At 38.2% G+C, this 952,801-nt stretch overlaps 23 protein-coding genes, 6 long non-coding RNA genes and 3 other non-coding genes across 49 annotated transcripts; 17 read left to right on the top strand and 15 right to left on the bottom strand.

The window, feature by feature from the left end:
* The first annotated feature begins 3,030 nt into the window (after positions 1-3,030).
* On the top strand, positions 3,031-138,272 carry LOC121738185 (MAM domain-containing glycosylphosphatidylinositol anchor protein 2-like). Of its 2 annotated transcripts, XM_042130080.1 has the most exons (14): positions 3,031-3,138; positions 17,958-18,110; positions 126,460-126,576; positions 127,673-127,783; positions 128,894-129,002; positions 129,681-129,817; positions 130,217-130,332; positions 132,411-132,558; positions 133,023-133,113; positions 134,764-134,899; positions 135,096-135,251; positions 136,600-136,765; positions 137,549-137,581; positions 138,016-138,272. In XM_042130080.1, exons 2-14 carry the CDS (start codon positions 18,050-18,052, stop codon positions 138,093-138,095), a joined length of 1,461 nt encoding a protein of 486 aa, XP_041986014.1. In that variant the 5' UTR covers positions 3,031-3,138; positions 17,958-18,049; the 3' UTR covers positions 138,096-138,272. The 2 variants fall into 2 exon arrangements, with proteins under 2 accessions (XP_041986014.1, XP_041986015.1); XM_042130081.1 differs by lacking the exon at positions 137,549-137,581.
* A 5,360-nt stretch (positions 138,273-143,632) lies between these two features.
* LOC121738155 (putative nuclease HARBI1) lies at positions 143,633-146,710 on the top strand. Of its 4 annotated transcripts, none has more exons than XM_042130044.1 (6): positions 143,633-143,959; positions 144,049-144,283; positions 144,415-144,611; positions 144,689-144,821; positions 145,406-145,538; positions 145,620-146,152. In XM_042130044.1, exons 2-6 carry the CDS (start codon positions 144,050-144,052, stop codon positions 145,958-145,960), a joined length of 1,038 nt encoding a protein of 345 aa, XP_041985978.1. In that variant the 5' UTR covers positions 143,633-143,959; position 144,049; the 3' UTR covers positions 145,961-146,152. The 4 variants fall into 4 exon arrangements, with proteins under 4 accessions (XP_041985978.1, XP_041985977.1, XP_041985976.1 ...); XM_042130043.1 differs by having other exon boundaries at positions 143,633-143,971; XM_042130042.1 differs by having other exon boundaries at positions 143,633-143,971; positions 144,037-144,283.
* A 10,909-nt stretch (positions 146,711-157,619) lies between these two features.
* On the top strand, positions 157,620-185,227 carry LOC121738063 (GTP cyclohydrolase 1). 3 transcript variants are annotated; one of them, XM_042129882.1, is made up of 7 exons: positions 166,776-166,807; positions 177,244-177,509; positions 179,613-179,720; positions 180,099-180,200; positions 183,456-183,621; positions 184,002-184,118; positions 184,324-185,227. In XM_042129882.1, exons 2-7 carry the CDS (start codon positions 177,257-177,259, stop codon positions 184,451-184,453), a joined length of 876 nt encoding a protein of 291 aa, XP_041985816.1. In that variant the 5' UTR covers positions 166,776-166,807; positions 177,244-177,256; the 3' UTR covers positions 184,454-185,227. The 3 variants fall into 3 exon arrangements, with proteins under 3 accessions (XP_041985817.1, XP_041985816.1, XP_041985819.1); XM_042129883.1 differs by lacking the exons at positions 166,776-166,807; positions 177,244-177,509 and adding an exon at positions 157,620-157,856; XM_042129885.1 differs by lacking the exons at positions 166,776-166,807; positions 177,244-177,509 and adding an exon at positions 178,723-178,781.
* Positions 185,228-186,657: 1,430 nt separating this feature from the next.
* Positions 186,658-188,002, bottom strand: LOC121738242. The gene is made up of 2 exons (XM_042130192.1): positions 187,997-188,002; positions 186,658-187,248 (listed from the first exon to the last, which is right to left on the bottom strand). The coding sequence occupies exons 1-2, from the start codon at positions 188,000-188,002 to the stop codon at positions 186,658-186,660; spliced, it is 597 nt and encodes a 198-aa protein (XP_041986126.1).
* A 287-nt stretch (positions 188,003-188,289) lies between these two features.
* On the top strand, positions 188,290-190,475 carry LOC121738152. The gene is made up of 2 exons (XM_042130039.1): positions 188,290-188,330; positions 189,399-190,475. The coding sequence occupies exons 1-2, from the start codon at positions 188,295-188,297 to the stop codon at positions 190,362-190,364; spliced, it is 1,002 nt and encodes a 333-aa protein (XP_041985973.1). The 5' UTR covers positions 188,290-188,294; the 3' UTR covers positions 190,365-190,475.
* A 6,722-nt stretch (positions 190,476-197,197) lies between these two features.
* Positions 197,198-202,200, top strand: LOC121738092. The gene is made up of 2 exons (XM_042129929.1): positions 197,198-197,320; positions 201,148-202,200. The coding sequence occupies exon 2, from the start codon at positions 201,156-201,158 to the stop codon at positions 202,161-202,163; it is 1,008 nt and encodes a 335-aa protein (XP_041985863.1). The 5' UTR covers positions 197,198-197,320; positions 201,148-201,155; the 3' UTR covers positions 202,164-202,200.
* A 10,664-nt stretch (positions 202,201-212,864) lies between these two features.
* On the top strand, positions 212,865-218,137 carry LOC121738150. The gene is made up of 3 exons (XM_042130036.1): positions 212,865-212,991; positions 216,461-216,846; positions 217,679-218,137. The coding sequence occupies exons 1-3, from the start codon at positions 212,988-212,990 to the stop codon at positions 218,114-218,116; spliced, it is 828 nt and encodes a 275-aa protein (XP_041985970.1). The 5' UTR covers positions 212,865-212,987; the 3' UTR covers positions 218,117-218,137.
* A 704-nt stretch (positions 218,138-218,841) lies between these two features.
* On the top strand, positions 218,842-220,194 carry LOC121738149. The gene is made up of 2 exons (XM_042130035.1): positions 218,842-218,892; positions 219,276-220,194. Exon 2 carries the CDS (start codon positions 219,294-219,296, stop codon positions 220,161-220,163), a length of 870 nt encoding a protein of 289 aa, XP_041985969.1. The 5' UTR covers positions 218,842-218,892; positions 219,276-219,293; the 3' UTR covers positions 220,164-220,194.
* Positions 220,195-220,910: 716 nt separating this feature from the next.
* Positions 220,911-220,982, bottom strand: Trnap-agg. Its single transcript has one exon. It is a non-coding gene; the product is annotated as a tRNA-Pro (tRNA).
* Positions 220,983-239,464: 18,482 nt separating this feature from the next.
* LOC121738241 lies at positions 239,465-244,486 on the top strand. The gene is made up of 2 exons (XM_042130191.1): positions 239,465-240,892; positions 244,277-244,486. Exons 1-2 carry the CDS (start codon positions 239,465-239,467, stop codon positions 244,481-244,483), a joined length of 1,635 nt encoding a protein of 544 aa, XP_041986125.1. The 3' UTR covers positions 244,484-244,486.
* Positions 244,487-250,769: 6,283 nt separating this feature from the next.
* On the bottom strand, positions 250,770-266,908 carry LOC121738095 (F-box only protein 28). Of its 4 annotated transcripts, none has more exons than XM_042129932.1 (9): positions 266,600-266,908; positions 264,977-265,104; positions 264,576-264,696; positions 263,024-263,237; positions 262,270-262,385; positions 260,992-261,079; positions 260,801-260,872; positions 253,478-253,591; positions 250,770-251,144 (listed from the first exon to the last, which is right to left on the bottom strand). In XM_042129932.1, the coding sequence occupies exons 1-9, from the start codon at positions 266,681-266,683 to the stop codon at positions 250,942-250,944; spliced, it is 1,140 nt and encodes a 379-aa protein (XP_041985866.1). In that variant the 5' UTR covers positions 266,684-266,908; the 3' UTR covers positions 250,770-250,941. The 4 variants fall into 4 exon arrangements, with proteins under 4 accessions (XP_041985866.1, XP_041985867.1, XP_041985868.1 ...); XM_042129933.1 differs by having other exon boundaries at positions 253,478-253,588; XM_042129934.1 differs by having other exon boundaries at positions 250,771-251,144; positions 263,036-263,237.
* A 1,758-nt stretch (positions 266,909-268,666) lies between these two features.
* Positions 268,667-273,945, bottom strand: LOC121738088 (zinc finger protein 26-like). 2 transcript variants are annotated; one of them, XM_042129924.1, is made up of 3 exons: positions 273,816-273,945; positions 273,075-273,518; positions 268,667-270,691 (listed from the first exon to the last, which is right to left on the bottom strand). In XM_042129924.1, the coding sequence occupies exons 2-3, from the start codon at positions 273,402-273,404 to the stop codon at positions 268,727-268,729; spliced, it is 2,295 nt and encodes a 764-aa protein (XP_041985858.1). In that variant the 5' UTR covers positions 273,405-273,518; positions 273,816-273,945; the 3' UTR covers positions 268,667-268,726. The 2 variants fall into 2 exon arrangements, with proteins under 2 accessions (XP_041985858.1, XP_041985859.1); XM_042129925.1 differs by having other exon boundaries at positions 273,075-273,412; positions 273,812-273,821.
* Positions 273,946-275,802: 1,857 nt separating this feature from the next.
* LOC121738022 (adrenodoxin-like protein 1, mitochondrial) lies at positions 275,803-279,057 on the top strand. The gene is made up of 5 exons (XM_042129829.1): positions 275,803-275,995; positions 276,189-276,240; positions 276,513-276,619; positions 277,550-277,690; positions 278,892-279,057. The coding sequence occupies exons 1-5, from the start codon at positions 275,890-275,892 to the stop codon at positions 278,993-278,995; spliced, it is 510 nt and encodes a 169-aa protein (XP_041985763.1). The 5' UTR covers positions 275,803-275,889; the 3' UTR covers positions 278,996-279,057.
* Positions 279,058-280,136: 1,079 nt separating this feature from the next.
* On the top strand, positions 280,137-725,799 carry LOC121738135 (heterogeneous nuclear ribonucleoprotein L). Of its 3 annotated transcripts, none has more exons than XM_042130015.1 (16): positions 280,137-280,334; positions 407,042-407,155; positions 643,999-644,084; positions 667,709-667,805; positions 676,410-676,461; positions 701,615-701,698; positions 714,086-714,181; positions 716,690-716,763; positions 717,338-717,430; positions 717,735-717,845; positions 718,338-718,459; positions 719,611-719,761; positions 720,105-720,223; positions 721,181-721,269; positions 721,617-721,782; positions 725,078-725,799. In XM_042130015.1, exons 1-16 carry the CDS (start codon positions 280,269-280,271, stop codon positions 725,079-725,081), a joined length of 1,524 nt encoding a protein of 507 aa, XP_041985949.1. In that variant the 5' UTR covers positions 280,137-280,268; the 3' UTR covers positions 725,082-725,799. The 3 variants fall into 3 exon arrangements, with proteins under 3 accessions (XP_041985949.1, XP_041985948.1, XP_041985950.1); XM_042130014.1 differs by having other exon boundaries at positions 714,053-714,181; XM_042130016.1 differs by lacking the exon at positions 714,086-714,181.
* On the bottom strand, positions 398,412-403,287 carry LOC121738140. The gene is made up of 3 exons (XR_006037244.1): positions 403,275-403,287; positions 400,719-400,723; positions 398,412-398,500 (listed from the first exon to the last, which is right to left on the bottom strand). It is a non-coding gene; the product is annotated as an uncharacterized LOC121738140 (long non-coding RNA).
* LOC121738138 lies at positions 493,256-507,781 on the top strand. The gene is made up of 3 exons (XR_006037242.1): positions 493,256-493,268; positions 498,237-498,242; positions 507,628-507,781. It is a non-coding gene; the product is annotated as an uncharacterized LOC121738138 (long non-coding RNA).
* On the top strand, positions 517,848-535,775 carry LOC121738141. The gene is made up of 3 exons (XR_006037245.1): positions 517,848-517,926; positions 523,714-523,717; positions 535,765-535,775. It is a non-coding gene; the product is annotated as an uncharacterized LOC121738141 (long non-coding RNA).
* Positions 657,110-677,070, bottom strand: LOC121738139. The gene is made up of 3 exons (XR_006037243.1): positions 676,972-677,070; positions 668,094-668,099; positions 657,110-657,120 (listed from the first exon to the last, which is right to left on the bottom strand). It is a non-coding gene; the product is annotated as an uncharacterized LOC121738139 (long non-coding RNA).
* LOC121738137 lies at positions 703,487-723,350 on the bottom strand. The gene is made up of 3 exons (XR_006037241.1): positions 723,296-723,350; positions 713,871-713,873; positions 703,487-703,501 (listed from the first exon to the last, which is right to left on the bottom strand). It is a non-coding gene; the product is annotated as an uncharacterized LOC121738137 (long non-coding RNA).
* A 2,448-nt stretch (positions 725,800-728,247) lies between the features above and the next one.
* LOC121738010 (zinc finger protein 665-like) lies at positions 728,248-759,965 on the top strand. Its single transcript, XM_042129805.1, has 25 exons — positions 728,248-728,398; positions 730,455-730,512; positions 730,901-730,973; positions 731,393-731,535; positions 732,014-732,296; positions 732,918-733,116; positions 735,832-735,963; positions 736,091-736,216; positions 738,721-738,807; positions 740,423-740,514; positions 742,748-742,814; positions 744,185-744,313; positions 746,032-746,113; positions 747,711-747,834; positions 748,194-748,311; positions 748,955-749,092; positions 749,796-749,934; positions 750,366-750,507; positions 752,340-752,480; positions 753,715-753,771; positions 754,126-754,164; positions 756,908-756,959; positions 757,442-757,492; positions 757,830-757,906; positions 759,671-759,965. The coding sequence occupies exons 2-25, from the start codon at positions 730,505-730,507 to the stop codon at positions 759,779-759,781; spliced, it is 2,610 nt and encodes an 869-aa protein (XP_041985739.1). The 5' UTR covers positions 728,248-728,398; positions 730,455-730,504; the 3' UTR covers positions 759,782-759,965.
* Positions 759,966-763,679: 3,714 nt separating this feature from the next.
* On the bottom strand, positions 763,680-786,617 carry LOC121738011 (damage-control phosphatase ARMT1-like). Of its 3 annotated transcripts, none has more exons than XM_042129806.1 (16): positions 785,753-785,979; positions 783,205-783,310; positions 782,881-782,999; positions 781,942-782,040; positions 779,721-779,877; positions 777,963-778,079; positions 777,218-777,295; positions 775,814-775,895; positions 773,637-773,722; positions 771,825-771,886; positions 770,942-771,000; positions 770,139-770,233; positions 769,230-769,398; positions 768,721-768,847; positions 767,836-767,925; positions 763,680-763,963 (listed from the first exon to the last, which is right to left on the bottom strand). In XM_042129806.1, coding segments are annotated over exons 1-16 (1,605 nt in total). In that variant the 5' UTR covers positions 785,911-785,979; the 3' UTR covers positions 763,680-763,962. The 3 variants fall into 3 exon arrangements, with proteins under 3 accessions (XP_041985740.1, XP_041985742.1, XP_041985741.1); XM_042129808.1 differs by lacking the exon at positions 785,753-785,979 and adding an exon at positions 786,438-786,611 and having other exon boundaries at positions 763,682-763,963; XM_042129807.1 differs by lacking the exon at positions 785,753-785,979 and adding an exon at positions 786,442-786,617 and having other exon boundaries at positions 763,683-763,963.
* Positions 784,509-784,581, bottom strand: Trnak-uuu. Its single transcript has one exon. It is a non-coding gene; the product is annotated as a tRNA-Lys (tRNA).
* Positions 786,618-792,292: 5,675 nt separating the features above from the next.
* LOC121738240 lies at positions 792,293-794,243 on the bottom strand. The gene is made up of 4 exons (XM_042130190.1): positions 794,226-794,243; positions 794,082-794,155; positions 792,663-793,404; positions 792,293-792,422 (listed from the first exon to the last, which is right to left on the bottom strand). The coding sequence occupies exons 2-4, from the start codon at positions 794,149-794,151 to the stop codon at positions 792,293-792,295; spliced, it is 942 nt and encodes a 313-aa protein (XP_041986124.1). The 5' UTR covers positions 794,152-794,155; positions 794,226-794,243.
* A 9,571-nt stretch (positions 794,244-803,814) lies between these two features.
* LOC121738076 (cuticle protein 19-like) lies at positions 803,815-818,564 on the top strand. The gene is made up of 7 exons (XM_042129907.1): positions 803,815-803,910; positions 806,387-806,409; positions 810,132-810,231; positions 810,962-811,053; positions 816,565-816,700; positions 817,494-817,580; positions 818,296-818,564. The coding sequence occupies exons 2-7, from the start codon at positions 806,395-806,397 to the stop codon at positions 818,388-818,390; spliced, it is 525 nt and encodes a 174-aa protein (XP_041985841.1). The 5' UTR covers positions 803,815-803,910; positions 806,387-806,394; the 3' UTR covers positions 818,391-818,564.
* Trnak-uuu lies at positions 809,349-809,421 on the top strand. The gene has a single exon. It is a non-coding gene; the product is annotated as a tRNA-Lys (tRNA).
* On the bottom strand, positions 811,271-812,237 carry LOC121738073. The gene has a single exon (XM_042129905.1). The coding sequence runs from the start codon at positions 812,143-812,145 to the stop codon at positions 811,306-811,308; it is 840 nt and encodes a 279-aa protein (XP_041985839.1). The 5' UTR covers positions 812,146-812,237; the 3' UTR covers positions 811,271-811,305.
* Positions 813,228-814,648, bottom strand: LOC121738075 (ommochrome-binding protein-like). Its single transcript, XM_042129906.1, has 2 exons — positions 814,600-814,648; positions 813,228-814,216 (listed from the first exon to the last, which is right to left on the bottom strand). Exons 1-2 carry the CDS (start codon positions 814,609-814,611, stop codon positions 813,407-813,409), a joined length of 822 nt encoding a protein of 273 aa, XP_041985840.1. The 5' UTR covers positions 814,612-814,648; the 3' UTR covers positions 813,228-813,406.
* A 369-nt stretch (positions 818,565-818,933) lies between the features above and the next one.
* On the bottom strand, positions 818,934-821,245 carry LOC121738006. Its single transcript, XM_042129800.1, has 2 exons — positions 821,146-821,245; positions 818,934-819,769 (listed from the first exon to the last, which is right to left on the bottom strand). Exon 2 carries the CDS (start codon positions 819,764-819,766, stop codon positions 818,954-818,956), a length of 813 nt encoding a protein of 270 aa, XP_041985734.1. The 5' UTR covers positions 819,767-819,769; positions 821,146-821,245; the 3' UTR covers positions 818,934-818,953.
* A 2,774-nt stretch (positions 821,246-824,019) lies between these two features.
* On the top strand, positions 824,020-852,175 carry LOC121738071. 3 transcript variants are annotated; one of them, XM_042129902.1, is made up of 14 exons: positions 824,020-824,154; positions 824,884-825,026; positions 833,880-833,894; positions 835,957-836,110; positions 837,028-837,221; positions 844,382-844,582; positions 846,016-846,165; positions 846,744-846,951; positions 847,908-848,080; positions 848,866-849,118; positions 849,502-849,653; positions 850,043-850,202; positions 850,763-850,866; positions 851,920-852,175. In XM_042129902.1, the coding sequence occupies exons 2-14, from the start codon at positions 824,884-824,886 to the stop codon at positions 851,993-851,995; spliced, it is 1,983 nt and encodes a 660-aa protein (XP_041985836.1). In that variant the 5' UTR covers positions 824,020-824,154; the 3' UTR covers positions 851,996-852,175. The 3 variants fall into 3 exon arrangements, with proteins under 3 accessions (XP_041985836.1, XP_041985835.1, XP_041985837.1); XM_042129901.1 differs by having other exon boundaries at positions 824,020-824,189; XM_042129903.1 differs by lacking the exon at positions 833,880-833,894 and having other exon boundaries at positions 824,020-824,189.
* A 7,902-nt stretch (positions 852,176-860,077) lies between these two features.
* On the bottom strand, positions 860,078-865,958 carry LOC121738072 (pro-resilin-like). The gene is made up of 7 exons (XM_042129904.1): positions 865,931-865,958; positions 865,186-865,244; positions 864,348-864,440; positions 861,864-862,108; positions 861,198-861,313; positions 860,604-860,738; positions 860,078-860,259 (listed from the first exon to the last, which is right to left on the bottom strand). Exons 1-7 carry the CDS (start codon positions 865,934-865,936, stop codon positions 860,128-860,130), a joined length of 786 nt encoding a protein of 261 aa, XP_041985838.1. The 5' UTR covers positions 865,937-865,958; the 3' UTR covers positions 860,078-860,127.
* Positions 865,959-880,403: 14,445 nt separating this feature from the next.
* Positions 880,404-952,579, bottom strand: LOC121738052 (neural/ectodermal development factor IMP-L2-like). Of its 2 annotated transcripts, none has more exons than XM_042129869.1 (7): positions 952,416-952,579; positions 888,687-888,828; positions 887,261-887,409; positions 882,936-883,092; positions 882,233-882,426; positions 881,706-881,828; positions 880,404-881,163 (listed from the first exon to the last, which is right to left on the bottom strand). In XM_042129869.1, the coding sequence occupies exons 2-7, from the start codon at positions 888,805-888,807 to the stop codon at positions 881,143-881,145; spliced, it is 765 nt and encodes a 254-aa protein (XP_041985803.1). In that variant the 5' UTR covers positions 888,808-888,828; positions 952,416-952,579; the 3' UTR covers positions 880,404-881,142. The 2 variants fall into 2 exon arrangements, with proteins under 2 accessions (XP_041985803.1, XP_041985804.1); XM_042129870.1 differs by lacking the exon at positions 952,416-952,579 and adding an exon at positions 891,669-891,766.
* LOC121738053 lies at positions 910,706-912,158 on the top strand. Its single transcript, XR_006037223.1, has 4 exons — positions 910,706-910,853; positions 910,937-910,986; positions 911,094-911,195; positions 911,276-912,158. It is a non-coding gene; the product is annotated as an uncharacterized LOC121738053 (long non-coding RNA).
* Positions 952,580-952,801: the final 222 nt, after the last annotated feature.

The following is a 952,801-nucleotide window of genomic DNA, read 5'->3' as shown; positions in this document are numbered from 1 at the left end:
CCCCCTTATTTCATTAAAAAAAAAAAAAAATATTCTATAGATCTATAATATTATCTAAGTATATATATACATATTATAAAACAAAGTCGCTTTTTAGGGTTCCGTAGCCAATTGACAAAAAACGGAACCCTTATACGTCCGTCCGTCCGTCCGTCCGTCCGTCCGTCCGTCCGTCCGTCCGTCCGTCCGTCCGTCCGTCCGTCTGTCTGTCTGTCTGTCCGTCCGTCCGTCCGTGTCCGTCCGTCCGTCCGTCTTTCAGTGTTAGATAGCCCTTTTATCGAGGAAGGTGAAGAAAAAATGGGGAAAATTATTTAAAAGGGCTAACTTGAACGCGCTAATCACATGAACTACTGGTCCGATTTGTAAAATTATTTCAGTGTTAGGCGCAGCGCAGACGACAGACTATCCGTGACGCACTTTTTAGGCTGTGGAAAATGGAAATAGAACGTATGCAATTATATGCAGTAACGCACACGTCTGCGCTGCGCGTCGTGTGCGTTACTGCATACATATTTAAATTAAATTGAATAGGTTCTATTTCCACGGACTAAAAAGTGCGTCACGGATAGTCTGTCGTCTGCGCTGCGCCTAACACTGAAATAATTTTACAAATCGGACCTTTTCGGATAGAGATTAGCTACATAGACCGACGGACAGACAGGCAAACGTAACAAGGTTGGTATGGTTGGAAAATAATCGGCCAAGTGCGAGTCGGACTCGCGCACGTAGGGTTTCGTACCATTATAGAGCAAAATTAGGCCAAAAATTGTGTTTTTGTATAGGAATTTATTATTTTTTTATTTTATTTTAATATTATTATTAAATATTAAAGTACACATATAATTAAGGACTTTGAGAAAATTCAAGTACCTACCTGTTGTCATTATTGTTAATTGTTATAGTAGAGCAAAAAAGGCGATATGAGACTTGAGAGCCCACCTTAAAATATATTAATTTTATTTTGTTTTTAGTCTTTGTTGTTATAGCGGCAACAGAAATACATAATCTGTGAAAATTTCATTTCTCTAGCTATTACCGTTCTTGAGTTACAGCCTGGAGACGGACAGACGGACAGACAGACATCGAAGTCTCAGTAATAGGGTCCCGTTTTACCCTTTGAATACGGAACCCTAAAAATGTGTGATTTCCGCAGGACGAATTTCTGCTATTTCGGTCTCAGTCAGGGCCCTCGCTTCCATATGTGCAATGTGTGCAATGCACACGGGCGCCATCCTCTAGGGGCGCCAAATGACCATCTTTAGGGGCGCCAAAACCAAGGACCCAAAAAATTTCCCTTAAGGGGCGCCAAAATATTTTTTTTGCACACAGGCGCCAGTAGCCCTTATGGGTGCCCTGGTCTCAGTAATAGGGTCCCGTTTAACCCTTTGGGTACGGAATCCTAAAAATGTGTGGTTCCCGCAGGACGAATTTCTGCTATTTCATTATTCGCACTTCCCAGCCTTACGAAAGAGTACAAAAAGGTTCTAAATAATCTTGCAGTGCAATTTGTTGAAAACACCTACATTCCTTGATTAGAGCATTTTGATCTGTATTGTCATTAGTTAAGGTTGAGTTTTCTAAGGCACAGGTGTGAAGCTTTAAGCTCTAGTTGTACGTATGTGTGCGTTCGGCGAATTTACGCCAGTGTGATAGTGAAGGGACAGTGTGTTGTCGAGATTTTTTAAGTAAAAAGTTGTCGATATTTTAGTGTCGTCGTACACTTGTGTTCCTTTAGATTGAGAAAAAAAATGTCGACAGTTGACCGGGCGGCGGGCGGCGTAGGAAAGGAAGTATTATTTCTTGCTACCCCTTAGCGAAAATGGGTACCTGCTGAAGTAAAAACGAAATAGCAGGTCAAGCAATTTTGTAAACCCCGAGAATAAGGGGGCTGTTATAATTTTGACGTGTCTGTCTGTCTGCAGGTGTGTGCGTGTGTATGTCTCTGTCCATGCATCGTCTTTTTTTGTTTTTCGTTGGGGGAATACTTTTACGCATCCTCGGGGCCTGGGGGCTGGGGAGGACCCCCAGCAGCACAGTGTTTGTGTGCGCGCGACTAGACGTACATGCGAATTATAATTGCATAAGTTGATAAAAATGCTTTACTATAGCTTTACCGCGGCAGTCCACGAGTGCCATACGTATTTTGTTTTTAACATACTATTACCTACCTATTTTAATTTTTTACCCACAAAAGTGCACAACGGAGCTAAAGAAACTTAATTTCAATAAATTTACGATTTTAATACTTAGGTAGTACTGATACTTTTAAACGTAATAAATACATTACTACGTTTAAAAATAATAAATACATTATACTTAAGTTGTTTATCATGACTGTTTAATTAGCACTTAAAAATTACACCACGTAATGTTTACTACTGAATACTGATAATATTGTAATCAAACATATACTTCGTTACGATTCATTTAAATCTAAATGCCTCTTAAATTGGTAACATTATTGCCATTTGTCACCCATATTTAATTTTCTTACCCTTCTAAATATATTTGGTCAGATTATGATAATGTACCAAAATACTTAAATGAATAATAAGTTTTATATATAAGTTTTATACGTGGGAGAGCCATGCTTCGGCACGAATGGGCCGGCTCGACCGGATAAATACCACGTTCTCACAGAAAACCGGCGTGAAACAGCGCTTGCGCTGTGTTTCGCCGAGTGAGTGAGTTTAGCGGAGGCCCAATCCCCTAACCCCTACCCTATTCCCTTCCTACCCTCAACTATTCCCTTCCCTTCCCTTCCCTACCCTCCCCTATTACCCTATTCCCTCTTAAAAGGCCGGCAACGCACTTGCAGCTCTTCTGATGCTGCGAGTGTCCATGGGCGACGGAAGTTGCTTTCCATCAGGTGACCCGTTTGCTCGTTTGCCCCCTTATTTCATAAAAAAAAAAGAATACTGAAATTAGTTATCAATATTAATTTGCAGTAAATACTAATACAGCTTAATTTTGGTCTATCGATAGATTTTATCGATACAACTACCGTCGTTTCCCCTCACTAAATGCACACAGTAACGTACTGTAAGCTATGCGCTCAGAAATAAGCGGCGAACATTCGAAACTCAAAAGTATTCTCAGTTGATTTGTAATCGCGACAGAGACTACGCGTCCACGCCGGTACGTGAAGTTTTTTCGAATTGTGTTCCATTTTTTAATTTTATTTTTTTATTGTGCTCTATTTTAGTGTTGTGAATATATCGATGTTGTGTGTTTTTTTATTGGTTTCAAATGCGAATTATGCGGTAAGATGGCAAAATGCGTGTACCAAAATAAATTCAGATAAAGTACGTCTTGCGTATTTTATAGGTGCATGAGGAGGCTGTATTTTCAGTTTTATGACTTCTTCGTGTTATAGATTGTGGCCAGTTTAGTGTTATGGAGAATTTATGAAGGAATAAAAAACTTATATTTTTGGTTAATAATTTATTTTTTTTGCCCTATGAACAAAATGAATATAAAAAAAAAAAATGAACCTAACGAAATACCTAAAAATAATAATTTATACAATCAATAGGTATATAAGGTATATCTAATAGGAGAATTGAACATAGATTTTAAATGGTTTTTTATAATATTATATTGGCACAAAATAAAATTATACTGTCGGCACCCGGTTTAATCATATTACTTAATTAGTTAGTAGTAGAGGTGCCTACAAATACCTAGTTTTTCTTTAATTAGTTTTTTTTTCATTTCCCATTTTTTTTACTTAATTTGAAACATAAGATTTTATTCTATTTTTTAAATTAAAAATATATTACGAAATGTAAATGTGGGTTAATATATTATGACCTACAGAATTGAGGTACGTAAAGATAAGCGCATAGATACATAGAGATATATGATATCTAGTAGATAATATGATTAGATATAGGGGGGAAAATTTGCTGAATACGATTGTATGTTTAGAATATGCCAAAAATGCTGGACGAGATTTTTGCTTATGAATATTTTAAACTGTTTTTTAGGGTTTCGAAGGGTTCCCAAAGAGACTTCGATGTCTGTCTGTCCGTCTGTCTGTCTACAGGCTGTATCTCAAGAACCGCTATAGCTAGAGTTCTGAAATTTTCACATATTGTGTATATCTGTTGCCGATATAACAACAATTACTAAAAACAAAATAAAATTAATATTTAAAGGGAGGTCCCATACAACAAACGTGATTTTTTTGGCCTTTTTTGTTCGATATGAATAATAGCAACAGGTAGGCACTTTGATATTTTCACAAAGGCCTTAATTATATGTCTACTTCAATATTTAAGAATAATTTTACTTAAAATAAAAAAATAAGGGGGGCTCCCATACAAAAACACAATTTCTCACACTTTCACAATCTATAACAGTACGGAACCGTTCGTGCGCGAGTCCGGCTCGCACTTGGTCGTTTTTTTATACATGATATTTATTTTTTACGCATCTATCATCATCATCAATCATCAATCTATATTAGAAACTATTTCGTACTTAGGAAAAAATGTTATCTTTTAATTTTAATAGTACTTAATAACTTTTTAGTTATTACCCGGCACTTAAAATATCTCTTTTCAAAAATTTCAACAATAAGAAGACAACAGACAGACACACTTTCGCGTTTTAGTTTTAGTTTGAGTCTGATGATAATGCTAGAATAGGAATCTGGATCATGAATATTGTACACCAGTAAACAGTCTAAGCAATTGTTATTCTGAATGGCTAATGCATTTCTCAGGTAAAATATACCAATAGCATAAGGTTGTTTAAAAAAAGTACAAAATAGTAGCGCTGAAAATTAAGAAATATAATATGAAAAAATACGCGTTGTATTTTCAATCTTGAATAGGAATGAAACTTTGAAAGAAATATCGTTTAAATGTTAATTTATGAATAATAAAATTAATATTACTATAATTTATATTATGATAAAATATCATAAAAATAAGTACTTAACAGATTTTTTTAAATTTATTAAGTATAAAAAAAAATCGACAGCCAAAAAGTGACGATACTTCCAATCAAATGCAATTGTTATTGCCATTGGCATCTTAAAAAAATATACCGCACCACCTCAAAAAAAAAGTTGATCGTTAATGTGTCATCCATTTTTTGTGAAGAATATTTCTTTTATTATTATAAAGGGTGGCGCTTAGTAACTTATTACATTCATACAGGAAACTACACGCATTAGGTTACATTAAGCTCATTTAAAAATTACGATAGTGGTCTTTTTGACGCCTGTTTTAAGAATAGAGGGAAAAAAAGTTTTTTTTTTTATGATTCCCAATTAATACCTCGCTCGTACCAAAAACAACGATATCGCCTTTTTTTTACTTACTTACTTATAAAATTTTTAATGGAATATCAAACTTTAAAAAAAATACTTGTTATTTTACACAAATAAAAAGAAAGTGTAAAATCTGGAAGTATAAAAAAAATCTGGAAGTAAGTATTTGGTGTCGCTGAAACGGAATATCAAATATGACTCGGGGGAAAAATTATGCAAATGCTATGATAATATGATGCTAATACGCAATTGTTTATTACGCATATTGCTATTTAGCCTTGGCATTCAATTATTATTTATTATACAACCAGAAATAACAATAGGTTATTGACATATTAGCGGAGTGGCGCCAATTTGAAATTTAGAATCTTTTTTTGTTATTTGAAAGTATTTTTTTACGATACACATTAATTATTTACTAGATGACGCTTGGTTGCGCTGAAAATCGTTTATCATAACCGTACCGTACATTTTTAAGGACAAAAAGTATTGTATATCCTTTCTGGGGTCTCAAAATACCTATCCTAAAATTCTCGTGTCAGTGTTTCTGTGCGAACGCCTCCAAAACAGCTCAACCGATTTTAATGAAATTTTGTATGTACATTCGTTAGGCTTGAGAATAGGTCTCTATCTACTTTTTATATTGATACTAGAAATAATTTATATGGCAATACGTTTGCCGGGTTAGCTAGTCTTTCTATATAAATATGTTCAACGGCTTAGGCATAAAGAGGATACATGCAGACAAACACACTTTTGCAATTATAATATTATTATCTACTTATTAGTCATGAAATATTTTTTTTATTACAAATCAAAATTTTACGAACGAAAATCAACAAGTCACTTAAAATGGAATTTTTTGATTGACAAGTGTATATTTTCTTAGTGTGGCCATGAACTTATGGCCTTTTAAATATTAATGTACCTTGACCAGTACCAAATGCGTTTCACACTCGCACCACCCACGAAGAAAACACAAAGAATAAAAATACACATTCACATTATGGTACACAATGCATCTCTTTCTATTTATATCCTTCTCTTTTCTACATGATTAGGCAGTTCTATACATACGAGTAAAATTCATTTACAATTACAATAGGGCTGCTGCATGTAGGTACCTATCGATAAAATTAAATCGATAAGTGAAAAGTTAAGTATTCTTTATATAGCCAAGCGTTTTACAAATTTATATGCAGATGTATAAAATGCGAAAATAAGAGTTAATGAAATCTACTTATTTATATTACAGCTAACAGCGTATACGAGTAAGTGATAAAATTGGCAATAAAAATTGAAAACTCGGTCATTGTCATTAACGTTCGTTGACATTGTTGGAGTTACACAATTTTAAAATAAATAATACCTTATAATATTATTATTATGAAGATTTTAATTTGATGATAAATTGTTAATTGTGTGTGTTATAATTTATAACACACATAATTAACAATTTAAAATTAATAAGCATTAATATCATAGTAATGTGTATAATTATCTTATTATTCTAATCGCAGAAAAATAACGTAATTTATTATTAGTACCTGGATGACGGAGCTTTGCTCGGTAAGTATAGCAAACAAAAAAAAAAAAAAGATTATTCACCGATTACACAAGCTCAGCAGACACGATTAAATGACGATGACATAGGTATTTGTAGTGTCGAACTCTCGCATTTTATCGATAACTACAGCCCATCACTACTAACCCTATGAAATCATGGTCCTTTTGCCAGTGATTTATTTTAACACCTTTATCTTCTTTGTTTTCAACCCCTCATGTTTGCTAAATGTCTATTTATTTTCAAGGTTAGGGTGTAATTTTTATCCCACGACGTCAGCTGTGAAATTTGATGATTATGAAATATTATAATCAATGTCGCGCTGGTTAGGGTTAAACGGAAGCATCAAACCTGTTTATCCTACTGACACTGCGCTTTTTCCGGCTTCAAATTGGCCTTTTACAAAATATGATTACAGTGTGGTTACAATAGGTCTACCAAAATCTGATGGCAAAAAGTGTGAAAATAAATTGACTCTAGCAATACCGGGGTAAGAGGAATAGAACATTTTGATCCATTTTTTCCTTATGCGGCTTATTCTGTGTGTGAAACATGCAAATATAAAAATTTATCCAATATTTCCTTGATTATAATCGACCTATAATTTCGAGTAGGTGTATCAAATTTTTTACTTTCTAGAAGGAGTTTATTAAGTGAAAGAAACAATGGTTTGTACTCCAGCAGGGCTAGCATAACAACAGTAGACATGGGAAAGAATTGGGAAAGAATCGACGTACTGACAGATTTTATCGACAAAATGGCAGATTTTCATTGTCTGTCTCTTTGTCTTGTCTAACTGTCACTTTGTCTATTCTTCCGTAAAAAGAAACAGTTTCTATGGTGACCATGCTACGCCTGCAGGAGCGTCTGCAGAAGCAAGTAGTTAAGGCACTCCCCCTACGGAGATGCCGTAATTTACCGTTTTTAGAGTCTTATTAACTCATAATTTGAAAGCTACAAAATTATAATAAAAGTACAGCAATAAACATTCCTTTCTGCGTTATTAATTTCCTATTTTTGTTTATTATACTCATGATATAAGCTTCCAAAGTAATACCAATTTATTTAAATTCAAGCATACATTCAGTATCTCCCTAGTATTTACAAATTACGTTTATTTGAAACACACTCCAGTAGATCGACAATTTCACTATCATATTTGCCGTTAGAATTTTGTTTAGGTCAATTTGGACTAAGATAATTAAAAAAAAAGGATTTTGGTGCGATCTCGGCAACGCGGCAAATGTATGGTCAAGGTCGTTTGCTCAGCGGATGGCCTAGAATTTCATTATGGAAAATTACTACGGAACCCTAAAAATATCTACTAATTGTAGAGCTCAATATTTCCCAGGCATTATCTACAACACACTGCAATATTATCATGTTTTATTGCGTTTATCTATTACGATTTACAGTATTGCAACATAAAATATTATGTAAATACAATATCATAAACTATATAACTAGCTGACCTGGCAAATGTTGTTTTGCCATATAAATTACTAGCTGTTGCACGCGACTTCGTCCGTGTGGACTTCAGTTTATAGCGCGCGATGTCAACAAAATTGGAGTCAAAAGCTTTTATAAAAAACCCTGGTACCCCTTAAATCAAAACACCCAAAAACAGCTGTGCAGTGTGCACATGATATTAATTTTTTTTAATTATTAAACTTTATTTATGCCAAATTTTAAAGCTTATTTAGCCCCCCAATTACACAACTTTACCCATAAACTATTTATCATTGATAGGTTTAAGGTTACGTCACTGCACAGATAAAATACTGAGTTATATAATAATAATGTAAAATAGAAATAACAATCGAAATAACCGCAACTCGAGTGTCAGATGATACCACCTCTTATAGAAAGACGTTAGAGCAAGCGTCAGCGCGATGTAGGAGACGCACGGCGCCATCTATTATGATTTTTTGGAACTAACTTATTTTAAACAAATTTATGCATTTTCACCCCCCTACAACCCCTTCGTCCAGTTAAATCTGAAAAAAAAAAGCTTTAGACTATCTGTGTACAAAATTTCATTACAATCGGTTTAGTAGTTTTGGCGTGAAAGCGAGACAGACAGACAGAGACTTTCACATTTATAATATTAGTATAGATTTCTAGTATCAACACAAAAAGTAGATAAAAACTTATTCTCAGGCTTAACGAATGTACATACGTACAAAATTGCATAAAAATCGGTAGAGCCGTTTTGGAGGAGTTCGCTCACAAACACTGTGACACGAGAATTTTATATATTATTATAGTCTATAGAAGATTGCATCCAAACTTGTCTTTCGCGTGGGAACCCTACATTTTTAACCGACTCCCAAAAAGAAGGAGGTTTCTCAATTCGACCGTATATAATAATTATTATGTTACTTTCCGGGATAAAAAGTATCAGGATACAAAATTTCAGCAAAATCTGTATAGCGGCTCGACCTCAAGGAAATAAACTACATGAAAGTTGCTATAGAAGAATTGGGTTATTGATGAAGAATATGCCTGTCTGTCTGTATGTCTTGCACAAAAACGGTACTTTAGCTCATGTTTTTAGGTCCCAGTGCCTTAAGATAAACACTAAAGAACTGTACAGTCGTTGGCAAAAGTATTTTAAAATTAAAACTTTTTTAAGGCGAGAATTACAGATAATAAAGAATTGCGACAGGTTTTTAATGCTAATAATATGATACATGCAAAAGTGTGTCTGTCCATCTGTCTAGTAATGCTAAGCCGATAAAGATGGGTGTGGAATATGGATATATTATTTATGGACCGGGAAAGGATATTGGATGGTTTTAATAACGTCAGAACGCCCGGTTAATGTGAGGTTAACTGAGTTTCAGCCCACTGAAGTTGAAAACTACAAACAATACAGCTAATAAATAATAACTTATTACTTTACCCTCTTCCAAAAAATAGGTTCCTTGTTGGATGTGGATATTTTTTAAGGATGGAATATTTAAACCTTTTCGCTCCAACTGTACAGTTTACAAAACAATTATTGTACAAATACGGCTTATTGTGTCATTGATCGATGCGCGAATCAAATTCGCAGCGACGACTTTATAGTTAGGGGAGGGGAAGGTGCTAATTGTGTAGTCACTCGAGCGTCATGGAGACCTAGTAGGTTTTTACATTAGGTAAAAGCCGTAAAACTGATAAAAAATAATAAGATCGTTTTTTATTTTAGCGGTGGGTTCAGAAACTTCAGCCATTTTAAAGTTTTGAAAAAGAAAATATATTCAGAGAATTGCTTATTTAGGTAAATTATAAATATATTTTAGACAACAAGGACTAAATAATTTAGTTTAGTGCAAAATAAAATATCTGCGAAGCTTAGTTAGGAAAATATGAAGCTTTATTTTTTTATATTATAGACAAGCTTAATCTGACACGCTCGAGCTTGTCCCGAAATCCCCTCTTCCCCTCCCCAACTATTATAAGTTTTTATTATTATTATTAAGTTTTGAAGACATCTTTCTATATGTTTTGTATTTCTACAAAATTCCAAATAAAACATTAAGAGCTATATTATGATTTATGAATGCCAAAGTATGTCTGTCGATGAATACTTCTTAACTCCAAGATCACTGAAGCGACTTTCATTTGGTGTCTCTACACCAAAGTGACATTTAGAGTTTAGACCAAAGGAGAAATGAAATCGTAGTTTCATTTTATGCTAGTAAAAATAAGATTTCTGTGTAATCTCTCGTACAATGACAGAACTCACTAGGTGCCACCGGTTCGGTAACTAGCCCCACAAATACTAGCATAAGAAACTCGCTGAAAGTAGTATTCGAACCTGAAAAAAAAACGCTGCGTTTTTCTTACCATTATCGACCACAGTCTTAAACGCATTGTTCCCAAATTGTTAAAAAGGCCATCTTCTTTTTGAAACTTTTTAATCGGGACTTAACGCGACTTATTTAAGTAGTAATGCGATTAAAAAGTTTCATTATAATGCAACGCGAAACTTTAAATGTCATCTTCTTTTTGCTAGAATTCTTCTTAAACCAGTCAGCAGGTGTAGATTGTAGGAAGTCCGGGTGTTTTTGTTATTCTCTTTATTCTTTATTTGGGGGCACGGTAGTGTTGTTGCCAAAATGGGGTCAACGAGTAAACGTCCTTACAAATATCTGTCTGTTACCCCTTCACGCTTAAACCGCTGAACTAATTTGATGGGTATGATACTTTAAGGGAAAGGACATAGGATACTTTTCATGAGTGCAACCCGTTGTAATTTCCGGTCTATTAGATTGCTGATCATATTAATAGTAATTATTAAGCTCGATTTACATGCGTCCGCTCGAATGCGCGGTTTGGCGGCTACACCACGAGATCACAAGCAATATAGTCAGGGATCCCTAGTACATTTTTTTTAATAATTACTATCAAGCTAATTTTTTGTGAGTAGCTTTATTTTGATAAGACTAAAAAGTAAAAACAAAAAAAATAGAAAGCGTATAGCCTTCCTCGATAAATGGGCTATCTAATACTGAAAGATTTTGTGAAATAGGACCAGTAGTTCCTGAGATTAGCACGTTCAAAAAATTGTTTGAAAAACAAACTAACAAACTCTTCCGCTCTATAATATTAGTATAGATAACCTATCAATATAAACAAAGGATATAGGCGGACAGCCCATAGACGGCCCCAAATTATAATAATAATAAAAAAAAAAAAAACCTATTGACATACAAAAAATCTGCTGGTTAGGGTTCCGTTTAGGGGTACTGTAATCAACAAAACAAAACAAAAATCAGATAAAAATTTTGTTCGTCTTATTTAAAATGAAGCTACTCACAAAAATTTGCTTTATAGTAATAAAAAAATGTTCTAGGGCTCCCTGACTAATTCACGGTTGTCTGGAAGAAACCGCTTTTAGCGGTAAGACCGCCTGTTTGTACAGATTCCTATATTGTTTCATTTTCAATTGTAATTTGTAGTTTAGCTTGTACAAATAAAGAATTTTCTATCTATCTATACTAACGATTTATTTAAATAGCGGTGCGGTCGTGCTGTCTTAATACAATTGCTTGTGATCTCGCGGTGTAGCCGCCAAACCGCGCGTTCAGGCGGACGCATATAAACCCAGCCTTATAGTGACCACTGACCGATCACTATTGACTATTGCTATTGCGAAAGTATGAAGTAACTCTAACAATCAATACAAATATGAGATAAATATGTTGACATCATAGATAAGACGTGTATTTCATAACCGCTACTTATAAAGTAGGTACTAGATGACGCCCGCAACTCCGCTGCGCCGAAATTCGTTTATCATGGAAACCGTACATTTTCCCGGCATAAAATGTATCCTGTGTCCTTTCCCGGGACTAAAAGTATCTCTATATAAAATTACAGCAAAATCGGTTCAGCAATTTGATCGTGAAAAGGTAAAAGGCAGACAGACACACCTTTACTTTTATAATATTAGTAAGATGGTGTAAAGCGAGAAACAGATTAGCACGTTGGGGTCGTCCAAAAATTACGCAAGGCATACACGACAAAATTCCCCGAATCATGTATCAGAAAAAAATTACAGCATAATTTTAATTTTTACAATTTACAGTAGGATCGGCTTACACTTAAATCTTATGTCTTAGGAAAAATCAGAAATTTTTTGACGCATAACTTTTACAGTAGGATTAGCTTAGGGGGCGTCCACAAATTACGTGAGGTGCTTTTTCAGATTTTCTGACCCCCCCCCCCCTGGTGAGATTTCGTGAGATTTTATTTAACCCCCTCCCCCCAATCTCACGTGAGATTTTTCAAAATATGGGTTTCTTACATAAACGCGTTGGATTGTTTGACAGTCAGTAGATGTACATATAACTAACGTGACCATTAATTTTTTTGTCTGAGCGGGACATCGGCGGAATAATACATAGAATAAAAAAAAGTCAGCCAAAAGTAGGACTCGCGCACGAACGACACGAAGCAAGCCCTAGTAAATATATTCAATAACCTGAACATTTTGTGGTAATCTTTTTTGTAACAATGAGAAAAAAATACGTGAGATTTGCCGAGACCCCCCCTCTCCCCAACGTAAGATAAGATGAGATTTGACCCCCCCCCCCACTGCACGTATACATATGGTTTCCGAGTTCCGATGCTACTACCAAATCACAGTAAAGATAAAGTACATAAATCTGGCTTATCTGTCCTACTAACCTCTTACACAACGAAAGCATTGTAAGTTTGTAACAGTCATAAGTCATAACTTAGGACGCCATCTTGGAAATTACAGAGTCTCCGCGTTCCATTTGATGTTAAAAACGATCAAAACGCTCAAAATAGGAGGCATTTTGAGCGTTTTGACCGTTTTAACTTCAAATGGAACGTGGGGAGTATGTATAACATAGAGCAGCCATGGCACCATGCATGCACCAGCAGTATTTCCGGACTAATACGACCTCCAGAACTTCAAGAAGAGAGTTTATTCTCTTTTTACTTAATAATACATGATCTCGTCTTGGCAGAAATTTACATGATTTTGGTGTCATGAAAAGTTATTACAGATTTTAATAAATCTATTTTGGCACGATGTTACGGCCTATATTCGAGAATTAGTTGAAACCAAGGATAGCTAGCAAGGTTGCAACATCTGTTACTGTTATTCTATTGACTATTCTTCTACTCTGGCAAAGTTTATAAAATACTAGACGATCCGCACGGCTTCGCCCGCGTAAATTAGATATTTCACAGACAAATTAGTTCACAAAAAATAGCTTATGATCCTTCACGTGGTCTTATTCTTATTTGTGCCAAATAACTGAAAAATTGCTCCAGTAGTTCGTGAGATTAGCCCTTTCAAATATTTTCTCCCGTTTTTTTACACATTTTCCTCTATTTCTTCGCCGCTATTAGTCTTACCGTGTTAAGATTTAGCCTATATCTTTCCTCGATAAATGGGCTATCTAACACTGAAAGATTTTTTCAAATCGGACCAGTAGTTTCTGAGATTTGCGCGTTCAAACAAACAAACTGACTCACTCTTCCGCTTTATAATAATACGAGCATTTGCCCGCGGCTTCGCTCGCGTTAAAAAGTATTATTATAAACAAACTTTCATCCCCTATTTTAACCCCTTGGAGGTAGAATTGATCAGAATCCTTTCTTAGCGGATGCCTACGTCATAACATCTACCTGCATGCCAAATTTCAGCCCGATCGGTCCAGTGGTTTGGGTTGTGCGTTGATAGATCACCATGTCAGTCAGTCACCTTTGAGTTTTATATATATATAGACGAGCTTTTCCCGCGGCTTCGCTAGCGTTAAGAAGTATTATTATATACAAACTTTCATCCCCTATTTTAACCCCTTGGGGTTGGAATTTATCAAATCCTTTCTTAGCGGATGCCTACGTCATAACACCTACCTGCATGCCAAATTTCAGCCCGATCGGTCCAGTGGTTTGGGCTGTGCGTTGATAGATCACCATGTCAGTCAGTCAACTTTGAGTTTTATATAATATATAGATTAGTATAGATAGTAAGTATAGATAATAATTAAAAAAAGTGTAATTGACAGCCCTAGATCAAGTAGCAATAAATTAATTTAGCATCAGCCCTGCCCAGCCGCTCCTACTATTGATTAGTGGAATTGGGAGAAATAATTGAGGAAATTATTCGTATAGCTTCAGGCGTCACTCAAGGTTCTTCAGTATCGCTTCCATGTTTCTATTCTTCTTCCGTTAGACGTTCGGCGCACAAAGGTAAAGCGTTTTTTATCAACTTATGCAATTATTATAATTGGCATACGTCTAGTCGCACACAAACATCGTGCCGAAATGTAGCAACATCGCACCGACACACCTAGAACTGAAGTCTGCCGAACTGAAACGACGTTAGACGAATGTTGGTGTTTTTCGTAACGGCATTTCTTGATTCGGTCGCCGCGCTCAAAGCTATAACAATAGCTTAAGAGGAGTCCACACCGCCCTTTTTTCCATACAAACGTTGTCCCCTGTTTCCTCCCTGGATAATGCTAGTAGAGTTATAATTTTTTTCCTGAATATCTACGGCCACTAATACGATGTCCCTATGTTTTCTTTTTTTTCATAATTTAATTATTAAATAAGATATGAACGTTCTAAAACCCAAAAAAATGGCCAGATTTTCCGCTGTGTTCAAACGTCCAGAAAACAGATTTGGCTAGATTATACAAAAAAAGCAAAACATAGGAACACAGCTCAAGCCTTTTTTTAATCTTTAATGAAAAAAGTACTTAAATCGGTTAAGTTTTGGAGAAGGAATCAGGGGACAACGAATCGTTGATTTTCTGGATTTTCTGCAGTTGTCTCTATCGCGTTCTTTATAGGCTTGAGGTAAGGGAGACAGCTATAGATATTACACGTGATTTTTTTTCATTTCTCTAGCCCCTGGTGTATCCTCTTAAGCCCGGCCGCACATTGGCCGCAAATTTCTGATCAGAAACAGTTGAACGTCCGCGCTGTCTCTTACATTTTGTACTGAGCCGAGTGAGCTCGAACTCGCCGGAAGGATATTTCGGATAGTGTGCGGGGTGGCGGTCCGGCGAAATTCAACTGTTTCTGATCAGAATTCGGACAATGTGCGGCCGGGCTAAACCTCTATCTTACAATGCTCTACTAAGTAGCTATTACAAAATCGATTATTTATCAAACCTTAAGATTTGACCTCAGACTACTATAATTAAGTATGACCCAAGACCCACATTAACGATCATTAAGATTGCTGTGTCATAGAGATAAGGCACACTCTTATACCGTCTCAAGTCTACGGTTCCTCAAAAGACATAAAGTACTTGGTTAAGGTTTAATCAAAATGTTCCGTAGGACTCATCCTTTCTTTAATTTTATTACCAATTTGGTAATGAAATTAAAGTAAGGATGAGTCCTTATGAACGTTGAGCATAAAGATTAAACGCGTAAGGGTCAATTTAGACCCCAACGAGACGCGTAGATATGCATTTATAAATTTGTATTGAAGTGGCAGTTTTGCATGACGTCTCACCGCTCACGCAGTTGAAGTCTGTCAAATCCATACAAATTTAGAAATGCATTTACGCGTCGTGTTGCGGTCTGAAATCTGAATTGACCCTAAAATATGTATCAAGGATAATATAATAGAATAGAATAGAATAGAAATTAGAATACGTTTATTTTTTCCAACACACAACATATACAGAATAGAAAATAAAAAGTAAAAAGGACTTAAGCTATGTACAATTATAATTATAGGTATATGTTATGTGATGTCAAAAATTGGCCCCAGCTCAGCTATACGCAGCAAGCAAGCCTGCTGCACTGGTATTCTGCAGGGGCCAAAGAGTGACTTCACAACATAACATGCAGGGATAAACAATAAATAATTATGACTACAACATAAATAATATATAAAATAAATAATAATATAATAAAACTTCCTTACGATTAAAAATATATTATAAACAACAAATAAAATATTATAATATTATAAGATTTGGTCTTTATCTTGCACGTTGGATATGTTACATTCTAGACTACGACAGTAAGATTTTCTACAGTCTTAGCTATGTAAATGTCTTTATTATTAAGAGTTAGATCTTTTAAAGACTTTTCCGGGACTCAATACCAAGTTTCATCCAAATCGGTTTAGCGGCTTAACCCGATCATCAAACGGAAGGAAGGGCTAAGACAATAAATTAGTTATTTTTAACCCCCCCATCCTTTACGGCTTCCTGGATCAATAAAGATAACATTTTGTTTGATTATAATAGGTGCTTTGAAATTTAGGAGCATTAGTGAAGGTTTACGGCAAAATGACAATGATTTTAAAGTAAGGATGAGCTGTAACGAACATTTATAATTACTAATATTTTGCGAAAGTTTTTGTAGGTCTGTCTGTCAAATTGATTTTATTTCAATATTTTATAGAATAATGCCATCCTTACTATTCTTAACAATAATTTAAATGAGAAAGTTTGTCTGTGTTTCTGTCAATAGGCTTTCTGTCTTTATCCTAAGCGGCTGAACCGAAAAAAATAAACCTGAAGTTTGGTATGGAGTTACTTGGAGAGACGGGAAAAGTCAAAGAATAGTGTCTGTTGCGGAAAATTTGGCACGATGCAGTTGCAGGCGATAGTCTAGACTCTAGTGTAATATTATACTGAGGAGCTGTAGGTATGTACTATCAGAGAAGTTGATTCCTAGGCAGATTGCGGACCTAAGTAATTAACATCCGACCGATCACAATTCACAGCTTGTTTGAATTGACATAAGCCGACCACATGACGTAGGTCCGTCAACTGCCTAGGAATCAATTTCCTCGGGTATAGTTTAATAGTAATTATATGCCAAATAAAAAACCATCTATGCCAAGCCCTCAGTATTCCAATGTCAATCATTAGGCAAGTGACATTGACCAACGAACCATAGGAACCTTGGGCAGGCAAATTAGACCATTACTTGCAGGCATTTTGTACCTTATGTCCATTGGTTTAAGGTTGATGATATTATGATAATACCATGATATTCTAAGAATTAAATAGCATAATAATTAATAACTAAGGTTTCTGAAGCAATATGACCATAAATTCGTTAATCTTCTGGGAAGCATACATTTTCCCTGGAGTCACGTGTTCACGTGACTTTATAATTTTTTACCCATAAAAAATACTTAAACAAAAAAGATAAAAAAAAAACAAAAAAATGAACATCAAAAATTCTAATAAAGAACAAAAAATCTCGATATAAATGTTGTAATCTTGTTATTTGTAATTAGTAATTACATATCTATGTAATATACTGTAGTTTATACGTTCAAAGTACGATATACGACCATAGATAATAGAGCATTTTAAAATCGGACGATGTTACTCTGATTTATTGATTCCTTTTAACGGCCAGTTTTACTTTAATTTATTACCGTAATTGTAAGTTTCAGAAGTTATTTTAAGTTTATTATTAATTAGTCATCGTTAAAATATCATTTTTTACCGTTTAAAGGGTTCTCAAATTGATATTCATTTACGCAATGCCGCCAAATTCGCATTCGAAACAAGTTGTAGGTACGCAATTAAAGGTATTTTATAATTCGAAATAAATATTTTTGTAATTTCTTTTAATTTAATGTTTTTTTTTCAGATAAAGTGCCTGAGTGATGTGCCTTTTGTGAAGTTAAGTGGATTATAGTCCAAGTTTACCGATTGTGTTTATTCAAGTGTTACAAGATCAAGATGGAGTTAAGGTTATGTTTGGTGCTGGCGTTAGCGATCGGGTGCTTCGTTAAATGTTCAGGTATTTATTTTATTTTGTTACCGTAAAAACCATAAAATCTTTAGACATAGGACCTGCCTTTAGGATGCCAGTTAAAAATAGAAGAGTTAGAGCTTTCAAGATAGCCAAGATAAGCAGACCTTCTATCTAATGCCTAAATATTTGGATTTGAATTAAAAAAAAACATGTTTTTTTTTAATTCAAATCAAAATATTGCTTAAAGCAAACATAATTTCACAATGTACCGTTAGTTGCTTTCATAAAGGTCGTTTGAAAAGTGATACTTTAGCAAACAATGGCTTTGAGATAAGGCAGAATTTATGGCTTATTAATCTTGTACAGTATCAGAATTCAGTAGTTCTATTTTGCAGTACCCTTGCTATATTTTGTCTCACTCGCACGCGTTAGATTTGACGCGTGTGCGAATGCGATGGTTCGTAGACGCTCAGCTACTACAGATTTTTGATAAGGACCAAGTTTTATCAAAATCGATTGGTCTGTTTTGGGGTGAATAGGAATGGGCAGGTGGCACTAGCAAGGAATAAGAGAAGCTGTAATATAAGATAAAAAGTTTTGCAATAGCTTAAAAGTGTACGGAATTCATGTCTAAATTTTGTTATATTATGTTCACATAAAGGATATTTTAGAAGTACTTACGCATGCGTACACTCCATTGATAGTAAGGATTAAAACATCACACCTACACATTGCCCTACAAATCCTCTTTTATCTATGGTATTAGTAGATTACAAGCGCGCTGTCATGGCTACCTGTCAAAGTGACAGCTGCCGTCAGTTTTTTGCCGCGTTCTAAAATTGATTTAAGAACCGTTAAGAATGAACATAGTTATTTTGAAAGTAATGAGTTTGGTTACCCCTTTTTAAATTCGTTTTATGGTGATGAGTATTGAGTGGTAATAAATTAGATCATAATAGAGTAATAAGAAATTAGATTGAAGACGTTTAAAAAGAGAACAGCAACATGCATCCTTGTTTTTTTTTCATAAAATATCTAACCAAAGACATTAACATTGAATTTTGTGCACGCTTTCTCAATGAACAGAGGCAAGTTGAGACAAGTAGACGCGGATTCATTAAGACTAATCAAGTAATCAATCCTGCAGACTTATTAGACTAATGACTGAAAATGCGTAATCGTTGACTAGATGAAGACAGATGTTATAGCTAAGCCCCAGTTGTAACTGTAATATACTAGTAAGGCTTGGCTGTTTCCTTATTTCAGATCGAGTACGGTGGGTTTTCCTCATCCAACCCATCCCTCCTCAACCCATCTTATCACCAAAATCGTGGGGCATGGTTCTAAACTTTAGCCCAGATCGAAACAAAATTTTCGCATCACCTCCACGACGGTAGCGAAACGGCGAAGCCATACATACATACGTATTTACTGATATTGTAGAATTTGTTAAAGTTAGGGTCGGTAGAGGTAGGCAGTGTAGATTCAGAAGCCTGACTCTACAATATGAGATCTGATGTCTTTTTTTACAGGACAAACCTTTTATAGTCGTCTTGGCAACATTTTATATGAAATGTTTTTGGTGGGATCAAATTCGAAAACTAAATTAAACATTTACGTTACTACACACGATTGTATTAACTCATAAAAATTCTATTATTGTATTTGCCGCGCCATTGTTCGTGTTTTCATTCATTCATCAGTCATCACTCATCACTCATTCACTTGTCACCATTCATTACGAATAGAAAGTCAAATCGTACCGCCCTTTTAGGTTTTGGACAGCCATTCAAAATGGAACCAATTAGAATGCCAAAATATTTTACGAAATCGAATATACGACAGAATGTAGATGGAGTTTAAATGTTAGTTATTGTTTGCAGGGTAATTAAATTTTGCATCAACAATAGTAATCATATTATGCAGTTCAGTCAGTGACATTTTTTTTTATTGGAAAAAACTGCTATATCTTGCGAGGCTCTGGTTTTTATTACGTCTATTGTCATCGACACAATTTAAAAAGTAAACATTTTTTTAATACAAGTTGACGCGTGGTTTTCGAATATCGAACGAATGTTTTTTTAATCTGCCAGTGACAGATAAAAAATGTCGAACAGCCGCCTAATTAATAGAGGCGTTTGACCTGGGTGTGACTATTGATCGATGCGTCTGCTAATTCCTAAAATAACAGGGGCCATAACAACAACATTGAACGATAACGAAGTTTACGAATAACGTTAACTTAGCGACATGTTAGCGACATAATGTTGTTATTTTATTGGATGTTGGCCGTAGCCCGAAACTTTATCGTTTTTACGTAGACCATAAAATTAATATACCTAGCGGAATAGAGCAACAATCTCGAGCTGTCAAACGAAACCGAAATTGGTTTACATATGTGTGAAAAATATGTGTACGTATACACTTACACAAGCATGATTGAACATGATTTCTATGAGATTAAATTGTCAACGTGCGGCACGTGCCGACTGGACGTCAAAAAAAGTGTGCTGCTGTCATGTATCACACGTCTCTTTTTACCACGCAGTGTTACTGATAGTGACATCTCTCTTGCTCAGGCCTTTGTTTCTCTATTCCGCTAGGTATATTAACTTTATGGTAGAGACATTCACATCAGCATTCATGATGACTCTCCATCTTTTATAGATCTTGGTATAACCTTCCACAAGACGATTTTTAAAATACTTTTCCATTTATATTTTTAGGTCAACGACGATTCAGTCTTTTCAATTCATTGAATATGCTAACATCTTCATAACTTATCAGCGTCATTCAACTCACTCTTCACTTCACCAAAGAGACCTAAAATCTATTATATTTTGCGGATATTAAAGTTTTGTGCGGCTAATAATACAATATGTCACAAAACGAAGTGATAACACTTTAGGGTGTGTATGAGTACCGTGTTTAAACTTCACTGTAAAAGTAGCAGCGCTGAAAGAGCCAATTTTTTCACTTTTGTGATGGAAAACTCGTGACGCTGGGGCGCTTGTCCATACAAATCACAAAAAATAATTTAGGGTAGGTTGCACCAACTTACTTTAACTATAACTGTAACTTTAACTATAACTACAATGCAAAATTTCAAATCTTTGGTTAAAGTCAATAATGGCCGCCATATTTAACGATAATCATAGAGCTCGACAAGGCTTTAAATGAACGTGGCGAAAAAAGGAACTAGCGCTGTCATGAGCCGCGTTCCAGAAGACGTTAATTTTGACCAAAACGGTCAAAACGTCCCCTTCTGCCGTTCCCTTTGGCGACCGCGGTCGTTTTGATCGCGGCTATGACGTCATCATTTTCGCTCAAAACTACCCTCGACGAAGATGGGTCAAAGTGGGCATTCTAGTTTTTTTTTAATTTTAACGTAACTATATCGCGAAAGCCATGTTCGGAAAGTTTTCAGGAGAGAGTAGAGACAAAAAAACTTCATATTATTTAATTACAAATAATATTTTAATTGAAATATATATTAATTTATATAACATTATAAAATATTTGGTTGGAAAATAAATTGTTTTAAATGAAAAGTCAAAATATGATTTCTCATAAAATAAAATAGGTAAATACTAATTTTCATCTCTACTGTACCTGTTGACCTAGCATTACCCGGTATTGTTACCTAACGTTTATGTGACAATAGTCAATATGCAAAGCAGGGATGTTGCGGAACCCGATTTTTTCACATCCGCGGATGCGAATGTGGATGCGGATTTCTAGATGTTCACATCCGCGGATGCGGATGCGGATGTTCAAAACTCCCTATCCTACATAAATATAGTTTACAAAATGAAAAAGTATTATTTTAATTTTTTTTTATTTTTCCCTAGAATATTTTTTTTGATTAATATCAAGCTAATTTTTTGTGAGTAGCTTCATTTTGAAACCCATTTTGAATAGAACAATCCATATTTTAGGTTCATCAAATCGAAATATTAAATCATATTTATCTCTGTTAGCTACCACTTTCGCAGAGGAAATTGTTTTTCGTTTTATCAAAAAAAAAAAAAAATGTTCTAGGGAGCGCCTTTACTATAATAATACTTTTGTATGTAAATGAAAATTACATTAATTAAGTATGTAATTTTCATTTAAAAATTATAGTAAATGAAAATTATTGGATTAACCTCTACTACTTTTTTGTTAGTTACACGAAGTTATAAATAGGAGCATAAAGCATCTATAATATATACGCAAGCGAAAAACTTTGTATCCCTTTTGACGAAAAATGCGGAAACGTAGGTGAATGAAATTTTGCACAGTTATAGCTTATATGGTGAAGGAGTGCATCGAGTAATATTATTTTGAACTTATGCTTTTATCATAAAATTTTTTAACAAATAAAACATTACACACACTACAATACGCACACTCAAGAAGATGTCAGATTTTTGAGTGACAAACCTATACATGCGAATTATACTCTTTTATTTATGGTTGAAGTCTGTTGACAACAAGTTGACAAATTAAAAACGGAGTATAGTTTTTTTTATTGAATCTTAGATACTATTTTGATTTTATTAGACAATGCTTTAAACACGGCCAGTCTGAGATCAGCTGAGTCCTAGAGACAAGAGTTCTAAAAATATGATAGTCAATATTTTTTTACAAAATATAGGTAGTAGTCCTAATGTCGTTGAAACTAAGGTCGAATTTCGACCATTGGGCGATCTCTAGTTATACTTAAATTATTAAATAGTAATAATGACGCTTTTTATTAAGTATGAAGCACAAACAAAAACGTAATGATTAATTTACACAAGACAATTAATGCACCACAATAAACGAGTCGGATCCTGTGACCGTTTTTAGGGTTCCGTAATCCACAAGGGACCCTAATATTTTCGGTCTATCTGTCCGTCTGTCTGTTATCTGTGTCTCTGCGGTTTCGCTCAGAGAATAGCCTATAAAGCCGAATTTCGGCATGAATGTCGACATCGTTTATGTGACATATAAACGATGTCGATAAAATGGTATATAAAACCTTTTAAAAATTTATGGGACCTCCCTTACACAGCAAGCGGGGATAAGTCTTTTTATTTCGCGTCAACTCCACCGTATGTGTAGGTGTCGTTCGATAGTGTTTTTAAAAATATTATGAGTATTCCAAGATCATTTTCCGATTTAGGGATCCATTTGTGAAATACGCAAAGTTTTAAAGTGGAAGAAATCGTTAGTGTCCAGTGTCTCCCCCTTCTACCAGCTATTAGCTAAACGGTTGATTCTGAAAAATATGTAGAAAAATTCACGGGAGTAGGAAATATAGTAAACTTAAAAAAAAAAATATATCACGGCTAAGAAGACTTCATAAGTTATTGAGAAGCACAAAGAAATTTTTCGTTCAAATTCCTTTGAATGTACCTGAGATGATGTTGTTAGTAGTGTAAAACATGTTATAATTGTACATTCATTAACGATATAAAACTTATCAAAAACTGGCGGTACTACGGAACCCGTGCGTGGCCGATACGCACTTGGCCGGCTTTTTCATTATGATTACATAAGTAAAAAAAGTAATACTAAAAACGAAACAAATATATTATTATTAAGTATGTATTTTATTTGTAAAATAAATGTATTATAAACAATTATGTACTTTTATTTACGAGTTTAAGAAAAAGATCGTAATATCCAAGTTCTGTTAAATGTATATACTTAACTATAAAAAAAATATTATATGTTCTTTTTTTAAACTTTTCTCAAAACGCTCCATTATCCGTTCCACTTGGGTTTGTATCACTGACGCTCACATGCTAGTGGAACGTTTTTAACGTCATCTAGAACGCGGGGATGATGTCATCATAGAAAAACGTCATTTTTGACAGTTCTCCTTTACCAGCAGCGCCCCCGCCCACGTTCATTTAGACCCTTGTCGGACCAGCAACAGACATCTGTCAAATTCTGTGGTCAAAGTTAAGGTTAAAGTTAAGTTAGCCTTAACTATAACCATAACTTTAACTATAACCACGCCTCTGGTGCAACCCACCCTTAGTCTTTCAGCGCTGCTACTTTCACATTGAACTCTCTACAAGGAACACATACACACCCTAAACTATTATCACTTTGTTTTGTTACATTCTGTATACAAAATACATATATTATCTAAGTATAAATGCGAAAGTGTGTCCGTATGTTACCTCCTCACGTTTATACCACTGAACCAATTTTGATGAAATTTGGTATGGAGATAGTTTGAGAGTCCCGGGAAAGGACATAGGAAAGAAACCTAAAAATCTATTCTATTTTGGCGAGCGATATTATAAAGTTTTGCACTGCCTATAACTTATAGTACAGGCCAGGGATTCCCAAACTTATTTTGTCGACTGCCCATTTTGAGAACAAATTATGTTTTAGCGCCCCCATTGTTTCAATTTAAAATGCATCCAGATTAAATAAATCACCCCCCAAGCCTCTACACGACGCCCCCAATTTTTTCTGATATAGACCTTCAGCGCCCACAAGGGGGCGTTATCACCCACTTTGGGAAAGGCTGGTATAGGCCATAGCTACACCCAAATTCACGAAGCGATTACATATAAAATCCCAATATAAATTCATATTAAGCGATTGCGTAACATAATGGGAGCAATCTCGCCAGATTTGAACACAATACTCGTTCAACGCTAATCTGGCCACTGAACGAATGATTTAACATATCGTTCCTGAGATAACGTTAACTGAACAATGATCGATAATACAAGTTAGAATTTCTTAATGCAAATTAGGAAAGCCAGTCCTACGTAAAGTGGGAAAAAGGTAAGAAAAAATTGAGTTCGTTCATGGCATAAATAGTGCTGAGTGAGCTGACTGGGTAGTGGGTAGTGACCGAACGATTTAAAATATCATTCGTCGATTGGATTAATATTATATTCCTTCATTGGGTTTATAGGACTAAAGGTGGCTTTCAGATCTTTGCCGCGAGCGACCGAGACCGACGAAAATTCAAACGAAATGCCACTTTATGACATAGGCTATAGGTTTCATTTTACTCTACCACTAACTTTTACGCCGACGCCAGCGGCAGCGTGGGTCGCCACGAAAATGTCAGTAGAAAATGATACCTATATTCTATATCGTAAAGTAGCATTTTATTTGAATATTTACCGGTCGCGGTCGCTCGCGGCGAAGATCCGAAAGCCACCTTAATTAGATTCATCCGAAATTGACACGTCATATTCGAAATTATTTTTTAGATACCAAATGACCGAATGAAAAATTATGTTCGTTCTCGAAATTCCTTAGTTACTTTTTGACATACTTACATAAATGATAAATATGATGTTCATTCGTTTTAAGTTCAAGTTTGCGAATAAATTAGATGAAAATTCCAAATATACTATTTTGTTTATGCTCCATCACTATGATTACATTGATTACACAATTTATTCATAAAGTGATAATATGATATACAATATTTGCATATAAATGTTCGTAAACCGGTTTGACTGGTATATGAACTCTGTTGCCAACGCCGAGTAAAGAAAAATGTTCATAAACTGATCCAACTCAATCTAAAAACTTAAGAGCTCATATGACCCTAGCTTGACTACATACTTTAACCTAGATCTCAAAATCTGTAAGGTCTAGAAAACTGATTTTTTGACACAAGTAACTTCAGTTCATAAAGATTAAATGCTCAAGACGAAAACACGATTACTCAAAAAATGCTCGATAGTTTCTTTTTTACAAAAAACCTTGTTTTAGACACATTTTTGCTTGGATCTTCGAAGTTTGCTGTCTTTTCTTTAATATTTTTTAATATCTAAAAAGGTATTGATAAAACCTAAATTTGCTCAAAACACTTTTTTCATAATCATTATAGTTCGTCTTTTATTCAAGTAAAACTAACTCGGCGATGATTCCGCGCCGTCCTTTTTCACCTGGCATATGAAAGACGGGCGTGAGTGTGAAGAGAGAAGGACGATGTTTGATTTTTAGAGTCAGGTGAGCTCTTAAATAAGTACCATTATGATTCTAAAAATTAAATACATACTGTAATTATACTCGTATAGCATCGGGAAACTTTTTTTTTTTTATGTGGGAGAGCCATGCTTCCCATTCCCTTCCCTACGCTCCCCTATTACCCTATCGCTCTTAAAAGGCCGGCAACACACCTGCAGCTCTTCTGATGCTGCGAGTGTCCATAGACGACGGAAGTTGCTTTCCATCAGGTGACCCGTTTGCTCGTTTGCCCGTTTGCTCGTTAGTCGACAATTTAATGTCATAGAAATCATGTTCAATCATGCTTGTGTAAGTGTATACGTAAAAATATTTTTCACACAGATGAAAACTAATTTCGGTTTCGTTTGACAGCTCGAGATTGTTGCTCTATTCCGCTAGGTATATTAACTTTATGGCTGTTACCGTAGCCAAAGTCCCTTTCGTTAAAAACGATGACGTAATTCTTTATCAAAATGTATGGGATTTGACATTATAGTCTTCGCGAGCGAAATGTCATTTAGCGATGACTTATGTCAAACCGCATAAATTTTGGTAACGAATTTCGTCATCGTTTTTAACGAAAGATACTTTGGCTAGGGCCTTTTCGTTAATCGTTTTCACTTGCAGGAGCCTCTTCAAGATGATGATGATGATGATCATGTTATACACATATGTCACAAAGATTCTGGGTCAAAATCCGATAGCACAATTCGCAAGGGACTGGCAAAAAGTGACCCAGAACTGTCAAGTCACAAAACAGATTTTTTGATGACTTCATTGTAAATGATAAGATTTGACTGATAAGACTGAAGTAAAATCTTAAGGTTTGTTATCTGTGGTATTTCACTGCTTACTGCGTCCACTCATATTATCTGAAGTGAACATTTCTTTAGTGGCGTTCTGCGGGGCTAAAATGGTCGCTTTGGAGAATCATATTATGAATCATAATATAATTCATTTTTAAAAAAATCTCAAAATTGACTCTCTGTTTGCAATTCAGACGTCTAAATTTTGTACTAATTTGACATTTGTGAGTTTGACAGTTTTGACAATTCATTTTGTGAATGCCTTCGCGTGCTATTTGCGCGTGCGCAGTACACTAGAGCACTATTCCTTTACTCTCATAACCCAGTGGGACGGAAGACCGACACGACCGGCGAGAGATCAGGCGCAGGACCGACTTTTTACATGCCCATCCGACGCATGGATCATCTTACTTGTCAGACAATCAGGTGATCAGCCTGCATTGTCCTAACCAAACTTGGAATTAACACGTTTCCAACGCAGGAATCGAAGCCACGACCTCCGAGTCAAGAGCCGCACTCTATACCACTAGACCACGGAGGCGTTGAAATGCTATAATGTCGTCTATTGTCTAACCATACTTAATATTATAAATGCGAAAGTGTGTCTGTCTGTTACCTCTTCACGCCCAAACCGCAGAACCGATTTTACTGAAATTTGGTATGGAGATACTTTGAGTTCCGGAAAAATGTACGGTTTACGCGCGATCTAGTTCTGTATATTTATTCTGTGTTGATATGGCATAGGATGTAAAATAAATTGGTCGTCCTCGTTATTGAATCCAAATCTTCAGAATACGAAATAAGCCAAGCCACACTATTGTTCGTGATTCCTTTGTTCACGGCCTAGGTGTGTCCAAGGATTGTTCAAGGTCAGCATAGATTTGGTAGAAATATCTAATGTGTGTATTATAGAGGACTGCTATTGAAACAACTACACAGGTTTTTTAAGTATCTTTTATCGCGGGCTTCGAGCGCGGCGAATCAAGAAATTCCGTAACGAAAAAACCTAACACTTGTCTAAAGACGTATGCGTGTAGAGTAGCTGCTAACTGCAATAGCCTTACCGCGGCAGTCCCCGAGTGCAACACGTATTTTTATAGTGCCCAAGTTACTCTATGTCCCTTTGCTCTCATTAAGTGGGACTGACGACTGATGCTATTGACGAGAGATCAGATGCAGGGCCAACTTTTACACGCTCATAATGATTCGGTCATTTAAGTACAATAAGGTGTTCTGCCTGCGTTACCTTAACCAATCTTGAAAGCAACAACATCTTCCATCTATCCATATTGCATTATTATAGATGTCCCAAAGCGGGATTGAACCAACTATTTTTAAGACCAATCTCGACCATTAGATGACGAGTTTGTTGTAAAAAAACCAACCTAAGTAAGCCTCTATTGACATAATCTCGTAGATAAAATTTTTATCTTTTATCGCGTCATCATAGTTTTGTTTCTAGGTACCAAAAGTAATAGACAAACAAGATTAGAGAAATTTATAAAACAATAAACTTACTCATGTCTCTTATTCATTAGTTACACATGATTAAATTGTTTATAGCAGCTGTTTCATATTATTTTTCATAGTTATTCACCATAGCAAATATTTTTTATTACTTTAAACTACTCTTTACAATAAACAATAAAACATAGGGACCCAAAATACCCCCCTGGGGCACTCCAAAATACTGTATTTTTGCTTAAATTCCTATAAATTTTTCAATATCACACAAATATTTATTTTGGCATACTATTAACTTAGAGCAGTTATGAATAAGATCGTATTTATTTGAATAATTAGGTTATGCTCATAATAAATGAGGTTGTTTAATGCAATCGCAAGCCTCAGCATGTTCCGTTTTCTAACCTGTTCTATGATCATAATAAACTTATTAGCTGCTAACTATCTTGTCACCCGTAACCGATCTGTGGTAATCACTAGGAAATGGATCTTTATTATCATCATCAACATCAGCTCATATATTTTTAGATGTCTTACATCTCATTACCGAGAAACAAAATCAAGATTTTCTCTAACTTCCTGACCCTTTGAAATTCGTGGGACCATTTCGCAAAACTCGTTTGATCGCATCTCTAATATTGTCATGTTGTCTACTCGGCGTTAATATAATATCTATAGACGCTTTACCACGTCAGTCTGGCCCCATGCTAGGTACCTGAAGGACTTGTGTTACGGGTACCAGACAACGGAAATATATTATTTAATACTTTTATACTATACATATATTTCAAATTTTTATTATATGATACACATAATTATTTAATATACATATCCTGACCCAGGAACTTTGATAACTTTTTGTTCCTTCGGCGGGATTCAAACCCGCGACCCCTGGCTTGAGCTACCAACAGCCCACCAACTGAGCCACAGAGGTCATTAATGTATCAATTCGAATGATTTTTCCGGTACTCAAAGTATCTCCATTACATACAAAATTGCATTAAAATCGGTTTAGCGGTATAGACGTGAAGAGGTTGAGGACAGACAGACAGACAAACAAACACACATTCGCATTTTGATTAGTACGTAATATATTCTTTCCCATCACTTCCCATGATTTCATCAACGATGTCCTATCAGCACCATTCCCATAATTTCTATAAGATCCATTCCCTAAATCCTTTTTTACTTCTTTTAAATTTCCTTTATCACCACCTTTTACTTACTGCTAATCTATATTACGTTAAACGCGGAAGAGGCTGTTATCATTAACTACATCCAACTTCATAATAATGATAAGAAAACCCCTACTAAGCGTACTCGATCGTGTCAGGTGACTTCGAGTTCGTTTCGATTAGCATGTGTAATGATTTAAAATTATTCTTATTGTATTTCATTATTTATTTATTTATTTATTAACACTTTATGCAAATTTACAAAGGCGGGCTTAATGCCTTGTGGCATTCTCTACCAACCAACCTTAGGGTGATACTGAGAATGTATAATACAGGCGCATTCGTGGTAATGAGACACAAAGGATTAACGATAAAATAAATAAAATTATTCAATAAATAATTTTTATTTACGCAGATTTATAAAAGGGAAAATCTTAGAATTAAGTATATTATGTTTGTTATTAATTATTATAATCGGGTTAAGATTGCTACCACTCTTAAATACGACTTTTTCTCTCTTATCCTTCTTGTGTTGCAACTTGCAGTCGCTACATAATTTTCTAGTGGCCACTGAAACACCGTAGTAAAACAACATAATCCAATCGAGTTTGCGCTCGTTTGATACGTCTTGATGAGTAATTTCCAGTAATAAAAAGTAGTTTTTAAAAAAGTTCTCTCATTATAATAATAATAGCTCCCACACCGGTTTCGGTGACGGTGGCCGGTTTCATTGAAACCAGGCCAGCTATGCAGGAGTAATTTTATAGGGCCCAAGTGTGTGCGCAGTACACAAGAGCACTCGCTAATCCTTTACTCTCATAACCCAGTGGGACGGAAGACCGACACGACCGGCGAGAGATCAGGCGCAGGACTGACTTCTTAAATCTTACATGCCCATCCGACGCATGGATCATCTTACTTGTCAGACAATCAGGTGATCAGCCTGTAATCTCCTAACCAAACTTGGAAATAACATGTTTCCAACGCGGGAATCGAACCCACGACCTCCGAGTCAAGAGCCGCGCTCTATACCACGGAAGCTCTCATTACTTATTGTTTATCGAGTCATTCGTCATAAGGAGTACAGTTTTCCTGTAGTAATGGCTTGTTTTCGAAAGTTATTTATTAGTTGTTATCGAGTTTGCGTGGTAGGGGTGCCGAATTGATGTCACATTTTTGTGAGAGTTGCGACATAGATAGCGTGTGTTTGTCCAGGACTTATCTCCCAGATGTTTGCTTAACACACTAATGAGAAGAAAGCACACTCTTACTCCTTACCATGTTTTTGGAGATTTGTCCGATTTTTGGGAAAATTTTCTGTTTCAAGAGTTTTGAATTACCTGCAAGGGCTATTCATATTTCTTACTATAGAGTATAGACTATATTAGAGGTTCCTAAATAGTAAAAACGGGACACTATCATTTTCTGTCTAACCTTCCGTTCGTCTGTTCGTCTATCACCACTTCTCAGCTTGTATCTGAAGAACCGTAATAGTTAGACATTTATTAGTTCCACAATATATGAATTTTGTTGTTGACATTAAATCTTAAGAGTTTTAAAAATACCTCAATATTTTATTACTTTTCATCTGTTTCAGGTAAAATTTCTTATCTCGAGGGCACAACATTCTATGTAATGTGTAAGTACTTTTGTAAATATGCCGGGCACTTCAATAGTGCTGGTACAATTGAAAAACGTTGACGAAAGGATCAGGGGGGGTGAGCCAAAATATTTTCGTTTTCGCTTCGTTATAGAATCACCGATGAAAATGTATGAAATTGACAATACCCTAGTCGAACATCGACTTCATTATTATCGAACGCTTTAAATTCCATACATTTTGATTGTTGATTCTACAATGAAGCTATAAAGAAAACGTCTTAGCTAAGGGCTTAGGCATAGTGCGTATTATATAGCCCGGTAGCGTCTCGTCTCTTCTCGGTGTGACTGACCCTAAGTGGCAAACAGTTTGTTCAAATAACTTGTGCTTAAAGCATGACGCCCTCAGTATGAAATTCTAAATATAATCCAAGGTTACTCCTTAGTCTGTACTATGTGGCTTATGGTAATCGATTCCACGAGTATATGAAATCCATCCGTACTTCTAATTCATCTATACTTCTAATACGTATATAAAATTCTCGTGTCACAATGTTTGTGCGCGAACTCCTCCAAAACGGCTCAATCGATTTTAATGATTTTTTTTTACGTATATTCGCTAGGCCTGAGAATAGGTTTTTATCTACTTTGTACATTGATACTAGAAATAATATTAGCTTTCCCGTCTCTCAATAGTCAATACCAATCCATATAATCTTAATTGGTTCAGCCGTTTAAGCATTTGTAGTAACAGACTGACAACAGACAGACAGACACATTTTCGCAGGATAGAAAAAGAAATCCATACATGACGTAAGATAATCCGAGCGAAATTGGGTTATTCACTCATTACGTTAGTTTGTTTTGGCTTTCGTATGTTTGAAGAAAGCAAATTGTATATTTAGGAGTGCGTCATAAAGTGGCCTTCAAGAAGTGTGCGATTCTGTACAGAGCTAGCCGACATATTGTTTTCTTTATCGCTTCTTTATAGAATCGCTGAAGAAATTTATGTTATTTACAATAAGCATTCGTTAAGTCATGTCGATTCCATACATTTTGATCGGCGATTATGATTAAAATAAAGAAAACGTGTTGGCTAAAGGCTCAGTTTCGATATAATTCAGCAGTCTCGCAAAATAAGGCTATAGATACCTATTACAAAAGGTACATTTTTTTTAAATTTAGAATTTTGAAACTTGTAATGACGTAGGGTCAATTCAAGCCGCAACGCGACGCGAAGATGCATTTCTAAAGTACTAAATTGCCAGATTTTAATTGTGTCAGACGTCTTGCAAATCTGTCAGATCCATAAAAATTTAGAAATATATCTAAACGCCGCGTTGCGGTCTGAATTGACCCTAAGGCCGGTATAAAATATAGTCAGTACTCAAGATGCATCTCGGTCTCAAGACACGGTTCAGGCTCTGTGATTGGTTGGCTGTCAAAATTTGGACCAATCATAGCGCCGAACCGCGTCTTGAGACTGGGTCGCATCTTAAGTACTGACTATTTATACCGGCCTTAGTGTGAAGCCAAACGAGCTTTGTGAGTCGTGACTCGTGAGTCGCAGAAATTCGGTCGTGAATTTTTTTTTCATACTAATCATGAGTCATGACTCATGACTCACAAAATTACGCTCGTGTAAATGAAGTAGGAATTTTCTATGAAACTGAATGCAGCAGAATTTCTGCCAGCCGAAATTCTGCGACTCACAACTCACAAAATTACGCTTGTTTGGCTTCACCCTTAAAGGAGAAAACTTCTTGGTACAAGGCACAGTAGTTAGTAAAGAAAACGCTAGGAGTTAGGACTCAAGGTTACATATTATTTTTACCGCCACATTTTTAACGATTGTCGATTACTCATTTTGACGTTTGTTTTAACCATGGACGAATGTTTTAACTTTGCAGCTGTGCCGTCTATATTGAGATTTAATGCCATATTTAAACATGATTTGCAACGCTTGGCTCCCCTAAAAACAACGGGTTGTACATTGGAAAGACGAAACAGCAGAAGCAGGTAAAAATTCCGCCGCTTTATTATTTATTCTTGTTTACTCTCTCCGTCTTACGAATTTTCGATCAGGGACACGTTTGATGAGAGTCAACATTTTGTACCTATCCCAATACTCGTAACGTTGAATTAAGAAATTTTAAAACTACCCCCAATAGTCAATACAATATCAAACTTTGAACAACCCTCTTTTGTGTCGGAAGAAATAACTTCCTCCCTTTTGGAAGCCGGTTAAAAATATAATATATAAATAGACAAATAGAAAATAAATAGCCCTGATAATGTTAGGGGGACGAAATAATAATAAAAAAAAAGCCGGTTAAAAAGGTTACAACGCCGCAAAACCCGAAAATCTCCCACTGTTCATTCCAGTTTTGCCCAGCGATCTTAAAATCATGAACCACCTATATAAACTAATCAACACATGCGGTTGCCATTGTTTATATAAAGGGGAACATTTATTTACAATTGACGTTGAGAGCAGTGGGTTTTATTGTTTTCAAGAATATTCCTGCCAAAGCAAAAGCATGGTGTTTTTGTTCATGGGAAAATTCTTTGCCTGTCTCCTTACTTAGTATGTTTTAAGCTGAGAACTCCGCCGGAACCCTACGTTTTCCCGAAATAAAGTTAGCCTGTGTCTTTCAGCATGGCCTTCTCTACATCTGTGTCAAATTACATACAAAATCGTCCAGTAGCTTGTGAGATTAGTGCGTTCAAATAATTTCCCCGGTTTTTACCACATTTTCCTCTGATTTTTGTTCTTATTGGTCGCAGCGTGATAGCTAAAAGCTTCTTCGATAAATGGAGTATCTAACACAAAAATAATTTTTCAATTCGAACTAGCTATTCCCGAGTTGAATGCGTTCAAACTTCAAACTCTTCAGATTAGAATCTGCAGTTTGGGCGTGTACAGGTAACAGACTGACAGACAGACACACAGACAGACACACTTTCGCATTTTTAATATTAGTATGGTTAGATTTTAGTCCGCTTTTCTGTGAGACCGTAGTGCACGCCTAAATTCCAATGACTTTGCTGACTCATTCTCGAAGCATGTCGTTCGCATGTCATGTCGGACGGTCAGCAAAAGAAGTGAAGAATAAATGAATGAATGAACGAACGAATGAATGAAAGAATGAATGAATGAGTGATTTAATGTCAAATTAATGTCCATTTGACGCTTCTAATTGCTATTTGATAGCTTCCGAACTTGATTAAAGCTGTATTTATGTAGGATTATAATACAAGAATAATAAGTTATATTTTATCTTTCGATCTTTGTCTGTCATATGCATTTTCCAATGTGCTAGACTGAGACAATATAACTGTATTATTCGCTGTGGTAATATTTTAGTAGCAAGAGGTTTTTTGCTGACTTTACCCAATTTCTTCGAAGCTGGTTTCAATTTCGGCTAACGGTTGAATTATAATTATAACTTTGCTTGTAAGTAATATAAGAATTTAAATTATATAATTAAGAGTAAAGAAAACCGCCTAATGCTCTGAAGGCTTATTATATTTTTTTTTTCTTTTGCCTTCATAGCATTAGCTTATAAGCTTTATTGAAACACTAGATGATGCCAGCAACTGATGAGCCAAATTCGTTTATTGGGATGAAACCGTACATTTTTCCGGGATAAAAATCCTGTGTCCTTTCCCGGGACCCAAAGTATCTGCATACCAAATTTCAGCAAAATCGGTTCAGCGGTTTGGGCGTGAAGAGGTAACAGACAGACACACTTTCGCTTTTATAATAATACTAGCTGTTGCCCGCGACTTCGTCCGCGTGGACTTCAGTTTATAGCGCGCGGTGTCAACAAAATTGGTGTCCAATTAATTTTCCAGTTAAAAAGTAGCCTATGTCCTTTCTCAGGCTTTAGACTATCTGTGTACAAAATTTCATTACAATCGGTTCAGTAGTTTTGGCGTGAAAGCGAGACAGACAGACAGACAGAGATACTTTCGCATTTATAATGTTAGTATAGATCAGTATGGATTGGGGTTAATATCCTCTTTTACGTATCACTTCAAGCTTAACGCGAATAAAATATAATCCCATCAAAAACCTTTCATGTAAAATGTTGCCAAGACGACCACGTAAGGTTTGCTCTGTGAAAAAGATTTCAGATCTCATGTAGAGCCAAGCTTCTGAATCTACACGGTCTAACTCTACCGACCCTAACTTCAATAAATTCTATGTATACCAGTAAATATACAGTACGGTATGGCTCGGCTGTTCCGTTACTAACTTCAGATCAGAAACTAAATATTCGCATCACCTCCGCGACGGTAGCGAAACGGCGAAGCCTCAAGCTATACATAATATTTACTGGTATGTAGAATTTGTTTAAGTTAGAGTCAGTAGAGATAGGCCGTGTAGATTAAGAAGCTTGGCTCTACATTAGATGTCATATATTTTTCACAGAGTAATCCCTATTTATGTCGTCTCGGCAACATTTTACAAGAAATGTTTTTGGTGGGATATTTAGTTTCTGATCTGAAGTAAGTAACGAAATAGCCAAGCCAGTCGTGCCCCCAGATCTTGACATAGTTTAAATGTTATGTCAGTAATCATAATAGAGGAAATTTGGCGTATGTCCTAGCTTTCTAGGAAAATGTTACTGTTTGGCGTAACTCCAAATAGAATATAATATTGTATAGTGTAAGACGTGCGACGAGTTTGGAACTGCAGTAGTGCCTCGTCTTAAAGTTTTTACTATAGCTAGAGTTCTGAAGTTTTCTCTGATGAAAAATTATATAATAGGCTTTTCTTTGCAATCTGACAGATAATAATAGATTTTATCGTAATATAGGCTCTTTCACAAACAACGATTGATTTTGATATTAAGAAACACAGACAATATTTATCGCTGAAAAATGTTCCCACGGTTGTTTTAGCATAAAGACTAATTGTAATTAAAACATATAATTTTATGTTTTTATTTCAGTATAACATATGATGACACCTTTTTTTTATGAAATAGGAACTATTGGTACATTTTTTTTTATGAAATAAGGGGGCAAACGAGCAAACGGGTCACCTGATGGAAAGCAACATCCGTCGCCCATTTACACTCGCAGCATCAGAAGAGCTGCAAGTGCGTAGCCGGCCTTTTCAGAGGGAATAGGGTAATAGGGGAGGGTAGGGAAGGGAAGGGAATAGGGAAAGGTAGGGAAGGGAAGAGAATAGGGGAGGGCAGGGAAGGGAATAGGGTTGGGGATTGGGCCTCCGGTAAACTCATTCACTCGGTGAAACACAGCGCAAGCGCTGTTTCACGCCGGTTTTCTGTGAGAAGTGAGAACGTGGTATTTCTCCGGTCGAGCCGGCCCATTCGTGCCGAAGCGTGGCTCTCCCACGTATCCGTAATCTTTTAATTTTGTTTGCTATTAAGCCATGACAAAGATTTCTATGAAAGCTATGTTTACATTTACTCATATTACATACTATGTCGGCTTAAACATTCTTTCCCAGATACTATATGTATATCTAAACTAACAACCATACAAATAAAAGCGAAAGTATATTTTGTCTGTGTGTCGGTTGGTTACCACTTCATCGTTTCTTACCTACCCGCTGAACCGATTTTGCTGAAAGTTTGTATGGATATGTCGAGTCCCGGGAAAGAACAAAGGATTTTTTAACGGAAAAATGTACACTTTTTTAGGTTACACAATTTTTTTACTCGCGTCAGGACTAAAGGCCGGGACACATAAATACGATACGACGTCGTGTCGTAACTCGTACCACGATGCGTTCATCGTGAGTTTCTACGACGCGCGTTACGATGTCGCGACGTAGTTTTTTACGATGCTCGTCGTAGATTCCCACGATGCCGCATCGTGGTACGACACGACGTCGTATCGTGTTTATGTGTCCCGGCGTGGTCCCGGCCCTTAGGTCACGGGATTGACATAACGCAACCAAATAACGTAGGTCCGGCTTGCCTATGAATTAACTTCTCTGATACATAAATTAACACAGGCAATAATTCATATTTAACCATATTTGGTAATGCGGGTGGTTAAGAAAGGAAACAAAATGGCTGCTCGAACTCTACTTTAAGGCGACGCGACGCCTTGATAATTTAGCTGTAGCGATATCATTTATCTCAGCAATGACTAAAGCTAAGAAATTAACGTTCATTGTCAGTATTCATCATGTCTTTGTCATCGAATTACCCATAGCATAACGCGATTGGTAAATTTTAATAACACAGAATAATCAATCAAAAAGACCTCTGTAAAAAAGGGCTTCTAATTTTGCCAACAGAGGAGAGTGATTTAAGCTTCCAAAATTTGTACATAGATTGGTTCAAGCATACACTTTAATTTGCCCATAGCTTATATGGGCAAATTAAAGTGTATACGCGATAAAAACCATTTTGTCGCTTACGCCCTTTTCATTTTTTGCTGTTCCATTTCTTGTTTTCTATGAGAGGCCGGCCCGTCCTCTCATAGAAAACAAACAATCTAAAACGTATCCAACACGGTTTTTTAATTTAACTAGGCGTCACCTTAAGCCACATGAGAAAGAGCCACTGTACCGATTTTGCTGAAATTTGGTATGGAGATACTTTAAGTAGACGTGGGAGAACCATGCTTCGGCACGAATGGGCCGGCTCGACCGGAGAAATACCACGTTCTCACAAATAACCGGCGTCAAAAGCGCTTGCGCTGTGTTTCGTCGAGTGAGTGAGTTTACCGGAGGCCCAATCCCCTACACTATTCGATTCCCTACCCTTCCCTATTCCCATCCCTACCCATCCCCCCTATTACCTTATTCCCTCTTAAAAGGCCGGCAACGCACCTGCTGCAGATCTTCTGATGCTGCGAGTGTCCATGGGCGACGGAAGTTGCTTTCCATCAGGTGACCCGTTTGCTCGTTTGCCCCCTTATTTTGTAAAAAAAGTCCCTAGGATAAGTACTTTTTATCCCGGAAAAATGTACGGTTCCTGTGCGATAAACGAATTTTGGCGTAACGGAGTTGCGGGCGACATCTAGGACTAGTTCCGATATGACGTGTGCAACATCTCGGATTCTGTTCGGATTATTTACTGCATTAAGTGCTAGTAACGCCCTCTGCTCCTTTGAGTAGGTACCTAATATTCCCTATTCCTTGACACATTTTGGAAAGAGACCGGACATATCGCCATCTCTGTCTAACGCGTGGGAAAGGTTGTTACGCATTTGTTTATATAAAGTGGCATACTCGTCTTATTGGGTGCTAGGGAATGAATTAACCAAGAGCGTGGAACATCAAATGCATTGACAGGAATTTGAGTTTCGAACTATGGTATGACATTTTGTTTTTTTTAATCGAAGCAAAGTTCATAGGAAGTGACATTTTTTAAGCAAAGATCAAAGGTTTTTAGGTCTTATTTACAATGTTTTGTTATGTTTTAATTTATGAATGAATTGTCAGTTTTCGGTTTTGTCATTCATAAACATTGCGACAGCACATCGTAACTTGCGAAGGCTGTGTCGTCACTATTGCGTAGCATTCTTCGGCTCTTTAATCCTCACTGATATTATTAATGCGAAAGTGTGTCTGTACGTTACCTCTTTACGCTTAAACGGCTGAAACGATTTAGATGAAATTTGGTATGGAGATACCACATTACGATATTTTTGTTGCTGAAAATGCAGGCCCACCACCCGGCGGGCGTTAATATTCGCAAACTTGTACTTATTTGCGTAATTTTGAGTATTTTCTGGAAAATTCTATTGTAATCAAAGTAATTTCCTCCTAAACGTGTCATTTATTTAAGTTTGATGTTTTTTTAACCGTGGGAACACTTGACACCATAACCTCAAAATTTCACAACCACTTAGCGAACATGCTGGCGTTTAAAATGTTGTTTCTGATGACTAATGTAGCTTCAAACGAGTAATTATTAATTTATGGTTAAGCGTAAACGTTTAAAATGGTATATAAATATTTTTAAAGAAATTGGAAACTTTAACTAGTGCCGGGTTAAAGCAAAAAAAAGTCAAAATTATGACATACATTTTTAAAGAGTTTTAAAAAGTTAATACTTACGTCAAAATGTAGATCTACTTGAAGGCAGAAACTTACAGTGCGGATTCTTAAAAAAATGCATCCTATTGTCTATGGTCTTTGGCTGAATGATGTAAGTTCATTGCATCTACCTGGGAGACATCAGACAAGTCTAGTGCGTTCTATATTTAAATGTTCTAAATTTAAATTCTGTTCGCACTATGCGTAATACATTTTGCCAATGAAGATGGTTTGAAGATATTAAAGAGAAGGAGCGGGGCTAAAATGGTGACATTTAGCAATTCCTCTCAATCAATTCAGCAAATGAATTGTCAAAACTGTCAAACAGACGAATGTCAAATTAGTACGAAACTGGACATGAATTGCAAGCAGAGTGACCATTTTGCGATTTAAAAAAAGAATCATATTATAATTCATAATATTATTATGATACTCCAAAGCGACCATTTTAGCCCCGCTGATAGAGTATTTGTTGCGTAAAAATGTACGGTGTCAATGCGATCATAGTGTCATGGCAATGACAAATCCCATACAACGTTTTATGAATGTCCTTTGCAATTAGTCTAGGTCAGGTCGCACCTCTTAAGAGGTTAAGTAGAGTACAATGTTAAAGGATATTGTGGAATATAATTAGACGAAAATTACACATGGTAAGGTCCATTATAGAGCATAACTGGTGAGACGTGATCAATACTTAAGGAGAGTACTCGGTACTCGATTCTCATTATAATTATGTAATAAAATTATGTACTTAATTTCTGACCAAATTTCCCTTTAAATAAATGAATCATGGACAGTTAGTAAATATACGTTAGTAACTATACGTGGGAGAGCCATGCTTCGGCACGAATGGGCCGTCTCGACCGGATAAATACCACGTTCTCACAGAAAACCGGTGTGAAACAGCGCTTGCGCTGTGTTTCGCCGAGTGAGTGAGTTTACCGGAGGCCCAATCCCCTAACCCCTACCCTATTACCTTCCCTACCAAGGGCGTCGCCAAGGGGGGGCAGGGAGGGGCAGCTGCCCCCCCTAGAGATTCTAAAAAAGTTGCCAAATATAATGTTGCCTAATATTAAAATCTGGCGTAGAGAATGAGAAAAGTATGAACAATTGTAGTAGGTAAAGTCAACTTGCCCCCCCTTGCGCCATCGGCTGGCGACGCCCTTGTTCCCTACCCTCAACTATTCCCTTCCCTTCCCTACCCTCCTCTATTACCCTATTCTCTCTTAAAAGGCCGGCAACGCACTTGCAGCTCTTCTGATGCTGCGAGTGTCCATGGGCGACGGAAGTTGCTTTCCATCAGGTGACCCGTCTGCTCGTTTGCCCCCTTATTTCATAAAAAAAAAAAAATACTATGCGGCCGCGCGTGCTACCCCTTCCGCGCGCGGTGTCCGCGGCGTTGGGTAAATAATTATTTAACTTTAAGCTACACATTTTACTCAGTGGACAGTGATCAATTGATTTTTTTTTCAACTTATTTAATAGCCAAATATCAAGTCCTCGAGTATTGAACATGTCTCCAGTCAGCACCAGTCATGCTGTAGAGTAAGAGCCTACGACGGCCAGACCTTCCTCAGTTTCGTAAAGCTGAAAATTTACCTGTTTGTGCAGCCTCTGCAGAGGTAAGAACGACGAGTAACTATCGAGTTTTGGTCGCGGTTACTTTAGGAGTATCCAGTTCTGAAGGTCTACCTGACCTTCGAGAAAGGTACATTCTTCGCGGTAAGTGGAGGAATCTCGTCTTCCAGTGCCGGACATTTTTGGAGTCTCGGAATTTTGGAATCTCGGAATCAGCTTCAACGATTTTCATGAAATTTAGCATAAAGGGGGTTTCGGGGGCGATAAATCGATCTAGCTAGGAATCATTTTTATAAAATGTCATTTTATTCGTGTTTTAACGAATACCGCGCAAAGCTCGGTCAAATATCTAGTACTTTAATAAAATTTAAGGGTGTCTGGTAATAACTAGATGACGCCTGCAACTCCGTTGCGCAAATATTCGTTTATTGCGCGGGAACTGTATTTTTTTTTTAATGAAATAAGGGGGCAAACGAGCAAACGGGTCACCTGATGGAAAGCAACTTCCGTCGCCCATGGACACTCGCAGCATCAGAAGAGCTGCAAGTGCGCCGCCGACCTTTTAAGAGGAAATAGGGTAATAGGGGAGGGTAGGGAAGGGAAGGGAAGGGAATAGTTGAGGGTAGGGAAGGGAATAGGGTAGGGGTTAGGGGATTGGGCCTCCGGTAAACTCACTCACTCGGCGAAACACAGCGCAAGCGCTGTTTCACGCCGGTTTTCTGTGAGAACGTGGTATTTATCCGGGCGAGCCGGCCCATTCGTGCCGAAGCATGGCTCTCCCACGTATAAATTTTTCCGGGATACAGAGTATCCAATGTCCTTTCCTGGGATTCAAGTTTCTCTATACCAAATTTCACCAAAATCTGTTCAGCGGCTTGGACTTGGAGTCACTCTTCCTGAAGATATTTATAAAAATAATTTGATAGGCTCTATTTTGAAGGAGGAATCAGAGGACTACGTTACCATAGTAAAAGGAGGGGAAGTAAGTTATCTTCATACAAAGACACCGCGCGCGGCTTGTATGTGTGCGCCATAGTATCAATGCGTCGCCACGTACGGCACACAACAAAATCTCGGCCAGTAGTATAAGGCTGGTACCGCCGAGATTTTGTTGTGTGCCGTACGTGGCGAATAGGGGAGGGACGAGAGGGGAATAGGGTAGGGGATTGGGCCTCCGGTAAACTCACTCACTCGACGAAACACAGCGCAAGTGCTGTTTCACGCCGGTTTTCTGTGAGAACGTGGTATTTCTCCGGTCGAGCCGGCCCATTCGTGCCGAAGCATGGCTCTCCCACGTATTCCCACATATCCCATTGTACAACTTGTACATTCTTGTAGGGAGAGTAAATTAAACACAGAATACCGTTATATCACTCAACACTACCACTCTGGCTCGTCAGCTACGAGAAGAAGAAGAGAACAGAGAACACTAATACTCCAACCGGAAGAAGAGAATGTCGAATGTCATCGAGATTCTCTTCTCCGCGAAGAGCGAACATCCCTTTACATCAACCCCACCACAGCTAGTGGGCATGTCTGACTTTATTTATCAATACACTACAGCAATGGTTTCTTCGTTTTATTTCTACTGCACCCGTGTTCCCTCATTCTCCCGATATCAAACTATTATAAGTGTCAAAACTCAGAAGTGCGTATCGATTTTCTATCTCATTAATATTAGTGGATGGTCCGACCCCCATACGATGTAATCAATTGAAGCAATGATAGGGGTATCGAATAACCGAAAAACAGTTGAAAATATCCTGTAGACAGCGGTTCTCAAACATAATTGTTGGCAGAATCTTAGCATCTTAATTAAAGAGGAGTCCACACCGCCGTTTTTCCATGCAAACCCCTGTTTCCTCCCTGGATAATGCCGGTAGAGTTTTGATTTTTTTTTCTGAATGTCTATGGCCACTAATAGCATGTCCCTATGTTTTCTTTTTTTTTTCATAATTTTATTATTAAAAAAGATAACAACGTCCAAAAACCCAAAAAAATGGCCAGATTTTCCTCTGTGTTCAAACACCCAGAAAACGAAACTGGCTAAAATATACAAAAAAATAAATAAAACATAGGAACACAGCTCAAGCCTTGCTTTAATTCTTAATGAAAAAAGTACTTAAATCGGTTACGACATGTGTTTGACAGTTCTCCTTTCCCAGCAGCGCTCCCATTAATGTCACCCCCGTTCAAATAAAGCCTTGTCGAACTGTACTACAGTTTGACAAGGCTTTAAATGAATGTGTCAATGATGTCAATAGGCGCTGCTGGTAAAGGAGAACTGTCAAACATATTATGTCAAAAATGACGTTTTTGTATGATAGAAGCGTTTAGTTCCTTTTCTCGCCACGTTCATATAATGCCTTGTCGGACTGTATGTCCTTTCCCGTCGCTCAAAGTATCTTTATACCAGCGTAGCCAGATGTCCCGATTTTGGCGGGCCGACCCGATTTTTTCCCGTGCCGCTTTTCGGGGATAACTCGAACGTACGTGCAGCGTGCCGACTGCTGAGAAAGAAAGGTGCGTAATGAAGATAAGAGTGGGGGAGGTAGAGGGGTGGATTTACTTTGGCTACTTTAGCTATCTTAATTGTCACGTAAACGTTATTTTAAATCAAATAAAAAGATAAAAATTTCATTTTTTTTTCATTTTATACTTTTTTTTACTTTGTCCCGCTTTTGACTGAAGAATCCCGCTTTTTCGCTCAAAAAGTTCCAGAGTCCCGACTTGGCACAAATAAAATCTGGCAACGCTGCTTAATACCCAATATCATCTCAATGGGTTTCGTCGTTTGTGCGTTAAGAAGTTCCAAACAAACAAACCAACACTTTCACACAATATTAGTAAGGAATTAATAATGTTAGTCAATTTATAGTACCTCCCCAATTTACTCGTAGTGACCACATGTTATCTTATTAATTCAAAGTCAATTCATCGCGCTAGCGGCTAGGGTCTAACTTTTAAGGGTGGAAAATTCACAAAATACGGTAAAGGGGCCTTCTATGGTAGTTTAGGGCTCGAAGGACCATATTGTTTTATAAGGGTGCATTTAACCAAATGGCTGGTCAAAAAAAATGGGTCAATTTATATTGTATTTTATGTATTTCAATAAGTTTGGGAAGTCTTCTAAGTAGTCGTGAATTGATGCACACCCTTATCTTATTTTATGGTAAAATGCGCCAAAAACCCAAAAACATGTTTTTTTAATTTGTCCCGGTCGGCACAGGCAAAAGGAGCGTTGCCCATACAGCCATTTCTATGATTCTCTATTAAATGAATGATAGTGAAGGCCGAAGCCAATTATTTTATATTAACCATCTGAAATAGAGTTTTCATCAGGCCAAAGCCAATTCTTTGATACCAATAATATAAAATAAGTTTTTACATCAGCCATTTCTCATGTACCCAAAAACAATTTAGACGTTCTGTTTTAAATTTTTAAAGCGCGTTCTTCTTTGTCCTCTTTTTCTTGGCTGCACGGATTTTTTGCCAATTGCAAATCCATTGTGCCGCAATTCATTTATCACACAGGAATCGTACATTTTTCCGCAACAAAACTAGCCTATGTCCTTTTCCGTATCTCAAAGTATCTCCATAGTGAATTTCATTTGAAATCGGTTCAGCCGTTTAAGCGTGAAAAGGTTACATATACAGACATACATTTTTATTATTAGTAAGGATTAACTTGGCAAGTTATGAAGAAATGACAGAATGACTTATTATTAATTCCGAGTATTGCAATTGGCAATATTTTGGGCATGCCGGCATATCAAGGGGGCCAAAATTAGATTCAATCTGCGATGCAAAAACAACCATAATCTTATTGCCATAAGGTTAAAGATTGATACGCAAATTCTTTTTAAAAATTATTTCATGAGCGTTGGAACTTCATCCCTATGCGAAGAAACATTAGGTTGAAATTTTATCGTCCTAGTTTTAGAACAAGCCGAATTGTAAGTAGTCTTTATTTACTATAACATAAGGTCGAAAATGGGGTGGTCGCATCGTGTAATTAATTTAAGGAAATTAGTAGTTTAGGCCACGCGACCAAATTATATGGGTGCGGAAACTTCTTGTTTTCGCAATCCGCCGTGAAGTATGTTTTTACCCGATTACGAAGGCAAAAGGAAGAGTAATGATTTTTGTGTGTCTGTCTGTTACATATTAAAGTCTCTGGTCTGTTCTAAAACTATTCTGACGTTTCATTTTCTCTTTCGTTTCGTCTGGTTTCGTTCCAATATGAAAACTAAATACGCGTCAAAAGGAACACGATCGGACGGTATTCAAATTGTATTCTAATTTCAAATTCGAAAAAGGAAGAGTTTACGCGTCTATTTTATGCCTTCTCACGTACGTTTGTGGACATTTAAATTTAAAAAGTTGGAATGTCATTTATGTTTTATCTTTTTTATGCGTACTGCACCTGACTAAGATGAATGATTGTGATGCCTTGGAATGTTTTCCTGATCGAAAAATGATGATGAGGCACAGCAATAAATGTTAAATAGTGTTTTAATGGTGGTAATGAGTAATACGGAACAGTTTATGTGCTAATGTAGTTACAACAACTCTCTAACTTGTTAACTTTGAAAGTTTCGGCAGTCTTTGGTTTTTAACCGCTTCAAAACTGGAAAACGGTTAAATGTTGTACATGTAATATTTATGGTAAAATGTTTGTTTCAGGTACGTACCAAATTGGGTTTTGGTCTTATCACGCAGACCTTTGTATTTTAATACTATCGCAAGAAAAAAATAAGTAACAGCACGATAATTAAATAATTTCAATATTATGTAAGTATCTTTGAACACAAAGCTGTAAATAATTTTTATTGGTCGCAAAAATCCATCCGTAAAATTCGCCTTTTAGTAATTAATACCACAGTCCATAAGATTTTTATACGTGGGAGAGCCATGCTTCGGCACGAATGGGCCGGCTCGACCGGATAAATACCACGTTCTCACAGAAAACCGGCGTGAAACAGCGCTTGCGCTGTGTTTCGCCGAGTGAGTGAGTTTACCGGAGGCCCAATCCCCTAACCCCTACCCTATTCCCTTCCCTACCCTCAACTATTCCCTTCCCTTCCCTTACCTACCCTCCCCTATTACCCTATTCCCTCTTAAAAGGCCGGCAACGCACTTGCAGCTCTTCTGATGCTGCGAGTGTCCATGGGCGACGGAAGTTGCTTTCCATCAGGTGACCCGTTTGCTCGTTTGCCCCCTTATTTCATAAAAAAAAAAAAGATTTCCAACATAATGATAATAATATTATTATGTATAGTAGAGGAGAGGAGGGTGCTATTTTTGTAGTCACTCGAGCGTCATGGAGACTTAGTAGGTTTTGTACATTAGATAAAAGTGACTAAAAAATAATAAGAGCGTTTTTTATTTTAGCGGTGGGTTCAGAAACTGCAGCCATTTTAAAGTTTTGAAAAAGAAAATCTATTCAGAAAATTGCTTATTTAAGTCAGTTATAAATATATTTTAGACAGCAAGGACTAAATCATTTAGTTTAGTGCAAAATAAAATATCTGAGAAGCTTAGTTAGGAAAATATGAAGCTTTACTTTTTTATATTTTAAAATGTACCTACAGGCTTACCAAACCTTTGTATCGTCAGTGCTTTATATGGAAGCTTCTTTGGGGTATACTAAACATCCAGTATCTTAATCTGACAGATCCGATGACATTTCAATGTTAAATATATTTTTTAACCCACCATAATATGAGAAATCTGATTTCTATACCATGATAACTAGACACATGTCGGAAGCCTATACAAGCTTAATCTGACACGCTCGTGCTACTTCCGAAATCCCCGCTTCCCCTCCCCAACTATTATGAATGTCAGATAACTAGATCCATTGCATCACGAAAAAAACAATATTTTGTTTTCGAAATTTAAAACTGCTAGAACATGACGCGCTTTGGAATGTCATAAATTATGACTTCCGGTCATTTCAAAAGAACAAGAAGAAACACTTTTTGGTTGAACCATTGTAGGTACATTTCTTAACATTACAGGTACCATTCAAGAGTGGTACAGGGTACTTCAGAACTGTTAAGAATATATTATGCTATTCACTGATTGTTTTGTTACTATTCATGAAGAAAGAGAGAAATAAAGACAACTATGTATTTCTTTCACTTCATCATCAATGTAAATACGTAAACTTAGAGCTTTTTGAGTTCCGTTTCAATAAATCGCTCTAAGTGCTAAGATTATACTCAAGACCATTCTTGGGATGTTGTTTACCGTACGTTAGTCTTAACTCTTAAGTGTAGTGTAATTAACTTAGTGCGAACCTATTTATAAACGAAATTTTGTTCTCAAATGTTATCAACATGATATCGTTGGTTATCAATACTTAAGGGGCCGGGTGCCATCAAATTCTCATATATACGTAATACCAAAATCATTTTCTCATACGAAAATATTTAACATGTTTGAGTTATTTTTCAGCTTAAAATAGTAATTACCTAGGTTCCTGCGCAAAAATTTACTACATAATATTTAAACACTAAAAAATATACTAAAAAACTAAAAAATATATAAATAAATAGTATATATAAAATATATAAATTAATAGGCTTCAGACAAGTGTGAGTCTAAAATAGCAACAAATATAAATATCTATGGTTGTATCAACCCATGTATCAACCATATGGTTATTTATATGGCCTTTATAAAATGCATTTTATCAATTTTATCCGCGCACCGCGCCCTATCTATTTCATATGTAAATCTCCATTTAAAACGACCGCAAAAGCGTATAATATATGGTAATTCTATATTTATTATCTTATATTAGTTGTGTCGTTTTTTTTAAATTAATTCAGCGTTAAATTATTATGATTAGATTACAGTTCGATCTATGTTCACAGTTGTCAAAATGTTGTAAAGATTATTGCATAATATTCTATGGCCGGTATTCATAAACCGCTCTTACTGTCTTAAGATGGTCTTTAATAATTAATATTAGATTAAATTTTTTTACTGTTTTCCTGACAGATGAATTTGAATTATTTTTCTGATCGTGGTGTATAGTAATAATACCAATGGTGATAACTGAAAACTGAAAAGTATACGAAAAGAAATTTAAGCTAGACGCCATTTTTAAATAAAATTCAATAATGTCCAATTAAGAAATTTAATACCACTCCTCAGGGGCGTATATATAGCTTTCATAAGGGGGGGGGGGGGGGGGCCGGGGGGGGGGGGTCCCCTAACGTAAAAAAGCGGCCAAGTGCGAGTGGGAATGCCCATGAAGGGTTCCGCAGCAGCAAATAGGCAACGTGTTTAGGAAATCAATTTTTTTTTACATTTACATGTACCACACCGATTTTAATCGGCGAGGTACATATTATATTATTGTCGAAATTGGACAAGTAAGATGGATAGTAATGGGGAAGGTCCGGACCCCCAGGACACCCCCCTTATATACGCCCATGCCACTCCTGATTTCAAAACTTTAATAAGACGTCTCAGAAGTCTGGGGTTGAAAAACCATAGACCGGAAATGTTTTTTTACAAAAATTGCGTGACTTGAGTAAGTAATCTTAAGCGGCTTTTAGGAAAGATAGTTTTGTTGCAATTTTATTACGCTTTTATGCTCCAAGCCATAACCTAAGCCATTAGTGGTATCCAAAACACTAGCTATACGTGGAATAAGGAATTGTGATTCTCATACCGTACGTGTTTAGGATGTCAACATCGTTTTTTTATGAAATAAGGAGGCAAACGTTTTACGTGGGAGAGCCATGCTTCGGCACAAATGGGCCGGCTCGACCGGAGAAATACCACGTTCTCACAGAAAACCGTCGTGAAACAGCGCTTGCGCTGTGTTTCGCCGAGTGAGTGAGTTTACCGGAGGCCCAATCCCCTTCTTTACCCTCCCCTATTTCCTTTCCTTCCCATCCATACCCTCCTCTATTATCCTATTCCCTCTTAAAAGGCCGGCAACGCACCTGCAGCTCTTCTGATGCTGCGAGTGTTCATGGACGACGGTAGTTGCTTTCCATCAGGTGACCGGTTTGCTCGTTTGTCCCCGTATTTCATAAAAAAAAACGAGCAAACTTTCTATCAGATGACTCGTTTGCTCGTTTGCCCCCTTATTTCATTTAAAAAAAAAAACGGGTCACCTGATGAAAAGCAACTTCCGTCGCACACTCGCAGCATCAGAAGAGCTGAGGGTGCGTTGCCGGCCTTTTAAGAGGGAATAGGGTAATAGGGGACGGTAAGGATGGGAAGAGAAGGGAATAGGGGAGGGTAGGGAAGGGAAGACGGTAGGGGATTAACTCCGGTAAACTCACTCACTCGGCGAAACACAGCGCAAGCGCTTTTTCACGCCGGTTTTCTGTGAGCCCGTGATATTTCTCCGGTCGAGCCGGCCCATTCGTGCCGAAGCGTGGCTCTCCCACGTCATATTGCTATACTGTGCCCACGTATAAATCGTAGTGTCATCCTTTTTTTCTTGAATTGATTTGAAAGGGATGACACTAAGATGTTGCCACTTTCTGATTTCTTCACTTTTTTGACAGACTATACATGCACCGGCCCTTCTTTCTCCTCAACCTACTTGAGAGACCTAAAATTTCTTACGCTTTCTATTTTTGCCAAGCAATCTTAAAGGGCTGACACTACGATATTGCCACTTTTTAATATCTTCACTTTTTTGACGGACTATAATTAATATATTTATTATTATATAAGTGTGAAAATGTGTATGTCTCTCTGTTACCTCTACAAGCTTAAACCGCTGAACCGATTGAGATGAATCAGTATTAAGATACCTTAAAGCTGCGCGTCCACTGCATCGGAATCGGAGCGTACGGAGCGTCGTCATTTACGAAATGCCGATGGGGTGCGTCCACTGCATTCGGATTCCGCATCGGCAATTTAGTTATTAATGTATATATGAAATGTGTGCGTTAACGCTTTGAAGGTTGGATTTGCTATGTTAAGTTTTGATACTTTGTTTCGATGCGCTTTGACTCTGCACTAAAGATATAAATTGACCCATAGACGCGGCTGCGGATGACGTCATCGGCATAAATTCCGGTCTCAGGCGCAGAAATGCCGATCCAGTGCACGCGCAGCTTAAAAGGGCGACTAACCCCAAAAATCAAACATCGTCCTTCTCTCTTCACACTCACGGTGAAAAAGAACGACGCGGATTCATCGCCAAATTAGTTTTTTCTCAATAACTCGATCAATAATCAACATTTTAAAAATCCGCTAGGTCGATCTCTCAATGATAGAATTTTATACAATGTGTTAAAATATTAACTTAGTTCAATGCACGGTTATCGCAATAAATGAAAAATTCGTGAAAATTAGATGCATCTTTGCGATTTTTTTCTATCGAGAAAATTTTAAAATATTATCGTGTTTTTGCTCAGATTGAATTCTCGGAAATATAATGTACACAATTCGGGGCTTATGTTCAAGTATAATGTTAGAACTATAAGTAGTTATTATATAAGACCTGTATAGTATATATGTACAACATTCTGGCAATAAAGACAATTGATTTGATTTGATAAAAATGAATTATAAAATCGATACTTTAGGGGATAATTTTCATCGGCAAAACGTAAAGTTTCACGGGATTTCTTATTTACGCAGAGCCGCGTGGCTTGTCTCATGACTAGCAGTCGCACCACCCAGATGTATGCAGCTGCGTTTACAGCTCATAATCGTCAATATTTTCCTCCCATATCGCTTAGTGTGAATCTAAGTACTGGCCTACTTTCTCCTATTACTATAGGGTCAACACACTTGCAGTGTTAGCCAGGGACAGTCCTGAATTCCGGATATACAGGACTACCTCTTAAGTAACCGTTTGACATTATTAATCTTAATAACAATTTAGTAATAATAATAATAATATATAATAATAATATCTATGGACGCTTCACACCACGTCAGTCTGGCCCTGTGGTAAGTACCTGAAGGACTTGTGTTACAGGTACCAGACAACGGAAATATATTTAATACTTTTATACTATACATATATTTAAGATTTTTATTATATGATACACATATTTAATACACATCCATGACCCAGGAACTTTGAAAACTTTTTGTTCCGTCGGCGGGACTCGAACCCGCGACCCCCGGCTTGAGCTACCAACGCGCTTACCACTGAGCCACAGAGGTCGTCATCTGTTACTTAAGTACGGTATTTAAATACAATCTATCATTTAAAATCCCAATAATGATCTTAAGCATTATCTTAGCGGTAAGAGTGGTATATTAATATTGGCCTTATTAAACAAGTAACATACCGTAAACCACTGAACTGATTTTGTTGAAATTTGGTATGGACTATGGAGATACTTTGAGTCCCGGGAAAGGACATAATTATTATACTATTTATCTCGGAAAAATCTACGGTTCCCGCGCGATAAAACGGAGTCGTGGCCGTTATTTTGTTTTCAAATTTTAATATTAGTATGGACATAAGAAATCATAGACAATAATTTTCCCGTTCTATCCTGAATAAAGCTGTAGCATTGTCACCCTCGGTAACCATGACAACGGACCGCGTCCTATTGGCGCCTCTACCCCCCGAAGATGCAATAGAGGGCTTATACAAATGTTAAAGGCCATGAAGAACTATATTATGTATAAATTGTTTCTCTAAGATCAAAGATTAAAAAAATCGGTACATACTTAAACTTAAAAAAAAAATTAACGGTAACCGTACATTTTTCAGCAACGCCAACTATACCATGTTCGTTGCGCCGAAATTTGTTTATCGCACGAGAACCGTACATTTTACGGGATAAAAAGTATCGTTTGTCCTTACGGTCAGACACATAGATAGACACACTTCGCATTTATAATATTAGTATGGAAGTAAGGAGGTAACGATGACTATTATTCTTTAACCTTCCCAGCCCTTTTAATTCTGTCCTAAATAGTTCAATCAGCTTAAGTAGACATTTTTCACTAGAATGACTTTATTTACATATTTTACTTTTCACCCCAACAGATGGCGTTAATGAACAACAATTAAAAAACACGCAATATAACTAATTGTCATCGTTAAAACATCATTTAATGATAAATTGGCTGTGAAAAGTAATGATTGTTTTAAACGGTGTCTCTGATAAGAATAAGGATTATCCCAAAGTGACTTTTAATGGCACGTCTTGAATATACTATTAAAGTGCTACAAAGCTTTAAATAAACGTGGACGGGGTGCTGCTGGTAAAGGAGAACTGTCAAAAACATGTCGAAAATGGCGGCTTTGTATGATGGCAGCGTTAGTTCCTTTTTTCGCCACGTTCGTTTAAAGCCTTGTCGAGCTGTAAGTAAAATGATATTTAGATGACATTGACATTTTACAAGATGGCGGCATTCCTGTTTTAATGTCAAAATCCTCGTAGAGCTATAAAATGCTTCAAATTGATACCTGCTACAGTCTACAGCTCGCCAAAAACGAGTAGACACAGAAAATAATTTCATAAAATAAAAAGTCTTATTAAATCTTATTAAATCAAATAATATTTTAAGTGTATTAACGTTGCCTGTGGCGAAAAACCATTAGCCAAATAAGTTCAGCGTCTACACTTTCGAATTTGCGTACACATTATTCTTGTCTATGGTTTAACCATCGACAATACAGAAGCCAAGTCCCGTTGGGGTCGTGAGCCTATCTGATATCGATAGGTTAAGCGGACAATCTGGTAGTAAATTTGAGACTAGATTTAGCTTAGGATATACTGGATATTGAGTGGAATAAAGTAAAAGAGGCAGTTTCTAAACCAACAAAACATGGCGCTAATTAATAGTACTTTGCGCTATTTGTATACAGGAAAAATGTTAGATTTGATCTAAATAATTTTTAAGATTTTTGGATGATCCGACAATATAACTAGATGACGCCCGCAACTCTGTTGCGTCAAAATTCGTTTATTGCGCGAGAACCGTACATTTTTCCGGGATCAAAACTATCCTATGTCCTTTCTCGGGACTCAATGTATCTCCACGCCAAATTTCAGCAAAATCGGTTCAGCGGTTCGAGCGTAAAGAGGTAGCAGACAAACAGACAGACAGACAGACACACTTTCGCATTTATAATATTAGTATGGATTCACAAAGTTCTTGTTGTATGGGTTGAAACTTCCACTTTAATAGTGCCTGCAGAAGTACAAACGCAGGCGTACATTTTCGGTCTACGGTTGAAATAGAGGGGTAAAGTGGGGGTAAATTTATCTCCTCCCTTACTATACTTCCTCTGTGTTTGAAACGTTTGATCAGGTCCACGTGACCTGACCAAACATTTATGAGCACGTGCTCTGACACTAAATGTAAAATTTTTACCTATCAAAAAAGGGCAAAATGTCTCTATTATAGGTCTACCAGAATCTCATGGCTTTGGATGGGAGATTTTCAAAAAACATCCTTAATCATTGGATATTTTTACAAAGCATGTATCAGTCGCTATAAGAAAAAAAAAGTATCAAACGTTTTGCTCCAATTTCTCGAGTATTGGTAGCGTCAATTACTTTTACTATTTTTGCCGTCAGATTCTGGTAGACCTATACTTCAAAATATCACCAAATGATACTTTAAATTATCATCAATAAGACAAAAGTTCATCTTGTATCTTGCCAGTAGCGACGAATGATTTAGTATACCCTTAAAAATTCCACAATAAAAATATCTTCACAAGTCAGCGTAGGTGTTTTTCTATGCCGCCCGCGGCGCATGCTATTCCTTTTATGTTTATTCTTTTATTTTTATGCCTTTTTATTACCATGACCCTTGTTTTATGATATCCTTTTATTTTTATTGATTGTAATTTATTAATGGTATCGTAGCTTATCGTAGTTTTGCGTAGAAAGCTTGTAGACTGTAGAGTTTAGATTGAGCTCATACGTACATATTTGTTTGTTATTTCATACCTATTTTTTTTTGTATTAATATTTCTACAAAATATTATCGATTTTTTGCTGTATTCTAAATGCATATTAATATTGTTTATTATTTTTACCGACATTGATCTAGCGACCCATGCCGTCGCGAATCAATAAATTCCGTAACGAAAAAACCTAACACTAGTCTAACGTCGTTTCAGTTCGGCAGACTTCAGCACGGTGTTTGTGTGCGTGCGACTAGATGTTTGCGTGTAGACTAGATGCTTTGCAATAGCTTTACCGCGGCATTCCCCGATTGCCTCACGATTTTTTTTTGAATTGTTGTCGGTAGCGGTAGCTAGCTGCAAAGATCGGAACCTTAACGTTTCTATTATCAAGTTTGACCTTTAAGCCTCCAAGCATTGTTCCAAATGTCTCCGTCTTGTATTTGTGTCAAGCGACTCGGTAATCTTCGACGTTTCATAACAATGAGTTAAAAGATATTTCAGTTATCTCCCATACAGTTACTTTAACTACCGCTGCTGACACACAAACACACACAGCCCATTGCGTTTCATCATTTAATCCTGGCACACAAATACTAGATGTTTTAAAGTTCTCATTATCTATTGGCAAACAAGAGTGCGTTTTAAATGAGGGCGCTTTTCTTTTATTATAGGCAACCGTACTCAACTCTACGTACGACACAATATAAGTACAGTCACAATAAACATAACTACCAGTAGTTCGACTGCAAAGAAACGGACAGGTTTCTGTCAAATTCGTCGGGTTTCACTAGGATTATGAACGGATTGTGCCTCGCGCTGGCTGATATAATTTATTTTTAAATATTTAAAATAAAGATTTCAAAATTGGATTCTGACAATTTAAATCGCATGTGCCAAAACACAAACAACAATACGACCAAAGAGGAACACGTCCAGCGAATATGTCATAGACCATAGTTTTAAATTCGTAGGTAACAAGTTAACAACCCTAGCGACGATTTTCGTTATAATACGTCAAATTTAAAAATTTCAACATCAGTTCTAAGTCGGCATATTCTATAATTCTGTCTACTCTGGTACAGTGCTCCCAGAGTGATAATTCTCATAGACATTTTCATAATTTTTCGGCAACGATTGTATTTCCCAAGCGTCGGAAGACGTCGCTGCAAGCGCTGTTTTAAACTTAACGTTAAGAAAAGGTGTTTTCGTGATTACGATAATTAGCGAAGATTTCCATGCGCATTATTAATTTGGGAGTACTGTACTAGAGTTGACAAGTAATTTAAAGTTGCCATAAATGAAAACGTTCAGTTTCAGCTGTCACCGCACCAGACTCTTTTTTCCAATCTGTAATTCACTGCATTTTCTACGCAGCTGACATTTTAATCGGTACCACTATGACCGTTGACCGCTAACTAGCCCTTGATTAAATTCAGATGATGAATTACTTTAATTGTTTTATGTTATACAATTTTAACATTTAAACAATAATGATTCTCTGCAATTTCTACGTGAATGGAAATAGGTAATTTAATGAGTTGAAACTTGAAGCAGCTTACGGATGAACAAGTTTCGAGGAACGCAGGGAATAGTTATAAATCACGAAAACCCATAGTCATTTAGTTGAGTACGTTCGATAAAATCGACTTCTTAATTTGCTACTGAAGTTCAACCAACAAACAATTTTCAACTCTGCCATTTAGTTATTTAAGTTGTGATTCCTCTGGAGTCCTCTCGGAAGTGTGAAAGTGCTTATACCTCTTTGTTTCCTTCGTGACGATAAAATCGACGTCAAGTTCGCCCATTGTTGTAATCCGTTAGCACAAAGAAACCGCAGTTTTTGTGTGTTTTTTGTTACAAATTCTCCATTTTGTACCTGAGCAAAGGTGTTCCACAGGGCGCTGTTTTGGGTCCGCTGTTTTACACTCTATATACAAGTGGTAGAGTTGATGGTTCATTGATGCGGTGGTATACATTTGGCATATTTTAAATCTTTATATTGGCGCCGACCAAAATTACCTTTTAGACAGGAATGTTATGATAACAGTTAGATACGAATAAACCTCTTGATTTAAGAGACCACCGATAAATATATTTTGTAACTAGTTAGATGTCTCACGCGATTTTGTATCCACAAAATAAAAATAACCACCTAAATAAACAAACAAATCTTTTCTCTATATACATATTTGTTTTAAAAGCCGAGTCGTAAATCAACGAAATATGTAATAAAGTTAGTAATGAATTATGAATGTTAATTGTAATTTTTCGTTAAAATATTTTATTATGTTCCTGTAATTTAAAATCAAATCATTCAAACGGAACATAATATGCAGTTCAAAACACACTTTTGCCGATGGTCAAGATTCCAACTGATATGGCTATTTGTAATTTTTTGGACTATTGTAAGGCCTTTGACCAAATGAAACATAATGCGATTCGCAGAATTGAAGCAAATCTAACAATGAGGTAAAGGTGGGCTTGCAAATCTGCCATATGCCACGGCCCACGATGGCAACCATGAGTTTGAAAAATTTTGGACAAAACTTTTTTATTTTAGGGTGAAGCCAAACGAGCGTAATTTGTGAGTTGCGAGTCGCAGAATTTCGGCTGGCAGAAATTCTGCTGCATCAGATTCATACAAAAGTCTGTTTGATTCACACGAGCGTAATTTTGTGAGTCATGATTTGTATGAAAAGATATTTACGCGGCAGAAATTCTGCGACTCACGAGTCACAAAATTACGCTCGTTTGTCTTACCCTTAGACAAAATATAAGTGATTTATAAAGACTATGAAGTTAATTAGCGTGGTTTTAGATTATATTTTGTCTCTAGGTAAAGTAGTTCAAGATCTATGCTAATATAAAAAAATAAGTATGGCTGTATGTCAGTACCTTTTTACGCCCAAACCGCTGAACCGATTTTGCTGAAATTTGGTATAGAGTCCCAAGAAAGGACATAAAATATTTTTTGTTGTTAATTTTCTATAGGTAGAGTGGTACAAGATAGTTTTATAAATTGGATTAAATTATTAAGAAAAAAGTTTCCAAAAATCACCAATATAATACATAAATAAAGAATATGTACAAGAAATTTTCTTGCTAAGTATACTTTTTAACTGAAAAGAATTCGTAGTATTTGTATTCGAAAATGTATTTCTACACGCCTTGAACCTGAATTGAGATGTAAAGCAGCTCGAACAAAGGAGTTCATTGAACCATGCGGTAAAAATATTGGTTTTGTAATAGTAAGTGTAGCATTGTAAAGCTTCGGCCAACGAGTCGACGGAATGCCTCATGGCAAGCGATTACGAGAATCTAAAATTAAATATGCGAATATGTATGTCAGACTGAGTGTCTCTTCACGCTTAAACAGATAAACCGATTCTGATGAGATTATGTATGGAGATACTTTGAGTCCCGGGAAAGGACATAGGATACTTATTATCTCGGTAAAATGTATAAACGATTGTCGGTGCGACCCGGCGAACTTCGTATCCCTTTGTTCCTGACATTAACCTTCCCTGGATTTCCACAAATATTTTAAGACCAAAATTAGCCAAATCGGTTCAGCCAGTTCTCCAGTTTTACTTAAAAAAATGAACATTCATCTCAATTTATAGAGAGCTTAAAAAAAGTAAAACAGAGGTCAATGATGGTTAGTTAATATTTCTCGCCAGTTTTCTAAGAGCCCGCGATAGACAGTGAATGCGGAAGCATCCGACATTCCTACTACATTATTATGTAACATCTATATTTAGTTGGGCAAATGCTTTTAACATATATCATGGACTATATTTGTTTGCCCCAATTTTTTGTTCGTACTCACTAGTTAATGGTTCTCAAAGCTCTTTTATCTGGGTTTTGCGCAATTTTTAATGCCAATCTGTATACTCAGTAACGTCACGCTTAAGAGCCGCTGATGAAAGTATTTTTTGTATGTTCGCTCATATCTTTTGAAATACTCAATCGATTTTGATGTGGCTTCAATTATTTTACGGGATGATTCATGGCAAATATTGTATTAGGAGGTATGAAGTTGTGACAATTTCACTTTCCTTTGCTATTACTTTGATTCAACATTTCTTAGGATTGTTACCTGTGTACTTTACATTTTAGAAATTCTCCCGAAAAATTCAAAATGTTGGTCACCCTAACAAGATGGCGTAGGCAGGTGATGGACACGCGTCACTCACAATAGGGGATAAATAATAATTATTTTCATGCTTCGTAGTTTGATGATATTATTTTAGTTCATTAAAACAATTTTGATGGGCAGTTGATTAGATCCGTACTAATATAATAAATGCAGAAGTGCCTGTCTCTCTATCTGTTTGTACGTCTCTCTATCTGTCTGTCTGTCACCTTTTCACGAACCGATTTTGCTGAAATTTGGTATGGAGATTCTTTGAGTCCCGGGAAAGGACATATGATAATTTTTATTCGGGAAAAATGTACGGTTCCCGCGCGATAAACTAATTTTGGTGAAATGGAGTTGTGGGCGTCATCTAGTAATATAAATTAAAAATTTGCAACAAATATTGTGTGAATATGATTTTTTATTCATAGAGAATGCATTATATAAAATTCTTCAGAATTCAAAAATAATTGAATTAATAAAGGTGACCCCTATAAACATTAGTTAAAATAAAATACCGTACCCAAAATTAAATTTAATGTTAAATAAAGGTTATTTACATAATTTGAGCAACAAAATAAAATATTTTGGTCGTAAAATGTATGTAATTAGAAGATAAAATTTAAACATTAAAATATAATTAGATAATAAATTGAATTATACCTTGAATTATTTAATTTTTAAACCATTTGCACCAACTATCTTTTGCACCTTAAAATTGCCTTGATATAAATATCCGATAATAGAACTTAGTTAGTAGTTACCTACAGGATAAATATTGAATAGTCCCATGTCTTTTGTGAGACTCAAAGTATAGTAAATTTCATCAAAAGGACATCAGGCATTCTGGTCTAAAAATAAATAAATTCGGCCAGAACTAAGAATATTTCCAATAGCTAGGTTATTTATAATTAAAATAAAAAATGTTTTATTTCTGAGTTTGAATCAATTTTTTTCAGGATGTCTACCTGATGCCTACCACCATAACTATACATACCTTAAACTAATTGTATGAATTTAACACTGTTACTATACGTCATTTAGTAGTTATTTAGGTTTTCGTACGTAGGTAACTCATAAAAATAATATATAATACCTGATATAAAAAAATGCAGCTACAGGGTTAAGTCCACATATTTTTTTAAGTTCTTAATATGGCCTAGTTATTTTAAATAATCCTAGGTCTGGCCGCGCAGTTTTTTTTAGACCAACATTGTATGGAAATTACCTCATGTCCTTTGTTCAGCGGTTTGGGTGTAAAGACATAATAGACGTATGTCTATTATGTCTTTTGCATTAATAATATTAGTATGGATATATTATATGTTACATACTATGAGATATTATGAAACTGCATAGTTAACTAGTTAGTCACAAAAGGGTTTCCTATTGTACAATCAAAAGAATAATAGTATGCAAAATATTGGTCCCCTGCGTACGCCTGATTGGTCTTTCCACTGGTATTTTGTGAAGCGTTGGACCATTTGGTAACGATATTATTATTGATAATGAGACCGAATTGCTGGACCCAGGACCACCGGAGCGTGAGGACAGTTGTGTAGAGAAGTGGTTACAGAAATAAGAAATATTTGAAAAAAAGTTTTGGTTAGATCAGCGATTACTCTGCTTTTACAGTTATTTTTTTATATTTGTCGTGCACTTTCTTAATTTTTATTTTCTCTACAAATTTATTTATTAGTCATAATATACCCGCAGTTATTTTTTTATCCGACCTGCTTTAATACTTTGATGGATTATCATCGCTTTCAACATCTTTACTAAGTTATTTTCTTGCTCTAAATATTATATTGATTAAATCTTTAACCCTTCTTAAAACATAAACATTATTTTTGCCAGTACAATCTTGGACTTGTAACTCTTTGGGACCTTACAAATATTATTTTTTCTATCAATACATAATACCATGTCCTGCGGGGCTAAAATATGTAGTTACATTTAGCAATTCCTCTCAATCAATTCAGCAAATGAATTGTCAAAACTGTCAAACTGACAAATGTCAAACTATAGTTAGTGCGTTTTATGATGATATGCGTGACACATTTTAATTGACAATAGTAGGGAAGTTACCTAATAAAAATTTATCGATAATTTAAAAATATCGAATCACTTCGTAAAGGAATTGCAATCGAAATTATCGATTTCGTACTGACATTTCAGTGGTGCCGGCGATTTAAGATGGCCGCCCTTTTTTATCGATTTGATTTCGATTCAACAGAGTCAATCTCTATTGACATAAGTTCCGTTTCATGCATCTGAAATTTTTCAAATGTTTTCGTAACAATAATTTTTCACAGTTAATATTTATAATTTTATATTAATAAGTTAGCATTTAGCAACTTTCGTTTTTATTCATTTACAATTATTATAGGAAACATTTGTTTTTGTAGATGGAATATAATTTATTACATTTAGATTTTTTTTGTTTTCTTGTAAAAAAAAACCCGTAGCAAGGAATATGAAATCTGTCACCCATATCATCTTAAAACGCACAAACTATAGTACGAATTACTACAGATCGACAAGGCTTTTTATGAACGTGAGCGGGGGCAAGCACGTAAAGTTCTCCTTTTTTCGCCACATCTATAAAGCCTTGGCGATCTGTAGACATGAATTGCAAGCAGAGTGGCCATTTTGCTATTTTAAGAATCATATTATTATGATTCTACAAAGCGACCATTTTAGCCCCGCTGTTTTAAAATCTTTAGAACTACCACTTTTCATCACAAATGTACCCAATCACTGGGAAGGTGTGTCCTCATTATTTTTATTTTTCCACGCACGATACCACAAAAAGGATTCTGACGTGCGCACGGTTTGATAAATTTGACAGTTCCATCACGAACGCGCTGACATCTTCCGTCTCCCTCTAACGACACGTCATGCAAGCTTTACATGCTGTTAAAATGCAAGCTTTACATGCTGTTAAAAAAAAAGCAGAGATACACTAGATGCCGGCTTCGGTGCACCAAAATTCGTTTATTGCTCGAAAACCGTTCATTTTACGGGATAAAAAGTATCCTATCTCCTTTACCGGGACTCAAAGTATCTCCATACTAAATTAAAAAAAAAGTTTGGGCGTGAAGAGGTAACAGAAGGACAGACAGACACACTAACACACTTTCGCATTTTTAATATTAGTATGGATTAAGGTGTCTTATTATCTGTAGTAACTATTAAGGTTGGGTTGCACCAGAGGCGTGGTTAAATTTAAAGTTATGGTTAAAGATTGTTAAAGTTATGGTTATAGTTAAGGCTAATTTAACTTTAACCTTAACTTTGACCACAGAAGACGTTGCTGGTCCGACAAGGCTTTATGAGAACGTGGGCGGGGGCGCTGCTAGTAAAGGAGAACTGACAAAAATGGCGTTTTTGTATGATGACAGCGTTAGTTCCTTTTTTTGCCACGTGCATTTAAAGCCCTGTCGAGCTCTATGGTTATGGTTAAATATGGCGCCTTAATGGCGTCCATTTTTAACTTTAACCAAAGATTTGACATTTTGCATTGTAGTTAAAGTTACAGTTACAGTTATAGTTAAAGTGTTATAGTTAAAGTAAGTTGGTGCAACCCATCCTTATTAATCTGTGGCTTTTCATTTCATTCATTTCATCATCGTTTCATGTGAAACATGTATCTAAATTGAATTTGCAGATGCAAAAAACCCTAAAATTCCAAGAACTCCAGGTAGGCGTCCTGTCACCGTTTTTATCCAAGATCGATCATTAATATGCAAAAAACTTTCGCCAGAGAAATCATGGGCCGACCGGTTGAATTCGCGAAGGGCCATAGCTCATAAAATGCATTTCACCGACTTGGCTGGTATAAATAGTCAGTACTTAAGATGCGACCCGGTCTCAAGACGCGGTTCGGCTCTGTGATTGGTCCAAATTTTGACAGCCAACCAATCACAGAGCCGAGATGCATCTTGAGTCTAAAAGATGGTGGTTATATTTTGTCGGGAAATATTGCTCATCGTCATAAATTATGGTATAAGCTAAAATTTTCTTTGGTGTAATTTTAGTGTAAAACACACACTTCCGAGACATTAAAAAAATACTAGATGACTCGGCAAACGCTGTTTTGCCATATAAATTATTTCGAGTATTGACACTATAAAAAGTAGAGAAAAACCTATTCTGAGGCCTAACGAATGTAAATACAAAATTTCATTAAAATCGGTTGAGCCATTTCGGAGGAGTGCACTAATACTGTGACACGAGAATTTTATATATTAGAGTTTTTGTTGATTATCCCCATGAGCTTCAATTGCATCAAATTTTATTTCTTACAAATTGGTTCCCCAATTTTTGCTTCGGGTAAAAATGTGATTCTAAAATTCTCATCACGACTTGCAATTCGTAATTCCAAATTGGAATTCCAAACCCACTTCCTTCCTCAAACGCATATTTAATTATTTATTCGTGTTTCTTATCACCGAAATTATTTGATTATTAAAACCCTTTCTACGAATTCGTTGGTTGCTATTTAAAAGTTGATTTGTGTAATAACCCAAGAGCCAGTGACAACCAGGCTAACGTCATTTTATAAAGGCTGAAGTTTTCCCGTATATTTATGACACCTTTATAAGACAGACACTCTTAAAGTTTAGATTTTATTAGACACTGGCCTGACCACCTCAAAGTCTAATAAAATCAGTTGTTTCCCACTGGAAACAACTGTCAAAAATATCCGGCGATGGAAGACGATATAACTACCTACAGTTATACCGAATAAAATAAGATAAAAGATTAAGCTTTACACTTCATCGAAGGTCATGTAGACCTTCAGAACTGGATACCTCCTGAAGTAACCGCGACTGAAACTTCATAGTTGCTTATCGTTCTTACCTCTACAGGGGTCATATACAGAAAAACTTTCAGCTTCTATCTGGCTGTCCCTGGCTCTTAGGTTATACGTTTGACTTTGATGCAATCAAGCTAAGTAAGATTATTCAAATTTAATATCAGGTCAGGAATCAGGATTGAGTCATGCAAGGCCTGATGCAATTTCACAGGCAAATGATCATTCCAATATGATTAACTACCATCTTATAATCCTTTAAATCCGTATTTTATTCGCTGTGATGTTACAAACTGAAACAAACCTTGCGTCAGTGCTCCAGAGTTTAATTTTCAACAACTCAAACGTTCGAATGTGGAAATCTAAATTTCATCTCTAATACAATGTATAAGAATTTATTTTCAGTTGAATCTTTAAGCCTAGAGCTTTGCGCTGAAATGTTATTGATTAGTGTACTAAATAATTTATGTTTCCTTAGTTGGTTTTCTTCGATGTATTTACTTTCTATCTCTTTCTTTTCTTTGATTCGGACGTGAACAAGCATTAAATAGTTCATGAGATCAAATGTTTCTAAAACTACAACCTTGGAATTACTTAACGTTTAAATTCTTTTACACTTTATACAATAATCCCCTTAAAAATTAAAATACTAACACAGCAAATAACTACCAGATCTGCTTGTTTATATCTAGCATATTGCAAAAGTCACATCACAGATAAAGTCAGCGGATCTTCAACAGTAAATTTCTTGATGACTAAGAGTGGAAATCTTATAAAAGCACCTACAACATATCCGGTGTATGCGATACTTCCTATTAAGTGCAACAAACGCTCGTTTGCCTCTTAAGATGCCAGTACCACGTGCGTTCTAAAAATAAATATAATTACAGCTCCTGATCGATCTAACGAAGCATAAAATTAAAATAACCTCTGACCAAGTGGCTGTACGTCTGTCCGTCACAATATACTATGTTATAATACATCCTCCCAACGTCTATCATTAATTTAACCGTATGATCATCCCAATAATTAATCTTACATGCATTAAAATAGATACGAGTTATGACTGATCTGATATAGATAGATATTTTGAGATGAAAAAATTGGATGAGTCTTAAACGTGGGAGAGCCATGCTTCGGCACGAACGGGCCGGCTCGACCGGAGAAATACCACGTCCTCACAGAAAACCGGCGTGAAACAGTGATTGCGCCGTGTTTCGCCGAGTGAGTGAGTTTACCGAAGGCCCAATCCCCTACCCTATTTCCTTCCCTACCCTCCCCTATTCCCTTCCCTTCCTTACCCTCCCCTATTACCCTATTACCTCTTAAAAGGCCGGCAACGCACGCGCAGCTCTTCTGATGCTGCGAGTGTCCATGGGCGACGGAAGTTGCTTTCCATCAGGTGACCCGTTTGCTCGTTTGCCCCCTTATTTCTATTGAAAAAAAAAACCTTTGAAAAGTCTAGACACGTGACCATTCGTAAGATGTGGAAGTGTGAACCGCCGGCGTGGCGTAGGAAAGAAAGCAATATACCTTTCCACTTATAATATGTATGCCTGTATCTACTGATTTATTGGGACAAGGACATAGCTCAGATATTTTATAGTGTGGCTATACCGTAGTAATCGGCGGGCCAAAACTATACATTATAAATCTACAGTCTATACGTCCATTACTAATAATAAATCTCGTATAGATCCAGTGGATATCAATATGAATTCACAGAACGATATATTAGAAATAAATCATTGCTTTGAACTAAAATCTGTGAGTGAATGTAATGAAAGGTTGAAATTTGGTTTGATGAAAGGAAACGTGTTGATCGAAATCATTACTGCAATGTTTACTTTTATATACTTGCAATTTTAAAAAACGACACTTTAAAACATAGTAATTTTATAATATACGAAAGGAAATGTACCAAGACTTGACCCTGGTGGCACACCGGACGTTTAATATGATTTATATACCGCTATTGTAACGAGCAAAAGCATTTTGGCAAGCAACGCAGCTCAGTTTCAGCGCGAATCAATTATCTTGAGCATAAAATGCATGTTGCAATTTTTGGCATAGTTTCATATTACGTGGCACACTATATCGAATGCTTTCCAGTGTTCGCTATAATGTGTCATTACTCATTCCTAATTCTGGTACTGTAATGTTTTGGGACTAACAAGTAAACTTTGTATTTTATTGTAAATAGTTGTAATGATTTATTGTTTGCTGGATTTGTTACATCACTGCTTACAATAAATAAAATAACTAAAATTACACAGTAGTTGGTATGAGTCACTTCTTTTCAAAATACCCGCTTTAATTCATTTTTTACTTTTCTCGATAATGCATTTAAATGTTAAATTGATAGCATTATAGTCGCCCATAATGAATTACGATTATTGTAAATGAAAATTTAGTGCTGGTGTCTGTACACGGGTGGCGGGACTTTTTGTCATAAGAAACACACTCGCGTAAAAGTTAATTAAAATATATTGAAAGAAACACATTAAAACACTAAATTATGACAATAAAACAAAATTGTAAATATGAAACTAATGAAATTAAATATAAAATATGCGAAAACAAGTTAGCGCGCGGAGCTCGGAAAATTCTCTTCATCTTCTTTTCTATTTTTATTTGAATTTTAAAATTCCGCGGCAAACTCCTTCTTCCCCTTTTTATACTTTATTAACAAAATCTAGCAAGTACTTTGGCATTGAGGCTGTACGCCGTTGCCTCAATGCAATACTTATGTACTATTATTATTTGCTATACGATTAGTTTTAGAAAATTATACCAATCGTAAATAATAAATATCGTAAAAAATCAAAAAGTGTTGACAATCAAATTCACGTCCACATAAGTATACAGATCGTACTTAACTCTGTATCAGTTTCTAACATCAATATATCTTCTGATTAGAATTTTGAATGTCTTTATTTACATCCTAAAACATACCTACTTAAGTCAATCGCTTCATTGAACATGCACCAATTCCTGTCCATCTTTTCAACATGTACCACCCAAAATTTCGATTGAAACGTCTTTCCTTTCGTAATCACGTGTAAATTCAAATTTTAGAAACTCTTATTCAAGATTTGAATGTCTTCTTCGAGTTTGAGATTTTTAAGAGCCTCTTTTCTAGGAAAGTTTTATTCAATGTACCAAAATATCACATAATATTATTGCTGTCTTTTTTTTTTACAATGTAGTAATTTGTTTACAATGTAGTAATTTGTGGGAGACTTGGAGCCCAAACTAAGCCGAAGCCTGTATATTGGTGCCCCAGGCCCCTCCTAACAAATATTTTAACTTATTTTAACAATTTAGTGTAGGTATTTTACTTATTTTAACAATTTAATGTATTTTTAACATGTCTGATTTCTTACTTCATTGCCACTGCTCGGCATGAATGAGCTAGCTTCAGGAAATACCACGACTTTACAAAATACTGGCGTACCTAAATTTTTATGGTTAGATAAGGTTTTGGAGACTTCGGCACTAAGCGGTCAGCTTCCGGAATAAGTCTACAGTTTCTTCAATCGGCTCGAGTTTTCCAAGATATAGATGCACTTGTGACTTCCAAGTTCCAGGCTAATCGCTGCAATCAGGCCATCTGTCTGCTCGTTGCCATAAAAAAACTCCTACGTGCTCAGGGCATAATTCCTGAGGGCTAACATCAAAGGGTTTGCCGCGATGCTATCGGTTTCAAAGAACGTAGGCGGCCAGTTCGGGATTTGCCTCTGATTGTGCTTTATTGCGATGGAATAAGTTCCATTTTACGCTAACTCTGGTCTACAGTACATTGACTTTTAGTTTTGACTGTTCTAAAAGTGGCTATTCTTATTGTGATCGATTGTGTACAACGCATAGGAACTATCGAAAAATGTAGTGTGCCCATGGGATATGTACTAGCTAGCCGCTTATAAAAGGAAGGTCATATCCATACTAATATTTTAATATTAGTATGGATATGACCTTATAAGTGCGAAAGTGTGTCTGCCAGTCTGTTACCTTTTCACGATTAAACCACTGCACCGATTTTGCTGAAATTTTTATGGATATACTTTGAATCCCGGAAAAGGACATAGGATACTTTTTATACCGGAAAAATGTACGGTTCCCGCGCGATAAACGAAATTAGTAAATAATAATTAATAATTAATAATTGACACAATTTGATAAGTACTGTCATTCTAAGGGTCAGACCTAGTTGTCGGTGTGACAAAGGTGATGTTTCGCTGCACAGCCGTGGTGCGAATTACGAGCGGAAGCGGTGAAAATAATGTATAAAAGCTGAGCATTGACAACTTCAAAACAGATAAGAAATAAAGAAGTCGGGTAAAGAAAATAAAACAAAAAAAAAATCCAGGAATTTCCAGCTGTTGTCTTTACGGATTTATTTTGTAAAATATTGTACAGCACAAATTTTTTTCGCATTTTTTTTCGTGCCCTTTTAAGCACCTGCAATCAAACTACATATTTAACTTTGAAACCCCTCTTTCACAATTATTCAACTTCGACTGGATAAATCATTGCTGTAACTCGAAAGTTACAGCAATGTTCTCCGTCGTATCGCTTCCGCCTAGCGTAAGCGTTTTCAAACCGCGTTCTCTTATGAATTGCGCGGATTATAAAAATACATTACATCATTGTACACAGATAGCGAGGGTTATCAAGGAGATAGCTTTTCCCCCGGCTGTTTCTGTGACCAATTTTACTGACCCTATTCTTATATTAGCATTTAAGATTTTATATACTCGTCCCGAAGAAACTATTGCACTCCGGAAGTGCCGGAGAGAAAATTTTACAGGTGTAGTAGAAAACTAGGATTTTACTTCCTCTCCTGATTCTCGCCAGTGGTCTACTTCCCTCCTTTTTTGAAGAATTTTTTAAACTCCTATGAAAAAGTGAACAGCACTGCTAAGGAAAGTTTTTCTTAAAAATATTTCTCCTTAAGCAGATGGATTTCCTTATCATTAAGGCGACGCCTTGATAATTTGGCCGTAGCGATATCGATTTTTCTCAGCAATGACTGAAGCTAAGAAATTAAAGTTCATTGTCAGTATTCATCATGTCTTTGTCTTTGAATTACCCAAAGCATAACACGATTGGTCAACTTTTATAACACAGAATAATCAATCAAAAAGACCTCTGTAAAAAAAGGGATTCCTATTTTACCAACAGAGGAGAGTGATTTAAGCTTCCAAAATTTGTACATAGATTGGTTCAAGCATACACTTTAATTTGCCCATAGCTTATATGAAATGTATTTATTGTTTTTAAATTACGCGACAAAAACCATTTTGTCGCTTACACCCTTTCCATTTTTTTGCTGTTCTATTGCTAAAACGTATCCAACACGGTTTTTTACTTTAACGCGGCGTTACCTTAAAAGGATACAAGTAGACCTGTAAATCTAGAAGTTTGAAAGGATGTTTCTTAAAATATGTACGGTTCCTACGCAACATAAGAGTCTATTAAAGTAAAATTACTATGATTGTACCTTGTAATACGGCAATAAGTAAAAACCTTTTTTGGAAGTCGGTTAAAGTTAAGTGCAGTTTAATAAGCCCTTATGAAGCCCTTAGGGTTAACAGAGCAGAGACCCCACCCACGCTATGCTGGACCGATTTCGATAAAATCATTCCGAGTAAACCATTGTGAGTTTAACGTAAACAAATGACTGTTATTTTAACTACGATTTTAACCGAAAACCGGAAACATTACGCAATTGTGTATCACCTGAATGAAGTGGGGTGACGATGATTTTGGTGGTTTTTTAGGACAATCCTACAAATTTTTTTCTAGAGAATGAGTAATTTAAATATTTTTGGGACAATATCTTGTAAAAAATTGTATACATGTTATAAATTGTAAACATAAAAAAGTGTAATAAGTTAAATCAATTTTACAAATAATAAAATCTTCGTGTTTTTGTTTGATTTCAGATACTTTTTTAAATATTTTAGTTTGTAGATTTTTTAGAACGTGAACTGTTATAAAAATTCTAGTGTACTTTTGTCGAATGAAGAAATAAATTTAATTAAGAAAGTCTACTACAAAAATGTTATAAATCCATATTTTTTCACGCAATTAATGTCCAAGTAAACGATAAGGTCCACATAAAAAGTGTCCTATAAAATTTAAATTTATGGTGACAATATATCCTAAAATTCGTAATGTGTCCACATTTAATGGACAGTTAGTTACGGACAATGGCGCGTTGGTGCATAAATATTGTCTATGGTGACATCAAACTATTTTCTAAAATGACCCTTATGCTACTGACTTTTAAGTTCCTGTCAGAGGTACTACACGGTTAATTGTGAACAAACAATTTCACTTTAATAGTAATGTTGTTAAAAATTCATTCGTTCTTTCCGACTTGGAAATTGATAAAATTGAGCTTTTTCATTTGAGTTTCTAACTGAATGCGAAATTTTATGAAAAGGTTTCGTTTGATAAAAAAAAAAGTTGGAAATCAAGGAAAGGTAGGAATACCTTATTAGAAACTTGATGTCTGAAAATCGCTTACTGCGCTAGAACCGTACATCTTTGTGGGATAATAACTATCATACAGTGTAGTTTCCCGAAAGTTGAAGAATTCCATACCAAAGTTTTAAATCGGTTCAGTGTTTTGAGTTAGACAGAGTAACAGACAGAAACACATGCATTTATAATGGCTAAACTGCCGAAATATGCACGGTAAATGGCCGAAATATGCACAAAATATGCATAATCAAAAGTCAGTTATCATAAAAAAAAATATTTTTTAAGAGTTGGATGGTGGTGCCCATAATGAATGCTCCAATTCTCATCATTCATTATACAGTACCAACTACCAATAATCTTCTACCAACATTTTCCAATTGTAATCTTAGTGCCCATGGAAGTCCATTACCTACTTTATTCAATTTTTTTCTGATGTTGTCAGTCACAAATTTCTAGTCATTAAATAGGGATGGGGCCACGTCATATTTGGAGTATTTTGATCTATATTTATGTAGGATAGCTACTTCGGAGACTATGAGAGCATAATGTGACCGAAATAGGCACTATCGTCTATCAACGAAAAATTGCCAAAATATGCACTTTCGCTTAAAAAGTGCCATTATATGCATTGGCATATGCAAATATTCAAATGCATATAATCCGATGTCTAATAATGGCGTATAATGTTAGGACGAATTTGTAGTATGTTGACGATCGTGATTTTATTGCAACTATAACTTTAATCTTGATAGATCTTTTAGACTTTCAATGTTTGTAGATCGTCTAAACACAGATGCTCTATTTACTTCTTGCACTAGATAAGGATGAAAAGTAAAATAAATAATTGTTGAATAATAGTTTAACTTGCTCTAATTCTCATTTTTCGCCAAACAGTTGTTTCTATTATGTAACAATCTTTGGAGTCTAATTAGGTTAGTTGTTTAGTGCGCAATAAATATATTTTTTTGTTTTTCAAAAATTTTTGTTCACCACCTTTTCTGCTTGGAAAGAAACAATTATATAGCCTTTTTCGCACCTAAGAAAGAGACAAAGATTTTAACCAGTTGTTGAATTTTGTAAATACATTTAGAGGAGAAAATGTAGCTAGTTGTTATCTTTACAAAATACAAAAATCTTTATTCACGAACTTAAAATACAATATAATAACAGTGTTTGAGACCCCCTTTTAAGTAAAGTTACCTGTGTCAGGGGAATCTCGCTCTGCCGAAAACAATAAATTTGGGAAGTAAGTACCGTATATTAAGTGAGGCTAGTAATTATTACAAAGAGAAATTTAGAGTTTACTCATGGACGTATAAAAGTTTACTATTTTTATTTTTTTATTTTTATTTATTTATTATAATTACTAATATCTTAAAAGCTATTCGGAAAGCGAGCGCGTATGTACTTCTGTCGGTGAAATGTGGGTGTGAGTGTTGTGTGTATGTGTATTGTGTGTATGTGTGTTGTGTGTATGTGTGTTGTGGGTGTCTGTGTTGTGTGTGACGATGTTCGGTATAATATGTGGATGTAAATAATTTTACGAGACCGCACAATTTTTTTTAACACCGAACAAAACTCGGTCTACCAGGCAATGTTTGTTGAATGGAGCTCTAGAAATGAAATATTAGCTCCCACACCGGTTTCGGTGACGGTGGCCGGTTTCATTGAAACCATGCCAGCTACGCATGAGTAATTTTATAGTGCCCAAGTGTGTGCGCAGTAAACAAGAGCACTCTCTATTCCTTTACTCTCATAACCCAGTGGGACGGACGACCGACACGACTGGCGAGAGATCAGGCGCAGGACCGACTTTTTACATGCCCATCCGACGCATGGATCATCTTATTTGTCAGACAATCAGGTGATCAGCCTGCATTGTCCTAACCAAACTTGGAACTAACATGTTTCCAACGCGGGAATCGAACCCACGACCTCCGAGTCAAGAGCCGCGCTCTATACCACTAGACCACGGAGGCGTTATAGAAATGATAATATAATTTATGGAACTATATAAATTATCATTTGGGAAAGAGTTTATTATTTACTAGATGGCGCCCGCAACTCCGCTACGCCGAAATTCGTTTATCGCGCGGGAACCGTACATTTTTTCGGGATAAAAAGTATCCTATTCCTTTTCTCGGGACTTCAGGGAAAATCGATTCAGCAGTTTGAACGTGGAGAGGTAATAGACAGACACACTTTCGCATTTATAATATTAGTATTTAGTATGGATAGCGGTTCATCATAAAATGCGGTTAAAACCGCAATTTAATTCAATATCAATTCGACGGTGAAGCGATTTGAACGAGGTCAATGAACTGTACGGTGACCATGACTGATCCGATTGCGGATAAGTCTCATTCGTTCTAAAATCTAATGAATGAATTAAATCAGATTTTTAGGGTACGTACCCAAAGGGGAAAAATGGTACCCTATTACTGAGACTGCGTGTTCTTGCGCGAACCCGACTCGCACTTAGCCGATTTTTAATTTAAATAAATATGTTGTATGAACTAATTGTTCTTTTCTTATATTTCAGGTAAGTACTAGTGAAGAGAAATCATGGATTTTTACTCCACCGTAAAGTACTCGAACGGGTAAGCCGATTTTGATAGCGTCGTTTGATTTGTATAAGCCTTACGATGCAATTTGCAAATGTCAAAAAAAATAATGTAAAAATCAAAATAGTCGATTTTGAAGTCGGTGCCAGTTTCAAAAGTTTCAAATATTCTGTCAGAGAACTGAAGATTCAGCTATATCTGGTACCGACTCGAAAATTATGAAGATTGACTATTGAGTACAGAAATAGTTGAGGTTTAGCCGAATTCGGAAAAAAGCACTTTTAGATAGGAACAATTATAAAAATACTTTTTAGTTCATAATAAAATGATGTTTTTAGTGTTTTTACCTTAGAAGTCGGTTTTAACTTTTTGTTAAAAATAATTCAGTCAAAAATACCGTTTTGGATGGTGACATTTCAATGTCTATGTATGTCCCACAGATCGGCCTGCAATCATTCCGACCAGAAAGATCGGCCTTAACATCATATTGCTTCTTATAATTGCTCCTTCATAACCTACTTAAAACATGATAAGAGAGGAAATGACCCTGTTCTATCGATTCATTCATTCGTTCACTCATTCTCAAAATGCATTATTATCAGTCACAAAGAATGTATTGTAAATTGTAATATAACTTATTGTCTTCAGATATCCTATAACGAGAAAGTTTGTCTGTCTGTGTTTCTGTCCGTCTGTCCTATTCACGAGTTTGGTTTCCGATAAGAAGTTTTTCCGTGGAAACATGTGTATTAACCCAGGATACCAAATTTCATCAAAATCACTTTAGCCATTTGGACATGATTCATGAAGAAGTAACAAACATTAATACACTCACCGCATTTATACATATAATACGAGTAGTAAAGTATTATTATATACAAACTTTCATCCCGTATTTTAACCCCTTGGAGGTGGAATTGATCAAAATCCTTTCTTAGCGGATGCCTACGTCATATCATATACCTGCATGCCAAATTTCAGCCCGATCGGTCCAGTGGTTTGGGCTGTGCGTTGATAGATCACCATGTCAATCAATCACCTTTGAGTTTTATATATTACGAACTTTTGCCCGCGGCTTCGCTCGCGTTAAGAAGTATTATTATATACAAACTTTCATCCCCTATTTGAACCCCTTGGGGTTGGAATTTATCAAAATCCTTTCTTAGCGGATGCCTACGTCATATCATCTACCTGCATGCCAAATTTCAGCCCGATCGGTCCAGTGGTATGGGCTGTGCGTTGATAGATCACCATTCACCATGTCAGTCAGTCACCTTTGAGTTTTATATATATAGACGAGCTTTTGCCCGCGGCTTCGCTCGCGTTAAGAAGTTTTATTACATACAAACTTTCATCCCCTATTTGAACCCCTTGTGGTTGGAATTTATCAAAATCCTTTCTTAGCGGATGCCTACGTCATAACATCTACCTGCATGCTAAATTTCAGCCCGATCCGTCTAGTGGTTTGGGCTGTGCGTTGATAGATCACTATGTCAATCAGTCAGTCACCTTTGAGTTTTATATATATAGATAGAAGATAGATTATTATGATTTATGACAAGTGTTCCGAGGGACTCATCCTTGTTTATAAACATTTTTCCTACAACTACTATTAAAAATATGATATGATTGTTATGAGTAATGACGCAACATACATACACATCTATTTCAGGAGCCATCTGGCTGGCCCCATTTCGATTGTGTTACTTCATGGGTATTTCGGTTGTCGCTTGCGATGGTACATGTTATTATTTGTAACAAGATGACGCCCTCAATAGGGACGATGACAAGGTCAAAGATTAGCGAATTTTTTTAATAAAATAAAGAAATCACGGTAAAAAATAAGTGTTCCCAAAATTTCAGCTTGATAACATTTGTATTTTTTTGATATGCGCCTTCAAAGTTGGATATTCAAGTCGAATTTTTTTTCAAATAAATTTCTTAATATTTGTATACAATTCGATAACATATGCAATTAAAAGCAACTTTTGTTATGAAACCACTTTCATAAACGCAATATTTAATATACCTGTCGAACAACGTTGTCTCCCGATGCGTACAAACTACGAAAGACTGACGTCATACTTTCGTAGCACTTTGTATGGAGCGTTTCGGGCAGGTTTTTTTATGAGATATTTGAATTGTCATATCTTGGTGAATTTTTAAGCTATCAGAGTCATTCTTTCAACGGTGTTTCTATTTTTTAAGTGTCTTTCAATTACCGATAAGAAAAAAAAAATAGTCATCATGCCTATTCTTTTTCATCTTAACTAATTTATCGCGCGGGAACCGTACATTTTTCGGTTCTGTAGGTACCTCTTCATGCAAAACCGTTATCCGATTTTGCTGACATGAAGGTTTGGTATGAAACTTCGAGTCCCGGGAAAGGACATAGGATACTTTTATCCCGGAAAATGTACGGTTCCCGCGCGATAAACGTATTTTAGCGTTATCTGTACGTATCTACTTACTTCTTCTTCTTTTAAAAATGGCCGCCTCGGTGAGTTGCCAATGTCAGAGTGGCTTAAAGGACTTTGCTCTATGTAGCGAAGGTCTGGTGAAGTAACAAGACGTGTACGGTTAAAAAACACTTACAAACTTTGTAATTTGTATGACACTGACACATGAGTCATGACTGATGCTGACATTTTTTTTTCTTCTTCTTTTTTAATGTACTTATTTCATACAGTAATGCCTTTAAATAATTCTTAATAATTTAATGAAATGGAATCATAGACTTATTTATAATGGAATATGTATAATGTAATGAGATAACATTTAAATTTATTATTTTTTATAATTAATGTCATAAAATTTTAAATTATTTTGCACGCCACTTATAGGCAGAATGTTGGATCCATTTAAATAATATTGTAAGACCTTTTTGTACCACATTTATGCAATAAATCATTATCAAATCATTATCAAATCTATATCTATACTAATATTATAAAGCGGAAGAGTTTGTTAGTTTGTTTGTTTAAACGCGCTAATCTCAATAACTACTGGTCCGATTTGAAAAAATCTTTCAGTGTTAGATAGCTCATTTATTGAGGAAGGCTAAAGGCTATATTTTATCACGCTAAGACTAATAGGAGAATGTGGAGAAAACGGGGGAAATTATTTGAAAGGGCCTATCTCGCGAACTACTAGAGCAATTTTTATGTTATTTGGCACAATGGCACAGAAGAAGTAGACCACGTGAAGGATCATAGGCTATCGATTTTAATCATTTTTTCAGTGGCTATATATTTTATACCCGTGCGACGCCGGGGCTTTTTATATATTTAAGTACGAACTTTCAATCCTTATAAAGTGGCCTCTAATAAGTGATCGAAGCCTCTATAAGACTATGGTAGGCTTTGAGCTGAGTGCCGACCCATTCGTCCCGAAGCTACATAATAAGTTCCAGGTTTGAATGACAAGATCGACCGTAGATACATATTGTATCAGGGTGATTTGAATACAATAATTGTATGTGCGATGTTTCATACTAAATCCCATACATGATTGTAATATTGAGTAGTTTGGATTTGGTGATGATATTGCTGATGAATTGATGAATGAATGGTTTAAGAGTGAAAATACGTGTGGCACGCGGGGACTGCCGCGGTAAAGCTATTACATAGCATGTTTTATCAACTTATGCAGTTATAATTCGCATACGTCTAGTCGCACGCACACAAACACCGTGCCGATGCACGGCTGCAAGCGTCGGCTTTTCGCCTAGTGAGTGAGTTTACCGGAGGCCCAATCCCATACCCTTTTCCCTTCCCTACCCTCACCTATTTCCTTCCCTACCCTCCCCTATTCCCTTCCCTACCCCTATTACCTTCTTAAAAGGCCGGCAACGCACCTGCAGCTCTTCTGATGCTGCGAGTGTCCATGGGCGACGGAAGTTGCTTTCCATCAGGTGACCCGTTTGCTCGTTGCCCCCTTATTTCATTAAAAAAAAACCCTTAACGGAAAAACTATCACGCCCATTGATTTGGGCTTTAACATGGTATTTTTTATTTATATGTAGTTGTGTTATCATCAGTCAGTCAAGGTGTGACGACGCGAGCCCTCACAAAGCTCGGCTTTTAGCTAATGTACTGAAACCCCGATTTGGTGAAACTCTCGGCCGATTAAAAGTCTGTAGTTTTTTTTTATTTTTATGAAATAAGGGGGCAAACGAGCAAACGGGTCACCTGATGGAAAGCAACTTCCGTCGCCCATGGACACTCGCAGCATCAGAAGAGCTGCAGGTGCGTTGCCGGCCTTTTAAGAGGGAATAGGGTAATAGGGGAGGGTCGGGATGGGAAGGGAAGCGAATAGGGGAGGGTAGGGAAGGGACTAGGGTAAGGGATTGGGCCTCCGGTAAACTCACTCACTCGGCGAAACGTAGCGCAAGCGCTGTTTCACGCCGATTTTCTGTGAGAACGTGGTATTTCTCCGGTCGAGCCGGCCCATTCGTGCCGAAGCATGGCTCTCCCACGTATAGAAATAGTGTACTGAAACCCCGATTTGGTGAAACTATCGGCCGATTTAAAGTCTGCAGTCTGCGGGGGCTGTAAGGATGAAAAGAGAAACGGCCATATTTGATGAATAGGAGAAAGTGCTGATCCAAAAGAATAAGATCTATAAATAAGATATCAGTCACTGGCTCTAGGACTTATAAGAACTCATCTTATAAGGTAGCTACATTTTTTACTATCTTTAGTGATGTGACAAGCAATATCGATAGAATGACAATATTATGTATTCTAAATCTAGATAATATTTTTTAAATATTATTGACAGATTTATACAATCCATATTTAATATTATAAATGATAAAGTGTGTCTGTCTGTATGTCTGTTACCCCTTCACGTCTAAACGACTGAACCACTTTGCTGAAATTTAGTCTGAAAATTCTTTAAAATAGCATTAAAGTACTAAGGATATTTTTTATACCACAAAACGAACGGTTCTGTAAGTAATTATAAGAATTTAAGACAAATTGTTCAAATAATTCACAAGAAAAGATAAATTCTTAAGACGTTTTTGGACATTAACTCTTTAATGGTACGCATTAAACAGTTAACAAAATTACCTGAAATTGCCAGAGTCGTGTACCAATTATTTAACTGTGTAACAACTTTTTTATGTTGTGGCGTGGCTTACTTTATCAGAAGATTCTTTCCTTCAATCCTGCACCTTGGTTCTTTGTAGGTCCTGACTTTCGTCAGGGCTGTTTCAAGTTTGATGTGTCTGCTATGTGTTCCTAAACTCCCTCGATATTTACAGATCATAATATTTAATAATCCATACTAATTATATGTGCGAAAGTGTGTCTGTCTATCTGTCTGTCACCTCTTCACGCTTAACCGATTTTGCTGAAATCTGGTATGGAGATACTTTGATCCCGGGAAAGGACATTGTCCCGAAAGAATGTACGGTTCCTGCACGATAAACGAATTTTGGCGCAACGGATTTGCAGGCGTCATCTGGTTTGTGTAATTAATTTAAAATATATTAAAAGCCAGTTATGACATGAATTTTTCGTTTTGTTTTTAAATAACCTTCCATTGTTTATCATAATACTAAACAGTTTACGTGTTTTCATTGTAAATTGTTTACGTTTCTTGTACGTTATGAAACATTAAGATAAATTGTGAGATATGTTGTAATTATAGTTCGCTGGTAAATAATTGAAAAATAACAGTTTTTTAGCTTAGCTACTGATTTACCGCTGGGCCGAATTTTATCCATACTAATGATGTAAATTAGAAAGTGTGTCTGTCTGTCTGTAACCTCTTCACGCTTAAACCGCTAAAGCGATTTTACTGAAATTTGCTATTAAGATACTTTGTGTCCCGGGAAAGGACATAGGATATCCTATTTAGTATATACTATTTAACCTGGAAAATGTACGGTTCCCGCGCGATTAACTAATTTCAATGGAACGGAGTCGCGAGCGTCATTTAGTTATTTTAATACTACATGACTTTTAAACCATTCAAAAAGTGCATTAAAGAGTTTTTATCGAATTATCGATATCGATATCTCGTTTGTCCCATCACTATAACCCACAGAGCGAACCAGTCAACTCCATAAGGCGGCATTGTCAATGAAAGTTGTACTTCCCCCAGTTTTTTTGCACAATTAAGCTCTCTATGTTAATTGTTTGTCCTTTTGTGGATGGGAATGAAAATTGTGTTGAGAAAAGTATTCTGACTCAGGTACTTTAGTTGCATTAAATGAAATTGAAAATCAGGACTCATTATGCTTGACTTGATAACGCCTGCCACTCCGTTGAGTCGAAATTCGTGCGGGAACCGTACATTTTTCCGGGATGAAAATCATCAAAATTGGTTCAGCGGTTTGGGCGTGAAGTACAATGTATTTTATTGGTCTATGAGACTATGACCTATGTACAAAGACATTAGATAGACACACTTTCGCATTTATAGTATGTGCGGATGAAAATTTAGGTAGTTTTAAACAACTTAAGACCCTAACGTCTTACCAATTTTCGACCAGGTCACATGTCCTGACACGAACATTTTTTCCTATCCCAAAGAAGTGTTTTCACTCCAAATACTTTGTAATTTGTATATCAAAATGTTTTTTTGTTTGTATGTTTTCTGCGAGGCTTTTCCGGCCTATTTAATTTGGTCGGATGTTATAAATTCTTGACCTACTCGCATGAAACAGTCATTATGGCACGAGTTGTAACTTAACACTGCCAGATGCCAGAACAGAAAGCGTCTGTGTTCACGCCCATGCCTATGTTGCGGTCGATTTATGTCATGATTTAAAAAAGGATTAAACGTCAAAAATTTAGCATTGACAAGGTATTCACTATTATGAAACTTTTTAATCGGGACTTAACGCGACTTATTTAAGTAGTAATGCTACTACGAGTAAATACTTTTTCTCGACGTTTCGGCCGTTGCAACACACAAGTATGTACTCGTAGTAGCATTACTACTTAAATAAGTCGCGTTAAGTCCCGATTAAAAAGTTTCATTATAATGCAACGCGAAAGTTTAAAATGTTATTCACTATTCTTACACCAAATTAAATGGAATTAAATTATTTGTCCTAAATGAGGTCTTTAGCTCTTCGCTAGAGTAATTTTGACTGTGTTGTCAATTTGTATTTGATATTTTATCACAACTTACAGTCTCTAGTATGAAACCTTGATTACCCTCCAACGCTCTAGTACTTAAGTAAAATTTTCGTGATTCGGTTACTAAACAAGTGGCCCTTTTGACATACTTACCAAGTACTTACGTCACTAAGTTACTCAATACCCAGGGATTTAAGATTAGAAGATACACTTGACATTGCGACTATCCTCTCGACGTGATGGACTCAAGTGTGTTGACTCGTGCCTGACTAATAGCTCTCTCAATAAAAAAAATTGTCTATGACACGCTCCATATTCGAAATTCGCCCGCGCTTTCAAAATTCTAATGTGACTTTTCATTGTTCTCTCTTCTTTTATAAATTGCGTGTAAGCTTTTGCTATTGCTATTCTCGCTATATTTTTCATGAAACTACCACTAACCAAGTCTCAGTAACGGAATTATTGCCGTACATAAATCTAAATTCGTATAAACAGACCACTGTTACAACACTGTAACCCGGTCATACGGTTTTTACATTTATTTTCGGGCCTAAATCATTGTTCGTTATTTTAACCTACATAAGCTCTTTGACTTTACTGTTTAAAAAATCAACACGTCATTTTGACATTTGCATTACTCTTATGGCATTCTAGACATTAGACGTTAGATTTTTTTATTTAAAACACATTGCTTGCGTTACTAATTTGAAAATTAGAAAGGAGTATTTTAGTTTACACATTTAAATCTAAATTGTAATGTTTTTGATGACATTGACATTATTGCATAATCGGAATCAAAAGTTTACATTACAACAATTTTATCGCGATATTTTTGTCCGGATTCCAACTTTTTTTCTTGTTTTTATAGCGCTATAATTTAGGTTTATCAAATGTTTATAGTTTACAAACATTTCAGTTATTTGTGTTGGCTGAATATCGTCTTTTGATCCCGAAATATCCATTCAAATGCAGATACTGATCTAGTCGTGGCTGCCAGAGTATACATTGAGTTGGGTTTTAGTATTTTTTTACAGGCAAATGTCCACATTCAACTTCTGTGTACAGTTTATCAACAAAAAAAAAACGTCATAAACAAAAATGTTTTCAATGTCTTAATTTTTTTTTAATAACAAAATAAAGTTAATTTTATTAACTCGTTACGGTGTTAGCGAAAAAGTTTCTGTAACTTTTTTTTTTCTTCAGTTCTATTTTCATACCTGTAACCCGTCAATCGAACAAGACGGCCGCCTAACCGATTTTTTTTCAAAATGACGGCTATAAACATAATCCGTTTTTCATTTAGTCCATAGCCATACGTGAATTTAACGAGAGTTTAATTATAGAATGATGTAATAGACAGGACAGTGTGTTTTGGCGCAGTGCCAACGCGGACGTCTGTCTGTTCACTGCCGAAATAGAATTATTTTTTATATGTGGGTTTAATTGACGGGTATGTTTATCCGTGTTGCGGAAAAAGGATAAATTGCATTTATCTTTAAGGATTGAATGAAGTCTTAGATTTTTCTCTTGCTTTTACAACCCTTTTTGCCAAAAAAAAAATATGCGACTCTACCTATTTTCTATCTAGGGCTATGTTGTTGGCTTTTCCTGTTCTGAGTTGGCTGCTGTATTTTTTTTCAATTTAGCAACAGCAATTTCAATTCCAATATCGAATCATCATTCGAACTTTGAACACCAATGATATAGTTATAAAAGATTGAGCTTTACAAGGAGAGGTTTAGGTTGCACTGATTACTTATTTTAGCTTTTAGCAATGATTACTTAGCTGCACTTACTCGTATAATAAAGGCTAAGCGCTCACCTGAAATATGACAGTATTCGACAGTCAGTCTTGAACTCTTGACTCTTGACTTTGTTAGACACATTTTAGGAAGGGTTTTGAAGATACGAGGCAGTTTCTTATATAAAATGTTTTTGTTTTGAGCACGATAGTTTACCCAATAATCAGTCTAAGTCTGTTTTCTTTCTGTCTGTGTGTTTTCGTTCTGTTGTTGGTAAGCGGTGAACGTTATTAAATATTAATTTAGATTTTTCGTCGGCTCACAAATATAGATTTTGAACATCTTAACTATTTTAATAAGTCATTCAATTCATCTCAATGAGTTCTTGATTATGAAAAATCCTTGACGCAATGACACAATTTAAAAAATAATAAAAGGATGATTCAATACTTATGTCATCATCGTCATTATTATGGTAAGAAAATATTTTATCAAAAAGGTCATCTTGGTTACTGGTTAGTGGTTACTTCCTAGTTATAATAGAGTACGTAGTAAGTATTACAATTTAATAAGCGATTTTAAGATGGAACACTTTCAAGATGTCCTTTCCAGGGACTTAAAATATCTACATTCCGAATTTCCCCAAAAACGGTCCAACGGCTTAGGCTGAAGAAGTTGCAGACAGACACACTTCCTCATATACAGGTTGTAACAAAACTAAGTGATAATACTTTAGGGTATGTACGTGTTCCTTATAGAGAGTTCACTGTGAAAGTAGCAGTACTGGAAGACCTTTTTTTTTCAATTTTATATGGGGAAACTCGTGACGCCACTGCGGGGCGCTTGCCCATACAAAAGTGAAAAAAAATTTTGGTCTTTCAGCGTTGCTACTTTCACAGTGAAGTGTGAACTCTCTACAAGGAACACATACAATATACATACCCTAAAGTATTATCACTTACTTTTGTCACACTCTGTATAATATTATTGTGGATTTACGAATGAAGAAGTATCCCCTGAAAAAAACTCATTACAAACTCAACGTAACTTTTCAATTAATCTTCAGCGGAAACTATAAAAAACAGGAAGCTCAATTCAGGTACATTACACCAGTTTAACGAGACCTCGACACACTAACAGTTACTAGGAATTGGCGGGTCAGCGTCGTTGGCAACGTTTTTAGGTTTTTAGGTGAGCTAGAATTGGGACGGGAGTTACTCATTGATAATTTTAAGGTTAATTACATTGTTTTTTTTTATACCGTACGAGGAAAGATATTTTCATTCGTCTTATTTTAAAATGTAGTAGGTATATTCTTGCTTTAATGCTTAAAAAAACATGTAAATAGAAGACACCGCAACTCCGTACGTCAAAATTGGTTTATCGCGTGAGAACCGTATATTTTCCGGGATAAAAAGTATCCTATGTCCTTTCACGGGACTCAAAGTATCTCCACACCAAATCACAGCAAAATCGGTTCTGCCGTTTGGGCGTGAAAAGGTAAAAGACAGACAGACACTTTCGCAATTATAATAATATTATTATAGTATGGATATTCAAAGAAATCCCTAAAAATACTTGCCTGAAAGTAACCGCGCCAAAAAAAGTAAGGAGAACCGCGCCAATTCTTCTCCTACTTTTTCGTAACAGTTATATTTTAAACTTGTCTATGGTATCACATTCGTATATGGAACTCTCACCTGATACTCCAGGGCCCAGACACACATCGCTTACAAAATAGTCGGCCTACTTCAAAATTCGAACGATGATCTCATGTCGTCGCGACGTCACAGGAAGCGTCACGTCACAGAACTCAAGGACAAGAAAGCACATGTTTAATTACTGTGCCATTAATTTGTGTTTTATGTTTGAATGATCATAAATAACTCTGAGCAACGTTTTTCTGGGATTGTTAAAACGTTTCGATTTAGTTAGAAAAGCGGTAATTTTTTTTTTATATATTATGTTAACTGGTTACTTTCAGCTTTGTCAAGCAGTGTCATCGTGTAAATATCGATCTAACTCTGCATTCCATTTACGTAGTAAAAGCGCTATTTTCATAATTTTCAACCATTTGTTACAATTTACAATATTCCTGTCAGTACATTTTTTAAATAAAAACAACATTCACAAATCATTTTCGTTTTCGCAATTTTTATCGGTTAATTTTTTTTTGAACCGAAAATAAAATTTCGTTTCCCTTATTCTATTATCTATGGTCTTTGCTCAGTCCATACATTTTATATCCATGGTAATTCCATTTGTCTATATATATTTGAATTCTTCTATAATAATCTATGGTATTTTGCTTAGTCCATTTATTTTATATCCATGGTCATTCCATATTTGAATTCGTAGAAAAATATTCGATTAGGTATTTCGTTTTGAACTTCGCAACCTCATTTCGGTTGTTTGTATTCAGTACAAGGAAAATGTCTCTGAATGGTTTCTTGAATATTAAGCATATTAAATTATACAAACACATTTAAATATTGTTAAACACATAAACATATTGTTTGTTCTGATAGGAAAGTTGTCTTTCGAATTCTTGAAAAAATATTCACAGCCGAACATTTAACCTCACACTTTTTGGAAGTCGGTTAAAAATCGGGTTGCACTCCGGGAGTCTAGCAGCGGGCTTAGCGTGGTCACCATAGAAGCAGTTTCTTAGGGAAGAATCAACAAGGTGATAGACAAAGAAAATCCGCCATTTTGTCACTTAAATCTGTCAGTATGTCCATTTTTTCCCATTTCTACTGTTGTTATGCTAAGCCTGCTGGACTCAGGAGTAAAAAGTAAACAGCTGAAAAAAGAGATAAGTATTATTTAATACTTACTACTATTACTTACGAATTTCGATTTGGTCACGTGTTCTGACGTGAGTTTAAGCGCTGCTAGTTCTACAGTGAACTCTATACAGGGGACTCATACGTGCTCTTAAGTATTATTATTTTGTGACACCCTGTAGAAGTATTTTAATACTTCAGCAGCTACTTATTTCAACTTAATGAATTACCAATTAAGGAAACCTCGAATTTTAAATTGTTCAAACGTGGCGTTTATAGTTTTCAGTTGCTGTGATCTGTGATTGTGAATAGTAAGCTGTCATTAAGTAAGGATAGGACATTACGTGCGTAAAAACGTCACCAAAACAAGTGCCCCAAAATAGCACGAGACAAGAGATTATAAGGAGTGTCTTTTCTAAGGACTCATTTTACTCATTTGTTTATTTTTTCAAAATACCAAAAACCTTATCGGTACCCGACTGCTCCAGAAGGAGGGTTATGTTTATATAATGTTTTAGTATTTTTCTAAAGAGTTTATGGAAAAACTTTTTTTATTCCAGTAACTTGGCACAAGGTATAGACTGACAAGGCTTTAAATGAACGTAGGCAGGGGCGCTACCGGCAAAGGAGAACTCGCTACGTTCATTTAAAGCCTTGTCGGTCTATGTGGGTATTTTGTGCCACAGACATTTTTAAAGTGACGTATTATATCATCACGTGAGTTCGAAATTGAAATCTAGCGATTTTTTTTTTTCAGTCAGCAGCTGCGTATGGCAATAACTTTCAAGGCCATATTGAGTCACTGTGTAATTTAGCTAGGAGCTACAAACGCCCACCTATATTGATCTTTCGCACGCTATTATCCCAGTGTTTGCGAAATCAAATATTATGTGTCACTTTTTGTTAGACGTGTCATGTTACGAAATGACAGATGACACAATGTCGGCTTCTGTTAATTAATTAGCAACTTTATTACTTAAGTTTTTTGACAGATTTTGTTGAGATTGACTACATTTGCATATGTGACAGTACACATGCAAATGTAGTAAATTGTTGTTGAAATATCTGAAAAATGTGTTTCTTTTGATTAGTACTATAAAGGTACACATTTATGTTTAGTCTGTTGATCTGTCGTTGGAATTATACTTACTTTGAATCCCAATAAAGGACAAGACATATTTTTTTTTCAAGGAAAAATCGTGTGCAATAAATCGGCGCTATGAAGATGCGTATGACATCTAGCTAGTAGTAATATTTTAATGTTCCAAATTCGAATTGTGAAAGGTATTAACACCTTAAATAGTCCTTCCCACATTTCTGCGCGTAGGCATTTACAAATTCAACTAAGATCCACTATGCTTGAGCACAGAATACTAAACGCAACTTAAAATTCAATCCACGTTGTCTATATAAATAATAGTATAGATTCGGACTTGGATTGTGACTCTCTACGTTTAAATAGATGGCGCCAATTTTTTTCAAAATGGCCGCTGTTAAAAACTCATAGAGAATAGAGTAAAGACCATGGAGTATAGTACACTATAGAGTAGGTATAGACATTAATAATCTGTGATAGGAGAAAACAATAAATGTATTACCACTTACTAAATAATCAGGGTATCTCAAAAACTTTCAAAAATGTCAAAAACTCTACGAGTTTGAAATTTTTGGAAACTCTTCGCATGTTTTTATGCAAGTCCTATGTATTTTTTGAGCTAGAAGGGATAGAAAATGGAATTTCAAGTCGAACGGGACGAACTGTTAAGTGTTGAGTTTTATTGATTTCGCCTTATATGGAAATAAACAGGATGTATAGTATTACTAAGAGATCAATAGAATATTCACATCACGTCCAACAAATTACCAGATTAGTGATACTATGTGAGACAAAAAAATTATATGAGTTGAGGCAAGGTTAAAGTGCTTGTTAAAATATATTTAAGTGGCTCTAGTGATTTTGATTGGCTAACAGAAAACATTTTGATGCAATTTGAAAAGATTAACTTCTCAAAAAACCCTAAAAACGTAAATGTCAAAAAACTTTCTTAAACTGCGGACCACCAAACTTATAAAAGAAACTAGATGGTACGACAATTATTCTTTTGCGCCAAAATTCGGTTATTTCGCGCCGTACATTTTGCCTGGATAATAAGTATCCAAAAATCAAAATCGATTTGGTAGTTTGGGCGTGAAGAGGTAGCAGACAGACAGACACACTTTTCAAGTAATGTTGGTTGTTGATTGATAATGATGATGACGATGATGATTCTGCCACTGAGTCATTTAAAGCGTAATGATTAGTTCCGCATCGCTATAAATTACAATGATAGAATAAATTATTAATTTATAGCTATCGGTCACCATCTTTGTCACACCTATCGAGCACCTATCCATAATTGTACTGATGTCTCTTTCACAGACGTGAAAGTTAATACGATTATTAAATCCTATCCTATTATCCTATTCCTATTAATATTATAAAGGCGAAAGTTTGTATGGATGTATAGATGTTTGTTACTCTTTCACGCAAAAACTACTGAACGGATTTTAATGAAACTTTACAATAATATAGCTTTATGTTTGCTTGAACGCGTTAATCTCGGGAACTGCAGGTCCGATTTAAAAACTTATTTCAGTGTTAGATAGCTCATTTATCGAGTAAGAAATAGGCTAAGACTAATACGACCGAAGAAACTCAGGAAAATGTGGGAAAAACAGGGGAAATATTAGAAATTACGAACTACTGGAGCAATTAGTTATACGTGGGAGAGCATGCTTCGGCACGAATGGGCCGGCTCGACCGGAGAAATACCACATTCTCATAGAAAACTGGCGTGAAACAGCGCCTGCGCTGTGTTTCGCCGAGTGAGTGAGTTTACCGGAGGCCCAATCCCCTAACCTATTCCCTTCCCTAACCTCCCCTATTCCCTTCCCTTCCCTACCCTCAGGTGACCAGTTTGCTCGTTTGCCCCCTTATTTCATAAAAAATAATAAAAAAAATTATGGCAATATTTGGCACAGATATAGAATAGACCAAGTGAAGGGAGTAGGGACATAAGAGCTATTTTTTATGGGAAAATGTACGGTTACCGTAAAATTCCTAATTTACGCGGGCGAAGCCGCGCGGGACATCTAGTTATTGACTAAGCTTATTCCATATCCATACTAATATCACAGAATACATACTAGTACAATAATATTATAAAAGCGACAGTGTTTCTGTCTGTCTGTTAGCTCATCACGACTAAACCACTGAAGCGATTTTGCTGAAATTTGGTATTGGAGATACATAGGATACTTTTAATCTCGAAAAAAAGTACGTTTCCGGTTTCCCGCACGAAAAACGAATTTTGGTGCTTAGGAGTTTTGGGCGTCACGCGTCATCTAGTATTCTAATATTCTTTAAATTTTGACTTTTTTTTAATTCTACCCTTTTTAGCCTTAAAAATACGTTAGTAAATCGATTCCCTCTAAAATAACGAACAAAAATTCTAGAAACCAATCGTCCCATCTGTAAAGTCAATTACTTTAATTGAACTGACAGAAAGAAATGGCTTCCCTTCGATTGACAGCTTGAGATTTCCCGCCTTTTTCGAAAATCTCCTCACAGCAAAATACACTTTAATGCCTTTCTTTAAGGTTCAAATTTTAATTTAGGATTTTTAACGTCTAAAATAACATTCTAAATTTGAAATCAAAGTAAATTCTAATTATAAATTGTGATGTGTTAGCTGTGTGAAATAATAACTGTAGTAAGGACAGGCCATCTCGACCCGACAATATTAAAATTAAAAGATCACTCGAAAAAAAATCTCGTAGCCAAAGAAGCTTGCTTTACTGGGTCATACGAACGAAAAACGTAATTGATTAATCAGATAATAAGTGCCGTTATAAAAGTGACTATATTATTATACCAAGATTGTCAACATTTGCTGCTATGCCTATAGATAAAGTAGTATTAGAAAATAATGATGTTACTTATGTTTTTACAATATAAATTAACTTTTTACACGTATTAGGCCTCATATTTTTATTAGAAACTTGATCGCAGTCTCCATCAAGTGTGTCACTTTTTTCTGCAGTTTTTTTCACTCGCCAAAGCCGCTAAGTAGTTTTTATGTGACGTATCAGTAGGATAAAGTTTCTTCAGGGAGTCCAGGGATAGAAATATTATACAAATTAAGCCTGATTAGATACAAGTACTAAGTAGTCAGTTTTTTATAATAATTGTAAAATCGTTTAAAATTCCAAACCAAATCATTGAACGATTAAAAAGAAACTATAATAAGATGATGTCGATGCATCTGTATCATTCCATCAATCAAAACCAATTAATTCGTTCAATCTTTCATCAATGTTCTTCGAAGTAATGAAAAAGTAATGAATGATTACATTTGAGACATTGCAACAAGATAATCAATTATTATAAGTAGCTTTATAATTTGGTTTTCTATTTCAACTCCTTTGTTAGGGGTCTAATTTTGAAAAAAACTTTCTTAGTGGTCACCTTGATTTTTTTTCCTCTTTTTAATATTAAATAAAGTAAAGCTTCAAAAATACAAAATCTTCAAGATGATCGATTGAGTACAAAATTAAAGCAATACAAACATAACTTGCAATTTATCCATATCCACACTTCCATAATATTATTATAAATGCGAAAATGTGTCTCTCTGTAGATTCTAAAGTCTAGACTCTAGATCAAAACCTTAACTCTTATCATAAAAATTAACAATTTTATACGTGGGAGAGCCATGCTTCGGCACGAATGAGCCGGCTCGACCGGAGAAATACCACGTTCTCACAGAAAACCGGCGTGAAACAGCGCTTGCGCTGTGTTTCGCCGAGTGAGTGAGTTTACCGGAGGCCCAATCCCCTACCCTATTCCCTTCCCTACCCTCCCCTATTCCCTTCCCTTCCCTACCATCCCCTATTACCCTATTCCCTCTTAAAAGGCCGGCAACGCACCTGCAGCTTTTCTGAAGCTGCGAGTGTCCATGGGCGACGGAAGTTGCTTTCCATCAGGTGACCCGTTTGCTCGTTTGCCCCCTTATTTCTTTTAAAAAAAAAAAAAAAAAAAAAAACAATGAAGACTACGGATATGTAGCGTTTTCAAAGATTAGTAATTTCACCCTAGTAGGGCTTCAGTATCATCTCTAGAACAATGTGTCATTACTATTACTACTTACTGCTTAATAGTACTATCATACTCATCTTATTTGGTAAGATGACAAATTAATAGAAGTCGTTTGTCATATAATAGACCTTGACTTGGTATTGAGTCAAATATGAAATCGTAAGGACAGGCTCTACGCTACTGGTTAATGTGTCCATATTGAGAATTTTGGGGCCATTGTGACTTTTCTTCTTTCATGTTCAGTTTCTGTGTAACGTACTGAGCTTAGATTATAATATTATTTTAAACGATTTACATTATTATTTTATCAAAATTATAATATCAACGGGAACGGAACTGTATGAGAGTAATTAGAAACCATATTATTACATATTTTTGCAATCTTAAATCCTTTCCTGGATTTTTTTTTAAATTCCAAGGTTTATTAGGATTGATTCGGGGATCAAAACATGACATACAAGATGACCACCACAACTCCGTTGTGTCAAAATTCGTTTATTGCACTGGAACCGTACATTTTTCACAACAAAAACTCATATATCCTTTTCCGGGACACCAAGTATCTGCATGTGTATCGTTTTAGCAGTTTAAGCTTGAAGAGGTAACAGACAGAAACATTTTCGCATTTATTATGTTGGTATGGATGGACTGTAGGAGCTTATCCTTACTTTCGAAATATGTGCTAAAATCACACGACGTAACTCAAGGCTAGCACGTATAGCAAACAATTTGATTGCTTACTCAATAGGATTAATATTAGTAATGTTTGTCAAACGCCTTCGTAAATTCGACTATTAGAAGTTGATGAATGAAGATATTATATGCGATTAAGATATTGTGAAGTTAACTAATAAGTACTTAATTAATATTATTTGGGTACAATTTTCCCAATTAAAAATCGGCCAAGTGCGAGTCGGACTCGCGCACGAAGGGTTCCGTATCGATAAAAGCAAGCAAATCGATAAGAGCAAAAATGGGCTAAAAATGTTTTTTTTTTAATATGGGAGCGCCCCTTATTTTTACTAATTATTATTATTAAATATTAAAGTACACATTTAACAAAAGAATGTGTGAAAAATTCAAGTCCCTACCTCTTGCCATTATTGATATAGAGCGAAAAAGGCCGAAAAAATCACGTTTGTTGTATGGGATCCCCCCTTAAATATTAATTTTATTTTGTTTTCAGTATTTGTTGTTATAGCGGCAACAGATATACACAATCTGTGAAAATTTCAGAAGTGTAGCTATAGCGGTTCTTGAGATACAGTCTGGAGACAGACAGATATACGTGGGAGAGCCATGCTTCGGCACGAATGGGCCGGCTCGACCGGAGAAATACCACGTTCTCACAGAAAACCGGCGTGAAACAGCGCTTGCGCTGTGTTTCGCCGAGTGAGTGAGTTTACCGGAGGCCCAATCCCCTACCCTATTCCCTTCCCTACCCTCTCCCCTATTTCCTTCCCTTCCCTTCTCTACTCTCCCCTATTCCCTTTCCTTCCTTACCCTCCCCTATTACCCTGTTCCCTCTTAAAAGGCTGGCAACGCACTTGCTCTCTTCCATGGGCGACGGAAGTTGCTTTCCATCAGGTGACCCGTTTGCTCGTTTGCCCCCTTATTTTATAAAAAAAAAAGACGGACAGACAACGAAGTCTCAGTAATAGGGTCCCGCTTTTACCCTTTGGGTACGGAACCCTAAAAAAACTCCTCCTGCAACTCCGTTGCGCTAAAATTACCGTACCGTAACCGTACGTTTTTCCGGAACAAAATATGTATCATAATATTATGTCCTTTCCCGGGACTCAAAGTATCTACATACCAAATTACACAAAAACCGGTTCAGCGGTTTGATAGTGAAGAGGTTACAGATAGTCAGACAGAAACATTTTCGAATTAATAATATTACTAGTAAAGATAATATTATTAAATTGGCTAGTTTCCTCTGAGCTTGAAGCGGGAGGTATGTCAAAAGTTCAAAACAAAGTGTCCACAAGTAAAGTTCCCTAATTTTTTTTAAGAAGGGTCTTAGGAATTTTACGTTAGCATTATAATAATACTAGCTGTCCCGGCAAACGTTTCTTTGCCATATAAAGTACTAGCTGTTGCCCGCGACTTCGTCCGCGTGGACTTCAGTTTATAGTACTTTATAGCGCGCGATGTCAACAAAATTGGTGTCAAAAGCTTTTATAAAAAAACCCTGGTACCCCTTAAATCAATACAGCTGTGCAGTGTGCACACAATAAGTATTTCATTTTTTTATATTAAACTTTATATTTTATGCCAAATTTTAAAGCTTATTTAGCCCTCCGATTACACAACTTTACCCATAAACTATTTATCATTGATAGATTTAAGGTTACGTCACTGCACAGATAAAGTACTGAGTTATTTAATACCGTAGAATAGATATAACAATCGAAACTTAAATGTAAGATGATACCACGTCTTATAGGAAGACTTTTGAGCAAGCGTCAGCGCGATGTAGAAGACGCACGGCGCCATCTATTATGAATTGTTGGAACTAACTTAATTTGAACAAATTTACGCATTTTCACCCCCTTACAACCCTTTTTTCCAGTAAAAAAGTAGCCTATGTCCTTTCTCAGGCTTTAGACTATCTGTATACAAAATTTCATTACCATCGTTTCGGTAGTTTTGGCGTTTGGCGTGAAAGCGAGACTGACAGACAGACAGACAGACAGAGATACTTTTGGCGTTTGGCGTGAAAGCGAGACTGACAGACAGACAGACAGACAGACAAAGATACTTTCGCATTTATAATATTAGTATAGATTATGTGCACACTGCACAGCTCTTTTTGGGTATTTTGATTAATTAAGGGCCGCGCTACACCGGAATGGCAGCGGCGAGGCGAGCACTTTCAGCGCTGCCATTCCGGTGTAACGCGGCCCTAAGAGGGGTACCACTTACCAGGGTTTTAAAAAGTTTTTAAATTTGACACAAATTTTGTTGACACCGCGCGCTATAAACTAAAGTCCACGCGGACGAAGTCGCGGGCAACAGCTAGTTAGTTAATATTAACGTGTATAACAATCGAAAGAATCGTAAAACCTACCTCAACATGGTACCACCTCTTATAGAAATACGCATGAGCAAGCAATAGCGCGATCTAGGGGACTCTTGGCGCCATCTGTTTTGAGTTTTTTGGAACTAAGTTAATTTAACCAAATTTACGCATTTTCACCCCCTTACAACCCCTTTTTCCAGTTAAAAAGTAGCCTATGTCCTTTCTCAAGCTTTAGACTATCTGTGTACAAAATTTCATTACAATCGGTTCAGTAGTTTTGGCGCTGTTGTTTTTGAATTTGATGTCTAAGTTGGTAGGTGAGTTATTAGTTAATAACGTGTATAACAATCGAAAGAATCGAAAAATCTAGTTCAATATGGTACCACCTCTTATAGAAATACGTATGAGCAAGCAATAGCGCGATCTAGGGGACTCATGGCGCCATCTGTTTTAAGTTTTTGGAACTAAGTTAATTTGACCAAATTTACGCATTTTCACCCCCTTACAACCCCTTTTTCCAGTTAAAAAGTAGCCTATGTCGTTTCTCAGGCTTTAGACTATCTGTGTACAAAATTTCATTACTATCGGTTCAGTAGTTTTGGCGTGAAAGCGAGACAGACAGACAGACAGACAGAGATACTTTCGCATTTATAATATTAGTATAGATAATATTCTAACGTATTTAAAACTATAAACAAAAACATACTAACTAATAAGTATGATTAGTTCTATGTTACAATAAAGTAAAAAATAAAACGCCATCTGTTGATTCGTATTAGAACTAAAATGTTCATTCCATCGATATATTTCTGGATTTTTTATAATATTATACATAAAATATGTTTAAGATTTTTGAAATTTTATTTTAATACACATCCAAGACCCAGGAAAATTGAAAACTTTTTGTTCCGCCTGCGGGACTCGAACCCAGGACCCCCGGGATGAGCGCTGGCCACGCGCAATGCGAATTCATTTTCATCGAAATTTTCATGGAAATAAGATATTTTCCCACATCAAAATGTAGCCTATGTCCTTTCTCAGACTCTAGAATAACTGTATACAAAATTTCATTGCAATCGGTTCAGTAGTTTTGGCGTGAAAGCAAGACAGACAGACAGACAGACAGACAGACAGAGATACTTTCGCATTTATAATATTAGTATGGATTAAACATCATATTCTAACGTATTAAAAACTATAAACAAAAACATACTAACTAATAAGTATGATTAGTTCTATGTTGCAATAAAGTAAAAAATAAAACGCCATCTGTTGAATCGTATTAGAACTAAAATGTTCATTCCATCGATATATTTCTGGATTTTTTATAATATTATACATAAAATATGTTTAAGATTTTTGAAATTTTATTTTAATACACATCCAAGACCCAGGAAAATTGAAAACTTTTTGTTCCGCCTGCGGGACTCGAACCCAGGACCCCCGGGATGAGCGCTGGCCACGCGCAATGCGAATTCATTTTCATCGAAATTTTCATGGAAATAAGATATTTTCCCACATCAAAATGTAGCCTATGTCCTTTCTCAGACTCTAGAATAACTGTATACAAAATTTCATTGCAATCGGTTCAGTAGTTTTGGCGTGAAAGCAAGACAGACAGACAGACAGACAGACAGACAGAGATACTTTCGCATTTATAATATTAGTATGGATTAAACATCATATTCTAACGTATTAAAAACTATAAACAAAAACATACTAACTAATAAGTATGATTAGTTCTATGTTGCAATAAAGTAAAAAATAAAACGCCATCTGTTGAATCGTATTAGAACTAAAATGTTCATTCCATCGATATATTTCTGGATTTTTTATAATATTATACATAAAATATGTTTAAGATTTTTGAAATTTTATTTTAATACACATCCAAGACCCAGGAAAATTGAAAACTTTTTGTTCCGCCTGCGGGACTCGAACCCAGGACCCCCGGGATGAGCGCTGGCCACGCGCAATGCGAATTCATTTTCATCGAAATTTTCATGGAAATAAGATATTTTCCCACATCAAAATGTAGCCTATGTCCTTTCTCAGACTCTAGAATAACTGTATACAAAATTTCATTGCAATCGGTTCAGTAGTTTTGGCGTGAAAGCAAGACAGACAGACAGACAGACAGACAGACAGACAGACAGAGATACTTTCGCATTTATAATATTAGTATGGATTTCGCCCGTATTATTTTATTGAAGTGACTAAATAAGTATGTCACCATGGCAACGTCCATCGCTATCCCGTCGCACAAACAATGGTCGCCGTCAGTCTCGAGTTGTAATAATTTACTATTATTTATTCAACAAATGCACTTATCAATATAAAAAGTACCCAGTAGCCGATCTCTCAGACCCTCTGAATATGCATATAAAATTTGGTTAAAATCAGTAAAGCCGTTTCGGAGGAGTACGCGGCCTAACATTGTGACACGAGAATTTTATATAATATATAAAATTCTCGTGTCACAATGTTGTATGGTGGTATGACAACATAATCTTATATTATAAGATTATGTTGTCATACCATATTATCTTTTACTGAACGCCTCCGAGGTCGTGGGTTCAATTCTCGCGTTGGAAACATGTTATTTCCAAGTTCGGTTAGGACAATGCAGGCTGATCACCTGATTGTCTGACAAATGATCAATACGTCGGATGGGCATGTAAAAAGTCGGTCCTTCGCCTGATCTCTCGCCGGTCGTGTCGGTCTTCCGTCCCACTGGGTAATGAGAGTACAGAAATAGATAGAGAGTGCTCTTGTGTACTGCGCACACACTTGGGCACTATAAAATTACTCCTGCGTAGCTGGCCTGATTTCAATGAAACCGGCCACCGTCACCGAAACCGGTGTGGGAGCTATTAATTTTTATATATTTTACTTGTAACTTGTATTAAGATTATTCTGTCATAGCCTACTTTAGAGAGTCATAGTCTAGTTTCAGATTAATCTAGGGTTCAAGTTGAAAACCCTGCCCTAAAACCTAGATAGCCTTATAAAGACACTACAATAATCCCTACATAGGAATGCTAAATTAAGACCTTTATTGGCATTACTGAATATGTATTTATGTGATTTCTTCGACACGTTCTAAATTTAAACTTGACAGATTTATCTTTGACAGAACAAGAGGTCAGGAACGTTTGCCATAAATATCGCAACATTAATGAAATCAGAATAGGTCAAGCATTTTAATTATTTATTTTTCATGAAAAATCATTTTGAGGGTCCTTCCTGTTTCACACCACAAATTTTTCATACCGCGGTATGAAACAGCGAAGTACTGTATTGAATAGCCTGTTTCATACCGGCGTCCGAAATAGCGAAGACCTTTTTTGAATTAGTCGATTCGTACCGCAGCGCAGTTTTTAGTACAGTCAAGCTCAAAATATCTATACATATTATATAAATTATAAAATAATAAATTATTAAATTTTATTTTATTATTTATTACATATTATTATTTTATTTGATTATTTAAATAAAATAAATTCATCTCAGAGAAACCAAATACATATTGGGCAATTTATTGATTGTATACGAAAAAACTCTAAGTATTATTGTGCTTTATTAAAAAAAACCTGATGACGTAAAAAATTCAAAAAGATCAACACATTCAATTAAAATGAATCAATCAAGAATATGAAACGCAAAAGCAAACGGGTCACCAGATGGCAACTTTAAGCAACTTCCGTCGCCCATGGACACTCGCAACATCAGAAGAGCTGCAGCTGCGTTGCCATCCTTTTAAGAGAGAATAGGGTAATAGGGCAGGGAAGAGTAGGGAAGAGAAAAGGGTTGAGGATTGGGCGATGGGCCTCCGGTAAACTCACTCACTTGGCGAAATACAGCGCAAGCGCTGTTTCACTCCGGTTTTCTGTGAGCCCGTGGTATTTCTCCGATCGAGCCCACCCATTCGTGCCGAAGCATGGCTCTCCCACGTCACAACCATACACAAATTAAAAAAAAACTAGCGGTACTACGGAACTCTACCTACATTGCGCGTGGCCCGACACGCACTTGGCCGGTTTTTTTATTTGTATTTTCTAAACTATCTATTTTCATCAAAAAAATCAATGCACACTATGAGGGCACTTTTGAGATTGACAGCTGCCGGACCATAAGTACATTTATACACTTTTTGATAATTTAAAATTAATTAAATAGTGTTAGGTTAATTTTAAAGTTCTATGTGTAATCAAGCTGTGATTCTATTGTTAGAAGTCTGAGAGTATATAATATATTTTTTGGTTTTGAAAGAAACGACATTTCTTTATATAAAATATTTTTTTATTTCTTCTTGTAACCACTTTTCTATACGCCAGTATTAATAAGTGATTAGACTAAAAATATTTAATAAAATTCATGGTACGAATCCACCCATAAGAATTCGTCGTTTCATACCACTCCAAGCACCGCGGTACGAAACAGGCAATTCAAAAACAGTAAGTACTTCGCTGTTTCATACCGCGGTATGAAAAATAAGTGGTATGAAACGGGAAGGACCCCATTTTGAATGGATAGAAAATAAATGTCGGGTATTAAATATTCGCTCTATAATGTCAAACGGACTGCGCCTAACAGGGATAGTTGAGGTGAGAACACTTTTTGGCCCTATCTATAAGCGATTTGGAATATTAGAAAAAAAAAATTAAAAAGTAGTCAATAACGATACAAATACGACATCAATGTAAAGAAACAACTGCCTTAAAATCAACAAATAACAATGAAGCAATAAAACAGTTAAAAAAGTATTTAACTCTAATCTAATAAAATAAATTGTCGCCTCACGCCATCCATAGACAATTAACATAAGGTGAATGACCCTTAAAAACAATATGGCGGAAAGAAGTTACCAAGTGTGTGGCGTTAAACATGTCCTTGGTAGGTATGAATGAAATTTATCATTACATGTGGGCCGCATTCACGGTTCATAGTTATTTTTCTTCAAATTTACATATTACTAGATGTCCCGCGCGGCTTCGCCCGCGTAAATTAGAAATTTTACAGAATCCGTAGGTACATTTTCCCATAAAAAATATTTCCCCCGTTTTTCCCACATTTTCCTGAGTTTCTTCTGTCGTATTAGTCTTAGAGTAATAATATAATATAACCTTCTCGATAAATGATGAGTCTTACTCGATAAATGATCTATCTAACACTGAGATAAGTTTTTAAATCGGACCTGTAGTTTCTGAGATTGACGCGTTCAAGCAAACATACTCTTCAGGTTTATAATATTAGGTAGATATAGATTTTTTTTAATTATCGCTTGACAAACTCGAGTCTCGATCTAAAAGACTATGAAATGGTATAATATGGTAGTGATGATGATGATGATGATGATGAAGAATGTAATTTGCATAGTAGCATATGCTTTCTGTTCTTAAAACAACGCCGAAACTCCCAAACTTGTATCTATAAAGAATCAGGAATTCTCTCAGCACCTTCCGAACCACGGTATACCAGGTATATCTCGGTGCAAAATCTTACTTGTTGGTAGCATATGCTTAGAATACTTCTCACGAAACCGAAGTCACCATATGTTTCCCTATAAGTTTTGAGGAGTTCCCTCGATTACTTATGGATCCTTCATCAGATCACCACTTTTCTGAATATAATACCAAATTGGGATGATACCCTATATACCAAAAGAAAAATTTTGAAAATCGGTTAACAAACGGCGGAGTAATCGTTGAATATAAGAAAACGAACATAACACCTCCCCCATTTTGAAAGTCGGTTAAAATTGTAGCCTATGTGTTATTTATTTAATATTTTAATCAGCACATGAATTGAATAACAAATTTTTTTTCAAATTAATCGTAGCACCATCTGTCAGGACAAACTAAAATTGAAATAGAATAATATTGAATGCGATGATAGCGCCGTCCGCCGGATCTAATGTAAAACATTCCAAAATCAACAACTCCTTATAAATAAGAAATTAATTGAAAAAACATTTTCTAGTAGACCAAACTGTAAATCTAAACCATTCTCGAATCTCCACGAACACACACAAAAAATTTCATCAAAATTGGTCCAGTCGTTTAGGAGGAGTTCAGTCACATACACACGCACACAAGAAATATATATATTAAGATAAAGTTAACTGTTCCTTATTACGTGGGAGTAAAGGTCCTTTTAGAGGTCTGAATGGCCGGTAGAGCATTAATCCATTGTCGTGAATCTATAAATTAAAAAATAAAACGTTCCATTTTTGAATCGCTGTCACATTGAAAAATACGTTCCGTTTTCAAATAGCAGCACATACTTTCTAATATTTTACGATGTATTATTTAAGGCATCTAAAGCTCTAGAATTTGAATACAATTGGACTTATTTCATAAGGATTTCAATGTTCCTTGCGACCTAAATCTACTAATAAGTATATTTTACAGTTAGAGAAAACGCGTCGGATGTGTAATATCTGAAATCTAGGTAAAAAGTGGGCAGATGGTTCCTAAAAATTAAGCACTTTCATAGATTATAGAATTTCTACTAGATTTGGCGCGAAATCATAATATTCCTGAATAATTATTTTTTTTAATTTCAAAACGAATGCCAGAAAGAAGCTTTCTATTGGTGACAATTTTAAATCGGTTCAGTATATCTTATGACTACCCCCTACAACGTCACAAAGACACAAACCTCTTTATATAAGGTAAAGGTATAGAATATGTACTTTATTGACTTAGTAACTGTATCATCACGCTTTCCTAGCCTTAAAGAGTTATAAAAAAACGCCTCTATTACCAAACCCTTTCAACTTGCCGAAGTAATTGGAGTATGACAAAAGAATCTATTAACCTATTTCTGACACGTTGTATTAGGCATCGATGCATCGATCTAGATTCAGCAACTTTTTTCTGTGCGAATATTTTGACATTTTTGACAATTCAAAAAGATGTTTATTATTTAGGTCTTGAAATGTAGTTGTAAAATAGATATAAATACTGTTTTTCCTTGGCTAATGTACACAAACAAAATATTAAATACCTGAAAAATTTTACTTAGTAATGCAACAATCTATGGTCTGTATCAAAATCTTGGACAATAACCTCCATCTTCTTAAAAGTCCGTTAAACTGTCTTGTCCTTAAACTATCGAGAAAGTTTTAAAACAAAAAATATTCGAATCACTTTGACAATTATAGATAGCCTTTACCCACGTGATTTATATAGCTTACCTTTTATATAGTTTTGGCAGCAAGCCATATTACGTATTTAGACGTAGACCAGATTTCTAGTTTATAAAGATTTATTTGCTTTCAAACTTCGGTAGTCATCAAACTCAATGTAGAAATTTTTCTTACATCTTCCCCTCTATTGCAATTATAACTTTGATTTCCGTAGAACTTGCATTTAAAATTATTAAGATGTTATAAATATTTGTCTCTGAAATAATTAGAGTAAAATAAACATTTTTGTCAACAATACGAATATAATAATTTATTTATCTATCTTATAATACAGCAATGGCGCTATAAAAGAGTTCGAAACTCAAATTATTAGAGTACCTTTGACAGTCATTTCAAGATGGAGGCTTTCATTGTCTATGGTTCGTAAATTTAAGGGCGAGCCTTCACGAGTTGTTAATTATGTTATCTGCCTTAATTTAGATATCACGATTCACGACCAAACATGTAACATATTCTTATATTAATTGTGCTACGTTAAATCGTAGAGAATCGTTAGTCTATGTAGAAAATTATTATTCAGTGTAAGCATGCAAGCAATTATTGAGTGGTTGTCTGCCAAATACTTACTAATATTATAAATGCGAATATAGAATAAAGTCTGTCTGTCTGTTACCTCTTTACGCTAAAACCGCTAAATAAATTTTGATGAAATGACCACAAGACGGACGACTATAGGCTGATATGATGATGATGATGATGACCACAAGATAGACTATAATTTTAAAAGCGGAAAAAATATATTAGACAGTTTCCCCGGGTTATATCCATACTAATATTATAAATGCAAAAGTGTGTCTATCTGTCTGTCTGTTACCTCTTCACGCCTAAACCGCTGAATTTAAGCTTTTGCTTGGTATAGAGATAACTTTGAGTCTCGGGTACGGTTCCCGCGTGATAAGTGAATTTTGGCGCAAAGGAGTTGCGGATGTCATCTGATGAGTCATACATATTAAAAAGAGTCGCAAACTCTGTCTTCTTTTTTATGAAATAAGGGGTAAACGAGCAAACGGGTCACCTGATGGAAAGCAACTTCCGTCGCCCGTGGACACTCGCAGCATCAGAAGAGCTGCAGGTGCGTTGCCAGCCTTTTCATAGGTAATAGGGGAGGGTACGGAAGGGAATAGGGTAGGGGATTGGGCCTCCGGTAAACTCACTCACTCGGCGAAACACAGCGCAAGCGCTGTTTCACGCCGGTTTTCTGTGAGAACCTGCTATTTCTCCGGTCGAGCCGGCCCATTCGTGCCATTTCCCATCAAAAAGAGATTATCATAATATTATTCAACTTTTAAACCGAAAAAAGGAGGTCTATGTTAAGTTGTATCTTTTTTCTTGAAATATTCAAAATGTCAAGTGCAACGGAGCAACCTGTTCTGTGGTTACTCACTGTCATGGGCAATAAAAGTTTTTTCAAAGATCTGGGCTTCGTAAAATGTGGTGGATGCTGTTTTGACCTCCAAAACCACAGTTTCCGTCGTTATTCGTCAGTTATTCTTATTACATACTCAACCGACTTCCAAAAAGGAGGTTATGTTATGTTCGACTGTATATTGTTTTAGTATAGCACTAGATGACGCCCGTTTATCGAGCTAAAACCAAACGTTTTCGCAAAAAACCTATCCTGTATTCTTTCTTACCTTTTAAAGTTTCTCCGCACCAAATTTTATCTAAATCGGTTCAGTCGTTTATACTTGAAGAGGTTACAGACAGACAGACACACAGACACTTTCACATTTACAATATTAGTATTTAGTAAAGATACTTATTATATGTAAGCTGTAGTCCACTTATAATGAGTCTTGACCATCCAGAAAGTGCCAAAAGAAATTTCCACTTCAAAGCTTGAAATTCGAAAATCAAATGCACCAATTCTCAGCCAGTTAGTCACTTCTCACTCCCCATCAACACGGCACAAACTACTTGACATGACATAGTCACTTTTTATTCACACAAATCGTAAGAGTTCATTTATTCCACATTAAAGCCCGTATGGTCTTAAATTTATCAATTGAAAGTTTTTTGACCTGCATCGTTTTAATCGGTTCAATCAAATAAAAATGATTTATCAAGCAACACTGCGTATTCGATATCAATGTCACGAAAAAAAAGTATAAACGTCAGATGCAGCGGGTCAAATTCCATAGACAATTGTTTTTTTTTTGTTTTAATCGTGACACTTGCATTTGGAGTGCGTTCTAAAATATCTTTTATTTAATCAAGAGTAATTTTACCGACGATTTATAAGAGAATCCAATATGTGAAACTTCTTCCAATTGATAATATTGCAGTAATCTTTCCCATGATGACTTTAATGAGCATAATCACAACGATTATTAGTATAGCACTTACGTCTGTGAGTTGTTACTTGTGACCAATCACTTGTCCCCATAAAAAAGTCCAGATGTCAATTTTGAAAAAAGATTTTTATATCTTTCTTAAACATTGTAAAACTAAATAATTAACTACAGTCTGTCAAAAAAGTCATGAATTTAAAAAGTGGCAACATCGTAGTGTCATCCCTTTCAAATCAATCTAAGAAAAAAGGGTGTTGCCACTTTTTAATTTCATGACTTTTTTGACAGACTGTACGGTACTACTTTTATCAGTAAGTACCAAGAATTTGGTCCAAAAACAAAGCAAAGAATTTTCACAACAAAATTCCTGGCATCTAAAGATAGTAAATAAAAAAGTAAACAGCAGTTGTTTTGTAATTTCGAGGTTATATCTGTTGGCGGGAATTCTATTTCGACGCCATCTTGGGTCATTGACCCGTTTGGCGCGCGTTTATAGAACGAGTTTGCATTTCACTATAAAATGTATATCATAATATTATATTGGTACGTAAATCCATACTTACTTCTTAGTAAGCAATACGACAAAGTTATATGACCTAGTTATGTTGGCAGTGGTCAGTGCAAAAGTTAAAAGGTGCATTGACGGAACATTAACGTCAAAGTCATATTCTCTATCAAAATGGGCGGCCCTATTTTTTCGGCCATTGTTTGCTCTGTCTATAAACGTCAAATGCTAAAAATTCATGGTAAAATGTAATCCGACCAATCGATTATTGTGGCAAAATCATTATGCTTCTATCTTCGTAGTCGAGTAACAAATTACCTTAGTTGAGTTTTTTCAACTACATTTCCATCAAAATAAAGTTACCAAAACTTTCGTGATATCAGGTACAAAGAAACGTAATAAAATCCTTTATCACATGATAACAAAAGAAAAAGAGTAACTTACAGCTTTATAAGCTTTCTGTCTCGCTTTAGAATGGGTATTATGTATGTGTGAAAGAGATAGAAAACTGTGTTCATTCACAGCGCTGCATTCTAAAGTGATGTGCTTTTATGTTGTTATCGATGAAATTATGTATATCGATATTTCATTAAAATTAAATGTTGAAAGAAATTATGAAATTTTCGATATCGATATTTTCATAACAGTAATAATAATAATGTTTATGACATATTATTGTATCATTACATAATATTATTGCTGTTTAAATTAAATACATAACTTGAAATAACACCAAAGAATGTCATGTTTTATTTATGAAATGTAAGATATTTATTATTTACCCACGATACGGTTCACGGTGAGCGTAAAATTACTTGTTAAATAATTCAACAATAACATTATTTGTACAATAAGTAATAACTAATAACAAATTAATCAGTCTGACATCATTCTATTTGGTTCTTCTTTAATAAGAAAGTGTAGGCAGCATGATAATAATTTGATACAGGATTTACCCATTGGTCTTTAATATTTCAAGGATCTTTCCTTTATCAGGTTACCTGGGTACTTTGCTAAGCATTCGAAAATTAGGATGAAAAAGTTCGAAAATAAAATGTCACTTTATGGCATCTCAACTCTCAAGTCATAAAGACTTGTGACGTTAATTTCAATCGTCAAAACTATCCTTATTATGTGCATCATGAGTAAGAAGCCTGTTTCACGTCCTTAAAAAAATCATAATTTGTGACACCAAATTATCGCATAAAACCAATGTTTTGAAAATAACGATATTTTATTTTATCGACATGACCATCACTACAGTGAAACCGGTTTTCAGCTGAATTGGTGCAGTTTTTGCTCAGTCTAGATTCATTCAAGACCTAAAACACCTAGTTCTTTGTTTTAACCCCAGGGTTTTTGCTCATTTAAGATCTTATAAATCTTACAAGACGTGTTTTTGAGCGTGACGGAAATGAAAATATTGCCATCTTGCAATGTGTCTCTCGGGAGACAGTTCTTTTGAATGACAACTTTGTAAGATGGCGTTTGTTATACATAGGCTTTTATTAGGTTAGAACTTAGGTTAGACTGTATTTTGTTTCCTTTCATGGGACTCTGTGTCTTCATACCTTTTATCAAACCCGTCCAGCGGTTTTGCCGTCTAGTTAGAGGTAACCGAGAGACATTATAAAGTTTAGACTTGAGAATGATAATAATAATAGATCATGTTTTCTTGATTCTAACCTTATTATAACTATAGACATAAAGTTCAAAAGGGGTTGGCATCTCAAACCTCAAGTATTTCTCTACAACATACACATACGTTACATATAAAATCTGTCCGTCTGTCACGTACCAGATTACCGAGATAATATTACAGGCTCGACTTAACAACGCTACGATGTATAAGAACTAGATCCTTACTAATAATATAATAACCTCCTTTTTTAAATCGGTTAAAATTAGGGATTGCAATCCGGAAAACCGGATCCGGAAATTTGCCGGATCCGGCGTCATTTTTTGGGTATCGGATCCGGTCCCAATATACCGGATCCGGTGTTAGCGATTTGTGGCAATAGTTAATAGAATCAGGCATTACTTTGCGGAAATCCATAGCTTAAAATTTTGTATATTAATATTTTAGCAAAATTCCGCGAAATAAACATCAACCGGTAAGTAAATGTAAGTGAGTGTATGCCGTGCTGCGCATGAATATGCGTACACTCACTCATGTTTGCTAAAAATAATAATATACTTTAATTTGTGGCAAACTGATATGGTTATTGCATGAATAACTTACGTTAAATGCGTTACCCCTGGATAAGCTTTTTCTCACTTTTTTAGGGTTCTGTAGTGAATGAACCGTTATAGTTTCGGTCTGTCTGTCCGTCTGTCTGTCCGCGGTTTTGCTCAGAGACTATATATAGGATCTACATTGGGATGAATATACATATTAATGACTAGCTGTTGCCCGCGACTTCGTCCGCGTGGACTTCAGTTTATAGCGCGCGGTGTCAATAAAATTGGTGTCAAAAGCTTTTTCGAAACCCTGGTAGTATATACTACCAGGGTTTCGAAAAAACCTATATAGTATATATAGTAATATAGTATATATAGTTTAAAGTATATATAGTATAGTATAATAGTATATAGTATAATAGTATATAGTATATAGTATAGATTAACGTGTATAACAATCGAAAGAATCGTAAAACCTACCTCAACATGGTACCACCTCTTATAGAAATACGCATGAGCAAGCAATAGCGCGATCTAGGGGTTTCTTGGCGCCATCTGTTTTGAGTTTTTTGGAACTAAGTTAATTTAACCAAATTTACGCATTTTCACCCCCTTACAACCCCTTTTTCCAGTTAAAAAGTAGCCTATGTCCTTTCTCAAGCTTTAGACTATCTGTGTACAAAATTTCATTACAATCGGTTCAGTAGTTTTGGCGCTGTTGTTTTTGAATTTGATGTCTAAGTTGGTAGGTGAGTTATTAGTTAATAACGTGTATAACAATCGAAAGAATCGAAAAATCTAATTCCATATGGTACCACCTCTTATAGAAATACGCATGAGCAAGCAATAGCGCGATCTAGGGGACTCTTGGCGCCATCTGTTTTAAGTTTTTGGAACTAAGTTAATTTGACCAAATTTACGCATTTTCACCCCCTTACAACCCCTTTTTCCAGTTAAAAAGTAGCCTATGTCCTTTCTCAGGCTTTAGACTATCTGTGTACAAAATTTCATTACTATCGGTTCAGTAGTTTTGGCGTGAATGCGAGACAGACAGACAGACAGACAGAGATACATTTGCATTTATAATATTAGTATAGATTCCAACAAAATTGTATATCAAAACTTTTTTTTTTTTTATGGTACCTCCCATGCACATGAAGCGGGGATGATTTTTTTTCGCGTCCACCCCACCGTGCGGGGTGTTCGTTGGATAGGTTTCAAAAAATATTACGAGTATTCTTAGATAATTTTCCGATTCAGTTATCCATTTGTGTAATATAAAGTTTTAAAGTGGAAAAAATCGTTAGAGTCTAGTGTCGTCGTCCCCCCCTCTACCAGCTAAACGGTTGCTTCTAGAAATGTGAAAAAATCACGGGAGTAGGAAATGTGCTGAATTTAAAAGGAAAATTGTCACGGCTAAGAAGACTTTAAAGTTATTGAGTAATAGTCGATCAACTAAAAAAATGTATTCGACGAAGTATAAAGGAACTTTTCGTTCAAATTCCTTTGAACGTGACTGAGATGATGTTGTTAGTAGTGTAAAATACGTCATAAATGTATATTCATTGACTATACAAAAATTATCAAAAACTAGCGGTACTACGGAACCGTATCAGCTCTATTAGAAGTTATTTGCTAAGTGACGCTTTTAAATGATGAGCAACAAATGGATGTATATCGTTAAATATCAACTCACCATTGACAACAGCTACGTATGGTGGTGGGGAGGGTGCAATTAACCTGCTCATTCTTCTAGGCTAGGCCGACTAGGTTGCGATAATGCCGTAATGTGCTTGAGCACATACGGACATTTAAAATATTATTCCATGCTCTACAGTTTTTAAAGAGTGGTTATCTCGCTTTGAAAATATTGCATTAATCAGCTACAACTTACAAGTGATGCATATATGCCTTGTTTTTGAATTAGAAAACAAAAATACGATCATTTTCAGTTTTTAGTTCAATTTCGTCAATTTATACAATCCGGCCGGATCCGGCTGGATTGACAGTAATCCGGTCAAAACCGGTCCGGATTGAAAATGACACCGGATTGCAATCCCTAGTTAAAATACTAGATGACGCCCGCAACTCCGTTGCTCCAAAATTCGTGTATCGCGTGGGAACCGTACATTTTTCCGGGATAAAAAATATCCTTTGTCCTTTCCCGGGACTCAAAGTATCTTCATAATAAAGAGCATAATCGGTTCAACGGTTTGGCCGTTATTAGATAACACACAGACAGACAAACACACATTCGGATTTGTGATATTAACACAGAATACATATTAGTACAAAAAAAAAATATCCACAGCCGAATATATAACCTCCTCGTTTTTTGGAAGTCGGTTAAAAATATATAAGTATGGATGTGAAATTGTGTCTGTCTGTCTGTTACCTCTTTACGGCCAAACCGCAAAAAAATTTGGGACACGTACTTTACATAGGATATTTTTTTTTCCCAGACCAAAATTCCCGCGATAAACGAATACCTTTAATCTTTTTGACTTTGGAGTTACAGGCATCAACAGATGGTATTTTAATATTATTTTCTTCTATGTTTGAATGCTATAATGCCACAAACAGACACATCACACAGATCAATTTTATTGCACCTCTCTTTTTTTGTGGGGGCCTAAAATGTTTTTATTTAACACGCGTACAGGACAACATCTGTTGGGTCCGCTAGTTTTATCTAGTATTAAACATCAATGTATTTATTTAATAACATAGTGACGTAGACATGTGCTATACAGGGTGGAGTCGAGGTGCGGTGCACGAGATGACGTGGTTCTTTTGTTTATTATACTGGTTTAAATGACTAAATATGTAAATGACTAAAATATCGTGTAGCACTCGAGGACTGCCGCGGTAAAGCTGTTGCGTATCATTTTTTAACAACTTATGCAATTATAATTCGCATACGTTTAGTCGCACGCTCACTAACACCGTGTCAGTCTGGCAACGTGTGGCAAAAGTTGGGAGTGTTAGGTATATTTTCGTTACGGAATTTCTTGATTCGGTTGCCGCGCTCGAAGCCCTTGATAAAAGCTATGCGATAGCATAAAAATTACATGAAACCCAAATTTATTTTCCAGTAATGAGTGAATACTGCGATATGACCATAAAGTTAATATACCTAGCGGAATAGAGCAACAATCTCGAGCTGTCAAACGTAACCAAAATTGGTTTTCGTCTGTGTGAAAAATATGTGTACGTATACACTTACACAAGCATGATTGAACATGATTTCTATGAGATTAAATTGTCAACGTGCGGCACGTACTAGTCGGGACTGGACGTCAAAAAAAGAGTGCTGCTGTCATGTATCACACGTCTCTTTTTACCACGCAGTGTTACTGATAGTGACATCTCTCTTGCTCAGGCCTTTGTTTCTCTATTCCGCTAGGTATATTAACTTTATGGATATGACAGACCCATATTAGACAGACACGTCACACTTATAACACGCCTCTTTTTGTCGGGGATTAAATTACCACTTTGGGAGTAACATAGACAGTTTTGACAGAAATTCCTCGACAGTAACTTCTATCAGAGTAGACAGAACTAAGTTTTTTTTTTTTATATACAAGAATTGCTCGTTTAAAGATATAATAATATGGCATGTTTTATGAAACAGATCATGAAATGTAAGCAAATTCTGAATCAGTGTTTCTTTTATTATTCGTAGGTTTCAGCCATAGTTTCAGCAATGTAATTTATTGCTTTAACTAATTAAAGTTATTCTTTTGTTTACAGGTAATTTAACAACGAAAAGAGATAAGTTTTGTCAAAGAAAGGTTTACAAGGAAGTATTCCACCAAAAAAATATTATGTTGCCAAGATGACCATTTTTTTATGAAATAAGGGGGCAAACGAGCAAACGGGTCACCTGATGGAAAGCAACCTCCGTCGCCCATGGACACTCGCAGCATCAGAAGAGCTGCAGGTGCGTTGCCGGCTTTTTAAGAGGGAATAAGGTAATAGGGGAGGGTAGGGAATTGGGCCTCCGGTAAACTCACTCACTCGGCGAAACATAGCGCAAGCGCTGTTTCACGCCGGTTTTCTGTGAGGTATTTCTCCGGTCGAGCCGGCCCATTCGTGCCGAAGCATGGCTCTCCCACGTTTGAACATACATACTTAATATAAGCTTTGCCCTGTGAAAAAGATATCAGCCGGGCTAAAATGGTCACATTTAGCAATTCCTCCCAATCAATTCAGCAAATGAATTATCAAAACTGTCAAACTGACGAAAGTCAAATTGGTACGAATTACGTAAGACATGAATTGGAAGCAGAGTGACCGTTTTGCAATAAAAAAAATAATCATAATATTATGATTCTCCAAAGCGACCATTTTAGCCCCGCAGATCTGTAAGAGCCAAGCTTCTCAAATTTGTGATACCCAGTCAAGCAGACTTCATCTCGTTTGTCGATCACCACCTCTTGTGGTTGGGATAATCTGGTATTGTCATGTTATCATGTATGACGCACGTATGACTCACTCAATTGGTGATACTTACCGCGACGTGACGTAAGGGATAAGCGGTAGCGGTTTTAAATAATAGGGTATGGTCTAAACTCTAGAATCTAGATATTGCCCCCAAAGTTCCTTTATCGCGTGGTAACTGTACATTTTTTGGATAAAATCTTATGACTAAATATGACTTTGGTACTACGGTGACTAAACTTAGTCAGACTGTACCGTAGTAACCATTTAGTCATGAGATTTTATCCAAAAAATGTACAGTTACCACGCGATAAAGGAACTTTGGGGCAATATCTAGATTCTAGAGTTTAGACTTTAGACAAGCTAGAAATTCCTTCATCCTCATTGGAATTGTAAATGTTTGGGCTATTGCATATCTTTTATTGCTTTGAGCGCGGCGACCGGATCAAGAAATTCCGTAACGAAAATAACCTAACACCCCTCCACCCCGACTAGGTGCTCGTGTGCGTGCGACTAGACGTTATATGTATACAAATTATAATTTCATAAGTTGATAAAAATGTTTTTTCAGATTTGTTATGGTTTTCATTTTTCGCTAAGTTAATTTGATGGGCTTCATCGGTTCATTTCCATCTAGCTTCTGAAGTGCCTGATAGACGTACGAACTTAAAGTACGCGGGTTTTAAGTTCGCGAATTTACTCGGCTCGCGTCGGTGACACACGAGAATCGCTCACACTGGATTACCATGCCCCCAGGCTCGCGGCTCTTTGCTGACACACATGAGATTAAGGTCGTCGAGCCATAAGTCCGCGTACTCACTCGCACGTCTGTCACCCCCTTGACGTCATCTTTATTAATGCTTCCGCTACATTCCCTCACTTGGGCACCAGCCACACCATATAAACTGTCACGCAGTACATTCAAAGTTAAATACTCGATGAAAGTGCGAGACGCGCTGTAATGAACCAGAGCCCCTAGCCAAGACGTTTTCTATATCGCCTCTTTGTAGAATCGCAATGGAATTGACCAGGAATTGACATAGGACGAACGTCAACTTTATATTATCGAACGCTTAAGCCAATTCCATACATTTTGATCGGTGACTCTATTTAAAAAAATAAAGAAAACGTCTTGGCTGAAGGGCCTACAGCAATGTAGCACTCTAAAGTCTTAAAGGGGCATCCATAATTTGACGGTGAACTTTCTTCTCGAACTACTAGACCGATTTTGATGTTATTTGGCACAGACGTAGAGTAGGCCACGGGGGCATATGGCTGCTATTTTACGAGAAAATGCACGGTTCCCGCAAATGCTTTCTTTACCCAGGGCTTCGCAGAGCACACTTTGAGAGTATCTGATCGTCATTACTACATGACCTAAAGTATTTAATGAAGGAAGAAGTATTAACAATGTAAAGTGACTCCATTAGTAGCCTATGTGAATAGAATATTTAGTAGCTCAGAATACCTCCATGGTCTAGTACTCTCTAATCGTTGGTTCGATTCCCGCGTTGAAACAGCCTTATTTAAGCAGATCTTGAGACGCGATTTGATATTTTTGTGTGTGAGCAGCTTACGTCCTTTTCTGGGACATCACGGGTCCCAGGGAAGGACGTGAAATTTTTATTGCGACAAAATGCACGGTTACTTAGGGCTTGCGGATGAAAAAAGTTGTTGGCAGTTAAAAACTTAAGAAATTGGCTTTGATTTTAATAGAAGTGTGATAATCTGAATTTTTGTGTCTCATCTCACGTCTTACACTATAGACCACTTTACTGCACACATGTTAGACAATATTTAGGTCAAAGCTACAGTTTATTTTTTCATCTGCATTCTAAAACCGTCTTTAAAACATTCAAGATGCTGTCATCACCGTATGTCCCGAAGAGTCGTGCATTTTGCAACTATTTTAGCAAGGTGTTTAACCGACCGGTCACCTGATGGAAAGTAACTTCCGTCACCCATGGACACTCGCAGCATCAGAAGAGCTGCAAGTGCGTTGCCGGCTTTTTAAGAGGGAATAGGGTAATAGGGGAGGCTAGGGAAGGGAAGGGAATAGGGGAGGGTAGGGAAAGGAATAGGGTAGGGGATTGGGCCTCCGGTAAACTCACTCACTCGGCGAAACACAGCGCAAGCGCTGTTTCACGCCGGCTTTCTGTGAGAACGTGGTATTTCTCCGGTCGAGCCGGCCCATTCGCGCCGAAGCATGGCTCTCCCCATGGTTTCAAGTATAACGGTGTTTACACTAACATCTTGTATAATTACATATCACAAGCTTTTTGTCACGATGCAATGCTACGCCCTTTTTTTATAATAGAATATCATAGAGGCATTCTTTTGCTTTATAAAGTTCTCTAAAATCACAAATATTATGCTTGTAATTTAGACGGCCTAGAATAATACTATTATCAAATTGATTAAAATCCTTAACGGCTAGACCGATTTCGACGAAATTTTCGTCTGAGTTAACGTGACTTCGAGAAATCTATACGTGTGTATGTACCATCGAGGAAATTGATTCCTAGGCAGTTGACGGACCTACGTCATGTGGTCGGTGTATGTCAATTCAATGCTAGCTGTGATCGGTCGGATGGGTTTGACTTAACGTGACCAAATTACTTAGGTCCGCCATCTGCATAGGAATCAACTTCTCTGCTAGTACATAACAATCTGTCGGGTCTACTGTATTTATACTGCACTACTAGATAAGAATCTTGACAAGCGCTGTGGAGATAGGCTACTATTTATAGCCTATGTCCAGGGCAGATAGTCACGACTCTATAGGCGTGAGCTGCATTTCTATTGTGATTCTGATGTGTCCTGTGGCGGGATTTGGGCAAAATAAGACTTTGACATAACGGCGTCCTTACTCCGGTGCGTTAATATTCGTTTATCGTACGGGATCCGTACATTTTCCGGGATAAAAATTATCATAATATCATGTACTTTCTCAGGAATCAGGAGTTCAGGACGTGGGTCAAATCGGTTTAGCGGTTAAAGCGTAAAATGGTGACAGACAGTCAGACACATCAATTATGATAATATCAGGGATTATTTTTCCGACCCAAATATCGACCAATAGAATTGCACCATTCGACGTCACGTGGTACAACCTACATGGTATTATACTGATTATTTTTCCGACCCAAATATCGACCAATAGAATTGCACCATTCGACGTCACGTGGTACAACCTACATGGTATTATACTGACAATTTTTTGAAAATTTTCTCTGGTAGTTGCTATACTTATATAAAAGACAAACACGTCAAACTGACAGGTTGAATTCAATTGTGTCTCATGGTGCAATTATATTGGCCGACATTTGGGACGGAAAAATAATCCCCCGAATACCACACGAGCTTCAAAATTATCTGGCATTTCCCTCAAGGTTCCCTGCAAACAAATAAAGTCGTCAAGTTTTTCATAAAAAATCACTCGCGCTTCGCGCTCGTGATTTTTTAACCTGAAAAACTTGAATCCTTCATTTGTTTGCAACGAACCTATCGGGAAATATCCGATAATTTTGAAGCTCTTGTGGTATTATAAGTGATAATTTTACTAAGAACTTTAATAGGGTGAGCGGGGTGAGCCCTAAGTAAGCTACGCTAGTGATGCTATCTTCAGCAATAAGACGTAACCTGATCGGAAATTCGTAAGATAGATCGCCGACGCGTAAAGAAGAGGAAGTAGAATCAATCTACCAAGTACCAAGTAAAAATTCTGCTCCAGCTTCTTTGAAAAACAACGAAAATGCTTCTGGTGTAGTTTTATCACTAATACGAGCATTCTCGGAGTAATATACCTTTAAGTTTTTTTGGAACGAAGTTCCTTATGGCGCGTTCGGTAAAGGAGGCTAGACAGAACGATATTTGACCTCGACACTCTTTTTTTAATAAGGCGACAGAGCAAACGGTCACCTGATCGGAAGCAACTACCGTCGCCCGTGGACACTCGCAACATCAGAAGAGCTGCAGGTGCGTTGCAGGCCTTACGCTATCTTCTTGAAGGTTCACAGTTCGTATTGGTCCGGAAATACTACTAGTTCTTTCCAGAGTTTGCCGTTCCAATCGTGCCGAAGCACATGTAGATTTACCATTTCTGTGTGACGTAAGTCAGTCAACAAGGGAAAGAGGTCACAGTGTCAGATTGTGTTTGAGCGCTAATGAAAAACCAACAACTCTCGTTTCCGGAAAAACCCAGATGGCACTCGCGTATCCCCCGGTGCTGCACATACATACTAATCTATATCTATATCTATATATATAAAACTCAAAGGTGACTGACTGATTGACATAGTGATCTATCAACGCACAGCCCAAACCACTGGACGGATCGGGCTGAAATTTGGCATGCAGGTAGATGTTATAACATAGGCATCCGCTAAGAAAAGATTTTGATAAATTCTAACCCCAAGGGGTTCAAAAAGGGGATAAAAGTTTATATATGTTACGCTCAAAGACCGAAATCGTACAATGAGCGAAAAAAAGGCTCACAACGCGTTGTGGTCACAGTGAAACAGCCACGACGTGAATTTCGCGTCGTTGCTCTAATGAACACGGCCACGACGCGTTCTGGCAATCACAAAAAGACCATACCGCGAAATTCGTGTCGTGGCTGATATGCTATTCGTTTTTCTTGATTTGTTCTTGATTGATTAATCGTCCATAGGTATGGAAGATTATATTTAATTTACCACGCGTACTACAAAATATTTTTTCTTTTACTAAATCACTGCATAACTTGTTTATCATTATTATTTGAAAATATCCATAGTTCCATAATATCCGTGCTAATATTATTACTGTCTATCTGTCTGGCGCATCGTGTTATTGTTTGTTGATTTTTTTTAACGTCTCACATTTCACAACGCGTTGTGAGCCATTTTTTCGCTCATTGAGCGATTTCGGTCTTTGAGCGTAACATAATATATAATAATACTTCTTAAAGCGAGCGAAGCCGCGGGCAAAAGCTCGTAATATTATAAATGCGAAAGTGTGCCTGTCTGCTTGTCTGTCTGTCTCTTACCCCTTCACGCTTTAAAGTTTTACCGCTGAACCGATTCACGGCCAAACCGTTAAAACTATTTTGCTGAAATTATGCTTTGAGACCTGAGAAAAGAAATATATTGCTTTTCTTTTTTTTTTATGAAATAAAGGGGCAAACGAGCAAACGGGTCACCTGATGGAAAGCAACTTCCGTCGCCCATGGACACTCGCAGCATCAGATGAGCTACAGGTGGGTTGCCGGCCTTTTAAGAGGGAATAGGGTAATAGGGGAGGGTATGGATGGGAAGGGAAGGGAATGGAATAGGGGAGGGTAGGGAAGGGAATAGGGTAGGGGAATTGGGGCCCCCGGTAAACTCACTCGGCGAAACACAGCGCAAGCGCTGTTTCACGCCGGTTTTCTGTGAGAACGTGGTATTTCTCCGGTCAAGCCGGCCCATTCGTGCCGAAGCATGGCTCTCCCATGTATAAATTCATAATTTTATTCCGGAAAAATGTACGGTTCTAGTAATATTATAAATGCGAAAGTATCTATCCGTTTGTTATTTTTAGTATCAAAATGCTTAAGCCGCTGAACAGATTTAGATAAAATTCAATATAGAGACACTTTTGAGCTTTGGGAAGTTTCATTTATAGTTTTAGTAGCGGAAGAACGCACGGTTCTCGATTTTTAAACTAATTTAAACGAAAGATGCTGTAAACTCTAGTCTAATGCTATCACGTTAATACAAGAGTGGAATAGCAATATTTTTGGACTGAAAGAGACAAATAGCGATATGTCAACGAGTTCTACGTGTTCCACGACCGTTCTTTAGTTCGTTACGCTTTTTATGCCCCCATTATACTTTTAACCTACCCCTAGCATAAAATTTATGGTTGCTCGTAAAGCATATAGGTTAGCCATAAAAGCAGTGTTTTTCTTGTAAATGAAGACGCTAAAACCATTGAACGGTGTGCGCACCTGAAACTGATCTACCTTTGCTGGTGAATCTGGGTGCATACAGAATTACAGAACCTATTTTATTTTTTTTACGGGCAAAAGGCCCACCACACATTCCCACCACAGCAACTCCTGTGTCGCCACGATCAACAGTGGTAACCAACCACGAAAACCCTCCAGAATTACAGAACCTCCTTTTTTTGGAAGTCAGTTAAAATATACCAGCAGACTTAGCATGGTACGGAAGAATAGACGAAGTGACAGTTAGACAAAGGAAAACCGCCTTTTCCAATCTGTCAGTATGTCCATTCTTTCCCATTTCTAATTTTGTTATGCTAAGCCTGCAGAAGACCTTCATAAGAAGTAATTTCACCGTAAAAAGTGCACTTAATTACCATAAACTGACCTAAATGAGTCACCACTCACCGGGTCACGTCTCTAGTGGGAGCGGGGGCTTTAATTTATGGCAAAACTGACACTATTGTTTTATAGCTGTAACGTCACTATCCTAGAAAATTTACAGAATTAGAAACGGCAAACGTTCTTTTGTCATATAAAGTATTTCTAGTATCAACTATCATATTGTATATATATTGATAGTAGACTTATAAGTAATTGTTAGAAAAGTAGATAAAAACCTATTCTCGTTTCTCAGGCCTAACGAACGTACATACAAAATTTCATTAAAATCGGTTAGCCGTTTTGGAGGAGTTAGCGCACACATGGGCGTACCCAGGTTCTGGGCCAGGGGGGGGGGGGGGCAAATTACCCAGGTTCTGGTGCCAGGGGGGAGGCAAATTACCCAGGTTCTTGGGGGGCAAATCAGATTTTTCATAAGCTAGGTGTTTATAAAGAATAAAAAATTAATATTTTTCATTATAACTTATAATTACTAACATATTTACTAGATAATATGTTAGTAATTCCCCCCCCCCTGCCCCCCTCTCGGTACGCCCATGAGCGCACAAACACTGTGACACGAGAATTTTATATAGTATTATAAGACAAGGCTCTTTTGAGACGAGGCTAAAACTAGATGAAGCCCGCAACTCCGTTGCGCCAAAAATCATTTTTCCCGCAGGAACCGTACATTTTCCGAGATAAAACGTAACCTATGTCCTTTCCAAAGTATCTCCATATCAAATTTCAGCAAAATCGGTTCAGCGGCTTGAGCTTGACGCGGAAACAGACAGACAAACTTTAGCATAATATTAGTATGGTTAAACTAAACATGTTAAAAGGCCGACCAGTAGCTAACAAAAGAATTTGGAAGGCGTTAAAAACCGACCTATAAAATGCCCTAACTAATAAATACCTTTTGATCGTAAAATGAGCATAAAATAGGGAACAAAGCCGTCTAAATAAGCCATGTGTTTTTGTTGGAGAGAGCTAGTTCGAAAGAGTTAAGTTTAGTTTGAGATGGTCTTAGCTTTAGGAGGTACCTTTTTTTTTTTTTTTTTTTTTTTTTTCCGGAGGGGGAAATGCATTACGCATACCACCCAGGCGCAGGGGGCGACCCGAGTGGTTATGTGGGACTCCCGTAGCTAATGAGACCACGGTATACCCACTAAAACCCCCCCCCATCTTCCGCCACGCCGCGTATTGACGGGGCCACAGGAACGATACACACATCTGCGACCCCGCCAGCGGCCCGAAGACTCCACGATGGGCGCACAACACGTGCGCCCTCCTCCTCGGCCCCCACCAAGGCTGTAGCAGACGCCCCCCGAGTCTGCTACTTGGAGGCCATGTGGCAGATCAGGTCTGTGGCTCTGCCACCGACCACACCTCGGCCGCAGAGGATAGGGCAAGCGGCGCACCGTAATACCTACTTGCCTCTTCCTCTGCGGCCCCACCTCGGTGCGCATCCGCAGCGGACTCCTCCAGTCCGCTGGGAGCGCCCTCCTCGGGCCAGGCGGCGACACCGGCCGGCCCTGGTTGCCTCTTTGCTTCACCGCGGTTGTCCAAGCCGCGGTTACTAAGCCCCACCGCCACGACAAGGCGTGCAACCATCGGGGGGTTTAGGAGGTACCTAGGTTTCCAATCTTTGCCGCTAGCGACCCCGACCAACAAAAAATTACAGTACATAGAGATCATCATCTATACCAATATAATAAAATGCAAGAGTTTGTTTGTTTGTTTGTTTGAACGCGCTAATCTCAGGAACTACTGGTCCGATTTGAAAAATTCATTCAGTACTAGATAGCCTACTTATCGAGAAAGGCTATAGGCTATATTTTATCACGGTAAGACTTAATAGGAGCGAAGAAATAGAAGAAAATGTGGAAAAAACGGGGGAAACTATTTAAAAGGGCTTATTTGAACGTACTGGAGCAATTTTTATGTTATTTGGCACACATGAAGAATAGACCACGTGAAAGGACATAGGTTTCTTTTTTGCGGAAGAATGTCCATGTATATCATTTATGGCAAAACAACGTTAGCTGGGACAGCTAGTATAAGATAATTTTATCCACAGGCAGAGCAAGCAACCAAAAAACTAAGATGATTAATTCAGTTTTTATAAAGCGGCCTTCATCTTTCCTCGCGAATTTAATTTCATCCTAATATCTATGTCAAGATTAAATAAACATTTTCAGTTATAATAACAGGATCCACCTGGAATTTATTTTCATAAGAATTGGCTTGAAGCTGCGATTCAACATTTTGATATAGGCAGCGCAAAACTTTAAGAACTTTTGCTTAAAACTAGAAGAATGAGGGTTTGAAATTTATTTGCCACTAGGTGCCGCTGTGTAGACCTAGGGTCTATCGTGTCAAATACAAATAGGCATATAATTATCGTGACACATGACAGCTATGTTATTGTGACCAGCGTTGCCAGATTTTTTTGTGCGAAGTCGGGACTTTGGAACTTGCCCGTGTTTCATATGCCAGGTGAAAAAGGACGACGCGGATTCATCGCCTGGAAATTAATTGTTTCTCAATAACTCGATAAATATACAACATTTTAAAAATCTGCTAAATCGGTTTTTCAATGATAGAATTTTATAGAATGTGTTAAAATATTAACTTAGTTCAACGGTTATGGCAATAAATGAAAAATTCGTGAAAATTAGATGCATCTTTGAGATTTTTTTCTATCGAGAAAATTTTATAAATTGATCTAGCTAGGAATCATTTTTAGAAAATGTCATTTAATTCGTGTTTTATCGAGTACCGAGTATAGCTCGGTCAAATAGCTAGTGTAGTATGAAGTATCTAATTTAAAAAAATAAAATAATTCGGGGCTTATTTTCAAGTATAAAAATGAATTATAAAATCGAAAATTTTGGGTTAGTCGCCACTCGCCCCCTTATGGTGTGTATGAGAACCCTGTATAGAGTTCACCGAAAGTAGCAATAATAATAATAATAATAATATCTATGGACGCTTCACACCACGTCAGTCTGGCCCCGTGCTAAGTACCTAAAGGACTTGTGTTACAGGTACCAGACAACGGAAATATATTTAATACTTTTAACTATACATATATTTAAGATTTTTATTATATCATACACATATTTAATACACATCCAGACCCGGGAACATTGAAAACTTTTTGTTCCGTCGGCGGGATTCGAACCCGCGACCTCCGGCTTAAGCTACCAACGCGCTCTCCACTGAGCCACTCTGGTGTCACACTGAGGTCGTCAAGCAGCGCTTGAACATACAAAATATCGCAAATAAAAGTTCTTTCAGCGGTACTATTTTCACAGTGAATTCTATACACCCTATTATTGTCGCATTGTCTTGTTCCACTCTGCATATCTGTGTCAAATTCCAACCAAAATCGATCCAGTAGTTTCAGAAAATAATATTTTAAAAGCGTACTCAAAATAAATCAAATTCTTAAACGGTACTCGAGAAATAATTTAAATACGATCATTGTACTTACAATTAGTAAAAATAAACCTGAAAAAATCACTGTAAAATGTGTCTTAGCGCCATGTGATAGGATTTAAAATTAAATATCAGTTGTTTGAAGTGGGCCACCCTTTGGTTCAATGAATCATAAGCAGCTGTATAAATAGGTAAAGCAACGATTGACGGGATAATTTTATGATGGGTGACCGTACTATGGTGAAATTACAACCTGATTATAAAATGAAGACACCATCGGAGTGCCGGCAGAAGTGAGCTAAACAGGCAGTATCAGTAGTGCTAGCACGGCGACCAGCGGAAATGCGAAAGTATGGACAAACTGTGGAAATAAACTTAAGGTGCCGTTCTGATCTTTTTTCGTTCCGAAAAATTCAATTAAAATGCCACTTTACGACCCACTATAGTATATGTCATAATGTAGGATATTATTTGAATTTTTAGAACTATAGTCTGTCATAAAGTGACTTTTTAATTGAATTATTCGGAACTAAAAAAGATCGGAACGGCACCTTAAGTTTATCTCCACAGTTTGTGACTATAGTCTGTCATAAAGTGGCATTTTAATTGAATTTTTCGTAACGAAAAAAGATCGGAACGGCACCTTAGCTTTATTTCCACAGTTTGTCCATACTTTCGCATTTCCGCTGGTCGCCGTGCTAGCACTACAGGCATTTTAATCCAGTCTTGAGTAGACAAAGAAGGGATTTTTTTTTTACCCAATACCAAAAAGTGCTGAAAACGCCTCTAAAAGTTTCCACTTTACTAAAATTTAAAGACAGGGTTTTTAAAATAATTACAAAAGGGGATCAAAATTTGTATAACAGGAATACCTGTATTATAACTTATAAGTTATAATCTCCAACTTTCGGTCAACATGAAGTCTCTACTATTTAAGTAATGAATAACAACGTTATTAGTTAATTAATTGACCTAGTTTTTGTCATAAATAGCGCTTTTCGTGTTAATGGTAGCCATCTTGACAAATTACTAATTTCTTAAAGCAATTCCGTTGTTTTGGACTAGGGATGTGCGTAGTATCGATATTTTTGAGTCTTTTTTTTTTTTTTGTTGATTTTTTTTTCTGTGATTATACCTAATTCATATTTTGTTATAAACATGAATTGAAAAATGAATTGTTATAATGTATAATGTATTGTAAATTGTAATGTTTTAATTATATTTTCTTATTATTTGATAGATTCTATATTTTGTATTATTTTTTATTTATTTGACGAATTATTTGCTTCGATTTATTAGGTTATTATTGACGTATACAGGGTGTAACAAAAATAAGTGATAATACTTTAGGGTGTGTACGTGTTCCTTATAGAGAGTTCACTGTGAAAGTAGCAGCGCTGAAAGGCCAATTTTTTTTTTACTTTTGTATGGGGAAACTCGTGACAAGTGAAAAAAAAATCGTATTTCAGCGCTGCCACTTTCACAGCGAACTCTCTACAAGGAACACGACACACCCTAAAATATTATCACTTATTTTTGTTACACACTGTATAATATTTTAATTTGAAATAATAACTGAATTGATGTTGATGACATAAAAGTAAGGTAACAAATAAGTTTCACACACCATGTTTTTAACATTGTATTTATGAAATGTATGCGTTACGAATTACGATGCAGTGGGCATAACTCCTCCTAAGCTACACAGATTTTGTTGCAATTTTATGTGCTGCATAGATTTAACACTTTCGAGGACAGAACGACATTATACGTCATAGTTCGAAATTTTGATACGCCACAACGTACGATGACGTCCAAAAAACATGTGTATTTTACGGCAGAACGTTCATTTCCGATTAACATTCAAGTTAAAATCCCATTGAATGTATCTTTTGTCACAACATGTAAAATTCCCGAAGCTTTACTGTCACGGAGAGTAAGTTTTAAACGTGTTAAAGTTTTAAACGATGACGTGATAAAACGGTTGTGTCATGATGTGTATAAAACAATATATTTTAATTTAATTTATTTATTTAAATCAGGCATCTTGGCCCATATTATAAATACCTTATAGACTAACATACATACAATTATACTAAAAACTAACACTAACACTAAAACACTAAACACGTATTGTCTGCGACGTGGGGCGCGACGTGTTCGGAAGTCGTCCTCGGAACCTCCTGTAGACGACTCCAATCGGCCAGAACTCCTCCTTCTCGAAGGTCGGTAGATGGTGCGTCGGGACTCTCACCACAAAGGAGCTAAAATTCACTTTGTGGCGGGACTCCAAGCGCTCGACCCTCAAGACGTTTGAGACGACATTTTAATGGGACGCTACGTACTCATACGTCGTATAATTTGTATTGTGTCATTTGTCATACAGTCTCAAGTTATAACGTCCTTGAAAGTGTTAAGAGGATACACCAGGGGCTAGAGAAATGAAAAAAAAGTACGTGTAATATCTATAGCTGTCTCCCTTACCTCAAACCTATACCGCAGAAAGCGATAGAGACAACTGCAGAAAATCCAGAAAATCAACGATTCGTTGTCCCCTGATTCCTTCTCCAAAATTTAACCGATTTGAGTACTTTTTTCATTAAAGATTAAAAAAAGGCTTGAGCTGTGTTCCTATGTTTTGCTTTTTTTGTATAATCTAGCCAAATCTGTTTTCTGGACGTTTGAACACAGCGGAAAATCTGGCCATTTTTTTGGGTTTTTGAACGTTCATATCTTATTTAATAATTAAATTATGAAAAAAAAAGAAAACATAGGGACATTGTATTAGTAGCCGTAGATATTCAGGAAAAAAATTATAACTCTACTAGCATTATCCAGGGAGGAAACAGGGGACAACGTTTGTATGGAAAAAAGGGCGGTGTGGACTGTGGACTCCTCATAACGCGGTTGCATTATGCTGAAACGCGCCTTTCAAATTATCTGAGATCGGTGTGACATAAAAGCCTCCATGTGATGAATTCTGAAGTTATAACAGTAGGCTATTAATTATATTCCCACATCGTAAATGGCAAAGCAACATTTGCTAGTTTTATATATTTTCTTAGAAATTGCACCGAGTAAATGCAGTTTATTTTCTGTGATGTGGCAATAACGATAAGAATTCCGTAACTGCGTGAGTCAATACAATAAATACCTTGTAAACACATTGTATAATTACTATGACATTGATGCATCGACCTCTGACATGACATCAGACCATAGTATGTTCTTGTAAGATTAATAAATCCATACTAATATTATAAATGCGAAAGTATCTCTGTCTGTCTGTCTGTCTGTCTGTCTGTCTGTCTTGCTTTCACGCCAAAACTACTGAACCGATTGCAATGAAATTTTGTATACAGTTATTCTAGAGTCTGAGAAAGGACATAGGCTACATTTTGATGTGGGAAAATATCTTATTTCCATGAAAATATCGATGAAAATGAATTCGCATTGCGCGTGGCCAGCGCTCATCCCGGGGGTCCTGGGTTCGAGTCCCGCAGGCGGAACAAAAAGTTTTCAATGTTCCTGGGTCTTGGATGTGTATTAAAATAAAATTTCAAAAATCTTAAACATATTTTATGTATAATATTATAAAAAATCCAGAAATATATCGATGCAATGAACATTTTAGTTCTAATACGATTCAACAGATGGCGTTTTATTTTTTACTTTATTGTAACACTAGCTGTTGCCCGCGACTTCGTCCACGTGGACTTTAGTTTATAGCGCGCGGTGTCAACAAAATGTGTGTCAAATTTAAAAACTTTTTAAAACCCTGGTAAGTGGTACCCCTCTTAGGGCCGCGCTACACCGGAATGGCAGCGCTGAAAGTGCTCGCCTCGCCGCTGCCATTCCGGTGTAGCGCGGCCCTTAATTAATCAAAATACCCAAAAACAGCTGTGTAGTGTGCACATAATCTATACTAACATTATAAATGCGAAAGTATCTCTGTCTGTCTGTCTGTCTGTCAGTCTCGCTTTCACGCCAAACGCCAAAACTACCGAACCGATTGTAATGAAATTTTGTATACAGATAGTCTAAAGCCTGAGAAAGGACATAGGCTACTTTTTTACTGAAAAAAAGGGTTGTAAGTGGGTGAAAATGCGTAAATTTGTTCAAATTAAGTTAGTTCCAAAAATTCATAATAGATGGCGCCGTGCGTCTTCTACATCGCGCTGACGCTTGCTCAAAAGTCTTTCTATAAGAGGTGGTATCATCTTCCATCTAAGTTTCGATTTTTTTCGATTGTTGATCTATTCTACGGTAGGTATTAAATAACTCAGTACTTTATCTGTGCAGTGACGTAACCTTAAACCTATCAATGATAAATAGTTTATGGGTAAAGTTGTGTAATTGGGGGGCTAAATAAGCTTTAAAATTTGGCATAAAATATAAAGTTTAATATAAAAAAAATTAAATACTTATTGTGTGCACACTGCACAGCTGTATTGATTTAAGGGGTACCAGGGTATTTTTATAAAAGCTTTTGACACTTATTTGTTGACATCGCGCGCTATAAACTGAAGTCCACGCGGACGAAGTCGCGGGCAACAGCTAGTTCTAAGTATTCTAAGTAGTCGCGAACATTATATTATGAACACTATTATAATATGTTGCCCGTAAATTCGTTTATCATTGTACATCGTTCATTTTTCGGGACTAAAACTATTACAAAATATGTTTTTCCTTTTTCGGACTGAAAGTATCTCTTTCTTCATACTAAATTATAATCTCATAATCGCTTCAGGTTTTAATAGGCGCTTTAAGTGTGTAGCTAAAACGGATAGACAGATATAGACGGACATACATTCGCATTCTGACTTATATTAAGTATTTTCGAATTTCAAACAAAGCATTTTTAAACATCGAACAAAACTATTTAACATTTTCGAATTACAATTTTACATTTTCTAAACTGTATTTTCAGATTTAGAATAAATTTTCGAAATCCAAACAAACATTTTTAAACTGCATTTTCGAAATTCGAATAAAACTTTTTTATAAACTGCATTTTCGAAATTCGAACGCCAGCTTTTTAAGCGTGCAGACGATGACCCAGTCGGGTTTAATTGACGTTAATAGAAGTGCCCCGTTTCTGTCAAATTGTTTCTACTTCCTTAATGTTCGCATCACGCATCTGTGCGGCGTGCTTATAGTGGTTGAGGTCATTACCATCGACTTAGAATAGTTGACGCTGCCCAGTAAATACTGGGCAGCTTTTCTTTCCTTTCCCACTTTCCCATGAAATCATCGGTAACCGTACATTTTCCGGCAAAAGATAGCTTCTTTTCCGGGACTCAAAGTTTCAAAGTATCTTTAATAAAAATTTAGAAAAATAATTAATTACAACTACATGACGCCCGCAACTCTGTTGCGCCAAAATTCGTTTATCGCGCGGGAACCGTACATTTTTCCGGGAAATAGTCTATTTTGTCCTTTTCCGGGACTTTGAGTCTCGGGAAAGGACAAAGACACATTTTAAAACTGCATTTTCGTACCAAATCTTCATACCAATTTTTTTCAAAATCGGTTCGGTGGTTTAAGCGTGAAAAGATCTACAACAGACAGACACACATTTGCATTTATATTGGTTTCGTTTATATATTTCTTAGATTCTGACCTGTCTGTCATCGTTTATGTCCTTGTTGCTTTAACAATTTCACATGTAAATCATTCCGAAAATTCCATCCACTCTCATCAGTATTCCATCCATCCACCGACACGCAGTCTTCCCTGTCCATACATGCTTCCTGTTCGTACATACATACAAATTGACGCACAGACACACCGATGCTTTCCCGATGGGTGTGAGATGAATGTGCAATCGGTTAAGGCTTGTTTGAACATTTTTGAGACCTTAAATAGCTAGATTTTATACTAAGCTATATTTAAGCTAGCTTACTCTACAAGTGTAACTTAACTAAACTAAACTTAACTAGTCTATAATATGGACCATATCGAGAAAGTAGCAGTGCCGAAAGAGCATTTTTTTGTGATTTGTATGGGCAAGCACCTCAGCGTCATGAATTTTTCCATATAAAAGTTTAAAAAAGTTGCTCTTTCAGGTTGTTAATTTCAGAATTCAGAGTCAAGTCTATACAATCACTTAGTTTTGTTATACCCTGTTTATGAGATAAAAAAAAATTATAACTTTGGAAATGGTCTTGGTTCTTCTAAGAGGTATCTTGTTGTTCAGTAAAAAAAACATTTTTTATAATTAGTCAAGAAGGTTTAAAACCTTCTTGACTAATTATAAATATAGCTGCAGGTTTTTTTCATAAAATAGATTGAAAACGAGCTATGTTCACTGATGAATAGAGAGACCGTACCGCCATTGTGATAGAAATAGTAAACAACAGAAAAACATAACAAAGTATAATTATTATGCCAAGCGTCCTTTTCATTTGTTTTGTTTCAATTAATATTAATTGCCTTAATTATTACAACTTTAATGTGACACCTAAAACTTCTCTGATGCATTGTAGTGTGACAATTCTGTCACGCGATACAAAGTTTTTATGGCACTGTTTAAGCCTCAATGATGTCATTTCTAACGGATAAGTGACTCATCTATCGACAATCGTGGCACGTCTCTAAACTATTTAATGATTTATCGATAGTGTCACTAGTTTTGTTTATGCATTTTAATTTAATTGAAAGTATTTATTTATCGATATAGGATTGCGGACAGCGGATCACTAGTGTATTTCTTGTCATCATTTTTTTTAATTGTCTTCTTCTTCTTTTTGAAAATTGGCTCCGCGGTAAAGCTCTGAATGAAAAAAAAAATAAACTACAATTTTGAAAAATTGTAGTTTCAATTTTTGTGTTTAAGTTATGTGTCCCCTATACTATAAAGTTCACTGTGAGAGTAGCAGCGCTGAAAGAGCAAATTTTTTGTGTGATTTGTAAGGGCAAGTGACCCCACGTCATGAACTTTTCTCTTTCAGCTCTGCTACTTTCACAGTGAACTCTATACATACAGGGGACCCATACACGCCCTAAAGTATTAACACTTAGTTTTGTTACACCCTGTAGTTTTGCGTTTCTATCAGACGTCTATTTGACGTGGGAGAGCCATGCTTTGGCACGAATGGGCCGGCTCGACCGGAGAAATACCACGTTCTCACAGAAAACCGGCGTGAAACAGCGCTTGCGCTGTGTTTCGCCGAGTGAGTGAGTTTACCGGAGGCCCAATTCCCTACCCTATTCCCTTCCCTACCCTCCCCTATTCCCTTCCCTTCCCTACCCTCCCCTTTTACCCTCTTCCCTCTTAAAAGGCCGGCAACGCACCCGCAGCTCTTCTGATGCTGCGAGTGTCCATGGGCGACGGAAGTTGCTTTCCATCAGGTGACCCGTTTGCTCGTTTGCCCCCTTATTTCATAAAAAAGAAAGACTGCATAATAAATTATGTAAGCTGTAAATTGTTGAAATTTGTTTCCCAGGGAAGGCTCTATGTTAGACCAAGGCACTGCTGGGTGGTAGGGTCATTACGTCCATTATATTCCAAATATGAAACAACATCTTCATCCGAGTTTAACTTTGGTTTTAACAAGGCTTATTACGTGGTAGATAAATCTGTAGTGTGGTCCAAGTGATGACAGAAGCGATTTTACTACGAGAGGTAGCTAATAGCGATTTTGTTTTGACAACTTGATGTTGCCCTTAACTTTATTTCGCTGTAATTCGTTGGTCGCACAGAAACCGTACATTTTCCGGGATAGAATGTGTCGTGGCCATTAATGGGACTCAAAGAATTTCAACAGCTTTCATCAAATCAATTTAGTCGTTATATGTAAAGAGGTTTTTTGCAGAAATTATAAAAGAATGAATTATAAAAATGTACTTGCATGCTGTGACCAATTGTAATTAGTTATTGCATGAAGCGTGTATTTTTAATGTCTAAAACCTAATGTTGTAATTAGTGCAAAATTGTTTTTAGTCCTAAATAAATAAATAAAATAAGAAACAGAAAGAAAAATTACCCACTGTGTAATAAATTAATAATATACGTGTACAACAATAAACATTTTATTATTAAAACGCCTTTGTTTCAGTCACAAAGGTACATTTACTAGAGAATTACTCAAAACCGCTACCGCTTCTAACCTATCCCATACATTACTCATGTTTGTCCAAGTGGCATTATGTTCTATATATGGACATATGATTTGTATGTCCCGTATAAGGACATAAGTGATTATGTTCCATTATACACGCTAAAAGCTTAACTTTGAGGTAGGTGATACAGGTAGGAAAAATGCCGGTTGAATGGAATACTGCATTGTGATTTGTGGCTTATATTTTAAATCTTTATTAATTTAATTAATTATTTTAAATTCTCCCATGCATTCTAAGAGAGTGCTGAGTGATACTTCGACGCGAATGAGCTGGCTCTATCAAATAAATACCAACATACTCGTACACAAATGGGGGTCATGATTTTAAGGACCGTAACTGTCATTATTATTAGTATTGTTACGTATGTTTTTAGGCATGGCTAATTGCTCAACATGAAGTGATCCGTTTGCTCGTTTTATGCGAAAGGGTAATAAACTGATCAAGCACTTATAGTAGGACACCACACAGAATATTTCCCCCGAAACATATAAAATACTAATACCTCTCAAGTTTTAAAATTTATCTAATAATAATAATCTGTTTGTCCACAGAAGCGCGACACTCCGTAGCCCGGCGGTCCAATGACGTCAACTACGTCGATGATGAGGCTGGTGATGACTTGCTGGCTGACGCGGCGAGCGATGATGACACACAGAACGACGCTGAAGGTAATGATGATGATGGTGATGATAATAGTGATGATGAAAATGATGATGATGATGGTAACGCTAGAGTAAAAGGTACAGCGGTGAATGATAAACGAGTAGGTACCTGTAACGGACAAGTAATACTAGGAATCGCAGCATTGCACAAATATCATTGTTTTAAATGTTGTTTAAGTTAAGTTCAATAAATTATTTGTTTAATATGTTTTACTTGGTGAATAAATAGATGAATGAGTAAAAATCTGAGTGTTTGATGATCAAGCATAGAATGGTGGTGGTGATTATCTCAATCATACAGAAAAACTAGAGTAAAGGAACAACAGATGATAATTAATGATCAAATAAATTGTAATGAAGATGTATACAGGGTTACAGGAAAAGTCGATGTAGATCCATTAAGGGCGTGTAGTCGGCATCGTTTCTAACTGATTTGGCTATGAAACACCCTATCCTAAACCTAACCGTTTTCGAGATATTCGACTTTAATTTTTTTTCATAAATTTGCCGAATTTTTAGATATTTGATTGTATACTATAAAATTCAGAAGTCAAAATTGTATAACTTTTTGCTTTTTTTAACTAGGACAAGATGCCTTATGACTTCAATAACCAAAATTGTAAGTAAATTAACTTAACGGATCGTACTAAGACATTGAAAGTTAAAAAAAGAAATATTTATTTTTTAAGTTTATTTTTCTTTGAAGGATATCCAAAAAAAAAAATTATGGAAGATGTTCTGCAGGTCTACTTTAAAATATCTACTTAATCTCGAAAACGGTTAGGTTTAGGATAGGGTGTTTCATAGTCAAATCAGTTAGAAACGATGCAAACTACACGCCCTTAACGGATCTACATCGACTTTTCCTGTAACCCTGTATAAAACAGATTTCTATAATATCCTTTCTTAGTCTTATGCAAATATTTATATAAAAAACAGTCTTAAAGGTAACGTAGTTTCAACTTTCAAGTAAACTTACAATACTAAAAGCCAGTCCTAAACATATCTTAAACAAAGAACTTCACAATAACTTTTTTTTTCTCATTTCTCTTCTGCCTTTTTCATGACAACTCTTCTTATTCTCTTCTAACTTTCCTTCCAGGAGGCGATGAAGAGGAAGAGGTGGAAGATGCCATCATCATCACCCAGTCCACCAACTACAGCGTCGACCTCGGCAGTAATGTGAGATTGGCTTGCCAGGTGTCACCTTCAGGTAATGTATTAACTTTAAATTATAAATGCGAAATAGAGATAGACAGAGAGGCAGACAGAAGGACAGACAGACAGATAGATAGACCGACAGGCAGACAGACTGACAGACGGATGGACGGACGGCCAGACAACGAAGTCTTGTAAAAGTGTATGTTTGTTACCTCTTCACGCCCAAACTGCTAAACCGATTTTGGTGAAATTTGGTGTGGAGTTACTTTTAGTCCCATAGGACATAGGATACTGTTATCCCGGAAAAATGTACGGTTCTCGAATAGTTTTATAATTTTAAGTTGGGACTGCGCCAATTTTAATAAAATGCATCAAAAGATTTTGGTCCGTTGCTTTAAAGAATTTAACACGGCTTTGATGGATTACAATAATATCACATGTCTCAACAATAAATCATTGATTAATGAATAATTCTTAATGCATTCAGTGATTAATTCTATTACGTAATAGTGACAACATATCCGGTGGCGCCAAAACCGTGTTTCCGCCTAACGGTAGACATCTCGTCGGTTCGATATTTGAATTTTGTATTTGGAATTATATGATGCTTGTTTTGTTTGTCGGTCATTTGGGTTCCGTATCCAAAAGGTAAAAACGGGACGCTACTACTAAGATTTGCTGTCTGTCCGTCTGCCTATCTGTTTGTCTACTGGCTGTATCTCAAGAACCGCGGTAGCTTGCATTCTGAACTTTTCACAGATTGAGTATTTCTGTTGCCTGTATACCAAAAAGTACTAACAAATAACTCTAAACTCATCTATTTACTATGCTAAAGTCTGAAGAATATATATATACTATCTATACTAATATTATAAATGCGAAAGTGTGTCTGTCTGTGACCTCTTCACGTCCAAACCGCTGAACCAATTTTACTGAAATTTGGTATGAATATACTCTGAGTCCCGGGAAAGGACATAGGATACTCTTTACCCTGGAAAAATGTACGGTTCCGGCGCGAAAAATGAATTTTGGCGCAACGGCGTACCGGGCGTCATCGAGTGTCATAAATATACGTTGGATTTAAGTTCTAAATGTAGCCTATATAATCTATGTCTCATATTTAACCTAGGATTTAAGTTCTTAATTTAGCCTATGTCCACAGTCGGAGTGGTGGTGCAGTGGAGACGAGGAACTGTAAAATACTTCCTCGGCACCATGAAACCCACGGAGCAGCTGCTGCAGACTTATGGGATAGACGAGAGATTCTCCATGTGAGTATACCAGAAAATAGAGTAGAAAGAGTTTGAGAATCTGATGGTGTTGGATGAATGGTTGTGGGACTGAAGCGAATGAACAGAAGCTAAATTATTATTGCACAGTTCTTTGGGTTTTTGAATCGAGTTTATCTAAGCAACAAGGTAACCCTAAAAATGATTAACGACGAAAATAACAAAACAATTGAGATCTGCAAATAATGCAATCTTCTCTTTTATACAAGGTGTTTATTTGAAACAGGTAAAAAAATTTGCTTTTCCACAGTAAAAAGCCATTATTTTTATCGCAAATTTCCCAGTCGCAAAACAAAAGATGTTCAGAATGACCCCCTGAGTCACTCCTTTTCGGCTTATTATACTTTGTTTGTAAAGTGCCCGTGCGAGTTTCTTACGCCGGTTCTTTTCGCCGTGTTAGTTCCCGAACCGGTGGTAGGCATCATGTAGACTTTCAGAGAACATTTGCAAACATTTATTCTGAATTAAAAAAAATGAGTTTGAGTATGAGTTTTGAAACATCCTGTATAGCTTACGCAATAATATTATGTAAACGAATTAAATCAATTCAATATCTTGACAAAAAGCTTCTAGAAATTAAAATAAATCTCGAATCTCACATATATACCTCAGGAAAATCTAAAGTAATCCGAGTCTCATCCACATTTCCTTCAATTCCAGTGCCCCCAACTCCACGGACCTCCTCATCAGGGACGTACAGCCTGACGACAGCGGGGTATACTCCTGCGAGATCCTTCAAGAGAACCTGCCGTCCATCCACCATAGGGTCGCCGTTTTGGAATCACCGAGGATCAGAGGTGAGGATCATCCAAGTAAAGAGGTTCTTGGGAACTTTAACTCTGCAACGTGATCAGACATCTGAGTGAGTGAGATAAAAAGGCCTATAAAGACAGAGATCAGAGATGTATTATCTTAGTCGGAATGTCTTTGCAAAAGCGAGAAGCCTTTTCAGATCCCCGTTCGTGGAAAATACCACTTAAGAGGGTCGAATCCAGTAAGGCTATAAAATAAGTTTATTTAGTAAGCGTTTATTACAACAATAATTCAAATTGGTGGGTGCTATATCCCATAATTAGTATACAATCAAAATATTCTTAGCATCTAGAAACTTTGTGCAAGTAATTCTTGTACACTTAAAATGTATCCAAACTTACTATATATTCCAGAATTAAAATTTATCCACCTTCCTATTCCAGAGTTCATAGCCACCGACAACGGACGCGTGACAGAAGGAGCGGATCTGGTGCTGACCTGCGACGTTACTGGCTCCCCACCGCCGAAGATCGTCTGGTCTAGAGATGGACCGAACGGCGTAAGTTCACGAGTTTGTTACTAGATGGCATTGTTTTGGTTTTGCAATCGCGCTGTACTAATTTTTGGTCTTGATAATTTATAGGTTAGAAATACTATAATATTATGTTCAGTAAGTAATAATAATAATAAACATATATTCACCAAACATTCACATCACACTACACTTAAATACACATAATTATTACACAGATACAAGGTACAAAAAAAAAAACAAAACCAGGGAAACTAAAAAAAAAGACAAAAATAATAACAACATAAAAGACTTACTATTAAATATGGACCAGGTACCCTGATGTAACTGTCTGTGCCTATTAATTAATTTCTTCGATGGTATAAGTACAGGCATAAATAGTTAAACTACTACGGATAGGTGACCTATCGATAAGTCAATCACTAAGAGGAAGTACCGTACTGTCTAGATAGCGTTTACGCAAGTCTGGACCTAGGGCATTTAACCGATTCGTGGCCACTGCCGCGCCCAGCGCGTCATTTAAAAAGATTCAGTGAGGCCGATGACGCGCCAGGCGCGGCATACAAGGATTGTTAAAAAAACACGTTAAAACTAATTGATTATACTGTAATTACAATTTCTTCGTCTAAATGTGCATAAAACACAACCAGTGGCCAATGCCGCACGTGGGGCGTCATCGTTTAGCAGGGCTGATTACGCTTATGGCGTGTCATCGAACAAACTGCTTGGCCTGTGGTAAGAATTCGTGAAAATGAAGGTGGCAACGAATCGGTTAACTAGACCTAGCAAAGACTTACTACAAGAGTAAAATTATTATTATATTTTTTTTACTAAAATTCAACTTCGAAACGCCATCTATCGGTAAGTGTTAAGACTAACAATTATTTAATAATGTCACAATCGCGATAATAAAAAATTTTTGTACCATTGAGGAAATTGATTCCTAGGCAGACCAACGTCATTTGGTCGGAACTCGAATCATGTCAATTCAATGTTAATTATTGTGATCCATCGGCTGGGTTTGACGCGACTAAACTACGTAGGTCCCCCATCTGCCTACGAATCAGCTTCTCTAAAAGTACTCAGTAACATTACTTAATTATTTTTTATTAATTAATATTTATTTTGAACAGCCTATCATAATTATTATAATATTATAATTATTATTTCCTGCCTTCCTATGTTACGCTTATTTTCTTGCTCAAAAGTAGGTCATTTTGCGGCATCCTTTCCTTTGAATGAAAACATACATCAATGAATTAATATTTATATTTAGAATGAATGAATGACGTACGCGATAATGGACTCACACGATGAAATTGACCTGTAGACCTTCTGACCTATAAAATACGGTTCAATATTGTGTGCGGATATTTTCTAATTAAATTGTTTATTACGTGCCATTGGCAATGTCATTTTGACGTTTCAACGACAAGTTCATATCGTGTCTATAATTATTGAATTATATTATTTAGTATTTACATAGTCTGTGTACAACTAGCTCATATTTTTGAAACGTTCTGAAGTGACAAAAGTATTTAATATATTAACATTTTTCTAATTCAAAAGTTTTAATGCAGTATTAAGTAATTTTTCAAACGTATTGCACTAAAATAGGGTCTATAAACCATTTTAAATTACCCTACTGAAATATTTTTAGTTTAAAATATTATCATATAATTAAACGCCATATATCGCCAAATCCTCGCAACTAACTAGCACCATCTATCGTTTAAATCCCGAAGCAAATGAACGCCATCTATCGTAAAACCTTAACAACTAAGCCAACTATCATCAAACCTCCCCAACAATTACTCTATCCATCTGTTCTAAGCTATTGACAGGCTTTGACAGACTACGGCACGGTGTTTGTGTGCATGCGACGCACAATGTGTTGATAAGAAATGCAACAGCTTTACCGCAGCAGTCCCCTAGTTCCACACGTATTTTTTATCACAATCAACGCCATCTATGCCAAATATTCGCAACCAAGTTGCACCATCAATCTTTAAATCCCGAAGCAAACCAGCACCTCCACAACAAATACTCCATCCATCTATTTTTCTTTCGCCAGTGCAATCATCTGTCTCTTTCTCGCGTTACAGAACGAGCGTCTGCACGAGAGAGACGGCGAGTTTTTCAACAACAGCGTCCTCATCAGGAATGTGAATCGCCAGCACACCGGAAAATACTACTGCTACGCTTTCAACCCGATCGGCTCGAATCAGGCCGAAGTTAATGTGCATGTTAAAGGTGAGAACCATACTAATAAAGGGTATAAATATCTGTATGTTTGTTTTTGAAGAGCGGGATTTATGAATAAACACAACGTTATGTCGTAATAAAAGACTTTATTATCTGTATAGCACATAGTGAAAATATTTTAGGAGCGGTCGGGGGTATCTCATATCCTTTGTGACTAGTGCCATTGGATATGTCACTACTCCTTAAGCCAGAGAACCGCTTTTGATGAAATTTTGAATGGAAGTAGGTTAAACTACTCCATCATTAACAGTCATTGCATTATGGGGACTTATCACGTCTAACACTGAATTGACATCACCCAACCATAATATAATGTCGTTATAATGTATTATGTCGGCTTATTATCTTAGATGGTACTAAAAATACCAATGATAGGATTTTCCTTAGTATAAAATCTTAAAGTACCATTATTAACATGTTTTACCATAGTCATCCTTATATTGTAATTCCAGGCAAGCCCCGCGTCCACGTGCACCGGACTGTGGTGAACTCCGCCGTCAACGTCGAGGCGGTGCTGCAGTGCGCCGTGCACGATGATTCTGAGTGAGCATACCATCAAATAATAATACATTACATAATTTCGTGGCGTATCCAAACTCTACGGATGTCGTCTTCAAATATGGGTGTCTTTTTGAATATGAGTTTGTATTCATACTTGAAAACGATACCCATATTGAAAGACGACATCCATTTAAAGATGACATCGATTTATTGTCAGCGTGTTTATCTGGATGTTATTTTAATTATTTATTAGTATTAGCCCCGATTTCACCAACGACTGTTAAAGTTAACGCCGGAATTACTATGACCTCTTTCGATTTTCATATGAATGAAAGAGAAGACATAACATTTTAACAAGCTGTTAACACTAACAGACGTTGGTGAAATTGGGGCTTAATATATTACTTATTAGTACACCATAAGTATAGACATAGCTGGGCAGCGTTAATCAAATAGTTAACTTCGTTAATCGTTAATCCGTTAAAAAAAAGTTAGCTTCGTTAAACGTTAAAGCGTTGCATTTCGGACGAATTAACGCAAGTTAACGTTAATCGTTAATCCGTTAATATGTGTAATCTGGCCTTGTTATGATTTATATCATTGCGTGAGTGTATATACGAAAACTTTTGGTTTAGGTTCTGGAATTTAGCAGGTTAGTGACAAATACTTTTATAATTATTGTATTCTACCTAACTAAATTACACTGATCTCTTCTTTCTCAACATGCAAATGATTTATAATAACAAAAAACAAACCACTCTTCATTCTATAAGCACCGGTGCTGAGTAATGAAATGATAAAATGAAACAAATCTCTTCTCACTCGCAAGCTCCTGAAAATGTATCTAGTATTGTTAGGGAGATCGCAGACGACGATCACACAAAAAGTGTGTCGTCTGCGATCTTTCTTATTGTTTCACTCTCTGTTGCCGTGCCGCGGCGCCGCGCTGCCCGCCCGCCCGGCACTTGTCGTTTCATACTGTCTGAACCTTTTCGGGCCGCACCGCAGTGCCTTGCGAGTTGCGGTAAATAGTAGGAATTGGATTAACGATTAACGGACTTCTACATATTAACGGAAGTTAACGAGTCCGTTAATATTTTTAAAAGTTAACTTAAAAGTTAATCCGTTAATCAAAATGTTAACTTCGTTAATTAACGGATTAACGAGTATTAGCCCAGCTATGAGTATAGAGAGGTCATAGAGAGATAGTAAGTAGGCAAGGCAGACTTTACGTGGGAGGGCCATGCTTCGGCACGAATGGGCCGGCTTGACCGGATAAATATCACGGGCTCACAGAAAACCGGCGCGAAACAGCGCTTGCGCTGTGTTTCGCCGAGTGAGTGAGTTTACCGGAGGCCCAATCCCCTACGCGTTTCCCTTCCCTACCCTCCCATATTTTCTTCCCTACCCTCCCCTACCCTCCCCTATTACCCTATTCCTTCTTAAAAGGCCGACAACGCACCTCCAGCTCTTCTGATGCCGCGAGAGCCGCGATGGAAGTTGCTTTCCATCAGGTGACCCGTTAGGTCGTTTGCCCCCTTATTTCATAAAAAAAAGGCAAGATAAGTGCCGGATAGGCTGTCCACAACTTACCTGAGAGATAGAGCATTTAATACTTTAAAGACAGTACGTGACATATATTCCAAAACTTTTATGCCATTTTGGGTAACAAATTGTAACTTATCATTACAGTGTCCGAATCCGCTGGTACAAGGATGGCCAGCTGGTCTCCAACACCGGCGCCTACGCCGTGGTCTCTGCGGGATCGCGCTCCAATCTCACTGTGATACCGGAGAGCGATGCGCACTTCGGCACTTACACTTGCGAGGTGAGATTTTTTGTAGTGCCCGAGTGTGTGCGCAATACACAACTTTCTTCTTTTATAAAATGAACGAGCGAGCGACGTGTATCTCTGGATTAGCTTACCTAATACTTAACAAATTTTAAGCGACGCTTTTTGGTTGCTCCAAAGCAAGAATCAACCTCAAAACCACAATCTTTAATACTCGACATAATATTTTCAGGCGGAGAATGACCTTGGCAAGCACAACCGTTCCATCGACCTGGTTCAGTCTCCTGTCGTCGAGAACCTTGATGCCGATGGCCCCAAGCTGTCCTGGACGATCCACTCCCACCAGCCGCTGCGCCAGATCGAGATACAGCTGAGACAAGCTGGCGGGGTGAGTACAGAGAGAGTAACTGTTGCATGGTAGAAATATGGATAACAAACAAGAGACAAGGGAATATGACTTGAGTTATAAAGAGGGTTTGATTTAAAAAAAAGTAATAATTCTAGTTAGCTAGAGGTGATAGAAAGAGATAACAATACATTTTGGATAATGTATATTATATGTTAGAAAGAATCTTAGTAAATTTACAACCAAAAGTGACAGTCACGGAAGAAACACTAGAAATAAGTATAAACTAGAAATAGCGGTGATCAGACTTAGTATATATATATATATATATATATATATATATATATATATATATATATATATATATATATATATATATATATATATATATATATATATATATATATATATATATATATATATATATATTATATATATAATTGGAATCTCGGAATCGGCTCCAACGATTTTCATGAAATTTAGGGGGTTTCAGGGGCGATAAATCGATCTAGCTAGGAATCATTTTTAGAAAATGTCATTTTATTCGAGTTTTATTGAACACCGAGCAAAGCTCGGTTAAACAGCTAGTATAATTTTAAGTTACAACATTGTAAACCTTATTTTAAAAGATTAATTTTTTCTCACTTTTTTTGCTAAAAAAGTGGGCCCCGTGCGAGTTTCTTACGCCGGTTCTTCTCGCCGGGCTAGTTCCCGAACCGGTGGTAGGCATCATGTAGACTTTCAGAGCATATTTGGAAAAATTTATTCTGAATAAAAAAGTTTGAGTTTGAGTTTGAATAGCGATAGTGGTAGGGTAGAGGGAGATAGCAATAGTTGTAGAGAGGATTTGAGCTGATGGCCCCAAGCTGTCCTGGACGATCCACTCCCGCCAGGACACAGCTTAGACAAGCTGGAGGGGTGAGTACAGAGAGATAGAGAGAGTTACTGGCGCATCCAAGCCACATGTTTCTTTCCACCAGGGAAGGGACTATGTTAGATGTCTTGTATAACAAGTAAATAGTAATATTCGTAAAGAAATGTAACTCGAGCTAAAAAGAGGCGTCGCTATAAAAATAAAAAGAAATAAGTCTAGTTATACATGTAATGTGAAAGTTACTAATAGAGGTGAGATAAGAAGAAATACAAAAGCGCAAGTGGGAGGATAGAGGGAGATAGAAATTATGTTAGAGAACCTCGTAACGCACGACATAATAATATATCGCGTGACAAATCATTATATTCATAAGGGAATATGCATTCCGCACGGCTTACAAATAGCAAAATGTCGTCACAACTTTTGGTCATAATTTTTTCCGTCTAGCCTCCTTTCGCAACGCGCGATAAGGAACTTCGTTTCAATAATAATAAACATACGTCCCATTAATTTCAGGAGGGAGAATGGCGCACGATCACCGTGCCGCTGCCCGAGGAGCGTCGTCACGTGTACAACCAGGTCTATCTTCTAGAAGACGTCGAGAGCGGGAAATACGAGGCCACCGTCAGAGTGCAGAACGATAAGAGCTGGAGCCATAGTGACAGCGCGCTATTCGATATCGGTGAGTGGTGGTGATGATGATGAAAGGAAGTTGGAGGTCGTAGATCGCTTTCGCACTGATTATGATGGTGATAGTAATGATAATGATGTTGCTGATGATGATGATAGTAATGATGATGATGTTGATGATCATGATGATATTAAATATAATGATGATGGGAATTACGAGGTCGTCGATCGATTTCCCACTGATGATGATGATAGTAAAGATGATGATGATGGAGACGACGATGAGAAGTATGTGGTCGTAAATCGCTTTTACACTGATGATGTTGATGGTGATGATAATGATAGTAAGGGTCAAATTAGACCGTAACACGACGCGTAGATGCATTTCTTTGTAATTACTGAATAATTGACAGATTTGCATGACGTCTAACGCAATTGAATTCTGTCCAATCCATACAAATTTAGAAATGGCAACTCACAAAGGAGCCATAAATAAAAAAGAAGAAGAAATGCATCTACGCGTCGCATTGCGGTCTGAATTGGCCCTATGTCTGACACATTGTCGATTCGAGGATTGGTCAAAACAATAGACTACACCCTATTAACTTTTTTAGCTTTTTTACTTTAAATTTCGATTATTACAACAATCATGATTTCTTTTTTTTATTTATTTTTTTATTCATATTCTTTCATTATTTCAGTTATCATAGTCTAAAAATTCACGTAACTGTTTGCTCCATAAATTAATGGAATGTTTTTATTTTATTTTTGACACTCGTGTTACTTTTTTTTAACCATTTTAATTTTTTTTCTTTTCTTTTCTTTTCATTTGTAGAAGTTCAACCGGAGTTAATCCAGCATGCTTCAGGTGAGATTTGTTTGTTACGCCAACGCATAACACATTTTTTACTTACATTACTTACATTTTTTTTACTTTTAACTGTAGTGTACACAAAATATCATCTATTTTGTTTTGTTTTGTAGTTTCTTTTATGTCCTTTCTTATTTAAACTCCAATTTTGCCAACGATTACTAGTATTAAAATACCATTCCTTTTTTATTGAAACGAAAATTCAAGAACGCGAAATTGTCACCAAAAATGTTAGCAGTAAAAATATATATTATTTAATATTTTAGTACGCAAGTTATTAAAACAGGCGTAAGAATTATAGTAAAGTAACACAACTTAAAGTCGCTGCTATAAAATATGTGAAATGTAATTTGTAAGACTTATAAATTATAATACCTATTAAATTAAAATGTTTTTTTCTTTTTTTTACACGTTTATTTTTCTTTTTTCAGTGTACCGAGGCGGCTCCGACTCCTTACGACCAACGATGCTCGCGCTCACCACTCTCATATATCTCCTCGTTCGAATGTAAACTCCGTAGCTCTATTTATTTATTTAGAAAACAAGTATTCGTGCTATAAGACCGCTTAAACAGAAATAGTTTAATTAGAAAAGAGCTTTGGCGAAAATCTGGCTTTTCACTTCGGCAGAAGAAACATGCATAAAAAAGTAAAAAAAAAAAATAATTATCCAGAAATTTTCAAATTTTTAAAAATGGAAAAAACTGCCAGTTTTTTTGCCAAGTCAGAGGCTGTTTAAAATAAGTACAATCCCAATTTTAGTTGGACGCTGAGCTACTTAATTTGGCATCTTAAATTATTCTTAACATTTTTTTTAAACTCGAAACTTAATCGGTAACTTTTATTTTATGTAAATATTATTTTATAATACCGTCGACTAATAGGTAAATAAATTGATAAACGCATTTAAACGCTTATTGATTTATTTAAATTTATTTTAAGTTTTTTAATGTACTAAAATTATAGGTATTACCAAAGTGTAAGTAAGTTAATATAAGTGTTGCTATTGGCTAATAATGCTTAAAACTTTCAGTTTAATTGAAATCATTTTTTTTTAATTTTCTATATTTTTTTCGAATTTTCCTTTTTTGTTACCAATACGAGTAATTTGACATTTTAAAGTATTTTAATGTACCATTTAAATAGATATAATAAATAATGTGCCTATAGTAAATCAATAGTTCCAAAAGGTGCTGTACCTTTAATATAATATTAGTTTAGTCAAATATCGTTGTGCTGTCATAATGAATTATTCGAAAAAAAGTACAAATTTCGTTTCGACTTAAAATTGTATTTAAATATAACGTTATTCGATCTAGAATATTAATTTATTACTTTTATATTTGCATTTAAATTTCGAAATAAACTGGAATTATTGGAGTATTTTTTTCAAAACAATTCCAGTTCAATTCGAAATTATTCGAAAACCTATTCCATTTTGTTCTGATGGTTCAACGATTCGATGTACCAGCTAGTCTTATTCTAACAGCTTGAATATCCCAGTAACATGCTTATTTAGTTAATAAATAGACATAGTTAACGCTATAGTAGGCCTGTATTCTCAAACGACTATATAGAATAAATTAATAATAATTTAACAATTATTATTCTTCAGAAACGGATTTTTCAAATTGAAAGTACAATTTTTTGAAATAATTGTAAGCAATTATTTACTTCGAAATGAAATATGATTATGATTAAACATGTAATTAGCTTACGCTTGTAGTATTATGTATTTTTATGGCGCAAAATATGTGTAATCATAGATTTTGAGAAATTCGGAAATCATTTCCAATAAAGAAGGTTTGTTATGTGACCATTTTCGTTAATTGTTCGAAATAAATTGGAAAATTTTAATTGCTTATTCGAAATTTTGAAGAATTATTATTTAAAAATCGTGTTGAATAGTCTGTGCTGCGATATTATATCGACGAATTATTCCAAAATATTTCGAATAATTTACTGTCTGGATGTAATCGATTTTCTTTATTTAAATATTCAAAATATTTTTTTGTATTAAAATTTCATAAAAAATTAAGAAGTGTAAACGCAGAATTTGAAGAAAATAATTTAAAAAAAAACGATGTAGGGCCAATATTTATGTAAAATGGATTTTCTGTGCCTTCTCCGTATGGACGGAAGGTGATATTTTTGTCGTAAATAAAAATGATTAATGTTTGTAAATAATTATACTCGAATAATTTGTTTTATTTCATCCCACTCTATAAACTGTTACAATATTAAAAAAGAGGATCGACTACCGGACCCATCTCCATACAAAAAGCCATAAGGTTTTGCTACCCCTAAAACTTATCCGATTTCAACGATTTTTCACTATGTTATTGCCTCTAGTGAAAACTATGCTTCTACGTTTTTATTTTATCAACATTTTTGTTAGTTTGAAAGTTACGAGCGTCTGAAATCTAGGTTTTTAGGCTCAAATCTTTCTCATTTTAAATGGTTTGTATTTGAAAAACAACACATTTTGCTAATCTACCCTGGAGATACCTGCGGGGCTAAAACGGTCGCTTTGAAGAATCATGATATGAATCATAATATTATGATTCATTTTCCTAAAATCGCAAAACGCAACTCTGCTTGCAATTCATTTCTGTATTTTTGTACTGATTTGACATTTGTTAGTTTGACAGTTTTGACAATTCATTTCCTGAATTGGTTGAGAGGAATTGCTAAATGTGACCATTGCTGCACCGCTGGTCCAGGGAATCTACTTTCTTCTGGAGAGTCAAATCAAATCAAATCATCTTTATATTTTCGGGCATCAGAGACCCATATAAAAATACCTTTAATCTAACATACATATTAATTAATAACTAGACGTTCCGCGTGGCTTCGCCCGCGTAAATTAGATATTTCACAGACAAATTAGTCCACAAAAATAGCCTATGATGCTTCACGTGCTCTACTACTTATCTGTGCCAAATAACAGAAAAATTGCTCTAGTAGTTCGTGAGATAAGCCCTTTCAAATAATTTCCCCCGTTTTTTCCACCTTTTCCTCTATTTCTTCGCTCCTTAATAGGAGCGAAAAAATAAAGGAAAAGGTGGAAAAAACGGGTTAAGTGACTAAAGCGCTTATCCCACTTATCTAGCTAGGATAAGTGGAATAAGCGCTTTAGACATTTGTCGTAGCTTGATAAAATATAGCCTGTAGCCTTCCTTGATACATGGGCTATGTAATACTGAAAGAATTTTTCAAATCGGACCAGTAGTTCCTGAGATTAGCGCGTTCAAATAAGCCCTTTCAAATAATTTCCCCCCGTTTTTTCCACATTTTCCTCTATTTCTTCGCTCCTATTAGTCTTAGCATGATAAAATATAGCCTATAGCCTTCCTCGATAAATGGTAGTTCCTGAGATTAGCGCGTTCAAACAAACAAACTCTTCCGCTTTATAAAATTAGTAAAGATATAATAAATACCTTGAAAGTTACATACGTATTTTATATTATATACTTATAAACTAACACTGTCACTTGTTGCCGGCGACGTGACTCGACGCTTCGTTCCGGAGTCTCAGCCGGAACCTCCGGTAGACCACATCCATCGGCCAGAACTCCGGTGCCTCGGTACTCTCACCACAAAGGAGCTAAAGTTAACCTTGTGGCGAGACTGCAGACGCTTGACCACAGAAATAAATCAAGATAGAACGGCGACGCGCGTGCGTCGCTAAGGAATCGCTCGTGTCAATTTTGGCTTTGCTTTTAGTTAGAACAAAATATAACTTACCCGTGGAAAGAAATACCTCCTTTTGACCGATTCACTTTCTTACTTCTGTTTTTACAATTAGACACTGCACAATAAGGCGTTTTTGCACAACCGCTCCGGTGTAATCAAGTCGAGACGTGGGCGCTGACTGAATGAACGTTAAACGAATCTTGCACACTTGTGCAAGATTGAAACACGCGTACTCCACCCGCTTAGCCGTTCTCTCGACCCTCAGGCGCAGTGTCGTCTTCTTCTGGATGTAGTCCACGACTAATCGTGAGCATCGTGACACATGGATACAGACAGACAAACTAACTTATTAGTATGGATTGCACAACATTTACGTTATGAAATATTAATTAAATAATGATTTGATAGTCGGGTCAGAGATACCAGCTATCTAACGCCTGACCTCCGATACTTCGCCTAAGGGGTTTGAATTAGATATAAAAAAACACGTGAACCCGAAACGTGAAAATAAAATGATAATGGGTTTGAGACTTCTCAAAACATTTTAAAAAAAGTTACTATGTACCCCGCGTTCCATTTGATGTTAAAAATGATCATAACGCTCAAAATAGGAGGCATTTTGGGCGTTTTGATCGTTTTTAACATCTTACATCAAGCGTTTCGATCATTTTTAACATCAAATGGAATGCGGGGGCAGTGTAGCTTCCTGTGAAAATCCACCGCGGCCGCACATGTGTCTATCGTACGAAGCTTCGTGCTATGAGACGATATCATTGGACGATACACGCAGATCGTCCAATGGTATCGTTTTAAGCACGCAGGTGCGGCCGCAACATAACGAAGTTTGATGTCAAAATGAAAACTTTATGACCATAAAGTTAATATACCTATTAACTTTATGTTTATGACAGACTTTAGTCCTAAGAATTCAAATAATATCCTACTTTATTACAAAAATACTATAGTCTGTCATAAAGTGGCATTTTAATTGAATTTTTTGTTGGTCGCGATTAGCCGCGGTAAAGATCAGAACGGACCTTAAGTTTATGTCCACAGTTTGTCCATACTTTCGCATTTCTACTGGTGGCCGTGCTAGCTCGGCTGGACGATACACGCAGATCGTATACATTTTTGATTTTTAACATCTAACTTCGTTGTCTGTTATGTCAAAAACGCCTAAATTTTTAACATCTAACTTTGCTATCGAAACTAAAGAATACATTTTGGCTATGCGACCCAGAGTCTATCTGTAACCTCATCATGCTAAAATCAGTAAATCAAAAATTATATTTGGTATACCTACTGTGAATTCTGGGATAGAATATAGAACAGTTTTTAAATGTGTAAATATGAACGGTTCCCATGGGCCACGTGACAAACAAACTTCGATGCAAATTAAATAATTATAAAAAATAATAAAACATATTATGTCCCATACGATCTTAAAGATACTATAATAATATGTAATTATGTATATAGTTTATAGGTCTACCAGAATCTGATGGCAAATTTTGAAGGCAAATTTTCAAAAAATATCCTTGATCATTTTATACATTTTTATATTTGCATGTTTAACACACATATTAAGCCGCTATAAGGAAAAAAGGATCAAGATGTTTTATTCCAATTACCCCGGCATTGGTAGACTCAATTGAATTTCTCACTTTTTGCCATCAGATTCTGGTAGACCTATAAATGCCTATAATACATACTTTTTTTCTGTTATCCTAACTTGGAAACAACATTTTTTGCAACGTGGGAATAGAATCCACGACCTCCGAGTCAAGAGCCACCCTCTAAACCATGAGGAAGGATAATATTATAGTCTACTACTGTTTACTAAGAATGATGATCCATGCGTGGGATGGGCAAGTAAAAAGTCGGTTCAGTGGCTGATTTCTCAACAGTAATCTGTCTCACTGGCTTAAGAGAGTTAGTTCCTATTTCACCAACGATTAATTGTTAAAGTTGTAATGCTCGAATTAGTATTATATTTTAACAACCTATTAACACTACAAGATGTTGGTGAAATTCTACTAAGAAACCGTTTTGAGACCAAACAATCGGAGAATGCCGCGTCCTGCTCTAACAACGTCATTTCACGTCTGTTAGAATAGGACGAGGCATTCTCGTACGATTGTTTGAATCTCAAAAGTCAAAACGGTTTCGTGGTACAGCCCCTGGATAAACCACGTTTCAATGAAACCGGCCACCGTCACCGAAACGGGTGTGTTTACTTCCTTCCTAAGTCCATTTCGAATGTTTACACGCGGAATTGGCGAAGTTCTTCGACCTCTCGACCATTGCCAATTGCGAAAGTTATGTAACAACTAACAAGGTTTTGCATTCTGCAGGCTTACTATCAACGCATAATACGATTTATTTTAGGACCTAAACTGAATGGCATTTGATATTTCGTACCATCAACTTCGTTTTACGAACCAATTTAGGTCGACACCTAAACTAAGCCGCATTTGAATATCATTCGTTCTTTTTCTAAGTAAATTCGTACCATCACCTTACTCTAACTGACGTTCCAGCCTAAACAAAATCGCTCAACTGTCAAAACTTGCGATTCAAAACAAGTTAGTAATTTTGATGCTGATTTTGATTCTTTTGTTGTTAGTTTTAATTTTTACTTGTTTAAAGTGAAAAAAGCAGTGAATTTAAGTGTCGCGAGATTGGTCGCGAGGTAAAAACATGAATTGGTATCAAATAGCATTGATTTCGATAGTTCTACTAAAAGTTAAAGTGCAGTTTTATTCGTAGGATGTGTGACGAGGAATTGATACTTTTCGAGTTCTTGGAAGCCGATAGTGAGGAAAACTCTATGAGGAGAAGGAGACTCGACGCTCGAGCACAATTCGACCCATTCGATTTGGAAGATAATGAATTTATAAAACGTTATCGTCTTTCCAAAGAATTGGTAGTCGGATTGTGCGACGAGATAAGACCGGCGATGAAAGCGCCAAGGAGGTCCACAGATATATCTGTAGAAACAAAGGTAAGGCCAATATGCAATATGCAAAACCTATGTCACACAATTAGTTGCTTTAAATGTGTCCTATTTCTCACTTTGATACGTAAGAACTTGGTAAGTATCTATAAAGCAGTAAGTACTATTATTTTTTTTAGGTTTTAACAGCGTTATCATTCTACGCAACTGGCTCCTACCAAAGACCCGTAGGAGATATAAGTGCGCACTCAATGGCACAACAGACAGTTTCTTCAGTGATTGCTCAAGTGACTGCGTGTATAGACTCTGTTGAAATGCGAAAAAAATACATCACTTTCCCAAAGAGCAATGACGAAAGAAATGAAATTAGAGTAAGGTAAGTAAATAAATAGACATTTTATGAAATAAGTCGTAATTTTCATTTTATAGTAACATACTTATTTAATTTTTCAGGTTTTATCACAAATTTGGCATACCAGGTGTTGTGGGATGCATTGACTGCACACAAATTGCAATAGTCAGGCCGAATAGAAATGAGGAGCGTTATTTTTGTAGAAAACACTATCATTCCCTTAATGTCCAACTTGTAAGTAATACCATAATATCCTAATATTTTCTTTCTTAATATAATAAAATAACAGGAACATACTTTCTAATTAATCTCACATCAACTTATGTTTTATATTCTAAAAATTATCACACCTAGTCTAGTTTCAACTTAAAAAGAAAACAAACAAGAAACCATCTTAAGATATTGATAGTTCACTTAGATCTATAATAATACTTTGTATAATAAAACTTTAAATAATTTCAGACCGATTAGTCAAATTATCAATTAAAAAACAATTTCTTAATTTTCTAATCTTACACAGGCACATAGGAACAAAAAATCAACAATATCTATAACTCAAAACTGTATAAAAAACTGCTTTTCCCTACTAGCTTTCCACCTCAAATTTCATAAAGAACCTGAAGAAAAATATGTTATTCTTCCTTGGATATCAAAATACATATCAACTTAAAATTTCATCAAAATCGGTTCGTCCGTTCTGGCGTTAAAACACAGCATACAATTTAACACACATTTACTTTAGTATTAGTTTGTGAGTGTCGTAGAGTCTGTTAATCTAATAAAAACCTTTTAATTTAGTATTTTTCTTTGAATTGCAGATTTGTGATGCAGATATGCAAATTATAAGTGTGGACGCTAGTTTCGGTGGAGCTACACACGATTCTTTCATTTGGAATGACCACCCTATAAAACAACATCTTGAGAATTTACAAGAATCAACTTGGTTGCTAGGTAAGTGAGAAATATAAATCATGAAACAATTTATTCATTGGTGACATTTGATAGATATGTAATATGTATTATTATTTTCAGGTGATTCTGGATATCCCCTAAGGAAATATTTAATGACCCCGATTGTCAATGCTATCCCGAACACACCTGAAAGCCATTACACAGACATGCATGTTCGGGCTAGGAATGTCATCGAGAGAACTATTGGTCTCCTAAAAGCACGCTTTCGCTGCCTTCTCGTGCATAGAGTTCTCCATTACAAGCCACGGGTTGCTGCGTCTATTGTAAATGCTTGTGTTATATTACACAACATTTGTAATAGAGCCAATCTTCCTGCACCACAATTAAGTAGTAGGGAAATAATGGAGGAATCACAGATGCAATTAGGTGTTGCATTTGAAGATGCAACCAAATACCAGTAGTAATAACCAGGCACTTCAACAAGGAGTTGCTACAAGGAACCAGTTAATTCTTCGGTTGTGGGAAGCTCGCCGTTCCTGAAATATAAAATTATAATTTATTTTTACATATAGTTTTTATTTAGGTATATTTATATTGTTTTAGTTTTTAAATGAATTATAGAGTGGAAAGACCCTGATTATTTTTTCTACTACTTATTTTTACACTATATACTTATTACACTATACTATAAACAATATTAAATATTACCGTGATCGCAAAACTTCTTTTATTTCTCTGAGCTCCTGAACCAATTGCTCCAGCAAAGTGCTTCTACGCTCCTCCATTTCAGCTCGTCTATTTGACATTTGCACAAGCAAACGCCGAGCTGCTTGCTGCGTCATAGGTGGCTCCGCAGGCACCCTCCGGCGGCGGGGGGAGAAGATTCTCCGCGGCGGGTGGGTGGTGCGCTCGCGGCGCGCGGTGGGCGACCTGCGCGGAGGAGTCTGCGGCGCGCCCGCCGAGGGCGACTCCTCGGCCTGCGCTGCACCCGTTGCGTGTGCTGTACCTTCAGGACCGGGAGCATCATTTGGTGGAGGCATTATTGTGCTGGATGGTCCTGGCACAGGTTCTGGCATTAAAATGCTCTGAGACACCTCAGAACTTTCTACAGCCTGTGTAATTATTATCAAGGGTGTCTCACTCATCTCAGCATCAGTTATTCCAACTTCAGTGACCTGAAAGTATTTTTTTTAAATAAATAGATCAACAACAATAAAATCTAAGTTTTTCATCTGATAAGTATATTGGTACCTTCACTAACACAACTATTTTATTTAATAATTATTAAATAATAAATAACTATAACTACACAAACAAGTTGGATATAAGTAGTTGTAATATTTGTTGCCACTTGTCACACATTTTCTGTTGTGGTGCACACAAAAGTTGTAAATGAAAATAATAAACAAATAAAGGTAATTATACCTCTTCAAATGGCTCCACTCTTGCTCCTGGTACACCTTGACCAAAGTCTTCTCCCAACAAGTTTAAAAATTTTTTTTCTATTTCATTCATTTCCCTGACTTGGGATGGGCCACCTCCGGTCCGCTGCTGGGAAACCCTCAGCGCTGCTGTCATTTTTTTTAATTTTGATTTGTAATCATTCCAATACTGAAAATTAAGCATAAAATTAGCATCATAATTCATTATTTGTATACCATAATAATAAATTAATAACAATATCACTTTTACAGAATACTTGAATGTTGTCCTCTTTGGAATAGTTCAAATTCTTATGCTATGATTACACTTTATGTTTGACTTATAAAGTAGGTAATTTAAATACTGTATGTATGTATGACTATGTACCGTCGAGGAAATTGATTCCTAGGTAGTTGACGGACCTAAGTAATCTTGTCGGCTTATGTCAATTCAATGATCGTCGGATGAGTTTGACTTAACGCGACCAAATTACTTAGGTCCGCCATCTGCCTAGGAATCAACTTCTCTGATAGTACATACATATTATATACTTACATATTACATAGGTACCTATAGGCTATAGGTACTCAGTAAAATACTTACTTTGCACCATCCTTTCCAGTCCTTTATGGCTCCATCTCCATGAGAATTTAAAGTTTGCGTAATTTCCTCCCACATTCTCTTAGAGAATTCCCTAGCTTGAGCAGTTTTATTGAAACCTGTGGCAATATGCCTATTTCTATTTAGGAATTCCCACAACTGCTCAAGCTGGGCGTATGTGACCCTGCGACGCGAAGGAATTCCACTGTAAAAAAAAAACACTTTAACCACTTGAAAACACCCAGTCGGTATGCAGTCCCGGCTTGAAAAAGTTTAGATAAGAACTATACTGTTTATGCGTTTGTATTAAACACATGAAATCGCATTTTATGAATAACTAAATATATTTTAATAACTTACCTCATTATTATTTCAATCTTTTACACAAACAATCACAACTTATATACTTAATGTAGTATTCTCACTATTCTATTTGTTTACAATATTTCGAAGTCGCCGCCACCAATTCTACGCTACACTCACGTCCAGGGTTGCCAGGTCATTTTCAAATAAATACCGAACAAACAAAAATTAATTTTATTTTGTTTTTAGGATTTGTTGTTGTAGTGGCAACAGATATACACAATCTGTGAAAATTTAGAAGTCTAGCTATATAATAGCGGTTCTTGAGATACAGCTTGGAGACAGACAGACGGACAAACAACGAAGTCTTAGTAATACCCCTAGGTTCCCGTTTTTACCCTTTGGGTCCGTACCCATGGAATGGAACCCTAAAAAAGAGTTATAATAATAAGAAATAAAATAATAATTATTAACTTATAATACAAAAATACCGAACCGTTCGGTAGAATACCGAACACCTGGCAACCCCGCTCCCGTCACGAATTGTCACACAACACCCGTTCAAAAACTTGATAAAATTTTGTGTCCGGTACAAGAACTATAAATAAAATATTTTTTTTTATAATATGTAAGTATATCATTAGAAAATTTGTGTCACTTTATAACTAGAATTTATAAAATAATACCAACTGTATACAATATTATGAAAACGATACAAAGTTTTAGAACGCGGCATTCGAATCAAGAGAAACAGCCTATTCATTATTCTCGTTGTCTCTTTCCCACTTCGACCTTGGGATTGCGGATCAGAGACAAAATGTGTTTTTTTCAACGATTTCGTTCGTTCTTTTCGGCTCCGTAACGTTTCAATTGAGGCGCGGTTTTAATAAGGTGATGGTACGAATGTTAGCGATTTTGTTTAGGAACCCAAATTAAACTGCTCTGAATTTGAGTCGTCTTTTAAAAGTTGATAGTAGGCCTGCAGAGCGTGACCGAGCTTTATCTAGCTAATTACATCATTTCTACTATGTATTTGTTTATAAATAGCTAATATATCAGTTTGAATTGAATATTTTACTTCTATAACATGGAGTTATTTAAAAGAATCATTTGTGTAGACAATAAAAGGAAATGACGCTAAAATGGATCCTTGGGGAACACCATTCTTTATTTAAGCCGCGCAATAAATCTTGATTTTTTTTTTAATATTTAGGGTATATTTTAGAATTTTGGTATGAAGATAGTAGGATCAGTGTAGACAGAGTAGTTATGTCTATTGTGGTAGGAGTCCCGGGAAAATACATAGGATACTTTTTATCCGGGAAAAATATACGGAATACGGACTATACTATGATACGAATGTATAAATTTGAGCGCGGAGTTGCTAATAATCGCGATTGTAAACTAAACAGGGTGTAACAAAACTAAGTGAAGATACTTTAGGATGTGCATGTGTCTTATGAGAGTTCAATTCACAAAAAAGCCCATACAAATCACAAAAAAGGTATTTTTTTGTGATTTGTATGGGCAAACGCCTCAGCGTCTTGAATTTTCCCATACAAAAATAAAGATGCTGTTTCAGCGCTGCCACTTTTACTATGAACTATACAATACAGGGGACTCGTACACACCCTTAAGTATTATCACTTAGTTTTGATCATAAAGTTAACATACCTAGCGGAATAGAGAAACAAAGGCCTAAGCAAGAGAGATGTCACTATCAGTAACACTGCGTGGTAAAAAGAGACGTGTGACACATGACAGCAGCACTTTTTTTTTGACGTCCAGTCGGCACGTGCCGCACGTTGACAATTTAATCTCATAGAAATCATGTTCAATCATGCTTGTGTAAGTGTATAAGTGTACACATATTTATACACACAGATGAAACCAATTTCGGTTTCGTTTGCCAGCTCGAGATTGTTGCTCTATTCCGCTAGGTATATTTAAACTTTATGGTTTTGATACACCCTGTAGGTACGCTTCAGATAAAACTTACACATGAAATTATTAAAATATAAAAAAAAAACATTGTCAAATGTTATCATCTAACAAGTGAACTGCGACCAGCAAAAATCGTGATACTGATAGCGTATCAAATTAAAAACAAATGCTAATCATTTCTTAAGTAATTAAAAAATATATAGAAAATAAAACTTGAGAGGTGTCAAGACACCCGGTTGGAACGATTTGGGACTTACGACCTTTGCTTTCGTGCGGAAACCGTTGTTTAACTTGTTACGCGATATTGTTCACTATTAGCTGCAGCGCAAAGTACAATCCTCGCGGGCATGATTCATAGAATCATTATATCACGATTGGGGCTATCGTGCTTTGATATTTTTGGCAGCAGGATCTTAATTTGTCTAGCCCCAAACTTCGTTCCAATATATTTATGAACAAACTTTTTTATCTTTTACATTTTTTCTACCATGATCAATATAATCAAACGCTTTGCTATGATCAAATATTTTTTGGCTTTGTTCTCGAATTTTCGGTTCAAATCCCGCGTTATAATTGACAATAACTTTGAACAAGAAACCAATGCTCTATCTGTCGACAATACTATAATTGTTTCCATGTTTTGTTAGGACAACGCAGGATAGAGTCGAGTCACTCGCGAGACAGTGTCCTGAGAGTGTTGCCAGATGGTCTCGGCGCCGTACCCCTGAACTAATTTGATTTCCCCCTAGAAATCCCCTAGATTACTTTTTCTTTTAATCTATATTCGACGGATCGGGCTGAAATTTGGCATGCAGGTAGATGTTATGACGTAGGCATCCGCTTAGAAAGGATTTTGATAAATTCCAACCCCAAGGGGTTAATAGGGTTAATATAAATAGGGGATGAAAGTTTGTATATAATAATACGTTAAGAAGTACGCGAGCGAAGCCGGGGGCAAAAGCTCGTATTCAATAAAAATATATTACTGAACTTTATTACAGCTCGACAAGGCTTTATATGAACGTGGCGAGAAAAGGAACTAACGCTTCTATCATACAAAAACGTCATTTTTGACAGTTCTCCTTTACCAGCAGCGCCCATTGACATCATTGACATATTCATATAAAGCCTTGTCGAACTGTATTCATCTTTTCAACATCTCGAATCTCGACCTCGATTAGTTGTTGTGGCGCTCAAGTAAGTAATTTAAAGATGGTAAAAAAAAATTAGGAACGTGATATTTGGCATAAAAACTGTATTTGTGTATTTTGAATTTCCCCTAAAAATCCCCTAAATATTTTTGCCCCCTAACTTGGTCGAAAACCCCCTAAATCTAGGGGGAAATCCCCTGATCTGGCAACACACTCCTCCGCCGCGCACGTGATGGAGCACAAAGGGACAGTTCCCAAACGAGCAGTCTCCCTTCGCTCTTTCGGTGTTGCGTACTTGCTTGTTACGGTTTTTTTATGAAATAAGGGAGCAAACGAGCAAACGGGTCACCTGATGAAGCAACTTCCGTTGCCCATAGACACATCATCATATCAGCAGCATCAGAAGAGCTGCAGGTGCGTTGCCGGCCTTTTAAGAGGGAATAGGGTAATAGGGGAGGATAGGGAAGGGAATTGGGCCTCCGGTAAACCCACTCACTCGGCGAAACACAGCGCAAGCGCTGTTTCACGCCGGTTTTCTGTGACAACGTGGTATTTCTCCGGTTGAGCCGGCCCATTTTCTCAGATTGTATATTATTGTTGCCTTACACAGAGTGTATATTATTGTTGCTGCTATAACAACTACTAAAATAAAATAAATATTTAAGGGAGGCATACTCGACTCGCACTGGGCCGATTTTTAGTCTTTAAAGCCTTCCTGGAGGTTTTCTGTAGCCTTGGTGAGTAAAATGGTAAAAAATCCAGCTGACCCGTTCGTGCCGACCGCCCTCACGTCTGAATTCCCTTTGTGTTACAAGTCCATCGGCGGCGACGCCAAGTCAATTTCAATGTCACCGTCTCCGATCACGGCCACCTGTTATATAACTAAGCTGAGGTCGCAAAAAGTTCTTTGGCTCAGGGTTCCGTAAACAAACAGTGAATGAACAAATGTTATCCTTATCCTTACTAATAATCATCATCTTCATCATCATTAGCCTATTGCCGTCCACTGCTGAACGTAGGCCTCCCCCAATGAGCTCCAACCATCCCGATCTTGGGCAGCCCTCATCCATCCGCTGCCACCATCCATCTGCTATCCACCGTGCTGCGGGACGTCCTACACTACGTTTGCCTAAGCTTGATCTCCACTCTAACACTTATCTGCTCCATCTACCGTCTTCCCGTCTGCAGACATGACCAGCCCACTTCCACTTCAGCGTGCTAATTCTATGAGCAATATCGGTGACTTTAGTTCTCTGGCGAATGATCATATTAGGAATTTTGTCTACCAGAGATATACTCCCAACATAGCTCTTTCCATAGCACTAATAATATGCTAATATTATTATAAATGTCACAGTGTATATTGTCAGCTACCGCCCGATCCTTAAACGACAGAATCAATTAAGATATAGATCTACCAGAATCTGATGGCAAAAAGTGAGAAAATAAATTGACTCTAGCAATACCAGGGTAATAAAAATAAAACATTTTGATCCTCTTTTTCCCTTGTAGCGGCTTATTCTGTGTGTGAAACATTCAAATATAAAAAATTATCCAATGATCAAGGATATTTTTTGAAAATCTGCCATCAAAATTTGCCATCAGATCCTGGTAGACCTGTAGGTGTTGAGATACTTTGAGAGACGCGGAAAGGATTCAGGATATAAGGGTATGTCCCTGTGTTCCTCCCCGTTTCTCAAAGCATCTTCGGTAATGGGCTTAATTGCATAAAAATGAAGGATTAAAGGGGTTCTTACAGTAATAAGTCATCCATACTTCTAAATTGAATATTATAAATACGAAAGAGTGTCTACCTATCTGTGGCGAAACACAGCGCAAGCGCTGTTTAACGTCGGTTCTCTGTGAACCCGTGCTATTTCTCCGGTCGAGCCGGCCCATCTTACCGAATCATGGCTCTCCAACTTATTTAATAAAAGTTCTCTTTATGACTCGTTTTAAAATTGTGTGACAATTCTAGGTTGTCATGCGTACGGAAACAAATTTTAATTCGTAAGTTCGCTCTTGTCTGGGTGTCCTTACCTCGCTTAGGGGTCAAAGTCAAGTTACTTTTTGTAACAATAATAACGCTACTGACATAACCGACATTGTTATACTTAGGCTATAATTGGCCATTTACATTATTCCAATCCAGTGATCAAATCCAGTTCTTTTTTTGCAAAATTGCGTTCCAGTGCATTTCAGTACCCGTTTACATTCCAGTCCAGAGCTGGATTGGATCACTGTGTTGGAATATGTGAGCTGGCCTTTAAGTCTTTGGAATGGATATCTTATGCTAAGTAATAATAATAATTAATAATAGCTCCCACACCGGTTTCGGTGACGGTGGCCGGTTTCATTGAAACTAGGCCAGCTACGCAGGAGTAATTTTATAGTGCCCAAGTGTGTGCGCAGTACACAAGAGCACTCTCTATTCCTTTACTCTCACAACCCAGTGGGACGGAAGACCGACACGACCGGCGAGAGATCACTCTCCGACTTTTTACATGCCCATCCGACGCATGGATCATCTTACTTGTCAGACAATCAGGTGATCAGCCTGCATTGTCCTAACCAAACTTGGCAATAACATGTTTCCAACGCGGGAATCGAACCCACGACCTCCGAGTCAAGAGCCGCGCTCTATACCACTAGACCACGTATGCTAAGTACTCAAATATATAGGTACGGCTTTGCTCGATCGAGCAATAACGTCGAGCAAAACCCGCGCCTCGGGATTTTGTCCACACATTCAGGCTTCAGCATTGCTCGATAGTTTTATTCTAAATCAATTTATTTAATTCCATCGAGCCGGCTCGATGCGAGCCTTCGAGCGGCTCGATGCGAGCCTTCGAGCTGTCAGTTTTGCGGTCCACACAGTAATTATTACTCAATTTGGAGTAAAACTATTGAGCAGAACCGCAGAGGTATGGTTGAATTTTTTAAGAATGGATGAATCTTTTAAGCCTGATGCTCCTGCTCTTTCGTTTTCATTTCCCTCGGCACTTCCTGAATCCTCCAGGATCCAGATCAAATATAAATCTTCTTGATTACCTACCACGGGGATTTCTTACCACGGGGCCAGACTGACATGGTGTTGAGCGTGAATTGTTATTATCTCATCAGGTCATGGCGTTGACAAAGACCTAATTTTCATCACAATCTGTCAGCCGCACGCAATCATCGTTTTCCTGTGTAGTTCTTAGAACCGATAGACTATCCATTGGTCTTGCCGCTTGCGGTCGAAATACTCAGGTTTGTCACTATTCATTTCCTTGGTTTTTTACGCACGTCAAAACTGAGTGTATGTTTTGGAAAAGGGGCATTAATTTGTAGCTTTTATATTGGTACTAGATTTGTATACTAGGTTTGTCGCACAGAAAACGTACATTTTTCGGAGATAAAAAGGACCCAACCCAAAGTATCTTCATACCAAATTTTAGTGTATTTAAAATCTGAGTGTATTTTTTTTTTTTTTGACATAAGGGGGCAAACGAGCAAACGGGTCACCTGATGGAAAGCAACTTCCGTCGCCCATGGACACTCGCAGCATCACAGGAGCTGCATATGTGTTGCCGGCCTTTTAAGAGGGAATAGGGAGGGGTAGGGAAGGGAAGGGAATAGGGGAGGGTAGGGAATAGGGTAGGGGATTGGGCCTCCGGTAAACTCACTCACTCGGCGAAACACAGCGCAAGCGCTGTTTCACGCCGGTTTTCTGTGAGCCCGTGGTATTTCTCCGGCCGAGCCGGCCCATTCGTGCCGAAGCATGGCTCTCCCACGTATATTATGCCACGTATGTTATGGAATAGGGAACATTGCTTTTATATTGGTAGGTACTAGTCACTAGATTTGTCTACTAGGTTTGTCGTGCGGATGCTGCGGTCGTATATCACGTGTTTCCCGTAGTCCCACCTTCAGGAGCAGGAACACCGTTGGGGTTTCAGTGGGTAGTCCCGGATACTACGTCCGCCCCGGGGAGTCCCACATACCTCGGTGGTCCTCCCCAGGCCCCGGGGAAGCGTAAATACATTCCCCCAACGATTAAAAAAAAAAGGTTGGTCGTGCGGAAACCGTACATTTTTCAGGGATAAAAAGGACCCAAAGCATCTTCTGCTATATATACGATAATGAAGTTATAAAATCATATGACACTGAAAGTGCTCGCCTCGCCGCTGCCATTCCGGTGTGGCGCGGCCCATAGCCGATTATTACGAACCCGCTCACGCTTCGTCTCGGGGGCTGCTGCGACGACGCACCGCTCCGTGTGAACACCTTGGATATATTTTGTATGTAAAACAACGCAATGGCAACGCTGTGTCGACGCAACGCTGACGCAAAGCGCTGTGTGGGCTGGCTCTTAGTTTTAGCATCGCATTTACTCATCGCACCAAAAAGTCGCAGTTCATCATAATCTGTCTAAATATTCCGTTACTGAATTTAGGACATTTTCCGTAAAGATAATATTTGTTTTAATTAAAATTATTATCATTATATAAACATTATTGTGATAAACGCTAAGCTTTCTTCGGTAGTTCGTTGACCTCTTGATATATTTTTTTGACTAGATGACGCCCGCAACTTCTGTGCGCCAAAATTTGTTTATCGCGCGGGAACCGTACATTTTTTCCGGGAGCACAAGTAGCCTATGTCCTTTCCCGGGATCCATACCAAAATTTATCAAAATCGGTTCAGCGGTTTGGGCGTGAAGAGGTAAGAGACAGACGCACAATCGCATTCATATAGACTTCAGTTCATAGCGCTCGATGGTTCCCCTTTCCGATGAGTGATTCTAATGAAGAAATTACAAGACGCGAAAAACATTTGTGATGTTTATGGACCTAATGGACCTAAACTATGATACTTGAGAGTAGCGCAAATTTGGTTTCAATCCCGTTTATACGTGGGAGAGCCATGCTTCGGCACGAATGGGCCGGCTCGACCGGACAAATACCACGTTCTCACAGAAAACCGGCGTGAAACTGCGCTTGCGCTGTGTTTCGCCGAGTGAGTGAGTTTACCGGAGGCCCAATCCCCTACCCTATTCCCTTTCCTACCCTCCCCTATTCCCTTCCCTTCCCTACCCTCCCCTATTCCCTCATAAAAGGCCGGCAACGCACATGCAGCTCTCTGATGCTGCGAGTGTCCATGGGCGACGGGAGTTGCTTTCCATCAGGTGACCCGTTTGCTCGTTTGCCCCCGTAATTTCATAAAAAAAAAAACGGAAATTTCGATATCAAAGATGCACGTCGCTCTGGTCCCTCTGTTACGGACAAAACTGATGCCATTTTTGAAAAAGTGGAGCAAGATCGGCATATTAGTAGTTACGATGTAGCTGAAGAACTGGGGATTGACCACGAAACTGGGAGACCTGACCTTGCACCTTGCACCTTCCACCTGTTTCGGTCGCTGCAGAATTCCTTAGGCAGTGTCAGGTTCACATCACAAGAGGACTGCCAAAACCACTTGTCGCAGTTTTTTCATCAGAAGCCCCAAAATTTCTATAGCAATGGGATCATGTCCCTACCAACAATATTGGCAAAAAGTTATCGAAAACTTTATAAAAAAAACCTTTTGAATCTATCTATATATATAAAACTCAAAGGTGACTGACTGACTGATTGACATAGTGATCTATCAACGCACAGCCCAAACCACTGGACGGATCAGGCTGAAATTTGGCATGCAGATAGATGTTATGACGTAGGCATCCGCTAAGAAAGGATTTTGATAAATTTCAACCCCAAGGGGTTCAAATAGGGGATGAAAGTTTGTATATAATAAAACTTCTTAGCGCGAGCGAAGCCGCGGGCAAAAGCTCGTTTTTATATAAAATGCGAAGAAACTTTTTCCCAGACCTAATTATATATTATTGCAAAGTTTCCATGTCAGAATTACATAAATAAAATTGGTGTCGAATTTCAAAGCTTCGTAAAACCTTTGAACCCCCCACATTACTTCTCCCTTAAAATCAAAATACCCAAAAACCGCATTATAAATTATATTAGACAAAATAATTTAATTAACGTACATAGTTCTTTCTGAATCTTCTTATCTTCTTTAATTCTGAGTTCTGACATGGTTCTTTCCATAGACTTATTTATATACTGTCGTATAAGTTTATGGTTCTTTCTAAAAAAACTTTAATTTTAAAAATTATTAACTAATGCGTCCACAGGTTGTGGATTTTTTGGGACATGGATTGTGGCAGTTTTTTTTTCAATTTTGCAATTTGATGAAACTGCAGTTGTTATTATTTCGACTGCTAGCCATATTAATATAATAAATGCAATAGTGTGTTTGTCTGTTACCTCTTCACGCTCAAGCCACTGAACTGACTTTCATAAGCCCCGTGACATAAAATGGTTTTTAACCCGGAAAATTGTAACTTTTCCTAAATAATCAATTAATTTCACGTAATGTTATTATGGGGAACATATTATAACATATTCGTTATAATTATATAATATTACAGGTCAAAGTCTTTCACGTTTTGAACATAAGTGTAGATAACCCCACCAAAAACTCGTGACCTACCCCAAAACCTTAGGCTGCCACGGCCTATGCAGTATTGTTTGAAAGCAGATTCGTTTCTAACGGTTTCAGTAAATAATAATACTCTGTGTCTTATTATAATTGCACAACATTAAATCATTAAAAAATATTTTATATAAATCAATGAGCGACCAAACGCGGGACATTTGAAATTGGAACGCGAGCGGCGCAGCTCGTCCCAATAATTGAAAAAAAATTACGCTCACCTTGACCGAGCCTTTCCCGCTCTATTTGTCGCCATTGCCAAGTGTCAAAGTGACGTACGCGCTAATCAGACGTATTTTTTTAAATTAATTTCGAAAAATGAAGGAGTTAGCCGTTGCGTCCAGCCAGTGCATGGAGAAGAATGGAGCTGTCATCGTGAAAAAATCTGGGAAATCAGACAATGGTGAGTTTTTTTTTTTTTAACTTTAGCCGTAGTTTTTGGTGTCATTCAATGATATTCAAAAGTGGTGTCATTATTTTAAGTTTTTGCTCTCAAAATGGAATCTTAAACTAGAAAAAACTATTTTACAGACCATAGTTTTCGAACGAAGAAGACATAATATTGTACGATTAATTAGTTTTGGTAGAAATTAGATGTCGACTTGCGAGTTGCGACTCCTCTGTTGTTGCTTGTCTATAAGCAAAGGAGACTGTTGTCCATCTTTTGCTCTTTTCCTCCTAACTTTAATAAAAAAATATTTGCGCACAATATTTAAAAAAAAAAACTTGATAGAAAAAATATATTTTTTAATATCTCTCGTACTTGATATACATTTTTTTTGTATACAAAAAAACTAATTGCTACTATTATATAAAATGACTGTTAAAACTGAACAAAAAAATATAACAGAACATGAAAATTAACATTAAAACTAAATAAAGATAATATTTTTTCCTGAAGGGATACAATTGTACTTCCTGTATGCAAATTTTTTGATAAGGTTTCTTATTATTATGCCTAAAACTACGCCTAAAATGAAGTAAATAATACATTTAATTGCTAGCAAGAGATTAGACAAAATATTAGCAAGGTTATCAAAGTTCGTGTGCTATATTATGTTCTAATTCAAATCAGTTATTTACATTGTAATTGTTATGTTTTAAACAATAGAGCATGATCAAGATGTGATGATAGCATGCCAAGATAATACGCTACCGTGTTCTAAGCTCAAGAATGCTATTGCTTGGAAGACAAATTCTTTAACACATTAGAAAAATTACATGTTAGATAAAGACAGCGGACTTTGAATTATTATACGTCGCGTAAATATTTCTGTTAGTGAGACGGTAAATACCTACCTTATATAAATTTGCAAATGACGTAAACGTACTGAAAATTTTTCAGCAGCATCACAAAATATGAATCATAGGATGACGATGAAGAATCCAAACATTAATGATGAAAGATTTCAATGTGATCAAATAGCTAACTGAGCACGAACATAATATTGTTGCTGACTTAGCTATGTTTATAACAATAATAGATAAGGATTAAAATGTGTTTTTTTCTGTTAAAACCGCTGAAACTATTTCGAATGGCATGGAAATATTTTGAGTCCTGCTTAGTTTTTGTTCCGGAAATAAATAAAAATTAGTTTTAAACTTTGTTAGTCTCGCTAAAACTCAAGAACTGCTGCACCGTTGTGGCAAATTTGAGTCTTGACTCTTGGAATATTCGTGAAAATTTAGGGAAAGATTATATGAGGAGGAAAGAGTGTTTAGTCTCTGGAGATACGAAGTTCACCGGGACCGGCGGATCATCTAGTCAGCAATAAAGTGTGGGACGGATGACCAACATGACTGGCAAGAGATCAGGCGCAGGACGCATGGATCATCTTGTCAGACAATCAGAAGATATATATTAGCCTGCCAATCCTCCTCCAGCATTTTTTTAGCAACCCACAACCTCAAGAAGCTCTGATTTGTATATAGATCGTATAGGCCACTGCCTAGGGAGGCAGCAGCGTACATATGAGGCCGGCAGATTTCATACATGGGCCCGCGGAAACGAAGTGGCTTACACTGTGCCTACACTCATAAAAAATATAAATTCGGCACTGTCTCAAAAACAAAAACCATGATGAAACCTCTGGAACACAGAGAGTATACGTGGGAGAGCCATGCTTCGGCACGAATGGGCCGGCTCGACCGGAGAAATACCACGTTCTCACAGAAAACCGGCGTGAAACAGCGTTTGCGCTGTGTTTCGCCGAGCGAGTGAGTTTACCGGAGGTCCAATCACCTACCCTATTCCTTTCCCTACCCTCCCCTATTCCCTTCCCTTCCCTTAACTACCCTCCCCTATTACCCTATTCCTTCTTAAAAGGCCGGCAACGCACTTGCAGCTCTTCTGATGCTGCGAGTGTCCATGGGCGACGGAAGTTGCTTTCCATTAGGTGACCCGTTTGCTCGTTTGCCCTAGCCCCCTTATTTCATAAAAAGAAAAGATTATCATAATGGTAAATATGATAATAGTGATGTTGATGGTGATGTTGATATTGATGATAGTGATAATGATGATGATGTTGCTGGTGATAATAGTGATAATGATGATGTAAGAAGGCGCTAGGTTCTGGACAGTTACTCCAGCATGGTCTGATAACCACAAGGTTGTTAATCATTGAAATACAATTATTGTTGGTGACCACGAGTTATGGTGTGAGACAAAAAAATCCAAAAAAAAACACGTCTTTTTTTTATTCATCGGTTAAACTCATGTTACAGTGATTTGAGAAGAGAAAAAAATGTTTGAAGTAAAACCATGACATTGTACTCCGAGAGTGCAAGAAAATGTGGTCATAAAACAGCAACATTTTTGACACTCAGTAGAAAGAGAGAGAGATATCCTTTTTTTTGCCACATCGGCAAATTATTTCCTATGTCACATGTCCTGAAGCGAGCTTTTTAATTTTTTGCTCGTTCTTAAAAAGTACACAAGGCTGCTAAAAAAAATTTCTATTCAAAACCTTTATCAAATTAATTTATAAGAATCATGAAGTCGTCATAATAATAATTAATTGTACGTCATCTTTACTCAATAGCCAATATCTGGTACAAAAGAAAAAAAAACAGGACTAGTCCGGAATTTCCAAAAATTGTTGTCACACTTCTATCAGTGATTATTTCATATTAATTATGATGACTAACGACTTGAGCGCTTAGCCTTGACTATGGCAACACTAGTAGCGGGTTCATATCCCGAATACGTAAAGGCTGAGCCTATTTGGATGTAACTTAGCACGTTACAATAAAAATTATATTGGTGCCAAAATATTATGTGTGGAAACCGTACATTTTTCCGGGATAAAAAGTATCCTATGTCCTTACCCGGGACTCACAGTATCTCCATACCAAATTTCAGCGAATTTTTTTTTTTATGAAATAAGGGGGCAAACGAGCAAACGGGTCACCTGATGGAAAGCAACTTCCGTCGCCCATGGACACCCGCAGCATCAGAAGAGCTGCATGTGCGTTGCCGGCCTTTTAAGAGGGAATAGGGCAATAGGGGAGGGTAGGGAAGGGAAGGGAATAGGGGAGGGTAGGAAAGGGAATAGGGTAGGGTATTGGGCCTCCGGTAAACTCACTCACTCGGCGAAACACAGCGCAAGCGCTGTTTCACGCCGGTTTTCTGTGAGAACGTGGTATTTATCCGGTCGAGCCGGCCCATTCGTGCCGAAGCATGGCTCTCCCACGTATAAATCGGTTCAGCGATTTGGGCGTGAAGAGGTAACAAACAGACAGACACAATTTCGCATTTAATAATATTAGGTATGGATACTTTTGTAGAAGATAATAATAATAATAATACTCCCCACACCGGTTTCGGTGACGGTGGCCGGTTTCATTGAAACCAGGCGAGATACGCAGGAGTAGTTTTATAGTGCCCAAGTGTGTGCGCAGTACACAAGAGCACTCCCTATTCCTTTACTCTCATCACCCAGTGGGACGGAAGACCGACACGACCGGCGAGAGATCAGGCGCAGGGCCGACTTTTTACATGCCCATCCGACGCATGGATCATCTTACTTGTCAGACAATCAGGTGATCAGCCTGCATTGTCCTAACCAAACTTGGAAATAGCATGTTTCCAACGCGTGAATCGAACCCACGACCTCTGAGTCGAGAGCCACGCTCTTAACCAGTAGAACCATGACCCAGGAACATTGCAAACTATTTTTGTTCCGTCAACAGGATTCGAACCCTCGACAGCGCTCAACCACTAAGCCACAGAGGTCGTTAGATATCGGCAAAGCTTAAGAGTTAAGCCTGCGGTTACAAAAGGCTCTGAAATTCCATCCTTATGGGATAATGGCATAGCATGGGATAGCTTTCAGCTATGTAAACACTAAATAGGATTAAAGTCCACTCCAGTCTAGTCTAGGGGTTCCCAAAGTGTGTGAACAGGTCGCAAAAATAACTAAAATAACTAACGGTCGGTCCGGCTCGAAGGACCAATCATCAAAATGTTTAATTCCAAACTAAAGACAAAATTCAAAAGATAAAAAACCACGTGTTAATTCAAACCGAATACCGATATATTCTCATAATAATTTCCAATTCATTTACAACATCAAATGTCAAAATAATATAGTAGCCCAGCACCCGTAGCATGGCTACAGTAGAAATACGAAAGTATAGACAAACAGCGGAGATAAACTGAAGGTGCCGTTCCGATCTTTACCGCGGCTAGCCGCGATCGATAAAAAATCAAATATAATAAAATCAAATGACATAGACTATAGTCCTAAAAATTCAAATAGAATCCTACTTTATGACGTAGACTATAGTTTATGTCACAAAGTGGCTTTTTAATTGAATTTTTGTCGATCGCGGCTAGCCGATCGCACGGCACCTTCAGTTTATCTCCGCTGCTTGTCTATACTTTTGTAGCCATGCTACGGGTGCATGGGTAATGGGTACCGTACCCAAAGTAAAGTAAAGATACGAATCAAATGACAAAGTAATATGACAGTCCAGAACGATGACCCCCGTAGCACCGTTGCGCCAAAACTCGTTTATCACAAGGAAACCGTACATTACCGTAATCAAATTTCATTAAAATCGGTTCAGTGGTTTATGCATCAAGAGGTAACAGAAAGACAGAGATTCCTGCAGAAAATTGTATATATTCTTGACATAAAACTAACAATTAAGTTAGCTGGTTCTGACTGAGAAGTCTTGCATATCTTGGGAGCTTGCTAAAATCGATATTCAAATTCAAATTCTTTATTGAGCATACAATAATATACAATAGTATAAAAGCTAGGTAGCGTACATCACGTCGTCTAATCCCATGCTAAGTAAAAACTTGTGTTATGGCAATCAGACAACAGATGCACGCCGAACAATTATATCCTAATATATATTATTTACACATTCACACACACAATCACACTACACTTTATCACGTAAAGTCTCTTTCGGCGACGTGATGCGCGCTTCGTTCGGGAGCCTCCCCCGGAACCTCCGGTAAACTACACCGGCGCGGCGGGCCAGAACTCCTCCACCTCGAAGATGGATAAAACTTGAGTCGGCACTCTCACCATAAAGGAACTGAAATTCACTTTGTGGCGAGAGTGCAGACGCTCCACCCTCAAGGTGTAGGTGGTCTTCTCGCGGATGTAGTTTACGACGTCTTCGACCGTCATGGACCAGTGCAGGCGCGACACGTAGAGCGGCACCTCGCTCCGCAGGCGCAGCTCGGGCACATAAGGTGCGGTGCCGCGGTGGTTGCGGACGGTGGGCTTCCTCTTCTAAAATATTATATAATAATAATTAATAATAATTATAATGACGTAACTCCAAAATTCCCTATGGGGGATGTAGGTATACAATGTGTCCCGACACCGGTCCTCATCCTTTAATGTCGTGATGTATGACATACTCGTAACATTTCGTCGACAAATTGGCTCTCAATTATTTTCTCTCTCTCACGGTTGTAAACTGGCAGCACAATAGACATAACTACATCATTCTGTCTACTCTGCTGGCAGCCATTTTAGTTTTTCACGGGCTTTCACACTAATCTTACCAATACTTCTCATGTAAATATCCTATGAAGATAAAAAAGATCTTATTTAATAGATTTAATAGCTAAACTTATGAACTACGCTTACACAGGCAATACGTTATGAATTTCGTGGAATTGAACATAGAAAAACCATAATTTAAGAAAAAAATGTTGTGTATTTTGTAATTAAGGCTTTTTGTGAAAAATATAGCGCATTGAACTGCCTCTTTTTCATTTTAAAAAGATAGAGGAGGTTTTCATCTTATATAAATTCCTTTACTTCTATGCTCTAAGTCAGACAGTATTGGTCAGATTAGTATGAGAACCATTGAAACAATTTTTTTTCCAAAGGTAGAGAAAAATTTTTGAGAGCCAATTTGACAATAATTAAAGATAAAAAATGCTATGCAATAGCTTTACCGCGGCAGGCCCCGAGTGCCACACGAATTTTTTTTTACTTTTTTTAAAGTTTTCCTGTGTCATTATTTAGCATGTCGAGTCATCTTCCCAGTGTTTTCCTGCTCATGTATTTTCAGGTAAGTATATCATTAACTCTGGGATTCCCAACCATTGGAATGTTTGTGTCGGTAATTCCCCAGTGCACTAATCCATTTCCTAAAGCAAGGTTATGCCCGCCTTCTAACCAGCCAGTATACAAGAATAAAGCTAGTTGAGTTCACACAAGATACTTGCCAAAGCTGTAAAAAAATTGAAAAACTAATCTTGCAAATGTTGTAATGTAAAACTGTGACATTAGCGTTTTTTTTTTCGAATAAATTTTTAGACCTTTGTTATATAAAAAAAATCACCTGAGAGCGCCTCGCCATACGTAAGTTTATTTCTGTGACGTGCCTGATATTTTTATGCGGCAATCTCAATTGTTTTTGTTGCATAATTATTTTTTTTATGCAATGTTTATACTTTTTTTTCGAAAATTTGAAATTTCATACAGTCCTGAATCATGCCTATGAAAGTTTCTGAGATTAAAACGTCAGTTAATATGACAATTGACAACTTCTACCTTGGTTGGGAAATCCTCCTTTGCAGCCAGCACTCACATTCCCACTAAATCTTTAGGGATTATTATTATTTATTATTAGTTACTACGAATAATAACCATCTTATTGTTGCGAAGTAGACAATGAGTTATCTTATATATATATATATATATATATATAAGTTGATATTACGTATATATATATATATATATATATATACGTAATATCAACTCCGGGGTGGAAATATATATATATATATAAAATTCTCGTGTCACAATGTTAGGCCGCGTACTCCTCCGAAACGGCTTTACTGATTTTAACCAAATTTTATATGCATATTCAGTGGGTCTGAGAATCGGCTACTGGGGGTACTTTTTATATTGATAAGTGCATTTATTGAATAAATAATAGTAAATTATTACAACTCGAGAGTCGAGACTGACGGTGACCATTGTTTGTGCGACGGGTTAGCGATGGACGTTGCCATGGTGACATACTTATTTAGTCACTTCAATAAAATAATGCGGCCGAAATACTTTATAATATGGTAAAGAAACGTTTGCCGGGACAGCTAGTAATTAATATAATATTTCTACCTTACACATTTATTGTATTAAATAATATTATGCAACATAACTCATAAATCGTAACATAAGGCTCACGATTTCGTAAAATTTTATATTGCACCCATAAAATTTCACAATTTACACAAATTTTTGTTAAAAATTTTTGAAAATTGCTCAGCGTCCAATTATTTGACAGATTAAAAATGCATTTTTTTATATTTTAAGTACGCAAGACCTTTTTTGTTTATTAAAAAAAAGATTAATATATACTAACTTAAATAAAAAAATTAAAAAAATATTAGAATGCTGGCTTCAGGATGGACTTAAAAATCCTTTCTTGCAGGAATTAGGTATCATGTAATGTGCATGTAATTTCTCTGATGATAGCACTTTCCATCAGGCTAACTTCTTATGGCGGCTCTCGACATAGGCGAACGAGTTGGCCAACGCGTCTGCAGACGCGTTGGCCCAATGTGTAGAACGGGCGTTCGCGCGTTGGCCAACGTCTAAATACCTACGGCCAACGCGCGAACGCCCGTTCTACACATTGGGCCAACGCGTCTGCAGACGCGTTGGCCAACGCGTTCGCCTATGTCGAGAGCCGCCATAATGTTTCCGGTTAATAACGTTTTCCGAGGGAAAAACCTTTTCTAATTTAAGTATATTGTACAACGTAAAGCCCGCACTTGGCAACGATTAAATTTTTTTGTTCAAATTGTATTTTTAAAATCTCTTTGATAATAATTATTCTTATATATTTGAAATAAGGATAATTATATTATTGGTCTTTTGCTACTATTAAATGCAATTTGACTAAGAACCTGTTTCACCACTTTCTGATAAGTGACGAATAGGCTATCCACCAAGTAACTTGACAGATCAAGTATGCAGAATCTGTCAAAAAAGTTCTGAATAGCCTATTCGCCACTTTATCAGAAAGTGGTGAAACAGGCCCTAAGAATCCGAATCCGGGTACGAATCGTTAAAAAGCTTATATATTTTGACAGGTTTGACAGCTAAATCAAAATGGGATTTATAAGTGTCATGGCGCTTTCGTCGCCTTATGTAAATCCCATAGATATTATCTAACTTCGTTGTCGAGGCCGTCGAATGCAACTTGACTAAGTGCATGACTACTGTGCAGTGTGCACACCGGTTTCGTTCGAACCAGTTCTGTCATTGTTAGTGACCTCATATCCTTTCACGATTAAAAAAAAATTTAGATTTTAACTATTTTTTTACTATTTTTTTTTATTTAAACATACTTACTAGAAAAATGTTCATGACTAAAATTTAAAGTTTCACTATTTAGAACTTTTTATTTCTTTCAATTTTTAATTTTTGTTTTGATTTTTTTGAATTGGTAACGATTAATCATAATTGATCGCAATGGAAATTTTAATAAATAATATTAATAAAAACTATAATACATAATATTTTAATAATAAAACTGGGTCGTGAGTAAAACACCGTATTTTTATGCATTATTCATGCATTCGACGCTACATTTGACGTATAGTTTTATTCCATTTTTAAGTGACGTATAAAGTCAATCTTTTCTCAAAAATTCAAAAAAAAATGTGACGTCAAAAATAAGCAATATTGAGAATTCGAAAATGGAATCCTTCGTTTGAAAAACCCGCGAACCGTATGACGTAGGCCGTTCTATTGATTTTCCAGTTTTCGCGCGCATACAAAAGACATCTGTTGCTCGTACCAAGACCAGTCAGCCATACGAAGTCCTACAGTCAACGTGCTTTTTTTTAAATTGTGCTTAAACGTAAGTGATATTTTCCGTGCGGATTGCAATAAAAAATAGTGAGTAAGGAAGTGATTTGGAACCTTGGAGTCGAAGGGACAAAGTTTTTGTTAACATTTTTGTCAGATGTCAAATTAAAAAAAAATTGCGCGCCATTTATTTCTTTAGGAGCTACATGTTCCATTTAAAAAGTCATCAATGGGTTTTATATTTTAATGAATTGAAAATATAGGGCATTTTTTATTTATAAATTATACACAATTAATGTTTTAAAAATAAACTTTTAAAGTATATCACAGGAATTTATATCTAAATTGAGTTAAAGCCAAACTAATAAATTATACCAATTTGGAAACTCATGCCCAAGATAACAATAAACATTAAACATCAATGAAACATCAGAAAATCTGGCGCCCAAATTATAAACATCATACGTCCTTACTAAGTGTCAAAAATTGGCAAAAAATATGTTTTTTCAAATGCACAAAAGTATTTCAATTTTTTTTCTGTCAAAAACATGGGATAAGAGGAAAATTTGGATCCTTGTAACAATTTAATTATTATATGCTATGAATCTGTACTAATAATACAAAAAGGTAAAGTTTGTCAGTTTGTTATGTTTCTGGGGTTAATATCTGGATCTTCACCAATAGAAATCCTAGCTTTCTGTCATAGGTTCAGAAAAAAAATAATTATAACCGGCCAAGTGCGTGTCGGGCCACGCGCAATGTAGGGTTCCGTAGTAACGATAATTTTTTTGTATGGTCAATGAATGTACATATTTTGTAACGTCTTTTACACTACTCACAACATCATCTCAGTTACGTTCAAAGGAATTTAAACGAAAAGTTCCTTTATACTTACTTTGCCGAATACTTTTTTTTAGTTTATCGACTATTATTTAAAAACTTATGAAGTCTTCTTAGCCATGTCCTTTTAAATTCAGCATATTTCCTTCTCCCGTGAATTTTTTCACATTTCCAGAAGCAACCATTTAAGTGTTTAAATTTTTTTTTAGTTGATAGACTTATTACTCAAAAACTTATGAAGTCTTCTTAGCCATGATAGTTTTCCTTTTAAATTCAGCATAATTATTTCCTTCTCCCGTGATTTTTTTTCACATTTCCAGAAGCAACCGTTTGTGTGGTAGAAGGGACTGGACTCTAACCCAATTTAAAACTTCATAAACCCCTTTTCCATTCATGGAAGTCCAGTGAAGATTATGAGGAAATGATACGAAGTTTACCAGGTCATCTATGTAGTCTATCATATAAGTATTTACTATGACGCCCGGAATTACGTTGCTAAAAAAATTTTATCGCGCGAGAGCCGTACATTTTTTTCGGGATTAAAGTATCCTATGTCCTTTCAATGGACTTTACCAAATTTCACCAAAATCGGTTTAGCGGTTTGGGCGTGAAGAGGTGACGGACAGACAGACACAGTTTCGCATGGATGACGCCCGCAACTCCTTTGCGCCAAAATTTATTTATCTCGCGGGAACCGTACAGTTTTTCGAGATAAAAAGTATTCTTTGTAAAGGACAAAGGGAAATCCGGGACTCAAAGTATCTATAAATAAGCGCCTCCGTGGTCCAGTGGTTAAGAGCGTGGCTCTTGACTCTCAGGTCGTGGGTTCGATTCCCGCGTTGGAAACATGTTATTTCCAAGTTTGGTTAGGACAATGCAGGCTGATCATCTGATTGTCTGACAAGTAAGATGATCCATGCGTCGGATGGGCATGTAAAAAGTCGGTCCAGCGCCTGATCTCTCGCCAGTCGTGTCGGTCTTCCGTCCCACTGGGTTAGGAGAGTAAGGGAATAGAGAGTGCTCTTGTGTACTGCGCACACACTTGGGCATTATAAAATTACTCCTGCGTAACTGGCCTGGTTTCAATGAAACCGGCCACCGTCACCGAAACCAGTGTGACAGTTATTATTATTATACCAAATTCCAGCAACATCGTTTCAGTGGTTTGGGCGTGAAGTGGTAATAGAAAGACCGACAGAGAGACAGACAGATAGACACATTTCCGCATTAATAATATTAGAACGGATTAGTAATTAGTAGAGACCGGATTATATGCAACATAAAAAGCATGTTATATGCATGAAAAATGCTTGAAATATACACGAATTTTGGCAGAATATGCAAAATTATATGACAATATGCAAATTCAAAATCTGCATACAATTAATAAATTGACCGTACAGTAACATTATAATATTATGACATTAAAATTATTCAAAATTTTTGTAAAGGTAAGCAATCAAAAAATTTTTCTTCTGGGGGGTGAGCCAAAATCTTTTCGTTATCGCTTCGTTATAAAATCGCCGATGAAAGTGTATGGAATTGACATAAGCGTTCGTTGACGTTCGACTCGTCTTATGTCAATTGCATACAATATATTGATCGGCGATTCTGTAACGAAGCGAAAACGAAAAAGTTTCGGCTAAATACCCAGTAGTAAGATTGTGTCGACGATAATTTAGATTTTTTTTTGTAAATAGAAAAGGTTCGCTCCACATTCACCGAGGAAACTAAGCAGAATTTGAAATTGGGTGCTATTACAGTTTCTGGAAAAAGTTCTGCCGCTTAATTTGTGGTTAGCGAGCGCGACTTTCTTCTGTCTCTTTCGTTTTATTATCGTAACTGTCAAAACGTTTATGCGTGGGAGAGCCATGCTTCGGCACGAATAGGCCGGCTTGACCGGAGAAATACCACGGTCTCACAGAAAACCGGCGTGCAACAGCGCTTACGCTGTGTTTCGCCGAGTGAGCGAGTTTACCGGAGGCCCAATCCCCTACCCTATTCCCTTCCCTACCCTCCCCTATTCCCTTCCCTTCCCATCCCTACCCTCCGCTATTACCCTATTCCCTCTTAAAAGGCCGGCAACGCACCTGCAGCTCTTCTGATGCTGCGAGTGTCCATGGGCGACGGAAGTTGCTTTCCATCAAGTGACCTGTTTGCTCCTTTGCCCCCTTATTTCATAAAAAATATAATCACAGCATTCGAAATGCAGTAAAAAGTCACAACCATTAGTCGATAGCCCGTAACGATTATGTTTCGTAACTGTTTTGTCGCATTAGTGAAAAATGTTGTAAATGTACCGATAATATGCATAATGCATTATAACTAGATCTTAGGTAAAATATGCTTTTACTGCTGAGAATGGCTAAAATATGCAAATACATAATTATGCAAGTATGCAAATGCATATAAATCCGGTCTCTAGTAATTAGTATACCATGTTCTGCCTTCAGAGTTCAGACTTACGTAGGGGATTCCTTCACAGCGTCATAATAATTATTATTGTGTGTATACAGTGACTAAGCTATCCCTTATTACTAATAGCAAGCTATTAACCTACTCATTAATAGTAATAGTTATTTGAATGTCGTAGTAATTAATACGTCAAAAATCTTTAGAAAAACTGATAGACTTGTAGGCTTTTACTAATATTCGTGATGCAACTTTTTTTTTTATTTATGACAAAAAATACAGTACTTAAGTAATAAAAAAAGACATAATTTAAAAAAACTTACTTTAAGAGTCCGGGTGCCATCGCAATTTTCATATAAACGTAATATATCATTTCCCATACGAGAATATTTACCATATTTGAGTTATTATTCAGCTTAAGATAATAATTACCTAGGTTCCTGTACAAAGATTCACTGCAAAATATTTACATACCAAAAAATATGAACGATTACAATTTAGTACGTAAATATTGTTATCGTTCATATTTTTTGTATTTGGTATGAACCCCCCCGGGTTGAGTGGGCACGACCCACCCTAGGAAAGTCACATGATTATTGGGCTTCACTAGCCATTGCATCTGGAAGCCCTCTCACATAGAAAATGTATTAAAATAAGTAAGCAGTTGGTGCAAAAAATTCATAGAATTCTCGAAAAGTGACTTTTGAGTGAAAATGGTTTGAGCACTTTACGTTGTTTAAAAGATTTCGTGGATATTCCATTTTTTTCGCTTTTACCAGAAAATATGTGGTCAAACGAGCAGGCTAGTCACAAAACTTACTTAGTTTTTTTGTGAAGAGCCTGGTGATATGAATTTTGGATCATAAACAAGATCATATTTCTAAATCAGGCTTATAACATTATTTATAGCAAATAAAATATATTAGCACCGCAATTTTTGAACTATCACCTATAAAACATCAATTTATTGGACACTTAACAACAATTTGCATAAAATTTGAATATTTTAACACATAATAAATAAAAGTGATACCATATTTTATGATATTTAGTATAACAACAGCATTTTTAAATAAGATTTTAAGAAATATTTCATATTTTGAATTTGCGAAGATTATGTATTACCGCTATTTTAACTGGCTTTTTCTCGCGGTTTTGTTTTTATTGTTTTTATTATTTATTTAACCTCCAAGGTGAAATTTTTAAAATATTTTAAATACACAGATAACGTGACTTTCTATTGGTATTTTTTAAAATCAGTTCAGTCCATCGAGAGATCCTTAAAAGATGACAAATTCAAATTTCTGTTTTTTTTTTTTTATTTGGTATTGGTTTTTTGCTATTGTTCAATTATCGGGTTTTTTTTTATATTAAAAAAAGGTGGCAAGTGACTATTAATATTTTAGGGCTACAAAATTTAGTGTGCAGCACTGTACCCAAAATTGACACTTTTAGTGTTAAATTAGTATTCAATTTAAATAAATAAGGATACAGTTGCATAAAAAATAAAAATACTCGTTTGTGTTATTTGGGATATGTTAAAACGAGTTTGACTTTTGATATACAAATACCTGTTTCTTAGCGCCACTTTAGGAACTCACTAAATCGTTTTATTCCACAAATCAAAGTTTGAATTATTTAATTACTGAAAATTTACTTGAACATAAAGAAGTTAAAAAATATTGTAAAAAAAAAAATTTCACAATTTTTTTATTACTCCACGTGCATTTTTATTTTATGTAATGAGTATAATGTTTTTTCACAAATAAGTATATTTTTCATTTCTCCCAAAAAAAAAAATTTTTACATTTTTTTATTACTCCACGTGCATTTTTCTTTTATGTAATGAGTAAAATTATTGTTTCATACAGCGTAGGGCTCGTAAAAGGCGTATAACTATTCTTGCCCTTTTCCTCTAGACAATTTTAAACGTGTACAGAATATTTTAATTTGCGTAAGTGGTAAAAGTGACACACATTTTTTAATAACTTTCTTTTTGTTGGATGTTCTAATACTTTAAAATCCTTCAATATCTGATTAGTGATTTCTGATTATCAAAATATAATATCTTTAAAATTGTATATTTTTAAATAATTTTAAGCGAATTTTGACTACAGAAAAAAATCTACATGGTCAAAATTGCTTTTAATTATAATTACTTAGGTATTTTAAAATTTTTTAAATCTATTGTTTTTTATTTGATTACTATAACGTGTCAAAAAGAATTATAACTTACATACATACTTGACAAACGTTACCATCTTTATGCAATCGGTTAATGATAATAATCAAACTATGTACCTACTAGAGATCTAAGTACTTAGGTAGTCACTTTAGACATGCAATAATGGCAGTATGATTAGTAATTACAACTATAAGGACAAAAACTAGTCATTAATCAAATGTTGCCAAGGTAACATGCAGATGCATAGTAGGTACATAGTCATATAGCAAAAATAAATACTCTTTCAATGAAAGATGCATAAAAAATAGAAAAAAATCTTATAAATTGCTGTCGTAACTATTTTGAAATTGGAACAACTTTTTTTTAAATTGCAATGAATATATTTATATTAGATTTACGTTTATTTGTGGTTTCAAAATAAAAGCATATTGTGTATAATATTGAAATGTTCTATTGTTTTAGGCCGTAAAAGTATTTTTTTTGTTACGTAAATAGCAAAAAGTAATGACGATCGTATTACGTCGTAGATATTATAACCACACCATTTACATCAATAACATTCTATTGTTCGAGCTACGAGGGAAATGTCACGTAACAGAAAATTTGTTTTGGCAATTAAAATATCCTGGATGAGAATCATAATAATTGACAGATGTACTTATACCAGAATCTGACTAATAACTTTTTATTAATTATAAAACAAAGTACTTACTAAAAGGGTAATTTAATTCAGACAGCTGTTTACATGGAGATAATTTATTGTTGACGATGTTATACGAAACTAGCTGTACCGGCAAAACAATGCCATAAAATTATTTTCCCTGTTTTCCTGTTTTTCTCTTGAAGTTTTTTCAGATTTTTTTTCCATAGACCTCACGGAGCCCGAGACCTTTCCAACGAATGTAAAACCGTGAAAATCGGTTCGTGCGTTCTGGTCAGTTATAGCGTCAGGAAGGTCTCTGAATAGGGTAGGCGTAACTTAGTCCAATTCAACCCCGCCAAGACACAAGTCTGCGCGTTCACCACTAAAAAGTCACTAATGCTCGTTTATCCTCGTTTCGAGGGCACATCTTTAACCATCTCCCCTAGCATTGAGATACTTGGCGTCAACATATCGAGCGAAGTCCAGTTCCGATATCATCTTGAGGGTAAGGCCAAATTAGCCTCGAAGAAGCTTGGTGTTCTTAACAGAGCGAGAACTGTCTCGCCATTCTTCAGTCCGCACCAACGCCTACAACTCTACAAGGCGCAGGTTCGGCCTCATATGGAATATTGTTCTCATCTCTGGGAAGGGGCGCCAAAATACCAACTGCTCCCTCTGGATCGTATCCAACGAAGGGCCGCTCGAATTGTTGACTGCCATAGTGTTTCAAACAGCTTGGACCCCCTGGAATTACGCCGAGATGTAGCTTCACTCTGCATCCTCTATCGGTTGTATCACGGAGAGTGCTCTGAGGAATTGTTCGGAATCATACCACCTGCAACTTTTCGCTATCGTCCCACGCGAAAAACATACCATCCTCATCACCTTGATGAGTGGCAGTCTTCCACAGTGCGTTTTTCGCGTAACTTTCTGCCGCGCACTGTAAAACTCTGGAATGAACTGACACCAGCAGTATTTTTGGACCGATACGACCTGCAAACCTTCAAGAAAAGAGCGTATTCCCTCTTAAAAGGCCGGCAACGCACCTGCAGCTCTTCTGATGTTGCAAGTGTCCATGGGCGACGGTAGTTGCTTACCATCAGGTGACCCGTTTGCTCGTTTGCCCCCTTATTTAATTTAAAAAAAGGAAGGAAAACCCGACTTATTTTTATATACTAGATTAAGAAAATAATATTCAGTTACTTATACAATAAGTTGCACTTTTAACCTACAATATAATCTACTAAAAGAACTTATTTTCATAAAATAAAATTACACTAATTTTGTGAACTCTCACATGGACGTCAATTTAGACCAAGACAAAAGGACAGACACATTTTCGCATATTATATTAGTATGGATACAAAATCATGAATATCCTTACACAGTCGGTCAAAAACAAGGTTTAGAGTTAGTGAATGTGAGAGGTTATATCGAAGGTCGCTCTAAACTAAACGGACTCCGTTCATGTTTGACCGTGGTGCTCAATTAAATATAGAACAAGAGGTAAGTATTAAACAAAATAAAAAAAAAAACATAAATCTGCATTTTTTTTATTAAAAGCAATGCATCATTGTTATAATGCAAAGAACCTGTCAATTTTAAAAATTGTTATTTAAAAAAATAAACTTTTTTTTAAAGCTTCGGAATTTTTTGTCTTAATAAAAAAAAAAATGTTGTAACTTACTACATGTAAATTACATATTAAAGGTGTCACTTCTAAGATTGGTTACTTATTAACAATATGCATGTCCAAGTTATTAATTCTAATATTTACTTGGTCAAGGTTGTCAAGTGTAGATGTGATATAACTAGATAAAGTCAACCATCCTGGATATCATATCCATACTAATAATATGAATGGGAAAGTGTGTCTGTCCACGGGCGTATATATAGCTATATATATAGCTATTTAAGGGGGGGGGGGGTCCCTAACGTGAAATAGCGGCCAAGTGCGAGTTGGAATCGCCCATCAAGGGTTCGTACTCGAAATTGGACAAGTAAGATGGATAGTAATGGTGGGGGTCCGGATCCCCAGGACACCCCCCTTATACTATACGCCCATGTGTCTGTCTATCTGGAAATAACTCTTCGCGCCCAAATCGTTAAAATGATTTTGCTGTTTGGTATGAAGATACATTGAGTCCCGGGAAAGCATATAGGATACTTTTTGTCCCGGAAAAATGTACGGTTAAAAGAGTTTTGGCGCAACGGAGTTGCAGATATCATGGTATGGATTATAACTTATAAGTTAACTAGATGATGCCCGCAACTCCGTTGCACCAAAATTTGTTTATCGCGCTGGAACCGTACATTTTTCCGGGATAAAAAGTATCCTATGTCCATTTCCAGGACTCAGAGTATCTCCATGCCAAATTTCAGCAAAATCGGTTCAGCGGTTTGAGCGTGAAGAGGTAACAGACAGACATACAGACAGACAGACACACTTTCGCATTTATAATATTAGTATGGAAGTATGGATTGTTTGCGGATCTACAATGATGCATCGATGTAGATCGTTTTATAGATCATTATCCAGCTTGCCCATAAATGGAAATATACAGACCTGAATTGTTTAAGATAAATGCTAGGAGAATTTAAGGTGACTGGCCAGTGGCCTTCTAGTCTAGCTTTATAATTATTATTGTTCCTTATATTTCTGAACTTATAGGATACTCCATAGATGACGCCCGCAACTCCGTTGCGCCAAAATTCGTTTATATTTTATGTGCTCTAAGATTCTGTTACAAAATAATACAGCCCTTGAAGCTAATAAAGGCGTGTTAAAAAGTTAGATCAACAATAATGGTGATGATGATGATTATGAATGTAGATTCCAAAAAAAGGAAAAAGTTTATACTTAGAAACCCACTCAAGTGATATAACCCCCCTATAATATTATCAATCAATAAATGATAATATTAATTAGGGCAAAGATAATAATTAATTTAGTTAATTGTAATCTATTAAGTTTAATAGTGTCTTATACATTGTCGCAAAGACGGCACTACTGAAGACGTCAATACTTAACGAAGACCTAAGTACTAATCTTAGTTTATAGTTTAAAATTGTACTACGAATATTTAAGGCTATTTTACGAGCCTATAGCAAGTCGTTGGTATTTTAAGACTTTCAAAAATGAGAAGGTTATAATAAATTATAGTATTATTATATATTTTGTCTGTCTATACAGGGTGTAACAGAAATAAGTGATAATACTTTAGGGTGTAAATAATGTAATTTTTTTTTCACTTTTGTATGGGGAACCTCGTGACGCTCGGGCCCTTGCCCATACAAAAGTGAAAAAAAAAAAAGTGTCTTTCAGCGCTGCTACTTTCACAGTGAACTCTCTACAAGCAACACGTACACACCCTAAAGTATTATCACTTATTTTTGTTACACACTGTATTTTTTAAAATATTACATCAATTATTTCCAATCTTTGCTATGTTATACAAAATACCCCTTTTGTTATTTTCCATGTAAGCCTATCAGGAAAACAAAAAAATAATACTAATCATTTTACCCATTTAACCCCTCCTAAGAATCCATAAATATCATCTAAAAAAACCCACCCTGGAAAAATCTGTAAACAATTTTCAAGTATCTTTTACATTGTATGCTATCCATGGAGGATTCCTTGAGCCTTCAAAAGTTTGTTACCCCCTGCAATGACCATAGGTCATAACGTGTATAGGGCTGCTACAAAATTATAGATTTTCAATTTAAGCTATATTTAAGGAATTTCTAAAATTTAAGCTATATTTAAGGAATTTCTAGAAATAATATATTGTGAAGTTGAAAAGACCTCATGGTCTTTATGGTTATGGTCATGGTGAAACCTTGAAACGCACGTATGAACGCACAGTCTGAAATTCCGTAAAAATTGGCTCCGCAGCGAAGGTGTTGAAAATAGGGATGTTTTATTTTTTGTGGGGGGTTCTCTAGTATTTTATAAAGATTTTTTCTTTCTTTGAGATCAAAGTTTTATTTTATTAAGAAAATTGGGGTGGAAGAGTCATTGATGATATTAATTAGGATTTTTGTAAAAATTCATATTAAATAAATAGAATCTGTGTTAGTAGTTGGAACATGACTTGAAAAATACTGAATAACACATAATAATAATGCGCAAAGACTATTTATTAAATTTTGACATCTGACAATATCGATATAAAATTATCGAATTTGCAAAAATTAAGAAAAAATTTTTTCAAATTAATTCCAAGTTTTCATAACCCTTACACGCAATTTAGGGTTATCGTTTGACAAGTAATTATATACAATGTACACGATAACACGGCATATAAACGACAAATTGCCTCATTATACGTCAACATCGCAATCCGCACACAAGTAAATTACAATTAAATATCAAAAAACTTTTTTAACAATAAAAAAATTTTAGAATCTATGACAAAATGGCTGCCGTGAATGGAAAAGACGAGCAACCGATCCCACCATCTTCCCTAATCCGTCGCGTCAGTTCACGCTCGATTCGAAATTCGATTTCCGAGGACAAAGAAAATGGCGACGTTTGCGCGGGAAAGGGTTCCTTCGTCAGCAAATACAAGAAGACACCAGAGGCACTAAAGAGTTTTAACATGAATGACATGGAAAGTGAACTAGAAGTGCCCGGAACTCCGATGACACCAAGAACCTCCACAACACCTGGTTTGTATTTGCAGCAAGTTTTTCGATAAAAAAATTTTAATTTTTTTAAATATGATTTTTTTGTGTTATTTCTCTAGTATTGAGCTGTACTCTAATAAATGGAATTTCATTTAGTCTTTCTAGACTCTGTCTAAATTATTGCAAATTATTCGTCGAAATATTTTGAAACATCACGCCATCTCTTTCGTTAATTCTTAAAACGAAAGAGAACCTGATATTTTATCCACGATTAAGTTTAATCCGTTAGTGAACCTGTGTGAAACTGTGTGATACTAACCTTTCTATCATTTAGGACTTGTGGTCTCAGATAACATAATAACTAACAAATATATTATAATTGCAATGCGATTAATTACTATTATTATAAGCAGAACATCTTCATGTACAGCTCTATAATAGTTCTATAATTTTAAGTTAATTTATTTTGCTTAAGCGAAAATAATTTACACAAAAGTTTTTAATAACGCATGATAGTCAAAATCCTTATTACTTATTGCTTAAAATGATTACTATCACACCACTAAAATCCATCAATTTGTATGGCTTCGTACATAGATTCTCCTCATTGTCAGGCAACGGTCAGGTCTAAGGTCCACCTGTGTCACCGTCAGCAAGTCTGGCTGGTATGCCTTCAACATATTATTATCTTTCTTCGTGGGGAACAAATATTTCTCGTATAGGCATGCTGGTCTCGTGATATATTTTACTCAATACGACAATGTTTCCTATTTGACCTGGAAGCGGCTTAGATTACATTCTCAGGCGCCTTAACCTGTAATGTCAATAATTTCTTATCATGTTTACTCTATTCTGAATTATCTTTCCGCATTTACAATGTATTTTTGTAATAATATGTACATTACGGCTTTGTACCTTTCACTTGTTACTGAGCAAAAGTAAAGGGGAAGAATAATTATTATTTTCAGTAAAATAATTAGTTTTTACTGAAAATAATAATTATTCTTCCTCTATTTTAAATTAAGTGAAATATATTTTACATATTATATTTCATGTTTATTGATAACTCATGATAAGGAGTATTACAAAATAATAAAAAAATGAATTGAAGGCTTCATCTTTTCCAAGAGCCGATACTAATTTAACCCCCCCGAAAAAAAACTGAAATCAGGGGGGTTCTCAAAATTTTCATTCTATCAACTTTAAATATACTTTCCAGTCAAACCAAAAAGCAAATTTTCGCCAAAGTAAAAATAAAATAAAGTAAGTAAGTGCCCGGAACTCCGATGACACCAAGAACCTCCACAACACCTGGTTTGTATTTGCAGCAAGTTTTTCGATAAAAAAATTTTAATTTTTTTAAATATGATTTTTTTGTGTTATTTCTCTAGTATTGAGCTGTACTCTAATAAATGGAATTTCATTTAGTCTTTCTAGACTCTGTCTAAATTATTGCAAATTATTCGTCGAAATATTTTGAAACATCACGCCATCTCTTTCGTTAATTCTTAAAACGAAAGAGAACCTGATATTTTATCCACGATTAAGTTTAATCCGTTAGTGAACCTGTGTGAAACTGTGTGATACTAACCTTTCTATCATTTAGGACTTGTGGTCTCAGATAACATAATAACTAACAAATATATTATAATTGCACTTCTAGTAGTAAGTAATAAAATAAGTAATATTTGGTCACAATTTAAATAAATAACGGTATTTAGAACTTGTAACTTTAGAAAATGTTACATCAGAAAATCGCCAAGTCATGGTGATATTAGAGAAAAGATATTTATTACAGATCATTCACATTTAGAAAACAGTTTGTTTTACTACTCATGTAGTAGATAGGTGGTAAATAAATATTTACGGATTATAAAAATAATACAACTGTACAGTTTTTGGGATAATGTGTTTTAAATGCTTTTTTCCGGACTCAAATTATTATCTTTATTCTATTTTTTTTATTCGTAGAGTGGTTAAACTTTAACCGTTATTAAAGTGTCATCCGACTTTTTAATTTCCATTTTGAGAGCAAAAACCACTTGTGTAAAAATATTTTGTTTATTACCATTTGTATCACCAATAAGCATATTATATACCAATATATCTAGAATTAGTAATATTACAATCTTACGGTATTTCCAGGTCACGAGAAGTGCACATTCCACCATGACCTGGAGTTGGACCACCGGCCGCCGACCCGCGAGGCGCTGCTTCCCGACATGGCCAACTCCTACAGACTGCTGCTTACAGGTAAGGTTCCCAAATTTTAGATTGGTTCCTAGAATTCAGATTGGTTCCCAAAATTTTGATTACACCCAGGAATTTAGATTGGTACATAGATTTAAATTGATTCCTAGAATTTAGATTAGTTCCCAAAATTCAGATTGGTCCTAAAATTTAGATTGGTTCCTAAAATTCAGATTGGTTCCTAAAGCCTGTATCAGTAATTTCCGCTCTTATCACTAAGATTATTTTCAAGATGAGTCCTTTGTTCAGGCAGAGTATGGATAAATATGCATTGTTTATTTAATTGCAAATCTTTTTATTGGCAATCAGCCAAAAAGTAAACAAAAACTGTTTGGTTCGCTATTTTTGGAGGAAATTTCTTATTTGTTCCTTACTTTTCAGGTCTGGGTGAGGATCCAGAGAGGCAAGGTCTCCTGAAGACACCAGAGAGAGCAGCCAAAGCAATGCTGTTCTTTACAAAGGGATACGACCAAAGCTTAGAAGGTATGGTGACATTTATGTTGGACAGACAGTTCGTAATTTTCTCTCAAAAACTTCAGAATTCCTAATTTGACATCTATATATATAAAACTCAAAGGTGATTGACTGACATGGTGATCTATCAACGCACAGCCCAAACCACTGGACCGATCGGGCTGAAATTTTGCATACAGGGAGATATTATGCCGTAGGCATCCGCTAAGAAAGGATTCTGATCAATTCCACCTCCAAGGGGTTAAAATAGGGGATAAAAGTTTGTGTATAATAATACTTCTCATCGCGAGCGAAGCCGCGGGCAAAAGCTCGTTCTTAAAATATAACAACACTAGATGGCGTCCAAAAATCATTTATTGCACGGACAAATAGAAGAAACGTTCCTATGTCCTTTCCCGGTATATATTATGAGAATACTTTGAGTATCCTCATACCCAGCAAAATTAGTTCAGCGGTTTGGGCGTTAAGACTACAACACACAGATTTTTTTTTTAATGAAATAAGGGGGCAAACGAGCAAACGGGTCACCTGATGGAAAGCAACTTCCGTCGCCCATGGACACTCGCAGCATCAGAAGAGCTGCATGTGCGTTGCCGGCCTTTTAAGAGGGAATAGGGTAATAGGGGAGGGTAGGGAAGGGAATAGGGGAGGGTAGGAAAGGGAATAGGGTAGGGGATTGGGCCTCCGGTAAACTCACTCACTCGGCGAAACACAGCGCAAGCGCTGTTTCACGCCGGTTTTCTGTGAGAACGTGGTATTTATCCGGTCGAGCCGGCCCATTCGTGCCGAAGCATGGCTCCCCCACGTATGAATCCATTGTAGACGAACTTCAACCCCGTTAAGTTTCAATCTTTGGATACATTTAATAAAATAAAATAAATTTTATTACACATTCTCTGAGCCTAAGATTTGAATACTATAAAAATAGTCCTTAATTAATATGTTAACCCTAATGTCCTAAAATAATTGTTAAATAAGCCGACTTACGGCCATTCCCAATATTTGATCTATCTCTGGTTTTGCCCTACTAGAGATAGGAATAGCTCAGATTAGACATTAGAGACATATATTTTATGTCAATTGTGAGCTATTCCTATCTCTAGTAGGGCAAAAACAGAGATAGATCAAATATTGGGAACGGCCGTTAATCTTCAGAATGTAAGGCTTATAAAATAAATAAGATTAAAAAAAAAAAGACCTGTTGCCAGACCAAGCATATTTTTATTGGACTTTCGACCTTATGGCTAGGTGCAGGCAGCAGGACTTTGTCGTCCATAAAACATAAGATTTAAGAGGATTATGTCTGTTATTTTTCTAATGCACTATATCTTTGCGAGCGTCCTCATGAAAAATTCATGAGGATAATATTGTGATATAGTGTTTGTTTTGAAAGTGAATTATCGCATTTCATTTTAGAATGACGTCTTTTCTAAAGCAAGCTTACTATCATCATCTTATTTAAAACATTTCCTTGGAGCTCTCTGAAGATAAAAGCGTATTTTTGTCATCTAAGAAATTTCTTCCTTTTAACGATTAGAAAAAGTGACAGATTGACATAGGCCGTGTTCGTCGGCGTAATTTTTAGCGCATTCGCTGCAAAACCTAGTTATTGCGCATGTCCAAATCATGTCATGCCATGGCAACGACAACTGTTTACGACTTGACATTTAACCCAATTGCAATTTGTTGCAATGAACAAACCAGTGGGAGAGCCATGCTTCGGCACGAATGGGCTGGCTCGACCGGAAAAATACCACGCTCTCACAGAAAACCGGCGTGAAACAGCGCTTGCGCTGTGTTTCACCGAGTGAGTGAGTTTACCGGAGGCCCAATCCCCTACCCTATTCCCTTCCCTACCTTCCCCTATTCCCTTCCCTTCCCTCCCCTGTTACCCTATTCCCTCTTAAAAGGCCGGCAACGCACCTGCATCTCTTCTGATGCTACGAGTGTCCATGGGTGACGGAAGTTGCTTTCCATCAGGTGACCCGTTTCCTCGTTTGCCCTCTTATTTCATAAAAAAAAACAATTAAATTTTTAAAATTTTCCAAGTAATCCATATCCATATTTTCCAAAATAAAATAATCAAACACTATCATACTGTTAAATAAATTATTTGTTCGGCTGTTAGACAATTTTTGGTTATATGTATTTATGTTTAGCTTTTATTATTTTAATCATGTATAAACAATTAAGACGTTGTTTACGACTTGACCAGCAACTTGTTATGGCGTTGCCATGACATCTTTTGGACATGCGCAATAAAAGGTTTGTCCAAAAATACGCCGACGAACACGGCCATACATAGGCCGTGTTCGTCGGCGTAATTTTTAGCGCATTCGCTGCAAAACCTAGTTATTGCGCATGTCCAAATCATGTCATGCCATGGCAACGACAACTGTTTACGACTTGACATTTAACCCAATTGCAATTTGTTGGTGGCGTTGCAATGAACAAACCAGTGGGAGAGCCATGCTTCGGCACGAATGGGCCGGCTCGACCGGAGAAATACCACGCTCTCACAGAAAACCGGCGTGAAACAGCGCTTGCGCTGTGTTTCACCGAGTGAGTGAGTTTACCGGAGGCCCAATCCCCTACCCTATTCCCTTCCCTACCTTCCCCTATTCCCTTCCCTTCCCATCCCTACCGTCCCCTGTTACCCTATTCCCTCTTAAAAGCCGGCAACGCACCAGCATCTCTTCTGATGCTACGAGTGTCCATGGGTGACGGAAGTTGCTTTCCATCAGGTGACCCGTTTGCCCTCTTATTTCATAAAAAAAAAACAATTAAATTTTTAAATTTTTCCAAGTGATCCATATCCATATTTTCCAAAATAAAATAATCAAACACTATCATAGTGTTAAATAAATTACTTGTGCGGCTGTTAGACAATTTAGGCTTATGTATTTATGTTTAGCTTTTATTATTTTAATCATGTATAAACAATTAAGACGTTGTTTACGACTTGACCAGCAACTTGTTATGGCGTTGCCATGACATCTTTTGGACATGCGCAATAAAAGGTTTGTCCAAAAATACGCCGACGAACACGGCCATAGTCTTTTTCAAAGCGTCAAAACGCGATGATATTTTATATGTATGATTTAATATAAATCATCGCGTTTCCACTTTCTTTCATTTTATTTTGCGTCTTATCTTCTTTTATTTTAATTAAGCCAGCTTTCATTACATTTACGCCCTTTTCATTTGTGCCTTCTTTTACATTTTCAAGTTCTTTTATTTAATTTCTATCTTCTTTCATTCCAGAGGTCCTCAACAACGCTATCTTCGATGAAGACACAGACGAGATGGTGGTGGTGAAAGACATTGAGATGTTCTCCATGTGCGAGCACCATCTGGTGCCATTCTACGGAAAGGTGTCCATCGGATACCTGCCGCAGGGCAAGATCTTGGGTCTGAGCAAGCTGGCCAGGTGAGATTTTTGGTCACTTGGTATTTTCGTTTGCTGGGCTGAGTAAGTTGGTCATGCAACTTGTGAGCTTGTTGGTCAATTATTTGTTATCTAGTTTGCTGGGCTCAGAGAGCTAAGTGACCAAGTGTCACTTAGTTATTATGTTTACTGGCCTGAATAAGAACGCCATGTTGAGGTGTTTGGCCACATAAGTTTTTGGAAATTTGGCCAGCTTCTTTAGATATCTGCCGCAGGACAAGATCTGTAACAAATTTTGGTTTTTGCCAGAGGATGGTCGTTGGTAAAAGCTTCCGTAGTAGCATACTCACTCACTTTTAAGCATATTCACTATTCAGTTCAGGTGAGATTTTTTCGGCCTTTTCATGATTATTAATTTTCAGAATCGTCGAGATCTACTCCCGAAGGCTTCAAGTACAGGAGCGCCTGACCAAACAGATTGCGTTGGCTGTCACCCAGGCGGTCAGACCCGCCGGTGTGGCGGTCGTCATTGAGGGAGTGTAAGTAGAATTGTATAATATTAATAACTCCCACACCGGTTTCGGTGATGGTGACCGGTTTCATTGAAACCAGGCCAGTTACGCAGGAGTAATTTTACAGTGCCCAAGTGTGTGCGCAGTACACAAGCGGGGCCAGACTGACGTGGTGTGAAGCGTCCATAGATATTATTGTTATTATAATTAACCACCAACTCTTCTCCAACAGACACATGTGCATGGTTATGCGTGGAGTTCAGAAGATCAACAGCAAGACCGTCACATCCACCATGCTCGGAGTCTTCCGCGATGATCCCAAGACCAGGGAGGAGTTTCTGAACCTCGTCCACTCAAAGTGAGGCCATTTTGAGGTCGCTTGTCAGTTTTACGGGTCATTTTCGGTTGGTCACTTATAATTTTCGGTTGGTCAGTTTTGATTTTTGGTTGGTCAGTTTTGACGTTTGATTTAAATGTAGTTTTTAATGGATCACTTCTTCAATAAAATCATCAATAAGATGGCTAATGAATTGTATGAAATTGTGATCCCTAAGCCTAATTTTCCAACTGTAGGACACAAATTTTGAAAAAAAATCTGTAATAGTACCTTATAATTATAATCCAAAACGATTATAATCCTTATATCTGAATAATCCAAAACGAAGAATTTAAAATGACCTATAAAACTGACTTTAAAGTTGTAAATAAGAAAAGGTTTTATTTAATACAGCCTTATGACAAATTAGTTTTAGTTTTTAGTTTTAGTTAGTTAAGAGAATGCAAATTTTTGATTATTTTTTGATGAACATTTTAAAAATTTTTGGTTAATTTTTGATGTAGATTTTTTTGTTAAAAAAAATGTGATTTTGTGCGATATGCAGCATAAATTTAAAGCGCTATATTTTATTGTATGTTTGTTTGGGAAAATTGATAGATATTATTGCCCAATCATCAATTTTCTCAAAATTTTGTGGACCAAAAGTAAAAATCTCGGGCTGTTATGGCTGACGTTCGACATTTTTGCTCACTTTTTTGACACATTTGTTTATTTTCTCTCGAAAACTCCATGACGTTGCCTTAATGTAAAGGATTTTTATAATATATTGTACATTATTTTAATAAAGTTTTTTTAAGTTATCACATTTGTTTTTTTTTTACACTTTCTACTCTGTATCAGAAAAAAATTATTAAAGGCAAATCAAATTTCGTCAAGTCCAAACTACGCCATAACCCGACCAAATGACGTAGATCTGCCATCTGCCTATGCATCAATTTCTCAGATCTCAATTAAATACTGGAACCTTAGAAAAAAAAACTTTTTGACTCTTATGGTTTCTTGCCTTTGACGTTTAACTAAATTGCTGCTTGCTTTTTGCTTTCGTAAACGTTTTATATGAAACATAACAAATACTAAATATTATGCAAACATTTTTTGATGATATTCCGATTTTCGACTACTGAAACTTTTTAAAAAACAATGTAAACCAGTTCGAGTAAAATTGGCACTAAGCTATTGCTTAAAATAATGAAGCAAGTGCATTTTTTGTATGATGTTAATGATAGTAAGTTTTAAAAAATACACAAACGAGAAATAAACGAAATTACTAAACCAGGGGTTTCCAATTTTATCAGCCTATGGCACACTTTCAAGTTTAGTATTCTGTTGCGATATCCTAAAAAATATCCCCTTGAAATCCTAGCTTCATATTTTGCATTAGGGGAATCCCCCCCACCCCACCCCTTAATCTAGGTACACTTTGGGGACCCCTGCTCTAAATTGTACCTATTTCAGGAGCAAGACGGATGTACTACACGACATCATAGCGACCGGACCAAGGTGCTGCAAGTCCCATCTATGAGAGAACAACTTCGGAGGAAGAAAAAATTGAGACACATGAATAAGACAAATATGACCAAAAAAATGTTTATAGTGCTAGTTTCCTAATTTTAAACAGAAATATACTTTTGTATAAAGAAGCTAATTTCATTAAGTTTATTCATCTATTTTCCATTAAATATCCATAAAAAGTTTATCAGAACAGCAAAAGCCAGCAAAAGGACAGTCAAGCCGCTTAGAAAAAATATTGCTATTCTTATATTAAAGGCACTATAGAATTATGATAAATAAAAATTCTACTTTCAAATTTTTTCATTCATATTTGAAAAATCACCTAACCGCACGCCACACTTCAAACTTCACACCTAAAAGTAGGTTTATAATTTTGCTATAACAGGCGAACTGGTTAAAATGATGAGAATTTTCGGACTCCACGCCGTTAATATCTAAACCAATGTACGCCTAGTTTATAAAATTTAGAGCACTTGTTGCACATGTTCATGACATACGGGTACGACACCGCGACCGCAACTCCACCAGCGGTCGTCTGCCTGGTGGTCGGCAGACCCCTCTTCGGAGGGGCGATTACTCGCCCCCCAGGCTGAACAGAGGCCCCAGTGCGGGCTTGTCTAGGCCATTCCTCTCCTTTTGTCGCGATGCGCGGGAGCACGTTGCGCATCACGACTCTCGCGGGGGCTCGGTGCAATGGGTGACGGCTTCCCCTTGCCGTCACCCTGAGGTCACGCCGTTGTGGGCGCGACGTCTCCGCCTGGGCCGTCTTCTAGAGTCGAGCGCCTCCCTTTCTCTCGTGCGCTCGGCCTCTTCCTTGGCAGTCATCACCTCCTCTGCGAAGTGTTCGACCGCCCTCCACTCCTCCTCACCGCACAGCATCGAGCGGATCAGTGCTGGCAGTGAGATGTCATTGCCAATGACAGCCCTGAGGGCCGTCCGTTGTCCACTCCAGGAGGGACAGGCCGTCAGGGTATGCTCAGCCGTGTCCCTATCCGCGTCGCAGTGATGGCAGCTTGTTGTTTCCTCTCTTCCAACGATCTCGCAAAGGTACCGACCGAAGCATCCGTGCCCGGTCAGTACCTGTGTCAGTCGGAAGGAGAGGGCGCCGGTCTCTCTGCTGATCCAGTCCCTTAGCACTGGGCGGATGGCCAGTACTAGGTTGACACTCGCTTGCGGCTCTTGCAGCCGTTCCTCCCATAAGTCTATGACACGCTCTCGTGCATTGTCCCTCCACCGACGTACGGCGTCTGGTAAGAGGTTGCTGCCCCCCGCGCGAAATGCTGCCCCCCGCGCGAAATGAGTTATGACCTACGAATAATAAAAACTAAGGAAAAGTAACTCCGTCAAAAACATGCTCCACAATACTTGTCAAAAAAGTGTACCTTAGGTACACATTTCAATACATTTGCAATATTTAGGTGACCTTGAGGCTTGAGCGGTACTAGACTGACGTTACATGACAGATCAAATCTTATAGGTATCTAATCTAATATCTTGATCTAATAAGGTATTCATAATATTTTTTATGTGATTTCAAAATTGTGTACAGCGTCTACTCTTTTTTGATAAGCGCCTATATTTTAGGTTAGGTTAAAAAAAATTGCATCTCCAAAAAACTGTCTAAAAATATTAAAAGCAAAAAACACTTTAAACGCCTTTTCTTTCAAATAGCTTTTTTACTTTATGTAAGTTTGCCTTTCCAGTGACGATAATGATAATGTTTTAACTATACAATGCTCAACTAAAATAACATTTAATACAAAACCACACATACTGTATTGATAGACAACTTTTTGCAGTTTTTTTTTTTATTTCAGTAGAAAAAAAATTTGAAAGTGCTAGTAAAAAAGTTAATTGAAACAAGTTTTGACTGACCTTGTATAAGAATATTCACTTTGATCTAAGTACTGACTAAAATCCTTACAAATAGACTAATTTGTGTTTAAGTTTGTTACGCTTTTACAGGATTAATAATAAAAAAATCACGAAATTAAAATTTTTATATAAAAAAAATACAAATATCATAGTAAAAACAATATTTTAAAAACGCGCTAACCGCCATGAAAGGATTTTTCAAAATTTCACCCAAAGTTGTAAAATAAGGAATCAACCATTTGTTTCGGAGTCCTGATTCACATGAGCAAAGCCGTGGTGATAAGGTAAGTAATGTTATATTACATCATCAAAGTTTCGTTAAATAATCCTTAAGTTGCCACAAAATGTATGGTTCTCAGGTAATAAACATATTTCTTAGCAAACGAAGTTGCGTGCCATTTTTATTACTATCAAAATAGTAAAATAAGTTTTGGTTTCACCCTGTATATTCTCTATCAACAATAATTATAAGGTCGTGGATGTTTTGTTGGTCGTCACTAGCGGATCAATCGTCGGTATGTTCAGATGTTTTTTTTTTAATTTTTGACATAAAAAATCTACAAAAATAATAAAAAATATTTTTTATATTACTTATTATTTTTGTAGGTTTCATCTCTAATCTTCTTTTTTTCTTTTGGTACGTGTAACGTGTTGAAAGCATTTATATTTTATAATATTTACACTTCGACTAACAACGTTTAAATATTATTATTATCAAGGGGTTTAAATGCTGTTGCTTGTTGCTTTATGAACATTAAGATCCGAAGAGTAACATAAAATTGACTGCTTTCCAACAAACAAGGTTAAAAGTAGCCATTTTTAATAGGTAGCCGCAATTTCAAATTAGATTGATATTAATGTTTACCATTTCAATCTGACAAATACCTTATCGTTGTGCCCTCTTGACTTTATGTTAATTACTTACTTTATTTACTTAGATAAATATAATTTTAACATACATTTGTATTTCACTAATCTAAAACTTCAGAGAAATTAATTTCGCAAAATTTCCACGAAGCTATAAAAAATACAACAGGTAAAAATTTACAACCGATCTCTCTCCTTCTCTCTCAACTCTCCTTTTTTTGAAGTTGGTTAAAAATAATTTCATACAACATAAAGTAATAAAATCCCGCTTAAATTCGAGAACGGCTGAATTTATTTAATTCTTATGTGAACAGTCCAGTGAAGGTTTAGGAGGGACGTGCTACGAAGTTCACCTTTTTTTTTATGAAATAAGGGGCAAACGAGCAAACGGGTCACCTGATGGAAAGCAACTTCCGTCGCCCATGGACACACGCAGCATCAGAAGAGCTGCAAGTGCGTTGCCGGCCTTTTAAGAGGGAATAGGGTAATTTTGGAGGGTAGGGAAGGGAAGGGAATAGTTGAGGGTAGGGAAGGGAATAGGGTAGGGGTTAGGGGATTGGGCCTCCGGTAAACTCACTTACTCGGTGAAACACAGCGCAAGCGCTGTTTCACGCCGGTTTTCTGTGAGAACGTGGTATTTATCCGGTCGAGCCGGCCCATTCGTGCCGAAGTATGGCTCTCCCACCTGGTCATCTACTTTATTTTTTTATTTACAGAAAATGAAGGTGCTCGCAATAATACTATTCGTTGGCTGCGTTGCCGCCAATCCGATTGCGGACGATGACAAGAAACCTATTGTGATTGACGAGAGATTCTACCCAAAAGAATGGGAGGTCTACAAAAGTGACCATGATATAGTCAGCATCCTCGTACCATTAAACTCCATCAATTTTGAGGAAGATACACCGGATGAGAAGGAAAGCAATGTCGTTATGTTCTTTTCTGAAGCTGACATTGTAGATGGCAAACGAGTGGACAAAGGCGTATATGTATTCCAAAATAAGGTGGCAACAAAGGTTTTAGATAATGGCAGAGATATGGCTGCTTCGGGAGATGACAGCAGACTAGTATTCATAGCCGCCAGCGATGGACTTTACGTGTACAAAGAGGAAACAAAAACCGCTGAAAAATACGGCACAATCAATGATGATATCATCGGTTTAGCTAAAGATAAATCTGGTGATGTTATCTACATTCTAACAGCCAATAAGGAAGTGTACAAAGTAACTGACGACGGTAAAGCTAAAGAAAAAATTTTAGACAAAGCGGATCAAATCGTTCTGGATTATGAAAGTAATCTTTATTATACTAGCGATAATAAAGTATATGTCCTTAAAGGTAACGATAAGAAAGAAATAAATATACCACAGGGTGCTGTTACCTTGATTAAGCCACCATACGTGCTGGACGAAGGTGTACCTTGTGTGGTAGACGATAAAGCCTACATCGTGTACCCTAATGGTACCAGCGAAGTGTACGGAGTGGAATTCAAGCCAAACTTTAAGCCAACAGCTTATGCTATGGAAGCTGCCTTATTACAATATCATGCTCACGACAAAGCTATTTACGAATATAATTTGGTTAAAGTCATTGAAGAAAACATAGTCAGTTTGGACAGTGTGTTTGGCGATAAGAAAAGTGAGCTGCGCTCTATAGCTACAAGCAAAAAAACTTTCAACTGAATTGCTAAAAATAATCTAGATAGCGGTTTCACAGTAAGACAGGACTTTACTAAAGAAGATCACATTTTCATTGCAAGAGTATTATGAAATTAAAATGTTATCTGATTGAAAGTATGTCTTATTCCTACCTTGTTAAATTACCTGTTTAATCATTAAAAATTGCAGACACATACAACTAAATAACATAAAATCTACAACACAATTTTGATAATTTTTAAAATTTAAAAAAATAACCGAATTTCTACGTAACAAAGTTGTGGGAATTAACTGGCAGTTATACACTTACAAAAAAGTAGTAACACTTGGTGTATGTGTCACTTAAATTATTATTGAGTTCACCGTGAAAGTGGCAGCGCTGAAAGATTTGCTTGGGTTAGCGTCATGAATTTTCCCATAAATAATGGGGATTGTCCATTTTTTTTTAATTTTGCTCATTACAAAAACATTTCGAGGAATAAGGTCAGTGATCGTTTTTCTGTATATAAACGAAAAAAATACCCATTACTTATATTTTTGAACAAATATGTTTAACCTTTGTTTGACCTTCAATTAGCAATAAATTCGACCAACATTACGTTTCGAACTTTAGATAAGCTTCTCATATCAGCTTTCAAATAATGAGAACTTGCATTTGACGGACCAGTCATTATAAATAAGATTGAAAGGAAAAAAACATACTGCAGAGGTCAATTATTGGCCGCCGATGATGACGTCAGAGCAAAACTTTAAAAATTTATTGAGAAAAAAATAGCCAATGAATTTCAAAATTATTTAATTTATATTCTTAAAATACCCTATTTTAGCGAAAAAAAATATAAAAAGTACATGTGATTTTTTTTGGACAATGCCCATTAAAACAAATACGTGTGACACTCGGGGACTGCCGCGGTAAAGCTATTGCCTATTGCATAGCATTCTTATGCAAATATATCGCATACGTCTAGTCGCACGCACACAAACACCGTGCCGAAGTCTGGCAACGCCGCTGTGCCGGTCGGAGTGGGGAGTATTAGGAAAATCGTAACGAATTTCTATATAAGGTCGCTGCGCTCAAAGCCCGCGATAAAAGCTATGCAATAGCTTAAAAACCGGCCAAGTGCGAGTTGGACTCGCCCATGAAGGGTTCCGCAGCAACAATAAGGTTTATTTTTTATGAAATTAAAAGGTTTTTGATTTATTTTTATGTTTCAGTTGATTTAATGAAAGTTAATTTAAGGTTTACCATTTATGATTTATAAAAAAAAAACTACTGTCTAGATCTGGTTCAAACCAATTTTCGTTGGTAGTTTTTATAGTAATGTATATCATATATATTTTTTAGACTTATCATGCCCTTACTTTAGAAGTTAGAGAGGGGGGGACACATATTTTAGCATTTTGGAAGAATCTCTCTCGCAAACTATTCAGGTTAGAAAAAAATTATGTTAGAAACTTCAATTTACGATTTTTGAAGACCTATCCATAGATATCCCACACTATGGTTAGATGAAAAAAAAAATTTGTTGGTTTAAGGTTTACCATTTCTGACGTATAAAAAAAAACTACTTGCTAGATCTCGTTCAAACTAATTTTCGTTGGTAGTTTTTATAGTAATGTACTCCATATATTTTTTTTAGACTTATCATGCCCCTAATTTAGAAATTAGAGGGGGGACACACATTTTACCACTTTGGAAGAGTCTCTCTTGCAAACTATTCAGGTTAGAAAAAAATGATATTAGAAACCTCAATATGATTTTTGAAGACCTATCCATAGATACCCCACACGCATAGCTTAGACGATTTTTTTTTTTTTGTTTCAGTTGTAAAATTTTTAATAATTATTCCATTTTTGTATCAAAATCTTAATGCGGTTCACAGAATACATCTACTTACCAAGTTTCAATAGCTCTTATAGTTTCGGAGAAAAGTGGCTGTGACATACGGACGGACAGACAGACAGACAGACAGACATGACAAATCTATAAGGGTTCCGTTTTTTTGCCATTTGGCTACGGAACCCTAAAAAGTTAATCTTCCGCTACTAATTACACATGAATTCATACACATTAGACTCCCTATGCATAATGAGTTTGTTTTGTCACAACTTTTGACTGAGGCATTACATAATCATGCTATACCGAAATATCTAATTCGAATAACCTCTGTCCTAAGATACGTGTAGCAGAGAACAGTATTTTCCAAAGAAATTTTTATCTGAGGTGTCACCCCAACTTACTTTAAAGTAGAATCAACACAACGATAGTAAACCAGGGACGGATTTAAAATTAAAATATGCCGTAGTGGTCTACGGCATATTTTAATTTTCTTCTTACGGCATATTTTAATTTTCTTCTTTTGCTTCTTACAGAATAAACGGCACTGGTGTGCCGTTTATTCTGTAAGAAGCCTTAGGGTCCATTCAGACAGCAACGCGACGAGGCGAGGCGCAGTGCGGCATAAAGTATGGATTTGACAGATTTAAATTGCGTCAAGACGTCTTGCAAATCTGTCAAATCCATATAAATTTAGAAATACATCTACACGTCGCGTTGCTGTCTGAATCAACCCTTACGGCTTACCCCCTTACTAATAAACGCTGTATAGGCTTTGAATAGTTATACAGTGTTTTGTCTTCTTCAATCCAATTAAAAATGTCACTTGTGTGACAGGAACAAAACACAGTATAACTATTCAAAGCTTATACAACGTTTATTAGTAAGGGGGTTAGTCTTTACTAGATGATGTCCACAACTCTGTTGCGCTAAAATCAGCTTATTAGCGCGGGAGCCGTCATTTTCTCCGGGACAAAAGTACGTAATACGTGGGAGAGCCATGCTTCGGCACGAATGGGCCGGCTCGACCGGAGAAGTACCACGTTCTCACAGAAAACCGGCGTGAAACAGCGCTTGCGCTGTGTTTCGCCGAGTGAGTGAGTTTACCGGAGGTTCCCTTCCCATCCCTACCCTCCCCTATTACCCTATTCCCTCTTAAAAGGCCGGCAACGCACCTGCAGCTCTTCTGATGCTGCGAGTGTCCATGGGCGACGGAAGTTGCTTTCCATCAGGTGACCCGTTTGCTCGTTTGCCCCCTTCTTTCATAAAAAAAATCCTATGTCCTTTTCCGAGACTCTAAGTATCTCCATGCCAAACTGCAGTAAAATCGGTTTAGCGGTTTGGGCGTGAAGAGGTAAGAGACAGACAGACGGATAAACAGACCGACAGGCACACTTTCGCATTTATAATATTAGTATGGATGCTTCACGTGATTAAGCAGAGAAATAACCTGTATACAAGTTGTCAGGCTTAACACCGTTAATCGTTATCCTAAAATAAAATAAAATTTTAGTTTGCTAATTATTAATAAGTAACCAAAATATTATATCTAAGATGCTGTTATGTACCTACTGTTTTAGGTTAGTAATAGACTGTACTTAGATAACTTTTATATTATGTTAATGTCACCAATGCCTTCAAGAGTTGTTTTATTATAAACTTATATACTTACTTATTTTTTAAAGTAGCTTTAAATACAATAATATGTTGTCACATTATGATTAGTAAGGATTTTTATAATTTTTATGTTTTTAAGTAAAAGTAAGGTGTCCATTGAAAATCAGCGTTGCGGATCCGTTCGCAACATTGCTGAATGGGAACCAATTTGGTATTACATAGGATAGTATTAGTAGTTAAGAATTATTTTTGTAAGATGCTAAATACCAAATAAATTTATTTTTCTTTCTTTCTTTCTTTCAAAAAGCATCAAATAAACCCGTCAAAATAAAGACGGACTTTTCGAGTTGCCAGCATTGTTCTCATAGAAAAAGTTGCTCATTTTGATGGGCTCATTTGATAACGGTGTTAAACCTAACACCCTGTATAATGCTTGGATTGCACTCCAATAAGTGCCAGTACAAGTGAAATCGAAACAGCATCAGCAGCAGACATTTTCGCGTTACGGTAGAAAATGAGAGAGACATAGCTTTATTGCGATGGTGTTCTACTCATCCTCCATTTTTTGGATGAAAAAACTTGAGAGGTGTCAAGGGACACCCGGATGGAACGAAGTTGCTTTCTATGAGAGAGTGTGAGACAGACAGAGAAACACGCGCCGCACGGCTTACAACTATAGCAAACAGAGTCGTTACAATTTTTGTTTTAAATTTTCTCCGTCTAGCCCCCTTTCGCAATGCGCGATAAGGAACTTCGTTCCAAAAAAATGTTATGCTCGCGTGGTGAGTGGTGACCACATCAACCATGACCGCCGTCTACGAGAGGAAATAATATCCATCGCGTACTACCTACACTTACTGTAGGAAAATTTATACCTGCCACTGCCGCTTCGTTTTTACTTCTACCGGCACTCCTGAGCCCCTAGCCAGGACGTTTTCTTTATCGCTTCTTAATAGAATCGCCGATCAAAATGTATGAAATTGACTTTAGTCGAGTCGAACGTCAACTTTATAATATCTATTTACCATGAGTATAATAATAGTTATCACTAAGCGTTTGCTATACGTTTAATGATAAGTGATAACTATTCTGAGTGAGCGCTTACTTAGAATTCATATATCCTTATGTCTTGTAGCTTATTGTAAGTCATATTATTATGTTGTGTTTGTCATGATTTGATGCTTCGTATGTTAGATTTAAGTGTAATTTATTACTAATACACTAGTGGAAACTTTTAAGGCGACGCCTTGATAACGCGGCGTCACCTTAAGAGGATACACCAGGGGCTAGAGAAATGACAAAAAAGTACGTGTAATATCTATAGCTGTCTCCCTTACCTCAAGCCTATACCGCAGAACGCGATAGAGACAACAGCTGCAGAAAATCAACCATTCGTTGTCCCCTGATTCCTTCTCCAAAACTTAACCGATTTAAATACTTTTTTCATTAAAGATTAAAGAAAGGCCTGAGCTGTGAACATAGGAATGTTTTTATTTTTTGTATAATCCAGCCAAATCAGTTTTCTGGATGTTTGAACGCAGCGGAAAATCTGGCCATTTTTTTGTGTTTTTGAACGTTCATGTGTTATTTAATAATTATAAATTATAAAAAAAAGAAAACATAGGGACATTGTATTAGTGGCCGTAGATATTCAGAAAAAAAAATATAACTCTACTAGCATTATCCAGGGAGGAAACAGGGGACAACGTTTGTATGGAAAAAAGGGTGGTGTGGACTCCTCTTAAAAGGTATATCGCTGTGTAACGTGTATCTCACTGTTGTCTTAAAAATATGCTGTAAGTTTTCCTAAGAAAATAAAATAAATAAATAAAATAAAATATTATAGAACACTTATTAAATCAAAAGGTTTTTGATTATTTTTATATTGCAGTTTAATTTATGAAAGACATAGGTTTACCATTTATGATTTATAAAAAAAACTACTTGCTAGACCAATTTTCGTTGGTAGAAATAGTAATGTATGTGCATTATAATGCTTATCACCCCTACTTTAGAAGTTACTTTGGAGGGGGGGGACACATTTTATCACTTCTTCAGTCTTCAGTCTCTCTCGCAAACTTCAGGTAAAAAAAAAATATTATATTTATTTCACTTTTTATTGTACACAAGAAAAATACATAAGGATAGAGTTAACACAAAAAGACGACACAGAGGAACTGCTTATTTTTAAAAGGAATCTCTTACAGCAGCCCTACGAAGAGATACAATGTAAAAGACAGCAGATAGTTATTAACTAATTAAACTAAATCTTATATCGTTAAACGAGCAATTCTTGTATTGTAATATATATATATATATATATATATATATATATATATATATATATATATATATATATATATATATATATATATATATATATATATATATATATCGTCAAATAGCTAGTTAACTATAAAATATACAACTAAGTACTTATCAGTCAGTTTTAGTATAAATCAGACTTATAATTTATACTAAAACTATGACTGACTGATTGACATGTGATCTATCAACGCACAGCCCAAACCACTGGACGGATCGGGCTGAAATTTGGCATGCGGGTAGATGTTATGGCGTAAGCATCCGCTAAGAAAAGGTTTTGATAAATTCCAACCCCAAGAGGTTCAAATAAATGAAAGTTTGTATATAATAATACTTCTTAACGCGAGCGAAGCCGCGGGCAAAAGCTCGTATATATATAAAACGCCTCCGTGGTCTAGTGGTTAGAGCGTCGCTCTCGACTCTGGAGGTCGTGGGTTCGAATCCCGCGTTGGAAACATGTTATTTCCAAGTTTGGTTAGGACAGTGCAGGCTGATCACCTGATTGTCTGACAAGTAAGATGATCCATGCGTCGGATGGGCATGTAAATAGTCGGTCCTGCGCCTGATCTCTCGCCAGTCGTGTCGGTCTTCCGTCCCACTGGGTTATGAGAGTAAAGGAATAGAGAGTGCTCTTGTGTACTGCGCACACACTTGGGCACTATAAAAATTACTCCTGCGTACCTGGTCAGGTTTCAATGAAACCGGCCACCGTCACCGAAACCGGTGTGGGGAGTATTATTATTATATATAAAATAAATTTATTAGAAACCTCAATATAATTTTTGAAGATCTATCCATATAATATATGGATAGATCTTCACACGCATAGATTACATGATTTTTTTTGTTTCAGTTCAGTTTTGTATCAAAATCTTAATGCAGTTCACATACTACATCTACTTACCAAGTTTCAATAGTGTAGCTCTGATAGTTTCGGAGAAAAGTGGCTGTGACATACGGACAGACAGACAGACAAACAGACAGACAGACAGACTTGACGAATCTATAAGGGTTCCGATTTTTGCCATTTGGCTACGCTACCCTAAAAAGCGATAAAGAGAAAGTCTTGGCTAGAGGCTCTGGTCAGATTATATCGCCAATAATATTTTAGCTGAATGCGGCCCTGTGACTAAGACAGAGGTTGTGATAAAACCTTATATTTTGAGTCTACATAATCATTTGAACTCTGGGGACCAAGCCGGTAAGTTGCCTTAAAATCTTAGTACTTTTTAAATTATTCTTATTAAAATTTATTAAAAATTCTTCAGTTTTATTTGTTAAAAAAATATTTTAGAGTTATATTTACCTTTTGCTATTAATAAACAAAAGTATTTGCTATTAATAAATAGCAAAAGGTAAAAAACCATCCCCCTAATCTTTTGATAAACAAAAAATGTAAGTCGCGGTCACAATTATAACATTATGATTTTTAAAGCCCGATTAAAAAAAAACAATATTTTGAAGTTTTACCTTTTTAATTGAATCAATTTGAAAAAGTACATCGTCAAAATTGTGACCATTGCCATCGAGTGCATTTTAAAAAGTTGAGTCACTTCGTTGTTTGAGTTTAGAAATGTAATTTATTTCAATTCACAACATTTCAAAATTTTCTTAGATTATCTTCCCGCTATAGTTCTCATCATTCGTTTGACAATCATCATCAATATCAACACCACCTTAACCTTTATTATTTCTAAGATCTAAATCAGTAACCTTGACAGCTTTGCCAATTATTAGATAAAGTTTTTTTTGCATTTGCTACATTCCAGTCTAGTGTCTTCATACAGCAAACTTATAGTCCAAAATTTGACAGTTTTGTAAATCAAATAATGCTTGCGATGTCTAATGTCAAATTTCATACAATTTTGATTTCTAGCTTCGCTTTTAAAACTACAATGCCATTTGACTAGGTACTGAAGCTATCTCCTATCTCTTCGTAGTTACAACTTCCACATAATTTCAAATATGTACAAACGTGGGAAAGCCATGCTTCGGCACAAATGGGCCGGCTCGACCGGATAAATACCACGTTCTCAGAGAAAACCGGCGTGAAACAGCGCTTGCGCTGTGTTTCGCCGAGTGAGTGAGTTTACCGGAGGACTCTTAAAAGGCCGGCAACGCACTTGCAGCTCTTCTGATGCTGCGAGTGGGTCCATGGGCAACGGAAGTTGCTTTCCATTTGCTCGTTTGCCCCCTTATTTCACTAAAAAAAAAAAAAAAAAACTAGTGAGCAAAACGATGCAGTATCTCGTGACTAACGGTCACACTCAAAGACATAATGATAATTAAACTTTAATTTAATGAAGACTTTGACGGATAATGTATGGGGCTAATGTCAAATTAATCACAGTTAAGTAATTGATATTTGAGTGCAGCAGGTACTGTGTTATGTATTGTCAGCTTAGGTTGCGTTGCACCAACTAACTTTGTCTAATGTCAAATCTTTGGTTAAAGTCAAAAATGGACGCCATATTTAACCATAACCTTGAGCTCGACAAGGCTTTGAATGAACGTGGCGAAAAAAGGAACGAACGCTGTCATCATACAAAAACGCCATTTTTCTCCTTTACCAGCAGCGCCCCAGCCCACGTTCACTTTTTATTGTACACCTTGTCGGACCAGCTGTCATCTGTCAAATTTTGTGGTCAAAGTTAAGGTTAACGTTAAAGTTAGCCTTAACTATAACCATAACTTTGACCATAACGTTTACTTTAACCACGCCTCTGGTGCAACCCAGGGTGGGTTAGGTTAGTGAATATAGTTAATGCACAATGTTTTGCTTTGATATTATCTACTTGACCTCTGCGAGTTGATGTGATAATGTCATGAGATCATCACATGATATATTTGTTTTTATTTATAACCAGCGGGGCTAAAATGGTCGCTTTGGAGAATCATGATATGAATCATGTTATGTTTCATTTTTCTAGAATCGCAAAATGCAACTCTGCTTACAATTCATTTCTGTATTTTTGTACTGATTTGACATTTGTCAGTTTGACAGTTTTGACAATTCATTTGCTGAATTTATTGAGAGGAATTGCTAAATGTGACCATTTTAGCCCCGCTGAACTCGACTACAGTACCTTGGTATTCAAACAGAAATTAGGCGAAATGAGGAATCAAAATCATAAGGGTTTTCATATGGTAACTTATAGACGCCTTAAGGCGAGGATAAACCCCAATTTGCTATTCCGCGACTTCCGGTTTACCTAGTTCCAATATAATAACGAAGTTTTAAAAAATATGAGGTATAAAGCACAATATTTAAAATACCTTAAACCATAAACATTTTAATAAAACTTAATACTTTGGCTGTAATTAATTTACAAAGTCACCTCCGATAAAAATCTATTTCATCGAAATATAAGTATTAACTAGGATAATTATACATTTTATTTGAATAAATTGTTAGTAAATCTATATTAAAAATTCTTTAACCGAACAATTTTGTTTCTTAATGTTTACTTCCAAAGATATTTTAAAAAAACATGAAAAATAGAGAAGATCCGCTCGAGTGACTACAGTTTTATGCTAAGCTAAAATGAATTTTGGTCTTTGGTTGTGTGCATAGTTATCGTTTTGGATTGAGATTAATCCCCGCCTTAAGTTAAACCTGAATCCAGGGCCCGATCTAAGGGGGGGCGAGCTAGGCATTTGCCCAGAGCGGCAAAAATGAGGGGCGGCGATATTGACTTATTCCTATCTTCCAACCTAGCCATCCACCACTTAACTTTGAGATAAATACCAGCTAACCTACCTTAAGTTTGCTTATTTTACTTAAATATTCCTTTCATTTTCCCCCAACGAATATGTTTTCTGTATATGTAAAGGGCGGCGAAAATGATCTTTGCCTGGAGCGGCTAAATGGCTAGATCGGGTCCTGCCTGAATCCACTTTATAACCGACTTCCAAAAAACGAGGAGGTTATATGTGCGGCTGTGGATATTTTTTTTATTTTATTTCTAACTTTGCTTTCGAAACCATAGAATACAATTGGTCAAATCTAAGGTGTAAGAAATTCACCCTTAATTTTTAGTGACCATCCATCCAAAAGTTCAAAATGTCTATAATTACAATAATTTTCATTGGCTGCTTTCACATTATTAATACTGTTGTTAATGAAATCTTATTACTTTTATTAAAATGACGCCTGATCAATTTTATGAGCAAATAAAATATGAACCATTGCCTTTAACATTCGATTAAATGATAACTATATTAATTAGACTTGTTTAAATAGTCAAGGTATAAGTAATAGGAATAGTACGGGAGTCCTAGAACATTTTTTTTATTACTATCAAGCAAATTTTTTGTGAGTAACTTAATTTTGATAAGACGAACAACATTTTTTTGCGAAAAATCTCAAAAGTGGTAGCTAACAGAAATAGAAAAGATTTCATACTTGGAATAATTGATGGTCCTAAAATATGGACAGTTTTATTTGTAGGACAATGTAACTCTTAAAATATAATATGACTATTATCTATCAATATACTTACAAAAAATCTGCTCGTTAGGGTTCCGTTATAGGGTTCTGTAATCAACAAAACTTGGTTGACTAGAATTAAATGTTTTCTTTAATATTAACAACAAAAGTCTAAGTAATTAAAACATTGTTACAAGAGATAATAATGATAATAACCTATATATACAGGGTGTAACAAAAATAAGTGATAATACGTCTTTAGGCTGTGTACGTGTTCCTTGCAGAGAGTTTACTGTGAAAGTAGCAGCGCTGAAAGACCAAAATTTTTTTTCACTTTTGTATGGGGAATCTCTGCAGGGCACTGTATAATAAGAATAATATAGTATTATGACAGAGACGAAAATATATAATAGGTTTTTCCTTATGAAGGATTGAAATAAGCTTTCGAGGAAAAGACAATAATATTTATTTAGTATCCTAACTTTATAATATTATTGTTTATTAGATAACCAAATCAATTAGGTAAATCACAACATAACAAAACAATTTTTGCAAAATCCAAGTTTAAATAACCTATTATACAAAACAATTTGTTGCAGAATTCAAGATGAAGGCTTTCCTACTCTTACTAGTCGTCGGTCTGGCTGCAGCGGCTCCAACAAGCAAGGAGGATGAGGACATCGTCATCGACGAAGAATTCTACCCTTCAGAGTGGGTCAAATACACCTCCGAACATGACATCGTAAGCCTCTTGGTTCCCATCAACTCTCTCAACTTCGATGAAAACGACTCCTCCGAATCCAACTCCAAGGAGGAAGATGTAGACGTCGTCCTATTCTTCAGCGAAGCTGACATCATTGACGGCAAAAAAGACTACAAAGGTGTTTCAGTGATTAAGAAGAATAAGGTGACCAAGCTTCTGGAGAACGGCAGAGACATGGCCGCTTCCGGAGACGACAGCAAGCTAGTCTTCATCGGAGCCAGCGACGGCATCTACGTCTACAAAGATGAAAAGACCGCCGTAGAAAAGTACGGTTCCATCAACGACGATATTTACGGTATCGCCAAGGAAAAGGACGGTGATATCATGTACATCCTCACAGCAAACAAGGAGGTCTTCAAAGTAAGCGACAACGGAAACAAGAAGGAGAAACTCGAAGGCGTCAAGGCGGAACAGATGGTGCTGGACTACTCCAACAACCTCTACTTCTCTGACAGCGACAAGCAAGTCTACGTTCGCACCAGCGAAGGCATCAAGAAGATTGAGGGTCTGCCAGCCAACCCCAAATTCATCCAACTCCTGCGACCCGCCTTCGTTATGGACGATATGGTTCCCGTCGTCGTCGACGAGACTTCTTACTTGGCCTACTCTAACGGAACCAGTGAGACCGGTGATATCACCTTCAAGAAACCAAAGTACAGACCAACCGCGTACTCGATGGAGGCAGCCATTATTCAGTACTATGCCATAGATAAACACATCTACGAGTACAACATGCTAGCGATCCTCCTGGGAACTATGTTGGAAGAGATCAAGAACTTCCTTGGCAACCAGAAAAGCACCATTGAGGAGATCAGCTCGAGCCGCAAAGCCAGCGTAAGGAAATACGTCTAAATTACAAGCTTTAATATAATACACGTTTTATAACCTACTGTTTGTTTCTCTCTCCCTCTTATTGACATTCGATGAACAGGGTGCTGCTTCCTGAAATGCCCACCCTTATAATGGCGGGGGTGGGGAGGTTTATATGAGACTTTCACCAATACCAATAGGACATAAGAGTTTACATTTTTTTTCTTCGCCATTTCGCTACCGTCACGCGCGTGGAGGTGATCTGAAGTTAGTAACGAAACAGCCGAGCCATACATGATACTGCAAAATTTTGCTCTTTCAGCACTGCTACACAGTGAACTGTGAGAACATTATCACTTAGTTTTGTTACACCTTGTAGATCTGGCGTAGGGATTACCAAAAACTATTATGATCTAGATTTTAGTACATTCGGTTTTCAATTATGCAGCGAGTAATATCACCTCATGACCTATATGTTATTCTATAAAAATAATACAGATAATAGAAAGTACGAGCATACCTTATCACACAATATGATAACCTACACCTCTTGCACTTGTGACATAGTGTGTTTACAATATCAAATTTCCTTTGTATAAATTACTGGATGAAAACTTAAACTCGATAAATTATAAACTTAGGTAAATGGTCTAGCTATTAAGCCTAATTGACATTTAGAAACAGTTGAGCCCTAAGCATAATCCTTGCGGGACACCACTTTTAAAATAAAGTTCCTTTTGCGTTGCGAAAGGGGGCTAGACGGAAAAAATTAAGACCAAAAGTTGTGACGACACTTTTTGATATAGTTGTAAGCCGTGCGGCGTGCGCGTATTTCGTTTCCCTGTCTGTCTCTCTCTCTCTCATTCTCTGTCTCTCATAGAAAGCAAGCCAGTTATTTGCATTTCTTCGATCCATCCGGGTGTCCCATGACATCTCTCAAGCTTTTCAATTATTATCTTTGGGATTTTTCAATAATCATAATATTGTTACGGTACATGGTATACGGACACGTGGTGCCATCTAGCGACAAACCAGCGAAACTTACCGAGGGAGCACAGGCAACATAAATCCCCTACTCAATACTAGATGGCATGAGGTGCGCAAGTACATACTCGAACCTTCTAGAAAGGTTCAATGTTTGTTTACGTGTTTACCGTTTATTTGTTTGCGTGTTTACGTGTTTTAATTTAGACCTTATGACTGAGTCCATAAGGTCTAAATTAAATTGCCAAAAAATTCAACTTACTGCACTTATCGTAAGGACGGCAGTTTTATTGTGGTACATGCTCGAGCCTCCTAGAAAGTTCCCACGGTTGTTTACTTGTTTACGTGAATCGGGAACTTTCTGGAATTCGTCTCGCCATATAAAAAGCCGCAGGCAGGCCCAGCGAGTCAGTTCAATCTGAGCGATCTTCGAGGCGACAACAAGTGATCAATAGTGAGTGAACTAGTGAAACCTGCGACTTGGCTACGACCTAGGACAGTGATAGTGCTTAGTGATTGGACCTAGTGATTAGTGTTTGGACTTAGTGCTAAGTGTTGTGACCTAGTGTTTAGTGCAGTGTTAATAAAGTCTTCAAGAGAGTCACCAGGTCTTTCTCTCCAAATCCTCGAACCCTAGCACGTAACAACTGGTGTCAGAAGTGCGATTTGGAGATGCCATTGACTCCGGAGAGGACTTCAAGGGGAGTGTCAGGACAAGGGCGCAGCGAGGTGCTGCCCCACCCACTTTGGGTGAAGCCACGCCCACTGGCTCCGCCCACCGGGACACGCCCACTAGCCACGCCCCTCAGGCTCCGCCCACTTTGGTCACGCCCACTGGCCCCGCCCACCGGGACCCGCCCACTGGCCACGCCCCTCAGGCTCCGCCCACTGGCTCCGCCCACCAGGTCACGCCCACTCAGGCCACGCCCACTGGCCCCACCCATCGGGGCCCGCCTGCTCAAGCCCCGACCACTGGCTCTACCCACCTTGACTCGCCCGTAGCTTCTGCGGCCCCTCAAGTGGCACTTCAATTAGAAAGCCTAATTGGATTAATTCAGGCTTTGCAAGAGTCACAAGACCGCAAGCTCGGCGCATTGCAGGAGTCACAAGACCGCAAGCTCGGCGCTTTGCAAGATTCTCAAAGAGCTGAAATTCAGGCAATTATGGAATCACAAGACCGCAAGCTCGGCGCTTTGCAAGATTCTCAAAGAGCTGAAATTCAGGCAATTATGGAATCACAAGACCGCAAGCTCGGCGCTTTGCAAGATTCTCAAAGAGCTGAAATTCAGGCAGTTATGGAATCACAAGACCGCAAGTTCGGCGCTTTACAAGAGTCACAAGACCGCAAGCTCGGCGCCTTGCAAGAGTTTCAAAAGGCTGAAATCAGAGCGATTCGAGAATCACAAGAGCAACAAAAAGACCTTCAAGAAAAAGCGCTTGGAGCTATAAAGGATGTTAGTGACACGGTGACAAAGCTTCGTAAAGATGTCGACGTAATGGACGAACGCGTTACCGGGTTGGGAGTGGATGTGGAAAATGTGAAAACCGGCCTCACTGAACTACAGAAAAAAGTAGTGCGCCTGGAAACCACAGGAGTCGCGACGTGTAGTGGAAATTCTGGAGTGGCACATGGGCCAAGAGTAAAAGTGCCACCATACGACGGCACTACTTCTTGGAATGCTTATCGTCAGAAATTCCAGACTGTTGCTTCTGCCAACGGATGGAATGATGAACAATGCCTGACCGCTCTCACAGTTGCGCTCAGAGGGCAAGCTTTGTCGGTCCTAGAAGCGCATACAGGAAATGGGTTTAAAGACCTGATGGAGGCACTTGAATCCAGATACGGGGAGCGACACCTGGAGCACGTGTTCCGTGCCCAACTGCGTGACAGAGTCCAACGCCCAGGAGAAGGACTACAACAATGGGCGTTGGAAATAGAAAAACTGGTCAAGAAGGCACACCCAGGAGCCGATTCCAAGATGATCGACACGAACATTGTGCAAGCATTTGTCGACGGAATCAGGGACCTAGAGGTCAGAGCTGCAGTGAGGCTACGTCACCACACCTCGCTAAAAGAAGCATTGGCGCATGCTTTGGAGGTCGAGGCAATTCGCCGTGACATACGACAGACCCATAAGGTCCACGAGGTCTCTGAGGAAGTTAAGGAGGTCAAGGCTCCCGCAAAGAGAAGTTTTGGAGCCATGTGCTACAAGTGCGGTGAAAGGGGCCATCTTCAGCTCAACTGCCCGCAGAAGGAGACCCAGATGGCAAGGATGAAAAGGCTCGAGGAACAAGTAGAGGAGCTGAAGAAGCAAGGAGCTTCATCCCCTGTCCGGGATCAGGGAAACGAATAAAAGCCAGGACTAAGGGGCGAGTACTGGCTGACGCGGAGGAAGCCCCGATAACTGTTATCTCCCAAGCATGCAGCGGGACCAGTCTTGTGATTCAGGGGACTATTAACAGGACGGATTGCAAAATGACTCTAGACACAGGAGCCTCTAGAACGATAGTGAACCCAAATCTGGTAAAAACCGCAAGAAGACACGAGAGGAGAATTAACTGTCGGCTCCTTACTGCCTCCGGTCAGCCAATACCCGTCCTGGGAGAAATGTCAGTTACGATTAATGTAGGGGGATCCTCATACCCTCATGACGTTATCGTGGCTGAGATTATGGATGATTGCATCTTGGGTTTGGATTTCATGAAGAAGCACAACTGCAGAATTAATGTCGCTGACGGAGTTTTCAAGTGTGGCGAAGAAGAAATTTTCATCCTTGGAGGCGCCTGCGGGAAAGTTGAATGTGTAAAGAAAGTCATAATACCTGGACGAGCGGAAGCTAGAGTGCTGGTGAAACTACCGCCAGCTGGAAAGAAGAAGTTAAATAGATGCGTGTTGATCGAAGACACACCTACCAAGACATCAGCGCAAAAACTGATGACGGCGAGAACCCTTGTTAGTGGAAGCAGTAACACTGTGGTCAGGGTTTTGAATCTTGGTGATCGCGAGATCTGCTTGAACAAAGGTGACGTCATTGGAAAGTGCGAGGAAGTTGTCTGGATGAGAAAGTGTAGTTCGATCACAGGCTCAGACTCAGCAAACACCAGCAACTATGGAATAGTGACTGAGCTACTCGATGACTGCAAGAGTAATCTGACTTATTCGCAGAGCATGAAAGCTAAGAAGTTTTTACAACGCCACGCGAATATCTTCTCCAGTCAGGAAGGCGACCTTGGAAGAACGTCGATGGTTCAGCACAGGATAGATACCGGAAGCGAGAACCCAATTCGTCAACGAGCAAGACGGATACCCATTGCAAAGGAAAAAGAAGTTGAAGGCCTTTTGGAGGACATAAGAAGGCATAAGATTATTGAACCGTCTGCGAGTCCGTGGTGCTCACCGGTTGTATTAGTGAAGAAGAAAGATGGCAGCACAAGATTTTGTGTGGACTACAGACGTCTCAATGATGTCACCAAGAAGGACAGTTATCCATTACCTCGAATCGACGACACTCTGGATACCTTGAGTGGCATGAAATGGTTCTCGACCCTGGACCTGAAATCTGGATACTGGCAGGTGGAAATTCATCCAAAAGACAAAGAGAAGACAGCTTTTCCCACCGGTAAAGGTTTATGGCAGTTTAACGTCATGCCCTTTGGATTGTGCAACGCACCTGCCACATTTGAGCGACTCATGGAGTGTGTACTGGCAGGCCTAGTTGGAGAGGCTTGCTTAGTCTACTTAGATGACGTCATCATTGTTGGCCGTGAATTCGAGGACCATTTGCGAAACTTAGAACGAGTTTTCGCCAAAATAGAGGGGGCCAAGTTAAAGTTGAATCCGAAAAAGTGTCGTTTATTCAGGAGTAAGGTCAACTATCTCGGCCACGTTATCTCCAGTGATGGAATCCAGACGGACCCGGAGAAACTGGAAGCAGTTCAAAATTGGCCAACACCTAAGAACAAAACCGAAGTGCGGGCATTTCTCGGCCTATGCTCCTACTACAGGCGTTTTGTTAAGGGATTCTCAGAGTTAGCCAAGCCATTGCATCGGCTGACAGAGGATAAACGACAGTTTATTTGGGACGAGACTTCTGAAGATTCTTTTCAGAAACTGAAGAAACATCTCTGTGAAACACCAATCCTGGGCTATCCACAACCTGAAGGTCAGTTTATAGTCGACACGGACGCAAGCAACATGGCCATTGGAGGGGTGTTATCTCAAAAACAGGGTGAAAGGGAAGTTGTAATTGCATATTTCAGCAAATCTTTATCTAAGCCAGAGAGAAACTACTGTGTGACAAGAAGAGAACTCTTGGCTGTCGTAAAGATGCTACAACATTTCAGCAAGTATCTCATTGGCAGACAGTTTTTACTGCGAACTGATCACGCAGCGTTGAAGTGGCTACTACAGTTCAAGAACCCAGAAGGTCAAGTAGCTCGATGGATTGAACAGCTCCAGGAGTATGACTTCAAGACCGAACACCGCAGCGGAAAGTCGCATGGGAATGCCGACGCACTCTCACGAAGGCCGTGTTCAGAAGACTGCAAACATTGTGTTAAGCAGGAATCTAATGAAGTAACATTAAAGTTAACGAAAACAAGTCCTTTGGGTCCATGGGAGAATGATGATGAATGATGAGAGAGGCTCAAGAAAGAGATGACGACCTTCGACACATCATCACATGGAAGAAACGGGGTGACGTAAAGCCAATCTGGAGTGAGGTTGCACCCACTGGCGCTGTCACTAAGGCGTACTGGGCGCAATGGGACAGTCTGATTCTTCAAAACGGAATACTTTACCGGAAATGGGAGAAGACTAACGGCAGAGAGTTCCATCTTCAGATAGTTGTCCCAAGAACGAGAGTACCGGATGTTCTCCGTGAAATACACGATGGCGTATCAGGAGGTCATCTAGGTGTTAAGAGGACGTTAACAAAAGTGCGAGAACGATTCTACTGGTTGCATTGTCGAGATGATGTGCAGGATTGGTGCCGCAAATGCACTACTTGCGCTGCAGTGAAGGGACCACAGACCAGGAGCCGTGGGAACCTGCGGTTGTATAACGTTGGCGCACCATGGGAACGAATTGCAGTTGACGTAGCTGGGCCATTTCCCGTGACGGAATCGGGAAACGAGTATTTTATGGTCGTCATGGATTACTTCACCAAATGGCCCGAAGTGTTCGCCATACCAAACCAAGAAGCTACAACAGTCGCTTCTAAATTAGTCGAAGAAGTGATATCTCGGTTTGGTGTGCCTCTAAAAATCCATTCTGATCAGGGCAGGAATTTCGAATCGCAGGTCTTCCAGGAAGTGTGCAGAATTTTGGGAATGCATAAAACGAGGACCACCGCGTACCATCCACAGTCTGATGGAATGGTTAAGAGATTTAACCAGACCCTTGAGAGGCATTTGGCGAAATTGGTAGATGACAAACAAAAGGACTGGGACAAGTATATACCGCTCTTCCTTCTGTCGTACCGTACCGCCGAGCATGAAAGCATAAAAGCTACCCCGGCGTATGTCAATTACGGTAGAGAACTGCGAGTACCAGTAGACCTCTTGACAGGAGGGTCACCGGAGGAACCGAAGACCGTACAAGAATTTAAGGGAAAAGATGCGCTATATACACGCCATGGTTCGGGAAAATGGGTTACAGTCAAGTGAGAACATGAAGACCAGATACGATCGGAAATCGAACACGAGCGGCTTCGAAGAAGGGTCACTGGTGTGGCTGCATAACCCAACTCGCCGAAAAGGCAAATCTCCAAAGTTGCAGACCAAGTGGGACGGCCCATACAAAGTGGTTACCCGATTGAATGATGTGACTTACAGGATTCAAAAGCAACCAAGAGGGATATTCAAAGTGGTACACATAGACCGTCTGGCGCGTTACCATGGCAGTAACAATGATGCTCGGGACGAGCATCTCTAAGAGGGGAGTAGTGTTACGGTACATGGTATACGGACACGTGGTGCCATCTAGCGACAAACCAGCGAAACTTACCGAGGGAGCACAGGCAACATAAATCAGGGGATTTATGATTTATGTTGCCTGTGCTACTTATGAGTAGGGACTCAATACTAGATGGCATGAGGTGCGCAAGTACATACTCGAACCTTCTAGAAAGGTCTAATGTTTGTTTACGTGTTTACCGTTTATTTGTTTGCGTGTTTACGTGTTTTAATTTAGACCTTATGACTGAGTTCATAAGGTCTAAATTAAATTTGCCAAAAAATTCAACTTACTGCACTTATCGTAAGGACGGCAGTTTTATTGTGGTACATGCTCGAGCCTCCTAGAAAGTTCCCACGGTTGTTTACTTGTTTACGTGAATCAGGAACTTTCTGGAATTCGTCTCGCCATATAAAAAGCCGCAGGCAGGTCCGGCGAGTCAGTTCAATCTGAGCGATCTTCGAGGCGACAACAAGTGATCAATAGTGAGTGAACCAGTGAAACCTGCGACTTGGCTACGACCTAGGACAGTGATAGTGCTTAGTGATTGGACCTAGTGATTAGTGTTTGGACTTAGTGCTAAGTGTTGTGACCTAGTGTTTAGTGCAGTGTTAATAAAGTCTTCAAGAGAGTCACCAGGTCTTTCTCTCCAAATCCTCGAACCCTAGCACGTAACAATATTTCTTTCTTGTCAATCGTATAACATACATTAAATTGAAGTGGCTTCTTGGGAAGCCCTCTTAACCTAATAGTTCCTTGAATATTTACGTAAAATATTTTGTTTTGCAGGAAATGAAGATAGCGATATTATTGTTGAGTCTAGCTGGTCTTGCGCAAGACACAGCTAAACACAATGTGATTAATAGATGAGGAGTACTTTCCTGATGAATTAGTAGTTCACAAGTCAGAATATGATATTGTCAGGTTGCTTTCCATTGAACTCACACAAGAAGCCAGATAGCAAAGAAATCGTAGGAATAGCACCAGTCGCGTATATATTTTTTGTAGAAGCCGACATATTACGACGTAACGACAAGCGAGAGTACCATGGACATTTTGAAGACGGATAAGCCAAAGAAGCTTCTAGATAATGGCAAAGATATGGCTACTCCTAGTGACAGAAACCATCTTGTTTACTTAGCTGCAAACGATGGTTTCTACGCATACTACGAAACGACAGGTAAAGTAGAAAAATACGGTAATACCAATGATGATATAGTAAATATAGAAAAAGAAACAGTCGGAAAAATAATATATATCCTAACATTTATTATTTTTCCGACTGTTTCTGTCTGTCACAGACAATGGGAATACCAAACAAATAATCAAAGATACAGTTGATGCCGATCAAATTGTTACCGATTACGAAAACAATATTTACTTTAATAAAGGTAAAGAAGTGTATGTACGTACTAAAGATGGTATCAAGGAAGTAACTGGTCTTCCAAAGAATATATCAACTCCTATGATTGAGAGGCCTACTATTAAAATATCCAATGTAATCCTCTGCCTTATTAACAATGAAATGTATCCAATCAAAGTAGACGAATCTCGCGAAGCGAATAATATTAAATTCAAAGAAAACTTTGAGCCTACAGCACTGACCGCAGAAGCAAGAATCATATTTGGCTCGACAGAAAAAGATATACGAATATAGGTTAGTATAGTCAAAGGCAATCAGATAGAAGGAATAAACGATCTTATATCAAGTGACTTGAAAGATGCCATTGAAGCAGCTATAAAACTTGGCAATTAAAAAGCTTTAGATAAGGGCCGCCCTTATCTAAAGCTTTTAATTCCATTAATCACGTGCTATTGAAAATATTTTCTTAATTTATAAGATCTCCCTCCATCTGTATAATGCTATCTTAGAAGTGGCACTTAAGAAACAGCTGTTAAACCTTCAAATCTTTTTAAAGTCATCCAAGTGACACAATATATTTGCATATATGCAAATGCATATGATTTTTATGGCGTAAATATCTTTTCATTGGAAAACCATATTAATATAATTTCAATGTGAAAATAAACTTAAATTATCAATAGTTACTTGCTTTTGATTCTGCATATTTCGGCATTGATTTCGGCCATTTTACGTTCATATCCATTTCATATCTCATGCCTACTTAAAAACTTTGAAAACAGTTATTTCTAGATATTCGATTATATGTATGCATTTACTTATGTTACTTATGTAAATGTATTTGCATATGTACGGTCTACATAATTCTTTCAATGGCCGTTAAAAATTAAAATTATTAAATCTTGTATTAACTTCATTTATATTTATTTGGACAAAACATACGATGTAACATGTCGCATCGATTATCATTAATTCTTTTTCTAACATTATGAACATTGTAATAATAGTTTCACCATCTGTTGTGGCTCACGCGATCTTGTTACTATTATTAATTGAATGTCGGGCTTACATTATTCCAATCCAGTAATCCAATCCAGCGCTGGATTGCTACTGGAAATTGGAATAATGTAAACGAGCACTAGAATGAACTGTAATGCAATAATTTGCATTCAGCAATAATTTGCTTTCAGTGCTTTCCAGTGTCCGTTGACATTATTCCAGTAATAATCCACTGGATTGGATTACTGGATTGGAATAATGTAAGCCCGAAATTCAATTACTTATTAATCGTAACAAGATCGCGTGAGCCATTGTATGTCGGCCATAAATGACATAATTCGTCGCGCAAATCTTAGATCGTTTGCCAAATCGAATTGAAATGTGAAATCCCCCTTATGGCTTCCCCCTTTTGGACTCTCCCTTTAGGACTTCCCTTTTGAACTCCCCGTTTTGGATTTCCTCTTTTCAACTCTACATTTTGGAACCCCGTCCCTTTTGACATCCTCCTTTTGGCTTCGCCCTTTTGGACTTCACCTTTTAGACTCTCTATTTTGGACTCCACCTTTTTGGATTCCTTGAAGTTTGAGATCTCAAATTACTATTCCGATTTTGATGTTTCACATCTGCCGCGCTTCAGTATGTACTATTTCCTAGTAAGTCTGTCTTATCTAATGTATTGAGTAACGCACGAAACCACTCAGCCGTAGAATAGTTGTGTGTGTCCATTGTTTATACTTCTTTATTCTTTTTAAGCAATTGCTGTACTATTATCTATTCTGTGCTATTGCTTAGCTAGCGGGTTTTGAGCGCGGCGACCGCATCAAGAAATTCCGTAACGAAAATAAACTAACACCCCCACTCCGACCAGCACAGCGGTGCGTTACCGTGCTTCGTCTAACGTCGTTTCAGTTCTGCAGACTTTGGCACGATGCTAGTGTCGTGAGTCTAGATGTATATGCGAATTATAATTGCATAAGTTAATCAAGAATGCTATGCAGTAGCCGCGGCACTCTCCGAGTGCCACACGTTTTTTTTTTAAATTAACAAAATTCTGTGCGAGCAATTTTCACATAGCTCCTAGACTAGAAAGATCAATGACCGCTGGTGCCAACTGCCACCTTAAATTATGTTGACTATAATTGGTCGCTGTTAAGCATTAGTGTCCTAACCCACAATTTTTTTGTTGTTAAATTTTGAATGCAGTCTTGTTCTAAATCATCTAAATAACATAACTGCATTCATAACTCAATACGTAATTTTTGTGTGGGTTAGTACACGAATGCTTAACAGCGTCCAATTATAGCGCTCCAAATTTTCTCCGTCCAGTGAGATTTTGGTTAATTTTGGACGAAAACATCAATATTTGTACGTACAATGGACATACTCTTATTATAAAATACTTCCTTACAAATGCGATATATACAAGTTATTACCCTGTTCGCACGCACAAGTAGAACACACGGACAGACAAACACATGTTATATATACGTGAAATTAAATAGGACTGATAAGAAGAGAATTATCACATAGTTATGTTTGTGAGTTTGTTGTGAGCGAGCATAAAATGGGTATGTTTTATTCCTTTTTGTGTCTGAGAGAATATTTTGCATGCATTTACAACTGGGGCGTTCATAAATTACGTCAGGTATTTAGGAGGAAAATCTCACGTTGTAGAGTTTTCGGGTCGCTAATAGTTTGGATTGTTTTAGAAGTAAAGACATAAAAAAACATCTATAATAATAATAATAATAATAATAATTCTTTATTTGCACATTAAAACATAGCTCAATACAAATATTATAAAAATAAAGGACTTGCGCAAATTGGCGGTCTTACCGCTGCTAGCGGTTTCTTCCAGACAATACTAATATTATAAATGCTAAAGTGTATGTCTGTTTGTCTCTCTGTCTGTTAGGCGGCGTCCACAAATTACGTGAGGTGTTTTTTTGAATTTTTTGACACCCCCACCCCCCCTGGTGAGATTTCGTAAGATTTTATTCAATCCCCCCCCCCCACAAATCTCACGTGAGATTTTTCAAAATGTGGGTTTCTTAACGTAAACGGTAAACGTTTGTTTGACAGTCAGTAGATTTTCTTTCGAACGAATTTGTGAATGATATTAATCGTATAACGATTACGATTAAATCTTAAGCATACGTACAATCTGGATGAAATGGACTAAAATAGTATTATTTTGTTGAGAAAAAAATTACGTGAGATTTGACTCGACCCCCTCCCCTCCCCCTCCCCCCTGAACACCTCACGTAATTTGTGGACGCCCCCTTACCTCTTCACGCCAAAACGGCTGAACCGATGTTGCGGAAATTTGGCATAAATATACTTTGATTCCCGAAACATAGGATATTTTATCCCGGAAAAATGTACGGTTCCTGCTTCAGCAGCTTAATTAATTTAATAAGTTAATAACAACACACACAGTACACTTCTCGTTTGTAACATTCGTATAGATTTTTTTGATGTTCCATATTTAACCGACATTTTTTTTTTATATAAAGTAAGGGGGCAAACGAGCTAACGGGTCACCTGATGGAAAGCAACTTCCGTCGCCCATGGATACTCGCAGCATCAGAAGAGCTGCAAGTGCGTTGCCGGCCTTATAAGAGGGAATGGGGTAGGGAAAGAAAGGGGCAAGCGCTGTTTCACGCCGGTTTTCTGTGAGAACGTGGTATTTCTCCAGTTAAGCCGGCCCATTCGTGCCGAAGCATGGCTCTCCCACATATACGTGACTTTTAAGAAATGCAGTTTTACTTTAACTTTTTAATTAGTATGGTAATGTTCAAGTGGATTGTATTAATTTAACAAACATACATACAAACTTTTACATAATATTCATAAGTGAAAAAATTATTACATTACATATTATACCAATACAATTTCCTATATTTCACATTTTCCTTATTGGTACTTCCTGGTTTTGTGGATTAAATAATCCATACAGCATACTAATATTATAAATGCGAAAGTGTGTCTGTCTGATACTTCTTCAGGCCTAAAACCAATTTTGCTGAAAGGTAAAGAGACACTTCGAGTCCAAAGGATATAGGATACTTTCTATCCTGGAAAAATGTACGGTTCCCGCGTTATAAACGAGCTTTTTGGAGAGGCAGGACCATCATAGACACTAAACGAAAAGTACATTTTACGTTATTAATACTATTATATGTACTTTTCCAATACTTGAGTATCAAATTTCAAAAAATAATCAGCCAAGTGCGAGTCGGAATCGCGCACGAAGGGCTCCGTACCATTATAGAGCAAAATTAGGGCAAAATTTGTGTTTTTTTGTATGGGAGCCCCTCTTAATTTTTTATTTAATATTAATAATATTATTAAATATTAAATTACACATAAAATAAAAGAATGTGTGAAAAATTCAAGTGCTTACCTCTTGCCATTATTGATATACTTAGAGCAAAAAAGGCCAAAAAAATAAAGTTTGTTGTATGGGAGTAAATACAGTGTGTAACAAAAATAAGTTTAGGGTGTGTACATGTTCCTTGTAGAGAGTTCACTGTGAAAGTAGCAGCTCTGAAAGACGAAAAATTTTTTTCACTTTTGTATGGGCAAGGGCCCGAGCGTCACGAGTTTCCCCATATAAAAGTGAAAAAAATTTTTGGTCTTTCAGCGCTGCTACTTTCACACTGAACTCTCCACAATTAACACGTACACACCCTAAAATATTATCACTTGTTTTTGTTACACCCTGTATAAATTTTATTTTGCTTTTAGTATTTGTTGTTATAGCGGCAACAGATATACATAATCTGTGAAAATTTTAACTCTCTAGCTATTACCGTTCTTGAGTTACAGCCTGGAGACATACAGACAGACAGACGGACAGACAACGAAGTCTTAGTAATAGGGTCCCGTTTTTACCAATGGACACGGAACCCTAAAAAAGACGGACAGACAACAAATCTTAGTAACAGGGTCTCGTTTTTACGCTTTGGGCACGGAACCCTAAAAAAGCCGGACAGACAACGAAGTCTTAGTAATTGGATACCGTTTTTACGATATGGGTACGGAACCCTAAAAGACACTTTCGCATTTATAATATTAGGTTGGATGCATTATCTGTATCCTGTGTTATGTTTGGACTGATTACAAAATAGCACGGAAAAATATATCAACATATTATCGCTACTACCATAGTTACTGCCTTATCAAAGTCGTGGGTTATGCGGGGCTAAAAATATGGTCACATTTAGCAATTCCTCTCAATCAATTCAGCAAATGAATTGTCAAAACTGTCAACCTGACAAATGTCAAATCAGTACAAAAATACAGAAATGAATTGCAAGCAGAGTTGCATTTTGCGATTTCAGAAAAATGAATCATAATATTATGATTCATAATATTATGATTCATAATGTCATGATTCTTCAATGCGACCATTTTAATTTTTAGCCCCGCTGGCCCAAACAAACACTAGTTACATTGTCTCAACGGCGTTCGATTCATTTTTATCTTAATATAAACAAGAACATCAATACATTGTGCTATTGTTTTTTTTTATGAAATAAGAGGGCAAATGAGCAAACGAGTCACCTGATGGAAAGCAACTTCCGTCGCCCGTGGACACTCGCAGCATCAGAAGAGCTGCTGCGTTGCCGGCCTTTTAAGAGGGAACAGGGTAATAGGGGAGGGTAGGAAAAGGAAGGGGAGGGAAGGGAATAGGGGAGGGTAGGGAAGGGTATCCCCTTCTTCTTAAGGGTAGGAGATTGGGCCTCCGGTAAACTCACTCACTCAGCGAAACACAGCGCAAGCGCTGTTTCACGCCGGTTTTCTGTGAGCCCGTGGTATTTCTCCGGTCGAGCCGACCCGTTCGTGCCAAAGCATGGCTTTCTCACGTTAAAAGGGGAGGAGGGGAATCAGGTCTTGATTTTACAGTAATATTTAAACTAGTTGTATTATTGTCACACATACTGATTTAGATCATATTGAATCAGAAGAAAGTAAAACAGAAGATAAAGAAACAGTTGGTACAATATTTTAAAATATTGCTCTTATTTTCAGAAGTCAAGATGTTGCTACTACTCGTCATCATCACCGCCGTATACGCCGAAAACTGCTCCTACATCTTCGACAAAGCCAATTACCACAAGCATGAGATACTAAAAGCGGACGGACTACCAACGAATCTGGTCTACAACCCCAACACGAAAGATCTACACTTCACCCTAATAGACATAGAGACACTGCAGAACGACAATGTACAGACTAAAATGGATCAATATGTTCTGAGTGAGGGTGTGGCTATCAAAATTGATGAAATCAATGGCCAAGCCGCTGCAGTTGATGTGAAAAATGATAAAGTGTATATAGCAAGTGATAAAGGACTTTATACGTTAGAAGGAAATGAAACTAAGCTGATCGGTCTAAATGATGAGGATATTGTACAGGTGAATATAATTAATGTTATTAAAAAGTTTAAAGTATATTACATATGTGAGTAAAAAGTTATAATAGAATAATTAAATTATTAATTAAAATTATGGTAGCCAATAGAAGGTTGTAAGCATATACCATAAGCATAATAGGAGAAAGAAATCGATTTCAAAAAAGCCTTTGGTACCTGTCTCGTTATGGTCGATTTACACGGGTGACTAACGGGTCGATCCGCCGCACGGCGAAAATCGACCGTGTAAATGGCAATTCGACTACGCCGCATGCGGCTAAAGTCGCAAGCCCCAAAATCGTGCGGCCAATGGCCGCATGCGGCTGGTGACTAAAATCGACCGTGCGTTTGCTCAGTCGCAAGCGATCGCTTGCTGCGAATACTACTGTTGACTGGTGACTTGCCGGGTGACTAAAATCGACCCGTTAGTCACCCGTGTAAATGGGGTGGCGATTCGACTTGGACAGGCGATTCGACTGGTGACTTATCGGGTGACTAAAATCGACCCGTTAGTCATCCGTGTAAATGGGGTGGCGATTTGACTTGGACAGGCGATTCGACTGGTGACTTACCGGGTGACTAAAATCGACCCGTTAGTCACCTGTGTCGTTTTGCAATGCTAAGCAAGATATAGATCAGAATAATCTTAACATTTACTCTATGCATGGCATTAGCATTGATCATTTCTTTTTGCGTACAAGTTAGGAGTTAGGACCAAACTTTTTATTGAGAGTTTGTCAGGGGTCAGCTCTATCTCCACTATGATTTGATACTTATGCAGTTGATGTGAAGTTTTTTTTTCAAAATAATTGACAATTTATTTTTTTACGTTACAGGTATTCAAGCCGGCAAACAGTGATGAGATCTACACAGTCCTATTTCCTGACAGTGAAGTATACGCTGTGGATCTAAAAACGTTCGACAGGAGACGAATTGAAAACATACCCTGTGCATTCATCGTCATTGTAGATGAAGACGGTAACATATTCTACGAGTGTGACTCCAAATACGTCAAAATGCTCCTCAGAGGCTTCCAGGAAGCAATAGAATTTGTTGGCATACCCAAAAACTCGGCTAGAGCACTTGCTCTTGATGACAAAAACCGAGTAATTTTGGCCGCAAACGACGGAGTGTATTGGCTAAAAGCAGACTCTATAATACCTAAGAAGCTAATGGATTTAGACTTTGTGCCATCCGGTATCGCTGTAGGAGATAATAAGATCTTCCTGTCAACGAGCGGTCATATTTATGAGTTCAGTAGTGATGATTGTTAAATAAAGATTGTACAACCTAAATGTCTGTTTCTTGTTGATCAATATTTTTATGCTCTCAGCAAAGAATACAAAACAAGGCTTTTTGGCGTGGTCAAAATCAGAACTAACACTGCCATAATATTGCAAAATTACACTAACTGAGAGGCAGTTGTTTCACAATTTACTTACCGGTGTCATCGTAACGCTGGACTCTGAAGTCATTGTCTACTACATTTCATTCAGGCCGCCATGACTGCATCATCCAATCTATATACAAGTCACAACAATTTAATACAAATAATCATTCCAGTTTATGTTTATAAAAGCAAACACTTCTTCATATTTTGATACAGAGTGCTTAAATAATGTCTGAGACAATTTTAAAATGTAAAACTAAACATTATATGGTAGTTATTAACAACTGTAAATCATAACAGTTAATTTTTGTTAACCTTACAAATACTATGTCTATCCGTTACCATTTCACACTTAAACTGCTAAACCAATTTTGGACAGGAAAGTTTTGTGATCCGAAAAAAAGTAAGGCTTCCAAGTTCCATGCGATAAAAGTAAAAGAATTTCTGCGTTTATAACGTTGCGATAGATATTATTATCTTTTTAAAATCATATCATGTAGAACACCCTATATTATCTTGTATTTATAAATTATAACAACTATTTTAAATGGAACAATAAGAAGCATTGTCTTATAAAACACTCCCCATACTAGAATAAGTTTCATTACAGAATACAATACCAATGTGACACTCTTTCATCGATATAAGTATTTATCAAAGGTAAGAATAAATTCATGAAAAGAGCAAATGATTCGACCGATGGTTAACGATTCAATAAGAGCAAGTGTGTTGCCGACTTCCATACTAATATTGTATCTGTGAGTGTGTCTGTCTGTTGCTTTCTCACGCCCAAACCACTGAACCGATTTTGCTGAAATTTGGTTGAAAAAGTACGGTTGCTGCGCTATAAACGAATTTTGGTTAAATGGACTTACGGGCGTCTTCTAGTTGAAAATACTTCACGAATCTTTGATGCCCTTTCCCCGACTATAAAAGTCACGCTGGTTTTGCGTGAGACCGTGGTATAATTCAGCTAAATACACCCTATCAAAATTATAATTACTTAGTAATAAATGCTTGATAAGAATTTATTTATTTTTCAGAAATTAATAGCAATAGACATGCTGATTATTGCTGTAATATTTTTCTCAGTAGTCGAAGCAATGGACAAATGTGACAGAGTTCAGATAGACAATTCATACTACAAACGACAGCTAATATCCATAGTAGATGGAACCCCAAGTAACATAGCCGTGGATTCGAGCACTGGAAATATATATTTCATCCTAAATAAGCGTAACTATACCAAAGGGGTATTCGTAATAAGGCATGGTGCTTTAGGAGCTAAGAAACTACATATCTACGAAGATAACACGCCACAATGTATAGCTATAGATGATAGAAATGATAAAGCCTACATTGGAACTAATTCTGGTATTCTCACTTATGATTTCGCCACAGAAATGATGTCCCAAAGACCTATAGGTGATGATGATATAAGAAGTATATTTATCGATAAACATACAAACAATATGTATATAACTATTGGATCAAACCATGAAGTATATAAGTTTTTGAATGAAAGCGCCGCTGTTAAGCAATTCGATAAGGTACCGAAAGCGTACAACTTCGTTTTAGATGGAAGAGGCAATGTATTCTATGAACATGTAGATGGAAGAATTTACTTCTATAACAGTGACTATTTTGAAGCCATACAATATAAAGGATTTAGCAAAGAATTAAAATATATCATCAGAATTGATAATGAAGATAAAGCGATGGTTACGGTTAAGGAATATCTGTTTAAATTACTCAGTAAATGCATTTTGCCAGTAAAAATAGCAGATTTGGAGTTCAAAATCACAGGCTTGGCTTTTGACTCGAAGAATGATATAATAGTTGGAACCAAAGGGAAGATATACAGGTTCAAACTCATAGATCAGAATGAACCTTGTCACGCAGAAGACTTTTACATGGCTAACTTAAAATAATTAATGGATCAGTAGCGCGTAGCTATTTTAATGAAAAATTAGGTCACATTTTTATAAGCCTAACTCATAAATCAAAATTATTGTTCAAGAAATTTTAACTTTTCGGCTCTAATAGTTTGGCTTGTACCTCTCAAGTAAATCGGTCGTATTTCTTATTTCAATTTTGTGGATTTAATAAAAATATTATAATTATGATCTATGCAAATTTTTATTAAATTATTTTGTTTTTAATTATAACAAAAAAAGACATAAATACAAAAGCGCCATCTATTGGGCGATTCGTAGTGTGTGATTTGAACAATAGATGGCGCTTTCTTATATTTCCTAAGCATGCGAAGTAATGCATTAGTAAAATAAAAAATAATGTTTTGTTACCAATATTATTTAAATTTATAACTAATAATATTAAATAGTAAACACTGATAATATTATATTAATATGTAATGTCCGTAATAAATTACAAAATATGTTCCCCACTTTGTATACGTTAGGAAGTCCCGTAAAAAACCGTACCTTATGGCGTCCTTAAAAACCTATCCTATGCAGCTATTTCCCCATACTCTGTGTTGAATTTATTATGAAGAGAATTGGGTCGAAGTTACATTTTTCCTTCAAATATTACTTATTGTAGGAAATAAATAAATTATTTTTTATTTTTTTATGATTTTATTCAAAATTTTGTTAGATAATAATAATAATCATAATGAAGATGAAAGAAAAAGTACCAAAAAAATTAAAAAAGCATTTGGGCTCGTCCGGGATTTGAACCCGGGACCTCTCGCACCCTAAGCGAAAATCATACCCCTAGACCAACGAGCCATTGAGTGATTCGTCGAAATTATCAAACAAAACCTTTTACGAATTGAATGCTGCAAGTTTTGGCCATAGACTAATAAAATTTCTTTATGGTTTTGACTAATCCTTGCCTTTGACTCTGTCTGTGCTAAAACGATAAATGCGAAAGTGTGTCTGTCTGTCATCTCATCACGTAAGCTAAGTCGAATTTGATGTGGTATGCAAATTCATAATTTGAAATGTGAAAAAGTTCACGGGAGTAGGAAATATGCTGAATTTAAAAGGAAAACTATCACGACTAAGAAGACTTCATAAGTTATTGAGTAATAGTCGATCAACTAAAAAAATGTATTCGTAGAAGTACCTACAAAAAAACTTTTCGTTCAAAATCCTTTGATCGTAACTGAGATGATGTTTAGTAGTGTAAACACGTTATAAATGTGCTGCATTCATTGACCATAAAAAAAATATCAAAAACTAGCGGTACTACGGAAACGGAACCCTATATATAGCGCGTCGTACGACACGTGGGAGAGCCATGCTTCGGCACGAATTGGCCGGCTCGATCGGATAAATACCACGTTCTCACAGAAAACCGGCGTGAAACAGCGCTTGCGCTGTGTTTCGCCGAGTGAGTGAGTTTACCGGAGGCCCAATCCCCTAACCCCTACCCTATTCCCTTCCCTACCCTATTCCCTTCCCTACCCTCAACTATTCCCTTCCCTACCCTCCCGTATTACCCTATTCCCTCTTAAAAGGCCGGCAACGCACTTGCAGCTCTTCTGATGCTGCGAGTGTCCATGGGCGATGGAAGTTGCTTTCCATCAGGTGACCCGTTTGCTCGTTTGCCCCCTTATTTTATAAAAAAAAAAACACGCACTTGGCCGGTTTTTAAACCTCTTCATAGTTCCATAATATTATCATACCAATATGACTGTAAGTTGGAACAAACTTTTTATGATCAATTCAGAATTATTTTCATACACACTGTATGAATAATAATAATATTCTAAAAAAGAGCCTTGAAATTTTAACAAAAAGAGCCATGATAGAGGCAAAATCACAGATTAATAAATTTGAACTTTTACAGTTTATTACTCAAATTAAAGATTTAAGTGTTCAGTAGGTTTAACGTAATCTAGTAGGTCAGTGCCACAGTATAATAGAGTACGCCATATTTAATCATATTCTATACTTATAGTACAGAGCTGAAAAGTTTGTCTGTTTGTTTAACGTGCTAATCTCAGGAACTATTGGTTCTAATTGAAATGTTCTCTCTGTGTTGGATAGTCTATATTGTAGGCTTTAGGCTATATTTAAAAACATCATGCATAATATGTCGCAGGCAGATTGTACAATCGTTTTACATTACGGCTAGCTGTTTTAAAAAAAATGGCCGTTTTATACAATTCGCCTGCGACACATACACCGTATCTTAGAAGGAAGAATCAGAGGAAAATGTGGAAAAAAACGGGAAAAATTATTTGCGCGCGCTATTAATCTAACGAACAACTGAAGCGATTTTTAGAACGAAGTTCCTTATCGCGCGTTCGGCATAAAGTTATGCACTCAAACTTATAACACCCCTCTTTTTGGTCGGGGGTTAAAAATGGGGTTTCATCTCGCCTTAAGGCGCTGTAGTTGTTGCAACTACGTAAAATGGGTTTTTTAAAACACGTGTATTATTATTATTATATTATTATTATTTTCTATTATCAAGGCACGCGGCGAGCGCGTAACAGCCACTGTACAAGGCGCGCTGATATGAATGTTATTTTAATATCCTTAACGTCGATATTCGTACTGACACTACAGACATCGACCTGCTAATTTTTGGGACTACTCAGGGCCGGCCTTAACCGAAAGCAGCCAGACACAATTTTGCGTTTATGTGTGTTCCGGATACGAATTTAGATGTTCCAAATTAGATTAGATTTAATTAGTTCGCACGACAACAAAACACTTATTTCCAAACAAAGGTTTATAATAGAAACCGGTCAAGTGCAAGTTGGATTATAGCACGATGGGTTTTTGTACCTACCTATACAGTGTGTAACAAAAATAAGTGATAATACTTTAGGATGTGTACGTGTTCCTTGTAGAGAGAGAGAAAGTAGCAGCGCTGAAAGACCAACATTTTTTTCACTTTGTATGGGGAAACTCGTGACACTCGGGCGCTTGCCTATACAAAAGTGAAAAAAAAATTCGTCTTTCAGCGCTGCTACTTTCACAGTGAAGTCTCTACAAAGAACACGTACACACCCTTATTTTGTGTCCACTAGTGACTAGATGAGGCCCGCAACTCCTTTGCGCCAAAATTAGTTAATCGCGCGGGAATCGTACATTTTTTTGGGATAAAAAGTATCCTATGTCCTTTTCCAGCACCCGTAGCATGGCTACATTAGAAATACGAAAGTATAGACAAACAGCGGATATAAACTGAAGGTGCCGTTCGGACCGCGGCTAGCCGCGATCGACAAAATATTAATATAATGCCACTTTATGACATAGACTATAGTCCTAAAAATTCAAATAAAATCCTACTTTATGACGTAGATATAATAGAGAGATAAACTATAAAGTTTATCTCCGCTGTTTGTCTCTACTTTCGTATTTCTACTGTAGCCATGCTACGGGTGCAGGGCTCAAAGTATCTCCATACCCATCAAAATCGGTTCAGCGGTTTGGGCGTGAAGAGATAACAGACAGACACACTTTCGCATTTATAATATTAGTATGGATTTAAGCCATTTTTGAGTCGAATCGATCTCTAAAGTGGTTAAAAAAACCGGCCAAGTGCGTATCGGGCCACGCGCAATATAGGGTTCCGTAGTACCGCTAGTTTTTTTGATAATTTCTGTATGGTCAATGAATTTACATTTATAACGTGTTTGAACAACATCATCTCAGTTACGAAGGAATTAGAACAAAATGTTCCTTTATACTTTTTTTTTTTAGTTGATCGACTATTACTCAATAACCTATTTAAAGTCTTCTTAGCCGTGATAGTTTTCCTTTTAAATTCAGCATAATATTTCCTATTGCCGTGAATTTTTGCGCATTTCCAGAAGCCGTTTAGCTGGTAGAAGGGCTCTAACGATTTTTTCCACTTCATTTTTTTTAATGAAATAAGGAGGCAAACGAGCAAACGGGTCACCTGATGGAAAGCAACTTCCGTCGCCCATGGGCACACGCAGCTTCAGAAGAGCTGCAGGTGCGTTGCCGGCCTTTAAAAGGGAATAGGGTAATAGGGTAGGGATGGGAAGGGAAGGGAATAGGGGAGGGTAGGGCAGGGAATATGGTAGGATATTGGGCCTCCGGTAAACTCACTCACTCGGCGAAACACAGCGCAAGCACTGTTTCACGCCGGTTTTCTGTGAGAACGTGGTATTTCTCCGGTCGAGCCGGCCCATTCGTGCCGAAGCATGGCTCTCCCACGATACCTATCCCTAAATCGGTAAATGATCTATCAATACTCGTAATATTTTAAAAAAACCTATTCTACGAGATACCACACGGTGGGTGGGCGCGAAAAAAAATCATCCCCGCTTGATGTGTAGGGGAGGTAGCAAAAAAAAAATAAGATTTTATACCATTTTGTCGGCATCATTAATCGGTTCATGCGAATTACAGCTTTGTAGGCCTTATAGTCTCTAAGCAAAACCTCGGTCAGACAGACGGATGGACAGACCGAAACGTCCCTTATTGACTAAGGAACCCTAAAAAGCCTTCCAGCATTGCTACTATATTAAGCGAGTAAGAAACTTAAAATATTTCCTGCACGTGATAGAGGTTTCTGTGGAACCCTCCAATTTTTTTAAGAATAAGAATGGATTTATTTTTAGTTTTTTAGCATCACACAATACATCATAATATTATAAGTATACAGTTCGACTATAATATTATAATATTATATTTTTCGTTTCCTGGCACGCTCTTGGGTGCGGAGTGCGGGCCACTAACCGGCATTTTAGATTCGACGATAATATTGTTAAGTTAACATTTAGTATGCATTGCTTCTTTTAAGTGATATGAAGCTATAAAGTACCAAAGTAAACGCGCAATGTATTATACGTAAATTCGTACCCACTCCACGCATAAAACATAAAAACTATTCTACCACCTTGAAAGCGACAGTGCACTACAGACTTGTGTTTGGCGCGCAAGCTCATTCCATTTTCAAATTTGACAGATATTTTTTTACGTACAAGTGATTGATGCAAATGATTGTGCTAATTTCGGATTTGTAAAAATGTAAGTTTATAATTTTTTTGGAACTTAATTAAAGTTAGTTAATTAAACTGTGTTTAAAATAAATTAAAAACTGTATCTACCTCAAAAGCCCTTTACATCGGTTTGAAAAATTAATTAAGTACCTACTATCTATTTCAATAAAATTAATTTTAATTATTTTTATGACAAAACAAAATATCTCTAAAGAAAAAAATACGGAAATAATAATTATTATTATAGACTTTAGCTTCGCAATACATCCAGTATTTAAGCTTTTCGATCATTTGGTAATAAGCTATAGAATATAGATTAAGTTGTGCAATTTTTTTTATTATGAATATGATGCCAAGTTGCAAAAGCCATGCTAGAAATAGACCTTGTTGATAACGACTTCCTAATAACTTTTCGCAAGCTTGATTGATTATAAACATTCTAATAGTTTTCTTCTGAGATTAGGGGGCGTCCACATATTACGTTAGGCCTTACGGGAGGGGAACAAATGTAAAAAAATCTCACTCGCGGAAGGGGGATAAAAAAAGTATCGCGTCATTAATGAACGAGCCTTATCAACATTAACCGCGTTTGTTAAGCCGGTTAATTGTTATTGACATTCCTAAAAAAGTTAAACTTGGCAATAAAACTCTTCTTTCTGAATATTATTAATGTCTTATGAAAATACAACGGTTATTACATGAAATTTCTCCTCCTTTTAAAACTTCTCGATTTTTGCAGACGATGATCCATATTTTGCTCCTTGTAAAATGTGTTTACGCTGGTATTCTGTCCGTGGTATTTATCGAGACTTCGTATTCATAAAAAAAACTTAATTTATCTAGCAAATAAATGTTCGGCAAACCTTTGACTTCAAATCACGGCCAAGGCGGCGAGGCCGTATTACGCCGAACATGATTATGACCTAATTTAAATGACTTAAAGCTGAAAGTGGTCGAAGCCGAATCCAAAGAAGGCCGAAGCCGGCACTAAAAGCACAGGCGGCAGGACCAGATTGTGTTGGTGTAATGCAAAATCCCGCCTACCTTGACACACTAGAACGCCATATTATAACTTGAAGCTTGGAGCTTTATATTGAGGTAACCGTGCATTTTGCTTAAAAACAAGGTAAAGTTGAGCAGTAATACCTTAGCCGTTAATAATTAGATATCATGGGCGTGCCCAGGTTCTGGCCCAGGGGGGGGGCAAATTCGCAGGCAATGCAGATTTTATTTATGCTACAATGATATTCTATGTTACTAATAAGCTAGGTGTTATATAAAGAATAAAATATTAAATTATAATAAATATTTATTTCTTTAACCAGGTATACATTGTCTATTTTAAAAATAATTTTCAAGGGTCTTCGACAAATCGATTTATTACGTCTTCCAGGTGAAAGAATCGCTCATATCTTTTATAAGTTTTCTATGAAAGTACTAGATTTTCGATAAGAGTACCTACTGTACTAGATAATATATTTAGTAGGGATATCAACATGATCCAGGGGGAGGCAGCTGCCCCACCCTGGGTACGCCCATTACTATTATAGTCGTCTTTTTATTGTAGCGTAGCTCGTAATTAGTTTATAGCGCGGTTACCATAGTTTTTGTCGCGATAAAAAATATATTATGACCTTTCCCGGGACTTTAATAATATCCATACCAATTTCCATCAAAATCGTTTCAGTGGTTTCGACAAAGCACACACACTTTTGCGTATTGCAAAACGCTATTCATCTATGAATCCCGAATAACAATGGAGTACCCTAAAAATTGGTTGTTTTGGGGCCATTCACGTCACGTCGGGGTCATCAATGTGGGATATGCGTGGTGGCCACAAAGGAAGATCTTCCGACCGAGCGAAGTGTTATGCTCGGTCAGGCCGAAGCCCGCGTGATGCATTTCAGCTGTCGTATATATACCGACACATTTAGAAAACTTCGATAGCGCGATGCAGGAATGTTAGGCGAATTGCAGTGGGTACCGCCACAATATTATGGAGTGGAGACATTTGACATTTGGAGATGATAATGATGGTGGTGATGACAGAAGCGGACAAGGATCCAGCTGCGCATCACGAAAGTTGTGCTCCTTGAACAAGTGACCTACAGAAAGTTGCATCGCAGGCTATAGATGTTCCTATACACTATACAGGGTGTAACAAAACTAAGTGATAATACTTTAGGGTGTGTACTGTGCATGTGTTTTTGACGTGGGAGAGCCATGCTTCGGCACGAATGGGCCGGCTCGACCGGGGAAATACCACGTCCTCACAGAAAACCGGCGTGAAACAGCGCTTGCGCTGTGTTTCGCCGAGTGAGTGAGTTTACCGGAGGCCCAATCCCCTATCCTATTCCCTTCCCTACCCCCCCCTTATTCCGTTCCTTTTCCATCCTTACCTTCCCCTATTACCCTATTCCCTCTTAAAAGGCCGGCAACGCACCTGCAGCTCTTCTGATGCTGCGAGTGTCCATGGGCGACGGAAGTTGCTTTCCATCAGGTGACCCGTTTGCTCGTTTGCCCCCTTATCTCATTAAAAAAAAAATGTGTCCCTTGATCTAGTTCACCGTGAAAGTAGCAGCGCTGAAAGAGCAATTTTTTTTCACTTTTGTACGGTTAAACTCGTGACGCCGCGCTGGGGCGCTTGCCCATACAAATCACAAAAATTTTGTTCTTTAAGCGCTGCTACTTTCATAGTGACATATTTCATTAGTTCTTTTTCACCTTATACAGTGTGTAACTTTTGTATGGGCAAGGGCCCGAGCGTCACGAGTTTCCCCATACAAAAGTGAAAAAAAATTTGGTCTTTCAGTGCTGCTACTTTCACAGTGAACTCTCTACAAGGAACACGTACACACCCTGAAGTATTCTTATTTTTATTACACACTTTTCCTATAATATAACTATGTAGAGTACTAGATAACGCCCGCTAGTCGCAACCAGGGCCGGACCGTGAGCTTACGGGGCCCTGGGCTGAATCTACTTAGGGCCACAACATTTTAATTGTATAATAAACCTTGATCGTAGGATTCTCAGGAATACCAAAAAAAATTAATAAAATTATGAATTCTTTCGCATTATGGCTGCGTTCCAGAAGACGTTAATTTTGACCAAAACGCTCAAAACGTCCCCTTCTGCCGTTCCATTTGACGACCGCGGTCGTGTTGATCGCGGCTATGACGTCACTCATGACGTCATCATTTTCGCTCTAAACGACCCTCGATGAAGATGGGTCAATGTGGTCGTTCTAGTTTTTTTTTAAATTTTAACGTAACTATATCGCGAAAGCCATGTTCGGAAAGTTTTCACGACAGAGTAGAGACAAAAAACTTTATATTATTTCATTACAAATAATATTTTAATTGAAATATGTATATTAAATGAAATAACATTTTATGAAATATTTTGATTGGAAAATAAATTGTTTTAAATGAAAGGTCAAATGATTTCTTATAAAATATAATACTAATTTTCATCTCTCCTATACCTGTTGACCTCGTACTTGACTAAGCATTACGCGGTATTGTTACCTAACGTTTATAATATGTGACAATAGTCAATATTCAACGTATGTGGTTTTGTTATTAAAATATGATTCAATGTGAAAACTCAAATACATATACTTAAGTAATAAAAGTTTAACTATATTAAAATATTAAAAAATGTAATACTAAAAACGAAACAAATATAATATTATGTATTTTATTTGTAAAATAAATGTAACTATAAACAATTACTTTTATTTACGACTTGAAGAAAAGGATCGTAATATCCAAGTTCGGTTCAATGTACCTATGTATAAAAAAAAATTATAGTTCTTTTTTTAAACTTTTCTCAAAACGCTCAAAACGATCCATAATCCGTTCCACTTGGGTTTGTATCACTGACGCTCACATGCTAGTGGAACGGGAAAAACTACAGTCTTGAGCGTTAGCGTTTCAACGTCATCTGGAACGTAGGGAATATCGTCTATTTTTGACTTGACTTAGCTGGGGGACGGTGGCCCATGAACTCATAGGGCCCTGGGCTTGACCCAAATAGCCATATGGCCCATATGGTAGATCCGGCCCTGCCCACAACTCCGTTGCATCGAAATTCGTTCTGAGAACTGTTTTAGACAAAAAACTATCCGGGAGTGCCGGTAAAAGAGGAAAGGAAAGGTACTTACAAAGATAAGGGGGATATTATATACCTCTAGAATACCGCACCGGCGATCTACTTATCATCCATCTTACCAATTTTCAACCAAGTCACGTTCTGACGCGATTTAAACATTTGACCTATCCCAAAAAATTGTACTATGCTGCTAATGAAGTTTTCACTTCAGTAGGCCACTAACTTTTTGCGGAAATTCGAAAATGGAAATAAATCGTTCCAAATTGAAACCGGAACGGTTACGTCACGTGCGTGTCATGTCAACCGGTAACGTTCGATATTTAAATTCGAATATCGAACAAGAAAGTGGCACGGTTTAAATTTGCGACGTCATTCGAACACATAATAAGTATTTATGTAATTTAAGTACTTCATACTTAACTTTAAACCGATTTTCATAAAAGGAGATTACAAATAAATCTAACTAATGCACGCTTTCTTGTTTAGTTTTTTGACAGAAGTTTATTTATTCAAAAAGCGATTAAATTCATACTGATATTATAAATGCGAAAGTTTGTCTGTCTGTCTGTTACCTCCTCACGCTCAAACTGCTGAACCGATTTGCATCGGTGGCCGCGCTCAAAGCCCGCAACAAAAGCATGCAGTAGCTTAAAAATTATAAACAAACATATTTTTTAAATAAGTAATACATTTGAAATATTTCACGCAATTTAAAAAGAGTCTCGCGGTATTGCACCAAGGGGGAATGGGCCAGGGGGTCAAAACACAAAAACACCTCACGTAACTTATGGACGCCCCTACGTTTAGTATGAAATGAAGTGAAGCTTTAATAAGATGTAGTTTTTCAAAATTAACATTTTATTATTTAAACAGCGAATAACAAATAACAATACAAAATCCTCTTGTCTGTCTATGGCATAATATTGGAAACGTCACATCTCAGACTATATGGGCCTATATTATAGGTACACGGTGTAACAAAACTAAGTGATAATTCTTTAGAGTTTAGGGTGTGTACGTGTTCCTTGTTGAGAGTTTAGTGTGAAAGTAGCAGCGCTGAAAGACAAAAAAAACTTTTGTATGGGCAAGGGCCCGAGTGTCACGAGTTTCCCCGTACAAAAGTGAAGTCTTTCAACGCTGCTACTTTCACAGTGAACTCCCTACAAGGAACACGTACACACCCTAAAGTGTGATCTCATAGTTTTGTTACACCCTGTATACCAGCAGGCTTTACAACATTAGAAACGGGAAAGAATGGACATACTGACAGATTTTAATTTTTAGTGACAAAAAATGGCGGATTACCTTTGTCTTACTGTCACTTTGTCTACCGTAGAGTCCGTAGAAAGAAACCGCTTCTATGGTCGCCATGCTAAGCCTTAATATCATTATTAGTAACAGGGTATAAGATTTAATAACATTTTGTTAACAATACTTAAACTAATTAAATTAACAATTACATAATTTGGTCGTGATGTATTCTACATTGTTAATTTATTTCAAGGCTACATTGTAAAGGAACTTCAGACTGAATGCGGTTTCTTCTTATAAGTTTACAAAAAAATGTGGCTTTATTATAATGAAATGAAATGAAATAGTTTATTAAATCAAGTTACATAATAATAACGTTGGAGAGCCATGCTTCGGCACGAATGGGCCGGCTCGACCGGAGAAATACCACGTTCTCACAGAAAACCGGCGTGAAACAGCGCTTGCGCTGTGTTTCGCCGAGTGAGTGAGTTTACCGGAGGCCCAATTCCCTTCCTTATCCTCCCCTATTCCCTTCCCTTCCCATCCCTACCCTCCCCTATTACCCTATTCTCTCTTAAAAGGCCGGCAACGCACCTGCAGCTCTTCTGATGCTGCGAGTGTCCATGGGCGACGGAAGTTGCTTTCTATCAGGTGACCTGTTTGCTCGTTTGCCCCCTTCTTTCATAAATGAATTTGATTTTTAAATTTTATGAATAATTATCTTATATATAAAATTCTCGTGTCACAGTGTTTGTGAATTGTGCGCGAAGTCCTCCAAAATGGCTCAACCGATTTTAATGTTTGTATGAACCATCGAGGAAATTGATTCCTAGGCAGCTGACAGACCAACTTCATTTGATCGGATCATGTCAATTCAATGTTAGTTGTGATCTATTGTGGCTGGGTTTGACGTAACGCGACCAAACTACATAGGTCCTCCATCTGCCTAGAATCAACTTCTCTGATAGTTAGGCCTGTGAATAGGTTTTTATCTACTTTTTATATTGATTCTAGAAATAATTTATATGGCAAAACAACGTTTGCCCGGTCCACTAGTTATCTATACATACTTAATTTATGAAATATGCGAAATTGAAAGTTAGAAAGCATTGTCCTCGTGAAACGAATCCCTAGAGCTAAGAGTATGAATGTCTAGGTTATAACTACTTAGTAATTCTAGGTGTGAAGCTACATTATTAATATTACTATTACGCCTCCGTGGTCTAGTGGTACAGAGCGCGGCTCTTGACTTGGAGGTCGTGGGTTCGATTCCCGCGTTGGAAACATGTTATTTCCAAGTTTGGTTAGGACAATACAGGCTGATCACCTGATTGTCTGACAAGTAAGATGATCCATGCGTCGGATGGGCATGTAAAAAGTCGGTCCTGCGCCTGATCTCTCGCCAGTCGTGTCGGTCTGCCGTCCCACAGGGTTATGAGAGTAAAGGAATAGAGAGTGCTCTTGTGTACTGCGCACACACTTGGGCACTATAAATTACTCCTGCGTAGCTGGCCTGGTTTCAATGAAACCGGCCACCGTCACCGAAATCGGTGTGGGAGCTATTATTATTATTAATATTACTATTTTAAAGTTTGATAAAATCTATAAAATAATAATGGCCTCTGATGCCTGAATTAAATGATTTGATTTGATTTGATTTGATTTGAATAAATATAATGTAAAAGCTGTGAAAAAAATCATTTGTTCTATAAATTTCATGACAATTTTTTCAAGACTTTCATGAGGAAATATTTTTTCACACAATTTTACAGTTTCTTTTTTTTTATGAAAAAAATACGTGATATATTTGCTACGACTCCCCCACCCCACCACCCTAAGTGAGATTTGAAGATTATGCTTCACAGCCCCCCCCCCCCCCCCTCGCCTCCCTCGATGGCGCCCGCAACTGCGTTGCGCCAAAATTCGTTTGTCGTTCAGGAACTGTAAACTTTCCGGGATAAAAAGTATGCTATCCAGAAAAGGTATATTTTAGTCCCAGGACTCAAGGTTTAGCAAAATTTAGCAAAAGTCGGTTCAGCGGTTTAAGATATGACAGAGGCGAAAGTATTACTAATAGTAAGTAAGTTTTAGATCCCACTAGGTGTGCCTCGCGATGTTACCCGCGGTTTAAGTGATGTATAATAAAATACTATGAAAAGTATCAATAATAGGGTCAAAACGCGACGATACATGGTTCTATAATGGTTTATGGTAGTGAATAGTTATGATGATGATGATGATAAATGTATTTGCATGGTAGCATATATTTTCTTTTCTTAAAACAACGTCGTAACTCCCAAACTTGTATTAAATAAAGAGTCAGGAATTCTCTCAGCACCTTCCGAACCATGGTATAGCTTGGTGCAAAATCTTACTTGTTGGTAGTATGCTTAGAATATTGCTCACGAAACCGAAGTTACCACATGTTTTTTTTTTTTTTTTATGAAATATGGGGGCAAACGAGCAAACGGGTCACCTGATGGAAAGCAACTTCCGTCGCCTATGGACACTCGCAGCATTAGAAGAGCTGCAGGTGCGTTGCCGGCCTTTCACGAGGGAATAGGGTAATAGGGGAGGGTAGGGATGGGAAGGGAAGGGAAAAGGGGAGGATCGGGAAAGGAATTGGGCCTCCGGTAGACTCACTCACTCGGCGAAACACAGCGCAATCGCTGTTTCACGCCGGTTTTCTGTGAGAACGTGGTATTTATCCGGTCGAGCCGGCCCATTCGTGCCGAAGCATGGCTCTCCCACGTTTGAAATACATATAAATTTTGAGGAGTTCCCTCGATTACCTACTTATTGATCCCTTCATCAGGTGACCACTTGTATGAATATGGTACCAAATTGGGATAATAACCTATACACCAAAAGATTTTTTTTAATAGGTTCACAAACGGCGGAGTAATCGTTGAACATAAAAAAACGAACTTAAAACCTCCTGTATTCCGAAAGTCGGTTAAAGTTGTAGCCTATGAGTTATTCTGATGTATAAACTATTTCATTGTAAAGTTTCATTAAAATCCGTTCAGTAGATTTGCGTGAAAAGTAACAAACATCCATACATTCATACATACATCATAATACATCCAAACTTTCGCTTTCATAGTATTATTAAGAATTAGGATTAGGATTCATAGATCATTTTCCGATTTAAATTCATTTAGTTTCAAAGCGGAAAAAATCATTAGAGTCCAGAACCCTTCTACCAGCTAAACCGTTTCTGGAAATGTGAAAAAATTCACGGGAGTAGAAAATATGCTGAATTTAAAAGGAAAATTCTCACGGCTAAGAAGACTTCATAAGTTATTGAGTAATAGTCGATCAACTAAAAAAAATATTCGCTGAAGTAGTTAATAGAGGAACTTCTCGTTCAAATTTCTTTGAACGTAACTGAAATGATGTTGTTGGTAGTGTAAAACACGTTATAAATGTACATTCATAACGTCAGTAGTATAAAAACTGTATTAAATATATTTCCGTTGTCTGGTACCTGTAACACAAGTCCTTCAGGTACTTAGCATGGGGCCAGACTGACGTGGTGTGAAGCGTCCATAGATATTATTATTATTATTCATTGACCATACAAAAATTATCAAAAACTAGCGGTACTACGGAACCCTATATTGCGCGTGGCCCGACACGCACTTGGCCGGTTATTTTTACTAATTACATTTCTTGAACTCTTAAGAACGCAAGTCTATACTGTCCAGACTTTACTATTCTCAGTTCTTATTCAACTAATTCATGTAACTGAATCCCACGAACCCGCGTAAACCGTACAAAAACCCACTTTCAATGCTCTTTGTGAGTCGTTCCCATAATATTGTTCATATCGTTACGTTAGCTAAAGATCTTCACACTGAGCGCGATTGTTGCATTTTGTTGTGATTCTTCTTTAATTAATTTAAAAACAGTTCTCAGTTGGACATAAAGATATAATTATTATTGTTAATATTATTATTTTTAACTATCAATTTAAATCCATAACTTTCATCTAAATTGGTTAAGCGGTTTTGGTGTCACGTAAATGACTGATGATCTTTTTTACCTATCAACTCCCAAGCGGTCGAACTCGACCGCGTAAACAATAGATTTCTAAGAATCCGCGATCTTAGGATTAAAATTGATAGTTATTAATTATTATAAGTATGGAATACAAATTTAAACAAAGCTAAACATTGAACAATCATTTACATAGAAAGAGGGGGAAAATAACTTCCTTCCCTACTCCCCACGTCGCGTCGTATTCCTCCGTCTTACGAATTTTCACGTGTCCTGATGCGAACTTACAAACAAAAGTGCACAACGCCGCTAAGATAGTTTCCACTTCAAAAACCGCCGCGTAGCCGCATGAAGTATGAAAGTACATTATACACGTCATGTGAATGCTCAAACCTTCGATTTAATTAAAGATTAACAATTCAATACCTCGTGTCTAAACACATAGGCCGAAGTTACGCGGCGTAAATTACGCATGATTACGTCAACGCAAACATTAACATTATAAAGGCGAAAGTTTGTGAGTTTGTATGTTTGTTACATCTTCACGTCTAAAATTTGGTATAGAGTTAGTTTACATACTTTTTACTCATAGGGAATATCACAATTTATTTTCCCTAAAAGCCGCGTTTAAAACCGCGGGGCACAGCTAGTAATACATAATTTGTTAAAATTTGAATTGTCTAGCTATCGCGGTTCTTAAGATACAGCCTTGACAGACGTACAGACAACGAATTCTTAGTAATAGAGTCCCGTTCCTTTGTGTGCCCTAAAAAAATTTCATCGAAATAGGTCAAACCCCCAGTTTCTTCTATACGTGTCGCAGTGTTTACATTTCATTGATGGTATCCATTTTAGTGATCCAGAGCATGACGACCATCAAACTACGTTACATAAGCACATAATGTAAACGCCACATTAAGTAGGTAATTGCGTTAAGCACGAGTAGTGGCAGCAAATAAAATAGCGTTAACAGAAATATAATTTGTGAACATTTCAACTGTTTAGAATCTCTGAGAGATAAATTTAAAGAAATTGGTATTCTAACTGTTGCTTCTCAATACATTTTGGATAATATAATATATGTTAGAAAAAATATAAGTAAATTTAAAGCTAAAAGTGACATTCATTGTAGGAACACCAGAAATAAGCACAAGCTGGATTTGCCGGTGATCAGACTTAGTAAAGTCAGTAAATATTTTAAAGGTCAATGTATACGCCTTTACAACAAAATCCCAGAAAACGTTCAAAATCTTTCCATTAATAAATTTAAAAAAGGAGTTAAAGAACGTTTGTGTGCCAAAGCCAATAAGGTCAATGATTTCATAAACGATGGCACACCTTGGGAGTAGGATGGCTTCTTGCAAGGCTACTTCTTCATTATTATAGGACTTACAATTATGTATGTGGATATTGTTTATAATATTTAATTACAAAATTGTAAACTTTATTTTAAAAGATTAATTTTTTTCTCACTTTTTTTGGTAAAAAGGTGGGCCCCGTGCGAGTTTCTTACGCCGGTTCTTCTCGCCGGTTTAGTTCCCGAACCGGTGGTAGGCATCATGTAGGACTTTCTGAAAACATTTATTTTAAATTTATTCAGAAATAAAACAATTTTGATTTTGATTTTTGATTTTGTTTAGCTATTGCGTGTCAGACAGGAAAACGGGCAAACGGGTGGACGGACGGACAGCCCTACTAGACAAGTGGCAAGCGATTATCGTAAACGCCAACAGAATGTATGCGATTTGACATAAGTCATCGCTTCGCTAGCGAATACTAATGTCAAATCACATTTTGTTGGCGTTTATCATAATCGCTTGCCACTTGTCTCTAGGCCCAGACAAACGGACTCCCTAAAAGGCCCAGCGCACCTGCATCTTTTCCGATGTTGCGAGTATCCACGGTTGACGGTCGTTGCTTTCCATCAGCTGGCGTAGCATGGCGTTCAAGATTTGTTTCCAATCTTCGTAGAAAGGATATAACTATATTTTCTTGGACAGAAGTTCTCGTTTTAAGGGGGCAGCAGTGGCGATGGAAGTAAAAACGAAACAGCAGCATTTTTTAAAGCCCCACATAATATTAAGAACCGCTAGTACTTTTGTTTAATCTTAACTTTTGTCTACTGACAAAGGTTATAAATTTTTTCTTTCGTTTTAGCGCTCTCGTTGTCTAGAATGCATCCGCGCCATCTTTAATGCTACGTTTCCATGCTTGCCAAAGCTTGGCAAGCATCCACAAGGCACAAGCGTCCATCTCGCTTGGCATTTTTTGCTATCTGTACCGGAAGTCCTAACCTGTGTTTGCATTGAGGCAATAAACGGACAAACGGACAGTTTAACATATGTATATGTATACAGTGAAAGTGGATATATTCCACATGTATTGGGCATTCGTTAAACGTTTAAGATTAACGCACTCGCAACTCCCTTTTGTAGTTAAGGCACGTTCACAAATTACGCAATTTAGAGGTTTACCCGAATGCTATGTTTTTTAATAAGTATTTTATTTTTTGCTAAATCTCTCATGAAATTAGGCAATCCCTTCATCTATCAGAACTGTCCTGTGGCTTTTCCCAGGACTCAATATATCTAAAATGTTTCATCAAAATTCAACGGTTTAAGTTTGAAGAGATAACAAACACACTTTACATACTAATAAAAATATCCTTACTAGTATTTTAAATGCGAAAGTGTGTATGTCTGTCTGTTTCATATTCACGCTTAATCCGCTCTACCTATATGGATGATATTTTGCATGTTGATAGTAGTTACTTTGGGTCCTAGGAAAGGATATACAGGGTGTAACAAAAATAAGTGATAATAATTAAGGGTGTGTACGTGTTCCTTGTAGAGAGTTCACTGTGAAGGTAGCAGCGCTGAAAGAACAACATTTTTTTTCACTTTTGTATGGGGAAACTCGTGACGCTCGGGCCCTTGCCAATACAAAAGTGAAAAAAAGATTTCGTCTTTCAGAGCTGCTACTTTCACAGTGAACTCTCTACAAGGAACACGTACACACCCTAAAGTATTATCACTTATTTTTGTTACATACTGTATAATTTTCAATCCAGGAAAAATATTACGGTTCCAGCGCGATAATTGACGCCCGCGACTTTGTTTATTTATCGCTCAGGAACCGTACATTTTCGTTCAACAAAAACTATCCTACGTCTATTTCTCCGCATACAAAATTTCATCTAAAACGGTTCAAACTTCAATTATAGGTGGCAACAGACAGACAGACACACTTTAAAATGTAGATTAGTACGGATCTAAAGTATACTAATAACATTGATGATATACCATTAGTATCATCCACAGGTATCATCTAATATTATAAATGTGAAAATGTTTTTGTCTGTCTACGCCCAATCTCTTCACGCCCAAACCCTTTAACAGATTTTGCTGAAATTTAGTATGGAGATACTTTGAGTCCCGGGAACGGACCAAGGATTTTTATCCCGGAAAAACCCACGGTTCCGGCACCATAAACAGTCAACTTTGGCGCAACGGCGTTGTGGGCACCATCTAGATTCTAGTCCATACTCCATGGTAAACACTAATACTATTTAAATGTGAAAGTATGTCTGTCTATCTGTTACCGCTTCACGCCCAAACCGCTTAACCGATTTTGCTGTAAAAGGATAATTTAAATACTTGAATAAGTATCATATTCATATAATTACCAGTGTTAAGAGGTCAATAGTTTAACTAGCAGTCTTCTTAAGTAACTGTTACATAAGCCCGCGCACATTATACATTATAATATTTTAGACGTAAATGAGCCGTAACGAAAATCCGCTACGTGTGAGTCGGACGACGTAGTTTCGTATAATTAATTGGGTAGATAGACACTTTGTAAAATTTGTGAATATTTCTAGTGAAAAAGGGGAAAACATTTTTTGTGGGATTCTAGAATCGTAATGTTTTAAAAGAAGTTGTTCCACAGTAAGTTCTAACAATTCATCTAATTAATGTTTCTCCAGTCGTTAATTTCAATTAATTAATACTAGCTATTTGACTGAGCTTTGCTCAGTATTCGATGAAAATGACATTTTCTTAAAATCACTCCTAGCTAGATCGATTTATCGCCCCCGAAACCCCCTATATACTAAATTTCATGAAAATCATTGGAGCCGATTCCGAGATTCCAATTATATACAAGAATTGCTCGTTTAAAGATATAAGATAATTTTAAATTCTGTGAAAATTTATTCATACTTCAGTTTCACTCTTGTTAGCCTTACGCCTTTAGTTAAAATTAACCCTGAGTTAAATTTTATGTTATTTCTGTCGTTCCTTCCACTTTAATATGAAAGACATGATAATATTTTAATTTAAAATCAGATAAGCGTAAGTGGACCTAAGTGGCCATTTACTGTCTATAGTGTGCGCGGGCGCTGACATAATACCTGCTAAGTGAAAGTCACGCTGTTTTATGCCGGCTCACGTGCGATTATGTTCTTGGTCAATATCCGTTTAGCTTACACCATGTGACGTCACGTTGTGTCAGCTTTAATGACATGACATCCCCGGAAACTATGAGACTATACACCAAATTCCATACTTTTGACATTAAAATTAATAGGGAAAATATAGTCGGAGCAGAGGGCGTTACTAGCACATACAGTAAATTATCTGACCAAAATCCGACATGTTGCGCACGTCATATCAGAATATTGACAGAAACGTTGTCAGACGAACAAAACTTTTTGTTTACTGTCTATGCTGGTGCTGCTCCTGCAGCCTATTACAGTATCTTATATTAAATCCTTTTGAAAAAATAATAATTCGGAATGATAAATTATGAATTGAATAGCTATATAAATTACTTTGACAACTTAGAATGTAAAACATCAGGAAATGATAACACTTTGAATCTAACCATACTTTTTTTTCTTTTCAGATCATAATGTTATCCATTTTACTTCTGACTCTTCTCACACCGAACCTCTCATCATCAGCAAAGAACCAGGCCAGTCCAGTATACGAAGTAGTTAACGAGCAGGCCAGGAGTGATGACAGAATCAGAATATCCAGCAACTCTGGTCTACCATACGGCAACCCGTTGGCTGGAAACCAAAATGCCAGACTCCATTTCAACAACCAACAAGCCATGTTCAATGCTGAAAGGATGAGACAGCTTGCAGCCCAATTACAGAGACAATCTAGAGGACCTAAGCTAATAGACAGTTATATGCAAGCGTACCACGAGTCCCAGGATAACCATCAACTGGCCTTAGAACAGCAACAAGCTAATATTCAGAAAGATAAAGTAAAAAACAGAGAAGAATATATACGAGTGAATCCACAAAGAGAAACAAAAGACAGGGATGAGTATGTCAGAGAGTATACACGTAAAACTGAAAATCCTCAAAGTACTTATGGATTAAAAACAAGAACAGAATCCAGGAAGACTCAAAGAACTGAACCGATCAGAGAAAGCGCCAGAAAGACACAAAGAAGTGAAGTTAGAGAACTATCAAGAAGAACTCGACCCGAAATGATGAGGATAACAAAAGCAGACGCCAAAGACGTGAGATACAGAAACCATAGATCGTACGGTTCCGTTGATTATTACCAACAGTATTTAGAACCTCAGAGGTACAAAACCGTATATCTATCTCCTGGGCCAACTTACGATCAGGGAGTGACAATCAAGCCTAATGGTAATCTCGGCGTTGCTCAAGAAACTAAAACAAAATTGCTGACAGAAGCGATACCTAGTGAAATAAAATATGTTTATCCCAAGCAGTATCACCAAATGCAAGATTATAAATCGATACAGGAGATCCAGGCAAACAGTCTGCTGAAAAATCAGGAAATACCAGACTATTCTCTATCTGACACAAATGAAGCGCCTTTAGATTACTACTTCTATTTAAAAGATCCAACACAATTATTACCACAGAATTACGATCAGTATAGATATGCTCAACTAGCGAATACTTATCACACTACACCTTTACCTGCCACAGATTACAAACCTATAACAGAAGATGTTGATGATATTGAAGATCCAAATGCCAAAAACCCTCAAGCGTTTACACCACTACCTCCGTCGATTCCAACTGTACCTACAAAAGATGTATCAGTAAAAGTTGTGCCTAGTCTATCTACGATACCAGTAAACTATAAACCACAAGAACAAACACACATCTATACATTCGATGAAGGTATTAAGCAAGAGGAGACGCCAGTAGCACAAGCCGTACATTATTATCAACCGTATTACGAAGATAGAGAAGAGAAGAAGAAATATTTACACACTAACGTAGATAGCACGGGGGTACAGCATTTAACAGAAGACGGAAGTGTTTCAGCATATGGAAATGATGATGTAAGTAAAAATAGCACTAGTAGAATTAAGAGATCCAATTTAGACACTGAACCTTTTTCCGTGGGAGATAGTTCTACAGAAAAAGATGATAAAACTGATATCCCTGATGAAATTGAAGACAAATCCACTTTAGAACCATCCGAACTTCCTACTCCTGAACCCCTTATAAGACTTAAGAAAAGAAGGAACCATAGATATAGAACAAGTCCTATCATCGACAATGATGATGACGAACTTTATATACCAGTAAGAGTTAAAAACCACGAACTGGAGTCATTTGATGAAGACTATAATGACTACGACGATACAGATTATTCCGCCACTAACATAAAACCGATTATAAACGTAGATACCACTTATGTTTCTCCAAAAAGGAGTCAAGTAATATATAGTCCACCCGCTGCATCTTACGGGTACCCTATAAATTATCCAATACAAAAATTGCCTTCAAATCTCCACATGTTAAACTCTTTATCAAGTCTACACGATGTTTTAGAACCGGTGTACATAATATCAGAATCTCAACTGAAAGAACTCATGGGAAGAAATTTAAATATAGAACATTTAGATGTGTACCAACTGTCTAAACCAAATAAGGTTAAAATCCCTGCACATATTCCTAGACGATACAAAAAAAGAAACTCCCAAAAGTACAGGAATTTTAAGATTAAAAATAAATTACATAAGCTAGGTAAACTACTTAATTAGGTATCGTTGTTTCTAAAACTTAATATGCTTATTTATTTACTAATTTGCACTAATATTTTTTTAGGTTAAATGTGTCTTCACAAAAATTAAGTCAGTTTAATAAAAAAATATTTTAGCAGTAAGGTGAAGTAACCATGATTTATTTAAAAGTTGGGTGTTTAAATAAACTTTGACAGTTCTATTTTCCAACAAATCATGGTTAGGTTAGAAGAAGATAGACGTGTTTTCGGGATAGTTAAGGCTGTTCTTATTATAAGAATGCTATGTAACTAAGAATATTTAGCACATCCTTTGGTTTCTTCTTTCATCTTATATCCATCTTTATTCCTTCCCATTTTCTTTTATTTATTTTTTGTCTATAAGATAAGAGAATAAATTATTATTAGTTCTAGAATAGAATAAATAATCATATTATTATATTATCGTGTATTTTTAATTTTTTTTTCTTATCAGGATACAAACTTTAAAAAATATATATTTTTTAATTATATTTTTTTTGTATTGTGACACTATTCACTTCATAAAATATTATTATGGTTTCTTTATGAGTTTTATCATTATTACTTAATTTGTCTAATAGTTAACCCTTATCTACTTTGACTGCTCTAAAATTCAAAACAGACAAAAGAAAAATATGCACTTCAAATAAGTATATTTTTTAATGTATGAATAAAAAAAATATATTTTTAGGAGTAAAAAATGAAAAAATAGGATTCAAAAAATATTTTTAGGATTCAAAAATAAAAAAAATTGCAATAAGATTTTTTATTATCCAATAAATAATAATACTATTTGTGGGTTAATTAAAAACCTTTGCCTTAATAACTAGAATTAAATATACATAATAATTATTATTTGTGGGTTAATTAAAAACCTTTGCCTTAATAACTAGAATTAAATATACAATGTGTCCCGACACTGGTGTCCGACCCTAAAGGCCAATTTGTCGATAAAATATAGGGCATATTTTATCGACAAATTGGCTATAAATTTTTTTCTGTAACTTTTGAAAAAAAAACTGGTTCTCATAGTTATCTGACCAATACTTCATAATAGTTATTTAGTTAAAAGCGTTATAACTTCTAAACTATCTGACTTAGAGCATATAAAAAGGAATTTGAAGAAACGCTTCTCTATCTTTTTATTAAAATAAAAATATCCAGTTTAATGCGTTAGATTTTTCACAAAAAGCCATTTATTAAAAAATACGTTTTTTTTTCCAAAAATTTGGTTTTTCTATATTTAATTCCACGAAATTTATAACATATTCCTGTGCCTGTGTAAGCGAAGGTACTTGTACTATTATCTATTCGGTGTAGTGTCCACAAGTTTAGCTATCAAATGAGATCTTTTTTATTTTCATAGGATATTTACATAAGAAGTATTCCTTAGTGTGAAAGCCCGAGAAAAACTAAAATGACTGCCATTTTACAACCGTGAGAGAAAGATACAATTTGGGAGCCAATTTGTCGATAAAATATGCTATGCATATGACATTTAAGGATCGGCCACCGGTGTCTGGACACATTATACATAAAATATTATATTAATTAAAATTTCACACATACTTACATAAAAATATAACACACAACTGTTAAAAATAAAACGAGGAAAAATTATTAAAATATGTTACAATTATGAAATTAAAAAGTTCAAGTATGTTAAAAAGTGACTTGTAAAAAAGTTTACTGTAAGTATTAGGTTCTATAGTAATTATCTAAAGCTCTTCTTTAAAATAAAATTCTAAATAAGTAAGAGAATTACTACTTTATTTATTACCAGGTTTTGCACTGTATAAAAAATCATTTATTAAAAAAAACTATAATTATTTCTTCTCTACGAAGACTGGAAACATATTATAATCGTCAAACGTCATGCTAAGCAGGCTGACATACAAACTTTGATCAGTACAAAATCTACCGAATTCCAATACATTTTTGATTGACAGCAGAGAGCCTGTTACGTTGCTGCAAGAAACAAGATCACCTTGCCGTATAAAAAAAAACTTTCTTGCTGATTTCGAAATTTCTTAACCTTTGGCACTGAGACAACGTGGTAGCTTTTCTATTGGTGTAAGAATTTTTAAAATCGGTTCAGTCATCGTACTAACGCCACAAACATAAACACTTAAGAATCCGGGTACATAAACACTTAAGAATCCGGGTGCCATCGCAATTCTCATACTTACAAACGTAATTTACTTACCAAGATAATTTCCCATACGAGAATATTTTACGTATATTTACCAAAAAATATGAACGATTACAATAATTTAGTAAGTATGTAAATATTGTAATCTATATATATAAAAATGGATTTTCAATTGTGTTAGTAACGCTAAAACTCGAAAACGGCTGAACGGATTGGGCTAATTTTAGTTTTAAAATATTCGTAGAAGTCCAGGGAAGGTTTTAAAGTGACACGAAGTTCACTGGGACAGCTAGTCGTTTATATTTTTGGTATGTACATATTTTGCAGTGAATCTTTGTACAGGAACCTAGGTAATTATTATCTTAAGCTGAATAATAACTCAAATATGGTAAATATTATCGTTTGGGAAATTATGTTGGTATTACGTTTGTATGAGAACTGCGATGGAACCCGGACTCTTAATATGAATTTATCCCACCTTCTATTTATTTCATGTACCGATTTTAATGAAACTTTACATTGCAGCTCCACTACGCAGCGAACTACGAATTCGGCTACCGAGTCCACGACGAGGAGGCTGGGAACTACTTCGGTCATGCCGAAGCCAAGAAAGGTGACAGCACTGATGGTCACTACCATGTCCTGCTGCCTGATGGTAGGATGCAGAGCGTCAAATACCATGCTGGACCAAGTGGATTCCATGCTGATATAAGCTATGATCATATACAGTGAGACAAAAAATAGAGTGAGAAAACAATAATTATTATGATATACAGCAAGGAAGAAAATTAGAGTGAGATACCAATATAAGTAGTTAATGTAAATAAAGGCTATCTAGATGTGACCTTTTTGGCCCAACTGTGCCAATTTGGGCCCTTATAATGAACTTCAATCAGCGCCTTTATTTTGACGTTTAAACTTTTTAGAACAAAATAATTTGAAAAGTTCAAATGTCGAAATGAAGACAACGGATCAATAATATAATTATTGAAGTTTAAAGGACTCTATATTTTTATTATTCAGTTGCTAAAATTCGCATTAGGCATAAGTGGAACTTAATGTTATTACTGAATGTGACAGGCTTTAAAAAACATAATTTTTTTAATGTGTTTGTTTAAAAATAGTTTAGGGATATTATACCAGAGTTTTGATGTAATTTATAAATTACTTAAATCTTATAAATTATACTTAAATAAATTAATTATTATAATGATGTAAATAAAACCACAAGTATAATTATATTTATTTACAGAACACACAATAGTAGGAACATAATGAAAATAAAATATTTTTGTAGATTTTAAACAGTAATTTCTTCAGTCACAAAGTACACTTCACAGCACTTATTATGCAAAAAAAAGTTTTACTTTTTTTTATTTTTTTTAAGCACAACAATACGCGCCTAATCCAAAATTCAAAATGGCGCTTTGACATGTGACAGCTTATTATAAAGCATATTTTCCCGCCATGTAAAGAGAAAACGTTAGAAAGTGTACATTTTATTATTTGGTGCGATGTGTCTTACGCAATGCCTAATTATATTTGTTAAACTATAATATTATATTATGGTTATTAAGTACATTTTAATGAATGTGAAACATGTTTTGAGTTGTTCGCACTTTATTAATGTTGATTAAATTACATATTTAAATGGTTGAGTAAAACCTTTTTAGAGCGAGAAGAATTTTTCTTCTTGATAAAAAACTTTTTTCAATTGGCGAGTTTTTGCTAGTCAGTGAAAAGTATTTTTTTTCCTTCCTACTTATTTATTATTTATACGAACTTAATACTCGTTTAAAATCTGCATATTACTTAAATTATAAGGGGTAGATTTTCTTTTTAATAATTTACTGTTTCTTTGGGAAAAAGGGTTTAATAAACAAATATTTTGCTCTATTTCTTAACACCTTTTGAAATTTGATGCTTTTGGGATTGTGCAATCTAAAATCAGTGCAATAAATATTTCGAATTATTTAACAAGAAATTAATTTTAATTTAAGTTACATAATGTAATATTTGTAATTATTGTAAAGCTTTTTGTAGGAATAATTTTAAGAGTTTTTGTTATTAAAAATCAACATAAAATTTGCTTCTTTCATTTCTTTCCTCTGCCAAATGTCATTAAAGATTTGTCCTACATCTACAGAGGTCTAAAAATTTGATAAACAGACTTACAAAAGATTACAATAATGTGGTCACGCGCCAAAACATACTAACGCTGTCGCATGATCCTTTATTCGAAGTCATCCAGGTTATAGGATATCCCTGTATAATATGAATAATTATTATGAAGGTTTTTAGTAAGAGCCATAGAATGTCCCAGAAATACGAAGAAATAAGAATGAACTTTAACTATATAGGTACTCAAATTAAAATTAATAGTACATTAATTCGAGTTTACCTTTTATACGTGGGAGAGCCATGCTTCGGCACGAATGGGCCGGCTCGACCGGAGAAATACCACGTTCTCACAGAAAACCGACGTGAAACAGCGCTTACGCTGTGTTTCGCCGAGTGAGTGAGTTTACCGGAGGCCCAATCCCCTATCCTATTCCCTTCCCTACCCTCCCCTATTCCCTTCCCTTCCCATCCCTACCCTCCCCTATTACCTTATTCCCTCTTAAAAGGCCGGCAACGCACCTGCAGCTCTTCTGATGCTGCGAGTGTCCGTGGGCGACGGAAGTTGCTTTCCATCAGGTGACCCGTTTGCTCGTTTGCCCCCTTATTTCATAAAAAAAAAACCTACGGCCGAACTTGGATCAGATCAGATCGGCCGTATAGTTACTCGCAATGTTAAACAACGCCGTTGTGTGCCGTAGTAAGCCTAAAGGAGTTACGAGTATAGTTACTTTATCTAGCTATGACTCCCACAACTCCGTTGCTCCAAAATGCGTTTATCGCGCGGGAACCGTACACTTTTCCGGGATGAAATCCTATGTCCTTTCCCGGCACTCAAAGTATCTCCATGCCAAATTCCATCAAAATCGGTTCAGCGGTTTGGTCGTGAAGAGGTAACAGACAGACACACTTTTTCATTTATAATACTAGAATGGATAATAATTTATATCTCTTGGGCACCTACTAACTTTCTTTTATTTTTTTGAATATTTTTTTTTCACAAAAGCAAAGAATACACGCATTTTTCCCTAGCTTTCCCCGAATCGGAATTTTGAGGTCGCAAGATAAATAAAGCGCCATCTTATGATACTGAGAGTTTCAGAGACAAGGTTCTGTCAAAGGGAAAATAAGAATGATCTAAATTTTCGACGACCTCTGTGGCTCAGTTGGTGGGCTGTTAGTAGCTAAAGCCGGGGGTCGCGGGTTCGAATCCCGCGGATGGAACAAAAAGTTTTCAAAAAGTTCCTGGGTCATGGATGTGTATTAAATAGGTGTATCATATAATAAAAATCTTAAATATTTGTATAGTATAAAAGTATTAAATATATTTCCTTTCCTTATAGGGGCCCGAACTCCGAACCCCAGGACCCCCCCCCCCCCCTCCCCCTCCAAACTTGCTGAAGTTTAAACTACCCGAAGATTCGTTAATATTATTATTTGCATTGATCGGAACTTCGGAAGTGGGAGAACGGGGTTCCTTATCGCGCGTTGCGAAAGGGGGCTAAACCGTAAACGGAAAATATCTCCATAGCTTTTGTGGCGTGGACGGAAGACCGACACGACCGGCGAGAGATCAGGCGCAGGACCGACTTTTTACATGCCCATCCGACGCATGGATCATATTAGTTGTCAGGCAATCAGGTGATCAGCCTGCATTGTCCTAACCAAACTTGGAAATAACATGTTTCAAACGTGGGAATCGAACCCACGACCTCCGAGTCAAGAGCCACGCTCTTAACCACTGGATCACGGAGGCGTTTAGTTAAGTTAGACAGTTTTCGTAAGTTTAAAGACTAAGTTACAATGACAGTAAAACGAACACAACAAATCTAAGTATTTTATTATAAAAGAGTATTAACAATAATACTTAACTTTCTTTTAGCTGAAATTGATATATTATTATACTAAGTATATGAAATACACGTTTTTACATAATATTTTTTGTCAGTTAGCGAGCTATATACGCTGAGTTGTGTATGGGTGCAATTAAACATTCCGGCCAAATTTCGATATATTGATGCTTGTTAAAAATAAAAATACACGTATTTTTTCTTTTATAATCACACAGTATATAAATGTTGAGAAAGCATCCGAAAGTTATCCTAAAAAAACACCACATTTACTGGACACTACGCGTCGCCCGCGCGTGCCTCTCCCCCGCGACACCCCCGCTCATACCCACCGGCGCGAAGTGACCGTTCTGCAACTATTTAAGTGGGATAAAATATGTTATTGTAAAAAAATAACACCCTATTTTTTGGTTAAATGAACTCTCTTAAGAGGGCGACTAACCCCAAAAATCAAACATCGTCCTTCTCTCTTCACACTCACGCCCGTCTTTCATATGCCAGATGAAAAAGAACGACGCGGATTCATCGCCAAATTAGTTTTTTCTCAATAACTCGATAAATATACAACATTTTAAAAATCCGCTAGGTCGATCTCTCAATGATAGAATTTTATACAATTTGTTAAAATATTAACTTAGTTCAATGCACGGTTATATATGAAAAATTCGTGAAAATTAGATGCATCTTTGTGATATTTTTCTATCGAGAAAATTTTAAGATATCGTGTTTTTGCTCAGATCGAATTCTCGGAAATATAATGTTGTATCTAATTTTAGAAAATGAAACAATTCGGGGCTTATTTTCAAGTATAAAAATGAATTATAAAATCAACCATTTAGGGTTAGTCGCCCCCTTAATGATACCTAAGCCCTAAAAAAATTTGGCCGGTAGGTTTAACTGCACCCCGTATAGATCGCGCAAAACTTAAAGATTGCTGAGAAGATAATATTAAATATTTAAAATAATACACAAGTTACATGTTTCTTCTTTTTAAACGACTTAAAAAACTGATTGCACTCTTTAATAAGAAAATTACTGAACTTTTTCAATCATGGCTTGGAGTCAAATAAAATCAGTTTATTTTAATATTATTTGATACTATGTATTTACAAAATAAATCAAGGCTAAGTCTATTATATCTGAAAGAATGAAAAAGAAAAACATCACACTCTCTTACAGAGAAAGATTTAACTATTACAAATCTGTAATCTAATTAATGAAGATCTTAAACTATAGTCTGTCAAGAAAGTGAAGAAATTAAAAAGTGGCAACATCGTAGTGTCATCCCTTTCAAATCAATCTAAGAAAAAAGGGATGACACTACGATGTTGCCACTTTTTAATTTCTTCACTTTTTTGACAGGCTACAAGCTCCATTTTCGGTCAAACGGTACATCAAAAAGTAAACATCAAATATGTCTCTTGATTGTGGTCGTTAATGAAATAACATAGGAAGACTTTTTCATGAACTAATAACTTATATATACTAATTATTTTCTAAAGAATTACTGATCTAAGTTAGAATATTTTCAAAAATGAATATTTCTCACTTCACACAAAATTAAGCTAATTTTTAGCATCTATCTTTTACTATTAAAGTAATTTAATCGCAAAAATTGGATTAAATATTACAATTTTTTATCATTTACATTATTTTTTAACTGTATGTATATTTCATACACACTATACAAAATTTAGAATATTTTATCTCTTTTGCACAAATATTCTGTCACTACACTAGTCAATCTTAAGCACTTTTAATCTCTCTCTTTCTTGCATGCTGCTGTCTCTCTCTACCATACTATCTCTCTCCAAATTCAATTCAATCTTCATTTACGATAAATATTATTATCAAATTTTACTTATAATAAGAACTTTTGCTAACTCACCTAGCTCTTTAACCAACTTTTACAAAAGAAGATTATATATTAATGTGAATTGACCCCCGGGTCAATTCACATTGCGACGATGCGAAACGATACGATGCATTTATTTTTAAATAAAATTGGGAGGGGTGCATGTCTGTCAACTCCACGTGTATCTATTTTAACCGACTTCTCATAAATGAGGATATTTTTCAATTTGACCCTATATATTATGTTCTATGACCGTGTGGAGGTACCACAGACATAGATCAAGATAGATACCGCATGTTCCTCTATTTGTATGAAAACGAGCGTGCCACTTTTTTCCTACCTACTGTGACGTACCGATAATAAGAAACGTGTCCATTATCTAAGGTAACGTTTCTATTCGCATTTCTACAGCTCAAAACGTTTGGGAACGCGATATGGCACGCGAAGTACATACACATGCGGCATCGATCTAGATCTATGTCTGTGGGCGGTACCCACAATTCGCCTAACAATCCTGCATCGCGCTATCGAAGTTTCGTAGAACGGCAAGATATATACAACGTCTGAAATGACGTCAGTGGGCTTCGGCCTGACCGAGCATGCTATCACACTCGGTCGGAAGATGTTCCTTTTCAGCCGCCACTCACATCGCTAAAACCGTATAATAAGGTCTTAAGGTAATTTTTTTTTATTTTATTTATTTATTTATTTCTTTTAATCTTATAATATACATAACAGTTACACACTTCCTGCAAAACTGCTTATGCAGTTTGACTGCAAGTTACAGTCTCTTTAATGTTTAAATATCTAAATAATTATATTATAATGTTAATAAAATTGTTTCTGCTACATATATATGAATTAAGTAGGTACTTGTGCAAAACTAAAGCGTCCCCAACAAAAACTCCCTCAACATTATTTTAAATTTACACAAATTAGATTCCAGTCTAATGTTTTCAGGTAAGCTATTTAGTAAGTACAAAATAAAATTGTATTTTGAATGGCTTATTAAAAATGCATCGCATCAACTTTTCCCGAAGCAATGTAAACTGACCCTTACAACTGGTTACTTACATACCTGAAGTGGCAGTATAATAAATTTCAAACACATTCACTGTCTCTTTCACACATTTTGCATCTCTTTCCAAGACTTAGCCGGCCTCAGACAATCAATTGTATTGTGCAATACAACGCTTCAATTTTATTAAACAGTTTATTTGACAATTAGATTGAAGGCCCGCGGTGTTCAATATCAACCCTGGACAGTCAATGATATTACGCAATACATGGTATTGCGCAATAAGATTGCTCGTCTAGGGCCGGCTTAAACACTAATTTCCCATCTCTTTCTCACTATATCCTCTATCTCATTCCCTCTTCATTTTCTTGGCTTCCACTTCTTCATCACCAGGGTTAGTTCTCTTTTTGGAGATGTTACTCAGGTATCTGATCTCGTCCGTGGTACATCTCATTTTGGAGAGTGTCTTCCGAGGAGTGGACGTGGATGGCTCATCGTCGGAGAGGGATGGCAACTTGATTAGAGGTTTTCGCGGTTTGATGTTTGGTAGTGCTGAAAAAAAGGTAATAATTTTTATTGAAAAAATTATTAGTTGTAGGAGGTACTATAGTTTGTGTGTTTTAAGATGATATGCGTGACACATTATAATTGACAATAGTAGGGAAGTTACCTAACAAACATTAATCGATAATTTAAAAATATCGAATAATATCGACTAGTGAGTGACCCCCCCAAAATTTCAGGCTGCGACCGCGCCTGCTTCAAAGTTGGATATTCTAGTCGGATTTTTTTTCAATATTTTTTTTTAATATTTGTATACAATTCGATAACTTATGCAATTAAAAGCAACTTTTGTTATGAAACCACTTTCATAAACGCAATATTTAATATACCTGTCGAACAAAGTTGTCTCCCGATGCGTACAAACTACGAAAGACTGACGTCATACTTTCGTAGCACTTTGTATAGAGCGTTTCGGGCAGGTCTTTTTTATGAGATATTTGAATTGTCATATCTTGGTGAATTTTTAAGCTCTATTTTTTAAGTGTCTTTCAATTACCGATAAGAAAAGAAAATAGTCATCATGCCTATTATCGATTTCGTACTGAGATTTCAGTGGTGCCGGCGATTTAAGATGGCCGCCCTTTTTTATCGATTTGATTTCGAATCAACAGTGTCAATCTCTATTGAAATAGCTTCCGTTTCATGCATCTGACATTTTTGAAATGTTTTTGTAACAATAATTTTATACTCCTATTTCGCAGTTAATAATATCTATACTAATATTATAAAGCGGAAGAGTTTGTTAGTTTGTTTGTTTGAACGCGCTAATCTCAGGAACTACTGGTCCGATTTAAAAAATTCTTTCAGTGTTAGATAGTCCATTTATCGAGGAAGGCTATAGGCTATATTTTATCACGCTAAGACTAATAGGAGCGAAGAAATAGAGGAAAATGTGGAAAAAACGGGGGAAATTTATTTGAAAGGGCTTATTTGAACGCGCCTATCTCAGGAACTACTGGTTCGATTTGAAAAATTCTTTCAATGTTAAATAGCCCAGTTAGTGAGAAAGGCTATAAACTATATTTTATCACGCTAAGACTAATGGGAGCGAAGAAATAGTGGAAAATGTGGAAAAAACGGGGGAAATTATTTGTAAGGGCTTATTTGAACGCGCTAATCTCAGGAACTACTATCCGACTTGAAAAATTCTTGCAGTGTTAGATAGCCCATTTATTGAGGAAGGCTATAAGCTTTATTTTATAACGCTAAGACTAATAGGAACGAAGAAATAGAGGAAAATGTGGAAAAAACGGGGGAATTATTTGAAAGGGCTTATCTCACGAACTACTAGAGCATTTTTTCTGTTATTTGGGTAAGATAAGCAGTAGACCACGTGGTTTTTTGTGTACTAATTAGTCTGTGAAATATCTAATTGACGCGGGTGAAGCTGCGCGGAACGTCTAGTAATTTTATATTAATAAGTTAGCATTTAGCAACTTTTCATTTTTATTCATTTACAATTAAAGGAAACATTTGTTTTTGTAGATGAAATATAATTTATTACATTTTGATTTTTTTTTTGTTTTCTTGTAAAAAAAATCCGTAGCAAGGAATATGAGAACTGTCACCCATATCATCTTAAAACGCACAAACTATAGGTAGCACCTCCATCGTGGGTATCGCAGACACAATAGATTTTCAATTGTTATGCGGCAGCCGGCTGCCGCTTGGGGATTGATGAGTTATTTACTTTCGTAAATGTTACGTTTAAGCAGCTGAATCGATTTTAATAAAATTTGATATTATAAACTTTACATTTCGGGAAACAATAGTTTTTTTTTTTGGATAAAAGTTTGTTCAAAATCTACAAAAAATTCTTGGTAAATTAGGGAAATTTCATATACCCAGTACCCTAGGGGGTATATTCAATATTGTCTGTTGAAGTTATTTAATCAGCATATTATTATAACTTTTTATAATACTACGTTAACATCTTTAATCTTTTCAATTTCTGCTATCTTTCACTTTTCCAATATACCAGACAAGGCCAAGCAAAAACCTTAAATTATTTGCTGTGCTTATTTGCTGTGTAAGGGTGGATTGCACCGTGGGTGGCGTTTTTGTATTATGACAGCGTTAGTTCCTTCTTTCGCCACGTTCATTTAAACCTTGTCGAGCTCTATAGTTATGGTTAAATATGGCGTCCATTTTTGACTTTAACCAAAGATTTGACATTTTGCATTGTAATTAAAGTTACAGTTATAGTTAAAGTAAGTTGGTGCAACCCACCCAAAATATTTAACTAGTAAAAAGGATAATATTATGTATTATGGACTCATCACTCAATTACATAAGCATCCAAAACGTCACTTCATACTCACATTTGCTGTTCCTTTTAGAAGTCCCAATCGGCAGCACTGACAGGTCTAACTTGATTTGACTGCCAAAATGTCGTAAGGGCTGACCACTGCTGCCATCATTGCTAGCGGCAGCTGCTGACATATTAAATATATAAATTACAAGTGCAAGATGCGCGGGTTCCAGAGGGATGGTCGTAGAGTACATGACAGACATTTTGGTAAGTAATTGGCTGATCACTGCTGCCGTCAGTGCTAGCGGCAGCTGAAGACCACCGGTTTCGGTGATGGTGGCCGGTTTCATTGAAACTAGGCCAGTTACACAGGAGAAATTTTATAGTGCCCAAGTGTGTGCGCAGTACACAAGAGCACTCTCTATTCCTTTTAATCTCATAGCCCAGTGGGACGGAAGGACCCATCCGACGCATGGATCATTGTCCTTGACTTGTCAGACCATCAGGTGATCAGCCTGCATTGTCCTAACCAAACTTGGAAATAACATGTTTCCAACGCGGGAATCGAATCCACGACCTCCGAGTCAAGAGCCACGCTCTAAACCACTGGACCACAGAGGCGTTACATATAATATTATGATGGCTGAGTGACTGTGTATCTAAAGAGTACTTTTTACTTTCACTCAGCCACAGTCCTCACTTACTCCTATAACCATAGTAAAAGGAGGGGAAGTAAGTTATCTTCATACAAAGGCACCGCTCGCGGCTTGTACTCGTATGTGTGCGCCATAGTATCAGTGCGTCGCCACGTACGGCACACAACAAAATCTCGGCCAGTTTTATAAGGCTGGTACCGCCGAGATTTTGTTCTATCATTTTACTTTACACGACTTATAGCAAGTACGCTATTCAATTTTTTATTTTTAAATTCAGCCAAGAACTTGGCTAGTAGGACGATAACTGCTTCTGTTGAGCAGTTTGGTCATAATGATATGACATCTAATGACAGCTTGGACTATGTTCCAAATAAAAATAATTTAAATTAGACTATAAGACAACAGAGGATGTCTCTAGCACTGTAGATCTAATTCAAAATAGTAAACTTAGTTCACTTACGCTGGTGCATCAAAATATACAAGGAATGTCAAATAAGGAACAAGAAATTAATTTATTTTTAAATAACAATAATGTAGATATTTTATGTATTACTGAACATTGGTTCAAGAAAAATGAAATAATGTTAAATTATAGTATGCACCAGCTGGCAAGTTCTTTCTGCAGAGAAAAAGCCATAAGAGGTGGTTCACTCAATACTAATTAACAAGAATTTAAAATATAAAGAACTTAAGGACTTAGTGAGCCTCTCTACAGAACGAACAGCTGAAATAGCCTGCGTAGAGGTGGGAAACTTTATTATTATATGTGTATACAGGCCTCCACTAGGATTATATGATATATTTGAAAAGGACATGGAGATTTTATTAACAAAAATAAGTGCATCTAACAAACACATTTTACTTTGTGGTGATTTTAATATAAATATTTTAGACAATAATTCAACCACTGTTAGATTCACTTCTTTGTTAAGATCATATAATTTGACAAATTTGTTTTATGAACCCACAAGGATCAGTGGCAACTCTGCTACATGCATTGATAATATTTTTACCAATATAGACTCCTTAAAGAAAGAAGTCTTAAACATACTAAGCTCTGATCACTTTGGACAACGAGCTATTTTCCCCATGAACAAGAATTTCAAAAAAGTATGTAAAAACAAAAGTACTTGTATTCCAATTAATGATAAACGTATTGAGAAGTTTAGGGGTGAAATTATATCTAAGATTGGAAATTTAGAATATCATAGTAGTCCAGATATGACATTTGGTAATCTTTTCAAATTAATTTAAAAAAAAACCATTTTGATACTACCTTCACCTCTAAGACAGTTGGAAAAAACAATAAGAGTAAATTTAGTGAATGGGCTACACCAGGTATTATGAAAAGCAGATTAAAACTGTATGACCTTTATAATTAAAGAACTATAAATCAAAGTGAACACTTTATAAACTATGTAAGATTATATTCAAAAATATTTAAGCAAGTCTGCAGGGCTGCCAAATCTATTCACATTAGAAATAAAATTAAGAATTCAAAAAATAAAGACAACGTGGCAAATAATAGCAAGTGAAACTGGAAGAGTCGCCAGTCACAACTCAGATTTTAAATTACATATAGATAACAAAAATATAACTTCCGACAATGATGTTGCGACTGCTTTTGAGAAATTTTTCGCTGACATTCCAGTTTCAATTACAAGTAACCTAAAGGACTCTCCTGATGATGCTATATTGTTACTTAAAGAAAATGTAAATGAATGTGATATCGACTTCAGATTTAAAGAAGTAGGTCCTGAAGACATTTTAAAAACTTTCAATTTACTAAATATTAAGAACACTACTGATTTGTGGGGCCTATCAATGAAAGTTATTAAATCTATAATCGATGTTATCGCGCCCTACTTAGCGACTATATTTAATGATTGTATAAAAAGTGGCGTATTTCCTGATCTAATGAAACACAGTAAAGTTTTACCTCTTTTTAAATCTGGTAGTAAGTTGGACCCATCTAATTTCCGACCTATATCTATTTTACCGACATTGAGTAAAATTTATGAAAAGATAATACTGAATCAATTACTAACGCACTTTAATATAAATAATATTTTACATAATAAACAATTTGGATTTACAAAGGGACGGTCTACTACAGACGCAGGCGTTGAATTGATCAGTAGTATTTTTAATGCCTGGGAGACGTCGCAGGATGCTCTAGAAGTTTTTTGCGATCTCTCAAAGGCCTTTGATTGCGTGCAACACAAAACATTGGTCAGGAAACTCTGTCACTATGGCATAAAAGGCACAGCACTCGCCCTCCTAAAATCATACTTGTCAAATAGAACTCAGAGGGTTGAGATAAATGGTAAAAAATCTGCTGGTGCAAAAATTGAAATGGGGGTCCCACAGGGGTCTATATTAGGACCCTTCATTCTTAATTAGAGATAAACATGGGATAGTATTATTTGCTGATGATACATCTCTTACATTCAATATCAAACGGCATAATGCGTGTTATGACGAAGTAAATAATGCTCTCTCAAAGATTGTACATTGGTTTAGTGTTAATAATCTTTTACTTAATAGTAAAAAAACAAAATATATTAAATTCAAATTGCCCAATGTAAGGCAAACGGAAACCAATGTGCTTTTAAATGGTGATGTTATGGAGCTAGTGGATACAGCTGTATTTTTAGGTATTACACTAGACTCCAAGCTTCAGTGGGGCCCTCATATTGCTGGGTTGGCCGACAGACTCAGTTCAGCAGCATATGCAGTAAGTAAGATTAGACAATTTTCAGATCAGCACGTCTAGTGTATTTTAGTTACTTTCATAGTATTATGACTAGTCATTCGAAGTGTTGTCATTGCGGCCCGTGCGAGCCAGAAAAAAAAATATTGCGCGTCAGTCAACTGTCAAACTAACGTCAAGTGTCAACAAACTAGCTTCAAATGAGGTCCAAGCAAAGTCGTGTTCGTGTGTTGATTATTACTTTTCTGTGTGATTTTGCTCAGTTTTCTTCGCTTGCTAGATATTATAGTAATAAATAAAATGTAAGTGATACATTACTATAAATATTTTGTAACTAAGCATCAAGTATTAAACGCAGCTATGGACCTAGTTGCCGTGCCGTGTTGCTATGATGCCGTGTCCAAGGGATTCATTTTTATATGTATATTGTAATTTGTAGGTATAGACAGTACATAAGTAAGTGATAAGTGATAATATTATACTTAAAACCTCTTACTTTTTTCAGGGACAAGAACATTCCATTCATATTAAAACACTTCTTCAAAGACATTATAAATGAACCTGGAAGTGATGTAAATGTATCTGGAACTTGCAAAAAGTGTTCGAAAACACTGAAAGGAAGTTTGAATTCTACATCCAACTTTTTGAACCATTTAAAAGTAAGTAAAACTTAAAGTTTTAATTGAATTTTATTTTGTTAAACAAATAATTCGATTTCAAAACTGATTATCTTATGAAATAATTTAATCGCAGATATTCTATTTTTTAACCTATTTATTATACTTTTGCAGAGAAAAGGACATGCTGATGTATTAGCAGAGTATGAAAAACTCAAAGTCCAAAATAACAGGAAGAGAAAAGATGTTGGTGATGCTGGTGAGGGATGCAGTTCATCTAAAATATTGAAGCAATCCACTCTTCCAGCCATGTTACCAAAGTCAGTTCATTTCGACAAGTTACTTGTGAATTTTTTAGTGGATACCATGTCACCTATATCAATTGTAGAAAATGAATCCTTCAAGGCTCTAATTGAAGGTGCACAGCAATTAAGTGTTCCACCGAAAATAATGTGCAGGAAAACATGTAACAAAAAAATTGCAGAACAATACACAGAATATATAGAAAATACAAAACAACAAATGAGAAATGTTGACTTTATATGCACAACAGCTGATATATGGTCATCATCCAAGAGAAGCTATCTAGGCGTAACTGCTCATTGGATTGATTGTGATAAATTTAATCGGAAAAGTGTAACTTTGGCTTGCAGAAGATTTAAGGGAACACATAGTTATGATAAAGTAGCTGAGCTGATTGCAGAGATCCATTCTGAATTTGATTTGAAACTGTCAAAAATAGTAAAGACTATTACGGACAATGGATCAAATATGGTCAAAGCGTTTAGAATATATGGACAAGATTCAGATACAGGAATAACTGAAGGATCTCTCATCCAAAATATTAATGTAATGCATGATAATATTGACGATGGAGATGATGATAATGTGTTAACCCTAACACAATTTCCGGAGGCATTTGAAGAATTTGAAGAGTTGCAACTGCCTAAACATGAAAGGTGTGCCACACACACATTACATTTAATAGCTTCACAAGATATGGATAAGGCTAGATCGCAAAGTAATTCATACAAAAAAATTTATGATGCAGCTATGGCAAAATGTCGAGCAGAATGGAATCTATGTTCGAGGTCTCCTAAAGCCTGTGAAATATATCTAGAATCGACTGAAAAATCCCCTACTTCTCCATGTCCAACCAGATGGAACTCATACTATAATTGCATTCAAGATCTATTGGCAGTTAAGGGTACCCTAAATGAAACTTTAAAGAAACTGGGATTGACCACTTTTAAAGAAATTGAAATTCAATTTCTGATTGAGTATGTAAGCTGTTCAAAGCCTATTGCTGATGGCATCAGAAGTTTAGAAGGGGACAAAGATACTTACTATGGATGTCTTATACCAGAACTGATGAGAATGCAAATAATTCTAAGCACTTTGAAAATGGATAACCTTACATATTGTGATGTATTGATAGATGTTATTAAAGAAAGTCTCAATAGGCGTTTTGAGATGTTTTATAAATTAGAAGCGCCAAAAGCAAAAGATGGCATAATAGCAGCAGTATCTTATCCTTTTTTCAAAATGAAATGGGTGCCAAAAGCCAACAGAAAATACATCAAGGAAGTATTTGTTTCAGAAGTTAGAAAGATAAAACAAGAAAACGAAAAGAGTTCCCAAGTCCAACATACTGACTCTGATAAAGAGAAGGAAAGGGCAGAATCTTATTATATGTTTCTTGAAGACTCATCTAACTCTTCAACAGCCAGTAATAATGTTAATACTACAATAGATCTGGATCTGGAAACACTACAATATTTAAAAGATGAAGACAATACCTTAGAATCCTTGAACAGGTATCCAAATGTAAAAAAACTCTTCCTTAAATATAATACCTGCTTACCGAGTTCTGCCCCTGTTGAACGACTATTTTCTTTTGGTGGAATGATAATGAGGCCCCATAGGCGGAACATGAAAGATGAACTCTTTGAACAAATTGTAGTTTTAAAATCTGGGAAATAAAATATATAAGTGCTTATGCTTAACAAGGTATTTTATTTTCAAAACCTATTTTGAAAATACGTATTTTGCATTTTGTATTTAAATACTTTTATTTAAAACTATTTTGTATTTATATTTGAAATAGTCCTAACAACTATGCATTTGCATTTTGTATTTAAATACTTTTCCTAAACTATTTTTCACATCTCTGATTATGTCCTACGGCATTTTGCTGTGGGGCAATGCTGCAGATATAAATACAATTTTTGTGCTGCAGAAGCGAGCTGTGCGGGCAATCTACAAGTTGGCCCGTAATACTTCACTTAGAGAAAAATTTAAGGAAACTGGAATCCTAATTTCTCAATATGTCCTATCAAATGTATTATATGTTAAAATGTGATACCCATGGGAGAAATACTCGTAATAAACATAAGCTTGAAATTCCGGTGACTAGACTTACTAAAGTCAAAAATTCTTTTAAAGGTCATATGCCTTTATAATAAGATCCCAGAAATCGTTAAAAATCTCTCAATTAATAGATTTAAAAAAGTTGTTAAAGAACGTTTGTGTACCAAAGCGTACTATAAAGTTACTGATTTCATGAATATCATTCATACACCATGGGAATAAGGTCGCCCCCTGCAGAGCTGTTTCATTATAATATGTATAATAATTGTACACTCGTTGTATTTTATTTAGTCATAATGACACTGTTATTTTATAATATATTTTTTGTAATTTTCCATCTTTTTAGAAAAAGATGGCCCCGTGCGAGTTTCTTACGCCGGTTCTTCTCGCCGGGTTATTTCCCGAACCGGTGGTAGGCATCTGTGTAGCCCCGACGTTCAGAGAATATTTGAAAAAATTTATTCTGAATAAAAAATTTTGAGTTTGAGTTTTGAGTTTGAGTTTGATTAGTTTGACGTATTATATATCCGTTTCTATGTGTGTGTGTGTGTGTATATCTGTGTGGCATCGTAGTACCCAAACGGATGAATCGGTTTTGATTCATCCGTTTTGGGTACTACCGCGACCGGCGACCTCTGTGGCTCAGTGGTGAGCCGGAGGTCGCGGGTTCGAATCCCACCGACGGAACAAAAAGTTTTCAAAGTTCCTGGGTCATGGATGTGTATTTAATATGTGTATCATAATATAATCAAAATCTTAAATACATGTATAGTATAATGTATTAAATATATTTCCGTTGTCTGGTACCTGTATCTAACACAAGTCCTTCAGGTAGGTACTTACCACGGGCCAGACTGACGTGGTGTGAAGTGTCCATAGATATTATTATTATTATTATCACAACGATGATCGAAATGATCGAAAACTACGAATCTGGGATGCGAACAAACAACCCTCGGCTTGGGCCACCATGATCCACTGAGCCACAGAGGTCTTCAACAATAACACTTCTACCTCAGTTGTTCTTTTGTACTTACCAGCGATTCCCTTGCTGCTGGTCGCCTGGTTGGTGTGAGTCAGTTCCTGTTCTATTCTCTTCTTCAGATCAGCTGAAATTAAAATAAGATCTAATATTAATATTTAAAATCCGAAAGTGTGTCCGTCTGTTTATAGGTGCCTTCTGGTCCGAAAATGCAAAAGTCTGTTTGTTTTTCTGTCTGTAACTCACCTATAGTAGCATCTTGGTCCTTCTGTCTCCGTGTCAGTTCTCGGATGGACCGGCTCTGCATCCACGCTATCCGCTTGTAGTCCACCATCTGGAATCATCCATCCATTCATCATTATTATCATCCATCCATCCTTATTAAAATATATACGAAACAATGTCTATTATCTTTAGAGAGAACCGATTTAAATGGGTATGGAAATAGGTACTTTGAATTACGGGAAATGAGGTTGAGTTTTTATGGAAAAAAATGCAAAAGTTGCCGCGTGATAACTAGATAATTTCGGCGTAACAAAATTGGAGGTAATAGCAACTCAATGAGGTCGTATCAGTATCTTTGAATCTGATAATACATTAAAGATATTTCCTGTTCTGTAGCAACTTTAAGAAACCCAAAAAAAATATTAGGGATGTTGCAATGAATAAGGAAACAGATGGAGGCGACATAACTATAAAAAAGTGTGGCCGGCGCCATATTGCCAAGAACTAAACATGGCGGTCTATAGTGATGGGACACTCGGTTGATATTTGTCGAGGACATCGATAAACTAACATGTTATAAGTGAGCGTCCTGTTATATTATATAATATATTGATATCAAAAAAATATTTTTTTATATTATATAAAAAAAATATCATTTTTGCCTATTTTGTCTCTATGTATTATAGTACATAGAGACAAAATAGGCAAATATGTTTTTTTTTATGTAGGAGCCTCCTTAATTTTAATAAAACTATTTAATTTATTTTAAGTTTATTAATTATTATTTAAGTTGCCATTATTGATATCGGGCAAAAATTACCAAAAAATCGGACAAATACTAGTTGTACTCGCGCACGAAGTGTTTACAGTTTATTTTAATTTTATCATCAATTATTATTATTATTAAAGTATGTATACAACTGAGTATTTTGTGAACATTTCAAGTGCCTATTTTTTTCGCGATATATCGAGACCGATATTGATATTTTTTCAAATATCGATGTATCGATATATCGATATTTTCTTTCAGTTTCGACATCCCTATAATACGACACTTTGACAGTTTATGTACCTCGGAGAACCGGAACATAAAATGGCGGACCGGCCACAGTATTTTGATTTGGTAGAGAGTAGAGACCATTATGCCGAGTCCACTTATAAAAGTCAATGGGATGTTGCCACTTACCCCTGTCAATGTCACATTGCTATGACACCTATCAATGTCACATTGCCATGACACCTGTCACTATCATGATGATGACAACTGTCACTGTCAACGCGACCGCAGCTGTCACTCACCCGTTTGTACAGCGTCTTGTACTGCGCGCGGAGGTACAGCGACAGTTTGGCGGTGAGCAGCGACCTCTGCCGGAGTTGGACCATCTCGCTGTGCACAGCCAGAGGGGCCATGGCACCTGGGAAGAGGTGACAAAGAATTATAACCCGACTAAGTAAAAAAAATAACCTACATCATCATCGCATAACTAATGATACCTTGTGTGTTACAATAGGTACAGCAGTTTAACCGCTACTATAAAATCATTGTTAAAATTACTGTGCCATTGGACTTCGCCCTGGTTAAGTAAAAATACTGTGTTCGGCAGACAAAGACGCACGTTGTAAGGGGTTTACCCATCGCGCATTCGTACATAAAACTGGTATGAAAAACGCAGCCAACAGACAGTAATGGGGCACCATTACTGTCTATTTTAGTTCAATTCCATTCTATCCCATTCCCATCTAATTCCATTCCGTCCCATCAAATCCCATCTCATCCCATACCATCCCATATCATCCCATCCCATCTCACCCCTCCCACCTTCTCCGACACTATGCGTCGGTCTTTCAGCCACCCGCGCGAGCAGAATCTTCCGGAAAGCCGGTGATATTATCTTGTCGTCGAAATGCTCTATGGCCATACTGGATATTATGTCAACATGGCCGGATGTGTACCATATCCCATCTCATCGCACTTCACCCCATTTCATCCCATGTCATCCCATCTCATCTCATCCCATGTCATCCCATCCTATCCAATCCCATCCCATCTCACCAAAAGTCCCACCTTCTCCGATCGTATGCGTCGGTCTTGCAGCCACCTGCGCGCCCTCTTGCAGCCTCTTCCGGAAAGCCGGTGATATCTTGTCATCAAAATGCTCTATAGCCATGCTGGATATGTCACGCAGCTCTTGTAGCACCTCGTGAGCTCGGGGTGGCTGCTTAGATGACTCCACTATGTGGAGGACACGTCGAATCTCGTCTATTACCTGAAAGTTGTTAAAAAAACTTGAGAGGTGTCAAGGGACACCCGAAAGGAACGAAGTTATTTCTTATGTTAAAAAAAACCTGTATATACGTATTTTACACTCAAAAAAATATTTAAAAAAACGCCATCTATATCATCTAGACGCCCAGGAATACTATCAACGCCCTCTGCCCCTACCATGCAGGTACTAATAAAAAGTGTCGAGGTCAAATATCGTTCTGTCCAGACTCTAGCCTATCTAGCCTTTACGTCGAACGCGCCATAAGGAACTTCGTTCCAAAAAATATATGTACCATCGAAGAAATTAATTCATAGGTAGTTGACGGACCTACAACATTTGGTTGGATTATGTCAATTTAACGTTAAAACACAAATAAATAACACAATATTACTTGCACTTTTTCCACTATATTCATTAATTACTACAAATTTAACTTAAACACGACCGGTTTCGATATAAATCATCATCAGGTGTACTTAACGTGACCTGATGATGATTTATATCGAAACCGGTCGTGTTTAAGTTAAATTTAAATTTGTAGTAATTAATGAATATAGTGGAAAAAGTGCAAGTAATATAGTGTTTTATTTGTGTTTAAAATGAAATTCCACAAAGAACCGACAGTACAATCAATTATATAAATTTAACCTTAACAGTGAGCTGTCGGATGAATTTGACATAACGCAACCAAAACCCGTAGGTCCATCATATTCCTATGGCATCCATTACACGGTAGGTTTTGCTGTCAGTTTTACCACAGTCATGACTGTGATTGTTGAATAACCTGCCGTGTAATGCAGTGAAAAAGCAGGTGGATATCATAAGTCCAGCGTATTTGTATAATGGAGGTCAGTGAATATCACGTATTGTGTTGATACCTATCTAGGGTTAGTGTTGGTAAAAATAGCATTAGCAATAAAACTTAATTGTTAAATGCCAATTAGCAATAATAAAATTAATCGTACTTGCTAAAAATACGATTGCCAATATTATCGTGCTTAGCAATAGTCAGCGATCATGATAAAAATCACGTCCGCGCTGTTTCGCACCGCGGTGCTAACTGTTAATGAATTATTATGAATTGCTATATTTCACTCGATGCGAAATAATACTCGACACGAGCGGTGCGATGCGAACCGATAATTCACGATGCCGCGTTTTTAGCAAATAGCAAAGCAATAATACTTAGCATGCTGTGACATCAAAATTAGCATGTTAATGAAATTAATAGATAATAGGTTGATATTGAACTGGGCGCCTTTCAATCTTATTGTCCTAAAGTTCAATAATATTGTCCAATGATATTGCACAATAAAATTGATCGTCTACTTAACTTACCCTCCCCGGTATGAAGCAGCATAGGCCATTATCAATGAACTTGGAGTATGTCATATTGAGCATTGAGATCCGCGTTTCGATGGATGTAAGGATGTCGCAGTGACGCGCGAGGGGGTGGTATCTGAAATTTGCACGTTAAAAATATAATATTGATACATTTACTAACTTGTGGAAACCCACAGACATAGATCAAGATAGATACCGCATGTCGCTCCATTTGTATGAAAACGAGCGTGCCACTTGTGCCGGTCAGTGCGACGTTGCCAGACTTCGACAAGGTGTTTGTGTGCGTGCAACTAGACGTATGCGAATCATAATTGCATAAGTTGATACGCGTGCCACGCGTATTTTTGATTTCTTAATTTACCTTTATGAATAAAAACATTCTGTATTCATCTCACCTGCGCTCCGACTCCCGTCGCGGCAGCTGCGCCTTCACACTCTTCAGTGCGAGAGCATGTCTCCTCTCTATCATGAGGAACCCTCGGTTGAGTAGAGTCATGCATATCTCGTTGAACGATTTTGACACCTGAAAGCATAATTTACATTTATATTATGTAACAGCTCGATCGCAGGATTTTCAATTGTTATGCGACAGTCAGGTGCTGCTTGGGGATTAATGGGTTAATAATAAAATGAGTTTAGACTGTATGCAGATAATATGATGTAAGAGACGTTATCACGCGGTTCATATATAGTATATATAGTTTGCATATCACACGGGAACCATAAATTTTTCTGTGATAAAAAGTATCCTATGTCCTTTCCCGAAAGTCGTATCTCCATATCGAAGTCAAGGGAAAGATTTTAAGTGACACGAAGTTCACCGGGACAACTAGTTAAATAATACATTAGATATCAGCTGATAAATACTGGTCTAAATTAAAACATGCATACAGCTATTGGTAAAGAACAAAACTGATCAAATAATATTATATGGATGAGGATGGAATATATCACATGCATACTATCAAACAAGGATTTTGGTAGGTGAGACTAAATTTGTAAACAATATGAGTGGTAATGAACTTAGAATTGTACAATACTATACAATCTGTATTTGACTAATTTTGCCAGCCCTGCCACACCATTGTTAGATGGTGTGGCAGGGCTGGCAAAATGCCATGAGCCCATTGCCAACCCAAGAAGCCATGAGCTCAGAATAAAAAAAAATAAAAGAGGCTGCAAGCTCAGATATTTTTTTAATTGTTACTGTCTCATTATTAATTCATCAAGCCCCATACGCTCGTTGGTAAACGAGACACAATAGAATACCTATTTTGTCTGGTTTTGCCACGATCGAGGTATTAAGCTTCAGAGAGAGGTACATTAAGTATGTACCTCTCTCTGAAGCATTGTAAAAATATTGTATTGCAAACAAATGGCAAGAATTTGTTTTCTTAATTTTTAATTTTTATAGATAAAAGTACCTACTAGATAAGATACTTAATGGGGATGTCAATATGATCCAGTGGGGCAGCTGACCCCCCCCCCCCCCTGAGTAAAATCAGACATACCAAAATTTCTGCAGTCTGTAAGATTATGGGTTTTCTTAAATCAGAATCTTACATAAATAAACCTTGCTGTGTTTGTGATTTAAATACAAGTAAATAAAGACATTTTTAGCACATCTATACTGTCATAGGAAGTGGAAGAAAGAGCAATAAAATTTCGTTCTAATGTTGAAATTCAATTTAGTAAGTTGTAATCTATTTTAAAGTTCTCTTTACAGTTATGTACTAAATGAATAAAAGTTACAGTTTAGTGATTTTATTTAAATTGTATTCTAGAAATATCTGTACAGTTATGTACTAAAAGTTAATAATTTTAATTGCAACTCTGAGTCAAACTTTACGATAACTAAACACATAAAATTCATAAAACACAAAACATTTAAGTGTCGCATTTTCATAGCACTTTCTAGACTTCAAGAAGCGCTAAGTAGTGATAATGGAAGTATATTTAGCTGGAGGCTGTCGCTAATTTGTAGGAAAAATATCATATCTATAAATAAAATAGCTTACCAGTCTGTTCTTAGCGATTTCATCGTACGTTAGATACGAAAAGATATTCTCAATAACCAGCGTTGGAAGGTCCAGAAAAGCCATTTTTGGAAACTCTAATTTACACTAATAAGTTTCCATTGCACGCACTACCTAAAATAATCCTTTAAGTTTATATTTCTTGCTTTTAAATCGGTTAATAACGAATTATTCGCGAGTATTCTGCGAATTTGACAACTATTGAGCCTTTGTAATTATCCATCAATGGAGTCGATTCATTTCCTATCCTTTTCACTGTTACGTATTATCGAACGGTGTAGAAAAGAATAGAAGATCCAAGTCAAACCCAAACAAAGCCTACGCATGGGCGTTGGAAGTGTCACTGTCACTGTCAATTTGATATGACATTTGTTTTTCTTTTACAAATAGTTAAAGCTTCAGCGTATATTATAATTCCCAAAAAATAATGTTCTGCAGACCTTTCTCCTCGATCCTCACTCATTAGAAGAATATTTACCCAATATAAAATGTTTTATTCTTGTGGTCTATTGGAAAATACCCTTGATAAACAATCACAAAACGTTGTATCCATTAAATAACCCTACTCAGTAGTCAGTATACTACCTGTTTTTTTAACCATTTGATACGTACAAACTAAAAAATGTTTCTTTTATGTATAATAATATATAGTTTCCTTTACATGAGTTTAAGTATTCAGGACTTTGGGAATGGGAGATGGCTAAATTGGGACCATCTCCAATACCAGCAGTACTGGAAATGGTCCCAAACGCATAATAATACTAGATGACACCAGCCACTCCGTTGCTCCAAGTTCGTTTATCGTGCCGGAACCATACATTTTTTCAGGATAAAAACTATCATATGAAAATAATACTCGGGACACCAAGTATCCGCGAACCAAATTTCATCAAAATCGGTTCAGAGGGTTTAGGGGGGAAGAGTAGGTACTGAAGAGGTAAGTGGTAACTGGTAACAGAGAAACAGACTTTCGCATTTATAATAACTAACAAGTATGGATGCATGTTGTGGTTTATATTGTCCATGCTGATAAAACTTGCTAAATAATCTTTAGAAAAATATTGGAAAATATCAGACAACAATATTTCGTTATTTGCAAAACTAAAAAGCTCTGTCTTCTATGTACCATCGAGGAAATTGATTCTTAGGCAGTTGACGGACCTACGTCCGTCGCACAGTGGATCGAAAATCGAGTTTCATAGACATAGGAACTTGAGTTTCCAGATGTCATTTTTTAGGCTGAAATATGTTCTCCTAGTTGTTATTACATAACAAAATGTAAAAAGACTCAACTACGTGTGATAATAAAGGAGTTATAATTTTTTAAAGAAATTTTTGTATGGAGCCGACAGGAAAAATGAGCATATCTCTGGAATCGCATGGTTGGCCGTTATATCCTCACACACTATTATAGTACTAATTATTACTCACATTTTGGCATATTTTGTATTACGGCACCATTTGCGATTTTTTTTTTCTAAAATTCAGCAAAATTAAAAATATTTATTCCTCAAGTTCCTATGTCTATGAAACTCGATTTTCGATCCACTGTGCGTCGGCGGCTTATGTCAATTCAATGTTAGCTGTGATCGGTCGGATGGGTTTGACTTAAGCCGACCAAATTACTTAGGTCCACCATCGGCCTATGAATAAACTTGTTTTTTTTTTTTTATTAAATAAGGGGGCAAACGAGCAAACGGGTCACCTGATGGAAAGCAACTTCCGTCGCCCATGGACACTCGCAGCATCAGAAGAGCTGCAGGTGCGTTGCCGGCCTTTTAAGAGGGAATAGGGTAATAAGGGAAGGTAGGGATGAAAAGGAAACGGAATAAGGGAGGGTAGGGAAGGGAATAGGGTAGGGGATTGGGCCTCCGGTAAACTCACTCACTCGGCGAAACACAGCGCAAGCGCTGTTTCACGCCGGTTTTCTGTGAGGCACGTCCTCACAGAAAACGTGAGTGAGTATTTCTCCGGTCGAGCCAGCCCATTCGTGCCGAAGCATGGCTCTCCCACGTCTAATGATAGTACATAAAATAAAACAAATACTTATAACTTTTAAAAACTGTATTTAAAATACAACAACACCAAATATTTACATTTATTTGTACACTAATTTGGGAGATCACAATGTTTTTTCTTAACGTGAAAACGTAAAGAGGTATTATACTTCGTTGCAAAAGGACAAAACTCGCATCTAAACCGCTTTTCCGGAGAATGTTTGTACTTATGTTGCACCAGATTAGCTGGCAATATTGTTGCGTAGTCGCACTGGTCACACATATATCTTTTTTTCCCCGTAACATGTGCTTCCTCGTGATACCGTAGTATATATTTATTCATAGTCTGGAACGGACATTGCGTACATTGGAATTTTACACCCTGCTCGCTGTGTTTAGCCTTATGCTTTTTCATAGCGCTCTCATAGTACGAATTGTATTTGCAATTCGGAAAATCACAAGTTAGGGTTTTAGCGTTCTTATGCCGTAGGAGATGTTGGGTCATACTGGTTTTATTATTTGTCTCATAGTCGCAGTACTGGCATGTTAACATTTCATCATGGCTCGCTTTGATATGCTTCTGGAGCTCATTTGACAGGACCATCTCACCGCACATCTGGCATTGAGTCTCTTCCACGATCTGATGACTTTTATTATAATGTGCTCTCAAATCTTCGAAAATTTCAAAACTTTCAGAGCACTTAGGGCACTGGTGTACCTGTTTTTCCATTTCTTCAGTTTTCACCTGTGCTTTTGCTAGATTATCATCACCTTTGCAATGTGCGAGGTTGACGTGGCGACACAACTCCAACTCGTCGACAAATACTTCCGAGCATTGTTCGCACTTTTGCCCGTTTAGGCTACATTCTTCTTTTACTGGATGTTGGTAGCGCACATGTCGTTTAAAGCTCTCCCTCGCTTTGAATATCTTATTGCAATAGCGACAAGTGTAGGATGCTTTCAGATGCACCTTCAAGAAGTGTGGCTTTAGCTGCCTCTTATCATAGAACCCTTCATTGCATGTACTACAGAAGAACTTCTTCGGCGATTGCAAATTGTGGGTACAACGCAAGTGCTTAGCTAGCCCCCCTTGAGAGGCGAATATAAAATTGCATAGATGACACTGGTTAACCATTGGTCTCTCGTGCGAATGGTTCAAATACTGTTCTCTATTAACAAATTGCTTATTGCAGACTTCACAATAAGCGCCCTGATCATGTTTCCTACGTATATGACGTTTCAAACTTTCCTTTTTATCATAAGAGAGGCCACAAATCTTACATTTGAGTCTGAAGTTCTCCTTAAACGCATTGTGTTTTCGCCTCATGTGTAATTTTAGGGAGTTTAAGGTAGAGAAGACTAATCTACATTCTGTACAAGTGAATTCTCCAGTATTTTCATCTACTATAGCGTTTAACAGTAAATCCTGATTATTACTCTCATTAATCGTATGATGTCTCTGCACATGCCTCGCGTACGTCTCACGTTTAGTATAAACTTTCGGGCAGAATGGACAGCTGAACCATTGGTTTTCAGGTTTTTTAACTTTGGAATGTTTCCGTTTTATATGCACAGTCAGACTTCTATATTTATCATAAGTTAGACCACAATATTTGCATGCATGTTCAAACGAGTCTTCGAATGAGCCATGCTTTCTGCGCATATGCATACGGAGTCTAGTTACTCCTTTGAAGACTAGAGCACAAAGATCACATGTCTGTTCTTCATTATCATCTTTTTCTGCGTTGGGACCATGTTTTCTTCTAATATGAGCGATTAAACTGTTTTTAACTTCATAGGACATGCCACAATCATCACAGGAATGTTTGAATGCTTTTTTAAACAATTTATGCTTCCTTCGTTGATGCACTCTCAATGTTCTTTCCATTCGGAAGACCAAGTGGCATATGTCACATACAAAATTCTCTGCTGAGGTATTTTCCTCAATCATCTTTTTTGTATTTCCTAGAATCTGATCAAAGATTGGATGTAGTCCATCGTTTTGTTGCTCTAATTTTACTTCCACCTGTTCGTTTTCTTCACCTTGTGGATCTTCCGGCATAGAATCATTAGCAAACTGAAAACCGACAAATTAGGTGCCTTATTATCAGAGATCGGAATTGGGTGTGTGAAAATACCTAAAGTTTGCAACGGGACATAATATGGAGCTGTTACAACCACTTAAGTTAAACCGGTTTTGGATTTTACCGGTTCAGTTTTGTATTTTTTTTTAACATGTTCCTTACCTTTGAAACACCGAACTATAAACATTTACAAGCTGCTTATACAGTTCTAAATTAATTTTTTAGTCTCAATTTTTCTTTGTCGGCCAAACACAGAATTTTACATGTCTGCAAAATGCTAATGTGGTTTTAATCTTTTTTTCGGTGTGTGTAATCGGTGTTTCAAAGGTAAGGAACATATTAAAAAAATACAAAACTGAACCGGTAAAATCCAAAACCGGTTTAATTTAAGTGGTTGTAACAGCTCCATATTATGTCCCGCTGCAAACTTTAGGTATTTTCACACACCCAATTCCGATCTCTGCTTATTATATACATACTATACCAATATTGTTCAAACAAGATGGTCTTGAAACATTTGAATAACTAAACCAATTTACATTATATTTAATGCAAGAGCCAAGGGAAAAAACATTAGAAAGTTTCTATAGTGACAAACAACTTGAATGCAAAAAAAAACTAATTTAAAATGATTAATCCATTATTTATTAGGTAAAAAAGCAATAAAACTCTAAAGTACTCAATAGTTATTTTGAGTATACCAAAACAAGAAGAGAATAAAGGAGAATGGATAATTTGGGACCAACTGCAATGGCAATTAGATTTCAAATACCTATCAATTTTTTAAATTATAAATGTATAATTGAGGAGCTGGCAAACAAAACTGGACACGTGGGAGAGCCATGCTTCGGCACGAATGGGCCGGCTCGACCGGAGAAATACCACGTTCTCACAGAAAACCGGCGTGAAGCAGCGCTTGCGCTGTGTTTCGCCGAGTGAGTGTGTTTACCGGAGGCCCAATCCCCTACGCTATTCCCTTCCCTACCCTCCCCTTTTACCCTATTCCCTCTTAAAAGGCCGGCAACGCACCTGCAGCTCTTCTGATGCTGCGAGTATCCATGGGCGACGGAAGTTGCTTTCCATCAGGTGACCCGTTTGCTCGTTTGCCCCCTTATTTCATTAAAAAAAAAACGGACAAGACCACCTAGAGTGTGAAAGTATTTTTTTTCGAATCGTCTTTCTCTTGACCCATCTACGGCTATCCTTGTGAATATTTCAATCAAAACCGGTTGGAAAGACTTCAAAAAGTCCATTTTCAAACAAAACTGAATTAGTTCAGTAGTAGTAGTAGTTGATACTAGTTTTTTAGCCACTGTGTAAACTTTTTTCTCATGGACTAATCCAGTTCTGTTCGCAAGCTCCTCAATTATAATGAAAGCAAAAATGGCACCAGCTTTTGAAGTTATTATTTACTATAATAGGCCTATGCTGTGCAGCAAACAGATAATAAATAGAAATATGTAATAGGATATTATAGGAAAGTAGAAATTAGAATCATCTAGGATTAAGTAAATAAACAAAACAAAATGTCATGTAAAAATGTGTTATCTGAATAAAGACTATAAAAAAGTCCGCGACACACTATACCTATCTATATTGAGTGAGGCACGATAACCATTTTTTTATTAAAAAATCTTGAAATGTTTTTGGACTACATTTAAATGCCTTTATTTTACTCATGGCATTAATTCTTATCAAAATAAATTATTTCATTACTACATATACAGTTAATGTAGATAATATTTGGTCTTTGAATGATTAAAATTGGACGTTTGGTTTTAATGTTATGGCGAAATTAAAATATTACGATTTCTGCTGCACGTTGCGAATTGGGCGTCGTCAAGGCGCGCCGCGCGGGTGTGCTCGCCCGGAGAGTCCACGTAAATATTAATTATTATTACCTCGATCATGGGAATCGCAGACACAATAGATTTATAATATAATATTTATGCGACAGCCGGGTGCCGCTTCATTGATGGGATAATATTATAGTGCTTCATTAATTCATTACATTTTGAATGACTATTATTTTTTATTGCTATTATAATTAACAGCGGCCCGCCCCGGCTTCGCACGGGTGGACATTGATTTTTAAATATTTTTTTTTAAATCTTTATTTAAAAAAAAAATTACCGGATGAAGCCGTTTAAATGGGATTGGCATAATAGTATCTTCTGTAGGTAAGGATAACATAAAGATTGATGCGAAGCCGGGGCGGGCCGCTAGTATATATATATATATATATATATATATATATATATATATATATATATATATATATATATATATATTAGGAATCTCAGAATCGGCTCCAACGATTTTCATGAAATTTAGTATATATACTATAATATTCCTTTTTGTGCAAAAAATACTCACGTCATTATAATCGACTTCAACTTCTATATTCTCAACTTTAATCGCAATGCCTGGCTCATAACCCGTTTCCGTGGGTAAAACTACCTCAGTTGCTGGCACGCATTCTGTCAACAAATCATCACTGACTGGCTCGTACACCGTCGGAGTTGGCAACTTGACTTTCTCCTCAATATCTTTGAAGGGATCCACTTGTTTCTTCTTTTTCTTCTTCTTTTTGGGTTTTATTTCATAAGACATGGGTTCATCTGGCAGAAACGATGTCGGATCCTGTCTTGTGTCAATTACATCCGGCTCCAGTTTTAAATCAATACTTTCATTCATCACCTCCATTTTAATACCTCGATCGTGGAAAAACCAGACACAATAGCTATTGTTATCGCGGCCGCACGTGGCCGCTTGGGAGTTGAAGTATTTTATTGGGAGTATTTTAAACAGAAGAATTTCCTAAAATAAAATCTTAAAATAATAATCAGTTTTATAAAAACAAAGAAGTTGTAGTTTGGTGGATAGAACATTGAAAAATGTAAAGTTGTATTACATTTCTGCATGGTGCAGGCAATTATTTTTATTAAGGTCATATTATTATTTTGGTTATAATGATAGATCGCTCAAAGATAAAACAAACCGGAAGGGCAAATGTTTGTAAAATAATAATAATGACATTTTTAATATGAAAATATAATGAAGAATTTACTTAAATTTACAAGTTAATGTTGAGAAAAACACGTCACATAAACTTACCGTCAAAATAAAAGAAATCACAACATGAAACTTTGTAAATTACTTAAGTGTAACCTTAAAATTATCCACCATATTATTAATAGTTAACAAAATTAAGTACAAATTCTAATATTTTATATTAATTAATTTATTTATTTCGACATTTTAATTTTTATGAAGCTATGATTTATGAATGAAAAAGTCTTGAAAGGAAAAAATAAAATCATTGACATGTAAAATATCGATGTTGCTATTTAAATTTTTTTAGAAATATTATAATTTTATAAAAAAAAAATTCAAACATTGTGTCTGCACGTCATCTTTAGAATAAAATTATATTATAGACTTTATAAGGATTAAAATAGAGTCTAGTTCTCTGCAAACGTGGTAGTTTTCATAGGAAAACTACCACGTTTACCACGATTCCGTATTTTGTGGAGAAAAATTCAGTATGGTCCAAGTATGGTCCATGGAGATACTTTGAGTCCCGGGAAAGGACATATGAAACTGTTTATCTCGGATTCTATTGCACATTAATTTTAAATGTGTTTTAACAAAATATTATTAAAGGGCCCATTCACATTAATTTTAAATGTGTTTTAACAAAATATTATTAAAGGGCCAATTCACTATCCTACATGGCAGTCCGCCGTATAGGACTGTGAAGCTGGACGTAGCTCACACATTATACTGCTTTGCCGTCCATCATCAGTACTGTTGCATACATCTTTAGTGTCGGTATTCTTGCAATGATGTTCCGCGCTATTTCTAAAAAAAAGAAGATAGCTATTCTGCTATGTTTATTTCTGTTATAACTTTATAAGATAAAAATAATTTTTATCGTTTATTACTATAGTTTGTGCGTTTTATGATGATATGGGTGACACATTATAATTGACAATAGTAGGGAAGTTACCTGAAAAAATTAATCGATAATTTAAAAATATCGAATCACTTCGTAAGCGAATGGGGATTGTCCATTTTTTTTTATTTTGCTCATTACAAAAACTTTTCGAGGAATAAGGTCAGTGATCGTTTTTCTGTATATACATGAAAAAAATACCCATTAGTTACTTATATTTTTGAACAAATACCTTTAATGGCGTTAAATTAGCAATAAATTCGACCAACATTACGTTTCGAACTTTTGGTAAGCTTCTGGTATCAGCTTTCTCATAATGAGAACTTGCATTTGACGAACCAGCCATTATAAATAAGGTTGAAAGGAAATTTAAAACATATGCAGAGGTCAATTGGCGGCCGATGATGACGTCAGAGCGAAACTTAAAAAATTTATTGAGAAAAAACTAGCCAATGAATTTCAAAATTATTTAATTTATATTCTTAAAATACCCTATTTTGACGAAAAAAAATATAAAAAGTACATGTGATTTTTTTTGGACAATGCCCATTGCAATCTAAATTATCGTACTAAGGTTTCAGAGTAGCGCCGACAATTTAAAATGGGCGCCCTTTTAATCGATTTGATTTCGATTCAACAGTGTCAATCTCTATTGGTATAAGTTCCGTTTCATGCATCTGACATTTTTCAAATATTTTCGTAACAACAATTTTACTCCTGCTTTCACAGTTAATATTTATAATTTTATATTAATAAGTTAGCATTTAGCAACTTTTCATTTTTATTCATTTACAATTATAGGAAACATTTGTTTATGTAGATGGAATATAATTTATTACATTTTGATTTTTTTGTTTTCTCGTTAATAAAACACGTAGCAAGGAATATGAGAACTGTCACCCATATCATCCTAAGGGGGGTATTACATTATCATTTATATATGATCATTTCTATGATCATATATAGGATCCACACACGTAGCTGTGCGGCGGCAGCATAATAATTTAGTGATTAAGTGTGGAAAATATAAACACACACGTCAATTTTTTAACATTTGACAGTTGACTGTTCACTCTTGACATCAATGGTTGATTGACATTAATCAAAAAGTCAATGACATATGACATTAATCATCTGATTTTTAGGTTCTATTGACAAAAATAATTACTATTTTCAAATGTTAATACTAATGTAAATAGAAAAGATTAAATATTTACTGTAAACTATGCATTAATGGTGACCATGTATCGGGCGATTCAGATGTTCAGACCATTCGTCTCTATAGCAAATAAGAAAAAGCTACTTGATAATGTAGCAAGAAATTTCAATGTTACAACAAGTAAGTTTTTGTTTGTTTTGGATGTAATAAAGTAGCCTAGGTGTTCCTATGTCATAGTAAAGAAATAGGGAACAGTTAGCTACTATATTACTGCCATATTGACGTGAAAGAATAACGATATTTATACTTTTACACTTCTTCTATGACAGTATGTATGATAATGGAATTATTTAAATTATTAATATATTTCTAGGTTTGCGGCACGGAGAATATGAGTGGCAGGACCCGAAATCTGAGGACGAAGTGTATGTATTATTTTTACTTTAATACCTCACAAAATGGTCTGGGGCCTGGGCGTACTCGACTGAACATCTACAATATTTATTGCATAATATTTATTATTTACAATATATTTTGTTACAATATATTTTAAGTCTTTTGATAATCCAATTTCAATTCTCATTTCTTATGATAATAATAGTAATTAAAAATAACACTGTATTAGACAGTTGCAATAATTGTTCTACAGAAAAAACAAATTTTATTGTAATAAACAGAAGATCTTTTTTTTTTTCAGAGTCAATGTTGTTTACATAGACAAGGATGGCAAACAAACCAATGTAAGGGGCAAAATTGGAGATAATGTTTTATATCTAGCTCATAGATATGGCATAGAAATGGAAGGTAATTATTATTTTTGTGTTTAATAGATTTTGTATAATTTACACTAGAACATTGACTATTGTACAGACTCCGGTCTAAAATCTCTAAGGGTGGGTTGCACCAACTTACTTTAACTATAACTTTAACTATAACAAAATGTCAAATGAACCGTCAAATCCCCAGTAAAAGTCTATGATAGACGCCATATTTGACGATAACCTTAACCTTAACTATAACTACACCTCTGGTGCAACCCCCCCTATATATATTCATCCAAGTTTGTGTCGGACTTGTAAGAACATAGGGCTCTATTTACCATTAATTTGTTACAAGCACAAATGGCAAGATCTGTTTTTGTTTAGGTATCATTTTATATATTTTTCCTTTTTTTTTTTTCAATAATAAAAATCACAAAAAGAGCATGTTGACGTTATTTCCCATTAGATGGCGCTTCACGTAAAACTCGTGTTAATGATTTTCACACTAGATGGCGCCGTAGATTACAAAAATTAAATTATCCTAGTTTACTTACAATATAATGAGAGCACAAGTGTGTCGGTCTGTCCGTAACTTCTTCACAGTGAAACCGATTTTTTATGAAATTTTGTATGGAGACTCCTTGAGGCCCGGCAATTTATACTTTTTATCCCGGAAAAATGTATGTTTCCCGCGTAGTTCCCGCGCGATTAACGAACATTTGTACAACATAATATGTTATCGCGCATTACTAGTTAATGCTAATAACACAACATCTAAAGGCAAAGGGTGCAGCATCATACCCGAAGAAATCCCAGATATGGGCGACGACCCTAATTATTGTAATAAAAAAAGCCCTAGTAACCAACTAGTCACATTTCTATGGAACCCTCCTTTGAGCCGTGTCCTGACTCACTTATACACTCTTCGTTAAGTATTTTACAATTTACAAATGTCGCATGTTTCACATTTCAGGTGCATGTGAAGCGTCGTTGGCTTGTACGACATGTCACGTATACGTCGACCACAAATACTTAGACAAGTTGGACGAACCTCAGGAGAAAGAGGACGATTTGTTGGACATGGCGCCGTTTTTGAAGGAAAATTCTAGATTAGGTATTTTTAAGCTTTTATCGCGGGCTTCGGCGACCGTATCAAAAAATTCCGTAACGAAAAAAAGCTAACCCGTTGCGGCGTTGCCAGACTTCGGCATCAGAAACTAGAACTAGAAAATGCGTATTATAATTGCATAAGTTGGTAAAAAATGCTACGCAATAGTTTTACCGCGGCAGTCCTTGAGTGCCACACGTATTTTTTTATTTTACACTACCCGTCATTTAAAATAGAGTGTGACTAAACAAAGTGTTAATACTTTAAAGTTTAGGTAGTGTGTATTACTACACGACGCACAAATTCGTTTATTGCGCGGGAACCGTACCTTTTTCCGTAATAAAAAGTATCATATGTCCTTTTCCGGGATTCAAAGTATCTCCATACAAAATTTCAGCAAAATGGGTTCAGCGGTTTTGTTGTAAAGACTAAAGAGGTAACAGACAGACAGTCACAAACTTTGTTCCATCACTTGCTATCAGAAATGAGAGAAATCTATACTAATATTATAAGTGCGAAAGTATCTCAGTCTGTCTGTCAGTCTGTCTGTCTTGCTTTCACGCCAAAACTACTGAACCGATTGAAATGAAATTCAGTACACAGATAGTGTAAAGCCTGAGAAAGGACATAGGCTACTTTTTAACTGGAAAAAAAGGTTGTAAGGGTGTTTATGCGTAAATTTGTTCAAATTAAGTTAGTTCCAAAAATTCATAACAGATGGCGCTAAGAGTCGTCTAGATCGCGCTGGCGCTTGCTATTACGTGTTTCTATAAGAGGTGGTACCATCTTAAGTTATATCTTTCGATTGTTATACACTTTTTCAGTACTTTATCTATGCAGTGACGTAATCTTAAACCTCTCAATGATATTTTTTTAGTTTATGGGTAAAGTTGTGTAATGGGGGGCTAAATAAGCTTTAAAATTTGGCATAAACAAAGTTTAATTTAAAATAATGAAATATGATGTGCACACTGCACAGCTGTTTTTAAGTATTTTGATTTAAGGGGTACTAGGGTTTTAAAAAGCTTTTAACCCATCTGGCATATTATTATTAGTGAAGAAATTAAAAAGTGGCAACATCGTAGTGTCATCCCTTTCAAATCAATTTAAGAAAAAAGGGATGATACTACGATGTTGCCACTTTTTTTTTATTTCTTCACTTTTATGCCAGACTATACTATGAATTTTTTTTGTATTTTTTTTTCAGGTTGTCAAATTGTTTTAACAAAGGAATTAGAAGGCATTAAACTGACTCTACCGAAAGCTACTAGAAATTTCTATGTGGATGGTCACAAGCCTACACCACATTAAAGCACAATTTTATTTAAGTATCACAGAAGTACCTAGATGTAAATATACTTATGAACATTAAACAGCTTTTATTTCCTAAGACTAATCCAAGGCTGGATTTATTTACACTATGATATTACAAGCAACTGTATGTAACGATTTATTTAAATAGCGGCGTGGTCGCGGTGTCATTCATATACATTTGCTTGTGATCTCGCGTTGTAGCCGCCAAACCTTATAAATCGATACTAGCATTCTTAGCAATGTATATTGTATAGTCTGGCATAAAAGTGAAGAAATTGAAAAAGTGAAGAAAAGTGGCAACATCATAGTGTCATCCCTTTCTAATCAATCTAAAAGGGATGACATATTTTGTCACTTTTTAATTTCTTCACTTTCTTGACAGACTATACTTATGAACATAAAACAGCTTTTATTTCTAAAAAATAAAAGGCTGATGGCCGTATGAATTTACCACTAGAGACGCTAGTGTCGCTTAAAAGTTCGAAAAGCAATTTGTTCTGGTTTTAGCTGACTGGCATAAATTATCATTTGTTGTATTTCCCTGTAAAGACCTATTTTATAAGTAATCGCAATAATAATTTATTTGATAGCTACACCGCTGGACCTTAGTTAGTAGAAGAGCCAACTTGTGAGCAAAAAACTATTGTCCTCACTGTGAAGAAATAGGTACTGAAAGTAAAGTTAAAGCACAGAAAATATTGCGTATATTTAGTTGACTATTTAGGTACACTCATACTAGTATAATAAAATGGTTCTTTTGTTAATTGTTATGATCTTTTTGTCGCTTTATTTATAGAAATTAAAATGGTAATTGCTTGTTATTTAGTTTTAAAGTTAAGCTATTCTCTAACCAAGGTTACAGTGTAGCATTTTTTCCGTTGAGTATTATTTAACAGCAGCTTATCGTAATAATTGTAAACGTTAAAAGCGGATTTTGTATGAATATTGAATAAGCCTCTTAGTTTTTTAGTATTTTTAAAATTGTTGGTACCAATAAGAGAAAGGATGAATAATATTTAATTGTTTACCGCTATATATTTTCAGTGTCCTAAATACAAACTGTCAGTTGTCATTGTCTGTGGTTTGAGTGAACGCAATTCTGTCAAACTTCCATTCACGATTCATTCAATGATTCATTCACTCCCAATTCGTCGCTCCTATTTTCGTTCGTTCATTTAGTCTGCTTGAAACCGTCGCGAGAGGTGGATTGTTCGTGCTCGCAAAAGCTAAACGCGTTTCGGTGTGGTTTGTGTTTATATTATAGTGTACAATGGCTTACAACGGTGGTGGTGGCGGCAAAAGACTGTGCACAGGATCAGAGGTCGACGTCGAACGGGTAATTATTGCGAATCATCCAAAATTGTCAAACTCCTACTATACACCGATACGAAAATGGCCGTGTTTTCGTCTTTACGCCGTACCCGCGTGTTTATACCGTGCCCGTTGAATATAATAAATATTCGATCGTATAAATTACAATTTTAGCGTTCCGTGGCTTTGTGTACATAGCGCGTTAGTTGTTTGCATTTTGAGGTTACAATTGACAGATGACAATAATATTAGAGTTGGCGATGTTGGATGCTCGTTTCTGCGACAATAGATTTTTTCCGTGGATATTTAGCGGCGGGAAGGACGAAAATAGATGAGCTAGGCTGTCAATTATTGTGATTGACAGCGTTAGTCATTAGTTTGTGTCCCGGAGCGCGGGAAATATCAAATAACCGAGTTCCAAGACCGGGAGTTTAATATTACTTAATATTGCAGTACTGAGTCATTTTGGCACAGGTATCTTGGAATATCAAGTAGGCTATCTCGTTCGGAAACACGAGAAAACAATTTCATAATAAAGGTGCCTACTTTTAGTTTGTTTACGTCGTTTATACTCCTAAACTACATGACCGATTTTGTTGAAATTTCGCCCACATACAGAGCTGACCACGGGAAAGGACATAGGCTATTTTTTAGGAAAGTGTCATATTTAACACCTCTAATATATTATTCACTTTGGCTCCCTAAGCTGAAAAACTATAAAAATTGGTACTTATGTATGTAGTTGAAAAACCTCTTAAAACAAATCACAGCAAACTTTATTCTTATTATTATGTAGAGTCTGTGAGAATGGACAGACGGTTAAAACAACTTTAATTAAAATAACTTCAACTTATAGATATAATGCAATAAGTTTTCCATTTTTCTTAGTTTATAAATCCTCGCTCAAGATTATTGGAATCATTCATCAAATTAAAAAAATTAATTATATGCATTATATAAATTTTTAGAAAAAAGTTATAAGTGTTACAAATTCTAAGGTTCACTCGGCGTAACTGGGCAGTAGCGGTCATTGACTCCCTGTCAAAAACTTGTCATTTTCTATATAAACCGCGATTGACAATAAGGTGTAAGATGTTGTCAATCCCGGCTTTGTATAGAAAATGATAAGTTTTTGACAAGGAGTCAATGACCGCTACTGCCAAGTTATGCCGAGTGAACCTTAGTCTAGGCTTGTCTGAACATGTGCTCATTTTAATCACATTCATTGTTCGTAGCACATGTTGAAAGATTTCTAGTAAATTAAATTAATTCCCTAAAAGATTTTGACAAAAGAATAACTGATTGCGTAGTCCGCATATGGTTAAATGTTACGGGCTAACGTTGAAATTTATTTGCTTTCTGTTTGTATAATTCTGTTAGATTATTTGCATGGATCTTTAAGATTAATATTAATAGCATATATATTTTAGAAAAGTATGACCTAATAAAATGCATATTTTACAATACCTGTATATTTTTTAAGCCTATTGAGTGGACACATTTTCTTGGTTAAAAATATTTTTTTGGCTGTCCCGGGCATCCGGACATCATACCAAACTAAATAATATGTACATTCATACCAAGAAGGAATACCAAATGTATACAGGCAGACAGGCAGACACACTTAAATAAGTATGTTTCACTTTTAAAAATCCACCAAAACCTATGTGAAAGCTAAAAGATAAGGAAAGAAAGAGAGGTCTCTTGACTATTCTTCAACTATAGATCCCTAACTTTTAATCCCTTGATCGTGGAAAAACCAGACACAATAGCTTATCTATTGTTATCGTGGCTGCATGTGGCCGCTTGGAGTTTATTTGAATTATTTATTTTCCTGAATGCAGTGACCCATAGATTTGTCACTGCATTTAAGGACATTATCACATTTTTTCACAAATATCAGCGATTTTCAGGTACCATTTTAAAGAATTAGGAGTCACACTGCAAGGATATGTTGGTTTCAAATGAAAGATAATATATTCATCTCCACGTCTATACTATATAATATTTAGACGTGGGAGAGCCATGCTTTGGCACGAATGGGCCGGCTCGACCGGAGAAATACCACGTCCTCACAGAAAACCAGCGTGAAACAGCGCTTCCGCTTTGTTTCGCCGAGGGAGTGAGTTTACCGGAGGCCCAATCCCCTACCCTTTTCCTTTCCCTACCCTCCCCTATTTCCTTCCGTACCCTCCCCTATTCCTTTCCGTACCCTCCCCTATTCCTTTCCGTACCCTCCCCTATTCCCTTCCCTACCCTCCCCTATTACCCCTTAAAAGCCGGCAACGCACCTGCAGCTCTTCTGATGCTGCGAGTGTCCATGGGCGACGGAAGTTGCTTTCCATCAGGTGACCCGTGTGCTCGTTTGCCCCATTATTTCATTTAAAAAAAATTGATAGCCGCATACAAAATTTTCACATAAATACGTTTTAACCATCACAATAATCGCAAAATATTAAAAAAAATGGGGTTTGATTAGGTACCATTATAGCTAAATACACTGAACTAAGGAAAATAAATATACAAAAAAATTGTTGCCTATTTAGTCCCCTATACGAATAGCTAAATATTTTATATAAAAATAAATAACATTTCCATTTATAAGAAAAATAAGAAACGCTCTCAAATTTTTTCATACATTTTCGCCCTATCAAGAACGCGGCCAGCGTCGTAACCGCCACTGTACAAGGCGCGCTGATATTGAATGTTATTTTAATGTTGTTAACGTCGATATTCGTACTGACCTGCCAAAATTTGTCATAATTTTTGTGATAGCGTCCTTAAGAAAATCTGTCCACCAAATATCTAACCATCTGTTTTTGAGTCCTAGCAAGACATTTGAATTACAGTTTCTATTATTCTATCATCAATAATGTATGTTACAACTGCGCCTTAGCAAAATTAATTACACAATCAATCAAAAGAGGTTCGTTGAACTTTAACTATTTTTGGCCGTTTGATCTGACAACAAAGTGCCTGATGGATGCTGATACTATTGTGATGTTGTTTTGCTCGGTTAGCAGTTAGCGCAGAGTGTAGTACACATACATTTTTGGCAGCTTATAATTGTATTATTTGTTTAATGCAATACAATTAATTTTGATTTAAAGGTGCTCCCTCACTGCAAGCATTCCAAATCAAATCAAAATATTCTTTATTCAGAGTAATTTTTTTATAAAAATATTTCTGAATGTTGCTACTGGGGCCTACCACCGGTTCGGGAACTAACCCGGCGAGAAGAACCGGCGTAAGAAGCTCGCACGGGGCCATCTTTTACTAAAAAGATGGAAAATTACAAATTACAATTTAAACATATATAGTGCACCAAGGCTTTAAATGAATATGTCAATGGGCGCTGCTGGTAAAGGAGAACTGTCAAAATTTTTTTGCGCGGGAACCGTACATTTTTACGGGATAAAAATATCATATGTCCTTTCCCGGTACTCAAGTATCGCCATATCCAGAAAAATCGGTTCAGCGGTTTGGGCGTGAAGACGTAACAGACACACTTTCACATTTTTTTTATGAAATTAAGGGGGCAAACGAGCAAAGGGGCCCCCGGTTTTAAACTTCCCTCGCCCATGGACACTCGCAACACCAGAAGAGCTGCAGGTGCGTTGCCAGCCTTTTAAGAGGGAATAGGGGAGGTTAAGGAAGGGAATAGGGAAGGGTAGGGAAGGGAATAGGGTAGGGAGGGTTTGGGCCTCCGGTTAAACTCACTCACTCGGCGAAACACAGCGCAAGCGCTGTTTCACGCCGGTTTTTTCTGTAAGCCCGTGGTATTTTTCCGGTCGAGCCGGTCGGCCGGTCAAATTTATTTCTTACGAGCTATTGACCGCGGCTTCGCTCGCGTTAAGAAGTATTATTATAATATAGAAACTTTCTGAATCCCCTATTTTAACACCTTGGTGGTAGAATTGATCAAAATCCTTTCTTAGCGGATGTCTACATCATACCATCTACCTGTATGCCGAATTTCAGCCCGATCCGTCCAGTGGTTTGGGCTAGATAGATCACCATGTCAGTCGGTCACCTTTGAGTTTTATATATTTAGATTTGGCATCTTTAATATTAGTATGGTTAAAAGTATAATCGTATACTATTAATATACTTACATATAATTATTAGTAACTACAATTATTCTGATGTAATGTGGATTATTAATATAGATTGCGGAATTCATCTCACATATTCTGAATTCTGTGATTCATAATTCACTCTAATTATATTGAGCGAACGGAATTATTTAGTTCTCGAGTATGCAGCGAAGATGCAATAATAGGTGCTCCGGCAGACGTTGTTCGTGGTTATTTCGGGTATGAAAATATTATGTCTAAACTGAATATATAATATAGAACTTTTTTTTGGTAGTCGTTAAAAGTAGTGGGCTGATTTTCAGACCTATTAGGGCCGCGCCGCACCGGAATGGCAGCGGCGAGGCGAGTACTTTCAGTGTCATATGATTTTAAACTTTATCTTCAGTATTGTAATTTGTAATACATAGTATCGTTTGAGAAATCGCGGCCGCCACCGGCCACGAGCGGCCATGATCGCCCACGGGCGGCAGTAGACTTCTCAAGCGATACTGTGTATAAATTGTAGTACAATAATGAAGATAAAGTTTAAAATCATATGACGCTGAAAATGCTCGCCTTGTCGCTGCCATTCCGCTGTAGCGGCGAGCGCGGCCCTTACATTGGCACACAAAATCGGCGAAGAAGTTTGGTTACAAACAATACGATAAGTTGTAAGAGCGAAAGTGTGCCTGTCTTTCACCTCTTTACGCCTAAACCACTGAAATGATTTTGATGAGGTATGGATTGAGAAACGATGAATCCCGAGATGTGATGTAGGGTTGTTTTTAACCCTTAAGGTGTCGCCGCGTTTAAGTAAAAAATCGTGTTGGATATGTTTTAGATTGCTTGTTTTTTAGATGGAACAGCAAAAAATGGAAAGGGCGTAAGCGACAAAATCGTTTTTGTCGCGTAATTTAAAAACTATAAATACATTTCATATAAGCTATAGGCAAATTAAAGTGTATGCTTGCTATATAAATTTTGGAAGCTTAAATCACTCTCCTCTGTTGGCAAAATAGGAATCCCTTTTTTACAGAGGTATTTTTGATTGAATATTCTGTGTTTATCACAGTTGACCAATCGAGTTATGCTATGGGTAATTCAAAGACAAAGACATGATGAATACTGACAATGAACTTTAATTTCTTAGCTTTAGTCATTGCTGAGAAAAGCCGATATCGCTACAGTACAGCCAAATTATCAAGGCGTCGCCTTAAAGAGGTATCAGACAGACACACTTTCGCATTTATTATATTAGTATGGACGTTTGTTTAAAATGTTTTTTCTTTAGCAAACACACCATGATACCACAGTCTATGCAACTTATAATAATTACGCTGTGATAATATACCTATATAATAACGCTTATAATTCGTAGAATGAGCTTAGTTATATTTTGAGCGTATCCAAAATAAGAGATGATATTTTAAGTATAATGGTGATGTGATAAATTGGTCCCGTCAACCCTTTCCGAATTATGAATCGTGTGATGACAAGTGACAACTATGTTTGTATGGTTAGCAAAAAAATGTTTACTGAAAACTTTGAACGAATGAAGAAACTGTCAGAAAACGAACTACAGGCTTAGCATGGTCACCATAGAAGTAGTTTCTTTCTACGGAAGAATAGACAAAGTGACAGACAGATGTATTACATGCTTAGCATGGTCACCGATCACCATAGAAGTAGTTTCTTTCTACGGAAGATTAGACAAAGTGACATACAAAGGTTATCCGCCATTTTGTCGCTAAAATCTGTCAGTATGTCCATTCTTTCCCCTTTCTAATGTCATGCTAAGCCTGCAGATGTGAATAGGAAACAGCTGAGCAGGCATACATTTTTCCGTGCAGTAAAAGGGACATTACTTCCTTTACGCCGTGCACTCCAAAAGTGCCGGTGGAATTGAAAACGAAGCAGCTAGAGTTGGACTAGAATTAAATAATAATATAATCCGTAATATAAATCTTAAATCAAGGACGACCTCCGTGGCTTAGTTGGTGGGCTGTTGGTAGCGTAAGCCGGGGGTCGATAGAACAAAAAGTTTTTCAAAAGTTCCTGGGTCTTAGATGTGTATTAAATATGTGTTACATCAAAATATAATAAAAATCTTAAATATATGTAAGTATAGTATAAAAGTATTAAATATATTTCCGTTGTTTGGTACCTGTGACACAAGTCCTTCAGGTACTTAGCACAGGGCCAGACTGACGTGGTGTGAAGCGTCCATAGTTATTATTATTAATGCTTCTTTTTTGCTGACTGTACAACAAGTGAACTTTCATACTAGGTACGTCTTGTCTTCATGTAGTGTAAAATATTACATCCTTATGTCGAAATGAAGTACAGTATTTGATGTGGGAGAGCCATGCTTTGGCACGAATGGGCCGGCTAGACCGGAGAAATACCACGGGCTCAAAGAAAACCGCCGTGAAACAGCGCTTGCGCTCTGTTTCGCCGAGTGAGTGAGTTCACCGGAGGCCCAATCCCCTACCCTTTTCCCTTCCCTACCCTCTCCTATCTCTTCCCTACCCTCCCCTATTCCCTTCCCTACCCTCCCCTATTACCCTATTCCCTCTTAAAAGGGCGGCAACGCGCCTGCGGCTCTTCTGATGCTGCGGGTGTCCATGGGCGACGGAGGTAGCTTTTATCAGGTGACCCGTTTGCTCGTTTGCCCCCTTATTTCATAAAAAAATTTTGTATGAATGTTTTAGTAGGGTGTAGGGCTGAGTCTGACTAGGAGGATTTTGACATTAGCGACTGTTTCTTCAAACTCTCTATTAAAGTTAAGTAATAATTAAATCTGAATGCGGCCGGTAAGTACAAGAACCGGTATGAAATGGTTTTAGCGACTGTTTTTGTTTTTTGAAGTCTACATGATGCCTACCACCGGTTCGGGAACTAGCCCGGCGAGAAGAACCGGCGTAAGAAACTCGCAGATTACTGGTATTTACGTTGTGAATACCAGTTTGCTGCTGCAATAATTGTTTGGCGTAAAAATACTTTGTTTCCCGGTAAACAACAGATAGTTTGTATCCTAGAAAAATGTACGGTGCCTCGCGAATAACAAGCGGTGAACAGCTTATAATATTGGCAGTTAGCACGTATTCCAAGCGACAGCCCTAACCACATGAGTCAGCTATAGGCGTTGCCAACTGTGTCTATTCACTATTGGTAGTTGGTATGTGGGACGAACCGTACCTTAAGCCCCTCCCCATGTTGGATCACCAGGATTGCCACCATCGAAGCTGTCTATAGCAGTAATCATCTTTTTTTTTATGAAATAAGGAGGCAAGCGAGCAAACGGGTCACCTGATGGAAAGCAACTCCCGTCGCCCATGGACACTCGCAGCATCAGAAGAGCTGCAGGTGCGTTGCCGGCCTTTTAAAAGAGGGAATAGGGTAATAGGGGAGGGTAAGGATGGGTAGGGAAGGGAATAGGGGAGGGTAGGGAAGGGAATAGGGTAGGGGATTGGGCCTCCGGTAAACCCACTCACGCGGCGAAACACAGCGCAAACGCTGTTTCACGCCGGTTTTCTGTTCGTCATCATCATACTAAGATTATAAAGGCGAAAGTCTTTTTCACCGCTGAAATTTGGTATGGCGATACTTTGATTCCCGGGAAAGGATATAGGATACTTTTATACCGGAAAAATGTACGGTTCCCGCGCGATATACGAGTTTTGGCGCAACGGAGTTGCGGGCGTCATGGGTTCAGCGGTTTGATCGTGAAAAGGTAACAGACAGACACACTTTCGCATTTATAATAAGTATTAGTATTTATTCTGGTGACCAAATTATTGTGACTACTGTAGACAATAATAGTTGCTGTCTTTTACCTGTTCTTAAGAGGAGTCCACACCACCGATTTTCCATACAAACGCTGTCCCCTGTTTCCTCCCTGGATAATGGCGCTAGAGTTATGATTTTTTTCCTGAATGTCTATGGCCACTATTAGCATGTCCCTATGTTTTCTTTTTTTCATAATTTTATTATTAAAAAAGATAAGAACGTCCAAAAACCCAAAAAATGGCCAGATTTTCCTCTGTGTTCAAACACCCAGAAAACAAAACTGGCTAAAATATACAAAAAAAAATAAAACATAGGAACACAGCTCAAGCCTTGCTTTAATTCTTAATGGAAAAGTACTTAAATCTGTTAAGTTTTGGAGAAGGAATCAGCGGACAACGAATCGAAGATTTTCCGTTCTTTTATTAGAACTTTTGTCGTGTTGTCTCTATCGCGCTCTGCGGTGGGAGACTTGAGATTGGTGAGGCAGCAATACATTTTCAAATACCTATTTTCAATTTCTCTAGCCCCTGGTGTATCCTCTTAAACGGCTGAACCGATTATAGTACGGGAGCCCTAGAACAATTTTTTTTGTTGATTACTTACTATCAAGCTAATTTTTTGTGGGTAGCTTCATTTTGATAAGACGAACAACATTTTTATCTGCGAAAAATCTCGAAAGTGGTAGCTCTAACAGAAATGGAAAGGATTTCATACTTGACTTGATGGTCCTAAAATGTGGATTGTTCTGTTTGTAGGACAATGTTACTCCTAAATTATATAACTATTAACCTATCAATTTACAAAAAATCAGCTTGTTAGGGTTCCGTTTTGGGGTTCAATAGTCAACCAAGTTTTGTTGATTAACATTGAGTAACATTAACATTAATACGAAGAGTAACATTGTCCTACAAATAAAACAGTCCATATTTGAGGACTATCAATTATTCAAAGTATGAAATCCTTTCTATCTCTGTTATCTATTGAGATTTATCGCAAATAAAAATGTTGTTCGTCTTATCAAAATGAAGCTGCTCACAAAAAATTAGCTTGATAGTTTATAGTAATAAAAAAAAAATGTTCTAGGGCTCCCGTACTATTATGATGAAATTTGGTATTGAGATACTTTGAGAGTCGCGAAAGGTTCCCGATGTCATATCCTACTGTACAATATTATAGTTTTTAAAGACAAAGATAAAAGTCCCCATCTGAAAGATAGACAAGTTGAGAAATCGAGTAAGCCCTCAAATACCTTAAAATAGCACGTCTGTTTTCGTTTATGTTAACAAGTCAATAATGTGACATGTTTATATGTTTACCCGGCGGTATGCAGGTGCTTCGAAATAGATGCGGTTAGCGTGATGTTGTCCAAACAAGCGTGTTGACTAACGTAACAAATTTCATCAAAATACGTTTAGTAGTTTTGAGTTTATGAAATTCCGGGCAATAGGTAGCTTTAAATATTATCTTCTTAATATATAAAATTCTCGTGTCACAATGTTAGTCACCGTACTCCTCCGAAACGGCATGCATATTCAGTAGGTCTGAGAATCGGCAACTGGGTACTTATTATATTGATAAATGCATTTGTTGAATAAATAATAGTAAATTATTACAACTCGAGACTGACGGCGACCATTGTTTGTGCGACGGGATAGCGATGGACGTTGCCATGGTGACTTACTTATTTAGTCACTTCAATAAAATAATACGGGCGAAATACTTTATATGGCAAAGAAACGTTTGCCGGGACAGCTAGTTATGTTATACGAGTATTATAGGCTTACACATTTTAAAATCGCTCGGCAAAAATTATAATCGGCCGTTTTAGCGGGCCCCTAGGCCAGCAATTTTATTGTCAATGTCACGTACTGCGTAATATTATTGACTGTCTAGGGTCGATATTGAACATTTTTTTTTTAATGTAATAAGGGGGCAAACGAGCAAACGGGTAACCTGATGGAAAGCAACTTCCGTCGCCCATGGACACTCGCAACATCAAAAGAGCTGCAGGTGCGTTGCCGGCCTTTTAAGAGGGAATAGGGAAGGGTAAGGAAGGGAATAGGGAAGGGTAGGGAAGGGAATAGGGTAGGGGATTGGGCCTCCGGTAAACTCACTCACTCGGGGAAACACAACGCAAGCACTGTTTCACGCCGGTTTTCTGTGAGCCCGTGGTATTTCTCCGGTCGAGCCGGCCCATTCGTGCCGAAGCATGGCTCTACCACGTAAATCGCGCGACTTCAAGCTGTTCAATTAAATTGAAGCGTGATATTGACAATAAAAGTGCTCGTCTAGGGGCCGGCTAAAAATTAGGAGGTAAAAGACAGACAGACATATATATCTTTGCATTTATAATATAATTTTTATTTTATTTATTTATTTAAATCAGGCATCTTGCCCCATATTATAAATACCTTATAGACTAACATACATACAATTATACAAAAACTAACAATAACACTAAACACGTATAGTCTGCGACGTGGGGCGCGCCGTATAATACTTGGATAACTTATATTAGGCATAGTCTGATGATGATGCTGTATGTCATATGTCAACATTTTGACAGCGCTCCCCCACAATGCGGTTAGGATATGCTAATGACCTAAACAGGGCTTAGATGGCATAATATTATAAACTAGATGTTGCGTAGAGTCCTTTTCCGAGATTCGACTACCGATGTGGGATTGAAAGTAAATCGGTTGAGCGGGTTTGGAGTTAATGACAGACAAAAAGACACATAGACACATCACACATAGTGTCTAAACACACCATGCCGAAGTTCCGCGGCGGAAATTCCGCATGATTACGTCTGCAATGTCAAACGCATACAATATAACGCGACGGAATTTCGGCATGGTGTGTCATCGACTCATCGGTAATTTAAAATACATTGCTGGCGGAATCAAACGGAACTTCCGCCGCGGAAATTCGGCAAAGTGCGTTTAGATACATAAAGTATCTCCATGCTAATTCATCAAAATCCGTTGAGTGGTTTGGGCGTGAAGAGGTTACTATAAAATCTCTTGGTCAATATGGACTAATGAGCAGTGTTAAATTTTCGTCCTTTACTGGGACTCGACACACATGTTCCTATTGTCTCCTTCATTTTAGCCCAGCAATCTTAAAGCTATGCCCGGCCTATCCTTACATTATGTCACTCAAACTGGTTTCTTTTCGCCCACCCATTTACTGAAATCGATACAATGAATAATGCCCTTGGAGAAGTGTAGGGATAAGGGTCTCCCTATGTCAACATCCACAATAGGACGAAGGGAAGGACGTCAGAGGTCAAATGTCCCGTTTGCTTGGTCCAGCGGACGTGGGTTCGATTCCGGAAAATGGCATTAGCATTCAACAGTGAAGTTAGATGTCAAAATGTCTATTTTGACAGCGTTGCTAGGTGGCATGGCGATTGCGATTCCAGTAAAAATTGTGCCTATTACCTCGCTTTCGATATTATCGAATGCAAGTCTAAGTACCCAGGAGCATTTCTGCATCATCTGGCACTAGATGACGTAATTCGCTGAAATAATTCGTATATCTCGTGGGAACCGTTCATTTTTCCGGAATGAAAAGTATTCTATGCCCTCTTCCAGGACTCAAGGTATCTCCATACCAAATATCAGCAACATCGGCTCAGCGGTTTGGGCGTGAATAGGTAACAGATAGACACATTTTCGCATTTATATTTATGGATGGACAAATTCCCATAAATGATCAAGTTGCAGATATCAATCAAATAATAGAATCTATGGCATTATATCGAGTGCTGGGGGTGTGTCAGAACTAAACGTTTCGGCGCACGTAATGGGCAGCCGGAAGTTGATTAGGACACGCAAAGGGCACGGGGTTCTCATATTTAATAATGACTCCCATACCGGTTACAGTGGCGATGGCAACGCACGTTACGCAGTTTTTTGTAGTGCCCAAGTGTGTGCTGCGCACACACTTGGGCACCAGAGCATTCTGTGTTCCTTTACTCAGTACGGATACAGTCTGTATTATTAAGTTCTAGATTCTGAAAAAAATATGTCTATCTTTTCTGTCTATCCTTTTCACGATGAATTTAGATGAGCATATTATACTATGAGAATCGATAAAGGACATAGGGTAGCTTTATCACGCAAAACTAAGCCCTTTCTTGGGCGATAAACGATCAAACGGGTCACCTGATGGAAAGCAACTTCCGTCGCCCATGGACACTCGCAGCATCAGAAGAGCTGCAGGTGCGTTGCCGGCCTTTTAAGAGGGAATAGATTAGGGTAGGGATGGGAAGGGAAGGGTATAGGGTAGGGGATTGGGCCTCCGGTAAACCCACTCACTCGGCGAAACACAGCGCAAGCGCTGTTTCACGCCGGTTTTCTGTGAGAACGTGGTATTTTTCCGGTCGAGCCGGCCCATTCGTGCCGATGCATGGCTCTCCCACGTATAACTTTTGTCTGACACAGCTGCAACCAATATCTAGTTTCATTTAAAAGAGATTAGTCTTCTGGTTCGAATCCAGAGTTGTACTCACAGAAATAAATCAAGATAGAACGGCTAAGCGGGTGGAGTACGCGCGTTTCAATCTTGCACAAGTGAGCAAGATTTGTTGAACGTTCATTTAGTCAGCGCGCACGTCTCGTCTTATGGCCGTTCCCAATATTTGATCTATCTCTGGTTTTGCCCTACTAGAGATAGGAATAGCTCACATTAGACATTAGAGACATATATTTTATGTCAATTATGAGCTATTCCTATCTCTAGTAGGGCAAAACCAGAGATAGATCAAATATTGGGAACGGCCGTTAATTACACCGGAGCGGTTGTGCAAAAATGCCTCATCGTGCAGTGTCTAATTGTAAAAATAGAAGTACGAAAGTGAATCGGTCACAAGGAGGTATTTCTTTCTACGGGTAAGTTATTTGTTCTAACTAAATGCAAAGCAAAAATTTACACGATTACTTAGCATCGCACGCGCGTCGCCGTTCTATCTTGATTTATTTCTGTGGTTGTACCAGATTAACGGAACAACTCGATAAGAGAACACCTAACGAGAGATCCGCCAGTTACCACTCCAAATGGTTACGTCAGAACAAAGAAGGGAAATCTGAATATATGTTTGTTGAACAACAAAGCACGAACAAAGGGGTTTCGCCGCTTTGAGGTGCCACGGGTGTTCGGGAATTGAGGGAATTGAGGGAATTGGAGAGAATTGGGGAGAATTTCGGTAATATTTGGAAATTCGGAAATTCGCAAAGCCGGATACGTAATAGTATATTTTGGTGCTAATTAACGGTTTTGATTGATAGCTGAGTACCGATATTATACTAGCGACCCGCCCCGGCGTCGCACGGGTATAAAATATATAGCCACTGAAAAAATGATTAAAATCGATAGCCCACGGGCCATGATCCTTCACGTGGTCTACTTCTTATCTGTGCCAAATAACATAAAAATTGCTCCAGTAGTTTGCGAGATTAAGCCCATTCAAATAATTTCCCCCGTTTTTTCCACATTCTCCTATTAGTCTTAGCGTGATAAAATATAGCCTATAGCCTTCCTCAATAAATGGGATATCTAACAATGAAATATTTTTTCAAATCGGACCAGTAGTTCCTGAGATTAGCGCGTTTAAGTTAGCCCTTTCTAATAATTTTCCCCGTTTTTTCCACATTTTCCTCTATTTCTTCGCTCCTATTAGTCTTAACGTGATAAAATATAGCCTATAGCCTTCGTCGACAAATGGGCTATCTAACACTGAAAGAATCATCAAAATCCGATGCGTAGTTTTAAAGATTAAAGGCAACAAAGGGATACGAGGGAAAAAAGCGACTTTGTTTTATAATATTATTGCGCCTACATTTGTTTATCGCGCGGGAACCGTACATTTTTCTGGGATAAAAAGTATCCTATGTCTTTTATCAGGACTTACAGGTTTTTTCTGTACAAACCTAGGTAATTACTATATTATATTTACATATCAAAAATATGAACGATTACAATTTAGTATGTAAATATTGTAATCGTTCATATTATTGGTATGTAAATATTTTGCAGTGAATCTTTGTACAGGAACTTAGGTAATTATTATCTTAAGCTGAATAATAACTCAAATATGGTAAATATTCCTCATATGGGAAATGATCTTGGTATTACTTTTGTACGAGAATTTTAATGGCTCCCGGACTCTTAAAGTATCTCCATACCTAGTATCAGAAAAATCGGTTTAGCCGTTTAAGCGTGAAGAGGTAACAGATAGACACACTTTCGTATTTATTATGTTAGTGTAGATAACAAAATTTTAAGAAGCGGGTAAGATCACTAAGAGACACAATATTTATCTTACTTAGGTAAGAGACAGACAAACAGAAAGACAGACAGACTGTTGCTTAATATTAGTACCTATTGATGTTTCAGAAATCTATTTTAATCTGAATTCAACATTGTTTTCAGGTAAGTTGCCGTCTCCATACGTGGGTGGAACAACTCCATTGAGGTTATGTGGGTATGTTGAAAACTCTGCGTGTGTGGGTAGCCTGGACAGGTAATAGTTGTGGGATTGAAAAGGGCATTGATTGCCCGACTAGAGCAAAAAGGAGGGTTATGATTTATGTATGTGGCAGTGTGGCTATGGATGTTCATCTCATAAAACTAGTTGTCATAATTAGACAAATGAAGTGTCGTTGGAAGCCTCTTGATGACGTCACGTTAAAATGGCTTCAGCATATTTAGGGGACATAATATTTAAATAGCAAAGAAGTTTCTAGGATTTTTTTGAGGTTGTCTTGAGTCTTGAAACCATCAAATGAGCGCGTCAAAATGAACAACTTTTTCTATGAGAGCAATGCTGGGAACTCAAAAAAAATCCGTCTTCATACCCACACGAATTGCCGATCCGGGCATCCATATGGGTATGAAGACGGCATTTTTTTTTAATTTCCAGCATTGTTCTCATAGAAAAAGTTGATCATTTTGACCGGCTCATTTGATAGTTTCAAGGATAACACTAAACACTGTATACGGAGGCCGTTCGTTCCGATAGGACTGATCGTAGGCCAACCTGACTGGACTCGTTTTGTACACATTTTTGAGAACCAATACAATGAGGGTGTTTGCCACCATGTGCTGCTATGTAGCCTTAGGGTCTATCGTGTTCGTGTAGATACGCCATTGGTGCGGTAGTGATTCAGTACGAGCCAGATTGTGTTGTCGCACCGCAGATGCTGCGTACCAACAACGTTGCGACAACACAACGGTGTATTTTGGCCACGCTTTACCACTTGCCAGTCATCACTCAATCTGTCGCCAAGCTCGATTTACAGCTCAACCCTTATGCTTTCATCAATCTTTAAAGGCTTAATCTACCCCTACGGATTCGATTAGCGAAATGGCAAATAGTGACGGGTTTATTCCGTGTTTGAACAATGGAGTTTTGTGTTATAGGAAGTGCTGTAAAATCTTAACGGAAACCGAATTTTAGACGGACGTTTGTTTGATTAGGTTTGATTTAAACTGTTTAACTGACGGTAGGCTTATGTTCCTAAACACATAAATCATAATAGCTCTATCCTCCTTATTTATATATTGGCACTTCATACCCTGCCTATTTGATCCCCTTGGCGACTTCTCGAAGGACGGGCATTTCGGTTCCAAAAGAGTTTTGTAAGTATTTTGATTGTAGCATTTTAAAGCATGTCGCATTATGTAGCAGCATTATTTCTTGTTAGATCCAGTTCTACCAAACAATTATTATATTCTTGTGAAATTTCTAGACATGTCACAATATTGTTTTGCACTTTGATAAGAAACAGACTAGATCAAAGCAACAAAGTTGCATTAAATAGCCGATGCAGCGTAAATACGTCACGACCGTTTCTTCTGATGGCTAATAAACATTTCTTCACGTCTTTATTAAAACTCTGAAGTTATCTAAGCATCACTAATATAAACTATTTTAATGTACAAGTTGGAAGTTGTAACCGAGCGACACGCGACAACTGCAGATAACACGTCGCGACACTACTGGTTTGTATGTATTTCTATGAAATACCCTCCGCAGCTAGCGACACGAAGCTAGCGACACTTCATAGAAATACATAGAAACCAGTAGTGTCGCGACGACTCGTCGTCTGCAGTTTTGCATGTCGCTCGGTTCCAACTTGTACCTTAAAGGTGATTTTACGATCTTTGACGTAAGCAACCGCGACCGACAAAGATTCAAATAAAATGCCACTTTTATATGGCATGGGCTAGCAGCCTTTCTCAAAGTGGGCGATAACGCCCCATTGTGAGCGCTGAAGGTCCAAAGGGGGCGCTGTGGGACCCAAAAAAAAATGGGGTCGTTGTGTAGAGGCTGATTTGTAATTTTTGTTTCATCTGGATGCATTTTAAATTGAAATTGTCACTCGCGACATCTGTGATGCTTTAAGTAGCGTAGGGCCTGTTTCACCACTCCCTGATAATGTGCCGGATAGGCTGTCCACAATTTATTTGACAGATAGAGTATGGAGAATCTGTCAAATAAGTTGTGGACATAACTTAAGTAGTGGATAGCCTATCCTGCACTTATCAGGAAGTGGTGAAACACGTCCTGCGCTACTTAAAGCAGCACAAATGTCGCGAGTGACGCGACTATAAGATGGTTCGGCCATATTTGCCCGCGTGACAGTTACGGACTGTTATTATGGTTTATGTTCCGCTTCCAACGATTTGTCACAAGTCACAACGAAAACAAAGCAGATATAGATGAGGTGGAAATAGAAGGGGGAATGTTGAGATTGATTCGATGGTGGAAAACGTCATCTGCCGTAAAGGTGGGAAGATATGGGAATAAAATCGGGGTATTTTTTTTATGAAATAAGGGGGCAAACGAGCAAACGTCGGTCACCTGATGGAGAGCAACTTCCGTCGTCCATGGACACTCGCAGCATCAGAAGAGCTGCAAGTGCGTTGCCGGCCTTTTAAGAGGGAATAGGGTAATAGGAGAGGGTAGGGATGGGAATGGAAGGGAATAGGGGAGGACAGGGAAGGGAATAGGTGAGGACAGGGAACGGAATAGGGTAGGGATTGGGCCTCCGGTAAACTCACTCACTCGGCGAAACACAGCGCAAGCGCTGTTTCACGCCGGTTTTCTGTGAGAACGTGGTATTTCTCCGGTCGAGCCGGCCCATTCGTGCCGAAGCATGGCTCTCCCACGTATATGATTATAGTACACGGGTATGATTTGCTGTTGTGACTTTTTAACCGACTTCCAAAAAGGAGGAGGTTATATGTTCGGCTGTGGTTTTTTTTTGTATGTTCAACGATTACTCCGCCGTTTGTGAACCGATTTCCAAAATTTTTGTTTTGTTATATTAGGTTTCACTCCAATTTGGCATGTTCACAAAAGTGGTGATCTGATGATGGGATCCATGAGTAAGGGAGGAACTCCTCAAAATTTATATGGAAACATATGAGGATTTTGGTTTTATAATTAAAGGTCTTTATCAAAATTAGTGTATGTAAATTAAAATGAATTTTAAACTTTGTTAGTCTCGCTATAACTCGAGAACGGCTGAACCGATTTGGCTAATCTTAGTTTTGAAATATTTATGAAGGTCCAGGTTTATGTTAGTGATACGAAGTTCACTGGGTCATCTAGTATCTAACTTAAATAAAAACGCGTGTGGCACTCGGGGACTGCCGCGGTACAGCTATTGCATAACTTTTTTTATCAACTTATGCAATTACAATTCGCATACGTCTAGTCGCACGCACACAAACACCGTGCCGAAGTCTTGCAACGCCGCACCGAACGGTACATTGTGGAGTGGGAGTGTGTTAGGTTTTTTTCGTTACGGATTTTTATCATTCGGTCGCCGCGCTCAAACTGTGTAAAACAAAATCTAATCATTACGCTAAATGATTAACGTGTATTTAGCGCAGCGGACAACAAGTGATGCTATTTTAAGTCTTTCTTAGATGCGTCTCATTTCAAAGTTTATACGCGTATCGAATTTATGCTTTACGTCCAGTTTAAATACTGAAACTGTGCTAAAACTAGACTAATATTTTAGTTGCAGATCGGATCAGTCACATAAAATCCATTTTAATTAACATGTACACAAATTTAGTGTCCAATAAAATCTGTACAAACATCTACAATTAATTAGAACAAGCAATTCATTCCGTAATAATAAAACTAACACGGAGTAAAACTAGCAAAGTTTATTGCGCAATGTGTAAAAACTAAAACATGTGTTTCATTAAATTACTTTTTGATTGATGGCGTTCAAGTCTGTGCGGAGCTTGGTGCGGAGCGACGCCATATTGTTTTATTGCGGTGCGGTGCGTTGTGACGACGCAGCGGCGAATCAACGATTAAAGGGTGCGTTTTAACGTGACGTGACTGCGACCGAATTCAAGGTCTCGCAATAGATTACTCGTAAATTGTATGTTTGGCCTATCATGTCTATAGGTTTATAACAGTACTTAAACACATACTTCTAAAATTTCACGTGACACGACTAATCTGACGCACCTGTAATCTGTATGACATACATAATATTTTATGACATGATGCGTCGGATGCGGGATGCAGCGTTTTGACGCAAATATTGACAAGAGATGGAGCGGGAGGAAGATTGATGCGAGGCGCTGTCATCGTCTTCAGTTGCGTTGTCGCGCGTCAACTCAACGCGGGTATACCATCCGTTGCGATAACGTTTTACGTTACGCAGCAAAGTTGCGTTGCTACTTTCTATGACCGGACCTTTACGTTAAGTCGGCACTACATATAGGCGAACGCGTTGGACGACGCGTTGGCCGGCGCGCTGGCCCCAATGTGTAGAACGGGCGTGCCGACATTACGTATAATACGGAAACTCCTAGGCAAAATAACACTGAACTCACGCGGAGAATTATTATCAAAGCCCCCGTGATAAGCTAATGTTAACTTTAATTACTGGCAGCTAGAGTTTCGTTTCGTCTGATCGAACTCCGGTGCAATTTCCTTGCATTAATTTAAAATTACGCTGAAACTTTGTCGGTTGATGGGAGTATAAACGGAGTGTTTTTCAATTAGGCACAATCGGAAGGCGGTATAAATAGTTTCTAGACGTGAAATGTTCGATATTGGTGCTTTAAGAGAGTGTTCTCTTGAGAAACCAGTCAAAAACTGAATGCTACCAAAATTGATGGTATAGATACTTTTTGTATGTCTGCCTTAAAATTTTAGATACAATATTAATGCAACTAGATATTGCAACTAGCAAATTAGATACAATATCTAATTTGCTATGTTGAACAACAAATTATGTAGGTAAATACTTCATTACTTAAATATATTTTAATTTTAATTAAATTAATTTAATTCGAACTTAATTATATTGTGATTTGATCGAGCAAATTGTAATTAGCAAGAAATATATATTTTTTTTATGAAATAAGGGGGCAAACGAGCAAACGGGTCACCTGATGGAAAGCAACTTCCGTCGCCCATGGACACTCGCAGCATCAGAAGAGCTGCAGGTGCGTTGCCGGCCTTTTAAGAGGGAATAGGTTAATAGGTAAGGGGAGGGTAGGGAAGGGAAGGGAATAGGGGAGGGTAGGGAAGGGAATAGGGTAGGGGATTGGGCCTCCGGTAAACTCACTCACTCGGCGAAACACAGTGCAAGCGCTGTTTCACGCCGGTTTTCTGTGAGAACGTGGTATTTCTCCGGTCGAGCCGGCCCATTCGTGCCGAAGCATGGCTCTCCCACGTCAAAAGGCTTTTTTATTGTTATTTATTACTAGCTGTCCCGGTGAACTTCGTGCCACTTTAAAACCTTCCCTGGACTTCTACGAATATTTTAAGACTAAAATTAGCCCAATCCGTTTAGCCGTTTTCGAGTTTTAGCGTTACTAACACAATTGAAAATCCATTTTTATATATAAAAGTGTTGTTTTTAGACTTTTTCAGGAAATTTAATTATTTTTTTAAAATATTCTCTCCGTAAGAACCATCCTCGTACTTCAAGGAATATTTAAAAAAAAGAATTAGCAAAATCGGTATATGCAATCATTTTAGACCATGTTTTTATAGCTTCCATCAAATTTAAACATTTATTGGTCTTCTTCTTCTTCTTTGTCCGCCCCATGCTCCCAGTTTATCTGGGGTCGGGTCTCCCTGTACGTTTGCGCCAGAATTTTCTGTTCTGGGTTGTCTCAGTAGTTAGGCTTTCCTGGTCCATCTCTCTCTTGATGCTGTTCCACCAGGTCGCGGGCGTTCTTCGTGGTCTCTTGTACACGTTTGGTATATTGAGGACTTTCTTTACGGCGTAGGCATCGTCTCTTCTTTGTATGTGACCGTACCATCTCAGTCTGGACTCTTTGACTTCCACAACAGAAGCTACCCCGAACGAGCCTTAAACATTTATCGGTATTCCCGGAATTAAAATATACGTGCCTCTTTTCTGTTCATTATTGATCTTATTTTTATTTGTACCCTCTGAAGATACGTCAAACGTCTCCGATTCAAGGAATGGTAATTACATTCCTTTTCCATATCTGCTCTCGAAACCAAATACGACAATATATTTGTCGAGAAAATCAGAGTCAAATCGTCGGGTAGCGTTCGGAGTAAGGATATACAAAGGCGGTGAAAAATATAAGATTTTGATTATATATATTTTTAGCCGGCTTAGCTAAAAGACAGCTAAAGGCCTGAGCCTGTAGCCAAGGCGTTTTCTTTATCGCTTCTGTATGGAATCGCCGATAAAAATGTATGGAATTGACATTAGACGAATCGAACGTCAACTTCATATTATCAAACTTCAATGTCAATTCCATACATTTTGAACGGCGATTCTATAAAGAAAAGTTCTTGGCTAAAGGGCCTGATCACACCGAGTTGATTAGCGAGGCAGTGCCCTCGGCCGGGCGAGTGCACCTACTTTTTGATTACACCTACCCCAGAAAGAGTTCTCTCGCCGCTATATTGGGTAGGTGTATATTATGTATATTGGATAGATCAGTGGGTAGTCGTGGGTTCGATTCCCGCGTTAGAAACATGTTATTTCCAAGTTTCAATGCAGGCTGATCACCTGATTGTCTGACAAGTAAGATGATCCATGCGTCGGATGGGCATGTAAAAAGTCGGTCCTGCGCCTGATCTCTCGCCAGTCGTGTCGGTCAACCCGTCCCACTGGGTTATGAGAGTAAAGGAACAGAGAGTGCTCTTGTGTATTGCGCACACACTTGGGCACTATAAAATTACTCCTGCGTAGCTGGCCTGGTTTCAATGAAACCGGCCACCGTCACTGAAACCGGTGTTGGAGCTATTATTATTATTATATTATCTTTTTAGCCGGCTTAGCTAATAAACTGTTCATTGGCTAACCCATAGGTTTGGTTGATTAGCTAACGGCTAACACCTAACTCTTTGTAAATATATTGCAAATATATTTGCTCGTGCACGACTTAGGGTGAAGCCAAACGAGCGTAATTTGTGAGTTGTGAGTCGCAGAATTTCGGCTGGCAGAAATTCTGCTGCATTCAGTTTCATACAAAAGTTTTGTTTGATTCACATGAGCGTAATTTTGTGGGTCATGATTTGTATGAAAAATAATTTACGCGACCGAAATTCTGCGACTCACGACTCACAAAATTACGCTCGTTTGGCTTCACCCTTTACGTTCCAATCGCTTTTGTACTAAAAAACCTATTGCACTATATTAGTCAACGTAAATATTCCTATAGACGTTTATTGCGTACACACTATCGCATTTGCCATAAAATCGGCTCAAAGATATTAGAGGACGGGTGTGTGCTACTGATAAGGTGTTATATCCGCGCATAGTTCAGGCACAGTATAAGTAATGTACAGTAGACCATTATACTAATAGATTGTCAGAATCGAAGGCACGCGCACATCAGCGTGATCTCTCGATACAGCTTGTAGTAAACTCAGTTCGTTTTCTTTTAGACGGAAACAAAATATAATAATATAATTAATATTTAATTTACATAAACGTCAATTTTTTTTTTACATCACATGGATTGGCTTTCCTATGGAGAATAATACCCTTTTGTAGTTTGATAAACAGCCGGTCTAGCCGAACAAGTAACAAAACAGCATAATATTGCATTCGAATAGATTCGTGGTACTGTAAGATCCTGCATCGCATGCAACTTGTTCTTGTGTTGCTTTGATTTCAAGATAATATGTTTGAGTTACGCTACTGTATAACATTTGAATTGTGGTTCAGGGTGGTTTTGCCTTGGGTTTTCTTCGATAGTGATCCTTACCTCCTCGGCATAGAAGTCCTCTGGAGGGAAGAAAACTCCGAATGCACTATTACTCAGTGATTTAGTGATATGTCACTATTAGATGGGATTTTTGGGGCTTTTTTTGCGAAGGGAATGTTGATTATGTTGTGAAAATGTCGTATTCTTACAACTCAGTCAAAATATCTTCAGTAAATATGCTGTTGTTTGTTTGTTTGTTTGGGGAGGGAAATTGGATATCTCCTACTCCTCTTACCTTTCTTCCGAATAATTCCCCAAAGGCAGATTTAGCTTGTCCCTCGGGCACCCCTGAGATCATATCAAAGGGTTTTCGTGGTTGGTTGCCACTGTTGATCCTGGCGACACAGGAGTTGCAGTGGTGGGAATGTGTGGTGACTGTAGTAACTGTAGTAAGTGTGGGAGGCATCATGAAAAGTGGTGACTGCATCATAAGCAACATGACATACGTCAAACTGTTTGTCAGAAATAACTCACCAGACGGACAGACTGACCAGCCCGACTGATGGGCGCGAGTGGATGGACGGAAATAGAAATATTTGTGCTAATTTTGGCGTATCTCGATACGCCTGATTGGCATGTTAATCGCTATTTCGGTCTGAGTGGCATAAGGTACGGATGATCGGGATTCTGTCGATACTTTATTGTGTATCTAATGGAGTCTGATAGAAAATGCCAATGGTTAAAGTATGCGTTCATTTCCTCATTGGTGGAGTTTGAATTTTGTTGCTTGTGTTTTATTTTTGGTATTAAAACAAACCTATTTCACCAAAATCCTCATACTTCTTCATATATTTTGTATATAACTTTTTTCGCCCCGATTTGAAAGGATCAGACGTCATTTTCCGGGTCACTTTATAAAAATATTTTATTTAAATACTCTTGGATGGTTACAGGAATTTTATAGATCCAGTGCTAAATGTGACCAATTAAGATATCTTAAGTATATTAAAACATGCTAATTACCACATGCTTTTTATCATGACTGGGAGATAAAAATCTGGCACCGATGATATGCTCTGAGTGGGTATTCCATCAATGCTTTAGTATCTAAAGGCTTAATAAACGAGGAGTCTGATTGTTCCTTTCAGATTGATCGCAGGCTGAACTGACCGGACTCGTGCACACACACAGACATAACTCCGCTCAGATCGGCCTGCGATCATTCCATTAAGAACTATCGGTCTTCCTGTATATGGGTGCCTTAATGGAGTAACTCTTGTAACAATCGGCATATCTTGAAGATAGTTAAACCATTTAGGCTTAAGTATGTACACATGGGTTGAATTCTGTGGATGCTTTATCTGTGTCTAATTGAGCTGTCGTAATTTACTTGATGGTTTCAAAGTTATTTGGGTTTAAGGAGTTAATGGGTACATTAAAATTGCTTAAACCAAAATACTAATTACTGTTTTGGCAAAAGCAATACCATACTTTAACCAAATAGTTCCGGTATTTGTTGTCGGTTGCTTTTGTTTTATAATTAAGATTAGAATGCTATACATTCTGCATTTATGTTTTATTTGCATTTACTCCCCACACCGGTTTCGGTGACGGTGGCCAGTTTCGTTGAAACCAGGCCAGTTTTATAATGCCCAAGTGTGTGCGCAGTACACAAGAGCACTCTCTTCCTTTCACTCTCATAACCCAGTGGGACGGGAGACCGACACTACTGGCGAGAGGTCAGGCGCAGGACCGACTTTTTACATGCCCATCCGATGCATGGATCATCTTACTTGTCAGACAATCAGGTGATCAGCCTGCATTGTCCTAACCAAACTTGGAAATAACATGTTTCGCGGGATTCGAACCGACGACCTCCAGAGTCGAGAGCCGCGCTCTAACCACTAGACCACGGAGGCGTTAACTTGTGCATTTGGCATAATATGCTTTTTGCACATTTCAACGCGTGGGGTGAGCATGTGTGCATGCAGGAGACATTGCACTTTTTTCAGAGGCAAAGTTTAAATATAATTTTATGACACTTTTAGTCTCCAATGCGTATCAAAGCATGCGTATGCATCATGTGGAATCAACGCTAATCCTGCTTTATGCACTCTTTAATGTGATGATCAAAAGTTTCTATTCTGCTTTGAAGGAAAGTTTTATTTTTAGGTGCATTTTGTGCTAGTGACCTGTATTCCTAGTGTGATATTTTAATGCAGCTTCGTTCCTTGTTCGATTCAGTTCGGATTTTATCAAATTGCTAAATGGTATTCTTACAAAATAACTTAACATTCATTGGCCAAATCTCACGAATATCGCAACTGAAGTTCCGCTTTTATTTGTCCAAACACAAAAAAAATAAAAAATTCAAGGGATATTAGCAGTTAAATATGAGAATTGATTTTCTGGGGCCCGACTCTCAAGCTTTCGTATTTCGTTTCGTCAAGTCTTATGCGAGAGTGAGATAGTCTGCGATCTAAGCTAAATTCGAAGCTTAAGAATCGGGTGCCTAATTTCAAACCCGATACATCAAACTCAAATTCAGTTTTTTACAAATGTTTTCTGAACTTCGTTACTACTGTAGCTCTACCATGAGTTTAAAGCTATAGTATTTATCGATACTCGATACCGACTACGTACATTTTTAGTATGGCAAATTTTACAGCGCCTCTAGCGGTCACTTGCGGAACTAAAATCGCCATACTAAATATTTACGTAATCGGTATCGAGTATCGATAAATACTATAGCTTTAGACTCATGGTAGAGTTACTGGTGCCTCCCAACAGTTCGGGAACGCGGCGAGAAGAGCCGCCGTAAGAAAATCGCACGGGCCATCGCATCGACTGCAGAATTACCACACTAGGTGGACTCGCCAGATAAAAGCAGCTTATGCAAACGAAAAACAATAAATTCGCATAGACAAAGCTAATTAATTAATGTATTCACAAAATAATTGGATGCTGCATGCATAATGAGTGTGTGCGGCGCTTAAATATAGCATAAATATCATACAGTAGAGTAACTAACTTAGCAGTGGCTATCGAAATTTAATACAGTATGCAACGATAACTCTGATAAATTGGACGGCTAGAATATCTCTCCGGTTACTGTCATAAAAACGTGGATAGGGCATTAAAAATTGTATGACTGACCCGAGTTTCACATGTAGAGCGTAGGTGTGCATTTCGTGAAACCATTTATTTCATTGAGTTACTCTTCTGTAGAATTTATTATTCGTAGACCGTGCCTTTGAAATCGCTTAACTCAGGCAATGTGAGTTTACATTGTTTTGTTTTGCTACTTAAGTGGTCGGGTACCATCGAAATTCTTATACATACGTAATACCAAAATCATTTTCTCATACGAAAATATTTAACATGTTTTAAAGTTATTTTTCAGCTTAAAATAGTATTTACCTAGGTTCCTGCGTAAAAATTTACTACAAAATATTTAAACACTAAAAAATATTTTTTAGTGTTTAAATATTCGATGACACCCGGTCCCTTGAAGTTGTCTGAAATCACACTTATTTGTGCATGCAGCCTCTGATTTGGATGGCAGGTGCTAATGTGGTTTACTGTATAATATTTATATTGTACTTCACATAAGTGCATTATCAAATACATTTGGTTAGTTCATTTTATATTCCCTGATGAAGAAACGTTTTGAAAAGTTTTTAAAATATTGATGAGGTCTAGTACCTACTCCATTACTTATCAAAGTCCATGATGATTAGAAAGATATCATCTTTGAATCCCGAGAAAGGACGTAGGAAAGGTTCCGTAGAGAAGAGAAGAAGAAAGAGAAGCCTTTTAAGAGTTCCCTCTTAAAAGGCCGACAATGCAGCTCTTCTGATGTTGCTAGTGTCCATGGGCGACGCTACTTGCTTTCCATCAGGTGACCAGTATGCTCGTTTTCCCCCTTATTTTCTAAAATACAAGGTTTTTTAGTCCCGGAAAAAAATCCGGTTCCCGCGTTAGCGAACACCGCGACCGGTGTAAGTTGTAACGAAATTGCGACTTGCGGGCAACATTTCAACAACATACACGAATCCCGCACAGTTCGTATACAGTGTGTAACAAAAATAAGTGATAATTCTTTAGGGTGTGTACGTGTTCCTTGTAGAGAGTTCACTGTGAAAGTAGCAGCGCTGAAAGACGAACATTTTTTTCCACTTTTGTATGGGCAAGGGCCCGAGCGTCACGAGTTTCCCCATATAAAAGTGAAAAAAAATGTTGGTCTTTCAGCGCTGCTACTTTCACAGTGAACTCTCTACAAGGAACACGTACACACCCTAAAGTATTATCACTTATTTTTGTTACACACTGTATATGTATTCAGTGCCAACAATACGAAATCAAGATATTTGAAATCGGTTTCCCGCCGCCAATATTTACAGACAGAATGGCTGTTTGTTGATCATGCCCGCGTGTACAGCGACGCAACAGCGGCAGAACTGTGTACGAATTGGACAGAAATTTAACAGATTTTGAGGCAGATATCCAGTCTGTTCAGGAGTTTAGATGTAAAGAGGTTACAGACCATAAAGTTAATATACCTAGCGGATTAGAGAAACAAAGGCCTGAGCAAGAGAGATGTAACTATCAGTAACACTGCGTGGTAAAAACAGACGTGTGATACATGACAGCAGCACTCTTTTCTTGACGTCCAGTCGGCACGTGCCGCACGTTGGCAATTTAATCTCATAGAAATCATGTTCAATCATGCTTGTGTAAGTGTATACGTACACATATTTTTACACACAGATGAAACAAATTTCGGTTTCGTTTGACAGCTCGAGATTGTTGCTCTATTCCGCTAGGTATATTAACTTTATGTTACAGACAGACTGGCAGACATCTTCCAATTAATAGTTTCAGTAAAAGCAAACGTGTTTAAGTATACGTGTTTATGCATACGTGGGAGAGCCATGCTTCGGCACGAATGGGCCGGCTCGACCGAATAAATACCACGTTCTCACAGAAAACCGGCGTGAAACAGCGCTTGTGCTGTGTTTCGCCGAGTGAGTGAGTTTACCGGAGGCCCAATCCCCTAACCCCTACCCTATTCCCTTCCCTACCCTCAACTATTCCCTTTCCTTCCCTTCCCTACCCTCCCCTATTACCCTATTCCCTCTTAAAAGGTCGGCAACGCACTTGCAGCTCTTCTGATGCTGCGAGTGTCCATGGGCGATGGAAGTTGCTTTCCATCAGGTGACCCGTTTGCTCGTTTGCCCCCTTATTTCATAAAAAAAAAAAAAGTATTTCAGTCTGTCTATTTAATATTTATTACATATTCAAGCTTTATTGGCTGAAACGTGGATAGGTGATATATTTAGTCCCGGAAAAGGACACAGGATGTTTTCTTTTGCTGAAAAATTGTGATTCTCGCGCGGTTATCGAATATCTAGATTCTAGCCAAATCCAGTCGAGAAAGCAAATTTTGACGCAATACAATTAGGGTTGCCAGATGTCCGCTATTTAGGCGTACAGTCCGGTATTTTCGAGGATCGTCCGGTAAAAAATAAACGGTCATACCGGACAGAATAATGTGCGGTATTTTGAGAAGAGTCGGTGTTACTGGTACCTAGTTTTAGGTGATTTTAATTTTTTTAGAAGCTCCTACCTTAGTATATGGCGACCACAATTTTATGACTGCAATTATAATAAGTATATAAAACTGTATTTTTGCCACCTACCATACAAACCCCCCCCCCCCCCCCCGCATTTGGGGTTGTCCGGTAAACTCAAACTCAAATTAAAATTTTTTTATTCAGAATAAATTTTTTCAAATATTCTCTGAACGTCGCGCGTCGGGGCTACACAGATGCCTGCCATCGGTTCGGTATTTTTTCGTGACTGACCTGGCAACCCTAAATGCAAAATATTATATGTTGCCAACTGCCAAACCAAAACCAATTTGTTGTAATGTAATGAATATAAAACTTCTGAAAATGTGATCATAATTAAATTGACAAAACAAAATATAGTAACTAACACGTTCCTTATGAAAGTTAGTTTTTTTTTTTTTATGAAATAAGGGGGCAAACGAGCAAACGGGTCACCTGATGGAAAGCAACTTCCGTCGCCCATGGACACTCGCAGCATCAGAAGAGCTGCAAGTGCGCTGCCGGCCTTTTAAGAGGGAACAGGGTAATAGGGGAGGGTAAGGAATGGAAGGGGAGGGAATAGAGGAGGGCAGAGAAGGGAAAGGAATAGGGGAGGGTAGGTAAGGGGATTGGGCCTCCGGTAAACTCACTCACTCGGCGAAACACAGCGCAAGCGCTGTTTCACGCCGGTTTTCTGTGAGAGCGTGGTATTTCTCCGGTCGAGCCGGCCCATTCGTGCCCGAGCATGGCTCTCCCACGTCTAAACGTTAGTAGTAAATTACGTAAAATGCCTACACTAACGCTGAAAACTTCGCATATATAACCTCTACGCGATCATCAATTCCAATAACATTGACAGTCGGCATACCTGCGTCGCTTTCGGCCTATCATCGTGACTGTCATCGTGGTTCGTGGGAGCATGACTCAGCACGGTATAAAAAGTCTCCGATTAGCGGCCCACTAGTAGGGTATGAATGATGTTTTACATCAGATAGAGCTATCTAAACTTCCATACTAATATTATATTCCCTTATAAAATATTTGCTAGCTTTTGCCGGCGGCTTCGCTCGCGTTCGCTTCGCGCCCTTTAAGGGTGGAATATATCAAAATCCTTTCTTAGGCCTACTTAGGTTCTTAGGTCCTTATGTCTACGTCAAAACATCTACCAGTAGCCCTAGCACGGCCACCAGTAGAAATGCGAAAGTATGGACAAACTGTGGAGATACTCTTAAGGTAGCGTTCCGATCTTTTTTCGTTCCCAAAAATTCAATTTTAAAATGCCACTTTATGACACGACTATAGTCCTAAAAATTCAAATAATATCCTACTCTATGACATATATATTTTTTATTTTATCTATGGACGCTTCACACCACATCAGTCTAGCCCCGTGGTAAGTACCTGAAGGACTTGTGTTACAGGTACCAGACATATATTTAAATAAATATATTTAATACTTTTATGCTATACATATATTTAAGATTTTTATGATATGATACACATATTTAATACACATCCATGACCCAGGAACTTTGAAAACTTTTTGTTCCGTCGGTCGGTTCGAACCCGCGACCCCCGGCATGAGCTACCAACGCGCTCACCACTGAGCCACAGAGGTCGTCAAACATATATAACTATAGTCTGTCATAAAGTGGAATTTTAATTGAATTTTTGTCGGTCCCGATTGGCCGCGGTAAATATCGGAACTGCACCTTTAGTTTATGTCCACAGTTTGTCCATACTTTCGCATTTCTACTGGTGGCCGTGCTCGGGCTACTGCATGCCAAAAAGCCCGATCCTTCCAGTGGTTAGGGCTGTGCGTTGATAGATCACTATGTCAGTCAGTCACCTTTGAGTTTTCTGCCTGTTGTCTCTTCACGCCCAATCCGCTGAACACATGGAGATACTTTTGAGTCTGGGGTAAGGACATAGGATACTTTTTATCCCGGAAAAATGTACGGTTCTCGCACGATTAACGAATTTTGTGCCAGATGACTGGATCTGCTGATGATACAAAGAGTCTTCAATTAGTCGCGGCCTACGAGTAGGGTATAACGATGTTTAACATCACAGCGCTCTTCTAATATGGTGGTTTTTGTTAGGACTTAGATGAAGGTTTAAAGTAGTAACTGAAGGGTAGTTGGGATTTTAGGGTCTTAAACGCAAATACGCATCACAAGAGGTCTAATTCTTGCGCAAGCTGACTGCTTAATGATGAAACTGAGATTATGGGCGCGAGGATTGCTCCCCGAGGAGTTGACAGTCTAAAGGACGGCTTTTGCAGAAGCTTCTTTTTGTGGTTGCTAGCTACATTATGTCTTCAAACGCCTAACCCCTCCTTGGTCTAATGGGATAGAGCACGGCTTTTGACTCGGAGGTCGTGAGTTCGATTCCCGCGTTGGAAACATGTTATTTCCAAGTTTGGTTAGGACAATGCAGGCTGATCACCTGATTGTCTGACAAGTAAGATGATCCATGCGTCGGATGGGCATGTAAAAAGTCGGTCCTGCGCCTGATCTCTCGCCAGTCGTGTCAGTCTTCCGTCCCACTGGGTTATGAGAGTAAAAGGAATAGAGAGTGCTCTTGTGTACTGCGCACACACTTGGGCATTATAAAATTACTCCTGCGTAACTGGCCTGGTTTCAATGAAACCGGCCACCGTCACCGAAACCGGTGTGGGAGCATTATGTCTTCAACCACCCGGTTTTCCTTTAATCAACTTCAAGACTAGACAACTATTTTTCCTATAGGATCTGCAAAACGATGTGTCCAATTTACAGTGTAAATCGACTTCGATTCGACCATTCATGCGCCATAATATGACCGAGTAGTAAATTTTTGAATATGGGTCGAGCGGGAATTGTGAATAACGCTGATAGAATTTAACTAAGCGCCCAATATGAAAGCTCTAAAGAATACCGCGCAATGATCGCTGGACAGTGAAATGTCTTTACGAGCTGGATGTCACCTGATCTCGAGTGTTTATGACGGATATATTGCTATACTTTAACGGCATGTCATGTACATCGTAAAATACAAGATGGCTCCGTCGTAGAATGTTATGTCGCGATGATTTATACGACGGCCTCCTTTGATAGCCGCTGTCCAAAGTAATTGGGCCTAGACGGTGTATTAAGTGATTACTTATTTAACTATTAACTGTATTTTATGGACGCATGTCGTGTTAATGCTCCGTGAATTTCTTTGACGAAACAACATGGCGGCATGGTCCCTCGACACCGGATAGCTCCGGTAGCCCAAGGTATTAAGTGATTACTGATTTAACTATTAACTGTACCGTTTTATGGACGCATGTCGTGTTAATGCTACGTGAATTTCTTTGACGAGAAAACATGGCGGCCCGGTTCTTCGACATCGGATAGCTCCGGTAACCCAAGGCAATAGGTGATTACTTATTTAACTATTAACTGTATTTTATGAACGCATGTCGTTTAATGTTCCGTGAATTTCTTTGACGGAAATACAACATGGCGGCCTGGTCCTTCGACATCGGATAGCTCCGGTAGCCCAAATATCCCGATTGCCGAGCAAACGTTCCGTGGGATTATTTGTTCGCGTTTGATGTATAAATACACCGGCGCCGGTATATTGAACTTTTGAGTGACGTGCTCTCGTAATGGACAAGCGATTGCGGGTATTTTTAGATATTCGCCTCTTGTTATGATTTACGCTTTGGAAAATACCGTGAAAAATGACGGGAATAAGCGGAAAGGTTGAAATGTGTCCAATTGGGTTGGAGTTTCTTTTTTCCGACGGCGTTTGGTTTATTTTTGGCGAGTGTTACATAAAATGTGTCAAGATTTAATATTATTTAAGTAATTATTTAGTTCCTTTGTTTGTTGTTTTACTAGATGACGCGTGGGAACTGTACATTTTTCCGGGATAAAAAATATCCCATGTCCTTTCCCGGGAATCAAAATATCTCTATACCAAATTTCACCAACATCGGTCCAGCGGTTCGAGCGTGAAGAGGTAACAGACAGACATACACACTTTTGCATTTATAATATTAGTATGGATATAACCATGATTATGGCCATCATTCTAAAATGTAGCTTAAGTTAGGGAAACACTGTAGTGTTTTTGGTTCTTTTTTTCTTTATGAAATAAGGGGGCAAACGAGCAAACGGGTCACCTGATGGAAAGCAACTTCCGTCACCCATGGACACTCGCAAGTCGCATCATCAGAAGAGCTGCAGGTGCGTTGCCGGCCTTTTAAGAGGGAATAGGGTAGGGGATTGGGCCTCCGGTAAACTCACTCACTCGGCGAAACACAGTGCAAGCGCTTTCTTTGAGCCCGTGGTATTTCTCCGGTCAAACCGGCCCATTCGTGCTGAAGCATGGCTCTACCACGTAAAACTTACTGCAAGTTATGTAGTTGCTATGCCATCACTCATTGAGGCAGCAAACGACGTTTTATAGTCTGTAGACAATATTATGTCATAATTCTGCAACGATGAATATAGCCAGGGTAAAGTTTCGGACCGCAATATCCTTGGATGTCTAATAATAAGGAAGAGAATCAAGTTCGGGCTTGGGACATATCAGAACTGGCCAAAGTGTTTCGGCGTCCGGAATCAGGATTCCTCTTATCTTAATTGCGTCCGATGGAGTCTCTCAAATCGTCCGGAAATATTTCTGCCCAAGAAGCCACTTTACACCCTAACACCGAAGCATAGGTTCCAAATTCAGAGAAAAGGGGAACTTGTCTTAATGCGTAGACACTAACCCCATTGAGTAGAGTTTAAATTGCTTTGCAGCAAATGTCTTAATGGACATAAATCATAATGTTTACATGGTGGTATTTAGTATTTACATACGCGAATCGCGAATTATCTGTATTGTTCGTTGATGTTATCTGATAAATTCTGATAAGCTGTGCTATGTATGCACCTGTTTTGTTTAAAGTGCATTAGCCTTTTTATTTATACATAGATGTTCCCGCGACTTAGTTTGCGCAAAGGAAAAACGGATTCAGCATTTAAATCGTTAGGAGCTATCAGATAGACTATTTTGCGACTACACTGATTTCAATCTTACAACGGAATTTCTAAAAACTATATCGAAAGGTGCACCACAATAAAATCAATTTCTATTATCAAACTTTATTTTCTTTTTGTTTTACTGAAAAACATGTTGGGGCATTCTCATCTAACGCCGCACTCACTCCTTTGCGCTCGCTCTTTACTCTTTTGCGACCTCAGATATATCTTGATCTATTTCTGTGTTAGCGACAAAGATTTTTGGTAATTACGATGAGATATGGTGAAAGATTTTATCATTCCAAATCTCTATAATTCAGGTTTCTTGATAAAAATTTATAAAAATGATCAAAATTCACTACTGTATTCTAATTTTATGGGTTAATAAATTTATTAATGATTCTTAAATAATTAATACCAATGTTGGCCCAATACGACTTGATTGGGTTAGGTTAGTTGACTAAGGCGGGAGCGTAGCGCAGCGTAGCTCCCGCCTTAGCCATCGTGGTTATTTTTTGTGAACCACCCAGAAGTAGGAGCCCCGCGTAGCGAGGCTCCGTCGACTCATAATTGTTGTTTTTTTCTTTTTTTTTCTTTAGTAGCTTGTCAACCCCTAGAGTGCAATTTTGCAATATATCGGTAGGGGTAGGTATTTGTGCGCGAATCCGACTCGCTCTTTGCCGATTGTTTATTATTATTGTTTATAAACTGAGTTACCATTCACTGTGCCAAAGTTTTGTCCATGTTAAGTTAGCACTTGATGATTTTTATGTGTCCTTAATTATATTATGAACATAACAGATTAAATTGGGTTTTATTTAGAATAAATGGTGTCCCTAAAAGTAATTTAGGTGATGATTTTCCTTTAAAAAGTTGTAGTATTTTTGTTGAACTAAGGAATTGTTAGATATACTATTTTAATAATAGTTATTCGTTCAGTAAAACAGTTTCGCAAATAACTTTAAATAGTATGCCGAATTCGCATTATTTAGGGTGCATAATTAGTGTGCAAGTCAGTATTTTTGGTGAAACTTTCAAATATTTTGATCGAGAAAAGGGAATATACAGATATTGATTTAAATACATGCCTTAAAAAATTACCAGTTAATCCTCATTGTCCTGACTAAATTAAAGCATTTTTAGTTCCAACGCGGATATTAAACCCCTAATTCGAAAGCCAAGCGTTTAGTTCCAACACGCAATCGAATCCATGTCCAAGGCAATCACCAAATCCTAAACCGCTGGACCGCTCGGCGTTAATACATCAGCAAAATGCCAGTTTGCCACATGAGGTCCGCGTAATTGAGGGCATGATTGATGCTCCCGATCCCTCATACACCCGATCCCGACTAAAGTGCTGGTCCTCTAATGGCAACAAACTTGATGAGGTGTGGGTAGACAAATAGAAGTTTTGCCAGAGTTTGATAGTGTCTTTGTAAGGAAGGAGCCTTACCAGGGAATTTGGTGAAGGCGCTTGGCTCTGGCATTTGCGCGTGAAAATGTTGTGTCACCGTCTGCTGAGCAGATATTATTATGATAGTATATTCTTGCGAATGTGCAGTGCAAATTATCTTGGTATTAATCAGTTTGGGCAACATAATGGTGGGTATTATCGGAACGGCCGTTTTGAAGACTTAGGGTGAAGCCAAACGAGTCGTGAGTCGCAGAATTTCGGCCGCGTAAATATCTTTTTATACAAATCATGACTCACAAACGCTCGTGTGGATCAAACAGGACTTTTGTATGAAACTGAATGCAGCAGAATTTCTGCCAGCCGAAATTCTGCGACTCACAACTCACAAATTACGCTCGGGCTTCTCCCTTACCTAAGTAATGCAATACGACATGGTTGACTTCCACCTAATCGGACGTACTTGCAGACATTTTTGCGTACGTTTTTGGGGTGTTGGTTGAATGGACGGAAAAAGCGTAAATGCTCAAAAAAAGTCAATTGTCTAGCTATCGCGGTGTTTGAGATGCAGCCTGGTGGCAGACGGACGGACCGACAGCGAACTATTGTCTAGCTATCGCGGACCGTGGTGCTTGAGGTGCAGACTGGTGGCAGGCCGGACCGACAGCGAAGTAGTAGGATTTTCTGCTATAATATTCCTTAAAAGGGTGACTAACCCAAAAAATCAAACATCGTCCTTCTCTCTTCACACTCACGCCCGTCTTTCATATGCCAGGTGAAAAAGAACGACGCGGATTCATCGCCAAATTAGTTTTTTTCTCAATAACTCGATAAATATACAACATTTTATAAATCCGCTAGGTCGATCTCTCAATGATAGAATTTTATACAATGTGTTAAAATATTAACTTAGTTCAATGCACGGTTATGGCAATAAATGAAATTTCGTGAAAATTAAATGCATCTTTGTGATTTTTTTCTATCGAGAAAATTTTAAGATATCGTGTTTTTGCTCAGATCGAATTCTCGGAAATATAATGTAGTATCTAATTTTAGAAAATGAAACAATTCGGGACTTATTTTCAAGTATAAAATGAATTATAAGATCGACACTTTAGGGTTAATCGCCCCTTTAAGGTACGGAACCCTTTTTTTCGCTTGAACGTTGAGCATACCATTACAGACAAAATAAGATATGACGTAGCAGCCACATTCGGCGCGGTGACCTACTGACGGGGGTGGTTTTTGCCCGTCTAGACTGCAGACTAACTACGGATGCGGGGCTAAAAATAAGGAGGAACTGCGGAAGAATAGGTTATTACTCTATTTGGGAACTGGAGTATTTTGTTTGGTATATTCCTCAGATCTTTAACGTGGCAGAGCCATGCTTCGGCACGAATAGGCCGGCTCGACCGGAGAAATACCACGTTCTCACTCACAGAAAACCGGCGTGAAACAGCGCGCTTGCGCTATGTTTCGCCGAGTGAGTGAGTTTACCGGAGGCCCAATTCCCTTCCCTACCCTCCCCTATTACCCTATTCCCTCTTAAAAGGCTGGCAACGCATCTGCAGCTCTTCTGATGCTGCGAGTGTCCATGGGCGACGGAAGTTGCTTTCTATCAGGTTGCTCGTTTGCCCCCTTATTTCTTAAAAAAAAAAGATAAAATACGTGTGGCACTCGGGGACTGCCGCGGTAAAGCTATTGCATAGCATTTTTTATGAACCTATGCAATTATAGTCTAGTCTAGTCGCATTAACACACCGTGCCGAAGTCTGGCAACGCCGGTGTGCCGGTCGGAGTGGGGTGTGTTAGGTATTTTCGTTACGGAATTTCTTGATTCGGTGGCGAATCAAGAAATTCCGTTACGCGCTCAAAGCCCCCAAACACACTTTAGCGTTCATAATATTAGTGCATACTAGTTGAATGGATATTTGATAACATATTTGCTGTGTACCGTAAAGGCTAACCATAGTCCATGCGGACGTCTAAATTTAATATTAACGTTTCGGTTCAGTTCGCTTGGCTAGTCGTTTCTCGCTATCGAGCTATAGATTTTATGAACAGCTAAGAAGGAATTTCTTAGTCTGTATTGCTTTGGAATATATGAGTATCAGATTTGGGAATTCTGTATGTGATGAAGAGTGTGTAGCGCACACGCTTGGGCATTATTAACTTATGTATAAGTGAGGAATTGTCTGTTTGACGTGGGAGAGCCATGCTTCGGCACGAATGGGCCGGCTCGACCGGAAAACCGGCGTGAAACAGCGCTTGCGCTGTGTTTCGCTGAGTGAGTGAGTTTACCGGAGGCCCAATCCCCTACTCTTCCCTACCCTCCCCTATTATCCTATTCCCTCTTAAAAGGCCGGCAACGCACCTGCAGCTCTTCTGATGCTGCGAGTGTCCATTGGCGCCGGAAGTTGCTTTTCATCAGGTGACCCGTTTGCTCGTTTGCCCCCTTATTTCATAAAAAAAACATACCGATATAAAAAAAATTGAGACTTGAGACGGCCTATGTAGCTCCTTCACGCCTTTTCATATAGTTACATCTTCTGAGGTTACATCTAATCGATTTTGATAAGATTTAAGCTGTGAAATAAATTGATTTCGAGATACTAGAAGAAGACGTAAAATATAGTTAATGGAATCAGGCGTTACTTTGCGGTCCTAAACTGAATCCATAGCTTAAAATTTAATTTGTTATTATTTTTAGCAATATTCCGCTAAATAAACTTCCACCTTTAAGTAAATGAGTGAGTGTACGCATGAGTGTACGAGTGTACGCATAGGCAGTGTGGGAGGAGGGAGGTGCTGTACGCATGCCTATGCGTACACTCACTCATTTACTTAAGAGCCCATATGACCCTAACTTGACTACATACTTTAACCTAGATCTCAAAATCTGTAAGGTCTAGAAAACTGATTTTTTGACACAAGTAACTTCAGTTCATAAAGATTAAATGCTCAAGACGAAAAAACGATTACTCAAAAAATGCTCGATAGTTTCTTTTTTACAAAAAACCTTGTTTTAGACACATTTTTGCTTGGATCTTCGAAGTTTGCTGTCTTTTCTTTAATTTTTTTTAATATCTAAAAAGGTATTGATAAAACCTAAATTTGCTCAAAACACTTTTTTCATAATCATTATAGTTCGTCTTTTATTCAAGTAAAACTAACTCGGCGATGATTCCGCGCCGTCCTTTTTCACCTGGCATATGAAAGACGGGCGTGAGTGTGAAGAGAGAAGGACGATGTTTGATTTTTAGAGTCAGGTGAGCTCTTAAAGGTGGAAATTTATTTCGCGGAATATTGCTAAAAATAATAACAAATTAAATTTTAAGACGTAAAATATGTCGAGAACCAGATGACGCCCGCAACTCCTTTGCGCCAAAATTCGTTTATCGCGCGGGAACCGTACATTTTTCCGGGATAAAACTATCCTATGTCCTTTCCCGGGACTCAAACTATCTCTATACTAAATTTCAATAAAATCAGTTCGTGAAGAGGTTTGACAGACAGACAGACGGATACGTATGTAACTATTACATTTAACATTTATTAGTATGGAATATGGATATTATTCCAAAGCGAGCAAAGTCGCGGTTATACGCTAGTTTAATATTAATTCAGTCCCGACTCCCAATGTAGTTTAAATTGAAACACACATTTTACACATTTTTGCCTAATTGTTTTTAAGTAAGTATATTGGCCTGTTTCTTTAATGGCAAATACTTTTCCATATGGGATTTAATTTTAAATTTGTTTTTGTAGACTATTTATGATTAGCCAGCAGTATTTCCGGATCAATTTCCTCCGGTAACGCACCTGCAGCTGCATGTTGCGATTGTCCACGGGCGATGGTAGTTGCTTTCCATCAGGTGAACCGTTTGCTCGTTCATTTTATTAAAAAAATTACTTCCTGATCTGACAGACGTTGTTTTTCCATATATAATATGCGTTGTTAAATTTTCAATGCTCTGAATTCTCCCCGGCTTTTCAGGTTTCAGATTATAGTCCTATTCTGTATCACTGCCAAACCAAACCATCCTTCACCGCTAATACAAACAGTCTTTGATTCGTGTCGTAACCTGGATTCGAACCCGTACAATAAAGTTTACGAGCCATCGGGAAGAGTTGCTTCCGGCGCTGGCTGTTTAGGCGAATGTAGAGAAGTTTCGGAGGCCTTAACCTGAATTTCATACATTTTGATTACTAACGCAGTCGAAATTATCGAATGCAAGTTGTCTACGTACACTGATCTATCTTGAAGTATAGACCGGTCACAAAACACGAAGAAATTAGGTCATTGACCTTTCGTTACTTGTCTCTTTCACTCACGTCATAAAGAAATGTGTAACGATTGGTTAATGACTGAATTTATACGTCTGTTCGGTGATCAGACTATAGTTGAACGCAAAGATATAGGATCCGAAAATACTGAACCGAATTTGATGAAAAATTGTTACATCGAAAGATCAAGTGCTTCCCATATCCGAGAAAGTATCCGCAAATATTTTATAAGCTCCAATTACTGAACGGATTGCGCGTCAAATGCCAAAGTTATTTGTGTATGAACCTGAAAGGTTGACAACCCCTGCCGATCGCGTGAGACAGGACAATGATTGCCGTAAGGATAGGTCCTTAGGTCAACTATACGTTGATTCTGCAAAATGATCTTACTAATTACCATGTATTGCCGATATGGTTTCTAATTTCTATGTTTATGGTATCAAGACGATTAGGGTTAAATTTAATGGCAGCAATTTAAAAGTCTTAGGGGTTGTTTCACCACTTCCTGATAAGTGACGAATAGGCTATCCACCAATTATCTTGACAGATCTAATATGGAGAATCGGTCAAAAAAGTTGTGAATAGCCTATTCGGCACTTTATCAGAAAGTGGTTAAACAGGCCCTAAGTTAAATACGAGAATTGGAGATCTGGTATCAAACAGATAAGCTTCGCATTTTTGAGGTCATGATACGAAATTAAACTTCGTTCAATTTACAAGTAGATACGCGTTTCATTGCCAGAGTTAAAATTTTGAGCTGCATGGGGCTGCGTAGCGATCTTACACCACTACATATGATTATCTATAAATAAAAAGAAAATGTTGAATTGCTATCTTAGGTTGGGTTGCACCAGAGGCGTGGTTAAAGTTAAAGTTATGGTTATAGTTAAGGGTAATTTAACTTTAACAGAACACGTTCCTGGTCCGACAAGGCTTTATAAGAACGTGGGCGGGGGCGCTGCTGGTAAAGGGGAAGTGTCAAAAATGGCGTTTCTGTATGATGACAGCGTTAGTTCCTTTTTTCGCCACGTGCATTTAAAGCCTTGTCGAGCTCTATGGTTGTGGTTAAATATGGCGTCTTGTTGGCGTCCAAAAATGGATGAACTTTAACCAAAGATTTGACATTTTGCATTGTAGTTAAAGTTATAGTTAAAGTTACAGTTAAAGTAAGTTGGTGCAACCCACCAAGGCGATGTGAGGCTGCTAAGGGTTTAGCAGCCTCACATCGCCTTTCGTTATGCTGTGACTTGAATCCTAGAAAGTTAAAACTTTTTTCATAATATCCTGCTAAATTATTCTGACATGAAACTGCAAATAATAATTATTTACTTATTTTAAAGCCAAGCTTTTTAGTTATGAAAACTAGTGCACCAATAGGGCACTTGCGTTAAAGACTAATCCACAAATGACTGACCTATCCTTTCGTTAGTCAATGCACGTCAAACGTCATATAAATTGGCCGAGCATTAATCACCTGTCCCTTTCTTTTGAATACCGCGCGAAAGAGACATAATTATATAGACTGCATTCGCTGCAATATTTTGTGCTTCTGTTGGCAACATTTCAAATAAAATTGGTGTTGTTTTCGTGTAAACAGATTTAATAAGGTGTATAAATTGTAAGAGAACAAGAAAATCTTTTGAAAATGTATTTCTTAATCAATTACTCCAACTAGCTGATCCGTCAGATGTTGTTCTGTTACATCTTGAAAAAAAAAACTTATAGACTCTTGATATAAGCAATTAAAAACATTATCTAGTTGACCGAATTTGTAATCTAACTGACTTTCAACATACTGAAAAATGCCATCAAAATTGATCCAGACGTTTAGAAGAATTTTAATTACATACACACGAACAGAAATTTGTAATTTCGCACACGTGTTCCCTTCCCTTGATGTAGGCATCCACTAAAAAAGAATTTTTTAAATTTTCACCTCCAACGGGGCTAAAACCGAAATCAAACTTGAAGTGGGTAAAGCCACGGTTGAATAGTAGTTAAACAAAGCAAGTGTGTTTTTGTGTCTGTCCTGTGTGAGAAGTAATACTTTTTTTACCGGGTATAGAGAATAGAGATGGACATACTTTGAGTCCCAGGAAAGGACATGGTATAGTTTTAATCCCGAAAAATGCGCGGTTCCCGCGAGATGATTTTCCGACGCAAGGATGGAAGGAAGGAAGTCCATTAGCTATGTCCACACTGTGCCTTTTCTGTTAGTCAAGGGCATGCGTTATAGCGCAGTCAACAGCGCACGTGAGGCATGCCCGCGAGGCATGCCCTCTGACCATCCAAAACTTAAAAAATGACAATGTTGGCGTTGCGTTCGTTGACGCATTCAATTATTGAATGCGCCAAAACCAAAGTTGAATGAAAGAAGATGACGAAAATTGAAGATGAAAGCGCATAGCTAATTAGCTATTCATATTTCTCTTGCGAAACTTTTATTTGATTAAGCGTACATCGATATATTTATAGTAAGCAATAACAATAATTAAAAAAAGATGGCCAGATAGTTGAGTGTTTGGCTTGCTTCCAGATGGCGTTTAGGCTATTTATCGATGGGCTATTGTGTGTATAAATAGTGGCCTAACGAGCTGAAGGATCGCCTGATGGTATGGTTCGAAGTGCGCACTTGAGATACGACAGTCTTAAGATAAACGCTTATAAAATACCAGGGCCCGTATAAATAGTCAGTAATCGGTCTCAAGACGCGGTTCGGCTCTGTGATCCAAATTTTGACAGCCAACCAATCACAGAACCTGAACCGTGTCTTGAGACCGAGATGCATCTTGAGTACTGACTATTTATACGGGCCTAGAAGTCCCGCGTGGCTTCGCCCGCGTAAATTAGGAATTTTACGGAAACCGTACATTTTCCTGCAAAAAATTGCTTAGATATGTCTCTTCACGTAGTCTATTCTAAATCTGTGACAAATAACTTAAAAATTAATTCAGTAGTTCGTGAGATGCCACCTTCAAATAATTTCCCCAGTATTTTTCCACATTTTCCTCCGTTTCTTCGCTCCTATTGGTATTTGAGTGATAATATATAGCCTTCCTCGTTAAATAGGCTACCTAACACTGAAATAATTTTTCAAATCGGACCAGTAGTTCCTGAGATTAGCGCGTTCAAACAAACAAACTCTTCGGCTTCATGATATTAGTAAGTATAGACTAGATAACGCCCGCAACTCTGTCGCCCCGAAATTAATATATCGCGCATAAACAGCTGTCCATTTTTCGGCAACATAAACAGTTCTATGTCCTTTCCTATCCGTCAAAGTATGTTTACAACCAAATTTCAACTAAATCGGTTTAGACAGAGACAGAGAAACGAAAGAAAAAAAAAATTGAAAAAAATCGACCATTTGTTGTGATAGCGGCAACAAATAAACACAATCTGTGAAAAATTCAGAGGTCTGGCTATAGCGGTTCTTGAGATACAGCCTGGAGACAGACAGACGGACAGACGTCGAAGTCTCAGTAATAGGGTCCCGTTTTTACTCTTTGGGTACGGAACCCTAAAAAAGAGGTGACACTCATAGATAACTTGGCTTTCTATAGATGAAATACTTTTTACCTTAAAAATATTTTTTACCCTATATTTAAAAAAATCTTATCATCAAGTAACCATGTACTTTATTATTCATCGACGACTAATGAAATTACTAGGCAACATCTATACTAATATTATAAAGAGGTAAACTTTGTTTGTTTGTTTAATTGTAATGAATAGGCTCAAAAACTACTAGACCGATTTTAAAAATTCTTTCACTATTCGAAAGCTACATTATTTACGAGTAACATAGACTACTTTTTATTTTGGAAAATATAGGGTTCCGTAAGATATTTTAGTTTTTCGGAAACAAGCAGAAAATTTACTTATTTTGCGTACGCTGCCTAAACTATAAAAGATAGAACCATACAATGTTCTAAGTAAATAAAGATCTTATAATTATCTACAAAAATGTCCGCGACACACTATACCTATCTATATTCTATGTCAAGTGAGGCACAACAACCATTGTTTTATTTAAAAATCTTGATTTTTTTTGGACTACATTTAAACGCATTTATTTTACTCATGCTAATAATCCTTATCAAAATAAATTATTTCATCATTAAGTAAATTTTATGTAGATAATATTTGATCTTTGAATGATTAAAATCGGACGTTTGGTTTAGAAGTTATGGCGAAATTAAAATACTACGATAGTGGGCGTCACCAAGGCGAGGGTGCGCCGCGTGCGGGAGGAAGACAATTGTGCAGTGTGCAGCCTGCGTAGGTACCTATAATGACTGCGTCGTCGTCGAGTTAGTGTCGGAGTCTGTGAATTGACCTGGCATTATCATTTTGCTGACCGAGTCTTAATGCTTTTTGCACCGGGCGGAGCCGCGGGCGACCGCTATAATGAGTATAAATCAAAACTGCTGAATCGATTTTAATAATTTTTTCAGTGGCTATTTATACTTTATACCCGTGCGAAGCCGGGGCGGGTCGCTAGTCTACAATAAAACATCGATGTCCGCCTAATATAGACGGAAAACGAAATCGCGTGATTGCACCGGACTAGAGTGATGTGGAGCTGGCGTATTGCCAGAGGCGGGTTACTCGCTCTCAGTGGCGTATATAGCGTTAGCGCCCATGGGCGACGTTGAGGGGGGATCCTGGATCACGCTATCAAGTTACTGTGATCGGCAAGGAATATGCCACGTCTGAAGTTATGATAGAGTGATGGAGACTTGCCGTAATGGCAGAGGCAGGTTAGGTACTCGCTCCCAGTGGCGGATATGGCGTTAGGGCGACTGTGAGGGGGGATATCCTGGCTCATGATATCGAGATACTGTGATCGGCAACGCATATATAGACAGCGTCTGAAGTTATGACAGAGTGTTGTGGTTATTGCCACGGGCAGGTTACTCGCTGGCAGATTTAATGGGCAATTGGTAGAGGGGGGGGGGGGGGGGGGGGGGGTAGTATTAAAGTGAAAATTTCTTTAGCGACGTTGTGCACTTTTGTGGGGGTGAACTGATGAAAAATTCGGAAGACGTAAGTAGTGCCTGCGAAGACCGAGCAACCCCCCTTCAGTCTATCAACAATCCCCTTCTTTCTACCGCGCGGTGTTAATAAGTGGTTGCTCCTGGTTTTTCGCTTCTGTGGGCAATCTGGGATTCGAATTCATTTATTTTTGCGTATGTGTGTTACAATAATTTAGGTCTTATATTTGATATTAGGTTGTTGTAGGGATTGCAACCCGTTGGTTTTCTACGGGACAAAGCTCAACCTTTGCCACTGTATCTTCTGTGGACTGAGTCACCAGCTGCCTAGTGCCTAGCATACGCCAACGAGATATCTCACTCTCGAGATAATTAAAAACTACTCGTCTCATAATGTCAAAATCTCGACATTATCTCGACAAAACTCTATAAAAACGTGTTATTTCGATGATAGATCTACGCGAGAAAAATGTTTGTCATGCTAGGGTCAATAGAGATGAAGAGACAAACCATCAAACATCGAGAAAACAATATGTAGAGTGAAATATCTCGATGGCGTATGTTAGGCAGGCTGATTTAATTTGATGGTGAGCATTGGGCAACATGTAGTTCAATATTCTGAAAGCATTTTCTTCATTCAGAAATAAAACATTTTTTCAACCACCATAATAAAACATTTTTTCAACAAACCAACCACCTGTTCTTTAATCCCGCTAGAGTTTTAACATAAAAGTCGGACATTCCGCCTTTCCCTTCCACTGCTCATACGTGGGAGAGCCATGCTTCGGCACGAATGGGCCGGCTCGACCGGAGAAATACCACGTTCTCACAGAAAACCGGCGTAAAACAGCGCTTGCGCTGTGTTTCGCTGAGTGAGTGAGTTTACCGGAGGCCCAAATCCCTTTCCTATCCTCCCCTATTCCTTTCCCTTCCCATCCCTACCCTCCCCTATTACCCTATTCCCTCTTAAAAGGCCGGCAACGCACCTGCAGCTCTTTTGATGCTGCGAGTGTCCATGGGCGACGGAAATTGCTTTCCATCAGGTGACCCGTTTGCTCGTTTGCCCCCTTCTTTCATAAAAAAAAAAAAAAAACTTTCCGAGCGATCTTAAAATCTTGCGCGGCGTCATCTCAAGCGCGCTCGCGTAGATTAAAACAATAAACATTACATCAATAATATTATAATTGTTTACCGAACGCGAATAGTGGGGTTCGGACGCGAAGCAGATGTTTGGCGATTGATTTCTGTGTTAAGTGCTTGGATGATTTTGTAATGAACTACTTTTTTAATCCTAAAGTGCCTGATAGACGTACGAACTTAGGCTGGTATAAATAGTCAGTACTTAAGATGCGATCCGGTCTCAAGACGCGATTCGGCTCTGTGATTGGTCCAAATTTTGACAGCCAACCAATCACAGAGCCTGAACCGTGTCTTGAGACTGAGATGCATCTTGAGTACTGACTATTTATACCAGCCTTAAAGTACGCGGGTTTTAAGTTCGCGAACTTACTCGGCTCGCGTCGGTGACACACGAGAATCGCTCACACTGGATTACTATGCCCCCAGGATCGCGGCTCGCGGCTCTTTGCTGACACACAGGTCAATAAGATCGTCGAGCCCTAAGTCCGCGTATTTACTCACACGTCTGTCACCCCCTTTACTAATATTACAAACTAGGTGTCCCGGTGAATTTTTTGTCATATCTAAATTTTCTCTCCACGATTATTACAAGACTAAAATTATCTAAATCGGTTCAGCCGTTCTGGCTACGTCTGTCAGTCTCCAGGCTGTATCTCAAGAATCGCTATAGCTAGATCTGTTTTGTAGGGTTCCGTACCCAAGGGGTAAAAATGGAACCCTATTACTTAGACTTCGATGTCTGTCTGTCTGTCTCCAGGCTGTATCTCAGGAACCGATATAGCTAGACTTTTGAATTTTTTACAGTAATGTAGGCCTATTAAATAAAAAAAAAAACAGTAAAATATATATTTAGTCTTATGTGATTGAGTCTTGAGGAGATCTTAAGTGCTTGAAAATGGTTAAATGGTTCTTTTAATCTTATCTTATATCTTTATATATATATATATATATATATATATATATATATATATATATATATATATATATATATATATATATATATATATATATATATATATATATATATATATATATATATATATATATATTTGGAGCCGATTCCGAGATTCCAATTCATCGGCTCCAACGATTTTCGTTACATTTCCGTACATATATATAAGGTTTTATTGTATTTATAGCGTATGCTTGTGATCTTGTAAAATCAAAAGACAAATAGGTACAATTCTTTTGGGGTAAAAAAGAGGTTGGTTGTTAATTTAAAAATAATATATTCCAAGTTAGTTTGAAGCTTCGAGAAAGGGCCTAGGATAGGTAACAAACAATTTCCACGAGATACCGTAAAGTTAATATACCGCGGAATAGAGCAACAATCTCGAGCTGTCAAACGAAACCGAAATTGGTTTTCATCTGTGTGAAATATATGTGTACGTATACACTTACACAAGCATGATTGAACATGATTTCTATGAGATTAAATTGTCAACATGCGGCACGTGCCGACTGAAAGTCAAGAAAAGAGTGCTGCTGTCATGTATCACACGTCTCTTTTTACCACGCAGTGTTACTAATAGTGACATCTCACACAAGCATGATTGAACATGATTTCTATGAGATTAAATTGTCAACATGCGGCACGTGCCGACTGGACGTCAAAAAAATTGTGCTGCTGTCATGTATCACACGTCTCTTTTTACCACGCAGTGTTACAGATAGTGACATCTCTCTTGCTCAGGCCTTTGTTTCTCTATTCCGCTAGGTATATTAACTTTATGCGAGATACACTAATATTGTTCAAAGGAAGTTGGGCATTCTCTACTCTCTAGTAAGATATGGAATACGGCTGTATGTTGTATATTTATATTGTGCTATCAAGACATACATTTGGACTATATCCAGTATAAACGAACGCCAGTCAATGTTTGGTCATCTATTCATAGTTGTGTACGCGGTTATTGTTTTATAGATCACGTCTTGTTCCTAACCTTTTCAGAGCCGTTACCCCTATGACCTGTTACAGATACTGATTTTACTTTATTTTAGACCGACAGACAGACAGACGGACAGACAGACACACTTACGGATCGAAGTGTCACCAGCAGTATTTCTGGACCTATACGACCTGCAAACCTTCAAGAAAAGAGCGTATTACCTCTTAAGAGGATACAACAGGGGCTAGAGAAATGAAAAAAAAAGTACGTGTAATATCTATAGCTGTCTCCCTACCTCAAGCCGATACCGCAGAACGCGATAGAGACAACTGCAGAAAATCCAGAAAATCAACGATTCGTTGTCCCCTGATTCCTTCTCCAAAACTTAACCGATTTAAGTACTTTTTTCATTAAAGATTAAAAAAAGGCTTGAGCTGTGTTCCTATGTTTTGCTTTTTTTGTATAATCTAGCCAAATCTGTTTTCTGGACGTTTGAACACAGCGGAAAATCTGGCCATTTTTTTGGGTTTTTGAACGTTCATATCTTATTTAATAATTAAATTATGAAAAAAAAGAAAACATAGGGACATTGTATTAGTGGCCGTAGATATTCAGGAAAAAAATTATAACTCTACTAGCATTATCCAGGGAGGAAACAGGGGACAACGTTTGTATGGAAAAAAGGGCGGTGTGAAATCCTCTTAAAGGCCGGCAGCGCACCTGCAGCTCTTCTGATGCTGCGAGTGTCCATGGGCCACGGAAGTTGCTTTCCATTAGGTGACCCGTTTTCTCGTTTGTCAAAATAATTCTTCATCACTCCAACCCACAAAACACCTAGGCATACTAGAAATGCTTTAAAACTGTTAGTCATGAGTCATGGGAGATATATTAAACGATCATAGATGTGATAGGATAGATACACATGTATAATGATTAATGAATGAAAAAGTTTGTTGTCTAGAGTAAGCGGTTATTGAGATAATGCCTGAAGACAGACAAACAGACCAAAATACAGACAGCCTAAAAGCTAAGTGTAGAATACGAGTTTCCAATCAAAAGGAAAAAATAAAACCTCACCTGGCCCGAGTTTTAAACCCGGGTTTTCTAGGTTCAAGACCGCTGACCGCTACATTTTTTATTGAGCCACCGTCCGCATCACTTGTGACATGACGGCGAAACATTGTATAATAATTTTAAGTTACAACATTGTAAACCTTATTTTAAAAGATTAATTTTTTTCTCACTTTTTTTGGTAAAAAAGTGGGCCCCGTGCGAGTTTCTTACGCCGGTTCTTCTCGCCGGGTTAGTTCCCGAACCGGTGGAAGGCATCATGTAGACTTTCAGAGAAGATTTGCAAAAAAATATTCTGAATAAAGAAAATTGAGTTTGAGTTGAGTTTTGAGTTTAGGCTGGATTTTGTATGCGTCCGCCCGAACGCGCGGTTTGGCGATAACACACCGAGATCACGAATCAATCCATACTAATATCCATACTTCCATACTAATATTATAAATGAGAAAGTGTGTCTGTCTCTCTGTTACCTCTTCACGCCCAAACCGCCGAATCGATTTTTCTGAAATTTGGTATGGAGATACTTTGAGTCCCAGGAAAGGACATAGGATACATTTTATCCTAGAAAAATGTACGGTTCCCGCGCGATAAACGATTTTTGGCGCCACGGAGTTGCGGGCGTCATCTAGTTGTATATATTATGTCGCAGCCAACTGGTTTAAATAGCCGTTCAATAAAACAGCTAGCGCTATTTGAACAAATCGTTACATTTTGCTTGTAATCTCGCGGTGTTGCCGCTAAACCGCGCGTTCTGGCGGACGCATAAATCCAGCCTTCATTCTTTGAAATTATCGCAATATATTTTCATTGCCTAAAAACGATTCAAACACCATTTTCCGAAAATTAGACCTAGGTAGATTGATTCGCCGAAACTATTTACATACGAAATTTCATCAAAATCGTTGAAACCGAATAAATATACAAGAACTGTTCGTTGTATTAGATGAATGTAAAGTCATAATTTTATATCGGTGACCAAAAAGAAACCTGTGTCATATCTAGTATTACCACATCGACGTCAATGTAATATGTTTTGCACAACGAATAGTATTTTAAAATATTTTTCTAGGTACATTTATTTTATTATTTTGTCTACGTACATCAATTATTCGTGTTGTCGTCTGTCTGTTCGCACTGACGGGTTCGAGATATATTGGTGGTAATTAGGTCAGGTGTAGCGAAAAAAAAGAAAAAAAAAAACTAAGTTGCGACGACGATTTTTTTTTAAGGTTGACTGCCATTTCGATTACTTATAAATAAAAAAAATACATATTATTATGTGTTCATTTCAGGTATCAATGACCCATAACATACAAAAAACTGTCGTACGTCTTTTTCTGGGACTCAAAGTATCTATGTACTAAATTTCATCAAAATTGCTTCATCGGCTTAAGGCGACGCCTTGATAATTTGGCTGCAGCGATATCGATTTTTCTCAGCAATGACTAAAGCTAAGAAATTAAAGTTCATTGTCAGTAATCATCATGTCTTTGTCTTTGAATTACCCATAGCATGACACGAGCTCTATAAAAAAGGGATTCCTATTTTGCCAACAGAGGAGAGTGAATTAAGCTTCCAAAATTTGTACATAGATTGGTTCAAGCATACGCTTTAACTTGCCCATAGCTTATATGAAATGTATTAATGGTTTTTAAATTACGCGACAAAAACCATTTTGTCGCTTACGCCCTTTCCATTTTTTGCTGTTCCATTGCTTATTTTCTATGAGAGGCCGGGCCGGCCTCTCATGGAAAACAAGCAATCTAAAACATATCCAAAACGTTTTTTTACTTTAACGCGGCGTCACCTCAAGATCATCTATCATTATTTTCTTCTTGTAGAGTTCTATGTAGCACTTCATAAACTTGAAAGAGTATGTTATACGAAAAGCCAAAATAATATTGTATAAAATATATTTGTTAAGATTACATTGCCAGTCTAAATGTTTATAATGATTTGTAAAATGCTAACACATAAATTTTTTAAAACGAAAAATAATAAATGATAGCTTTTATCGCGATAATAAAGTATGGCTGCGATGTGGTATAAAGTATTAGATGTTGCAATATTCTTTTAATGGTTAAAACGTACATTTTCCGGGACAAAACATGTTCTATGTTGAGGAGGTAACACAGACAGACATATAGACAGTCAGACAGACAATAGACACAATTTAGGATTTATAATATCAGTAACTAGATGTTCCGCGCGGCTTCGCCCGCGTAATTTAGGAATGTCACGGAAACCGTAAATTTTTCCGCAAAAAAAGAAACCTATGAACTTTCACGTGATCTATTCTTCATGTGTGCCAAATAACATAAAAATTGCTCCAGTACGTTCAAATAAGCCCTTTCAAATAATTTCCCCCGTTTTTTCAACACTTTCCTCTATTTCTTCGCTCCTATAATTAGTCTTAGCGCGATAAAATATAGCCTATAGCCTTCCTCGATAAATGGGCTATCTAACACTGAAAGAATTTTCCAAATCGGACCAGTAGTTCCTGAGATTAGCGCGTTCAAACAAACAAACGAACTTCCCAATTATAATATTAGTATAGATGATACTAAGTGTATTTGACGCACGGAAAATGATGAAACCTGTCCTATATCTTTTCCGTGATTTAAACTACTTACACACCAAATCGAATCAAAATCGATTCAGACTTTTTTATTGGACGAAGAGTTCGCCGATTTTGATGGTGTTTTAAACAGTTGGTAAAATAGATATTATTACAATTTTGTACCTCAAAGGAACTCAAAATATTAATAAGATGATCTAAAAGGTAGGTTCGTTAAAAGTAAAACATTTCAACACTGCACTGTTTTCAATTAATTACAAAGGGATTAAATTTAAATTGAATATTTATTTGCGAAAGCCCTTTGTAAAGGTCTTAACAGTTCCGAATTTAAACTTACAATCGGCTCATCGATTATATAATGGAATTTTCGTGACAAATGTAAGGTTTTGGGAGCTTTCTTTGGCTTCCGGGATAAAAGGTACCAAGTACCAGTATGTACAATGTACCTATTTTAAGGTACAAGGCCTAGGTACGAAGCGTTCACTTTTCCGGGATTAAAAGTATCCTGTGTCCTTTTCGGGGACTCAAAGTATCTCCATACCAAATTTCAGCAAAATCGGTTCTGCGGTTTTGGCGTGAAGAGGTAACAGACAGACAGACCCACTTTCGCATTGAAAATATTAGTAATGCAGCATGCATTACTAATATTTTGAATGCGAAAGTCTGTATGTCTGTCTGTTAGTTTTTCGTGCTTCAGCCGCTGAATCAATTTTGGCGAATAAAGGCATGGACATACTTTAAGTCCCGAAAAAAATATACAAATACATACTACTACTTAAAAAAAATTATACCAATTTTAGACTTTTGAGTTACGTAAAAACTTGTATAATGAAAAGCCTGTAACAATCCGTTACATGGCTTTGATTAATTAATACAAGTTGTTTAATTAAACGGCTAGCCCGCTCCACGGTCCGGAGTCGGGGCACGTGTTACACCGACTTCGGATCCCGCTGTGGGATTGTGTGGCAAGTGGTAACTGGTAGGCTAGATAAGTAAAGAGCAGGTTTCGGTGACGGTGACTGGTTTCATTAAAACCGGACATACGCAGAAGTGACTACTGACTATGGTGCCCAAGTGTGTGCGGAACACAAGAGCAATACGATCGAGAGCTTCTTTCCTCCAAACATAGCCGATATTCTTACTAATTCCTTCTTAAATAATAAATGCCAAAAGTCTGTCTGTTTGTTTGTCTGTCAACTCTATAATCTTACACGGCAGAACCAATTTAAATAGGCATGGAGATACTTTTTAAAGACGTGAAAGGACCAGCGGGGCTAAAATGGTCGCTTTGGAGAATCATATATTGAATCATAATATGATTCATTTTTAAACTTCACTTTGCGTGCAATTCATATAGTGATTCGCTTCGATTAATGATTGGTCGCCACGCGCGAGCGCCGCGCGAGATCCCAATCATTGATGTAAGCGAATCACTATATGAATTGCACGCAAAGTGAAGTTTAAAAGTGATTCGCTTCGATTAATGATTGGTCGAGCGCCGCTCGCGGGACCAATCATTAATATAAGTGAATCACTATAGGAATTGCACGTAAAGTGGAGTTTAAAAATTAATCATATTATGATTAATTATATGATTCTCCAAAGCGACCATTTTAGCCCCGCAGGATAATTGTACGGTTTCCGTGCGATAGATTAATTTCGCGCAACGAATTTGCATCATAGTTCACATACAGCGCAAATTATGCATGTTCTATAATTGCGGGTAGTCGGTAAATTTAATGTGTGGGTAGATGTGAAATCTGTCAGTTGTGACAGCTCTGCGGTTAGAGCAACATTGGAGATGGGGCCAGTGGGACCTGGTTCAACGCATTATGGTGAATGCTGGGAAATTAGTTATGAATTCTGAACTAAAACCTATTGATTTCGCGCCTAAACTGAACAGGAAACTGATTTTTATGCGTCAAATGTCATTTCGATCGAAGGTCTGCTCACTTGAAACAAAGGAGCAGGGCAGGCCGAATGGATACGGAATAGCCGAACAAAACCGCTGATCCACGAAGCACTTAGGCTGGTATAAATAGTCAGTACTTAAGATGCGACCCGGTCTCAAGACGCGGTTTAGCTCTGTGATTGGTCGAAATTTTGACAGCCAACCAATCACAGAGCCTGATCCGTGTCTTGAGACCGAGATGCATCTTGACTACTGACTATTTATACCGGCCTTAGACTCTAGTAGTGAGTCTAATATGTAATTTACGTGGTAATATAAACTTCGGCTATTCTTGTATCCATTCGGCCTGCCCTGGCCTGGGGCGGTTCTAGATGCCGAAAGCGCTACTAGATACGTCATTCGACGTTCGAGAATCGGGCACCTAATTTGCGGAATTCGAAGGTAGATAGTAATTTTAACGTTGCATGTGGGTAGATGCGAAATCTGACACATGACAGCGCTGCGGTCGCAAACTCGCAACGCGAGCTCTGTCGAATGGAATTAATTACGTAATGATTGTTGGAAAGCAAATTGAGAATGTAGATCGCGCGTAATTTTAAGATCGCTCGGCAAATGGAAGGGAATGAGCAGTCGAGTCTTAGGTCTTGTTGATGGGGGAGACAGTTAGCGGTGCGGGCGCTAGGCTCAGAGGATCAGCCCCCGTAGACAAGTGGCAAAACGCTTACGCTAACGTTAACGCTAGCGCTACAAAATGTATGGATTTGACATTAGTATTCGCTAGCGAAGCGATGACTTATGTCAAATCGCATACATTTTGTAGCGCTAGCGTTAGCGTTAGCGTTAGCGCTTTGCCACTTGTCTACAGGCCCAGGCTTCGCTATTTGTAGATTGCGAGCAGATGGTGACACGTTACTGTTTAAATTGTAAAAATGCACCCATTAACTCCAGTTTCGCTGAGCGATCTCAAAAATTGCGTGTGACTTATAGGAAATGTGCGTAACGGAGGTACTGCGATGAATCGTCGTCAATTCTAAACTTATTCGATTATTTACTTGACATGTGGTGCTTATAGTCTCTGCAAGTTCTCTTATGTAACAAAGAAAGTGCCACCTGCAAGTATCTTTTTTTATTTTAATAAGAGGGCAAACGAGCAACCGGGTCACCTGATGGAAAGCAACTTCCGTCGCCCAAGGACACTCGCAACATCAGAAGAGCTGCAGGTGCGTTGCCGGCCTTTTAAAAGGGAATAGGGGAGGGTAAGGAAGGGAATAAGGAAGGGTAGGGAAGGGTAAGAGATTGGGCGTCCGGTAAACTCACTCACTCGTCGAAACACAGCGCAAGCGCTGTTTCACGCCGGTTTTCTGTGAGAGCGTGGTATTTCTACGGTCGAGCCTGCCCGTTCGTGCCGAAGCATGGTTCCTGTGCGATCTCTAGTAGTGTTTGCGGGTAGATAGTAATTTCGGCGCTAAATCTGTCAACCGTTTGACAGCGCTGCGGTGTGCAGCGCGAGACGCCGAATGGTGATTAATGATTATTGGGAACTTAATTGAGAATTACCTGATGGGAATTGCGGAGTTGGGTGCATGTTGCATCGAGCATCATCAGCCTGTCCGGTGCGTATCCGCGACGTGTCCGCGACGTATGCAGTGCGGAGTCGCGGCGTGTTCGCTACGTATTCGCTGCGCAGTCGCGGCGTATTGGCTGAGAGCCCGCTCCTTCCCAAATCCTTCACTTGCTTGATCTTAGGCGTCAGCAGGGCCCCCGTAAGGGCTACTGGCGCCTGTGTGCAAAAAAGGATTTTGGCGCCCCTTTAGGCAGATTTTTTGGGACCTTGGTTTTCGCGCCCCTAAATATGGCAATTTGGCGCCCCTAGAGGATGGCGCCCGTGTGCATTGCACACATTACACATTTGGTAGCGGGGGCCCTGGGCGTCCGTCTCGAAATCAGCGGGCAGCGGGGCGGGAGCAACGGCGCGGCGGCGCCGCTGTTTTCGAAAACCGGTCGTATAACCGGAAAATATTTCGAGGCTGAGGCCTTATCAGAGGGTCTTATCATAATATTAGCGGTTGGCGAGTGGGACGGACAGCCGGGAGCACTGCCTCGCCATTCTACTCGGTAGGTGTAATCGAGGCATTAGGTGCGGTGGACGCTAAGCGTAACTTACAAATTGAATTGTACCGTGATAGATGGATGGACGGAGGGAGAATTATTAACTAACAACGGTCCTAAATTCATTGGTTCATTAACATTTATTTACAGATCGATAAAAGTGGCCACTCGCCATGCGACATTTACCAGCTGAGTAGACAGCCTAATTACATGGCATAATGAACCCTAATACCTGAGGAATAGAGTTAAAATTAATTTAGCAGGTGAAGGAAATTTGGCTAGGCGTAGAAGCGAACTCTATGGGGTGGTAATAGAGATGATATCGAAGAAAATAAAAAATGAAGTAAAATGAACTTTATGCGGTTAAAAATAGAATTTAAATTAGATTGTTGATTATAGAAATAGAGATATTTGGTTCGAATGAAAATGAATTTTATGGCCGAAGAAATACAGTTGAAATTTGAATGCGTGCGGTCGCTAAAAACGTGGTTGGCACGAATATTTAGTGTTTTATAATGAAGTGTTGGTTGCAACTAGTTTTTCGATTTTTATCGCATCTGGATGTCACCGGGTATTGCAGATACTTTGTTGTGATATGTTTATGTTGGCTAAATTGTGTTTTAAACAATGTTGCTTTGATAGAATTCATTCTACAACCTTGAGGAACGTGCTTACCCGATCATCCAAAAGAAAAATAAGTATTTTGGTTGTATCTGTTTATGTAATACTACGAGTAGATGTTCTGCGCGGCTCGCGTAAAAAATATTTTTTTTCGGGAACCGTACATTTTTCTATAAAAAGTATCCTTGTATGTCCTTCTCTATAATCTACTCTATATCTGTGCCAAATAACATAAAAATGGGTCGAGCAATTTGTTCGATTAGCGCGTTCAAACAAATAAACTCTTTACAATTTTAGTATGGATCGTAGTAACCCAGTCCATAGTCGTAAAGGTGTTATCGGTGTAAATTAATTGAATCTACCCGTAAACTCGACGGTATAGATCGGTAGTGTGGTGTACGTCATAGGCGGACGCGGATCGCTAATCGCTAGATCTTGTGATAGAGATTTACAAGATTATCGGACACTGTGCTTCCTTGTTGAAGTGAAAACTTATTTAGTGGCTATGTGCAGTTTGGCATGAAAAAAAAATGTTTAACCAGCGACAGGACTGGTTTTTTTTTGTCAGCCAAAAAAGTGGTTAAAGCTGCTAGATATGTTTTTATGTTTTAATTTTTTTTGGACATTAGTCCGTCTAAACATTTTATACATATAAATATTTTTTATTATCAATGTTCTTTGCTCATAATATTATGTATATTTAATTAAGTAGGTAATAATATCATGTTGCCGAGTTGAAAAACAAGACCAGTATCGTACCGGTCTGAGAAACAGGTCTGGATAATACCTAGGCTTAGAATATTATAATATAGCCACAGACATAGATCTATGTCTGTGATTATAGCCAAATCGTTATAATCTTGTCTATTTTCGGCCAATTCTCATGATTTTACCTAATTGGATGCAGTATTTTTGTATAAGTTGTGCAATGCTAAAAGTCTATTTTTGTACGCCACTTACTTTTTTCGTCATTTAAATATATTGTGGTGTATATTATGTAGTTTTAAAACCTTTTTTTAACATTCTGTCAAGCCAATGTCAATCGGCAATATAATAATAATCAGGGAGTGCGGGAAAAGTAAAGAATAAACTGCAGGAATTACTTACTTCATATTATGTTTGAGAGGCGCCCTTCGGCACGAACGGGCCGGCTCGACCGGAGAAATACCACGTTCTCACAGAATACCGGCGTGAAACAGCGCTTGCGCTGTGTTTCGCCGAGTGAGTGAGTTTACCGGAGGCCCAATGCCCTACCCTATTCCCTTCCCTTCCCTCCCCTGTTACCCTATTCCCTCTTAAAAGGCCGGCAACGCACTTGCAGCTCTTCTGATGCTGCGAGTGTCGATGGGCGACAGAAGTTGCTTTCCATCAGGTGACCCGTTTGCTCGTTTGCCCCCTTATCTCATAAAAAAAAGGAAAGGGAGAATATGACTTCCTCTCTTATGCCGTCCGTCCGTACCGTAATCCGTTCCTCCTCCAACTTAGTATCTAATTTTTTAGACTGGACTTTTAAATTAAAACCGCATGACGTCGCTAAAGGTTTACTTAAAAAAATCTTTGAAAATCTGTAATCGCTTCAGCTCATGCCTTACACCCCCCGATTCGAGCCGCTCCGAGTTTGAATCTTATTGTTAGTTAACTCTCAGGTTTATTTCGCGATATGAAATTACGGTTAATTTTATATTGGCTCTCGAGTCTCGGCATAATTGGAGTACGCCCGGGGAAATATAGTTTTGAGCGACGTGCGTTAATTTTTAAGTTCTTTCCTTGTGTTTGGGATTATGGAATTAAGTAAATGACGCCAGCAAATCCTTTCAATGTACACAGTAAACATTTTCTATTAATCTATACCAGGGGTCACCAATTAGTTTCGCTCGGGGTCCGTTTTAAGACATGAAATGACCTTCGCGGTCCATACTTTTTATATAAAATAAATATTAAACACAGGTAATTACGAAAATTACATCTAAGGTATCTATTTATTTAGATATCATTGAGAAAAGGCGGCGGAATATTATAATATTATAATAGTAAATATGTCCCGTGTTTTGTAGTGGCAAATAAAGCTTATTATTATTATGTTTTTTACATATTTATTTTCTCCCTTGCGGGGTGTACTAAAGTTGCTTGTGGCCAAGCAACTTCAGGTGATGGAACAGTTTAATCATTAATATTATTATTATTATTATTATTAAAAGTGACCATTTTTGTAGCCAATTATCTCTCTGAAGTTTGGAGTGATACATTGGTGCAAGCTGTAGATATTAAAATTAAATCCTGGAGATGTTGAAGTCCTAAGATGAACGAAGATCAACTTCGAACATGCTTGGTCCCGACACAATGGGTCGGCGGTCCGGATGCGGACCGCAGTCTGCCATTTGGTGACCCCTGATCTATACTAATATCTGTACTGATGCGTACTAGTTTTCATGATTGTGTGTCTGTCTGTTACCTCTTCGCGTCCAATCCGCTGAACCGACTTTGCTGAAATTAGAGCCCCCGCAGACTGCAGACTTTTAGTCGGCCGATAGTTTGACCAAATTGGGGTTTCAGTATATTATTATCGGCCGATACAAATCGTTTAGTCGTTTAGTGCGTGCACCTTCATACATCTTCGTACTGATTAAGCTATCGATCAAACTATCGGCCGACTAAAAGTCCGCAGTCGCCAGTCTGCGGGGGCTCCTAGGCATGGAAATACTTTGATTCACGGGAAAGGACATAATATTATTATTATGGTTCTTTTTATCCCGGAAAGTTTTTTTTTTAAATTAAATAAGGGGGCAAACGAGCAAACGGGTCACCTGATGGAAAGCAACTTCCGTCGCCCATGGACACTCGCAGCATCAGAAGAACTGCAGGTGTGTTGCCGGCCTTTTAAGAGGTAATAGGGTAGGAGAGGGTAGGGAAGGGAATAGGGGAGGGTAAGGAAGGGAATAGGGAAGGGTTGGGAAGGGAATAGGGTAGGGGATTGGGCCTCCGGTAAACTCACTCACTCGGCAAAACACTGCGCAAGCGCTGTTTCACGCCGGCTTTCTGTGAGCCCGTGGTATTTCTCCGGTCGAGCCGGCCCATTCGTGCCGAAGCATGGCTCTACCACGCATTTTGCAATTTCTCTAAAATCAATTCAGAAACTAAATCGTCAAAACAGTCAAACTGACGAATGTCAAATTAGTACGAATTACTAGACATGGATTGAAGCAGAGTGACCATTAAAAAAAATGAATCATAAATCATAATATGATTCTCCAAACGACCGTTTTAGTCCCGCAGACTCCAGCCCATAAAGTAAATATACCTAGCGGAATAGAGCAACAATCTCGAGCTGTCAAACGAAACCGAAATTGTGTACGTATTACACTTACACAAGCATGATTGAACATGATTTCTATGAGATTAAATTGTCAACGTGCGGCACGTGCCGACTGGACAAAAAAAGAGTGCTGCTGTCATGTATCACACGTCTCTTTTTACCACGCAGTGTTACCGATAGTGACATCTCTCTTGCTCAGGCCTTTGTTTATCTATTCCGCTAGGTATATTAACTTTATGCTCCAGCCTGAAGCTACTTGTACCGCACGATATTTATTTTGCGGTCCACACTAAGCGCTCTGTGTCCCCCTGTCGTATAAATTCTGTCCGTTGCTGTTTTGTTACGCTCGCGTAACGCGTTCAGCTGGCCGCGGTGGCAGCAGCCAGAGTCTCTTGTGGCGTGGTTTGTTTACGGCGTACCGTCGAGATAATTGACCGTTTAGCACGTGTACGGTCAGGGAAATAAAATGTTTAGCAGGTGTGCAGTCGGCGAAATTGACGTTTAGCATTTGTGTAATTGTGTATTGTGACAGTCGGGGAAATTATGTTTAGCGCACGTACTGTTGATAAAAATGACTGTATAGCTTTGTCCACAGTGTGCATTTTTCTGTTCGTCAAGGGCATGCGTTATAGCGCAGTCAACAGCGAACGTGAGGTATGCCCGCGACGCATGCCCTCTGACCGTATCCAAAAAACAAAAATGACAATGTTGGCGTTGCGTTCGTTGACGTATTCAATAGACATGATGACTATTTTTGTTTCTTATCGGTAATTGAAAGACGCTTAAAAAATAGAAACAACGTTGAAAGAATGATTCTGATAGCTTAAAAATTCACCAAGATATGACAATTCAAATATCTCATAAAAAAGACCTGCCCGAAACGCTCCATACAAAGTGCTACGAAAGTATGACGTCAGTCTTTCGTAGTTTGTACGCATCGGGAGACAACTTTGTTCGACAGGTATATTAAATATTGCGTTTATGAAAGTGGTTTCATAACAAAAGTTGCTTTTAATTGCATAAGTTATCGAATTGTATACAAATATTAAGAAATTTAATTGAAAAAAAAAATGACTTGAATATCCAACTTTGAAGGCGCATAACAAAAAAAATACAAATGCTATCGAGCTGTAATTTTGGGAACACCTATTTTTCACCGTGATTTCTTTATTTTATTAACAAAATTCGCTAATCTTTGACCTTGTCATCATCCCTATTATTGAATGCGCCAAAACGAAAGTTGAATGAAAGAAGATGACGGAAATTAAAGACGAAAGCGCATAGTGTGGCCATAGGTTTTAGTATTTTTAATGTCGTGGACGGTGGATATCGACTGCTTAGGGCGTACAGTGGTGGAAATTTGTTTATTTATCATTTCATTATGTACTGAACACATCAGATGTTTTAGTAATGTGTCGTCGTTTATAACGTGTGGGCTAAACATTTTATTTCCTGTGCTGTGCGTCGGAAGTAGTTTTAATAGTAACGTGTGTCCTCCAAAGATGTTAACGTTGTATTATTTTGTTGCAGGTAAGCTTTATAACTCCATATGGACCATTATCGAGATGTAAGAAGCCACAATGATCTACAAGGATGGTAGAGGTGTACACAAGATGTTAGTATAAACTGTAAACACAGTTATCCTTGAAACCATCAAATGAGCCCGTCAAAATGAACAACTTTTTCTATGAGAACAATGCTGGGAACTCAAAAAAATCTGTCTTCATACCCGTACAAATTGTCGATCCGGGCATCCGTATGAAGACAGCATTTTTTTTGACTTCCCAGCATTGTTTTCATAGAAAAAGTTGTTCATTTTGACGGGCTCATTTGATGGTTTCAAGGATAACGGTGTTTACACTAACACACTGTATAGGTGATATGGATGATTTCACTTCGAAAATATTGCAAGGTTTGATACTTTGCCAAACGCAAAGTATTTTTCTATAAAATAAGGGGGCAAACGAGCAAACGGATCACCTGATGGAAAGCAACCACCGTCGCCCATGGACACTCGCAACATTTGAAGAGTTGCACGTGTGTTTCCGGCCTTTTAAGAGGGACGCTCTCTTCTTGAAGGTTTGCAGGTCGTATAGGTCCGGAAATACTGATGGCGACAATAGATTATTCCAGACATATTAACAATACAATCATAATGTGCTTATGATATTAATTTTCACGTCAAACTAAGTTCCCACCTCCCACGATCTATTACAAAGTTTAAGTCCTTTAAGCGGACCCAAACGCGGCCCCAAGAGAGCTTCAAGTGCCATATGGTAATAGGTTTAGAAACTAGGGTTTCGGTTGCCGGTTTCAAGTAATTTTATAGTGCGCTAGTGTGTGCGCTATAACTCTTTTAACCCAATGGGGTGGATAACTGACACGACCGGCGAGAGATGATGCAGGACCTAAATAGGCGCGCAGGAGGTTGTAGTGCTCAAGTGTGTGCGCAGTACACATGAATCCTCTCTTAACTCAATGTAACGGATGACCGACACGACTAGCGAGTGATCAAGCGCAGGATTTTTTACATGCTCATTTGACGCATGGATCAACCTGACAGACAATCAGGTGACCAGCCTGCATTGTCCTTACCTTGCCAACGTCCTTCCCAACGCAGGGAATGTACCCACAGTCTTTTATTTTCCAGACCACTGTACCATGAAGGCGTTTATCGCAATTTTTTTGGCAAAAAACAAAGGAAATCATTGGTATTTCATGTTAAAAGATTTTTAGATTCCTCATGTCTTCAAAGCGACATAATATATTTTTGTATGTCTCGACTCTCGAGGCAGATTCGATTTGCATACTTATCAAGTGGGCGCCGTCATATAGCAAATAATGTCTTGATTTTGTAGTAGAATTTAGGGAAAATAATATCGTATATACATATTTAGGATTAGATTCTGCAAAGGGGGTTTTATTGCAGAAAATGTACGGTTCCCGCGAAATTCCTCATCATGCGGACGGAGCCTCCCGAGGCGTGTAGTAACCGTATGAATCGCCTCACATTTTGCTCTCACATCAATAATTTTAGTAGGGATAAATAACTTTTTTGGCATTTTCTCTAACTGGCCTAGCCGCCTTCAGCAAATCTTCGCGTCCCTGACGTCTCAATTTCCCATAACACGCCTTGAGGCCATCTTACCCCAAGGTGGGGTAAGAGCCAGTCCACACGGCGCGTTGCGTCGTAGCAATGCAAACATTTTGACGCATAGCCGGCCACACGGGCGCTGCGTCATCGCAGCGTTATTGCGAAGCAGTCTTAACGTCAACACCCCCTCCCGCTTCGTCTCGGGGGCTGCTGTCCGTCCTGCCCCCGTAGACAAGTGGCAAAACGCTAACGCTACAAAATGTATGAATTTGACATTAGTATTCGCTAGCGAAGCGATGACTTAATTAAATATGTCAAATCGCATACATTTTGTAGCGCTAGCGTTAGCGTTAGCGCTTTGCCACTTGTCTACAGGCCATGTTTGCGTTGCGTGCTGCTGTCATAAGTCACGACGCAACGCGCCGTGTAAACGTCTTGGTTATCAGTATGTAAAACAACGCAACGGCAGCGCTGACGCAACGCGCCGTGTGGACTGGCTCTTATGGGGTGTACCCCCATACCCCATGTGGGGTAATTAGATGCCGCTGTTTGAGTTATAAACGTTGTTTGTTTACCCCGAGGCTGAAGAACGGAGGGATGACGGAAATATTGTTTGTTTGTCTGTTTGTGGTTTCTTTGGAGTTGCGGTTTCACGTGTGTTGGAGGTTTACTGCGTTTTATGATGCTGTTATTTAATGTAATGTGATGACCGCGCGGAAGTTTAAGATCGATCGGCGATATTGGAGGACACTGGACAATCCTCAAACAACACATTTGTCTGAGGATTGTCCTCCAATATCCCAATTGCACCCGGTATACAAAACGCAATCGCAAAGGATTTTTCCGCTCAGCTGGTTCTATATTGGTGGCAAGATGCGATATTAAATTCCTATATCCTGGTAACTAATATCGGTAGTCGGGACTGATATTGTAGAGGACAAGCGATAGGTACTTTCCATACTAACACTAGCTTTTAGCTAGTATTAGTAGTACTAGTAGTACTAGCTTTGTGAGGGCTCGCGTCGTTTTTCTGCGTGGTAATAATCTTTAAGGCAGTTTTTTTTTATATTTTAATAGTAACGAACGTGATGATAATACATTTTTATATAAATTAAAATTACATATAGTTTTTTCGTAAAGTGCTCAGGTTGTGAGATATACTAGGGCCCGCTTCGCTCGCCCTGATTATAAATGCAAAAATCTGTATGTCAAGTCAGTCAGTATTCATAGATTAACGCGGGGTTTGGCCGCTATACCGCGAGATCACAGGCATGTATACAGTATTTAAATTGGGGCGCGGTCGTTCTGACATTTACATACAAGTGTGACTTCGCGGAGTTGCCGCCAAACCTTACGTTTGGGCGGACGCATATACATCGAGCCTAATGGATAAATCAATATCAATGTCCCAAATTGGCTTAAACGATAAGTCCTGCCCGTTAGCCCTAAAAAACCAATCGCTTTTAAACGATAGCATAAACGTTAAGGGCCCGTTAAGCACCTCCCAAGCGCCGCTTAAACGGCGAATAACCAGTTTATAGCCAATAATGATGGGGTCACTAATTCGTCGGCCAGCGGAGAAACGGGAAAATATTTATATTACCCCAACATCAACATAACATAAGCAGCAAGCTACGGAAGAATTCATAGAATCGTACAGTGGCGGTATCCGCAACTAGAATGAATTTGTGCGATGCAGAACCATGATTCTGCATCGCACTCTCGAAGTTTTTGAGAACGTCAGGACTTTTTTTAAACGGGCCTTGGCCCACCGCATGTTCACACCACTGTATCTCCTGTGTCGCCAGGGTCGACAGCGGTATCCAACCACGAAAACCCTTTGATGTGATCTCAGGGTGACATATTGTACAATGTTTGAAAAGACGTCAGTGGGCTTCGGCCTGACCCAAAGACTTCTATTTAAACTGAGGTAGACGTGGTGTACTTTACGAAATGTCATTTAAAAAGCAATGCTAAAACAATACACTCAAAACATTACATACACACCACAAAATAAAAGTATCTACGTAGTCAAGTGCGAGATGCCAATATTATTTTGTAACAAAAGTGACAAGGATGGCCTATGCACTATGGTATTCGATCATACCGAACGCAAGCGTAATTCCCCCAAAGATCAGGTAAACAAACTGCCGCAAATAGACTGCAAGAAAGTCTATTACAAATTAAGAAAAATTATCAAATTAATAATTACAATTATGTACAAATTAATAATAATTTTAATTAAATTTAAACTACAGTTAAAATGAGTTTTAGAATGAGATACAGCCTTAAAATGACACTTTTTTGTAGTTTCGCATACGACCGTCGCGTACAGCGCGTCAGTGAACACTGACCGCAACTGAATTATCTCTATTGGAACGGCGGAACATTTGGTGCGTATACCTCGTCTACCTCAGTTTCAATAGAAGTCTTTGGCCTGACCTAGCTTGCTATCTCGCTCGGTCTGAAGATCTCCCTTAGAGGCTCCCAAGTACCTACTGTTCGAGAAGTAGGTATTGGAATTGTCAGTGGACGTAAGAGCACGGGCGAAAATAATATCGCAGGTCGATGTAAGTAGGTGTTGGTGTGTTTTATTAGAATACCGCGTCGTAAAAATTTTACGATTTCCAACGCCACACTTATAAGGGGTCATCCATAAAGTGTGTCGCACCTCAAGAGGGGGGGGGAGAGTGTTGACGTGAGACAGGGCGTGACAAGGAGTCCAAAGTTTTGTGACATCACACTTTAAATTTAATTGATTGAATAGTGACATTTTTTATTGCGACGTCACACTGCTGGGTTCACAAATGTCACCACGTTATTAGTGTTTGCTTAGCTAGGTCAGAGAAATTGTGTCTTTTTTAATTCTGGGTGTTAATTTTCTAAAACAACAAATGTGGTGATCATCACCTGTTGGCATAGAAATAATACGTCGCCATGTCATATTAAAGATGTTTTCTTTTAAAGTTTGTTTGTTGGTGTTGTAGGTGCCACTCACACTGCAATGCATTAAACTTTTAAGAATCTGTCACAACATCCATACTAATATTATTTTGTGTGTCTGTCTGTCTGTTGGTTACCTCTTCACGCCCAAACCGCTGATTCGATTTTGCTGAAATTTGGAATGGACATACCTACTTTGAGTCCCGAGAAAGAACATAGGATACTTTTTATCCCGAAAAAATTTACGGTTCCAGCACGATAAGCAAATCTAGGCGCAACGGAGTTGCGGGCCTTATATAATAATAATAATAAACTTTATTCTCATTTTAAAACACTACACAACTAGTTTACCCATAATTATTCAGGACGACCTTCGGCTAGTTTGTATTCGGATATAGGATAACGCCTCCGTGGTCTAGTGGTATACTAGAGTGCGGCTCTTGACTCAGAGGTCGTGGGATCGATTCCCGCGTTGAAAACATGTTATTTCCAAGTTTGGTTAGGACAATGCAGGCTGATCACCTGATTGTCTGACAAGTAAGATGATCCATGCGTCGCATGGGCATGTAAAAAGTCGGTCATGCGCCTGATCTCTCGCCGGTCGTGTCGGTCTTCCGTGCCACTGGGTTATGAGAGTAAAGGAATAGAGAGTGCTCTTGTGTACTGCGCACACACTTGGGCACTATAAAATTACTCCTGCGTAGCTGGCCTAGTTTTAATGAAACCGGCCACAGTCACCGAAACCGGTGTGGGAGCTATAATTCAAATATCAAGTTATTATAGTCGTAGGGTTACAGTGTGTCTCTTTTATCTAGCAGAGGCTCCGTGCACACTGGCGGACATGTGAGTCACGGCGAATTTGGCCACGCGCCAAAATGTCATGGTGACAACACGACAGTGTTTGGTGGGATACGTCAGGACTCTGTCGTGACTGGTGACGTAACAACATTGAAAGTTAGGAATAGCCCTCTAGAATGGTTGTACCACAATAGACATAACTACCAGTAGTTCGACTGCAAAGAGACGGACAGGTTTCAATATCTGTCAAATTCGTTGGGTTTCACTAGGATTATGAACGGAATGTGCCTCGCGTTGGCTGATATAATTTATTTTTAAATATTTAAAACTAGCGGCCCGCCCCGGCTTCGCACGGGTGAACATTGATTTTTAAATAATTGTTTTTCAATCTTAGACTTTAGATCTTAGACTAAGAAAGTAGTCAATCTTTATGTTAAGCAGAACATAAAAATGTTTTACACTAAACGTAATGAATTAATAAAGTACTATAATATTATCCCATCAATGAAGCGGCACCCGGCTGTCGCATAACTATTATATTATAAATCTATTGTGTCTGCGATTCCCATGATCGAGGTAATAATAATTAATATTTACGTGGACTCTCCGGGCGAGCACACCCGCGCGGCGCGCCTTGACGACGCCCAATCCGCAACGTGCAGCAGAAATCGTAATATTTTAATTTCGCCATAACATAAAAACCAAACGTCCAATTTTAATCATTCATAGACCAAATATTATCTACATTAACTGTACTTAGTAATGAAATAATTTATTTTGATAAGAATTAATGCCATGAGTAAACTAAAGGCATTTAAATGTAGTCCAAAAACATTTCAAGATTTTTTAATAAAAAAATGGTTATTGTGCCTCACTCAACATAGATAGATATAGTGTGTCGCGGACTTTTTTGTAGATATTTAAAAGATCTACAATTACTTAGAACATTTTATGGTTCTATCTTTTATAGTTTAGGCACCGTACGCGAAAAAAGTAACATTTCTGGTTGATTTTTTACCCAAATATATATAATTATATTAAATAGATAAAATCCCAAATATCTTACGGAACCCTATTTTTTTTCCAAAATAAAATTTAGCCTATGTTCAGCAGAATTAATGTAGGATTCCAATGGTAAAAGAATCTTTCAAATCGGTCCAGTAGTTTCGGAGCCTATTCAAGACAAACAAACAATCAAATCTTTTCTCTTTATAATAGTGGTGTAGATTAAGATTTCAAAATTGGATTCTGACAATTTTAATCGAATGTGCCAAAACACAAACAACAATACGACCAAAGAGGAACACGTCCAGCGAATTATATGTCATAGTTTTAAATTCGTAGGTAACAAGTTAACAACCTTAGCGACGATTTTCGTCATAATACGTCAAATTTAAAAATTTCAACATCAGTTCTAAGTCGGCATACGCTAAAATTCTGTCTACTCTGGTTGTACCATTGAAAAAAGATAGAACATGAACTCAAAAAAAAGCTCAAACGAGAACAGCTATTTCTTTCACAAAATATCAATTCAAAAACCCATTCGGATGAAATAGATAGTCCGTAGTGAGGAAGCAAGATTTTACAATAAAAAATTATACAATCGGTTAAATGAATAATGATCCAGCAAGAATATTTTTTTGCATATTTTGGAAGGCTTTAAGCAGTCATAAATTCAAAACAACAAAGAAATAAAGAAATTGGTGGAGAGATCAATTCTAAGTTTAGAAATACCAACATTCCTACTTAACCATTGTAAAGTTTTTCAGCCATTCATCAGAAAATTTGAATATTAGCTCGTGTTTTCTATTAGTGACGTAATTTTAATTCGAAAAGCCGCATGACGACGTGAATATAGCGAACGAATTCACAGGAATTGTTTGTCACGCTCGTGTTTCGAAGAACACAATAATAGAGTGAGAGCTAGCGACAGACTTTTGTCGGTCTAATAATATAATAATATCTATGGACGCTTCACACCACGTCAGTCTGGCCCCGTGATAAGTACCTGAAGGACTTGTGTTACGGGTACCAGACAACGGAAATATATTTAACTAATACTTTTATAATATACATATATTTAAGATATTTGTTATATGATACACATATTTAATACACATCCATGACCCAGGAACTTTGAAAACTTTTTGTTCCGTCGGCGGGATTCGTCATTCGAACCCGCGACCCCCGGCTTGAGCTACCAACATCCTGCCAACTGAGCCACAGAGGTCGTGAAATAAAAGCTAATGGTTTTCTTGTATAATATGACTGTAGACCTGCGGGGCTAAAATAGCCACATTTAGCAATTCCTCCCAATCAATTCAGCAAATGAATTGTTAAAACTGTCAAACTGACAAATGTCAAGTCAGTACGAATTACTAGATATGAATTACAAGCAGAGTTGCATTTTGCGATTTAAAAAAATGAATTATATTATGATTCATGTCATAATTCTCCAAAGCGACCATTTTAGCCCCGCAGACTTTCGTCATTTTGCTGATGAAGATTTTCCTGTTTATGACCCCTAGGCCTTATAGGGGGAAGAACGACCAGCAAGTATGGAGTTTCGGCTACGGTTACTTATGCCTCTAGTACGCCGACGCTGCGAAACGCGAAATATCTGCGAAACAGGAATAGAGCGAGATACCGTATAACGAATTGCCGTGTGGCGAGTGCGACAGCAAGTCGGTTCGCCGCTGTTTCGCGTTGTACTAGAGGCGTTAAGGCAATCACGGAATTTCTAGAGGAATCTACAGAGGTCTATAGAGGTAAGAACGACCAGCAACTATGGAGTTTCGGTCGCGGTTACTTTCGAAGGTTTACCTAACCTTCGATAAAGTGTAAACATTTTAATTTTTTATTTAATTTTTTTCGTGATTACAGTGTGAATCTCCGCTGCCGGTAAGGTAGACCTACTAGATGCCTACTAACGTAACCGCGACCGAAACTTCATAGTTGCTGGTCATTCTTTTCTCCACAGGAGTCATATACAGGAAAGCTTTACGCTTTTATAAAATGACGAAAGTGTAGCTATCGCTGGCTCTTGGGCCACAGCAAACGTGAACAAACGTTATTTTTACCGAAGAAAACAAATGAGTTTTTACATGGATGACATAATTTAACGACGTGGTGTTTCTATTATTTTGCATGACCGTTTTATTTTTTTAGTTCAGTCACCCTGATGACGAAAGATCGGTTTCCTAAGGGATAGCTAGGTCGGTTTCGTTTTAACCCTCACGATACTAAATTTTGAGCGAATTCTTGCTGATGTTGCCTTGTGGAAATGTGCAAAATGTGTTATGCGTGGAAATGTGTTCTTGCAGAACTTGCTATCATAACAATCCAACAAAAGGCTGATCTTCCTCCTATGGTATACTATTTTGGAACATACCCATTAAATTAAATTCACGTGGCACTCAAAAGGTACTCGAAAGATGCTATGCGGCAGGCATAGCATCTTTCGAGTATCTTTTGAGATAGTTCTCAAGATACACGCTGGTGAGTGGTGATAGATGGACGGACTGTTTCACGTGGGCTCCGGCCTGACTGAGCATAACACCTCGCTCGGTCGGAAGATCTTCCTTTGTGACCACTACGCTAATTTCCAACAGGGTCCTGTTTGTACCTACCCTTTAAGTACGAAACCTTAAAAGTACCAAAAATACGTGTGGCACTCGGGGACTGCCGCGGTAAAGCTATTGCATAGAATTTTCTATCAACCTATGCAATTATAATTCGCATATGTCTAATCGCACGCCCATAAACACCGTGCCAAAGTCTGGCAACGTTTTTTTCCGGTGTGTTCGGTGATATGTTTTTTTCGTTACGGAATTTCTTGATTCAGTCGCCGTGCTCAAAACCCGAGATAAAAGCTATTCAATAGTTTAAAATGTCCCATCTTTATGTATATCGATGGTAACTCTAGTCATGTAACTTAAGATCGCTTGCAACTCCGAAAATTATAGTCATTCGATTTTTAGATCTTCATGTTAGTGAAGCTTGTGTTTAAAATATGGGGTTTATTTGAATAGAAGATGGTATTGTTTTGTTTCTGCTAAAGTGTGTTTATCACACGGGAACTGTACACCTTTTTGAGATAAAAGTATCCTAAGTCTTTACCAGTATTTTAATCCTGGGAATGGACTGGTACTTCTAATAAATCGTGTCTTACAAAATTAAAAAAAAACCGCTCACTAGTTCAAGCGTTACTGACTAACGGCCGGGACACAAAAACATGACACGACGTAGAAACTCACGTAGAAATTCAATGATGAGTTTCTACGACGCGACGCCGTACGACGTCGTACGATGTCGTGTCGTAGTACGAGTATTTTACGACGCGCGTCGTAGATTCCCACGACACGACGTCGCATCGTCGTGTTTTTGTGTCCCGGCCCTTACAGAAAGGCAGAAACTCTTTTGTTCTTATAATTATTATATCGTTTTAGGGGTTGGAAAGAGTCAATAATCGACCAAGTGCAACTGGCACTTGGCCCCCCTTGTTGTATGGGAGCCCCCCTTAAATATTGAAATTATTTTATTTTTAGTATTTGTTATAGCGGCAACAGATACGAGTATACACCATCTGTGAAAATTTCAGAAATCTAGCTTTAGTGGTTTTTGAGATACAGCCTGGAGACAGACAGATGACGTGGGAGAGCCATGCTTCGGCACGAATGGGCCGGCTCGACCGGAGAAATACCACGTTCTCACTGAAAACCGGCGTGAAACAGCGCTTGCGCTGTTTCACGCCGAGTGAGTGAGTTTACCGGAGGCCCAATCCCCTACCCTGTTCCCTTCCCTACCCTCCCCTATTCCCTTCCCATACCATCCTTACCCTCCCCTATTACCCTGTTCTTCCCTCTTAAAAGGCCGGCAACGCACCTGCAGCTCTTCTGATGCTGCGAGTGTCCATGGACGACGGAAGTTGCTTTCCATCAGGTGACCCGTTTGCTCGTTTGCCCCCTTATTTCATAAAAAAAAGACGGACAGACAGACATCGGAGTCTTAGTAATAGGGTCCCGTTTTTACACTATCGGTACGGAACCCTAAAAAGTAGCTTATGTCATTCTCCATTTCTTGAATTATCTCCATAATCACATAAATTCGTCACTTTTTTTGCCGTGAAAGACAGACAAACAGACATAGTGTCCCATTTGTAATATTAGTGTGGATGACCTTGACATAGCGAAAGAATAGTAGCAGGTGGCGGGGATCAACTCTGATCCCACGTCGTGTTTTACCATACGCTATTATTAATCACCGGATAGCCAGAGACGTAGGAAATGTGGAGATGGCAGAGAGATCTAGGAGAGGGGTGAGAGGTACTGGAGAGCGAATAATGGGGGTAGTTGAGAAAAATATCTATACATATTATAAAACAAAGCCGCTTTTTCCCTCATGTCCCTTTGTTTATTAATCTTTAAAACTGCGCAACGGATTTTGACGATTCTTTCAGTGTTAGATAGCCCATTTATTGAGGAAGGCTATAGGCTATATTTTATCACGCTAAGACTTATAGGAGAATGTGGAAAAAACGGGGGAAATTTTTGAAAGGGCCTATCTCGCGAACTACTGAAGCAATTTTTATGTTATTTGGCACAGATAAGAAGTAAACCACGTGAAGGATCGTAGGCTTTGGATTTTAATCATTTTTTCAGTGGCTATATTATATTTTCATATTTTATACCCGTGCGACGCCTGTGCGGGTCGCTAGTAGATTATAAAGAATGAAAAGTAAAGCTATTGGTTATCACTGGAAATGTTAAACTGACGAGACGCAGTACGAGAAAGATTTCATTCGAGGATACCTGACACGAGTCACGACAGCGGCAAGAAAAAAAAAACTTATTTACTTTACGTCCCCTAAAGGGCGCTGCAGTGTTTTGACGTGGGAGTGCCCTGCTTAGGCACGAATGGGCCGGCGCGACCGGGGAAATACCACGGGCTCACAGAAAACCGGCGTGAAACAGCGCTTGTGCTGTGTTTCGCCGAGTGAGTGAGTTTACCGATTCCCTTCCCTAGCCTCCCCTATTCCCTTATTGTAATTCGCCGTAGTCGAGTAAAATTAAAGAGATTGAAAAGCAATAATAAAATGGAAATGAAATAGCTCCAAAAGTCCAGCTCTTACTGTAATTTAGTTCTGTGGTCGTCGCGATTGCAGAAAGAATGCGACATGACAGTTGACACGAGTCGTTTTGTTTTTTTTTTTATTGCTCTGAACGGGGGCTTAGCCTAACTATTTAACAGCCAAACAGACGTTTAAGTAAGGGCCGTGCTTCGGCACGAATGGGCCGGCTCGACCGGATAAATACCACGTTCTCACAGAAAACCGGCGTGAAACAGCGCTTGCGCTGTGTTTCGCCGAGTGAGTGAGTTTACCGGAGGCCCAATCCCCTAACCCCTACCCTATTCCCTTCCCTACCCTCAACTATTCCTTTCTCTTCCCTTCCCCACCCTCCCCTATTACCCTATTCCCTCTTAAAAGGCCGGCAACGCACTTGCAGCTCTTCTGATGCTGCGAGTGTTCATGGGCGACGGAAGTTGCTTTGCATCAGGTGACCCGTTTGCTCGTTTGCCCCCTTATTTCATTAAAAAAAAAAAGTGGCTACTAACATATTTTATATAATCAATTAATGTCGCCCGCAACTTTGTTGCGCTGAAAAGTTTTTTCCCTGAAAGAATTGGAAAGGTACAATAAAAAAGTTCAAATAATTTAAAGTAAGCATTCAAGTTAATTAACGTTTGTTAAGAGGCCGACTAACCCCGAAAATCAAACATTGTCGTTCTCTCTTCACACTCACGCCCGTCTTTCATATGCTAGATGAAAAAGAACGACGCAGATTCATTGCCAAATTAGTTTTTTCTCAATAGCTCGATAAATATACAACATTTTAAAAATCCGCTAGGTCGATCTCTTAATGATAGAATTTTATACAATGTGTTAAAATATTAACTTAGTTCAATGCACGGTAAAGGCAATAAATGAAAAATTCGTGAAAATTAGATGCATCTTTGTGATTTTTTTCTATCGAGAAAATTTTATGATATCCTGTTTTTGCTCAGATCGAATTTTCGAAAATATATTGTAGTATCTAATTATAGAAAATGAAACAATTCGGGGCTTACTTTCAAGTATAAAAATGAATTATAAAATCGACACTTTAGGGTTAGTCGCCCCCTTAACTTCAAAGCTAGAACTTTTTTTTTTTTAATCAAAATTAGTCTATAGAGTCGAAGCCTGGCATCCAAATAGATTGAAAGTTTCTGACTTCCCGTCTAAATATAGATTCAGAAGTTAAAAGATATTAAATGGTAACAAACAAATCTATTCTCTATAATAGAGTTCATAAATTAGTATATCAGCGATCCAACATAATTTAATGCAACCGAACCATTTCAAAACATATTACCGGACCAACAAATGTAAGACGATAATTCTAAATCAAAGTGGTACATAAAATAGATATGTTACAACTAATGTAATATATAGACGTTATTTCATACTATTATAAATTTAATTCAATGCAACGCAGTACTCTTATTCTGGTATCAATCCTATATCACAGTTGCGATATCGTTTCGATGTAGTTTAGATAAAATATGTGACGTCCGAATTGGCTTATGATGGATACAAGCCCCAAACGTGTCAAGATTCGTGAGAATTGTCAATGATTGTTGATTGTGCCTGTCATAGGTAGCTTCGTAATCATCGTAATCCAACATAGACCAATGTAGAATGGAATCTAAACTACAAAATGGTAGTGACTAGTGTCATGAAATTAATGTCAAACCAACGTCAAAGCCATCTAATCGGTAAAATTTTTAAAGTCAGCATTTTGACGCATAAGATAATGCTATAATGTTACAGCAAACTTGTGTCACTTGGATGACATTGTCAACGGACGCCTCGTGACGCAATTTTGTATGCAACAGCCTGTCTGTAAAGTGACATTTTACAAGATGTCAGCTCAGATACAAAAGACTGACAAAAATACCTTTTGGTTTTTTTTAATATAAAATCCGGACTGCATCTAAGGGCATTCGCTGCGTTGAGCGTGTGCCCGGCGTGGCTGTCCGTCTCGCTCGCCATAGTAATCGTGCGACGGCTGACCCGCTCAACGCAGCGCTGCTCTATGGGATGACGTGGAACAAGCACGCCTCGCGGGTGGCCGCGCCGCCAGACGCACGCTTAACGCAGCGAACGCCCTAAGCTGTATTATTATTGCTGCATCTATATTATTATATTATACTGCGTCTATTATTATGGGTTGAACTACCAGAATAGGGGTACTGTTCTATTTCGGATGTGTTGATGTAATTATATAGAGCGCACTGCCATTCTGAAACGCACTTGGGATTCAGAATGGCATGTATGAGTCCCCTGTATTTTTTTTTATTCTATTTTATTAAATTTGAAAAACTTACGGCTACATACAGTTATAATCAAAAGAACACGTACATTAAGGCCAATTAAAAGTTTTCACATATAGACAGAAATCTGTTAGAAACATGAAGTCGGCAGATTAACAAACATAACAAAATATCAACTAAATAAATAAATAAATCACGCACTAAAGAATTTTTTAGTAATACATTTTTTTCGATGAAGAAACGCTGGTATTAAATAAGTCTACGGTTGGATGTTCGTGCAAGATTTCATTGAAGCTTCTACTGGCTCTTATCAGATAGCTGTTTTGCCTATAGATGCTGTTTACACATGGTATGTGTAAAAGCTTGGGCCTGCGTATCAGAAACGAGCGTGTCACTAAACCTATTTCACCTAGCAGCTCAGGACAGTTCACTTCGCTGTTCGCTATTTTAAAAAGGTAAGATAGGTCCGCTATGCGTCGTCGTTCATGCAATGGCAAGATATGGAACCTTTTGCAACGTGTTTCGTAACCAGAGACGTAGTGTGTATTATAGAGTTCACTATGAAAGTGGCAGAGCTGAAAGAGTAACTTTTAAGCTATTGCATAGCTGTCATTGCGGGCTATGACGCGGCGACCGAATCAAGAAACTCCGTAACGAAAATACCTAATCTTTCAGTTCGGCAGACTTCGGCACGGTGTTTGTGTGCGTGCGACTAGACGTATGCTAATTGTCGCGGCAGTCCCCGAGTGCCACATGTATTTTTTTTCGTCTGGGCAAATTCGTGGCGCTGGCCGGGGCAGTTACCTACTTCCAACGCTGCTACTTTTACAGTAAGCTCCTATATAAGGGGTGCGTATGTGTCATACGCACCCCTTTGTTACACCCTGAATATATGTGCAACGCCTCCGTGGTCTAGTGGTTTAGAGCGCGGCTCTCGACTCGGAGGTCGTGGGTTCGATTCCATTGGAATCGTTGGAAACATGTTATTTCCAAGTTTGGTTAGGACAACGCAGGCTGATCACCTGATTGTCTGACAAGTAAGATGATCCATGCGTCGGATGGGCATGTAAGAAGTCGGTCCTGCGCCTGGTCTCTCGCCGGTCGTGGCGGTCTTCGGTCCCACTGGGTTATGAGAGTAAAGGAATAGAGAGTGCTCTTGTGTACTGCGCACACACTTGGGCACTATAAAATTACTCCTGCGTAGCTGGCCTGGTTTCAATGAGACTGGCCACCGTCACCGAAACCGGTGTGGGGAATATTGTTGTCATTAAGGGCCTGTTTCACCACTTTCTGATAAGGTGCCGAATAGGCTATTCAAATTTTTTTGGCAGATTCTCCATACTTCATCTGTCAAGTTATGTGGTGGATAGCCTAAATTTATCAGGAAGTGGTGAAATAGGCCCTAAATATGCAAGATCGTCTCGTATAAAGCATTTATGTTTACATTTATTTGGCCTAGTGATTTGTCACCCATGATTCATGTCACTATTTCCGAGATCGCACAGATGTTCAAACTAAAATTAACTTCATTCACTTTTGTAATACACTGTATAATGGATGTCGTAGATTTTGTGTTAAATTGTGGGTAGTTTGTCTTTTTTTCGATAAAGCGATAAATTATTCGGGATTAATGTGGTGAAATGCGAGAATTTTTGGTATAATTAACAGTTTAACAGTTTCAATGTAATATTTTAAATTCGAAATGCTGATGTCTGTTAACTCTTCATGCTTAAACGACTTAACCAATTTAGATCAAATTTGTTACGGACATTCTTTGAGTCCTGGAAAGAATATTATAAATTTATCATCCTGCGAAAATGTACGGTTCCGACGCGACTTCATTTCGTAGAGTATTAATTTTGTAAGTCGACGCAAAACTTGTTACTTCTTCGCGCTCAAACAGCTGAACCGATTTTGCTGAAATTGCTGAAATCTGGTATGGATACACTTTGTGTCCCCTGAAAGGACATAGGATCCATTTATTACGGAAAACCGTACGATTTCCGCGCGGTAAACGAATTTTGGCGCAACGGAGTTGCTGGCGTTATCTAGTTAGTACTATTCCGCGATCCATCGCGTTGCGTCTTTCTGTGGACAGCCTAAAGGTGGCCATTTTCTACCGACATTTGTCTAGCGATCCATGCCGCCGCTGCTTTGTAATGGAGTAAAGCAAAATGAAACCTACAGCCTATGACCTAAAGCATTATATAGCATTTAATTTGAAATTTTGTCGGTAACCGTCGCTTCCCTTTGTGGACAACCCTAACCAGTACCGAAATTGTCTCCAGCCACTTAATTCAATGGTTTTCGGATACACCTGAACGTAATGTTATTTTATTCTGTGCGTGCGAGAGTAAGGTGGGTGAAAAGATAAGGTGTAGAGGGGACACTTTGTTAAAATAGTGACAGTCAATGAATAAGTTAACGTCAATTTGTTAAATTGTATGTTTTCTTTACGCTAAAGTAAAAAGAACTTGAGAGGTGTCAAGGGACACACCACACTGTTCAGTGTTCAGGAAACGAAAATAACTTGCTTTCTATGAGAGAGATAGAGAGATAGAGAGAGAAACACACGGCTTACAACGTCACAACGATACAAAAATTGTCGTTACAACTTTTTTTTTTTGTCTAGTCCCCTTTCGCAACGCGCGATAAGGAACTTCGTTCCAAAAAATATAAACAGACAAACCTATAATCTCCTCCTTTTTGGAAGTCGGGTAAAAATGATTATCATCATGGGGATTCTTTAAGCCCAATGAAGATACTCTGAGCCCAGAAAAGGACACAGTTTTCATACTCGAAAAATGTATGGTTTCCCACACAGACATAGATCAAGAATCAAGATAGATACCGCATGTCGCTCCATTTGTATGAAAACGAACGTGCCACTATTTTCATAAGTACTGTGACGTACCGATGATAAGAAACGTGTCCATTATCTAGGCTTACGTTTCTATTTGAATTTCTACAGCTCAATACAGCACTTCTAGGCATTTAGGCATTTTAAAAATTCCGATCGACGTCCGATTAACTAACCAGACTAAAGAACAGACTTTCGAAAGGCGAGCATTGCTCGTCGTTTGGGAGCGCGGTAACATACACATGCGGTATCTATCTTGATCTATGTCTGTGGTTTCCCGCCATAAACTAACTTCGGCGCAGCGGAGTAGCGGACATTAGACTAGCCGTAGCTGACGTAGTGATTTGAGACCTCTATATTATTATGTGAGGTGTTATCAAGTTGTACCTCTGTTCCCCCACTGTGTCCAGACCATAAAGTGAATATACATAGCGGAATAGAGAAACAAAGGACTGAGCAAGCGAGATGTCACTATCAGTAACACTGCGTGGTAAAAAGAGACGTGTGATACATGACAGCAGCACTCTTTTTTTGACGTCCAGTCGGCACGTGCCGCACGTTGACAATTTAATCTCATAGAATTCATGTTCAATCATGCTTGTGTAAGTGTATACGTACACATATTTTTACACACAGATAATGTAAACCAATTTCGGTTTCGTTTGACAGCTCGAGATTGTTGCTCTATTCCGCTACGTATATTAACTTTATGGTCCAGATTCAATAAGGTGTGATAACACCTACACTCTACACGCCGTGCGTGACGCGACTGACGATGGGCGGGCGGATTTTATATGAGTCCTGGGTGTAGGGTTGCCAGGCGATACTGCTGGGCATGTGGCGGTTTTATGTCAGAAGGAGGCTTTCTGTTTTTTACCGACTTCAAAATAGGAGGTTATCAATTCGACGCGTATGTATGTAATATTAGCACCAGGGCAATTTTCGCATATTATGTTAGTCTACATCAGCGTCTGAACAAATGTGCCTTTCAAAAGTGTAATATGTATGTTTATATGTTTGTGTTCGCATATCTCCGGAACTACAAGGCCGATTTGAGTAATTATTGTTTTGTTGTACTAGGTATGGTCAAAGTTCTGTTTCATCAGAATCGGTTCAGTAGTTTTTGAGATAGGGTCTAGGGAATTTTAAGTACAATTTTGAGGTTGGTTTTATTCACTAATTGTTCAAGAACTCTGCAGTCTGAGCGGGTTGATTTTAGCTCGTTAGATTCCCACTGCTGTATCTCCTGTGTCGCCAGGATCGACAACAGTACCCAACCACGAAAACCCTTTGATATGACCTCAGATCTGACACTGGGTAAATAAAGGTTCTAAATAATCCCAAGACGATTTGAAATGCCAAAGTGAAAACTTCTTTATTAGCGTTGTGCGTTTTTTTGGGATGTAAAAAAAATGTTAAACTTGCGTCGGGACACGTGATCTGATAGAAAATCGTAAGACGGAGTGAAACGAGAAAAATATCTTCATCTGATAAGTGCCAACCCTAAAGTTAGGGTTGATAGGTCGTAATAAATGTAGTGATTTTATATGTAGTAACCTGTAACACAACCCCGGGAATATTATATTGTGGGTCATATTTGCCCCACACCTTAGAGTTAGGGGTGTTTTGGCAGGTGGGGGTTGAAGAAATGTGTGGATAGTTTTTCTTAGTTTTTTGTGTTTACTTTTAACTGACTACGAAAAGAGGGGTATTTAAATGATCTGAGATCTCTCCAGTTGTCGCTGTCATCCGTTCAACTAGAATGATGGAAGAGTGCACTTGTACACTGCGCACACACTTGTGCATTATGAAATTACCTCTGCATAGCTGACTTGGTTTTAATGAAATCGGCTACCATCAACGAAACCGCAACCGTACATTTTCCGGGATACCAACTACCCTATGTCCTTTCCCTGAAATGGAAGTGTCTGCCCACCAAATTTTAACAAAATCGGTGTAGCGGTTTAATCGTAGTAATGAGAATTAATGCTATTTTCTATTCATTTCGTTAACATGCTAATTTTAATGTCACAGCATGCTAAGTGTGGTGTTTGTATAGAACCTTTTTATGAGTTTACCTTTTTGATAAGCATTGTATTTACTGTCAAAAGTTGTCATCGTCATTCTGTTAATAAACGTATTTTCGTTAGCATGTCCTAAGTTGTATTATTGCTAAATACGCATATATCTTAGTGGCGACGAGGTAAAACCGACAAAATGTCGGTGGGTAAGTTGACTGAATTTGATTCAGAGTCAGATTGCTGGGAATCTTACATAGACAGACTCGAGCAATACTTCATGTGCAATAGCGTTAAGAATGAGCTGAAAGTGGCAACGCTGATTACGGCTGTAGGCGCGGAGACGTACGAGTTGATGACCAACTTATGTACTCCGCACAAACCGGCCACGAAGCAATACGCGGAGCTTGTTGAGATTGTGGGAAAACATCTCAAGCCGAAACCGTCGGTTTTAGCCGAAAGATACAATTTTCGGAGACGGGTACAGAATCGCTCGGAGAATATTGCGAACTTCGTTACCGATCTAAAGAAGCTATCCAAAAATTGTGGATTCGTGAACGACTCTCTATTCGAAAATTTAAGAGATCAGTTTGTATGCGGGCTAAGGAACGACTCTATCAGACAAAGAATATTCACTGAGGAGGGTGTGACTTTCGATAAGGCCTATAAGATTGCTGTAGCGATGGAGTCGGCAGAAGCGGATTCATCCCTTGTAGCTAGCGGCCGGGAGGTGCCGATGACTCCAGTCGGTAGAGACCCCACAAACAGACTGCACAATCTTTATAATCTTGACGGAAACCCAGTTTTAGCTAAAGTTTCGGGAAGGCACAAGACATCATACAAAAATAATGCCCAGATATCATATAGAGACTCGGTGGTTACTAATGACAAGAATGAGAGTTGTCCCACTTGCGGGTATCAACATAGAGCAGAACCTTGCAGATTTAAGTCACATATTTGCAAGATGTGCAACAGGGAAGGTCACCTCAAGAGAATGTGTCCCCGCAGGAGGGCTGCTACGCGCCTTGACTGTCTCGAGGAGATCGGAAACGACAGCACGGGTACTTTAAATAAAGAGGTGGTATTTAACTATTCAGTTAGTACTCGCTCGTTTAAGGATTTCCCCCCCTACACTGTTAATATTACTGTTAATGGTAAAACATTACCAATGGAGATTGACACAGGGAGTGCAATTTCATGCATTAACAAAGAAACGTTCGACAGAATGTTTGAAAATTGTGAAGTCTTTCCTAGCGAGATTAAGCTAAGATACTACACAGGAGAGCTGAAAGATCCCTTTGGGAAAATTAAGCCTTTAGTTACATACAATCAATGTAAAAAAAAATTAGACTTGTATATAGTAGATAAAGGTAAAAGTAATCTTTTGGGTCGGCAGTGGATAAGCGAATTAAAAATATATCCGCAGCCATCTCAAATGTGTAGCATTAGCGAGGATTTTAATTGGACGTATTTCAGTTCCAGGTTCTCTAAGGTATTTGCGGACGGACTCGGGAAGTATACGGGTGGAACAGTCGGTTTTCGTTTACGAGAGGGAGCACAGCCGATCTTTTTACGTGCTCGCCCGTTAGCTTACGCTTTACGTGAGCCGGTAGAACGGGCACTCGAACAGCTGCAGCGTGATGGCGTCATTTCACCTGTGTCGAGCTCGGACTGGGCGACGCCTATCGTGCCGGTACACAGTGGCGAAAATACCGAAAAACATGGCAAAAACTAAAAATCTAAAAGTAATCCGAAACCAGTTTTATTTTTTGTGGGACTCAAGACAATAGACCGGGCTATCTACCTGCGTCGGAGTCGACCAATATCCCTGCTCCTCGCTTGTCAAAACTCAGTCCAAAGTTTGACTTGTCGAAGGGCGGATGCGTTTTGTGTTTTTTCAACTTGTTTTCAAATTAATTTTTTGTGGTATTTTCCTACAAATCCTGTTAACATCTGCTATGGATTCCATTCCTGGAGGTAAGATACATAGTTAAGTTTGCCTAGAATGTATGATTTATGACAAATTTTTGTTTTTTAGGGTTGCAAATGTCGTAGTGTCTAATTTACTATTAATTATTACGTTCATTGTATAAAAGTATGATTTCTTGCCATATCCATCGTTGAAAATGGTCATAATAAAAGCGTTATACATCTGTTAGCTAAACCAAGGTAATTTTTAATGCGACCAAACGATACACTAGAACAAAATAATGTATATTCTAAGTTTGTATATTTTCGAGCAAAACTTATTTGATGGTTTTTGTACAGTTTTCGATTACATTTCTTTATTTTTGGTAAAATATCGCATTTTGCTTCCTTTCTAAATTTTAATGCACGTTTTTAGGTTCAACTAGCAGACGAGACGACGATGGCGAGATATCTTCGAGGACTGATTTTGTTTCTGAAGGTAACATTAATAATTTTGTTTATCAACCCAATTAGGTATTTATACATACATACATACATAACATCACGTCTGTTGTCCTAATTTTTTTTATAAATGTAAAAAAGTTAACTGATGACATGCTGATCTGAAATGCTGGCCATGATTTTCATTTAATTGTGATAATTTTCATTTCAGGTTCTATCGAAACCGAAATTTCTCTGAGTAGACGGACTATTATAAGTTACTACCGACAATGTACATCAACCAAAGATTCGGATAAAATGCAGTACCTTTGTGAAGAGGTCAAAGGGGCCCTTAACATTGAGGTTTCAAGCGAAATAAGGAGCACGTTAAGTAAACTTGTATATAATTACAAGCAAAAGCTTGTAAAATCTCACCGGAATTTCGACAGATGTTTGAATAACAATAAAGATTGGTTCAATGCATTTGTGACGTTTGTTGTGCCACGCAAAAGAAAAAGCGGATCTTTAGGAGGTCGACCAAAAAAAGAGTTCGATGAATGCTCGGAAAGATCTAAGCGTCAGAAGACAAGAGATATACGAAATCAGTTTACTTCATCTGAATTATCTTATGCGGCACAAATGAATTTAAGGGCGGTTGGTGAGTTAGAGAAATCTAAAACTATTAAAGCTACTATTTCAGAAAAATGTGACTTGAAAAAATTGCCCCAATGTGGGCACGGCACCCATTCTCCAGAGAAAGCACTATCACTTTTAATAGAAGGGGAACTGACAAAGCATCAATATAACTTGTTTAGATCTACTGCGTTAGAGGCAAATTGTAAGTTATATCCCAACTATGAGACAGTCACAGATGCTAAGAAAAGATGCTACCCATCAGGAATGTTGTTTACAGAAGCTACGGCTGAAGTACCTCTTCAAAATTTACTTGACCACACAGTTGAAAGGTTATTGTTGTCATTAAATGAAGTGATAGCTAGCCTGGATGACAATAAAAAGAAGAAGCTTTGCTTAATTTCAAAATGGGGGTGTGATGGTTCAGGCTCTCATTCTCAGTACAAACAAAAATTTGAAGAAGCTGATTTGACAGATCAATTCATGTTTATAACATCCATCGTTCCAATACGCTTATTTTATCAAGATGAAGATAAAATGGAGTTAGTGTGGCAAAATCCCCGTCCATCATCTCCTCGGTATTGTCGTCCTTTAAAGCTTCAGATGGCACAAGAAACAAGTGCTTTAACATTATTACAAGCTGAAAACGTAAAAAATGAAATATCTCTTTTGACTCCTACTAATGGCGACAACTATACTGTGAGACATGATTTAAAATTAACAATGGTTGATGGGAAAGTAGTCAATGCTATCACAGGCACAAAGTCCGCAATGATGTGCTATCTTTGTGGCTTAACTTCAAAGGATTTTAACAGAATAAAACATTCCATCACTAGACCTGTTAAAAAAGAAAACTTAGAGTATGGAATATCAACATTGCACGCTTGGATTCGGTTTGCTGACTGCATTTTGCACCTTGCTTATAAAATGAAGCTCTGCAAATGGCGGTCAAGGAAGGAAAACGAAAGTATCATAGAGGCAGAGAAGAAGCGGATACAAAAGGATTTTTGGGAGAAATTGGGGCTACATGTCGATGAACCCAGACAAGGAGGAGGCACCTCCACTGATGGCAATACGGCAAGGAAAATATTTCAAAATGCCAGAGTTACTGCGGAAATCACAGGATTCAATTGAAATATAATTGAAAGATTTCACACTGTATTAAAAGTAATATCAAGTGGATATAAAATAAAAACTGAAACTTTCAAGGATTTCTGTCTTCAAACAGCTGCAGCATATATATTTAATTACCCATGGTATCCGATGCCAACAACTGTACATAAAATTCTGATACATGGACCGGAAATTGTTGACTCAATGAATGTTGCGATTGGATTGCTCGGTGAAGATGCTCAGGAGAGCAGGAACAAAGATATAAGAAATTTTAGAGAACATTTCTCCCGAAAATTTTCGCGCACAATATGCATGACGGACACCTTTCAGCGGTTGATGGTTTCTTCCGATCCATTTATAACAGGATTAAGAAAGTTGACGCCTAAAAAAGAATCTACTTTCACTACTTTAGACTTAAGCTTATTAGATGAAGAAACAGAAATATAAAAAATTTTTACCTATATTTTTTTTGTTTTTTTTTTAAGATAAGTGCAAATTTTTGACAAAAGCGTGGCTTTCGATCTAATTTACATAATAGAAAATAGCCATGGCTTAAAAATTTTTGTTATTTAGATTACTGAAATACTTAATTCATCACGTTTTTTCTAATATTATTTGAATAATCGACAGCCCTGCCCAGAAAACTGATCACGTTGAGCTATAAACTATTTATTCTTATTAGTTTTAACGTTCTCATAACAAATTAATAGAATTTAGGTTTTTGCCATGTTTTTCGGTATTTTCGCCACTGTGCGGTAATGAAAAAGGACGGCACAATACGGATTTGTGGTGATTTCAAACTGACGTTAAATAAGTGTTTAGAAATCGATCGTTTTCCGTTACCTCGGGTTGAAGATCTATTAGCCAAATTGCATGGAGGAGATAAATTTTCTAAAATTGACTTATCGCAGGCTTATACGCAATTCGAACTCGATGAATCCCAAAAATTCACAGTTATTAATACACATAAAGGTTTATTTAAGTATAATAGACTAATTTTTGGCTTAGCATCTAGTCCGGGAATTTTTCAAAGAAAGATGGAACAGATTTTTGCGGGATTGCCCGGGGTAGGCGTTTTCTTGGACGATATTATCATAACGGGTAAGGATGATGAGTCACATCTAGCTACCTTAAAGGAAGTTTTTACGAGACTGGAGAAATGGGGTTTGAGAGTTCGAAAAGATAAATGTACTCTTTTCGGCAACTCAGTTACGTACTTAGGCTTTGTTATCGATAAGAATGGAGTTCATACTGACCCTCATAAGGTTGAAGCGATTAAGGAAGTTAAAACACCAGCTAACGTTTCCGATTTGCGATCTTTCCTAGGGCTAGTGATCTATTATGCTAAATTTGTCCCCAATATGAGTACTATACTAGCACCATTATACGACCTTCTTAAGAAGGATTCTAAGTTTAGGTGGGACCAGAGATGTAAGCGGGCATTTAACGATGTTAAAAACATTTTAGCCTCTAGTGAAGTCCTCGTACACTATTCTTTAGACTTACCACTTATTTTGACGACAGATGCCAGTAGTATAGGTATAGGAGCAGTCATTTCGCATATTACGTCTCAGGGTGAGAGACCGATCGCATACGCTTCCCGAACGCTTAACTCGGCAGAGAAAAATTACTCCCAAATTGAGCGGGAGGCTTTGTCTATTATATTTGGTGTACGAAAATTCCATCAATATGTATATGGGCGTAAGTTTATTCTGAGGACGGATCATAAGCCCCTGGTTTCTATTTTCGGAGACAAGGCGGGTATTCCGGTCATGGCGGCTAGTAGGATGCAAAGATGGGCCGTTATACTAGGTGGTTACGATTATAAAATCGAATATGTTAGTAGCAAGAATAACGCGGCGGATGCCTTGTCTAGATTACCGGTTGCTCAACAGGTTAGCGTGAAACAAGAGAGCACATATCTTTCGTTCGTGCAATCTTTTTTACCAATTACTAGGAAGGAGATACAAAAACAGGTCAGCATAGATAGTATCCTTAGAAGGGTGATGTCATTTTTGCATTCTGGCTGGCCCGATTCGTGCCCAGAGGCGGAATTGCAACCCTACTTCGCGAGACGCAATGAGTTATATATCGACACGGGGTGTATCGTGTGGGGATATAGAATAGTTATACCGGCTAGTTTGCGATCTTATATTTTGAGCGAATTGCATGTAGGGCACATGGGGATAGTTAAGATGAAAAGTATAGCGCGCAGCTTCGTTTGGTGGCCGGGGATAGATACAGATATCGAAAGAGTGTGTAGGGATTGCGCTACGTGCGTAGCTGAGAGCTCGGCTCCACCTAAGGCGATGATACAGCCGTGGCCGCATGAGCCGGAACCGTGGTCGAGGTTGCATGTAGATTTCTTGGGCCCTTTAAATGGTAAAACATTCTTAGTGGTTATCGACGCGACCAGCAAGTGGCTGGAAGTTTTTCACATGCCGAGGACGACCGCTAGCGCGGTGATTAAGGTGCTACGGGAAACGTTTGCGCGGTTTGGGCTGCCGAAACAAGTAGTGTCCGATAATGGACCACCTTTCTCTAGTAGAGAATATCTCGATTTCATGACAAATAACGGTATTAAGATTTCGTTTTCGGCGGTTTATCACCCGGCCTCTAATGGTGCCGCCGAAGGAGCAGTCAGAATTTGCAAGCGGGCGTTAAAAAAATCAGCCCGGGATGGCTGCGATTTAGATGCAGCATTGCAGGCGTACCTGCTGGCATATAGGAACGTAGAGCACAGCACAACGGGTGTGTCGCCCGCCATGCTGTTACAACGTAGAACGCTACGTACGAGATTAGACCATTTGAGGCGGGGTAGACCGATTGAGGATAGGGTGCGGGTAGCTCAAGAAAAGCAAATAGGGTCCGCCGGGGGTCAAGTGCGAGCTTTTCAAGTTGGGGAGGATGTCGTGGTGCGCAATTACGCGCAAGGCGAAAAATGGGTGCAAGGGAGAGTAGAGGAAGGAGTAGGCTCTCGGCACTACGTAGTGAATACGGGTCTAGGGCAACTTAAAAGGCACGTGGACCAGATGAAACCGTGGGCAGTGCCGTATGAGCCTCCGGACACGCATACCCCGGGAACCTCAAGGGGTCCCTGTAGTAACCCAGCTGCGGGCGAGAGTGGCGTCCCTGTACTAGTAGAGACACCTTCTTCAAGCGACACTCCCGTGGCGACGAATCCACCGACCTCAGTTCCACCTGTACGCTTGCACCGACCCAAGCGCCTTACGAGGCCGATTGATAGGTTTGGCTATTAGTTGTTTAATATCATCTTATTAAGTCACTGAGGCTGATTATTTTGATGTTTGATAGATAGGGTTACTTAGGCTAGTTATGTAGTATTTTATAATTTAGTGTGAGGGTGTGGTGTTTGTATAGAACCTTTTTATGAGTTTACCTTTTTGATAAGCATTGTATTTACTGTCAAAAGTTGTCATCGTCATTCTGTTAATAAACGTATTTTCGTTAGCATGTCCTAAGTTGTATTATTGCTAAATACGCATATATCTTACTAAGTATTATTGCTTTGCTATTTGCTAAAAACGCGACATCGTGAATTATCGGTTCGCATAGCACCGCTCGCTTATCGAGTATTATTTCGCATCGAGTGAAAAATAGCAACTCATTAACAGTTAGCACCGCGGTGCGAAACAGCGCGCGGACGTGATTTTTATCATGATCGCAGACTATTGCTAAGCACGATAATATTAGCAATCGTATTTTTAGCAAGTACGATTAATTTAATTATTTCTAATGGACATTTTACAATTAATTTTTATTGCTAATGCTATTTTTATTAACACTATTTAATCGTGAAGAGGTAACAGACAAACAGACGCATTTTCGCATTTTTGATATTAGTAAGGATGAAATCAGCACTATCTTTTTCTTTGGCTCAGCCTTAACCACGTGAAAATAGATTATGTTATCAGTCGCCGCCCAACTGAGCTCCGGGAATTGATAATAAACCTTATCTTAATATTAATAGAGCTCTTATCTGCTCGGCAGTAAATTTTTATGATAGCTCCTTGCATGCGAATTTGTACCTTAATCCATAATGATAAGGTTGAGATTAGCATGAAGGGTAGTCGTACTAATACTAAGCTCGGAAATTGTTTTATGAGAATTTCCGCTCTATTATAAGGCAGTAGAGTTGATTTTTGTATGGCGTAACAAATTGCTCAACCTTTGCAAACTAGCATTATTTGTTTGGGTGTGTGAAGCATCTCTATTGTGTATGTGTGTGGAATAGTGACATTATGACGTCATAATGACGGCATACTGGTGATGTTATGGTAAACGAGAGAACACGATGCGGCACTTTTTATAAAGCGACCAAAATTAATAGCTCAATAGCTTTTTTCTGTAGCTCCACCCTTTACCCCGTGGTAACCGTGTATTTTCAGTGACGAAAAGTATTCTAATCTCTTTTCCATGGACTCAGAGTATCTACCACAGACATAGATCAAGATCTTGATCTGTTGATAATTGTTTTTTTTTAATGAAATAAGGGGGCAAACGAGCAAACGGGTCACCTGATGGAAAGCAACTTCCGTCGCCCATGGACACTCGCAGCATCAAAAGAGCTGCAGGTGCGTTGCCGGCCTTTTAAGAGGGAATAGGGTAATAGGTGAGGGTAGGGATGGGAAGGGAAGGGAATAGGGGAAGGTAGGGAAGGGAATAGGGTAAATTCGGCGAAACAGCGCAAGCGCTGTTTCACGCCGGTATTCTGTGAGAACGTGGTATTTCTCCGGTCGAGCCGGCCCATTTATGCCGAAGCATGGCTCTCCCACGTATAGAGTGATCTTGATATTATATTATAATTTATATGTCTGTGGAGATATCATACCCAGCATTATCGGTTCAGGGGCTTGATCGTGAAGAGGTAACAGACGAACAGAAAAAAATTCGCATTTATTATATAATAGCACTAGATGCAACTCCGTTTCTCCAAAATTCGTTTATAGCACGGGAATCGTACTATGTCCTTTCCCGGGACTCAAAGTATCCCTATACCAAATTTCAGCAAAATCGACTCAGGGCGTGAAAGAAAAGACAGACATGCACACTTTCGCATTTATATTATTACGAGCTTTTGCCCGCGGCTTCGCTCGCGTTAATAAGTATTATTATATACAAACTTTCATCCCCTATTTGAACCCCTTGGGGTTGGAATTTATCGAAATCCTTTCTTAGCGGATGCCTACGTCATAACATTTACCTGCATGCCAAATTTCAGCCCGATCCGTCCAGTGGTTTGGGCTGTGCGTTGATAGATCACTATGTCAATCAGTCAGTCACCTTTGAGTTTTATATATATAGATATAGATAGATAGATATAGATTAGTACTGCTAGATAGTAATTACTAATTAGTATTGATAGTATATTATCAATACTAATATTATAAAGCTGAAGAGTTTGTTTGTTTGTTTGAACGCGCTAATGTCAGGAACTACAGGTCCGATTTGAAAAATTCTTTCAGTGTTAGATATCTCATTTATTGAGGAAGACAATAGAAGCGAAGAAACAGAGGAAAATGTGAAAAAAACGGGGAAAATTATTTGAATAGGCTATAAATTATCACTCTAAGACCAATAGAAGCGAAGAAACAGAGGAAAATGTGGAAAAAACGGGGAAAATTATTTAAAGGCACTTATCTCGCGATTCGCGAACTACTAGAGCAATTTTAATGTAATTTGGAATAGATAATTTGTCTGTGAAACATATAATTTACGCGAGCGAAGCCGCGCGGAACGTCTAGTCTTAAATAAATTCGTACTTCTATGCTCTGAGTCGATAGTTTAGAAGTTATAATGATTTTCTTATCCATACTAATGATTTTCTTATCCATACTAATATTATAAATGTGAAAGTGTATCTGTCTGTCTGTCTGTCTGTCTGTCTGTCTGTCTGTCTGTCTGTCCGTCTGTCTGTCTGTCTGTCACCTCTTCACGCCCAAACCACTGAACCGATTTTGCTGAAATTTGGCATGGAGATACTTTGAGTCCCGGGAAAGGACATAGGATACTTTTTGTCCCGGAAAAATGTACGGTTCCCGCGCGATAAACGAGTTTTGGCGCAACGGAGTTGCGGGCGTCAACTAGTGAAGTATACTTGGGCAGATTAGTATGAGAGCCAATGCAAAAATTTTCAAAAGTTAAGAGAAACAATGTTTTTGAGAGCCAATTTATCAATAAAATATGCTATACATCATGGCATTACAGGATCGGACACCGGTGTTGGGACACATTGTATATATCGTCATAACATACAGTCTATAATAATCTACAGGGTGTAACAAAGATAAGTGATAATACTTTAGGGTGTGTACGTGTTTCTTGTAGAGAGTTCACTGTGAAAGTAGCAGTGCTGAAAGACGAAAAAAATTTTTCACTTTTGTATAGGCAACGGCCCGAGCGACACGAGTTTCCCCATACAAAAGTGAAAAAAATTTTTGGTCTTTCAGCGCTGCTACTTTCACAGTGAACACTCTACAAAGAACACGTACACACCCTAAAGTATTATCACTTATTTTTGTTACACCCTGTATATTATGATGACTCGACTGATAATATTTTCCCGCATATTATATAAACGCTACGATGATTTTTCGGCGATTAGTATACCGCGATTACTCATACTATGATAGTAACATACTAATCATAGTGTCGAAATTGTTCTGCAAGATATAAACATAAATATATTTCGATACATTTTTATCTAAGTGCAAAAGAATGTATAATTCTACCAATCCATAGTTTATAATGTGTTGTAACTAGTGTTTGCGAAAATAATTTACACTTTGATTTGGCCGGGTTTTATTGAATATGTTTAGATCAAAATGGATCGAAATGGGACGTAAAAGTGGCTGAGATTGTGATTCTGTGGTATGAAAGAGATGAAAAGAATTATTCTTATGTTACAGTCTTACAGTGTGTGAAAACTGCGGTGAAAAGTGCTTACATTGTTTGTTTGCACTATCAGAGAAGTTTATAAGGCAGTTGACGGGTCGCCTGAGTAATTTGGTCGGGTTAAGTCAAACGCATCGGACTGATCACAGCTACAGCTCGACAAGGCTTTAAAGTTGAAAGCAGTGTTTTTCAATCTGTGGGTCGCGACCCCTAGGGGGGTCGCGAAGCCTTACTCGGGGGTCGCCGACAGAGAGTAAAAGTTGAGGTATAATAGATAAATATACCGAACTAGGAAAAAAATCATTACCTAACGTAGATAGCCTTTAAATTATTTCTTTGTCTTTCTATGACACGAGGGGGTTGCCAGTATATTTCAATCAGTAAAGGGGTTTGGGAAATCAAAAAGATTGAAAAACACTGGTTTAAATGAACGTGGCGAAAAAAGGAACTAACGCTGCCGTCATACAAAAACGTTATATTTTTTGACAGTTCTCCTTTACCAGCAGCGCCCCGTCCACGTTCATTAAAAGCCTTGTCGCACTTTGATATTGAATTGACATAAGCCGACCAAATAACGTAGGCGGTAGGTCCGACAACTGCTAAGGAATCATTTTCCTCGATGGCACATAGTGGATGCGAAGGCGTTAGGAAGGAAGGAAGGAAGGAATTATGGTGAGTGCTGAATGACGCTTGCAAGTTGCAACGCCATAATTGGACACCATTTATCGCGCGGAAACCATGCATGTTTCCGGGATAAAAAGTGGTGCTACATGTTCTACGTGTTTGTCTGTTTATGTGCAATGTGTATGTCTGTCCGTGGCATTGTAGCATCCACACTGGAGGATAGTCCATTCATTAAGGATGGTTTTAGGCTGTGTAACGCCACGCCGCGTAGGGTTCATTTTCAGCTTAAATTTAAGCTATTTTGTTGCTTATTTCTTTTATTTCTCGAACAATTTTGTAAAATATACATTGACATGTATATAAATATACATACATATTTATATGTACCCTCATCAGAAACTCAAATTATCATATTGGCTCCAATACCGATTGGGACTGAGATTGGTATTGTGAAAAACTGGTGCCAAATCATAATTTCGCTGACCCTATCTTACTGTATCGAATCACTGCAATAAGCAATGATTTTGATAGTAAAGATGGGATGGTACGAGCAATTTGGTTTATTGCGCAGCAGATCTAATAGTGATTTTGTGAAACGTACAACGTTTTGAAAGAAGCTCCTCCACAGTAACTTATAATCATTCACCAAACGGCCATCGACATCTGCAAAAACTAAGGAGTTGCAAGTGCAGTGCCGAATTTGTAATTACAATATATCACTTTCGCCCACTCCTCAAATATGCCTCATCGTACTCGCCATTTGCCATTGCCATTGCCCATAAAATTCGTTGAAGACTAGAGTTAAATAAGACAATAGTCAAATAGTCAATAATTATACCTGAATTATATTGAATCATACTTACTGACATGAACTGACATTTGTGTATTAATTATTGTAAAATTGTAATTGTTATTTCAAATGTAATTGACTAATAATTGACAGAATTTATCTGTAATAAGCCGAGTGATAATTTTATTAATCATAATAATGGAATGAATAATTAAGTGACATATTATATTGTATTAAAATTGGACATTAGTAATTGATATTTAATTAAGTAAATTGACTAAATGACTATAATAATTTTAAGGATGTTGAGCGTTTATTTTAAGTAATTGTATTATTGATTGGTTAAAATGATTAAATTTAAACTTTAAATTTTAGTAGTAAGTCCGAAATATGTAGTAAATAATTATTTTATTTTCTTAAGTTTATGTTACCAGCAGGGACATAAATGTAACATTTCCACACCTCATTGAGGTAGACATTGTAAACGCGTTATAGACCTATGAACATCATTGTAAATGACAATTTCTTGGAAATAAAGGATATGAATATGAATATGAATATGAATATGAATATGAATATGAATATGAATATGAATATGAATATGAATATGAATATGAATATGCCCTAAGAACTAATTATTGCTACTACTATATACCTATAGTACTAAATAACGCCCGCAGCTACGTTGCGTGGGAACCGTACATTTTTATGGGTTAAAACCAGCCTGTGTCCTTTTCCGGTATTCAAAGTAACTCCATACCTCGCAAAATCGGTTTAGAGCGTTTAGTCTTTTTAAGCGTAAAGAGGTAACAGACAGACAGACATACACACTTTCGCATTTATTATGTTAGTATGGAATCTTGCTTTTGGGTATTTATGATTTCTAATTTCGCTATCGAATAACTAACGCAGGTTGTATAAGAAACCATTATATCGATTTGCTTCTGCGAATCATGAATTTGTAATACGATAACGTATTGTGGAAAATCCGGTGTTCCGTTTCGATAAATATTTGTTTGATTTCATACACGTGGTACACTATTAGTGGGCTATTTCGGGGTTTTACGGCTAGTTTAGGAAATGCGCCCTATCCTTGTAGCTTTTTAATTTCCGACGTTTCGGCCATTTTCAGGGGCCGTGGTCATGGGTGGTCTGTCCTATCCTTGTTAGTGAAATTCCTCGGACGGGACCCGAGAATCACTGAAAAAGTATTAATTTTAATACTATGATTATGGTGCCCATGATTCAAATAGAAAATTCCGCCTGTCCCCTAAATAGGGGAGCTCAAGAAGGGATTTCGCGACATTTCTCGTTCAACTTTGTGCTGTCTCCCGCTTTGCTTGGAGAGGGTAATTGGAATATCTTCTAATCCTACCATTCTCCTAATTTAATTCGATACTCGTACTAGTCCTACGTTTGTCATGTCCAACGGGCACAACTGAGGTCATATCAAAAGGTTTTCGTGGTTGGTTACCACTGTTGATTTTGGCGATACAGGAGTTGCAGTAGATGCCATTTATTAAAAAGAAGCCAGTTGCCCTTAAAGAGTGCCTCAAGTTGTGCTACAGAATATCTCTAGTTATAATAGTTTAAAAATCTGATTAATCTTATCTTTTTGGTGGTTTTAAAATATTTTTTGAAGTACTGAAATTAAAGATAGAACGAATTGAACTTCTTTTATAACGTTGTGAACTCAATGCCGCTATTTTAGGTCTACCTAGTGGGCTCCCCTACTCTCATTTCGTCGCATCGGAAAAATCTCGTCCAGAAACAATTTGTGCTTAAGACGTGACTCATAAAAGTATAACATAGCCCCGATATTAAATTCCTCGACGTCATGTGACGTCATACGCCGGATTAGTGTGCACGCCGCCTTATGTAAGGGTTGCACAACGGTCTGGCTTAAGAAAACAATATGTCAGAGTTATTATATTTTGAAGTGAAAACTTTAGCGGTGGTGCACTTTTTGGGATGGGTAGAAAATTGTTGAAGGTGATCGAAAGTTCGTAAGAAAGACTTGAGTACACTGCCTTCGCGGCTGATTTAAGAGCCCATATGACCCTAACTTGACTACATACATTAACCTAGATCTCAAAATCTGTAAGATCTAGAAAACTGATTTTTTGTAACAAGTAACTTCAGTTCATAAAGATTAAATGCTCAAGACGAAAACACGATCACTCAAAAAATGCTCGATAGTTTCTTTTTTACAAAAAACCTTGTTTTAGACACATTTTTGCTTGGATCTTCGAAGTTTGCTGTCTTTTCTTTAATATTCTTTAATATCTAAAAAGGTATTGATAAAACCTAAATTTGCTCAAAACACTTTTTTCATAATCATTATAGTTCGTCTTTTATTCAAGTAAAACTAACTCGGCGATGATTCCGCGCCGTCCTTTTTCACCTGGCATAATATGAAAGACGGGCGTGAGTGTGAAGAGAGAAGGACGATGTTTGATTTTTAGAGACAGGTGAGCTCTTAATAATAATAATGCTCTTCAATGTTAATCTAAAACCTGCTGCTCATGCTGTTCGTTTTCGCCTCTGCCGGCACTCATGGAGTGTAGGTACCTGTAGTATTTTTTTGTGGCCGGCCATGGCCTAAAATAAATTCTTTCATTAAAGTATATATTTTAGTGCTTTAAGCGAGAACAGGTAACAGACAGAAAACCTTTCGAATTTATAATATTAGTATGGATTTTACACAGATGTATAGGTCTACCAGGCTCTGATGGCAAATTTTGACGGCAGAGTTTCAAAAAATAGCCTTGATCATTGGATACATTTTTATATTTGCATGTTTCACACACAGTGTTGCTGCGTAGGGTAACCTCAATGAAACCACCACACTGCTGTTGGAACTCGGTTTATTCGAAAGTAACTCGGGCTTATATAGGCTCACATTAGGTTTTCGATAGCGCGATGTAGCGGATTACAAAATTTGTACAGTGCCATCTGTTATCACATCCTATAACTAAAATAACAACTATCGAACTAACAACTTCTATTTAACCTGCCTAGATATGAACCTATACTAGGTGGGATCTTTATATGTCAACGTTCTCAATTGGCAATATTATTTTGTGTACTTATGTCACCTGACATACCTCTAATTCGTATTAAACATCCCGCCCACCAAAAGGACTCGTTCCTTTTCAAACTTATAAAAAGAAAAAAGCTAGTTAACTTACATCTTGTTGCTATTACAATCACATGAAAATGTTAACTTTCTCAAACTTGACATTCACACATTTGACTTAATAATAAATATTAACAATCTCCTTGGTGTAAAGAGCAACAATGTAACTTAAACACATGAAACTTAAAAAGTAAACAATTTTACACTATCATTCAAACTCACATTTAAGTAACAGTAGACACACAAGATATAATGCAAGTAAAAACATAACTCAAATTAAACAAAACTTATTAGGCTTTTCGCAATGAACACAACTTATTATATGGACGTTCACAGATAGTATTTTTGATAACAGGTTTAATACTAACTACTCTGGTAAGGTTGTCTTTACCTGCATGGTTTTAACTACTCTTATCTCATACACAGTCATCTCTAGCTGATAAAATATTTTGATCTCAAATACTACAAAATCAATAACTTCTGGTACAGCATTTTATGGGAAACATTTAAGTATATTATTTAAAGTCACATTAACCATCTTTTGAGTAAGCTTTCATCGCTGAACGCCAGTAAGACGCGTCTCAGTAATCTGGCTCTGAAATTGTAACCAGTGGTTCACCGATCAAAAAGTGATCGGGCGTCAAGGGCATTGGATTATCTATACTCTCACTCAAAAAGTAGATTAGATATAAAACTTAAGCAACTTCCACCAGGGTCAAAAGCGGTTCTCAATTTTCCAAAGGTAAGTGTTGCTAGTACTCTCTCTCTCTCACTGACGTGCGATTACTAGGCAAATTGTTTCTCATTGAAAGAACAAGAACATTGGGTAATATAGCCGCCCACCCTGAACACTCCGTTCCAATGAAAATGGATGATAGGGTGTGCAGTTGGTTTTTCTTCGTAACGATTCTCGTAGTTCTCCGACTACTTAAATCTTCTTCGAAATAAATTTCTTGCGCAGCTTTTATACTTCTATTAGACTATCAAATACTTTACCCATTTCTTTAACTAGTATTACTTTTGTTTCAGGTTTCCGATTTTAATAATACTCTCAGAATTCACTCAAGTGTGGAAATCTCAGCTCTCTCTCTTCTTTAGGATAAATTGCCAGCACCGTGGTTGTTCTCGCTTCTATGTCAGTGCTGACATCTATTTTCTTACAGGGAATATCACTCACTTGCATTACGTCTGGAACATACCACCACAAATCGTGCTCTCAGTTCTTTGACCGAAGTACCTCTTGTTCTTGAGGCACAGTCAGTGGCTTTTGATCTGTGGCAATATGAATCCAGTGGTCGTAGTCTGGTCGAAATTTCGGAAACCTCTTTAATCTCGAATGTGGCCCAACAACTCGGTTCTCTTCTAAGCCAAGCTAAAATTAGAGTGGAATTGGACCAGGCAAATAACTTATCTTTAGGTATCTTCAGAATCTGTGAATACTTCAAATTACAACTTTGCTGCAAGCACGGCTGCACACAACCCGAAATTTGGAATAGTAATTAGCTTTTGAACACGTTTGGCTGCAACGATATATACGTAAGTATTACCACTTTACCTCTTAGACTTTAGGTACACGGCTGCAGCATATGCCACCTGAGACACATCAGTGAAAACGTGCAACTCTACGGGATTGTGCTACGTGATCAACATCCATCGTGGTAAGTACTTCCTTAAACTCATCTCTGTTAAATTTGTTTCCTAAGAACTGTTTAGATCTCTTTATTCCGACATCCTTGGATTTATCATACATACACTGTGGATCAGGATCTCGAAAGGGTAATCTCACAACATGTCTGCCTTTAGTAATTCTTGCAGCTGTAGTTTCATCTATTTCTTTACATCTCTTTTCTTCTTTACATAATTTCCTTTCCTTTATGTCTGGCTTTCTCTCTATATCTCGAAACTGTTTCAGCATACTATCTTCTTTTACTTTCAGGTGATAACTAACAGCTCTTGGTGTTTGCTCTCTTGTACGACCTGCATTGCCAGATATGATCCAGCCTAGCTGGGTATTCTGAGCAATCGGACCACTGGGTGATGAATGCTTAAGAAGACCACTTAATAATATTTGACTATAACCCTCTACTCCTAGAATAATGTCTATTTTTCCAGGTGAACCATAACAAGGATCTGCTAAAGGTAAGTGGACAAGATCTGGCCAGTTCAGGATGCAAGCTTTGGAAGATGGAAGAAATGATGTTAATGAATTTAAAACAAATGCATTAATCGATAAAGAAAAGTCACGATTATGAAGTGACTCTATCTCAAAAGTAACAACACTCTTAGATATATTCTCTTTGCTTTGACCTACACCTGATACTAAACTATTAACTGGTTTGCGGTTAAGACCAAGTGATTTCACTACACTCTCAGTAACAAAGGATGTTTCTGAACCTTGATCAATTAACACACGCGCACTTTGACAGTAGCCATTTTGTGATTTAATTCTCACTAAAGCTGTAGGTAACAACACTCTGTTATGCTTTTGGTAATTCTCACTGGCAAAATTAGCTACTACTTTCGTCTCATATTTTGGAGTTTCTCTCTCATGACAGTGAACTGCATCTACTGAGTCGGATGCAGTACCAGTGGATGAAGTTGGCTGGCTGGAAATCACTTGAGGCCGACTTCTCTCATAATGCAGCAGTGTGTGATGCCTCCTACCACAACGTCGGCAACACGTAATTTGATGGCAATTCTTGACGTTGTGGGTAAGTGCAAAACAATTGAAACAAAGCCTCTTGGATTTTATAAACTCTGTTCTCTCTTGGGGAGACTTAGATCCAAATTGTTTGCATTGGTATAACAAGTGTGGTTTCTCACACATTACGCAGCTTCTCTTAAATTGGACAGTTGAAGAATGATGGGCTTTAATCTCATTGGACAATGCAAAGCGGCGACCGGACTTGGAATCGGACAACATCTCTAAGGTTCTGAATTTCTTCTCTAAAAATGTAACTAATTCATTCCAGGTTGGGAAATCATCTGACTCTCTTCGGCTCACTTCCGACTCCCACTCCGTTCGTGTCTCATAGTCTAGCTTTGAGACGGTGATATAAATAATAATCACATCCCACTTATCCGTCTCAACTCCTAAATTCTGTAGCGATTTCAAACAAACGGCAGTAGTGTCAAGTAAATTCTTAATTGCGGCTGCGGATTCGCTATTTGCGGATTTCAATGAAAATAGCTTTTTCATAACCTCATTGGCATTATATCTCTTATTGCTGTATCGCTTAACTAATTTGTCCCAAGCTTCAGCGTAATTTGATTCGGTAGTAGTCATACTTCGCAATAGCATCTCAGGCTCGCCTCTTAAGCCGCACTTCAAATAATGCATCTTTTGCACAGCACTTAAAGAGTCATTGTTATGGATGAGCGACAGGAACATATCGTGAAAGCTTTGCCACTCTTCGTATGCTCCCGAAAATGTGGGAAGCTGGATTTGAGGTAATTTAACCTCTGGCTTTGCGGGATTACAGCTTTGGTTGCATGCAGACATCGCAGGTGCATCTCTTATCTCACTTTTCTTAATCATATCTAATCTTAATTTAGCTTTGTATTCAATGTATCTCTCTTCCACAGTGTCAAACCACTCTTCCTCAAAATAAGCTACTTGCGATCTTTCGGGCTCAGGTACAGCGCTTACAATCTTATAATGGTTTTCTCTAAATTTTGTCCATAATTGTTCTAAGCTTTCCAATCTGGTGTCAATATAAATTGAAGTTAATTTGTCTTTAGCTGTCTTTTTATAATTGGTAAAAGCTTTGCTTATCTGTGTACCAATTTCCTTTTGCTTCGGTAAAAGTGACTCCATTATGTCAATCGCAATAGCACCAAAATACTACTGTCATAAACTTCACGGAAGACAATTCGCACAGCTCATATAACTGACAAGTCCAAGCCACTTAACTTGAAGAGTCTCTTATTTACAATCTACTTACGGTCTATTGTCCTTGCACCTACTACTCACTGCAATCCAATTTCCTTGTTATTTGCACGCACTACTCACTGCAATCCGAATCTCCTGTCACTGCAATCCGAGCTTCCTGTCACTGCAATCCGAGGGTCCCTGTCACTGCAACTATTCACTTCACTTCTTCACTGTCCACTACACTTACTACTCACTCACTTAGATCCCTGGTTTCGGCACCATATGTTGCTGCGTAGGGTAACCTCAATGAAACCACCACACTGCTGTTGGAACTCGGTTTATTCGAAAGTAACTCGGGCTTATATAGGCTCACATTAGGTTTTCGATAGCGCGATGTAGCGGATTACAAAATTTGTACAGTGCCATCTGTTATCACATCCTATAACTAAAATAACAACTATCGAACTAACAACTTCTATTTAACCTGCCTAGATATGAACCTATACTAGGTGGGATCTTTATATGTCAACGTTCTCAATTGGCAATATTATTTTGTGTACTTATGTCACCTGACATACCTCTAATTCGTATTAAACACACAGAATAAACCTCTATTAGGAAAAAAGGATCAAAATGTTTTGTTCCAACTACCCCGGTATTGCTGGAGTCAATTTATTTTCTCACTTTTTGCCATCAGATTCTGGTAGACCATATTCTACACAAGTCTATCCGAATATCTTCATGTCGTGTCTGATGTTATTGTTCCTCTCGAGAGTCGACTGTCGGAGTCGCAATGGGAATAGCCGTCGCGCGTTATTACATTCCGCGAGTGTGAGCGCGCCTTTACAGTATGTGTTAGAGGAGTGAGCACACTGAGACGGGCCGTGCCGGGGCTCATCGCAAAAGTCCGCCTCCATACAATTTGTATGGAAGCGGAAATCCGCTGCGCCCCGACACAGTGTGCGATACGCGCATCCGCTTCCATACAAATTGTATGGAGGCGGATTTTTGCGATGAGCCCCGGCACGCTGAGCCCCGGCACGGCTGGTCTCAGTGTGCTCAGTCCTTTAAAGGACAACTCTACAGGGTTCTGTAGGTAGGGGGTGAATACTGGAATGATTTGTGGGCATATGCGTGGTGGCCGCAAAGGAAGACTTCCGGTCAGGCCGAAGCCCACGTGATTGATTTCAGCTGTCGTATACATATATATTATACCGACGCACTTATAATAGTTCGATAGCGCGATGCAGGAATGTGGCGCTAGTTGTGGGTACCGCCACAGATTATTGGGAGTTTGTTAGTATTTCTGTTACCGTACCCAGAGATAACGCATGAATAAATTATTCCTGAGGATTAATTCAATCGCACAATTTTTGCCTGATTTTGTAACACATCTATTATTTAATTTCAAGTCGAAGACAAGCGAGAAAATTGGCGGTTTCACTTAATCGCTAGCTGATTGGACCGACAATTTCCGATCGTTCTGGCTCAGCTTACCTCTTCCTGAAGAAAGGGACGGATGGATTATTCAGCTAACCTCAAACGGAAGAAAGAGACAGATAGATTCTTATTCAGCTAACCACTTCCTGAATTCAGCTAACCTCAAGCCAAAGATGGGTATGATTTCGTGATTAATGCTATTGTTCTTAAAAGTTTCGTATCAAAAATCAAAATCAAAATTGTTTTATTTCTGAATAAATTTAAAATAAATGTTTTCAGAAAGTCCTACATGTTGCCTACCACCGGTTCGGGAACTAACCCGGCGAGAAGAACCGGCGTAAGAAACTCGCACGGGGCCCACTTTTTTACCAAAAATAGTGTGAAAAAAATTAATCTTTTAAAATAAAGTTTACAATTTTGTAACTAAATATTATATACAATATGGGTTGACAATCTAGGTAAGAGTTGATATTATTTGCTCTTACACCAAGGAATTGGCTGCAGAGAGTGTCGATCTGTCTTTCTGTTTGTCTGTCTTTCTGTCTGCTAGGCACCTCTTCACGCTTTTTTACAGATTTTAAAACAATGCAACATATTTATAACATGAGGAAACAGTGCGGTTCCCGCGCGGTTATAGAATTTCTACGTAACGCGGATGCGGTCAACATTTAGTAAACATTTAGTTCAGGTCCAAACGGCGTCTAGCTAAAAAGGATAATATTTTAAGCTGCGCGTCCACTGGATCAGAATCAGTGCGTACGGAGTGTACGGATTTGTTGCTTTGTATTGATTACTATGGTACTGCGTCCACTGGATCGGCATTTCTGCGCCTGAGACCGGTATTTATGCCGATGACGTCATCCGCAGTGAACGCGTCATTCAGATTCCGATGGTTTCAAGTTCTGACGTGTTTGCGACGACAACGGCTATACATAAATACTTATTCACGATGAATGACGATATTTTAATTACTTTAGTGGAAAAATATGAAGAACTTTACAATCTTAAACATCAACATTATGATAACCAACTGAGGAGAGACAATATTTGGGATGAAATCGGGCAAATAATGAATTTCGTTTCCTCTTGTTTCTCTTCTCTTTTCCTCTCCTGATAAAATACAACAATATCCTCGTCACTATCCTCCATAATGCAAATGCTCGTTAACTGGCTATGACGGACTAAAAATAACTTAATTGCCGATGCTGAATGCGAATGCAGTGGACGCACCCATCGGCATTTCGGAAATGACGACGCTCCGTCCGCTCCGTACGCTCCGATTCCGATCCAGTGGACGCGCAGCTTAATACGACCTATATTATCTTAACATCGTAAATTATCTCTCAGTGAAAAATTTGCATAATTAAAGCTTTTCTCAAGCTGTGTCAGCGATCCTGAGTGGCTGAGATCCTAGTCGAGGAGGCGATTGAAAAAGTCTAGTCTAGTGGAGGAGGTGAAGGAAAAATAGCAAGCTGATAATAGTATAAGTCTCATAAAAACCACTTAACTGGGTTTAAGCTTGTTTAATAAGCTGCTAGTTTCCGTAATTTTTCTCCGATAAATATTTTGTGTTTCCAGCTGAAACCTTATATTTCTACGGTAGGAAATGAAGCAGCGATATTTAAGAAATGATGTAGCAAGATATTTAACTTAAAAATACGTATGGCACTCGGGGACTGCCGCGGTAAAGTTATTGCGTAACATCTAATCTATACGTGTGCACGTCTAGTCGCACGTACACAAACACCGTGCTGAAGTCTGAAAAATTTAAATGACATAGATGTCGTTTCATAGATATCTATGGACGCTTCACACCACGTCAGTCTGGCCCCGTGCTAAGTACCTAAAGGACTTGTGTTACAGGTACCAGACAACGGAAATATATTTAATACTTTATACTATACATATATTTAAGATTTTTATTATATCATACACATATTTAATACACATCCAGACCCGGGAACATTGAAAACTTTTTGTTCCGTCGGCGGGATTCGAACCCGCGACCCCCGGCTTGAGCTACCGACGCGCTCACCACTGAGCCACAGAGGTCGTCTATAGATCTATGAAGAACCCCCCAATGAAAGAATGTTGCCAGATTTCGGCACGGTATTTGTGTGCGTGCGACTAGACGTATGCGAATTAAATTTGCTTAGATGACGCCCGCAGCAACTCCGTGGTGCCAAAACTCGTTTATCGCGCGGGAACCGTACATTTTTCCGGGATAAAAAGTATCCTATGTCCTTTCCCGGGACTCAAAGTATCTCCATGACAAATTTGAGCCAAATCGGTTCAGCGGTTTGGACGTGAAGACTGAAGAGGTAACAGACAGACAGACACACTTTCGCATTTATAATATTAGTATAGTATGGATAAGTTGATAAAAAATGCTATGCAATAGCTTTACCGCGGCAGTCCCCGAGTACCACTCGTATCTATTCTTTTGATAACCATATTTTGATCCCATAACGGAATTTCCCGCCAGTGTATCCCAAGCGTTAGTCTACTACACTATAAATAAACAGCTGTATGTCTTTTAGTTATTCAGCGAGGCCATAATTCGCGGGCCGCGACGTGAGACGATTTATGGAGATAATGTGAGCTAAAACGGACATACACTCTTAAATTGGATCTCTACACTTTGGCCAATGATGGGCCAACAAGCGAACACATAGACGAATGTGCATACTAATATTATAAATGGGAAAGTATGTCTATCTACGTCTACTTCTTCACTCGTAAACCGCAGAAACAATTTTGGTGAAATTTGTTATGTTCGGGCCACACTAACGTCAAACGCCGTTAATTATCGCGTTGTTGGACGTTAGCCGTTAGTGTAGCCACAATTTAACGCGATAATTTTCAACGGCGTTTACAATGCCGTTTTCCGTTTGGCGATAGCTCTAGTGGCGGTACATCAAGAGATTAACGCGAGAATTAATGCGATGAAGCGGCCACACTACGTATCATCACTGTGCATTGAGAGCCCGACGGGATCACACGTGTTGGCTTCGACTTGTTTGCATTTAAATCACGTTTTTTTTTTTTATGAAATAAGGGGGCAAACGAGCAAACGGGTCACCTGATGGAAAGCAACTTCCGTCGCCCATGGACACTCGCAGCATCAGAAGAGCTGCATGTGCTTTGCCGGCCTTTTAAGAGGGAATAGGGTAATAGAGGATGGTAGGGAAGGGAAGGGAATAGGGGAGGGTAGGAAAGGGAATAGGGTAGGGGATTGGGCCTCCGGTAAACTCACTCACTCGGCGAAACACAGCGCAAGCGCTGTTTCACGCCGGTTTTCTGTGAGAACGTGGTATTTATCCGGTCGAGCCGGCCCATTCGTGCCGAAGCATGGCTCTCCCACGCATTGGAATATTTAAATACGTACTTTGGTTATGGAGCCTTCACTCCACTCTAGTTTCTCCTAATGAGAAAGTAATTGCTTTTTTTTTTAGATTTTGCAAACCGAACCATGTTTGTGGGATCTGAAACTCAAAAGTTACAAAAATCGTGGATTGCAAAGTGATGCTTGACGACGAATAATAGAATTATTGCCTTATGAAGAAATGAATTAACATTATAAAAAGATAAAAGCGACTTCAAAATTGTACGTAATTTAGAATTAAATCCCTACCTCCAAAACTACTGAACCAATTTTGATGCAACTTGCACTATTCCTTAAGTTGAACAATATCTAGTACAACAAAAAATGATTTACTGAAATCGCGATGGTAGTTCCAGAGATATGCGAACACAAACATAAAAACATACATACATACTTACATACATAAATACCTACACTTTTGAAATATTTTGGCACATTTGTTCAGACGCTGATATACGAAAATTAAGCAGTTCTGGAATATTACATACATACGCGTCGAATTAATAACCTCCTTTTTTTTAAGTCGGTTAAGTAAAATCAACGCCGTTTTCAATGCCGTTTTCAACGCCGTTGGGCATTAAACGTTGACCGTTCAAGTGTAGCCACCCACTTTAACGATTTAAAATTATCGCAATAATTGTCGCGTTGTTGGGCATTGACGTTAAACGTTAGTGTGGCCCGAACATTATGCTGATACTTTGAGTCCCGGGATAATTCGTTCCGTGGCTTAAGCGCGATGAGGTAACAGATTGACAGACACATTTTCGCATTTATTACAGTAGTATGCAAGCACTGATATTCGTCTATGTCCATGATCGTCGTTAAATGTGCGTGCTTTACATAGCTTCTAGAGATGTGCCGACTAGTCGATAAAGCCGACTATCCGGCCACTTTTATAGTCGCCGAATAGTCGGGAAAAATCGGCGCTTTTTCCCGGCTATCCGGCTTTTTTATTATTTTACTATTATTGAAATTACATTTAAGAAAAACCTTGATTAATGGTTATTTTGAAATTAAATGGATTGTGTGTAAAATTACTTGCTGGTATGTATAGAAATATCTATGACATCTACAAATAATTGTATCTTATAATACTTTGGTACAAAAATACTTTGGTTCAATAATCCTTAAAACCATCAACTGTATCATGACGATCACACGATTCGACACGTTCGCCGGCTGCGTATGCTGCGCAACCCGCGAATCAGCAGTACACGAAGCGTTACGGAAACATCCGAAACCATGATCGGTTTGGCCGATTAGTCGGCTGCAAAAAAGCCGACTATTCGGCGACTACAAAAGTGGCCGGATAGTCGGCTTTACCGACTAGTCGGCACATCTCTAGAAGCTATGTAAAGCACGCACATTTAACGACGATCATGGACATAGACGAATATCAGTGCTTGCATACTACTGTAATAAATGCGAAAATGTGTCTGTCAATCTGTTACCTCATCGCGCTTAAGCCACGGAACGAATTATCCCGGGACTCAAAGTATCAGCATAATGTTCGGGCCACACTAACGTTTAACGTCAATGCCCAACAACGCGACAATTATTGCGATAATTTTAACGCGTATGTATGTTTTTGTGTTTGTGTTCGCATATCTCTGGAACTACCATCGCGATTTCAGTAAATCTTTATTTGGCCGATTAGTCGGCTTTTTTGCAGCCGACTAATCGGCTAGTCGGCTAGTCGGCCAAAGTCATGATCGGCACATCTCTAATAGCTTCACAATCATGAAAGCAATAGTTTTAAATGCACCACAACACCGATGGTGGTAAATGGTGAGACGATGATGATCACAATCACAGCGAAAAAGCGCCTGTCAATTAATTTTGTTTCGCCCCAGATAATCTGATAATGCGATGGGATTCTCCCGATTTTAAACGCCTCATTAACACACGTTTTATTGTTTCAGGTAAGAGGATTTTCAAAGAATTGATCCAGAGAGTGGGCTTTTATGCCTGGAGCTGTTTGGTGAGAAGGTTCTAGGCTTTGGGCAGCGATTCCATGATTTGAGTTATAATCATTGGGTAGAAAAACTTATAGTGCCAACCCTGGTTTTGCATTTTTTAAAATGAAATAAGTGGGCAAATTAGCTAACGGGTCACCTGATGGAAAGCAACTTCTGTCGCCCATGGACACTACCAGCATCAGAAGAGCTGCAGGTGCGTTGCCGGCCTTTTAAGAGGGAATACGGTAATAGGGGTAGGTAGGGATAGGAACGCAAGCGCTGTTTTACGCCGGTTTTCTGTGAGAACGTATTTCTCCGGTCGAGCCGGCCCATTCGTGCCGAAGCATAGCTCCACTCCCACGTCTAAAATTTGTGCACAGCCAAGCAGACAATAGCATGCTCGCGGTTCCCTGGGTATACGCATTTTGATAAAGCCTCCCTCTTGCTTAGAAATAAAAGAGCAAATTATATTAAGCAATAGAAAACATCGAATTTTGACCTACCTTTATATGTGAAGATTTATCACAAATTGAGAAAATTTACAAGGAATATGTTCTAAATTAAGCCATTTCTGCAAGGGGATGATCTCTTGCGCTCCGTCGGCTCCCAAATTGGAGACAGGTGATAATTCTCCCTCATCCGCATCGCTGACGCGGCACAAGGTGACAAGGTTCGTCCCTTCGCTTGTTTTGGTGACATGTGTTTAAGGGATGGTAGAAGGGATTTCCTTGAAAGATTCTTTGAGTCCCATGTGTGATGTATCCCAAACATTTGTGTGAAATTCTTTGAGTCTTGAGAAAAGTTGTTAGCTGGTTATGGTGTGAATTCTTTAGCTTCGTTGGTTTTTTGAATAAAGGAAAGAATGGTGGATATCGTATGATTTGAAAAAAATACGTCTGAAACACTTTCGCGCTAAAAAAGTAAGAAATAACGGCAAATAATAGAGGCATTTATTCCAAGATTAACTTCGTAATTTACCAATTTTCTTCTTCTAAAATCGCGAACATCTGAACTTACCAATGAGGTAGCAATCAATCTGCCACATTAATTTGTGCGCATTTTCTCCCATGTGACAGCCCTACTTCATATCTTACGCTGCGCTATGGGCTATGGGCCGTATGGGGTGTATGGGGTGATTTCCCGTGTGCATGGGGCCGTGACTCTCCCACCTCGTTGTCGGGTTGTTTGTAATCTTTTATTATTGAAATTGCCCGTATTATAGGGACAAAGAGCAAGGAACCTAAGTGGTATACCTAATTGAAAATAAAAAAATAAAAAACTCATTTTGGCGACAATAGATGAAACATGAGCCAATCGATAGTCTTTGGAAGACTTCTATTTAAACTGAGGTAGAAGTCTTTGAGTACATCAAAATACAAGTAGGAAATACTCTTTGGTGAAATGTCGTAACTGATACGGTTTCGGAATAAATAAAGAGTTAAAAAAATGCTGCATAAAAATTATTTTTTTAACTCTTATTTATTCCGAAACCGTATCAGTTACGACATTTTACCAAAGAGTATTTCCCATTTATATTTTGATGTACTATCGATTGGCACATGTTTCATCTCTTGCCACCAAAACGACTTTTTTTTTAAATCGCGAATTTGTGGGTATACCAGGCTTCATACTAAAATGTCACATGCTCAAAGAAAAAACTTTAGACTATTCGATGAAACTGGAGTAGGTGATCGGTGCACAATATCTACCACCGTGTGACCGTCTCTCGCTCTACCAATACCGTCCCGTCTGATCACTGATCTACCGACAGCGTATGCCCACGCGACACAAACACTCACTTCAAGTTGAACACTTCAAATTGAACACCGCGCATTTTTCCTCCAGTTTGGGCCAGGCCACTACAGTGCGTTGCGGCGTCGCATCGTAAAAATTTACGACGTCGCAGAACGCATCGTAGAAATTTGCGACGCGACAGAGAGATGACATTTTTGCGTTGTGACCACTCATTACGCTTCGCATTTCTGTGCGATGTTGTTTTTGCGATACGATGCCGCAACGCAGTGTTGTTCCCTGGCTATTTTTTGAGCGATCTTTAAATTTTGCTTCGCTTTTAATATCTAAATCACGTACGACCATAAAGTCTTTATTTCAGTATTAAACGTAGCTACAACATAAACTCTATATATACGTCTGCGTTGAATCGTCTCATAAAGCTTCCCAAATTAATGAAACTCATCCCTTAATATTTTACGAATTTGGCTGCGAGAGTACAAATCTCTAAATCTAATCGCATCGCATTACGTCACACGTCTGTACGTAAGTTTGTAAGTAAGGATATGCTACGTCGACGCGTAAAGTGTCTACGTACGAAAAATGTCTGTGATACTTATCGACTTAATATATTTTGTTAGCAAGAAGCTAAAAAATGATGTACTGGTCCTGTTCATCTGTAGTCTTTAAGTCTCCAAAACATGTTGAAGCTGGAAAAATATTGTCTGTGACAGAATGTTCCTAAGGATAGCCTTAGTTTTAAGATCAATATGTAACGTGTGTTGCATAAATACGTAATTTAGTGCTTATAATTTTGTGAGTACACAGTAATGACACTAATACAATAATATGTCTCAAGTAGCTCATCTTTCCTTTGAAAGCATCCCCATGTTTATATTTGCATGAGTACGTGCGTATTGTAATATTATGTATGTGTGTATGTAATATGTATGTGTGTATAAGAATCCTTTATCCATCCGACAAGGGTTTATTAGCTCTGGCTTTAACGCTTCACTCGCCCACTGTACTAAATTCCAGCAGATAAGCTAGACGCTTTCGCGCTCAACGATACGACGTCGGATATGGTTTGGTCCTTCGAGCCGGATGCGATTTTTCTTGCGAAAATAATTGTAGACTCTTCTCTGTTGAACCGCTAATCCATTTTTGACGAAATTAGAATAGAAAGGACATATAATAGTTTTATAGTCCCGGAAAATACTACACTTTGAGGTCAACCTAGGTCAACAAAATATAGTACAATTCTGAAAGATTTATTTCCCAATCCTTTAGAAAAAAAATACATACTTTAATCAACTTATTCTTAGATGCAGATTTCATACAATTATCAAATTCACTTGTACACACGTGACACGTGCTTTCATCAAAATCGGTCCAGTCATTTACGAGCTTGATCAACAAGATTTATCGTATCGTGTCGTGTGAAAGACAATGGATTACTCAAATGTATCCTATCTGGGGGCTTACTATCTCGGCCGGGGGCTCCCAAACTTTCGCAATTTGAATATTTTTCGCGACTCCATTTAGTATCTTGGAAGAAAACTAAGATACTGCTTTACGAAATGTTATCATGTTACTGTTTTACTTACACTTTTTAACGGAAATATCTTTTGCGGCGTTGTGCATTTGACATGTGTGATGTGACCTGATTGAAAATTCGTAAGATGTATGGAAAGTAAACCGCCGGCGTGGTTGGAAGTAACATCCCCTTCTTTTTCCCGTCTTTCTACTTACTATACGTGGTAAAATGGTTAAGTTAACTTTAAATAAAATGGTTAAGTTAACTTTAAACTCACCCGTTGCGAGTTTTAATAGCCTCCTCCTGTTTTGGATATCGGTAATGTTTGCCTGCTACTTCTGTTTCTATCGACGGCATTTCCGATTTGCAACCTGCTGCGTTTCTTAAATAAATGGTTAAGTTATCTTCAAACTTAATTTTCCATAACCTATACTTACTTCTATACATATTTTATACGTGGGAGAGCCATGCTTCGGCACGAATGGGCCGGCTCGACCGGAGAAATACCACGTTCTCACAGAAAACCGGCGTGAAACAGCACTTATACTGTGTTTCGTCGAGTGAGTGAGTTTACCGGAGGCCCAATCCCCTACCCTATTCCCCTCTCTTCCCTCCCCTATTCCCTTCCCTTCCTTACTATATTAACCTATTCCCTCTTAAAAGGCTGGCAACGCACTTGCAGCTCTTCTGATGCTGCGAGTGTCCATGGGCGACGGAAGTTGCTTTCCATCACGTGACCCGTTTGCTCGTTTGCCCCCTTACTTCATAAAAAAAAATATATTATAAAACAAAGTCGCTTTTTTTCCCCTCATGTCCCTTTGTTCCCTCTAATCTCTATAACTACGCAAAGGATTTTTATCGACGCGCTAATCTCAGTAATTACTGGTCCGATTTGAAAAATTCTTTCAGGGTTAGATGGGCTATCTACTGAGGAAGGCTATAGGCTATATTTTATCACGCTAAGACTAATAGGAGAATGTGGAAAAAACGGGGAAATTATTTAAAAGGGCTTATCTCGCAAACTACTGGAGCAATTTTTATGTTATTTGGCACAGATAAGAAGTCGTGAAGGATCATAGGCTATCGATTTTAATCATTTTTTCAGTGGCTATATATTTTATACCCGTGCGACGCCGGGGCGGGTCGCTAGTATATTATAAATTCGAAAGTGTACCTGTCTTTCTGTCTGTCTGTCTGTATATTATTTTAAACCTTAAAAGCAACAGTTTGAGCACCACCCCATAGCTCACACCGCCGCATCCCCCTACGCTAAAAGGTGCTCGTGTTCTGGAGTACGGCGCTGTCCTGTTATAGGACATTACGTGCTTGCCACAAGGACTTGTGTAGATTCACGTAATCTATATCCATACAAATATTAAAAATGCGAAAGTGTGTCTGTCTGTTACCTCTTCACGCCCAAACCGCTGAACCGATTTTGCTTAAATTTAGTATGGAGATACTTTTAGTCCCGGCAAAGGACAATGGACACTTTTGTCCCAAAAAAATCGGCGTTGCGGGCATAATATAGTTCTTCGTAATCTCCAGAGTGACCACAGAGTGAATATTTAAAAACAGTTAAAAAAATTCTTTTGAAATTTTAAACCTTAAGAGGCCGCGTACCATCGAAATTCTCCTACATACGTAATACCCAAATCATTTTCTCATATTTTTTTAGTGTTTAAATATTTTGTAGTATTTTAGGCAGGTAATTACTAAACTTAAAATAGTAATAACCTAGGTAATTACTATTTTAAGCTGAAAAATAACTCAAACACGTTAAATGTTTTCGTATGAGAAAATGATTTTGGAATTACGTATGTATGAGTATTTGGATGGCACCCGGCCCCAGAACATTTTGAGCACCACTGCGTCGCTCACACTAGCGACGCTAAAAGGTCCTCGTGTTCAGCGCAGTCCTGTTGTAGGACATTACGTGCTTGCCACAAGGACTCTTGTGTAGTTTCACGTAATGGGGAAAACGGGCATGAAGATTCAAAATGGTATGATATTATAGGCTTTTGTTTTGCTGATGATAAAATGATCACATTTAGCAATTCCTCTCAATCAATTCATCAAATGAATTGTCAAAACTGTCAAACTGACAAATGTCAAATTAGTACGAATTACTAGACATGAATTGCAAGCAAAGTTGCATTTTGCGATTTAAAAAAAATGAATCATGTTATGATTCATATCATGATTCTTCAAAGCGACCATTTTGGCCCCGCTGATCTTTGTCTGTTTCGCGGCAACCGTAGATTTTACTGTGATGAAAACTATCCTATGTCTCTTGCCGGACCCTAATGTATCTCCATATAAAATTTCATCTGAATCGGCTCAGCGGCTTAAGGCTGCCTTCACATTAAGTCGCGAGTAGTGCGGCTGCCGCACTACTCGCGGCTTAATGTGAAGGCAGCCTAAGTATCTAAACCGTAAAGTTAATATACCTAGCGGAATAGAGCAACAATCTCGAGCTGTCAAACGAAATTGAAATTGATTAAGGTACGTCTGTGTGTGAAAATTTGTTTACGTATACTTAGGGCCTTATCGCACTGGCGATTAGCGAGCGATTTGAAAGCGACGCGACTGCGCAGCGCACGGCGTGCACGCAGCTTGCCTTCGGCGTTTTGGACACTCGGCGGCAAAATGGATTCTGACGTCACTCCCTAGACGAGTCTACTATGTTTAATAATGTTACGTGCTAGGGTTCGAAGGACTTGGAGAGCAAGACCTGCTGATTTTCTTGAAGACTTTATTCACTAAGTCTAGGTCACACACACACTAGGTCACAACACTTAGCACAAGTCCATCTGTGTAGACGAGTGTACAAAATGGCGTCCACGCCACGCCGCGACGACGCTGCGCTGTCGCGGCGTGTGCGCTGCGCAGTCGCGTCACTTTCAAATCGCTCGCTAATCGCCAGTGTGATAAGGCACTTACACTTACACAAGCATCCTTCTAAGATATTAATTTGTCAATGTGCCGATAAGTGCCGACTGGACGTCAAACAGATGAAAAAAATTGTTCTGCTGTCATATGTCATACGTCTCTTTTTACCACGCAGTGTTACTGATAGTGACATCTCGCTTGCTCAGGCCTTTGTTTCTCTTTTCCGCTGGGTACATTAACTTTATGGACTAAACACACCATGCCGAAGTTCCGCGGCGGAAGTTCGGTGTGAGTATACGTCTGCAATGTCAAACGCATACAATATAACGCGAAGGAATTTCGGCGTGGTGTGTCATCGGTAATTTAAAATACATTGCAGGCGGAATCATGCCGAACATCCGCCGCGGAACTTCGGCATGATGTGCTTAGACACTAAGTGTGAAGAGATTACAGATTGAAAGACAAACATACTAAATTATTGATACACTAGCGACCCGCCCCGGCGTCGCACGGATGTAAAATATATAGCTACTGAAAAAAATATTAAAATCGATAGCCTATTGATCCTTCACGTGGTCTACTTCTTATCTGTGCCAAATAACATAAAAATTGCTCCAGTAGTTCGCGAGATAAGCCCTTTCAAATAGTTTCCCCCTCTTTTCCTATATATTAGTCTTAGCGTGATAAAATATAGCCTATAGCCTTCCTCAATAAATGGGCTATCTAACACTGAAAGAATTTTCCAAATCGGACCAGTAGTTCCTCAGAACGCGTTCAAGTTAGCCCTTTCAAATAATTTTACCCGTTTTTTCCACATTTTCCTCTATTTCTTCGCTCCTATTAGTCTTAGCGTGATAAAATATAGCCTTCCTCGATAAATGGGCTATCTAACACTGAAAGAATCATCAAAATCTGTTGCGTAGTTTTTAAGATTAAAGGGAACAAAGGGACATGAGAGAAAAAAAGCGACTTTGTTTTATAATATGTATAGATTTTCACATTTATAATATTAGTTGTTATCTGGGACATTGTAACTAATCTATTAACAAAGTGATAAACAATGATTAAAATAGTATGTTACAAATAGTTGGTATTTTAATCAGAGTTTAAATTATCTATAACTAGTACCGAGAGAATTTAAACCGCTAAGGGGTCTTCCATTAAGTATATCACACGTAGAGGCAGGAGAGGGGGCCGATGAAGTGTCACATGATGTGAAAGAGTGAGAGGGGTCTTAAGTATTGTGACATCTCATGTCAAATAATAAAATAAATTGATTGGCGAAATTTTAAATATTCAGCTGGTTTTTTGCTTTGTGGGAAGGGGTTCTCACAAATGGGGGAGGAGTCTTAAAAATACGTGTGGCACTTCGTGGACTGCTGCGGTAAAGGTATTGTAGTTAGCAGCTAAACTCACACGTCTAGTCGCTCGAACACAAACATCGTTCCGAAGTCTGCTGAACGACTATAGACGGATGTTAGATTTATTTTGACGACCTCTGTGGCTCAGTGGTGTGCGCGTTGGTAGGTCAAGCCGGGCGTCGCGAGTTCGAATCCCGCCGACGGAACAAAAAGTTTTCAATGTTCCCGGGTCTGGATGTGTATTAAATATGTGTATGATGTAATAAAAATCTTAAATATATGTATAGTATAAAAGTATTAAATATATTTCCGTTGTCTGGTACCTGTAACACAAGTCCTTTAGGTACTTAGCACGGGGCCAGACTGACGTGGTGTGAAGCGTCCATAGATATTATTATATTATTATTTTCGTTACGGAATTTCTTGATTCCGTCGCCGCGCTCAAAGTCCGCGTTAAAAGCTATGCTTGCTTATTATAATTCGTGTGGCGTACTTTGTGGACGGCCCCCAAGAGTTTATAACGTGACGACGTGATGTAGTGCATTCGTTGTTAATTTATAGCTTAGCATTTAGCGATCTATTTGTGGGGCGGTTAATAACTCCCGCGCCGGTTTCAGTAACGGTGGCCGGTTTCATTGAAGCCAGTTACGCAGGAGTTATAGTGCCCAAGTGTGTGCGCAGTACACAAGAGCACTGTCTATTCCTTTTACTCTTATAACCCAGTGGGACGGAAGACCGACACGACTGGCGAGAGATCAGATGCAGGCTTTTACATGCCCATCAATGCATGGACTATCTTACTTGTCAGACAATCAGGTGATCAGCCTGCGGTGTCGTAAGCAAACTTGGAAACAACATGTTTCCAACGCGGGAATCGAACCCACCACCGAGCCAAGAGCAAAACCACCAAGTTTTTTTTAATGAAATTAGGGGGCAAACGAGCAAACAGGTCACATGATGGAAAGCAACTTCCGTCGCCCATGGACATTGGACACTCACAGCATCAGAAGAGGCTGCAGGTGCGTTGCCGGCCTTTTAAGAGGGATAGGGTAATAGGGGAGGGTAGAGAAGGGAATACCGAATAGCGGAGGGTAGGGAAGGAATGGAAGAGGGTAGGGAAGGGAAAAGGGGATTGGGCCTCCAGCAAACTCGCTCACTCGGCGAAACACAGCGCAAGCGCTGTTTCACGCTGGTTTTCTGTGAGCCCGTGGTATTTCTCTCCCACGTGAGGCGGGGCAGCAGGAGGCAGTTATTAGTGCAGTTAACCCTTCTAGGAATGGATTAGCCACTTGTAGAGGGTTGGAAGTAGCAGGGGAGGCATGAGTGTTCGATATCGGCTCTTTAAAGAGTTTTTCAGTGTATGAATGTTGTTTAAATGTTGTTGGCTGGATAATTTTACCAGATATTGCGACATATATATTTCCACATGTCATGGTCACGTTTTGGTCAAATTTGTACAGTAACTTCGGAGCTTTTCGATGTAATCAAATGAGCCATCGGGTTGCCTAATCCAGTCGGTTTACCATAAATAACGACATCTTAATGCGCGGATTTTCTGTGAGGTCAAAGTATCATCAATATTGCCACAGTAGAAGAAAATTGTGCACAAGTTATGTGCATAACAATTGCATAAAGCCGCGTCTCCACTAGGCAACATTTAGCGCGCGACACGTGACGCTCAACATGTACGGCAACGCTGCACAACAGCGCGCGATGTTGCCAGCTGACGCGCAACATGACACGCGGCTTGTTGTTTGTTTAAAGAGAATTGCATCAATTGTCGTCAAGTGGAGACGCGCGCAACAATGTCCGTAGTGTGGTCTAACGAACAAGTGCTCAAATTAAGCGAACTGTACCAAAACTATGAACGTCTATGGGATACTGCTCACAGATACTATAAAAAAAATTATAACCACTGCCACTAAAATCAACACAAGTTCCTCTGGCAACATGTTGGCGACGACTGACGTAAACTAGATGCGTAGACAGACAACGTTGTTCATCAAAAGTCCCGCGCTGACTTTCAACATGTTGGGCAACTTGTTGTCCAGCATGTTGCGCGTGAATTGTTGCTTAGTGGAAACGAGGCTTTATAATGTTGTAAAAGTAACAAACAATATTAATTTAAAATTTACGCTTCGTTCGTTTGTGAAGTTAAAGTTCAAATTATATTCCAGTAGTCGCGAAATCGTCGTATAATAAAAGTCTTGAGTTAATAATTTTGTCGCCCGCAGAGTAGCGACCCCGCTCCGCGTCAGGTAATTGATATTTTGTCCAAAAACTGTGTGTCGGAGATTTGCACTGAGGGTCCCGTATAAAGCCGAGTGAAGAAAAATTCGATGATCTACGCCAGGGGTCACCAAATTGCGGGCCGCGGTCCGCATCCGGACCGCCGACCCATTGTGTGCGGACCAAGCATGTTCGAAGATGAACTTCGTTAAAAATTAATTTCGATCTCGACATACTGATGAACATTGTTGCAACAAATATTGTCACTTTTCTCATTGATGCAAATTTCCGTAAGTAATTAAATTTGTTTAATTTTTTTTATGTGTGGACCGCGATGGTAATTTTATTTCTTAAAACGGACCCCGAACGAAACTAATTGGTGACCCCTGCTCTACGCGTTTGTAAGAAAAGGGGTAGTAGAATTATTGTGAAGTGTTTTTGTTATAGGAAGCAAGTAAAATAGGGGGGGTCCTTCTATATTTGTGCTATAAGAGGTTGCTTCGAAGCTAATGTTGGTGAATCTGGATTCACGAGAAATACTGTGAAGGTTTTGATTGCCTTGCGAGTATCGATAGGCTGTAATTTTTTTTTTAATTAAAAAAACGGCTGTATCCTTTGACTGCATTGTCTAGACGTTTGATATTTTCCACAACTAAAAGGGACAATATTGATTATTTGATACAGCTTGATCAAATAATGATGACCTAGAGTTCTTTAGAAAAAAGGTCTTTAATAGACAGACGGACGGACAACAGAGTGATCCTATAAGGGTTCCGTTTTTGCCTTATGGCCGTTCCCAATATTCAATCTATCTCTGGTTTGACATACGACCGATCGCAGCTAACATTGAATTGACATAAAATATATTATGTCTCTAATGTCTAATGTGAGCTATTTCTATCTCTAGTAGGGCAAAACCAGAGATAGATCAAATATTGGGAACGGCCGTTAGAGGCACGGAACCCTAAAAAGCGCAGTCGGCAGGATCAAATCGCTCGCGACCTCTGCGAGCCGCGTGCTCTGTGTCCCATAACTCGAAAGAATAACGTCCGTAATCCCAAACAAATTGCATCCTCGCACTCCAATTTGAACTGTATTACGCGGGAATTGAGTTGCAATTCGCAAAATCTGCTATGATCGCATGAGCCGTCGTGAAATGTGCTCAGCGGCATGGGAAATAGAGTTTAAATTGGATTGGAGCGGCGAGTTTCGCTTAAGGGGAGGCGTCTAGTTTATTGTTGGCGTCTGAAATATACTTTGGGATTATTTTTTTGAATTCAGGTTCGCGATAATTAAGTGCTAAGTGTGCCCCTTAAATGCTCTAAAAAGGGATCTAGGCCTGCAGTTTCTCTCAATCATTCCTATTAATGGTGAACTTTTAATTGGATTTCGAGGCTTTATGGCATGGTATGGTGATTTTATTGTATAAAGGTAATTAATAGATTTTCTGTACCTATAGAATTACTAGATGATACCCGCTCGGTTGCGCCAAAATTCTGTACGTTAATAACTTAAAGTATCTTCATACCAAATCTCCTCCTTCTCCTCAGTGGTCTAGTGGTATAGAGCGCGGCTCTTGACTCGGAGGTCGTGGGTTCGATTCCCTCGTTGGAAAAATGTTATTTCCTAGTTTGGTTAGGACAATGCAGGCTAAGATGATCCATGCGTCGGATGGGCATGTAAAAAGTCGGTCCTGCGCCTGATCTCTCGCCGGTCGTGTCGGTCTTCCGTCCCACTGGGTTATGAGAGTAAAGGAATAGAGAGTGCTCTTGTGTACTGCGCACACACTTGAGCACTATAAAATTACTCCTGTGTAGCTGGCCTGGTTTCAATGAAACTGGCCAGTGGCCACCGTCACCGAAACCGGTGTGGGAGCTATTATATTATACCAAATTTCAGCAAAATCGGTTCAGCGGTTTGGGCGTGAAGAAGTAACAGACAGACAGACGTATGCATTTATAATATCAGACGCGAGAGATCAGGATTCAGGCGTCTAATCGAGATGATGTCTATTTAATGATCTTGGATCATCTTATCAGACAATCAAGTGATCAGCCTAGCCTGCTTTGTCCCAACAAGGAAACTACATTTTTCCTAGCGGGGGTCGAATCCAGGATCCCCGAGTCTAGAGCCAAGCTCTAAAGTCTAAGGTCTATACAACTGGACCCAATCGCTAAATGTAGTGTGGACGGATTAAATGAGTTTCCTTTGATCACTTTCTGATGTGGTCCTTCGAGAGGAATCTGGGGTTTGTTTGGTGAAGCGTGACGAAGGAGATGAACATAAATGTATGTTACTATGAAGTTTATATGTTGGGGGAGACAAAAGAGAAAGCTATAGCGTTTTGGCTTTTTCTAAGGTTGTCATACTATTAATTTATAATGCAGTAATGTTATTAAAATTCTGCGTATAAGACCAAGTCTTTATTATGTCCAAGGAAGGAACCTATTATAGTGCTTTATGCTGTAATTATCTGAAATTCTTCAAAATGCTATTTGATTAATGATATCCTGTATCTTCAACGCTGAAAGGAATAAGTGTTCCATGGATTATCCGAAGGGGCTTATTAGCTGTCTCCAGGTCCAAAAGATCCAAGATTTATCTCAAATAATCCCAACAAGATCCAAGACACCGGATTGTCTTAATTAACAAATGTACCATCTTGCCGACTGCGCCAATAACAATCAATCCTACAGGTCTTACCCATTCAAAGTTGTTCTTGCAACTCTATTTCAATAAATTTAAGGATCATTTTCCTTTAAACTTCCAAGTACTAGAACCCTCGGACCGTACCCTACGTCCGGCAGGATAAAATGAACTCTATGTCATCAAAATAAGGTACGTTTTTGGAACTCTGTGAACGCGATTTGGCTATACCCATTGACTAAATCTGCTTTATATTTAAATTCGTGTAGAAGTCTGCCCGTAACTAAATTGAAGCACCCTATACAATTTCTTACCGATGTTATCGGGTAGGGCTTAAGTTATGGGATGAAGCGATACGCTACATTTAAATGATCAGACAGATGTCGTCCTGTACACGCGCCTTGAAACATTTTGAAATTAAGTTACTTACGAATTACAATAATTATTTTAATATACACTATCTCGTTGATTCAGCAGTTTAAAATTTGCATTCAAAATAAGTGGATGCAATTTTACCAACTGCTTTCCGGATGTAGTTTCAAAACCATTTCTTTTGGACTGTCGTTTTGAAAGTTGCTTCTTTTCGGAAGTCATTTTGAAGTTTGCTGCTTTTTAGATGTTATTTTACGGCCGTTCCCAATATTTGATCTATCTCTGGTTTTGCCCTACTAGAGATAGGAATAGCTCACATTAGACATTAGAGACATATATTTTATGTCAATTGTGAGCTATTCCTATCTCTAGTAGGGCAAAACCAGAGATAGATCAAATATTGGGAACGGCCGTTAAACGCTATCTTTATAAAGGCCTGCTCCTTTTCGGATGTCATTTAAAATCGGCTCCTTTCGAATGTCGTTCGGAGACAGCTCCTTTTCACGTGTCATTTTGAAACCTGCAGCCTTATTCCCGAAACTGAAATCAATCTGATATCAGATTTTTGACACTTAAGACATCTAAAATATGAAGAAATAGAATGTCTAAAGTGTCAAAAATCTGATATCAGATTGATGTCAGTTTCGGGAATAAGCTGCTGCTTCTTTTCGGATGTCATTCCGAGGCTGCTTCCCTATTAGAAGTCGTTTTAAAGACTGCTTCTTTTCGAACATCATTCGGAGGCCACCCCTTTTCGCTCCGCTCGTTCCTTGGACCACGCGAACTTCTATTCAGGGCGTGTCGGTGAATATTCATAAATACGCGCGTCTTACTGTGTTTGTTGAGAGTCGAGATTGCTAATAACTCCCGGTGTAACCTCCTGACTTTGTTACTGTGAATGCAGTGTTTTAACGTGACAATTAAAATGATAGGTCCCATTTTGATTTCGCTGTACGAGCTGGTTTCGTTGGAACCAGGATGATTTATACTGCCCAAGTGTGTGCGCAATCCATAAAGATATTTATTTATTTATTTATTTATACTTTTTGCACAATGTACAATGGCGGACTTAATGCCATATGGCATTTTCTACCAGTCAACCATTGGGTGGTAGCAGAGACAAAACTAAAAGACACAGGTGCTTCCTGTTTGGAGAAAATAATCGATGTTCAAGAAATAAATAATGTAAATATATAAACAATAAATACTGATAAATATAATAACAAATATTAGGCATTCTATATATATCAAGTTACACATATATTTACAATATACTAATACTACTATGGCGATATTATATATAACCAATACTATACAATATATACATTATACATATTATTATACATAATTATACATAAGTTCATATATACATCCATATAAAACACTGAGTAACGTATATTGTATTATACTTATGATTCTGCTAACTTATTTAGATAGAGCAGCCGGACTCTACGTTTAAACGTATCTCTGGTTGGGCTTAACCTGATTTCCGGAGGTAGGGCGTTCCACAGTAAAATAGCCTGGACGTGGAAGGAAGAATGGACTAGACTGGAGCGGTGAGGTGGACAACGGAGACGCGCATTATTTGAGGAGCGGAGGGTTCTTTCGTGATTATCGCAAAGGTATTGGAAGTGTGACTTTAAGTAAGCAGGAGAATTAGGGGAATTCAGGAATGTATAGAGCATACACAGGGCTCGCACTGAACGACGTTGTCGCACAGGCAACCAGTGCAGCTCGGTACGATAGGAAGATACATGGTCATATTTCCGGAGATTGTATATAAACCTAATACAGTTGTTAATGAGTCGGTCATATTTGTCAAGCTTGTCAGCATTGAGGTCCAAATAGCACACATCACCATAATCTATAATGGGAAATATAAGAGACTGGACCAGTAGAGTTTTAATATGTGTCGGTAAAAAGTTTTTGTGGCGGTAAAGCGAACGTAATATAGATATTGTCTGTTTATGTTTCTTTACTATCTTAACCCAGTGGGACGGATGAACAACATGATTGGCGGGAGATCAGGTGCAGAGCTTTAAATGCTGCTCCGACGCATAGATCGTCTTGTCAGACAATCAGGTGATCAGCCTGCATTGTCCTAAACAAACTATAAAATTGTGTTGCTGTATCGAACCCGCAACCAGCTGTCTAGAGCCAATCCCAAACCAATACACTACATTTTATGTACCAGAATAATGCTGGAAGACAGGATACTAGAAATGGCAGAAGTCCTATCTGGGGACCCCGAATCCAGCATGGACTGGGATATATTCGCGAAACCTATCAACTACTCGTGGGTCAATGGGGTTCCTGGATGTGGGAAGACAACTTGGATCATTAATAACTTCAATGAGGAAACAGACGTTATAATAACAACGACAATCGAAGCAGCCGAGGATCTAAAGCAAAGGCTATCGCTACGAACTGGCAACAAAGTTAAAGATAAAGTTCGTACCATGGCCTCTTTGCTGGTAAATGGGACAAAGGAAACCTACAAAAGGTTGATAGTTGACGAGGCCCTCATGAACCATTTCGGCTCAATCGTCATGGCGAATCAGTTAACAGGCGCCAACGATGTTATCCTCATTGGAGATATTAACCAACTCCCGTTTATAGAGCGTGAAAACCTCTTTAAACTTAATTACACTCGTCCAAACCTGGTAACCAGCATCACCCAGGAGTTGTCTTGCACACACAGGAGCCCTATGGATGTGGCATACGCCTTAAGCATGGTCTATAATAACATCTATTCATCGAAGGAAATAGTGCGGTCCCTAAAGCTAATGAAGTATTCAGGAGCGAGAATACCTAAAACCAATCTAAATACCCTGTATCTTGTCCACACACAAGAGGAGAAAGCAGCCCTCACTAATACAGGCTATGGATCGGGAACGGACTCTCGCGTCCTCACAATCCATGAAGCTCAGGGATTAACGAGTCCCTCGGTGATCATCATACAGACCAAGTCCCGAAAGCTGGCAATCCATGACAGCGTTCCTCATGCAGTTGTAGCCATATCCCGGCACACTAACACCTGTGTCTATTACACTGACACTGATGGAGACGCTGTGGCAAGCTTCATAAAAAGAGCCACGGAGGTGTCAACCGAACACATAAGAGATTATAATATAAAAATGGCTATAAAAGACAGGAACGATAAAGTCCTAAGCCACATGGCGGGTAGATTCGACACAGAACGATGTCTTTTTAACAACCTAGAAACTCCACCCAGCTTGAGTGACCCCTCTCCACCAAGCCAATGTCACAACATCTAAAGGCAAAGGGTGGAGCAGCATAAAATCTAAGGAAATCGGAAAATGTCGGATCTACTGGCCGCCACACCGACTGGGACCTCACCGTTCAAAACATTAATATTATTATTATGCAATTTATAAAACAATAAATGTATATATTTATTTATTATATGTATAACATATTATACTCTATTCTATTAAATATACATATACACACATATATATAATAAAAAAAAAAAAAAAAAAAAAAAAAAGTGTCCATGGCGTGATGGACCACAATTAATTAAAATTCATAATATTATTTCAATTATCCTTGGTGCGAAAAATCTAAATAATAAAATAACAAAAAAAGGATATGGACGAACAGTCTATAGACGGCCCCAATTTTATAATAATAAAAAAAAAAAAAAAAAAAAAACCAATACACTATGAAGGCGTTTTAGACAAGTATTTAAGAACTAGGTTCTGCCTAAAACGTTGTATTCAAAAGTTCATCGCTTATCATCGTATATCATCGTTTTTAGTTGCGATCGATCGTTTCGATCCATCGCAAAAGATCGCCTTGTGGAAAACGCGTGCTGACATAACTTTGGCGCGACCAAACACACATTTTCTAGCGGCTCCGTCATCATATCAACTCCTGCCAGTAAATATTAAATGATATTTATTAATACATTAAGTGATAATTTGTTGTTGGAATTACTGTCGTAAATATTCAGGAGTTTATTAATAGGGCTGATTATATTTAAGTCTATCTAAACATTTGTTTGAAATAAAAGAAAGATTAGAGTCTCCTAGACGCTTGCAAAGGAATATTATGGCATAGTTTCTAACAAGACAAAATCTCATTTACCAGTTCCTGATATTCTAGGTATCTTATACCAAAGGACATCAGGCAATTTCCATACAATGTTGGTCTAAAAAAAAGCTGCGCGGCCAGATTATTCAAAATAGCTAGGCCATATTAAGAACTAAAAAAAATATATGGACTTAACCCTGTAACTGCATTTTTATATTAAGTATTATTTATTATTATTATGAGTTGCCTACGTACGAAAACTTAAATAACTACGAAGAAAAACATAGTAACAGTGTTAAATGTATAGAATTAGTTTAAGATATAAAATCTAGCTATTGGAAATATTCTTAGTTCTGGCCGCGCATTTATTTATTTTTAGACCAGAATGCCTGATGTCCTTTCATCAAAATTTTTTCCAGCGGTTGGTGGGCGCGAAGAGTTGACATACAACACATACGCATTTATAATGTTACGATGGGAGATATTTATGTTGACATTTCTCGTTTCTGACAACCCTAGGCGCTGTGTCAACTACGTCTGACAAGCAGCTCTGACAGTAATGATGACGAGGTAGTGTAGTGTAGCTACGGATAGACACTTCACTGTTCTTATCAATATACAGTGTGTAACAAAAATAAGTGATAATACTTTAGGGTGTGTACGTGTTCCTTGTAGAGAGTTCACTGTGAAAGTAGCAGCGCTGAAAGACGAAATTTTTTTTTCACTTTTGTATGGGCAAGGGCTAGGGTTCCCTTGCCAAGGGCCCGAGCGTCACGAGTTTCCCCATACAAAAGTGAAAAAAAATTTTGGTCTTTCAGCGCTGCTACTTTCACAGTGAACTCTCTACAAGGAACACGTACACACCCTAAAGTATTATCACTTATTTTTGTTACACCCTGTATAATATTAATAGGACGTTTCATGAACGATCAATGTACCATACCAGATGAGCCAAAATTCGTTTACCGCACACTAGGAACCATATATTTTCCGGTTAAAAAGTATTCTATACTTATCCTTTTCTGGGACTCTAAGTATCTTCATACCTTTCAGCATTAGGTTCTGCGGTTTGGGCGTGAAGAGCTTACAGACAAACAGACACACTTTCACTTTTATTATATTGGTATGGAAGTATGGATATAGGGTAATTAATGAAGGAAAACATGTGGAGACTTCTTCTGAAGAAAAAGTTTTTTGTTTTTAAATTCTCGCATTTCTTTAGCTATCCCTTGCTCTTGAAATGGTTCTTAAAAAAAAAATCATAAATTATTGGTCCTCGAAAGTCCCAAGCGCCTTTTCCAGTCCTCAAATAAATATTTAAATGTCAAATTTCAAATGTCGAAGGGCATCTGCATGTGGCAGTATTGAATATTTAAAATTGGAAAATTCCTCTTCTATTTTTAATATGATTCACGCAAACGTATATTTGACATTTTGTTTTAAATTTCCGAGGGTATTTTTGATTTTGCGATCGATTCCCGGAAGGATGAATCTCATAATTTTACTATAGTCCGCGCAATCCACGAAGACGCGCCCCACTACTCCTCCTTATCGTTTATAGTATATGTGTGCAAGCTTTCGCCAATGTTTGAGTGTTATCGGTACACACTAATTACCTACGAGTGCACGCGCACACTACAATGAATAGACCAATTAAGAAAAAGGGTCACGGTCAAAGGGAAAAATGCTCACCCAAAAAGTGGTGGGGCGCGTCTTAGTGGATTGCACGGACTATAGTTCGATGCCTGCAACTCATAGAAGAGATCGTATCTTGGCTCGGCTATCTTGAAAGGCCAGCAACGAACCTGCAACTATTCTGATGTTGCGAGTTTCCATAGGCGACGGTGCTTTCCATCAGATGACCCGTTTGCTCGTTTGACTCCTGATAAAGATAAAAAAAATCGTCCCAACTCATAATACGTGGGAGAGCCATGCTTCGGCACGAATGGGCCGGCTCGACCTGAGAAATACCACGTTCTCACAGAAAACCGGCGTGAAACAGCGCTTGCGCTGTGTTTCGCCGAGTGAGTCAGTTTACCGGAGGCCTAATCCCCTACCCTATTCCCTTCCCTACCCTCCCCTATTCCCTTACCTTCCCTTTCCATCCCTACCCACCTGCAACTATTTTGATATTGCGAGTTTCCATAGGCTATGGTGCTTTCCATCAGGCGGCTCGTTTGCTCGTTTGCCTCCTGATAAAGAAATAAAAAAAAAACCGTCCCAACTCATAATATATCACAACAGAATCAGTATAATAATTTACGAGCTTGCACCTTTCCTGATCGCCGCTTTTGATAAGATGACAGGGTGCTAATGAGATGGTACCTATTCCACGCTTGACAGTGATTTGTTTGGCTTGGCGAAGAACTTTTTTTTTATGAAATAAGGGGGCAAACGAGCAAACAGGTCACCTGATGGAAAGCAACTTCCGTCGCCCATGGACACACGCAACATCAGAAGAGATGCAGGTGCTATGCCGGCCTTTTAAGAGGGAATAAGATTATAGGGTAGGGGAGGTAAGGAAGGGAATAGGGAAGGGTTTTGGGCCTCCGGTAAACTCACTCACTCGCCGAATATATTATAGGTTTCATTTTGCTCTAAGCCACTAAAAAGCAGCGGCGGCATGGGGTGCTAGATCAATGTCGGTAGAAAATGAAACCTATGTCATAATGTGACATTTTATTTGAATTTTTGTCGGTACTCGGTCGGTTAAATAATCGAGCGGCAAGAAGTCGTAGTGCGCGCCAGCTCAAGATGGCTCGACAAAAAAAAGGGAGGCGAAAGGGGAAGTGAGCGGATCAAAACACGTGCACGGGAACACGTTACTGGTGAATCAGTGATGATATTAGTGTAACTGTAACTTGAGAACGTCTTAACCGATTTGGCTAATTTAAGACTGGAAATGTTCGTGGAAGTCCAGGGAAGGTTTTAAATATTACCTAACCAGGAAGTGATACGAGTACGAAGAAATACCGGGTCATCTAGTTGATAGATATTGCATATCATTTCGATTGTCCTATCCAGTTTTTTCAAACGATCTTTAACACATGCGTTGCCTCAACCTATTCCTTAGATTTTTAATCCATCATGATCATCGCTCCCTTAACCAACTAATGTGGTATGTTTTTAAAGTCATCATGATCATCGCACCGATAACCGACTAATGATGTGGTACGTCTAGTGTTCCTCTGTCGCGCCCGTGCTCTACGTGTGATTTATCAGCCGCGAAACGCGCGCGCATAATTGCGTCCACTGCCGGAAAATTATTGATTTACTGCCAAAAGTGCCACGTGAGTCAGGTTTACATGACGCGGCAGGGAGGTGACCATCATCGTAGCAGTCATCATCAGCATAAGTTTTGTCGGTATCCTCATTATCATCATCGCCATCTTAAGGAGTAACTTGTTGCTTTGTTGTTACTGGTGGGAACAGCTATAGCTCGTAGTGAGGTGGCCCGTGGCCATCATCGTCACAATCATCATCATCATAGCTATCTTAGGAGTAACCTAACTGAGGAGTAACCTTTTTATACGTGGAAGAGCCATGCTTCGGCAGGAATGGGCCGGCTCGACCGGAGAAATACCACGTTCTCACAGAAAACCGGCGTGAAACAGCGCTTGTGCTGTGTTTCGCTGAGTGAGTGAGTTTACCGGAGGCCCAACTCCCTTTCCTATCCTCCCCTATTCCTTTCCCTTCCCATCCCTACCCTCCCGTATTACCCTATTCCCTCTTAAAAGGCCGGCAACGCACCTGCAGCTCTCCTGATGCTGCGAGTGTCCATGGGCGACGGAAGTTGCTTTCCATCAGGTGACCCGTTTGCTCGTTTGCCCCCTTCTTTCATTAAGAAAAAAAAAAAACCTAACTTATTTAAACTATTTAAACTAATAGCAGTGGCATGATCCTTACCATAAAGTTTATAGGCCATATAGACTTTAATATCATATATTTTTTTTTTATTTTTTCCCTTCTTAAATATCAAAAATATCATACACCTTCGAGTAACTTAGCAAACGCGCTCTAATCAGAGACAAATTTATATGTGGTCCTGCATGATTTTGTCCTCTTACGTTATCTAAATATCCTGTCAACTGCAGCAATTCCAGTATTAATATGATCATCACATTCTTTGAAAACCTCAATTGTATCTAATTATAGCAGTTGTAATCGCAGCATAGTGTCTTTAGTATTACCTACCAAATGGTTGATTGCATCCGGTGCGAGCAAATTATTATTGATTTACTGCCAGAGGTATGCTCACTATGTTGTGAGTCAGCTTCACATGACGATGTGTCTCGTGGCCCGTGGGATGGTTCATCATCATCATCTTCAACATCATCATAATCATCTTCTTCAGCATCAGCGTCGATACAAAATGTTATAGTTGAAGCAACATTAGCCAAGTTCTAGTTACTTTATGATGATGGAAAACCAAACCTTTTATTGGTTGTTTTATAGGAAGATTCTAGCTTGGTCATAATCAGGTCAGAGCGTCTTTTAGTTATTTAGTCTCCCAGCGATAATAGCTGTATCTTTAATATATATGCAACCAAATATATAACCTCCTCCTTTTTAGAAGTCGGTAGAAATAAGCTTTATATTATGACTAGCTTTTTTGCCATATAAAGTATTTCACCTATATTATTTTATAGAAGTGACTAAATAAGTATGTCACCATGCAACGTCCATTGCTATCCCGTCGCACAAACAATGGTCGCCGTCAGTCTCGAGTTGTAATAATTTACTATTATTTATTCAATAAAATATGCACTTATCAATATAAAAAGTACCCAGTAGCCGATTCTCAGACCCACTGAATATGCATATAAAATTTGGCTAAAATCAGTAAAGCCGTTTCGGAGGAGTACGCGGCTTAACATTGTGACACGAGAATTTTATATATATAAGATTAATCCATTCTTCTGGAACGTTTATATTAAAGCTTGCAGTTTTTGCGCTCGCTGCACCAGCTGGTAGTTTTTTCACCAGCTCTCGTGTTGTCACATTTGTAATGGCGACGCGTGCCTCTGACGGGGCGTTAAGTCGTGTAGACTGTGACGATTGTGGTGTTTTTGTGAGGGTTCCGTACTGAAAGGGGAAAACTGGTTATAACTGAGACTGTAGATCTGTCCGTTTGTCAGTCAGTCACCAGGCTGTATCTCAAGAACACTCTGATCGTTTGGATGCTCTATGGCACACACACATACTGGTTGGTTAATATTATAACTCTTTTTTTCGGCCGGGGGTTAAAAATAAAAGAAATAACCATTGCAGTCTCCTTTATATCAATAAACGTGATTTTTATTTCTCGTTTTTCTGAATAACCTTCGTTCACGAGGCTGATTCGCACTTGGCCGATTTTTTTAACCAGCTAGGGTTGTCGCAATTTTTATATCAACCATTGTGTTATCAACAAAACCAAATCAATGAGTATGACTGCAGCACTAGCTGTAAATAAATTGCCTAAATCGAGAACCCAAGATAGAATTTCTTAGGGCAAATGTACTAGAAGAACTAACTCTACGTAAGGTGTGAAAGAGCTAGGAAGATGATTGTGTTATGAAAAAGTGACAACCATTTACTAATTTTTTTTTCTTTTTTTTTTTTTCACAGAGTAACGGCAACAACTTCATGTCGGGCGAGCCGCGGCGGAAGCGCGAGTTGCCCGCCCGCCCCAACCACATCCTGCTCTACACCATCATCAACCCCGCCTACCCCATCACTGTGGTGAGTACCATTTTGTGTAAAACGAATCCACCGTCTCCCGTTTTCTCCTATTATCTAATACGGCGAAGCAGAAAGGAGGATTATGATTTTGTCCTATATGGATGTTTTATTGGTCCCTTCTAACTTCTTAATTCTTATCATAATTGGACAAATGATGTCATAGAAAGCCGAGTTGGGCTCCCTGAGATCATATCAAAGGTTTTTTTTTAGTTGGATACCGCTGCCAAACCTGCTGAAATAGGAGATTCACTGGAGGCCAAAGCCTGTTAAAAAAATAACACGAATCTACCGACAACTCTCAAGCTAAAACCCATCAAGCCGATCTGGCTGCAGAGCGTGACAAATAAACATAATCTCAAATAACATTACACCCTTTTGTTTGAGGAATTGTTCGAAATAATACCTCCTGCAACTTTTCTCCATCGTTCCACGCGAAAAATATACCATCCTAGTGATCCTCATTACTTTGATGAGTGCCAGTCTTCCACCGCGCGTTTTTCGCGTAACTTACTGTAAAACTCTGGAACGAACTGTCGCCAGCAGTGTTTCCTGACCAAAACGACCTGCAATTTGCAAACCTTCAAGAGGAGAGCGTTTTCCCTTCTTAAAATGCCGGCAACGTACAGCTGCACTATTCTGCGGCTATTCTGATGTTGCGAGTGTCCATGGGCGACGGTTGTTGCTTTTGGTGACCCGTTAGCTCGTTTGCCTCCTTGTTGAAAAAATCTTTCTGGCGCAGTCGGCTGAAAACAAAGCGTACAAGTTAGTGACGATGACGTATAGGCGAGGAGTTCTCGTGCGAGATTTTCCGCGATTCCCCGACGACGAATTGAATACGAAGCCGTTGTGGACGTGTTGTTACCGTGTAGGGTTGTCGACGAGGTGGTTATGTAAGGTGCGGTGAAATATGAATACTTGATTTACTGCCTGTGTAAAGAATAATCATATAAAAATTGTGCCTACAATATTGTATTGAAAATGCGAAAGAGCAAGGTACCTAATTGGTATACCTAGTTGGAACTTTTGGAAAAAACCTCATTTTGGCGGCAAGATATGAAACATGTGCCAATCGATGGTACATCAAAATACAAATAGGAAATACTCTTTGATAAAATGTCGTAACTGATACGGTTTCGGAATAAAAAAGGAGTTAAAAAAATGCTGCATAAAAAATATTTTTTTAACTTCTTAGGTCTTCTTCTTCTTCTTAAATTAGGCTTCATACTAAATTGTCACATGCTCTTTATTGTAAATACTTTGGCCTGAAATATTGCTTTAGTGACGCACATTTTCTGTTATAATACACACACTGGCAAAATTAGCGGAACATAGGTAAAAAGGGCCAAAACTTGAACTCAAGTGGGTCGGGCTGTCTGAAAGCCTTTTTTATAGCTTCTAAGCTCATTCAAGAAATAAAATATTGAACAAAACTGGCAAGTTGACAGGTTTTTATAGCAATTATGCCCTAATAAGTGTTTTTCGATTATTGACGTTGTAAGTGTTCCTGATAAGAATGGCGTTTTAGCGGGGTGAAAGGTATGCTTAGCTCATTTGATTGTTTGGTTTTTGGAAGAACACATTGCTTAGATACAAAATTAGTGATTTCCCAGCATCTGCGACAGCTAGAGCTGTAACCACGATAGAAAAAGGTCACACCTACCTTTCGGTCAGTCAGGCCTTAGGTGTGTCGGCTTCCGTGGTTCATCGTAACTTTCAACGCTTCAGAGAGACTGGATCTTACGTTCGGAGACGATAACAAGGCAGATATCGGGTGACAATGGTTCAGGATGACCATTTTGTAAGGAAACAAAACTTAAGAAATCGACCTCAAACTGCTATGCAGACACGAAACCTGTCGGAACAGGTCCAAGATGAACGTGTAAGTGATTGTACAGTAAGAAGAAGACTCAAAGAAGTTAAATTAAACTCAAAAGTGCCAGCAAGGGCAACAAAACTTGAGACAGGACACCGAAGAGTCAGGCTAAGATTTGCGCGTGAACATCAAAATTAGACAAGTGAGTGAAATCTTGTGCTGTACAGTGATGGGAGCAAATTCTGTGTACATTGTATTGACAGGCGATAAAGAATGTGGATAAATCATAAGGAAAGCTACAGGCCATCAAACTTACTGGAAACAGTGGCCTATGATGCAGGCTTCGTAATGGTTTGGAGTTGCATATGATTTGGAGCCCGCATGGAGCTGATGATTATAGATGATGGTACTTTGACAGTATAGTGCTATAGCACCGACATCCTGGAACTGCATGGTGTGCCTTTTACACAGTTTTAGGTAGTAATTTCAATTTTATGTGCGTCTATAGAGTAAGAAAATCGTGCATTATTACCTAAACGATGCTGGCGTAGCCCAGGTGGAGAGGCCAGCGTGGTCTACGGATGTGGATCCGATTGAAGACGTGTGGCACATCAATGGGTGAACGGTACGAGTTAAAACTCCAGCTCCAAAATGTGTCCAGGGGCTCGAGTTGGCGCTACTGGAGGAGTAGGAGAATATCCCACAGGAAATGATTGACAATTAAAATACAAGCATGGAATGGCGTATCCAGGCCCTCTTGAGATCCATAGAAGGCATTACACGCTTTTAACATGGCATTTCTTTAATAAAAATGGAGAATTTATCTTAAAAACTTACTACTGAAATTTCAAAGATTTTCTTAATTTTTTGATTTTTGCTGATTTTTTTCTATTTTTCACGTTTTTATGCCCTAAATTTATATAAAATTTATTTTTTAATAATCAATTAGTAAATAAATAAATAAATATATAAAAATCAGTGAACAATTTAAAAAATATTGAAAATTTTGTTATGTTCCTCTAATTTTGCCGGTGTGTTTAGCTATAATGAATCATAATATTCTATCGTGGGAATCAAAGTACAAGCATGACAAGCATTATAAAAATTGGTTGGCCGGCGTATGTTAGATACCACTTACTTAAACCGAGAAACTGATATTAATTTTAGTTACTTAGATTCTTTGGATCCTTTCATAATTTTTATTTCGCAAAAATGTACGTCGGCATCCACTGGCAATCTGGTTAAAGCCTAAGGGCGCGTTCAGACGTGCGCGTGTTCTGCGCGTGTTCTACTATAGCGTATGGGAAATCAGGTTCTGCGCGGCTTCAGGGCGTGCCGCGCGCGTTTTTCTATACGCTATAGTAGAACACGCGCAGAACACGCGCACGTCTGAACGCACTCTAAGGAATGGTAACATGTCAGTCGCTATTTGCCACGACTCGGACTTTGGACGTGGGAGAGCCATGCTTTGGCACGAATGGGCCGGCTCGACCGGAGAAATACCATATTCTCACAGAAAACCGGCGTGAAACAGCGCTAGCGCTGTGTTTCGCCGAGTGAGTGAGTTTACCGGAGGCCCAATCCCCTTCCCTACCCTCCCCTATTACCCTATTCCGTCTTAAAAGGCCGGCAACGCACCTGCAGCTCTTCTGATGCTGCGAGTGTCCATGGGCGACGGAAGTTGCTTTCCATCAGGTGACCCGTTTGCTCGTTTGCCCTCTTATTTCCTTAAAAAGAAGCAAAAAACTCAGAATCTAATATTAGACTCTAGTTCTTCTCTTCTAGAAGCAAGCAGCAATGTTAGAAAAATATATTTATTTAAACTCGTTTGTGCCAGCCCTAACTGCCGAAAGTCCGAACAATAAAAGCTGAAAGCTGTCCGAAAAGTTGGCTAAACGCTCCGGCTTAAACGCCAGTTGAAATTTTTGGTTGTCCATACTTATTTTGCCTCGCAGTTTTTAGGAAAATGATCCTTATGTGGTTAGAATTAGGGTTTCTCAAATGTATAACAGCCCTGAATATACTAGTGAAAGAGCTGACGTGTTACCTAATAGTAAGTTAAAAAACTCTAACTCGGTGGTAGAAAACGTAATGGAAGTAATTTTTGCGCGATATACAAGAGTGGGATGCTACCTCCTCTCCTACGCTACGACGGCTGTCTACGTAGAGTGCGTCTTACGAATTTTCCATGTTTCCACTCCGGGAGTGCTGGCAGAAACGGAAACGATACAGCAGAGATTTTACAGTGGCGCGTACCGTCCGCGCGGGTGGTATAGCGCGGCTCGCAAACACGCGGATGACCCGCTCGAAACTATAAAAAGGTCATAGACCTTACAGCAAATTTCTGTGTATGTATGGCTAATCCTCTGTGCTACACTACTCTGTCTGCGATGTCGCTTACTCTATCAATTTTATTTCAACTACCCACATTTTATACAGGACTATTTACAACATTCTTATATCTGATTTCTGTGTTACATGGGTAGCAAATCATCTGTGCTGGTCTATACCCTATCAATTTTATTTCAACTACCCACATTTTGTAGCACACTAGTTTATCAATAGAGTACCAGTAGCCAAGACTTCCTGTCTGCGAGCTATCAATTGTAGCATCCGGTTTCGAGTGGACCGTGTTATTGCCCTAAGGGCCGGGACACAAAAACACGATACGACGTCGTGTCGTACCACGACGCGGCGTCGTTTCACGATGCGACGTCGCGTCGTAGAAACTCACGACAGTTGTTATTCAAAATTCAAAGAACACGCATCGTGAGTTTCTACGACGCGACGTCGTGCCGTGTACCGTGGTACGTTACGATGTCGTGTCGTAGTTGTTTACGACGCGCATCGTAGATTCCCACGACACGACATCGCATCGTAAAACGACGCCGCGTCGTGGTACGACACGACGTCGTATCGTGTTTTTGTGTCCCGGCCCTAACTTGGGCCACAGTTTGTTGCCCCAAGATGTTGAGTTTAAGGATAGATGGAATGTGGAATTGTGTTTTTTATTGCACCTTCGTCAGCTCCTATACTATAATATTATAAATGTGAAAGTGTGTCTGTCAGTCTGTTACCTCTTCACACTCAAACGGCTGAAGCGATTTAATTGAAATTTGGTATGGAGATACTTTGAGACCCAAGAAAGGACATAGAGTACTTTTGGCAAACGAGCAGACGGGACACCTGATGGAAAGCAACTTCCGTCGCCCATGGACATTCGCAGCATCAGAAGAGCTGCAGGTGCGTTGCCGACCTTTTAAGAGGGAATAGGATAATAGGGGAGGGTAGGGAAGGGAATAAGGTAGGGGATTAGGCCTCCGGTAAACTCACTTACTCGGCGAAACACAGTGCAAACGCTGTTTCACGCCGGTTTTCTGTGAGAACGTGGTATTTATCCGGTCGAGCCGGCCCATTTGTGCCGAAGCCTGGCTCTCCCACGTGAACCCACCACCACCTCTACAAAGAAGTAGCGGGCGTCATCTAGTCTATGGCTTATATAAAATTCTCGTGTCACAGTGTTTGTACGCGAACTCCTCCAAGCGGCTCAACCGATTTTAATGATTTTTTTTATGTACATTCGTTAGGCCTAAGAATAGGTTTTTATCTACTTTTTATATTGATACTAGAAATAATTTATACGGCAAAACAACGTTGCCGGGTCAGCTGGTTAAATTTAATAAAGTGTTATTATAATAATATATTAATATATTTATGAAATTCGTCTCGTCATTTTGTCAATGGGCATTGTCCAAAAAAAATCACATGTACATTTTATAATTTTTTTTCGTTAAAATAGGGTATTTCAAGAATATAAATTAAATTATTTTGAAATTCATTGGCTAGTTTTTTCTCAATAAATTTTTAAAGTTTCGCTCTGACGTCATCATCGGCGGCCAATAATTGACCTCTGCAGTATGTTTTTTCCTTTCAATCTTATTTATAATGGCTGGTTCGTCAAATGCAAGTTCTCATTATGTGAAAGCTGATACAAGAAGCTTACCAAAAGTTCGAAACGTAATGTTGGTCGAATTTGTTGCCAATTTAACGCCATTGAAGGCCAAACAAAGGTTAAACATATTTGTTCTAAAATATAAGTAACTAATGGGTATTTTTTTGTTTATATACAGAAAAACGATCACTGACCTTATTCCTCGAAATGTTTTTGTAATGAGCAAAATTAAAAAAAAATGGACAATCCCCATTACAGTAAGTATACCATAAAGTTCTAGAGTTCTCCTTTACTTTGATAACACAGCTATAGTTTAGTCAATTTAGAATTTCCATCTCAAATCATGCGATTGATCTATGTTATGTTTGCTTATTTGGTTGTTTGTTTACAATCATGTTCACCGAGCTACATATTTACTACTATTTACCGATGTCGGTAAACTTGTTATGATGTGGTAGAGAAAATAAATAGTTACTACATATTAGATATTATCAATTTAAACTTAAGTATGTGTCGTTTAGGGGCAGTAGGTAGGATTCTTCTTATACTTTTGACGCTCAGAGTAAGAAAATTAAAGTGTATGTAGAGAGAGGTGAACTTGGAGTCCAAAAACAATGAAGAGACAAATATCTTTCTCTTTCACTCTTATGATGTTTAAATAGATGTTTTGTGAAACAAATAGTGTCACAATGCTTGGGAGTTGAGAGTCTTCCCACTGAGAGAGGATTTTTTTAACGGGCTTTGGCCCACCACTCATTCCTACCGCTGTATCTCCTGTGTCGCCACTCGCCAGGATCGACAGCGGACAGCGGTATGCAACCACGAAAACCCTTTGATATGATCTCAGGGAGCCGAGAGATGAGTTGCCATTTCTTGTATGTCACTGCAAATTTGAAAATTTTGATAAACGCGATTTAGAATTGTGCTCCAAACAGCGCCTTTGGTCCACTTCCACATTTTGGGACTGGAAAATAGATATTACCCAATTTTCCAAAATTTCAGCTGCGCAGCCGTTTACGTGTTCAACAACAAACTTCGCGACACGGGAACTTTTATACATATATTTTTATCCGTTCATTTGACGTTGACTGATCGACGTGGCCGCTGGAGCGCGAACTGGTGACATATAGTTGACGTCTCCATTACTGCGGTTCGTGGAATATGAGGGTTATTAGATTACAGGTCCTTAGATGTTGGAGTGGAAATAGCTACGAAGGTATCCTTACTAAATATTAAGCAGCATCTGACCATCAAGGGTGGCTGTCTGCTTTTGCCTGTTATGTGACTTTTCTATACACTGCACACCTAGTTGTAATAACCGGCTAAGATTATTATGTTTCGGTTAGATATCGAAATGCGGCATAATAAAACTCCAACGACAGATTTTTATGCGATCTTCCCACTTTAACCCATAAGAGTCCAATAAGAGCAATTAAATGTAGAGAATCTTCATCGTATGACTGCCATTCGCCAATGTCATCAATTGTGCATTACTAGATGTCCAATTTGGGTCACAACTAGAGATGAAAATTCCCCGGAAAGTTTCCATTTCTAAGGAATATTTCCTGAAAACTTCCTGAAAATTTCCAAATTTGGAAGTTTTGAAAACTGTCATTTATCTTATAAAGACAGTTGTGACGTTTATTTTTAAATGCAAATAACACTAAAATTAGGTACTTTTTATAGTTTTGATTAAGTTGAACATACTATAGGTATAAAATATGTGATATGAAAGCAGATTTGTCTACTTTATTATTCAGTCGCATGATTTGGATCTTTTTTATTATAAATATTTATATAAGATAACATTATTTTCAAACATATATTGCTCAGGATTGACTTTGCTTTACGCTTTTCGATTTTTTTATATTAAGTATATTTTTCTTTGAAACATTTGAAGTATAAGTGTCTCTATTAAGGGTCGAATTAACGGCTAAACTTCTTTCTAAAGTCAATCAGCTGATTTGATCTTACTCATACTTATATAAAAAAAAATACGTATTGAATTGAGTACCTCATCTGTTTTCGTCGGTAAAAATTACTATTTTATAGAGGAAAAACCATTTTTAAAAAATTCGCAAATGTTCCTGAAAGTTTCCAAAATTTCGGAAACTTTGGAAGTTTTCGCGGAAATTTTCCGGTAAACTTCCTAAAACTTTCCAAAGTTTCGGAAACTTTCCGAAATTTTCAACACTAGTCACAACTCACAGCACACATATCAACTTGGAAAGGGATCGTCACCGCCTTTCGCCTCGCCGTCAACCAGCCGTAGCCGAGTTGACGTCGCAACTCGGCTACTTCTAGGCGACGCCGCACTTACGGCTCGCCCACCGCTGGCTCCAGATCAGTTTGGTGGACGGTGGACGGTCGCTGGACGGAGAGACGTAAGCACGGGGTCGACGAGCCGTAAGAGCGGGGACGACGAGCTGTAAGCTAGTTGACCACGCCACGCTTCCCTGTTCGGAGCCTGTTCCGAGGCGAGGCGATTACGTTACGGTTCCGCTTAGTGTGCGTTGCAGTAGGGAGTTTCATACAAACAATATTGAACGGCTCGAGGCAATACGCTGCCGATCCCTTTCCGAGTTGATATGTGTGCTGTGACCTTTACGGCTCAACGTGACTTTAGAGTTTAGAGTTTTTACTAATGAGATCACGTTTATTGTAGGTTTTACTACCATTTTTAACCGACTTCCAAAAAGGAGGATAGATAGTTATATGTTCGGCTGTGGATATTTTTTTATTTTTTATTTTTATTTGTGTATGTTCAACGATTACACCACCGTTTGTGAACCGATTTTCGAAATTTTTGTTTTGTTGTATGAGGTTTCACTCCAATTTTGTACAGTCGCAGAGACGGCATCGTAACCACAACGCAGCGATATCAATATTGGATTAAAATACCAGAATCCACGTAACGGTGTTACGTGTATCGCTAAAGGAAGCACATTAGGGGTTATCACCTTAACGATGTCTCCGAGAGGGGCGTTTAGGGGGAGTGGGGAGAGTTGGGAAGGGGTAAATTGTATATTACGTCCCGGGAAAGGGGTTATAAGTATATTGGGTACGGGTAAAGGGGTTTTTGAGATAGAGTCATGTGTTATCGGCTGTTATGTGGAAATAGTCTGTCTTGGTAGGCATACTTCCATGTTATAATAATACCTCCTACACCGGTTTCGGTGACGGTGGCCGGTTTCATTGAAACTAAGCTAGCTACGCAGGAGTAATTTTATAGTGCCCGAGTGTGTGTGCAGTACACAAGAGCACTCTCTATTCATTTACTCTCATAACCCAACGGGACGGAAGACCGACACGGCCGGCGAGAGATCAGGCGCAGGACCGACTTTTTACATGCCCATCCGACGCATGGATCATCTTACTTGTCAGACAATCAGGTGATCAGCCTGCATTGTCCTAACCACTAACCAAACTTGGAAATAACATGTTTCCAACGCGGGAATCGAACCCATGACCTCCGAGTCAAGAGCCGCGCTCTATACCACTAGACCACGGAGGTGTGTTTGACTGTATGTCTGTCAGTATCTCTATTTGTCTGTTACATCTTCACGATTAAAATACTAAATCGATTTATAGATGACATTTAGTACTGCCTGCGACTCTGTATAGAAAACACCGAATCTCGTGGGAACATTTTTAAACAACGAACCTAATTGTCTGAAGTGTGACCATTAAAATCTGCCCAAAGTTCATTTTTGCATTGTATATCTCAACAATTCCCTCAGGAAGTCGATTAAAAACGCAGCGTCGTGTCCCGTTGTATCACTACCCTTATACACACCAATTAAAGTCGGCGTGGATCTGATTGGAGTCACGTGGGATAATCGCACAGAAACTATTGCGTTATGGTCCAAGTTTGGTAGGGTTGCCACAAATAAGTATTATTAAAGTAAAGTTGCGCAATAAATCGTTTATAACGCGGTAATTGTACGTTTTTTGGGGATTAAAACTATCTTACGTCTTCCTTAAGAGGGCGACTAACCCCAAAAATCAAACATCGTCCCCCTCTCTTCACACTCACACCCGTCTTTCATATGCCAGGTGAAAAAGAACGACGCGGATTCATCGTCAAATTAGTTGTTTCTGAATAACTCGATAAATATACAACATTTTAAAAATCCGCTAGGTCGATCTCTCAATGATAGAATTTTACACAATGTGTTAAAATATTAACTTAGTTCAATGCATGGTTATGTAAATGAAAAATTCGTGAAAATTAGATGCATCTTTGTGATTTTTTTCTATCGAGAAAATTTTAAGATATCGTGTTTTTGCTCAGATCGAATTCTCGGAAATATAATGTTGTATCTAATTTTAGAACATGAAACAATTCGGGGCTTATTTTCAAGCATAAAAATGAATTATAAAATCGACACTTTAGGGTTAGTCGCCCCCTTAAGACTTAAAGTATGTACGTAGCTAATCACGTCAAAATAGTGTACCTATTGCGGTTTGGGGGTGAAGAGGTAACAGACAGACAAATAGATTATATTACGTATAATCCCTTCGCGATATTTTATTTTTATTTTAGGATCTCCAGTTTCAACACACAAACTTAAGCATAATGTATTCAGTCAATTTAATGAAAATATCCACCAAAATATTCTACTCAATATATTGTAAACACTTTAAAATTCTCTTAAACATCACTTAAATTTAAGTACAAAATAATGAGCATTTTCCATAAAGCGCTCACATTATGCGCTATCTTCATAAAATATTTCCACGAAAAAAAAACTGCTTAAAATTCAAATTACATCATTTTATGTCTTCACCGTGCATGCTTTTCTTCGCGATGACAGCCCTGAAGACGCACGGCTTTTGTTATGGAAATATTATTGTTTAGGGTCAGGTCACATTGCAGGCGCGGCTATGCGATGCTTTTTTAACCGACTTCCAGAAAGGAGAAGGTTTTATGTTCCATTTTTTTAACGTTAGTTTAACTACATTTATGTTAAAAATACCAAGAAATAGGTTCAGAACGGCTTTTATCATTGCATATTATGCAATGATAGTTACACACATCGGATCACTCTTACTAACTTCTTTAAAGATTTATAATTACTTATATCTTTGTTTTGTTGTAATATTATAAATGCGAAAGTGTGTCTGTCTGTTACCTCTTCACGCCCAAACCGCTGAATCGATTTTGCTGTTTGATATGGCGATACTTTGAGTCCCGGGAAAGGACATAGGATACTTTTTACCCAAAAAAATGTACGGTTCCCGCGCGATAAACGAATTTTGGCGCAACGGAGTTGCGGGCGTCATCTACTGTCAATACAATTATACTAGCTGTTGCCCGCGACTTCGTCAGCGTGGACTTCAGTTTATAGCGCGCGATGTCAACAAAATTGGTGTCAAAAGCTTTTATAAAAAAAACCCTGGTACCCCTTAAATCAATACAGCTGTGCAGTGTGCACACAATAAGTACTTCATTTTTTTATATTAAACTTTATATTTTATGCCAAATTTTAAAGCTTATTTAGCCCCCCAATTACACAACTTTACCCATAAACTATTTATAATTGATAGGTTTAAGGTTACGTCACTGCACAGATAAAGTACTGAGTTATTTAATACCGTAGAATAGATATAACAATCGAAAATAATCGAAACTTAAAAATGTAAGATCATACCACGTCTTATAGAAAAACTTTTGAGCAAGCGTTAGCGCGACGTAGAAGACGCACGGCGCCATCTATTATGAATTTTTGGAACTAACTTAATTTGAACAAATTTACGCATTTTCACCCCTTTACAACCCTTTTTTTCAGTAAAAAAGTAGCCTATGTCCTTTCTCAGGCTTTAGACTATCTGTATACAAAATTTCATTACAATCGGTTCGGTAGTTTTGGCGTTTGGCGTGAAAGCGAGGCTGACAGACAGACAGACAGACAGAGATACTTTCGCATTTATAATATTAGTATAGATTATGTGCACACTGCACAGCTGTTTTTGGGTATTTTTATTAATTAAGGGCCGCGCTACACCGCAATGGCAGCGGCGAGGCGAGCACTTTCAGCGCTGCCATTCCGGTTTAGCGCGGCCCTAAGAGGGTTACCAGGGTTTTAAAAAGTTTTTAAATTTGACACAAATTTTGTTGACACCGCGCGCTATAAACTAAAGTCCACGCGGACGAAGTTGCGGGCAACAGCTAGTTATGAATAAAAACTAATAAAGTGGGTATGATTAGTTCTGTTACAATAATGAAGTAAAAAATAAAACGCCATCTGTTTTCATATATTAGAATTAAAATGTTGATTGCATTGATATATTTTCTGGATGGAATATAGGCCAACACGGTACACTCGAACTCCTTTATTTTAGAGCGCCTTCTGTTGTCAACTTGTCACATATATTAAAAATGCAGTAGGAGTAAGATAAGATAGATTGATTATTATTATACCAAGTGATAATATTATTAAACATAATATTCTAACGTATTAAAAACTATAAACAAAAACATAATAACTAATAAGTATGATTAGTTCTATGTTACAATGAAGTAAAATATAAAACGCCATCTGTTGAATTGTATTAGAACTAAAATATTCATTGCATCGATATATTTCTGGATTTTTTATAATAATATATTATACTTACATAAAATATATTTAAGATTTTTGAAATATTATTTTAATACACATCCAAGACCCAGGAACATTGAAAACTTTTTGTTCCGCCTGCGGGACTCGAACCCAGGACCCCCGGGATGAGCGCTGGCCACGCGCAATGCGAATTAATGTTCATCGATATTTTCATGGAAATAAGATATTTTCCCACATCAAAATGTAGCCTATGTCCTTTCTCAGACTCTAGAATAACTGTGTACAAAATTTCATTGCAATCGGTTCAGTAGTTTTGGTGTGAAAGCGAGACAGACAGACAGAGATACTTTCGCATTTATAATATTAGTATGGATTGATATAGATGGAAAACTTCGAGCGTTTACCCTAATTGACTACTTGTAATTGTGGAGCTATAATATAATTTGTGCAAAATATTTTATCCCTGTCGACAGCCCTGACGTATGGGGGCTCTTATTATGTAAATATTAACGTCGGCGGTGCGCCAATGATGCAGCAAAACGTTTACCGTCTGAGGGTCAATACATATTATTGCATCGACGGGTCACATTACAATGTTAACTGACCCTAAAGCTGTCTGTCGCTTCGGCGCTTAATTCCACGCCAGTTTAGGTGTTCCAACTATTATTGTAAATGGAAAAGTACTCTGTTGTAACTTGTAAGTGTCTGTCTGATAACTCTTCTCGGTGAAGAATCCCGGATATATAAAAATGCGCTGAATCAGGAAGACTAGTTACTTTGCTCAAAAAATTACGGTTTCCGCGCAATCTACGGATTTCACCGCAACAAAAATGCTGGCTACGTCAATTATAAATACGAAAGTGTGTCTGTCTGTCTCATAACTCATAACTCTTCGCGATTTAATCGTGAACTGCCTGCCTTGCATACGCCAACGAGATATCTCACTCTCGAGATAAATATATACTACTCGTCTCATAATGTCAAAATCTCGACATTATCTCAACAAAACTCTATAAAAGTGTGTTATTTCGATGATTGATCTACGCGAGAAAAAATGTTTGTCATGCTAGGGCCAATAGAGATGAAGAAAAATGAGAAAAGGAGAAAAATGTTTGATGAAACATTGAGAAAACGGTAGACTGAGATATCTCGTTGGCGTATGCTAGGCAGGCTGAATGTTTGGTATTAGAGATACATTTAGTCTCTATAGTCCATAGTTCTATACCATCTCGTAAATAAACTACCCGCTCTATAAGGTAATGAGGCAGACGTTTCGTAATAAAACTTTTCTCACGGCTCATCCGTCGCTCAATTTATTCATCGAAATACTCATCGCGTATGCAGTGTCAGCAGTGTGGGATAGTTGCTGACATTGATGGAAGCCAGTAGCTATACTACAGACCGTGCGATCCACGAAGACGCGCCTCATCAATTTTTGGATGAACATCTTTCCCTTTGACCGTGAAGCTTTATCTTAATTAAAAAAAATAGCTCCCACACCGGTTTCGGTGACGGTGGCCGGTTTCATTGAAACCAGGCCAGCTACGCAGGAGTAATTTTATAGTACCCAAGTGTGTGCGCAGTACAAAAGAGCAGTCTCTATTCCTTTACTAGTGGGGCGGAAGACCGACACGACCGGCGAGTGATCAGGCACAGGACCGACTTTTTACATGCCCATCCGACGCATGGATCATCTTACTTGTTAGACAATCAGGTGATCAGCCTGCATTGACCTAACCAAACTTGGAAGTAACATGTTTCTACCACTAGATCACGGAGACGTTAATAGGCGTTTCTCTTTATTGCTCTATTTATTGTAGTGTGCGCGTGCACTCATAGGTAATTAGTGTGTACCGATAACACTCGAACATTGGCGAAATCTTGCACACATATACTATAGATAGACGATTAGGAGAAATAAGAATAATTCATACGTGGTAGAGCCATGCTTCGGCACGAATGGGCCGGCTTGACCGGATAAATACCACGTTCTCACAGAAAACCGGCGTGAAACAGCGCTTGCGCTGTGTTTCGCCGAGTGAGTGAGTTTACCGTAGGCCCAATCCCCTAACCCCTACCCTATTCCCTTCCCTACCCTCAACTTTTCCCTTCCCTTCCCTACCCTCCCCTATTACCCTATTCCCTCTTAAAAGGTCGGCAACGCACTTGCAGCTCTTCTGATGCTGCGAGTGTCCATGGGCGATGGAAGTTGCTTTCCATCAGGTGACCCGTTTGCTCGTTTGGTCCCTTATTTCATAAAAAAAAAAAAATTGGGGCGCGTCTTCGTGGATTGCACAGACTATAATATACTGTAATTTGTTTTTTACAGACATACAATATTTTTTTAAGGTATTGTATAGCTTTTATCGCGGGCTTTGAGCTAATAATAAACAATAAAATAAAAAATATTTTATTTCTGAATAAATGTTTTCAGAAAGTCCAAATGGTGCCTACCACCGGTTCGGGAACTAACCCGGCGAAAAGAACCGGCGTAAGAAACTCGCACAAACACCTAACATTCGTCCAACGTCGTTTCAGTTCGGCAAAGTGCAGGCTTCGGCTCAGTGTAGGTCGGGGTGTGGTGATTGCCAGATTTTGGCACGGTGTTTGTGTACGCAGTACGTGCGACTAGACGTGTGATAAAAAATGCTATGCGATAGCTTTACCGCGACAGTCCCCGTGTGCCACGCGTATTTTCTTGTTTTGAGTATGTTCGAAATGAATGGGAACGGACAATTTTTATAGCGCAGTTTTTAGGGGACTACAGTAGGCTCTATCTACAATACCAATACAAAAGCCTTCATTACGCGAACCGATCCCGCTATATCCCAAATCCCGTCCAAAAAGTCCGGAAAAAACTAATATCAAATACGGTGTTCACTGATCTCCTAAATCCTGACGCTCTGATGGTATTATGTTAGATTATTTTTCCGACCCAAATATCGACCAATAGAATTGCACCATTCGACGTCACGTGGTACAACCTACATGGTATTATACTGATAATTTTTTGAAAATTTTCTCTGGTAGTTGCTATATATAAAAGACAAACACGTCAAACTGACAGGTTGAATTCAATTGTGTCTCATGGTGCAATTATATTGGCCGACATTTGGGACGGAAAAATAATCCCCCGAATACCACACGAGCTTCAAAATTATCTGGCATTTCCCTCAAGGTTCCCTGCAAACAAATAAAGTCGTCAAGTTTTTCAGGAACTTGAATCCTTCATTTGTTTGCAACGAATCTATCGGGAAATATCCGATAATTTTGAAGCTCTTGTGGTATTATAAGTGATAATATTTATGTATTGACAAAATATACTAGGTACGGTGTTTTTACGGAAGGCGGATACATAGGTACACTGGATGACCTATGTATGTGACATAATGAACTCCGTTACGCCAAAACTAGTTTATTTTTCCGGGATAAAAGTATCCTATGTCCTTTCCCGGGACTCAAAGTATCTCCATACCAAATTTCAGCAAAATCGGTTGAGCGGTTTGGGCGTGAAGAGGTAACATACAGACAGACGCACTTTCGCATTTAGAATATTAGTATGGAATAATAGCTGATCAGCGGGGCTTAAATGGTCGCTTTGGAGAATCATATTATCCTAGTAATATTATAAAGGCGAAAGTTTGTTTGGATGTATGGATGTGTGGATGTATGGATGTTTGTTACTCTTTCACGCAAAAACTACTCAACGGATTTTAATGAAACTTTACAATAATATAGCTTATACATCAGAATAACACATAGGCTACAATTTTAACCGACTTTCAAAATGGGGGAGGTGTTATGTTCGTTTTCTTATGTTCAACGATTACTCCGCCGTTTGTTAACCGATTTTCAAATTTTTTCTTTTGGTATATAGGGTATCATCCCAATTCGGTATTATATTCACAAAAGTGGTGATCTGATGAAGGATGCATAAGCAATCGAGGGAACTCCTCAAAATTTATAGGGAAACATGTGGTGACTTCGGTTTCGTGAGAAGTATTCTAAGCATATGCTACCAACAAGTAAGATTTTGTACCGAGGTATACCTGGTATACCGTGGTTCGGAAGGTGCTGAGAGAACTCCTGATTCTTTATAGATACAAGTTTGGGAGTTTCGGCGTTATTTTAAGAACGGAAAGCATATGCTACTGTGCGAATTACATTCATCATCATCATCATTACCATATTATACCATGCATCGTCCCATGGTTATGACTTCTGAGCCTATAATGACACTGTTATTGGTACTTTTCATAGTCTTTTAGATCGAGACTCGAGTTTGTCAAGCGATAATTAAAAAAAATTATACCTACCTAATATTATAAACTTGAAGAGTATGTTTGCTTGAACGCGTTAATCTCAGGAACTACAACTCCGATTTAAAAACTTATTTCAGTGTTAGATAGCTCATTTATCGAATAAGACTATAGGCTATATATTATCACGCTAAGACTAATACGACCGAAGAATCGCAGGAAAATGTGGAAAAAACGGGGGAAATATTAGAAATTACGAACTACTGGAGCAATTTTTATGGCAATATTAAACACAGATATAGAGTAGACCAAGTGAAGGGAGTAGGGACATAAGAGCTATTTTTTATGGGAAAATGTACGGTTTCTGAAAAAAATCCTAATTTACGCGGGCGAAGCCGCGCGGGACATCTAGTGAATCATAATATGATTATTTTTTTAAAAAACACAAAATGCAAGTCTGCTTGCAATTCATGTCTAGTAATTCGTATTAATTTGACATTTGTCAGTTTGATAGTTTTGACAGTTCATTTGCTGAATTGATTGAGAGGAATTGCTAAATGTTACCATTTTAGCCCCGAAGGAATGTTCTTAGCCACAATAATTTATCATCATCAACCCGCTTACTGTTGGATTTTGTTTAAATTACTTAGTTCATATGCAGTAGTGACTAGTGTTCATTTATACAGGGTGTAACAAAAACAAGTGATAATAATTTAGTGTGTGTACGTGTTCCCTGTAGAGAGTTCACTGTGAAAGTAGCAGCGCTGAAAGACCAAAAATTTTTTTCACTTTTGTATGGGGAAACTCGTGACGCTCGGGCCCTTGCCCATACAAAACTGAAAAAAAATTTTGGTCTTTCAGCGCTGCTACTTTCACAGTGAAATCTCTACAGGGAACACGTACACACCCTAAAGTATTATCACTTGTTTTTGTTACACCCTGTATAATGTATTGAATCTAATATCGCAGCTAAGTGTTTACCGTAAGTCAGGTTTAACTATCAGGTGTTAACTCCCAGTTAATCTGTCGTATTAACTGTATCGGCCGCGCGACAGCTCACTATTATTGTAATTGATATTGCGTTATTGTATTAGGATATAGAGCTTAGTAGCTATGTGCTTACGGCCACACTTAATTATTAAAAGCTTTTATTTAAATTGCTTTGTATGTATGTAAGTATGTATGTTCGGGTGAAATCTTGGAACTCAATTTTGGAGTAGATATATTTAACCGATCGAGCTGAAATTTTGCAGGCACGTTTAGTTTGGATGACAATACATGATATTGTATGTGACATCACTCTAAATCCAATATGGCCGACCATCCAAGATGGCGAAATAGTTATTTTCTATGCAGTTCTACAATATGGATATTAATTGAAAGGGCTTTTTAAGAGTAACTCGAAAACGAATGTCATGTCATACTACATCCAATATGGCGGCTCATCCAAGATAGAGGTATAGTTATTTTTAATGCACTTCTGCAATATGGGTATCAAATGAAAGGGCTTATTGAGAGTAACTTGGAAACGAATGTAATATCATTCTACATCCAATATGGCGTCTCATCTAAGATAGGGGAATATAGTTATTTTTAAAGCACTTCTGCAATATGGGTATCAAACAAAAAGGCTTATTGATAGTAAATTGAAAAGTCATGTCGTGTCCAGTCGTGCGGTGTCGTGTCGTGTCGTATCATGTCGCATCGTAACATGACGTGACGTGACGTGACGTGTCGTGACGTGTCGTGTCGTGTCGTGTCGTGTCGTGTTATGTCAAGTCAAAACCAGTCGGGCATTAGAAAATGCCTGGTTGAATCCGGTCATTTTTGTTAAGTGATATTTAACTTTTTAGTCGTAAAATTAAGTACGATTTCAAGACTTAAATTAAGTTAATCAGATTTTAACAAATTCTTGAAACAAAACAAACTACAATCAAGCAGACTTAAGAAATCTAGTCAGAGATTTAACTAAAAAACAAAAAATAAATTTTAAGCAAAAAACTTTTTGAAAAAAATCTTTTATTTAAATACTTTAAAAAGAAGAAAATAAATTTCCCCTTAAAAATTCTAACTATTAAGTTATAACCTCAATATATTACTTATACAATTTGCATTATTATAAAAGCTCGTCGCGAGACTTAACTATCTGTCAACATTTTAATTACTGTAATAAAATAAAAAATATAATATCAGTTTACTCAGTTAAATTGGCACTTACTAGTTTATTATTAACAAACCACGCGGCAAGCTTTTATTATCATGCAAATTGTATAATATATTGAGGTTATAACTTAATAGTTAGAATTTTTAAGGGGAAATTTATTTTCTTCTTTTTAAAGTATTTAAATAAAAGACTTTTTTCAAAAAGTTTTTTGCTTAAAATTTATTACTTTATTTAAAGAAGAGTTTGACGGAAGAAATGTTTATGTCATGACGGATGGACAAACAAACATGACAAATCCATAAGGGATCCGTTTTTTACCAGTTGGCTATGATAAACCAAAATAAAAGTTGTAATAAAAAAAATTAAACTGACTTTAAAATTACACTTAAAATTCCGTATCTACATATTAAAAACTACCGAACCGATTTTGATGTAACTTGCAGTATTCTCTAAGTTGAACAATACCTAGTACAACAAAAAAAGAATTAGGTAGGTACTCCCATCCGACTTGTAGTTCAAGAGATATTCGAACACAAACATTAAAACATACATACATATTCACATACATACACACATACAAACATACATGTAACACATTTATTTAGACGCTGATATAGACTAACCTAAACGAAAACTGGACAGTCCTGGAAATATTGCATACATACGAGTCGAATTGATAACCTCCTTTTTTGAAGCCGGTTAAAAAAAGTGTTCCTTGTCAAAATCCGTTAAAACATTTAGTAAACACAGCTAATAGGTAATTCTCGCCAGTCACCTCGCCTGATAAACGAGGTTCTAATCAATTTTATCAGCACTGAAGCAGCAGGGGTTTTTAGGGTTCCGTAGAAAAGGGTCAATAGCGCCTTATTTATTAAAAATGTCCACAGTCGAACTATCTCCTTTTAGTCACTTAGGTCTATTAATAGACTATTAATAGATTTTTTTTTGATTACTAAACCCTAAAACGGAACCCTTACCAGCTGATTTTATGTATATTGGTAGGTTAATAGTTATAACATAATTTAAGAGTTAGATTGTCCTACAAATAGAACAATCCATATTTTAGGACCATCAAATCAAAGTATGAAATCCTTTCTATCTCTGTTGGCTACCACTTTCAAGATTTTTCGCAGTTAAAAATGTTGTTTGTCTTATCAAAATGAAGCTACTCACAAAAATTAGTGTGTAGTACTTGATAGTAATCAAAAAATGTTCTAGGGCTCCCTGACTAATAGATTTTCAATTGTTATGCGGCAGCCGGCTGCATCTTGGGGATTGATGGGTTAATAATGGTCCGTAGAGATCCGCAGTGTAAGGAACCAACTAGCGTAGCCCAGCTCGCGCTTGGCTATTTTTTATGACAGTCACCGTCCGAGGCGGAGTTGTTTATGTTTTGATAAAAATTTTATGAAGCTCCTTTAAAATGCAAATTAAGGTTTATCACGTTGGCGGTGTTTTTTCAGATTCTATGTTTCGGAAGCTCTTAAAAATAATGTTTAAACTTAAGGAATGCTGACTAAAGTAAAAACGAATCAGCAGCAGAATATTTTTTCGCCGCGCGGTACAGAGCCGTCGCTGCGCCGGTGCGGGCCAGGGCCTCTATCATGAGCTCTTAAATCCATTCTCTTTACGTCCTTATACTGACTGTATAAGGACGTAAAGTGAATGGATTTAAGAGCTCATAATAGGCCCCCTGGCCACAACACTGCGTTGCGGCGTCCCATCGTATAAATCTACGACGCCGCAGAACACATCGTGAAAATTTCCGATGTAAAAAGTGCTATACTTACTATATGAAATTTTTGCGTTGCGACATCGCATCGTATTTCTGTGCGATGTTGTTTTTGCGATACGAGTACGACGCGACGCCGCAACGCAGTGTTGTGGCCTGGCCCTTACCTTCATCTTACGGATTTTCGATCAAGTCACATGTCCTGACGCAAGTTTCGCTAATTTTATTCACCCAAAGAGTGCACAGCGACTAAACAAGTTTTTTCAAAATTTATCTTCAGATAATTTGCTTGAACAGATTTTGATGGGGAACAAAATAATATACATTTTGAGTCCGAGGGAAGAGCATAATCTTTGTACGGGAAAATCCAGTGCGGTTTCCGCGCAATTACTGAACTCGAAGTATAGTAGACCACTAGAAACAGCATCGGCTACGTTTGGTCACCACAAAATGTACGGTTTTCGAGAGTTTTTTTTTTTTAATGAAATAAGGGGGCAAACGAGCAAACGGGTCACCTGATGGAAAAGAACTTCCGTCGCCCATGGACACTCGCAGCATCAGAAGAGCTGCAAGTGCGTTGCCGACCTTTTAAGAGGGAATAGGGTAATGAAATTCCCCGGGTAGGGAAGGGAAGGGAATAGTTGAGGGTAGGGAAGGGAATAGGGTAGGGGTTAGGGGATTGGGCCTCCGGTAAACTCACTCACTCGGCGAAACACAGCGCAAGCGCTGTTTCACGCCGGTTTTCTGTGAGAACGTGGTATTTATCCGGTCGAGCCGGCCCATTCGTGCCGAAGCATGACTCTCCCACGTATAAACGAGATTCATCACGGACACCACCAATCAACATAATGATGAATGAAGTGTCACCAGCAATATTTCCGGACCAATACGACCTGAAAAACCTTCAAGAGGAGAGCGTATCCCCTCTTAAAAGGCCGGCAACGCATCTGCAGTTCTACTAATGTTGCGGGTGTCCATCGGCGACGGTAGTTGCTTTCCATCAGGTGACCCGTTTGCTCGTTTGACCCCTTTTTATTAAAAAAACACCTTGAATATAATATTATGATATCTTTAGTAGGTTATATCATCGTCTTACGTAAGCAACTTTCAATAAAACCCACTTGAAAACTCGTGAGAACTCGCGAAAACTCGCGAAAAGTCGAGAAAACTCGAAAACTTTTCAACTGTTATAATTTAATTTTCGTGAACAATGTTATTTTGTGTTGTTGTAAATGTTTTGGATTTTATTTGAGGTGCTGCCTTCTTCGAGGTAATTTATTTATTTATTTTGGAAAACCAACAGCTTTAACTTACAATACAATAGAAACAACATTATAGAAAAAGAAAGCCAATGACAGGTTTTAACGATTAGAGAAATATGACGTAATTAAATAATTATACACTTTCCTTGCACTTATTTCACTTTGTTTAATAAAGTGGAATAAGTGCAAGGAAAGTGTATAATAATTATTTAATTGAAGATGAATTTCCACCAAGAAGTGACGGTACATTCAATATCATAAATATGACGTAGTTAACAACCTCTAGACATAACGACCAGTAGTGTTAGCACGGCGACCAGCGGAAATGCGAGAGTATGGACAAACTGTGGAAATAAACCTAAGGTGCCGTTCCGATCTTTTTTCGTTCCGAAAAATTTAATTAAAATGCCACTTTATGACACACTATAGTATATGTCATAATGTAGGATATTATTTGAATTTTTAGAACTATAGTCTGTCATAAAGTGGCTTTTTAATTGAATTATTCGGAACTAAAAAAAGATCGGAACGGCACCTTAAGTTTATCTCCGCAGTTTGTGACTATAGTCTGTCATAAAGTGGCATTTTAATTGAATTTTTCGGAACGAAAAAAGATCGGAACGGCACCTTGGGCTTATTTCCACAGTTTGTCCATACTTTCGCATTTCCGCTGGTCGCCGTGCTAGCATTACTGTAGTTCGACTGCAAAGAGACGGACAGGTTTCAATATCTGTCAAATTCGTCGGGTTTCACTAGGATTATGAACGGAATGTGCCTCGCGCTGGCTGATATAATTTATTTTTAAATATTTAAAATAAAGATTTCAAAATTGGATTCTGTCAATTTTAATCGCATGTGCCAAAACAAAACACAAACAACAATACGACCAAAGAGGAACACGTCCAGCGAATATGTCATAGTTTTAAATTCGTAGGTAACAAGTTAACAATCCTAGCGACGATTTTCGTCATAATACGTCAAATTTAAAAATTTCAACATCAGTTCTAAGTCGGCATACTCTATCATTCTGTCTACTCTGCTCATAGTGAACGTGGCACTACATTACATGTCTATTGTGACATTACTCATACAACACTAAAATATACATATTCAAATTTTTTAATTATTATTTATCCTTAACATACTAGTTGTTATGTACATTACTCGAAATATTATCTATATACATTAAACATGAAAATTAAATAAAAATTTTGTGATATAGAAATCCTATCAGTCACCCACTAAAAAACCTCTTATTGTAATCCGATCGAAATTTAGTACTTTTGGTAGTGTAAGGATCTAAGTAATTAAATTTGTAACTCTTTTTGCGTGTTTATCGCCTCTAGTCCACCGTCGCGTCGCTGTGAAATGCGAAACAGGAATAGAGCGAGATGTAATATAACGCACTGTCGTGTGGTGGAGGAGACAGTAAATTGGTTCGCCGCTGTTTCGCTGTTCGCAGCGTCGGTGGATTATCTAGGGCTTGGTTTTTAATTCGTAGGTTGTGGGTTCGATTCCCGAATTAGAGCGACGTTTCTTTGGCTGAGACAATGCAATGAAAATTAACGTGGGAGAGCCATACTTCGGCACGAATGGTTCGGCTCGACCGAAGAAATACCACGGGCGGGAAACAGCGCTTGCGCTGTGTTTCGCCAAATGAGTGAGTTGACTGGAGGCCCAATCCCCTACCCTCCCCTTTTTCCTTCCCTACCCTCCCCTATTCCCTTCCCTACCCTCCCCTATTACCCTATTCCCTCTTAAAAGGCCGGCAACGCACCTGCAGCTCTTCTGATGCTGCGAGTGTCCATGGGCGATGAAAGTTGCTTTCCATCATGTGACCCATTAGCTCGTTTGCCCCCTTATTTCAATGAAAAAAAAAACTGCAGGCTGATCACCCGATTGTCTGACAAGATGATCCGCCAGATCTCTCGCCATCATCCGTCTGGGCTGCGAGAGTGAAAGAAGAAAGAGTTCCTGCGTACTACGCGCATACTTGGGCAAGTTGCGTCACCATTGTGATGGTGATCAACTTGGATTACCCTAACTAAACTTGGTAGTTGGAAGTAACCAACGCGCTTTTGGAACCCACAGCCTCCGAGTCAATAGCCACGATCTAAACCACTGGAGCACGGAGACGTTAATCAACTGTGTTTCAATTTCTTTATAAAATAAAGGGGCAAACGAGAAAGCGGTTCAACTGATTAAAAGCAACTTCCGTCGCCCATGGACACACGCAACATCAGTAGACCTGCAGGTGCGTTGCCGGCCTTTTAAGGAGGAATAGGATTACAGGGTAGGGGAGGTAAGGAAGGGAATAGGGAAGGGAAGGGTAGGGAAGGGAAGGGAATTGGGCCTCCGGTAAACTCACTCACTCGGCGAAACACAACGCAAGCGCTGTTTCACGCCGGTTTTCTGTGAGCCCGTGGTATTTCTCCGTTCGAGCCGGCGCGTTCGTGCCGAAGCATGGCTCTGCCACGTAAAATCAATTATGCTGCGGTCGTTGTCCTGAAGTTATACTAGGAAACAAAATTTTCCAACGTGGGAATCGAAGTCACATCCTCCGAGTCAAATGCCTTGCTCTAAGCCATGGCCCACGGAGGCGTTAGTCAACTGTGTTTCAATTCTACTGTGGTACGTACGCTACTGCATGATAATTATACTGTGGCGTGTAACCCTAAAGTTAATGTCCTCAATTACGGCGTCGCGTCGCGTTTGAAAAATTGCCGCGCGAGGGGAGGCGACGCGGCGAGTGTTTTAATTAAAACGATATAAAACAAACGCGAGACAGGTGGGGGGAAAAGAGGAGGGAGAGGGGGGGAAGGTACAGGGAAGTTTCGAGTTTGGACTGTATTAAAGGTGGGAAGTTCAAGTACTGTAAGTATATACCTGGGTTTGGTAAGGAAGCTGACCCGACAGCTGTTGTTTTGCCAGGGTCTGGGAATAAGAATATGCTTGAGGCCTCAAAGGGTCTTTAGACAAAGGGTTTGCCAGTATGGACTTCATTTTAAGGTGGAAGTTTAAATACTGAATACTTTGGTCTATTGAAGAAATGACTAGCCCGCAACTGAGTCGCAGAAATACGTCGATCGCGCGAAGACCGTATTTTTGGGACAAAAAGTATCCTATGTCCTTTCCCGTGTTATAACTTATGTAATTCAGTACTAAGTTTATTGTTTTTAGAATACTAAATTATTATAACTTAACCTTTTTTTGACTAAATTAGATGGTAGTTTTAATATTTAAATCTGGCCACACTGACAATGTGCAATCCCTTCTACGATCGCTTCATTTGGAGTGGGGGTTGACGGGTAAAAATGGTGTATAAATACCCAAAAAGCGCAGTATGATGCGAATTTTGACGGAGCAACAATTGTAAGAGGAATCTCTGCCCGAAGGTGTACAATTGTATAATATTGTAGAATAAATGTACTAAAAAATCATTATGCAGTTTCTTATCACGCGGGACTCGAAGATTTCATATCAAATTTCATAAAAATCAGCTCGGCGGTTTAAGAAAGAGCGGCGCGAAGAGGAACAGGCAGACACATTTTCGCATTTATGATATTAGTATGGATTCGTAGTATTTTGTCAACCCTATCTCGCATTGCCAATATCGGTGTAATCGCTTGATTACAAAAAATCGGACCCAATAATGCCCCAAAGTTGGCGGGCCGCCAGCGATTTTTGTTCGTGTACGATCCTCGCTCCTAATTGCTCGTTTACGCGGTTTAGTTAAACGACTGTCGTTTACAACGTGCGACCTAAATGGTCCGATACGATATCGTTAGGTGATAATATTTATTTATTTATTTATTTATTCACCAACAGAATCACATTTAACAAAATACAAAATAATACAGCACAGTTTTTTATGGATGAAATGTGTTCCAATGAAAGGTGAAATACAACATGCTTTGCAACAATGGGATGAAATGAAATGAAATATTGTGAACGAAATGAGTATTATTAATTAACAATATTATGTTTATAATATATAGTAGGAGACAAGGAAAAATAAAATTGAAAAAATACACAATTTAAACTTCTTATAAACTAAATAAAAACATAGTTTTAACGCTTATTGGAAGTTTGTCGAAAAATATACAAATGTTGGGGCAGTTGGATAAAGCGTTGTAGGATCTACACAATCTTCTGAGTGGTGCGTAATGGCCCAGGTTGGTTCTTGCAAATTTGATTTGTAAATTATTTAGAAAGTAGTTGTAACTTTGTTGCACTGGAAGTTTATTGCGCAGAAAAGTTTTTTTCCTTCAGAAAAACTGTCCTAGTCATTAGAAATTGAATCAGTAGTTTAAGCGTGAGGTAACATACATAAATTAGACAGGAACGCTTGTCCATTTCCAATATTAGTAAGAGTATAAATATTGAGCGCACGTTAGCACAGAAATTCACGTATGGCGTACAATTTTGGACCAAATTAAGACGATATAGTTCATCTTCTTCAAGATCTGCTTGGATCTGTAAAAAATTCAAAAAATCCGTTTAGTACTTTAGGCGTCATTGCACAAAAAGTGCCAGAGCTACCTTTTGACAATTAGAACACCTTTCACATTAGACAATTTGAATTCGTTGATCGTGTCCGACTATATTCCTAGTTGCGATATCGTATCGCATAATCTAAACAACAAGGATTTAACGATACGGACTTATTGCATTGCGATGTAGTTAATGTGGCGTCTCTCCAAGTCATTGGCAGATGCACTACTGTTCGTTATCTATACTGTGGTCTGTGGCAGTCTTATTGAAGCTGTATAAAATTTGTGATAAATTGGGAAATTTAAGAGCTGCTTATCCGACTGTGCTAAAAAGATTAAGTTTTTAATGTCTTATGTGCTTGATGATGCCCGTAAGTTCGTTGGATCGATATTAGCCTATCGCCCGGGAACCGTACATTTTTCCGCAACAAAAACTATCCTATGTCCTTTCCCATCTCTTAAAGTATCTCTATACCAAACACTCAAATCTGTACAGCTGTTTAAGTCTGAAGATGTGACAGACAGACAGACAGACCGACAGCCGGATTCACTTTCGAATTTATAATAATAATTTAACCCCTACACCGGTTTCGGTGACGGTTTCCGGTTTCATTGAAACCAGGCCAGTTACACAGAAGTAATTTTATAGTGCCCAACTGTGTGCGCAGTACACAAGAGCACTCTTCTAACCCAGTGGGACGAAAGAGCGACACGACTGGCGAGAGATCAGGCGCAGGACCGACTTTTTACATGCCCATCCGACGCATGGATCATCTTACTCGTCAGACAATCGGGTTATCAGCCTGCATTGTCCTAACCAAACTTGGAAATAACACGTTTCCAACGCGGAAATCGAACCCACGACCTCCGAGTCAAAAGCCGCGCTCCAAACCACTGGACCACGGAGGCGTCATGTCCTGACTGCCTCTTCCAGTGTAACCCAACGATTTTAAAATTCCGCGCGGCCTATACCTTAATGTGAAATTAATTTATCGTCATCGCGTGTCCCTTAATCACATGTAGGGAGCAAAGGGTCACCCTCGTGGAACGTACGATGGAAATTTTAATATTAACAAGGGTGGAATTTGTTGGTTTTTCAGCGTATTACTTATGGTATTTTTGCTACCATAATGATACTTAATATGATGATGGAAGTCCTTAATATACAGCTATTTTGCCGGTTGGTGCGGGGTAGCCTTGCATCTTTTAACGTTATTTTAGTTCGGCAGACTTCGGCGCGGTGTTTGTGTGCGTGCGACTGGACGTATGCGAATTATAATTGCACAAGTTGATAAAAAATGCTATGCAATAGCTTTACCGCGGCAGTCCCCGAGTGCCGCACGTATTTTTGTATGAAGTAGTCGTACAATACAAAAAAATAACATTTTACTCTAAGGTATACCCTGGTTCCGAAGTTGCTGTACAGAACTATTGATTCCTTATAGATACATGTTCTGAAACACTGAAAGAATATGCCAATTGATGAATTACAGTAATCATCATCTTCACCATCATCATGGAATGTACCATGGAAATTTTTATTTTAACCAGGGTGGAATTTGTTGGTTTTTAGCGGTATTAGTTACTCGATGACGGAAGCAAGTTTATCATACCATTCATTTTTCCGGGATAAAAATATTCTATGTCCTTTCCCGGAAGTCAAAATATCTCCGTGCCGAATTTCAGCAAAATCGTTTCAGCGGTTTGGGCATGAAGAGGTAACAGACGGACAGACAGACACACTTTCGCATTCATTATTAGTCTGGATGAGATGTGAGTTGTGACTAGGCATCACAAATAATATTGTCGAATAGAATTTGACTAAGTTTCGAAAGTAACCATGTTTATTCCTCATTGTAAACGTTCTGAATTCTACCGAATTTCAGTTCGAAAATTCTACCATTCTCGATTTTCTTCGCCGAATCATTTATTAACCTCCCCCGCCCCTTCCCCCCAGCCCCTCTCCCCCCTCAATACCGAGTGAATAATGAAGACGAATGTTAATTAGGTATTCCCTTAATTTCATTGGGAAATTTAATTATTTTGGGAGTGCCATGGAGTTTTTACTTTGGGCAGTTGTAAAGTGGTCCTTAAGTGGAGGTTGTAAGGTTTAAGAGGAGGTAGATTAGTAATGAATGGACTGTTTTTGGATGCCAAGTATTTTGGCAATATTAATAGTAATAGTTGTCAAATAACAATGCGATATAATGATCATTAGATGATCACTAGCTGTCCCGGCAAACGTTTCTTTGCCACATAAAGTATTTCGCCCGTATTATTTTATTGAAGTGACTAAATAAGTATGGCACCATGGCAACGTCCATCGCTATCCCGTCGCACAAACAATGGTCGCCGTCAGTCTCGAGTTGTAATAATTTACTATTATTTATTCAACAAATGCACTTGATCAATATAAAAAGTACCCAGTAGCCGATTCTCAGACCCACTGAATATGCATATAAAATTTGGTTAAAATCAATAAAGCCGTTTCGGAGGAGTACGCGGCCTAACATTGTGACACGAGAATTTTATATATATAAGATATTGCATTGCTTTGTGCGAGTATCTATCACCTCTCACTTGTGATAAGAAACTGCATGATGACTTTCAAATACATTTATTCTACAATATTATACAGTGGTACACTTTCGGGCAGAGATTTCTCTTACAATTGTTCTTCCGTCAAAATTCGCATCATATTGCGCTCTTGGGGTATTTATATACAATTTTTACCCGTCAACCCCCACTCCAAGTGAAGCGAACGTAGCCTTGGGATTGCACGTTGTCAGTGTAGCCAGATTTAAATATTAAAACTACCATCTAATTTAGTCAAAAATAGTTAAGTTACAATAATTTAGTATTCTAAAAACAATAAACTAAGTACTGAATTACGTAAATCATAACACTTGTTTCTAAATGTCTATCTACAAGCTTGTACTTATTTCTACTTTCTATTGCTCCATCGAGATTCGAGCGGCAAATTTATCGATGGTAGGTACCTATTTTAGAATTCTCTTGTTTGAAGTAATTCCACATACAATCGGCTCGCCAGCACACACCACCATGACCAGTCCCTGACATAATATGTCAACGCCACTGTCATCCATGACATGTATGTATACCCTACAGCAGGGGTCACCAAATGGCGGACCGCGGTCCGCATCCGGACCGCCGACCCATTGTGTGCGGACCAAGCATCTTCGAAGATGAACTTCGTTAACATCAATTTCGCTCTAGACTTACTGATAAACATCTCCAGGATTTAATATCAATAGATTGCACCAATTTCACACCAAACAAGCAACAAAAATTATCACTTATCTCATTGATATGTCAAACAAAATATTTTTTTACAAAATGTGTGGACCGCGAAAGTCATTTCATTTCCTAAAATGGACCCCGACTCCCGAGCGAAACTAATTGGTGACCCCTGCCCTACAGTCTACACCTTTACTCTTCAGAGCCATTAGCCAAACAGCATTCAATATTGTTGACAGAGAAGTTAGAAATTCCGAATTGGCATGGCGCTTGCTATGCTGCCTCATATACAATTTTATTTTTCACTGTCGAAACTATCGAATGCGATTTGACTAAGCACAATAACTATCGAATGCAATTTGGCTAAGCGCCCCGACACTTACATCGCACGCATGTAACGCACCCGTGACGCGGTGCGTTAATTAAAGCGTGTTTACACGACGTCCCCTACGCCGTAATCACCGGAGTTATTCATAAACGACGAGCGGGGCCACGGAGCGGGCGGGGAGCGATTTGATTGAGCGGACTGGACGTGTTTGAAATTGTTTGAAAGTGGATGTTGCTAGCCAGAGAATAGTTTTTCGCGTGGAAAAGGATCTAGCGGGTAGCGATTTCATTGAGCGGCTGGAAATGTTTGAAAACGCGGAAGAGCGCGGCACATTTTTCGGGATTAGAACAACCAACGCTATGCTATTTGCAGGGATTCTAAAGTGTCTTCGTAACCAAATCAAATTAAAATCGATTGAGGGAAAAGGAAAGGGATAACAGCTAGACATATACATAGAGACGATATCGGGTAATGGTTTCATTTATTACAAGATTGTAAGTAAAATATGAGAATTTTCCTTTACATTTCGATTATGTGGGCACGCCGGCACCACGATGGGCAATCGTTTATAAACATCCCTTCAATTTGGATTTCGCTCGTATTTGTTCATTGTGGCTCGTCATATCTAGTGAGTGGGAGCTTTGTCACTTCAGAACGATAATGATTTTGTATGAGTCAAATTAGTTGTTATTGTTTGCCACTTGGGGCCGAAGTTTTTATACAAATTGCAGTCTCCATAATCATGTTAAGAAGTGACAAAAACTTACATTCAAGTCTCTGAAATCTCCTATTGGTAATCGCGAGTTTCGTGGCCCTACTCCAAGTATTTCACTTTATAGCTAACGTCTAATTTTCGTCTCGTGTGATTAACGCTTAAGTTGTGTAACACGTGTAAAGGCGGCTTTATTACTGAGTTCTTAGCACCATGTAATGTATATACAGCGCTTAATTTTACATACTCTAATCTTTTGTTAGTGATTAAACTCCTAAACGGCTAAACCGATTAAGATAAAATGTTTCGTACGTGTTTGGGCGAAAACGGAGAAGTGTTAAATATGTCTATTTGTGGCATCGTATCTCCAAAGGGGATGAAGCGTTTTTGACGATCCTTTTTTTTTAATGAAATAAGGGTGCAAACGAGCAAACGAGTCACCTGATGGAAAGCAACTACCGTCGCCCATGGACACTCGCAGCATCAGGAAAGCTGCAGGTGCGTTGCCGGACTTTTAAGAGGGAATAGGGTAATAGGGGAGGGTAGGGAAGGGAATAGGGTAGCGGATTGGGCCTCCAGTAAACTCACTCACTCGGAGAAACACAGCGCAAGCGCTGTTTCACGCTGATTTTCTGTGAGAACCAAAGAAGGCCCATTCGTGCCGAAGCATGGCTCTCCCACGTATAATCCTGGTAGCCTAGTAATATATCATGATCAGCCTGCTCACTGCTTTACATTTTGGGCGTTTTCTAATAATATGTTTCTTTTTCTGTTTCAGGTAAGTTCCATTCAGTATTTTGCTGTACATATTTTATGTGGTGAGTACAGAATATTTTGTTTGGTCTCTATTGTCACTTTGCCGAGGTAAAATGTACGATTCCTATGGGGTGGGGAGGAAAACATCTAGTTAGTAAATACAAGCTTTTGATGTTGTTGGCCTCGTTCTTTGAAGCTGGTGGTGAGTCATTTTTATAGTGCCCGAGTGTGTGCGCAAGTTGAGGGCCTCTAATTTATGCATATTTTGCCATTTTTGCTCACGCTTAGAAGCGACATAAAATTACTCTCACCATATTATAATAATTATTATTATTTTATGAAGTTAGGGGTCAAACGAGCAAACGAGTCACCTGATGGAAAGCAACTTCCGTCGCCTATGGACACACGCAACATCAGAAGAGATGCAGGTAAGTTGCCGGCCTTTTAAGAGAGAATAGGATTACAGGGTAGGGGAGGTGAGGAATGGAATAGGGAAGGGAAGGGAAGGCACACCCACACTATTAGTATTATGGATGGTAAGAAGTGACATAAACAAGTGACCAAGTACTCTGATGATACTCAGTACAAGATGGCTACGGCATCAGCAATCAGTCAACACTCATCAATTATTGTCAGCGCACGTCAGTCGCGCTATGATCAACACCGCCGGGCGCCCACACGTCACCGCTGACAGCTGTCAAAACTGACAGCTGTCAGAGTTGACGCGGCGGGAGATATGCGCGCGCGTGGGTAGGTGGGATTTTTTTTCCATCGATGCTGTAGGTTTGTGTTTAATAAATTAAGTACTAAAGTAGTAATATTATTATTTATTTATTTCAATAAATTAATAAATAATATTGTAAATGTGAATGTATGTCGAAGTTGTTGTCTTTACGCGTAACTTTGAGTCCTATGAAGCATAATATAGATTTATTTATTTATTTAAAGATACACCAACAACAACATTAATAACTTAAAAACTAATACATTTTTGTTTTAAACTAACACAATAGTTAATTACAGGCGTATGCAACTGTTTTAGAGATATTTGCTCCTTACATTAAAAATAAGTTTAGAATCATAATAGAGATTTTGTCTCGAAAGTATGTACGGTTCCTTGTGATAAACGAATTGAGGTTAATTCGAAAAAGACAAATGATGTTGATCTCTGTTTCCTTCGAGAAGAATCTTGTGTATCGCGTAGAAACCGTACATTTTCCGGTGATAATTGATTTAAAATATACTTTTCTAAGACCAAAGTAACCTCCATACCAAAGCCCATAATAATCGGCTTAGCTGTTTAAGCGTGGACAGGTAAATCAAACATTTTTACACTCAATATTGGAATCGATTAAAATCTTTCTTAAGATAATCTTCAGTATCCTTTCTTGTTATTAACTCTGAAGAACTATCAGCGTTAGATTGAAATATTTTTAGATCCGTCGCTCTGAGCTATTTTAAAACTAATCCTCCAAGAACAAAGTTGAAGCTAGGTATTAAGAGGAGTCCACACCGCCGTTTTTCCATACAAACGCTGTCCCCTTTTTCCTCCCTGGATAATGCCGGTAGAGTTATGATTTTTTTCCTGAATATCTATGGCCACTATTAGCATGTCCCTATGTTTTATTTTTTTTCAATAATTTTATTATTAAAAAAGATAAGAACGTCCAAAAACCCGAAAATGTCCAAATGGCCAGATTATCCTTTGTGTTCAAACACCCAGAAAACAAAACTGGCTAAAATACACAAAAAAAATTAAACATAGGAACAAAGAAGGAATCAGCGGACAACGAATCGAAGATTTTCTGTTCTTTTATTAGAACTTTTGTCATGTTGTCTCTATCGCGCTCTGCGGTGGGAGACTTGAGATTGGTGAGACAGCAATACATTTTCAAATACCTATTTTCAATTTATCTCGCCCCTGGTGTATCCTCTTAAGTTAGCTTAAGATAATCTAGAAACTATATTTTATTATCTGCCTGTAGGTCTAATTATAATCTTACTAAATGACGCCCGCAACTCCGTTGCGCCAAAATTCGTTTTTCACTCGGGAACCGTACATATTTCCAGGATAAAAAGTACTTATCCTATGTCCTTTCCTGGGACTCAAAGTATTTCCTTCTTCAATAAAAACTTGAGAGGTATCAAGGGACACCCGGATGGAACAAAGTTATAAAAATGAGATTATAATTGGAGATTCTATGAGAGAGAGAGAGAGAGAGAGAAATACAGAAAAACACGCACAGAAAAAAAAGCACAGAAACAGATCAAGATAGATACCGCATGACCCGCGAAGTACCGCATCTAGATCTATGTCTGTGGCAAAAAGTGTCGTGTCGTTACAATTTTTTCCGTCTAGTCCCCTTTCGCTACGCGCGATAAGGAACTTAGTTCCAATAATAAATAACAGCAAGTTTTCTAAACTTTTTTCATAACAATGATGATGATGTACCAACTCTAATTACAAAGCATCATCGAAACGGGGTCAGCATCCGACATCCACCTGATCGGAGATTAAAGAAACACCAAAATAGAACATTACGCGAGACCGGAACACATTGTGTGGTGTGATGAAAAATAAAACCGGCCAAGCGCGAGTCGGACTCACGCACTATGAGTTCCGTAGGCTTTTTTTATGAAATTAGGGGGCAAACGAGCAAACGGGTCGCCTGATGAAAAGCAACTACCGTCGCCCATGGACATTAGCAACATCAGAAGAGTAGCAGGTGCGTCTTATCCTTTGCTTTGTTCGGAGTTGAGCAAAGCTCGGTCTGTATAATATTTTACGACCGAGATATTCTACTGTCTGTATTATATTATGTTACAATAGCTGAGTAATCCTACTAGGTATATTATCTTATATATAAAAATGGATTTCCAAATGTGTCAGTCGCGCTAAAACTCGAAAACGGCTGATTTTAGTCTTAAAATATTCGTAGAAGTCCAGAGGTTTTAAAGTGACACGAAGTTCACCGGGACAGCTAGTCTATATATATATAAATGGATTTTCGAATGTGTCAGTCGCGCTAAAACTCGAAAACGGCTTGACGGATTGGGCTGATTTTAGTCTTAAAATATTCGTAGAAGTCCAGGGAAGGTTTTAAAGTGACACGAAGTTCACCGGGAGACCTAGTGTAATATACTTATAAAATTCTCGTGTCGTAATGTTTGTGCGCGAATTCCTCCAAAACGGCTCAATCTATTTTAATGAAATTTCGTATGTACATTCGTTAGGGTCAATTTATACTAGCGCAGAGTCGAAGCGCATCGAAGCGAATTATTAAAACTGAACATAACAAATTCAACCATAACAGATCTAAAGCGTTAACGCACTTTATTACTTCTGATAAAAAGGCGCGCGCATCCGCGCGAATTCGCCCGCCCAATGCTGATTGGTCTAGCAGAAGTAATGTATGCTCTGGTTAAGGTGGAATTCTCTATGTTCAGCTTTTGGGAATTCGCTTCGCTTCGTTTCGCTTCGACTCTGTTCTAATAAAAATTGACCCTTAGTCCTGAGAATAGGTTTTTATCTGCTTTTTATATTGATACCTACTATAAATAATTTATATGACAAAACAACGTTTGCCGGGTCATCTAGTATTTATATTTCTCCTTACCCAATATCCCATGGCGATGTGCCAGTCATCGGACGCGCCACATCAAAGTCGCCACGCCAATCGACTATAGTTCCGCCCCACATACACAGTCTTTGTACTGGAACACCAGCAGGATTAGCATGGTCGTCATAGAAGCGGTTTCTTTCTACGTAAAAATAGATAAAGTAACAGGTAGACAAAGGAAATCCGCCATTTTGTCACTAAAAACTGTCAGTATTTCCATTCTTTACCCGTTTTTAATGTTGCTACGCTAAGCCTGCTGGGATGTTGGAAGATGGGAGTCAGTTTACAAGGAGACACGACGCTGTGTAGCTCAGCGATTTAAATTTGACCTTTATTTACTTCGCAAGATCGTTTTTGAGCCGTACTGCTCAAGGCTCATTAGCAATATCGTATAAAAGCTTAAACATTGCTGACTATAGCAAATGGCCGACAAATCTCTGGAATCGAACCAGCACCCCCTCGATTGCGTACCAACTCGTCAGACCACGGCTGGTTTACATAGTCAGATACGGGTTGCAGCCCTTTGTGATAGTCAGTTAAAATCGGCTGCCTAAAGCAATTGACCCACCACAACTTCCGTCTCCAGAATCGAACCAACATCCTCTCAAATGTACCGCAAGGCCCACCCAATAGGCCACGGCAACTCCACACAGAGTGACTCAATAACGATATCGTATAACAGGTTTACCGGGTTACGGATTATTCCGTAAGGCGTTTCGCTCTGACGCCTCCATACGGTCAGCAAGTTGGATTGTTCCCTTTACGATAGTTAGCTGGTCGATTTTGCTGAAGAATTGGCAAAATCTACTGAAAAATCAGCAAATCATGCTTAAGAATCAGCAGAATCTCATGGGTAATCACCAGAATCTACTAAAGAATCTGCAGGATCTTCTGAAGAATCGACAGCATTCAGCCTCTAAGAGTGCCAACTATATAGGTTTTGGGCTGCAACTCTTGTGTGTCCGGAATCGAACCCGGTCTCCAGAGGGTATCGAGTGCGTACCGCAAGCCCACCCATCAGACCACGGCGACTCCACACAGAGAGGCTCAATAACGTTATCGTGTAACAGGCTTACCGGGTTACGGATTAAAGGTACGGGATTGTGCCGTAAGGCGCTACGCTCCGACGCCTCCATACGGTCAGCAAGTTGGATTGCTCCCTTTACGATAGTCTGGTTGATTCTGCTAAAAACCGTTGCGTAGGAATACGAGTGGAAGCTACAAAGGAGGATCATCCTGGAGGGGAGAGGAGTCATTAAAATGATAAAAGTGCAAGTCGACATTGGCGAAAGTTTGTTCCAGAGTTTTATTGTGTGTGACAGAAAGTTACGTGAAAAACGCACGGTTCGATTCCCGAGGTGGAATTTGGAAACCAAAAAAAAAATGTAACTTATTGCTGACAATTTAAGCTGATCACCCGATCCATGCCAGTCCATATGCTTAATCTTTTACCAATTATATGGCAGAAATGGAAGAGAGAATGCTTGCAATTTGTATTGTGTGCATACAAGAGCACTATAGAACAATTACATTTAAAATTGTCGCTCCGATGCCTATTTATCTCGTCAAGTATGTGTTTCCATCTTCAAGAAATGGTATTCCCTAAGTTCGCTTCTGCCGACGTTACAAGTTTTCGTAGAGCTGTGTGTTAAATAATTAGTTTAATGAGTGTTGGTATCGATTTTATCGGCGATTGGCTATTGTAGGAGTATTCGAATGATGAAAAATAAATGTGTATGAGTTTATTGTTCTGCTGTTGGGACTATTTTATGATTACTGCCACACAATGACTAAAGAAGTCAATTATATCTGTAATCTAAGCTTTGTCGAAGAATTGTCGGTAGATGAATGTTAAATTTAGTGGAGGCAGAGAATAAGAAAGCAGTGATTAATGGTGACCATGTATTTACTACTTGTTGATACCCCTAGCAACGTCTGTAACATTACAAAGCATTAATAAATAAAATGATTCCTCATTTTTATTTGTAACCAGCCCTATCAATTATTATTAATAATAATAATAATCTTTATTTAAAACTTTTAGCATCTGTTACATTATGTACAATACAGTTGTATACGAAGGCAATATTTAACAGACTTTACACATATTGTATAACTTTGGCGCCTGCACAAGGCTGAGCCTGTCCTGCAGATCACCAATTATACACTTAAAAAATATTTTCTGCTCCATGACAGCCTTAGCATTTATAGTCTGTGTAGTATACTTAACAAAGAAGGGAGACAAAAATCTTTTTCCCTAGCAATTTCTTTAACGTTTGCAGAGAAAGGAGACAATAATCTTTTTATAATAAACTTCTAGTCGGTGTCAACCCTATGAAATGTCCATCTTCATAAAAGAGTAATGAATTTATAAATCACGCATTTTCTTCTCTTTGCTAGCGCTATAAATATCTGCGACATCATGAAATATTAATCATCATCACATCAGTATATCCCACAACCTGTACATTTTGTGGTACACTTTACGGAAAAAACTATCACGCCTATTGATTTGTGCTTTAACATAGTAATTTTTATTTATATGTAAATGTATTTTTATCAGTCAGTCAAGATGTGACGACGCGAGCCCTCACAGAGCTCGGCTTTTAGCTAGTAAATAAAATAACCACTTATTTTCTGCTAGTTTTCAACCCTAGAAATAGGCACCATCAGAAACGGGTAATGAATTTATAGATCACGCATTTTCTCCTCGTCGCCAGCCCTATCGATAGTCTGTAACACAGTACGCGCACGGAATTAATTCTTCCCATTTTGCCGGCGAATCTCGTCCCGATATTACCTGTGTTGTTTGGACGTGGTCCGAAAACGGGGTAGTTTGATGTTGTGTTGGTGCTAGGGTTGGCACAAAGTTTTTTTTTAAGTTTTTAATTTATGAAGATAACTAAATGCCGTTCGCAACTCTGTTAAGACAAAAAAAATCGTGTGCGAACTGTACATTTTCACGGTAAAATATCATCTTCATACAAAATTTCATCAAAATTGGTTCTGCGATTTAGGCGTGACGAGGTAACAGACAGACCGACACACTTTCGCATTTGTAATATTATTATGCATAAGTTGGGGGATAAGTTACTCTTAAACTGAAAGGCACCAAGCAGCTGAGAGTTTATAGAATGCACTGTAGGCTTTACGTGGAAATTCATATTTTACAGTAATTTTACTCAGATTTCATGCTCTTATTCCGCTTGATAATATATTTTTCCATTATTTTCAATTTACTTCAACGACCTTTTCGATACAATCATCATCATATGTTATTTTTCTAAATTCTAGACCTAGAGCATGCTAAAAACAAACATTGCATTCCGGGAGTGAGTGGATAAGTGGAAACTTAACAGCAGCATTTACTTCACGCAGTAGAAAGAGAAAATATTAGTTACTCGCCTATGCCGCGCTGGCGGTCTACTCTCTCGTCTTACAAAGTTTTAATTCGTGTCATGACGAATGTGTGTGTGAATAATTTTACCCATGCCAAAAAAGCACAGACGCCACTAAAGAAGTTTTTGTTTACTTCATAAAAAAACGTGAAAATATGCCAATAATGTTTATTTCTTTATTCAATTTAGTGAAATAATTTTTCCTGAACGAATTGAAAACCACTTTGTGTCAACCCTAGCGGCCGCAGTCAATGGATAGTAGATTTATAGGAAGGGTCGTGTCGGCCGCGATTCGGGGCACACTTTATTGTTTATTTAGTTTATTTTGGGGCCGTCTTCGATGATAAGGGACGTGAAAAGAAAATATACACCTCCTTACTAATAAAACGATCTACAATAGGTCCATATACTAAAATTGTATATGCGAAAGTTTGTCTGTCTGTTTGTCTGTTAGGTTAGGTTTGGGCATGTAGATCTCTACACGCTGGACCGCTGAAACTATTTTGCTGAAATTTAGTATGGAGGTACTTTGAGTCCTGGGAATAGACATAGGATACTTTTTATTCCGGAAATATGTACGGTTCCCGCGCATTAACGGGTTTTGGCGCAACGGGCGGGCGTCGTCTGGTATACTTAAAATAGGATACACTAGAGCCGTTTTTCCATACAAACGTTGTTCCTATTTCCCCCCTGGATAATAAAATAAACTTAAAATACCTATATCAAAGACTTGTAAGCTTAGTAAAAGTGCATACATAATGATGCCAAAACTGTATAACAAACTACCCACTGACTTAAAGCAAATTGAAAATTATTATAGTTTTAAAAATAAATTATTTAAATTTCTCATAGATAAAAATTTCTACTCTGTTGCAGAATATCTAAACGATAAATATAATCAAATTTAATTATGTAAATAAATATTTAAATATATAGTTTAATGTAATGTATAATTTTGACATGATTTTAATATTTGTATATATACTGATGAGATAAGACCTAATTTTATAAACCTATTTAGATTTACATAATATGCATGTTACTTAATTAATATTACTTCCTTATTTAAAAACATTTGCATGCCATAAACAGGCAAAACATGTAGGTACCTATCAATGTTTGTAACACCTAATTTCACCATGTTTTGTGCAAATAAAGAATTTTGAATTTGAATTTGAATTTGAAATTTGAATTTGAATAATGCCAGTAGAGTTATAATTTTTTTCCTGAATATCTATGGCCACTATTAGCATGTCCCTGTGTTTTCTTTTCCGCTGTGTTCAAACATCCAGAAAACAAATTTGGCTAGATTATACTAATAAAAAAAACATAGGATCACAGCTCAAGCCTTGTTTTAATTTTTAAATGAAAAAAGTACTAAAATCTGTTAAGTTTTGGAGAAGAAATAAGGGGAGAACGAATCGTTGATTTTCTGCAGTTGTCTCAATCGCGCTCTGCGGGGGGAGGCTGGAGGTAAGGGAGACAGCAATAGTTATTGCAAGTACTTTTTTTTCATTTCTCTAGCCCTTGGTGTATCCTCTTAAAAAGTCTTGTCTGATGTCTGATATACCAAACACAAATATTTTCATCTGAATATGCTTTCATTTAAAACTCCTGATGGTATTCTCGTCTCGTTCTAGAATCTAGAATGTTCTAAAATGTCACAGGATCCCTAACAAAACCAATTCAATCCACCATCACAGAGCAGTATAAACTAACATTATACTGCTTTACTGCTAGTGAATTACACTATAAAACCACAGTATAAAAACACACAGTAAACCATCTTTATACTTGGAGGACTTGGTCCCACATTTATATGCGTGACTTCCGAAAACTTAAGAAAGCAACAGGTTTAAAATGGTGACATTGAATGAATGTTTTGAAAGATTTTGCTCCACAGTTACTTACGAAAATTCACTTAATTCAGTTTCCGAATTCGCTTCTTTTGTATGTCATATTGAAAACTATCAAAAGGTGTATTAAAATTAACTCAAATATCACCTTAATCCTGATACTCGCCTACCAAAAATATTAACACTGAAATATCAATTTTAAATCTCCAGAACGAGGTGCAATATCACTATATCGAGACTTGTTGCGCTCATTCGATTTCAAGGACACGTCCGAGTCGCACTACTGTATGTTTGTATTGTGGTAAAAGTGTAAAACAGTACGACCGCGTCAATTCAAGTCGAGTGGTGCTTCGTTTGAGGGTTGTGTGCAGAGCTAGGGAATAAATAGACATGACATAAACTTTGGTCACATGTCGCGTTGCACCCACAATCCACATCATTCCTCTTCCTTCCAAGGAGGGTATTGAAACGAAGTTCCTTATCGCGCGTTGCAAAAGGAGGCTAGACGGAAAAAATTAAGACCAAAAGTTGTAACGACACGTTTTGCTATAATTGTAAGCGGCGTGCGCCCTCTGTCTGTCTCTCTTTTTCTCTCATAGAAAGCAACTTCGTTCGATCCGGTCGGCCCGTGACACCTCTCAAGTTTTTTGTAGCATGTATAATTGTTTAACACGCTCTGCCACCTGAACGGCTTGTACATTATTTCTTATATCTTATGTCTTAATCAATACCTATAACGTGGGAGAGCCATGCTTCGGTACGAATAGGCCCGCTCAACCGGAGAAATGCCACGGGCTCACAGAAAACCGGCGTGAAACAGCGCTTGCGCTGTGTTTCGCCGAGTGAGTGAGTTTACCGAAGGCCAATCCCCTACCCTCCCCTATTCCCTTCCCTACCCTCCCTTATTACCCTATTCCCTCTTAAAAGGCCGGCAACGCACCTGCAGCTCTTCTGATGCTGCGAGTGACCATGGGCGACGGAAGTTGCTTTCCATCAGGTGACCCGTTTGCTCGCTTGCCCCCTTATTTCATTAAAAAAAAGACCAAAACAAGGAAAATCAACCTTTTTTTTTTCGGGGGAAGGCCAGGGGTATGTCGGACTCCCTCCGCAGAGGTTTACCGACTAAAACCCCCCCATGCCCTCGTCAACACTACACGCGGAGGAGCGGGATCGCTACGCATTCTACCGCGTCCTCCGCAGCGAAGGAAAATCAACCTAGAATTAACTGTTGTGTTTTAGCACTTTTAGCGAGACAATCAAATTGCGATTTTTTTAAAATAATAAACGGGGCACAACTGCACACCAATGAGACAATAGCGTAGAATACAACCTGCGTGGGGTGAAACCCTTGGCCAGAGTTTATCATAGGTCTGTCATGGACTGACATTTTCTGATCTCAAGTACATAATACGGACGCTCGTACGGTGAAGGAAAACATCGTGAGGGAACCCGCACACAGTTGGTGCCAGACGTATTGACTAGTTCTTTCCTCTGGACTAGGCCGACTATGATGCGAGAATGCCGTATGCGCTCGAGCAACCATACGGACATTTAAAAATCTTGTCCCAGGCACTACAGTATTTGAGGAGTGGTTACTTCGCTCTGAAAAATACTGTATTTAAATCATCCACAACGGATGTAAAGGCCTAGTTTTTGTCATGGTGGGGTAAAATGACCAATATTCAGAGCCCACTGCCCATCTCCATATTTTATACTTTCGAAACATAGTCTGCCATATCTAAAACTCCCATGTCTATAGTTTGCTGTCCCATTGGGAGCCTGTACTAACTCGCGCGCGACAATTATGAGTAGACAATAAAGGACCAGCCACACTGTTGTTTTAGTGCTGCATAAGTGTGATGGTACTTGACGAAAACTACCATGTTCACACTAAAAGGTACGTAAGGTAAGGAGGTAAGGTCTTTATCTCATTTTTTTTCTGCTCAGACAATGAACGTCTCTTCTTGAAAAGGTAATAAAGTTTATTTTGAAAATTCGTTTATAGCGCGGGAACCGTACATTTTTCCGGGATGAAAAGTATCCCGTGTTCTTTCCCGGGACTGAAAGTATCTCCATTCGAAACTTCAGTAAAATCGGCTTAGGAGTGAAGAGGTAACAGGCAGACAGATACTTACACATTTATAATATTATTTGAGAGTGAAATTTCAAGGTCGCGTCATGAAAAGGTGGGTCAGAATAATGCGTCACGACGCCGCGCACGATTTTGGTCAGAAGTTTAACTTCTGACATACGTGTGCTCTATGCACACGCTCTTTTTTATAGGGGTGATGATGATGTCTAATGATGGTGATGATAATGATAATGATGATGAATCGGCAATCATTAAACGTGTTCGCTAATTTAACAACGGGTGCGGCGATTGATTTGGATAGTGATGTCACAGGATTGCTGATGGAAATATCGATATCGATGAAAATATTATATCGATATTTTAGTAAGATCCGCACGATTAAATCGATGAAACAATTTTGATGAAGTATTAAGTCCCAGGAGAGGACATAGGATAGTTTTTATTCTCGAAAACGTATGGTTTGCTTATAAAGGAATTAAATATAAAGATTTGAGGCACTCCAGTACAAAATACATAACTGTTTCAATTTAAATGAAGACTATATAAGTCCTGTTGTTGGACACAGGGGAGTTTTTTCTTTATAAAATGAGAATACTCCGTTGAGAATTCACGGATCTGAATCAAATTTGTCAAGCCGTAGCGAATAAGCGACTTGAAAAGAAGTGCGAATGCAAGTAAATAACACAATATATTACGCAATAATTGAAAACGCGATTAAGCTGAAAGTTGGTATGTGATATACTTTGAGTAACCGAGACATAGGATATTTTTATCCCGGAAAAATATTATATTAGTACAGATTCCCAGATTTTTTATTACTATCAAGCTATCTGTCTATCTGTTATCTAAAATTGTTCTAGGGAACCCGGACTATAATAATAATTATCATTAGCGCGCGATAAACGAATTTCTCGTCATCTAGTCGATAAAATCTTATCGTAGTTTATCGATAAAATATTATCTATACCCACTACATCACTAGCTCTAACCATTCGATCTATTTTAGTCTGATGGAAAATAATTAGGTTTTTAATGTCTGGTCCGGTTGTTTCAGTTAATTAATTACTAACATTTTAATTAACGTGTGTTGTTAAAATGTCATTTGAAGTGAAAAATTCTTTTGTGTATTTTTTTGGGAATGGGTTAAAATTGTTAAACTTATGTCGGAAAACGTGAGCTGACCGAAAATTCGTAAGACGGAGGAAAAATAGACCACAAGTTGTATCCCTCCTTTTTAACCAACTTCCAAAAAACTAGGAGGTTATATGTTCGGCTGTGGATATATTTTTTATCTAACATGCGTTAAAAATTTATGTCTGCTCTGCTATTTCGTTTTCACCTCTGTGGCTCAATTGGTTGAGTGTGTGGCAGCTCAAGCCGGGGGTCGCGGGTTCGAATCCCGCCGACGGAACAAAACGTTTTCAATGTTCCCGGGTCTGGATGTGTATTAAATATGTGTATGATATAATAAAAATCTTAAATATATGTATAGTATAAAACTATTAAATATATTTCCGTTGTCTGGTTCCTGTAACACAAGTCCTTCAGGTACTTAGCACTGGGCCAGACTGACGTGGTGTGAAGCGTCCATAGATATTATTATCACTTCAGTCGGCACTGTCAGAGTGCGACTTTTTTAGGTTCAAAAAGGTAAAAACGGGACTCTATTACGCTTTCTGTCCGTCTGTCTGCCTCTCGCTAGCCTGTATCTCAAAAACAACTAGTTTTATTAAATAAAATAAAATAAAAATAAAAATTGTTTTATTTCTGAATAAATTTGAATCAAATATTTTCAGAATGTTGAACTACATGTTGCCTACCACCGGTTCGGGAACTAACCCGGCGAGAAGAACCGGCGTAAGAAACTCGCACGGGGCCACTTTTTAGTAAAAAAGTGGAAAATTTGTCTTTTAAAAAAATAAAATTTACAATGTAAATAACTTAATCTATACAATATGAATACACAATTGTAAGTCACATATAATAAATGTAGAAGCAGCCTTGCAAGCAGCCATCCTACTCCCAAGATGTGCTATCGTTTAGGAAATCTTTGACCGTATAGTAGGCTTTGGCACACAAACGTTCTTTAATTACTTTTTTAAATTTATTAATTGATAGATTTTGAACGTTTTCCGGGATTTTATTGTAAAGGCGTATACATTGACCTTTAAAAGATTTACTTATTTTGCTAAGTCTGATCACTGGTATTTCCAGCTTGTGCCTATTTCTAGTGTTTCTACCGTGACTATCACTTTTAGTTTTAAATTTAGTTAAATTCTTTCTAACATACAATACATTATCCAAAATGTATTGAGAAGCAACAGTTAGAATACCAATTTCTTTAAACTTTTCTCTCAGAGATTCAAAAGCTGACATTTTATAAATTGAGCGTATAGCTCGCTTCTGCAGCACAAAAATTGTATTGATGTCGGCAGCGTTTCCCCATAAAAGGATACCATAAGACATTCTGCTGTGAAAATAACTAAAATAAACTAGTCTTGCCGTGTCTTCATCAGAAATTTCCCTAATTTTTCTGACTGCATATGCTGCAGAACTGAGATTACCTGCAAGATTAGCAATATGAGGGCCCCACTGTAATTTACTATCTAATGTAATGCCTAAGATGGAATGCCTAAGATATAGTGGAGTCCACCAAATTCATTTTCTCATCATTTAATAGTAAATTGGTTTGAACTTGCCTAACATTGGGCAAAGTAAATTTTAAACATTTGGTTTTCTTAGAGTTTAAAAGTAAGTTATTAACATTAAACCAATGTACTATTTTTGAGAGAGCACTATTTACCTCGTCGTAATTTGACTGCCGTCGCTTCACTTTAAAAATAAGTGAAGTGTCATCAGCAAAAAGTACTATCTCATTATCCTTAACTAGATAAGGTAAGTCATTAATGTAGATGAGAAAAAGAAATGGTCCTAAAATGGATCCCTGTGGTACACCTAATTCTATTTTGGTCCCATTGGATCTTTTACTATTAACTTCAACCCTTTGAGTCCTATTTTTGAGGTAAGAAGTCAAAAGGCTGAGTGCTGAGTCCCTTATGCCATAGTGGTGCAATTTTTTGACTAAAGTAGCATGCTCGACACAGTCAAATGCCTTAGAGAGGTCACAAAAAATACCTAAGGCATCCTGTGACTCCTCCCAAGCTTCAAATATGCTACAAAGAAGACCTATACCAGCATCCGTTGTGGAACGACCCTTAGTAAAACCGTATTGGTTATTGTGTAATAAATTATTTAAATTAAAATGTAACAGTAATTGCTGTAAAATTATTTTTTCAAATATTTTACTAAGAGTCGGTAAAATCGAAATAGGCCGGTAATTAGTCGGATCTGATTTAATTCCCGCTTTAAATAAAGGTACGACCTTACTGTGCTTCATTAAGTCAGGAAAAACACCACTCTTAATGCAGTCATTGAAAATTATTGCCAGATGAGGAGCTATGATGTCAATTATCGATTTAATAATTTTTGTAGACATGCCCCAGAGATCAGTAGTATTTTTAATATTCAACAATTTAAAGGTATCAATAATATCTCTAGGGCTAATTTCCCTAAACTTGAAATTGACATCACATTCCTTTACATTGTCTCTGAGTAGCTTTTCAGCAGCTTCTGGTGAGGAATTTAGATTTTTTGTAGTTGAGACCGGAATGTCAGCAAAAAACTTTTCAAAAACCGTCGCAACTTCGAGATTATTTGTAATCTTTTTATTTTCAAAGTATAATTCAAAATCAGTGTTACGACAGGTGACGTTTCCAGTCTCACCAGATATAACCTTCCATGTAGTTTTGATTTTATTTTTAGAATTTTTAATTTTATTTTTGATATATAGAGCCTTAGCAGCTTTACAAACTTTTCTGAAGGTTTTAAAATAATTTTTAACATATGCTTTAAATGATTCACTACTGTTGCTACACCTCTCATCATATAATTCATATAATCTTTGCCTACCTATTTTAATTCCTTTAGTTGCCCATTCAATAAATCTGGTTTTTTTATTATCGTTTCTAACTGTTTTAGAAGTAAATACTGTATTAAATTGTGTTCTTATTACCTTAAACAAATTATTAAAAGCTTCATCTGAGCTATTTGATCTACCCAATGACTGAATATTTGAATTTAATTTACTTCTAAATTGCTCAATACGTTTTGTAGTCACAGGAACAAACACAAGATTATCCTTTACGTTAGTATCGCAATTGACATTAAATGATGCTAACTGTCCACAGTGATCAGAGCTTAACTTATTAATTATTTCTTTTTTATCGGGAATGAGATTTGTAAATATGTTATCAATACAAGTAGCTGTGGTCTCACAGACTCTTGTAGGTTCATGAAACAAATTGCAAAGGTTATATGATTTAAATAAAGATGTGAATCTAACAGTTGTGGAATTTAAATCCAATAAATTAATATTAAAGTCTCCACATATAATAACCCTTTTGTTAGATGCACATATTTTTGACAGTATTTGTTCCATAGTTTGTTCAAAGGTATCAAATAACCCTGAAGGAGGCCTGTATACACCCACAATAATAAGATGACTTAGCTCTATGCAAGCTACTTCAATTGTTCGTTCAATAGAGAGACTCACAATATCTTTACGTTCCTTAAATTTTAAATTATTTCTAATTAATATTAAAGAGCCGCCTCTAATGGCATTTTCTCTACTGAACGAACTAGCTATCTGGTGGTTATTGAAATTGAAAGTGAGTTCATATTGTCTGAACCAGTGTTCAGATATACAAATAATATCAATGTTAAATTCCTTTAAAAATAACTCAATTTCAAGTTCTTTACCTACCATACCTTGTAAATTTTGATGCACCAGATTAATCAAATTACATTTATTCTTACTTAATATATTTGAGTCTAACAAATTATTGGTAGGATTTTCAATACTAAATTTATTTCCGCAAGAGATGTCCTCCATTGTCTTATTATCTAATTTAAATAAATATTTGGAACATATTCCAATTCGTTAATATTATGACTAGTATAATTCTGCTCAATAGAAGCAGTAGTCTCTGAAGCCAAACACTTGGCTTGTTTAAAATCTAAAAAGTTAAATAGCAACCTGGCTATTCGTCTTTTATAAAAATTAGATAAGAAGTACTTATCTCTTGTCATGGTGGATAACTTAAAATCTAAATTATTAATGTCTACAACCTGACATTGCTTATGTGAGTCATTTAAAATGATACAATTATTATTTACAGCAGTAATCATTAGGCTGTTCAGTTGATACCTAGAATAGTTTTCTTTATTATATCTCTTTGGCAACATTTGTATATAGGGAAAAGTAAACAAGATAACATTATTAATATTTTCAATAATAAATAACTTATCTAGAAATTCGGTCATTTGTTTTTTGTTTAATTTTCCCTTCCTCCCAACTAAAACTATTAATGTTGTATTCGGACAATAAGTCATAGCCAAAGCCCTGCACATTATTTCACTATAAGTAGCTCCAGGCATACAGAAATTGGAAAATGATTGTCCAATACACATCCTATTTAAATAAATACCTAAGTCCTTACCTAATTCATCACTGAACAAAGCAATTTGTGGGCATTCAGTATGTACCTTCTGCCTGGAACATATATCAGTTATACTATTCAAAACAGAATGATTTACTTTGTCTGAGGAACCGTTGACTCTCAATAAAGAGTAAACCCGTTCCTCATTATAACGAGTCACTTCAAGTAAATCATTCATCGCTGATATATGCCTCTGCGTTTCTTGTTGTTACAAAGCATATTTTCTGTTTAAATTATCCAAAGAGTCAAGAAGTATCGAAATTTCTTGCTGTAGGTTACATACATCAGCCTCATAGTTACATTTTATTTGCTCTATGTCAAAATTACACTTTAGTAAGTTATTATTCAAGAGTTTGTTTTCATTTATAACTTTTGATAAATTATTTAAACATTTTTTATTTTTCTTTGAAAGTTTACAATAATTTTTAATACACTTTTTGATTTTAATATATTTCTTTAATTTCCTCTTACTATTCAATGTACATATTGGTAAGGTATCATCACTAGTTAAATCAATTGTAGAAATTGTATTAACTTTGTAACCAGACTAGATGACGCCCGCAACTCCGCTGCGCAGAAATTGGTTTATCGCGCGGGAACCGTACATTTTTCCGGGACAAAAAGTATCCTATGTCCTTTCCCGGGACTCAAAGTATCTTCATACCAAATTTCAGCAAAATCGGTTCAGCGGTTTGGGCGTGAAGAGGTAACAGACATGCAGACACACTTTCGCATTTTTTAGTATGGATATGACTTTATAGCGCCAATATAGAAGCACCGCCAATTATTTACAGTGTGTAACAAAAATAAGTGATAATACTTTAGGGTGTGTACGTGTTCCTTGTAGAGAGTTCACTGTGAAAGTAGCAGCGCTAAAAGACGAAAAATTTTTTCACTTTTGTATGGGCAAGGGCCCGACCGTCACGAGTTTCCCCATACAAAAGTGAAAAAAATTTTTCGTCTTTCACCTCTGCTACTTTCACAGTGAACTCTTTACAAGGAACACGTACACACCCTAAAGTATTATCACTTATTTTTGTTACACCCTGTATATTTGATATCGCACCGCCATATTAGAAGTTGTCGGGTTTATGTCAGTTCGTTCCAGGTGATATAATGTTATTGAGGTCGTATTTCTGTATGTTAAAACTTATAACATTTATTCAACAAGAATATTCTGTACTTTTGCTGTCTTGATTTATCTTGATGATTTATACAAACCTACTTATATTTGATCGCTGTTAAGCATTAGTGTTCTAATCTAACCCACAATTTTTTTGTTGTTAAATTTTGAATGCAGTCTAAGTCATCCAAAGAACATAACAGCATTCATAACTCAATACGTAATTTTTTTGTGGGTTGGTGCATGCACGAATGCTTAACAGCGTCCATTTAAAAGTGTGTCTGTCTGTCACTTACTTCTTCATGTTCAAGCTGCTATACAGATTTTCATGAAATTTCTCATTGATATAGTCAAATCCTAGGAAAGATCATAAGATAGTTTTCATGCATTCAATATGGTATAGTTTCTTGTATACCTCGATTAAAACTATACTTATGTCCTTTACCGGGATTCAAATATTATAAAAACGTATAACAAAATATCTTTAAAACCGATTCAGGACTTTGAGCGCGAATAAAAAATTAGAACACTCTTTCGTATTTATCGGATAAATCACTTTGGCCGTAGCCACTTTTAGGAACCCTTTTGTACTTTTAGTGGCTCCAGCGGTTAAAATTTCAATGAAACCGGCTACCGTGACCGAAACCGCGATGCTGTTTTTTTTTTAATGAAATAAGGGGGCAAACGAGCAAACGGGTCACCTGATGGAAAGCAACTTCCGTCGCCCATGGACACTCGCAGCATCAGAAGTGCTGCAGGTGCGTTGCCGGCCTTTTAAGAGGGAATAGGGTAATAGGGGAGGGTAGGGATGGGAAAGGAAGGGAATAGGGGAGGATAGGGAAGGGAATTGGGCCTCCGGTAAACTCACTCACTCGGCGAAACACAGCGCAAGCGCTGTTTCACGCCGGTTTTCTGTGAGAACGTGGTATTTCTCCGGTCGAGCCGACCCATTCGTGCCGAAGCATGGCTCTCCCACGTATGAAATCGTGTTATGATAATCTCAATCCTCAAGTCACCAATACGTTCGAATAGCGGGCATATTTGTACCCATCCGCGCTCGAAATTTTCATTTTCAATAGTCACCTGATTCTGCGATTTGAATGCGACGTCAATGCAGCTTCATTTGTCGGTCGATCCAGTCGGTTTCATATCAAACTATAAGATTATCGACTATCGTATGTCAAAGTGAGGTAGAACGCGTTCAGTTAAAACTCCAAAATGTCAAGGAGTTGACGTTTATTTGGTGGTATGATATCAAACGGACTTTAGGCTCTTTTCTTATGATCCGAACATCGCTTCAAGCGTAGGCTGTCTTACCGTTTTACCCAGCCATCAAGTGTCCCCTAGCCGTCTTCAAGATTTTATAATAATAACAAGATTTTTTGACCGAGCTTTGCTCGGTATTCGATAAAACACGAATAAAATGTCATTTTCTAAAAATGATTCCTAGCTAGATCGATTTATCGCCCCCGAAACCTATATACTAAACATGAAAATCGTTGGAGCCGATTCCGAGATTCCAATTATATATAATATTATATACAAGAATTGCTCGTTTAAAGATATAAGATATGTCCCCTAAATCCTAAGTAGAACGTAAGTGACACATCATTTGCTTTAAGACATACGTGGCCCTAAAATACCGCTAGAGGATACTTTGCTTTAGGGGCTATGCCTGTTTTTGCCAGCTTATTTCACGCGCGGGGCAGGCATAAAAATAAAGCCTGTTACTCCAATTTTAATTTCATGAATTTGATCACCGATCTTCTATGTTTGATGTTTGAGACAGCTCTTAGTTTACGAATCAATGTCTTGTATCGAACGATAAATGAAGCAGTTGTTGGATCATAATACGAGAATCAGGGTACAGCTTGTTCAATGCAGCATTGTTATAGGAACGCATTGTGTCGGCGCGGGGTCGCCACGGATTGGAGATTCTTTCAGCCGTTGCGATTAAATTTGAAAACGACATGTTTTTGAAGTGGAAATATAGTATTTATTGAATATTCTCTGTTGATGATATTGTTGTATAGTTTTTTTTTTTTTATGAAATAAGGGGGCAAACGAGCAAACAGGTCCCTTGATGGAAAGCAACATCCGTCGCCCATGGACACTCGCAGCATCAGAAGAGCTGCAAGTGCGTTGCCGGCCTTTTAAGAGGGAAATGGGGTAATAGGGGAGGGAAGGGAAGGGAATAGGGGAAGGTAGGGAGGGGAAGGGAATAGGTTAGGGGATTGGGCTTCCGGTAAACTCACTCACTCGGCGAAACACAGCGCAAGCGCTGTTTCACGCCGGTTTTCTGTGAGAACGTGGTATTTCTCCGTTCGAGCCGGCCCATTCGTGCCGAAGCATGGCTCTCCCACGTTTGAAATTGTGGTCTTGACACTTTGTCAAGGAAGAACATGGGCCGACATCTACTTTAGAGGTCGGCCCATGTTCTTCCTTTCAAGCGGCTGGTTGTGGAAACACAGGAAAACCCCAAAGGCAGATCTTTCGACCAAGAGGGCTGCTATGTTTGGTCATACTAACTTATTATAAATGCGAAAGCGTTCCCAATGTCCATCTATGCCATAGTTTCTCAACCTTATTTTTCTCACCGCCCACTTTGAGAATATGTTTTTTTTTCTAGAGCCCCCCATCTTAATTTTACTTACCATCTGTCGCGGATTTAAAACAGCTATTGCCACGATTATAATATTTAAACGTAAGATATTATTATAGTCGTAAGACAGGAATATGACCCCTATCTTATTTCTGAGTTTAAAATGAAGAATGAAAGAAAAGAATGTTTCAATGGGAGCAATTAAAACGTACATGTTTAGTTATATTGAGGAATATTTTTTTTGACATTTTTGATAGCAAAAAATGATTACAATACAGCTACAATAACGAAAGTAAAACGATATTAATTTTTATTTTACTTTAGTAAGTACGTGATTAGCGTGTATTTTTTTGTCTTTTTTGACTTTATTTTTTAATCTACCCACGCCCCATCTTTGCCATCTCAATGCCCCCTAATTTTCTCTGGGTCTTCTACTGCCCCCCTGAAAGTCTCAAACCCCCACAAGGGGGCGTTATCGCCCACGTTGAGAACCTATGATCTATGCGGTACGCGGTACCACTTCACTTTTAAAATGATCTACCGATTTTGATGAAAAAGTTATTTTCGTTCCGTTACATTCGTGTGTCCCTTGACACCTCTCAAGTTTTTTTTCTATAAAATGTAACACTGTACAGTTCCCGAGTGATAAAAGAATTTTAGCGCACCGGTATTGCTAGCGACAACACTATATTTTACGTGGTAGAGCCATGCTTCGGCACGAATGGGCCGGCTCGACCGAAGAAACACCACGGGCTCACAGGAAACCGGCGTGAAACAGCGCTTGCGCTGTGTTTCGCCGAGTGAGTGAGTTTACCGGAGGCCCCATCCCCTACCCTATTCCCTTCCCTACCCTTCCCGTGACCCGTTTGCTAGTTAGCCCCCTTATTTCATTAAAAAAAAAACTATAAAATCTAAAAACAGCAGATTCGTACTATCCGACACTAAATCTTGCTATTTTTATTGGACCCTTTATGGCCACCTTTATCTTTTATCTAGCTACGCCACTGGAAGGGGCGAAACTATTACGGTAGCGTATTTTTTACGCGGGCACTAAAATGTCTGATTTACGGTCGGACATTAAATGGAGTTATTAATTTTTATGCGAAAAAAAACGTATACAGAAATTAAAGGCGGTGATTTATAAAAGTCGGTCACGTGTGACGTGTGATAGGGAACATGCAGGAACTATCCATTTTAATATTATAAATGCGGAAGTGTGTCTGTCTGTCTCTCTGTATGTTAACCTCTTCACGCCCAAACCGCTGAACTGATTTCGCTGTGGTATGAAAATACTTTCGAGTCCCGGGAAAAGACATAGGATTAGTTTTGTAAGTGGAAGAGCCATGCTTCGGCACGAATGGGCCGGCTCGACCGGAGAAATACCACGTTCTCACAGAAAACCGGCGTGTAACAGCGCTTGCGCTAAACTCACTCAGAGTATACCGGAGGCCCAATCGCCTACCCTATTCCTCCCCTGTTACCCTATTCCTGCTTAAAAGGCTGGCAACGCACCTGCAGCTCTTCTGATGTTGCGAGTGTCCATGGGCGACGGAAGTTGCTTTCCATCAGGTGACCCGTTTGCTCGTTCGCCCCCTTATTTCATTAAAAAAAAAGTATCCTAATTATGTCTTTATCTCGAAAAAATGTACGGTTTCCGCGCGATAAACGAATTATGGCGCAACGGAGTTGCAGGTGTCAGTCATCTAGTAAATAATGTAGTACCTACAAGTTTCGTTTTAGCCACACCAAGAAGCACCTTCTCTCATCTCATCAGGACACGTGATCTAATCGATAATTTGTAAGACGAAGGGAGAGTGGACCGCCGGCGCAGCGTAGGAGTGGATATTCTCTCTAGCGGCGAAAATGCCCTCTCTTCTTTGTACACTCTTGAAGTTCAACTTTTTAAGCAATAGCTTCGAATCTAGAAATTCCGTAACGAAAATAAACCTAACCTCTAACTTCGACCGGCAGAGTGGTACGGCGTTGCTAAAGTTCAGCACGGTGTCTGGGTGCGTGCGACAGACGTATGCGAATTATAATTGCATAAGTTGATAAAAAATGCTATGCAATAGCTTTACCGCGGCAGTCCCCCAGTGCCACACGTATAGTTTTGCTAAGGAACCCTAAAATTCTTGGTCTCGATTTTTTGGGTACGGAACCCTAACTTGAACTGAATAAGTATGCTGCAGGGTGCAGGATTGGACCGACGTGATACGTTATAAATAACTCATACAAGTTGATAGGAAATTTTCAAATTATCATTTCTCCCGTTGCAATAATATGTGTCGATGCAAGCGAGTCACGATTTTCACCGCCCTGGAGGAAAATTCACCCCCTGGGAGTAGAGAGGGGGTGAAAATAAAATATAAACTTTTATACATGGATCTTGGTTAAACAGTTGAATGTAAACATTGATTGGTTGATTTTATTCATATCTGGGATAAAGGTAGCATTCGAATCAAGACGACCGCGACCGGCAACCGGTCGCAGGTCGCGGGGCGACAGCTACCTACGAATAAACGAATATACGCTATAGTCCGTGCAATCCACGAAGACGCGCCCCACCACTTTTTGGGTGAGCATTTTTCCCTTTGACCGTGACGCTTTTTCATAATTGGTCTATTAATTGTAGTGTGCGCGTGCACTCGTAGGTAATTAGTGTGTACCGATAACACTCGAACATTGGCGAAATCTTGCACACATATACTATAGACGATTAGGAGGAGGAATAGTGGGGCGCGTCTTCGTGGTTGCGCGGACTATACATATGAAAGTAATTAATATTTCGTCTTCGTGCTAAGAAAACACGGTCATTTTGTATCGGTCGCGCCACGGCACTGCATTGTGAGCGTCTGAGTCGCGCGACGCAAGTCAACGGCAGGCCACGCCCACACGTCGTCGTCGTCGTCGCAGTGCGTCGCGGTCGCCGGTCGCGGTCTCATGTCGCGGTCGTGTTGATTCGAATATTTATATATATTTAATGATAACTTTTTTCAGTGTTGACAGTACAACTGAAACACTGAAAAAAGTTTCAATTTGCCAGCACGATCCCCATAAACAAAATGATCCGCCATTTATTTAATTCGTTTGTTACAAAAATGTGATAAATGAAGAACCGATCGACCGATTTGACCTCTGTGGCTCAGTTGGTGGGCTGTTGGTTCAGCTCAAGCCGGGGGCCGCGGGTTCGAATCCCGCCGAGGGAACAAGAAGTTTTCAAAGTTCCTGGGTCATGCATGTGTATTAAATATGTGTATCATATAATAAAAATCTTAAATATATATGTATAGTATAAAAGTATTAATTATATTTCCGTTGTCTGGTACCCGTAACACAAGTCCTTCAGGTAGCATGGGGTCAGACTGACGTGGTGTGAAGCGTCCATATTCCATAGATAGATTTGTGCAAACTTCACATAAACCATCTACCAATTAGTCCGAACAAAGCCTAAACATTTGGTTTCGATAGGTGTTCTTGAGTTATAAAATTATAACGAAAAGTGGCATTGATTTTTATAGAGATAATAATAATAGCTCCCACACCGGTTTCGGTGACGGTGGCCGGTTTCATTGAAACCAGGCCAGCTACGCAGGAGTAATTTTATAGTGGCCAAGTGTGTGCGCAGTACACAGAGCACTCTCTATTCCTGTACTCTCATAACCCAGTTGGACGTAAGACCGACACGACCGGCGAGAGATCAGGCGCAGGACCGACTTTTTACATGCCCATCCGACGCATCGATCATCTTACTTGTCAGACAATCAGGTGATCAGCCTAACCTAACCTAACTTGGAAATAACATGTTTCTAACGCGGGAATCGAACCCACGACCTCCGAGTCGAGACTCGAGAGCCGCGCTCTATACCACTGGACCGCGGAGGCGACAATATTATAGAGATGTAGTAAGCGCCGTTCCGATTTCGTGACGAAAAGATATGTTGTGTCCTTTTCTGGGACTTTAAAGTATTTAAAGTATCTCCACACCAAATCACATCTAATTTGGGTGGATTGTTTGCGTGATGAGGTAACAGACAAACAAACGTGTATATTATATTCATAATATAAGTTTGAATCTCATTTTCGTAAGTCGATCAGCGCCACAACAGACAGAAAGCCCGAAACACAGTACATTGATTTTAATTCAAATCCACTTATTGTTTCCGACGCGTTGTAAAACCACAGTATACATTTTATACAGTAGTGTCAATAGACCAATTTCCTGTCTTGGATAACTTTGGAATTCTTCGGGTAAACACAAAAAAGTCATCTAATCTAATAATATATAAAAATAAGTCGGGTTTTCCTCCCTGACGCTATAACTCCAGAACGCACGAACCGATTTCCACGGTTTTGCATTCGTTGGAAAGGTTTCGGGCTGCGTGATCTCTATAGAAAAAAAAATCAGAAGAAACTTCAAGAGAAAAGGAGGAAAACAGGGAAAATCATTTTATGGCAAAACAACGTTTGCCGGGACAGCTAGTTTAAAATTACTTTAGATATCAGTAAACGTTGCCGTAATTCGTGTATCGAAAATCGTTCATTTTTTTGGGAAAAATTATGTATTTTATTTCCTTTCCGGGACTCAAAGTATCGAGATGCCTGAGTTTATCCCTATCGGTTCTGTAGTTCGATCTGAAATAAGTAATAGATTTAATATTGACACGCGTTCGCATTTATATTATTAGTTGAGAATCTTACTTTCATACTGGCCTTCAGTGATTTCAGATAATTTTAGAGACCAGAACGATGCAGTATTAATAATACTTACCGTTGAGTTAAGGCTGAGTTGTTCTACTGTGTTTATATTTTGAACTGTGGTTAAACTTCACTCAATGAACGTTACATTTTAAATGCGAGCTTAATTAACCACTGAAAGGGCTTTCTCCCTTTTAACCGACTTTAAAAGGTGTATTCGACTTTTGTTTGTTTTGGACTAGATGGCCAATAGAGTTGCCATGCAGACAGACTAAAAATATTAGTATCAATTCTGAACCAAATACAGGCTGACCATTTTTTTCATGAAATAAATATGCATCTTCTTGTGTCATAATTTATAAATAATAATAATAATAATAATATCTATGGACGCTTCACACCACGTCAGTCTAGCCCCGTGCTAAGTACCCGAAGGACTTGTGTAACAGGTACCAGACAACGGAAATATATTTAATACTTTTATACTATACATATATTTAAGATTTTTATTATATTATACACATATTTAATACACATCCAAGACCCAGGAACATAAATAAACCAAAATTTTTAGTAGCAACTAGATGTAGCCTATGTCCCTTCTCGTGGTCTATAAAAAATTTCTCCAGTAGTTCGTGAGATAAGCACTTTCAAATAATTTTCCCCATTTTTTCCACATCTGTTTCTTCGGTCCTATTGGTCTTAGCGATTATATAATTATTATATAGCATATAGCCTTCTCTTTTATATATATTAAATAAATGAGCTATCTACCATTGAAAGAATTTTTCAAATCGGACCAGTAGTTGCTGATATTAGCGCGTTCAAACAAACAAACAAACTTTATAATATTATTAGTACATATTAGTATAGATTAAACGCAGCGTCGCGTCTCTGTGTGAGCCAACCCTAAGACCCTCAAAGGGACTAAGTCATCAGGGAGCGTAATCTTTGAGTTGTTGTGTACAAAGCCAAGTCAAATATTAAGACCGATACAAAATTAATACAGACTTTGTAAAGTGTTTGTATGATTTCAGAGTAAGGAGAATTCCTTGATCTAGTCGTACCTACATAATAATATATTGGTGGATATTTGTTACGTAAAGAGACTTTGCAAAAGGAATATATATACTCTTGAATACAATTTTTTATGGTAGTCTTCAACTTAAAAAAATGTTTCATACAAAGCACTAAGCTAACTTTGGTAATTCAAACAGAATTTTTTTTTCTTAAATTGATTATTTGTAACTTGTAGCGCTTTAAAAGCCCAACCTTTTGAGCTAGATAAGTACTTTAAAAGTACCTCCTCTTTTATTTACCACTAGATGACGTCCGCAACTCCGTTGTGCCAAAACTCATTTATCGCGTGGGAACCGTACATTTTTTCGGGATAAAAAGTACCTATCCTATGTACTTTCCTGGGACTCAAAGTATTTCCATACCAAATTTCAGCAAAATCGGTTCAGTGGTTTGAGCGTGAAGAGGTAACAGACAGACAGACAGACAGATAGACAGACAGACACACTTTCGCATTTATAATATTATAAATATAAATTAGTATGGAAGTATGGATTTGTTATAGATGTCATGAATTCATTAAGTCTAATGGAATACTTTTTCGGATTATTCTGAGTTCAACTCCTTACGTCATCAGGCTAAAACACAAGGGTTTTAATGTGTAATTTTTTATAAATATATGTTGAAATGCATTGGCCCCTGTAGGGCACTCACATTAGAGACATTTCATCCAGAGGCACGACCTGTCCTTACGATGTTATTCTCCCCGAGCCGATGGATTTACTTTTGAAATAGGTATTACAATATTCATGAAAATAAGAAAATTCATTTTGTAGTCTTAATGAGATGAGTTTGTTGAAGGCCTAGAACTTGATAAAAGGCTTTTATTGGTTTAATTATAGCATACTTTATTTAAGAAAATCTTGTATATTTATTCATTGTTTGTCAAAACTTGTTTGTATCGCGGGAACCGTTAATTTTTCCCGGATAAAAAGTATCGTATGTCCTTTTCCGGGACTCAAAGGATCTCCAATATGAATTTTCAACAAAATCGGTTTAACGGTTTGGTCGTGAATGGGTAACAGACATACAGACAGTCAGACACACTTTCGCATTTATAATATGGATTTATTTTAAATAATAAATGCAATATGACCAAATTAAACGTGGGAGAGCCATGCTTCGGCACGAATGGACCGGCTCGACTGGAGAAATACCACGGGCTCACAGTGTTTCGCCGAGTGTGTGAGTTTACCGGAGGCCCAATCCCCCTACCCTATTCCCTTCCCTACCCTATTACCTTCCCTCCCCTATTCCCTGTCATTCCCTTCGCTACCCTCCCCTACCCTATTACACTATTCCCTCTTAAAAGGCCGGGACCGGCACGCACTTGCAGCTCTTCTGATGCTGCGAGTGTTCATGGGCGACGGTAGTTGCTTTCCATCAGGTGACCCGTTTGCTCGTTTGCCCCTTATTTCATTAAAAAAAATCGAAAAGAACATAATAACTTCTGAAATCGCCTGTTTAGCCTATTTAGCCACTGCAATATTTATATAGCCTTAGCTCGTAGCGCGTAACCATACTAAAAGGAGGGGAAGTAAGTTATCTTCATACAAAGGCACCGCGCGCGGCTTGTATGTGTGCGCCATAGTATCAATGCGTCGCCACGTACGGCACACAACAAAATCTCGGCGGTATCAGCCTTATACAACTGGCCGAGATTTTGTTGTGTGCGGTACGTGGCGACGTATTGATACTATGGCGCACACATACAAGCCGCGCGCGGTGCCTTTGTATGAAGATACTTCCCCTCCTTTTACTATGACGTAACGTTAAACTGACGTAGTATGTTCTACAACGTATTGCTACGGCGTAGCACATTATGCTACGGCGTAGGCTTGATGCTACGTCGTAGCAAGGTTAGACGTAGGCCGTAGATGATCTACGAATTTACAGGCTGTACTAACAGAACTAAGTGATACTAAGTGATAATACTTTAGTGTGTGTATGGGTCCCTTATACAAGATGTTAGTGTGAACACCGTTATCCTTGAAACCATCAAATGAGCCCGTCAATATGAACAACTTTTTCTATGAGAACAATGCTGGGCACTCAAAAAATGCCGTCTTTGCCCGGATCGGCAATTTGTATGACGATGGTTTTTTTGTAAAGAGTTCGCTGTAAAAGTAGCAGCGCTGAAAGAGTAAACTTTTTGTTCACCTTTGAATCGAAAAATTAGTAACGCGCTTGCCCATACAAATGTCAAAAAAATTTGCTTGTTCAGAGCTGCTACTTTCGCAGTGAACTGTATATAGGGGACTCATACACACCCTAAAGTAATAACACTATGTTTTGTTACACCTTCTAGATGGGTCCGAACTGTTATGTATGTTTATCCATCTGCACAAATGAAAACATGCTCGGCTTACATTTGGGCATTATTTTAATATTATGGATATGGAGGCATTTTCTTTAACTATTGCATAGCTTTTATCGCAGGCTTCGAGCGACCCAAGAAACAAGAGGTTCCGTAACGAAAACAAGCCTAACGCATCGTCTAACGTCATTTCAGTTCGTCAGACAGCGGCTTTCAGTTTTTGTGTGCGTTCGACTATATGTATGCGTGAAGACTAGCTGCTAACTGCGATAGCTTTACCGCGGCAGTCCCCGAGTGCCACACGTATTTTTTCCTTTTTCTAGTACTGGCTGAGTCGGCTAGACCGATGTCGATGGAGTTTGGCGCAGATATAGACTAAGAGTCTAGGGTCTAGACTACGGATTGGAGGATACCATAAAGTTAATATACCTAGCGCAATAGAGAAACAAAGGCCTGAGCAAGCGAGATGCCACTATCAGTAACACTGCGTGGTAAAAAGAGACGTGTGATACATGACAGCAGAGCCAATTTTTTTCATCTGTTTGACGTCCTGTCGGCACTCATCGGCACGTTGACAATTTAATCTCTTAGAAATATGCTTGTGTAAGTGTATACATAAATAAATTTTCACACACAGACGTAAACCAATTTCGGTTTCGTTTGACAGCTCGAGATTGTTGCTCTATTCCGCTAGGTATATTAACTTTATGGAGGCTACAGACTTTTTATCGCGTGTATATAAAAACTAGCTGTTCCGGCAAACGTTTCTTTGCCATAGAAAGTATTTCGCCCATATTATTTTTCTGAAGTGACTAAATAAGTATGTCACCATGGCAACGTCCATCGCTATCCCGTCGTCGCACAAACAATGGTCGCCGTCAGTCTCTGGTTGTAATAATTTACTAGTATTTATTCAACAAATGCACTTATCAATTATTATTTACATAAAAAGTACCCAGTAGCGGATTCTCAGACCCACTGAATATGCATATAAAATTTGGTTAAAATCAGTAAAGCCGTTTCGGAGGAGTACGCGGCCTAACATTGTGACACGAGAGTTTTATATAATATAAAAATGACACGTTTCCTACGGGATTTTATTTAAAAAAGTCGCGCGTTAGTAAATAAAAAATGGTGCGAATTATTGTCCTTTTCATCTCTCTCCCCTGTTAACGTGACACGGGTCCCGGGTGTCAGCTGTCTGTCTGTCTGTTTATTAGTATATAATGTCTTTTGTTAGCTTCTATTTAATTTGACGTGTGCGTTTGTATCTGTGAATAGGTTAATTTGGATAAAATGAAACAGGTAAAACTTTGAGAGGTGTCAAGGGACACCCGAATGTAACGAAGTTATTTCTTATGTTCAAAAAAACCTATATACATAATATAATACACTCAAAAAAATATTTAAAAAACGCCATCTATTGACGCCCAGGAATACTAACAACGCGTCGCCGTTTATTCTCAAAAAACGCTATCTAGTTGATGCACAGAAATAATATCAACGCCCTCTGCTCCTACCATGCAGGTACTAAGAAAAAAGTGTCGTTACAACTTTTTCGGTCTAGCGCCCTTTCGCAACCCGCGATATGGAACTTCGTTCCAAAAATGCTGTGAAAATTTGCTTGATTTAGTTAGGGTAAAATTGTTGATAATTATTTATTTACTATTATTATAAAGAGATTATTATTTAAAAGAGAAAGTGTGTCTGTCTGCAGACATACTGACTTTTGTTTGAAAGGTTTTTTTTATGAAATAAGGGGGCAAACGAGCAAACGGGTCACCTGGTGGAAAGCAACTTCCGTCGCCCATGGACACTCGCAGCATCAGAAGAGCTGCAGGTGCGTTGCCGCCCTTTTAAGAGGGAATAGGGTAATAGGGGAGGGTAGGGTAGGGAAGGGAATAGGGGAGGGTAGGGAAGGAAATAGGAGAGGGTAGGGAAGGAAATAGGAGAGGGTAGGGAAGGGAAAAGGGTAGAGGATTGGGTCTCCGGTAAACTCACTCACTCGGTGAAACACAGCGCAAGCGCTGTTTCACGCCGGTTTTCTGTGAGCCCGTAGTATTTCTCCGGTCGAGCCGGCCCATTCGTGCCGAAGCATGGCTCTCCCACGTCAAAACGTCTCCTCCTTCCCCTCAACTCCCACGTATGGAAAATATTTGAGTCCCAGAAGATGACTTTTATTTTCGGCAAAATTTAAGTTTTTATCGCTGTTAATATACTACTTAATATTGAAGAGATGAGAAACTTGATGATAAACTATCCTGAACACCCTTTACGTCAGCGTCGATCATAATTTGACCGAAATCGGAACTGAATCGGAATCGTGAAATGACAGGACTCTGCCAATTATAGTTGTGCTACAGTATAATATTGAATAGTAGACCGTCTTCATACTAGACCGCCCGAATGGAACGCACGAAGCGTGATCTTTGATAATAACTTTCATTTTATTTTATTTCATTTAAGTATATGTAATGTATTAATGTTAAGTATTTAAGTTTTACTTTTAGAGGTTATTGTAATAATTAAATAATAATATACTTTAAGCACAACGCCCTTTCTCTAGCAGCTTTTTGTGTCCTTACTTGCAAAGGTTGTCTGGAAGAAATTGCTATTTAGTAATAAGACCGTCTTTGTGTACTCGTCATTTTATGTGCTTCTGTTATACCTATGTGTGTTGTTATTGTAACTGTGTGCACAATAAAGTATATTCTATTCTATTCTAACTTTCAGTAACAAACATATATGTGTTATCGTGCACGATTACTTATCTTTGCGTTAAGCGAGCCTCAGAGAGAGAGAGAGATATCAGAACTAATATATAATAAATAAATATATATATATATATATATATATATATATATATATATATATATATATATATATTTCCACCCCGGAGTTGATATTACGTCCTACATGGCGGTTTTTACCGATGATATTGCGTCCGACTGACTTGTTGCATCCTGTATACGGACGCAAGATTGACCATCTCTCAAATTCAGCCAGAAGTAGTGTTAAGGTTAGTACAATGGCTGGGTGAAATATTGGCATGGACGTTGTTTTGTCACCGGAGTGCTTTTCGGCGTATTTCTTAGTTCCGCTATTTGGCGCGCGAATTTTGGAGGTCGCTACTGTGCGCCGTATATCGGTAGCGTATATTCGATACTTTGTTTACGTATAACACGCCGATAATGTGGATTCCTGTATATAATAAAGTTTTTATCAATTCTAATGTGTGATTTAATTACGTCCCACAAAACGACATCGTCCCAGAGGAGACGCGGGGGTGACAGAGGCGAGGGGGCGGAGTTCGCACGCGACATGCAAGGGCATGTTTTTGTTTATATTTTTTGCCGGCCAGCGCGGACGTAATGACGCTTGTGGTATAAATATTATGTAGTGGGGCGAATATTTGAGAGAGACTAAATTCATGTCTTCAAAGTTGGGTTCACAATGCCTTCGTAAATTATTTGATGTAACATTACACATTTCAATGTCTAATAACTTACAAAAATGCTGCTAAAACTATTTGAAAGTAGAGTTAATATTTCAAAAGTTATTATAAAAAAAAAGTACCAAATTATGAAATTTTTGAGTGTCGTTTCGATACTGCCGCTTACAATTTATTATTTATAAAAAAAATGAGCTAGAAAGGATTTAAAATTTAATGTTAATTTGAAGATAAAGAAGAGAAGAATCCGATACCAACAAATAACACATCAACTTACATTAAATAACTAAAAATTATATTTTTAAAATGTTCATAAAATTCGCGTCATTGTCCTGCGCATTGTTTGTTTTGAATGCCTTGCCGATATACTCAACGTGACGGGGTTGAAACCTATTTTGCGATAAAATCTGCTGGCTCACTTTATTTGATCGCAGTGCTTTGGTGTGGATAGAGCTCTTCGTTTTATGCTCTCTCTCTCTCTTTGAAATACGTTCTACAAAAATTTCCAAATAAGACGTCATTTACATTTCTCGATGTGTGCCAACATTTGTCTGTTTTTCACTACTTTTTTATACCAAGTTATAAAGGCCCGCAACATTTCTAAGTTCTTAATAATTTTCTTTATATCAATACTTAATCATAAACGAATTTAGTGAATTCCTCATTTTCCTGAACGTCTTTTTCCTGAATAGCCCTAAAAACATAATGACGATCATTCAGAATAATGATCAAATCTGTAACTGTATTTCAGGAAAACAGGAACAAATATATCGAATCGATGCAATGTCAATATTACAATTAGGTAGTTATTTGACACATTTTCGAAAAATAGTAGTAGAATAGTAAGAAAAGTAGTAAAAATGTTATCTACACTTCAATATTATAAAGCAGGAGAGGTTGTTTGTTTGTTTGAACGCGTTAATCTCAGGAACTACTAGTCCGATTTGAAAAATTCTTTCAGTGTTAGATAGCCCATTTATCGAGGAAGGCTATAAGCAATATTTTATCACGCTAAGAATAATAGGAGCGAAGAAATAGAGGAAAATGTGGAAAAAACGAAGGGAAATTATTTGAAAGGGCTTATTTGAACGCGCTTATCTCAGGAACTACTGGTCCGATTTGAAAAATTCTTTCAGTGTTAGATTGTCGTGTCAATGGTTGTCGTGATTGATGTAGATCGTTTTTTTTTTTAAAAGAAGTGATTTTAAAAACTATTTTAAAGACAAAATAAAATGGCCTTGGCCGTCAACCCATTTTGTAATACAAAAAAAAAATGTTTTAATTGTGGTGCAACGACCAAGAATAATATCAATATTATTACAAATCATTTTGTTCTACCTATGAAACGAAAGAACATAAAATCGCTTTATAAATCTTCATTTTTCTGGTGCAACATATTTATTTACAAATAAATATGCAATTTACGATCATTATCCTGACGTCCAGTGTCCTGTTTGTTGTTGAACTGTTTATATACTTACCTGTCTAAAAGTATTTTGGACCGATTGTATTAACTACTATGTCCCTACCTACATACCTACGTATATGATTTTCTTTGATAAGTACTTACCTATTGTATATTTTAAACAAAAGCCCATCAGTGACTGAGTTTAGACTGCGAATTGGGTTGGGACTAATGTATTTTTAAATATCTATTCTTACTAATATTGTAGAGACGAAATATTTAATCGTTTGCTTATTACTATTTAACTTACGAGTTACGAGACTACTGAACCAATTTAAATAATTCTTTCGCTATTAGAAAGCCACGGTAATGAGAAAATAGCCCAAACAAGTGCATCGAAACTCAACGTCAAGTGGTTACCGGGTCATGGGCTAGGCTGTACACTGTACAGTGTTCTGAGTTTTTTTTTTTAATCTTGACTTTCTTCATTCATAAATCGACACCCTTGACAAGATTTATAGTAACTGTGATGGCATACTTATAATAATAATAATGTACTTTTATTCAGCTCGATAACATAAAAACCTTAATCTAGACAATTACAACATGCAAACTATTTTATTTTCAATGGTTTTTTATATTAGAATGTTAAGATCGCAACCGGCAGCTTAGCTAGGTTACAGTATAACCTGTGTTAAAGCCACCGGACCCTTTCCCAACTACTGATTGCATATCGCTGATTTTACATTTCAGGCAATTAAAATTAGATTACAAATCAAATCAATGTTTAAAATTAATCAAACTTGATACAATAAACGGGGGCGGTGGTTACTCGCGTCCGTAGGAATTACCTTTTACTACCCTACACGTGTCCCCCGGGTGGTGCTAAACGAGTAACAACGCCGAGTCTCAGGCGGCGGATATGATAACCTGACTCCTAGGCAGTAGTGGCCTTGAGGACTAAATACCCTCAAAAAGTCTAGCGCGGAAAGCAACGGGAAACTACCGCGACTATAATCCCAAGAAAACCACCATGATTAAGAACGCCACCAGAGATAATATGATGTCATGCGACCCGACTAACGCTCGGCGCCAGCTTGGTTCCGGGCCGACTGGTGTGAAATTGGCTACCGGCTGCAGGTCAGTTAACCAGCAGGCTGCTTGCAGAAACTCTGCTACTGTTGGAAACATAACATCTTACTCTAGCAAACTAACACCCAAGGGAAGGGCAATAACAATAGGAACCTGGAATGTCCGTGGACTTTTAAGGCCAGGAAAAATCGAAGTTGTTGAAGCGGAGATGAAGCGCTATAATCTGGCTATACTAGGATTGAGTGAGACCCATGTCAAAGATAACGGATACCACATCACACCTGAAGGAAATATGGTAATCTACTCTGACAGGCAAGACAATAGTTTTAGTGGTGTGGGCTTCATAGTTGCTAGCTGGCTACGAGACAAGGTATTGGGGTATAATACCATCAACAATAGAATTTTATCCTTAAAAATTTCAGCCCATCCACACCCAATTAACTTTGTACAGGTCTATGCGCCGACCACTGCAGCCACCGAAGAAGAGATGGAGGAATTTTACCACGAGCTAGAATTAACCTGCAAAGCGTTACCAAAGAAGGAATGTACTATCATCCTGGGAGACTTTGGTGCTAAGATAGGGCACACTGATAATGATCAACACCTAAGGAATGTTATTGGGGAATACGGCTTAGGAGCCCGCAACAGTCGAGGTGATATGTTTTTAGAGTTTTGCATTGAAAAAGGACTATTCGTAACTAACACGGCATATAAACAACATCCAAGACGCTTATGGACATGGCGATCGCCAACATGTCATAAAAATCAGATTGACTTCATATTAATCAGCAGCAGATGGAAGTCGTGCATAATTCTCTCAAAGACTTTTCCGGGTGCAGATTGTGGCAGCGACCATCAGCTGTTAATAGCTCAATACAGAGTCCGCCTCAAAGTAGTTTCAAAGCCTCCACCATCCAAAAATATGCTTCTAACACAAGAAGCGAAAGCTTTTGAGGACACACTACAAACTCGACTGGACAGTGAAACGTATTGTCCATTTGACTCAGCCAATACATCATGGAATCAGCTTAAGGCCGCATTAGAAGAGACAACTAGAACAATCACAAATGGACGGAAAGTAAAACATCCTAGATCTGAGTGGATGACCACTTGGGAGGCAATCGCACAAAGAAAGGCTCTAAAGACTGGAGGAATTCGTTCAAAGGAAGAACAACAGCGATACTCTGAACTTGACTCACTAGTACAGCGTCTCTGTAGACATGACAAGAATGCATATATCAATTCCATATGTAGAGATATACAAACACACTCTGATACCCTACATCCAAGAGACATGTTCCAAAAGGTAAAAATTCTCACACGGGAACGAAAATCAAAATCTTGGAACATAGAAGATGAAAAGGGTAACCTGATTTTAGACAAGAACCAAGTGATGACAAGATGGAGGAACTACTGCCAAGACCTGTACAAATATGACGCTGATGAACCTGACACTAGATTAGATTTTACAGATAAAGAACCCGACATCGTTCTCCATGAAGTAGAAGCAGCTATTAATAAGCTCAAAACAAAAGCTTGCGGTGGAGATGCTATACAGGCACAAGTGCTTAAGAGCTTGGGTAAGTCTGGAATCAGAGTAATGCATTCAATATGTCTTAAAGTATGGAGAACAGGACAGTGGCCAGACGATTGGACAGAATCTCTCGTGATACCACTACATAAGAAAGGGTCGACTAAAAAGTGTGGAAATTATCGGACCATCTCACTAATTTCACACGCCAGTAAGATTCTTCTCCATGTTATAAACAACAGATTGGCACACTATATAACTAGACAGATATCCAAAGAGCAGGCGGGATTCGTAAAGGGCAGGGGTACCCGAGAACAAATCCTAAACATCCGTCAGCTGATAGAAAAGAGCAGAGAATTCAATGTCCCAATAGTACTCTGTTTTGTGGATTACGCTAAGGCCTTTGACTGCATCGTCTGGTCCAAAATGCTGGAGGTGATGAGAGAGTTGGGCGTCCCCGATCATCTCATATTTTTGGTACAAAACCTCTATCTGGAAGGTCGATCAAGGGTGCGATTAGACAATGATCTGTCAGAGCCGTTTGCTACAGAGCGTGGTGTCAGACAGGGTTGCATCCTCTCTCCACAGCTGTTCAACCTCGTAGGCGAAAAATGCGTCGAGTGTTGGAAGATTGGGAGGATGGTATTAAAATTAACGGATACCTTCTCAACAACCTAAGGTTCGCTGACCACGCTTATAAGTACTTGCGAAGTGAAACTTGCTGAACTTCTAGCGCGGCTCGAAAAGATTAGTCGAGACTTTGGCCTCCAAATCAATCGCAATAAAACCAAACTGATGTACGTCGATAAGCTGAACCAAATACAAAAGACATCCTTACTACAAGATCTTCAACCCGTAGAGGAGTTTGTCTACCTGGGATCGTTGATTAGCAACAATGGTAACTGCGAGAGGGAGGTTGTCCGACGGGCTCAGATGGCTAAATCTGCGGTTGGGCGCTTAGAAAAGATATGGAAGAATAAGAACATCTATCGTAGCACAAAAATAACACTAATGCGTTCCCTAATCTTTTCAATATTTTTATATGCCTCCGAGACATGGACACTAAAAGCACGTACTCGAGCTAAGATTGACGCTTTTGAAATGTGGTGCTGGCGTAAAATGCTCGGCATCCCTTGGACCGCACACCGGACCAACACGTCTATACTTCAGCAACTCAAAATTACCACCCGCCTGTCCACGCTTTGTCTACAACGATTACTTGCCTTTTTTGGCCACATAGCCCGCCGGGAGCCTAATAATCTTGAGAGTCTCATACTAGTTGGGCAATTAGAGGGGAAAAGAGGCAGAGGCAGAGTGGCTACACGATGGACAGACGCGATTGTCAAGGCTGCTGACTGCACGTTCCAGGAGGCATTTCATCAGGCCAAAAATAGAGACAAGTGGAGAGCCCTATCCCAGAAAGCAAATTTTGGTGGTCACGTCCCTCAGCCATGAGGATACGACTAGGAAGAAGAAGATACAATAAACAATACAAAAAACGATCGAAACGATCTACATCAATCACGACAACCATGATTGACTATGACTATCACAGCACAGAACGCAACGTCGCGTCGTGTTTGTTTACGCGCGCGCGTTAACCTACTACTTACGAAAAAAATTATTATTATTGTGAACTTGTATTATAATCAAATACCGTCCTCTTTTTGTACAAAACAAATAAACAGAAATAATAGGTACTATTATAGATAATAACCATAATTTAAATTTACAAACAAAGTATATATATTGTTGTGTAATTTTTGTGTAGTTGTGTAATTTTTTGAGATTTTGGACTGTTTTATGTTATTTTTGATAGGTACGTTAATAATTTTTTAAACGTTTTTATTTTTCTTTTCGACGCTTAAAGGGCCTTTTTTTGAGACTTTGTACTGATAGGTATGTCTGATATGTGATTCTTCAGGTTAATATTTTTCTAAGCATTTTTGTTTTATTTTTTTAACGCCTAAGCGGCTAATAACGAATTTCAATTTGTTAAATTTTATCAACTTGTCACGTGGGCAGAGCCACGATTGAAAACTAGTATTGCTTACATACACAAGTTAACTATAGTCAATGTCACAGTAAATTAGCCTCTCAACTGGTCGTTCTTAAAATTGTTAATTTCTTAAATTACTTTTATGTTCCTATTTCGGTGTATTTGATTTGTCCGACACTTTGATTATTATGACTATGGGTTTATTATTGTACCTACTTGATTTTAAACAATAAAACTTAAAAATACCTACTACCGAAACAATTGTTTTATTTTGTGTTCATACTTAAGTTCAGAAGAAACACGCTCACATAAATAAAATGATCATATCTATCATAATTATCCTTAATATTTTTTAGTTAGCCTAGCGGACTTACCTAATTATAATTTAAAATTTAATTAATCTATGTAATATAGGGATAACTTGTTTTTAATGTCTGTTATGTACTCCAAGTTATAGAAATAAGTATTTCATTTTAATCGACTTCATAAAGAGGGATGATTCTCTATTTATACATACATATCGTCACTCCTGTCCCTCATTGGGGTAGACAGAGACCACATCACGCAATGAATTTATTGGGATCTATTATATAGGTACCTATGTATGTATCGATATAACATATAAGGTTAGGAGGAAGCAACAAACTCAACAGTTTATGGCGTACATACAAAAATAATATACGGTACCGATATAATCTCAAATATAGTAAGGAGTCATTTAATTAGTAGAATGCATGGAATTAATATAGTACAATATACGGTATCAATATAACCATACATTTAAATGGATGTAGGAAAAACGATTAAATGCATGGAACGAATACAAAAATATACAATGTGTCACATGATTTCCATCGAGAACGGAAGCAACAAACCAGCGAGAATTATTTCAAATTGAATATCTAATTTTCGTACGTAAACAAAATTTCTCGTCGACAATAGAATTCACATGACAGCAATGTAACTATATTCGCACGAATAACAATTAAAAAGTCATTGGAAATGGTAGACGCCATAGGGTTCGACTTTGAAAAGACGCAACAAGTCTTCGGCGATTTAAATATATATATATATATATATATATATATATATATATATATATATATATATATATATATATATATATATATATATATATATATATATATATATATATATATATATATATATATATATATATATATATATATATATATATATATATATATATATATATTTCCACCCCGGAGTCGATATTACGTCCTACATGGCGGTTTTTACCGATGATATTGCGTCCAACTGACTTGTTGCATCCTGTATACGGACGCAAGATTGACTATCTCTCAAATTCAGCCAGAAGTAGTGTTAAGGTTAGTACAATGGCTGGGTGAAATATTGGCATGGACGTTGTTTTGTCACCGGAGTGCTTTTCGGCGTATTTCTTAGTTCCGCTATTTGGCGCGCGAATTTTGGAGGTCGCTACTGTGCGCCGTATATCGGTGGCGTATATTCGATACTTTGTTTACGTATAACACGCCGATAATGTGGATTCCTGTATATAATAAAGTTTTTATCAATTCTAATGTGTGATTTAATTACGTCCCACAAAACGACATCGTCCCAGAGGAGACGCGGGGGTGACAGAGGCGAGGGGGCGGAGTTCGCACGCGACATGCAAGGGCATGTTTTTGTTTATATATTTTGCCGGCCAGCGCGGACGTAATGACGCTTGTGGTATAAATATTGTGTAGTGGGGCGAATATTTGAGAAAGACTAAATTCATGTCTTCAAAGTTGGGTTCACAACGCCTTCGTAAATTTGATGTAACATTACACATTTCAATGTCTAATTAACTTACAAAAATGCTGCTAAAACTATTTGAAAGTAGAGTTAATATTTCAAAAGTTAGTATAAAAAAAAGTACCAAATTATGAAATTTTTGCGTGTCGTTTCGATACTGCCGCTTACAATTTATTATTTATAAAAAAAAATGAGCTAGAAAGGATTAAAAATTTAATGTTAATTTGAAGATAAAGAAGAGAAGAATCCGATACCAACAAATAACACATCAACTTACATTAAATAACTAAAAATTATATTTTTAAAATGTTCATAAAATTCGCGTCATTGTCCTGCGCATTGTTTGTTTTGAATGCCTTGCCGATATACTCAACGTGACGGGTTGAAACCTATTTTGCGATAAAATCTGCTGGCTCACTTTATTTGATCGCAGTGCTTTGGTGTGGATAGAGGTCTTCGTTTTATGCTCTCTCTCTCTCTTTGAAATACGTTCTACAAAAATTTCCAAATAAGACGTCATTTACATTTCTCGATGTGTGCCAACATTTGTCTGTTTTTCACTACTTTTTTTATACCAAGTTATAAAGGCCCGCAACATTTCTAAGTTCTTAATAATTTTCTTTATATCAATACTTAATTATAAACGAATTTAGTGAATTCCTCATTTTCCTGAACGTCTTTTTCCTGAATAGCCCTAAAAACATAATGACGATCATTCAGAATAATAATCAAATCTGTAATTGTATTTCAGGAAAACAGGAACAAATATATCGAATCGATGCAATGTCGATATTACAATTAGGTAGTTATTTGACACATTTTCGAAAAATAGTAGTAGAATAGTAAGAAAAGTAGTAAAAATGTTATCTACACTTCAATATTATAAAGCAGGAGAGGTTGTTTGTTTGTTTGAACGCGTTAATCTCAGGAACTACTAGTCCGATTTGAAAAATTCTTTCAGTGTTAGATAGCCCATTTATCGAGGAAGGCTATAAGCAATATTTTATCACGCTAAGAATAATAGGAGCGAAGAAATAGAGGAAAATGTGGAAAAAACGGAGGGAAATTATTTGAAAGGGCTTATTTGAACGCGCTTATCTCAGGAACTACTGGTCCGATTTGAAAAATTCTTTCAGTGTTAGATTGTCGTGTCAATGGTTGTCGTGATTGATGTAGATCGTTTTTTTAAAAGAAGTGATTTTAAAAACTATTTTAAAGACAAAATAAAATGGCCTTGGCCGTTGACCCATTTTGTAATACAAAAAAAATGTTTTAATTGTGGTGCAACGACCAAGAATAATATCAATATTATTACAAATCATTTTGTTCTACCTATGAAACGAAAGAACATAAAATCGCTTTATAAATCTTCATTTTTCTGGTGCAGCATATTTATTTACAAATAAATATGCAATTTACGATCATTATCCTGACGTCCAGTGTCCTGTTTGTTGTTGAACTGTTTATATACTTACCTGTCTAAAAGTATTTTGGATCGATTGTATTAACTACTATGTCCCTACCTACATACCTAGGGTCATGGGCTAGGCTGTACACTGTACAGTGTTCTGAGATTTTTTTTTAATCTTGACTTGGTGACTTTCTTCATTCATAAATCGACACCCTTGACAAGATTTATAGTAACTGTGATGGCATACTTATAATAATAATAATGTACTTTTATTCAGCTCGATAACATAAAACCTTAATCTAGACAATTACAACATGCAAATTATTTTATTTTCAATGGTTTTCTATATTAGAATGTTATGATCGCAACCGGCAGCTTAACTAGGTTACAGTATAACCTGTGTTAAAGCCACCGGACCCTTTCCCAACTACTGATCGCATATCGCTGATTTTACATTTCAGGCAATTAAAATTAGATTACAAATCAAATCAATGTTTAAAATTAATCAAACTTGATACAATAAACGGGGGCGGTGGTTACTCGCGTCCGTAGGAATTACCTTTTACTACCCTACACGTGTCCCCCGGGTGGTGCTAAACGAGTAACAACGCCGAGTCTCAGGCGGCGGATATGATAACCTGACTCCTAGGCAGTAGTGGCCTTGAGGACTAAATATTAATACCCTCAAAAAGTCTAGCGCGGAAAGCAATGGGAAACTACCGCGACTATTATCCCAAGAAAACCACCATGATTAAGAACGCCACCAGAGATAATATGATGTCATGCGACCCGACTAACGCTCGGCGCCAGCTTGGTTCCGGGCCGACTGGTGTGAAATTGGCTACCGGCTGCAGGTCAGTTAACCAGCAGGCTGCTTGCAGAAACTCTGCTACTGTTGGAAACATAACATCTTACTCTAGCAAACTAACACCCAAGGGAAGGGCAATAACAATAGGAACCTGGAATGTCCGTGGACTTTTAAGGCCAGGAAAAATCGAAGTTGTTGAAGCGGAGATGGAGCGCTATAATCTGGCTATACTAGGATTGAGTGAGACCCATGTCAAAGATAACGGATACGACATCACACCTGAAGGAAATATGGTAATCTCCTCTGACAGGCAAGACAATAGTTTTAGTGGTGTGGGCTTCATAGTTGCTAGCTGGCTACGAGACAAGGTATTGGGGTATAATACCATCAACAATAGAATTATATCCTTAAAAATTTCAGCCCATCCACACCCAATTAACTTTGTACAGATCTATGCACCGACCACTGCAGCCACCGAAGAAGAGATGGAGGAATTTTACCACGAGCTAGAATTAACCTGCAAAGCGTTACCAAAGAAGGAATGTACTATCATCCTGGGAGACTTTCATGCTAAGATAGGGCACACTGATAATGATCAACACCTAAGGAATGTTATTGGGGAAAACGGCTTAGGGGCCCGCAACAGTCGAGGTGAGATGTTGTTAGAGTTTTGCATTGAAAAAGGACTATTCGTAACTAACACGGCATATAAACAACATCCAAGACGCTTATGGACATGGCGATCGCCAACAGGTCATAAAAATCAGATTGACTTCATATTGATCAGCAGCAGATGGAAGTCGTGCATAACTCTCTCAAAGACTTTTCCGGGTGCAGATTGTGGCAGCGACCATCAGCTGTTAATAGCTCAATACAGAGTCCGCCTCATAGTAGTTTCAAAGCCTCCACCATCCAAAAATATTCTTCTAACACAAGAAGCGAAAGCTTTTGAGGACACACTACAAACTCGACTGGACAGTGAAACGTATTGCCCATTTGACTCAGCCAATACATCATGGAATCAGCTTAAGGCCGCATTAGAAGAGACAACTAGAACAATCACAAATGGACGGAAAGTAAAACACCCTAGATCTGAGTGGATGACCACTTGGGAGGCAATCGCATAAAGAAAGGCTCTAAAGTCTAGAGGAATTCGTTCAAAGGAAGAACAACAGCGATACTCTGAACTTGACTCACTAGTACAGCGTCTCTGTAGACATGACAAGAATGCATAATATATCAATTCCATATGTAGATATATACAAACACACTCTGATACCCTACATCCAAGAGACATGTTCCAAAAGGTGAAAATTCTCACACGGGAACGAAAATCAAAATCTTGGAACATAGAAGATGAAAAGGTTACCTGATTTTAGACAAGAAACAAGTGATGACAAGATGGAGGAACTACTGCCAAGAGCTGTACAAATATGACGCTGATGAACCTGACACTAGATTAGATTTTACAGATAAAGAATCCGACATCGTTCTCCATGAAGTAGAAGCAGCTATAAATAAGCTCAAAACAAAAGCTTGCGGTGGAGATGGTATACAGGCACAAGTGCTTAAGAGCTTGGGTAAGTCTGGAATCAGAGTAATGCATTCAATATGTCTTAAAGTATGGAGAACAGGACAGTGGCCAGACGATTGGACAGAATCTCTCGTGATACCACTACATAAGAAAGGGTCGACTAAAAAGTGTGGAAATTATCGGACCATCTCACTAATTTCACACGCCAGTAAGATTCTTCTCCATGTTATAAACAACAGATTGGTACACTATATAACTAGACAGATATCCAAAGAGCAGGCGGGATTCGTAAAGGGCAGGGGTACCCGAGAACAAATCCTAAACATGCGTCAGTTGATAGAAAAGAGCATAGAATTCAATGTTCCAATAGTACTCTGTTTTGTGGATTACGCTAAGGCCTTTGACTGCATCGTCTGGTCTAAAATGCTGGAGGTGATGAGAGAGTTGGGCGTCCCCGATCATCTCATATTTTTGGTACAAAACCTCTATCTGGAAGGTCGATCAAGGGTGCGATTAGACAATGATCTGTCAGAGCCGTTTGCTACAGAGCGTGGTGTCAGACAGGGTTGCATCCTCTCCCCACAGCTGTTCAACCTCGAAGGCGAATATATAATGCGTCGAGTGTTGGAAGATTGGGAGGATGGTATTAAAATTAACGGATACCTTCTTAACAACCTAAGGTTCGCTGACGACACCACGCTTATAAGTACTTGCGAAGTGAAACTTGCTGAACTTCTAGCGCGGCTCGAAAATATTAGTCGAGACTTTGGCCTCCAAATCCATCGCAATAAAACCAAACTGATGTACGTCGATAAGCTGAACCAAATACAAAAGACATCCTTACTACAAGATCTCCAACCCGTAGAGGAGTTTGTCTACCTGGGATCGTTGATTAGCAACAATGGTAACTGCGAGAGGGAGGTTGTCCGACGGGCTCAGATGGCTAAATCTGCGGTTGGGCGCTTAGAAAAGATATGGAAGAATAAGAACATCTATCGTAGCACAAAAATAACACTAATGCGTTCCCTAATCTTTTCAATATTTTTATATGCCTCCGAGACATGGACACTAAAAGCACGTACTCGAGCTAAGATTGACGCTTTTGAAATGTGGTGCATCCCTTGGACCGCACACCGGACCAACACGTCTATACTTCAGCAACTCAAAATTACCACCCGCCTGTCCACGCTTTGTCTACAACGATCACTTGCCTTTTTTGGCCACATAGCCCGCCGGGAGCCTAATAATCTTGAGAGTCTCATACTAGCTGGGCAATTAGAGGGGAAAAGAGGCAGAGGCAGAGTGGCTACACGATGGACAGACGCGATTGTCAAGGCTGCTGACTGCACGTTCCAGGAGGCATTTCATCAGGCCAAAAATAGAGACAAGTGGAGAGCCCTATCCCAAAAAGCAAATTTTGGTGGTCACGTCCCTCAGCCATGAGGATACGACTAGGAAGAAGAAGATACAATAAACAATACAAAAAACGATCGAAACGATCTACATCAATCACGACAACCATGATTGACTATGACTATCACAGCACAGAACGCAACATCGCGTCGTGTTTGCTTACGCGCGCGCGTTAACCAACTACTTATGAAAAAAATTATTATTATTGTGAACTTGTATTATAATCAAATACCGTCCTCTTTTTGTACAAAACAAATAAACAGAAATAATAGGTACTATTATAGATCATAACCATAATTTAAATTTACAAACAAAGTATATATATTGTTGTGTAATTTTTGTGTAGTTGTGTAATTTTTTGAGATTTTGGACTATTTTATCTTATTTTTGATAGGTACGTTAATAATTTTTTAAACGTTTTTATTTTTCTTTTCGACGCCTAAAGGGCCTTTTTTTGAGACTTTGTACTGATAGGTATGTCTGATATGTGATTTTTCAGGTTAATATTTTTCTAAGCATTTTTGTTTTATTTTTTTAACGCCTAAACGGCTAATAACGAATTTCAATTTGTTAAATTTTATCAACTTGTCACGTGGGCAGAGCCACGATTGAAAACTAGTATTGCTTACATACACAAGTTAACTATAGTCAATGTCACAGTAAATTAGCCTCTCAACTGGTCGTTCTTAAAATTGTTAATTTCTTAAATTACTTTTATGTTCCTATTTCGGTGTATTTGATTTGTCCGACACTTTGATTATTATGACTATGGGTTTATTATTGTACCTACTTGATTTTAAACAATAAAACTTAAAAATACCTACTACCGAAACAATTGTTTTATTTTGTGTTCATACTTAAGTTCAGAAGAAACACGCTCACATAAATAAAATGATCATATCTATCATAATTATCCTTAATATTTTTTAGTTAGCCTAGCGGACTTACCTAATTATAATTTAAAATTTAATTAATCTATGTAATATAGGGATAACTTGTTTTTAATGTCTGTTATGCACTCCAAGTTATAGAAATAAGTATTTCATTTTAATCGACTTCATAAAGAGGGATGATTCTCTATTTATACATACATATCGTCACTCCTGTCCCTCATTGGGGTAGACAGAGACCACATCACGCAATGAATTTATTGGGATCTATTATATAGGTACCTATGTATGTATCGATATAACATATAAGGTTAGGAGGAAGCAACAAACTCAACAGTTTATGGCGTACATACAAAAATAATATACGGTACCGATATAATCTCAAATATAGTAAGGAGTCATTTAATTAGTAGAATGCATGGAATTAATATAGTACAATATACGGTATCAATATAATCATACATTTAAATGGATGTAGGAAAAACGATTAAATGCATGGAATGAATACAAAAATATACAATGTGTCACATGATTTCCATCGAGAACGGAAGCAAAAAACCAGCGAGAATTATTTGAAATTGAATATCTAATTTTCGTACGTAAACAAAATTTCTCGTCGACAATAGAATTCACATGACAGCAATGTAATATTCGCACGAATAACAATTAAAAAGTCATTGGAAATGGTAGACGCCATAGGGTTCGACTTTGAAAAGACGCAACAAGTCTTCGGCGATTTAAATATATATATATATATATATATATATATATATATATATATATATATATATATATATATATATATATATATATATATATATATATATATATATATATATATATATAGATAATTTATGGGGCTCAGTGAAAATCTACGTTTAATAATTACAGTCAAGCAATTAGGCCGTGCAGGCCTCCTCACATTCGGCGGCTGTCAGTCAGTTCGGTTTGAACACGGCCTTAATATTCGTCTCTGAGTGCGCCAGTGAGTCACAATACTGTATTTACTATTTACACTGTGGTACTGCGGTTGTGGAAATGGGAGCGAATTTTACCTTCGTGCCAATTATTACGTTATTGGACGTAACAAGTTTCCGTGTGACTATCCACTGCTGATCATCGTCAGTATCGTCACTATCATCATGAACAACATCGTTATCTTCTTCTTATACAGGGTGTAACAAAAACTAGTGATAATACTTTAGGGTGTGTACGTGTTCCTTGTAGAGAGTTCACTGTAAAAGTAGCAGCGCTGAAAGACCAAAATTTTTTTTCACTTTTGTATGGGGAAACTCGTGACGCTCGGGCTCTTGCCCATACAAAAGTGAAAAAAATATTCGTCTTTCAGAGGTGCTACTTTCACAGTGAACTCTCTACAAGGAACATGTACACACCCTAAAGTATTATCACTAGTTTTTGTTACACACTGTATATAAAATTCTCGTATCACAATGTTAGTTACCGTACTCCTCCAAAATGGCTTTACTGATTTTAACCAAATTTTATATGCATATTCAGTGGGTCTGAGAAACGGCTACTGGGTACTTTTTATACTGATATGTGCATTTGTTGAATAAATAATAGTAAATTATTACAACTCGAGACTGACGGCGACCATTGTTTGTGTGATGGGACAGCGACGGACGTTGCCATGGTGACATACTTATTTAGTCACTTCATAACAAAATAATATGGGCGAAAAACAACGCTTGCCGGGACAGCTAGTAATTTTATGAAATGATGCCTGCAGCCGTTGCTGGGAAACCAATACAAATATAGTAGACTAGATGACGCCCGCAACTCCGTTGCGCCAAAGTTCGTTTATCGAGCGGGAACCGTACATTTTTCCGAGATAAAAATTATCCTATGTCCTCTATACAGGGTGCAATTAAACCTTCCTGCCAAATTTTTTCCAGGGCTTAGGTATCATTAGGAGAGTCCATTTAACCAAAAAAAATTGGGTGTTATTTTTTTGCAATGACATATTTTATCCCATTTAAAATCGATGCAGAACGGTCACTTGCGGCGCGGGGGAATGAGCGGGGGTGACGCGGGGGGAGACGCGCGCGCGGCTAAGCGTCGTGTTCATTAATTATTGTAGTGTTTTTTAGGATAACTTTCGGAAGCTATTTCTCAACATTTTAGTACTGAGTGGTTATAAAAGAAAAAAGAAGTGTATTTTTATTTTTAACAAGGACCAACATATCAAAATTTGGCAGGAAGGTTTAATTGCACCCTATATGAGAAAAGTCTCGGGACTCAAAATATCTCCATGCCAAATTTCAGCAAAATCGGTTCAGCGGTTTGGGCGTGAAGAGGTAACAGACATATAGACAGACACACTTAAAGAGAAATACTTTCGCATTTACAATATATAGGATAGTTTTTGTTGAGAAAAACGTACGGTTCCTCGCGATAACACGCGCCATCTCGTAATGATATATTTCGATTCCGAGCGGATTTACCGATCGATCAATTCTCAATCGCAAACTTTAATACTATTCATATTCGTATCCGAGTTGTATAACGTATTGGTTCTGTATGAAAACTTTGAGGTGCTAGTTTGAAGTTTGGGTTTATTATTATGAGGTTGAGAAGTTTGTGAAAACAGTAAGCAGTACTACGAAACCGTTTTGAGACTCAAACAATCGGCTGAGAAGGCCGCGTCCTGCTCTAACAACGTCATTTCACGTTTGTTAGAGTGGGACGCGGCATTCTCGTGCGAGTCTGATTGATTGAACCTCAAAAAGGTTTCGGGGTGCGGTCCCTGATTGTTGCCAGTGACTCCATAGGAGATCCGATAACGACTGTACATTTTGAAATGATGTTGCCCTATATTGCTTACTGCATTACTCCGGCAACCTCGTTGTGCCGTTCGCGTAAAAGTCGTTTTACGCGCGGAAACCGTATTTTCCCGGGATAAAAAGTATCCTTTGTCCTTTTCCGGGACTCGAAGTATCTCCATACCCAGAAAATCACTTAACGGTTTAGGCGTGAATAGGTAACAGACAGACAGACAGATAGATAAACACTCTTTCGCATTTATAATATTAGTATGGTAGTATAACGCCTCCGTGGTCTAGTGGTATAGAGCGCGGCTCTTGACTCGGAGGTCGTGGTTTCGATTCCCGCGTTGGAAACATGTTATTTCCAAGTTTTGTTAGGACAATGCAGGCTGATAACCTGATTGTCTGACAAGTAAGATGATCCATGCGTCGGATGGGGATGTAAAAATTCGGTCCTGTTCTGTCCTGAGTGCTTGCTCTTGTGTACTGCGCACACACTTGGGCACTATAAAATTACTCCTGCGTAGCTGGCCTGGTTTCAATGAAACTGGCCACCGGTGTGGGAGCTATTATTATGGTAGTATGGATTCTTAGGGTATAATAAAACTAATATTATTATAGCGGCGTTGTTTTCTTTTTTGGCCACGCGCCAAAACAGCCTTGTATGTCTATATGTACCTCATGGATGTGTTTTTTTTGTCTGAACAACTGGCGTTCAACTGTTAAGAGCTTAAATTAATTCTCTGTTCACGGGTAATTAAGTTTAAACTGCAGTTAAATACAATTGTTCGACTAGCTATTGTTTAAAAATAACGTTTTATTGTACCAGAGTGTGCTTCAGCATGAATGGGTCGACTTAGAACAATATTGGTTACACATTCAACTTTGACTTTAACCCATGTGGCTCAGTTGGTTCGCGCGTTCCTTAAGTAGGAGGTCGGGGGTTTGAATTCTGCCGCGGGAAAAAAATGTTTGATGTTTCTGGTTCCTTTTTTTTTCTAAAAGTTCTTTGAGAACTTAGCACGAAACCATCTGACGTGGTGTAAAACCTCAAAAATCAAATCTAATGTATTGTTTTTTTTTTGTTTCAGGTATGTACTTTTAATTTCCTGTCGGGATGAATATATGAAGCCTTTTGGTAAGCCAGAGCAGAGTGATGATGAATAGTTTATAATTACATTGCAATTTTTCACAAAATTTCAAAATCTATCCGGCTCGAATGACCAAAGTTCGAATCGTTTTATCGGTGAACAAACATACGTCCCTTCTTTGTCTTTCGCCATGAGTTAAGCGTATGTAATTTTATACGCTCCCAAAACTAGTTATCTCAAACTTCAAAGATTTAAAGCCTTATTATCTTGGTGCCGTACATTTAGAACCTTATTCCACCTGTGTTAAAGTTCATTTTACAGCGAACGCCAGTTTAGGTCACATGTCTCTAAATCTCATACTGAAACTTCGTAATGCCCTAGTTACGGGAATTTAAACTTTAAGTAGTACGTAATACGGTGTCTTTTGAAAGTTTGACGTCACAGTTTTGTAAATAACAAATGACGTAATTTCACTACCGTACCGTATGTAACGGATCTAGATGGGGTTCTTTTAATAGATAAAGTGATTCAACCGAAATATAAATGTGTGTAATACATGATATAATATATAATATGTAGTAGACAGATCTTTATTTTTTTAAATAAGATTTTATTACTAAGGTATAGGGAGTTTTGAAACTAAAATGATTAAAGTACTCATCGAGACGAATAAAACGAGCCCAAACTCGATGGGGTTATATTGTTTTGTTACGGAGTTCCTGTACCCACCTTCCGGCTCCAGCATCAGATTAGCTCCACTCAAATTTCAGCTCAGTCGGACACCGGATAGTGGATAAAATTTAACTAGCAAGATTTGATTACAGACATACACAACGGAATAGTCACAAAAAAAAAAGGAAGCTTGTAAAGACAAATCGAGAAATTAAAAAAAATGCGATAAACTTTAAATTTAAATTAAATTAATCAACCCGCTTAGACGCTACAATGTGAAACATGCAGAACGTCTTTTTTCATCGGGGGTCAAAATATATCAAGTTGCTGAGCGCTCCTAACAACCATACATACATACATACTCTCAAAAATTTTTCCTTTACCACTTTTTCTCGTACAGTCGGATAAAAAGTGCGATTGGCTAGTTCATAATGAATGTTTAAGTATGTTTCGCCTTTGTGTTATGATGCATTGTCTAGAAAGTTGTAAAGCCTAGCTTCTAAACTAGGCTGAATTGACATCATAATGACACTTAAGGTAGACCTACTTTAAGTTGGAGATTTATTTTATGGGCATCTATAAATAAGGCTCTCGGTATTTAGTGGGATGTGTGAGAATGAGGGGGGTTGCAAAGTATTTTTCTCATAAAATAAAATAAAATATATTTTTATTCAAAATGGGTATCATGATACACTTTTTGAAAGTCGAACGAAGAAACTACGTTGCCTACCACCGGTTCGGGAACTACCCCGCCGAGAAGAACTAGCGTAAGAAACTCGCACGGGGCCATCTTTTGCAAAAAAAAATGGAAAATTACAATGTTATGGCTTACAGCTATGTAACAAAATTAAAAGAAAAGTAACCTGCATGGAGCCACCCTATTCCCAAGGTGTGCTGTCCTCGAAGAAATCATTGACTTTATAATACGCTTTAGCACACAAACGTTCTTTAACTGCTTTTTTAAATTTGTTTAAAGGTAGATTTTGAACATTTTCTGGGATTTTATTGTATAGGCGTATACATTGGCCTTTAAAGGATTTGCTTATTTTGGATAGTTATACTCATAGGTATAATATCATCAAAACGAAGGGCCGCTCGAATTGTTGACTGCCATAGTGTTTCAAACAGCTTGGACCCCCTGGAATTACGCCGAGATGTAGCTTCACTCTGCATCCTCTATCGGTTGTATCACGGGGAGTGCTCTGAGGAATTTTTCGGAATCATACCACCGCAACTTTTCGCCATCGTCCCACGTGAAAAATATACCATCCTCATCACCTGAATGAGTGGCAGTCTTCCACCGTGCGTTTCTCGCGTAACTTTCTGCCGCGCACTGTAAAACTCTGGAACAAACTGTCACCGACAGTATTTCCGGACCTATACGACCTGCAAACCAACAAGAAAAGTTCGTATTCCCTCTTAAAAGGCCAGCAACGCACCTGCAGGTCTTCTGATGTTGCGAGTGTCCATGGGCGACGGTAGTTGCTTTCCATCAGGCGATCCGTTTGCTCGTTTGTCCCCTTATTTCATAAAAAAAAACACTTCGGTTGAGTAATAAATGTGTATCTTGCGACAGCGTTGCAAGGGGATTGACAGCAGATGTTCAATTTTCACCTGTTGCACTGCTGTCGCAAATCATCCCGTTGGCGAGCTGGCGGAAGTAAAAAAGAAACAGTTTCCCCGCGCGGCAAGAAGAGAGGAGAACGAAGGGGTGTTACTTCATTTCCTACGCCTCGCCGGCATTCTACTTTCCCTCTGTCTTACAAATTTTCGTTCAGGTCTCGTGTGATGATATCATAAAATTGCCCTAAAATCAATTCAGCCGCTTGGGAGAAGTTTGGCGATAAACACCGCTACACGAGAATTTTTTCAAATTTGTGGAAGAATTTTCCAATTGTGGACCAAAGCATAATTTCCTTCGGCATCGGTGCACAAAGTAAAAAGAGCTGATTGAATCACACGTAACATCTGTCACTCAAACGCGGCAATATTTAAATATGGAACGCCATCAATATTCATCGCCATGTTCGAACGTTTTAGGGGAATTACCGCCGCGAGGCGCGCGCCATTTTTTTTTCATCGACTACCCGCTTTTTTGCCAACTACCCGCGTTTTTTTTCGACTAGCGCGTTGTAAGCAATACGTTACACGGTTTTGCCATTTTTATTTTCGGTCGTAGTTTCCAATAAATACGTGTACGTGAAATAGAATTTTGTCATGAAATATTGTTGTAATAAAAGATATGTTATGAAATATTAATATTCCTCTTTTTCCTTCCTGAATATACGTTTTGTTTTTTTAAGTTAAAATTTTGTTTATGGGATTGGTTATGTTATACTGGTGTCATTATACGAGATCTGATCAAAAATTCGTGATTAAATTGCCTACGCGGCATAGGAGAGGAAGTCAATACCCATCTCTTTCTACCGCGTACCGGAAATGCTTGCTCCTGCTTTTAGTTTTCATTTCGAATGTTGTTACAATGCCACGGACATACACAGACAGACAGACACATCAAACTTATAACACCTTTTTGCTTTTGTCAGAGAGTATAGTCCGTACAATCCTCGAAAACGCGCCCCACCAATTTTTGGGTGAGCTTCTTTCCCTTTGACCGTGACGCTTTCTCTTAATTGGTCTATTTATTGTAGTGTGCGCGTGCACTCATAGGTACTTAGTGTGTATCGATAACACTCAAACATTGGCGAAATCTTGCACACATATACTACTGACGATTAGGAGGAGGAATAGTGGGGCGCGTCTTTATGGATTGCACGGACTATAAAAAGAACATATTATACGCGATCGAATTGAGAAACCTGCACCTTTTAGAAAGACGGTTAAACTAATAATAAAGCTTGATTCCTTATAATAAATGTCTCAAAATATTCATAGAAAATGACCTGACCCGACCTAAGAGTTGACCTTTTGAAATATCAAATGTCGTTCCAAGTTTACCTTACACACAAGTTGGGAACTACCCTCAATTATAATAGGAGACGGTAGACGTACCATCTAGGGATGTCGCATTTTAGTATAGCGGAAGTTAGTGAACGGATTTTGATTCGGACTGCAAAAGAACTTATGTGATAAGAAAAATCGTCATGGGAATTATTTCACTATTGCCTGCGTCGTCTTAACCCGACGGAGTCAAAAGAAAATTTAATTATTTTGACAGTGTACTATTTACCCGCTTAGGGTCATGTACTTCGGCATTATTGGTTTTAATATACTTGACTGGAATGTCCTCTTTAATTCGCTGATATAAAAAAAAAAACTTGAGAGGTGTCAAGGGACACCCGAATGGAACGAAGTTTTTTCTTATGTTCAATAAACCTATATACATATGCACTCAAAAAATTATTAAAAAGACGCCTAGTTGATAGCCCTACCATGCAGGTACTAATAAAAAGTGTCGAGGTCAAATATCTTTCTGTCTAGCCTCCTTTACGCCGAACGCGCAATAAGGAACTTCGTTCCAACTAGGATGGTTTTATGTCTTTTTACTCGGGAATCTTAAGTAAAATTTCATTTAAATCGGTTAAGGATAAAGTATGCATAGTTGACAGATAGACAAACAGACTTTACAGTTTAATATGGGTTAAAAAGCCTGAAATAAACGTATTTTATTTTATTTTTTATTTATTTAACTTTTTATTCAAAATTTTGCTGCTCAGTCAATGCGATATCCCTACACCGAAAATGGTACGTCGCTGCCGGTGCCCAATACCAGAAACATTAGGTTCAACTTAATTGGGAAGCAGAGCTCGCCCTCTGATGTAGGTCGACTCGCTTATTATGGGACAGGTGGCTTGTACTTCATGATTCGATCGTCTTATTGAGGTTGAATTAAAATTGGATTGAGTTGAGACTCGAGTGGGTAAGCATCGAAGTGTGATGTTGCTAGATGACGCCCGCAACTCCGTTGCGCCAAAATTCGTTCGCGCGAGAACCGTACATTTTTCCGGGACGTAAATGTCCTTTCTTGCAACTTAAAGTTTTCATACCCAGCGAAATCAGTTCAGCGGTTTGTGCGTGAAGAGGTGACAGACACTCTCTCATTTATAATATTAGTATGCATGTGCTCGGCCTAGAAAACTGTCTGGCCAATGTATTCGGTAAGTGTAATCACGGCATAAGTGCTTCATGATTCGATCATCGATTATTGAGGTTGAATTAAAATTGGATTGAGGGGATGAGCGGGAAATATGATATGGAAGTATAATAATAATAATAGCTCCCACACCGGTTTCATTGAAACCAGGCCAGCTACGCAGGAGTATTTTTATAGTGCCCAAGTGTGTGCGCAGTACACGAGAGCACTCTCTGTTCCTTTACTCTCATAACCCTGTGGGACGGCAGACCGACACGACCGGCGAGAGATCAGGCGCAGGACTGACTTTTTACATGCCCATCCGACGCATGGATCATCTTACTTGTCAGACAATCAGGTGACCAGCCTGCATTGTCCTAACACTCCTAACCAAACTTGGGAATAACATGTTTCCAACGCGGGAATCGAACCCACGACCTCCGAGTCAAGAGCCGCGCTCTGTACCACTAGACCGCGGAGGCGTCAAGATATGAAAGTATAACTACTGTGCCAAAAATCGGCTAAGTGCGAATTGGATACGTTAAACTTATAACATGTTTTAAGGTGTTGCATAGCTTAAAAGCTTGAATCGAGCATTTCCGTGACGAAAAAACCTAGCACACCCATTCCGACCGGCGGCGTTGACAGACTTCGGCACGGTGTTTGTGTGCGTGCGTTAAATCGTATGCGATGTAAAATTGCATAAGTCGACAAAAAATGCTATGCAATTGCTTTACCGCGGCAGTCCCCGAGTGCCACACGTTTTTTTTTCGTCGATGGTTAAATAGCAAAGCTGCTCCACTGTATGGGCCTTTAACCGCAAAAACTATTTAATCGTCAGAAGCGAAGCCCCGCGGCTATATGCCCACTTGTTGAATACGACCTCAGTCGAGGAAATAGGCTGATGCAACAACTGATATGAAGTCTCGCCGCAGATTATAAAAGTTAGGTTCATAGTTAGATTTGATCATTACTGAGCTCTTATTTAATGAAGAGTTTGAAAGAAAGTGTTTAAATGCTTAAGAAGCTCTTACACGGGCAACAATTGCGGCAATAATTGCCCGGCGACACGAATGGGCCGATCTGGAGCAATTAGTGGAGCAGTATGGAGCAATTTCAATAAATTGCGGCAATTATTTCGGCGATATTGCTCCAGATATTTCATATCGCTCGATGTCGCCGATACGAATTGACGAATATCCGATGGGCTCGTGTATGACAGTATTGCCTAGTAACTAGTTGAAGTTGCGCCATACCGCTCAATTGTATTGCAATGTATTGCGCAATATTGCTGCTTGTTGCCGAAAATTGCCTGGTGTAGTCGTGACGTCAAAGTTGACGAGAATTGACTGGAGTGGAGCAATTTTAGTTGCCCGTATAAGCGTACCTTTAGTGAAGAGTTTGATAGAAAATGTTTGATATTTATTAAAATAATAATCATTAAAGTAAAAGTATGTACATTAAATATCTTTAAGTGCAACCGTTAACCTAATGCTGCGTTTCCATGATTGCCAAGGCTTGGCAAGCATCCACAAGGCACAAGTGTTCACCAACTTATGCACTTATAATTCACCTGCATCTAGTCGCACGCACACAAACTCCGTGCCGTAGTCAGGCAATGCCGTACTGACGGCAGAGTTTTTCGTTACGCGATAAAAGCTATGCAATAGCCTAAAAATTCATGTGTCTGTCTGTCGCTTAATATTTCCATCAAAAAATATCGCCCCGAAAAAATCTTATTAAAATAATGATCGATAAAAATAATTGGGAGCGCACAAATGAACATTGCACAATGAATTTTTACGAACGAGCTCCATAATTTATTCAAAACCAAATCAAAATTGTTGCTTTATAGAATACTAGTTGACGCATGCAACTCGGTTGCGCCAAAATTCGTTTATCGCTCGAGAACCGTACACTTTTCCGGGACAAAAAGTATCCTATGTCCTTAACCGGGCCACAAAGTATTTTCATATCGAATTTCACCTAAATCGGTTGAGCGGTTTGGGCGTGAAGAGGTAAAACAGACATACAGGCCGACACAGCTACGTATTTATATTAATCATAATATTAAGCATAAATTGACGCCTCCCTGGTCTAGTGGTATAGAGCGTGGCTCTTGACTCGGAGGTCGTGGGTTCGATTCCCGCGTTGGAAACATGTTATTTCCAAGTTTGGTTAGGACAATGCAGGCTGATCACCTAATTGTCTGACAAGTAAGATGATCCATGCGTCGGATGGGCATGTAAAAAGTCGGTCCTGCGCCTGATCTCTCGCCAGTCGTGTCGGTCTTCCGTCCCATTGGGTTATGAGAGTAAAGGAATAGAGAGTGCTCTTGTGTACTGCGCACATACTTGGGCACTATAAAATTACTCCTGCGTAGCTGGCCTGGTTTCAATGAAACCGGCCACCGTCACCGAAACCGGTGTGGGAGCTATTATTATTATTAATATTAAGCAATGACTAAATGTTGAGGGTGAAGCCAAACGAGCGTATAATAATTTCTTAGGTTTACGCGAGCACAATAGACATAACGACCAGTAGTTCGACTGCAAAGAGACGGACATGTTTCAATATCTTTCAAATTCGTCGGGTTTCACTAGGATTATGAACGGAATGTGCCTCGCGCTGGCTGTTATAATTTATTTTAAATATTTAAATTTAAAATAAAGATTTCAAAATTGGATTCTGACGATTTAAATCGCATGTCATAAAAAAACACAAACAACAATACGACCAAAGAGGAACACGTCCAGCGAATATGTCATAGTTTTAAATTCGTAGGTAACAAGTTAACAACCCTAGCGACGATTTTCGTCTTAATACGTCAAATTTCAAAATTTCAACATCAGTTCTAACTTCTAAGTCGGTATACTCTATAACTCTGTCTACTCTGACGCGAGTATCACTCATTATATTACAAGGTTCAAACACTTACGGATTTTGTCGCGGAGCACTTTTATTAATCCCGACGTTTCGGCTACTTTACAGCGGCCGTGGTCACGGGTGGACTGAGGTGACAGGCGTCCAATTTATTGAGGTTCTTAGTGGCCTCTTTTATATAGGGCAAACCAAAAGGGCCATCAAAACCCGTATCAAGGAACACATTGCAGATGTCAAACACCGTAGGAACACCAAGTCTGCAATTTGTGAAATTTGTTTGTTTCTGCCAGCCGAAATTCTGCGACTCACAACTCACAAATTACGCTCGTTTGGCTTTACCCTAAAGGAGCAACATACATTATATTTTATATCTTATCTCTACACCAAATTTTATCCAAATTAATGCAGCTGTTTTGACCGAAAGCGGTGACAGACAGACATACTTTTGCGTTAAATATTAGCATTAATTATTAGATCGCATATTCCATAAAGTTAATATACCTAGCGGAATAGAGAAACAAAGGCCTGAGCAAGCAAGATGTCATTATCAGTAACACAGCGTGGTAAATAGAGACGCGTGATACATGACAGCAGAACTCTTTTTTTGACGTCCAGTCGGCACTTATCGGCCCGTTGACAATTTAATTTCTTAGAATTTAGAAAGATGCTTGCATAAATGTATACGTAAGCTAATTTTCACACACAGACGTAAACCAATTCCGGTTTCGTTTGACAGCTCGATATTGTTGCTCTATTCCGCTAGGTATATTAACTTTATGATATAATATTCTTAAGGAAAAGTCTCCTTGCATATTGGCTGTAAGAGAAGAGACCACATTTCCTTCACCTCACATCATTTTCGGCTCGGCGTACTCGATTTGAATAAAATATAAGGTTTCCTTGGAGCGGAATGAATGAGACTTTTCTAGGCGCGTTTTTTTCACCTTAATTATATTTCATAAGTTATGCACGAGTTGCAGAATGGAAATTTTTCTGTGGTTTTAGAATATTGTGGGTTTGAATTTTTTTACTCTGTTTTTCTCGCGGTATATGCTGATCATCAGGCGACCTGACTGCTTGTTTCAAGGCATTGTCATAATCAAAAGTATTGAACTATATTTATATTTTATGATGTGTGCGCAATACACAAACTCATTGGGGCAGATCGGTATAAGATCAGGTGCAGGACTGACTTAACATGTCCTTGCGACGCATAACGTGACTTAGATACGTCCCGCTTCAGGCAGTCTGTCCCGCTGTCCCCCGCGAGGCCGAAATTCGCAAACAGACCGCCCCGCTTTTGCAAACAGACCAAACGACAATTAAAAAGTTTTTTTATGTTTGAAATGTCTGAAAGTAACGCACTCCCATTCAACAAATGTGGTTATTCTGCCATATTGTGCTTATACAGATAGTCACTAGACATTTATAAACTACTCAATCAATTGTATTTACCTATCTTTTTTTTTTTTTTAATGAAATAAGGGGGCAAACTAGCAAACGGGTCACCTGATGGAAAGCAACTTCCGTCGCCCATGAACACTCGCAGCATCAGAAGAGCTGCAAGTGCGTTGCCGGCCTTTTAAGGGGGAATAGGGTAATAGGGGAGGGAAGGGAAGGGAATAGTTGAGGGTAGGGAAGGGAATAGGGTAGGGGTTAGGGGATTGGGCCTCCGGTAAACTCACTCACTCGGCGAAACACAGCGCAAGCGCTGTTTCACGCCGGTTTTCTGTGAGAACGTGGTATTTATCCGGTCGAGCCGGCCCATTCGTGCCGAAGCATGGCTCTCCCACGTAAATATACTTTAATTAATAATAAAATACATTTTATTTGGGGGTGATCCACATGTCCCGCTCTGACAAAAAAAAAATGGTTACGTTGTAAGGCAATCAAGAGATGAGCCTATAACGTCCTAACCAACTTATAAACAATATTTTTATTTTTTACAATTCGGAAATCGAACCCATGAAAGTCTTATAATCCACTTGATGATGCCCGCAACTCTTCTTTCATCGCTCCCTTTTCCGTCTCTCAATGTAATGTCTCCCTATGAAACATCATCTTAATCGTTAAGCCGTTTTATGGTAAAGGGGTAACACATAGACACATTTTCGCATTTATAATAATAGCTCCCACACCGGTTTCGGTGACGGTGGCCGGTTTCATTGAAACCAGGCCAGCTACGCAGGAGTAATTTTATAGTGCCCAAGTGTGTGCGCAGTACACAAGAGCACTCTCTGTTCCTTTACTCTCATAACCCAGTGGGAAGGAAGACCGACACGACCGGCGAGAGATCAGGCGCAGGACCGACTTTTTACAGGCATCCGACGCATGGATCATCTTACTTGTCAGACAATCAGGTGATCAGCCTGCATTGTCCTAAACGCGGGAATCGAACCCACGACCTCGCGAGTCAAGAGCCACGCTCTGTACCATTAGACCACAGAGGCGTACATTCGCATTTATAATATTAGTAAGGATCATGGGCTTAACTCAGCAAAAGACCCGCGAGGCTAAAATGGTCGCTTTTGGAGAATCATATTATGAATCGTAATATGATTAATTTTTTTAAATCGCGAAACGGTCACTCTGCTTGCAATTCATGTCTAGTAAGGGGTGACTATAGCTGAACGATTTACGCCGCACGGCAAAAATCGACTGTCTAAATGGCAATTCGGCATGCTACGTATTGCCATTTCGCCGTGCTGCGTAAATCGTGCGGCTATAGTCACACGTGTAAACCCCGCATTATTCGTACTAATTTGACATTCGTCAGTTTGACAGTTTTGACAATTCATTTTCTGAAGAGGAATTGCTAAATGTGACCATTTTACCCCCGCCGAAAACTCTAATAAATAACTCGCAAATCGCAATTCTTTAGCCCGCTAATAGATCTCACGGCAAAAAACTCTGAATTCCCTCCCCGGCTGGTACGCTCCTGTATTTTTATCCGGGCACTCAGTTTTCCGGGTCATTAGACCCGCTATCCGTTTATTAAGTCACTTGTTGAGTTTACAATTTATTCACCCCAAGACTCGAAAGTTGACTACGCGCTTAATAGCTTTGTCCACACTGTGCCTTTTTCTGTTCGTCAAGGGCATGCGTTATAGAGCAGTCAACAGCGAACGTGAGGCATGCCCGCGACGCATGCCCTCTGGCCGTATCCAAAAGTCACGCTCTGTTATTCAAAATGACGGTTGGCGTTGCGTTCGTTGACGCATTCAATAATTGAATGCACCAAAACGAAAGTTGAATAAAAGAATATGACGAAAATTGAAGACGCTCTTTCATCTTCAATTTTCGTCATAGTGTGGACATAGCTAATACGTGTTACTCTTATGACTTGAAAAAATTGGCACCAAGATTTTAGGTCAAATTGCATTCGTTAGTTTTGATTGTGAAGTTAGATAATCTATTTCAGTTAGCAGCTAGTCTCCACGCACATGTCTAGTCGCACGCACACAAACACCGTGCCGAAGTCTGCTTAACTGAAACGACGCCAGCCGATACACGGCTTTTAACACCGCGTCGCTGTACCGATCGGAGTGGTGGGTGTTAGGTTTTGGCGCAACGGGGTTGCGGGCGTCATCTTAATAAAATAATATCTATGGACGCTTCACACCACGTCAGTCTGGCCCCGTGCAAAGTACCTGAAGGACTTGTGTTACAGGTAGGTACCAGGTAACGGAAATATATTTAATACTTTTATACTATACAATATACATAATATATTTAAGATTTTTATTTTAAGATACACATATTTAATATACATCCATGACCCAGGAACATTGAAAACTTTTTGTTCCGTCAGCGGGATTCGAACTCGCGACCCCCGGTTCAAAGCGCTGACCACGCACCCAACCACTGAGCCACAGAGATCGTCTGGAAGGTACAAATAATTACTGTAATAGAACCGTGGTCCTTATTTTCGTTTGTGTCCTGTCATACCCCAGACATCTGGATATATTTTATTCGTGGAATCCAATCTAGGGAACTGATTACGGGGGTGAAATTCATTGGACGACGATCCGAAATGAAAAAGGGTAAGATTTACTGTTTGCGAGTGTGCAGGGATTGGTAATTTGGATAATGTTTGGAGTCTAATTAGACCCAATAATGTCTGACGTATGACCATACTACTTATGCGCATAGCAGACGACAGACTATCCGTGACGCTCTTTTTAGTCCGTGGAAATAGAACGTATGTAATTATATGCAGTAAACACACGACGCGCAGCGCGGACGTGTGCGTTTCTGTATATAATTGCATACGTTCTATTTCCACGGACTAAAAAGTGCGTCACGGATAGTCTGTCGTCTGCGCTGCGCGTAGAATAATATTATAATGTGAAAGTGGTGTCTGTCTGTCTTTCTGTTTGTTACCTCTTCACGATTAAAACGGTGAACCAATAATATTGATGTTTAACCCATCAACCCCCATAAGCTCACCGGTGATCGAGACACAATAGAACAACAATAGATTTCCAAGAATCCACGATCGAAGGATTAATATGGCGATACTTTGATTCCCGGGTAACGACATTGCATAGTTTTTATTCCGGACATATTTCCGCGTAAAAAACGAATTTTAGCGCCATAAACAAAATGTTTGCTGCCATAAGCTACTGCATACGTTAGTATTGTGATATTGTATTTGCAATCAGACGTTGCATGCCGTACACAACTTTATGGTTTAGTGTAGTAGCTCTTACTCAAAAACATATTTGTCTAAAACGCAAATGAAACAGAACTTAACTTGGTATCTTATAACCACAGACATAGATTAAGATACATACCGCATGTCATGTCATGCATTCATCTACTTATACTATCAGAAAGTCAATTAATAAAAATTGGTTTGAGGCTGGTTACTGATTGTTGGCTTCACTACATTTGTATTATTGATAACGTATGATGCTTTTGTAACGTGTTTTTGTATCAATTATAAATACTTGTCTACCTAAATGTAAAGCAAATTTGTTAATGTTTAGATTTCTAATTGTGTAAACATGTTAATAGTGCATATAAATTAATCAGCTTTAATTTTAATTTATGTTTTTCACTGTATGTTTTCCGTGCAAATAAAAATAAAATAAAATAAAATAAATGTGTATGTGCTTCGCGTGCCATATCGCGTATTAAACGATTAGCAATGCTCGTCTTTCGAAAGTCTGTTCTTTAGTCTGCTATCAGAATCGGACGTCAATCGGAATTTTAAAAATGCCTAAATGCCTAAAAGTGCCGTATTGAGCTGTAGAAATTCAAATAGAAGCGTTGGCCAAGTTAATGGTCACGATTCTTATCATCGGTACGTCACAGTAGGTAGGAAAAAAGTGACACCCTCGTTTTCATACAAATGGAGCGACATGCGGTATCTATCTTGATTCTTGATCTATGTCTGTGCTTACAACTCATAAAGAAGTAATGTCTGATTTTAGGAATAAAACGTTGGCAACACTACTCCAGTTGTGAACAATACACACGAAAACTTCGTAAATTGCAGATGCAGAGCCTGTAGCCGAGACGTTTTCTTTATCGTTTTCTTCTTTGTAGAATTGCCGATCAAAATGTATGGATTTCGTGCTCGTCGGTCAAGATATTAGTATCGGGTGCAGCCACGATAGTTTATTTAAAACCAGCTGCGTCTTTAAATATTTTCCCCAAAGCTAACTCTCCCTGACAGTCTCTCGACAGTCCCCTGACAGTCCTCCGACAGTCCCCCGACAATCCCTCAACAGTATCAGATCATTATCATAATCGTCGCTCGTTTAAATCCCTCAGCGTCATAAGCAGATCTTATCGCGCTGAACTCGACCGATCAATCTTTTGATCCTAGCCGGACGTCCGGAATGTGTACTGTTTTTCCTGAGTTTAGGCTTAGCGTTCATCTCAGACAGTGTTAAGTCTGTCTTGACTATATGCAACAGGGTTTGAAACTGTCGATAAGCATAAGCCGGCCCCTAAAGGATCAATTGTATTGTGCAATACCACGCTTCAATTTTGTTGAATATTTTATTTGACAATTAGATTGAAGGCGCGCGATATTCAATATCAACCCTAGACGGTCAATAGTAATAATAGCTCCCACACCGGTTTTCGGTGACGGTGGCCGGTTTCATTGAAACCCGGCCAGCAGTAATTTTATAGTGCCCAAGTGTGTGCGCAGTACACAAGAGCACTCTCTATTCCTTTACTCTCATAACCTAGTGGGACGGAAAACCGACACGACTGGCGAGAGATCAGGCGCAGGACCGACTTTTTACATGGCCAGCCCATCCGACGCATGGATCATCTTACTTGTCAGACAATCAGGTGATCAGCCTGCATTCTCCTAACCAAACTTGGAAATAACATGTTTCCAACGCGGGAATCGAACCCAGGACCTCCGAGTCAAGAGCCGCGCTCTATACCACTAGACCACGGAGGCGAAAACGGTCAATAGTATTATTAACATTGCTCGTCTAGTCTGACTTGTTGTGAGCCATCAAACTGTATGAAGGACCACCTAAACAGGCAGGCCGCTCGTTCCTGCCGGAGAGCCAATCTGAATGCACAATACAAGTCTGGTCAGTTTGGCCTGCGATCAGTCCAACCGAATAAATTGGCTTCCCCCTTAAGACATTTCGGTATTGCAATCATGTGAGTCTATTCACCGTTTTGTGGTGGATGAACGGTAAGCCTAGACACGAATTGGACAGAAAAGTCAGTCTTATATCCTTTAAGGCGCTTTGCAGACGAAGGGGCGGGGCGGGCCGGTCAGTTTCGCCGCGAACGATAGCATAAAGGGAATCCTATATTACCAACGCACACTGCGGACAAAAAGACCGCGTCGCTGGTGCCCGGCGGGCACTGGCGGCGCATGTCCGCGGCTGCCCGCCGTGGATCACACAAACCAGTTTAAATGCAGTTAACGCAGACGGCGTGTACTTTGTGTACGCGGCGCAGGCAGCCGCAGACATCGACGGGCCTACGCGGCAAAATTGACCGGTCCGCCCCGCCCCGTCGTCTGCAAAGCGCCAAAATGTAGACTTTAGTTCACGCTAAATAAAGTCCACTGTCCCACAAGATTGTACAGTACAGGAAAATAACCACGTTTTGTACGAAAGTTAACGCTATATCACCTGATTTAAAGTCGATAATTAGAAACGTCAAAGATATTTCCGTTGCCTTTCTGAGGTCCAAGGGAACGGAAGGCACCCTGAGGGTAGATAATTATAATTAACCTCTGAGGATCAAGAGTTGAAGGCAACCTTTTGCAGTCAATCAAAATGAGGGGTTTTTAAAGTGGAAAATGACTGTAATTAATATTTTCAGATAGATAAGACTGGATAAGACAAAGTATTCCGAGATAAAAAGTATCCTGAGATGTTCTTTTTCGGGTTTTCGGAATTTCGAGTTTCTACGTAGGTATCAAATGTCATCAAAATCTTTTCAGCTTTCAACGTGGGAGTGCCATACTTCGGCACGAATGGGCCGGCTCGACCGGAGAAATACCACGGGCTCACAGGAAACCGGCTTGAAACAGCGCTTGAGCTGTGTTTCGCCGAGTGAGTGAGTTTACCGGAGGCCCAATCCCCTACCCTATTACCTTCCCTACCCTCCCCTATTCCCTTCCCTTCCCTACCCTCCCCTACCCTATTCCGATTGACAACATCTGACACTTCAATGTCAATCGTGACTAGAAAATGACAAGTTTTTGACAGGGAGCTAATGACCGCCACCGCCATGTTTCGCCGAGTACAGTTACATATATTATAGATGACGCCTGCAACTCCTTTGCGCCGAAATTCGTTTATCTCGCGGGAACCGTACATACATGTTTCCGGGATGAAAAGTATCCTATGTCCTTTACCGGGACTCAAGGTGTCTCCATACTAAATTTTAGCAAATTCGGTTCTGTGGTTTGGGCGTGGGCGTGAAGAGGTACAGACAGACAGACACACTTTCGCATTTATAATATTAGTATGGAAGTAAAGGCTTTCAACTCAATTGAGGACAATAAATGGTCAGAATACTCATTCGACAATAGATTGATGCGAGTAAATGAGCCGTGAATTGAAACATTATCCTGGAGACGAAAATCCGATGAGTATAATTGAGGTGTAATGATTAATGCCGCTGTGTTAATGGTGGAGGAAAAAGTGCATGATGTAGTGGTGGTGGTAGGGGGGTAGTCGGTAGGCCGAAGCCGATTTAGTTAGACGCCGAAATCTCAATGGTGGTGTGATGTTTAATGCTACTGTGTTGGTGGTGGAGGAAAAAGTGCATGATGTAGTGGTGGGAGGTAGAGGGGTAGTCGGTAGGCCGAAGCCGATTTAGTTACATAGACGCCGAAGAGATTTATTGAAGTGTAATAAAATGCTGTATTGATGGTCGGGGAAAAAGTGCATGATGTAGTGGTGGGATGTAGAGGTGTAGGCTGAAGCCGATTCGATTGGCACTATGATAGACGCCAAAGTTTTCGAATCTCTGAAGGCTTTTCGATCTTCGCCGCAAGCGACTGCGGTCCGCGACCGACAGAAATTCAAAAATTCAAATGTCACTTTATGACCTAGGCTATAGGTTTCATTTTGTACCGACATTTGTCTAGCGACCCTTGCCGCCGCTGCTTTGTAGTGGCTTAGAGCAAAATGAAATCTATAGCGTAGGCACTGAATTTATAATACCTTGTACAGTGTTCCCAAAGAAGTGATAATGTGCACAGGAATTTTCATGATTTTTCGGCAACGGTCGAATTTCCTGAGCGTCGGAAGACGTCGCTGCAAAACGCCGCGCTGTTTTAAACTTAACTTTAAGAAAAACAGCGCTCTGCAGCGACGTAGAGGCGCCTGACGTTGCTTGGACGTTACCATGGTAACGCCGCGATGGCTTCCCGATGAGTTATAGCACTTATTGACGGACCGGCGACAGCGACCAGCCACCGGCTATACTTCTATTTCCTTTGAACAAGGTGCAAAAATATGCAAGTGCATTGTTTGGGGCTCTTACGTTTCATAGATTCGGGTGTTTTCGTAATTACGACAATTAGCGAAGATTTCCATGCGCATTATAATTTTGGGAGTACTGTCCTGGTGTAGGTCATAAAGTGGCATTTTATTAAATTTTTGTTGGTCGCGGTCGCTTGCGACTAAAATCGGAAAGTCACCTTAAGAAAAAAAGCTTTAGCCGAGTTTTTAAGAAAACTTAATTACATTGTCTTTCCCGAGCCCGTGTTGCAGACCGTGGGAAAATTGCTGCTATGTGTTTGTTGTTATGTTTACAAGATGTACTTATAAGTTATAAGAGAGTGCCGTTTGTGGGATCACAGACTGACGGGGCCACGGAAGATCAGGCGCCACGGCTCGCCGCGGTCGATGCCTGAGTGGATTACCCCTTTAAACATGCGGTGTGTGCATTGCACAGCCATAACCGAGTTTAATTTTAAGTAGGTAGTTAAATGTTGTATGCGTCATGTCAATTTACTTGAATTCCTTCTATTTCACTTCCTTCTATTTAACTCTGGCTGTGTTCTGTCCCTTTCACATGTTTAATAAAGTTATTTTTATTTATTTTTATTTATTTATTTATTTATTTTAATGAAAGCCGAAAGATTTGCCGAAAGCTTAGCCGAACTTTTGGCCGAAGCCGAACCTTCGATCAGACACTAATAATATGATTGATAATATCTGTTGTAATAGATGGCTTTCTTTGAAGAATATATCGACAAAGATAATATGAGAGACACGCCTATCGATATTGAGGACGAAAATTGAGTTTTTGTTCAATATTGATGTTTTCTTTTTCTGTAACTAGATGACGCCCGTAACTCCGTTGCGCCAACATGCGTTTATCGCGCGGGAACCGCACATTTTCGGGATAAAAGTATCCTATGTCCTTTCCCGGGACTCACAGTATCTCCATACCCCGAAAAATCGGTTCAGCGGTTTGGGCGTGAAGAGGTAATAGCAGCATTAATATTACAACCAAAACGACCTGCAAACCTTAAAGAAGAGAGCGTATTCCCTCTTAAAAGGCCGGCAACCCATCGGCATCTCTTTTAATGTAACGGTAGGCGACGGTAGTTGCTTTCCATCAGGTGACGCGTTTGTTAGTTTGCCCCCCTTATTTTATAAACAAAAATAGTATGGATGTAAATTGTAGTTAATAAACTCCGGTTACACGGTCCATTTAGATCCGTTGAGCCCTCTAATCTGGCGAACGGAGTGACAATTATTATCGTCCGATACAAAACGCTCGCGATTCGGGGGCGTAATTGCTATTTTGCAGTAAATTTCGAATCAGATTAGGCCGTTTGTCCAAAGCCGCCGTTACTGGGACGTCGCCGTCATAATTCACATAAGATTTTTTTTTATGAAATAAGGGGGCAAACGAGCAAACGGGTCACCTGGTGGAAAGCAACTTCCGTCGCCCATGGACACTCGCAGCATCAGAAGAGCTGCAGGTGCATTGCCGGCCTTTTAAGAGGGAATAGGGGAGGGTAGGGATGGGAATAGGGCAGTGTAGGGAAGGGAATAGGGTAGGGGATTGGGCCTCCGGTAAACTCACTCACTCGGCGAAACACAGCGCAAGAGCGCTTGCGCTGTGTTTCGCCGAGTGAGTGAGTTTACCGGAGGCCCAATCCCCTAACCCCTACCCTATTCCCTTCCCTACCCTCAACAATTCCCTTCCCTTCCCTTCCCTACCCTCCCCTATTACCCTATTCCCTCTGAAAAGGCCGGCAACGCACTTGCAGCTCTTCTGATGCTGCGTGTGTCCATGGGCGACGGAAGTTGCTTTCCATCAGGTGACCCGTTTGCTCGATTGCCCCCTTATTTCATAAAAAAAGTGGCATTTTATTTGCATTTTTGTCAGTGACGTCCCGGCGACGGTGGTATTTTGCAGTAAATTTCGCACCAGATTAGTTCCATGAAATGCAAATTGTGTGATGATTGCGCGTCGGGTGCAGTGTGGCGGATGATTTGGCTGCCATTTTCAATTAATGGTTTCGGTGAAGGTGATTTCATTTAAGTAACCAGCTACGTTGGAGTGATTTTGTAGTGTCCAAGTGTGAGTACCCCCTCTGACTTTAGTTTCGTAACCCAATGGGATGGATGCATGGCGAAAGATCAGGCGCAGGACTTTTTACATGCCCATCCGACGCATATATCAGCTTGCATTGTTATCACTAAACTTGGAAATAACGCTGTTTTACCACTTCCTGATAAAGTGCCGGATAGGCTATCCACAACTTATATGATAGATTCGCCATACTTGATCCGCCAAGTTAATTGGTGGATAGCCTGTTCGGCACTTATCAGGAAGTGGTGAAACAGGCCCTTAATAATGTGAAGTTAAGTAGAAACTAGAAACTGAATAATAGTAGCTTATGAATTATGATTAATGAATATGTCTTGTCAGCTTTCTACCACTCAATAACAAATCGAAATCAGTCTACCTGTTATTTCTACGATGCCACGGACAGACACAGATACAGACAGACAAACACATCAAACTTATAACCATCCTCTTTTTTCGTCGGGGGCTAAAAATGGTCATACTGGAGACGACAGTCTTCCCTCTCTTTTACTCACATTACAGTGATGAGAGTATACAGTGATGAGAGTAAACCCGCCCAACACGTAACCACGTGAGTGGGAAAATATTGCAGTAATCGGCTTAAGAACGGGATAATCCCCTTACGGGAATGCCGTTCTTTGTTCTCCGGTCTCCGCTCGTTCCGGTCTTTAGCTCATTTCGGTCTCATTCGCCGAGTAATTAAATCATTTTGGCTTTGCGAATTTGCTCTTTTCAGAAGAGTTTTGGTGGAGTTTTTAATGGGAGCGGTTTTGTTTGATGTGTCCAAATAGCTTTAGCGGGATTTGTAATGTTAATAACCAGGTTGTGAATGTCTATCTGTAGAAACAGACTGCTTTTTTAAGAAGCTTTACCAGTAAGGATGCTGGTTATTTAGATTGTAGTTATGTATATTAGTCAGGGAGCCCTAGAACAATTTTTAATTTAGTTCCGTTATAGGGTTCTGTAATCAACAAAACTTTGTTGACTATGGTACCCTAAAACGAAACCCCAACCAGCAGATTTGTTGTATATTGGTAGGTTAATAGTTATATAATTAAAGATTAATATTATCCTACAAATAGAACAATCCATATTTTAGGACCATCAAATCAAAGTATGAAATCCCGTCTATCTCTGTTAGCTACCAATTTCAAGATTTTTCGCAGTTAAAAATGTTGTTTGTCTTATCAAAATGAAGCTACTCACAAAAATTTCCTTGATCTAGATAAAGAAAAATTGTTTATATTACTTTCGAAACCAAAAAAGGATATAGGATAGATTTTATTCCGGAAAAATTTAACGAATTTGCGGACAACGCTTTATTCCATTGTTTTTCGGGAATCAGATTTCTTTCTTTTGAAATTTTTATCCCCACGCGGAATTTGAGTCCACGGCCTCCTGTTTTATCTAGAGCTAAGATGTGCAGACTGATTGAGCCATAAAGTTCACTAATAAACGCGTAGGTACTGCGTCTAATTTATACTTGTTCAAAGTAAAGCTAGTTAATTCATAAGACTTATGTAATGAGTACTAAATTAGTAAAACTACATCTCGCGACAGGAAATGAGCAGTAAATAATGAATGAGGACATTACGCCTGTCGTATGCTGTACTTAGTTGAGAAGACGCGACGTGGAAACTAAGATGATCACAAAGTTTGGAGTTTGGGTGAGGTATGTTCGTAGTTGGTGATGAAACTGTAAACATATTTAGTAACAAGTACATGATATATTTAAAAATAGTATCCCAAGGTAATTGTACAATTTACCGCGAATGTGTCTTATCACATTTTCGTGGTCTACTGTAAATCTATGGCAAATTTCGTCTTTATCACGCGAAAATCATACATTTATCTGAGATAAAAATATTTCATGTAATTTTTGGGGGCTCTAAGTACGAAGTACGAAAATTCATCCAAATCGGTTGATTCGAGTTAATTATGGGTGAAGATGAGTTTTTAGCAGCGGCTGTTTATGCCGCAATGGCGTCGTGGTCAAATAATGTCCTTAGTCAAAGACGCTGAGAGCCGAGAATAACAAAAGTGAAGAAAAGAAAGCGTGTCTAGTGTGCACTCACCCTCACTAACGCAAGGGTGTGCGGGGGTGCGCGGGGGTTGTGTCGACACGTGACGACCCGTTATTAACGCAGCAAACGAGGGTAGTTGTCAGTAGTAGGTGTGGTAGAGTCATAACGACCTACCTGATGGATGGATTGTGCTCTAGCTGAAGAGAGAAAGACTGTAAAGGGAGAAACGCCGTCTATGGTCTAGCTAAAGAGAAAAACTCCCGTCTAGCTTAAGAAGAGAAACATATTACAGAAACACACTAAGTTTATACGTAGGAGAGCCATGCTTCGGCACGAATAGGCCGGCTCGACCGAAGAAATACCACGTTCTCACAAAAAACCGGCGTGAAACAGCGCTTGCGCTGTGTTTCGCCGAGTGAGTGAGTTTACCGGAGGCCCAATCCCCTACCCTATCACCTTCCCTACCCTCCCCATTCCCTTCCCTTCCCATCCCAACCCTCCCCTATTACCCTATTCCCTCTTAAAACCCCGGCAACGCACCTGCAGCTCTTCTGATGCTGCGAGTGTCCATGGGCGACGGAAGTTGCTTTCCATCAGGTGACCCGTTTTTTTTATGAAATAAGCGGGAAGCCGTTTGCTCGTTTGCCCCCTTATTTCATAAAAAAAAAAGTGGTGTGAACCATACCCTAGTGTGCACGCACCCTCTCTAACGCGGGGGTTTGCGGGGGTTGTGTCGACACGCGACACCGCGATATTAATAACGCAGCAAACGAGGGTTGTACCTGTTAGCCGTGGGAGTCTTAACGACCTGCCTGATGGATGGATTGTGCTGGTTGGTGGGTGGACTTCTAATCCCCAACGAAAACGAGCTGCCTGTCTGCCGGTGTGTGAGACTTTCCGTGGCATCGTAGCGACTATACTAATATCATATTATGGCCCATTTATTGAGGAAGGGTGCTATATTTTATCACGCTTAGACTCTATTAGTCTAAGCGTGAAATAGAGGAAAATATGGAAAAGACGGGGGGAAATTATTTGAACGCGCTTATCTCAGGAACTACTGAAAATTCTTTCAGTGTTAGATAGCCCGTTTATCGAGGAAGGCTAGGCTATATTTTATCACGCTTAGACTAATAGGAGCGAAGAAATAGAGGAAAATATGGAAAAGACGGGGTAAATGATTTGAAAGGGCTTATTTGAACGCGCTAATCTCAGGAACTACTGAAAATTCTTTCAGTGTTAGATAGCCCGTTTATCGAGGAAGGCTAGGCTATATTTTATTACGCTAAGACTAATAGGAGCGAAGAAATAGAGGAAAAATGTGGAAAAAACGGGGGAAATTATTTGAATTTGCTTATTATCTTTAGAACTAAGTACTGGAGCACTTTTTAGGGTTCCGTAGCCAAATGGCAAAAACGGAACCCTTATAGATTCGTCATGTCTGTCTGTCTGTCTGTCTGTCTGACTGTCTGTCTGTCTGTCTGTCTGTCTGTCTGTCTGTCTGTCTGTCTGTCTGTCTGTCTGTCTGTCTGTCTGTCTGTCTGTCTGTCTGTCTGTCTGTCTGTCTGTCTGTCTGTCTGTCTGTCTGTCTGTCTGTCTGTCTGTCTGTCTGTCTGTCTGTCTGTCTGTCTGTCTGTCTGTCTGTCTGTCTGTCTGTCTGTCTGTCTGTCTGTCTGTCTGTCTGTCTGTCTGTCTGTCTGTCTGTCTGTCTGTCTGTCTGTCTGTCTGTCTGTCTGTCTGTCTGTCTGTCTGTCTGTCTGTCTGTCTGTCTGTCTGTCTGTCTGTCTGTCTGTCTGTCTGTCTGTCTGTCTGTCTGTCTGTCTGTCTGTCTGTCTGTCTGTCTGTCTGTCTGTCTGTCTGTCTGTCTGTCTGTCTGTCTGTCTGTCTGTCTGTCTGTCTGTCTGTCTGTCTGTCTGTCTGTCTGTCTGTCTGTCTGTCTGTCTGTCTGTCTGTCTGTCTGTCTGTCTGTCTGTCTGTCTGTCTGTCTGTCTGTCTGTCTGTCTGTCTGTCTGTCTGTCTGTCTGTCTGTCTGTCTGTCTGTCTGTCTGTCTGTCTGTCTGTCTGTCTGTCTGTCTGTCTGTCTGTCTGTCTGTCTGTCTGTCTGTCTGTCTGTCTGTCTGTCTGTCTGTCTGTCTGTCTGTCTGTCTGTCTGTCTGTCTGTCTGTCTGTCTGTCTGTCTGTCTGTCTGTCTGTCTGTCTGTCTGTCTGTCTGTCTGTCTGTCTGTCTGTCTGTCTGTCTGTCTGTCTGTCTGTCTGTCTGTCTGTCTGTCTGTCTGTCTGTCTGTCTGTCTGTCTGTCTGTCTGTCTGTCTGTCTGTCTGTCTGTCTGTCTGTCTGTCTGTCTGTCTGTCTGTCTGTCTGTCTGTCTGTCTGTCTGTCTGTCTGTCTGTCTGTCTGTCTGTCTGTCTGTCTGTCTGTCTGTCTGTCTGTCTGTCTGTCTGTCTGTCTGTCTGTCTGTCTGTCTGTCTGTCTGTCTGTCTGTCTGTCTGTCTGTCTGTCTGTCTGTCTGTCTGTCTGTCTGTCTGTCTGTCTGTCTGTCTGTCTGTCTGTCTGTCTGTCTGTCTGTCTGTCTGTCTGTCTGTCTGTCTGTCTGTCTGTCTGTCTGTCTGTCTGTCTGTCTGTCTGTCTGTCTGTCTGTCTGTCTGTCTGTCTGTCTGTCTGTCTGTCTGTCTGTCTGTCTGTCTGTCTGTCTGTCTGTCTGTCTGTCTGTCTGTCTGTCTGTCTGTCTGTCTGTCTGTCTGTCTGTCTGTCTGTCTGTCTGTCTGTCTGTCTGTCTGTCCGTCCGTATGTCACAGCCACTTTTCTCCGAAACTATAAGAACTATACTATTGAAACTTGGTAAGTGGATGTAGTCTGTGAACCGCTTTAAGATTCTGATACAAAAATGGAAAAAATATTAACAATTTTAGGGGTACAACTGAAACAAAAAAAAATTTTTCATCTTACCTATGCGTGTGGGGTATCTATGGATAGGTCTTTAAAAATCATATTGAGGTTGCTAATATCATTTTTTTCTAACCTAAATAGTTTGCGAGAGAGACTCTTCCAAAGTGGTAAAATGTGTGTCCCCCCCCCCTCTAACTTCTAAAGTATGATATTCATGATAAGTCTAAAAAAAATATATGATGTATATTACTACAAAAACTACCAACGAAAATTGGTTCGGACGAGATCTAGCCAGTAGTTTTTTTTATACGTCATAAATGGTAAACCTTAATTTAACTTTCACAACAAATCAACTGAAATATGAAAATAAATCAAAAACCTCTTAATTTCACAAAAATAAACCTTATTGCTGCTGCGGAACCCTTCATGGGCGAGTCCGACTCGCACTTGGCCGGTTTTTATGTTATTTGGCACACATGAAGAATAGACCACGGGAAGGAACATAGGCTATTTTTTTTGGACTAATTTGTCTGTGAAATATCTAATTTACGCGGGCGAAGCCGCGCGGAATGTCTAGTAAATTAATAACGCAGCAAACAAGGGTACCTAGCTTAGTAGGGTGTGTAGTAGAGTCTTAACGACCTGCCTGATGGATGGATTGTGCTCGTGTGGTGGGTGGACTAGAAATCCCCAACGAAAATAGGAGTGTTATAAGTTTGACGTGACTGTCTCTGTGTTTGTGTGTCTGTCCGTGCCAACGTAGCATCAAAACGGGTGGACTAATTTTTTTTTTATTGTTATTGTCTGAAGGCTGACATGGTCTAGAGCAGGGATAGGCGAGTAATTTTATGTGGGATCCGGATACTGTGGGAAAATTTTAACATGGTCCAGAAAAAAACACACTTGTCCTATGTAGCTTAAAAATATTATCTGAATTAATAAAGGTATACGTATACCTTATCTATGTATTAATAAATTGATATTTGGTATAAATTACATTACAATACGAGTATTTCGCGGTCCGAGATTTGATCTTTCGCGGTCTGCCTGTTGACTACCGCTGGTCTAGTGTTCTTAGCAATTCATCATTGTCAAGTCCGGTTTAAATTTCGGGTCAAACGAGGGTAGTTGTAGCTGTGGGGGGCTTAGTAGTTGGTATTACAGTCCCAACAAAATGGATGGATTGTACTGCTTAGTGGGTGGGTTTTCGATGTAGGTTTAGAAATTTTGAAGTGCCCAATGAAGGGGCATTCAAAGTTTCTTACTTAGGTTGGGTTAAGGTCATCGTCAAATATGGCGTCCATTATGGACTTTTACTAGGAATTTGACAGTTCATTTGACATTTTGTTATGGTCAAAGTTATAGTTATAGTTAAAGTAAGTTGGTGCAACCCACCTTTAGTTTAGTTTCATCACATATCAAGCAAAGTCGTACAAGTTTAACATTTTTTACCCATGCAAAGTTTTCACTTCAAAAATGTTTGACATCTGACATAACACGTCGCTAATTGGCTTGACGCGTTATGTCAAATCACATACCTACATTTAACGTCAAAACCATCGAATGCGAGTTGTCTAAAGCCCTTAATGTCAACGAATAGTTGTGGCCGAAATGGCCAAGCCACTTTCTGTCCAAAGACATAGTGCATTGTTTGGACGTCTGTTGTTTGTACAAGTTGCTTGAAGTTAGCCAAACTGTACTTGATATTGTTTAGTTGAGTTATTGGATTATGGTTATGACACAATATAAATTATAAATAGTAGTGCGTATTTACACTAGACTACCCGGATCGAACGCACCTATTTACATAATTTCTCACAGCTCAATTTTTAAACGCACTACTTACACTAGAATTTGTTTATCGCGCGGGAACCGTACATTTTTCCGGGACAAAAACTGTCCTTTCTCAGTAGCCTTAGCACGGCCACCAGTAGAAATTCGAAAGTATGGACAAACTGTGGAGATAAACTTAAGGTAGCGTTCCGATCTTTTTTCGTTCCCAAAAATTTAATTAAAATGGCACTTTATGACAGACTATAGTATTAAAAATTCAAATAATATCCTACTATATGACATATACTATAGTCTGTCATAAAGTGGCATTTTAATTAAATTTTTGTCGGTCGCGATTGGCCGCGGTAAAGATCGGAACGGCACCTTTAGTTTATGTCCTCAGTTTGACCATACCTTCGCATTTCTACTGGTGGCCGTGCTAAGGCTACTGGACTCCAAAGTATCTCAGTACCAAATTTCAACAAAATCGTTAACTTGTTTTGGACGTGAAGAGGTAACAGACAGACACTCTTTCGCATTTACAATATTAGTATGGATGAAATTAAATTAATAGCGAGGCGCCACAGTGATTCTACAGCGGCGGCAAATATTAATTTAAAATAGAATGTAAGTTTGTTTGTTACTGGAAGTTAGAACTAAAATTGCTGGAACTACAGTTTGTGATCGCTAACTTTAACGTAGTTTTACCGGGACTACAGTGTAATATCATACAGTATCTTTAACACTAGACAGATCGGATAGGGACGAGCGTGATTTAAGATGACTTTAGAAAACACAAAATTGAATGAATCAAGTGTAATGCTAAGTACTCACATACGGTTTTGCTCGATAGTTTTACTTGAAATCGAGCAATAACCACCGCGTGAACCGCAAAACTGACAGCTCGAAGGCTCGCTTTGAGCCGGCTCGTTGAAATTAAATATGTCAAATATGTAATTTTCTTGGATTCGGAGTAAAACTATCGAGCATAACCGTATGTGAGTACTTAGTATATTACGAGCAAAATTTCAGATAGGTAAAAAAGAGCAGAACAATGCAGCTGTGTCACTTCTTCCAAATGAGGCGTATTATAATCGTAATTTCGCATTATTTAAGAGGGCATAACAACGCAGTGACGAGTGGCGCGTGAGACACACTTGACTGCGCGTTAAATAAGTTTTATTTCAAGATTTTGGCTAAGTTACGCTACTGTATATATTTATAATGTGGCCGAATTGTGTAATATTATTTTATAGTTTAGTCACAGACAGTAATATTATTTTATAGTTTGCTCTTACCACTGCGCATAAAGGTGATATGGTGAATTCTAAAATAAGGATGGGTTGTGACAGACAATTTTTTTTGTGTATAATGTCAAACATAAATGCCCTAAAAATAAACAGAGGTGTAACAAAACTTTAGGGTGTGTATGTGTCCCTTGTATAGTGAATACAAGGGACACATACACACCCTAAAGTTACCCCAGTTTATTGTGAAACTAGCAGCTCTGAAAGATCAACTTTTTAAAACTTTTGTATGGAAAATTCATGACGCTGGGGCACTTGCCCAATGCCCATACAAATCACAAAAAATGCACTTTCACAACAAACTTCTTATAGGGGATTCGTACACACCCTGAAGTATGATCACTTAGTTTTGTTACACCCTGTATAATAGACGAACATAATATAACTTTCTCCATTTGGAAGTCGGTTAAAAAGTAAAATACGTCAAACGACTTCAAATTATGCATTCGCCACGGCTCGAATAGTGTTACTACATTTTTGTTGGAAAGTCTATAATTTCCCAGCGGTGATACAATATTATGATGTGACGGTGTGAAAGAGATAGCTATAGTGTAGAGAGAGCAAGGACGAGTGTGAAGTATGACGTAAGATAGGTCATAGGTGTGAAATAATAGTAACATTGCCACCTATACCGGTTTCGGTGACGGTGGCCGGTTTAATTGAAACTAGGCCAGCCAACTCAGTAGTGGGCTTATAGTGCCCCAGTGTGTGCGGTATCTCCTTCTTTACTCTAATACTGACACTGGCGAGAGATCAGACGCAGGACATTTTACATGCCCATCTGATGCTTGGATCATCTTGTCAGACAATCACGTGATCAGCCTGAATTGTCATAACCTTAAGGTAGGGGAGAAAGAGATAGCAAGATATGTAAACAAAGACAGCGTGTATAATTTATTAGATTCGAAGTTTGAAGTTGGCGCCCAATTTTGTACATAATTTAAGGCATAAAGATTGCTAGAGTATTTTTTTTTTAAATAAATCGTTTATTCATCTCTACAAATTACAAGGTACTTAAAAACTAATTGTTTACGCAGTATATTATTGTTGTAACTTGTGGGAGATCTGGAGTCTAAACTAGGCCATGCCTGTAATATAATAATATAATATAATGCCCGGAAAGACTTTTTTTTTTTTTTTACAGGATGTTTTTTTTTTTTTTACAGGATGTTTTTGATGGGATCTCACTTCTTTTTGTAGAGTTCTTTTATCCTTTTTGGTACCTATTACTACTATAAATATCAATAACGATTTTTATAAGAAACAAATAAAAAAATATAGATCTCCAGGCCACCACAAAACAAAATTATTATATCAGTGTACAGTTTGTGGACACCAGTTTGTTACACTCAAAATATTATATGATATTCGTTGACAGATTGATATTTATAGCCTGTTAATTTAAGTTTTACAGTAAAAAAGAATCTTATTAATTTAGTTGTGTGTGTATGTGTGTGTAGTATGTTTATTATATTACAATATTATATATTATACTTATTCTTATAATATGGCAGTAAAATTCACGTGTGAGTGACAAAGACAGCAATAGCGTTAAACAGAGATAGCATGAATGCTTCATGAGATTCGAAGTTTGAAATTGCCGCGCAATTTTGTAAATAATTTGAGGCGTTTGCTAGAATAGTGAAGTTGTTAATGTGGGTAGATGAGATTAATTATGTGTGGGTAGTTTAAAATTCTTGTGAGCTCTCGAGGGAGATAAGTTTTTGAGTTCCAATTGTAGGAAGACGTGATAGCTTGCAAGGCCCCATTTTGGTCTCGTTTTGGGGCCATTGAGGTGAAGTTCAATGAAAGGAAAACAGGACTTAAAAAAGGTCTAAGATTTCTAGAAGATAAGAGCTTTAATAAGCATAATTTTGTACTAACTTACAACAGCCTTTGCTAAAGTTCAAAAGTGTATATCTGTTGTCTCTTCACGCATTAAGCTCTGAATCAATATTAGATATGAAAGATGCTTTGAGTTCTAGGACAGCATATAGGATTAGTTTCATCCCGAAAATGTACATTTCCTACGCTAAAACGTATCTTGGCGACTAGACTAGATCATTTTTTCTCTCCCCAAAGTACCTTTGTATTAACTTTCATGGTTATTCTTGCAGCCAAGTTGCTAAAGTGCAAAAGAGTCTGTTGTCTCTTCACGTGTAAACCGCTGAACCGATTTCTATGAAATTCAGTATGTAGATGCATTGAGTCCTAGGACAGGATATAGGATTAGTTTCATCCCGAACGTGAACTATTCCCGCACGATAATCGTATCTTGGCGATAGATTTAAATAATAGAGTACCTAACATACAACTTTTGAATAAAGCTAAAACTTTTATAAAATTCAATTCTCTTCCCGGACTGGAATCTTTAACTAAATATCTAAGTGAGCTATTAAATATGTTCTCGGGGAAAAGGGTTGAAGTTTTATTACCTGTGGGGGGGGGGGGGGAGGTATAGGTGCAGCGCTGGACTGCAGGTAGGGTCGGCAGAAAAGTTTTGGATGAGTTTTGATAAAAATATGATGTAGATCAGTCTTTCTCGAAGTGGGCGTTAAAGCCCGCTTGTGGGCGCTGGAGGTCTAAAGGGGGGCGGTGTGGGACCCAGAAAAAAAATGGGGGCGTTGTGTAGAGGCTTGAGGGGATCAATTTCTTCTTTATCATTTAAAATTGAAACAAAGGGGCACTAAAACATAATTTGTTTACAAAGTGGGCAGTAGACAAAATAAGTTTGGGAATCCCTGATGTATAATGTAAGTGAAATAAAATCCTCGATTTTTTTTTTGTAGATTACCGAATGACTCGGAAAACTTTGTGTCACTTTCCTTCTAATGTCAGCTCAACCAGCTTTTATTTTAAGACTAAAAAAGCGGTTTTTTAGTTTTAGCGAGGCTTAAAGACTAACATTTAAAATTTATTGCTGTTTCATTTTCACTTCTCTTCTCCTTTACTTTCAACTCGCCGTTTTAATCAACAAGTAGTTGGTTTTTAGATATCAATTTTCGTCGTACTTTTTCTGCTGTCGGTACAAATAAATTGTCGAACTCAGTTCGCCCCGGGCCGAGTTCCGTACCGTACGTAATATATCCTGTAATAGAACTTATTCAACCTATCCGAAGGCTCACTTACATCTTCGTTTTCAAATATTTCACGAGCGAAAATAGATTCGGATTGTAGCACCTCCATCGTGAGTATCGCAGACGCAATAGATTTTCAATTGTTATGCGGCAGCCGGCTCCCGCTTGGGGGTTGATGGGTTAATGCAACGTAGCTATGCGGTTTTGTTTCTTGTTCGATCAGTCCGTTTCCTATCAAAGTATAACTTCCCACTTACATTATACGGTTTACGGTTTAAGACTTTATTTCTCACAAAATAATTTTACAAATTATTATACACGGCGAGAAACACGTGTTACAAAATTAAATTGAGTGATACATTTGGCGAACACTTCCTTAGTATAGACATTTACATTTTTTGTCTTTTACATGTTCTTTTTTTTTTTTTTAATTAAATAATGCAAACGGGTCACCTGATGGAAAGCAACTTCCGTCGCCCATGGACACTCGCAGCATCAGAAGAGCTGCAGGTGCGTTGCAGGGTAGGGAAGGGAATAGTTGAGGGTAGGGAAGGGAATAGTGTAGGGGTTAGGGGATTGGGCCTCCGGTAAACTCACTCGCTCGGCGAAACACAGCGCAAGCGCTGTTTCACGCCGGTTTTCTGTGAGAACGTGGTATTTATCCGGTCGAGCCGGCCCATTCGTGCCGAAGCATGGCTCTCCCACGTATTATACATCATACATACATTTACATTTTTTGTCTTTTACATGTTCTCACAAAACATTACATTTATCATCACTATTTCAAAATTATACATCATACATTCTCTGGAAAACCAACCAACCATTATCCCAATCCAGTAATCCAAACCAGCGTTGGATTGACACTGGAATAAAGTAAACGTCACTAAAATGCACCGAAATGGAATACAATTATAGAATCCATTCCAGTGCAATCCAGTACCTGCTTACATTATTAAGTATCTATCTGGCGCTGGTTGGATTGCTGGATTGTAAAATTGTAAACTCGTTATAAACTAGTATTCTAGTCAATCAATCTGTCAAACCAACGTCAAGACCGTTATTGGTCGACCCTTCAAAAGTCAACTTGAACCGGCATTTGACAGGACACTGTGAAATACGTGCTGTCAAATACCTGTTGCATTGCTGTCGCAAGATACAGAACCACCCTGTTGTTTGTTTAGACGTGTTTCTTGGTGGGGCCCAATCGTGCCGAAGATTGTAATTACATCCAACACTATCAATCTTCGAACAAAGTTAGTGTTAATAACGGCGTTCCTTGGATGGCGGTTTCCAACTTGGCGGTTTCTAACTTGGCGGTTTCTAACTTGGCGGTTTCTAACTTGGCGGTTTGGCGCAACTTGGCGGCTCCAATCTGAATAGTTGATCTTGATTGGTTAGTTATCAGATTAAACGGTGAAGGGTGTTGAAACGCTCTTGCAAGCCACACGGTATCTAAGACTGATGACGGTGTGTACTTACTAAGAAAGGAAATCGTGAGGGAACCGTACATTATGCTGTGATAATAAGTTTTTTTTTTAAATATAAAAAGGGGGCAAACGAGCAAACGGGTCACCTGATGGAAAGGAACTTCCGTCGCCCATTGACACTTGCAGCATCAGAAGAGCTGCAGGTGCGTTGCCGGCCTTTTAAGTGGGAATAGGGTAATAGGGAAAGGTAGGGAAGGGAAGGGAATAGGGTAGGGAAGGGAATAAGGTAGGGGATTTGGCCTCCGGTAAACTCACTCGGCGAAACACAGCCCAAGCGCTGTTTCACGCCGGTTTTCTGTGAGAACGTGGTTTTTCTCCGGTCGAGCCGGCCCATTCGTGCCGAAGCATGGCTCTCTCACCTGTAACTTATATTGTCCTTTTCGTTAATGAAATAAATATATGTACAAACACTACATATTACGAGAAAGTCTGCATTTTAACTTTCCACACGAAAACCACTTAACCGATTTGGATGTAATTTCGTTTTGAGATATTTTGAGTCCTGGAAATGAGATAATATTTTTAATTTAAGTAATCCAAAATAGTATTTTATTATAGCATGACTTTCATCGCATTAAGTTAATGTTAAGAAAATGTGGACTATGAAATTTTCTATACTCCCTCACATGTTGGCTAATGTCAACAAAAAGTCCGATCGATCATGCCACTTCCGATATAGTCTTCATCGTAATACTAGACTTGGCTTAAATCTAGATATGAGATGATAGGTTTTAAGCTTAAAACCTAAGTCTGGCTTAGTGGCTAGTTCTTATGAGTTTCAAATATATGAAGATGTTTTTAAGATGGCGGTGCAGTAGAGTGACTGTAAAGGTACGCGCATATTGTGAAGGGTCGCAAGGAACGGGGCTCCATTTTTCTTATCGAATTTCCTGGCTTAGTGACAAGTTCTTGTGTGTTTCATATTTTATGTAAATATGTTTTTAAGATGGCGGTGCCATCATAATATTGTGTCGCGGCGCAGCGTGTTTTATTAAGGTACCGTTCCGTTCAACGCGGAAAGCTACCACGACCGATAAAAATTAAAATAAAATGCCACTTTATGACCTAGGCTATACGTTTCATTTTTTACCGACATTGGTCTAGCGACCCATGCCGCCGCTGCTTTAGTAGCGTAAAGCAAAATGAAATCTCTAGCCTAGGTCATAAAGTGGCATTTTATTTGAATTTTTGTCGGTCGCTGTCGCTTGCGGCAAAGATTGAAAAGCCACCTTAAGAATCTAACGAGTAAAAGTTTTTCAAGTTTCAAAGCGATAACTGAAAGGAATATTTGGCAAAATCTTAGCAACTACATCTAAGTCCTATATGATAAGTTTTAAAGTACATAAAGGTACTTTAAGTTTCACAGGTAGCGAAAATCTTTGAAAGATTTTTCATATTATGTGAGACTTTGTCGAAGAAAGTAATAAAATGGACTTTCTGGGGTAGTTGTAAAACATTTTGTGTGTGTGTGTGTGTGTGTGTGTGTGTGTGTGTGTGTGTGTGTGTGTGTGTGTGTGCGTGCGTGTGTGTGTGTGTGTGTGTGCGTGCGTGTGTGCGTGTGTGTTAATCATCAACCGTCGCTTAGTGGTGGCTGTTGCAGCCATTCTCAAAGTGTTCGCGGTGTCCTGGGGCTTCGCAAAGTCCTTGTTGGTTTTTTTTTATGAAATAAGGGGGCAAACGAGCAAACGGGTCACCTGATGGAAAGCGATTACCATCGCCCATGGACACTCGCAACATCAGAAAACTGCGGCATTTCTAGGGGGTTGGGGGATTGGGCCTCCGGTTAACTCACTCACTCGGCGGAACAAAGCGCAAGCGCTGTTTCACGCCGGTTTTCTGCGAGCCCGTGGTATTTCTCCGGTCGAGCCGGCCCATTCGTGCCGAAGCATGGCTCTCCCATGGTTTAAAGGTTTAAAGGTTAACGCTGTACGATTTAATGTCGCAATTTGAAATCTGCTGGCCTTCTAGTCGTTATGAAACGATAAACTTTTGCGGGTAGATGCAAAAGATCAAGTTTGGCGGTAGTTGTGAATCGCATACAATAACTCGGTCCTGTAGAGTTCGTTTGCGGAGCTAAATGGGGATAGATAGTCACACAGGGTTGTCACTTAATAGTTAATTGAAAACTTATTATAACATTTAAGTGAACATTACTTTAATTAAAATATTTATTTACATATTTTAATATTGCGTTCACGACCAGCTTTTCCTTTTTAAAAGGCCCATTGCCCTTTTAAATTCTCTCTTTTTCAATAATTATCGTTCACTGTGCTTTTTGAGGTTATTTAGTTGCAAATTTGTATTTAATGTTGCATTATTTTTCTCAGTTATTACTAGATATTTAATGGTCCTTAAGTTTGAGCGGCCTAGCTGGATTTTTAGTTGTTTTCTAAACCACAAAAAGTGTAACAAGATATCAAACACATTTTTTAAAGATTTAGTCTATATCGTAATTTTGACCATAACTACCTTACAGGTAAAACTTTAAACTTAAACTAGGTATACAAGTATGATTTCATCTACTATACAAATATCTTTCAGCCGTGCCAAGAGAATATTTGTTTTTTTTTTTTTTTTTTTATGAAATAAGGGGGCAAACGAGCAAACGGGTCACTCGCAGCATCAGAAGAGCTGCAGGTGTGTTGCCGGCCTTTTAAGAGGGAATAGGGTAATAGGGGAAGGTGGGGATGGAAAGGGAACGGAATAAGGGAGGGTAGGGAAGGGAATAGGGTAGGGGATTGGGCCTCCGGTTGACTCACTCACTCGGCGAAACACAGCGCAAGCGCTGTTTCACGCCGGTTTTCTGTGAGGACGTGGTATTTCTCCGGTCGAGCCGGCCCATTCATGCCGAAGCATGGCTCTCCCACGTCTATGTCATTGAAAATTCCAATGTGCCAACCCTATTTCGTTGCAAACTTTAAACAATACCCATATGGAAGTTTCTCCAAGATGGCCGCCCGGGAGTTTTCGCATTACCCGCGCTATTGACTCCCGGATAGTACCCGGATAGTCCCGGATAGATTTTTAATATCCGGATGTCCGGATAACTTGGGGAATTGGGGACGTGATTGGATGAAGTGGGTAACTAAAGTTTTATAACTTATGAGCCAATACACATTTTTGCCTTCTAAATTGTAATGTAAACAAACCTTATAACTTAACTAGGTGCTTCATAATGTGGCTAATCTAGCTGTACATAGTATTCACATTTTTAAGCTATTTCATGCTCTGGCCACACTAACGTCAAACGCCGTTAATTACGAGTATCGCGTTAAAACTAAAACATGTTATAGCATTATCGCCTTTAATTAGTGGCATGTAAAGGCGATAATGCTATAACATGTTTTAGAATTAACGCGATAATTAACGGCGTTTCTCGTTAGTGTGGCCCGAACATTAGTCAATAAATTCCGTAGGTACTTAACTAAAAAACCTCACACACCCCACTTCGTGCGGCGGTGCAAGACTTCGGCACGGTGTTTGTGTGCGTGCGCCTAGACGTATGCGAACTTTAATTGCATGAGTTGATAAAAAATGCTATGCAATTAAAGCTTTACCGCGGCAATCCGCGAGTGCCACATTTATTTTTTTATTTAAAATTGTTTTCTTGGTCTTAATGGAGGCTCCATTTATGCAAAAACGAACATTTTCAAATTATTAGTTACCCACTTTGTCCACTCATGTCTTAAATTGCTTAATGCGAGTTCTGTACAGAGATTTTCCGAAGATGAAGTTGGGAATGCAGTGTTTTTGAAGTTTATTTGAAAATAGAATTTTCCGTGACTTCGCCCGTGTTAAGCTAATTTATTTCCGTTTTCAGATTTTGAAGAATAAACTTCTTTTTGACGTGGGAGAGCCATGCTTCGGCACGAATGGGCCGGCTCGACCGGAGAAATACCACGTCCTCACAGAAAAAAAAGGCGTGAAACAGCGCTTGCGCTGTGTTTCACCGAGTGAGTGAGTTTACCGGAGGCCCAATCCCCTACCCTTTTCCCTTCCCTACCCTCCCCTATTTCCTTCCTCACCCTCCCCTGTAATTCCCTTCCCTACCCTCCCCTGTTACCCCTTAAAAGGCCGGCAACGCACCTGCAGCTCTTCTGATGCTGCGAGTGTCCATGGGCGACGGAAGTTGCTTTCCATCAGGTGACCCGTTTGCTCGTTTGCCCCCTTATTTCATTAAAAAAAATATATATAAGCAACTTTTTCTATGGCAGCAACTTAAAAAAAATGTGTCAGTTGCTTGATAATTTCGTTTTCAGCGCTTTAAAATAAGAAAATTGCTGTCTAAAAGAGTTTCTTATGTTTAGGGGTGTAATCATTCTGCAAAGTGTCAAAATGGAAGAAAAAATACGTTAAATAATGGAATTAAGTATGCTATTGGAAAAATTCATACAAATTTTCAAAAATAAGAATGAATTTTTAATCTTAAAGGGCCCATTCACGGCAGTCCGCCGCGCAGTCCGCCGGCTTATGCAGGATAGTGAATGGTGTCGCAAACCTGCATGGCGGCCAGCCTGCGACACCATTCACAATCCTGCACAAGCCGGCGGACTGCAATGCAGGATAGTGAATGGGCCACTTTAAACTACTACAATATTTTATCCTTTCTAGATTTTTTAAGAATAACGAAAAACATATAATTATAAGTTACGATTGTTATATTATACGTTAGTATACGTAATGCCAGCCATATTCACAACCAGATGTCGCCCGCAACTCCGTTGCGCCAAAATTCGTTTATCGCGCGGAAACCGTACATTTTTCCGGGATAAGAACTATCCTTTTTCCTGTATCTCCATGTCAAATTTCAACAAAATCGGTTCAGCGATTTCAGCGTGAAGGGTTAAGAGACAGACAGACAGAAACACATTCGCATTTATAATAAACGAGCTTTTGCCCGCGGCTTCGCTCGCGTTAAGATGTATTATTATATACAAACTTTCATCCCCTATTTTAACTCCTTGGAGGTGGAATTGATCAAAATCCTTTCTTAGCGTATGCCTACGTCATAACATCTACCTGCATGACAAATTTCAACCCGATCGGTCCAGTGGTTTGGGCTGTGCGTTGATAAATCATCATGTCAGTGATGTCAGTCAGTCACCTTTGAGTTTTATATATATAGATAAATAAATAAATAAATTCTTTATTGTGAGCTACTAAGGCCCAAATTGTTAGTAACAAATGTCTCAAAAATTAGGTAAGTGTGTAGTATTTTATTAGTTTTGAGTAACATTTATTTTCTAACTAGAACCCTTAAATGGTTTTCTAGTATCGGCGAGTCGTATTTTTCAGCCAGTACCTTTAGAATACCATTGGTACTCGATCGCAGTTATAATATTAGTATGGATATCACACAGTGGTATTATACAAAGAGCTTGTGGCGGTACCCACAATTCGCCTAACATTTCTGCATCGCGCTATCGAAGTTTTCTGAGCGCGTCAGTATATATACGACAGCTGAGATGTATCACGTGGGCTCCGGCCTGACCGAGCATAACACCTCGCTCGGTCGGAAGATCTTCCTTTGTGGCAGCCACGCATATCCCACATTGGTGACCCTCGACAGAACACGCCTCCTTCATCATCATCACTCCCCGCCCCTCCGCACCGCGCCAGCCAGCATCGCCTCATCGGGTACATCGTCCACTAGCCGCAATGTACCGCGGCCTGGGCGACTCCGCATCGGCATCACCGGGCTTTCTCACTACACCGACCGATCAGCAAGCAGAGCACATCTCTCCTGGTCAGCACGTAGCATCGGCCCCGCACGGCAGCTTATCCGACTCACTGGATCCCGTGCAGCAGCTTACTAGTTCCGACTCACTGGGACTCACTGCAACAGTTTCGACTCACTGGAACTCACTGGCATTGGCGACTCAAGCGACAAGACTTCAAGATTCGACCTCCGGTCTTCGGGGGGGAGTGATGTGGCGGTACCCACAATTCGCCTAACATTTCTGCATCGCGCTATCGAAGTTTTCTGAGCGCGTCAGTATATATACGACAGCTGAGATGTATCACGTGGGCTCCGGCCTGACCGAGCATAACACCTCGCTCGGTCGGAAGATCTTCCTTTGTGGCAGCCACGCATATCCCACAAGCTTATACAAAGTTCAGTTTGTAAATATCACAGACGCAGAGTAAACAGTAAACAGATGGACGACTGCAAACACTACTGTTCGTCGCCTAGTTCCGATGTTAAGTTGAAGTTTTGCCGCAAAATTGTTGTTAGACGTGTGTGTAATAAATAATTTACACGTTTTAAGTTGATAAGTAGTAACTAAATTCTAATTATTATCGAGTTTAGTAATTACTAAATTTTAACTTGCTACTTGCTACTAAATTTTGTGTTTACATGCAATTACCAATTAGTAACTTAAAATTAAGTTAAAATTTAGTTAACTACTTATCAACTGAATACGTGTAAACTAGCCATAAAGGTACTGCCGCACTTAGCGACGAATGTCAGTTGATCAAATGTAATTAAATGAAGATTTTGACATAAGCGCTATACGTTATCTGTCAAACTCTTCATTAAATTGAAGTTTGATCATCATATGATGCCAATTGATGCTGTCTGGATCACGCCAAGCGGCAAAATAGTTTCCTTATAATGCCTAAATTTCGGATCCTAAATTCAGGTACCTGATGTAGATTCAAAATCCTGAACTTAGACGCAACATCAATGTTGCCTTTACATTGTCTCCAGACATTGTCGCGGTCACAAGTCTTTCTCAATCATGTCATATGACAAACAAAGACAGGTTTGTTAAATATTTTATTATTAAATGGTCTAACCGTGAAGTTCATTTTAGCACACCTCAAGTTGTGGTCATCTTAGGCATAATATCACAAGATTGTTTGCTCCGGTCTCTCTGACCGCTACTCTCGAGGGAGCAGTAAGTGCACTAACTAGATAATTAATTACGTTAGCTGTGCGGCCTGATGATGATGGACCCTCTATGATGATGTCAGCTGAAAGAAATATGAGGATGCAGCTATGATGACATGCACAGACAGACAGATAACAAGGGGTAAAATGGATGCTATGATGCCACGGACAGCTAGCACGGTAAAGTTTAAATTATGTTTATCCCCTCTTTTTTTGTCGGAGGTAAAAACATATATGTGTGGCACTCGGGGAATGCCGCGGTAAAGCTATTGATTAGCAATAGCTATTATCTACGCGTACGATTAGTCGCACGCACGCAAACACCGTGCCGAAGTCTGTAGAACTGAAACGACGTTAGTCCATGTGTTAAGTTTATTTTCGTTACGGAATTTCTTGATTCGGTCGCTTCGGTCTTGATTTATGTTCACAAAATATTTTTAGTTGACTTAGGGCCTGTTTCACTCACGTATAGGCTATCCACCACTTAACTTGATAGATAGAGTATGGAGCATCTGTCAAATAAGTTGTGGATAGCCTATCCGGAACCTTATGAGGAAGTGGCGAAACAGGCCCTTAACCTTACATTGTTGTCTACTATGTTAGGTATAACGTAGTTTGTGTACCCCGGTCTCTCTGACCACTACTCTCTGACCGTCGAGGGAGATGTAGGAGCACTAACTAGATAATTAATTACGTTGCTGTGTCCGATACACCCCCAGGGGGCGGGCGGTGCAGCTCAAAGTTGTGTTTGATTTTTTAAGAACAGTTTTGATAAATTTAACCTAAATATGTAAAAATATTTATATACCTATTGCATAGTTTTTATCGCGGGTTATGAATGCGGCGACCGAATCGTGAAAATTCCGTAACGAAAAAACCTAATACCCCCACTCAGGCGGATGGTGCGGCGTTGCCGTGCATCGTCTAACGTCCTGTCAGTTCGGTAGACTTCGCCACGGTGTTTGTGTACGTACGACTAGACGTATGCGAATTATAATTGCGTAAGTTGATAGAAATTCCTATACAATAGCTCCATTTTAAACTCATAATATTATGACTTTTCCTGTTCCTTAAATTTATCTCGTTCATTAAATTTCATCTAGGTACATCTGTTTACCTGTTTAAGGTGACGTCGCGTTAAAGTAAAAAACCGTGTTGGATACGTTTTAGATTGCTTGTTTTCTATGAGAGGCCGAAAACAAGCAATGGAACAGCAAAAAATGGAAAGGGGGTAAGCGACAAAATGGTTTCTTTCGTGTAATTTAAAAACCATAATACATTTCATATAAGCTATGGGCGAATTAAAGTGTATGCTTGAACCAATCTATGTACAAATTTTGGAATCTTTAATCACTCTCCTCTTTTGGCAAAATAGGAATCCCTTTTTTTACTGAGGTTGACCAATCGTGTTATGCTATGGGTAATTCAAAGACAAAGACATGATGAATACTGACAATGAACTTTAATTTCTTAGCTTTAGTCATTGCTGAGAAAAATCGATATCGCAACATCCAAATTATCAAGGCGTCGCCTTAAGCGTGAAGAGTAGGCAAACAGACAGACACGGAGACATGAGCTGGGAAAGATGATGATGATGTAGGTAATTTGTATTTAATAACCCGTGATCGGCGGTCGTTGGAGGATTCTCACGCGAGCGCCCCGTGCCGGTCTGTGATACCGCCGAGTATCGATTGGCACAGAAGGGTTAGTTCAGATTTATACTGGCAGTGCGTTTAGTATACAGATAGTACTGAATGCAATATTTCTTCTGACGTGTCACAAAATTGTGAACTGCGGAAGGAAAGAGGGGAGGCCTTTGTCCTGCATTTGGATAATGTACTCGTAGACTATTAATAATAGTAATAACTAATAAGTTTCTTCTGAATCAAAAGCTTATGATGATGGTGTTTTTCGCCAAGCACTCAATGGTCCAGTGGTTTAGACTTTAGAGAATGGCTCACTCAGATGTCGTGGATTCGTAACATTTTGTTTCCAAGTTTAGTTCGGAGGTCAGACTTGAATGCAGGCTGATTATTTTTATTTGACAAGATAATTCATGCCTCGGAAGAGCATGTCAAAAGTTCTGCGCCTGATCTCTCGCCAGTCGTGTCGGTCATCCGTCCACTGGGTTCTGAGAGTAAAAGGGGTTTAACGGGGTTGGCCCACCAAACATTCCCACCGCTGTATCTCCTGTGTCGCCCGGATCGACAGCGGTATCCAACCACGAAAACCCTTTGATATGATCTCAGGGAACCTCGGGCTCCCTGAGATCTAAAGCTCAGATGCTAAAGTTGTCTTGAGACTTAATCAGAAGAAGATAGAGTAGGAAGTATTCTTTCTTTTTTTTTCTTTTCTTTTCTCTCCCCATAAAAAGCGGGAGACAGCACAAAGTTGCAATGACTGATCGCTCCTGTATAGCTCCTGTAAGCCTAATTTTAATGAAACCGTCCACCGTCACGGAAACCGGTGTTTATAATATCCGATGCCAAGTTTTCACCCTATTAACCCGCCATATGTTTAAATGTTTATATCCTTAACCCTTTACCCGCGGGTCCGGTGAACCGGGGTCTTTACGACCGCACTTGTGATTATCGCGCCGAAGTTGTATCGTTACCGTTTTAGGGTTATGTGTGTTAGCGCGATTATTGTTTTGTGCGAGTTTTATTAGTTTCGGTATAGGGATTTTTGGGGTTTTAGGGCTAGGTCACACTGCAAAGCCATCATAATATTAATACGCGAACGAAAAACTTTGTAACCGTAAAAAGAAAAATGGGGAAACGTAGGTGCATGAAATTTTGCACAGTTATAGTTTATATGGTGAAGGAGTGCATCGAGCTAATATTATTTTGATCAACAAATAAAACATTACACACATACATGAGAAATGACAGATTCTTGAGTGACAAGTCTATACATACGAATTATACTCTTTTATTTGTGGTTGAAGTCTGTTGACAACAAGTTGACAAATTGAAATTGGGTTATAGTTTTTTTTTTTATTGAATCTAAGATACTATTAGACAATGCTTACACGGCCAGTCTGAGATCAGCTGAGTCCCAGAGACAAGAGTTGAAAAAAAAATATAAATTTAATATTTTTAACTAAATATAGGTAGTAGTCCTAATGTCGTTGGAACTAAGGTCGAATTGCAACCATTGAGTGATCTCTAGTTATATATAAATGAGCCATATAAATTTGGAACGGTCAGCCAGAATTTGTAGCGAGTCTGTCAATTCAATGTGCGTCTTCTTGTTTCAAATTTCAGCAAAGTAGTTTAAAGGGTTTGGCCCTGAAAAGGTAAAAGACGGACAGACACACTTTAGCATTTATAATATTAATATCGCTGAATGAAAGATATTTTACCGTGTTTTTCAGTTCGATATACAATGATTTAATAAAAAAAAACATAACATTCGTTTAAAAACAGCATCAAAAATTGTATTTTTTAACTAGCGATTCAGTTTCACAATTTTGTGTTTAAATGCATGACAGTCTGAATGGATTACGGATCAACTTTGGATGGATTAATTTTTTTTATCCGCTTTTAGGGTTCCGTACTTACAAGGTAAAAACGGGACCATATTATTAAGACTCCGCTGTCTAAAATTTAGTTAGTAGTGTTATTATTTTTAGCAATATTCCGCGAAATAAACCTCAACCTGTAAGTAAATGAGTGAGTGTACGCATAGGCATGCGTACAGCACCTCCCTCCTCCCACACTGCCTATGCGTACACTCGCATGCAAGAACTTGCAAACACCACCACCACACAAACAATAATGTTGGCAAATCCGTGTAAGGCCCCTCACCACCGTGCAGGTTGAAAACCTCGACGCGCGTTTCTTCTTCGCTGTCTGTCCGTATGTCCGTCTGTCTGACCGTCCATCTGTCTGTCTTCAGGCTGTAACTCAAAAACCACTGTAGCTAGTCTTCTGAAATTTCCACTCAATTTCTGATACCGCTATAAAAACAAACACTAAAATCAAAATTAATTAAATATTCAAGTGGCCGGGTTCCCATATAATTTTTGCTATGTTTGCTTTATAATGGCACGAACCCCTCGTGAGCGAGTCCTATTCGCACTTGGCTGATATTTTATTTGTTTTTCATTCGACCGTTGAAAGCGAGAGAAAAATGAATCCATTTTTTATGCACGTGCAACAACGAAATTTTATTTATTTAATGCCCTCGACGTTAAATATTTAAGGATGAAGCACTTGTTACTCTTTTGTGCGCGGGTTCTGAAATTCTTATCATTGATGCAGCTTTGTTCTCTAGCCCAGCCTTTCACAAAATAGGCGATATCGCCCCTTCTGGGCGCTGAATGTCTAAAGGGGGGCTGAATGTCTGGTGTGGGACCCAGAAAAAAAATGAGGGCGTTTGTAATTTAATGTCATCTGGATGCATTTTACATTTAAATCACGGGGGGCGCGGATATATTATTTTTTTCTCAAAGTGGGCAGTGGACAAAATAAGTTTGGGAACCCCTGCTCTAGCCAGTCACTGGATCACTGGATCTAATTCGACTCTATGGTTCAGTGATAGTGGGTTCAATTCCCGCGCTGGGAAGTTAGGACAGTGCAGATTACCTGAGAGTCTGATAAGATGATTCGTCCTGGAAATGCAGATACCTGAGAATCTGACAAGATGATCTGTACTGTAAAGTGTAGTGACTACCGTTTCAAATTACAAATTATTTGAATGTGAACCCCTATGATAAAGCGCGATCTGATTGGTAAATAAAAAACAAATAAATTTGAAAACAAATAAAAGAGCCTCTGGCTACAAATTCAATATTTTTAATTTTAAGTTTCTGTACATTTTGAATACGGTGCGAGTTCCTTGGAATATTACGTCGTTGCACTGAACTAAACCAATTTGTCCAAAATGTTAAATTGAATAAATCACTGCGTAAGAATTTTAGTTAGTGGTTTTTGTGGAATATTCACTTATAATACCACAAGAGCTTCAAAATTATCGGATATTTCCCGATAGGTTCGTTGCAAACAAATGAAGGAGTCAAGTTTTTCAGGTTAAAAAATCACGAGCGCGAAGCGCGAGTGATTTTTCCTGAAAAACTTGACGACTTTATTTGTTTGCAGGGAACCTTGAGGGAAATGCCAGATAATTTTGAAGCTCGTGTGGTATTCGGGGGATTATTTTTCCGTCCCAAATGTCGGCCAATATAATTGCACCATGAGACAATTGAATTCAACCTGTCAGTTTGACGTGTTTGTCTTTTATATATAGCAACTACCAGAGAAAATTTTCAAAAAATTATCAGTATAATACCATGTAGGTTGTACCACGTGACGTCGAATGGTGCAATTCTATTGGTCGATATTTGGGTCGGAAAAATAATCATTGTAATTATTGTAATATTTTTAATGCGAACCAATTTCTATAAAATGGCTTAGGCCTTAGAGCGCGGGTTTTGGCTAGGGGGTTGTGGACTTGATTCTCGCGTTGAAAAATGAATATTCCAAGATCGGGTTGGACAATGCCGGCTGATCACCTGATTGTGTAACAAGAAAGATGTCGGCATGTAATAAGTCTGTCCTGCACCTGCGGGGCTAAAATGGTCGCTTTGAAGAATCATGATAATATGATTCATAATATGATTCATTGTTCTAAAATCGCAAAATGCAACTCTGCTTGCAATTCATTTCTGTATTTTTGTACTGATTTGACATTTGGCAGTTTGACAGTTTTGATAATTCATTTGCTGAATTGATTGAGAGGAATTGCTAAATGTGACCATTTTAGCCCCGCAGATCTTTCGCCAGTCGTGTCTGATCATCCGTTCCACTGGGTTCCAAAAATAAAGGAAGACAAAGTGTACTTGTGTACTGCGCAAGTGCGCACACACTTGGGCACTATAAAATAGTGTTATTGGGCAATATAAATTTTGCGTTATCTGGCCTGGATTCAATGAACGGGCCAACGTCACCGAAATTGGTGTTTTTTTTTTAATGAAATAAGGGGGCAAACGAGCAAACGCGTCACCTGATGAAAAGCAACTTCCGTCGCCCATGAACACTCGCAGCATCAGAAGAGGCAGACACTGCAGGTGCGTTGCCGGTCTTTTAAGAGAGAATAGGGTAACAGGGGAGGGTAGGGATGGGAAGGGAAGGGAATAGGGTAGGGTAGGGAAGGGAATAGGGTAGGGGATTGGGCCTCCGGAAAACTCACTCACTCGGCGAAACACAGCGCAAGCGCTGTTTCACGCCGGTTTTCTGTGGGAACGTGGTATTTCTCCGGTCGAGCTGGCCCATTCGTGCCGAAGCATGGCTCTCCCACTTTTAGTGTAGAAGATATTATGTAACTGACGACTGATGACGAACTTTGTTTATCGCGTAGGAACCGTGCATTTTCCGGAATAAAAAGTATTCTATGTCCTTTTCAATTATCTCCATATTCTCCATTAGGATTCAAAGTATCTCCATACCAAACAGCGGTTTGGGCGTGAAGAGCTAACAGGCAGACAGACACTTTCGCATTTGTAATATTAGTATGGACGTAATACGTAGAAGCATCGCTAATGCAATGTGGTCTCATACACTTGAAATTAGCTGTGTGCATTTAGTTTGAGATTTTCCGAGTTGAATATTTCAGCGTGAGCCCGCCAAAGCCAACCGCGACCGAAATACCGGACTTATTTCGTCAAGTGGTTGCATATTAGCAGTCGCTACAAAGTTAAAGCATTGAGCAGATGCTATGTAGTGCATATGTGCAGAGGCGTAGGCGTAGCTAGGTGTGGGCAGGGTTGCCATCCGTCCGGATTTCCCCGGATTTGTCCTAGTTTGAAGTCCGGGGTGCGTCCGGCTGGTTTTTTGAAAAGCGTCCGAGTGAAATCCAAACACTTTTGATGAGAGATATTTGACGTTTAAGTCATGCAGCAATAAACGAATGATAAAAACTCGCCAAGCATACACACGGTTTCTTGCACGGACTTGAGTTAGTCAGATTTTTACAAATTCTTGTTGGAAAAGCAAAAATTGGCAAGACGTTATCTATATATATATAAAACTCAAAGGTGACTGACTGACATGGTGATCTATCAACGCACAGCCTAAACCACTGGACCGATCGGGCTCAAATTTGGCATGCAGGTAGATATTATGACGTAGGCAACCGCTAAAAAAGGATTTTGATCAATTCCACCTCCAAGGGGTTCAAATAGCGGATGAAAGTTTGTATATAATAATACTTCTTAACGCGAGCGAAGCCGCGGGCAAAAGCTCGTCGTAAATATTGTTTAAGAGGTGTCCGGGGAAATAACCACATTTCGGCCAAATGTCCGGGAATTTTGTCGTGCCTGACCGGCGAAGGGAATTTGGGTGATGGCAACCCTGGGTGTGGGTATAGGGCTAAGTGAGAGATGTGGATTGTGGAAGTAGTGTTGGTAGATGTGAAGACATTGAATGAAATCTGGGTATGAAAAGATTTGTAGATTAGCTAAATGTTTTTTTTTTTTTTTTTAATTTTGGTTGGCATTGGGAATATTAACAGGTTGCATTGTGAAGGCCGGCAGATGCAAAGACATTGTGACAGCATTAGCAGGCATATATTGTAGCCGCTCAGTAGAAAGAGAGGGGGATATTGCTTCCTCTTCTACGCCGTGACCACGGTCTACTCTCCCTCCGTCTTATGAATTTTCGATCACGTCGCGTGTCCTGACTATACGCCGTGACCACGGTCTACTCTCCCTTCGTCTTATGAATTTTCGATCACGTCGCGTGTCCTGACTATATAGTTTAACATATTTTTACCCAAAAAAGTGCTCAACACCGCTATAAGTTTTCAATTTAGGAACATTATTTATTTTATTAAAGTTACCATAATATTTATACTAATAACCGGTCACCCCAATTACAATAATTAACTATATCTAAGCACTATCTAACCTAAAATAAATTACAACATATTAATATTATATTAATACTGCTCTGTAATCTGTTCTCCAAGAAAAGAATTAGACCTAAGTAATTCTTTTCCTGTACATTTAGCTACATCGTATCTAACTTGGAAAATTCGCCCCTTGCCTTCCTCCAACCGGAATACGCCCCTGCACCGTATTATTGCCACATCCATGACCGCGGCAAAAAGACTCGCCCCCTTTTGATGCTTTTGCCTTTTTGCTCCCCCCTCCCCCCTTCAATCCCCGGAACTCCTTTGAGTGATATTAAACGGATAGGAAAATTAGGTGGTGGGTTTTTTTGTGATGCGGTATAATGGTATTTGGTGCATGGGTTTTGCATTTTGAATGAAAGAAGTCTGGCAACGACCGGCACAGCGGTCGAAGTGGGATGAGTTAGGTTTTATTCGTTACGAAAATTATTGATTTGGTCGCCGCACTCCCGCGTTAAAAGCTATGTAATAAACTTTATATTTTACACAATCCCACTCATCTTGATACTTTTATATTTAACGTGAACCGTCTTTAGACATTTTTATCAAACTGAAAACTTTCTGGGGTCACTTTTTTAGGTTCGTTAGAACCAATTTCTCGGTGAAAATGAACGTCTACTTTTGTGCCTCATTATCGGATCCATGTTAGCCTGCAGGCTGTGGAAAGGGGTGAAAATGGGGGCGAAATGGGGGAAAAGATAGATAGAGGTGTACAAGATGTTATGAGAGTTGTTTTGGTGAATGAGAGTAGAGAGATAAAGATATAGAACAGAGAGGTTTGTGATGTCAGTGTTTTATTTTGAAAAAAAAAACCTCAATAAATAACATTTAATTTAGTTGAATCTTGTTAAACATACCAATTACCATTAAAATCTTTGTGTAAAATATAGGGAATTCCATCTTATGAAGTTGTTCTGTATGTGTGTGGGACGTGTATGTGTTTGGGATGTGTATGCATGCGTTTTGTTATGTGTATGTGTTTGGGACTCCATGACATAAAAACTTCTATATTTATTTTGATCAAGTACGACAGAAATGTCAGGCTATATTAAACTTGGTTTTGACGTTTGGACCACAATATTCTAACAATTCAAAGACAACTCAACTAAACAGATAGGATTCTATCGTTTTCTGTTAAAACTCAACAGAAAGGAGACAGACACATAAAAAGAAGGAGATAGCAATGCTCCTCTAGTGATATTGCAGGAGCATCTGATATGGTCTGTAATGAATTTTTATTAGTTTCATTATTGGATCTCGCTCGGTGCAAAGTTGGTTTATTTTTAGAAAATTTCTTTGTTTTCTTTGCAATTACCTTATACAGGGTGAAACAAAACTAAGTGATAATACTTTAGGGTGTGTAAATATCTTGTAGCACGCATTGTTTGTTAGTTAGTTGTACAAAATTGAAAAAAAGTTGGTCTTTCGGCGCTGCTACTTTCACAGTGAACTCTACAAAGAACACATACACACCCTAAAGTATTATCACTTAGTTTTTTTACACCCTGTATAGTGTATATATAGTGCTTGTACCCATACAAAATTGAAAAAAAAGTTTTTTCAGCAGTGCTACTTTCACAGTGAACTCACTACAAGGAACACATACACATCCTTAGTATAATCACTTAGTTTTTTTAAATAAATAAATAAATAAAATAAAATATCTTTTTATTCAAAATGTGTATCATGATACACTTTTTGAAAGTCGAACGAAGAACGAGAACTACGTTGCCTACCACCTCTTGTTACACCTTGTAATATAGTGCTTGTTTGTTGTATTTGAGAACGTAGTCAAACTTTGGGGAGCGGAAAATGCCTTTTTAAAAACTATTAAAATTTATTAATTGTTTAAACTTAATGTTAATTACAACTATGACACGTCTGAGCAGAGTTAGATGCTACCAACGAATGCCCAAAGACCTCCTAGCTTCCTCTAACGATCCCTGTAGCGGTAGGACGGCGACCAGCGGAAATGCGAAAGTATGGACAAACTGTGGAAATAAACCTAAGGTGCCGTTCCGATCTTTTTTCGTTCCGAAAAATTCAATTAAAATGCCACTTTATGACACACTATAGTATATGTCATAATGTAGGATATTATTTGAATTTTTAGAACTATAGTCTGTCTTAAAGTGGCTTTTTAATTGAATTATTCGGAACTAAAAAAGATCGGAACGGCACCTTAAGCTTATCTCCACAGTTTGTGACTATAGTCTGTCATAAAGTGGCATTTTAATTGAATTTTTCGGAACGAAAAAAGTTCGGAACGGCACCTTAGGTTTATTTCCACAGTTTGTCCATACTTTCGCATTTCCGCTGGTCGCCGTGCTACCGCTACAGGTAATAGATACCTATTGGATCCTTAAAGTGCTTACGTTTCATTACTACATACATACACTAAGTTATAATTCTAAATTGTGGGTGGCCAGAGCCCAACATGACTACGTACCTTAGATACTAAATCTATGTTAATATTATAAATGCGAACGTGTGTCTGTCTGGTATCCCTTCACGCCCAAATCGCTAAACCGATTTTGGTTTTTGGTATACTTGGTGTGCCGGAAAAGGACATTGGATACGCGCGATTTGTCATCATAAAAACAATTCTTTGGATTTGTCATTATAATAACTGTATTTTCAAAAGATGGAACCGACTTGAAAATTGTACGTAGAGAATTAAAACTCCCTATCTCCAAAACTACTTAACCGATTTTGATGAAACTTGCACTATTCCCTACGTTGAACAATACCTAGTACAACAAAAAAAAGAATTGCTGAAATCGGAATGGTAGTTCCAGAGATATGCGAACACAAACATAAAAACATGCATGGATACAAACATACGTATACACTTTTGCTCAGACGCTGATATAGACTAACATATACGAAAATTGGTCAGTTCTGGAAATATTACATACATACGCGTCGAATTGATAACCTCCTTGTTTTGAAGTCGGTTAAAAACTATCCTAACTATGTCCTATTCTGTCTCTCAAAGGATCTACGTACCAAAGAATATCACCTAAATTGATTCAGCCATTTAAGCGCGAAGAGACGCACGATTTTCTTTATAATATTAGCAAGGATATCCGGTTCCGTTCAACCGGATGTACATAACAGTGGCAATAAAAACGCGAATAGCACTCGGAAGTACCGAAGTGAAGTTGTCGAAGTTGACGAGTGATTGGGATGGACCAACTTCGGCTAACTTCGGTAGGGTTGTCGATTGAAGTTTTGTTGGTGAAGGTATACATATTTTAAGCTATAACATAGCTTTGATCGCCAGCTTTGAGCGCGACGACTGAATCGAGAAATACCGTAACGAAAATAAACATAACACCCCCCACTCTGACTGGTCGGTGCGACGTTGCCGTGCATTGTCTAACGTCGTTTCAGTTCGGCGGACTTCGGCACGGTGTTTGTGTGCGTGCGACTAGACGTAAGCGATTAAAATTGCATAAGTTAATAAAAATGCTATGCAATAGCATTACCGCGGCAGTCCCCGCGTGCCACATTTTTTTTTTGCCCGCAACGTTGTTGCGTAAAAGTTATTTTTTAGCGCGAAAACTCTACATTTGTATCGTCGAGGATGAAAATTGGCCTTTACTGGGTCTCGAAGCATTTAGATGTGCTGTGCAGACTTAGGTATCACCTGATTGTCTGACAAGATGATCCATGCGTCGGATGGGCGTATAAAAAGTCCTGCGTCTGATCCCTCACCAGTCGTGTCGGTCGTTTGGGATGTCCCTGTGGGATAAGAGAGCGTGCTCGTGTGCACTGCGCACACACTAAGGCAATATAATTTACGCTTACGAAGCTGGCCTGCTTCATATTGAACCGGTTAAAAACTCGCTACCGGCAGCCCTGAACTCGATGTATTTCGAATGGGTGACTCGAGTCATAGCGGCCCGCGCGGAAGTTTTCACAAAGTATCAAACATTTTCAATCGCGGTAGCTTTTTATTGCGTTATAGCCATAGATCATCGAAATATTATGGTGCTTTCGAAATGTCACTTTCATACATTTGCCGTTTCGATTTTGGTCTCGTTTGAGCATTAATATTGTAGAAATGACAACGAATTAGAGTCCCTCAGAGCATGTACTATCAAAGAAGATGATTCCTAGTGAGATGGCGGACCTATTTATTAGTAACTAGCGGTCCCGGTGAATTTCGTGTCACTTTAAAACCTTCCCTGGACTTCTACGAATATTTTAAGACTAAAATTAGCCCAATCCGTTCAGCCGTTTTCGAGTTTTAGCGTTACTAACACAATTAAAAATCCATTTATATATATATATATATATATATATATATATATATATATATATATATATATATATATATATATATATATATATATATATATATATATAGATTTGCTGGCGTTACGCGGTCGCTTATATTGAATTGATGTAGGTCTGTCAACTACATAGTCCGAATCAATTTCCTCGGGTATATATTGTGTATATAAGTTTTGACGTGTTTGTCTGTCTTTGTGAGTCTATCTGTGGTATCGTAGCATCCAAACGGGTATAGACCTATTTCGATCTAGTTTTTTTTGCTTCAGAGCAGACATTATCGAGAGCGTTTAGTTATATTTGGAACACAATTAGTCTACTAGCTGCTGGAACATTTGAGGTTGATCTAGTTAACGTTTTTTCATTTCCTAAAATAAGGTGTCTTTAACTTTCGAGTTGTGTATGGGGGCTCTATCCATTCTCTATATCTATGGCAATACTTGTGGCGCGTTCGTCTGAGTTTGATACTTGCCTTTATTGCGTTTTCGTTAGTTTTAATGTAGTTTTTTGGAGGAGCCTTTTTCGATAGAAGTTTAGAGTTTTCAATCCTTGTGAGAGCTTTATAGCTTGAAGTTATAAAACTACGCACACTGTGTCACAGTTTTTTTTTTTTTTTTTTATTATAAAATTGGGGCCGTCTATGGACTGTTCGTCCATATCCTTTTTTTGTTATTTTATTACACATTGTGTCACAGATTTATCCATCTGTGTTTACTACCGTGCACATTTTGTTTGGTGACATTTTATTTTCTTAAGTTATCGGAACATTTTTTGACATTTTTAAGAGGCAAAATTGTATAATACCCACATAAGTTAATATACCTAGCGGAATAGAGAAACAAAGGCTTGAGCAAGAGAGATGTCACTATCAGTAACACTGCGTGGTAAAAAGAGGCGTGTGATACATGACAGCAGCACTCTTTTTTTTTTTAATGTCCAGTCGGCACGTGCCGCACGTTGACAATTTAATCTCATAGAAATCATGTTCAATCATGCTTGTGTAAGTGTATACGTACACATATTTCACACAGATGAAAAGCAATTTTGGTTTCGTTTGACAGCTCGAGATTGTTGCTCTATTCCGCTAGGTATATTAACTTTATGATAATACCTATTGCGACATCGAAAATATTTGAATGAATGTAGGTGAGTTTATAGTTTATACTTACTATAGATAGTTATCTAGTTAAGTCTATGTTACTACTCGATTTCGTAGATCATGATGATGATGATGATGTCCGATAGAAAATACCAAAATACATCACGGTAAGTCCCACAAAAATTCCGTCAAAACTAAAAACAAATTGTAATCATCACCTAATTATTGTCACTCCTACTAAAAGGATGCCGTAAGCGGGTATCCTAATGATGATGATATTGATGATGATGATGATGAAGACGGTAGATGCACCAGGAGCAGTTTCCGCCAGCTGATAAGTCGTGTCGTAATGGATTGCAAAAAATTAGCGCATAACGCGCGATCGCACGCGAGCGGCGCGGTGTCGGTCACAGGCGGCAGCGATAGGCGATAGCGGTAGCGGAATAATAGTTTTGCCCGCAACTTTGTTGTGCTGAAATTTTTGTATGTGTACATTTTTGTTCGGTATTATAATATAATTTTTTTAAAACATTTTCTCCTCTTGGCGGGATTCGAGCCAGCGACCTCTGGCTTTCGTCATGAGGTTTAAACTGTAATATTTTTGAGGGGGGCCTGGTGACCCCTTAACACAGGGCAACCTAGTTAGGGCACCAGTCTCCTGCGACAATTTGTATTCTACGTCTTGATAATTGTACTACTTTCTTTTGTATTTTGGGAGAAGTTAATAAAGATTTTGATTTTTTTTGAGGTCGTCATACTTTGACTTTGGGATGGGCATGGTACAAGTTGGTTTGTGCGAATTCGTGCAACAAAGTTTGCAGTGACAGTCGGAGAAAATAGAAGGAGTTTGCATAATGTTGCCAAGTAGCTCTAAAATAGCAGCCCTATAAAATGTGGCTTATGTTTGAATCAAGACAATCGAAAGACTATTGTTTGCTTAAATTAGGATTTTTGTATATTTAAATATTTTTGGGTAAAAAATCTGTTTTAATACATCTGAGACTTTTCACTATGATAAAATAATAATCTAGCTAAATAACATCCAAAACGTTTTAAAACCAAATAAATATATACTTACCTAGTTTTAAGACTTTAATCGCTGCATCTTATAAACTAAGCCACACCCGATCGCGGTTTTTCCTCACTATATGCAACAACTTTCACTGATTATTCCCTTATTAGATATCGTATCGCAATACCATCTCTATTACCGGGCGATAAGGCTCATAATGTATCGGTCGAAGATGCGATTAGATGTGCACAACGTGATTTGAATCTTATGGCCTAAAAATAAGGCTGGTATTGCCTTGAACAAGGAAGCGTTTTGTTGTATAATTAACAATAATTGTTTTCGTTAATTGGACATTCTTTATCGTATTACACGGCGGCCATACTGATGGATAACGTTAAAATGATGGATGGCGTTAGTTCGGCCATTTGTTAAATTATTTTATGGAGCAGATGCCCCTTGAAATAATTTAACATCTTTACGTTAGACAATATAGGCAATACCAATATTTTAAATTCGTTTATCGCGCGGGAACCGTACATTTTTCAGGATAAAAAATAGCCTTTGTCCTTTCCCGGGTCTCAAAATGTCCTGCGTGGTTTGGGCGTGAAGAAGTAAGAGACAGACAGACAGACCAAAAATTTGAAATACATATTAGTATGGATTCATACAAGTTTAAAAGTGTAGTTTAACGTTTTTAGGGTTCCGTTCCCTAACGGCGAAAACGACCCGGACCCTATTACTAAGATTTCGATGTCTGTCCGTCTGTCTGTCTCCAGGCAACTCAATCGTCATTCGCATATTATGAATATACGAATGACGTAGTTAGAGGATGCATGATATTTTAACCCCGATTTTTTATGGTTTATGGTTTATTTACTTAAACAAAACAAATTTACATTACAAAATAACATATTTGATTTTTTATTAATTTACTCATTTTCATCTTTTTTGTTACAGGTAAGTATCAACTTATCTAAATCGCGTCGTCTGAAATTCCAGCAGTGGACTGTGGAATATGCCAGCTTGTAAGTAAAAAAATATATTTACAACCGGAACATAGAACCTCCTCCTTTTTAGGGTTCCGTAGTCAACAAGGAACCCTTATAGTTTCGGTCTGTCCGTACGTCTGACCGTCTGTCTGTCCGCGGTTTTGCTCAGAGACTATAGGACCTACAAAGCTGTAATTCGGCATGTTTGCAGATATTAATGATGCCGACAAAATGGTATAGGTTAGGTTTAAAGATTCTTTATTTCTCAAAAGATTAAAAAATCGCTTACGAGAAATACATTTTGTGACTTACAACTAATTAACAATTTAAATGTGCAGCGAGTTCATTTAAATTACAACACAAAGATTACACATAATAAGACTGATAGAAGACTACCCACATTTTTTTGTTTTACCAAATATAATATAATAGATATTCAGTATAGCAACATTACAATAAATAATAACATTATGTTACTTGTTAGAATGAAAAGGTAAGATTTAAAATATTTTCTTTTGACAATATTTACATTTCATAATGCTTATTTTAATACATGTTTTATTATATTACAGTAATGTGTGAGTTTTTTAACATCATAAGAAGTGCGTGTCTGTGTCTCATATTATTGTCAGTGAGTACGTACGTATGTGTGTATGTGGTGTGTGTGTGTGTGTTTGTTTAGAAATAAAAAATTAGTTATTTAGACCCTATTAAATGATTAATTAACAAAGACTTAAAGTTTTTTAAACTTTTACAGTCTTTGATATTTTGTGGCAGTGAATTATATAATTTAGCGCCTTCAAAAAGTATAGTTCGCTTTCCAAGATCAGATTTAACGCTTTCAACATATAAGTTATTTGCTCTTCTAAGATTACGCTTGTTAATATCTATATTTCTTTTAAATGCTATTTGTGATCGAGTATTATTATTTAATATTTTATAAATAAAAATATAAAGTCTTAATTTTTTTTTTATGGTACCTCCCCTACACATCGAGTGGGGATGATTTTTTCGCGTCCTTTTAAGAGGGAATAGGGTAATAGGGGAGGGTAGGGAAGGGAAGGGAATAGGGGAAGATAGGGAAGGGAACTGGGCCTCCGGTAAACTTACTCGGCGGAACACAGCGCAAGCGCTGTTTCACGCCGGTTTTCTGTGAGAACGTGGTATTTCTCCTCATCCTCATCCTCGAAACTCGAAACTCCGGTCGAGCCGGCCCATTCGTGCCGAAGTATGACTCTCCCACGTATAAAACTTGGCCTGTTTTTAATTTGATGTTGATTAAAAACTAATAAAATGGTTGCAGCACTGGCTTGATACAGCTGATCAGTAAGGGCAGGTTCATAATGGATGTAGTTTTTGATGATCGACAATTTTTGTTTTTCACTTTTAAACATTCGTTGATTTCTTTTATAAAAAAATGCTTATAAAATCTAAACTCTATAATTAACGTTTCCATAATTAGATATGGATTTTGTAGATTCGTCGTTTTAATATACAGCGTCGCGCCTTGCGCTTTTGCTTATATTTTGTCTCAAATAAAAAGAAATGTCTCAAATTAAACCATAAAGTTAATATACCTAGCGGAATAGAGAAACAAAGGCCTGAGCAAGAGAGATGTCACTATCAGTAACACTGCGTGGTAAAAAGAGACATGTGATAGCAGCAGCACTCTTTTTTTGACGTCAAGTCGGCACGTCCCGCACGTTGACAATTTGAGAATTCATGTTCAATCATGCTTGTGTAAGTGTATACGTACACATATTTTTACACACAGATGAAAACCAATTTCGGTTTCGTTTGACAGCTCGAGATTGTTGCTCTATTCAGCTAGGTATATTAACTTTATGAATTCAACGAACATTTGTGATTAAAATTTGTAAATTTTCGAGTTTCATACACCTTATTTACTTACAAAAGTTTCGACAAAGTAACGGGAACACTTTGACGATCGGAAATCGATCGTATAATTTTTAACAAGCGAACTTTTGGTGTTTGTATCGACTGTCGATTCTTTGTTGTTACTCTTTGATGATTTTATGATCAAAATGACCTGATTGATGAGTTTTGTAGTGAAAACTTCTTTGGTGAGGCACTTTTTGAGATGAGTATAAATTTTTGATTCGTGACATGATCGATGAATCGTAAGACAGTGGGAGAGTGGACCGCCGGCGTGGGGCAGAAGAGGAAGTCATATCTATCTCGCTCTCTATTAATGTTGCGCGGGAACTTTACATTTTGCCACGATAAGAACTTCCCGTCAATCAAAGTGTCTCCATACCTATCTAAATCGGTTCAGCCCTTTCAGAGTGAGTGTCTAAACACACAAGGCCGAAAAAACGCGGCCGTAGTTCGGCATGGTTACGCCAGCAATGTATTTTAAATTACCGATGACACACCATGTCGAAATTACGCCGCGTTATATTATTGTATGCGTAGCGCATTGCAAGCGTAATCATGCGCAACTTCGGCCGCGTTTTTTCGGTCTAGTGTGTTTAGACACTTATAGACAGACAGACAGACACACTTTCGTTTTTATACTGTTAGTAAGGTTCTGCAAGTTACAACTACAATATTACATACAGCCCTAGCCCGGCTAACTCGAGCGTAACCCTAAAGCGCTAGTGGTTTTTTTGCGCTACTTTTTTTTTGCGTCAGCCTCGTCCCGAGAGCGACTGAAAAAGTTAAGCACAGCGACATTTAAAACCGTCCCACACGTATAGAAGACGAATAGTGTTGTTTAATGTGACTCTAGAGATCGTTGGTAGTCGGAATTTGTGGTTAGGTTTTTGGAGAGACAGTGCTTGTGTTGTCCTAAATATCTTCTATCTTCTTCGTCTTATATATAAAAATGGATTTTCAAATGTGTTAGTTGCGCTAAAACTCGAAAACTGCTGAACGGATTGGGCTAATTTTAGTCTTAAAATATTCGTAGGAGTCCAGGGAAGGTTTTAAAGTGACACGAAGTTCACCGGGACAGCTAGTTAAATATTAAAGTAAACATATTATAATTAAGGACTTTGAGAAAAATTCAAGTACCTACCTATTGCCATTATTGATATAGAGCAAAAACGGCCAAATAAATCACGTTAGTTGTATAAGAGCCCCCCTTAAACATTTATTTTATTTTTAGTATTTGTTATTATAGCGGTAACAAATATATACAATCTGTGAAAATTTCAGAATTCTAGCTATAGCGGTTCTTGAGTTACAGCCTGGAGACAGACGGACAGACATCGAAGTCTCAGTAATAAATCCCGTTTTTACCATTGGGGTACGGAACTCTAAAACTTGATTTTCAATTGTTGTGTTAATCGTCCTGCTATAACTCGAGAACGACAGAATTGATCTCGCTTAATTTAGTCTAGAAATATTTGTAGAAGTCCAGGGAAGTTTTTTATTCCTTATAAAAAACTTCCCTGGACTTCCGAATCCGGAAAGTGATACGAAGTTCACTGGGTCATCTAGTGATATTATAAAGTTTATTGTGCAGGAACCGTACATTTTTCCGGGATGGAACATGTATCCTATGTCTTTTCCCGAGACTCTAATGTATCTCCATATCCAATTTCTGCAAAATCGGTTTAGCGTTTTGGGCGTGGCAAACGGACAGACAGACACACTTTCGCATTCATAATATTAGTAAAGTATGGATTCAAATCTAACAAATACCCTACTATTATTATACAGGCTATCTTCTCTGTATCCAGACCTTAGCCACTGATTTAGAAATTTTATTTCCTAACTCCAACGTTAGTTAGGCTTCAGTGCTTCCGTTTAATACCTGGATCTAGACTGGAGATTAGCAATAACGCTTTGAACAACGTACGAGTTACGACGGACGTGGGGTATAAAGAGCCCGTTTTTACAGTGGCCAGCGAAGGGTTAAATGGTCAGGGTTGGTATTAAGTAAATTGTTATGGGTTAAAGGTATAAAAAGAGTCGGAATAATCTTCGCAATGGTGAGAGATTTAATGATTAGTTAAGTTTAATTTAATGAATATTTTGACATTAACGGTCTTACTACAAAAGATTTAAACATCGTTGAACAGTTGATTAGAGAAAAATTCAGTACAAAATGGTCTCAAAACAAAATTAAACGTGGGAGAGCCATGCTTCAGCACGAATGGGCCTGCTCGACCGGAGAAATACCACGCTCTCACAGAAAACCGGCGTGAAACAGCGCTTGCGCTGTGTTTCGCCGAGTGAGTGAGTTTACCGAAGGCCCAATTCCCTTTCCTACCCTCACATAATACCCTATTCCCTCTTAAAAGGCCGGCAACGCACCTGCAGCTCTTCTGATGCTGCGAGTGTCCATGGGCGACGGAAGTTGCTTTCCATCAGGTGACTCGTTTGCTCGTTTGCCCCCTTATTTCATAAAAACTGTTCAATAGATGTTTAATCTTTTGTGATAAGACCGCAAATGTTTGAACTTTGAAGTTAGCATCAGTTAATATCAAAACTCCGTAATGAGACAATATTTTATTTATGTCAATGTTGCCTCGCTCTACAATAATAATGTAAATCATAAATAACTAACAGCAACAGAAAAATAAAATGTAAAACGTGTCTTCACTACGTGGTCCCCTTTCATAACACTCGACCACAGCGTTATCGCAGGAGCTCGATTCCCATCCTTCGAATTTAACTTCGATCGCAGGCGAGCTTATACTCGCTCAACGCATTCGTGGTCCAGTCGTTTAGAGCGTGGCTCTTGACTTGGAGGTCGTGGATTCGATTCTCGCGTCGGAAAATGTTGTTTTCAAGTATGTGATATTGCAGATTTAGACTGATTACCTACCTGATTGTCTAACAAGATGATCCATGCGTCGGATGGGCATGCGCCTGGTGTCTAGTCGGTCGGTCATCCCACTGGGTTACCAGAGTAAAGCAAGAGAGAGTATTGTGTATTGCACACACACTTGGGCACTGTAAAAACAGACCTGCGTAGCTGGCCTGGTATCAATGAAACTGGCTATTGTCGGCAAACTCGTGTGGAAGCAATTAATATCTTACTCTCGCGTCTAAGTACCTATGTCTGCGCCTAAGTCACAAGCCTCGCGATCGAAGTGAAATTCGAATTACCAGAATCGGTCCCCAGGGTATTCTCAACAGTCGAGTGCATAATAAAAGCCATCGTGTCCAATAACTAATTGCTTCTTACACGATCCGTAATGGACACAATGGGTACAATAAGACCCACACGGCAATAGAGGGTTGAAACCCATATATGGGGGGATAGAAACGCATATGATAGGGGGGTTGGGAGACATGAAGAGGCTTCTTTCTTTTGCATGTTGTTTATTGTGGTGCAAAGTGTGAGAGGCAGCGAGTAGCGGACGCTGAAGCGATATGTATGTGGCTGTAGACTTAGGTATTTTACGTTTTTTTTGTACGTACGATTCAAGAATGCTATTGCTTCTTATAATGTAGTCGAAAATATTGTTTGTGTTTTTATTATTAATCTTGGCCATGATATTTAATATTTGTATATCAGAGTACACTGTACATTTTTTCTTGCAACTATGCTGTTGAAAACTTTGTCTATACGGTTTCTACAGTGTGTAACAAAACTAAGTGATAATACTTAAGGGTGTGTACGTGTCACTTGTAGAGAGTTCGCTGTGAAAGTAGCAGCGCTAAAATACCAATTTTTTTTTCACTTTTGTATGGGGAAACTCGTGACCCTGGGGCGCTTGCCCAAACAAAATGTAAAAAAAAATTGGCCTTTCAGCGCTGCTACTTTCACAGTGCTTTCACTCTCTACAAGGAACACATACACACCCTAAAGCATTATCACTTAGTTTTGTTACACCCTGTATAAACCGCATAGTTTTTCCACCATTTCATGTGAATCAATGTATTTCCATTTTAAATTTTAATTAAAATTGGTTCAACAGCGTGATGGGGTAACTGACAGACAGACACACACAACATTACTAATATAGATTCCGTTGTTTGGAGCCAGAGAAGGCTTTTTTATTATTAAAACGCTTCAGCTTGTAACTCAAATCTACCGCAATTTAACAAGACAATGCAGTGTCCGGCCAATCGAGTAATGGGACGCTTCAGCTAAGCGGACTACCGAGCGTCACGCCACGCTATTGTGAAGTGAAGAATTAGCGACTTTTGATATTATGGATGAGATTTTGCATGGTGTGTATTCGCGTTTGATAAAAAAAATGCAATGAAGTTTAAAAAGTATTCTTATAAGGTGACTTAAGTTCAATCTTAAATCGCTAAAATTGCAGCGCAGCTTCCCGTCTCTATGTTAACTTATCTTTTGTAGAATTATTCTCTACTAGATGACGCCCGCAACTCCGTTGCGCCAAAACTCGATTATCGCGCGGGAACCGTACATTTTTCCGGGACAAAAAGTAACCTATGTCCTTTCCCGGGACTCAAAGTGTCTCCTGGATGCCCAACAAGATCGGTTCAGTGGTTTGGGCGTGAAGAGGTAACAGACAGACAGACAGACACACTTTCGCGTTTATCTATATATTAATACGTGAGAGAAAAACTTTGTAACCCTTTTTACGAAAAATGGGGAAACGTAGATGCATGAAATTTGGCACAGTTATAGTTTATATGGTGAAGGAGTGCATCGAGCTAATATTATTTTAAAATTATGCTTTTATCATATATATTTTTAACAAATAAAACGTTACACACACTACGACACTACTACTAGGAAAAATGACAGATTTTTGATTGACAAGCCTATACATACGAATTATACTCTTTTATTTATGGTTGAAGTCTGTTGACAACAAGTTGACAAATTGAAAATGGATTATTGTTTTTTTTATTTAATTTTAGATACTATTAGACAATGCTTAAACGGCCAGTCTGAGATCAGCTGAGTCAATGATATTCTATGTTACTAACGTAACTAGATTGGAAGTTTACGGTAGCAACGCGTTGCCACTTCGAAGATGCCTGCAGGCATATCTCACATACATAATGACATAACGAATATATGACTTGACATTGTCTTTTGAACAAAAAAGTGGTTACGCATTTCTGAGAATCTTTTGTAAGACATTGCTACTCTAGTATTTTAGAAACTCATTGAGCTGAGTCCCAGAGACAAGAATTGAAAAAAACTATGATGAAGTCAATATTTTTTACAAAAGATAAAAAATATTGACATAGTCCTAATGTCGTTGCAAGTGAGATCGAATTTCGACCATTGGGCGATCTCTAGTAATATTAAATAAGTATGGATCTCTGCAGTTAGTACTTTATAATTCCTAGGTACTTTTCTTCTTCTTCTAATTTTTTACTTCGTTGTAAATTGTAAATGTTGATATAAATGCGAACAAAACTTGAAACTCGACCGCCAAGTTAAGTCTTCTAACTAGTGAAAAAATCGTCCTTAACAAATGCAAGAGCCTGAATAAAAGGTTTATGTCAGAAGTAAAATATCTCCGAATTAATATGCCCTAGTCTAGAACACGTTAGTAGTACTAGGTGGTAGGTAATGTCTGAATATCTGAGCGGACCGGAAATAGACTGTAATCAATAGGGGGAAGTGTGCCGTGGATATAGATGGAGGATTGAACGTTGGTAGTAGTTTTAAATACTACGGCGAAAACTGTTAGGAAACTATTGAATCCATAGTAATTTTATTTATTTATTTATCTATATCAGGCTACATGGGCCCATACAATATATACCTTAATGATACATACATATAAATTATATACACTTAATAACTACACTTTATCACGAGTTATTGGCGACGTGACGCGCGCTTCATTCCGGAGTCTCCCCCGGAACCTATTATACAGGGTTACCTCGTAAGTCGACCTAGATCCTTTAAGGGGCTATAATTTAGATCATTTCTGACTGATTTGACTATGAAACACCCTATCCTAAATCCAATGGTTTTCGAGATAAACTAATTTTAAGTATTTTTCATAAAAAGTCCATTTTTTGCCTTTTGTTGTATCTCCTTTTTGTAATCTGAGGCTCTGGTATGTTTGTTTATACGTTTTATTTTAGAAGATAAATTGCTTTATCCATTACAATAAAAAAAAATACAATTGCAGAATAAAATGAGTCGTAAAAGATGGAGAAAAGTGAAAAATCAAACAAGAAAAAAACCTAAGATGTGTCTTTCTTTAAGCGATACTTAAAAAAAATCTATGGAAGTCTGTTTGCAGATGAGCTTAAAAACATCTCCGTTTTGTCAGCTATCCAAAAAGGTATAACATTATAGGGTAATAGCAGTTTTTATTACAAAAAACTCAGATGATAGCCTCCCCGGGCATTGAAATAAAAATATTAGTTAGTTCTAAAAATTAAACAAAAAAATGTAAACAGTAAATATTTATTAAATTTTGTTTTTACAGTTCATTTTCTACGTGTCCGCCTCTGTTTCGGACACAAATTCGCATTCTTTTTCTCAAAGCACTTTTAACTACTCCAGTTGTTAGTGTAGTTCGCATTCTATCAGCTGCATCAATAATCTTTTGGCGTAAAACTTCTACACTCGTTATGGGATTGGGGTCGTCATACACCAAAGTCTTCATGTGTCCCCATACGTAATAGTCCATGGGGGTTAAGTCGGGACTTCTGGCTGGCCATGGTGTAGGTCCACCTCTCCCAATCCACTTATTGGGATACGTCGTATCTAGCAATTGTCGGACTGATCTTCGGTAATGTGCAGGACAACCGTCGTGTTGAAACCACATATTTTGGGTGATTTCCGCCGGTAAGTCCTGCAATAGTTGTGGTAATTCTTCAGTCAAAAAGTTTTCATATGTTTCTCCATTTAAATTTTCGGGTAGAAAATATGGGCCAATTAAATGGTTACAAACTATACCCATCCACACATTCAAACTAAATCGCCTCTGGGATCCCTTTGCTCTTTTCTTTTTTGGATTTCCGTCTGCCTTTGAGGCCCAATAGTGAGCATTGTGGTAATTTGTTATACCATCTTTGTCAAATTTGGACTCATCAGTCCACAAAATGCGTTTAAAAAAATTTGGGTCTTCTAAATCGGCATGCAGCATAAATCTGCAGAAATCCAATCTCCTCACAGGATCGCCTTCTTCGATGACTTGTACGGGCGTGTAATGGTATGGGTATAAGCCAGCTGTATGGACGGTGGACCACACTTTCCACTGCGAGCATCCAAGATCTCGGGCAACAACACTCGTTGTTGTAGTTGGATCTGATCTAAATCGTTGTACTATATCGTTATCTTGTTCGTCGTCATCATTAACACGTGGACGACCCAGGTCAGACCGTCGTCTTGAAACTGAACCAGTCTCTCTAATTCGTCGGTAAACTCCATCAAACACACTGACATCTGGGGCGCGGCGGTTAGGAAACCGTCGTGTGTATTCGGCACGAGCTCTTGATGATACACCATCGCAATATCCGTAACACAATAACATGTCAGCATATTCCTCGTTCGTATAGGCCGCCATTTTCAACAGTTCCAAATCAGAAGCACAAAACAAAGTCCACAAAGCAAGCACAGGTAGTCACGAAGATAAAACGGGATCAGTCCAGAAATACAAGCCGAGTCAAAAAACAGAGAGAGCACAGAGCAAGAATCGCATCTACCACGGACGAATCGCATGAGCAGACTAAGCTAAATCTTTTGTTTAGTCATCCAAACTCCAAAGTAACTCAAACTATCTTTTTTCTCACTCCCACATACACAAAACGTATCTCATCTCGCTCGCACGTATCCTATTTCAAACAAGGATACTTAACAAAAGACCGGAATTTTTGCTACCTGTGGGCCTTTTAACAAAGTTTTTTTTATGAGGTTTTGATGTTACCCTATAATGTTATACCTTTTTGGATAGCTGACAAAATGGAGATGTTTTTAAGCTTATCTGCAAACAGACTTCCATAGATTTTTTTTAAGTATCGCTTAAAGAAAGACACATCTTAGGTTTTATTTTTGTTTGATTTTTCACTTTTCACCATCTTTTACGACTCATTTTATTCTGAAATTGTATTTTTTTTTATTGTTATGGATAGAGCAATTCATTTTCTAAAATAAAACGTATAAACAAACATACCAGAGCCTCAGAATAAAAAAAGGAGATACAACAAAAGGCAAAAAATAGACTGTTTATGAAAAATACTTAAAATTAGATTATCTCGAAAACCATTGGATTTAGGATAGGGTGTTTCATAGTCAAATCAGTCAGAAATTATCTTAACTATAGCCCCTTAAAGGATCTAGGTCGACTTACGAGGTAACCCTGTATAATATATAATATTATGAATGGTAATGTGTGCCTGTCTGTCTGCTACCTCTTCACGCTTAAACTGCTGAGCTGGTTTTGATGGGTATGGAGATAGTTTGAGTTTCGGGCAAGGACACAGAACACTTCATACAAACTAGTATCAAGTAGATGGATGGATCCAAATCAAATCAAGACTGACAGACAAACAGACAGACAGCTCAAACTTACAACACCCCTCTTTTGCAGAAGGAGTTAAGAGCCATGCTTTGGCACGAATGGGCCGGCTCGACCGGAGAAATACCACGAGCTCATAGAGAACCGGCGTGAACAGCGCAAGCGCTGTGTTTCGCTGAGTGAGTGAGTTTACCGGAGGCCCAATCCTCTACCCTATTCCCTTCCCTACACTCTCCTATTTCCTTCCCTACCCTCCCCTATTACCCTATCTCCTCTTAAAAGGCCGGCAACGCACCTGCAGCTCTTCTGATGCTGCGAGTGTCCATGGGCGACGGAAGTTGCTTTCCATCAGGTGACGCGTTTGCTCGTTTGCCCCCTTATTTCATAAAAAAAAAACCTAATACGCCCGCTGCTGGGGTTGACACACTGATCGGTCCTTACTCCATATCCCTGGCGCAGGGGGCTGCCCCCCCGGCATAGTCAGGGGGGTGACGGGGAGGCAATTATCAGCGCCCACCCGTCACGGTAGCGGACGGCTTGAAATTTTAATTCGACACGATTAGCCGTCTCGTGTCGTGTCGTGTCCGTGTCGTGGCGACTGATGGGCCTTCGTGTGTGGGACGTTCATGTGTTACGTCAGTAAAAAACTAGGCCTTTACATCCATTATGGATGGTTTATACGGTATTTTTCAGAGCGAAGAAACCACTCAAATACTGTAGTGCCTGGGACAAGATTTTTAAATGTCCGTATGGTTGCCCAAACGCATACGGCATTCTCGCATCATAGTCGGCCTAGTCCAGAGGAAAGACTAGTCAATACGTCTGGGACCAACTATGTGCGGGTTTCCTCACGATGTTTTCCTTCACCTTACGAGCGTCCGTATTATGTACTTGAGATCAGAAAATGTCTCATAGGTACACGCCTCCACCCGGGTTCGAACCTGCACCCTCTAAGAGTGCGAACCAAAGGTCTACCCATTAGGCCACGGACGCTACGTCAGTAAAGTTATTAATTATAAAAACCTCCGTCAGATAACACTTTATGATCCATCTGAAATGAATGAAGCTTTTAGGTTTCCTCTGAAATGGAGCTTTTTGGTTCCGTCTGAAATTCTGTACAGAGTTCCGTGTTCCGCGAGAAATCCAGGGGAACCGCAAAAAAATCGTAACTGAAAAATGTATTTAAATGATTTTGCGCAGAAATTCGTTTAACAACCGTACATTTTGCCGCGATTAAAACTATTCTGTGTCCTTTCATGACTCTCAAAGTATCTCCATTTAAAATGTCATCCTAATCGGTTCAGCCGTAAGTGAGGGAAGAAGTATCAGACAAACACACTTTCGCATTTATTATAATAGTAAGGGTCTACACAGACGGACCGCATTTCAACTGCAATCCAACTGCAAATTGCAGTTCAAGTGCAGTGGAAAGGCAATAGCGTGTAAATAGCTAAATTGCCTGCGGGATAATACAAAGTTCTCAAAAAAAACACTCCGGAATCCGTATCATGCCCGACTAACCTGTTCCATAGTCAGCAGGGGGTGCTCCTCAGGCAATCGCAGTAGCAGCAAGCCCGTTGGATCTTGTAGGAGCAAGATGATTGTCTTCTGTAGCGCGTGGTCTGCTCCGGAGCGTAGCTGAAGTACTCTTGAATTTTGATACACTTTGGTCGGCCGACCACACAAAAAGTTCACAGCGGTTATATTGAAAAACCAAAAGGGAAAGAAACTTGAAATTCCAGCTGGATTAAGCTTTTTCAAGGAAAAATTATTAGAACAAAATTTTCTTGAATGCCATCAAACCCGGTCCGAGGCAAAAAGCGGCCAGCAAACACTTGTCATCTGTCAAGTGTCAAAGATATGTATTCTTCGTCTTCTTCCGACAGTGGTGAATTGCCATATTATGTTAAAGGTTTATCGAACGGTTGATGAACAGAAACTCCCAAACTGAGCTACATCCCAACAGTGGAAATCAAACACAACACAAATCCAGAGTGTAATTTGAGAACTTATTATTTAATTATTAAGGAAATATAATATATTAAATTATAACAAAATTAAGTGCACAACCATGCAGTTTGAATGCAGTTGACACGACTGCAATACGACTGCAATAGAACTGCAAACCAAACGCGCAGTCAGATTGCAGTTCAGTTGCAGTCGGCGTGCAGTCGTGTGAACTGTTTGGTTTGCAGTTCTATTGCAGTCGTATTGCAGTCGTGTCAACTGCATTCAAACTGCACTTGACTGCAATTTGCGGTTGGATTGCAGTTGAAATGCGGTCCGTCTGTGTAGACCTTAAGTATTATTTTTACGGAAAACTATTCATAAATACTAGAAACGAATAATTTATTCCCAAGGCGATAATTCCACAAAATGTTCATAACACATTCTATATTGACGATACTGTTGCAGCTATCAAACGCTAATAACTTTTACCAAACAAGGCATTTTCAACCTTAACACGAGGTAAAAGAGTGCATTTTCATATGCGCAAACAACGAGCTTCTGTAGCATATCACGATGCAATGTATACTTTAACTCAAGGTAATAAGATGCATTTTGAGGTTAACCATAAGTGGTTGATAGTTTCATGTAATGATAGGGTATTTTGAACTCTATCTAAAAGTAATAAGGTGCATTATTTTGTAGCAAGCGTGTGGTGTGTTTTGGCGCCTGGCCAGCGAAGGTATGATTTGTTTAAATTGATCTTTACGTTTTATAGTTGAATCATTATGTCGATTTGATTTACGACAAACTATAATAGTTTGACCCTGTATCCTTTACTAATAAACGCGAAAGTTTGTCTGTCTGTCTGTCTGTTACCTCTTCACGCACAAACCGCTTATTCGATTCAGATGAAATTTGATAAAGAGGTTAGAGATACATTAAGCCAAACGAGCGTAATTTGTGAGTTGTGAGTCGCAGAATTTCGGCTGGCAGAAATTCTGCTGCATTCAGTTTCATAAAAAAGTCCCGTTTGATTTACACGAGCGTAATTTTGTTAGTGGGCATTTTCAAAAAAACGTGTACCCTTGCAAAAATATGTCTATATTTTTTAAGGTCATTTATTTACCTTTTTTTGAATGTCATATACAAGGAAAAATATTGAACTAATGGAATAAGTTAAAAAGAACGCTGAAAACGTTATATTATTCTGATATTATTGAAACAAAATCGAATTTTCGACGAAACAGATTCCGTTGTGCGACTAAATGTAAAATATAATTTAATACAAAAAAATACAGCAATAAATGGATTTCTTCGTTAATTTAATCTAGTGAAATGCATATTTAATTGTTTATTAAAAAAAATTTAGATAATTTCAAGGATCAACAAGAGTAGCAATTATTTTTAATCCATAGTGTGACTATGTGACCCAACCACTAGGTTATTTTTCATTTTTTTACATGAGTAAGTAATATTTAACATATTTAAAGGAGTTTTTATAACACAAAAACCTTTTATTTAAACATTTTTATTGTTGCACTACTTATAAAAGTAAAAAATTCTTTGATTTCATAGATTTAACTTCAATAATTAGAGGGACGAACATCTCATAATCATAAAGATGTGTTCACATGTCTACGAATTCCTAAGTTATTAATGACATCGGATTATATGCACGATCAAAGTGCCGAAATATCCATGCAAATATGCACGAAAAATGGTCGAAATATGCACAAAATATGCACAATCAAAAGTCACTTAATATTAAAATTTATTATTTTTTTGAAGACTTTTCTGGTAGTGACATTAATAAAAGCGCCAATTTTTATAATTTCATAAAATCCAGGATTTTTAATTTCTTGAAATAAAGACTTTTTATTTATTTATTATACGCCAATAATAATTTTCTACCAACATTTTCCGATTGCAATCTTAATGCCCATGGAAGTTAAACTACCGAAATATGCACTATCAACGAAAAATTGCCAAAATATGCACTATCGCCTAAAAAGTGACATTATATGCATTTGCATATGCAAGTATGCAAATGCATATAATCTGATGTCTAGTTATTATAAATCTGCAAATATCAACGACACAAAATGATTTTCAACTTTACTGATAGAAAAGTAGTGGAAATAAAATCAAAATTTTTAAAAAACATAAAACTTTTAGGTACTTAAATTTTAAATAGTATATTTGTTATTGTTAAGTAAAGTCGACGCCTTTATGATTTGGCTGTAGCGATATCGATTTTTCTCAGCAATAACTAAAGCTAAGAAATTAAAGTTCATTGTCAGTATTTATCATGTCTTTGTCTTTGATTTACCCATAGCATAACACGATTGGTCAACTTTTATAACACAGAATAATCAATCAAATAGACCTGTGTAAAAAAAAAAGGATTCCTATTTTTCCCTACAGAGGAGAGTGATTTAAGCTTCCAAAAATGTACATGGATTGGTTCAAGCATACACTTTAATTTGCCCATAGCTTATATGAAATGTATTTATGGTTTTTAAATTACGCGACAAAACTATTTTGTCGCTTACGCCCTTTCCATTTTTTGCTGTTCCGTTGCTTGTTTTCTGTGAGAGGCCGGGCCGGCCTTTCATAGAAAACTAGCAATCTAAAACATATCCAAATCGGTTTTTTACTTTAACGCGGCGTCACCTTAACACATAAGTAATAAAAAATATATTTGTACGTTAATCGTACCAGTTTAAAAATCTCCAATTTTCTTTATAAAATCTGTGAATAAAAAAATAATTTATTTAAAATGTGAACTAAGCCTTATGCTTTCCGCCTGTTGTGACTTGTCCGTTCCATTATATGTGACCATACGAAAAGTCACAAGTCGGAAGTCACGTAATATTACTTTCTTTTACTTTTAAAGTGTTTGTAAATAACCGATAATAGTTATCACAATTTCATTTTTTATACTAAATACTAAACTAATTTTGCAACGTGTCAACAGTAAAAACAGTTGGAGAAAGTATAATAATGCTTACAAAATATGGTCACTTATCTGAACAAATAAACCGTTCCTGAAGAACCATCCAACCTGCGTCCGCGTCTTGTAGCAGATTTTTAACTACTAAATTTAAATTGAAGTTTCTCGATGTACAATGAAATATAGTGCTATCATTTAGTGCCGAAAATATTTTTGTAGTATGTTTATAAAACTAAAAAAAACGGTCACTAAACCGAACATTCCGGCCGGGTTGTTTTTTCATGATTATAATTTTAATTAATTTGTAGTTAAATTATGTTAGATTTTTCAATAACAAGACATTCAATTGATACATTAAGTATTTAAGAATCTAACATATGTTTTTTAAGTAACTTACTTTAAGAAAAAAAATAGTTATTAAAGATTTTGTTACAACTTCTGGGAAGGGGACAGGTGAATTTAATAGGTTTCGGTACTTAAAAACCCTTATAAATCTCATACTAAATAAAATTATATACAAACGTGAATGTATTTTAATAAAAGAAAACTTGTTTATGCTCCTACATTAAAATTACAAAATGTTAGTATGTAATTTTTTACAAATAATCTGTAGCGAAGTCAAGGGACAAGGTAAAAACCAGGGGTACACATTTTTTTGAAAATGCCCTAGTGCGTAATTTTGTTAGCGTAGTTATGATTTGTATGAAAATATATCTTCGCGGCAGAAATTCTGCGACTCACGACTCACAAAATTTCGCTCGTTTGGCTTCACCCGACAGACTACAGAGAGAGTATAATATTTTTCTTAGATCTTCAAAACTACGACAACGGATTTTGACGCGTCTTTTTATCCGACTACCGCTAACCTAAAAGGAGAGTTAATGATATTGGCAGTCTATGTACTTATGCACTTAAATGTCCCCTGATAGCCGTTAAACTACTCATCCGAATGGCGGGGATTAATCTCAATCAAAAACGATAACCTTGCACACAACCAAAGACCAAGCGTATACGCATCGCAATAAGATTCATTTTAGCTTAGCATAAAACTCCAATTACTCGGGCGGATCTTCTCTATTTTTCATGTTTTTTTTAAATATCTTTGGAAATAAATATTAATAAAGAAAATTGTTCGGTTAAAGAATTTTTAATATAGATTTACTAACAATTTATTCAAATAAAATGTACAATTATCCTAGTTAATACTTATATTTCGATGAAATAGATTTTTATCGGAGGTGAGTTTGGAAATTAATTACAGCCAAAGTATTACGTTATATTAAAATGTTTATGGTTTAAGGTATTTTGAATATTGTGCTTTATATCTCATATTTTTTAAAACTTCGTTATTATATTGGAACTAGGTAAACCGGGAGTCACGGAATAACAAATTGGGGTTTATCCTCGCCATGAAACCGGCCAAGTGCGAGTTGGACTCGCCCATGAAGGGTTCCGCAGCAGCATTCTATATCTATATCTATGGACACTTCACACCACGTCAGTCTGGCCCCGTGCTTAGTACCTGAAGGACTTGTGTTACGGGTACCAGACAACGGAAATATATTTAATAAGTACTTTTATACTATACATATATTTAAGATTTTTATTATATTATACACATATTTAATACACATCCACGACCCAGGAACTTTGAAAAATTTTTGTTCCGTCGGCGGGATTTGAACCCGCGACCCCCGGCTTGAGCTACCGATAGCCCACCAACTTTTAATTATTTTTAATTATTTTTTAATTTTTGTATCATAATATTAGTGCGGTTCACAGACTACATCTACTTACCAAGTTTCAATTGTATAGCTCTTATAGTTTCGGAGAAAAGTGGCTGTAACATACGGACGGACAGACATGACGAATCTGTAAGGGTTCCGTTTTTTGCCATTTGGCTACGGAACCCTAAAAAAGGCGCAATAGATAGTAAAATAATGTAACGATGCCGCTTTGTGATGTAGGCTTTATTTATGTTGCGTTTTTACGTAGTCGGATTATAGTTTTTTTCTCGGGGTTTATACATACAACTCCGTCTGACTCAGGCCCATATTAACAAGTCAAATTAGTCATTATGTCGTTACCATTACTCTGTCAACATCCTTTCAAACTTTTCGACTGTATTCGAGTGATGTACAGTTGTTGGTGAAACTTTTTCGACAAACTTTCCACACACGCTCACTGAATATAGAATTAGTTGAATAGTTTGGGATGGATTCGATTAGGGTGTCTGGTCCGCAAAAGGGATTTAGGTTAGAGTAAAAGTATTTGTTTCCCAGCAGAATGTACGATTTCCGTGGCACATTTTCGCTATCAGTTCGTGAGATGTCAAGAGTTGTGGAAAAGGATTTAGGTTAGAGTAGATTTTAGACCAGCAGAATGTACGATATCCGTGGGATGGACATTTTTGATGAGATGAGATAGCGATCTTAAAGTTATGTGAGAGCAACGAAATACTAGAATACGACAGTCAAACTGTTCAGTGAAAGCACAGAATACATATTAGTACAAAGTGAAAGTGACGCTTCGATGTGGGTAGTTTGAAAAACGAAGTAAAAATGTCTTCAGTATCAGCAGTCGAAAAATCTGTCGTTCGTGACAAAAATCTAACTTGAAAAGATACCGTCAGAACTGCAAAGTCCATTTCCTTCGAAATTCATTGTGGGTAGTTGGAGAAAAAGTAAAATGGCGTCAATTTCCGGCGCGCTCCCGTCATTCGCGCGGCGGCGGTCGCGGCGGGCGGACGTGCGCTTCTGCGGAAATTGATTCAATTCCAAGCTATCGGATCGTGCGATAGTGTATCCGTAATGGAAAAATGCGGCAGCGAATTGTTTTTGTGGCTACGAGTTGGAATAAAATCTGATAAGGATAGTTTTATTTTCATTGGTGGATTTTTAGACGCGTTCTTACATTTATGTGAGTTTAAAGCGTAGAATATAAAAGTAGAGCAACTAAAAATGTAGTATGGAGATACTTTGAGAGACGGGAAAGGACATATGATAGTTTATAATGCGGCAAAATGTACGGTTCCAATGATTTTTTGCGATATGGAATTGCGGGCGTCAACTAGTGTAAAATAATTTTCGTGTAACATTTTTTCTGCACGCGCAATCGTTCTATTTTGATAGACGTATGTTTCCGTTAATCATTTCCTTTGTTTCATGATTATTTTTCGTTTACTTTTACTATCGTCGCCAAACATGTGTCCGACACATGTCCTTATGTCGGACATCGTACAATGGAGACGTAGAGATCAAAGATGTATAGACATGCCAAGACTGTGTTGTGGTGATTTTGATGTATCGATGTGGATAGAGTTCGGAACGAATATAGAGCGCGTTTGAAAGATAGTTTTTTTGACTGTGTAATGTTACTGTTGATATGCTAAGTACTCACATACGGTTTTGCTCGATCGAGCAATAACGTCGAGCAAAACCCGCGGCTCGGGCTTTCGTCCACACATTCAGCATTGCTCGATGTATTTAATTCCATCAAGCCGGCTCGATGCGAGATATATATATATATATATATATATATATATATATATATATATATATATATATATATATATACAAGAATTGCTCGTTTAAAGATATAAGAGTATAGTCAGCTATTTAAGCATGAATAAAACTGAAACGTATAGTATAGTACTGTACGTTAAGAAGTATTATTATATACAAACTTTCATCCCCTATTTTAACCCCTTGGAGGTAGAATTGATCAAAATCCTTTCTTAGCCTGCCTACGTCATATTATCATCTACCTGAATGCCAAATTTCAGCCCGATCGGTCCAGTGGTTTGGGCTGTGCATTGATAGATCATCATGTCAGTCAGTCACCTTTGAGTTTTATATAATATATAGATTCCCAATGCCATATCTATAACATAACACAGTAAACATTATGTTGTTTCATTAAAGATAACGATAAATACGTTATTCCATTAGTTCGCCCACACACGACGTTACAAATGCCTGTAATTTGGTAACGTTGCGAATTAATATCGTAGCTATTAGAGATGATTGGAGGTGGAGGTCGAGTGGGTTTTGACGTGGATCGACGTACGATTTGAAGATCGCTTGGTGAAACTGGAAGGGAAAATAGGGAATGACATTATATGTTCGCTATCTATCAATAATAGTGATCACAGCATTTCACGAATTCGTTCGACTCGGATTCAAAAAGGTAACCGTGCGGTCATTGGTCAATACTCAATGCCAAGCGCGGCGTTTATTGGATGTCACGGGATGAAGTTTCCGAATTGGAGTCGCATTCCGCATTGTGTGTGAATCAGGATCTAGCAGGGCGATTCCAAATTTCCGTTCGACTCGGATTCCGAAACTTTACCGTGCGGTCATTGGTCAACGCCTAGCGTGGCGAGCTTTGATTGGATGCGCGATGAAGTTTCCGAATCCAAGTGAAATTACGCATTGTGAATCAGGTCTCCTGATCTATTAAGGAGTGAGCACACTGAGACGGGTCGTGCCGAGGCTCAGCGTGCCGGGGCTCATCGCAAAAATCCGCTTCCATACAATACAAATTGTATGGAAGTGAATGCGCGTATCGCACACTGTGTCGGGGCGCAGCGGATTTCCGCTTCCATACAAATTGTATGGAGGCGGGTTTTTGCGATGTGCCCTGGCACGCTGAGCCTCGGCACGGCCCGTCTCAGTGTGCTCAATCCTTTAAGGTGCCTTTTCGTTTGGCAAGAGAGTACTGGTATGGAGATACTTTGAGTCCTCGGGTAAGGATATTTACCTTTTATCCCGGAAAAAAATACGGTTTCCACGTGATCCGCCGTCATCATCTGGCGTTGCGTTCCTTGACGAAAGTGCACAGTGTGGCCATAGCTATTGATTAATTCATAACGGATGCAAAGGCCTTGTTATTTTAAGTGTGAAATATATAGATCTGTTTCAATTCGTTGAAATCGAACGGTTCTCCCCCACTTAATACCTCAATTGTCTTCCTACCCAAGTCGGTGCATCACATTAATCTAGCGTAATGCCAACAAGCGTCGGACGATTTGACTCCTGACACGCGGGCATTGTTCCTCTATTTATACCGGACCGGCCGCCCGTGCCAACTGTCTGCATACCGGATGGATCAAGTGGATCGCTCATCATCATCAGGAACATTCTTTATTGGCTAGGAGCGTGTCGCGCAAAGGATTAGGAGCGTTCGGCGAGAAAGAAGCGCAGGGCTTTTGAAGGCCTTCTTGTGAAGTGCTTAGATTGCTCATCGTCATCATTATCATTCGCCCGTGCCAACTGTCTGCATACCGGATGGATCAAGTGGATGGCTCATCTTCACCAAATTCTTTATTGGTTTATAGGCCGCCCGAATGATTGAGATCGCTCGGCAAAAAGGGTGGCGCGGATCTTCAAGGCCTAGTTGTTAAATGTTTGGACTCATCATCATTATCATCAACCGCGCGTGCCGTCTGTCTGCATACCGGATGGCTCGTTATCATCAGGAACATTCTTTATTGGCTAAAGGCCACGTAATAGTTTAGGAGCGCTTGGCATAAAAGCGTCGAAAGGCTTTTGAAGGCCAAGTAGGCCTTCAAAAGCTAAATGCTTGGATTTGTCATCATCATCATTATACGCCCGTGCCAACTGTCTGCATACCGGATGGATCAAATGAATGGCTCATCATCATCAGGAACATTCTTTATTGAATATAGTCTATAGGTCGCTCGAAAGAAAAATGTCGCTCGGCAAAAGGGAGGCGCGTGGCTTGTAGGGCTCTTTTCTAAATGCTTGGATTGTTCTTTGCCATCTACGGCTAAACATTGGCCTCCTCCAACGAGTACCAATCACACAGCCGCTGCCTACTACCATCTTCAAATCGACTGTCGGTCTGGGTTGCTCATCATCACTTGATTCTTCTTCCGGCTTTTTTGTACTAATGTCCGGCCAAGCTGACTGCTTTGTCCGGCTTTTCGGTCTAGCAACCTGGCAACTCTAGCTGTGCCAAACTCAAACCATAACAGTTATATGGAACTCAGATCTCAGGCATGTAGGAAGTTTTTAATTGATGGATCTTTCTGATGACTCCCTTGTGGCTCTGGATTTAATTGTTTTGTCTGATGTTCCATTTGAAGTTTTTTCACCTTTACTCCGTCTCCAATCATTTTTTATGTCATTTTTAGGATTCCGTACCCGAAGGGTAAAAACGGGACCCTAATACTGAGACTTCGATGGCTGTCCGTCTGTTTCCAGGCTGTAACTCAAGAACCACTATAGCTAGACCTCTAAAATTTTCACAGATTGTGTATTTCTGGTGCCGCTATAACAACAAATATTAAAAACTCAATAAAATTAATATTTAAGGAGGGCTCCCATACAACAAACGTGATTTTTTTAGGTTTTTTCGCTCGTAATCAATAATGGTAATAGATAGGCACTTGAAATTTTCACAAAATCCTTAATTATATTTGTACTTTAATAATTAATAATATAATTTTAATTAAGTAAATATTTAAGGGCGGCAGCGCGGCGACCGAATCAAGAAATTCCAAAACGAAAAAAAACTTTTTTTTTTGTACACAATACACATAATATTGAGTTTTTTTTTTACAATGACATCAAAACGATCAGGAACAGAGTATAAAAGTCTCAACATTATTGTCCAATAGAAGTTGTATCACGTATTTCTCCTCGTACGGCACACTTTAATCCTCTTTACAGAGGGTGTTGCGACGTGATTGTAAATATACGAGTTGGCCCTCTTAATTACATATCGCAATTAGTGGGGAGCGCCCATTTCCGGGGAGTGGGGGGTGGGGAGTGCCTGTTGGGGTTGAGCCTCCCCCATAGAGTTGGTAATGTAATGTACAATAGGCCATCTTTATACTTCACATCAGGATAATTTTAGATACTTATATTATAAGTTATATGATATATCTATACTTACTAATAATATTATATATTATACGCGATAATGTTAGGAACTACTGGACCAATTTCAAAAATTATTTCACCAATGTATAGCTAAGATGGCCCAATCCCCTACCCTATTCCCATTCCTACCCTCCCCTATTCCCTTTCCTTCCCATCCCTACGCTCCCCTATTACCCTATTCCCTCTAAAAGGCCGGCCACGCACCTGCAGCTCTTCTGATGCTGCGAGTGTCCATGGGCGACGGAAGTTGCTTTCCATCAGGTGACCCATTTGCTCGTTTGCCCCCTTATTTCATAAAAAAAAAGATGTTCCTGAGTGCTATAGGCTATGTGTAACACGGGCGGAGCCGGGGCGAACCACTAGTTTCAGATAACTTAAAATAGCAGAAACACTTTAAAATAGTCGTAACATGAATATTATGTAAATAAGAAGTATTTTCTCGCGGCTTCCCATGTTATTTTACAAAATTTTAATGACCTATTTAATTTTAATCTCATAATCAAGAGTAACATTTTAAAACAATATTTGTAAATAGTAATGTCGTAGGAGAAAAACTTGTAAACCTATCTCTTAAAATAGGTTTACAAGCTTTTTAAGTTTATAACCTTAGCACGGACTTTTAGAGATAGTACCTGGATGACCGAGCTTTGCTCGGTATAGCAAACACTCATTGACTAAAACGATTAGTTGCCAACAAAATAGTATTATTATTTGCCAATAGATGTCAGGAAGAGTCATATTTTTCATAACATTTTAAACTTTCGCGTTGCATTATAATTAAACTTTTTATCGGGACTTAACGCGACTTATTTAAGTAGTAATGCTACTACGAGTACATACTTTTTTTAGTTGCAACACGGCCGAAACGTCGAGAAAAAGTATGTACTCGTAGTAGCATTACTACTTAAATAAGTCATATTTTTCAGAAAAAATTAAAAAGATTCCTAGGTAGATCGATTTATCGATTTATCGCCCCCGAAACCCCCTATATACTAAATTTCATATATATATATATATATATATATATATATATATATATATATATATATATATATATATATATATATATATATATATATATATATGAAATTTAGTATATAGGGGGTTTCGGGGGCGATAAATCGATAAATCGATCTACCTAGGAATCTTTTTAATTTTTTCTGAAAAATATGTATATATATATATATATATATATATATATATATATATATATATATATATATATATATATATATATATATATATATATATATATATACAAGAGTTGCTCGTTTAAAGATATAAGATTAATTTTAATATTTAATTTAGTGAACAGTCAAAGAAAAGGTACGGAGTTCTTGTTTAAACTTGAGAACAGTACAATATCACGTTGCGTGAAAAACTTGAATATCTATGGCCACACTGTGCACTTTCATCTTCAATTTTCGTCATCAACTTTCATATTGGCGCATTCAATAATTGAATGCGTCAAGGAACGCAACGAAAATATTGTCATTTTTTAAGTTTTGGATACGGTCAGAGGGCGTCGCGGGCATGCCTCACGTTCGCTGTTGACTGCGCTATAACGCATGCCCTTGACGAACAGAAAAAGGCACAGTGTGGACAAAGCTAATCTGCGTTAGTTAGCCAGCCCCTAAACTAAACCTACAAAATAACTTTGAACAATATTTTAATGTACAAATTATTTTACAATAAGTGTGAAAGGCTCGGCAATGTTCAATATTAACCCTAGACGGTCAATAATACTGCACAATACGTAATATTGGGCAATTAAATTGATAGTCTAGGGGCCGCCTTTGGGTAAAGCCAAACGAGCGTAATTTGTGAGTTGTGAGTCGAAGAATTTCGGCTGGCAGAAATTCTGCTGCATTCAGTTTCATACAAAAGTCCTGTTTGATTCACACGAGCGTAATTTTGTGAGTCATGATTTGTATGAAAATATATCTTCGCGACCGAAATTCTGCGACTCACGACTCACAAAATTACGCTCGTTTGGCTTCTCCCTTGCTAGTTTCTGACATATGGCCAAGTTACACTACTGTGTTTTTTTTTTTTTTTTTTTTTTTATGAAATAAGGGGGCAAACTAGCAAACGGGTCACCTGATGGAAAGCAACTTCCGTCGCCGTAGTTGAGGGTAGGGAAGGGAATAGGGTAGGGGTTAGGGGATTGGGCCTCCGGTAAACTCACTCACTCGGCGAAACACAGCGCAAGCTTTGTTTCACGTCGGTTTTCTGTGAGAACGTGGTATTTATCCGGTCGAGCCGGCCCATTAGTGCCGAAGCATGGCTCTCCCACGTATAATATATATAGTTATACTGTGGTTCCTTCAATAAAAGAATGACCAATGTTTTTTCAAGACGACGCGAGGGATAACAATGTGCTTGTTATTTTTGATTTTGTCGGGTGTTATTGTTTCTCTCTCACTCAGCTTTATTAATATAAATGGACGGGCTGATCCGGCTTACTTTGTTTTCCTGTAAACGGTGTGGGAATATTATGGTTGGCAATAAAATATTTACTAGATGACGCCCGCAACTCCTTTGCGCCTAAATTCGTTTATGGCGCAAGAACCGTACATTTTCCGGGATAAAACGTATCCCATGTCATTTCCCGGTACTCAAGGTATCTCCATATCAAATTTCAGAAAAATCTGCGGTTTGGGCGTGAAGAGGTAACAGACAAACAGTATTAGTATGGATAATCCGGCTAATGTTGTTTTGCCGTATACGATGTGGGAATATTCTGTTTGGGAATACAATATTATGACATAACCACCTTTCAAGGGATTACAAATTATAATTTCAAACATTCCAAAATACTGTAATACAGGGAATAACCTTTAAGGGTTCGCACACATTATGTCGGGACGCATTTTGCATGGAATATGTTTTTTTTTAATGAAATTAGGGGGTAAACGAGCAAACGGGTCACCTGATGGAAAGCAACTTCCGTCGCCCATGGACACTCGCAACATCAGAAGAGCTGCAAGTGCGTTGCCGGCCTTTTAAGAGGTAATAGGGGAGGGTAGGGAAGGGAATAGGGTAGGGGATTTGGGCCTCCGGCAAACTCACGCGCTTGCGCTGTTTCACGCCGGTTTTCTGTGAGAACGTGGTATTTCTCCGGTCGAGCCGGCCCATTCGTGTCGAAGCATGGCTTTCCCACTTGTATGATGTTTGGTAACATCGAGCACTCGCTCATCCATCTACTGATTGTAAAGAGAAAAAGTTTGTTTGTACATTTGCATCGAATAGGCTCTGATTTTGATGAAATTTTGCATAAACGTAAATTAAACACACTTTTTATGTCGCAGGACACTGTTTTACGCAGGTGGAGACGTATAAAACTTCTAGTAATATAAGCTACGAATAATAAAACTAAGGAAAAGTAACTCCGTCAAAAAACATGCTCTACAATACTTGTCAATGAAAATGTATTGAAATGTGTACCTTCCTAAGGTAGGTACACATTTCAATACATTTGCAATATTTAGGTGACCTTGAGCGGTACTAGGCTGACGTTACATGACAGTTCGAAAGGAACCAAAACGGTAATAGTATGGGAGTTACGTTTCCTTAGATTTTATTGTTCGTAGAATATAAGTTTGGAATTTGCAACTATCTCCGCTGCGCCTCCACATTATGTGCGCGTACATTTAGGGTTAAATTTTTAAATTCTTACCTCCGCACACGTTTGACAGGTGTAGAAAGGTTTTTTCTATTTCTCACAGAATAATAACGACGTGTCCGTCCCTTTGGAGATATAAATGTATGACATGGGTCTTTGATGTGAAATCATACAACATACCCTCTTTGTATGTTCTATTGTGTGGACGCCTTATATGTATAACGAGCTTTTGCCGGCGGCTTCGCTCGCGTTAAGAAGTATTACTATATACAAACTTTCATCCCATATTCTAACCCCTTGGAGGTAGAATCGATCAAAATCCTTTCTTAGCGGATGCCTACGTCATATCATCTACCTGCATGCCAAATTTCAGCCCGATCGGTCCAGTGGTTTGGGCTGTGCGTTGATAGATCACCATGTCAGTCAGTCACATTTGAGTTTTATATGTATAGATATAATATCTATGGACGCTTCACACCACGTCAGTCTGGCCCCGTGGTAAGTACCTGAAGGACTTGTGTTACGGGTACCAGACAACGGAAATATATTTAATACTTTTATAGTACATAACTATGTTTAAGATTTTTATTATATCATACATACATTTAATACACATCCATGACCCAGGAACTTTGAAAACTTTTTGTTCCGTCGGCGGGATTTGAACCCGACCCCCGGCTTGAGCTGCCACACACTAAAACCATTGAGCCACAGAAGTCGTCAACATACAAAGGGTAAAGCCTCCGTGGCCTAACGGCGAGCGTGGCTCTTGAGCGTGGTCGTGGGTTCGATTCCCGCGTTGGAAACATGTTATTTCCAAGTTTGGTTAGGACAATGCAGGCTGATCACCTGATCGACAAGTAAAATGACCCGTGCGTCGGATGGGCATGTTAAAAGTCTCTCGCCAGTCGTGTCGGTCGTCCGTCCCACTATAAGTTACTTTTTTGCGAGAAACGATACGGTTTTAGTTAAATTACTTATTTAGGAGAGGCGAGAGCGGAGCCGCGCGGAATTTCTAAATGATGATATAATAATATGATGACGCCGGTAACTTATGCGCCAAAATTAGTTTGACGCGAAAGGGACCGTATATTTTTCCGAGATAAAGAGTATCCTATGTCCTTTCCCGGGGCTCAAAGTATCTCCACACCCAACAAAATCGGTTAAGCCGTTTAGGCGTGAAGAGGTCGTATCGGTCTGGAAATACCAGCAGTATTTCCAGACCGATACGACCTGCAAACCTTCAAGAAAAGAGCGTATTCCCTCTTAAAAGGCCGGCAACGCACCTGCAGCTCTTCTGATGTTGCGAGTGTCCATGGGCGACGGTATTTGCTTACCATCAGGTGACCCGTTTGCTCGTTTGCCCCCTTATTTAATAAAAAAAAAACCAGACACACTTTCGCATTTATGATATTAGTATGGATGGAAAGAGACGGTATGGTGTGGTATGGAAAGAACTGTCATGTCTCTCTTTCGCTCCGTAAAAACCCAACAATGGACATTTTTTCGATACGATGATTTATTTCGCCGAAGGCTGCGGCCGACAGATAGCGCGGCACCCGGGGAGCTGCATGTGCATATATCACCTGATCCCACTTGAAGGGGGGGGATTGTGAAGCGGTCGAAAAGATGTATGAGTTTTGACGCTGGGGTGCAATTTTTGGTCTTCGAATGCGACGGGGTGCTTCAAATACAATTTGAGATTGAAGTTTCGCGTGGCACCGCCAGCGTTAATAGCGGATTCCACGGAAACCGTATATTCTCCTGCGAATATGTAGCCTATGTCCTTCCCCGTGATCTAATCTATATCGGTGCCAAATTACATAAAAATAAGTCCGGTATTTCGTGACATTAGCGCGTTCAAACAAACTCTTCAGCTTTACAATATTAGTAAAAACGCTTACGGTCTTACTACAAAAGATTTAAACACCTGCTTGAACAGTTGATTAGAGAAAAATTCAGTACATAAGAAATTTAAAAAAACCCCCGCCAAACAACTTTAAAAAGTAATGAAATAATATATTTTACTGACTTTAAGTTTAAATAATTCCTAAGTGTAAAGTGATATTTTAGTCCATAATTGTTGTCACGGTGTGTCGGGGGACCGCACACAGTGTCTTTTGCATTATGTATCGCCATGTCACTGATTGTCTCGATTCAGTTCGCTGTGAACTGACCCTTAAACTATAATGTTATGTGAAATCAAACATCTACATAAGCGGTCCCCCGACACACCGTGACAACAATTATGGACTAAAATATCACTTTACACTTAGGAATTATTTAAACTTAAAGTCAGTAAAATATATTATTTCATTACTTTTTAAAGTTGTTTGGCGGGGGTTTTTTTAAATTTCTTAATTTAATTTTATTTCATGCTTTTTAAATTTTGTTCGTTATAGTGCAAAATAATTCCTATCAACAGGATCATATTATACCCCAATGAATACCATCTAGGAATGTCCTTTTGGATGAGGCCGTCACGCGTCAATATGAGTCCAAACATGAAATCTCCACTTTGGGTTCATATGGAGCTCGGCTCCTATAGACCCAGGTGATGCTGCAGCAGCAGCATGCAAAAATTTGTGTGTCACTTTAAAACCTTCTCTGGACTTCTACGAATATTTTAAGACTAAAATTAGCCCAATCCGTTCAGCCGTTTTCGAGTTTTAGCGTTACTAACATAATTGAAAATCCATTTTATCACAAATCTTTTGTATGGGAGTATAGAAAAGTGTTGTTTTTAGACTTTTTCAGGAAATTAAAATTTTTTTTTTAGAAATTTTCTCTCCGTAAGAACCATCCTCGTACTTCAAGGAATATTTAAAAAAAAAGAATTAGCGAAATCGGTCCAACCGTTCTCGAGTTTTGCGCTCAGCAACACATTCAGCGACACATTTTTTTATATTATACAGGGTGTAACAAAAATAAGTGATAATACTTTAGGGTGTGTACGTGTTCCTTGTAGAGAGTTCACTGTGAAAGTAGCAGCGCTGAAAGACGAAATTTTTTTTTCACTTTTGTATGAGCAAGGGCCCGAGCGTCACGAGTTTCCCCATACAAAACTGAAAAAAAAATTGATCTTTCAGCGCTGCTACTTTCACAGTGAACTCTCTACAAGGAACACGTACACACCCTAAAGTATTATCACTTATTTTTGTTACACACTGTTGATAATACATTGCGGGCGTGTAATCATGCGGAATTTCCGCCGCGTAACTTCGGCCTAGTGTGTTTAGACCGTTTAGACACTTATATTTTATCTGATCGCGCAATTCCGTCGCGCAGAAATTAGATTATCCCGTGGGAGCCGTACATTTTTCCTCGATTAAATGTATCCTGTGTCCTTTCCCGGGGCTCAAAGTATCTCCATATCAATTTTTGTGGACTGGTTTTGCGGACAAACAGATACATTTTCACATTTATTATATATTAGTATGGATTATTATTATTTGACATTGATCTACACCTCGACTATCCCACCGACTGCCCCGAATCCGAGCGGCCATCAATTTTAGCGGGCAACTATAAATTGCCGTCCGCCATCACTGTCCGCGGTGCACCGCGCGAGACGGATGGTGGAGATCGACGCGGGTTTCGCGGAGACCGCGGTGTGATGTTGGAGTGAGTTACGGCCTCCTTACTATAAACAAGCGGGCCCGACGGACATCGTCCCGCTATATATCTAGGTGTAACAAAACTAAGTGATAATACTTAAAGGTGTGTGTGTGTTCCTTATAGAGAATTCATTGTGAAAGTAGCGGCGCTGAAAGACCAAATTTTTTTTTCACTTTTGTATGGGAAAACTCGTGACGTTCGGGCGCTTGCCCATACAAAAGTGAAAAAAAATGTTGGTCTTTCAGCGCTGCTACTTTCACAGTGAACTCTCTATAAGGAACACATACACACCCTAAAGTATTATCACTTGTTTTTGTTACACCCTGTATATCTAGGAGGTGTAAGTGTCCCTTATATAGAGTTCACTTTGAAAGTAGCAGCGTTGATAGAGGAAATTTTTTTGGTGATTTGTATGGGCATCAAGCAAGCGCCCGAGCGTTCGATTTTTCCATACATAGTTGAAAAAAGTTACTCTTTCAGCGCTGCTACTTTCACAGCGTATTTGAACAGCGTTCATAGCGTACCCATACACACCCTAAAGTAACATCACTTAGTTTTGTTACACCTTGTATAAATCTGTTATCTGAGAGTTTGTTTGAACACGCTGATCTCATTAAGTACTGCGGGGCTAAAATGGTCGCTTTGAAGAATCATGATATGAATCATAATATGATTCATTTTTCTAAAATCGCAAAATGCAACTCTGCTTGCAATTCATTTCTGTATTTTTGTACTGATTTGACATTTGTCAGTTTTGACAATTCATTTGCTGAATTGATTGAGAGGAATTGCTAAATGTGACCATTTTAGCCCCGCTGGTTCGAATTGAAAAATTCTTATTGTGGTAGATGTCGCTTTTAACCTAGAAGGCTTTCGCCTATATAGCTTTACCCTGAAACTAATAGGAGCGAAGAATCAGAGGAAAATGTCGAAGAAATGGGGAAATTGTTCACATTTGTGGGCTTTCGTTGCCAGCGAAAAAAGCAAAACTACACAAATAAATGAAAATCCAATAAAAACGCCCTTTATTTTCTCTGCCACCTTATTTTTTTTTGATTCGTGAACAAAAGCCGAAATTGAAATGAACAACTACCCTTGATATACTTATTATCCGAACTTAACACCCCGTAGCGGTATGGGGTCAAGAAAGCCCCCCGCGTAATTAACGCCACAGGCCACTTTAAAGTCCCCCATTTTGACCCAGTCCCCGAATTTTATGTTGTGATATTTGTATGCGCGGGAAATACGCGGACTTTTAAAATGGCGCTTCGCTGTGCATCGAAGCGTAATGTGGCGGTGATCACGGATTCAGATGAGTGGTTGATGGCGAGAAATATTGATTACAGTTCGGGGGTTCAAATAAGGCTGGTCTATGCAGTAATCCTTGTTCGCGAAAAATATAATAAAAAGGAACGTGTATATTTCCTAGTGACTGCTGCAGCTGCTGTCCTGTGTCCTTTTCCGGGACTCAAGTATCTACACACCAATTTTCATCTAAAGTTAACAGATATTCAAACTTTCTCGTTATAATTTTGGCAAAGATGGAATTGTATATTCCTAAGCTCCACCTGTGTCAAAAACTTTACCTACTTTAACAGGATGAAAAGAAACCTTTATACGTGGGAGAGCCATGCTTCGGCACGAATGGGCCGGCTCGACCGGATAAATACCACGTTCTCACAGAAAACCGGCGTGAAACAGCGCTTGCGCTGTGTTTCGCCGAGTGAGTGAGTTTACCGGAGGCCCAATCCCTATTCCCTTCCCTACCCTCCCCAATTCCCTTCCCATCCCTACCCTCCCCTATTACCCTATTCCCTCTTAAAAGGCCGGCAACGCACATGCAGCTCTTCTGATGCTGCGAGTGTCCATGGGCGACGGAAGTTGCTTTCCATCAGGTGACCCGTTTGCTCGTTTGCCCCCTTATTTCATAAAAAAAAACCTATGTTTTAATCCAAAGTTTTCTATATCCATAGAAATATTTAACCAAAATTCTAACGACAGTTTTGCATTTACATGTAAATGTTTGTTATTCAATACAATATACTGAATATTTCCAAGTAGCTATTAAAGGCGACTTCTGTGGCTCAGTTGGTGGGCTGTTGGTAACTCAAGCCGGGGGTCGCGGGTTCGAATCCCGCCGACGAAACAAAAAGTTTTCAAAGTTCCTGGGTCATGAATGTGTATTAAATATGTGTGTCATATAATAAAAATCTTAAATATATGTATAGTATAAAAGTATTAATTTAAAAATATTTCCGTTGTTGGTATCCGTAACACAGGTACCTACTTAGCACGGGGCCAGACTGACGCGGTGTGAAGCATCCATATATATTATTAGATATTATTAAAGGCACTATCTTATTATTACCATACCCAAAACACAGACGTTCGGTACAGCAATATTAGTGCAAAATATGCGCTTAATAACGTGTTACAACCGGCGCAGACCGGCTCTGACCGGTAATATTTGGTTATAAGCGGACAATTACAACCGGCTGTGGGCTAATTGTTCCCCGGGCGTGTTTGACCCCGTGGGACAATATTGGCCCGATTCGCATTTTAGGGTTGAATTGAAAATAGTTTATATGGGGATACTTCGAGTCCCGGGATAGAATATAGGATACTTTTTATCATGGAAAAATATACGGTTCCTGCGTGATAAACGTGGTCGTCGTCCATATTATAAGAAAGAATACCACAGTTAAATTAAGTAACAGTATATTTATTTACTACATTCATTATATTTATCCCATATCACACAATATAGACAATCATTATAATATTATATCTGATATTTATTCATCACTTCACTTTGTGCTAATTAATTTAATAAATACATTACCACCAATCACACTTAAGACTTTAAATCACACTTAACGTATAGAACCACACTCTGATTCTTCACTATTACTTCACAACACTATCAGCTTTTCGATGTTCACTTCACTATAATTTCTCCAGGAATGAGCCCGTTCGATCGTGTTCGATGATTTTATAGGGACTCAACAGTCAACCATCCCCTCTGTGAGTGACACCATCTTTCCGCCATTAAGTCCTCCATATTGCTGTCACTGTCGGAAGTGACACCTAGTGGCGCCACCTATACCCGAGCGATAACATCCGGCCGTCCTGTAATTGCGCTCGTCCTCGAGCAGCAACTTGGTCTGGTGCAGGAGCTGAGGACATACAAGTAACATTTTATAATAAGTACTTAATCCTGAACAGTGAACAGATTATCAAAAAGGGACTCTAGCATCCAATCCATTAGAGAGTCCGACTAAGGTTGTATAAATTATCCCATCGACGGCCAATTAATACAACCACATGGTTTGAACCGAGTGTCACGAAACTTAACTCAGCTGTGTATCACCATGCATGCTGTAATAGTGTTCATCACAGATTTCTATTACACATGTTAGTCTACACTCTACATGAAATGGATGTTCGAAGTGAATGCACCAGACTCTTATACATACAGAATATTACAAAGGATAACATAGAGAGATCTTACGCTTATTCTTCGATAACATCCGGCGTGTCGGGGTCCGCAATCTGTATCCATGGTTTCATATTCTCAGCGCATGTGACCCCGTTGTAACGTCTAGAACTTCTTTCAGCTCCTCTCATGTCAGCAACTTTGTATCTATCATGACCTAGTATGTCTGTAACTTGGAAGGGACCTTTGTATTTAGGTAGCAGCTTAGTACTCTGACCTTCATTAGACATACTTGGTATTTTTATAAGCACCAAGTCTCCAATTTTATAAGAAGGCGCATCCTTCCTTTTGGCATCGAAGACTTGTTTTTGTTTTTCGGCGTCTAGTTTTATATTTTTATCGACCTGGTTTCTTAAAGCCGTAACGTCAACCGTGTTAGTGAATGTGCTATCATCAGTTAACCCGTCAGAGTTCGTAAGAACCCGATAGCCAAAGAAGACCTCGCTAGGGATGGCTGATGTAGTTTTATTGATTGTGCTGTTTAAACCTTGTTGTATACTAGTAACATTTATATCCCATTTGTTATTGTCTGTATTGGCCCCCATGCTACGTAAAGCTTCCAAAATAGTTCGATTATAGCGCTCAACCTGCCCATTGGAACGCGGTATTGCAGTAGCTATAACATGAGATCGTATATTTCTTTCATTGCAAAAGTTAGTAAAGGCTTTAGATGTGAAAGCACTACCGGCATCACTAATTAGCCGCTTCGGATTGCCAAATACCTTAAAAATTTTATCAAGTTCATTTATTACAATCTTTGATTTAGTGTTTTTCACAGCAGAAATAAAAACAAATTTGGTAAATGAATCAACAATCACTAACAAGTATGAATTTTGTTGTGTAGTTTTTACGAAGGGTCCCAAATGATCCAAGTGCAATGTGTGAAATGGCCTGGCGTATTTCGGGATCGGATATAGCTTTCCAGGTTTCTTGCCATGAATGCTTTTAAAGTATAAACAATTTAAACAATTTTTAATGTATTTGGAGACTATTTTCTTTAAACGTGGAAACCAATATTTAGATTTAATTCTTTCGACAGTTTTATCGACAGCAAAGTGTCCTATATCATCATGGTTGGCTCTAATTATTTGCCAAATGCACTTTTTCGGAACTAACCATCGCCTACCATATTCTGTACGTCGATATACTTTATTTCCCAACAATTCATATTGATTAAATATCTGCTTATTAGCTTCGGCCTCACCTGACGATAATATGTCTCTTAAACTACAAATACTGGGGTCTTGAAGTTGTACAGATAAAAGCCAATCACTTTCGGTAACAAAATTGACGTTTTCATTTTGAATTAATGGCTCGCTTATGACCGGATTTCGACTTAAGGCGTCGACATGTTGCATCTGTGTTCCTGGTCTATGGATTATATGAAACGAAAATTCTTGAGTCTGTAATACCCATCTACCTATACGCGGGATGATTTCTTTTTTACTTAAAGCATATTTTACTGCATTGCAGTCTGTGATAATTTCAAAAGTTATTCCTAGTAAGTAGTGACGAAATTTTTGTAAACCTACAACAACAGCTAAAAGCTCAAGCTCAAAAGAATGGAACTTTTTCTCATCAGCACTTGTCTGACGGCTATAAAAATGAATAGGACGCTCACCATTTTCTGTAACCTGAATCATTATACATCCAATTCCTTCACGACTGGCGTCTGTATATAAACGTACTGGTAATTTAGGATTAAATATTTTTAAGACGGCGTTATCAATTAGAGCATTTTTTACCGTATGAACAGCTTGATTCTGTTGAGGTCCCCATTCCCAAACAGAGTTTTTCTTTAGTAACTTTGTGAGTGGACTACAAAGAACTGCACAGTTTTTGATGAACTTCCTAAAATAATTTATAAGACCTAAAAATTGACGTATTTGATGTACTGTTTTTGGGGTTGGAAATTCCTTAATGGCATCAAGTTTTCTACTACTAGGTTTTACTCCGTTTGGAGAAATATCGTAACCTAAGAATGTGACATGATCCTTAAAGAAAGAACATTTTTCAAGGTTAATTGTTAACCCATTTTCTTGAAGAACGCGTAAAACTTCTTCTAGACATGCAATATTTTCATGTAAACTTTTAGTTGCAATTAATAAGTCATCCATGTAGCAGATAACACTACCAAATCTGAGTGAACCTAATACTTTATTCATTAATCTTTGGAAAACTGATGGCCCATTACAAAGACCGAAAGGCATACGCATATACTCAAAATGGCCATCAGGTGTAATGAATGCCGTTTTATGAATAGACTCAGATTTAATAGGAATTTGATGATATCCGCTTTTCAAATCCAAGGATGTAAAGAATTCACAACCCTCTAACCTATCAATAAGATCCTCAACCATTGGCATTGGGTATTTTTCTTTAACTGTAATTTTATTAAGATGACGGTAGTCAACACATAACCTTTTTGCTCCTGAAGACTTATTTACTAATAGAGCTGGACTAGCATAAGCTGAAGTACTGTGTCTAATAATCCCATTTTTAAGCAAATCATCAGTGATTTCTCTAGTTATCTTACGTTCTGATTCAGACATTCTATAAGGACGACAACAAATTGGCCTATCAGACGTTAATTCTATATCTAATTCTACACAATTGGTTTTGCCAAGAGTGGACAAGTCCTCAGAGAAGCATTGATGATATTTTTTTAAAATCGATTTAAGTATATTTTCATGTTCCCCAAAATCTACAGACTTTTTATTAACATTTATATTATATACAGTAACAGTTTCTACATCGTTGAAAGTTAAAGTATCGCCGACCCTAGAATACATAATACTACTATCTTCAGTAAAATTACGACCTATCAAAACATCACATCCATTTAATTCAGGAATTATATAGAATAAGGTGACCAGTTCCACATTGTCAACTTTTAATTTTACAGCAACGGCCTTGGAAACTTGGGTTGATGTATTACTAGTAAAGCCAACTAAGTTTACAGTCTTGTTTAAATTAAACGGGTGTAACCTATGTCTTTTTACAAGCTCCCAAGTAATCAACGAACAGTCGCTACCCATATCAAAGAATGCTTCACATTCAAAATTATGTAGCTGGACTTGTTTGTAAAACTTTTGTTTACTTTGAGGTTCGCAAATCAATTTCACTTCAAGGTCAATTTCTATTTTTGGTTTGGGCTTAGATTTACAAGCTTTTTCTAAATGTCCTCGTTTTTTACATTGAGAGCATACGATATCGTCCTTGAGGCTACAATTATTTCGTCTATGACCAATTTCGCCACAACGATAGCACGAGACATTAGTATTTATCGTATAATTTGTATTGTTACTACTAGAAGCCTCCATTTTAAAATCAGTTTTATTATTATTTATGCTATTTTGCTGAAATGAAACTAATCGATTACTATTATTCAGTTTTGAACTTGAATAATTTTTATTACTTATATTTTTATCAATTACAACATGAGTTTTTCCATGTAAAAATGAGGCTAAATCATCACAAGAAGGAAAGTTCCCCGCTTCTGCGGCTGTGCAAATGTTTGTGTCACCGATTGAGCCAACTATGATGGACACTATATCCCTGTCTTTGAATTTAAGTTGCAGTCGGTCTATTTTTCCTTTTTGTTGAAAATAAAATTCATAAAGTGACTGATTCGGTAATGGTTTGGTTTCGATTAATTGCTTAAGTAAAATAAACATGTTACGTTTAGTTTGAAAGGTATTTGACAATCGTTCGCGCCAATCTTTCCATCGCCATTCCGTCCAAGAAGTCTCATTTTTTTGTAAGGAATCTAACCAAGTTTTAGCCGTATTTCGCAATTTTTGTAACCCTTGGTATTTAATCATATTATCAGACCATCCAAAGGCCCGACCGTTAGCCTCTAGCACATTAATCCACATATCAATATCATCCACTAACGGGTCAAACTCGGGAATAACTGAAGATAACACAACATTTTGACTCACGGTTGGCGATTCTCTTCGACGCTTTCTCGTTCTACGACGGCGGCGGTTATCCTCGCCACTTGTACTGTAGCTGGAACTGCGTGATGATGTTGCACTCGAACTTGAAGGCGCTCGTCTACGTCTGCGACCTCGCGCCATTTTTATGATTTGTGGACGTTCGATCCCACTTCTGATATAAGAAAGAATACCACAGTTAAATTAAGTAACAGTATATTTATTTACTACATTCATTATATTTATCCCATATCACACAATATAGACAATCATTATAATATTATATCTGATATTTATTCATCACTTCACTTTGTGCTAATTAATTTAATAAATACATTACCACCAATCACACTTAAGACTTTAAATCACACTTAACGTATAGAACCACACTCTGATTCTTCACTATTACTTCACAACACTATCAGCTTTTCGATGTTCACTTCACTATAATTTCTCCAGGAATGAGCCCGTTCGATCGTGTTCGATGATTTTATAGGGACTCAACAGTCAACCATCCCCTCTGTGAGTGACACCATCTTTCCGCCATTAAGTCCTCCATATTGCTGTCACTGTCGGAAGTGACACCTAGTGGCGCCACCTATACCCGAGCGATAACAATATCCATACTAATAATATAAATGCGAAAATGTGTCTGTCTGTCTATCTGTTTGTCTGTTATCTTATCACACCCAAACCGCTTAACCGAATTTGGTTAAATTTGGAATAGAGATTCTTTGAGTACCGAGAAAGGATATAAAATATTTTTTGTCTTGAAAATATGTATGTTTCCCGACAAACGAATTTTGCCGCAACGGAGTTGAAGGCGTCATTTCGTGGTTTTAATATTATAATGATTTGTCCTTGTTTGTGAAGCAACTATTCTAACATTGAGATAACGATAAGCAACGTATTTAAATTAGTTTGCTAAATAATAATAATAATATCTATGGACGCTTCACACCACGACAGTCTGGACGCGTGGTAAGTACCCGGAGGACTTGTGTTACAGGTACCAGACAACGGAAATATATGTATTTAATACTTTTATACTATACGTATATTTAAGATTTTTATTATATGATATACATAATATTTAATACACATCCATGACCCAGGAACTTTGAAAACCTTTTGTTCCGTCGGCGGTATTCGAACCCGCGATCCCCGGCTTGAGCTATCAACGCGCTCACCACTGAGCCACAGAGGTAATAAGATTGCTTTTATTTGAATCTTGATACGAATAACAAAGTAAAACTTACAAGTTGTTAAAATTTGACTTCTCAAAGTTACCAAAAGTTACTTTTATACTCAAAGAAATTTCGACTATAAATGGAAGTAATTTTAACTTTAACTGCAGTAAGTTAAGTCGGAAGTTAGCGAGTAGTTAGTGTAACTGAAATACTTGCAATGTAAAGTTAAGTGCGTAAATTTTTAAGAGTATGTTTTTTAATGTTTTGCCACGTTGAGATGTTAGGGTTGTCGCTTTTTAGATGTTTTGTGATTATTTTTTTGTTTGTTCGTCGATAACTACGCCGTTTGTGAACCGATTTTGATGATTATTGTTTTGTCGGATAGAAAATAATTCACAGGTGATCCCATGATGAGATAATATTCGAAGTCGGTTTTTATTTGTTAAAATTATGAAAACTAACGCCAGGACTCGTGACCTGATCAAAAATTTGTAGGAAGGTGGGACAAGACTCTTTGTATCTCTCGTCGAAAATATGTGCCTGCTCTGCTATTTCAGTCAGTGAACACCTTTGGAATACAACCAGAAAAGTATTGTATTTTTTGTGTTGAAACAGATCCTTAGTAGTTTTGAATGTATGAATGAATGAATGTTTTGTTTTCTCTTATGTGTTGTAGTAGATGACGCCCGCAACTCCTTTGCGTCGAAATGTGTTTATCGCGTGGGAACTGTGTATTTTTCCGAGATTTCTAATCTCCATCTCCATGCATAAACGGTCCAGCGGCAGGACCGATATTTATGCATGGAGAGGTAAAAGAATGTCAGACACACTTTCGCATTTATAAAATTAAGTATGGAAAATTGATGCATCTAGCTGATCCGGCTCATGTTGTTTTGCCGTATATGACTATTGATTTATTAAAATTCTAAAAGTGCCAACCCTACAGCTGTGAACTAATTGTTTTCCCAAACAACGCATTAAGTGAATGAGTTCTTAGACGGATCGGTGTTTGACCGACTTTGATTGGGGAGGGTGATGTTGTTGGGTTTTGGTAATTGTCTATTATGGTGTTCAAGATTTCCTTGAAAGTTTTGTCGTTAAATGGTAGATTGCTTTTAAAATTCTATAACAAACGCCATTGTAGTCTAGTGGTTAAGAGGTTCTTGGTTCAGAGTAAGGGAGATCGCAGACGACAGACTTTTTCAAATCAAATAAAATTTATACGTGGGAGAGCCATGCTTCGGCATGAATGGGCCGGCTCGACCGGATAAATACCACGTTCTCACAGAAAACCGGCGTGAAACAGCGCTTGCGCTGTGTTTCGCCGAGTGAGTGAGTTTACCGGAGGCCCAATCCCCTAACCCCTACCCTATTCTCTTCTCTACCCTCCCCTATTACCCTATTCCCTCTTAAAAATCCGGCAACGCACTTGCAGCTCTTCTGATGCTGCGAGTGTCCATGGGCGACGGAAGTTGCTTTCCATCAGGTGACCCGTTTGCTCGTTTGCCCCCTTATTTCATTTAAAAAAAAAACATTTACTACGGGCTTCAGAGGTCCATATAACAAATACCTTAAATCTAACATACATATCAATTATATAATAAATATCTTAAACTAACATACATATTTTATATATATTCTTAAAAACTAACACTGTCACGTTTTGCCGGCGACGTGACTCGCTTCGTTCCGGAGTCTCCCCCGGAACCTCCGATAGACCACATCAGTCGGCCATTTTTGTGCGATCGAGTCTGCGGCGCCCATACAGTCGGCATGGCGCGGCCTTGTCGACTGTATGGAACGTGCCGCGCAAAAAGCGTGGTTGCGGGCAACATCTACAATTTGGTAAGGATACTTTGAGAAACGGAAACGGGCATAGCATAGTTATTGTCGCGGTAACATGTGCGGTTCCCACGCGGTAAACGAATTTCGGCGCAACGGATCTTGTCTTCTAGTATTTTTAACCGACTTCCAAAAAGGAGGAGGTTTTAATGATAATTTTAAGCAATAGGGATGATGACATGGTCAAAGATTAGCGAATTTTGTTAATAAAATAAAGAAATCACGGTAAAAAAATAAGTGTTCCTAAAATTTCAGCTTTGTATTTTTTTTGTTATGCGCCTTCAAAGTTGGATATTCAAGTTGATTTTTTTTTTCAATTAAATTTCTTAATATTTGTATACAATTCGATAACTTATGCAATTAAAAGCAACTTTCGTTATGAAACCACTTTCATAAACGCAATATTTAATATACCTGTCGAACAAAGTTGTCTCCCGATGCGTACAAACTACGAAAGACTGACGTCATACTTTCGTAGCACTTTGTATGGAGCGTTTCGGGCAGGTCTATTTTATGAGATGTTTGAATTGTCATAACTTGCTGATTTTTTAAGCTATCAGAATCATTCTTTCAACGATGTTTCTATTTTTTAAGTGTCGTTCAATTACCGATAAGAAAAAAAATAGTTATCATGCCTATTGTAACTTTAAAGTACTTCATGGCGTTCGTGCGACACTATAATTCGATACTTCCGGTAATTATATTTGTGTAGTTCAGTTGTTGGACACGTTAACGTAAATCACTGAGCAAATAGCTCCTAGCACGTACATACACCGTCATCATCAGCCTATTCATACTTTATATTATGAATGCGAAATTGTGTCTGTCTGTCTGTTACCTATTCACGCTTAAACTGGGGAACCGATTTTTATGACATTTGGTATGGAGATACTTTAAGTACAGGGAAAAGACATGCCCATCACCTGATTATCTTACAAGACGAATCCATTAGGGTCAATTTATACTAGCGCAGAGTCGAATGGCATTGAAGCGAATTATTAAAACTGAACATAATAAATTCAACCTTAACTCCAAAGCGTTAACGCTCTTTATTGCTTCTGAGAATTTAAAGGGGCGCGCGAATTCGCGTGGATGCGCGCGACCAACGCTGATTGGCCTCGCAGAAGTAATGTATGCGTTATGCTCTCGAATTAAGGTTGATTTTTCTGTGTTCAGTTTTTAGAAATTCGCTTCGCTTCGCTTCGCTTCGCTTCGACTCTGCGCTATTATAAATTGACCCTTAGTCGGAGGGGCATAATCTTCACACCAACTTCAAATTCAGTTCTGTAGACATAGTACAGACACACATTTCCATTTAATATTGGTATGGATTTAGTGACAATGCATTAGATCTAGCTGGAGGCGTCACCGCACCGACCCTGCAATTTCCTGCGCCCACCTTGAATACGCCACTGAGTACCAATATGTTCCTAAGGGTCGGTTCACATTGCAAATCAAGGCGCCGCCGGTGCAAAGGGGATGCATTTTTGTAAAGTCTGTCTAAGATGCTTTAGGGTTAGGTAACATTTCAGCGGTGGCTTGCATTCGAAACGCACGTGGCACGTGCGGAATTCGTTCCGTTCGCAAAAAAAATTAATGTGTGCGTATTTTCGTCCAATTCAATGCATTCGAATGTCTGAATATGGAAAACGGATTCGGAAATCGAAAACGTGTATGCGGCCAGCCTAAAGCCCTCTCTGTTTAACTGCCTGTTCCAAATTTTAATGATTCTTTTAAAAAAACCTGGCAGACCAAGAAGAAAATGGATCGATGACATAAAGGAATGGACTAGATGTAGCTACCCACAACTAAGGAAATTAGCCCAAGACCGGAATATATTCAACCTGCTGACCGCCGAACTTCGACATGAAGAGGGCACTAGATGATGATGATTCGCGACGTCGCAATGTGTATTGTGTATTGACCCTAATATTGCACCTTGCATTGTCGATGGCCGGTGATCCTGTAATTTCCCGGCGCCCCCTCGAATACGCCCCTGACACGGTCGCCCCCGAGAATACGCCCCTGGCGCATGACGAAGCGATCGTCACGTTCTTAGTCCGATTTCCGCGCGGGGGAAATGTAGTTTTGATGGAGTATGTAATTTGATGGTTATTCTGCAAGATTTTAACGTGGGAAAGCCATGCTTCGGCACGAATGGGCCGGCTCGACTGGAGAAATACCACGTTCTCACAGAAAACCGGCGTGGAACAGCGCTAGCGCTGTGTTTCGCCGAGTGAGTGAGTTTACCGGAGGCCCAATCCCCTACCCTATTCCCTTTCCTACCCTCCCCTATTCCCTTCCCTTGCCATCCCTACCCTCCCCTATTACCCTATACCCTCTTAAAAGGCCGGCAACGCACCTGCAGCTCTTGATGTTATTGTATTTAATATTTATTTATTGAACGTTCCGCGCGGCTTCGCCCGCGTAAATTAGGAATTTCACAGACAAATTAGCCCACAAAAAATAGCCCAAGTATTCTTCACATTTTCATGTAAAATTAATATATTACCTGTATACCAAATAGCAGAAAAATTGCTCCAGTAGTTTGTGAGATAAGCACTTGCAAATAATTTTCCCCGTTTTTTCTACATTTTCCTCTGTTTCTTCGCTCCTGTTAGTCTTAGTGTGATAGCCTATAGCCTTCCTCGATAAATGAGCTAACACTGAAAAATTTTTGATATCGGACCAGTAGCCCCTGAGATTAGCGCGTTTAAACAAACAAACTCTTCAGCTTTATAATATTAACTATAGATTGCGCAGTTAACAAGTAACATTTGAATTAATCGGAATTCGGAAACATTATAACTGCCTATTCAGAAAATTGTTAACGTTTTGATAATAATTAATTGAATTATTTATCAAGCTTCTCTCTATTCACGTGTTTGCAGTAAACAAAGCCCAGAACTTTCGTTCTAGTAACTAGATGACGCCCGCAATTCCGTTGCGCCAAAATTCGTTTACCGCGGGGCGTACATTTTTCCGGGATAAAAAAAGTATCCTATGTCCTTTCCCGGGACACAAAGCATCCCTGTGCCAAATCTCAGCAAAATCAAACCTATGGCCTATGGGTGAAGCCAAACGAACGTAATTTTGTGAGTCGTCAGTCGCAGAATTTTTGCCGCGTAAATATCTTTTCATACAAATCATGACTCACAAACGCTCGTGTGGATCAAACAGGACTTATGTATGAAACTGAATGCAGCAGAATTTCTGCGAACCGAAATTCTGCGACTCACAATTCACAAATTACGTTCGTTTGGCTTCACCCTATGTCTTATGACATCATGACAATGGCTTCACCCTATGTCTTATGACATAGGGTGAAGCCAAACGAGAGTAATTTGTGAATTGTGAGTCGCAGAATTTCGGCTCGCAGAAATTCTGCTGCATTTTATTTGAACTTTTGTCGGCCGCGGCAAAGATAGGAACGTTACCTCTACAAGGACTCGCGATATTATAACGAAAGTGTGTCTGTCTGTCTGAAAAGAGCTCGTGGCTTTTTTTTTTTAAGTTTTTAGCTAGGCAACAGTACTTTTAGTATGATTTTTTGCAGGCAAGTCTATATGACTGATTTTGTAATAAAATAATCTAAAATTTGATATAACTTTCGATAAATTGGCAGAACGAAGGAGTCACCTGTATTGACTTACCTGTTCACATCGGCTTGCCAGGTAGAATACACAAAAATGAGTAGGCAAGCCTACTGAGGCATATTCTGTGTGTTATAAACTAACAGTGAAATAAAATTTATTTGGTTATCAAAAGAATGAAAGTGATGAAAAAAAAATCGATTAAAGTAAATTTAATTAAAAATAGCCATGAGCACTTTTAGATAGGCAAGTAATTATAGGCATATTCTTTTATAGATTATATTTGACAAAAATATGTCTCATCTGGTTCTCAGATCGGAGAAGGTCGACCTCCCCTCCGGCTCTTAGACCAGGTATCTTAAAATAAATTAAAGATGATTCCGCATCGTTCTTTTTCACCTGGCATATGATAGACGGGCGTGAGTGTGAAGAGAGAAGGACGATGTTTGATTTTTTGAGTTAGTCGCACTAGCGTCGTAGCGTCGCGTCGCTGCGCGCCCTCTCCGCTCTGCCGCCAGTATGATAACGGTCTAAGGGGCCAGCTTTTGTTGCCCTAACGCCGTCATTAATTATTAATTTTTGTAATTTATTCATCGCGCTGAGTGTTCACGTCCTTAGCGGGGCCTCATTTCGCCGCCATTAACGTAGCCCTCCCCTACATCCCTCATCCAGTGGCGGATTTAACAATAGGCTGAGTGGGCTCCAGTCTAAGGCGGCAGATTTCAGAGGAGGAAAATTTGGTAGTTTTTTTGTACAAAATAACCAAACGAGCGAACAGGTCACCTGATGGAAGGCAACTACCATCACCCATGGACACTCGCAATATCTAAAATGCCCTATGGCATTAAGTCCGCCATTGTACATTGCATTGTGCAAAAAGTATTAAATAAATAAATAAATATCTGAAGAGTTGCAGGTGCGTTGCCGGCCTTTTAAGAGGGAATACGCTCTCTTCTTGAAGGTTTACAGATCGTATAGGTCCGGAAATACTGCTGGTGACAGTTCGTTCCAGAGTTTTACTGTGCGCGAAAAACGCACGGTTGAAGACTACTACTCGCGAGGAACGATAGCAAAAAGTTGCAAGAGGTTCCAAAATATGCCAATCCGCCACTGGCTCCCCCAAATATCTCATTTCCGAATCTCTTTTGTGATGTTTAATTGGCCTGTTGTTCTGGTCTTTAGAAGGCCCTTAATATCTATATAATAAACGAAAAGAAAGGAAGATATTCAAAATTTCAACGGTGTTTTGATTAGCTTTGAATGTTTATATTATCTTTGTATCTACAGAACAGATTTCATTAATTCATTTAATGAGAGGGAACCGTACATCTTTTCGTAACAAAAACTGTTCTATGTCCTTTCGCTCATTGTAAAGTATCTCCACACCAAATTTTATCTAAATAAGTTCAGCCGTTTAAGCTTCAAATATTTACAGACAGACAGACAAACTTCGGCATTATTATTATCAGTATCGACTAAAAGACGCCCGTTGCGCTAAAATTCTTTAATCGCGCGGGAACCGTACATTTTTTCAAAGTAGGCGTGAAGATGTAACAGACAGACAGACAGACAGACACACTTTTTTATTTTTTTATTTTTTTTATTATAAAATTGTGGCCGTCTATGGACTGTTCGTCCATATCCTTTTTTTGTTATTTTATTATTTAGATTTTTCGCACCAAGGATAATTGAAATAATATTATGAATTTTAATTAATTGTGGTCCATCACGCCATGGACACTTTTTTTTATCATATAAAAAAACATATAAAAAATATATATTTATTGTTTTATAAATTACATAATAATATTATTAATGTTTTGAACCACAGACACACTTTCGTATTTATAATATTAGTAGGTATGGATATTGGATAATGATATGGAAGTATGGATTGTATGTGTAGGTATAACATTCATGATGATAGAAACATTAAAGTCAAAAGTTACAATGTTGTAACAATGTTGTATTCATTGAAACAAATTACTTACTAGAAATTTCTTAATTTCATTACAAAGTTGAACCAAAACTTTCTGTGAATTTATTGAATACAATCGGGCCTTTAAAACGCGCATAATAAGATTATTTTTAAACGTTAAATGTTCGGTTAAAATTTAGAACTCGCATCCTCAAGTTAAATTTGGCTGCGGGTAAATCCGACAAAATTTCAACAAAGACTCAATGTGGTGAAGAGCGAAGATTTGATTTGTTAGATATGTCTTGGTGCAATTTAATTTTAATTATTTAAGCCACAGAGACGACCTCTGTGGCTCAGTTGGTAGGCTGTTGGTAGCTCAAGCCGGGGGGTCGTGGGTTCGAATCCCGCCGACGGAACAAAAAGTTCCTGGGTCATGGATGTGTATTAAATATGTGAAATAAAATCTTAAATATATGTATAGTATAAAAGTATTAAATATATTTCCGTTGTCTGGTACCCGTAACACAAGTCCTTTAGGTACTTACCACGGGGCCAGACTGACGTGGTGTGAAGCGTCCATAGATATTATTATTATTATTGATTTCCATGTAGGTACAGCAATAATTCTTCTTTGCCGCTGTATTTGACAAAAACACGTTATCTTGCGCGAGAACCGTACATTTTCTGGGATAATAAATATATTTATTCTTTCGCGGAACCTAAAGTATCTTTATACCATACCAAATATCATTAAAATCGGTTCAACGTTTTCATTGAACAGTTATATCTAATAGATAGACAGGAATACAGTCATATTATTATTTTGGATTTAAGGGCTAGTGATTTGCAACTCTTCCGGTGTTGCGGATCCACGGATCGTTTAATCGCTATCAGGCGATCCGATTGCTCGTTTGCCCCTCTCGTCGATTTTGACGCCGCCCTAATAACCTAATCTAACTTTGGGCATATCTAGCGGTTCGAATCTCTGGCACGAATCGTTTTAATTGACTTAAAACTTGCTACGGTTTTCACAAAAATATTGTCTACAAAGAGAAGTTTTTAAATCTTCGTCGGCTTTACTCACAAAGTTTTCGTTTTGTTTGCTAATTGAAAAGATGTAAAGTTACTGTGGATTTTGGTGTCCCCCCCTGGGGGTCCTTTTGGAGGGAACGTAGCCTATGTGCTGTTATATTAAACGTTTTAATGTTTGTTTTGCTCGTGTTGTGAGAGTTTTGGTCGGAATTTTGAAACCTTTTGAAACGTTTTACCCGACTGTGCCAAAAAGAGAGTTATGCGTAGCCCTCCCATATCTACCCGACGACAATCTGTGATCGCCCTCCCACATCAATTTCAATCTACCCACTTCACATTACTCTCCATATATTACCGAAGGCCCTCACCCTGAGAGGTACTCAAGCCTCTCGTGAGGGTATTATAATATGGAGGAAAGAGTTATGTGGTACAAAGATATGTGGTTGGCCGACCGGCGACCGCATACGGCATAATATATTTGACAAAAAAGCGGCCAATTGCGAGTTGGACTCGCCCATGAAGGGTTCCGCAGCAGTAATAAGGTTTATTTTAATGAAATTAAAAGGTTTTTGATTTATTTTATATTAAATTTAGTTTGTTATATTTCAGTTGATGTAATGAAAATTAATTTAAGGTTTACCATTTATGACGTATAAAAAAACTACTTGCTAGATCTCGTTCAAACCAATTTTCGTTGGTAGTTTTTATAGTAATGTACATCATATATTATTTTTAGACTTATCATGCCCCTACTTTAGAAGTTAGAGGGGGGGGGGACACACATTTTAGCACTTTGGAAGAGTCTCTCTCGCAAACTATTCAAGTTAGAAAAAAATGACATGAGAAACCTCAATATGATTTTTTAAGACCTATCCATACATACCCCACACGTATAGGTTAGATGAAAAAAATGTTTTTTTGTTTCAGTTGTACCTATGGGGACCCCTAAAATTTTTAATATTTTTTCCATTTTTGTATCAAAATCTTTATGCGGTTTACAGACTACATCTACTTACCAATTTTCAATAGTATAGCTCTTATAGTTTCGGAGGAAAGTGGCTGTGACATACGGACGGACAGACAGACAGACAGACAGACATGACGAATCTATAAGGGTTCCGTTTTTTGCCATTTGGCTACGGAACCCTAAAAATGACTTTTAATTATATTTATGTCAAACGATTTTGTCCAGTATAAAAATACTTGTACTCGGGGACTGCCACGGTAAAACAATTGCATAGCATTTTTAATAACAAATATTAATCGCATACGTCTTGTCGCACGCACACAAAAGCCGGGCCGAAGTCTGGCAACGCTGCACCGCTGTGCAGTTCGGGGTGAGGGGGTGCTAGGTTTATTTCCGTTACAGCAAAGTTCAAAGCCTGCGATAAAAGCTATGCAATAGCTTAGAAGTTTACGTGGGAGAGCCATGCTTTGGCACGAATGGGCCGGCTCGACCGGAGAAATACCACGTTCTCATAGAAAACCGGCGTGAAACAGCGCTTGCGCTGTGTTTCGCCGAGTGAGTGAGTTTACCGGAGGCCCAATCCCCTACCCTATTCCCTTCCCTACTCTCCCCTATTCCCTTCCTCACCCTCTCCTATTACCGTATTCCCTCTTACAAGGCCAGCAACGCACCTGCAGCTCTTCTGATGCTGCGAGTGTCTATGGGCGACGGAAGTTGCTTTCCATCAGGTGACCCGTTTGCTCGTTTGCCCGTTGCCTCGTTTTTTCATAAAAAAAAAGTTTTAATATAGGCACGTAATGTAAAATTATAACAAGAAATATATTTAAAAAGAAGAGCAAAGCGAATTTTTCAGTTACTAGCGAGTACCGACTAAATAGCAGCCGAATATTCCCAACGGCAGTTATATTAGTATCAAAGTTTAATTCGCCCCCAACCGTTTCCGGTGTCGGGCTTCCGGTGCAGCTTTAAGCTTCGACGAGAGCTTTTTCGTCGAAGTCGCCGGGCTTTTCCGAGTTCCGACGAAGGCTCAGAGGCCTTTGTTTAGTCGAGCGTGAGAGTCGTAAAGTTTTTATTTACAACTTGATTTTGCAATGAGGTTGAGTTTTTCTGTAGGTATAGTCCAGGGGTCACCAATTAGTGTCGCTTGGGGTCCATTTTCAGGAACGAACCTGACCTTTGCGGTCCGCACATTAAGAGGATACACCAGGGGCTAGAGAAATGAAAAAAAAGTACGTGTAATATCTATAGCTGTCTCCCTTACCTCAAGCCTATACAGCAGAACGCGATAGAGACAACTGCAGAAAATCCAGAAAATCAACGATTGTTGATGTCCCCTGATTCCTTCTCCAAAACTTAACCGATTTAAGTACTTTTTTCATTAAAGATTAAAAAAAGGCTTGAGCTGTGTTCCTATGTTTTGCTTTTTTTTGTATAATCTAGCCAAATCTGTTTTCTGGACGTTTGAATACAACGGAAAATCTGGCCATTTTTTGGGTTTTTGAACGTTCATATCTTATTTAATAATTAAATTATGAAAAAAAAGAAAACATAGGGACATTGTATTAGTGGCCGTAGATATTCAGGAAAAAAATTATAACTCTACTAGCATTATCCAGGGAGGAAACAGGGGACAACGTTTGTATGGAAAAAAGGGCGGTGTGGACTCCTCTTAAGAAAAATTAAACAAAAGTACTTCAGTTAATTACGAAAATTACAAATATCTGATGTTTGAAGTGAAACTGGTGCAAGCTATTGATATTAAATCCTGAAGATGTTCATCAGTAAGTCGAGACCGAAATTTATTTTTTAACGAAGTTCACATACAATGGCTCGGCGGTCCGGATGCGGACCGCGGTCCGCTATTTGGTGACCCCTGGTATAGTCTGTTCGCGTTTTATGTAAAGGTCAGGTTACACTGAGACGCGACCAACGCCATTGTGCAAAAATGCGATTATCGCGCGGGGACCGTACATTCTTTTGTAAAAAGTATGTAAAATTGTAAGTTTCTTGAACTGCTAAGGAATCTTTAAAATTTACTTTTATTTTCTACTAAAGCCTATCTTAACTATAATTTTAACTTCGCTTAATAAAATCTACATACAAAGATAACACAAAAATGTACTGCAAAATTCTTGTTGGAGTTTGTTTTTGCTAGTGTTTGCCAAGAAATTTTTATCTAAGCTGGTGTATGTATGTATGTATGTATGTCATCGTTATACACAGATAAGCCTATATTAGGTATACTGTATGTTATTTTAATTTTGTCAGAAGTGTTGTTTGAGTTTTGCGTTTTTCTTTTTTATGAAATAAGGGGGTAAACGAGCAAACGGGTCACCTGATGGAAAGCAACTTTCGTCGCCCATGGACACTCGCAGCATCAGAAGAGCAGCAGGCGCGTTGCCGGCCTTTTAAGAGGGAATAGGGTAATAGGGGAGGGTAGGGATGGGAAGGGAAGGGAATAGGGGAGGGTAGGGAAGGGAATAGGGTAGGGGATTGGGCCTCCGGTAAACTCACTCGGCGAAACACAGCGCAAGCGCTGTTTCACGCCAGTTTTCTGTGAGAACGTGGTATTTCTCCGGTCGAGCCGGCCCACTAGTGCCGAAGCATGGCTCTCCCACGTATAAACGTTTCCATGTCCAACTTAGCTGTCAAGCTGTCGAAAACTATTTGACTAAGCACCCATTTCTGTATTCGATAAAAATGCAACGAATACGAAGCTGAGCGTAACGAGATAACCCACTATTAGCACAATTTGAATTCCACCACCACTCTGCCCTATATACGGATTTTGGGGTTCCGTTGTGGTGATGGTAAATCCATATGTTGTAGGCAAGTTTCTAGGCAACATTTTGGTGGTTTTTAACCGACTATCAATAAGGATAGAGTTTGATGTTCATCTTTTAAATTTTTCATTTTTGTGTCTTTAGAGTGTGTTACAAAAATAAGTGATAATACTTTAGGGTGTGTACGTGTACCTTGTAGAGAGTTCACTGTGAAAGTAGCAGCGCTGAAAGACCAATTTTTTTTTTCACTTTTGTATTGGGCCCGGGCGTCACGAGTTTCCCCATACAAAAGCGAAAAAAAATTTTGGTCTTTCAGCGCTGCTACTTTCACAGTGAACTCTATACAAGGAACACGTACACACCCTAAACTATTATATCACTTATTTTTGTTACATACATATTCAAAATTTTATGAAAGTTGCCAAATACATTTTTTAAGTTTTATTTGATTGACTAGCTGATGTTCCTCGAAATTTCATTAACCAGAAATAGTTTATCTTACGGATAAGGATACTTTTTGCCGCCATAAAAGCGGGTAGCTTTCCAGTAAATTCCCTTCCAGCAGGCTTTAGAAACGGTTTCTTTCTACGGATGAATCGACAAAGTGACAGTTAGACAATGGAAATCCGCCATTTGTCGATAAAATCTGTCAGTATGTCTCCCATGCTTACTAATGTTATGCGGAGCCTGCTTGGTAGGTCTACATCGGTCAGCTTAAAAGTGAAGACGTTACAGACGGACAGACTGAATATACAGTGCACAATCTTATTAGCATGTATTCGAAGTTCGAACTTTTAAAGTATGAATTTAATATTGATTTAGAAATTGCCAACATTTGGTTAGTACGGAACCCGTTGAATCTGTACGCTTTCGCCCCTGAACCTCTCGCCTCAGCGGTTTGTATAATTAGAGGGTTCGCCGCGAGTTGTGTGAGCCTAGATATGTATCATGTGTATAATATATGAGCTATAATAGTATTAACTCCCGCACCGATTTCGGTTACGGTGGCCGATTTCATTGAAACCAAGGCGCAGGAGTAATTTTATAGTGCCCTAGTGTGTGCGCAGTACACAAGAGCACTCTGTATTCACTATTCCTTTACTCTCATAACCCAGTGGGTCGGAAGACCGACACAACCGGCGAGAGATCAGGCGCAGGGACGACTTTTCACATGCCCATCCGGCGCATGGACCATCTCACTTGTCAGACAATCATGTGATCAGCCTGCATTGTCCCAACCAAACTTGGAAATAACATGTTTCCAACGCGGGAATCAAACCCACGACCTCCGAGTCAAGAGCCAAGTTCTGATCCACTGGACCACGGAGGCACTGTATGAGCTTTACACATAATATATATTATACAAATATACTTGCTGGATTGTCCTATACCATATCCGTACCAATATTATAAACACGAAAGTGTGTCTGTCTGTCTGTTACCTCTTCACGCCCAAACCGCTGAACCGATTTTGCTAGCTATGGAAATACTTTGAGTACCGGGAAAGGACATAGGATACGTTTAATCCCGGAAAAATGTACGGTTCCTGCGCGATAAACGAATCTTGGCGCAACGGAGTTGCGGGCGTCATCTTCTAGAAAAGACAAAATAAAGGAGATCTTTTTGTTATTATTTTGGTACCAACCATAAAGTTAATATACCTAGCGGAATAGAGAAACAAAAGCCTGAGCAAGCGAGATGCCACTATCAGTAACACTGCGTGGTAAAAAGAGACGTGTGATACACATTTTATACGTGGGAGAGCCATGCTTCGGCACGAATGGGCCGGCTCGACCGGATAAATACCACGTTCTTACAGAAAACCGGCGTGAAACAGCGCATGCGTTGTGTTTCGCCGAGTGAGTGAGTTTACCGGAGGCCCAATCCCCTACCCTATTCCCTTTCCTACCCTCCCCTATTCCCTTCCCTTCCCTCCCCTCCCCTATTATCCTATTCCTTCTTAAAAGGCCGGCAACGCACATGCAGCTCTTCTGATGCTGCGAGTGTCTCTCACTCACTCACTCACTCGGCGAAACACAGCGCAAGGGCTGTGTTTCGCCGAGTGAGTGAGTTTACCGGAGGCCCAATCCCCTACCCTATTCCCTTTCCTACCCTCCCCTATTCCCTTCTCTTCCCTCCCCTATTATCCTATTCCCTCTTAAAAGGCCGGCAACGCACATGCAGCTCTTCTGATGCTGCGAGTGTCCATGGGCGACGGAAGTTGCTTTCCATCAGGTGACCCGTTTACTCGTTTTCCCCCCTTATTTTGACGTTCACTCTTTTTGACGTTCAGTCGGCACGTGCCGCACGTTGACAATTTAATCTCATAGAAATCATGTTCAATCATGCTTGTGGAAGTGTATACGTACACATATTTTTACACACAGGCGTAAACCAATTTCGGTTTCGTTTGACAGCTCGAGATTGTTGCTCTATTCCGCTAGGTATATTAACTTTATGGTACCAACATTGTTTGTTTGGATAAAATAAAGGAGAATGACGCTACAATATTAAAATCCATGCCTGGGTTGCAATTTAATCAAATAAAATTGAACTTTTATGGAGTCGTAAAGGTTGATGTTTGTGTGTGTGTTTGTGTATTTGTATTGTACGTGCAATGTTTTTGGCTCGTGTTGAAATCACCTGTATCCTGTGTGGTTTCATTGAGATTGGGTTGGAAAATAGGTTGAAAAAGTTGGTCTGTCGTCGGTACACGTGACCAGACCGAAAAATCATAAGATTCGTAGGGCATCCATTACACGATCACACAAGCGACAGTCAATTCCGTCAATCATGAATTATGTTTAACTGATGGTGACTGATGGACTGACGAATGGTATTAGACGGTCATTCAATTCTCTTCAGTTTTATGCCAGTCAAAGACAAAATTTTCAAAGGTTAAGAGGATACAACAGGGGCTAGAGAAATGAAAAAAAAGTACGTGTAATACCTATAGCTCAAGCTCCCTTGCTTCAAGCCTATACCGCAGAACGCGATAGAGACAACTGCAGAAAATCCATCTGGCCATTTTTTTGGGTTTTTGAACGTTCATATCTTATTTAATAATTAAATTATGAAAAAAAGAAAACATAGGGACATTGTATTAGTGGCCGTAGATATTCAGGAAAAAAATTATAACTCTACTAGCATTATCCAGGGAGGAAACAAGGGACAACGTTTGTATGGAAAAAAAGGGCGGTGTGGAATCCTCTTAATGCTCACTCAAAATTCGTGACTGATAGTTGCATAAAGCAAAAATCAAGATATCCAGATTATCGTCAATCAACTTCATGCAACCGTCTGTCACTCTCATGAAGCTAATATAGAGAGGAGGTGTCGCAATCGAATTTCCTTAAGAAACGACGCGTGACAATTTGCGGGGTGAGGGGGTGCCAAGCTCCGCCCACTTTTCAGTATTTCATCTATCGGCTAAAAGCAAAACTACTAGCTTAGGTCGATGTTGATGTTACTACGTAGTTCAGCTATCTAACACTAGATGTCAAAATTCTTGAATATTATGGGACGTACTCAGAACTTTAAAAAATGTATATTAATAATTATAATAAGTTCAATTAATAAAATAAGGGTTAGTATTTTGACCGGTTTTTAATGTAAAATAAGGGGACATACGAGTAAACGAGTCACCTAATAAACTCAAACTTTTTTACTCAGAATAAATTTTTGCAATTAATATTCTCTGAACGTCTACATGATGCCTACCACCGGTGATAGAAAGCAACTTCCGTCGCCCATGGACACTTGCAACATCAGCAGAGCTACAGGTGCATTGCCAGCCTTTTAAGAGGTAATAGGGGGGGGGGGGAGGGGGCCGGCCTATGGGCTATGAATCAATTTCTTCGATGGTAAGTACATGAAAGATGATAATCCACGCGCGATCAGAATGGGATTGCAATGATAGTTTTGTTTGCTAAAAAAGTAGCGTTAGCAAAATTTTCTGATAGCATTAATTTATAGGTAAGTAATCGACCAATTCTGTACATTAAGACTGGGTTGCACCAACTAACTTTAATTTTAACTGTAACTTTAACTATAATTCAAAATGTCAAATCTTTGGTTAAAGTTAAAAATTGACGCCATCAAGACGCCATATTTAACCATAACCATAGAGCTCGACAAGGTTTTAAATGCGCGTGGCGAAAAAAGGAACTAACGCTGAAATCATACAAAAAACGCCATTTTTGACAGTTCTCTTTTACCAGCAGCGCCCCCGTCCACGTTTATTTATAACCTTGTTGGACCAGCTGTCAGCTGTCAATTTCTCCAATCAAAGTTAAGGTTAAAGTTAAAGTTAAATTTACCTTAACTATAACCATAACTTAAACTTTAACCACGCCTCTGGTGCAACCCAACCTTAAGGTATTATCTTGTTTTTGGTCAACCCCGTGGCAGCTTCAACTCTTTCAGTTAAGTACTTTATTTTTTTATTTTTGAGCGAATCCAAAATTTTCATGAAAAAGATTTGTGGTAATATTTTATCAATGAATGTGATTCAGCTATTATTTTATTTATCAATTACTATAATAATATCACATATTATCTATTATTATCACAAAAAAATAAATAAAACAAAAACATAAAAGAAATGTCCGCAAATAAAAACGCGCGCGTCAACAATCAACATTAGCAAACAAACTGTCATTGCGATACTTAATAAAAATACAACCTCCTCGTTTTTTGGAAGTCGGTTAATAATTTAATTCTAAATACGGCCCTGGATATTTGTTACGTTCATAGTAGTTATCCAAGATGACGACAGATGGCGCTTTATAAGTAATATGACAATAAAAGCTATATAAGTACGGTTTTAGCTATTAAATGTGTTTAAGACAAAGTATATCACGGTTTTAAGTATTCAAGTATGATTATTGCAATAAACTTATGCAAAATTATAAACATTTACGTCTGTATTATCTTTTAAAGGTCTGGCCATCTAGTGTCAAGTAGTATAATTAACGCTGAAAGCTAAAATGTTCTAGAACTTTTATATTTAAATTACATTTAAAATTATTTACAAATGAAATGTGATGGTATTTATATTATCAGAACGTCTGTCTGAGTGTTTTCGACATTGTAAAACAAAATACTTCATCCTTTCCTTGTTAAAAACGCAAAAAACACTAATTTATTGGGAGTCTCGTTACGTGTGCACCTGACAAACGCTGAAAGTGTACTGACTTAAGCCCCGCCCACAATGATGACGTCAGGACCTAGTTGAAAATCACAGTGCACAGTTGCTTAGGCCATCTCCTCTCTATAATAGCTTCATGGTCACTCTCTTAACACGGTAGGTTACCCATCAGTTACAGCCGTGACTGTGGTATAACTGACAGCAAAACCTACCGTGTAATGGATGCCTAAGGGAATAGTCTGCCGGCGCGACGTAGGAACCAAAGTGTATGCCTCCTTCTGCTGTTTTACTCTGGGATTCGCTTGTAGCGCTGGAACCGTACATTTTTCCAAGATAAAAACTATCGTGGGAAAATTTCTGTAAACTTTTGTTAAAATGGATTCAGTGGTTTAAGTGCCAAGAGGTAACAGATTTCGCGTTTATAATAATAATATCTATGGACGCTTCCCACCACGTCAGTCTGGCCCCGGGGTAAGTACCTGAAGGACATGTGTCACAGGTACCAGACAACGGAAATATATATTTAATACTTTTATACTATACATATATTTAAGATTTTTATCATATAATACACATATTCAATATACAACCATGACCCAGGAACAACGAAAACTTTTTGTTCCGTCGGCGGGATACGAACCCGCAACCCCCGGCTCGAGCCACCACACGCCCAACCACTGAGCCACAGAGGTCGTTTATAATATTATTAGTATAGCTTGAAATAGCTTTGCATTAAGCCGGTAATGTTTTTTCAACTTCCTCCACCTCCTCCAGTTTGCAAGTCTAAATATAGAATAATGAACGCCGAGTTTTTCTTGCCGGCTCTCTCCCTCTCTCACAGTTTGTAAACGAATTACTTGCAACGAGGTAAAGTTTTATAGTTTGTGTTGGACGAGTTGGGATGGATAATGGATAATAGGCATCTTTTTATCCTACTACGGTGAAGTAAAAAGAAGGGTTATGTTTTAAGCAGTCTTCGTTTAAAATTATAAATGCAAACGTCTTTTAGCTCTAAAGTGCCTGTTCAGATGGGGCGTTTTACGCGCGTTTTTACGCTACAAACATGGACTCAAAGTTATTACCAGTGGTCGGCGTAGGTAGTGCCATCCCGCGGGATTCGTTAATCGCGGCATAACGTGGACATGCCTCTCAATCCCGCGATTTTGGGATTCGCATTGAAATAATATATAATCGGAAATACATTCAGAATTTGATATTTAAACAACAAATATTTTGACAAACGTAAATAAAGAAATAATTTGTTAGTTTTTTATTTATTTATCATAATTATAAGTTTTATATGATATTAACAAATAAGTAAAAAATTAACAGAAATGTGATTATATTTATTTGGATATAAGTAGTATATCGTAGATCACTTTCAGGCTTGCCTGTGTTACCTGCAAATAATTTGATTGTTTAATTATAAAAATCCATTTAATGTTTATCAAATATTGACTTTCTTTTAAAATATATTTAAACAACAATAAACAATAATGAATTCGCTTAGTGGCACCGTTAAACATTCGACGCAAACAACCGAGCGATCATTCGCAGGCAACACAGGCAAGCCTGAAAGTGTTTTACGATATACTACTTATATCCAAATAAATATAACATTTTTTGTTCTTTTCGTCTGTTATGTGTGGATGGGATATTTTGGACTCACGCGCAAAAAAATGCTACACACAGAACAACAAGCCATGCGCTACTCGCAAGTGTCTGCTTGCTGTGTGCGGGGTGCGGGCCACCCCGCACCCCGCACACGTCTTGCTCCTGCGGTATTAAATAAATATGGATTATAATTAAAAAGAAAGAGTTATGTTTAGTTAATAAATAATAGATATCGATTTTGACGCGTAATCTTTTTTTTTCATACTGGCAACTAAGCAAAACATGGCTGAAGAAATATTAGACGTAGAAAAACGTTTAGTGACTCATTTATTTAGGCCTTTTTTATCCGGCGAAATTATGACTCAAAACTCGTTTTTTTTCATTAATTGTAAAGTAAATACTTGATTATTCGCGATAATTCGGAACGCGGGATTTTATCCCGCGATCCCGGAGGTATGTCCATGTTAACATATACAATTGAGGTCATTCACCCTAAATGGCACTACCTACGCCGACCACTGGTTATTACGCTCCAATCGAATACGTCCATTCGCAACGGACTCGCGCGTATTTCTTGATGCTGCAATGGCACCCAAGTATCTCGACTCGCGCGTTTTACGGGCGAGTCGAGAGTCCCGCTCATTGCAAGCGTTTTACACGCGAGTAAGAAAACGCGCGTAGGCATCTGGACGCGATATACTCGTATGTAGCTCTAGTATCTCAGAGGCCCGAATATGAGATTTTGTTTTACATTCGATCGTGAACGCGTTTGGCGTTTACTAAGATTTTGTATGGGATTTTTACATCGCCACCTAGCGATGCTCACGGGAGTGAGCCCAGCTCCCATACAAAATCTTAGTAAACGCCAAACGCGTTCACGATCGAATGTCGAACAAAAAACTCACACTCGGCACACGGGTACGCGCGTAAAACGCGCGAGTCGCTCACTCGCGCGTAAAACGCCTCATCTGGACAGGCTCTAACACTTAAACCGCTTAACCGATTACAATAGAATTCCGGATTGTTATGAGAAATGTGAAGTGAATCAGATTATTGTCTGATGATATTATTTTGAGAGTTAATTTCTTATTCATTTCTTCTTTTGTTACAGGTAAGTTGAGACGATATTATTTACAAAGATAATGGAGGTAAAAGGGGTAAGTGTATTTCGTCTTTAAGAGCTCACCTGACTCTAAAAATCAAACATCGTCCTTCTCTCTTCACACTCACGCCCGTCTTTCATATGCCAGGTGAAAAAGGACGGCGCGGAATCATCGCAAAGTTAGTTTTACTTGAATAAAAGACGAACTATAATGATTATGAAAAAAGTGTTTTGAGCAAATATAGGTTTTATCGATACCTTTTTAGATATTAAAAAATATTAAAGAAAAGGCAGCAAACTTCGAAGATCCAAGCAAAAATGTGTCTAAAACAAGATTTTTTGTAAAAAAGAAACTATCGAGCATTTTTTGAGTAATCGTGTTTTCGTCTTGAGCGTTTAATCTTTATGAACTGAAGTTACTTGTGTCAAAAAATCAGTTTTCTAGACCTTACAGATTTTGAGATCTAGGTTAAAGTATGTAGTCAAGTTAGGGTCATATGGGCTCTTAAATACAATTATTTATGTAAAGATGAAAGTTTTGAAACATACTTATTGTGTCTCTACAATATGTATAGCTGCGGGATTGTTCAAAATTCCCGTTTGACTCGAATACGAAAAAAAAAAAATTAAATTTAGTTTGTTATTATTTTTAGCAATATTCCGCGAAAACAACTTCCACCTTTAAGTAAATGAGTGAGTGTACGCATAGGCATGCGTACAGCACCTCCCTCCTCCCACACTGCCTATGCGTACACTCGCATGCAAGAACTTGCAAACACCACCACCACACAAGCAATAATGTTGGCAAATCCGTGCAAGGCCCCTCACCACCGTGCAGGTTGAAAACCTCGACGCGCGTTTCGCCCCAACACCGGAGCATCCTCAGGATGTGGACTCTACGAACAACGTCCGTTAAGTAACTTAACAGACGTTGTTCGTAGAGTTCGTTGTTCACTCATTTACTTAAAGGTGGTAGTTGTTTTCGCGGAATATTGCTAAAAATAATAACAAACTAAATTTAAACTATGGATTTCCGCAAAGTAACGCCTGATTCCATTAACTATCGAATACGAAAACTTGCGAATCAAACAAATTGTGAATAAGGCCCCTTTTTAGCCATATACATCGAAACGATCAATCGCAAATGGGTAGCCGCCTTTTGCGATCCGCTAATCAGAATTTTAAATTGTAATCATTAAACATATTTAGAGGTACTTGCTCCAAAACATGATGTGCATTATAATTGTTGTGTTGAACCCTATAGAATCTATACAGGGTGTAACAAAAATAAGTGATAATACTTTTGGGTATATACGTGGGGGAGCCATGCTTCGGCACGAATGGGCCGGCTCGACCGGATAATTACCACGTTCTCACAGAAAACCGGCGTGAAACAGCGCTTGCGCTGTTTCACGCCGAGTGAGTGAGTTTACCGGAGGCCCAATCCCCTACCCTATTCCCTTTCCTACCCTCCCCTATTCCCTTCCCTACCCTCCCCTATTACTCTATTCCCTCTTAAAAGGCCGGCAACGCACATGCAGCTCTTCTGATGCTGCGAATGTCCATGGGCGACGGAAGTTGCTTTCCATCAGGTGACCCGTTTGCTCGTTTGCCCCCTTATTTCATAAAAAAAAAAAAAAAACGTGTTCCTTGTAGAGAGTTCACTGTGAAAGTAGCAGCGCTGAAAGACCAAAAAATGTTTTCACTTTTGTATGGGGAAACTCGTGACGCTCGGGCCTTGCCCATACAAAAGTGAAAAAAAAAATTCGTCTTTCAGAGCTGCTACTTTCACGGTGAACTCTCTACAAGGAACACGTACACATCCTTTAGGATTATCACTTATTTTTGTTACACACTGTAGATATAGGGTTTTACGTTTTTCAGATCATCTAGTTATTACTATGGATATATTAATAACTAGCTGATCCGAAAAACGTTTTGTCATATAAATTATTTCTAGTATCATACTCTCAGGTCTAACAAATGTAAAAAATTTCGTTAAAATCAGCTGAGACGTTTTAGAGGAGTCTGTGACACAAGAATTTTATGTATTAGAAGTCGAAATGTACTCCGTAAGTGTCTTACACGATTTCCCTGTAAGTACACCAAGCGATCAGGAGTCAATGAGATGTGATGACGGTGGCGATAACGGCCAACTTTTTAATTAAATCCGCGTAGGGTTGTCACAAACTAGTTTTTGAGATTTTCAAGAAAAGTATATTTTATTATTTTCATTTAAAAATCAATAATAAATCCGCGTAGGGTTGTCGTCAAACGAGTTTAGAGATTCGGAAAAAGCGTTTTTAACCGAGTTCCAAAAATAGGAGGCGGCTGTATGTTCGGCTGTGGATATTTAAAGTTAAAAATTATTAGAGCAAAGTATAAAATTCGCGTCAGGAGTCAGGGCACGTAACCAAATCGAAAATTCGTAGGAACAAGGAGCAGGCGATACTTATTCCCATCTCTTTCTACCACGCAACGAACTTGTATGTTTTTACTTCTTCTTGCACTCCTAGAATACAACACTGTATTAAGACAATACAGTGTTGCATTCTAGGAGCACCTTTCTTTAAATGATGATAAGAAAAAAATTGATTTACATTTTTGCGACTCAAATTAGGTTTTAGCCTAGTTAAATTCTAAACTGAACGAATGGCATATTTCAAAGCAAAAGCAAATTAATTTTAACTAACTTCTAGCGTTTAATTTATTTTATAACTGCATCGGTCAGTGTATTTTCTCATACGTTTTCTTCAATTGAATTTCACTCAACGATTTCCTTTTAAGATTTCAAAGACAATTTCAAGGCGATCAATGAAATCTCCACATGCCCAAGATCTGATGAACGCTATTAATTCGAAAATCTAGCCGGTGACAGTCCTGCGCCGCCGCGTGGAGCAAATGGCGTCTTATCTCTAACGACGTAAAGTTTCTAATGGCTTGGGCGATTGTTTCATTAATGATAACATCGGAGATGAGATGAAGGCTGGGTTAGGAGTTATCTTGGCGATTATTTTGTGTCACCAGTCGTTGGGAAGTGTTACTGAAAAGAAAATGAAGAGGCTTGATGTGTCTGTCTGTATGTCTGTTTATTTGCACCTCCTAAATAGACTATGTTGAATAAGTATTTTTGTTATTATTCATCAACCTCGTATTAAATTAACAAAAATGTAGCTGGCGTAGCACTCAAGCTCAATTTTTTTTATTTAGATTTTTTTTTTCAAATGTTCTCTGAACGTCTAGACTACACTGGTGGTGCCTACCACCGGTTCGGGAACTAACCCGGCGAGAAGAACCGGCGTAAGAAACTCGTGTCATGCTACACCGTAGCACTAGTGTCTTGACTGTGGTAGAGGCGCTACGCCGTAGCACCAGTGTCTTGACTGTGGTAGAGGCGCTACGCCGTAGCACCAGTGTCTTGACTGTGGTAGAGGCGCTACGCCGTAGCACCGGTGTCTTGACTGTGGTAGAGGCGCTACGCCGTAGCACCGGTGTCTTGACTGTGGTAGAGGCGCTACGCCGTAGCACCAGTGTCTTGACTGTGGTAGAGGCGCTACGCCGTAGGACCAGTGTCTTGACTGTGGTAGAGGCGCTACGCCGTAGCACCAGTGTCTTGACTGTGGTAGAGGCGCTACGCCGTAGCACCGGTGTCTTGACTGTGGTAGAGGCGCTACGCCGTAGCACCAGTGTCTTGACTGTGGTAGAGGCGCTACGCCGTAGGACCAGTGTCTTGACTGTGGTAAAGGCGCTACGCCGTAGCACCGGTGTCTTGACTGTGGTAGAGGCGCTACGCCGTAGCACCGGTGTCTTGACTGTGGTAGAGGCGCTACGCCGTAGCACCGGTGTCTTGACTGTGGTAGAGGCGCTACGCCGTAGCACCAGTGTATTGACTGTGGTAGAGGCGCTACGCCGTAGCACCAGTGTCTTGACTGTGGTAGAGGCGCTACGCCGTAGCACCAGTGTCTTGACTGTGGTAGAGGCGCTACGCCGTAGCACCAGTGTCTTGACTGTGGTAGAGGCGCTACGCCGTAGCACCAGTGTATTGACTGTAGTAGGAGGGCTAGCACTGGTGTCATGATTTAGTTAGTGGTGCTACTCCTAGGCATGTTTTCGTATATTAACGAGTTTATTATTCAAGAAATTTTCATCCCAATAACCTATTTTTGATCAGCACTCAACTCGACGAATGTCGAATGTAGTTACCCGTAATTTTATTTCTGTACAACGAATTGCGTTATTCTTTGTTATTACGTTGCCGTTCCGCTCAAAGTGACTTCAATTGTATAATAATCCACTTATGAAACGAAAAAGTTGGATGGATGTATAATGTATTAATTTTATTTATATGATACATGAATAAGTTGGATTATATGGTGAATTGTTAGATATATACGTGTATTGTGTTTCAGAATAATAAAAATTGGGAATGGAATGGTAATGATGAAGCTTGTTGAGGACCCAAGACTAGAATTTCTTTATACGTATTTTGGTATTTACCTAAAAGTAGGACGTCTATATTGGAGGCTTTTTTATATATAAAAATAAGGGGGCAAACGAGCAAACGGGTCACCTGATGGAAAGCAACTTCCGTCGCCCACGGACACTCGCAGCATCAGAAGAGCTGCAGGTGCGTTGCCGGCCTTTTGAGGGGAAATATGGTAATAGGGGACGGTAGGGAAGAGAATAGGGGAGGGTAGGGCCTTAGAGAATAGGGTAGGGGATTGGGCCTCCGGTAAACTCACTCACTCGGCGAAACACAGCGCAAGCGCTGTTTCACGCCGGTTTTCTGTGAGAACGTGGTATTTCTCCGGTCGAGCCGGCCCATTCGTGCCGAAGCATGGCTCTCCCACGTATAAAGGCTTGATACTATGGTTTCAATTCAGTGTTATACAAATTTTGAACTTCAACATTGTATTCTCACATTTAACCAATTACTTACGAATCAAACGTCAACCTTTTCGTCAAAAGTCCTAAGATAGTTTTTCGATCGGTTTTTGTTTGCCTGTCTATGAATGTTCTTCTGATCGAGACTGGATCAAAGTTGTGTAATTATTGTATTTAAGTTGTCAATAAAACTATCGTCCATTCAAGAGTTCACTAGCATGCGTTAGTGCGGTCACAGTGGTACAAAACATTTATTGTATTAGTTGGCTATCATGTTTTAAATAATGTAGGAATTTAATTAAATTATATGTCGTGTTGGAAGTGAAACACAATATGTTGTAATGCATCATTAATTTTTATGTTTATCGTTTGAAACAAGTGAATGGTTATTATGTTATTAATAATTCTGTTGTTGAATTGTTGGAAGTGTTAGAAAAAATGTATTAACATGTTATTTTATTATAGAAATGTTATTAATGTAATTTAAATAATTTGTTTTGTATATAATATCTTAAGTGTATGCATATTTGAAAGGCATACAACAGTCTGCGGGGCTAAAATGGTCACATTTAGCAATTCCTCTCAATCAATTCACCAAATGAATTGTCAAAACTGTCAAACTGACGAATGTCAAATCAGTGCAAAAATACAGAAATGAATTGCAAGCAGAGTTGCATTTTGCGATTTTAGAAAAATGAATCATATTATGATTCATATCATGATTCTTCAAAGCGACCATTTTAGCCCCGCTGAACAGCTACTTGTAGTATAATGAAATTTGGCCAAAAAGTCAATTCTCATTTTATTCAACATTTGCGGTTCCCGCGCGAGTCGCGACAAACACGACGCAATGAAGTCACAAACATCAACTATTTGTAGTAATTGAAGTACAGTTTGGCCTATTTTTTTATGAAATAAGGGGGCAAACGAGCAAACGGGTCACCTGATGGAAAGCAACTTCCGTCGCCCATGGACACTCGCAGCGTCAGAAGAGCTGCAAGTGCGTTGCCGGCCTTTTAAGAGGGCATAGGGTAATAGGAGAGGGTAGGGATGGGAAGGGAAGGGAATAGGGTAGGGGATTGGGCCTCCGGTAAACTCACTCACTAGGCGAAACACAGCGCAAGCGCTGTTTCACGCCGGTTTTCTGTGAGAACTGGTGTGGTATTTCTCCGGTCGAGCCGGTTCCATTCGTGCCGAAGCATGGCTCTCCCACGTATAAATTGCATCGTCTCGTCACGCCACAAAGTGAACTGACCCTTAGTATTTTAACGATATTAGTGGCGGCTCGGTCAGGCCGAAGCCCACTGACGTCATTTCAGACGTTGTATATATCTTGCCGTTCTCAGAAACTTCGATAGCGCGATGCAGGATTGTTAGGTGAATTATGGGTACCGCCACAGTACTAAATAAAGTTCAATTTGTGTTGCATCGTCTTGTCACCTTTTAATGTGATCTGACCCTAAGTGTGTCAATTACTACTTCCCTAAAGGCGGTACAAACGACGGGTGTCGGGACTCGGGACTCGGGAGTATCGCTAACGACGCGATGTTTCGCCGACTCACCTCCGAGGTGATAAGAGAGATTTATCATTTTGTGTGTAGGGTTGGCACAAATTGAAAAGCGAATTAAAAACTTATACTGTTTTATTTCTTTATTTTACTATATTTGAAAATGTTTTGTTACAATACAAAATAGAAAAATAAAATCGTAACAATATTAACAAGTTGGCCGCTATCTCGCTAGAAATATAGTATAATTTTTGTCGCTAGAGATGTCATTACCTACATTTAAACAGTGGCCGTGTTCGTCGGCGTAATTTTTAGCGCATTCGCTGCAAAACCTAGTTATTGCGCATGTCCAAATCATGTCATGCCATGGCAACGACAACTGTTTACGACTTGACATTTAACCCAATTGCAATTTGTTGGTGGCGTTGCAATGAACAAACCAGTGGGAGAGCCATGCTTCGGCATGAATGGGCCGGCTCGACCGGAGAAATACCACGCTCTCACAGAAAACCTGCGTGAAACAGCGCTTGCGCTGTGTTTCACCGAGTGAGTGAGTTTACCGGAGGCCCAATCCCCTACCCTATTCCCTTCCCTACCTTCCCCTATTCCCTTCCCTTCCCATCCCTACCCTCCCCTGTTACCCTATTCCCTCTTAAAACGCCGGCAACGCACCTGCATCTCTTCTGATGCTACGAGTGTCCATGGGTGACGGAAGTTACTTTCCATCAGGTGACCCGTTTGCCGTCTTATTTCATAAAAAAAAAACAATTAAATTTTTAAATTTTTCCAAGTGATCCATATCGATATTTTCCAAAATAAAATAATCAAACACTATCATAGTGTTAAATAAATTATTTGTGCGGCTGTTAGACAATTTAGGCTTATGTATTTATGTTTAGCTTTTATTATTTTAATCATGTATAAACAATTAAGACGTTGTTTACGACTTGACCAGCAACTTGTTATGGCGTTGCCATGACATCTTTTGGACATGCGCAATAAAAGGTTTGTCCAAAAATACGCCGACGAACACGGCCAGTAATTAATGTGTTTTTTTCTTAGTTAAACCTCCATACTTATATGGTAGGGGGAGAGAACGGGGCCAGCTGTGTTGAATATTATATCCCTTTATAGCACGGTCACTAAATACGTAGTTTAGACATTGATCATGGTCGTTCCTCCACTGTAGTAAGATTATCTATCGGTCGACAACCCTACTCTCCTCCACCTCCAATACCGGCCGCGTATTTTGACGTGCGCATCAATTTGCCGCGGCGCGCCGCGTTGTGCTCCTGGATAGGAGTTATTTTTATCGCGCTCTCGGCAGCCCTGGGTACTCAGTCAAATTGTATTCGATAGTTTTTGAGGGTGTGCATTGATGGAAGAATACTTATAGCTTGTCAAATAAGCGTCAGCGTCTATCATAAAGTTAATATACCTAGCGGAATAGAGCAACAATCTCGAGCTGTCAAACGAAACCGAAATTGGTTTCATCTGTGTGAAAAAATATGTGTTCGTATACACATACACAAGCATGATTGAACATGATTTCTATGAGATCAAATTGTCAACGTGCGGCACGTGCCGACTGGACGTCAAAAAAAGAGTGCTGCTGTCATGTATCACACGTCTCTTTTTACCACGCAGTGTTACTGATAGTGACGTCTCGCTTGCTCAGGCCTTTGTTTCTCTATTCCGCTAGGTATATTAACTTTATGGCGTCTACACTTTTTTGTCAGACTTTAAAAGATTTCACAACGCAATGAAATAAAAATAAAATACGTGTGGCACTCGGGGACTGCCGCGGTAAAGCTATTGCAGTTAGCAGCTAGCCTACACGCATACGTCTAGTCTCACACACTCAAACACCGTGCCGAAGTCTGCCAAACTGAAACGACTTTAGAGGAGTGTTAGGTTTATTTTCGTTACGGAGTTTCTTGATTCGGTCGCCGCGCTCAAAGCCCTCGATAAAAGCTATGCAATAGTTTAGCATTGCCTGTTTTCATCTAAACAGACTTGCGTACATTTTTACATAATAATATTACGATTTTGGGGTCAAATGACATGGCGCTTGAGATGCGATGTATCAAATCCATACATTTCTGATATCAAAAGTTTGATAATAATATAATATGGGAATAACTGTTAACCGACAAAATATAGGAGGTTCTGTGTTTGGCTCTGGATATTTGAGAGTGGCTTTAGATGTTGTTCCATTGTGGAAATAACTAGAATATTTTTCCTGTGTAAAACTGCTGTGTTATCAATTAAATATGTATTTTCTTGCTTAGCAAATAAAGTTTATTTTAAACAGCATCACGTCGTGTCTTGTCACGTTTATGATCCTTGGTAAAATATTAATCTTAAATTTATTTTGTCCTTCCAATGCATACTTGCCAACTATCGTAAAAGAAAAAACTATAACCTAATATAAAAGACATGGTGCTTAATATTTTTGGCATAAAGTCAACTGTGTTAAGTGTTTTTCCTTATTTCATAACTAGATGACCCGGCAAATGTTGTTTTGCCATATGATATTAAAAGAGGGAAGAACATGAACTACTTACTAATATTATCATTGCGAAAGTTTTTCTGTCAGTAAGTAATCAATTTTACCTCTGAAACGATTTTAATGAAAACAGGTTTTTTTTTAATGAAATAAGGGGGCAAACGATCAAACGGGTCACGTTCCGTCGCCCATGGACACTCGCAGCATCAGAAGAGCTGCAGGTGCGTTAACGGCCTTTTAAGAGGGAATAGGGTAATAGGGGAGGGTAGGGATGGGAAGGGAAGGGAATAGGGGAGGGTAGGGAAGGGAATAGGGTAGGGGATTGGGCCTCTGGTAAACTATCTCACTAGGCGAAACACAGCGCAAGCGCTGTTTCACGCCGGTTTTCTATGAGAACGTGGTATTTCTACGGTCGAGCCGGCCCATTCGTGCCGAAGCGTGGCTCTCCCACGTCTCCCACTCTGTTAAGCTCAACACAGAGCGCACGATTTGCTTCTTAAAGTTAACTGAAACCACGCGAAACCACGTTTATATTGTGTCCACTACAGTATATAGTTATTATCATATTTTATAACTTTTAGGCCCACTTGCGCCAGACTGGGTTAACACGCTTAACTCTGAGTTAAATTATACTTCGACTTTAAATTGACATCATATCTTGCACCACCAAGAGTTAGGAGTTAACCTCGAGTTAATTTTTAAAATTTTTAACCCACCGATGTCGGAGGGTTAAATCAACTAACTCTGGGTTAGTTATAACAAAACTGAGATTTTTCGGTTATGACTTATGTAGTTTGTTGTGTTCAGTAATAGGTACCGGTTTTATTTTGTGTTTAACCATGATAAATGATCAGTGGTTGTTATCTGATGATGATGAAGAAATCGAATACATTAGTAGGACTCGTATTACAGAAGGATTGTAAACGGACCGATCTGTTTAGGGTCCCGTATTTACTCACAAAGAGACAAAGATTTCCATCGAAGATTTCGCCTAGAAAAAGAAACTGTTCTCCTTTTATTAAATAAAATTGAAAATAATTGCAATATACAAATGAGCATAAAAAGTAAGTCGTCCCTACCAAAGTTTAATAATAATAAATATTGGATTAGTGCGTCTTTAGTGTTCATAAATAGGTAGACAGGGTAGACTGGATAAACATTGGACACAAGTGTTTCTTCCCAATTTTTATCATTTTCCGCTTAATTTATTTGCACAAAATATCACAACACGCACGCACAATGCGACATAGAACCACGTGTCATTTCAAATTTGACATAAGGAGATAGCTTTATTTAAAGTACTATGGAGCGAGAGAGAACAGTACACTTAAATTATTCAGCATTCGCTCTATCATATTTGGCTGGATTCATGTTTGGAATTCTATTAATCTAATTGGCATCTATCGTAATTGGAAAAGAATGAATGAACATGACATAAGCCCGGGTTAGTTGACTCTGGGATAAATTCTTCTGGTGCAATATGTAGTATGAGTTAAAAATTAAAAACGTTAACTCTGAGTTAGTAAGCCCCGGGTTATTTATTTAACTCAAAGTTTTGGCGCAAGTGGGCCTAAATGAAATATTACATGATAAAGTTTTGAAACTCGAACAATGTTATGTCATATTGTATGTCACATATAATGTCGTATGGTATGTCATTGTATGTCGTTGTTTGAAGCTACATTAGCTGACTGTAACAGTTTCCTAACCGGAAGTGTTGTGTTGCTAATGCGTCCGACATTATCGTGTTTCCGGCCCGCGTGACGGACAGACGGACAGACAGTTATTTGTATAGATATGAGTTATGACGGACCGACGCGACGGTCAGATAGTTCGAGTCCGACTCGCACTTGGCCGATTTTTCTCCCTTTATGCCACCCAATTTTGTCCAACGGTATGCAATTGCCAGAATATTCTAAACCTTACAATCTAATCTACGTCTTACAAACGTAGTAGCATCTAGGTTTTAGATTTACCTAGGTAGCCTAGTCCACTCTCGGCGTAATAGAATTTCGGATGTCTTTCAGTTCGTACAAAGTGCCCTAGCGAGAGGGCTTTAAATAATTTTGTTTGGACAGAGGTAAGGCTGGAACTACGACTAGAAAATAGTTATTTTGCATGTGAAATAACTCTTATGTGGACCACATAGGGTTTAAAGCGGTAACTGTAGCTGCATCTACGGTTGAAGTTATTTTGCATGTAACATGATTCTTATGTAAAGGGCACATAGAGTTCAAAATAGTAAATGTACCTGTCTCTTCGGTTGAAGTTATTTTGCATCTAACATGACTCTTATGTTAAGGGCCTATAGAGTTCAAAATAGTAAGTGTATCAGCCTCTACCGTTGAAAATTATTTTGCATCTGATATGACTCTTATGTGGGCCACATAAGGTTTAATATAGACGCTCTGAACAGGGTTAGGTTTACCAGGTAAGACTGATGATACGGTAAGAAGTTGACATCTGAAATAACTCTTATGTGAACCACTTAAAGTTCAATATAGGCATTCGGATGAGGCTGCGTGTAAGAAGTTTTTGCATCTGGAATGACTCTTATGTCAATCGCATAAAGTTCAAAATAGTAATTTTGAACAGTTGTATGTGGTATCTTTATTATTCAAAGCCTTAAAGTCGACTTTGGACTAAATCTACTTGTTTAAATTTAAATTTGCTCGACCGGATAAATACCACGTTCTCACAGAAAACCGGCGTGAAACAGCGCTTGCGCTGTGTTTTCGCCGAGTGAGTGAGTTTACCGGAGGCCCAATCCCCTAACCCCTACCCTATTCCCTTCCCTACCCTCAACTATTCCCTTCCCTACCCTCCCCTATTACCCTATTCCCTCTTAAAAGGCCGGCAACGCACTTGCAGCTCTTCTGATGCTGCGAGTGTCCATGGGCGGCGGAAGTTGCTTTCCATCAGGTGACCCGTTTGCTCGTTTGCCCCCCCTTATTACATAAAAAAAAACATTTTGATCTGAATGTAAACAAAATATTGGTTGGGTAAAAATGTTAAAGTCGCATTGGGACACGTAACCACGTAGGGGCCTACCATGAAAGCGTTTTGAGAATCAAACGATCGAATCAGGGCCCGTACTACGGAACGGTTTTGAGACTCAAACAATCGTACGAGAATGTTGCTTCCTACTCTAATAAACGTGAAATGACGTTGTTAGAGCAGGACGCGGCATACTCAGCCGATTGTTTGAGTCTCAAAACCGTTTAGTAGTAGAACTATAGAATGCTGCGTCATATTCTAAGGGTCAATTTATACTAGCGCAGAGTCGAAGCGCATCGAAGCGAATTATTAAAACTGAACATAATAAATTCAACCTTAACTCCAAAGCGTTGACGCACTTTATTACTTCTGAGAATTTAAAAAGGCGCGCGCATCCGCGCGAATTCACGTGGATGCGCGCGACCAACACTGATTGGCCTCGCAGAAGTAATGTATGCGTTATGCTCTCGAATTAAGGTTGATTTTTCTGTGTTCAGTTTTTAGAAATTCGCTTCGCTTCGCTTCGACTCTGCGCTAGTATAAATTGACCCTAACAGACGTGAAATGACGTTGTTCGTTCGGTTGAGTCTCATAACGGTTTCGTGGTAAGGTATCTGATCGAAAATTCGTAAGACAGAGGGAGAGTGCGCGGCGCTGCGTTAGGAAGTAAAGTGTATATTTCTATAAAAAATATAAATTAGGGTGTATATTGTGTCATCATAGAAACGTACAAGTCAAAAAGGGACTTTCAGCGCTGCTACGTTCACAGTAAACCGGCGTGAAACAGTGCTTGCGCTGTGTTTCGCCGAGTGAGTGAGTTTACCGGAGGCCCAATCCCCTACCCTATTCCCTTCCCTACCCTCCCCTATTCCCTTCCCTTCCCTTCCCTAACCTCCCCTATTACCCTATTCCCTCTTAAAAGGCCGGCAACGCACCTGCAGCTGATGCTGCGAGTGTCCATGGACAACGGAAGTTGCTTTCCATCAGGTGACCCGTTTGCTCGTTTGCCCCCTTATTTCATAAAAAAAAAGGGAATTCAAAAATGTGTCTATCTGTCACGCGCAGCGCGGCGCATACTTTGGAAACCCTTGTCCTATAGTAATATCACATCGTTTTGTTACAGCCTGCATAGAGTTACTTGTTTAGTTTGAAAATAAAATTTCCATCTACAGTGCATACTGCAGGGACAGTGATACGAGTATGTTTGAACAATGCAAGATTTGGACGCTATGTTTGGATGTTTTAATGTTTGAGCAAATATTAATATGAGACGGTGGAGTTAGGGTTGTCGATTGCGAGAAAATGGGCGAAAATTATGTTTTGATGTACTAGTAACTAGTTATGGTTTTAACAATCATTTGTAAAGGAAGGAAAGAAGAAAGAAAGGAAAGAAGAAAGAACGGAGTATACTGTAATTATACCAATTTTTACCACTTAAGCATGAAATGATAAGAGACAGACAGACAGTTAATCTATATCTATATGTGGGAGAAAAATAATAGAAACATAAAATATATAAAACAAACAATTTATTTAAATAACAACTACATCACAAATAGACAAAATATGTATACATAATATCATTCATTAAGCATTATTATCACAAATTAATAAATATTATCATTATTAATTTATTATCATTATTATAAATATAAAACAACTCACCATATATATTTCCAAGTTATTCTAAAGACAGCTCAGAGTAATGTCTTGCCGTGCCCAAAATCAGACAACTTCTGATCTGTCGATAATAAGTCATCCCCTTTTTATAAAGTTGTGTTGATAGAAGGGGAAGAGAACCGAGTGGGGGAGAGGCGTGTTCGTCTATGACGTATCAACTGACTATCCATCAACTGTCAACTGACTGTCCAAATATCAATTGACTATCCAACAAAAACTATTATTAAGAAGAATTAGAAGTAATTATTTATAAATTAAAATTTAAAATATTTCATGTTCTCCCACATCTTATATATAAAAATGGATTTTTAAATGTGTTAGTCGCGCTAAAACTCGAAAACGGCTGAACGGATTGGGCTACCTTAAAATATTCGTAGAAGTCCAGGGAAGGTTTTAAAGTGACACGATGTTCACCGGGACAGCTAGTTATTTTATTTTTAAATTTTTTTGAATGGAAATGTTGGTTACATTTTCGCTTAGATTTTGACTGCTTAAAAGATTTCAAAGAAGATATCACCAATAGGTAAAATCTCCACCTAGGCACCTAATATTATGTTCAATGAAAAAGAAATACGAATACATAACATTAGTATTATCATTTCTGATGTATTACACATTTGGGTGTGCTAGGGAGGGGCTTACTAAACAGCTAATGCTGGCTTCTCACGGCGCGTAATATCACGAGCCGCGCTGCGCCGAGCCGATTCGTACGAGCGAGCACTAGCTGTCAGGCGAGTCCGCGATACCCGTTCTCATGGCACGTAATACACGAGCCGCTCGAGCCGCGCCAAGCCGCGCATTTGAAGTTACCGACTTCAATCGGATCGGACGCGCCTGCTCGAGCCAGTCCACGCCACCTCGAGCCGCTACCTTCAAACGGCGCGTGGCTCGAGCTGGCGCGGCCGTGAGAAGCCAGCATAATATATTTTTTTTGGCAGGTGACAGCCCTGATCTAATCCGACGAATTCTCCGGTATATTTTGTTGTCTACCTCCGCGTGATGTAAGACGGTGCACTCTGCAATATTATGTACCTTTTTTTTACATAGGAAAATGCTTTGCGCATCCCCGGCGGATTGGGGACATCGGCCGGTAGGTACATAACAAATAAGAATTGTGAATATTCGTATTCGAATATTAATCGATTTTTGAGGAACAACACAATCTTTTATCGAAATAAAGATTAAGGGCCTGTTTTACCACTTTCTGATAAAGTGCCGAATAGGCTATTCACAACTTCTTTGACAGATTCTCCATACTTGATTGGTCAAGTTAAGTGGTGAATAGCCTATTCAGCACTTATCAAGAAGTGGTGAAACAGGCCCTTAATAAATTAAAAATACGTGTGGTACACGGGGGCTGCCGGGGTAAAGCTATTACATAACATTTTTTTTAAACTTGCAAATATAATTTGCACACGTCTAGTCGCACGCACACAAACACCGTGCCTTAGTCTTTCGAAATCATTATAATTTGGATACATCTAAATCGTTTTGATTTTTAACCTGGGAAACCGCGTTTTTTTCTTTCTCTTTCTTTGAACTTTGATCGAAACTCTTTCTCCTCTTATAAAGATAGATTATAAAGATAGATGATAGTATAATCAGAGTAGACAGAACTGAAAAGTACCTCGACTTCAAACAAACTGGCGAATTATTATTATTTTTAATGAAAAAAGGGGGCAAACGAACAAACGGGTCACATGATGGAAAGCAACTTCCGCCGTCCATGGACACTCGCAGCATCAGAAGAGCTGCAGGTGCGTTGCCGGCTTCGCCACGCCCCCCGCCTGCCGACATAATAGAAAATAGTCAAATTTCTAATTTCCTTGTTTAGTACTTAACTAAATTTTTACTTGCTACCTGCTACTAAATTTTGTGTTTACATGCAATAAATAACTTAAAATTAAGTTAAAATTTAGTTGACTACTTATCAACTTAATACGAGTAAACCAGTACCTACGGCGCCGCCGGCCGATATGACATACTACGCCAAACGTATCGAGATCTCTTCTGAGTTGGCCCCAAGGGGTTAGTGCGAGTTTTATTCGATCCGACGCATCGAGCACGTTAACGTGAATTTATATGGGATCAAAGCAGTATCCAAGTTAGCCAGTATATGGCGCTGCTTTGATTCCATATAAATGCACGTTAACGTGCTCGATGCGTATGATCGAATAAAACTCGCACTAACCCCTCTGCTCGTAAGTTCTGTTTAGTCTAGTATAATCATGACGTATGTAGGAATAGCAAACGTGGATCACATGAGTCATGACAGTGTATATATAGTGACAGTAAATCACTCAGCGTGTACACTGTACATTGTGGTGGAAATGTCAGCGTGGATTCACGACACGGAAGCGCTATCCATACTAATAATGTACGTGTGTCCGTCTGTCTGTCACCTAATATTAACTGTTGATACTATTTTGATGTTCGGCTTATTAGTTTTAGTACCGGGATAGGATGTAGGATGAGTTTTTATTGTGGAAAAATGTAAGTATCCCGCGCCAAAAACGATTTTCCGCCAAACGAAATTGTGACCTATCCCCCCCCCTTATTTTTATGAAATAAGGGGGCAAACGAGCAAACGAGTCACCTGATGGAAAGCAACTTCCTTCGCCCATGGACACTTGCAGAATCAGAAAAGCTGCAGGTGCGTTGCTGGCCTTTTAAGAAGGAATAGGGTAATAGGGGAGGGTAGGGATGGGAAGGGAATAGGGGAGGGTAGGGAAGGGAATAGGGTAGGGGATTGGGCCTCCGGTAAACTCACTCACTCGGCGAAACACAGCGCAAGCGCTGTTTCACGCCGGTTTTCTGTGAGAACGTGGTATTTCTGCCGGTCGAGCCGGCCCATATTCGTGCCGAAGCATGGCTCTCCCACGTCTGTCTGTCTGTCAGTTACCTCTTCACGCCTAAACCGCTGAAACGATTTTGCTGGGTATGGAGATAGGACAGGCCCGGATAAGGGCATAGTAATAATAATAAACATTTATTCAACATGTAAACACATTACACCACATTACAAAACAGAACATAGCAAAACAAAAAACAGAGAAAAAAAACAATCAGACGGACATTATAATACACATTTTTAATATCTATCTGGGTACAAAACACAATGTAGTGTAATGCGAATGCTGCCGAAAAGGACCCCACTCAGGCGATGATCGCGGTATAGTACCTACACCGCCCGCGATCCCTGGTGTTCTGTGGAGCCTTGTTGTCGTTCGCTCGACAGATGCACACTGGCGTGCAAACTAATTAAGTATAATAATTAATATTAGGCATAGGATACTTTATATCCCTCAAAAATACTTTATATCCAGGAAAAATGTGCGGTTCCCGCGTCATAAACGATTTTTGGTGCAATTGAGTTGCGGAAGTTACTTCAAGGATTTTTCATCCCGAAAAGTTTTGTTTCCGAATTCCACGAATGAAATTCGTATTAAGACATACGACAGACAAAGAAATATTCCAATTATTTAAAGCATTTTCCGACTGGCTCTCCAGTTTTCAGTTTTTCCATTCTTCATCCAACGACAATAAGAAAGTTTCGCGTTAATTAAAAAACTTCCATTCCTTATGAATAGTTTAAAGTTACTGCGATACAATAGTTAATTTTTAACTGACAGTTAAGTTAACTTTTAATAAAAGCTGGAGTGATTTCCGACAAGGCTTGTCTTTTTGTGAGTTTGCGTTATAATTCAAAAAATTTGTAGCATACTTACTAATATTAAAAATGCGAAAGTTTGTCTGTCTGTCTGCAAAGTCTTGACGTTTTAAAGGCTGTGCTGATTCAAATTGGTGTAATGATTAGAAATCGGATTATATGCACGATCAAAGTGCCGAAATATGCATGCAAATATGCACGAAATATGACCCAAATATGCTCAAAATATGCACAATCAAAAGTCACAGTTATTATTTAAATTCAAATCCAGGATTTTTCATTTCTTATACAGTACTTCAATATTTAACTACTTTATTAAATTTTTTTTGCTATTAATATTACCAACTACAAAGAAAAATTTTGTTTCTAGAAAGATATTGTACCTATCGGGTGTATTGACTATTGTATTCTTTTAATGGGGATATTCGTAGGGATGAACCCACATATTTGAATCGTTTTGATCTATCGTACCTCTGTTTTGTGACCTCGGTGTATTATCATGATAGCTAGTTTGGAGACTACGAGGGCATAAAACTACCGAAATATGCACTATTAAAGAAAAGTTCCCATAATATGCGCTATCGCCTAAAAAGTATGCATTTGCAAATATGCCAATGCATATAATCCGATGTCTAGTAATGATACTTTGAGAGACGGAAAAGACAGTTTAGTCAGTCAGTTGTCAATTTTTGTTGCGAAATTTCGGTTTCCGTGCAATAAACTTAAACGCTTTGAGCCTGAGTCGCCTAAATGATTTAGATGAAATTCGGTATGGAGATACTTTGAGTCCTGGGAAAGGGCATAGGATACTTTTTATCACGAAAAAACGCACGGTTCCCACACGATAAACGATTTTTGGCGCAACGGAGTTGCTTTTGTAACAATAAAAGATCCCTATTCTGAAAAATCTATAGGTTTCAACAGTCAACATTAAATCCATTGTCGCTGGACATCTACGATGGATCTGCGCTGCGCCGTCAGCGTGGTGACCCGTCACGTCCCCACAGAGGACCGTCGTTTATCTTCATCTGTCCGATAGCGAGCGGATAGATGCATCGGCGCTTTCCGATAGAGAAATGTTGGGTTGATGTTGTACTTTAGATGAGGTAATGGTGCACACCAATCCATACTAATATTACAAATTGCGAATGTGTGTCTGTCTGTCTGTCTGTTACCTCTTCACGCCCAAACTGCTGAACCGATTTGGTTGAAATTTGGAATGGATATACTTTGAGTCCCGGGAAAGGACATAGGATACTTTTTATCCCGAAAAAATGTACGGTTTCCGCGCGATAAACGAATTTTAGCGCAACTAGTTTTATATAACGGGTATTCGCATGGAATCAAAGTATGTTTTCAGAGTGGGAGAAATGATCTAGCTAGGTTTTTGAAGTGATAACTTCTTTAGCGGCGTTGTGCACTTTTTTTTGGGATGGGTAAACAATTTTAAACTCTCGTCAGGAGCGTTAGAACAAATGACCTGATGAAACATTTGTAGGAGGGATAGTGGACCGCCGGAACTACCGGAGTGCAAACTGTTGTATTTTCTTTCTTTAAATTAATGATTGCAATAACTTACACTCATAACTTGCACTTGCATACGTGGGAGAGCCATGCTTCGGCACGAATGGGCCGGCTCGACCGGATACACCGGACCACGTTCTCACACGAAAACCGGCGTGAAACAGCGCTTGCGCTGTGTTTTGCCGAGTGAGTGAGTTTACCGGAGGCCCAATCCCCTGCCCTACCCTTCCCTACCCTCCCCTATTACCCTATTCCCTCTTAAAACGCCGACAACGTACCTGCAGCTCTTCTGATGCTGCGAGTGTCCATGGGCGACGGAAGTTGCTTTCCATCAGGTGAACCGTTTGCTCGTTTGTCCCTTATTTCATTTTTTTTAAAAAGTTAGTGCCTACGAAAAGTATGCAGTTGGCTACGGAAACTGTATACTGTATAGGTGTCTGCCAAAACTATACAGATGGCTACGAAAACTATTAAGGTGTATACGTAAACTGTATCTACAGGTGACTACGAAAACTGTAGAAATGTCTGCAAAAAAAGTTGTCTACGAAAACAGTGCAATTATCTTCAAAAACTTTACAGATGTTTATGAAAATATACAAATGGCTACGATGTTTGTACAATGTACAGGCTAAGTAACCTGCCCCCGTAGACAAGTGGCAAAACGCTAACGCTAGCGCTAACGCTGACGCTACAAAATGTATGGATTTGACATTAGTATTCGCTAGCGAAGCGATGACTTATGTCAAATCGCATACATTTTGTAGCGCTAGCGTTAGCGTTAGCGTTAGCGCTTTGCCACTTGTCTACAGGTGCTGTACATCGACGAAAACTATACAGTTGTCTACGAAAACTGTAAAGTCTGCAATGAAAACTGTGGAGATGATTACGAATAATTTTCAGTATAAATATTTTGTCGATGCTTAATTATTATGAGAGGCGTTTATAACCTCTATTATTTTCAATCTAATCTCCCTTACAATATGTTGCTAAAATCAATGTTGAGTCTTCATTATAATGACGTCATAATCTGGGTGTTTATTTTAATCTATTCTTGTTTAAGATGTTTAGGGATTTAGAGGTTTGAAATGTTGAAAATATTTATATACATAATCTGCTGCTTTACATTTCATTATGTTATGTACTTAGACGTTTTACATGTAAAGGTGCTCCCTCACCGCGAGCATTCACTTGTAATGTAACATTAAAGATTTGACTTTGAGCATTACATTAAAATACTTGCTTTTTATTAAATAAGGGGGGCAAACGAGCAAACGGGTCACCTGATGGAAAGCAACTTCCGTCGCCCATGGACACTCGCAGCATCAGAAGAGCTGCAGGTGCGTTGTCGGCCTTTTAAGAGGGAACAGGGTAATAGGGGAGGGTAGGGAAGCGAACTTGACGTAGGGGATTGGGCCTCCGGTAAACTCACTCACTCGGCGAAACACAGCGCAAGCGCTGTTTCAGCGCCGGTGCCGGTTTTCTGTGAGCCCGTGGTATTTCTCCGGTCGAGCCGGCCCATTCGTGCCGAAGCATGGCTCTCCCACGTCAAGAATGCTATCTCCCTGGCTGACAAGCATTCGCGTGTAACATTCGACTTCATTTCATAGCTAGTTGATGGTATAAGTTGTATCAAGATATTACACACTGTATCATTACAAGGTATGTACGCATTGTAATGCTCGACTCTGTAATGTTACATTACAAGCGGATGCTCGCGGTGAGGGAGCACCTTTACAGAAAAATCGGCTAAGTGTGAATCGGACTTGTGCACGAAGGGTTCCGTACTATTATAGAGTAAAATAGGTTAACAAAATTACAATACTAACTCATTCTGTCTCTTGTTTCAGGTAAGTGTCACCAAATGAATATTTTGTCCTGGCTACCAACTGGCTAAGTTTATACTAAGTTTTTTCTATGATGGTAAGCTATAATGTATACTTGTCTTGTCTTGTCTTGTCTACGCCTCCGTGGTCTAGTGGTATAGAGCGCGGCTCTTGACTCAGAGGACTTGTCTGACAAGTAAGAGATCCATGCGTGGATGGGCATTAGGCATGTAAAAAGTCGGTCCTGCGCCTGATCTCTCGCCAGTCGTGTCGGTCTTTTGTCCCACTGGGTTATGACAGTAAAGGAACAGAGAGTTTTTTTTTTTTATAAAATAAGGGGGCAAACCAGCAAGCGGGTCACCTGATGGTAAGCAACTACCGTCGCCCATGGATACTCGCAACATCAGAAGAGCTGCAGGTGCGATGCCGGCCTTTTAAGAGGGAATACGCTCTTTTCTTGAAGGTTTGCAGGTTGCTCTTGTGTACTGCGCACACACTGGGGCACTTTAAAATTACTCCTGCGTAGCTGGCCTGGTTTCAATGAAACCGGCCACCGTCACCGAAACCGGTGTGGGAGCTATTATTATTATTATTATTGTCTTATACTTTCGAAAGGACTCAAATTATAAAAGTCTAGCATGTTGAACGCCAAGCAAAATTCCGCGTCAAAACAAAAGTACCAACTTGGAAATAAAACATTCTTCATTTAATTTCAATTCATATCATTTTCCATTACCTAAATATCTCATCGTATCATATCTTCGAGATAAAAATATTGTTAATAAAACAGAATATTATTAGCTATTGAATTAATCCAAAACACGTTTTCAGAATTGAGATTAAACTAAAATAAACCGCACCTGTTTTTATGAAATAAGGGGGCAAACGAGCAAACGGGTCACTTGATGGAAAGCAAATTCCGTCGCCCAAGGACACTCGCAGCATCAGAAGAGCTGCAAGTGCGTTGCCGGCCTTTTAAGAGGGAATAGGGGAGGATAGGGAAAGGAAGGGAATAGGGGAGGGTAGGGAAGGGAATAGGGTAGGGGATTGGGCCTCCGGTAAACACACTCACTCGGTAAAACACAGCGCAAGCGCTGTTTCACGCCGGTTTTCTGTGAGAACGTGGTATTTCTCCGGTCGGGCCGGCCGATTCATACCGAAGCATGGCTCTCTCACATCTGTCTGTCTATCAGTTACCTCTTCACGTCTAAACCGTTGAACCGATTTTGCTGAAAATTTGGTATGTAGTATGGACATTGGACATACCCAAAGTATGTTCCATACCCGAGAAAGAAAATAAATGAATTTTGGGCGCAACGGACTTTCGGGCTTGCGGGGCAGTGATGATGACGAACTATAGCTAAGAAAATTCAAACAAAACGAAAGGAACTAGATCAAAATCGGTCCACCCGTATAGCTATTTCCACATTATGCAATTTCATCTTCAATTTTCGTCATCATCTTTTTATTCAACTTTCGTTTGGCATATTCAATAATTGAATGCGTCAAAATCCAACCGCGTTGAAAGAAAAGTGTCATAGCGAGCGCTACGATTTTAACGCGCGTCACGGGCATGCCTCACGTGCGATGTTGAATGCGCTATAAGGCATGCCCTTGATGAACAAAAAAAGGCACAATGTGGACAAAGCTTTTGGATGATACAATGCCACGAACAAACACATAGACAAACACGTCAAACTTATAACACCCCTCTTTTTCGTTTCCAGGTTAAAATATTCTCGCATAATAAGGTTAAGAATAATTTTTCTTGCACTTGAAGAATACAACCTTTTCGTAGCACCGCCGTAGCGGTCACGTAGAGGCTCTACGGCGTAGAGGGTCTACGACGTAGCGGTGCTACGACGCAAGCAGCTGTTGTTATATTTTATAGCTACGTTTTTGTAACTTAAATTTAAATGTGAAATATGAGACAATGTTTCAATTGTTATATTATACTATCACAATAATAAAAGTGAAGATTAATATAGAGGGTGCAGGTTAGAACCCGGGTAGAGGCGTGTACCAAGAGACATTTTCTGATCTCAAGTACATAATACGGATGCTCGTATGGTGAAGGAAAACATCGTGAGGAAACCCGCACATGGTTTGTCCCAGACGTATTGACTAGTTCTTCCCTCTGGACTAGGCCGACTATGTTGCGTGAATGTCGTATATGCGCTTGGGCAAAAATCTTGTCCCAGGCACTACAGTATTTGAGGAGTGGTTACTTCGCTCTGAAAATACTGTATAAATCATCCACAACGGATGCAAAGGCCTAGTTTTTTTTATGCAGATACTTTCTGTCCCGGGAAAGGACGTAGCATAGCTTTTTTGCGAAAAAATAAATTTCTGCGTTAATCCGTGGCAATAAATATCTGGAAATATCTTTTGGTCAGTTCTCAAGCATATTGCCACGCTGTATGGCAAAAACAACGTTCGCCGGGTCCGTTAAATGTAAACGCGGGTTATATTTTAACCGGAATAACAGAGTGAACCGCCAGTTTAATATGTTGAAGACGGCCCGGTGTTGTGTGGTAGTTAACTACACGGAGTTGTAAATTACTAACATTGCTGTAGATATAGAGAGCGTAGACATGGTTACAGCGGGTTTGGCCAGCAGAATCCTGCGACAGCAATGCGACAGGTGCGTGACAGATATTGCACAATTTCTACTGTTTGTTAAAAAAATTGCATACGAAAAGTCGAACAAATACCAGTTGAATGCTGTCAAACGCGTGTCGCATTGCTGTCGCAATATATGTGCAATACTAAGGATTTTGTATCATTTTAACTATATTTAAATGTAAACGCATGTTATATTCTAACCGGAATAACGGATAACCGCTAGTTTAATATGTTAAAGACGGCCCGGTGTTGTGTGGTAGTTAACTACACAGAGTTGTAAATTACTAACATCGCTGTAGATATAGGCAAGAGAAGACGATAGACATGACTTGCTGTATCTCGCGCTAGGGACTCGGATTAATTTTATAGGAAAAACATACATGTGGCACTCGGGGACTGCCGCCGTGCCGCGGTAAGGCTCGCTTTTTAATTCGCATTCGCGGTCGCTGCGCTCCAAGCCCGCAATGAAAAAGTTATGCAATAGCTTAAGGCGAGGATAAACCCCAATTTGTTATTCCGTGACTCCCGGTTTACCTAGTTCCAATATAATAACGAAGTGTTAAAAATATGAGATATAAAGCACAATATTTAAAATACCTTAAACCATAAACATTTTAATAAAACGTAATACTTTGGCTGTAATTAATTTACAAACTCACCTCCGAAAAAAATCTATTTCATCGAAATATAAGTATTAACTAGGATAATTAAAATTTCTTTAACCGAACAATTTTGTTTCTTAATATTTATTTCCAAAGATATTTAAAAAAAACATGAAAAATAGAGAAGATCCGCACTTGTTGTTACAGTTTTATGCTAAGCTAAAATGAATCTTATTGCGATGCGTATACGCTTGGTCTTTGGTTGTGTGCAAGGTTATCGTTTTTGATTGAGATTAATCCCCGCCTTAAAAGTTACTCTTACAGCGCGGCGTTTCTTAAATCACTTAGTTTTGTTACATCCTGTATACAACAGCTGAAAATAATCACGTGGGCTTCGGCCTGACCGAGCACACCTCGCTCGGTTGGAAGATATGCCTTTGGGGCCTCCACGCTTATCCCACACTCTTTAATTTTAGAAATGTAAGTGGCATGTCTATCTCTTCAAAACTCTACACGAGCCCTACAAAGTGCCCTATACAAACATCGGTCTCACTGAATATTTCACTGCCCTTTACCGTGTAGCGGATACGCAGGATTACTTCGTATAGGGCTCAAACCACTGAACGGTGTGCGGCTGCGAATGTTACTAGACGTGGAATATTCTTAGCCTTTTATTGACTAAATAGAAATTGCGAGGTTTCACCGAAAAGTATCGTACGTTTTGCCACGATAAAAAGTTTACTATGTTCTTGTTGGTTATCTACTCTATGTTTATGCAATATTTCATCAAAATTGGCTCTCTATTTTCGCAGCCTATCATTCATATTATATCACCTTTGATGCAAAGAAACAAACTTTTCCCCGTCATAATTTATTAAGAGGAGTCCACACCGCCCTTTTTTCCATACAAACGTTGTCCCCCTGTTTCCTCCCTGGATAATGCTAGAAGAATTATATTTTTTTTTCCTGAATTTCTACGGCCACTAACACAATGTCCCTATGTTTTCGTTTTTTTCATAATTTATTTACTAGCTATTTGACCGAGCTTTGCTCGGTTTTCGATGATAGTGACATTTTCTAAAAATGATTCCTAGCTAGATCGATTTATCGCCCCCCAAACCCCCTATATACTAAATTTCATGAAAATCGTTGGAGCTGTTTCCGAGATTTATCCAATTATATATATATACAAGAATTGCTCGTTTAAAGATATAAGATTAAATATGATATGAACGTTCAAAAACCCAAAAAAAGGCCAGATTTTCCGCTGTGTTCAAACATCCAGAAAACAGATTTTGCTAGATTATAAAAAAAAAACAGGAACACAGCTCAAGCCTTTCTTTAATCTTTCATGAAAAAAGTACTTAAATCGGTTAAGTTTTGGAGAAGGAATCAGGGGACAACGAATCGTTGATTTTCTGCAGTTGTCTCTATCGCGTTCTGCGGTATAGGCTTGAGGTAAGGGAGACAGCTACAGATATTACACGTACTTTTTCTTTCATTTCTCTAGCCCCTGGTGTATCCTATTAAGTAACTGTGATGAAATCACGCCTAAACTATTAAACAGATTATGATAGTTGCTATATTAAGATGAGTAACCTCCACACGTCTATCAAAATATGATATTCCCAAAATCTTAACTATACTTCCGTCAAAGTCTTAACCTAGGTTCAAGAATGTTTGCTATTATTTTGCTCCCATCTGGCTATAAGGATCCCCTTTGGCGAGGTAAAGGGGAAACGACCGGTGGGGTAAGGGGGTGACGACCCCCCATCGGTGGGGTAAGGGGGTTAGAGCCACTTATCAATTACGTTCACCAGTTGCATTTAAATTTTCTATCGGTCGGCGCCGTGCGATGAATATTCTACTGATCATTTATGTTCTAGGAGCGATAAGGGAGAAGAATGGCAGAAGAATGTTTTACTAGATGCTGTGGATTATATATTGCGCAAGTTTCTGGAAACTGTGCATTTTTTTCGGAATAATCTTAGAGAGATAGGTAGTGAAAATGTTCGTGTGTGTTCGTAGTTTGAGAATGGCTTTTATTTGCAAAGCAACTAGATAGTTTTTATGCCAGCTTTCAGACAAAAAAACTATTTCTAAATAAGTCTATCCGTTTGGTTTCTATGTCACCGACAGGCACATACAGACAGATCTTTATTCGTTTAAAAAGTGTTTTTATAAGACTTTTTAACCCCCAACGAAAAAAGAGTATTGTAGCCTGTTTCACTACTTCCTTGACAGACTTTCCAACTTTTTTGACAGATTCTCCATACTCTATTTGTCAAGTTAAGTGGTGGATAGCCTATCCGGCACTTATCAGGAAGTGGTGAAACAGACCCTTAGTTAAAATTATGTTTACTTGTTAATGTTATATGAACTTATATGCACTAGAAACCTTAGAACTGTACGTAAGAAAACCCGTCGTCTTTAAGTAACCCGGTTATAATAATAAGATAACTGCAATTAGATTAACTTAAGTATAGGAGGAGCTTGGGACACTTGCGGCCTGACTTCATATTTTAATGATTACCTAACTTTAAAATAATGAAGACTTTGACAGAAAATGTGTGGATTTTGTGCTATAATAATCGTCATGAAATTATTGTTAAGAAATTATAAAATTCGTCAATCTATCTGAATATCTAATATATAAAAATAAGTCGGGTTTTCCTTCCTGACGCTATAACTCCAGAACGCACGAACCGATTTCCACGGTTTTGCATTCGTTGGAAAGGTCTCGGGCTCCGTGAGGTCTATAGAAAAAAAAAATCAGAAAAAACTTGAAGAGAAAGGCAGGAAAACAGGGAACATCATTTTATGGCAAACATTTGCCGGGACAGCCAGTAATATTATATAACTCAAAGGTGGCTGACTGACTGACTGACTGTCATAGTGGTTTATCAACGCACAGCCCTGGAAGTCCAACACTGGAAGGATCGGGCAGAAATTTGGCAGAATTTTGCAGGTAGATGTTATAACCGTAAGCATCCGGTAAGAAAGGATTTTGATCAATTCTACCCCCAATGGGTTAAAATACGGGATGAAAGTTTGTATATATACTTCTTAAGGCGAGTGAAGCCGCGGGCAAAAGCTAGTTTAATTATTAATTTAAAAAAACTCGTTTATGTCACAGAGACTGTACATTTTGCCGCGATAAAAACCATCATTCGTCCTTAAGGGCCTGTATTCCCAGAAACGGACGATTTTCAAGATTTAAAAGTGACAGTAGACACAAAAATATAGTAATTTAAATTCTGAAAAAATATATGTGTTACTTAAGGATCTAACACACTGGAATTTATATTCCAATACATAATATTATCATGAATTTTACTCGATAGAAAAAAAATCCCAAAGTTACCTTTTTTTTTAACGAAATTGCCATACTATGTCCAAATTATTTGGAATTTTCAGATAATTTTTGCACTGAATTAAAGACAAAGAATATATCTAGGGTGTTTCGTTTTTTTGACTCGATTTAATTGATGTATAAAAAAACGACGATCATAAACTATAAAATAGCAGACGCAAAGTGTATGACTGAAAGCGTACCAGCCGAACCTTCGAGTGAAGTTCATGATATTGTGTAATGGAATATAAATTCCAGTGTGTTAGATCCTTAACTAACACATATATTTTTTTCAGAATTTAAATTACTATATTTTTGTGTCTACTGTCACTTTTAAATCTTGAAAATCGTCCGTTTCTAGGAATACGAGTACACAGGCCCTTAATGTAATATTATGTCCGTACCAAACTTCAGCAGAATTGGTTCAGCGCTTTGATCGTGAAGAGATAACAGACAGACACCCTATCCTATTTATAATATTAGTAAATGGATATATCAAATTATGACAAACATACGCGTTCATGTCATATCACAATTAGTTCTCCAATAGCTTCCATTTAATTCGGCCTTCATAATACATTAAATACAACGTATTGCCAAATTCATCATCACATTATGTGATGACAGATGATGTAGTTATGATGTGATGATTATATGTCATGGAGATTTGGTATGCTCTTTGTTGGGAGTTATTTTGAACTAGATGACGCCCGCAACTCCGCTGCGCCGAAAATCGTTTATCGCGTGGGAACCGTACATTTTTCCGAATTGAAAAGTATCCTATGTCCTTTCCCGGGACTCAAAGTATCTTCATACGAATTTTCATTAGAATCGGTTCAGCGGTTTGGACGTGATGAAAATATAAAAATACACTTTTGCATTTATAACTTTAGTATGGACGGTTATGTCAGTTTTATTAACCCCCCGGCAAAAAGAGGGGTGTTATAATTTTGACGTGTCTGTCTGTCCGTGGCATCGTAGCATCCAAACGGATGGACCGATTTTGGTTTAGGTTTTTGTTTGAAAGCTGATGGCTGATGTTTAAAGCTCCCATACAAAAAACACTATTTTCGGTACGGGACTTCAATTCACCGATGTTTTTATACACCGTTTAGTTCAGTTGAGTAACATACATCCATAGTCTCAAACTTTTCACAAGTACATTTTGAAGTTGTCAGCACTCTCAAGTCCTAGGTTCTAAGTTGGGAACTATCTGGATTTTGGAATGTCGAATCAATCGAGAATCGTACTAGCAAAAGTTTGGTGAAAGTTTTCCATGCACCTGAAATATTTCTTCTCCATTTAGAACTTTTAAATAGTTAATTTTGCCGGCTATAATGCATCTTAATTCTGAATCACGCGATAAGCGTCGGCCATTATTTATTTTGTCGGGTTTTTAACCACCGAAGAAAACAGAGGGATCTTATAAGTGACTGGTCTGTCTGTATTTATGTTAATAATTATTTCGATCAAAATTGCAGTCGGGTGCAGTTCTTCAGTAAATTGAGGACAAAAGTCTTCGTTTTTTATGAAGCCAAGTGTGTGCATATTGTGTGTGTGTGTGTGTGTTTGTGTGTTTGAGTGATTTACGCCCGAGTGGATGTGACGGACTAGAGGCGGACGACATGTGTTCATATTTTTGCGTTCGTATATCAAAGTCGAACACGTCAGAGTGTGTATTAGCGAAGAATTATTGTGTTTAGAATGTAGGAGATGCTTCGGCACTAACGGGTCGGCTCGAGGTCGGCCTATCGTGTGGCGGCTAAATGCCACAGAAGTTTGACAGTGCCGGCATGACGCCCGCAACTCCTTTGCGCCAAATTTCATTTATCGCGCGGGAACCGTACATTTTTTCGACATAAAAAAGTATCCTATGTTCTTTCCCGGGACACCAAGTATCTCCATACCAAAATTTCAGCAAAATCGGTTCAGCGGTTTTGCGCTTGAAGCGGTGACAGACGACGGTTCTGTGTAAAAGTGTCTCAACACTCGAGGCTGAATTACGCCGGCGTAAATTCCGCCGCAAATGTCAAACGCATACAAATATGCGACTTAATAGTGTGTCGTCTCTCGCGTTCCGCCCGTATTTTGTATGAGTTTGAAACGCGGCGGAATTTACGCCGGCGTAATTCAGCCTAGTGTGTTTAGACACTTGACATACTTTTACGTTTATAATATTGGTATAATAGATATATATGTCGGCGGGATGGCGCTTTGATCGGCCAAAATGTCACTGGTCATCCGTCCACGAAACGTCAAGCTGTGTCGTTGACAGCTGTCATGGCTTGGGAGTGGCCTATGCTTGTTTAAAAACGTGAGATAACGGTTGTTTTAGTGATACCGAACGGACGCAAGCGCAGAACTCTCCGCGTTTCGGGTGGTAATCCGTTTGCATCGCGCGAGTGGTAGAATAATTTGTGTTATTGACGAATTAAATTAATTAAAGGACGTGGTTGTGATCAGTTTGGAAGTTTATTTCAAGTGAAACACTTTTCTTACCTAAGATGGCCGATGATGAAGAGCCGATATCTCCGCATAGTCCGATCCTCCCTCTTACATACAGATGTTAGTGTAAACACCGTTATCCTTCAAACCATCAAATGAGCCCGTCAAAATGAACAACTTTTTCTATGAGAACAATGCTGGGAACTCAAAAAAATCCGTCTTCATACCCATGCAAATTGCCGATCCGGGCATCCGTATGGGTATGAAGACGGCATTTTTTATTAAATTCCCAGCATTGTTCTCATAGAAAAAGTTGTTCATTTTGACGGGCTCATTTAATGGTTTCAAGGATAACGGTGTTTACACTAACACACTGTATTAACGATTTTTTTAGCATGTATTGAGCCGCTAACAGGGCACAATGCACATACATACATACACAAACTCACTCTTCCTTTTGACTATATCGTAGTCGGGTAAAAAACAGCACTAATATTTTAACTTCCTTGTCGCAACAAAATTAAATTACGCTCCTTATGTCACCATATATACACATGGCAGTTTATCAACACATTTTTTTACCACATGTGTCGTTAACTCGAGTTAACTAGGGATGATAAATTGTGGATTTTTTTTCTTCTTTTTTTTTTGACGGCACGCGCCGAGCTGTCATCTTGATTATGTGAGATGTTAGATTTATTGCGTGCGAGCGAGAGGCACGGATAACGCTGTCTCTTTCGTTTTGTCTAATCAACAGATTACTTAGGGTGGGTTGCACCCAGTTACTAAGGGCCTGTTTCACCACTTTCTGATAAAGTGCCGAATAGGCTATTAACAACTTTTTTGACAGATTCTCCATACTTCATCTGTCAAGTTAAGTGGTGGATAGCCTATTCGGCACTTATCAGGAAATGGTGAAACAGGCCCTAAGTATGTCATCTTAAGTGTGGGATAGTGCATTTGATTGATGATTTTTTTTATATTTGTACAGTCTGATCGATGTATGTGTGTTACCTTTTTAAGTTCGAAACCGCTGAAGCGATTTTGATGGAATATCGTATGGTAATAATGTTAGTCCCTGGACAGGATATATTCTAGGACAGTTTTGATAATAGTAAGATTCCCGCCATGAACGAATTTTCTACAAACGAACGAAAAAATCCAGTCCATATCCATACTAATATTATAAAGGCGAAAGTGTGTCTGTCTATCTGCCTGCCCGTCTGTCTGTCTGTTACCTCTTTACGCCCTAACCGCTGAACCGATTTAGCTGGATATGGAGATTCTTTGAGGCCCGGGAAAGGAAATTTTTATCCCGGAAAAACGTACGTACAAGAGGACAGGCGATTCAAACAAATGTGAGCAATAAAATAGGAGCAAGACATTCCATCACGTATTTCATATACACGGACATTTGTATACGTGTAAATGTGTATATTTGTATAACTATACCTCCCCTTCCTATTTTTAAGACTTTCAAGTAGGGCTGCTACCCTTTCAAAGATTTTTTTATTTCCTCTTCATTAAAAGTTAAGTCCTTCTGATATTGTTATAAATGGCTTGGCAGACAAGGACAAAACTGTTTCATTTGTATGTACACTGTATGAATCCTTTTATTATTAAGAACTTTTAGTTTCTTTTGACCGACTTTAAAAGAAGTAGGAGGTTTCTCAAACTTAACCGTATATTATGTTTTTTTTATGTTTGTTCGCGGATAACTTCGCCGTTTGTGAACCAATTTTGATGGTTATCTTTTTGTTGGAAAGACTACACTTTACAGGTGGTCCCATGATAGAGAAGTGCATTTTGAAGTCGTTTTTTTAAAGAATTTCTGTGTTAGTGGCAACCCTGCCAGTCGCACATTCGTCTCGCGTCCCGTTTCGCGTCCGACTATTATGTGTCGAACCCCAAATGAAAAATATTAGCCGACCTAAAACTATTACTCTGACAAGACGTAGTAGGTTACATCTGTCTTGGAAGAATATTCCCACTTGAAATTGCCATAAGAGAAAGACAAGAGACCTATAGAACAATAGTGCTGTAAAAACTTTACTATAATAGAGAGTGTTAACATGTGGACAAAAACACGGAGAGTTATAAATAACTTTTAATTAACATAACTTAGCGTCTAGCGAACATGACAAAAAGTATGGCGGACACAGAGAGACAATTTTGGTGGGAAGCACACAGGAAATACAGGGTGTAATAAGACCACTTCCGATAACTTTGGGGTATGATTATACTACATTTTCTGATTACGAATATGTATTTTTTTTTAATTTTTTTTTTTATTTTTTTTAATTTTTTATTCTTTATTTTTTTATAATTAAAACCCTTTAAACATGATAATAAACCACATAGAAAAATATTTTAAAATATTTTTTTAAATTTTATTATTTTTACCCCCATAAGCATTTGCAAGCGCGCGGTCAACGTTCTCGTGTTCCGAGTACATACCCGAGAACGTTGACCGCGTTAATCAGCTGTTAGCTCCGCCCTACGCACGCTAAGTCGAAAGGTCGTATGCGACGAATGACGATACACTACGAGTTACGACTTACGACAGAACACACAGAAACCCTAATGTATGTCTTTTCAATTTCAAACCCATGAAGGTCACCATGACGTGGAACTTAGAACTCTGACCTCTGACCTCTCATCTAAGCTACTTGCAGTGTTAAGAGTTTAATGGTAGCTCATGTAGAAAACTGTAAGTAACTGTCTTTGCATGTGTAACAACTTACGACAGTATGGCAAACTTCTAAGATTATTAGACTAGTTAAAAAGTTCATCGTAAGTAACGAAACCTATGCGGATGAACTGTTTATCCGCAATCGTCACTTATCAATCGAAATAACAGATGATACACGAAAAAACCTCATACATAAAACTGGCAATTAACTTACGTGAAAAATGTTGAGTTCAAGTGTTCTTACTTCTTTATGCATTTTGAAAATAGTCCTTAACACCAAGCAATAAGACCAGTCACCACCAAGAACGTCAAAAAAACTTCTCGTTAACGAAATGTATCACACCACAAAGTATTTTATTACAACTGAAATAATAATCAATTATTAACACTTTACACAATACTACCACGTTTTGATACTTGAAGTAATTGTTAAAAAATCAAACTTATCTCCTAACAACTCTAACAACCTATTACCTCAATGCTCAAATGGCTACTAAATTAAAAAATCTATTTAATTTTTGAAATAATGTTCGTCGTGTATCGACTTTCGGAAGTAGTCAAAGGACACCGAACGCGGCGGCTTGCTTTGATCGCGGCGCCGACAAAGCGCGCCGCTGTGCAGGTGCCCGACGCACGTGTCGCTAATCCATTTCAAGGACAATCTAAGTGTTGTACCCTATAAATTCAATACTATTTAGTCGATATTTAAATTACCATTAAATAATAAAAATTATAACTATTATTTAGTAGATCTCATCTCATTTTTTTAAATTCGATACCTACATTACCGTGATAAAGTGATTGTTATACCGTGGTACGCGTTATGCGCGTCTAAAATACTTTAATACCTAATTAATTAAATAACTTTTAATTATTGTCGCTTTTCTTAATATTGAGTAGGTATTTGTTTATTTTTAGTTTGACAGTAATCAATACGTACTCGTATGTAAAACAATTAATACGATTTATCGATAAAAAAATTATCGATTACTCAAAATATTCACATTGCACAGGGATACATCCCTATTATTTTACAAAGTTTTTTCTTCAATTTTGTTCAGTCGGCTGTCTAACACGCGCCGTGCTGGTGTAGGTACTGTGACGTTTTTGTTTAAGTTTTGTAATTTTACGTTTAGATGCTGTCATATTATTGCTTGTTTTGTGTATTGTTAACTATTTTTTTTTATGTTTGTAATTAATAACGGGCCGTGACAAGATACGTCCGATGAATGTGCGATGCTTTAAGGAACAGGTGAACATCGTCGTCGATAGACGATAGTGCGGTTTAAACAGTGGAATAAAAAGTGTTTAAAGAATTGGAATGTCTCCTGTAATTACTTTTGTTAAGTGTTGAATAACTCTGCAATCTACATCGAGTTAGATGGATCATGGAGCACAGTTCGAACTGCATTTCATAAAAGCAGACAGCTGATCACAGGTCAGTGAACATGTTATCACGTATGTTTTCCATTGATAGGTATTGATAGGTGCAGTAGGTAACTGTGTATGTATTTTTACAGATGTGTAAATCGGATGATGATCGGATGTGAATTATGATTTCTTTTCCTTTTTGGCCGGAAGTAAAAACTGAGTATTTTTGAGTAAAAACCTGAGAAACGGTAATTAATAAATTGTAACATTTTGTTAAATCGTGTAAACTATTGTAATTTATCATTACAATATTGGTGGTTTATTCACTACCTACGGGCTAGGGTATAGGGCACACCACGATCAGCTGTTTTGTCTTAACTCATGACTAGCGCAGAGCCGCGCGCGCGGTATTCGGCGCGGGCGGCGCGGGGGGGCCGGCTCGGCCCGGGGTTTCATTCATCGGCGGCGGGCGATATTATCGCGCATTAACTGTACGCATTATACATTGCGTGTGGAAAATTTTGACTATTTTAAAAACTGGCGATTACATGAAAATTTCTTGCACCAATGGATATATCTCATGCCCTATAATAACCCCACGAAGTTATCGGAAGCGGTCTTTTGACACCCTGTATGATCATAGAGTAAAGCCACAGATAAGTTACAATATGATCATATATATCAATAATTACTATGAACAATAATATTAAGAGGGCGACTAACCCAAAAAATCAAACAACGTCCTTCTCTCTTCATACTCACGCCCGTCTTTCCTATGCCAGGAGTAAAAAGACGACGCGGATTTATCGCCAAATTAGTTTTTTCTCATTAACTCGATAAATATACAACATTTTAAAAATCCGCTAGGTCGGTTTCTCAATGATAGAATTTTATACAATGTCTTAACTTAGTTCAATGCACGGTTATGGAAATAAATGAAAAATTCGTGAAAATTACATGCATCTTTGTGATTTTTTTCTATCGAGAAAACTTTAAGATATCGTATTTTTGCTCAGGTCGAATTCTTGGAAATATAATGTAGTATCTAATTTTAGGAAATGAAACAATTCAGAGCTCATTTTCAAGTATAAAAATGAATTATAAAATCGAAAAATTTTTTATTAGTCGCCCACTTAAGAAGGCGCGGGAATTTAAAAATGTAATTGACATTTTACTTTAACAGAGGGTTTTTTGACAATTTGCATTCGATAATTTTAGATTCGAAGGTAGAAATTAAAAAAAATCTGTTGATTTGTCATAAAGCGTTGCTCAGTACGCTTGTTATTCTACCATGTTCTTATGTCTACTTCCAGTTCTTCTTATGGATTTTCGATCTACCACGTGTCCTGATTCGATTTTATCAATTTATACTTATCCAAAAAAAGTGTACGACGCCGCTTATAGTAATTTTTCACTTCGAAAAATGTAAACAGCAAATACCAAAATATGTACCAATACATCAGGGTGGTCCAATATAACTCCATCATATAAATCACTACATAATAATCCGTGTGTATGAGTATGTGTATGTGTGTCTGTGATGATTTATATTCGACGGTGAGTCCGCAAAAAACGCGGGTAATAAATCAAAACGACGCCATTTTGAATTACCATAGACGATATGAACTCAATTTAACATTCATTTTGAATCTGTCACAAAACGAAATGAAAAGATACAAAATCCATACTAATATTACAAATGCGAAAGTGTGTCTTTCTGTCAATTACTTTTTCACGGCCAAGCCGCTGAACCGATTTTGCTGAAATGTGGTATAGCGTACTTTGAATCCAAGATAAAAGACAGTGAGTACAGTTTTCGTTCCGGAAATGTTAACTGTTCCCGCGCGATAAGCAAATTTTGCGGGTACCTAGTATCTAGTACATTTAGGGCCTGTTTCGCCACTTCCTGATAAGGCTATCCACCACTTTACTTGACAGATGAAGTATGGAGAATCTGTCAAAAAAGCTGTGAATAGCCCATTCGGCACTTTGTCAGAGAGTGGTGAAACAGGCCCTTAATGATTTTTAAAAAGACGAAAGAAAATTAAGGTGTTGCCCGCTCTATACCATATTTCATCAAAATCGTCTGTTTTTAGGGTTCCGTACCCAAAGGGTGAAAACGGGACCCTATTCATGAGACTTCGATGTCTGTCTGTCCGTCTGTCTGTCTCCAGGCTATATCTCAAGAACCGCTATAGCTAGAGTTCCGATTTCCGAAATTTTCACAGATTGTGTATATCTGTTGCAGCTATAACAACAAATTCTAAAAACAAAATAAAATTAATATTTAAATGGGGCTCCCATACAACAAACGTGAATTTTTTGGCCTTTTTTGCTCGATATTAATAATGGCAACGTGCCTACCTCACTTGATATTTTCACAAAGGCCTTAATTATAATGTCTTCTTCAATATCTAAGAATAATATTAAAATTAAACAAAAAATTAAGGGGGGTCCCATACAAAAACACAAATTTTTGCCTATTTTTCCTCTATAACGGTACGGAACCCTTCGTGCGCGAGTCCGACTCGCACTTGGCCGATTATTATTTATTGAACTTCGACAATGTATACAAGTATACAAGTGTAATCACCTCTCCTTCATCAATCACCAAGTCGCTACGAGATTTCAATTCAATCCAACAATTCTTATAACTTTTAACTTTGCCTTAGTGATGGGAAAAGTGGTATCGATGGTTATTCAAGTTTATTTAAACAATTCATTTTATTTAAAATATTTTAACGTCCACATCGCATCGGTTCGAAAACTAACCCGGGGAGAAAAATCTAGGATCTTCTTCTACAGTGGTAACCAACCATTTGTTGGCTGTCTGCCTGAGAAGGCATGGGCATGGTGTTGGAACCAGCAACAAAATTTGACAGAAACGATGTCAATAATATCATTTCTCTGTCATCGACGACCATGCTCCAGCCGATTAAGGTGATCGCACATTTATCAGCACGCACGGGCCGACGCATTTTACACCCTCGCACATTCGTCCGCAGGCCGCAGCGTACGCGTCGCATTTCGTGTACAATGCGGTGCGTTCAACGAATACGGCGCGTATGGTGCTGAGAAATGTGCTGTCAGCTTTACTCCTCTAGACATCATAATCATAATACGATCATAATAGCGCATTTCTGCCGAGCTATCCTATAGTTGTACACGATCTAGAAGACTGATCTCGCTGAATGTCGGTGATATGTGAGAAATTGGATGTGAAAATCGATATAAAATGTTACATTAATCGATATTCGATACTTTACGCGCACATCACTACGCCCCATACAATTCCCAGCGGGCCGGTCGCGATTTGTAAGACGCGCGCAGTCGAGGGATGCACAATTATGTATCGATGTCGGCGTTTGTCGGCCCCGGACGAGGTATTGTTGAAAAATGTACGAATTCATGTCGATAAGTTGCGAGTTTGCGACTGTGGAGGTGTCGAAAGTTGCCATTCTAGACCGTTGGCGTTTAAAAGTGGAAATATGCGAAGATATGTCTTTAGCAGGTTTGAGATTGAGGAGTATAATGTTTTGAAGTTGCCTCAAAGTATACCCCATTAAGAGGAGTCCACACCGCCGTATTTCCATACAAACGCTGTCCCCTGTTTCCTCCCTGGATAATTCCGGTAGAGTTATGATTTTTTTCCTGAATATCTATGGCCATTATTAGCATGTCCCTATGTTTTCTTTTTTTTCATAATTTTATTATTAAAAAAGATAAGAACGTCCAAAAACCCAAAAAAATGGCAAGATTTTCCTCTGTGTTCAAACACCCAGAAAACAAAACTGGCTAAAATATACAAAAAAGTAAAACATAGGAACACAGCTCAAGCCTTGCTTCAATTTTTAATGAAAAAAGTACTTAAATCGGTTAAGTTTTGGAGAAGGAATCAGCGGACAACGAATCGAAGATTTTCTGTTCTTTTATTAGCACTTTTGTCGTGTTGTCTCTATCGCGCTCTGCGGTAGGAGACTTGAAATTGGTGAGACAGCAATACATTTTCAAATACCTATTTTCAATTTCTCTCGCCCCTGGTGTATCCTCTTAACATTTCAGCTCTTCTTAAGGTGACGCTGCGTTAAAGTAAAAAACCGTGTTGGATACGTTTTAGATTGCTTGTTTTCGCAATTTTTGTGAAAATAAGCAATGGAACAGAAAAATGGAAAGGGCGTAAGCGACAAAATGGTTTTTGTCGCGTAATTTAAAAACCATAAATACATTTCATATAAGATATGGGCAAATTAAAGTGTATGCTTGAACCAATCTATGTACAAATTTTGGAAGCTTAAATCACTCTCCTCTGTTGGCAAAATAGGAATCCCTATTTACAGAGGTATTTTTGATTGAATATTCTGTTTTTATCACAGTTGACCAATCGTGTTACGCTATGGGTAATTCAAAGACAAAGACATGATGAATACTGACAATGAACTTTAATTTCTTAGCTTTAGTAATTGCTGAGAAAAAGCGATATCGCTACAGCCAAATTATCAAGGCGTCGCCTTAAGTGTGTTATTCTATAGAAAACTGTCAAAATTAATTTTCGTTAAGGTATTTCGTCTGTCTTGTTTGCCGTCCACCTGTCTGCCTCTCTGTTTCCCTCTTATACCTTAACCATTTAAAGGATTTTGTTTCAATTTATCGTGAGAATAATTAATTATGTTGCTCAAGATCAAGGAAAGGACCATAGGCTTTCATAGTTTACCACTGAAATTCTACGGATACCACACGATAAATAAGATGAGCAAGTTGCATACAATATCTTAGTGCATGATAATATTGTTTTCTTCTTCCTTCTTCCTAGTCGTATCCTCATGGCTGAGGGACGTGATCACCAAAATTTGCTTTCCGGGATAGGGCTCTCCACTTGTCTCTGTTTTTGGCTTGATGCAGTGCCTCCTGGAATGTGCAGTCAGCAGCCTTGACAATTGCGTCTGTCCATCGTGTAGCCACTCTGCCTCTTTTCCCCTCTAATTGCCCAGCTAGTATGAGACTCTCTATTGAAGAATATTGTTTTGTTTCATCCTAATTCGCACGGTTACACCGCGTTGCATAATAAACGGCCCTGCTGCTTATTATGACGTGTTGAAGCATCGTTAACGCCGCTGTACAACGTACAAGATATGAATTACGTTTGTGCCGGTTCTTTATGCCGATTGTGTGATGTGGGCCAAGCACTGTGCTTTAATTATGATGTGATATATTTTATTATCATTACTGTAGAGAAAAAGTATGTTAAGCGAATGTATGATTACTTTTTTAATTTTTATTCATGTGTCAGAAATCAGAATAAATATTTTATTGAATTTACTGTTAATTTCCGTATTGTAACTAGGAAATTTAACGCTGTTGTTGCAGCCCCGTGCTTTATAATAAAATAAAAAAACTCGTAAGGTGTCAAGGGACACTCAAATGAAACGAAGTTATTTCTTATGTTAAAAAACCTGTATACATATACACTCAAAAAAATAATAAAAAAAATAAACACGCCATCTATTGACGCACAGGAATACCATCAACGCCCTCTGCTCCTACCATGCAGGTACTAAAATAGATAAAAAAGTGCCGAGGTCAAATATCGTTCTGTCTAGCCTCCTGTACGCCGAACGCGCGATAAGGAACTTCGTTCCAAAAAGATCCCAATCCGGCAGTATCGGAAATGAAAATTTGAACAAGAGAAAGAGAGGGGGATGTTACTTCGTTTGCTACGCCGCACCGATCTTTACCTCTATCATCTTATGAGATTTTATAGGGCACGTGTCTGGTAGAGAGTTTCACGTTCCCACCCAATAAAGCGCACAACACCGATAAAATCATATCTTTTAAAGTTTTTTGCACGACAGTATACTTTAATTTGTCTTACAAGGGAATATACATTATTATAATGTGAATAATACGTATTATACACTGTGTAGGTGTAAAACCAACACCTAGTTATAATGAATTTCTCTTGTTCCGTATATCTCAATTTGTCTAATATCTTCTAATGCATTATTCGCGTATCTTAGTAATTTACTTTTGTTGGACTGAATGTAGATTTCGAATGTATAGATATGGCACGAAGATTAAATTGTGATTGATTTGTGAATTAGTTTTCTTGAGATACATGGTGTCAGACAGACGAACATGCAGCGAAGTCTTATAGGGGACACTTTGGTGACTGCGGCCGATAAAAATTGTTATAAAATGCAAATTTATTACCTAGGCTACTATTATTTTCTACGGACATTGGTCTAGCGACCCATGTACATGCCGCCGCCGGTAGTATGCCGCGAGGGTCTATAGCAGGGGTCACCAAATGGAGGACCGCGGTCCCCATCCGGACCGCCGACCCATTGTGTGCGGACCAAGCATGTTCGAAGATGAACTTGCTAAAAATAAATTTAGGTCTCGACTTACCAGGATTTAATGAGAAATAGCTTGCACTAATTTCACTCAACAAGCAACCAAAAAATTGATACTTTTCTCATTGATTTGTAAATAAATACCTTTGTAATTTCCATAATTACATTGTTTATTTTTTTATGTGCGGACCGTGAAGGTCGTTTTATTTCTTAAAATGGACCCCGAGCGAAACTAATTGGTGACCCCTGGTCTATAGTCTACATTTGCACAGACTGCCAAAAACTCTGCCCTTTTGACTTATCCGTAATCGGGTAAAAAAGTTTGTAACTACGCCACCTTACTACGGGCACATACAATATTAACCTTCCCTTACCTTCATGTAATCGGAAGGTACTTTTAAATATTCAGACCCTTTAGACTCAAGTGGCTTAGGGTACCAATTTGTTAGGGAATATATTATGAGCTGGTTGGTGTAATTACCTGGTTGGGTTCGGTGGTGTGGTTGACGGTAACCGGGGATTTAGAGACTGAAAAACCATGTGACCCAGGGATTTGAAGACGGAAACTCTGCAAAAATGCAGGTTTTCCAGGGAGCTAGATAATCTATATAATAAAGATTTTGCTTAATTTAAAATAAAAAAATGTTATTTTGAATTAAGCAAAACAACCCCCGATTCAAAACTAAACTAAGAGTCTCAATGAGGTTGCAAAATATTGAACCAATCAAATCACTGGAAGCTATTTACCTTTTGGAACGAAGTTCCTTATCGCGCGTTCGGCGTAAAGGAGACTAGACAGAACGATATTTGACCTCGACACTTTTTAATTAGTACTTGCATGGAAGGGGCAGAGGGCGTTGATAGTATTTCTGTGCGTGCATGATTTTTTGTTTCAATTAATATACCAGACTGACCATCTTCTCGAAACAGGTATCCTCCCTCCCCCCTAGCTAAAATCCTGGGTACGCCCATGTCTGCGCTAGTCTCACGCAATTCCTAATACGGAAAACGAATTCGGAAATCGAATACGGAAAACGTGTGTATGCTGCCGGCCTAAGTGTGCGTCCCGGGCCGCAGTGTTGTGTGCGATCTGTACGTATGAATTTTGGCAGCCGGCCCGCGCAACCTGTGGCGCGTAGGGTCAGCAGAACAGTACATATTTCGAGATATCCTAACTAATATTATAAATGCGAAACTTGTTTAGATGGATATAGGGATGGAATCGACAAAACTTGTTTGACTACGGAACCCTGAAACGGAACCCTAACTAGCTGATTTTTTGTATATTGATAGGTTAATTTAAGACTAATATTGTCCTACAAATAGAACAATCCATATTTAGGAACTACTTTCGAGAATTTTCGCAGAGGTAATTGTTGTTTGTCTTATCAAAATGAAGCTACTCACGAAAAATTAGCTTGATAGTAATTTAAAAGATTTGTTCTAGGGCAGTATGGTTTTCTTTTCTAAAACTTTTCCATATTATTCTGGCGACCCTCCCCGATTGTGGCATATCACATCTCTTTGATCTAAGCGCACGCCCGATCGGAGCGATATTATCCAAAGTCCAATGTGGCGTGAAAATGTGCCGAAACTCCTACTGTATGCCTGATTTTCCCATTGAGAGTTGACTTTTGAAGGCGTTCACTTTGCATAAGATTTTGTGATATTAAACGGCCGATTTGTAATGGCTTATGTTTTGTTAAGTTTTATTGTGCTTATCGAAATGAGGTTATCCATACCAATGTTATTAATGTTAAAGTTTGTCTATCTGTATGTCTGTCTCTCTGTTATAATATTTTCACGCACTGCAGAACTGATCTCAATGAATTATGGTAAAACATCCCTAGTATTTTGAATGCCAGTAGATCACAAAGATTAGACAGCGCAACATTATTAATTTAAATCGATAAGTTATTCTATGATTTGAAATCTGTTGGCGATATCCTTAGAATCATTATTGTAGTTTTTTACAAAACTTTATCGATAAAAGTTTTCAATTTCCCATAAACCGATTCACCGAAAACTAAATCGGCTAATCTGTACAGACTGCGCCATTCAAAACACGTCCGTTTTGGCGCCCAATTTAAATATCGGATTAATAAAATCCAGTTTCGAGTACTCCGAGCCGGTCGCATCCGGTATTTTCCGGTTCTAGCTGGAAAAACTGGTTTTGTCCCGCTCAAATCTAGTTTTTACCGGTCCAAACTAGTCGGAACTGGTCCTAACTGGTTTAGTTTCAGCGCACGTACTCTCCTCTTGTTGGACTCGACGTGCCATTGATAGAAGTCGAGTCGGGGAATGGATAATGTAATTTCTTGACCCTCCCGGCCGTTGACGTGCTGTGTGGAGACACGTCGCATTTTAGAAAAATTGTCGCGTTGCAATTGATTAGGTGAGATTACAGTAGATATAACTTAAATTGAAAGTCCTAGATATTTTTTATACTTTGTATTTTTCTGAATAGCCAATGTAACCACATATTTTTTAGTTAGTTAAAAGACAATTTAAAATAATATTAAAATATTTTTGCAAGTAACGAATTAGAATTTTTGCGAATATTATAAATTCAATCCTACAGAATAAATGACATGCGACTTCTAAAAGTAGTAGATATGATACGTCTACGTTTTAGCCTTTGAAAATATTATTCTACTGGGAATAGGAAAGGGTATCATCAGGTTACCTTCTGTACTATCGTCAGCTTGATTTTATAGCTTGAATATACGCTGATCTTAGATGTCAACAATAGAAGAGTTTCTATGATCAAAATATTGAGAAGAGGCACAAAACTTTATATTGACAAAAGAAGTTTCTGTACTTTAGCAGCAAGAGGGAACCTACATTTGCGCTAAATTTCGTAAAAATTGGTTCAGCCGTTTTCTCGCAAAAGCGTAACAAATATAGCCGTATCCTCTACATTCACGTTTAAAATCAATAGAGATAAACTGTACGATTTTTGTATGTATGTGTGTGTGCGTGCGTGCGTCCTTTCCCGGGACTCTCTACGTAAGTATCTCTACCAAATTTTATTGGCCGTACGACCTTCATGTTCTTGCAATCAACACTCTACAACCATAACACGCCATCAAAAGGGTCACGTGTGACCTCCAGGGTCACGGCTGACCCTACAGACCCTAGGGTCTATAGGGGTTGTAAGGATACGAAGACCCTTCGACCTTGGATAATATTACTTCCATTGCTAGAGAATGAATAGCGTGCTATAAATATTGCTACCAGATGATGAAATTCTTGAGACAGCCTGGTGACAGACAGACGGACGTCCGGATAGCGATTTAAGTAATAGTGGCCTGGTTTTACGCTTTGGGTACGGAACCCTCAAATATGTCAATATCCTCAAGGAAAGTAAAATTATTGGCCTCTAATAGTTTTCAAATCGTCAAGAAAAGTAATTTTTGGCCTTTGATAGTTTTCATAACGACCAAATGCAAAATGTTACTTGAGTGACTTTGACATTCGGTTGTGAAACAGCTGTCTTTCAAGTGAAACTTTGCAATATGGCGCCGCTAGTTTTGATTTCGATCAGCCACCTCGTTAAGTCTATATCGAAAACTAGGAGTCAGTCTTAATCCCTTCCTAGGGATCTATTCCTATAGATTCCAACAAACAATCTAATAAATATCACTCGAACCTCGCAAAGCTCGAAGGACCATTATCTTAGATCATCTGATTCGGCTCGCGAGTAAATCACGTCTCAATCTACAATAACAATTATAGTATTAGCACAACTTTGCACCGCAACCCCGCCGAAGCCGGTTTTAGGCGGTTATATCCAGTTAGAACCGGTCCGAACTACTTTGAACCGGTTAAAACTGGTTGAAACTAGTTCCTGCCAAGTTGGGGGATTTAACACTCGGCGGGTTTTGGGACGATTGCGACGATGAGCCTTATCGATGGGGTGATTATTGGTGAAATCAATAAGTGATTGGTGATTTTGCGGTAAAGGTAATGTCGTTAGTGGGTATTTGGTTTGGTGATGATTTATGTGAATTGATGTTTCGATGTTTGTTGCTAATGAATGTCCGTATCCGAGGTAACATCTGGACAGGACTTTAGTAGTAAACTAAAATTATGTCCTAAAGTCTAAACGTTGGTGTACACTCGTTTGCACTTTTTATATTCTTACTGGCTGTTGCCCGCAACTTATTTACATAATTTTTGCCCTTTCTTCCACATTTTCAACTAATTATTTGCTCCTTTTGGTCGCAGCGTGATGTTATATAGCCTCCTCGATAAATGGACTATCCAAGAAAACAGTTTTTTTTTAATTTGGACTAGTAGGTAGTTTCTGAGATTAGCGCGTACAAACAACAACGAATTCTTCCGCTTTATAATATAAAGCATAGATGTGCTGACGATTGTCTTGTCTGTATGTTCCATAGTACTGTACTTTTCTATATACATAATATGAAATTTGTGTCTGTCTGTCTGTTGCAGGACGTGATCCACACGATCAGCTCGCCGCACGGGCAGGTTCAGCGCATCGTGGTCTTCAAGAAGAACGGCGTCCAGGCGATGGTTGAATATCCTTTACAATATACTATACGGTCATGTCACACCTGAACGTGACGTAACGAGAGGTGACGCGACGATGCATGCGATATGAAACAGCTGCGGCGCTAAAATGGTCGCTTTGGAGAATCACATTAAGAATCATAATATGATTTATTTTTCTTAAGTCGCAAAATGCAAATCTGCTTACAATTCATGTCTACAACTCGACAAGTCTTTAAATGAACGTGTCGAAAAAAGGAACTAACGCTGCCATCATACATTTTTAACAGTTCTCCTTTACGAGCAGCGCCACCGCCCACGTTCATATTTAACCTTGTCGCACTGTAGTAATTCGTACTAATTTGACATTTGTCAGTTTGACAGTTTTGACAATTCATTTGCTGAATTGATTGAGAGGAATTGCTAAATGTTACCATTTTAGCCCCGCAGTTCTAAATGTAATTAAACAAATAAGACATGTGACTAGTCTAAACTCTAAGGCTGCGTTTCGAGTTTAGGAGACCCCTAACGGGAATGATAATCAGAGATAATATATTGAATATTTATTGGGCGCAACTAATCGCGCGCACTTACACCCGATGACTGGCCGTACTGCCGTTTACATACATGAACAATACTCATACAATATACATATAATACCCCTACAATATTCCCCCCCTTTTAAAAAAAAATTAGATACATACAAAGTCAAGTGAAAGAAAAAATATATATATATTATGACATGATTGTGTACTTAGACACAGCTTACATGCATATTATAGTGCAGTATACGTTTAAAGTTATAACAAAACAAATATCATATTACTTATATCATAATAACTGATTACAAAGTGTGCATTACAATGGAATGCAAGTTCGTTTATCAAATTATCATGCACATATGCATACTACCTAGCCCTACGACCGAAGTCTTGGGATCAGTTTACAACTGCTAGGAGACACAACATAAAATGTTATACACGTACAAGTTACAATTTAAAACTTATCTAGCACTAAACGCGCGACACAATATAACACAGTATTTTCACTATACTTGCTGCACAGTATATGGGCGCTGATTTGCATTTCCCCCTTGGCTCAGCCCAAACGAAAGAGACGATAATCCGACTTGCTTATTAAAAAGCTTAATGGTATGCTTCTTGTAGTGCTGGTACAGCACATAGATGTACAGCATGACCACCGCTGCTATTACACAAAACAACATCACGTACACGTGGTTTATCTTACTATCCATTGCAATTTGTTGAGCGGATGCACTGTTCGCTCCGTTTTGAGCAATTATGATCTCTTGCTCTTTACTTTGGTTCTTTCCCATTATGCTCGCGAATATAGCAATGTTTAACTCGTAAAGTACAGATTACAAATGTGAAACAATTTCTGAAATAACACTATATTAATTGGACAATATACTCTATTGCGCAACAATACAATACTTGCTAATTAATTTTAGAACTAGAATCAGCGTTTACGTTTAGCCTCCTTAGAAACCATAAGGGCAGGTACACACTATCATAACAATTATTTTTATTCCTACTCAAAGTCAAACCTAACAGGCCGTTTGATCAATCTACCGTGCCGGGAAATTTTGGGCTGCATCATACATGACTTACTTGCAAAATCAGAACTAGGAGTTTGACCCTCGTTATTTGTAAATTGCTTAGCTAAACTTACCTGCTCATTCGGAGTGCGATCAGGTACCGGATGAGTCATCAGGTACGCTGGTTTGAGTCTATCTATTGAAACTCGAGTCTGTCTTTGGGGTAGCTGCACGGTGTATACTTTACCACTTTTTTGTAATACCCTGTATGGACCATCATACGGTGGTACCAGCGGTTGCCGTACCGCGTCATTTCTTATAAAGACATGAGTACATGTCTTTAAGTCAGGATGGACAAAAAACGATTTTGCGCTCGAGTGTAGACTCGCCTTAGGTTTCAATGAACTCAACGTGTGTCGTAACTTATCGAGGTATACATGTACACCTTGGTTTGTCTGCGGCGTCTCAGTGTAAAATTCTCCTGGCAATCTAATACCTTGGCCGTAGACCAGCTGTGCTGCGCTTATGTTAGTATCGCTTCGTATTGCCGCCCGCAATCCTAACAGAACCGTGGATAACTCGTCACTCCATGATTCAGAACTCAGCCGCGCCATTATCGACGCTTTTAAACTACGATGCCACCGTTCGATCATCCCGTTACTCTGTGGGTGGTACGGCGTGGTCCTACATTTTTTAATGCCCAAAAATTTCATTAATGAATTAAAAAGATCACTTTCAAACTGCCGCCCTTGGTCGCTTGTTATCCTTTTAGGACTACCAAAGCGACAAATCCACCCCTCATATAACACTTTAGCGACTACCTCGGCCGTGATAGTCGTTACCGGAAAAGCCTCGGGCCATTTAGTAAATCTATCTATGACTGTGATGAGATACCTGAATCCTTCTCGAGTTGTAGGCAGGGGACCTACTATGTCGATATGGATATGATCGAATTTTTCACTAATTTGAAACTCGCCTAGCTCAGAGTTTGAGTGACGGGATACTTTCGAACGTTGGCACCCTAGACACGATTTAGCCCACACCCCTACATCTTTATTTATGCCGGGCCAAAAATATTTTTCAGATAATAGTTTTCGAGATAAGCGAATTCCCGGGTGACTTATATTATGAATAGAGTCAAAGGCTAGTTTTCGAAAACGTTCGGGAATGTACGGTCTACAATTGGATGAAGTTTCACAGTAAATTTTATTATTAGAATTAGGAATGTTGCATAACTGCAGTTTGAAGTGCGCGTTGCAATCTGACCGCGATAGCAGGGACGTCAACTGAGTATCATGTTTCTGTGCATCGGCGAGTTCGTCGAAATCGAATGTCGTAGGGCTGCCTATACTCTCTATACGTGATAATGTATCTGCAACGATGTTTTGACTACCGGTTATATGTTTAATATCTGTAGTATATTCACTTATGTACGATAGTTGTCTAACTCTCCTCGGAGTTTCTTTATCGCTCGTAGCCCTAGTAAATGCAAAAGTTAAAGGTTTATGGTCCGTAAATATTGAAAGCACACGACCTTCGATCTGATTTCTGAAATAATGGACGGCCATATACATAGCGAGTAGCTCCCTATCATAGGTACTGTACTTAACCTGAGTGTCGGATAATTTTTTAGAAAAGAATCCTAGCGGAGCCCACGCTTTTCCGTTCCATTGCTGCAATACTGCTCCTACACAAGTATCCGATGCATCCGTCATGAGACCTAAGGGTGCGCTCGCTAGTGGGTACTCTAGGGTAACGGCATTTTTTAGGCTGACTTTACAATTTTCGAACGATTCTATCGCGGAGGTGGACCACACAATTTCAGTTTTATCTTTTTTCTTACAATTAATTAAATATTTATTTAGTTCCTTCTGATGTTTAACTGCCTGGGGTATATGAAGCCTGTAAAAATTTATCATTCCTAAAAACCTTCTCAGCTGTTCTATAGTCTTAGGGCGTGGCATTTCAATAATAGCCTTTACTTTTTCACTCAGAGGTTTTATGCCCTTCGCTGAAACCTCGTAACCTAAATATTCGATCCTATCCTTAGCAAATTCACATTTTGATACATTAATAGTTAAACCAAATTTTTCGAAACGTTCAAACAATAATTCTAAATGTTTTTTATTTAATTCGACTGAGTCACTAGCCACAATGACGTCATCGATATAACAAAAGAGTTGCGATTTTTTACTTTTATTACCGTTTTCCGAGGTGCATAAAATTTGCTCGATTCCTTTTATAACCACATTGTCCATAAATCGCTGATACGTTTGGGCCGCGTTACATAGGCCAAAGGTCATACGAGCAAACTCAAACAGCCCGAACGGGGTGATGATCGCTGTCTTAGGGATGTCACTGGGATTAATAGCAATATTATGAAAGGCCCTATTTACATCTATCCTAGAAAATATAGACTTACCTGCCAGTCCGTACGTGAAGTCCTGCACCCGCGGAATCGGGTACCTGTCGGGCTTGGTGATGGAGTTCAGCTGCCTGTAGTCACCACACGGCCTGATGTCTCCGTTCTTCTTGGGCACCACATGAAGGGGGCTGGCCCACTCGCTCATCGATGGTCTACAGATGCCAACCTCCTGCATGTGCTGAAATTCACTCTTTACCTTGTCGTAACGCTGGGCCGGAAGCGGCCGGGCCTTGGCGTGAACCGGAGGCCCCGTAGTCTCTATGTAGTGATAGACATTATGTTTAGGTATTTCTTTAAAATTATAAGGTTTCGTTATATTAGGATATTTTGATAAAATATCGGAACAAGAGTCAGCTAAACTAAAAGTGCTCACTAAAAAGGAATCGGTACCATTGATCAAGGGCCCTGTTACATGTAAATTAGTAATTTTATCGAGAAGTTTTTTTGAACTAATATCGACTAACAACTTGTAATAATTCAAAAAATCAGCTCCGATAATGGGCTGACTCACGTTAGCTATTACAAAAGACCACTTATAGGCTCTTCTTAAGTTTAAATTTAATTCTAAGTTTATTACACCAAAAGTTTGAATTTCTGACCCATTAGCGGCGTACAATTTATATGGAAAATTTCTACGTTTAAAATATCTACTAACTTTAGTCACAGGTACAACTGAAATATTAGCTCCTGTATCAATAAGGAAACTCAATGAATTTTTACAGTCATAAATACTGAGACGATAATTTTTCATACCGGCGGATGTATCTCCCGTCTCCTCGGAGGTCGCCTCATTTAGTTTTCCGCTGACGGTCTCTTGTTAAAATTGCACGGCTCTTCGCACCTTCTGGATCTGGCTCCAAACCGGAAATGATAGTGACACAACCAGTCAGGACTCTCGGGGGTCCTAGCCACAGAGTTAGACCCATACCTCGATCTGCTTCTTGATCTTGAGCGTCCCCTGAAGTTAAATCGCGGTTTTCTTCGAACCTCGTTCCGTAAAGCAGCTACTTCCAGCATCAAGTTGTTCATCTGCGTACATAACTCCTTATCAACAGACACCTGGGCGGAATGGCATCCTATATTGGCCAGCTCGCCCGTTAAGGAAGTCTGGTGCATACTCTCCATCACTTTATCCGCAATCGGCGACAAGTTGTCCAGTTTTTGGTCTGCACTAGCGGCTAATACAGCTCTGACCGCTGGAGGTAGACGCGAGAACCACAAGCTCTGTACCGTCTCTTCACTAGCTTGACAATTTCGAGCGAGCTCTCGCATTTTTCTGAGGAGCTGCGAGGGCTTCTGCGAGCCGAGGTCTAATTCACTCACAAGCCTTTGAAACTGTCTCTCTGGTGATTCCTCAAATACCTGAAGCAGCCTGTCCTTCAGTGCCTGGTATTTATTACTGTCTGGCGGCTTGTACACGATGTCCGACACTCGTTGGAGTGCGTCACGTCCGAGTTTCGATATCACCAACTGAAACTTGCAGTCGTCACCTTGTTTTTGAGGATTCATCGTGGCCTCGAACTGAGCGAACCATAATCTTGGTAGCTCCACCCAAAATTCGGGAATTCTTGTCGACACCGAAATTGTGGCTAAATTGGATTCCTCTGTCTTGATTACTGCCTGAGTCGTCGGATTGGCGGGTGCCGGGTTCGGCGGAAACTGTCCAGCCACAGTGGGGTGCATCATTGTTTTGCACAAAGATCACGTCGGGGTCACCAATTTAGGAGACCCCTAACGGGAATGATAATCAGAGATAATATATTGAATATTTATTGGGCGCAACTAATCGCGCGCACTTACACCCGATGACTGGCCGTACTGCCGTTTACATACATGAACAATACTCATACAATATACATATAATACCCCTACACGAGGAATGTGTTCGGCGAGAACCAATAGACTCGCTTTATTTTCCTGAACTGGCTGAGTACAGCAATTTTATTTTATTTGATCTTCAAAACACATTCCTCGCATTGCAGCTTTACTCAGCTCCGGTGCAAACGCAGCTTAAGAATTTGCACCGAAAAGAAAATGGAACGTGACGCGACGATGCACAATTTTATGAAGATACTGGAAATATCAAGCAATATTTGACATATTTGACACTTTAGCTTTGTCCACATTGTGCACTTTCATCTTCAATTTTCATCATTAACTTTTTTTATTTATTTATTTATTTATTTAAGTAATACAAATTATACCTTATGTCTAATTGAGAGTGTACCATAAACCTGCAAGGTTTGTCTGGTACAGCTTAACTTAAACTTTCATATATCGCATTTAATAATTGAATGCGTCAAGGAACGCAAGGCCAATATTGTCATTTTTTAAGTTTTGGATAAGGTCAGAGGGCATGCGGCCTCGCGTTCGCTGTTGACTGCGCCCTAACGCATGCCCTTAACGAACAGAAAATGGCACAGTGTGGACCAAAGCTATTGGGTTGCTTTTATGCATCACCCAATTGCGCCTCGTTTGATCTCGTCTTTGTATAAACTATTCATAACTACGTAGGTACTTACAATATAAGTGTTTTTTATTATCTGTGCTTGCTATTCAACGGCGCTGATAAGGAATTAGGCATAGCTGTCGAGCAGAAGCTTTGTCGCTATTACTATCAGAGAGATTTGTTCATTATGCGAGGTTTGCACGGGTGACTATAGCCCGCCGCACGGTGAAAACCGACTGTCTAAATCGTAATTCGAATGCCCGAAAGTAGACTGCCTACCAACTTTTGCCGCGCGGCCATTGGCTGCATGCGGCTGGTGACTAAATTCGACCGTGCAAACGCTCATTCGCAAGCGATCGCTTGCTGCAAATACGTAGTTTGTCTGCACTGTATCTTTACCTTAGTACCTTTTTCTTCATTTTTAATTGGTCAATTATTTCTCCAATAATAATGGATTGTCGAACGATTTCAATGTACCTACGCAATGCGACTGTTTTACGCGACATTTTCTCACAGAATGAACTAGTCACAAGCAATTTTCGTAGAACTGTGTAAATGGGGTGACGATTCGGCTTGGACAGGCGATTCCACTGGTGACTTGCCGCACGGCTAAAATCGACCCGTGTAAATCCACCATATTATGCAAATGCCGATCTTCGGAGTTGGGTCGGACTGCGTCGAGCCCTGCCGACAAGCTATATTCTGACATCGACTTGACATAACCCGATCAAATAACATAATATGTCCGCTACTTTGCCAGTTTTTCTCACTGTACCGTACTCCCAAATTAATAATGCGCATGCAAATCTTCGCTAACTGTCGTAATCACGAAAACACCCGAATCTATGAAACGTAAGAGCCCCAAACAATGCACTTGCATTTTGCACCTTGCTCAAAGGAAATAGAAGTAAATATCATATTAGTGGCCCGTGGCTGTCAATAAGTGCTATAACTCACTGGGAAGCCATCGCGACGTGGCCAGTGACGTTACAATGGTAACGTCAGGCGCCTCTACGTCGCCGCAAAGCGGTGTTTTTCTTAAAGTTAAGTTTCTTCCGACGCTCGGAAAATACGACCATTGCCGAAAACTTACGAAAAATTATATGCGCATTATCACTTTGGGAGCACTGTACTGTGTACATAAATACATACAATCAAACATACCGCCATTATTTAATATGGAATCTCTGGAATTCATAGATCACTCGCAAATCCCTCCGCACCAAAACTATTTCTAATAATAACGTTCGATTGGAACAAGCAATAATATCGAAGTGTGAAACTCGTTCGTGCGCCGCGAAACGGAACGGGTGGTCGTCGTGTAAGCGGGGGCGATACGCTTAGCGGATGGTAAACACTAAACGCTGGAAGCGCAGGGAAATGTAAAAAGACTTATAATTTGGCAGGCATTGTCATGAGTAGTTCACTAAGAATGCGTAAAACGGACGTGGTGTGGGCGTAGTGCGAGCGGGAAAGATACGGAAAACGCTGTTAACTAGCGTCGGAAGAAACCGTAAACCACAAAAAACTTTGAATTTCGGCAGGTTTATTATATACTAGCTGTCCCGGTGAACTTCGTGTCACTTTAAAACCTTCCCTGGACGAATATTTTAAGACCAAAATCAGCCCAATCCGTTCAGCCATTTTCGAGTTTTAGCGCGACTAACACATTTGAAAATCCATTTTTATATATATATATATAGATTTGCTAAGAACGGATTTTATGAAGCGGGTAAAAAAGTGATTGGAAAGTATGAACGTGCTAGATTTTTGAAGTAAGATATTTGAAATTTAAAGTGTATGGTTTGGGGACGGTGTGAAGTTGTGTAAATTAATATTGTTTTAGAAATTATCCACCTTTATGGGTTCAAACGAGGAATGGTGAATGTGTCAAGTGGAAAGTTTTGTTAATAGTTGGGCACTTATAGAAAAGTTCTATTGCGGCAAAATGTACGTTTTCTGCGGCCTTTAAATGGATGGAGAGGATTAAATAGATGAAATAATGTTTTTTTTTTTTCAAAAATATATTCGTTAACACTCGAACCACACCAATACATTACCGCGATGGTCTATATCGCTGACGGCGAAGGGGGTACATAAATAAACATCTTTTTTGCTTTACGACTCACACATCTCTCAATTACGACTCTATTAGCACGGTATAGAGTTCAAAATACAACTGTACGCATATTTTCAGGTGTTAAAAATAATTTATTGGGTAATACTTTTGAGTGTTTTTTGAATTTTATACTCTATTAGAATAGATATAGAGTTGGATTTGCTATAATAGTGTAAATGCGTTGTCGAAATTGATTATGACTCTTATTATTATCGCCATAAAGTTGAATATATTGTGGGCTCTTTCTAAAACTCAGGTAAAAAAAAAATATTTATTGTACAGTAATTATTGTCATGATAGATGGTTTCTATTTATGTGATATTATTGGCTATATATTTTTATGAAGTAGGTTAGTTTTAACTCATAATAGAAAGGAGGTTAATATTTTTCCATACCCAAAAATAAAACAACTCTTTGAACGGAGGGAGAGTTTTTCGGGAAAACTAGAGATGAAATGTAAAGTATGTATATATATAAATAATAAAGGCCAAGTGTGAGTCGGACTCGCGCACGAAGGGTTCCGTACCTACCGGTATAGAGTGAAGGTAGACAAAAAATTGTGTTTTTATGTACGAGAGCCCCCTTAAATATTTACTTTATTTTAATTTTATTATTAATTATTAAAGTACAAATACAATTAAGGATTTTATGAAAATTTCAAGTGCCCAACTGTTACCATTATTGACTACGAGCAAAAAAGGCCAAAAAATCACGTTTCTTGTATGGGAGCCCCCCTTAAATATTAACTTTATTTTTAGTATTTGTTGTTATAGCGGCAACAGATAATAGTAATAATATCTATGGACGATATACACAATGTGTGAAAATTTCAGAAGTCTAGCTATAGCGGTTCTTGAGTTACAGCCTGATGACATACAGATGGACAGACAGACAGACGGACAGACATCGAAGTCTCAGTAATAGGGTCCCGTTTTTAACCTTTGGGTACGGAATCCTAAAAAGAGATTCTGTCATCCAACTATCTATATTAGACACACATCAATTTACGGAAAATGTCTTCATACAGAATTTCATCGAAATCGATTCAACAGTTCAAACGAGAATAGGTAAGTAACAGATTGCCAGCAGACTGATGAAAACAATACCCACCGAAATAAAAAAGTAATGATTAAGGCCCTTCCCCTACGGAGATGCCGTAATTTATCATATTTAGAGCCTTATAAACTCATAAATTGAAAGCTACAAAGTTATATTATATTATAATAAAAATACAGAAATCTTCCGTATTTTTTTTTTTGATGAACTAAAGGGGCAAACGAGCAAACGGGTCACCTGATGGAAAGCAACTTCCGTCGCCCATGGACACTCGCAGCATCAGAAGAGCTGCAGGTGCGTTGCCGGCCTTTTAAGAGGGAATAGGGTAATAGGGGAGGGTAGGGATGGAAAGGGAACGGAATAAGGGAAAGTAGGGAAGGGAAAAGGGTAGGGGATTGGGCCTCCGGTAAACTCACTCACTCGGCGAAACACAGCGCAAGCGCTGTTTCACGTGGGTTTTCTGTGACAACGTGGTATTTCTCCGGTCGAGCCGGCACATTCGTGCCGAAGCATGGCTCTCCCACGTCAAAATATCAACATTCCTTTCCCCGTTTTAAATTTTCTATTTTTGTAAGTACCAAAGTAATAAAATAACAAAGTAATACCAATTTATTAAAATTGAAGCATACTTTCAGCATCTCCCTAGTATTTACAAATTACGTGTATTTGAGACATACGACAATAGATAGATAATTGCATTAACTACATATTCCCCATTTTTTTTTAGATCAATTTTGAAGTAAGATAAGTTAATAATAGGATTTTTGTGCGATCTTAGCAACGCGTCAAATGTGGTCAAGGTCGTATGCTCGGGGGATGGCCTTTATACAAAATTCGCAATAATAAAGTGATTTCAAATGATTTACGTGGTCCATATCCAAGGAATTTTTTGTATGATCTATCGTTGATTCACTCACACCGAATTAGAACGAATGAGTTCATTTTATAAATATTTCAAAATGAGCGTAGATGTTTATTTCGTAATATATTTTGTCAGATAAAAACTATTTGCTTGTTTGTTAATATGCGTTTTGAAGTTATGATCATAACTATTTGTGAAATGAAAAATGTGGTATTGATATTACTATGCAGCAAACAGCGCACGATTATTATTGTTCTGAATCACGTTAGCGGAGTTTCTGAGATCGGCGTCAACACACAACGTCAGGAATATCTTGAAATGTCAGAAGATTCCACTTTAGTTAACACAACGTATAATATGGCGAGACGTTTGCCAGACTTTTAAATAATATAGTTCAATTATAAAATCGCCAAAAAGAAAAATTAAAAACGATTTTCCCAACGAACACTTCCGCCAATTTTATTCTATCGCAGTTTATGTCAACAAACGTAAACAAAAATAAAAATAATTGTGTTACATTTTTCTCAATTTGTCGCCACTTGCGATGACGCGGCCTCTACGGGAATATATTATTTTGACGACATTGTGTGTCACGTGCGGGGAAGGTCATTCGATCGTCAACCTCTGTTGTGTACGGACGTGCATACAGTCATAAAAAGTTTAAGCAGGTTGTGAAATCCGCTGAAAAAAATACATGTGGCATTCGGAGACTGCCGCTGTAAAGCTATTGCATAGCATTTTTTGTTAACTTATGCAATTATAATTCACATACGACTAGTCGCACGCACACAAACACCGTATCGAAGACTGTCAACGCCGCACCGCCGCACTGTGTCAGTTGAAGTTGAAATACCCTAGTATTAGATTTCTGTCGTTACGGAATTTCTTGATTCGGTCGCCGCGCTAAAAGGCATGCGATATAATAAAAGCTATGCAATATAATAATTCTTTTATCGCCTGGTTTCCGTACATTATTCCGTGATGATACTAATTACTTATCTTTTTATTATTCTCGGGACCCGAACTACAATGATACGTCTTAATTTCATCAAAATCGGTTCAGCAGTGATTAAAATAGCTCTTATTAGACAGACAGACGCAACTTTGCAAGCACCTTATGCTTGTTTAATGTTTTTAATATTTTTTTAATATCTATGGACGCTTCACACCACGTCAGTCTGGCCCCGTGCTAAGTACCTGAAGGACTTGTGTTACAGGTACCAGACAACGGAAATATATTTAATACTTTTATACTATACATATATTTAAGATTTTTATTATATCATACACATATTTAATACACATCCATGACCCAGGAACATTGAAAAACTTTTTGTTCCGTCGGCGGGATTCGAACCCGCGACCCCCGGCTTGAGTTGCCACACACTCTAACCATTGAGCCACGGAGGTCGTCAATGTAGTGTTCTTAATATTATATTTTCAAAAATATCTAAAAGTGAATCATAATATTATTTTTGCGTTTTTATGTTCGTTACGGTGTGACAGGCGGCCTCTGGAAGGTCATTCGTACATCAAACTCTGTAGTGTGAAGACGTCTGCTGAAAAAATATTATAATTTGTAAAAGTGCTCGAAATTGATGCAATAATTCATCTAATTTGTTATTTAAAATTTATTCTTTATTTTATTACTGTTGTAAAATTTGCTACTAGATGACAGATGTTGCCTGTGGATTCGTGGATATATTTGTTTATCGCGCGGAAACCGTACGTTTTTCTGGGATAAAAACTATGGCCTTTCCTGTGATTTTAAGTTCACCTATAACTAATGTACTTAAATTAAAATTGGCGATAGCAATAGTACATTAGAGGTAATAGCAGTATATGAAATTATAACGCGTTTATAATTTTAGTATGGTACGGATCACATCGTGCGCGAGTCCGACTCGCACTTGGCCGATTTATATTTCGATTATCCCAATATAGTAGCTAATGCGAAATAGATTGCTACATGAAGTAACAGTTTTCGTGGAAACACTCTATGGCAAACTTTATAATTACATATTTAGCGAGCGCCATTTTTGTTTATGTGATTTTGATATTTGGATGGAAGTCAGTGGTTGTCAAAGTGTGAAGTCTTAGGGGGTCAAGGCAAAGGTGAAATAAAAATTATTAATACGACAAGCCGTTTAGGCTTTAATCGTGAAAAAGAAATATATACAACATAATATATAGAGGCAATATTATATTATAATATTATGTTAACCCTCTTTCAAACGTAGTTGGGTATAAAGCCTTTTAAAATTTTTATTCTATGAACCAAAATATAAATAAGAGAGGAACTTTTTCTCTAAGATATTTTATTCCTGTTTTACCGCAGGTAATGCGACGAATTCTCTGTTTTTCCGCCGGTTTTCGTCATGACCCACTGCGTCACTTTCTTAACTTACACAGTAAAATTTCCCCCTCGTTTTTAACAAGTCGGTAAATATCGATTAGCGATTAAGCGAAAGTTTAGGAAACCCCGACAGATTGTAATAAAACGGGATCGGCCTAATAACAGTTTGATGGTTAACGCGTTTCGGATTATACGCACCACCACGGTAACCGTACTAATCGGAGTTTGCAACTTTTTGGGCTTGGGTGTGCGAGGGATTTCTTCAAGTTTTTTTTGGGTTAAAAATTTTTTGATATATATTTTGTGAATGTCCTAGTGATCTTTCTTTGTGCTAAAATTTCTGAACAGGTTTTCATCGGTAGTAGGTCAACTTGAAAATCTACGAAAGAAGAAGAAAAGAAAAAGAAGTTTATTTGTGCAAATTAGTTAATGCATTCGGTTACGGTCGGACACTTGTTTTCAATTTGGACTTATGCAATATGCATATGTGATTCAGTATAAGCTACGTATACGGGGTGCATTGAGCACACCAGTTTTGGTCAGGTCGAAAGTTTGGTTTCGACTGATCAGTCGGATACGGTCGGACACTAGTTTTCAATTTCGACTTATGCAATATGCATATTATGTGATTCAGTATAAGCTACGTATACGGGGTGTATTGAGGACATCAGCATTCGTCAGGTCGAAAGTTCGGTTTTGACTGATAATTCGGATACGGTCGGGCGCTAGTTTTCAATTTCGACTTATGCAATACGCACATGTGATTCACTACAAGCTAAGTATACGGGGTGTATTGAGCACATCAGAATTCGTCAGGTCGAAATATCGGTTTCGACTGATAATTCGGATACGGTCGGACACTAGTTTTCAATTTCGACTTATGCAATATGCATATGTGATTCACTACAAGCTACGTATACGGGGTGCATTGAGCACACCAGTTTTCGTCAGGTCGAAAGTTCGGTTTCGACTGATAATTCGGATACGGTCGGACACTAGTTTTCAATTTCGACTTATGCAATACGCACATGTGATTCACTACAAGCTACGTATACGGGGTGCATTGAGCATACCAGTTTTCGTCAGGTCGAAAGTTCGGTTTCGACTGATAATTCGGATACGGACGGACACTAGTTTTCAATTTCGACTTATGCAATATTCATATGTGATTCAGTATAAGCTACGTATACGGGATGTATTGAGCACATCAGCTTTCGTCAGGTCGAAAGTTCGGTTTCGACTGATAATTCGGATACGGTCGGACACTAGTTTTCAATTTCGACTTATGCAATATGCATATGTGATTCAGTATAAACTACGTATACGGGGTGCATTAAGCATACCAGTTTTCGTTAGGTCGAAAGTTCGGTTCGACTGATAATTCGGATACGGTCGGACACTAGTTTTCAATTTCGACTTATGCAATATGCATATGTGATTCACTACAAGCTACGTATACGGGGTGCATTGAGCACACCAGTTTTCGTCAGGTCGAAAGTTCGGTTTCGACTGATAATTCGGATACGGTCGGACACTAGTTTTCAATTTCGACTTATGCAATACGCACATGTGATTCACTACAAGCTACGTATACGGGGTGCATTGAGCATACCAGTTTTCGTCAGGTCGAAAGTTCGGTTTCGACTGATAATTCGGATACGGACGGACACTAGTTTTCAATTTCGACTTATGCAATATTCATATGTGATTCAGTATAAGCTACGTATACGGGATGTATTGAGCACATCAGCTTTCGTCAGGTCGAAAGTTCGGTTTCGACTGATAATTCGGATACGGTCGGACACTAGTTTTCAATTTCGACTTATGCAATATGCATATGTGATTCAGTATAAACTACGTATACGGGGTGCATTAAGCATACCAGTTTTCGTTAGGTCGAAAGTTCGGTTCGACTGATAATTCGGATACGGTCGGACACTAGTTTTCAATTTCGACTTATGCAATATGCATATATGATTCACTACAAGCTACGTATACGGGGTGCATTGAGCACACCAGTTTTCGTCAGGTCGAAAGTTCGGTTTCGACTGATAATTCGGATACGGTCGGACACTAGTTTTCAATTTCGACTTATGCAATACGCACATGTGATTCACTACAAGCTACGTATACGGGGTGCATTGAGCATACCAGTTTTCGTCAGGTCGAAAGTTCGGTTTCGACTGATAATTCGGATACGGACGGACACTAGTTTTCAATTTCGACTTATGCAATATTCATATGTGATTCAGTATAAGCTACGTATACGGGATGTATTGAGCACATCAGCTTTCGTCAGGTCGAAAGTTCGGTTTCGACTGATAATTCGGATACGGTCGGACACTAGTTTTCAATTTCGACTTATGCAATATGCATATGTGATTCACTACAAGCTACGTATACGGGGTGCATTGAGCACACCAGTTTTCGTCAGGTCGAAAGTTCGGTTTCGACTGATAATTCGGATACGGTCGGACACTAGTTTTCAATTTCGACTTATGCAATACGCACATGTGATTCACTACAAGCTACGTATACGGGGTGCATTGAGCATACCAGTTTTCGTCAGGTCGAAAGTTCGGTTTCGACTGATAATTCGGATACGGTCGGACACTAGTTTTCAATTTCGACTTATGCAATATGCATATGTGATTCACTACAAGCTAAGTATACGGGGTGTATTGAGCACATCAGAATTCGTCAGGTCGAAATATCGGTTTCGACTGATAATTCGGATACGGTCGGACACTAGTTTTCAATTTCGACTTATGCAATATGCATATGTGATTCACTACAAGCTACGTATACGGGGTACATTGAGCACACCAGTTTTCGTCAGGTCGAAAGTTCGGTTTCGACTGATAATTCGGATACGGTCGGACACTAGTTTTCAATTTCGACTTATGCAATATGCATATGTGATTCAGTATAAGCTACGTATACGGGATGTATTGAGCACATCAGCTTTCGTCAGGTCGAAAGTTCGGTTTCGACTGATAATTCGGATACGGTCGGACACTAGTTTTCAATTTCGACTTATGCAATACGCACATGTGATTCACTACAAGCTACGTATACGGGGTGCATTGAGCATACCAGTTTTCGTCAGGTCGAAAGTTCGGTTTCGACTGATAATTCGGATACGGACGGACACTAGTTTTCAATTTCGACTTATGCAATATTCATATGTGATTCAGTATAAGCTACGTATACGGGATGTATTGAGCACATCAGCTTTCGTCAGGTCGAAAGTTCGGTTTCGACTGATAATTCGGATACGGTCGGACACTAGTTTTCAATTTCGACTTATGCAATATGCATATGTGATTCAGTATAAGCTACGTATACGGGATGTATTGAGCACATCAGCTTTCGTCAGGTCGAAAGTTCGGTTTCGACTGATAATTCGGATACGGTCGGACACTAGTTTTCAATTTCGACTTATGCAATATGCATATGTGATTCAGTATAAACTACGTATACGGGGTGCATTAAGCATACCAGTTTTCGTTAGGTCGAAAGTTCGGTTCGACTGATAATTCGGATACGGTCGGACACTAGTTTTCAATTTCGACTTATGCAATATGCATATGTGATTCACTACAAGCTACGTATACGGGGTGCATTGAGCACACCAGTTTTCGTCAGGTCGAAAGTTCGGTTTCGACTGATAATTCGGATACGGTCGGACACTAGTTTTCAATTTCGACTTATGCAATACGCACATGTGATTCACTACAAGCTACGTATACGGGGTGCATTGAGCATACCAGTTTTCGTCAGGTCGAAAGTTCGGTTTCGACTGATAATTCGGATACGGACGGACACTAGTTTTCAATTTCGACTTATGCAATATTCATATGTGATTCAGTATAAGCTACGTATACGGGATGTATTGAGCACATCAGCTTTCGTCAGGTCGAAAGTTCGGTTTCGACTGATAATTCGGATACGGTCGGACACTAGTTTTCAATTTCGACTTATGCAATATGCATATGTGATTCACTACAAGCTACGTATACGGGGTGCATTGAGCACACCAGTTTTCGTCAGGTCGAAAGTTCGGTTTCGACTGATAATTCGGATACGGTCGGACACTAGTTTTCAATTTCGACTTATGCAATACGCACATGTGATTCACTACAAGCTACGTATACGGGGTGCATTGAGCATACCAGTTTTCGTCAGGTCGAAAGTTCGGTTTCGACTGATAATTCGGATACGGTCGGACACTAGTTTTCAATTTCGACTTATGCAATATGCATATGTGATTCACTACAAGCTAAGTATACGGGGTGTATTGAGCACATCAGAATTCGTCAGGTCGAAATATCGGTTTCGACTGATAATTCGGATACGGTCGGACACTAGTTTTCAATTTCGACTTATGCAATATGCATATGTGATTCACTACAAGCTACGTATACGGGGTACATTGAGCACACCAGTTTTCGTCAGGTCGAAAGTTCGGTTTCGACTGATAATTCGGATACGGTCGGACACTAGTTTTCAATTTCGACTTATGCAATATGCATATGTGATTCAGTATAAGCTACGTATACGGGATGTATTGAGCACATCAGCTTTCGTCAGGTCGAAAGTTCGGTTTCGACTGATAATTCGGATACGGTCGGACACTAGTTTTCAATTTCGACTTATGCAATACGCACATGTGATTCACTACAAGCTACGTATACGGGGTGCATTGAGCATACCAGTTTTCGTCAGGTCGAAAGTTCGGTTTCGACTGATAATTCGGATACGGACGGACACTAGTTTTCAATTTCGACTTATGCAATATTCATATGTGATTCAGTATAAGCTACGTATACGGGATGTATTGAGCACATCAGCTTTCGTCAGGTCGAAAGTTCGGTTTCGACTGATAATTCGGATACGGTCGGACACTAGTTTTCAATTTCGACTTATGCAATATGCATATGTGATTCAGTATAAGCTACGTATACGGGGTGTATTGAGGACATCAGCATTCGTCAGGTCGAAAGTTCGGTTTTGACTGATAATTCGGATACGGTCGGACACTAGTTTTCAATTTCGACTTATGCAATATGCATATGTGATTCAGTATAAACTACGTATACGGGGTGCATTAAGCATACCAGTTTTCGTTAGGTCGAAAGTTCGGTTCGACTGATAATTCGGATACGGTCGGACACTAGTTTTCAATTTCGACTTATGCAATATGCATATGTGATTCACTACAAGCTACGTATACGGGGTGCATTGAGCACACCAGTTTTCGTCAGGTCGAAAGTTCGGTTTCGACTGATAATTCGGATACGGTCGGACACTAGTTTTCAATTTCGACTTATGCAATACGCACATGTGATTCACTACAAGCTACGTATACGGGGTGCATTGAGCATACCAGTTTTCGTCAGGTCGAAAGTTCGGTTTCGACTGATAATTCGGATACGGACGGACACTAGTTTTCAATTTCGACTTATGCAATATTCATATGTGATTCAGTATAAGCTACGTATACGGGATGTATTGAGCACATCAGCTTTCGTCAGGTCGAAAGTTCGGTTTCGACTGATAATTCGGATACGGTCGGACACTAGTTTTCAATTTTGACTTATGCAATATGCATATGTGATTCACTACAAGCTACGTATACGGGGTGCATTGAGCATACCAGTTTTCGTCAGGTCGAAAGTTCGGTTTCGACTGATAATTCGGATACGGTCGGACACTAGTTTTCAATTTCGACTTATGCAATACGCACATGTGATTCACTACAAGCTACGTATACGGGGTGCATTGAGCATACCAGTTTTCGTCAGGTCGAAAGTTCGGTTTCGACTGATAATTCGGATACGGACGGACACTAGTTTTCAATTTCGACTTATGCAATATGCATATGTGATTCACTACAAGCTACGTATACGGGGTGCATTGAGCACACCAGTTTTCGTCAGGTCGAAAGTTCGGTTTCGACTGATAATTCGGATACGGTCGGACACTAGTTTTCAATTTCGACTTATGCAATATGCATATGTGATTCACTACAAGCTACGTATACGGGGTGTATTGAGCACATCAGCTTTCGTCAGGTCGAAAGTTCGGTTTCGACTGATAATTCGGATACGGACGGACACTAGTTTTCAATTTCGACTTATGCAATATGCATATGTGATTCACTACAAGCTACGTATACGGGGTGCATTGAGCACACCAGTTTTCGTCAGGTCGAAAGTTCGGTTTCGACTGATAATTCGGATACGGTCGGACACTAGTTTTCAATTTCGACTTATGCAATATGCATATGTGATTCAGTATAAGCTACGTATACGGGGTGTATTGAGCACATCAGCTTTCGTCAGGTCGAAAGTTCGGTTCGACTGATAATTCGGATACGGTCGGACACTAGTTTTCAATTTCGACTTATGCAATACGCATATGTGATTCACTACAAGCTACGTGTACGGGGTGCATTGAGCATACCAGTTTTCGTTAGGTCAAAAGTTCGGTTTCGACTGATAATATGGATACGGTCGGACACTAGTTTTCAATTTCGACTTATGCAATATGCATATGTGATTCACTACAAGCTACGTATACGGGGTACATTGAGCACACCAGTTTTCGTCAGGTCGAAAGTTCGGTTTCGACTGATAATTCGGATACGGTCGGACACTAGTTTTCAATTTCGACTTATGCAATATGCATATGTGATTCAGTATAAGCTACGTATACGGGGTGCATTGAGCACACCAGTTTTCGTCAGGTCGAAAGTTTGGTTTCGACTGATAATTCGGATACGGTCGGACACTAGTTTTCAATTTCGACTTATGCAATATGCATATGTTATTCAGTATAAGCTACGTATACGGGGTGCATTGAGCACACCAGTTTTCGTCAGGTCGAAAGTTTGGTTTCGACTGATAATTCGGATACGGTCGGACACTAGTTTTCAATTTCGACTTATGCAATATGCATATGTGATTCAGTATAAGCTACGTATACGGAGTGTATTGAGCAAATCAGCTTTCGTCAGGTCGAAAGTTCGGTTTCGACTGATAATTCGGATACGGTCGGACACTAGTTTTCAATTTCGACTTATGCAATATGCATATGTGATTCAGTATAAGCTACGTATACGGGGTGTATTGAGGACATCAGCATTCGTCAGGTCGAAAGTTCGGTTTTGACTGATAATTCGGATACGGTCGGACACTAGTTTTCAATTTCGACTTATGCAATATGCATATGTGATTCAGTATAAGCTACGTATACGGGGTGTATTGAGGACATCAGCATTCGTCAGGTCGAAAGTTCGGTTTTGACTGATAATTCGGATACGGTCGGACACTAGTTTTCAATTTCGACTTATGCAATACGCATATGTGATTCACTACATGCTACGTATACGGGGTGCATTGAGCATACCAGTTTTCGTTAGGTCGAAAGTTCGGTTTCGACTGATAATTCGGATACGGTCGGACACTAGTTTTCAATTTCGACTTATGCAATATGCATATGTGATTCAGTATAAGCTACGTATACGGGGTGCATTAAGCATACCAGTTTTCGTTAGGTCGAAAGTTCGGTTCGACTGATAATTCGGATACGGTCGGACACTAGTTTTCAATTTCGACTTATGCAATATGCATATGTGATTCAGTATAAGCTACGTATACGGGGTGTATTGAGCACATCAGCTTTCGTCAGGTCGAAAGTTCGGTTCGACTGATAATTCGGATACGGTCGGACACTAGTTTTCAATTTCGACTTATGCAATATGCATATGTGATTCAGTATAAGCTACGTATACGGGGTGTATTGAGCACATCAGCTTTCGTCAGGTCGAAAGTTCGGTTTCGACTGATAATTCGGATACGGTCGGACACTAGTTTTCAATTTCGACTTATGCAATATGCATATGTGATTCACTACAAGCTACGTATACGGGGTGCATTGAGCACACCAGTTTTCGTCAGGTCGAAAGTTCGGTTTCGACTGATAATTCGGATACGGTCGGACACTAGTTTTCAATTTCGACTTATGCAATATGCATATGTGATTCAGTATAAGCTACGTATACGGGGTGCATTAAGCATACCAGTTTTCGTTAGGTCGAAAGTTCGGTTCGACTGATAATTCGGATACGGTCGGACACTAGTTTTCAATTTCGATTTATGCAATATGCATATGTGATTCAGTATAAACTACGTATACGGGGTGCATTAAGCATACCAGTTTTCGTTAGGTCGAAAGTTCGGTTCGACTGATAATTCGGATACGGTCGGACACTAGTTTTCAATTTCGACTTATGCAATATGCATATGTGATTCAGTATAAGCTACGTATACGGGGTGTATTGAGCACATCAGCTTTCGTCAGGTCGAAAGTTCGGTTTCGATTGATAATTCGGATACGGTCGGACAATAGTTTTCAATTTCGACTTATGCAATACGCACATGTGATTCACTACAAGCTACGTATACGGGGTGCATTGAGCATACCAGTTTTCGTTAGGTCGAAAGTTCGGTTCGACTGATAATTCGGATACGGTCGGACACTAGTTTTCAATTTCGACTTATGCAATACGCATATGTGATTCACTACATGCTACGTATACGGGGTGCATTGAGCATACCAGTTTTCGTTAGGTCGAAAGTTCGGTTTCGACTGATAATTCGGATACGGTCGGGCGCTAGTTTTCAATTTCGACTTATGCAATATGCATATGTGATTCACTACAAGCTAAGTATACGGGGTGCATTGAGCACACCAGTTTTCGTCAGTTCGAAAGTTCGGTTTCGACTGATAATTCGGATACGGTCGGACACTAGTTTTCAATTTCGACTTATGCAATACGCACATGTGATTCACTACAAGCTACGTATACGGGGTGCATTGAGCATACCAGTTTTCGTTAGGTCGAAAGTTCGGTTCGACTGATAATTCGGATACGGTCGGACACTAGTTTTCAATTTCGACTTATGCAATACGCACATGTGATTCACTACAAGCTACGTATACGGGGTGCATTGAGCATACCAGTTTTCGTTAGGTCGAAAGTTCGGTTCGACTGATAATTCGGATACGGTCGGACACTAGTTTTCAATTTCGACTTATGCAATACGCATATGTGATTCACTACATGCTACGTATACGGGGTGCATTGAGCATACCAGTTTTCGTTAGGTCGAAAGTTCGGTTTCGACTGATAATTCGGATACGGTCGGGCGCTAGTTTTCAATTTCGACTTATGCAATACGCATATGTGATTCACTACATGCTACGTATACGGGGTGCATTGAGCATACCAGTTTTCGTTAGGTCGAAAGTTCGGTTTCGACTGATAATTCGGATACGGTCGGGCGCTAGTTTTCAATTTCGACTTATGCAATACGCACATGTGATTCAGTATAAGCTACGTATACGGGGTGTATTGAGCTAATCAGCATTCGTCAGGTCGAAAGTTCGGTTTCGACTGATAATTCGGATACGGTCGGACACTAGTTTTCAATTTCGACTTATGCAATATGCATATGTGATTCAGTATAAGCTACGTATACGGGATGTATTGAGCACATCAGCTTTCGTCAGGTCGAAAGTTCGGTTTCGACTGATAATTCGGATACGGTCGGACACTAGTTTTCAATTTCGACTTATGCAATACGCACATGTGATTCACTACAAGCTACGTATACGGGGTGCATTGAGCATACCAGTTTTCGTTAGGTCGAAAGTTCGGTTCGACTGATAATTCGGATACGGTCGGACACTAGTTTTCAATTTCGACTTATGCAATACGCACATGTGATTCACTACAAGCTACGTATACGGGGTGCATTGAGCATACCAGTTTTCGTTAGGTCGAAAGTTCGGTTCGACTGATAATTCGGATACGGTCGGACACTAGTTTTCAATTTCGACTTATGCAATACGCATATGTGATTCACTACATGCTACGTATACGGGGTGCATTGAGCATACCAGTTTTCGTTAGGTCGAAAGTTCGGTTTCGACTGATAATTCGGATACGGTCGGGCGCTAGTTTTCAATTTCGACTTATGCAATACGCATATGTGATTCACTACATGCTACGTATACGGGGTGCATTGAGCATACCAGTTTTCGTTAGGTCGAAAGTTCGGTTTCGACTGATAATTCGGATACGGTCGGGCGCTAGTTTTCAATTTCGACTTATGCAATACGCACATGTGATTCAGTATAAGCTACGTATACGGGGTGTATTGAGCTAATCAGCATTCGTCAGGTCGAAAGTTCGGTTTCGACTGATAATTCGGATACGGTCGGACACTAGTTTTCAATTTCGATTCATGCGATATACCTATAGACGTATATTATTCCGTAAGACTTATAGTAATTTTTACATATTTTTAACATGATGTAATGATAATTATACAGGTGTAACAAAAATAAGTGATAATACTTTAGGGTGTGTTCTGATAATACTTTAGGGTGTGTACGTGTTCCTTGTAGAGTTCACTGTGAAAGTAGCAGCGCTGAAAGACCAAATTTATTTTCACCTTTGTATGGTTAAGCGCCCGAACGTCACGAGTTTCCCCATACAAAAGTGAAAAAAAAATTTTGGTACTTTCACAGTGAACTCTCTACAAGGAACACGTACACACCCTAAAGTATTATGACTTATTTTTGTTACACAGTGTATACCTATAGACAAAACTGTGAGACGAGGCATAAAATTTCAGCGCCGTTAAATCGTGTTATCGCACAAACTTTTCCATACTTGTTTATATTCTAAGTCTGGTTTAATATAATTTTTTCCTCCCCTGCCAAAGCGAAATGCACCTTAACTCAGTAACCATACGTTCGAGAGTGTAGAGTCAGCGACGCGAGCGAAGGAGGCGCTACACGGCTGCGACATATACTCAGGATGTTGCACGCTCAAAATTGAATTCGCAAAGGTATGTAATACGATTTGTTTACATTTCGGTGAAAAAAGTTTTAGAACCACTGTTTCCTGTGAAAAAAAGGTTGGGAACCACTGTATTGTGGAAAAGGTTGGGAGCCGCTGTCGTGTGAAAAAGATTGGGAACCACTGTATCGAGAGAAAAGTATGCCAAGGTTGCGAAGCACTGTCTCGTGTCTCGAGGCAACTTCTATACAGGGTGCAATTAAACCTTCCTGCCCAATTTTGATATATTGATCCTTGTTAAAAACAAAAATACACGTCTTTTTTCTTTTAAAGTCACTCAATACTAAAATGTTGAGAAATAGCTTCCGAAAGTTATCCTAAGAAACACTACAATTAATGGACACGGGAAATGAGAGGGGATGCGCGCGCCTCATCCCGCGCATCCCCTCTCATTTCCCCGCGCCGCGAGTGACCGTTCTACAACGATTTTAAATGGGATAAAATATGTCATTGAAAAAAAATAACACCCATTTTTTTTTTATTAAATGGACTCTCCTAATGATACCAAAGCCGTGGAATAAATTTGGCAGGAAGGTTTAATTGCACCCTGTAGATTCTGCAGGGTTAACTGAAAAGTGATGAAGACGATATAAGCCAATCCGTTGCGCACACACTTTGGCACTTTAAAGCAAAAATATAATATATAAGCACTTTAAAGCAAAAATATAATAGTATATACATACAAAAGTGAAAAAAATATTTCGTCTAAACTCTCTACAAGGAACACGTACACACTCTAAAGTATTATCACTTATTTTTGTTACACACTGTATATTACTAGATGACGCCCGCAACTCCGTTGCGCCAAAATTCGTTTATCGCGTGGAACCGTACATTTTTCCGGGATAAAAAGTTTTGAAAAGCAACACTCTGCATTTGCCAGATTGTAACGCTGAATTTGAAATAAGTTTATCATTTTGAAAACAAAGGGCGCCACATAAATCTTGCGCACGGGCGCTGGTAGTGCTAAATCCGCCACTGCTGTCACCTCCGACACCCCCACGTCTCGATTTCGCCACTCAAGCCGGTGTCGATTGCCGATTTGCTTTATGATTTTCGGCGATTTTCTTTGTGGAATTTCTCCTATATCGAGTTGCTGATAATTTTATTCAGGAGGTTAAGCCAAGATTGTGTTGTGCAAAGTGAGGTGTCACTTAATGTTAAGTGGTTCGAAGTCTGCAATGTCTTAGGGCGACTGCCCATTGGAGACACGACAGTTTTTAGACAGACTATCGCATAATAAAAAGTACTAGACGCGCACATTTGAAAACAAAACGCCTCATAGATAAAGTTGTCTAAGTGTAAACTGTACTCACATATGTTTTTGTCAATCACGTTGAGCAATAACCACGAATCGGGCTTTCTTTTTTTTTTATGAAAGAAGGGGGCAAACGAGCAAACGGGTCACCTGGTGGAAAGCAACTTCCGTCGCCCATGGACACTCGCAGTATCAGAAGAGCTGCAGGTGCGTTGCCGGCCTTTTAAGAGGGAATAGGGTAATAGGGGAGGGTAGGGATGGGATGGGAAGGGAATAGAGGAGGGTAGGGAAGGGAATAGGGTAGGGGATTGGGCCTCCGGTAAACTCACTCACTCGGCGAAACACAGCGCAAGCGCTGTTTCACGCCGGTTTTCTGTGAGAACGTGGTATTTCTCCGGTCGAGCCGGCCCATTCGTGCCGAAGCATGGCTCTCCCACGTATAAAATTTCGTCCATACATTCGGCATTGCTCGATAGTTTTACTCCAGTTCGAAGGAAATTAGCTACGAATAATAAAAACTAGTGTCAAAAAATTTGTCAAGCCGGCTCGATTCGAGCCTTCAAACTGGCTCGATGCGAGCCTTCGAGCTGTGAGTTTTGCGGTCCACACGGTGGTTTTTGCTCGATTTCGAGTATACGTGGGAGAGCCATGCTTCGGCACGAATGGGCCGGCTCGACCGGAGAAATACCACGTTCTCACAGAAAACCGGCGTGAAACAGCGCTTGCGCTGTGTTTCGCCGAGTGAGTGAGTTTACCGGAGGCCCAATCCCCTACCCTATTCCCTTTCCTACCCTCCCCTATTCCCTTCCCTTCCCTACCCTCCCCTATTACCCTATTCCCTCTTAAAAGGCCCGCAACGCACATGCAGCTCTTCTGATGCTGTGAGTGTCCATGGGCGACGGAAGTTGCTTTCCATCAGGTGACCCGTTTGCTCGTTTGCCCCCTTATTTCATAAAAAAAAAAAAAATTAGAGCAAAACCGCATGTGAGTACTTAGTATAATGCGTACAAGAACTGCACGGCGACAGGTCTGACTAACGACTGTCGGCTTCCCTTTGAAGTGTATGAGAGCGCGCACGTCAACGACAAAACTGTCTAGCGGTATAGGTACCCAGTCCGATCCGAGCGTATGCGTTGCGTCATCGTAGACAAAACAGTTTCGTCTTGGTATGCGCCACGTGGTAGACACAACTGTTTCTCTTTTTTCGTAAAGCTGACTCGTCTATGTGAATCAAGATTGTACAAAAACTGTCGTGTCTCTAATCTGCTATCTCTCTTAAAGTTACAGGTGTATTCATTCGATACTAATACTGTCTGTCTGTCAGTCTACGCTAATTTGATATTTACTTTGAAAAGTTTCAGAGAAAAACATAGAAGACTTTTTATTTGGAAAAAGGACGGTTCCCGTGTGATTAACGATAACGAAGTTGCGATCAATTAAACAGTTTTCATTTTATCTTATATCCTTTCCTAAGACACAAACTATCCACATACCAATTCTCATCCCAATTGTTTCAGCCGTTTAACAGGAGTTTTGCTAAGACTCCAAGGATCCTCATTCCTTTCATCTTTATCGTTTCAGCTGTCCATACTTCCATACTAATATTATAAATGCGAAAGTGTGTCTGTCGGTATGTCTGCCTGTCTATCTGTCCGTATGTATGTTACCTCTCCACGCCCAAACCGCTGAACCGATTTTGCTGAAAGGGAAAGGACATAGGATACTTTTTATCCCGGAAAAACGTACGGTTCCCGCGCGATAAACAAATTTTGGCGCCACGAAGTTGCGGGCGTCAACTAGTTCAAGCATAAATTGGTAACGAACAGACACATTCTCGCATTAGTAATATCAGTATGGATTCAAATATTTCTTGCTTAAGAGGATTCCACACCGCCCTTTTTTCCATACAAACGTTGTCCCCTGTTTCCTCCCTGGATAATGCCGGTAGAGTTATGATTTTTTTCCTGAATATCTATGGCCACTAATACAATGTCCCTATGTTTTCTTTTTTTTCATAATTGAATTATTAAATAAGATATGAACGTTCAAAAACCCAAAAAAATGGCCAGATTTTCCACTGTGTTCAAACGTCCAGAAAACAGATTTGGCTAGATTATACAAAAAACAACAAAACATAGGAACACAGCCTTTCTTTAATCTTTAATGAAAAAATTACTTAAATTGGTTAAGTTTTGGAGAAGGAATCAGGGGACAACGAATCGTTGATTTTCTGGATTTTCTGCAGTTGTCTCTATCGCGTTCTGCGGTATAGGCTTGAGGTAAGGGAGACAGCTATAGATATTACACGTACTTTTTTTTCATTTCTCTAGCCGCTGTTGTATCCACAACAGCGGCAAATGAAAAATAAGAGGATTCTTATGGACACCGAATTCCTCCATTTTTGTCCTTTTTGTGACTGTACTGGAAACATGTCAAATACTTTGACACTTTGACTCGAAGAGCCAATATTTCTGCTCTACCTGGCTCTACACAGATAGTGTCGTTTGTCCGAAAGAGTGGACTTTTTCTAAGTGTCAGAGATAAAAACATGGAGGTAATACTTAAAGCTCCACTAACCGTTTGTTTCGCCACATCAGGGCAAAACCTATAAAGAGAAAGATGTGAAATCTTTGCTTGTTTCAATGGTCTCCATTTCGGAGTCCGAAATCACTTAAAGAAAATGTTGTAAGTATCTTTGCCTGTTCGCTCTAAGGTTGTCCTAGTTTTGGAGTCCAAAATTTCTATTGTTATTAATACGAAACGTTACTTGTCTGTAATGGAATAAAGTCCTATTTCCAACGTCGTAAATTTGGACTTCGCGTTTCACGTCGTTTTTCTGTGAGACCGTGATACTGAACAGGTCAAGCCAACGCATTCGTCCCGAAGTAGAGCTCTTTGTTTTCGCATTTCCTTCGAAATTATTAAAAGCAACTTGTTTGCATATCCTGTTTCTAAAAGCTATTTTGAAGCCATTAAACGGGCTACGTGTCACCTCATTTCAGGGTCCTATTAGGGACAATTAAATGTCCTATCATTTATCAGCCCTTGTCCTTTGTCCCTACACAATAGGGAGAGGTGCCCGGCGTTTTTAAAGCCCTATTGATAGCCCCTTAATGATCCCTGTTGTATGTCGGAATTAGGGAAAAGACAGGTATTTAGTATAGGGTCTATTTATACGTGGGAGAGCCATGCTTTGGCACGAATGGGCCGGCTGGACCGGAGAAATACCACGTTGTCACAGAAAACCGGCGTGAAACAGCGCTTGCGCTGTGTTTCGCCGAGTGAGTGAGTTTACCGGAGGCCCAATCCCCTACCCTATTCCCTTCCCTTCCCATCACTTGCCTCCTCTATTACCCTATTCCCTCTTAAAGGCTGACAACGCACCTGCAGCTCTTCTGATGCTGCGAGTGTCCATGGTCGACGGAAGTTTCTTTCCATCAGGTGACCCGTTTGCTCGTTTGCCCCATTATAACATAAAAATAACAATAATAATAAGGGACTACAAATAATGGGAATTGAGGATACTGATGTTAGGTGTGTCTGTCTGTCTTATTATCCCTTTATGATTAAACGTCTGAACCGATTCGGATGAAGTTTGGTATGGTGATACTTCGAGGGACGGGAAAGGAAATAGGATAGTATTTTAGAGGAAAAATGTAAGGATAGATGAATTTCAGCGCAACTGGAGAACAGCTGAAAATTACAGGAAAGGTAGCTTAAAACCAGGAGACGGTCATAGCATACTTTTTACCACAATCCCGTGGACTTTTTTGCAGAAAAAGCGGGAAAATTTTTATGAAATTTAGTGTGGTAATTTAGTGTAGTACTATAATAGGTCCCGGGAAATTACATAGGTTATCTACTTTTTATTCCGGAAAAATGTACGGTTTCTGTGGAGTTTTCCGCTGCGCCCCGACACAGTGTCCGATACGCGCATTTGAGATGAGCCCCGGCACGCTGAGCCCCGGCACGGCCCGTCTCAGTGTGCTCACTCCTTTATTCCACTGTATGATAATGGAATGATTTTATTATCAGACTTCGCTCGCACGTGCGTAATAAATTAATTTTTATCACCCCGACCAATTTACGTACGCAGTTCTCACCCGGTGTTAGGGTTCCGTACCTAGAGGGCAAAAACGGGACCTTAATATTTCGATGTCGGTCCGTCTGTCTGTCTCCAGGCTGTACCTCAATAACCGCTATAGCTAGACTTCTGAAATTTTCACAGATTGTGTATTTCTGTTGCCGCTAAAACAACAAATAACTAATAAGTACCTACTAAAAATTAAACAAAATTCAAATAACCATTTAAGGGGGGCTTCCATACAAAAAAACACTTTTGGCCTATTTTTGCCCTATGAGACTATGACGGTACGGAACCCTTTATGCGCGAGTCCCCCTTGCACTTGGCCGATTATTATTTGGGGACACCGGGGATAACCTGGGACAAAGAGGACACACTAATCGTTTCACCCCCTAAGGGACAAAACGTAAGGATTGTTGCTCACTGAAGTGAAGGCAGGGGGGGGGATATTTAAACTCAAACTCAATGTTTTTTATTCAAAATAATTTTTTAAGTATTCTCTGAATTCTGATTTCTGAATATTGAGTCTTGATATCCCAGGAATGTTTGGGGTGACAGCTGTCTGGTGGAATTTATTGGGACTTTGATCGTAGGTCGTCTCGTGTCCCGGGAATTTGGAAATCGTATATATCGGGAATTTTTAAAGTAATAGTTCACTAGAAGACAACTCCGTTGCGCCAAAAATTGTTTATGGCGCCGGAACTGCACAATTTTTTGAAACAAAAAGTATCCTGTGCATGTGTCCTGTGTAGGGCACATATTATTATAAATGCGATAGTGTGTCTGTCTGTCCGTCTGTTACCTTTTCACGTCCAAACCGTTTATACGTGGGAAAGCCATGCTTCGGCACGAATGAGCCGGCTCGACCGCAGAAATACCACGTTATCACAGAAAACCGGCGTGAAACAGCGCTTGCGCTGTGTTTTGCCGAGTGAGTGAGTTTACCGGAGGCCCAATCCCCTACCCTTTTCCCTTCCCTACCCTCCCCTATTCCCTTCCCTTCCCATCCCTACCCTCCCCCATTACCCTATTCCCTCTTAAAAGGCCGGCAACGCACTTGCAGCTCTTCTGATGCTGCGAGTGTCCATGGGCGACGGAAGTTGCTTTCCATCAGGTGACCTGTATTTCATAAAAAAAAAACCGCTGAACCGATTTCGCTGAAACAAATTTCAGCGAAATCGGTTCAGTATGTAGAATGTAGATACTTTGAGTCCTTGGTTAACTTTGAGTCCCGGGAAAGGACATAGGATACTTTTTATTACTTTTTATACAATTTACTTTTTATTCCGTAAAAATTTACGGTTTATGATTTTTTTTTTTTATGAAATAAGGGGGCAAACGAGCAAACGGGTCACCTGATGGAAAGCAACTTCCGTCGCCCATGGACACTCGCAGCATCAGAAGAGCTGCAGGTGCGTTGCCGGCCTTTTAAGGGGTAATAGGGGAGGGTAGGGAAGGGAATAGGGGAGGGTACGGAAGGGAATAGGGGAGGGGACGGAAGGAAATAGGGGAGGGTAGGGAAAGGAAAAGGGTAGGGGATTGGGCCTCCGGTAAACTCACTCACTCGGCGAAACACAGCGGAAGCGCTGTTTCACGCCGGTTTTCTGTGAGGACGTAGTATTTCTCCGGTCGAGCCGGCCCATTCATGCCGAAGCATGGCTCTCCCACGTCTAAATATCTACTAATACTATCTACTGATAATCTACTAAGTAAGTATTAATCAAATCAAAGATGGATTATTACTTTCATTTTTTATGCTTCCGCAATGGACCCACTCAGTGAGTAAACGCCCTAAGGGACTGGGGCAGTTTACGACATGGGGTTTCAGGAATGCGCGACCCCATAAAAGTTAATAATTATGACAACGTCGGAATGCCGTTAGCGTTAAGCTATATTGTGTTTTGTGTTTTAATATACGCGCACAATGTGCCGGAGAGGGTCGCATTTTTCATACGAACTAGGTGGCGCCCGACAGTCCGTTGTGCCAAAATTCTTTTATCGCGCGAAAACCGTACATTTTCCGGGATAAAAAGTATCCTATGTCCTTTCCAGAGACTCTAAGTATCTCTATACCTAATTTCAGCTAAGTCGGTTAAGCGGTTTAGGCGTGAAGAGGTAACAGACAGACAAAGCAATAAAAACACTTTCGCATTTATGATTAACCCCCGACAAAAAAGAGGGGTGTTATATTAAGTATGGTTTAAAATTTAAAACAGTAGAATCTATCTTCTTATATATAAAAATGGATTTTCAAATGTGTTAGTCGCGCTAAAACTCGAAAACGGCTGAACGGATTGGGCTGATTTTAGTCTTAAAATATTCGTAGAAGTCCAGGGAAGGTTTTAAAGTGACACGAAGTTCACCGGGACAGCTAGTCCCTTATAAGAAATGATCTGAATCGTCCTAAACAAAGTTGAAAACAACATTTTTCAAAGATTATCTCTGATAGGTAAGCAAAGCTGTACCTAAACTGATGTTGCTCCTGTGATTAATTATCGCGAAACGCGAGCCGTAATGCTAAATCATCGTTTAATATTATCTTGCGAGCGCAGCGCGGGACATAAATTATGACGGGTTTCTTACGAGCTATAAAAGGGAGGCTACACTGTCGTCATTTCATAATGCGCAAGTGTGTGCGCAGTGCATAAGAGAACGTGGAATTATGACGGGTTTCTTACGAGCTAAAGGGAGGCTACACTGTCGTCATTTCATAATGCGCACGTGTGTGCGCAGTACATAAGAGAACGTGGAATTATGACGGGATTCTTACGAGCTAAAGGGAGACTACACCGTCGACAGCTATTTCATAGTGCCCAAGTGTGTGCGCAGTACATAAGAGAATGTGAGATATAAATTATGACAGGTTCTTACAAACTAAAGCGAGGCTGCACTGCGCTGTGTTGCGTTGCTTTTCGCCAATAGCTATTTTATAGTGCCTAAGTGTGTGCGCATTACATAAGATATCTTACTCTCATAACCGACACGACTGGCGGGACACCATCCATCCGACGCATCCAGATCATTTTACTTGTCAGACAGTCAGATGATCATCATTGTCCTAACCAAACTTGGTAACATTTTGAGTTGTTCCAACGCGGGAATCGAACTCATGACAACTCACTCGAACTTTCTAGTCGAGAGTCAATCTCTAAACCTATAGTCTATAGAGCTACGTCTATAATTTGAAGAGTAGGCGAGTCTCTCTTATCCACATATTATATATTTTTTTACCAAAGTTTTATCTTTTTCAGCCCGAAAGATTGAATGTCTTCAAAAACGACCAGGACAGCTGGGATTACACATGTAAGTGTTTGTTTGTCATACTACTGTCCTACCTCCGAAACTAAATCGAGTTTAGACTGAGTGTGGGTTTCTGTCACATCTCACCGTAAGAAAGTAAAGTAGAACCAGTAAACAGAACTAACAAGTAGGCCGATTCAGAAGAGATCTCGTTTATACGCATAAAGTTAATATACCTAGCGGAATAGAGGAACAAAGGCTTGAGCAAGAGAGATGTCACTATCAGTAACACTGCGTGGTAAAAAGAGACGTGTGATACATGACAGCAGCACTCTTTTTTTGACGTCCGGTCCTGACTAGTACGTGCCGCACGTTGACAATTTAATCTCATAGAAATCATGTTCAATCATGCTTGTGTAAGTGTATACGTAGGTACACATATTTTTCACACAGATGAAAACCAATTTTGGTTTCGTTTGACAGCTCGAGATTGTTGCTCTATACCGCTAGGTATATTAACTTTATGTTTATACGTTTGACGTAGTACGTCATATCGGCCGGCGCGCGCCGTACTAATGCGATACTTAAGGTGGATTCCCACGACCCGCTAGGCGACAGGCCTCGCCAGGCGCTGCCCCACCTGTGTAGGCCTGTCACGGCCTGGACCGTTCCCACGGCAGATGTCGGCCTGTTGACTTGACATTCCAACATGAGCATTGACACGGAGGTTCATAGAATCATTAATTTTGGTTTCCAACTTTCTGTAGGTAGTCATTAAATTTTTTAACTCCGTGATAGGGATAGCTCCATCTGATAAATTAGCTTTTATGCGTAAGCACGCATCATGGATTCTTATTTTTATGTTGAGGCGACGAACTATTCCAAAGCTTGTTAATTTTCATAAAGAGTTAAAAACTCGAATATCAGCTAGTTCGTCCACTCCATCATTTGCGTGTACGCTCAGGCGAGGCCGTAGGTAAAATGAAGGATTACAACCGACGCAGACGCGCCCGTACTGGCGCGCGTTTGAACTTACCGACTTCCGATGGATCGAACGGGCGACATCAGGCCACCGCAGGCCTCATCGGAAGCGACGATTCCCTTGGCCTGTCGGTCTGTCCTGGCGCGGCCTGACCTGTGAGAAATCAGGCCGTGGGAAGCCAGCTTAAGAGCCAGGCCACAACACTGCGTTGCGGCGTCGTATCGCAAAAACAACATCGCACAGAAATGCGATGCGTTATTACAACGCAAAAATTTCATCGGAAATGTCGCTGACGCGTCGGAAATTTTCACGATGCGTTCTGCGACGTCGTAGTTTTTTTTTTTTTTAATAAGGGGGCAAACGAACAAACGGGTCACCTGAGGAAAAGCAACTTCCGTCGCCTATGGACACTCGCAGCATCAGAAGAGCTGCAGGTGCGTTGCCGGCCTTTTAAGAGCGAATAGGGTAATAGGAGAGGGTAGGGATGGGAAGGAAAGAGAATAGGGAGGGTAGGGAAGGGAATAGGGTAGGGGATTGGGCCTCCGGTAAACTCACTCGGCGAAACACAGCGCAAGCGCTGTTTCACGCCGGTTTTCTATAAGAACGTGGTATTTCTCCGGTTGAGCCGGCCCACTCGTGCCGAAGCATGGCTCTCCCAAGTCCATTGTGGCCTGGCCCTAAGCATTGTGAAACATGTCGAAAGTGACAGTCGCGCCCAACTCGCGTATATTCGCCCGTTTGTTTGAATTCGAGGTACTCTTTAGTTCTGTCTACTCTGGTAAAACACCCAATTATTTGCACTTAAAGATACTACAGAAAGTCCTAATATTGGCATTGCTAGTATTTTCATTGCCAATAATAGGATAACTGCTAATAATGGAGAAGTTTACTCTATTTGTATCACATTAAAATAGCGCCTCTAATGGCAAACAATGGTAACTAATATGACGACATATAAAATCGTTAAAGTACTTACGGTAAGAAGTGATCGAAACTCACACTCAGCTCTCCGTTGGGGCAAGATGGCGCGGTGGAGCTGTCGCCAAAATCAAGCAAATAAAGCTCCTGAAGCTTTTTAGGGTTCCGTACCCAAAGAGTAATGGGACTTGCGCTTGGCCGGGTTCTTTTTAACTAAGTCCTATATATGGAGTTGGTATTTTGGCATTCTTTTTGGCAGTCTTGTCCCAACTGACTAATAAATTATATCACTTTTATTAATTTAATTTATTAATGTAAATACCGCCCAAAACTTTTAGATCGCTCCCCAAAAATGGAAGGGGAAAATGCACTTTGATTTGTATGTCTCTTTGGTGGGACAAGGAATGCGCCGATTGCGCGATCTAAAAGTCGTGTGAGGCCTATATTTATTCTATTTACGATCCAGTTTTAAATACTAAAAAAGTGGTATAATTTACTTATCGATTGTTGTAATTATTATATTACAATTGCGTGATATTAAATAGAAAATGCTATTATTGTCCTTAATAAAAGTATTATGTGTACTCGTACAGTTGAAAATATTTTTGTATGTTCAACGATTACTCCGCCGTTTGTGAACAGATTTTCAAAAATTTTCTTTTGTTGTATAAAGTGTTATTCGACTTTGGTACCATGTTCACAAAAGTGGTGATCTGAAGATGAGATCTATGAGTAATCGAGGGAACTCTTTAAAATATACTAACGTTTAAACAAGACAATGATAGAGTTTTCAATGTTATTTTATATTATGTGCCATACTTTTCTTTATTTTCCTCTGACATGTTACCGAGATCATAACATACAGCCAAACATACATACCACATGTTATGTATCTGATATCTATAATTTATGTTTATAAATTGTTACTTGAAAGTATGATAAATTGCTTAAATTTTCAGAAACTTTTAAACTACGCCACTGTTGTTCGTAATGTTTAAAACTAATGATAGTATTTGACACAAAGATTTTATAACTTACGATTTTATGGCATCAAATCTTCATACAAGAAAAAGTTACGCCAGCCTAGTCAGTGTCAACTGTCAAATGGCTCCAAACTACACGGAATCGGGGCAATTTATTTTGTCTCGAAATGCCATGTCTATTATAAACTATGGTTTTTCAGTAAAGTGTCACTAGAAATACAGCTGTTGTATATAAAGTGGAGACACTCACGCCTCCACTATTGTGTCACTAGTCACCACCGTGTTGTCACACAAGTGCCACAGGATCCTTAATTTTGTGGAACTTGGTTGACAACACAACTTGTGACAAATTGGGGCACACTTAATTAATCTACCACAGTATGTCATACTTACAGTGATTAGAAATTCTCTCCCCTCACAAAACGTCCATTACAAAAGTTTTTAACAGAGCTGGGCTGTGTAACAGAATAAAAAACATCTGACTGCGGTTTGAAAAAGCGCGCGAATAAATTTGCTGTTGGCGGAAAAGTTTTTTTTTCACAACTTTTTTTTAACGCTCCGCGTTGGATGCCGACGTTTTGCTTCTGTTGGTGATGGTATAATGATGGGGTGTGGTGTCTGTCAGTTTTTGTGCGATTATGAAGATAGATTGTTTAACTTTGATAAAAGTACTTGGAACAAAACTCTATTTTTGTGCCATGATGACACGAAGAAAAAAATACGCGGTTTCGTTGGTATAAGATAGCGATAATTCTTATCTCAAACTTTTATACTATTTCTCAGCCCGTTATAGTTCTAGTTAAGGTCCACAATTCTGTTGCGCTGAAATTGGGTTATCGCGTAGGAACCGTACATTTTTCTGCTACAAAAAATATTATATGTCCTTTCCCGTCTCTCAAAGTATCTGCATACCAAATTTTATTTAAATCGGTTCAGCCGTTTAATCGTGGAGAGGTAACAGAGAGACAAACTTTCGCATTTATAATATTAGTAAGGACGGATCTTTTCATGCCATTTTCTCTATTCTTACCCTCACTAATACCTTCAAACTCGCACAAAACTTGTATAAATTACAATAGCCGAGATGCTGAGTCCAGACCACAGTATAGAAACATACAGTAGACAATATTCATGCTGGACGGTGGATACTGGACCGCACGTCGTACGCCCACAAGCGTAATTTCAGATAACTTGCAGATGCGAAACAACTCATTCGTGTCCGTAATACCCTGCATATATTTGTATAATGCACTAAGTTTTGGCTGACATTGAAAGTAACTCAGCCGTCAATTATATTGCAAGGTTCAAACCCTTACGGATTCTGTCGCGGAGCACTTTTATTCATCCCGACATTTCGGCTACTTTATAGCGTAAAAACTCGCATCAAGGAACACATTGCAGATGTCAAACACCATAGGAACACCAAGTCCGCAATTTGTGAACACACACTGGATCAACCTCGCCATTACATAAGATTTGATAAGCCACAAGTACTGGCAAAAGAAGCAAGATACCGCCCAAGAATGATACGCGAGGCCATTGAAATTAAAAAACACCCTAATTTTAACCGCGAAAATGGTTGGGTGCTGCCATCTAGTTGGGATCCAGTGATAAATAAACTAAAACACAAATCTAGGAAACCTCGGCTTCATGACACTGTAAGCTCGTTCTGCGTAGATCGGAACGCAAACAAAAATTGATGAATCTTCGGGTAGTTGAAGAACTTCAATAAATTGGACGCCTGTCACCTCAGTCCACCCGTGACCACGGCCGCTGTAAAGCAGCCGAAACGTCGGGATTAATAAAAGTCCTCCGCGACTAAATCCGTAAGTGTTTGAACCTTGTAATATAATGAGTGATACTCGCGTAAACCTAAGAAATCAGCCGTCAACTTTAATATCATTGTCATTCAACGCCGTCCATTGCTGAAAGTACCTTCTCAACAAGCGCCAATTATTATCCCGATCTTGGAATTTATTGGCATTTTGTCCATTGTAGCCGAGATGCGTAGCTAGGACTAAGTTTTTGTTTAGCACAGCAATTCTACTGGTTCTTAGTCCATTGTTACGCTTTTCTCTGGTAGAAACGTATTCTCACTCTACTGTGTATCAATACACTGTGGCTACAGACTGGCCGTTGTAATGCTAATCCCGGACCCCTCGGCACGAGTGGTGGAATTTTAATAAGTTATGATTTTAAGATTTAAACGGTAGAAGTCGAGTCACTTCGCTGTTGAAAATTCTGACGTTTTTGCAAGTCTAATGCAACGTTGTAACGGCGAAGAAGTCATATTTTCTGAGTCTAAGGCTGCGTTTCCACCAGAGATGTGTTGCGAGGAATGTGTTTTGGAGAACCAATAGAATCGCTTTATTGACGTACGCTTGTCGTGACCTCGCTCAGCGCGGCGATTCTATTGGATCTCAAAGACACATTCCTCGCAACACATCTCTGGTGGAAACGCAGCCTTAAGAGGATACACCAGGGGCTAGAGAAATGAATAAAAAGTACGTGTAATATCTATAGCTGTCTTCCTTACCTCAAGCCTATACCGCAGAACGCGATAGAGACAACTGCAGAAAATCCAGAAAATCAACGATTCGTTGTCCCCTGATTCCTTCTCCAAAACTTTACCGATACTTTACCGAACTTTACCGAACACAGAGGAAAATCTGGCCATTTTTTGGGTTTTTGAACGTTCATATCTTATTTAACAATTAAATTATGAAAAAAAAAAGAAAACATAGGGACATTGTATTAGTGGCCGTAGATTTTCAGGAAAAAAATTATAACTCTACTAGCATTATCCAGGGAGGAAACAGGGGACAACGTTTGTATGGAAAAAAGGGCGGTGTGGACTCCTCTTAAGGCCCTAACTTTGGGCCATGATGTGTATCATCGATCTGGACAACCATAAACGAATATACCCGTTCGTGGTCGCCTGTAGTGGTCCTTCATTTGTAGGCGTGATGAAGCATCATAAGATTTTTGATTTTCAGCGCCGCATCGTGTATTCCAAAAAAAAAATACTTGTGGCACTCGGAGACTGCCGCGGTAAACTTATTACATAGCATTTTTTATCGACTTATGCAATTATAATTTGCATACGTCTAGTCGCACGCACACAAACACCGTGCTGTAGTCTGTCGAACTGAAACGACGTTAGACGATGCACGGCAACGCTGTGCCGGTTGGAGTAGGGAGTGTTAGGTTTATTTCCGTTACGGTATTTCTTGATTCGCCGCAACGTCCGTGATAAAAGCTAAGCAATAGCCTAATAATTTCTTAATATTATTTTCTATCATATAATAAAATTTTCTATTATAATTGTTAAGTAAAGTGTAAATTATTGTTTTTAATGAATAAATTCTCTTTTTTTAGATGAATCATATTGTTTTGTGCTGAAAAACTCCTACATCTTATATACTTATTTTTCTCCTCTCTCTCCTTTTCTTCTCAATATCTTGACTATGTCAAAAATGTCACTATGTGGAAACTTGGGAAGTCTGTGTTGGGTCTCCCGCAGAACTTTTTATCGCCCGACGTCTTTTATTGTATTGAGCAATTTAACTTTTATATTGTGTTATTAGGAAAGTTTAAAACGTTATTAGTTATAAGTTTTTCGCGCAGAAATTCATTTATGGCGCAGAAACTGGCATCAAGTATAACCTAATCCAAATTTCAATTAAATCAATAAAGTGACTCACTCAACAACTCAAGAGGAAACAAAACGCATGGATCATCTTGTCAGACAATCAGACGATCAGCTGCGTTGTCCCAACCAAACTTTAAAAAAAATTCCAACGCGCGAATCAAACTAACAACCCTCGAGCCAAGTTAACCGTTGGACCATGCAGGCGGAACGGCGCCTATGCTTACATAAGACACCATAACCCGAAAACCTGGCACTACCTGCTGGCCCCAGGCCAGGTGTGTAAGTGATTGGCCTATATCCTGAACGAAGACTTGATGAATTAATATTTGAGGGTAGATTGATAATATCAGAAGTGGGATTGCCACTTTTTTTCATTAAATAGACCAAGAAGGTCCTTTTTACGTTTGCCTTTATTTTCAACAATCGAAAGTAATAACCCGGCGCCAGACATGGCCTTCAAAGTTTGAGCAAACTTTGCACAAATAGGAAAATGCCAGCAATTAACTTTGCATAAATAGGCAAAGTATTACGTCAGTGCCACACTTGGCGAATTTGCGTGTTTGATCACATGTCTGGCGCCCGCCATAGAGAGAGCCATGACTCATGACTCCTGAGGCAGAATGCAAGTTCCTACTACCTACGTTATTAGATGAAGAATTAAAATTGTGAGCTATTGGCTATTGCATAGCTTTTATCGCGGGCTTTTGAGCGCGGTGACCGAATCAAGAAATTCCGTAACGAAAAAACCTAACACTCACTAACCACTAAGCACTCCGACGTTGCGGCGATGCCAGACTTCGGCACGGTGTTTGTATGCGTGCGACTACACATATGCGATTTATAATTGTATAAGTTGATAAAAAATGCCATGCAATAGCAGCTGTACTGCGGCCACAGCCCACACGTTTTAATTGTTAATTAGCATTAAGTGCCTCTTTATTTACATTTCAATTTAATTATTTATTAAAAGATGTTGTAGGCTGAAGACAAGGATTTTCGAATGACTAAATAATTAGGTACCGTCTCGTATTAATTAGGTAGGTATTCAAACGTTTAATTTATTTTCGTCGACAATTTTCAAATAATTAGATTAAATTAAGACGCAAAAATCTTATTTTTAGCTTGAGTTCTCCCTCTAATTTGAGTTTACGTTAATTTTATCAGATTTTTTAAACGCCTTTGTATAAAGATTTGGAAACCACCTTTGTAATTGGTCAAGCCATACTAATATTATAAATTCGAAAGTGTGTCTGTCTGTCTGTCTGTCTGTTACCTCTTCACGCTCAAACCGCTGAACCAATTTTGCTGAAATTTGGTATGGAGATACTTTGAGTCCCAGGAAAGGACATAGGATACATTTTATCCCGAAAATGTACGGTTCCCGCGCGATAAACGTATTTTGGCCATAAAGTTTGGCATACGCAAGAGACCATTCGAACCCGATTGGACTAACATAGGTCTGTTGTTTAAGCCTAAAGATTGAGCACACATATCAACTCGGAAAGGGATCGTCACGTTATCGCCTTCGCCTCGCCGTCAACCAGGTGTCAACCAGACGTCAACCAGGCGTCAATCAGGCGTCAACCTAACGTATCTATACACGTAACCAAAGCGTATCAGCTGTAGCGCCTGTACGTCAACTCGGCTACGGCTAGGCGACGCCTCGCTTACGGCTCGCCGACCGCTGTCCCCTTCCGAGGCGAGGCGATTACGTTGTAGTATGGAGTTTCATACAAACAATATTGAACGGCTCGAAGCGACACGGTGCCGATCCTTTTCCGAGTTGATATTATGTGTGCTGTGGCCTGTGACCTTTAAGAGGTAAGAGACAGACATAAACTTTCGTATTTATATTATTTATTATGATTTCATTTTATTTTTATTTTCTAGATGACGCCCGCAATTCCATTGCGCCGAAATCATACCACGATAAATTTATTCTTCGGCCTATCCTGGGTTTTAAAGTATCTCCTTACCAAATTTTATTCAAATCGATTCAGCAGCTTAAGTGTAAAGTGACTACAGACAGACAGCCACATTTACAATATCACTACGACCAGTAAAATTATAAAAAATCTCGTTACAATGAGTCTCCTCCATAACGCGACGTCACCTCAGCCCCCGGGCTTCCTAATTGCCGCGGCGGGGCAGGTGCGGGCCGCAATTTCCTGTAGACCCTGTAGACCTGGGGGAGGGGGGAGAAGTGGGGGAAAGTGGGGGGAGAGGAGCTTCCGTCCATTAGACGCGTTTGAGGATATGGTGAGGAGCGGAGCGGTTTTCGGGATTGCGTTAAAGGAGTGTTACGGATGTTAGGAGGATTTATCTTTCGAAAATTTCATCCATTTAGAAAAAGAAGAAAGAGAGGTATAAGTTTGACATGTCTGGCGGTTGTTTTCGGCGGGCTAGTTCCCGAACCGGATGGTAGGCAACGTAGTTTCTTCGTTCGACTTTCAAAAAGTGTATCATGATACCCATTTTGAATAAAAAGATATTTTATTTATTATATCTGTCTGTCCGTGTAAATGTAGCATTTAAACGTGTGGACCGATTGTGATGTAGTTATTTTTTTAAAGCTGACAACTGACATGCTTTATCGGTGCTTAGTGGCTTAGTGCTCGACGCCTTAAATTAAAGTTCATTGTCAGTATTCATCATGTCTTTGTCTTTGAATTACCCATAGCATAACACGATTGGTCAACTTTTATAACACAGAATAATCAATCAAAAAGACCTCTGTAAAAAAGGGATTCCTATTTTGCCAACAGAGGAGAGTGATTTAAGCTTCCAAAATTTGTACATAAATTGGTTCAGGCATACACGTTTTTAAGTAACGCGACAAAAACCATTTTGTCGCTTACGCCCTTTCCATTTTTTGCTGTTCCATTGCTTGTTTTCTATGAGAGGCCGCGCCGGGCCGGCCTCTCATAGAAAACAAGCAATCTAAAACATATCCAACACGGTTTTTATTGTATTGTATGTTAGAAAGAATTTAACTAAATTTAAAACTAAAAGTGATAGTCACGGTAGAAACACTAGAAATAGGCACAAGCTGGAAATACCAGTGATCAGACTTAGCAAAATAAGTAAATCTTTTAAAGGTCAATGTATACGCCTTTACAATAAAATCCCGGAAAACGTTCAAAATCTATCAATTAATAAATTTAAAAAAGTAATTAAAGAACGTTTGTGTGCCAAAGCCTACTATACGGTCAAAGATTTCCTAAACGATAGCACATCTTGGGAGTAGGATGGCTGCTTGCAAGGCTGCTTCTACATTTATTATATGTGACTTACAATTGTGTATTCATATTGTATAGATTAAGTTATTTACATTGTAAATTTTATTTTTTTAAAAGACAAATTTTCCACTTTTTTACTAAAAAGTGGCCCCGTGCGAGTTTCTTACGCCGGTTCTTCTCGCCGGGTTAGTTCCCGAACCGGTGGTAGGCAACATGTAGTTCAACATTCTGAAAATATTTGATTCAAATTTATTCAGAAATAAAACAATTTTTATTTTATTTATTTATTTTATTTTAACGCGGCGTCACCTTTACCACGAGATCACACGCAAATGTATGTAAGGATTTATTTAAATAGCGGCGCGAACAACCGCTTGTGATTTTTTTTTTTTTTTTTATGAAATAAGGGGGTAAACGAGCAAACGGGTCACCTGATGGAAAGCAACTTCCGTCGCCCATGGACACTCGCAGCATCAGAAGAGCTGCAGGTGCGTTGCCGGCTTTTTAAGAGGGAATAGGGTAATTGGGGAAAGCAGGGATGGAAAGGGAACGGAATAAGGGAGGGTAGGGAAGGGAATAGGGTAGGGGATTGGGCCTCCGGCACCGACCACACAACCACTAGACACCTTATGACAGGCGAATGACTTCTGTCAACACATCAGTCTTATAGTTCTGATGTAAAGACCGGCGCGGAAATACTCAATCAGTGTTTACCACTACTGTGACCTGTGCGGACGCTTGCTTTTTTGTGAAAAAAAATATCAAAATGCCTCAATGTAGCATTAAATGGTGCGGTAAAAAAAGCACCACGTCAAATATGAAGAAAGATGGGATAACATTTCATTTGTAAGTAACTATTTCTTTTATTTGTTTTCGAGAAACAAGAAAACGAAAAATATTTTTCGTAAGCGCGGAGTTCACGGTTCACTGGTTATGGGTTCTTTCTAGCGTCTCGGGCGCATGTAACTAGTGTTGTGCATTTTCGTTATCGATGAGGTTATCTTCGCATTTTATTTTTGAAATATAGACGAAGACGCGAAGGAATGAAATATAGACCCCCGTCTATATAAGTGCTACCTATAATTATATTTACACTAAAGTTTACACAAAAACTTCACAAAAATTTTAACTTAGGTACTTATCTAGTTTTTTTTTTAATTTATAATTTTTAAGCTGAAAGTGTTTGTGAGTGACTGAACTCTGAACATATTTTGATTAAAAATGTGGTTTACGTTACCTACATACTTGTACATAATATGGTATTAATGATTTAAGGTATCCTCAAGATGGAAACATAAAGGGGAAGTGGATCGATGCAACCAAACGAGACGATTGGATGCCATCAAAGTACAGTGTGATTTGTTCAAGTCATTTTACAGAAGACTGTTTCATAGTAATGAAAAATCGACGGCGTTTGATAAAATCAGCAATACCAACACTATTTTTGCCACTTTTGGTGAGCTGTATTTTATATTATCTAAAAATAGTTACTTCAACACCTGAACAATGCTAACACTTAGCATTGTTCAGGTACATTTGAAGCCATTTGGTAAACACGTGTTAACAATAACAATAGTCTACAGGGAACCTTTTTTGTTTGCGAGTTTTTTTACAATATAATATTATTAGTATGGATATGGATAGTACTATTAGCTAGTTTCTCTCAGCGCTGCTACTTTCACAGTGAACACTCTACAGTGTCACTCTACAAGGAATACGTACACACTCTAAAGTATTATCACTTAGTTTTGTTACAAGCTGTATTGATAATCTTGTTACTTACAACTATCACTGTTAGTACCTAATATTTTACAGTTAGTAATATAAGGCTTATGTTTAAAATGGTTAATTAAATAAACAATAAATCGATACTTATATTATCTAAAAAGTGTTTTTTTTTTAAACAAAAGAACTTTGTTAATTGTTTTTATTTTCAAGCCAATTTTATTTATCGATATGTGTATCGACCGAAATATGCTATGCACATCACTAACTTTCATTGTGCCACACACATGCACGTCAATTAGCCAATCACGGCGTTGCACCCCCGCTTCGTCTACCTCAGCTAGTTGCCAGAATGCATTCAATGCGAAAAATTAAACATTAGGTGTCTAGTGGTTGTGTGGTCGGTGGCCTCCGGTAAACTCACTCACTCGGCGAAACACAGCGCAAGCGCTGTTTCACGCCGGTTTTCTGTGAGGACGTGGTATTTCTCCGGTCGAGCCGACCCATTCATGCCGAAGCATGGCTCTCCCACGTCAAAACGTGATTTCGCGGTGCATCAGCCAAACTACTCGTTCGAGCGAATTATAATAAATCCAGCCTAAAGGTACAATTTGGAAACGAGTCGTCACGATAATACTGGTTTCTATGTATTTCTATGAAACACCCTCCGCAACTAGCGACTCGAAGCTAGCGACACTTTTCATAGAAATACGTAGAAACCAGTAGCGTCGCGACGACACGTCGTCTGCAGCCGCTTCATGTAGCCGGCTTCCAACTTGTACCTTTATACATAGTAACCAGTAGTGTCGCGACGACACTTCGTCTGCTGCCGCTTCATGTAGCCGGCTTCCAACTCGTACCTTTATACATAGGAACCAGTAGTGTCGCGACGACACGTCGTCTGCAGCCGCTTCATGTAGCCGGCTTCCAACTTGTACCTTTATACATAGTAACCAGTAGTGTCGCGACGACACTTCGTCTGCTGCCGCTTCATGTAGCCGGCTTCCAACTCGTACCTTTATACATAGGAACCAGTAGTGTCGCGACGACACGTCGTCTGCTGCCGCTTCATGTAGCCGGCTTCCAACTCGTACCTTTATACATAGAAACCAGTAGTGTCGCGACGACACGTCGTCTGCTGCCGCTTCATGTAGCCGGCTTCCAACTTGTACCTTTATACATAGTAACCAGTAGTGTCGCGACGACACTTCGTCTGCTGCCGCTTCATGTAGCCGGCTTCCAACTTGTACCTTTATACATAGTAACCAGTAGTGTCGCGACGACACTTCGTCTGCTGCCGCTTCATGTAGCCGGCTTCCAACTCGTACCTTTATACATAGGAACCAGTAGTGTCGCGACGACACTTCGTCTGCTGCCGCTTCATGTAGCCGGCTTCCAACTTGTACCTTTATACATAGTAACCAGTAGTGTCGCGACGACACTTCGTCTGCTGCCGCTTCATGTAGCCGGCTTCCAACTTGTACCTTTATACATAGAAACCAGTAGTGTCGCGACGACACGTCGTCTGCTGCCGCTTCATGTAGCCGGCTTCCAACTCGTACCTTTATACATAGGAACCAGTAGTGTCGCGACGACACGTCGTCTGCTGCCGCTTCATGTAGCCGGCTTCCAACTTGTACCTTTATACATAGAAACCAGTAGTGTCCGGCTTCAAACTTAACTCGCTTGTTGTTAATGCGCGTTGATCGCTTGTCATCTTAAAATCGCTCCCGCTCATGGCCGTGTCCACAGTATATCCGCCTGCACCGCGACCTTTTCTATAACAACATCAATTGACTTACTCTATCCCATACTTCACTCGTAGGTGTTTCATGTTTTACCCTTTCTATGAAGTATACTAGGAATCACTTGTTTTTTATTATAGTAAGAAACATGAATGATAATTTTACTAGTAATCGACAGTTGGAACCATAAAACGTGCCACAGAACTACATAATTTTTTTTATGATAATAATTATTATATAAGTGATCTGTAGTCTAATCCATGAGATATGATCGTATGGCACGAACTTCATATTTGCGATTACATCACAGTATTGATATTCAGTAGATTAACTGAGCAATCTTACGCCAAGGAGACAGTATACGCTCTTGCGATGTTAATTATTTTGAAACTGCATTCTTATGCTTCGTTCAAGTTATTTAAAATATCTCTAAATGAAGTATGAAGATACTCCTGCATGTCGCCGTATAGTGCAGATAATAATAATAATAATAATATCTATAGACGCTTCACACCACGTCAGTCTGGCCCCGTGCTAAGTACCTGAAGGACTTGTGTTACGGGTACCAGACAACGGAAATATATTTAATACTTTTATACTATACATATTATATTTAAGATTTTTATTATATTAAACATAACATATTTAATACACATCTAAGACCCAGGAACATTAACTTTTTTGTTCGCGCGTCGAAGGGATTCGAACCCGCGAGTCCGCGACCCCCGGCTTAAGCCACCCACTGAGCCACAGAGGTCGTCGAACTTGATGGTTTTAATAGACTATAGTAATTGCCTTCAAAATCGCTTCAATTTCTCATACGTAGTTCTTTGTTTCGAGTGCGAGGGACTATTCCCAAAATAGGCTGTGTTACACCGCTTCGAGTCATTTTCGGGCCTTTTGCTTTTTTTTCGTTTTTCAGGCCATTCGCGGCCTTTTCCCGGCCATCTGAGGCCACTCCGGTACATTTGAACCGCAATTTTATTTGATTGGTCTGTAATGGCGAGTGGAGGAGGTAACGACACAGTGTAAGTGATATACAGTAGGGTTACCCAGGTGTGTCTTTGAATTAAAGTTGCTGAACTCAGAGACAGGTTTTACAAGTGTGATGTTATACTGCATTGTTTTGCTACTTCAAGCTATGTAATGTCACATCATTAAATGAAAAATCGGCTCACCCGTTTGGATGGTACGATGCCACGGACAGAAACACAGACAAACAGACATGTTAAACTTATAACAGCACTGTTTTTATCGGGCGTATAAAAAGATCCAAAATTTTCCTTTTGATTCAAGACTTAAAACTACGAAAAGTCGTAGCGACAACTTTAGGTGACTTTCCGATTCTCGCAGCAAGCGAGTGCAACAAAAATTCAAACAAAATGCCACTTTATGACCTAGGCTATAGGTTTCACTTTGCCATACGCCACAACGAAGCAGCGTTGGCAATTGGCATGGGTCGCTACCAATATCGGTAGAAAATAAAACTGAAACTATGGCATAAAGTGGAATTTTATTTGACTGTTGTCGGTCGCGGTCGCTTTGCGCCAGAATCGGCTACCTTATCACGTAAAAATAGCGATCAACAATCCACTAGCAAAATCGCGCGAGTATGTATAGTGATCGATTGCAATCGTATTGTTTTGGCTGAAACGTGATACGAAATTGCGATTTTGGAGCAAATATCGCGCAATAATTGCTATCGCATTGCTCTCGCAAGATACGTGATACGGAGGCGGAATGCAGTCTTTTCAGTCGCGGCGACAAATTTCTGTCGCCCGTCCGCGCCGCCCCACGGCCCCTCTACATTAGTATTCAAGCGGCACTCATGTCACCGAGCCGGCTCTCCGGGCCGATATTTTATTCAATTATATGTAAAAATGGCACAAAACTCTCCTAATATTGTAGGGATGACACATAATTAGTTGTCGATAGATTTTTAGGCTGGGTTTCCAGCAGAGATGTTGGGAGGGATGTATTTTTGAAAACCAATAGATTCGCTTCATTGACGTGAGCTTGCCGTGACATGGCTCAGCGCGGCGACGCTATTCACGTCTGCCGGCACTCGTAGAGTGCGGCGATGCCGCACCGCTGCAGTTCCGGTCTGTTGGGTGCGTGCGACTAGACATGGTGGGTCGCAAAAATACAGTTTTTTATATTTTAAAATGCGGTCATTAAATTGTGGTCGCCGTCGCGGTGTGGTTCGCACGAAATAAAGGTAAGGCAGGAGCTTCTAAAAAAAATTAAATCACCTAAAACTAGGTACCAGTAACACCAACTTTCCTAAAAATACCGGACATTGTTCTGTCCGGTATGACCGTCAATTTTTTACCGGACAGGCCTCAAAAATACCGGACTGTACGCTTAAATACCGGGCATCTGGCAACCCGGTTTGTGCGAATTATAATTGGTTGATAAAAAATGCTATGCAATAATTTTACCGACGCAGTCGCGAAGTGCCATACGTACTCGTATTTTTTTTTATATTAAAGAATAAAATCGATAATAGAATCCTCAGTCCCTTATGACTAACGTTACAAAGCTATAGCAAAAAATAAACTTAAGAGGATTTAAAAAATTGAGAACAAAAATGGTTCGAATGAGAGAAAAGAGCGTAAAAACATTAATAAAACCCCCATTTGTTATAATGAGTTTTGTCGTTAAGGGTAACAGTTAACGGCCTTTTTGTTTACTGAAATTTTACAACTTTCGCCCCTGCGCCGGCCTGAGTGAAAATTTCGATAGGAAAATCGTAATTACCGTTATAAACGAGTGATTTTATATCTTTGTAGATTATTAGGCTCAGTGAGAAGATTATGAGTTGCGACTGAGGAAGCAATATTGAAAAAAAAATAATAACTAAGGGCCCTTCCATACGACGTTTTTTTTACGCGCGTTTGTATCGATACAAACGCAAGGAAGCCGACACGCTTTAACCTTTACACACGATCCTTATTTTTGTATCGATACAAACGCACGTTTTTCGAACGCAACTAGGACGTGCTGTAAGCGCGATATAAACGCGATACAAGCTGTATCGCGTTTATATCGCGTTCGTGTCGCGGTGGGGGACACGGCGCGCGCGCCCCTCCTCCACCCGTCGTTCCGTCGTCGTTTATTTGCGCGTGTAATATCTGCCAAAACGCGATAAAAACGCGCAGGTGACGCGCGCATCAGAAACGCGCGTCGACAACGCGTAAAAAACGTCGTGTGGAAGGGCCCTTAAGGTGACTTTCCGATCTTTGCCGCAAAAGACCGCGACCGACAAAAATTTATATAAAACTAGATGACTCCTGCAACTCCATGAAAGTGTATCCGTCTGTTTGTCTGTCTGTCTTTCTGTTATCACGCCTAAACCGCTGAACCGATTTTCCTGAAATTTGGTACGGAGATAAGTAGTCCCGGGAAAGGACATAGGATACTTTTATACCGGAAAAATGTACGGTTCGTCATCTAGTTATCGATATATAGATTCCAATCACTAGTCACTACGACGCAGTGTCACGTTCTATGACAGTTTTGTTCGAAGAATTCATTACACAAGAAAATATAAGTTTGGTGAATGTTTCTTAAATTAGTAGGCTGAAGTTTCGGGGTCTTATTGTAGAGCAGCAATTCTGAAAGTGTTCTTTCGGCGCTGCTACTTTCACAGTTTGCCCCATACACCCTAAAGTAACACGACTTTCTTTTGTTACACCCAATATACAACAGCTGTTCTCAAACTTTTTTGGTGGCGAAAGCCTTTTAAAAAGTGTCATTTTTGAAGGAAATCCAGTCCAAAAATGTATGTCTTTGAATGAATTGTTTCCATGCTGGTGTCTGATGAGTATGACATTTGTAAAAACAATTTTTGTATCGCTCGCGGAGCCGCTACAAGGTATTTGTGGAGCCCCAGGGCTCCGCGAGGCACACTTTTAATAATAATAATAATAATAATAATAATATATCTATAGACGTTTCACACCACGTCAGTCTGGCGCCATGCTAAGTACCCGAAGGACTTGTGTTACAGGTACCAGACAACGGAAATATATTTAATACTTTTATATTAAACATAATACACATCCAGACCCGGGAACATTGAAAACTTTTTGTTTGTTCCGTCGGCGGGATTAGAACCCGCGACCCCCGGCTCGAGCTGCCACACACTCAACAAATTGAGCCGCAGAGGAACGTCAACTTTTAGAATGGCTGTAATTGTGGGGGTTTGGTAGAAATATGAAACGAATTCTTGGCAGCCTCATTTTAATCTTTCCTAGCCTCAGGGCATTATTTTACTAATCTGAGGTTACTCTAAATACGTTATATTTAATGTCCTCGTTTGATGACAATTTGCCTGCTTAGCGGCCGACGCGGCGACGCGTGAAATGGATTGTCATTATCATCATCACCATCTCATCATATCATCATCACCATCTCATCATCATCACCATCCCATCATCATCATAACATTGCAGTTTACTACTCTAGCCTACATAAAGTTGGTGCTTCATATTTATTTCTGAGGTTTTTAAGCTATTACATATTTCTTTCTTTGAGCACGACGACCGAATCTATATAAACTGAATAAGTAATTCCGTAACGAAGAATCAAGAAACCTAACACCTCCGCTCCGACCAGTCGGTGCGGCGTTGCCGTGTATCATTTAACGTGTATGCTAATTATAATTGCATAAGTTGATTAAAAATGCTAAGCAATAATAGCTTTACCGCGGCAGTCCCCGAGTGTTACACGTATTTTTTTCGTCTAAAGTTCCTCTTTTCACTACTCCTTTTGATTGGCTCACTCCAAAATATTGACCTAGACTCCTAAAAACCTCCGACATCGGGAATTATTCGAGTCGATACCCTTTTTAGGGTTTTAGGGTTAAAAACGGGACCTATTATGGGTAGAAAAATAAAAAAAATATTATTTGCGTAACTAGAGGAAATGTAGGTGTGACGATGTGTTACTCGCAAAGTTCAATATTATTTTAAATAAAATAAAAATTAAAATAAAATATGTTTTTATTCAAAATGGGTATCCTGATACACTTTTTGAAAGTCGAACGAAGAAACTGCGATGCCCACCACCGGTTCGGGAACTACCCCGCCGAGAAGAACCGGCGTAAGAAACTCGCACGGGGCCCACTTTTACTAAAAAAATGGAAAATTACAATGTTATGTCTTACAGCTATGTAACAAAAATAAAAGGAAAGTAACCTGCATGGAGCCACCCTATTCCCAAGGTGTGCTGTCCTCGATGAAATCATTGATTTTATAATACGCTTTAGCACACAAACGTTCTTTAACTGTTTTTTTTTAAATTTGTTTAAGGGTAGATTTTGAACATTTTCTGGGATTTTATTGTATAGGCGTTTTGCCTGCTGAAGGCAATTTCAACTTGTTCCTTTTGTAAAGGGTAAATGAGAAAGTGCACTGAGTTTTCAGACGTTCTAAATTAGCTCATTTGCACGACATACAGACAGACAGATGTGCTAAGAGGATCGTGATGTAATACGCTTAGAGACGCCGAAGAAATGTTTGTGTTCTCAGAAATTAAGAAATGTTTGTGTTCACAGAAATTGTTAATATCTATCTTCTAGTTTTGTAATGAAAGACATTGTCAAATTAAGATTTAATAATAATGATAAGTAAATTAAGAAATTTAAAAACAACCTCTGACTTGAAACTCTCATATCATACTTTGAAAGGCCTCAATCAGAATGTTAAATATGAAACGAATCAAGTCACTGAAAATTGCTTACAACATTTCATGAATTAGTTAAACACAATTTTTCCAGCAACGAGCGGGCTGATGATGATAAACTACTGCTAGGAGCACTCTCGATCATATCAGCTTTCAAACAAAAAAAAACTATATATATCAAAATTGATCCACCCGTTTGGATTCTACAGTGCCATGAAACACACACATAGATAGACAGACAGCTGAAACTTATAAGTTATAACACCCCTATTTCTTCGTCGGGGGTTAAAAACGTGAGTTCCAAATGAAAGTATCCGTAAAACTATAATAGTACACACGTAGAGACGACATACTAGCGTTTTGTATCACACAGACTCTCTGATGATGATTAACTACTGCTAGGAGCACTCTCGATCATGTCAGCTTTCAAACCAAAAACCAAATCAAAATGGATCCACCGTTTAAATGCTACGACGCCACGGACAAACATGCTTATACTAGACAGCTGAAACTTATAACACCCCTCTTTTTTCGCCGGGGTTAAAAACGTGAGTTCCAAATGAATATATCAGAAAAACTATAATAGTACACACGTAGAGACATACTAGCGATTTGTATCACACAGACTCTGTAAAGGGAATACATAATGCGATGCTTTCAAGCAAAGATGAGAAGTTTCTGAAATATTATACTCGGGAATATAAGCTACTAGATCGTAGATACCCGCTGCATCGTATAGAAATGCGATTCATGAGAAAATTTGCATCTTGTTGTATTTGAGATGTTTGTGTTGATCGCTGAGACTCCAAGTTTATCCATATGTTTCATTAACGCCTCCGTGGTCTAGTGGTGTAGAGCGCGGCTCTTGACTCGGAGGCCGTGGGTTCGATTCCCGCGTTGGAAACATGTTATTTCCAAGTTTGGTTAGGACAATGCAGGCTGATCACCTGATTGCCTGACAATCAAGATGATCCATGCGTCGGATGGGCATGTAAAAAGTCGGTCCTGCGCCTGATCTCTCGCCGGTCGTGTCGGTCTTCCGACCCACTGGGCTATGAGAGTAAAGGAATAGAGAGTGCTCTTGTGTACTGCGCACACACTTGGGCACTATAAAATTACTCCTGCGTAGCTGGCCTGGTTTCAATGAAACCGGCCACCGTCACCGAAACCGGTGTGGGAGCTATTATTATATGTTTCATTAAAATAGTTATAGAGTTAACGTGAAAGAGAAACAGAAAGATAGATGTGATGTTAGTAAACCTACTGTACTTATTTAGCTGTATTTAGGACTTAGGTGTAGGAATATGCTAAGTCCTGGGAAAGGCTTTAAAAATTGGTTGTCACGTAAGGATGAATAATGTTAAACAAACATTTGTATGACTGAAAAAAGGTGGAGAATATATTTTGTGACAGAAATAATTTTCAAATTTTATCCAAATTAGTTAATCCATTTTAGCGTGAAGATTTAATGCCCGCGCCGCACCTGCGTAGTGCTTCGTGCTTTAAACGACACCCATTGGACGATCTGCGTGTATCGTCCAATGGTATCGTCTCATAGCACGAAGCTTCGTACGATAGACGCATGTGCGTCCGCGGCATAACAGACAGACATACAGACACACTCTCGCATTTATAACATTCGTAAGAATTACTTTAAAATTTGCAGCATCCGTGCTTTAAATCAACTTGACCCATAACCTCTTATTACGATCATTATAAAGTATCTCTGTGACGTCACTTCCCCCTAGCTCCCTTAACGTACATCCGGCGCCCCAGTTTACAGCCCAGGTTATAGTTTAACCCGGTTATAACCCGGTGAGGGTTACTTCATAACTGCACACAATACATAAAAGTTTATATAAAGGTTGAAATATCATCGATATAGTCGCGACACTGGCATCTGTTATTCTGATGTCGTTGTTTGTTTTTGATAAACGGCAGTAATATTAGACCATCATTGCAAAGTTTTTAGAAATACGTTTATAAATTCTTCAAATATAGATATCAGATATACACAAAGATAGCACCATACTCAATTAAGAACAATAGTTCTCAAAATCTTTTACTAGTAGATTTTTAGGAAGTTTTGACAAGTAAATAGAAATAAATAAAAATGCTTCTGAGCCTTTACTTAAGCTTTAGATAACATGGGGCAGTTAATGTCTTAAATGCTACGCCAGATTTGCAACTAAGATAATATGTCTAAGCTTCTTTTTATGCATTGTAATATTAAGCTTATAAAATAACTAGAATTTAATAGTTGAAGAAATAATCAAATTTCAAATCATGCCGCTTATAAAACTGCTGCAATAAATTCTAACAGTGAAATAAAATCAACAATAAAATGTTTTTATGATGTTAATAAAGATATGGAAAAAGTAGAACTAGAACACCTTTATTAAAACAATAATTATATCAGTACACCACTAGGCAAAGTTTTATTAGATGTAGCCAAGCTTTCTGCACCGTCATAACATGTGGTACGTATGCTCACAAGTAACAATACGAGTAACAAACAAATAACCGACTTCAAATGGACCAACTTTGTAGCAAAGTCATCCATGTAAAAGTTTATTTATGTAACAATATTTGTTATTACTGTATTTCTCGAAAAAAATTCAATACTATGAATTATTAATGATTAAATCTATCATAGTTATAGATAGTTGGAGTTTTTGATGAATGGAAAAGACACTACAAAGCTGAAAGCAGTTAAATTATATTATATTTTCACCTTAAATAATACTATTACAAAATCTAATTGGTCGGGTACTCTTTAATACATTTGAAGTCGGTGAGCAAATGTTACAATTTCAACCATGCTTTCAATTTTACAGATTTTTGTTTGAAATTCAAATACTTACACTACTAGCTTTTTAACTGCAACTTTAAACGCTACTTAGATTCTTACAACGCTTTCGATTGCAACCCACAGCCTAATACAAGAAAGGATGAGGTTTACTTTACTAATTTTATTTTATAGAAAGGTGCGTGGGCTAGGTGACTACGGTAGAAAACTTAAGCAACACTCCTGTAGACCATTTAGATTTTAGAAGAATAGTGCTTTTAAATGAAGAATATCATGATCACGTTGCTTAATTTTTCTACTTTGCGTCATTTAGAGCTTACTCGCCTTAGTATGCATGTTTTGTCGCTTTTAACAATTAGAAATATGGCAAACCTTGTCCTTAGATTACAGCAATTATAGTCATATCGACTTCCATGCACATATCAAAGTCAAACACACTCTGAATGGTCCAAGCGACAAACTCGGCGGGAATCAAACAGAAAACATTGAGATGGAGACAGCCGAATGCACTGACAAGCGAAAAACATCTGTACAAGAGACACAAGACACAGCCAACGACAAAACAGATGTCACTGAAGAGCCAAAAGTACACTTTGTTGTTTATTTATATATATTTTATGGTAGTTTTATCAGTGGGATTGGCATGAGCAACATAGAAATGGAAGGAATGGTATAAAGAGTGTGCTCGTCTTTTATATGTGCAGGGAAGTGCGTGACGGGGGCTGGAGTGTGGTTCACTTGCAGGTGAGTCAGTACTCAGCATTATGGCAGATTCACATTGAGTCAGTAACTGATGTTAGTTCACTGCCGTGTCAGTGCACTGCCATGGTGTAAATGAATTTCAAGTCAGTTCAGTACGCTGACGTTAGCCACTGACTCAATGTAAATCTGCCTTCACTCTATGGCAGTGCCAGGTCAGCACTGACAAACTAGTGGACTGACGTCAGATACTGACTGAATGTGAATCTGCATTTACATTAGAGTCAATTAGATTTGAAACAATGCTCCAAATAAAGTAATTAGATCATTCAGGATCCTAAGAAATGATTGGATAAGGTGAACGCAGATCTACGAGACGTTGTTCTAAATAAAGTAATATTTGGGCACGTAAAAGATTTAAATCTTAGATTTACAAAAGGAGCATCGTTTCATCTGGCTTGATTTAATTCTATTAATCACCTAATCGTGTAATTTTAAGTTATCATAATATTAATCCTCTCTGATTTAAGGACACGTTGCCTAGTGGAAATTTTGACGATAGATGATCATTTACTTTCTGAGTAAAAACATGGTTTTCTGAATTTGAAATGGTTATTGTTAAGTCAAGACACCTTATGATGCAAGCGTTTATCAAATTTGTATTTTTAATGAATTTATGGCATATGGTTTAATGTAATTTAGGTTATAATTGTTCGTTGCCAAAATTTAAAGAGAAATAATGCAGTGGTCAAAAACAATGGTTGAGCATATTTTAAACCTTAATTAAACCACGACCAATGCTATTTTCTACCAGCCAACTAGACAAGTCTCAGACAAAAGAAACAGAACTCCGATGCATCTTGAAAGCATCCTGTTTTATCTCAAAGGACGGCTTACAATAACGATGAAGTAATCTATAAAATCAAAGGCTCTGTTCGAAGACAAACACTTGAAAAGCTACATTCTGAGCTATTTTTCACATTGTCTGTACGACAGTGATCCTTATCTCATCCGTATAAAGACCTGTCGCGGGTAAAATGATCCCGAACGGACCAGGGAGTCCTCTAGTTTATCGGGAAACTTTATTATTGTGTTCGAAGCGAGCATCTTCTGATTGGTTTCCAATATGAAGACTTCCGCAAGTTTCATTGAGTGCATCACAATTATTTTACTTGTTGAGTTTGGAGTTTGTTTCTGGATTTACTCGTATCTGAGAGATACCCAGACCTAATTGAGAGAAAAGACGGACTTTGCAAGTGAGGCCAATTAAAGTACGCCTTGCTATGTTATAATTACACGCACACGTGTAGCGACTACGCCTTACTTTGGTGATTTGGCGGTGTGTGGATAATGCATGTAGTGTATAGCTACGTGGTCTGTTTACACAGGACACAAGGCTGTGTTGACGTGAGGCTATCTACGTCATATTCTATAATGTCACTTTAGATAGACGTGAATAATTATGATCATTGATCACGCTCTCCTGTCAATCCCATCTAAACATGACAGACGGGTGTGAGACATTTATAAGATGGCGGCTTTAATTTTGGCCACGTGCGAGATCCTTGTAGATCTTTTATTTTTTTAACATTTATTGCACACAAGAAACATGGAAAGACGACACCAAGATCCTGCATTTTTTTTCGAATTGTCGTCCTCCTCTCCACATGCCATCCAAGCAATGAAATGCGGGATGTGAGCAGTTGTTTCTCAAGTGTCATTTACAAGATGGCGTTTTTTTTTATATTGGCCACCTGAAATCAACCTTGTGTGTCCAGTAAATAGACACAATATAGTTCAATTTACAGTAAACTATCGGTGGCGGAGTGTAATTTTATCAATGTGGAACATTTTTGAGACTTCCCCCTCCTGCCTTGCGCGTCTCATACATTATGTAAATTGAGCAGCCTGCTTCCAATATAAAGGAAAATTGATTTTTTTCGTTAAAATATCCCTCGGAGAACACAATGTCTATGCCTGGGACTGTATTGTCTGAAATCTGGGACGTAAAAAAATAAATTTAAAAATACTTTTATCTGATGAAAACCGAACACTCGAGTGTACAATTGTTTTGACATTGACATATTTTAATTTGTTATGCAATTTTCAACTTTATTGAATTATAATTTGGAATTCGGAACATAATTTTATATTATTCCCAACCTTATTGAACTATATATTGAGTGTTTTGTTTAATGGGAATCTTGTATTTTCCCGGGATAAATAGTACGATAAAACGTTGTGGCATTTTAGTACCGATAAAGTAAAATAAAATGATCATCCATCATTAACGTTCCCATTATGGCCACAATATAAATATGTGCAGTAGATCATCTATTAAAGTTTAACCCTAAGCTGTTTTGAGGTTAACTTTCTGAAGCGTTGTGTTCTTTTTGAAGATGATTAAGCCCGGCCGCACATTATCCGAAATTTCTGATCAGAAAAATTCGGGCGCCCGCTGGAATGCACTCTGTTCATACACTTTGTTGCAGACCCCCGCATATTATCAGAATTCTGACGTGTTAAATGTATGAGCGGGGCGGGGCGTCCGAATTTTTCTGATCAGAAATCCGGATAACGTGCGACCGGGCTTAAAAAATGTTGAAGTTACGTCAAGACGTAGAGAGACAAGAGAGTGGACGGCCGGCGCGACATAGTATAAGATATATCGCTCCGCGAAAGCGTATGCCTGCCTTGCTGTTTTGTTTTAACTTCTGCCGGCACTCCCACAGTGTAACCCGTTTTTTTTAATTAACGTAAATATCTGTAATTCCAGTGTCAGAGGATGTGCAGCCGACGCAGCGCAGCGCGCCGCTGCTCCAGTCGCCACAGTACACCGGCGGGCGGCCGCAGCCGTACAGTGAGTATACTGTATAATTGCACTATTTATGTCCTCGAACATCAAGATGTGGCGCGACACGGCGAGGCATTCCGATCTTTGCAGCGAACGACAAAAATTAAAAAAAGTCACTTTATGGCTAAGGCCATAGGTTTTATTTTCTACCGACATTGGTCTAGCGATCTATGCCGCCGCTCCTTTATAGGGGCGTAGAGCAAAATAAAACCTATAGCATATGTCATAAAGTGGCATTTTGTTTGAATTTTTATCGGTCGCGATCGCTTGGACCAGTAGCCCTACTATGAAATCGTTTTGAGACTCAAACAATCGGACAAGAACGCCGCGTCCTGCTCTAACAACGTCGTTTCACGTTTGTTAGAGCAGGACGCGGCATTTTCGTTCGATTGTTTGAGTCTCAACGGTTTCGTGGTACAGGCCCTGACTCTTACGACGGTTGATTGCCATATAAATTGTCACGCTGTGTCGTGTCGCGTTTTAGAAATAGAATATTAATAAGTTTATTTTTACCAGAACCTAAACACTATTTATTACAATGTGAGTTGTGACATTTTTCAATGTCATGTGAAATGCAAAACATCGAAAAAAGAGATCGATTTTGATAACATTCAAATTGTGTTGTTTTCGGAAAATTAATAGGCTACTTGACCTAATTTTTTTCTTCATGCTAATCGCTTCTTAATCATTCATTTGCACAAAAAAAACTAATAATATTTTAATATTTTACACAGTAGAAACCCATAAAAATGTTGATTGAAAAATATGCCTTATAAATGGCGCCGAAAACACTGTCCGCCATAGTGTGACGTCATACGTTTTGTATTTTAAACTCTCTTTATTGAACATTTTTATGTGCTAAATGTACGAGTCTAAAAGTGCCCAAAAATTATAAAAGAACTAGCTGACCCGGCGAACTTCGTATCGCCTAACAGTCGATTCTTTAACTTTTGTATGGGAGTATAGAAAAGTGTTGTTTTTAGACTTTTTCAGGAAATTTAATTATTTTTTTTTAGTATTTTTCTCTCCGTAAGAACCATCCTCGTACTTCAAGGAATATTAAAAAAAAAAAATTAGCGAAATCGGTCCAACCGTTCTCGAGTTTTGCGCTTAGCAACACATTCAGCGACTCATTTTTATATTATAGAGATTAAATAAGAAATTAGAAATCAATTTTGTAATGTTAAAAACTTTTGGAGAAAAGTTTTGGCCATTTCATTTCCCGTCTACAATAAATGGAGATAATATATAAAACTGATGTTTTATTTGAATTATCCAAGAAAATATATTTTACAAATCTTTCTAGGCTTATTCTTATTATTTATGTACAAATAAACTTACATATAATTACGAGTATGATGACGTCACATCCAAATCGGAAGTACCGCAAAAGCGTTTTCGTCAGTACAAATCATATTTTCAAATCGACTTTATTTATCAATCATAAGCTTTTATTTGATGATAAGGGTGAAATACGGTTTCCTAGGCCAAGTTCTACTAGGAATATGCATTTTTTAAATGAAATTGAATATGGGTCAAGTAGCCTATTTTCTACCATATGGGACGCAAGAAATTTTTGTTGATACTACTATACAGGGTGCACTTAAACCTACCTGCCAATTTTTTTTAGGGCTTAGGCATCATTAGGAGAGTCCATTAAACCAAAAAATAGGGTGTCAATTTTTTTACAATAACATATTTTATCCCAACCAACTTCGGTACAGAATGGATACACTACTTTAAAATACATTCAATTTTATAACTTTACAAATATATCTACAACTTTGAGAATAAAATATAATAATGATTCTGTCGGTACGAAAGCTAAATTAATAAGTACTAAACTTTGCTATAAAAATATACAACCGAATTGTCGACTGGAGAATAATTTTCACGGCGAAGTATTCAGAGCATAATAATTATTATGAAAAGTACTGTACTATATTCGATAATAATTACAGAATAATATTATTTTCTGTAGATAAAACTTTACCATAATAATACAAATGCATAAGTATGTCTGTGTGTTATCATTTTATGCAAACAAGAAACCGAGGTGTAACGAGGTTTTTTTTTTTATGAAATAAGGGGGCAAACGAGCAAACGGGTGGGGATGGAAAGCAACTTCCGTCGCCCATGGACAGAAGAGCTACATGTGCGTTGCCGGCCTTTTAAGAGGGAATGGGGTAGTAGGGGAGGGTAGGGAAGGGAAGGGAATAGGGTAGGGGATTGGGCCTCCGGTAAACTCACTCACTCGGCGAAACACAGCGCAAGTGCTGTTTCACGCCGGTTTTCTGTGAGAACGTGGTATTTATCCGGTCGAGCCGGCCCATTCGTGCCGAAGCATGGCTCTACCACGAAAAGTTTTGTTACACCTTGTATAAGCTGGTGGAAGTTTCTTCTACTTACTAAAAAATCGGTTCATACTTGTTTCTATGCGATATAAAGAGGATATTACTTCCTATTCTACGCCGCGCCAGCACGGCAGTATACTTACCTTCGTCTTATGAATTTTCGATCAGCTCACTTGTCCTGACGTGAAATTAACATTCTTCCCCATTCAAGAAAAAGTGCATAACGCCGCTAAAGAAGTTTTCATAAATAAAGCCATCCACAACTGAACATATTAGAACCTCCTCCTATTTTGGACGTCGGTCAAAAATTATTCCAGGAAATGATATTTAGGATTATTTGATCCCTTCATGCCGGCTAGACGGTTCCCAAGGGCGTATTAGCACAGAATACATATTAGTAGTACCAACAGAAGTCTCACTAGCGGCACCCGTTTAAAGAAATAACGACTCATGTTACGATACTATTAAGTTCAAATTCCGACCGCGCAGTGCTAGGTGCCTACAATTATATTCACCTACATGTCCGCTCTCTGTCTATCGCATTACTCGTACCCTTTCTGACGAAATCAAGGTTTTCGCCTTTTAGAAAACAAAATATTATTTTTTAATTACTATTGGTATGAATAGCAAACCTTTTTATCTTAATATATATATTTCTTGTGTGCGTGTGTATGTGACTGAACTCCTCCTAAACGACTGGACCAATTTTGATGAAATTTTTTGTGTGTGTTCGTGGAGATTCGAGAATGGTTTAGATTTACAGTTTGGTCTACTGGAAAATGTTTTTTCAATTAATTTCTTATTTATAAGGAGTTGTTGATTTTGGAATGTTTTACATTAGATCCGGCGGACGGCGCTATCATCGCATTCAATATTATTCTATTTCAATTTTAGTTTGTCCTGACAGATGGTGCTACGATTAATTTGAAAAAAATTTTGTTATTCAATTCATGTGCTGATTAAAATATTAAATAAATAACACATAGGCTACAATTTTAACCGACTTTCAAAATGGGGAAGGTGTTATGTTCGTTTTCTTATATTCAACGATTACTCCGCCGTTTGTTAACCGATTTTCAAAATTTTTCTTTTGGTATATAGGGTATCATCCCAATTTGGTATTATATTCAGAAAAGTGGTGATCTGATGAAGGATCCATAAGTAATCGAGGGAACTCCTCAAAACTTATAGGGAAACATATGGTGACTTCGGTTTCGTGAGAAGTATTCTAAGCATATGCTACCAACAAGTAAGATTTTGCACCGAGATATACCTGGTATACCGTGGTTCGGAAGGTGCTGAGAGAATTCCTGATTCTTTATAGATACAAGTTTGGGAGTTTCGGCGTTGTTTTAAGAACAGAAAGCATATGCTACTATGCAAATTACATTCTTCATCATCATCATCATCATCATCACTACCATATTATACCATTTCATAGTCTTTTAAATCGAGACTCGAGTTTGTCAAGCGATAATTAAAAAAAATCTATATCTACCTAATATTATAAACCTGAAGAGTATGTTTGCTTGAACGCGTCAATCTCAGAAACTACAGGTCCGATTTAAAAACTTATCTCAGTGTTAGATAGATCATTTATCGAGTAAGACTCATCATTTATCGAGAAGGTTATATTATATTATTACTCTAAGACTAATACGACAGAAGAAACTCAGGAAAATGTGGGAAAAACGGGGGAAATATTTTTTATGGGAAAATGTACCTACGGATTCTGTAAAATTTCTAATTTACGCGGGCGAAGCCGCGCGGGACATCTAGTAGTAATATAACATTTTAGTAACCCAACCTATATTTTATAGTAGTTTTATGTATTCGATTATAGTGCAGGAAACTTTTACAATTTAAACATCGCTCAACCGATTTTGCTGAAATTTGATATGGGCATACTTTGAGTCCCGGGACGGACATGGGACACTTTTTATCCTGGAAAAACGTACGGTTCCCGCGCGATAAACGTATTTTGGTGCAACGGATTTGCTGGCGTCAGCTAGTTGCACAGCTTTTATCGAGAGCTTTAAGCGCGGCGACAGAATCGTGAAATTCCGTAACGAAAAACACCTAACATTCGTCTAAAGTTCGGCAGACTTCGGCTCGGGGCAGTGCGGCGTTGACGCAACTCACGCACCGCTGTGACGGTCGGTGCGACGCGACGTTGCCAGACTTCGACACGGTGTTTGTGTGCATGCAACTAGATGTATGGAAATTAAAATTGCATAAGGTGGTAAAAAATGCTATGCAATAGCTTTCCCGCGGCAGTCCCCGAGTGCCACATTTTTTGTCTCTCAAAGTATCTCCAAAGAGAGCGTGGCTCTTGACTCGGAGGTCGTGGGTTCGATTCCACCGTTGGAAACATGTTATTTCCAAGTTTGATCATCTGATTGTCTGACAAGTAAGATGATCCATGCGTCGGATGGGCATGTAAAAAGTCGATCACTGAACTAAACTGAACTGCGCCTGTCTCGCCAGTAGTGTCGGTCGTCCGTCCAACTGGGTTATGACTTATAAGAGTAAATGAATGCGCACACACTTGGGCACTATAAAATTACTCCTGCGTACCTGGCCTGGTGTCAATTAAACTGGCCACCGTCACCGAAACCGGTGTGGGGGGTATTATTATTATTACATATACTCGTAGGTGCGAAGTGCGATAGCACATTTCTCGCTATGTTGTATGACGGAGCGTCCCGACTCCGCGAGCTCGTCGGGATATGGCGTCATTTTTCATTGACACGCTGCGATGCAGTTTCGGAGTTGTAGTAGGGTTGGCACATAGACAGATAAAACGTGGAAGTTTAAAAAGGTAAAAACTAAAATGTGACCAGAAATGTCAAAGAACAACAAAGGCATACAGTACAAGGTTTAACGTGGGAGAGCCATGCTTCGGCATGAATGGGCCGGCTCGACCGGAGAAATACCACGGGCTCACAGAAAACCGGCGTGAAACAGCGCTTGCGCTGTGTTTCGCCGAGTGAGTGACTTTACCGGAGGCCCAATCCCTTACCCTATTCCCTTCCCTCCCCTATTTTCTTCCCTTCCCTATTTCCTTCCCTTCCCTACCCTCCCCTATTACCCTATTTCCTCTTAAAAGGCCGGCAACGCACCTGCAATTCTTCTGATGCTGCGAGTGTCCATGAGCGACGGAAGTTGCTTTCCATCAGGTGACCCGTTTGCTCGTTTGCCCGCTTATTTAATTAAAAAAAAAGGTGTAATTAAGTATCTTGGCTCCTTGCAAAGCTTGTGGAATGTGGAGTCCAAAAGTATTGTTACCAATTTGAAATTTAGATTTTCCATAATGCAATAAATTATTAGTCCCAAAAATTTGAGGCCTGTTTTAGCCTCTAGGCCTTCAGCACTTACTCTATATGCCCTTATTCTTGCTGCGCTAAAACCGTAAACTGAACAAAAAACCAATGTCATGTCCTTTCCCGGAACCCAAAGCATCTTCGCACCATTTTTTTGCACGTGAAAAAGTACAAAAAGGACTGTAATAAAGAAATTCCAACAACAAGAATTTGCACTATAAGTCGATATAATATCTAATGACCTTTTAGCATTCTATGAGTATATTCCCTGTGTACAGGGAATACCTAGGTGGTGGCAACCCTGACCGGAATGTACAGGTTGATCGAGGCGAGTGTTGCAACGTTAATAATTCACATTCCCCGCATTCGAGCTCTGAATTCCTGAGGGGGGGGAGACTGAAATATTCACTTGTCTGATTAATGGCTGGACGGATGTCCGTGGCGGGTTGCAGGTGCGTTTAGCACACTATTCCGAACTATTGATATGAATTTGGAAGTGTCTGGCCATCTGTCTGTCTGTCTGTTACCTCCCTATACTTAAACCGCTTCACCTATTTAAATGAACTCGGGTATGTAGATACTTTGAGCACGGAAAAGGATTTAACTGGTATAGTTTTCCGGATATTCGAAAGTGTGTTTTTTCTGTCTGTCTTTTAACTACTTACACTTTAACCATTGCGTCAGTTTGCATGAAATTCGGTATACATCATGACTGGTGAGACATGATCAATATTTAAGGAGAGTACTTATTATAATTATGTAATAAAATTAGGTACTTAAATTTTGACCAAATTTCCCTTTAAATAAATGAATCATGGAGACTTAATAGATTACTATGCGGCTGGCGCGCCTGCCTGCGCCCCGCGCCGCGCGCTACCCCGCCCGCGCGCGGTGTCCATGCGTTGGGTAAATAATTATTTAACTTTAAGGCTGCGTCCCCATCAGACACGGTGCCGGCGCCGCGCCGTGTCTGATGGGGACGCAGCCTAAGCTACAATACTCAGTGATCATTTGATCAATTATTGATTTTTTTTTCATTTATTAAAATAGCCAAATATCACGTCCTCGAGTATTGAACAAGTCTCACCAGTCATGTTGTATAGATACTTTGGGTCCTGGTAAAGGATGCGAGATACCTTCCAGAAAATGTACAGTTCCCGAACCGTATTCGTACCGAAACATAAATCTTTTGCGTCAAAGGGCTAATAAAATATGTTATACGCAATAATAACATACAGAAACAACGACTTATGATATTAGCATCATACAGAAAATACAGAATGTATTTCTCCGTATTTTCTGCATAATATCGCGACGATATAAAGCTGATGAAAAGCTGGTGTGTTAGCGCTAATAAAAACATATTCAACGCCAAAGGGTTTTTATGTTATTCGTGTTGTTACCTGGTTTTTTTTTTTAATAGAACTTGTCGGTAAATTTGTATTGTACGCGTAGACTTTTGTTTGAAATGCACCAGATAATAATATTTAGCTAATGGTTGGTGGGTGGTGTCTTTCTGTGTTGAGAAAATTTACTGCCCTGAAATCCTTTTAATATTGTGGTTTGTCTGTATGTTACCTCTTTACGCTTAAGTAGCTGAACCGATTTGGCTAGAATTTAGATTATTTATCTACACTTCTACACTAATAATTTTATTATAAAGAGGTAAAGTTTGCTTTTTGTTTGTAGGAGCTAATCTCTTAAACTACTGGTCCGATTGCAAAAATTGAACACCGTTAGAAAGCTGGTGTATTTCTGAGTGACATAGGGGAGGGGAGGGTGCTATTTTTGTAGTCACTTGAGCGTCATGGAGACCTAGTTGGTTTTGTACATTAGGTAAAGCTGATAAAAAAATAATAGGAGCGTTTTTTTTTATTTTAGCGGTGGGTTCAGAAACTGCAGCCTTTATAAAGTTTTGAAAAAGAAAATATACTCAGAAATTTGCTTATATAGGTAAATAATAAATATATTTTAGACAACAAGGACTAAATCATTTAGTTTAGAGCAAAATAAAATATCTGCGAAGGATTAGTTAAAAAAATATGAAGCTTTATTTTTTTATATTTTAAAATGTCCCTACAGGCTTACCTAACTTTTGAATCGTCAGTGCTTTATATGGAAGCTTCTTTGGGGTATACTAAACATCCCCTATCTTAATCTGAAAGATCCAACATTTCAATATTTAAAAATAATAAAAAAAAATTACCCACCACGTGAGAAATCTGATTTCTACACCATGATAACTAGACACATGTCGGAAGCCTATGCAAGCTTAATCTGACACGCTCGAGCTACTCCCGAAATCCCCTCTTCCCCTCCCCAACTACTATATTTTATGTATAAAAACATATAGCCTATGTCACTCAGTTGATTTTTTTTTCATTATTTCGTTCTCAGAATTCCAGGCGGCTGAAGCCGCGGGCAAAAGCTAGTTATACAATAATAATAATAGCTCCCACACCGGTTTCGGTGACGGTGGCCGGTTTCATTGAAACCAGGCCAGCTACGCAGGAGTAATTTTATAGTGCCCAAGTGTGTGCGCAGTACACGAGGGCACTCTCTATTCCTTTACTCTCATAACCCAGTGGGACGGAAGACCGACACGACCGGCGAGAGATCAGGCGCAGGACCGACTTTTTACATGCCCATCCGACGCATGGATCATCTTACTTGTCAGACAATCAGGTGATCAGCTTGCATTGTCCTAACCAAACTTGGAAATAACATGTTTCCAACGCGGGAATCGAACCCACGACCTCCGAGTCAAGAGCCGCGCTCTATACCACTAGACCACGGAGGCGTTATACAATACACATAATATTTTGAACATCCCGATTTTTCTTCTATATTCGCCTATAAATTAGTCCGGTTAGTCGAGTTTTTACTGTGGATGTAAATTCGCAACAATTTCTATTCCAAATACCTGTAACTACTGTAACTGGGTAAAAGCAAACAATGGAACGGTGGGACAAAAACTTTTCATACGCGGCTTGTATGGGCATTGGGCACCGGTCTATTCAGATTTAAATTTTAGTACCCGAGAGGCCGAGCTTTGTAAAAACAACGGCTAGCACTCCGGGAGTGCATGAAGAAGTGGTAACGAAAAAGGCACATACGCGGTAGAAATAGGCCTCTTGGATATCTCTAGTGGCGCGGCGAGTGGCAGATTCAGGCAACACGTGGGTGTAAGAGTGCGATCAGCTGTGAAATACGGTTTACTAGTTTTAATGAAAACACGTTGAAAACTTTACAAAATGCTCTGAATAGGGACCGTGCAGAAACTATAGAGGGCATCGTAATTCGACAGCAGCGACACGATGCGAGTAAAAGAAGTAACTTGTGAGTGACTTTGACTTCGCATTCTCTTTGACCCCGGCTAGTTTATAAGTGTTTTTTATATGTTTTAGACTATAAAATTATTTAATACTTACATTTCTTCGAAATGGCGATTCTATAACGAAGCGAAAACGAAAAGATTTTGGCTCACCCCCCTGGTCACATGTTAAATAAATTATAAACATCCCAAAAAAAAAAAGCAATGCCACATAACTTTGCGCTTTAAAAATCTTCACTAAGGAAAAACCATTTAGAGTGGGTTGCTGAGGCGTGGTTAAAGTTAAAGTTATGGTTATAGTTAAGGCTAATTTAACTTTAACTTTAACCTTAACTTTGAGCGGAGAAATTGACAGATGACAGCTGGTCCAACAAGTTTATAAAATATGAACGTGGGCCGGGGCGCTGCTGGAAAAGGAGAACTGTCAAAAATGTCGTTTTTGTATGATGACAGCGTTAGTTCCTTTTTCGCCACGTGCATTTAAAACCTTGTCGAGCTCTATGGTTATGGTTAAATATGGCGTCTTGATGGCGTCCATTTCTAACTTTAACCAAAGATTTGACATTTTGCATTGTAGTTAAAGTTATAGTTAAAGTAACAATTAAAGAAGTTAGTTGCTGCAACCCAACCTTAGTTTACTTAATACATGTAATACTTAACACAATACATATACATACAATACATCCTACTAATTTAAAATGCAACAAGGCCCTCATTTTTGTTCATTAAATTGCGGTTTCCAGAAAACATATAAACAAAATTTGTCTTGACCAGATAAAATTCTAATAGAAAGAGAGAAGGGAACTTTGCTCTTGAAATTTTTCTAGAAATCCCCGACGTCTTTTCTTGTTCAGAGAAAATTTATTTTGTGCTGGTCTCACTTAATTATAAACTATTAAGTTAACTTCAAATGGCGTTTGTTTTATATTCCTCGGGACTTGTTTCATTTTGAATTGCTACTTTGTAAGCGACATTTTCTCCTTCCTTTTTTTCTTGGGCTTGTTATTACTTATTATAATATAGATAAACTATCTCTATACCCCTCAGAAATTTGTTCAATGTTTTATATATCTAGTGGCAAGAGATAGAAAGACGGACAGACACACCGTCGCAATTATAATATTAGTATGAATAACTTTTCTCAAAAAATTTTGACATACCAACGAAGAGAAACTGACGTGGGAGAGCCATGCTTTGGCACGAATGGGCCGGCTCGACCGGAGAAATACCACGTTCTCACAGAAAACCGGCGTGAAACAGCGTTTGCGCTGTGTTTCGCCGAGTGAGTGAGTTTACCGGAGGCCCAATTTCCTATCCTATTCCCTTCCCTACCCTATCCTATTCCCTTCCCTACCCTCCCCTATTCCCTTCCCTTCCTTTCCCATCCCTACCCTTCCCTATTGCCCTATTCTCTCTTAAAAGGCCGACAACGAACCTGCAGCTCTTCTGATGCTGCGAGTGTCCATGGGCGACGCTAGTTGCTTTCCATCAGGTGACCCGTTTGCTCGTTTGCCCCCATTTTTCATAAAAAATTTTTTTTTGATCGTGCTACCTCGCAACAAGTGACTGAAATTCCTAAAATATTTTACCTCGCGATTGTGTGAGTCGATAAAGCGATCCAAGACGCTTGTCGAATATTAATTTAACAATAACCGTTAAATCTTATGAGGCATACTCGTGACATTTCTAAACGGTTGTAAAGGTTGTTTTACGGTATCATGTCATCCAAGTATCATTTTTCGTGGGGCCAAAATAACATTAACATTGCACAAACACCGTGCCGAAGTCTGCTGAACAACTCTTGTCTCAGACTGAACTGTAGCTTACATTCTGGTAAAATTATTATTTGTTATATAAAATTAAAAGTAACAAAATAACAATGCGATTATCTTTATATGGAATTTGTTATCGCTAAGTCTAATACTGTTTTGTTTGTAAAAAGCCTTACTCGTGTGCTCTCAAACAATTACGTCCGTTTGTACTTTCAATAATATACGATTATGCCTTTTATCCTTTTATTCATCTCGTTGTAGTGATTTATGCTAAATGGGATTAATTTTAAAGCTCGCAAAATGTGAAACAATTTTAATATCACTCAATGGTTGATTTCTGGTCAAAAATTAAATGGTAATTAAAATTTGCAAATAAATTTTGTCTATTGTGTTCAACGTCGCGTTTGTCGTTGAAAATGAATCCACCATTTTCATTGTGACTCGTTTACATAAAAACAGGAATTAAAATAAAATATGGCTACTATGTTTAATGATAAATTCTGGGATTTAAAAGACTACCTATAAATGCATTTATTCTTGTTGTCGATGAGGGAAAGACTTTGCTGTCGTTTGCCGAAACTTACTCTAGGAACAATTGAAAAGACTCCATAATTTAATAAGTCTCAGTCATATTTAATAGGGTTTATATCTGTCTGTTACACAGTCATAGATCAAGATAGATGCCGCATGTGCAAGTACTTCGCGTGCCAGATCGCGAGCAATGCTCGTCTTTCGAAAGTCTTTTCTTTAGTCTGCTATCGGAATTGGACGTCAATCGGAATTTTTAGGCATTTAGGCATTTTAAATGCCTAAAAGTGCCGTATTGAGCTGTAGAAATTCAAATAGAAACGATGGCCTTGATAATGGACACGTTTCTTATCATCGGTATTCAGTACGTCACAGTAAGTAGTAAAAAGTGGCACGCTCGTTTTCATACAAATGGAGCGACATGCGGTATCTATCTTGATCTATGTCTGTGGTTGTTACTTTTTCGCTCAAACAATCTTGGCGTGGAGATATTTGGAGTCTCGCAAAATGCGCCAGCAATTTTTGTGTGATAATGAAGTAGCAGGCAACATGCGAAATGTTACCTACTGCTATAATATAAATCACTTTCCTAGAAGTAAAACATATTTTACGCACGAATAAACTATCCTCACGAGTCGGGGAGGGTAAGGTCAGGTTCTGCAATCACATTACTATTCACTACATCTGAAAAAACTGAGCAAATTGCCCCAACCCTTCGGAGATTTCTAAATTACGACTTTTCCGCTCTGAATATCGTTCGAATACTTATGGTTAAATGAATTTCATATGTTATCTTTTTGTTCTACTTTAGGAAGCGTATATTTTGTGTAGTTTATTTGTAGTATGTGAGGCTGAGTGAAGTAAGACTATCTTGATGAATAATAATTAATCGTTATATTTATCTGAACCATGTATATACAGTTTTGATACACATATTGTCAACAAAATAATTGAAACTTTGAAGCTTTAAGCTGAGCTGAGTGACAAAAACAACAAACATTTCATCTGACAAAAATAATGCGACTGACTTGATCAACTGTGTATTCAAGATTCTAATAGACCTGGTCATGGGGTATCGACAGATGCTACTAGCAACTCGACGCATGCGACCACAAGGACTTGCAGCGAAGACACCTGCAGCCAGCATAGCCAACATTCTTGCGAGCACACGCAGAATGGTTTGTATAGTATGTGTAACGTGTGGTCACTTGGTATTTGATGATATTTCGAGGAATGTGGTCAAAAATGTTACCGTTGAAGTTGATGTTTCTACGTGGATGATATTATGGTAGTGACTAGACGCATGGTCAGTGTTAACAAAGTGTTGTGTGTTATTAACCGATTAGTTTATATGTGTAGTAGAGTGATCTTCTGAAATTGGTCGTGTATTCAATAAATTGATGTTTAAATAGTCATGAAGATGATCATTCTGCTATAAATTTTCACTGGCTACAAGTTGTAATACATAGCTATATAATATACATAGTTACTTATCATCTAAAAACACATGCCAAATTTACCAAGATGTTCATCACACTATGCTATACAATTAGACAGCATTCATATTCTCATTTTAGTTTAAACAAACACTGTTACCATTAGCATTAAGAACATGTACAATAAAATTATAAAACAGATACATACTTTCATTTACAACCTTTCCTTTGCATGTATGGTACCCGCTAGAATTGCTCCCTGCAATAAAATGCCAGTTGTGTTCTTGCTATTTTCTATTATATTACTTCTATACTCTTAAAAGCGAGGCGAGAGATATATTGTTTTCTAGCTACGGTTTTATGTCTAATTCAGTTTTGTTTTATATAATTTTTTTAACATTAATGATAATTTTTATATCGCATCATTTTGTCTTCTAATCAATATTATAGAGCCTTATTCAAGTGTTTTGTCTTATATTTTATTGCAAATTTTAAGTACAAAATGAGTGCATAAATTAAGTAGTTAATTATCAAAAGTATTATCTATTCTACTACTAGACGTCCTGTTGTTTTCTTAAGTAAATATCTAAATGTTTGTCCATAGTCTTAAATCTTCCTGAATTTTTAAATTCGCTCTCGCCTTGCAAGCTCAATCCTGTTTTAATATGTGAAATAATGGCGGATTTTCTCGCGCCGTCCTCATGAATACTATATCGCATCGATGTTGTGTTGTTTTGAAAATCTTAATTAAATCTGCTGTTTTCCCGGTTGGGTGTTACTTTTTATGATATTTAATTCATGAAAAATTCATGACGTACTTCCGCCAAAGTTTTCGCTCGACTAGACTATATGATTGGGCTACATCGCTGTTAAAAGTGCCGTAGCATAAAACATTTCTGTTAATGGATCAACTACGTCTGCAGTCGTTGCGCTTGCGGTTACTTTAGTGGTACATTTTTTAGTACAAAATGAACGTTTTGAGACTAGTCGATTCGTAATTTTGTCGATATGAGCGTAACTGAAAATTTTTGAAACAATTTCAGAAGTGTTAGTAGATATTGCTCAGACATAATATGAATCAATATTCAAATCTATTTTTAAATTTCTTCAGGGACTTAAAAAGTCCCAAATCGGCTTTTAACTTTTATTATATTTGAGATCTCTCGAATTAAAACAAGTTGCTCTCAAAATTCAATATCATTAGATATTCATGAGATTATTCAATGAATTTTATATTAAAATTAGGACTGTATTTGTGAAACTTTCACTCCTTCATTGAAATTGGACGACTTTGGTGTGCCTTGAAAGTTCAAAGAATATTCTGGTCGAATGCACTCCAGAGACTATAAGTTGCATTCGATAATTTCAATGGCAAGGTTTGAAATCGAATATTATGGGATTTGACATAAGGTATTGTAAGCACCATGGCACTAAGCGATGCGTCCTCGTGTATTCCATAAATATTTAATTTCTAATTTCCCTGCCGAAATATCGATCGCAACTTGACTAAAGACTAAAGGCCCGAAAGTCGTGAAATATTCCGATTTTTAATCCAAATGGCGCGTACACGTACACGTCTGGACGGGTGGACGCATATGAAGTGACATCTCATGAATAATATTGTGACGTACGGCCGTTAGCAGTATCGATTTGGCTTTGGATTCAATTTGGATCCAGTCCATGTTATGCGATGTCATTATTTGCGACAAAAAGTCCGCATATAACCTCCTCGTTTTTGGAAGTCGGTTGAAGGAAGTAAAAAAATATTTTATGCACCTTTCGTAAGTAAGTCAAAAATGTTAATGTTGAAATGGCTTACATAATTTAATTGAACATGCCTAGGTTCTATCGTACCCGCAACTCTGCCTTAAGCGATGAGTGGAGCACCATGGGGTTTTAGTGGGTAGACTACAGGAGTCCCACATACCCCGGCCGATATCCCCAATTTACCGGGGATTCGTAAAGCATTTCCCCCTGTTAAAAAAAGGCTATGTAAACGTTGTATGTGTAGCGAAATTATGCGCCATACGGTCATTTAAAACAACATGTCCAAAGTTTAAAGAATTAACTCGCACCGAAAATTATACCGTTTAATTAATCATCTACGAAAAATGCGGCAAACTAATTTAATTTTATTATAAGATTCTTAAAACTACTAGTCTATTCCCTTGTTTCAGACGTAGGCAGTAATAGATAGGGTAGTAGGTAGTAATACGATATTATAATATAGCGTATGTTAATCTATTTCAGATATGGAATTTGGCAGCGGAGGACCACCTCCCATGATGAAGGAACGACACGGCCCACCGCCTCCGCACCATCCGGTCAGTGTATAATGTTGCCTGCATGCGTTATGGATTTTATATTGATGATATTATGATATAACTTGACACTCTATAGGAAGATCGCAGATGGCACACTTTTTGTGTGATCGAGTCTGCGGCGCACAAATTAATTAGCACATATTAATAATCTGCATGGCCGCGCCATGCCCACTGTATGTGCGCCGCAGACTCGATCACACAAAAAGTGTGCCGTCTGCGATCTCCCTTAGTCTATACTTTATTGAACGATCGAACTTATTTCCATGTGGTAACTGGTAAGATCGAAAAATGATATACATATTATTTATAGGTAATTTTATATGACTTGGCCATTAACTGGTAAATTATTAGGGACCTCACAGTCGCGTATAGTTTATTCGGCAGTTTTGGCGCTATTTACTTTGTACTTTGCTATGTAATATAGTGACAATACTTTCGAAAAATCTAGTCGTCACTAATGACCTGTAAACATCTGGTCCTTAATATTTATGTTTGTAAATAAATCCCTACTCGTAGTTCAAGGTACAATTTAAAGGCTTTTCGTTGTAATAACGTTGATCAACTTGTGTTACAGAGAGACGGTCGTGGATACGGACCAGAGGGTTATGGTGGCGAGGGATTCGTACCACCACCACCCATGCACCACCCGATGGCACCACAGAATCAGGTGAGCTAATTAAATCTTATTTCGCTGTTATTATTAAATATATTTATTTTATTTATTAGTGAAATAACTTTTATAAGGTTTAAAATCAGGAATGTTTTGCAACAAAATAAACATAATATGTGATCCAGTAGATATGACAAATTTTTTTACCAAGCAGTTTGATCCTACCGCTGCCACCAAAGACAATTCGATGCCCCCGCTGCCACCAAAGGCGATTCGATCCCACCGCTGCCACCTATTGCCCACAATTTGAAACCACTCTCGTTCTCACTTACAATTGATATATCCGTCTCGCTCACTCCAGGGTGGTCCGCCACAGCAGGGCGCGGTGATGATGGTGTACGGTCTGGACCTCAACACGGTCAACGCGGACCGCCTCTTCAACCTGTGCTGTCTGTACGGGAACGTGGTTAGGGTGAGTAAACATTATTACTTGTCTCTTTTACTTTTTGTTAACTCAAGCACCGGTTTCGGTGACGGTGGCCGGTTTCATTGGAGCCAGGCCAGTTATGAGGGAGTAATTTTATAGTGCCCAAGTGTATGCGCAGTATACAAGAGTTCTCTCTCTTCCTTTACTCCCATAAATCCAGTGGGCCCTATGACCGACTTTTGGTGAAAAATCAGGCGCAGAACTGACAAAGACATGGATTATTATCAGCATGGTCTTAACCTTACTTGAAAATGACATGTTTCCAACGTGGGTATCGATCCCACGACCTTGTCAAGAGCCACGCTCTAAACAAATAGACCAAGGAGGTCATATCATGTGTGTGATATCATTGTAGCAATATGCGTACCTGCAAAAGACCAATAGGGCAAAGCGATCGCCCAACATCCATGGATATTAGTAAATAGTCGTGCCATCTTAGCTAATATTTTTACTAACATACCATTATTCGTCTTACAGATAAAGTTCCTCAAAACAAAAGAGGGCACCGCCATGGTGCAGATGGGCGACGGCGTCTCCGTCGAGCGCTGCGTACAGAACCTCAACAACGTCACAGTCGGAGACTACACGCTCACACTCGCGTAAGTTACCTGTAGTGGAGTTTACCTGTGGTGGGCGGGTTACCTGTAGTAGGGTCTACCTCCGATAATGTAACTTGGAATATTAGGGGACTAACCTGTAGTTAATGATTACCTGTGATAAAGTTACGTCGAATATAGTGCTACGTTCAGAATCTCAACAACCTGACAGTAATTGGTTGGTGGACTATACGCTCACCACACTCGCGTAAGTTATACGTGGTTTCAGGGCCCCCGCTACCATACGTGCAATCTATCTCTCTAGGGGCGCCAAATCGCCATCTTTAGGGGCGCCAAAACCAAGGACACAAAAAATTTGCCTAAAAGGGGCGCCAAAATCCTTTTTTTGCACACAGGCGCCAGTAGCCCTAACGGGGGCCATGCGTGGTTTACTTGTAGTTTACCTGTAGTAGAACTTACCTGTAGTTGGATTTACCTGTAGTAGGGTCTACTTCTGATTAAGTAACTTGGAATATAGCGCTGCGTGCAGAACCCCATTATTGGAAACGATACATGAGATACAAAGACAATGGACGTTGAATAGTTTTTCCCTCCATTAGATCCCTTAAATTAATGCGATCTAACCTTGAACAAGTTATACGCTGCGACAATAATAATAATAGCTCCCACACCGGTTTCGGTGACGGTGGCCGGTTTCATTGAAACCAGGCCAGCTACGCAGGAGTAATTTTATAGTGCCCAAGTGTGTGCGCAGTACACAAGAGAGAGTCTATTCCTTTACTCTCATAACCCAGTGGGACGGAAGACCGACACGACCGGCGAGAGATCAGGCGCAGGACCGACTTTTTACATGCCCATCTGACGCATGGATCAGGTGATCAGCCTGCATTGTCCTAAACTCCTAACCAAACTTGGAAATAACATGTTTCCAACGCGGGAATCGAACCCACGACCTCCGAGTCAAGAGCCGCGCTCTATACCACTAGACCACGGAGGCGTTAATGGCTGCGACAATATACAGTGTGTAACAAAAATAAGTGATAATACTTTAGGGTGTAAAAGTGAAAAAAAAATTGATCTTTCAGCGCTGCTACTTTCACAGTGAACTCTCTACAAGGAGCATGTACACACCCTAAAGTATTCTCACTTATTTTTGTTACACCCTGTATTTATAATATGACGTGAAATTTCAGGTTCTCCAAACAGGCGTATCTCTCCGAAGTGATGAACCCGTACCCGCTGCCGGACAAGAGCCCGTCGTTCAAGGACTACGTCGGCAACAAGAACAATCGCTTCCTCACACCGGCGTCCATACACAAGAACAGAATACAGCCGCCGTCTAAGGTAAGGTGGAAATCAACGTTGAATAGTGACGAGGGTGTTTGATGTTCTATTTGCCAACAGGAGCCGCTACGCATAGCCTTACGCTAGCCTTAGGTTCTATCGTGTCTCGTGTTTTAATCTCTATGCGCCCAATAAAGTTTCACTGTAAAAAGCCAGGCCATGATTCCATGTTACTCGTGATCTGTCGACTGGGTTTGACATAACGCGACCAAAATTACTAAAGTCCACAATCTGCCAACGAATCGACTTCTCTGATACACACCTCGTGGTATTTCTTACCCGCCCACGCCGCGTCTGCTTAGCACCAGTTCAAGGAACCGCTATAACACGAGACTATTTCCAGGTGGTACACTTCTTCAACACTCCCCCTGACGTCTCCGACGAGCAGCTGCTGGCCGTCTTCCACGAGTACGGCGTCGCCCCCCCGCACACCGTCTCCAAGTTCCCGCTGAAGAGCGAGAGGTGAGTGACAGAGAGAGACGGGGATGCCGTCTCGCTCGCACAGCACGTCATGTGTGAGGGGGTAGAAAGGGATACCATGGTTTTCATGTGGCTTTTGCTCACACAGCTCACTTCACAAATTATCTCCAAATTCCCGCTAAAGAGTGAGAGGAAGTGACGGAGATAGATGCTGCTATCTCGCTTGCACAGCTAGGTTGTTGCCTATAATCTGAGGGTAGAAAAATATGGAGCAGTTAGTGCCTCTCACTCACATAGGCGATCTCTTTCGAAGCTGTGTAGCTACCTCGCTTCAACACATTCAAATCATCTCTGAAGAAAAGGTTGTTTGAGAGGTGAGCGCTGTCATGTCACCTCTTTCTTTCTCACCCTACTGATATAAACTTAGTTTTTGGCTTTAAGGCGGGGATTAATCTCAATCCAAAACGATAACTTTGCACATAACCAAAGACCAAGCGTATACGCATCGCAATAAGATTCATTTTAGCTTAGCATAAAACTGTAGTCACTCGAGCGGATCTTCTCTAGTTTTCATGTTTTTTTTTAAATATTATCTTTGGAAATAAACATTAAGAAACAAAATTGTTTGGTTAAAGAGTTTTTAATATAGAATTACTAACAATTTATTCAAATAAAATGTATAATTATCCTAGTTAATACTTATATTTCGATGAAATAGATTTTTATCGGATGTGAGTTTGTAAATTAATTACAGCCAAAGTATTACGTTTTATTAAAATGTTTATGGTTTAAGGTATTTTAAATATTGTGCTTTATATCTCATATTCTTTAAAACTTCGTTATTATATTGGAACTACGTAAACCGGAAGTCGCAGAATAACAAATTGGGGTTTATCCTCGCCTTAAATAAAAATTCTACTCCCATATTCTAAGTGTTAGACAGGGATAGCACTGTCGTTACCTCTCGCTCGCACTCATCAAGTTTACACATGATTTCAGGTCGTCTTCGGGTCTGATGGAGTTCCAGAACATATCGCAGTCGGTGATGGCCATCATGGCGTGCAATCACGCTACCATACAGCATCCAGGTTAGACCATGGATAATTTCTTGCTTTTCATGAAACGACAGTCTGACATGCAGCCAACTAAAATAAAAAGTGGAAGTATGTAGTGTAAAAGCCAAACAAAAGGTTTCTTAAACATATTTTGTGGGAAAAACCGATACAGTGAAGAAATCAAACATGTTTACCTCTTCACCTTCTTCTAATGTTGTCCTAGTTTTCGAGTCAGAAATTGAATTTGTCGAAGCCAGGACAAAGTTTGCCAAGGGCATTGCATATTACTTATTTGCAAAATGTGTGTTAGTAAAAATGTAAATACGCTTTAAAATAATGATATCTTCACTTCACTAACGCACTACTGCGGACGTTTCCAGGCGCGAAGTTCCCGTTCGTGATGAAGCTCTGCTTCTCCTCGTCGCGGCAGATCGGGCAGAAGGGGCAGGCGCCGGCGAAGCAGGACCGGCAGAACCAGGATCGGCAGAACGAACGCCAGAACCAGGACAGGCAGGGGCAGAATAACGGCCTCGAGCACGAATACTAGTAAGGCGACAGGGCAGAGTCTCTAGAGTGACGGCAAAGTCTCGGGAATTGTCGGCAAAGTCTCGAGAATGACGGCAGAGTCTCGAGACATGACGGCAGAGTCTCGGGATCTGACGGTAAAGTCCTCGAGACTTTACCGTCAATTCGGACGGAAAAATTTCTTTGGCATTGTCGCGAGTCTTTGACGGCAAAGTCTCGACTTCATCTGCGAAGTCTACGTAAATTTCTTGAGCCATAATATAGTCGTCAAATTCTCGAGTGACTTTGCCGGCTAATCTCGAGTAATAAATAAGAACTTTGACAGCAAAGTGAACGAAAAAGACATAGGACCAAACGTGTGTTGCCAATACAAAGCCAAAAGTTACCAGTCGTTTTGCGACAGGGTGTTGCTAATGTTAATTTGAACCACAGATATATATTTGAGTGGATGACGCATTGTACAGTCAGAAAAAAAAATAAGTAAGGCTTTATTCTCTTCAAAATATTAAAGCATGATATCTTGCGCGTATAATAAAATAATTTGTTAAACTATTCTGTGAAATTTTATTTACTCCAGGTTTAATTTTTTTCTGACTGCATTTTGCGTCCAATAAGTTTGTGGTCTCGACTGTAGGGTAAGCAAAGTGAGAGTTTTATTAGATTTCTATTGTCTTTATCGCGGTTTAGGATAAGTTAAATAATATATCCCTTACTTATAAAATTTTTGCGGATATCTTATTTACATTTGCTGTCCTCGTCTGTTAAATGACATTTGCAACGTATCAAGAGAGTATCTGTAAATCAGATTGTGTAATTATTTTTATTATGCAAGGGTTTAAAATGCACAATATAGTATATGTTGACGTTATTGTTTGTTTGTTGAGAATTTCTGTTGTGTTTTTACCTTTAATGGTCAATCCTTCTATGTCTATATCCATGGTATTTTAATATACGTAATTTTGCTTTTATTTTTAAAGTGTATGTTATATTAATTGTCGGTGTAAATATATAATATTATAGTCGCCGTTATTCAACGGCCCTAGCATAAATATTGGCAACAACGTTTCCGTGACTTCCTCTAATGTAAATTGTATGATACATTCGATAATGTTACGAATATGTTGTCAAATATTTCTGCTTGGGTTAATGTTCTTGAATATAGTTGTGCTGTGGCCAGTGCTCGTGGAATATTTTTTATAGCAACATGCAAATAATAGAGTAGGCAGCTTAAGATTAGATTTAAAGCAGACTTAAAAGCCTTTTTAGCAATAAACAGATATTAACCTTAGTAACACCCTATATACCGGCCTAAGCAGTACGTGTCGACTGAAGAAAAAAGTATTAAAAACTTCTTGTAATGTTATGTTTTGTTCGTAATAAAAAAAAAGTTTAAAATTTTTGGAATGTAATTTTAAAGGAGTAAAAATTTTCTAAACGAGTGATTTATGCTGTCGATTCAGAGTTATTTTGAATTTTATGTTAACGACTTAGGAGCAATCTACGAGACTCCGAGGTAGAAAAACTCTGAATAGACAATTGAACAGTCAAGTAGGGACCATAGATAATCTCGCTTGTGTTTGCTGGAATACCGCCACTTTTTTCTGACAGTTGGTAACGGGCATAGACAATTTCGCAATGTCTCAGTGTTGCCAATGGTGTGAGCTTAAACGTTTTTGGAGTATTGTTTGCTGTGATTGACAATTTTTTTTTCACATTATTAAATAATTTTGGAAAATATAATATATTTCAAATAGTTTAAATGTTATCTTACAATGTGCTACCAAAGAATTGTACCAAATTTTAATTGTTTTCTATTTAATTATTTATGTTAATTGATGAGTTTATTTACATTTATGTGGCTTCAATATTCCCGCAAACATACATAACGCCCTTTTCTAATATATCTTTTATATTATTTTGACAGAATATATATTCTTATATAAAGTGTACACTTCTCTATTGAATTGAATACGTTTTTAACTAATGATAATAAATGCTGACACTAGAGCATTTGACTTTTATCAAACACAGCAATACTATTCTGAATAATATGATATTGAAATGTTTGTATTTGAATAAATAAATGTGCAGGAGCATTTGATTTTTGGTGGAAATGCAACTTTGACAATTTTAAACGTAGCAATGTCATATTTATTAGAACAGCAGGATGGATTTGGATTTTAACTATGTCAAATATCAATTATGTCTATAGTGTATAAAGGTGCTTGGTAAAGAAATTGCGTAGAGCTATAGTTTTTCAGATGTGTAATATCGAGTATTTTAGTTTCATGCGTAGAGCAAATCGACTATTTATCAAGTACTCAAGTGTCATAAATGAAAAATCTATATAGAATTTTAAAATAAAGTTTTAAAAATATACGCTAAATAGCAATGACTGCGTTAGATATAAATATAAATTTCGACGTGCGCCGACGGCATGCGTCAGTTTTACATTGACAGTAGGTAGTTGATTTTACAATTGACGGCTACGTTGATTTTGAATATTTTATTCAGCTGGATCTATCATTCCTCAATGAATTGATGTACATCGTATTTACATATCTAAATAATCGAAAATTCTTTCGTCAATTTCCAATCTAGTTGAATTGTAGATATAAGAATGTGTAGCTGTACTGTACAACGGGCGGTCGGGCGCGGGCGCCCTATATTTTGTGGACGATAAAATGCTTTCTAGGCTTAAAAAATTTGTACTTAAATATTTTGTAGCGTAACATAGTGGAGGCACATCGCGCCCGACTGCGCGCGCTTGTCGTGTCGAGATGTCAATTTTAAGTCTATATAACATTGTATGTGCGTACTGTTGTAAAAAATGCTTCGAAGTAGACTCCCACATATCAAGAAGACAAATAAAAATTAGAGTAATGTTGAAACCTAGTGTTACATCTCTCATGTAGTGAATGGACTGTTATTTTTTCTTTTTAGTTTTTATTTGGTGTTTACACTAGTAAATTCTTCACCAACAATATTCTTCATTGTGATTTGGGCGGTAAATTGTGGTTCATTTTTGTTTTGTAGATTGCTCAAGATCATTTTTTATTTATTTTCACAAAAACGTTTATATTACACATAAGAATCTCGTTTTTAATTTCGTTTTATATTTTAAATCATCTCGATAGTTACGAATTATTCACATGACAAAGCACAGCTCGCTTACAACAGCTCACCTACTTCTTAATGTCCCTCGGTGATTGTTTAAAAAACAACGATCTCCGAGAGACTAAGAACGTTCAATGAACCACACTTTGGCGCCAAATCGCCTCATATACATGGACTCACATGACGTGTTTGCTTCTAGCTAACGGGGAGGCGGCGGACACACAAACACACATATCAAGACGGACGGCCACACACAACACACACACAGCGAGTGGGCCACAGCGGGCCATAGCAAAACTTGTCCCGTACATTCTCAAAGACAATCCAATATACCAAAAAATAATGGACATTTTTTTGCGATGGCAACATAATTATAATTCCTTTTTAATTTAATCGTGATGTAGATCACTAAAAGACATTAACAGTTAGTTATTTTAGACACAGTACCAAGATTTAATTTTGATATGTTTAACACGTACATTTCCAACTTTTTTCCCATTTTTTTTTTTCGTTTTTTTTTTGTTTAAGGGGCTACCTGTGAAATGCATAGCGCATTTTATTTAGTTAGACATTAGGTACGGCTTAAGCATTATTCCCATGATATCTAGTTATTAGTTTAGTTTTTTATGTATCGTCCAAGACTTGCGGTGTCATTTTTATGTTACGGCGGTGTAAATTTTGTCCTAATTTTTAAAACGATTGACTTATTACGTTAAAGGTGACACCGCGACGATTTTTTCCCTTTAGATTAGATTAGTTTGTGAATTCGTGACTATTCCGAATGTAATGTAGATTTTTTTGTCTACCCCCAATTGTTGCGTCTAAACATTGGCGTGTATGTTTATCGTTATTTGGTTGTACGATAACTTGACAGTTGTGAAAATTTGTACAAGAAATAAAGAATATGTGACATGAGGTAGATTTATTTGAGTTTCATTTTTATTTAACGATAGGTTGGAGTGTGCATGTTTCTTAAGTTTGCATGAGTTTCGTGTCCTAAAAAGTTTTTTCTTTGTTTTACAAGTTTTGAGAACCAAAGTGTATGTAATTTTAAGAAATAGTTTAGCACTTTTTAGGCTAGTAGTAAGTGTCATTGGGATGTCAATTATATTTGATTAGTGAAACCAACGTACAGATTTTCTATAAATTTTAAATTTAAACATAGCAAAGTATATGAAGATGCGCAAATAAATTTGATATTTGAAATCTTAGCGTTGAGTTGAAGTGCTAAATGCGTTTAGTTTTAAAATTGGCGTAAAATTTGTAGTAAGATAGTGTTTTCAAAAACTATAATTTAACAATGCGAAATTTTCAAATTTCAAAAGTATCAAATACTTACTCGCATAATTTCAAATACTTTAATATCAAATAATATTACGTCTCTTAGAATTATTAGGTCGTCTATGTAAACTGAAATTTCCGTATTTCTGTTATTTTTATAAATGTAGTAACTTGTACTTTGTATGGTGTGAAGTGTACGGCATGCATATATTACTGTTTATGTATTTTGTTTTTATAATTTCTATTAACACAAATTGTTTTCTTAAATTTCTTATTAAGTATTAAGTATTTTTTCAAAATTATGGACTATTAGCACCTATAACAAAAACACCCTTTTAATCATATATAATATTATAGTTTTATGAATTAGTAATTATTGTAAGCAATACCTAATTGCCTAAATTATTGATAATTATCTACTTATCGTAAACAGTATTATATTGTATGCGAATAGTAAAATTCTAAATGGCAGATTTAAATCGGTGTTATCTAACTAAATAGATGCATATCTTTTTCTCTAGATATATTTTTCAATGAACTAAATGTTTAGCTTTTAGGTCATTGATGTCGTGGTAGATGGCTATTGTTTTTCAATGTAATTAATAATGGTAACCATTTTGATATTGTGTTCTTAACTAACATTACTGTACAATATAATAATATTATTTTATCGAATCTATAACAAACTGTTTGAACAATATTTGACTTGCCGCTGACTTGTATGTAATGTCTGTAATGACTAAATATTAAATCTGCTCTTTTAACTGAACCCGACGCTCAAATACTGTATCTTTACATAAACTATATAGTACACATACAATAAGCACGAAACCATGTCTTAAACTCTGAAACAGACAAGAAACTGCACTCTGGCATTTTAACATTATATAAGATATTGTATCAATTATAATTTAGTTTAGTAGTTTTTACATTTCATTGGTATTAGGTATGTAGTTACATGTTTAACATTAAATACATGTCGACACAACAATATTCTTTCATTTCAAACACCACTCTACCACCAGATTACTCGGCACAGAACACAAGCGAGAAGACCATGTATAGTATTTATATGTACCCACCACATATACAGCAACATAAGAAGACAAGCGTATACATAGTACATATACTAATAAGGATTTCAGGACTATCATACACGCCAGACATAAGTAAGTATAATGTTTTATAATATTTATGTTTTTATTACATAAAACTGGACTAGTTTGAAGACATTAAATTCTACTATAATTATTATCTCGCTCTCTACAAAATATAGCATCATTTATTTCAAACTTTTCAGCAAGACAGTTGGAAACTTACAAGCATTGAGTTACATTCACTTTGAAACTAAAAACTAAACATCCCTCGAAAATGTGCCATTAGTATATTTGCTCAAAATCATGAATGAAAGTTAATTGTAAGGTGATTATGAAATGTGATACCATCGCTTCATTTTAAATTTAGTGTTGAAGTGTTCAAGGAATCTCTATTGCGTCTGATGGACAAATGTATAGAGAAATACCAAAGAGTGAATAATTGTCAATATTGTAAATAGTTGTTTCATTATTAAATGTTTTCGTTTATTTTATTGTAAAGTTTATGGAGTATATTAAGTTAGGATTCTGCACTGCGAGAAGATATGTAAATTGTATAGAAATAAAATGTTTTTGATGGAAATGTAGTTATTTATTTTGATTTATTCATTATTTGTTATTTATTTCGATTTATTCATTTTTATAAAAATTCAAAATTTTTATGAAATGAGTCTCAAGTTGGTTGAATAACAAAAATCAGGGACATTGATAATAATTATTAAATTAATGATATTTGAAAATGCCGCCTAAACAGTCTTGCTGAATATCACAGATAAGAAATAGTTCAAAAATATTTTTATGATCTGGTAGCACTGACAATTTCAGCTATCAACGTGACATTTCTCTATGGAAAATTTTGACAGTTGACACTTGACAGTTTTAGCGTAATGGTGGCTGCCTGTAAAATTGGAGCATTGCTGACAACATTTTTCAACAAATACCGAGGAAAACCTTCAGAAAATAATAAAGTTACGATTTGTGGCAGGTATTTTTGATTGTATTTTCATCAAAACAAAAATATTGTTTGTAAACGCGTCCGCGATAGAAATTATGTTTCATAAGAATAAAGTGTGGTGGACAAAATGGCGACTCCCAGTTTTATTGCTGTCCAAAATAATGCTTTGGGCCAGGGAAAAATATCTGAAGTGGGTTGCTCAAAAGTTACTTTTCCTAGGATTCGCTCATTTACTTTACGTACCTTGCCTTGAGGCTGGTACCTAGTTTTATAGCACTATTTACTTGGTGTGAATTGTGATTGTTTGAATGGCTAATGGCTATGAAAAAATAAGCTAGGTACCAGGTAAATTAATATTGTAGTGAACTATCACTTTCAGTTTTGTTTACCTACACAAGTTTCAGTGCCTTATGAACACAGTTTGAGCTCAGACTAACTAAAAAAATCAAAAAATAATTGTATTTAAATTATTTATGGATTTCAAGCTCTTAAAAGGTAAAAGAAAGGTATTCCAAAAGGGAATAAGTAAAGTATAGTTTATACACAGTCAATACTGAATGCCAATAAGACTGGCAGCCAGTATTGGCTTGGTATATGCCAGGTGTGAACAGTTTTTCAAGCAAGGCCAACGCTGGCTGCCAGTACTGGCGAGAATAGAGCGCCCATCTATTTTTCTAGCCAGTGACCTCCGCCTGCATACCCCTCGACCCCCGCGCCAGCATTGCGGACATGTGTAGACGCATCTCGCCAGTCACTGGCGAATGTTTGTACGGTGTATATCTGTTTGGAATTTCTGTAACAAAATTAAACGAAGAGTATACTTTTAAACAACTTTATAGAGAGCACAAATGCTTGTGAGATAACAACACGATCCATTTGTGTAGGATCAACTCAAATAACTCTAAAACAACCAAGATTACAATATTCTAATCTAAGTTGTTTCAGCAACAAGGCTCCAGTTAAAGGTCTATCACTTAACCATTTTTTATCCAAAGTAGTTTGGTTTTCTTTTTTCTAATATTGCAATTAACTCTTCTCATAATTATAGTGCAGGGATTTTCATTAAACATTTCTTTTCCAACAAACTTTGCCGCAAATTTATTATTTTCCAATTGCAAACTTATGGACACCCAAAGAAAAATCCGTGAATGCGATGGCCTCGTCTAAACAAAAGGGGCCATGCCAATACTGGCTTATGTAAGGCTGGCGCTAAGGTTATTGGCTCTCTGTAAACTATACTTAATAATTAACAGCAAACCAGGGCCAAATGCCAATTATTTTAATTTTAATTTTTGACAATTTTTTTTATTTAAATTATACTTAATTAAATTTTTTTTAGCATAGGTGTTTGGCATAAGAAGACAAAAAGATCTGTGAACTTCTTATTACTTAGCTCATAAATTTTCTACCTTATGAACCTTTGAATGGGCTTCCATGAATATTTCAAGACTAAAATCAGCGAAATCGGTTCTTTTTTTTTATGAAATAAGGGGGCAAACACGCAAACGGGTCACCTGATGGAAAGCAACTTCCGTCGCCCATGGACACTCGCAGCATCAGCAGAGCTGCAAGTGCGTTGCCGGCCTTTTAAGAGGGAATAGGGGAAGGTAGGGAAGGGAATAGGGTAGGGGATTGGGCCTCCGGTAAACTTACTCACTCGGCGAAACACAGCGCAAGCGCTGTTTCACGCCGGTTTTCTGTGAGAACGTGGTATTTCTCTGGCCGAGCCGGCCCATTCGTGACGAAGCATGGCTCTCCCACGTATAAACGGTTCAGCTTTTCTCGAGTTTTGGTGAGACTAACAAAATTAGAGAGTAAAGAATATCGCCAAGACGAACCAAGCGAAACGTAAGGGCACTACCTATCTCCCTACCTTCATGAGATCTGATGATCTTTTCACAAGGGCAAATCTTATGTGGTCGGCGGTCGTCTTGGCAACATCTTATATATAAAAATAAGTTGGGTTTTCCTTCCTGACGCTATAACTCCTGAACGCATGAACCTATTTCCACGGTTTTGCATTCGTTGGATCAAAAATCAGTAAAAACTTCAAGAGAAAAGCAACAAAACAGGGAAAATGCTGGGACAGCTAATTTTACATAAAATATTTTTAGTGGGATAAATAATTATAATCTATCTTTATAAAATTCTCGTGTCACAGTGTTTGTGCGCAAACTCCTCCAAAATGGCTCAAATGATATCTATCTTGATGATATTGGCTATCATGATAATTTAATAACTTTCAGGTGCTGACATGAAAATCTTGATCTGATCTTGCACATAACAAAAAGCAAAGATGAATTGGTATGTTACAGTTATAAGTTTATTTTCTAAAGCTATAAATAAAAATTTAAAATATCTTCGCAGTTGAAGAAAAAACATGTAACATTTTCCTTTCTATATTTTTGACGACCTCAGTGGCTCAGTTGGTGGGCTGTCGGTAGCTCAAGCCGGGGGTGGCGGGTTCGAATCCCGCCGACAGAACAAAAAAGTTTTCAATGCTCCCGGGTCTGGATGTGTATTAAATATGTGTATGATATAATAAAAATCTTAAATATATGTATAATATAAAAGTATTAAATATATTTCCGTTGTCTGGTACCCTTAACACAAGTCCTTCAGGTACTTACCACGGGGCCAGACTGACGTGGTGTGCGTCCATAGATGTTATTATTATTATTATATTTTTCAGGACGGGGCAATGTTTGATATGCAATCAAACTGCATATGTTATGAAGGGTGGAGCAGAGATATTTAACAACAAGGTAATTCAAATATGTAATTTATATTAAATTCAAGCTTATATATAAATTATAATATTGATTTGTTCATCAAATCAATATTATAATTTATATATAATCTTAACTTCTTAAGCAGCTTTTCTTCATACAGTCTAGTCCTTTCAGTATTATGTAATGCTGTAAAGATTTCAGGTACTTACTTATTATTTTTTTTGGATTTATCCAAAAATATATTTTTTTGTTATATCATTGGATTCAAATCTATTAGAATTTGATTAGCTAGTTACAATCAAAACTCAATAGCTACACTGTTGCACATAACATTTTGAAAAAAAAAATCCAGTTACAAAAAAAAACCTGCATTACATAATTACTTACTTGAACAAAAGATCCATCTTTTTAATCATTCAAGTATTACATTTTTTTAATGTTTGTTTTTTCAGAAACCCTTGAAATCGAAGAAGGAGCTACCGTCAGTGATCAGTGAGATAATAAAGAAGCCGGTGACCAAGGGTCTGACACATTCCTCCATGCTCTGCAGCAAATGTAACAAGATGGTTGTGGAATATGATCTACTTGTTACAAGGTGAGGTTTAATAGCGGTCTTAGCGGGCCCCTACACAATAATAATACAATTAAAACAACATTTCCTGAAATGAACTTTACATAATAAATGTATACAAAATTTAATCGAAATCGTTAGAGCCGTTTTCGAGATCGCCGGTATTAGATTATATAGCATAGAAAAAACTGTACAAAAAGACAGTCTTTCTAGTTCCTACTTTAAGTGACTTCTTCCAGAAAGGTATGAGTTGGAAGCCGGCTGCATGAAGCGGCAGCAGACGACGAGTCGTTTGCTGCCGTGAGGTTTCTATGTATTTCTATGAATTTGTCGCTAGCTTTGCAGGGTATTTCATAGAAATACATACAACCAGTAGTCAAGTAGACGACGTGGTCTGCAGTTGCTTCATGTCGCCGGGTGTCAACCGGCACCTTAAGTTTCCTATGTATCCTTCAAATTGAAATGAAGTGCAGAAATAATTTTAAATGCTGTTTCGTTACAGGTGTCAAAAGATCGAAAACGACGTTTTGGAATTGTTTAAAGTGACTCTGAAAAAATTGGAAATGGACTACGACAACTATGCCAGCACAAAAGTATTAGAAGAAGAAACAGTTCAGGTCAAACCTATCATCATAACTCGGAACAAGCCGGAACCGAAGGCCGATCCGAAGATTGTGTTGTCTGCGTCTAAACTGCAGCCGCTGCCACCTAATTTTGTGCTGAGACCTAATATTATGCCGGATGTGAAGAAGAAAGTGGATCTACCTATTGTTACTAAGTTAAAGGTATTTTTTTAAATATTATCTTATATATAAAATTCTCGTGTCACAATGTTAGTCACCGTACTCCTCCGAAAGGGCTTTACTGATTTTAACCAAATTTTATATGCATATTCAGTGGGTCTGAGAATCGGCTACTGGGTACTTTTATATTGATAAGTGCATTTGTTGAATAAATAATAGTAAATTATTACAACTCGAGACTCACGACGACCATTGTTTGTGTGATGGGATAGCGATGGACGTAGCCATGGTGACATACTTATTTAGTCACTTTATTAAAATAATACGGGCGAAATACTTTATATGGCAAAGAAACGTTTGCCGGGACAGCTAATTATCTATCTAATTTGGTCACGGGACAGCTAATTATCTATCTAATTTGGTCACGGGACAGCTAATTATCTATCTAATTTGGTCACGTTTTGTGAAGCCTAGGCGACAGTACATGAATAATGTTGATTTGATATAACGGTTTCAAGTCAACATTAGTCATGGCAGATCAACATTAATTGTTTGAATTATGTTATAACCCAACCAAATAATGTAAGCCTGCTAACAGCCCAATTATTTCATTAAAAAATTGCTATGAAATATTCATCAAAATAATCTAAAATTCCTTCACAGCCCGTAGATAAAGAACAAATGGACACTCACTCGGAAGACATAGCCGAACAGACGGAGTTCTCATCACTGCTCAAATTCAACGAGACGAACTTACACAACTACTCGTTGAGTGCGTTCAGTGTGGATGATAGTGTGAAGGAGGAGAGCGATGAGAATGTTGACGGGGACGGTGATGATAATCCCATGGAGATTGATGAAGGTGAATGTTTACAGTACTTCCAAATTAATAATGCGCATGCAAATCTTCGCTAATTGTCGTAATCACGAAAACACCGTTTATACGTGGGAGAGCCATGCTTCGGCACGAATGGGCCGGCTCGACCGGAGAAATACCACGTTCTCACAGAAAACCGGCGTGAAACAGCGCTTGCGCTGTGTTTCGCCGAGTGAGTGAGTTTACCGGTGGCCAAATCCCCTACCCTATTTCCTTCCCTACCCTCACCTATTCCCTATTACCCTATTCCCTCTTAAAAGGCCGGCAACGCACCTGCAGCCCTTCTGATGCTGTGAGTGTCCATGGGCGACGGAAGTTGCTTTCCATCAGGTGACCTGTTTGCTCGTTTTCCCCCTTATTTCATAAAAAAAAAACCCAATCTATGAAACGTAAAGGTAGCCTTTCGAAGCTAGCGTCTATAGCAGGAGTCACCAATTAGTTTCGCTAGGGGTCCGTTTTAAGACATGAAATGGCCTTCGCGGTCCACACATTTTATATAAAAAAATTATTAAACAAAGGTAATTACGGAAATTATAAAGGTATTTTTTAGATATCAATGAGAAAAGTAACCATTTTTTTTAGCTTCTGCAGTTTGGAGTGAAATATTGGTGTAAGCTATAGACATTGGCATTAAATCCTGGAGATGTTGAAGTCCTAAAATGAACGAAGATCATCTTCGAACATGCTCAGTCAGCACTCAGTGGGTCGGCGGTCTGGATGCGGACCGCGGTCCGCCATTTGGTCACCAAATGGCGGACCTGTTGTTGATGTGCTGACCGAGCATGTTCGAAGATGATCTTCGTTCATTTTAGGACTTCAACATCTCTCTCTCCCTGGTCTATAGCATCAGTGACGCCGCGACTGTGGAAAATTTATGGTGTACACTAATAAAACACACTTTTCTTGCACTTTTTCCACTATATTTAGATATTATTATAACTTTTAACAAATAACACGACCGGTTTCGAAATTATTCATCATCAGGTGTAATAATTTCGAAACCGGTCGTGTTATTTGTTAAAAGTTATAATAATATCTAAATATAGTGGAAAAAGTGCAAGAAAAGTGTGTTTTATTAGTGTACAACATGAATTTCCACCAAGAACCGACAGTACAATCAATTACATATGAAAATTTATGGTTTGAGTTCGAGCGCAGTGACGCTAACGCGGCAACTGTGACGTCACTTACATACATTTTTACAGTCGCGGCGTCACTGACGCTCGCTTTGAAAGTCCACCTAAAGAGCCCCAAACAATGCACTCGCATTTTGCACCTTGTTCAAAGGAAATAGAAGTAAATATCGTATAGCCGGTGGCTGTCCGCTGTCGCCGGTCCGTCCATAAGTGCTATAACCATAAAGTTAATATACCTAGCGGAATAGAGAAACAAAGGCCTGAGCAAGAGAGATGTCACTATCAGTAACACTGCATGATAAAAAGAGACGTGTGATACATGACAGCAGCACTCTTTTTTTGACGTCCAGTCGGCACGTGCCGCACGTTGACAATTTAATCTCTTAGAATTCATGTTCAATCATGCTTGTGTAAGTGTTATACGTACACATATTTTTCACACAGATGAAACCAATTTCGGTTTCGTTTGACAGCTCGAGATTGTTGCTCTATTCCGCTAGGTATATTAGGTTAGGTTTATGGTTCGAGCGCAGTGAGCCTAACGCGGCAACTGTGACGTCACTTACATACATTTTTACAGTCGCGGCGTCACTGACGCTCACTTTGAAAGTCCACCTTAAGAGCCCCAAACAATGCACTTGCATTTTGCACCTTTTTCAAAGGAAATAGAAGTAAATATCGTATAGCCGGTGGCTGTCCGCTGTCGCCGGTCCGTCAATAAGTGCTATAACTCACCGGGAAGCCATTGCGGCGTTACCAGGGTAACGTGGGTAACGTCCAAGCAACGTCTGGCGCCTCTACGTCATAAAGTCAATATACCTAGCGGAATAGAGCAACAATCTCGAGCTGTCAAACGTAACCGAAATTGGTTTCATCTGTGTGTAAAAATATGTGTACTGTTTTGCAGCACCCTCTATGTCAGTTTTTAAAAAAAAAACCAAAAGTTCACCCTAACTAATTTATTAACCCAAAATTAAATTAGTTACACTTTAAGCTATGACTTCCCACACGTTACTTGCCCGGCTTCCAGAATCTAACTGCACGATAAATTGAAGTAGAATGAATGCTAAACGAAAACTGCAACGCAAACGGAAAAATATGGAAGAATATAGAAATGCTAAGTAAACGAATTGTACTAACTAACTAGGGATGTAACAGTACGTATACACTTACACAAGCATAATTGAACATGATTTCTATGAGATTAAATTGTCAACGTGCGGCACGTGCCGACTGGACGTCAAAAAAAAAATGCTGCAGTCATGTATCACACGTCTTTTTTTAACCACGCAGTGTTACTGATAGTGACATCTCTCTTGCTCAGGCCTTTGTTTCTCTATTCCGATAGGTATATTAACTTTATGCTCTATGTTAAGTTTAAAAACAGCGCTGACAGCAAATTGTAACAAGTAGTGATAAAGTTCTGTATGTACTTATATGATTTACTGATTCTATGTACATAGTAAATTACCATTTTTAGAGTGCATATGTTCTATATAAAGAATAAATGAACATTTTCAGAGTGCAAATTCTATATATATAAAGAGTAAATTACTATTTTCAGAGTGCACGCTAACAGACAGCAACCTCGAGACAAGTATACTACAGGGTATGGGGGAGGGCTTCGTCCGTATTGTACCAGCCCATACTGGTGACACCGCTGACAACGTGGACAGGAGTGATGATGATGAGGGCCGTGAGTATTTGATGATTGGAGGCCTAGATTGTTATTATTCCTGGGCGTCAATAGATGGCGTTTTTTTATAACTTCGTTCCATCCGGGTGTCCCTTGACACCTCTCATTTTGTATCATTGTATTTCAGACACAATAGTAATGGATGAGGACGGCTCCATAATCCGTGTTGTCTCCGGCCAGCGGTTCATGCTGGGCGACCAGGAGATATCGCTGCAGGTCATGCCGGATGAAGAGGCCCTGGGAGATGGTCAAGGTATGTGTAGTACTAGATTGTGTTGCGTTAATGTTGTGTTGATGATACATAATAATAATAATAATAATAGCTCCCACACCGATTTCGGTGACGGTGGCCGGTTTCATTGAAACCAGGCCAGCTACGCAGGAGTCATTTTTATAGTGCCCAAGTGTGTGCGCAGTATACAAGAGCACTCTCTATTCCTTTACTCTTATAACCCAGTGGGACGGAAGACCGACACGACCAGCGAGAAATCAAGCGCAGGACCGACTTTTTACATGCCAGATGATACATGTACATTGTACATTATATGGTACACCATCCAACCCAAAAAAAAAAATTCATCGAATAATTTTTGTATGACATGTTTGAAACGTGATGTGATAGATGAAGACAGCACACTAAAAAAGTCTGTCAATCTGTTTCTAAAGTTCAAACCTAAACGGCAGAACGGTTTAGGTAAAATTTAGATTACATAGACTTATACTTTGGGGGACAGGAAAGTGCATGAGTGTAGTTTATGTTGCGAAAAAATGCACGGTTCCCGGGTGATAAATGAAATTGCATTTTTGGCGCAATGAAATTGCGTTCGTCATCTAGTGTACTTACAATAAATGTATTTAATAGTACTAGAGATCGCCCAATGGTCAAAATTCGACCTTAGTTACAGCGACATTAGGACTACTACCTTTTTGTAAAAAAAAATTGAATTTATCATATTTTTTTCAACTCTTGTCTCTGGGACTCAGCTGATTTCAGACTGGCCGTGTGTGCATTGCATTGTCTAATAGTATCTCAGATTCAATAAAAAAAAACTATAATCCATTTTCAATTTGTCACCTTGTTGTCAACAGACTTCAACCATAAATAAAAGAGTATAATTCTTAAACTGTCATTTTTCCTAGTGTGTGTGTTGTAGTGTGTGTAATTTTTTATATTTTGTTATTTATATATATGTCGCAGGGAAAAGAAGATATCAGGGATATCCCGAAATCCCTAGGGATATCACGAAATCGCGGTAGATACCGAATATTCTTGTTTCTTTCGTCTTCTTACTAAACAAATCTAGTGATATGTCATTTCACTAAACTAAATCTAGTGAAATGTCAGAAAAGCGGATACCGCCGAATAAAAATCGAGCTACGCATTTCTCTCGCTCGCTCTAATACCCTATCATTATCTTATGGGGGCGACTAACCCTAAATTGACGATTTTATAATTCATTTTTATACTTGAAAATAAGCCCCGAATTGTTTCATTTTGTAGACATAGATACTACATTATATTTCCGAGAATCAGACCTAGCAAAAACACGATATCTCAAAATTTTCTCGATCACAAAGATGCATCTAATTTTCACGAATTTTTCATATATTGCCATAACCGTGCATTAAACTTAGTTAATATTTTAACACATTGTATAAAATTCTATCATTGAGGAACTGACCTAGCGGATTTTTTTAAATGTTACATATTTATCGAGTTATTAGGAAAAAAATAATTTTCATTTTATTTAAATGAATCCGCGTCGTCCTTTTTCACCTGGCATATGAAAAACGGGCGTGAGTGTGAAGAGAGGACGATTTTTTGCGTTAGTCGCCCTCTTAACGCGAATGGGGCATTATCAGCGTGAAGGGATCTTATTATCGGTATTGAGTTATAATATCCCCATAATATACATTTAACAGGCTATCGAACCATGCAAGTAACATGCGCGTAAGTCTGGAAAATATTAAAAAATGTTGAAACTCGAGAGTCGTAAAAGGTGATATTTAGAAAATCGCATTCAAACTTAACGTACACATAATAATTTAACGACTAAAATCACACGAGCCTCGCCAGCTCGAGCGACGCATTTGTTTCACTCCCACTAGTGCCCGTGTGGGTATTAGAGCGAGCGAGAGAAATGCGTAGCTCGATTTTTATTCGGCGGTATCCGCTTTTCTGACATTTCACTAGGTTTATTTTAGTGAAATGACATATCACTAGATTTGTTTAGTAAGATGACGTAAGAAACAAGAATATTCGGTATCTACCGCGATTTCGTGATATCCCTAGGGATTTCGGGATATCCCTGATATCTTCTTTTCCCTGCGACATATATATTGTTTTGTTAGTTATAAAAGGGATACAAAGTTTTTGGCTCACGTATTTATATATAGATAAGGTGTGTGGCAAAACAACGTCTGTCGGATCAGCTAGTTTATATTTTCTACAATGAGGTTCGAACATTTTTGTATGGAGCCTGGCATATCTAGCCGCCGGCCATTTAGATTTTTATTTCAAAGTTTCCGAGCACGATAAAAGTGAAGTCCAAAGGACACAAATGGCGATCTTTACTTCCAGATATCTCGGAAACGTGACACTTTAGGGTACCATGTTAAATAACATTTTTTGTTTGTATAAGTGTACTCTATCCAAATATACCAATTTTATCGTGCTCGGAAATTTTGAAAAAAAAATTAAGATGGCCTATGCCACAAAGGTTCACACCCCTTTCTTATCTTTAAATAATATTTCAGATTCAAACGATGAGTCACAGATCGAGCTGCAGGTGTCTGGCGATGAAGAGACGGCTAACGCAATCATAGCGGCAGCTCAGGAAAAAGGTACTGTCGTCTGTCACTATTGTGACACTTACTGTACTGTCACTGTAGTGACACCTACTCACTGACCTCCATTATACAAGTACGCTGGACTTATTATACTCACCTGCTTTATGTGCCTATTTGAAGCGGAATCAGCGCCCCCAATGCGGGGGAAGAGAACTAAATCTGACGTAACTTGCAAATGGCCGCTTAATCGCTATTGGTTGTAAAAAACTAGTATTAGTTCCAAGTACTCCCACTACTGCTATCAGCGCCAATATGGCGACTTTCAAACGTCATTTTTACGTCAGATTTAGTTCTCTTCCCTCGCATTGGGGGCGCTGATTCCGCTTCAAATAGGCACAAAAACCAGCAGTCATTTCAAAGGGTATCGTAAGTCCAGCGTACTTGTATAATGGAGGTCAGTGCTCCTACTGTAGTGTTACAGCTCACGCAATCATAGCGGCAGCGCGGGAGAAAGGTACTGTCACTGTAGTGACACTTGTAGTACTGTCACTGTAGTGACACTTCACACTTATGGTACAGTCATAAAGTAAATATACAAAGATTATAAAGTCAATAAAGCAACAATCTCGAGCTGTCAAACGAAACCGAAATTGGTTTTCATCTGTGTGTAAAAATATGTGTACGTATACACTTACACAAGCATGATTGAACATGATTTCTATGAGATTAAATTGTCAACGTGCGGCACGTGCCGACTGGACGTCAAAAAAAGAGTGCTGCTGTTATCACATGTCTCTTTTTACCACGCAGTGTTACTGATAGTGACATCTCTCTTGCTCAGGCCTTTGTTTCTCTATTCCGCTAGGTATATTAATTTTATGGGTACTGTCGCTATGCTGTAATACTTTTTTAATGAAATAAACGCTAACGAGCAAACGGGTCACCTGATGGAAAGCAAACTACGGTCGCTCATGGATACTCGCAACATTAGAAGAGCTGTAGGTGCGTTGCCGGCCTTGATAGTTAATGATAGTTACTGTACGATTTATTTTCATACAAATACTGTTTAAGTCTTAGATACTAAAACTCAAAATTTTATACATTTTTTTAATAAATTATATTACATTCAAAATACCTTTGTCATGCCATATTGGCTGATCGACTGGACCAATGTTAATGAAATTTGGCGCAGATAGATAGAACTGACGGATGTCGGATATAGGCAAATTATTATTTCGGTACAATGCACGGTTCCTGTTGGGATTTTTAACCCCCGAAAAACAAGTAAATTAACGTGTCTGTATGTGGCATATAATTAAGAATCAAACGAACTTACCTTGTGAAGTTTGATTCCAATTATGCGAGGGTCTTAACCGAAGACGATTACATCGTCCCATCCCACCCAGACCCACTTTAATCTTAAAAATAAAATGGTCAATAACAACACAAAATCTCACGTCTCTAAAATAATGAGTTGTCACGCCACCCCCCACGACCGGGTGGCGCAAGAGTGGTGGGACAGACAGGTATGTTGTTTTCTCTTTTTAGATAGTTACTTACTCTAAATGTGTGATAGGATGGCACCTACTCATGTACTGCTGCAAGTAAATAATGTAATCGTCTTTGGTAAAGACCCGAAGTATAATACATATTTTGTTGGTATTTTCAGGCGGTGCGTTCATCAAGGTGGAATCTGGTGAGATGTACAGAGTTGAGTCTGTGGAGAGCAAAGACGACAGCGACGAGGGCGCGGATATACCGGTGCGTTGATAGTCCTCTGGTGATGCACATGTGGGATAAACCCCACAGACATAGATCAAGATAGATACAGCATGTCGCTCCATTTGTATGAAAACGAGCATTCCACTTTTTTATAGCTACTGTGACGTACCGATGATAAGAAAGGTGCCCATTATCTAGGCCAACGTTTCTATTTGAATTTCTACAGCTCAATAAGGCACTTTTAGGCATTTAGACATTTTTGAAATTCCGATTGACATCCGATTCCGATAGCAGACTAAAGAACAGACTTTCGAAAGACGAGCATTGCTCGTCGTTTGGGAGCGCGATATGGCACGCCAAGTACATACACATGCGGTATCTATCATGATCTATGTCTGTGATAAACCCCCTAGGAAATATAGAAGTTATGCAGTGATTAAGCTATACGAATAATTTAAAAATTTGCGACAGAAAATCGTCCATAGAAAAAACTACTATGTTACCTCAAATTACCACTATAATGTACCATCGAGGAAATTGATTCCTAGGCAATTGACAGACCCACGTCATTTGGTCGGAACTCGGATCATGTCAATGCAATGTTAATAGGGAAGATGCGATATTTTTATTTTTGTGTTTATTTTTAAAGAAGTCCATGTAGAATAGACCACAAGTTTATTAAAAAAATTTAAACATTGGAGTTTACTGCAAAAAATGCGGTTTAAAATTGTCATTGATTTTAATTTTGCCGCCAAAACGGATCTATAGTCTGTATGACGTCACTACTGTTTGACAATTATTATTGACTTACTGGCCCCACCTTATCGTACCCCTAAAAAGTTGTCACGCCCCGCGTTACATTTAGCGTTAAAAACTATCAAAACGCTGAAAATGGAGGCATTTCGATCGTTTTTAACGCTAAATGAAATGCGGGGATAGCATGTGTGACGTCACTGAACGCTGATTGATTCTTTGAAATCCGTTCCGTTTCAAGTTACATTTAATTTCTAAATCTTTGTAAAAAAACAATATTTTATAAAATATTAACCTTGCAGCTGTGGCCCTTCTTTTATATTTTTTTAACGTTTTAAAAGCAAAATTTTCATAAATATTATATTGTGATCTGTCGGCTGGGTTTGACGTAACGCGACCAAACTACGTAGGTCCCCCATCTGCCTAGAGTCCAACTTCTCTGATACATAGTACATATTTTAGAGAATTAGAATAGGTTTTTATCTACTTTTTAAATAATGTATACGGCAAAACAACGTTTGCCGGTTTAGCTAGTATAACATAAAATATGTATAGTGTATAGAATATAACATAACTCTAGTATTTAGTACTTTATAATAATAATTATGTTAATGCCTTAAACAATTTGTAATTATTTTGCACGCCACTTACGAGACAAGGTCGGATCCATGTATGTACCCATAATATTGTTAGACCTTTTATACCACATTTATGCAACAAATGGCTCACCGCGGTCCGCATCCGGACCGCCGCGCCGACCCATTGTGTGCGGACCAAATATTTTCGAAGATGAACGAATAAATTTCGGTATTGACTTACTGCTGAATATCTCCAGGATTTAATGGCAATAGCCTACACCAATTTCACTCCAAACACAAGAGTGATAATTAGCTACAAAAATGGCCACTTCTCATTTGTATGTAAATAAATACCTTTGTAATTCATATTCATATCCTTAATTTCCAAGAAATTAATACAATGATGTTCTTAGGTGTATGCTTTTACAATTTCTACCTAAATGAGGTGGAAATGTTAAGAGTTTATGCCCCTCTTGGTGACATGACCTAAAAATTTCCGTAATTATAGTCTGTCAAAAAGTGAAGAAATTAAAAAGTGGCAACATCGTAGTGTCATCCCTTTTTCCTAAGGGATGACACTACGATGTTGCCACGTTTTAATTTCTTCACTTTTTTGACAGACTATATCTTTGTATAATACATTTTTCTTTGTATATTATTATTATTATTTATGTTGAATCTGTCGTGCGTCAGGCGTAATATATAGGAACCACGGAAGATCAGGTACCGCGGTGCAGTGTTCTGCGCCGTGGTAATACACCTGAGTGGGTATCCTTTTCGGCATTATGCAATGCACTGCCTAATGATGCCTTTTTTTTTTTTTGTTGTTTGTTTTATTTTAGTTAAGCAGTTTTTTCACTGACCACCAAATGTGTGTATCGCGAAGGTCATTTTATTCGTTAAAGCGAAAATAATTGGTTCTATAACTCTCTATCTTACAGTTTCAGGTGGAGAAGAAAGCTGAGGGTCTGTACAGGTGTAAATTCTGCGAGCGGTACATGAGTGCTGGTGAGTTATATAGAGAGGTTATATTAGAGAGAGAGAGGTATAACGTATGGCCTGATAGAAACGAGACAGAATGTATTTACTTTGTAGGGCTGATCAGGGTCAGTTCAGAGTTCAGACACAGGATAGAATGATATATATCTTGCGATAGCAATGTTACATTTGTTAGGCCTGAGAACAGGTATTTATCTACGTTCGGCGTAAAGGAGGCTAGACAGAACGATATTTAAGCTCGACACTTTTTTATTAGTACCTGCATGGTAGGGGCAGAGGGCGTTGATAATATTCCTGTGCGTCAACTAGATGGCGTTTTTTGAGAATAAACAGCGACGCGTTGTTAGTATTCCTGGGCGTCAATAGATGGCATTTTTTTAATTGTTTGGACTTTGGAGTGTATAATATGTAATTATGTATACAGGTTTTTTGAACATAAGAAATAACTTCGTTCCATTCGGGTGTCCCTTGACACCTCTCAAGTTTATTTATTTATTTTTAACGTCAGATGTAGAACACGAACCACAGTGCGTTTTTCGCGTAACTTTCTGCCGCGCACTGTTAAACTCTGGAACGAACTGTCACCAGCAGTATTTCCGGACCTATACGACCTGCAAACCTTCAAGAAAAGAGCGTATTCCCTCTTAAATGGCCAGCAACGCACTTGCAGCACTTCTGATGTTGCGAGTGTCCATGGGCGACGGAAGTTGCTTACCATCAGGTGACCCGTTTGCTCGTTTGCCCCCTTATTTAATTTAAAAAAAAACACAGATAGTGTTAAACGCCTGTTGCATTTTTGTCTCAAGATACATTTTTATCCTGTCGATTTTGTGTGGAAAATGGCACACCGTGGTGCCAGGCAAAGTAGTCACTGATTTAGCATTATCTTAAATTACATTTTTTGTGTGCAGCCTTTATACTTAGGAATTTTTAAGTATAAAAGGCTCTACAGGTTTGACTGAACTCATTCTAACATAGCTTGTAGCCAAATTTACTCTGTATCCGGTACTCACTGTGTCTACAGTCTACACCAGGGTGTCTCAAAGTGGGGCACGCGAACCCCTAGGGGTTCGTCATTCGAGGGCAGGGGGTTCGCGACAAGATTTCCGTAATGGTGGCTAACTTAAGGCACTCCGTAACGCAAGGCACTCTTTTGGAACTTTATAATAATATGTTACCCTTTATTCAAATAAATACCTTGTTTTCTTCAACAGTTTTCTTCATGTTTTTATGGGGGGGATTTCATTACTTAGTTAGGGGTTCGCTGTCACCTGGAAATATTAATATGGGTTCGTGGAGCCGAAAGTTTGAGAAACCCTGGTCTACACCTACGGTAAGTAAGTGAAGAGATGAAGAAGTAAATAAGTATATAATTTCAGACAAAGTATTCGAGGGGGACGCCTCATCTATGATGTCACATCTCAAGACGATACACGACGCGCGTCTCTACATATGCACCGTGTGCGGGAAGATTATACGACGGAAGTCGGAGTATGCGAAGCATTTGAGTAAGTAATTGTATATTAAGACACCGTGGTATAGTGGTATAGTGGGTTCGAAACCCGCGTTGAAACATGTTATTTCCAAGTTTGGTTAGGACAATGCAGGCTGATCACCTGATTGTCTGACAAGTAAGATGATCCATGCGTCGGATGGGCATGTAAAAATGTCGGTCCTGCGCCTGATCTCTCGCCGGTCGTGTCGGTCTCCCGTCCCACTGGGTTATGAGAGTGAAAGGAAGAGAGAGTGCTCTTGTGTACTTCGCACACACTTGGGCACTATAAAACTACTCCTGCATAGCTGGCCTGGTTTCAATGAAACTGGCCACCGTCACCGCAACCGGTGGGGGGAGTATTAGTATTATTGTATAAGACAGAAGTAGTAGTAACCATGGACATACAGGGTGCAATTAAACCTTCCTGCCAAATTTTTTCCAGGGCTTAGGTATCATTAGGAGAGTCCATTTAACCAAATAAAGTTGGGTGTTATTTTTTTCCAATGACATATTTTATCCCATTTAAAATCGTTGCAGAACGGTCACTCGCGGCGCGGGTGAATGAGCGGGGGGAGGCGCGGGCGCGGGGGCACGTCACGCGCGGCTGACGCATCGTGTCCATTATAGTTTGTGCGTTTTATGATGATATGCGTGACACATTATAATTGACAATAGTAGGGAAGTTACCTAATAAAAATTAATCGATAATTTAAAAATATCGAATCACTTCGTAAAGGAATTGCAATCGAAATTATCGATTTCGTACTCACATTTCAGTGGTGCCGGCGATTTAAGATGGCCGCCCTTTTTTATCGATTTGATTTCGATTCAACAGTGTCAATCTCTATTGACATAGGTTCCGTTTTATGCATCTGACAATGTTCAAAATGTTTTCGTAACAATAATTTTAATTATAATTATAATCAAAATTTGGCAGGAAGGTTTAATTGCACCCTGTATATATAGGTTGTGTACAAGTTGAAGGTCGCTCGAGTGTAATAGCTGCTAATGAATGAAATTCCACTGTTTTATCGCGATCTACCAGTACCGCCCTTAAAGTTTTACGTGACCTATAGTCTGTCAAAAAAGTGAAGAAATTAAAAAGTGGCAACGTCGTAGTGTCATCCCTTTTTTCTTAGATTCATTTGAAAGGGATGACACTACGATGTTGCCACTTTTAATTTCTTCACTTTCTTGACAGACTATATACTTGAGAATAAAAATAATATTGCCTCCCACCTTCAGTACTTTTGGTGATTTCAGCGCAGTCAAAAAAAATATTTTAATAGAAGTTTTTTAATTGCCCTAGAGCTAAACGTCAAATTGGCTAGTCAAATCAACTGCATCGTAAGATCTACCCCCTTACTAATAAAGACATTTGTTTTGCATTCCTGGTTTGCTGTCTTTATCTGTCATATTATGACTTATCCAATGTGCCAGACAGACAGAACGAAGCTCGTTATCGCGCGTTCGGCGTAAATCTGAAGGCTAGACAGAACGATATTTGACCTCGACACTTTTTTATTAGTACCTGCATGTTATGGGTAGAGGGCGTTATAGTAAGTATTCCTGTGCGTCAACTAGATGGCGTATTTTCTTGAGTGTATATACTTATACAGGTTTTTTTAACATAAGAAATAACTTCGTTCCATTCGGGTGTCCCTTGACACCTCTCAAGTTTTTTTTAATTAGTATTTACTATTTAGTAAGTATAATATTGCGTGTTTTCAGGCAGTCACAGTACGGGCGACAGCGCTTTGCTCGAGAAGGGAAAAATGTATTATGAGTGTAACGAGTGCCACAGGAAATTCTCGTAAGTGTTATTATGTTATGTCATTCTAAAGACACTAAGGTTGGGTTTCACCAGAGGCGTGGTTAAAGTTAAGGTTATGGTTATAGTTAAGACTGGGTTGCACCAACTAATTTTGACTTTAACCTTAACTATAACCGGAAAAATTGACAGATGTCGTATGAGAATATGGGGTGTTTGGACGCCATATTTAACTATAACCACGCCTCTGGTGCAACCCAACCTAAGGCTTAATTTAGCTTTAACTTTGACCGGAGAAATTGACAGATGACAGCTTATCCAACAAGGTTGTAAATGAACGTGGGCGGGAGCGCTGCTGGTAAAGGAGAACCGTCAAAAGTGGCGTTTTTGTATGATGACAGCGTTAGTTCCTTTTTTCGCCACGTGCATGTAAAACCTTGTCGAGCTCTATGGTTATGGTTAAATATGGCGTCTTGATGGCGTCCATTTTTAACTTTAACCAAAGACATTTGATATTTTGCATTGTAGTTAAAGTTATTGTTAAAGTTAGTTGGTGCAACCCAACCTTAATTGGATATGCTACTTGTCTCTTTCTCTCGAATTAGAATATAATTATAATCGGCGTGAGAAAGCGACCAGTGAAGTTTTATTTTGTTGTTTTATAATGATTGAGCTATTGCATAGCTTTTATCGTGGGCTTTGAGCGAGGTGACCGAATCAAGAAATTCAGTTACGAAAATAAACCTAACACCGTTGCCAGACTTCGGCACGGTATGCAAATTATAATTGCATAAGTTGATAAAAAGTAGTATACAAAAGGTTTACCGTGGCAGTCCGCGAGTGTCACACGTATTTGTTAAAATAAATCAGAGATTTTATTGTTAAGTATTTTACTTTTCTGTCTAGTATAACCACAGACACAAATCAAGATAGATACCGCATGTGTATGTACTTCGCGTGCCATATTTGTGTTTTTATTTATTTATTTATTATTTTATATCGCGCTCCCAAACGACGAGCAATGCTCGTCTTTCGAAAGTCGTTTCTTAAGTCTGCTATATAAAAGTGCCGTATTGAGCCGTAGAAATTAAAATAGAAATGTTGGCCTTGATAATGGACACGTTTCTTATCATCGGCACGTCACAGTAGGTAAAAAAGTGGCACGACATGCAGTATCTATCTTGATCTATGTCTGTGCTAGTAAATAACAAAAATAGTATATTTTGATATTAGTAAATCTTTTATTGTTGGATGCGAGTAGCAGGAGATCGGTCATCTTGGTGTTCATTGAGAGGCCCAGCAGTGGACGAATATAGGCTGATATGATGATGATGAAATCTAATATATTATCTAATATATAAAAATAAGTCGCGTTTTCCTTCCTGACGCTATAACTCGAGAATGCACGAACCGATTTCCACGGTTTTGCATTCGTTGGAAAGGTCTCGGGCTCCGTGAGGTCTATAGAAAAAAAATCAGAAAAAACTTCAAGAGAAAAGCAGGAAAACAGGGAAAATAATTTTATGGCAAAACAATGTTTGCCGGGACAGCAAGTCTTTTATAATAATTATGTTTTGATGTTAGCAAATCTTATGTTCTATACATTTTCTGTATTTTCAACCAAACTGTATACACACAGATCGCGAGTCCTACTGGCGGAGCACCTCAACACGCACGCGGGGGCGCGGCCCTACGTCTGCGGGGAGTGCGGCAAGGACTTCGCCAACAAGTATACCTACCAGGCGCACTGCAAGACGCACACGGTGAGTCATTGATGAGTGCCAGTCGCCCACCGTACATTTTGACGTAACAACGTCGTATAATAGGCATGATTACTATTTTTATTGGTTATTGAAAGACCCTTAAAAAATAAAAACATCGGTGAAAGAATGACTCTGATAGCTTAAAAATTCACCAAGATATGACAATTCAAACATCTCATAAAATACACCTGACCGAAACGCTCCATACAAAGTGCTACTCGATTATGACGTCACCTTGGAGGATGAACTCGATATAAGGGACACAACATACACACCCTAAATTATTATCACTTACTTTTGTAATAACTTGTATATTGGATACTGAAAAGCTTGCTTATTTATTTTGTAATCAATTTCAGAACCGCCCCCGTCCATTCAAATGTAACCAGTGCGAGAAGTCGTTCTTCTCACAACAGAACCTGTCGCAGCACGAGAAAACTCACTCCGGGATTAAGGACTTTTTATGCAAGATTTGTGGTGAGATACAACAAACTGAAACTTACTAAAACCTGCATAGTAAAAGCAACTACGGAAAATAATATTAACTCACTCGAAAAAATATCTTTATACTATAAGGCTGGTATAAATAGTCAGTACTTAAGATGCGACCCGGTCTCAAGACGCGGTTCGGCTCTGTGATTGGTCCAAATTTTGACAGCCAACCAATCATAGAGCCTGAACCGTGTCTTGAGACCAAGATGCATCTCGAGTACTGACTATTTATACGGGCCTTAGTGAGCTTGCGTCGAGTCACCCATGTTTTGAGGATGACAATTTGGCTGAGTGTCCACGTTTATGAGAATACATCATACGCTCAATATCTGCAGTTGATACCCTACCTTTTCCTATCTGAATTAGACCTGAATTCTATTCATCTAATTTTTTTTATACTAATATCCCGCCACTGTCTTTAAGATGTATGTAGTTGCTTGTCTCATCAGTTTAAGCATGAACTAATAACAAAAAAAACTTTGAATTTATAAACGAATATAGTACTACTATTATGTAAGACAAACATCCATTACCAAATAATTTTAAAAGTAATTTACATACGAATCGTTATTGATGTGACCTGACTTTTAAATCGTCCGTAGATATTATTATTATTGTTGTATTTCAGGCAAAGCGTTCGGCACGCAGCACAATCTTGAAGTCCACGGTGTCGTCCATTCTCGCCGCAAGCCTTTCGCCTGTCGCGAGTGCGGCAAGGCGTTCGCGAGACGCGCCGAGCTGCGAGACCACGAGAGGATACATACTGGTGAGGGGGGGGGGGGTGATATAATGGGGATGAAGTGGGAGAATGGCATATACAGTGTGTAACAAAAATAAGTGATAATACTTTAGGGTGTGTACGTGTTCCTTGTAGAGAGTTCACTGTGAAAGTCTTTCAGAAAAATTTGGTCTTTCAGTGCTACTACTTTCACAGTCAACTCTCTACAAGGAACACGTACACACACTAAAGTATTATCACTTATTTTTGTTACACACTATAGAGGGGGTATGAGGTTAAAAAAGTGGGTATGAGGACAAAAAGAGGTAGGGCAGAACTATAGTGCGTTAGCATGTGCGGAGGGGGGAGAGATATGTAATGGGCTTTAATAAAGGCGGAGATGTTGTGGACTTATTATAGGTTGTTATAGAGCAGGGGAAAATTTTAATGAGTTTCTTAAAGAGGGGTGGGCACAATAAGCTGATAGAGGGGGTATGAGGAAATATGATGCCTAAAAGCAACTTTTATGCGTAAAACGAGCAAATAATTACCGGCGAGGCGGTATATATTTGCGATAATATACAATTTGGACCGGCCTGGCGACGAATAAAAGCGCACAACTTTCTTCGCTTTCTTCGCCAAAGTGAGATGCGAAAAACATAGAGAGAGCTCTTGCGTACTGTCCAAAACCTTACGTAACGTACAACAACATTTAGCTACATAAATACATTTATACTTTGAAATTTTTTAGGCGAGCGGCCGTTCGAGTGCGAGATCTGCCACGCTCGCTTCACGCAACGCTCCAATCTCTATTCTCATCGGCGCGCGACGCACACGGACGACAAGCGATATGCGTGCGACCGCTGCCCCAAGCGATTCAAGCGCAAGCGGTAAGTCACTATAATGCTATCAATTTAAATATCACCAATTAACGATGGCATATCATTAATTTGGTCGAGATTTTTAAGCTATTGCATAGCTTTAATCGCTGGCTTTGAGCGCGGCGACCGAATCAAGAAATTCCGTAACGAAAAACACCTAACATGCCCCCACTCCGACCGACACAGCGGTGCGGCATTGGTAACAAATACTATGCAATAGCTTTACTGCGACAGTCCCGGAGTGCCCTGGGCCACACGTATTTTTTTTTTTCTTTCATTTGTATGAGCGCGCTTGCCCAAAAAAACTCACAATGTCAGTGTCATAAATTTGATCATACAAATACAGCGCTGCTACTTTCACAGTGAGCTCTATATAAGGAACATATACACACGCTACAGTACTATCACTTTGTCTTGTTACACCATGTTTTTTACCGCAGTCTCCTGGACTACCACATCAAAGCATCACACACGGGCGAGCGGCCGTTGACGTGCGACGTCTGCGACGCAAAATTCGTCTACCCAGAACACTACAAGAAGCACATGTTGATACACAGCGGCGCTAAGCCTTTCCAGTGTGAGGTGAGTACCGACATTGGGTTTGAAGGAGCTAAATCTGGCTCGAAGAATTGAAATCTGGCTAGAAGGACCAAAATCTGGCTCGAAGGACCATAATCCGGCTCGAAGGACCGTATTCGGGCTTGAAGGACCATAATCCGGCTCGTAAGACCAAAATCTGGCTCGATAGACCAAAATCCGGCTCGAAGGACCAATGTCGCTTATACACTAAAATGCTTCTAGTAGTGTCTAGTAGTAGTCTTGTCTCAATCAAGCACCTTCGTGTACCCAGAGCACTACAAAAAGCACATGTTGATACACAGCGGTGCTAAGCCTTTCCAGTGTGAGGTGAGTACCGACATTGGGTTTGAAGGAGCTAAATCTGGCTCGAAGGATCGAAATCTGGCTAGAAAGACCAAAATCAGGCTCGAAGGACCATAATCAGTCTCGAAGGACCGAAATCCGACTTGAATGACCTTAGAGCATTAAACCAGCCCGGAGGCGTCACTCATAGGCGTACCCCTCTGCCAAAGTTACAAGAGCGGCGGTCACCCGTTATATAAAACTAGTTGCCGCGCGTCGTCCGCCATTAGTCGGGTTACATTACGCGCAGAATAAGCTCCAGTAAAAATGCCGAATTGCAGTGTTTTTTGGTGTAAAAATAGGTCACAAACTTCCAACCTACAAAAGGATAATATTACATTTCATCTGTAAGTATTAAATTGTTCAAATACTATTAAATAATGCACTTTTTTTAGCAAAAATAGAAAAATATTCATTTGTACTAAGGTGTTGCCAGTATCTTATAGAATGCAATATTCTGAGCAAGTTTTGTAGTTAAGTTTGAAACTAAAACTGATTTTTTTCGTTTACAATTATTATTTAAATTTTGCTATTTTATTGTATTAATAATGATTATAATAGATTCGTGTGAATTTTCAAGGAAATGCTGCAATATCACCGCATTTATATCGGTATATTATTAAAAAAAAACACATAATATTATAACAATTTTATTAGTAAATTTACCAAGCATGTTTATTATTATTATTTATTACACTTTCCGATTGAATTATATTTTTGCCAAATTTTATCCAGGGCTTAGGTATCATTAGGAGAGTCCATTGAACCAAAAAAGATTGGGTGTTTTTTTTTTCAATGACATTTTATCCCATTTAAAATCGGTGCAGAACGGTTACTCGGGGAATGATCGGGGGTAACGCGGGGGGAGGCGCGAGTGCGGGAGCACGTCACGCGCGACCGACGCATCGTGTTCATTAATTTTAGTACTGAGTGATTATAAAAGAAAAAATACGTGTACATATTTTTATTTTTAAACAAGGGTCAATATATCAAAATTTGGCAGGAAGGTTTAATTGCACCCTATTGCTATCGCGTGCACCGAAAACTACAAGAATTATATTATGTTGATACGTCATAGCGGAGCTAAGCCTTATCATTGAGATTTGAGATTGTGAGATGAGATAAAAAAAATCAGGCAATTAGGGAACGTAATTGGGTTTGAAGAACAAAAATCCTTCTTGAAGAATTGAAATTTGGCTAAAATCTACTAAGGTCGTTCATGTATAAAGTACGAGGACCTGTTATTTAGAAATCTGTTCCTTTATTTACAGCTTTGCTAATTGTTTCCTACCAAGTTTCTGAAACTTAACAGGGGCTTATCTACTCACAATCGCTTCTGATTGGAGTAGATAAGCCCCTGTTAAGTTTTTGTATTTACCCAATCATAAGCTTTGAAAAATAGATTAACTCCTGTCAATAAAATATATCCAAAACCATACATATAATATAGTAAACACCACTATTCTCATAACTCATATTTCGTATCGTTTCAGATCTGCGGCAAATCCTTCAGCTCGCGCGACAACCGCAACATGCACCGCTTCGTGCACTCCGACCGCAAGGCGTACGAGTGTCTCGTCTGCGGAGCCAGCTTTATGCGCAAGAGCCTGCTGTACGCGCACATGAACCAGCGGGTGAGCAGCTTTTGTACAGTACAGTGACAGCACAGTGACAGCACGGCGTACGAGTGTCTCGTCTGCGGCGCCAGCTTCATGCGCAAGAGCCTGCTGTACGCGCACATGAACCAGCGGGTGAGCAGCTTTTGTACAGTACAGTGACAGCACAGTGACAGCACGGCGTACGAGTGTCTCGTCTGCGGCGCCAGCTTCATGCGCAAGAGCCTGCTGTACGCGCACATGAACCAGCGGGTGAGCAGATTTTGTACAGTACAGTGACAGCACGGCATACGAGTGTCTCGTCTGCGGCGCCAGCTTCATGCGCAAGAGCCTGCTGTACGCGCACATGAACCAGCGGGTGAGCAGATTTTGTACAGCACAGTGACAGCACGGCGTACGAGTGTCTCGTCTGCGGCGCCAGCTTCATGCGCAAGAGCCTGCTGTACGCGCACATGAACCAGCGGGTGAGCAGATTTTGTACAGCACAGTGACAGCACGGCGTACGAGTGTCTCGTCTGCGGCGCCAGCTTCATGCGCAAGAGCCTGCTGTACGCGCACATGAACCAGCGGGTGAGCAGATTTTGTACAGCACAGTGACAGCACAGTGACAGCACGGCATACGAGTGTCTCGTCTGCGGCGCCAGCTTCATGCGCAAGAGCCTGCTGTACGCGCACATGAACCAGCGGGTGAGCAGCTTTTGTACAGTACAGTGACAGCACGGCGTACGAGTGTCTCGTCTGCGGCGCCAGCTTCATGCGCAAGAGCCTGCTGTACGCGCACATGAACCAGCGGGTGAGCAGCTATTTTACAGCACGGCGACAGCACAGCGACAGCACAGTGACAACATGGTAGACGAGTGTCTCAACTCTAAGCACTATTGTAAAGCACACGAGACACATGCGCCCAAGCAACTTTGAACAATCTTAAAAAAACTAACTGTCATTTTCAGAAACAACACAGTCCCTAGCCAACACATTTTCTTTATGTCTTCTTTAGGCTCGATTTATATGCGTACTTTATTTTATCGGCTTTGGGCGCGGCGAATGAATCAAGAAATTCCGTGACGAAAATAAATCTAACATCGTTTCACTTCAACAGACTTCGGCACGGTGTTTGTGTGCGTGCGACTAGAAGTATGGGTATTGCCACATGTATTTTTTTATCCTTGCTTGTCTCTTTATACGCATGTAACATAACGTATTTATGTCACTATAATGACACATGTTATAGAACAATATTTATATGTTTCAGGGGCACTTGGCAGAGTCGATAGTGATCAACCAACCGCGTATAGCGATACGAAGCGATGTGAGTATACAGCGTTTACACTGGCAAAATGTACAATTCAAATGGGATAGGTTTTGCGAATTTCGTTTACATTGCATACTAGATTTAGACGACGTTACTTTTTTGAGAGGAAAGTCGTAGGAACTAGACGTATTTCTGTTGTGTAAACTATCCTAAATTCTTTCTCGTCACTCAAAGCGTCTTGAAGTATATTTGGTGTAAATTTCATCAAAATCGCTTCAGTCGTTTAAACGTAAAGAGGTAAAAGACGGACTGACATAACCTTTCGCATTTGAAATATTAACATGCAGATATTTATTTCTTGTTTATAATTAAAAAGTCTTTAATTGTTTTCCTATTGGTTTTCAATATCAGAATTCTAAAGACGACGCGAACGCAGAAGGAACAGAAACGGTAAGTAGTGTTTTTACTTTTTATCATAATTAAAAATATTGTGATTATGATTCTTATGGATGCCTACATAACGCCCGCAACCACGTTGCGCGGAAACCGTACAGTTTCCCTTGACTTACGGCCATCCCCCGAGCAAACGACCTCTGTGGCTCAGTGGTGAGCGCGTTGGCAGCTCAAGCCGGGGGTCGCGGGTTCGAATCCCGCCGACGGAACAAAAAGTTTTCAAAAAGTTCCTGGGTCATGGATGTGTATTAAATATGTGTATCATATAATAAAAATCTTAAATATATGTATAGTATAAAAGTATTAAATATATTTACGTTGTCTGGTACCTGTAACACAAGTCTTTAAGGTACTTACCACGGGGCCAGACTGACGTGGTGTGAAGCGTCCATAGATATTATTATTAAAAAAAAAAAAAACGATCTTGACCATACATTTGACGCGTTGCCGAGATCGCACAAAAATCTTTTTTACTTATCTTAGTTTAAAGTTGACTTGAAAAAATTCAAACGGGGAATATGTAGCTAATGAACTTGTCTATCTATTGTCGTGTGTTTCAAATAAAAGTAATTTGTAAACACTAGGGAGATGCTGAAAATATTAATAAATAAATTGGTATTACTTTGGAAGCTAATATCGTGACTATAATAAACAAAAATAGAAATTTAATAACGCGGAAAGGAATGTTCATATGCTGAAGATTATTGCTGTATTTTTTTTTTATGAAATAAGGGGGCAAACGAGCAAACGGGTCACCTGATGGAAAGCAACTTCCGTCGCCCATGGACACTCGCAGCATCAGAAGAGCTGCATGTGCGTTGCCGGCCTTTTAATAGGGAATAGGGGAGGGTAGGGAAGGGAATAGGGGAGGGTAGGAAAGGGATTAGGGTAGGGGATTGGGCCTCCGGTAAACTCACTCACTCGGCCAAACACAGCGCAAGCGCTGTTTCACGCCGGTTTTCTGTGAGAACGTGGTTTTATCCGGTCGAGCCGGCCCATTCGTGCCGAAGCATGGCTCTCCCACGAATAATAATTTTGTAGCTTTCAAATTATGGGTTTATAAGGCTCTAAATACGGTAAATTACGGCATCTCCGTAGGGGAGCGCCTTAAAAGTATGTTCATAACATTTCAGCTAAATCGTTTTAGTGGTTTTGGCGTGAAGTGGTAACAGACCGACAAACAGACATACGAGGGCTGCTATTTATGTATCCGGAATTAAAAAAAGAAACAAACATATATCATTTAATATGGTTTTATTGCTTTTCAAAATATTCGCCGCGATGATCGACACACTTTTGCATACGCTGGAACCAATTTTCATAGCACTTTTTCCATTCTGATTGAGGTATCTCCAAAACGTGCATTTTGAACGCATCAACAGCCTCTTCGCGGCTCGAAAAACGTTGACCACGTAATTTGTTCTTCGCGTATGGAAATAAAAAGAAATCGTTAGGTGCCAAATCAGGGCTGTACGGCGGATGACCAGTCAATTCGATCTTTTGACCCTCCAAAAACTGAGTTGTTTCAGCTGAGGTGTGACAGCTAGCATTGTCGTGATGTAATATGATTCTGCGTTGTCGGTTGTCCTTTCTTATTTCTTCAAAGACTTCTGGTAAACAAATGGTCGTATACCATTCAGAATTAACCGTTTTACGATTCTCTAATGGCACTGTAGCCACATGTCCATTAATTCCAAAAAAACAGGCGACCATTTGCTTCAAAGTACTTTTTGCACGAGTAACTTTTGTTGGTTTCGGCTCATCTTGGAACACCCACACCGTTGACTGTTGTTTAGTTTCGGGGTCATATGCATAGATCCAAGATTCATCACCTGTGTAGATATTATAAACGGCTTTTGACGTACCACTGTTGTATTTTTTTATCATTTTTTTGCACCAATCGACACGAGCCCGTTTTTGATCGATTGTCAAGTTGTGCGGAATCCAACGCGAACATATTTTTTTTACAGCCAAATGTTCGTGTAATATCTTATGTATGCTCGTCATACTTATGCCTAAGGACGCCTCTATCTCGCGATATGTAATGTGACGATCACGCATTATTAGTTCCCGCACAGCATCTATATTTTGTGGGACAACAGCTGTTTTTGGGCGACCTTCTTTATTTTCATCCGTGAGCATAGACCGCCCACGATTAAACTCACTGTACCAGTGATAAACAGTGGTTTTTGATGGTGCTTCATCTCCAAAAGTTGCGGTGAGTTGAATAAAGCACTGTTGTTGATTTAGCCCACGCCGAAAATCGTAGTAAATCATTGCACGAAAATGTTCACGCGTTAAATCCATAGCAAATGAAGACACGCAATTTTCAAAATGACGCCACAATGGAAAAATAATTGACAGTCACATGAAACAAAATGTATTCTTCAACCAAAGAGTTCTATTTTCAAATGTTGTAATTACTTTTTAAATATTGTTCTTGTAAGTGGCCAGTTCCGGATACATAAATAGCAGCCCTCGTACACTCTTCACATTTGTGATAACAGGGGGTGAGCCAAGATTTTTTCTTTATCGCTTCTTTATAGAATCGCCGATCAAAATGTATGGAATTGACATTCAGTCGAACGTCAACGTCGATTATGTCAATTCCATACATTTCGATCGGCGATTCTATAATGAAGCGAAAACGAAAAAGTCTTGTCTAAATGGCCAGATCCACAGTCAAAAAAACCTTCCTTTTTTGGTAGACGGTTAATTTAATTTAATTTTTTATTTTCAGACATCCGAGCCAACAGAAGAAGTGGCTGATACAACCGAGAGTAACATTATAGGTGAGATATTTATCATATTATACTAGCTGTCCCGGCAAACATTGTTTTGCCATATTATAAAGTATTATGCCCGGATATTATTTTATTGAAGTGACTAAATAAGTCTCGAATTGTAATAATTTACTATTTATTTATTCAACAAATGCATTTATCAATATAAAAAGTAGATGTTGTCCGATTCTCAACCCTAGCCGATATGCTCGCTAAGATTCACGAAAATCGGTCGAGCCAGCGAGTGACACGAGAATTTTATATTATATTAGATTATAGAGTTTTTCAACAAGTGTCTCACTAGGCCGAAAATACGCGGCCGAAGTTCGGCATGATTACGTCAGCAATGTACATATTTTAAATTACCGATGATGACGTTACATGACAGTTCGAAAGGAACCTTTAAAACGGTAATAGTATTAGAGTTACGTTTCCTTAGTTTTTATTATTCGTAGAATGTGGGTTAATAATAGTAATATAATATGTTACAGGAACAACTCTAAACATAGCTCAAGACGGAGCGACCACCATGTTAGCCATACGTGAGTATTCATAAAATTTAGTATTTTTCTCTATTCATTCATTTTCTATGCATTTTTATAGAAAGTACATTACTTAAATTGGTTGAAAACTATCTCTTGTTGAAACTGCATATATTCTACTACTGGTTTGGATACGAAAAAAATAACAATGTTATAACTTGTTCCTGAGTTTCTGCGATTTTTTGATGTTCTACGGCGTTTTTCGGTTTCGGTTCAGGTCGGTGGAGTCAGGCAACCAAAAGTCTTGTCAAAAATCTCTGAAATCTTGTTTGTTTTTTTTTTTCATTAGAAAATGCCGCTCTGCCCAGTAATCTCAATATTCACTGTCACTTCTCAGACAATGCTGACGGAGAACTGAAAACTGACGAGGGATTGCTGCAGACTTTCTCAGTTGAGCAGTTGGATCAGTCTATGGTAAGTTAAATAATGTAATTATTGATTGTACTGTCGGCTCTTGGTGGAAATTCATTTTAAACACAAATAAAACACAATAGGAATGATGACAAGGTTAAAGATTAGCGAATTTTGATAATAAAATAAAGAAATCACGGTAAAAAATAGGTGTTCCCAAAATTTCAGCTTGATAGCATTTGTATTTTTTTTGTTATGCGCCTTCAAAGTTGGATATTCAAGTCGATTTTTTTTTTCAATTAAATTTCTTAATATTTGTATACCATTCGATAACTTATGCAATTAAAAGCAACTTTTGTTATGAAACCACTTTCATAAACGCAATATTTAATATACCTGTCAAACAAAGTTCTCTCCCGATGCGTACAAACTACGAAAGACTGACGTCATACTTTCGTAGTACTTTGTATGGAGCGTTTCGGGCAGGTCTTTTTATGAGATATTTGAATTGTCATATCTTGGTGAATTTTTAAGCTGTTAGAGTCATTCTTTCAGCGATCTTTCTATTTTTTAAGTGACTTTCAATTACCGATAAGAAAAAAAAATAGTCATCATGCCGATTCTACGTGTACTTTTTCCACTAAAATCACGACCGGTTTCGAAATAATGCTTATGTCGAAACCGGTCGTGTTTTTAGCTAAAATTTATAATAATAAGTAATGAATATAGTGGAAAAAGTGCACGTAAATTGTGTTTTATTTGTGTTTATGGTAAGTTACACTTATAATATTATTATAAATGCGAAAGTGTGTCTGCTTCACGTTTTGAGAGCTAAACCAATTCAATGGAGTTTGATATGGAAATACTCTGAGTCCCAGTAGTGCTAGCACGGCGAAAAGTAGAAATGCGAAAGTATAGACAAACTGTGGACATAAACTTAAGGTGCCGTTCCGATCTTTACCGCGGCTAACCGCGACCGACAAAAATTCAATTAAAATGCCACTTTATGACAGACTATAGTGTATGTCATAAATTAACATGTTATTTGAATTTTTATTAGGACTATATTTTGTTATAAAGTGGCATTTGAATTGAATTTTTCGGAACGAAAAAAGATCGGAACGGCACCTTACGTTTATCTCCACAGTTTGTGACTATAGTCTGTCATAAAGTGGCATTTTAATTGAATTTTTCGGAACGAAAAAAGTTTGGAACGACACAGCTTAAGTTTATCTCCACCATATCTCCACAGTTTGTCTATACTTCGCATTTCCACTGGTTACCGTGCTAGGGCTACAGGAAAGTACATTGGATATTATTTATCCCTGAAAAATGTACGGTTCCCGCGTGATAAACGAATTTTGGCGAAACGGAGGATCTGGTGATTTTTTTTATTTAAAAAAACGTTGTCCGCAACTCCTTTGCGCGGAAATGCGTTTCATGCGCGAGAACCGTACATTTTGACTCGATATATCAATTCTATGTCTCTTTTCCGTCTCTCAAACTATGTATATTACAAATGTTATTAAAGTCATTCAGAGGTTTAAGCGGAAAAAGGTAACAGACAGACTTTACAGGCCAGCAACTATGTTGCTATTATCAAAGTTGTATGTTTTTATCAACTTATGCAATTATAATTCGCATACCTACGTCTAGTTGCACGCACACGTCGGAGTTTATTTTCGTTACGGATTTTCTTGACTCGGTCGCCGCGATAAAAGCGATGCAATAGCTTAAAACTACACTTTGTCCTTTCCCGTCTTTTCAGGTAACTCCATACCAAAATATATGATGTTAAAATAAACTTGTTTGTCTGTCTGTCCGCAGCTGTCTGACAACGTGCTGGTGTCTGCGGAGGGACAGGATAGACCTGTGATGAGGCTGGTGCAACTTCAGCTAAGAGACGGCAACACCAAGTGGGTGGCTGTCGATGGTTAACGCACTTGGGAGGACCCGGGTGGTGCGGATTGTGAAGAACTTGTTAGTGGGTGACAGTAGACAGTAGGCGACTAAAGCCTAAAATTGACGATTTTATAAATCATTTTTGTACTTGAAGATATGCTCCGAACAGGCGAACAAGTTTCATTTTTTAAACATAGATAGGGTAAATGACTAGTGCATTGGACAGTACTAGTAATTGGACAGAGCATAAAAACACAATATTTATTAAGGTTGTTTTAAAAACTGTCTGTTTTTAAAGTAATAGAACGCCTGATTTTTTAAGAAAAACGGGTACTTTTTAAAGCAACCTTAATAAATATAATTATTGTTTTTGTGCTCTGTCCAATGACTAGTACTGTCCAATCACTAGTCATGTTCACCCTACTACAATATAATATTTCCGAGGGACTGGCCTGGCGGATTGTTAAAATGTTGTATTACATTTATCGAGTTATTAAGGAAAAACTAATTTGGCGATGATTCCGCGTCGTCCTTTTTCACTTGGCTTATGAAAGACGGGCGTGAGTGTGAAGGGAGAAGGACGATGTTTGATTTTTTGCCTAACGCACTTGGGAGTGCTCGGGTGGTGCGGATTGTGAGATGCTAGTGTAACACCTAAAACACCGGTTTCAATGACGGTGGTTAACCAGGCGAGCTACGCAGAAGTAAATTTTATAATGCCCACTGCTAAAGTATGTGCACAGTACACACGAGGGCTCTATTTTTTAATGTTAAACTTATTATTTGTTTTCATAATATCCATGGTCGCTACACCACGTCAGTCTTGCCCCGTAGTTAAGTTCTCAAGGATTTGAAATTTTATTACTCTAACTGCCGCATTCAGAGTGAAACATTAATTACTTAAATGTAATTAAAGTTTTGACATATAATCATACATTATCTGTCAAACTCTTCGTTAAATTAAAGGTTAATCATAGTTAAATGTCTCTGAGTACGGCGGTGAGTGTAACTCTGTTATTTAACTTCTTTTTTGTAAACAATAAAAGCCCGCACTTAGGGTGGGTTGCAGCAACTTATTCAACTAAACTATAACAAAATGTCAAATGAACTGTCAAATCTCTAGTTAAACCATAAAGTTAATATACCTAGCGGAATAGAGCAACAATCTCGAGCTGTCAAACGAAACCGAAATTGGTTTCATCTGTGTGTAAAAATATGTGTACGTATACACTTACACAAGCATGATTGAACATGATGTCTATGAGATTAAATTGTCAACGTGCGGCACGTGCCGACTGGACGTCAAAAAAAGAGTGCTGCTGTCACGTCTCTTTTTACCACGCAGTGTTACTGATAGTGACATCTCTCTTGCTCAGGCCTTTGTTTATCTAATCCGCTAGGTATATTAACTTTATGGGTTAAAGTCAATAATGGACGCCATTTTTGACGATAAACCTTCACTAGAACAACGCCTCTGGTGCAACCTACCCTAAGCATTTTATGACCCAGAACATAACAACGCACTTGAAATGCCCCTGGTAAATTTGACTGTATCATGTATGTAAAATATTTGTAAATATGTATAAGAATTTTATAAATAAGCTAATGTAAAATGTGTAAATTATTTTAGTGTTAATATATTAACTACCTACCTTAAATATATTAAGGTTGTGTATTTTTTGTAAAATATTTATATTGTTTAATCTTGGTTTTTAAAATGTGTAAATAAACTAGTTTTTTATAATACCTACCATGAATTTATCATTAAAGAGATGTAGTATTCGCCGGCCCCTAGACGAGCAATTTATTGCGCAATATCAGTAGTGCGTAATATTATTGACCGTCTAGGGTTGATATTGAACATCGCGCATCTTCAATCGAAAGGTACAGGTTGGAAGCCGGCTACAATATGAAGCGGCAGCAGACAACGTGACACTACTGGTTTCTATGTATTTCTATGAATCAGGGCTCGGAAACCTGGTTAATCTTCGCGATCCTGTTCGTTACAAGCGCCATACATTTCCAAAAGATCGTTTTCATTTCGATTCCGCTCTGAACGGACCGAAATTATTTCTGGTTTGTTCTAAGAGCAAAATGAAATTGCTTACTGCTCAAAATACCGGTTAGAACCGTTCGCGGTTTTGTTCGCCCCGCCCACTCACACACACCACGACCATCACACATTGTCCACCCATAAACAAGTTATGGCCTATTGGCTATTAGATGGTGCACTAGAAAGGGATAGAAGATATCACTGCACTAGTTACTTTCCGCGAAATTTTTTAACCAGGATAATTTCAGAGGCAATACCGCTCGCATCTCTATTTCGCTCCGAACGAACACTTATCCAAAAACCTGGTTAAAGAGCGTTTTAACCTGGTTAAAAAAATACTGGTTACGACCCGTGCTATGAATGTGTCGCTACTTGCGGAGGGTATATAGTAGAAATACACACAAACCAGTAGTGTCGCTGCGACACGTCGTCTGCGGTTGCTTCATGTCGTCCCGCGTCCGCTGTCAACCTGCAGCTTAATTATCAAAGAAACTGTTCAAAAAAATTGAATCGTGATATTGACAATGAAATTGCTCGATCTGAGGATCGGGGAGCTGACCCCCCCCCCCCCCCTGGATCATGTTGACGTCCCTACTAAGTATATTATCTAGTACTCATGTATAAAAATTAAAAATAATAAAACGAATTTTTGTCATTTGTTTGCAATTCAATATTTTTATAACTAAAAATTATTAATTTTTTATTCTTTATAAGCACCTAGCTTTAAAAAAAATCTGATTTGCCCCCCCCCCCCCCCTGGCACAGAATCTGCGTAATTTGTCCCCCCCCCTGGCCCAGAACCTGGGTACGCCCATGTGCATTGCCGTAATTATGCGTGTAGGGATTGGCGTATATCGTGCTTATACAACACTGTAACAAAACTAAGTGATAACACTTAAGGGAGTGTATGTGACCCTTGTATAGAATTCACTGTGAAAGTAGCAGCGCTGAATGAACAAATTGTTTTGTGACTTGTATGGTGAAGTGGATACTAAGTCTTATTAAGAATATTATATGTATGTTATACATATAATATTCTTAATAAGACTTAGTTATCGGCGACGTGACTCGCGCTTCATTCCGGAGTCTTCCTAGGAATCTTCGGGGAAAATAAATTTAAATATTAATTATTTGAGAGGGGCTGCCATACAAAAAACACTACTTTTGCCTACTTTCGCTCGATAGCGGTACGGAACCCTTCATGCGCGAGTCCGACTCGCACTTGGTCGAATTTTTGTAACTAACTGAATACTATCAAAAAAGACTGATTGATTATAGTCTCATTCAGATATATTTACTTACAAACAACTATGTATCAAAATAGAATATAGAAGAATACTAAAATAATACTAAGCGATAATAATAAGCGAAGAAGTATTCTAATAAAAATTACTCAAATAATTAATTATTGTAGTTTACTTTTATAGCATGTCCCTTCTTTTATATTTAAACAAACTATTGAGATCCGAAAATAACGGAAAATCCAATTTTTCATTTTTCTTGTGACTACCCCCAATATTTTGTTTCAATTCTTGTGAATTGACAATTTAATAGGGGTAGCCTATTTGTTGTCTCATTTTTTTTTTTAAAAATAATAGTTATGTAAACATGTTATCTAACCGTATTCTTCCACATTTCTGTTTTCCTTATGTTTAGTTTTAGTAACTGATTGTATATTTTAATGTGAGCAATAAAGAATCTATCAATCAATCAATCATAATTTAATCATTTTTCTTGTCTGAAAATATACATGTAAATTAGAGTAAAACGATATTTCAAAATATCTTTTATTCAATAAGAAAAAATATTTACAAAAAGAGTATCGTAAAATCGTGCCGATATAAGAACGTTAAATTTTTCAAATATTTTAGATAACTTTTTGAAAAAATGTATCTTTATGTAACAGTTTTCATTATTGCTTAGAATTTTCCATTTGTATATTAAACATGTAGAATAAAACTAAATAACAAAATGTACATTTATAAATTATGAACAAAATATTTTATTTTGTACTTTAAAAGTAAAACAATAAAAGTTTACTGAGAAGAAAACCTACCTTATTTTTTATAAATAATGCGTATTAAAATAATAATTTATCAGAAGTAAAAAATTTACAATATTTTAGCGAAGACTTGAAAGATGTTCCCAGTGTGTTGATGTGATGTCTGAAAAAAAGTTTACTGTTCATTTAAAAAGTATTGTTACGTGCTAGGGTTCGAAGATTTGGAGAGAAAGACCTGGTGACTCTCTTGAAGACTTTATTAACACTGCACTAAACACTAGGTCACAACACTTAGCACTAAGTCCAAACACAAATCACTAGGTCCAATCACTAAGCACTATCACTGTCCTAGGTCGTAGCCAAGTCGCAGGTTTCACTGGTTCACTCACTATTGATCACTCCGAAATCGCCTTGATGATCGCTCAGATTGAACTGACTTGCCGGACCTGCCTGCGGCTCTTTTTATATGGCGGGACGAATTCCAGAAATTTCCCGATTCACGTAAACAAGTAAACAACCGTGGGAAATTTCTAGGCGGCTCGGGCATGTACCACAATAAAACTGCCGTCCTTGCGATAAGTGCAGTAAGTTAAATTTAATTTAGACCTTATGGACTCAGTCATAAGGTCTAAATTCAAACACGCTAACAAATAAAGGGTAAACACGTAAACAAACATTGGACCTTTTTAGAAGGTTCGAGTATGTACTTGCGCACCACGTGTCCGTATACCATGTACCGTAACACTACTCCCCTCTTAGAGATGCTCGTCCCGAGCATCATTGTTACTGCCATGGTAACGCGCCAGACGGTTCCTACGACTACTCCTGGTCTGTGGTCCCTTTACAGCAGCGCAAGTAATACATCTGTGGCACCAATCCTGCACATCATCTCTCCAATGCAACCAGAAGAATCGTTCTCGCACTTTCCTTAGCATCCTCTTGACGCCTAGATGACTCCCTGATACGCCCTCATGTATCTCGCGGAGAACATCTGGTACTCTTGCCCTTGGGACAATTATCTGAAAATAGAACTCTCTGCCGTTAGCCTTCTGCCATTTCCGGTAGAGTAGTCCGTCCTGAAGTATCAGACTGTCCCATTGCTCCCAGTACGCCTTAGTGACAGCGCCAGTGGTTGCAACCTCACTCCAGATTGGTTTTATGTCACCCCGTTTCTTCCATGTGATGATGTGCCGAAGGTCGTCATCTTTTTCTTGAGCCTTTCTCATAGCTTCATTCTCCATGTGCCCCAAATTACTTGTTCTCTTTGTTCCGCTCCGTGCCTGGGAGGTAACAGTTACCGGGGCTTTCTCCGCGTCATCCAGTACTCGCCCCTTAGTTCTGGATTCTATTCGTTCCCCGTAATTCCGGGTAGGGGACGAAACCGCTTGCTTCTTCAATTCCTCCATTTGTTCCTCGATCCTTTTTATCCTTGCCATCTGGGTCTTCTTCTGCGGACAGTTTAGCTGAAGATGGCCCCTCTCACCACACTTATAGCACATGGCTTCAAATCTTTTCCTCGTAGAAGCCTTAACTTCCTTGACTTCTTCAGAGACCTTGTAGATCTTATGGGTCTGCCGTATGTCATGGCGCACAGCCTCGACTTCCAAAGCATGCGCTAATGCTTCCTTTAACGAGGTATGGTGACCAAGTCTTACTGCAGCCCTGACCTCCAAGTCTTTGATTCCGTCGACAAATCCTTGAACAATATTTGTGTCGACCATCTTGGTGTCGGCTCCTGGATATGCTTTCCTGACGAGTTTTTCAATTTCCAACGCCCATTGTTGAAGTCCTTCTCCTGAACGTTGGACTCTGTCACGCAGTTGGGCACGGAACACGTGCTCCAGGTGTCGCTCCCCGTATCTGGATTCCAGTGCCTCCATCAGGTCTTGGAAACCATTTCCCGTATGTGGCAGTGCCTCCAGAACCGACACAGCTTGCCCTTTGAGTGCAACAGTGAGAGCGGTCAAGCATTGCTTCTCCGTCCATCCGTTTGCGGTAGCAACAGTCTGAAATTGCCGACGATAAGCGTTCCAAGAAGTAGTGCCGTCGTACGGTGGCACCTTTACTCTTGGTCCTTGCGCCACACCAGTGACTCCACTAGACACCGCAACTCCCGTAGTTTCTAGGCGCACTACTCTCTTCTGTAGTTCTGTGAATCCGGTTTTCAAATTTTCCACAACCGTCTCTAACCCAGTAACTCGTTCTTTCATTACGTCGACGTCTTTACGAAGCTTAACCACCGTGTCACTGACATCCTTTATAGCTAGAAGCGCTTTCTCTTGGAGGTCCTTTTGTTGCTCTTGTGACTCTTGCAAAGCGCCGAACCTGCGGTCTTGTGCCTCCATCATTGCCCTTTGAGAAACTTGCAAAGCCTGGATTAACTCAATTATGCTTTCCAATTGAGGAGCCATTTGAGGGGTTGCAGAAACAACGGGCGTGGCAGGATGGATGGAGGTGGTCGACGGAGCCTGAGCAGGCGGGGCCCAGTGGGCGGAGCCAGTGGGAGTGGCCTGGTGGGCGGAGCCAGTGGGCGTGGCCTGAGTGGGCGTGGCCACGGCCGAAGTGGGCGGAGCCTGAGGGGCGTGGCCAGTGGGCGTGTCCCGGTGGGCGGATCCAGTGGGCGTGGCTTCAGCCAAAGTGGGCGGAGCCTGGTGGGCGTGGCCAGTGGGCGGAGCCATGTGGGCGGGGCCAGTGGGTGGGGCCTGTCCCTCAGTGGGCAGAGCTTGGTCCCCAGTGGATGTGGCCTCCGCAACTCCTCTCTCGGAGTCAATGGCAGCAGCTCGCTGCGCCCTTGTCCTGACACTCCCCTTGAAGTCCTCTCTCGGAGTCAATGGCATCTCCAAATCGCACTTCTGACACCAGTTGTTACGTGCTAGGGTTCGAAGATTTGGAGAGAAAGACCTGGTGACTCTCTTGAAGACTTTATTAACACTGCACTAAACACTAGGTCACAACACTTAGCACTAAGTCCAAACACAAATCACTAGGTCCAATTACTAAGCACTATCACTGTCCTAGGTCGTAGCCAAGTCGCAGGTTTCACTGGTTCACTCACTATTGATCACTCCGAAATCGCCTTGATGATCGCTCAGATTGAACTGACTTGCCGGACCTGCCTGCGGCTCTTTTTATATGGCGGGACGAATTCCAGAAATTTCCCGATTCACGTAAACAAGTAAACAACCGTGGGAAATTTCTAGGCGGCTCGGGCATGTACCACAATAAAACTGCCGTCCTTGCGATAAGTGCAGTAAGTTAAATTTAATTTAGACCTTATGGACTCAGTCATAAGGTCTAAATTCAAACACGCTAACAAATAAAGGGTAAACACGTAAACAAACATTGGACCTTTTTAGAAGGTTCGAGTATGTACTTGCGCACCACGTGTCCGTATACCATGTACCGTAACAGTATATTAATGGTTGCGAACCACGCTCGAAGCACAAAATTGTTTTATTTCTCTGGTTTCTTACTTCTTGAGTCTTGACGCTACAAACGCTGGACCAATTTAGATAAAACTTGACAGAAAGATAATATTATGTTTAGTCCTAATGCTACGTATAAACGGTTTTGTTCGATCGAGCAATAATGTCGAGCAAAACCCGCGGCTCGGGATCTCGTCCACACATTCAGCATTACTCGATAGTTCTATTCTAAATCAATATATAAGTAATATATTTAATTCAATCGAGCCGGCTCGATGCGAGCCTTCGAGCTGTGAGTTTTGCGGTCCACACAGTAATTATGACACGATTTGTAGTTAAACTACCGAGCAAAACCGCATGTGAGTACTTAGCATAAAAAAGGACGTAGGATAATTTTTATTGTTGCAAAATGTACGTTTCCCCCAGTTAGACAAGGAATTTGCAAGCAACATCTCTTCACGCCTAAACTGCTGAACCGATTTAGATAAAATTTGGCAGAGAGATACTTCAAGTCTTAGGAAAGGGCATAGGATAATTTTTATCGCGGCAAAATCTACAGTTTCCAAGTCTATTGCGGGCAACATCTACTGTTAATAAAACTTATACCAACTATGAGCATTTCTCGCCGTCACAAGTAGTACCGTACAACTCGCAGGGCTCCTGTGGGGCGGGGTCACACTTGCCGCAGTACTGGATCACACTGGAACAGGTTAAGTAACGATTAAATTTAAATAATGCATAAGATAAACGTTTTGTGTATGTCTATTACTTTGGAAAAGACAAAACATTGTTTTAACTCTTTACAATAATACTCTTTGCGTTTAAACGGCTGAACAGATTCAGATGGAATTTGTTATAGAGATACTTTGAATCCTATGGAAGGAAACACATTAGAAGTTTTGTTGCGGAGAAATGTACGGTTTCCGCGCGATATACTTATACAGGGTGTAACAAATTAAGGGAATTATCCCTTAATTTGGCGTGTATAAGTCCCGTTTATAGAGTTTACTGCGAAAGTAGCCCTTGCCCATACAAATCACAAAAAAATGCTCCATCAGCGCTGCCACTTTCACAATGAACTAACTATATATACACACCCTTAAGTTTTATCCCTTATGTAAGTATTGTCAGTATGAGTAGAATCTTTAGTAGTATATTTTTTCAAACGAAATAAGAAGGCAAATGGAAAGCAACTTCCGTCGCCCATGGACACTCGCAGCATCAGAAGAGCTGCAGGTGCGTTGCCGGCCTTTTAAGGGGGAATAGGGGAGGGTAGGGAAGGGAAAAGGGTAGGGGATTTTCGCCTCCGGTAAACTCACTCACTCGGCGAAACACAGCGCAAGCGCTGTTTCGTGCCGGTTTTCTGTGAGCATGTGGTATTTCTCCGGTCGAGCCGCCCCATTCGTGCCGAAGCATGGCTCTCCCACGTCAAAAATTTCCCAGACTTTCGCACTATTTTATATTAGTAAGGAAGTACCTCCTATGTCCAACTCACCCATAATCCCCCGTCTCCATCCACCTCGCGTCGATCGCGGAAAGTCGTGCGGCCGCGCCGGCGGGCAGCCCGGCTATAAGGTCCGCCTTCACCGTCCGTAGAGCAATTATAGGACACGGGTGGAAACCTGCGATGTGTTCGGTGGTTTAAGCAGGGAAAATAGGCGATTCGTTAAGGAGTTTTAGCGCAGAAAGTTAGGAAATGTTATTCGTTCAGAAGTTTTTGCGTAGCCAATTTTTTCTTTTATATTCTTATCAGTATAGGTGTAGTTCAGCAGCACGGAAATAGGCTGATGATGATGATGACGTAGGCATTCCCACAATACATAGACATTCTCAGGTTTTGCCAGAAGAATGGTTGTGTTTTTCGACAGAATGTATGTATAGTATAGACTATACAATATATTGTTTGGCACGCTCTTTAGCTTGTCTATAGAAAATGAAACAAAATGGCGAATTTATTTCACAAAACACCGTCAGTATCAAAAATAAATAAATAGCCCCATATACCTTCCAATGCTTGCTCGAAGCTAACCCCCTCCCCCCAGTTCCGTTCTCCCAGCAGTTTTCTGTAGTTGAGGTCTCCCTTAAAGAGCGCCGCCACCGCACGTCCGACCGGCGCGGCGGTCGGCCCGCGACTGACGCGGTATATGTGAGGATATGTCCAATATGGTTCGGCCTGCGGGTAGATGGGAAATTTTGAGTACCCTCATTATAGTATGACAGTTCCTATAAACAAATTTTAGCGCAGCAAAATTGCGGGCTACATTTATTTATTTATTTATCTCAGGCATCTTGGCCCATGTTATAAATACCTTATAGACTAACATACATACAATTATACTATAAACTAACACTAACACTAAAACACTAAACACGTATTGTCTGCGACGTGGGGCGCGACGTGTTCGGAAGTCGTCCTCGGAACCTCCTGTAGACGACTCCAATCGGCCAGAACTCCTCCTTCTCGAAGGTCGGTAGATGGTGCGTCGGGACTCTCACCACAAAGGAGCTAAAATCACTTTGTTGTTTGGGACTCCAAGCGCTCGACCCTCAAGACGAAGTAGGTCTTGCTCCTGATGTAGTCCACGACCTGCTCAACCGTCGTCGATTATCCTTGCTAATATTTACTGAAGTAGTGCCGAAGTTCCGCGGCGGAAATTCCGCATGATTACGTCAGCAATGTCAAACGCATACAATATAACGCGACGGAATTTCGGCATGGTGTGTCATCGGTAATTTAAAATACATTGCAGGGGGAATCAAGCCGAACTCCCGCCGCGGAAATTCGGCATAGTAGGTTTAGTCACTTAAATAATAATATAAATAATAATAGGAATAAACTAGTATTTAAGCAACAAAGTTTCGGAAAACATCTATTTGTATCTAAATATAGACTATCCCGATTAATACACTCACCAGCATCTCAAAAGTGCCGTCTTCTAAAAACTTGGTCCACTCCGCGCCGATCTCATTCAAATCTTTAGAACTGATGATGATTGGCGACTCTCCCTCTGAAAATGAAAAGTATTATAATATTATATTCATTATTACTAGCCTAAGCAAAAGTATTTATTAAAAATGTCAAAGAATGTGTGCAGCGAGGAATGTAAAATTTGGTAGAAGAACTTTATAGTAAGTTTCATAACTTCTAATATTCTTTCTATAAACTCGAGTATATTTTTACGAGTACTGATTTCTAAAAAACAATTGTACAAATAGAGGATTTTGGCAAAAGAGACTTTAACTTTGGCATTCTCCTCTAGAGCTATAGACTTGAAATTGCAGAAACAAGTTCTATATTTAACCCAGGGTTAACTTTAAAGCAGATTGAGGTGTTACATTTTTTTTTTTATGAAATAAGGGGGCAAAAGAGCAAACGGGTCACCTAAAGGAAAGCAACTTCCGTCGCCCATGGACACTCGCAGCATCAGAAGAGCTGCAAGTGCGTTGCCGGCCTTTTAAGAGGGAATAGGGTAATAGAGGAGGGTAGGGAAGGGAATAGTTGAGGGTAGGGAAGGGACTAGGGTAGGGGTTAGGGGATTGGGCCTCCGGTAAACTCACTCACTCGGCGAAACACAGCGCAAGCGCTGTTTCACGCCGGTTTTCTGTGAGAACGTGGTATTTATCCGGTCGAGCCGGCCCATTCGTGCCGAAGCATGGCTCTCCCACGTATTAATTGGTATGTTATAGTATTAATGCATAATAAAATATGTATGTACCTGTCTTTGGCGGTACTTCTCTGTTATAGTTTGCTGTGGCACAGGAAGATATCACATATCTGTAACAAATACATAAAACCGTGTTATAGTTTTTCATCCAAATCTGTTTAGGATTTGACCGCGAAGAGGAAGCACAGACAAAAGACTCAGTTTCGCATTTATATTAATGGATTAGTAATTAGTATGTTACGGCAGTCTTGCCGCAAAATCATTCCTCTGTACTTAGCCGACTTTTAACTAGTCCAAATGAACGTTTTGATTGGTTGAACTGACAAATTATTTTAGAACCATAAAGTTATTAAGTATACACACAGATAAAGGTATACATAGCGGAATAGAGCAACAATCTCGAGCTGTCAAACGTAAATATGTGTACGTATACACTTACACAAGCATGACTGAACATGATTTCTATGAGATTAAATATACAACGTGCGGCACGTGCCGACTGGACGTCAAAAAAAGAGTGCTGTCTCTTTTTACCACGCAGTGTTACTGATAGTGACATCTCTCTTGCTCAGGCCTTTGTTTCTCTGTTCCGCTAGGTATATTAACTTTATGTTTAGAACCTACTAATGCAAAACACTCAACTATTAGCACTCTACGATTTCATAGTACAGAAAGTCCTATAGTAATTGGCATTCCTAGTCGCCTACAAAAATTGAATGTGCCAATACAATAACATAGGATGGGCCAAAAATTGGGCATGTTATGTGCAAGTTATGACTTCTTTTTAACCGACTTCCAAAAAGGAGGAGGTTATATTATGTTCGGCTGTGGATATTTTTTATCTTCTTGCATCTTTATTCTTTACAGGAAAGGTTCTTTTTTTAATTTTTACCCTTTGGGTACGGAACCCTAAATACGAATAAAACCAACGCACTTGAAATCTCTCGGTGTGACGTCGGACACGAACCACGGTAACTTCTTCACGTGAAACCGGATCTGAAAGATTAAAGCTCTTGTAAATAATTGCCGATAGTACTTTTTCGTTTTCTACAGAGAAACGCACCTAAACTCTCGTGTACGGCAAGTTGAAATTATTAACTTGTTTTATAAGTCCTAAGTAGACAGTGTAAAAAATTAAACATGTTATTAAAATCTTTTAGTTTTTTAAATATTTTAATATTGATTGTTACAGCGCCATCTATGTCATTAAAGACGAACTGATACACGCTTTATTCGCACCCATTTGGGTTCGCATCATCGCGCCTCTTCACGCCGCTGCCGGCCGCTGCCGATCCGGTGTGAATTGGCCCATAATATGATTTTAAACTTTACCTTCATTATTGTAATACATAGTATCGCTTGAAAAATCTACGGCCGCCCGTCATAATATCATAAGGGCCAATTCACACCGGATCGGCAGCGGCCGGCAGCGGCGCGAAGAGGCGCAGCGAGGCCGGCAGAGGCGGCTCGCGTCGCCGCGGGCGGCCGCTTGTGGACGCTCGCGGCCGCTAGCGGCCGCGCGCTACCTGCAGAGCGCCGCACAGTGGATCGAAAATCGAGTTTCATAGACATAGGAAATTGAATTTCCAGATGTCTTTTTTTGAGCTGAAATATGTTTTCCTAGTTGTTATTACATAATAAAATGTAAAAAGACTCATCTACGTGTAATAATAAGGGAGTAATAATTTTTTAAAGAAATTTTAGTATGGAGCCGACATGAAAAATGAGCATAATATCTCTGGAATCGCACGGTTGGCCGTTATATCCTCACACACTATTATAGTACTAATTTCTCACATTTTGGCATATTTTGTATTACGGCACCATTTGTACTTCATTTTGATTAATTAAAATCTGTCCATTGGTTCTTTATTTTGGTTAATTAAAAACTTAATTCAAATAGAAAGAAGAAAGAAATTATTATGGTGATATAATGTATCAACCCTCTCTTTTTCCAGTGTCCCCAGTAACAATTTAAAACTTCCAACTGAATTAAATTAAATTGTCTGGAACTACTTGACATATTCTATTGTTTTTTTGTTAAATGATCCGTGTTCTTTACCTTCATAAAAAAATTGTAACTCCCTTATAATTACACGTAGCTGCGTCTTTTTACATTTTATTATGTAATAACAACTAGGGGACCATATTTCAGCCCCAAAAAAATGACATCTGGAAATTCAAGTTCTTATGTCTATGATACTCGATTTTCGATCCACTGTGCACCGCGCGTCCGTCGGCGTAATAATTTTAAACTTTATTTACATACTTATAACTACTAGTATCGCTTGAAAACTTCAAAAGTGCTCGCGGCACCTCGCGACGTCTCGAGGCGCCTCGCGACGACGCGCGCGGTGCGGGAAGCCGCGAGCACTTTCCGCCGACGGACGCGCGGCGCCTCGAGCACTTTTGAAGTTTTCAAGCGATACTAGTAGTTATATGTATGTAAAAAAAGTTTAAAATTATTTCACACTAAAAGTGCTCTTCGCGCCGCTGCCGGCCGCTGCCATTCCGGTGTAGCGCGGCCCTTAGTAGGGTTTGAATTTTGTGTTGTTGATCAAAACAACGTCATCTATATTCTAAAACATGAACTTGTAAACTCCTGATTCCGACCAAGATGGGTTCGAATCTTGAGTTCTTAAAAGTAAAAAACGCCATCTATGTAATGAACGACTAACTAATAAACATAAATTTCCACCTAGATTGGCTCATAGATGGCGCTATTTTTGCTCAAACTTTTGAATACCTTTTTCACGATGTTTGTCGCTATGAGGTAATGCGCCACGCACAGATCCGTAAAAAGTTCGTAGCCAGAGTTGTCACAGATTATATCTGAAATGTATAAAGATATACGGTGGTATGAATAAAAAAATCTTAGTGAACGTTTTAACAGCTTTCTAACTAAAATGTTCACTAAAGTTAAAAACCGTCTTATAACACTCCATATGAATAAACGCTTGCTAAGCCTTCGCTAAGTAAAATACCTTTAGATGACGTTTTATAAGAATTTTTTTTTTGTAATGTTGGTAGTGTGTCAATTTATTGTATTCCACAGATTAAAAATTGTATTCAATGTGTCAAAAATAAAGAGTAAACAAAAAATAAATGTACTTTATGGATTTTATAAATCATAGAGCAAAGTAGACTTTGACATTGGCAACTCACTAAGGCCGCCATAATAAAAGAAGAAGAAGAATAATGAAAAGAAGGAGAAGATGACTAAAAATACTATTTTATTCTGTTTTACTTTTGAGGCCTACAATTGGTGCATTTGACACAATGTATCTAAGGGTCTATATAGACGGACCGCATTTCAACTGCAATCCAACCGCAAATTGCAGTTCAAGTGTAGTTTGAATGCAGTTGACACGACTGCAATAGAACTGCAAACCAAACGCGCAGTTGGATTGCAGTTCACTTGCAGTTGGCGTGCAGTCGTGTGAACTGCATACCGACTGCATCCAAACTGCACTGCTGGAGAACGGACCGTGCGGGCGGGTAGGATGGTGCAGTTTAGATGCAGTTAGTATGCAGTTCACACGACTGCACGCCAACTGCAAGTCTGCAACTGAACTGCAATCCGACTGCGCGTTTGGTTTGCAGTTCTATTGTAGGGTCTACACAGATGGACCGCATTTCAACTGCAATCCAACCGCAAATTGCAGTTCAAGTGCAGTTTGAATGCAGTTGACACGACTGCAAGACGACTGCAATAGAACTGCAAACCAAACGCGCAGTCGGATTGCAGTTCAGTTGCAGTTGGCGTGCAGTCGTGTAAACTGTATGGTTTGTAGTTCTATTGCAGTCGAATGTAGTTCTATTGTAGTTCTATTGTAATCGTGTCAACTGCATTGAAACTGCACTTGAACTGCAATTTGCGGTTGGATTGCAGTTGAAACGCGGTCCGTCTGTGTAGACCCGTAATCGTGTCAACTGGATTTAAACTGCACTTGAACTGCAATTTGCGGTTGGATTGCAGTTGAAATGCGGTCCGTCTGTAGAGACCCTTACTGATTCTTGAAATTGCAATAATGTCAGAAATCGCGATAATATTCGATATTGCGTCCATTTTCAGTCTCTTAAAATGGTCTTAAAGTAGGTCCGAGGCTTCACTAAAGTTTGCGAACTCCTATTTTACGTTTCGAGCCTAAACAACTGTTAGCAAACGTTTATTCATAACGATTATGCTTAAAATAGGTTTACAACAGGCCTATTAAACATGCGCTATTCTTTGACAGCTGTCACCTTAAAACGGTGTTAGAGCACTGTTAGAGAACCTTTATTCATAATAAATTTTACAACAGGCTTTTAAAGCTTCTAAAAACCCACGCTAAGTTTTTATTCATACGACCGTTAGTATCAAACATAGTATTAATATAAGGTATAGTTGGCTGTAACCATAAAGTTAATATACCTAGCGGAATAGAGAAACAAAGGCCTGAGCAAGCGAGATGTCACTATCAGTAACACTGCGTGGTAAAAAGAGACGTGTGATACATGACAGCAGCACTCTTTTTTTGACGTCCAGTCGGCACGTGCCGCACGTTGACAATTTAATCTCATAGAATTCATGTTCAATCATGCTTGTGTAAGTGTGTACGTACACATATTTTGACACACAGATGAAACCAATTTCGGTTTCGTTTGACAGCTGAGATTGTTGCTCTATTCCGCTAGGTTTAACTTTATGGCTGTAACTAAAGTAAACAGAGTGACAGAAGCGTAATAACTAATAACACAATTTTCTGTTTATTGTCTGTTTTAGAGGTAACAGAATACATCATATTATTTGTAAAATATCCAACATGTATTGTTACCATGAATCATTTCACTTTTTAATGGAAATGTGTGGAAGGGTGACCCGTTTGCTTGCACCCCATTCTTATAAATAAAAAATATATGAAAAAAAATCATCAATCTCACCTAAAGCTACAGTCTGTGGCATTTTAGCTGGACACGGTTCTGTCTCTGGTTGGTCTTTGGACTCATTTGCGTCTTTTGAAGCCTGAAAAGTAGACAATATTTTGGTCACAAACTTGTTACTATGGGTTTTAACTACAATTACTACTCGTATGACTACATACAACGAATTACTGTTACAATAATAATATGATTGAAAAATTATTATGATACTTAAATAAAGTTGTTTATTTAACTAATATCAGAGAATATTGGCAGGAGTCAAAATAAGAAATATTTATACATATACTCTTATATCTAACTAGTTATATACGTGGGAGAGCCATGCTTCGGCACGAATGGGCCGGCTCGACCGGAGAAATACCACGTTCTCACAGAAAACCGGCGTGAAACAGCGCTTGCGCTGTGTTTCGTCGAGTGAGTGAGTTTACCGGAGGCCCAATCCCCTACCCTATTCCCCTCTCTACCCTCCCCTATTCCCTTCCCTTCCTTACCCTATTAACCTATTCCCTCGTAAAATGCCGGCAACGCACTTGCAGCTCTTCTGATGCTGCGAGTGTCCATGGGCGACGGAAGTTGCTTTCCATCAGGTGACCCGTTTGCTCGTTTGCCCCCTTATTTCATAAAAAAAAAATTAGTATTAAAATATTATAATATATTATACTTGAATGGATAAGCTATATTTTCTTTGACTAATACTTTGGAAGTCACTGAAAGAATTCATTGTGTAATATTTTATAATAGTAAGACCGTATGTCTACTGTTTTATAATACATCTAAAATGTTGTAAAAGTTATATAATTTATACCGCCATCTTCTTTGCAACATTTCCAGCCATTCTGTCGCAACTGCATTTCGCTTTGATAGGCTGAAATTTTGTGTCTTTTAAAAATTATTTTTTTCCTTACTTCTTTGAATAAACCTTATTGTTATGTCTTAAGAATAGAGCTTTATTTTATTACTAGATGACGCCTGCAACTCCGTTGCGCCAAAATTCGTTTATCGCGCGGGAACCGTACATTTTTCGGGGATAAAAATAACCTATGCCCTTTCCCGGGGCTCAAAGTATCTCCATACCAATTTCAGCAAAATCGGTTCAGCGGTTGGGCGCGAAAAGTTTAAACAGACAGACAGGCACACTTTCGCATTTATAATATTCAGTAAGTATATATGGCCTAAGAATAATTATTGTAAGATCTACAGAACTACAAAAAAACATTTGGCGCATGGCACAAAAAAGTCCGCCATATTGTAAAATGTCAGCTGTTTGATACTCTTATCTGCCATTTCCAAATAACGGATGTTAGAACATTGATGACATCCTGAAACGGCTGGACAGATTTTAATGAAACTTTTAAAAAATGCTTTAGATTTATATTTCAGTCGATTTTAACGATAATTACTCACCTCTTGTAACGCCTTAGCGAAGCTCTCAGCTCTGCTAACTATACCGTCGTATATTTTTTCACTGTCATCAACTAATAACTGAAAAAATACACAAAAAAAACATTTTTATGAGTTAGAAATCTTTTTTTTTTACTGCATGCATAATATTACAGTCGTTGCGGGAACCGTACACATTTCCGGGATTAATTTATCCTATGTCCTTTACATATTTTCATCAAAATCACTTCAGTTCAGGAGTAAAGAGGTAACAGAGATAAACAGAAGTTCGCATTTACATTATTAGTAAGTACTAGATGTTCCGCGCGGCTTCGCCCGCGTAATTAGGGAATTTCACGGAAACCGTACATTTTTCCGCAAAAAAAATAGCCTATGTCCCTTCACGTGGTATATTCTTCATGTGTGCCAAATAACATAAAAATTGCTCCAGTAGTTCCTAAAATAATAAGCAATTTCAAATAATTTCCCCCGTTTTTTCCACACTTTCCTCTATTTATTCGCTCCTATTAGTCTTAGCGTGATAAAATATAGCCTATAGCCTTCCTCGATAAATGGGCTATGGGTCGCCCATGAACACTCGCAACATTAGAAGAGTTGCAGGTGCGTTGCCTTTTAACCTATCAACCCCCGTAAGGACACCGGTGACCACGACAACAAATGAATATAGGTCCGGAAATACTGCTGGTGACAATTCATTCCAGAGTTTACTGTGGTAAAATGTACGGTTTCCGCCGGTTTTCTCACTCACCTTGTCTTTAAGCTGCGTGGTCACAAGGAAGGGGTCTATCACGTTGGGACCATCACTCAAGCCGACTTGCTCACCGTTGGATAGCGATAGATCGCATTTGTTCGACCATAGACACACCTGAAGATCGAAAATACTACATTTAAAGATGCAATATTAAATACGAGAAAATGCGAATATAATATTATGTCTGTCTGTTATGATGTAGCTGGGCCTGTACCACGAAACCGTTTTGAGACTAAAACAATCGAACGAGAATGCCGCGTCCTGCAACAAACGATAAATGACGTTGTTAGAGCAGGACGCGGCATTCTCGTCCGATTGTTTGAGTCTCAAAACGGTTTCGTGGTACGGGCCCTGAGCCGATTTTTTTTTAAATAAATAATTTTTTTTATTGTTCAATTCTGTTACAATTTTTACAATGCGAGGAACGAATACATTTATACAAAGTTCACTGATATGGGAAAACATTGGCAGCCGTACTAGTATGAACTGTCACAGCTGCCTTTGTAGTTTACATCTCAAGGTATTTCAATTTGTAGTAGGTAGCCACACAAAGATTATAGGCTTCCCCAATATTGCCCGACTAGAATGTCACACGTGTGACTTTAGGGGAGGGGGCCAGCCCCCCCCCCCCCCCCCCCCCCATTGTTTATTTCCAAACCAACTAGCAACAGACTAGTTATAGCCACGATTAAACTACCATGGTCTTAACCAGACCAGTAGCTTAGACCCTTTCGAAAAAAAAAAAAAAAAGATTATAGGTTAACCGCTTGCAAACAGTAACTAAATAAAAACTAAAATAAAGACAGTAATAATATTTCATGCATTGAATACATTAAATTTAACTATAATTTGCGGATTTGCATGAAAATGAACGAGAAAGGACATAGAATAGTAGTTATGCTACGCTCTTTCTCAGGGCTCAATGTATCTTTTAAGGCGACGCCTTGATAATTTGGCTGTAGCGATATCGATTTTTCTCAGCAATGACTAAAGCTTCAAATTAAAGTTCATTGTCAGTATTCATCATGTCTTTGTCTTTGAATTACCCATAGCATAGCACGATTGGTCAACTTTTATAACACAGAATAATCAATCAAAAAGACCTCTGTAAAAAAAGGGATTCCTATTTTGCCAATAGAGGAGAGTGATTTAAGCTTCCAAAATTTGTACATCCAACCAATCTGGTTCAAGCATACACTTTAATTTGCCCATAGCTCATATGAAATGTATTTATGGTTTTAAAATTACGCGACAAAAATCATTTTATCGCTTACGCCCTTTCCATTGTTCGCTATTCCATTGCTTGTCCAAGCCCGGCCTCTCATAGAAAACAAGCAATCTAAAACATGTCCAACACGGTTTTTTGCTTTAACGCGGCGTCACCTTAAATACGAAGCTAAATCGATTCATCGGTTCAAACGTGGCGAACGGACAGACAGAGAGACAGACATACACACTTTCGCATTTATGAGATCGTATAGATATTGTTAATTGTTATCTAGTATCGAGTAGGGGATTTATGTTGTCTGTGTTCCCCGATAAGTTCCGCTGGTTTGTCGCTAGATGGCACTATGTGTCGTAAGTTCGTAACAATAAGAGTATACATAATAACATAAAAAGTTGATTATAGCGCTGCAGCCTTCAATTTTTGCGGGATCCCTCAGGGGGTCGCGACCCATAGGTTGAAAAACACTGATCTATGTAAATGTTACGTTATGTTACTTTTGTCTAAGAGTTTATAGTCCAAGAGCATACCTTCAATAAAGCCACAAAGTTCGCCTTCCTTTTGCTTTGATCTTCATCTTTTATCATTTCTCTCAGCCTCTCCGCGACTATACACATCAGTTCCACGCTGTTTTGGAAAGACTGGTCCTTTTGTTCGGCGAAATAGTCGAAGTTTTTGAGATTTTTACTGGAAAATTTAAAAAATAGTAAGTTCTTTTGAGTTCTTTTGAGAAATAAATGTCTTAAACCACTTATAGCTTAGGACCGAATCACACCGGAATGGCAGCGCAGCTGCGAGCATTTTCAGTGTCATATGATTTTAAACTTTAACTTCATTACTGTAATACATAGTATCGCTTGAGAAACTTGGAATGTCTCGCGTCCGCCGGCGGCTGCCAATTCTCAAGCGATACTATGTATTACAATAATGAAGATAAAGTCTAAAATCATATGACACTGAAAATTCTACATCTACATTTTCACACCGGAATGGCAGTTTTTTCAGTGAAAACACTGAAAAAACTGCCATTCCGGTGTGATTCGACCCTTAAAAGTAATAAGCTATTGTCGGCTATTTGTCGGTTCTTTTTGCCGGGTTCATTCACGAACCGGTGGTATGCACCAATATATATTTAAACGTTCAGAAAAAAATGTAAAAAAAGTAAAAAAACACTCTGCATAAAATATTTTTGATTTTATTTTGGGGGGTGGGGTTTAATTTTATACCGTTGGAATTTCGACTTTATTGAAATTACCGTTCAAATTGCAACCAATTATAAACTTGGACTCCAAAGCCGGGACAACCATTTAACCCTTTAACCGCCGAGCTTAAAATCAATTGTCGTGCTAGAGGCGCCGGCACCATAAATCTAAAAATTTATACCTACAACAAATAGTGATGTGCAATACTTATCTTTTTCGATGTCGATAATTTATTTCTTAATTTATAATATTTTATATAAAGTATAAACTGATATCTAGTATTTGAATCCATAATGTTGTTAGTAAATATACAACGCTGGCAAAAACATTAGATAAAAACAGCTTGAATAGTGAAGTGACATAATTCCCGATATTTGTTATTACATTTTAAATAATATTCATTTCATAGTTTCCACGGATTAAATAATTGAGTTGTTTAAATATATAAGCTACTACAAATATAGATTTTTCAATAGTAGATCGATATCCCATCCCCTTTACACGCAAACAATTTCATCTAAATGTCGTAGCAGACAGACAGATAGGAAAGCGTTACTTTGTAGTTTATTGTAATTTTATTTCTCATTTAAGTATCCACTACAATCACATTTATCGATAGCATCATCATAAGCACAACACTAGTGGAAAATTCTAGAAGGCGGCACTCGCTTATGACGTCAGAAGCGGTCGTCTTTTTCCGACCGTGGCGCAGGGCGTGCTGACAACATTCATTTCTAAACATGTAGGCTAGGGATGGGAATCGTCAATTCAATCACTTAAAAATTTATACTATATTTATTATAAATTAAGTAAAACAAACACGTTTATTTGTTCAGTAACCATTGCTTTATTTGTTTTATAATAAACGAGCTTTTGCCCGCGGCTTCACTCGCGTTAAGAAGTATTACTATATACAAACTTTCATCCCCTAATTTTAACCCCTTGGGTAGAATTGATAAAAATCCTTTCTTAGCGGATGCCTACGTTAAGCTACCTGCATGCCAAATTTCAGCCTAATCCGTCTAGTGGCTTGGGCTGTGCGTTGATAGATCACCATGTCAGTCAGTCACCTTTGAGTTTTATATATTTAGATTAGTTAGTAAAAACAGAAATGTTTTAAGTTATGTGGATTTTTGTATCAGTAAATCATTGCTTATGTCCCGTCTCTACTGTCGGATTTTTCCGACTCGGGCGTTGGACATCAATACACTTCTCTAAGAATATTTTCGATAATTTATTTAACTTTAGACATTATTTTTAGGTCTTCTAATTGAGAAACTAAAGTGTAATCAATTGTAAATGATTACTTCGTTAACTATTTACTAAGTATAAACATTATTTTAATATAATACAGTGCTATCAAACAAAAAAGGCAGATTAACCGAGTAGTGGTACTGGTCGTATCCGACCTTGGCGAAATGGGCACGAAAATATTTGTCGGATTATTCCGACCTTGGCGACTAAAGGGTTAAAAGTCGACCAACATAATATATCTTTCTCTTTCACTCCCACAGCTTTATAATATATATTCTATCTCTCTCCAACTCACCTCAATTCGCATCCTTCCCATAATCGCCTGTACACATAACACTCTGAGAACACCCACAGATGTGTGAAGTATGTTTTATACTCCGAGTTGTCTAGCCAACTGAAAAAAAGAAAAAGATAATTTAGCAAGTGAGAATTAATTTTAAAAATATGTGTTGCACTCGGGGACTGCCGCGGTAAGTGTCTAAACACACTAGGCCGAAGTTACGCGGCGTATATTCCGCATGATTACGTCCGCAATGTCAAACGCATACAATATACGGACGGAACGCGACGGAATAGTGTTTCATCGGTAATTTAAAATACATTGCGGGCGTAATTATGCGGAATTTGCGCCGCGTAATTTCGGCCTAGTGTCTTTAGACACTAAAGCTATTAAATAACATTTCTTATCAACTTATGCATTTATAATTCACATACGTCTAGCCGCACGCACACAAACACCGTGCCGAAGTCTGGCTACGCCGCGCCGCTGTGCCGGTCGGAGTGGGTGGAATTTCTTGATTCTGTCGTCGCGCTCAAAGCCCGCGATGTGCCTGATGAGACACTATGTCGTCGTCCGTCAGACAGACAGACACATGTATAATATTAGTATGTATGTCACCTGTTCCACAGCGCCGCCTCAGGAGTACCAGCCTGGAGCTTCTCAAACGGCTTGTTGGTGACCAGGTCGCTCTTCAGCTTGGTGATGTGCCTGATGAGGCACACTATGTCGTCGTCCGTCAGACAGACAGACAGACAGACACATGTATAATATTAGTATGTATGTCACCTGTTCCACAGCGCCGCCTCAGGAGTACCAGCCTGGAGCTTCTCAAACGGCTTGTTGGTGACCAGGTCGCTCTTCAGCTTGATGATGTGCCTGATGAGGCACACTATGTCGTCGTCCGTCAGACAGACAGACAGACAGACACATGTATAATATTAGTATGTATGTCACCTGTTCCACAGCGCCGCCTCAGGAGTACCAGCCTGGAGCTTCTCAAACGGCTTGTTGGTGACCAGGTCGCTCTTCAGCTTGGTGATGTGCCTGATGAGGCACACTATGTCGTCGTCCGTCTGAAATTGAGAGTGAATGATCATGAAAATGTATATTCGAAAATTTATGCTTTTAGAAACAATCCTGCATATAAATGCTTTAAGATTACTGCTTTTTGAATAAGAGCGCCAAATTTTGTTTGTACGGGACAAAAACTGTCCTTGCTCCATCCAAAATGAGGGTTCCGTATTTTGCCCATTGGCTACGGAACTCTAAAATGCTTACAGCGTTATGTTCCCTCTTGATTTTAGTCCCATCTCTCGACAGTTGGTCTATCACCTTCGTCAGGATTATCGGCAGACGCTCTTTCAGAGAGTAGTACGCGAAGCTCCTGAAATGTAAATATGCTTCAGCACGTATGGGTCGGCTCGAGACTAAAAAGTCTATAAAATACGCGACTTTTGGGATTTTCGACCATTAATATGCTAAGTATATGAATAAAATTAATGCCTACGTAGTTTAAGAATGTCCCCAAAGGCAGGGCTTCCCAAACTGTGCGTCGCAACGCCCCGGGGCGTCGCGACTTTGTCCCAGGGGCGTCGCATGTCGACACAACTAAATCGAGGGAGCGTCGCGCGCATTATGTCATTCTGAACACATCCCGGCCAATATCCCCGCTTTCAGAAGCTATGCTCAGAAAAGCAAGCGCATCCTTCACATTAGCCAGCCTTGCTGGCTTTAATATCTTTCAGAAATATATTTTTTGAATTTTTATGCTTTAAATGTTTTGATATTTGGTCATTATTTCCTCATAAAAATAAAAATGTCCAAATAGTGTTTTTATGATAACCTATGTATGCTGCTTCTAAAATTGGAAAGTATTCTTAAAGTATTCAGGGACGTCGTCAAGAAGTGGCAAAGTCCCTTGGGTAGGGCGTCACAGTACAAATAAGTTTGGGAAGCCCTGCCCTAAGGTATACAAACATTAATTTATTCGTAACTTTTTTCACATACAAGTTACAAAATAATGTATGCATTTATTTAACATAAAATTTAATTAAATTGCGTGTGAATACACACAGTCTAACATGAAAAAAATTTATATAAAAATAATTCTCTCTTCTTTCTGTGTCACACTTCGCTTTCTACGGTGTACATTTGTTCCAAACTTTATCAAAATCGGTTTAGAAGTATTTATAAAACAATATTTTTATTATCTTACGTAATATACTAATGTAACACGTTTTTACTTCCTCATTGTAACTGACACGTTTTGAAATGATAAGATTTATTGGTTAAATAATAATAATTATTATCAGTCATGCATAGAATAAACAAATTATTAATTTCTTGTCTACGAGTACGATAGAGAAATTAAATGTTTATCATTCTGTACAGTCAACAAAACGATACATTTCGCCTTTACTACTGTGGGAATAGGGTCAAAAGACTTCTGGTAAAAAAAGTGCTTCCTAAATACTTAAAACAAAAGTTTCGTAAAAATTACACAATGTGAAACTTAAAATTTTCAATATTAATTATTATTGAATAATAAAATTATTAATTAATAATAAAAAATTAAAAAGGGCCGCCCGAACAGGGACTTGAACCCTGGACCCTTGGATTAAAAGTCCAATGCTCTACCGACTGAGCTATCCGGGCCATGGACGAAGGTGCGAAATTATGAATCAGCTATTACTACTTTTATGAGCTATTTAAGTGGATCGCACATAATATTTTCAATTTTGTCAGTGCCGTACGTCGTACGCGCCGCATAGTAAACGAAAGGGCCAGGCCACAGAACACACTGTGAAAATTTCGGATGTAAAGAGTGCTATACTATATGAAATTTCTGCGACATCGCATCGCGTTTCTGTGCGATGTCGTTTTTGCGTTACGACGCCGCAACGCAGTGTTGTGGCCTGGCCCAAATGCGGCGCGTACGGTGCGGACGAATGTTCAATTTCATACAACGAATTCTAAAATGCAACGCGTATGGCGTAAAAATGTGATCACCTTAAAAGTATTTACCTAAGCTTTAGAATTTAAATCAATATTTTGCTTTTTGCATTCAAGGTACCTAAATCTAGAAAAATGTTTTTTTAAGTACACCACAAATTAAATAAGTGTCTACAGGGACATTCTCAGTTCCCATCCTTTTGTCAATCATCATGATAATTATGCTCCTTTTTAGGGTTCTTAAAACAGGACCCTATTACTAAGACTTCAATGTCTGTCCGTCTGTCTATCTGTCTGTCTCCGGGGGACCTCTCATACATAAAACACAATTTTTGGCCAATTTTTGCTATATAATGGTATTGGCGGATTATTTTAATTCTGATAAACAAGGAATAAGTATGATAGTTGATGAACCATCCAAAGGTTACATCCATTTAGGTGCTATTGGTTCTTAAAAACACATTCCTTGTAATGCATTGCAAGGAATAAGCTGCGGCTTAGCTCCGGTGAAAATGCAGCCTTAGGCCTGGTCTTACAATATTTTTACAACTAAAAATTATTAATTTTTTATTATTTATAAACTCCTAGCTTATAAAAATCTGATTTGCACCCCATGGCCCAGAACCTGCATACGCCCATGGTTGCTGGATAGACTGACTCATATTTACATGTGCACAAAATATACTTTCCGGCTCATATAACGTGTGCGTAAAACGTGTGGCAATGAGATACCAATATTTTGGATTGTGCAAAAGAGATAAGCTATAGGTATGTCTATGCGCCTATACTTTAGACTTCATAAGTCAATTTTGAAAAAAAAAATACATGGTTTACTGGTTGCCCCATTTAAATAACACATAATATTCGCACATACCTCTTAAATATTCCTTGCAACTGCACATTTGGTGGTGTAGCTATATCTAAAATTAAATCATTCTTCTCATTGCGAATAAAAGGACCACCGTATATGAATTCTGGCGTAGTTGATTTACAATTTTGATGGCATTCTGTAGACTGTTTATCCTCACTCATTTTTATCACAGAAATTTTGAATAATTTAAATTAATTTGATGAGATTTTTATCAATTTCTTGTTGTGACTGCGGTTTTTAATTTTTATACAAAATTTTGACGTTTGCTGTCATATTGGTAATCACAGCTGATTTTGACAGTTTTCTTTTTCTTTGTTAGGGGTCAAAACCTGTGGTCAAAACACTCTCGTCTGAAGCCTAGCCACATTTTAGGTAAAAAATATAATTACAACGGGATAAGTAATATATTTCAGCTATAATTCTATATTAAAGATTATATGTATGAACATTTATCTTTTTGATAATGTCTCCAAATATATATTTAATGATAACAATGCTTTTTGATTTTCCTACTTGTACCAGTTGTAAATTATTGTACATAACTTGTAAGTTGTACTTACTTGTACTTATACCAGTTGTAAGTTGTTAGAATGCAAATTGCAAACAAATTCAAATTGCTATAAAGTTAACACATAATAAATAAAAACAATTCATCTGAGCTAAATTTTAAATACACTGAATATTAAACTTACATGCCATACACTCCACACATATGGACATTTTTCGGCGTAACTATTCTCATAACCGGAAGACTAGTATCGATAGGCCAGTCGTAGGCCGGCATTTTGGTTAATAACTAGACCACACAATAACTTGACTGAAAACAAAACACGTGTGAGATTTCGCGTGTTGAGTCGAAAATAAATGCGTCCGTGAAACTATAAATACATTTGGCCCATTTCTATTGAAAACTTTTGTTAGGTTACATATTGACAGTAAGTACGTCATCTACGTGGAAAAATGCTTCCACACGATTAGTTCTGCTGTCTTGTTAGCGCAGAATTTTTACTATTAAGTATTTAGTATAGTAAGTAACGAAATGACCAATAAATATATCACAAATTTTCTGACTACAATGCATGGTGACAGAATAATACATAATTCCCCTTACTAATAAGCGCTGTGCTTTGAATAGTTATACAGTGTTTTGTCTTCTTCAATGCAATTAAAAATGTCACTTGTGTGACAGGAACAAAACACTGTATAACTATTCAAAGCTTACCTATACAACGTTTATTAGTAAGGGGGCATATACATAATATTATAAACGCGAAAGTGCATTGTCGGTCTGTCTGTTACCTCATGCTACCGATTTTTATGAAGTTTGGTTCAGAGATACAGTACATGGTTAGGGCCAAGTCCGGCCAACGCTAAAACACTGACGGTTGCGGGCGCGGGCGCACGCGTCGGAAGACCGCCGCGAGCGGGCACTCGTCGCGTACGCTCATCTCATTTAGCTCTGCTTGTAAAATTTTTATCTCGAGCGTGTACAGTTGTGTCGAGTAGATTACCATGGACTATTTACTAATTTATTATTTGGCAAAAAGACGTAAACGGAAACAAAGTCGACTGCGAAAAGGTCACAGCACACATATATCAACTCGGAAAGGGATCGTCACCAATACGGACCTTTCGCCTCGCCGTTAGTAAACCAGGCGTCAACCTAACGTATGCACGTAACTAAAGCGTATCATACGGCTAGGCTACGCCTCGCTTACGGCTCGGGGAAGGGGAAAGGGTGGACGAAGAAAATTAAGCTTGAGTACGGAGAGACGTAAGCACAGGGACGACGAGCCGTAAGCGGGGGACTGCTAGTTGACTACGCATCGCATCCCGGTTCGGAGCCTGTTCCGAGGCGAGGCGATTACGTTACGGTTCCGCTTAGTGTGCTAGACAGTTTCATACAAACAATATTGAACGCCTCGAGGCGATACGCTGCCGATCCCTTTCCAAGTTGATAGGTTTGCTGTAGCCTGTGACCTAAAGGGAGATCGCAGACGGCACACTTTTTGTGTGATAGTCTGCGCCATGCAGATTATATGTGCGCCGCAGGCTCTGTCACACAAAAAGTGTGCAATGTGCGCCGCAGGCTCTGTCACACAAAAAGTGTGCAGTCTGCGATCTCTCAAAAGCGTACGCCCGCGCCACGTGCCCGCCGTACCCGGCGCGCGTGTGACAATCCATCGCCCGCGTCCGCGCTCCGTCGCACGCGCCTGCGCGAGTTTTAGCGTTGGCCCTTATACTTTGAAACGGGAAGGGGCATAGTTTTTGTTGTAAACGTGGGAAACTTTTATACGTGGGAGAGCCATGCTTCGGCACGAATGGGCCGGCTCGACCGGAGAAATACCACGTTCTCACAGAAAACCGGCGTGAAACAGCGCCTACGCTGTGTTTCGCCGAGTGAGTGAGTTTACCGGAGGCCCAATCCCCTACCCTATTCCCTTCCCTACCCTCCCCTATTCTCTTCCCTTCCCTTCCCATCCCTACCCTCCCCTATTATCCTATTCCCTCTTAAAAGGCCGGCAACGCACCTGCAGCTCTTCTGATGCTGCGAGTGTCCATGGGCGACGAAAGTTGCTTTCCATCAGGTGATCCGTTTGCTCGTTTGCCCCCTTATTCCATAAAAAAAACGAATTTCCGATTTTCTGGGCGTTATCTAGTACAAATTAAAACACAATACTGTATTGAAAACATATATTATTATGACTTCAAAAATATTATATAAAATATCGTACACAGTGTACTAACACAAAATTTTAAAATTCGAACATAACATAAAATTATTTTTCATAAAATCAAAGAAAATAGACTTAAGAAAAATGACATGGCACCCTTACAGGAAAAAGGCATTTTTTTTCAAACTCTTGTTTTCATCTCTTAAGCCTATGATCTCTAAAACGCAATTACAGTATCAGTCTTAAAATCGAGGTATCAAATTCATAACACTAAATTCATACTTTTTCAACAACTTGTTACAGATAATACAATATATTCCTTCTCACTAGTAAAGAGATTATATTTTACGCAGCACATAACTCTTTAAGATTCGCTGTCTTTGTTTTACATGTGATTTTTCTAATATGCCAGACAAAGACGAGCAACTTTTGTACAGTTAATCGCTTTATAAATATTTTGTTAGTAAGAAGGATTGTGTATTTTTGGTAACTTTAATAACATTTTTATTTTTATAGCACCTTCAATTATTTAACTTAAATATTTTTATTTACGTCATGAACTCATGATGTCCCATCATAAAATTGGTAATAATTGTAAATGAAGGAACTATAAATATAAGAACTGTTCTTATAATAGAGGCGGTTATTTTTTTGTCCGAAAAGTTAAAACAACAGTTAACAAAACATTACAAATGAAATCATATTCCTTTTGTAGTAAGTGGTAACTTAGTTTGACAAAAGGCATCTTATAATACCATTTAATTTTTTTCCGAAACAAAATATTAACTGGGTACATACATCATGGGTACATACTTACTTAATGGAAACAATTTTCATAAAATACTTACAAATAAAGCTTAGACCAAACCTACGCGACCAAGCGACTGCGAAGCGGGAGCGTCCAGTTGTCAAATGGTTTAAAAAAAAGAAGTCTAGTTACAACTTACAAAATACACATTTGACAATTTTACGCAACTTGACGCTCCCGCTTCGCAGTCGCCTGGTCGCGTAGGTTTGGCCTTAGCTTAAAAGTTAGAATTGTAGTACTTAGTACTTCTTGAATATTTTAGGTGTTACCTAAAATATATTCAAAAAATCACACATAAAATTAAAAAAACATGCATAAAATCTTCAAAAACATCCATAATTTCAGTCAAAATACAGATACACTAAAAATACTTATAAAAAATAATCATCATGATAATTGTTTGGTCAAGTCTTAAAATTAGGCAATCAAATTATAAAGTGTTTAAAATGTTATTAACTTTAGGGCCGACTAGACGGCGAAAAATAGAATTGTAGTACTTAGTACTTCTTGAATATTTTAGGTGTTACCTAAAATATATTCAAAAAATCACACATAAAATTAAAAAAACATGCATAAAATCTTCAAAAACATCCATAATACTTTCAGTCAAAATACAGATTAAAAATACTTATAAAAAATAATCATCATGATAATTGTTTGGTCAAGTCTTAAAATTAGTCAATCAAATTATAGAGTGTTTAAAATGTTATTAACTTTAGGGCCGTCTAGACGGCGAAAGATAGAATTGTAGTACTTAGTACTTCTTGAATATTTTAGGTGTTACCTAAAATATATTCAAAAAATCACACATAAAATTAAAAAAACATGCATAAAATCTTCAAAAACATCCATAATACTTTCAGTCAAAATACAGATACACTAAAAATACTTATAAAAATAATCATCATGATAATTGTTTGGTCAAGTCTTAAAATTAGTCAATCAAATTATAAAGTGTTTAAAATGTTATTAACTTTAGGGCCGTCTAGACGGCCCTAAAGTTAATAACATTTAACACTAAGACGCGTCTTAATCAATATAGCAAGAAAAAAAAAGAAAATAATAATATTTTGATCTTTTTTTTATACTTGTACATACATAATATTATAGTCAAATAATTGTTTTAATCAAAATTTTCGAATTCTTAACTTTCAGAGGACCATGATCCGAACAATGTTTTTTTTTTATATTTTCTAAATATTGTCACCTGCGATTGTTATTAGTAATTTTTTGTCAGAAGTATAAATAAATGTACAGTTAAAAATTTCAAAATTAGTTTAAAAATATTTGTATTAATGATAGGTACCTTTACTTAATTAATATCATTTTAATAGGACCAGACCATTTTGTAGTGGATATTATGCGAATATTAAATCATTGTTACTTTAAACGAAGTATGTATGGTTCAGTATTTTTTTATATTTCACTCATTTCAGAAGTAATTTTCGTTTTTTTTAATAATGCACATTATTACTATATATATTTTTTTACGCACATTTTAATACGGTTTAAATTCTGAACATCACATAAATAAAATAAAGTGTAACATCATAATATTAATGTTTTATCACTACATATTAATTTAACTTTCCCATAAAGTCAACACATCTCATGACATAATTTTTAACTTACCAAATAAAAGTTATTATTGAACATAATATCAGAGATCAATAAAACATATTCAAATATTGTGCAACTAAAAATATTTTAAAATCGCGAAAGTGGCGCCATGGGCCATGGCCCAAGATTGTAAAAAATAATAATGCTGAAATCAATAAAACACAATATGCGTTTAGTCAAGAGTATTAAAAGTGAAAGTAAAAAATATAACACGATTTATAATAAGTTTTTCTTGGTCAAAATTGATAAAAACAGCGCCCCTAGTGGACGAATATTGTACTATTTTTATCAAGCTAATATTACTGTCTTTACTTTATAATCTACTAGCGGCCCGCCCTGGCTTCGCACGGGTGGTCATTGATTTTTAAATAATTTATTTTGATAAGAATTAATGCCATGAGTAAAAAAAGGCATTTAAATGTAGTCCAAAAACATTTCAAGATTTTTTAATAAAAAAATGGTTATTGTGCCTCACTCAGCATAGATAGGTATAGTGTGTCGCGGACTTTTTTGTAGATATTTAAAAGATCTACAATTACTTAGAGCATTTTATGGTTCTATCTTTTATAGTTTAGGCAGCGTATGCGAAAAAAAGTAAATTTTCTGGTTGATTTTTTTACACCTTGCGTCCAAAAATCCCAAATATCTTACGGAACCCTATTTTTTTCCAAAATAAAATTTAGCCTATGTTCAGCAGAATTAATGTAGGATTCCAATGGTAAAATAATATTTCAAATCGGTCCAGTACTTTCGGAGCCTATTCAAGACAAACAAACAATCAAATCTTTCCTCTTTATAATAGTAGTGTAGATATCGTCATAATTGCTTATTTGGCCTCAAGTTTGAAATGAGTCATGAGAAAAATGTCACAATAAACACATCCCGAAATAAAATAATAAAAACAGATTGATAATGAGTTTAACATAAAATAGTCGAAAAATATTTTATGCTAAACAAATTTTCATTTTACTGCTATACTTACATATTAATTATTATACAAGGTGTAACAAAACTAAGTGATAATAATTTAGGGTGTGTATGTGTTGTAGAGAGTTCACTGTGAAAGTAGCAGCGCTGAAAGATAAACATTTTTTTTTCACTTCTGTATGGGGAAAGACATGACGCTGGGGTGCTTGCCCATATAAAAGTGTTTTTTTTTGTCTTTCAGCGCTGCTACTTTCACAGTGAACTCTCTACAAGGAACACGTACACACCCTAAAGTATTATCACTTAGTTTTGTTATACCTCGTGGAAGGAGGAAGTTGATTCCTAAGCAGTTGATGGACCTATATGATATATCATTCTCTGAGAGAGGTCGGCTCTGAGATCAGTCGGATGGGTTTGACTTAACGCAAGCAAATTACTTAGGCCCGCTATCTGCCTAGGAATCAACTTCTCTGATAGTACTTATAAATTAGACATAATATTTAAAAAATTGCCTTACATTCTAGCCATTGAACCAGTGTATCGTCTCTTACCATTGCTTTTAATGGGGGTACTCTTGAGTTTGACGGTTGTGGACACTAGTGGTTTACCGTTGTTGCTGCTCCTTAAAACTGGGCAGTATGTACTGGAAAAATTAAAAAATATCAGAGATGATAAATATAGTATTTTTACTATAATATTTACTCAAAATGTAATTTTTGTGCAACTTTTTGCTTTTGTCTAGATAAGTCAATAGTTGTGCAGAAAAAGAATCTATCAAGACTTTGCACAGGCGAAAACCTTTCTATTGAAATACATTATGGCTATAACTAACGTCCACAAAACAAGATATAAGAAAATGGGTAGGAAGTTTTACAATACTTACATAGTATGTGCATCATCTCCCGATGCTCCACAATACTGGCATCTATGTGACCTCAGTATCGGGCAGCTAACTATATATCTATCCCCCACCTTCTTCTTTACAACATGGTCCTGATAAACCGCTGGTCGCTCCCCATTCTTACGGCAGAATGTGCATATTTGTGCACCAAATTGTGGCTTTGACTGTGGTACTCTGAAGTTATACGGCGAAGTGTAGTTTGAATGAGTGCTACTATAGTTTGAATTTACAGACGGCGGTCGGGGGATAGAGAGTGTTGGTGATTTTGTTGGTATTAGCTCTTCGGTTTTAGGGAATAGCTCGTAGCTTTTCGGTTGGCTGCTAGGCGGAGTCCAGTCAATAAAAGGCTCCTTCTTATCTTGAGCTGCGCCCAGGATCTTACGACCAACAATTGGTCTGTTGTAAGATTTTGGTGATTCGTACATTCGTAAGGATTGTGGAGATTCATACATCATCTGTGATGATCGCGATGATTCATAAATCTGTGATGAACGAAATGGTTGAGGTGATGTTGTGAACATTAAATTTCTTTCCAATGGAGATTCCCAAATATCATTCAAAGATGAGATTGTTGGGTTCGGTGATGGGGTGATTCTTGATCTCCTGGTCACGCCGGAGCATTGAAATGATATGTCAATGTAGTTCTCTGGTGATACGGAGTCAGCAGAGCTGGAGGAACGATTGGCTATTGGTGATTGAAAGTATGAGTACTGAGGTACAGGGTCTGAAACAAAAAGTAATAATATTAAAGCCCTCTTAATAATAAACAGCCATTTTTACACTATACTGAGACATTCTATTTATGTTTTGTCCTTTTCTGATACATTAGAAAAGTGACTTGACACACAAGAACAAAACAGTGTGTGTTAGTTACTGGTCTATCTACATTTTTCTTAGCTCTATGAACTGTTAATACACAGTTCATAACCTTTATATTTTATTTAAAAAAACTCTCTGATAATCTTTATTTTGAAGTGACTATTTAGATTCTTCTAAGCTCCTATCTATATTCTTCTTAGCTCTATGTAGTAGATTACCTTTCTACAAAAAACTCTCTCATATTCCCAGCTTATTATGTTATTGCTATTTTTTACAGCCTTAAAAAGTTCACATAAGTTTCTAGTAAGTACCTAGGTACTTTAATAGTAACTTCCTCAAAACAAGTTGGCTTGAGAACACCTAGAACCTAGAAACCTATGAAAACCTAGAACTTTTTGCATAGCAACAGAACTACTATGTAAAAACTAATTCCTTACTTGCTTACCAATACCGTCACTAGACTACCTACCATATTTTATACTTTAAAACTTGTAGCAATAAACCAGGAAGGAATATGCTTACATATTGATCTAATTATGGACCTAGGACTTTTTCACGAGAAATAAAATATATTTTACTCACCATTATCCATGGAATGGGAGAAATATCTATTCATTTCGTTACTCTCAAATAAATTCTTCGATGGAAACATGATTCTGAAACATGACAAACTGTGTTAAGTGCTTACTTCTTTCAAGTGAATAAAAAGTTTACTTCAATATTTACAATTTTTACTACGAAATACGGTGTACCAGTTACCACCCCCGTATACCCCTGCAAAAAATAACAATCGCGAATCGCGATCTGTTGAAAAAACTATGAATGAATCAAATTGAGATTCTTTTAAATTCTGCTTTGTTAACATGCAGTATCGTTATGTAATGTTAATTTGTTAATTAATACAATAATTTTAGAAATACAATAGCGTTTAATTTACAGGATGAAACTACAAAATATAATAGTTTGGGAACTTCGCAATATTCAGAAAATCTAGAAAATAGATTATACCTTCAAGGACTTAAGGCCAAGATCTAGGTAATTGCCTTGCAGCCAGAAAAATACTATGATACATACCTAGGTACTACTTAATTAATTATTAAATTAATATTAAAAATATATTAATTACTTACCTTACGATTTGCGCACAACTCCGAAGTCTAGCAGAAAGTAGAAAAACACTGTTCACTCATCGAAGTCTGATCGGCGAATGTAAAATTTTTCAAAACAAAACCGCCCTTTCGGCGAGGTCAAAGGTGCCGACACACCCATTAGGCTCAGTTGCTAAGATAAACCTTGGGTCATAAGTTCGATTCCGATTAGAAAATATTTTTTAAAATAGTCCCTTTTTGTACTGATATTTTATGTAGTGCATTGAATTGTTTTGAATACATTTATATACGTTTATAGTGGTTAGTCTTAAGTATAATTAATTGCCTAAATATTGATAAATACATACGTGGAAGAACAATTTCTGAAAAAAATCTACTAGTTCTTGCAGATATGCAAGACGGCAAATTAAATAACTTATTACATGTATTGCAATTTAAGTCACTGAAATATCGTATTTAATAATTTATATTTATTTTATTGAAAGTAATGATACTTTCATAAAAATATTCTGTCGGCTTTGATATCCTTTGAAGAATGCCGCTCAGCTCGCGCTTGGATTATATAGCTATTCGACGCTAGATGGCGATTTATCATAAACAAGTTTTAAAAGTCAATTGAGCAATTAAAAAGTTTTATTGATGTCGAAATAATACAAATATCTTTATATCACTTTCCATCTTATTCAATATTTTAATAACAAAATTCAATACAAATTAATTATGTTGAAAGTTCGTAGGTTGAAAGTTATCTTAAATAGCGAATTAGTTTTTTATAAAGAGCTTTTGTGAATTATGAAAAAAAAAAGTGCACCGTAGTTACTTATTATAATCACAGATGGCGCTTCGTACCTGAAACTGTTTTGCCAAGAGTTGTATGTCAAAACCAATAGATGTCGTTGCACGTCACATTTATCGGAAAATATTGCATAAATAACACAACAGCGACAGCCAGGCTTTCGTAATTTATTATTTAATAAAATCTGAAAGTTTACCTGTTTTAAATAACCCCTATAGAGGTAAGAACCACCAGAAACAGCTATGGAGTTTCGGTCGCGGTTACTTTAGGAGGTATCCAGGCTTCAGCCCTGGATTTATACATAGGCCGTATAGGCCGCGTCCTAGGAGCAGCACGTCCTAGAGGGGCGGCAGATTTCGTACATGGCATACATTAATAAAAAATACGGGATGTAAGTAACAATAATTGATGGATGATAATGGGCAGTGCCGGATTTATACAAGCTGTAACTTTAAGTTTAACTATAACTACAGTGCAAAATGTCAAATCTTTGGTTAAAGTTAAATATGGCGTCCAAGGACGCCATGCCTCCGCTCATATAGGTATATCTGAAAATTTACTATGTTTTACAGTGTTATATTTTTCCTGTCGATTTTTACGGATAATTCAATTTTTTATACCCTCAATCCCGTTACTTTACGTTACGTTAGCTTCAATAAAAAATAAACGCAACAGACATCTGTGAATTTCTCCGGTTAAAGTTAAAGCTAAAGGACGCCATATTTAACCATAACCATAACTTTAACTTTAACCTCTGGTGCAACCCAACCTTAAAATCATTATAATATTATGACACTGAAAATGCTCGCTGCTGCTGCCATTTCGGTGTGAATTGACCCTAGTATTTTTAAGACGCGGGGGCGTTTACCCATACAAATCACAAAGAATGTCTCTTTCAGCGCTGCTACTTTCACATTAAACTCTATACAAGGGCCACATACACACGTAAAGTATTATCACTTAGTTTTGTTACGTCTTGTATAAATCCGGCACTGCCCATTATAATCCTCCAATATTCCGTAACTACTGAGCCTATTCGTCAAAGATCTAGGTTGATCAACGTGCCTGGATCCAAACTTAACGTCTTTCGCCATGTTTCCGTGTTGGATCTCACATATAAATTAGATGGTACGTATGGGAAGAACTAGTTTTGTAATCCAATCTATTGTGTTTATACTTATGCAGTATGCTGCGTCTATCGTACGAAGCTTCGTGCTATGACTGCTATGAGACGATACCATTGGACGATACACGCAGATCGTCCAAACTCCAATGGTATGGTTTTAAGAGGAGTCCACACCGCCGTTTTTCCATACAAACGTTGTCCCCTGTTTCCTCCCTGGATAATGCCGGTAGAGTTATGATAATTTTTTCCTGAATATCTATGGCCACTATTAGCATGTCCCTATGTTTTCTTTTTTTCATAATTTTATTATTAAAAGAAGATAAGAACGTCCAAAAACCCAAAAAAATGGCCAGGTTTTCCTCTGTGTTCAAACACCCAGAAAACAAAACTGGCTAGAATATACAAAAAAAATAAAACATAGGAACACAGCTCAAGCCTTGCTTTAATTCTTAATGAAAAAAGTATTAAATCGGTTAAGTTTTGGAGAAGGAATCAGCGGACAACGAATCGAAGATTTTCTGTTCTTTTATTAGAACTTTTGTTGTGTTGTCTCTATCGCGCTCTGCGGTGGGAGACCTATTTTCAATTTCTCTCGCCCTTGGTGTATCCTCTTAAGCACGAAGCACTACGCAAACACAGGTGCGGCCTGCGCATTATAAATTATCAGTTATCACTTACGAACTAAAAATAATGGGTCCTTGTACTACGGAACCCTAAAGGCTACTGCGCTAGCCCACCACAGGTCATCTATTACAAAATGTTATCTGCACATCTGGGAAGTGGGAACATAAACACCACTCTTGGTTAATATGCAAATTCTGTGTGAAACTCTATTTTACGTTATAAAGAGTTACTTTCTGCGGATGAAGTAACTCTGTATGTAACTATGTTGCGCCAAAATCTGTTTAGCGCGTGGAAACCACACATTTTTGGGGATAAAAACTTGAGTGGTGTCAAGGGACACCCGAATGGAACGAAGTTATTTCTTATGTTAAAAAACCTGTATACATATTATACCCTCGAAAAATTATTTATAAAAAACGCCATCTAGTTGACGCACAGGAATGCTATCAACGCCCTCGGCCCCTACCATGCAGGTACTAATAAAAAAGTGTCGAGGTCAAATATCGTTCTGTCTAGCCTCCTTTACGCCGAACGCGCGATAAGGAACTTCGTTCCAAAAGTATGTCCTTTGACCATTCCCGGGGCTCGAAGTCCATACAAAATTTCTGCAAAATCGGATAAGTGGTTTGAGTGTGAAGACAAACAGACAAACAGACACACTTTCGCATTTATAATATTAGTATGGATCTATGCAGCTGTATATTTGACTTTGTTTCGTTATAACGTGCAGATCGCCGAGGGCCGAGCGAGTTTCTTACGCCGGTTCTTGTCGCCGGATTAGTTCCCGAACCGGTGATAGGCCTCATGTAGACGTTATAAAAGTGTTATGGGGGGGGTTATGGTTCTGTTATGTTATTTGAGGTTCCGTGTCAAACATTTTGCTTTTCAATTAAGGGTTGCGCCACCAAAAAGAACGGCTGCCGTAGATACTTAGGGCCTGTTTCACCACTTCCTGATAAAGTGCCGGATAGGCTATCCACAACTTATATGACAGATTCTCCATACTCTATCTGTCAAGTTAAGTGGTGGATTATGGATAGCCTATACGGCACAGTTTATCAGTCAGTGGTCTTCGCCCTTAGCGCCAACGCTAAGACTCGCGCGGGTAATATGGCGGATCAAAATTGCGAAACCTTGATAAGAATGCAATATAATTATTCACTTTCAAGGACTATCTTATTTGTTAATAACAAGCTATGGCGGTATTAGTGGAGCAAGGTCGCTATACCATTGTTCCGCCATTTTGTTTTTAAGTTACAGGAGATAGCGGTTGCAATATTAACACCTGGATCGTGGGAATCGCAGACACAATAGATTTTCAATTGTTATGCGACAGCCGATTGCCGCTTGGGAATTATAAAAAGAAGAAGATGAAGAACCCCCGAATTAAAAGAGGGGTAAAATAAGTTTGAAGTTTCTGTCTGTGTGTGTGTCTGTGTCAGTAGTTAGGGGGGCGCGACGCTGGGTGACCGCCCAGGGCGCCGGATAAAAAGGGGCGTTGAAGGCAAATAAAAGGGGCGCCAATTTTTTCAGCACCATCGGCACCCTGGGCGCCGAAGAAATCTCGCCCAGGGCGCTGATAATGCTAAAACCGGCCGTGGGTCTGTGTACGTGGTACGTTTTGTTTTGTTTTTCTGAAAGCTGACATCATGGATTATTCTTACTTCTTAGCAAAAGCTTAAAAACGGGCTGACTGATCAGCCCGTGATGCCTGTGATGATGTCAGCGTTCTGCGGGGCTAAAATTGTCACATTTAGCAATTCCTCTCAAACAATTCAGCAAATGAATTGTCAAAACTGTCAAACTGACGAATGTCAGCCCCGCAGTGATTCCAATGATTTTATCAGTGCAATAATCGGAGGTTGTTTTTAATCTATTGCATAGCTTTTTTCGCGGGCTTTGAGTTCTGCGAACGAATGAAATTCCATAACGAAAATAAACCTAACACCCCCACTCTAACCGGAACAGCCAGCGGTGCGGCGCGGCGTTGCCGTTCATCGTCCAACGTTGTTTCAGTCCGGCAGACTTCGGCGCGGTGTTTGTATGCGTGCGACTAGACGTATGCAAATTATAATTGCATTTAATGTTGATAAAAATGCTATACTATACAATATCTTTATTAAGGCATTCCCCGACTCGACCGAGTCTCGAGTGCCATCAGTATTTTTTATCCACGCTATCGCTTATACTTTGTACTCCACTATAATGGTTGTGTTGTATTCGTATTGTTTTTAGGGTCCCGTACCCAAAGGGTAAAACGGGACCCTATTACTAAGTCTTCGTTGTCTGTCCGTCTGTCTGTTGTGTCTCCAGGCTATTTCAAGAAACACTGTAGCTAGACATCTGAAATAAAAACAAAATAAATTAAATATTTAAGGGGGGCTCCCATACAATACAACAAACGTGATTTTTCAAACATTTTTTGCTCGGTATCAATGATGACAACAGATAGGCACTATGTACACAAAATACTCATCATATTTAAACTTTAATAATTAATAATAAAATTTAAATAAAATAAATAATTAAGGGGGGCTCCCATACAAAAAAAAACATTTTTTTACTATTTTTGCTCTATCATAATGGTCCGGGAACCCTTCGTGCGCGAATCCAACTCGCACTTGGCCGATTTTTTACTTGATGATGTTGTTTCATGTAATCTCCTATCTCAAATTGTTTAATTAATTCGGAATTTGATCTTAATTCTTTCATTTGCATTCACGCATTGTTTTAATGCCCTTCACAAAGTGAAAACTTGGTACTGCGTTATCTATGGAATAGTTAAATCCTAAACAAGATCTTACCTATGCCATAATTATTATTAGAAGCGAAATTGTGTTTGTTGTATGGAAGAGAGGGGGGGGGGGGGGGGGGGGGCTTAAATATTATTTTTATTTAAGTTTTAGCACAGAATATATATTAGTAGTACCAAGTTTTAGTAAGTATTTTAAACCGGGTTCCCAAACTTATTTTGTCTACTGCCCACTTTAAGAACAGTTTATATTTTAGCGCCCCCTTTGTTTCAATTTAAAATGAATCCAGTTGAAATAAATCACCCCCCAAGGCTCTAAACAACGCCCCCATTTTTTTTGTGGGTCCCACACCGCCCTTTAGATCTTTAGAGCCCACAAGGGGGCGTAATCGCGTTATTAAGTGGGATTCCCGGCGAGAAGCGCCGGGCTTACCGCTTACCCACTAAAACCACCTGCGGTTTGCCTTCAGCCATATACGGACTACGGAAGGATGTCCTGGATCTGTCTAACACAGGAAGCTCCCTCCACGACCGACCGGTCTACCTCAGGGACCGGACTTCCTCCAAAATAAGAGAACGCTTCGGCAAACTGAAGCGTTCACCTCGGCGCCGGGACTAGCTAAGCCGGGCAGGTTCCCATCCTTGCCCGGAGCCCCGGATTAGACAGAAGTTTGGAGGTTCGCGTAACGACGCCTCCGCACTCGGTAAGTCGTGACAGACAGACACACTTTCGCACTTATATTAGTGTGGATATGGAATATGGAAAATGGTAATATTCCAACGAATGTTACAAGGCTATACCAATAATCCCACACATAGCCATGATGTACCCAAATATGTAATTTAAACTGTCTCGGTGTTTGAAGATAATATCTACCGCGTATAGTCAAATATATCTAGATTGACATGACATATTTGGGGTTTAGTCTCGTTAAAATAAGAAGCTGCCAAATGCGATAGTGTAGCAATCTGCAGGAAAATCCTGGATGCGAAGTTCTAATATATTTTTACCAAAGCCAAAAAGAAGGGATAGGTATAATCCATCTTTAGATTTTGCCGTTGTCGATGAAGAGAAGTCGGCATTACATACAGGGTGCAGAATACTAAGTACCTAATAATACTTTAGGGTATGTATGAGTCCCTTAAATAGAGTTCACTGCAAAAGTAGCAGCGTTGAAAAACCAATTTTTTTCACTTTTGTTTAGCGAAAAATTTGTCTGTGAAATATCTAATTTACGCGGGCGAAGTCGCGCGAAACGTCTAGTATTAAGTATATGTAATTTAAGCTTGTTTTAAGCTTTGAAGTTTGAACTTAAGCTTTGAAGCTCCTACGCCATTATTTATATTATGTGCTTCATTATCATTACCTACGAACTCAAGGTTAATATCATAATTATTATGCTGTACCTATCTCATAACTAATAAGGTATTTTGTAGCCTATTAAAGATGGCCATTTGTTATAATTTCGACATTTCTTTGTTGTATCGTGATCTGCAAGTCCTTGAGGCATTTCTTTGTTCAAAAAGGTACAATCAAATGATCTTGTTTGCCGCCATATTGCCTGGGGCAGGTGATTCGAATTTTGAAATGTTTTTTTTTGTCCCTGGAAAAAAGATTTTAAAAAATCAATCACGTAGAGACTAGTACAGTTCGACAAGGCTTTATTTGAACGTGGCGAGAAAAGGAACTAAAGCTTCTATCATAGAACAACGTCATTTTTGACATGTTTGACAGTTCTCCTTTACCAGCTGCAGCGCTCCCGTCAATGTCACCCACGTTCAAATAAAGCCTTGTCGAACTGTATCCTGATTCCTGAGTCCTTTAATTTTGCATAAGTATTAAGTACCTATGCTATTTTAAAAAGCAGAAGTAGGTAATTTAATTTATAATTATGGTTCCGTACCCAAAGGGTAAAAACGGGACCCTATTACTAAGACTTCGTTGTCTGTCCGTCTGTCTGTCTGTCTCCAGGCTGTATCTCCAGAACCGCTATAGCTAGACTTCTGAAATGTTCATAGATTGTGTATATCTGTTGCCGCTATAACAACAAATACTAAATATAAAGTAATTAGGGGCTCCCATACAAGAAACGTGATTTTTTAAGCCTTTTTTGCTCGTAATCAATAATGGTAACAGCTAGGCACTTGATATTAACACAAAATCCTTTGTTTTAATTATACTTTATTAATAACACGTGGGAGAGCCATGCTTCGGCACGAATGGGCCGGCTCGACCGGAGAATACCACGTTCTCACAGAAAACCGGCGTGAAACAGCGCTTGCGCTGTGTTTCGCCGAGTGAGTGAGTTTACCGGAGGTCCAATCCCCTACCCTATTTCCTTCCCTACCCTCCCCTATTCCCTTCCCTTCCCTTCCCATCCCTACCCTTCCCTATTACCCTATTCCCTCTAAAAAGGCCGGCAACGCACCTGCAGCTCTTCTGATGCTGCGAGTGTCCATGGGCGACGGGAGTTGCTTTCCATCAGGTGACCCGTTTTCTCGTTTGCCCCCTTATTTCATAAAAAAAAAAATCTATACTAATATATTAATATTATAAATGCGAAAGTATCTCTGTCTGTCTGTCTGTCTGTCTGTCTCGCTTTCACGCCAAAACTACCAAACCGATTGTAATGAAATTTTGTATACAGATAGTCTAAAGCCTGAGAAAGGACATAGGCTACTTTTTTTACTGGAAAAAAGGGTTGTAAGGGGGTGAAAATACGAAAATTTGTTCAAATTAAGTTAGTTCCAAAAATTCAGACTAGCTGGCGCCGTGCGTCTCTTACATCGCGCTAACGCTTGCCCAACATCTTTCTATAAGAGGTGGTATCATTATACATCCGAGTTTCGATTTTTTCGATTGTTAATTCTATATTTTAACGTTATATAATAAGTCAGTACTTTATAATCTTTATATTATATACAGTGACGTAACCTTAAACCTATCAATGATAAATAGTAATTTATGGGTAAAGTTGTGTAATTGGGGGGCTAAATAAGCTTTAAAATTTGGCATAATATATAAAGTTTAATTTAAAAAAATGAAATATTATGTGCACACTGCACAGCTGTTTTGATTTAGGGGGTACCAGGGTTTTTTTTATAAAAGCTTTTGACACCAATTTTATTGACATCGCGCGCTATAAACTGAAGTCGCGGGCAACAGCTAGTATTAAAATAAAATTAAAAAAATAAGGGGGGCTCCCATACAAAAACGCAATTTTTGGCGTATTTTTGCTCTATAACGGTACGGAACCCTTCGTGAGCGAGTCCGACTCGCACTTGGCCCATTTTTTAATTAGATGACGCCCAATTCGTTTATCGCATGGAATCTGTACATTGTTCCGGGATAAAAATTATCCTTATCCTTTCCCGGGACGCAAAGTATCTCTGTTCATAAAAAATTACAGCAAAATTATGGTTCAGTGGTTTGGGCGTGAAGAGGTAACTAACAGACAGACAGACACACTTTCGCATATTTATGATAATAGTATGGTCATAATTATTATTAGGACTAAGGAGTATGAGTAGGATAGGTCCTACTCCTTCTCCACCTAGGGGTGGCCTTCGTAAGGCCTTCAAGTTTAAGGGCTAAATCTGTAAATACGCCATAGTTTCAAATTACAACATCCAGTCACAAATCCAGTTCTTAGAAAATTGCCAAATTCTACAAACGCTTGCGGTTTTCGAAAAGCGATGATGTGGATTTTGAAACTTGACTGCCATAGATAGATATTAGATACGCTTGTAACAATTGTATCATTATTTACAAATATCGTGACTTATAAATTTCATCTACCACTAAAGGGCTAGATTAAAAGATAATTTGGAAGATGGACTCTTGTTACGCTCTATAAAAACACCATTTCGCAAAACTGTAACACAGTCGGTTGTTGAAAGTGCGTGTGTTCGTTCCATTGTTGAAATACGCGGGAAAATTTTGACGCGAGCTGTCATTAGCGGTTGTTTTTTTTAGTGAAGAAGCTCTGATTTCGAGCCAAAACGTATGTACCTGTGTTTTAATGTGTTTTAGGAACTTTTTAGTTAATAGTAATGAAATTATCGATATATATATATATATATATATATATATATATATATATATATATATATATATATATATATATATATATATATATATATATATATATATATTTGTTTTTATGATTATTAAAGCTCTGGTACTGAAATTAATACAAGATTAATTTTTTTATTAAAGAAAAAGTGAAAAAGAAAAATTATTGTGTCAAACTATAGTGTTGTGATATTTGGTGAAAATTGAAATGTCGATATCGATACCATATCGACTATATTTCATTATTAAGTACTTATTAGTATTATAAAGAAGATTTTTGTTTGCAATTACTTACATAATAGTTAATAAGTATTATGAACTATGAAGTAGCGCCTTTTTTCTATTTTATTAATAATATTATAGCTAACTTATTTTCATATTAATTGATACGAGTTTTTTTAGAAGCGCGTATTTTAAAATTCCATACAAAATATCCGACAATCGGCGCCACACTATTCAAAAGCTAAAAATCTAAACACCCATAGATGACATAAGATATTTTTTTTTGATTTCTCAACATAGTTGTGACTTGAGTTATAATATATTTTTTTAAATAATCTGAGTTTAACTTAAATCTATACTTATTTTAACAAGCTGAAGAGTTTGTTAGTTTGCTTGAACGGCTCGAATGGCAAAATTGTTTTTGTATTAGATAGTTCATTTATGAATGGCTATTTATTCCTCTATGGCTATAGGCTATAATAATATAACATCACGCTGCGATCAAAAGGAACGAATGATCAGAGAAAATTTTCGAAAAAATTTTGGAGCAATTTTGTGTTATTTGGCACAGAATATAATATGTATAGACCACGGAAAAGGCATAGCTTAAATTTTTGCGGGAATATGTAGGTACGGTTCCTGTGACTTATTGCCGCGGGCACGGAACGTCGAGTATACAGGGTGTTACAAAACTATATAATGAATAATGATAATACTTTAGACTTTAGATTGTGTATGGTAAAATGTAAGATCAAAAATGTGAAAAATGCAGCACTGAAATAGCAACGTTTTTTACTATTGTAAGGGAAAATTCATGACACTGGGGCGGTGCCCATACGAATCGCAAAAAAAGTTGCTCCTTCAGCGCTGATTCTTTTACAGTTAACTCTATATTATAAGAGACACATATACCCTGAAATATTATCACTGTTTTGTTACATCTTGTATATTGAAGTCCAGGATTCGAAGGGGCCATAACGGTGAAACAATCAGTTCTCACGTAGAAAGCGAGATCCACCATCAGTTATTATGTTCACGTCACGTTTTACATAATTGCAAATTATTAACCGTGGCATTGACATCGTGGAGACTTTTCATAATGAGATGAAATGCTTGATGATACGGATAAGTATATACACTTAATACCTGGATCCAACGCAGCCCTAGGTCAGCCTGGCTAAGTATTATCACTTAGCTTTGTTACACCTTGTATAAGAGCTGGTCCACACGGCGCGTTGCGTCGACGCAGCGCTGCCGTTTGACGATAGCCGGCCACACGGGCGCTGCGTCATCGCAGCGTTATTACGAAGCAGTCTTAGCGCGCGTTCAGATGTGCGCGTTTTCTACGCGTTTTTTGCTCGCGCGGATTCAGCACATGTGAAATTGCTATGAATGATGAATCCGCGCGAGTAGAAAACGCACAGAAAACGCGCACGTCTGAACGCGCGCTTAAAGTCAACACCCCCTCCCGCTTCGTCTCGGGGGCTGCTGTCCGTCATGTGTGCGTTGCGCGTTGCTGTCACGACGCAGCGCGCCGTGTAAACACCTTGGTTATTACTTATTTGTATCTAAAACAACGTAACGGCAGCGCTGCGTCGACGCAACGCTGACGCAACCTGCCGTGTGGACTGGCTCTTAGGGTTTATTATACTCACTTTAGAGTTTAGCATCATATAATCCTACAGCCAGTTATTTTAGTTTCATATGAGTTATGTTTGGATTCCTCTCAGTAATAGAAGTAGCTGTGTCAAAAATTAAAATCGTCAATCAGGCTTATCTTTGTTTTTTTTTTAGTTATTCCATAAAATTATAACAATGTCAAGAAGATTTCATGCACCTTCTACTCCATTTTTCGCTCGTTTATCGTGGAAGAACTAAAGTTACGCTAAGTTAATAATCACAATACCTATATCTTTGTCAATAGATAACTCTTAGAACCTTATAATTAGTAGCACTATGTCATCTTATATGCACGCCCTTATGACATAGCGTTAGCATACCATAATTTGCTAAATAACGTTGACACATACTATTGCATCATAATTCATAGTCATATTTAAAGCAAGGACAAGGAATGGAACTTGGAAGAGAATAATTGTTCAATAGAGATAAGAGCCCTATCTCTTGAATAACGGGTTTTAAAGGTATATTTTTTTGCTAATAATATTTTTGTATTGTTTCAGATTAAATCATGGATTATATTCAGGTTCGTTTGGGAGTTCTGACATCGTGCTTTCCGACAGTCATGTGTCCCTTGTTGCTCTTGTAGCAGCGGCTAGTGAAATTTTTTTGAGATTTTCATGGGTCTTCGTCCTAGTGTAAAATAATTGCTCTTTCATAGTAAAATCTATACAGACGGGGAGGGGGCACTCATGCACACCCCAGAGACTTTTCCCCTTACTTCCACCACGTAGTTAATGATAATAAATTATAATTTTCAGAGTGCCCTTTACTTATATTACAATTTTAACTGTAAATGTGTATGTAAAGTAATTATGTATCTTCTTCTTATGTATTTAGTCATATTGTTACTTAATAACTGTTTTGTTTTCCGGTAAAATAAAATATAGGTTTACCAGAATCTGATGGCAAAAAGTGAGAATATAAATTGACTCTAGCCTTTTTTTTCCTTATAGCGGCTTATTCTGTGTGTGAAACATGCAAATATAAAAATTTATCCAATGATTCTGGTAGACCTATAATATGGTTATTAGGGACTCTTTCATTGCTGTTGTACTGTGTGAACCTTCAATAACAATATTGCATGTGTAATACACACATTTGTTCCGGTCTTTACACGCACTACAAAGCATGTTATCAGTTTCATCTACGAGTATATCGTTTATAGTGAATAATTCACTAGATGACGTCTGCAACTCCGTTGCTCCAAAATTCGTTTATTGCGCGGTAACCGTACATTTTTCTGGGACAAAAACTATCCTATGTCTCACTCTCTCAAACTACTTATTTCTATTCCAAATGTCAGCAAAATCAGTTCAGGGGTTTGAGCGTGAAGAGGTAACAGATAGACTTTCGCATTTATAATAATAGTATGGATGCACCCAGTAGGCTATATTAATTGCCTAGTAATAGCTCTGTAGTTTTTTAAAATGTATGCCCTCTGCTGTTTTTTTTTACTTCTTTCGGCATTCCCGAAGTGCAAGTTCTTTTTCTGATTTAGACGTAATACACAGACAAACATCGGCCTTCGTACAGTGGGAAGTATTGTGGTAGCAATTTATATAATTGTGAGAGCGGATTAGCTTCTTCATAGTATTGTCCGTGTAATTTACATGAAATCACATACAATCTTATATGAATGATACTAGATGTTGTCCACAAGTCCACAACTATACGCAGAAAACCGCTTATGGTGCAATTTGCATACATTTTGTGGCAGAAATATTTCGTGTAAAATTGGGACTGAAAGTTTCTTCTTTTTCATTCAAATTATTTGGAGGTTAAATTTTGAAGATATTGTAACAGACGGACAGAATAACCCACTTTTTTATAGATTTTTCAGATAAGTAAAGAAATATAAAGAGCAAAATTAAAAAAAAAAACAGAAATCGTACTTATAAGGGCTTTATCTGAAAAAAAAAGGAAATTAAAAATTATTTAGAAAAGGTTAATGCAAATATGCTTTTGGAACGTCCGTCTGTCATGTGACTTTTTCTCTGCCATTCCAGACAAAGACAAGCAAACAAATATTTTAATTAGTGAGAGCCTGAGAGGGCTAGAATTTAGAATAAGTCTTCGGACACTTCTCATTGTCTTGCTCGTTATAATACCCATACCTTGTAAATACAGTAACTTTAGCCAGTGTCCGTGCCAGTAATCAGTATACCACGAATTAGTAGAAATTGGTGCAAGGTCAGCAATTACGTTCCGAAATCTACACGAGCCAGGGGGATAATTATAGCGATGGGATTGTTATAGATTGCGAAATATGGAAGCTGCGAGGCAGCATGCGAAAACCTTTTATTTTCGAAGAAAAAAAAGAATTGAGTCAAACTCAAGAAACTCGTATGGTGCCCTTTTTTAGCAAAAATATTTTTGTGATATTTATAATTATTTTTTGTGTATTGAAAATTTAAATTTTTTATTTGATTAAAATTTTACAATTTAAAACATTGTTTATCTTTAGGCATGATAATAATTTTTTTTTCATAATTGTAATTGAAAGACCCTTAAAAATAGAAACATCGCTGAAAGAATGACTCTATCAGCATCAGATAGCTTAAAAATTCACCAAGATATTATGACAATTCAAATATCTCATAAAATAGACCTGCCCGAAACGCTCCATACAAAGTGCTACGAAAGTATGACGTCACTCTTTCGTAGTTTGTACGTTGTGTTGTTTTAATTGCATGAGTTATCGAATGGTACTTATACGAATATTAGGAAATTTAATCGAAAAAAATTCGACTTGTACTTTGAAGGTGCATAACAAAAAAAATACAAATGATATCAAGCTGAAATGGGAACACTTATTTTTACCGTGATTTCTTTAATTTATTCACAAAATTTGTTAATCTTTGACCTTGTCATCATCCCTGTGCCTTTTATTTTATAAATACCAAAATTTAATCCAGTCTGACGCAGGTAGGTCTACCACCAGTACTTATATAATGTAATTTGCGCTGATTTACAAAAAATATTGTCTTTAATTTTTTTGCCTACTAACCTTATTATTTATATCACTTTATTATCATTAAAATAAAAAAAATAAATCTGAGACTCTTTAATTATAAGCAATATTATCATTAATTTTTTTTAATGTTTATATTTTTTATCGACATGAAACTATCGACACAGAACATCACTATTGTAATGACTGTTATACATAATTAAATAATATATTAAATACTGTCTAGTGTCTATGATACTGTACTCGGCGAAAAGAGGCGGTAGATGTCATTGACCGTTTTAGTCTAGGCGCTAAATAAAAAATGCTCGCACTGTATTTAGAATATTTAATAAATTCATTCAAATATCAAAAATTGCGCAGGCGCATAAAACTTTTTTTTTGTTATTTAATTAGAGACAGTGACGTCATACTTGACCTCCATTTTGGTTATAAAATTAGAACAATTTCTTATTCAAATGAATCAGAAGCGTTTTTTCGTCTAAGAGTACATAGCCCGGATAGCTCAGTCGGTAGAGCATTGGACTTTTAATCCAAGGGTCCAGGGTTCAAGTCCCTGTTCGGGCGGTACTTTTTGTGCATAAATCTTAATACAATAAGCACAGAAGTTAAAACTTCATTCTCAAGAAGCATAGAATAATAAGTCTGTCTGTCTGTTACCTCTTTACACCGATTGTGTTTTTGAAAGGACATAGTATACTTTTTATCTAAGAAAAAGGAAGGTTCCTGCACTTTAAACAAATTTTGGTGCAACAGAGTTGCGGGCGTCATCTAGGTCTAGATTTAAGACACAAGAACTAAACTGAAAAGTTCGTTAAAGTTAGAAAAAAAAACCAGCTATACAGTGTGTAACAAAACTAAGTGATATTAATACTTTAGGGTGTGTATGTGCTCCATGTAGAGAGTTCTCTGTGAAAGTAGCACCGCTGAAAGACCAACATTTTTTTTCACTATTGTATGGGCAAGCGCCCCAGCGTCACGAGATTCCCCATACAAAAGTGAAAAAAATAATTATTGGTCTTTCAGCGCTGCTACTTTCACAGTGAACTCTTTGCGAGGAACACATACACACCCTAAAGTATTATCACTTAGTTTTGTTACACCTTGATCATATACTACTTAGTACTTAGTACTTACGTACCAGTCTACCATTTTCCACTCTTGGTGCTGGTCTAACATTACTTACCAATGAAAAACATCTTACTGTTTCTGTCTATTGCTTGACATTTTTAACGTGTGAGACAAGGACAGAAACTCTGAATATTCTTCTGTTTCAGATAATCGGCATACTAAGTCTTCTCACCATTTCCTCATGCGAACCACCATCCAGATACAATTCTTTTGCACCATCTACCAGCTATCTACCACCAAGACAAGGTATAACACACATTGTAACTATCATGTTCGGTATAGCGAATAGGCATGACGAAATTTTTTTTCTTGTTGGTAAGTGAAGGACCATTCAAAAATAGGAATATCGGTGAAAAAATGACTTTGATAGCTTAAAAACTCTCCAAGATATCCATACAAAGTGTTACCTAACTGTGACGTCACGCTTAGGTAGTTTGTTTAAAAGCTATGTTAAATATTGCGTTTATGAAAGTGGTTTCATAAGATTTTTTTTTATAAATTGCATAACTTATCTAATGGTATACAAAAATTAAGACATTTTATAAAAAAAATCGACTTGACTATCCAACTTTGAAGGCTCGTAACAAAAAAAAATACATAAGTTATGAATCTGAAATTTTGGAAATACTTATATTTTATCGCTATGTTTTTATTTTATTTAAAAAATCAGCTAATCTTTGACCTTGTCGTCATCCCTATTGTATTGGGCTTTTCATTAGGGGAGGGGTTTGGTCATCTTAAATAAAATATGGGCTAATAATTTTGATGTAAGAAAGTATAGCATTGGATTTTTTAGATTTTTGAAAGTTTGAAACTTGAAACTTCGAAAATACGGTAATTCAGAATAGACCCCCAATATTATAATATTAGGTAGGTAAGTAAGTGATTTAATACCGTATCAATTTAAATAGTAACGAAACTTACTTTTGAGTTTTGTTACAGCCTGTATAATAAATAAGGCTCATTTTCGTTTCAGACTACAACAATGGATACAACTATCAACAGCCGCACTCCGGTGATCAAAGCCAATATGATCACCATCACAATCATCACCATGAAAATGAAGTGGTACGTGTTAACAATAAAAAAAACTTAACGTAAAAATTATTCTGTGTGTAAAAATTAAAAATATTTCAAATATTATGCTCAGTTTTATGCTGGTCGCCTTTACAAAAAAAAAAAAACTTAAATAAATCTAAGTAATTGTCTATGGCTTCCTCATTTGCTCGAATTTCAAAATTTTTAGGAACTCTGCGAAAAAAGACGGAATAAAGAAAACTATGGAAACTATGCAAATAAATAATTTAATAAATAGTACTATTATAAAGTATTTCTGTGTATATTATACACAGTATACTTGTGTATAGGTTTCAGTCGATATATTTTGTTGTCGCTCGAATAAAAAATGTCGCCGTAGTCGCCGAAAATTATACTTTTCGGGAAAAAATCTAAATCGGCTACCCTTTTCGCAGTTCCATTGCAATATACCTCGTATAAGCCGTCGTCGGACACACCAAAAGTCTTTAACTCATCACTGATGTAATGGTACACAATATTAATGTCATTATTTTTGATGATTTCACCGTTTTTCAAACAAAATACACCGTCCATAGTCACGAAGTGTATTCGATTTTCGAAATCCACCTCGAATTCCATAACTGAATCAACATTTGCAACTTTCACTGTTCCCTTTCCGTTGTTTAGCACTTTGTATATCGTATGATTGTCTGCGTCTATGTAATACATAGCATTACTTCTAATTATGATTTTAAATATGTTGATATTGAATAGTCCTATGTTGCTAGCTAGATTTTCTATAGGATCGTACTTGTATAAGCCATTTTCTGAGCCGAAATATACGTCTCCTGACTCGTGATCGACCGCTGTCGCTTTATTCTTCTCTATTCCGTATATTTTCGATGATTTCTTCGTGATGACATTCACGTATGCACGCCCCGAATTCTGAATACTATCATCCATGTACATAAAATAGAGGTTTCGACTTGCTGAGTCGTATGCTAGTTCCTTAGCGTCCTTATATTCGTCCGTCAACAATTCTTCTTTGTATAACTTGCTGCCGATTCTTCTCACTGGTGTGTCAGCTACGATTACGCGTAGCACTGCCTCAGTGCACGGTAAAAAGAGTAGAAGGAACAACATTTTGAACGTTCCTCTTTCAACGAGTCGTTTGCTACACTGAGTTAAGAGATGATTCGGTTCTTTTATCTCGTTGAGGTTAAAGGTATGAATTACTGCTAATCAGGATCGCCTACAGGGAAATTCGTTGAGTTTACGCTTGTTTATGAGATAGAAAATCAAGGTAAAAGGTCAGTAGATAAAGTTTTATTGCGCGTAAAAGTAAATATTACACTACACACTGGGTATATAGGACAAATATTAAAATTATGTAAACAACTGTTGAATTCAACTTATTATGTATGCGAAAAATTGATTTTTTTATTTTTATTTGAACCATTGGAAATGAGCAGATGGATCACCTGATAGCAAGTGATAGCGCCACCCATGGATGCTTGTTTCAACAGAGTCCTTGTTGTTAATTAGTGTCCTGGTTCTCAAAATATTCATAATCCCATATACCCTGAGATTGCCTCAGGTACTTGGTGAACGTAAGCGCCAGTTTTCTGGCATACCATGATATTCCGTATTGATCTGGTCGAGCCGACCAATCCATGCCGAAGCTCTCCCAAACCAAGTGTCTACTTAGTATTCGTTTTTAATGCAAACCAACCTTGGTATGTAGTTGCATATCATTGGCTACTTTGATGACATGTATTCAACAATTATGATTAATCAACTGCAATTGAGTTATTGTGTCGAAATGAATGACTTGGCTGTATAGTTTTTCTTTATTTTTTATTTGGATCTGCCATTTACTGTGTAAAATATTGGGAGTTTAGGACACATAACGTAATAGAAGAAATCTGAGCTTCAAAAATTAAAATTTTGACCTAAACTCTCTTTTAAACTCCATAAAACCAAAGTCTTTGTTATAAAATAGTATTATAAGACTAAATGCATTGACATAATATTATTATAAGTACTACGTATATCTCAATTGTATCTCTGCAGCTGTAAGTTTTCCGAATAAAATAAAATAAATAATACTTATGATGACTAAATGCTGTTTTAGGAGATACTTAAAACATATTAAATAATATGATATTAAAATAGTGGGTGAAGAAAACAATTAACTTATTTTAACACTAAAAATAAAAGTCTTATTAATTTTTAATCAATTTATTGTAATCTTAACTAAACACTATGTAATTTTATTCAGCCCACCTGGCTTATATTCAGGAGTGCCAACCTCATTATAAGACCAATGACCTAACGTCTAACTGGGTAAACAAGGATATCCTATATTCCAGATTTTTTCAAGAATTCCATTACCCACTTATTCTTAACAAGCCTTATCCTTATTAAGACGATACACATTAGAACTATCACTATAAATAATATTATCATCATCGTCTATAGCTAGACCATACATATTATCTGTTATATTGAATAGCTTCTCTAAAGTTTGTTCTTGCTTTTTCAATTTGTACACACTATCTTTGATACAAAGATAGATTTCACCATCATTCTCTATTAAACACCTTGGGTAGTTCTCAGCAAACTCCTCAATTAATTCAATGTCGTCATCTTTAGCTTTTTTCTTTAGGCCTTCGCGATTAACAAAATATATATCTTCACCATCTAATACAAAAAGATCTACATTTGTATTCTCCAGTTCTGAAAATCTTTTTACCTCTCCATCATACGTGTATAAAAATTGAGATGGAAACGTCGAGAAATATAGTATATCATCGAAATATACGTACCATATATTCGTACCTTTCTCTGCTATTAACTCAGCTTTTCCTCCTACCTTATACTTGTAAATACCATCTCTACCACCTATGTAGACTTCGTGGGTTTTCTTATTTACTGCTTGTGTAAATCCGTTATTTACTCCAGCGATTGTAGCGAAGTCTTTCGTAACTAAATTGATATAGGCTGCATTAAATTCGTCCTTTTCTATATCAACGCCATAACTAAAGTACACTATGTCTTTTTCTTTGTCTATAACTAGGTTGTATGGTTTGTCAACGTTGTCTTTAAGTAATTCTTGTACATAATTAACTCCGTCGATAGTTATTTGTACACATTTTGTTTCTTCTTGTAATGCAAAATTTGTGGTTGCCAATAATAAAAGCACAATTTTTTTCTGTAAATAAATAATAAATAATATTATATGATTAAAGCGAACATAATTATTATCAAGACTGAGAGATCTAAGATCATGGATTAATAAATTCTCATCAAAGCAGCTTATATTACAACAAAGAACTTTCGACCACAGGTTTAATTGAAAAGAAACTTTACGCTACAATTGCCCTAAGTCTTAAATCGATATGAACAAGTAAAAAGCGAAAGGCCAGTTGCATACTTGACGACATAATTAAAAAAAATACTTTTAACTGTTTTTATACGGAACGTATGAGCCAATATTGAAAAAAAAAACTAATAAAATTTAAATAAAACGTAGTTCTAAAATTGTTTGTAATGTTTTCGTAAGTTAAATATTTAAGTAAATAATCTTTGACTCACAAGCGTCTTCATTTCTGCGCCGCGAAGCAATATTATTACTAGTTTATTAATTATGTAATTTTCGGTATTGATAACAGAGATGTGATTGAGTCGGTACCATTAAATATTTGGTGCATTAAATACAGATTGAATTTGGATCAATAAATTGATTTCAGTTTGTTGATTGTTCAAAACACAAAAGTGTCTGTTTTACTGTATGAGGCTATACATGAACTATGAACTAATTAATAAAAACTGTTAAAATGCATTGATTTTAACTATGTTGTCAATTTTAAAAGGAAGTAATATGAAATGCATTTTTTTATAAAAAAAAAAAATATTTTTCATAATCTTTAATGCAGACGCTGAGGTTATTCTGTACATTTTCTAGGTACTATATTATAGTATACCTCAGTTATACATAATATTATGAATATTACATACATACAAATTTTTGAAATGCATCAACGCGTCACCCTGACCCTGAAAAAAAAACAAATAAAAAAGTAAAGCAATGCCGACTCCACGGACTTCTCTGTTCCACGACGTCATAGGTTATCAGCAAACGTAGTTATGTCTATCGTGTTGACAGCGTTGAGTGCCGTTGATCAGATTTGGAAGATGACATTGGAGCTTGATACTTCGTCAATCTCTGGGTAGATCTCTGGTCTAAAACACAAAACAAGTCTTGAAACTTAAGCTTATTCAAAATTTGTATAAAATTTAGTTGGCCCGTGGCCATCATGGATGGGATCGGGGATAATATTTAAATGTATAATTTTGTAGTTTCGGTTGGTTTTGTAGCCTTAGCACGGCCACCAGTAGAAATACGAAAGTATGGACAAACTGTGGACATAAACTAAAGGTGCCGTTCCGATCTTTACCGCGGCCAATCGCGACCGACAAAAATTCAATTAAAATGCCACTTTATGACAGACTATAGCTGTATATGTCATAGAGTAGGATATTATTTGAATTTTTCATTTTTAAACTATAGTCTGTCATAAAGTGGCATTTTAATTGAATTTTTGGAAACGAAAAAAGATCGGAACGCTACCTTAAGTTTATCTCCACAGTTTGTCCATACTTTCGCATTTCTACTGGTGGCCGTGCTAAAGCTACTGGTGACATACACTTGCCTTCTAATTTATCTTTTTCCTCTGTGCCTTTTCCTGTTCAAAAACCTCGGAACAATAACTTGTTCCGAGTCAAAAACCTTTGAAGTCTCGGCGTTCTTTTTAAGGTTCCGTAGCCAAATGGCAAAAAACGGAACCCTTATAGATTCGTCATGTCTGTCTGTCCGTCCGTATGTCACACGAACTTTTCTCCGAACCTATAAGAGCTATACTATTAAAACTTGGTTAGTAGATGTAGTCTGTGAACCGCTTTAAGATTTTGATACAAAAATGGAAAAAATATTAATAATTTTACAACTGAAACAAAATTTTTTTTTTCATATAACCTATGCGTGTGGGGTATCTATGGATAGGTCTTCAAAAATCATATTGGGGTTTTAATATCATTTTTTTCTAACCTGAGTAGTTTGCGAGAGACACCCTTTCAAAGTTGGAAAATGTGTGTCCACCCCCTCTAACTTCAAAAGTAGGGGCATGATAAGTCTAAAAAAATATACGATGTACATTACTACAAAAACTACCAACGAAAATTGGTTCCAACGAGATCTAGCCAGTAGTTTTTTTTTATATGTCATAAATGGTAATGGTGAAAGTCAAATTAATGACTTTCATTAAATCAACTGAAATATGAAAATAACTCAAAAACCTCTTAATTTCATAAAAATAAACCTTACTGCTGCTGCGGAACCTTTCATGGGCGAGTCCAACTCGCACTTGGCCGGTTTTTTTTAAATTAATTCTTTTTTTCTATAATAAATTAATTCAAAAATCTTATGAATTCCGCGCGCCAATTTTTCTTCTTCTTTTTTAATATATTTTTTTATAATTTCTTATTAATTCATCTTTCCAGCCCAAGTCATACGAGTTCGGGTACTCGGTGAAGGACTACAAGTCCGGCAACGACTACGACCGACGAGAGTCGTCTGATGGGAATGTCGTGAGGGGCGAGTATAGGGTGCAGCTTCCTGATGGGAGAACGCAGATAGGTAAGATCAGCTATGTTACATGGACAGTACAGGCCATGACCTATGGGCGGCAGAGAATCCTAGGATGGCGGTAGAGTTCGTATAGGGGCGGCAAAATTAAAGTGGTCTTTAGTTCTTTACTCATAAAAATATAAATCCGGCCCTGGGTAAGATACATGCAATAGAAAGAGATGCTTACTAAAATATTATTAATGTGAAAGTGTGTCTGTCTGTCTGTTGCCTTTCCACGCTTGACGAACCGATTTGGATGAAAGGTAGGGAGATACTTTGAGAGACGTTGAAAGGAGATACGTGAAGATACTTTAAGAGGGGTCATTTAGTACGAAGTCTTTATCTGATGGTTACATTACAAGCAATCCTTGAATAGAAAAGAATATGAATTCAGAAGATATCGATATATCATAGACTTATAGTCATGTGACTTTTAACCTCGAAAATACAGTCTATCAAAAAAGTGAAGAAATTAAAAAGTGGCAACATCGTAGTGTCATCCCTTTTTACTTAGATTGATTTGAAAGGGATGACACTACGATGTTTCCACTTTTTAATTTCTTCACTTTTTTGACAGACTATAGTATTCCTTGGCATTGTAGTTAGATAGTTGGATGAACCAATTTTGATATTTTTGTGCCACTATAACGACAAAGAGCAAAAACTAAAAATTAATAATTTCTTATATTTTTTGCTCTTTCTTGCTCGATATCAATAACGAAAACTGGTATTGACTTTGACGAGGTATTTTGTAGAATCATTACAAAAATTATAATAACAAAAATAAAAATGACATTTTCAGTGACATACCACGCCGACTGGCTCACCGGGTACCACGCTGATGTGAGGTACGAAGGCGAAGCAAGATACCCTGAACCCGCTAACCAAGGTACGATATTCTAACTTCAAATTTTAAATGACAAAGCTTTAAATGAACGTGAGCGGGGGCGAATGGCCGCGGGCGGTTTGAATAAAAGGAGAAATGTCAAAAATTACGTTTTTGTATGATGGCAGCGTTAGTTCCTTTTTTTGCCACGTTCATATAAAGCCTTGTCGAGCTATGGTCGAGCTGTAGATATGACAAAATATAGATAAGTCATGTTCTTAATACTTTTGCCAGTCGGTACGCAAATTTACTCCCCTATATTTTAATATTTATACTTTTCAACTTTCATTTTGGATTATGCGTCAGTGTGGGCGGTTATAATGCTATTAATTTAAATGTGACGTATTTACTGCGGAATAAACAACAATGGCATATCAATTTAGTCGACTTTCAGTTTTTATTTCCATTTACATCAATGTGAATGGAAATGAAGTATAGTAATTAAAAGTGTATAACGGCTATGCAATAAAGAAATTCAATAGCACATTAATTAAGACGAGTTTTATATCTTCTTTAGATTTTTTTCACAAAATAAATTAAAACAGAGTATTGGTAACGGATTCTTAAAGGAAAATTATTGGCAATATTTTTAGTCCCTCGTTTTTTTTACAGTAAGTAGTTTATCTATTTAACACTGTTGTTTATTGGTGGCAATACTGCTGTAAAAAACCTTACATTTTTTAAATTTGAATTTAAATCAAGAATCGTTTTTTTGCAGGCTACAACTACAACGCTCCTGAATTTGGCGGCTCTCTCTCTGGCTTCCAGTCTCTACCTTCCACTTCATATGGACCTCCTGGATATCATAAATGACCTTTTCAGCAGTAATAACTAAGATAGCTGACAAATGTTACGAGTTTCGATATTTGAACTCATTGAGGATGAAAATGGCGGCTACATTGAAATTAAAGTTACCGACATTAACAAAACGATAGCATTATGTACAAAGATATTAAATTTACTATACGAAGTTATTTCGAGATAACAGTTAAAATTAAAGGCAAAATAAAAGAAAAATATTTTTGGTAATTATATTTTTTTATTTTTTAACTATAAATTTTAAAAACTATCAAAAGTGTTTAAGCGTAGTATAACTTGCATAAAAAAATTAATACCAATAATTTTATTTGACATTTTACCATAATAGTATTATCTAGTTTGTAATTTTTGTACTATTGTAATAATAAAATAAATATATAACATTATGTTGTTGTTATTTACGATCTATCTTTTCATCATATTTTATTATATAAATGCAAACTTTAGCTAGCCACGAGAAAAATTTATCCATAGTACAATCGTTGATACGACTATTTTGCATATTTTCCTATAATAATATCTTCATATCTTTCATAATTTACTTAAAATATGGCACCTCAATCTTCAAAACATGGGATTTCACTAAGTGACAACTTAATAAGCAAATCATAGACCGCATAGATCGGTTCGTTTACTCTATTAAAAGTTATCGCTTTTAAGTTCTTCAAATTATCAGATTCCTTATCAAATACATATTTGTACTTGTTATATGAGTAAAGACCGTTTTTAGTGCAAATATACGGCTTATAATAGAGGTCGGTAGCTAAGCAGTCCGCCTTATGTTCTTCATGTGTGTTTACAGCTCTTGTTCCTAACTTTATCCTGAACAACTCCTTGTTGTTAGTATAAAATATATTGTTGTCGTTATCTACTATTAGCCTTTCGACTTCTAGGCCTCGTAATTCATTTAATAATATAGCTTTACCGTCAACAAACTTGTATGCTTCCTTTCTTTTGTTCGTAAAATACAAATCATCCTTAAAATGCATGTACTGTATGTCGTCAACTATAGGTAGTCTTTCCGGAATTCTTCTTTCGTTAATCTTGAATAAACCATCTGCACCACCGACGAAAGTTTTACCAGTTTTTGGATCTATGGCGATTGCTGTCGCGTTTCTAATGCCATCTATGACTGTGGCATTATGAGAATTCATATCGAAACATCCTAAAAACCTGGCTGGTACGTTGGTTAGGTCTTCGAATGTGAAATAGAGGGCGCTGTCTTGGTTTTTGATAGCCAGATCGTGTAGATGGTTAATGCCATCTTTGAGTATGTCCAAATTGTAGTATCTATCACCCAAATTTATACCCCGGCAACGCTTGTCGGCCCGTGCGACCGCCAACACGGTGAAAAGGATGATCGTCTTCATTATCTGAAAATAAAAGTATTAAAATTAGTTGAGCACACTTGACTTGTCAAAAGGTTAATTATTGTCACGTTTTCTGACAATGAAATAACATGTTTGCTGACTATGTTTCATCACAGTGTGTCATTCTGCTTCCGCAACGTGCGTTAAATTTTATCTCAATAATACTTTTCCGTTCTAAATCAATGTGATCTTTGAATAAACAAATTCGATAATCGAAAAAATAATGTGCCACCGTATTTCATTATTCGAGGCCCGAGGGTGAAGTATCTAACATTAAAATTGCTAGCGTTATGGCCCGTACGGGGAAGCATTAAACTCAGATTAAAAGAATACAAAACTATTATTATTAACAAATAATCGGCCAAGTGCGAGTCGGACTCGCGTCTCGCGCATGAATGGTTCCGTACCGTATAAAGCAAAAATAGGCCAAACTTAGTGTTTTTTGTATGGAAGCCCCCCAATTTATTTTCCATTATTGATATAGGGCAAAAAAGGTCGAAAAAAATCACTTTTGTTGTATGGGAGCCCCCCTTAAATATGTATTTTATTTTAGTTTTAGTATTTTTTGTTATAGCCGCAACAGAAATACACTATCTGTTAAAATTTCAGAAGTGTAGCTATAGGGGCTCTTGAGATACAGCCTGGAGACAGACTGACAGCGGGGCTAAAATGGTCACATTTAGCAATTCCTCTCAATCAATTCAGCAAATGAATTGTCAAAACTGTCAAACTGACAAATGTCAAATCAGTACAAAAATACAGTAATGAATTGCAAGCAGAGTTGCATTTTGCGATTTTAGAAAAATGAACATATTATGATTCCTATCATGATTCTTCAAAGCGACCATTTTAGCCCCGCAGACATCGAAGTCTCAGTAATAGGGTCCCGTTTTTACCCTTTGGGTACGGAACCCTAAAAAGCAGAGACTTTAAAATTTCAACTAAAATAATAGAGCGGTTTTATAACAGTTACTTGTTAAATATAATATACCTACATACTTAGTATAAAACATCGGACACCTTGCATACCTATTTTAAAACTTATTACAGACTATAAGCCAAGTATTTTAATTGTTTCCATTTAGAACTTACCACACAGCGTGTACTTTTAATATGACTAGTAATCTTACAACACAGTATAAACAATAAGGTTCGCACACTGCATACCACTGACCCTTTCATTTGAATCACCACTTTCACTTTTCTTATATCGCGATCGATTGAAAAATACGCTTTTGATACTAAAAAAACCTTTTCAAAAATAATCAAAAAAAAAATAATTAAAGTATAAATAACGTTTATTCCATCTATAATATGAACATTATTTGAGTATTATTTTTCTAATGCGTTTTTTTTAAATAATTTTTTACTACACTCACCTATTTACACGTTATTTCTGCTAATACGTTGGCCATAAACTAACTGATACCTTGTAGATAATAATGATTGAAGTCACGGGCCATGGACATTTGATAATGAACAATAATATAACAAATACTGGTATAAGTTTAGAAATCGAAAAAGCAGGAAGTGCCCTGATTTCTAATAAAAGGCTCTCGTATTACTGTTAAGTTGATTTGATATTTTTTAAAAAGTTTGCAGATTTTTCTATCTAGGTAAATGATATTCGATAATAAATAATAATCGATAAAGGTAATTATTTTTATTTGTACTAGGTATTGTTCAACGTAGGGAATACTGAAAGTTTTATCAAAATCGGTTCAGTGTTTTATGAGATAACGAATTTTGAAGTCAGTTTTTATCTGGGAGCACGGCAGTGCTCCAGCCAAGCTTTTTAGCTAAGGCACGGCCGTAGCATACTTTTCTCGAAGCGGTTCGCAGCTTTTTCACACCCCCTTCATCTTCGATGTTAACAAAGCTAGGGATTTAGAATTTCGGTGACTAGGAGCAAATATTAAAACTAGCTTAACCTCCAAATTACATAATATTTCGATAAATAGTTTAATAGTTACGGATGATCAAAGTTACTACATTTTGTCACTCACTGACTGACAGATCATCAAAATTCTAAGGTACTTCTAGCAGACTTAGAACCTTGAAATTTGGCAACAAGGTAGGTCGTTATCCACAATGAAAGGAAAAATTATGAAACTAGCCAAGTGCGAGTCGGACTGGCGTACATAGGGTTCCGTACCGTAAATTTGTATGGGAGCCCCCCTTAAATCACAAGTTTATGCACTTTTTATTACTTATTATTAAAGATGAAATACAATTAAGTATTTTCTGAAATTTTCAAAAACCTTACTTTTACCATTATGGATATAGAGCAAAAAAAGGCAAAAACGTGTTTGTTGTATGAGACCCCCGATTAATCATTTATTTTATTTTAGTTGGACTATTAGCTTTTATAGCGATAACAAAAGTACATAATTTGTAAAAAATTAAAATATCTAGCTATCTTAAATAACTTTATTAAATAAAAGAAAAGATTTTTATGTTTCTGGCTTTGCAAGAACATTAAAAATGAGTTTCGATTTCATAATAATTATTTTACGTACAAAAGGAAAAATAGTGTTAACAAAGTTAACAATGAAACTATGATAATTAAATTCGATTAAAATATAAATGAAATCAGAACTGCGAATTACGATGTACACTCCATACTCGCTCGATAGATGGTGTAGCACTCCCTTTATATCGCGGTATCGCTTGTTTGCGGAGTATAATTAATATGGTTTAATCGAATAACCTCCTGAAAGTTCAAAAGTTATTGGGCTATCGTCATAGAATTTTTACTTTGTAGAAGTACCTACCTGTTATTATCAATTAATTTTACGACCTAGAATATATACCTAGAGATAGAGAATGGGTGCTAAGCTAAGTACAGAAAAGTTTTTACGTGACCTGAAAAGAAAAGAAACCTTAAAAAAAGAAATGAAATCCCACCAAAACATTAAATGTAAAAAGGAGCCAAAATATTGCATAGCCATGCAATATACGTATCTATCGTAAAAAGTTTTCAGATCACATTCAAGCCAAGCCTTCAACTTATTTTGTAATTTAAATCAAGCCAAGTCACTATAATAATTATAAAATAAAGAAAACTATTGATAAATTCACTGAATGTTGATTTAAATTACAAAATAAGTTGAAGGCTTGGCTTGAATGTGATCTGAAAACTTTAAGTTTTTACGATAGATATATTGCATGGCTATGCAATATTTTGGCTTGGCTTGGCTCCTTTTTACATTTAATGTTTTGGTGGGATTGCTTATTAAAATGTGAGTAAATTCAGACCCCTTCTTGAAATTATATGAGTTTAAGATAACAACGATGGTTGATTCTGATTTCTGATGACTGATCAATGATGATGATGAGCTGTTGTTTTCTTTCTTTTTCGTGGTTTTTAACCATACACTCGGTGTTCCGGCCGGCAACACCGAGTGTGAACCAATCAGAGAGGCCCATTCACTGCAGGACTGCCGTGCAGTCCTGCCGTGAATGGGCCCTTTTAGATGCTTCTACACTCCAAGCAGTTTACCTCAGCACCATTTGACGTCCTAATAGCCAATCCAATTTTAAAATCTATGCCAAAGCCCAAATTACACTGACTAGTATACTGTTCAAATTTAGAAACACGCCCTACGTCAGCTGACACAATGACAGCCATAGATTAAGGATATAAGTATACCTTCGAGGTTTTTTTGGGAGAATGTGAAAGAGTGATGTTGTGTTTTTATATTATTTTCCTAAAATTGTGTTATCTGGTTTTTTAATGTGTAATATTGGTAGGATATTAACCATTAAATATTCGTTATCGTGCACAACTGTGGGAAAGTGATGTAGTAACCAGAAACGTGCTCTTTTGTGTTCCCTCCAAAACTCCATCAAAAGTTTCAGTAAAGCGTCCTACCACTTTACTGAATCGATCGACTTGACTTCTTGACTGTATTGACTTTATACTTAGACTTTGACTAGACTTTGGACCTGACTGACCTGACGATAATATATAAAAAATTGTATTAAAGAATTTTGTTTTCCCGCCATAATATTATACTCGACACTGGCCATGGTTATAGCCGAAGTGCCATTATATGAAAAAAAAAAAGTATACCTTCATGGTGACAGCTGCTGACAAATGTTGACATCTGTTTTCACTTTTCGCAGAAGTTGAGGCTTACGCCAAAAGAAGAAGAAGAAGAAGTCAAACACAGAGTAGTACATAAATACTAAAAGTTGTCAAATTTCAATTTGCATCAAATATATACTATCTGTGATTTGCTTACCTACTTTTTATGGGCGGTCCGCGGTTTTGTTTGCCTTTTATTGAAATAAAGCATAATAATTTTCTACAAATGGTGTTTACCAGTTGCAAATAAAATTTCAATACCGCACAATAGTCATGTGATATTATCCGTGCGACATTGGTATTGTGAAAAAGTTTCTTTTATATTATTTACGCGTAAGTATTGTTTTTATTGATCCATACTAATAATATAATTGCGAAAGTATGTCTTGTCTGTCTGTCACCTCTTCACGCCCAAACCGCTGAACCGATTTTGCTGTAATTTGGTATGAAGATAAGGAAATCCCGGGAAAGCCGAAAGGACACAGGATACTTTTTATACCGAAAAATGTACGGTTCCCGCGAACGAATTTTGCTTCCTTTTGCTAGTATGTAGTTTATAATTGTATAATAATGTGAATCTGCTATATTATTATGGTCATATATTATGTTGATGTGACTTACTATAACTCGTTGCCTAAAATTTTTCCTGTTGACTTAGTATCGGTTTTTCCCTCAATGCATTATATAAAAGTCTATAATCATTGATTCAGAAGACTAGGTAACAGTAATTTAAGTTGGACTGGAGGAAACGGGTACATTTTATTGTCAATGATAGGAATGTGCGCACTGCACATATTCCTATCACTGACAATAAAATGTAACAAAATAGAGGAGCAAGGAGTTACAACTACATATTTAAATAATCTATTTTCTAATTTGAAATAAAGTAAGCAAAGCGATAAACAAACTTTTGAACATATCATGTACCTACATTTTGTTTCATCATAGTCTATTGCATATTAAGAAAGAGTTGTCTTAAAAGTTACAAGTCCATAACTGAAGCTATAACAAAATTAATGTTTTACAGATGTCAGCCAAAATGAGGAAAGCGTGGTATAGATCTCGACGGAACCAAGTTATTATTATATTGGTTATAATATTCTGTATCATCTACTATTTGTCTCTACATGACAGCCTCTATAGAGAACCCAATATTGATTTGACGAGGAGGTAAGTTCCCATTAGTAAATTTCCTGTTTTGCCATAGACCAAATGAATTATTGACAATTTAAAGTAAATGATTGACCGTACACTGTATTCAATAAATATGTCCCTATCACCCACCATTTGCATTCTGATTATAAACTCTAGCTTTGATAAAATAAAGTTCACTTTGCTATAACACTTTATTGTGCAGGAAAATAATAGTGAGCGCTAGAGGCAATAATTAGAGTGCCGATAAAAAAGGGGGAAGGAGACATATTGTACTATCAGAGAAGTTGATTCCTAGGCAGATGGCAGACCTAAGTAATTTGGTCACGTTAAGTCAAACCCATCACAGCTAACATTGAAATGACATAAGCCGACCAAATGACGTAGATCCGTCAACTGCCTAGGGATCAATTTCCTCGATGGTACATGTTGAATATATACTATATAGAGAAACTACACAATGGCTTAGTATGCACTATGCAAGGTATACTGGGCCCGTACCATGAAACGGTTTTGAGACTCAAACAATCGGACGAGAATGCCGCGTCCTGCTCTAACATTGTCATTTCACGTTTGTTAGAGTAGGACGCAACACGACTCTCGTACGATTGTTTGAGTCTTAAAACCGTTACATGGTACGAGCCCAGTATAGTGTATGCCAGTTTATGTGCAAATAAATTTGCTTGTTATTTGTTTTCCAAAGCACTATGGGTCCTTTAACAATCTAGGCTATGTGCTTTTGTTTTTGTTTCAAATGTTTGAGCTTAAATTATGTCAATGGTAATTTGCATGCTGTTTTGTATTTGAATTTAAAGGAGTTGGGAAAAAATTGAAACAGTATCTTTGTTTGCTTTAAATCTTGTGTATAATGATTGATAATATATTTTTTAACAAAATAACACTTGCATTATATTTCTGGACTTAAAGGTTTTAACTGATTTTGACCAACTTCTTTCCGTTATGCACCTGTGTTGTGTTATTGTTCATTCTTTCTACATGCTTACTTAATTTATTTTAATCTTAATGTAAACAAAAATTGTAATTCGACCAAATTAATATGCCACTGTGTTTCTTTTTTGCATTGACATTCAAATTGGTATTATAATAGTCGCCTATACAGTGATTTGTTTATGTTTAGATCAAAATCAATATGATATATTACTGCAATGTTTAAACGGTAGAGGCAGCTGCAGCCGCAGCACCAGCATAGTTAACAAAAAGTTTTGTTTGACATTTGATAAAGTTCTGATATAGGTCAGTTAACTAAAGCTGGCACGTTTACAGTACTCACACTTATGCAATTTCATCATACAGTAGCACAGTATAGCAATATTAGTCCCTACAGCATATATATATCTGTATTATCTATGCCTACAGCACAGACTACTTAGGGATACCTACAGTAACGAAACGCCTTTGACGTCGCACGATGCCGCCACCGATGACAGGTACCGAGCAGATATGCCAGGGTTGCCACGAAACGGGAAATAAAATATTGTAATGCAAATGTTATCATTTAATCTGTTTAATCAGCGTGTTATATTTACATATTTATTTATTTTAAAAACTTTATGCACATATAGGTACAAAGGTGGACTTAATGTCGTATGGCATTATCTACCAGTCAACCTTTGGGCGATACAAGGACAAAGTTGTATAGGTGCCAGTCGAGTTGAAAGAGGAAAAGACCGAAAAAAATAATAAATATATATTATACTTATAAAATATATATTGTACTAGCTGTTGCCCGCGACTTCGTCCGCGTGGACTTCAGTTTATAGCGCGCGGTGTCAACAAAATTGGTGTCAAAAGCTTTTTAAAACCCTGGTACCCCTTAAATCAAAATACCCAAAACAGCCGTGTAGTGTGCACATAATATGATTTTTTTTTACTTAATTAAACTTTTTTATACCAAATTTTAAAGCTTATTTAGCGTTACACAACTTAGCTGCATAATGCATTACACAACCTTAGCTTTGCCCAATGCCCATAAACTATTTATTATTGGTAGACTGTTTCTGATATCTATGTTGGTAGGTGAGTTATTTAATAACATGTACAACAATCGAAAGAATCGCAAACATTAACTCAACATGGTACCACCTCTTATAGAAATACATATGAGCAAGCGATAGCGCGATCTAGGCGACTCTTGGCGCCATCTGTTCCAGTTTTTGGAACTAACTTAATTTGAACAAATTTACGCATAAACACCCCCTTACAACCCCTTTTTCCAGTAAGAAGTAGCCTATGTCCTTTCTCAGGCTTTAGACTATCTGTGTACAAAATTTCATTACAATCGGTTCAGTAGTTTTGGCGCTGTTGTTTTTGAATTTGATATCTAAGTTAGTAGGTGAGTTATTAGTTAATAACGTGTACTTATAACAATCGAAAGAATCGAAAAACGCATTTCAACATGGTACCACCTCTTATAGAAATACGCATGAGCAAGCGATAGCGCGATCTAGGGGACTCTTGGCGCCATCTATTTTTAGTTTTTGGAACTAACTTAATTTGACCAAATTTACGAATTTTCACCCCCTTACAACCCCTTTTTCCAGTTAAAAAGTAGCCTATGTCCTTTCTCAGGCTTTAGACTATCTGTGTACAAAATTTCATTACAATCGGTTCAGTAGTTTTGGCGTGAAAGCGAGACAGACAGACAGACAGAGATACTTTCGCATTTATAATATTATAGTATAGATAAACAAAAACATACTAACTAATAAGTATGATTAGTTCTATGTTACAATAAAGTAAAAATTAAAACGCCATCTGCTGAATCGTATTAGAACTAAAATGTTCATTGCATCGATATATTTCTGGATTTTTTATAATATTATACATAAAATATGTTTAAGATTTTTGAAATTTTATTTTAATACACATCCAAGACCCAGGAACATTGAAAACTTTTTGTTCCGCCTGCGGGACTCGAACCCAGGACCCCCGGGATGAGCGCTGGCCACGCGCAATGCGAATTCATTTTCATCGATATTTTCATGGAAATAAGATATTTTCCCACATCAAAATGTAGCCTATGTCCTTTCTCAGACTCTAGAATAACTGTGTACAAAATTTCATTGCAATCGGTTTAGTAGTTTTGGCGTGAAAGCAAGACAGACAGACAGACAGACAGACAGACAGAGATACTTTCGCATTTATAATATTAGTATGGATAAGCAAGAAGGAATATTTTGGTAGATTTTTCACACAATTATTAACACTTAATACGGTTCCCTTTTTTCTCTCATTAAATATAGCCTATATTCAGCAGAAATAGTGTGGATTAAAAAATATGCATTAATACTTCCATCGTGCATCGGCATCGTGGGTATCGCAGACACAATAGATCTTCAATTGTTATGCTGGCAGCCGGCTGCCGCTATTGGAGATTTATAGTTAAAGAAATTAATTAATTATAATAGCAATCAAAAATAATAGTCATTCAAAACTTATTTTAAAAAGTTCTAAAAATATTACTTTCGTAGTCATAACTTTTAAAGCTTTTTTGAAATTAGGATTATAATAATGAAGCACGGTAGTCTATATCAAATCAATAAAGCAGCACCCGGCTGTCGCATAACTATTGAAGATCTATTGTGTCTGCGATTCCCACGATCGAGGTAATATTTACGTGGACTCTCCGGGCGAGTCTGTGGCACTGATAATTAAATCTCTCCCCTACCGCACGCACACCCGCGCATCGCGCCTTGACGCCCAATTCGCAACGTGCAGCAGAAATCGTAATATTTTAATTTCGCCATAACATTAAAACCAAACGTCCAATTTTAATCATTCAAAGACCAAATATTATCTACATTAACTGTACTTAGTGATGAAATAATTTATTTTGATAAGGGTCAATAGCATGATTTAAATAAACGCATTTAAATATAGTCCAAAAAAAATTCTAGATTTTTTAATAAAAAAATGGTTATTGTGCCTCACTGAACATAGATAGGTATAGTGTGTCGCGGACTTTTTTGTAGATATTTAAAAGATCTATAATTACTTAGAACATTTTATGCCTCTATCTTTTATAGTTTAGGCAGCGTACGCAAAATAAGTAACTTTTCTGGTTGATTTTTTAAACCTTGCGTCCGAAAATCCCAAATATCTTACGGAACCTTATATTTTTCCAAAATAAAAATTAGCCTATGTTCAGCAGAAATAATGCAGGATTCCAATGGTAAAAGAATTTTTCAAATCGGTCCAGTAGTTTCGGAGCCTATTCGACTCAAACAAACAAACAAACAAACAAACAAACAAAAAATCAAATCTTTCCTCTTTATAATAGTAGTGTAGATAATATTATACTATACTTATAATATATCACACATAAAATTATATATAAATAGAACCAATAACCATACGTAATATATTATTATATAATAACTATATTATAATAATATATAGTTGATCAATGATGATGCTAAAAATATTATAAATATTAATTTATGCCATAAATTATGAAAACTAAGAGTCTGCCAACTGTTTCAAGTAAAACTCACGTACCCTGCGCTTAAAAGTATCTCTGGTTTGTGACATCCTGATTTCCAGAGGAAGAGCGTTCCACAGGAGAATAGCCTGGATATTAAAAGAAGAGTGGACGGAACTTGACTTCTAAGAAGGGCAACTTAAAAGCTGACTTGAAGTGGATCGGAGGTGTTTATCGTGCCTGCTGCAACGGTATTGAAAGTGAGGGGCGAGATATTCGGGAGTATGGGGATGATGCAGCAGTGAATATAGCACACACAGTGCCTGTACAGAGCGGCGCTGACGTACTGGTAACCAGTGTAGCTTGGAGCGATACGAAGAAACATGGTCGTATTTTCGAAGGTTGAATATGAATCGGAGGCAATTATTAAACAATCGGTCGAGTTTATCGAGTTTGTCGGCATTAAGATCTAAACAGCACAGGTCACCATAGTTAATTATAGGAAAGATAAGGGACTGGACCAGCAAGGTCTTGACAGGAGTGGAAAGGAAATTTTTGAGCCGGTAGATGAATCGTACATATTATGTCGTACTGCCAGATATTTACGTGAAACTTAATTTTTAGATGATTTTAGTTCTCTATTTAAAAAATTAATTAACCCATCAAGCCCCATCAGCTCACCGGTGAGCGAGACACAATAGAATAACAATAGATTTCCAAGGATCCACGAATCACGATCGAAGGATTAAAATAATGAAGACGCATTCGAAATTTCGAATATATAAAATATCCAATAATTAATCACACGTCAGGTGTAACAGAAGCACTTCAAAACTCTTATTACGTGCGCGGTAAGGGCGCGGTATGTTACACTTGATATGTGTACCTGGGTAGGTAGGTACTAATTAGTATGTAACAGGGTATTTGACAGATTTTTAATTTATTCTATATTGTTTCTCTCCTTGTTACACTTCTTACAACGTAAACAATAAAACAGATATGCAAATACATGCCGCCAAGGCCAACACAATATTAGTGTAAACTATGAGCCGATATTTATGAAAATTTAAATCCTTTTTGTTTTTTGAATCAGATTTACATCCGTACACTGAACATTTATTATATTATCCCATTGTTTATACGATAAGTTATCGTTTTACAACACAAAATTCGTAGACAACGCGCCAACGTCACCCCTGTGGGCGCAGGTACACGAACTCCGCGAGTTTGTGTACGCGGGCCCGCGCCGCCCGCTTCCCCGCGGGTACCCCTCCGTTGCTCTGCGCAAGTACATTCGTTTCACTACTGTAGGGATAATATGTCATATTGCTATACTGTGACAGTAGGTTTAAAAATAAATGATTTTGTAGGTAAACTAGAGTCCCGAACGCTGGCTGCACGCCGATCACACGTGACTGACATTGTAACATCACGCTGTATTTATAAACAGTAGCAAAAGAAAAACAATAACTGTCCCCTTCACGCTCATAAGATAGACCGCGGGCGAGAGAGACGGGCAGACTTTTCATAATGCGCATGCAGTACGACGTCACGCCGCGTGCTTAGGGTCAATTTATAATAGCGCAGAGTCGAAGCGCGTCGAAGCGTTAAATTCGCAACAAGTCGAACGAATGCGCGCGGATTCGCCAGAGTGCCTACAGTGATGACGCGCAGATTCGCTTGTGTGCGCTTGGATGCGCGAGAATGCGCGCGCACCAAAAAGTGGTGGTCAAGCAAATTCGCGAAAGTGCGCGCGGCTGCGCGCGCCTTTTTAAATTCTCAGAAGTATATATGTGCGTTAACGCTTCGGAGTTAAGGTTATGCGCAATGTGTAAATGTGTTGATCATGCCAGCTTTAGTTAACTGACCTGTATGACGTTACAACATGTTGGATTTTGGTCAGATTTACTGTATGTGCTGGTCTCTACCAGCACATACAGTAAATCTGACCAAATACCTTTTGCGTGATATTCCCAATTGAAACAACTAACTGCACCTTGTCCTAATGCTATGTTGAACGGTTTCTAGTGTAGCTAGCAACAGTTTTAGTGTTATCAAACTAGTAAATGCTAGTGCAATGCTTTCGGTGGAGGTTTCACAGCCTAAACATTTGAACAGGTAAGATTGCTTTTTCTATAATACGCGACGCCTTGATAATTTGGCTGTAGGGATATCGATTTTTCTTAGCAATGACTAAAGCTAAGAAATTGAAGTTCATTGTCAGTATTCATCATGTCTTTGTCTTTGAATTACCCATAGCATAACACGATTGGTCAACTTTTAGAACACAGAATAATCAATCAACAATACCTCTGTAAAAAAAGGGATTCCTATTTTGCCAACAGAGGAGAGTGATTTAAGCTTCCAAAATCTTATATAATTGGAATCTCGGAATCGGCTCCAACGATTTTCATGAAATTTAGTATATAGGGGGTTTCGGGGGCGATAAATCGATCTAGCTAGGAATCATTTCTAGAAAATATCATTTTCATCGGATACCGAGCAAAGCTCGGTCAAACAGCTAGTTTATACATAAACTAGCTGTTGCCCGCGACTTCGTCCGCGTGGACTTTAGTTTATAGCTGTTGTTCCCGTACATGGTACGTTTGAGTCGTTTACGCGCAAATCAGAAAAGTATATTGTGTGGGAACCACACATTTTCCCGGGACAAAAACATTCCTTGTCCCAGATTCAAATTAGTATCTCCAATATCCATGCCAAATTTCATCAAAATAGATTAAATAGTTTAGGCTAGAATCATAAAAGTTTCTAATAGTGCGGGAACCGTACATTTTCCGGGATAAAAAGCATCCCTTGTCCTTTCCCGAGACTGAAAGTATTGACATATTGCCATACCAAATTTCATCAACATAGATTGAATAGTTTAGGCAATAATCATAAAAGTTTATTGTGCGGGGACCGTACATTTTCCGGGACAAAATTAGTATTCCTTGTCCTTTCCCGAGACTCAAAGTATTTCCATACCAAATTCCATCAAAATAGATTGAATAGTTTACGCGCAATTCATAAAGGTATATTGTGCAGTAACCGTAAATTTTTCCGGGACAAAATGTATCCTATGTTCTTTTTTGGGACTCAAAATACATATCGTGTCCAGCCGTTTACACGTGATATCGTGACCACGCAAAAATATAAAGCTTCGCCCGCGTAAATTACATATTTCACAGACAAATTAGTCCACAAAAAATAGCCTATAATCCTTCACGTGGTCTACTTCTTATCTGTGCCAAATAACAGAAAAATTGCTCCAGTAGTTCGTGAGATAAGCCCTTTCAAATAATTTCCCCCGTTTTTTCAACATTTTTTTCTATTTCTTCGCTGCTATTAGTCTTAGCGTGATAAAATATAGCCTATAGCCTGTCTCGAAAAATGGGCTATCTAACACTGAAAGAGTTTTTAAAATCGGACCAGTAGTTCCTGAGATAGCGCGTTCAAATAAGCCCTTTCAAATAATTTCCCCCGTTTTTTCCACACTTTCCTCTATATCTTCGCTTTTATTAGTCTTAGCGTAATAAAATATAACCTATAGCCTTCCTCGATAAATGCACTATCTAACACAGCAAGAATTTTTCAAATCGGACCAGTAGTTCCTGAGAATTAGCGCTTTCGAATATGCCCTTCCAAATAATTTTCTCCCGTTTTTTCAACATTTTTCTCTATTTCTTCGCTCCTATTAGTCTCAGCGTGATAAAATATAGCCTATAGCCTTCCTCGATAAATGGGCTAGCTAACACTGAAACAATTTTTTAAATTGGACCAGTAGTTCCTGAGATTAGCGCGTTCAAACAAACTAACAAACTCTTCCGCTTTATAATGTATTTATGGTTTTTAAATTACGCGACAAAAATCATTTTGTCGCTATGCCCTTTCCATTTCTTGCTGTTCCATTGCTTGTTTTCTATGAGAGGCAACGCCGGGCCGGCCTCTCATAGAAAACAAGCAATCTAAAACATATCCAACACGGTTTTTTACTTTTAAACGCGGCGTCACCTTAAGTCCCGGGAAAGGACATAATATGATACTTTTTGTATTATAAATTATAATATGCATGAAATGAGACTCAATGCTATGTTTGTTGCTAAAGTTTTTTTAGCTATTGCATAGCTTTTATCGCAGGCTTTAAGCGCGGTGACCGCATCAACAAATTCCGTAACGAAAAAACCTAACACCACCCACTCCGACCGGCACCGAAGCGCACGCGCCGCGCTGTGCCGGTCGGTGCGGCGTTGCCAGACTTCGGCACGGTGTTTGTGTGCATGCGACTAGACGTATGCTAATAATATTTGCATAAGTTGATAAAAATGCTATGCAATAGCTTTACCGCGGCAGTCCTCGAGTGCCAAACGTATTGTTTAAGTATTTAAGCATGACGAATGCGTATCTAATGAATGGCATTTTTATTTTTTCAGAAAGTCTATTGTCGAGTAAGTTTTTTTGCGATTTTTGCTTGTGCTTTTGGTTCATGGTGTCCTCAGAATAGTGTCATGCTTGATAAGTGATAACATAACGCAAACACCATCTTTTTCGGTGCAGTCAATATTTTATCAAAATATACAAGGTGTAACAAAACTAAGGTTGGGTTGCACCAGAGGCGTGGTTAAAGTTAGTTATAGTCAAAATCATGGTTATATAATTTAACTTTAACCTTAACATTGTTCACATAATTTGACAGAAGACTTTGCTGGTCCGACAAGGCTTTAAATGAACGTGGGCGGGATCGCTGCTGGTAAAGGAGAACTGTCAAAAATGGCGTTTTTGTATGATGACAGCGTTAGTTTCTTTTTTCGCCACGTGCATTTAAAGCCTTGTCGAGCTCTATGGTTATGGTTAAATATGGTGTCCATTTTTTACTTTAACCAAAGATTTGACATTTTGCATTGTAGTTAAAGTTATAGTTAAAGTTACAGTTAAAGTAAGTTGGTGCAACCCACCCTAAGTGATAATACTTTAGGGTGTCCCTTATGAGTTATGAGTTTATGACCTATAATGGAGACTACTTTTTTTATACTTTTGTATGGGAAGACTCATGGCTCATGACTCATGAAGTCATGAGTCATGACGAGGTCACGACGCTCGCGCTGGGGCGCTTGCCTATACAAATGACAAAAAATGATGCTCTTTAAGCGCTGCTACTTTTACAATAAGGGTCCCCGCAGACTTACAATTTAAAGTTGGCCGACTATCGTACAAACCACAGAAATTGATCAAGATAGAAGCGCCATGTCGCTCCAATTTGTATGAACACGAGCGTATGGCGCTTCTATCTTGATCTATTTCTGTGGTTTGTACGATAGTCGGCCAACTTTAAATTGTAAGTCTGCGGGGACCCTAAACCAACAGACACAAACACGTCACCTTAAAGTATTTTCATTTTGTTTTGTTCAATCTTGTATAATCCGGTCGCCGAATACCTAGACATCTATATTCTATGCTTGTCTCTTTCACTCCCATCAATATTTAGCTATCACGTCTTCACCTTTATGCGATAGAAGCATGATAGCCTTGAATGCACCGGGTAACCGGCAGCGTAATTATCTCGCTACAGCAATGCGACAGTATCTGCTGTCGAAAGCCTGTTGATTTGCTGTCGCAAGCTATTATGCCGCGGTCTTGAGGTTAGCAATCATCTTCATTAAATAAGCTGGAATGACGAAAAGAAAGAGGCAAGGATTAACCGATTCAGTGCGGATGACACGGCAGCCGTGTCATATATATTTTTTTAACGTGTGGCGTATGACACGGTAGCCGTATCATCTACTTCTATTGTCGGCACTGCATAATACATATAGGCGAACGCGTTGGCCGACGTGTTGGCAGGCGCGCTGGCCCAATGTGTAGAACGGGCGAAATACCTACCGCCAACGCGCGAACACCCGTTTTACACATTGGGCCAACGCATTCGCCTATATGTAGTGCCGACATATTATGGCGTATGACACGGCTAACGTGTCACCAGAAAACACGGCTAGGGCCGGTTGTTTGATCACTAGTAAACTGTCTTTGCGTGCACATTTTTCACGTGTTGCTTTACTCAACAATCACAGTCCATACTAATACGCTGTAACATATTGTCATTTGTGCATTTGACTAAATTCCTGCTCAAAACGCAACACAAAAGTTGTAGTACACGCGTAGGGTGACAGTCTTGCGACAGCTACGCGACAGGCATTTGGCAGCAGGTATGCACAACTGCTGTTTGTCAAAAAATCGTATACGAAAACTTTTAAAAGCATAACTGCTGTCAAACGCCTGTTGCTTTTCTGTCGCAAAATACATAATGCAGGTATTTCATAATATTTGCTGTCTGCCATAAAATTGTATAAGAAGATTTTGTCAGACAGCAGATCTGCTGCCAAATGCCTGTTGCATTGCTGTCGCAAAATATAGCCCTGCCGAGTGTCATCGTGCGATTCAACGGCGCTTTAAAGCGATTTTTTCTATTCGAGCAGTAATTCAGCCGATAGTACTTAGCTCTCAAACCCCTAGGTATATAGAAAAGAAGCTGGAACAAGCACTGAAGCTGGACAAGGGGTCAGGCTGCGATATACCTAAACTGGATCCCTTTGCGAAGGAAGTTACGCAGTTCGACAAAGACATGTCCGAAGTGAAATGTCCTGGGACGGACTGGGTGAAGTGCTATGTAAGTATGATTGGTACTAAATATTACTATCGACTTTTCTTAGAATCGAATAAGAAAATGTGGAATTGTTCTTGCATAGTCTACTTCTCTATTATCACGTGTTCAAGCTTCTCTAAAGCCTGTGAAGTATAGGCGTTAAAATCATACTCCTTCTTCTTCTATATATATGTATAAAACTCAAAGGTGACTGACTGACTGATTGACATAGTGATCTATCAACGCACATCCCAAACCACTGGACGGATCGGGCTGAAATTTGGCATGCAGGTACATGTTATGACGTAGGCATCCGCTAAGAAAGGATTTTGATCAATTTAAAGGGGTTAAAATAGGGGATGAAAGTTTGTATATTTATACTTCCTAACGCGGGCAAAAGCTCGTACTATTATAAAGAAATTGTGTCTGTCTGTTACCTCTTTACGCCTTAACTTTACAACAAACAAAGATTTTGCTGTGGCATGGATTGGCAAGATACCTTTGAGTCCTACGATATTTATTATTTATATATGTCGCAGGGAAAAGAAGATATCAGGGATATCCCGAAATCCCTAGGGATATCACGAAATCGCGGTAGATACCGAATATTCTTGTTTCTTACGTCTTCTTACTAAACAAATCTAGTGATATGTCATTTCACTAAACTACTAGCGAGAGAAATGCGTAGCTCGATTTTTATTCAGCGGTCTCCGCTTTTCTGACATTTCACTAGATTTGTTTAGTACTCGTAAGAAGACGTAAGAAACAAGAATATTCGGTATCTACCGCGATTTCGTGATATCCCTAGGGATTTCGGGATATCCCTGATATCTTCTTTTCCCTGCGACATATACATATTACGGTTCCCGCGTGATATACGAATTTTGGAGCAAGGAAGTTGTGGGCGTTAATAAACTCAAATAATCCTTTTTATGTTCCAGCATTCAGAATGTCGCGTTGTCCCTCATATACTCGAAACCACGAAGAATATAGTGTGTACATACAAAGATATATTATATGAGAGCGACGCGAAATATACTATAGGTTCGCCGACCGATGTATATGGCGATGAGCCGTACATACTGACTAAGAGCGACCACGTCAAAGTCAGATGCACAGGGAAGCACAAAGGCGAGTAAGTGATTTTTGATACTTTGATAACGATTTTGGGCCTTAGGGTCTTACAGACGGACCGCATTTCAATTGCAATCCAACCGCGAATTGCAGTTCAAGTGCAGTTTGAATGCAGTGACACGACTGCAAACCAAATGCGCAGTCGGATTGCAGTTCAGTTGCAGTTGGCGTGCAGTCGTGTGAACTGTTTGGTTTGCAGTTCTATTGCAGTCGTGTCAACTGCATTCAAACTGCACTTGAACTGCAATTTGCGGTTGGGTTGCAGTTGAAATCCGGTCCGTCTGTATAGACCCTTAGAAATGTGAGATTTATGTGTAGAAGTGATCGCTTTAGAAAACTGAGTTATATTATAGGTCACTTAATTAAGTTTTTTTTTTAAATTATAATTTGCGCCGTCTATGGGCTGTCCGGCCATATCCTTTTTATTTCTAATTAAGTATTAAAGCCACTTATGTGCGAATAAAGCATTATATTTTATTAATTAATTTATTTAATTGTCGAAAGGTTCTGAAACTTTGAAAAGTTTTGTAACTTAGACTAAGGTTTAAAGCCTCCCCTTCATGCTGTGACGTAATATGTAGATGGACCCTTAAGTACCAAGTAGTCAATGGTAAGCTACAACATATATTATTTGACAAAAAAAATCTTCATACTGTTACGTGCTAGGGTTCGAGGATTTGGAGAGAAAGACCTGGTGACTCTCTTGAAGACTTTATTAACACTGCACTAAACACTAGGTCACAACACTTAGCACTAAGTCCAAACACTAATCACTAGGTCCAATCACTAAGCACTATCACTGTCCTAGGTCGTAGCCAAGTCGCAGGTTTCACTGGTTCACTCACTATTGATCACTCCGAAATCGCCTTGATGATAGCTCGAAAGGAACTGACTTCCGGGCCTGCCTGCGGCTCTTTTTATATGGCGAGACGAATTCCAGAAATTTCCCGATTTCACGTAAACAAGTAAACAACCGTGGGAAATTTCTAGTAGGCTCGGGAATGTGCCACAATAAAACTGCCGTCCTTGCGATAAGTGCAGTAAGTTGAATTTAATTTAGACCTTATGGACTCAGTCATAAGGTCTAAATTCAAACACGCTAACAAATAAAGGGTAAACACGTAAACAAACATTGGACCTTTTTAGAAGGTTCGAGTATGTACTTGCGCACCACGTGTCCGTATACCATGTACCGTAACACTACTCCCCTCTTAGAGATGCTCGTCCCGAGCATCATTGTTACTGCCATGGTATCGCGCCAGACGGTCTATGTGTACCACTTTGAATGTCCCTCTTGGTTGCTTTTGAATCCTGTAAGTCACATCGTTCAATCGGGTAACCACTTTGTATGGGCCGTCCCACTTGGTCTGCAACTTTGGAGATTTGCCTTTTCGGCGAGTTGGGTTATGCAGCCACACCAGTGACCCTTCTTCGAAGCCGCTTGTATTCGATTTCCGGTCGTATCTGGTCTTCATGTTCTCACTTGACTGTAACCCATTTTCCCGAACCATGGCGTGTATATAGCGCATCTTTTCCCTTAAATCGCAGACATAATCTGGTACGGTCTTTGGTTCTTCCGGTGATCCTCCTGTCAAGAGGTCTACTGGTACTCGCAGTTCTCTACCGTAATTGACATACGCCGGGGTAGCTTTTATGCTCTCATGCTCGGCGGTACGGTACGACAGAAGGAAGAGCGGTATATACTTGTCCCAGTCCTTTTGTTTGTCATCTACCAATTTCGCCAAATGCCTCTCAAGGGTCTGGTTAAATCTCTCAACCATTCCATCAGACTGTGGATGGTACGCGGTGGTCCTCGTTTTATGCATTCCCAAAATTCTGCACACTTCCTGGAAGACCTGCGATTCGAAATTCCTGCCCTGATCGGAATGGATTTCTAGAGGCACACCAAAGCGAGATATTACTTCTTCGACTAGCTTAGAAGCAACTGTTGTAGCTTCCTGGTTTGGTATGGCGAACACTTCGGGCCATTTGGTGAAGTAATCCATGACAACCATGAAATACTTGTTTCCTGATTCTGTTACAGGAAATGGCCCAGCTACGTCAACTGCGATTCGTTCCCACGGTGCGCCAACGTTATACAAGCGCAGGCTCCCACGGCTCCTTGTCTGTGGTCCCTTCACTGCAGCGCAAGTAGTGCATTTGCGGCACCAATCCTGTACATCGTCTCGACAATGCAACCAGTAGAATCGTTCTCGCACTTTTGTTAACGTCCTCTTTACTCCTAGATGACCTCCTGATACGCCATCATGCATTTCACGGAGAACATCCGGTACTCTCGTTCTTGGGACAACTATCTGAAGATGGAACTCTCTGCCGTTGGTCTTCTCCCATTTCCGGTAGAGTATTCCGTTTTGAAGTATCAGACTGTCCCATTGCGCCCAGTACGCCTTAGTGACAGCGCCAGTGGGTGCTACCTCACTCCAGATTGGTTTTTCATCACGCCGTTTCTTCCATGTGATGATGTGCCGAAGGTCGTCATCTGTTTCTTGAGCCTCCCTCATAGCATCATTCTCCCATGGGCCCAAAGGACTTGTTTTCGTTAACTTTAGTGTCACTTCATTAGATTCCTGTTTAACACAATGGTTGCAGTCTTCTGAACACGGCCTTCGTGAGAGTGCGTCGGCATTCCCATGCGACTTTCCACTGCGGTGTTCCGTCTTGAAGTCATACTCCTGGAGTTGTTCTATCCATCGAGCTACTTGGCCTTCTGGGTTCTTGAATTGTAGTAGCCACTTCAAGGCTGCGTGATCAGTTCGCAGTAAAAAGTGTCTGCCAATGAGATACTTGCTGAAATGTTGTAGCGTCTTTACGACAGCCAAGAGTTCTCTTCTTGTCACACAGTAGTTTCTCTCTGGCTTAGCTAAAGATTTGCTGAAATATGCAATTACAACTTCTCTTTCACCCTGTTTTTGAGATAGCACCCCTCCAATGGCCGTGTTGCTTGCGTCCGTGTCGACTATAAACTGACCTTCAGGTTGTGGATACCCCAGGATTGGTGTTTCACACAGATGTTTCTTTAGTTTCTGAAAAGAATCTTCGGAAGTCTCGTCCCAAATAAACTGTCGTTTATCTTCTGTCAGCCGATGTAATGGCTTGGCTATCTCTGAGAATCCCTTAACAAAACGCCTGTAGTAGGAGCATAGGCCGAGAAATGCCCGCACTTCGGTTTTGTTCTTAGGGGTTGGCCAATTTTGGACTGCTTCTAGTTTCTCCGGGTCCGTCTGAATTCCATCACTGGAGATAACATGGCCGAGATAGTTCACCTTACTCCTGAATAAACGACACTTTTTCGGATTCAACTTTAACTTGGCCCCCTCTATTTTGGCGAAAACCCGTTCTAAGTTTCGCAAATGGTCCTCGAAGTCGCGGCCAACAATGATGACGTCGTCCAAGTAGACTAAGCAAGCCTCTCCAACTAAGCCTGCCAGTACACACTCCATGAGTCGCTCAAATGTGGCAGGTGCGTTGCACAATCCAAAGGGCATGACGTTAAACTGCCATAAACCTTTACCGGTGGAGAAAGCTGTCTTCTCTTTGTCTTTTGGATGAATTTCCACCTGCCAGTATCCAGATTTCAGGTCCAGGGTCGAGAACCATTTCATGCCACTCAAGGTATCCAGAGTGTCGTCAATTCGAGGTAATGGATAACTGTCCTTCTTGGTGACATCATTGAGACGTCTGTAGTCCACACAAAATCTTGTGCTGCCATCTTTCTTCTTCACTAATACAACCGGTGAGCACCACGGACTTGCAGACGGTTCAATGATCTTATGCCTTCTCATGTCCTCCAAAAGGCCTTCAACTTCTTTTTCCTTTGCAATGGGTATCCGTCTTGCTCGTTGACGAATTGGGTTCTCGCTTCCGGTATCTATCCTGTGCTGAACCATCGACGTTCTTCCAAGGTCGCCTTCCTGACTGGAGAAGATATTCGCGTGGCGTTGTAAAAACTTCTTAGCTTTCATGCCCTGCGAATAAGTCAGATTACTCTTGCAGTCATCGAGTAGCTCAGTCACTAATCCATAGTTGCTGGTGTTTGCTGAGTCTGAGCCTGTGATCGAACTACACTTTCTCATCCAGAGAACTTCCTCGCACTTTCCAATGACGTCACCTTTGTTCAAGCAGATCTCGCGATCAGCAAGATTCAAAACCCTGACCACAGCGTTACTGCTTCCACTAACAAGGGTTCTCGCCGTCATCAGTTTTTGCGCTGATGTCTTGGTCGGTGTGTCTTCGATCAACACGCATCTATTCAACTTCTTCTTTCCAGCTGGCGGTAGTTTCACCAGCACCCGAGCTTCCGCACGTCCAGGTATTATGACTTTCTTTACACATTCAACTTTCCCACAGGCGCCTCCAAGGATGAAAATTTCTTCTTCACCACACTTGAAAACTCCGTCAGCGACATTAATTCTGCAGTTGTGCTTCTTCATGAAATCCAAACCCAAGATGCAATCATCCATAATCTCAGCCACGATAACGTCATGAGGGTATGAGGACTCCCCCACATTCATCGTAACTGACATTTCTCCCAGGACGGGTATTGGCTGACCGGAGGCGGTAAGAAGCCGACAGTTAATTCTCCTCTTGTGCCTCCTTGCGGCTTTTATCAAATTTGGGTTCACTATTGTTCTAGAGGCTCCTGTGTCTAGAGTCATTTTGCAGTCCATCCCGTTAATAGTCCCCTGAATCACCAGACTATTCCCGCTACTTGCTTGGGAGACAACCGTTATTGGGGCTTCCTCCGTGTCAGCCAGCACTCGCCCCTTAGTCCTGGCTTTTATTCGTTTCCCTGCTCCCGGACAGGGGACGAAGCCCCTTGCTTCTTCAGCTCCTCCATTTGTTCCTCGAGCCTTTTCATTCTTGCCATCTGGGTCTCCTTCTGCGGGCAGTTGAGCTGAAGATGGCCCCTCTCGCCGCACTTGTAGCACATGGCTCCAAAACTTTTCTTCGTGGGAGCCTTGACCTCCTTGACTTCCTCAGAGACCTCGTGGATCTTATGGGTCTGTCGTATGTCACGGCGAACAGCCTCGACTTCCAAAGCATGCGCCAATGCTTCCTTAAGCGAGGTGTGGTGACGAAGCCTCACCGCAGCTCTGACCTCCAGATCCCTGATTCCGTCGACAAATGCTTGCACAATATTCGTGTCGACCATCTTGGCGTCAGCTCCTGGGTGTGCTTTCTTGACGAGTTTTTCAATTTCCAGCGCCCATTGTTGTAATCCTTCTCCTGAGCGTTGGACTCTGTCACGAAGTTGAGCACGGAACACGTGCTCCAGGTGTCGCTCCCCGTATCTTGATTCAAGGGCTTCCATCAGGTCTTTGAACCCATTTCCTGTATGTGCTTCCAGGACTGACAAGGCTTGCCCTCTGAGTGCGACAGTGAGAGCGGTCAGGCATTGTTCGTCAGTCCATCCGTTGGCAGAAGCAACCGTCTGGAATTGCTGACGATAAGCGTTCCAGGAAGTAGTACCGTCGTATGGTGGCACTTTAACTCTTGGTCCTTGTACCACTACGGAAGTTCCACTAGGCGTCGCGATTCCTGTGGTTTCCACGCGCACTTTCCACTTCTGTAATTCTGTGAGGCCGGTTTTCACATTTTCCATATCCACTCCTAGCCCCGTAACTCGTTCGTCCATTACGTCTACATCTTTTCAAAGCTTAAACACCGTGTCACTGACATCCTTTATAGCTCCAAGCGCTTTTTCTTGGAGGTCTTTTTGTTGCTCTTGTGATTCTCGAATCGCTCTGATTTCAGCACCGAGCTTGCGTTCTTGTGACTCTTGTAAAGCGCCAAGCTTGCGGTCTTGTGCCTCCATCATTGCCTTTTGAGAATCTTTCAACGCCTGACTTTCAGCTTTTTGGGACTCCTGCAAAGCGCCGAACTTGCGGTCTTGTGATTCCTGCAAAGCGCCGAGCTTGCGGTCTTGTGACTCCTGCAAAGCGCCGAGCTTGCGGTCTTGTGACTCCTGCAGAGCCTGAATTAACTCAATTAGGCTTTGTAATTGGGGAGCCACTTGAGGGGCCGCAGAAGCTACGGGCGATGCATGGTGGCTGGAGCCAGTAGGCAGGGGTTGAGCAGACGGAGCTCGGTGGGCGGAGCTAGTGGGCGTGGCCTGAGTGGGCGTGGCCTGGTGGGCGGAGCCAGTGGGCGTGGCCATGCCCAAAGTGGGCGGAGCCTGAGGGGCGTGGCCAGTGGCCGTGTCCCGGTGGGCGGAGCCAGTGGGCGTGGCTTCAGCCAAAGTGGGCGGAGCCTGGTGGGCGTGGCCAGTGGGCGGAGCCATGTGGGCGGGGCCAGTGGGTGGGGCCTGTCCCTCAGTGGGCGGAGCTTGGTCCCCAGTGGGTGTGGCCTCCGCAACTCCTCTCCCGGAGTCAATGGCAGCAGCTCGCTGCGCCCTTGTCCTGACACTCCCTTTGAAGTCCTCTCTCGGAGTCAATGGCATCTCCAAATCCCACTTCTGACACCAGTTGTTACGTGCTAGGGTTCGAGGATTTGGAGAGAAAGACCTGGTGACTCTCTTGAAGACTTTATTAACACTGCACTAAACACTAGGTCACAACACTTAGCACTAAGTCCAAACACTAATCACTAGGTCCAATCACTAAGCACTATCACTGTCCTAGGTCGTAGCCAAGTCGCAGGTTTCACTAGTTCACTCACTATTGATCACTTGTGTTCACTCCGAAATCGCCTTGATGATCGCTCGAACCAAACTGAATTGCCGGGTCTGCCTGCGGCTCTTTTTATATGGCGAGACGAATTCCAGAAATTTCCCGATTTCACGTAAACAAGTAAACAACCGTGGGAAATTTCTAGTAGGCTCGGGAATGTGCCACAATAAAACTGCCGTCCTTGCGATAAGTGCAGTAAGTTGAATTTAATTTAGACCTTATGGACTCAGTCATAAGGTCTAAATTCAAACACGCTAACAAATAAAGGGTAAACACGTAAACAAACATTGGACCTTTTTAGAAGGTTCGAGTATGTACTTGCGCACCACGTGTCCGTATACCATGTACCGTAACAATACAAAAATTAATGTACTCTTATTTATATTCATTTCCAAAAATATCCAAACATCTCCAAAAACTAAAAAGTATTATCAGCCATGCCATGTATTAGCATCTATGTTATTTTTTTCAGCATATTGCCATCAAAATGGTCAGGCCATTCCATAGGTTTTAGGTCAACTGCGACTCCTAAGAAACCTCCTGCGGGCAGAGAGAATACTTTCAATGTACTAATATTTGGCTTTGATTCCACTTCCAAAAATACTTTCATACGAAGAATGCCGAAGAGCTACAGAGTACTCTCTGAGGTTTTGGGTGCAACTATACTAAATGGGTAAGTTGTGTATACTAATAGTATAACGGCCGTTCCCAATATTTGATCTATCTCTGGTTTTGCCCTACTAGAGATAGGAATAGCTCACAATTGACATAAAATATATGTCTCTAATGTCTAATGTGAGCTATTCCTATCTCTAGTAGGGCAAAACCAGAGATAGATCAAATATTGGGAACGGCCGTAAGACAATATGTCAGTCTGTCTTTCCTTTTTGCCGCTTAAGCCGATGAAACTCTTCAGCTAAAGTACCTAATAAAGAGGCCGAGGAAACGACATGCTACTGGGCAGAGCCATGCTTCGGCACGACTGGGCCGGCTCGACCGGAGAAATACCACGTTGTCACAGAAAACCGGCGTGAAACAGCGCTTGCGCTGTGTTTCGCCGAGTGAGTGAGTTTACCGGAGGCCGAATCCCCTACCCTATTCCCTTCCCTACCCTATTCCCTTCCCTTCCCATCCCTACCCTCCCCTATTACCCTATTCCCTCTTAAAAGGCCGGCAACGCACCTGCAGCTCTTCTGATGCTGCGAGTGTCCATGGGCGACGGAAGTTGCTTTCCATCAGGTGACCTGTTTGCTCGTTTGCCCCCTTATTTCATAAAAAAAAGACATAGAATTCAAAATCTAGTATTCTATTGCTGTTCGGTACTTAAGACCTCCATAGTATCGCAGACACAATATATTTTCAATTGTTTTGTGGCTACCGGCTGCCGCTTGAGGATTGATGGGTTAAAGTACAAAATTTTATGGAAATTGGTTTAGCAGTTTAAGGTTCTTTGAGAATCGGGAAAGGACAATTATTCTGTAAAAATGTTGGATTAGTTATATCCAGCAGAAGCCAGATTATTTTTCTCCCTCAAAAACCCTGTTTACTCGCAGCCTTTGTCGACCGATTCCATACAAATACACAGGATTTGCGTGGGGACTGTACATTTTTCCGGGATAAAAAGTATCCTATGTGCTTTCCCGAGACTCAAAGTGTGTGTGAGACCCAGCAAAATATAAAAAAAAGTAAAGTGGAAACAGACAGACAGACGGGACACAATTTCACATTCAGCAAACGTCAAAAGGACGTCAAAAATAGAGTGCTGCTGTCATGTATCACACGTCTCTTTTTACCACGCAGTGTTACTGATAGTGACATCTCTCTTGCTCAGGCCTTTGTTTCTCTATTCCGCTAGGTATATTAACTTTATGAGACAGACAGACACACTTTCACATTTATTTTTATTTATTTATTTATTTATATCAGGCTACATAGATAGGCCCATACAATATATACCTTAATGACTAACATACATATAAATTATATACACTTAATATTTAATAACTACACTTTATCACGATGTTATCGGCGACGTGACGCGCGCTTCATTCCGGAGTCTCCCCCGGAATGTTGAGTATGAGTTATAATATTAGTATGTATTTCCAGTTACAATATAGTCGGCGACGGCACCCCAGCAGCATTATTCCCGATATTGACCGGCAAGACAGAGTTGGAGCTGCCGGATGTGAGGAAACGTATGAACGAGGGAACGTTGGATGATATGCCGTTCATATTCTACAAGCTTAAAGAGGACGGGTGAGTGAGGCGATTTTTCAGTCATTTTGGTGCAAATTTGATGTCATTGTGGCGCCATTTTAATGTCATTGTGGCGCAATTTTAATGTCAGTGTGCTGCCAAATTTTTTTTATGTAATAAGGGAGCAAACGAGCAAACGGGTCACCTGATGGAAAGCAACTTCCGTCGCCCATGGACACTCGCAGCATCAGAAGAGCTGCAGGTGCGTTGCCGGCCTCTTAAGAGGGAATAGAGTAATAGGGGAGGGTAGGGAAGGGAAGGCAAGGGAATAGGGGAGGGTAGGGAAGGGAAGGCAAGGGAATAGGGGTGGGTAGGTAAGGGAATAGGGTAGGGGATTGGGCCTCCGGTAAACTCACTCACTCGGCGAAACACAGCGCAAGCGCGGTTTCACGCCGGTTTTCTGTGAGAACGTGGTATTTCTCCGGTCGAGCCGGCCCATTCGTGCCGAAGCATGGCTCTCCCACGTCTAAATGTCATAGTGGCGCAATTTTAATGTCATTGTGGCGCCATTTGGATGTCACTGCGTTGCCAATCACGTCGCCGAAAGAGACCATTATACCGTCTTTTTCTCATTCCAGCTACCGCACCGCCTATTTCGAGGATATGCCCTGGATAGGCACTTTTCAATACCGATTCAACGGTTTCAAGCGGCAGCCGTCAGATCACTACCTTCGGGCGTTCTATATGGAGGAATCCCAGAGCGGGAGGAAGTGGTGGTCGAACAAGAACAGGTACTGCGTGGGTGATACGCCCCAGTACGCGCTGATGATGAATATTACTGAGCAGGTGGGTGGAGGAGTTGAGGGGAAATTGTGTCAAGGATCTCCATCGAAATCGGTTTAGTGGTAAAGGAGTTGATTGAAAGACAGACTGATAGACAGAAAAACATTCTTTAGTTTAGTAGGTTAGGTTAGGAATTTATTATCTCACTGAATAGTGAATGACGCCTGCAACTCTGTTGCGGCGAACCATGCATTTTTCCATAACAAAATTATCCTTTGTCCTGTTCTGTGTTTCAAAGTATCTTCATACCAATCGGTTCAAACGTTGCATTAAGTGGTAACAGATAGACAAACGGATGTGCAGACAGACGGGTATGATATTAGTACCCGTGGTAGAGCCATGCTTCGGCACGAATGGGCCGGCTAGGCTAGGCCTGGCATGAAGGTCGAAGTTAAAAGAGGAGTCCACACCGCCCTTTTTTCCATACAAACGTTGTCCCCTGTTTCCTCCCTGGATAATGCTAGTAGAGTTATAATTTTTTTCCTGAATATCTACGGCCACTAATACAATGTCCCTATGTTTTATTTTTTTTCATAATTTAATTATTAAATAAGATATGAACGTTCAAAAACCCAAAAAAATGGCCAGATTTTCCGCTGTGTTCAAACGTCCAGAAAACAGATTTGGCTAGATTATACAAAAAAAAAGCAAAACATAGGAACACAGCTCAATCCTTTTTTTAATCTTTAATGAAAAAAGTACTTAAATCGGTTAAGTTTTGGAGAAGGAATCAGGGGACAACGAATCGTTGATTTTCTGCAGTTGTCTCTATCGCGTTCTGCGGTATAGGCTTGAGGTAAGGGAGACAGCTATAGATATTACACGTACTTTTTTTTCATTTCTCTAGCCCCTGGTGTATCCTCTTAACGAAGGACATAGCCATAGTCATTATAACGGCAAAATGTACGGTTCTCGTGCTACATACGTATCAAATACTAATCAAACATTTCTCATTCTAGTTCCTTGATCTACCCGGCAAGAAATACTGCTTCACCTTCATAGCCGACATCACACACGATGACATCAACATGATATCAGTAGCGGACGACGAGACCGCTGCGTTCCTGACGCAGGTGTCACGACACGTTACGCGTGACACCATGGTACTCGTCATGGGCGACCATGGGCCGAGGTACGTGACAACATCATGATACATGACAACATCGATATGTCACGTGACAACATGACACGTCACATGCGCGCGGAACACGATGATACTCATCATGGGCGACCACGGGCCGAGGTACGTGACAACATCAACATGACATAATTTGTCACGTGACGATGACATGAAATGTCACGTGACAACATTATGTCAAGTGCCAACATCATGACATCACTCACGACGACAACAACATGATATCCGTAGCGGACGACGAGACCGCGGCGTTCCTGACGCGGGTGTCACGACAGTTACGCGTGACACCATGGTACTCCTCATGGGCGACCATGGGCCGAGGTACGTGACAACATCATGATACATGACAACATCGATATGTCACGTGACAACATGACGCGTCACGTGACAACATGACACGTCACAGACAACATTATGTGACATAGTCACGTGACAACATCGACATGGAATGTCACGTGACGTCATCAACATGAAATTTTAAGTGACATCACCAAAATTACTTGTTACACGATGGCAATGTCCACTCCATTATGACTACATTGCATTGTTTGTCAATAATAGCTTTGGAGTCCAAAACTGGAACAACCGCAGAAAAAACGATATGGCAAAGATATAATTTTCTCTTTCACTATTCCGGGTTTTTGCTTTTGATGTTTTAGTAGCCTAGTCGCTCACTGTTAAGCTTTTAGTATAATTTCCACGTTTTTAGAGTTCCTCAATAACTACAAGAAACCCTCATAAATTCGCCATCCACGCTAATGATAACCCCTACATTTCAGATACGCGAAAGTCCGCGATACCATACAAGGGAAACTCGAAGAACGCTTACCCCTCATGGCTATAAGACTGCCGGACGACCTAAAAAGATCTAGACCAGACGCCCAGAACAATCTAGATATGAACTCCGAAGTGCTGACTACTCCACATGACATATACGCCACTGTGATGGACGTTTTAGATATGCGGCAACACTGGAATGATTATAAAGTGAAGGGGGCTGATTTGACCAGGGGACTGACTCTTTTGGAGCAGGTAAGGGACTGACATCTTAGTAGTTGATATTTTAAGAAGAAATTCCTATGTAAGGTGTGCCAAATTAAACTGCGTATATTTTTGGCACATGATCTTCTGATTATTTAAGGCAGAAAAAATACGTATATATAAAAGTTAAGGCAGTAAAATATTTGTACATTTTGAAATACACTTCACGGAAAAGCTGTCACGCCTGTTGATTTGTGCTTTAACATAGTAATTTTTATTTATATGTAGATATGTTATCATCAGTCAGCCAAAGTGTGACTATGCGAGCCCCCACAAAGGCTCGGCTTTTAGCTAGTTGTATGATATTTAATATACATTTGTAGCAAATCTAAAGCCAAACTGACTTTTGTCTAATCCACACTTTCTCACTCCAGATACCCCGTAACCGATCCTGTAGCGAGGCTGGGGTGGAACCCCACTGGTGTTCCTGTTTAGCATGGGAGACGCTGCAGCCGTCAGAACCCACGTACCACAAGGCAGCAGAAGCCGTTGTCAACTATATTAACAGTCTTACGGAGTCTGTCAGGTACTGCAAGGATTCTTGTTCAGACCCAAAAGCCTGGTTTTGTTATCTAGATCTGGACTCTATGTATCCATGCTTATTTTATAAATGCAAAAGTGTGTCTGTCTTCTCTCTGTCTGTTATGTCTTTACGCTTAAGCTGCTAAACTGATTTGATGAAATTTGGTATGGACATACTTCGAGTCCCAGGAAAAGATGTAGAAATAATAAAGATATAGGAAATAATAAAGAAATAACGTCTCGTTCGTTCACACGATAAAATTTTACTGTCTGTATAATATTATACTCCTTTACAATTTTTATTGTAAGTAAAGTAAGTGAATAACAGACAATCGAATGCATTAATAATATTACAATGCACGTGAATTAAATTACCTACTGTACATATTTCAGGTCCCTCTGCATCCCCCGCACGCTCACGTCCATAGTGTGGGTGTCCCGTCAGCGTCCTAATGCCGGGGTACTGACATTCGTCGCCGCCAGGGACGCTGACGGCTACGTCGGTAAATTCGGCGACGGCATCACCACTCAGAGGGACAACTACCAGATCAAGGTCAGTCCCCTGTGTCTGTCTCCTAAAGCTGAGTCAGTCCACTGTAGCTGTGCCAGTCCCTATAGGTGTAAAATTGTTATATCTTTCTTAATAGTCCCTCTAAATAAATCAACACGAAACCGGACAGCTCTCAGTTTATCTCAGGTTAAGGTGTGTACAGTGTACTATTTAATGCTGCTGTATGTTTCCTGTATTGCCCCCTGTGACTGCAAAACAGTCCCCTGTACGGTGTACCGATGAGCGGCTTTCCCCACTTTTGCAAATGCCTCGTCTCACGTGTAAAGAAATCCCGTTATTCATAAAAATACTTACACAATGGAACGCTGTAGATGAGATGTTTTGTCTGTGTCTAATACATTGAAAAAGTCGAATGACAATGGCAAACCTTTTTTTATTATAAAATGTTAAATAGTGTATAAACAAAAACTGTACTTCTCTGTTACATTGGAAAATATGCTTGATAGTCACGGACAAAATATCTTATAGCTTATTCATTGTTTATTTTTTTACTATTATGTCAGTCCCCTGTCCACTTACTAATAATATACCTCTATTTACAGTTGGTAGTGGGTCCCGGTCGAGGAGTCTACGAGGCGTCTCTAGTATACAACGTCGCTGAAGATAAATTCGACATTACCACTAGAGATATATCGAGGACTAACGCGTAAGTTACTTTAATGTAGGTCTACCAGAACCTGATGGCAAAAAGTGAGAAAGTAAATTGACTATCAATACCGGGGTAATTGGAATAAAACATTTTTCCTTAAAGCGGCTGATTCTGTGTGTGAAATAAATTTATCCAATGATCAAGGATATTTTTTGAAAATCTGCTGTCAAAATTTGCCATCAGATTCTGGTAGACCTATAGTATATATTTATACGTGTGGGTATTTATATGTGGGAGAGCCATGCTTCGGCACGAATGGACCGGCTCGACCGGAGAAATACCACGTTCTCACAGAAAACCGGCGTGAAACAGCGCTTGCGCTGTTTCGCCGAGTGAGTGAGTTTACTGGAGGCCCAATCCCCTACCCTATTCCCTTCCCTACCCTCCCCTATTCCCTTCCCTTCCCTTCGCTACCCTCCCCTATTACCCTGTTAAAAGGCCGGCAACGCACCTGCAGCTCTTCTGATGCTGCGAGTGTCCATGGGCGACGGAAGTTGCTTTCCATCAGGTGACCCGTTTGCTCGTTTGCCACAATACGTTTGGCTACTATTATTTTTTTTATTTCATAAAAAAAAATAGTAGCCAAGCCGGTAAAAATTGTATTGCCGAAGGCGTTATACTAGTTATTATATCTATACTTATATTATATGTCTAAAGCTGTAGGGTTTGTTACTTTATTGTACTCGAGAAGTATAATGGATCGTATTGAAAAAATATTTTGGTGTTGGATAGACCATTTATCGAGGAAGAATTTAGGCTATTACTAAGTGATACCTTAGGATGTGTGTGTCCTATATATATTTGCCGTGAAAGTAGCTGCGCTTAAAAGAGTTTTTTTTTATATGGGAAAATTCGCACACTCTAAAGTAGTTGGTGGTTGGGTGTATATAAACCTACCTCTTGAATTACTCTTTTACTCAAAATACCGCATCATAATCCCTTGCGTAGATTTAAGGATCAAAGCATATAAGGACAGATAGGAAGCGGAAATGCTTATTAATAATATGTACCTAGTGATACCAGATGTATAATATTTTTTTTACATTTCAGATACAACAACGAGCCAAGCTGCATTAGTGCTACACATCCACATCTTAACATGTACTGCTATTGCAATAACATCTAAAGACCGACATACAAAACCGACCCAAACGTGCCGAAGCACGGTGTGTAACAAAAAGTTACCAGCCTAGTCGCTGATTGAAAAAGAAAATAACTAGCAATGCGTTAATGTACGCAATTTAGCGATTATTCTTTAGAATGTTCAGGATGTAACAAAACTATGCTGTACTCGGCGAAACATGGCGGTAGCGGTCATTGACCTTTTTAGTCTAGGCGCCAAATTAAAAATGCTCGCACTGTATTTAAGAATAAAATTGACCTCTTATAAAGACACAGATTATTAAAGATTCATCGGAAAACCTCTTGGTAACTCTTAGAATGATAATCTCCAACTTTTTATGAGTTCGAAGTGATATGCTTCATATTCAGTTCACATCGAGTATATACGATATCGCCCTTAGACTAGGAATATGTGACACTTCATTGTCAATCGCGGTTTATATAGAAAATTGACAAGTTTTTTGACAGGGGGTCAATGACCGCTACTGTCTCAATTCCCCGAGTACACCTTAGGTAATAATACTTTAGGGTGTGTATGTGTCTCTACATATATATCGCTGCTACTTTCACAGTGAATTATGTATAAGAGACTTATAGACACCCTAAAGCATTATCACTTAGTTTTGTTACACCCTGTATACACATATTATGTAGATCTTTTTACTGTTAAAAGGAGTAAAGTGTTACAGCTGCACTCAGATATAATTGATTACTTTAATTATATGAAAAGTTTGACAGAAAACGTATTAAATTAAAGTTAAGTAATCGTTAAATATCTGTGCGGCCGTTAGTTCCTAAAAGGGCTAAAAGTCCACTGTCTGAGATTAGTCAAATAAGATATTGTATAGTTTTTTTCTCAAATCTAATTTAATTAGATAACAGTCACATTACTTACTAATATAAATGCGAAAGTGTGTCTGTCTATTCCATTACCGCTAAACCGATGGAGATAGTTTGAGAGTCCGAAGAAAGGATAAAGCACGAATCTAGCGGGTGACGTCAAATGTAATACATATTATATGACACGCAACTCCGTTAAGGCCCAGTAGTCCCTAAAATTAGCAGGTCAATGTGATGAATGACGGTCGAAGACGTCGTAAACTACATCCGCGAGAAGACCACCTACACCTTGAGGGTGGAGGGTCTGCACTCTCGTCACAAAGTGAATTTCAGTTCCTTTATGGTGAGAGTGCCGACTCAAGTTTTATCCATCTTCGAGGTGGAGGAGTTCTGGACCGCCGGTGTAGTTTACCGGAGGTTCCGGGGGAGGCTCCCGAACGAAGCGCGCATCACGTCGCCGAAAGAGACTTTACGTGATAAAGTGTAGTGTGATTGTGTGTGTGAATGTGTAAATAATATATATTAGGATATAATTGTTCGGCGTGCATCCGTTGTCTGATTGCCATAACACAAGTTTTAACTTAGCATGGGATTAGACGACGTGATGTACGCTACCTAGCTTTTATACTATTGTATATTATTGTATGCTTAATAAAGAATTTGAATGTCTGTCAGTACGAATATCGACGTAAAGGACATTAAAATATCAGCGTGCCTTGTACAGTGGCGGTTACGCGCTCGCCGCGTGCCTTGATAATAGGAAATAGGAGAAAAAAACCTCTTGTTTTTAGTATTACACAAATCAAATAATCGAGCAGAATTTTTCAAATTGTGTAAGTACTGAATACTGATATACCTTTGCGTATAGTAGATTTTCTCAATTTTAAAACGGTACTTTTTTATACTTATATAATGACATTTCCTTTACAAAAAACATTATTTAAAAAACCCATTTTACGTAGTTGTAACAACCACAGCGCCTTAAGTTGGCATAACTTTATCGCGCGGGAACCGTACATTTGTCCCTAACTAAAACTTTTATATCTCTTTTCCCGAGACTCAAAGTATCCCCTTACCAAATTACACAAAAAACTGTTTAGCTGTTCAAGCATAAAGATATAACAGACAGACAAACTTTCGTATTTTTAATATAATGTACAGTTCTCCCAAAGTGATAATGCGCATAGTAATTTCCGTCATTGTTCGGCAACGATCGTTTTTCCCGAGCGTTGGAAGACGATGCCACAAAACCTTTTATCGCGCATGTCCAAATCACGTCATGCCATGGCAACGCCAACTGTTTACGACTTGACCGTAACCAAATAAATATAAGCAACTTGTTGGTGGCGTTGCCATGGCATGACATCATTTCCAAATAACAGGCAGACAGACACAGTTTCACATTTATAATATTAGTATGGATTTTGACATAAAGTCCATAGATTTTCATTCAAACTATTAATTAAATTAAAGTTAAATAGTCTTTAAATGTCTCTGAGTGTATATCTTCTGTGTAACATAGAATATAGAGCCTAAATATTATGTGCCTTGTGGCACTCCTGTTAAGCACGATTTTGTAATTATTGTAGATAGATTAGTCACTTTGAATTGTACTGAGAAATTCATAGATCTTAAGTGCCCAGTAAACGATCAAATTGTTTGTCAAATATTACGTGTTTGTCAAACAATTTGATAGTGTACAGCTTTGTTTGAAGCGTTTGTGAAACAATCTACAATGAAAACGTGAATTTCATCAAACAAGTTTGTCAAACAAAGGATCGTTTACAGGGTACTTAAAGGTGTCTTTCCGATCTCTGCCGCTTTGATTTTCACATTAAGATCAAAATGATTTGAAACGGAGTAACGGAGCGCCCTGTAAAGTTTGACAAACAGGCTTGATGAAATTCACGTTTTCGTTGTAGATTGTTTGACAAACGCTTCAAACAAAGCTGTACACTATCAAATTGTTTGACAAACACGTATTTGACAAACAACTGATCGTTTGACATGGCACTTAAAACAGTATTTTAAAACAAAAAATCTCATTAATGTATCTCAATTTTAAATTAAACAAACATCACATTTTTATAGCAATCTCTAAAAACTAACGGTCTTACCACAAAATATTTAAACATCTATTGAACAGTTTCAAGGGCATTATGTACTGAATTTTTTTCTAATCAACTGTTCAACAGGTGTTTAAATCTTTTGTAGTAAGACAGTTTCTGTTTATAACTTTTAGCTATAGCCTAGCTTGCTGATCTTTTACGTTAATTTATTTACGTATTCAACAGTGTTGTTAATTGGCTAGTGAATATACAATGTGTAACACAATTAAGTGATAATGCTTTAGATTAGGGTGTGTATGTGTCCATTACGTAGAGTTCACTGTGAGAAAGTGAACTCTATAAGGTCACTACACCCTAAAGTATAAACTACGGATTAAAAAACTACGTATATAAACCAGGAAAGCAGAAAAGACAAGTATTTTTTAAATTCTTTCACGTTTTAACATGTTTTTTTTTTTAATTTCCTAAAATAATAATAGTAATATATTTTGAGACAGGTAAATAATCTAAGAGATTATTTTTCTATCTCAAGGTGTAATAAAAATGAGTATTATTTTTTTCAAATTTTTAGGCTTTTATAGTTCACAATTATTTGATTATTTACAAAAGTAAAATACTTAAAATTGTGGTTATGGTATTACATTCCTAATCCTAAAACGGTACGATTTAAGAAATAGGTATGCAAAATTAAACTTTATTTTGTAAATATGAAGGTACAGATTTTGTTGCAACTTTAGCGTGACTTGAGTCTTTTTGCAGTGAAACTTGTACCTTTCTGTAGAATTACCAAAGAAATTATAAAATGTAACTGCTTTCAACAGTCGGTTAAACACCCTTACTAATAAAATATTTACAAAGCAAATATATAGGGTGTAAATAAACTAAGCGATAATACTTTAGGGTGTGTAGGAGTCCCCGGTATAGAGTTTACTGTGAAAGAAGCAGCGCTGAAAGAGTAACTTTTTTTAAACTTTTGTATGAAACGAGCTTTTGCCCGCGGATTTGCTCGCGTTAAGAAGTACTAGCTATTTGACCGAGCTTTGTTCGGTATTCGATAAAACACGAATAAAATGACATTTTCTAAAAATGATTCCTAGCTAGAGCCTAGAACGATTCATCGCCCCCGAAACCCCCTATATACTAAATTTCATGAAAATCGTTGGAGCCGATTCCGAGATTCCAATTATATACATATAATTATATACAAGAATTGCTCGTTTAAAGAGATAAGATTATAAAATACAAACTTTCATACCCTATTTGAAATATTGTTGGAATTTATCAAAATCCTTTCTTAGCGGATGCCTACGTCATAACATGCAAAATTTCAGCCCGATCCGTCCAGTGGTTTGGGCTGTGCGTTGATAGATCACCATGTCAGTCAGTCACCTTTGAGTTTTATATATATATAGATAATTCATAACGCTGGAGCGCTTGCTGATACAAATGACAAAAAAAACTCTTTCAGCGCTGCTACTTTCATAGTGAACTCTATATAGGGGACTCCTACACGCCCTAAAGTATTATCACGTAGTTTTGTTACACCCTGTATAATATCCGTTGCCTAAATATAAGGCAGTTAAAATACTATATTATTTGTGAATATTAAACTTATTGTGCACTGCCATTACTAAAAAATAGGTTTTGCTAGCATATACAGAACATATAGTCTGTCAAGAAAGTGAAGAAATTAAAAAGTGGCAACATCGTAGTGTCATCCCTTTCAAATCAATCTAAGAAAAAAGGGATGACACTACGATGTTGCCACTTTTTAATTTCTTCACTTTCTTGACAGACTATAGGTAATGTTATAAGTTATAATAAAGAACGCACCAAGTATTATAATATTATAAAAATAAATCTCATTTCAAATCTCAATTTTTCAATATTGTCATAAGATATTATATAATATGCTATTATTAGTATCTATGATTTAGATAATATCTTGGCGCAGAATGTTATTTTTGTATTATTTTAATTTGAAATGCTATTTCTAAAACCAGGGCCCGTACCAGGAAACCGTTTTGAGACTCAAACAATCGTAAGAGAATGTTGCGTCCTACTGTAACAAACGTGAAACGACGTTGTTAGAGCACCATAAGGTTAATATACCTAGCGGAATAGAGAAACAAAGGCCTGAGCAAGAGAGATGTCACTATCATATCATAATGTAACACTGCGTGGTAAAAAGAGACGTGTGATACATGACAGCAGCACTCTTTTTTTGACGTCCAGTCGGCACGTGCCGCACGTTGACAATTTAATCTCATAGAATTCGTGTTCAATCATGCTTGTGTAAGTGTATACGTACACATATTTTTCACACAGATGAAAACCAATTTTGGTTTCGTTTGACAGCTCGAGATTGTTGCTCCATTCCGCTAGGTATATTAACTTTATGAGCAGGACGCGGCATTCTCGTCCGATTGTTTGAGTCTCAAAACTATTTCGTAGTAGCCCTACTGTTTCACAAGTCGCAGCTTTAGTTTTTGATTTTATTGTAATATGAATAAGTGTGTTTTGTTGTTAATAAAAGTTTGAAATTAAAAGGTGTATAATTCCTCTATGGTATCTACTTATACGCTGCGTATATACATATACAGGGTGTAACAAAAATATGTGATAATACTTTAGGGTGTGTACGTGTTCTGTGTAGAGAGTTCACTGTGAAAGTAGCAGCGCTGAAAGACCAAAAATTTTTTTCACTTTTGTATGGGCAAGCGCCCGAACGTCACGAGTTTCCCCATACAAAAGTGAAAAAAAAAATTGGTCTTTCAGCGCTGCTACTTTCACAGTGAACTCTCTACAAGGAACACATACACACCCTAAAGTATTATCACTTATTTTTGTTACACACTATATACAAGTATAAGGTGTAACAAAACTAAGTGATAATACTGTTACGTTCTAGGGTTCGTCGGATTTGGAGAGAACGACCTGCTGAGTGCTGACTCTCTTGAAAACTTTATTCACAAACACTAGCTAGGTCACACAAATCACTTTGTCCAAACACTAATCACTGTCGTAGGTCGTAGCTGAGTCGTAGGTTCACTGGTTCACTCACTATTGATTACTTGTTTTCACTTCGAAGTTGCCTCGAAGATCGCTCAGAATAAACTGAATTGCTGGCTCGTTTACCTGCGGCTATTAATAAGGCCCGAGGCGCTTTCTAGAATGTTTCATTCTGGATCGTACCTAATTCACGTAAACAAGGGTTGGACTTTTCTAGTAAGTACGCGCAGGTAAACATACACCTAACGCCATCTAGTATTGAGTAGGGGATTTATGTTGTCTATGTTCCCCTGATCAGTTTCAATGGTTTGACGCTAGATGGCACTACGTGTCCATACTTTAGGGTGTGTACGTGTTCCTTCTAGAGAGTTCACTGTGAGAGTAGCAGCACTGAAAGACATTTTTTTTCACTTTTGTATGGGGAAAGTCATGAGGCTGGGGCTTGCCATACAAAAGTGAAAAAAAGATTAGTCTTTCAGCGCTACTACTTTTACAGTGAAATCTCTACAAGGAACACGTACACACCCTAAAGTATTATCACTTAGTTTTGTTACACCCTGTATATTATAGCCCGAATATTACGCAAAGGTGCCGCTACTAACACATACAGATATAACAGTAAACAATCCGACGTGTTGCACACGTCATGTCAGAATATTGACAGAAAAGTTGTCAAACGTCGAACAACACTTTTTGTTTACTTACTGTGCTGGTGCTGCACTCTAGCATGAAAACATTGCAGTAATATTGTAATATCCCATTGAATTTTGAAAGTGACTTTTGTTTCAAATATGAAAGTTTAAAGGACAAGATTTTAAAATAAAAGAATGAATATTCTGCATATTTTATTAAATATTATTTACATTTATATTAATTAGTAGTAGATTTACGAGGAAGAATTAGACTTACATAAGACAGTGGTAGATACTGGCCATATTATTGAATATACTTAATAAAAACATATTTTAAATTATTTACTTGAATAGTTTAAAGTTTAAACACACTAGCCAATTTGACTTTGTCGAATTTCATGGCTTCTCTTACATAAATATTAAAGTGAGAGGCACTGCAAAATATTTTAATAAATAATATTTATTTATTTTAATACAGTACTAGTAAGGAAAATTAGTATCACAGATGAAGAATAATTAGTCTAGGAAACAGTTAAGACGAATCTCAAACGCTACTCGAGTTAAACAATTGGTTGTGTCAACATGACAAGGATATTTTTAACAGTTCTACAAGGATGTTACGCGAGGATGACATTGTCATTTGAAATGTCAGCTCGAAATGACACTACTATTGCGCCAAATCTTCTTCTTCTTTTTTATTTTGGCTCCATAATGATTAGAGTGACACTATAAGATGGCGGTGTCAAAACATCCTAGTAATTGTTCTTGCCTTACCTTGACTATTTAGCATATTTAGCGTTTGAGATATCACTAGAAAGTAGAATCAAAATCCTTTTTCATGCCATGTCGTTTTGAGATCACAATAAAACTAAAATTTTATACATTTGTACACACTAATTTGAACACATCTTAAACTGAAATACCTATTTTTCTCCATTGATATTATAAATTGTTTCAACTCATTTCAATCTAAATTCTTAATCAAAACTACGGTGGGTACATTATTCAACTGCCAATTTGCCAACATTATCCTTTTCTGACTCAATATCATTTAAATGTAAACAAAAACCTACCAAAACATGCGTATAATATTTTAATTGGTAGCGTAGTCCATATTGCGCTTTATTTATATTTAAGTTACATTGAATCAGAGTTAAGAGCAAAAACCTATCATTTACTAATAAAAAGATACAAAGCTTCTGGGTATGTTCCAAAATTTAACCCAGTATAGTAGCTCAGTACTCAGTAGGTATACTGAACAGTGAGTTTGGGAACTCACACTCTGTTATATTCTAGTCAAACCACTTTTCTAGTTTATCAGACAAAACCATTCCAACATTTATACAGGTGTAAAAAACTAAGTGATAATACTTTAGGGTGTGTATGGAGCCCCTATATAGAGTATGCTGTGAAAGTAGCAGCGCTCAGGCGCTTGCCCATACATATCACAAAAATCCTCTTTCAGCGCTGCCACTTTCACAGTGAACTCAATATAAGGGACACTTACAAGCCCTAAAGTAATATCACTTAGTTTAGTTACACCCTGTATAAAACATAGATCTTTTTGTTAGTATTTCTCCTTTCTAATATCCACCACTCGTATACTGTTCGTACCCCCGTCCTCTACCTCCGTTGCGGCTGTCTGTCCTGACACCAGTGTCCTCGTAGGAAACCCGTGGTCGGTAGCCGTCTTGGTCAGCCTCGTATTCCACTGTCTGGAAATGAAAATAATAGTATAAATACCTATAGAGTAGTTGGTCTAACTAAACATGTCTGTACATTTCAAAGACCAGTCGTAAAAACAAATTATTGTTTATATTGTAACTAAAAACTATCTTAAGTGATATTATATCCTTCTCGGTCTCTCAAAGTACCTATAAATAATTTCATTGGTTCAACCGTTTAGCGTGAAGGGGAAACAAACAGACACACTTTCGTAGTATAATATTAGTAGGTATTTTGTATTAGAAAACACAATTCGTACTAATACTTGAATCTCTTCCCTGTCTCTTGTCATGTGTGTTGTCACTCACTGTGTGCCTCGTCTCACGCCTCTTACCTGTTTTCGTCCATCAGGCAACAGAACATAATACAGTCCCTCTGCCCTGTCTCCCTGTCGCGACTCACGGTGTCCAAAGTCATTGCCAGATTCCTCGTCTTTCACCATGTACTCGAAACTGTAGTTTGCTGGTTCCTGTGGGATACAAATAGGTTTTTTCAGAGATAGTAGTGGTTATTTAACTTTTTTTTGAGGATTTTGTTTTTGGATTTTTTTGTTTCTAGAAGTCTCCAAATTGAATAGTGACTTAACCAAAAGCATTCACAAAACCCGAAATTATGAAAAGTAGACGGACGGACTGACAGACAGAATATTATAAGGTTCCTTGTTGCTACAACGGTTTGCGGAACTCTATCATTGTTAAAATAAAAAGCTGATAAAGTTTTCTTTCGAGGTACTTTTCACATTTTATGTCAAAAATATGAAAGTCTGTGCCTCGTTATTTCGATTATCATAAACTCTATTTACTCAATAGGACAACATAGTTAACGTAGTACTTAGTAGCTATGTATTTGGAAGTAAATGAAAGCGGCCCACTCCACCACAGCCTAACACAACTTGCTAACATCATCATCTTCACTACCAACAACTCACCCCATTACTTCCATCGTCATACTCGACGCCCGCGCCTGTGCCTCTTCCGCGGCCCGGCGGCAGATACTGTCTGGTCTGACTCTGACCGAACTCCGCTGTGGTTATGTCTGGGCTGGCTGTGAAATAAGTTTTTTATTATTATCATTATCATTATCCCTATCAAAATATTATGAAATGAAATATTAAATGTTTTATTTCCAAAGTGGTAAAAAGCTTACACTTTTAGCATGGTCTACAATCTACATGATGCCTATCATGGTTTAGGCGTAAAAAATCACGGAGTCACTTTTTAGCTAAAAAGGAGAAATGTTTTCAAAAATACGATACCAAGCACACGATATAGTTTAATCTAAATCGGTTCAGCGGATTAAGCTTAAAAATATAACAAACAGACAGACAAACTTTCGCATAGATATCTTAAATGCAAAAGTGTGTTTGTTTGTATATTACCTCTTGCTCTTCAGTTTTAAACGAGTTAAAACTTTGAATTCTCAGAAAGATTGATGGTACTTTTTATTACGGAAAATATACGGATCCTGGCGCTGTACTGTCTTATTTGTAATAAGAAGATAAATCAATGAAATAAAAAAAAAAAAACTAACATACCGTCACGGTTTCACAATAACAAAAACAGATGGCGCTACATATAAAACCAAGATGGCTTACCTCTGCCAAACTCCGGCGGTCCGTACTCTTGCGCCGGTCTGTCATACTGAGCTGGAGCTCCATACTCTGTGGCAGGTCTTGGCGCGAAGTTAGATGGACGGCTAGGAGGACCATATTCTGGGGCTGGCCGGTTTGGTCTTTGGCTGGAAGGCGGTAGGTAGCTGCTGGTGGGTCTCTGGCGACGGTTTGGTGGGAGGTAGTTGTTCTGTGGTCGCGGAGCACCGTAGGATGTTGATGGTCTTCGGCTGATCCAAGTACAATTTTGCTTGTGGAGAATTTTTTATAACATGCCATTTTGAGATTGGTTTTCACACTCCCTTGACAATGTCAATTATTGTCATCTACATATTGTGAAAACATTATTGTAATTTGTACCATAACAATTAACAAACTCAACTATTCCTGTACATCTGTACTTTACTCTAACACCTTGATTACATCTGCCGAGTAGATGGCGAGACAGTACTTTTGGCCCATCACTCGGCAATCGGTATGTTTTATATCCCACCAAAAACATACCTGTTAAAATGCGACCAAGTTCCTTTCGGCAAATCTTTGGTCTAAAAAAGAGTTGAAATCCAATCCAATGCCAAGTTTAGATGCACTTCATCGATCGTTATCATTTTCATCAACAGCCTGATCCATAATACTTCTAAATTTGAACTTGGCAGGTTAATTTAATTATATTATTATCTAATTATACAATTATGAATTAATCAAGAGTTACGTATAGCACGAAAACCTGCCAAGTTCAAATTTAGAAGTATTATGGATCAGGCTGTTGATGAATATGATAACGATCGATTAAGTGCATCTAAACTTGGCATTGGATTGGATTTCAACTCTTTTTTAGACCAAAGATTTGCCGATAGGAACTTGGCCCCATTTTAACAGGTATGTTTTTGGTGGGATTTCAAGACTTTTTGCAAGAAATTGTACCTAATTTTTTCTTTTTGTGCCACACCCGACTTAAACAATACCGTCGATATATGGTGCTAGTTGTATTTGTTAGCTATCAATAGAAGCAAAATTTTCAAGTAAACAGTATTTATTTAATCTATATCAACTCCCAAGCAGTCGAATTCGACCGCGTAAACAATAGATTTCCAAGAATCCGCGATCGAAGGATTAATAAGCTATAGCCTATACAGTATGCATTATACATGATGACAATATTTTAAACCAATCCTCCCACCCTCCTCATCGTATTCTCATTGTATCACTGGCGTATAAGAATTTTTACCTAGAGTTCGTAGAGGAGCCGACTCGCTCTTGACCGATTTCTTCTTATTTTTTTTATTAATCTACATATTATAACACACGACCTGAGTGTCAAATTTCATCATGTTAGGAAAATTGGAAGTGGTACCTATCTAAGATGTAGTAGATGAACTGACTCACGCTTGACCTATTTCTCAAATTTCTCAATTTTTTAAATCTACTTATAACACATGACCTGCGTGCCAAATTTCATAACGCTAGGACAATCGGAAGTGGCCTCTTAGGTTTGTAGGTGAGCCGACTCACGCTTGACCGATTTCTTAAATTTCTCAATTTTTTGTTAATATACATATAACACACGACCTGTGTGCCAAATTTCATAACGCTAGGACAATTGGAAGTGGCCTAGAGGTTTTGATTACCGGTCAGTGAGTGAGTGCCAAAATTAGCTATTTTCACAGGGAGATATTTCAGGACCTACCGAAGCTATATCTATTAAATTTGGTATACTGCCTTAGTACTAGTATATAACTAGGTAGGTTTAATTTTATCTTTGCACTCGCAATAGGCACTGAGCTAGGGGGGGGTCAAATGTGCGTCGAAACGGTTCGTGTAAATAGTGCACGGCATGCGCGCGGCCTGCTGGAACTTGGCCGCGCACTCCGTGCGCTTTGATGGACGTGCTCGGCCGAGGGCTCACACCATTCTACTCAGTACGTGTAATCAAGGTATTAGAGTGAAGTATAAACATACAAAATAGTTAAGTTTGTTGTGTTACTTACATTTTACAAGGAGGTTAGACGTGTGGATGACATTGTCAAGAGTATGTATATGCGAAACTCAAAATGACAAGATATTATTAATTCGGCTTTTTAATTCGGCCACATAGAAAATGAATTGATGGATGACGTTGAAAGTGTGCGAAATAGTCTGGTATGACAATTTATAACATATAATATTCTAATTTCGGTTACGCGCTCAAATACTCATTTCAAAAAACGATAGTTACTTTTAAATTGTGTAATTGATGGCATAACCAAAAGGATGGTTAAATATTTTGCCTGCCCCTTCCAATTTTCTAAGGCTTTCTAACAGGAGTTCATCTTATCAATAGCGTTGTTAATCAGTCAACTTAGCTAGATTTTAGCTAATCGAAAGCGTTAGTGAATTTTTTTTAAAGCTTTCGATAGCTCGCAGGATTTGTCCTGTCAAAATGCCTCAGAAACCTGACAAAGTAGTTAGTAACTTTTGTTCACATCTTACCCAGGTGCACCCTGCCTGTTGCCATACTCTGGTGCGCGGTAGTCAGGAGACGCTGCCAGACGCTCAGAGTATCCCGCTTGAGGGGGGAGGTATCTGAAAGAAGGTTTTTTAATCACCCACAGATATACACACACACACACACAGAGAGACAGACACGTCAATCTTATAGACTATACTATCTACTAACATCTTTACTAACACACATTTTGCAAATCAAGAAATTGAATTGAATCGAACTACCTGTTAGGCAGCCCCGAATTTATAAATAGGCCGTTACAGGCCAAAGCCTAGGGACACTCGCAGCATCAGAAGAGCTGCAGGTGCGTTTTAAGAGGGAATAGGGTAATAGGGAAGGGGAGGGATGGGAAGGGAAGGGAATAGGGGATGGTAGGGAAGGGAAAATGGTAGGGGATTGGGCCTCCGGTAAACTCACTCACTCCGCGAAACACAGCGCAAGCGCTGTTTCACGCCGGTTTTCTGTGAGAGCGTGGTATTTCTCCGGTCGAGCCGGCCCATTCGTGCCGAAGCATGGCTCTCCCACGTTAGTGAATGTGTCTGTTTGGGCGTATGTCTGTCAATTTCTAGTATTATAACTTCCGAACAGATGAAGCGATTCCAATCCATACTGATATTATAAATGCGAAAGTCTGTCTGTCTGTTATCTATTCACACTTAAACCGCTCAACCGATTTTGATAGATATGAAGATACTTTGATTCCCGGGAAAGGACATAGGATACTTTTTATTCCGGAAAAATGTACGGTACCCGTGCGATAAACGAACTTTGTCCGCAACTCCAGGACGTCAACTCATCTAGTAAAATAAAGAACTCAGTTACCTGTTGTCAACAGGTGGCTCTGCCAAGGCATACGCCACTAACACCAAACATACTGCTATCTGAAAACAGAAATAAATCTACACTACTTTTATAAAGAGGAAAGATTTGATTGTTTGTCTTGAATAGGCTCCGAAACTACTGGACCGATTTGAAAGATTATTTTACCATTGGAATCCTACATTAATTCTGCTGAACACAGGCTAAATTTTATTTTGGAAAAAAATAGGGTTCCGTAAGATATTTGGGATTTTCGGACGCAAGGTGTAAAAAATCAACCAGAAATGTTACTTTTTTCGCGTACGCTGCCTAAACTATAAAAGATAGAGCCATAAAATGTTTTAAGTAATTGTAGATCTTTTAAATATCTACAAAAAAGTCCGCGACACACTATACCTGTCTATGTTGACTGAGGCACGATAACTATTTTTTTATTAAAAAATCTTGAAATGTTTTTGGACTACATTTAAATGCCTTTATTTTACTCTAATATAAATTATTTAAAAATCAATGTCCACCCGTGCGAAGCCGGGGCGGGCCGCTAGTTAAATTTATTCTAAAGCTAAAGTACACAAATACAAGATATTCTTGTAACAAAAAAAATGCAAGAGTTTCATCTTCATTATGATAAGACGAACGAATGTTTTCGTTCGTCTTATCATGCAAATACTGAGACGATTTTGATAATTGTTTTCCCATTAGAAAGCCACATTATTCTCCATTAGGTACAATAAATAATAATAGTTACCTTCATTTTGCAATCCGATGTGGTGATCTTTCCTAAAAAAAAGAAAAATATAAATATAAAAATTACTAACTTAAATATCTATAATTTTGAAAATTGGTAAAAACATGAAAAAGACTGCATGGAGTTTTGAAACCATTCAAAAATTGTAAGTCTATTTCATTGCTTCAAATTATTTTTGATCGCGTCCCTAATCCATCCTTTCTTCCAATCCCTAATCCATCCTTTTTTCTCTAAATCCAATCTTTGCGTATCAGACAAAAACATTTTTTTTTTTAATTAAATAAGGGCGCAAACGAGCAAACGGGTCACCTGATGGTAAGCAACTACCGTCGCCCATGGACACTCGCAACATCAGAAGAGCTGCAGGTGCGTTGCCGGCCTTTAAAAGCTATATTTAAATATTTTTTTAATAATATTAAGTAGGCGATTTCAGTGTTATTTTCTCCATCTGCGCTATTTCTAAAGAATTACCCAGCATAATATACAGGGTGTTGGAACAAAACTAAGTGATAACACTTTAAGGTGTATACGAGTCCCGTGTAGAGTCTAGAGAGTTCACTGTAAAAGTAGCAGCGCTGAAAGAGCAAAAAGTTTTTCACTTTTGTATTTTTTTTTCAGAGAATTTCGCACATTTTTTTTATCTTTCAGGTTTCAGCACTGTAACTTTCACAGTGAACTCTCTACAAGCAACACGTACACACCCTAAAGTATTATTACTTAGTTTTGTTACATTCTGTATAACTCACTCTAATTTTTTCTTAACAAAACTAAGTGACGATACTTTAGGGTGTATATGTGTTCCTTTTAGAGTTCACTGTTAAAGTAGCAGCGCTGAAAGGATAACTTTTTTTTAACTTTGTATGGCCAAATTTTCGACGCTGGGGCGCTTGCTCATTAAAATACATACAAATCTAAAATAACTTTCTCTTTCAGCGTTGCTATTTTCACAGTTAACTTTCTATAAGGGACACGTACGTCGTACACACCCTAAAGCAGGGGTTCCCAAACTTATTTTGTCTACTGCCCACTTTGACAACAAATTATGTTTTAGCGCCCCCCATTGTTTAAATTTAAAATGCATCCAGATGAAATGAAATTACAAATCACCCCCCAAGCGACCCAGAAAAAAAAATGGCAGCGTTGTGTAGAGCACAACGCCCCCATTTTTTTTTCTAGGTCTCACAACGCCCCCCTTTAGATCTTCAGCGCCCATAAGGGCGCGCCCACTTTGGGAAAGGATGCCCTAAAGTATTATCACTTACTTTTGTTACACTTGTATAAGGGAAACATACACACCCTAATGTTCAGTTAGTTTAGTTATACCGTATACACTATACCTTGCTTTAAATTTTAACTACAGATATGTAAGTGTCAGTTACCTGAGTCGGTGTGTAGCGATGGTGGCACTGCACCAGTTTATATACACATCTCAACTTGAGATCGTCTTAGGAGCGTCTTCAAAGTGCACGGTGGGAGAGATGCTCTACCTTGCAGTAGAATTATTATTATAATATCACGTTCTTAGAGTTAAGAGCTCACCTGACTCTAAAAATCAAACATCGTCCTTCTCTCTTCACACTCACGCCCGTCTTTCATATGCCAGGTGAAAAAGGACGGCGCAGAATCATCGCAAAGTTAGTTTTACTTGAATAAAAGACGAACTATAATGATTATGAAAAAAGTGTTTTGAGCAAATTTAGGTTTTAACAATACCTTTTTAGATATTAAAAAATATTAAAGAAAAGACAGAAAACTTCGAAGATCCAAGCAAAAATGTGTCTAAAACAAGGTTTTTTGTAAAAAAGAAACTATCGAGCATTTTTTGAGTAATCGTGTTTTCGTCTTGAGCATTTAATCTTTATGAACTGAAGTTACTTGTGTCATAAAATCAGTTTTCTAGACCTTACAGATTTTGAGATCTAGGTTAATGTATGTAGTCAAGTTAGGGTCATATGGGCTCTTAACTCAGACCGCAACGTGACGCCTAGATGCATTTCTATATTTGTATCATGTATGGCATTCATTATACGATCTTAGGCATCCATTATACGATCATACAAGCGACAGTCAATTCCGTCAATCATGAATTATGTTTGACTGATGGTGACTGATGGACTGATGAATGGTATTAGACGATCACACAATTGTCTTCAGTTTTATGTCAGTCAAAGCCAAAATTTTCAAAGGTAAGTACGTTTCTAATTTTTTTTCTATTTTGTCAGACGTGACTCAAAATACGTAACTGATAGTTGCATGAAGCAAAAATCAAGATATCCAGATTTTCGTCAATCAACTTCATGCAACCATCAGTCACTGCATGACACGCTATGACAGGCTATGCATCAGTCACAGTCATGACTGTGGTAAAACTGACAGCAAAACCTACCGTGTAATGTTTGCCTATGGATTTGATAGATTTTTATTGGAGCCTGATCGACCTACTGTTCACTATTGTGTTTTTCCGCGTTCACGAATATTTTTTTCAAAAATGGATAACATCAATACAATCAAAAACTTATTTTGGACAAAACCACGTAAAGTGTCACATTTCTGATGCCAAAGTTGCAATAACTAATAAGTATCTTAAATTGGTAAAACTTTGGCAGCTCAGCTTATCCATTTTTGAAAAAAATTCGTGAACGCCAAAAAACACAATCACAGTTTAACCGGCGGTGTAATGTTATGGTGGTCCAGTGGCTTAGAGCGTGGCTCTTGACTCGGATGTCGTGGGTTCGACCCCCGCGTTGGAAACATGTTATTTCCAAGTTTGGTTAGGACGATGTAGGCTGATCACCTGATTGCCTGAAAAGTAAGATGATCCATGCGTCGGATGGGCATGTAAAAGGTCGGTCCTACATACATTTAGTGTCGAAACATTACGAACTATCATTGTACGGCATGGTAATAGTCAATAGAGTTAAAGACGGCTTTTTATTTCAATAATTCCTGCTGATCCCGAAATTCCCAAGGGGTGCAAGTGCACCACCTGGCACCCCCCTAGAGGATACACCAGGGGCTAGAGAAATAAAAAAAAAAATTGCGTGTAATATCTATAGCTGTCTCCCTTACCTCAAGCCTATACCGCAGAACGCGATAGAGACAACTGCAGAAAATCCAGAAAATCAACGATTCGTTGTCCCCTGATTCCTTCTCCAAAACTTAACCGATTTAAGTACTTTTTTCATTAAAGATTAAAAAAAGGCTTGAGCTGTGTTCCTATGTTTTGCTTTTTTTGTATAATCTAGCCAAATCTGTTTTCTGGACGTTTGAACACAGCGGAAAATCTGGCCATTTTTTTGGGTTTTTGAACGTTCATATCTTATTTAATAATTAAATTATGAAAAAAAAGAAAACATAGGGACATTGTATAAGTGGCCATAGATATTCAGGAAAAAAAATATAACTCTACTAGCATTATCCAGGGAGGAAACAGGGGACAACGTTTGTATGGAAAAAAGGGCGGTGTTGACTCCTCTCTCTTTATGTTGAGCATACTGCACTCCTTGCAATGATACGCTACATTATCAATTCACGAGACGCAGTAATATCGGAATGAGTCAATCGCTATGCTACACATATCTATATATTTAGTATATTTCATAGTAGGTACATAATTATATTATACATATATACTAATACTATAGATATGAAAGTGTAACATAAATAAGTGATAATACTTTAGGGTGTGTATGTGTTCCTTATAGAGAGTTCACTGTGAAAGTAGCAGCGCTGAAAGACCAATTTTTTTTTTCACTTTTGTATGGGGAAACTCGTGACGTTCGGGCGCTTGCCCATACAAAAGTAAAAAAAATTTTTGGTCTTTCAGCGCTGCTACTTTCACAGTGAACTCTCTATAAGGAACACATACACACCCTAAAGTATTATCACTTGTTTTTTTTACACCCTGTATATGTCTGTCTATCACCGCTTCGTGCTAAACTGCTGAATATATTTTACTGAAGGTCATGAATATACCGTTAGGGCCGCGCCACACCGGAATGGCAGCGGCGAGGCGAGCACTTTTAGGGTTAATTCAGACCGCAACGCAACGAGGCGAGGCGAGGTGCGGCGCGGCATAAAGTATGGATTTGACAGATTTCAATTGCGAGAGACTTGCGAACCTGTCAAATCCATATAAACTTAGAAATGCATCTACGCGTCGCGTTGCTGTCAGAATCAACCCATCTGTCATGTGATTTTAAACTTTATCTTCATTATTGTAATTTGTAATACATAGTATCGCTTGAAAAATCGCGGCCGCCGGCGGCCACGAGCGACCACAAGCGGCCACGGGCGGCCGTAGACTTCTCAAGCGATACTGTGTATTACAATAATGACGATAAAGTTTGAAATCATATGACACTGAAAGTGCTCGCCTCGCCGCTGCCATTCCGGTGTGGCGCGGCCCGAGTCTCGCGAAAGTGATTGTGAAGTTTGAAATTTGAATGCCAAAAAACGTACGGTTCCCGGGCGACGGTTTCAACGGAGTTACCCTAAAATAGAATACTTAGTTCGGATCCAAGAAATGTAGCACCCAAATTGTTTGTACTGAAATAAATGTATCTCGCGGATACGCACATTTATCTGTTTCTTCATCTTTATTTCATCTCAGCATTCTCAGCTAACATACGACAGGTTGTCGCAATTTTCGAATGCAACTTGTCTAAGGACCTTAGTCTTCTTTAATGACATGGACGACGTACCTTATATTACTTGTTTTCGGGATAAAAATATCCTATGTCCTATCTCGGGACTCAAAGTATAAGTATTCCAAATTTCATCAAAATCTGCCCACCGCGAGCGGCGAAGATGGCGAAGACATTTGGTGGCTAATCGAAATTATCGAACGCAACTTGTCTACCTTCTTAGAAACTTTTACGTACTTTGTTGTAAACACACCAGCTGTGAAAGATGCGCCTAAAATGTAACCTTTAGCCAAATAGTTAACGGCCTATTGAGATGGTCTTAAATAATTGAACCAAATAAGTTGCATACAACGGCAAACCTTGTAGCCATATTGTCGTAGTGTTGTGCCTGTGTCGATATCGATGAAACTTTTAAATGTCGATAAATTTTACGATATAAAGGATGTAACAAAACTAAGTGATAATACTTTTGAGTGTGTAGGTGTGTATAGAGCTAACTGCTTACTGTAAAAGTAGGAGCGCAAAAATAGTAACTTTTATAATTTTTTTGCACGGCTTATTAAGCTGAAGCGTTTTACAAATCACAAAACAAATTACTCTTTTAGCGCTAATACGCAATTAACTCTATACAAATGACACATATTGTACCCCCTTAAAACGAAGTAACCACTCCTCAAATACTGGGACAAGATTTTTGCCCAAGCACATAATATTATTACGGCATTATCGCAACATAGTCAGCCTAGTCCAGAGGAAAGAACTAGTCAATACGTCTGGGTCCTAGGACCAACGGGTTTCCTCACGATGTTTTCCTTCACCGTACGAGCGTCCGTATTATGTACTCGAGATCAGAAAATGTCTCATAGGTAATAATAAATAAATAATAATAAATTCATTAAAATCAAAATACAATACTATACAATTTCATCACATGGGTGATTCAGGGTAAAAAATCCTGAAAAAATGTACCGTTCCTAATTTCTGCGCAGTTGGATTGCAGGCACAATTTGTTAGGTAATTCGTAATTCCAATGTCGTAAAAGAGTCGTCGTTATTATTTAGTGAACTGAGAACACTGAATGCGTAAATTAGCGTTCACTTTACGCTATAAATTTTCATTACTTTGAACTCTGAAGTATAATTATAGTAATATATAATAATATATAATAATAATTATAGTACAACTAGCTGTCCCGGCAAACGTTTCTTTGCCATGATATAAAGTATTTCGCCCGTATTATTTTATTGAAGTGACTAAATAAGTATGTCACCATGGCAACGTCCATCGCTATCCCGTCGCACAAATAATGGTCGCTGTCAGTCTCGAGTTGTAATAATTTACTATTATTTATTCAGCAAATGCACTCATCAATATAATAAGTAGCCAGTAGCCGATTCTCAGATCTACTGAATATGCATATAAAATTTGGTAAAAAATCAGTAAAGCCGTTTCGGGGGAGTACGGTAACTAACATTGTGACACGAGAATTTTATAATTACTTATATTATAAGATATCTGGATGACCGAGTTTCACTAGGTATAAAAACTTTTGGATACGACTCCCAAAAATTAAAATCAGTGGAAAATAAAAGATTATGATCAATCATATTTAAATCATCATCAATGATAGTAAGTAAGGGTGGGTTGCACCAGAGGCGTGGTTAAAGTTAAAGTTATGGTTATAGTTAGGCTAAATTTAACTTTAACTTTGACCGGAGAAATTGACAGGTGACAGCTGGTCCAACAAGGTTAATAATGAACGTGGGCGGGGGCGCTGCTGGTAAAGGAGAACTGTCAAAATTGGCGTTTAGTATGATGACAGCGTTAGTTTCTTTTTTCGCCACGTGCATTTAAAACCTTGTCAAGCTCTATGGTTATGGTTAAATATGGCGTCTTGATGGCGTCCGTTTTTAACTTAAACCAAATTTTGACATTTTGCATTGTAGTTAAAGTTAAAGTTACAGTTATAGTTAAAGTTAGTTGGTGCAACCCAACCTACGTAATAAATAGTAATAGATAGTCCGTTTCCGTGACTCATAGTATCTTCACACCTGCCAAATTTCATCAAAATCTATTCAGCGGTTTGGGTGTGAAGAGGTAACAGACAGACACACTTTCGCACTACTATATTAGTTTTTTTTTATGAAATAGGGGGCAAACGAGCAAGCGGGTCACCTGATGGAAAGCAACTTCCGTCGCCCATGGACACTCGCAGCATCAGAAGAGCTGCAGGTGCGTTGCCGGCCTTTTAAGAGGGAATAGGGTAATAGGGGAGGGTAGGGAAGGGAATTGGGGAGGGTAGGGAAGGGAATAGGGTAGGCCGTAGGGGATTGGGCCTCCGGTAAACTCACTCACTCGTCGAAACACAGCGCAAGCGCTGTTTCACGCCGGTTTTCTGTGAGAACGTGGTATTTCTCCTTTCGAGCCGGCCCATTCGTGCCGAAGCATGGCTCTCCCACGTGTTAGTATGAATGTATCGACAACAAGTCACAACACTACAATCTATTCGTTACATATTTTAACCTTACGTAGCTCATCAGCGAAGCTCTCTTTCGACCTTCACGGTCATACTTATTTAATTGGTCCATATTACTTATTATAGTGATTAGGGTTGCCAGATCGCTAAACCGAAAAGCCGGATAAAGAAGTCAGCTTGGCCGGACACAAAAAAGAGTTGCTATCGAGTACTTATAATCTAAACTTTTAATAATATAGAAATACGTTCGGCAGCTCGTGTACACCGTACAAATTTTCTTTTTTATTAAAAATTAAAATAGTTTAACATCTAATAGCTTTACAATTTTACATTTCATTCGGTGTTAAACCGTCTAAAATTTGTTTTTCTCTACCAAGGCCGGACTCCCTTTGATTTTGGCCGGACACGCAAGCAAAAAGCCTGACTGTGTCCGGCTTTATCCGGACGCCGCAACCCTAATAATGATTATAGCATGGTCATTACTCACGTTAAGAAGGTAGTGAATCAACGTTAAAATTTCATTAAAATCGGTTCAACCGTTTAAGCGTAAATAGGTAGCACACATACCGTAGTAGACATATCTATTACCTACTCAGTTCTGTTTATTGTGAATAAATTGTAGGAAATCCTTACTAATATCATCTAATATTTTAAATGTGTAAGTATGTCTGTGCGTCTGTTACCTCTTCACGCTTGTTTAAGATTGAAGTCTGAACCAATTTAGATGGGTGTGGAGATTGGAAACGGGAGAGTATAATATAGTCTCTACCTACGAATAATAAAAATTAAGGAAAAGTAACTCCGTCAAAAAACATGCTCTCGACAATACATACTTGTCAAAAATGTGTACCTAGGTAATAGCAGGTAGTAGGTACACATTTTCAATACATTTGGAATATTTAGGTGGCCTTGAGCGGTATCAGCACAATAGACATAACTACCAGTAGTTCGACTGCAAAGAAACGGACACATTTCAATATCTGTCAAATTCGTCGGGTTTCACTAGGATTATGAACGGAATGTGCCTCGCGCTGGCTGATTTAATTTATTTTTAAATATTTAAAATAAAGATTTCAAAATTGGATTCTGTCAATTTTAATCGCATTTGCCAAAACACAAACAACAATACGACCAAAGAGGAACTCGTCCAGCGAATATGTCATATTTTTAAATTCGTAGGTAACAAGTTAACAACCCTAGCGATGATTTTCGTCATAATACGTCAAATTTAAAAATTTCAACATCAGTTCTAAGTCGGTATACTCTATAATTCTGTCTACTCTGGTATCAGGCTAACGTTACAATATGACAGTTCGAAAGGAACCCAATTTAAAACGGTAATAGTATGGGAGTTACGATTCCTTAGTTTTTATTATTCGTAAATCGTGGCTCCTTAGTTATGTCTACTCAGGCTATAGGTAGCGCAAGCAGTATAGGTGATTAGAAAGTGATAAGATTCTTGATGATCACGAGTGTAGAAGGTCGGTCAGATCAATTACAAAATTATATGTTGCAGTGAACTAAATAAGCAGATAATAATCTAAAACTCCGTTACGTTTATCGCGCGGGCACCGTAAATTTTTCGGCATAAGGAGTTTCCTCCGCCAGAAATAATAATAATATCTATAGACGCTTCACACCACGTCAGTCTGGCCCCGTGCTGAGTACCTGAAGGACTTGTGTTACGAATCAAATCAAATCAATTCAAATCAAAATTGTTTTATTTCTGAATAAATTTAAAATAAATGTTTTCAGAATGTCCTACATGATGCCTACCACCGGTTCGGGAACTAACCCGGCGAGGAGAACCGGCGTAAGAAACTCGCACGGGGCCCACTTTTTTACAAAAAAAAAGTGAGAAAAAAATTAATCTTACGGGTACCAGACAACGGAAATATATTTAATACTTTTATACTATACACATAATATATTTAAGATTTTTACTATATGATACACATAGGTACACGTCATATTTAATACACATCCATGACTTAGGAACTTTGAAAACTTGAGCTACCGACAGCCCACTCACTGAGCCACAGAGGTCGTCAAAAAAAGAAAAGAAAGCACACCTGTCTGTCTGTCAGTCTGTCTGTCTATTACCTCTTCACGTCTTTAACCGCTAAACCGATTTAGATGGGCACAGAGATCCTTTGAGTCTCGGGAAAGGACATAGGATACTTTTTATTTCGGAAAATGTACGGTTCTTACGGGATAAACTAATTTTGTCGCAACTTAGGCGGGCATCATCTACATTGATCAGTCATCAGGATACATGAATTGGTAGAATTATAGCTTAACTTTGCTAATATTTAGATTAAACTAAGTTTTAACCATTAAATACATGCCTGCGGTTATAATTATTAATTATAACCACATGTTAGTTTAACTCAAGTATTTAACTATGTACTTAACCCATAACTGTCTTATTTTGATTAATACTCTACCATTGAAAACATGGCCCTAGGCATAAAGGATTTGAAGATATGCAAAATCATTTAGGATCTATAATTGCTTAAGGGTGGGTTGCACCAACTTACTTTAACCATAACTGTAACATTAACTACGATGCAAAATGTCAAATCTTTGGTTAAAGTAAAAAATGGACGCCATATTTAACCATAACCATAGAGCTCGACAAGGCTTTAAATGCACGTGGCGAAAAATGGAACTAACGCTGTCATCACACAAAAACGCCATTTTTGACAGTTCTCCTTTACAAGCAGCGCCCCCGCCCACGTTCATTTAAAGCCTTGTCGGACCAGCAACGTCTTCTGTCAAATTCTGTGGTCAAAGTTATAGTCTGTCAAGAAAGTGAAGAAATTAAAAAGTGGCAACATCGTAGTGTCATCCCTTTCAAATCAATCTAAGAAAAAAGGGATGACACTACGATGTTGCCACTTTTTAATTTCTTTACTTTCTTGACGGACTTATGTTAAAGTTAAATTAGCCTTAACTATAACCATAACTTTAACTTTAACCATGCATCTGGTGCAAGTGGTGCAACTCACCTGTATAAGGCTGGATTTAAATGCGTCGCGTCGGCGCGAACGAGCGGTTATTTTTACAATAATTAGGGTCGTCTATGGGCCAGTCGCCTTTATCCTTTGTTTGTCTCTTTTACATAATTTTGTCGCGTTACATTTTCTCTTAATCCACTGTAAGTCCATCACGCCTTGGACCTTTCAAATTATACATGATTAAAACGAGCGGTTACTCCGCGAGATCACAAGATATCGTATGTAACGAGTTAACAACTAGACTATCCGCAACAGCGCTGAAAGACTAATTTTTTTTTTCACTTTTGTTGGGTAAGCGCCCCAGCGCAGCGTCCCGAGTTCCCCCGTACAAAAGTGAAAAAAAATTTGGTCTTTCAGCTCTGCTACTTTCACAGTGAACTCTCTAGAAGGAACACGTACACACCCTAAAGTATTATCAGGTTTTGTTACACCCTGTAGAGTTATAATAATATTATATACTGCTGAAAGAGTTACTTTTGAGTTTTGACGTTTATGTTTCTATTAAAAATGCACCAAAATCATTAATAATTATTATTATATTTTGTCCTTTAACAAAAATTAAAAAAGGAACTCTTTCTGGTGACAAATACACGCCCTAAAGTAGGTACTAATTAAGTACATAAAACATCAAAGCAATTTGTGATATGCTAGTGTTTCTCTAGATTCGACTTATATTTAATCGTAGCTACGAATAATAAAAACTATAATATTATGTCAACATTTTATAACATAGTCGTGACAATTACTTAACTAAAATCCTACATTTCTGCGAAACGCGGCAATAAACAGAGTTGTCATATTCCACCGCTAGATGGCGCTGTCACGGACAACGACACATCGCTTCTTGCAAAATCGCTCGTGATCTATAGATCTCGTGATCTCTACAGGCGTATCGATTAATTATCGCGTTTTAGTGGGCTAAGGTAGAAGAGGTAGCGGGTTTAGTAAAGAAGGAGTAATGTATTTTTTCGATCGTTTTGGCTACGGTGCCAATAAAAAAAAGAAAATTCTGTATAAACCACGTATTTTAAACACTCAATAATATACAACTACAACAAAATAAACAGCTACTTTTAAGCATTACGTCATCTAAACCCATGTCAATGCATTTTTACATACACAATAATATGTCCGCGACGTGTCGTATCGTTTTTACACTATACGACACCAATATCGGATACCAAACTGCAATTTTTTAACAGTTAAACACTGAGGTAGTAAGTACTACGTACTAGAGCAGCTATTGCGAACAAAAAAAATGTCGCACTTGAGGCATGAGCGGGGTGGGAGGCGGGGCGGTGATTGCTATGGATCAATACCGCAGAAGTGACAAGTTTTGTGCCTACACTCAAATGAATGCAGAATCTATTTGAGTAAGTGGATAAAATAAAAATAAAAATTCACTTTTTTATAAAATTTATAATTAATATGGATCCGTAGTCCACTATAGCTAATTACCTTATTTAAATTACTTAAATATTTTCAAATATGTACCATAATAAAATTATTATAATGTACGCATGTATAATGTACCGTGTAATATTTTAAATACATATTACCAAAATACAAACTCGTCTACGTGAGTAAGTACTTCATTCATCGTCGTCTTTTCATAGATCTGTATTCTGCCTACATTACAACAAGTCTGGCGCGCAGAAGAGCTTGCGGGCGACTAAGTGCACTGCTGCTATATAGATTACGTTGAATGTGACCAAGCATTGCGTTGCGTTGTCGAGTCTAGTACGTATTACATACTATGTCAGTGCAGTTAAATTAAAATTCAGACATTTCTTGTAATTTGTATGAGCAAGCGCCCCAGCATATTGAATGCAAAGTTTATAATATACCCATTCACACTCTAAATTTTTATCACTTACTACTACGATGGCTCAGCGACCCAAAGTGGATCTTGGCCTCCGACACGAGTTTGCGCCACTTGTCGCGGTCTTGCGCAGTTTCTTGCCACTCTGTGACTTAAAGATAGCGTAGGTCCGACTCCACGACATCAAGCCACCGTTACCGTGGACGGCCGACAGGTCGTCGCCCGATCGGACGCCCAAGGAACGCCTTTTAGTAGCACGATCCTCTCCCATGAAACATGACCGAGCCATCAGAGTCGCTGGGCTTTTATTACGCCAATAATATTGGGCTCAGCCATGAGGTCCTAAAGTATTTATTAAAACTAGGCCTTTACATCCGTTGTGGATGTTTTTATACAGTATTTTTCAGAGCGAAGTAACCACTCCTCAAATACTTTAGTGCCTGGGACAAGATTTTTAAATGTCCGTATCCAAAGGTTGCCCAAGCGCATACGGCATTCTCGCATCATAGTCGGCCTAGTTCAGAGGAAAGAACTAGTCAATACGTCTGGGACCAACTATGTGCGGGTTTCCTCACGATGTTTTCCTTCACCGTACGAGCGTCCGTATTATGTACTTGAGATCAAAAAATGTCTCATAAGTCATAGGTACACGCCTGCACCCGGGTTCGAACCTGCACCCTCTAGGAGTGCGAACCGAAGGTCTACCCATTAGGCCACGGACGCCCTAAAGTATTTATTATCACTTACGTTAATTACACTCTGTATACTTTTGTTAAAAATCTATATGAAATTTATTTATCTTTATTTTTTTTATTGAAATAGTTTCCTCGATCTCTCGCTATCCCCCAGACAGACACTAGTCCCTCCAGAAGCTTCACAACCCGCAGGTTGAAAAACACTGCTATAATAAAATGTGTAATATTATGCAATATACAACAAAATATTATGTCAAATAGCGACCGCCGACCTCCTATAACTCACACCACACATAAGTTATACAGTAATAACTCGCCGGTATAATGACAGAATTTGGACCTTCGCGCGATTTGGAGCAGATTGCAGATGCGCGCACGATAAACGCTAAAACGTGAAAATGGTTAACGTATATCACCTGATGGTAAGTCCTGGCCCCTGGCTGGTTTTTGTTGGTTTCACAATATCAATACTAATATTATAATAATTGTATAGTCCGTCAAGAAAGTGAAGAAATTAAAAAGTGGCAACATCGTAGTGTCCCTTTTTTCTTAGATTGATTTGAAAGGGGTGACACTACGATGTTGCCACTTTTTAATTTCTTCACTTTCTTGACAGACTATATGTGGCTGATATTTCTTAAGGCAACGGCTGAACTAATTTAGATGGGCATGGAGCTATACGTTATTCCCCTACACACCCAAAAAATATTTCCCTTCCATTTTTGCCTAAAAGTTGTGCGATAATATGAAGAAACTCATGTATGTCATGGCCCATTCAGTAAATCAGTGGTTTGAGCCAATATCGTGACTGTTTTCATCGGATAGAATTCGCAACTCATAATTACTTGTATTGAGATGTTCTTACATTGTATATTGACTTGATATTGACTTAACTAGATCATTTCGTGATAGTCACTTTTTATTGATGAACTAATCATGAATTTCGCAATGAAAGTACATCATGCTTGCTAGTGCTAGTAATTATTTAATTATAATTGGAATGTAATGTTTTGATTTGAAACCATTTACCGTGGGAGAGTCATGCTTCGGCACGAATGGGCCGGCTCGACCGAAGAAATACTACGGGCTCACAGAAAACCGGCGTGAAACAGCGCCTGCACTGTATTTCGCCGAGTGAGTGAGTTAACCGGAGGCCCAATCCCCTACCCTATTCCCTTTCCTACCCTCCCCTACCCTTTTACCCTATTCCCTCTTAAAAGGCTGGCAACGCACCTGCAGCTCTTTAAACCTGATGTTGCAAGTGTCCATGGGCGACGGAATTTGCTTTCCATTAGGCGTTTGCTCGTTTTCCTCTTATTTAAAAATTAAAAAATTAATGCACGGTTTTTGTGGATTTTTTTTGACCGGAGTTTATCTATTCACTTGCGATTTTGATTGGCTCATATAAAAATCAATCAACAAAGCATGAGCTTTGTCACACCCTGTACAGTGAACATAACAATGTATAGGGTGTGATAAAGCTCATGCTTATTTTAGGGTGTGTTATTATTATTTTACAAAATAATTATTTTTAAATTAATCCTTCGATCGTGGATTCTTTGAAATCTATTGTTATTCTATTGTGTCTCACTCACCTTTGAGCTTATGGGGCTTGATAGGTTAAATTTTCTTTTCGTTAAAAGATGGCGTTGCAAATCTTTTGTTTTCCTTGAATCGAATATATCTGTTTTTTTACATAATTTTGTTTCATTATTATTTTCACAAAACGCTCATATTTTATTTAATTTTAAATTTAAAAAAAATATGAAAAATATGGATCGCACTATCTTAAGGATAATAATAAAAACTCATGCTATTCAAAATTGTATTTATTTTCATCACAGTCTACGTGTAAGAAATAAAATCACAATAATTATTAATATATTTAATAATTATTAGCATTAGTCCGTTCACATAGAAACGCGATGCGACGTGAGTCTTAAAAACGATGCGTCGCGACTTGTGAACTGACCCTTACGTACAATAATAGGCAGACTCGAGTAGCTTAGGGCGCGTTCACACGTTTGCTTTCGGCGATAATATTATTAATAATACATTATTTCTAATACTAATACAAGTTTCTTTGGGCTTATTATAATAGCGTCATACGCCCAGCGTTTAGTTGCACTTAATATTCGCGCACATTATGCAGAGCTGCAGTGGGAATACTATTGCGAGGCGGATTTTTGTTCATGTGACGCGGCCCGCTCCGTCCCACCCCTGCGGCTGTCGCTGCGGCTCAGCGTAGTGTGCCTTTAATTTTTTTTATTTTTTTTTCTTGAAGCAATAACATAGGCATAATTCATAATTGTACTTTTAATAAAATTTATGATAACCCTGCAATATTTTTTGAATATATTAAGAAATAAATAAAAAATAAGTACAAATTAGGGAACTAAAATTAAGTACAAACTTCCACTCGTGCCTAGTATACACCCTAGAAGTGAAAGATTCTATATAAATAATACTTTTACACCTCGCGATTTTTAATCGCAACTACATATCGTGTGAAGCGCTTTTACAGGAACATTCGGGTTAAGTATTCACTGAAGTCTATCCGTCGCTTTCGCTCGGCTGAAACAAAGATTTTTGATTAAAAAAATATGATCTTATTTATATAAGTAAGGCATTTATAGATTTCTAAAATTGCTAGGTAATCGTCGAGCCTCTTTTCCCCAAGACTCAATATACCTCTTTACCAAATGTCATCTAAGTCGGTTCAGTCGTTTAAGTATAAAGAGCAGATAAACAATTATTATTTGCATGAGTAATAATAATAAAAGCATTAGCCGCTAAAAAAATTCGGCTTAACTACTTCACAAAAGGTTTCAAGCCTCTTACAGTGATTTGACCGGTTCAATATTTTGTATCCTGAATCCTGATTTCTGAATTAAAGTTTTGAATCAGGAGCTATGTTTAAATTTCCTAATTTAACATTCACAAAATATATGACGCCCGCAACTTCGTGGCGTCAAAACTCGTTTATCGCGCGTTTATGTCCTTTCCCGGACGTAAAGTATCTTCATACCTCAGCAAAATCGGTTCAGCGGCTTGGGCGTCAAAAGCTAACAGGCAGACAGACTTTCGCATGTATAATATTACTGCAATATACTCACTTTGGCGGGATAGAGGAAGGTGTTGACGTGGGTGCTGCCGAACATGTTGGTGGCTGTGCAGGTGAGCTCGCCCATATCGCCCCACTCCAGAGGGGAGATAACCAGTTCGCCGGACCGGAGCACCTGGGGAAGAGTAGATGTAGTTTTACAACTACAGCACTAGAGCGCATTATGCGGCATATTCGATGACGGCGGCTGGTCTATTTCAATGGAACAGCCTTTCTTTAGCTAGGCTTTAGGCTTGCGAAGTAGATGCCCAAGTGTATGCACAAAAACAAGAAAGAGAGAACTCTTTCTTTACTTTCGTAAACCTAGGAAAATGCAAATTCTTAGCTCTAGGTACTTATTAAATTTAAGGCATATTGTAAAATTACAATTAATATGAAGCATTTTAATTGGCTCATCTACTATATTGTGTTCAGTTTTTAAATTATACACTAAAATTAAAAAATATATATATTCATTAATTAATAATTACAGATACTAAGTTTTCTATGTATCGTAAAATATTATAATTTATAACCAACCTTCATCCTCGGGTTATCCGTAACCGGTCGTCCCTCCGCGTCCGTCCACCGCACACTGGGCCGCGGGTGTCCGCGAGCAGCACACGGCAGCCGCGTGATGCTGCCGATGGGGTCCGCGAGCACGCGAGCATGGCGGAGGATGCGCGGCGCAAGGGGGACTAGCCGGGACCGTTCTGTTCGCTCTGTTACACCCGCTGTAAATGATGCAAAAAGCAAATGAAAATTTGTGTTGTCACCAGTTCTGGATTTATGTATAGGGCAACAAACACATAATAGTATTTAAAAGGTAGCTGTAGCCAAAGTTATATATAGTATGCTCATATGCTAGCCACACATAAAACTAGCAAAAACTCTCTAAAATTTCACAGCAAACTCTACATATAGAACACATATACACCTTAAAGTATTATCATATTTTGTCACTAGTTAGTTTTGTTATACCCTGTATCATATTGTATACAGTCTGACAAAAAAGTCACGAAATTAAAAAGTGGCAACACCGTAGTGTCATCCCTTTTTTCTTAGATTGATTTGAAAGGGATGACACAACAATGTTGCCACTTTTTAATTTCATGATTTTTTTGACAGACTGTACCTATTAATATGATAATTATATTATCTTATTTATATAATTATCATATTAATAGGTTATTCGGCACTTATCAGGAAGTGCTGAAACAGGCCCTTATTATAATAAACTTACCATTATAAACGATAGTATGCGCCCGCGCAGTGAGGTGTCCGGATATCGCGACGCAGGTGTACCGCGCGTCCGCGCCGCCTGACAGCAGCACCGTCGACGACACTCGCGCCAGCGACTGGGGGTTCGAGTCCGATATCTCGTGCGACTCCTTGTCGTACTGTGTAAAGGATTTTTTTTGTTATATTGCAATTTTTATTTTCTTGAAATAGTTAAATCCTTGCTAACAATACAAAATAATTTTGCTTATTCTTGTGAAAATTCTCTTTTCAAATTACTTATTCGGTTCACGCATGAATCTTGTGAAACGAATTTCACAGAAAGATAAATTTAATCTAGTAACTAATATATTTCTCATTAATATCATATTTTCAGTTGTAAAAAAAGAGTGTAATATTAAATTTTTGAAATATAATAATAGGAAGCAAAACTCATAAAACAGTGACATCTAGCGATGACATCTTGAACTAAGATTATAGTGTTTAAAGTTTTAGCGGACCAGTTGGTCTCTCTAAGAGTTCACTAGAGGTCGGAGGAGTAAAGAGTAAAACTCGATTTACTGTGGTGAACTGAAGTGATTTATTGAACAATCTGTGCGGTTTATATACAAAAAAATGAGATAATTATTATTATTAAAAAATGTACACGAAGTTAAAAGGTTGATTTTCATTGGCTATTACAATTAGAAAGAGATGTACAGAAAGGGATAAAAACATTTACAAAAATTAGAAAGGGAAAAAAATTGAATAAGAAATATTTAGAAGGTAATTATGATTGCCGCGCGAGAAACTGGCCGCGCCGCGGCGCGCGGCGCTGGCATCGCCCGAGTATAAATATGGGCTCTCGCGGGCCGCGAATTCAGTCCGCGCGCGCATTCCATACCGACGACGTCTCGCTGCCGGTCGCCGCCGTGCCGGTAATAATTATAGTAGTGCCGCCATTTTGTGAAGATGGAAGCTCTGCAAACGCCATGAAGACCGTAGCCACGCTGCGAAGATCCCTCGCTCGACGTAGCCGCGATGTGAGGACGCGTAGTGTTGTTGCGAAGAATCCTTATTAGAAAAATGCCTTTTTCAAGGCCGGTTCATGTCCGGTATTATTACACGGACAGCTGTTTCTCTTGTCATTGCGAACGTACGTTCTTTGCAGAGCGATTTTCTTCTGTGTTTCACTTCTATAACGAACGTATACAAAGACGGCGTGCGTTCTTTTCAGAGCGCGTTGTTTTCTTTGTTTCATCGGCGAACGAACGTAGGTACTGCTACAGTGCTCCCCCTCAAGCGAAGCGTACCGGCAGTCTGACGACACGGCCTGTTCTTGTTGTCTTCTGTGCTGGACTTGCTGGTAACTTCTGCTTGATCGGTGTTGCACTTGGTAATGGTTGTGAGGTAACAGGTAAAGGTAATGAGGTAACGGGTAAAGGTAATGAGGTATTTTGAGGTAAATTATTGGTATGTGAAGGTAAGGTAGCAGGTAAATTGGTATTAGGTAAGTTGAGAATTACCGGTGACTGTTGTACATTGCTCGTTGACTCGCCGAGGTAATCTTCACTCAGTATGTAGGCGGGCTTCAAACGATCGATGGATACTGTTGCTGTGCGATCGGGTAGTTGTATTACGTAGTATTTTTCTTCTCGTCGAAGAACTTTGTACGGCCCGTCGTACGGTGTTTGAAGTGGTTTCCTTACGGCGTCGTTACGTAAAAATACGTATTCGCACGTAAGTAGATCACGATGTATGAAGATGTTGCGTTGGTTACCGTGGCGCTGTACATTGTTTTTCGGCTTGAGAGAGTTGATGTTTTTTCGTAGTTGCTCGATGTAGGTATGATCTAGGCTCGATGATGATGTTGTTTCGAAGAAGTCGGCCGGTAATCGTAAGTTACGACCGTAGGTTAATTCGGCGGCGCTGACTCCGGTGTCCTCTCGTATGGCGGCGCGTAGTCCGAGTAAAACTGTAGGTAGCTCGTCGATCCACGATGTATTACTGTTGATGAGTCTTGTTTTCAGTGAATTCTTGAGACTTCGATGCCAGCGTTCGATCATGCCGTTAGATTGCGGGTGATACGGCGTTGTACGCGTTTTTTCTATTCCCATACATCGAGTTAGGTTGACGAACAGCTGACTCTCGAACTGGCGTCCTTGATCGGTTGTTATTGTAGTCGGACACCCGAATCTCGCTATCCATTGTTCGTAGAATACTCTTGCGACGGTTTCGGCGGTGATGTCGGTGAGTGGTACAGCTTCAGGCCATTTTGTCGAGCGATCGATCATAGTAAGTAGGTATCTATGACCAGTCGCTGTTGTAGGCAGCGGACCGATTATGTCGATATGGGTATGTTGAAAGCGGTCGACTTCTGGGAATGTCGACACGGCGCTCGATGTATGTCGTTGTATTTTGCTTCGCTGACATTGTATGCAGGTTTTCGTCCACTCGCTAATGTCGGAGTTCATTGACGGCCAAAAGAATTTTTGCGTGATGAGTTTTCTTGATGCTTTTGTTCCAGGATGACTTATGTTATGAATGGAGTCGAACACGGCGCGTCGAAAGTCTTGCGGTATGTACGGCCGAACGTATTTTGTTGAAGTTTCGCATACAATCTTGATATCGGAGTTAGGTAGCGTAGTTGTTTTGAAACTTAAGTTTTCTTGGCTGTAGAGTGTAGGTAGCGTGCTATCTCGCTCTTGCGCGCGAGATAACTCTTCATAATTTACAGCTGGCGGCGTGTTGATTGTTTCGATGCGGCTGAATGTATCGGCGACTATGTTGTCTTTTCCACTGATATGACGAATGTCGTGCGTGAATTCGGAGATAAAAAGTAGTTGTCGAGTTCTTCTCGGAGTTTCCGATGTCGATGTTTTCTTCTGTAGGGCGAATGTCAATGGCTTGTGGTCGGTGAATATAATGAGTTCTCGGCCCTCGAAAATTTTTCTGAAGTATTTTACTGACATGTAGATAGCTTGAAGTTCGCGATCGTAGGTGCTGTACTTCGTTTGCGCTGTAGTAAATTTTTTTGAGAAGTAGCCGAGTGGTTGCCATTTGTTATTGTTGAATTGTTGTATTACAGCTCCCGCTGCGGTGTCCGAGGCGTCGGAGAAAATAGCGATCGGTGCTTTGTGATTCGGGTGGGCGAGCAAAACAGCGTTTTTGATGCTATTTTTGCAAGCCGTGAATGCTTCCTTCGATGTTTCGTTCCACTCGATCGGTGTCTTGTCTCGCTTTTTCGCATTATGTAGGTATGCGTGTAGCGGGGCTTGAATTGTAGCGGCGTTCGGAATGCTGTCTCGGTAGAAGTTTAGCATGCCGAGAAAACGTCGTAATTCTTCTAAACTAGTTTAGCGGACCAGTTGGTCTCTCTAAGAGTTCACTAGAGGTCGGAGGAGTAAAGAGTAAAACTCGATTTACTGTGGTGAACTGAAGTGATTTATTGAACAATCTGTGCGGTTTATATACAAAAAAATGAGATAATTATTATTATTAAAAAATGTACACGAAGTTAAAAGGTTGATTTTCATTGGCTATTACAATTAGAAAGAGATGTACAGAAAGGGATAAAAACATTTACAAAAATTAGAAAGGGAAAAAAATTGAATAAGAAATATTTAGAAGGTAATTATGATTGCCGCGCGAGAAACTGGCCGCGCCGCGGCGCGCGGCGCTGGCATCGCCCGAGTATAAATATGGGCTCTCGCGGGCCGCGAATTCAGTCCGCGCGCGCATTCCATACCGACGACGTCTCGCTGCCGGTCGCCGCCGTGCCGGTAATAATTATAGTAGTGCCGCCATTTTGTGAAGATGGAAGCTCTGCAAACGCCATGAAGACCGTAGCCACGCTGCGAAGATCCCTCGCTCGACGTAGCCGCGATGTGAGGACGCGTAGTGTTGTTGCGAAGAATCCTTATTAGAAAAATGCCTTTTTCAAGGCCGGTTCATGTCCGGTATTATTACACGGACAGCTGTTTCTCTTGTCATTGCGAACGTACGTTCTTTGCAGAGCGATTTTCTTCTGTGTTTCACTTCTATAACGAACGTATACAAAGACGGCGTGCGTTCTTTTCAGAGCGCGTTGTTTTCTTTGTTTCATCGGCGAACGAACGTAGGTACTGCTACAAAGTCTTTAAAAACAGATGACGCTTTATATTAACAATCAATAAAGTTAGCTTTCCACCGTTAGATGGCACTCTCAACATTTTTTAAATATTATATTTTAGTTTTCGAATCGTTTTAGGTTTCGATATCTAGGCATTAACCAATCTGGAATTCCGTTTAAATAGTTCTAAGCAAGATCATAGATCAGAGATCAAGATCTAACCAAGATTCTTCTCTTACCTCGTATATAGGAGCGTTATCTCTAAACCATCGTATAGATGGCGCTGGTGTGCCGACGGCTTCGCACGTGATTTCAGAAGTGCGACCGAGAAGAACTCGTGCTGGGGGTTTACGCGTCAGATTCAGGAACCGTTTGGGGGTTGAGCGCTCTGAAAAAAGAATAATGTTTATTTAATAATTTATTTTTGAAAAAAGAATATTTAAATAATATAAATTTATTTTAGAAAAAAGAATAATATAATATAATAATATTAGTCAGGGTAATAAACCTTACTAATATTATTATAAATGCGAAAGGCTGTCTATTACCTCTACACTCTTAAACGGTTGTACTGATTTAGATGAAAATATTTGGTATTTAGGATAATTAATATAAAAAGCATCCTATATCCTTTGCAGGGACTCAAATTGTATAATAATAACTCCCACACCGGTTTCGGTGATGGTGGCCGGTTTCACTGAAACCAGGCCAGCTACGCAGCAGTAATTTCATAGTACCCGAGTGTGTGCGCAGTACACAAGAGCACTCTCTTTTCCTTTATTCTCATAACCCAGTGGGACGGAAGACCGACACGACTGGCGAGAGATCAGGCGCAGGTTTTTTTTAAATGAAATAAGGGGGCAAACGAGCAAACGGGTCACCTGATGGAAAGCAACTGCCGTCGCCCCCATGGGCGACCATACACTCGCAGCATCAGAAGAGCTGCAGGTGCGTTCCGGCCTTTTAAGAGGGAATAGGGTAGTAGGGGAGGGTAGGGACAGGAAGAGAAGGGACTAGGGGAGGGTAGGGAAGGGAATAGGGTAGGGGATTGGGCCTCCGGTAAACTCACTCACTCGGCGAAACACAGCGCAAGCGCTGTTTCACGCCGGTTTTCTGTGAGAACGTGGTATTTCTCCGGTCGAGCCGGCCCATTCGGGCCGAAGCATGCTTCTTTATCATGCCCACCACTTGGCAATAACATGTTTCCAAAGCGAGTCAAGAGCCATGCTCTGAACCACTGGACCACGGAGGCGTTATTAGTATAATATTACCTATATCATATATTATACTTTTGAGTCCCTGAAAAGGATATAGGATGCTTTTTATGCCGAATAAAATGTACAGTTTCCGCGCGATTAACGAATTTTGCGCAACGGAGTTGCGGGCGTCAAATAGTTGTTTTTAAATGCGAAAGTGTGTCGGTCTGTTTGTCTGTCTTTTCTTATTCAGTTCTCATCGTCCATCGATATCGCTCTTAATCTTAGGCTAGAAACATCTGTCGCTTCATTGTCAATCGCTGTTTGCATAGAAAACGATGAAAATTGAAATATGACAAGTTTTTTCACAGGGATCAATGACCGCTACGGACAGGTTACGACATTATGAGAATAGCTAATATCCTAGATGACAAGAATTTACTTCAACTTACACCCAGCACTAACTTACCATTACTGTCTATGTGGTTGTTCATTTCGTGCAACAATTTCATTTGTCGGTTGATTGTGGCTGACTTGCACGTGCTGCCCAGCAGCGCCATGGCGGCGGATAGCAGAACTAAGTGGTACATTTTGAGATTCTTTGTGGCTTTCTGGAAAAGAGAAAAGAATATTCGAGGGTTACAAAAGAGCAAGATTTTATATAAATATTTTTAATTTAATTAGATATTATTTTATTTAAAACTTGTGTTTAGTTATGTTATTATGATAACAGATGGCGCGATTCACATAATTCATTTTTCATCACGTTCACGTATAAAACTGCGCACTTCGATAATTAAAATCATAAAATGTATCTAAATTAAAATATTTCCACTACGGTATCTTAGATACCACATTAGATATTTTTAGGAAGTGTTTATATTGGTGTTAAGATTAACTTTGAATACGCAGTTAGATAATAATTAAAATTATTATCTTGAATTGGAAATTTACTAGGTAGGAAGCATGTTGCGTCGTACAACATAAGTATAAGATACGTTTAAAAGTATTATTGTCACTTTAAAAAATGACTAATATTATATAATAATTTAAATGTAGTACACAGGCTGTTAAGAAAAGTGATAATTGTGTGTATATCTCTCCCACTTTATTGGGGGATTATAATTTCATGTTACTGTGAAAGTAGCAGCACTGAAATAGTTTCGTTGTAAATAATATCCTATCGAATGATATCGATACGAATATCACCATTATTTTTATATTATTACGAATATTATTAATAGAGCTTTAAAGAAATGATAAGGATCGCAAAGATTGCTTTAAAAATGTCGCGCCATTAAAAAAAAATAAAATGACGTTACAGGATGAGTTATTTTAACTCATTTTTGTTACAGTTTTTTTTTGCGTGTAGCATTATTTTATTTTGTAAATAAAATAATGCTACAGGGTGCGCATTCTAAGTGACTTTTTTATAATATATTTTTAATTACTTTTACTTCACGTTAACTCAAAAGTCGTCATAATTTTGACATTCACGAATCACGCCCATCTCTGCAATCTTGGATATTTTATCACGTAGACGCTTATCGATGTGGGTGGATAAGGTAAAGTACTGTTCGGCCAGTGACTCTGGTATCTTATCACAGTAGTAAAACGTTTTCGCTTACACGTGGCTGCCCAGCCCTTGAATTTTTCTATATTTTTGAGATAACGTGAAAATAAGTAGATGTCATGAATCTCAATTTATATCTAATGATTATAGATGGACAAAATGATCCGGGTGTTTTAGATAGATAGATAGATAGATAAACACTTTATTGCTCACATATAAATGGGTATACAAACAGACTTAAAATACTTAAAACTAAGACATTAATGTGGGCAAGGGCGGCCTTATCGCTATAAGCGATCTCTACCAGGCAACCCTGCAAGGCAGGAGAGTTCACGAATAAATAGATAGCGGGGTAATTATAAGTCAAAATGGACTACATAAAATATGTACACTGATGTAATTGTTTAGGTTTATGCTACGAATTAAGATGTATAAAATATATTTCTTATTAAACATACATAAAATAATTTAACCATAAATAAAAATAAAGTATATATGTATATTACTAAATATATTAAAAAAAAAAAAAAAAATATATATATATATATATATATATATATATATATATATATATATATATATATATATATATATATATATATATATATATATATATATATTTTTTTTTTTTTTTTTTTTTTTTAATATATATTTTAATGGCATTTTTATTGATTTTTATGGGCATTTTGCCCATCTATAGAAATAGTACCTATGTTTTGTCCACGTATTATCTCAATAAGTTCGGATAAAAGACAGACCTAGACGATAATGCATATCCGGCCAAATTAAAAGGAGTCCGGCTTTTGTAGAACTTTGCATCTTTCCTTCGAAATACTTTTAATGAAATTAGCTATGATTCTATTAATGAAAAGCTAATGAAACTAAAAATTAGTCGCGCTATTCAGAAACACAGATATTATACTGAGAATTGAGACAATTTTAAGTTTTAAATTTTATCTATTGTATAACTTTAATAACACAATTATGACAACTTCAAAAACAGGAAAATGATTGATAAACCGTTGTAATCATTTCGTTACTTTTATACCTTAATTACTCTATCTTTTACGAGTCCAATATCATCACGTTAATCGGACTAGTGAATTTGTCACTACCATGGCACACAATACACAGCAGATTTATTCAAATAATTCAAACATTATGACCTTTCCGTTCATAATATCTTTTTTGCCTCTTTTTAAATTATTGTAACGAGAAAATCTATTTCACAAATTCATTCTAATCCAGTTTCAGTCCATCACGTCTTTAATGGTCCTTAGGTTTTTTTTTCAATTTATTTCTTATCTTTATTTAACTTTTTTTAAATGTTAAAGCAGCATGCAGTATTTTGCTATAGTATTTTGCTGTAAAAAAAAAGAAAAGACGTATGAACGTTATCAATGTTCCTTGATCATAAATGTGTGAGTCATATAAAATATATAACGACAAAAAGTGACATAATCTTGTCGACCTAAGTGCACCTGTTCGACACAGTTAACTCATTCACAAAGATACAAAGATCATTGATAAGATAAAAGAAAAAAAAGTGTCATCCTTTATGTGAATGAAACGTAATTGTTTAGATGTAAAAAAATTAAAAAAATAAAAAAATCTTATAATTGGCAATATTTTTAAATTTTTTTACTAGATAAAAAAACTTTAAATAAGATTTGTGGCAAATATTTTCAAGACAAAGCGTTATGCGCAAGGTTATCATATTTATCGATATGCGCATGCGAAATGTGACCTATATAGTCCGTTGTTCTTTCAACTTTTAAAAATCTTTGCATTTAAAAAATTATAAACCAAAAAAAACAAAATTGGCGCTTTATATTAAAAAAAATCAAATTTCGAACGAGTAACGCGCCAAAAACCTACCTTATATCACAGCACGCACTGGCACTAAGCACTTTTTTCACTTTTTAAAAATAGGCGCGTACACACGGGACCACTGTCCGGGACTAAACGCTGGCAAACGTTTGCCGGCACTTATATAGGCGGCGGGAGATTTTTTTTAATGGTAACATTTTTTTTTCACCATGACATCTCAATATTTCAGTTTTTTTCAGGACCTCATTTTTTACTTTTTATAAGCTGACAGTAGCGGCAAAAAATTTACACGTTGCTGTTTTTATTACATGAGGAAAACGAAAATAGGTCGTACCGCACCTCTTTTTAACCGACTTCCAGAAAGACGGTTGGATATTCTGCTGTTACCTTACGCTATAACGAGCAGTAAGATTACCTATTATGAGTCCAACAGCTACCAAGTTTGACCAAATCACGTCATCAAAGAGTCAATGTTCCCTTAATCATGATGATTGTACCGAGGTTTCCGCTTCCTAGGGCCTCCTCATCCATTACATCGTCATCCCATAAATTTTCCAGGATATTTCCTTTATCTGGACGATACAAGTAGTAAATTACAGGTTGACGTAATAAATCATTTTCAAGGATTTCACAAGTGTTAGTAATCCTAGGTCTTTAATTATATACTGTAACGTCTTATGCAATGCTGGTATTTTATAAAAAATGATTTTACTGACGTCTGATACCGAAAGAGTATCAGCTTTTCTATGACTAGAAATACACGAAATAGATATACTGACAGTTTCTGGTGACAAAATGACAGATTTCCTTTGTGAATCTGTCAATTTGATTATTCATAGAAAAAAATCCTTTCTTTGGTTACCATGCTGATTTTTTAACACCCAAGACCGCTTTTGACGTGAGTATTCAGAGGCAATCTCTCCCACGATAACAAAGCAACAAAAGAAGGGTTCCAAGTCCGAATTATCGCGAATTCACAAAACTCGTGCGATCTAGTACGAACCAATGGACATCCGTCTTTTAACGTTCGGCGCGCATTCATATACTACTTTTTTCTGGTAACTATGACGGTTAGTCTTTGTGGTCCAGTGGCTTAAAGCTTAAAGTAGTCACGGGTTCGATTTCGGAAGGTTGTTTACAAATTAATTAAGACATTGATCATCTGATTGTCTGACGAGATAATCCATGTATCGGATGGGCATGTAAAAATTTCTGACCTTTCGCCAGTCGTGTCCGACCGTCACACTGGCTTACAAGAGCAAAGGAAGAGAGAGTGTTCCTGTACTGCGCACACTCTTGGGCAGTTTAAAATAATTCCAGTGTAGCAGCTTTGAATAAGACCAGCCGCTGTCACCGAAACCAAAGTGTTAGTTTAATTGGAAATTATATACTACTTCTGGTAACGATGATGATGATAATAAAAAGTTAAGTGAGCTTTGATGCGCTTGTTTAAATGTGCATGTGTGAGTATCATACTGTGTGTATATTATGTGTGTGTGAATCATAAATCATTTGCATTATGCGAATTGAGTAAGAGATAAAGGTGGGTGTGCACTTTTGACGTCTTTATGACGTACATTTTTTTAAAAGAACTTGGACAATCTACCCATTCGTTGGTAATGCTTTTATTGGCACATTATATTTTTTCACAAAAATATTTTTATGTGACTTTGACAGCGCTATGCATTTTTTTATTTGTAAATCTTTAATATCTGTTAAAATGGTATTGCAGTTAAGTTAATTTCATCATTTTTCATACTAACAAATATAAATCCATAATAATATTATAAATGCGAAATTGTCTCAGTCTGTCTGTTACCTCTTAACGGCTAAACTGCTGAATTTATTTGTCTGGGTACGGAGATACTTTGAGTGAGTCCCGGGACAGGATATGGGATACTTTGTATCTCAGAAAACTGTACGGTTCCCGCACGATAAACGGATTTTGGCGCAACGGAGTTGCGGTGCCATCTATTCTTGTGTTTATTTTTTTTTTAATATTAATCAGCGTTGCCAGAAGTCCCGATTTTTATCCGTCCCACTTTTCGGGAATAACTCGAACGCACCGTGCGTGCTGAGAAAGAAAGGTGCGTAATGAAGATAAGAGTGTGGGAGATAGAGGGGTGGATTTTGTATGGCTACTTTTGCTATCTTTTGTCACGTTAACGTAATTTAAGTCAAATATTAAAAGGATAAAAATGAGAAAACTTTTGATTTTATAAGTTTTTTTTTAATATGTCCCGCTTTTGACGGAAGAATCCCGCTATTTTCACCCAAAAAGTTCCAATGTCCCGACTTGGCACAAAAAAAATCTGGCAACACTGATATTAATTGATCATGTTGTATATGAAATAGTGTGTTCTCGCCCTAACTCGGATTTAAATGCAATATGAATGTGCATTTCGGTTGAGGAAAAATGGTGATAAGTCGTCTGTCTGTCCGTATGTTATTATATTAATGGTTGCCAAGTGCAAGATTAATACTTTATCCTTCCTAATATATAAATGCGAGGGTCTGTCTGTGAAGCTATACATTATGCTACAACTCTCTGTCTGGGTTATAAGAGTGATTTTCCGGTATCAAAAATATTTGATATCTCATAGAAAATGCGAAATACATCTATTATATCGGTACGATATCAAATAACGTATCGTGAAATGTGAAAGCCTCTCTATTGTAGTGGTATTTCTCTATCTTTTCACTTAGAATTAGATTTTAATAAAACTTTTTATCTGGTAAAATGTACAGTTTTCTTAGGACATATGAATAAAGATAATTACTAGATAACCCGGCGAACTTCGTATCATTTTGAACACACTTTTGTTAGCTTGGGATGTCTGTATGTAACGAAATCTTTGAGAACGATTTTTACCTATTTATAGTGCGTCAAGAAAGTGAAGAAAGAAGTCTTTTATATAATATTATATTATAATTTTAAAATATAGCTTCCGTCTGCTTGTCCTCAGCCCGAAAATAAGGGGTCCACGGAAGATCAGGGACGACTGTTCGGTTGTCTTAACCTGAGTGGTCTCCGTTTCTGCACACTTGGGTGTTACACTGGCGTGCTATAATTGTGCTATCAATACATGAATTGTTTTTTTCTTTTCTTTTTTTTGTTTACCTGTGATAGTTTTTTTTATGTATGAATTATCTGTAGCTGTAGATTATAGGTAAAATAGGTTAATTTTTAATTTTGTTCTTGTTTATATCAGTTCTGTATATAATACCTATATTATGTCATATGTCACATGTGTAACATTTAATGGTGGCAAAATAAACGTTTATTTATTTAAATTAAAAGTGGAAACATCGTAGTGTCATCCCTTTCAAACCAATGTAAGAAAAAAGGGATGACACTACGATGTTACTATAATTAATTCGAAACTTTGGATACGTATTAAGAGCCAATGACAATTCAAAAATTTGTTAAGTAAATAGAAAAATAGCGTGTTTTTTAGTTCTTTTTAACTATTATTTATTTATTCCTAATATGAACCTTTCCTGGACTTTTACAAACATTTCAAGACTAAAATTAGCCAAATCAGTTCAGTTTGTCAAGGTTTTGACATGACTATAAAAAAAAAGAATCTGCAGTGCAGCTAGAAATGCAAAATGCATTATAGTATATAATATATATAGTATAGTGATTAAAGTTCAATTTTGAGTGTTAAGCAGCATCGTGTCACATCGCGTTTTTCTTGGTACAAAATAAACAGTCTGACTGACAAATTAACAGTAATTAAATGTACATTTCTCGGTATATCTTGGTATTTCCATCTCAGCGATTTGTACATATGACGATATACTGAGAAATACATAAGTAATAATTGTAATTCGTAACATATACCATACGATTAAATAATATATTTGATCCAATAAATAATGACAGAAGATGGTTTATAAGAAAACAGGAACGACATGTTTTTTTTAATAGATAAAAAAATTTACAGAAAGAAACATTCTGTATTTGCTCAATATTTTTTCCGAAAAACCGATATTGAATTGTTTGTATAAATAATTAACTTCTTTTATTTCGGATTTTGCCTATGTTTTTAATATAATAAAACTCAGGATATGAGAGCAAAAACTTGATAGACGATTTTACATTCGTTTAAACTTTCCTTATCAATACTTCTAATTACAAAATAATTATTATAGTATGGTCTCTAACAATTTCTAAGTTAATTTGATCATGATATTCACATAAGTGCCGCTTTTAAAAAGTCTAATTTAATAATAATTATATTACTAATTAAATCCATAAAAAAATAATTATATTACTCAACAGTAGATGTCGCTACATATACTTTAAATAAAATTAATTGTTTCTAAATATTTTAATCATTACTCTGTATGGAAATATAATATAATATTATGGAAATGGATATGTATGGTATTTTTTTAAATCAATGCAAATAAAATGCGTAATTAATTATTTTACAGCCAAGAAAATTTATAGTGAGAGCCCTAGAACAATTTTTTTTGTGATTAATAACAAGCTAATATTTTGTGGGTAGCTTCATTTTGATAAGACGAACAACATTTTTATTTTCGAAAAATCTCGAAAGTGGTAGCTAACAGAGATAGAAAGGATTTCATAATTTGACTCGATGGTCCTAAAATATGGATTGTTTTATTTGTAGGACAAGTTAACTCTTAAATTATATAACTAGGTATTAACCTACAATTATACAAAAAATCAGCTGGTTAGTAGGGGTGAGCCGAAATTCGTTTTACATTCGGTTTATACGAACTTCGGCAGCTTGAACCGAACTTCGTCATTCGGCCGAATTTCGGTTTAAATGCCGAACATTCGGCACTAAATATACTTGCACTTTTTTTTAATGTAATAAGGGGGCAAACGAGCAAACGGATCACCTGATGGAAAGCAACTTCCGTCGCCCATGGACACTCGCAGCATCAGAAGAGCTGCAAGTGCGTTGCCGGCCTTTTAATAGGGAATAGGGTAATAGGGGAGGTAGGGATGGGAAGGGAAGGGAATAGGGGAGAGTAGGGAAAGGAATAGGGTAGGGGATTGGGCTTCCGGTAAACTCACTCACTCGGCGAAACACAGCGCAAGCGCTGTTTCACGCCGGTTTTCTGTGAGTATAAGTCTGTAGTAACAGTGAAATGAAGTAAGTCTGACACAAGAACTATATTCATTTAAAGTCATTTACTTATTTGAATAAGAAAAAGTAATCATACGTGATAAACAAAAAACTTAAATTGGTCCTTTTAACGACCAGTCTCAAAAATTTTAGGTTACTTAAACAAACAAAACACAAAATTAAACCGCACTTCTTACTAACCAAACCAGCCTTAGAAATCTTTCTTACTTAATCAAAAAACAAAACTTTACTGCCCTTCTCAACAAGTCTAAGAAATCTTTCTTACTTAATTAAAAAAACAAAAATTTTGACTTTACTTTTCAAATGACTAGCTGGCTAACGGCCCCGCGGGGAAGTGCGGAGTGCGGGCGGGGCACATCTAGCAATATTTGCAGCAAGTGCGTAAACAAGTCACAAAACGAAAAACCGCGGTGAAATTGAACTGAATTTCGGCCGAACTTCGGCCGAATTTTTCATTTTTACCGAATTTTCGGCCGAAGTTCGTATTCGGTTCAAACCACATTCGGCCCATCACTACTGGTTAGGGTTCCGTTTTAGGGTACAGTAGTCAACCAAGTTTTGTTGATTACAGAACCCTAAAACGGAACCCTAACCAGCTGATTTTTTGTATATTTGTAGGTTAAAAGTTATATAATTTAAGAGTAACCTTGTCCTACAAATAAAACAATCCATATTTTAGGACCATCGAGTCAAATTATGAAATCATTTCTATCTCTGTTAGCTACCACTTTCGAGATTTTTCGAAAATAAAAATGTTGTTCGTCTTATCAAAATGTAGCTACTCACAAAATATTAGCTTGTTATTAATCACAAAAAAATATTTTGTTCTAGGGCTTCCGTACTATTAAGTACTTACTACGGACCTATAAATACTTAATTAGATACGTGGGAGAGCCATGCTTCGGCACGAATGGGCCGGATCGGCCGGAGAAATACCACGTTCTCACAGAAAACCGGCGTGAAACAGCGCTTGCGCTGTGTTTCGCCGAGTGAGTGAGTTTACCGGAGGCCCAATTCCCTTCCCTATCATCCCCAATTCCCTCCCCTTCCCATCCCTACCCTCCCCTATTACCCTATTCGCTCGTAAAGGCCGGCAACGCACCTGCAGCTCTTCTGATGCTGCGAGTGTCCATGGGCGACGGATGTTGCTTTCCATCAGGTGACCCGTTTGCTCGTTTGCCCCCTTATTTCATAAAAAAAAAAATCTAATTATTTGACCGAGCTTCGCTCGGTATTCGACAATACATGAATAAAATGACATTTTCTAAAAATGATTCCTAGCTAGATCGATTTATCGTCCCCGAAACCCCCTATATACTCAATTTCATAAAAATCGTTGGAGCCGATTCCGAGATTCCATTCCGAATATATATATATATATATATATATATACAAGAATTGCTCGTTTAAAGATATAAGATTGTTTGGTAGGTAGCCATAAAGAATAATGTAAAAAATAATATTATCACAAATTTAATATCAATAATAACGACTACTCATTCAGCTTTCTGTCAAGTAACAACTGACATATCATTACATCATATCCAAGGAAAAAAAATCTTTTTTTGGGGTCGAGCCCATGACGAGCGAGACGACGGGCTTGTCACGTACACACTATACATGCGTCACGCAACCTTCCTTTCTAGACTTTAGGCAACCTTGTCTAGCACTAGCTCTTACTGAGATCTGAGTCTAGATTTTAGATGTAGACTTTGAAACATGGCAAAAAAACTTTTTACTCATCTCAATTTTTGATCTATAGTCTTTTCCACGCACTAGAGAGTAACTAGGGATTGCAATCCGGAAAACCGGGTCCGGAATATCGCCGGATCCGGCATCATTTTATGGGTACCGGATCCGGTCCCAATATACCGGATCCGGCGACCGGATCCGGTGTTAGCAATTGGTGGCAGACTGATATGGTTATTGCATGAATAACTTTCTTTAAATTACCCCTAGTGAAAAAGCTTTTTCTCCATCCCCCTTACAGTATCTGGGCTTGTTTTTAGGGTTCCGTACCTCAAAAGGAAAAAACGGAACCCTTATAGGATCACTTTGTTGTCCGTCTGTCCGTCCGTCCGTCTGTCAAGACCCTTTTTCTCAGGAACGCGTGGAGGTATGAAGCTGAAATTTATATCAATTACTCAGGTCTACTGTCCCTTGAAGCTGTGAAACAATCAAACTTCTAAGCCAACGCAATCAAAAGATACAGCCGTTTATGCCGCAAATTTTCGACACTTGCAAGGGAATCAAAACCTACAGGGTGCTTCCCGTGAACTCAGAATCTTGAAATTTGGTACGAAGCAACGTCTTATAGCATAGATAAAGGAAAAATTACGAAAACCATAAATTTTTAGTTACATCACATAATATATTTTTTTTTAATAATTTTAAACTTACTACCCATTTCCTCATAAACGCGTAGAGGTATTAAATTGAAATTCATACCAAATACTCAGGTCTATAATACCTTTAAGCTGTCGGAACCCTCGGTGCGCGAGTCCGACTCGCACTTGGCCGGTTTTTTTACAATTGGTTTAATTTTTAGCTCTTTTCTTTCATTATTTACATTATTCTTATAACTAGTACATTTCAATTTCGGTGAGTGATTCAATAACGCTTAGAATAAAATTAATAAAATCCATTAATGTCAATCAATAAATGTCGAGAGTGGTAAAACAATCCGGCCGGATCCGACCGGATCCGGCCGGATTGATGGGAATCCGGTCAAATCCGGTCCGGATTGAAAATGACACCGGATTGCAATCCCTAAGAGTAACGCACTCAGACTAGGCGTACCACTCACCAGGCAACTACAGTAAAAGTTTTTATGAAGAGTTTGACAGACCGCTGAACCGATTTTGCTGAAATTTGGTATGGAGATGCTTTGCGTCCCAAGAAATGACATTAAGGGTGGGTTGCACCAGAGGCGTAGTTATAGTTAAGGTTAAGATTATGGTCAAATATGGCGTCCATTGTGGAATTTTACTAGGGATTTGACAGTTCATTTGTCATTTTGTTATGGTTAAAGTTATAGTTAAAGTAAGTTGGTGTAACCCACCCTAAGGATGTTTTTTATCGCGGAAAATGTACGGTAATAATTTTGGCGCAACTGGGTTGCAGGCGTCATTTAGTAGACTGCTAAAATTTCCTTCCCACTCCTCCTATCTTCTTCTGATTAATGTCGTTGCGGGACCAAGACAGCTTTAGCATGTCCCTCGGGCTCCCGGAGATCATATCAAAGGGTTTTCGTGGTTGGATACCGCTGTCGATCCTGGCGACACAGGAGATACAGTGGTGGGAATGTGTGGTTTTTTTTTTTTTTTATGAAATAAGGGGGCAAACGAGCAAACGGGTCACCTGATGGAAAGCAACTTCCGTCGCCCATGGACACTCGCAGCATCAGAAGAGCTGCAGGTGCGTTGCCGGCCTTTTAGAGGGAATAGGGTAATAAAGGAGGGTAGGGATGGAAGGGAAGGGAAGGGAATAGGAGAGGGTAGGGAAGGGAATAGGGTAGTGGATTGGGCCTCCGGTAAACTCACTCACTCGGCGAAACACAGCGCAGGCGCTGTTTCACGCCGGTTTTCTGTGAGAACGTGGTATTTCTCCGGTCGAGCCGGCCCATTCGTGCCGAAGCATGGCTCTCCCACGTGGTGGGCCAAAAGCAGATTTAAAAGAGACTGCTAAAATCGTCATTCTTTCTTTTGGAGTCGCTGTAATCTTGTAAATATTATCCAGAATGATCCACTCGTTTTAGAGCTCCAGCGATTTAAATTTCAATACAATTTATTCGGATGAAGATCTTACTTACTGTCATTCGTGTTATTTGAAATTCAATTACTGGAAACATCCTAAATTCGTAGAATTTATTAAATTATTTCAATCATTCAAAGTATTTTTCATCATCATCTAAGGCGCAATAACGCACTCATCTGGAAAAATATACGGTATGTGGTAAATATACGGTATATACGACCTTTGCGCAATATTAATTATTAGCTGAGGCCTGAAAGAGTTTAGAACAGCGGGGCTAAAATGGTCACATTTAGCAATTCCTCTCAATCAATTCAGCAAATGAATTGTCAAAACTGTCAAACTGACAAATGTCAAATCAGTACAAAAATACAGAAATGAATTGCAAGCAGAGTTGCATTTTGCGATTTTAGAAAAATGAATCATATTATGATTCATGTCATGATCCTTCAAAGCGACCATTTTAGGCCCGCAGTTAAAAGTTGAAAGAGTAAGTTAGAGCGCAGTAAAGAATACATATTATTAATTATTATACACCCTAAAGAATTTCCACTTTTTAGGGTTTTACCCAAAGGGTAAAAAAACGAGACCCTTATTACTAAGACTTCGTTGTCTGTCCGTCTGTCTGTCTTCAGGCTGTATCTCAAGAACCGTATCTAGACTTCTGAAATCGACTCGCACTTGGCCGATTTTTTTACGACCTTATATGACTGCCAGTGGCGTAACTACAGTGGGTAAAATATTTCTGAGCTCGCGCCCTCTTGAGTCGGGGCTCGTGTATTTTGCCAGCCCTGACAACCTATAATAATAATAACTCCCACACCGGTTTCGGTGACGGTGGCCGGTTTCATTGAAACCAGGCCAGGTACGCAGGAAAAAATATGTGTGCGGTACTCAAGAGCACTCTCTATACCTTTACTCTCATAACCCAGTGGGATGGAAGACCGACACGACCGGCGAGAGATCAGGCGCAGGACCGACTTTTTACATGCCCATCCGACGCATGGATCATCTTACTTGTCGAATCAGGTGATCAGCCTGCATTGTCCCAACCAAACTTTTAGGTTAGATAAACCTTTTAGGTTTTTGTATGGGAAACTATGTCATGTTTTTCTGTAAGTTTATTGTAATGCTTTGAATAAAGGAATAAAATAAAATAAAAAATAAACTTGGAAATAACATGTTTCCAACGCGGGAATCGAAGTTCAAACCCACGACCTACGAGTCAAGAGCCAGGCTCTAGTCCACGTTCTGGTGACTGGTCTAGTGGCTACTGGACCACTGACAACAACATTGTCTCGCCACTGACGACAGTTAAGGTGACGCCGCGTTAAAGTAAAAAAAAAAAAACCATGTTGGATATGTTTTAGATTGCTTGTTTTCTACGAGAGGCCGGCCCGGCCTCTCATAGAAAACAAGCAATGGAACAGCAAAAAATGGAAAAGGCGTAAGCGACGAAATGGTTTATGTCGCGTTATTTAAAAACCATAAATACATTTCATATAAGCTAAGGGCAAACTAAAGTGTATGCTTGAACCAATCTATGTACAAATTTTGGAAGCTTAAATCACTCTCCTCTGTTGGCAAAATAGGATTTAGGAATCCCTTTTTTTACAGAGGTCTTTTTGATTGATTACTCTGTGTTATAAAAGTTGACCAACCGTGTTATGCTATGGGTAATTCAAAGACAAAGACATGATGAATACTGACAATGAACTTTAATTTTTTAGCTTTAGTCATTGCTGAGAAAAATCGATATCGCTACAGGCAAATTATCAAGGCGTCGCCTTCAAATCACCCCGTTCCTTAGTCCCGGACTCCAATGTCAAATGCATGCGTTTGGACTCGAGCTTTCCAGTTGCATATATAATTTAGGTCGGTTTTCCCCGAGGCCGCTCTATGGAAAATCCGTCAAAACGACATGTCAAGGTTCCGCAGCGATCAAAGTTAACAAAATCTTTTATTCAGTGTCTGGAATCAGGATTGACATGTCACTGAATTTAAGAGTTTTTTCTTTATGAATGTTGTATGACTCTTTAATAATACTAGAGATCGCCCAATGGTCGAAATTCGACCTTAGTTACAACGATATTAGGACTCTTGGCTCTGGGACTTAGCTGATCTCAGACTGGCCGTTTAAGCATTGTCTTATAATATCGATTCAATAAAAAAAAAAAAACTATAATCCAATTTTCAATTGTCACCTTGTTGTCAACAGACTTCAATCATAAATAAAAGAGTATGATTCGTATGTACAGGCATGTCACTCAAAAATCTGTCATTTTTCCTATCGGTGTGTTGTAGTGTGTGTAATATTTTATTTGTTGAAAAAATGTATGATAAAAGCATAATTTCAAAATAATATTAGCTCGATGCACTCCTTCACCATATAAACTATAACTGTACAAAATTTCATTCACTACTTTTCCCCATTTTTCGTCAAAAGGGATACAAAACTTTTAGGCTCACGTATTAATATATAGATAATATCTATGGACGCTTCACAGTTCACACCACGTCAGTCTGCCCCGTGATATAAGTACCTGAAGGACTTGTGTTACGAGTACCAGACAACGTACGGAAATATAATATTTAATAATACTTTATATTATACATATATTTAAGATTTTTATTATATCATACATATATTTAATACACAGCCAAGACCCAGGAACATTGAAAACTTTTTGTTCCGTCGGCGGGATTCGAGCCCTCGACACCCGGCTTGCGCTACCAACGCGCCACCAACTGAGCCACAGAGGTCGTCAATTTTAGGATAGACGTTTGCGAGAACATGTACAGTTCCCATGTAACTCTATATTTACGCAGCCGAGCCGCGCGTAGCCGGAATCAAAACGCATGACTCTATCATCCACGCGCCAAAACATTCTTTAATCATTTCCTCTCCCTAAAAAAAGTATAGTGTACAGTTTGCTATTGGTGCGTGCTAATTATGGTTTCACAATAATATATTATACCGTTTGTTAACTCTGGTCAAAATATGTCCCGATTTAGGTGAAGTATAATTTGCTCCAGTAGTTCATAAGATAATAAGCAATTTGAAATAATTTCCCCCGTTTTTCCCACATTTTCCTCTATTTCTTCACCCCTATTAGTCTAAGCGTGATAAAATATAGCCTATAGCCTTCCCCGATAAATGGGCTATCTAACACTGAAATAATTTTTCAAATCGGACCAGTAGTTCCTGAGATTAGTGCGTTCAAACAAACAAACAAACTCTTCCGCGAGTGAAAACTCAAAGCGACGTAGAGGGAACGCGGGTGCAGTAGAATTTAAACGACGAAACAATTGCCATCACGCTTCACCCTGCGCCGGCACGTGTATTGTGATAGAGACAGATACAGTAAATCGAGGTAACGTCATAGTAAAAGGAGGGGAAGTAAGTTATCTTTATACAAAGGCACCGCGCGCGGCTTGTATGTGTGCGCCATAGTATCAATGAGTCGCGTCGCCACGTACGGCACACAACAAAATCTCGGCGGTACCAGCCTAGTAAAACTGGCCGAGATTTTGTTGTGTGCCGTACGTAGCGACGCATTGATACTATGGCGCACACATACAAGCCGCGCGCGGTGTCTTTGTATGAAGATAACTCACTTCCCCTCCTTTTACTATGGTAACGGACTACGTTACCATAGTAAAAGGAGGGGAAGTCTGATTCCTCTTTCAAAATAGAGCCTATCTAATATATTTTTTAAATGACATCTTCAGGAACAGTGAGTTTATGCGGTATGTCTCTACGTTTTTATTTTATCTTAAAGATCTTTCTTTGTGTTACGGTCGGTGGATTACCGGGGTACGGGACAATATTTTTTTGCGATTTTTGAAGGGTTATATTGTTTTTATTTATAAGTCAATTTAGAAAATATCGAATGTATAGCTTCAACACATCCCAATATTGTATAAAAATCATTTGTCTAGACGCATTGTCTAATGTCCAGAGAGTAAATTGGGGAATACGTTTGTATGGAAAAACAGTGTTAGCGTATCCTAGGCCGGCTTGAGGCCGGCAATGCACATGCAGCTCTTCTGATGTTGCGAGTGTCCATGGGCGACGGAAGTTGCTTTCCATCAGGTGACCCGTTTGCTCATTTGCCCCCTTATTTCATAAAAAAAATCCTCTTAAGGCACATGCGGACATAACTTTTTATTGGCCCACTGACAAAGATGCTGCTTAACCCTTAATTCGACCCTAAATAGCGGGCTATACGTTTACTTTAAAAAATTCTAGCTAGAAAATTATTCCATATTTTAATGAGGTTTCTATATTGTTCTATTAAAAAACTCTTCTAGTTTTTATTAAAAATACTATTTTATATGTTTAAAAGAAAAATAATATAAAAAATCGAAAAGTGTAAACCAAAGTCGATGGTTTGCAACATACGTTTTAAAATAATGTTATTTAAGATATTTAAAATGGTCTAAGTAACACTTTAGCAATAGTTATTAATTGTCACCTATCTGAATCATGCGGCTGAATAATAATTTGGACAAATCTGCTTTCATATCATACCAATAATTATGCCTAAACTATACGTTTAGCCGATTATACATTGCCACTTTCTCTGAAATCACACTACGAAATTCTATGTATAGCGAGTTTCACTTCGTCGGATTAAAGGTGAAGTCGGTACTATCATCCTGGACCTTTTGTCAACTGCTGCAGCTGGAGCTGTTGGACTTATTGGACTTAAAATTTGTCCATGGTCTTCATTATACTTAATATTTCGACATTGGGTCTCAGATTTGATAATATCTATGGGAAAATTGTTCGGCCTCTTTAGTCTTAGCTTACTTTTGTACTGGTCTATGAAAAATATTTTGGTTATTCTAGGAATTTTACATTTCTACACACTCTAAGCTCTTACAAAAGCTTTCTTTTCCTCATTGAGTGAGATGTAGCTTACTGAAAAAAAGTTTTTCTGATATTCCTAATTTTGTAAAAATTGGTAAATTGCTAGTTTGAGGCATTTCTTTTTAGTTGTCAATGATTTTTTTACAAAAAATACATGAAAAGCCTCTTAAAGTCCCAAAAGTATAGCTGGACACGATAACTGAGCTTTTTTTTTACAATTTAAATTTAATGAATTGACCTTTACTTCGAGATGAAACCCCTCACCAACCACCTTGACTAAAACACTTTTAGTAGGTACTTAGATGGCTCCTAAATTAGTTTTTGATATAATATTATCTTTTCCAATGTTTATCCTGTGGTTCTCTAGGTATATGACTCCATTATAGGTCATGAAGCATTTTGTTAGAGCTTTTAAAGTTTCTGTCATTTCTGCGCTTTTGCCAACCAGCCATAAGTAAGTTATATAGCTGTATTTTATTGAAATTTCAATTTTTTTACAGATCAGGAACTTAAAAGCGTCTTCTAAATACTTTCTGAAATCAGCCAGTTGAGAAATACTTGAAGCTTCAGAAGCTTTCATCTGTGAATGCTCTTGGTAGTCAAATTTTTATTAATTTTAAAATCCATAAAGAAAACCTTCAATTTGAAGATTTACGTTTGAAATTAAGTCTATAATGTAGCTATTACTCTCTGTGGACATTTAACACCCTAAAAAAGGACATTTATAATTATCTTTTGCAGAAACTTATAACTACCCCTATGTTTCATCCCCAATAAATGTCACTGCTTGAGCAAATTGATATAACAAGCCAAAGAAACAGCTATTATTTGTCCTAACTTAGCCTTAAAACCAATTAATTCTTTTAAATTTATTTTTATTCCTTAAAAAATAAATAAATGTAATGTGCTCTGAATCAGAGTTGCATAGCGGGCTATACGTATATATTGGAAGGGTGTTTTGTAGCAACCTGTATAGTATACTATACTATCATTTTCTCGAAAATTGTCAAATAGGGAATTTTTTATATATTTTTCTGTACATCTTTAGACACTAAAGGAAAGGTATATAAACAAAAAAAATAAAAATCGCGAAAAAAAAATCCGTCGAATTAAGGGTTAAACTTTAAAGTTAATTCTGTGTTTTAATTATGACTTAACCAGAGTATCATATGACCACATAGTATACCATTATTTTTAACTAACAACGGTTTAAACTAAGTAGAATCTTAGTTTTAACGATGTACCTTAGAAACGGACCCCATAATTGGGACAAAATTTCGTTATAAGATATTCATTAGCTTGATAGTTAATACTACACCTAGTCTGTAGTTGTAGTCTGTAGATCTTTTTATCAGTAGGGTATGTATTTTTAGTTTTAACCTAGACTAAATTATTCAAAATTCTCAAAAACCAATTTACTTAAATATGGGGGTCCATATTTAAACTTATTTGGTTTTCAAGCAGACGAACTTTATTATAAAAAAAATCTCCCCAGATCTTGTGACCCCATTTTAAAATTGTAATTTCTTTCTAAAAGGGTATGAAGATTTTTGTATGGAGCCTGGCCGACATACTGTCCGCTAAACGTGTTTTTTCGCGTTCACGAATATTATTTTCAAAAATGGATAGCTAACATCAATACAAACAAAAAATAATCTTGGACAAAACCGCGTAAGGTGTCACATTTCGAAGATTTGAGCTGCCAAAGTTGCAATATTTTAAATTGGTAAAGCTTTAGCAGCTCATATCTTGGAAATGTGACCCTTTACGTGGTTTTGTCTAAGATTATCTTTTGTTTGTATTGATGTTAGCTATCCATTTTTAACCCCCGAAAAAAGAGAGGGGTGTTATTGAAAAAATATTCGTGAACGCGAAAAAACACATTTAGCGAAAATAGGTCGGCCAAAATCCTCAATCCCTCTTAAAATTACGTAATAAACAAAAAACTGTCAGACACTTTTAAAATTCAATGAATGGTTGTCTGAACCCGAAATGGTGATTTTTCTTTTTCCTTGAGGATAAAACTAACCTACTAATGTGCGAAAAGAAAACTTTGTGTACGAGCCTACGCCGCGCCGCCGGTCAACCCTCCCTTTGTCCTACGAATTTTCGATCAGCTCACATGTCCTGACCTATGTTTGATAAGTATTTACCCAAGCTGATATTTAAAAAAAATGCATTTAACCCATCAATCCCCAAGCGGCAGCCGGCTGTCGCACAACAATAATTGAAAATCTATTGTATCTGCGACACCCACGATTGAGGTGTTTAATATAATGTTTGAATAATTAGATGTCGCCCGCAACTCCATCGCGCCAAAATTCGTTTATCGCACGGTAACCGTACATTATTTCTGGATATAAACAGTCTAACTACAAGTTGATTAGAGAAAAATTCAATATAAAATCTGTTGAACAGTACAACTGTTTAACAGATTAATCTTTTGTGGTAAGATAGAAAGTGTTTATTGTCCTTTCCCGAGACTCAAAGTATCTCTATACCAAACAGAAAAATCGGTTTATTATGGATACACTTTCGCATTTTTAATATTATTATGGATCCATGTAATACATGGATGAGAACTGCGGGGTTTTTTTTTTATGAAATAAGGGGGCAAACGAGAAAATGGGTCACCTGATTGAAATCAAGAGTTGCAAGTGCGTTGCCGGCCTTAGCGAGGGAATAGGGTAATAGGGGAGGGTAGGGAAGGGAATAGGGTAGGGGATTGGGCCTCCAGTAAACTCACTCTATCGGCGAAATACAGCGCTAGCGCTGTTTCACGCGGGTTTTCTGTGAGAACGTGGTATTTCTCCGGTCGAGCCGGCCCAATTCGTGCCGAAGCATGGCTCTCCCACGTATAAGAGAGAATCATGATATGATCTATTTTTTTTAATCGCAAATTGGTCACTCTGCTTGCAATTCAATTAATAAAGAATTTGAAATGTCTTAATTTGACATTCGTCAGTTTGACAGTTTTGACAATTCATTTGCTGAATTGATTGAGAGGAATTGCTAAATGTGACCATTCTAGCCCCAATGATCACGGAAATGTTTTTCCTCGATATTAATTGCTTGTCAGTTCACATCTGATATTGCTGAAAAGATTTTTCTTGAAAACGGGCTCAGTCCTTCCTTATTCCAGATGGAGACAAAAGTTACATAATAAACAACTGGATAGTAATGTATACAACTGAAATAACAATATTACTGTTGTTATTTCAGTTGTATACATTACAATATATGTTAGGTAATAACGTGATATAGCAACGTGATATCGGCCAAGAGCGAGTCGGACCAGATCGAGGGGTTCCGTACCAAACATTGAATGCTGTATGAAAAGAAAAAGTTGTAGATAAATCAAATTTTATTTTATCGTAAGTTGCATATTCTGTTGTAAAAGTGAGTAAACAAATACAATATTAGACAATATTAAAAATATACTGAATACAGTGAAGTATGGAAAGATAGACAGACAGACCAACAAGACTAACAAGGAATGTACCAAACTTGCCACCCTCCTTAATAAAAAAAATAAAGGAGATTGACAAGTCTACTCGGTTAAAGAACCCTAAAAACAGTATTCAAATTGCAAATATATAATATTATGATGATATTTTGGTAAAGCTTACCAAGGAGATTGAATATAGAGTGACTTTACTTTCAGAATTCTAGGTTTGGAGCATTAAGAATAACGAGACTTACAAATAGTACCTAATTATAGCAATATCTAAGGTTGGGTTGCACCAACTAACTTTAACTATAACTGTAACTTTAACTTTAACTACAATGCAAAATGTCAAATCTTTGGTTAAAGGTAAAAATAGACGCCATCAAGACGCCATATTTAACCATAACCATAGAGCTCGACAAGGTTTTAAATGCACGTGGCGAAAAAAGGAACTAACGCTGCCATTACACAAAAACGCCATTTTTGACAGTTCTCCTTTACCAGCAGCGCCCCCGCCCACGTTCATTTATAACCTTGTTGGACCAGCTGTCATCTGTCAATTTCTCCGGTCCAAGTTAAGGTTAAAGTTAAAGTTAAATTTAGCCTTAACTATAACCATAACTTTGACTTTAACTTTAACCACGCCTCTGGTGCAACCTAACCTAAGTGACTAATTTTGTGCTACTAGAAAGGAATAAAATGTATGTTTGTTTTTATTTACCTCTTGATAAGGGGTGTACAAATACTACTCTCATGTTCTCTCCCAGGCCTTAAATAACTTTATGCCAAATATCATGAAAATTGGTTTAGTAAACTGAGCGTAAAGACAGATTGACATAAATAAAGTATTTTTTATAACAATTTGAAAATTTAAAACCATCATTATACTTTATATGAACCATGTTTTGTATAGGTATCTTATATATAAAATTCTCATGTCACAATGTTAGGCCGCGTTTTTCTCGACGTTTCCCCTCGTAACCACGGCCGTTGCAACACGGCCGAAACGTCGAGAAAAAGTATGTACTCGTAGTAGCATTACTACTTGAATAAGTCGCGTTAAGTCCCGATTAAAAAGTTTTAATTATAATGCAACGCGAAAGTTTAAAATGTTATTTTACTGATTTTAACCAAATTTTATATGCATGTTCAGTGGGTTTGAGAATCGGCTACTGGGTACTTATTATATTGATAAGTGCATTTGTTGAATAAATAATCGTAAATTATTACAACTCGAGACTGACGGCGACCATTGTTTGTGCGACGGGATAGCGATGGACGTTGCCATTGTGACATACTTATTTAGTCACTTCAATAAAATAATACGGGCGAAATACTTTATATGGCAAAGAAACGTTTGCCGGGACAGCTAGTTATGTTATATGTCGCTTGTTTGCGACAACGTAGTCATAACTCAAAAAACCGAAATTTTTAGTTAATAATACAGATAAAATCTGCGAAAAGAGTAGAATTTGCTTCAAAAACGACATTTCTCGCGATCGTTCATGTAAGAGCGAGACATAAGTTGTGACGATATATCGCTATCTCGCTCGTTTTGGTCCTTTGCTACGACATCGACACTACTCAATTGCGCCGCGGCAGTGTCAGTGAGTGGTTGTGCGTGTTTTCGTCAAGACCGTTTTTCTTTTTTCTTGTAATTTCTTATTGCAAAATGTGACAATGTTGCTTAAAAAATGTCGAAGTTAAGCTATGTAAATATTTCGAGTTATTACAATATCGTAGAAAAAAGCTGATCTTATTGAAGTCAAACTTTGAATAAAGGCGATATTGATGTTAAGCTAAGTGTCAAACTTTGATTGCCTAAAATTTTATTTTTGCTTATGCCATTTTAAAAGTAAACAGTGACAGTAATTATTTACTTTATTTTTCAACAAGTTGTTTTAGAACGTTATGTATGATAAAAATCAACTAACTAATTTGTTATATTTTCAGGTCATGTAATGATGGAGTCCACAAAAATGATACTGTGGGCACCAGCGAGGAACAATGTACTTCGGCTGATAGCAGTACGTATTAGTAGTAGTGACCTACCTACCTTTTGTCTAAGATGCTTAATATTGTTGTTTTAATTTTATATCTTATCTTTCAGGTTCGAAAGGAGTTACCCAGACACCCAAAGAAAACAGCGAAGAAACAGATGTAACAAGACCTTCATTGAATGAAACCAGTATAATATCAGTGCCATTATTGTTGTTTTGCTAACCTTGTTTGCTGATTTGACTTAATTTATAATTTTATTATTGCAGGCTATGGTAATTCTACTCAAACTCATGTCAGTAGCAGTTCTAGCAACTCATCAACTGATTCTTCAGACTCATCATCATCTGATTCGGAATCCTTTTGTGAAGGTAAGCTTTATTTCCCTATTACCTACCTGTTGAATAATTAAATGTAATGTAACTTAGGTAAATGCCAATTTTTTTTTCAGATAGCAACGACTCTATCTGAAAGGACTCTATCTATATAAGGATCCAATGTACATACCGCCCGAAAACCCAAGTCAAAACAACCACGATGAGTTACCTGCCGACGAAGAAAACGAAATGTTGTCTGTCTTTGATAGCTCTATACAAAATTTGCCCTCGACCTCGGCTCCAAATACGACTAATACTTCTGCAAGGCCGTCTACTTCCAGAGAAGGGAGAATCCCAACAAGCCCTGCTGTGAGTCCTGAAAAAAAGAGAGGAAGAAAACGCAAGCGTGATGAAGCACAATGGAAGAAAAATATTGCCAAAAGATTACGAAACACAGGAAAAGCTTATCAGACTACAAAAAAGAAGATCAGAGGGGAGAGAAAAATTAAAGAACCTTGTGGAGAAAAATGTAGACTGAAATGTGGGTCTAAATTCACGGAAGAAGAAAGAAAAACATTGTTTGAAAACTTTTGGGCATTGGGTGACAATAAAAAACAATGGGAATATATTTCAAGGAGCATGACTGTTATTACTCCAAAATACCGATACGTCCGTGAAGGTGGAACGAGAAAACCTCGACAAAAAAATAGTGCATTCCATCTGAAATTACCCAACAAAACAATAAGGGTGTGCAAAATGTTCTTTAAAAACACCCTATGCATCAATGACCGTCCAATTCAAACTGTTTTGGAGAAACAAGATAAAGTTGACACCACGCACACGTCGATGAAGCCATAAAAAAAGGAATAAGGGAGCACATAGAATCTATTCCCAAGATAGAATCCCATTACACTCGTGCTAATACTAGCAAAGTTTATATAGATGGCAGCAAAAGCATCGCAGACATACACAAAGATTATGTTGAAAGCAAAAAAAAGCAAAATCTTCCTTTTGGCAATTAAATTCTGTTTTACAGAATATTTACACAGGAATATAATATCTCTTTTTTCTTTTTTTTTAATTTTTGTTAGATTTGCTAAATAAAAACCTGATTCCGAGATAGAATCTCGGAATCAGTCTCGAAATCGCTCCATTTTATAATGCTCTTTATGTATTCTACAAGATATCTACATTTATCTATTTTTTCTAGAAAGTTTATAAAGATGTGATATTAAAACAAAAGGCTGTATTTCTAAAGTTGATCTCGTTTCTAGTTCCTAAACTAAAATTAAGACTATGTGCCTTAACAATACTGACTGTAGATTAAGTTGTTGATTGGTTTTAATTTAGATTGTTTTTGTGATGAGAGTAAGTATTGAATAATGACTGTAGTAGTTTTATGTTTTATTGTTGTTCAAGTTTTGTTTCAGTAACAAGAAACAAGATCAGCTTGCTTATTTAGGTACAGGTTGCCTAAGTAAGCAAGTTTATTTCGTTTCTAGTTAACTAAGTAAATAAGTTGATCTCGTTTCTAGTTCCTAAATTAAACTTAAGACTATGTGCCATATCAATACTAACCGTGTACTAAGATTGTGCATCACATAAGTTTTGCGTTTTTTGATTTGTTTTATTTTAGAATTTTTTTTTTGTAATGAGAAAAAGCAGTCGTCTATTTTGGTTTCCGTAATTATTTTATTTTATTTTAATAAAAGTTTTGTTTCAGTAATGACTTTTCTTGTTTTATTTATTCAAACTATGAAAAAAATTGCTCATACAACGACATAAGTCAGAATAGTACCAAAATATATTAAATTCTAACAGCAACAACGTCATAAGTGATTCCTCGTCCCATTTAATTGTCAATAAGTTATTATAGGTATATAGCAGCTAAAAAAACTTAGATAATAACATTTATTTACGAATCAGGCAACATTTCTTGCAAACTAATGTTCTTCAATAGCTGATAGTTACCAAGTTACGTACATCTGAAACTTTTAAATGGATTTTCTGCAAATTCGTCTTTTTTTAGTAATGACTACCTTGTCGCAAACAAGCGATGTATATTTCGTATTCCATATAAAATGATGTAACTCATGTAACATCATTTTATATGGAATACAAAGTTTATGGAAAATGAATAAAAATCAATGTTTTTTAACTTAAAGATTTATGTTCCTCGTTTGTATGGAATCCTGTATCAAAGCGAATTGCCAGCCCTATTTATCTACTATACTAATATTGTAAAGCTAAAGAGTTTATTTGTTTAATTATTTCAACTATTACTGATTTTAGGATTCCGTACCCGAAGGGTTAAACGGGACCCTATTACTGAGACTTTGAATTTTGATGTCTGTCCGTCGGTTTCCAGGCTGTACTCAACTGTCAGGTGTCACCGCTAGGTGCTATAGCTAGACTTCTGAAATCACAGATTGTGTATTTAAATATCTGTTGCCGCTATAACAACAAATACTAAAAATAAAATTTTATTCATTTATTTAAGGTCCCATTCAACAAACATGTTTTTTTTTTCCATACATAAAACACAATTTTTTGCCTGTATTGCCCTATAACGGTATGGAAACCTTCGCACTATACAGTTGGCCGATTTGGGAATCTAACTTCGCTATCGAAATTGGCGAATCCATTTTGACTCGGGCTTGCTATATTTCAGGGCTAGACGCCTCCGTGGTCTAGTGGTTAGAGCGTTGCTCCCGACTCCGGAGGTCGTGGGTTCGAATCCCGCGTTGGAAACATGTTATTTCCAAGTTTGGTTAGGACAATGCAGGCTGATTACCTGATTGTCTGACAAGTAAGATGATCCATGCGTCGGATGGGCATGTAAAAAGTCGGTCCTGCGCCTGATCTCTCGCCAGTCGTGTCGGACTTCCGTCCCACTGGGTTATGAGAGTAAAGGAATAGAGAGAGCTCTTGTGTACTGCGCACACACATGGGCACTATAAAATTACTCCTGCGTACCTGGTCTGGTTTCAATGAAACCGGCCACCGTCACCGAAACCGGTGTGGGGAATATTATTATTATTATTATTTCAGGGGTTCCCAAACTGGGCGTCGCAACATTTTCCCAGGAGCATCGCATATGTCAACACAACCAAATCGAGTAAACGCCTCGCCTATTATGTCTTTCGACATACAACCCGGGCAGTCTAAATCCCCGGTTTCAGAAGCTATGCTCAAAAAAGCAAGCGCAGCCTTCACATTAGCCAGCCTTGCTGGCTTTAGAAATATTTTTTAAAATTTTTATGCTTGTGTTTTGATTTGGTCATTAGTTCTTATAACAATATAAATGTCCAAATAGTGTTTGTTTAACCTATGTTGGGAAGGCTGGTTCTAAAATTAGAAAGTATTTTTGGGGGCTGGGTTGAGGGGCGTCGTAAAGAAATGGCAAAGTCCCAAGGGCGTCAAAGTACAAATAAGTTTGGGAAGCCCTGCTATAGTTTATTATTCCCATAAAGTTAATATACCTAGCGGAATAGAGAAACAAAGGCCTGAGCAAGCGAGATGTCACTGTCAGTAACACTGCGTGGTAAAAAGAGACGTGTGATACATGACAGCAGCACTCTTTTTTGACGTCCAGTCGGCACGTGCCGCACGTTGACAATTTAATCTCATAGAATTCATGTTCAATCATGCTTGTGTAAGTGTATACGTACACCTATTTTTCACACAGATGAAAACCAATTTTGGTTACGTTTGACAGCTCGAGATTGTTGCTCTATTCCGCTAGGTATATTAACTTTATGATTATTCCTAAAAATATACAGTTCCCGTGCAGCTCCAGGTACTCCATATTCGGAGAACCTTGAACTTGGTGACTCAGTCAGTCGGCATCTATCGGGAATAGAACGCCATTGCAGTGGTAGGTAATGATGCAGGAATGCAAACAGGAATAGACGAAATGCGATTTCTATTAATGGAGTTGCACGTTGAGAAAGCGGAAACCGTACGTTTTGACGTAAACATACGTGTGGGCGTCGCCAGCCGATGGCGCAGGGGGGGAGGGAGAGGCAAGTTGACTTTACCTATTTACAATTCATACTTTTCTCATTCTCTATGAATGAGAAAAGTAGGTATGAATTGTAGGTAAAGTCGACAGCACATGAAGCTTTTCACTTGTACTACGAGCCTTACATCTATGATCTACAGCGATTATAATTACAACAGTATCTTATAGTACTATATAGTATATATTATACATAATATTATATATTCTGTGACAGTACAGAGTCCAATTTGTAAAGCTACGAGCACGAGCTCTTGACCATGCAATAAAAAACTTGTAAATAAGTTATAATAACATTTATTAGAAAAATAGAATAAAAAGAGTTTGAATTTCAATAAGTGTACAGCGTATTTTTTTTAAATTACCAGATTTTAATATTATAGTGGTCGTTGTTTGCATTATATTTGGCAGTTTTTTTAGAATCTCTAGGGGGGGGGGAGCAGCTGTCCCTCCCTGCCCCCCCTTGGCGACGCCCTTGAACATACGTGTGGGCTGTGGCACTCGGGGACTGCCGCGGCAAAGCTATTGCATGGCATTTTTTATCAAGTTACTAAACGTTCCGCGCGGCTTCGCCTGCGTAAATTAAATATTTCACAGACAAATTAGTGCACAAAAAATTGCCAATGGTCCTTCACGTGGTCTATTTCTTATCTGTACCAAATAACAGGAAAAGTGCTCCCGTAGTTCTTGAGATAAGCCCTCACAAATAATTTCCCCCGTTTTTTTCCACATTTTCCTCTATTTCTTCGCTCCTATTAGTCTTAGCGTGATAAAATATAACCTATAGCCTTCCTCAATAAATGGGCTATCTAACACTTAAAGAATTTTTCAAATCGGACCAGTAGTTCCTGAGATTAGCGTGTTTAAATAAGCCTTTTTAAATAATTTCCCCCCGTTTTTTCCCCGCCCTACAACCGGTTCGGAACTAACCCGGCGAGAAGAACCGGCGGCGTAAGAAACTCGCACGGGCCCATCTTTTATGATAAGAAAAGGAAACTTATATTTATCTTTTGACAATGTCATTAGGGCTAAATAACTTGAAACTACAACAAGTGTACAATATTACACAGAAACAGCTCTGCAGGGAGCTAACAGACAGACAGACAGACTATCGCATTATTAGTAAGGATTGCAAAGTGCAATTCGTGTTTCGTCAACGTCATGATGACGTGCGAGTTAATGGTCCATTTATCAATTGAACTTATCATTCCATTCATTCATTCATTGATGTCAGCTGGCATGTCAGCTGATGAAAACCGGTACAGTGTCTTTCTCTATTTCAGATAAGAGAGTGATAGAGTTTCGTGGAAATGGAGCATAATAAAAACTTGAGAAATGTCCAGGGACACCCGGATGGAACAAAGTTGCTTTCTAGGGATATAGGGAGAGATCACGCCGCACGGCTTATAACTATAGTAAAAAGTGTTGTTACAAATTGAATTTAGCTCAGGGGGCATGGTACTTCGTGGACGACCCCGAGCAACGCTATTCTTTTCAGAAGATATTCGAGACCATAGAACCCGACGATCCATTTAGGGGGAGACCGGGCGAGGCTAACCCGGCTTCGAGGACGTTAAGAGGATTCCACACCGCCCTTTTTTCCATACAAACGTTGTCCCCTGTTTCCTCCCTGGATAATGCTAGTAGAGTTATAATTTTTTTCCTGAATATCTACGGCCACTAATACAATGTCCCTATGTTGTCTTTTTTTTCATAATTTAATTATTAAATAAGATATGAACGTTCAAAAACCCAAAAAAATGGCCAGATTTTCCACTGTGTTCAAACGTCCAGAAAACAGATTTGGCTAGATTATACAAAAAAAGCAAAACATAGGAACACAGCTCAAGCCTTTTTTTAATCTTTAATGAAAAAAGTACTTAAATCGGTTAAGTTTTGGAGAAGGAATCAGGGGACAACGAATCGTTGATTTTCTGGATTTTCTGCAGTTGTCTCTATCGCGTTCTGCGGTATAGGCTTGAGGTAAGGGAGACAGCTATAGATATTACACGTACTTTTTTTTCATTTCTCTAGTCGCTGTTGTATCCTCTTTAGAGGGGGAGGATGTAACGCGCGCCCTTAGTAGCTCGATAGGTTCGGGCCACACTTATTTTTGATTTGAATGCCGCGTCCTACTGTAACAAACGTGAAATGACGTTGTTAGAGCAGGACGCGGCATTCTCAGCCGATTGTTTGAGTCTCAAAACGGTTCGTAGTAGCCATACATAATAATAGCCTACTAGATAACGCCCGCAACTCCTTTGCGCCAAAATTCGTGTATCGCGCGGATATCGTACATTTTCCAGGATTAAAAGTATCCTATGTCCTTTCCCGGGACTCAAAGTATCTCCATACCAAATTTCAGAAAAATCGGTCCAGCGGTTTGGGCGTGAAGAGGTAACAGACATACACACTTTCGCATTTATAATATTAGTATGGATACGTCGTTTGACAATCATGGTGTCAAACTTGGTACTCCATCATTGTCCAACGTGGGCTTAGTGCGATCAATGTTAAAAAATTCTTAAAATATCATTTTTAATCAACTTATGCAATAAAAATTCGAGCACGCACACAAATACCGTGCCGAATTCTGCTGAACTGAAACGACGTTAGACGATGTACGGCAATGCCGCACCGCTGTGCCGGTCGGAGTGGGGGGTGTTAGGTTTTTTACGTTACGGAATTTCTTGATTCGGCGCCGCGCTCAATAGCTATGTCCACACTATGCGCTTTCGTCTTCAATTTTCATTTTGGCGCATTCATAATTGAATGCGTTAACGAACGCAACGCCAACATTGTAATTTTTGTTTTTTTGATGCGGTCAGAGGGCATGCCTCACGTTCGCTGTTGACTGCGCTATAACGCATGCCCTTGACAAACAGAAAAAGGCACAGTGTGGACGGCTGTGTAAAAGCTAAAGCCCGCAAAATACTTTGCCATAGGTTAAAAATTCCGTGTACCCGCAAATGTAAAACTAGATGTTTAGCAGATCTTTCAATGCGCTTCTGAATTTAGTGCAAAGTAAATATACATAGAGGATTGGCCAAGTCTGCTGAAAGATGTATATTTAAAGTGGTGTTATTATGGCAGCTAGGCGATAGATATATTTATAGCAAATGGATGGTATACAGGGTGTAACAAAAATAAGTGATAATACTTTAGGGTATGTACGTGTTTCTTGTGGAGAGTTCACTGTGAAAGTAGCAGCGCTGAAAGACCAATTTTATTTTTTCACTTTTGTATGGGGAAACTCGTGGCGCTGGAGCTCTTGCCCATACAAAAGTGAAAAAAATCGTCTTACAGTGCTGCTACTTTCACAGTGAACTCTCCACAAGGAACACGTACACATCCTAAAGTATTATCACTTATTTTTGTTACACACTGTATTTAAAGTGGTGTTATTATGACAGCTAGGCGATAGATATGTTTTTTATAGCAAATGGATGGTGTATATAATAAATTATATAGGATATTTTTTTCAAATGAAAAAACTTTTTAGAGTTTATATTATACAATATACTCATTAGTCATTAATATTTAGCAACTTTTACTAAGAAAAGAAAAACAAATATACTTTACCATCATGCAAAAGTTATTTCCTTCTAGTTTCAGATTTTTTTCTATCGGTACCTGAAATAACCGTATTTTATTTATTTATTTAAGAATATCATAGTGCCTCGGCGCATTTTATGAACTTGCTATTTTTAAGATAATAATTATTGGGATCTTCTACACCAGTAGTTTCCCTCGGGGTCCGTTTTAAGACATGAAATGACCTTCGCGGTCCACACATCTTATATAAAAAAATTATTAAACAAAGGTAATTACGGAAATAACAAAGGTATTTTTTAGATATCAATGAGAAAAGTAACCATTTTTTGTAGCTAATTATCCCTCTGAAGTTTGGAGTGAAATATTGGTGCAAGCTGTAGATATTGACATTAAATCCTGCAGATGTTGAAGTCCTGAGATGAATAACGATCATCTTCGATCATGCTCAGTCTGTACACAATGGGTCGGCGCGGCAAGGCGGCGCGGCGGCCCGGATGCGGACCGCGGTCCGCCATTTGGTGACCCCTGTTCTACACCATTTACAAGAGCATTCTCTTTTCCTACGTAACAAATTGGGACCAATGACCGACACCATTGCTAGGGGCGCAGGACTTTACATGCTCATCCGACGCATGGATCATCTTGTCAGACAATCAGTTTTTTTTTAATGAAATAAGGGGCAAACGAGCAAACAAGTCACCTGATGGAAAGCAACTGCCGTCGCCCATGGACACTCGCAGCATCAGAAGAGCTGCAGGTGCGTTACCGGCCTTTAAAGAGGGAATAGGGTAATAGGGTAGGGGAGGGTTGGGAAGGGAAATGGGTAGGGGATTGGGTCTCCGGTAAACTCACTCGGCGAAACACAGCGCAAGCGCTGTTTTACGCCGGTATTCTGTGAGCCCGTGGTATTTCTCCGGTCGAGCCGGCCATTGGTACCGAAGCATGGCTCTCCCACGTAAAGCCGTCGCATGTGATCAGCATTGTCCTAAGCCGTAGCCTAAGCCTAACAAAACTTTAATATAGTAGGGGAGGGGAGGGTGCTATTTTTGTAGTCACTCGAGCGTCATGGAGACCTAGTAGGTTTTGTACTATCAGAGAAGTTAATTCCTATGCAAATCGGGGACCTAAATAGTTTGGTCGCGTTACGTCAAACCCAGCTGACAGATCACAATTAGCATTGAATTGACGTATTCGACCATATAACGTTGGTCTGTCAATTGCATAGGAATCAACTTCCTCGATGGTACACTAAGGTAAAGCTGAAAAATAATAAGAGCGTTTTTTTTATTTTAGCGGTGGGTTCAGAAACTGCAGCCATTTCAAAGTTTTGAAAAAGAAAATATATTCAGAAAATTGCTTATTTAGGTAAATTATAAATATATTTTAGACGGATTCAATATTTAAAAAAAATTACCCACCACGTGAGAAATCTGATTTCTATACCATGGTAACTAGACACATGTCGGAAGCCTATGCTTAATCTGACACGCTGAAAACACGCTCGAGCTACTCCCGAAATCCCCTCTTCCCCTCCCCAACTATTACAATATACATATTAGAATATAATTTAGTTGAAGTTTCATTACTTCTAGTTTTTAGTGCACAGTATACCCTAAACTAATTGTTTATTGTACTCCTATACCAAAGGTTGCTTGGTAGAAATTGCTCAATAGCAATAAAGCCGCCTTTGTGTTCATGTGTCCTTGTTGAATGTATGTTTATGTTTGTACTACAACTTTTTTGAACGCAATAAAGTATAATCTATCTATCTATCTATCTATCTATCTATCTATCTATCTATCTATCTATCTATATATCTATCTATCTATCTATCTATCTATTACAAAGTTTTTCCAAAAGGAATCGAACTCACGACTCTCACGAGTCTTGCGAGCCTTGAGTCTCCGTTCCGTAGAATTTTATCGCGTGCCGTACGTTTTTCTAGGATAAAAAGTATTATGTTATAGCTTGTACAAGTATAGCTAGCTGTGTCCCCCTGCCTCCTACCTGTTTTACATTTTTAACTGAAATAGGTTATTCTGTTCCAGAGGATATAAACAAACATCGCTGATGATCGTGAAATATTGTTCCGTCGGTTTACCAATTTCGCTTGAAAGTGAATAATGTATTTATAATTATAATACACTAGTTCAGAGGTTCCCAAACTTTTTTTGTCTTCTGCCCACTTGGAGAACAAATTATGTTTTAGCGCCCCTTTGTTTCAATTTTAAATGCATCCAAATGAAATAAATCAACCCTCCAAGCCTCTACACAACATCCCCATTAATTTTTTCTGGGTCCCACACCGCCCCTCCTTCAGACCTTCAGCGCCCACAAGGGGGCGTTATCGCCCACTTTGGGAAAGGTTGCAATAGTTGATACCCGCAACTCCGTCGCGCGGAAAGCTTATCGCGCGGCAACCGTACATTTTTCCGGCAATAAAAGTATCCTATATCCTTTTCCGAAACTCAAAGTATTTCCATACCAAAATTACAGCAAAATGGGTTCAGCGGTTTAGGCGTGAAGAGAATAATATGTAATCTCTGTGGGTCAGTTGGTGGGCTGTTGGTAGCTCAAGCCGGGGGTCGCGGGTTCGAATACCGCCGACGGAACAAAAAGTTTTAAAAGTTCCTGGGCCATGGATGTGTTTTAAATATTTGTATCATATAATAAAAATCTTAAATATATTATGTATAGTATAAAAGTATTAAATATATTTCCGTTGTCTGGTACCCGTAACACAAGTCCTTCAGGTACTTAGCACGGGGCCAGACTGACGTGGTGTGAAGCGTCTATAGATATTTTTATTATAATCTTCTTCTTATATATAAAATTCTCGTGTCACAATGTTAGTCGCCGTACTCCTCCGAAACGGCTTTACTGATTTTAACCAAATTTTATATGCATATTCAGTGGGTCTGAGAATCGGCTACTGGGTACTTATTATATTGATAAGTGCATTTGTTGAATAAATAATAGTAAATTATTACAATTCGAGATTGACGTCGACCATTGTTCGTGCGACGGGATAGCGATGGACGTTGCCATGGTGACATACTTATTTAGTCACTTCAATAAAATAATACGGCCGAAATACTTTATGTGGCAAAGAAACGTTTGCCCGGACAGCTAGTATTAGTATAGATGAGGCTTTAGGCTTGTTTAATAAGAGTTTGTCTGTCAGAATCATTCAAAGATTTTTTGTCGGCCGCCTAAGTCGATTTTAATGTTTCTTGGAAGCTGTCTAGTTACCTGACTTCCTATAAGGACCAAGGGATCTGTTTCCATTGCACATAGCAACAGTCTAAAATTGACGGTCGGTTTTGAGAGGTTTTGACAGCAGTTTATGTATTCATTAACGCTTTCGTTTTTGCCTACTTATACTTAACAAATAACAACACTGTTTAAAAGATAAACACCGGTTAAAACCTGAATATTGTCAAATTTTATATATTCATCTGACAATTAACTACTACCGACGAATATATAATACACACACACACAGACCACAGAATGTGGATGCAAAAATCAAGTTTTAGACAATATTTGCAATGTGCATAATAATACCAATAATACCATCAATTATTGATGAAGGGATAAAACCAACTCGTTAACACATTTATAATTACTACTAGATTTATTTTTATGGAGTTTGATATGAATTTAAAAAGGTTACGTATAGGAGGCTTTTATCGAAGTTGCAATGGGAATCGTTAGTTATCGTAGCAAGTCCCGTAAGGGCTACTGGCGCCTGTGTGCAAAAAAAAGGTTTTGGCGCCCCTAAAGATGGCAATTTGGCGCTCCTAGAGGATGGCGCCCGACGACGCCCGTGTGCATTGCACACATTGCACATATAGTAGCGTACCCTGGTAGCAAGTGAAAGAAAGTGAGAAAATATAGACGACTTTTTTGACGTGCGTCAATTATGGACAAGCGCATTTTCTTATGATTACGTGACACATCGCACGGACAGACGGGCGGACGACATTTTAATTCTGTATATACCACTTAATTTCCAACCTTAATCAAAGGGTATAGAGCTCAAAACGCTAAAACATTACACCTTGAAGTACCCAATATTTGTGACAATTTATTTTGAACTTTAAATCTATGGCTTTGAGTACAAATTAGGAAGTAATCAAACTTGCATTCGAAACTGGTGCAACAAATTTTTCCATACAGTGTATTATTTGTTTAATAGATAGAGAATTAACGTAATAGAGGGCAAATGGGAGCACCTGATGGTGGATTTATACGTGGGAGAGCCATGCTTCGGCACGAATGGGCCGGCTCGACCGGAGAAATACCACGTTCTCGCAGATAACTGGCGTGAAACAGCGCTTGCGCTGTGTTTCGCCGAGTGAGTGAGTTTACCGGAGGCCCAATTCCCTTCCCTATCCTCCCCTATTCCCTTCCTTTCCCATCCCTACCGTCCCCATTTACCCTATTCCCTCTTAAAAGGCCGGCAACGCACCTGCAGCTCTTCTGATGCTGCGAGTGTCCATGGGCGACGGAAGTTGCTTTCCATCAGGTGACCCGTTTGCTCGTTTTCCCCCTTATTTCATAAAAAAAAATGCTTACCACCGTACATACTTTCATGTTAATCCATACTAATAAATATTATTAATGCGAAAGTTTGTCTGTCCAAGTGTCCAACCTCTTTAGTCTTTACACTTAAACGTCAGAATAGATTTGGAAATTCATAGTTCAATACTCCATACTAATATTATAAAGATGTGGAAGTGTCTGACTGTCCCTCCGTCCGTCCGTCTGTCCGTCTGTCCGTCTGTCCGTCTGTCCGCCTGTCCGCCTGTCCGCCTGTCCGTCTCTCCGTCTCTCCGTCTCTCCGTCTCTCCGTCTCTCCGTCTCTCCGTCTCTCCGTCTGTCCGTCTATTCGTCTGTCCGTCCGTCTGTCCGTCAGTCCATCTGTCCGTCTTTTGTCCGTCTGTCTGTCTGTCTGTTACCCCTTCATGCCCAAACGGCTGAACCGAATTTGCTGAAATTTGGTATAGAGATATTTTGAGTCCCGGAAAAGATGCATACCTTTTATCCCGGAAAAATGTACAGTTCCCGTGCGATAAACGAGTTTTGGCGTAACGGAGTGGCGGGCGTCATTTAGTAGCATCATAAAATTACATTTTCAAAATCTCGTGTCACCAGAAGTTTAGAATTTTTGAGGACAATAACGGGACCGTTTTGTCAAAGCGTTTTATAATTTTTTTATTTTTATTTTATAAAGATAAATCACTAATCGTTCAAAAAATTTCTGTTATGTCTAAGAATATAAAAAATACTGGTATTTATTATTTAACGATTTATTGACGTCAACTTAAGAAAATATTTTAATATTTAATAGTTTTATAACGTTTGACGTCAAAATGTATTTTTTAGCAGTATATCTTAGCTAGCGGATATTCTGTCCACAGTTATATTTTGACGTAAGCTAGTGCGTCGTTCTTTTAGGAAATCATATATTATAGTAGGGGAGCCCAAGAGGGGATTTCGTGACATTTTCGAGCGTGTCATATTAAGCTTGTATAGGCCACCCACATGTTTCTAGTTACATTGTATAAAAATCACATAGTTGGTGGGTTGAAAAATAGTTATTTTCAACTATTCAAACGTCGTCGAATTTGTCAGATCGAAATAGGGGGGGACGTATGTATATCCCAAAGAAGCTTACACATAAAGCACTGATGATTTAAAGGTGCGGTAAGCCTGTAGGTACATTTTAAAATGTAAAAAATAAATAAAGCCTCATATCTAAGCTTCCGACCGATTTTATGTCGCACTCGACTAAATGGTTTAGTCCTTGTTGTCTAAGATCTTTTAATAAACTATGTTAACAATTTTTTAAATGTATTTTATTTTCCACAACTTTCAAATGGCTGTTGCTCCTTAACACATAGCTAAAATAAAAAACGCTCATATTATAGTTTTCTCCATTTTACCTAATTTACAAAACCTACTAGGTTTCTGCGGCGCTCTAGTAGCTACACGAATAGCATTCTGGGATCCCCTACTATTACATATTATAATATTAGAGGCGCAAAAGATGACACAATAACGATTTAAACGACACAAAGTATATGACGCAACATACCGGACATTCATAAAACCGTTTGAATTGGCTCGACAAAAATGATTACTGATTTTTTTCACACTACCAATACTATCCATACTTAAGTACTTACTTACTAAAATATTATAAGTAATTATAAATTATTTTAAATGCGAAAGTGTGTCTGTCTGTCTGTCTGTTACCTCCTCACGCCCAAACCGCTGAACCGATTTAGCTGAAATTTGGTACCAGGAGATACTTTGAGACATTAGGGTACTTTTTATCGCGAAAAAATGTACGGTCCCCGCACGATAAATGAATTTTGACTAGAGATGTGCCGACTAGTCGCCGACTAGTCGGTAAAGCCGACTATCCGGCCACTTTTGTAGTTGGCGACTAGTCGGCGAATAGTCGGCGAATAGTCGGCGAATAGTCGGCAAAAAGCGCCGACTAATCGGCTTTTTACTTTTTTGCTATTATTGAAATTATAATAAAGAAAAACCTTGATTATTATTTAATTTTATAATATTATGTTCAGATCACACTCAATCAGTGTTACACATTTTAAATTAAATGAAGTGTTTCTGAACGTGCTTGCTAGTAAAGAAATAATTTTTGTAAATTTTATTTTAACAAACAAATTAAGTATGTATTATTAAATCGAGATTTCATGTACATGAAATATATTTTAATGAAAATCATCAACTGTATCATAGCTTAACAAAATAAAGTAATGTACGCGAAGAAAACATACTTAACACGATTCGACACGTTTGCAGGCGGCGTGTGCGACTTACCCGCGAAACAGCAGTAAAAAAGCGTTACGGAAACTTCCGAAACCATGATCGGCTTGGCCGACTAGTCGGCCGATTAGTCGGCTTCTTTGCAGCCGACTAATCGGCTAGTCGGCTAGTCGGCCAAAGTCATGATCGGCACATCTCTAAATTTGACGTAACGGAACTGCGGGCGCCATCTAGTAGGATAAAACTTATATTCATGAATATTTTATGAATTAATATACTTATTCATAAATAGTTTTAATAATAATAAATGTTTTAACGCTTAAATCATTAAACAGATTTTTGTTAAGTTTGGTATTGATACTTACTTTGAGTCTCAAAAAAGATCATTGGATATCTCTTTGTCTTTTTAGAATTTTGGCACGCAATAACTGATTTTTGGCATCTTGTGTGATAATTATTGTAAAAATGAATACTTTCATTCTACTGAATTTTCATTCAGTAGAATGAAAGTATTCATTTTTACAGTTTATTCTACTGAATTAGATATTTTTATCAAATTTTAAACATAATTTAGTCTCATTCGGCTCTACAAAGGACTCATTAGCCATTTTTTCACATCTTGGCTTTGCGGTCGCGGTGGTCTAGTATTATTTGTCTAAAATTTGTTTCCTCTTCCGAAAAACCCAGTAGCGGCTTTGAATGGAGGCGCATCCATTCACACAAAGGTACGGTTACCTGACATTCTCGAAATTATCTTTGTTCACAGTAACGGCCTTCGAAAAAATGTGGCGCCACTTTCTTGTGGTACAGTCGACAACAAATATTGAGTTTATTAAATTCTTATCTTTTACAGGGTACTTAGACAATTTGCGTTTAATAATTGTCAATTGCACGTGTGTGGATAAAGTTGATAAGTTACATTTTATAACATTCGAACAATGACTCATTTCTTTTCTTATAATAATTTGAACAAACCTAACTTAGCTACTTCATCATCTGGCTATACATGAAATCCATTTTCTTTTGATTTATAATAAAATTTCCGGTCCTAAAGCCCTATTGATGCTAAAAAAAGTCAATTTTCTAATTACATACCTCTTCAGTTTCGAAAGTTATTTTTTTATTATCTTTATAATATTAATTAAGTTTTTGTTGAGTTCAGTGCGTTTGAATTCTAATATAAATAAAATTATCTACCCAACAATTTTGTCATAAAAAATACAAAATAAAATAAAATGATGCAATTCTTAATATTTTTTTAACTGTAATTTATCTTGATGATTCAGATATATTCTTCCTATTCTATCTGTGACTAGTTCCTAGTAAAACAAACAAAAAAATGTTACATAGAAACAAGTCTACATTCGATAACACATGGCGCCGGGACAGACGTTAAAACGTTTGATAGCTAATTTTGTTTGGTTCTAAGAAGTAACATAATACATTAATATTACATTTTTTCTAAATTCTATTCTAAATACGGATAGACCGTATTAATATTATAAATGCGAAAGTGTGTCTGTCTGTCTGTTTCTTCACGCCCAAACCGCGGAACCGATTTTGCTGTGGTATGTAGATACACTACCTACCTTGAGTCCCGGGAAAGGACATAGGATACTTTTCATCCCGAAAAAATGTGCGGTTCCCGCGAGATATCTTGGCGCAACGGAGTTGCGGGCGTCATCTAATTAGAAATTATAAGTGTGTCATATTTAGTTGAAACATGTATGATAATAATTAATAGTAATAATACTCCCCACACCGGTTTCGGTGACGGTGGCCGGTTTTATTGAAACCAGACCAGGTACGCAGGAGTAATTTTATAGTGCCCAAGTGTGTGCGCAGTACACAAGAGCACTCTCTATTCCTTTACTCTCATAACCCAGTGGGACGGAAGACCGACACGACTGGCGAGAGATCAGGCGCAGGACCGACTTTTTACATGCCCATCCGACGCATGGATCATCTTACTTGTCAGACAATCAGGTGATCAGCCTGCATTGTCCTAACCAAACTTGGAAATAACATGTTTCCAACGCGGGATTCGAACCCACGACCTCCGGAGTCGAGAGCGACGCTCTAACCACTAGACCACGGAGGCGTTCAATTAATAGTAAGTCTATTATGTCACTATTAATTATTATTATTATATTTGTGACTCAATTACTAGGCAATTGAAACAATATCATCGAACATACAAATCCATACTAATACTCTACTTAACATTATAAAGATGAGATTGTGTCTGTCTTTACGCTTAAATTGTGAGAAGAATTGTACTTTTTACCACCATATACAGTAGATATCCTACGTCCTTTGCCGGAAAACAAAGTATCTCCATACCAAATTTCAGGAAAATCGATTCAGTGGTTAAGGCGTGAAAATCTAACAGACAGACAGAGGTGTGAATTTTCTGTTTCGTATATCCAGGGCCCCCGCTACCATATGTGCAATGTGTGCAATGCACACGGGCGCCATCCTCTAGGGGCGCCAAATCGCCATCTTTAGGGGCGCAAAAAGCAAGGACCCAAAAAATTTGCCTAAAGGGGCGGCAAAATCTTTTTTTTTGCACACAGGCGCCAGTAGCCCTTACGGGGGCCCTGCGTATATCCCATAACCTGTACGTGTAGGTACATTTTGTGGTACACTTTACGGAAAAACTATTACGCTTTATTTGAGCTTCAAACATAGAAGTTTTTATTTATATGTAGATGTGTTATCATCAGTCAGTCAAGGTGTGACGACGCGAGCTCTTACAAAGCTCGGCTTTTAGCTAGTATTAGTATGGGTTATGCTTTTTGTGTATCTGTGGGCAAGGCAGTGCCCCAGCCAAGCTTTTTAGCAAAGGCACGGCCGTACCATACTTTGCTCGAAGCGGTTCGCGGCTTTTTCACACCCCGTTTATCTTCGATGTTAATAAAGCTAGGGATTTAGAATTTCAGTGTTAAAACTAGCTTAAACTCCAAATTGCATGAAATTTCGATAAGTAGTTTAATAGTTACGGTTTAACAGTTAATTACTACATGTTCCTTTGTCAGCAATGTCAAAAGTAGCCGGCTACTGCAGCAGCAGATTCTACCTGTCCTAGGCTGGGATGTTGCGTCATCCGTCGTACGACAACCGCGTGTTTCCTGTTCACACGGCTAGGGTGACTATCATTCTGGTGTTATAAGGACATTGTTTTTGTTGAAGTAAAATTTTCTCCACCTCAAATTGATTCAATGCATACCGCGTTGAGCACTTTTTGAGGTGGGTAAAATGTGGGATGAAAATTTAAAGAATTTTTCTTCTTAAATCGGGCAGGTCTGGTGACATTTTAAGAAGAATTATGATTTGTAATAGACAAAATAAAAGAAATATATTGTAAGTGTGTAGATTTCGTAGAACTGCAAAAAAGTAAGAATGTCCATTGTCTAATGGTATGGTCCAGCGTCATCAACAGACAAAAAATTCATTGAAATCTGACAAGGGAAAAAGAAATAAGGAAAACGTCTTTTATTAGATATTATAGAGGTTTTCCTCATTTCTTTATACTATACACATTTTGGTCTTGAATAGATATGAAATATAGTAAAATCATCTATACGAAAAATTCAGAACTATTACTAATTTATAGTAAGATTAAATTTATACTACTGCTTATTAATCTGATAATTTAAGGATTAAAAACTCAGTAATTTAATTGCTGATAAATCGATGACAAATAATCATTTCCATTTATTCTGCGACTCACCTATTTAATTTCATAACTGTTCTAGACACGATTTTGTGTAGTGATCGTATAATATGTAACCGATGATGTAATAGGCATTTAACGATAAGATATCGCTTGAGTATCGTATTGATAACTAATCATTTAAATTTTACAAATTTTCATTATATAAGTGTTGTAATAAAAATGTTACTAAATTGTAGAACAGTAAAGTCTATTACTTTTTTTTGCAAAAAATATTGATATCTTTAGATATTTTGTATTTATTTGTATTTAGCGTAGTTTTTAACACATTTTTAGTAATTCAAAACGAATGTTATTGTAATAGATAGGCAGCTCTTATGGCCTTACAAAGAAGTATAAATTAATTTTTGTTGCATACGAGGCAAATAAAATAATTATGGCAAAAACCACAAAATGCTTTATCGGCATTTTAAATGTTTTATTATAACTACCTAAAAGACGGGCTTTGACCTTGCGTCATCAAACCGTAACTGACTAATAATAACACATCTACATATAAATAAAAATTAGCACCAATCAATACGCGTGACAGTTTTTCCGTAAAGTGTACCACAAAATGTACAATTAAATATACTAGAGCTCGCTTCGCTCACCCTGACAATCGTGATGAACTTTTATCTTAGAAAAGTTAATAATTGTATTCCGTAATACTAATCTTAAAAATATTATTTTATCCGACGTAATCTAGAACACGCAGTCATAATAGAAATAATTATTGTTACTTCTACGTCATCACATTTCTTTGTCCTCAAAAATGCTAATAGTGTGGTCAACCCAGTCCATTCATAGTCGCAATTCTGGGTAAAGCTACGTCACTCTATTGTGTAATAAATCCGGTATGTCATTGATAACCTAATTATTGGCTAACCAGAAATATTTTAGGACGATAGATAACGGGTTTACCTTTGGATTGCAATAATGTAACCATTTTGCAATTTTATTTAAGGGCTGTTTCACAACTTCCTGATAAGTGCCGGATAGACTATCCACCACTTAACTTGACAGATAGAGTATGGAAAATCTGTCAAATAAGTTTTGGATAGCCTATCCGGCACTTTATTAGGCCCTAAGTCTGTCTATTATTGAATCCTATCACGTTTGTTGTATGGGAGCCCCCTTAAATATATAATTTAATTTCTTCTTAACCGACTTCATTAACCGAATTTAAAAAAAAGGAGGTTATCAATTCGACGCGTATGTGTGTAATACTTGCAGAACTGCCCAGTTTTCGTATATGTTAGTCTACATCAGCGTCTGAACAAATGTGCCAAACTTCAAAAGTGTATGTATGTAACTATGTATGTATAATGTATTTATGTTTGTGTTCGCATATCTCCGGAACTGCAAGTCTGATTTAAGTAATTCTTGTAGTTTTCGAGATAGGGAATTTTAATTCTCAATTACATACAATTTTGAAGTCGGTTTTTATCTTTTTAAAATACTATTAAGTATTAGTAAGTATTTATTGTTATAGCGGCAACAGATATACACAATCTCTGAAAATTTTAACTAGTTGAAGTTGACATAGAGTTGACAGACGGACAGACATCGAAGTCGTCAACGTCGAAGTCTTAGTAGTAGGGTCCTCTTTTTACCCTTTGGGAAGGGCCCCTCAACAGTTGCTCCCCAAGAGTGCCAGCAGAAGTGAAAGCGAAAGAGCGTGAGCAGGTATAGATGGTATACATTTTACCTAGCCTGGAGATCCTGCCCGCTTAGAGTTTAGACAAAGTATCTTTCGTTAAAAACGATGACGAAATTCGTTATCAAAATGTATGCGGTTTGACATAAGTCATCGCTAAATGACATTTCGCTTGCGAAGACTAATTTCGTCATCGTTTTTAACGGGGCTAAGGGCTAAGGGGGCTGGTGTCCTGAAATACAGGCTTCGCCTAGTTTGGACTCGGGCGACGGATTGGGGAACCTGCCGCCCATTGCACGAGTCTATCCGGTCACAGAGCGCCCAGTGCTTTGGGCAGCTCTTCCGGCGTAAGCGACAACAAGATGTCGCTCGGAGAAGCTGCGCTGGAAGCAGACGCCGCTAACTGGGCCGCTGCAGTTTTCGTCTCAGACGGGTCCAGCGGCCCAGCACAAAGCGGAGGAGAAGGCGCGGACGGGTTTTAGTGGCTAGAGCTGCGGCCAACTTACCATCTTCTCGGCCGCAGCGAATCCCACATACCCCGGAGGTCCTTCCCCAGTGCTGCCGGGGATGCTTAAGCGCATTTCGCGTCTTTAAAAAAAAAGCCTAATTTAGGCACCCACATAATTAACCAGTGCCAAGTTTGTTGAGTGTGTACTGTGTACTACATAACATTGTATTGATCTTGTGGTGAATAAACAAATTTTTTAATTTTTAGGGTTCCGTACCTCAAAAGGAAAAAACGGAACCCTTATAGGATCACTTTGTTGTCCGTCTGTCCGTCCGTCCGTCTGTCAAGACCCTTTTTCTCAGGAACGCGTGGAGGTATGAAGCTGAAATTTATATCAATTACTCAGGTCTACTGTCCCTTGAAGCTGTGAAAAAATCAAACTTCTAAGCCAACGCAATCAAAAGATACAGCCGTTTATGCCGCAAATTTTCGACACTTGCAAGGGAATCAAAACCTACAGGGTGCTTCCCGTGAACTCAGAATCTTGAAATTTGGTACGAAGCAACGTCTTAAAGCATAGATAAAGGAAAAATTACGAAAACCATAAATTTTTAGTTACATCACATAATATATATTTTTTTAATAATTTTAAACTTACTACCCATTTCCTCATAAACGCGTAGAGGTATTAAATTGAAATTCATACCAAATACTCAGGTCTATAATACCTTTAAGCTGTAACAAAATCAAACTTCTATGTCAACGCAATCAAAAGAAACAGCAATTTAAGCTGCATATTTTGAAACTCGCAAGTACTCGCAAGGGAATCAAAACCTAAAGGGTACTTCCAGTCGACCTAGAATCTTGAAATTTGGCATGAAGCAACGTTTTATAGCACACATAAAGGAAAAATTCCGAAAACCTTAAATTTTTAGTTACATTACAAAATATATATATTTTAATAAATATAAACTTATTACTTTTTTCCTCATGAACGCGTAGAGCTATCAAGTTGAAATTCATATCAAATACTTAGATCTTTGTACGGAACCCTCGGTGCGCGAGTCCGACTCGCACTTGGCCGGTTTTTTTTTTTATTTTCGGTAGGCGCTTAGGCATTTCAGTAGGTAAAAAGAGGCGGGATTTGGGATAACACTTCCTCTTCGGCGCCAAACGTCTAGTCTTCCTTCGTCTTACGAATTTCACGTGTTCTGAAGCGAGCCTAAAATTTTTACTTATTCTAAAAATATCCACAATACCACTTAAGAAGTTTTTCCTCAAAAAAAGTTTAAAAAGAAAATACCATTAGCAGAATTCCTAAGAACATTCTAAATATAATAATTTCGCTTTGTCTAAAGTTATTTTTAGCGTAAGTACTTAATACTTTTGAAACAGTTTATGATTCGAATCCACGTTGAATTTATAAAAACAAAAAAACTTAAGTTGACTTAAGCAAAGTTTTCAAAGCTATGCATTTTTCCTTTATCCTATTAATAACAACATTTTTGTTACTTTATTTGTCTTTAAATATTGTTGGTAAAGAGTTCACCTATTATAACAATTATTATTATTAAAGGAACTATAATTGACTTAAAACGTAAGTGGATGAAATGGCTAGGTAATTTTTTAAATGGTTGTTTTTTGCACAAATGGAGACTTTAGTACCAGTAAAATGATTTATTAATAATTTTAGAAATTACCGCGAACCCCTTACAAATAAATGTCACACTATTTCTGATTATCGTTATAAAAAAATATATAAATTTTACTACCTATGGCGTTTGAGGAAATTGTATTTTATTAAAAGGTGTTAGCGACAAGGAGACAATATTGTCATAAATATTAAATTTTCTCTAATGATGACGAATTATGGCTAAGAACAATCTGGATCATGTCCATTTCAACTTGATCAAAATGGTCCACCCGTTTGGATGCTAGTTGCTTTTTTTTTTTATGAAGTAAGGGGGCAAACGAGCAAACGGGTCACCTGATGGAAAGCAACTTCCGTCGCCCATGAACACTCGCAGCATCAGAAGAGCTGCAGGTGCGTTGCCGGCCTTTGAAGAGGGAATAGGGTAATAGGGGAGGGTAGGGATGGGAAGGGAAGGGAATAGGGGAGGGTAGGAAAGGGAATAGGGTAGGGGATTGGGCCTCCGGTAAACTCACTCACTCGGCGAAACACAGCGCAAGCGCTGTTTCACGCCGGTTTTCTGTGAGAACGTGGTATTTCTCCGGTCGAGCCGGCCCATTCGTGCCGAAGCATGGCTCTCCCACGTATGAACGAACAGACTGACAGATATACCGAGCCAAACTTATAAGTTACTACACACTTTTTTCGTTGGGCATTAAAAATAAAAAAATGGTTATTGCAAAAAAACTTAATAATTATTGTAAGCTGATGATGAAAACTTTAGTAGGTAATTGATGATGATGAATGACCAATTTCTCATTTCTCCGCAAAATGACGTCAGCGGGTTACGTAACCGGCCTTTTTTCTTTTTTGACGGTCGTTTTTTTCTTGCGGTTTTTTTGCGTGTCGAGTTACCGCAAAAAGTAAAAGAGGTCAGGATCAAGGCTACTACACTAGTTTTGTAATGTGACTACGTGTCTGAATCTTAATTTTATTCTTAAAAACAAAAAATTTGGAAAAAAAGCATTTTTATTGAAGAGTCTCCAAAAAATTAAAAGTATGAAGTTACTACAAAACTAAATTTTAGCATAATTACTACAAGATTTAGCTGACATGTAAAAAGTATTTTTTTTAGATTCTGCAATTTTATGTAATTTATGTAATGGCGCAGTTTAGGAGTCTAACAAACAAATAAGTTTGTTTGTTACACCGCACTGCCTAAACTAAAAAAACAATAACACACAGGTGTGATGGTGTCACATTCATAAAAATAGTCTGGGTAACATAAGCCATCTTTCACGTAGTCTGAAGGAAACAAAAACGTGTAGCACTCGGGGACTGCCGCGGTAAAGCTATTGCATAGCATTTTTTATCAACTTATGAAATTATAAACGTCTAGTCGCACGCACACAAACACTGAGCCGAAGTCTGCCGAACTGAAACGAATGTTAGGTGTTTTTCGTTACGGAATTTCTTGATTCGGTCGCCGCGCTCAAAGCCCGCGATAAAAGCTATGCACTAGCTTAAAAAGTAACACGGACAGACAGACATACGAACTTATATATATATGCCTCAAATTCTTTGGAAAGCTTACGTCACGATAATTTTTTTTAGAAAGGCCATAAAAGAAATGGTTTTTTACCATTATGGTGATGTAATCCTGTCCTTAATAGTTCTAAAAGGTACTCTATTTGGTTATGTTAAAGTTCAAATTTGTATACGTGTGCTAGAAGGCTGTTTAAAAGTTTAAAACAATAATAAAGTTAGAAGGAAAATTTTGGTTCCGTATGAGATGAACATTCGTAAATGATTTTGTAATTTAAGAGGATACACCAGGGGCTAGAGAAATTGAAAATAGGTATTTAAAAATGTATTGCTGTGTCACCAATCTCAAGTCTCCCACCGCAGAGCGCGACAGAGACAACACGACAAAAGTTCTAATAAAAGAACAGAAAATCTTCGATTTGTTGTCCGCTGATTCCTTCTCCAAAACTTAACCGATTTAAGTACTTTTTTCATAATTAAAGCAAGGCTTGAGCTGTGTTCCTATGTTTTATTTTTTTGTATATTCTAGCCATTTTTGTTTTCTGGGTGTTTGAACACAGAGGAAAATCTGGCCATTTTTTTGGGTATTTGGACGTTCTTATCTTTTTTAATAATAAAATTATGAAAAAAAAGAAAACATAGGGACATGCTAATAGTGGCCATAGATATTCAGGAAAAAATCAGAACTCTACCGGCATTATCCAGGGAGGAAACAGGGGACAACGTTTGTATGGAAAAACGGCGGTGTGGACTCCTCTTAAGGCCATCCCCATAAACAAAAATAGAAAATTTTAAACGTGGAAAGGAATGTTGATATGCTGAAGATTATTGGTGTATTTTTATTATAACTTTGTAGCTTTCAAGTTATGTGTTTATAAGCTCCTAAATACGGTAAATTACGGAATCTCCGTTCAGGGAAGGCCCTTAATGTTTATAAGCATTGAGATATTTATAAGGGACTAGATGTCCCGCGCGGCTTCGCCCGCGTAAATTAAGAATTTTACAGAAACCGTACATTTTCCCATAAAAAATATTTCCCCCGTTTTTCCCACATTTTCCTGTGTTTCTTCGGTCGTATTAGTCTTAGCGTGATAATATAATATAGCCTATAGTCTTACTCGATAAATGATCTATCTAACACTGAGATAAGTTTTTAAATCGGACCTGTAGTTCCTGAGATTGACGCGTTCAAGCAAACATACTCTTCAGGTTTATAATATTAGGTAGGTATAGATTTTTTTTAAGTTATTGCTTGACAAACTCGAGTCTCGATCTAAAAGACTATGAAATGGTATAATATGGTAGTGATAATGATGATGATGATGAATTTAATTTGCATAGTAGCATATGCTTTCTGTTCTTAAAACAACGCCGAAACTCCTAAACTTGTATCTATAAAGAATCAGGAGTTCTCTCAGCACCTTACGAACCACGGTATACCAGGTATATGTCGGTGCAGAATCTTACTTGTTGGTAGCATATGCTTAGAATACTTCTCACGAAACCGAAGTCACCACATGTTTCCCTATAAGTTTTGAGGAGTTCCCTCGATTACTTATGGATCCTTCATCAGATCACCACTTTTGTGAATTATTATATTCACAAAAGTGGTGATCTGATGAAGGATCATCCAAATTGGGATGATACCCTATATACCAAAAGAAAAATTTTGAAAATCGGTTAACAAACGGCGGAGTAATCGTTGAATATAAGAAAACGAACATAACACCTCCCCCATTTTTAAAGTCGGTTAAAATTGTAGCCTATGTGTTATTCTGATGTATAAGCTATATTATTGTAAAGTTTCATTATTAAAATCCGTTCAGTAGTTTTTGCGTGAAAGAGTAACAAACATCCATACATCCACACATCCATACATCCAAACAAACTTTCGCCTTTATAATATTAGTAGGACTAGCTGTCCCGGTGAACTTCGTGTCACTTTAAAACCTTCCCTGGACTTCTACGAATATTTTAATACTAAAATCAACCCAATCCGTCCAGCCGTTTTCGAGTTTTAGCGCGACTAACACATTTGAAAATCCACTTTTATATATAAGAAGACTAGCTGTCCCGGTGAACTTCGTGTCACTTTAAAACCTTCCCTGGACTTCTACGAATATTTTAAGACTAAAATCAGCCCAATCCGTTCAGCCGTTTTCGAGTTTTAGCGTTATATAATATTGGTTTTTCCCATAAAGTTAATATACCTAGCGGAATAGAGCAACAATCTCGAGCTGTCAAACGAAACCGAAATTGGTTTCATCTGTGTGTAAAAATATGTGTACGTATACACTTACACAAGCATAATTGAACGTGATTTCTATGAGATTAAATTGTCAACGTGCGGCACGTGCCGACTGGACGTCAAAAAAAAGAGTGCTGCTGTCATGTATCACACGTCTCTTTTTACCACGCAGTGTTACTGATAGTGACATCTCTCTTGCTCAGGCCTTTGTTTTTCTATTCCGCTAGGTATATTAACTTTATGGTTTTTCCATTCTTTACGGAACCCCATCGAACCCACTGACTTTCATCCGGCGTCCTTCAGTCTCACACCTGTTGGTTCTGTAGTTTTTTCTCGTTTTTTATCGCAACTCTTTTTGCCACAGTCCGACTCTTTTTCGTTGTTGTTGGACACGTCAGAATATGGGCGTGGCGTTTTTTGTTTGTACTAATTTACCCGATTGCGCAAAATGAGTGTATTATTAAAGGTAATTATAAAGAAGGGTTTGCTTGTTTGCGTGGAATAGGCAGATGAAACCGGCAACTCCGTTTCGCCGTTTATTTATCGCGTGGGAACCGTACATTTTTGCAACTAAAACTATTATTTAATATATTTAATTTTAATCGTTTCATTCGTTTAAGCGTGAACAGACAGACAAACATACAAACATAAAGATATACAGACAGATACTTACACTTTTTTGCTAGTTGCTTTCTTTTTTATGAAATAAGGGTGCAAACGAGCAATCGGGTCACCTGATGGAAAGCAACTTCCGTCGCCCATGGACACTCGCAGCATCAGAAGAGTTGCAGATGCGTTGCCGGCCTTTTAAGAGGGAATAAGGAAATAGGGTAGGGGATTGGGCATCCGGTAAACTCACTCACTCGGCGAAACACAGCACAAGCGCTGTTTCACGCCGGTTTTCTGTGAGAACGTGGTATTTCTACGGTCGAGCTGGCCCATTCGTGCCGAAGCATGGCTCTCCCACGTCTACTTTCGCACAGTTATAACTTATAAGTTATAAGGTATGGTAAGATATTTTAGACACAAAATGTGATCTAAATGGACTTGGCCAGAAAAATAAATAATTGCCATACCTACTCAAAAAGAAAATCTTCCTAAATGGAAGAGTTTGCGTTGAGTCACAAATACTAGTAGAGCAGCGGTTCTCAAACTTTTTTGGTGACGGTATAACCTACCCTTTCAGGAAGTGAAATTTTTGATGGATCCCCCAAAAATAATGTTTTGTTTTTGAAATAATTGTTACCATGGTGTCTGATGACATTTCTAAAATCAATTTGTGTGTTGCTCGTGGAGGAGGCTTTGAGAAAGGCTGTACTAGAGACCATGACGAAAAAAAAATACGTGTGGCACTCGGGGACTGCCGCGGTAAAGCTATTTTTTATCAACTTATGCAATCATAAAAATTCACATACGTCTAGTCGCACGCACACAAACACCGTGTCCAAGTCTGGCAACGCCCGCTGTGCCGGTCCGAGTGTTAGGTTTTTTTCGTTACGGAATTTCTTGAATCATCTCATTCAAAGTACGCGATAAAAGCTATGCCATAGCTTAAAGAGCATGACTAAAGTTGATTCAGAATAGATACTAGGGCATCTTATATCATGTAAATTTTGCACGTCAGTGTGCATTTTATGTATTAGCTTTCGATTTTATTTGAATACGGCCCTGTGAGATGACGTCAGAGGTCCAAAGTGCGTCATACGATGATTATTCTCACACTGAGTGTAGGGAGTCAAGCCCTAAGGCTGGTATAATAGTCAGTATTTAAAATGCGACCCGGTCTCGAGATGCGATTCGGCTCTGTGATTGGTCAAAATTTTGACAGCCAACCAATCACAGAGCCTGTACCGTGTCTTGAGACCGAGATGCATCTTGAGTACTGACTATTTATACCGGCCTGAGTAGAAGAACTTGGCTAACGCCCGCTTTAGATTCGCTGACGAATCATTAACCAGTTAACAAGGCTGGTGAATAAAAGCTCTTGTCAAATAAACGCTGCTGTGCGCCACAAACCGATTCCCTTGTGCCTGTCCAGATGAGGCGTTTAACGCGCGAAGTGCTTACGCGCGTTACAATTTCTATTGCATCCTGATACCGCGTTTTAAGGCGCTGTGGTTGTTGCAACTACGTAAAATGGGTTTTTTAAAACACGTTTTTAGTAATGTCATTATTTAAGCATAAAATAAGTACCGTTTTAAAATTGAGAAAATTTCCTATACGCAAAGGTATATCAGTACACAATTTGAAAAATTCTGCTCGATAGAAAAAAATCTCAAAGATGACTGTTATAACGCTGTTTTCCATAATTAAATCATTTTATGGCTAAATTACACACTTTCTAGAAAAAACAAAAAATGTAGTATATGTGTCGTAACCTAACGTAAATGATTTGATATATTTGATTTGTGTAATACTAAAAACAAAAGGTTTTTACTCCTATTTTCTATTATCAAGGCACGCGGCGAGCGCATAACCGCCACTGTACAAGGCGCGCTGATATGAATGTTATTTTAATGTCCTTAACGTCGATATTCGTACTGACATACATCGACCTGCTAATTTTAGGGACTACTGGGCCTTAAGCGCGTTTTCACGCTATAAACATGGACTCAAAGTTTATCACGCTCCAATCAAATACGTCCATTGGCAACGGACTCGCGCGTAGTTCTGGACGCTGCAATAGCACCCAAGTATCTCGACTCGCGCGTTGCTCGCGCGTTTTACAGCCGAGTCGAGAGTGCTGCTCATTGAAAGCGTTTTACGCGCGAGTAAGAAAAAGCGCGTAGGCACGCGATATACATATATACAGCAGCTCTAGTATCTCGAGTACGCGCGTAAAACGCCTCATCTGGACAGGCTAGAGGGCCATGGCTCATATTATACCGCCGCGGAATGAAACGGAATGGAATGCGAGGGAATTGGCACCGGAGAATTCTCGAGAATTCTGCGGAAGACGCGCGTCCAATTTTTGACTCGTATTCAATTTGTGTGTTTTAAAGAAGTTTCTGTGGAGTTGCTTTTTCACTCAATGTCGCTCAATTTCAGACAAACACACTTTTATACTTATAATAATATTAGTAAGGATGATCAATGAAGGCAAATGAACGATTCTATTGGTTCTCAGATTCCGCATTCCTAGCAACGCAGCTGCATTCAGAACCTCTGTAACTAAGGACAATAATTTTCGTCAGATTTTAAGCTATTGCATATCTTTTATTGCGGCCTTTAAACGCGGTGACCGAATTAAGAAATTATGTAACGAAAAAACCTAACACCAGACTTTGGCACAGTGTTTGTATGCGTGCGTCTAGACGTATGCTTATGCGAATTACATTTGCATAAGCTTATGAAAAATGCTATGCAATATCTTTCGGCGGTCCCCGAGTGCAACAAGTTTTTTTAAAGGTTTGGAAAATTTCCCCAGGTCCATAGTTCTAGTGGTGTATAACATTAACACACATACAAGTCCGTTACTGCATTATACAGAATATCATAATTCATAACTATACCAAACCTAGCGGGCCACATTACAATTATTTAAAGTAGCATCTGGGAACGTGTCAATTTTGATACGGTACGAAGAATGTTTTACAGCTGTTTGCACCTGGAGAAGTGAAAATGAAACAGGGGCAGGCATTCCTTTTGTCGCGTGGTAGAAAGCATATTGCTCCCTCCGACTTAGATACAAGGATATTGCTCCCTCTCCAACGCTACGCCAGCGGTCTTCCCTCCGCCTTAGATACAAGGATATTGCTTCCTCTCCAACGCTACGCCAGCAGTCTTCCCTCCGACTTAGATACAAGAATATTGCTCCCTCTCCAACGCTTCGCCAGCGGTCTTCCCTCCGACTTAGATACAAGGATATTGCTCCCTCTCCAACGCTACGCCAGCGCTCTTCCCTCCGACTTAGATACAAGGATATTGCTCCCTCTCCAACGCAGCGCCAGCGCTCTTCCCTCCGACTGAGATACAAGGATATTGCTCCCTCTCCAACGCTACACCAGCGCTCTTCCCTCCGATTTAGATACAAGGATATTGCTCCCTCTCCAACGCTACGCCAGCGCTCTTCCCTCCGACTCAGATACAAGGATATTGCTCCCTCTCCAACGCTACGCCAGCAGTCTTCCCTCCGACTCAGATACAAGGATATTGCTCCCTCTCCAACGCTATGCCAGCGGTCTTCCCTCCGATTTAGATACTTTTTTTTTACGGGCTTTGGTCCACTACACATTGCCAAATCTCACCGCTGTATCTCCTGTGTCGCCAGGATCGACAGCTGTATCCAACCATGAAAACGCTGTGATATGATATAGCCGAGGGACATGCTAAAGCTTTCTTGGGAACCGCAACGAAATATTATTTTTTTGCATTTTGATTGGCTAGCGTCAAACCTGAACCAATTAAGTTCAATCAACAAAGCTGTTGAAAACATAAACTCCTGTATAAATCCTCAGAAGCCACGCATTATCGTGTTGCGTTTTCAGCGAAGATTTTCGTCAGTCCATTTTGTCCTCGGGGTAGACCCGTCACCCGACATACACTTACGTGGGAGAGCCATGCTTCGGCACGAATGGGCCGGCTCGACCGGAGAAATACCACGCTCTCACAGAAAACCGACGTGAAACAGCGCTTGCGCTGTGTTTCGCCGAGTGAGCGAGTTTACCGGAGGCCCAATTCCCTACCCTATTCCCTTCCCTACCCTCCCCTATTCCCTTACCTTCCCTTCCCATCCCTACCCTCCCCTATTCCCTCTTAAAAGGCCGGCAACGCACCTGCAGCTCTTCTGATGCTGTGTCCATGGGCGACGGAAGTTACTTTCCATCAGGTGACCCGTTTGCTCGTTTGCCCCTTATTTCATTAAAAAAAAACACGAAAAGTTGCCTGGTGGACTCGTGTTTTCAAATAAAATACGTGTGTCACTCGAAGACTGCCGCGATAAAGCTATTGTATAGCATTTTTTATCAACTTACGCAATCATAATTCGCACACGTATAGTCGTACGCACACAAACACCGTGTCAAGGGCTGGCAAAACTGCACCGACCGGCGGATGTGCCGGTAGAAGTGGGGGTGTTAGGATAGCTTAAAAACCTTCATTGTGCTAGGACACTAACTATGCAAAATGTGCTAGGGTCCAGGGGACAGACAATTAGATCTTTTCGCCATCGTTCCACGCGAAAAACGTACCAACCTCATCACCTAGATGAGTGGCAGTCTTCCACCGTGCGTTTCTCGCGTAACTTTCTGCCGCGCACGGTAAAACTCTGGAACGAACTGTCACCAGCAGTATTTCCGGACCTATACGACCTGCAAACCTTCAAGAAGAGAGCGTATTCCCTCTTAAAAGGTCGCAACGCACCTGCAGCTCTTCTAATGTTGCGAGGGCCCATGGGCGACGCTTTTCATAAGGCTTCGTCCACATTTGTATCCATATTTGCGCCATTAGATCTCCGATCAGATCTCCGTCGCGTATCATCGAAGCGTATCAAAATGATACGCGTGTCATGATACGCCCCGATCGCTAATAACCGCGTATCTGATACGTGTCGTATCAAATACGCGCGCGATCGGCAGAATGATCTAATAGGCGTCCACACTATGATACGCATACTTGATACGCCGCGATGATCGCGACGGAGGAGATCTGATCAGCGGGGCTAAAATGGTCACATTTAGCAATTCCTCTAAATCAATTCAGCAAATGAATTGTCAAAACTGTGAAACTGACAAATGTCAAATTAGTACGAATTACTACAGTGCGACAAGGTTAAATATGAACGTCAAAAATTACGTTTTTGTATGATGGCAGCGTTAGTTCCTTTTTTCGACACGTTCATTTAAAGACTTGTCAAGTTGTAGACATTAATTACAAGCAGACTTGCATTTTGCGATTTAAAAAAAATGAATCATATTATGATTCTTAATGTGATTCTCCAAAGCGACCATTTTAGCCCCGTGGAGATCTGATCACGCAAATTATACAAATGTGGACGCACCGTAAGGTGACGCGTTTGCCCGTTTGCCCCGTTATTTTATAAAAAAAAAACATAATATGTGCTAGAACTTTATTGGCCGGTGACTTGCAGTTAGGGCTTATGATCGATGATGCAACGTCCAAAGTTCGCCGCGACGCCGCGCTGTCTGTTACTGTGCAGTGTAGGGTAAGTTGGGGCAGAGAGCGCAGGTGCAAATTAAAAAAAATGTATCATGCAATAAACAAAAAAAAAAGCTTTTTTTTTGAAAGTCTGCAAAAATAAGAGTCAGGAAGACCGAGCATTGCTTAGAGTAGAAATTGCTCTCTGTGAACACACTCACATGAATAAGTAACTGAAAAGTATTTTATTTAGTTAAAAACCTAGCTTTTCATCTAGATTTGCATATTCATGCAGGATAAGTGAGAGCAGAGATTACAAATGCATCGTGAATAAAATATATACTCAGGGCCTGTTTCACCACTTCCTGATAAGGCTATCCACCAATTAACTTGACAGATCAAGTATGGAGAATCTGTCGAAAAAGTTGTGAATAGCCTATTGGGCACTTTATCAGAAAGTGGTGAAACAGGCCTCGAAGCTTCTAAATTATGTAGCGCTATGGTATTGGTTACCAGTTTCATCGAAACGTTAAAGGAGTTAAAGTGCCAGAAGTGTGTGCTCATACACAAGGTCAGAAAAATCGGTACAGCCGCTGCGCTCCTTTAGTCTATAATTATTACTATCTATAAGTACTAATATTATAAAGCAGAAGAGTTTGTTTGTTTGAACGCCCTAATCTCAGGTCTGATTTGAAAAATTCTTTCAGTTTTATATAGTTCATTTATAGAGGAAGGCTATAGGCTATATATTATCACGCTAAAACAAATATGACCGAAGAAGTAGAAGAAAATGTGGAAAAAACAGAAAAATTATTTGAATGTGCGTAGCTCACGAATTACTGGAGCAATATTTATGTTATTTGGCACAGATGTGGAGAGGACCACGTGAAGGGGCACATAGTATTTTTTTGTGGAAAAAATGTACGGTTTCCGTGAAATTCCTAATTTACACGGGCGAAGCCGCGTGGAACGTCTAGTAACATAAAAACCGGATGACTGAATCGACTGACGACTGGAAAAAAGGAGGAAGCGTTTACATTACTATGTTTACATTATTATTTTATTTAAGCTGAAGTATCTGCCCAAGCTACTCTGTGCAGCTCCACTCGGCAACAGCGCGGCGGGCGGCCGCTATATTGCTCTCATTGACTGAATGTCAAGCTGTTAGCGACGGCTTGGGTGCAGTGGTTGGCTTGGTTGTGGTCCTGGGTTCCAACGATTGCAATTTGCAACCAAACAAACAAATTACCAATTCGTTCCCGTGACTACGACCAAAGTAAAGGTTCCTTAGTCAAAACGCATTCGTCAGTTTCGAGAGCAAGGTTAGATGTCAAAATGAATGGCTTTTGAGTTTTTTACATTACGCATCGCAAGCGCCATGACACATAGCGATGCGTTATGTCAAATACCTTATTGTGTTATTGGAACGAAGTTCCTTATCGAGCGTTCGACGTTATGGAGGCTAGACAGAACGATATTTGACCTCGACACTTTTTTATTAGTACCTGCATGGTAGGGGGCAGGGGCAGAGGGCGTTGACAGTATTCATGTGCGTCAACAAGATGGCGTTTTTTTTAATATTTTTTGAGTGTATAATATGTATCCAGGTTCCATTCGGGTGTCCCTTGACACCTCTCAAAATTTTTAATAACTTATTCCGCTATCGAAACTAGCGAAGACATCCAGAGTCCAGACTAATATTACAAATGTAAAAGTGTGTCTGACTGTCGTTCTGACCGATTTTACTGAAATTTGGTATGAAGATAGAATCTCGGGGAAGGACATAGGGCGAAACCAAACGAGCGTCATCTTGTTAAGGTAGAGGTTCGTTTTCAGCTTGAAAATCAGCTGAAGCGATTGTAACCAGCTTGTGTTGAGCTTATCCTGTTAAGCTCATTCCCGATACCAGGAAGAGAATCGGTAACTAATTATCGTTATTGATAGAAAGAGATGGGCTGATTGGTAGAAAGAGACGGGCTGATTGACAGACTGAGAGCAATTCGTAAAGATGCAGTATGAACTCGTTATTTCTGAATTAAATTAACCAGTTCAAATTATTATCTTAATTACCTTTTTTTTTTTTTTTATGAAATAAGGGGGCAAACGAGCAAACGGGTCACCTGATGGAAAGCAACTTCCGTCGCCCATGGACACTCGCAGCATCAGAAGAGCTGCAGGTGCGTTGCCGGCCTTTGAAGAGGTAATAGGGGAGGGTAGGGATGGGAATAGGGTAGGGGATTGGGCCTCCGGTAAACTCACTCACTCGGCGAAACACAGCGCAAGCGCTGTTTCACGCCGGTTTTCTGTGAGAACGTGGTATTTCTCCGGTCGAGCCGGCCCATTCGTGCCGAAGCATGGCTCTCCCACGTATATACCTTCCCTACCGCACTCAGAAACAAATATTAATTAAGTACTCAATAGGGATGATGACAAGGTCAAAGATTAGCGAATTTTGTTAATAAAATAAAGAAATCACGGTGAAAAATAAGTGTTCCCAAAATTACAGCTCGATAGCATTTTTATTTTTTTTGTTATGCGCCTTCAAAGTTAGATAATCAAGTCGATTTTTTTTTCAATTAAATTTCTTAATATTTGTATACCAATCGATAACTTATGCAATTAAAAGCAACTTTTGTTATAAAACCACTTACATAAACGCATTATTTGATATACGTATCGAACAACGTTCTCTCCCGATGCGTACAAACTACGAAAGACTGACGTCAGTTTTTCGTAGCACTTTGTATGGAGCGTTTCGGGCAGGTCTATTTTATGAGATGCTTAAACTGTCATATCCTGGTGAATTTTTAAGCTATCAGAGTCATTCTTTTAGCGATGTTTCTATTTTTAAGGGTCTTTCAATTAGCAATAAGAAAAAAAAATAGTCATCTAGCCTATTGTAATTAAATGAACATGCAGCCAAACTGTAACAAAACTAAGTGAAGAGTTTAGACTTTAGGGTGTATAATGTATATGTATCTTTTATGTAGTGTTCACTGTGAAAGTAGCAGAGCTGAAATGACATTTTTTTGTCATTTGCAAGCGCCCCATCGTCATAAAAGTGTCCATTACAAGTCATTTGTATGGGCAAGCTCCCCAGCGTCATAATATTGCCCACTACAAAAGTTGAAATCACTTTTTCAGCACTGCCACTTTCACAGCGAACTCTATAAAGGGGACTGATACACACCCTAAATTAGGGGTCCCCAAGCTTATTTTGTCTACAGCCCACTTTGAGAGCAAATTATGTTTTAGCGCCCCTTTGTTTAAATTTCAAATGCATCCCGCTGAAATAGCCCCCAAGCCTCTACACAACACCCCCATTTTTTTTCTGGGTCCCACACCGCCCTTTAGCCCTTCAGCTCCCACAGTGGGCATTATCGCCCACTTTGGCAGAGACTGCCCTAAACTATTATCACTTAGGGTCAATTTATATTAGCGCAGAGTCGAAGCGCATCGAAGCGAATTATTAAAACTCAACATAACAAATTCAACCTTAACTCCAAAGCGTTAACGCACTTTATTACTTCTGAGAATTTAAAGAGGCGCGCGCATCCGCGCGAATTCGCGTCGATTTTTCCAAAATTAGTTTATCGCGCGGGGACCGTACATTTTTCCGGGATAAAAACTATCCTATGTCCTTTCCCGGGACTCAAAGTATCTCTATGCCAAATTTCAGCAAAATCGGTTCAGCGGTTCGAGCGTGAAGAGGTAATAGACAGACAGACAGACAGACGGACAGACAGACAGACTCACTTTCGCATTTATAATATTAGTATGGATATTTATTAAGTACAAAATTGTTAAATACACGACCGGTTTCGAAAAAATCACCATCGTGTACCTATTTTTTCGAAACCGGTCGTGTATTTAACAATTTTGTAATAAATATATTAAAATAAAGTGGAATAAGTGCAAGGAAAGTGTATAATTATTTAATTGAAGATGAATTTCAACCAAGAAGTGACAGTACATTCAATATCATTACCCATTTTGTACACGTGAAACCTGATCTAAAAATATAACAACTTTACAAATACAATATGAAACAATATTACTGAGTCGTCAAAGAAAATTCCTACAAAAATATGTCTTATTGAATTCGGAATAATATTTACAAGGTAAATATCTTGTTTATTAAAATACTAGCTGTTGTCCGCGACTTCGTCCGCGTCAACACAAATGGCGTAGTTGTACGAGAACAAATACAAAAAAAGTAAAATATATCCTACTCCTTTTCGGAAGTCGGTTAAAAAGTAGCCTAAGTTATTCCTTACTACATCAGCTATCTGCCAAAGAAAGTCCCGTCAAAATCGCTCTAGCCATTTCAGAGATTAGCCGGAACAAACAGACAGACAGACAGACATACAGATAAAAATTATAAAAAATGTTGTTTTGGTATAAGTATACATATATTCATATGCATGTAGTAAAAACGGTTCTTTCAATATTACAAACAGACACTCCAATTTTATTTATATGTATAGATGTATAGATGTATAGATCATGAAGCTAATATAGAAGTATAAATGTATAGATATTGAACATTTTTGTTATATTATGGTTCAGTTGCTAGTTCGCTAGGTGATGTCGTAGGTTCGAACACTAAGAGGTAAATTATGTAGTTGCAAAGTTTCTGGATAATAGAAGTGTATTGAATACTCTATAAGGCGACGCCTTGATAATTTGGCTGTAGCGATATCGATTTTTCTCAGCAATGACTAAGCCCGGCCGACATTGTACGAAATGTCTGATCAGAAACAGTTGAACGTCCGCGCCGTCTCTCACATTTTGTACTGAGCCGGGCGCAAAAATACAGTTTTTTATATGATAATATTCGGTCATTAAATTGTGGTCGCCATTATTATATATGTTTTCTTTATTATTAATATATACTAGCTGACCCGGCGAACTTTGTTCCGCCTTAATGGCAATAAATAAGCAGTTTTTTTTTTTTTTTATTCGAAAAAATACAAAAAAATAATTAAATAACTACATTAATCATTCATTATTATTTCTGTATTTTAGTACATAGGTTGCTCTTCACTTAAGCACCTTGTGATACACGACATTTTTTGTTTTATTATCAGGCGCAAAAACAAACAACGCAGATGGTCTTCCGACCCGTGAACATGCCACGTATAATTGACCATGGCAAAAACATGAATGTTCTAGATTTAAACCACAAACTTTTAAGGATTGGCCTTGTGATTTGTTGATTGTCATGGCAAATGCAAGACGTATCGGAAATTGAAGTCTTTTAAATTCAAACGGCATATCGGTTGGGATCATCGGGATCCTCGGAATGAGAACTTCCTCACCTTTGATTTTTCCTATCATTAATAATAATAATAATAATAATAAAGCCTTTTATTCAGATCCTTACAGTTTTAAACTTAAAACTTAAAAAGAAAAAACAAATATTGAACTCTTAAGTTAAATATGATATGAACTTAAAAAGTTTAGACTAATATCTGTTTCTTGGTTATTCTACTTAGATCTGTTTGCCAGTCGGCAAAGGCCTCCTCCAACCTTTTCCATTCTGTTCGATCTTGAGCTACTCTATTCCACGTAACTCCTGCCACTTGTCTGATGTCGTCATCCCACCTTTTTAACGGTCTGCCCCTCTTTCTTTTGCCTTCTCTTGGGTACCATCGTGTCACCCTTTTGCTCCATTTTTCTTGTCCTCGTATCATATGGCCAGCCCACCTCCATTTGAGTCTTTTGACTTTTAGCGTGGCTTCGATTGTTTTTTCGATTGTTTCCTATCATTATCGTAGCGTAAATTACATTGTTCATCAATTTACTAACCACCAAACGCGTACCGTTGCACAGTTTTGGTTGGTTTATGTTTCGAAGCATGATTACTACGGAGCCAACCTTTAGGCGTAAATTGTGCGGTGGTAAGCCAGGCACGTCCAAAGAGTTTAAAAATTCAATTGGATAGTTGGTGGCTTCATCTTCATTTGTGACGCAGTCAATAGATTTGAATGAATGCATTGTTCCAATGATCTTATTTTGAATTATGTAGTTCAGGTCATCTACATCTTTATTCTTAGCCGCTAAAATTGCTCGCTCACTCAACCATTCATTATTTTTGTAGTTAGAAATAATATTTGGAAATACATTGTTGATAAGTTCGTCTTTTGATGAGACAAAATTACAGAAATTATTTGGAAATGATATTAATCCGCTCGATTCATCGACAGGTACTTGACCATTACCGATAGTCAGCAATTGCTCCGAGAAATCTTCAGCAGATGTATCATTAAGCAATGTAACTCTCATGTTTGTCGTCAGCTGCAGTTTCTTCACATAGCGCCATAGATTTGACGATTTATAGTTTTAATATTGATTTCTTACAAATATCAAATTGTCATCCATACGTCATTACATAGCTGTCATTTTACGTCAATTACATAGCTGTCATTTTCGTTTTGTTATTCCAAGTCTGATTCTTTTTTGTTATACCACGTTTTATAGTGACTGACGTTTCATGTCAAGTCACACAGGAACGCTGTCGAACGGGATAAAAAGTATCCTATGTCCGTCTCCTGGCTCTAAGCTACCTCCCTACCAATTTTCAGCCAAATCTGTTCTGCCGTTCTTGAGTTATAAGTGGTGTAACTAACACGACTTTCTTTTATATATATAGATCTTTGTCACAATCGACCATGATTGCACATTTTTAAACTTCGAACGGGTCGGCGACCGAGTGACGTTTTTTTTTTTCTAAATAGCACTGGCTGAATATAAAAAAGTTTTTAGTAGGTAGGAAAATTATATGTTGCTCTATTCTTTTACTGAAATCAGCAAATGGATCGCCTCGTGCTCACAATAACTCTAAAATACATTACCCGAGGAGGCGCAAGTGAGTTGTAAACCGTATTTTTACTGGACCAGAAAGATAGCCTTGGATGATGCGGACATAGTGTGCGTTAAACAACTGCCTCTCAAGTGAGAAGTGACACATTACAATATAGCGGCATTATTTTTACCACATTTACTTGTAGGATAGTAAAATGCAAAACCTAGGTCATAGTAGTGAATGTAGCTAGACGCTATGTCTAGACGTAGACTAGAACGGTTCTTGCATCATGCATTGCATCGGACTTTATTAATTGGATGTATGGTTAATAAGTATAGGGTTCTTGTGAACTTTAATCATGGTCATGGTCTTCGTTTTGACGTTTGTAATTTTAAAACGCAATTAAAAAATTGATACGTCATAATTTTGACATCTGAACTTACTAAATCTTCTTCTTCTTCTTTAATAATAATGATGGCCAACTCAGTAAGTTGCTAGAAACTTAATAAATTAAGTTTACAAAAGTTTTAATGTATAGTTTTGTGAAGTTTATAATGGCCTTGATCAATTGTCAAAGAATAAGATAGACAAAATTCAAAGGAATCCATTTATAACAAGATGCAAAATCTGTTTCAGGAAGCGTTACACATTTCTAGATTATGAAATTACTACGTATATATATACACGTGGGAGAGCCATGCTTCGGCACGAATGGGCCGGCTCGACCGGATAAATACCACGCTCTCACAGAAAACCGGCGTGAAACAGCGCTTGCGCTGTTTCACGCCGAGTGAGTGAGTTTACTGGAGGCCCAATCCCCTACCCTATTCCCTTTCCTACCCTCCCCTATTCCCTTCCCTTCCCTACCCTCCCCTATTACCCTATTCCCTCTTAAAAGGCCGGCAACGCACATGCAGCTCTTCTGATGCTGCGAGTGTCCATGGGCGACGGAAGTTGCTTTAAAAAAAAAAAAAAAAAAAACTACTTTAAGCTGTTACATGGTAACCCTCTCAGCGCTGCTACTTTTACCGTGAACTCTATACAAGGGACACGTTACACACCCTTAAGAGGGCGACTAACGCAAAAAATCAATCATCGTCCTTCTCTCTTCACTCTCACGCCTGTCTTTCATATGCCAGGTGAAAAAGGACGGCGCGAATTCGTCGCCAAATTAGTTTTTTCTCAATAACTCGATAAATATACAACATTTTAAAATCCGCTAGGTCAGTTTCTCAATGATAGAATTTTATACAATGTGTTAAAATATTCAGTTTAATGCACGGTTATGGCAATATATGAAAAAATCGTGAAAATTAGACGCATCTTTGTGATTTTATTCTATCCATAAAAATTTAAGATATGGTGTTTTCGCTAAGTCGGATCCTCGGAAATATAATGTAATATATCTATGTTTAGAAAATGAAACAATTCGGGGCTTATTTTCAAATATAAAAATGAATTATTATAAAATCGACAATTTAGAGTTAGTCGCCCCCTTAAGTATTATCTCTTTCTTTTGTTACATCCTGTAAATTCCTGTATAAAATGGGTTATGTGTTTGGCGTAGATTTTATATGCCATCACGATAGCATCAATCAATTTATTGTAACACTAGGTGAAATCCGCAACTCCGTTGCATCAAAATTAATTTATCACGCCGGAACCGTACAGCTTTCCGGGATGAAAAAATCCTATATCCTTTTTCGGGAATCAAAGCTTCACAAAATTTCAGCAAAATCGGTTCAGCAGCTTGGGCGTGAAGACGTAACAAACAGACAGAATTTCGAATTTATAATATTAAAGTATGGGTTAAAAAAACGTTGTGTTCCATTTAAGAAAATTATTGCTCGATAACAAACGCAGGTTCATTCAGTATAAAAGTATAATAAGCCTTTTCACGTTATGCCAAGCAAGCAATTTTCATTTTAGGTCACAATTTATGTCACAACTCACAACTTTGTCGACAGTATAATGAGAATAAAAGTGATGATAATTTTATACTAATCATTGATGAGAAAATAAAGCCAATAAAAATGTTAACCATTCATAACCTAGAAATTGAAACAAATGAACTGACTAAGGGTGGGTTGCACGGTGCACCAGAGGCGTGGTTAAAGTTAAAGTTATAGTCAAAGTTATGGTTATAGTTAAAGGAAACTTTAACTGTAACCTTAACTTTGACCACAGAATTTGACAGAAGACGTTGCTGGTCCGACAAGGCTTTATAAAAACGTGGGCGGGGGCGCTGCTGGTAAAGGAGAACTGTCAAAAATTGCGTTTTTGTATGATGACAGCGTTAGTTCCTTTTTCGCCACGTGCATTTAAAGCCTTGTCGAGCTCTATGGTTATATATAAGTTAATGTTTCAGTTAAGTATAGTTAAAGTAAGTTGGTGCAACCCACTCTAAGCGTTTTTACGCGTTATGCCAAGCAAGCAATTTTCATTTTAGGTCACAACTTTTTCGACAGTGTAATGAGAATAAAAGTGATGATAATTATAATGCTAAGCATTTTAATAGTCATTGATGAAAAAAAAAATAAAGCCAATAAAAATGTTAACCATTCATAACCTAGAAATTGAAACAAAAGAACTGATTAAGAATGACACATTTTTTTAATATAAAAATAAGGGCGTAGAAAAAAAATCGCGACTGATGAAAAAAAAATCATCAAAAAACCTTTTCTTCAAAAATCCTGACTGCTAACTGCTGAAAAAAAATTAAAAAAATAACAAAAACAACTCACCCTCCGTCGCTAGATGTCACTATTTGATGGCAAAATACAGGTACTTATGTTTTCCGATAATAATTAACATCTTTCACAAAAAAAAAAAAATCATACAAAATCCTTGATCACTTCATACAAAATCCGTTTATAAAAAACACTTTATAGGTACAAACGTGGTTTTATCTTGGCAACTTAGCTGTGAATGAAATTATCATTATCGTTTTAGCACATTCCGGCGTTCACACTTAGCGACGTCAGTGCACACGTCATATTGACATTTCATACATATTCATACAAAAAATTCTCTATAAAAAAATGTATTGTATAATGTACGAGCTTTTGCCCGCGGCTTCGCTTGCGTTAAGAAGTATTATTATACACAAACTTTCATCCCCTATTTGAAC

Source organism: Aricia agestis, chromosome 22 (genome assembly GCF_905147365.1).
Source record: "Aricia agestis chromosome 22, ilAriAges1.1, whole genome shotgun sequence".
Taxonomy (NCBI): Eukaryota; Metazoa; Arthropoda; class Insecta; order Lepidoptera; family Lycaenidae; genus Aricia; species Aricia agestis.
This window is presented reverse-complemented; position numbering and strand designations above follow the sequence as displayed.

Bases quoted from the DNA above. Each gene is read 5' to 3' on its own strand.
- LOC121738185 (XM_042130080.1), top strand. From the start codon at position 18,050: ATGGAGTTAAGGTTATGTTTGGTGCTGGCGTTAGCGATCGGGTGCTTC. The intron at 129,003-129,680 runs GTGAGTATACCA...CTTCAATTCCAG, and splicing joins ATAGACGAGAGATTCTCCAT to TGCCCCCAACTCCACGGACC. The intron at 136,766-137,548 runs GTGAGTGGTGGT...TTTCATTTGTAG, and splicing joins CAGCGCGCTATTCGATATCG to AAGTTCAACCGGAGTTAATC.
- LOC121738155 (XM_042130044.1), top strand. From the start codon at position 144,050: ATGTGTGACGAGGAATTGATACTTTTCGAGTTCTTGGAAGCCGATAGT. The intron at 144,612-144,688 runs GTAAGTAAATAA...TTAATTTTTCAG, and splicing joins AGAAATGAAATTAGAGTAAG to GTTTTATCACAAATTTGGCA. The intron at 145,539-145,619 runs GTAAGTGAGAAA...TATTATTTTCAG, and splicing joins AGAATCAACTTGGTTGCTAG to GTGATTCTGGATATCCCCTA.
- LOC121738063 (XM_042129882.1), top strand. From the start codon at position 177,257: ATGGCTGCCGTGAATGGAAAAGACGAGCAACCGATCCCACCATCTTCC. The intron at 183,622-184,001 runs GTGAGATTTTTG...ATTAATTTTCAG, and splicing joins GGTCTGAGCAAGCTGGCCAG to AATCGTCGAGATCTACTCCC. The intron at 184,119-184,323 runs GTAAGTAGAATT...CTTCTCCAACAG, and splicing joins GCGGTCGTCATTGAGGGAGT to ACACATGTGCATGGTTATGC.
- LOC121738152 (XM_042130039.1), top strand. From the start codon at position 188,295: ATGTTTTGTTGGTCGTCACTAGCGGATCAATCGTCG. The intron at 188,331-189,398 runs GTATGTTCAGAT...TTTTATTTACAG, and splicing joins CACTAGCGGATCAATCGTCG to AAAATGAAGGTGCTCGCAAT.
- LOC121738092 (XM_042129929.1), top strand. From the start codon at position 201,156: ATGAAGGCTTTCCTACTCTTACTAGTCGTCGGTCTGGCTGCAGCGGCT.
- LOC121738150 (XM_042130036.1), top strand. The intron at 216,847-217,678 runs GTGAATATAATT...TTTACGTTACAG, and splicing joins ATGATGAGGATATTGTACAG to GTATTCAAGCCGGCAAACAG.
- LOC121738149 (XM_042130035.1), top strand. From the start codon at position 219,294: ATGCTGATTATTGCTGTAATATTTTTCTCAGTAGTCGAAGCAATGGAC.
- LOC121738241 (XM_042130191.1), top strand. From the start codon at position 239,465: ATGTTATCCATTTTACTTCTGACTCTTCTCACACCGAACCTCTCATCA. The intron at 240,893-244,276 runs GTAAGTAAAAAT...TTTACATTGCAG, and splicing joins CAGCATATGGAAATGATGAT to CTCCACTACGCAGCGAACTA.
- LOC121738095 (XM_042129932.1), bottom strand. From the start codon at position 266,683: ATGGCTTTTCTGGACCTTCCAACGCTGGTTATTGAGAATATCTTTTCG. The intron at 261,080-262,269 runs GTGAGTGACAGC...GGATGATTCCAG, and splicing joins ACAAGACGCTGTACAAACGG to ATGGTGGACTACAAGCGGAT. The intron at 253,592-260,800 runs GTAAGTACAAAA...TTAATATGTCAG, and splicing joins CAGCAGCAAGGGAATCGCTG to CAGCTGCCGCTAGCAATGAT.
- LOC121738088 (XM_042129924.1), bottom strand. From the start codon at position 273,404: ATGGAGGTGATGAATGAAAGTATTGATTTAAAACTGGAGCCGGATGTA. The intron at 270,692-273,074 runs GTGAGTATTTTT...GTCGGTTTTCAG, and splicing joins TTGAAGTCGATTATAATGAC to TTTGCTAATGATTCTATGCC.
- LOC121738022 (XM_042129829.1), top strand. From the start codon at position 275,890: ATGGTGACCATGTATCGGGCGATTCAGATGTTCAGACCATTCGTCTCT. The intron at 275,996-276,188 runs GTAAGTTTTTGT...ATATATTTCTAG, and splicing joins AAATTTCAATGTTACAACAA to GTTTGCGGCACGGAGAATAT. The intron at 277,691-278,891 runs GTATTTTTAAGC...TTTTTTTTTCAG, and splicing joins GAAGGAAAATTCTAGATTAG to GTTGTCAAATTGTTTTAACA.
- LOC121738135 (XM_042130014.1), top strand. From the start codon at position 280,269: ATGGCTTACAACGGTGGTGGTGGCGGCAAAAGACTGTGCACAGGATCA. The intron at 717,846-718,337 runs GTGAGTAAACAT...TTCGTCTTACAG, and splicing joins TGTACGGGAACGTGGTTAGG to ATAAAGTTCCTCAAAACAAA. The intron at 719,762-720,104 runs GTAAGGTGGAAA...GACTATTTCCAG, and splicing joins GAATACAGCCGCCGTCTAAG to GTGGTACACTTCTTCAACAC.
- LOC121738010 (XM_042129805.1), top strand. The intron at 742,815-744,184 runs GTGAGTTATATA...ATATAATTTCAG, and splicing joins CGAGCGGTACATGAGTGCTG to ACAAAGTATTCGAGGGGGAC. The intron at 757,907-759,670 runs GTAAGTTAAATA...GTCTGTCCGCAG, and splicing joins AGCAGTTGGATCAGTCTATG to CTGTCTGACAACGTGCTGGT.
- LOC121738011 (XM_042129806.1), bottom strand. From the start codon at position 785,910: ATGAGTGAGGATAAACAGTCTACAGAATGCCATCAAAATTGTAAATCA. The intron at 782,041-782,880 runs GTGACATACATA...TCTTTTTTTCAG, and splicing joins GAGGCGGCGCTGTGGAACAG to TTGGCTAGACAACTCGGAGT. The intron at 771,887-773,636 runs GTATTCAAAAGT...TTAATCTTTCAG, and splicing joins CGACAAACATCGTGAAAAAG to ATCCGGTTTCACGTGAAGAA.
- LOC121738240 (XM_042130190.1), bottom strand. From the start codon at position 794,151: ATGTTTCCATCGAAGAATTTATTTGAGAGTAACGAAATGAATAGATAT. The intron at 793,405-794,081 runs GTGAGTAAAATA...TTTTTGTTTCAG, and splicing joins CTCCCATTCCATGGATAATG to ACCCTGTACCTCAGTACTCA. The intron at 792,423-792,662 runs GTAAGTATTGTA...TAATTTTTCCAG, and splicing joins GGAGATGATGCACATACTAT to TACATACTGCCCAGTTTTAA.
- LOC121738076 (XM_042129907.1), top strand. The intron at 811,054-816,564 runs GTACGTGTTAAC...TCATCTTTCCAG, and splicing joins ATCACCATGAAAATGAAGTG to CCCAAGTCATACGAGTTCGG. The intron at 816,701-817,493 runs GTAAGATCAGCT...TGACATTTTCAG, and splicing joins TGATGGGAGAACGCAGATAG to TGACATACCACGCCGACTGG.
- LOC121738073 (XM_042129905.1), bottom strand. From the start codon at position 812,145: ATGTTGTTCCTTCTACTCTTTTTACCGTGCACTGAGGCAGTGCTACGC.
- LOC121738006 (XM_042129800.1), bottom strand. From the start codon at position 819,766: ATGAAGACGATCATCCTTTTCACCGTGTTGGCGGTCGCACGGGCCGAC.
- LOC121738071 (XM_042129902.1), top strand. From the start codon at position 824,884: ATGTCAGCCAAAATGAGGAAAGCGTGGTATAGATCTCGACGGAACCAA. The intron at 837,222-844,381 runs GTAAGTGATTTT...TATTTTTTTCAG, and splicing joins ACAGGGAAGCACAAAGGCGA to CATATTGCCATCAAAATGGT. The intron at 849,654-850,042 runs GTACTGCAAGGA...TACATATTTCAG, and splicing joins AGTCTTACGGAGTCTGTCAG to GTCCCTCTGCATCCCCCGCA.
- LOC121738072 (XM_042129904.1), bottom strand. The intron at 864,441-865,185 runs GTAACTGAGTTC...ACCTTCTTTCAG, and splicing joins GAGCCACCTGTTGACAACAG to ATACCTCCCCCCTCAAGCGG. The intron at 860,260-860,603 runs GTAAGAGGCGTG...TTTCATTTCCAG, and splicing joins TGCCTGATGGACGAAAACAG to ACAGTGGAATACGAGGCTGA.
- LOC121738052 (XM_042129869.1), bottom strand. From the start codon at position 888,807: ATGTACCACTTAGTTCTGCTATCCGCCGCCATGGCGCTGCTGGGCAGC. The intron at 887,410-888,686 runs GTAAGTTAGTGC...TTCTTTTTTCAG, and splicing joins CAACCACATAGACAGTAATG to AGCGCTCAACCCCCAAACGG. The intron at 881,164-881,705 runs GTGAGTATATTG...TCTTTGTTTCAG, and splicing joins CCTTCCTCTATCCCGCCAAA to CCGAGCGAAAGCGACGGATA.